Here is a 1,105,584-nt window from a genome sequence, read left to right as displayed (position 1 = left end):
CATATTTAGTGAGTTCCCACTAAAATTTACCTTTTAATTTTCTTTGGCAAATCCAAAGGGAACATACAACAATTGAGATGATAAAAATTTGTTTCCTGTATGCCGCCAATGCCAATAATTTTCTGAAAGTGCCTGGTTCTCTTTTCCTATACCCCCCTGGCCCCAACCCCCAAAAGATCTCTGTCCAGAACTACACAGGAAGACTTGGTGGTTTACACAAGACGTTTTATCTTAACATGTGCATATAATTCTATCCAGTTTACTGAATTCTACTCAGACTTCTTAAACTTCCGAATTTCGTGTCTACGTTTTGATAAGGGGATCAAGGAAATAACTCAAACATTAAAAAAAATAATACACGCACACTGGGCAAATTTCAAAGGATGCAAACGAACAAAAAACAAAAACATTCCTCATGCCCGTGTCCTTCAGCCACCCAGTCCTTTGTCCCCTGAGGTAATCAGTTAGCAGTTGCTGGTCCATTCTTTGAAATTATTCTGTGATTACGTAAACGTGTGTGTGTATTAAGTTTTCCTTTTTTCTTTCCTTTCTTCAAAGTAACTATTACTCAACTTTATAATTCAGCTTCCCATGGAAGACAAATAAGGGATATTTCTGAGGTGTCCATCACCTCCCGGGCGTTCCTAGATAAACAGAACTCCTGGGCGGGTCTGCTTCCAAACGAGATTAAAATTCCCCCAGGGCTAGATGCTTCTCGGACAGCCCCGGCAGGAGAGAGGGTGCAGTCCGAGCATCTCAAAAAACAATGCGTTAAGGGCGCCTGGGTGGCTCAGTTGGTTGAGCGACTGCCTTCGGCTGAGGTCATGATCCTGGAGTCCCTGGATCGAGTCCTGCATCGGGCTCCCTGCTTGGCGGGGAGTCTGCTTCTCCCTCTGACCCTCCCCCCTCTCATGTGCTCTCTCTCAAATAAATAAATAAAATCTTAAAACAAACAAACAAACAAAAAAAAACAACAAAAAAAAACCAAAAAAAAAAACAATGCATTAAAAAAAAGTCTGTGAATTCACCTTTCTTTCTAGGCCAGAACACCGCCTATCGGGTGACTGGCAAGTACCACACAGCTGATGCTACATCGTAACCCACCCCAGTCCCTAAGGAGCCAACAGTACCCTGACAGGGGGCGGGAGTGAAGCCGCGTGAGGAGAAACTGCGGCTGCGCAGGCGCTGATGCGCGTGCGGGGCGCCCTGCAGCTCAGGGAGCGTGCGCCATCACGGGCGCCGAAGCGCTGCTCAGGGCGCAGCCGCAGAACCTGAGCGGACGGCGAGGGTCGGTCTCTTTGGCAGGTGCTGGGTCTTTCTCAGTGGGGCGTTTCGGTTTTGTTTCCTCCTCCAGCTTCGATCTCGGACCCGCGTCCTGTGGAGAGATTCTCTTCCTCGTTTGCTCCCTGTCTGGGCTACATCTGGCAGGACGCTTCCCGGAAGTTGACACATGCCTAGGTAATGTAAACACCTGTTAAATAAGTGAACTGTGCATTTTCCTTTTCCGATGAGTTGTGACACAGAAGCAGAAATTTCCCCGTAGCTGTTGTTAGCTGACCATTGTGTGGTCCCTGGAACTTTTCTCCAAGGAATTGTGCCCTTCATGGTCCCGAGTACTCGGCGTTTATGTTCGAATCTCTCCTCAGGCAGAAAAAAGGAATCCACCGCTATGCTCCGCACACTCCGCACATTACTACCAGGAGGGGCTGTGTTTTAAGTACCCTAGAGGTTGAATTATTGAGTCCGTAGAAGAACTGAATTCCCGGTACATCTTATTCATACTCCTTTATTTTAAACAATTTGCCTGTATTTACAAACAAGTTTCGTAGGGTTTCCTAGAACCTGCAAATCCGGATGATTTCCATGGGTCACATTGTTACAGAGCACCTTCCAAAGAGGCAGTCACTTTCCGACATTACAATTGAGATATATTATGTAGTAGGTGATGCCATTTCTGCAAAGGAAACAATGAGATGAACCACCAAGTGTGTCTTAATTTTTGTCAGTGTTCCGAGCATGGAAAAGAATTCTTGCTCTTTGAGACATTTACTCATTTGGTAACTGAAATGCAAAGGACATCATGGAATTCAAAGTACATTATGCCCCATTTAAAAAATAAAGCCACAGGAGTTCTTTGGCAGCACGTATACTAAAATTTGAACAATACAGAGAAGATGGGCGTGGTGCTAGTACTTTAAAATTGAAGAGCACATCAAAAGGATTATACACCATGACCAAGTGGGCTTTATTCCAGGAATCCAAGAATGGTTCAACATAGGAAAACCAATCAATGTAATACACAACCACAACAAAATGAAGGGTGAAACAACACGATCATCTCTATCGATGCAGACAAAGCATTTGACAAGATTCTACACTCTCATGATAAAAACACTCAAGCTAGAATTAGAAGGAAATGACATCAACATAATAAAGACCATCCATGAAAATCTCATGGCTAACATCATACTAGTGAAAGGCTGAAAGCTTTTCCAAGGATGCCCACTCTCGCCAGTTCTACAGTTCTATTCAACCTTATGTTGGCAGTCCTAGCAGATAGGCAAGAAAAAGAAATAAAAGGCATCCAAATTAGAAAGGAAGCAGTAAAATTATCTCTATTATTAAATGACATCATCTTATAGGTAGAAAACCCTAATATTCCATAAGAAAACTACTAGAGAAAAAAACCTACTAGAACATAACTATACTTCAATAAAAACATAAAAATTAAAAAAGCAAAAATTAAGAAATACCTATTACTGGGGCGCCTGGGTGGCTCAGTTGGTTAAACGACTGCCTTCGGCTCAGGTCATGATCCTGGAGTCCCGGGATCGAGTCCCGCATCGGGCTCCCCGCTCAGTGGGGAGCCTGCTTCTCCCTCTGACCCTACCCCCTCTCATACTCTCTCTCTCTCATTCTCTCTCTCTCAAATAAATAAATAAAATCTTAAAAAAAAAAAAAAAGAAATACCTATTACAACTAACAATGGAATTCAGCAAAGTTGCAGGATACAAAATCAATGCACAAAAATCAGTTGTGTTTCTATACACTAACAACAATAGCATCAAAAAGAATAAAATACTTGGGAATAAACCTAACCAAGGAGATGAGAGGTGAAATGATGCTCAACATCACTAATCATCAGAGAAATGCAAAACAAAACCACAATGAGATATCACCTCATGTCCATTAGGATGATTACAAAGAAAAAAGGGAGGGAGGGAGGATGGAAAGGACGGGAGGAAGGGAGAAAGAAAGGAAAAGAAAAGAAAAAAGAAGTGCTGGAAAGGACGTGAAGAAATCGGAATCATTGTTCACTGTTGGTGAGAATGTAAAATGGTGCATCCACAATGGAAAACATGGCAGTTCCTCAAAAAATTAAAAATTGAACTACCATTTAATCCAACAATACTACTTGTGGGCATATATCCACAAGAATTGAAAGCAGGGGTCAAGGAGATATTTGTAAATCTATGTTCATAGCAGCATTATTCACAAGAGTCAAGGGGTAGAAGCAATCCAGATGTTCACTGAGGGATAATGGTTAAACAAAATAGAACAGAATGCTATTCAGGCTTAAAAAGGAAGGAAATGCTATAACATGGATAAACCTTGAGAATATGATGTTAAATGAAATAAGCCAGTCACAAAATGACAAATAATGTATGATTCCACTTCTATGAGGTATCTACAGTAGTCAAGTTCATAGAAACAGAAAGTATAATGGTGGTTATCAGGCATTGGGGGAGGGGGAAAAGGGGATTTCTTGTTTAGTGGGTATAGAGTTTCCTATTTGCAAGATGAAAAAGTTCTGAAGATTTGTTTTACAACAATGTGAATATACTGAAAATTACTGAACTGTACACTTACACTTAGAAATGGTTAAGATGTGGGCGCCTGGGTGGCTCAGTTAGTTAAGCGACTGCCTTCGGCTCAGGTCATGATCCTGGAGTCCCTGGATCGAGTCCCGCATCGGGCTCCCTGCTTGGCAGGGAGCCTGCTTCTCCCTCTGACCCTCCCCCCTCTCATGTGCTCTCTCTCTCTCATTCTCTCTGTCTCAAATAAATAAATAAAATCTTAAAAAAAAAAAAAAGAAATGGTTAAGATGTTAAATTTTATGCTATGTTTCCTTTCTATCGAATGAAAAAAAGCAGATCCTAAGAGTTCTCATCACAAGGAAAAAAAAACATTTTTTTTTCTCTTTTGGTGTATCTATATAAGATGATGGATGTTAACTAAACTTACTGTACAAATCACTTCACAATATATATGTCAAGTTGTTATGATGTATCCCTTAAATTATATAGTGCTGTATGTCAATAATATCTCAATAAACCTGGAAAAAATTGAAAGCCACAAAAATGTGAGCTTCACGAGGGCAAGGACTTTTTTATCTGTTTTATTTTCTTGTATATGCTCAGTGCCCAGAACAGCCTCTGGCACATAATAGGTTCTCAAACCATATTGGATGAATGAGTGAGTGAATGAGAAAATACAAAGACTAATGTATTGCCATTACTTTTTATCTTCTGGTTAAGTGAACTACAGCAAGGAGATATTAAGTTTAACTGAAGATATTACTAGTGTAGAAGGAAGACCCAGAGACGAAGATACTTAGAAAGTTTACTTTCAAAGAGGTGCAAGGAAATGGTCAATAAGCACTTGAAAAGTTGAGCAACATCATTAGCCATTAGGAAAATGCAAATCCAAATCACAATGGGATATTGCTTCACATTCACTATGATGGCTATTTACTTTTTTTTTTTAACATTTTTTTTTCCTTTTAAGTAATTTCTGTGCCCGGGGTAGGGCTTGAACTCATGATCATGAGATTAAGAGTTGCTTGCTCTACCAACTGAGCCAGCCAGGTGCCCGTGATGATGGCTATAATTAAGAAAATAGACAAGTGTTGTAAGGATGTGGAGAAATTGGAATATTTATCCACTGCTCGTAGGAATATAAAATGTTCAGCCACTTCGGAAAGCAGTTTGATAGTTTCTCAAAAGGTTAAACATGTAGTTACCATATGACCCATCACTTCTACTCCTAGAGCAAATAAAACAAGAGAAATGAAAACTATGTCCACATAAAACTTTTATAAGAATGTCCATAGCAGCATTACTCATAATAGCTAAAAGATAGCAACATCCCAAATACCCATCAGCTGATGAATGGCTAAAGTGTGATATATCCATACCATGGAATATTATTTGGCAGTAAAAAGGAAGTACTGATGCATGCTACAATGAGCTTTGAAAATACTGTGCTATGGCGCCTGGGTGGCTCAGTTGGTTGGGCGACTGTGTTCGGCTCAGGTCATGATCCTGGAGTCCCTGGGTCGAGTCCCACATCGGGCTCCCTGCTCGGCGGGGAGTCTGCTTCTCCCTCTCCCGCTCCCCCCTCTCATGTGCTCTCTCTCATTCTCTCTCAAATAAAGAAATAAAATCTTTAAGAAAAAAAAAAAAGAAAATACTGTGCTGAGTGAAAGAATCCAGTCAAAAAAACGATATATTTTGTGTGATTCCATATATGTCAAATATCCAGAATAGCCAAATTCATAGAGATAGAAAAATTAGTGATTGCCTGGAGTTGAGGGTGAGGGTATATTTGGGGGGTGGAAGGTGGGAGAGTGACTGATTACACGTACAAGATTTTTGCGGGGAGGTGAAGAAAATGTTCTCAAATTTATTCTTTTGATAGTTGCACAACTTTGAATATACTAAAAACCATTAAATTTTACACTTAAATGGGTGAATTTTATAGTATGTAAATTCTATTTTAGTACGCTGTTTTTCTTTTTTAAAGGTACAAAGGAGTCAGATTTCAGGAAGATCAAGTCAAATATTTGTTTGGCATTTAAAGGAATTTCAGGTTTTTAAAAGAAAGGTAAGCCCATAAAATTACCAGTTTCATTTATCTGTTCATGGTGGAAAATAGTAACTTTTTCTCTTATTAGCCATATTCACAAAGATTGTGATATTATTTTAGACATTAGTATTCTAAAAGGGATGACACCATTTTTTATTAAGGAGTCCACACTAGATATTACTTAGTTTTAAATTTTTTCTTGGGGGATGGAACTAGTGAGGTGACTTCATCATTGCTGATTCATCTTAGGGTACAAAGTGTTTTTCCTGATTCTGGCATTTGATAATAGAAGCAGAAAAGCATCAGTTGGGCCTCCACACTGGGAAGAATAAGAAATTTCTAGGGTAACTTACATGCTATACTAGTGCTCTTTAAGCACTTTTGTTCATGTGTTCTCTAAATAATTTTGAATTTTGACCTTGAAATTATATATAAAGTAGAAACAAGAGTATAATCAGCACCCATATACCCATCATCCATTATCAAGACTTTTCCTTATCTTTTTCTTCCCTGCTTGTTTTCTTTGGTAAAGGATTATAAAGTAAATCCTAGGCATGTGTCATTTTCCCTCATACACCCAGTATACATCTTTAAAAACCTGATTGCTTACTCACAGTGCCACATTGCACCAAATAATCAGATCTCTTCAGTTATCTTCAAAATGTCTTTTATAGTTGGTTCATTCAAATTAGGATCCAAACAAGGTTCAAATATTACTTTTAGCTTTATTTTTTATTTTTTAAAAATTTTTAAAAGATTTTATTTATTTGAGAGAGAGAGAGAAAGCAGGAGCAGGTGGGGTGGGTGCAGAGGGAGCAGCAGGCTTCCCGCTGAGGAGGGAGCCTAATGTGGGACTCCATCCCAAGACCCTGGGATCATGACCTGAGCCAAAGGCAGACCTTTAACCAACTGAGCCACCCAGGCGCCCCTTACTTCTGGTTTTAGGTCTCTTAAATCTCTCTTAATCTTTTCATGCCATTGACTTGTTGCAGAAATAGTTGTCCTGTGAAATGTCCCTAAGTGGGTTTGTTTGCTTCCTTGTGGTGTCATTTAAATGGTTCCTCTAAACCCCAAATGTCCATTAAATGGAATTTAGCTCTAGAACATGCATTTTTCAATAGGGATGATACTAGAAATTTTACATTATTCCTTTTCTTTCTCAATCTTGTATTTTGAGTCCATGTTTCCCTCCAATTTTATTTTAATATAATCCTTTATTATCCTTGAAAGTGTTGTGTTGATCATATTTCTCTTCAACAAAAATATAGACTGAAGTGGCAGACTGCTAGGTATTCTAACATCCATTCTCCACTTCTTTTCCAGTATTAAAATGCCTGGACAGGAACCCCTTTTCATATGAATTTCTCAACTTGGGGTCCCAGACTATTCAGATGGAATACATTTGAACACCATACCCCTGTGAAAGAATGTCCATGGTTACAGATTCTTAGGGGGAGAGGTTTTTTTTTTTTCTTCTTTCCAGAAGCCAGACCAAGAAAGATTTTTTTTTTTTAATCCATTTTTTCATTCAACCTTAACATTTGGAGAATCCTGACTTCGTGCAGAGTCTAAATTTTGTCTCCCTGCCTTACATGGGCCTAAGGCCTCCGCTCCTCGTGTTAAAATCCAAATCCTTGGATTGCTGAACTAGTACCAGGATAAGTGTACTCTTATTGTCCTAGTTTTCAGTCCCTCTTTACTTGTGTTCCTTGGGAGATTCCCTTATTGCCTTGCAAGTTTAGCTCTGAATCTGAAAATGTTTGTTAAATTTGATCCAGCATATCTAGGTGTTTTGAAGGCCAAATATTTTCACGTTATCTAGTTTCTGATATGGTGATAGAAATTCCCATGCTTGTAGTTCCCTCCAGTCTGATGCTTCCTCTTCCATTCTTTCCCGCAGGAATCCTTGTTCCAATGCAGATAAAATTCCCTGTCATTCCCAAATTCTTTAGAATGTTCCTTTACCTCTTTGCCTTAACTATAACTTGGCTGTTCCCCCAGAAACGCTGCCATGCCTAGAGCCAGTTTGAACTCTCTCTCTGAGAGAGTCTTGCGATAATTATCCTTCTTTAAAATATAGGCTACATTATTTTATACCCTTTCTGTGCACTCTCCTTTGTTTACTTAGGGCCTTGACATGTGGGACATTTCAACATTTCTGTGGATGACCTAACTAACCCACACCCTAACCTAAAGTCCTCCTGCCTGTCTTAAACCCGAGCTGCTATAAATCCTACCCACTTTTGGCCACCCAGTCCCATAGCTGCACCTTTGTTTTTTCATCATCATCCTGAACTAGACCATTTTAGGAATCTTAAACCTTGATGCATTGTATACTCCTCTCAACCTGCTTGCCCTCTCAACTCTCTCACAAGTTTACACCTTGACTTTGTTCAGCCCTCTAATCTCTCCATGTCTTTCTCCTGGTCCATTCACTCTCTTGCACTGTTACTCTTCTTTCTGCATATACCCCATGGTGCAACACTCACCCACATTCTTGCCCATTACTTCAGCTTCTTCGATTCCTTATCTTTCTATAGCATTTACCATGCAAAGTCTCTACCTGGGATTAATCTGTGAGCCTTCTCCATCTCTATACTTAAAATAAAAATAAGATAAATTGGTACCAATGGTGCATGGTCTTCGGCCTCACTGGGCCCTCTGCACTGCGTCAGCAACCTTTTTACAAATACTGGACCAGTGACTCCTTAGAAGCCTTGAGCTGAAGTTGGCAGAGCACATATAAAAGGACCTTAAGGGTCTGCATTGCTGCTTAAGAAAGCCATTTACTGAACATGTTGGGCTTTATTTGAACAAGAAAAAAACTTCATTTGTGTTTGAGCCATCAAATATTTGGGGATTCATTTGTTATAGCAGCTACCGTTACCTTAATTAATGCAATAAGATATCATTTTGAATTTTTTTATTAAAGATTTTATGATTTTACTTATTTATTTGAGAGAGAGTGAGCAAGCATGTGAGGGGGGGTGGGCAGAGGGAGAGAGAATCTCCAACTCCGCGCTCTGTGTGGAGCCTGACAGGGGGCATGATCTCACGACCCCAAGATCATGACCTGAGCTAAAATCGAGAGTCCAATGCTTAACTGACTGTGCCACCCAGGTGCCCCCATTTTGATATTTTAATCAGTAAGAAGAGAAAATTCTATTCAGAAACAGTAATATAAAATTTAATCCCTTTGTTTTAAAATACATCATTAATGATACAAGTAAAAATAATACATCGTCGGGGCACCTGACTAGCTTAGTCAGTAGAGCATGTGACTCTTGATCTCAGGGTTGTGAGTTCACGCCCCACGTTGGGTGTAGAGATTACTTAAAAATAAAATCTTGAAAAAAAAATACCCTTGAATAAACATGTCTCCAAAAAAAATATGCAGTGGCCAACAAGCTTATAAGAAGATGTTTGACATCATCATTGGTCATTAAGGAAATGCAAATCAAAACCACAGTGTAATATCACTTCTCACCCACTGAAATGACTAACAAAAACAAACAATAAGGTAACAGGTGTTGTCAAGGCCATGGAGAAATAGGAACTCTTGTATGTTGGTGGTAGGAATGTAAAATGGTATAGTTGCTGTGGAAAACAGTTTGTTGATTCCTTGAAAAGATAAACATACAACTACTAGTAATTCTACTTCTAGATTTATATATATCTGAAATAATTGCAAAAAGGAATGTAAATAGAACCTTGTTCATAAATATCCTTGGCAGCTCTATTTACAATATCCAAAAGGTGGGAAGCAACTCAAATGTCCATCAACAGATGAATACAGAAACAAATTATGGTATATACATATAATGGAATATCATTTAGCTATAAAAAGGAATGAAGTACTAATACAGATACAACTTGGATGAGCCTTGAAAATATGCTAAATAAAAGAAGCCAGACACAAAAGGTCACATATTGTATAATTCCTTCTGTATGGAATATCCAGAAAAGGCAAATCTATAGAGACAAAAAGCAGATTAGAGATTGTTACAGGAGATTGGGGGGGATAGGGAGTGATAACTTAATGGATATGGGGTATTCCTCTGGGGCAATGAAACAGTTTGAAATTAAGGAGAGGTGGTTGCACAACATTGTAAATACAAAAAATGCCACTGAATTGTACAGTTTTAAATGGTTAGTTGTATATTATGTGAATTTTCCCTCTAAAAAAAAGAGATAAAGAAAAGAAAAAGAAAACAACTATAAAACGATAAAGAAAAAAAGAAAAAGTTAAACCACCTATAATGCTCATGCCTAGAGAGGATCACTATTCCTATTTGGCTGTGCTGGATTTCCTTCTAGATTTTTTTAAAATTATGGGATTATACTAGATACATTGATTTGTAAAATATGTTATTTAATAAATCATGCATCTTAAGTATTTTTAAAATGGCACATAATAGTGATGGAAATTGTCTGTATCTTGACTGTATTAATGTTAATATCCTGGTTGTGATGTTGTATTACAGCTTTATAAGATGTTATCATTATAGGGGGAACCTAGGTGAAAAGTATATTGGATCCTTCTGTATTATTTCTCTCAACTGCCTGTGAATCTACAATTATCTTAAAAAATTAATTATAAAAATATCACACTAGCCAAAATCAGTTTCTTTTTTCTTTTTTTTTTTTAAGATTTTATTTATTCATTATTCATTTGAGAGAGAGACAGAGAGCACAAGTGGAGGGGAGAGGCAGAGGGAAAGGGAGAAGCAGACTCCCCACTGAGCAGGGAGCCTGATGCGGGACTCGATCCCAGGACCTGGAGATCATGACCTGAGCTGAAGGCAGACGCCTAACTGACTGAGCCACCCAGGCACCCCGAAAATCAGTTTCATTAAAAAACATAGAATATGGAACTCATGAAACTTATATTGGAAAATGGCATTTTTCCAGGCTTTTTAATTTAATTTTTTGAATAGGTGGTATAGTCATAAGGCTTAGAAAATTTTAAGTATAAAGAGTCAAGTCCTCCTTTCATCGTTATTCCTCATCTCCAGTCCAACCTGCCTTATTCCCTATGGGGTCATTGTTTTTAGTGTCTCATGTATCCTTCCACGGAATATAGGTGTATATAAACAAATTTGAATACAGGTTTATATATTCTCCCCTTAATATGAAAGATAGCATGAATCCAGGTCTTGTACTTTGTCTTTTTTCTTTAAATATACATATATGTGTATGTGTGTGTATGTATAATATATATAATGTATGTGTGTGTATGTATAATATATGTATGAATTGGGGAGCTTTCCATATATGCACACAGAGAAATTTCTCTCTCCCTCTCTTTCTCCTGCTATGTAGTATTCCATAGTATGGTTATATCATAATTGTTGCCCATCAATTTTGCCCATCGCTAAGGGATTAGTTAATAAATAAGTTAACTGCTTATTTGGAAGACACCAGGAGAGGAGCCCAGGGATAGAGCAACTTGCCCCATGAATCAATGGCAGCAGATGTGGAGGCTGCCAGCAGAGGCTTGTCTGGAGGGTGAATGGGAGAGCTCACCAGGTGGAAGAGAACATCAGCCATCCTCTAACATAGAATGCAGCACTTCTAGAAGTTGTGAGAATGACACTAAGGCTCTCCCCCAGCCCACCACTTCTCCCTCAGGCTCCACACTCAGCCCTCCCCCTTCCACAGCTCCCTTCCAATATTTCTGCCTCAGCTGCCATCTTGTTAAGAACCATCCAATCCCAGGGGTTCCCATCGACTAACTCCTCCCTTTCTGAGGCCATCTTATCCATATTTCAGTAACCATAATTTGATGGCTCCCAAATGTACATTTCTAGTCTAGACTTCTGAACTTCAGACTTGCACATCCAACTGCTTTCTCCCATCTAAAAAGTACCACCAATTCCTCATTTCCACTTGTGTCTTCCCAAATCTGGCCTTCTTCCGCTGTTCCCTCTCTCAGGAAATGGCATCTCCATCCCAACGGCACAAGCTAGAAACCTAAGAGTCATCTTCAACACCTCCTTCACTTGAATTTCCCCATATACTCTCAAATATCCCTTAGATCTGGCCACTTCCATCTCTATAGACTGCTCACTCTAATCCACATTACCACTGGCTACTACAATCTCTTAACTGGTCTAACAACATCTGTTCTACTCTGCCATCCTCTCAACATTGCAGCTGAAGTGTTGTTGCTTTTTAACTTGAAATCTGATTTTGTCACCTGCTTAAATAATAACTTTCCATTGCTTTTAAAATCAAACAGAATCCCCAGCATGGCCTTCAGGGTCCTCCATTGTCTGGTTCTGCCTGCTTTCCTCCATTTTCACCTTGCACCAGGCACCTGCTAGCTTTTGGGGCTTTCCTACTGCACAGTCCTTGCCATCAGCCTTTTGCTCACACTCTTCCCTCTGTCTGTATCATTAACTTTGATTCGTTTTTCAAAGCACAACTTGTAGATCTTCCGTAGACCCTCAGCTTAGGTCAGCTTTCTTTTCGTCATTGTTCTTTTTTTTTTTTTTTTAAGATTTTATTTATTTATTTGACAGAGAGAGCAAGACAGCGAGGAAGCGTACAGAAGCAGGGGGTGTGGGAGAGGGAGAAGCAGGCTTCCTGCTGAGCAGGGATCCCAGGACCCCAGGATCATGACCTGAGCCAAAGGCAGACGCTTAGCGACTGAGACATCCAGGCACCCCTTCTTCATTGTTCTTACCTTCTTTTGTTATTATAGATTTCCTTGAGTGGTTCCAACATTCAATTAACATTTGTTTCCTTCATTAGGCTGTAAGCATCCTGAGTCTAGGAACTGGCCTGTTCTTGCTTATCATTGTCACACAGCAATTAAATTCTGTATCAGTGAATTACTGCTGGTGCCATGGCAAGAGTGAGGGGCCTCTTTACCTCCTTTAGCTACTACCATACCCTGGGAGATAATGTAGATCACAGTCCTATCTCTCAATTCCTGGGGATGCTGCAGAGGAGGAAGCATCCACCAGCCAAGAGCTTATTCTCTGGAGGCAGGGAGATCTGGGCCTGTTTGGGTGCTGCCATTTGCCAGCTGTGGATTCTTGGGCAAATCCCTTTATTTCTCTGAAGCTTAGTTTCCCAGTCTCTAAAAGAGGGTTACCACCTACTTCAAAAGGTTATTATTTTTTTGTCACACTCATTATGTATAATATTTTTCAAAAATATTATCTAATACGTTGCCCATTTTGAAAGTTTTTGATTGTCTCCATAGTGTCTTTTTTCAGACTTTCTTTGTTGAATCTAGGATCCAATCAAAATTGGATCCAATCCCATTGCATTTTTTTATTCTTATGTTAATCCCCATACATTACATCATTAGTTTTAGATGTAGTGTTCCATGATTCATTGTTTGTGCATAACACCCAGTGCTCCATGCAGAATGTGCCCTCCTCAATACCCATCACCAGGCTAACCCATCCTCCCACCCCCCTCCCCTCTAGAACCCTCAGTTTGTTTTTCAGAGTCCATCGTCTCTCATGGTTCGTCTACCCCTCCGATTTCCCCCCCTTCATTCTTCCCCTCCTGCTACCTTCTTCTTCTTCTTTTTTTTCTTAACATATATTGCTTGTTATACATATTATTTGTTTCAGAGGTACAGATCTGAGATTCAACAGTCTTGCACAATTCACAGTGCTTACCAGAGCACATACCCTCCCCAGTGTCTTATCACCCAGTCACCCCATCCCTCCTACCCCACCTCCCACTCCAGCAACCCTCAGTTTGTTTCCTGCGATTAAGAATTCCTCGTATCAGTGAGGTCATATGATACATGTCTTTCTCTGTTTGACTTATTTCGCTCAACATAATACCCTCTAGTTCCATCCACATCGTTGCAAATGGCAAGATCTCATTCCTTTTGATGGCTGCATAATATTCCATTGTGTATATATATATATATATATATATATATATATATACCACCTCTTCTTTATCCATTCATCTGTCGATGAACATCTTGGCTCTTTCCACAGTTTGGCTATTGTGGACATGGCTGCTATAAACATCAGGGTGCATGTACCCTTTCAGATCCCTACTTTTGTATCTTTGGGGTAAATACCCAGTAGTGCAATTGCTGGATCATATGGTAGCTCTATTTTCAACTTTTTGAGGAACCTCCATACTGTTTTCCAGAGTGGCTGCACCAGCTTGCATTCCCACCAGCAGTGTAGGAGGGTTCCCCTTTCTCCGCATCCCCGCCAACATCTGTCGTTTACTGACTTGTTAATTTTAGCCATTCTGACTGGTGTGAGGTGGTATCTCATTGAGGTTTTGATTTGGATTTCCCTGATGCCGAGTGATATTGAGCACTTTTTCATGTGTCTGTTGGCCATCTGGATGTCTTCTTTGGTTCATGTCTTCTGCCCATTTCTTGATTGGATTCTTTGTTCTTTGGGTGTTGAGTTTGATGAGTTCTTTATAGATTTTGGATACTAGCCCTTTATCTGTTATGTCATTTGCAAATATCTTCTCCCATTCTGTCGGTTGTCTTTTGGTTTTGTTGACTGTTTCCTTTGCTTTGCAAAAGCTCTTTATCTTGATGAAGTCCCAATAGTTCATTTTTGCCCTTGCTTCCCTTGCCTTTGGCGATGTTTCTAGGAAGAAGTTGCTTCGGCTGAGGTCAAAGAGGTTGCTGCCTGTGTTCTCCTTTAGGATTTTGATGGACTCCTGTCTCACATTGAGGTCTTTCAACCATTTGGAGTCTATTTTTGTGTGTGGTGTAAGGAAATGGTCCAGTTTCATTCTTCTGCATGTGGCTATCCAATTTTCCCAACACCATTTGTTGAAGAGACTGTCTTTTTTCCATTGGACATTCTTTCCTGCTTTGTCAAAGATGAGTTGACCATAGAATTGAGGGTCCATTTCTGGGCTCTCTCTTCTGTTCCATTGATCTATGTGTCTGTTTTTGTGCCAGTACCATACTGTCTTGATGATGACAGCTTTGTAATAGAGCTGGAAGTCCAGAATTGTGATGCCGCCGGCTTTGCTTTTCTTTTTCAACATTCCTCTGGCTATGCGGGGTCTTTTCTGGTTCCATACAAATTTTAGGATTATTTGTTCCATTTCTTTGAAAAAAGTGGATGGTATTTTGATGGGGATTGCATTAAATGTGTAGATTGCTCTAGGTGGCATTGACATCTTCACAATATTTGTTCTTCCAATCCATGAGCATGGAACGTTTTTCCATTTCTTTGTGTCTTCCTCAATTTCTTTCATGAGTATTTTATAGTTTTCTGAGTACAAATCCTTTGTCTCTTTGGTTAGATTTATTCCTAGGTATCTTATGGTTTTGGGTGCAATTGTAAATGGGATCGACTCCTTAATTTCTCTTTCTTCTGTCTTGTTGTTGGTGTATAGGAATGCCACTGACTTCTGTGCATTGATTTTCTATCCTGCCACTTTACTGAATTCCTGTATGAGTTCTAGCAGTTTTGGGGTGGAGTCTTTGGGGTTTTCCACATAAAGTATCATATCATCTGCAAAGAGTGAGAGTTTGACTTCTTCTTTGCCGATTTGGATGCCTTTGATTTCTTTTTATTGTCTGATTGCTGTGGCTAGGACTTCCAATACTATGTTGAAGAGCAGTGGTGATAGTGGACATCCCTGCCGCATTCCTGACCTTAGGGGGAAAGCTCTCAGTTTTTCCCCATTGAGAATGATATTTGCTGTAGGTTTTCCATAGATGGCTTTTATGATATTGAGGTATGTACCCTCTATGCCTATACTCTGAAGAGTTTTGATCAAGAAAGGATGCTGTACTTTGTCAAAAGCTTTTTCTGCATCTATTGAGAGGATCATATGATTCTTGTTCTTTCTTTTGTTAATGTATTGTATCATATTGATTGATTTGCGGATGTTGAACCAACCTTGCAGCCCAGGGATAAATCCCACTTGGTCATGGTGAATAATCCTTTTAATGTACTGTTGGATCCTATTGGCTAGTGTTTTGGTGAGAATTTTTGCATCCATGTTCATCAGGGATATTGATCTGTAATTCTCCTTTTTGATGGGGTCTTTGTCTGGTTTTGGGATCAAGGTAATGCTGGCCTCATAAAATGAGTTTGGAAGTTTTCCTTCCATTTCTATTTTTTGGAACAGTTTCAGAAGAATAGGTATTAATTCTTCTTGAAATGTTTGGTAGAATTCCCCTGGGAAGCCATCTGGCCCTGGGCTTTTGTTTTTTGGGAGATTTTTGATGACTGCTTCAATTTCCTTAGTGGTTATAGGTCTGTTCAGATTTTCTATTTCTTCCTGGTTCAGTTTTGGTAGTTGATACATCTCTAGGAATGCACCCTTTTCTTCCAGGTTATCTAATTTGCTGGCATAGAGTTGCTCATAATATGTTCTTATAACTGTTTGTATTTCTTTGGTGTTGGTTGTGATCTCTCCTCTTTCATTCATGATTTTGTTGATTTGGGTCATTTCTCTTTTCTTTTCTTTTTTTTTAAAGATTTTATTTATTTGAGAGAGAATGAGATAGAGAGAGCATGAGAGGGGGGAGGGTCAGAGGGAGAAGCAGACTCCCTGCTGAGCAAGGAGCCCGATGTGGGACTCAATCCTGGGACTCCAGGATCATGACCTGAGCCGAAGGCCATCACTTAACCAACTGAGCCACCCAGGCGCCCATCTCTTTTCTTTTTGATAAGTCTGGCCAGGGGGTTATCAATCTTGTTCATTCTTTCAAAGAACCAGCTCCTAGTTTCATTGATCTGTTCTACTGTTCTTTTCGTTTCTATTTCATTGATTTCTGCTCTGATCTTTATTATTTCTCTTCTCCTGCTGGGTTTAGGCTTTATTTGCTGTTCTTTCTCCAGCTCCTTTAGGTGTAGGGTTAGGTTGTGTACTTGAGACCTTTCTTGTTTCTTGAGAAAGGCTTGTATTGCTATATACTTTCCTTTTAGGACTGCCTTTGCTGCATCCCAAAGATTTTGAAGAGTTGTGTTTTCATTTTCATTGGTTTCCATGTATTTTTTTAATTCTTCTTTAATTTCCTGGTTGACCCATTCATTCTTCAGTAGGATGCTCTTTAGCCTCCATGTATTTGAGTTCTTTCCGACTTTCCTCTTGTGATTGAGTTCTAGTTTCAAAGCATTGTGGTCTGAAAATAGGCAGGGAATGATCCCAGTCTTTTGGTACCGGTTGAGACCTGATTTATGACCTAGGATGTGATCTATTCTGGAGAATGTTCCATGGGCACTAGAGAAGAATGTGTATTCCGTTGCTTTGGGATGCAATGTTCTGAATATGTCTGTGAAGTCCATTTGGTCCAGTGTGTCATTTAAAGTCTTTACTTCCTTGTGGATCTTTTGCTTAGACGATCTGTCCATTTCAGTGAGGGGGGTGTTAAAGTCCTCCACTATTATTGTATTGTTGTCGATGTGTTTATTTGCTTTTGTTATTAATTGCCTTATATAATTGGCTGCTCCCATGTTAGGGGCATAGATATTTACAATTGTTAGATCTTCTTGTTAGATAGACCCTTTAAGTAGGATATAGTGTCCTTCCTCATCTCTTATTACAGTCTTTGGTTTAAAGTCTAATTTGTCTGCTATAAGGATTGCCACCCCAGCTTTCTTTTGGTGTCCATCAGCATGGTAAATGGTTTTCCATCCCCTTACTTTCAATCTGGGGGTGTCTTTGGTTCTAAAATGAGTCTCTTGCAGACAGCATATCTATGGGTCTTGTTTTTTAATCCAGTCTGATAGTCTGTGTCTTTTGATTGGGGCATTTAGCCCATTTACATTCAGGGTAACTATTGAAAGATAGGAATTTAGTGCCATTGTATTGCCTGTAAGGTGACTGTTACCGTATATTGTCTGTGTTCCTTTCTGGTCTATGTTGCTTTTAGGGTCTCTCTTTGCTTAGAGGACCCCTTTCAAGATTTCTTGTAGGCTGGTTTTGTGTTTGCAAATTCCTTTAGTTTTTGTTTGTCCTGGAAGCTTTTTATCTCTCCTTCAATTTTCAATGACAGCCTAGCTGGATATAGTATTCTTGGCTGCATATTTTTCTCATTTAGTGCTCTGAATATATCCTGCCAGTCCTTTCTGGCCTGCCAGGTCTCTGTGGGTAGGTTGCCAGTCTAATGTTTCTACCATTGTAGGTTACATATCTCTTCTCCCGAGCTGCTTTCAGGATTTTCTCTTTGTCTATGAGACTCGTAAGTTTTACTATTAGATGTCGGGGTGTTGACCTATTTTTATTGATTTTGAGAGGGGTTCTCTGTGCTTCCTGGATTTTGATGCCTGTTTCCTTCCCCAAATTAGGGAAGTTCTCTGCTATAATTTGCTCCATTATACCTTCTGCCCCTCTCTCTCTTTCTTCTTCTTCTGGGATCCCAATTATTCTAATGTTGTTTCGTCTTATGGTATCGCTTATCTCTCGAATTCTGCCCTCGTGATCCAGTAGTTGTTTATCTCTCTCCCATTGCATTTTGATGTCCTAGGTCTTTAGTCTTTAATTTAAACAATACATTTGTCTTTAAAAAATGTTTGTCTTTTTTTTTTTTTTAAGATTTATTTATTTATTTGAGAGAGCGAGAATGAGAGAGAGTACATGAGACGGGGGAGGGTCAGAGGGAGAAGCAGGCTCCTCGCTGAGCAGGGAGCCTGATGCGGGACTCGATCCCGGGACTCCAGGATCATGACCTGAGCCGAAGGCAGTTGCTTAACCAACTGAGCCACCCAGGTGCCCTAAAAAATGTTTGTCTTTTATGATATTGGCAGATTTGAAGTGTCCAGGCCCATTGTCTGTAGAATATCCATGTTCAGCACTTGACGGCTGCTTCATGATTATATTCAGGTTAAACAATTTTTGGCAGGAGGACCCCTTCAATGATGGTTTGTACTTCTCCATACACTCCACCAGGAGGCATGGAATACCAGTTTGTCCCATGATTAGTGATGCTAAATTTAATCACATAGTTAAGGTGGCATTAACCTAACAAAGTTGTGAAGGGTATTAAATGAAGGAATGTATCCAAAGGGTCTGGCCCATAAGCCTTTTTTCCTGCCCATTCCCCTTCAACATTCACTTTGGGGCTAATACACAACATTTCTGACTATACTTTCCCACCACAAGTGCCTCTTGGGGGGATTGTTAGTTATCACTAAGTTGAAACTATTTTTTAAAGAGTATTTTTTTAATGAGTTTTATTTTTTTATTAAAGATTTTATTTATTTATTTATTTGCCAGAGAGAGAGAGTGGGAGAGAGAGAGAGTGTGAGAGTACAAGGAGAGGGAGTGGCAGGCAGAGGGAGAAGCAGGCTTCCTGCTGAGCAAGGAACCAGATATGGGACTTCCAGGACGCTGGGATCATGACCTGAGCCAAAGGCAGACGCTTAATCGACTGAGCCACCCAGGCATCCCAAAAAGAATGTTTTATTATGAAACTTTCAAACAGAAAAGTGGAGAGGGTAATATAATGAATCTCAGTGTATTCACCATCCAGTTCCCTAAATTATCACCATTTTGCCAATTTGTTTCCCCCTTTTCTGGGGCATCTTAAAGCAAATCCAAGATATATAAATTCATCCGTAAGTACTTTAGTATGGTACATCATTAACAGAGACTATGTATGTATGCTTGTATTCATATTTATACATACATATATTTATACAGACATACAGCACAACCATGATAACGTTGTAACATCCAACAAAATTAAAAATAACCCCTTAATGTTATCTAAAAACTAACCATATTCAAAGCTTTGGAATAACTTCTGAGTTTTATTTTTTGAGCCTCTCTTTTTCTTTTTCTTTTTTTTTTTTTAAGATTTTTTTATTTATTTATCTGAGAGAGAGAATGGGAGACAGAGAGCATGAGAGGGGGAGGATCAGAGGGAGAAGCAGACTCCCTGTTGAGCAGGGAGCCCGATGCGGGACTCGATCCCGGGACTCCAGGATCATGACCTGAGCCGAAGGCAGTTGCTTAACCAACTGAGCCATCCAGGCGCCCCTGAGCCTCTCTTTTTCTTAAACAGAGGTCCTCAAGTGGAAGCACTGCACAGACTGTTACACAGACTTTGATCTTACCATTTTTTAAATACATTTGTTTCTCTAGGCAAGGCAGTTGTGTAGTTAAAAGCACAGATGAACCAGTCTGTGGAGGGGCAGCTCAAGAATTCATAACTTTGATAAGCACCCAGGCAATGGAGACTCAGCCTATAGCTGCCTTAGAAGTTAGTTATAGTCATGAGAAATGAGAGGTGTGGTTAGAAAGTCTCAAACAGTTTTCTCATGCTTTCCTCCTGGATTTATCATGTTGATGTGGAATTTGTTCAGTCAGCCATCAGATATTTATTGAGCATCTGCTATGTGGACAAACAAGGTGGAAACATCCTGTCAGAGGATGGACGATGGAAAAGAAACATGCAAATAACTAAGACGACTTTACGTACTGAGAAGCATTATAAAGAATTATGAAAGAAAACAGACTCTAGTTTTCCTTGTTTTTTAATCTTTACCTCCCTTCCTTTTTCTTTCTTTCTCTCTCCTCTCCTTCCCCCTATCTTCTCCTTTCTACCTCCCCTTCCCTTGGACCTTAACTAGCATGACTCACAGGCCTTACAAAGATAGCTCTCAAAAGAACTGTTTCAACAGCTACCAAAGTAAGAGTGCATCAACAGTCATGAGAAAGAAGCATGAAAACCCCAACAGAACCCATCCATTCCAGCTGCGAAGTTTTGCAGCAGTTACAGATAAAGAAAATTGCAACTGGGAAAATATCCTAACCATAGGCCCCTCTCTTCTGTGCTCTCTATATAAAGACTCCCAATTCTGCTTTAGCTCTGGCAGTTACATCATTTTGAGGGACTGCCTGATACACATGAGCTAAATATCTGAGTCACTTTAACCTCTGACTCACTTCAACTAATTTTTGTTCATGGACAGAATAAATAAGACATCATTTGCAGGGAGACTTGTGGGAAAATGTCTCTGAAGAGGATTCGTTTGAATTGAGACTAAATAATGAGAAGGAGATCAGCTTGAGATAATTTGGGGTAGAATGTTCTAAGTATAAACTACAGGTGCAAAGTCCAGAAAATTGGCAGAAAGAAGAGAACATGGATAGAAGTGAGTGAATGAAGAGAGAGGGACTGTGTGGGCTGGGAAGCCCCTGGAGATTTCTCTTCTCTTTGTTTTAATGGCTTTCTGAGATGTAATTCCTATACAGTTTATCCATTTAAAGTATATAAATAATCCATTTATAATGGATATTATATCCATTTAAAGTATATAATATATAAAGTATATAAATCCATATAAAGATGTAATTCCTATACAATTTATCCATATAAAGTATATAATTCAATATATAATTTAAAGTATATAATTATATATAAAGTATATAATAAAGTATATAATTCAGTATATATATAAAGTATATATATAATAAAGTATATAATTGAGCACCTGGGTGGCTCAGTTGGTTGGTTAAGCGTCTGCCTTAGGCTCAGGTCATGAACTCAGGATCCTGGGATGGGCCTGCATTGTTGGGCTCCCTGCTCAGCAGCGAGTATACTTCTCCCTCTCCCTGACTCCCCCCACCCCCACTCCTGTGCGCGCTCTCTCTCAAATAAATAAAGTCTTTTAAAAAATTAAGTATACAATTCAGTGGTTTTTAGTATATTCACAGCATTGTGTAACCATTACCACCATCAATTTTAGAACACTTTTTATCACCTCCAAAAGAAATCTCATATGTCATATGGTGACTGTATGTTTAACCTTTTGAGGAACTGCAAAACATTTATTATTTGCCTTTTTGATGTCAGCCATCATAGTAGGTATCTAATTGTGGCTTTGATTTGTTTTTCCCTAATGACTAATGATTTTGAGCATCTTCTTCATGTGTGCATTAGCCCATTTGTATATCTTCTTTGGAGAAATGTCTGTTTGCGTCCTTTGCCCATTTTTAAATTGGATTATTTTTCTTTTTATTGTTGGAAGTGTAACAGTTCTTTGTATATTCCAGATACAAGTTCCTTATCAGATGTAGGATTTGCAAATATTTTCTCCCATTCTCTGGGTTATCTTTTCTCTCTCTTGATGGTGTCCTTTGAAGCATAGAAGTTTTTAATTTTGATGAAGTCCAGCTTATCTCTTATTCCTTTTGTTGCTTGTGCTTTTGGTGTCATATTTAAGAAACCATTGCCTAATCAAAGATCATGAAGATTTATGTTTTCTTCTAAGGATTTTATAGTCTTAACTCTTATATATAGGCCTATGATTCATCTGAGTTAATTTTTGTATATGGTGTGAGATAGGGGTCCAACTTCATTCTTTTACATATGGATATCTAATTGTCCCAGTGCCATTTTTTGAAAAGACTACTCTTTCCCCATTGAGTGGTCTTGGCACCCTTGTCAAAGGTTATTTGACCATATATGCAAAGGTTCATTTTTGGACTCTCTGTTGTATTCCATAGATCTATTTGTCTATCTTTATACCAGTACTATATTGTCTTTTTTATTTTTATTTTTTAAGATTTTATTTATTTATTCATGAGAGATAGAGAGAGAGAGGCAGAGGCAGAGGGAGAAGCAGGCTCCCCGCAGAGCAGGGAGCCCGATGCGGGACTCGATCCCAGGACCCTGGGATCATGACCTGAGCCGAAGGCAGACGCTTAACCGACTGAGCCACCCAGGCGTCCCTATATTGTCTTTTTTAAAAAGATTTTATTATCTATTTATTTTTGAGAGGGAGAGAGAGTGCATATGTACGTGAGTGGGGCGGGGTGGGCGCAGGGAGAGAATCTTAAGCAGGCTCCATGCCCAGCGCAGAGCCCAACATGGGGCTTGGTCTCATGACCCTGAGATCATGACCTGAGCCAAAATTGAGAGTTGGATGCTTAACCAACTGAGCCACCCAGGCGTCCCTAAGATTTTATTTTTAAGTAACCTCTACACCCAATGTGGGGCACAGACTCACAACCCTGAGATCAAAAGTTGCATGTTCTACTGACTGAGCCATCCATATTGTCTTAATTACTGGAGCTTTGTAGTAAGTTTTGAAATTGGGACTTCTTCCCCACAATATTTTAGGATCAGCTTGTCAATTTCTGCAAAGAAGCCAGATGACATTTTGGATTGTTTGCTAGTATATAAAAATAGAATTGGTATTTGTTTATTGATCTTATATCCTGCAACCTTGCTAAACTCCTTTATTCTAATATTTTTTTAGTGGATTCCTTAGGATTTTCTATATATAAGATCATGCTATCTGCAAATAGAGATCATTTTACATCTTCCTTTCCAATCTGGATATGTTTTATTTCTTGCCCACTTGACCTTCATAGAACCTCCAATACATTATGAAATAAAATGGTGAGAATGGACATCCTTGTCTTATTCTTGATCTTGGGGGTGGAGGGAGCATTCATTCTTTTACCATGAGGTATGATGTTATCTGTGGGTTTTTAATAGATGTCCCTTTTCCAGTTTGAGGAAGTTCCCTACTATTTTTAGTTTATTGATTATTTTAATCATGAAAGGCTTTTAGATTTTGTCAAATACTTTTTTTTTTTTACATCTTTTGAGATTATCAAATGGTTTTTTGTTTGTTTCTGCTTTTTTTGGTTTTTTTAGAGAGAGAGAGTGCACCGGCGTGCACACAAGCTGGCAGGAAGGGGCCGAGGGAAAGAGAGAATCTTAAGTAGGCTCCATGCTCAGCATGGAGCCCAACTTGGGGCTCAATCTCACAACCCTGAGATCATGGCCTCAGCCGAAATCAAGAGTCAAGCACTTAATCAGCTGAACCACCTAGGTGCCCCAGGTTTTGTTTTTATATTCTATTAGTGTGATGTATTGCATTACTTGATTTTCTGATGTAAAAATCAACCTTACATTCCTGGGATAATTCCTACTTAGTCATGGTGTACAGTCCTTCTTACATGTTGTTGGATTCAGTTGACTAGTATTTGTTGAGGTTTTTGCACCTATATTTATAAGAGATACTGTTAAGTAGGGGTTTTTGTAACATGTTTTTCTGGTTTTTGTCTCAGAGTAACACTGGCCTTATATAACAGGTGGGAGATACTTCCTCCTCTTCTTTATTTTGGAAGAGTTCAAGAGGATTCATATTAATTCTTTAAATGTTTGGTGGAGTCTATCAGTAAAGCCATTTGGGCTTGGGATTTTCTTTGTGGGAAGTTTTAAATTACTAATTGAGTCTCTTTACTTGTTGTCAGTCTTTCCAGACTTTCTATTTCTTTTTGAGTTATTTTTGGTAGTTTGTGTCTTTCTAGGACTTTGTTCATTTTGTCTTTTATCTAATTTGTTAGCATATGGTTGTTCATAGCATTCCTTTACCATCTTTTTTATTTTTGTAAAGTCAGTAGTAATATCCCTGCTTTCATTCTTGATTTTAGTAATTTTATTTTATTTTACTTAATAATTTTTTAAAAAAAGACTAGTTTGGGTTCTATTCCAAAACAGACATTAATAGAAATACTGAAAATATTGAAGCATTGAAAACACAAATATTTGGCCTCTACTATAAAGATGAGAATTTACTCATGTACTGAGGGCCAAATATACATAAAGCACTGTACAAAAACAAAAAGTGTTTACATTGGACATCACTTCTTGGTGAAGGTATCTGAAAAGGGAGAAGCCTGCAGTGTTGATTTGTACTCCTTATGCCACCAACACTGCCAGGTCTCTTCAAAACTTCTGTTGGCTTCTTTTTGTCCCCTTTATTTCCACTATCATCTATCACGCTAGTCCTGGACTTTTTATCTTCTCATGCAGATCATGGCAGGACTGTCCTAACTGATCTCACCGACTCCTGTCTTTCTCTGCTGAAAGCTATCCTGCTCGCCATTACCAGATTAATCTCCCTAAAATGTTACTTTCTTGGTGTAATTACCTTCCTAGAGATCTTTAGACAGTCAGGCACTGGAAAAAAACCACCTGGCCCCTCCTTTCTTAGTCACTCTTTGATATCAATATTCTCCAACAAATTATCTTAGACAGATGATCTTTGACCTCAAACTGGCCATATTCATCCGCCTGTTTGTGTTTGCTAATGGTTTTCACCTGTCTGCCAAATCTTAGGTGACCTTCAATACCAATGTCAGTTCATCTACTTCCATAAAACTAGTTCTAATTATTGACATTTCTTTGATTTCCAATTAATACATTTGTAGAAGTTCATATTACTTGATTATATGTTCTTTAGTTTTGGGTACCAAACTATATTCCTGCCCAGTACAGTGTTCTGCAACTGCTGTCTTGAATAAGGTTTGAATAACGCAAGAATTGAATAATGACAATCTTTGTCTTAACTTTTAAATAAAACAAATTTCAGTAAATAGAATTCTCTCCACTTTAAATATGTCTCCTGCAATGTTCTCATAAACCATTTGCACCAATTGTTGCTTTTTTGCAGGGAGTATTAAAACAGAATAAAAGATAATAATTAATAACAAATAAATTTTAACTAAACAACTAAAAATAGTTCAGTGTAGTCTGGACACCTTTTTTTTCTCCTTTAATAAACACATTGGGTCATATAGAGTTGCCATTTTTTTGTATGTTCAAATGGTAAAATATCATTTCGTATACAATTTCATGTAGCTCAATTTAATACATAGTAAAATTATTAATAAATTTTCTAGTTATTTCTAATTCACATATGGAATTAAAGTGAACTATCTAGTTAAGTTTAAGAATCACTTTTTTATGTATATTAATTTGACTCTTCAGTTGAGATTTTGATAAATAAGCTTCATGAGAGCTTAGGTTTAAAAGGTTTGAGGCGTTTCCTTCTATATATCATTTTTTTTTTTGGGAAATACACAAATTTCCAGGTTTTCTTAAGCACATTTAAATGTAATAAGGTTTAGGGGCGCCTGGGTGGCTCAGTCGGTTAAGTATCTGCCTTCGGCTCAGGTCATGATCCTGGGGTCCTGGGATTGAGCCCCGCATCGGGCTCCCTGCTCAGCGGGGAGTCTGCTTCTCCCTCTCCCTCTGCTGCTCCCCCTACCTGTGCTCTTTCTCTCTCTCTCAGATAAATAAAATCTTTAAAAAAATAATAAATAAATAAATAAATAAATGTAATAAGGTTTAAGTCTTGATATCTTATTCATTTCCATTTTCTTCAGATATCTGTTCAGCTTGATTTTCTTAAATTTTTTATTTGCACATCCCTTTCAGGAAAATTTTTTAAAGAATTTTTTTTTCTTTTTCTAAGGAAATCCCCTAAATAAAGGATGTAAGACTTAAACACAAAGGGAACCATGACCACCTGTGGGACTCAATAGGGATTCAACTGCCATGCTTAGGGGTCAGCATGAGTCTTAGGATTCTTTGCTTCTTATTCAATTTAGATATCAGAATGTCAATTTATTCATTTCTGATGAAAAACTAAATTGTCACTGATTGGAAATAGTAATGCAAGTGTAATCCAGCAGTTATTCTTTTTCAGAAGTCAAGCCACATGAGAAATCAAACTACAATAGGTGGTAGATTTTAAGATACTGATTCAATTTCTTTCATAATTATAAGTTACAAGCCTACTTATATTTTCTGTTTCTTCCATAGTCAATTTAATAAATTACATCTTTCTTTAAAATATCCATTTTCCCAGGGTGATTGGGTGGCTCAGAAGGTTAAGTGTCCAACTCTTGCTTTTGTCTCAGGTCATGTCGAGCCTGCTTAAGATTCTTTCTTTCCTTTTCCCTCTGCCCCTCCCCACCTAAATAAACTAAAATGTCCATTTTCTCTAAATTTTCAAATACCATAAAGTTGTTCATGATAGATTTCTATTTTTCAAGTTTCTGATTTTCTGTAATTGTATCCCTTTTTTCATTCTGTCATAGTTTATTTTTTCAATTTTAGTAATTTTAGTCTTCTTTTTTTATTATTCCATCTAGCTTAAGATTGGTAAATTTTTCTGCTTAGAGATTTGGCTAAAAGCCATTTGGAAGGCAATCACTAAGCAAGTATTTACCATATGCTTCTGGGTGGCACTTGATTCGTTCACATGCTACACCCTGTGAACACATGCAACTCTTCAGAAACCAGCATAATTTGCAGCTCCTCTTGCCACAGTAATATCACTATTAGAAATACATGTCAACTTAATTTCTGAATCTCTGCTTTATCCCCTACCTCCCATCTGCCACCCCACTTGACCCAGCACTTCTGAGCTGTTGGCTTTGAGATTCAACTTCCCTTGTTTCTCTCAAACAGGAAACTTTTAAATGTTGGTTCTTTCTTATCTGAATCTTTATTTTTTTTTTGATTTTTTATTTATTTATTTTGAGAGAGAGAGAATGAGAGACAGAGAGCATGAGAGGGAGGAGGGTCAGAGGGAGAAGCAGACCCCCTGCCGAGCAGGGAGCCCGATGCGGGACTCGATCCCGGGACTCCAGGATCATGACCTGAGCCGAAGACAGTCGCTTAACCAACTGATCACCCAGGCGCCCTGAATCTTTATTTTTTTAAATATTTTATTTATTTGACAGAGAGAGAGAGCACAAGTAGGCAGAGTGACAGGCAGAGGGAGAAGGAGAAGCAGGCTCCCCGCAGCAGAGATCCCAGTGTGGGTCTCAATCCCAGGACCTGGGATCACGACCTGAGCCAAAGGCAGGTGCCCCTTATCTGAATCTTTAAACATGTCACTGTGTTTCTCAGAAGGTTCTGTGATTAGCCTTTTTTTCTAAGTATTACATGAAGAATGAGCTCTTTACATATAATACAGATAAGATCAAGATTTCATTTATTAAACATTTAATGAATGCCAGGAACTGTGCAGGGACTGTGCTAGGCATCAGTTATAGCACAGTGAACAAGATAGTTTCTGCTTTCAAAGAGCTCAAAGACACATACATTGGATGGTTTTATTATATTGTAATAAGTGCTGTGATAGTAGAAATCCAGTACAGGTGACACTGAATAGAGGCCTAAGGGTCAAGCTGGGAAAAACTCCCAAAGGAGGTGTTTTAGTTGAGAAGGGATTAAAAAATAACGAGCCAGAGAAGTTGGGGGTGGGACAGAATAGCATATTCTAGGTGGGAGAAATAGCATGATCTAAGATCTAGACATATATGTGGCACACTGGTAGAACTACAAATTTGAGATGGTAGGAAAGTACAGTCTAAGAGGGAGTGACAAGGGAAGGATATAAGAGCCAGATCACGAAAGGCTATCCAAACTGTATTAAGAAATTTGGACTTTCTGAACTTTCAATACAATATAGATTGTATTGAAGTGGGAAGCTTGGAGGCAGGAAGACCAGTCATTGCTTCAGGAGAGAGATGGTGATGGCATGAACAAAACTGGGTGAGGATTTGGAGGGACAAGGAAAAGGGGAGAAATTGAACTTAAGAAATGTTGATGGGGTAGAATCGACAGTTGTTGGTGATTGACTGGTGGAAGAAGTCAAGGGAAAAGTCCAGTTTTTTTATTTGGCAATAGGTTGAAAAGGTGTGGAAGAGACCCAGAAGGGATAAAGATGTTTGGCATGGTATAGGTTGGAGGAGGGGAAAATCATGAATGTGATGTTTGGACATACTGAGTCTGAGGTATCTTTTGAGATATTCAAGAGGTGTCGATCGGTGATTGGATTTACAGATCTGGAGCTCAGAGAAGATATACATCAAAGATATATTTATATATATAATCTGCATGTAGGTGGTTTTTATTTATTTATTTGAGAGAGAGAGTGAGAGAGAGAAAGAGCACAAGAGGGGGGAGCGGGAGAGGGAGAAGCAGACTCCCCGCCGAGCAGGGAGCCCGATGCGGGACTCGATCCCGGGACTCCAGGATCATGACCTGAGCCGAAGGCAGTCGCTTAACCAACTGAGCCACCCAGGCGCCCATGTAGGTGGTTTTTAAAAACTACGTGGGCATAAATGAGATAGTCTAGAGAGAAAGCATAGAGTGGGAAAAGAAGATCTATGTTGTGCCTTAAGTAACTCCAATATTTAATAGCTAGGTAGAAGAGAATAATTCTACAAAAAATTGAGAAGTGGCTAGAGAAATAGGAAGAAAACCAGGATATAGTGTCTCAAGAAGGAGAAGTTCTTGATCACGTTTGTTGCTGAGAGTTCAGGTGAAATGAGAATTGGAAAATGTCCATTGAGTGAGTGAATAACATGGAACTTTGTTATCGAGAGGAGTTTAGAGAAGGAGGCAAAATCCAGATTGAAGTGGGTGGAGGAGGAAATAGAAGGTGAGAAAATAAAAAGCTGATGACTATGGACAACCCTTAAGAGCAGTTTGGCTTTAGGTGAGGAGAGGCCAGTACAGATGGTCCCCAACTTCTGATGGTTCAGGCTAACAATTTTTTGACTTTATCATGGTGTGAAAACAATATGCATTCAGTAGGAACCATACATCAAGTGTGAATTTTTATCTTTTCTCAGGCTAGCGATACGTGGTTCAGTTCTGTCGTGAGCCTGGACGGGGGCGGCCAGCTGCAGCTCCCAGTCAGCCACACCATTGCAGGGGTAAAGAGCCAATACCCTGACAAGCATTCTGTACCCATACAACCATTCTGTTTTTCACTTTCAGTACTGTATTCAATGAATTAAAGGAGATATTCAGTTCTTTATTATAAAATAGGTTTTTGGGAGATGATTTTACCCAACTGTAGGCTAATGTAAATGTTCTGAGAATGCTTAAGGTAGGCCAGGCTAAGCTATGATGTTCACTTAAGGGTATTACATGCATTTTGACTTATGATATTTTTTTTTTAAGATTTTTTATTTATTTATTCATGAGAGATAGAGAGAGAGAGAGGCAGAGGCAGAGGGAGAAGCAGGCTCCCCGCGGAGCAGGGAGCCCGATGCGGGACTCGATCCCAGGACCCTGGGATCATGACCTGAGCTGAAGGCAGATGCTTAACCGACTGAGCCACCCAGGCATCCCGACTTACGATATTTTTTGACCTAGGATGGGTTTAACCCCATTGTAAGTGGAAGAAGATCTGTAGTTGGATAAGGATATGGGAACGAGAGAGAATTTTTTTCAAGATGGGAGTATACTGACCTAAAAATCCAGAGAGAAGGATTCAGTTGAAGAGAAGTTGAGTCGAGAGGGAGTGAATACTAAAAATACACAGTTCTTGAAAAGGTGAGGGGATAGAATCCAAAGCTCTGATAGTGGGGAGGCTGGCCTTCAACAGGAGACAGAACAGTCTCTATCTTGTAACACAATATAAGGAGGAAGACAGAATGCTCGGGGAGCTTCAGACGTTCGCAGTGAATGAGTGGAGAAGTCCACTATCAGATGGCTTTTTTCTCTGGGGAGGAGGAGAAGGTATGCGGCCAGAAGATTACCGGGGAAAGTTCTTATGCTGAGGGGGAAAGAGTTGTAGGTGAGTGGTGAAGTAATCACAGACTGATGTGGGCAATCATAAAGTCCCTGTGTATTAACTGCCTGCGTGCAATCTCCTCCATTCCGCATTTGCCGGCCTGAGTTCGGGAGGAGGCAAAAAGAAACCAGAGTGTTGGGGTCATCAGGGTTAGGATTGCTGAAGACACCTCAGCATTTCTCACACTGGTCTTTCTCGAAACATTCTCCTGACAGATGTTAATAGGTATACTGAGGGGAAAAAAAAAACCTCCTTGGTCAAAGAAGTTTGGGAGAGACGCTCTCTGCTCTTCTCCATTCTTAATATGCACATGAACGTATTTGAAGTTCTGAGGATCTTGAGTTTGAAAATCTGGTTAAATTTAGTTTTGTCAACTTTTTCAAGCTTATTTGCTTTCAGAATGCTGTGTGTGTGTGTGTGTTTGTGTGTGTGTTTGTGTGTGTATAAACTGCATCTGTTAAAGTCTCATCGTTTGGTTTATCTCATTGTTTGATCAGGTAATCAGGAGTTCACCACACCCCTATTTAAAAGGACAGGAGCCTTTATCCCTTTCATCCAGCATGTTTACATTATCTATCATTAGCCATTTAAATGCATATTGATTTAGGGTGGAACAATACCATACTTTTTATGAAACACACCTCATTCTTCATGAACAGCAGTGCTATGTGCCTGTTCCACTTGTTCTCAATTCTTCTCATAAACTTGAAAAACAGTGTGTTCTTCCAGGACCGTAAGAAGCAATCTTGAAATGTGGCAAGGCAAACAGGGCCAGCAGCCATCCCAAATAGCTAATAGTGCTGGCAGGGAGGGTGGCAATGAGAGTCACCTGTATTATTATTTATTACTATTATTTATTATAAGCAACATTTTCATAGGTGCTTACAGTGTGTTATTTTGCATAATCACATTTAATTATGGTTGAGCAAGGTACAAATCTTATTGGTGAGAGCAAGGAACATAGTTTGGGGGGGACGACAAAAGACATGTTAACGAAAATAGAGAGGAGCTGGGGAGGGAGCTAAGTGTCAGGGACAGTGGCCTAGATCATGCATTCTCAGTGGAACTGCTGTTGCCACCAGCGGGGTAAAAAGTGGTTTGTGGGGGGCAAAAAACGTAGGTATAACAATGATTTGTGGCCCTTTGGAGGGCCATTAAAAGCTGCGTAAAAATATGCAGTATATTTGTGGTATTAATAGTTCATGGTAGAGGATGATTAGAACAAAAATGTCTACCGTAGGCTTGCTGAGGGGGGGGAGGTAATAATGGAAAAAAGATTGGGGAGCCACGGTTTAAATCCTGTAGTGCCTGTGGAATGTGTTGACATTTGTGAGTGATTTTGTTCCCAGACATGTTAGACAGCTCATTTGTCTAACACAGTGTCTGCTTCTGGCTTCATTTGTCCTGCCCATCTTCCCCAAGGCCCTAAATGACTATGTTTTGCCCCCATTAAGCTCTTCTCTTCTGGCCACAGCTGACCGAATTAGGGTGGATATAAGCCAAGACCAGTTATGGCCAGTGCATGACTGGTCCCAGGAAGCCTGGCTTTGTTCACTTCCTCTCATCAGGCCCTGTGATGCTGCTCTGTATTTTTATAATGTCTGCCGCACAGCTTGCTCCGTTTGAGACGACTTGAGTGGGTTGCCAGAAGAGCCCTGGGGGGTTGTGACATCTTCCCAGTCAGGACACTTGGCCTGGGGGTGTACTGTTTGAGTAAGATTGAATGTGACTGAATGAGGAGAGAAGAGAAATCTGTTCGAATCATCAGCTCTTCATCTTGCATGCATTCAGCATCTGATGAATGCAGACTAGGGTTTCTTAACAGCTGTGATACTGACATTTTGGACCAGAGAATTTTTGTTGGGAGCGCGGGTGAGGGCTTTTCTGTACATTGTAGGAGGTTTAGCAGCATCCCAGGCCACTCCCCACTAGATGCCAGCAACACCCACTCCACCAGTGGTGACAACCAAAAATGTTTCTACACATTGACCAAAGTCCCCTGGGGAACAAAATCACCTTGGGTTGAGAACAGCTGATACAAACTAGAGCCATTAGAGATGGCTATAAATCTAATTGTACTAGTATGATCAGAAATGCCACAAAGGGGGGGCGCCTGGGTGGCTCAGTTGGTTAAGCGACTGCCTTCGGCTCAGGTCATGATCCTGGAGTCCCGGGATCGAGTCCCGCATCGGGCTCCCTGCTCGGCAGGGAGCCTGCTTCTCCCTCTGACCCTCCCCCCCCATGTGCTCTCTGTCTCTCTCATTCTCTCTGTCTCAAATAAATAAATAAATTCTTTAAAAAAAAAAAAAAAAGAAATGCCACAAAGGGCTTGTGATCTGCTGTTGAGCATCACCTTAATGAGGATGTTACCAGAAATGATGGAAGACAGTCCTTGAGAGAGCTAAAACCAGCGTTGTTACCAAGATAATCACAGCTACCACTTAGTGTTTGCTTATGTGCTGGATGCTTGCCACGCATGTTCCATTTATTAACTCATCAGCCCTCCCAGCAACTCCAGGAAGTCAGTGCCACCATTATTCTCCCCACCCTACAGTTGAGGGAACTGAGACATGGAGATGTTAAGGGACTTGCTGGAGGTCACCCAGGCAGCATGGTTCCAGAGCCCATGCGCTCATGAGCACAGAATGACTCCTTTGGAGAAGGAGAAGCAAGCCGCTCTGTACTCCAGCATCCCATAGAGATGGTTCCTAAGGAAGTTGCTAACATTAAGACAATTCAGGTGGAGGCTGGAATTTCAGAGGGGAAATCAGAAGCAGTTGAGTCTTATCACTGCCTGTCCCCCTCACTAGTCTTCTTAACTCTGCACCATCACCTACTGCCCTGGCCTTATGTTCAATGTTGGGGAAACTTTTTACAGTTTTGGAAGGTTCGTAGAGGCAAGAAGCATTTGCTTGGGAGATTCTTGCTAGGCTTTTGAGGTCTTTCTAGAGTGGCTTAGGTTTACATGTTAGAATAAGTTCATTCCTTTAGAGCCACATATAGATTAACTTTGCTAGACCCAGCTGGCAAAGGTAACCACTCACACATCTCAGGTGGTGCCAGAGCCCAAGAGCTCCTCGGCAGAATCAGGCGTGAGAATTCCCATCTGCCATCGATGGCACTTTATGAGGTGAGGACCACGTCCGAAGTGGGAGTGGGAACCAAAAGGAAGATGAAGTGTTGGCATCTTTCAGGTTTGGACAAAGCGAAATATTAAGCAAGTCAGGACTCAGAGGTCCCTGGAGTTCCAGACAAATATAGACCTTCTTCCTATTCCTTCCAACCCAAGGACAGCACCAGTGTCAGGAGTCAGCAGTGTGGATACTTGGCATGTTCTGCAAAGGCAATTGTCTTGAAGCAGGAAGGCAAACAGTGCTGCTCCCCAGTGGAGGGTGTGGTATTGCCAGGCTGGCCATGAAAGGATCACCAGGGTTGCTTGATCAACATACAGAATCCCAGCTCCCACCCTGGTGGATTCCAATTCCAGCAGATCTGAGGTGTGGCATGGCAAAATGAATTTCTAACGGTAGATTCGGATGTATCACAAGACCCGGGGAGTGCTGCAAAGACTGGGAGCAACAAGGAGGAGAGGTGACCCGGAAGAGCTGAACAGCGCCGGCCATACTAGACCTGAGGTTCTCTGGCCGACGATCATATTAAAAGAACCCTTTGCCCAGACCCTAGGGTGATATATACAATATTATCACAACTCACACCTCACACAAGAAAGAAAGGGCTTAGTTGCTAGTTGCCTACTTTCTACAGATTCTTAAGAGCACAGTATGATGGTCAGTATTGATCAGTTTAGACTCAGTTCATATTCTAACACCAAATATTGTCTTAGCAGTTTTTTTTTTATGGGTAACACATAATAGTAAAAGTATAAAAAAATCTATAAAGATGCTTATGCTATCATGTTAGGGTCCTCTAAGAATTAGTATTTACTACTAAGTAATTAGAAAGCATAACATGGGAAACTCCTAACAGAATCCTATTTGGAATTTTAGTGTTAATGGATGGCAGCTTCACAAGTCAAAGTCTTCTATGTGATAGGAAAACACTGGTGGGAAATGATGTCCACATCAGGCCCAGCCACCCCCATGAATTTAAGAGCTTGCTCTGTCGTGCAGAGATCTTATTTTGTATTTGTGATAACTGATAGCTGTGACGGCCAAGCTCACCATAAGCATCCAGTCCTGTTCTCTGTTCCCTTTTTGAATCCATCAGGAGTTCCATGGTCTCAGAGTTCATATCCCTGTGGAATGTGCTGGTGGGTTCTTTGGTGGAAGACCCATTTCCCCGGTTTTCCTGTCTCCTCCCTTTCCCACCGGGCAAGATGTGGACAGAGAAGTTTATGGATTTACTCCACTGATACTGCGTGGTGCTAAATAGGACCCCAGGCCACAAAGTCTTTGAGGTATACACGGATAGGAAAGCCAAGAAGAGAAGAAAGGCAATACTCCTTTTTCAGGGTGGAATATGCTGCTGAATCTCTTCTAGGCATGAGCAGAAACATGAAAGTTTCTCAGCTTGAGCATGTGTGGGCACAACTCATGCTCACATGTACACCAGTGTACATGTAATTAAGACTCAGAAGCTTTTGGGGGCGCCTGGGTGGCTCAGATGGTTAAGCGTCTGCCTTCGGCTCAGGTCATGGTCCCGGGGTCCTGGGATCGAGTCCCGCATCAGGCTCCCTGCTCCTTGGGAGCCTGCTTCTCCCTCTGCTTCTCTCTCTCTCTCTCTCTCTCTGTCTCTCATGGATTAAAAAAAAAAAAAAAAAAAGACTCAGAAGCTTTTGGTTAATGGGGCTGAGGCTGAGGCTGATGCCAGTTGGGGACAGAGCTTCTTCTACCCTCTTGGTGGACTTAGTTGGAGGGAGTCCATGTAGACAGAAGATCCAGTGACAGGTTTTTCTGCTCTTGCTCAGATCTGACAAGGTGGTAGCCCAGCAAAGTCATGGTATCATTGCAGACTTCTTGAAGTCGAGAAACCTTTCCATAAGGCAAGGTCCAGCGCCAGGCCTGGGAGACGTTGAGGGCATTCCTGGCATTAGTGCGGAAGGCATGATGACCCATGCCCTTGCCTCGAGTGCTGTTGTACACCCAGGTCTGGAGGTGGGGCAAGAATTTCAGTCCCACATATTTATACATTTGGGCAGTCTGGGCAATGGGGTCCCGGACCAGGTCCTCATAGCGAACAAGCATGTAGCGTTGCCTCAGGGCTTTGGGCAAGGACTGCACAGCCTTATAGATCTCCAGCTGGCTTTGGCAGATGACCTGCATCATGTAGTAAGGCTGATCCTTCTCCTTGATTTTCTCCCAATGCTGCCCCATCACAATGCGGCTGTCAATCATGAGTTCCCGTATGGTGTGTTCTCGAGAACGGAACACCGCCCGGGGATCCCGTACCAGGTGCACAATGTGCAGATTGAGGGAAGGGTCTCTCAGCAGTGGGTAGAGCACCTGCAGGTTGAAGAAGCGCACCTCCTTGAGCACCACGTGGCTATAGGAGCGACAGGCCTTCTCTACCACCTCAAAGGGCTGTTTACTGCACAGAAGCTTGCAGTGAGCCTGGGGTATGATCATATCCCGGGAGAAGATGTTGCAGGCAGGTGGGGAACACAGGGCCCGGCTGTTCTCCCACTGGAAGAGGCTGGACTGTCTTCGAGGACTGGGTTTCATGTAGGCATCAAAGACACTCATGTCACACAGAAAAATGGCACGGATCAGATCCCTCACTGCCATATGCAGCCTCCAGGCAGTGCTGTGTGTGAAGGTCATCCAGATGTGCCACGCGGGCTCCATCAGGTAGAAGACATCTGGGTGCTGCCCAAAAAGCTGTCCCACAAAAGAAGAACCAGAGCGCCAGGAAGACAGGACCAGCACATGCATGGGCTTGGGCTCCTCCTTCGTGGACAGGGAGTTGAAGTTGTGGCCATACAGATGGAAGAAGAGAGCAAAGATGGCCATCTGGGAAACCAGAAACAGCAGTGGCCGCATTTTTTTGGGCAGTATCATCATGCTGAAGTGGAAGACCTTTAAGGAACAAGCAGAAGGGTTGTTAGGCTTCTGTTTTGGTGTCAGCCTTCCATCCCCTTTCTTGCCAAAGTCATTTTTCCCCCTGACCCCCAGCAAGGAGCAACGTAGAGTGCTGGGAACTTCTGGTAACCAACTACACAAATCCTTCTCTGAATCAATTCCTGTCCCTTGCAGTTAGTATGTCAATAAGATCTATTTATTTTAGGCTCTTTACTTCCTTCCTCCTGGTCTTTCTTGTCCAGTGAGCTGCCAAAAATGCCTGAATGTAGCCATATTTCATCGTCTTAGAGGAATAGCTCCACCCTGCCACCTTGGTGACACATATGTGTCCACATGGGCCACTTAGGCAAAGCTTCACCACAGTCTGACCAAATTTTGGTGGAATGCTCTGTGATTCCTTCTGAAACTAAGGGAGATAAGCTGACTTGGGAGGAACTACCTCAAGGTCATTGTTCACCCACCTCCCCTATCTTCAGGGAAATTGCCGTAGGCCATTTCTCATTGCCTTCCTTCATCTCAAGCAAGCACAGGCCTTTCAGTCCCCTGAAGGATATGGTTGCAGGCTATAAACCTGTTTGGCTTGAGTTTGGAGTTGTCTCCTCAGGGGCAGAGCCAAGTGCCCATGGTACCTGTCATTTGGTCCCCTCTGGTTTGGCATCATCCTGTGGGACTAGGGACACGAGGAACTGACCCAGGCTGACCTTACATCTGTGTAGCTAAGAAACTATCTGAATCTATTTGGCTTGAATTGTTGTCTCTTTAACAGCTGGCTCTATGGAAGTGTGCAAACCAATCTGAGAGCTGCATTAGTGATACTTATGGCCTGTTAGCCACTGTGCTGCTGCCGGGGGAATACTTAACTGCGTGACACAACCCAATCAGAGCAGCTCAGTACAGATGGCCAGGTTGTGTACTGCACAACCCTAGGGAATGCCATCTCATCAAAACTTTAAGATATTTCTTATTAAAAAATGTTCTCATAGGTGAGGGTAAGGTATTTTGGTCCAACAGAATAAGAACATTAGGATGATTTTCCAGTTGTTAGATGTTAAATATCTGGAGAGGGGTGCCTGGATGGCTTAGTCAGTTAAGCGGCCAACTCTTGATTTTGGCTCAGGTCATGATATCAGGGTCCTGGGATTGAGCCCCGTGTTGGGCTCCATGCTCAGCAGGGAGTCTGCTTGGGATTCTCTCTCTCCCTCTCCCTCCGCCCCTCCCCCACTTGTACATGCTCTCTCTAAATAAATAAAATAAATAAATAAATAAATAAATAAATAAATAAATATAATCTTTAAAAAAAAATCTAGAGAAATGAATTCCACTTAGTAATTCACACTAAGGCTCATACAGACTGGTGGCAACCCTCAACTTCCTTCATAATCAAGGCTCACTTTGTATGAAAAGACCATGGTTCCCAGTGACATGCTAGAATATTATTCTGAGGGTTTTTTAAGAGTTTAAGGTTAAGGGTTCTTTAAGGGTTAAGATGAATCTGGATCATTTTGGGTGACTTCCTAGCATAAACAGCTATTGAGAGATAGAACAGATAGAATAGCTATTTCACATAGTGTAAAATATTAAGAGTAGCAAGGTGCTAATTTTTTTTAAACATTTTGTTTTTAAGTAATCTGTACACCCAACATGGGGCTTGAACTCATAATCCTGAGATCAAGGGTCCCATGCTCCACCAACTGAGGCAGCCAGGCACCTGCAAGGTGCTAATTTGCATATTGTTATATCCCCAAGATATTCTTCCTTCCAGCTTTTTTTTTTTTAAGATTTTATTTATTTATTTGAGAGAGAAAGAATGAGACAGAGAGAGCATGAGAGGGGGGAGGGTCAGAGGGAGAAGCATACTCCGCACCAAGCGGGGAGTCCGATGCGGGACTCGATCCTAGGACTCCAGGATCATGACCTGAGCTGAAGGCAGTCGCTTAACCAACTGAGCCACCCAGGCGCCCCCTCTTCCTTCTAGCTTTAACAAAGAAAATATATTTCTAGGGGTGCCTGGGGGGGCTCAGCCGGTTAAGCATCTGCCTTGGGCCCAGGTCATGATCCCAGGGTCCTGGGATGGAGCCCCATATCAGGCTTCCTGCTCAGCGGAGAGCCTGCTTCTCCCTTTCCCTCTGCTGCTCCCCATGCTTGTGCACTCCCTCTCTCTCAGAGAGAGAGAGAGCCAGAGTGTGGACAGCAAAAACAGGGGGAGGGGCAGAGGGAGAAGCAGATTCCCCGCTCAGCAAGGAGCCCAACATGGGGTGGGGCTCAATCCCAGAACCCTGGGATCATGACCTGAACCAAAGGCAGATGCTTAACTGACTGAGCCACCCAGGCACCCCAATAAATAAAATCTTTAAAAAAAATTTTTTTAAAGGAAAAAAAAGAAAATATATTTCTAGACAGTAATTGGAGCTGGATTTAAGGTTTGTTAATTTCCTGGTGACAGATCTTATCACTCATTTTTAAAAAGTTTTTAATGAGTAATAGTTTCATGGTTCAAATTGTTTTAAAAAGTATGATTATCATGGACATTAAACCCACAGACTTAGAATTTAGAAGGCTTCTTCAGGCGCCTGGGTGGCTCATTTGTTAACATCTGCCTTCGGCTTGGGTCATGATCCCAAGGTCCTGGGATCAAGTCCCACATAGGTGCATCGGGCTCCCTGCTCAGTGAGCCTGCTTCTCCCTCTCCCTCTGCCTGCCACTCTCCCTGCTTATGCTCTCTCTCTCTGTCAAATAAATAAATAAAATCTTTAAAAAAATAAATAAAAGAAGGCTTCCTACAATTCTGCATGCATGCAGGACATAAGGGGAGCGCTTACCAGCCTGAGTCTAGCCTGTCACACTGCAAGTCTTTAACAGGCGAGGGGGAAATACTATGACAAGCAGTTATGTCTGTGGATGAAGACTATAGTCATAAACTGGAAAACTTTTAGAGCTCTTTGTAAACAGGGTTAATGACATACCTTAATGACGGGTCACAGTATATTTCTGGGGGAAAGAACACCTAAGAATTTTACCAGCTGCTGAATCAGTAACCTCTTCTGTACTCACAGCTAGGATGAATCTGCTAGCTCGTGTTTGGTCATTACTGTACAGCGAAAGTCTACTTCAGTACATGTCCCCTATCTGCCCATTTCCCACTTTGCCCCCAGGTAGCAACTGGGTTCATTTTGTATGTGTCTTTTCAGTTGCTTTCTGCACACCCAAGAAAATTCAAATGTATATGTAGTCTTAATTTTTCCCCCTCTTTATAATAGAAAAAGTAGCAACTTATACACAGCATGCTTTTTTAACTTTACAGTATGTCTTGGTGAGCTTTACATGGTAGCACATAAAGCATTTCCTCACTCCATTTTACCACTACATAGAGTTCTATTATACAGATATACCACAGTTTATTTAACTAGTTTCCTCCTTGCTGGGCTTTTGGCTTATTTCCAGCTCTTTTGCCATTACAAAAACTTCAATGATGACCTGATGTTTAAACCTCGTTGCACGTGTATGTAAGCTAAATCCCCAGAAGGGGAATTGTGGAGTCAAAAAATACACGTGTGTGTAGCTTTGCTATCTGTCACCCACATGGCCTTCATACTGGTCATAAACCATTCACTATATCCAGAGCTGCAGAAATTCTAGGGAGTAGATTTTCAAGGAGGAATATATAAATATAAAATATATAAATATAAAAGCAGGTTTATAGCTTGCTTCCTGAAGAGGTACAGCATGCTTTGCCAGCTCATGGGCTTCCCTTGGAAGTCCCCTGAACCTTCTGGGAAGTGTGTACTGACCCAAGCCAAATCTTGTGCAGTGGCATAGAAACCCTCCTCTTCCATTCTTTACAACAGTGCATTTCCTCCTTATTGCCAAAAGGATCCAGTGAGGATCCTCTCTCCTTCATGGCCAGGATTACTTTGCTATATGCCAAGGAAATGTCAGTGAGGGGTAATTCCTTTCTTTGCCCTGAAGGTTAGAACAGGACCAGCTAAGATACGCTCTTAGGTCTTTCAAACTCAAGCCCAAGAGGAAATGATTAGAAACTAGGACATTATTAATAATAGCCCAAGATTGCCCTCCTCTACCCCCACCTCCCAAAGACTGAGGAAATGACTTTAGCAAGAGATTCTCTTCCAAAGGTAATGTGAGTATCTGGAAAAATTTGGAACAAAGATAGGAAACAACAGAGCAAAAGAGAGAGAAAAGTAAAGAAGGGAAGAACTTAACCTGTGCACATTTATAAGGAAACCGTGGTAGAATTTTATATGCAGGGCCTGTAATCAACTCAAAAAGAAGCTAACATTTCTTAAGGATTAGGAATGTAGACCTTTCAAAGTTATGCTTTCGCTCCCCAATCCTGGCTTTGGGCCAACTCAGTGTCCTGAGCAGGATCAATGGCTCTAAGTCCTCCTTGCCTACCAGTAGCTCCTAGCCTCATGCCCATTCTCTCTCAGAGCTGGAGCCAGGCCTTCTAACTCCGTCCCCAGTTGTCCTCAGGCTTCAGTTGTTCACGGCTCTCAGGAATTCCCATGGAAACCCTTCGATTTCTTTCTCTGCTTTTTCTTACCATGAGCACTCACCCTGGCCAGAAAGAAAATATGCTTTTGTAAAGTGAGTCCCATGTCTTGTCACTGGGATCTAGCTACTTCCTGGATCCAGGCAACCCATGATGGGGCTAGCCAGAACAGCCAGGGAGTACTGTAGGCAAAGCCCGTGTCTGCAGAGATTGTAATCAGTAGTAGAGATGATATTCTTGAGGGCCTGGGAGAAGTGAGCAGATGTGGCTCCATGAAGAAAGGGCAAGTTGGGTTTTTTATGGCCATCTCCTCTCATCTAACTACCACCTCTCCCCCTGTCCTGCACTAACCTTCTCTGTGGTCCTTGGAGTTGGTAAGTGTTTGTGAGAAGTGTGTGACACAACTCCATTTCAGAGTCCCTAGTCCACCTTCCCAAGTGTTCTTTTCCTGGCTATTCAGGTGCCAAGCTTGAATCCCCCCCTCCCTGTTGTCAGAATCCCCGGTCTGCTCATCTCTGGCCTGGCCTTTGATAGTAAGTAGCCTCTCTCTTCTGTCTCTCAAATTCCCCATCCCCCCCATCCACTGCTGCCAAAAACTGTCTTTTCTAAAGCACAAGTCTATCAGTCCCCTCCTTGAAATCCTTCAGTAACTTTCCAGCACATAGAGGATTAAATCAAAATCCCCAAGTCTTTTTTTTTTTTTTTTAAAGATTTTTATTTATTTACTTGACAGAGAGAGAGAGAGATCACAAGTAGGCAGACAGGCAGGCAGAGGGAAAGGGAGAAGCAGGCTCCCCACTGAGCAGGGAGCCCGATGCTGGGCTCGATCCCAGGACCTTGGGATCATGACCTGAGCCGAAGGCAGATGCTTAACCATCTGAGCCACCCAGACGTCCCTAAAATCCCCAAGTCTTGTACCCAGGGACCTTCATGGTCTGATCTTTGATCCCCTGTCAGTCCCCTGCTTTTCAGCACTGCAGGCTCCAGACTTTACTTTCAGTTCTTTCCTGTTATTTAGAAGCCCTTACTCCTGAGATTTAATTATTCTCTAAACTTTCCAGTAGCATCCATCTCTCACTCTATAGTAAATAGCTGTAGAAGAATGTTTCTACCACTGGGCTACTGTAACTTAAGGGTAAATGCTATGTCTTGCCTTATTTAAAGGTACATGAAACTTGTAAGTGATTAAGGCTCTTTAAACACTTGTTGAATAAATCAATAGTTGAATATGGGAAGAGGAGTAATCATAGCTGGAAAGCAGATAACTGAATGAGATCCACTGAGAAACAGAAACTTGTCCTTTGCACATGGGTGTCTCTGTAGTATCAGTTACTAAAATTTAGGTGATTCTGTTGAGTATTGAGCACAGAACCAAAACTATCTCAATTACATGGAGCAAAATATTAATAAAGTTAGAGGCATAGGTTTGATGATATAGCACAGGTAACCTTATTCCAAAAAAAAAAGAGTTTCTACACCGAGTATGTATTAATGAAAACTAGAAAAAAAAAACCCCATGAACAGTTTTTTTAAATTAATAAGAAATAAAAGCAGGGCATTTGGGTGGCTCAGTTGGTTGATCATCTGACTTTCGATATCGGCTCTGGTCATGATCTCAGGGTTGTGAAATCAGCCCCGCTCAGCCGGGCGTCTGCTTCTCTTCCTCTCTCTCTCCTTCTCCCTAAATAAATAAATAAATCTTAAAAAATAACTAAATCTTAAAAATAAAAAAAGAAATAAAAGCTGTATTGCAGAGCAGAAGACCACTCAGACTACTTCTCTTGTCTAACTAGCTTAGAAAAAGAAAAAACAGAGAAAACCCTCAGCACATCCTGTCATCACTGCCCCCCCAAATAATTTAAAAACAGGTTGCACCAACTAGGGGTGAGTGGTATTTTCTTAAAAAAACATCACCATCATCAACATGACCTCATCTGGCAGCCTGATGACCACGGGCTGAATTATGGATGACCCCCAAATGAGTACTGGGTAGCCTTTTAGAAACAAAATGAGCAGGGGCGCCTGGATGGCTTCATCAGTTAAGTGTTTGCCTTCAGCTCAGATCATGATCCCAGGATCCTGGGATCAAGTCCCGAGCAGGGCTCCCTTCTCTGCAGGGAGTCTGCCTCTCCCTCTGCCTGCCACTCCCGCTGCTTGTGCTCTCTCTGTCAAATAAATAAATTAAATCTTAAAAAAAAAAAGGGGGGGGTCACCTGGGTGGCTCAGTCAGTTAAGCGGCTGCCTTCGGCTCAGGTCATGATCCCAGGGTCCTGGCATCGAGCCCCACATCGGGCTCCCTGCTCCGCGGGAAGCCTGCTTCTCCCTCTCCCACTCCCCCTGCTTGTGTTCCCTCTCTCACTGTGTCTCTCTCTGTCAAATAAGTAAAATATTTTTAAAAAGAAAATGAATTCTGAGGGAAAAAATAACAGGCAGCAATTTAAGAGTCCCGGATTCCAGCCACTGGCACATTCCTAACTTAGATTCCCCAGTGAGATTATGCTCCCATAACCCGAAATTAGAGATGGCAGAAGATATTTTCACAAACCGAGAGATCAGAGCTGGATTGGGGAAACTGAAATCCACACATATACCTATAGACCCAGGAAAACCATGGGGATAAGCACCTGGGCAAAGGTGACCATATAGTAACAAACACTAACTAGACTGAAAGTACCAGGAGGGTTGGACCTGGGTCCTCACCACTGCTGCATGTCCAGTGTGCCAAAAACAGTGCCTGAAACATCTACCAAATGATGACTGAATACATCATTTGTAGAGCAGTTTTTAGTGCTTGAGGTGCCCTCAGTGATTCGGGTAAGGAAGCGGGGGTGGGGGGGACAAGATAGTTTTATTTTGCGCATATAAACGTATTTCAATTCCAACCAGAAGTTCTAGACTGGTCTGAGGCCATACAAGACAGAAGTCTCTTCTACTTGGGCTGATGTGCCGGCCTCACAACTTAATCTTCTTTTACATCTGAATAGCATTCCACAACTTTGAAACCCCATTCAGCCACAATCATGACAGCTATCCAGTTATATACACAGGACACTGAAAATCCACACACCCGGGTTTCAGAGTAAGTAAACTGAAACTGTAACTGATTGACTCAATGGTGGAAATAGCCCTACCTGAATCAGACCCCAGGTCTTTTGAGTCTCAGGGCCAAGAGCATTCAGTGATCACATCACACCTCGCCTGAGCTCGAGAAAACCTACAGCTCCCTCCACCTCCCGTCTGCCATTCTCCAGCACCTGAGCAGAGAAGACACAGCAAGTATAGAAACTTGAACTCAGAAGCCAGGATCGGAGTAAGTTAGATGAGTCAGGGGACCATCTACAAGACATCTATCAGGACAGCCCTACTGGCCTTCTAGGCTTTTTCAGATCCTTTCAGAGATGGAGCTGGGTGGGGATGAGGGAGCTATTGGCAAGAGGCTTGTGCTTTTTCAGGGAGATTCTCCGGGCGACTCTGATTTAGCCCCCCTCCACAACCCCCCTCCTCTGCCATTGCTGTTAAAATCCTTAGCTTAGCTGCAGGAGGTTTTCTGGGACAATGGCCACGCTGTGGAGGTGTATACAGAGAAAACTCTCTCCTTACCTTGATAGTAGCTTAGGCTTCTCCAGTGCTTTAGAAAGTCTCACTGCTAGCCAAGTTGTGCTTTTCTCTTCTGTCTCACCAACTGCCCTATCGGCTTCCTCTTCCTCCTTGCATTTTGCATAACCGTCCCTACTCAGAACAAATTCCACTGCCCTCTGCCTTCTGCCAGAATAGTGACCCACCTTCCCAGACGATGTTGAGAAAGCGCTCACTCCCTAGTAGCCTTGATATTAGCAGCTTTAACACAGAGAGACTTAGCCGCTGGGAGAGTCTGCTCGCGGTAGACTGGGAGAAGCAAAGGAGGAAGCGTTATCTCCCACAGCTGGGAGCCGGTGCTGGAAAGTAGGCTCCTTGAAGGCAGCTGAAAATGTTAACTCCCTTAGGACAGGGTAGAAAAAGAAAAAGGAGGCCTGGGAGATGAGGTTGATAGGGAAATCAGGGACAATCACAAACCGAATACCCATGAGATCTTAAGCCTTGCTCTTATATCTTAATCTTATCTCTGTTGCAAAAAAGAGGAGAAAACCTGAATGCTATTTCTGGATCGTACCTGCCTGCTCACTCCACTGGATTTAGGGAAGATAACATTTTTTTGGCCTCTGTGTCATGTTCAACATCTTCAACCCTTCTTACAGGAGATTCTAACTAGATAATTACCTAGATGTAATAACTAAATGTATGGGAGGACATAGATATATTGGCATTTAGTTGGGGTACAGGAAAAATATTACCCCCACAAGAAAAAAAGAAACAAGTTATTGAAAATTATAGCTTCTTACTAGCTGTGTGTCCTTGGGCAAATCACACAACTACTCTGAGCTACTTTACATGATTGTTGTGAGTGTAAACAATAGGTGAGAATACTCAAGTAAATGTAAATTGTGGCCAAGTGTAAAAGCCACTGACTTTGCAGTCAGGCAGCTGGGGTAAGTCCTTCCCACCTCTCTGAGCCCTGGAATATCCGTGTAAAATATATATCTACTTCAGAGAATTCTTGTGAATGTCAGGGCAGGATTAGTGCATATAACACCCCTAATACAATATTATGACAAGAATGAGTTAAAAAGTGGTAGTTAAGGGGCACCTAGGAGGTGCAGTCGGTTAGATGTCCGGCTCTTGGTTTCAGCTCAGGTCTGATCTCAGGGTCAGATCAAGTCCCAAGTCAGCTCCCCACTCAGCGGGGAGTCTGCCTGAGTTTCTCTCTCCTTCTTCCCCTGCTCCTCCCCCCTGCGCACGTGTGCCCTCTCTCTCTCTCTCTCTCACTGAAATAAAACAAATAAATATTTTTTAAAAAGTGGTGGTTAATCATAATACCTCTTTCTTCTTGCTCAGTTTCTGGCCCATTTTCTAGGCTTTGAAAGGGAGAGCAGGCAGAGTTGTAGGAGTTCTATAGGATAATCTAGTAAGTGTCTTTGCTGGTTTCCATCAGCTGGGCCTCCCAATGCCTTATCATTGGCACAAATGACCAGACCTGTGGTGGTGGGATTTCAGTTGTGTGGCCCTCCCTCTCTCCCAGTTTCTCCCCGGCAGGGAGAAGAGACATTTCTCTTCCTCAGAGTGACTCCATGCTGGGATATACATTGAAGAGCCAGAACTGAGCAGTTGGGTGGTTCTGCTTTTATTCTTTTTTTTTTTTTTTAAGATTTTATTTATTTATTTGACAGAGAGATACAGTGAGAGAGGGAACACAAGCAGGGGGAGTGGGAGAGGGAGAAGCAGGCTCCCCGCCAAGCAAGGAGCCCAATGCGGGGCTGGATCCCAGGACCCTGGGATCATGACCTGAGCCAAAGGCAGATGCCCAACGACTGAGCCACCCAGGCGCCCCTGCTTTTATTCTTATTATAAAAGTGAAGACTTGTTCATTATTTAAAAATTTGAAAACTACAAAATGTATAAGGAAGACAGTACAAATCCCTTTACATTTTGCTGCCCAGAGAAAACCACTCTTGATCTTTTTTCCCAGGCATGCAGCAATCTGTATAACTGAGATCACCATGGAAAATATAGATTTGTACTTGTTTTCCCTTTGTCTTTATTTTAAGACATTTTAAATTATGAAATTAGAATAAGGGCAGGAAGGTACAATTTAACAAGTAACATAAAGGAACTACCACTTAAAAAAGAAACCAGGACATTGGCAAAGCTGTTTCACAGTATCCCTTCTGTCCCACAACCTCCTCCCCCCTGTTGTTACTTAGAGGTGATCACTATCATGGTTAGTGGTTCCTTGCTTTTCCTTATACTTTGTCGTCTTTTTTTTTTTAAGACTTTATTTTTAAGTAATCTCTGCACCCACCATGGCGCTCAAACTCACCTGCCGAGATCAAGAGTTACACGCCCCACCGACTGAGCCAGCCAGGCGCCCCCTACAGTTTATCATCTTAAGCAAGACAAATTTTCCCCAATTTGACCTTTATGGAAATAGAATCATACCACATTCTTTTGAGCTTTTCTTTATTCGTTTCATATTATCCTTGTAAAACTCATCATGTTGTTGTGTAGAGCAATAGGGGTTTTTAAATTTGTTTTTATTATCCTTGTAACATTCCATGTGTGAATATACCATAATTTGTCCACGATCTTGTTAATTGACATCTGAAGTGTTTGTAGTTTGAAGCTGTGGTTGAATATTCTTGACATGTCCCCGGGCACACATTTATACACATTTATACAAGTGTCTGGGGGGTGTTTGACTCTGATTTTTTCACCTCATACTATGTAATAAGCATTTACCCATGTAAACAAATATTTATGGAAAACATTACTTCGAAAGGGTTTGTCATATGCCAACATTCTAGTGCTTGGTTGTCAGACATTTAGATTGTTCCCAGTTTCCCTATGACATATAACACTGCGATAGATATGGGGACCTTAATGATTAATGAAACACTTAGCATAATTCTCTGTACAAGTACCTGCCCACCTCTTTCCTCACAAGTAATACCACAGATCTTAGCCTCTTTAGTGTGTCACTCATATATCAGTTAGGAAGAACTTTCGGAAAGGTTGGGCTGGAAACAGTCATTAAGAAATAGGTATTCACAGCAATAAAAAACCCACGGTATCCCAAACAGAGGGCATTCCCAGGAAGGAATTAGGAGGCACGAAGACTATGAAAGAAGAGAATGATAGGGTAGCTCCTGCTTGTTCAGAGCTGGCGACAAGCCAAGCATAGCACTGCATGCTTATTGGGGTCATTGCATTGTCCTCTCTGCTTAGGAGGTAATTTCTGTATTTTCCAGATGATGGAATAGAGGCTTGGAGAAGCTAAACAATGTATCCACAATTACATGGCTTATAGTGGAAAAGTATGGACCCAACCTCCGGTTCGAGATGGAAATCTAGGCTTACTCCTCGACAGTGCTACCTCTCTCTGTGATCATGGACAGGACTAGTGAGTCTATTCTGTTTTGCTGTCCTCCTAAGGGTAGTTGATAGTTCATTCAGGGCAGAACTCTTTCTACAGTTACAGGAATAGAAATTTAACATTCAAAAAGAAGAAAAAACTGCCCCAATTCCCTGTATCACCATGTAATCCTCAGTCCTTGCAGACCTCATGGAGGATTCTACTGGCCTCATGTAAAAAGAGAAGAGAAACTAGGTCTTTGTCAGTCATTGATGAACACCAGTAATTGTAATCCAGCCCTTTCTTTCTACTGTTCTTTTCATGCTTTTCTGAAGCCTTCCCAAATATAATGATCCCTCAAATATACCAAAACCCCTAAATAATGCATATCACCTACCATCTTTTCCTTGAGAGGAATTTGTGCTGATAGAATGCCAAGCAGCTAAAGAAAAGCCTCCATTGGTCACTAGCCTCTGGTGGTAGTCATCACGTTCAGATATGCGGCGTCTAAGAGTCTACGGTATTCCACAGCACCAGGAAGAAATCTGAATGCTGGTGTTCGATATCCAAGCCTTCTTGTGGAACATTCACAGGGAAAACACCATTTCTTTAAGTGAGCTCCATCCATAGCACTTTTCTGTGATGAAGAACCGTTAGGTATCTGCATTGTCTAATATAGCAGCCACTGCTACGTGAGGTTATTGGACGCTTGAAACGTGGCTAATGTACCAGATTAGAAAGCTCAGTTAAGGCTGTACAGATCCCATCTCTTTTTAAGTCTCAGAAAAATCTGATGAAAGATAAAGACCATCTCTCTGTGAAAATGTACATTTGATCATCATACAAACACAAAATCAGATCCAATTGCAAGGGTCCCTACTTAAGAATCCTGACAAAGGGCTGTATGTACTTTAAGTACTTCTCAAAGCGTGATTTCAAGAGAGTTGACTCCCAGGGACCACTATTCAGAAGAGCTTTGTGCTCCATCCCTCCCCCTTGGACTTTTGTCATGTTTAGAATCTGGAGACCCACCCACATGGTAAAAGAGTCAGCCACTGAGCCAGAGTCTGATTTTCCCAGGGGCCAAGAAGAATCTTTCTGCTGGTTATACTACCCACTCCTACCTTTACCCAGACCATTGCTCCCTGTGTACTAGGACTGGAGTTTCTTCACTGCTACACTTGGCTACATGTCTTTCCTGTTCACTGACATTAAAAGGACAGTCAGGGGTGCCTGGGTGGCTCAGTCGGTTAAGTGTCCCACTCTTGATTTCGGCTCAGGTCATGATCTCAGGGTTGTGAGATCAAGCCCCATGTCAGGCTCTGTGCTGGGCATGGAGTCTGCTTAAGATTCTCTTTCTCCTTCTCCCTCTTCCCCTCCCCGCCCTCAAAAAAAAAAAAAAAAAAAGAAGAGTTAGGCTTTCCTTGAGTTCCTTTTTACATGGGGGCTCCAGAATTCTACACTTTACTCAATATGGAACCTGCAATGTGAATGTCAAGACTTGAAACCTGAGTGACATTACCCTCCCTACATTGGTCACCAGCTCTGTGTTACTTACCAAAGTCTGGTGTTAGGCTTGACAAGGGTACAGGCTGGATTTAGAGAATGGATTCTGGAGGACTAGAGCTTTCTACTTTGGTTGAGCATCTGCAGGCTGCACAGGTTGGACCTCAGCATCCTAGAGAGCCAGCACCTCCTGAAGAAGTGTGCCAGGAAGGGAATTTTGGTTGCTATAAATCCTGTTATCAAATGGACAATTGCCTTCAGTAGAACCTGCTTCCCTGAGCTGGGCCCTGGAGGCGAACACCTGACTGGGGATCCCCTGGCCTTTATCTCTGTGTTGAAAGTATTTGTTTCAATAGTGGGAGAACAAGTCGGATTAGGGTAGGTCAGGATGAAGGAAAAGGTAAACATGGTATTAAGTTTCTTGTTGGTTCTTACTTTCTTGAGGCCCCTTAATAGGACAGAGAGGGTGAGAAAATGGGGAATAAAGAGTCAGGAGTTCCTCCTAAACCTCAGTGTCAGTGGTGGTTCAGGAGCTGGACATTATTGGACAAGAGATGCCTTATCTGGAATTGGGCCAAGATATAATCTGAGATGAGAATTCTACCTCCAGGCTTTCAAAAGATCTCCAGAGCTTTATATAGGTGATCCATGATAGCCTAGACAAGGAGTTTCTGGGGATGAAATCTGAGGAGAGTAAAGAGATATCTTTTGGTGGTCTCTAACCCCGTATACCACATTGGTCACCCTTATATAACTCAAATTTGCTTCCTTTTCTTTTTGTTCACAGACACTATCTTTGCTCAGGCTCTCAATTTTTCCTGCTTGAATTTCTGCCAACAACCCCTCAACTCTTCCCTCAACCTCCAATCCTACTCTCTCCAGTCTTTGCTTCACCCTGCAGTTAGAGTGATCTTTCATTGTATAGATCCAATCCCAATCGCTTCTCTGATGAAATGCTGCAGTGGAGCTCATTAGAGACAAGGTGAAAATTTTTTTGGCCTGCCATTAAGTACCTTTAAGAGCAGGTGTCTCTCTTCCCTCCATCCTAATCTTCTTCATGCAATAAATTCCAGAAATATTTGTTGGTTGCCTATTACATACCAGGCTTTGCTCAAGGCCCTGAAAACTGCAGTGAATAAAAGACAAAATTTCCTGCCTTTGTGGAACTTTCATTCTACTGGATGGGGGACAAACACATAAATAAAATGTGTGGTATATCAGATTGTGGTAAGTGCTATGAGGAAAAATAAGGAAAGAAGAAGATAGAGATTGTGGTGGGGATTGTTCCGATTTTAAATTGAGGGGGCAGGGAAGGTACATTTTGGCAAGGACTTGAAGGATGTGAGGGGGGAAAAAGCAAGATAATATTTGAGGAAAGACCATTCCAAGCAAAGGGAACAGGCAAGTGCAGAGGTACTAAGCTAGGAATCTCAAGGAAAGCAGTGTGACTAGTCAGAATGAGTAATTGGGGAGTAAGTAAGGAAGTTGAGTGTTTGTCTTTATTAGTGGGAGTTTGATTCCTACTTTGGGTGAAATGGGAAGCTACTGGAGGGTATGAATTTGAATGACATATTCTGAAGGGATCATTTGGGATACAGTGAGGGGAATAAACCATAACAGAGTTAAGGGCAGAAGCTAGGAGATCAGCTAGGAGGCTAGGCAAGAGACTAATGGCTTGGATCAGGGTAGTAGCAGTGAAGGTAGTAGATTCCACAATATCTATTAAAACATATATTTTAAAGATAGAGTCAAGTAATTCACTGATGGATCAGATGTGGAGATAAGAGACGAGTCAGGGCTGACTCAAGGATATGGTTGCCATTTTTCAAAAATGGGAAGAATTAGGTTTGGGGTGGAAATCAGGTATTTGATTTGAGATGTGTTAATTTCAAGATGCCTATTGGACATCCAAGTGGGAATGTCCCAAGGGGACACTGGAACATGTCCCCTTGGGACATCCAAGTAGGCAGGTAAATATACAGTCTGGAGTTCAAAGGAGAGGTCCAGCCTAGAGACATACATTTGAGGGTTGTCAAGATAGAGATAGTATGGGGGCGCCTGGGTGGCTCAGTTGTTAAGCGTCTGCCTTCGGCTCAGGTCATGATCCCAGGGTCCTGGGATCGAGCCCCACATTGGGCTCCCTGCTCAGCGGGAAGCCTGCTTCTCCCTCTTCCACCCCCCCTGCTTGTATTCCCTCTCTCGCTGTGTCTCTCTCTGTCAAATAAATAAATAAAATCTTTAAAAAAAAAAAAAAGATAGAGATAGTATGTAGAACCATGAGGCTGGATGAGAACATTCTGGAAGAGTGAGAAGATAGAGAAGAGGACAAAGGAAACCAGGAGAAGGAATCACTAGCAAGTTAAGAGGAAAACGAGGGGGCGCCTGGGTGACTCAGTTGGTTAAGCAACTGCCTTTGGCTCAGGTCATGATCCCAGGGTCCTGGAATTGAGTCCCACATCGGGCTCCCCCTGCTCTGCAGGGATCCTGCTTCTCCCTCTCCCTCTGCTGCTCCTCCTGCTTGTGCTCTCTCTCTGTCAAATACATAAAATCTTAAAAAAAAAAAAAAAAAAAAAGAGGAAAACGAGGGGGTATAGTGTCCTGGAAGCCAAGAGAAAAAAGTGTATCAAGGAGAAAGGAGTATTTAGTTGTGTTAAAAGCTTCAGAAAGGTTAAGAAAGATATTGACCATTGGATGTAGCAAGATCGATGTTATTAATGATCTTGACTAAAGGACATTCTGTGGAGTCATAGGCATGAAAATCTGTTGGGAGGAAAGGAATTGGAAGTAGGGAAGATAGCCAACTGTCAGTGTCTAAAGGGGATGAGAAATGGGATAGTAGACGGAAGTGAGGTCAAGAGACAGTTTTTTGTTTTAAGATGGGAGAAATAACAGCTTGTTTACTTATTGGTGGAAATGGTCCAGGACAGAGATGAGAATGGTTAGAGTGGTGGAATAAAGTGTACACGAGTGGAGAGTTGGCCCAAGTTAGGAGCACATATAGTTCGTCCTTATTAATAGGAGGGAAGGTGGACTGAATGAGCCTAGATGCAGGTAGGTGGGGAGATGATGTTCTGGGAGTTTGTGAACATTCTCTTTTTACTGTTTTTATTTTCTTGCTGAACTAGTTGAGAAGGTTGTCACCTGAGTCTGAGGATAGGAAAGAAGTTGTGGAAAGTTTAAAGAGAGAGGAGAAGATATGGAATGGCCATTAATGAGGATGGGTTAGTAAGTATACTCGGGTAATGTAAATGGGATTGATGAGTGGCATTGAAGACCTCTGCAAGGTATGTGGTCATAAACTTGAAGTGAGAGCAGTTGGCACAGGTGTGTGAATTTTCCAGCCATGTTCAGCTGTTGCACTTGTGCAGACATAGGTGGAGAGTTAGATTTAATTAAGGCTTGTGTTCTGTCAGAGAGTAGAATGAAGTGAGAGAGGAGAAAGGGAACCAAGGATGTATTCAGAAGAGTGATTATAATAAAAAGCCACAGAATCTAAGTAGGATAAGAGGTGAAACAAGGACATGAGGGGAATAACTGAGCTACGGAGGAGGACAGACTTTTTGAGGGGAGGAGGTTAAGGGTTTTAGAAATAAACATTTTGGAAGGATCATCTCTAAGGATGTTGAGATCGTGTTGGAGCTGGGTTACAAAGGGAGAGTGGCCATATGGCTGGAATGAGAGTAGCATCGTCTGGTTAACATCAGAGTCAAAGTTGGTCAGTGTTTTTTTGTTTTTGTTTTTGTTTTAAAGATTTTATTTCTTTTTTAGAGAGCGAGCGAGAGAGAAACAGCATGAGAGGGGAGAGGGTCAGAGGGAGAGGCAGGCTCCCCGCTGAGCCGGGAGCCCGATGTGGGACTCGATCCCAGGACCCTGGGATCATGACCTGAGCCGAAGGCAGACGCTTAACCATCTGAGCCACCCAGGCGCCCCTTTTGTTTTGTGTTTTTAAAGATTTTATTTATTTATTTGAGAGAGAGAGAATGAGAGACAGAGAGCAGGAGAGGGAGGAGGGTCAGAGGGAGAAGCAGACTCCCCGCTGAGCAGGGAGCCCGATGTGGGACTCGATCCCAGGACTCCAGGACCATGACCTGAGCCGAAGGCAGTCACTTAACCAACTGAGCCACCCAGGTGCCCCAAAGTTGGTCATTGTTAAGAAGGAGGGAAGCAGAATGGTCTGGAAGCAGAATGGGGAATATTAGAGAGTAATAGAGGACAGTGATTATTCCACTGTGGGATGTGGGAGAAAAACAGCCACCACCTGAGAGGGCTGTAGAGGAAGCAGCATCCTGAAAGGAGACCCCAGTTTCCTTTAGAGCAAAAAGGTGAAGAAAAAATTCAGAGACTTTGAAAAAAGAAGGATTTTGCTGATCCTGACAGTGAATTGCTAAGGATTTCAGGAGGTGGGGGATCTGGGAAATGGGGTCAGAGAACGGGAGGTACAGGGCCATTTTTGATGAAATGCAACTGATAATGAACAACCTAGGATCCTCGGCTCCTTGTGTGACTGGCATGAAGCTGGATAAAAGGAATCATGATAACAGATAATGATGGTCTCAAGGAGGACCATCATTGGTCTATTGACCTGGTCTATGGTCTCAAGGTGGCCAAACTGGATACTGTTGGGAGTCCGAGGTGCACTTGTTGATGCTTGGCAGTGATGATGTAGAGGCAGGGCAGGGGTGTTGTCTTATCCAGAGTACCTGAAACTCCAGAAAATTAGAAACTTCATCCTTGAGAGAACTAGTATTAACACTTCTGCAAATGATGCACAACATCTGGAGTCAGCTCAACTGAAGGAACTGGAGTTTTAACTAAGGAAGAAAGGAGGGTAATGGTGGTGCTTGCAGAACTGACTGGCAGGGAGTTCCTGGGTGCTGACCCAGATGACAAGGCCATTGTCGTGGCTCAGTGGTGCCGTTAGGTGCTATCTTTCTGTAGACCTTCAATCTGATGATTATTGTGTCATGGTCATAAGAAGGCTGCTGCATATCTAGGACTCACATTCTAAATTCCAGACAGAAAATGGGGAAAAGATGTAAAGGGTACTTGCAATCTCTGAAGTTCTTCTTAGTTCATGTGGGTTGCTCTGCTAAACGTTCCTTCCCTTCTCTATGATCTAGCTAACTTCTGTTCTCTTTCAAGATTCAACTCAGGTCAACATCACCTTCTCAGGGACACCGTTCCTTATCTCCATAGGCTGAGTTAGGTGCCCCTGGTCTGCGGGTTCATAGCCTGTGATAGATTGCAGTGCTGACCCCAGTTCTCCTGTCTCTGTACCCGTGCCCTGTGTCATATAACTCTGAGTCTAGTCTCAGCCATGCAACTTGCTTTGACCAGTGGGAGGTTTTTAAGCAGAAGCTTAAAAGTCACTTGTGTAGTTGGGCTTGTACTTCCTCTTGTGCCTGAGCCACAGCCATGAGAACATCCTGTTGGAGGACGAGAGACACATGAAGCAGAGATGAGCCATTTTTTTTTTTAAAGATTTTATTTATTTACTTGACACAGAGAGAGAGACAGCTAGAGAGGGAACACAAGCGGGGGAGTGGGAGGGGGAGAAACAGGCTCCTGGCTGAGCAGGGAGCCCAAGGCGGGGCTCAGAGCCAGGACCCTGGGATCATGACCTAAGCCGAAGGCAGACGCTTAATGACTGAGCCACCCAGGCACCCCGAGATGAGTCATTTTTATGAGACAATTCTAGATCAGCCAACAGCAGCCAGGCCCTTCAGGGTGCCCAACCAAGATCAACTGAACTGCCTAGGCAGCTACACCAGATGTATAAGAAATTAACAGTTACGGTCATATATCACTGAAATTATGTGGTTGGTTGTTACTCAGCATGGCAGTGGCATTGGATCATTGCTACAGAATCCCTCGGGCATAGCTCTGCCCCAAGCCTTAGCCCTGTCCCCCCAACCAATGTTGGGGAGCTCCTTTAGAACACGGTCACCTTTTATTGTATAACTAGCACCTAGCACAGTGCCTGGCACGTAGAAAGTGCTCAGTGAAACTTGTGAAAGGAATGAATGAATGAACCTTTGTTCAAGCTTTAAAAAGGAACTTGCTGCACAACAGGTGCAAAATTACCCATAACTAAATGTGATCAAGTGAACTCACCCACAGAAAACTTGACTCAACAAGGTATGTGAAACTACAATAAAAAATAAGCTCTAATACCAGATTAAAGTGCTTTTCTACCTCAGGTACAGTGGTCACACCTTAAACACTGGGCACTCAGTTTTATAGTTTATTACATTGTGTAGGCAGTTTAAAGATAATCTAAATCCCATAAATATACTTTTAAGAGTAGGGTGTAAGTGGATATGACTCAGTCCTACATATCCTTACATATCCATACCAAACCACTGTAATTACTGACATTTCTTAATAATGTCAAGAAACTTGCACTGCTTTAAAAAAAAACACTATTTGAATATTAACATAAAAAAGAGAATTTCAACTAGTGGTCTGCAGAGGAAAAGATATCTAGTAACCTAGTCACGTATGGGGGTGTGAAGGTAAGAATATCATTCTTTTATTTTAATTACAGTATAATTAATATACAGTGTTATATCAGTTTCAAGTGTACAATATAGTGATTCAACAATTCTATAGGTTACTCAGTGCTCATCACGGATAAGTGTACTCTTAATCCCCTTCACCTATTTCACCCATCCCCCCCCACCTCCCCTCTGGTAACCATTGGTTTGTTCTCTATGGTTAACAGTCTGGGTTTTTTTGTTTGTTCCCTTTTTTTTGTTTATTTGTTTGTTTCTTAAATTCCACATATGAGTGAGATCACATAGTATTTGTCTTTCTCTGACTTACTTATTTCACTTCACACTATACCCTCTAGATCCATCCATGTTGTTGCAAGTGGCAAGATTTCATTCTTTTTTATGGCTGAGTAATATTTCAGTGTGTGTGTGTGTGTGCGTATCTCACCTCTTCTTTATCCATTCATCTATTGATGGACACTAGGGTTGCTTCCATAATTTGGCTATTATAGACAATGCTGCAATAAACAAATTAGTGTCTTCATATTCTTTGGGTAAATACCCAGTGGTAGAATTACTGGATCACACGGTAGTCCTGTTTTTAATTTTTTGAGGAACCTCCATACTCTTCCACGTGGCTGCACCAGTTTGAATTTCCACCAACAGTCCTCGAGCGTTCATTTTCCTCCACATCCTCACCAACACTTGTTTCTTATATTTTTTATTGTAGCCAGAGAGTATCGTTTTTGTGAAAGGTCAGCAATCACCTGGCATGGCATGTTTTGGGGGCTTAGAAAGTAATTTTACCAAAGAAGATTCTGCAGAGAAATAGTAAGACTGGGAGTAACTAATATAATGTTAGATGTCAATTATATATACATTAAAAAAAAGATTTTATTTATTTATTTGACAGAGAGAGACACAGCGAGACAGGGAACACAAGCAGGGGGAGCGGGAGAGGGAGAAGCAGGCTTCCCCCACAGCAGGGAGCACAATGCGGGGCCTGATCCCAGGACCCTGGAATCATGAGCTGAGCCGAAGGCAGACACTTAATGACTGAGCCACCCAGGCGCCCCAATATGTACATTTTTTATAAAAGGCTGGGAGTGGCGGGGCAGAATTGATTCCAATTATGGAAGTCCTTGAATATAAGGTTAGGGACATTTTAACATTATCTTTTACTCAGAAGAGGATAAACAGCTCTTGAGCAAAGGAGTGATATAATGAAGGGTTGGGTCAATCTTAACTGCTAGATTCTAGCAGTATTGTGTGGATGGCTTTCACAGGAACATATTTAATAGTCATATTAAATTTATGCTTTATGCTGGCTGCAAATGACCAAGCAATTATTTTGAAGTCATAAGATATGCTGTCCTCCTGCAGATAGTTAGCCTGTTGTGTGTCAGGAGTCCATGAATTACTATTTTTCCCCCTTTGGCTATTGGGCTGTCTCATTTTCTTTTATTCTGCTTTTAATACACTCCCCTGTCTCTGCTTGTCAAGTTCTATAAAAAACTGTTACAGCCAGGGTAGAAGTCAGAAGTAATACCGACTGGGACTCCATGTAGCCAATACCAGAATCAATATTGGGATAAACTTTTCTTAAGCACCTTTTCCAAGGACACATCTCACCTGAGTTTTGGTAGTATTTACCTTTTTTTTTTAAGAATTTAAAAATTTTTTTTAAATTTTTTATTTTTTTAAAAGATCTTTTTTTTTTTTTTTTTTTTTTTTTTTTTTTTTTAAAGATCTTATTTATTTATTTGAGACAGAGAGAATGAGAGAGACAGAGAGCACATGAGAGGGGGGAGGGTCAGAGGGAGAAGCAGGCTCCCCGCCGAGCGGGGAGCCCGATGCGGGACTCGATCCCGGGACTCCAGGATCATGACCTGAGCCGAAGGCAGTCGCTTAACCGACTGAGCCACCCAGGCGCCCCTAAAAGATCTTATTTATTTATTAGAGAGAGCGAGAGCAGGAACACAAGCAGGGGGCGTGGGAGAGGGAGAAGCAGGCTTCCCGCTGAGCAGGGAGCCCAACGTAGGGCTCGATGCCAGGACTCCGGGATTATGACCTGAGCCGAAGGCAGGTACTTAACGACTGAGCCACCCAGGCACCCCAGTATTTACCTTTTGGGTGTAAGGGGGTCATTGTGTTCTTGAAAAATGTTTCCTAATCCACTGAGTTTATTTGCTACATGGGTGTCACTGTTTCTTTTTATTCAAGTGGAACTTAGAGTGAAGAAGGTAAATATCTTACCCAAAATTTCCTGTCATGTTAGTGATAGAAGCATGTCTTTTCATACTCCACTCCTTTATACCTGTTCTGTTTTTTAAGAATGTTCTTGTCTCCACCTTACTCCCAATTTCACCTTGCAAACTCCCATTCAGCTTTCTAAACCCTGTTCAGAAATGCCTTGTCTGTGCAACCTTTCCTTATCCCCATGCCCAATTCTGTCTCCTCTTACCCCCCACATCCCCCGATAGAAATGATCATTCTCTGGGTTGTACGAATGTCTGTAATTATGCATATTCCTTTACGTGTCTGTCTCCCCTGTTGGACTGTAGGAGCCTTGAGGTTCCTCCCTTTTGTGTCCCCAGCACCAGGCTGGGGTACACAGTAGGAGCTCCGTTAATGTTGTGAATGCAAAGAGAACCAAAAAGCAAAAAGGAAAATTCTAAACTCTCCTAACAATTTAAGCAGAAGATTAAGGGACAACACCCCAAACCATCTCCACTTAGATTCATGTTTTTCTTCTTTAAAATGTTTGGGAATGGAGGTTTCCCATTCCCTTCCTATAGCCATCAAGGAAATGTCAGTGCTGCCCCTCAGGGGTTCCCCCATGGACTCCTGCAGTTGTGTGCTGAACCCTTCCCATGACACCTTGACCCCTCCCAGGGGCCCCACCAGGTGTGGTTACTTTTTCTGCCTAGCTGAGTCTTCAGTGTGGATGCTCACTGTACTCACTTTGTCCTGGTTTTCTCACATTTTCTCCATCCAAGAACTTTGTTTTCTTCCTCTTGAGGAGCTCCGTCTTCCCCACCACATCCTCCTCCAGCCACCGCTTCCCAGGAGAGCAGGCAGGAGGAGGCATTGTCTGGGCTCCCTTGTGTGTTTTCTTTTACTTAATGTACATTCCTTCCAGTTTTTTCACATCTGTAGTCAGATAAGCATGAAGTGTAATCAGTAGTCAGGGAGGACTGAATGAACATGAGCACAATTTATTTAGGGGGTGAGAAGGATGTCTACACTGACAGGCTGGCTCTTTCAGCTTCTTCTAGCTTCCTACATTGGCTTAGATTTGAATCTGGCACATGGGTCTTGGGGAAGCCAAGTCACAAAGCTTCACACACAGCCCAGTTCTCAGGGTGCCAAAAGAACCAGGGAAGGAGCAGGCAAGTTTCAAGGGCTGACTGGGGGACCAGTTGGGAGAAGTTGAGGGTGGACAGTGGGGCAAAAGTGTGATGTTAACCCCTTTGAACTCCTCAAATGTGTAGCAAAGCACAGCCCAGGTAACCCCACTGCTCTTAGCTTTAGGGTCTTTTTCCAAGTACTTTCCCCGGTGACACAGTCAGGTCATTGCTCAACCATGCCCTCCCCCACCCCTGCATTTCACTGAGGGAACAGTTCAGGTTAGAGTCACCCCAGGTTAGAAATTTTTGGAAATAGAGAGTTTGGCCTAGGAGAAGAGAACGAAGCAGGGTTGACCAGTCACCTGTGGAGAGGAAGTAGCAAAGAGATAGAAAGCACGAATGGTGATTTTTGCTTGTATTTTTCTCTAGCAAATCTCCACAAGTAGAATATTTTAAGCTAGTATAGCGGCAGTTTTCCTAAACACATACTATAATCACATAAAAACAATTATGATATCATCTTTATGGAGTCTTGAAATTAACACACATTTCTTTTTTTTAAAAATGCAAATATCTTAGACCTGAAATGTTGACAGTGGTTGTAACAGTCAAGGTTGCCATAAAAAGCAGAAGGCACCCTAAGTTGCAATTTAGTAGGGAATTTCTTCTAAAGGGTCCACTTGTAGAAATGTAAACAGCATTAAGGGAATCAACAAGAGAATGTGAGGTACCCGGAGTCTGGCAAAAGCAGGAAGCCCTTAGCACCCACAGACCTGTGAAAGCTGAAGGTGTGGGAGAGGGGCCTCTGGACAGGAGCTGTTTCTGTGGCAGAAGCAGCCACTGCCTGAATTTAGGTGATGAGAAAGGAGGGAGTGGGAAAGAAACACCCATCCTCTGGTTTCCTACAGGTGCTTCCCATTGGCTGAACCCAGCTGGAAGCCAGAAGGCAAAGAAGCTCATTGGTGCTACCCTCAGGGATCAGCCTCCCAGGGCCCAGAGGAGGGCAGAGAAGGGCGGAGAATGGATCTGGGGGAAAGGGGACATGCAGGGAATGACCAAGCCAAGTCAGCGCCAGAATGAGGGTAAGGAGAGGGAGACTGAGCGAGGCAAGTGCAGGGTGGGATCCTGCCTTTATTACAATTTAGGTATTGTGTCATCCTGGGTTTTTTGCAATAATTTTGTTTTTTAAAAACTATTACATTAAAATATTATTTATCTTGATTACTGAATTTTTTAGCATCCCACCCCCCGCCCCCACTCCCTTAAATTTTGTACCACTGGCCTCACTCTAATCCTGGCCCTAAAGGGATTCTCTCTGGATAAGGAGATTGTGGGTGGTTATTTTCTCATTTGTGCTCAACCTGTATGCTCTAATTTTTTCAAGTGAGCATGTATTTCTTATATAATAAAAACAAATGCAAAATTTTCTTCTTTGAAAATAGGGATCCTGAGGTGCCTGGGTGGCTCAGTCGGTTAAGCAGTTACGTTAAGCAGCTCAGGTCCTGATTCTGGGGTACTGGGATTGAGCCCTGTATGGGGCTCTGTGCTCAGCAGGGAGTCTGCTCCCCCCTTTCCTTCTGCTCCTCCCACGTAGCTCATGATCTCTCTCTCTCTCAAATAAATAAAATCTTTAAAAAAATGAACTTAAAAAAAAGTGGGGACCCTTTATTTGTGCAACATGGAGCAGACTCATCAAGAAAATCAAATGTTTATTGAATGAATTAAAAAACTTGTGTATCAACTCTATTTCCAAATCCTACCTCTTCTCAAGTTCTAACTCAAATGCCACTTTCTCATGAAACATTTCCTTTTATCCCCAATCACATTGGCCTACAAAGGCCTACACAATGTGTGCATGGGCCACCCCTGTCCCTTCATGGCTCCCCCTTCCCTCCTGCCACCCACCCTCTCCCTCACTTGGTTCCTCTATATCAGCCCCCTCCTGGATATCACTCCTGGCATGTGGGGAGCAATTGATTAATATTTGGTGAATGAATGCATGAATGAATGAATGTAGCCTCTTCCTTTTTTTGTATCATCCTTGACATAATCTGTTTTGTTCTATATAGGTGTGTATTTATCTTACCTCCCCTATTCTTAAGCAACTCAGGCCATCATCCTACTCACTTTGATGTGACCCTTGGTGCCTGGCACATTGCTTGGAATGTAGTCAATGATAACTACCAAAAATAATAGTAGGAAGAGCCGTTTTTTGAGTTACTATTATGAGCCAAGCCCTGTGTTAAACATTTACAGGTATCCATCACCTCATTTATTTATCTAAATGACTGTGAGGATGCAACATCCATAGGAAGGCATGTGGTCATAAAAGGGACCTTCCGTTTTCAGTTGTGCTTTACAGCTAAGGAAGGTGAGGCGTAGAAAGGTTAAGTCACACGCTAGAGGTCACTTTGCTAATAAGTGGCATGACAGGAAAGTGCAGTCCCAAATTATACCAGATCAGTAGTTCTCAAAGTGTAGTCCAGGAGCCACTGGGATTCCCAAGGCCCTTCAAGGGGTCTGTATGCTGAAAACCATTCTTGTGTGCCTACAGTGATCTGCTCAAGGCTACATGCCATGTGCTATCAAACACCTTAAAGGCAGGAGCAGGGATAAGAATTCCGCTGTCATCTGCAGGCCAGACACTAAAGAGATTTTCAAAAATGTAAAGGAATGCCAATCTTTTCACTTCATTTTTTTTTCTTTTAAGATTCTATTTTAGGGGCGCCTGGGTGGCTCAGTTGGTTAAGCGACTGCCTTCGGCTCAGGTCATGATCCTGGAGTCCCGGGATCGAGTCCCGCATAGGGCTCCCTGCTCGGCGGGGAGTCTGCTTCTCCCTCTCCCGCTCCCCCCCCTCTTGTGCTCTCTCTCTCTCACTCTCTCTCTCAAATAAATAAATAAAATCTTTAAAAAAAAAAAGATTTTATTTTATTTATTTGAGAGAGAGCGTGAGAGATCACAAGAGGGAGAAGCAGACTCCATGCTGAGCAGGGAGCCCGATGCGGGACTCCATCCCGGGTCCCAGAATCATGACCTGAGCCAAAGGCAGTCGCTTAACCAACTGAGCCACCCAGGTGCCCTCACTTCATATTTTTATGTTTTGTAAAATATGGTGGTTTTTCATAAAACATGTTATTTATGTTAACATGTAATGTGTTTATTATTGTTATTTTAAAATAAATTAAGAAATACTTAAAAATTTTATTAGTGTTAATTTCTAATATGGTCAATATCAACAGATATGGCTCATACTTAAACAAAATCTCTTTGGGGTCCTCAGTGTCTTTAAGAGTATTATGGGGCCCAGGGGCCAAATCGCTTGAGAATTAGATGTATTAGGTAATATTTAAGTTTCTTGTCAGCTCTGAAATTTCAAGGTTCTCCGTTCATGAAGCAATTTAGGTCATACATAACTTTTGGAAGGCAGGGGCAGGGGCTCCAGGTCATGAGGCAGTCTCCGGGGCAGCTCAGAGAAGTGGGGCCATCTTGGGACTGGATTCTGTGTCTAGGTTCCGCTTTGTTTCACTGGTCTTGGGTACCTGGATTTATTCTGCTCTTAACTGTTCTATGGACTTCTGGAAACTCCTGTTCCTGTTTTGGACTCACCCATAACTCCCAGTTATGATTCACTTCTCCCAGACTCATTAGTTTACTCTGTCCCTCATCCTGTTTTTTATTTATTTTTATTTATTTTTATTTTTTTAAAGATTTTATTATTTATTTGGGGGGGTTGCAGAGGGAGAAGGAGAAAGAATCCCAAGCAGACTCGGCTCTCGCTGAGCCAGATGAGGCGCTCCATCCCACCACCCCGAGATCATGACCTGAGCTGAAACCAAGAGTCCGGCGCTTAACTGACTGGGCCACCCAGGCGCCTCTAGGTTAATTATTAAACTAGATTAAGTATTCATCTAGGGTAGGCCTACGTTCACATCAGGGCCTCCAAAGCTCTTGATCTTCACCTGAATGCCACACTTAAACCTTGTGGGGGTTTTCTAGGATTTCACCGTTCTCCTCTGAAGTGCAGACTGATTTATTTATTCAACAAATACTTACAGAGCGCCCCTCATGCAGCAGCGAGCGCTGGCGCTGCAGCCGTGGGCACAGACCAAAATCCCTGCCCTATGTCCCTCATCCTGTTTTATGCTTATATGATGTGTGTCAGTGTTTACCTTGATCCCCTTGATTAGACCCTGCTGCCAACTTTTATTTTATCCTCCAACCAGATTTATTAAACATACCAAAATTCTGTGTACAAAGTGACATGGACCTGCTGCTTCCAAAACATGATCCTTTCTTACTAATATTTTGATAAATCAGTCCATTGAGTGTCCGAAAGCAGCTTACTCTAAACTTAATAGAAACGTGGCCAATGCACACTAAAGAAATGGCGTCGCTACTGGAACTTTAATAGTTCTACAAGATAATTAACACTGAGCCCTTATGACAGGCTTCTGGAGAACTGGTACGAGTTATCAAGAAGTCATTTTGTACACTGTCCTTGTGATAACATCATGTTTCTGGATCATCATGTTTCCGTTATCTTTTTTTTTTTTGTAGTTTTATGGTTTTATTAACACAAATATGACATGCACACAAGCTGTCTATTCATTTTCTTTGCTGCTCAACCTGACATTGGCATTGGTGACTCTCATTGCCAGTTGGGCTGCTCTTTCCACAATGGCTTTGTGGTTTTCGGAGGAGACATTGTGAGCAATCTCCGCACAGTAAGATTTATTGCACATCAGCAGCACTTCAAGCTCCTTGACGTTGTGGACTAGGAACTTCTGGAAGCCACTGGGCAACATGTACTTTGCTTTCTTGTTGCTCCCATAACCAGTGTTGGGCATCAAGATCTGGACCTTGAATCTTCTGCGCACCCTACTGTCAGTGCCTCTGGATTTCCATCAGTTGTGCTTAATTTTGACATATTGGTCTGACTGGTGCCGGATGAACTTCTTGGTCCTCTTTTTAATGATCTTGGGCTTCACCAGAGGTCTGAGGGCAGCCATGATGCCCAGTAACAGATGGCTGCTACCTCCGCAGGCAGTGCTGAGGAAGAGAGGGGAACCATGTTCCCATTATCTGATTCTAGACACACCACAGGAATATCAGGTCTGAGGTTGGTATAGCTGCTTGCTGGGCTAGAACAGATATCACCCCAGCATGCTCATCTGACAGCATCCCCTGGCATCCCAGATTAAGTCCTTGTGAATCAGGGCCCAGGACTCTCAACAATGGCTGGATTCTTCATTGTGTCCTCCAAGTGCTGCTCTAAGGTCATCTCCATCCTCCCTGCTATCCATCCAGCTCCTGCCCTGATGCCAACTTTCTATACTTAGTCTTCCATAAATGAAGGTCTTACAATATCCAAACACTTCCTGGACAACGGATTAGCCCCAAATATCTTATTTCATGTTGCCCAAGGCATGTACAGGGTTAGAACAGATTTCATGATTTAAATTCTTTCTTGTTGCTTACCTCTGGGGAGGTGAAGAGGTGGAAGGAAAACTTACTCTTGTTTTTAAATTTTTTTAAAAAATTTATTTATTTGACAGAGAGAGAGCACAAGCAGGGGGAGCAGCAGAGGGAGAGGGAGAAGCAGACTCCCTGCTGAGCAGGGAACCCAATGCAGGGCTCGATCCCAGGATCCTGGGATCATGACCTGAGCCAAAGGCAGACGCTTAACCGACTAAGCCACCCAGGTGCCCCAAAGCTTACTCTTTTGTAATACCTTTTGAATTACTAGCCAAAAAATAAACTAAAACTTTGTTTCAAATGAAGCAAAAAAATAATAATCTATCCTGAAATAACTTCCTTGTTTGGCTGACATCATTCTGCCCTGGGAAGGATCACCTTGCAGGGTGGTTACAGAAGTACAAAGTGCATCACACATCACTGGACAGTGAAGAATGAATATGCATCTTGGGGTGGAAACTGCTTTGGGGAGCTTTATGTTTTTGGGTTTTTTTTCTTGCTCTTCAGTTAACCGAGTCACAGTTTGATGGGGCAGACTAAGAATATTCATTGGCCTCTGTTACTTTATGAAAATGATATTTTAAAAAAATCCAGATGCACTATATAAACTTAGGTATACTATGTATTGTATATAGTATACACAGTGGACATGCTTCATACTTTCTGTTAATTTGATGGTATTTGATATAATTGGTGATTTCTTCATGCTCTGCATGTGGAGAAAGAAGGTGCTATTTCCAACCAAGTCATTTATTTGCTGTGAGATCTTTGGCCAAATCTTGCCCTGGATCTCCATGACTCACATCTTCCACACAAGGGGAAGACTTGCCTTTGAGGGACAGTTGGGAGGAAAACATAGATCCAGACAATAAAGTCTTCTGGAAAGTTAAAAGTACTATTTGAAACCTAAGTAGTAGTAGTAACTATTTCTCATGTTTAATTCTCAGAACACTATGGAAAGAAACTGGAAACTAGACATTGGTTCAACTTGCCAGATCAGAACAAGAAGGCTAAAGAATGTTCCCCGAATTCCAAAGCAAGTCAGTGGTGAAGCCTGCTGTATCTGCCTTTTCCCAGCCCAAGGAAATATCCTCAAAGCTGGAGGTCAGTGGTCAGTGGTCTTCAAAGTGGGAATAGCAGCATCTATTTCCAGATCCTCAACTTCGTGTGGAAGCAGGGCTGATTGCTCCCTTGGGTTCTCCTTCCCACAACCGCTTTCATAATCTGCCCTTCTGCTTGATATAAAGAATGCATACTCTTAACCTGCCCTGAACTGCCCTAGGGAGTCAAAAACCTCTGGGGCACCAAACAAAGAGACACTTTGAAATATAGATTTCTGAAAAGGCTCCTTTAATAATTAATCAAAAGAAAAAACCCCACCTACCTTTTGTCTTATATTGTCTTGTACATTTTTTGGGGGGGAGGAAGGAATTGGCCTGAATTATGACAGTCTGAATTCAGATATTGTGTACTGGCATAGTGGGTTGCAGATGACTTCACCTCTCCCATCTCTAGTTTATTGTTGAAAAAACTTTGCTCCTAGCAACAACCCTGGGAAATCAAAGCAAACATCAAATCCTCAAAATGCCTACCCCCCCGTATTTAAGATAAACTGTTCCATTCGGTACATTTCATTCCATACTCACCCCAGGATGTCTTTTATGGAAAGAAAAGGTACCTCTAAAAGGGTACAAGTTAATAATGCTGATTCCTTTCAAGGGAACTATCAAATTATTCAAGATATACTGGATAAATTTGCCAACAAAAGTTTCATGTGATTTCTTTCAGATTTTCTGTGCATTAATCAATACAGTAGTTAATAAGGTACTTTTATCAAAACATGTCCTGAAATATTTATTCCAGTAGCACTTAGTCCTCATCCTATTTCACTTATAAAATGTTTAAAGATGCAAGTGTTGGGCTAATTAGTGCAATATGCCTTTCTCTTTCATTGGAAAGTTCAATCATGATGTCAAGCAAAAGTAGTAAAGTTAATTCTGATTTTTATACATCATTTTCTTTTCTTTTTTTTAAAAAAGATTTTATTATTTATTTGACAGGAGAGAGAGTGTGTGAGCACACAAGCAGGGGGAGTCGGAGAGGGAGAGGCAGGCTCCAGTGCCGAGCAGGGAGCCTGATGCAGGCCTCGATCCCAGGATCCTGGGATCATGCCCAGAGCCAGAGGTAGACGCCTAACCAACTGAGCCACCCCGGCTCCTCCATCATTTTAGTTTCAAAAGCTAAATACCTGATATTTATATATGCACATGCAGACATCAAAGAAATATACCTTCCTCATATGTCTTGCTTTGTAAATAACTTACAATGTTAGTTGAATATTATATTGGAACATTATAATTAAGTGATGGCAAATAGCATAATTATTTTTATAAATTATTCTAAATGTGAATAAATTAATTATATAAGAGCTGCATTAGGGCGCCTGGGTGGCTCAGTTGGTTAAGCGACTGCCTTCAGCTCAGGTCATGATCCTGGAGTCCCTGGATCGAGTCCCACATCAGGCTCCCTGCTAGGCAGGGAGTCTGCTTCTCCCTCTGACCCTCCCCCCTCTCATGTGTTCTCTCTCATTCTCTCTCTCTCAAATAAAAAAAAAAAAAAAAGAGCTGCATTATTTGAATCTTACCTGCTTTTAGTCATGTGTTGTACAATATGTATTCCATAACTTATTCCTCAGTAATTGTTATAATATTCCTCAAAAATGCCTATTAACACATTTACTTGAATTTTAAAAGTCAGGCGGAAATTAATTCTGATTTAGTTTATTGGTTTGAAAATGAGGATCAGAGTTGACAATTAGGTAATATGGTGAGTGTTTTTCATAAGTGGAATGAGACATATCTCCAAGACTTTTTTAAAAAGTGTATTTTGGGGGCGCCTGGGTGGCTCAGTCGTTAAGCGTCTGCCTTTGGCTCGGATCATGATCCCAGGGTCCTGGGATCGAGCCCCGCGTCAGGCTCCCTGCTCCGCGGGAAGCCTGCTTCTCCCTCTCCCACTCCCACTGCTTGTGTTCCCTCTCTCGCTGTGTCTCTCTCTGTCAAATAAATAAATAAAATCTTTAAAAATAATAAAATTAAAAAGTGTATTTAAAATGTGGGATGAGGAAATTATTTTTTTTAAGATTTTATTTATTTATTTGACAGAGAGAGCGATAGAGCACAAGCAGGGGGAACAGCAGAGGGAGAGGGAGAAGTAGGCTCCCCGCCAAGCAGGGAGCCCGATGCAGGGCTCGATCCCAGGACCCTGGGATCATGACCTGAGCCAAAGGCAGATGCTTAACCATCTGAGCCACCCAGGCACCCCAAGGAAATTATTTTTATTGAAAAAATATTGAATTCAAGCTATGGTGCATTAGAATTAATATTTGGTTTTTCCAATATTTTCTGAGTATATCAGATTAAACGAGGTGTCTCTTACATGAAAGAGTAACAGGCAGGGGCACCTGGGTGGCTTAGTCAGTTGAGTATCTGACTCTTGGTTTCAGCTCTGGTCGTGATCTCATGGGTCATGGGATGGAGCCTACCTCAGGCTCCATGCTCATTGGGGAGTCTGCTTGAAGATTCTCTCCCTCTACCCCTCCCCCAACCTACATGCGCACCCCCCTTCGCTCTCTCTAATAAATAAATAAATCTTAAAAAAAAGAGTAACAGGGGCGCCTGGGTGGCTCAGTTGTTAAGCGTCTGCCTTTGGCTCGGATCATGATCCCAGGGTCCTGGGATCAAGCCCCGCATTGGGCTCCCTGCTCTGCGGGAAGCCTGCTTCTCCCTCTCCTACTCTCCCTGCTTGTGTTCCCTCTGTCACTGTGTCTCTCTCTGTCAAAAAATAAACAAAATCTTTAAAAAAAAAAAAAAAAGTAACAGGCGTAACTGATTATAATTATATAATTCTTAATATTAACAATTATGTAATCTGATAATTAATAATTCTTGAAGTTATTTGAGTATACTACTTTTCAGAAATTACGAAAGTGAATGACTCTAATTAGGGAAAAAATTATTTTCTGGTTTCCAATTATTTATTTTCATTAAAATTGAAGGAAGAACATGTAATGAAATGATGGATCTAGGCAGTGATCATTAATGGCTGCTAAACCATCAGATGAAAAACTGATGGGGACCTTTGAAATGGGTAGATACAGCTAATAACACTAAACCCACGGATACAGCCTATCACACACACAAAAAAGACACCCAGACTTTAGGTACCTCCAATGAAATAAAAAGTACAAACAAACCACCTATGAAGGACTCTTGCCAAAGTATCAAATCTGTATCTAATCAAGCCTCAAGATCTAAATATCAATTTTCAGGAAATACAGAGGCCAAGGAGATGTAATCAGCAAAATCCAGAACTTGGAAAACACATCTACAGGACAAATTACCCAATTTTTCAACAAATCAATTGCAAGGGGAAAGAAAAACAAGGAGAAAGAATCTGTTGATTAAAAAAAAAGACTTAAGGGCACCTTGGTGGCTCAGTCAGTTAAATGTCTGCCTTCAGCTGGGGTCATGGTCTCAGGGTCCTGGGATGAAGGCCTATGTCAGGCTCCCTGCTTGGCGAAGAATCTGCTTCTCCCTCTCCCTCTGCCTCCCCCTCCCCCCGCTTGTGCTCTGTCTCTCTCAAATAAATAAATAAAATCTTTGGGCGCCTGGGTGGCTCAGTTGGTTAAGCAACTGCCTTCGGCTCAGGTCATGATCCTGGAGTCCCTGGATCGAGTCCCGCATCGGGCTCCCTGCTCAGTGAGGAGCCTGCTTCTCCCTCTGACCCTCCCCGCTCTCATGTACTCTCTCTCATTCTTGCTCTCTCAAATAAACAAATAAAGCTTTAAAAAAAATAAATAAATAAAATATTTTTAAAAATTAAAATAAAAAAAAGACTTAAGAGGGGTGCCTGAGTGGCTCAGTCAGCTAAGCATCCATGGACTCTTGACTCTTGATCTTAGCTCAGGGCTTGATCTCAGGGTTGTGAGTTCAAGCCCCATGTTGGGCTCCATGCTGGACATGGAGCCTACTTAAAAAAAAAAAAAAGGCAAGAGAAAAATCAGCCAAATGTAATTTGTGGGCATTGTTAGAATCTTAAGTTGAAAAACCAACACTGAAATCTGAACCAAATCAAAACAAAAGTATGTATGATATAATCCAGGGAAATTTAGACAATGGCTGGATATTGGATGATTTATATTTCTTAGGTGTACTGGTTTGTTTTAAAAGTATTCTTATTTTTAAGAAATATTTATAGAGGTATTCTCTCTATTCTCATCCCAAGATGATTCTTGGGATTTGCCTCAAAATGATCCAATAGTGGTGAAGGGGTGGGAGTGGAGGACAGACAGCAGGAAAGGATTGAAATAAAAGAAGATTGGCTATGGGTTGGTGAAATTGTCAAAGCCGAATGGTGGTCACGTGGAGATTCATTTTATTATTTTTCTACCTTTATACAGGCTTGAACTTTTCAATAATAAAAATTAAAAGATAAAAACAAATGTAAAAAAATTCATTGAAGGAGTACCTACTTTAGCTGTCAGCTGATAGATCACTAAAACTAATTTTTTGATGATTTATCACTGTGTGATTTTTGGGCATATACCTTGAAAGGACTGAATGACTGACGTTGGTATAACAAGCCTGTTTATATGAACAGTGCTTAGATGTGTAGAAACAAAAACAAGCAATGAGAGTTTATACTGAACTCTTTCATATTAGCAGGAGGTAATATAATATTTATTCATGAATGCATGAGCAAACAGGAAAAAAGAGAAAAGCCCCATCCATTCTCTTAAGAGACCTGTGTTTTCAACAATTTTTTTCTTTTTATGTTTAATAGTTGTTTATATTATTATTTCTTTTTAGAGAGCGGGTAGGGAGAGGGAGAGAGAGAATCCCAAGCAGGCCAGAGTCCCAAGCGTAGAATCTGACCTGGGGCTTGATCTCACAACCCTGAGATCATGACCTGAGCCACAATCAAGAGTTGGTTGCTTAACCAACTGAACCACCCAGGTGCCCCAGTTGTTTATATTATTTATCAAAGTTTGTAATATTTATGTATTTTTGATCAATTGTATACTAATACCAACTGTACAAACCGAATCCAAAAGAAATTTTGAATATTTGGAGACTTCGGGATCAGGAAAAAAACTTTAAAAATTACACAAAGAGGGGCCTGGGTGGTGCAGTCAGTTAAGCGTCCAACTCTTGGTCTCAGCTCAGGTCATGATCTCTGGGTTGTGAGATGGAGCCCGGTGTCAGACTCCGCACTCAGTGGGGAGCCTGCTTGGGATTCTTTCTCTCCCTTGCCTTCTGCCCCTCCCCCCACCCTCCCCTTCCAAATAAATAAATCAATCTTAAAAAAATAATTAAAAAAATAAAAATTACACAAAGATAAAAATCTAAGAGGAAATGTAATGGAAATATAATTCCAAGAAGAGAAAGGAATGATATAAGATAACTTATAGTTACAGAAGAGGTTGTTCATGTACTTTTAAAAATAGGTGATAGGGTTGGGTGCCTGGCTGGCTCAGTCAGTAGAGCCTGCGACCCATGATCTCAGGTCGTGAGTTCAAGGTCCACGTTGGGGATAGAGGTTAACTTAAAAAAATAGGCGATGGGGTATCAAATTAGAGCATTAAGATTATGTAGATATATTTAAAAGAATGATGTAACAGTTTTATTTTGAAATGTTATTTATGATATACTGGAGAGCTGCCCTCTGCACACCCAGCAGTGCATCAATATCATATGATGTACCGGAAATTACTTCATTTGCAATTCTTTATACTTAGTTCAGAAATGTTAAATATTAACTAAAAATATGTAGGGAGACTATTTTGTTTTTTTTCTTTTATGGAATTTTTTTATTGAGTAAAATCCACATAACGTAAAATTACCATTAACCATATTAAAGCATACAATTCAGTGGTGTTTAGTATGTTTATAATATTGTGAAACCACCACCTCTATTTCAAGACATTTTCATCATCTCATTAAGCAATAACTTAATAACCCACCTGTTTCCTGGCAACCACTAATCTGTTTTCTATCTCTATGGATTTACCTATTGTGATGTTTCCTATAAATGGAATCATGCAATATTTGACCTTTTGTGTCTGGTTCCTTTTACTTAGCATAATGTTTTTGAGGTGTATCCAAGTTGTAGCATGTACAAGCACTTCATTCCCTTTTATGGTTGAAAAATATTCCATTGTCTGTATATACCCCATTGTGCTTATTCTTTCATCAGCTGTTGGACATCCATCTTGTTCACACATTTTGGCTAATATGAATCACATTGCCATGAACATGAGTGTACAAGTATTTGAATATTTGTTTCCAATTCTTTTGGGTCTCTACCTAGGAGCAAAATTGCTGATAATTCTTTCACTTTTTGAGGAACTGCCAGACTTTTCCATAGCCACTGCACCATTTTACATTTCCAGCAACCATGGGTTCCAATTTCTCTGCCTCTTTGAGAACTCTTGTCATTTTCCATTAAAAAAAATTGTGACTAACCTGGTAGTTATAGAGTGGTATCTCACTGTGGTTTTGATTTGCATTTCCCTAATGATATTGAGCATCTATTTACGTGCTTGTTGGCCATGACTACCTAGTTTTTACAAAATTATTTTAGGAGGTGTGCAAGCAAAAATGTTATGGTCCACAGCTGTAGGCGTAAACCACTGTGTTTCTGAAGATCTTGTCTAGTACCCTTCTGTTCTCTGGCAGCATCGTGCTCTTGCCTCAAGGCTTTGTGACACTTTGTCTGAGTGACCCTTCTTCCATCTAGAGGTGCAGAACTAAAAATAAAAAATACTTTCCTTCTCAGTGGGGTGGCTTGAGGGTCTGTGCAGACTAAAACTACAATTTTTTTTTATTATTTTATTTTTAAAAGATTTGTATTTATTTATTTCACAGAGAGACAGCGAGAGAGGGAACACAAGCAGGGGCAGAGGTAGAGGGAGAAGCAGGCTTCCCGCCGAGCAGGGAGCCTGATGCGGGGCTCGATGCGGGGCTCGATACCAGGACTCTGGGATCATGACCTGAGCCGAAGGCAGACGCTTAATGACTGAGCCACCCAGGTGCCCCTAAAATTACAATTTATGATACCAAATCTTTCTCTGCTATCTGCTAAATGAGCCCTCTTATGTTTTGAAGACATTTAATTTTGAATGCCAAAGTTAGCTAGCCCCTTGCACATAGTGAGCTTTTTACATGCTTATTTGTTTGTTTGACATGAAGTCAGAAGGGACCTTTGGCTGTGCAAACTGAGAAGGAGTGCTCTGGGAAAGACATTTCTGTGTCAGGCTGGAGGAGAGTGAGGAAATGAGGGCGCATCTGCACAAAGTTGTGCCTAGGCAGGGGGCTATGAAAGTAACAGAGAGTCTTGGAACCCTCATGTCTGCCCAGGACAGCAGGGAGCTTTATGACTGGCAGTCTCCCCTGGATAGGTTGCTAGTTCATTGAGAACAAGAACAGCATCTTAGTCCTATATGCATATATGTTCCCTAACCCAGAACCTGGAGTATAATAGGTACACACAGGATGTTTCCTGTATTGGATTGTGCAGTGGTGATACTCTGTCCCCTGATGACTGTCGAGCCCCCTTGCCTTCCTGATGGAAATTAGGAAGAAGACATCCTGGTTGCTGCTCCTGATTCTCACTCATTCTGGTCCATCTCAGATTGACATCCTCCAAAAGCTCCCCATTACCCCCATCACTGTGTTCCTAGGATTCCCAGTTTTAACATAAAATATGCCCTATATCCTTGATCATTATTTCTAGAGGATTCCCTCTACTTCCTTTTTATTTAAATTACATTCAAGCTACCCATAGACATGGCCGTGTTTGGGACCTTAGAATCACATCCAATCTTTTATGGTAAAGAAAAATTTGAGAAACTTCCAAATTTTTTGTTGATAGACTCTTACCCAAGATGTCTGTTAATGTGGGTTTATTCATTGCCCATTGCCTCTAAAGAAGGCTCTCCTAGGCTCCCATGCAAAGGATATAAGCCTGGTTTGACAGTGTTTGAGAGCCAGGTGGGAGAATGGGGCAGGGGGCAGTGTTGAGGCATTGCAATATTTCTCTGTTGAGTTTGCAGACTTTCATTCATTTCCTTGTTTTAAATCCACTACTTGAATCTGACCATTTGCTATTTTCTCCCCCCAGAGCATAAGCGTATTGTTGTAGGGTTTGGGAGAAGTCTCTGGGCTGTGTACATGGGGGTAGGACCTGCAGATCCAATTTCTGCTTGTACTTCTGTCCTATGATTCATCTCCATCTTGCAAAGTATCTGATACCTGATGCCTGATTCCTGAGCCTTTCCACGGGGTGAATCAGCTTGCCCATGGTATTACCCACGTGTCCTAGCCACCCTCCTCCCCACCCTGCTGCAGGCAGGCGTTCCAGTTTTCTCTGGTTACCACTTCTCTATCCCTTTCCATCTTCCCAGACTGTGTTGGCATCTCTCCTCTGTTTTCATCTCCTGTCTCATTCTCATGTCCTTGTAGATTCCCATCCTTTTTATACTTTCAGTATCATGTTATAGGGTTCAGGAAGTGCCTGTGTTCAGTCTGCCTGTATCCAATAAACAACTATTCTTTATGGTCATCAGTTCCACACTGTGTAATACTCTGCAGCTATTAAATGGAATAATGTATCTACATGTCTGGACCAGTGAAATGGACAATATAGAAAGTTAAATGAAGAAAGCGAGTTCACATTTGGTTCTGTATGATATGAAACTGGTTTCATTAAAAACATTTTTATATTATATATACACAGTTATAAATACACACATATTGTATGTATGTATATATATCATATATATATATTCTCAGCATTATCTGAGAAAACATAAATATCAGAATAAATACATGGAGCTGGTTGGATATTTTCATTTGGCAAAATATTTAAAAGGGTCTGATTTAAAGGTCTAGGCCGTCTGGTGAGTGTAAAAATTTCCTGTGGGGACATGGGAGCCAGGGAGCGCCTTTCACGTTGTGTTCTATGTGGACAGCGCCCCCTGGAGTTGCACAATGGTGGTGGCACTTCCTGGATGCTCCCCAGAGGCACCAGCTGTCATCCTCCAGCGCAGGAGCAGAGGTTCGCTTGCAAAGGAGTTGCCTCTCCCAGGTGTAACTCCTAGTGGCCTGTTTCCAGGATATGACTGTTTGGCTGTAGTTAATGATCCTCCTAAGCTGTACCAGAGAGGCCAACTCCCAAGTGAGGTGAATAATAAGCAGCAAAATTTGCGATGTCTGTTCCAGCATGTTGTGGGAAACCTGCAGTTCCTCACAGAAGCAACTAACCTTCCTCCTTCCAACCACCTTCAACCCCCAACTTACAATCAAATGGGAAGATGTGGACATTTTCCAGTTAATACTGGAATAAAAGGAATTTAGCCACATATTCAAATACTCTCTGGCAACAGGTCTCCAAACTTTTCCCCTCAAACTTTGCTGCATATTAGAATTACCCGGGAAGGTTTTAAAACTCCCATGCCCGGAAAGAACCTATTACCTAGACAGGTGAATCTTTAACAAGGTTTCTCAATGTTGGCCCTACGACACGTGGAGCCGGGTAATTTTTTTGTTTCGGGAGGCTTCCCTATGTATTGTGGGATGTTTAGCACCATCCCTGGGCTCTATGCACTAGAAGCCTATGGACCCTCCCCCAGTTGTAACAACAAAAAGACATTTGCAAATCGCTCAGTTGAGAATCACTGCTGTAGGGGGTGGGACCCAGGCATCCTATGTTTTTTTTAAAGATTTTATTTATTTATTTGAGAGAGAGAGAGCATGAGTGGGGGGAGAGGTAGAGAGAGAAGCAGACGCCCCGCTGAGCAGGGACCCCCCCGACATGGGGCTGGATCCCAGGACCCCAAGATCATGACCTGAGCCGAAGGCAGTTGCTTAACTGACTGAGCCACCCAGTCGCCCCAAGGCATCCTATTTTTAAAAATCTTCCCAGGTGATTCCAATGTGCAGCCAAGTTTGAGAACCAGTGCTCTGATGGAGTTTCCTTTGGGAAGTGTACCCTGGTAGAAAGTCCCGGGACTTTTGGAGTCAGTTTTTATAAATTGTTATTTAATACTGATGAAATAAGAATGGATATATTCTAAGCGAGGTGAGCAGTTCCACTCATCCTATCTAGTAAGCACCTGTTTCTATCAAGAGAACTTTGGAAAACAAAGAGTCTGTGAACATCTCAAGAGCCTCGCAAAGCCAGCTGAGCCTGTAACTTATGGAGAACCTTTACAGAGCGATAACGAAAGGAACCTGAACAAATGAAAGGTCTAAGCAACACTCCAGGACCCACAAGGTGTACCTTACTGGTGCCAAGATAATATCTACTGTTGATTGGAGGTCCCCTGTGGGCCATGGTCTTGTGCTAGGGGATCTATTTGTATGGCATCAAATAAAAAGACATCTAAGTTATTATAATAGTACTAATAATAAGTAGGGCTGGCTTAAGGAATAGGCATATCAAATACTTTTGAAACATGTTTTAAACCTAAGTGGTGTACATAATATTTACACATTGTATGCTCCTCAGTCCCATGTGGCAGGAACTGTAGATTGGCTCACACAACACTCTTTCCATCCTCTTTCTACCATGAAGAAATTCTTTAAAGAAGATAAGATAAGATGTTGCTCAGGGGTACAAACTTGCAACCAGTAGTAAATAAGTCCTAGAGATCTAATGTACAATATAGTGAATATAAACAACATGTTGTATTATATCACCAATTTCCCAAGAGACTAGAATTAATTATTCCAACCACTAAAAATAAATTATAATTATGTAACATGATAGAGATCCTGGTTGTCATTATAATTGCAATCATATTACAATATGTAAATGTATGAAATTAACATGTTGTACACCTTAAATTTACACAATGTTGTATGTTAAATATATTTCAATTTAAAAAACATCCAGAGGCGCCTGGGTGGCTCTGTCCATTAAGCATCCGACTCTTGATTTCAGCTCAGGTCATGATCTCAGGGTTGTGAGATCAAGCCCCACGTCAGGCTCCAGTGTGGAGCCTGCTTAAGATTCTCTCTCTCTGTGCCCTTCCCTGCTCCCATGTGCTCTCTCTCAAAAAAAAGCCATCCAGTTTGTTGTATAACTTTATTTCAGTAATATGAAAAATAAGAGCAATTGTTAAGAAAATTAAAAGGCAAGTTACAAACTGCAAAAAAAAACAAAAACAAAAACAAATTTCTTGGTCCTGCAGGAATCCTGAGAGAATGGGAGGCACCAAGAAACCTATTTCTCTAAATTTCAAGTAAATTGCAGAGCTAGCTGATATATATCCAACCAACACTAGATGTCACCATCGTGCTGTGCAAATGTAGCTGGCGCTCCGGAGTGCTATTTAATATTTAGGACGAGGTCAGGCTTTTCACGTGTTTGAAGGTTATTCATTTTTTCTCCCCCATTTGATGCCAGAGTATGATTACTATGGCTTTACCGAAAAACTCCCTGAGCCTTGATCTTCTCTTGTTTATGATCCATTCTACATCTCTTGTGCTTGGTACTGCTTGGGGCCAAGCTCTAAGGAACACACCAAAGGGGGGTACCAGCCTCAGTGGTTCCTGTGAAGGACGGCCACGTGCAGAGTTCCTGTGTGCCTCTGCCTTAGACCTGTGCTTGCTTCTCCCTGGAGACCTCACAGATGCAAGTTCCACTACTAGAGCTGGAAAGAGAGTGACCCAGGGATGGGGAGCACGAGAGAAGTGTGTGCGGGTGGCACTGCCCAGGCGTGAGAAAGGGGGAGACAAGGAGCCCACCTCCTAAGGGGCTAGACATTTAAAATGGGGAGGCTTCCGGGTCCTAGGAAACTGAACAGCCTCCTGGGTTCTGTCACCAAGGGCTGAAGCTTTAACCAAGGCTGTTGTAGTATCCAGTTGTTTGGGAGCATCCAAAACTACCAGTTTGGTACAAGAAATCACATATAACACACAGAAGTTATTGTTCCCAGTCTTTAATGATTACTGGACTTTGGTAAGAAATATCAAGAAAGAATGTATTGTAATGAACTACAAGAGGGTAATTAGTGAAAAGAGAGCTCACTTATATCTAATTTGTTGTATTAGTAGTTAGTAATTTCGGAATTTCTGTTTAGGATAGTGTACTTCATGGGTACATGGGGTCTTGTCCTTAGTGAAAAGAGGAACGGCTCTCCAGATATTAGAAACACAAGATTTCCCATTTGTGAGGCTATCTAGGTGAAGGCAATCACCCTATTCACAGGCTTATTTACCCTTACCCTTGTACTTATGGAAAGTAACCCAGTCATCTAGGCAGAGTATGTCTCATCCATTTGCTGTATTGATGCTTTTAAGAATATTTTAACCTATTTATATTTATTGTGATAAAATTTGGTCTGACATCTGTCATCTTAAGTGCTTTTAATTTTTTATGATTATTGCTGTCTTATTTAGTTCGTTTTGCTATGTGGACTTGGCGTTCTTTGCTCTTTTATCATCCCTTGCTATTCTGGAAGATATTTCTCCTGTTTTTGTTCTACTAGTGGTACTGTTGAGATTTTAAAACATTCTCAGAAATATTTTAGGTGTAGAAAAGTGGAGTATAATAAACCTCTATGTACCTCCCCTTAGTTTTATCATATGTGAACATTTTGTTATGGCTGTTTCCCATGTTTCTAAGAACTAAAGCAGTACAGATGTAATTGAAGTCCCCTGTATTAAATTGCCTTTCCCTCTCTGTGGCTCCAGAGGCAGTTTACCATCTGAATATGGTGTTAATTGTGCCCATAGATGCTTTTAAACTTGTTATATATGGTTATTTCCGTAAACAACATAACATTATTTTGCATAAATAATGGTATATCTTTATTATGGTATTTATGGTATATACCACATAAATGGTATATCTTTCTGCAGTTTACTTTTTAAATTGAATATTGTGTAGCTGAGATTTTTTTTAAAAGATTTTATTTATTTATTTGAGAGAGAGAGAGAGAGAGCGTGAGCAGGGGGAGTGACAGAGGGAGAGGGAAAGAGAGAATCTCAAGCAGGCTCCTGAGATCATATGATCCTGAGATCATAACCTAAGCCAAAGGTAGCCGCTTAACTGACTGAACCACCCAGGCACCCCTGTAATTGAGATTTAAACACATAGTTCAAGTTCATTCATTTCCACTTGTGTTTAGTATAATATTTCATTTTGTGGGATAAAGCTCAGTTGGTTTAGCCATTGTCTTAATAATGGACATTAAGGTTGTTTGGAGTTTTTTGTTTTGAAAAACTGATGCAGTGAACATTCTTAGACCTGTTTCTTTGTAGACATGTGAAATAATTTTTCTCTCACATACTTAGAATTGCTGGGTCAAAATGTAGGATGAGGGAAAGTACAATACTGGTGATGGATGAACATGTAACTGGCAACAAGGCCTGGTTTATTTTTCTACTTTGACCATTTTCCTTTGGGAGATACTGTATATTTCCTTTATAATAGCCTCAGCATGTCATTGGTTAGTTGAGGTGATTGGACAATGATATTTAATAGTCCTGTGATTTTGTGATCCTGTTGCTTTTTCAGGAGCAATTCTTTTTAAAAATTTTTTTTTCTATTTTAATTTTTTTAGAGTGGGGAGGGGCAGATGGAGAGTGAGAGAGGGAATCTCAAGCAGGCTCCATGGCCAGTGTAGAGCCTGATGAGGGGCCCAACGCAGGGCTGATCCCACAACCCTGAGAACATGACCCGAACGAAAATCAAGAGTCAGATGCTCATAAAACTGAGCCACCCAGGCGCCCCTTAGGAGCAATTCTTAAGTGTAATATTGTTTTCCACTTCTAAATATAGATGATGTAAACAACACTGCAAATGAATTCATAACAACAAAAGATATAGCAAAGGAAGAGATTATGCTCTCTAGTAAACTCCAGAGAAACATTTCCAAGGAACTACCTTTCTAGAAGACTATGAACTGAAGAGACAATAGGAAATATCCATGGTGGGGGAAGATGAGGGGAATAAAAGGTTTTTTTCCAGCAGGTGTGGAGGGGATTAGAGTCTCCACTGGAGAGGTTATTTTAATCAATGTACAGATATATTTATAAGTTTCAAAGCATTCCCACTAGGGAGAAGTCCTATGAATATAGGATATGTGGGAAAGGTTATCAGCTTTAATTTAAAACTGATTCAGCACTGAAGAATGTACATGGGGGTGATACCCTTCAAACATATAGAGTGTGCTAACTCCCAACTTGGCACTAGAAAAGTCCACAGAAGAGTTTTGAAGCTATCTCAATGTAAGGAATGAGGGAAAACCTTAGATATGAGTGCAAAACTAACTTGGCATTAAGCTACACAGTGGAGAAACCCTTCAAATATATAGAATGTGGAAAAGATTACAAATATAGTTCTTAACTATATTAGACATCATAGAATTGAACTGGAGAAAAGCCTTATGAATGTAATGAATGTGGGGAAAGCTTTCAATGTCAATGCAAATCCAATCAGGCATCAAAGAAACCATAATAGGGATAAACCTTATTTGTGTATGGAATATGGGATGGTTTCAGCTGTAATTCTATCTTCAACATCAAGAGAATCCATATTGGGGAGAGACTATGAGTGTAACGAGTGTGGGAGAGTCTTCAGATGTAGCTCCCAATGTAGAAAGCATCAGCTTATTCATACTGTAGAGAAGCTATTTCAATGTAAAGAGTGTGGAAAAGGCTTCAGCATCAGTGGAAAACTAATTCAGCATAAAAAAATCCACAACGGGGAGAAGCCATGAATATATTAGGTGTGAGAAAGCTCTTAAACGTATAACTTCAGACTTTGTTGCATCAGAAAATCCACACTGGGGAGACACCTTATGAGTGAAGTGATTGCAGGAAAGCCTTCAGGTGTATCTTCCAAGTGAGTTAATATCAGAATACCTACACTAAGGAAGAGCCCCCCACATTGTTAATGCAAAATTAATTGGGCATTCAGGCCTGCCATGGGAAGAAACTTAACAAATGTGTGTTGTATGAGAAGGGCTTTAACTGTAGTTCTTTTCTTTTTCTTTTTTTTTTTTTTTTAACTGTAGTTCTGAAAGGACCTCCCAATTTGAGTATCTATACTGGAGAAAAACTCTACCAGTATAAGTGCTTTGGGAAAGTATTCCATATCGTTATAGCAATATTGTTAAATTCCTTATTGTTAAAGCAAAATTAAGTGGGCATCATGATAGGAAGAAACTTTGTATGTATGAAGTGTGAGAAAGGTTTCAGCTATAGTTCTAATGGTATTATGCATTACAGAGGTGAGAAATCCAGTGACTGTAAAGCAAGAGTTACTCCCAATTTAGACAGCCTAGGGTCTACCCCGTGGAAGCAAGTTCTAAAAATACATCTGTAAGGCTTCAGCATTAAAACAGAACTAATACATCACCTGACAGTCCATTCCAGGATAAAAGTCTAATAATATAATGAATGTGATAAAGGCATTATTTCTACTTTTAAATCTTTATTTTTAATGTGAAATAACTGATATAGAAAAGTACTAAAAGTAATCAATTCTCATGTACCCCCCATCTAGGTTAAGCAAATACTGGGATTTTGCCAACATTTCAAAAATATTTCACAGCTAAAGTCCTGCTTCCCCTGACCCTCCTCCCCTTCCACTTCCTCCCAGTGTAAACACCTATGCTGAGGTTACTGTGTATCATTGAACTATACATGTTTTTCTTTTTGGGCTTTTACTATATATGTAAGTTCTAGAAATTATCCATAAATATTATATATATTTATAATTTTATGTATTTTAAAAAATGTATAAACATTTTGCACTGTGTCCTTTTGTCACATGCTTTTTTTAAAACTCAGCATGATTTTTATGAGATTTACATGTTGAAGCTGGTAATAGCTCTAGTTCATTTTAACAAATGAATGGAATTCTCTACAGCTAACTTAACCTATTCTTACTATTTCAAGGAGTGCCAGAGTGAATATCCTCGTATGTGTTAAAGAAATGAACTCAAAGAGGTCTGTAGGGAGGAAGCCAAAGCAAAGGGGTCTTCATGTTTAATAGTTGGTAAGTACATGCTACTTATATAATAGGGGTTACAGAATGAAGGTAATGACTTATAAATAGTAAGAAATCAGTAGAGGTAATATGCTCATTACATATTAAGTGAATAAACTCAATTTCCTACAACAAGCATATACTAACAAGTGTTTTGTTTTTTTTTTAGCAAGTAGAGCATGCCAAAACAATTTTCCACAATAAATTTGTAAAAAAGTTTGCAGTAATCATAATCTCACCATTTAGAGTAGGTTCCCTAGGAGGCAAATATAAAACTTTTGTAGTCAGTGATAGTGCTGTCTCTTTATTAATGGATGCATTAGAAACTCAAATTTATTATAATAAGGCAGTGTGTATTTGTAAGAGTTTAGTTTAAATAAACCAGATTTATTACAAGGTTTTAGAAATTTATAAAATCGGGGCACCTGGGTGGCTCAGTCGGTTAAGCGTCTGCCTTCTGTTCAGGTCATGATCTCAGAGTCCTGGGATCGAGCCCCATGTCAGGCTCCCTGCTCAGCAGGGAGTCTGCTTCTCCCTCTGCCTGCCCCCGGCCCCCACTCGTACTCGCTCTCTCTGTCTCTGTCTCTCTCAAATAAATAAAGGTTTAAGAAAAAAACCTATAAAATCACTGGGAAGGTTGAAGAAATAGATTCTGGCTTAATTTCTGGGAATGATTCCCACAGCAATACTGCAGGCCTATACGATCAAAGGGACTCTAATTCCTGCAATAGATTTGAAACTGCCTTCTAGATTACAGCTGGGGGGCTTCTGAACAATGCTGCCTCTGTGGTGAGCTGCACACTTGAATCACATAAGTTAGTCCCTGCATGAATACATCTATCAGTGGAGCCCACTCAGAAACCCACCCGCAGGGAGGGGCGCCTGGGTGGCTCAGTCGTTAAGCGGCTGCCTTCAGCTCAGGTCATGATCCCAGGGTCCTGGGATCGAGCCCCGCATCGGGCTCCCTGCTCGGCGGAGAGCCTGCTTCTCCCTCTCTCTCTGTCTGCTGCTCTGCCTACTGTGCTCTCTCTGTGTTAAAACAAATAAATAAAAATCTAAAAAAAAAAAAAAAAAGAAAGAAACCCACCCGCAGGGAATATGGGACATTTGGTGTTTAGCTTTCCATCTTGCAGTACAGAAAGGCATACCAGAAGGCTGGAAAAGATGTTGAGTGAACCACTCCACAGTATCTACCACATAGAGTATGCATTGATTGGACTCAGACTACACTGGTGTCCCATCTGGCTTATGCTCCTCTTTTTAATGCTTTTAGGTAACTGGTATGTAATATTTTAAAATACTTCTTTAGAGAAATGCAGGCATTGACTTCTCAAAAGCATGTATAAGAATATTCAAAGTCTCTCATTAAATACCATTGTTACTTGTGGCTTACGGTATTAAAATTTTAACCATAACTGAATCAAAGTTTTGGGGCTTATCATTTTTTTTATTCATACAAAATGACTCTCTGTGCATGTGTGCAAGAGTTTTTTAGGTTATAGGAATATAACCTACAGGGTCATAGTGCATATATGGTTTTTCAGTTTTATGATATTGCCCGGTTGCTCTCCAAAGCATCTGTATATTCACATTCTCAAGAATAAAATATGAGTACCCATTTCCCTATATCTTTCTCACTTGTTCTCATACTTAATATTCTCTTCCTTTGGATATTTATTAGCTGTATAATGGATATTCTCATTTTATTCTTCATATTTCTTAACCTCTTTTGTATTTTCCATCTCTGCCATACTGTGCTATGGTGTGTCTGTATTGTTTCACTAAGTTTCATCAACTCCATCTCCTGAGCCTCTAAGAACATGAGTAGTTATCCCCCAACATTAGAATCCCCAAATACTAGAACATGAGCAGCCAAAGTGCCAAACCCCTGTCCAGCCAGAAGCGCCCCGCCCCCCCCAAAGAGACTATCTGGTTGTATCAGAGCAATAGGCTTCTTGCCTAGAGTATTGTTCTTACCTAGTTGAATTTGAACTGAATTACAGAGCTTACAGTCCAACCTCATCAGGCCCTGCTATTTATCGGTCTATGGAGATGTGGGACTGGAAGCGTTTGCAGATCCCCAAGTGATGTTGAGGCCCTCAGTGACTGAGTTGAGGCAATGAGAAGAGAGATAAAAGTCGGGGTCATAATGCAAAAATGGCCAAGAAGCTTCCTACATCACTGTGAGATCTCTGATGTTTCATCTTCCTAGGATTCAGTTCCCTCAGTGGAATAATAGATCTTGAAGTCTTAGCTTTCCATCTTGCAGTACAGAAAGGCATACCAGAAGGCTGGAAAAGATGTTGAGTGAACCACTCCACAATATCTACCACATAGAGTATGCATTGATTGGACTCAGATTACAGTGGTGTCCCATATGGCTTATGCTCCTCTTTTTAATGCTGTTAGGTAACTGGTATGTAATATTTTAAAATACTTCTTTAGAGAAATGTATGAAGTCTTGAAGAAGGCACATCTCCAACATTTTGTTCTTTGTCAAGCCAAGGGCACTGAGACAGAATAAACATTGGCGATTTTGGAGCAGTTTGGATGCTGATTATGTGTAATGTGTAAGTAAGAATACTTAAAGATTAATTTCTAGAGAGGTACCATCCAGAAGGCTGAATACACGTGTACGTATAAATATGTTTGTGTGTATCTATAGTTACAGCTGTTTCCCGTTATAGAACAGCTTGCTGCCAACCAACCAGCTCTTCATTGTGACGGGGCCTTTTTAATAGCCTTCTAACTTCTCTCTTGCCTGACTTAAAATGCATTTTTCACACTGTAGTTACAACTCCTAGATCTACAACGAAACCAGACCTGGTCCAATGAGCAGAACCAGCTTGAGTACAGCCAAATAAGAGAATCCCCAGATACTAGCGCTCATCCAGGATGGCCTTTGGCTTCCTCCGCCCCTTGCGAAGGTTTAAAGTCTGTGCCACCGCAAGCCCTTCGGAGAGAAAGTCGCCTCCTCCCCGCAAGGGTCGGCGCGCGTCGGGCAGCCCGGCGAAATCCGAAGAAGCCCCAGCATCCTGAAGCCAAGGAAGCGCGAGTCCGGGAGGCGCGCTGGCGGTGACGCACTTCCGGCGCGCCTCCTGCCACGCCCTTGCGGTCCAGCGCCAGCCGCTCACTGCGGGAGGTGAGTGCGGACTGGGAGGTTTCCGTCCCGAGCCCCAAGGTGGCGGTTCCGTGATTCCCGAGGCCTCTGGGAGGCCGACCCGGGAGGGAGTCGGGCGACGGCGTGGCTGTCGAGGAGAGCGGGGCGGTTTGCGGGCTGTCCGCCCTTCCCCCGCATTCCTTCACCCGTCGCGGCGGCCACTTCAGGAAATGGGGGCTGAGGCTGTGGGCCGCCAGTAGAAGGTGTGGCCCCCTTGGGTGACCGACGCGCCGCAGTTCAGTCCGTTACCCCAGTGAGCGTATGTTACGTGCAGTGTAGTTCCGGTTCCGGGGATGCAGCAATGAGTAAGCCGCAGGAACTTTAAGGCTAACGGGGAAGTGAATATTAATCAATTCTGATTATACCTCTGCCCCTGCTCATAATAACTCCATTGATTTTGGGCAAAAGAACGTTCTGAACGTTCACGGGTCCCGCTTGGCCTGGCGTCTCGCAGCTTCTTCCTCTCGGTCTTGCAGCACAATCCCCTTGCCGCTGCTGCAGGCTTCTTGGCCTTGTTCTTGTAAAACATGCCCCCCCCCCTCCCCTTGGCCTAGTTAATTCCACTTCTCAAGTATTCCTCGACTAGGGCAATCCCCCTGCTTTCATTGACACTGTTGACCTCATCATGGGTTGTCCGACCACCGTACACCTAGCGCATAACAAAAGTAAGCTCACACTTAGATTTTAGTCCAAGATACAGGAGAACAAGAAGTTGTTTGAATCTCTAGTGCCAACCGAATTGCCGTGCACAGAGTATGCCTCAATAAATACTGACTGAAAGGGCAGATATATTTCTAATTGCAGTGTAAGGTACTTGATAAAAGAGTACATGCCCACCAGATCTGACTTAATTTGGATCTTCCAGGATATGACTTTCAAACTGAGGTCTGAAGGGGCGCCTGGGTTGCTCAGTCGTTAAGCGTCTGCCTTCCGCTGGGGTCATGATCCCAGAGTCCGGAGATCGAGCCCCGCGTCAGGCTCCCCGCTTAGCGGAAAGCCTGCTTCTCCCTCTCCCACTCCCCCTGCTTGTGTTCCCTCTCACTGTCTCTCTCTCTGTCGAAAAATAAATAAAATCTTAAAAAAAAAAAATTGAGGTCTGAAATTCTGAAAAGGAGTTAACAGGTTAAAAGGGGGGCAAGTTGGGAAAGGCTATTAGAGGCAGGGGAAGTAGGTGCTAGGACGGAGTTGGGACCCAATCAGCCATTTAATACTTGCGTAATGACAATTCTTTTAATTCGAAAAGTAGTAGTATATTTCTAGTAAGCAAATTGGGGAAATAATTAAAATGTCACAAAGAAAAAAAAAATCATCAATAAGACTACCTACCTTTCAGGGATACTGTTTTAAAATTTATATCCAGGGGTGCCTGGGTGGCTCAGTCGTTAAGCGCCTGCCTTCGGCTCAGGTCATGATCCCGGGGTCCTGGAATCGAGCCCCGCATCGGGCTCCTTGCTCGGCGGGAGGCCTGCTTCTCCCTCTCCCATTCCCCCTGCTTGTCGTTCCTGCTCTCGCTCTCTCATATAAATAAATAAAATCTTTAAAAAAAAAAAATTTATATCCGTTGAGTGGGGTTTTGTAGATATTTGTAAGTAACACATGATTTTTACACAATTGAAGAGTGAAATATGAAATTTTCTCACGGCATTTGAATGTTTTCCTGTGTTGTGAAATATCCTACAGCATGATTTTTAATGGCTACTCTTTTTTTTTCTGACATTTTTCTGACATTGTTGGATATTTAAGTTTGCATCTTTTTCATATTAGAAATAACTGTGATGAATGCTTATGAGCAGACACATCTTTGGACACATCTCAGATAAATTCCTCAAGTTGGAATTTTTAAAAATTGGTTTTAAAATTTAACTACCTAAGCAAATTTTAACAGTACTACAGGCATGTGGTAAGAAAAAGGATTACTTAAGGGCGCCTGGGTGGCTCGGTTGGGCGACTGCCTTCGGCTCAGGTCATGATCCTGGAGTCCTGGGATCGAGTCCGGTATCGGGCTCCCTGCTCGGCAGGGAGTCTGCTTCTCCCTCTGACCCTCCCCTCTCATGCTCTATCTCATTCTCTCTCTCAAATAAATAAATAAAATCTTTAAAAAAAAAAAAAAAGAAAAGAAAAAGGATTACTTAAGATGGTATAGTAAAAAAGAAATCTCCCTCTCTATTTGGACCCTAAGGTCCATTCTCCAGAGGTAACCACTACTAATAATTTTCTAAATGTGAGCAAATCACACACAACTGAATTTGGTATTTTATACTTATAGATAGGAATATTCTTAAGTAGGTATTTGTCTTGAGGAAATGATGGAACAATTTACATTCCTACCAGCAGATACTGGTCTCCTATATTTTCTCCAGTATAAAGCATTATCTTTTTTTTTTTAAGTTACCAATTGCATAGATAGGAAAATTACATTTTATTGTTTTAATTTGCCATCTTTATACAGTAAAGGGTAAACAGCTTTTTGTGTGTTTACTGGCCACTTAAAAGTGAATTGCCTATTAGTGATATTTTCTAGGATGTTCGACTTTTTCTTACTGGTTTTCTAAGGTCCTGGGCTATTAATGTTTTTTGCATATGTTGTAGAGTTAATTTCCTAGTTTGCTTTTGAGTTTTCCTTAGTCATTTAAGCCAGAAGTTTTAAAGTAGTTTAATTTGTCATTTTAAGAGTTTTCTCTTTGTTTCTTTGTCATTTGGCTTGTGACCCCACCACTGTGCTGGAACTGCTCATCCTAGACGTCTCTGCACCCTGGGATATAGACTTACTCACCTTTATTTTCTTTGGTTTTGTTTTTCACACTCAGAATTTTAGTGCATATGGAATTATTTCAGTGTATGGTAAGAGATAATTTAATTACACATTTTTTTCTTCAGTAGTTAACCAGTTTTCCCAGTGTTGTTCATTGAATAATCCATCCCTTTTCCTCACTGATTTGGAATGCCATCTTTCTGATTTACTTTTATGCTTTAGTCTTTTCTGGGTCTTAGATTCTGTTTTATTGTTCTAGCAGTATGTTCTTGTACCAGTCTACTTTATTCATTATACATTTAGCATCTGGTATTGCAAGTTTTTCTTTCCTATTTTCCCTTTTTATTTAAATTTTAGTGGCTATTTTGACTTTTCTTCTGTATCAACTTTGGAATCACTTTATCAGATTTCTAAATAAATTCTATTCATAATTTGCTTGAAAGTAATATTGGTTAGCTGCTTACAAGTATGGCTCTTGGAATCTGGCAAACTTGGCATGCAATCCAAGTTTGGCTTAAAATCCAGGTTTGACCGTCTGTTCTTTGTGTGAACTTGGTGAAGTCTCTTAATCTCTTAGCTTCTGTTTATTCATCTGTTTGCGGGGGGGAACCCAAAACCTAAATCTCTTTTAAAGGAATGTTGTGAGGGATAAATGAGAAGATGTGTATAAAGCATTTTAGCATGATGCTGAGCATGTACAAGCTCTTCATAAAAGGAAGTTATTACTAAATTTGTAGATTAGTTCGGAGGAAAGTCAGCATTTACAAAAAGTTTAATATTGATTGTGTCAATCCAGAACATGTTTTGCCTTTTCATTTATGTCAATAATATTTTATATAATTTTCTTTACATAAATTTGTTATGTTTCTTATTAAGTTTATTCATGGGTTCTTTTTTAAATTTTTAAACAAGCTGTTATATTTTAAAAGGTATTAAGGTACATGCTAAAAATTTGAACAGTTCAAAAGGCATAGAGTGAAAAGAAAGTCTTTCTTCTGTCCCAGATTCCAATTTCCCAGTCTTCCTGCACCAGAAGCAACTACTCTTGCCAGTTTCTCATGTAGGTTCCCTGGGTTCTTTTTTTAATGTTTGGTTTGTTTTGCTTTTGTTTATTTATATTTTTGTCCTGATGTATTGTTTTACCTAGGAAAGATAGCACTACCTAGTGGTTATGAATACAGCTCTTGTGGCCTAAAATAATTACTTAAACTTTCTAAGTCTCATTTCCTTGTTTTGGTAAAATGAGGACAATAATTTTACATATCTGCTAGTATTATAATGAATGTAAAGTCTGAGTTCTGAAGCTGGCACATTGCAAGCCTAGAGTGAATGTCAGTTAATATTAGCAGCTAATACAGGTTTGCATGTTTAAAGGAAAGTCACTGACTCTTGGTTCTCTTTGCTTCTTCCCTCAGCCCCTGCCCTTCATTATGAGGGAGCCCAGGTGATGGCAGCCATGGCCCTGAATGCCTGTTACCAGGTGAGCTGTGATTCCCTCAGATCCTTCAAGAAATCTTATTTGAAGGAATGGGAAATAAGAGGAGTGATTCGGGCAAAAGTGTTAGAACCAAAGCAGCAGGAAGGCCCTGCTTCATCCCCACAGTGGGACTGGATGATGGGAAAGAGCTGACGATGACAGATTGAGCAGCCAGAGACTCCAGAGCCCAGGAAGCAGTGGCTGGAGAGAGTGAGGAATCGAAGTAAAGCCTCCTGCACTCTGAGGATCTCTGCTGAGCTGGAGAGCCCCCAGGTTCAGTAGGGACCCCCACAGAGGGATCCATGAGATAAGGGACTCAGGCTGGTGGTGGACGTATCCAGTGTTCGGTAGGAGTGTTCCAGATCAACAAGGTGGCAAGATTCTTGGGAGGTGGGACCAGAGGGATGGTAGGAGGAAGAAAAGAAAAAGGGGGCATATACAATTTGTCCTCCAAAAAGAGAGCATAGTTGGGGGCTCTGGATCAGTGAGGAAAGAATTGGTTCAGGAAGGGCACATGAATGTCTGTCTCAAGACTCAGTACTTCTGGTTGAGGGAAGCAGCATGCGGCAATATGAAATGTGGTACTAGGTGACAGGAAATTTAATTTCACAGGAGATCCCTATCAGCCCTCAGGGGCATTGTGACTGAGCTAGTCACCTAAACTTTCTGTGCCTCAGCTGACCTCGTCTGTCAGATGGCAACAATGCTACTCATTCCACGTTAGGAGAAAGATGCTGCCAGATGCCTTTCAGCTCTGCAGTGTGCTGGGTTGTTGAGTGCTACTTGATGGACTGTCTTCAGGCTTCTCTATGTCACATCTTGTCATCCATGATCTTATCCCAAGTACCAGTCCCAGATCATCCATTGTCTGGGTTCCTTTCCATTAGTATGGCCTTGCCTGGAAGCCTAATCTCGACACATCAGAGAGACACAGTTCATTGTACCCCTCACACCTCCCACTCCTTCTGCACTTCCTGCCAATTGTTAGTATCCCCATGCCACCATCCCTGGTCACTGTTTTTAGATTTTTAGTCATTACTGATTCTTCACTCTCCTTTGTTACCTTGTTCATTCAATCCAAGCTCTGTTATTCCTGTCTCAGCACCCATTTGTCCCTTCTTTGTATGGCTTTCCTGATTTTCTTTTTAAGATTTTATTTATTTATTTGAGAGAGAGAGAGACAGAGAGAGAAAGCACGAGTCGGGGGAGGGGCAGAAGGAGAGGGAGAGAGACAAACAGATGGCCTGCTGAGCAGGGAGCCCGATGCAGGGCTCGAACCCAGGACCCTGAGACATGACCTGAGCTGAAGTCAGATGCTTAACTGACTAAGCCACCCAGACGCCCCTGGCTTTCCTGATTTTATCGTCCCTTTCCTGGATATTGTCAGCAAAGCCTCTCAGCAATTTCCTTTGTCTCCAGTCTTGGACCATCCTGTCATCTAACATTTTTGCTTTTAAGACTCAGGCTCAGGTTCTTGAATTTGGAGTTTGTTGTGGTATGGTGATCCATCTAAGTGCATTAGCTCACAGAGTTGAGGTCAGATTGGCATTTTTGAATTTTTTTTTTAAAGATTTTTTTTTATTTATTTATCTGAGAGAGAGAATGGGAGACAGAGAACACGAGAGGGGGAGGATCAGAGGGAGAAGCAGACTCCCCACTGAGCAGGGAGTCCGATGCGGGACTCGATCCTGGGACTCCAGGATCATGACCTGAGCCGAAGGCAGTCGCTCAACCAACTGAGCCACCCAGGCGCCCCCAGATTGGCATTTTATAAAGATCTTTCTATGTGCTGGACAGAGGTGGACTTGGAGGATAAACCTGGAATTAGGGACCATTGCCATGGTCCAAAGGACAGTTGCTGAGGACTTGAGTTATATGGTGACTAATGATGTTGCATAGGAGTCAGATCCAAGAAATATTTAGGAGATAGAACTGGCAGGATTTGATTACTGATTGCTTGCCAGAGCTAAGCAGTGACTAGGGGATAGTTGAGAATGATTCCTAGGTTCCCGTCCAAGGAGACCAGGCTAAAAGTGGTGCTACTGGCTGAGACAGGGAATCAAAATAATGACCAGCATCAGATGTGAGCACTTACCATTTGTTTCTTCTTATATTGAGCAGGATTAGAAGCAGCCATATAAGGGAGGGTGACAGGTTCAGAATTGGACATATCAGAAACATAACTGGCGTGTGGGTCACTGGGCATCTGAGGCAGGCATGTGACTGATTCCAGGACCACATGAGACCTTGGAGTGAGGATCATGTCCACACGCGGAGGACACCAAAAAGACAAGAAGGACCACATCATTGTGCTGTCTGGGAAGGAAGAGTTTGGGCTGGCAGGCGGTTTGGTTGGCAGAGGGTAGTTTATCTGAGAGGTATAAAGAGAGACAGCCAGAGAGCCACCGAGCAGCGTTAGAATCAAGAAACACTTTGTCGTAGGAAGACTGCCTGGAGTTAAGGAGGCTCTTCCATCTCCAGAGTTCTTTCTGCTGGCCGGGCTTAAGCAGAGGCAGCGTAACCCCCTTTTGTTGAGGGTGGAGGGGTGGGTGGCACAACAGGGTCTGTGTCAGGTGAGGGCTGCAGGGAATGGGGCCTGTTTGGACAAACCATGACTGTTCACAGTAGGTAGCTGTGAGGATTGGGGTAGGGCAGGCAGATGTGGACATAGAACAGGGCTCAGTGTAAGTGCAGGGAGCAGGATGGATAGGCTGGACTCTGATCAGTAAAGTGAGGACAGGCAGCAGGGACATCCCTGGCATGTCACCCATGAGAAGTACAGTCGGAGGCCAGTCATCTGTTCATAGAGTGTCTGAAAGACCAGAAGGGCATGTACAAAAATGAAGAGGGTTTACTTCAGGGAGGTGAATTTGTGAAAGATTTTCTTGGTTCCAGTTTTCTATAATGTGACATTGCCTCTTGTAATAGTAAGTCTCATGTGTAATTAGAAGCTGCTCTGACAGTGAAGGGGTCTCAGAGTTGCTTGTTGTAGGTGTGGTCATTCATTAGCACGCAGGGCCTTGTCCTTTTACTCTTCATTTCCCAGCCATCATGGGACTGTCCCTCAGAACCTCACACTGTCCCCTGTGCTCCACACTCTGGCTCTGAGCCAGAGGATTGGCTCTGGGGCGGCAGGAACCTGTTGTTTTAGGAGGTGGTGACCTTCGAGGACGTGGCTGTCTACTTCACCCGGACATAATGGTCTGGGCTTTCTCCTGCACAGAGAGCCCTGTACAGGGAGGTGATGCTGACAAATTATGGGAACTTGACTTCCCTGGGTAAGGCCATTTTGCCTTTGGGACTCAGATTCATAGGACAAGGGTAGGGTAGATTGTGGCGTGAATGTCCTAACCTTTTACATATTTACAGGGGCAAAAACTCCTAAACCCTCAGGCCCAGAAGATATCAGGCAGGGATGGAGGGAGAAGTCTGAGGTTAGTTTGGGTCTAATGTGGGTTTGGCCATTCTCTGGTGAGAACACTTCCCACCATAGGAGTTCTGTGCAAGGCACTATGGGAAAGAAGTATCTTCTGTTGAAGGTAGTACCTTCAACTGTCCCGGTGGTCTAAGAAAGACTTCCCTCATTGCTTTTCTGTGCTTGCACGTGTCTCACAGCATTTCACTGACAAACTGTGATTTTTTACGAAGAGGTCACAAATGCTCAGTTTCCTCTTGATCAAAAATCTCCTTGGGCTTTCCCACTTTCCAGCCCACTTCTATGGGCCTTATCCTTACTGAGCCGCTTTGGGGTTTCCTTCTCTGACTGCAGACACGGGGTTATGTGGTGCCTCAAAAACACTAACATGAGACTCCCGTCCATTGCCATTTTCTGCCTCCTTTTCAGGATACCCAGTTTGCAGACTTGCCCTGACCTCACTTCTGGAAGGAGGGGATTTGCCTTGGGGCCTGGAGCCACAGGACGATCTACCTGCAGGGAATACCAGGGATGTCTCTAAAGGTGGGTGAGGCAGGTTTAGAACCATCAACGATAGTCCTTTGTTAGATGCATGGTTTGCCAGTTTTTGAGCACTTGCTGTGTGCTAAAATGGCGTTTCTTTGTTTGAGAGGCTCTGGAGGATACTAATTATGGAGACAGGGTTAGAGAGCTAAAAAAGAGAGAATGTGTTAAGTGCTGTTGGTATACTGTTGGTATATACGCAGCAGGCTGTGGGACCCAGCAGGAGGAGTTAGAGGAATTTCCACTTAGAATAATATCAGGTGACACTCCTTCAGTGGCAGGCCACATGTTCTGCATTCAGCAGATAAGAACATTGCAGATGGGGTGGGGGGAAGATAATCTGGCTGGAGGAAAGGAATAATAAAAGATCCAGTATAATTCCTGGCATAATATAATATCTGGAAAAGGACTAGTATCTGGAATATACAAACAACTCAAAACTCAGCAACAAAAACAAAACAACCCAGTTAGGAAATGTGTGAAAGGTATGAACAGCCATTTCACCAAAGGGAACACACAAATGAAAAGATGCTTGACATCATTAGCCATTAGGGAAATGCAATTTAAAACTACAATGAGGTATCACTACACCTTGATCATGTATGTCACCATATAATTGTGAAGAGCTTCATGGTTTGATGTGCAGGAGAATTACCTGGGGAGTGTATTTTAAAATGGACATTTCTGGGGCCCACCTGTGAGCATGCACTGTTTTATCTTTTTAAGGAAGTGTTCAGGAACCTAGGCTTAGGACTGAAAGCCTAAGCAGGACTTCCTTTTGTCTACTTCTGTGCCGTTAACATGGTGGCCACTAGCTGTGTGTGCTTATTAAACTCTTGCAGTTGAAGGGGGGCTAATTCAAATTGAAATGTCCTATAAGTATAAAATACCAGATTTTGAAGACTTAGTAAAAAAAAATAGTGTAAATGATCTCATTTATGATTTTTATGTTGACTTCATGTTGAAATGATAATATTTTAGATTTACTGGGTTAAATAGAATATATTATTAAAACTAATTTTACCATTTTTCTTTTTACTTTTTTAATGTGGCTCCCATAAAAACAAAATTACATATGTAGCTTGTGTTTATGGCTCACATTGTATTTCTTTTGAACAGCCCTGCTCTACTACAGAGCATATCCTTAAGCCCTCTTACTTAGCCAACCATACATACGCATCATTGGTGTGTATAGAAAGCCTAGGACACAGAGGTTAAGGCAGACCCGAAGACTTCTGTCCTAGGGAACTTACTGCGTGGGAATAGGAGATGAGGGAGCTGGCAAAAGAACGTGGAGCAGGAGCGGGGACCCCTGCCACAGTGACCTTGCCACCAGTGCCGTATGGCGTGAGCCCGTGATTACTATGTTTCAGAACTGTCAACTGGACATGTATGTAATTTGATTGGACTGTGAGGGAAAGTAAGGCATAAAACCTTGTTACATTGTTGCTGTATTGCTGTTAATAACTTCGGAGGCCTGCACAAGGGTAGGGACAGGGTGATGCAGGGATAGACAGGATCGTAGAGGTGTCAGGTAGCAATGATAAAGCTTAGCGGTAAACATAAAAGAGTCTTGATATAAAAATAGCTTTTATGGTGACAAGGACAGTAGACTTAACCCATGAAGTTTGAGTTTCTCTGAAACATACAGCTCCCTGGGCATAGCAGTCTCTTGAGAATGCAACTCTGATGTTGGGACAAGGTCAAGGCTGGGATTATACAGGGTGCCAAAGTCTGGAAACCTAGGCAGGCCTACATAATGGTGTCAAAGACATCTTCAATCTATTAAAAAATACATCTACTTCCAGACTTTATGATCACCCTGTATATGTGGGAGTCCTCCATATCAGTGGTTCTTACCAGGGGCCAGCCACCTTTGTCCCCAGGGGACATTTGGTAATGTCTGGAGACATTTTTGTTTGTGCAGACTGGGGAAGGGGCTGATACTGTATCAAGAATGGTGCTAAATATCCTCCATTGCACAGGACAACCCCGCACAACAGAATTATCTGGCTGTGAATGTCAGTAGTGCTGAGATTGAGATACCTTGCTCTATATAAAGGACTCCATGTAGCTGAAATGTCCCTAAATAGAGAAGGAGATGGGGAAGAGGATCTTAAAGATTTTTTAGGGTTGAAGAGAGAGGGAGGAGGAAGTAGAGAAAAGAGTGAGATTGAAGCTAAGGGTGGGAAGATTTCCAAGAAAGCTGGTGGGCAATGGAGTAGAAGCCCGTGAGGTAAGTGGGATATGAACATGTTAGGGAAACACTTACCTTCTTTTGTGAGGTTTAGGAATGAAAGGAAGACTGTAAACAGTAGCTTTAAGGCAGTGTTCTGCAGACATTTTTTTACTGTAACCTACAGTAAGAAATACAACTTAAGTCACAACCTAGTATATATCCTTTTACAAATAACTGAAGCCAGAGTTTCAGATTTAGAGCTTACCTTTCCTGTTTGCTCTGACACCTGGTATTCTCTATTAATTCTCTATTCAAATCTAGTCTGATGTCTTTCACTTCTTAAAAAGTTTCTTCTTGCAACCTGCCACATTTATTTCATGATCTACTAGTGGTTCTCAAACAGTTGGAAAAAAAAAAAGCTAGTCTAGGAAAGGTAATTACCCTCAGGTGGACCTGAGTAGCTAAAGTGAGAAAAGGTGAAAGGGGGGCAGGGAGAGGATGTACCTGATGAGCTCCGTTAGAGGAGTGGGCAGAGCTGGGATCCAGGTGAGAGAGGGGGAGCCCTGAAGGGAATGTGGGAGATGGGTGCCACCCTGTGGGGGTGGATAGTGAGGAGGTTGAGGAGCACCTTTGAGGCAGTCTTGGTTTTCCCAGCGAGGAAGAGGTGATACTGACGGGAGGGTTAAGTGAGGGGCCAGTTGGAGGTTTAGGGAAAGTGGTGATTGCTTGAAAGTACTCTGGGGAAGCTGATAAGTTCAAATGATAGGGTTCTAGGGTATCAGGGAAGGAGGGGGTTTCTCTGTCATCTATTATTCTAATCTGGATTGTGTGACACTTGCTTTCTGCCAAACAGCAAGGGAAAAGATACATGAGAATTGACTTCCAGGTTCCACATTGTTCTGGTCACTGTTTTTCAGATTGTTATTTCCCTGTTTGTTCACAGTTTCAGCTATCTCCTTGCTCCTGTTTCCCTTCTGCAGAAGCCCGCTCCTCCAAATTCACATGCACATAGGCATGTGCAGAGAACTGGGTAGATCACCCCCACTCCCTATTAAAACAGAACTTATCAGCCATTATGTTATAACATGGATCCAGTTAACTTTCAGGTCATAATAATTTTATTATTGTAGTACATAAGTTGTATGCCTTTTTTTTTTTTTTTCTGAGAGGGGGTGAGTGGGGTGGGGGAGCGCAGAGGACCAAGAGGGAGAGGGAGAGAGAGAGGATCTTAAGCAGGCTCCACGCCCAGTGTGGAGCCTGACTCAGGGCTCCATCTCATGATCCTGAGATCATGATCTGAGCTGAAATCAAGAGTGGGATGCTTAACTGACTGAGCCACCCAGGCACCCCTGTATGCCTATTTATACAGACAACAAATAATTATTCAGTCATTTATTTTATCACATTTATTTAGTATCTACTGTGTGTCAGGAATTGTTCAAGACACCTAGGATACAGCAAGAAAGAAAACAAAGCCTTTGCTTTTGTGGAGCTTATGTTCTAGTGGTTTAAGATCAAGGGCAGCTAATTTGTAAAAAAAAAAAAAAAAAAAACCAAACCCAGAGGATAAACAGGCATTCTGCATATAATGTTATTTTGCACATGGCATAAAAATGCTAATATCTGCTTTTAACCACAAATGTTTAATTAAGAAGAGTACAAATTGATAAAGATCAACACTTGAATATGAAATTTAACTCGGTTTTAGAAAAAAATGGGTTGAATTTCAAAAAACTTAATGACAATGTCCTCCAATCTTTGGAAATACAAATGCCACTAGACAGCCTGTTCCTGTTATCTTTTTCTCACCTGAGGCTTTCCTGTTCCTCAGTATGCAAAGGAGAGCACTGTGCAGTCTCCTGGGCCTTAAAGAAAACTGTGTTCTCCTCTTCCTAAGAGGTTGAGCAGACACGTTTTGAGTCGCACAACAGCACATACTCAGCCATTTCTAACAGATGGCATGTGCTCAACTCTTGTAGCCCACCAGGTGTTGCCTCTTGCTCCAGATTCTGTGCTGTTTCCTCCAGAGCATTTTCAAGCATTTAAGTACTATGAAGTCACAAGTTATTGGGGACATACAGGTCTGGAGAAGCATAAGAAGCAGTCTTTTTTGTTGGGAAGTGTAATGACCTGGATTCAAAATCTCATTTCCTATTCCACAGCTACTATTTTCTGCCTCTGTTATATTTGGCTCTTCCGGTTTAATAGGTTTATATTTCTGGCAGGCTACATGGAGTTTGGAATAGTAATCTCTGGAGGCTCTATACTTTAGTGCTCTATTGTTTCCAGTATAATTCTCAGGTGGCATGTGTCTTCCATTTCTCATGTCAGATGCTGAGACCAACATTGACAGTGAGTCCACATCAACTCAGGGAATTTCTGAAGAAAGAGATGTGATGATATCACATGGGCTGCCGCAGAGTGTTTCTCAGGAAAGTGACTTTCCAGAAACATGTGAACTGGAGAAACACCAGGAAATCCCCACAGTGAAAAATATTAAAAGAAAGGATGAGAGAATCCTCTGTGCAAGGAAACCCTTCAGATGTGAGGAATGTGGGAGATGCTTCAGCTTTTTTTCTTACTATGTTAGACACTAGAGAATCCACACCGGGGAGAAACCCTACCCCATGTGAGGAGTGTGGGAAATCCTTTAATGGCAATTCTTCATTAATTCGGCACTAGAGAATCCACACTGGAGAGAAACCCTACCAGTGTGAGGAATGTGGGTGAGCCTTTAATAATAGTGCAAATCTGATCAGGCATCAGAGAATCCACAGTGGGGACAGGCCCTATCTCTGCACGGAGTATGGAAATGGCTTCCCCAGTAGTTCTGAGTTGGTTATACACCAGAGAATCCACACTGGGGAGAAACCATATGAGTGTAATGAGTGTGGAAAAGCTTTCGGTGTTAAGTCAACATTAAGTCGGCATCAGAGAATCCACAGCAGAAAGAAACCATATGAGTGTCTCAAGTGTGGGAAAACCTTTAGGACTTCCTCCCAGCTACATCATCATGCATGTGCTCACCCTAGAGAGAGGCCTGTCCTGGACCTCGGTTCCTTTGGCTTCCCAACATTTTTTACCCCCTTTTCATGGTAGTTCCTGCCCTGCTTTTTTGGAAGGCCACTTAGCCCTCACTCACCAGTTGATGTGGTAGATAGGTGCAAGGGTGGAACTTGTGGCCTAGTCTAGCCCGTCAATACTGTTCCTTCACCCGGCCACAGTGATGGGTGCAGGTGACCAGGTTCATCCAGTCAGGGGCAAAACCTACCCTGGTTTTGTTGGACTTATTCTGCTGGACTCGGATGTTAGCCTTGAGCCATCATGAAGGGTGAGAAGAGGCCAGCCCTGCAGGTAAGAGAGAAATGAAGAGAACCAAATCTACGTCTGGGTTTTTCAGTGACATGAATCAATAAATTTCAATTTTTTGCTTAAGTAGTTTTGAGTTGGGTTTTCTTTCCTTGGTGATACTGAGCCATTTCAGTGTCTCACATGTTTCAAAGCCTTCAGAGTTAACATAAACTTGATTTGGCATCACTGAGTCCATGGTATAAAGAAACTTTTCATATGTGTGATATGTTGGAAACACTGTAGCTGTGATTCTGATGGTTTGCACAGAGGCAAACACTCAAGTAGTTTGAATGTGGGAAAGCCATTAACCCTCAGTTAAGCCAGGTATCCCAAATGGATGGAAGTTAAAGCAATTTAAGCACTGTAATGAAAATTTCAAGTTACTATAGGTGCTTTTCTTTGTTTTGTTCTTAAGTAGGCTCCATGCCCAATGTAGGACTCAAACTCATGACCTGAGATCAGGAGTCACATGTTCTACCGACTGAGCCAGCCAGGTGTCCCTTCAAGTTAACTATAAAACTAAATTTCTATCAGTGAATATTCTGTAGGGAAGATGCATGTATTAAATGGAAAGCCTTGTTTACTTCCTACTCAGTTTCTGACAGGAGTGGATGCTGAATTTTTCATCTTATTTTAGATCTTACAGAATGCTTCCTTTTTGACCTATCTATAGTTAATTATACTATTCTTTTCATAATATTTAGTCATATTTATATTCTCATAATCTTAGTTGGATTTGGTAGTACACATTTCTTTATATCTTGCTGGATAGTATTTGTTAATATTTTAGGATATTGTCATCTACATTCATATGTGTGATTGTCCTATAATTTTTTTCCATCTTTGTCAAGATTTGGGAACTGAGTTATATGAGATTGCTAGAAATAGCTAGGAGGCTGTTCTTTTTCTGTACTTTAGAGAAGTTTCAAAAGCCTAGCAATTATCTGTTCCTCGGAAATTTGGAAAAAAGTCCACCTAATAATGCTGGCTGGGCCAGTCGCTTTTGTTGGGGGTAGTGTAGAGGACAAGAGATCTTTGATTACTTTATCAGTTCCTTCTATGATATTGATCCAATTACACTGTCTATTCTTGAACCAATGTTGGTAATTTATAATTTCTTACTGACATTTACAAATCATTAGCCCTGCCTTTTACCCAGACTATCTTATTTAAAAAATATGTATTTTCAATATATGTTCCTTGGCATTCCTAAATTTGTTGGTTGACAAAATCTATATGAAGATTTTTTATTACTCATATATTTGCATGCAAAGGCTTGACATTTGTCCTTATAATGCCTAGAATAGCATGGCTGCCATGACCTTTGATTTGGTTAGGGGACTCTAATAACTGAGGAAATGGCCTTTGTTATCCATCTAAAGCAGGGTTTCTCAAACTTGACACTATCAATATTTGGGACCTGATAATTTTTTGTTGGTGCTGTCCTGTGCATTGTAGGATGTTTAGCTTACCCACTGACATCTACCACTACATACTATTTGTAACACTCTGCCTGACCCCAGTCATGAAAATAAAAATTGTCTCCACTGATCTAGAGAGACCCTAAAGGTATATTTTTGTAAAAATAAAGAGCAAATCCTCTTCTTTGCATGCATGTTAGTTTGTGCCTTGTTATGTCCCATGCCTCCCTGTATTGTCATCTACTTGTCGTGACATTCTCAATTCCAGACTTAACCTGCTGCCTGAAATCTTGCCCTGAGAAGACAGCTTTATCATCTCCTTATTTGACAGCAATCCGCCCAGTGGGGAGGACACTGGGAGGTCATCTTTTAGTAATGGACTTAAAATTGTGCAGACGCACCAAAAGTGATTCAGGCAAAGAAATGGTTGAAGTCACTTGAGTCAAGGTTTGTTTGTTTCAGTTGTTGCCTCTCCAAAGAATATTAGCCTTTTATTTGTTATAGCTGTTCTTTAATAAACACTAATAGCCAGTAACATTGTGTGTGCTTTCCTATGTTAGGTAATCCCCGTTAACTGGATCCTCCCAGCAGCCTTTGAAGTAGATACTGTTACCTTGTTTCACCTAGGAAATTGAAAAACAGGTTAAATAGGTTGCCCAAAGATACAGCTAATAAGTGGAAGAGCAGAGACTCAGACCCGAGTGGTCTGACTTCGGAGCCCATGTGCAAACCATTACACAGTATTGCCCTCCTGTCTCCACTGCCCTTTTTTTTTTTTTTTTTTTTAAGCTTTATTGTATTGTTGACATACAGTTGAATCATCTTGTTGACTTCTACAAAAGGTCTTGCTGGGATTTTGATTGGATTGCTTTAAATGTATAGATCAATTGGGGAGATGTGACATCTTAACAAATTTGTTTTTCAGTCAATGAACACTGTATCTCTCTGTTTATTAGGTATTCTTTCATTTGTCATTATTTTGTAGTTTTCAGCATGCATTGGACATATTTTGTTAGATTTATACCTAAATATTTTGTGATTTAAGTTCTAATTCTCACCTGTAAGTCACCTGTGACAGTAATTGTTCACCTGCCATTCACCTGTGACAATAATCTTGCTATATTTACTAAATGATTTGAATTAAAAAAAGACTTGCATAAAAATCAATAAAATATCATGGAGAAACAGGGCACCTAAGTTCAAGCCTTGGTAGGAGGCATCTGCTAATGCTCATGGCCAGGGTTGAAAGATGGCGCAGTATGTAGTTTGTCTAAAGCACTTCAAAATACAACTCAAATCACACTGCTTCTCTGCGTGGAGTGCTCATTTACCAGAGATAATTGAGACATTTCTTCTCATTGGGGTAGTCTTTTTTTTGTTGTTGAGAGTTTGTGTAGATTAAAAGTATAGCAACCCCCTCCCCCAAGCAAAAAAATCAAGCTCTTCCCAAGTCTTGCCACTGAACAAACACATAGGTTTCCATTATTCTGAAGACTAATAAAATTACCAACAATAAAGACTTTGTTTCATGTCCAGATTTAATGGACATTATATGATGTAAATACCGAGAATAGGCAAGTCTGTAGAGTCAGAAAGTAAATCAGGAGTTGTCTGGGAATGGAGGAAAGCTTTACATTGGGTTGTATTAATTTTCTGTTCCTGCTGTAACAAATTACCAGTGAACAGTGACTTGAAACAACCCACATTTATTCTATTTATTTATTAATTTATCTTATAGTTCTAGAAGTCAGAAGTCCAAAATGGGTTTCACTGGGCTAAATTCAAAGTGTTGGCTAAGGAAAGACTTTATTTTCTTGCCTTTTCCAGTTTCTAGAGGCCACTTTTCTTGATTCGTGGCTCTTTCCCTCCAGCTTCAAAGCCAGTGATGTTGGGACAAGTTTCTCTCAAACTGTCACCTCTGTGGTTCTCTCTTCCAATGACCTCTTCCACTTTTAAGGAGTCTTATGATTACATTGGGCCCATCTAGATAATCCAAGATAATCTTATTTTCAAATCAACCGATAAGCAACTTAATTCCATCTGCAGACTTAATGTTTCTTTATTATGTAAGCCAACATACAAGTTCCAGACATCTTTGAGAGGAACATTATTCTGCCTATCACAGGGAAGATGGAAAGTGAGTGCTAGTGCTGATAGTTACGAGGTTTCTTTTTGGGGATGAAAATGTTCTAAAATTGTGGTGATGGTTGTGCAATTCTTTGAATGTACCAAAAACTACTAAGTTCTGTACTATAGATGGATGCATTGTATGGGATATGAATTACATTTTAATAAAGCAAGTGTGTGTGTGTGTATTCAGTATTTCTAAAACCAAATTCTGTAATCTTCCTGCCTGAAACCAACTTCTTTTCCTGAGTTCCTGAAGTAATTGAATCTTGGTTAATGACCCCTTCATCTATCAGGTCACCCAAACTTTATGGCTAGAATAGATTGCTCCGTCTCCTCATATCTGTTATTCAAACTTTTTAAAAATCTCCACTGTTTTCACTTCCTAAATAGTTCTAAAGTAATATCCCTTCGCAATCCTGGTCTTTCTTACTGTGACTGGATCTTTACCCCTAAGGAGGACTTTTTTTTTTTTTTTTTTTTTGCCTAACGACCTCTTTGGCATTGTGATGACATCTGTGGACCACTCTGAAACTATTTATATTAAAATACAGTTAAGTGGCTTAAAAAAATAAATCTGTGATACATTAATATACGTGTCTTTATCACTGTGGTGAAATGAAATGACATGATCTAAAGGTGAGCCCTCATAACAACGATGATAACTTCAAATTAGGGATGAGAATAGCTTGTATTTTGAGATACCTGCATCAGCTGTGATGTGGTATGAAAATATCTGTGATTTCAATTGGTGACAAAGTCACAGGTACTGCTGATAGTACTGCGGTTTGTTGCCAACACATAATTGAAGGAAATGCTAAATTTCGGTTAGAGATCAGCGAAAACAGTCAACTTTCCCTGCCATTCAAGGTCTGCGAGGACCGCAGGTTAAGAAGCCTCGCCCGCCCCCCTGGGGCTCAAAGCCAGGGGACCACCGAGCGGCGCGCTCTGGCGTCCTAGAGAGGAAGCACGTGCGGCTGGGGCTACGCGGCCTGCGCGGTGACGCGCTTCCGGTCACGCCGCACATTGCGCCTTTCTGAGGTGAGTGGTGGGCTTTGTGGCCAGGTCGTCTCTCTTAGGGGCGCACCCTTCGCCCCTCCTGCGGCCCTGAAGCAGCGGTGGAGGGAGGCGGAGGCTGCCTGCGGGCCGGTTCCGTCCTCCCTCGGGTGCCTTTGCTCGCCTCAGCCCGCGGCGGCCCACAGCGAGGAGCTGTGGACGGAAAGGAGACGCCCTGTGTGCCCGACACAGCTGCAGAGCCCTGCCCGTTGGGCCCGCCTCTACTTACCTAGCAGCTGCATGGCAGCCCCTGCTCCAGGTTCCCGGGACGCGGCTGTAAAGGAGCCGAGCGTGGGCCCCGCCCTCAGGGAGCTTTCAGTTTAATGGGAAAGTCACGTAGTAATCGAACCTGATGGGTTCACCCTACCTGCTTGTAACCCAGTAGCTGCGGCCTCTTGCTTTTGGGCGAAGACCAACTCTTTAACGTGTGCACAGGTCCCTGCATGGCTTCATCTTCTGCAACTTCCACAGCCTCGTTTTGCAGCACGCTCTCCTCGGCTGTGCTACAGCCTTCTTGGCTTTTCGCCTCCAGAACATGCATTTTTAACCTAGTTAGTTCCTATCCCTAAGTCTTCCCATCTAGGATAGATTCCCCCGGCACTAATCACAATTGTTATCTTGAAGTTACTTATGAGACTCTTTGATTAGTGTGTGTCTTTCCTTTAGACAGAGCTCCGTGACAGAAGGTCGCATCCGTTTTTCCTCTCTCCATTGCATCTCACACTTGGCCTGGAATGAATGAAGTATACATAAATGTTGAGTGTAGAAAGCACAAATTAATGCAAATGTGTGATCTCAAACTGGGAGACGTGGTATACAGTAAAGTGAACACAGTATGAGTGTAGTGTTTAACATGGGAAGCCGACTTGGTTTGTAGAGGATGATCTGAAGGATGATCTAGTACTACCTAGGTGAAGAAGGGTCAGGCTGCTGGAGAGTATTGTAAGACAGTAGCAGTTACAAAGGTCCTAAAGTTGGAGAAGAGTAGTTCATACAGAGGCAACAGCAGGTACAAAGGCCCTGAGTTAGTATAGTAGAGGGAACTGAAGGAAGGCCAGAGTGGCTAAACAAAGGAGGAGGGTGGCACAAGATGAGGCTAGCAGGAAATTACAGCATGCAGTGAGGTTAGGGAAGATGCTGGCTTTTTGGCAGAATATGACTGCTTAGCACAAAGTGTAGGGGATGATATAATTAAAGTAATAACCCAGCATTTGGGCAAGTTGAGGTGGCCTTTCAGGGTCCTTTGCTAATCAGTTTTGGTCATCACTGGGTTCTAGAATGGAGTGGTTAACAAAAAGATGCCGGCCCCAAGGTCTAAGAAAAGGAAGACTTACTCTGTGATTCTTTTTCTGAATTTCCTTGGTGACTATTCCATATTAACCTCAGAATGTTATAAAAGAGGTCCTTTTGGGATTATAATTGGAAGTGATCTAGTGTAGTTAACTGAAAACGTGTCTTTGGAATCAGGCACATCTGGTTGGAATCCAAGTTCATCCACCTCCTTGTGACCTTGGTAAAGAAAATTATTCTCATAGCCTTGTTTTCTCATTTGGGAAAAAGAAAATTAAGAGGATTAAAGTGGAGCCTGAATGAAGGGATATGTATTTTATCTATTTTACATCTGAGAACATTTTTTTTTTTAACTTTTTAGGTTTCTCAGTAAAAGTTATTTTATTTATTTATTTATTTATTTATTTACTTATTTGACAGTGTAAGAGCACGAGCAGGGGGAGGAGCAGAGGGAAGGGACAAGCAGACTCCGCACTGAGGGGGGAACCCAACGTGGGACTGGCTCCCATGACCCCTAGATCATGACCTGAGCTGAAATCAAGAGTCAGACGCTTAACCGACTGAGCCACCGAGGGGCCCCAAAGTTTATGTTTAAAAATAAAGGTCTGGGTTTCCTCTTGTTAGGTTTTGATTTTGTTTTTGCTTGTTTTGCTCTTTGTGTACTCCTATTCTCCCTGTACTTACATCTTACCCAGGACAGGAAGCATGGTTTGATGGTGGTACAGGCTCTGGTGCCCGAGGGCAAGTTACTTACCCTTTCAAAATCTGTTTCTTCTGAATTCAAACTTCATTGTATGGTGTGGGTTGAAAGAAATATATGCCACTTATCCAGTGGGCATTGGGTAAATGATGGCAGTATTGTTATTGGCCATAGGTTTGTTGGTTTAAAGGAGAGCCTTTGGGCCAGGCTCACTCATGGTTCTCTTTGCTTCTTCCCTCAGCCCCTGCCCTTCACTGAGAGGGAGCCCAGGTGATGGCAGCCATGTCCCTGAACGCCTGGCACCAGGTGAGCTGTGATTCCCTAAGGTTAGCCTTCAGAGATCTAATTTGAAGGAAATGGGGCATGAGAGGGATAATTCTGGAAAGACTCTTAGAACCAAAGCAGCAGGAAGGCATCTCTTGATTCTCTCCAGTAGGACTGGATGTTGGGGAGAAAGCTGATGGTGAGGGGCTAAGCAGCCAGAAGCCCTGCAGACATGGCTGGAGAGAGTGTCCGGGGAATCAGAAGTACAGTCTCCTGTTCTCCAAGGATCTCTGCTGAACTGAAGAGCCCCCAGGTTCAGTAGGGACTCCCATGGAGGGATCTCTGAGAATGAGGGACTCGGGTTGGTGGTAGAAATATCTGGTGTTTGGTGGGGGTGATCGAGATCAGTGAGGTTGCAAGGTTCTTGGGAGGTGGGGGCAGAGGGCCAGTAGAAGGAATACAAGAAAAGGGGGCCTCTAGCCTTTGTCCTCTCAAAGAAGTTTGGGTTTCATAATCAGGGAAAATACATCACCCTTAAGGTCAGTGCTGCTGGCTAAGGTGAGGCACCAGCAGACTATGACGGGGAAAATCTGCACTAGGACAGGACACCTGAATTTAGGGATCCCATCAGGCCTCTGTGGACTTGAGCTAATCACTTGAACTCTGTATTTTGATGGACTTCATCTGTTAAGTGAACATTAGGTACCTTACATTTGTGGGACTGGGAAATTGATTTCTTGAGTTGTAGCTCACTTTTTGACTGGGGAGTTGCTAGGTATTGATTACCATTTCCTCTTCCTGGGACTTATTTATCCAATAACTTAGCATCCATGAACTGTATCCCAAGTCCCAATCCTGGGTTTCTGACATCTGGAAGGTCCCTCTTCCTGACTTTAGTTGATGCAGTGTCTTCCCTATAGCTTCCACCCTCTTCTGATCTTCTGTAAGTATTGGTGAGTCACTGGTACCACCATATCACAGTCCTCACCACTCAGTTTCCAGACTGCTGAGCAGTTGTTGACTCATTCTCCCTTCATACCACTTCTAGAGAGGAACCAAGTCCAACTCCTGCCTGCTATCTCTTCCACTTGTCCAACAAGTCCACTCCTGCCTGCTGTCTCTTCCACTAAGCTCTCTGCTAGACGTTCTTGAATACAGGCAGTATAGCTTTTTTTTTTTTTTTTTTTTGCAGTATAGCTTTTCAAGCACAGATGGGGTTGGATGAGACAGGCTCATTAGAGCAAACCATGATGCTCTTCTTGTTAAGGTGGGCTTGAGGTTTGGGGCAGAATGAGCACTTGTGGGGTACAAATGGATTACCTGGGCACTGAGGCAGCGAAGAGGGATTAGGTAGGTCCTGACATGCTACCTGTGAGTGAGTGTGTAGACCGATTGAAGCTAATGTCCATTTGTAGATGTAACAACAAAAGATTAAAAGTATTTATAAGGGGCGCCTGGGTGGCTCAGTCATTAAGCGTCTGCCTTTGGCTCAGGTCCTGATCCCAGGGTCCTGGGATCAAGCCCCGCATCGGGCTCCCTGCTCTGCGGGAAGCCTGCTTCTCCCTCTCCCACTCCCCCTGCTTGTGTTCCTTCTCTGGCTGTGTCTCTCTCTGTCAAATAAATAAATAAAATCTTAAAAAAAAAAAAAAAAGTATTTATAAAACCAAGGAATTTGCTTTAGGAAGTTTAATTAATGGGAGATTTTCCAAGGTTTTTGAAATGTTACCATGTTTTAGAATAGTACATTTCATGTCTTAATGGAAGCTCTTCTGTTAGAGAAGTTTCAGATTTTTGGTTGTAAAAATAGTCATTTAATGTTCTAACATCCAGTTTCTTCATTTTTTCTCATTAGCCATCCCTATTAGGACCCCTCCCTCATACTGTTCCCTATGCCCTGCACTCTGTCCCTGAGTCAGAAAGTTGGCTCTGGGGCAGCAGGAACCTTTTGTTTTAGGAGTTGGTGACCTTTAAGGATGTGGCTGTCTACTTTACCAGGACAGAATGGGCTGGTCTTTCTCCTGCACAGAAGGCCCTGTACAGAAGTGTTATGCTGGAGAATTATGGGAACTTGACATCCCTTGGTAAGGCTGCTTTCCTCCTGGGACTCAGATCTGTGCTTTCCTGTTTCCTTCCTTGTTCTCTCCTAATAGGCTGGGTGTGCAGTGTAGAGAGGGAGGGATTGTCTCTAGTATCTTCCACTCTGTGGCTCCAGGGCTGAAACCAAATGACCCACTTCAAAGGTTGCTGGGTAGGGAGAGATACTGAGTCAGTTTGGTAGCAGTGTATGGAATTGTCCCCTGGTAAGAGTACATCCCATCCTCCAAGGGACTCTACACAGTAAAGAATACATACTTTCCATTGCCAGAGGTAAGTTCTTGTCTAGGGAAGGGTGTGACCCATTCCCTGTGTTTGCATATATCTTGTAGGATCTCACTAACTTACCTACTCTTAAGTAGGAAGGGATCACAGATGCTCAGTTTCTTGATCAAATCTTGGCTTTCCCCAATCCTGAGCCTTCTTCTGTGGATCTTACTCTTATGGAGGCTCTTGGGGTTTTCCTTCTTTTGACACAGCAGACCCACAGCTGAAAGGTGCCATTTTCTCCCCATTTTCAGGATACCCAGTTCCCAAACCTGCCCTGATCTCACTTCTGGAGGGAGGGAATTTGCCTTGGGGCTTGGAGGCACAGGATAACCCATCTGCAGAGAGGACCAAAGACATCTGTAAAGGTAAGGAGGAAGGTTTAGAACTGGCAACTATGGAGCTTTATAGAGCAGTGTATTTTAAAATGAACCATGGTGGGAAGGATTTAAATAAAATGGATGATTTCTCCTAGTAAGTAAAATATGAAACCTTTTCCATTAATTTTAACTCTTATTAAGATAACAAGTTCCCCTTAGTAAATTTCATGTAATTTTTGAATCCATTACTCCTTTCTGAGTTTTGGCCTTTCCTATCTCAGTGGTCCTCCTTAGGACAGGATGGATTTGTTCACAGGTGGTTTTCAGCACTTGCCGTGTGCCAAGCTTTGTTTAAGAAGCTCTGGAGGATACATGCTATGGAGACAGATGTAAAGAACTTTAAAAAAAAATGTGTTAAGTGCTGTTCTTGGCATATAGGTATTGGGCTATGGGAGCACAGCAGAAGGAGAAGTTGGAGAAATTCCCATTTAGGAGCTTAAGTAAGCTTCTTCAGTAGCAGGCTGTATGTTCCAAATTTGACTTATGACAATGGATCCCATGTGAAAAAAAAGGTAGTCTCTGGCCTAAGAAAAGGAGTAGAGGATCCAGTAAATTGTTGGGAAGAATTTAGCAGTTTAATGTTCAGGGACAGTCACTTGGGGAGCATATTTTAAAATGGATATTTCTGGAGCACCTACAAGTATTTGTCTTTTCTAGTAAGCAGTGGGGGAGCGTGAAGCTTAGGACTCGAAGGCTAAATAAGACTTCCTAGAATCTGGGGCTGGCAGAGTCTACAGTATATCCTGACCCCCTTTACTCAGCCAGTGGTGTAGATGAATGTAGTTGGTGTGTCTTACCCACCCAGCCTTGTATGGAAAATCTAGAATTCAGAGTTGGTGGTGGACCTGAGGGCTCTATCCTAATGAACTTGGGGCTTGGGAACCAGAAGTGAAAGAGCAGGTAAAAGCAAACAAGGAGCAGGAGCAGTGACCCCTGCCACTGTGACCTTGCCTCTAGTGACATAGGCCCATATTTGGTTGTATTTGTGAAATATTAACATAGTATTTGCTGTGGATTGGCCTGAAGGAAATTGAAGGTATAGAATCTTGTTAAAAACCCTTACTACATGTCAAGTGTTAACTTTTGAGTGAGTAAATTGGAAAGGGGATAGTGGCAGTGCAAACAATAAAGAGGAAAGAGCATGTGGAGCTAACATTGACCAGATCTTATCAAAACTTGGCCATCAAAGAGGAGAATTGAGTCAGATAACACTGGGAAGTCATGACATAAAAGAAACTTTTTAAATTCATGTGAATTCAGATCTGAGCACAGAGTCTGAGTTTCCTTTATATGTATAATTGGATGGCCAGAGCAGGCCACAGAGAAGGCAGGTGTAGAGTCTGAGATAAATGTCAGGTCTATAGGAGTAGATGCAAGTGTACTCTGCCAGAGTTTTAATTAAAATGACACCCAGAGAACAAAAAGAGCTGAATCTTAAATATTAAGGGATATTTAATTTTATTGAGATAGGGAGGAGAAAGTAGACAGAGGAGCGTCCCCAAGAGGGAACATGGACCTGAAGCCAAGGGTAGGAGTTTCAGGGTAGATACTTTGTAGAGAAGGAGTAAATGGGAGATGAGGAAATTGAGGCAGCACTTTATTTTTTATTTTTTTATTAACATATAATGTATTATTTGTTTCAGGGGTACAGGTCTGTGATTCAACAGTCTTACACAATTCACAGAGCTCACCGTAGCACATACCCTCCCCAGTGTCCATCACCAGCCACCCCATCCCTCCCACCCCCCACCACTCCAGCAACCCTCAGTTTGTTTCCTGAGATTATAGGCAGCACTTTAGATAAGTTAATTTTGGTAAGTTTAGAAATGAAATGCAACCGTACCAACTCTTTTATTATGAGCTTCACCCTGTATATGCATTATGTACTTTGAGACTGGAGTTTCAAGAGACAAAATTTACCTTGGCATTGCAATGTATGTGAATTCTGTTCTAGGTTAGGCTAGTGTGTTTCATTTTAAAAATTGTCTGATAGTTACATACTATGTCCATTTCACAACTAATGGGTAAGCAGTTTGAAAAACACTACTATAAGAAAAAGTTGGGGGGCGCCTGGGTGGCTCAGTCGTTGAGCACCTGCCTTCGGCTCAGGTCATGGTCCCAGGGTCCTGGGATCGAGTCTCACACCAGGCTCCCTGCTCTGCGGGAAGCCTGCTTCTCTCTCTCCCACTCCCCCTGCTTGTGTTCCCTCTCTCACTGTGTCTCTCTCTGTCAAATAAATAAAATCTTTGAAAAAAGAAAGAAAGAAAAAGTTGGATGTGAAGGGATGATGGTTAAGCCCAAGTGGATTTGAGAATCTGCAGAAGGAGGTTGGTGATGAAGAGGAGGGATGACACAGCTGGTAGAGCAGTGTAGCAGGGGGAGGGAGGAGATGGCATCAGGGGTGATTGGGAAGTGTGAGACTTGAGAGGGAGCAGATGGCTCGTAATGAGTGGGTGTAGAAATGGAAGGGAAAGACGTTGAGGGCACTGCATCTGGGCAGCTTTGTTCTTTCAGCAGGAAGGTGGGGGTAATGGCTAGAGACCTAGGAAGGTGATGGCTTGGAAGAACTGCTGTGGGGATCCTGATCTAGATGATGGCAGATTATGGGGCAGCAGGAAAATAGAGTATTTTGGTCATTGATTGCCCAGTCCTGGTTTTATAACTGAGCACCCTGTTTACTTCAGTCTCCAGTGTCTCCTCTTCCACTGCCTTTCTCCAAGGGCTCTTACTCATTTAACACACACTTGAAGGACGAACTTGATTAGATGAGTCCCAGATACCTGAGATTAATGTTAAAATTAGTCCAACATTTTATATAAAATAGATTGACTTTGGGACACCTGGGTGGCTGAGTCAGTTAAGTGTCTGCCTTCGGCTCAGGTCATGATCCCGGGGTCCTGGGACTGAGCCCCGCATTGGGCTACTTGCTCAGCAGGGAGTCTGCTTCTCCCTCTGCCTGCCACTCCCCCTACTTGAGCACGCTTTCTTTCTCTGATAAATATATAAATAAAATCTTTTTAAAAAGTAGAATGACTTTAACGAGGTAAAATGGCATACAGTCTTGGAATACAAATGCCATTTTACAGGTGGCTGAAATGAGAACTACTCTGCAGTCTTTGTGTATCTAGGTAAACTGTATTCTTCCCTTTCCAAATAAAGTCTCTGCGTGCTTGAGATCCAGACTTTTGTGAGAGTCTGATAACAAGACGGGAATTGCCAGCAATTTTAGGGAGTTCATTGTCCTCTGTGGACCTGCAGTTAACAACCTTTGGGGGATGTCCTGTATTTAAGACCCTCTGAGTGTGATTTTCTTCTCTCCCTTGTCTTGTCATAGCCTAGTGCCTTTAATGCTTAGTGTCTCCAGGCTTTGGCGCTATTTACAGGGTATGGATTTTTTATTTATTTTTGGGTATGAATTTTTTAAAAGAACCTTTTTCCTTCATCACATTTGTATTCTGACTCTGTTCTGTTGTGCTTTCTGACTCTTGAGTCTTGCTAGCCCCAGTGTCACCACTTGCTCTTAGGGCCTGTGCCTTTGGCATTTTGTAGGCCTATGAATATGATAAGGTCAAGAGATACTAGAATGTACCAGAGAGAAGTTATTCAAAAAATACGGAGTCTGGAAAAGCTTAGGAAGCAATCTGATGTGTGCTGTGTATACCAATACCCTGTTTCTCCTTGACTGTTCTCTGTGTGATATTTGGCACTTTAATTTTAGTAGCCTGGTCTTGCTAGCAGTTCGATGTGGAGGTTGGAATAGTAATCTCTAAAGACCCTATAATTTTTGATGCTTTTTGTTTGTTTCTAGCATAATTCTCAGGTGGCATTTGTGTTTTCTCTTTTATTAGATACTGAGACCAACGTTGGCAATGAGTCCACATCAACACAGGGAATTTCTGGAGAAAGAGATGTGATATTGTCACATGGTTTGCAGAAGAGTGTTGTTCAGGGAGCCAACTTTCTAGAAACCTGTGAACTGGAAAAGCACCAGGAAATCCCCACAGTGAAAAATATTAAAGGAAAGGTTCCAAGAATCCACTGTGCAAGAAAACCCTTCAGATGTGAGGAGTGTGGGAAATGCTTCAGTTATTTTTCTTACTATGTTAGACACCAGAGAATCCACACCGGGGAGAAACCCTTTGAGTGTAATGAGTGTGGAAAAGCCTTTAATGGCAATTCTTCATTAATTCGGCACCAGAGAATCCACACTGGAGAGAAGCCCTATCAATGTGAAGAGTGTGGGAGAGCCTTTAATGATAATGCAAATCTGATCAGGCATCAGAGAATCCACAGTGGGGACAGGCCCTTTCTCTGTGGAGAGTGTGGAAATAGTTTTACCAGTAGTTCCGAGTTTGTCATACATCAGAGAATCCACACTGGGGAGAAACCTTATGAGTGTAATGAGTGTGGAAAAGCTTTTGTTGGTAATTCACCACTACTTCGACATCAGAAAATCCACACTGGAGAGAAACCCTATGAATGTAATGAGTGTGGCAAAAGCTTTGGAAGGACTTCTCATCTTAGCCAACATCAGCGTATTCACACAGGGGAAAAGCCTTATTCTTGTAAAATATGTGGGCAGGCCTTCAATTTTCATACAAAACTAACTCGGCACCAGAGAGTCCACAGTGAGGAGAAACCCTTTGACTGTGTAGATTGTGGAAAAGCCTTTAGTGCTCAGGAACAATTAAAAAGGCATCTAAGGATCCATATTCAGGAATCTTCCTGTTTATGTGATGCCTGTGGTAAAGTCTTCGCTAGCAAAAGAAATTTTCTTCAGCATCAAAGAAACCATACTGCAGAGAAACCCTATGAGTGTGTCAAGTATGAAAAAACCTTTAGGACTTCTTCCAAGCTAGGTCATCATGAGCATGTTCACCCCGGAGAGAAACCTGTCATCCTGGACATTTGTCATTTTGGCCTCCCAGAATTTTTCACCCCCTTTTACTGGTAATAGTACACTAAATTTCCCTTTGGATTTCATCTTCCACTCAGGAGCAGGATGTGTGACACAGGCCTGGCTCAGCTGCATGTTCCTTCCCCTAAGCCATAGCTGTTGGTTCAGATGTCAGTAGTTTACCCAACATGGTCCAATTACAGTCCCAGGACTCGGCAAGAGTTAATAGGAAGAACTAACTCTACTTTTTCCCCTTAGTCTTAAAGCTGAGAGGAACTCTTAGATTCTTGTGGAGGCTGAGGAGAAAGCACAGCAAAAAAGAAATCAGAGTTGAAGAGCAATCACCCTCAAAGCTTCTGTTTGAACAACTACATTAAACCATATCTGAAGCCAGAAGTACAGCTGGGTTTTTGAGTTCCAGTAAGCAATATGTTTAATTTTGTTTTTGTTTTGTTGTCTTTGTTCAAGCAAGTTCGGGGGAAGTTTTCTTTCCTTGCAAGAGAGCTTTATCACTCTAACAAAAATCTTCAGGGCTAACAAACCTGATGAAGAAATGTTTTGTTTTGTTTTGTTTTGTTTTAAGATTTTATTTATTTATTCATGAGAGACAGAGAGAGAGAAGCAGAGGGAGAAGCAGGCTCCCAAGGAGCAGGGAGCTCGATGCAGGACTCGATCCCAGGACCCTGGGATCATGACCTGAGCCGAAGGCAGATGCTTAACTGTCTGAGCCACCCAGGTGCCCGAAATGTTTTTTTTTTTTAAAGATTTTATTTATTTGACAGAGAGAGACACAGCGAGAGAGGGAACACAAGCAGGGGGAGTGGGAGAGGGAGAAGCAGGCTTCCCGCTGAGCAGGGAGCCTGATGTGGGGCTTGATCCCAGGACCCTGGGACCATGACCTGAGCCGAAGGCAGACGCTTAACGACTGAGCCACCCTGGTGCCCCTGGAGAAATGTTTTTATGTGTATGATGTGTGGGAAAGTCTTTAGCTGTAGTTCCAGCAGTCCCTGTGATTGTAACAAGAATGGAAAACCCATTGTAATGTAATAGCCTGGGCTACATCAGGGTACCAGTATATAGAAGTTCTAGCTATTTAAGCTCTGTGATACGAGTTTGATGTTACTGCAAAACTGTGCCTGCATCAAGGAGTCCATTCTCAAGATAAGTCCTGTGAAACCAAAAGCTACCGCTCTTAAAGCTTTCATTTTGTTTACTCAATTTTTATTTGGAGTGGGTGCTATTCTAGGGATTAAACTGGTAAATCCCGGACTATTGTAGCGTTTACAGCATGCCACTTACCAGCGTGTCTAGAATAGCATGCCCACCTTGCCCTTTGAATTGGTCAGTGGGCCAAGGAAATGCTCTAGTTCTCTCATAAGAGGGAGTGCTGAGGTGTCTCAGTAGGAAGACAGAGCTGGCTCTTTAACTTAGGTGTGATGAATGTGGTCTGTGCCCTCCTTTGTCTCCTGTGCCTTTTTGCTGCCAGCCATTGTGGCAGTCACCCTGCCACATTCCAGACTTCACCTGCTCCCTGAAGTCTGCCACCTGGTGGCTTCACTACCTCTTCCTTATTCGGCAGCAGTTGAACTGACCAATGAGTGACAGGCTGGGGGAATCACTTAACTTAAAAATTGAAGTATAATATACACACAGGAAAGTGTACAACCTGAAATATTACCAAAAACATGGCCTTATCATCACCAAGATCAGGAAAAAGTACATCCCAGTACCCTATGTCTCCTTGTGCCTGGTTCTAGTCATTACTTCTCTCTCACAGTAACCTCTTTTCTGATTTCTACCATCACAAATGTTTACGTGAACGGAATCATCAATATAGATCCATTCTCATTGCCACGTGGCATTCTGTTATGTGAATATACCACAATTATTGCCTGCTGTTGGTACACACGTGCGTTATTTTCAGGGGGATCATTTTTTTTCTTTTTAAGATTTTATTTATTTGACAGCACAAGCGGAGGGGGGGAGGGTAGCAGGCAGAGGGAGAAGGGAGCCTGATGGGCTCGATCCCAGCACCGGGATCATGACATGAGCTGAAGGCAGATGCTCAACCCACTGAGCCACCCAAGTGCCCCATGGGGATCATTTTGAGGGCAGATGATCTAAAAGCACTCAGAATAAAACTGGTGAGAGTAACAGATTCCCTGACTTAGTTTCCCATGTTGCCACGTTAGCCACAGCTGCCCTTAATAAATGATGTCACAGCAGTAATACACTTTTGACGCTCACCCTGTGTCAGGCACGTCCCTAATCACTGCACACACTTAATTGTATGAAGTAGTTGCTGTAGTTAGCTCCATGTTACAATTGAGGCAAAGATTAATTAGGCCACCCAAGGACACAGAAGTAGCAGAGCCAGGGTTCAAACACAGGCAGCCTGGTTTCAGAGCCCACTGGTGTCCTGGCCATCCCAGTATTGCCCTGTCAAGATCAGAGGGAAGGTCAGTAACAGAAGAGGGGCTGTTGGAGGAGATTGATAAACTCCATAGAGGTGGAAAATATCAGGAACGAGTCAGGATGAGGCTGTACCTGACTTCAGAGAGAGGGAGGTAGATGGGGAATAGGCAACAGTGAGGGAAAGCATAGATTGAGCTAAAACAGACATGTCTACTACAGACAGTATCTTAATATGGCATACCCAGGAGGCAGAGGACCGGGCTCTTAGGTCCCTTCACCCTCGGAAACACCATTTGAAAAATGGGTATTTTCTTTTTTTTTTTATTTTTATTTTATTTATTTATTTATTTGACAGAGAAAGAGACAGCGAGAGCAGGAACACAAGCAGGGGGAGTGGGAGAGGGAGAAGCAGGCTTCCCGCTGAGCAGGGAGCCCGACGTGGGGCTCGATCCCAGGACCCTGGGACCATGACCTGAGCCGAAGGCAGACACTTAACGACTGAGCCACCCAGGCGCCCGAAAAATGGGTATTTTCTATTCTGTACCTGAACCAGGAGCTGGCTCCTTTGAGGTGTTTCAGCTTTGAGATGTGATAGCCCGAATGATGTTTAATCGTTTTCTTTTTTTTTTTTTTAAGAATGTATTTATTTATTTGAAAGAGACACAGAGAGAGAGGGAACACAAGCAGGGGGAGTGGGAGAGGGAGAAGCAGGCTTCCTGCTGAGCAAGGAGCCTGATGCGGGGCTCCATCCCAGGACCCTGGGATCATGACCTGAGCCGAAGGCGGACACTTAATGACAGCCACCCAGGTGCACCCTAACCATCTTCATCTTTGTGGACTTTTTTTTTTTTTTTTTACAAACATTACCTTTTTATTGTACAACTTTGATAACATGAATGTGGACTTCTTTATTGAGTAATTAGCACCCATGGTCCCTTACCCCAGTGCCACTGTCAGGAACCCCCTCCAACTGAGTAATCATCTTTGAATTAGTCATAGTTAGTATATTAGTTTCCTCTGGCTTTATGACAAGTTACCACACATTTAGAGGCATAAAACAAAAGAAATTTATTCTCTTAGTTCTGGAGGCCAGAAGTCTGAAATCCGTTTTCGTGGGCTGAAATCATGGTGTTGGAAGGGCTGCACTCCCTGGTGCGGCTCTAGGGTGGAATCTGTGCCTTTTCTTTTCCAGTGTTTGGTGACTGCCAGCATTCCTTAGCTTGTGGCCACATCACTCCTCAATCTCTCCTTTTGTCTTCACATCACCCCCTCTCTGTGTCTGATCTCCATTTGCTTCTCTCATAAGGAAACGTGGCATTTAGGACTCACCCCGGTGATCCACATTACACTGGCAAAAATTGCCATTTACAGCAACATTTACCAGGTTCCAGAAATCAGGACCTGGTATCTTTGGTTGGCTGCTACTCAGATGCACAAATAAGGTGGAAGAGGAAAGAAGTTAACATTAATTGAGCAATGCCTGAATCCCAGGCCATACTATATGCACTTTAAGTGAAACAACATACAGTATTTACAACTATGTGCTCTTACTCCATCTTTCAGATGAATAAATGGAGTTTCAGAAAAATGAAGTGATTGCCCAGTGACTCATAACTAGTCAGTGAAGGAGCCAGGACTCCTCAGTATGATTCCTACTAGGTCACACTGCCTCAAAAGCTGGCTAAGTGTTTTGAACTTACTGACCAGACAGTGTCAAGTTAGTGCACTTGATAACACATAACGAACTTACCTGTTTCTTTTTCATTTCATGCCCACCATCTATATTGCATTTTTGCATGACCTGAAGATACAAAGAACTTTGGGGTGTTAGCAGCTTGCTGTTATCTAATGTGGTTGTAACGTGGCCAAATTAGGTATTTCAAGGAAAACTACCTTCAAGAACCAGAAGTACTTGGTTTGGCTGTTGCTGTAGTCCTGCTTTTTTATCATCATCATCAATGTGATCTCTTGTTTTTTAATTGGAATATTTAATCACTTGTATTTGAGATACTTATTAACATTAGGTTTAAGTCTATCACCTTGCTCTTTGTTTTCTGTTTGTCCCATAGTTCTCCCACCCCCTGCACCCCATTTCCTGCCCTTTTTTGGATCAAATTTTTGTGATTCCATTTTATCTCCTTTTCTGGCTATTCAGCTATAACTGTTTTTGTTTTAGGGTTTCTTTAGGATTTAGACTATATATCTTAAACTATATATCTTAAACATTCTACCTTTAAGTAATATTATACCAGTTCATGTAAAGCATAAAAACCTTATAAAAATGTATTTCCATTTCTCCTCTCCTAACCTTTTAAGGCTGCTTGGAGTTGTCCCACAGCTCATGAATGATCTGTTCATTTATTATTTAATTAGACTTTTAATTCTGAGATGATTATAGATTGACATGCAGTTGTAAGAAATAATATGGAGAGTTTCCATGTATCCTTTACCCAGTTTCCTCCAAAGGTAACATCTTGCAAAACTAAAATACAATACAACAATCAGGATACTGACATGGATATAGTCAACATACCGCACACTTCCATATTCACAGGGATCCCTCATTTTGCCCTTTTAGAGCCACAGACAACCCTCTCCTTCACTCCTGGAAGCCACTAACCTGTTCTCTATTTCCTTTTAAAGAATCATTTTAAGAATGTTATATAAATGGTACCAGACAGTATATAACATTTTGGGATTGGCCTTTTCACTCAGTGTAATTCTCTGGAGATTGAATGAGATTGTATCAATAGTCTGTTCCTTTTGATTTCTGAATATATTCCATAGTATAGATAACCTGCAGTTGGTTTAACTGTTCACCTGTTGAAGGACATCTGCGTCATCATTTCTAGTTTTGGGCTGTTATGAATAGAGCTGCTATAGACATTTGTGTGCAAGTTTTTGTGTAAGAGTTTTCGTTTGTCTTGAATAAATGCCCAGAAGTGCTGGGTTGTGTGATAATTGCATGTTTGGTTTCCTAAGAAACTGACAAACTATTCCAGTGTGACTGCACCATTTTATTTTACATTTCCACCAGTAACATGAGTGACCCAGTTGCTCTGCATCCTTGACAGCATTTGGTGTTGTCACTATTGCTTTGTTTCAGTCATTCTGGTAGATATTTATGTTAATGGTATTGTGGTTTAGTTGCATTTCCATGGCTAATGATGTTGAAGATCTTTCATTTGTCATCTGTCTTTTTCAGTGAAGTGTTTCTTCACAGATGTTGCCCATTTTCTAATTGGATTGCCTGTTTTTTTACTGTTGAGTTTTGAGAGTTCTTTGTTTATTCCAGAAATATAGCAAGAAGTATGTGCTAGTACATGTTGGATATGTGGTTTGCACCTATTTTCTCCTACTCTGTAGCTGGTCTTTTCATCCTCTTAACAGGATCTTTTGTAGAGAACAATTTTTTAATTTTGATGAAGTCTCTTGTATCCATTTTTCCTCTTATGACTAATGCATTTTGTGTTAGGTCTAAGAAGTCTTTGCCTAGCCCTGAGTCCTAAAGATTTTCTCTTTTGTTTTGTTTCTAAGCATTTTACATTTACATTTTACATAATTTCATTTTACATTTATGTCTGTAATCCATTTTGGGTTTATAAGTTGTGATACCTAGGTTGAGATTCATTTTTTCCCTATGAATGTCCAATTGCCTCACCACCATTTTTTAAAGAGCCATCTTTCCTCTATTGAATTGCTTGTGCACTTTTGTAAAAGATATAAGTTGAGCATTTTTGTATGGGTCTGTTTCTGGGTTCTTCATTCTGTTCCATTGATCTGTGTGTATATTCCTCTGCCAATAATACACAATATTGATTGTTGTAACTACATAATAAGACTTGAAATTTGGTAGACCTATTCCTTTCATGTTATTCTCCTTTTTCAAACTGGTTTACTTATTCTAGATCCTTTGCCTTTTCACATAAATTTTAAAATAATCTTGTCTATATCTTCAAAAAATCTGCTGGATTTTAGTATGAATTGCATTAAACCTGTATATCAATTTGGGGAGACCTGACATCTTTCTTATGCTGAATCTTCCAATCCATGAACCTGGTATTTATTCCCATTAGCTTAGATCTGATTTAATTTCTTTCATCAGCATTTTATGGTTTTCAACATGCAAATCCTGTACATGTTTTGTTACTTTACTGTTCATTTATTTTTGATTTTCTTTTCTCTGTGTGTTTCTTTCTGGATAGTTTTTACTGCTATGACTTCAAGTTCACTACATCTTTTAAAAAAGTATTTTTTTTCAATATCTACTCTTAATTCTCTCCAGTGTATTTTTGATTGTACATTGCAGTTTTCATCTCTGGAAGTTTGATTTAGGTCATTTCTATATTTTCCATGTCTCTAATTTTTGAATCTGTGGGATGCAGTTATAATAAATTTTAAAAGTCATTGTCTCCAAATTCTGTAGTGACTATTTCATTAGTTTGCTAGGATTTGTTTTTAATTTAATTTCTTAGATTATGAGTTACTAGTTCAAGTAATTAGCATTAATTTTAAACTATATACTTAGTAATACAGACTACGATTATAATTTCTTAGGGGACATCCCCACTATCACTCCAAAACCTAGGAAAGGACTATAACGTTCTTTGTTATCTCTCTTTACTAGTGGGAAGATTTCTTTTTCTAATTTATCCTTTCATGGGTCCAGGCATTTGGGTGGGTGTATGTGTGTGTGAGAAGCCCCAGTTCCTACTCCTTGTTTCTTCTGGCCTCCTGAATACTATAATACAGCCTCTGCAGATATTAAGATCTTCAAATCTCAACTATTTCCAGTCATGTCGGCAAATCAGTCAGGGCAGCTAACCTATGGTTTAGTTTCTTGTTAAGTTTTGGTACCTGGGTATATTTTCCTGTGAGCTAAGTATAAAATGATGTTATAAATTAAATCTTATCCTAAATTTCTAGATACTAGTTTATATTATTCACTATATTACCTTAAATGGAACCCTGCCTGGTGATATTTTTTTTGTCTCAAAATCATTGCTATATTAATATAGTTAATGCCATTATTCCTTTAGCTTAACACTTGTCTGGTATATCCATTCTTTAACTTTCAATCATTTTGCATTTTTAAGTTTTAGTAGTACCTTATAAATATATAACATTTTTTCCCTAGATGAACCTTAGGATCATTTCACAAGTTCCAAAACAAATCCAATTGTGACTTTATTTGGGTAGGGCAATTCCTCCCATTTTATTCTTTTTTTTCCCCTCAAATTATTTGAAATTGGACTTACAGATTAAATCAAGGTGAATGCCCTTTCTTTGAGAAATTACCTGTGCCTTTCCATATACAAGTTTTTATTGGTGGTGGTGGTAGTGGTTTAGCCCCTGAGTATTTACATTTTTCTTCATCTATGTCTTAAACATTTATTATTAAATGTAGTCTTAATTTTTTTGGTTGCTTTGTTGCTTTTGTAAATAAGACTCCTCCCTGCTCTGTTTCTCCACATAATAGATTGAATGATTTGTTAATTTAATTCACAATATCAATAAGTAAAGGAAATTTTTATAGTACTGAAACAATCTTGAATTCTTGGAATGAACCCCAAACAGACTTTTGTTGTTTTCCCATAATTTTCAAGAGGAGACATAGGCAGAACAACCTTTACTATGTCTTCTTAAAACTGGAAACACCAAAAACAGATATTTTAACAGGGGGAAGATCTGTCAGTTTCTCCCGATTGGGCAGGGAGGAAGGGTTTTAGGGAGGCTCTGGGACTGTAGGGACAGAGGGCACTTAGAGCTGAACAGGAGGACACTTGGCTGCAGGCCCAGCATAGAGATGGACTTACAGAGCAGTGAAATATGAGAACCAGCCTAAATCTTTAAGTATGTTTTGATTTTAAGTGCATATTATTTTTCCATCATTCGTCATTCCTAGAAGTATTCTATAAGGCTATCTATGGTCTTGGGTATTGATTTGAAGAACCCAAATCAGTGTGGTTAAGCATGATGAAAGCTTATTTCTAGCTCATATATCATCTGAAGGTAAGCAGTCCAGGGCTGGTACAGCAGCTCTATGGTATCTCCTAGTAGCTCTGTCATCCCCAGGGGCCACCTCCTCATTCACATGGTCTACCCCCTTGTCAGATGCTTACGCCCTTGTCAGCATTCCACCTAACCGATGGGGATATTGAGCCAGGAAGGCATGTTCCTTTTCTTTAAGAGCATGGCATCACTTTTTCCTGTAGCCTGTTTGTCAGAAGTTAGTCACATGGTCACACTTTAAAGAGGGCCAGATGTGTTAGCAGACATAAAAACATTAGGGATGCCTGCGTGACTCAGTTGGTTAAGCATCTGCCTTCGGCTCGGGTCATGATTCCAGGGTCCTGTGATTGAGCTCTGAGTCTGGCTCCCTGCTCAGTGGGAGCCTGCTTCTCCCTCTCCTGCTTCTCTCTCTCAAATAAATAAAATCTAAAAAGAAAATTTAAAGAGGGCCAGAAAGTGTGTTATTTTTTCTGGACTGTCTTTGGCTTGCTAGAGATTGTTAATATATAAGGGAAGAACAGAGATTAACAGACAAGTGGTCTCTGCTTCTGCAGGCCTTTTGTAACTTGGCGTGTGCCTGTCCTAGTACTCTCAGGAGTAGGAGCTTCATGTTATTTAGGAGGCCTTATTCTCTTATCTGTAAAACTAGTGACAGGTTTATGATCCAACATTTGGGCCCAGCATTTCTGTGACACTGTGATCTCCTAATTCCTTCCTATCTCTTTAGACAAGCCCTCAGTCCTAGCTAAAGCTCTGCTAAAGGACAAAAACATTTATTGCCAAGAGCAGTGTAATCCCTAGCTATTACTCTGCCAAATCCTGGGACCATTTTCCTATCTGAACAAGAGAAGCTGTGTAAAGTGCTCATTTTAGGAAATAGTGGTGATCAGGGACAAGGCAAAACAGAAGCCTCCTGACAGTGATCAGTGTTAATGATTCCAGGCATAAGATATATCTTACTTCCAGGGGCACAGAAATAAAGAAGGGTTCTGCTCTGGAGTTGGGGTTGGAGCCTTTGGATTATGTCAACAGGAGATATTTGTTACATGCCTCCTTTGTGCCAGGGCTTATGCTTTAGCTGAGGATAATGATGTTGAACAAGATAGATACAGTCCCTGCTTCCCGGAGTGAGCAAAGACAGATACTTAAACTGAGAAATAGAGTGCTGTGATGGCATGTAACTGGGGGCCTGCCTTATTCTGGGTGGTCAGAAAAAGCTTGCTTTCCAAGGGAAATGGGATTTGAGCCTTGACTTCAAGTAACAGTCAAGATGGACGGTTGGAATGGGAAGGGAAGGGCATTCTAGGTTTAGAGAACAGTATGTTCAGCACGTGGGACTGAAGTTGAGAGAGGAGGAGGAATGAGAGTGCTAAGAGGCTGGAGAGACAGGTAGGGCTGGCCGCCAACCACATCCCAGTGCTGTAGCATCCTAGGGATCAGAGCTAGAAGAAATGCCTGCACTATCAAATTTGGGAGGGTACCTAAGGATGGTCTAATCGATGGCTTTTCGTGCTGTTCCCCTTTCCCCTGGGCTCATTTTGAAATTTTATGGGAGTATTTTTGTTGCAATGTTTAGTGGTGTTAGATGGGAGCCAGGAGTGCCACGAATCCTGAAAATCATAGAAGGCTCCCACCTATTTGGAAAAGTTTTTGCAGACTTTCAGGTCTTTCTGGACATTCATGTAGGTAAAAACCATTTATAAGTGAGCTGAATCCAGAACCTGTTTTCAGCTAAATGAATTTTTACACAGTTTTAACGTATGTTGATTCTCTAGGAATAAAACTGTGAAATCAAAAGAAGATTGTACTGTTTCACTTAAACCTTACCAAGAAGTGTCACCATTTTGGGTCACAGCTTGTGATTTTTGAAACCTCAATAAAAGACAGCATTGTGGCTGTGGCGTTCAGGCACATTCCATGTGAAAAGGCAAATATTTGACCTTTAGGTCTATAGCAGTCATGACCATTTATATACTGAAATGTGTATTTTTACAAATCATTTTCCTTTTATATCTCCTCTATTAAAGCATAATATTAGGGTTTTTTTTTTTGTAATTTCAAGTTTTTATTTAAATTCTAGTTAGTTAACATATAGTGTAGTATTAGTTTCAGGAGTAGAATTTAGTGATTCATCACTTACATACAACACCCAGTGCTCATCACAAGTGCCCTTCTTTATACCCATCACCCATCCCCGTCCAATAACCCTCAGTTTGTTCTCTATCCTTAAGAGTTTGTTTTATGGTTTGCCTCTCTCTATCTGCAGTGTTCATCTATTTTATTTCTTAAGTTCAACGAATGAGTGAGATCATATGGAATTTCACTTACCATAATACCCTCTAGCTCCATCCACAGTTTCAAATGGCCAAGATTTCATTCTTTCAGTGGCTGAGCAATATTACGATCATCTATCTACCTATCTCACAACTTCCTTATCCATTCATCAGTTTTTAAAATGTGGGTTGTTTATATTACCTATGCACTTCTAAGTCACGATCTGTGAATTTCAGGACAGGAGAATAAAGCGGTCACCAGGAAATAGTTGTTACAAAAAGGCGGCCTTCGGTGTGACAGCCTGTGATAGATGCACAGGCCCGGGCCGGAAACTCCCAAATCCGGTTGCACCTGCAGCTTTACTAAAATACAGATCCCCAGCGCCACCCCCGGGGGTGAATCCAGCTCCCCTCTGGTGCTTCCCCAGCCCACCTCGAGGAATAATGGCCCTGCGGCCGGACCCACAGGACAAGGGCGCGGGGCACAGGCGTCCCGGTTACTGAGACTCGGGCTGCAGGGGCGGGGCCGGAACACCAACAAGAGGGAGCAACGCGGCTCCTAGAGAGACTCGGCCGCGGCCTGGTGACGCACTTCCGGCTGCGCGGTGGTGCCGCCGGTGGCGGAGGTGAGTGTGGGGCTGCGGCCGGCGGGGGCGGCGCCCTGGCCGGTAACTGTGGGTGCGGTGGGGATGCGCCTCCAGTTCCTGGAGGAGGGGGTAGGGCGGTGGTCCGCGGTCCGACTGCGCCCGTCCTAGATTCCCGTTTTGGACTTGGTGACCGAATTGGAAGGCGAAGCGTGGATTCCTGTCACAGCCACGAAGCCCCGCACTGTCTCCGGGGAAGACGCCACTGACCTTTCGGGAAGATGTGTCGGCGCAGCCAGTGGGTGGAATCTTTGCAGGGGTGAGGTGGATTGTGATATCGCGAGTCTTCTGACCTGTTGCAGTCGTACAGGGGCGCTTACCCATATGCATTTCAGATATGGACCGTGTGCCCCTGACTTCTAACATAGGGTCGTGAATCAGGGCTCAGTGAGAGCACAGAAAAAGCAGAGCCCCTCCCAGTCACCCGGGAGTAGAAGCAGCCCGGCTTTTGGAGAGCACTGTCTTCTGGAGCTGGCAGTTCCACAAGGTATCTTGGCCCTCGTCTCGGGCTGTTGGGATGACAGTGACTTGGGGATGATGTCTACATTGTAATCACTTATTTGCTCAGTTCTAGAACACACATAAAATAGTTCCAGAATTGCTCATTCATACCGTCGTGAAAATTATACGAAAATTATACTATAATAAAATAGTAGCTAAAACATGAAATATTTTTTAAAAAACCACAAACCTCTCTGGAATGTGGCTGATCGTGTATTCAGAGGAAAATTTACGGCCTTACAGGTTTTAACTGCCAAATAGGAAAGAATGAAATAATAAATCCTGCATCCTCAAGAAGCATTTGGGCAGAGGTCTTTTTAACCTTATAGTACCTAGTTAAAATACTGCTTTCCAAAGTTATTTAGTTCTTTTCTTTCCCACCACTTCAGTGTGGTTATGTTATTCAATTATAGTATAGTTAAGCTCATTTGATGTTGTTTGTATTCCTTTTTGGGTTGTCACCCCCATCCCATCCTGGTTGGTTAATTTAATATATGTGTATTTATTTATTTGGATATGTGAAACATGGTTATGAAAGTCAGAACAAAAAGGCAAACTCAGAAGCGGCACTACCCTCCTCATCTCTTCTACTCTATTTCCTTTCATTCTCTTTTCCATCCCAGGCTCCTTTCATTTCCTACCCATATTTGAGGCAACCATTCTCCTTAGTTTCTGATTTATCCTTCTATTTCTTTTTTTTTTAAAGATTTTATTTATTTATTTGACAGAGAGAGCGTGAGAGGGAACACAAGCAGGGGGAGTGGGAGAGGGAGAAGCAGGCTTCCCACTGAGCAGGGAGCCAGACGCGGGGCTCAATCCCAGGACCGCGGGATCATGACCTGAGCCGAAGGCAGACGCTTAACGACTGAGCCACCCAGGTGCCCCCTTTCTATTTCTTTCTTGTACAAATGACCAGATACACACGTATTTTCTTATATTCCTATTCTTTTGTACACAAGAGGTAGCACACTGCCTTTTGCACTTTGCTTGTTTCATTTGACAGTATATTCTGGAAATCACTCCATATCATAGAGATAAGTATGTTTTTTAAATGTTATTCATGCATACTGAAGACTGCATCTAGCATGGCATTTAAGAAGCATAGTAGTAAGATGAGTACCCATGAACGCACCACCCCACTAAGGAGGAGAATATTTCCAGTACTGCTTCTCAACCCAGCTCCCAGCTTCCCACCCCTCTAGAAGTAACAACTGTCTTGAATTTTGCATTAATCATAGTCTTACCTATTTATAAAAATAATTTTATCTGATAAAATATGTCTGTAGACAATGTTTAATTTTATTTTTGAGCTTTATGCAAATGGCATTGTAGTGTCTGTAGTCATCTGGGACTTGTATGATTCAATATTATGTTCCTAAAGTCATCTGTGTAGTTGTGTGTAATTGTGAGCCATTCATTTTTGCTGCTGGATAATATTCCTTTTTAAAAATGATAGGACAATTTATTTATGTATTCTTAATGGATATGTGGGTTGTATCCAGTTTTCTAGTATTCAAACACTGATAATGAATTATTTTGTACATATTTTCTACATATGAGGGTTTCTCTAAGGCATAAATTTTGAAATGTAAGCATGAGTATTGAATTTTATCTCAAATGCCTTTGGTATCTGTTGGGGTGGAGAGTGTGTTTATCTTTCTTTGATCTATTCATGTGGAAAAGTATACAAATCTCTATTCTAATATTAAGCTTTACTTGCATTCGTGGGATGATCCCTTTTAGTCACGGTATGTCACTTTAATGAACTATTGGAGTCAATGCCTTTATATTGGGGATTTTTTTGTCAGTATTCCTAAAGGAGGCTGGCCTGTGGTTTTTGTATCAGTGTTGTGCTGGCATCATAAAAAGGACCAGGAAACTTATTTTGCTCTTCTCTCCTACAGTTTCAGTAGTGTTGGAATTACTCATTTCTCAAAGACTTGAAAAGATTTGTCTGTGATACATACAGGCTCAGTGTTTTGTGAGAGTTTGCTCTTTACTGGCTATCTTAGTTTAATTAGGTAAAAGTAATCATGGATTCCAGAGAAATAGCTACGTAATAAAATTAGTAGAGTTGATTTACTAGATTCAAATAGAATGATATGTTCTTCTATCATAGAATAAGTTTCTCTTTGTAAGTATTCACACTTCAGCCAACAAAAGAAGCCCTCAAAATCTGTAAAGCAGAAGTGAATAGACCAGGTTATTTAAACACCAGCCAGTAAAGCCAGAAATTATGAACAGAGAAGAAATTAGCAACAAACTATCCTAAAGAATTCTGTGGTCAGAGACGAAACACTTGCTGACAGGCTATAAAATGTAATTAATATAAATAAAACATGAAATATTAAAAAAAAAAAACCTCTGGCATGTGGCAAATAGTGTATTCAGAGGGAAAATTTATGGCCTCATAGATTTTAATTGCTAAATAGGAAAGAATGAAAATAAATGAATAAATCATGCAACCTCAACAAGGTAGAAAAAACCTGGGTGGCTCAGTCGGTTAAGCGTCTGCCTTCAGCTTAGGTCATGGTCCCGGAGTCCTGGGATCGAGTCCTGAGTCAGGCTGGGAGCCTGATGTCAGTGGGAGCCTGCTTATCCCTCTGCTTGCTGCTCTCCCTGCTTGTGCTCTTTCTCTCTTTCTCATTCTTGCTCTCTCTCAAATAAATGAAATCTTAAAAAAAAAAAAAAAAAAGTAGAAAAAAGCCTTTTGTAATCTAGCCTCCCCCAAAAGCAGAACACAGGACAGAGGTTTGTGTGCAGGCAGTTTACTTGGGAATGTATTCCAAAGGCAGAGTGAAAGACAAGGGGAGTGAGACAGGAGGGAGAGCCAGTACAAGGATGCATTGTCAGGCTGGCCTGTCCATAGGCAACTGGTGCTCAGTCTTGCAGGATCTTTGAGGAGCCTTGGAATCTCATGTAGGAGACTGAAGGGGAAAATATTTGTCCATTGACCTCTGTCCCCTGTTAGTCATAGGTGGTCTCACAGGCATTGACTCCTCTCTGCCTTTCAGGACCTAGCAGGTGTCCATAGGTATCTGCAGATGTCCCTCACAGGACACCAGAGAAGCCCCAGGGCAGGAATCAGCCATATGTGGTGTAGATCCTTGAGGATGCATTGGTAGGTTATACCTGCGCAAAGCTGGTCAAAGTCTCTGGCACTGGACTGAGACCAGAGGATTTGGAAGGGAACAGAAGGTGTACCTCTCACAGAGGTGGAGCTCTTCCAGAGCTAAAGAAACAAAGAAAGCAGAACTTAATGAACTAAAAGGAAATAGAAAAGAGTGGTGTTCTAAATAACTAGAAAAATTTGTTCTTTAAAAATAAAACAACATTCAAATAGACAAACCATTGTTCAACTTAACTTTATTAGTCTGCTCAGGCCACCGTAACAGAATACCATAGACTGCATGGCTCAAACAACAGAAATTTATTTCTCACAGTTCTGGAGGTGGAAGAAAGCCTAAGTTTAAGGTGCCAGACAATTTGGTTCTTGGCGAGGGCTGTCCTTGGGTTGCAGATGGCTGTCTTCTCACTGTGTCTGCATGTGGTGGAAAAAGAACTCTGGGGTCTCTTCCTCCTTTTTATAAAGGCACCAGCCTTATCAGAGTAGGGCTCCACATTTATGGCTTTGTTTAACCTTATTACCTCCTCACAGGTCTTATATCCAAATATAGTCATATTGGGTGATAGAACTTCAACCTATGAATCTTGGGGGGACATGTTCCATCCCTAACATTAACAAAGGGGAAAGGGTGTAGAAAGCACATATATTCAAAAGTGGGAAAGGCACAGTGGCTCCAGATATGGAGGAAATGGAAAGAATCGTGAACCTGTGTTTTCCACAACTCTGCACTCAAGTTGAAATCCTAGAAGACATGGATGATATTTTAGGGAAACACATATTTTCAAGACTGACTTTGGGAGCAGTAAAAAACCTGAAAATAAGCAGTCCAAATGTTTTGAAAACAGTGAACAAGGCGTGCTGGGTCATGGGACCCTAGATGATATAGTGATCCCCTCTCGCTGGGAGCTGAGGCTCTGGCTTCTTCACTATCAGAGGGCTGAAGAACATGAGGAGGCAGCCTGGGACCTCAAAGGTAAGCCTGGGCCATGCGGGAGGCTGGCTGCCCAAGATCTCCACAGAGATAGTGGGGCTCTTGAGGACACTCAGCTGTGTGAGGGAGCAGGCAGGATGTAGGGAAAAAGCTGTCTCCTCCAGCTCCCAGGGGCCTGACTCAGGTCTCTGTGCTGGGGCCACAGCCCTGCCAGCCTGGCTTCTCCTGCAGTGTAATCGAGGGTGATGCTTGTTTAGAGAAAAACAAGCAAGTCCAAGATCTTGGTAATGTTCTCTTTCTTAAGCTGAATTGTTGCTATGTGGGTCTTTGTTTTATTATGCTTTAGGCCCTGAGTACGTTTTATGTCTGCTCTTGTGTATGTGACATGTGTCAGAATTGTGAAATCCTAGGGTTCCTGGCAATGAGCATCAGTGCCATGGCTGGGAGGGGTCCTGGCCACTGAGCCAGTGAACGGATCGCCCCCTTCTTCCTGTGGCAACTCCCGCGGCACTCCTATCTGGACACCGGCTGCCTGCGCCTCACATCTGCGAGGGGCTGTGTTGTTCCTCCTGGCACGGGGCTCGCCTCACACTTGTCTCTCTCTGTTTTTCCTCAGCTCCAGCCCTTCTCTGAGAGGGGGAGCAGGTGATGGCAGCCATGCTCCTGACAGCCTGGCCCCAGGTGAGCTGTGGCTCCTTCAGCTCTTCCTCTGAACAGTTTCACATTGAAGAAAACTGAGAAGGGAAGCTGGTGAGCTTTGTGGTGGAAGCTGGAGGGGCCCTCCTTGCTTCTGCCTGGATCTTGTGGGAAGAGTGGTGATGTGAAGGGATGTAAGCAACCAGAGAGCGTCCCTGAAGGCAGGAGTGAAGTGGTCTGCACACCGAGGTTCTTTGCTCCTCGGGTGAATAGGGGACATGGAAGCTGCTCATGGAGGATGCTCCATGCATGGATGTGAATGGAGGGGGATAGCAGAGCATTAGGATGCCCAGGGACTGGGCTGTAGGTGAAGAGGAGTAGTAGGACCAGATCATCACAAAGGTTGGCTGTGCCTCTAATTTGGTGGGGACGGCGAGATGAGAGGAGTGGGATCTGGAGAAGGAAAAAGGAAGTCCTATGGGACAGGATGTCTCATTGTGTCCTGGAGAGGCTTTCAGGCCTTGGGTGCAGGGGCTCCAACTTTAGGTCTCTGATAAGAGCTCTAGACCCTCCCCCGCTCAGGAAAATAAGCATGCAAACCAAATTCTCCATACAATTTCAGGGACTTCACGGACCCCTGAAGTGCATCCATGGACCTCCATGGACTACAGGTTGGGAATAATCATAGTCACAGTAACTCCAGTAACATTGTTTGAGGCTTGCTGCGCTGCAGGCACCCTACTAAGCCTTTGCATGGATTGCCCAGTCCTGACACCTGCCCTCTGAGATAGGTGCTGTGTTGTGCTCATTCTGTCACAAAAGACATGAAGGCAAAGGGGAGTAGAGTGCCTTGCCCAAGGTCATATAGCTGGTGTTTGATTCTTTTTTTTTAAGATTTTATTTATTTATTTGACAGAGAGAGAGATAGCTAGAGCAGGAACACAAGCAGGGGGAGTGGGAGAGGGAGAGGCAGGCTTCCTGCTGAGCAGGGAGCCCGATGCGGGACTCGATCCCAGGACCCCAGGATCATGACCTGAGCCGAAGGCAGACGCTTAATGACTGAGCCACCCAGGCGCCCTGGTGTTTGATTCTTAACTGCTCATCCCTGTGACATGTGTGCAACCTGTGAAGTTAATGTGGTCAGAGTTGTGATGGCTTTCAAGGGAATAATTTTTAGGGGTGATTCAAAAAGAAGCTGACCACTTCAGAAAGAATTCCATTGGTCCAGGTGTGGTGTGGGCTTCATCAAGGAAAGTAGTTGTTAAAGAATCCAATTCAAGTAATGCTTAACATAAAGATCTTTAGGATGTTGAGAGTCAAAGGACTGGGGGTAGGGTAAGGGAGAGGGAAGAGTCAGGAACAATCCCCAGGTTTCTGGCTGAGATTTCCTGCACAGATGTTGGGGGATGTTTGAATTCAGGAGGTGGCGCGAACGTACTAGGGTAAAGGGTGGTGGTGGCGGCAGTGAAGGCATTTAATATTGTTCAGAGAAGTTCCAAGGTCACAGATGAGTGACTTGCAGACTCACCCAGAGGTTGGACTAGAATTGTTGATGGGTGGAGGTCAGTGGAAGGAAGCAAGACAGATCCTGACAGAGAGGAATTGAGGGCATACCCCTGCCAGTGCATCCCCAAGGTTGTTACAAAAGACTGAGGGGGGCAGAGAGAGAGAGAGCGACCAGAGGCTGCAGCTGCCCAAAGGGAGCCATCAGCCCTGATGCAGAGAAACAGTGAGTTCTTGGGTAAAGTTGGAAAGGACGAGAGGCATGAATGGGAGAGGGTAACAGAAAATGTTGGATTTTCAGTAAGACGCCTCTGGAAGCAGAATGGGCTGCTGTCCCCACCATAGCCAGTCAGGGCAGTGCTGAGCTGCTGGAGGTGCTTGTAGCAGGGGCAGTGACCGGAGTCAGGCGACAGACGGGGGCTGGACCAGATGGAGGCCATAGCTGTTATCCGGGGGTGGCTGGAGGTTTACAGGTGAGGGGAGCAGGATGGAGAAGCCAAGACCTCAAGTGGGAATGCTGGTGGGTTGGTCCTGAGCTGCATCTGCCACTGAGGACAGGGCCTAACTGAAAGAATGGAGTTGCTTTGGGAGAACTTGATATGGGAATTTTTTTTCTGTCATCCCAACTTAGGATATCTTTTATAAACGTAAAATATGGCATGAGGTTCCCTGCCATGAGAGATGTCAGATATTCTTCATTGTTTACTTTCCAGGTGCTATTTCTCAAACCTTTCCCCTTGTTATTAATTCTGTGCTCCTCAGAAGCTCCCTCCCCAAACCCTTATACTGCCCTCTGCCCCTCACTTAGGGCCTGAGCCATGGAATTGGCCCTAGGGCAGCAGGAACCTGTTGTTTCAGAAGTCGGTGACCTTCGAGGACGTGGCTGTGTACTTCACCCAGACGGAATGGGATGGCCTGTCCCCTGCACAGAGGGCCCTGTACAGGGATGTGATGCTGGAGAATTATGGGAATGTGGCCTCCTTGGGTAAGGCCTCTCTCCCCCTGGGACCCAGACTCTGCCAGTTGGGGTTTCCTGGCTTATTGCCCCCTAACAGGTTGCAGGTGGGGTCTCTGGTAATCCTTCACTGAGTGGGAACCCCAGGGGCTGAGATTCCTAATCCCCCTTGAGTCAGGGGTTGCTGGGAAGGGTGAACCTCAAGCCCTTTTTGGGCCAGTACAGGACTTGGCTGGGACTGGTGTGCACTCTTTATTCTCCCTCTAGAAGTTGTGGTTTAGACACTGTGGAAAAAAGAAACTTACTGTTTCACACAGCATTATTTTCAGGTTCACCCTCACCCGACCTGCATATCTTGAGGTCTTCTGGGCCCAAGTCTGAGCCATTCCCAACTCCTCCCACACCTTCTCAGGACCCCTCCCCCCCCCACACACATATACCTTCCAAGCTCCCCATCTTTCCAATTGCCCCCATCCCCGACTTTCCCATAGTCATTAGGCATAGGATCCCCTAGCGCTCTTATTTTGCCTTCCCATTGCCAAGACAATCTGAGGAGATGCTTAAGAACTCATCTGTGGGAGATTATTCACTTGTTTCTCCTATTTCTTTTCCCCTAAACAGGATTTTCTCTTCTCAAACCTGCTGTGATCTCACAACTAGAGGGAGCAGGTGAGCTGGGGGGCCCATCTCCACTGGTGGATGGAACAGAAACAGGCCCCCAGGGCCTCTGGACTGGTAAGGGACACACAGGTTGCCTATTATGGGGGAAAGTTTAACTCTTTAAGAAGAAGGTCAACGTAAGCAACATATAAGCATGCCACATTTATGAGCCAGCCGTAGAGAGTAAAATTTAAATAAATGCTGATGATTTATAGAGATAGGTACAGTTGAGACCTGACTATTTTTGCAGTTTGCTGTTTCTGATTCCAAGAACAGATCTTTTTTCATTCTAAATCTTTCCAGGCCTAATTTTGGAATTCTGCCTTTCTCAGATGAAATTAATGGATGTTGTTTTTGGGTCCTTGCTACTTCCTAAGCATTGTGCACTTAATGTGATGGATAGAGAATTAACAGTCTTTTTATACAGAAAGGCAGAATAGCCTGGCAGTTAAAAGTACAGTCTTTGAAGTAGACTTGACTGAGGTCCAATCCCAACTGCTATTCCTAGTTATATGACTTCCCAGTTGTGACTTTAAGCAGGTCAGTTATTTGAGTTCTCTAAGATTCAGTGTTTTTATCCCTGAAAATGGAATAATATACCTAACATATAGTGTGTGCTCAATGAAGTATTAGTTTTTATTTATTTATTTATTTATTTATTTATTTATTTATTTATTTATTTATTTATTTATTTATTGGAGGAGACAGCTCTATATAGTAAGCTGTGGGAAATAAGGTGGAAGGGAGAAAGTGCTCTTTATTCAGTGCTTCTCAAATGATGTGCAAGTGAATCACCTGGGTGTCTTGCAAATATGCATGTTGTCATTTAGTAAGTGTGGCATAGGGCCAAGATTCTGCATTTCTATTCTCAGGTCCTGCCAGTGTTTCTGGTTCCTAGACCATACTTGAAGTAGCAAGCTTCTCGTTGGCTTAAGCAGAGTAGTTGCCAGATGATTTCCCATTTCTTGTGATTTCCCATTTACTTACTGCATTTGTGGTGCATAGATTCTCTTGTATCCTTTCAATGAATCCTCCTTTTTAAAAAGATAGTTTCAGGGCACCTGGGTGGCTCAGTTGGTTAAGTGGCTGCCTTCGGCTCAAGTCATGATCTCAGCCGGGAGCCTGCTTCTTGCTCTCCCTCTGCCTGCCGCTCCCCCTGCTTGTGCTCTCTCGCTGTCTCTCTGTCAAATAAATAAATAAATAAATAAATAAATAAATAAAATTAAAAAAAATTTTTTTTAAAGAATAAAAAGATAGATTCAGTGGATTTTTGTTCATGTGGTCATTCAGCCAGATGAAGGGGGGAAAAATGATGTTGTGGAGCTCCTCAGAGGAGTCTGGATTTCATTCCATAGTCAGCAGACAGTACTGAAGTCTTTGAAGTTTTCGAATAACCATCATGATCTAAACTGAGAATGGAAACATTAATTAGTGTGTGTAGGTTAATTGGAGCAGGAAATCAAATGGCTTTTAAGCAGACAGAAGGGGAAGGTAGGTACAGGGCACAAGGCCCACGTCAGCAGAGTTGACTCTTTTAAAAAAACTTTCAGAAGGCCCATTCGGTGACTTCTGTTTAAATCTCATTTGCTGGAACTGTCTTATGACCCCCCCCTACTGCAAGAGAGTGTGGAAAATACAGTTTTTAGCTGTAGTTTCTATTGCTACCTCAAAAAAATTGGAGAACGTGTTAGTAAGGAAAAAGGGAGAATGGATATTGCTTAAGTAACCAGTAGCATCTGCCACACCATAGGATTTGGTAAATAGAAGGGCACTAGTATAGAAAAATTGGCAAAGATTATAAGTGTTTGATCCACATGAGAAGTACAGATTTTAATCAATGTGAAAAAGCTTCACCCTCAGTAGAAACCAATGAGATACAAATTAAAACAGAGATGCTCCACCTAACACACTTGACATAAGTAGGCTGGGTCCAAGGACCCAGAATGGGTCCTGCAGGACAAGCCAAGAGGGTCCTTGGCTTTGAGTAGGGTAGAAACCAAATGCGAGCCAGGAGGAAGTGAGAGCAGAGTTTATTGAATAGCATAAGTGATAGAGTATAGCAGATGGAGTGTTTGGGAGATTCAGAAAGGAAAAGAGAGTGAGTCTCTCCTTTGCTTGGGGTTTAGGGTTTTTATTGAGGATTGGGATCTGGTGTACATGTCCTCTTCAGACACCCAGGAACTGGTCAGAACAAAGACAAGTGTCCAGGTGTCCTCCATAAAGCACGTATTGCCTGGAGCCAGGGGGTTTTGGCATCAAGAGGTCTAGAGTCAGTGGTCTAGAAAACGTATATGATGGCCCTGCTTGGTCATTCCTTAGGTGTTATCACCCGTGCTGGAAGACCCCCAAAAGTCATTAACTCCTTGACCCTTATAAGAAGGACATACATCATTTGTACTGTAAGGTGTGTACAAGGTGGGGTGGGGTACAGGTCCTGGCAAGAATAGAAGCAGGAAAATAAGCAAAAAGCAGTTTTTCATGGAGTTCCTTCAGTTTCCCTGGCTCATACAGAGAACAATTATACTGATGGAGAGACTACACCAAACTGGAATAGACTTTTGGGGATGAATGTGAATCAGTAGTCTTTCCAGAAAGTACTTCAGCCATACATATCAAGAGCCTTTTAAAAGTTTGTCCTTGATAGTCTGGATATTTCCTCCTAGAGTATCCTAATAAACTAATCAGAGATACAGACAAAGATGTGCATGCACAAAAGTTCATCATAATTTTATATAATAAAATGTTGGAAATAACCCAGACATTCAGTATAGAGAGAATTGGTTAATTTAAGATACCTCTGCAGGATGGAATGCTATTTAGCAATTTAAAAAATATTTTTACAGAATAAAGATAATGGAAAATTGTCATTATTAGTGTTAAGGAAGAAAAATATTTTCAATTTTGAATAAAAACATTTTTAGAAAAATGATTGGAAGGAAAATCTTTGGGGGAGGAGATACATCAGAAGATTAGATGTAGTTGTTAGGTGGTTGTATTTCACGTAAATTGAATTTTCTTCTTTGTACTTTTCTGATATTAGGGATGACTACTATTTTTATAATTGGGAAAAGACCAACAGTTTTGAAAATGCTTGCTAGGGAAATCCAGGTCACTTGGGTCTCTTGAGGGTGATTAGAATGAAATACTGGGGCAGGGGGCTTATTACCTGTGGTTGAGGAGAGATGAGAGATGAAAAATAGAGGCAGCATTTTGAGATCAGTTTTGAGAAATTTGGGAACAAAAGATCCTTAGCTCTATTGGGACTGTAGGGATTTCAAAAAGAATGTTAGGGACAACGGCTCCTGGGTGGCTCAGTCGCCTGGCTCAGGTCATGATCTCGGGGTGGGGTTGAGCCCCACGTCAGGCTCCCTGCTCAGCAGAAAGCCTGCTCCTCCCTCTCCCTCTACCTCTCGCCCTGCTTTTTTTTTTTTTTTTTTAAAGATTTTATTTATTTATTTGACAGAGCGAGAGATAGTGAGAGCAGGAACACAAGCAGGGGGAGTGGGAGAGCGAGAAGCAGGCTTCCTGCCGAGCAGGGAGCCTGATGTGGGACTCGATCCCAGGACCCTGGGATCATGACCAGAGCCGAAGGCAGACGCTTAACAACTGAGCCACCCAGGCACCCTACCTCTCGCCCTGCTTATGTGCTTTCTCTCTCTGTCAAATGAATGGATAAAATCTAAAAAAAAAAAACAAAAACAACATTAGGGACTAACCAATTTCAGGATTGAGGGAAGAGGAAGAAGAAAAAGTAAGGAGAAGAAGATGGCTTCTCTAAAGGCGAAGGAGAAATTTTGGAAAGCCATGAGTTTAAGTTCAAAGAAAAGAAAAAAAAGTTCTTTGCCTTTCACCTCCTGGTGCTGTAAACTCTTGCCATCCTGTGTTGCTACATGTTGGATCCTGTGCCATCCTGTGTTGCTACATGTTGGATCCTGTGCCTTTTCCTTCTTAAGCAGTTTCCATTTTTATCAACAAGGGACTTAAGGACACAGGGATAGCTGAGAAAAAACTGCAGAGTAAAGTGTGGTGTGATGGAAAGAATGCTCATCCGGTGGATAAAACCTAGGATTTTGTTCCATTGCTGTCACATTTAACCTTTATGTTACTGGTTATTTGCATAGAGGTTGGTAATCTTTTTAAATCGTTCCTGCTCAAAACTGTACAGAAAGTGTATAAAGCATACTGGAGAACAAAATCTCCCAAAATTCCTGTACCAATTTGCTCAGTTTCTTGTGTATTCTTCCAGGAGTTTTCTAGGCACGCACATACAAATATATAGGTATATATTGGCCCATTTTATTTTTCCTTTATACAAATGGAATCTACCGTACATCCATTTCTCAGCTTTTTTTTTCCATTTAACAGTGTATCTTGGACATATTTTCACATCAACATATATGGATTTGTTTTTTGTTTGTTTGTTTGTTTGTTTGTTTTACCGGCTACATATTATTCCACCTTACGGATGAACCTTAGATTCTTTGACCTAGTTTGGCGATTTTCAAGAGACCCTTGATAACTAGGATTCTTTTTTTTTTTTTTAAGGTTTTATTTATTTATTTGACAGAGAGAGAGACAGTGAGAGAGGGAACACTAGCAGGGGAAGTGGGAGAGGGAGAAGCAGGCTTTCTGCGGAGCAGGGAGCCCAATGCGGGGCTCGACCCCAGGACCCTGGGATCATGACCTGAGCCAAAGGCAGACGCTTAATGACTGAGCCACCCAGGCGCCCCTTACCTATGATTCTTTATTCCTTTTACCACAGTTCTTTTCTTTTCTCTAACATGGATCTTACATGATACTTTATGTTTTCTGTTTTTTTAATAGTAGATATTGATGTCCAGACTGACAATAATTTGATAAAGGAAATGTATGAAGAAAAACATAATACATCATTTGAACTTCAGAGGGACTTTTCCCAGGACACAGACTTTTCAGAAGCCTGTATTCTAGAGAAACAGCAGGAAGTCCATTTAGTAGGAAGCATAAAGAAAGAAAACTGCAGCGTCATTGACGGAATAGTGATAGACGGCAGCAACCCTGGGGAGGAGTATTTCTTTAGTCAGAGTCCAAACTTGGATCAATGTCACACCGTCAGCACTGGAGAGCAGCCCCCTGAACGTATAGGATTGGAGAGAGCCTTCAGCTTTGACACAAAACTTATTCAGGATGAAATAATTAATTCGGGGGAAAGATCTTTTAAATGTGAAGAATTAGTGGAAACCTTCAGGTGTAACCCTCAGCATCAAGGTGGCTACACTGGGGAGAAGCCCTATCAGTGTAAGCAGTGTGGCAAAGCCTTTAGCATTAATGCAAAATTAATTTGGCATCAGAGACTTCACAGTGGGGAGAAACCCTTCAAATGTGTGGAGTGCGGGAAAAGCTTCAGTTCCAGTTCCCATTATATCACCCATCAGAGCATCCACAGCGGGGAGAAGCCCTATCAGTGTAAGGTGTGTGGCAAAGCCTTCAGCGTCAATGGGAGTCTCAGTCGGCATCAGAGAATCCATACGGGAGAGAAGCCCTATCAGTGCAAGGAGTGTGGAAGTGGCTTCAGCTGCAGTTCTGCATATATCACACACCAGAGAGTCCATACTGGAGAGAAGCCTTACGAGTGCAGTGACTGTGGGAAAGCTTTCAGTGTTAATGCAAAATTGATTCAGCATCAGAGAATCCACACTGGAGAGAAACCTTATGAGTGTAATGAGTGTGGGAAAGGCTTCAGGTGCAGCTCCCAGCTGCGGCAGCATCAGAGCATTCACACCGGGGAGAAGCCCTATCAGTGTAAGGAGTGCGGGAAAGCCTTCAGTAATAATGCAAAACTCATCCAGCATCAAAGGATCCACACAGGTGAGAAACCCTATGAGTGTACCGAATGTGGAAAAGCCTTTAGTGTCAAAGGGAAGTTAATCCAGCACCAGAGAATCCACACGGGGGAGAAACCCTATGGGTGTAATGAATGTGGGAAAGCCTTCAGGTGTAACTCCCAGCTGCGGCAGCATCTGAGAATCCACACCGGGGAGAAGCCCTATGAATGTCATGAGTGTGGAAAGGCCTTCAACGTTAATGCAAAACTAATGCAGCATCAGAGGATTCACACTGGAGAGAAACCCTTTGAATGTAATGAGTGTGGGAAATGCTTTACTTCTAAAAGAAACCTACTTGATCATCACCGAATCCATACTGGAGAAAAGCCTTATCAGTGTAAGGAATGTGGGAAAGCCTTCAGTATCAATGCCAAACTAACTAGGCATCAGAGAATCCACACTGGGGAGAAACCTTTCAAATGTATGGAATGTGAAAAAGCATTTAGCTGTAGTTCTGACTATATTGTACATCAGAGGATCCATACTGGAGAGAAACCCTTTCAATGTAAGGAGTGTGGAAAAGCCTTCCATGTTAATGCCCATTTAATTCGGCATCAGAGAAGCCACACTGGGGAGAAACCCTTTAGATGTGTGGAGTGTGGCAAAGGGTTCAGCTATAGTTCTGACTGTATTATACATCAGACTGTCCATACTTGGAAGAAACCCTATGTGTGTAATGTGTGTGGGAAAGCCTTCAGGTTTAGCTTCCAACTTAGTCAGCATCAAAGTGTCCATAGTGAAGGAAAATCGTAATGAGAAGGATGTAGAAAACTCTCAAAGTTAATGAAATGGATCAGGTATCATCAGATTCGCCGTGGTAGAAAACCTTGAGGGAAATCAATACGTCATCTTCCCATGGAAACACATCTTTTCCATCTTACTTTTAAAATCAGGAATGATGAGTGGTTAAAAAGTAACAACCAAAAATAAATAGCTTGTCTTATACCAACAACCAATTAGAAAATATGATGAAAGAAAAGATCCCATTCCCAACAGCATCAAGAAAAGTGGCTCTCCTAGGAATAAACTTAAGTATTACACAGGATCTATATGGAGAAAGAAATCTCCATTGAGGGCCAAAAAAGGTAAAATAAATGGGGAGAGAGAGAAACCTTGTTCTTGGATAGGAAGATTCATGTAGATACTCACTCTGCCTAAATTTACTTCCCTTTCATTTTTGACACCAAGCATGCATCACTTTTGTAAAGAGGATAAACAATAAAGATTTCCGTAGAAAGAAAAGATGAGTAAATTTTTAATTTCGTGGGAGAAAAAATATATATAATATATATAAAATATACATAAATACATTAAATATTTATGTTCTTAATAATCCCAAATAAAGTTAAAAGATAAAGCACAAAAAGGAATACCTTTGTAAAATTTATGATATAGATGTTTAATATGTAAAGATAAGTTTTATAATCAAGAGAAAAGTAATCTAATAAAACCCAGAAAAATGACATTAGCAGGCATTTAAAAAAAAATCTAATAAAGAGCTGTTCAGTCACAGTCCTCTAAGGATTGAAAATGAAATACGCACACACTCATACCCAAGGAGCCCTCAGACCGCTCTTCCACAGACCCTCCCATAGACACACATAGTCACACACAGTGCACCCTATGTACACAGAGACTTTACACCCCCATAGGCCAGTGACCTCAGCTCCTGCATGTTCTGTAGCTTGAGCAACCAGTGTTAGCTAGGGATGCTACCTTGAGTATTTCAAAGGAGCCATTCCTGTTAGAAAGCTAATGATGTGGTATAGGACCTCAGCAGAGTGTCTGGGGGATGCCACTGTGTGTAAGTCCCACTGCTCTGCCCCCAGACTCTGGGAGCTGAGGAAGGGTGGAGGTCAGACCCTGGAGCCCCAGAACATAGGAACGAGCATGGCCTTTCTTCCCCCTCATCTGACCCTGATTCTCTGCTGTGGCAAGACCAAGGCGGGGATTCTAGGAGGGTCAAGAACCACTAAGGACAGAACCTACTGTCTGGGATCTGCTACCAGTGTCCTCTGTGACCACGGTCTCTCTGGGTCTCAGGCTCTTGTCAGTGCAGGGTGAGGGCTGGTCCCAGAACTCAAGGCCCTTCCCACCCAGATGGTCCCTGAGGGTTTTCTCCCTCTCTCTAGGTTTGTTACTGTCCAGGACAGGTGCTCTGTTCAGATTCTAAGGACAAGAGGAGGAAGAAAGTTAGACACCTGTGGAGCCTCATGAAGTCACACGGCTCCATCAGCCAGTAGTCCTGCCATCTTGTATCCTCAGTGCTCCTTACTCCAGCCCAGGGCTGCCTGGGTCCAGTGGGAGCCTTACCAGGAAAAAAGGAGCCATGGCACTGGAGACCTCTGTCCCCTCACAAAAGCTCTTTTTCTGAACTGGAGCTGTGGGCCTGGAAGGGCCAGGATTAAATAAAGCCTTTCTCCCTTAGTCCCAGTGTGTTTTGTCCCTACAGCACGCCCTTCCAGCCTGGCCTGTCACACTGGAAGCGCCCTCAGAGGGCATCTGGTCCTGCCCTGTCCAGGTCAGAGGAAAATGTGGTTGTCCATGGGCACCCAGCAGGTCAGGGGACAGCCTGGGGTGAAAGGCCAAAGCTAGGCAAGGCTCCAGTGTCACCTGGGGGAAGAAGAGGCCCGTCACAGCTACTCCTGGGCTGGTACCCCTTTCCTCCTGGCACTGGGGTTGGGGGTTGTGTGCAGAGGCTTCTGGACCTCTGCCTCTGAGGTCCCCACTCTCGCCACACCACAAGCCCACGCTGTCTCCTAGCCTGTCTCTTGATAGGGAACTGAGGACACCCTTCCCCTTCCACAGGCCAGGGCTGACCAATGCTGGGGAACTGGAGATGAGGCGAACCTCGGCCTTCGCCCCAAGTCCCCAGTCCACGGGCTCCCTTCCCCCTGCTCTCAGGCCCCGGGCGCTGCACAGACCATGTGGTCCACAGCAAATCCAACTCGTCCCAGTGCTGCCGGGGCTCTAGCTCTGGGTCTGAGCCCGCTCTGTTGGGCCCTGGCTCCCCCGCCTGTCGTTCGGGCTGCCAGCGGCCCGAGCCTCCCTTCTGCTCCAGCTCACCCTGCCACTGCCTCCCAGGCCCGGGTGGCTCCGGTGATCCTGCAGTGTGGCCCCCACCTCCTGCTGGCCACGGAAATCCCACCCGCTCTCAGCCGAAGCCCAGCCTCCAGGAAACCTCCGCGCTGCTCGGCCCACTTCCTCCAGCCAGCCACGGTAAGGGGCAGTTAGGCCACTCGTTCCTCGTGTCAGCCACCCGCCTTTGGCCTGCGAGCCCTTGGCCCACGAGCTACCAGGATGGGGACCCGAGGCTCTGGATCCCAGCCGCCCTGGGCCACCGCGCGCGGCGTACGGAGCCAGGTGACGGCCTTCTGCTGCCGCCTCACTGCCCGGCCGGCCCGGGCGCGCGCCTTCCCGCCCTGGCACTGTTTTGGCCTCGGTGCGAGGAGAGGCAGGAGCGTCGGGCCTGCGCGCGTCCAGGGCCCTGCGACCTGCACTTGGGCGCGAGAAGCCATTAGCAGCCAGTGACCGCCAGCCGCGGCCCCCTGCGGCCCCGGGTGGCCGGTTCGCTCCCTGCAGGGCGCGGGAAGCCCGGAACCGCCCCTGTGAGGCCGCGGGACAGCTCCTCCCTGCCCTTATCCCGGGGGTATCCCTGGAGCAGAGTCCTGGGGCAGCCGAGTCTGAGCCCTTGGTGGAACACTCTCCTGGGGAATCCGCCGGGGGTGGGGGTGGGGGTGGGGTGCACCTTCGACGCCAGGCAGGGCGGGGTCCCAAGGACCCTTAGAACGCTTAGGCCAGCGCATTGCAAACTTTCCCCTCAACCCCCCCCCCACACCCCGGAAATCTTAGAGGCGCGTATTGTAAACTCCTAAGTAGAGCCGCTGTGGAAGACTGTGAGGGGGTGGGGGGCAGTTGCCACTGGGCCCGACAGTCAAGGGCAGCGGTTTTGCTTAATGATGCCTTGATCCAGGACGGAAATCGCAGTGCGTTCCACAGAATCCAAGCGTTCCACGCAGGGCCACCCACGGGTGTGAGGTGGGTAGGAAGAACAAGAGATGGGGGAGATGGGCTCCGTAGCCGGGCTCTCCTGGGAAAGGCATGTGGTAACGAACCGTGAGTTGGCCTCCGCATGACAGTGGGGGAGGAGAGAGTCAGTGCAGGGACCAGGTCAACAGGGAGCGGGGGCCTAGCCACGCTTTGCCGTGTCCCTCTGCCCAGAGGGCTCTCCCTGCCTTCACACTGAGCTCAGCCAAACACCACATGCTCCTCGCTGGCCTCCCGGGTCTCCTTAGCCCGCACTGGGTGCCCCGAAGTCACTGGGGGGTGGGAGCGGGGGCAGCTCGTTGGGCTAGGCAGGACCTTGCTAGTTGAGTAATTTCAGTTGAGCGGATAATGTTAGTGAGTCAGTAAGGGAAGAAGTGTTTGGTGCCTGTGTTTATATGGTTTATACATCTTCATCAGCAACGGATGTCCAGGTGAATTCCTCCGGTTGGGGAGCCATGGGATGAGCGCCCTGGCCTATGAGCGCAAACGTCTTAGAATTTGGTTGCTCTCCAGTTGCCCACCAGAGGGCGCTCCACCCCCTCAAATAAAGATGTGGAGGCTGAAGTTTGAGGTCCGGCTAGGATGATTCAAGCTCTCTGGCCTCAGTATTTGCCCACCCGGTGCCGCTGCGCAACCCCCACCCCCCGCCCCAAGCTTCCATTTGACTATAGCTGGCCAGGGTGTCTGGGGGCAGGGGCACCCGCAACTGGCTGGCTCTTCTCCTCGGGGAGCAGAGGTTAAGAAAACCACCAGCTAAACTGTCTGGTGTTTGCCGGATGAAGGAGGAGGGGAAAACTTGGGAGGCTAATAACTCATGACACAGCTTTTTTTTTTCTTTATTGTGGTAAAATACTCATAACATAAAATTTACCATTTTAACTATCTCAAAGTGTCTAATTCAGTAGCATTGGGTACGTTTACAGTGTTGTGTACCCATCACCGCTTTTCATCACCCCAAAAGGAACCTCCTATTAAGAAATCTCTCCCCCGGGGCGCCTGGGTGGCTCAGTTGGTTAAGCGACTGCCTTCGGCTCAGATCATGATCCTGGAGTCCCTGGATCGAGTCCCGCATCCCGAGTCCAAGGAGCCTGCTTCTCCCTCTGACCCTCCCCCCTCTCATGTGCTGTCTCTCTCATTCTCTCTGTCTCAGATACATAAATAAAATCTTAAAAAAAAAAAAAAAAAAGAAGAAATCTCTCCCCCAGCCCCAGCCCCTGGCGAGCACTAGTCTGCTTTCTGTCTCTATGGGTTTGCCTGTTCTGGATATTTCATGTAAACGGAATGCAACAATATGTGGCCTTTGTGTCTGGCTTCTTTCACTTAGTGTAATGTTTTCAAGGTTCATCCATGTTGTAGCATGAATCGGTACTTCCTTCCTTTTTATTGGCGACTAATAAGTCATTGTATGGATATACCACATTTCGCTTATCCATCCGTTGATGGGAACTTGGGTTGTTTGCACCTTTTGGCTGTTGTGAATCATGCTGCTATGAACATTGGTGTACAAAAATCTGAGCCTCTGTTTTCAATTCTCTCAGGTATATACCTAGGGGTGGAATTGCTAGGTTATGTGGTAATTCTGTGTTTAACTTTTTGAGGAACTGCCAAACTGTTTTCCACAGGGGCTGCACCATTTCACATTCCCACCAACAGGGCCTAGGCATTCCAGTTTCTCTACATCCTCACCAACATTTATTATTTGCTGTAATTTTTGTTGTTGTTATATGCACCCTAGTGGATGTGAAGTGGTATCTCATTATGGATTTGATTTATATTTCCCTGATGACTACTAATGTTGGGCATCTTTTAACTGGTGTCCAGACTCCGGTCTTGCCCCCTTCTATCCACTCAAGTCCTTTCAAAACCCAAGTCTGATCCTGTCTTCCCCAGCTCAGAACCCCTTGGGGCTCCCCACCCACTCTCCCTAGACTAGAAGATGCATCCCTACCCTCCCTGCCCCCACAACACACTCTCTGTGCTCTAGCCCCTAGAAAATTCTCCCAGTTGTTAAAATACACTTCTCCAAACCTTTGCATCTGCTGTTCTCTCTACCTAGAATATTCTCCTATGCTCTCCTCCACTCCACTTCCCCCCAAAATGCCTCTCATCCTTCATGTCGCAGACCTCAATGACCCCTCATGACCTTTCGCATGGTGTGTCCCCCTTCTCTGTGCTCACCTGTCACACCCTCCCTAACTCCACCATGTCGCTTTCCACTCTGATCTGTAATTCACAGTTCAACTGTTGGTTTCACCCCAAAGACTGAAATCCACAAGGGTCAAGGCCATGTTTGTAGGCTGGGCCCTGTCTCCTCAGAGCCCAGGGCAGCAGGGATGCAATCAAACTGTGCTCACTGGCCACTTGGAGGGAAAGTTGATGGGTGAATGGGTGGGTGCACAGATGCATTTGATTGAGGTCCTGGACCCAGTTTGTTTCCTCTGCCTGGAAGCTCCAGTGCCCTGGTTCACACATTTTTGGTCCCACCTGTTGGCCACCAACCGTGGTACAGCCTGGGCTCAAGATGGGTGCCTCCATCCACAGACAAGGCTGAGGGGACAATAGAGTGAAACTGGCTTTTCCCCATATAGGTTATAAATCCCTTTTGGGGTCATTTCCCCTTTCCACCTTAAGCTAAACTCCTTCTGTGCCCTTGACCTCAACCATTCCCAAGACCACAGGGGTCTTCCTTTGTCACTTTTGTCCCTCCCTCCCCAGCCTCTTGATTATCCCCCACCGGCTTCCCTCTACCCTCTCAGAACACTATGGTCCTGTTTCCCTTCTCTGCAAAACCCTCCACTTGAGTGGTTTCCAACCTTAGCTCACATTGGAATCCCAGGGGGAGCTCTGAAACATCTTGATGCTCAGGCCACAGCCCTGCTAATAGGAATGGGGAGGGCAGAGATGCCTGAGCACTGGTGTGCACCCAGGGTACTTAAACTTGCGCCTGAGCTTGAGGACTACTGTCCTTGATACAGCACCCCTCAGAGGCTGCCCCATTTCTTTTGTTCAGATGTCTCAGTTGAGTACTTTGTACCCCCACTTGTGTTCTTCTCAATGTCTGACAACTCAAATCTTAGCATTCCAGGGCCTGGCCGAAGAATGCACAGAACCACCCTCTCCAGGCTGCTGAAGTCAGCTGGCTCCCTGTTCCTGGCATTCTCCATCTCTCTGCAGCCTGCAAGAGCGCCGTGTGGGATTATGTGAACCTGGCCTCAAACCCCAACTCCAGCCCTTCGTTGCTGTGTGATCTTGAGCAAGTTACTTAAGCTCTCTGAACCTCGTTTTCCTTAAACGTAACTTCCCTCCTGGGGCAGCTGAAAATAGACAGTGATAACCCAGAAATGCACGTCCAGTGCCCTGCAATGCAGCCTATTATGATCCAGGCCCTGTGCCCCTTCTGGCAACTCCCTGCACAGGGGTCCTCCCACCAGCCTCTCTAACCTCTTTTTCTTTCCTTTTCCTCAGACCCCTAAGAATTGCTCACCCTTACTGGGCATTTACTTGAAACCTGGCCTCGTCAAGATTAACCTCTGGGTCTGACCCCAGCTTTAGGAAGGATGTCATCTTGTCCTCTCCCCTATTTTACAGAGGAGAAAACTGAGGCACCGGCTGGCAACTTGTCAAAGCTGCCTGGAAATGGCAGGCCTGGGATTCAAATCAGCACAGTTTGACGGAAGGGTTGGGCTCCTCACTGCTGGGCTGGCTGCCCGCCCCTTGCGAGGCCCAGGCTTGTGTCCTGGACCCTCTGTGTTCCTTGCAACCCTTTCTATATATTGCCAAGTTCCTAAACTTAAAAGATTTAGATGTGGAGGGTAAAATAGAGAACCTCCTAGAATAAAACAAGGGAGCATATCATCATGATATTGAGGGCAGGAAATATTTCCTAAATAAGACTCAAAAAAAAAAAAAAAAGGCTAACCTTAGAAGACTAGATGGACTGAATTGAAATTAAGAACTTCTGTTCATCTACAGACACCATTAGGAGAGCTAAAAGGCCACAGGGGGTGCACATGTTTGGCCAAAGGATTCGGAGGCAGAACAGAGAAAGAACCCCTATGACTCAATACAGCTCCCTCATAAACGATTTTTAAAAATCACATAGGCCTGGCTTTGGACTCTAGCTCTTCTCAACTATTCAGTGAGATCCTGGATAGGTCTCCATGAGGCTCTGATGCCCCGAATTAATTCTTGTATTTCCAAACTGGGGATAAAATCCCTGCCTCACTGTTAGGTTTCCTGTGAGAATCAGAAAAGGGATTAATGCACCAAAAATGGATCATGGGTCAGCTGGGGAATTCTGTCAATACCCCTCTGTCCCTCCCTCGCAAATTGGAGTTCCCCAAGGACTTGGCAACGTGTTCGGAGTACGGGGGTGGGAGGTATAAATGTGATATGTGAATGGACAGGGAACAGCATTCCTGGATGAGAGAACAGCATGAGAGAAGCGTGAGGGTGGAAAGGTACAGTCAAGGTCTTTGGGGGTTGGGTTAAGGTACAATCAGGGGAAAAGTGAGAACAGGCCGGGCCGGGCAGGGGATAGATCTTAAATACCGGGCCAAGGATAATGCCAGGCATTATCTGGAAGGACACAGGCAACCATAAAAGTTTTGAGGACGAGGGGTGCATAAATGATAGGGAAAGAGAGACAGGGAGAGACAGAGCTTTGGAGATTAGAGGTCGGGGCAGTAAAAGATTTCTCCGTATGCAGCGGCCATTTCAGGACTTCTGCTTCGAAGGAAGGAAGAACGGAACCTGAGTAAAAGAGAGATTGTGTTCAGTGGGAGGTGTGGGCCAGAGGCAGGGGGTCCGTGGGGCGGGGGGAGAGGAGCAGGAGAGGATCCCGCTTCACCTCCCGATCACTCCTAGAGAAGGGGACCACCAGACAGAGGGGCTGGCCATGGTTCTCAGATGTGGCGCCCAGAGCTTGTTAGAAACACAGTCTGGGTCCCCACCCCACGCCTACAGAATCAGGGTGTCTGCAGTGGGCCCTGCACTCCAGGGGATTCTGATGAGTGCTCAGATTTGAGAACCGCCACCGAGAAGAAAGGTCTCCCTGGTCTTCCCTTTCAGAGACACTGGTGAACGACAAAAGGTCACAGAGCCAGGGCGGAGGTGGGGTCCCCTCCCCTGCCATAGTAGCCCATAGTGGCCTCAGCCCAAGCCAGCCTTCACCCTAAGGGGATGCACCCGGAGATGAGAATCTGCACCTGTCTTGGGGACAGCTCAGCCAGCTTGAGTCTCTGCACAAACATTGGCTCTTGTGGGGCGGCCATAACCCCATCCAAAGACTTACCCCTTAAAACTTTCTCACTCCATCTTGCCTCCTGCCTATGACTTTCCTTGGCAGACCCCCATCCCAGCCCTCTCCCAAGGGCACGGGCGGAGGGGGGAGCTAATTGGAAAAGGCAGGTGGTGGCCACGCTGGGGGTTCTGACCCAGGGCTTGATTATCAGTTTATCAGTTAGGCTAAGGTTTAAAAATAGCAGTCCTGCAGGGAAGGGGGCAGTGCCTGGGTGTGGGAGGGAGGGAGGGAGGGAGGGTCCCGGCGCGGGTTAGATTTCAGTTCTGCTGCCTTCCCTTCTCCGGGTTTTGAGCTTCTGTCTTCAGGGGTGAATTTCCTGCCATGGGGGGATTGGTGAGGGCCCGCCTTGCTGGCAGAATGGCCCCCCTCCCCCCAGCACTAGCATTTTGTACTGAAGCTTGCACAAGAGTTGCCTGCTAAGGGGAGGGGTCTCTGCATTTCCAGCTCTCGGGAGAGAGCAGAGGGGGTTCAGTGATATTGAGTCTTCCTTCTGCTCTTTCTAGAAAGCCTTGTCTTACTCTTAGGGTGAAATCTTCATCTGTGAGATCCTGCCTCAATGGCCTCACGGCCTTTGAGCCTTACCCGAGGGCAGCTTGCCTGGCCCTCCCTGCCCATCCTCATCCCACTGGTTAGGGTGTGTGTGTGCTCTGGGTGCCCCCTCCACAGGGCTGGGCCAGCCCAGGTGGCCCACTTAAAGGAGCCTGATGCATGTCGGGGTGAATTTGTTCAATTATTTAAGCAACTAAGCGTCACGAGGACCCCAAATTATCATTTTGGGGAAGATGAAAAAGAAGGATTTGGTTAAGAAAAAGACTCAGGGTCTAGCAATTTTAAATTGGGGTTCAAAGAGCCACACCTGTGCAGAAACTATCCCAAATTAGGCAGAGGCAGATCTTTCTCCCTTAGTCTTGCTGGTATGTCAGTTTGCATTCCCAAAGGCAACTCCTCGTCCTACTTTATTATGTGCATACAAACATATGCAAAGATAGGTTCTAATTGCCACCCTCCTTTTACACCAAAGCAGCATATTATGTACTTGGTTCTGGACCTTGGATCCACCCCTCCCCTCATTCACACCTTGGAATTTTCCTGGTCCTCGAAGATGTGTCCTTGTTATTATTATTTTTTAAAATATTTTATTTATTTATTTTGACAGAGAAAGAGACACAGTGAGAGAGGGAACACAAGCAGGGGGAGTGGGAGAAGGAGAAGCAGGCTTCCCGCCGAGCAGGGACCCCGATGCGGGGCTCGTCCCCAGGACCCTGGGATCATGACCTGAGCCGAAGGCAGACGCTTAACGACTGAGCCACCCAGGCGCCCCGTGTTCTTGTTATTTTTAACAGCTGCGTCGTATTCCACCGTCACCTCCTATAACGTTTCCCCAGTCCCTTCCTGCGGCCACGGGATTTGTCCAATCATCTGCTGTCACAGACGGCGCTCGGGCTGGAACATCATGTTGCCTGGACTTAAGTGTTAGGTCGGAGGGCACACGCCTTTGTACCTACAGTGGGTGTTTGTCTTTCTCTTCATGGGGAGGTAGGAAAGGAGACTCTTCAGAGCTGGATCTGGGAAAGGGGGGGGGATTTGAACTTTTTCCCTGTGCTTTCTAGTTATTTGCTCACCTGAGCTTCGGTTGTTAAAATCTGTAAAATGGGGCTCACAGTCGGGAGGGTGCAGTGGGATCAGCTAAGTCAAGTGTTGGGTTCAAGGCCAGACACCGAGCGAGAGCTCAAGGTGCCCAGAGTAGTAGAATCTGACGATACAGCTGCCCCGCATCGTTTCTGGGGTGACAGCCGGGGCGTGTGGGGAGGGTGGGGGTCTCAGAGCCGAGGATTGGAGCTTGGTCATCAAGTCATGGGTTCCCCGCAGGAAGATCACCGCCCCAGCCCCACCCTCGTTTTGACCCTGACCTTCTGTGCTCTGTTGGGGAACGCTGGGTCTCCCCAGGCCCGTTCTGGGGCTACCTGTTGGGAGGCCTGGAGGAAGAAGGCACGTGGTCTGCCTTACATCCTCAAAGCTCTGGTCCCCGGCACAGTCCACAGATGGAGGGGCTGACCGCTAGCCTTACCTAATTCTGTGTCTTCTACACACGTGATTGCATCCAGTTCTCAGAATTGCCCCATAGGAGAGACGAATATCCCTACCAGCCACTGTCTCTTGTCATGGCGGGACCTTGCTCCATCCAAACGGAACCTCGTGTTCGCATGACGCCTCTGGGTTCTTCCACGCTGCGCCCCCAAGGCAGGGAAAGAGCCTGTGACGTGTGTGGGGTTTCCCATTGCCCCTTGTTCACACTGGGGATGAGTCCTCAGTGGAGAGGTATACTGCTGGACTAGAGGGGGACTTTGATTTTGTAGGACTGGAAATTCCCTCTGAATGTCTGGGAGGAAAAACATAACACCTGCTACTAACATCTCAAAACGTCTGTGCGACACTTTCACCCTTAACACCCTCACTGCCAACATTTAGGATAAACATTGGTCAGCAACCAATCTTTTGAATCCTCTCGCCAACAGAGGTGTTCTCAGACCCGTGCAAATAGATCCTAAACAGTGCACATCTGTGTATCTGCATCTGTTTTCTCCTGCTGCAGGGGCTTAGGATGAATTGGTTGACCAGGCGCAGTTTGATGGGCTCCGTTCTCCAGCCCTAGAACCGGGTGGCTCAGGGTCGTCACTGATGTGAGAACATGAGTAGAGAGAAGGAAGAGGCTTTGTTTAGTATACTCCGTATTTATGATGAACCAGAGGAGAGGAGGAACGTGCCAGAAAGCTCTGGCATTTCCTCCCAGCATGAGCATCAAGCATAGTCCCAACCGGAGGGGGTGTATGGGATGTCCCAGCAGCCCCCGGGTTCCCCGACATAGCATGGCCTAGTTTATCAGGAGATGAGCGCTGGGACCCTGCAGCAGTGGGTCCTCCAGACTCTAGGCAGATCTGAGCTCCAGGCCAGTTGTTTCCCCCAGGAGGAGCCACAAGCGACAGCAGAGCTGGGCCCCAGGTAGGTCTCCCTTGAACCAGACTGGTGGTGGGAGGGGGGAGCTCTCTCTGGGAGAGGGGATCCTAGCACAGAGCTCTCCAGATCACACTGAATCTCCCCACTCGCCCCGCTCCCACCCCTGCTCCTGTCCATGTGTCATAGCTTCCTGCCAGGACCCGAGTTTGGTAAGTCCCAGCTGGGACGCGTGGGCAGGGAAAGTGGCAACCCAAGGCTGGGCCTCGGATGGGGGACAAGGCGTGAGGCCTGGTGTCGGGGAAAGCAGCCTTCCCCTTGAATCCTGCGGTTCTGTTGCTGTTGGCCTCCCTCTCTGTGAGCGGGTGGGCATTGATCTTTCCTTGCAGGCCGGCCTTGCCCTTTGCCTGCGCCTAGGGAAGAGGTCTGGTCGTTCCTCGGGGCAATGGTAAGTGTCCTATTGTTTCTGCACTTGGGATCTTTGCCTTCCCCGCTACCCCTCAAAGTAAGGAAAGGGGAGGGCATGCAGTGTGTCCCTCTTTCTCCCATAGGGGGTGGCTGTCCTGCAGCTCCCTGCTTCCTTGGAACTCGGCTCCCGGCTCTCACCGCCACCGTGCAGGGCCTTCGGCTCACGGTGTCACCTCTTCTAGAGCTGTGTCCGGGGCGGGGGCGGCACTCTGAGCCGGGCGCTGCTCTTACTGCTGGCGAGCAGCGTTGTCTCAGGACGTTGGGTGAAGAGTTAGGAATTCAGTTAGAGGACCGGGCGGGCGGTCACCCGTGGACGATGGGCACCCGCTTTCTTCTCTCTGCAGCCGCTGGTTCCGGATGAAGCCGTGGTCAGGCAGAGGGTCCCCTGGAGGTGCTGGAAGGTTGGCAGGCTCCGCCATGGAAAGAAAGTCCATGCTGTTGCCATCAGCGGCTCGACTCACCACGTGTACACATGTGGCCATGGCTACATTAAGGTCTGGGATGAGAGCGCTCTGCATGCCTGCAACAAGGCCCCGCAGGCCCAGCTGGACTTGCAGGTGTGGGGGGGTGTTCGGGGAGGGCTGGGGGAACCCCAACGTGACCTCTATCGTGGGACTCGGAGCCCGGGCCTCGAGCAGGTGATGTGAGGGTGGGAACTGTTCCTGCAGGACCATCAGAACTGCGTCCTCGCCTGCAAGCTGTTCCCCGACGGGCAGCGCCTCATCACTGGGGCTCTGTCCCGGAACCTGACGCTGTGGGATCTGGCACCCACACCCCGTGTCGGGGCACAGCTGGCCTCCACGGGCCCCATGTGCTATTCCCTGGCGCTCTCCTCCAATGCCCAGATCTGCTTGGCTTGTTTCAAAGGATTTGTCGAGATTTGGGATTTGCAGAACCAAATCTTGATCAGGTACGACCCAGGGGAGGGCTGGACAGTGAGGCCTTTGGGAAGGCTTGTGTGCCTTTCTGGACCTCTCTTGCGCCTCTGTGCAGTAGGACTAGGTGAGTCCGTGTGGAGAAGAGATGTGGGGGACTCCTGGGGGCTTCCTGGGCCCGAAACGTCCCGGTGGTTAGCCAGCGCGTGAACCTCTGAGTTCTTTTCCCGCCAGGAAGCATGAGGTCCCCGAATATGGGTCCCGCTGTGTGGACATCGCAGGCAGTAAGTTCTGGACAGGAGGAGAAGACACCAGACTATATTCCTGGGACCTGAGGTGCTACCAGAGGCTGCAGCAGCACGAATTACGGCCAGAGGTGTCTGGGCAGCCACCAGGGGGCTGAGGGTGGTCCCCGTGGTGGGGGGCCGAGGGGGCTTGAATGACGGGGTGGGCAGCTTGGAGCGCTGACTCCGGTCCTTCCCAACAGATCCTCAGCATTACCCACGACCCCAGTGAGGAGTGGGTGCTAGTAGGCCTGAGGACAAGCAATATCATCATTCTCCACACGCACCGCAGGGAGAAGTTTAAGGCAGTCCTTCATAAATATGTCAACCACCACAACCTCCAGTTTGCCTCCTGTGGTGAGTGGAAGCCAGGCGACCCCTCTAGGCGTCCTGTCCCACCCCGGGATGTCTGCTCTGCAGAGTCGGGGCCCAGCCTTGTTCCAGGCTCTGTTCCTCCCTCTTGAGCCCCAAGCTCGGCCAAGTGGAGACGCAGGTGTCTGTGTCCCTCCCGCTCTCACCTCTGCACCCCCGCCCGCCTTGCCCCCCGCTGCCTCTCCCTCTGTGGCCTGGCACCCTGCCTGTCTTCTGTCCCCGTCCCTCTCCTCTCTGGCTCTCTGTAACGGTGCCTTCCTATACAGAAGAGCAGCCTGGAGACACAGGCAGGCAGAAGAGGCACGCAGCCCCATCTGATTGTCCTTTTGAGGCACGAAGCCCCATCTGATTGTCCTTTTGAAGCACGAAGCCCCATCTGATTGTCCTTTTGTGCAGTGATACTGAGCACCATCCTGAGTGTGGCAGGAGGATAGGGCCAGGGGAGGGAATGGTTGGGCTCTTGGCTCGGATTTTTATAGATGGGCACGCTGAGCCAGAGGAAGAGCTGCTCTTTTCCTAGTCACCTTGGGGATGGAGCTGGGACTGGAATGCAAGCTTGGTCTCTGGCCTCCCCACCTGCCTTTCCTTTGCCAGGGAGCTATTTTGTGACCGCACTGGACGAGGTGATCCACTGCATAGCTGCACCTTCTCTGCAAAGGTTGTTTCAGGTATTGGGAGGAGGGATGTGCAAACCCAGGCTCTCGGAGCTCAGACCCAGATCCCAGTGGGCCGGGTCCCGAGGACATTGCTGGAAAATACCTCTGGGGTGGTATCTGGGTCCATTTACTAGATCCAGGGGAATGAGGACTCCACCGTGAGCCCTGAGACCTGCCCCGTTGTCTCCAGACCGAGCCCTAGGTCTGTCCTTACCCTTAAAACAGCCCCAAGTGAGGCCTTCATCTGTGGCCCATGCCTGGCCCCTGCCTGTGGTCACTCTTCTAGCCTCCTTCCCTGTAGGTAGAGGAGCCTACGGATGTCCTGTGTTGTGATGTGTCTTCTGACAACCAGTATCTGGTCACGGGCTCCGAGAACAGTGCCACGGTTTACCAGCTCTTGTACTGAAGTTTGCGTGCCGTGTTCCTGCTGGTGAAGACCCAGAGGAGGCCGGCAGGCTGAGGGGAGGGCAGCCTCCGCGGCCCCGATAGCATTGCCTGACCTTTGGTGGCCGGGCCTCTGTCCATTCCCTCCCCCCAGGACATGCCTCGCCTGTGTGCGCAGGTTTTTATGATACGGTGTAGGGGTTTTTCCTCTGTTAGTATTCTTACCACTGATTTCTGGGTTTGGGTGGGGAAACTTGCCTTTATAATTAACAAAATAGAAGAGCAAAAACCAAAATGGCCTGATCATGTGGTCAGTTTTTTTAAAGAACAAACTCCTCGTGATGGATTGCTTAGATCCCCCTCAGGAAGGAATTTTACACCAGGCTTAGGTTTTGTTTGTAAGTGTAGACCATCAACACTCCATTCCTGACCCAGGTTAAGACTCCATGAGCTGGTCTAACTATATCCCGAGGAAGGGCTCGTGCACGCTCTCTCGTGTGCACTTTCTCTCTCTCTCTCTCAGCTGCTGCTTGAGGATATCTGGCTTTATTTGAGTCTTTGGAAGGCCTGATTTTCATTCTGGCATTCTGTGATATTCTGTCTGGCCCTCTCGAGGTAGAAAAAGCCCAGCTCCTGAAATCAAGCCATGGAGGCCTGCTTCCTTGTCCTTGCCCATTCTGCCTCCTCTTTGCTTGGTGTTGGCACAGCTGAGACAGCTAAAGTTGGTAGCTTAGGGTTGTCCCTGGGAGGAGGCGCAAAGCCAGGGACCAAGCGTGCCATCCTGTGCATTGAGATACGGTCAGGTACCTAGTTCCTGCCGATGGATCATGAGTGAGGAATGAGCCTCGTTCCTGGACCAAGGCTAAAGGAGTAGGGGACGTCCCCTCCAGGTTCTCGGTCTCCTACCAGCTCAAGGTGAGAAGGTGGAGGCCCTGGGGCATTGCAGGGCCATGAGGTGGAAGCATCCACTGGGCAAGACACAAACTTATAACAAGTGTCCACTTACAGATGAACGGACAAGCAAAATGTGATGTATCTGTAATATGCACACACACAAAGGAATGTATGATTCGGCCTTTAAAAGGAAGGAAATTCTGATACCTGCTGCAACAGGGATGAACCCTGAAGACCTTGTGGGAAGTGAAAGGAGCCAGTCACAGAAGGACAAATACTGTGATTCTACTCCTACGAGGTCCTTCGATCACTCAGAGAGACAGACAGAAGGGTGGTTACAGGGAGCTGAGGGAGAGAGAGAAATGGGAGGTTAGTGTTTGATGGGGACCGAGTCTCACTTTGGTAAGGTGATAAGGATTCTGGAGATGGTGGTCATGGGGCCACAGCAGCGTGGGCGTACTCAATGCCACTGAGCATTGAGGTACAGGTGTACCTCAAGGTGGTTAAGATGGTGTAAGTTCTGTTATGTGTATTTTACACAATTAAACCAACAGCTAGGGAATTACAAAGATCAAGTTCAGAATAGTGGTAATCTCTGGGAAGCGAGGGAGGGAGAGAAACTGGGTCGTAAAGTGACAAAAAGGGAGCTTTAACTCCATCTGCAGTGTTTATTTCTCCAAAAATAAAGTTTATCAGAATAAAAAATGAGCACCTCGGGGAGACCATCAAGAAAGGGGACAGACAACCCACAGAAGGGGAGAGGATATTTGCAAATCCTATTTCTGGTAAGGGACTTCTACCCAAAATATATAAAGAATCCTTATAACTCAACAGTAAAGAGAAAAGTAAACCAATTGTCCAAGGGGCAAAGGATTTGAATATACGTATCTCCAAAGAAGATACACAGATGGCCAGTAAGCACAGGAAAGGATGCTCACCATCACTGAGGAAAATGCAAATCAAATCCACAACGAAATACCACGTCACACCTGCTAGGATGGCTGGAATAAAATAGACAACAGCAAGTGTTGGTAAGGATGGGGAGAAATTGGAACCCCAAATGGTGCAGCTGCTTTGAAAAACAGTTTGGTAGCTCAAAATGTTCAACCTAGAGTCAGCATGGGACCCAGCAGTCCCACTCTTAGGCACATGTCCGAGACAACTGAAAGAAGAAAAAAGCATGTAAGTGGGGCGGCAGTAACTGGAGTGATAAAAGAATTCCAAAATTTTTTGCTGGAAAAAAGGTAAAAGTCCTCAGGTGCTGGGCTGGCTCAGTCCACAGAGCACACCACTCTTGATCTCTTAGGGTTGTGAGTTCAAGCCCCATGTTGGGCGTAGAGATTACTTAAAAAAAAAAAAGGGTGAAAGTCCCAGTTAATAGTAGTCTTCGTAAGTCAAGTAGTAGCATTGGAATTTCTAGATTAATTACTAAAAGAATATTAAGGGTACAGTTTCCAGATAGAGGGAAAATGCTGGCACAATGGAACATAATATTTTTTTTTAAAGATTTTATTTATTTGACAGAGAGAGAGACACAGTGAGAGAGGGAACCCAAGCAGGGGAAGTGGGAGAGGGAGAAGCAGCCTTCCCGCCTCGCAGGGAGCCCGATGTGGGGCTCGATCCCAGGACCCTGGGATCATGACCTCAGCTGTGGGATCATGACCTCAGCCAAAGGCAGAGGCTTAACTGACTGAGCCACCCAGGTGCCCCTTAATTAACTAGAATTTAAATAAAAAACAGGCAGAACAAAAAGGGAAACCTTACAGGTTTGGTAGGCAGTAGATTCAGGGGAGCCTGGGTAGCTAAGTCCTTAGGCGTCTGCCTTCGGCTCAGGCCCTGATCCCAGGGTCTTGGGATCGATCCCCGCATCGGGCTCCGTGCTCAGCAGGAAGCCTGCTTCTCCCTCTCCCGCTCCCCCTGCTTGTGTTCCTTCTCTCGCTGTCTCTGTCAAATAAATAAATAAAATCTTTAAAAATAAAATGGTAGATTTACATCTAAACATACCAATAAATTATATTAAATATAATTAGAGTAAATATTCCTATTAATCTATAGAGGTTATATGACTGGGTTAAAAATACCTCAAATATATGTGTTTAAAAGATATATATATATTTAAAGATTTTGTCAGAGAGCACAAGCAGGGGGATCAGCAGGCTTCTCGCTGAGGAAGGAGCCCGATGCAGGACTCGATCTGAAGGGAGATGCTTAACTGACTGAGCCACACAGGTGCCCCTAAAAGAGACATTAAAACAAGGATACAGAAAGTATGAAACTCATAGAAAAAAATGCTTCTACACACTAAATCAAAGCAAGCTGATACTATATTACTATTAGACCACATGTAGTGTAAAATTAAAAGCAGTATTTGCAAAAAAGGTGAACACTTCGTAAGTGTTCAATTCCCAAGGTACAAGAATTCTATGCTTTATGCATTTATTAATGTAGGCTCAAAATATATACAAATTGACAAATCTATTAATAACCAACAGTTGAAACAGACAAAAAAAATAACATTTAAAAAAAGAACACAGCAGATGAACATTAGTAGGAAACATATAGTTCAATGCATACAACCAGTACAGAATACGTATTTTTTCCCCACATACACAAAAAGCATTTACAAAACACGACCATACACTGAGCTATACACTTCAGAGGATTTAATTCTTATAGAATATATTCTATGACCAGGGTGCCTGGCTGGCTCGGTTGGTAGAGCATGTGATTCTTGATCTCAGGGTGTTGAGTTCAAGCCCCTCCGTGGTGTACAGCTTACTTTAAAAATTAAAAAGAAGTAAAAACATATAACGTATATAGAATAAAAAAAATACATTTTATTGATGTGAAGAACAAAGGCAAAAGAAATGTAGATAAAATTAAATTTCCTTATAACTTGTAGCCCATTGACAAATACTTGAGACAGGCAGAGTAAGACGTTCCTCCAGGAATTCCCAACTGTTTTACTGTCAATGCTTTGCCAGAGGGAAAAAACACCTTGGCTCGACACTCTCTGGGCCTCCAGGATCCTGTAAGTCTTCTTTAACATACGAAAAAGCCTTTTGGAAACTTCCTTTGTCTTTACCTCCGCCAACTCCAAAGTGGATCATCAACTGCTGCTCACAATCCCACTGCAGCTCTTTTCTGCCCATGAGTCCTGCTCCGGGGCTATAAAAAAAACCTCAGCTTTTTGCACCAAGAACCTCTCAAGAATTCTTCTTTGACCGTTGGTTCGGGAACCCCACTTCAAACCACATCGCTATGACTACAACGCAACCAATTAAGATAGAAATGAATAATAAAACCCAGAAATTTCCCTATTTCGGAAAATAAGAAATATACTTGTAAAGAATCGGAAACTGAATCACAACGTGATTGGAAGCTATTGTAAACCGAATAATCAAAACTCGCAGCGTTCAGCTACAGCTGTGGGTAGAGCGAGGCCTCGCCAGGGCAGCGCCCCACCTCGCCGTCCTGGGCCACGTGGGGGGCCCGCGCTGCCTGCCCAGGTTGCCCCCCACTCCTCGGCCGGCTCTGGGACGGAGCGAGGGTACAGCCTGTGGAGACAGCCAAAAGGAACGTGGAGACACGGTCTTGCTCCGAGTAGAGAAGTTGGGGTAAAGGGAAGTGGTCCAGGAGAAGCGCTTCCGCAGATGCCGCAAAAGCAAGCGCACCGCTCGGCGGCGCTCGGCCCATCTCCCCGCAGTCGCGCCAACACGGCGCGTTTTCTCACTTACGGCTTTTCGTTCTTGGCGGCGGCGCCGCGCGCCTTCCTCCGGCCTGCGTTCCTGCTGAGGGGGGCTCCCTGCTGCGGGGGACGTGCGTTCCTCCGTCGCGGGCGTCCCGCTACCGGGAGGGCTTCCGAGCCCCCTCGCTGCAAGTCTTTCTGCACGCACCGCCGTGGAGCGCGGCAAAACAGCCGTGCCCTCTCTGAGGCTCGAACTCAGGACCTTCAGATTATGAGACTGACGCGCTGCCCACTGCGCCAAGAGGGCCGCTGGGAGCGGGCTCTTCTTTACCAGTGAAGGGAAGGGCCTACGGCCCCTTCCGCCTGAGCCGCTTCCGCGCGCCTGTCGCTCCCTGCAGCGACCCGGGGGTCCCTGCCCCGCAGCGGGCCCCACGCCGTTGGATGTACAGACACGGGGGCAAGGAGGGTCGGTCTTGGGAGAAGAGCGGTCTCCGCGGAGAGAACGCGCGCCGAGCCCCGCAGCCCCGCAGCCCCGCGCCGACCCGGCCCGAGCAGGGGCGCGCCGGGCAGGTGCACAGGCTCCGAGGGTGACCCCACCCGCGCGCTCGGGCACTCGGAAGGCGCGCGCCTGACTCGGGCGCAGGGCAGGTGAGAGGGGCCCTCCGAGCCCACGTGTCAGTCCTGATGGCGGGGAGGTGGGAGGGAGGACAGGCTCGCGGTGCTGACCGGCTGGGACAGAGGCTGGAGGGGGCGGCAGCGGCTGCGGGTGGGCGGCAGGGGGCGCCCCTGAGTATGGGGGTGGGTAGGGCCCTGGTAGCAGGCGGGGCGGGGGACGGAGTGGGATGACGGAGAGAGAGGGGCTGAGAACTGTTTGGGGCGTGAGGTCCTGGTCCTGGATTAGGGGTGGGAGTGACGTAGGGGAAGGGAGAGAAAATTCCAGAAGACTCTTGGGAGGTGAATTCAGTAGGAAAGCGCAGGGAAGAAACTATGGTTACCTTGGACTTGTCAGTTTATTAGACTCTCTATTTTTGTATTTTTTTCCCCAAAATTTGCTCCCTTATTACCTATAGGGGCATCTCATCTCGAAGGGCAGAAGACTGGCGCCACTCCCCCAAGCAGGGTTTTAAATTTCATTGTAATAAGAATGTAGGGTAGATAGATGGGTGGATGGGCTGAACATACAACCCTCTCTAGGAAGGCATTCCTTCCTTATTACTTTTTTTTTTTTCCTCCCTCTTCCTTTATTCCTGCAGGGAAATTTCTGTTGCAGATGCCCAGAGGGATGGCTCCCAAGGAATCGTTTACCTGTCCCATTTACCTGGCGAGTATTACAGGTAAGAAGACTACGTTGGACTTCTCAGCTTCTTCACTCCCCAGCTCTTGTGGAATTCTTGCTTTCGCCACAGTAACAATATATTTTCATATCTGGTGGGACAAGCCCCTTCCCCCTCCTTGCGCCTTTAAGGGTTTTGGTGCTCCATTGGAAACAGGTTTCAGGTCATCTCTCGTACCACACAGTTCACACTGATTCCCTCTTACTTCCCTGGATTTCCAGATTGTTCTCAGTTCCCTATGTGTCAGTCTTGCCTCCTCTCTTGACGGGGTGTTCTGTGATCCAGGGACAGGATCTGGGCCACCCCTAAGTACAGCATATTCACAAGGATGGGTGGCGGGGGCTCTGGGCCCCACCCCAAGCCCTCTCTGATGCCATCTCCTGCCCAGACTCAGAGGTGACCGGAGAGTGTGCAGTGAGCAAGGAGCACTGCATGGAGAGTCACCGGCTTGGGTTTGGTTTCCTCTCAGCCACTACCCAGCCTTGACTTTGTGGCTTCCCCTCCCTTTCATCCTGGGGTGGCACAAATTCTGCCCCAAGAATAGGAGGCAGAGTCTGACAGCTGGAGGGGTTTTCAGGCGCTGTCAGAGCTGTGAAGCCAGAGTTCCCTCTACCTCTCCCACCTTGAGAAGCTGCAGAGGGAAGGACACGGTTTGTTCTAGGAATCTCTCTAGATACATTTGGCGAGGTGTCCCCGCGCCCAATGTTGAGTCGTTTCTCACTGTCCTTTAGGGGACATAGCCATCAGGGCCCTGCAATGATAAGGCCGACCCTCAGCCTCCCAGCCAGACGAGATGAACTGTCCTGCCAGACCATCTAGGGCCTTCCTGCCTTCCTCCTGTCTGCCCGCTCCTCCTAATCTGCTTCCTGGGCTCCTCCTGCACAGCGGCCTGAAACTAGCAGAGATGTTTCTCTCTCTCTGTCACTTCTTTGCAACCTTTGCTCTTCCCTGAGATGATTTCTTTCTTTGGGGCAGAGGTTGGTTTGGAATTTTCTGGACTCCCTCCAGCAGGTACATAAGAACTAGTTTTTGCTTATTGATAGGTCCGAGAGGGGAGGGCCTGAGAGGAGAGGCCGGTGCAGCTGAGGGTGGGGGCTTATGGTGATGAGTCAGTGTCAGAGACCTGCCAGGACTTGGGTGGGCAGGGAGTGAGGAGCTGAGGGGAAAAGCAGGCACCAGGGAATGGTAAGGGGAGGCTCTGCCTTCTCTCTCTCCCTGGGACTTTCTTACTGGCTTCTTCATTACTGAAATCATTCCCTCTTCACACTTAGCTCAGATATGATGCCTGCCGTGAGCCCCTCCCTTGATTCTTTGGTGGGTATTTGGTCCTCCCCTCTGTTCCACTTCAGCTCTCTGGGCACCACAGACTGTGTTTGAGACACCCAACACATTATCACCTCCAAGGAAACGGACAGGTTTATCTTCTCAGGTTCTGTCTCCACTGCATCCATCCCAATGCCTCTTCCGTGAATGAAAAGCCATTCAATTCTCTAGGTGTTCCTGGGGTCGGTGATTTCAGGGACGCGGTGAGAGGAAAAGCTGCTTTGTGTGTACTGGGCCCCTGATAGGACTTCGTTGACAGGGTCCTGGGGATTCGGCAGGAGGGCACTAGCAAAGAAAGTAGAACTCCGTTCCCCCTCAACCCCCACCCGGGGAGGGTCAGGGTCTTGAAATCCGCCAGCATGCAAAGTGAAGGAATTCCTGCAGTTTTCCGGCCTTTCCTCCAGGGGGCAGCCTTGCATTGCCTCTAACACCCAACTGCTTTGCAGTGGATGCCAAGGAGCCTTGCCTATGAGACCTGTCCTCTGGTCTCTGCTTTGACTGGCTGCGTGATCTGCAGAAAGTCTCTTCACTTCCTGGGTTTGTTTCTCCTCTATGAAGGAACAGGGTCAGTCCCTCCCAGCTTATTCTACAATACCAGCGTCCCATAAATTCCCTGGGCTGTGGCCATGCCCCCTGGGGAGAGGGGACTAAGTCCTCTGCCTTCTACCTTTCATAATGCCCTTAGAGGACCAGGTCTTGGAGACAACAGTGCGTAGCTGCTGGAGTGAGGTGCCTCTGTTCATCTCCAGGTCGGCCATGATTGGTTGTCTTAACCTCTCTATTCCCATCAAGTGGTGATCACACCTGAATCGGCCTCACTGGGCTTCGGCGTCCACCTAGCACGGAGAGGCAGCCGTGGTAACTGTTGCTCATCACTGATCGTTTGAGCACTGTGAGCCTGAGGACCTTTTCTGGCTTTGCTGAGCTCCCCGACTCACAGCCTGGCGTGGAGGGTCCAGCTGTTCTCAAGGGCGCTTGCTAGGGAGCAGGAGGAGCCCCCAGAGCTGCCCCATCCCAGTCCCCTAGATTCTGTTCCCCTGGTTTCCAAACCTGGCTGCCCATCAAAATAACTGGGGAATGCTTGCTATTCACCCACAAAAAAGTACTTATTTACAGCATTATATTCATCGTAAATTTCTTTTCTTTTTAAAGATTTTATTTATTTATTCATGAGAGACAGAGAGAGAGAGAGAGGCAGAGGGAGAAGCAGGCTCCCAAGGAGCAGGGAGCCTGATGCGGGACTCAATCCCAGGACCCTGGGATCATGACCTGAGCCGAAGACAGACGCTTAACCATCTGAGCCACCCAGGCGCCCCATCATAAATTTCTAACTTATAGAGCTGGTAGGAGCTAAACTAAGAAGGTCATTTGGTAGGAGGAAAGCATTTAGGCAGTGGTCTTTGTAGTGGTCAGTTTTTGAAAACCCCCAAACCTCAGATTGTTGTCTGCATATACCTTCTTGGGCAAAAGGAGGTTCTTAACTTGGGGAAAGTGCAGATTGCGTCTCTCCTCTTGGGGAACTAACTGTATGTGGGATCCTGGGCTGGGGGAGGAGGGCCCAGGTGGTCCTCCTGGATGGGGCTGTGCTGGAGCTCCCTGGTGGAGTGGGCATCTTTGTTTTGGGATGATCATAGAAATCATAGAGATGACAGGTGGCCTGTGACATCTGAGCCACCCAGGTGCCCCTAAGGGTTGTATTTTTAACAAACTCCCTGGGCGCTTCTAGTGTTCAGGTGCAGATCGCCCTGGACCAGGTGAGTTTTAACACCAGTTTTATTCATTGGCTCAAGAAATGTTTGAGTGACTCATCAACACTCAAATAGAATAAACAAATAGATCAATAAAACACCAACACTGCAGGTGGGATGGCTGCACGAGGAGGAGCATAGACCTGGGCAATTTCATGTTTCTCTGTCAGAAAATACATATAATTAACATTTTTTAAAAAAATCAAAGGCTCGGGAGCCTGGGTGGCTCAGTTGGTTAAGCGACTGCCTTTGGCTCAGGTCATGATCCTGGAGTCCCGGGATCGAGTCCCACATCAGGCTCCCTGCTCAGCAGGGAGTCTGCTTCTCCCTCTGACCCTCCTCCTTCTCATGCTCTCTGTCTCTCATTCTCTCTCTGGCAAATAAATAAAATCTTAAAAAAAAAAAATTAAAAAAAAAAATCAAAGGCTCCCGGGCGCCTGGGTGGCTCAGTCGTTAAGCGTCTGCCTTCGGCTCAGGTCATGGTCCCAGGGTCCTGGGATCGAGTCCCACATCAGGCTCCCTGCTCGGCGGGAAGCCTGCTTCTCCCCCTCCCACTCCCCTTGCTTGTGTTCCTGCTCTCGCTCTCTCTCTCTCTGTCAAATAAATAAATAAAATCTGTAAAAAAAAAAAAAATCAAAGGCTCTCTATGAATCAAACACTTTCTGCTTTAACTAAATCCCCAAATTCATTTACTCAAAATATATCAATGGTTTTGTGTGCCAGGCCGATCAGTTTCATGGGGATGAAAAATGGAAGAAGAGCCAGTTCCTGTCCTCAAGGAGTTTGTGGTTCACTGGCTGAGACGCACCCTGGGAACTAACTCTAACAGACGCCAGAGTGTGGTCAAGACTCAGGGGGGCTTGGATTTGAACTGAACCTGCCGGGGGCTGCAGGTGGGCGGTTGGCCAGTTGGAATGTGGGGAAAGGGGACGATCTGAGAGGCAGTTGGGGGGGGGTTGCAAGCAGAGAGGACAGTTGGGGGAATGAGAAGGCTGCTGGAGAGGGATGGGTCAAGGGGACAGCTTCGGGTCTCGGAGGACTGGATGAAAGGTAGTGCTGTGAGCCAAAATAGGGGAGCTGGGAGGGCTCACTGGTTGAGATAGGCGAGTCCTCCATTACTGTGCTTGGGTCTGTGAGTGGCTCCTGAGGACAGGTTGCTGCTCCCCAGGACCCCACATCAGAGGCAGGAGACCAGCACGGCCACCTGAACTAGCCTTCTGGAGAGAGTGAACCCCATGCTCTTGGGGAGGTGCCTGAGGCTGAGGCTGGAAGAGAGGCTCAGGCGCTTGGAGCTGGTCGGGCTTCAGGGGAAGACAGCCATCTGTATGCATATAATACACTGTCCTTTGGAACTGTGGGTCTGTTGATCAAAGGAAAAGACGGAGGCTCAAAACGAAGTGAGACTGGCCCCCACAGCTGCCAGGGGAGGGGTTATGGAGCGAGAAGGCATGGTTTGAGGGTCCTGGATGGGGAACCCTGTGCATGCGGGCCTAGGAGAGGGGTGTTTGATCCAGTAACACCCTCCTCCCGCTTTCAGACCCCTATTGTGTGCATGTGGGAGCTCTGTCCTTGAGTTTGCTCACCTTTAAATTGGGAAGGAACAGAACGTATCTTGAAAGCAGGGTGGTGGGATTAAATGGCTCATATATGTACAGTGATTTCAGGTATGTGCAGTACTCACAAATGCTACCATTTAATTAGGGGGCAAGAGAAGACTGAAGGAGCAAGTCAAGGGGCTGCAGAGGCTTCCCAAGCCCTGGGAAGAGCGGGTTCTAAGAAGTAGAATGGAGTCATCATGATTTCAAGCGGCCGCTAGATGCCAGGTAGGGAAGGTGTATTAGCACAGACAGTCCTCACTGTAACCTTATGAGGGATTTTCATCATCCCCACTCTATGCTGAACAGGCTTAAGGTACAAGAGTATGACTTAAATTTTCTGTTTTGATCTGGACCTTGAGTATTAAATGGCCCTTGAGTTGAATGCTGGCCTCCTATGGAGATGGTTGTTTGCAGGACACCTTCAAGGGCCGAGGCTCTGCTAACCTCAAGCTGTCCCCACCCTCCCTGGCTGGAGTGCAGGTTGGTCATAGCCGCTGGGAATCTTTATGTCCCTTTCCTGCTTCCAACCTTCCAGCTGCCTCTTGGGAAGTACTCATTGGGACCTCCCACCGACTCATCCTGAGCCTTCCTGCTCCAAGTCTTTGCTCCTAACTCTGCCTCTCCATGCAGATCCTGCCACCATTGCCCATAGAGACCACATCCCTTCCTCACCACATCCTCTGGCCTTAAAAGGGCCCAGGTGAACTTGATCCTTGCTCTGAACTTGTAGAGAAACTTGCCTCAGCATGACTCCTTTATACTTTTCCTGCTTCCCTGGGATGATTTCTCTTTCTTAGGGCCAAAGGATGGTTTAGACTTTGCTGAATCCCCTGTGTAGTATCTCCCAGGTATTGAATTCTCAAATGTCCAAATTGGACAGGCTTGTGCAGGATTCAGGAAACCCAAGTGTTCATCAGCAGGGCCGAGGTAAGAGGGCTGGGAGAGTCCTAGGGATCCCACCAGACATGGACCTGGCCAGAGAGGCCAGCCTGGAGAGATGGGTAGATTCTTGAGGTGGACAGCCACTGTGACCCATGGTGAGTTAGGAGGGACAGAAGGAGGGAGGAAGAAGAAGCAGTTGGGACAAGGGATGAGTGAGGAGGGGCGTTGGCTGTGTCTGTCCCTGCCCCCAGAGATGCCTTTCTATGTTCTGTCTCCCTCTGTTTTCCTCTTGAGAGCTCACATGTCTGCCACTAGAACCGCCCCCCCCACCACCACCATTTGCTTGGTACTTGGTCCCCCATCCCACTGCAGTCACCTCATCAAATCTTTGCTTCACTGTTTCCTTGGTTATCTTCCTCACTCTGGAAACTCCATGGGGCCTGGGACAGTGGCTCGTCATTTCTGGTTCTTAACGTACCAGACCCAGTGGCTGGGCTGCCGAAAGCCACCAATATGTGATGCTGACCGGACACATTCGGGGATGCAGCAAGGGAGAGAAAGGAAATGATGGTGGGCATGAGTTTCCCACTAACAGGGATCCTGGCGGTTCCTCCGGGGTTGTCTAGAGCTAAAGGAGAAACTCCCCAGGAGGGGTATGCGCGGAACCCGACCCTCAACTTTCCTGGGCAGGGACCCTAAGAAATTTGAGAGGCAGACCCGAGGTTTGGGTTGCTTAGCAGTTAGACAGCAGGGGGCGCTCTGGCCCCACCTAGATCCCTACCTCTGGTGTCCTAGTCCTCTCCCTCTTGACTGGAAATGCTGACCCCAGCAGCAGGATGCCCACAAGGGAAATTGCAGCAGCTCTGAGCCTAGGGCAGTTGGCTGGCTCCTCCTTGTGGGGCTGAGCATGGGGAAAGAGACCCTAGTCTTCACAGCCTGTTCTCTGGGATGAAAAGTAAGAAGGTTCTGGTGATGTCACCAGCTCAGAAATACGCTAGGGCCTGGGGCCCAGAGTGCAGGTCTAGTCCCTGCCCTCCCTACCCTGACACTGACTGTGTGCTCTTGACACATTCACTTCCCCTCTCTGGGCCTCTTCTCCATCAAATGGCAGTGTTCATACCTTCTAGCCTGTTTGAGGTTGCAGAGCACCCCCCAGATCATCCTGGGCTGTGGTGCTGCTGTGTGGACCATCTCCATGCTTTGTGGCCTCAGACATTGCCCTTAGGGGACCAGAGTCCAGAAAACCCACCTTCTCCTGCTGAGGAGACTGGTCCTGCACTGGGCGTTTCCCAGCTCCTTCCCAAAAGCCACTCAGGCACAACTAGGCAGATGAGCAAGCCAGTCAAGGAACGGAGCTGGGGGGTGGAGGAGCCCCAGGCAGGGCCAGATGTGGGCCGTATTGCCCATATGGCAGATGGGTAACGTCTGTCAAACGGGGGTGGCTCTTGTTTTCTGAAACAAAGATTTTCAATTTGAACACGCCTGTTTACAAACTATCAGAAAAATGTGCCTGTGAAGACAGTTTGCTCGAATGCAGTCTCCTGCTTGTCACAGGCCTCCGGGGATGCGAAGGCGCCATGCTGGTTGGCTTTCAACAGGAAGCCGGTGGTGAGACTGAAGAGTCGTTGGCCGGAAATGAGGACAGAGGACGAGTCCTGGGGCCCAGATGTCTGAGCCCGGGCATCGGTCTCAGCTGGAGGAGGAGAGTCCGCTCGGTCCCTCACCACAGCTGGCCTGCCGGCGCCCCCAGCCACCTCTTGCCATGGAACAAAAGCAGAGACAGACTCAGGGGACCAAGGAGAGGTTTAATGGAGGAAGAATGAGGACTCCTCGGGGACTCCCCGTTACTCATTATTTCCCAGATGCCGGCTGGCTGCGGGGGCCTGTGAGGGCTCAGAGAGGGACCTGGCGGAAGCCTGGGTGGGCAGCTTTGGTGACACAGGTGATGCATGGGTGATGTGCCTTGGCGCTGACTTGCTGGCTCCGTGAATCGGCCGCCGGGGTGTCTGGAGGCGGGTGGTGTTCACAGGTGGGCGTGCTCGGAGATGAGAAGCGCTGACGCAGACCGCAGCTCCCTGCCCAGTCCTGCCCCTCGGGGAGGCAGGGGAGGCGACGCAGGGGCCCTCTCCCCGCCCACGCAGCTGCCCTGGGAGGGCGCTGCCTCTGCTCCAGGCTGGGTGTCCCGCGGAGGGCGCTGTCACAGGGCTGGCCAGCGAGTGGAGGGCGGCTCGGGAGTGGGAACCCCATGGAAAACCAGCCTGGAGTCGGAGTGCCCTACATTTCCCGGGATCCTGAACCTGGAGTGCCCGGGCCTCACCTGCAGCTCTGCCACTCACTGGCTGTGTCCCCTTGGGGGAAGAGTTACCTAACCCTCTCTGTGCCCCAGGGTCGTCCTCTGTCACATGGTCACAGAACAGTCCAGACCCGGTTACCCGGCCGTGAGGTCTAAATGAGGTAATACGGGCCACAGGTTCTTTTGAGCAGGATTTCTTCTACTTAGAAAGATAAAAAAAAAAAAAAAAAGGGAATACTCCCTAAGAAGAGTTCTGACCTCAATATCTTTGGGTGCCTGATATTGGGGGGGGTTGTGGAAGGGCATCAGGGGTTGAATGGCGTCAGAGACTGGTAAACCACCCGCTCCAAGACCGCAAAGCCTTGTGTCTTTGTGTATGTGCATAAGTCACTTGTCCCCCCCAAGCACCGGGTCTGCATACTAAGATGCCGGCGGCGGCGGGGGTGGGGGGGGTGGGTCGTGACAAGATTGGATGCCTCGGGGGTTTCAAGTGTCTTTATTCCAGACCAGCGTTTCTCAGCCTCAGTGCTATTGACATTTGGGGCCGGATGACTCTTTGTCCTGGGGGGCCGTCCTGTGCATTGTAGGATGATTAGCAGCATTTGTAGCTCTTCGCCACGAGGTGCTAGTTGTGACAATGAAAAATGTCTCCAGGTATTGCTAAATGTCTTCAGGGAGGGGAGGGGGGGACAGGTTGCCTCTGGTGGAGAACTCCTGCTTTGTACAGTTCTCTACGCAGCAAGCCTTCCGTAAGGGGCCATTATTTGCTGTCCTGAAATTTATAGCAAAGTTACTTTTCTGAGCCTCCGTTTGTCTGCCTCCTTCTGTGCACAGTCTAGAGAGTCCAGTGAAATCCTGGCAAACGGTTTTTCAACGTTGGTGGACCATAGGCATTCCAAACCCCAGCCCTGTTTGACATAAATTACTGGTTCCTTAACCTGGCTGGGCAGCTGGGTCAATTGGAACTTCATTTTTATTGTACTTCTTTTTCACTCAAACCTAAAAGGCTTTTAGAGCATTAAACGCAACATAAATCACTCAGTCCTTTACTATTAAAACCTGCGCTGCAATGAAAATTAAATAGTTAATTCTGTGGAGAACAGATCTTGAGGTAATCTTCTTTTGTGGTGAATACATTTTTTTTAAACCACAGACCTCAAATTGGTAGTTCCTTATTCAGGGGAAAGGCCAGAGAAGGGTTTTAAGGAGATGACCCAGTAGGAAACAAATGTGAAAGAATAGTCGGAAGCATTGGGGGTCCCCACTATTTCGGAAGTGGTCTAAGAGTTCCTGACTCTGGGCGCCCTCGTGCTGGGGCACCCTGCATATGATGAGGGTCTTTGACTCCCTGCCTTTCAAATGATTAATCTTCCTCCATAGATGTAGAAGGTTCAGCTCTCCTCTTTCCTAACTCCTTGTGTGTCTGCTCTAACATCTCCCCAGGATTTCCCCTGTCGCTGCCCAGGAGTGAGAATGTTCTTACAGGCTTTGGCAGCTTTTTTCCTGAATGCTCGTGGAGCTTGCTGTGGGGCAGTCCTTCAGTCGTGGGTTTGCCAGCACGATGGTCCCTTGTCGTTGGGACCGGGATGCCTGGGAGCAGACAGCAGAAGCAAACTTTGGAAATGCTGGGGTGGCAGCCACGAGCACCTGTGGGTGATGGATTGTCTTAAACGAAGCGGCTGGTGTTTGCCCCGTGGGATTTGGGGGTCTTGTCAGTAACGCCCAGTGTCAGAGCAGTGTGGCGTCCAGCTTGCGGAGGTGCGTCTTGGTAGCATTGAGTGTGGTCATTTGAGTCCCCTTTGTATTCGATGGCCTGGACTGTCATCTGCACGGCTGGTCCCATGGGCGTGATGATGAGGATTCCAGCTAGCACCACACCATGGCTGTGCCATGACAGATGTTACCTACACCGAGACGTCTAGGGTCCGGTAAGGTGCGTGCACCCCGGCAAGGACGCTGGCTGCTTGAGAGGCGTCAAGCCGGCTCCCTGCAGAGCGAATGTGGCTATTATCCTGGGATTTCTCAAGAATGTGCTTGGATGCTGCACCATGTGGACCAAATTGATGTTGGGGGTCATCCTAGACGTGAGCTATTGGAGATTGTGTTTCCCACATGGGCGTGGCAGCCACGGGGCGGGGATATCAGGGATGAAGTTAGTTCCAAATGGGCCCCTCTGAGAAGAAGTCTCTTCCAGCCAGGCAAACTGCCCCAAGGATTGTGGTGCAAATCGCCCTAACAGCGTGGAGTCCCCTCGCTTGCTGTGTAGACAGAGCTGATGCTGGAGTGTGTCTGGTCTCCACGGGTGGGGCTGCAATCTCCGAGCTCTCGTTTAGAAGAGCCGGGGAGGATGGGTGGGGGAGGCGATGAGTGGGTTGGCCCTGGATTGGCCATCTTTGTGGGCACCGAGTTGGGTCCTCTTTCACACTGGCACAGTGGTTCTCCTGCACTTAACCTGCCGAAGTGAAGGGTTTCAGCAAAGCAGAGATACGACGTCAGGAGCTGAGACCTCAGACGAGCCTAGGACAAGCTGTGAGGGCTTCCTCAGTAGGCATGGACCCTAGTGGAAGCTAAGCTCCTCCAGTGAACGATGAGGAGCATCTTACAGTTTGGCTCATTGTTGGCACTGGGAGGAAACAGTTTGAGTGATGGTCTTTATAATGGTCAGACGGTTTTTTAAACCCCCAAACCTCAGATTGTTGTTTGCACGCACCCTCTTGGGCAAAAGGAAGTTCATATTTGGAAGGTGCAGATTGTGTTTTCTCAGTAGGTCTAAGGAGAACCATAGGTAGAAGGACAGGAAGTCCTTCTGGGTGGGGTGGTGATCTCCCCAGAGGACTGGGCATCTCTGTCTTGGAAGTGGTGGAAATGATGGGAACGACAGGCGGCCTGTGACATCCAGCTCTTTAAAGGAGAAGGATTTCTTGCCTCTATTGGTGGGACCCCAGCTGGGCCAGCGAGGAGGCCTGCCAGGCACTCGAGGCCTCAGATGACCCCTAGGAATTGGTGTTGGGGCTCCAGGTTGGACTCCTTGAGCAAGAAAACCCCACAGGTTGGCTGCTTATTGATGCTGGGAGCCAGATCCCACCTGTGATGGTGGCTGGGCCAGAGGGACTCTCTGGTCGTTGAGGGTGCCTTCCATGAAGTTTCTGGTGACTGCTTGCTTCTTGGAGCTGTTTTGAGGGACACCGTTTGTTGAAGCTCTCTTGCTATCTTGGTGTGTTTGTCTGAAAACATATTTCAGATTGGCAGCCCCCGCCCCCCATCTCTGTGGCAAGAGCTCTTCTAACGTCCTGTGCCGTGAACGAGAGTTCATGGCTTTCCTGTTTAAAATACAACTGTAAATTTTATAGGACCTTTCTTGTTGTTGGCTTTCTTTTTTCTTTAGTTTTTTCTCCAGGGCCTGGATTTCCTGCTGGTTCATTTTCCCTTCCTCAGGCAGCTTCTGCTCTTTTCCCTTCCTGCTTGGCTGGCTGTGCATGAACGTGACGTGTTGCCCATGGCCTTCATTAGGGCCTGCGTGGTGTTGCCTTCATGCCCCGAGTGGGCATCGACCCAGTACGGGGAGCCCCTGCCTCCTTCGTTGCTTCGTGCCCTCTTCCGGCTCTGGCGGCTGGCCGCGGCCTCCCGCGCAGGACTGGAAGGCTGCATCTTTTTCAAACCACTCTCTTTCTTCCCGACTCTGTGTTGCAGAGCCACGACCTGCTGCCGGCGGCCTCCTGAGGCTTGTGTGATGTTGTTCTCGATTTTTGGGTAGTGTTTGAGCCATACATACACTTTCCTTGTTCTTCCTGCTACGGCCCAGTGATGCCTCCCCTCTCCTGGTGGAAGACAAAGAGGCTGCCCCTTTCCAGCCAGGGTGGACGGGATTTTTTGTCTTGGGACGATCATGATCTGACAGGATCATCAGACTTTGTATTTTCTCATCCTGGGATTCAACTGTTTTCTGACTTGTGACACACTGGATGCCGGCGGAGTGGGGCGGGGGGGGGGGCGGGTGCTGTGAGCCTCTGTAAATGGCCTGAGGAAGTGGGGGTGTTTATAGCCGTGGACTCCTGTCCAGTCTCCTTGGCGGAGGGATGCGGTGCAGGGGTCAACTCTCCGGAACTTTTATAGCCTCCTCACATTTTGGAGTCAATTTCTTTTGCATGTGGCTCTTCCGCTTCTTACCAGTTAATCCAGCTGTGGCTTCAGCTGGGTCATCTTTGATGAAATATCCTGTCTTCTGAGGAGTATCTCCTGACTTCAGTGATTTTTCACGAAACCAGAGGCCGAAGAAAAAGTGACCCCGGAAAGGGAGTCACGAGCAGCAGCTCCCCTTCTCAGGACTTAGAGAGGCCACCTTTGGAGAGGGACAAAGACTCTGTCTTCTAGGCTGTGCACCCCTTCAGCTTCTCCTCTCTGGGTGCTGACAGTAACCCCTGGGGGGCGCGCTGCCCGGTCCCCACACTGCCCCGAAGCCAGGGTGAGGCTGCCTGGGCTTTTGTGATTTGGGGCATGGTTTTGTTGTTGGGAAGAAGAACTCTTCAAAACTTCACTTTGGTTTTTAAAATTACCGGTAGGAAACCTCGCTTTTCCTTTAACCCTTTAAGTTCTGTTTGCAATTTCTGCTCCAACAAATTTTAGTGATCCCTTTTAAGGGGGAAGTTGGTGAGATTCTGGGTCCTGTTTGGAGCAGTGAGTGGTGAGAGCCCATCCGCTGCTCATGGCAGGACGATGGGTCACTGACCCGCTGACCAAGACTGGGCGTTGCTGCTGGCCTGTCCTGTTGCGCCCTGGGCTGGTGGTTCGCAGCTCAGTGGTCCATCCACGTCCCAGAGGGGTGGGGGGGGCTCGCTTTAGGCACTTGCCACCTCTCCTTGATTTGATGCTCTGCTGTCATTGTCTTGAAATTCTTCGTAATTTTTGGAAGAAGGAGGCCATGTGTTTTCTTTTAGCACTGGGCGCTACAAATCACTGACCTGGTTAGTCCTGAAGAGGGGCAGTTCCAGACTGGAGTGTGTCCTTGGAATACTGATGAGGGCAGTGGGGAAGGGGACAGCTCACTGACGGAGTTGTGGAAAGAGGCGGGGGTAGAGGGTGGATGCAGACGGGAAGGGAAGGAGCCGGCTTAAAATCAATGGGATGAGGACGATGAGATTAGGCATTTTGTATGGGACTCAAGGCAAGAACATCCGTGGGATTGTTGGCCATCTCATCAGACGGGGAGCCCCGGGCAGGCGAGGATGGGTGTGCTTTGGTTCTTCGCTCCATGACCCCCAGCCTGAGTGCAACACAGCTCACGGCCCCGTAGTTAACGCTCCAAGGAATAGTTGTCAGACAATGACAGACCTCATAACCTAGCCGAGTGACAGTGGAATGTGCTTCTTTGGCAAGTGGCGAGTTTCCTCCTGGTCAGGGCACTGGTTAAGCAGAAACCAGTTCCTCATCTGATGTTGATCGTTGATGGTTTTCTTGGTTGTTTTCACATGTTGGAGCATGCAGCCTTTGGTACATACCTATCCGTGGCCCTGAACTCGTGGATTACTCTGTGCCTTTTGAAGAACTTTGTTCTTCCAACCTCTGGCCCTCCAGTCAGGATTCTTTGTGTCTCTGCTGGGTTCCTTTTTCCTAATACCCACCACCTCTCCAACTGGGCACCATGGCACTTGAACTCATGCACCTTAAAATTGTCAACTTAACTGATGACAGAGGCTTCCAGCACGTGCTTCCCTGCAACTGAGTGAACCTTTGGTCACCAGAGAGGTGGTCTGAACATAGTAAAGATGCTTGCATGGCCTCTGAGCTCTCTACCTACCTCGACCTGCCTTCCCTGTCCTGGGAGCTGCTCCCTCCCAGGCCATGGATATGGATGCTTCCCTGCTCCTTACCGTGCCTGGATTTGCTAGAAAAAATCCTCCTGGTGAGGCATCTCCAGGAAGGAGTTGGTGCTGGGAGCCTATGAGAGGGTCTGTGGGTGGTGCCTGCTCCATCCTGGGCAGCTGCAGCTGGGTGGGGGAGTCCACAGGTACTTTCTTTTGGGTTGGGGGGGGGCTTGGGATCCCCCCTCCCCTGTGCAGAGGGTGAGTTTAAGCACACTTCTCAGTTCCTGGCAGGTCATTATCAATGGTCTATGCAGGGTCCCTCTCTTGGTATTGCAATCCCTTTGGATGAGATGTCCCATGGCCATTCTTCTCCCTCGGAGACAGTCATTTGGGATGCTCAATGGGTGTCTTTTTTTTTTTTTTTTAATGCTGTAACAAAACATTATTGCTGTCTTGTGTATAAGCATTTTTAATTCACATAGATGGTATTGTTATGCCATTTCTTATTCTGTTTCCTTGCTCCTTCAGCACTATGTTTTAAGATGCAATCTTCCCCTCTACATTCTTAAAACCTATTGAGATTACCCAAAGAGCTTTTGTTTATGTGGGTTAAAACTATCGATACTTGCCACATTAGAAATCGAAACAGACGTTTACAAATATTTTTTGATTCATTTGCAAACAGAGATGGTGAACACATTGCCAGTTAAGATAAATAATATTTTAGCATTATTATGAAAATAGTTTTGACCCTGCAGACTCCCTGCCCTGTAGTAAGGTGTCAGTTTGTTCCAGAATGCGAAAGGATACATGAAGGATAAAGTTTGGAAAGTGAATTTTATTTGTATTGCTTTATAAAACCTGCATCTGAAGAGAAACGGAAATGTATTTTAGCAAAGTTTGCTCAGGTTTGATGGGCTTTGCCTCCTTGGCTTACTGATCATTGCCTGCAGTATGGAAGGTTATTCTAGATAGCAGAGACTCTGTATCTTACCAGAACACTTTTTGGTGCTTTATGTTGAATTTGTCCTATCCTAGAATAGGTGATTTTAAAACACAAAGAACAAAAACTCATCCCTTGTGAACAGGCCATGTGTATATATGCATATGTATATAAACAGGCACTTCCTGTTTATTTTACTTATTTTATAATCCATACCTGCATAGGCTTTTTTTTTTTTTTTTAGGAAAACGAAGAGGATATTAGGTTGTGCAACCATCCCACCACCTAATTCTGCCTGATTCCAGATAGAATTAATTCCTAATTAATGAATTCCTCATTGGTCAGGCCCTAATTAATCCCCAGTCCCTACTTTGGAACTAACGGTTGCTCCCCATCTCGGTACCCCTGCCGCCAGCCCCGGCAACCATCACTCTACCTCCGGTCTCAATGACTTGGTCATGCACATTCGGTGTACATGCAGTCACCCAGGATGTGGCCTTTTCTGCCTGGCCTCTTTTACGTAGCGTCATGTTTTTGGGGTTCATCCATGTTGTAGCACATGTCAGCACTTCATTGCATTTTATGGGTGACTAATCAGCAATCCCATTGTATGGATGTGCTGTACTTTGTTGATCCATCGGTTGATGGACATCAGACTTGCTTCCCCACTTTGGCTATTATGAATAATGCTGCTGTGAACACTGTGTGTAAGGTTTTATGGGGACGGATGTCTTCTAAATAGCCCCAGGTCCGTTTACTTTTAACAGTTGGCACTTCATGACCTGGGTAACCAACGGGTTGTTTCTCAGGCACCCATGATCATATGTTAATCAGGTGTCCCAATCTCTTCTGACAACTCTTTAGGTGTCTGCCTTCCCAAATAATGTAATAAATAGAGGGGAAAAAACATGAAAGGGAACTTTCTAGGATATCTTTTACACTTACAGTGATCTTTGAGGTGTCCCAGAGGGGCCCTGGAAAATCACAAAGATCTGGGTTTACTCCCTATTAAAAGAGGGATGCTAGAAATAATTAGGCTGGTTTGATGTGTTAACTGTTGTAAGATTTGCATGAGAGGAGTTGTCAGATCAGAAGACATGTTCCCCTACCTGAAGTTAAGCTTATATGGATGAAATGGGAATATATTTTAGAAGACTTTGTGTGTGTGTGTGTGTGAGAGAGAGTGGGAGGGGAAGTCCCTGGAGATTTGTCAGTGCACTCACTGCCCACATGTGTGTACCCTAGGGGAAACGCCCATCTAAAGTCTTAGGAAATAGTTCTGTACCATCCCCGCATAGAGACCTGTCCGTTCCTCCATTCTGGTGATACTGTTGAGAGTAACGGACCAACCACAGCTACGCAGGCTTCGTCATCGTGTAGGTATTCTGTGTCAAGCTTTCCCAGGAGGCTCTGCTCTAAGCCCCAGCCTGCAGAGTATGTGTGTGTGTGTGTGTGTGTGTGTGTCAGAGGATGGTTCTACAGTCTCATGAAGAATGACTGTACCAGGTACTTGGAACCATCACGCCTTTAAAGAATAGACTCTTGGGTGCGGGCTTCTGAGCAGACGTCACTTGAGCACCTCTCAGACTAGCCCTGTGGTCTGCGTCCGGATTTCCAGGACTCTCTCCGTTCTAGGAGCAAGACAGCGTCATGAAAGCTGACTGCTAATCCAAGATCCAGTGGAACAAGAATGATTACATAGGACTGCATGAAATGATGGGGGAATTTTATTGTGGTTCTGTGTTTAAACTAATAATGTTTTATTGCTCTATTTTCTGGTTCTATGGGGAAGCCTTTTCTCTTCTTTGGGCTCCCTTGTAATCCACACAATTTAGTAGACTCTGCTTTTGGAAACAGAAATAAGGCATATAAAAATGATACTTGGTTTCCACTGGTGTGTAATGGTATTTCATTTCACTAATGGCTAATGATGTCAGTCTTCTGTTTGCTTTCAAGTAGGCTCCATGCCCAGCGTGGAGCCCGGCACGGAGCTTGAACTCATGACCCTGAGATCAAGACCTGAGCTGAGATCAAGAGTCGGACACTTAACCGACTGAGCCACCCAGGCGCCCCAATGATGTCAATCTTTTATGTGTTTGTTGCTCATACACACTTTTCAGTGTCTTCCTGACTCTGCCAGGGGATCAGTGTGGGTGCTCAGCTCCTCAGCCATGGCAGACAGACTTGTCCCCTTGAGGTGTCTGCCAGGTTTGGGGGACTCCCACCCCCTCAGGAGGGGGCAGTGCACCTGAAAACTGAGTAGGACTGCCCAAATTTGGAACCCTCTGAGTCCCTGAGAGTCCTGGGGCAGCCACGGAACTGCCAGCCGGGGGTAGAGGAAGCCTCTGGTACTTTGGCCCTGGCACCTGCGGTAGCTATGACCCCACAGCCGTCATTTGGTAATACTGTGGTGCTGGGCAGTGTGCTGAGAGTGTGTGTGCAACTAGGATCACCCCACGCTGCCCAGAAACGCTGCGGAAGAGAGGATCTTAGCCACATTTCATTGTGTGATGCGAACATAGTTACTGAGTGCGTGGCCCGAGGCTCTGCCATGTGCTCATCTGCTGTCGCTGCTGCAGCCAGTTACCACGGACTTGCTGCCCTAAAACAACACACGCTTATTATCTTAACAGCTCTGGATGCCAGAAGTCCAAAATGGGTTAACATCGAAGTATCAGGGGCTTCTGGAGCCTCCAAGGGAGAATGTTTTCCCACTTTGCCGACTTTCTAGATGCCTCCTGCTTCCATCTTGAAAGGTAGCCGTGGCTGGCTGAGCCTTTCGCACAGTGCTTCACTTGATCTCTGCCTCCCTCTTTCCCATCTAAGGACCCTTGGGATTCCTTGAGGCATGGGGGTAATCTCCCTAAAGTCAGCTGATTAGCAATCTTAATTCCTTCTAGGACCTTAATTCCCCTTTGCCCGGTAAGAGAACGTATTGACTACATCCTGACGTCTTTGGGGGGCCCATAATCCTGGGGAGTGTTGGGATACTGGGTGGGGAAGCTGGGAGGAACGGGGTCCCGGGGTATGTGGGTGGAGCAGGCAGGGGCAGGACCTGTGCAGGGGGTGCATCTTGCCGCCCTCAGGGACTCCCCGCTCTGGCTGGAGGAGCGGCCGAACGCATACCAGGTCAGGTGCTCATGGTGCCATGGTGGGGAAATGCTGCCAGGGAGGAGCTATGGGGTGAGGGGGTGCAGTGGGCTACAGTTTAATCAGGGTGGGCCTCACTGAGGAGGTTCTTCATCTGAAAATAGGATCCATCCCATAGGATCGCTGCGGCATTAAATGAGGTAATGTCAAAAATGCATCCTGTAGACAGTGATCATATTTTTTAAAAAGTTATCTATTCAAGAATCTCAGCTCTGTGGATGCATGGGCCAGGCTGGCCCTCTGCCATGAGGCATTGGATGAGAGGTGGGGTTAATTACATTTTGAGGAGGAGAGGTTAAATTGGAGGTGGTCTAGAGCTCCTGGTTGGAGGTGCTCCCTGCTTGGAGGACATCACCTGGTCCCACTGTTGCCACACCCAGCTGCTCTCCCTACTAGAGGGAATGTGGATCCAGTCTGTGGGATCCATACGCTGGCTCCGCCCCACACTGGCCGTGAAATGTGGGGTTCTTCCTTAACCTCTTCAACCTTGAGTTTCCTTTTCTGTGCAGTGGAGGCGGTCACAGCACCGCTCCAAGGAGTGAGGGATACCTCAGGTCAACTGTTTAGCACAAGACCTGGCGCTTAGTCAGCTTTCAGTGAAGGGATCACTGCTGTCATTATCTCGGAGGTGGAGAAAGGAACATGGAGTTAAAGAAAGGACCGGCTGATGGAGACAGGCCGGGAATGGCGAGGGAAAGCCGAGAGTACTGGGGTCCTACGTCTCTGCTTTTCGTGGTTACTCCCCACTTGGGTGGTCCCATCGCCCACCCCCCACCCCCACGAAAGAACAGGCTCCTTGTCAAGAAGAGCTGCTAACTGCAGACAGAAGTCGACCACTTGACCAGAACTGGGTGAGCTTCCACGCAGAACGTTTCCACTTTATTGTCTGTAAACGCTTCTTTGGTAAACAAGGAGACAGGGAACCCACAGAGCAAAGGAGCACGCTGGGTCCAGAAGACAAAGGGCGGGCACCCTCCACGAACAGGGGCTCTGAGAAGACAGCTATGCCATTAGCGAGGTGGGGGTGGAACGGGGGAGAGGGGAGGGAAGTGGGAGGGAAGAGTCGGCTCGGTGGGACAGAGAAGCCTAGATCATACAGCGGAGGAGCTCATGCATCACAGCGAAGGGGGGCGGGGAAGCCCCGCCCGTGCCCCGCCCACCGCCCACACGGGTGGTACCCTGCTGCGGGCAGAGCAGCATGCCGGGTCGGGTCAGGTCCGGGGAGGTTGGAGGGGGCTCCCGGAGGCCCGTCAGCAACCCACCCTCCATCTCTCCTTTCCTGCTCTGCAGGCTGGTGTGTGCAGGTGGCGGGGGCGGAGGAGGAGCGCTCACGATCTCGGGGTCCGGGGAGAAGTGGCAGGGCAGCGGGGGCAGGGTTTGGGGGAGGCGGAGAAACAGCCCCTGGCCCCCCTTTACATGGGGGGCTCGCTGCAGAGGACAATCTCCAGGTCCTTGCGGTAGAGCTTCCCCGCTTCAGCCAAGGACATGACGCTCTTTCTGTAGGTGGTGAGCTGTTGGATATTCATTTCCTAGGAGACACAGGGAGAGAGTAAGAGCCCCTCACTGGATGGCTCCAGCGGAGGGTCCCATCTGCTCATTCACAAACACATCCGCCAGAACCTTTCTCTTCTCCCCACCCAGCAACCATGGGCTTTGGAGTCAGAAAGCCCTGCATTAAACCCTCTCTCTCTTACTGGCTGCATTGCTTTGGGGAAAGTATTCATCTTTTCTGACTTTCAGCTCAGCTGCCTCATCCGTAAAATGGGTTCATTAACAAGGTCTGCCTCACTGAGGTGTTAGGATGGTTAGCTGAGGGATGAACTCGAACAATGCCTAGCACAGCCCCTGACACAGCGTGCCCTCCAAAATCGGCTAGTCCCTATCTCTGCATGACTTGTATCAAGTCCCCGGCTCCCTGGGCCTCCCGTACTCCTCATGGGTCCTTGAAGGTGAGGAAGAGAACACAGGGGAAGCTCCCTGGTCTTGCCTGCCCACCCCAAGGACCATACTTTCCTCAACTTCACCCATTTAAAGAAGGAATCCTAACTCCTGCCTCCCCAGCAGCAAGGCTCACCTGCCTACTTACTGTTCAGTGGCTTCTGTGGCCCTTCAGAGGCCATGAGGACAGGTGACCCACAGACATATGGCCACTGTCTCATGTAAAATGGAGGCCAACATTAAACAGAACATCAGTACCTAATATGCCTTGTGTTGAATACATGCTTTACAATAATTGATTTGGATACAAATAACCAATAGGTCTGAAATACAGCAAAGCCATCCATCACTTATACTATCTTTTTGTCTCCCTTCCTCTCTCCCTTGCTCACACACTCCCTCCCTCCCCCGCTCCTTCCCTCCTCTCTTCTTGTCTTGAAATTGTTGGCAGATCTTCCTTCCTTCCTTCCTCCCTCCCTCCCTCCCTTCCTTCCTTCCACCACCCCTTTCAGGGTGATGGTCTTTATCTCCTTTCAGCTAATGAAAAAACTGAAGCATAAAAACTATGGTATTTGTTAGAGGACTGGACCAACTCTACAGCCACAAATACCCTTAGTTTCCTGAGTCCCGAAGTCTATCTAATTCTTTGCCTGGCTCACCTGCCCTCAGTCACCTCTCTTTTTGGTGCTCAGAGGTCGGTCCTTTACTGTGTCTCAGGACATCCCCCCATGTTACTGATTCCGGGTTTTGTGCCACCACACACCCTGGAAGCACTGTGTGAGCGTCGCTAGCTTTGCGGAGCATCTTCCCTGAAGCTGGGAAGTCCCTGGAAATATCACCTAGTTGTGATACTATCTACCATTCAAATTAGGAGCCAGGGAGGGGACCCCATATATCAACCCAGAGCTGGAGAACCGCCCGCCCTGACTCACTGTGGCATCAAGACTCTTAGCAGCAGGAAGGGAGAGCGCTGCTCACTTTCTACGTCTAGAAGTTCTGCTGGAAGCTGAAGAAGGCTTTACTGAGCTGCGGTGGCCTCAGGAGTGGTGAGAAATACTGAGGTTTGATCTCACCAGCCTGTCCCTCAGGAGCCTCAAACATGAATCAGCTCAGAATCCGTATCAGAGACCTCGCACCATCCAAACGGCAAGTGCATCTGCCATGGGTGTTCACAGCAAACGGCCGGCCGCTCCCTTCCCAGCATGGGTGCTGCTGTCCCAGTCCCCTGGCTCCCTCTCCTGGCTCAGGCTCTCCATACCCCGCGGCTACCTCCTGAGCTTGGTACAGGTGGAAGACTCCCAGGTAAACAACTCTATTAATATCCTTGTTCTCCACCCTTCCGAGTTGCTTCCTAACCCCAACACCTGACTGTTTTTGTTTCCACATCTCGAGTGAACCTGTGTGGCCACAGGAGTGGTATTTTGTGGTAATTAGGAAAGAACCTAGGGGCGCCTGCGTGGCTCAGTTGGGTTAAGCGTCTGCCTTCAGCTCAGGTCATGATCCCGGGGGTTCTGGGATCGAGCCCAATGTCAGGCTCCTAGCTCATCAGGGAGTCTGCTTCTCCCTCTGCCCGTCCCCCCCGCCACCGCCCCGCTTGTACTCTCTTTGTCTCTCTCTCACAAATAAATAAAATCTTAAAAAAAAAAAAGAAAGAAAGAGCGAGCCTAGTTAGGTGATGAGCAGAAAATTCAGGTCACTCCCAAGATCTAATGCTTGCCTTCAGGGTCGAACAACTTCAGGTGTTGAGCAGGGCCATAGGGAAAATAATGATGCCTCGTTAATACAATTATAGTTAAAGATATTTTCCACTAAGATGCCCAACACTCCTTGGACACATTAAGGGCGCATAAATAATTTTCTCCTAGAGTTTGGTGCCAGGAAAGAGTCTGCTGAATTCAGATACCTGGTGAAGACCTCCTTCTTCCTAAGAAGTATGTGCTTACTTGTAATTTATTTTCTGCCTCTTTCAAAAAGTACTTGTACATAACAAAAAATAAATAAATGTGGGATGAAAGAAATGAAGAATGATATTCAGGACGAAGATGAAGTGGTCAGAAAGCAAGCAGCTGGAAGGGGAGACAGACTCAGGGGCTGCAGTGAATTTTGTCCCCTGAAACTGAGCAGTAAATTTAGCTTGTGCCTGGCAGCCAAGGTGGTTAGACAACGCGAGGAAGTATGGAGTGTTCATCATCTCATTAAAGAAAACAGCAAAACCATTTGCTCAGAGAAAGGCATTTTCCAGGAGGTGAAGGAAGGCGGCTACAAAGACAGCAGTGGGCTCCTGGTCCCCCTGCCGCCCCCGACCCTGGCCTCCTGATGAGCCCGCCCATGCCTGCGGTCTATCCTGGAAGCAACGCCACCCAGGGAAAGTAATAGTTCGGTTCTCTGTCTTTTGCCTTTTCTTTGAGGGGAACAAATGCTTCCGTGGCTCATCTTAGCCTCTTGCCCACCTCCAGACCCTGCATTTATTTTTTATTTTTTATTTTCTTTTAAGATTTTATCCGTTCATTTGAGAGAGAGAGAGAGGGAGAGAGCATGCATGCACAGGCTGGGGGGAGAGGCAGAGAGAAAGATCTTCACCCCCCACCAGCCCCTTCTTTCCCAAATCTCTCCTTTTAAAAAAAAATTTAAATTCAGTTAATTAACATATAACATATTATTAGTTTCAGAGGTTCTCCCAAATCTCTCCTTGTGGGAAAAGTCTTTTCGGGTGGCGGTCAGGTTCTCAGTGCTTCACCGTCGTATCACTCCAGAGAGCCAACAGGGGGAACACCCCCGAGGAGCTGTTGAGGGGTGAACAGATAAAAGGTGGTGGACACGAACACTGGAATATTACTCGGCCTTAAAAAGGAAGGACGTCGGCATTGCTACAACATGGGTGAACCCAGAGGACATTATGCTCAGCGAGGTAGGCCCATCACAGAAAGACAAGCCCTGGATGCCACCGTTTTGGAGGTGCCTAGAGCGGCTGGGGGCCGGGGACCGGGGGAATGGAGAGTGGTTGTTTACTGGACGAAGAGTTTCGGTTTTGCAAGAGGAAGAGTGTTCTGGACGTCGTGGTGGTGATGGCTACACAACAACAGGGATGTATTGAATACTGCTGAAGTGCACGCTCAAAAAATGGTTAAGATGGTCAACTTTGTGCTAAGTGTATTTTACTGCAGTTAAAAGAAACATCAGCCAATCAACCAAGCATCCAACCAGAAACGAAACAACAGCCCCCAAACTGCGCTGCCTAGTTATGGGTGATCAGAGGAGAGCAAAATGCACCCCATGTTCCTTTCCCCCCTCCCTCAGGAGCCTCTCTCCTGCCCCAGGGCCACCTCCCTAGGCCTCAGGGCTCAGTTGCTTACCTTCTTGTTTTTCTCATACAGGTCCTTCAGGAGGGCATCCAGCTCATTCTCATCGATGTAGCCGCTGCCGTCCTGGTGGTGGGGAGCAGGGGCAGCACAGAGCTCTAGAATCAGGCCCCATCACCCCTGACCTGGCCTCCCGATTCCCCCAACTCATCCCAGGGAGCCTGCAGAGTGTGACCTTCCCTCTACTCTGCAGGTGTTCACACCGTGTGGTGTTAAAATAACACCTAACTGCTGACTTCCCCAGCTGAGGCAGGAACGGGACACTTGAGGGCAAATGTGCGTCCCGGTGTTTTTCATTTGCATTGAAAATATAAACGAGGTTCCAGAAGCATTTAGCTAACTCCCTAAGATGTCAGGATGAACATAGGGGCTATTTAAAGCTTACCCCCCATGCTTTGGTTATAAGGGAGACTATTGGAGTCACACAGGTGGGGGCAGCAAAGGAAGGGGTGACGGGCGGTAAGGGGGTCCTCTCCCTCCCAACTTCCTAGCAAAACACTTGGCTCCGATGTGAAATTACGAGCTGGCGGCAAGGGAGCAGTACTGAGCTCCTCCTTACTCCGAAGGACAAAGCGGAGCCATGTGGCTGGGGGCTCCCCTGCTTTTCCCTCCCACGCTGTCCTCCCTCTTACCTTGTCGTAAAATGTGAAGATTGCGTTGAACTCCTCTGAGGTCAGCTTCATGCCCTGTAAGGCCCGAGGTATTAAAGAGAGAAGCAAAAGCCTGGGTGTGTGTGTGTGCATGCGTGTGCATGTCTGTGCATGCACATGTATGTGTGCGTGTATGCACGTGTGTACAAGTGAGCGAGCACGTGTGCCTGCGTGTGTGTGAGCGAGCGTGTGCACGCATGTGTGCACACCTGTGTGCTGGAGGGCGGACAGGAGGGTGGCAGAGTGAAGTGCGTGGGGATGAGGGAAGGGAGGAAGTGAAGAAAAGCAGAGGCTCTTTTACCTGAAATTTAAGCAGGAAGTTTTCCTGTACAGGCAAGAGTCTGGAAAGGAAGTGTTAGAGCAGAGCTTAGGAGACAGGGCAGAGGCCAGAAAAACGGGGACGTGGGGGGATGTGGAGGCAGCACCCGCAATTCTGGAAACCGTCTCTGAGCACGGAGGAACTTGTGGCAAGTTCTACAAGGAGGGAGGTGGACACACTGAGGTGCTGACACTCTCTAGCTTGGTCTTGAGCTTCATGACACCTGACCCGTCACTTTCCCCCCACCGACTGGTCTTTGAGCCAGGGAGGGTGGCAGGAACGGTCTTCAGAAGTCCTGGGAAAAGTGACCCTGGGGTGGGCTCAGGCACTTACCGGGACATCTCCGAGAGGCCCAGCTTGCCATCCCCGTTCAAGTCGAACATCCGTAGCTGTTGGGGACAGACAGAGGTGCCTGGGTGATTTGCTTTCACCTCTCCTGGGGGACCTTGACCTGCCATCCCTTGTACTGAAGAGGAAGGGAGATGGGTGGGTGTGCTCTGCCCCCTCTGAGGTCACCTGGAGGCCAGAGACCAGCATGGTCTAAATGGGTCCCTGATCCTCTCTCCCTTTCTCGGGGCGAGGGCCCCAGAAGCATGGCCGGCCAGCAGCAAAGGCCCACCTTCTCCAAGCCCATCCTCTCCCAGAGCTGGGGAGGTTGTCATGGAAACAGATGCTCCCAGTCTCTCTTAGCTCAGTGAGGATCTCAGACAGAGGGGGTGTGGGGCCAGAGACCCAGCATCCCTTTTGTCAGCTGCCACTGGGAGTCACCTCACCGGGGCCTGAAGACTCAGCCAACAAAAGACCCTGGAGACCCAGAATCCCACTGGCTTGGGGCCCGAGTTCTGTGCCTCTGGAGGGGGGAGGGACACTTTTGCCCACTCACTATGGTTTGGGTGTATTCTTGCAGCTTGGGTTCATCATATGGCCGGTTCGCCTTCTTCAGCAGGTCAGACAGAAATCCCTAGAACACAAAAGGTCTCTTCAGAGCTCCTGACTCAGTCAGTCCCTCCCTTGTACTTGTTCCTTCATTCAGTCAACATTGCTTTCCGAGGTCTACCATTTGTATGACTTACATCCCTCCTAATTCCCTAATCCCTAATGCTTGGGGAATGACCATGAAGGCCTGGAGGTAGCTCCTGGATACAACTTCAGCCCCTAAGAGAGGTGGTGGAAACTGGCTCTGGCACCTCAGAGAGCCCAGGACACAGGGCTAAGCAGTGCCTGGGGATCCCTAGTTCCAGAGGAATGGTGGGGTAGATGTACAGGCCAGGAGGCCAATCTGCTGGAATCGCCTTGAAGGTGTCTGTCCTGGGCACTGATGTGCGAAGGAGTGTAGTCTGGTCCAACTCCCTGGCCCTGCGGCTCCGTGTTACTCATTCACATGGCCGTCCTGAACATGTCCACCGATTCAGAGCTGGGCTTAAGTGTTCCTGAGCAGACCATAAACCCATGTTCCTCACCCAACATCTCCTCCCTCCCCAGGTTCCACCGCTCTGGCCTCAGTCCCATTCTCTGTGCCTTCCATACCCTCCCCAAGGCCCATCCTACCTTGAGCTCGTTGGCTTCAATGTAGCCACTTCTGTCTGTGTCATACTTCCGCCAAGCCTGCAATGGGAACGCCAACCTATTTGCAAAGACCTGTCAACATCTATAGGCCTCCTTCCAATTCCCTTTAATGGACCAGGTTGGGTCTTGATGTTCAAGAATATTACCGGGGGATGGGGGCATGGAGATGGTCTAGCCCAGTCCCTTCCATGTCACAGATGAAGAAATGGGGGCAAGTGTCTTGGCCCAGGTCACACAGAGAAAGAAAAAAAAACTGCTGGGACGATGTCTCCCTACTCTAACTGGCCTGGGTCTCTTTTTGGATCATTTTGTAACTAGGGTTATGGTTTTCTTTTCTTTTTTTGGACAGGGTTATGGTTTTCTAAGGTGCTAGCCAAGCAACTTCTAGCACTAGGATCTGGTGGATCCGATTTTTGCTGTGGGTATACAGCAAGTTCTTTTACTGCTCTGGAGGTTTCTCATTCTCTGAGTAGGGCCAGGGCCAAGGGTAAGAACCTTCTGGAAGGGGCAGACATAGGCTTTGGTTCCTCGTCACTGTACTCCCTCGTCCATTCCTCCATCATGGTGCACACGGCATCCACGTCTGAAGGGGAGCAGAATTGGTAGTGTTGTCAGCTTGTTTAGGCTATCCCAGGGCGACTCCCCATCTTTGTGATAAAAAGCGTTCCTTTTTCTCTTTTTTTAAGGAAACCACTCCTCTCCCTGCTCAATCCAAAGGGCCCCATTTCCGCAGATCTTTGATCTATGTTGGTGCCTTTCAAGGCTTCTTCCCTTGACTTTTCCTCTCTTGTCCCTCAGCTCCGAAGTGCACACTGCACACGGGTGATGCCTGGTTTACTGAGAATCAGCAAGCACTAATTATTTTGCCAAACTTGGATTCCCTGCATCCCCTCCTTTCTCCATGTCATGTCTCCCTTTTATTGTCTGGAGGCTGAGTTTATAGATATACGAGGATCTTTTTTCCATACCAGCAAGCAAGGCCGTGTAATTCTCATGGGATTGTGGTGGCTCAGGAGATTTGGTAGTACTTTTTTTTTTGGATCCTGATTTTTTAAAAAGTTATGAGACATGAGCAAATCCCAGCAAAAGGGTAGATGTATACCACAGACAACTTGGATAGATGATATTTGATCAGGGGACTGTCTTTTCTCTGGGGGAAAAAATGCATTGGTTCCATCCAAATATTCCTTCCTGTGCCCAGAAAACCTGCCCTTGAGAAAGTACTAATATGTGCAGATTTACAAATATGACTTCACCAACGAACTGCATGTACTTAGTGCCTTAGAATTTAGTTCATCTGAGTCTTGACTGGGAAAAAAGGCAGATACCCCCTAAGTTGCCTAAAAGGAGGGTAACCTGGGTGTGCCTGGGTGGCTCAGTTGGTTGAGCATCTGCCTTTGGCTCAGGTCATGATCCCAGGGTCTTGGAATCGAGTTCTGCATTGGGCTCCATGCTCAGCGGGAAGTCTGCTTCTCCCTCTCCCTCTGCCACACCCCCTGCTTGTGTTCCCTCTCTCTCTCTCTGACAAATAAATAAATAAAATCTTTTTTTTTAAAAAAAGGAGGGTAACCTGAAGGGACCCCAGTCCACTCAGAGCAAAGCATTGCTTTGCTTTTTGCTTTTCTTTTGGGAGAGATCCTCCCAGCGGGTCTGACCTCCCTCCCTCCCTGGCCCCGCCCCCACCCCCCAGACACTCCCTGCTCACTTCTCTTCCCGCCAGCACTTTGTGCTTCTCCATCAGTGGGTCATTCTCTTCCCATTCAAGGAAAAGAGTTCAAGGGACCTGGGCTTTGTGAAATCTCAAAGAAATCCTGAGGCATCGCTAAAATTAGAAATTACAATGTTGTGCTTAGCAGTGGGACGGAGCTAGCCTTTCAGGGAGGCACAGGGACCAATTCATGTTTCCAGCTGATAAAAATGGAACAAATGGCCAACCCCAGGGGGGTGGTGCTGTGGGATGGTGGGGTCTCGGGAAACTCGGTTGGGGCTGTTGGCTCAGCAGTTATACTGTAGATGAAAGGATAAAGACAGATAAGAATATGGAATCATGTCAACGACACAGAGAGAAACCACTAATGACTTTGAGAGAGGGGGACAGAGACAGAGAAAGGTATTTTTTGCTTCTCTTTAAGCATTTCCAGCCCCCCCCCCCCACCGCAAACTATTGTCATCCCCATTTTCCAGATCAGAGGTGGGATAGAGGCCAATTTTTGGCTGCCTCCCTGCCCATCAGGGAGGGAGCCATCAGGCATAACGCTCCCTTTTCTACAGACAGAAAAATCGACTCTCACAAAAGCAGTACTCTGACAAGGAGATGCAGAGCTTCCCCACACCCCCTGCCCCCCTCCCCCCCCCGCAAGACAGGCAAGAGAAGGACTAAGAACAGAATCCAGAATGTCAATGACCAGCTTATGGAATCTTGCCATCTTGAAAAGCCTGGGGAAAATCCTTTAAAGCACCATAAAATTAAATCCATATCTGATGCTTAGGCAAGCTGCCGCTTAAAAAATGACTTTTCTGCCCTGAGAATCGGTTCTTTCTAACCAACTTTCTACCCACGTAGGGAACTCCATGCCATGTGGGTTTCTGGGCTAACTATTAGTTTTAGGCAGTAAATCACGGAGAGGGGATTACCGGTGTCTGGACATGGATTTAACATGAGGAATGGCAACTCAAGTCAAGTTGAAGGCCAGTCATTATCAGAGCAGACAGTGTGTGGGGGGTATCGGTTAAGTTTCCCTCCGAGGGACACATACATTGAACAGCGAGGGTGCAGAGTCCAGAAAAATATCAAGAAATAATTGGTACTTTGCTGGGTATCAGGATTAGTCATGTATTTGGTTGAGTCATATGGAATTTCCAATATTTATAAATAAAAAATGGTCAAATATTAGTGATTTCACATGGTTTCATCTATCGTTGACTATTACTAAAAAAAAATATGTGAGTTTGGATGGTCTGTTTCACTTGAGGATTTCAAAGAATGTCTGTTGCACAGATCTATTTTAAAGGCGGGCACTGACGTGTAGACCATAGTTAAGAATCAGAACTGGAAGATACTGCAAACTGGAATCCCCCCGCCCCCCACCCGAGCTTTTTCAGCTTTGGGATGGCACATAAATCCATGCTCCCCACACATGCTCCTTGGAGCCCTGACTTCAAGGGACACTAATGTTATTGAGAACACAGTACGTGAGATCTGGAAGCCAAATGACGTGAAACAGATCTCTTCACTGCAGGATTTCTCAGAGACTGTAAGATGCAAATGTCCATGACCAATTCCCGAAGGGGAGGTAAGTGTGTACATGGCATCTCCCAAATGTACTTGCCCACATTTACTTCTCACTGTATCCTGCATGCTTTGACGTGCACATATCATTTGGGGATTTTGCTGAAATGTAGATTTCTGCGTGGATCAGGGACTCTGCGTTTCTCACACGCACTCAGGTGATGGTGATGCTGATGGCATTGGTCCAGGGACCATGCGCTGAGTCATGGAGTTCTAAGGGGTTTAGCATCGCCCAGGGGACCACTCCCAGGCATTGGGGTGGGCCTGGCTCTGAACATGGGAGAAAGGCAGCGCCTTGGCCTCACCTCCATAAACTCGGTGCTGGAGCCCACGTGCTGCCTAAAGCACAGAAGGAAGTTCTCCTCCGTTGGCAGGATCTGCGCCAGCTGTGGGGGCCAGAGAGCGACAGAGATGTTAGAGGGCTCTGCCAGGGAGCAGAGCAGACTTTCCTGGAGGGAGGATGGTGAATGGCCAGCGGCAAGGTAGCGTGGGAGCTGCATTTTGCTTTTCTTCCTGAGAACAGCCCTTCAAAAGGGAAGAAGGATGTTCTGAGAAGTATATCTGGGTCGCCCCACATCTTAGGTGTGAGCAGCTTGAGGGACAGACAGTGGTGCCACTTTAAAAATGCAAGTATCCCGTCTTCAAAAGAATACTTAATAGATGATTCCATCTATATAAAATTCTAAAAAATGCAAACGAATCTGAGATGGGTGGTTGCTTGGGATTTTTAACGGTGATGGAAATGCTGTATCTTGATCGTGGTGGTAATTACATGGCTGTGCGGAACGCCAGAACTTGGCTCTTCCAATCAGTGCAGCTTATTGTACGTAAATTATCCCTCAACAAATCTGATTTTTTAGACAATGCAAAAATACCCTAGTTCAGCAAACACGGCTGGCTGTCCCGGACATACTTTGCTCCCAGCTTCCTTGGTCACAGGCAAATCCCGATAGGTCAGAGTCAGCTAAATGTGCCAATCCTGTTTCCCTTGCCAGGGATTGGCTTATGAACAGGCATGTGACCTAGTTCTGGCCAATGAGGTGTGAGGGGAGGTCTGCTAAAAGTACTCCTGGGAAAGGTTTCCTTGCTCCCAGGAGGGGCCAAATGAGATGGATCCTTCCTGCATCTGAACATGGGTGTATCCGGATGTGATGGCTGAAACAGTAGCCCAGCCTGAGGATGAAGCTATTTTGGGGGGCAGAGAGCTGCGGAGAAGCAGGGATGGGGGCCTGGCCTCCTTCATCTGGAGCCAACCCTTCCCATGGCTCGTCTCATTAGGAGCCTCTCATGGTTTAAGCCAGGAGTAGGTAAACAATGGGCCATGAGCCAAATCTGGCCCAATGCCTGTTTCTGTAAATGAACTTGTCTTGGAACGTGGCCATGCCCATTCATTTTTATACTGTCTATGGCTGCTTTTGTGTCGCAGTGGCAGAGTTGAAAGAATTGTGACAAAAACTATATGGCCTCCAGATCCTAAAACATTTACCATCATCTGGATCTTTCCAGAAAAGAGTCTGGTGACCCCTGGTTTAAGCCCATTTGAGTCAGGATTTTCTGAGACTTGCAGCTTAGACATCTATGCTCTTGGTGCCCTTCCCAGGTCCCCCCTTAGCTAGGCTGGTGGGCCATCCCTCACGCCATGAAGGACACCTGCTAATGGCTCAGAGCTGCCCTCCAACAAACCACCGCTGCCCCAGCCCCGCCACCTCCCTGACCTGGAGGGGGCAGCCTGTATCCTACGACTGACTGAAGTGGGGGTACAAAGGACCACCCCATCCCTTGCCCCAAGGTGAGACCAACTCTGGTTGGTCTCTGTCTCAGTCTGCTTCCGGGGCACTGCCCTGAGGCAGCATCCCACCCAATCCACCCTGGGAGGAGCTATGCCCTCATTCCTGTGCTGCCACCATTATGCCTGAGCCCTGGACCACACATCACAAACTGATGGCCACAGGCATTTGGTTAGGCTGGCACACACATGCCTATGTACTGTGTATGTGTGTGTGTACATAAGTTGTTTAATTAAACAAGGAAGCCATTAAACGGAGGTGGGCTTAACGCCTTAGTAGCCTCTGTGAGCAAACCCAAACTGAAACCGAACAGCCAACAAGCTGCTCCCAAATAATGCAGCCACTCAAGCTCCAGCCAATCAAGTAATTTCCTTGCTCTGCTCCCCCCCTTCTCTATGACAATCTTTGCCCAGCTACTGCTGGTGGAGTTTTCCTAGCCACCTCTGGTTTGGCACTGCCCCATTCCAACCAATTTTAGCTCAGATACACTCTTTAAATTTTTAATATGCCTCTATTTCTGTTTTAGCAATATGTATTTCTGCAAACATAAACGTGTGTGTATTTATATTAGATCTATAGGATATGTGCTATATATGTAAATTAGATGTTTAAAAATTAATTAAGTAATTAAAACTGTCGCCTTCGGATGCCTTTCGGTGGGGCACGAACTCTCTTGTTCTCCAGCTGTCATGCTCCTTCCTCTCTTAAGCTGGGATCCTCACCCATTTGCAGTAGCTGCTGGGACCGTGAGAGCACGTCTTAGACCTGTCTTAGGCCAATGTTTGTGGCTTCTTTCCTCGTGAGGCACAGAAAAAGTCCCGCCTGTTCTCGTTGGTCAGCCTAAGTGCTGGAGGTGGCATGGGGGCTTCCAGACCACCCCCCATTTAGAGGCCCAGAAGGACACCTGTGCTTGGCGGAGTAGCTCTTAGCCAGGATGGTAGGACTCACCTCAGCCATTTCAATTTTGCCGTCCGAGTTCTTGTCATACTTCTGCATGAACTCCTTCATCTTCTCCCCAAAGTTGTCACTCTTTGACATCTGAGGAAAGACAGAGGGGGGCTGACTGGGCTGCCGGGCCCCATGGGAACCACGGATCTCTCACCTGCTTGGTGTGGTAGTGGAGCGAATCATTCTGTACCCCAAATCTGCAGGCACGGAACCAGGCCGGGCCAATGCTCTGAGTGGTCAGGGCTGCACTCTTCTCCTTCCCAAGATCCCTCCAAGCCCAAGCGATCTCTCCTTTGAGGCTCGGTCACATGAGGACATATACCCCACCCCCACGCAATTCATGCAATCAAACATACCCTCTGCCTTTGAGAACAGGATTAAACCACAGCTGTATCAGAAGGACGAGGACTTATTCCCATCACTCAGATTTGAGAACTGAGGCCCCAACATTTTACCAAGGCAACTTCTCATACAAGCCAACTCATTCCACAAGGAATATACTAGCACTACCCTAGAGCAAGGTAAATCGCACATTTTCTTCTCTCAGGTCTAAAGGCAATTCATGACATTTTTCACCCTGATTTTATGCCAGGAGGAAGGTGAGGAGAAAGTCTTCATAAAGCTGAGGGGTAATTTCAATTATCCTTTAGATTATTGTGACTACTCCAAAGACAGACAACTTCAAAATCTCCTTTAGCCCATCACTGCCTACCTTAAATATAAGGCTCTCCCAAATTCTCCAATCTTAGCCTGTTTTGGGTGCTGCTGAATAATTCTATGCATTAACGGGCTCTTCCTCATCCCTCACCAATGCTCACTCTGCTTGAGCAGCTGAGGCCTCTTCTTGACTTCTCTGATGACTTCTGGGTGGGTTGGGGGCTTCCTCGGATTGGGCCCAGGAGAATTCTACCCATTCTTCAGGTTAGAGTCTTTTCTGTATACCCTTCTACTGCTTTCTACCTGGGAACCGGCTTTAATTTGCCACGATTTATTCATCAGTATTTATTGCCTTACATTTATAAGTGTGCACGGAATGTTCCTAGGCCCCTATCACAGATGGGGTCAGCCGGTTTAGCTTTCACAGCAGCCCCAGTGAGGTGAGTCGCCTGTCCCTTCTACACTTCAATGCAGGCTGAGGTGAAGGGTCTTCTCCCGAGGTGACCAGCCAGTGTAGCTAGAATTGGAACTCGTGGTACCTGCTTCCAAGGCCAATATTCCTTCTGCCCTATAACAGCTGCTCTGAACACCAGTCCCAGATGGTGTCAGTTGAGATGGTTGTTGACAGACTTGAGAGTCACCCCTGAAGCCATCTGAGGAAGGGAGTGACTAAGATTTCAGACTAGAAGCACTTCATCAAAACCCATTCCTCCGCCTACCCCAGGATCCCAGAATCAGTTTTGAAGCCTGGGTTTTCTGTGATGCAGGCTTCTTCTTCTTTTTTTTTTTTTTTTTAAGTTTTTACTTGACACAGAGAGAGAGGGAACACAAGCAGTGGGAGCAGGAGAGGGAGAAGCAGGCTGCCCGCGGAGCAGGGAGCCCGATGTGGGGCTCGATCCCAGGACCCTGGGATCACGACCTGAGCCAAAGGCAGACGCCCAACAACTGAGCCACCCAGGCGCCCCGATGCAGTCTTCTTTATCCTAGTAATGAGGGGTCATAGGGGGACAGTTGATAAACCCATGAATCATCACCATCGCCTAAGCCCATGGACGGACCTCCCCTCGCTGGGGCACTCTGCTGGGCTCTGGACCAGGAGCTTACCGGTGGATTTGTGACTCATCTCCCAAACTGCCCCATGAAGACTTGCTAAGAAGCAGCAGACTGGCCAGCAGACATGCAGCTGGGGAGAGTGGGGAGACCCCCAAAGGACCAGCGGGAGCTAGGGGTGGTAATGGGTCTGTGTATCTTTGAGAACTAGACGTGGGAATCCCAATAAACTAGCTCCAATTACCTCAGCTTTTCAGTATTTCAGACAGTCCTCCCAAGGCTTTAGTGAATTCATAGTGCCAGCTCATGACTACAGGCCCCACAATGACTCTGCCCTGAAGGGACTGGGACGTGATTTGGAGTCGCTTCAGGCAGGCTGAGAAAGGCAGTCTGACACCACCACAAATGAGGCCAGTCCGTACTGTGTGGTTCAGATGCTGGTTTGGAGCAATCCTGTGTTCATCTTGGTCCTTGCTGAGGATTCCAGATTCTGTTAGTCTAGAACAGTAGTTCTCCGGTGGGGATTATTCTGTGCCCCCCACAGGGGACATTTGGTGATTTCTCGAGACATTTTTGATTGTCACAACTTCGAGGGGATGCTCCTGGCATCTCATGGGGAGTCCCAGTGATGCTGTTATGTATCCTACAATGCACAGGACAGCCCCCCCACGACGAAGAATTATCCAGCCCTGTCAGTAGTGCTGAGGCTGAAAAACTTCAGTCTAGAATAAAGACACTTCAAACCCCTGAGGCATACAATTGAGTCAGGAACCCCCTGAGAATCTTAGATAGGCTCTGGACTATTCCTTAGCGCAAAAAAAAAAAAAAAAAAAAGCTTTTATACACATATACACAGACACAAAGCTTTGCAGTTTTGGGAGGGTTCAGTAACCCCTGGTATCCATTCATGAACACCCCTCAATCCCAGACACCCAAAGATATTGCAGGAAGGTTCTCTTTTTAAGGGATTATTCCAACTGAAAAAAATCCTTACACATAAAAACTTGGAAGGTCAAGACCAGAGATGTCAGGCTGGCTTAGGAGATGCATAACTTGGGGACAGACAATGCTGACCAAAGCCACGATCAGGATGATAGAAAAATCAAACAATGGGACAGAGTACTGGGCTTACCATGCCAGAGCCTTTTCTTGCCTTCTCCAGCTCTTGGAAAAAGTTTTCTAGCTCTTTACCTTCAATGTACCCATTTCCTGTGAAGAAAGCAAAGAAAAAAAAAAAGAAAGCAATTGACCTCAGAGCTGAATAGTAAGACTGATGGGGGGTTGGTGAGGGGATGGGGAAGTCAGGGGCTTCATGGAGAACTCCTCCCTGGTCAACAAGCAGGTGTCTGGGTTGGCCTCGGACTGTGCAGCGTTAGGGATGCAGATCCTGCTCTCAACCGTACAGCTGCAAGATTAGTAACCATGTGTCTTTGAGGTATACTTTCAGTAGTCAGAGAACGCTGGGAGGGACCGGCATCTGGGCCAAGCTGGTAGAAGTGGGCCGAGCCGGAACTGTCTGCAACTGGCTGGGCAAGCAGCAGGAGTGAGAATCCACCAGGCGACAACAGGTCATCAGCATCTGGGCTTGTCAGCAGGTGGCAGGCCCTGGTCACAGGAGTGAATGAGGCCGAGACAGAATTTGGGTCTCTGGAGTGGGAGGGTATACTGCGTTGAAGAGTAACCCCCTCACCCCCCCAAACCCATGACCACCTAGAATCTCAGAATGTGACCTCACTTGGAAATAGGGTAATTATAATTAGTTAAGATGAGGCCATGGTAGATTAGGGTAGACCCTAATCCAGTGACTTGTGTCCTTATAGGAAGGCCATGTGGAGACACATAGAGACACACAGGGAAGAAGACTATGTAAAGACAGGGACCAAGACTGGAGTGATGTATCTCCAAGCTAAGGAGTGCCATGCTTTGCTGGCAACCACTAGGAGCTCGGAGAGAGGCACAGAAGGACTGTCCCCGAGAGCCTCCAGAAGGAAGCATGCTGCCCACACCTCAGTTTTGGACTTCCAGCCTCCAGAACGGTAAGAGAAAAAACCCTCTGTTGTTTTAAGCCACCCGGTCGGTGGTACTTTGTTACAGCAGCTCTGGGGAGCTAGAAAAGAAAGAAAGGCGGAGTGTCTGTCCTTTGGGCTGGGGTCACCCGAGAGTGTAGGTCACCAGGATTATGCAGAGGGGAGGCGATCCGCTGCAGGGCCATGAAGAGAGGAGGCCATGAGGTTTGTGGACACAGAGTAAAACCCTGTTCTGCTCACTCACCGCCTGTAGGACTTTGGAAAAGTCATTTAACCCGTGTCAGCTGCAAAGTGAGTTTTGACACGTGTGTAGAGCCCACCAAGCCCCCCATTATGAGGGGACTGTCAATGTGGCTTTTATTCCAGTTCAGTGACCAGAATCTGAGGAAAAGATGGAACAAGTTGGGGTGAAAAGTGCAAAGATCAGGACCGGGCCCCAAGGTCAGCGCCTGACTTTGAAGAGCACATAAGTGGTGAGAGGCCCTTTAGGTTCTCGAGTCTTGAACCCAGAAGGCCTAGAGACTGGGTGAGCTGAGCCCATGGCCAAGGTCACTAGTCCCTGCTGTGATTGAGAGGAGGCATTTCTGGGTGGGAAATCAGACAGGCCGAAGACAGTGCTCCTCACACTCCCCCAAACTGGAATCTCCTGGGATCGTTAAAAAAAAAATGGATGTCTGGCTCCCACCCCCAGACATGCTGATGTAATTGGTTTGGGGTGTGAACTAAGCATCATGATTTTTTTTTTTTGGAAAGCTCCCCAGGTGATTTCCATGTGCAGCAAGTTAGGAAACCACTGGCCTAAAGTTTCAAATCTGATGTAAAACGATTGAGCAAGGTTCCTATAAAGAATGGTCAGTCACCTGGTAGCTTTCTTCAAGGGCAGATGGAATTGCAAATGAAACAAAGAAAATAAAAAAGGAGTATTTATCCTGGCCCTTGGGGGTGGGATGGGGTGGGGTGGGGGTGGGGGTTCTTCCCACCCTCTCCCCTGCTGGCATCCCCTGAGAATTTTCAATTCCCAATAAATAACCATGGAGGCGCCCCCTAGTGGAAAAGATGCTACACTAAACATGCATGGAGGATCCCGGCAGATAAATGATGTAGTTTTGTCTGCAGGGAAAAGATGTGATTGTATTTAGGGGGTGGGGGAAGGGGACTTGAGCTCCCTTTTTTCCCCTGGCATAGAGTGGTCATCGTTCTTGGGACAGTTGGAATTTCGCGAGCGTGTGTCTAATGGCCCGTGAGGCCAGCTGGAGAGGGGGCGTGAGAGGCAAGGCCAAGGGTTTTCTAGGCAAAAGGCAGTCTAGCTGCTGATGCCTCTGAGTTGAAGGAACAAGTACTTTTTCTCTTCCTCATCAGTCTCTGCAGTGATCTGGAAGGATGGGTTTCAGCTCTGACCGGCACGCCTCACCATCCTGAGAGCCGGCCCTGCTATGGAGGGGGGTGCGGGCGGGTTACCCATACTTCTTGCAGAAGTACCCACACCCACTTCTTGTTCTGCCTCTATTACTCACTGGTTTGCTCTGGGATGCCACCTCTCCAGACCTGTTTCCTCACCCATAAAACAGGGATAATGACGGTGCCTTCCTCCTACGTTTGGCAGTGAAGACCCCCATGGGGGTAAAAACACATGGAACGTGCTGGCCCACAGTAAGCCTCCAAAATGCCAGTGGTCATTACCACCACGACTGGTGTTTCTGCCGGCTGCCCAGGCTGGGGAACACCTTGATCTTGGGCCGCTTGCTTTAGGCCGAGAAGATTTGGGGTGCAGGAAGAGGCCAAAGCAGGTGCGGCCAGCGCTGAGCCATGTCCCATTGAGCAATATGAACGGGAAGAAGAAAAGTACAGGGGCGCCTGGGTGGCTCAGTCGTTAAGCGTCTGCCTTCGGCTCAGGTCATGGTCCCAGGGTCCTGGGATTGAGCCCCACGTTGGGCTCCCTGCTCAGCAGGAAGCCTGCTTTTCCCTGTCCCACTCTCCCTGCTTGTGTTCCCTCTCTCGCTGTCTCTCTCTCTGTCAAATAAATAAAATCTTAAAAAAAAAAGTAAGAGAAGTACAGACCTGTGGGACCCACTTTTTCCTTGGGGTTTCTCTGAAACTTACAAAGAATAAATGTACTTATGTTTATTCTTGTTCTGGAAAGGTTTTATGGTGGTTTAATAACCTCCAGAACCAGTCAGCCAGTGCCTTGCCCAGCAGGAGACATGGACACTTGTGAACATCAGGATACAACACTTTTAATTTTTCAAAGCATATTTGCTTCTTTCTTTGCTTCAGGAGATAATTTGAAACCTCACTATGTGTAAGGCCCTGTGTAGGTTGCCGTGGGAGGGGGGTATGACAATGTGCAAGATCGAGCTCCCGTCTTCCAAGTTGTCACACTCCTTCCAGACACACAGGATCATAACAGGGCAGAATAGAATCCTCTTCTTGTGACAAAGAAACTTGAGGCACAGAGAAGGTAAGCAGTCTGTTCAGGGACACACAGCAAGGCAGGACCAGAACTGGAGTATCCTAATTCCTGACCTAGGTTTTATTCATTCATTCACTCATTCATTCATTCAATATTTCTTGAGCATCCACTTTGTGCCTGCTGTGTGCTAGGCACCAGGTGTGTAAAAGTGAGCTAGACGGGGTCTGCCAGGATGGGGCTTTGTTCTAATGGGGTGGGGATGGGGCAGGGGCAGACAAACAGCAAGGAAAAGGAAAGATGATGTAATAGAACGGAGACAGGCTGCCAGGGCTACTTGACGGGGAGGGCAGGGAAGGCCTCTCTGAGAAGCCCCAGCTACTGGGCAGAGGAAGAGAAAGGGAAGAATAACAGCGGAGGCAGCGGGGAGGAGCCAGGAGAGTGCCACGGTAGAGGTCTCCTCCCTGAACCCACCTTGCACAGCCTGAGCAACCTTCTAGGAATCCCACCACCACTTCCTCTCCGTGCCCCCAACAAAGAGAGAAAAGGTGGCTCAATTCAACAAACCTATACCGTTGCAAGTAAACAACAGTTTGACTTTGTCCCCAGTGGTCAGGGAGCTATGGACAAGTCCTAGATATGGGCTTATTCCCCAGGAGCATTCATGGTCTAGTGGGGCAAAGCAGCCAAACAAGAACTACCAGGATCTACCAGCTGAAGGCGGAGGGAGAGGGGCAGAGATCGGATAGGGAGGCAGGGGCTGCAGGGCCCAGAAGGGGCAACCTCCTCACTGGGGAGAAAGGCCTTTGCCACTTGGTCTCCCTCAGGGCAACCCCCATCCACCCCCCAGCAGGCAGCTGCTATCCCCGGCTAGGGTGGAGGAGGATGGGTTGACCTACATCCTTCCAGGGCAGACTTCAGCACAAGACAAATGGATTGCTTTTTCTAGACCCTTGTATCAGGGTTTTGGGGCGACTGACCACCAAGCAAATCTCCTGTGGACGGGCATTGATAAGAATGTGGTTACCATAGCAACCGCCACTCCTTACCTTCCTATCAAACCACATCCTGAGAACATTAGGAAGAGGGGGCTGGGTGGGAGTCAGGGGCCCTGCATCTTCCCTTATTGTACTCTTGCTACTATTCTTTACCACCACTGTGCCTCAGTTTCCCCCAGTTGAAACTGAGACAACAGTACTTGGGGGCACCTGGGTGGCTCAGCTGAGTGTCTGATTTTGGCTCAGGTCAGGATATCAGGGTCCTCCGATTGAGCACCTTGTCTAGCTCCTTCTTCCTGCTCAGTGGGAAGTCTCCTTATCCCTCTCCCTCTGCTCCTCCCCGACCCCTCGTGCCTGCGCGCATGCGCTCTCTCTCTGTCTCGGATAACCAAAAAAAATCTTTAAAAAAAAGAAAGTGAGATACTTCTTTACAATTAAGCCTATCACAGACACCTGGAAAGCCTTGACCAAAGGATGCTCTGCCCCCCGTTGGAAAGAGGCCTACTTGTTTCTCACTGAGATTTCTGTGTACAGATTTTTCTAAGAGTTGAACAGGTAAGAGAAACCTGAGTAAGAGGTATAATTCTGCCACCAGCTCTGTGTCCATGTGACGTTGAGCAAGTCAATCTCTCTGAGCCTCCATTTCTTGATCTCTAAAATGGGTATAACTGTTTATGCCCTTTCTGCTTTATAGAGCTGTTGTGAGAGTCACACAAGGTATTATTGCGAGAGCATTCTGGAAAATGTAAAATCTCACATTTATGGAAAGCATCATTTTTTAACCTCTGTCCTCTGAACCAGTCCATGGCTTTAAACTCCTCAGCTTATTGTAGAGAGTACTGGTTTTCAGGCCAGGCTGTCTATTAGAGTCACCTGGGAAGCTTTTAAAACAATACTATTGTCTGGGCCTCGCCCCTAAAGCTTCTGATTTAATTGATGGGGTGGGGACTTCTTGTGGGCCTGTTTTCAAAGCTCTCTTGGTGATTCTAACGTGCAGTCGGGGTTAAGGACCTTTTTATGGTGAGTCTCAAGTGTTAAGGGATGCAAGAATTACCTGGGGATCTTATTAAAGTGGAGAGTCTAATTTAGCAGGTCTGGAGGATAAGGGCTTGCTGTTACAAGTGGGGTCTGTGGAACAACAGCATTGGAATTACCTGGGAGCTTGTTAGAAGTGCAGAATCCCAGACCTTACCCAAGAACTCCTGAGGCAGAAGCGCTGGGAGTGAGACCCCGAAATCTGTGTTTTCACAAGGCCTCCTACACATTCAAGTTTGAGAACTATGGGCCTAGCCTCAGCAGCACCCATCAGTCCGTGTTTCCCCGTGAGGCACAGGTTAGAGAAATCCAGGACAGGAGATGCCAAGTTTCAGACTTCCTCGTTAAGAAAGTGTTCCTGAGACCAAGCCACCTGGTTGTCTATCCAGAGTTCAGGTTTATGGAAAGGCAAATAGCCCTCTACCCTTGAAGCCTGAGCACCCTTCAGGACAGTCAAACCCCACCCGCTGGGGCCAGAAATTGGCTTCCTCCAATTCCGCCCTGATATTATTATTACTTTCTGGGGTGCGCACCATTTACAAGGAGCGCCCCCCTCCCTCCCTCATCTGCTCTCATCGCAGTACCCAGCTAGGTAAGTAGACAGGTGAGGATGCTGGAGAGGAGGAGTTTGAGGGGGAAAGAGATTAGTCACAGCCTACAGCGTGTGTACTGTTCATCCCGGGGACGACCTCCGCCCACACCTACATTTGTTGTGGCTTCTCTGTCGGTCAGATGGGCACGCGCACACGTACACACACACGTGCACTCCTGCACACTCTTCTCCGAGTGGCTTCCAGGGCTGAAAAAACCCAGAACGTTCAGATCTGACTTTTAGTCTGTGTTTCTGGGCCATGCTGCTTCTGGAACAGTGGTTCTGGAGCTGGGCTGGGTCCTCTGAGCCTGTGGACATCTGGCAGCCGAACGCTGGGCCGGTTCCCAGGCTTGGGGGAGGCCAGAAGGCTAGGGCAGATTGGACATCAGAGAGCCAAGGAGGAGTGGGGGGAGGGCCAGGCGAGGCCAGAGGGCCCAGATGGGCCCGGCTGGGCCCAGCTGGGCCAAGGAAGGCATGGCACGCCACGGGCCCGGAGAGCTGCCAGGAGAGGCACTATTTTCGAAGAGCTTCACACCTGCTCTAGTAATTCGGGCTCCCCAGGTGTTGGAAGAGATTTCCCTGAAGGGTCTTCTTAGCCCTGGAAACCTCCCTCAGGGCTTCAGCCAGGACAGCCACTTAAGTCTGGAGGGGAATAACCATGGTGAGCGGGCAGGGACGCAGGCTCCCTGGGCTGGTGGCTGCCCCTGGCGAGGCGGGCTCAAGCTGTCTTGTTTGTGAAAACTTGTCCCGGGCTGCCTCCCTGGGGAGCCCCAGCTCCTCACAGACACAGCGCCTCCTTGGCTGGTGCAATCATCCCCAGGGGCATGCTGCGGGGCCCAGGGCGCCCACAGAGGCCACCAGCTCAGGGCCACCCAGCACGCTGCAGACACACCAAAGGGCACTGTTAGCAAAGCATTTGGGGGTTTAGGGGTGAAAGCGGAGTGCGGGACTGATTCCTAGGGCTTACCCTGGGTGGGACAGGAGGCTCTCCCAAAGAACCCCACATCCTGCCATCACGACCCCCAAGCCCATCCTTTGCTGTCCCAGATGAGACACACAGACCCCACAGAGATTGGCGGACAGGGTTAAAAGACAGCTCTGACCTCGGCTCCCCACACCAGATCCCTCTGACTTTCTTGTGCCAAGAAGTGATGGTTTTTAGGAGTCCTATAATCATTTTAGGAATAGCACAGTAATACTACCTTGTACATGTTATAGTGTTTGTGTAAATAATTAATATATACCAGGTATTCTGGAACCGTGTTTGGGCAAGTCTTTTTTTTACTGTTCCAAGAGCCTCCACTTAGTATCCCAGTGCAAGCTGCCCAGACCTCTCTCCACCTCGGAGAAGCCCTATGGCTTCGCTCTCCTCCCCTCTCCCTGCAGGCATACTTGGCTGTGAAGCTCTGGGAGGCCTGCCTGGGTGCTCGGGTCTGACGGGTGTTAGTGGTGCATGGCTTGGGGGATGCTTCTGTTATTACCATTGGGGGTAGGAGGACAGCGGAGGGAAGACAGGGCAGGGCCTTCCTGTCAGTAATTTTCAAAGGCCTCAGGGCCCCCATGGATGGGGAACAAGGCTCACTCCCTGCAAGAGGCTTTGAGAACCCCCCGCGTCCCCAGGGCCATCTGGAGGCAGGCAAATGCCCAGAAGTCTGGGCAGATTCCCACACCTCCAGATATATATCTTTTTACATCGTTACTGTCTTGCAGATTCACCCAAGAAACATAAGCTCTTATAAAATTTTCAAACCCTCTGGAAATTAACTTAGTTAAAGCAAATGCCTTTTAATTTTTACCTCATCCCCTCTGTAGAGAGAACCACCATTTTCTATTCCCTATAACATGTGCTATCTTTCAAATATCTTCCAGCATTTGCGCTTCGTGAATAATGAAAATGGGTTCATACAGTAATAGTGTCCTGCTACCATTCAAAAAGTCTTAATAGTACATCTTGGACATTTTCCCACGTCAGTGGAAAAGCTCCACCTCACTCTGCTTGGTTGCATAATATTCCCCTGTAGAGATTGGTATAATTCATTTTTCTCCTCCCTGGTGAAGCACATTTCCCTTCAAATTTTCAGTATTCCCAAGAATTCGGTAATAGATGCCTTTGTTCATCTAACTTTTTGCACACGTAAGGGTATATCTATGTCAGAGAGATTCTGGGGGTGAGTGGCATTCCCTGTTTGGATCCAGGTGTCTGCTAGTCTCTGGGAGAGAACCCATCTTGTCCCTGTGATTTCAGTGGCTTCTCAAGGCTAAGGTGTTTTTCCCTTTTGAGCCACACCTTGGCTCTCCATGGAAATTCCTACTGGTCATCAGTGGAACAGGAACCCGATGGCCCGTCTGATCAGAACCACATGGACAGGCGAGTGTGGGCTCCGAGCTGGGCATCCCGTAGCTGCTTGGATCTTGCAGAGTGAGGACATTCCTGACAAAGAAGTGACCAGGCTACACTGGACAGGGACTCAGACATGGAGGGCCATGTAAGGGTCACTCTGAGCATGGAGGTGGTATGTGGGTCAGAGCGTGAGCTTGGCTACTGTCTTCTCTACCTCTGCCTTTGAGAGATGACATCTGAACCCTCCCAGATGCTTCACGCTGAGGGAGCATCCAGGGATGGAACAGGGCACTAGGAGATAGGATTCCTGGGTGCGGCCCCCCCCACTTTGCCGTGTGATCTTGTGAAAAGAACTTTGCCTCTTTGAGTCCCAGTTTCTCTCTCTCCAAACACCCACTCCTTCCTTTTTCCACAAGACTGATGAGGATTTTGAAAAGAATCTAACTCTTAGGGCAAAGTCACCGGAATGATGCTTCCTCCTGGTTAGGAAGGGGCTGAGTTAGGGTCAGAGCCCCCCGCCCCATCTCCACTCACTTTGGCATCCAGCTTCTCCTAGGGCTGCCTTGTCTTTGTTTCCTAGAGGGTCCAGGAGGAGTGGGGCAGTGGCTCCCTCCCCCAGGGGCTGTGCCTAACTGGGCTCCAGGGACCTGGAGGGCTGCAAAGGGGAGTCCTCCCAGAGCTCTTTAAGTTTGTAAGCGGCAGGGGGACTCGGTAGCAGGGAAAAAACCCCATGATGAACACAGAGCCAGAGTTAGTAAGGGGGAGGCCCAGATAGGGCAGGGATTGCCTCAGGGGAGCGGGGTGAGCTCCCCAGCAGCCTTTGGGTGTGCGGGAGGGCTTGGGTAGGGAAGTTACAGAGCAAAGCAGTCCACGGCCTAATTCTGGATCCTTCAGTAGAACTTCAGTTTGGCTGTATCCTCATTTTCCTAAATCACCTCTGTGCCATCTCTGGCACTGTAAGCCCCTTTGTCGTCTTTCTCTGTTAGGTCTGGGGCTCCTCCTTGGGGCCTCCCTGAGGCAGTAGCCGGAGAGGGCAATGCGGTGTCTGGTAGACAAGGAACCAAGAAGCAAGCACGGAGCTCCCCTTTCACATGGGAGCAGGAGGGAGCCAGAGGCTTTGCGGGTGTTTGTTGGACTCCCTCGTCTGGTGCTAACTTAGCTTTGCTCCAGCCAACAAAAGGACCCCTTTCTGAGATAAAGGAATGGCTCATCACCTCTGAGGATGGGGTTGGTAGAGGCTCTTCTGTGGACAAGTGGGAGGGAAACTGGTACCTATCGTCATGGAAAAACCCCTCTTCCAACCCAAACGCATGTCCCCAAACCAGGGAATAAACACTGGCCAGGAACCAGCCCCACTACTACCTTACTATATACAGCCTCAGAGAACTCGCCCCTTGTGCCTCTGTCCTCATCTGCACAAGGAGCACCTCGCCCAGCAGCCTCACAGGGACTCCAGAAGGTGCGACTGTGTTTGGAACGGTTTGAGGTCTCAGATAAATGTAAGGGTTTGCATGGTTATTGAGAGTGCTATTGGTTGTCCCCACGAGGATGGGGGCAAGTAGAAACTATGGAGTCCTCTGTTTATTATAGCTGACTCATCTGGCAGGAGGCTGGTTCTACCTCGGCCACTTGGTAACTCTCCTGCAATCATGCAAGTCTCTGGTGCAGATAAACTGGCAGAGGCATCCTTGGGGAAGGTGCACGTCATCTGGAATACTAAGAGGCTGCACCTTACAGCCCTTTCCACCAAGGCACTGTTATGGCACAAGCTGGGGATTGGAAGTACAACCCCTCTTTGTCCCCATTCTACGGATTTAGCAATCTACCCACCTCCTTCAGTACTTCGCGGGCAGATGACTGTCCCAACCTGGGTACCACCTGCCTGGCTCCCAACCAGCTTTCCCAGGTGGATCCAAGGGGACAAAACGCGACTCACTACCTTCCCTGGGCATTAACCCTTGCCTCTCCAAGCACTCTGGGCAGAGGGCCTCTGTTCAGCCACCGGCATGCCCTGTGGAAGCGAGGAAAGGAGGAGGCAAGAATTAAGTGAGCCACCCCTGATCCTCCCTCTGGTTCCCATCCCCCTCACTGTCACTCCCAGGACTAACACCCGACGCCACCACCCTGCCAGTGCTCTGAGATGCCTGAACCTTTGGGATGCCCATCCCAGCCAGGACCCCAGAGACGGGAATCGATCACTTCGTTTTTTTGGAGGGGTGCAGAAAACATCTCTAGCGATATCAGAAGCTCCTAACGGGGGGCCTCCCTTTATGCCTGAGTCAGACCATCATAGACTCTTGGAATGCCAGCCCTGGGAGGCACCTCCTAAGGTCATTCAGTCAGGCCCTCGATTTTTGGGTGAGTCAGTGTCTTGGTAGGCATTTAGGATTGTGCCTCCCTCCACCCAGAGATGTCACCCAAAGCACCCAGGACTATCAGCATGAGGGAATATGTCATGCTGGTCCCACAACCCGGCCCCCACCACACCCAATGCTGCTGTGTAGGGGACCCATTTGCCCAGGGAGGATGGGAAATGGGCAAAGGAAGCCCAAGGGATGTTCAGGGCCCCGAGGTCACTCTCCACTCTCGCTCCCAGCCAATTCGTCTGGGGAGGCCCAGGCTTTCCCTTCAGTATCCCCCAGCTCGCCCCAACCTCCAGGACAGTGGGGGGGGGCGGACTAAGCTGGTATTAAACAAAAGGAGAACCCCAAGAAAGAAGCGAGTGGGCTTTTGAGACCTGTGGCTGCAGCAGCTGAAGGCAGGCCATTACCTTGAAGAGAAAGGCAGGGAAGATAAGATGGCAGGGGGAGTCATGGGGAGCCTTGCCCGCCCAGGCCTCCTCTCTGGGAAAGCTCCCACTTGCCCAGAATGAGGCTGCAAAAGCTGGTGGGCTCTCTGCCGTCTACGTCAGAGAAGAAAAGTTGCTGACAGTTGTCACCTGAGCAGCGCGGGTGTCTCCCAGACTCCAGACCCCGACCTCAGCAGGCTTTGGGGCCCAAACACCCCCTGGGGCAAACGTACGCCTGCCCGCATCAGCGCTGTCCCCTTCCCCTCCACCGCAGGTTCCCTGGGGGCGAACGGGCGCAGAAGTTGAGAGATCTACTGACCGTCTGCGTCAAAGTGCTTCCAGATTTCCAGGAACTGGGACGCCGTCAGCTCGGCCAGGTGCAGGTAAGGGGGCTGCTGCTGCGGGCTAGCCATGGCGAGCGGCTCGGCTCGGAGACCTCAGGCGCACAGCGTTGTCCCCGCGCCCGGCTCCGCTCCCGCACTCGGCCAGGTCCTGCGCGCCACGCTGCCTTTATATACGGTCCGGAGGCTGCGTCCGCGCCCGGCCGCCGGCAGGGGGCGCGCGCGCTCAGAGAATCGGCCCGGGTGTCGGCGGGGCGGCGGCGGAGGCGCGGCGGTTCGGCCAGGGGCGCGGGGTGGGGCCGGGGCGGGGGGCATAGAGACCGCTTGGCGCGCGGGCAGGGAAGCAGAGGCCCCCCGCTGCGGAGGCGGGGGAGAGGTTGCTCTTGCCTCTCTCTGACCTTGAGTGCAGCCACCCCGTGTTGTTACTAGCGGGAGCAGTAGTAATAACAGTAGGAACAGCAACGCCACGAATAGTAATAATAATATAAGCCTGGCAAGTAATTAGCACCTGCACTTCGCGGTTCCCTAGGTCTCTCAGGCCTCCTCTCGTCCGACCCTTCCACAGCAGGAAGAACAGGGACCCCTTTTCTGAGGAGGGGACTTGAGACTAAAAAATGACGACATGACTTGCCCAGCAAAGAGGGGCCGAGCTAGAATTTGAACCCAGCGCTTTCCCATGCTCTCCTGGTCCCTCAGTGCAGCTCATACTTGGGGAGAAGCCAAGAGTTCTCAAGGCTTTGTTGGGGGGGGGTGCGGCTGGAATCAGAGACACCCAGGGAGGATCCAGATGGAGGGGAGGAGGGACTTCCACGGTCCCCTTGGGTCTTGGTTTTGCCCTCCCCTGACTGACTATGTCCCTCTGTGGTCTGGTTCCCTGCCTCACCCTGGACAGGCTCTGGGGGCTTTGAGACAGTTGTTCAAGGAGTGTCTGAACCACCTCCGATGCGGCGGCTTAACTGCACTCACCTAAGGACATCATGGGAATCTGCCTCCGCCAGTGGGCAGAGAACATTCACTGCTGACCTAGGAATGTTCCGTGCTGGTCTCAGAGAAAAGGGAAGTAGCTGCTGAGGGCACGGTCCTGAGGACAGCAGACAGGGACTCCCCAAGCTGGGCACTGGGCTCCCTCCCCATTCTCTCCAGGAGCCTGAGCCCTGGAGCCTCCAGGCCCCGTGCACCCATTACCCCTAGAGCAGCCCTCCTTTCTCCCCTCTCCTGCTGAGCGACTGAGAAATGAATTGATGCTCATTAACACGTGCTAATGAGTGTTAGCTGAACTGCCTTCCGAGGGTAGAGCGAAAGGAAAGGAGGTAAGTGAGAATCAAAAAGAAGGTCGCTGGGGCAGAGGAGTCGGCAGGAGACAGAGGGGGGAGGTTGGCCCTTGGAGGGGGGGACGAGCCTAGAGCCGGACTCAAAGGGGCAGTACAGAGCAAAGGCTCCAAAACCACTTGATTTTGCTCAGAGCAGATGTGTTTAGAGTTTCTTGCAGGAACACACTAGAGGAGAAAAGGAGTTCTTCCCCTCCGTCTTGTGCCAGAGGAGAGCCCCTGGCTGGGAAATTCACCAGAGCTGCTGGGGATTTCTCTTGCACTGCCTCTGGGGACGCAGAATGGCTCAGTGGTTAAGGGTAGACACCCTAGAATCAGGTTTGAATCCCAGAATAAGCTGTGTGACCTTGGGCAAATTACACAACCTATCTGTGTCTCAAATTTTCTCTTCTGCAAAATGGGAATGTGGGTATTTACCTCTTAGGATTGTTCTGAGGTTTAAATGAGTTGATGTTCCCACTGCCCTTCATGGAGCCAGAGATCAACAGTGATTAGCTTGGCAAGAGATTCCTTGGCCAGCATCCCTCTCCTGGGGTAGCGATGGCTCCCAAAGGGGCCAACCCCAGAGGGAGGCCAAGGGGACGTCTGAACACAAGCTCTTCACCACAGTGCTGCGGAGTCCTGCAGGGGATAGGCTCAGCCCCTTCCAGCTCTGACACTGTCCTTTGGGCTCCTCTTCCTCCCCTCCTGCCTCTCCCCTGGCCCAGATCTGTGGGGCCAGCGAGCCCCTCCCTGGTTATCTAAGGATCAAAGCCAGTACCTCCTTGCTGCTTTGGTTTTCCTGGTGAGGAAGAGAGTAGAGCTCTTGCTTCCTACTTTCCAGAGCTGCTGAGATGGGGGTCGGGTGTGTGTGTGGGGGGATGTTGGCTTGCCTGGGGAGGTCCTGGACATGATTGCAGTGTGGCCATAGTGACCTCCAACTCTGCCTTGGGACAGCCCTGCATCATTCGTTTTAGATGCATGATTGGAGTCTTTCTGGGAGGCCCATCCCTGGGCCCATCTCAGATACAGAGGGTTGCAAAGCCCAAGCAAGTCCCTTTGTCCTTCGTCCCCAAGCCAAGCACTGCAGAAGCAGTCATGTTGAGGAGTTACAAGCTCTGCTCAGGGGTCAGAAAGCTGCGGGTTCAAAACCCACTTAATAGTTGTGAGGCCATGAGCAAGCTCTTTGACCCTTAGGAAAAAATAGAGGTAATAAAAGTGATATTGGTCACACATAGTGTAAGGAACAAAAGTAATGTAGTCAAGGAGTTAGCTAGCAAGAATCCTGGCAGTGGTATGTGCTTAACTAAAACGAGGTTATTATATGAACACAGGATGTTAGGAGGAATTTTTCTTGTTGTTCTGAAAAGGGGCCAAGTATGCACTTGCCAGGCACCTCCTGTCTGAGGGACTCACGATGCCTGTCCTTCTCTTTAACCAAGGCCATGGGCTGTGCAAAGAGAAGGCGCTGGCTGGGGTGGGGGGTGGAGGTATATGGAGGGAGCCTTAGCCTTTGGGGAGTGCAGCCTTTGTGGCTCCTCTGAAGCCAGTATTTGTTGGGGGGTCTCCAGAAGACCTTGCCAGGTCATGGGGGGAATGCCTGCAGTGAGGGGCCTCTGACCAGCCCAGCCAGTCCTGCAGCAGAATTCTGGAGTCTTGGCCCCGTGTGAAGACAGAAATGGTGCTGTTTCGGACTTAGAGCTGTCTGAAGGCCCACATTGTCCTGTCCGGTGCCTAGAAGGATTGCACCCCATCCCTGTTGTGTGCAGCCTTTGGAGGTGGTTGTTCTTCCTGAGAAAGGTACATGGAGTTTAAGGGCAGCACGGAAGACAGACCTGCTGCTCAGCCTTTGGTGCTGAAGGAAGTCAGGGCTCTAGGAAAACCTTCATTCCACTCTGCTGGATCCCCTGACTCCCCGGAGACCAGCAGCTCCTCCATCCCGCTGGGACCAGACCCGTGAGAAGAGCTCCTCCCCGCTTCTCCTCCTGGGGAGGAGATGTCTCAGAGCCAGCCCGCCCCCCGCCCACCTCCCTGTCATGCTCAGCCCGGGAGGGAGCCAAGAACCTTGTCTGGCTGCAGTGCGGGGAATGGGGAACTTTTAATCCGAGAAAAGACTGGAGTTTTAGGTTAGACTGGATCAAGTTTAAACTAAACATGAAGAGAAAACCGTGGACTCAGAACAGGAAATCGCTAAGGGATGGGAAACAGATTCGAGGAGCTTATTTGAAAGCAGTGATTACGCTTGTATCTCCATGAATGGAGACTCTTGTAATTCACTTCGGCGCCTGAGGTTTTGCTACTCTCCCAGGACCTCCCTCTCACATTTTATAACACTAATAAGGACGATGACCACAAGGATACCTTTAAATGCTTTGATAGAGGGCTTGATATGTTTTGTTTGGTTTGGGCCTTAAAATTAGCCTATCGGATGGGCAGCGCCCGTTTTAAAGATAAGGATACCAAAGCTCAGAGAGATTAACACCCAACCAAGACCCAACAGGGGTGGGATACCGGAGAATACTCTGGCGGCTGCAGTTTCCAGTTTCCAGGGTATATGGAGTCCTTGGGGACCAGATGCCAGGTCCCCCCAAGTGTGTGCAATGTGCTTCCTAGATCCTGGCCACAGGGCGCCTTGCCCGACTTGCCCTCTGCCTCAGGGCCCACAGTCGCTTTCCGAAGGAAAGGGGGGCCTGCTGACGGTGAGGTGGTGAGAGGCTGGAGAACAGATGACAACTTTGCAGCCAGCACCCACTGGACCCAGATAAGTGGCAGGGCTCCTCAGAGCACCTGGTGTTAGTTCGGAGCACCTCAAAGAGAAAACCAGACGCCTGATCGGGTTCCTCCCTCGGCCTGGAACTATTTCTTCCAGATACTGCTTCTTGGTCTTTATAATGGTCAGGCCTGGCTACCCAGGTGCCAGAAAGCTGGCCTTACCTCCCAGGAAGGAGGATAAAAGGAATGCAGTAGCCCAGCAGTTTCCATGGAAACGGATCAGGTGGAGGAGAATAGAGTCCAGAGGAACCCAGAGGTGGGAGCAGGACTTTTGACTAAACTCGGTCTGAAACCTGAGAATCTATGGACAAAATAGTTGCCTCCGAGGAAGGGATTTGGGGCACCAGAATAGCAACAGGGTGTGGAGTAACAATAGTGGGGGCTGGTGAGTGACACCCTCCCCCAACAGGCAGAGCATGGGGGCTGAGAGCTCAGGCTCCAGAATCCCGTAGGTCCCTTTCAGCTTTTGCTTCTGCTGCTAATCAGCAGTTCTGCCAAGTGATGGCTGTGTGACCCTGGGCAAGGTTTCTACCCTCTCTGAGCTTTCATTTTCTCATGGGCGAAATGAGGATAATTCTAGTAGCTTCCTTGTATGGCTTTTGTGAGGGTTAAACATGGTAACACATGTAAAGGGTGATGTAGGGCCTGGAACATCATAAGCACTCAAATGTTATTATAGATGGGAAAACTGATGGCAGTTGATAAGTCTAATCCAGTCAATGTAGCCCATCCGCCTGGCCAACGTGATCGGTTCAGGGATAGGCAATGAGAGATTGTATCTCAGAATGTGGAGCAGCTACAGAAAGGGCTCCCTCTCCACTTGCAGATGTTCTGGTATGAAGCTGTGAGGTCTGGCGTTGCTGCAGCCATCTTGAGACCATGAGTGGCCTAAGATGGGGAGGGGCACAGAGAGGAAACTGAGGATGAAGCCCATATTGCAAAAGGTTCGGCAGAGAGACTGTAAGAAATTGGGTTGGTGTGATGTTGGGGTCCCAGAGCAATGGTCAAGAAAGAATTCTTGAGACATTTTTGGTGCAAAAAAGTGGTTTTATTATAGCACGGGGACAGGGCCCGTGGGCAGGAAGATCTGCACTGGGATTGTGAGGAGTGACTGATTATATACTTTTTAGTTAGTGGGGATTAGGGATAGAGTATAAGTCTCTAAGGAATTTGGAGCAAAGCTTCCAGGACCTTGAGGGGCTACTGCTGTATAGATAAGATTCATGAGACCATTCAGATGTATATCAGTGGGCCATGTGTTTGAAGGATGATTGTTAACATATATCTTGGGGTGGGGTAGAGATAAAGGAAGTTTCTAAAGGGATTTTTATTTATTTATTTTTAATTTTTAATTTTTTCTTAGAGAAGGAGAGAAAGAATCTCAAGCAGGCTCCCTGCTGAGTGTGGAGCCCAACACGGGGCTCCATCTCAGACCCTAAGATCATGACCTGAGCTGAAATCAAGAGTCGGATGCCTAACCGACTGGGCCACCCAGGTGCCCCTCCAAAGGGATTTTTAAAGAAGACTTACAGGATCCAGGAGGTCAGGCTAATGTCAAGGTAGGGTAGCTTTTTGTGGCTAGGAAAGTATTAACATTAAGGCAGCTGAATTCCTTGAGGGAGGTCACTCTGCCTGTCTCAGGTACTTGTCAATGGGCTGCAAGTTGTAAGGAAATTTTATTGTATTTTTTTTTTTACATTTCTTTGGCCTTTGACATTATTTGAACTGTTGGATCAAGCCGAGCCTGAAGTACCTTTGGACTCCTCTGTTATATGAATTGATATACACCCATTAGTGTTGGATTTTGTTTCATTTGCAACCAAAAAGTTCCAACTCCTAACCCAAGAAGAGGGCAGTTGTTCTAATGGAAGCTGGACTTGGGAAACCTTTTGGAACCAAGGCTTCTCTCTTTACTGTTTTTTTAGGGTAGCAGGGCCCCCCTTTCATAGATTCTCTCTCCATCTGGATCCTTCCTCCATTTTCCTTCTCTCACACAGCAAGCATCCTCAAACGTCGCCTTTTCCTCCTACCCATAGCCACCCAGCGTCAGTTTGTCCTCAAGAGTCACAGCTTCCATTTCTCCCCATAGCCTCGGCCTCTCTCTTTCCCTATTCCAAATTCCTAAGGGAAGAATGTGATTGGTCTAGGTCATCCTTTTGTGTTGGGCCATTCAGATCCTAGGTTGCTGTTGCACTGTGCATGGTACCCACCCCTTGATCCAGCCAGCCGTGGCTGGGGACGGGGAGCGAGGGCAGGGCAGGGAGATCACAGGGTCTCTGTCTCAACTACTCAACTCTTCCACTGTAGCATGGAAGCAGCCACAGACAATATGCAAACAAATGAACATCACTCTGTTTCAATAAAACTTTATTTACAAAAACATGGGGTGAGCTGGTTTGGCCTATAGGACATAGTTCACTGATGCCTGATCTAGTAGAAAGAGTTCTAGGCTCTCTCTAACCTCTCCAAATCTCAGTTTCTTCTATGAAATAGGGACCGTAATAGAACCCATGTGGAAGGACTGTTGTACACGTCAGTAAATGACTTATGGAAATTATTTAGCACAGTGTTTGGCACAGAGTGATAGATATTAGCTGCTTTTATTCTCTTTATCATTGGGTGGGATCGCAGAATAACTGGATTCTAGATCCACCTATTTACTTTGTGAATCTGGAAGAGTCCCTTCATATTCTCTGAGCCGAGCTGGGAGCCGGTCACCTCCTCTTTTCAGAAGGTGGGACAGGATTGCTAAAGAAAGGGTTGGAGGAACTGGAGAAAGGCGAGACTCAGGCAAGGAGGGCAAAGGGAAATAGAGCTGCCGTGAATCCACATCTGCATGGCCTCTGTGTGAGGCTGGCTTGACCTCTGCTCAGGGACCTGGCAGGGAACCTTGGGCTCCATTTGCAAACAAACCTGCTCTGTTTCCTGCCAGCCTGGGACTTCCTGGTGGCCAGGAATTTAGAACCTTTCACCAAGGCTGGGAATAGGGTCCCTGAAGAAGCAGTGTCCCATGTCCCTCTTTCAGGATTTCCCAGGATGCAGCAGGGATATTGGAATGAAGTGCTCGAAGATAAGGGCTGCATACCATTCATGAATGAATTTGTTTAAAATTTAATTCGTCCGTGTGGAGGTGTGGGATCTGTGGCCAAGGAAGGGGATGGAGGTTGCCCAATGGTAGTTGCTGCCTCCCAGATAGGACTGGACGCACCTGAGCGGTCCAGGCGGGGAGGGACAAGGCTGCCATTCTGGACCAGTGGCCACAGGGAGGACCCAGTGTTTCTCCAAGTGACCTCTTCCCTCCCACCACTAGTTATCTGGTAACCCCTGCCCTCCCTCACACTCAGACACTGTCCTGCAGACAGAGGCAAGAAAAAGATGGAAGAGACAGTATCTATCAAAAAGAAACTAACTCCTCCAAAAGTTCCCTTCTAAGCGAAAACAGCATGGTGGTGCCATAAATGGGCAGTTTTAAAGCATGCTCCCCCGTTCCTGTCCCTGCTTCCCAGCAGGCCGGGAACAATAGGTGGATGATTACATCAACTATGGGAAACAAAAAACCCCGTATATTCCTGTGCATCTGTCTGAGTGATCTGTGACCCTGCTACACTCAGTTCTTTGTCACCCCCCTGGAAAGGAAGTAGGGACCCGTCAGTTTTGTTCAAATTTCCCCAGCTCTCCTAGGCACTCAGCGTATAATTGTTGAATGAATGAATGAATGAATGAAGGGCAGCAGAGTGGAAGAGGCTGTTTCTGTGTTTAGAATCAGGACCCTCTGGAGGCTCTAGAAATGACCCCGGGCACTGAGCTGGCCAGCTCAACTCCTGGCAATCAAGGGCCAGGCAATGGGCCCATTTGGGTTGCCCTCAGGAGGGCAGCTCCTCTCTGTGCTGGGGGCTGCAGTACCAGCTGGTGGGGAGGAGCGAGCTGGCTCTCAGCCTTTCTCCTCATTCACTAATCCCCAGGCCTGGCTCAGGGCTGTGCCCTGCCCTGCCTTCCTCATCATGTCACTGGGAATTCCCTCAGAGGCAGGCCCCAGGGTGGGGCTTGCGGGGACAGGTCTAAGCTGGAAGAGACCACAGTGGGACACTTCCTGGAACCTTCAGCTCCAACTGGGATTGCCGATGGTCTGAGACAGGAGCCAGAAGCCCAGGCCAAGGCCAGCCCAGCCAGGGCTGGAGGGTGACAAAGGAGGAGGTCCAGAAGGATGAGAGGAAGAGGGGGAGAAGGGTAGGGAAGGGAATGTGGTTTTCCAGGAGTAGCAGAGCCAGTTAGTGAGGTCTGGGCCTCCAGGGTCACCTGTTTATAGTACATGCCAATGGCACCCTGCCAAGGTCCTTCTAACAACGGGACAGCATTCTCCAGCAGCTGTGAGTATTGACTGCTAGGGCATCGTCCTCTGGAGAATTGCCACCCTGTCCAGAGATGCTCCCCACAACCCCACATGGGACGGCCCACAGCCAATGACTGACGGGTACACAAAACCATGGGCTGGCCCCTCGCCTCAAGGTGAGAGAACCCTGCGGTACCATTCATGCTCCAGGACTCCCTGTGGGATCCCGCCCAGATCAGACCAGCTGAACCTGTACCTTTGCCTGGCTTCTCCCGTTGCCCCATCCCCCTTCCCTGCTCCTTCCAGGTTTCTCCTGGGCCCCCTCCCACTTCCCTCAATAACTCACCTGCCCCTGTCTCGGGCTCGGCTTTCAGACCTAAGACATAGTCTCAGACTAAAATCTCTTTTGCCACTTGCTGGGAAGCCCAGCTCCGCAGTCAGGACCCCAGTTTCTGATGGTGTCTAGAAACGGGCATTTTCACATGCGGGCAGGGTGGTTTCCAGAACCTTGGTGTGTCAGCAATTCTAACCCAGAGCTCTCGCACCACTGCTCATCAGCTGCTTGAACTTGGACCAAGACTTGAGCTTCTCGGAGTTTCTATTTCTGCATCTGAGGAATTGGGATCGTAATACAATCTTGCCGGGTGATTGCAAGATAGGGAGAGCCCAGGGGAGCACAAAGAATCTGGCTCGGAGTCAGCTGTGTGACCTTGGGTGTGCAGTTAACGTTTTTAGTCTGTTTTCTCATCCATAAGACAAGGATAATACTAGTACTGAAGTCACAGGTTCCTGAGAGCTCTAAGGACAAAGCCTGGCCCCTTAGTAAACACGAGCCAGAGGAGGTTTCTGTGGGGCCTGCCAGACTAAGTATACTCAATACAGAGAGTGTTGTTCTTAGTAATGCGTATATACCTAAAGTTAGTTGGCAATAAGAATAATAATAAATACCTTAGGTAATTTGGGAGAGGTGCCTAAAAGGTGGCCCAGGAGTGTGGCACATGGGACCCTTAGGGTCTGATGCATGGGGTGTGGCCTGGGGAGGGGTAGGCGGATGGAACTCCTCCTGGCTCGCTTCTCAGTCAGCCAGCATGAACCCCAAGGCCACGGTTCTGCAGCCTCCCGCCGTTTATCACCCTGTCATCTCCACACTTGAGAGCAAATCCCTGGGGATCATGGGCCAAACACGCAGAACAAGGAGTCGCTTTTTTTCTCTAGGTTTGGAGAAGGGGAAGCAAGGATGGCGAATAGCAAAGGGTGACCAAGGGCTTGTCCTTGCAGAGAGGATGGTTTGATGGGAAAGGTGCAAGTTGTGTCTCTCATGAGGAGCGGGGGTCACTGACGTGTGACTCTCAGGCGCGTCCAGCCGCCTCCTGTGTCTGCATGGCCTACAAGCTGGTAAGGGCTTGGAAACAGTGGAAAGAAAAATAATATATTTATGAAAATTATATGAAATTCCCATTTCATTGTCCATAAAAGTTTTACAGAGACCCAGCCATGCTGTCCATGGTGGCTTGCATAGAGCAATGGCAGAATGCAGGCCCCCAACAGAGACCCTACGGCCTGCAAAGCCGGAAATGTTTGCTCTCTGGCCCTTTGCAGAACAAGTTGGCTGGGCCCTGACTTAGAGCATCAGGCTGATCAAGAAAGGTCAGAAAGTAAGAAAAGCAGAAAGCACGTTGCTTCTCCCCTGCTCACATTTGTTTTTCCTCTGCTTCCTGCTCTCTTCAGTCATCTTTCCCTTCCAATGCGTGGTCCTTTCTTGGCGCCTGGCTGATGCAGAGGGAAGAATCTGATTAATAAACTCACACTAAGGTGTTGGTGACCTAATGCATTGCACCCTTCTTCTGCCCCAGGAGATTGGACTAAAGGAATAAATCTTTGCATGGTGGAATTTTGGGAACTGTGGACCGAGTCTTGTGTGTGTGTGTGTGTGTGCTCGCGCGTGTGTGCATGAGAGAGATGGGGGCAGAGAGAGGTTTCTAATCACAGAGGGTGGAAGCTGCTGAGTCCTGGCCCAAAGGAAATGGCCAAATAGATTCTTTGGGAACAAACCACCTGGGAATGAGCAGGAGGAGCTCACCTTAGCTCGCCTTAGTGGCTCCCGGAACCTGGCACCTTGGACAGGTTAGAGCAGGTGCCACCTCCTCCGATGTGAGCTCTAAACCTGCCTGGTGCAAGGCTCTTTTGATGGCCAGGAGGACATGGAATCTGAGAATAAGCTGGAACAATGGGGGCATCACCTCTCCCCTAAGGCTGTGCCCAGGAATTCGGCCCCCCTGTGGCTTGGCCAGAGGACAGGTGATAGCTGGCTTTGCACCTTTGTTGGGCTCGACAGACACTGGCTCTGCGGGCCTTTGGTGTGCCTTTGTGTGGTAGTGCACCTTTGTCCTTGTCTTCTCCCTGTGGCCTGGATTTGAAAGGCAGTCCCAGCTGGAGAGCAGGCCCGCCTCAGCGAGCTGCTGTTCGGCCCCCCCAGACTGCAGCCTGAGCCTCCTGACTTCAGGCTCTCACTGGCTGGACGGCTGCCGCGGGGTTCTGCCCAGCCTGCCTCCCCTGCTGTTAATTCTCCAAGTTGCCCTCCCTTACCAGAACCGGGGTGGGCTTTCTGAAATGTCGGTTGTGATGGGCTGGATCGTGTCCCCCGCCCAACTCATATGTTCAAGTGCTAACCCCCAGTACCTCAGGTATGACTGTGTTTGGAGATAGGCCCTTTTAAGGAGGTCATTAAGTGAAAGTGAGGCTGTTGGGGTGAGCCCTACTCCAGTCTGGTGGAGAAGAGGAAATTTGGACCCACAGAGAGATACCAGGGGTGCACGCAGGGAGTGAGAGGGTCACCGCCTGCAAGCCCGAGAGAGGTGTCAGAGGGAAACCGACCCTGCTGACGTCTTGATCTTGGACTTCCAGCCTCTGGATCATGTGAAAATAAATTTCATAAGCAATATAGTTTATGGCAGCCTTAGAAGACAGACACCAGCTTACCTCTCTGTCTGAAATCCTTGACTCTCTATCATATGCTGTACCTTGTGCTGGAGAGCTCTTTCCCCAACCTGGCAAACCCCTCCCTCCTTCCAGATTCCTTCCCGCTGCACCTCCTCCTCCGGCCTCCCTGAGGGGACTGCCAGGTGGGGCTCTGATGGATGTTCCACACTAGATTCCCCAACGGTCTGTCCAGGTGCTCCTGGAAGACAAAACCTGTGCCTCATGGGTCTCTGTGGCACCGGGACTCAGCTCACAGCCAGACCCGTGATATGTGTGGCTCCTCCTGGGGAGTGCGTTGTGGGAGGTCAGTGCTGGGCTGAGACTTCATCTGCACGATCTCATTTACCTTCCAGCCGTAAAGTGGGCATCCTGTACTTTCCAGCTCCTAATTCTGCAGCGAGTAGTAAATATTATAATGCACCTGAAGCGCTCGGCACAATGACATGGGCGTGTGACAGCTTCTATGGGCTTTGCTTCTACCAGCTCACACCTGCTCCCTTCTTCAGGGAACCCCTGAGCCACTTCACCTGCAAGGGAAGCGGAAGTGCTCATAAGGGCTCAGGCAGAGGCCAGGACTTTACTTGATGTCACACCCTGGCTTGGCCTCCTTCCCCTCTGCCCTGCTCCCTCCACCCCTTTACTGCTTCCTTGTGTGGCAGCATTTCGTTGGTAAATCACTTGCCCCCAAATCCTTCTCTCAAGTTCTGCTTCTGGGAGAGTCTCATGTAAAACGGGGTTGGCGAACTTTTCCTGCAAAGGGCCAGATAATAAACACTTCCTAAATATTTGAGGCTTTGTGGGCCAGAGAGTCTCTGTCGTACCTACTCAACTCTGCCATTATAGCAGGAGAGCGGCCATAGACAATATGTGAATGAATATGCATGGCTGTGTTCTAATAAAACTTTATTGACAGAAAGAGGAGGGGGCCTCTTTCTGTCAGGGAGTGTCGGGAGGACTAAGACCCGAACTTAGTCTGGGGGCCATAGTTTGCTGATCTTTGCCTGAAGACAACAGCCCTAGAAGCTTGGTGCTCTGTTCCATCCTTATAGATGAGAAAATTGAGGTACAGAGAAGCTAAGTAACCTGTCCAAGGTCAAATGCGGGTCACACAAGGTCTGTGCACTGGTTCTGAAGCCTCCGTGCAGAAATGGTCCCTGCAACAGAGGTCTAGTAAGCGAATGGCCCCAGGTGTCTAGCAGGGAGGTAAGAAAAAGGGGTGGCAGGGGAGAATGTTCTGGTTGGCTTAACTCCCTTCCACCTCCAGAAGGAACACCTGCAAATGTGTGCTTGGGGTGGGGTTGCAGGGATGCATCTCCCTTAAAGTTCTGCGTGACTGCCACTGAATTATCACTCAGTTCATTTGCCTTCTTAAAGCACTGGGTGGACTGAGAAGACTCCTGGAATCCTTTGCGAAACCTATGTGTTGGAAAGATTTTAAAAATAGCACCAGGCCCTTTGACAAGATGAGCGTTAATTACTCTGCTGCTCTGGCACCCAGCGGTGTGCCGCCACAGTGGAGGCTTGGAGTGAGGCTGTCAGTATGCCCCGAATTTTCCAGCTCAGGCCAGGGAGCTGCTTCATTATAAGGGTCTCCAACCTGAGCGTGATTCTGCCTGGGATGCGGCAGAACCTGCTTTCTACGTGTGTCAGGGAGTGGGGTGGGGCAAGAGGGGCCCAATCCGGCCCACGCAGGGGCTGACCAACCCAGGAAGCTTTCTGGCCAGCTGTGTGTTAGAGAGAGAGAGAGAGAGAGTGTGTGTGTGTGTGTGTGTGTAAACTTTTCCTTAGTAAAAATAATTTATGATTATTGTAGTAAGCGTTGCTAAACAAAAAGAAGAAAACCCACCCACAATCCCATGCCCCGAGTTAGCGATTTATTAACATTTGGCTTAATTTCTCCCAGTCTTTTGTCTATGCTTATATCTATATATTATTTATTTATTACCAAAATGGGATCCTTCTGTGCATTTGGCTTAGTGCCAATGGCATATTTTGACCACGGCATTATATAGACTTCTACATTGTCTTTTGAAATGGCCATGTATGATATATGTGCATGCGTGGACCCTAACTTCTTTACTTACCAGTTTCCTATTATTAGGGGAAAAGACATCAATTCCGGTCATTTTACTGTTATTTTTTTTAAGATTTTATTCATCCATTTGAGAGAGAGAGAGAGAGAGAGAGAGAGTGCACGAGCAGGGGGAGGGGGAGAGGGAGAGGGAGAGAGAAGTATACTCTTCACTGAGCAGGGAGCTCCATGCAGCACTTGATCCCAGGACCCTGGAATCATGACCTGAGCCAAAGGTAGAAGACAGACGCTTAGCTGACTGTGCCATCCAGGTGCCCTTAGTCATTTTATTGTTATAAACAAAGTAGCTAAGTCTTTGTTTGAGTCCTTGATGATCCCCTTACGTTTTTAGGTGTGGAATGGCTGACGCTTGGGGTAACCGTTGGGGAGGTTGAAATCTCATTGATCTGTTATAAATGATCTGCTTTTTTTTTTTTTAAGATTTTATTTATTTATTTATTTGACAGAGAGAGAGAGATCACAAGTAGGCAGACAGGCAGGCAGAGGGAAAGGGAGAAGCAGGCTCCCCGCTGAGCACAGAGCCCAATGTGGGGCTCGATCCCAGGACCGTGGGGTCATGACCTGAGCCGAAGGCAGATGCTTAACCATCTGAGCCACCCAGGCGTCCCAATGATCTGCTGCTTCTTGACAAGACATTCTAAAGGAGCAATTAAGGGCACATGTTCTAAAGCTTGAGCAGCTGGGTTTGAATCCCACCCAGCTCTGTCTAAAAAAGGTTTGGGACCCTGGGCATATTACTTAACGTCAGTTTCTTTACCTGTAATGTTAGAACTATCCAACTTTGTTCTACTGGGATAATGATTTGATTCTGCCACTGCTCTGGCAGGGTCCCCTCCTGCTTTTGCCTTTGGTTCTGCGTCCCGAGCCTCACTGAGGGAACACATGAGTGGCAAGTCCACCACAGGGCCTTTGCACTTGCTGTCCTTTCGGTATGATACATTCTTCCTCCAGATTTCCACATGGTTCACTTCCTCACTTCCCTCAGGTCTTGATTCAGATGACCCCCTTTCTGATTATCCTCTCTCCATCATTCTCTGTCATTTACTGGGCTCTATTTTTCTGAGACTACCATGACCTCCTGATGTATAACATGTCTATTTGCTTTTGTCTATTCCCCTCCCCACCGCCCCACCCTGAGAATATAAGTTCCTTGAGGGCAGGGAGTTTGTTATCTGAATTATATTGCCTGTTGCATGGATGGTGCTTGAATGTAATTTTGGGCATGGATGAATTTTGCCTGTGAAGCACTGAACATGGTGCGAAGCCCAGGCTGGTGCAGAATAAACTGTTATTCACCTACTAGAAGAGCTGAATGGAATGGTTGGGAGGTTGAGATGGTGTTTTCCGGGGATCTGAGCAGCGTGTCACTGAGGGAGCAAGAGGCGGGAGGTGGGAGGGATGTCCTATTGGACCACTTGTCCAGCTCTTGGTTGAGTGGGGTTTGGGGCTGGGCTGCCGGGCACTGGGGAGGTGTGGCCGCGGTGTCCCCCTCTCTCCCCTCTCTGCTCCCTTCTCAGGGATACTGCCCCTCCTTCCACAAACACAGCACCTCCTCTCAGTGAATCCTTCCTTGGGCTGTTTGATTTTGAAGGGGAGCCAGGCAGCTGGAAGCCCTGGAAGAGCCGAGGGCCCTTCCTCGTCCTGAGCTCGCTCTCTTCTGGGGCTGCATTTCCCTTCTCATTTACGGTCATTCTCTGCTGCAGTGGCCTGGAATTGCATGCTGCCCTGAACGCTCTCCCTCACTCCAGGGCTTTTAATGTGCTGTTCTCTCTGCAGGGAGGACCTTTCCATCCACCCCCTGCCCCACGGCATCCCACTACCTCTTACCCATCCTTTCAGGGCTCAGCTCAGGTCTCGCCCCTCATCCCAGTCCGGTCCTCTGCAGCCCCCACACTTCTGTCCACATTGATTTTCTCACACTGTGTTTTTTCACTGGCCTCCCCGACTCAACTGTCCAGGTGAACACAGGGACTCTGCAACACTCACTGTGTGTCCTCAGCACCTTGCCTGACACAGAGAAGGTGCTCGTATTATTGGGCGAGTGGATTAATAATGATGAAACAGGCACCGAAAGTGTCGGGGGTGGGGAGAGGCGGCTTCCAGGGTGGGACACCTGCTCATGGTCACGGGGTGAATTGGTGCCAGGGCCTGGAGTCTCGGGTCTGTCTCAGGCTAGGCCCTTCTGCAGTGTTTTGGATAAAGCATCCTTATGTGTCTGGAGGAGTGACATTCTCTGCTTGGTGTCCCAGCCCTGTCGGATTCAAATGCTTCAGCCAGTTTCTATAAATGTGAACATTTCAATCGGGCAGCAGCTGCTATGGTAACGGGCTGAATCTTAGAACTTGGGGACTGGGAATAGACCGGAGACCAGGTAACTTTCAAGAGGCCCTTTTTGAATTGTGCTGGTGTGTGGAAGCTCACCAGGGACATCTGACTTTGCCCAAGTGCTCCCTGATGCCGACACTCAGTGCTTCCCTCTCTCTGGGAAGGGATCTTCAGGGGTTTCACCGGCCATATTTGTGCTATCTTAGGCTTATCCTCTTGGATCCCAGGTTGTTTGGGACTTAGAGGAGGCAGGCTGAGATTTTTCTTGGTACACTGAGGTGATAGGACTGGGGAAGGGCATAGTAAAGCAGGGAGAGGAAGGTCACTCTCACCTTTTAATATTCTGCTCCAGTCAAACTTGCAAGTAACAATTTAGGCTCAGGGGCACTTTCTCCTTCTGGAGCTTTCTCAAGTGGTAGGACAATGTTTTTGAAACATTAACTGATAATATTTTCCCCATGGCATTTTTTTCTTCCCATTCAGACTGTACTGCTGTGTGGTCAATATTTTGCAACACATGCAGCTGGTGCATATGCATACAGCTGTTCAGGTTGTGCACTGTGTAAGTCCATTCAGGCTGTGTGCAAGATGCTTCTCAAATTGTGCAGTGTGCTAGCCCTGAGAAGGGAGGTAACAAAAGAGAAGGGAGATGCTTCAGGGATTTTGCATTCAAAAGCCTTGGCCTTGGGGGAATGAAATGAACTCTAAGTATAGATGAAAGGATGAGAGAATGGTGGATAACCAAGAATACGGATTCTTCAGCCCCAGTCTAAATAAAGATTCCTTGAGGTATCAGAGGGAGAAGAGAGGTAGTGGCTTATTGAGAAGAGGACCCTGAAGTCTGCAACATGGGCCAAGTCAGGGTCAGGACAAGGGGTGTATGGCAAAAATCATCAGTTTGCTGCATCCAGGAGTATCAGAGACTTGTGCCCCATTTTCCAGATGGTGCTTCAGAAAAGAAAGTGCTGGATGGTAAATCTAGGCCTAAAAGGGTGAGGGACAGCAGGATGATTTCAGTGCCGTGGACACAGCATCAGAGCCAACCAGAGAGCTGCTGAAAATGAATGATCCCGTGGCCAGGATGGGCCATGACTGAGCAGGCTTCTGTGTGGACCAGCAATCAGGGAGGATGTGGTGGCTGAATCAGGAGGCCCAAGTGGATGGGGATCGCAAGAATCAGATCTCCCTCCACCTCCACTCCTCAATGGTCCTGGAAACCTGTGTTGGGAAATGGGATTGGGGGTCCTCAATTTGGCTCATATTTGGTGTCTGTTCTCTGGTGGGATGAGGAGTGAGAGTAGAGATTAAGTTGCATTAAAGACAAATAAGGTAATGTTTCTTGTAGTCAGTCCTGAGTCTTGGATGCAAGATTTATTCCCTCAACACATTGCTCTCAGATTCTCAAAAAGGAGCCTTGACTGGCTGTGGTTATCCAGCAGGGCTGCTGGTTAGCTGTGGGGAGCTTGTGAAAACACCCGCATGTGCTCTTAGACTTGAGAACCAGACTGTCTCGGCGGGGCTGGCCTGTGTACTCTATTAGCTAGATCAGTGCATACACAGTAGCCGGTGAGACTCTTTCTTAGCTGAATTTGCTGTGTGCTTTGGAGAAGCTTCTTCCTTTTTTTTTTCCCCCTGTTTCTTTATTTATAAAAATGAGTAAATCCCCTTTCTGTGAGTGACTCTGAACAGTCTGAAATTCTCAGATGACAGATCTTTTTTTTTCTTTTTTTTTTTTTTTTAAGATTTTATTTATTTATTTGACAGAGAGACACAGCGAGAGAGGGAACACAAGCAGGGGGAGTGGGAGAGGGAGAAGCAGGCTTCCCGCCAAGCAGGGAGCCCGATGTGGGGCTCGATCCCAGGACCCCGGGATCATGACCTGAGCTGAAGGCAGACGCTTAATGACTGAGCCACCCAGGCGCCCCTCAGATGACAGATCTTAAAAGAAACATATAGCAATGCTGGTCATTAAAAAACATTCCGTGATTATTGTTTAAAAAGGGAGTCTTTGGGGCACCTGGGTAGCTCAGTCCAACTCTTGATCTCAGCTCATGTCTTGATCTCCGGGTTGTGAGTTCAAGCCCCTCTTTGGGCTCCATGGTAGGCGTGGAGCCTACTTAAAAAAATAACTAAATAGATAATAAAATAAAAAAGGAGTCTTTGTCACTTAGAAATTCGTTCTTTAATATTAACAGATGAAATAATAATAATTAAAAAGCCTAGTTACCTGTAGGAGGAGAGAGAACAGGTGGAGGGGACAAGGACCAAAGCTGAACTTAGCAGGATGTATAACCTTTTCTGTAGATTTGACTTTGAAACAGTGTAAATGTTTTCCATGATTCCAAAACAAAATTAACTCAAAGTGGAAATAACAATCTTGGAACAAGGAAAGAAACACTAGTCATGTGAACCTAATTGTGTGTTAGGTTGGTGGCACACAAAAAGGAAACATTTTATCTGACTTTTAAAACCCAGTATTTTAACTGTACACACTTAGTAGAATATAACCTAAGGGCAAAAGAACTGAAAAATAGATCTTAAAGTGTTTCCAGTAAAAATACCATGAGAAATAATATTGATATTATTATTCAAAACTATTTCATACACACACATAGTAAAGTAAAGCAAATAAGTAATGATGTCATTAGAAAGTACGATTTTTCAATATGAGCAAAGAGAAGCAAATATCAAATTAAGGGCTTTAGGAAAAATTCTGTAATTTAAAATTTGAATTGGTAATATCAGTTTGAATGTATGATGCACTTTCTTTTTTGAGATATACACATGCATGTTTATATTTCCTACATCTGTGAACCCCAGAAGCCAAGACCAATGACCACCCAACTCCATAGCAGTGAGAGGCCCAGGGCCCAGTTCATGGTCTCCCAAACCATTCCCCACTAGAAGGGGGCGGGGGTATTTCTTTTTCTTTTCTTTAAAGATTTTATTTATTTGACAGAGAGAGAGAGCACGAGCACAAGCAGGGGGAGTGGCAGGCAGAGGGAGAGGGAGAAGCAGGCTCCCCACTCAGCAGGGAGCCCAATGTGGGAGTTGATCCCAGGATCCTGGGATCATGACCTGAGCCGAAGGCAGACACCTAACCAACTGAGCCACCCAGGTGCCCCCCAGGGGAGGGGGTATTTCAACAAAAGGCAATGTATAGAACCTGTTTAGATCCTGATTTGAACAGAATAACTGTAAAGAAGCATTTATGAAATGATATCAGGAAGATGATTGGGAAATATTTAATGGAATGAAGGAATTATGGTAATTGTATTTTGGCTCTGTTTTAAAAAAGATATATACTGAAGTATTCACAGATGACAACTCTTGGTTTTGCTTCAAAATAATCCAGTAGGAATGGGGGGAAAAGTGGGTGGAGATTAGAAGAAAAAAAGATGGGGCAAATACTAGTCATCAGTGACATGGGGGTTGGTTGTATTTTTCTCTGTACTTCTGTGTGTGTTTGAAAATTTCCACAGATTTTTTTTTTCTTAAGTAGGAGGAAAAGAAGAAGCAGGGGGAGGAGGAGAAGGAAGAGTAGTGGGTATTCCATAGATGTCCCAAGTTAAAGCAATTTAGGTTGTCCTCAAGGAGAGAAGTCCAGGCCTCTAGGGAACACAGCCATTTCTCTCTGCCCCAAAGGTCAGTGCCTACTGGGCAGAGAGACACATGACTGGTGACCTAGACAGAGATTTGGGAATCACAGCAGTGAACTGGATAATCCATTTAGAGGCAGCTGGCTGAGCTGGCCTGGTGGAAGGGCAGCCAGGAGCCTGGCATAGGCAGAGAGACCCAGGGAACAAGGAGCTGTGTGCCCTGGGTTTGTAAAGGGAACAAATCCCACTTTTTTAAAATTTAATTTTATTATGTTATATTAGTCACCATACAGTACATCATTAGCTTTTGATGTGGTGATCTGTGATCCATTGTTTCCGTATAACACCCAGTGCTCCATGCAGTACATGCCCTCCTTAATACCCATCACCAGGCTAACCCATCCCCCCACCCCCCCTCCTCTAAAACCCTGTTTGTTTCTCAGAGTCCATAGTCTCTCATGGTTCATCTCTCCCTCCAGTTTCCCCCCCTTCATTTTTCCCTTCCTTCTCCTAATGTCCTCCATGCTATTCCTTATGTTCCACAAATAAGTGAAACCACATGATAATTGACTTTCTCTGCTTGACTTATTTCACTTAGCATAATCTCCTCCAGTCCCATCCATGTTGATGTAAAAGTTGGGTATTCATCCTTTCTGATGGCTGAGTAATATTGCATTGTCTATATGGACCACATCTTTATACATTCATCTGTTGAAGGGCATCTCGGCTCTTTCCACAGTTTGGCTATTGCAGACGTTGCTGCTATGAACATTGGGGTGCATATGGCCCTTCTTTTCACTACATCTGTGTCTTCGGGGTAAATACGCAGGAGTGCAATTGCTGGGTCATAGGGTAGCTCTATTTGTAATTTTTTGAGAAACCTCCAAACTATTTTCCAAAGTGGTTGCACCAACTTGCATTCCCACCAACAGTGTAAGAGGGTTCCCCTTTCTCCACAACCTCTCCAACATTTGTTATTTCTTGCCCTGTCAATTTTTGCCATTCTAACTGGTGTAAGATGGTATCTCTGTGTGGTTTTGAACAAATCCCACTTTTTAAGGTGGTGTAGTCCTCCTTAGAAGGGATCACTGGGAAGGTATCAACTTAGGCTCTGGAGGCACTTGTCTGATTCCAGGTTTCAAGTATTTTAATAATGCTGATGCTTTTTTTTTTCAGATTATGAAAGTAATGTAGTCTTAATAAGATGTTATTAAATAACATGACAAAAAATTGTAATGTGTGAAAGGAGCCAAATATAATGGAATATAGACTATAGTATTTCATTTATATCAAACTCAAAAAGAATGGAATTAAACTATGTTGTTTAGAGATACATGACTAGGTGGTGATTTTATTTATTTATTTATTTATTTATTTATTTTAAAAGATTTTATTTATTTATTTGACAGAGAGAGACACAGCGAGAGAGGGAACACAAGCAGGGGGAGCAGGAGAGGGGGAAGCAGGCCTCCCACGGAGCAGGGAGCCCCAGGATCATGACACGAGTCCAAGGCAGATGGTCAGGCTCCCCAGTTAGGTGGTGATTTTAGGAAAAAAGAAGTATGTGAGGAGAATGGTTATCTTTAGGGGGGAAGGAGGGAGCTAGGGTCAGAAAGGACAGAGCTGGGGCTTCTGGAGTCTGATAAGGGTGGTAGTTATGTGGGTGTTTATCCTCCAATTTACGAAGCTGCAAATTTATGTTGTATGTATGGCCCTCTAAATGTGTCATGTTTCACAGTATGAATCTTGAAACACTATACTTTGCCTGTAGAAAATTAGTAAAATAAGAAGAAGTACAAAAAAGAAAAAGAAGAGTCACCTATGATCACTCTACCTAGAAGCTGGCATTTTGGTGTGAATCCTTTTGGAAGGAATCAAGCTTGGTAGTTAAGGAGTACACTTTGGAGTTAAACTGACCCAGCAGGGTTCAGATCTTGGCCTTGCCACATACTAACTGTGAGACCTTGGACAAGAGACAGAAGTTCTCAACTGCAAAGACAATACCTGTCTAGGAGGGTTGTCATGGGGATCGAATTAAATAATGCACGAAGAACACCCAGAATGTAATAAATGTTCAATCAGTGTTAGCTATTTTTGGTTCATTCCAATCTTTTTCAAAGCATATGTATACATATGTCTAATTTGTATATTATATGCATATATATGTAATCTATATGTTTTTTGAAATTATGATCACAGTTCTTAGTAGTTCTGACTTGAGACAATTAAAAAAAAAAAGCAGTGATCCCTTATGGAAGTCCTTAGAGGGACAAATCGATAAAGCCTAAATAATCTGATATAACATCCAAAGCTGTCTATAACCTACACTACTCTGTCATTCTCCAAAGATTCAGTATCTGCCCATGCCTTTCCTTACACCATTCCCTTTGTCTGGCATCCCTTCTCCTTTTTTGCTGGTTGAAATTGGACACATTCTTTGGGATCCAGCACAAGTGCTTTGCACAAAATCCTCCTTGGTCCTGTGAACTGGGGCGGAAGAGAGTAGTCCTCCACCTGGACACTCCTGTGCTGTGGAGGGGGGCAGAGTGGACAAGCCCACACTTACCTCCTACCTCCCAGGGACATGTGGAGCCTAAGTCAGTGTTTACCTACAATGGTGATGAACAGGTCCCCAAATTGCTACCTGCTGATCAGAAAGTCACTGGAAAGAAGTCTCAGGTCAGGGTTCGGGGTGGAATAAACTACCCAGATGCTAGGGCCTTGAACAGAATTTTAAACAGTTCAAGCTACTATGACTCCTTCGCATCATCTAAAAGCTGAAAAAGATCGCAGACTCAAACATAGAAGAGACTTTTTCTTGTGTAGGAAAAACCCAGAGGTGGGTGCCTGGGCCTCATACTAGAGGCTCCACAGTGCTGTGAGGCCAGTTGTCCTCTCTCTGCTTTGCCATCTCCAGGGCACAGCCATCCTTACATCACCACAGGGCCTAAAATGACTGCCAGTGCACCAGCCATTAGATATTCAGGCCAGGATATAAAGGGCCATAAAAGAGCATATGTCTTCCTTTTAGAAGAGTCTTTCCAAAAGTCCCATCTGACAATTCCATTTACATCTCATTGGCCAGGACTTAGTCACCTGGCCATACCTAAACTCAAGGGAGTCTGAGAAGTCTCACTGCCCAAACACAACTGGCATGCTGTTATAAAGAAGGAAGGTGAGACTGGTTTGTTGGGAGAAGCACCCGGCAGCTTCTGCCTCTGCCGGAGGCTCTCCGCTCAGGCAGGCTTAGCTGCATGGCGCTCACCTGTGAGGGGAGCCAGCACTGAACAGGCATTTCTGGGGAGGACAGTAGGCTAAGGCGGGGCACATAAGTGTCCCAGTCACATAGAAGGGCCCTGGGGGCCTAGAAAGTTGCTGTCCTGCACGGCACTGGTTCCTTTGGGCCTCCTACAGCTTCTGTCCCTGCTGTGTCCTTCTTTTGACCCCTCCTTGAAGGACATCCTCCCAAACCCCAGCTCTGAGGTGCGCTGGTGTGATTTCCAGAAACTTTCGGAGTTGGCTGTTTGCTTTTTATTTTTTATTTTTTATTTATTTTTTATTTTTAAAGATTTTATTTATTTATTTGAGACAGAGAGAATGAGAGAGACAGAGAGCACATGAGAGGGGGGAGGGTCAGAGGGAGAAGCAGGCTCCCTGCCGAGCAGGGAGCCCGATGCGGGACCTGATCCAGGGACTCCAGGATCATGACCTGAGCCGAAGGCAGTCGCTTAACCAACTGAGCCACCCAGCCGCCCGGCTGTTTGCTTTTTAGTACTCTATACTTCTCAAAGTCTTTCACACACATGCGTCTGCTTTATTCTCACCAAAGCCTCATTTGGTAGTAATAGGTGCTGTTTATGGGTCTCGCCATAGGCCACGGAAATGCCGAGCACTTTTATATGCTCCATTCTCACAATGATGGAGGGGCCAGAGCTGCTGGAAGCCCATTTTTCAGATGAACATGTGGAGGCTCTGAGAGGTGAACTGGCTTGTCTGAGGTCACAGAGGATGTGGTTGGGGTTTGAACCTGGTTCTGTCTGATTCTGAAACCCCTGCTCTTTAACCATAAGGCTAGGTTAGTTCTTATTCTTATTTGATAGTTGAGAAAAATAAACCCAAAGGAGGTTAAAGTGGCTTGTAAAAGCTTATAAACCAAGCGGGTGGTGATGCCAACATCAGGACCCAGGCTCCTAGCCCTCTCACCATTGAGCTGCATGGTCCCATTAAGCAGGACCTCGGAACATCATCCAGGCCATGGACTGATACGGCCCAGAATTACCCCTAGGATCCCTGCCCCCTCCTCACCATTTCCAACCCAGGCAAGGATCAAGCCAAAGGGGGGTTTGTGAAGTGTCGGGAAGAGGCTGCAGACATAGCAGGAGGGAGCGATAAGCATCTTCTGAATTGTGAGCTGAATCTCTTTAATCTGAAAATCGATAGGAGTAAATTGGTTAGACCCACCAAAGCCTTTTCCTGCCGTGCCCTGCATGCAATAGCTCTTGAACTTGCTGTGGTCACCAGTCCTGCAGCATTGTGATGCCCTCAGAACGGCCCCTGCAGCTGCCCGTGCGGAAAAGCAGGCATCAGATGGACCTATCCTTCTGCCCGTACCAAAGAGGAGGGGTTTTTGTCTTTTGTTATTGTTTTTTTGCTGATTCCAGTGCATGCCATGACTTTGACATCTCTTCCCCACTGTTTGGCAGGCACTGTCCCAGAGTCTTAGCTGTAAGGAGGCCCAGATTTAAGAGACCTTTATAGAAAATGCCAACTGGACCCTAGCAAAGCGTCCTGGAGATCCCACAGGGAACACCTTGGGCTATTTCAAGACTTCCCAGCTTTGTTCAAGGGCTGAGCGCTGTGGCCAGCCAGGCATTTGGGATGCACGTGCTGCTGGTTTGTCCTGTTAATCAGTCTGAGGTTTTCTCTGGCCCCTTGAACAGTTTCAGGAGCACCCAGGATTGGCGCATACCCAAAGCTGGAAGGGAATGCTGCGGTCATCTTGTTTACTCCTGGATCTCCAGGCTGAACCAGACCTCCTGGGAATATTTGCCAGTTGAAAATAATTCAGCAGATGGTCTTGTACCCTGCTTCAATGCCTGACACATCCTAGGTACTCAGTGAATAGATACTGGATGAATGAATACAGGAATAAATTGCCTCTATAACTAATAACTTTTGAGCCAGGAAGGTCTGCAGGGAATGCTGAGAACTCATGTTTACTCATTAGCTGTATGGCAGTCAAGGCAAGGGGGAGCTCAAGAAACTAGCATCTTAGTAAAATGAGGGGACAATACTATAATAATATATTAAGATCCTACTATTTGCTAAATGCTTTACATGCATCATTCTTTTAAATACTCACAAAAACCCTGCAAGGTAAACATTATCCTCCTTTTAAATACTAGGAAATATCTAAGATTATTAGGAAACTGAGGGCCAGGGAGGTCAAGCAACTTAGCCAAGGTCAAACACCTCGTGAGTAGCCGATCCAAGATTCAAATCAGGTTCTTCTGATACTAAAGTCCATGGTCTTAACCAATGTACTTAAAAAAAACTTTGGGCTCTGAAACTAATAATAACCCTTTGGGGAATTCTCTCTTCGCTTTCCTTCATTTGCTTCTTTCCTCTTCAGCGAAAGTCTTTGAAGAAATAGGTAGAGTATGGGCTGATAACCCTTTCTGTGATTGGACAACAGAGCCACTATTCTTCTCCTGAACCACATTAACAAGGCAATAGTCTCTGATGACTTTGAGGTCCATATATTTCTCTTCTCAAATGGGGCCTAAGATCTTTCCTTCCTTCCTTCCTTCCTTCCTTCCTTCCTTCCTTCCTTCCTTCCTTCCTTCCTTCCTTCCTTCCTTCTTTCCATCCATCCATCCATCCCAGAAATATACTGATGCTTGAATATGTTCCATGCTAGGGATACAAATAAAATGGACACAGTGAATGCCTGCCATCATGAAACTTACCATCTCCTCTCTGAGTACCTTTGGACAGAGAAGACCAATTCTATGATGGGCAGTGAGAGTGACCTTATACTATGCTCTGGTCTCAGTAGGTAATAGAAGGAAGGCAAAGTAGTAGGGTATAGTACAATAGAGATCAGTGCAGGATTCTGGCTAACTAGAAAGTTCATGGCTCACCTAAAGAGGATAGCCAGTCCTGAATTCCAACTGAATGTGGTCCTGAGGCCCAGTGTGGTTAGATATTTGTATTTTGTCAAAAGAAGGTGGATATTTACATATTTACATATGTGAGAGCTCCCAATTTTAAGACTTGGGCAATTCATTCTAGTAAACCTTCCCCTCTCCTCCCCCCTACCCTCCTCCATGCACATTCTCTGCCCACCCCACCATGAGTCTGATCAATCTATGGCCTGTTGGTTTGCAAGTTTTGCTTTATAGCCACCAAGTAGATTACATAAGAGTGGCAGTGCGCATTAAATAGATACTGTTTCATCTTTGCTACTCTTTGATCTTTTAAAAAACTCAAGAATGGTACTTTAGCTCTACAACTATTATCCGTTAAGAATAAATTCTCTGAAATATGCCTTCTGGCTAGTAAGATTAGTGAGATATCCCTAGGGGAGGCAGGCGTAAACATGCATTTAGCTTTGTGGGTATTATTATGATTGTTAAAGCCACCTTATTTAAGGTGTTTTAAGGAAAACTCTTCAGTCTTTTAGAGCCCACTTTATTTATTTATTTATTTTTAAAGATTTTATTTATTTGAGAGAGAGAGAATGAGAGACAGAGAGCATGAGAGGGAGGAGGGTCAGAGGGAGAAGCAGACTCCCCGCCGAGCAGGGAGCCCAATGTGGGACTCGATCCCGGGACTCCAGGATCGTGACCCGAGCCGAAGGCAGTCGCTTAACCAACTGAGCCACCCAGGCGCCCTAGAGCCCACTTTAATACGAAGAGCAAGAGCAGAGGGACAGGACAATTCGGCTGAGAACCTAGAACTGGGACACAGACAGACTTTCTCGTCTAGGTCACTGAACTGCATCCAGCCCGAGGCAAAACTGTCTAAAACGTGTAAGCATCAGCAGCTGCCTAGTGGACCGTGTGTGAGGGACTTGGGATCTCAATTTGCTATGATATTTGGGTTTTCTATCCCACTTGCTATGCTTTGCTTCGGCCAGCACCATCATTCCCTGCTCAGTGGCTGTAGGGACCGAGGTAGAGGGCGGATGGACTGCTGTGTTTAGCGAGCCCAAAAAGCAGCTACGTTTCAAGGGGCGATCTTGAATTTAGGTTATTTGCCTGCAGTGTGTAATAGAGTGTTTCCTAAATGTCAGGCATTCTTATGTTGCCGTGATGATTCTTACCACATCTTTGTACCACCTCTGCTCTTGTTTATACATTTTAAAGCAGTTGACCCACATTTTTTGCTTAAATAATTTATTCTATAAGAAAAAAAAATCTCACCACCGTTAGGCCAAAGCCATTATTGCTTGCCATAAATAGAAGGTAATAATAAGGTCTGCTACATTACTATAGTTTTATAAAGGTTTATCTGCATGTGACACATCTTGCAAGCCCTTTGTGGGATGCATTAGGTCTAAATCCCTCTGTGTGGAAAGGAGTGTATGCTGAGCTGTGGGTTATATGTAGGTAACAGGCTAGGTACACCATTCTCCTACATCTCTTTCTGGGAAGCTGTTAGTTCATCAGTTCATTCACTGGCTTGACATTCATTAGATCCCTACTCTGTTCCCATCGCTGTGATCCATCTTCAGTAAGATTATTTCTGTGGGTCATGAATGCCAGGGTGTTTTGCCCTGGGTTTTTGGTGTGCTTCTTTGGTTGTAAACTGGGCTGATCTTTAGCCAGCACACACCAGAACAGTCATCCCCGTTGTTTATGGCTGATGCCTGCTCTGCTCAGTGCCTTGCCTTTGGTTCAGATGGGTTGGTTGTGAAATATTTTCAGTATCTCTCTTAGTGGCAAGCAACAGAAATTGATTCAAAATAACAAAGGGGGTAGATTCATTGGAAGGAACTGAGTTCTCATAGAACTTGCTTGGAGGCTGAAGAACCAGGCTGGGGATGGGGCAGAACCAAGGTCAGTTTGGAGTGGTGTGATGCAGGACACCCTGTATGGTCAGGACCCAATGCTGGTGAGGACGGACCCCACAGGGCTTAGTCTCTTTGGCTTTCTGATCATGACTAAAATCCAGAGAGGGAGAGTTTGACTGCTGTAGGCTTTGGTCAACCAGACACAACTTGAGTGGCAAAGGGCAAGGCCCGGATTATTGTATCCCAAAGAGGTGAATTTTCAAAAGGAAACAGAGGTGCTGGGTGGTCAAAAGGCAACATGTGTGGGGTGCCTGGGTGGCTCAGTGGGTTAAGCGTCCAACTCTTCGTATCAGCTCAGGTCCTGATCTCAGGGTCGTGAGTTCAGGCCCCATGTTGCTAAGCAGGGAGCCCACTTTAAAAATAAACAAACAAATAAATAAATAAATAGGCAACATGTATCCAATATATTGCCTGGTCAGATGTGGGGGAGAAAAACTTAGGTCCCTTGCTCATTAATAGAACAATTGTGGGAAGGGAAGAAGATGAGTTTTGCTATAAACTATAAGGTTGGAAAATAATGGCAATATTTACCCTCGAACCATTTATGGGAAAGAAGTGCTTTTTTCTTTCTCAGAGATTTTATATTTCCACACTATGTGATTGTACTAACCAAATTTGTGTATTTAATGAGAAAAGTCATTGTAGCTGGAGTGAAAGGTTCTTATTTTGCTTAATATAGGTAAAACTCTGAGCTTAATATGTGTAAAACTGTGACAACGAAACCCCACAGATGTGGGATTTAATGAGTATATGAGTAGAGTGTTTGTCTTTGAGCCCCAGTTCCTTTCACTGAGTAATTTGTGAGAAGAGATCTTTGGCAAAATGCTTTCTAGGAAACTTTTCTGTGGCCTGAGGCCAAGACAAACCTCCCAGTATCCCTCCTGGGTTGGTATTACCCAGATTGGTACTCTGAGGCAGATGAGTCTGTGGAGGCCTCCCTAATTCATAAGCACTTTTACTGGTGCCTCAAAATGAACCAACTTGTAGGTAGTACTCCCCAATTTATCAGCTTTGTGGGGGGGGAGGAGTAGTAGTTAATGATTTGGCATCAAGTAGATCAAACCCCAAATGTCTAACTGAATTTTTTTGAAGACTTTATTTTTTTTTTAATTTTTATTTATTTTTTTATTATGTTATGTTAGTCACCATACATTACATCATTAGTTTTTGATGTAGTGTTCCATGATTCATTGTTTGCATATAACACCCAATGCTCCATGCAATACGTGCCCTCCTCAATACCCATCACCAGGCTAACCCATCCCCCCACCCCCCTCCCCTCTAGAACCCTCAGTTTGTTTCTCAGAGTCCATAGTCTCTCATGGTTTGTCTCCCCCTCCGACTCCCCCCCTCCTTCATTTTTCCCTCCCTACTATCTTCTTCTTCTTCTTTTTTTTTTTCCATATAATGTACTATTTGTTTCAGAGGTACAGGTCTGTGATTCATCAGTCTTACACAATTCATAGCGCTCACCATAGTACCTACCCTCCCCAATGTCCATCACCCAGCCCCCTCATCCCTCCCACCCCCACCACTCCAGCAACCCTCAGTTTGTTTCCTGAGATTAAGAGTCCCTTATGGTTTGTCTCTCTCTCTGGTTTCATCTTGTTGCATTTTCCCCTCCCTTCCCCTATGATCCTCTGTCTTGTTTCTCAAATTCCTCATATCATTGAGATCATATGATACTTGTCTTTCTCTGATTGACTTATTTCGCTTAGCATAATACCCTCTACTTCCATCCACATCATTGCAAATGGCAAGATTTCATTTTTTTGATGGCTGCATAATATTCCATAGTATAATACACCACATCTTCTTTATCCGTTCATCTGTTGATGGACATCTTGGCTCTTTCCATAGTTTGGCTATTGTGGACATTGCTGCTATAAACATTGGGGTGCACGTACCCCTTTGGATCGCTACATTTGTACCTTTGGGGTAAATACCAGGTAGTGCAATTGCTGGGTTGTAGGGTAGCTCAATTTTCAACTTTCTGAGGAACCTCCATACTGTTTTCCAGAGTGCCTGCACCAGCTTGCATTCCCACGAACAGTGTAGGAGCGTTCCCCTTTCTCCGCGTCCTTGCCAACATCTGTCATTTCCTGACTTGTTACTTTTAGCCTTTCTGACTGGTGTGAGGTGATATCTCACTGAGGTTTTGATTTGGATTTCCCTGATGCCGAGTGATGTTGAGCACTTTTTCATGTGTCTGTTGGCCATTTGGATGTCTTCTTTGCAGAAATGTCTGTTCATGTTAAAGACTTTATTTATTTATTTGAGAGAGAGAGAGAGAGAGAGAGAAATAGCAAGGGAGAGCACGAGTGGGGGGCGGGGAGAGGGAGAAGCAGGCTCCTCATAGAGCAGGGAACCCAACGTGGGGCTTGATCCCAGGAGAGGCAGATTTTTTTTTTGGAGAAAAGGGCTCTAATGGATCAGTGGTTTTTCAGCTTCTGACATGTACATATACATTTTTAAAATTTCAGTATATACACACATGGAGAAGCCCAAAGTTTATGAAACAATACGTAGACTGACTATGTGCAAGTACACTGTGCGTTTTTTATTCCATTCTTTTCTTTTCAAAATGCTCGTCACAACCCTCTCGTATGGATTTTGCACAGTTCCATAGTTTTAAAAACACGGATATAGATGGTCCAAGTTCAAAGCCAACAACTTCTGGCCTATTTGTTGTTGGTGGAGCTGTCCACGTTGTTGATTTCTGCCTACTAGACTAGGAAAAAGCATCCTAAAGCATCCTAAAGCCTCTCAAGTTAGCCAACAGAAGAGGGACTTTTATGCTGAGTTTCTCCTCTTTCCCACCCTGAAAAGCTGTTCTCTGGCCACAGGGCTGGATGTGTCAATGCAGAACTGTGTGTAATGAAAACAGCCCTTGCTAGCAGTCAGCCACTGTTCCGAGCGCTTTGCACATACTCTCTCTCTTAATCCTTGTTATAACCCCATTCATAAGAAGTAGACCTAACTCTTATCTCTAATTTTAAATAAGTGGCTTCTCAAGGAGATTTTATAACTTGCTCAAGGTCACACAGTTACAGAGAGGTGGCGTTGAGATTTCAATCCAGACCTCTCTGACTTCAAAGATATTTAATAAAATTTCTCCTTAAGATGTGTAGGTGCAGGAGCTGAATAATTCAGATCAGTTCCACAGCACAATATTTACTCTTTCACAGAAGGTCCAAATGACAGTGCTCACCCGGGGCCCCGGGCTCTGGTGGATAGTTACAGCACACAACTGCGCGTGATGTTCAGTGCGGGTGACTGGCCAACTTGCTGATGGCCCAAACCGCATTCCTCTGAGCTCCAAGCAGTCTGCCATCTGGAAAAATGCTTCCTTTATGAGGAACTGCTAAACCCAGGAGGCCCTCCTGCAGCAAAACATACCTTCCACATGCCTGTCTGTTGGCTTCCCACAAGTCCAGCCAAGGGAACGCAGCCAACTCAAGAGAGCAGGGAGGGAGCGTACATATTCAAAGTATGTCTGTTTGCAATCCACATAAATACATTCCCTAGCTCAAACCAGAGAGTTGAATATATCTGTATAAATGGCCAATATTATACCAGTGCAAGCTTCCCCAAGGTCACCTGGGCATTGCAGTATTTTGCAGTCCAGACATCTGACATGAACCAGATGGCTCCCTTCTTTTTTCATAATAACGTGTTTACTTCTTCTCATCCTCTGTCTGACATTTATGGAGTACCTGGTCAGATGAGCAAAGAAAAATAAGACAAAGCTCATCTGCTATTGAAGTGATGCTGTCTCCTCCCTTCCACTGCCCGAGGTATCATCTGTCTCTCTCGGGTTCTTCTGTTCTGTTATTGCAAACTCCTCCTTCCTTTCCCCAGAGATGAACACAAATTAATGTGTGGACTGGAGACCAGCACATGGTGACATCAGGATTTTAAGAAAGCCAGTTTTCCCTGTTGCAAACAGGATAGGCTCTGTTCCCCATGGTTCCTCAACTTCTAATCAACTATGCTAATTTGAACCCCACAAACAAGCAAAGACTCAGAAGAGGGTGACTGCAAAGAGCCCAAGTGTGGAAAGCTGTTCTGAACTCTGCTGATGTTGTGGGTTAAAGTTTCCAATCCTTTGTTCTTTATCAATAAGTATTGTTCTGCTCTCCGCCTGCATTCTCTTACCTACTGTACAGGATTCCTGAGAATATTTTGCCATCATTTTTATCATAGTTAACAAGTAGTGCATACATAACTTTAGTGTTTGATCAATTGATACTCCCTAAGAGTAGGTATTGGCATCCTTTTTGGATCTCCTTTTGGCTGCATATGGTAGGTCTGAATACATGTTTATTGAATTAATTAATTAGAAAATGACATGAGCCAGTATCCATGTGATGATGGTCTTCATGCCAAGATGTTGAATAAAGCCCAGGTCCATCTAGAAATGGTTTTCATTGTTCCTGGTGGTATAATATGGAACATTCTCAAGAGAAAATACTTATAAAATGAGAGTCAACAAACATCTCTGGATTAGAGGCAAAGGCCATAGCAGCCAATGTCAACCACCATCTTTTCTCATGGTGCCCTTTTGATTGTCATGGGATGTGATTATGGGCATATCAAAGAGATAAGAAAGGAGTGGGCCATTAGGTATTGCCATGAGAGAAGTTTTGGGGACATTTGCACAAAATGGAAAGATGATTAAAGCCTATTCCCATAGTTGGGCAAACATCAGTTATCTATAACATCTCCTACAATTCCACAATCCAGACAGACCTCTCTCTCTTCTCTATATTGGCTCAAGACCCCAAGATGCCCCCAAGGTTCTTGGAATTTTAGAGATGGAAAGAACTTTTGATACCATTGAATCCAAATGACCTTGTATCATAACTGTCTTGGGCTAACTGAATTCCTTCATTTATTCATTGATTCAGCCTCTGTGTCTTAAAGGTCTACCAGATGCCAGGCACTGAGCTCATGTTACTACAGGGGCACAGTAGTAAACAAATCGGGACAGTCCTAACTACACTCTTCGCTCTTGTATTGTTTACGTTCTGATGACTCACAGAGAAAAACAGTTGAAGAAGTAAATGAGCAAGATGGTTTCAGATAGCAGTGAATCCTGGGAGGGAGATGAAGCAAGGTGACAAGACCGTGATTGGGAGAGGAGCTGGATGTGAGAATAAGGGAACACGCCTCTACGATGAATATTTGAATTGGGATCTAAATGATAAGAAGGAGTCAGCCTTGCAAAGTTCCATGTGAAGAACTTGCAGCTGCTTCTCTGGCAAATACCACAAGATGAGAATAAATCGTGGGATTCAAGAACAGAAAGAAGACCAGTGTGTCAGGATCACCGTGAGGGAGGGGGAGGCGAGAGTTGGGCAGCTGCCATCTCATGCACGGCTTTGCAAGTCATGGCAGGTGGTTTGGATTTCACTCTTGGTGCAGTGGGAAACCATGGGGGAGCTTCAAGCAGGGAAGCAAAGTGATTTGATATTGCTTTTTAAAGGGCTACTCTAGCTGCTTAAGGAAAATAGTCCATCGGAGCTGGCAACGGAGAAGCATGATCCAAATATGTGATACCTCCTTAATCACACAGTGATTAATGGCAAAGCCAGAGGTAAAAATACTAGGTTTCTTCCAACAACAAATGGATTCAGTTCAGTTGAAAAAAATGTAAAAATAAGAGTAGTTATCATTTATTAAATGCTTAGTGTTGCCAGGCTCTGTGCGACATGCTTTATATGCAGCATTGTATCTAATAGTTGGCATAATTATCTAAGGTGGGTCTCATTCTTCTTCTTTCTATTTTGTGAGTGAAGAAACTGAGGCTTCAGGATTTTAAGTATTGTGGCCAAGTTCGCACAGATCACAATGACAGCGAGGCGGAGTGAGGATTAAAACCAAGTGAACTCCCATAGAGCCCATATGCCACAGAGATCAGTCTCATTACTTGCAGTGAGGGGCAGTTTAGCCTAGTGGTTAGGCAGGGTGTTGGAGCCTGGCTGTCTGTGTTCAAATTCCAGCTCTCTTGCTTACTAACTCTGTGACCTTGGGCAAGTCACTCATTGTTTGTAACGTGGTTGAAATTTTTGCTCTGTTGCATCCCTCTTCCCACCACTTCCCATGGTGGTTAGTAATAAAATTCAGGAAAGAAATATGACCCTTGTGCTTTGTTTTTGCAAAGAATGGAGAAGCTGGGAAGACAGGGTCTCTGTTATAGCTATGGCTTATAGAGTAGATGGTAGTGCTGCCTTGGGGAAAGGAACTGATGCCCTTTCTCTGGATTCCCAAGAAAAAGGAAAAGTGGGGTCGGGTGGGAGGATTCTGAATTAGGCCTAATAAGCAGCCTTGGGGCTGGGAGGGCAGAAAGTCCTCATGGGTTCCTTGGTACCTGTGTCTCTGAAATCCAAGCTCACGGTTTTCACGAACTATTCGGTGTCTGTGCTCTTCCACGTGATGGTCAGCAGGGGGCAGTGTAGCCAATGTATTACTTGTGAGTGAGGGGTTGTCTGCTTTTAGCACAGGGGTCTGGGGAAGAGTTTATGCAGCCTGAAACTGCACCTGTCTGAGCAGGTTCTGGGTAGAGAACGCCACCTTCTTTCTCCTCCAGGATCCTATTCTTCCCTCTTTCCTCTTGTCTCCTGTTCTATTCTACATCCTCTGCTCTGCCTTACATCCTCATGTCTCACCTTTTGTCTTTGTAAAGCATGCTCATACCCGTTCCCTCCTGGCATCTTCCCAAATATTCCTTGAGGGAGGCAGGCCCAGGTTAGGTATTTATCATTTACAGATGAAGAAACAGAGGCCTAGGGAGGTGCCTGGTCCCTAGCCCCTGTTCTTCCCATATACTTAGAGGACCTGGAAGCCAATGGTCAAGGTCTTGTTTATCATTCTAGAGAAGGTGATTCTACCACGAGTGCACCACATTCACCTTGGAATTAGAGCAAAAGCTGCCAAAGCAATAAACTGAGAAGGGTCTCATTCAGAGGTGTGGGCTCTGGGGAACTGTCTTTTTCATGAGGGCCTCCACTTAAAGGATCACAAGCCAAAGGGTGAGAAACGTTTGAATACACACTCATGACCAGGTGGGTATAGAACACCTTTGTGCTTTTTAAAGAAAAGAAGCTGCCAGAGTCCCTGGCTCAAGGCCCAGTTGGTTGGATTGAGCCAGTGCAAGCTAAGACCACATCCTCTGTGCAGAAACATTGAACTGTAAGCACACGTCTTCATCTCTTTAAACCTTGTTTCTTCTCATATAACGGGCGATCGTAATGGGGCAGTCGTGACAGTCTACACACACTCTGTATTCAACCAATATTGCTCTTGGTGTCAAACAGGGGCTTTACTATTTTCATAGCCACTCATTATGGAAGATTGATTACATCGATGGCTCTAATTAATGACTCCCTATATCCATACCCTCTGCCATGATAATTTCTAGACCCTACTCTCTCTGGCTCGAAGCTGGCCTGTGTCTTGTTTTGGCCAGTAGGATGTGGCATCTATTAGTTTCAAGCCCGGGCTTCCAAGAGCTTTGCACTCTTCTGTAATCTCTTGCTTGCTGTTGAAACCATGCCACGACTGTATGAAAAAGCCCAGCTAGCCTGCTGGAGGGTGAGAACCACACACACGCAACTCAGTTGTCTTAGTGGGAGACATCAGACTGGGCTACAGCCCATAGACCCCCAATCCTGCGAGAGAGCCCAATTAAGTTCAGCGTGTCTGCCCGCTGCACCCACAGTTGACTTCAGGCACATGAATAAGTTCAGCTGGGACCAGAAGAACTGCTCAGGGGACCCATGTATGATGAGCAATAACAAGTACTTATCGTTTATTGTTGCTTAATTTGGGGAGAGTTTATTAGGTAGCCATAGCTAACTGATGCACTGAAAGTTTTACCTAGGCTAACTGTAGGAGGGTAATGCGGGGTGAGACTATTTGGAAGGTTACGAACTATGTTACTGAATACTTAAAGCAGTATGATATTCTTAAAGTCCTAAGTTCAGAGATAGTACATGGTGGTTCAGAGTAAACACTGGAATAAAACAGACCTGGTTCCAAATCCCTGCTCTACCTCTTTCTAAATGGGTACCTTTGGTCAAATTTCTCTATGACTCAGTTTCCTCTTCTGTAACATGGGGCTAATAATAGTTACTGGAAAGGTTGTGAGGATAAAATGGGATAATGTATGTATTTAGTATGGTGTGTGGCAGATAGCAAGTGCTGAATAAATGTTAAGCATCCTTACTGGTGGTATATTTAACCTCCAAATGACATTGCTACATATAATCACGCCGTTGCTGCGGGTCCAACTGGTAACCCAGGACAGGATTTTGCAGTCAAGTCTTCTACAGCTTTGATAAAAGAAGAATTGCAGTTGCATATATATTTTTATTTTTTCTTTAATTATAGAAGTCACCCATATTGTATACCTTAATCAAAATCTCTTCTAGGGCAAAATTCCTGATTCAAAGAAAATCTGTATTGTGAGCTATGACTTATAATTATGAATATTGAACCTTACTTCAGTGCATCATGGTAGACCTTATTTTCTTAGAAAGGAAATGTGCATACCATGCTCAATCGTGAGACAGGGGCATAAATCTCTTTTTGCTGCAAGTTGCAACAACTTACCTCCTATTTTGTTGAACAAGGAAACAGAGCAATTATCCACAGTATCGACGGTGGAAAAAAATCATCTGACTATATAGCTCCTATGTAAAGGCTTAACTTGACAGGAGATCTGAAAAGGAAATCAGATGTAGGTTTAATGTTCAGGGCAAAACTGCCTTTGGTGATCAATTCCTCACCGGCTTTCAGGTATACTAGTTGATGTCTATTCCTAGTGGAGAAGGACAGTTGTGAGGGAGATGGGGAGCTGGGGTGGAAATTCTTCCCAGACTAGAGAGGAATGCCGTGTGAACCTCTTGGTCCTGAGCAGAATTAGGCCTGGGCGAGCATTCACTGATTTTGTTGACTCTCAGTTGATTTAATTTAAAAATAATAAAAAACCAAACTTGGCCCTTTCCCTAAACACTGGCTCTTAGCCTTTTTTGTTTTGTTTGCCTTGGTCATGTCATTGGGGTGTCTGATGTTAGCTATATACCTATGAACACCCACAACACTGTGTATACAGTCAAGGGGTTCCCAGTCCCTCAAGTGCATCAGGGAGCTCCACTGTTTTGTTTTAAAGGGAATGGCAAATCCCCAAGTCCCATTACCCAGTGATGGATCCTTCCAGCCCCTTCTCGCACAGATCAGATGAGTGCATTTCATCCCTGTATGTTCTTCCAGGGATCGCAGTGAGTGCACTTGACATTATCACAAAAACTCATCTGTGAGTTGTCTGGCAGAGATCCTGCTTCCCCAGTGGGCTACAGAGGAAATCTGTGATCACACTGAGATGTCTGTATAGGCTGCCACCGGACTCCCACTCAAGTGATCCTGGGGTTCTTGGGTCAGACCTCCCCCCAGCTTAGCTCCCTGAGGGCGGCACGGTGGTCAAGGTGAGCGGGTGTGATGCTTTAGCATGGCGAACAGCTGGTGAGCTCCCACCGTCCAGAAATGGGGCTGCACCAGAGGTTTACAGTCAGTTCCCTCTGGAGTGTTTGATATCTGGGCCTTATTGGTTATTCAATATTATGACTATTACCCCTGGATGCAAGTGACAGAAACCTACAGTTTTTATCGTATCTCTCCAAATCCAGGGGAGGAAGCATAGTGCCTTTCTTTCTTTCTTTCTTTTTTTCTTTCTTTCTTTCTTTCTTCATATCTGGCTCTCTCTCCTTATCTTTGAATGGACCCATAGTTCCTAATTAGTATCATTTCATTTCATGACTCTAGCAGAAACTAATCAGAATCTCTGGGTTGCAGTTCAGAATTCTTGGGGGGAAGGTATCTAGCGGGTCAGGTTTGGGTCAGGTGTCCATCTCCAGTCAGCTGTGGCTAGGGGGTCACTGTCACATGATACCGTTTAGCCTGCCCATGTGAGTGGTGAGGAGGGGGGCAGTTACCTGAGAAGGGCACTGTGGTAGGCAGCTTCTGAAATGGCTCCCAGTGGTCACTGCTTCCTGGGATTCACACCTCTGTGCAATCCCCTCCCCTTGAACGTGGGCTAGACCTAGTGACTCTTGATTCAAATGAGTAGACTACACCAAAATTAGGTTACAGAAGACTGGGACTTGCGTCTTGCTCAAAGTCTTTCTCTCTGGTTCTTCTTGTGTCCTTATTCTGATAAAGCAAGCTGCCATATTGTGCCCTATGGAGAGGTCCATGGGGTAAGGAAGGGAGGGCGGCACCTGGCCCAGCACCAGAAAGAAACTAAATCCCGCTAACAATCATGGGAGTGAGTTTGGAAATGGATCCTCCCCCAGTCGAGCCCTGAGATGACTATGGCCCTGGCTGACATCCTGAATGTTGCCTTGGAGACACGCAGAGCCAGAGGCACCCAGCTAAGCTGTGTCAGGATTCCTGACCTGCAGAAACTCTGAGATAACACTTGTTGTTTACAGCCACTAAGGTTTGCTCTACCATTCCAGCAGTCCTGCCCCTAAGCTACTAAATTTTGAGATACTTCATTGTGTAGCAACAGATAACGAATCCAGGCACCTGGTGGGTGAAGACGCTCTGAGGTCACATGACTTGTGTCTTGTCCTCAGTGCACCGTGTACCAGCTGGGTGGTTTTGTGCAAGTTATCCTACCGATTCAAGTCATGTCCTCTTCTGTAAAATAGGGATAATAGTACTAATATGGGGGGCCCCTGGGTGGCTCAGTTGGTTAAGCGACTGCCTTCGGCTCAGGTCATGATCCTGGAGTCCCGGGATCGAGTCCCGCATCGGGCTCCCTGCTCGGCAGGGGGTCTGCTTCTCCCTCTGACCCTCCTCCCTCTCATGCTCTCTGTATCTCATTCTCTCTGTCTCAAATAAATAAATAAAATCTTAAAAAAAAAAACTAGTACTAATATGGTTGGTATGGGGACTAAATGAGTAAACCCAGTGCCTGCATGCAGATTAGTTATGCTAATATTAATAAGTAATAAATAAGTTAATATTAATGATATCAATGAAGTTTCGCTACTGTTACTGAGCTTTCCCAGCTCTGCTAACCCTAAACACTGGGGTTACTCGTGCCTCAGTTTTTTCTTCAAAGAAGCCTGAAGAACTCTGTGCCCCTTACAGAAATGCTATACAGAACATAAAATATCCAAAATCTCTTCGAAGCAAATGGCTATTTAACTACTAAATGTGAAGAATATTTCCATTCTGCTCATTTTGGTTCTTGTAGTGAAGAGCGATTTCAATATCACGGAGAAGTCAAATGACAGAATTCATGCTCTCAGGTTCAAAATACCAAAAAATATTTGAGCTGATGGAATGGAATTTATTTTCGCAGTTTTTCCTTTGCACAAAGGCCTCCGACAACTGTCTGCAGCCAATTATTTGGTGTGTGGAAATACCAGGGCACCACGCAGTGGCAGCTTATCACAGAGACGAGACCTGAAGATGAAGAGCATAGGGTAATCATTGGTGCTTCAGAGATTTCTGCCTTCTGAGGCCGAAGCCCAGGGTGTCAAAGGTTTGATGGGATTTGCTCATTAATGCCAAGCTTGAATGCTTAGTTAGCATGTTTTCCTTTCTCCTCAGGGATGCTGTTTTTCTCCCACTGGGAACTTGGGGGCTTGGGGAGGGGGGCGGTGGGACATGTTGGATTTGCAGAGTTCTCACCTGCCTCACCTCCCTCTTTACACCTCTGCATCCCAAGGCCACTGCCCAGGCCCAGATTTCCTGCCTGTCTCCTGCCACACTGTGTGTGTGTTACAGCCCCTGGGGCTCGGTCGCCTGCCCCCCTTCCCCACTCATTCGCAGGGCTGAGCCGCGTCCGGAGCCTGGCTGCTGAGCTGGGGGTAGCTTTCGGAGCCTCCCTCACATTAGCCATCCTAAAGTTAAGCACAACAAAAGCCCTCTGTGCTGAGGGTGACACCACTCCTTACTGAGAAACCAAGGGGCAGCAGAAAGAGTAGGAAGTGTGGTAGCCAGACAGACTTCACGAAAAATATCAAGCTCCCTGATTGGGCCTGCCGCCACCATGAGACTGGGGTGTGCTAGGGTCATCACATTTCATCTTTTTTCCCCCTCCAGCCCTGTCCCTGAGGATGGTAGGGTAAAATTGCCAGTCTCCTCACAGTGATAAAACAGCAACACTTTTTGGCTTCCAAAATCACCATCCCCCATCATTCAATGAAATAAACTAGTAAAAAATAATTACTACCAACAACCAAACAAGGAAAGAGGTTATCCTCATGCTGTAAACTGAGAAGTGCCCGACAAGAAGGAAAACAGATTTTGGTGTGACTCAGTGCAGCTCTTAAATCACCCTTTCCTCTAGAAGTGATACAAGAGAAGGAAATGACTTGCAAAACTTTGAGAATTCTGCCCAGTTCTCCCTGATTTGGATAGAAGATGATGAAGTTGTGGTAGGAAGCTTAGAGAAAAGTCAAAGAAATCTCTTCCAAGAGCAGAGGTTCACATCTATGATCTCAGTATCACAGCTGAGTCAGGAAAAGCCCCCGGGTGTCATCTGCCAGGATTCCATGCTGAATCAGGGGATTGAGTTGAAGCCTAAGGATACTACCCCCGGGGGAAGAAGGGGGATCTCAATCTGGACTTTAACAGAATCTTAGAAGAGAAGGTAAGTCCAGTCCTGTACCAAAAGCTGCAGGAAATTTACCAAGTTCTTCCCACGTTTCTGCCCCCAGGCTATAAGAATGTGGGTGGATTGCAATTCCCAGGGCTGAAAATGTTGCTGGAAGGGAAAAAGGTCCCAGATAAGGTGCAGAAGTTGTCAATGAGATAGTTGTCATCTATCCAAAAGGAAGCAAAAGGAAGAACTGGGGAGAGCTGTCTATTTGAAGCCTAAGCAGGATGAAAAGAAGCAACATGGTAACTAAGCAAGCATTCTGCAGGTGAATAAAATGAAGGGAAGACTTAAATGAGCATAGCAACCATAAAACAGATGAGAGACTGCAAGAAAAAAACAAACCAAACAAACAAAAAACACCAAGGAACGTAGAAGTCCCCTGAAATTGCTTTGAGCTACAGAGGAAATTAATAAGAACATGAATTCAATAAAACAAGAGTAAAAAAACAAAACAAAACAAAAACCTCATTTCAGGGATGAAATTTAACAAACCAAAAGATGAATGGAGAGGGCAAGAAAAGAAGGACTAATGCAATGCTCATCTGCAGTTGATCATGGAATAAATTCTACAGACTTATCAGGGAAAGAACGTATGAATGTCCTTTGAGGCCATTGCGAGACATTTTAAAACTTGCCCAAACTTGGCACTTATAAGCCCTCTTGAAAAGAAGTTCCTAAAACCATGGTAAAAAATGACATAAATGGAGAAACAATGGTAAAAGGACTCCAGATGAATCAACTTAGATATGATGACACCAAGGAATGAGTTGCCATTGCCATCTATTGACATGGGGGAAGCTGTGCACGGAAGAGGTCTTTGGGACTAAAACTTGGTTTCAGTTCAGTCTGAGAGGCCTGTGAGGCATCCCAGTGGAAATGTTGAGTAGGCAGTTGTATATAAGAGACTAGAGGTTGAAAGAGAGGTCTGGGATGAAGATATGCATTTGGGAATCACGGATGTAGAGATGACATTTGAGGCTTGAGATTGGGTGAGATCACCCAAGGAATGAATGTAGAGAAGAGGGCCAAGGAATGAGACTTGGCTCCACCTAATGTTAAGAATCAGGGAGAAAGGAGAAATGAGCAAAGATGGAGAGGGAAGGTCAGTGAGGTAGGAGGTAAACCAGAAGAGGGTGGTATCTGGAAAGCTAAGGGAAAGATGGGTATCAATGAGAAGTAGGTGACCCGCTGTGTCAAATGCTGCTTGTTGAAAGATCGAAGTAATATGGGATTTTTCATTTTCATTCATGGGTGACTTGATGAGAGCTGTTTTCAGTGGAGTTGTAGAGTTGAGAGCCTGATTAGAGGGGGTTTTAAAGACATTTCAGGAACTTTTGCTGCAAATGAGGCTAAGAAGAGGGGTGGTAGGTGGCTAGGATGATGGGGCAAGATATATATATATTTTTAAATGGGACTGGATGCTGTGAATAAAGAAGAGGGATGATTTCTAATTCTATTAGGCAATTGACTGGCTGGCTTTAGCCTCAGTAGTGAGCTCTGGGTTGGAGAAGTAAATTTGGGAATCATCAACATATTTAAGATTGTCTGGATATTAGCTGAGATAACCTAGGGAAGCATAGAGACTGAGAAGAGTAGAGGGCCAAGTAGAGAACTCTGAGGACACCAGTATTTAATAATTAGGCAGAGGTATGGGATTCTACAAAGAAGCCTAAGGAAGAGTGACCATAGGAGGAAAACCAGGAGATAATGTTGTCATCAAAGTCATGAGAAGAGACTGTTTCAAGAAGAGACTATTTAACCACAAGGTTAAATAGTGCCAGGAATTCAGTAAAGATAAGGGCAAAAAATTCTATGTTGGATGTAGCAACAAAGGAGGTTATTCAAAGATTTTTAATGAAAGACTTTCAGGGGTGTAATGAAGGAGTAACAAATTTTTCATGAACTGAAAACTTACTGGGAGATGATGAAGTGGGAACTATGAGGACGCAACTCTCTTAAGAACTCTGGCTGAAAAAGAGGTAGAAGAGAGATAGGGCAATAATTGGAGGAAGACACAGGTTTCAGAAACTTATTTTCAAGATGGTGGAGGCATGCATGTCTAAATGTTGGAAAGTTTCTCAGGGTGGGGAGAAGCTCCCCTGTGCCTTTGGGATGCAGTTGGGGGAGATACAGAAGGGAGAGTGATAAATACAGGAGAACGAGAGAGAGAGAATGAATTGGTGGAATCAGGTTCCACCTGGGACACAGAGAACAGAAAGGATTAGTCTTAGACACATGTTCCATTATGAGAGGAAGGATAAGAGAATGGATATAGATGTAGATAAATTAGTGGTGAGTGGCAGATTTCTGAAGGAGTTCTCTTTTGATGACTTCTATTTCCTTTGTGAAGGAGGAGGTGAGGTCATCTCCTGACAAGGAATGAGAGAACCATAGGGTAGGAAATATGAAGACAGTGGAAGCATTTTAAAATAGTCGCTGGGAAAGAAAAAGAGACTAGTCGCTTGGAAACACAGAAGAGGGAGTGGGGAGAATGTAAGCGAGTTGTTTGTTCCTCTTTCTTCTTTGTCCACTGCACCCAAGAAGTGGACCTCTTTTCTTGTTAAAATGTGGGGTGTTCAAAATGATGCTCAAGGAGGATGTGGATAAGTTGGGCTTGAATTCCTCTAGGTCTCTTTTTCACATTTTATTTTATTGCACAGCAAGGGGAGAGGCAGAGAGAGGGAGAGAGGGAAAGAGAGAATCTTAAGCAGGCTCCACGTTCAGCGCAGAGCCCGACACAGGGCTCCATCTCATGACCCTGAGATCATGACCTGAGCCAAAGTCAAGAGCGGACACTTAACCAACTGAGCCACCCAGGCGTCCCTCTTCTAGGTCTCTTAAAGGTCATTGTCACCAAACTCCTTTTGTCCCTTCTGGTCTCAGCTTTGCAGCCAGTTCTTTAGTGAGCCTACCTCAATTCTTTGGCTTGGAGATATGAGAGCATGTCGATCTAACTCCAACAGGCACTCTGGAACACTGGAATTGGGACCCTAGAATTTGGGTTGAGGCAGAGAGGATGTTCAATGAAGGAACTAGACATGTGGGAGTGTCTATTTACCATCTTCTTCGGCAGGGTCACAAGCTTTGGCCCATGGGCCATCTCTGGCCCACTGCCTTTTCCTGTAATAAAGTTTTATTGCAATGCAGCCATGTCTCTGTTTGTTTTTCAGCTACAACTTTAGAGTGGAGGGGCTGTGACAGAGCCCTTCTGGACCACAAACTGAAAATATTGACTCTCTGGTCCTTTTACAGAAAATGTTTGTCAATCTCTGTTCTAGAGGAGAAATGGGAAGGTTTCAGAGGAAGTATAACCTTGAGAAAAATCCCAACTCTGTGTCTGTTTCCTTTTCTGCAGAATAAGGACACCATTCATTAAATCATTCTTTCATTTAACAAACATTTATTGATTGCTTACTGTGTGCCAGAAGCTGGGAGTGCAGAGATCAATAAGACCCAGCCTTGTCCTTTCAAAGCCCACAGCAGAGATAGGTGAGTAAACAAATAGTTGGAATACCTAGAGATAAATGCTATGTGAGTGCCATGGGGATGAAGGGGAGGTGTCTCACCTGGCCCAGGTGGGACTGGGAAGGCTTCAGAGAAAAACAGAAGAGGAGCGGCTCATCAGCCTGTAGGGTTGATCAGGATGACAATAAAACCAGCCAGGGATTATTATAGTGTGAGTAAAGATATGGGGTTCGGGGTTCCTGACTGGCTCAGTGGGTTGAGTGCTGGCTCTTGATTTTTGGCTTAGGTCATGATCTCAGGGTCCTGGGATCGATCCCCACATGGGGCTCCATGATTAGCAGGGAGTCTCCTTGAGGATTTCTCTCCCTTTGCCCCTCCCGCTGCTCATGCTTTCTCACTCGCTCTCTCTCTCTCTCTCTCTAAAATAAGTAAATAAATCTTTAAAAAAAAGATAAAGGAGACTCAGGGAGGGGGATTCTAGAAGCACCAAGTTAGAAGGGGTAAGTGATGGGAGCTGGAGATGGAGCAGTGAGAGGTGGAAGGAGTCAGGAAAGTGTCAGGAATATTATTGGGACACATAGGGAACAGTCCCTTCACCCTGCTTTTGACACAGCTCCTTGATCATGGCCCTTCCTGTGGAGCCCACATGTGTTTTTTCAACTGTTTCAATGGAGCACTCTCGCCGGCCACCATCAGTCAGTTGGAGTTTGTCCCTGACATGAAATCAGTAGGGAATCTTAAGGTATACACAAGCAATTTGTTAATCATAAAACATCCCCAAAATGTAATGTGTGAAAGAAATTAAAATCTAGTAATATGATAATATGTGTGGTTCAACCCAGATACCAGAATTTAAAATATATCTTGGCAACGTAAACCTAACACAAAACAACCCATTTTTCATAGATTCATTATACTTTTCTCTAACTGAATCTGAGAAGCATACTCATTCCTGAAAATCATGGATACAATGTGATTTAGCTGAACAGATGGATTTCTAAAGTGCATGGGAGTTTGAATGGATTTAGAAATGAGGCCGATGGTCTTCTTTTTCTGTTTAAAATTTTTAGGAAATATTTCAAACATTCAGAAAAGAGAATAATATAACACCCATGTGCCCACTACCTAGATTTTAAAAGTGCCAATATTTTGCCATAGCTTCAGAGCTTGGTAAAAAGAAGAAAAACGTTACAGATATAGTTGATGCCCTTTGGTGTCTCTTTGCCATCCCCTCTGCCTTCCCAGAGGTTACCACTCTCTGGAAGTGAGTGTGTATCATCTGTGTTTTTATATTTGTACTACGTTTGAATCGATAAACATTAAACAAAACTGGGCGCCTGGGTGGCTCAGTTGGTTAAGCGACTGCCTTCGGCTCAGGTCATGATCCTGGAGTCCCGGGATCGAGTCCCACATTGGGCTCCCTGCTCAGCAGGGAGCCTGCTTCTCCCTCTGACCCTTCCCCCTCTCATGTGCTCTCTGTCTCTCTCATTCTCTCTGTCTCAAATAAATAAATAAAATCTTTAAAAAAAAAAAACATTAAACAAAATTGTCTCATGTGTTTTCAAACATTACATAAATGGCAGGCAACGCAAGACTGTTCTGAAACTTGCCTTTATCATTCCACATTATGTTTTTGAAATGCATCCATGTTGATTCATGTGTTCATTCATTTTATAGCCAGTCTTCTTTCTGCTCTTTGAAACCTGCCCAAATTGTTGAAAAGAGAAGCAGATACATCTGAAAGCTTCTCAGTGGCAGATATGACAGAATTTGGTCTCAGTTGTCTTCTCTTGCTTCCCTTTCTTCTCCTTAGTCTTCCTTACTCTTTTTCTCTCTTGCTCTATTAAGGATTTTGAATATAAGAAGAAACAGCAACAGTAGAACCTTATAAGGAGGGTCTGAATTTAGCACCCCATCTTCCAGAAAAGAACAGACATTTTTCAGGAGCAACTGACATCTCTCAGATGCTGGCTAAGTGCAAGAACCTGTGCTAAGCATTTTACATTTGTTTGATAATCCTCAGTGTGACCCTTAGAGGTCTTCCTTGCCTAGGGTCATGTAGCTAGTAGGTGGAGAGTTTAACCCAGGCGTTCAGAAGCCCCCGCTGTGGTGCTTGATGATTCAAAAAGAGAAGCCATATTGATCCCAAGGCAGGACAGTACTAGGTGAACTGTTAATAGAAAGGAGTCCCCCAAGGCTAGTGCTTTAACAACCTTTGGTACTGATTCCACTTCTAAATTAAGTATCATCATAATCATTGTTAATAATAAATAATAATAAAGCAGGTACTTAAAAATTCATAGGGTTGAATGTCACTTTAGTTTTCTTACCTGAACTTCAGCCACCCACTGATTTCCAACTCCCTCCTGGGTATTTCTTTTCTTTTCTTTTTAAAAAATATTTTATTTATTTATTTGACAGAGAGAGACACACAGCAAGAGAGGGAACACAAGCAGGGGGAGTGGGAGAGGTAGAAGCAGGCTTCCCGTTGAGCAGGGAGCCCGATGTGGGCTCGATCCCAGGACCCTGGGGCCATGACCTGAGCTGAAGGCAGACACTTAACTGACTGAGCCACCCAGGCACGCCCCTCCTGGGTATTTCTGCTTGACTATTCCACCATCCTCCCTAACTCTCTATGAACCAAACATAGTCATTTCTTTCCCACTTGACCATTTCCTATTGCAGCAGGTTCTGACAGCTCAGTCTGGCTTCTGTGGTCCTCTGTATTCTGGCTCTTCACTACCCGCTATGGACTGCATAGTGCCCCACAAAATTCATATGTTGAAGCGCCCAGTGTGATGGTATTTGGAGATTCAGCTGATTGGGAGGTAATTAGGTTTAGATGTACTCATGAGGGGGAGGTCCCCATGATAGGATGAGTGTCCTTATAAGAGACCAGAGAACTTGCTCTCTCTCTACCATGGGAGGACACAGCGAGAGAGTGGCCATGCGCATGCCAGGAAGAGAGCCCTCACCAGGAACCAAATCTGCCAGTACCTTAATCTTGGACTTCCCAGCCTCCAGAGCTGTCAGAAATATGTTTCTTTCTTTCTTTTTTTAAGATTTTATTTATTTGTCAGAGAGGGAGAATGCACAAGCAGGGGGAAGCAGCAGAGGGGGAGAGGGAGAAGCAGGCTCCCCGCTGAGCAGGGAGCCCGATGCGGGACTCGATCCCAGGACCCTGAGGTCATGACCTGAGCCGAAGGCAGACGCTTACTGACTGAGCCACCCAGGCATCTGGAGAAATACATTTCTATTCTTTTTTTTTTTTTTTTTAAGATTTTATTTATTTATTTGAGAGAGAGAGAATGAGAGAGAACAAGCACATGGGAGGGGGGAGGGTCAGAGGGAGAAGCAGACTCCCCGCAGAGCAGGGAGCCCGATGCGGGACTCGATCCAGGGACTCCAGGATCATGATCTGAGCCAGGGACTCCAGGATCATGACCTGAGCCGAAGGCAGTCGCTTAACCAACTGAGCCACCCAGGCGCCCAATACATTTCTATTCTTTAAGTCCCCCAGTCTATGGTGTTTTCTTATAGCAGCCTGAACTGACTGAGACACTGCCTCTATTGCCTTTCAGTCTTCTTAACCTTCCATCCCTTTTCTGCAATTAGCCTTCTTCCTGCCCGTTTTTTCACCCACATTATTTTCCTGAGCTAGGCTGGTACTCTGTAGATAACAGTAGCCTTTTAGGACAAAAATTGAAGTCTCTTTTCCCCATCTTTTCCCTACTAATTCCCCCTTCCTTAGACTCCTACAATACTCAATCTGTACTGTACAAGAGAGCACTTAGTGTGTAATGTTATTTATTTTTAAACATCTTGTGTCTACAGTAAGATGATTAATGCCTCAAGGGTGGGCCACATCTTCTGTTCTATCCCATATGCCAGTATTTCTCAACCTTTTTTTTTTTTTTTTTTAACTGTGCTCATCTCACAATAATGTATGTGGCTTCTTAAGCCCTTAAGAATTTTTGAAAAAGTCGTTTTGGTCATTTTTACATGGAAGAGAATAAAGATGTGATTTTAAGTAAATAAGTATTTTAGGTCAGTGTAGTATTAATGATTATATTATGAATCTTATTCTAAAGTTCATCTAAAATATCATCTTTAATGATATCCATAACGTAAAAACACATTTTTGGCTTTTCCCCATTTAGTGACTCAGTCTATTAACTTTAACTATGTAAGGAAAGAAATGAATTGCTAAAAAATAAGTTTTGAGAAAGACATTTCATACTGCATCTTAGTTCTGAATGTTAAGTGCAGAATGAGGTTTACCTGCGTGTTATAGCACCCAAACTAGACAACAACACCTTTCATAACCCGCTGTTTGCAATTTTTTTGTATTTATGCTTAGAAAGCAATTGATTTTGTTTTAATAATTTTTGTTTAGTTCCTAAACAGTAAGAAAGAAGAGATTTCAGGCTCCTGTTTCAAGTACTTTCCCACAAATACTACCATTCTGATGCTCTACCTAATAGTTGAATAGACAAATTGGTTATAATTTTTACATATTTTCTCTTTTTAACATTGTATTTTAACACATAGGGCGCTGCATAAGAATTTTGATCAGAATGCCATTTAAAGATCTAGTGAAAATCATCATGAGGGAAATGGGAACAATTATTAGCAAGTTTATAACCTTTGCTGACTTCTAGAATTTCAGTGTCCGTGTTCCCTTCCTTGGTTTAATGCCTTTAAACAATGATCCATCCCATGTGGCAAGAAGAGAGTGAGTGGACCATTGTGTGACAAAGAGTGGGAACAATTTAAGATTGTGTAATGGTCAAAACCAAGCCTGAATGGTGTTCACCAAATCAAATAAATGGATCGACTGACTGAGCCGTAAGAACACAGGCCATGGGGCGCCTGGGTGGCTCAGTTGGTTGGGCGACTGCCTTTGCTTGGGTCATGATCCCAGGGTCCTGGGATCGAGCCCCGCATCGGGCTCCCTGCTTGGCGGAGAGCCTGCTTCTCCCTCTACCTCTGTCTGCCACTCTGCCTACTTGTGCTCTCTATCTCTGTTAAATAAATAAATAAAAATCTTAAAAAAAAAAAAAAAAGAACACAGGCCAGGTTGCCACCAAATGCAATGCTGTTCCCTTAAAGCTCATTCAGCGGCTCTGTTTCCTGTGTGAATGGGAAATGCTTGATACTCATTGTATGTATGTATGTATTTTTTTTTTTTAAGATTTTATTTATTTGACAGAGAGAGACACAGCAAGAGAGGGAACCCAAGCAGGGGGAGTGGGAGAGGTAGAAGCAGGCTTCCCGTGGAGCAGGGAGCCCGATGCGGGGCTTGATCCCAGGACCCCGGGATCATGACCTGAGCCGAAGGCAGATGCTTAACGACTGAGCCACCCAGGCGCCCTGTATGTACTTTTTTTTTTTAATAGGAAGAGATTCCATTCCTGCCTTTTATGATGTGAATCTGTTTATTTCCCCCACTATTTTATTATGAAAACATTTCAATAGAGAAGAGCGGAAAGAAATAGTGCACAGCCATAGAGTCCACCGTCTAGGTTCTATAATTGTGAACATCACACTACACTCACTTCACCATTAATCCACTCCTCTATCCATATGTCAATCCATCTTATGTGTGGTGCATTTCAAAGTAAGATGCAGATATCAGTACGCTTCTCTCTAAAGTCTTCAGCATGCATATGGGTAACTAGAGTTCAATATTTGAATATTTGTTTATGGCTCTTTTTTTTTTCCCTCAAGGTAGTAACATGTATGTTGAGTGAAATGCTCAAATCTTAATTATACCATTTGATGAATTTCGAGAGATACACATACTAATTCTTAACTTAAATCCCCTATCAAGCTATAGAACATTTCCATCATCCCAGACAACTCCCTCTGGGATTTTGGAACCATAATTTATACATTGTCACCCCACAGAATCTGTCTGAAGATGTAATTAGAGACTCAGCAAGTTGATTGGTGATAAATGACCACAGAAGCAGTCTTGTTTCTGTTTGCTTTGACAGAGAAATATAATCAGAGTAGAGACTGGAGAGCTGGTTGTTTTAATTCTTGTCTGCTACTTATATTCTCATTATCATGCCAGTTGAGTATAAAGAACACTCAGGAATTGGAAAAGAGTAATTGTAGCTAGCTTCCACTCAGATACTTAGTATATTTCTTAAAGTACATATTTAAACTTGATACCAAATGCATTCACATTAACTGTGCATTTTTATCCAAATTTGCCAATACATCAGTTAAGGGCTTGGTTATTTTCCTTGAACTTTTTAAAGTTTCAGATACCAATTTCATTCATTGATGACATTTCATCTTCTCCAAAAATTTTGCAAACCCTCCTGCTCTTAGGACAAAATAAATGAAACTCATCATTTTTAATAAAACTACTTGCCTCATATAAGCATTTCTTGCCATGAATATGGACTATAAGTTGTTTTTAAATTACTAGAGGCAGTTTCTAGGAATTCTCTGCAGAACAGATTGGCCTTGGAGTGAGGCAGAACTAGGTCCAAACCCTGACTGCTACTTACTGACTCCATGACCTTTAGTAAATTGCTTAATCACTTGATCCTTGATTTCTCTGTTTGTAAAAGGGGGACAATGCATGTATCTACTTCATGGAGTTGTTGAGAGGATTAAATGAATTAAAAAAAAGGGCAGTTTTCAGTGCTCAGCACATATTATAAACTCAAAAAATGTTAATGTTGTGACTATTTTAGTAAAGACTGGCTCAGTATATGCTTTGTTGTTTGAAATACTCCTGATAATATTTATAAACCTCAGGGAACATAGTAATTGTATTTAAGAGATCATATAGCCCTCATCTAGCATCTAGTCCCATAAAAGAACAATATCCACAGCTTTTCTTTTTTAATATTTACTAAGAATCGGAGGTAAAAAGCAACCAACTCCCACTGATAGCTAAAATGAAAGATTCACGACACCAAAAGTTGGTGAGGATATGAAGCAACCAGAATTCTTCATTGTTGTTTAGTTTTTATTTCATAATCATAAACTTAACTCTGCAATCTAACTTGACTTGGAAGGGGATAGGAAAATATGGAACCTGTCGAACTGCCTCAGGGAACACAAAGATTATAGGATAGTTTCAGCAGATGGGAGTGATGGGGTCCTCCCCTAAGCTACAGAAGGAAGAGTCTGGTGCTTAAGATATGACACAAGTCAAATTTATTAGATTTGTCCACATCAGCGATGGTGATCTTCTTGGTGGTCTTGTCATTCCTGGATCCAAGATGCACCATGGCTGCCACAATATTCCTGCCCTCTCTCACCTTGACGGAGACCACATGGGTGCCATCCACTCAGTTTTGTCAGTGCAGATGAAAAACTGGGAGCCATTTGTGTGGGGTCCAGCATTTGCCAAGGACAAGATGCCAGGACCCATATGCTCCAGAATGAAATTCTCATCAAATTTCTCCCCCTAGGTGGACTTGCTGCCAGGGCCATTATGGTGCATGAAGTCACCACCCTGGCACATAAATCCTGGAATAATACCGTCAAAGCCAGAAACTTTATAACCAAATCCTTTCTCCCCAGGGCTCAGAGCAGGCAAGTTTTCTGCTGTCTGTGGAACTTTGTCTGCAGACAGCTCAAAGGAGATGTGGCCCAAGGGCTCACCGTCCCTGGCAATATTCAAGAACAAGGTGGGGTCGACCGCAGCTGGGCGGAGTCTACAAGAATTCTACAAGAATTCTTAGGTATTGTGGGTAGGGATGTAAAATTGTTCAAGCACTCTGGGAAAACTGTTTGGAGGTTTCTTCAAAGTGACACATAGATCTATTTACCCAAGAGTAAAGAAAACATATGCTTACAGCAATGTCTTGTACTAAAATGTTCGTAGCAGGTTTATTCACAATAGCCTCAAACTGGAAACAGAACTCAGATGTCCATCAACAAAAGGATAGATAACTAAATTATGGTCTCTCCATACAATAACATGCTAATTAGCAATAAAAAAGAATGAATGTCAAATACATAAAACAACATGGGTGAATATTGACCGGGTTTAGAACATGCTGCCCCAAAATATAGTGACTGGCATATTAAATATTTTAAGCTAAAGGAATTTGAGAAATGGCAGGTGCCGGAAGGACCCTCTGACCTTGCCCTGAAGCAGGTCACAAGATCCTCATGTGAGATATGTCCTCCCTATAACTGGAGGAAAGGAACATCCTTATTTCTGAAGATGGAAGTACCTCCAGAGCAATCTGGGTAAACGTGCCTTGCTAAATTTCTCCCAGTGTACTACTTGTAGCTCATACCCATTTGTCACATTTTCCCACAACTTTCTAATCATCATTTACCTTAGTACAAAAACACTCAGGTTTCACAGTTTCTTCAGAACTTCATTTACTTGTGGAGGGTCCCATGTCACATAAAACATGTTAGTAAATTTACATGCTTTTCTCTTGTTAATCTATCTTTTGTTACAGAGCCCCAGCTGAGAACTTAGAAGGGTAGAAGGAAAATATTTTTTTTCTCCCCTACAATATAAAAAAAAAAGATTACTGAGTGGAAATGGGCTGCAAACAGACAAACTGTAATGACCGAATTTATATAAAATTCTAAAATAGGCAAAACTAAGTAAGCTATGACAATATAAAAAACTTGGGAGTGAGATTGATTGGAAAGGGGCTTAAGGGAACTTTCTAGAGTATTTAATAAGTGTTTGGCAAAAGTGGTTGAATAGTACATGTAGGACTTCAGCATTTGACTGTATATAATTAAATTTTTTTTTTTAATGGCAACCAACCTGTGAATTTGGAAGATCTTGGGAGATCTTTTCCTTCCAAATAGCTTTCCATTGGTTGCTCCTCATGCTCTCCAACACTTACATTTTGTCTTTTTTGTTTTAGCCAGTGTAATGTATAATTCTAACTCATTGCGGGGTTAGTTTACATTTCCCCAAAGACTAATGAAGTTGAGCATCTTTTCATATGTTTATTGGACTTTTGGATACCATCTTTTGGAAGTGTTCTTTTTTTTAGCCCATTTTTTCCACTAGGGCATCTTTTCTTATTTATTTGTAGGAGGTACATATTTTGGATACAAGTCCTTTGTCATACATATTTATTGTAAATATTTTCTCCCATTCTATAGGTTGTCTTTTCACTCTCAGTGGTGTTTTATGGTGAATAGACATTCTTAATTTTAATATGGTTCAATTTATATATTTTCCCTTTATGATTAGTGCTTTTTCTGCTTTGTTGTAAACTTTTTGCCTACTTCAAGGTCACAAAGATGTTTTCTGCTAAAAGAGTTGTTTGACTTTTAATATATAGATTGGTGACCCAAATGAAATGTATTTTTTTTTTTAATTTATTTATTTGACAGAGAGAGGCACAGCGAGAGAGGGGACACAAGCAGGGGGAGTGGGAGAGGGAGAAGCAGGCTTCCCGCTGAGCAGGGAGCCCGACGCAGGGCTTGATCCCAGGACCCTGGGATCATGACCTGAGCCAAAGGCAGACGCTTAATGGCTGAGCCACTCAGGTGCCCCTGAAATGTATTTTTATGATGGAGGTAAGTCCGAATAAAATTTTCTCCATATGAATATCCAAATGGCCTAGCACCATTTTTTGAAAAGACAATTGTTTCCCCTCAATTGATGCACATCCTGGAGGACTTGTAAAATAATATATTTTATATACACATATATAATTTACATAAATGGTTCAAACTCTACACACAGCTCTATATTTTCCCATTTTTATGCAATACTGTTGACACATATAACCTATTATTGGCTGAACAGTATCCCATTATATGGATATATCATGAAGAATTTAATTAATTCCCTAAAGTAGACATTTAGAGTTTCCAGTTTTTGTTATTGTTGCTATTAAGGTGCTGAAACGAACATTTAGTCCAAAGTGAGTGCCTGTTTGTTCCCTAAGGATAAATTACTAGGCGCGGGAATCGCCCGGCTAAGGTGCAAGGCCATTTTAAAGTTTGCCTTCTGTAAGGATTATACCAATTTTTATGCCCACCCACGGTATATAAACCTGTTTCTCCATATTCTCACCAACAGTGACCATTATTGATCTTTTTAATCTTTGCTAAATTGGGTGAAAAGGAAACTTATTGTTTTCACTTCCAACTCTTTTTTTTTTTTAATAATAGGTTAAAATCTTTTGTATATCCTTATTGGCTGTTTTACTTGTTTTGGATGGCCTGTTCAAATTTCCGCCCAATTTTCGTTTGAGATTGTCTTTTTCTTACTGGTTTATAAACATATATGTTATAATAACAGTGTTATCTCGCAGTTTGCCTAGCTTGGCTTTTAACCTCATACTGTGTTTCGAGCACCAGTTCTAACTCAACTTGTGTTATACACCAACTTCTGCCTAGCAACCTTAGAAAGCCTTCCCCGCCCAAAGGCCGGGCGGGCGCAGCCAGCGTGTGCCGGAAAGGTTTGCCCCGCCCACCCCACCGCCCTCTCCGCCGAGGGGGGCGGGGCCAAAGGATGCTCCGCCTCCGCGAGCACCTTCCGTTGCCATAGAAGCCGTGGGCCCGGAGGCTGGCGCTTCCCAGCTTCAGTAGCCGGCGGGAACGAGGGCTTCGGCGCTGCGAGCCGCAGGCGTGCGTAACGTTGACGCGTGACGCCAGCCCGGCCTCGAGGCGCGTGCGCAATGTGTCTCTCATGGCCCTCGGGCCGCTCTCTGCCGACGTTCGGCGGCGGCGCGGCCTAGAGGTGGGTTACCCCTTCTGGTGGTGCGAGGGCGGGCCAGGGCCTCCTCCCCGGCCTTTCGGCGCGCCACCTACATGCGCTGCGGCGGGCGGCGCCGCAGACCTTTAGGAGCGACCGTTCCGGGAAGCAGCCCCGGGAGCGGAAGCGGAGGATGGTTCCTTCGAGGGAGGAGAGCGAGTGAAGCGCTGCCTTTCTAGACTCGGGGGGACGAGGTGGGCGTGAGCGAAGGTAATCAGACCCGGGTTCCGAGGCCGGGTCCTCCTTCGACTTCCCAGAGGGTGAGGCAGGGGCTGGGACTGAGGTGCCTCCAGGTCAGGAGGAATCGGGCCGCTCGAATAGAGCTTGGACTCACTTCCATCAGGTGAAACGAGATCTTGGGTGCCCCTGGCCCAAAGTACAGCGCTGGATACACTCTAGCTATTACTTTCACCGTTGCTGGGAGGAGTGGCCAGAAACATTTCTGAAACTCCTTTGTAAGCATTAGTTGGAGAGGTGAGATCTTGTGGGTTTTGTGTCAGGCTCACGAATTTTGCAGGTATTTCCTTTGTGGCTTCGAACAGGGGACTACATGACTTTTCTTCTCGAATCTGCAAAATGAGAATGGTAATACTGACCCTCCTAGCAGAATTATGATGCCACAAAGCTCTATGGAGTGCTTAATGAAAGGGACGGAGGAACATACTGGAAACTTTTCTTCTATCTTGTAAACCACGTGTTTTGTTTTTTAATTTTTGGTCATGCATTGAAGGGCTGGAGTGAAATTGAAGTGCATTATTATGACTCCTATTCAGAACCTACTCAGAGGAGTGCCTTTGTGTTAAGTATGATATGCATTCATTTATTCAACAAATACTTGAGTGTTCACTGTGTACTAAGCATTGTTGTAACCTCGGGGTGATAAATGAGTCAACAAAACAAAGATCCTTGCCTTGTGGAGCTTAGATTCTAATTTGGGGAGGACAATAATAAACATAATAAGCAAATTATATGTTAGAAGGAAAAGAGAATCATGGGCGCCTGGGTGGCTCAGATGGTTAAGCATCTGCCTTCGGCTCAGGTCATGATCCCAGGGTCCTGGGATCGAGTCCCGCATCGGGCTCCCTGCTAGGCGGGGAGCCTGCTTCTCCCTCTGCCTCTCTCTCTCTGTCTCTAATGAATAAATAAATAAAATCTTAAAAAAAAAAAAAAAGAAGGAAAAGAGAATCATGGAGAAATAGTACAGCTAGGTCCATACCTTTACCATTGGTGGTAGTGCAAGATGCAGTTAGGATGTCAGGTTAGATTTCATAGAGAAATTACACGTGAGTAATATTTGAAGGAGGTGAGGGAGTTAGTATGCAGGTAATCTGAAGGAAGAGGGTTCCATGCAGAGGGATTGATCAAGACTTGCAGGTTGCAGTGTACCTGGTGTTTAAGTGAACAGCAATAAAGCTTGTGTGGCTGGAGCAGAATGAATAAGGGGAATAATAGACAGGTTAGAGATGGGTTGGGGCTTGAGGGCAGAAATCTTCAAGGTCATTGTAGGCTCCTGTAACGACTGTGGCATTTACTTTGAGTGAAATGGGGATCCAAAGGACGCAAAGATAGAAGAGACCAGTTAGAAGACTATGGCAGTAATCCCGCAGAGAATTGACAGTGTCTACAATCAGGGAACTGGTAGCTGGGAGGTGGGTGGATTCTGGGAATTTGATAGGAGGAAACAAAGGTTGGATTATAGACCTGAGCGTTCTTCCATATATATATATACACACACACATATATATATAATTTTTATATAAATGTATCAGATATAATCTTGATTTGTGTACCGCAGGTGTAGTCAGGAAGAACAGTGGAGTTTGAATCACTTTAGTTTTTCTCATGTGAAGGTAATTATCTATTAGCTTAGGTAAGATTTCAGAGCTTACCTACAGCCATTAATTAGTATGTGAAATTAGACTAAAATCAGACTTTTTCCAAAATAGAATATAGTTGTGATCTAAACATGGTTGCAGTTTCCAGTAAGCACAGTGGGAATTAAGACAGAATAACTTGTAATACACTTTCATTTGCCTTTAGTATTTTAATGAATGTGACAATGCCTCATTTTTGCCTTCTTTCAGAAGTCTGTCTGAATATAGCTTCTAACAGTAAAAAAAAAAAAAGATCTAAGATAAGAAAAAGGTATTGATGGGCAAGTGTGACTATTAACTATACGTGTATTGTAAATATACTGTGGCAAACAAATGACTAAGAAGATACTTGTTACTTCAAAAAGCTTACAAACTAGTGGAGTATATAGGGTTGTAAATAATTTAAACAAAATATAAGAGAATGAAAAAAGTGTGCCAAAACAGTACAAAAGAAATGCTGATAGATTACAGTCTTTTGGATATTATTGTTTTTATTGTGGCACTAGCTCACCTTTGTTTCCCATTTTAATCATCAAACATTGGCTTTTTGTGGGATGGTGGTTTTGTTGTCAGTTTGTGTTTGACAGACTTAGATTCTTTTTGAAAAACTGGTGTAGAATGCATTGAATATGCTAAGCAAATGCAGAACTTACGAACTAAAGCACCTATTAATTAACATTGAGCCAACAAGTACTATTGTCATACTTAGAGCTCTGTCTGCTGGAATGTACAGCTTAGGCCAACACTGGGCCATTAAGCCATGCTTCTTTCCCTTTTATCGCTTTCCCTCTCCAGTAGACAGATGTTTTTGGTTTCTTAGGCGGTGTTAGAACACAGAATGTAGGGTGACTGTTTATAATTTGTATATTCAGTGAGGCTCTTTCTTCAATTTAAAGATCCTCTATCAGGGCACCTGGGTGGCTCAGATAGTTAAGCGTCTGCCTTCGGCTCAGGTCATGATCCCAGGGTCCTGGGATCGAGTCCCACATCGGGCTCCCCGCTCCTTGGGAGCCTGTTTCTCCCTCTGCTTCTCTCTCTCTCTCTCTGTCTCTCATGAATAAATAAATAAAATCTTTAAAAAAAAAAAGGTCCTCTATCAAAGTGTGTTACGTTTTAGTGGCAAGAAGATATAATATTTTGTAGTGGAGGCATGGAGCTGTCTGAGTAGATGAGACAGGAATCTAGTTTAGAGACATGCCAGGTTGAACTATAGTTTAGTTTCACCATTAAGCTGAGTAGAGGCTAACCAGTCAGGTACGCCACAGTTAACAAGCAGTATGGTGATGAGTGTTAGTTGGTGGCCTGTAAAGGTGATTTGGTACCGCCAAAGTGCATGTCTTAGCAAGAGTGTGAGATCTGGATGGAGGACGTATTTGGCAGTCCTGGTAGGTGGATAAGTGTGTGGTGGCAGAGAGGCCTGGTAGCAATACCAGTACTGGATTCAGGTGTAGAATCTTCTGGAAGGAGGTGAGATTTGGAGGGAACTAAAAAAAGCTAAAAGTCACTTGTTGAAGCTTAATCAAAGGTCAAGGGATGAATCTTAGTCTGAGAGTGTGTTTGGGGCCATGTGGGTGGTGTCTCAGCCATGGGTAGAGGAAAATTTTGGGGAGGAGCTGGATGGATTACCATGGTAATATGAACTGCCATCACTGATGAATATTCATTGGTATATGCTTTTTATATGCTAGCATGTTTTATCCTTGTCTAAAAAAATGATACCCTTACTTTTAAATAAGAAACAGGCTCAAAGATATAATTTGCCCAAGGCCATTTTTTAGCTGTGGATTTGAGCTCAGGTCTGTTGGATGTAAAAGCCTTTACTCTTTCTTTCTTCCATATTGCCTCATTATGTAACAGAATGTGCTGACATTAACCTTCCCATTTTATGTGGTTTGTCATGAGTATGATCTGATTTGCTGTGGATGAGATTTCACTAATAAATTTGATTCATTTAATTATGTGTTTTCTTTTTCTAGATTTTAATTTAATTTGAAAATGAGTAAGTGCAGGAAGCCACCACTGGGTTCAAGTCCTGAGACATTCAGCTCAGATGTTCTTGCTGACATTTTTGAACTCTTTGCCAAGAACTTTTCTTATGGCAAGCCACTTAATAATGAGTGGCAGTTACCAGATCCCAGTGAGATTTTCACTTGTGACCACACGGAATTTAATGCATTGCTTGATTTGAAGAACTCCCTAAATGAAGTAAAAAACCTACTGAGTGATAAGAAATTGGATGTGTGGCATGAACACACTGCTTTCACTAATAAAGCTGGAAAAATAATTTCTCATGTGAAAAAATCTGTGAACGCTGAACTTTGTACTCAAGCATGGTGTAAGTTTCATGAAATTTTGTGCAGCTTTCCACTTATTCCACAGGAGGCTTTTCAGAATGGAAAACTGAATTCTCTACACCTTTGTGAAGCTCCTGGAGCTTTTATAGCGAGTCTCAATCACTACTTAAAATCCCATAGATTCCCCTGTGATTGGAGTTGGGTAGCTAATACTTTGAATCCATACCACGAAGCAAATGACAATCTTATGATGATTATGGATGACCGACTTATTGCAAATACCTTGCGTTGGTGGTACTTTGGTCCAGATAATACTGGTGATATCATGACCTTGAAATACCTGACTGGACTTCAGAATTTCGTAAGTAACATGGCTACCATTCACTTGATCACTGCAGATGGGAGTTTTGATTGCCAAGGAAACCCAGGTGAACAAGAAGCTTTAGTGTCGTCTTTGCATTACTGTGAAGTTGTCACTGCTCTGATGACTCTTGGAAACGGTGGCTCTTTTGTTCTGAAGATGTTTACTTTGTTTGAACATTGTTCCCTAAACTTGATGTACCTGCTAAACTGTTCCTTTGACCAAGTCCATGTTTTTAAACCTGCTACTAGTAAGGCAGGGAACTCAGAAGTCTATGTGGTTTGTCTCCACTATAAGGGAAGAGAGGCAGTCCATCCTCTGTTATCTAAGATGGTGCTGAATTTTGGGACAGAAATGACCCAGAAAGCTCTCTTTCCCCATCATGTGATTCCCGAATCTTTTCTTAAAAGGCATGAAGAATGTTGTATGTTCTTTCATAAATATCAGCTAGAGACTATTTCTGAGAACATTCGTCTGTTTCAGTGCATGGGAAAAGAGGAACAAACAAAGCTGAATAATTTAAGGGACTGTGCTGTTCAATATTTCATGCAAAAGTTTCAGTTGAAGCCTCTTTCCAGAAATCATTGGCTAGTGAAAAAATCTAATATTGGTTGTAGTACAAATACAAAATGGTTTGGGCAGAGGAACAGATATTTTAAAACCTATAATGAGAGGAAAATGCTGGAAACCCTTTCATGGAAAGATAAGGTGGCCAAAGGATACTTTAATAGTTGGGTGGAAGAACATGTTGTGTATCATTCTGGGCAAAGTTCTCTCTTAGAAGGGACAGCTTCCAATCTTGAGTGTCACTTATGGCATATTTTAGAGGGAAGAAAACTGCCAAAGGTAAAGTGTTCTCCTTTCTGTGATGGTGAAATTTTAAAGACTCTTAATGAAGCAATTGAAAAGTCATTAGGAGGAGCCTTGAATTTGGATTCCAAGTTCTGGCCCAAACAGCAGTATTACTGTTCTTGTCACATTTTTACTGAAGAACTGATATTTTCTGAGTTGTTTAGCCTTACCAGGTGCCTTCAGGATGAACAGGTGGTAGAACCCAGCAACCAAATAAAGTGCCTGCTTGTGGGCTTTCCAACCCTCCGTGATATCAAAACGCATATACCACTGGAAGTCCTGGAATCAACTGAACTCATGACTTTCAGCTGTTCGTTGCTTCATGATGGAGACCCGATTTACCAGCAACTGTTTCTGGACTGCCTTCTACGTTCATTGCAGCAGCTTCATACAGGAGACGTTATGATTTTGCCTGTACTTTCTTGTTTTACAAGATTTATGGCTGGTTTGATCTTTGTACTCCACAGCTGTTTTAGATTCATCACATTTTCTTGTCCCACTTCTTCTGAGCCCCTGAAGACCTGTGCAGTCCTGCTGTGTGTTGGTTATCAGGACCTTCCAAATCCGATTTTCCAGTATCTGCAGAATGTGAATGAATTGTTGAGCTCTTTGCTTAAATCCAACGCACCCCAGCAGGTTTTACAGTTTGTGCCAATGGAGGTGCTCCTGAAGGGGGCACTACTTGATTTTTTGTGGGATTTGAATGCTGCCATTGCTAAAAGGCATTTGCATGTAATTATTCAAGGAGAGAGAGAAATCATCAGCAGCCTTCAGCTATGACGTTGAACTTGCCCTTTCTGAGATTTAACTTTATGGCTTCTTACAGTTTCCATTGTTATTTCAGTCCTTTGCTATTTAAAACCTTTCACTTGGGGGAAAGCCCAACTTTTGCATCATTGAAAGTCTCATTATTTAGGGAAAACCACCAGTTAGTTCTGATCTCATATATATGCCCGTAGGCATAGAGTTTTCCATGTGGTGCAATCTATGCAGTGATCATATTCAACCTCAAATATGAGATGTGCATATACGTTGGGATGGACACACACATTCTTATTTAAGCAGTTTCCTTGGTCTTATTTTTCTGTTTTAAGATTTGCATCCATGTGCCTTCCTTCAGATTAGATTTTTTTCCCAACTAATTTCCTCAGTGGCTAATGCTGTTAATAAATTGAGAGAGGTCTTTGATGAAAGGAGGTGAGCCACTCCTCAGCAACACTTGTTTTCTTTAATACTGACCACGTCAGTTATGGATTCGGGGAACTCTTCTTGCCAGATGCTCAGTATGTGCCATTCCTTGCCTTTAGGCCATTGACCCAATTTACTTGTGTGGTTCAAATGAAGCTATGTGCTGTTTTATGAATATTTTAATGACCACAGCCATCCAGCCAGAAAGGATATCAGGACAGCTTCAAACCAAAGATCCTGTTTAAAACCATGAAAAATCACTGTGTCTGGTACACACCTGTATCATGAAAAACTTCATTTAGCAATGGTATAGTAATCTTTAACTTCCAGGAAATAATCTGAGCTGACAGATTTTTTTAGATTGTAAGATAGTGTGTATGGACTCTTGGGGACATATGAATGTAATGAACATAGTGAATCTTGAAGAGAAATTTTAACACTTCCAGAATGATGGTTCAGCATTTAAAAGTTTTTAATCTTATTTCTTTGAAAGTAGCACTTTACCAGAAGATTAACCATGAGATGGTTATTTTATCAGTTGTGTGTGATTTCTTTTGAATTATATGTATTTGACAGTGTAAATGAGCCTTTCTGGCAAACTGTATTAAGCAGATCTTCATTACTTTGAAATTCCAGAAAGTGGAGAATGTTTATATTCTCACACATGCATTTTAGACATTTTTGTTAGTTAAATAAAAAATAGATGTATCCTCTGATGTATTTGGTTGATAAATATTAATCTGAAATTTTTTCATGTTCCTTGCTATTTTGAGTTCCGTTATAGATTCATGAATAAAGTCATTAGCAGAGAGATTTTGTGTTCGTCTTTTTTAAAGCGAATCGTGGGGGAAGTTAAAAATATAACTTGGAAACATTTTTTTTTTAAGGAAGGTTTGAATGGGAGTTAATGTTCCTTCATTTCCTCTGATTTATATTCATTAAAATTTAGTCCTTAATATTGTAATATTTATGGAATTTCTACTTCAGGAAAGAACTGAATACTTAAGGGGGGGAGGAGAAGGGGGTAGATTGAGTTCTTGCCAGGGAGGGTGTGGAGGCTTGGAGGTAGATTTCCAAAAGAATTGTGATTTTTTACTGGTGACTATGGAAGCAGTGCCAGTTGTATAATGGTAGAAGTCTGACAGAAAATTGGTTACCAGGAGAGAATTAAAAACCACTCTTGGAAAACCATTTTGCACTTAATAGTCTTTGTGCCTTGGTTGGTTTGGTCTAATACAATGACACAGTTTATTTTTGCTTATTTTAAATAGTTCATTTGAATGAAGTTGAAAGCCTAGGTCGGGGTACTAGTATTAAAACTCTGTTTTAAGCACCTCAAATAAGCATTGAATGCTTATTTTTTTTGTTTTTTGTTTTCTTAACACAAATCAATCTCTGTTGGAATATATAGATACTGGTGTACATTAGAATATATTTTGGTATTTAACTTGACTTTTGGAATCAGTTGCTGTTCATCTGGTTTTTTGGATTCAAATTTGCTCTGTAGGTGAGAATAGGACTTGAAGGTCCAGATTGAACTTGATGTGGATGACAGGTACCGATGACTTACAGCAGCTTCTTTTTGGGAAAAAGGGGAGGAAAAGTGCTGTCCAAAAAATTAACGACAAGAAGACTGTAAGGTGAGACGTGATTTGTATATCAAGGTAGTTACTGTTCTTTAAAAAAATTTTTTTCGTAGATCTTCAGATTTTGAACTTAATTGTGGTGTTTTTGAAAAGAATTTTTTAACAGCCAGAAAATATGAACTTCACAGATGTGTTTTTAAAAAAACTTAGATGAGTCTTATAAATTTAATTTCTTCAATGTTTATTTTTGTCCTCCCTAAGAAAGAGTTTTATATTTTAGTAGAGGCCTTTATATTATTATCCTGATGTTAATTAAATATTTAAATGCATTGAAAATATCTTTTCTGGAATAAATTAAAGATCTAATTTGTGGACTTTACTCCATCTTCAAAACAGTTATTTTGTTTAAGAAGATTTGTATTAAATATTTTTTTCTACTCCAGAGATCTTTGAGTGGAATGAAAAAGCATTTAAAATATTAGGGAGAGTTGGAAAAAAAAGTTGATTGATGCTTTTGTTATTTTACTTATTTTTGATGAGAATATACCTGGTCTTGAAAAATACGTAAACCTTATTTTTCATTTCCAGTTGAACTCATTGTAGTTATACTGCTATGGCATGGGTAAATGAAATCAGCTAATCCCTTACATTCTCACATTTTTAGAAATGAAAGTGCTGATTATCAACCCGACAAATCTTATTTTTCGTGTTTAAATACTTTTTCATATTTAAATTGATTTGAAAATAAAATACACTGATATTTCACTTAGTGTATTTTTGCTTTCCAAGATGAAAGTAAGAAATAGGACATTTTAAGTTTTAATTTTTTAATTGTTTTGAACAATGAATGATTATTTTTTATAAAAGCAGTACATGCTTACAGAGATTTTATTTTATTTTATTTTATTTAAATTTTATTTATTTATTTGACAGAGACACAGTGAGAGAGGGAACACAAGTAGGGGGAGTGGGAGAGGGAGAAACAGGCTTCCCGTGGAGCAGGGAGCCCGATGTGGGGCTCCATCCCAGGACCCTGGGATCATGACCTGAGCTGAAGGCAGACGCTTAACGACTGAGCCACCCAGGCGCCCCCATGCTTACAAAGATTTTAAAGCATGATGTTTTTTGCTAATTTTTATATTCTAAAAAATAAGAACATTAATTAAACTAGTACAGTTAGGCCTTATTTAAATGTCCTTTGTTACCTGTTGAATACATTTTGAACAAAACTTAGACTTAATGTAAATATTATCCTCTATTAAAATAATGAAAATTTATTATACATAGATGGTACAGATATGCAAGGCCTGACTGAAAATTTGTTTACTACATAGTTACTATTGAAAATAGAGACTCAATTATTTGATAATAGGCCTCCCCACCTTTTTTTTTACTGGATTAAAACTCATTTCAGGCTGATCTTAGGAGCAGAATTAATCATAAAACAAAAATTTTAGTATTCCCTAATGAATTTCTATTTGGATGATAAACATTTTTTAGAGCTGGCCTAATGACCATGTAACAAGTAAACTAAAAGCATACAACGTATAGTAACTCATAATATGTAGGTATGTTTTAAGGCATGTAATTAAAGCAGTAATCATCAAAATTTATAATGAGTTCTTGCTTATTATTTTGTACTTCTAATCAGTGTATTCTTTAGTCTATATAAAGTAACAATCTTTGAATAAGGTGTTCTGCTCCCACCCCACCCCCAGTCTGTTATTTATATTTTCTTAGTTTGGAACAATACAGAAGATCAAAGTAACTTATCTTTGGATAAGTACAAGTTTATACTGGAATGCTTTGGGAAGAGGTGAAAGCTGCTTTATAACCACAGGTATGGTGAAGGTGCCCACCGTTTTTTACTAGTGAAAATATTTAGAAATTACCTGTCATCGAGCATAGGTTAGCATTTAATTTTACTCAAGTGAAAATTTTATTTAAAAGTCTAATCTGCTTATAGTCACATATAGGTTGTATACTCATTTACAAATTGTACCCAGAGTAGTGTTTCCTCTAATTTTAAGATGTTACTCTTTCTGTCTTTCCAGAGTATCTTTATAGACCAACTAGGTGGAATTCTGTGTTTATTGTGTGCCAAGGGTAGCAGCATCACTGTAGCCTGTTACCAGACTTTTAATATTATTTATTATTTAAAATTGCAACCTCATTGTTGATTTGTGGGTTAAATTGGTCATGATATAGGGCGCCTGGGTGGCTCAGTTGGTTAAGCGACTGCCTTCGGCTCAGGTCGTGATCCTGGAGTCCCGGGATCGAGTCCCGCATCGGGCTCCCTGCCCGGTGAGGAGCCTGCTTCTCCCTCTGACCCTCCCCCCTCTCATGTGCTCTCTCTCTCTCTCTCAAATTAAAAAAAAAAAAAAATCTAGAAAAAAAAAATAAATTGGTCATGATATAATTAAGGAAGATATTTGTAGAGATTGTTCTTTTTCTCCAAACTATTTGTGTACATTCTGCCGAAAAGTTACTTTTACTAAAATGATCCTGTAGACCCATTTGTGGATAAACATTTTATTTACATGTGTATCTGCGTCTTTTTTCTATTTAAGCTTGTGCTTCAACAAATTATTTTACTGGGCGAGATAGATGTGCTTTTACTGTCTTGACTTTTGAGAATTTCTGTAGTTCCCAGTGAATTTCAGGATTGAAAAATTAGTCTGCATAGTAGACTGGTTGAGAAACTTCAAAAGAAGCACAAACGTATCCTAGTGATTTTTTTTATTAGAGTAAACATCATTCCTGTAACTATTTGATAACTCCAGTAATACTAATCTCTTCCTGGAGCTGTTCAGTCTTAGTATTACCTTAAATTAAGCAATATTACGTTGTTCTTTCTTTTTTTTTCTCCATTCTTTCGTTTTCTTCCCAAAATTATAAATTCAAGGGCAGGGTGCTATGGCATATACTTATTTTATATTTCATATTGTCAATATAGATGTTATTTTATATTTCATATCGTCAATATAGGTGTCTTCAGAATACTATTTGATTTTTTTATTATAGAAAACTTACAACCATACACAAAATTAAAATCATGTTAACAACCCCTCATGTACCCTCAGCCAGGTTCCATAACTACCAACCTTTTGCTTAACTTGCTTATTCCTCCTACCCCCTTTTTTTTTTTTTTGGAGTATTTTTTTTTATTATTATTATTTTTAAAGATTTTATTTATTTATTTGAGACAGAGAGAATGAGAGAGAGAGAGCACATGAGAGGGGGGAGGGTCAGAGGGAGAAGCAGACTCCCCGCAGAGCAGGGAGCCTGATGCGGGACTCGATCCAGGGACTCCAGGATCATGACCTGAGCTGAAGGCAGTCGCTTAACCAACTGAGCCACCCAGGCGCCCTTTTTTGGAGTATTTTAAAACAAATTCATGAAATCTCTCCTAACAGATAAGGACTTTATAACATGTGACAAAATTAGTATCACCCAATACTTAGTCCATATTCAAATTTTCCAGGTTGTCTCAAAAGTGCCTTTTTATAGTTGGTTCAAATAAGGCTCCAAGTAAGGTTGGCACATTGTATTTGCTTAATGTGCCTTTGAAGTCTATCATTTAAAAGTCCCTCACCCTGTTCTGCAGCCCCAACATTTTCTTTTCTATGCCATGTTAACTGTCCTGTACTTTTCCACATGCTGAATTTGGCTGATTAGTTTATCTTTTGATTTGTATCTCCATGTCACATATTTCCTATAAATTGCTAGTTAGATGTAGAGGATTGATTACCTTTGGCAAGAAAACTTCCTAAGTGGTATTGTGTACTTCCTTTTTTGTCAGATCATGAAGCACAAAATGGCTAGTTGCCCCCTCTCAGTGACATTAAGGTCAATCAGTTTCAAATGTCAACCTTATTTATACACTACATTTTTCTATCGATCTTTAATAGTTTTAGCCTTAATGGGTATTGATACTTCGCTCTATTAGAGTTTGCAAATTAGTGATTAACTGCGTTTCCTCAGTAGTAATTGGACTTTATAATATGTACTTGAAGTCATCCATTATTTATTTTTTTTGGAAATAGTTTGTTCAGGAAAAACATGGGAAAAGTGGTTCATTTTTTAAAACACCTTATCAGTTTTCAGAAAAATAAGGTGATGTTTTAGCAACCCTCAAAGGTGACTAATGAAATTCTTTTTTTTTTTTTAAGATTTTATTTATTTGACAGAGAAAGACACAGCGAGAGAGGGAACACAAGCAGGGGGAGTGGGAGAGGGAGAAGCAGACTCTCCGCCGAGCAGGGAGCCCGATGTGGGACCCGATCCCAGGACCCTTCATGAGCCGAAGGCAGACGCTTAACGACTGAGCCACCCAGTTTTTTATTATAAATAAAAAAACCATTTTTTTGTGGTTTTTTAACTACCTTTAGGAGCTCATGGATGGTTATGTATTTGATGTATTTTAATCAATTACAAATACTGTTCTCACTGATGCTCAAATTATCCTATTTTGACTTGGGTGGGTGGGGGAAGGGCTCCTTCAAGTTGATACCTATGTCATTTTTTATGTAATTCAAACAGTCTTTGATAGCTTCTATACTTTCTGGCACAACATGTGCCCATGTCATCTTGTATATTTCCGCCCGGACCTGACATCATCTTGACTTTAATGGGAATGTCTACAGTACAGTGGTTCTCAAGCTTTTTGGTCTCAAGACTCCTTTACTCTCTTAAAAATTACTGAAGAATCCAAAGAACTTTTGTTCATTGGAGTTATATCTGTTGAGATGGTCCATGTCAGAAGGTAAAACTCATAAAAACTTTAAGTTTCATTAATTAAATGAGAAATAACAATGATAAAACTACTGGCTTAGCATAAATACATTTTATAAAAAATAACTTTCAAAACAAAAGTTAGTGAGAAGCCTGGCAGTGTTTACATTTTTGCAGATCTTTTTTTTGTCTTTATAATAGAAGACAGAGTCTCATATCCGTTTTACATTCAGTCTGTTGCACTACATTGTTTTAGTTGAAGTACTTAAGAAAATCTGGACTCCAATAGGTAGTTGGAAAAGGAAGGAGTATTTTAATAACCTTTTTGGGTAATTATGGATATTCTTTGATGCTACTCCAAAACTTGACAGGTGATAGTTTCTTAAAAGATTGCAAAGAAGAATCTTAAGCTATATTAATGAACTTCTTGTACTCTGTTAAAATCCATTGGTCTGTCTTGCACTTTGAAGGGATCGCTTACTCACATGTGGTTTTGTAGCCCCATGAATTTGTCATTTGGAAAGGGAGTTCATTGAGTTATGCAGATCTTGCAAATGTTTGACGTGTTTGATTTATATGGTACCAAAAAAATTGCATTTTTAAACATCACTGCTGATCTCATCAGAAAAAAATCTAAGTATTGAGAAGTTGTCAGACTCGGTGGTGGACAAAAATTTTCTAAAATTTTAATTTTTGCTTGAATGCTTGAATTCTCTCTTAGCGACAAGTATTGTCAGTTGTTTTCCTTGAAATGAGAGCTCACCTTATTAATTATTGAGGAAACATCTGCTGAATACCCAAGTCTATAACTAAAAACTATAACTACCAACTATATAATAACTTTAGTTTGTCTCCCAGTTGTTCTTCCAAGTAAATACGATGTTCGTGAAAAATACACAACTTCAGTTTGCAGCTCAGTTGCACAAATGCTTTTCCTGGTGACAGTCATCCTACTTTGGTATGCAATGGAAGTGCTTTATACATACTTGCCATTTCTTCACCTAGAATATTAAAGGCATGGACTCAAGGGTCGAAACTTAATAAATTTGATTATTTTTACTGCTTCATCCAGGATATTCTTCAGTAAAAAATTGCTCTTTTTCCACCACCATGAACATGTGTGTTGAAGAATACACTGACTACATAGAGGAGTTTAGTGCCACTCCCTTGATTTGTGCTAAGGCACCAGCAATTCTGCTCACCACTGCTTTTGTATCATCATAGTGTAAAGGGGAAATAAATAATGTCTTGGTCTGGATCCACAGACTATATAGTTGGAGAACTGCTGTCCTAGTCTATTCCCTTTATATCAATTGCTGATTTTTTAAAGTTTATATTCTTATTTTTATTTATATCAATGAGGTATTCCTATTTTTGAGGCTTTTAAAAAATCTAAATAAGTGTTCTGTTTTTCCATTGCTAAAATCTGTGGAGATGAGTATGTTTTTTTCTTTGGTTCTATTAAAATGATTAATTAATGGATTCCAAATACTGAACCCCTCTTACATTTCTGGAATAAACACTACTTGATCATGATGGATTTTTGGATTCTGTTTGCTAACATTTTATTCACAATTTTTGCATTAATATTAATAAATGAGGTTGGTTTATAGTTGTATTTTATTATGCAGTGTTTGGTTTTGGAGTCGATGTTAAATTGGCATTATAAAAATAATTTGGGTATTTTTTCTTTCAGTGCTCTGAAATAGTTTAAGTAGCATATACATCATCTGATCTTTATAGGTTTGGTAGATTTCTTTGTGAAATCAGCTGGGCCTAGCTTTTTGGCAGGGGAGCTCTTTTACAACTTTCTACTTCTATATTTCTTTTTACATAATTCACTTGTTTAGGATGTTTATTTCATCTAGATTTTCTTTAAACAGTTTTTATTTCATATAGTTGTACAAAGTCGTCTCATGATTTAAAAAAAATCCTGTTCTTACTAGATTGTGTGCTTGTGCTTTCTCATTTTCTTTTCTTTTGTGTGCTTGTGCTTTCTCTTTTAAAAATCAAGTTAGCAGTTTGTTTTGTTGATTAGTTTTCAAAGAACCAGCTATTTTGGTTTACTTACTGTTTTTTTCTAACTCCTCGATTTCTGCTTTATTTTTAAAAATTGAGATATAATTGACATATAACATATTAGTTTCAGGTGTATAACATAATTATTCTGTATATATATATATTTATTGTGAAATGATCACCACAATAAGTTTAGTTAACATCACTGTACAGTTATAATATTTTTCTTATGATGAGAAAGATCTGCTTTCTTAGCAACTTTTGAATATAACACAGTGTTATTAACCATGTATATGTATATATAAAACCCCTGCCACTGGGGCGCCTGGGTGGCTCAGTTGGTTAAGCGTCTGCCTTCGGCTCCGGTCATGATCCCAGGGTCCTGGGATGGAGCCCCACGTCCAGCTCCCTCTCCTCCCTGCTCCAGCTCTTTCTCGCTATCTGTCTCTTTCTCTCAAATAAATAAATAAAAAAATCTTAAAACAAAACAAAAAAAAACCCCTGCCACTGGCAAACACCAATCTGTTCTCTATATTCATGAGCTCGTTTAAAAATTTTTTTTAATATTCATATAAATGAGATCATATGGTATTTATCTTTTTCCATCGGACTTACTTAGCATAAAGCCCTTAAGGTCCATCATCTTGTTGCAAATGGCAGGATGTCCCTTTTTTATTTTTATTTTTTTCAAAAAAAATTTTTTTTAAGATTTTATTTATTTTTTGACAGAGAGAGACAGAGAGGGAACACAAGCAGGGGGAGTGGGAGAAGGAGAAGCAGGCTGCCCGCCAAGCAGGGAGCCCCATGCGGGGCTCGATTCCAGGATCCTGGGATCATGACCTGAGCCGAAGGCAGACGCTTAATGACTGAGCCACCCAGGCGCCCCAGGATGTCCCTTTTTTTTTTTTTTAAATGGCTGAATATTTCATCTCCTTATCCATTCATCCATCAGTGGGCACTTAGGTTGTTTCCATGTTTTGGCTATTGTGAATGATGCTGCAGTGAACATGAGAGTGCAGATATCTTTTTGAGTTAGTGTTTTCTTTCAGATTAAAAATTCAAGTGAAATTGCTGGATCATATGGTAGTTCTATTTTTAATGTTTTGAGGAACTTCCATACTGTTTCAGTGGAGTAAAACATAGAGGCTGCACCAGTTTACATTCCCACCAACAGTGCAACATCCTTACCAACACTTATTTCTTCTTCTTCTTTTTTTTTTTTTTTTGATAATAGCCATTCTGACAGGTGTGAGGTAATATCTCATTGTGGTTTTGACTTGCATTTCCCCAATGAAAAATAATGTTGAACATCTTTCATGTACCTGTTTCCCATCTGTATGTCTTTGGAAAAACGTCTATTCAGATTCTCTGCCCATTTTTTAATTGGGTGGTGGTTGTTTTGCTATTGAGTTGTAGGAGTTCTTTATATATTTTGGATATATTTTTTAAAGGTTTTATTTATTTATTTGATGGAAAGAGCCAGAGAGCACAAGTGGAGGGAATGGCAGAGGGAGAGGGAGAAGCAGATTCCCCAATGAGCAGGGAGCCAGATGCGGAACTCAATCCCAGGCCCCTGGGATCATGACCTGAGCCAAAGGCAGCTGCTTAACCAACTGAGCCACCCAGGTGCCCCTATATTTTGGATATTAACCCTTTACCAGATATATCATTTGCAAATATTTTCTCCCAATCCATGAACATGGAATATCTTTCCATTTATTTGTGTCTTCTTTAATTCTTTCATCATTGTCTTATAGATTTTAGTGTATAGGTCTTTTACCTCTTTGGTTAAATTTATCCCCAGGTATTTTATTTTATTTTTTGATGCAGTTGAAAATGGGATTGTTTTCTTAATTTTTCTTGTGATAGTTTGTTATTAGTGTATAGAAACATAATAGTATTTTGTATATTGATTTGGTATCCTGCAACTTTCTTGAATTTTTTTATTAGCTCTAACAGTTTTTTGGTAGTGTCTTAATATTTTCTGTATATATTGTCATCTGTAAATAGTGACAGTTTTACTTCTTTCCAATTTGGATGACTTTTTTTTTAAACACTTATTTGAGAGAGAGAGAGAGAGAGAGAGCATGAGCAGGGGGAGGGGCAGAGGGAGTAGGAGAAGCAGACTCCCCACTGAGCAGGGAGCCCAACACTGCCAGATACCAGGACCCTGGGAACATGACTTGAGCTAAAGGCAGATGCTTAACTGACTGAGCCATCCAGGTGCCCCATGGATGACTTTTATTTCTTTTTCTTGCCAAGTGCTCTGGCTAGGACTTATAAAACTACGTTGAATAAAAGTGGTGGAGGTGAGCATCCTTGTCTTATTCCTCATCTTAGAGAAAAGATTTCAGTTTTTCACCACTGAGTATCATGTTAGCTGTGGGCTGTCATTTATGGCTCTTATGTTGAGGTATGTTCTGTCTATACCCAATTTGTTGAGAATTTTGATCATAAATCGGTGTTGAATTTTGTCAAATGTTTTTTCTACATCCGTTGAGATGATCATATGATTTTTTACCCTCATTTTGTTAATGTAGTGTAAAACATGAATTGATTTGCAGATGTAGAACCATCCTTGAAGCTCTGGAATAAATCCCATTTGATCATAGTGTGTGATTTTTTTCATATATTGTTGAATTTGGTATGCTAATATTTTATTGGGGATTTTTGCATGTATGTTCATAAGAGATATTGACCTATAGTTTTCTTGTGTCATTCTTGTCTGGTTTTGGTATCAGGATAATGCTGGCCTTGTAAAATGAGTCTGGAAGTGTTCCTTCCTCTTCTGTTTTTTGGAAGACTTTGACAAGATTTGGTATTAATTCTTCTTTAAATATTTTGTAGATTTACCAGTAAAACTGTCTGGTCCTGGACTTTTGTTTCTTTGGTGGTTTTTATTACTGATTCAGTCTTCTTACTAGTTATCTGTTCAGATGTTCTTTTTTCATGACTAGGTCTTGGTAGGTTTCTGGGATTTATCCATTCCTTCTAGGTTGTCCAATTTGTTGGTATGTAATTATCATAATAGTCTCTTATGATCCTTTTTATTTCTGTGGTATCAGTTGTGATGTCTCCTCTTTCATTTCTGATTTTATTTGAGCCCCCTCTCTTTTTTTTTTCTTGGTGAGTGTAGCTAAAGTTTTGTCAATTTAGTTTATTTTTTAAGAAAAACAACTTAGTTTCATTGATCTTTTCTGTCGTCCTCTTAGTCTACTTCATTTATTTCCACTCTGAGCTTTGTTTTTTCCTTTCTTCTACTAACTTTGGGCTTCATTTGTTCTTTTTCTAGTTCCTTAGGCTTAAGATTAGGTGGTTTATTTGAGACTTTTCTTGTTTCTCGAGGTAGGCATTTACTGCTGTGAACTTCCCTCTTAGAACTGCTTTTGCCGTATTCCACATGTTTTGATAGGTTGTATTTCCATTTTACTTTGTCTCAAGGTATATTCTGATTTCTCTTTTGATTTCTTCTTTGATCCATTGGTTGTCTAGTAGTATGTTGTTTAATCTCCACAATTTTGGAATTTTCCAGTGTTCTTTTTATAATTGATTTCCAGTTTCCTATCATTGTGGTTGGAAAAGATGCTTGATCTGATTTCAGTCTTCTTAAATTTATTAAGACTTATTTTGTGGCCTAACATGATCTGTCCTGGAGAATGTGCCATGTGTGCTTAAGAAGAATATATATTTTGTTGCTTGTGGATGGAATGATCTTTATATATCTATTAAGTCTGTGTGATTTAATATGTTATTTAAGGCCAATGTTTCCTTATTGATTTTCTGTGTGGATGATCTAGATATTGATGAAAATAGAGTATTAAAGTCCCCTGCTCCTATTGTATTGCTGTCTATTTCTCCCTTTATGTCTGTTAATATTTACTTTATCTATTTAGTTGCTCCGATGTTGGGCTCCCCTGTGGCATTGTAGACAGTGACTGGAGTCAGGGCCATCTCTGAGTCTACAAGCAATTCTGGGGGCCTTAACTGTCTACATGCACTTGTGTAGCTGCAGTATGTGCATAGGTATATGGGTGCCTGCATAGCCATGGGGAACAGCTGTGAGGGTCTAGGCTGCCATCTTGCATGCACATAGCTATTGAGGCTGAGGCTGGCAGTGTGGATCCTGGGTTTTGGTGGGGAGGGACTCAGGTAGCTGGTATCTGTGAGCATGAAAACCTGTAGGGTAAAAATCTCATTGGCAAAATCTGCAGGAGGTCTGCAGTGGCTGTGCTAGCCATTGGATTCCTCAGCAGCAAAAAGCTGCTGGGGTCCTCTGTGAAGCAGTCTGGTGCTCGGTCTGTAATGAGATTCTCAGTGATGAAAGCCAGGGATGGGGTCTTAGCATCTGCAAGGGCTGTTGAGGTCCTTAGCACTGAAGATTTTTGTGGTCCTCTCCAGAGCAGGCCACTAAGAACCACAGTTGCTCACAGTGTGTGGCTGATACTGGTAGCCCCTGCCCTTGTTCTCTGTTCTTAGCCATTTCTAGAGGTTTCAGCTTTGCTGGTTTCTGGGTAGGGTGAAACTGAAATGTGTTCTTTATGCAGTGCTCCGAAAGGCTGGGGAAGCTTGTCACTCACCCTGCTTTCCTTTTACCAGTATGGGGAACTCTTTTGGGCTGGGGAGTTCCCTCTTGGCACAGAACAGTGCCAGCCGGGGGGATGGGATGATGCAGGCAAAATGAAACTTCTTCCTACCCTTTTTGTATGGTTATTCTCAGGTTTTTTTTTTTCTCTATTGTGTTGCTGAATCTTTTTCTTTTTTTTTTTTTTTAAAGATTTGTTTATTTGAGCGGGGGAGGGGCAGAGGGAGAAGGAGCGAGAGAATCTCAAGGAGACTCCCTGCTGAGCAGGGAGCCTGATGCAGGGCTCAATCCCACAACCCTGTGATCATGACCTGAGCCAAAATCAAGAGCTGGATGCCTAACCAGCTGCACCACACAGACACCTCTGTTGCTGAAGCTTCTTAAGTGGACTTAAGTGAACTCTCCCAGAGCTATTTTTTATTCATGGATAAGTGTCTAATTGTTTTTTTTTGCAGGGGAATGGATTCTGGAAGCTCCTACTCCTCCATCTTGATGATGTTACTCTCTCATTCAGTCCTTAAAAAATGTCCCTCTACTGTCTTCTAGCTGGCATGTTTCTAACAAGATAGCTGTTACAATTCTTGTGTTTATTTCTCTTTAATAATTTCCCCCCTTTGGCTGCCTTCAAGATTTTCTCTTTGTTTTGTGTTTCAGAAGTTGGATATGGTATGTCTGTCTCTGGCTTGGATATTTATCTTGGTTGATGGTTTGATCTGAAGTTTGATAGGTGTCATTACTTTTGAAAATTCTTAGCCATTATCCCTTCAAATATTTATTCTACCCAGTTCCCTGTCTTTTTTTCTTTCTGGAATTCTAATTGCATATCTGTCAGATCATTTGCTATCGTCCTGTATTTCCTGGACGCTATATTCTCTTTTTATCTTTTACTCTTTTCTCTCTTTCAGTTTGGGTATTTTTGAGTTCACTCTTCTTCGCTTAGTTCTGTTAAGTCTACTGATGAACCTGCCAGTGACAGTCTGAATCTCTAACACTGTGTTTTTTATTTCCACCATCTTCATTTGATTTTTTCTTAGTTACCATTTCTGCTGAAATTACTCATCTGACAATGAATGTTGTTCACTTTTTCCATTGGAGCCTTTAGCATATTTTCGTAGTTATTTTTAAAAAAAATTTTTAAAAGATTTTATTTTTAAGTAATCTCTACACCCCATGTGGAGCTCGAACTCACAACCCTGAGATCAAGAGTCGCATGCAAGAGGCGCCCCCGTATTTATTTTAAATTAAATGTTGATAGCTCCAACATCTGTGTTATATATATAAGGTTTGGTTCTGTTGATTGTTTTGTCTCTTGGCATTATGAAGTTATTTCCCTTGATTTTTTTTTTATACCACATCACCAGTGATATTTTTGTTTGTTTTTGTTTTTATTTTTATAAGGGAGATGGCGAAGAATCTGGGCTGGACTCGTGGCCTTCCTACAGCAGCTGCTCTTCCTCACCCTTAAGCATGTACCATGCATGAGGGGTGCTTTCTCAGGACTCTTCCCATCATTTTTTTTTGTGAGTACCCATTGGTATCTATAGAGAGAGAAGCCTGCAAACGGTGTTAACTCCCCTTATATCTGTAGCCTTTAGGGCTCCCTAGTGTGCCACCAGCCAATACTTAGCCTCCACTATTTTGTTGATAATTCTAGGTGAATTCTTCTTCCCAGTGTTCACCTGCCCCAAGTAAATAAGTGCTTGCGCTCAGTGTCTCCCTGTAGGTGCTTGTCTCAGCCCGGATTTGGGACTAGTTGGCATTTCCTTAGCTTCACCTATGATGGATCCAGGAAAAGTTATTCACTTGCAGTTTGTTCAACTTTCTTTCTTTTTTTTAATTGTCAGGATGGGAGAGACATCCTTTCTAGCTCTTTTCCAGCTCTCTATACCCACAAAGAAACCAGAAACTGTATCTTCCCCTTTATTCCTGATATCGCTACTGGTAGGGTGACTATTTGTCCTGGTTTATACCAGTATAATTATTGATAGCATCACCCTTTCACTCAAGAGTTTCTTTGTTTGAATGATAAATGATCACCCCATCCTTGAAAATATTACATAAATGAGGTTTCACCAGGAGCATATGTTAAGTTTGAATGGACTTGTTTATCCTGGATAAAACTAAAATATTGATCATTTTGGTGATATTCAAAAGGACCTAGGGAGAAAAGGTGTTGATGAAAGACACATCAACCAAACCCAATATGTAGACTTGTTTCACTCCAAAAGGATTTTTGTTAGGCAATCAGAGACGTTTGAACATGGGCTAGATATTAGAAATGTTAAAGACATTGTGATTTTGTTAAGTATTATAATAATATAGATAGATTTTCAAAAAATCTTATTTGTCAGATAAATTCTGATGCATTTCGAGGTGAAATGGTATGACAATGAGAATTTATTTTAAAATACTCAAAAACAAAAAGAGGTGAAGAGGAGAGAAATGTGATAGATAAAAACAAGAATGACAAAATGATAATTACTGAAGTTAGGTGATGTGTACATGGGGGTTCATTATTTTATTATCTCATCTTTTTCTTATTTTTATCAATTTTCATAATAAAAACTTTAAAAAGAGACAAGGATATTATAAGGAACATAGTTCTTAAAAAAAAAAAAAAAGGATAATTATCCTATAGTTTACACTGGTAAAGGTGATTTTTTTCTTATGGCTGATCAGAGGCCAGCGAGGCATGCCTAAAACTTCTGAAAACTTTCTGTGCTTCTGTGATTATTTAGCAAACCAGGTAATTGGTGCTATGCTAGGTACAGGGAGAACAAAAAGAGGTGAAATACCACGGTTTCCATGCAGTTCAGTCCTGCTAGCCACACTGGGCCAGGAGGAGGGCATGATGTCTTAATGCTGATTCCATTTAATGTCTACTTTGTGCAAACTTACGTTAGAAGGGATGCACTCCTTTTTCTGGTGCAAACTTCTGTTAGAAGGGATTTGTGCAAACTTATATTGGGGGCGGGTAACAAGGCTATGAACTCCATGAGGGCAAGGACTGTTCACTGTTTTTAATAGAAAAATGGTATACCTAGTACCATTACTAGCACATAAAAGACATGAAATAAATATTGGATGAAGAAATGAATGAATAAAGTCACATCTGCTTCTTGCCACATAAAAGGAACCTAATAAATATTGTATTTGTTGAATTGAATTGTGAGTGACAGAATTGAAAAGAGAATTTTAGAGTTTATATATCCATCTAGTGCTAGACCTCTTCCATGTCTTTGAAAGATGCTCAGATGAACAGAATCAGCCAATGCGATGTCTGTGAACAGACAAGGGAAGCCAAAATGAAGTGCAATTTCATTTAAAAGTAAAAGAACAATATACAGTTACATACATGTCACCTTTCTTTCAAATATATTCATGGAAATGATTAGGAGAGGACAGTGATTCTCTTCTCCCCTCTAAAAGTCCTCATGCTATATATCGCTCTGCGAGGAAATCAGGAGACTTTGTAATATCCTGTCTGCAAAAAATTGAAACGACAGGTATCCTTAAACATATAGATGTAATTACTCATGGTCTGCTTGTTTTGATGAGCATGCAAGAGTGACAAGTTAATAATAAATCTCCAGCTCATCCAGGGAAGGTGGCTAAGGAGGTGCTATGGTTTAATATACATCTTTGGAAGCACTGAAGATTTAATAATCTCCCTGCCTCATACATCAAACTAACACCCCCGAGGCAGAAAAGCAAAACATTTTTAACTGTTAATCTGAGAAGCAATAAAATCCTGTCTCAGGTCACAAATAAATTGAGTTTCTGGTGGTTTCAATGGACGCCTAGTGTGTGTGATTTATTCAGATTCTGAAGCTATTCAGGACCCCTGGGAACCTTGGCTACAAACCCAACAAGCTGGGAACGCCATGGGGATTGCCAGTCTAATCAGAAGGTCTAGACCAAGGGCAGTGACTGATTTTATCTTAGGTCTACCCAATTTATTTTACCTTCTATGTCAACTACACGTAGATTATGGAACACAAGCATATGTGAATTTGAGATTCAGTTGTAAATGACTGCTTTTAGTTGGGATTGTAACCATCTTTTTGCTTATATAGTACTTGTTCTCAAAAGATCAAAAGCTGTTTTGAAGTTTTTACTTTCAAAGCATAGGATTTTAACTTGGCTAGAGAAACTGGGATGCAGGTGGGGGGAATAACCCTTCTTGGCACGGTAAGCCATTTGTGAAATCTAAGCAATGTTCAGATTTCCAGCTCTTCGTTTCTTAAGCAGCTAAGCTGTGAAGTATATTGAATTTATTAATTTGGAAAACTGTTTCCTTATTGATACCATCTTCCTTGTTTAAGAAAGGGCCATGAGGATCTCAGAGAAAGAGGAAGGTAGAGTTTGTTCATTTGCAGTATGCATGTGTATATTCATTGGTCCAGTTTGTCATGACATAATTTAAGGAATTAGATTATAAAATATGATCTCAGCTCATCTTTTTACTGATGCTGCTTATAATTTCACAATGGAATCATTTGTGATATTTAATGCATCATTATAGGACATGGAAAAAAGAGCCTAAATTGGTGGCCTAAAAATAGCTAAGTCCCCTCCTCCTCTATGTCCCTCCAGCTCTTCATGGCTCTAAATCACAGCTGTAAATTAGAGTTGCATTTTGTCACGTCTTCCAAGGGCACGCTTACTGACATAGAATGAGCTTCAGATTATTACTAGCACCATCCATTCAACTTAGGAATTAGGAAAACTTACCACCCTAGATACACCTGGGCTGCTTCTGCCTCCCTCTCTCTGAGGAAGGCTAGATTCTTCCTGTTAGGAGTTCAGGTAGCGCCAGGTGGGAGACACCCTGGAGGAGAATCTCTTCCTCCTTCAGTAATTAGCAAATATCTATTAACCATCTTAGGTCCTGGGGATGTAAAGGCCATGTGAAGACAGAGAGCACTGTGTCAGTTTCTTACTGCTATCATTAACAAATGACCACAAATTTCGTGGCTTAAAACAACACAGATTTCTTGTCTTCCTGTTCTGAAGTTCAGAAGTCTAAAATCAACATATTGGCAGGGCTGGGTTCCTTCTCAAGGCTCTAGGGGAGAATCTGTTTCCTAAACTTTTCCAGCTTCTCAAGGCTGCCTGCATTTCTTGGCTCATGGCCCCTTCCTTAAATCACATCAACGACCACTTCTGCTGTTACATCTGCTGCTCTTCAGTATGATCTCCTGCCTCCCTCTTATAAGGATTCTTGTGATTACATTGAGCCCATCTGGGTAATCCAAGATAATCACCCCACTTCAAACCCCTTAATTTAATCTCATCTGCAAAGTCCTGTTTTCCATATATGGTAACATTCACAAGTTCCAGGAATTAGGATGTGGACATTTTAGCAGGGGCCGTTTTTTAGCAGAGAATTTGGCATTGGCCAGTTCTGCCACTTGCATGACTTAACATGACCCTCAAGTATGTTTCTTTTTTTAATTTTTTTTAAGATTTTTTTTTTTCTTAAATTTATTTGACAGAGAGAGAGACAGCGAGAGAGGGAACACAAGCAGGGGGAGTGGGAGAGGGAGAAGCAGGCTTCCCGCCGAGCAGGGAGCCCGATGCGGGGCTCGATCCCAGGACCCTGAGATCATGACCTGAGCCGAAGGCAGACACTAAACGACTGAGCCACTCAGGCGCCCCATGTTTCTTTTTTTTAAAAAAAATATTTTATTTATTTATTTGTCAGAGAGAGAGCATGCCAGGCGGAAGAAGAAGCAGGCTCCCTGCTGAGCGAGGAGCCCAATGTGGGACTCGATCCCAGGACCCTGGGACCATGACCAGAGCCGAGGCAGACGCGTAACCGACTGAGCCACCCAGGCGTCACAGGTAAGTTTTTTAACCTTTCTGAATCTCAATCTTTTTATCTGGGAAGTGGCATAAATAATACCCATCTCATAGGGTTGTGTTAAGATTAAATGCCTAAAAACTACACTGTGTCTGAACCATATGATTAGTTGAGTGAGTGAAAAGTTAATGAATTACTGTTTTTACAATTCAATGATGCAAGGGCATAGTCTCACCTTTTTGAGGACTTCTGGGTCTCTTGGAAAAGATAAACAGGTAAACAAATAATTATGACAGTGTGAGGCAATGTGACATACGCTATATTTGTCTCAGGCTCCAAGAATCCTCCATGCATGATTTCAATCAGTCTTCTATAGATAGTCACCTAACCTTGAGTTTTGAGGTGAAGGAAGGCAAAATACAGAAAGTTGTCTGAAGCTGTGGCTGAAGTGAAATGTCAGGTCCTAGAAGGTTGTGTGGTTTCTTTCTTTTTTTTTTTTTGGTGAGGTCATGTTTTTTCTAAGAAAAAAGGTAGTTCCTGGTCTTGAGATATTATATTAACTCTCTTGGCCTTAGGATTTATGCTTTTTAACAAGTTGGGGCTTGGAGGGCTTAGGACTGTATTGTATGGTAAAAGGAAAGACAATCGTGCAGGTCTGTAAGAGAAAGTTGAAAGTCCTTCTGTTCTTTTCTGCTCTCTTCCTCTTGCTACTGACCTTCACTCCTTCCATCCCCCATGTGAAAAGAGTGCTATCTGATTGAAAACATTCTAGGGTTCTAGTTGGGCCAAGTTGGCTAGAGACTCTAGAATCCCTGTGTGTGAAAATATGGGCACTCTGGGTGGGTACCATTCACGTGTCTCCACCATCCAAGCTGCTTGAGTGGTGAGGACCAAGTCCACTGTTTTCTTTCTGTGTATATCCTTTCTCTGTGTATTAGCTGGGTATCCCCTTTCCTCATCTTACTTGACCTTTCAGCAGCATGGGACACAAACTCTTCATTTGGCTTCTAGAACATTGCTTCCTTCTCTTTCTATTCATGTCCATTCCTTCTCAGCCATCTCTGCTGGGTCTTCCTCATTTTCCTGACTTAATTTTCAAATTTGCCAAAGCTCAGTCTTGGCTTCTTCCCTTTTCTGCCACCAACATCCCACCCTTATGGATTTAAATACTATTGCTGTATTGACGATGTTTGCATTAGTTTTCCACTGCTACTCTAACAAATGACTACAAATTTAGTGACTTCAAACAACACTGATTTATTATCTTACAGTTCTTTAGGTTAGAAGTTTGACATGGTCTTGCTGGGCTAAAACAACCTCTCACCAGGGCCACATTCGTTTCTGGAGGCTCAAGTAGACAATCCATTTCTTTGCCTTTTGCATCTTTTAGGGGCTTTCTACATGCTTTAGCTTGTGGTTTCCTTCCTGTGTCTTCAAAGCCATCAATGTCTTATCTCTTGGACCCTCTTCTTTCATCAGCTCTCTCTCTTTCACCATAGCCAAGAAGAGTTCTTGATCGTCACAGGCATTTCCCATCATGGTTGTCCTGCCTACTCAACCAGTGACCCATGGGAGGCTCCAGAGCCAGGAAAAGAAGAGTGACAGCGTTAGGAGGAGCGGCACAGTCTGTGGATTATACACAACTTCCTCACCGCTGGCAGTGACACTTCCCTTTATCTCTCAAACATATCAAAATGAATGAGAGGGCTAACCTCGAGTCCTCTTTAACTATGAAATTAAGCCAGTTATTCAAAAACTTAAATCTTTGGAACACTGCTAGCAAATAGTGTCAGGATATCATGGTCTTGAGCTACTGCTCTAATGGAATAATTTTAGTAAAAAAAAAGAAATAGGGGCACCTGGGTGGCTCAGTCGGTTAAGCGTCTGCCTTCGGCTCAGGTCATGATCCCCCAGTCGTCTCCCTGCTCGGCGGGAAGTCTGCTTCTCCCTCCGCCCCTGCTCCTGTGCTCTCTCTCTCTTGCCCACTATCTCTCTCAAATAAATAAATAAATAATATTTAAAAAAATTATAAAAAGGAAATGTCAAACAATGTCTACACACTTAGGCAGAATTATCCAGAGGCCTGACTCTTGCCAAAGCTGAAAAATCCCGTGGAAATCTCCAGCTTCGCACTTAATTACCACCTCCTTTGGCTGTTTCTCTTTTACTGCTTTTCTCTCCTCTTCCTGTGATTTTCCTTCTTGCTGCCAAACACACTTTCTCTTCCAGACATCATCTGTTTTCAGAATACATTTGCATTTCCTTTTTCCTTCCCAGCGTGTCCCTACTTTGGGGCCTGTATTTCCCCCTCATGGACTGCTTCTGTGTTACCACATGGACTGGTGGGAAGGAAAGCCGTGGCTTGTAGAATTGAAATATAACCAGGAACCCAACAGAGACATTTTTTCTGGACTTGGATATATGCTCTATGTTCCTGGTGCACTGCTGTCTTAAAAACCTTGGGGCACAGGGATTAGTTTGGAGTATGTCTTTAAAATATCTTTTGTTTGTTATAAAACTTCAAAGATTTCAAAGTGTAAAAAGGAGAAAGTGGAAGCCATTCTCTCCAACATCAGTAGCATTCCTCAGAAGGACATGAACTCCTTAGCCACACCTAGTGACCGCTTTGAACAGTTCTAGTCTTTATGCCATGTGTGTATCAAAATGTGAAATATGAATATATGAAATTTAAAACAAATTGGATCATGTTTTCATATCGATACACATAAAATTTCTCATTATATTTAACAAGTGGCATTCCAAAGTATGAATATGCCATGATTTATTTACCTGATCTGTTACTGATACATATTTTTTCAAATTTCTCATTATTACCAGTGCCTAACACATTTATCTTTATGCCTATGCAGCTATATTTGTAGGGTAGTTGGAATTGCTTCATCAAAGGGTATGTACATTTTAAACATTGGTAGATACTGTCCTAAACTTTATATGTAATCACTAATAGAAGCACAGCATTTTCTCCCCTCAGTTATCAGAGATTATAATGAGATGGATGATAATGATTTGTAAAGGATAAAGTATTTTGTAAGTTATTTTTTTAAAAAGATTTTATTTATTTATTTAATTGACAGAGAGAGAGAGAAAGACAGCGTGAGAGGGAACACAAGCAGGAGGAGTGGGAGGGGGAGGAAGCCTGATGTGGGGCATGATCCCAGGACCCTGGGATCATGACCTGAGCTGAAGGCAGTCACTTAACCAACTGAGCCACCCAGGCGCCCCTTTAGAAGTTATTTTTATTCTATTTATTTAACACTCACAGATACCCTAGAGGGAGATGATGATCTCCAATTTACAGATGAAGAAATGGGGGTTCATTGAGATTAAGTGATTTGCCCAAGGTAATACACTTGGAAGTGGCCTGGCTGAGCCCAAGTCCCTCTTATCTCCAAGCCTGAAATTCCTACACTTTGTCCCACACCACTTTGGCTTCACGCGGTAGAGCACCGAAACTTCCACTGTGATGGATGGACTGAGCGTAGGTGAGGGAGAGGGAGTGTGTTGTACTTGCACTTGTCAACTGGGACCGGAAGTTGGCTGGTGTGGTACACCCGTGGACATACAAACATTTCTCTCCCTGCCATTACTCCCTTAGTAATCTCATCTGGTCATGGCTTTAAATACCATCTGTATGGACGTCAGTGACTCCCAAACTTATATTTCAGTGTAGAACTCTCTCCTTACCATACCCTGTACCCAGCTCTGGTTCTTTCTCCCTCAGCCTGCTCTACCTGCAGCCTGCACCACTCAGTTTTAACTGCTGCACCCTTTTAGTTTTTCAGGCCCAGATCCCTGATTCCTCTTTCACACCCTCATTCACAGGGACTGTGACCAGGTTTGGAATTAAAATCCAGGCATGTCGTGTTCTAAAACACAGCTAGATTACGCTGCTTTATTCTAATCCTATTAGCCTGAAAGGTAATTCTGATCTGACTCTTGGAATTTGCACTCTAATTTAGGAGACCGTGGACTGAGTGAATGTTTGGAGATGAGATCAGATTCTCAATAAATTTATTTCTACTGGTTTTTAAGACTACAAAAATAGAAAGTCTGAGTGACATTTATTGAAAACATGACTTAATCTTAGCTGAGGAGCTCAGCGGGCCCAGACTTTGCAAGCACACATGTCCTCCCTTGATCAGTTAGTTCTTCCACGTCGCGTGCACATTGGTGGGGAGGCAGAAAATGGGGGCGAGTGAAGTCCCAGAAGTGAGCCTCTTGCTCTGCCCCTTTTTCTCTCCCTCGCGAAAGTATAGGATCAGATTGAAAATCTTTGATGGAAAGGCAGCTGATTTCGAGGGCTTACACAGGAGCTGAGGCAAAGCTGTGTATCTTCCTCAATGCACAAAGGAAGGCAAGCTCTTAAGTAAACAAAGGTGAAAAACTTAAATTATTGATCAGGAGGGGGATTTAACTTGTCAGGAGACATTTTTATTAATTTTAGCATATCCTCTTGGTACTTGTGTGTCTGTGTCTATGTTTGTGTATTGGAAGTTGTCACACTCAGAAACCAAAGGTTGAATAGTTAGTATATGTGCTCTTTTAATTATAATTCACTTGTCAACTGGGACCTCCCTAGCCTTAGGAAATTTAGGGAAACTTGATTCAAATCCTCAGTTTTCCAGCCTGGCTAGAGTTGGCCTGGACCAGAGGGCATCCTTGGAATGCTAACATCGGAAAGGTTCTGCATAGACCACTGCGCATTGGTTGCCCCAAGTTTGACTGAGTCAGGAGCCCTCGCCACACGTCAGGCTATTTCCAGGCTGCTTGTTTCTTCTGGCCACCACACCCCCCACCTTCCGCCTTGTGGCTTCTGTGTTCATGCTTTTCCAATTCCACCCCTGGTTGACCTGCACAAGGAGCTCAGTTCCTTTGTGGGTTTCCACAAAAGATTCACCTTGCACTATGCATTTAATAAAGTAAGCAACTCTCCCAAAGACTTAAGGGGTTGCGTATGTCCTGTCAAACAGCCGCAAACCATGTCTTTGGCTGCTTAGTGTCCTTCTTTCTTTCTCTTCCCTGCAACCTCTATTGCGGTCAGCAACTTTGATTTCTTTGTCTAATCCAGAGTATTTCTGCCTCTCAAGGTCCTTGGTGGCAGGGGTCCCACCATGAAATTTCTTAACAAAGGTGGGTTTCATCTAAGAGAAAATCTTAATCCAGCTATGTAGAGAATAAAATCGTGTCTATTACATTACATAACGAATATTTTGTACAAACATGGATGAAAATTTTTGACTTGGTTTGGAAAATATTAAGCTGTCTTCTTTCTGTCTCTCTCCCAAGATCTTACAAGGTATAAGTCCACCCCCAATTACACATTTTTTGTTCTTTTCTCCTGGAGTTTATCAGGAAGGGCTAAACTAAGGACAGAGCTTAACTGTCTTCTTGTTTTAGGGACATCATGGAATTTTACTCGGAGTTACGTGGCTTGATGCATTAGCAAACCCCTCAGGATACTGGCTTTGCAAGGGGAATTGTGTCTGCATCTTAAAAATCAAGTGATGCATTTTTCCTAATGGGAAGCATTAAAGATTCAAGTCTGATTTAGACCAGACACCATAATAATGAGAAATTTGTCAAAGCCATTTATCAAGAAAGAACTAGAGGGAGGTCAGGTCAGATGGATGAGACTGGGTGACCTAGAGCCTCTGAATAAGGATCCTTTCTGTTCCTCTTGGACTGGGCACATCTGAACAAGGGTGGGAGCCTGTTTGGGGTGGAGGTCAGAAGTCTCACCTGGCTTTCATTTTTTCTTACTCAACATGTCTGGACTCAGGGAGAGTCAAGGAATATTATTTATAGGGAAGTTGGCCAAGAGAAGAGGGAGGCATGGGGAAAAGCATACATGAGAATAGAAGGTAGGTCAAGAGAGTATAAAATGTTTAGAAGCTTCCAGAAATCTCTCTGTGCCCCCATTGAAAAGTTGTGCCTTGGTCACCAGAGAAGAAGAAGAAGAATGGCTAACATTTATTGCATACTTACTCTATACCAGACACAGTGTTTAATGTATACATGAAAAGGTGTTCAGCTTTATTAAGTCACCAGAGGAATACAAATTGAAGCTACAAGGTGATAATGCTACAAACCCATTAGAATGGTGAAAATGAAAACATTAAAAAATGCCCAGTGTTGGTGAGGATATGGAGCAACTGAACTCTCATACACTGCTTGTAGGGATTTAAATCAGAACAGCCACTTTGGAAAACGTGTTGGTGGGGTCTCTTAAAGCTGATACCCTCTGACTGAGAAATTCTACTTGACCCAGAAATTGTCTACATAGTTTTACATATATTTATGCATACATATTTTACATATATTTCTGTATAAGAAATTTCAAAGCAGGACTACTTGTCAAAGCCCCAAACTGGAAACAACAGAAATCTCCATCGCGAGTAAAACGGATAAATAAAGCATAGAATATTCACAGAATGTACTACTGTATAGCAATCTGGGCGAAGAAACTCCCAACTATGTGCAACACTGGATGAATCTCATTTACTCAACAGTAACTTGATGAGGTAGCTTTTATTCTTACTCTCATTTTGCAGCTGAGGAAAGTGAGGGCAGAGAGGGCATGTTACTGCTGGAGCCCACAAAACTAGGTAGTGAAGGAGTTGGGATTCCAACCCCGGCATTTGAGTCCCATCCTTTGGCCACTGTGTCCCGCTACCCCAAGCCTCTGGCACACACAGCAGGCATTTCGTGTGCGTGCTGCTTTGGTGTAACACGCCCGGAGGCGCGCGTTGCAGCTGGTACCGGCTGGTCCCTGCTCAGTTTGATCACCACGTGCCAGGCTGTATACAAGTGCTTCACCTGGAATATAACGTTTAATCCTCACAACAGCCCTTTGTAGTGGGTCCTGTTGCGCCTGTTTTTACAAAAGGAGAAACGGATAGGGAGGTCTTATCACTAGCATGTGATGGAGCCAGGGTTCAAAGCCAAGTCTGTGTGCTGCAGAGTCTGGGCCCTTTACCATCCCACACATGCCTCTCTGTCCCAACCAGCGCAGCGAAGCCGCAGGGCCAGAGCGCAGCACGACCTGCTGCTCCTGGTCACAGAACTTGAGTTCTTTGAGCTGTATCAGTTGACGAAAGCGATGAGAACTTGAGACCAAACCTCTCAGGGTTCATGAGGTCAGCTGGTTTCCGAGCAAAGTATCTGCCATAGATCGTTTTCACCTACTTTCAAGGGAAGAAGAAGCCTGCATCTCCACAGCCTTGGCCACATCTTTCTGGAAACAAGTAAGATAATTGGTAATCTCTGCAGTGTTTGAAGCAATGCCCACGTGCCCCCAGGCAGGCTATGAGCATGGCCCCCGTCTAACAGCCGGAGCTGAGAGAACTTGTACGGGGCAGAAGGGAGAGTTTCTTAGCAGATGGTGCAGCTGCGCATGGAATTCCCCAGTGCACACTGAAATGGGCATGGGCCTGTACCCCAGGGTTCTCTAATGAGAGGAGGCCTGGACACTGACGCCCTCTAGCCTCTGGCTGCTCAAGAAACAGATGTGAGGCCTTACTGCATTGCCAAGAGCAGAAGACTCTGGGGACTCAAGGTTCTTTTGCTTGACTATATTGGAGGCATGAGAAGAGAGGAGAGATGAGGCATTTTAAAATATTTCCTCTCAATTATAGTGTGTTGGTATCTCCAACCTGAATCATTATAATGGCCTCGTACCTGGTGTCCCTAACTCTGGCCTTTCTACTTCCTGATTGACCTAAGTCCATTCTCAAAGCCCTGGCTTCCACTTCCCCAAGTACACCGTACTGTTGACTCTCACCATGTCTTTGCAAATGCTGAATACTCCCTCTTTGCACGACAGGAGACAACTTATCCTTGATGGCCCGCTTCAAAGCTGTCTCCTTGGCCTTGCCCTCCCTGACCATGTATCGAAGGGGAATTAATTGTCTCCTCCTCAGCATTCCCAAAACATTTTTTTCTCTTTTAAATATAATATCCTTGCTCTAATAGATACTGGAATTATTTGCAATCCTATCTCTAGAGTAGACTGTGAGCTTCCTATGGGCAGGAGCTGTGGTGTATTAATCACATCCCTAGCAGCTAACAGTACTCAGCTTGTGTAGGTGCTGAAGATACAGTTGTTGGATGAAATCCAAAAGCACAGAGGTTTAAGGTATAAGATCATAGTTTCTTTGCAACCCCAATGTAGCATTGACCAAAAAGATGCTTTTCTTAGGCCAGTTTTCCTCTCTGTTATTGCATTACTTTCTCATATGGGCCCCTTCTTGTCATTTCAACATGAGTACCAGAAACTCTAGCTTTTAAGGGCAGGTAATGAGTTGCTTTCCCGCACCCTAGCATTCTCATTTGAGTGGGTGGCGGGATGGTGATGGGCTTCTCAGTGATGTGATCTAACATGTAATGGAGTATTTGTGCTTGGGGCACAAGAACTTACTTATTTTCTGTGCTCTGCCCTTCCCAGCTCTCATGATGGGTTAGCAGGTATCAAAAGCTTTAATAAGCAGATTTCTAAAAGTTTGATTTTACTTTTTAGAACAGTTGACTAAAGTTTATCATGTATTCAGATTTCCTTAGCTTTTACCTAACGTCCTCTTCTGTTCCAGGATCCCATCCAGGATAAGACATTACATTTAGTTTTCATGTTGACTTAGGTTTCTCTCCGCTGTGACAGTTTCTCAGACTTTCCCTGTTTTGGATCACCTTGACAGTTTTGAGAAGTGCTGGTCATATAGACTGTAGGATGTCCCTCTATTAGAATCTGTCTGATGTTTTCCTCCTGATTAGAATGGGGTTACAGTTTTGGGGGAGGAAGATCACAGGTAAGGTGTCATTTTCATCATGTCATGTCAAGAGTATAAGCCAACTTTAAAAAACGTCAGCATGTAATAACTCTTCGCTCTCCTCAATTTTGTGTTCCCGTCTGTATTTCATATCCCAGTTGATATCATCACACACACAGTCATGAAGGCTACAGATTGCGTCTGCTCTTTCTTCTCCATCTTCCATCCAACTAGCCATACTTATCAGTTACTAAGATACCAGTGCCCTGTTGCTTTGTAATTTTTTCCCATCTCATTTATTCTGCTTCTGGTTAACTCTGTTATTTTTTCCATAAATTGTTACCCTAGCCCCCTACCTGGTCTCTCTGATTTAATTCCTCCTCATACTCTCGGTGAACTCTTGGTCTAACATCAGCTCTGCCTTCATTAATCCCAGAATGGCTCCCCATCACATATGGAAAAATATTTATATTTGTTAGTGTGGAATTCAAGGCTCACCTAGTGCTAACTCCAAATAACCTCATTTGCCATGGTAAATATTAGTTCCCTTACTCTTACAGTTAATGGCTTTTGGGAATTTATTTATCTCAAAAATAATTAAATGTTTTCTAAAATTAATTTTCCCCCCATTAGAGTAAATGAAATGAGATTGTGTGTGTGTGTGTGTGTGTGTGTCTGACGGGTATACCACACTGGTGATGTGTACCTCTCCAGGCCACAACTTCTTCTGGGAAAAAGAGCTACACATGGCTTAAAGTCTGATATGAACAGGATGGGATGCCTATCAAAAGTCATCGCCCTCAAATTTCAAAGTCATAACCATCTCTACAGGGTCACACGCGTGCTCAACAAAACCTCTACCTGTTTTCCTTCCTCAGGGGCTAGAACTACAACCTCCATTCTCCCACATTCTCTGTGGGTCTGGAGTCCTGGCCCAACTTAGCTGGCTCCGGGTTTCCCACAGGGCCACACTTTCTAGAATTCACTGGCTAAACCTCACCTGCTTCAAACTTCTATAACTCAGTGAGCTTTTGTCACACTCCAGGAGTGGTGTTTAAATGAACATTAAATTCCTTCATTGTGCTTGAGTGTCTGTCCAGAATTTTAATGAGCAAAAGAAATTGGCTTTCAAATTCCATCTACCAATTATTCATGTAAGTCCGTGATCTTCATTATTAAAGTTTAGAAGTGCACGAGGAATTTGTGAAAGTCTCTTAGGTGCCTGCTGAAGAATGCATAAGCAGTCTAGACCAGGGACCATTTTTTATGCCCAGCACTAGATGAAGAGAAAGGCTAACGGGTGGAAAACAAGAGTGGAGAGAGTGGGAACCATGGGTCCAGGAGTGCTCACAGGAAAGATTTTGGAGAAGTTATTGAATTAATTAATCAGGAAGATTAATGCTCTCTTTGAATGCTTATAAATATTGAGCTGTTAGCAGCTCAGCAAAGCTGTGTTATGGGAAAAGGCAGAGACTGCAGAAATAGTCACACCGATTCAGAAACTATTTTCATTTTCTGAGCTCCTAAACGATGAAATTATTTTCTGAGAGTGGAATAAGAGCCGTTACTCTGGGATGGAAGAAGTCCACAGATCATCTGATAAAAGCAGCATCTGTAACCAAACCACTGATATTTTCACACTCTTTGGGAATTCCATTTATCCAGTGTAGAACACTTCCATTTTACATGACTCGGGATAACTCTGTGTTGCCTGCAGCAGAAATAAAGACTGTTTATTAAGGGTTTAGGTGGCAAGATGCAGGCACTGACAGACCAAGACAGTTGGTCAGAAATAGGAAGAACACATGGACGGAACATGTCATGTAATTCCACTATATCCATGTGGACTTAGAAACATACACACTCACTATCCACCCATGTATATGTCAGCCATGTTCCTCCACTAGGCTCCCAATTTTCTCTCATTAATGCTAACAGTATTTTGAAATACTCACTTTTGGTCTATTATCCATGTTGTGTATACTTTTATTAGTGCAGGTAAGCAATACTTGATTTAATAAATGGTTGACGATATTGCTGCTACCCGATTTTAATTTTTATTTCTCCTTCTCCCCCCCTTCCTACAGGGGGGATTATTTTTCTTAAATCCTAACATAATTTTAGATTTTACCTTGTGCTTCATTGCCTATCAAAAGTCATCGCCCTCAAATTTCAAAGTCATAACCATCTCTACAGGGTCAGCAACTGGGACCTGATCATATCAGGGTCATCCCTGGCTGTCATGAACCCCTCTGATATGTCCATCTGCTTTTCTAATGAGGCCAGGGGCCTGAGGACTCTCCAAAGCCTCAGGCTTGGTCTAATGGGAAGATGAGGGCAATGGAAAGCTTTTAAATTTGCTTTCTTATTTACTTCTAATATTCAATCTGGTCAGCTTATGAAAGACCACTAGCTCAGTGTCTGCCTCCTTCTGGCCCCTTCCCATGGCATTATTGTAGAGGCTCTACCTTTTATGTTTAGTCTGACTGGAAAATAAACAACTGAAAATTTTCTTCTCTTTGTCCCTGGTATCTGACACAGCTGATACAGTCTTGAATATCTAGGTATCTGAGAAATACGTGTTTAAATGAATGAATGGGTGAGTTCTTATATATTCGTCTCCATTTCTGTTACAGGATATTATGGTCATCAGAGCAGAATTTTTATATGGACTCAAACATTTTCTTTTTTGGGGGGGAGGAGAGGACAGGCAGAGGGAGAATCTTAAACAGGCTCCACGCCCAACATGGAGCCCGACCCTGGGCTCAATCTTATGACCCTGAGATCATGATCTGAGCCAAAATCAAGAGGCGGACGCTTAACCGACTGAGCCACCCAGTCACCCCCAAACATTTCTTTCTTCTCTTCTAGGTCATCTAGTCATTTCACATGTCCTTCCTCATTTTGCCAGAAAGAGAATCTGAGACTTGTCTCATCTTCCCCATTTTCTCCTCTGTGCAGTTCCTGGCTTTGTCACTCTCCAGTCTTTCATTCCAAAGCACCTAAGATTACATTTTATCTCAGAATTTGCCGTCTTCACTATGGCTAAGCCCTGATGAGCTGTTTACAGGGATGTGGTATGCAGCCCCATATCTGGAAGCTTCATCCCTGCTTTCCCTCTGCTCTCTAGGGCTCTGTTGGTTCCCATTGGCATCCCCAGTGCCTGGCATGGAAGAAGCACTCATGAATAGCTGTTGGATACGTTAAAGTTTCAGTGCCCCCCCCTCACCCGCACCGTGACTGGCACGATCTGTTCTAAAGCAAGGACTCTGTACACTGTTTGAAGAATCCATCAAAGCACATTAATAAGTGAGTCAAAATTTTACTGGTCCTTCAATGGTCCCTTCAAGTTTAACCTCATCTGAAGCTTTCTTGACAACTCCAGCCAACCAGTATTTCCCTTCTTAACCATTCTTGTATTAGAGAATCTTTTTATAGATTAATACAGTGCTATTTATTTTGTGATGTCTTGCATATTTTTGTGTTTATGTGCCCCATCTCCCCTTGATTGCAAACTTCATCCGGGGCTAATTTTTGTGGGGTTTGAAGCTTGTACAGTTTTGGAAGCCCTTTAGTACAAATACAAACTCAATACAAAAGTGAATTTTTTGGGGGGATGAGTTGTAACAAACTATAAATTAAAAAAAAACTGATGAGTACCACACACATCACAAAATAAAAAAATAAGATTTTTATTCATTAGCTGCCTGCCACATTTTTATGATGATTTTCTTCTATACTCTTGTCTGCCTAATCTTTGATTGCCTCTCCATATAACAATGATTTTGTAGTATCATTTTCTAGAGAAAATAGATAGTTCAGTCTTTTCTCTAGGATGGTTGGTATAAATTGGTGTTTTTAATTATTGCTAGTTTCATGTATATCTTTGTGTGCTACCTCACACACAGACCTCTTCACTCTTTGTAATTCTCCTACACCTGTGGGCCATACAAATACAGGAACTCTATTTTGTGAGATTTTCATCAAAAAGGGGAAGAAAGCATAAGTGCATCTGTAATTGTATACACTGCTTTATCAAGTATTTGCCTAACAGGAGACAATTTTGATTTTGCCTGCATATTGACAAGAATGAAAGCCTCTGCTTAAAACCATACACACCTGATGATTGGCAGAGTTTTTCACAGATGAGCTCTCGGTCCATCCCTTTGAAACTATAGTTCTTCTCAACCACATGCTTTTGGTTCCATATGACACTTTCATATCATGAATCAGTCCCTGATCCTGGGTGTTCACATCCACTACCACTTAAATTATGACTCATAGCTGCCAGACACAGCCAAGTGTCTGGTGTCTCCTCATGACAAGTGTCTCTGGGTCTTCTCTTGACAGTTAATCCCAGGCAGTGCGGTCCTGTTGGCAGTTCTCGGTTTGCATTTTTAGGAAGTCCAAAACAGAATCAACTCTGCTTTTAAATTCTCTTCCAACCCAGACATAGTCTATATTGACTAATCCTCAGGACATGAGAAAAGATATATTTCCCCCCTACAAGCAAGACAGTGGGTAATTAAACATGGTGCTGGCAGTTTTTATTCCTAGGCCCTGTAAGAACATTATAATTAGTCTTCTAATTGTTGAGCTGAGTCTGATGTCCTAGCAGGAGAAGTCAAGCTCCTCAAATTGAATAAACAGAAATCGCTCACAGCAAAGGGGCAGGCACAGAAGATGGAGTGTACATAGAATTAGATGAGGAAACAGGGTGACATCATCTTGGGGAAGACCTTAGACTCAGGCCAGACAGACCTAAGCCCTGTCACATACTGCCCGGGTGATTTGGGGCAAGTCACTCGTGCTCTTGGAGCCTTAGCATCTCATCTGTGAAATGAAGAGAATAACCCCATGGGCTTCTGAGGATCCATATGTGCAAAGCACTCTGTAGAGAAGCAAAGGGTAAGCACTTCAGAAATGTTAGGTACCATTTCTTCGAACATTTCTTTCTCTTCTAGGTCTATCTAGATGTCTGGCTATCTAATATCTGGTTATTTTAGCCTTTTTCCAGAATCCAGCCTCTTCAGCTGTTTTTCAAAACCAACTATTTTTTTTTTTTTGACAACAGGGTTCAGAGCTAAGTCATTTTCTGCCTATAATGCCTAAAAGCAGTGTTTTGGAAATAATAACCCCTCCCATTCATTTAGCAATGTACTATTTATCAAGTGTTTTTCTTTGCTGTATACTCGGTCTTCAAAATGACCCTCTCTCTAACGGTGGCGTCACTGAGCTCGCCACGCCCCTCCCTTCTCGTGCCCCTCGCCACATCGGTGCCTAGCAAGGCCATCACACTAGCGGCTCCTCCCCTGTAGATGCTTGGCTGTCCCTGCGCTCATTCAGATCTCACCCCTGGGGTCACCTTTCACAGGGGCCTCTGGCTCAGCCCCTCAGCCGTTCTCCATCATAGCATCCTACTTTACTATTTCATAGCACTTTTCACATCTGGTATTTTATTTGTTTTTGATCCAAATTCGCATGGTACAACATGGGCCTTATGAAAGCAGAGATGTTTTCCTCTGTTTCCTTAGGGCATGTGTTCTCAGTTGGTGATATCATCCCCAAGGGGCAAAAACTGGTTCTTAAGGGGGCAAAAAACCCCTCAAGTCTCACTTTTTAATGTATAGAACACAAATTTATATATAGTATATAGACCGATATGCAGTGTATACATGATATTAAAATTTGGGAGGCATAATTAGAACTGAGTGTCTAAAAAGTCTCCTTAGGGGAGCAATAATGAAAAAAAAAAAGGTTGAGAACACTGCTTTACAGAATAGAACACTTCTGAGCACAGAATAGGCTTACAAATAATATTTTTTGAATGTCTGAATCGTGCTTTTTAGTAGCTGCAGACACTGAGGTTGGGAGAGGTGATGGATGGTAGAACTAAGCCTCCAACCTAGATTTACCAGCTCTTGTGCTTTTTATTCCAAACTAACCAGTCAGTACCCAATATATGCTTTTTGAGTTGACTTGAACATATTAGACATTTTCACAAGAGGAATCAAAATGAGCTTATGTTTTCTAAGTGACACAATCAGTGGTCTCACCCATTCTATTCAGGAATGTCCCACTAGTCTTCTTCTCTGGGGGCATTCGTGATGCGTTCTACATGGCTCATCTTTGAAATGGGACTCAGTGCCATCTCCTGCTCATGGAAAATAAGAATAAAAAGGTGGACAATATTTGTGGTGTCTTAGTAATTGCTTCACTGTATCTGTGGGCCAAAAGAAATAGCCAGCTCTTCCATTTATTAAGTAATCAGGTCCCAGATAGGTTAATGAGCACACATGTCCTAGCAAAGTCATGCCTGTTGATCACTGCACACCTTCGCAGACCTTGGAAGCATATCACACACCACAACTGTCCTCATTTCTGTACCACACTGATTTTCAAGTGGTGCTTGTTTTCATCCCAGCAGTTATTGGAAACCCTGCTTTGATGTGATGTGGTCATTGGAAACAGTATAGTAATCTAGTGTTGAAACTGTGGGCTTATCTCAAGCTACCAGTTTCCCCACAGATATTGCTGTGATTCCTGTGAAAATGTAAAATATCCAGAGACACCCCTCTGAATTCACTGTGGTACCCTGAGTGCCTCAGCACACACTTTGAGAACTGTGGTCTAGACCAAGGCAAGATATGAAGCCAGCTTGAGGCGGATTAGTGGCCAAAGAATTGGAAAGAAGGGGGAAAATTTGAATATGTGTAGAAGTGAAAAATTTGGACCAGGGAAAACTGGTCCAAAAATGGTGAAGGAACAGGGTGTGGGGATGGAGGAAAGAGGTCTGAAAAATGAAATTTGGGACCTGGATGATTGGAGAACTCCCATGTGGTAGATGGCTTTAAGGACTCACTTTTTTTTTTTTTTTAAGATTTTATTTATTTGAGAGAGAGCGAGAGCGAGAGCAGGGAAACAAGTAGGGGGAATGGGAGGAGAAGCAGGCCTCCCGCCGGGTAGGGAGCCCCATGTGGGGCTTAATCCCAGGACCTTGGGATCATGACCTGAGCCGAAGGCAGACGCTTAACAACTGAGCCACCCAGGCGCCCGCATTGATCACATATTATTCTAAAAGTTTTATACACATTGATCTCTACAGCTCTTTACAATGGTGAATCCATGATTTCTGGGTATTTGCCCCCTAAGTTCTCGACCATGGCCCTCCTCTGCATGGGTCCCATGGGCCAGGATTGCTGAGGTAGGCTGGGTGGCTTGAGGCCCCAGTGTAACAGGCCTACTTAACCACTCTGAAGTCAAAGGAAGGCTCAGTCTTCACTGCTCATTGACCCAATTACTTGCTCACACCTTAGAAAGAATAGTACAAGTGTGAGGTTCCGTAGGGGTGAGGCAGATCTAGAATAGAGACAGTCTTCATCCTTCCTGTTGAAGGCAAATAAACGTAAGTTAATAAAGATCCCCAAATGTGATCTACTTATGAATACCATAATTAGTTTTCAGTGGGATATCTATTTCTAGATGCATGGGTTTTTGTTTTTGTTTTGTTTTGCATTTGTTTTTCCCTGTGTTGCCTGCCCACCTGTCCATCTGGCACGAAGCACAAGCCAGGCTTTCATCACTATGCAGTAGTTGCAGATGGACCCTGAGGGAGCAGCAGTTCTCAGCAGCCCCAGAAAGGCCTCTGGGGGCTGGGGATTAAATGCTAGTCGTAGGTCTGGCTCTGAGGTGCTCTGTCTTTAGATAATCTGTTTTTCTCCCTGTGGTAATATGCACTCTAATCCTTAACTTTATACATCTTCTACTGCTCTGTACACTGCAGGAGTAACACATGTTCCTGCTTATATTTTTAGCCCATCTCATATTTCTTCTGTATCCCTTAAGTCAGACAAGCATGACTTGTGGGCTGCATCATAAAGCAACTTGACTTTTGTCTTCTAGTTTCTCTTTAAAATGTCTCCATGGGACAGATTGTTTCCCTGCCCGTGGCTGAACTCAGTCAGGTGCCAAGACTTTTATGGACCCTCTTAGGTGTCAAAATCCAGTCTCAGTACAGTTGTTAAAATGTTCTGTCCAAGATGATAATAAAAACTTTGAAAGTTGTGGCTTCCCTCCTTTTTAAGCTTGGGCTCCTGGAAGTAAGAACCCTCCGGCCAAGGAATGAAAGCAGGGTCACCTTCTTCTTTCCTGTTTCTTCTACTTGGGCTCGTCGCCAGCCTCCACACCTACGCCCCAAGTTGGGCAACTGTTTTCTGGCCCCACTGGGATTAGAGCATGAAGAGGGAGGAAAGAAGAAGGCAGTAAGAACATTGTTACTTGTCTGATACTGCTGTGATTAAGCGGAAACTTCCACCTGGGGGGCACTTTCCAGAGTCTTTCAGAAAGCTTATCCTCATCACCAGGCATCTGTACCCAACTGTTCTCTTGATGCGGCCAAATGCATCTCTCGTTTGCCTGGTGCTTTGCTTTTCCTTGGCCCCTAGGAACCTGACAGTATTCTCAGCTTCCCTGTGTTGAAGTCACTTTGTCCCACCAGATTTTCCTCTTAGAAAGGATCCAAAATGACCCTACACATCTTTCTTGAGCGGCCCATACCTGCTCTATAGAAAACCCTCAAGCATTGTTTACCTTGATACATCCTGGGGGAAGGGGGCAGGTTGTCCCCAACCAACCAATTCTTGCTTTGCTCTGCTGTCTGCTGACTAGTTCACCCATTTCTTGCCCTTTAGAACTTCAGGTGGGATTCAGACATAAGCCCCCTGATAGGTTAAACTCACTGGTGGTCCCTGCAAAGCCTCCCCCCCTTTTTTTTTTGACTGAAGGTTAGGAGATGGGGCTCACAGCTCAGTTCTCTTTGAAGAAATCCTCCCCAATCACCAACTCCTGACCCTTTTATTTCTCATGTGTGAAAGACTTAAGAGTTGTCTCACTTATTTTCTTTGTAAATTCTTTATCTAGTTCCTCTATTTGAAGTTTGCTATCTATCCTTCCTCAGTTGAGATGTCTATTTTATTTTTTTAAAGTTATTTATTTATTTATTTTAAGTGATCGCTACACCCAACGTGGGGCTCAAACTCATGATCAAGAGTCACATGCTCTTTCAGCTGAGTCACCTGGGCGCCCCCTGAAATGTCTTTAATATCTGTGATAAGATATCACTTGTAGGGCGCCCGGGTGGCTCAGACGGTTGAGCGTCTGCCTTCGGCTCAGGTCATGATCCCGGGGTCCTTGGATCAAGTCCTGCATCGGGCTCCCTGCTCCTTGGGAGCCTGCTTCTCCCTCTGCTTCTCTCTCTCTCTCTGTCTCTCATGAATAAATAAATAAAATCTTAAAAAAAAAAAAAATCTTAAAAAAAAAAAAAAGATATCACTTGTTTATTCAACTAGCATTCAGCTCCCACTAAACCAGTGCTGTAAACAGAAATATAATGCAGACCACATACATAATTTAACATTTTCTAGCAATTAGATTAAAAACAAGAAACAAATGAAAATAATTTTTAATAATAATCTTATTTAACCCAATATATCCAAAATATTATTATTTCCAGTATGAAATCATTATTAAAAATTATTAAGGAGTTATTTTACAGTCTTGTCTTGCACTGAGTGTTTGAAATCTGGAAATTATACTTGCTCCACATTCCAGTTTGGACCAGCCACAAACGAGTGCTCAATGGTCACAAGTGTCTGGTGGCTACTGTAATAGCATGGCGGTAGATTGTGAGCTCTACGGGTAAGACTGGTGTTCTTCTTGGTCATTACTATATACCATAGGCCAAACCCTAGATTTTTGTGAAATTGAACTGAAATATAATAGAATGAAGAAATTATCCAGGGAATTGTTCAACAGCTTTCCATAGCATAGTCTAAATCACTCAATTCTGCATACATTTAGTTAGCCCACATGAAATGTAATTCATTTATTCCACAAGCATTTATGCTTCATAAAGGCAGAGGTGTCTTTGTCTTGTCCCCATGATCCACTGTAGTTTCTAGTTTTGTGATATGGAGGTTCACGTAGTCAACGAATATTTATTTAGTGTCCATGCCGGGCCAGTTATTTTAGGTGCTGGGGATCCTGTGTTGAGTAATGTCTCGGTCCTCAGGGAGCTCACAGACAATACAAAGTCATAAGGGCTATGAAGGAAAGACAGGGTGATGTGATAGGGTGTGACTGGGGATGGGCGGGTAAGGGATGAGGGAGAAGTTGCCAGTCCTTTGAAGAGCCAGGGGAAGGGCAATCTGATTGTCTCTTCCCACGGTCCTACAAGCTGTCTCCTTTTCAGCTACATTGGCCTTTCATTTTCTCTAACATTCAAATTCATTTCTTTTAATTTTCTGTCTCTTTTGCCTCTGTTGCTGTCTTCCTTGCTTTTCTCTAGCCAGTGTCTTCTCACATCTTGGCTCAAATGCCATCCCCTCAGTGTGAACCTCTCTGACTACCCTGTCTATGGGGCATGTTACCTTAGACACTTCCTGTCCTATCACCACATTTTATTTATTATCATAAACTGAAACAATCTTGCTTATTCATCTGTTGTCTCCCACACCACAAGGAAAACTCTAAGAAATTAGGGACTTGTCTTCACAATTGCTATACTCCAGTGGCTAGAAAGGCGCTTCTATGACAAATGTATGACTCATAATTAGTGATCAATAGATATTTATTGAATGAATGAATGAATGAATGAATGTCAAGAGTTAGTTAAAGTCTTTTGGAGATATCTCAAGGCAGGATATGAATGAGGCCACAGTCTAAATGAAGTCCAGGAGGAACCACACTGTTTTTAATAATCTGTGGTCTCTAAGAAGGAAGATGGTGTCAATGCAAATAGAAATTCTTCTTTTGGACTGTCTTGGGTTCTGGTTCTGGCTCCTTTGAGAATCTATAGTTATGGACCATCCTACTGCGTAAGTGGACATAGATTTTTACATATAAACTTAAAGGAATTCATGGACATTTTACGTGAAGATAAAATTGGTGTCAAGTTAAAAATTTCTGTGGAAATGAGAGCCCTCACAGTGACAGGGCGAGAGAAATGTTTTATGAGATAACGCATGGAGCACATTTCAAGAGCTAGGACGGGTGCCTGCTGGAGGGTGCCCTTAGGGAGAGAGGGTGTCCGAAGAACTCCTGAAAACCGAGTTCATTTCCGCCAACAGCTCTGCGCGGCGGTTGCTAAGGACGCTTGCCTTCTCCAATCACGCTGCGGCTTGCTAGGCTGCCCGGGGCACCGTGGTTGCTGTGGCAACGGATGGCAACAGCTGCGTCCCGCACGCGGGAGGAGAGCCGGCGGCTTGGAGCGGGGTGCGGAGCTCCTTGGCTGCGGCGCCTGTGAGTTGGACGCAGGGCCTTGGTGGGGAACAGGCAGTCGCAGGTGTACCGGGGTCGGAGGTCCGTGCAGTGATCAAGGGATCACAGTGCGAGGGGCTTAGGGACTGGCCGGGGCATCCCCTCCTCATGTTCCCCCCCTTCATCTCAGGGGTTCCCCAAGCTTTCCAGACCCCGCTCCTCCTCAGCCTTCCCTGGCCCCCTCTTATTCCCATTAAAATAGCGGAACCTCCGACCTTGGTGTTCACTTTGCTCCTAACTTCTATTTAGCCACGAGGCCTTGGGCCAGTCATTTTCCGCATTTTCTCGGCCAGGTAGGGTGCCACGCCTCCACCCTTCCATTCCCTCCCCGTTTCCTTCCCAGGAAGACTGCGAGGATCAATGACTGACCAATGCACCCTCAGATGTACTTCTCCTCTAGGGTTACACTTCGTAGCCACGGTCCTGTGAAGTGGGTTTAATGATTAGCCGGCCTTTACTGTGGAGCATTCTGGGTTCAGAGAGTGCCGCATGATGACAGCTGCTGAGCGGTCGTTGCTAAGACTCTCAATCACCACCTGTGCTGGATGCCAGGTGTATTGTCCTCTGTGTGTGCTCACCTGTTTACCCTGGATTTGTTTCTTGCTCCTTTCCTCTCCTGGGTCTTGTCCTTTTCGTTTCATAATATTTCAAATATTATGTATTTTATCAAGATGATTCTTCCCCACTCTTCTTTACTCTGTAAAGTAATTGAGGTCCTACTTCATGTCCAGGACTAAGGCAGGTGTTTTGCTGGAAAGAAAAAAAATACTGTTACCCACAGGATCTATGTGCCCTTGATGAGGTTATATGGTGGAGTCATATTTTTCTGTATAAGGTTCAGAAGTCAGTGCTAATAAGATCAAAATTGGATGCAGTCAAAAATATCCCTGGACAGTCCCTTTAAATCACCTCCAGCAATCCAATTCAGAAATTGAGCCATTGAAAAGCTTTCATTCTGAGAATATTTAAAATTCTAGTTTATAAACTTTTCCTGTATGTCTTCATAAGTTAGTAGAAGGATAAATTTATTAGTCCCATTATGTCTTTACTCTAAATTTTGCTGTGGCCCACATTTCATACTTCAGTTTCTTTCTTGGCAATGTCGAGGAGGCCGGCACCGTTTGAAGGGCTTCCTGGGCATCACTCTTTGCTTATTGGGCTGGTGAATCCTTAGTATCCTTCATGGTACCTTCCTTGGTGTCCCCAGTGTGCACTGGACTGACAGACTGTTCCAGGAGACATGACACCAACACTAGCATTTTCAGGACTGTCTCACCTCGTCCTACAACCCGCTGACTGGAACAGCAAAGACAACCACCCAACTATTTATTTTATTTTTATTTGTTTGTTTGTTTTTAACCACCCAACTCTTTTAAGGGTTATTTTTCTGTCTTTTGATTTAGCTAAGTATGAATATAGTTGAAAGTCCATCATCCCCATTGATGTAACTCTCTTGGGATTTTATTTTAGAGATTGTATTTGCTCTGCATAGGCAACAACATTTGATATTTCCAGTGTTTGAAGAATTTGCCTTTCTGATGGAAAAATAATGGTTATCACTTTGTTATAATTCACATTTGCCAGATTACCAGTGAAATCGAGCGGTTTATGTCTGTTGACTCTTGATAATTGGTCTTCTGGGGATTGCTGTCTTTATCTTTCCCCAATTTAAATGATCTGTCCTTTTTGTATTGATTTGTAGGATTACTGTACACACCCTGGATATTGATACTTTGTAAGTTATGTTGAGATATAAATTAAATTAGTATTTTCTCCTAGTATGTTCTTAGTTATTTTTTAAGGTCAGGTTGATGATGTATAATTTATATACTATAAAATTCCCTCTTTTAGGTGTACAGTTCCATGTTTTTTGAAAAATATATAGTCATGTAACCACATTAATATATGGAATGATTCCATTAGCTCAAAAAGTTCCCTTGTACCCAGTTGTAGTCAATCCACTTTCCCTACCTCCAGCCCCTGGCAACCAATGATCTGATTTCTCTTTCTGTGTTTTCCAGAATATCATGTAAATGGAATCATAAAATATATAGCACTTTTTGTCTGGCTTGTTTTATTTAACACATTGATTTTGAGATTTATCCACGCTGTCGCGTGTAACAGTAGTTCATTCCTTATTGCTGAGTGCTATTCAGTTGAATGGGTGTACCACCAGTCGATGGACTTGGGGTTGCCTCCAGCATTTGGTGATTATGGAATAAATAAAGCTACTGTAAACATTCACGTACAGGTCTTTGTATGAACATACGTTATTCTATTTTGGATAAATACCCAGAGTGGGATTGCTAGGTTCTGTGGTAAGTTTGTGTTTAATTTTATAAGAAACTGCCAAACTGTTTTCCAAGTGACTGTCCCATTTTGCACTTCTGCCACCGTAGTATGAGAGTTTTGCTTGCTCTACAACCTTGCCAGCAGGTGACAGTTCTGTTAATTTAAGTTATTCTTGTAGATGTGTAGTGGTGTCTCATTCTGTTTTTGATTTGCATTTCCTTGATGGCTAATAATGTTAAACAACCTGTGCTTGTTACTCTCTTTTGTCTTTGGTGGAGTTTCTGTTCATACCATTTGCCCCTGTCCTATTCGGTTGTCTTCTTATTGAGTTGTTTTTTGAAGTCAATTTTTTTTTAATTTTGAAGAAGTCCAATTTATCACCGTTTTCTTCCATGGATTATGCTATCTAAAACTCTTTGCCTAATCCAAGGCAACACCGATTTTCTTCTCTGTTTTCTTCTCGAAGTTTGATAGATTTATGTTTTACATTTTATTTCATTTTCATTGTTTTAAAATTGTTTCATTTTAATCATTTTATGATTATTTTGTTTATTATTTTGTTTTGTTTTGTTATTTTGTTTTGTTTTTTCATTTTATTTTATTTGTATATTAGCAAACTTAGCTTTATTTTGGGGAAGATATAATACCTCTGACTTGTGTGTGAGAATGATCCTATAACCAACCACAAAGTAGAGGGGAAGTTATTATTTGTTATTAATTAGTGGAATAGTTTCACAAACTTCAAAATAGTTTTGAGAATGTTTTTCCACACTAGCAGCAAAAACATTTAGAACATGAAAACTCTCATCAAGTTTGAAAGAAACCCACATAGCTTATGAGTACTGCAGTCATGTTTTAACTGATAGACTTTGGGATCTGTGTAAAGTGGAGATTCTTGACCCTGGGAATGTGGACCTTTAGATTTTATGTTTATGTTCATCTTTTCTGGGGAAAGCGTTCGGAGCTTTTATCTGATTCCTAGTGGGACTGAGGCCTCAGGTCAAAGATTACTGGTTTAGAATGAACACATGTCAGAGCACAGGGGATAGTAATAGACTCGATCATGGTTGCTATCATTGAAAGTGAAGAAATAACCATTTCCTGCAGGCAGTCTCTTCTCAAATGATTCCTTCCAAGATCTGTTCCCTCATTAACACTGCAGAGGCACTTAGCATTTGGTTGATCTTATATAAAATGTCTTGCAAGGGGAATGAGGGCTTGAAATAAGGCAAAAATGATTGTCGAATCATGGTGGGGAGTGTTTCAGTTTGGGCAGAGAAGGATAAATGAGAAATTGACAAATCACCAGATGCCTCCACTGTGATTTCATTTGAAAAACTGTGCAGTCAGTCTTTTCATTTCTTTGAGGATTTAAAGTGCTTAAGTTCTGATTTTTTTTTTAAGAGTCATAGTTACCCCTTGTGATGGTAGGAAAGAAGAGTGGGCTTTTAAAAAATGTTCTTGACTTAAAGAAAATGTTCTTTGCTTGGTTGAAAAGCTTGTCAGAAAGTATATGATCTTGTCAAAGTAGTGATCTTCTTCTTACAATGAATACCATAGAGTCAGCTTGGTTGACTTTAAAGAAAAGTTAGTGTGAAATGACTAAGGAAGAAATCTCTTGTAATTTCTTGGCAGTTCATAAATCTCCTGCATTTTATTTGGCATCTTCTTGCTTTAGTAGGCTATCTAAAATGTCCTGAATGTAAGGTTGCTCTAATAACATTATGACCTGACTGTGTCTGTGTCTGTTTTTATTTCTTTAAACCACTATTGTAAGCCCAAGTTAAATAACTTTGCCTAATTCTATGTTCTGTATAACTATGTTGTTGATGCTTGTTTCTATTGTAAACAATCCACCCCAAGTTTGCAGCTGTGGCTTTGAAAAATCCCTAATTAAAATAAATTTCAAGGTTAAGGTATTTTTATTCATGCCTGAAAACAATTACCAATACTTGTGGCTCCTAAAATAATAACAGTGTTGTAAGCATATTTCAAAACCAGGAAGGCAGAGATTTGTGTTTATGAAAGCCAAAAAATTAGTCTTGCAATACTTTGGAATGTCCCTGGTAATTAATTATAGGTGATGTGTATTATATGGAACCTCAAAGATTTTAGCAGGGAAAAAAGGGGGCCCGATGTATTTCATTTCTGATATAATTCCTGCCACTCTCAGAGGGAATTAAAGTTTAATAAAAAGGAATAACAGAGGGATATAATCTAAGAATGGTAATTAATAACTTTAGCTTTACCAGAATGAGATTCCATAATAAATGGTAGGCTGTCATTTGCTAAATCATGAAATATTGTAGAGGGAAAAGGCAACATACTCTTCCACAATATGGCTCATCATGTTAGAACTGTTAGTGGTAGGGGAGTTTTGTACTTGTTAAGCATTTGTGTTTTTACATCGCTGCTTGTAATTACAATTAAACAGATGGTTCCTGAAAAGATAGTGTGTTCTTAGCAATTAAAACCATGGCAAGCAGCTTTTCCTCTTCCCCAACATACAATTAAACTGAATGGAATCACACACCCTGTGGGTTCTTCAGAGGAAAGGTTCTGTGCAGATTCAAGTAGATTAGTATTCTGTTCCCCAGCCCTGTCATCTTGCCCCTGCAAACTGAGAGCTTCGCAGCTGCAGAGGACTTCCAAACGTGGATTTTAGGAAGCAGTTACCCCTTCTCTGCTTTCTCCCTGAATCCTATTATTGCCATAGGGAGATTGATAGATTATGTTTTTATTTTTCATTTTTAAATGATTTTTTTAAAAGATTTATTTATTTGAGAGAGAGAGAGCATAAGTGGGAGGGCCAGAGGGAGAGAGAATCTCAAGCAGACTCCATGCTGAGTGCGGAGCCAGCCATGGGGCTCAATCCCAGGACCCTGAGACAGTGGCCTGAGCCGAAACCAAGAGTCAGATACTCAACCGACTGTACCACCCAGGTGCCCCTGATAGATTCTGTTCTGTTCTTAAATGGGATCTTTGGAACAGTCTCTAACAGCCATTGGATGTGTTATATCTTACATGGCTTTCTAAATTCTGGTCGCTTAGCTAGCCCATGAAATTCCTCAAAGGCACAGGATAATTATACTTTTTTTTTTTCCTAAGACAATGAATGTTGACATGTTTGCTTGTGAAAAAATTCATTTCAGAATTTTTATTGAAAGAATACAGAATTTACTTTGGATTCTAGGAAAACCAAATTCTGATTCATTTACGATTCCTATTACAACAAGAAAACTTTAGGAGATTTTTTCAACAAGGATTCAGCACCCTGTGAAATATTTCACTATTTTAAATATAGCTTTGTGGCCAATGGTCCCTCCCTTGAACCAGCCCCCAGCAGTGTTAATGGGTCTCCCCCAGAGTGGTGCAGTTTGAGCCTGTGGCGCTCCGTTCACAGATGAAACCTTGGAAGAAGTGTTTTGTTTGCACGAGCACAAATAGGCCCAAATATACTTTCAATGATTGTAGGTACAGGCTTTTGTGCCCACAAGTAAGCAGTTATTTGCTGGGGTAATTAACCATCTGCACCTTATTATGGGAGTGCAGCTGGCTAATTATGCCCAGTGCCATAGGGCAGGTTCAACTTCTCATCTGCATAAGAAGCAGATTTGCAGCAAAGGTCATTTGACCTTTACAAATGAGTCCCTAAATTTAACCAGTTCAGTTGGAGGTCAACACTCATGGATCTTTGTTTTGTTTTGTTCAGAAGTGAAATTTATATATGGGTAATGTTATATCTATTTGTAAAGCAATTAATACAGAACCGTAAGACAGCCATATTATTATGAGCCAGGGACAATGAGATCCCTGCTGAGTTCAGATTGTTTTGGTTCCTCATTTTGAAAAAGTAGAACATCAGTATGGATGTACGTGTATTCGTGAACTTGTACGGAGACTTCAAATGAGGTAAATTGGCGTATTAACCGTTTCAGAATCATTTCAGCAATGGTTGTATGTTATTCTTGTATCCATCCAATAGTTGGATGGATTGTTGGAGGAAACAGCAGAATGCTGGAGAGCAGAATCTTACATTTCAGGGCAGTTTAAGTTCACAGACAGTGCTAACTAAGTGTGAAGGAGGTCTGCTAGGGTGAACTTCCCATATTTGTCTGTCTAAAATTGTCCTTAATTCGCCCCTATTCCTGAAAGATATTTTTGCTGGTTATAGAATTAAAAAATGGCAGTTTTTTCTTCCAGCACATTTGAATTCATCATTCTATCATCTTTGGCTTCCACTGTATTGATAAATTAGCTCTCAATGTAACCATGGCTCTGTTGAAAATAATCTTTTTTATTGGCTTTTTTAATAATTTTTCTCTATTTTTGATTTTCTTCACCCTCTCAAAGATGAGTCCAGGTATGGATTTTTTTTTCTCCATCTATGTAGCTTGGGATTTGATGGGCTTTTTGAACCTATATATTGGTCTTTTCCAACATTGCAATAGATTTCCCAGCTATTAGTTTTCACTTACCACCTCTGACTCCTCTCCTGTCACTCGAGGCTCCCATGATGTCAGGTCTCTGTCCTTCATGTCTCTGACCTCCCTTGTGTGTTTTCTTTTCCTCTGTCACTCCAAGTACTGACCTGCCTAATTCTTCTGATCCATTTTCTAGTTCAGTCATGTTCTCTTCAGCTGTTTAAAATAAGCTTTTCACTTTTCTGAGAAATTTCTAAATTTAGTCTCTGTGTCTTTCATTGCTAGATATCCTATTTGAATCTTTTTCGAATCTGCTGTACAACTCTCCCCCAACAGCATTTTGTTTTAAAAAAAGTTTCAAACCTAAAGAAAACTTAAAGTAATTTTACCGAATACCCTTTACTTGGATCCATCAGTTCTCGTTACCATTCTCACATTTGCTTTTGCTCTCTCTTTCTTTCTCTTGAACCACTTGAAAGCAATATATGACTTAGAGGGAGATGCCATGACACTGCTCCTTTATATAGTTAGCAGGTATTTGCTAAGATTAAGAACATTCTTTTACATAACCACAATGCTGTTATCACAGTCTATAAGCTTAAAATTGATACAGTATTGCCTGATACACACTCTATGTTTGTATTTCCCCATGTTTTTAAATATTTTATTTATTAGAGAGAGCGCACGTGTGAACACAAGCAGGGGGACGGGTAGAGGGAGAGGGAGAAGCAGTCCTCAATGAAGGACTTGATCCCAGGACCCTGGGATCATGACCTGAGCCAAAGGCAGATGCTTAACCAACTGAGCCACCCAGGCATCCCTCCCCAGTTTTTCAATAATGTTTTTTATAATGGTTTTAAAAAATGAAATCCTGGATCCAGTCAAGGATTGTATGCTATATTGAGCTATGAAGCTTTTTAGTTCCCTTTAATGTAGAATAGTTCCCTTGACATTTGGTGGTGGTGGGATGTTTGTTGGGTTTTGTTTTTCAGGACATTGGCATTTTTGGAGTCCACTTGTTTTACAGAATTGCTGTAATTTTTAAAAAATGGATTCATGTGCCCTGAAGATATCTTCAGGTTTATCTTTTAGTTCTTCAAATGGTAAAAACACAGTTGTTTTATAGTCTGTATCTAATAAGTTCCCTGTATGAAACTTTGATGATCTTTCTGACATTTTTAGTTTCTGCTAATTTTGTTTATGGTGTCTAGTTTTCTTGTGTGTTTGCTTATTTCTGTTCCTCATTGTCCTTAAAATATTATTTGTAGGGATTTGTAGTTTTTGAGTTCTGGTATTGATGGTGCCTTCCTTGATAGTAGAATTATATTTGCTTCTGTCAGGCACCTCGGGATCTGTTAATCTGGGACTACCCAGACGTAGCTCGTGGCTTGAAGTTCTCTGGCCAGTTTAGTGGATGGACTTGGGCTGCAATTTTCAGTCAGAAGTGACCTCAACTTTTGGGATTTTTTTTACTTTTTCTTTTTCTTCTCTTTCTCTGCTTAGCACCATGACAAGTTCTACTGTGGCTTTCTGGGGATGGTGATGGAGTGGCCAGTTTTAATTTTGGGTCCCAGCCTAGAGTGAAAAGATTTCTCATTATACTTCCCATCTTGAGCAGACTCGACTCATTGACTTCTGTCTCATTGCCCAGCAAGGCCACCAAACAAAGCCCCAGTTTTTCAAGATTAGCAAATGCCCGGGGGCAGAAGCGGCTATGGAATTTTAGTGCTTCACTTCTCTGGTGTTTGATTGCATTTAGATTGTGGTCTGGTAATTGCTCACTATATTGATAACCTTTTAATACTTTTAGGGAAATTAACATTTTTTTCACCTAAAGTTTTTAGTAGTATTCACATGATTGGTTGGTTCAACCAACTGTTATCTGCCATTACTGGAAATGGAAGTCCTCTTTAATTTTAGGAGAAAAATTTATTTTTGTCCTTATTAGAAATGTAGGCTGGATATAGGTATTTTTCATACTACCGTAATGGAAATCGATCTGGCCAAGCTCTGTGACACCAGCACACTAAGAATTTCCCAGTCAGTATTTACCAATGTGATAATGAAAGAAGAAAAATGACCCTGTTATACGCCAGACAACTCAGGTACAGTTTTATAGTATGCAGCCAGTCTCTGTCATTGGTTTTCATTACTGAATTCTGTTATGACAGCCATCCAGTATGAATTAAAAGAATTACATTTGACATTTTAATAAAAGGTAGACATAAAGCATTTAACAAGTAGCTGCTGGTAAGGATGTATGAGCCAGTGGTTAGTGTTGAAAGCACTCAGTTTGAGCAGGGTCAAGCTAACCTGGTGTTCATTTGCTCCTGGGAATTACCACATCCCTAATGGCTGGCAGAGATTGATGAAAGCCCCGGTCCCTTTCTTCATTGATGTTAGTTGGAGCCCTGGAAGGGTCAATGAGTAAATCCAGGTTTGCGCTAATATGTATGGCTGGCTTTCTTAAAGGGACTGTAAATATTTTTGCGAAAGGAAATTTGATTCCCAGGCATTATTTTTGTCAGAGGGATTTGGTTAACAAATAAGATCACATTTTTAAATTTATTTTTTTAATCAACATATAATGTATTATTTGTTTCAGAGGTACAGGCCTGTGATTCAACAGTCTTACACAATACACAGCACTCACCATAGCACATACCCTCCCCAGTGTCCATCACCAGCCACCCCATCCCTCCTACCCTCCTCCACTCCAGCAACCCTGTTTGTTTCCTGAGGTTAAGAGTCTCTTAGGGTTTGTCTCCCTCTCTGGTTTTGTCTTGTTGCATTTTTTCCTCTCTTCCCCTATGATCCTCTGTCTTGTTTCTCAAATTCCACATATCAGTGAGATCATATGATAATTTTCTTTTTCTGATTGACTTATTTCACTTAGCGTAATACCCTCTAGTTCCATCCACGTTGTTGCAAATGACAAGATTTCATTTTTTGATGACTGCATAATATTCCATTGTGCATATACACACACACACACACACACCTACCACATCTTCTTTATCCATTCATCTGTTCATGGACATCTAGGCTCTTTCCGTAGTTTGGCTCAGTAAGATCACTTTTAAATAATGTTTGCAAAGAACTCTAATTTGTTAATACTTAGAGGAAATGCATGTAAAATGTACCAGTTTTCTGTAAAGAATTTTCCCTGTAACCCTCTATAGGGTTATATACTTCTTTAAAGTATGAAATGAAATATTTCTAGTTATCTCTTCTGGACCCAGATGACCCAGAATTTTTGGATCCATGTGAACTTCTGCAGAGACCTTGCTATGTGCTAGTTTTATTCACATGTGGACTTGGGAAGAGCAGAATTATTTGTGTATGGAATTACCTATCTTGTGTTACCTAATCTAAATATCTAATGATTTTTCATGATTTCCAAATTTTTAGGCATCCTGGATGGTATATCCTGGATGGTACCCTGATGGTTCAGATGAATTAGTCTATGCATTATACAGAAGTGCAAAATGTATAAACTTATTCTCTCCTATACTAATAGAAGTAAGGCATTTTCAACTGGCATTGGAAATAGCAACTCACACCATCACGTATTACTTATTTGCAAGTCTTCCTAATAAACTCCAGGAGTAAATTTTAAGTAAATGTATGATTCCTAAAAATATAACAATTATCATTAGAGAGTGCTAGGTTTCAAGTAATAGAAACTTAGTTCAAACTTCAATACAGCCTAATTAGAATAAGGAATTTATTAATCCATTTAGTTAGGACACTAGGATGGCTGATAAAATCAAGGTGAACCAACTGTATCAGGGCCTCAATGTTTAGAACTGCTTTCTTTTTCTTTTTTATTTTTTTAAAGATTTTATTTATTCATTTGTCAGAAAACACGAGCACAAGTAGAGGGGGTGGCAGTCAGGGGGAGAAGCAGGCTCCCCACTGAGCAAGGAGCCCAATGTGGGACTTGATCCCAGGATCCTGGGATCATGACCTGAGCTGAAGGCAGACACTTAACCAGTGGATCCACCCAGGCGTCCCTAGAACTTCTTTCAATGGCAGTATAATTCACTCATATTCATCATTCTTTCCTCCTGTCATCTATCCATCCTGCTCACATTTCTGCTTTTATCTCCTTGGCTTTTTTTTTTTTGCAAAAATTTTTTCCATGTAGTGGGGAAGATGGCTGTCAATAGCTTTAAATTCATTTTCACCCCAGCAAACCCGAGGAAAAGAATTCCCTTTCTCAACGTCCAGCTATAATTAAAGGGGAGGATTCTGATTGACATTATTAGAGTTCCATGCTCATACCCAAGACCAATGTAAGAGCATAGGAGAATTCAATACTATGATTGGCCAGGTCTCTCTACCTTTTCTGGACAGGACAGTGGCTTCTTATAGGAAGAAGGAGAGCTGGGGGGTGGGGAGAATTATACTAGACAGCCAAAAGAAATCCTTTATAAAAGTAGATTATTAAAAGGAGTTAAAAGCTGTTGAAGAGTATTCCTAATTGAGTATGCATTTCTTGAATCCAAGTAAGATAAATAGATTTGAGAAAATGATCTACTAAACCATTGTGGGCATATGAGAAATTATTTTAGAAATAATTCCCAATTAGAAAATTTCCCAATTAGAAAATTTCCCAATCAGAATAATTGATACAGCACACTAGAGGAAAAGACAGTTGAATTAGGGATTGTTGTGTTAGGAAAAGAAATTAACATATCCAATATTTTCCTTTGCTTATATTTCTTCCACAAAAGAGTCACAAAGAAATGGTAGACTGCAGCTTTTTAAAAAAATTATTTTTAAATTTTGCTAAACCAGGAGAAGGGGGCCATTACATCTGTTGTTGATACTAAAATATGAGTAAGCCCTCATTGATTTGATGGTTAAATCCAAAATAAGGAATTTTAGTTATCAATGAATGGTAATTTCAGTATCTCTTCTTCATTGCAACAATTCATAAACAAATACATATGCATTCATAAGAAGCTTATAAAATAATTCACCTTGAGTGATGTGTGTATGGTGTGAATTGAAACAAATTCTCCAAATGAACATTTATCATGTGTAACAGCTGTAGAAGTCAGAGGCATTCTGTTTGTATTTCTGCAAGCCAACTGGTCTTTAAGATCTGGTGGTAACAGAATCAATGGTATATAAAATAGAAGTTATTATATTTTAATAAAGCAAACATGGATTTAAAACAGTTTGTCTGTTATGTTTACATTAGCGTATTTGACAAAATCGAGTAAGACCATCAAAAACTGCTTTTGCAAGTTTTGATCTAAATGGTTCTCAAGTTATTCATGCTATGGTTACACAATACAAATAATAGATAGACTGCAATTATTTATAATGAATTCACTTTGTCAAGAGATTGTGGCCACAGAATACAGCTCAGATGACACTTGTGTCGAAGAACATTAATTGGCTCAGATAGCTCAAAAGTTCCTGGCTGGATCTAAGGATTTAAATGATGTCATCAGAACTCAGGCTCGTGGCACTGTTTTCATGTGTGGCTTCATTCTTTTTTTAATTTTTTTTTTATTTAAAGATTTTTATTTATTTATTTATTTGAGAGAGGGAGAGTGAGAAACAGCATGAGAGGGGAGAGGGTCAGAGGGAGAAGCAGGCTCCCCGCTGAGCTGGGAGCCCGACGTGGGACTGGATCCCAGGACTCTGGGATCATGACCTGAGCCACCCAGGCGCCCCTCATGTGTGGCTTCATTCTTAACAGCCTCTCTCCTCTCATAGGGGCAAGAGGGCTGCCAGGAGTTTCAAGCTCATATCCCACTTTTTGGCAACCTCAATGGGAAGGAAAGCATGCCTCTTCTTCGGCAGTTCCAATAAAGTCAGAATTAAGTCTCACTGGCTCTGATTGGTTTCACTTTAGTCATTTGCCATGTCCAGAACCAATCACTATGGCCAGAGAGATGTGATATTGGGAAGCCACTCCTGGATTGGGGTAAGGAGTGGGGTGCTTCCCTGAGGAAAAGTGATATTGATCCCTGAAGAAGGGTAAATAGATGCAGGGTAGTAAAAACTTATAAATATCTGACAAATGATTCATTTTTATAATGAAGGTACCTTTGAGGGGCACCTGGGTGGCTCAGTTGGTTAAGCATTCAACTCTTGATTTTGGTTCAGATTATAATCTCATGTGGTTAAGTATTCAACTCTTGATTTTGGTTCAGGTTATGATCTCAGGGTCATGCGATTGAACCCCACATCGGGCTCTGTGTGCTGAGTGTGGAGCCTGCTCTCTCTTTCCTCTCCCTGTCCTCTTCCCCACCTCCCTCGAATACACTCATTCTCTCTCAATATGTCTCAAAAAATTTTTTTTCTAAAAAAAAAATGAAGATATCTTTGAGAAAGAAAGAATAGGTGGTTTAGTGATTCAGCTACTCACCCAATCATTCAACAAATATTTATTGACTCCATGCTAGGCATTATGTTAGGCAGTGTTCAGGATGATGGTCAGTGTCTCTGACCCATGGAACTTGCTCTCTGATGAAGAAGGCAGACATAGAAATTGAGTTACAGGGCGCTTGGGTGGCTCAGTTGGTTAAGCGACTGCCTTTGGCTCAGGTCATGATCCTGGAGTCCCAGGATCGAGTCCCGCATCAGGCTCCCCTCTCAGCAGGGAGTCTGCTTCTCCCTCTAACCCTCCCCCTTCTTGTGCTCTCTCACTCTCTCTCTCTCAAATAAATAAATAAAATCTTAAAAAAAAAAAAGAAATCTAGTTATACAAATTATTTACTCATTATGTGAAAAGTTAAATTGCTATGAGACTTCAGGAAAGGCTTTTTAGAGGCAGTGATGTTTCAACTGACACCTGTAGGGTGAACCTAAGCATGGGGAAGGAGGACGGAAGGAGAGAGTTCCAGAGATTTTACCTCTAAATAACCTTGTAGTTTGATCAGGGTAAACAGGGCAGCCTGACAACCTAGACTGAAGGGGACCAGAGTATACTGGTAGGGTTAATGGACTTGGAAGGAGAGGCTGGGCATTCCAGAGACAAGAACTATGCATTTTGCCATGTCATCTGAGGGTGTCTGTAGTAGTGTCTCATAATTCAGATCCATACATGGATTAAAGACTCTTTCTGAAAGATCTAGCTAAAGCTCAGAGAGTCTCCATTTTAATAGACATTTTCAAAATAGTTTATTGCTTTTTCTTTTGTTATTGTTCTTCAAGTGAGAAGGGGCTGGAAAATATGTCCTTGGTTGCTCGGTGGAGAAACTTAAAATGTTTATTTTTGGCCATTAAAGTTCTGCAAGTAGGTATTCATTGTTAATATAATAAGTTGACACTAATTGTTTCTCAACTGGATACCTAAAATGAATCATGATGTCAAGACATCAGCTCTATAAATCTTGGATTGGGTGGCATGAGTGGATAATCCAGGTTAATTTCAGACATCTAAGCAGTGCTCTCACGTAACTTCTCCCAGTCCTGGGAACTATTTGTGTTGTGCTTCATTTTTGGGTTTTATCCTCAAACTAAAAAAAAAAAAGTTCTTTTTTTGCATTGGAAAATTATTTAGGCATGGATTACGTTTTCTCCCCTTATACCATCTACACTTGGCAAATGAGGATTTCTGCTTCTGAGAAGGGTAGACTAGGTAGTACAGGTCTGTCCTCCTGCCGAGGACAACTAGAAAACCTGGACAGATTATCAACAGAAGCCTGCTTCAAGGCACTAGAAGGCTAATAAGATGGTGAAGAATTATCAGACCAGCTCTAAGAGGAACAGGGACCCAGGGAAATGAGTGCCAAACTTAGAACCCTGAGAGCATACAGATTCCAAGGAAGAAACCAGGAGAGTAAGAGGTGGGGCAGTCTTTGTGGGCTAAGGCAGCAGGGATTGGTGACCAGGGCCTGCCAAGGATAGAGGGGGCCTGGTGAATTGCTCTTTGAGTTTGGACCTCAGAGGGCTCCTTCAAAGGAATAGGGATGAGCTGGAATTTGGCCCATGAAGCCACTTGAATCAAAAAAGCCATAGAGTGGGCAAAGATATCTGCAAAGACATGTAACTGACAAAGTGCATCCAGAATATTTGAAGGACTTCTACAAATCAATAAGAAAAAGACAACCCAACAGAAAGAGTCAAGAGACTTGAACACTTCACAAGACATTTCATAAAAGGGGACATCCAAATGGTCAATCAACATATGCAAAGATACTCAACCTCATTAGTAATCATGGAAATGCAAATTAATACTACAGTGAGCTATGATGATACACCCACCGGATAGCCAAAATTTAGGTTGCTACTAGCAAGTGTTAGGAAGTTTGGGTGGCCCCCAGATCTGTCATACACTGCTGGTAGGAGTATAAAATAATACAATGTCTTTGGAAAACTGTTTGGCATTATCTGCAATAGTTTAAGATATGCTTACCCTATGATCCAGCAGTTCCTAGATATATACTCTGTTTGGCCTTGTGCACAGACAGACATTTATAAGCCCATTCCTAGCTGTCTTATTCACAATAGCCTCAAACTGGAAACAACCCAGATGTTAACCAATAGTAGAATGGATTAATAAATAATAGTATATTTCAAACAGTGGACTATTAAACGAAGAGAAACAGATTACAGGTATATGCAATGAAATAGATAAAGTAGAACAAAAGAAGCCAGACACAGAAGATTGCATACTATGTGATTCCATTGCTTCAAATAAAAACTGGGCAAAACTACAGTGTTTGGGGATGCATACTTACGTAATAAAAGAAAGTCAAGGAAGTGATTTCTACAAAAGTGAAGATGGTGATTGCCTTTAGTGGGGAGAGACAGCTTACTGATTGAGAAGGGATGTGTGGGTCCTTTGGCGGGGGTGGGGGGTGGAGAAGGGGGTGGGTGCGCTGACAGCATTCTGTTTCTTTATCAGGATGATCATTACACAGATGTTCACTTTGTAAGAAATTCGTTGAGCTGTACATTTTGGAGATACCTTTCTGTATGGGTATAAAATTTCACAGTAAAATATTTTAAAAGGGAATGTCACTTTATCTTTTATCTACCTCGTTGTAACTAAAAGCAGAATTTGTCAAGTGCTCAACTGGCAACAATGCTTTTCACTTAGAGATGTGACCAAGCCTGAATGCGGGTGGATATGCAAAGTCAAAATCCAGTTGGATTTCTGGGTGCTTGTTACTGTATGCTAGAGGCCATATCACTAAGTTTCATCTTCACTCCTCAAAGCCAATATGATTTTATTTATAATTAATATAGTACTTTGCAGATAGTAGATACTCTATTAAATTGAAAGATAATTGAATTCCCATGTGAGGATAGTAATCTATTTTGGAACTGTAATACTTGTATATTCTTGGTTTAAATCATGAAAGTGATGTGAATTGGGGCTCACAAATAATAAATAAGAACTTTCTGCAGCTGTGGCTCTCTCTGTTCCTGTCATTGCTGTTAAAAAAAGAAACAACAGACCCCAAATGGTGTCATTTGGGCTCAGTCCATGTCAACAAACCCAGACTTAATACCTAATCTGATTGCAGTTTCAGCCTCTCCTAGGAATATTAACTTGAACCAGTCAATCTGGAATTACCTGGGCAGCACGAGTGAGGTAATCTACCTGATAGATCCCATCCATCCCCTACAGGAAGGTGAGGTTGCCAGAAATAACCCATTATTTTAACTTTTTTCCCTACCCCCGTCTGCCTGTAAAATCCTTGTAGGGCTTTTTGGTGCTCCTTTCTTTTTGCTCAATGGGATGCTGCCTAATTCACGAATAATTGAATAAAGTCCATTTGATCTTCAAATTTAGTCAGGTGAATTTTGTTTTTGTTTTTGTTGTTTTTTTAGAGAGAGAGAGAAAGCACATGCATGGGAGAGTGAGCAGGGGAGGGGTGGAGGGAGAGGGAGAGAGAATCCCAAGCAGGCTGCACACTCAGCGTGGAGCCCAACTTCCGGCTCCATCTCATGACTCTGAGACCACAACCTGAGCCGAATCCAAGAGTCAGAAGCTTAACCAACTGAGCCACCCAGGCACCCCTGAATTTTGTTTTTTAACATTGCCTTCTTCCTGTATGGCCCATACTTGGCTGTTTGACTTTTCACCTGCGTGTGTCTGGCCTGGTTCTACAGTTTGAACAAGTTTCTAGCACTTGACATTTTTCTGTGAGAAGCAGTTCTTTTTGTAATTTGAGGCCTAGGAAAATTAGTTTTCACCATGCCTCTTGTAGTATTTTGATTTATAATACGAAGTATGTATTTGGTCTTCACTCTTTCTGGTACAGAGGTCCTAAAACCTTTGGAATTTCCTAAGTGAGGAAAGCAATAAAGGTCTTTCGTTATGGTAATGAGCTGACTTTTGGACTCCACCTAAGAGTGAGGAGCTGGTTGCCAGGAGAACCAACCATGTGATTAGAGGGCTGCAACTTTCAGTTCCTGCCACCCGGCCCCTCCCCCCACCTCTGGGGAGGGAAGGCTGCAGGGGAGGCTGGAGGGGAGAGGGGCTGGAGGTTGAATCAGTTTTTAATGACCAGTGGTTTAATAAATCATGCCTATGTAGTAAATCCTCCATAAAAATCCAAAAGGACAGGGTTTGGAGACCTTCCAGATTGGCGAACATGTAGAGATTGGGGGATAGTGGTGCCCTTGGAGAGGGCATGGAAGTTCTGCACCCCTTCCCTCATATCTCGTCCTCTGCATGTCTTCTATCTGGCTGTTCCTGAGTTATATCCTTTTATAATAAACCAGTGATCTAGTAAGTAAAATGTTTCTCTGAGTTCTGTGAGTCACTCTAGCAAATTAATCTCACCCGAGAAGGGGATCTTGGGAACCTCTGATTTATCGCTAGTTGGTCAAAAGTATAGGTAACACTCTGGGCTTGTGACTAGCATCTGGTGGTAACGGGGGAGATAGTCTTGTAGGACTGAACCCTTCACCTGTGGAATCTGATGCTGTCTCTGGGTGGATAGTGTCAGAATTGAGTTGAATTGTAGTACAGCCACCTGGTATCCTGAGAGTTGCTTGTTCGTGTAGGGAATAGTGCCCCCCTACCCCCCACCCCCCTGGAATTGGTGACCGGAACAAAATACATCTTCCATTTTCCTTTTCTTCAACATGGGTCAAACAAGAGGATTCTTTTCTGAAATTTGTCTCTTTTATCTACATCAGATATAATAGGTCACACATTCTGCAGAGACAGATTATTTTAAGGAAGTATTTCAAGGAGAAGAGAGCAGAGGCCAGTGTGAAACCTATGAAATCTAAAGTAATCCAATTTAAAAGAGATCAAACAGATAGAAAACCAAGGAGCATAACAGCTTTAGAAACAGTAGAAAAACAGAAGATGAGGTAAGATTAAAAAAATTAGTCCTTTTATTCTGAGTTCCTGGAGAACCCCTTACTGACAACAAATGTCATGTTGCATTTGAGCATTTTTCCTAATTTTTTCTTTGACATTTTCATGCTAAAATGGTGTTTGGGGGTAAAGAAACATTTATTAATGTTCCAGAATATAATTGCCCTGCCCTCACTATAGTAGTAGCAGAACTTGAAGACATGAATGGATTCATTGCTTTTTTTATAAACCAAACATTCTGCTAATACTAAGAACAATTATATGCCAAATACTGTGCAAAGTGAAGTACTTTACACACATTATCTCATTTAATGCTCACACTGAACACCTGGGGTAGATGTGGTAGCTGGCTTCCAAGATGGCTCCCAGTGATCCTCCCTTCCTGGTATTCACATCCTTGTGTGGCTTCTCCCACACTGAATAAGGCTGATTAGTGGGACCAGTAGATGTTGCATAAATGATGGTGTGTGACTTCTGGGTCAGAGAGGACAATTGTTGCTTCGCCCATGGTCTTTTGACTGCTTGCTGTGAAGGTAGCCAATCATCATGCCACAAGGACACTCAAGCAGCCCTCTTGAGAGACCCATGAGGAGAGAACTGAGGTCTCCCACCTAGAGCAAGGACCACCTTCCTAGCCATGTGAGCCAGCCATCTTGGAAGTGGATTTTTCCAGCCTTAGTCAAACCTTCAGATAGCTGCAACCCTTGCTGCCATCTTTGACTACAACCTAAGAGACCCTAAGCCAGAATCACCTAGACCAGCATCTTTCAAATTCCTGAATCACAGAAACTGTGAGAAGTGAGAAATGTTTTGTGTTGTTTCTGAATACTAAGTTTTGGGGCAATTTATTACATTGTAATAAGTAACTACTGTTATTTCCATTATACAGATGAGAAAACTAAGGTTTGGGAAGATAATAAAACCCACGTCTGATGACTCCAAACCCTCTGGGCTTAACAAAAACAAAATACTTCCTTAGGGTTTATTACCACTGACAGTACCTTCTGAGAGGAAAAAAAAATTTTTTTTCAAAACTATGGGAAAGCATTTTTATTCTGTCAACCTATATATTTGGTTAAACGTGTTAGAGGCATGTGGGCAACTGCACTGCACAGGTAAGTATGAAATGTAGTGCTTCTGATGGAAGTTCTTTGAGATTTGTTTTCATCTTCCATGTTGCTCACTGGGTAGAAAAGATTTTAACTTGTTCTGAGATTTAACCTGGGAGCACATATGCCAGTTTTTTGTTTGACTTTGCAGCAAAGGAGGGGCTTGGGGATAGAAGAAGAAGGTAGGAATAAAAATGCGAGGAAAGGAGTCTTTGAGAATTTAGGATGAAAGGAAAGCAAGAAGAGATAGAGCTGAGGGATGGGGTGGAGTTCAGGTGATCATGATAGTTATTTATGTGACACATACATGTCCCCACAGTGTCTGGGGGCATTCCCTAATTTAATGATACATGTCATGAAATTCTGCCTTAGCAGGCCAGCAACCCATTCTGCATTTGATCACTTTTAGACTCAGCTCCCTTATGAGTTCCTAGAGGTGAACAAAACTCAACTTTGTGCAGAAAATTAATTTTGTGCTTAAGAATACCCTAAAACTTTTTTTTTTAAAGAATCCAATGCTGCAAATCAAGGCAGAGCTTTAATGCAAACCCCTTCCTGCCCAGTCTCCCTCCTAAGAGTTAGCTGAGAATACATTTTCTTGTCTTTTCTGTGAAAGAAGATATTGTGACTTAACCTAGACTCTGTTTCATAGAAACACAGAAGGAACCCAAGATTGACATTTATTTATTTATTTTTAAAAGATTTTATTTATTTATTTGAGACAGAGAGAATGAGAGACAGAGAGCATGAGAGGGAGGAGGGTCAGAGGGAGAAGCAGACTCCCTGCTGAGCAGGGAGCCCGATGCGGGACTCGATCCCGGGACTCCAGGATCATGACCTGAGCCGAAGGCAGTCGCTTAACCAACTGAGCCACCCAGGCGCCCCAAGGTTGACATTTAAATTAAGGAACACAAAAGAGAGAAATAGTTCTTCTGAGAAACATTTCAGTCTTATGAAAATTCTCTTTTAATGAATGCAATTTAATATTAAATTAAATTCAAATATTAACTGAGCCTTTTTTCTTTGTATTCACACATAATCCCTACAGTCAAGCTTACATTCTGGAGGTAGAGACAGGCTTATAAGCAAATAATTGCAATACAGTGTATTACCTTCAATAATAAAGGCATATGCAAAGGACAGAATGATTGACACTCTTTGTTTGCATTAAGGAAAGCCTTACTTCTGGGGACCCTTGAGATGGGTTTTGTGGGATGAATAGAAGTTTGGTAGGCGGATGGGGATAGGGAAGTGAGAAGAAAGGATGGGCTTATAGAAGTGTACAGAGGTGTGAAATAGCCAGGTATATTTGGGGACCAAAGTCATTTGTATGGATTAATTAATTTAATACATTTATTAAATAAACATATGTATGAGGTACTGTACTGGGCAGTGAGAATACAGTGATGGAAAAGACAAAGTTTCTGTCCTTAAGAAACTTAACAGTCTATTGGCAGAGGGAGATGAATAAATAACCATGATGGGGTGGGCATGAGATCATAAAGAAGGGGCAGCCTTGGAGGGTCAGAGAAGGCTTCCTGAAAGAGATGGTATCTGAGCCCAGAAAAACAAATGGAAGTTGTGGTGGGGGTGGGGGTGCAGAAGGAAAGGGGTTCCAGGTGGTATGTACAAGTCTGGAGGTGTGTGAGCATTTGAGAGATTGTGAACTGCAAGTTGAACATCAAGTACAAGAAGAGCAAGTTCCTGGTATGTATGTCATGCTCAGAAGCTTACAGAATATTCTAGACTAAAGGATTTTAGGCAGGGAAATGACATGACCATGTTTTCCCTTTAGAAAGGTCACTGTGGCTTCAGTGCAGAGAGTGGCTAGGGAATGGGGATGTTGTGAGGATGTGATGCTGGAGTCAAGGAGGTCAGTTAATAGGTTGTTCTAGTCAAGACATGAGGGTTACATTAACAAAGGAGGCCCACAGGGATGAAAAGGAAGAGTTGGATTTGTGAGATATTCAGGAGGTCGAGGCAGAATAATGTCATGATTAAGTGTGTGAACTCTGGAACCAGAGTGACTGGCTCTCTTCCCAGCTCTAGCCTTTACTAGTATGGGAACTGGGGCAGGTTACTTACCTTCTCTGTGCCTCTGGGTTTTTTAATCTGTGATTTGGGGAGAATAATTGTACCTACGTCTAGTGCATAATGCTTGGAACACTGTCTGGTTCATAGTAAGTGTCCAATAAACATTTAGTTACTATATGACTGATTGGAGGAGAGACTGGCCATAGATGACACCTGAATTGGGGGTGTGGGCAATTGTGTGAATGGTGATTCCATTCTCAGAGGAATGCAGGAGAGAGCAGGTCTGGGGGGCATGCTGGGCTTGAGGTGGCTGGGGACACCCAGGTGGAGACATCTTGTATGCAGTGGGGTCAATGGCATGGAGCTCAGAGGGATCTGGGGAGGCATAAATCCTCTAGAATTGCCAGAGGGCACGGAATAGAGGGGAACCCTGGAATAGGCTGCTGGGGAGAGAGCTGACAGTCAATAGGATGGCAGGTGTACAGGGGCCAGCGGAAGCCAGCGACTCTGAATTTGTGGTGACATGGTGTGCGCTGTTGTGTAGTTTTCTCCAGCAGTCCTCATGGCCTGGGGGTGGGAGAGAAGAGCAGAGGGACTGACCCAGGATTGGGGTTTCACTGGCTGAGACAGCAAGACCCGGAATCAGGGTGTTGACAGTAGTGCTCAGAGCCAGGCTGGGGTTAACTGAGAGATGTAGGCAGCAGAGGCAAGAGTGAAGCCTGAGAAGGGGCGGGGGAGCAGAAGGGGTTGAGTGTGATTCTGGGACTGCTGGCTTGAGAAAGTGATCATGGAAACCACGTGCATGTGCATGCAGGCTGTACAGGGGAACGGAGGGTGGAAAGAGATATAATGGCTATTGAAATAGAATTCAAGGAGTTTGTGAAGTTAATTTTTAAAAAATAAAAATTTCTTCTTGGTGGAAACTGAAGATGTGGCGATATGCCTAGCTGGTACAATAAATGCCCTAATAAAAGTGTTATAATCCAGACCTCTTCAGTTAAAAAGTTACCTGGTTCAAAAAAAAAAAAAAAAAAAAAAGTTATTTGGTTCATGGCTCCTTTTACCATATTTTTGACCTGAGGGTGGTCTTTAAAAGCAGGGTGTTATGGTGACTGATGGATTACATGAGTCAAGGCATTCCAGGGACATTAATGCATTTGGCCTATTTGCACGGATTCAGGTTTGTATTAGATATTGGAACAGCTGGGTAGGTGATTGTCATTTTTAATAACACTCCTGAATATTGTCTAATTTACTGGTTGAGGGTTCATTAGAAATTCACAGGCATCCTGGGGACGCCTGGGTGGCTCAGTCGTAAGCGTCTGCCTTCGGCTCAGGTCATGATCCCAGGGTCCTGGGATCGAGCCCCGCATCGGGCTCCCTGCTCAGCGGGGAGCCTGCTTCTCCCTCTCCCGCTCCCACTGCTTGTGTTCCCTCTCTCACTGTGTCTCTCTCTGTCAAATAAATAAATAAAATCTTAAAAAAAAAAAAAAGAAATTCACAGGCATCCATTAAATACAAGGCACTATGCATTACAGTCTCTACCTCAAGGAGTCTATGGTCTATTAAGATCAGAATAAGCACACACGTAACTGTAAAGGAGAAAGTTTTAGGTGTCATAAAAGAGAGAAAAAGTAAGATACTGGAAGGTCAGAGATGTTGAACAATCACTTCCAGCTGGTAAGATCAGAAAGAAATTGCTTTGATAAGGAACTGACATTTGAATCAGGAAGGGATCTGTGTAGAGGTAAAGAAAGGACATTGCAGTCAGAAGGAGCAGTGTGAGCAGATTTTTAGGGAAAAATACCTTACCCTTTGTAGTTAAGAAGCTGCAAAAGCATGATCCAAGTATGGCAGGCTGCAATTATAGTAAGGTATTAGTGATCAAAACGGGAAAAAAACAAACAGGAAAATGGTCAGGATTTTTAAAGTACTTAAGAAATTAGTTATAGAAAGAAATCAGTTTTAGTAAAAAATACCTGAGTCATCAGATTTTAACAAGATAACTGCTTTGTATTTTGCTTTGATAAAGAGAAAGTCATATTTCTCTTCTGTTGAAATAGAAATTTAAGTCACAGCATATCTTATGAATACACCTTTTCTTTTTTAAAAGATTTTATTTATTTGAGAGAGAGAGAGAGCACAAGTGGGGTAGGGGGAGCAGAGGGGGAGGGAGAAACAGACTCCCTGATGAGCAGGGAGCCCCATGGGGGGCTCCATCCCAGGACGCTGAGTTCATGACCTGAGCTGAAGGCAGGCACTTAACCAACTGAGCCACCCAGGTGCCCCATGAATACATCTTTTCATACTTAGAGTACATCCACCAGCAAAAGATATTTATTCATCAAAGGATATGCACAGTTTTTAAAGATTGCCAAAATGAAGTTACAGATTTATATGTTACTTGTAGCATGTGAAGGCCCACCTTTATAACATCCTCATTAACAATGAGTTTTACCTGTCTTTTTCGTTTTTTCTTGAAAAACTTTTAAAATAAATTTTATTTTGAAATAACTGTAGGTTCACAGGAAGTTGCAAAGAAAGTACAGACACAGAGAGGTCTCATGTACCCTTGACCTCCTATTTCCCCCATGGTTACATCTTACATAACTATAGCATAATATCAAAATAAGAAAATTGTCATTGGCACAATGTATATGTGTAGTTCTACGTGAATTTATCGCATGTGTAGATTTATATAACTTCCACCACAATCAAGATACAGAAAATTCCTTTATTAGGTTTAGTAATAGCTCTAGAAATTGAACTCATAACTTAAAAGAATTGAAAAACTTACCTTTAGCAAGTCTTCTCTTATTTACCCCACCTCTATAAGCCTTAAGATTTTGCCTGTCATCTTATTTCTTCTCTATGTGTCTATTTTATCACCACAGATATCCCCCCACCACCATCCCTAACCCCTGGCAACCACTACTTTGTTCTTCATCTCTGTAATTTTATTATTTGAGACTCTTATGTAAATGGAATCCCACAGTATGCAAACTTTTGGGATTATTGTCTTTTTTCACTTCTTTTTGTCCCTGAAATCCATCCACGTTCTGTTACCAGCAGTCTGTTCCTTTTTATTGCTGAGTAATGTTCTGCTCTACCATGTACCACTGTTTGGTTCACCATTCCCCTGCTGAGGGACATTTGGGTTGTGAAAGCTGCTATGAATAATCATGCACAGGATTTTGTATGTACTGATATTTTTAATTATGAAAAATTTAAAACATGCCCAAAGTGGAGAGAATAGTGTAGTCTTCAATGGTTGTCAATATTCTCCCATTCTTATTTCTTCTATCCTCTTCCCTCACACACCCACACTTGCATTCATATACCCCACACACATTTTTTCCTGGAGTATTATAATGTAAATCTCAGACATAATTTCCCTTTACCTGTAAATGCTACATATCTCTAACAGATAAGAACATTCTTTTAAAAATTCATACCCCTAGTACCATTATCCTACCAAAGAACCGATAATTATTTTATATTATCTATTATTCACTTATTTGAATCCTGATCCAAATGAAGTGCACCCTTGCATTTGGTTGGTTTAGAACTCTTTTAATTTATACTATAACTGTCCCCTGCCCACAACTCTCTGATGCTATTTATTAGTTGAATAAAGTAGGTCATTTTCCTATAACATTTCCTACATTCTTGATTTGGCTTAGTTGTATTCCTTCAGAATATGCTTGTTCCTCCATTCCCTGTGTCTCCTGCAACCTGGCTGGTAAGGTCTAGAGGTGTAATTAGATTTTTGTTAATAGTCCTACATAGCTGGTGCTGTTTAGTGCATCATGTGTGGAGGCACATAGTATGTCTGGTTTTCACGCATTTAACGTTAAGATTGGTTCAGAGGGCTCTGCTGTTGTTAGCCTGATTGAGCCATTATACAGTTCTTCAGTAACATCTTTCCTAATGGTTTTAGCATTGATGATCATTTGTTTCATTAGGGGCTACATAATGGTCATCATTTTTCTGTTGTTTCTTCTGAGTTTATTAGGTGGAATTCCTTTATGAAGAATCATTTTCCTTCCTTAACTATTTGGTTAACTTGCAATGCAATTTGTACCAAAAAAGTGCACGATAAATGGTTCTTTCCTTTTATTATTTCCAAAATAATTAGTTTAGTGCCATCGCAACTTCCAAAGGTGACCAATGATTTTTTAGTAACATTTGAACTTAAATTTTCAGAGACTTATCCATTGCAGACTTAAAAAAAAAAATATTCAAATTGTCCTATCTTTGGTGAATGGGAACTCCTCCTGGGTCCTTTAGACACAACCCCAGTGGCCTTTGATAATGTCCTTGTTTATAGTAAAATAGAATGTTCCAAGTTTATCTTATACATTTCATGCCTCAGACCTCAAATTACCCATTTTTCCAAGGAGCTGTGGTTCCTTTTAGTGGAAAGTGGTATTTAGAGGCCACAATATGTCCTTGACTATTATTGCTTACTGGGCCTTCATTGTTTCTGGGCTCTTTCAGTAGGTAGATTATTTAAAAGAAAATAATCATGAGCTCATACTTGGTTTCAATTTAAATGTAAGATTATAGGGTTTCTTAATATAAAAATTTCCTTGGTTTTATTTTTTCTTAAGCTGAATTGCTTGGTTCCTAACAATATTGCTTTAACTACTTGTTTTAAAAATATTATTATTGGGGCACCTCGCTGGCTCAGTCAGTAGAACATGCAAACTCTTGGTCTTGAGGTTGTGAGTTCAAGCCCCATGTTGGGCCTACAGCAAAAAAAATATATTATTACCAGTATTATGACTAACAATAAGACTAGTATTTAATGAAGACAGTCATAATACTGTGTTTTAAGGTCAGTTGGAGTAATTGTTTTCTCTTTGTGGTTATGACACCAGCTTCATATATAGCAAGGTTCATTTCTTTCAGTTGGCTTTCAGTTTTTATGAATTGATTTTTTTAGGGGCGTCTGGGTGGCTCAGTCGGTTGAGCGACTGACTCTTGCTTTCAGCTTGGGTCATGATCTCAGGGTCGTGAGATGGAGCCCCGTGTTGGGCTCTATGCTCAGCATGGAGTCTGCTTGGGATTCTCTCTCTTCCTCTGCCCCTTCTGCTTATGTGGGCTCTCTCTCAAATAAACAAATCGTAAAAAAAAAAAAAAAAAAAAAAAAAAAAAGTTGATTTTTAAGCATTTTAAAATGTATTTTTAATAACTTTGTTGAGATAAAACTCACATACCATACAATTCACCCTTAAGGTGTATATACAACTCAGCAGTTTTTAGTGTATTTACAAATATGTGTAATCATCACCACAGTCAATTTTAGAACATTGTCATCTTAGTAAGATATCCCATACCTTTTAGCCATCATCCCCTGCCCCATCCCTTCGTTTCTTCCAGCCCTAGGCAACCACTAATTTATTTTTTCTCTCTAGAGATTTCCCCATTCTGGACAGTTCATGTGCATAGACTCATATAATACGGGGTCTTTTTTAACTGGCTTATTTTCCTGAGCTTAATGTTTTTGAGGTTCTTCCATGTCTCTGTGATCCAAGGGGGGTTATTTCAGCCTCACCCCTGGGTTCTGGGGCTTTCACAAAGGCATCTTATCTATGGATAGTTTCTCATTGGTCTTTTTGTGAGAGACTGAAGTTGGCAATCACCTATTCCACCGTGTTGGTGACATCACTTCCCATATGACCTTGTATCATTTTTACACATTACAGCTGATTTATTATCTTTCTCTGTTTAGTATGTTTTCTTTGCTTTTTCTAATTTCTTTTGGTATTTAGGAAGGTTTACTTTTTTTTTTTTTTAGATTTTATTTATTTGACCGAGAGAGACACAGAGAGAGAAGGAACACAAGCAGGGGGAGTGGGAGTGGGAGAAGCAGGCTTCCCGCTGAGCAGGGAGCCCTACGCGGGGCTCGATCCCAGGACCCTGGGACCATGACCCGAGCTGAAGGCAGACGCTTAACGACTGAGCCACCCAGGCGCCCCTAGGAAGGTTTACTTTTATGTTTAGTAGTTTTTTGGTGTATAAACCCTTTGAAATGGCTACATTAGTAATTTATTGCTGTATAATAAATTACCCCAAAATTAGTAGCTTGAAACAGTGAATATTAGTTTTCTCAGAACCTAGGTGTGGCTGATTAGTTGGGTGCCTCTTCCTCAGTGTCTGTTATGCATCTATAGGCAAGCTGTTGGCTGGGCCTGTAGTCATCTAAAGGCTCAAATGGGGCTGGCAAATCTTCCTTCAAGCTCATTCACAGGGTTGTTGGAAGGCCTCAGAAGACCCACTTCCAAGATGACTCATGTCATTGCTAGCAGGCTTGGTCCCTCACCACATGGGCCTCTCTGTAAGCTTTCTGAGTGTCTGCCCAGTGTGGCAGCTAATGATCTGAGAGAGAACCAGACGATACCCAAGATGGAACCAAGTCTCTTTATAACTAATCTCAGAAGCGACATCCATCACTTGTGCTGTATTATATTTGTTAGACTACCTAAGGACAGCCCGCACTCAAGGGCAGGGGATTACACAAATACATGAGTGCTTGGAAACAGGCGTCACTGACTGCCATTGTATGGGCTTTCTGCTATAATTCCCATAAGCTCCTTTATTCTATCTGGTTAAATAGCTTGACTCCTACCTATTACTGATACAGGTATTAATGATCTTGTTCTACTTTTAACTTTATTTCTATTTTGTACTTTTCTTTTAAAATTGCATTCTTTCAACTTTGTCAGAAAATATGTTTAAATTCTATTTTCTCCTCATGTCTTCAATTTCATTATTAAAATTAGCTCTACAATTAAATACATGAAATGTTCATTGTCAGTCCTCTTGCTGAAGTTCCCCAGTCACCTATTGGTTGGCTGAAGCCCATCCTCTAGGAGATTCCTCAGGAAGGGAACTTGTTTACAATTTTCCCTGAGCTTGTACATGTTCAAAACTCCCTTTCTGTAGCTTCAGTAATTGAGGGAGAGCTTGGCTATATATAAAATCCTTGGCTCACACTTTTAAAAATTTTTGGAAAACATTGTCCTCCATTTTCCCATTTCATAGGTTGCTTTTTCAAGGTCCAATGACATCTAATTCTCTTGCCCCTGTAAGTTATTTTACCTTTTGGCCTGGAGGCTATGTGGAGTTAAAAAATTTCTCTAAATGTCTAATTGTTGTGCTAAGATAGGACTCAGAGTTGACCATCTGGGTCTGTTTTCATGGGCAGCTACCAGTTCCTTTTCATTATGTTTTCTTTTATATCTGGAAACCTTTTTATTGGATGATAGTTTTAAATATTAGTTCCACTCCAGAACTTTATTTTTCTTCTTCATGGGCTCCAGTTATAGCGTGCTGGGTCTTCTTTTGACTGTGCTATTTCAATCATTTGTTCTCTGATTTTTTTTTTCTTTTTTAAACATTTCATATTCATTTCCTTGGGTGTTTTACTGCTTTACTTCTGTGTACCTTACTACATTTTCATTCTGATCTGTTTTTCTTTTGGCACCTCTTTCCTCACTGTTTTGGTCTGGTAATGACTTATTGTCCTGTGAGCTTTTTAATGACTTTTATGGTTTTTTACTTGACATTGTATCCAAGCATTTTTAGTTTTTGTTTGTTTGTTTGTTTGTGTTTTTTGGGCACAGAGTTGGATAAACTAGCTGGTTATTACTGAAAACAGAAATCCCCACTTAGTCATAAATGGGCCTCCACAGTTGCAAGTGTCCTACTACAAGGCATAAGGAAGGATATGTAGAGGGGAGATGTCCTATCTCTTTGATTTGGAGATACGGAGTGGCTGTTAAACTTCAAAAATTCTGCAGAAACTTCCTCTTCCTTATTTTATCTCATGCTACTTTTTTAGTCTCTGCCCAGCTTGAAGGCCTGAAGCCTTGTGTTTTTTCTGTTTGGAGGGTGTCATGAGAGAGAATTGTCAAATAAGTATAAAGTAGCAAACTATGAAGTGTATTTATTGAGCAGTGTTTATTTGTTAATCTGGGAGGATAAAAGTACCAAATGTAGGAACTACTTGTATTTTCAGGTCTTCCCTGAGCTCAGTCCAGAATCACTTGGTTTGTCTAAAAGGAATCCTAGACTTTGGGATAAGGCTAAAGCTGGACTAATTACATGGAATAGACTCCTCTAATTAAGGCATTTGTTACAAGTATTTGATGTATTTTTGAAGATTAGTCTTTTCTAAACCTTTTGTATTCAAGAAAGCTTTAAAAAAATTGTGACCTGTATTCAGGAATTAACTGTATTTGTTCTAAAACCTTTTTTTTTTTTTTTCACTTCTAGGTGAATGAAGGAAATCACTAAAAATGACCAGTAGAAGACTCGAGGAGTCTATGGGGGCCGTTCAGATGGGGTTAGTCAGAATGCTGAAAGGATTCCAAAGCAAGGTTCTACCACCCTTGAGTCCAAGGGTCGTTACAAAAGAAGAAGCAAATCGAATGGTAATGTACCCGAGACTTTTAAGTGTAAAATACTTAATGCAGTCTCCTCAAGAGGATGACAGTGGCTACATGGCATTCTCAGAAATCAAACAGAGAATTACTGACTGATAATATCAATTTAGATAACATGGCAGCTTGCTGCAGAGCAGAGGTACCTCTTAAAAGCCCGAGAAGTTTTTGAAATTACATACCTCAGAGTAGAGACTTGAATTGCTTAAGTTAATCAGTTGAAGTAAGACTCTGCAAGGAAATTATTATGGTTTTCTAAATGTTAGGTTGAACCCTATGAGACTGTCATTTGTGTAGTACAAAAACAATGAGGTATCAGAATTTCATAGGGTTTGACCTCAACAGTATATTACCTGTTGCTTGGCAAGAGTTATTTCTGTTTGCACATTTGTAGAACAGAGAGTATCAAAATGATGACTATATGGTATCAAGTAAAAATGCATTTTTCTCTGTCCTTTAAAATAAAACATATTTCTATTTTTAAAGAGTTATAATAGCTTGGTGAGAATGGAATTATAAACTACATGCTATAGAAAATATCAGTAACAATTTACAGGGTTCAAGATAGTATTCACCAAATTTTAAAAACCAGTCTCAAGTTATGTTCTGAGAAGAAAAGTAAAACCTATCATCACTCTCTTTTGGGGTGGTTATCATTTCATATTTAAAGTAACTCCTGACTTTTTGCTTTTAAGACTTCATTATTTTTTTAAAAGATTTTATTTATTTATTTGAGATAGAGAGCACAAGGGAAGGCAGAGGGAGAAACAGACTCCCCGCTGAGCAGGGAGCCTGATGTGGGGCTCGATCCCAGGACCCTGAGATCACGACCTGAGCCGAAGGCAGATGCTTAACTGACTGAGCCACACAGGCACCCCAAGACTTAATTATTTTTATTTATACTGTGACACAGCTGATACCTCTTAACATTTTAGTACCGGGTTCCAATCAAAAAGAACCTAAAAAACCAGGTAAGAAGCAGCATTAGAAATATGCCTTCATTTATATGGATTCAATCACAGAAATTAATTCTGTAGGGATTTTGAAGAGCATTGATTTTAACACAAGGTGAAATGAATCAGCTAAATTATATACCTCTGGATGTTTTAAAAATCTTGGTACATACTTAAGCATTATGTTGCTGTGAATGATTATCATCCCCTTGCGTATAAAGTAAGCCCTGGAACATTCCAGAACAACAATAAGCAAATAATAATGTCTGGTCCTGGGTAAATAAGCCTTGTTGAGTTATTTATTTAAATGATAGGTTACATTTTTTTCTCATAACATTAGAAAGTGTTAAAGCATTTTGTGTTCATCTTTGGGTGTGTGAATATGAGTGGCTGCTGGATCTGCTGATGGGCTTAGGGCTCTTTTAAAACAAGGTCAAAATGTGCTCCTGTGATTTCTAAGAAGTTCAAACTCATTCCTAAGCTGTGCAGTCACACTCCCTAGATCCTTTCCATTTCACAAGATTCCTCTTTAACCTCCTATTATAGCAGGAGAGCTAAACACCCAAATGCTTTGCTTGTATGTTGTAACTTCAGTTGAGAAGTAGAAGCATTTCACGTTCCTCAGCTCTGAAAACTAGAAGTGATTATGGAAGCAGAGTTGTATGCTCAGATGCTTCTTCTGAGCGTAAATGTTAAGCTCTTTGGATATGTTCCTATGCAATTTCTTTCTTTTTTTTTCAATATTTTATTTATTTATTTGACAGAGAGAGACGGAACACAAGCAGGGGGAGTGGAAGAGGGAGAAATAGGCTCCCTGCTGAGCAGGGAGCCCGATGCAGGGCTCGATCCCAGAACCCTGGGATCATGACCCGAGCTGAAGGCAGATGTTTAACGACTGACCCACCCAGGCACCCCTCCTGTGCAATTTCTTGACTCCCCACCCCCTGTTTCTTTTTTGTGATTTCTTCAAAATCACAAGGAAACTGCAACCACATGTCATTTGAAATTAGTGTGCAAAGAGCTTAAAAGTGCACAGGTACTTCTCTTGTATTATTTAGTTAATTTAAATATTTCATAAGGGAACTTAGTGGCATTCCAGACTTATCCTGAAAGCTGAAAACACATGCCATTCATTACTGGCACTCATGAAAACACTGTTTCAGTATAACCATTTATGAGTCTTCAGCTGTTTTGTTTTAAATTCTAGTTGACACCCTCGGAGTTCCTGAAGGAAATGTCCCTCACCACAGAGCAGAGACTGGCTAATACACGGTTGATGTGCCGACCACAGATCATCGAACTTTTAGATATGGGGGAAACAACGCATCAAAAGGTAGCTGCCTTCTGTCATACTTGCTTATGAGGCAGGCCCTGTAACTATGTGAACATTCTAGAACAACAGGAACTAAGTAATGGTTATTGTTTCTGGGCTCATTCCTTATTGGGTTTGTGTCATATATTCTTGTTTTACTTCTGTTGATCTTGATATCTGTGATTTAATATGGAGAGAATTATAATTAATAAGTACAAATAACTTTTGACTAGTCACATTTCTTAGCTACTCCCGGACACTATTGTTTACAGATCAGGAGTAATTCAAAGGATTATAGTAGCCAAATCCAGTTAATTCATCTTCTTAACACAACAAGAAATCCCATTCTTCCCTGAGCTGTCATCACTAGAAACGGAGAAGGTGGAATTGTTTATTAAAGGAGGCATTTGTTGTCTGTTCTGGCTTACTTCCGATAACAAATGTATCCTTTTAGTCTCTAAAGAACGGTTATTTTAACCTGTTTCTATATTCTAATGTAAACCATGTATTCTGGGCTTTAGGAGCATATGATTATAAAATAAGGTCTTATTTCCTACTTTTAAATTAATTTCTTGAATTAGATGCTTTCCTTTTTATGTACAAATTATGGTGAACCTCCATCAGCCAAACTGATGGAGATCTGCCTCCTCTCAAAGGCTTCCCTGGGCTATTCCTGAGAGATTTTCAGAGATCTTTCCCATGTGATGAATGAATTCCTGAGGCTCTTTTGCTGTCACTATAGCCCCATTGCCTCCCCTGTGTAGAATCTCCACAAAATTTGCTCTTCCTCTGAATACTGCTAGCTTTCCGTATTGTTTCTTCTCTTCTTTCAGGGCAGCAACATGGCTTCTCCGGGTGCTAACTCATCCTGATCAAGAGCTATTTGCACCTTTCCCATAGCGTAACTGAGACCAGGCTATGCATATTTTCCTGCATGTACCGCTTGTGTGTGTTTTAATGTATTTTGACCCCTGCTATGAAGGATGACAAAATTAGTATATTTTACTATATCTCATCATTTCTCTTCTTTCTTTCTCAACTCATTTGGTTATTTTTACTTTATTTTTTGGAATTTCATTAGTTCTTAGTTGGGCGACAGTCCTCTTCCACCAATATCTTCAAGAAGAGCCTACAGATACTACACTTCCTTGGTTTTGTTTGACAATATTTGCCTATTGCCTTTATGCTGAACTTCAGATTTGTTAGGTATAAAATTCTTGGGTCACACATTTTCCCCATATAAACTGTACAGGCATTTTTCTCACTACCTTCTGGCTTTAATGGTAAGCAGAAATATGATTTATAATCATATGCAGAAGTATGATGAAGTCAACTTGATATACCCCACTATAGATACATGAATCTTTTAGCTCTTATGCCCAAAGACTATTTATTCTAATTTAATATCCAGTAATTTTATTAGGATGTGAATTAACTTTTCCTGAGTTACTGTGTATCTTTAGTTTACTTCTAGAAAGTTTTTCTTGAATTACCCAATATTCTTGCCATTTTTGGTTCTTTTCTTGAGGAATATCAGTTATGAACAATTTGGACCCTCTTTGTCTGCCCTTCTGCATCTTGTATTCGCTCACCATCCATTTTTAATTTTCTGTTCATTTCCATTTCATTGTAAGTATATCCACCAGGCTATCCTCTGTGTCCCTTACTTTGAGTTTTGTGTATATGTGTTTCTCTTATAATTCATCCTTGAGCTTGACCAGTTAGGCACTTCTGAATTGTCTCACAGCATTTGACTCAGTGTCTCTTTTTTTTTTTTTTTTTTTAAGATTTTATTTATTTGTTTGACAGAGAGAGAGACAGCGAGAGAGGGAACACAGGTAGGGGGAGAGAGAGAGGGAGAAGTAGGCTTCCCACTGAGCAGGGAGCCCGATGCGGGGCTTGATCCCAGGACCCTGGGATCATGACCTGAGCCGAAGGCAGTCAGTGTCTCTTTTTTGTAGGTACAAAATTTATTATTTATTTACTTGTAGCTCAGGTATCATATTCCTTTGATTTTCTTCCTACTTCACTGGTTGTTTTTTTCTTATTTTATTTTTTGGATCTCTCCCTGTTCCTGAACACTAAATTTTGGGGCTCCCCTGGACTTGGTCCTTGAAGTTGTTTCTCTTCTGAACTCATTCTTTAGGTGACCCCCTTCTAGGAGCAGGTTTTAAATTCTACTTTTTAAATGATTACTTTCACAACCATTTCTCTTGGTATGGCCTGTCCTCTGAACTCTGGATCACATATTCAGCCCAGTGAATGCTTGGTAGCTCAGAATTGTGTTACCTTCCTTCCCTAAAAACATGATCTTTTCTCCTTTGTCTCCTCCATCTAGTATATAGTAACCCCCATTTATCTGTTTCCTCAGGCCAGAAACCTACCTTGGGATTATCTCTGATGCCTCTTTTTTTTCTTGCATCTTATATGAAATCCAATGACAAGTGCTATAAACTTCTGCTTTCACAAATACAGCTTTACTCAAACTGCTTCTCACCACCTGCACCAATACCCTCCCAGTTCAAGCCACCATCCTCTAGACTACTGAAATAGTCTCCCTGTTTCCATCTCATTGCCCCATCATCAATTCTGCACAAAAAGGAAAGAATGATTTTTAAAATGTAAATTAGAACATGTTACTTCCATGTGTAAAGCCATCCAACAGCTCCTTATTGCCCTCAGAGTTATAGGGTCCTGTGTCATCTAATCCTATTTCCCTCATAGACCTCTTTTTCTTCCACTCTTCCCTAGCTCATTCTTTTCTAGCTGTACCCCCCTCTTGTTGCTCTCCAAACACTCAATTATGATCTGCACCTCAGGGCCTTTGCACTTGCTATTCCTTCTAACTGTAATGCCATTCTCTCAGATCTTTACAGGACTTGCTTAGAACTCTACTTGGATGTCTTTTCCTCAGAGAGGCCATCCCTTGACACCTATTGAAAAGAGCATACAACCTGCATTCACTCTGTCTCCTTGTTCTTTAGTTTTCTCCATAGCGAAATCACTGCCTGATCTCATTATTATACACTTCTTTATTTTTTTATCCATTTCCCCAAGAATGTCAGCTTCATGAGGGCAAGGGCTTTGTTGGCTTTGTTCACTACTGTGTGCTTAACATTTGGAAAATACTGGAAACTCAGTTAATTGGTATTTATTGAGTGAACACATGGATTTTTCATCACTTTGATTGCTTAGGTCCTCCCTGCCTCTTAATTATTTGCTTTGTGCTTTCAGATTTTTTCCATTATGTCTTTTGCATTTATAGTGAAACAGTGTAGCCAATATTTTCATTGCTTCATGGCAACTTTCCTGTTAACTGTTCTTCAGTTGCCATTTTCTTAATTCCTTTGTTTTCCTTGAATTTTTTTTATAGATCTTGATTTATCATTACTATTATTGTTACCACTCATTTTTGGAGGAAAGAAGGACATTTTTCCTGGATTTGCGATCTGCAGGCAATTCCTGTTGAGGCAGGTCCTGGCAGTGTCCCAGACCAGCAGGCATCTTTCATGATTCTCAGCACAGCATTTTATGAAAGAGGATTGTGTTCGTGTGTTTATTTGGAAGGGGGCTGAGAGGAAGGAAGGAGGAATGAGCTGTGTTAGCCTTTCCCCAGAGTTGTGACTTGTGGGGACCTTTAGGATTCAGAGTCCTTTTCTTCTAGCCTGCCTCAGTGCCACACTGCTTCCTATAAACATGCAAATTTATGTGTTGCCCATTCAGCTCTGCCTTCCCTACTATTTCCTGTTGCCAGATGGCATACAGGGAATTTCATGTTGCCGTTCCTAGTATTCCAAACAAGGAGTTGGTGGCTTTGCCTATCAGAATATGCCACCTGCTTTGGAGATCTGTATAGTGCAAGCCTTACCTGAGATCTGAAGTCGTGGACATTCTTGCCGGGCATCTTCTCTTAACCATGGTTATTTGTGGCAGGACGGTTGGGGAAGGGAGCTCAAGCTGCCAGTTACAACCTACACAGAGTCCATCTTGGAGTCTGTCATTTATGCTGAAATCCATTGTTTCCTTTGCACTATAAGGCCTCTGTCATATATCCAGTGATCCATATACAAGGATCTGTTTCTGGACTTTTCCACACCAATGGTCAGTTTATTCAAATCCAAAACACAGTATTTTAATTGCTATATATATATATTCATCTCTCTATATATATTCATATCTGTAAAGATGAATTATATATCTATAATAAAAACAGTGGCAGAGGAAGGGTAGAGGGAGAGAGAGAATCTTAAGCAGGCCCCACGTCCAGTGCAGAGTCCATTGAGGGGCTTGATCTCACAACCCTGAGATCATGACCTGAACTGAAACCAAGAGTTAGACACTTAACCGACTGAACCACCCAGGTGCCCCACAAAACGACATTTAAAAAAATTTTTTTTATTGTTGTTAATCATCATACATTACATCATTAGTTTTAGATGTAGTGTTCCATAAAACTACATTTTTAAGTAAAATTTTTATTGAATGTGTGTGTGTGTATCATGAGCATATAGCTTGATGAATTTTAACAAAGTAAAGATACTCATATAACCACCACTCAGATGAAGGAATGTAAGCTTCAGCATTACCGGCATCCTAGAAGCTTTCTTCTAGGATGAAGAAGCTTTCTTATGCCCTTCCCAGTCATTACCTGTCCCTCTTCTCCAGAAGAACTGCTAATCATAGGTTTATTTTTCTTTTATTCAACCTTTATATAAGTGGAATACCACAGTATATACTCTTTAATTTCTGGCTAATTTAATTTAATATATTGTTTTGAAGATTTATGTTGTTGTGTATAGTGGTAGTTCACTCATTTTTATTGCTGTATAGTATTCCATTTTATGATTATACCACCAATTGTTATCCATTTTACTGTTGATGAGCATTGTTTTTTTCCACATTTTGGCTCTTACAAATGATGGTGTTATAAACACTCTTGTATATTTCTTTTAGTGCACATATATGCAGTATGGGCATATACATAAAAGTGGAATTCCTAAGTTATAGACCATGCATACGTGTCTCTTTAGTAGTAATTGCTAGTTTTCTAAAGTGTTTATACTATTATACTGCCAGTAGCTGTGCAGCTGGAGTTGCTAATACTTAAGTATTAAGTACTTGCTACTAATACTTAATATTGTCAGTCTCTTTAATTGAAATTGTTCTATTGGGTGTATAGTGTTGTCACACTGTGGTTTAATTGCAGTTTCTTGATTTCTGATGAGGTTAAGCAACTTTTCATGTTTATTAGCCATTTGGATATCATCTTTTATAAGTCACATGTTTATGTGTTTTGTCCATTTCTTACTGATTTGTAAAAGTTCTTCATATATTCTAGAGACTAGTCCTTTATCAATTATGTGTATTACAAATAATCTCTCATTCTTTGGATTTCTTTTTCATTTCTTTTCTTTTTTAAAAAGATTTTATTTACTTATTTGACAGAGAGAGAGAGAGAGAGCGAGAGTAGGAACACAAGCAGGGGGAGTGGGAGAGGGAGAAGCAGGCTTCCCGCTGAGCAGGGAGCCCGATGTGGGGCTCGATCCCAGGACCCTGGGACCATGACCCGAGCCGAAGGCAGACGCTTAACGACTGAGCCACCCAGGCGCCCCTTCTTTTTCATTTCTTTTTTTTTTTTTTAAAGATTTTATTTATTTATTTATTTGAGAGAGAGAATGAGAGAGAGAGAGCATGAGAAGGGGGAGGGTCAGAGGGAGAAGCAGACTCCCCGCTGAGCAGGGAGCCCGATGTGGGACTTGATCCAGGGATTCCAGGAACATGACCTGAGCCGAAGGCAGTCGCTTAACCAACTGAGCCACCCAGGCGCCCCCTTCTTTTTCATTTCTTAAAGGGCATCTTTTGATGAACATGTTTTAAATTTCAATTTGACAAAATTTACCAATCTTTTCATTTATGTTTTTTATTTTCTGTGCCCCATTAAAGAAAATTTTGCATTCTTCAACATTATGAAGATATTCCTCTTGATTTTCTTCTGAAAATTTTCTTGTTTTACCTTTCATATTGAGAGCTTTGATTCACTTGGAATGGTGTGTGATAGGGGTTAAATTGATATTTTTCCTATGGAATATCCAGTTAACCCAACACTATTCATTAAAGAGAATGTATCTCTTCCCCAATGCTTGTTAGTGTTACCTTTGTCCATATATTTAAGAATATATATATTTAAGAATATATCAAGTGTCCATATATTTAAGAATTTGTTTCTGGGCTTTTAAATCTGGTACATTTGTTTTTAGGATAAATCTTACGCTAATACTTCACTATTTTAATTACTCTGATAAGTAACAGTATGTGATATGTAATAATATAAGTCTTGCTACCTGATAAAGCAAGTCCTCCTATCTTGTTCTTTAAATGTATCTTGTTTATTCTTGGTCCTTTGCTTTTACATATACATTTTATAATCAGCTTTTTAATTTCCAAAAAAAATTTCTACATGATTTTTTTAATTGGATTACATTGAATTTTTAGATCAGTTAAGGGAATATTTGACATCCTTAAAATATTGTCTTTCAATTCATGAACATGGTATATTCCTGTATTTATGTAGGTCACTTTTAATTCCTCTCAAGAATATCTTGTAGTTTTCCTGGATAAAGGTCTTACACATCTTTCATTAGATTTATTCCTATGTATTTTATGTTTGGGATGCTATTTTAAATGGTATTGTTTATAAATTTCATTTCCTAAATGTTCTTTGCTAGTACATAGAAATGGAATTGATTTTTGCTTGTTGCCCTTGTACTCAGTGACCTTGATAAGTAACTTTTTTTTTATTAAAGATTTTTATTTATTTATATGAGAGAGAGAGAGCATGAGAGGGGGGAGGGTCAGAGGGAGAAGCAGGACTCGATCCTGGGACTCCAGGGTCAGGACCTGAGCCAAAGGCAGTCGCTTAACCAACTGAACCACCCAGGTGCCCCGATAAGCAACTTATTAATTCTAATAGCTTATCTATAGTTTATTTTGAATTTTCTAAATAAGCAGTTTTTTTTCTTCTGGGGAAAATGACAATTTTGTTTCTTTTTAATCAATTTCTAATGTTAAAACAACTTTGAATTTCTGAGATAAACCCAGTTTGGTCATGATGTGTTATCCTTTTTATATATTGTGGGTTTCAGTTGGCTAATGTTTTGTTCCTTTTTAAAAACATTCTATTGTATATAACTAGGATTAGCCTATAGTTTTCCTTTCTCCCACTGTCTTTCTTAGTTATATGGAAGTTGTGCTAACATCATCGAGTTGGGAGACATTAATATTTTTTTCTTTCCTCTAGCAGAGTTTCTATAATATTTGTGCTGCATCTTTAAATGTTTGCTAGAATTTGCTTGTAAAGTATTTGGGCTGGGGTTTTCCCTATCAAAAGTTTTTACTTACAGATTCAATTTACTAGTTATATAGAACTACTCATATTTTCTATTTCTTCTTGTGCTAGTTTTGATAAATTGTACTTTCTTAGGATTTGTACTTTTTAATCTAAATTTTCACATTTCTTGACATAATATCCATTTATTATCTTTTCAGTTAGTTTGGTTTCTATTGTAATGTCCTTATTTTCATTCTTTTTATTGGCTCTTTGTGCCTTTTGCCTTGTTTTCTTGATCATACTCTCTAGGTATTTTATCAATTTTGTTAGTCTTTAAAGACTTGACTTTGGCTTTGTTGATTCTGTAGTTACTTTCTATTTTATGAATTTTTATTGTTTTTGTTATGTCATTTTTTCCATTTGTTTGGATTTTATTTGTTTTTTATGTTTTCTATTGCTTCTCTAAATTATTGAGATGGATGCTTACATCTTCATTTTGCAAACCATACTAAGGTGCCCCAGGGTGCAACTGTGTACTCACAGAGCATCATGGAATATTCTAAAATTTTAAGGAAACATGGCAGTACTCAAAACCTGTTGGATTCTACCCAAGCTAATAGCTTGAGATAATTCATAGTTTTGACATTAGCTCATACTGTCTTATTAAGCTCTTCAGTGCCTCCACGCAGATATTTGTTGATAGAGTTTTTCTCGTTATTTTCATAGGGAAATCATGACCTTATTCACCGTTGCTGTAAATGGAAGTTTTGGGTTGATGTTCTAATTAGCCTATATTTTTTAAACTGAGGACCAAATCTTCTACTTTCTTTTGTATTAAACAAGTTGTTCACAATAACTTTAGTACTTATAACAATTATTGCTTATAGTAGTTACACCTTTCTGAGTGTTTTGTATGTTTTTAGTATTAATATCCATATGTCTATGTAGTATTTTCATATATTCCCCTGTCATTTCTGCCACTGCATAGCTATATAATGAATTTACTCTTTCAATGTAGTTTTCAGGAATTGACCTGGATCAGGCATTATTCCAGCCTTTTCCATCAGAAATTGTGTTTCAGAACTATACTCCCTGTGAAGTCTATGAAGTTCCACTCATTTTGAGGAATAATGACAAAGTGAGTATGTTTGTTGGATGTAACTTTCATGGATATATAAGAAGGAATTAAATAAAATGGGATCCCATAGGATCTTAGATAAATTCTTTAACTTGAGAGACCTAGAAAAATAGATAAAAACTTGCCCTTTGACTTTAAGCTCAATGAAGACAAGACTATGTTGATTTATTCAAATGTGTTCAGACCCAGGTCAGTGCCCACCAAATGGTCAACTCCCAACATGTGCAGTTACATTTTGTTGAGTAAAATATTAGCTAGGTAAATGTCACAATTTTTTTTTAAGATTTATTTATTTATTTTAGGGAGAGAGTGAGTGGGGAGCAGGGCGGGCAGAGAGAGAGAGCTTTAAGCAGACTCTGCTCTAAGCATGGAGCCCAACTCGGGGCTCGATCTCATGACCCAAGATCCTGACAGAAGCTGAAACCAAGAATTGGCTGCTTAACTGACTAAGCCACCCAGGTGCCCCAAATGTCATGAAATTCTTATGTGTGACCAGTTTAGCTAGGTTTTTATTCAAGACGGGGTGAAACATATATTCGTGTTTTCTGCATTAGAGCCACCGTTTCCCCAAATGAAGGTATAAACTCTATCATATCAATTGCTGTTGTTGAGCCAAATTATTGATACTTTACAAATTGTTTTTTTTTTTTTCTTAAAGATTTTATTTATTTGACAGAGAGAGACACAGCGAGAGAGAGAATACAAGCAGGGGTAGTGGGAGAGGGAGAAGCAGGCTTCCCGTGGAGCAGGGAGCCCGATGTGGGGCTCGATCCCAAGACTCCGAGATCATGACCTGAGCCGAAGGCAGACGCTTAACGACTGAGCCACCCAGGCGCCCCACAAATTGTATTTTTAAAAAAACTTCAAAAAAAACGGAGCTCCCTTTCCCCTTTTTCTTTCTCCTCCCTTCTACCATAGATAGCCTTCAGATTTTTGTCTACCCATCATTTTGGACAGCTTTTCCCACTGTCTGTACCTCGTCCTTTTGTGGTTGCAACCGAGAGTTTCTTCTCCATCCGTATGCCTTTCTTTCCCTAGAGATAAATTATGGTTTACTTCAAGAAAAGGTATTAAGTGCCTGAAGATTTCCTTGATATCTAACAATAATGGAAGAAAGAATAATGTGGGAAGTCAGCATGAAGCACAGTTAAGTGTGAAAAGTAATCAGATGGGGAGGAAGGCATCTGAGAGATGCTGAACTTCAGATGTGAAGGCAAGTAGGAATACCTAAGGAGTTCAAGAATGTGGAGACAAAAATTCTAGCTATAAGAAAAAAGGGAAAATAAATGAAGACTATGCAAGAATACTTTTAGTTATATTTGGTACAGTCACTCATTAAAGGAATCAGTGATGCCTTTCAGAGATCAATGGGGTGATTTAGTGACAACAAAGTCAGACTCTGGAGAAAATGGTATATTTAGTTCTTGGCTACAGGAGTGTTAGCAAGAGAAGCTCAAGGGACAGAAGTTAAAAGGGTAGGCAGAGAGAAGAAAAAGAATCTGAGATGCTCAGAATTATGCCCCTAGACCTCAAGAAGAGATGTTACATAGACATTAGGACTCTCTCTTTTCATATAGTCTGCCAACCAATTTCCTTTGTCACTTCCAGTTCTCTTTTTCCCTTTCTCCATGACTTTTTCACTCTTGCTCAGGTATTTTAAGGCTGTTAAATACAGAGAGGAGCTAGCCCAAGGGATACTTTGACCACTCCTCCTTGGCCCTAAATAAGAAATGATTGCCAGTAGGTATATATGGGCAAGTAAAGGGTATAGGGCATGTGTAAGTTTTGTCTGCCAAGGGGCACTAAGTTCTCATGGAAAACCCAACACCTCTTGTTTCGATGCTGCTACAGCTACATTGTTGGACCTCATGAAAGGAGGGTCCCCATCCAGGGAAAGTCCAGCTACCAAAAAGCAGATTGATTTCTCTAGCCTAGGCAGCCTTATTCTTGGGTGAGTTTCTCTAAGGACCCTTGTACTGGATGGCTGATATAATCCTGCTTTTCTGCTTCCTTACGTCATGGACTCATAAATAACTGCTGGGATAGATATAGGGCACAGAGAAATGCTTTCTATGCTATTTACCATTTGCTTGCTTCCTCATTGGCACTGAATGCAAAAGACAGAGCCTGTTTGGTCATTTCTCTGTCTCTTACACAACACAAGGTGAGAGTAAGCTGTGAACTCTCTACAAGCCACAATTCGATTCTACTTAGGATCTCATTATTAGCACCCAGACTCCAGAGTCAGACTAATCTGGTAGATTCCAGCTGAGCTGTCTCCCAGCTACAGACCTTGGGTAAGTCACTTCACTTCTCTGGGCCATGGTGATACTGTTAGTACCCATTTCAATCGACTGTTTGGAATATTAAATGAAATAATGAATGTAAAGTATTCAGCTCAGTGCCTGTCACATAGGAAGCACTAAACCATTATTACTGTTATTATTATGACTATTACTAGTGTTGCTGGTATTTTCCTTTTTAGTTTTTAATCCATAATTCTGCTCTTACCAGAAGTGTTCCCAGCAAGCTTCTACAGTGTTGTTCTGTCCATCATAAATGACACTGCGCCTTCCCCTTACCAGCAAAGCCAGTTGGACTCCTATCAGATTCGCACACGTCTTTTCCTTATCTCCCTGCTCTCTAGTCTTAAGATCTGTCTGAATTCTCTCTCTGCATTTCTTCTTCCTTTGCCCATCTGGGTTTCAGATTTGAGAGGTTATGTGGGTTCTTTTGTCTTCATTTTGCACCCGAGGCTTCTCGGTCACCCTTAACTATAGTTTACTTTCTTTAGCCCCCTTTCAGTCTTCAAAAAAAAAAAAATCTTTTCCCTTTCCTTGTGTCCCTGTAACCTCCACCCCCATTCTCCTCACAATTGTATGTCTTTTATTGCTTAGACTGTCTTAGATAAGCAGAGATACGTACCCTGGGCAAGGCAAGCAGGGCAGAGGAGGACTTGAAGAGAAGGAAACGGTTTGAAGCTGCTCTGACACTGGCCTGCGGACCCTGGACTGCTTGCTCTTTGTTCTTGCTCACAAGGGTGTCTCCTGAGAACAGTGCTCCAGACGGAAGGTGGAGTTAGGCTGGGACTTGGTGAAGCTGTGGCACTGAGGACAAGTGTCCTGTTCCCCATCTGTAGAAGGGGGGTTATAATGAAGCTCTGAGGTTATTGAGAGGATTAAGCGGCACATCATGTACAGTGGATGGTCCATAGCAGGCGTGCAGGAATTGTGGTTTCTTGTCCCAGAGCACTTCTCAGATGTTGGGAAATCCAGCTTACCTCCGCTGTGTGCGTGGGGTTTTAGCTCATCAAGCAGTTCCTCTTTGAACATAATCACATTTATTTATTAGGATTTTATTTACTTGACACAGAGAGAGAGAGAGAGAGCACAAGCAGGGGGAGCGGCAGGCAGAGGCAGAGGGAGAAGCAGACTCCCCGCTGTGCAGAGAGCCGGATGCAGGACTTGATCCCAGAACCCTGGGATCATGACCTGAGCCGAAGGCAGATGCTTAACCTACCGAGCCACCCAGGCGCCCCGAAGATAGTCACATTTAAGTGATAAAATGAACAAAGGCTTGCAATAACAATAAAATGAATAATAATTTTAATAAAAATTAAAGCTCAAATGCACCGAGTGAGTCATCTCCTCTCCCAGTTGAGGAAACGGAAGTTAAGCCTTGACCAAGGTCATGCATGGCGCATGAGAAGTAGACAGAGATTTCCTGGTGGACGACCAAGCCCATGCTTTTGCTTCTGCTTTTTCACAGGCAGAATGTCCACCATGGTGTGTTTTCCTTGCAGATTCCAAGGATGGTCAAAGTTGTTGAGGAAAGTTCACCTTACTTTAAAGTCATCAGCCCCAAAGATTCTGGCCACAAAGTCGCTCCAGGAATGCCATCCATATTCCGAATCCTCTTCACTCCAGAGGAGAACAAGGTAAGAAATGGGTTGAATACTTGTCACTAGCAGGTTGTAACTCTGAACTTTTATGGAGGTGGTGCTGGGGTTGGTAGTGTTGTTGTCAGTGGTGGTGTTCGGGGGGTTGGTATTGGTGTCGATGGTGTTAGTGGTGGTGGTGGTTAGATGAGCAGTAAGGGTGGCTCGGAGGAGGGGCTTGTGCACCCCTGGGAATGAGGGAGGAATGGTCAAACAGAGCTGAGGGCTTCCATGAGCTGCAAGTAGCCAGGGTATAAAGAAGGCTTATCCTTCTGGATGCTTCCCAAACCCCCTCGCCTACCTCAGCATATTTATATTCGACTATGAGCCAGAGGGTCACCGAAAAAGGAAAAGGTGTGCTCCAGATGCAGTGAGTCGAGGCAGAGGATAAAGCTTATGGCTTCTTGGGAAGTTTGGGATCTTAGTTGCATCCCTCCTCCCTGAATTCTAACAAGTTTAAAAATGAGACCCAAGATCCAAGTATTGATCACGGTGTCAGTCTCATTAATGGCAAAGAATGTGGCCAGTACCTAAGGCCCGGAGAGGGCCACCTCCCGCTCCCCAGCTGGCCCTGAAGGGCTGACATCCGATCGCTCCGCCGAAGCACAGGCGGACCAGCTAGAGCCCAGAGCAGAGACCTGCCCAGTCCGCTCAGCTCTGTCTGCACCTCGGCAGGCCAGAAAGAGCCCAAGTTCAAAAATGGGCCATTTCCCCTCTGCACCGGTCCATTCTCAAACCCTTCTCAGTTGTAGAAATTCCAGTTCCTCCTGGAAGGAAGGACCAGCTAAGGGGGACTGCGGATGGAGGCTTCCCCCCAGCCCTTTTCCAGGGGTGCAAAATTGTGGGTTGAGTTTTCTTCTCTGTGGGCCAAAGTGGGGACTTGTGGGGAGGAGGAAAGGGGTTTTACCAGCACAATTGAAGGAGTGAGGACAAAAACAAGGCTCAAATAAGCAGAACAAAATGTCAGGTTATATATAATGTTAACAGTGTGTGCTTATCTGTATTGTGCCATTAGGGTTGGAATCACAAAAGCATGTTAGAGACAGAAAGAACTAGCTTTGAATCTCTGCTTCTTCATCACTAATACGCGTCAGCCACTGTTAATTCCGTTACTAGTATTCCTGCTACTGTTCCTTCTTTCCTGGAGAGCAGCGATAGAGAATACACGGTGGTCTGCCAAGCATGTATCACTCTAGGAAGTGGGTAGAAATTCTGTAATGATGCTGCTGTTACAGTTTTACTGTCTATTTCTTGGGTTGTGTTTACGGACCTGTAATTTTGCCTGCGGTCCTATTGAAATAAATGAAACGGTAAATAGCTCCAGAACCAGTGAGGGGCTTTTTTTTTTTTTACATTTTTTGTTGTTATGTTAATCACCATACATTACATCATTAGTTTTTGACGTAGTGTTCCGTGATTCATTGTTTGCGTATAACACCCAGTGCTCCATGCAGAACGTGCCCTCTTTAATACCCATCACCAGGCTAACCCATCCTCCCACCCCCTCCCCTCTAGAACCCGCAGTTTGTTTTTCAGAGTCCATCGTCTCTCATGGTTCGTCTACCCCTCCGATTTCCCCCTCTTCATTCTTCCCCTCCTGCTATCTTCTTCTTCTTTTTTTTTTTAACATAAAATGTATTATTTGTTTCAGAGGTACAGGTCTGTGATTCAACAGTCTTGCACAATTCACAGCACTTACCAGAGCACATACCCTCCCCAGTGTCCATCACCCAGCCACCCCATCCCTCCCACCCCACCCCCCACTCCAGCAACCCTCAGTTTGTTTCCTGAGATTAAGAATTCAGTGAGGGGCTTTTGATGTTGCTGTTGTTGTTCTCTTACCAAAGTCCTTGTTTTTTTCTTGAAGCTCTGTATCTGAATACTATCTGTGAAGAGATTGGCATCTGGATTTAGTTTGGGTGTCAAATTCCTACACTGTCATTTTGATAAGAAGCCTTTGTGCAGCTTGAAATATAAAGCTTGCTGGATTTGAGGAGTTGGAGTTCCTTACTTTTTTTTCTGTGCTGGAGAAAATATGTCTTCTGTTGGATACGTATTGTTCTGCCTGTAGGTAGTCTGGCTGAGAAATGAACACACCGAAGTTTCTGAGGAAGTGGAATGTTCTATATTTGTGACAAGCGTGTGGGTTATATGGATGAATTCATTTGTCAAAATTGTACATTTAATATTTATGCTTTCTAATATATCTAAATTCTACCTTAAAAACTATAAAATATAATAATAACAATGGAAGGAGGGACTGGATGGAGATACTGATGAAGCCAGGAGGGCAGAGTGTGAATACTTGAAGCTGGGTGGCATGTGCATGGGGTTTGTTATACTCTTTTGTTTTCTTTGTGTATGTTTTTAACTTTCCCTAATCAAAAGCTAAAAGAGAAAGATTTTATTGCTGCTTGTCTATACAGCAAATAAATAATCAAAATATATGTTAGGTATGTTTGTATTTACTGTATAAATATGAAATGCTAACATTCCTATTGAGGTTATTACTTGGCTATATTTTGTGGCTGCTTTTCTTACTCCTCGCTTTTGTATCCCTCTTACCTTTCCATTTCACTAACACTGCCTGTCTATTGGCAAGCCCCTAATTAAAAAAAAAAATTAGGTTGAAGTTTGCTTTACTGTTTCTTCTAAGTATTTGAAAGTTATCAAAGGCTACCTGCATGTAGGAGGAGACGAGTGAGAACAATCGCTACCTATGAGAAATTTAAGTAGCCAATTTTGGATACAGTAAGATTTTTCTGTTGGATTTGGGCTCCAGGCTATAATATAATTTACAGAATGTTTTTCTAAAATGCAGTGATTTCTCCTCTTGCTGGCTTGTCTAAGACTGATGGTGGGAATTTGGGGAAGCTCCTGCTGCTAGTTCTGGTCCCCCTTTTCGGCCAAGATGCTGTTGCACGTCCACCATCAGCAGGGTCCCTTCTCAGGAGCTTGTGCTGGTCATCTGGGCATCTGCAGTCACTCAGTGCTGGAAAGCCACGCGCAGAGTGACCAGCTCGGATTAGTCATGCCGTCTGTAGTGCTGCTCCAGCTTGTGCCAGAGGAGCCAGGTTTATTTTAGGGGAAATAGAAGTCAGTCTTTTCACCGCGTCACTTTCTCTTCGGTTGGCCAAATTGATAGCCAACATACGTACATATTTTTCTTCCTTATCCCCTGCTGATCTGAGCACACTCCATTCTCATTTACCCTCCTCACATCTGGAGGGCGAGATATGTAAATTGCAGCATGCCACAGCTTAATAAGCAAGTTCCCTTTCAATTGGATTTTCAGCACCCATGTATATTAGCATGTCGACGATGATAATGTAATTTACATTTTTCCCTGTTATCTTTTAATCTGGCTTCCTGGGGTTTTAACTTGTTAAGAATGCCAAGTGCCCAGATAACAGGTGCAGCAAATACACTCTGGCTTTACTTATCTCTTCTTGTCACACAGACTTTTAAAAAAACGATTGGATATCTTATTAATCTAATAATCCTGGTGTATGTCAATGTGGTAGAAATACAATAGTGTTCTCATAACACTGTAAAATTCTGGAGCCTCGCACTTTCCCTGACCTCTTGAATTTGTATCTTTACTATTAAAAGGAGGATGAAAAATATTAGGCTTTTGTAGGAAAGCAAAACTGGGTGCTTCCTTAGACTTAAGAAGGCATCTGTTTACTGTAGAATTGTCATATGGATATGACTGTGGTGGTTTAAAGAGCAATTTTATTGCTCAGTTATGTTTTAAGAAAATCTATAACTTGTTGTCAAAATAGTTTTCCTGGTTTGCTACTATGAAATTTAAAAATTGTAGTCCAACAAGACTAGAAAAACGTTAACGTATTTTATGCTATTTAGATGTACGGTGATAATGAATTATATTGCCAGCATTTTTAATTAAAGTGTAGATTCCATAAAATTTTCCACAATCAACCATTTTTGTTGGCAAAAACTGTGATAGGGATTTTGTCTTCTTCCTGCCTGCAATTAGCCCTCCCTAAGTCTGTCTGGGTCACCCCTGTCACCCCAGTGCCTAGCACAGTGCCTGACAAATAAGAAGCATGTGGTAAATATTTGTTGAGTAATGTAAATAAGTAAAAGTTAACCTCAAGAAAATCTAAGGAGGTTTCTTCAACTCGAGGATGGCCTACAGATGATAAAAGCAAAAGCATATAAAAAGGGCTCAAATATCTTTTTGTGCCATGAATGTATTAGACGTTCACCTTTTCTTATTTCTCTCCATTTTATGTCATATCTTCAGTGAGTCTCTGTCACTACTGTTTAGCATTCCAGACTTGGTAAATATCATTTTATAATAAAGCTAACAAGGATGTTGGGATTTCTCTTTGTGAAGAGCTCTTGATAGTTTAGTACCCAGATAAAGATATTAAAAATGAGTAATATTCTTTCATTTGCTCTGGGCCAGGACCAGTTCTATGAGTCAGGACCCACTGGAGAACAAGCTTTGGCCTTCACGGAGATTATGTTCCTCAGTGAACAACAAGCAAATATATAATTTAATGTCAGCTACTGACATGGTAGAGAATAGAGAGTGATGGGCTCCTGTTTCTTTTCAGTACGGAGATCGGGGAGACTTCTGTGATGAGGTAACATTGAGTGGAGAACCAAATTAAGTTTGACAGCAGGCTGAGGGAAGTGCAGGGAAGTATGTGGTGGAAGTGGAGGTACCTGCTGGAAAATGGTAGGAAAGGAGATTGCAGAGGGCGAGCTCATGAAGGGTCTTAGAAGTCCTGCAAAGTAGGGTAGGAAGCCACCGGAAAGTATAAAAAAATTCTTTGATTATGGAAGCTTGCACCCTAGGTAGAACCAGAGTGAACCGTCATCACCCAGATTTCCAAGTTGGCAGCACATGACCAGTCTTGCTTCATCTATCCTGCTCCTGCTCAGAGGGTTTTGTACTAAGTCCCATACATCGTATTATTTCATCTGTAAATACTTTGTTATTTGTCTCTGAAAGATAAGGACCTCTTAAAGTTAACATAACCACAATACTGTTATACCTAAAAAATTACGGTAACTCCCCAGTATCATCAAATGTCCAGTCGGTATTCACATCTTCCCAGTTGAGAGACATATATATAAAAGATAAATATAAGTATTTTTCAGGGTCCAAACAAAGTGCTAAGTGCATCCCCATCAGGTTCTGTAGAATGGTCCTCTGTCCCCTCCGTTTCCTATAAACTGGTAGTTCGATCTAGAGGCTTGATTAGATTCATATTTGATTTTGGGGGTGGCATGAATTCTTAGGTGGTTGGTACTTCTATTGTATTACATCAAGAGGCACAAAAATGTCTGTCATTCTGTTTTGTTTTTGTAATGATTCAATGAGGATCCTGAGGTGCAGCTCATACAGGAAAGATAGGATACATACTGCATCATTTTCCTTTACCTACCATGGTGGGTTTTGATTAGGAATGACATCTCTGCCTTGCATTTTTTTTTTCTTCTTTCTTTTTTTTTTTTAGATTTTATTTATTCATTTGAGAGAGAGACAGAGCGTAAGCAGAGGGAGAGGCAGAGGGAGAAAGAGAAGCAGACTCCCCACTGAGCTGGGAGCCCTGACACGGGGCTCGATCCCAGGGCCTGGAGATCATGATCTGAGCCACCCACGCACCCCTCTGCCTTGCATTTTGAAATCAGCCTTGTTGCTGCACAGCGGATAGACTGAAGGGAGCGTGAGGTGTAACAGATAGCTGCCCACCCTTAACATCCGTTTTCTCTTTCTTCATTGGTAAGATCATCCCAAATTGGGATTGGATTCACTGCTGCCTGAAAGAAAAGATTGCACTTACCCAGCCTCCTTTGCAGCTAAGTGTGTCTGTGTGTTTGCCAGAGATGTGAGCAGGACTTCTAAGTGTGTACCTGACGAAAGCTGATTCAGCATGCAGGTGCTTTGTTTTGCCCTTCTGCCTTTTCCTTTTGGCCTGTAGCCTGGCTGTAGGAAATAGCTGGCAACCCAAGAATTACTCTGCTGCATGGGGTGACACTGAGGATAGGTGCTGTCTGCTAGAATGGCAGAGCAAGAATTTAGGAATTTGAGTCTCTGGGGACACTGTGGAGCCACCACACCAATCCAGCCTGCCTACTTCTGGACTGGTTTATGGGAGAGAAATAAACTTCTGTCTGTCTAAGTTGCTCTGATTTTGTTCTTTTCCGTGTCATATGTAGCAGAACCGAATCCCAAATAATACAGAGGTAAGAGGCTATTATAATAGTTGGGGTAAAAGATGAGGATGATTTGGACTAGGATAGTGACAGTGATGGTGTGAGAAATAGGGGGATGAAGGATACACGTTTTTATGGTAGAGCTGTCAGGATTTGCTAATGGATTGGATAAAGGGTGTGAGAAAGGAGTCTAGTTTAACTCATAGTATTTTGGCCAGCAAATGACTGAATGGTGGCACCGCTTACTGAGATAGGGAGAAGTGGCGGGAAAGCAGGTTTGTGAGGCTGGGTGGGAGTAAAGCAGGGAATCAGGAGGATTCAGGGAATCTGGTGTTCATACGTTAAGTTGGACCTTCCCTTTAGACATCCAAGTGAAAATACCAAATAGGCAGTTGGACACAATTATCTGTGGCAAAAGGGAGATGTTGGCTAGAGACAAATATTTGAAAATCATGTAAAAAGATGATCCTTTCCACCAAGGGGTTGATGAACTGATGTTAAGAGTGAGTGTGCATAGAGAAGAGGTTGGGGAAAGGAGGAGGTTCCTGCAGAAAATAATACTAAGAAGGGGTGGTCATGAAGTAGGAGGAAAACCAGAAGATTTATAGTGCTCTGGAATCCCAAATGGATACAGTATTTCAAAAGGAGGGAGAGATCAACTTTGGGTGATGTCCAAAGCTATGAAGAGTAGAATAAAATAGGATGTGGAATTAGCCACTGGATTTGTCAAAGCCATTAGTGACCTTGGCAGGAAGAGTTTCTGTGGAATGTTGTGGAAGCCTAATGGGATGGGTTGAGGAGAGAATGGACAGCAAGGAGGTAGTGATATTGAGTGTAAGTAACACCTGTGAGCAGTTTTGCTGTCAAGGGTAATTGAAAAAATGGGGCAGTAGCTAGAGGTGGATGTTGGGCTCAAAGGTAGATTATTTAATATTTAAGAGGAAACTATACTGTTGTGTGAATATTCAGTAAAGAGGGAAAACTGATGCTTCAGGAAAATCCTGGAGTGAGCTGAAAGGATTGAGATCTACTGTACAAGGACAGGGGTTGAAGGCAGAGTAGATGGGTATAGGTATAGGTGGATTAGTAGATCCAGGGGTAACTTGGAAAACAAAAAGTTACAGAGGAAATTAATTACCTTAAGTGTATAATTTCTACATGAATCATGAAGTAACCACATTATCACTGTACACTACAGATAAAAATGGTCAAAATAAATTTGGAAGTCTCGGGTCTCTTTTCATGCCGAAGGTCAGAGGTCATTCTCTTTGAATAGACAGGGAAATGTAGCTGCCCCCAGGAAACTGAGAACCCAGCTGAGTCATATGAAGAATCAGAGCGGTAGAGGATAAGACCCACCATGCCTGACCAGTCTCGTTTTCAAACTGACTAGGACTTCAGAACTGATTCTTCCTTTTCGAGGGATGAATTTCAGATTGAGACGATCATATTTAATAAATACTTCAAGTGGTTAGGGAATCTATAACATTTTCCAGGGACACCAACTATTAAATTCACTGAGTCCTGATCAAACCTAGTTCTAGTTGTACTCTGTGTTAGCCATTCTTCCACCAGGTTTAGGAGTGGAGGAAAGGCAGAGGGAGGATTGTGAGGGTCTAACCACACTGGTTTAACCACGCTTCCCATTGATGATGCCTGGAGAGTCATTGGCTGCAGGAAAGAACACCATCTTCCTTTGCCTGAGACTGTGAAGGACAGAATTATTGCCATGTTTGCTCTCTATCATGGAGCTAATATAAAATCAAGATTCATTCTTTTCACTCCTCAGAAAGTCAAATCTGCCATTTTCATATTCTGCTGCTCTGTTTTTCAAAGTTTGGGGGCTAGGTGTGTTGGAAGGAAAGCTAACGGACAAAAAAGTAGACTGGATGTTTTGTCTGGAGAGCATTATTATAAAGGATAACATTTTAGGATAGATAGTAATTCACGGCTAAGTCTCTCATAGTAGAGGGGAAAGAGCTTGGAGTAAATATTCTGTCTTTGAACGGTGACCTGATTGTTCTTAATCTAAATACAGTGGAAAGGGAGTATATAAACTAAAGTAATTGCTTAGCTTGAAGGCTAACAGAGCCTCCCGAGGCATTACATCTGAATTAATTGTAAACCAGTAGGGCAATATATAATTGTATATTACATAATCTAATATAGTCATATTAAATATAGAACTTCAGAGACTAGAATACATTTTTGTGGAATTTATTTAAAGAATTTCTTCATATTCTTTTATGAGTATGTGAATTGATTATGAAAAAATATGCATTTCAGATCGAACTTTGAATCTTCCTCATATGGAAATTTGAAAAGGTTTGACAACATCTCAGAGTATTTCAATTAGTCTCCTAAACTATTTTAAGCTGCCTTCAATATCTTAAAAAAGAGAGAGAATATGTAAATATAGAATAAAATAAGACAAATTACTTTGGGATCACCTCTCATTCTGGATTCAGCAGCATCTTTTGTTCTTTCTCTCAAAGCCTCTGTTAATATTAAGTTTCCGTATGTGCCAGAAGCTTTCCGGTTCCTAATTCCCAACAAAACCTTTGCTTGCTGGGTTTGATCCACTAAGAAAAAATGAAAACAGTACTTATCTCTTTAGGATTCTGATGAATTCAGACTTGGTGAATTCTGTGGGATTTTCTAGGATCAAGTATACTTAATACAATTTGTACTCCCTCATGTGTGATTAGCGTAATTTTTGAGCCTGGCATTACCATCTAGAAACCAGAATCAGTTGAAGAGCTAAGAGTCCAACAACTCAATTTTAATAAATTTCATGAATACTGTTCATTAGTTTTTATTACTTATTCCTACCGTAAGACCTTTACCTTTGCATTACATACATTCTCCTTGCCAGGAACACTCCAGATTCCTAGGTCTTGCCTGACTGGCTCCTTTTGCTGTTCAGGTTTCCTTCCAAAGGTCATCTCCTCAGGAAGGCCTCCTTGGTTGTACTAACCAAAAGCAGTCCCTTCCAACATTATCACTTTACCATGTTTTATTTCCTTCAAAGCCCTTGTTGCTTTCTGAAATTATCTTGTTGTATTATTATCATCAGGATTATCATTATTGTTATCCTAACAATAAAAGTAAACACAAGTTGAGTTTTTCCCATATACCTTACACAAGTCATTGTACTTAATTTTTTAAATTTTATTTTATTATGTTATGTTAATCACCATACATTACATCATTAGCTTTTGATGTAGTGTTCCATGATTCATTATTTGCGTTTAACACCCCATACTCCGTTCAGTACGTGCCCTCCTTAATACCCACCACCAGGCCAGCCCAACCCCCTACCCCCCTCCCCTCTAGAACCCTCAGTTTGTTTCTCAGAGTCCATAGTCTCCCATGGTTCGTCTCCCCCTCCGATTCCCCCCCCTTTATTTTTCCCTTCCTACTATCTTTTTTTTTTTTTAACGTATAATATATTATTTGTTTCAGAGGTACAGGTCTGTGATTCATCAGTCTTACACAATTCACAGCGCTCACCATAGCACATTCCCTCCCCAATGTCTATCACCCAGTCACCCCATCCCTTCCACCCCGTACCACTCCAGCAACCCTTAGTTTGTTTCCTGAGCTTAAGAATTCCTCATATCAGTGAGAGCATATGATACATGTCTTTCTCTGCTTGACTTATTTCGCTTAGCATAATATCCTCTAGTTCCATCCATGTTGTTGCAAATGGCAAGATTTCGGGTTTTTCTGATGGCTGCATAATGTTCCATTGTGTGTGTATATAATACCACATCTTCTTTATCCATTCATTTGTCTATGGACATCTTGGCCCTTTCCATAGTTTGGCTATTGTGGACATTGCTGCTGTAAACACTGGGGTGCATGTACCCCTTCGGATCACTACATTTGTATCTTTGGGGTAAATACCCAGTAGTGCAATTACTGGGTCATACGGTATAGCTCAATTTTCAACTTTTTGAGGAAGCTCCATACTGTTTTCCAGAGTGGCTGCATCAGCTTGCATTTCCACCAACAGTGTAGGAGGGCTCCCCTTTCTCTGCATCTGTCATTTCCTGCAAGTCACTGTATTTAATACAGCATTTTAATAATGACAGCTAGCGTTTATGGCGTACTCACGACTCACCAAGTGCTAGATGAAGCATTTACCACACTAGGCCAGGTCACTGGCCTCTCTGCGTGGACTGCTACAGGGGCTTCCTGATTTGCCTCACTTTTCCCATTTTAGCTTCTTACAGTTTGCTGCCCACAGAGCAGCTAGTGATCTTCCTAAAATGTAAATCAGCTCCGTCATGATCAGCTTTCAGCATCACCAGGCTTTGGGCCATCTTCAGGTCCTAACTGGCTTACCAGGCCTGGTGGGATCTGGCCCCTATTACCTCCCTGCCCTTTCTCTAACCTCTCCTGACCTCTGACCACTGGCCTCAAATCACACTTAGCTCAGAGTGCCGTCCAGCCACACACAGTTCAGGTCTCATTTTGTTCAGATCTCTGCTGAAATGTTACTGCTCATGGAGGCCTTTCCCAAGTATGCCATGTAAACAAGCAAGCGATCACTCTCCATGCCCTTCTCATGCTTCATTTCTCACCGCTCACCACTGTCCAACATTGCATTACTCATTTTTCTGCCCTCAGCAAATCTTTTTTGAATGTTTACTATGTCCTGGGCTCTCTTCTAGGCACTGGATATATGAAGTCAGTACAATGGGCAAAGTCCCTGTTGATGTTGGAGATACTAGGGGCAGGCATATAGTGGACTCAATAAATAGGTAAAATACAGACTATGTTGGATGCTTCAGGGAAACTAAGGCAGGAGGAAAGGCTGGGGAGTGATGGGGGAGGGGTAAGTTTAAACCAGGGCTGTCAGGAGAGGCTTCAGTGAGCAGCGAGCTTCACCAAGTCCTGAAGGAGGTGGGGGAGTGAGCTCTGTGAGTGACTAGAGGAAAATGTGTTCTGCGCAGAAACAACATCATGTTTGAAGGCTCTGGAGGAGGAGCGGTTCTAGCCTGTTTGAGGAGCAGCAGGGACACCTGCAGTGGAGCGGAGTGAGCAGTGGGGAGAGGAGCTGTGGCCAGAGAGGTGACAGGGGCACCAGGCTGTAGCATTCACAGGCCCTCCCCCTGGGAGACTGAACAGAGGAGCAACCTAAGCTGACTTATATTTTAACTGGACTCCTCGAGCCCTTGTGTGGAACATAGACTTTAAGGGAGCAGGGGTGGAAATAGAGTTGACTTAGCCCAGGAAAGATTGGAGTGGCTCAGGTCAGTGTAGCAGGGCAGAGATGGGGAGAAATGATCGTGCTCTGAATACATTTTGAAGGTCAGTCCTACAGAATAGCCTAAGAAATTGAGAAATAGAGTGATCAAGAATGCCTCATTCCAGGGTTTTAAATCCAGGCCACTGGAACAGTGGTGATGCTGGTACCAAGATGGGGAGGCAGTGGGGGAACAGATGGAGGGTGGCGGGAGGGCCATGAGCAGGACCCCCAATGGCATTGTGGAGCCTTTGTGGGCATGGGAAAAAGGCTCCCCCTCTGGGCTGATGCAGCTGGAGCCAGCAGAGTGGGCTGGATTTCGGCCCCTATTCCTTGTCCATCTCTGCCCAACTGTAGGGCAGTGGCATCGATCGGCTTGTCTCCAGTGAGGTGCTGACTGGGCAACTGGTATGAGTCTGGAGTTTAGGGAGACAGACAGACTCCAGGTGCACAAGGCGCTGTCATGTGAGCATTCCTGTCGAGTTTATCTTTATATATGTGTTACCTTGTATATTAGATGTGTTTTATTTACTTTTTCATTATCTCTGCCATTATGTAAGCTTGAAGTGATCCATGTCTCATTTTCTGCTTCAGTGTATTCGCACACCCAGCTCAGTACCTGGTACCTGCACACTTAATAAATATGATTGAGTAAATAACCTAATCGGGGAGACCATTGCTTTATCCTGGTCCTGTGGGTTCCATGAGATTGAGTGCATAGCCAGGTTTATATGTCAATCTATGTGTCAGACATTCCCATTCCCACTCTATACCTAAAGCCCAAAGAGAGTTGTTCTAAAACCTCCACCTTTTAATACCATTTACTACATGATTGCTGAAAGGAAATTTAAGTTCCAAGAGGACTTTACATTTACCAATGTTGCCTTGCAGCTAAATGCTGGGAAAATTTAAAACAAAACAAAATTTCATAGCAACTTCTGAGCTTCTGGTCTGTTCTTGAGGGGACTATTAATACTTTCTTTTTATATCTAGTTTTGTTTGTTGGTGAGAATTCCATTTTTACTTTTTCTTTGGTATATTGAGGATGAGAGTTCTACTTTTCTATCTCATGAAGTGATACGAAGGGTGACTTAATTCAGCATTTTGTTGCATTTAAACCTAAGACTGGGGAAGATACATGTCTTGGACCTCAGCATTTTTATGTAGAATGGTCAGTGATGGCTTTGCACAAGAGATGAGGTTTAAACTGGGCTATGTATCAGTTTGTTATTTTATATAGTAACAGACTACCCCCAAACCCATTGACTTCAAATAGTTAACATTATTGCTCACAAGACTGGTTCAGCTGGTCTTGACTGGGCCCGCTCATGTGTTGGGCCAGCAATTCTGCTCATCTTGTTTGGGCTCTCTCACATATCTGGGGATGTAGGCTGGCCTGGCATAGTCCTGGCTGGGACATTTGGACTCTCATCCTGCAGTACGCTGGACAGCGTTTATTCATATGGCGGTGGCAGGGTTCCAAGAGCAAGACTGAAAATGCCCAAGGCTTCCTGAGGCCTCAGCTTGAAACTGGCATAGCATAATGTCTACCACATTCCATTGGTCAAAGCATGAGATGGAGAAATAGACTCTACTCATAATGGAGAAGGTGCAAGTCATAATGCTAAGAGAATGGGCTTAGAGAGACCATAAATTGGAGCTAATGATCTCATGGCTTGAAGGATGAATAGGGTTCAGAAGGAGGATGTGAAGGAGCTAGTGTGAACGTCGTCTGATCTAAAGAAAAATGTGCCTTGACTGGCCCCCATCCCACCTCCCTAATATCTGGAAAACACATGAAGCATAAACTTCTCCACTGACTTGTGGGTTTTAACACTTGAACTGTTCTTTTTCTCTCAGAAAAGAGTGTCTCACTGAAAGCACATCTATAATGGTCTTGAAGAGCTTTCACAGAATACATTAGGTTGTTTTGCAAGACACCTGGCCAATGGCCATTTTTCTTGCACAGTTGCCTTGATCATGTTGGCATCTCCACAAATAATGATTGTACCCTTCTCTTGTAGGATTATGCCCATATGTTGACCTGTATAACTGAAAGAGAAAAGTTCATTGTACCCATCAAAGCTAGAGGTGCACGAGCCATCCTAGATTTTCCTGACATGCTGGATTTTTCCACTTGCCCTGTCAAATACAGCACTCAGAAGATTCTGCTGGTACGAAACATTGGCAACAAAGATGCTGTGTTTCACATGAAAACTCATAGGTATGCATTCCTTCAGTTCTTGTTTTTGATTGATTATAGCTAAATCTAGTCAGCACAAGTCATTTGCTAGAATAGCAGGCAGGGTAGAATTCCTTGTTACGGTCTTCAGCTGCAAGGCTGAGAGACCTCACCGATGTAGGGCAGACTTCCTCTTCAGTCCAAGAGGAAACTAAAATTCAAGGTGACCTTAGAGTCACCTTGGGTGACCTTGGGTTTGGGTGTGGGTGGTTTTCTGAAACGTTGATACAAATCTTTTTATTTAGCATTGAGAATTGCCCATGGAAATCTATTAATAAATATGTTTTGACTGAGAATTTTATAACTGGCTGTATCAGTTTTCTATTGCTAATGTAACAAATTCGCATAAACTTACTGGATTAGAGCAACAGAATTTCTTATCTGATATTTCAGTAGACCAGAAACCTCACCGGGCCAAAATTAAAGTGTTGGTGGGGCTGTGTTCTTTTCTGGGGGCTTCAGGGAGAATCCATTTCTTTGCCCTTTCCAGCTTCCAGGGGCCACCCACATTCTTTGGCTCATGTGTCACATTCCTTGGCTGAAAAAATGGGGAAAAGTGTAGTAATCACTTCAGAGGGTTGTTGTAAGGAATGAATGAATGAATAAATGTAACCTGGCTGGCTCGTTGGTAGAGCATGTAACACTCGATCTCAGGGTCCTGAGTGCAAGCCCCACATTGGGTGTAGATTTTACTTTATTATTTTTTTTAATTTTATTTTTATTTATTTATTTGAGAGAGACAGAGAGAGGGAGAGCAGAGGGAGAGTGAGAAAGGGAGAAGCAGGGAGGGACTCGGTCCCAGGACCTCAAGGTCATGACCCGAGCCAAAGGCAGACGCTTAACCGACTGAGCCACCCAGGCACCCCAGATTTTGCTTTAAAAATAAGTAAATAAATAAACTGCTGGTACTATATAAAGTGCTATATAACAAGTGGGGTTTTTTGTTGTTGTTTGTTTCTTCACATGAATTGCCAGTGTGGTAGGCAGAATGATGGCTCCCCAAGTATGTCTGTGTCCTAATCCCCAGAACCTGTGAATATGTAAAATTACGTGGCAAAGGGGTACTCGGGCTGTAGATGTAATTAAGGTTGCTAATCAGCTAACCTTAAAATGGGGAGATTATCCTGGATTATGTGGGTGGGCCCAGTATAATCACAAGGGTCCTTTAAAATAGAAGAGGGAGTTGGGGCGCCTGGGTGACTCAGTCAATTAAGCATCTGCCTTCAGCTCGGGTCATGATCTCAGGGTCCTTGGAGCGAGTCCCGCATCAGGCTCCTGCTCAGTGGGGAGCCTGCTTCTCCCTTTGCCTGCTGCGCTCCCTGCTTGTGCTCTCTCTCTCTGTCAAGTTAATAAAATCTTTGAAAAGAAATAGAAGAGGGAGGCAGAAGAGTTCAGAGTGATGAGATGTGAGTAGAGCTCAACCTGCATTGGCTGTGAAGATGAGAAGACTGAGTCATAGAGAGTTTGTATAAGTTGCTAAAGAGCACAGAGTAGTAAGTGAAGGAGCAGGAATTTATTCTGATTATTTATGGAATAGCTACAGCATGGCAGACACCAAAGATGATCAGACAGTCCTTGCTCTCAAGGAACTCCCTTACTAGACAGGCAAGAATGATTGTCACGGGGCATGTGAATGGCGGTTGATCAGTAGTGCCATAACAAGAATGACCAGCTTGGGAAGACAGGAAGCAAGGTCAAGTTCTTTTCTATGACTTTTTAAGAAGTAGTGTGTGTATTGGTCTGGATTGTGAACTCATTTTGAAAAGGGCATTATCTGTGGAATTCTTTGGAGGTTTAAGGGCACATCTCTCCAGAAAGGATTAGCATTTGCTTCTGCTTGGCTTCTAAAGGTTAGACTCTGTAGACTTCTCTTCTGGTAATTTCTTGGCTTAGAGGTTCCGGGACTGATAATGTATATTCAGACAAACCTGCATGAGACACATGTCCAAAGTTATGAATTCTCTAGAGAAACTTTGTTTCCCTCACTTAAAACCAAGACAGACATTTTCCCTTGTGCTAATGGGAGAATGTTTCTGTAGTCCTTTAAGTTTCCTGGTGTATATGGGGATTTGCTTACCAGTCCCCTGACGTGACAATCCCAAGGTGTTTTCTCCTGCTCCAGCAGGGCTGTGAAAACCCAAGCTTCAGGGTTATTGAGAATCCAGGGCAGGCCTAGCATTAGCTCAATGGCTCACTGCTCTGGCTCTTAGCTTTGTCTTTCCTTTTAAATCCTGTAGATTTGCCTTTTTTTTTTTTTAATGCATGCTCAGCTGCACATTTATGTAAGTTATATTTTAGCCAGACTTTCTAGGTATTTTCAGGTTACCTGTTCTGCCATATTGTAGGTGGTAGGGCTGCCAGTGATATGAGTGGAGGGCACATCCCTTAGGGGGGAATTTGTATTTAGTCTTTACAGGAATGTCCCAGGAGTATCACTATCTCTGAACAGTTTCATGTAGATCTAAGTTTATGTCTGGATTCCTATTTCTCCTGACTGAAAAACTGCTTTTAATATTTCTTGTAGCACAGGTCTATTGGAAATTCTCTCCATTTTGTCCATTTGAAACAAAGCATTTTGCCTTCATTTTTGAAAAATATTTTTTCTACAGCTTAGAATTCTGGGTTGACAGTTCTGTGTACACGTAATTTTTTTCAGGAGAATAAAGATGGCATTTCATTGTCTTTTCTTGTGAGATCTCTGCCAAAACTCTTTGTTCCTCTAGATCTAATTATGGCTTTTTCTTGGGCTGCCTTTAAGATTTGTCTTTATATTTGGTTTTTAGTAATTCGAATAAGCTATGTCTAGGCATGGGTTTTGTTTTTGTCTTGTTTGTTTTTTGTTTTAAGGATTTTGTTTGGCTTTTGTTTAGTTTTGGTTTCCGTCCTGCACAAGGTTCCATGCTTCCTAGATCTTTAGTTATTTTTAGAAAATCTTAGCCATTGTCTCTTCAAACACTTCTCTCACTGTTCCTTCTGCCTATAGGGAAGTTCTGTCTGCCACAAGTAAAGCAGTCTGCACCTTTCCCTCTCCCCTGGGGGCGGGGGGATTGTCCATCTTTAGATTTCAGGCTACTTGTTTGCTCTGCAATGTCTGCTTTCTAATTGGTTCAAGAAAAGTTGTGATTTTATGTTTACCGGGCTTTTTTTTCATTGTTAGGGTGGGCAACCTCTTTCTAGCTTTCTGCATCCCAGGCAGAAGCAAGACCCCTTGAACTCATTTAGCTAAATCAACCAGCAAAGGCAAAGTTCTTTTGAAGATAAGTGTTTTTTGACCGCCTTCGTCGTCTCCTGGTGAGATTCACATAGTTTGATTGAAGGAGGAAGAAGCAGGTTAAGTGGCTCACTGTGCCTTAAGAAAGAACAAATCTTTTTCGATTAAAAAAAGACCTCCCACAACCATAATACACATTAAAAACGTCTTTCCATAATACACATTAAAAACTTCCTGTTATACTTGTATTTTTCCTCTGAAAAAGAAAATCCACTTAAGGTGGAAAAACAAGGGCAGGCAGCATATCTTCCTGGACTGTGGCTGAATCTTAAAAGCTACATAGAAATGGCAATTTATTATATACTACATTCATACAAAAGTGAAGTAAAATCACTTCATAGATTTCATAGTGTGAAGTTGCAGGAAAAGATCTAAAACTTTGCAATCTGTGTAACTATGAATGTGAATCATTTTCTCCTAATTAGAAATACCTCCGGGCGCCTGGTGGCTCAGTTGGTTGAGTGACTTTGGCTCGGGTAGTGATCCTGGAGTCCCGGGATCGAGTCCCACATCGGGCTCCCTGCTCGGCGGGGAGTCTGTTTCTCCCTCTGACCCTCCCCTGTCTCATGCTCTCTCTGTCTCATTCTCTCTCTCAAATAAATAAATAAAATCTTTAAAAAAAAAAAAAAAAGAAATACTTCCAAGGTAAAACGGTGAGCCAACTCAAGGACTAGCCAGGAATCATAAAGACATTAGAAACTCTAGTCCCAACATTCCCATTTTACAGATGAAGGAAATAAGACCTGAGAAGGGAAATGACTTATCCAAGTTCCCTTAGTGAGTTAACAGCAAAACCTGGATTAGAACAAACATGGGCCAGTTCTGGGCTTACTTACCCTCCGATCCACTCCTTGCCTTTCCCAGGCTCCATTCAGTATCTCTGGGCGGTTAGCTTTCCTAGCTGCCTCAGCCGAATTCCAGCTGAGTGACCACTAGGGGACCAGTTAACCTGCTTCCTTCTTCAATCAAACTATGTGCATCTTACCAGGAGATTGCAGAGTAGCAAGGAGCCAGGGCATTTCCCCTCCTCTCTGACTTCAGCAGAGGCCCTGGCAGAGGCTCTATCTCCTCTCTGGTTCTGATTGATTACTGTCGGCCTAGCCTAGCCTGCCATGGTTCCAACTTCTGCCAGGTTCCCAGAATCTGGTAACACTTCCACCTCGTCTTCTCTCCAGCCCAGGGGTGAGAATCGCTAACTGCTTTTACTAATCCCTGAGCGATTTCATCATCTTAAATTGGGCTTCTCATCTCTCTTGTCTTCTGTATAATCAATCTCTCAATTCAATTCCCTGTTTGCAAATATTTTTGCTTTCCTCTTTAGGTATAGTATCTATTCATGATATAGTAGTTTTTTGTTCTTTCCACAAAATGCATGTTTTCTAACAATGCCATCAATTCTTTGAGCGACCCCAAATCCTTCCAGTAAATCCCTTTTCTGTTTAAGTTCACCAAAGTTGGTTTCTTTTGTTTGCAACTGAGAACCCTGCTGGCTACAATGAGAAAGGATGTCATTGAACTTGTGGTCACATTGTATTGAATCAGAATCTTGGGGGAGATGCCCTGGCAAGCGTCCATTCTAAAAAAATGCACAGGTGATTGTGTTGCCCCCACAGGGGTGAGGACCAGTCTTTCAGTTAATATGATTGCCAACATGGTAGAGCAATGGATATTCTGTGAGATTTTGAAGTAAAAAACCCAGGGTCTGCTCTTATTCTGATCACTTTAAGAGTCAATACACAGAAACAATATCTCAGAGAAAATTATTTAAAAAACACATATTGTTTTCATTGAAATAACGATTGAATTAATGGTTAGGTTTTTAAGTGGTTAGGTTCATATAAATTATAAAAAATAAAATGTTCTTTATATGTCTACTGTCCCCATTAGAATTTGAGTTTCTCAAATGCAGGGGTTGTATCTATTTTCATTTCTATTTTCCCAGCATCAAATATAGTGCCTAGAAGAAATAAGTGCTCAATAAATGTTTATAGGATGCCTAACCAACAGTATATCACAAGGCAAAGCTACAACTATAAACATGTACAATAATTTAAAATAAAAAAATTCTCCTAGTACTATAAAATAGGCATAATGTTTTTAGGCTAATAAAAGGAGTTGCAGTGTGCTATAAAATATACAGAGAACATAAACCATTACTCTTCAAGTTTATTGCAAATTTGACCTGAAACTCTAGTAGGTACCAGAATAATTCTGACTATTAAATTAGGATTAATTTTGGAAGGTGAAATAGAAAAGGTTAAGAAGCAATCTCAAAGTCTAAAACCTCATGTCAGGAATCAGTTAATAAGAAAGATTGTCTGAAGAAAACATACTAATATTAAATTCCATATTTAATATAACAGAGCCAGTATTTAACCTTCTGCTAAAATATCGATTCGTAAGGATGGAAGAGTTTTAGTTATCAAGAGCAGTTTATAGTGGATTGAACAAAAACTCAAAATCTTTCTTGTGGCTCATGATTTTTCATGAACCCAAGTTCCCTCCCTAATCAAGCATTTGGTATTAATGAGGATATTATATCAAAACCAAACATTTTGGTAGACAGAGCCAACCTTATACCCTTGAGAAACAATGCCTTTTAACTCTTTGTTAAGAATGTTTTCTGATACTTGATATTTTCTGGCCAGTTGAGCCTGTCTGCCTGTAGTAAAATGAAGTACAAAATCAAATTATAGACAATGTTTAAGTGCCAGAACTTAACACACTCTACCCAATTAACATCTGATTTATTGAAAAAGCTTAGGCAGTTCTAAGTAGCAATGATTGTCCTAGGTGGTTTTTTTGACTACTGAAGAAATTTAGTGTAATATAAACCCAACAGTGAGCACGACAGTAAAGTATCTGTTACATCTGTATAGAATTTGGATTTCTGGAGGTCCTAGAGAAGGGTCTCTTTGTCCATAGAAAATTAGCTTAGGTTCTACCATGCAATACTATCCAATTCATTTCAAAACTCTTCTTTTTGCTACCAAGAAATGTTTGAAAAGAAAATGAAAGCACCATGTAGGAAGAAAAAGAAAAAATATTAGGACCTAGGGAGGCAAAGATAGAAGAAAATATTAGAACATTGTTCCCAAAGTCAGGAAACTGGGCCCAGTTCTCAGTTCTTAAGATTCTTACTGATGCCATCAGGGAGGAAGGAACTTTTAAGACTATGAGACTTAGGGCGCCTGGGTGGCTCAGTTGGTTAAGCAACTGCCTTCGGCTCAGGTCATGATCCTGGAGTCCCGGGATCGAGTCCCACATCGGGCTCCCCACTCAGCGGGGAGTCTGCTTCTCCCCCTGACCCTCCCCTCTCTCATGCTCTCTGTCTCTATCTCATTCTCTCTCTCAAATAAATAAATAAAATCTTTAAAAAAAAAAAAGATTATGAGACTTATTTTGGATCACTTACCTTCATCCCAGGAAGCAGAGATTCTTCAGATACTAAAAGTCTGCTCCTTTTCTGTTCTACCATGATGTTATAAAGATTACTTAATGATTACAGATATTTTTATTTCCCTCTGAAAGTTGGTTGTAATTCAATCCACAACCTCTTCTGAGAGGCTTCTGTGAGTAAAGAACTGTGCATGGAGTGAGAGATACAAAGATGCATCTAATCAGGTGGCTTCCGTGTTCAGGGGTGGTTTGGGTAGGCAGAAAGAACTTGAACTTGTAGGCCGGCTTCCAACCCCACTCCACCGCTATCTAGCTGGGTAACTTTGGGCCAGTCGCTTGCCCTTTTAGGGCATCTGTTTTCTCATATCTAAAGTGCAAATAACAATACCTCCTTTTTTCAGGTTCTTCCCAGGATTAAGAAGATTGGTGTACATAAGGTCTCAGTGTAGTTAGTGCCTGGTGTGGAGCCCATGCTCATGGCAGATTATTTGCTTTCCCTTTCCTGTCGTCTCCTGAGTCTATAGCTATCAACAGGAGCAGGCATGAAAACTAACTATAGCACAAGGTGAACTGAAGTGAGAAGTAAAAACAAAGTTATAGTTATATATAATAAATATATAATAGTTATATATAATCCAGGAAGATTCTAGTTAAGAGGTATCTTTGAGTCTAGGCAGTGATAAGTGACTTTGGAGGAAATATGACCTATGGAAAATGGTAAGTATTCTTGTGTGACCCTAGCAGTTGGGGAATGTCTGTGTAGGGGGCACAGTCTGGTTGGAAGGGAGAGGGAGTGCAGTGCTAGGCGAGGTTATGGTGAAGGGAGCAGAGCCCTCCCACCCTGTCCCTCCCCAGCCTGATTTGGAATGTGACAGATAACATGGGACATTTGGACAGATGTATGTGTTTAATGAAAATGCAAAATCTAAAAAAAAAAAAAAAATGCAAAATCTAGTTGGGAGCAGATTGTGTGGAACCTCAAATGCCTAGGACTTTGAACTTTTTTACGTAGATTATGAGGACCACTGAAGGTGTTGAAGTAGAGATGGATGTGTTATGACCTGTAGATGTTCTTTTTACAGTATCCCTAGAGCAGTGTGAAAGCTTGAGAGGAGAATAATAAAAACTTGAACTCATCTAAACACACAAGATCATCCTCAGGCTCATCATCCATCTAGAGGATGCCAGTGACGGAGATAGCAGAAATAATAATAAACACTAGTTTAGCACTTCCTACGTGCCAGGCTTTATTCTAAGCAATTTACCTGTATCGGCTCCTTTAGTCCTCCCTGGTGTCCTTACCCTCATCTTACAGACCAGGAGATTGAAGGTTCAATGACTTGCCCCAGGGTCATGGCAGAGCTGAGTTTTGAACTTTTTCAGTTGGCTTCAGGCTAGTGCCCACTACTCCATAGAACCTCTACAGCAATGCCTGGGGTTCACTGGAGGATTGGTGCTATAGGTATGGGAAAAGCACAAAGGAATGGGAAAATAAAGAAGTGAAAGTAGAGGGAGATCCAAATAGAGAGCCCCAGAGAAAGTTTCCCGTGGTGGGAAGCATTGCAGTGAAGATCTCAGGGACCACCCCATGCTACCCTTGCCATAGCTCTGTACCCTCACAGAAGGAAGCTTAGGCTTTCGGACATTAAGTTCATTATCTAAGGGAAGATTTCAGGGATGAAACTAAAAAACAGTTGTGATAGAAGTAAATAACCAGAAACAACTTAGCCTGCCAGATACATTGTACAACGCATTACTTTGGAAAAATAGCAATTTAGAGAAGTGAAATGGACCATGAAAATAATTAAAGGGGCTGGGTTTTCTATTTAGAAGGAAGAACTCTAAGTTATTTAAGGTACCTCAGGATCAGATCCAGCTTCTCTCTTGCCACTTCCTTCCAGGGAAATTAAATGAAACGATTTCCTGTTCCCAAATCCACCCTATCACCCCATCATGTCTATGTGCCCAAGTTCTATTTTCAAGGCACAGAACTTGTCCCCAGTTTGCCTTTCTAAATGCTCTCCACTGATTTCCAGCTTGCTGTCACCGGGGAGGCTGACATGTATGACAAAGGCTTCTGGTTGGGTTCAGCCAATGGGAGTCCCCAGCAGGTGATCAGACAGGAGGATGTGAAGTTAGGGCACTCTCCCCCATAGTGTCTTCCCGGTGAGGCCATCTGGGCTGTCTCTCTTGACTAAAGCTCCTTGCTCCTCATATAGCAGCATTCTTGTAGGACTCCCGCAAGTTTCAAAAGCACTCCTTCTTCTCCTTGGCCTTTTGAGCCTAGAGGTCATAATGGCTTTACTGTTTACAACCCTGGGGGATTGTATCATTTGTAGTCCCCCTTACCCCCCTGTTAAGTAGACCCTTTGTTAAACTGCCCTCAAGTTACCGTCATGTGATTGTGTGATCTTTTGGGACTCTGATATAGTTTTCCATTACAAAACCTTCTCTTCATTGAACTGTCACAAAACTTGATTTTTATCCCTCAGAAGGCATTTATCTTTTGCAAATTACAGTATTTGCATACATGTTTTAAGGCCGACCACTGGAATCCCTCCATGAATGTTAAAAGGAGGCTGAATGGCAAGGGCACACACAAGAACGTTACCTTATCATTTTAAGTTTCTCTTACACTTGCAGATCTCGTACTGCTATTTTAACCTTAAAACCAAAGTTCTTTCACATCAGGGGGGAAAGTGTACTTTACTTCTGAATCACCAAATTGTGGTGTTGGTTCTGAGCTTTGCTGCAGCCCAAGAACCCCCATGTCTCCTCACACGAGTCAGGAACATGCTCTGATAGTGTGTCTCACCATGTGCTGCAGGCCTTTCTCTGTGGAGTCACCTGCCGGAACCCTTAACATGGGGGAGTCCATGCAACTGGAGGTGGAGTTTGAGCCACAGACTGTGGGCAGCCACAGCGAAAGACTTACCGTGCATTACAACACAGGTATGCGTGATTCTTTGTTGAAAGTTCTACGTGTTAATAAAGGTCAGATGGAAAATGTGGGGAAGCAAAATGGGAAATGGTTACTTTGGCTGCATTAAAGTAAGCTAAGATCCACAAGGTAAAGAACCAAAGAATGAATGTCTCCCACAGAAATAATGTTGAGCCAGATGTAAATCCCACCAGACTGGTTTCTCCAGAAATACAACCCTCAGGAAGGAAACTACACCCTGAAGTCACACCAGTAGCTTAATGTTATTTATATGTAATGAAACTTGAAGGTAACTGAATACCCCATGGGTTTTCCACTTGATTTATTACTGCATTTGTCTCACGTTGAAAAAAATGTAAACCCCAGTTTGGAATGTTCTCCTGTGTGCTGACCAGTCTATGTAAGATCAAGTTGCCTTAATCCTTAGATTGTGTAACATCTTACTTAAATGTAGTTCTGTGTCTATTGCCTCCAGCATTTTCTTGAAGACCACAGTCTGTATAATCATGAAAACTATACATTGTTTTTGCCAATATTTAATTTATGGTCATGTATGCTGCACGTAGATTATGCAAGTCTCCGAAGTTGGTTGTTAAGTTAATATTTTATTTTGGCAATGGTAATGCCAAAATTAATATTTTAACATTGCCATTTATTATTTCATGATTTATTATTTCATGATTTTTCTCATTTCCTGCTCCATTCTTTTTTACTCATTCATGTTTATTGACACAGATTATCTGCATCAGAAGGGCATTGCAGGCAGAAAACGCAAGTGCACAGCCAGGGGAAGAGAAGCAAACGAGATTAGGTCACAGTTCAGAGTTTTTGGCTTTGTGGATACATATCTGAGCAGGACAGTTCAAGTCCTTGCCTAAGGACCCGTGGTGAAGTGGTCCAAGTTCCACGTTGCCCAGCGTAACAACAGTGCATATCCAGTGGTCCGACCTATGTATCTTATCTTTTAGTTTAGGTCAGAATTCACTGGCTGCTAGCAAGGCAAACCTAACCTGAACTAGCTTAAGCAAAAAGGGGAAAGTTTTGACCCATATAATTCAACTGAGGAAGGTAAAAAGCATAGCTTATAACACATCAAGAATGTGCATTTTTCCAGAGTAGTTGTGCCATTTTACACTCCCACCAATAAAGCCTGAGACTTCCAATTGCTTCACATCCTTGCTGATAAACGCAGTGTTGTCTTTTTTTTAAATTTTATTTTACTATATTATGTTAATCACCATACACTACATTGTTAGTTTTTGATGTAGTGCAGTGTTGTCTTTTTTTTCTGCTACTGATGTGGGAAACAAAGGCAGAAAAAAAATTATTAAATTTCCTTACTACCTACAGCCCATTGACAAGTTCTTGAAACAGGCAGAGTGACCTTCCTCTAGGGACTCAGCTGCCTGGATGTTAATACTTTGCTAAAGGTAAAAGGCAATCCTAACCTAACACCACCACCCCCCCCAACCCAAGTAAGTCTAATTTAACATATAAAAATTCCTTTGAAAACTTCCTTTATCTGTAAAACCTCCAAGATATGTTTTGGCAATCATCCCCCAAGCATATGGCCCACTGATATACATCTGAAGGGTCTCATGACTAAGGTTTTATTAGACAGTAATAAATGAGCTTTTCCCAACAATAGCTAGCCCTCTCAGGATCCTGGAAGCCTTGCTTCCAAAATTCCTTAGAGACTTAACGCTATCCCTAACCCCCTCCCATCTTGAACGTATATAATGGGCCCCTCCTCATGACCCCATTGCTGCTCTTTCTGCCCACGGGTCCTTTAATAAAATCACCTTTTTGCACCAAAGACGTCTCAAGAATTCTTTCTTGGCCAACGGTTTCGAACCCTAACTTCGTCTTTCCTACATCACTACTACATAGTCTTGTCTTGTTCATTTTAGACATACTAGTAGCGTAAAGCTATGTCTTCTAGTGGTTTTAGTTTTCATCTAATGATTAATTATGTTGAGCACCTTTTCCTGTGCTTACTGGCCATTCATATATCTTTCTTAATGAAGTGTCTGTTCAAGTCTTTTGCTCATTTTTTATTGAGTTGTTTTTTTCTTTTATTAATTGGTAAGAGTATTTTATAACTTGGTATTCTGAATACTAATCATTTGTCAGATATATGTATTGTTAATATGTTCTTCCAGTCTGTAACTTGCCTTTTCATTTCCTTCATATTTCTTGATCAGCAGAAATTTTTAATTTTTGTAAATGTTGACATTATCAGTGTTTTTCCTTTAACGCTTTTTGCCTTCTTGCTAGGAAATCATTACCTTCTCAAGGATCACAAACATAGTCTATGTTGACTTTTAAAAGGGTAATAGTTGTAGCTTCTTTGTTTAGATTGATGATTTATCTTTGATTTCATATTTGTATATGTGTGAGGTAGGGACTGTGTTTAATTTTTTTTTTAAAGATTTTATTTATTTATTTGACAGAGAGAGCAAGACTGCGAGAGAGGGAACACAAGCAGGGGGAGTGGGAGAGGGAGAAGCAGGCTTCCTGCTGAGCAGAGAGCCCAATGTGAGGCTTGATCCCAGGATTCTGGGATCATGAACTGAGCTGAAGGCAGATGCTTAATGACTCAGGCGCCCCGGGACTGTGTTTAATTTTTTCCCCTGTATGGATTCTTGGCTGTTCTCCCTTCTTGTTCTGGAATTCCAACCAGTTACTCTGTTATTCTGTTTCTTAGTCTATTATTACTCTTATTTATTCCTTTTTTAAAATAATAGATTAACATTTTTAAAAAAGATTTATTTGTTTGAAAGAGAGAGAGAGCATGAAAGTGGGGGGAGGGGCAAAGGGAGAAAGAGAGAATCTCAAGCAGACTCCATGTTAAGTGTGGAGCCCAATGCAGGCCTTGATCCTAGAACCCTGAGATCATAACCTGAGCTGAAACCAAGAGTCAGACGCTTAACCGACTACACCACCCAGGAGCTCCGATTATTTATTCCTTTTAACCTCTATTTTTTTTTTTTTCCATTTCTTTGTCTTTGTAAAACTTGTCTGAATACTTTTTTCTCCTTTATTCTCCCTCTTCCGTGATGTCTCATCTGCTGAGTTTTAATTTTTCAATTGTATTTTCATTTCTGAAATTTTATTTGGTTCTTGATTCAATCTGTTCTTAAATCTGACTACTCTCTTTTATTTTTCAAGTTTCCCTTTTATTTCTTAAATATGTTAAGTATTGTTATTTTCATTTTTTCTGAGCATTTAAATATATTAAATCTGCTTATTTAGTTAGTTTGCTGTTTATTATTTCTGATGGTTTTCAAGCATGATTTCTGTAGGGGAGGAAGAATATCTTTTTCCTCCACTCTTCTAGGCTTTTGGCTGGGGCCCCTGTACAAAAGACAGATTAAGAAGAGAAAAACATACAAATTTATTTAATGTAAGTTTTCCTTTGATGCATGCAGGCCAAGTCCAGGGACTCAGAAGGGTTCCGCAGGATTGGCCAAGAGGGCCCTTGGCTTCACCAAGGATGGAAATCAAATGTGAGCCCACAGGAAGTGAGAGCAGAGTTTATTGAAGATATGGAGAGATCAGATACAGATGGAGCTTCCGGGATCAGAAAGGAAAAGAGGGAGTCTTGTCTTTGTTGGGGTCTGGTATACATGTCCCCTCAGGCATCCAGGAACTGGTTAGAACAAAGATCAAGGCCCAGGTATTATTCCTTGGAGCCAGGGGGCCTTGGCATCAAGATATCTAGAGCCCTGTTCTGGAATGTGCATATGATGGCTTCCTCAGGTCATTCTGTAGGGGAGGTTCTTCCTTAGATGTTATCTATTCTAGAGAAATCATTAACGCCTTGTCCCTTACAAGGAGGACATTCTGAGGCATGTGTAAAGTGGGGTGGGGGGGGTGCAGATCTTGGCAAGAACAGAAGCAGGAGAAGGAGCAAAAGCAGACTTTTATGGAGTCCTTCCGTTTCCCTGTCTCCCCTAGGCATGGGAGCTTTTGTAAGGAAATGAAGACCTGAAGGAGTGGTTAAATTTGAGTTGTTTTTTGGCTAGGTTTTGATGAAGAGTAGAGAGTTGTGGAAAAACATGTTAGGACCAAAAAGGGTATGAGCTAAGTGTGGTAAAGTTGGGAAAACAGCAAGGCCTATTCCTTCAGATTCCTCTCAGTGTCCCTCTGTCTTTGCAGACAAGGGTGCTTCTTTCATCTAAGTATAGGAAGGCACTTTTCACATGAAGGTTATACAGCCTGCTTTGGCGGAAGGTCAGAAAATCCTTCCTGACCATTCCTCAGGTTCCTTCAGCTTGAAATATTCAATATGACAAGGTGTGCCATATTTTGCGATAGTGTGTCCTGAACCTCATCATATCTTACGCTCTTTCATGTTTTGTAAATTTTGGAGTTAGCATCCCCACTTTGGGCAGGCCCTAGACTTTATCTCCTGTCATATGCATACAGCTCCGTAGTTAAAGCAGGAGTTTAAGGGTTAACAAAAGCCATTAGGACAAAAGACAGCCTTTGCACTACACTATTTCCTGCAATTCTTCACTTTGATGTTCTTATTTTCTGATAGGGTTAGTGATGAATTTTAAAGCAGTTTAAAAAATATTTTACCAGCTATTTTAGTTATTTCAATCTCCAGTTTAATTTGCTGCTTAAAACTGACTCTATGTCTTTTTTCACATCATTCAGCATTATTTATAGAGTAGTTCATCCTTCCCTACTGTTTTATAATCCTCTCTATGTAGCATAGTATAAATATGGTTTATCTCTCCATATATTTAGGTTTTCTGTAGTTTCTCTCAGCAGTAGTTTTCTGGATAGAAGTCTTGAACATTGTGGTTAGATTTATTCCTATATATTCATTATTTTTTATGTTTATTATTTACATATTTATTATGTAATTTTATTACATTTTTTATTGAGGTATAATCTAGATACAATAAGATGCACAGTTGTTCAGTGTACAGTTTGATGAGTTTTGACAAGACCTGTGTGATGACCTCTCCATTAAGGATAGAGAACATCCCTGGCTTCAGAGAGTCCCCTCATGCTCTTTCCAGTCAGTCCCTCCATCCCCATCCTAGACATTCTGAGTCCTATCACCCTAGTGTCGTGTTGCTTATTCTTGAACTTCAAACAAATGTGCTCAGTAGAGTATATACTCTTTTGTGTGTGGTTTCTTTCACTCAACATAATGTTTTTGAGATGTATTCATGTTGTTGTGTGTATCAAATTCCCTTTTTTACTCTTGAGCAGTGTTTCACTTTATGCTTATCCATGGTCCATTCATTCTCCTGTTAATGTAACTTTAGTTTGTTTGAAGTTTGGGGTTATTATGAATAAAGCTTGAATAACCATTCTTGTACAAGTTGTGTGTGTGTATGTGTGTGTGTGCATATGTTTTTTATTTCTCTCAGGTAAATGTTTAGGAGTAGGGTTGCTGGGTCATAGAGTAGGTATATGCTTAACTTTCTGAGAAACTTCCAGTTTTCTAAAGTGGTTGAAGCATTTTACATACCCCCCCTCCCCCGGGTGATGGATAGGTCTTCTAGTTACTCCACATTCTCATCAACTCTGGGTCATTGTCAGCCTTTTAATTTTAGTCATCCTGGCTGCAAAGTTATTATTAGCCAAATATCAACAAAAGTTTTATTTTTTTATATTTTGTTTTTAATTGGCATTTCTCTAATGACTAATAATGTCGAGTATCTTTTCATGTGTATTCTATTCTAAAGTGTGTATTCAGATTTTTTGCCTATTCTTTAGGAGGTTGTCCTTTTGTTATTGACTCATAGTATGTTTTTTTTTATATATATTCTCAATACAAGCCTTTCAGAAGTAATTATTGTAAGTATCTCCTAACAGTGGATTATCTTTCTAATTTTCTTACTAGTGTCTTTTCATTAGCAAAAGAATTTAATTTTGATGAAGTACAGTTTATCACTTCCTTTATAGCTAGAATGGTATTTTTCTTCTAATTTTATTTTCTAAATTTTGGGAGGATATATCAGAAAGGAGTTGAACTTTGTATATTGATCTTTTATATCTTCAAACCTTGATAAATTAACTTACTGACTCCTAGTTTATCTGTAGATGATTTTGGATTTTGTATATACACAATCAGATCATCTGCAAATAATGATAGTTTTATTCTTTTTCAATCCTTAAGCCTTTTATTTCTTATTCTTTCTTGCATAGCTAGGCCTTTATCAGGGTTTAATGGAAATGATGATGGCAAACATCCTTCTGTTGTTCTCAGTCTCAGAGCAGAAGTTCTCACTATTTCATCATTTAGTATGATGTTTGTTTGTTTTTTTTTTTTAAAGATTTTATTTATTTGACAGAGAGAGAGACACAGCGAGAGACGGAACACAAGCAGGGGGAGTGAGAGAGGGAGAAGCAGGCTTCCCGCTGAGCAGGGAGCCCGATGCGGGGCTCGATCCCAGGACCCTGAGATCACGACCTGAGCTGAAGGCAGACGCTTAACGGCTGAGCCACCCAGGCGCCCCTAGTATGATGTTTTTAATGGACACTCTCTATCCGATTAAGAACATTTCCTTCCATTTCTAGGTTTCTAAGACCTTTAATTTTGAATGGGTGTTGACTTTCATATATTACTTCTTCTGCATTTTTGAGATGATCATATATTATTTTACCTTTTCATGTAATGGCTTTGTCTTTGGTTGAAAAAACAAATTGGTCTCATAAAACAAGTTGGGAATTCTACTTTTTTATTCTCTGGAAGTGTTGTCATTTCTAATATTCATCTTATTTCTTCTTTAAGTGTGAAAAAGTCACTTTTCAAGCTATCTGGGCCTAGAGCCTTTTTTGGAGGTTTTTAGTTATTCACTTTATATAGTACATTTAGATCTACTAAGGTGTTTCTATTTTTTTCTTGTGTAATTTTTGGTAAATTTTTTCAAGCAATTTTTCAGTTAAATCTAAAATTTTAAATTTGTTGGCATAAAATGTTCATAATAACCTTAAACTTTGTGATGTCTATAGGCTCTATAGTGAATCTCCTCTTTCACTATTGATATTGGTAATTTGTGTCTTTTCTCCTCTTTCCTTCCTTCCTTCCTTCCTTCCTACATTCCACCTTCCTACCTTCCTACCTTTCTTACTTTCTTTTTTCATTCTTGAATTTCAACAAAAGCCTTTGTGTTGCTAGTGTTGATAGTGGATGAAAGTGAAAAATATGAATGTTAATAAATTCAATCAGTGATATATTTTTTCCATCTGGATCTCTGTATCTTTGTGAGGTATCATTTTCATTTATGTCAGCCCCTAAAATTAAGTATTGGAAAAATTGTGGCCTTAGAATTATGTTTGAATTACTTTATCACAAGGTATTTTAAGTCAGGAGTTTAAAAAAGAATGAAGCATTATCAATTTTTGTTGGTAAACATACCAAATTATCTTTAAAATACCATTCATTTTATGAAAACAATGAATCGTGGATCACTACCTCAAAAACTAATGATGTATTGTATGGTGACGTTAACATAATAAAAAAAAAAAGAGCCAGTAAAAAAAAAAAAAAATCATTCATCTTTAGCTCAGTGTTTTACTTTGAATCATATTTTTAATACATTTGACATGTGAGTACTCTAGTGTATAGTATAATTGTAAGCGAACAAATACATAGGGTGGTGGTATAATGTCAAAAATTTTGTTTGGTTGGGTTTTGAGACCAACAGTTTAGAGTGCTCATAGATCAATAGAATCAAAGCTTGAGAGAAGACTTAACTAATAATCAAATCCAGTCCTTAGGTTTTACAAATGAAAAACCGAAGCTTTAAGAAATTAAGTAGCTTGCCCAAGGTCGCATGAGTAGCAGAAATGCCCTTAGAACCCAGGCTCAGACTCTAACCTCCTGTGCAGTGCTTTTTCCACCAGAGTGAATCATCTCCCCAATCTCTCATACCACTACCTATGTACTTTTACTCCCTTAATCTCTTGACTATGAAATACAGCTTTCAGTGGTCTTCAATCTGTATTTTAGCTTTTGGGTCAGTATTTGGATTGACACCCATACTTACACTTTTAGTCATGTGCTGAAGGAAACAAATATTTGTGTATTAAAATTTAATCACCATGGCAAAGTTGATTTCCACTCTGTGAGGTTCTGGTGTCAACTTTGGTTCACAAAGTAATTTCCTAAAGATGCAGATAGAGGTAAACTATCTTGTAGCATTTTTCTTTACATGAAATGAACTGCTGATAAGAATATGCTTTCATCTTTATTGTGGGTTATCAATGACCGGAACCTATAACCTTTCATTAGTGAAAAACAGTAATGACTGTCTAAACACAATTAATCATGGAGCTTTTCCAAGCCATGATCATTGCCTTCTCATTTTACTAAATAAGCATCTGATTGAAATTTCTGCAGCTGTTTGCAGTATGAATTGATTTGAGGAGGGAAATTTAGCATGGATTTTTTTCATACTTCCTCAAACAATGTTCCAGAAGGAGGAACACTGATAATCCTCAGTGGGAAGTACTCAATCACATTTCTAACAGTTGCATTTATGCCCTTCAGTTGCTGGTCCTCCATTGTATAGAAATTCTTGATTAAATGCAGCTAGGAGATTCTTCTTTTAATCAACCAGAGTTTGAACTAGTGCTCTAGAATTAAGGAGGTTGAGTGTAAATTTCACCAATATTTAATATTTTACTCATCAATATTTACCTGAACCATAACTCTTCCGTGCTTTCTTCTGTATATGGCTTTTTGTGGTGAAACCAGGTTTGTTTAGGGAATTGATGTTACCCCAGAAATTATTTCGTTACCTTTTTATTATATCCTAAAAGAGCAGAACTGAAATAACTTGATACCTTTTACAAACTCATTCTTCCAGAAGAGATTAAGAACACAATTACTCAAGATTACATTCTTTTTTTTTTTTTTAAGATTTTATTTATTTATTTGACAGAGACACAGTGAGAGAGGGAACAGAAGCAGGGGGAGTGAGAGAGGGAGAAGCAGGCTTCCTGCCAAGCAGGGAGCCCGAAGTGGGGCTCCATCCCAGGACCCTGGGACTGTGACCTGAGCCAAAGGCAGACGCTTAACGACTGAGCCACCCAGGCGCCCCAAGATTATATTCTTAAAAACAAAATAAAACAAAACTAGAAACAAACAGATGAGTAAACTAATTCTATCATTTTCAATAAAACTGAGATGTGAAAATATTATTTGACTATTGAAAGACAGATAAATGGTTAATTGCTTAAGTTTTACACTTTTTAACTGGGTATTGAGAAACTTTATGTAATCTAGGGGTTCAAGGAGATATTAGTATTTAGAACAGGCTTTAAGAAAAAAGATACTAAACCTTTGGTTACTTCGATGAACCCTAGAAGTAGGAGCATAGAAGTGTTTTTTTTTTTCATGCCTGGTGAGGTTGCTGTCACCTTAGAGGTGACATTAACCACTGGCATAATCAGGAAATGGAGCTGTTGCTCTTACTCAGCATTTTTAAAGTATTATGTCTCTTACTGAAGAGGAGATATTTCAATTCAGGAGTCAGAGGTTGGCAAATAGGCTCTTTTTCCCCAAAGGCATCATGAGGTATTATTATTAAAGATACAAGTAATCATAATATTAGTACTCCACAGGACAGCTTTATAGTCAGTTAGAATAAATCATAAAGAAGTTCTTTTTTTTCTCCTAAAGGCCAATAAAGGAATACCAAAATAGAACATAGTAAGTAATTGAGTGGTTTTGGCTAAGATCAAGTGCAATATGTTATCTTACAGTTGAAACTACTAAATAATATGTATCTGAATATACCTGTGCGGACTTACCTGCATAAGCTTTGTTTCAATGGTGCGATTATTATGATTAATTATAAGTGTGTGCTGTTATAATTAGAAAACCTAGCAAAACATAGTTATGGTAAAAGAGTAAATGTTTTAACATGGCTTCAGAGGCAATGGAAACATTCCTTGACCAAGTTTCCTTTTCTTCATTTCTTCTTCCATAGCTTAAGATAGGGAATAGCAGAAGTTTGGATACACGGATGGTCAAGGATTGTTTAGGAGGTTGGAATGAGGTTTCTGTAAATTACATAGCAGGTGAAGATTCAAGTCATTAGATTTTCGTATTTAAAAGGCCATTAGAGGACATCTCTTAACTCCATTATTTTATTTTCTTTTAGAAAAACTTCTGATGTATAGTTGACATACAGTGTTATATTAGTTTCAGGTATACAACATAATGATTTGGCATTTATATACATTACAAAATGCTCAAGTGTAGTTGCCATCTGTCACCATAGAAAATTATTGTGGTATCATTGACTATATTCCCTCTGCTGTACTTTTCCTTCCTGTGACTGATTTTATAACTGGAAGTTTGTACCTCTTAATACCCTTCACCTCACTCCCCCCTTACCTCTTGGAACCAGCAGATTGTTCTCTGCATTTATGTAAAACCTTTTATTTTAGAGATGAGTAAACTGAGGCCCAGAGACATTAAATGACTATACACCTATGTAAAGCTGGAACTTGAACCCGGGTTTTTGGCATCTCCGAGGCCAGCATACTTTCTGTAATCCTACACCGCCTTCCGTGTAGATGGAGAATACTGACTTTGACATTGCCACTGATGTGCTGGTTAAGCTCAGCCAAGCAAGTCTCGGAAGTTGTTTCCTGAACCCTTCAAAGAAAGAGCACTTCTGAAGAAGTTTGATTCAGCAATTCACTTGCATGGTGAATTTGACCCTGCTGGTGACCAAGAGATGAGAACACTCTTCCCACCGACTTGCTAGTTCCTAGAGAATCTATGGCTCCACTCATACATTTTATTTATTGCCCTCTGTTGTCTGAAAGTACCAAAACCACAGTATAAAATGTATTGTGTATATAGCTAGCTTCACTTTTTTTTTGTAAACTTAGTTTTGTTCATATTTTTTTTTGCTTGATTCATAGTAGCAAAACTAACAAAAGCTAATGAGACTTCCACAAAACATCTTTTTACCAGGACATTATAAATGACAGTGGCTAACTTCATCTACAGGGATCGTAACATTGAACCCCAGAAACCAAATCAGAAGGCGAGTGGGAACAGGCCTTCCAAGCAGACCCAAAATGCCAGTGCTGGGGAACAGCAAACTTGTCTGTTCTGGCAGGCATAACATCCCTTCATCCTACCAGTTTTCTAAGTAGCTAGGGGTTGGGAGCCCTTTCTAAGGTTGTCTTCATGAGAGTGGGTGTACAAAGTCCCTAAAGCTGTGGAGACAAGAGCTATTGCTTCCTTTACTTAGTGGATCTGATGATTTTTGGAAGATGGATTGAAAAAAAAATCAGTATCAGATGGTTTTCAAAAAGAGTGTAGTGGCTTTTGCTGTATTTCTGGAAGGAACAGTTTTGCAGTGAGCAACTCAAATTGATGACTTTAGTCCCTCTGACCCTGAGATTTGTGTGAACTAAGCCCTTGGATCTTTTTCCTTCATTAGACTTTCAGACAATGAAATACTTCAAATAGCCACAGAAGCACAGAAATAATATAATCAACCATGATTATATTTAATACATCTCAACAATTTGCTATACACGTTTCTTTCAGATGTTTTATTTTACGGATAACTAAACTGATTACAGATTTGAAGTCATCTCATTACTTATCCTGATCTAATTCCCACAGCTTTGTCCTCAGAGGAGCTGTATTGGGTTCATTTTTTTACATATTTATCTACCCATAAATCATGTTATTGTCTCAAGTAGTTTTTTTTTTTAAAGATTTTATTTGAGAAAGAGAGCATGAGCGAGGGCCTGGGGAGAAGAGTAGAGAGAGAGGGAGAGGGATAAGCAGACTCCACGCTGAGCGTGGGGCCGTACTCGAGGCTCGATCTCATGACCGTGAAATCATGACCTAAGCTGAAACCAAGAGTCGGCCACTTAACCGACTGAGCACCCTGCTTGAGTAGTTTTAAACTTGACATAAATGGTATCATACTGTATATACCATTTCCCAACTTGACTTTTTCATTCAACATTTCATTTTAAATATCTAAACACATAGAACCATATAGCTCTGATTCATTTTAACTAATGCAACACACTCCGGCATGTGAACATGCTATAATCTATTCTCCTATTGAATATTAGGAGGTTCTTCCTAGTATTCTGCTATTAGAAACAATACCACAATGAGTATCTCTGTATATGTCTTGTGCAGCTGTATGAGATTTTAAGAAGTGCAATTGCAGAGTTATAGGGCAAGTGTATATTGAGCTTTACTGGAAACTAAATTGGTTAGTCAAGTGGTTGTACCAATTTGTATTTTCATCAGCACTATATGGAAATTCTTGTTTTTCCACATCCTTACCATATAGTTCCAAAACAGCATTGCCAAACTGTTTGATTTTTGTTAATCTGATGGTTATGAGATGGTATTTCATTTTATATTTCTCTCATTACTAGTGCTATCTGGCAGCTTTACAATGTTGCCTGAAGACCCTATAATCCTTTCTTATGTTAAAGTTTTGGATGAGTAATGTGTTCATGTGTTCAAAAATTAAAGCAGTATCTTAAAAGTATACATTGAAAGGTGTCATTTCTACTTTGCCTCATTCACCCCACCCAGCTCTTATTTTATTCTGGTGTTTTTATGCACATAGATGCAAACGTGAATGCGTATTCTTATTTTCCCTCCTTACATAAAAATAGCATACTATGTGAATTGTTCTAAACCTTACTTTTTCCACTTAATCATATATCCTGGAGATCTTTCCATATAACCCTGTACTTTTATACCTGCATGGCATTCCACTTTAAGTGTAACACAGATTATTTAGCCAGTCTTCTCTTAATGGGTACTTTGGCTTTTTCTACTCTGTTGATCTTGTTCTAACTCATCTACAGGATAAATTCCTAGAAGTGGGCCAGAGGGTAAGTTGTTTTGTAAGCTTGATAGATATTTTAATCTGTATCACCAAACTCACTCCATGAGTGAGGAAAAATGGTACCATTTTGCATTCCCATGGCAATGTAGAAGAGGGCCTTCTCCCCCACAGTCTTGACAAGAGATTATGTTCTCAAACTTTTGTTCTACGCAATGTATTTGGGGGAATGGTATATAAATACATCTTCAGTTGTGTCACTTTTATTATGAGAGAAGTTGAGCATCTTTTAACATAGATAGGGGGCCTATATATTTCTTTTCTTACAACTCTATCATGTTCTTGTACTGGATTGTCTTATTAATTTCTAAGACTTATTTACATATTTAGGGATTTAATTCCCTTGTCTCAGATATGAGTTGCAAATATTTTGGCCACTTTTTCTTTTGTTTTTACTTATATTTTTGCAGCATGCAAAATTTCTTTTTTCTTTTCTTTTTTTTTTAAGTAGTTTCCATGCCCAGCATGGAGCCCAATGCGGGGCCTGAACTCACAACCCTGAGACCAAGACCTGAGCTGAGATCAAGAGTCGGACACTTAACTGACTGAACCACCCAGCCACCCCAAAATTTCTTTTTTCATTTTTATGTAATCACATTTCTTAATATTTTTTTAGAGGAATCTGGATTTTGAGACATGGTTAGAAAACTTTCCCCTCAAAAGTTACAAAGAAGTTTTCCTATGTATTTTTCTACTTTCATGGTTTCATATTGAACACTTAAATATTTTATTCATTTGGCATTTATTCTATTGTTAGATGGGAGTTATGTTTCTCCATATAACTACCAAGTTGTCCCAGTAGTGCTTTTTATTTTATTTTTTTTACAAAGCTTATTGTTATACCAATGATTTGAGATGCTGCCTTTATAATATAATAAATTCTAGCATGTATTTGGGCCTCTTTTGACTTTTTATTCTATTCCATCAATCTTTTAATGCTGGCTTAATTACTGAGACTTTATACTATGTTTTAATTCTATCAGTTCCCAAAGGATAATGACAATAATTCACGGTTCACAAAGCTCAGCAAACCCTTGTTAGTTCAAATACTGCTGGAAACTAAAGCAAAAAGAATGTCATAAAAGGAGTCAGAAGAAAAAAAAAGACACTTTACTTAAGTGGCAGACAATAATGCTGATGGCAAAGTTTTCAGCTGAAATTATGGAAACCGTAAGACAGTAATGTGATATTATTCAAGTGCTGCAAGAAAAATAATGCTAATTTACAATCCTTTACCTATTGAAAATATCCTTAAAAATGAAGACAAAACAAAGATGTTTTAGACAAACAAAAAAAGTCTAAAAAACTATAAACTCATGGTTGACATTGTTTCCCCCTTCATCACAGTGAAGAAACCATTCCTTTTTTTTTTTTTTTTTTTTAGTTTCCATTGCTTTGGTTGAAAAGTTAGCTGTAATTCTAACCATGGGTCCTTTGAAGATAATATGTCTTTTCCTCTGCTTTTAGAACTTTCTCTTTGTCTTTGATTTTCTTTAGTTTCACTACAATATATTCATGTATTAGTTTCTCCACTTGACATTCATTTGGGCTTTTTGAATTGTAAACTGATGATTTCAATCAATCCTAGAAAACTCTTAACCATCAGCTCTTGAAATATTGTCTTTGCTTCATTATATCTTTCCTTTCCTTCTAAGTTTCCAGTTAAACACTTAATACCTTCTCACTCCATCTGCCTAGGATTTTAGTCATTCATTGTTCATTTTTCATATATTTTTATTTCTTCATATTGCCTTTTGTGTTTTCTGAACCATGTTCCATTTCACTAATCTTTTCATAAAATTATTAAAATTCTTTTATTAATCTTACTTGTAGGATTTAAAAATTTAGGTGATTTTATTTTATTTCTGTAAGAGCCTAGTATGGCTCTTTTCCAAATTTTCTAGATCTTTGTTTAATTTCCAACTCCTTGGATATAGTTTCAAGGTCATCCTTTGTTTCTTTAGACATAGTTGGTTTACAATCTATATGTGATGATTCTATTATATAATTCTTTGTTAATCTGTTTCTGTTTTTCTTATATCTGCTGGTTCAAACAAATGGAGTTTTGTTTCTTGGCATGCCTGGTTATGTTTGGATGTGTATTTTTAAAAATATTGAAGAATTTGAAACTTTGAATATAAGTACTTTCCTCCAAAAAGAAGTGAGTTGCTCCTGCTAGGTTTCTGAGAGTGAAAGCAGTCCATGATCACCAAATCCAAGGACTGACGTTCTCTCCAATCATAGGCCATTCCAGCATAATATTTAACTCTGAATTAGGGCTAGTCTTCTTCTAATTCAAACTCATCTTGAGGGTGCAGTCCTTTGAGGATAAGCTTGTTGTGGAGAAAGTCTTTTTGTTTGTTTGTTTTAAGTCCCCCTTTCTGTAGACTTAGGGTTTTGATTGCCGTCCCTCCTGCCTGCACAGGAATGATAGCTCAGCATTGCCAAGAGTACCATATCCTTAGGTCAAAACTTTCTTCCATGCTCACTGATCTCTTTGGTCCTATTTTCCTTTAATTTTGGTCTGATAGTTCCTTACCATCACGATGGCTCTGAAGTGACTTTAAGAAGATGCTTGTTCATATTATGTCCAGATTTTAAAGTTATTTTAACAGGAAAGTCTGTTAACCTACCTTATCATTGCTAAAAAAAGAAAATTACCTATGTCTCATTTTAAATAGTATATTGAGCCAGACCTATTTATGGTCGCCTTAGTTTCTTTAAGAAAGGAGCTACTTTTAAAGGGAAGATGGAAGTTGAGGTTAAAAATGTAATTTAAAAAAATATAAACTGATTTTTATTTTTTTTATTTTTTAAAGATTTTATTTATTTATTAGAGAGAGAGAGAGAAAGCACAAGCAGCAGGAGTGGCAGGCAGATGGAGAAGCAGGCTCCCCACTGAGCAAGGAGCCCGAAGAGGGACTCGATCCCATGACCCTGGGATCATGACCTGAGCCGAAGGCAGACGCTTAACTGGCTGAGCCACCCAGATGTCCCTATAAACTTATTTTTTAAAGCCATAAAGAAAAGAATTAGACTACATAAGGACTAAGAGAAAAGAAACTTATTCAGAAAAAAAAAAAGTCATAGAGAAGTTCAAATATCTAATGGAGGAAAAAATTGCAACATAAATGACAAAGAGCTAATTTTTTAATATCAAAAAAGTCTCACAAATCAATAAGCAAAAGGTAAATTTCTCAAAAGGAAAATGAACAAGGCTATAATAGGCATCTCACAGAAAAAAGTCTTTAAAGTTCTTTAGTCTATGAAAAGATGTTCAACATCATCCATAACTAAGACTATGCAAATCAGAACAACAATGATTTCTCACTTATCATATTATTAAATTTAGCTCATCAGAAAGTTTAAAAGTTGAAAGAGTACATACCTTTATTTAGGAAGGGAGTACATGAAAATATTAACAGCTCTTACCTTTGAAAGGCTGGCCTAGGATTGAGTGAAGGGGAGAAGACATTTTATTTTCACAGTGTATGCTTTTGTAGTATTTGGGAAAAATTTACTTTATACATTTTTACATAAAAGTTTAAAATTTTAGAGTCAAATGCCTAGATACTTTTTCTTTAAATTTTGGGGAAAGTTTTTCTGTGTTTAAAGTGATGGAGCATAAAGGATGTTTGAGCTGTAGAAAGCATTATTAGTTTACTAAGTGCCTGCTTGGTTAATACAATGGTGAGAGGAGCAGAAATGTTTGCTAAAAAATAAGGCACAAGTGCTTATGCTTTCTGGGTTCTGATTAAAATTACAGCAGCACAGATCCACAGGATGTTCCTTGTAGTTAAGTATTTCCTTTTTCTACTTTGATGTCAGAGTGAGGCACCAGCTGTGACATTGCAGAAATCAGGTAGAACATAGTTTATATGTTTGTGTCTCCTTGGAAGCCCAAGGGGCCTCATGTTTTACGTAGAATCAAGGGAATTGGTGCATTTGAATGAAATCAGGAACTTAAATTACTATGCTGAATAAAGGTGTTCTAAACATTAAAATTTTAAAAATTTACACATAGCTTTTGTCTTTCTATTTTGTTTTCTTCCTATGTAACTACTACGTAGATGTGTGTGTGTGTGTGATTTTTGTTTTAATTGCTGTTGAAGGAAGTGATTCCTTTTAAATAGTTGTGTGTTTTGTGGTTGTTTTTTTTTAACTAATGAAGTTATTAATTCTTTCTTTTTGATCCCCTTTGATTGGACTTAGATCCTTGCATGCTGAGCAGCTCGTCTTAGATATACTTGGTACAGTTACTTTAAGAATCAGAATGCCAGCTCATGCCTGGAATAAAGAGGAGGCATACAGTTATAATTCTAGAACTCTTGGGCCCTCATGGCCAGGCTCTAGGACTTAAAAATATTACAAAGAAGGGGCACCTGGGTGGCTCAGTCGGTTAAGTGTCTGACTCTTCGTTTTGGCTCAGGTCATGATCTCAGGGTACTGAGATGGAGCCCCACACTGGGCTCCGCACTCAGTGCAGAATGTGCTTGTCCCTCTCCCTCTGCTTCTCCCTGTGCTCTCTATCTCTGTGTGTGTCTCTCTCTCGAATAAATAAATAAAATCTTTTTAAAAATTACAAAGAAGAAAAGGCAACACAATTCATATTTTATGTGATTTTTACAGTGACCAAAGTAAGATAGTTTGATTCTCCATAACTATATCAAACATAATATTTAAGTTTTCTGATCATGTCTGATCTCTGGATTGATGGGGGGGAGGAGAATGAAAAGTCTAATGCTTGTGCTATAACTTCACCTTGGGGAAAAGATAGCCTAGTAGTCATTCTAGAATAAATCTCAAAGTGTGTTTGTACTTTGTTAATTTCTAGGTGAAAAAGTCTTTTTATCTCTGTATGGAGCTGCCATAGACATGAATATAAGGCTGGACAGGAATTCCTTGATCATTGAGAAAACCTACATATCTCTGTCCAATCAACGAACTGTAACTATTCACAACCGCAGTAACATCATTGCCCATTTCCAGTGGAAGATATTTGCTACCCAGGAAGAGGAAGACAGAGAAAAGTATAGGTTTGTAAGAAAAATCACCAATATGCTGTAATTTGGGGGAACTCAAAGCTCAGTTATTATGAAACAATCTGTGACTTCTGTGGTAAGTTTTTAACCAACTCAAACAAGGTCAGATTTTTATAACTTGGTTCTGGTGTACGATGCTCCTTTTTTTCATTTAAAGAACTTGAATTGAGCTATGTGGAACACAATGTTGTCCATCCCCAGTTAATTTTAACCTGGTTATAATTTATTAATAGCTAAACTCCTGGATTTTAAAGACCAAATATATCGTTTTTCACTAGTCTCTCAAAACTAACGTACAGGACTGTATTTTGTTTCATAACCCTAATCAGATTGGTCAGATTTCATAGTTTCTAAAAATAATCTCTTTTGGATTGGGATCAGTGTGGATTTTTTTTTCAGTGAGAAAATATTTCCAGAAAATATGAAGAATGAGGGAAAAGAAGGGCTTAGATATAATGGCTTTTATATTCTCAGCTTTAGTAGCCTTGTTCAATCCCTGCTAACCATATAATTTAATAATGATTTCTTGTTGGTATCTTTAATCTTCTGCTTTTTAGAATACTTCAGGCAGTGGAGAAAATAAAGTGGCAAACCAAACTCTTTTAACTAACCTCATCACTGTTAAATTTTAAATATTTCTTTTTACTGAATCTATCCCTGCCTCTTTTAAAGTCCATTTCCATTTTTATCTCCTTCCACCCTCCCTGAATTAGCACTTCCGCAGCTTTCATTAGAATTTATTTCAGCATTTTTTATTTGCCTCTCCATTTTCATTAAAGATTAGCCCTGGGAAGCTTCAAAGCTTTGTTTAAAACCAAGTTAGTATGTGATAAAAATAAAAGTCTTAGGTCCACAGAAACCAGGCAGAAATCTCCCAGTGTTCTGTCCCTAATTGAATCAGAGGGAGCCGTGACAATGGCAGGACACAGTGGACCAGAGACTTTATCACTCAGACAATGAGATTTAATCACTGGATTGCCACTGTGCCATCTTTAAAAAGTGAGAAAAGAAAAGCCTTTCCTGCCTAAAAACTTCAGTTTGCCTCATAGCATAGAAATACCAGTAGTTCAAAAAGGCAAGAGGAAACTGCTCATCCACTGCTTCATCTGTCCTGATTCCCCCATTCATGAGTGTCCCAACAATCAGAATGGCCCAAGCATGCTTAAAGATAAAATGGGAGAGCAGGTACAAACAAGGGAAACTCCAGTAAACACAGTGTTTCAATATCCTGCTTGTCCTGTGGGCATCATCTTTTGGAGAGAATGGTTACACACCATCAGAAGGAAAACTAGCTTTACCTTCAACTATGTGCATTTGACCATATGTACAACACATGACTGATGCCACACCAATGTCCAAAAAGTGTTTAAGGAAGCTAATTTCAACAGTGAAACTCAAGAAAAACTTAAACCAATTATTATCAGAGGTTCCAGGGATAGTGAATACAATTTCAACGATGCCTGGATAGACATTTCTTTCTTTTATTCCTCTACTTTACCTCCCCCGATACTCATACCCTTTTATCTCTTTCATATTATCCTGGGCCTTATTCTTCCTTTTCTTTTATGTTGTCTTTCTTGCTCTATTAGTTCCTATAGCAATTTTTTTTTTGTAGCAAGGGAATAATATGGAATGGCATTTTCATAATCGTGATTGAAAGCCTACTTTGATCATCTAGGATCTTGCCCCTCCATTAAACAATGAACTTGAAAAGTGGGTTTAGATGACTAAATAAGAATACTTCCATTTTCACTTTGAGTGACACATGACAACACAATTCATGTTTCTCCAAACTGGATTGGTTGATCTAAGTGAAGAGGTTATTGAATATGCTGCTCTTTACCTTTTCCAAACTCCACCTTTCCTAGGGCCAGATGGCCAGGGTAAGAGGGGAAATAGAGTTAGAGGGGAAATAGGCCATTTATGCCCAATTTCTTATTTGGCCAGGTTGTCTTTTCTGTTTTATGCCTCTCTTGTTCCTTGTTATATCCCCAACCATGCCATAACTTTCATTTTTCAATGTATTTTTTAAATTGAAGTTTGTGTTATTCATCATGAATTCTTGTACTGGACATAACTAGCCATGGAATGCCCATCCTCTCAAAAAGCAAGACAAATATAGAGAGGTTTGCCTTTTACTGAACATTTAGTTTGGTCCTCAACTTGGAACAGAGAGGATCTGTTCTAAATGGGCTCATGCATACTTTGAGAGAATAAAGTTTCCCTTTGTAGCTCCCCAAGGACCCAAGATTTAAAACTTCAGTGTAGATTTTTAGGTGAGACTCAAGAGTCTGCCCACTGCTGTCCAGTTATAATATGGCTTAAAGCTTGTCCTAAGGCATTCATCTTACAGAAGCTGAAAGTTGCTCAATGGTCGCATTGAAAATGCTATTCACTTTAATGGGTACCCTCAAGACCCTGCTCTAGTCATTGAGGTTTCTGTCCTCCAGCATCTTTTTTTAAAAGATTTATTTATTTATTTAAGAAATCAAGTGCAGGGGGAGGGGCACAGGGAGAGGGAGAGAGAGTCTCAAGCCAACTCCTCACTGAACTCAGAGCCCCTGATGTGGGACTCAGTCTCAGGACCCTGAGATCATGATCTGAGCTGAAACCAAGAGTCAGACACTTAACTGACTGAGCCACCCAGGCACCCCTGTCCTCCCGCATCTTGATGATGTGACCTGAGTCAAGACTTGGATATCTCTTCTCTCTGTGGAGGAATTCCAGCCTTAATCAGGAACAGGAAACCCTATTCCTTTCTGGCAGTTTATTATTTCCATTCCAAGAAGGATGACTTACTCTTTACCTATCAAACCAAAACATGTTGGTACAAACCTTAGGACATATGTCCATATTTGAGGTCCTTGGGCTAATCCCAGGCTCTAGACTCTAACAATGAAGATGTCACTCCCCCTAGGAAGAAGTTCTGGGCCTTAAGTTTTGTTTTTGTTTTTTCATTTTTTAAAACCTTCAGAATGAGATATAGGGACCTCTAAAAAATTATCTTTTGGGTCTTTCTCTTTGTTGATTTTTTTGGGGGACTTGCAGAGAAATTGATCTCTTCAGAAAAAGAAGGTGCATTCATCTCTCCCTATTTCTTCCCCCTTGTCCTGAGGGATTATAAAACATCCTACAAGATTCTTTCATACTCATTCTTACCACAGTTTATTATATTCAGAGACATGGCATGAGCTTTTGAGGATTTTTGCTCCCATTTCTCCATGAAGGTCATGGCCATTGTTTTAATAGCATTTGGCTCCAATTCTAGATTTGTTCTATACAAGAATTCCTAGAGTCCTCAGTGGAACCCCCACAAAGTTGTCAGCGTGGATTTATTCCACAACATTCAGGTGCAGGAAGTGACATTTTCTCTAGATAGATCAGTTTTAATTGGGCTTTGAGCCTGACACCTGGCTAATAATAAATTTAATCTTAGTTGTGTTTGGGAGTCCCTTCTCTTCCCCAGGGTGATACAAGAATCTGAAGACTTGGATGGTACTTGGAAACAGGAAGGCAGACCTAGTCTTCACTTTATAATAGTCATCACAGAGTTGCTCAGTGTCCAGGGTCACATGGTCCATTTGAAGATGGATGACTTCATCTTTTTCATGCCAAGTGTGGTCCTGAGAGTATTTCTTGAAGGCCCAAACTCTGAGTTTTTAATCTGCTCAGCATCCAGTTACACTTCTTGGGGGTGCTGCAAAGGAGCAGGGTCTCTAGCACCTCAATATAAGGGAGCATTACTGGTCTAATGCTACTGTACCTGAGACACAAGGCTTTCCCATTCATTATAATCCACAGGCTGGACTTGATGCCTGAAAGTGGCTACCAGACCATTTGTAAAGTGGGTTACTGAGAGAGAGGGCTAGTGTGTTGTTCTGCTCTCTGTTGAAAGGTTTCCTTATCTGTAAAACAGAAGCACCTCTGAATGCAGGAGACCATGAATAGCAGCAGGACAAGATTGCCCAGCAATAGACCGAGGTTTATAGGAATCCTTGTTGGAGTCCGCTCGGGTCAAGGTGTTTCATGTTCCCTTCTTAGACTCTCAGCCATGGCTCCAGTTGTCTAATCAGAGGGCAAAGAGGAAGACATACAGTGCATCATGACCCCCTTTGCATTATGTGGCTGTGAGCGATTATTGAGTCCCAGCAGTGTGGGAGAAGAGCATTTGGGAATTTTTGTTTCATTCTCTTTTGTTTCCTTTTGTAAGGTTTGAATCAATCATACTCATCAGTTCATGCAGTGTATCATCCTTGGTCCATAAAAGACTTTTTATTTCCACACCGCATTCCCATTAACCTCCTAAAGAAATGGAATGCTTATGATTCCCATTATTTGTTTAAATAATCCTTTAATCTCTCCCATCAAATTTACCCACATTTGTTAGTATTATTGCAAGCACTCTGATGAACATCTTTCTGGCTGTGTCATTGTTTATATCCGTGATTGTTTCTTCAGGATATATTCCCAAAGGTAGGTATCATAAATTCCACTCACAGGAGTTAAATGGTTTCCTTTCTTTCTGTGGACTGACTTCTCTTTATTTGTCTCGCTCTGCGCAGCAGTGTAGAAGGACGGCTGCTCTGTTACCTTGGACACTGCTTTCCAGCTAGCGGTAAAAAGGAAGCACAGGGTGCTTTCTTCCTGGGACACAGAACACATTGAACCCATTTCTTTGACTTCTTTATCCTCTGTGACCAAAGGGTCCTGAATGCCCTGAAAAGCTCTTTGGGGGCGCCTGGGTGGCTCAGTCGTTAAGGGTCTGCCTTCCGCTTGGGTCTTGATCCCAGGGTCCTTGGATCGAGCCCCACATCGGGCTCCCTGCTCAGCAGGGAGTCTGCTTCTCCCTCTCCCACTCCCCCTGCTTGTGTTCCCTCTTTCACTGTGTCTCTCTCTGTCAAATAAATGAATAAAATCTTCAGGGAAAAAAAAAAAGAGCTGTTTGGCATTGCTGAACATAGAGTCTGCATGAAGTCATTTAGAAAATAGTTGGGGCTGGGACAGGAATTCAGTGACCTAGAGTTCTTACTGAGCACTCAGTTAGCTGAATAAATTGTCTGTCACCATTGGCAATATCAGCAAAATGCTGGGAAAATGGTCTTATGTCCTGGGAGGAGATAAAATCCAGTCTTCAAAGTGCAGATGAAGTAACAGGTACTAGGAGTAATGTGAACACAGCTTTGGTGAGGACAATGAGGAAAGGGTTGGGGAAGGCTGCTTTTCTGACTTATAACGATGGATATTAAGAGCTAGAAGGAGAGAAAAAAGGAGGTGTCTTTAGGTGTGGTTTGAGCATTTTATAAGCTTGAGAGCTTGGTAGTTGCCCATGATTGACCCGGAGAGAAAACAGTATTCAATGAGTACCTGCTCTGTCCCAGGAACTGTCAGGTCCTTGATCACATTTTATCCTCAACACATCTTTATGATGGGGGAGCTCCTATTATCTCTGTTGTATAGGTGAAGACGCTGAGGCTGTTAAGAATTCAGGAACCTCCAAAGTCATAGAGCTAGTAAATGATAGCAGAATCAGTATCCCAGCCTAGTCCTTGCTGGTTCCAGATTCTGTTCTCTAGGTAACTAACAGCTAAGAAAGAATTAAAGCTAAGTAAGTTTGAAAAGAAACAAAATTGTTTTTCTAGTGTGAGAGGCATGGTAGATATTACATATTTAAAAAGCAGCCTGGGGAACATAATTATCTGAAAGAAAGTATTTGTCTAAATATACATAAAGCCTCAGTAGTAAGCAAATGAGCATTGAGTAGAATAGGAAGCCCAGGAGGGCTTATTGGAAGAAGTGACTAAAGTTGAGCAAACTGATGCTCTTGAGAGGTTAAAGTCCAAGTTCACTCAGCTCGTATGTTACAGACTTACAGCACAAAGGGACCACCTAAGGGTGATGGGCGAGACCACTTTCAGGAGGATGGACTGGAGGGGAGCCCTTTACAGTGTTCTTCATGGGAACACCAAAAGAAATCTCATTTCCTGTCTTTTCTTTAGGGTCTGTGATGATCTGAGCAAAAAGGAAAAGAATGAGACCGATGAGCTTCTTGAAGAGTGCATTATTGATCCTTCCCTCCGAGAACAACTTTCCATTCTCTCCCGCACCTTTGAGAATCAGAGGAGGCTGGTTCAGGCAAACAGCATGCTCTTCTTGAGTAACATTTTCACTATTGAGCCCCTGGTGAGCACATAAATAAAATCTGACTATACAGTAAACATAAGTGGGTGCGCAGGGCTTATTTTGATAAAAGTACTCACTCTGGGATTGATAATGAGTTCTGAGAGAATAAAGATTTCAGCTGAAAGCCTCATATCAGTATGAGATAGTGACTGAAGGCTAATGGTAAGAATGCTCACAGGTCACATTCATAGGTCATGCATTCTACCCACCAATTGCTGTGTTAAACACATCTCATATGTGTTACTCAGTTTATCTCATTTGTATATATGTTATCTTACAACAACCTTATATCACCAGTTCTGCATTCTACAGATGAGGAAATTAAGACAGAAAAATTCGGTAACTTGGTCCAAGCCAAACAGTGTCCGCATTTAGAAATGTATCCCTGACCAGCCTGACTCTAGGGCAAGTTTTCTCAACCTCTGCACTGATGACCTCTAGAGCTAGATAATTCTTTGTCCTGTACATTGTAGGATGTTTAATAGCACCCCTGACCTTTAGCCACCGGTTGCTAATTGTGACAACCCACAGTGTCTCCAGCCATTGTTACATGTTCCCCTCGTGGGCAGAATCACTTGGGTTGAGAACTGCTTTGTCCTTAATTCACTCAATAAAAAGTTACTGACTGTATGTTCTATATTAGGACTCCGTGTGTACAAGGCACGAGTGAACAAAACAGACATAGTCCTCGACCTCACTGGTGAGGGCTGGGCCAGACCTAAAACAGGGTTGGTCTGATTCCACAGACCCAACTCTTGACCACATTCCCTACTGCTTCAAAATGAAAGTAGCTAAGCCCTTCTGTATTTACTATGTGCTAGGCACTGTGCATGACCTTATCACCTAGCAAGCATAGAATGATGGGAGGGTAAAGATAGCAATAGAAGTTGAGAAAGCCTTGGGGTGCTTGGGTGGCTCAGTTGGTGAAGTGTCCAACTCTTGATTTTGGCTCAGTCATGATCTCAGGATTGTGAGATCGAGCCCCACATCTGGCTCTGCATTGGGCTCCGTGCTGGGCATAGATCCTGCTTAAGATTCTCTCTCTCTCCCTCTGCCCCTCCCCCTCTGCTCTTGTGCATGCTAGCTCTCTCTCGCTCTCTCTCAAAAAAGAAGAAGTAGTAGTAGTAGTAGTCGTAATCATAGTCGTAGTAGTAGTAGTAGTAGAGAAAGCCCAAAGCTAATTGGAGCTGCTGGATTGTTACTATTCAAACCATTTGGAGAGAAGATATGGGCACATGGACATTAGAATGCAAGATCACCGGTGGGAAATGCCACTGACTTGTGGAGACCTGTTTTCCTTATGTCTGCACTTCCAAACTTTTTAAAGCATAGAAGATAGAAAGGGACTCCATAGAAAAATAAGTTTCACAAACAGGGGGTTCAATATTGTTTGAAAGGTTTCTTTGCTTTAAGATGTCTAAGTTTTTAATATGATAATGTGCATTATAATTTCCAAGAGAGAGCCTTCTCCTTGGAGACATGTTTTGGGACTATTGTTTTGCAGGACCTGCTGTGTGAATCTCTGGTGAAGACAGTCAGTATACTAGTTCAGATGTTGAGGTGATTATCATAGGCCAAATCAGAGAAGATTTCTTGGGATCAGAGCCTTGAATTAGGTCTTGCAGGACAGGGCTTTTGAAACACAAAATGGGGGATGTGTATGGCATGGATAATTCAAGGTTCTGGGAATGGATCAGTTAGCTTGAAGTAAAGGATTAATGTGGGATAATAAGGTTGGAGATAGGACTTGAGGCTAAATTTTCTCTCACCTCAGAAGACTGTCCAGGGCTCATTTGAGCAAAGGGATCTTCAGATATGATGGTTAAAGGTTAAAACAACATGAACATATAGTCTTGAGAGGATAGGACAGGTGCCTGTGATAATAGGTCAAGCCAGAAGATGTTAAAAAGTTTAAGAAGGCATGATAAGTCCAAGTGAGCAAGGGCTGAGTTGGACAGAGGCAGGGAGGAGCAATCAGTCATGGTAATCTTAGACACGCTGGTAAGGTCCAGAGTATAGACAGTCCAAAATTCTTCCCAGCTGGTATGGGAGATCCAGGCTGATGACTACTGTCCTATTTGTCATAGCTTTCTGGGAATGAATGGCTCTGGGGTGGAAAACATTGGTGGTCAGGAGGAGGTGGGAGGCTCACAGATGAGTTTTGTACATTTTCAATTCAGGAAGTTGAAAGACTAGGGTTACCTCAGATTTCCTTCTCTTCATGAGCTCTTCCATAACTTGAAGCTTCCTACGGAGATGGGGGAGATACATGTGTGTTAAAATGTGGCATTTAATATGATTGCTTTTGAACTTTAGATAGGAACTGAATTGGGTGTTATTATCACAAGGCATCTTTTCACCATTAGGAAGAAAAATCTTTTAAAAATAAGGATATACAGAAGTGGTATCTTTTAAATAAATGAGACTAATTTTGTATATATTGTGTGAAAAAAATCACTGGAAACAGGAAGGGGATAATATTCACTTAGAGTATAAGTGGTGTTTATGGCATCTGTAATGATTTTGTTTTTTTCTGTACACTATTCTCTTTTCTTCTCATGGTATTCATTAGCCGGTTCTTGACAGTTTTTGCAAAATGAAAATGAAGGCATGAAACTTTCCTAGTGTCTCCTTAAAGTTATTCTAGTCAAAACAGCTGAACTCAGTGTCAGTAACTGAATTATTTATTAATGTAAAATCTCCCTTTTTCCCCTCCTTCAAGATCCTAATGGTTTTGTAGAAATGCAGTTCTTGAGAATGTAATATAATCTTACCTTGTAAATTAATTTGAAGCTATTTGATAGGGAAATTTTTGCCATTTTATTAGCTTCTTGATGGAAATGTGAGCTATATGCATTTTCTGCTGTTGAGATTTTGGTTTTCTGATACAAGTATTTAATTGCTACAGTAGTTTTGGATGAGAGAGCTGGGAGAAGTCTTATAGAAGAGATGAGACCTGAACTGAATTTTGGAGGAAGGAAGATTTAAGTAAGTGGAAAGGAAGGAGAATATTTCTAGTTGGAGAAATTGTGAAAATAAAGTATTAAATAACAATGAATGGACTAGTTTTGCTGGGTCAGGCAGTCATGGAAGGATGGGAAGGCGAGTAGAGGAAGTCTGGGCTGCCTGGCCAACCTGTTGAATTATAGACTGCAGGCTCCCACTTCCCACAGTGCACTTCTGCACATACTAGATCTGAGGGGGGTTAATGTGTATTCTTCGAAAAAAGGAAGTTCTGTGGTCAAATAAGTTTGAGAAATACTAGTTCAAGAGAAAATGATTCTCCAGGGGGTAGAGTGCAAGCAGTATTTCCCCATGACCACAGACCTTTTCTCCCACAGAGCATCCCAAGCATATTGGAGACTCACCGTGGGGCTTGGAGCAGGTGCATGATGTGCACAGATGTTTTAGAAATATTAGCTTGGTAGACATGAGTGGATCAAATTGGAGGAGGGTGGATTGGGGCTGGGAGGGTGGTGCAGGTCAGGCAGGGGAACTGTGCTAATGCAGGAAGTACCAGGGAGACTGAACATCTCTGCTGGCAAGTTGAGGGTGATGTGTGAAGGTCACGCTGACCTGGATGGTCAGCCTGCTGATGGTTGGAAACCAAAGGAAGTGGCATATGTGAGAGATATTCAAAAGAAAGGTATTAAAGTGCTTTGTGATTGGTTGTTGAGAGTGTGACATGGTGACACATGTCTCCTCAGATCTGAACTAGAGTGGCTGGGAGAATTATGATGTCTTTGATGGAAATTACCGTATCAGGAGTCTTGGGTTTAATTCCCGGCTTTGCCAATAGCATGTGTGACCTTAAACAAGCCATTTGATCTCTCTTGGCTTTGGTTGCCTTGTATACAAAATAAGGATGTTGAGGTAGGACACGTAGATGCTTTCTGACTCATTAATTTTGATTCTCCAATTTGGGAACAAACTCTGAGCTCCTTAAAGTCAATGAGTGCCTTATCCTTATCTGTGCCTCAGGCCTACCATAGTGCCAATAAATGGAGGATGGAAGGAAGGAAAGAAGGAAGGAATGGAAATCAGTTGCTGATCTTGAGTCTGGTTCTGAATACATTGAATTTGAGATGACAGTGGATGTCCAGAAAGTTTTGGAAATGCAGTATTACATATGGAGGAGAGGAATCAGAAGTGGAAGCAAGATTTGTGAGTAGTATATAGACATCTTCATTGAAGGCATGCAAAGAAGATGGAAATTCTAAGAGCAGAGCAAACTAGGACAATTGCAGAGGGCCCAAGACAGCCCCTAGATGCTCACCTCTGGGGACCCTGCAAAGAGAGGAGAGGCCGTAAATTCACAGAGAAGAATGGCTAAGGGGAGAAGCAGCCAGCTGGGGGCACAGCAGCATATCTTACACGTCTTTCTTCCCTGTTCTGGCAGGTTCATCACCATTTTCTCCTGAAGTTCTCTTCTGAATCTTGCTCATGTATTAGATCAGCTATGCCAAATGGCCACTACTTAATTTCTGACAGATGAGCTGTGCATCAGCAATTAGTTTTTTATTAGGGTGTGATTCCTTTTAATTAGCTTCTTGATATGAGTTGAGTTCACAGGAGAAGCAGGGAAGATGAAAACCAAGCAGTGTTACCTACTGATCTAAAAATCAATCTCTAATGGATACCCTGTCCAAAAAAATAAAAGGCAGATGCAGGGGTTTAGAGACCACCTAGCTTTCTGGACTCTTCAGCCTCTGTGTCCACTGAGGAAGGACGTTGTCTCCAAATGAGGTAAACTTAAAAAGGAAAAAAAAAAAACCTATTACCTTAGGGTCTGGAAATCAATAAGAAATGATATGCTTATTTTCTCAGACCCACATCTAAATATCTTGATTCTTCAACGCATCACCTAAAACCAAGTTTACGTTAACCCTTATTGTGTTCTGTGCATACTGAATGTTTTATGGGAACACTTCCTATTCTAGAGGCTCTTGTAATTTAAAGCAAGTAGATTTAGGATCCAGATCAGTCACTGTCCCTAAAATGCCCAGAAGTAGTGATGAGTTTGAATTTAATAAAATTTTATTAATTTGATAATGTGAGAAGTAGCTTAACTCAATGCTGACCCAAACTCTAGGTCTGCAAGTTCTTATTCTCTTCTACCACCTGTTCACCACTTGGCCACTAGGTAGTTCCATTGTCTTGGCTGACTTTCTTCTCAGTATGCTCATGGTATAACATTGCCATAGAGTCTGTTGTTCTAACCTTGAGTTATGCTGGAGCGTCGTGTGTACATACTGATATGGTCTCAGAATGCAGAGGTGGGAGTTCGTCTTTTGAGAGACCCCAGAAGTGTTCACTGGTAGAGAAGGTAGACAGGGGTAGCCTGGGATCCAGAGTGACCATCGGGGCAGATACCGGACAGAGGTATGGAAGGATTTTTTTTTTCTTTTCTTGGTAATTTATTGATATTCTACTGGTAGGCCATGATTGTTGCTGTGGTCATCAATACATGCAGTATATTATTACTATTTATATCAAGTTCCTCATGTCAGTTCTTTTGATAATGTCTTGGAATATTAGCCTAAAATTTTCCATTTATGCCTTGCCTAGGGAAGGTACTGGGGTTCTGTAGAATACTGATTATTTCTCAGGCTATCTGCTTCTGTGTAATTCTTTCCGCCACTTTGGAAAAAAAATGCAAAATTGAGTCTATTATGAATGTTTTGTGCCTTCCAGAAAATCAAGTGGAATTGACTACTTTCAGAAATATAATATTCTATTTTACTAGATGGACTCTGGCTATACAGAATTTTGACAGTCTCATTATGTTATATCCTCTGCTTAGGTCTCTTGGGTACCCTGAGTGAGAGAGATTCAGAGACAAAAACCACAAATCTGAGAACTGCGAGGCAGAAGAATATCTCAGGGCAAAAAGAGAATTAAGCTTTCAATTTCCATGGGTGTCTGGGAGTCCTCTGAGAAATCACAGCACAGATGTGCTGGCCTTGTTTCTGGACTCTGGTACTTCTGGCTCAGGTCACACTTCTAAGATGCAGCAATTTTCTGAATGTTGAATGCTTGATATTTTCTCAAAAACAACGGCCTGGGAATGTAAAGATGCCCAAACTGATCCTAACTGATTGCCTGACATCGGTAAACAGGGGAATACATTTCTACTTCTGTTAACAAATGTCTTTTCCATCAAAGAAAACTTCATCCAGTACCCCTAGTTTTAGCTTAATTTAAGCCTCAAAAAGGGAGGGAAACTTGATCATTTCTTTATTACCATGTAAGTAATAGTAAACCATGCTTTGTTGTCACCTAAGCCTACAGAAAACATGTGGTTCAGCAATTCAGACTGAAAGCACAGCTCAAATTTAGTTTGCCTTATTTTTCACAAATCGGCATAGCATGTAGGCTCAGCAGAACCAGGTTGGGTGGAAGCCTAGACAGCTACCAGAGAGGAAAGATCTAGCTCTTTACTGCAAACCCCTTCTACTTCTTGTACCATTAGTCATGAGTCACATTGCAAACATGTGGGAGCTGACTCCTCGGAAATGAACACCAGAAAGGAGAAAGGAGGACAGGAATCTGCTGAGAGCAACCTGTCCTTGACAAGTCATAGCTCTTCTGTCAGTATGGTTTTCCATCCTTCAGCCTCCCTTTATTATTGTTCATCCTCTGCGATCCTTGAGCTCAGGCAAACCTTTTCCACTTGTGCTGGTACATCCACTGTTGTACTGGAGAGCCTTTGTAGGTGGAAGGAGGCCTGGGGGAAGTCTTAGAAATAGCAGAGCTCCTCGTCGCTCATTAAATAAGTTAACAGCCTTCAGTGTTGAAAGAGACACGAATCTGTTCTCTCTAGAGAAGGGCATGAACATCACACACAACTGCCTCAGCTCCTAGAAAACCCCAGTGGAATTTTCATTGCATATGGGTTGGGGTATCTCGCTGAAGTCAGAACACACCTTTAGTGAAACTTGCTCTGACAGATGGCCAGATCTTAGACCCCTCTCTTAGAAACCTTACTGGTCATTATTTTGAGAATCAAAACTTTACTAAAATCACAGTGTCTTGCCCCAGGAATTACAGTGGAGTAGAAAAGTCCCTTGCATGTCATGTGTCAACTCAGTCTTTTCTCTCAATGATAATTGGGGTAGTTTACCTTCAGTATGTTAGCTTCCATTTTTTTGCCTTATGTCTCTTTGAGACAACTTCTACTTGCTGTAAGTGATGATAAAAGGAGCCATGATGTCTCCCATTGATTTGGAAGATTCTAGAAGAGCAATTGTAGGTGGTGAAGCAGATTATAGTTTCTCATCAGGGATTCTCTTTTTAATTGATTGATGGAAATTTGATTAAGAAGATATTTTTATTTCCCAAGAGAAATTTTAAATATTTTCCTTAAATATGATAACACAGCTGAAAATATTTGTTTATGTAGTCAGGAATTTTTCCATTTTGGTGGAACACGATGGAAGTCATCACACATTATACAGCTGCTCTTGAAATCATTTTTCACTGACCTTGTTCTTAACTGACTGCACCCTGACCCAACCAGGATAGCTTTATAAAGATCTTCCAATACATTTCTGAAGAGCTGCAACACAATAATGTTGGCTGTGTCATCCAAACGAGCCTCCTGTGAGTCACCTTCCAAGGTACCTGAACATATGAGCATATAGTGCCTCCTACTTCGTTCACCAGATGGGAACACCAGGTCATGCTGGCCTCATCTAAGCCTGATTATCCGCTGTAGTGTTTTTAGGTTTCTTCTGGCATTTTTCTTTTTATGATGTGAGAAAAGTGAGGACTGACCTTTTGTTATAATTGCAGGGGGGTTCAGGAAATTAAAGAAAAATATAGTATAAAACCCCAGTTCTCCCACTTATGGTTGGTGTGGTCTTAGGTGAGATATTTAACTTCTGTTTGCTTGGTTGTCTCATCTTTAAAATGGGGATAATACTTCACAAGATTATAAAGTTTGAGGTGGACATTGTACATTAGTACTTACCACAGTGCTGGGAACATGAGCTCTCGGTTAATGGTTGCCAATATTATGATTTAGAGTTAGATGTGATTCAGTTTCATAAGATCAGAGTGTATGATTAGAAAGTATAACATTTGAGTGGCAAATGTTTAGATTACTCTTCTAAATTTAAGTTGGGGATTAAAATGCAACAATGAATCGTGGATCGCCACATCAAAAACCAATGATGTATTGTATGGTGACTAACATAACATAATAAAATAAAATTTAAAACAAAATAAAATGCAACCATTTTGTTTGACAGATATAAGCATTATTTTCCAGATAAACCAAGTGAATTAAATTTATATGTAACTCTGTTCTTGCAGTTGGGTTCTGATTTTGCAAAATTTGCAAAAATAATCCTTCATTGGAAGGGAGGGAGTGAGGGATGAAGGAAGGAGGAGGGAGGGAGATGGGTGATAGGTGGGAAGGAAGGTGATTTTTAAAATATCTTCTTTTTTATTTAAGGATTTTCAAGGGAGATTTTTAAAAGAGCCCCTTTAGTCATTGTCAATGTAAGTTTTTAAGAAGATAATTTTTTAAAAAAGGACACTTTTCTCATGACGGTATCAATCACCTGTTATGAACTAGTGGCAGTGTGTTCATAGACATCTTACAAAAAGTCTTGGAACTGAATCCGTCAAGTTACTTGGTTGGTTGTTCTTATTCCAGAAGGAAACATGAAATTCCATTTCCAGAGATATTTAATATTTGAGTAAAAGCTGCAATATGAGAGTTCACTTTAGACCTGAAAAGTTGATTCAAATTCAAAGTTCAATTTGAATTCAAAGTTGATCCCTCTGGAAGATTCACTTGATCAATAAGTGAAATGCAGCTATGGATCTGAGGAAAAAAACAAAGCATTAAGACCAAGAAGGAAAATAATTACAACATAACTGAAGGCCATTTTCACAATTATTTTCAACAAACAACCTAATAGTCACTTACAGTTCATATCCTAGATACGCAGTCTCATTTGGAGCAGGAGAATAGACAGTGATGGGAGAGGGGTCATACATGGAAGGAATGCAGAACAGCAGGGGTTCTGTGCCATGGGGCTGCTTTCTGAGGACCAGGAAGAAAGGATATTGACGGCAGAGCAGCCAAGGAAAATTCTGAATGTTTTGGTTTTCAGAAAGAGACTTTAGAACTGCACATTAACAAAGGGAACATTCTTTTCAGAGACTTAAATGACATGGAAGTTAATTTCAGGAGGGTTGGAGAAGTGATGTGAAATGTTTCAGAGCTATGTAAGTAAAAAGTGGGGTCGGTTTAGGCTGATAGCCTGTTTCTGAGGTTTATTTTCTCTGACTTGCTAGAAAGGGCTATGTTGAGTTTTTGCTATAAAGAAATAGAAGTTATTTCACTTTTATTTTAATCACAACTGAAAAATAACTGTCCTTCTACATGTTCTTAACTCCTTCAAATGAAGGAGATTGAAAACATCCCTCTGTGAGAGGAAACTGAATGACCGCACTTCCGTCTTTATAGATACACATAGTCCTCTTAATGTACATTACACCTGCGACAAGCCCAGGAGAGGGTTTTAGAATAGGATTTATCCTTGAATTTCCTCCCAGGGCTCAGTAAAAGTTGCAAGTTACTAACAGCTGTCTCAGACCCAGTAAAACCAATGCAGCCCAGGATAAGAAAGCACTGAGCCCACGGTCCCATTCACTCAGACTGAAAACCCTATGGACTCAGATTCCCTCACCAAGCAGAAGGGCTTCTCAGCCCCAGGAGCCTCCATATCAGACAATCCTCTTAGGGATGACATCAAAACACCAACACTCCCTCCTCTGGGGAGCTTCTGGTCACCTCTGGAGTGTGTCTTCCCACCATTTTCCAACCTACCAGTCCTGATAATCAGACTTCTGTGATGATGGGGTGTCCAGGAATGCTTCTGCGATAGAACTTAAGTGTGCTGTCTTCTTGTATGCATATGGACCTTGGATTTTCTTGCTGGGATAATGCTTTTGAAAGTGGTCTGGATGTCCTTCAACAGATGAATGGATAAAGAAGATGTGGTATATATATATACAATGGATTATTACTCAGCCATCAGAAAGGATGAATACCTACCATTTACATCAACATGGATGGAACTGGAGGGTATTATGCTAGGTGAAATAAATCAAGCAGAGAAAGACAATTATCATACGGTTTCACTAATAATGTGGAATATAAGGAATAGCGCAGAGGACCATAGGGGAAGGGAGGGAAAACTGAATGGGAAGAAATCAGAGAGGGAGACAAGCCATGAGAGACTCTGGACTCCGGGAAACAAATTGAGGGTTGCAGAAGGGGGGGGTTGGGGGCTATGGGGTAACTGGATGATGGGCATTAGGGAGGGCATGTGTTGTGATGAACACTGGGTGTTATATGCAACTAATGAATTGTTGAATACTACATTAAAAGCTAATGATGTACTATATGTTGGCTAGTTGAACTTAAAAAAAAAGAATAGATTAAAAAAAGAAAGAAAAAAGTGGTCTGGCTCACCCCAAGCCATAAGATGCTTGAATTTTCCCACATGTACTGAGCTTATCTCATTTCCATTGTAGCCTTCTTAAGGACCACTTCCTCCTGTCCTGGTGAGACATTTCTTTTCTTTTTTTTTTTTTTTTAAGATTTTATTCATTTATTTGACAGAGACAGAGATAGCGAGAGCAGGAACACAAGCAGAGGGAGTGTGAGAGGGAGAAACAGGCTTCCGGCCGAGCCCGCTGAAGGCAGATGTTTAGCGACTGAGCCGCTCAGGCGCCCCCTGGTGAGACTTTTCTCGCATAGGTTTTCTCAGGATTCAAGGTAGCTCCTTTGGTCAGTCAGTTTGGATAGAAACAGGTTAGCTGTGTCCATTCTATACCCCCAAACAAAGCAGTGTCTAAACCCACCAGGGGAATACATTTGTCTGTTGGTTAGGAGGAAGCCCAGGTCTTCAACTGTTCTGAGATAGAATACCCATTGATGGACCCGTGAATGGATGAGTCACCTTTTACACCTGACCTCTTTGCCCATTCTAGGCATGGGTGTTCCTAACATTCCTTGTCATTGGAGCCCCCACAAATCCTAAAGGGGCCAGTATTTTCCATTTATCAGAAGGGAACAGGTACTGGTTTCAAGGTTTGGAAAAGTGCCACAGTGAAACACCTCAATACGTGAAAATGCTTAGGGCTTCCCTCTTCCCCACATGCTCTCAGAGGCCCCTTTCAGCTCTAAATTTGTATGACTTTTGTGGTTCCAGTTGAGGAGAAAATGGCAGAAATAGGCTGCAAAGATGAATAGGCATCTGCTAAGAAGTACACAGTGTGCAAACTGAGTAGATACGACTGATTGGATAAATATGTTGAGAAATAGGAGCCACTCGTGGTTTAGGGCTGGGAATGAAGCAGTCCCTGAGCTCACAGGGCCCTCATCCTCGTGGGCTGACGGGGGCTATAAGAGCTCCCAGGACCTACAGGAGGCTCATGGTCCTCACTGCTGCTTCTGTGCTCTTTGTCATTGTGAAGTCAGGGGACGCTGCACGGGGAAGTGCGCTGATCAGTCTGTTACCTTCATAAACAAACCCAAGTGGGCTCTAGTTTGCTATTTCCACCCTCTTGTTTGATGTCTGCATTTTAAACCATTTTGTTCTCTGAGTCTTTCCTCCAGCACTGTGTTCATTTCAGCCAGACTGGAGTGAATAGAATATGCATTGGAGATTGTCTGAAACCAGAGCCTAATTATTTACCAAGTTGTCTTAGTTTTCTGTTTAGCTAGTGGGAGCATTTAAAGATCTTTGGATGTGATTAACACTTATGCCATACTTGATCTATTAACAAAAACCTCTGAAAAATACACGCTTTTTCTCCCCCAATTTTTTCAGTACTTCATCTTATTCTTTCCAGGTAGCATAAAAATAACATCAATTATAGTAAACATTTATTGAGCTCTTACTAAGTACCAAGTGTGGGGCAAAGTATGTGACCTGCATGACCTTGTCAGACTTTGGGTGGGAAACCCTTTGAGGCAGGTACGACTAGCATCTCCTATTATAGCCCTTACAAGTTAATGAAGAGGTCTCAGGTTACTGGTTAATAGGAAAATATTTTTCAAGAAATATCTCAAGGGGATTTCCATATGTGGCATGTTGTATTATAATTTCAAAACTAATAAAGATTATGACTTTTGAGTGGCTTGCATTAAAACAGAAAATATCACACTGGATTAGAATCAGTGTTTGACCTGGTCATTGTTTTGCCTTGGGCCATTGTTATGTTTTCACAGAATTATAGTATTTCATTATGCTGTCACCTCAAGAGTAAGTTAGTCAGTCCATCTGGACGCACCATATATATATGGTGCAACACCTCTCACAAATATTTTTAAATATTTGTGTGCACGTGTATCATCCCTCTAAGATGTGAGTTCCATGCGGTCTCAGACCACACCTTTCTTCATCTCTGTAGCCCAATGCTGGCCATCTGGTGGCATAAAATGAATGTCCAATGAATGCACAAATATTGAAACTGTTCTAAACATCCTAGTTTCCTTTAGTAACTATATATTCATGAACTCACTGAAATTTGAAGCTCATTTCCAAATTGTACCACCTCTTAACAAGTAGCATAAATTTACTATCTGTTGGGTAAAATAGTGCTTTCTTTTATTTGTTGTAAAAATATTTCCTTCAAGTTTCCTGAGGTTATAACATAATAGTAACATTTAAAAGCAGTGCCTTCTCTTCATCACACTGGTTTTCTTTTGTTTTTGTTTTTAAAGATTTTATTTATTTATTTAGAGATTGTGCAAGCGGTGGGGAGGGGCAGAGGGAGGAGGAGGGAGAGAATCTCAAGCAGACTCTGTGCTGAGCCATGACCCTGAGATCATGACCTGAGCCGAAATCAAGAGTCAGATGCTTAACCCACTGAGCCACCTGAGTGCCTCTTCATCACATTGTTTTTTAATGATTCTTTCATGGTTTTCAGGAAGGTGATGTCTGGCCTAATTCATCAGCTGAAATCACGGTGTACTTTAATCCTCTGGAAGCCCGGCTCTACCAGCAGACAGTTTACTGTGACATTTCAGGTAAAGACTTTCTCTATGTGGTAAACTCAGGTTACCAAGTGCCCAGAGCATCAAGTGGGGTATCTGTGTGTGTGTGTGTGTGTGTGTGTTCAGACTATAAGAAGTGCATGATATCAATAGAGGAATAATAGAGTCAAGTTATACACTTGTCATTTTTTTTTCTAGAACAGGTCAAACTTTGAAGTACATTACACTTGTGGTGCGGTCGGGGCAGGGTGGGGATGGGAAACCATGGATCTGGGTTTACTCTTGATTTTTAGAGCAGTAGGAATATTACTTGACACAAATTCTCAAAATTTTATTTTTTGTTCTTTTTATAGTATTTGGCTATTTAATTTTTTCATTTCTGAGTTTTTAATTAAAATAATGTATGCCAGGGAGGATGGGAAGCCAGCCTGGCAGTGGCCAGAATCAGCATGTGGGATGTACAAATAGAGTGGCAACCTGGTAGCTTCAGAAGATTGGATACAGATAGAAGCATTAAACAAAAAAGTAATCAGGATAACAAGAGCCAATATTATTTTTCAGTCTTGGAGGAGGCAGATCGATCTATCTATCTATCTATCTATCTATCTATCTATCTATCTATCTGTCTATCTCCATATATATACCTTAGAGAAAGGCTAAGATGAGTCTTTGGTATTGAAATGGAATTGGGGTTATCACTGTGAACCCATCGTTGTTGATATGCACAGATATAGAATGTATATGTAAATGTGTGTATATGTTTATGTATATTTCCTACCTATGACCATTGAGAGGTCCTGGCAGCTTTGAGATCCTAGTATCAATGAGAACACCTCATAACCAAAGCTTGGTTTCTGAACCCAATCTCTTCTAAGAGGGACTTTTTCCAGGACTGAGGTGGGGAAAGAACAAGATGAGCCTGGAACATCCTTTCATGTCAGAAACTAAGGAAATGCTCAAAGAATGACAGGGATATGTCAAAATGATACAGAAGCCAGCAAAGGGACTCCCACTGACCAAATTTGGAACAAGTGAAGAATCAAGAAAATAATGGTACTAATAGATTATAATCTGTTGAATAAATAGGAATCTATGAATCCACTAAGTAAAAATTTACTATTTGGCAATCATGGTAATAATCAGTGCAGGTGAAAAGCATTCTTTTTTTAAAATTTTTTTTTAAAGATTTTTTAAAATTTATTTATTAGAGAGAGAGAGAGAGCATGAGAGGGGGGAAGGTCAGAGGGAGAAGCAGACTCCCCGCCGAGCAGGGAGCCCAATGTGGGACTCGATCCTGGGACTCCAAGATCATGACCTGAGATGAAGGCAGTCGCTTAACCAACTGAGTCACCCAGGCGCCCCGGTAAAAAGCATTCTTAAGCTTTAATGGGTCTCAAAATATCCTACCTCAAAATGCTTATTAATTATAAAGGGGCAAAATCTAATTTTACAGTGGAGAAATCTGGGAAATGTTATTTTAGTTAAGGCCAACAGTAATATGGCAAATCAGCCTCATGGACTACTAACTAGGATATCATCAGAACACAGCATCTCTTCATTGATATCAGGGCCAAAATATCTAACGTGGGTCTAACTGTGGGGAAACATTAGACTAACCCAAATTGAAGAACAAAACAAAATTACCAGCCTGTAATCCTCAAAGACATCAAGCTCATGAAAGTCAATAAAAGACTGAAGAACTGTCCTAGATTGAGTGAGACTCAAGAGACATGACGTCTAGGTGTAACACATGAGCCTGAACTGGATCCTTTGCTATAAAGCAGATTATTGGGTAAAGGGTGTATGGAATTCTTTGTACTACTCTGGAAGCTTTTCTGTGTTTAAAAAATGTCTCATATTTTGGTTACATATTGTGACATAATAATATATATTTAATCTTCATGCCAGTTCCTGGCATAGAGCTCCTAAGACTCCTATAGTGTCCTAAGTGATTACAGTGACAGGGGCATCTTTTGTTATAACATTTGGTCTCTGTCCCCAGTTCCTGAAATAGTTATATAGCATAAAGGTGAATGCAGCATTTCAATCCCTTGAGTTTTTGTCAATGAGGTGACTTTTGGGAAGGCCCTAAGAATGGGGACTGGTTGCCAGGGCAACTGACCATGTGATTAAAGGGTTGGAACTTTCAGCCCCACTCCTGACTTCCAGAGAAGGGAGAGGGACCTGGAGGTCTAGTTCATCACTAATGGCCAATGATTTAACCAATCATGCTTAAGTAATGAAGCCTCCATTAAAAAAAATTAAACCAAGAGGATTTGGAGGGCTTCCAGGTTGCTAAATATATAGAAGTGCTGGGAGGGTGTTGTGCCTGGAGAAGGCACAGAAGCTCTGTGCCCCTTACCACCTTGCCTATGCAACTGAGCCACCCAGGTGCCCCGCAACCCAATTATTTTTATTATATTTTATTTTATGAGTTTTATTTATAGATTTAAATAATATACTTAAAACTATATTTTTTGTTCGATCAACTCTACAGTATCTCTTGACATGTAAGGATATTACCACCATTCCACCCTGTTTCTCTCTTACCTTCTGTGATTTGTTCTTTCGTATTGGAATGGCTGATAACCCTATTTAAGTTCTCTGATGTTGTTTTTTTTTTAAGATTTTATTCATTTATTTGACAGAGACAGAGACAGCGAGAGAGGGAACACAAGCAGGGGGAGTGGGAGAGGGAGAAGCAGGCCTCCCGCTGAGCAGGGAGCCCGATGCCGGGCTCTATCTCAGGACCCTGGGATCATGACCTGAGCCGAAGGCAGACGCTTAACGACTGAGCCACCCAGGCGCCTCTGAATTGACTTTTTTGTACAGGTTTTGGGTTCCTCCTCCCACCCCGACCAATGTTTCTAATTATTTCTTCACTCTTGTCTAATTGTAGAATGTATGCTCTTCTTTTCCTTGAAGACATTTTTCTCAGACCCTACCAGCTTCTCATTCTAAGTCAGATCCACCACCTCCTACACAGTTGTTACTCAGGAATTTTTAAAGTTTCCATGTGTGTTCCATTACATCTTTTTACTCTCACTTTGCTCAAGTAGCTTCCTCAGAAAGGGTCTATAGGAGGGAAACTTTGATCCTTGAATGCCTGATAATGTCTCATTCTGCCTCCATACTCACCTGATAGTTTAGCTGAAATTTCTAGGTTCACAGTAATTTCTCCTCAGAAGGTTAAAGACATTGTGCCAACTTGATGGTAAAAGTCCAGAAGTCTGAAGTCACCTAATTCACATTCCTTGATGGGTGGTCTGTTATTTCTCTCTCAATACTTTCTAGAGTTTTCTTTTTGTACTTGAGGTCTGAAATGTCATGAAGCCATGTCCAAGAGTGAGTTTCTAATTCATCCTCCGCAGCTTTCTGCGGAGTCTGCTTACTCAGGTGTTACTTCAGCTCTGGGAAATTGTATTTTTTTTTATGTACTTTCCTCCATTATTTTTCATTTTATTCTTCTGGAAATCTTAACAGTCTGATGTTAGACCTACAGGATTGATCATCTGTTCTCAAAGAACCAGATTTTAATCAAACATGAGTAATAAATGACATTAAATGCCATTTAATGCTATTAAATAAAGAGAAATATTTATTTGTTAGAAAATTCCAAGGTAGCAAGTATCATGCAGTCATAGGGATCCTTCCAATGCCTTCTGGTCCATGGTTGTCCTTTGTTTATAAGAATGAGAAAATGGGTTGAATTTTCAGAGTAGTTAGTGCTACTCACCTCTGCTGGGTAATGTGTGGGTCTCCCAGGCTTTACAGCTGTGGTGGCTATTTTAATAATAAAATATTAAATGGTGAGAGAGAGTAGTAAGAGTGCATGATCACTAGTAGCTTCAAGTGCAAAAATCCCACTATTCTGCCCTACCTAGCATAGTCACTTTTCTCTGTGTATCAAGGGATCAAGCAGTCTAAGAACAGTGCAGAAAGATGGGCTGCGTAAGTCAAGACTATGCTGCCCTCCTCCTCCTCCAAGTATGTGTGTCCCTTTCTGACGATGTTTCCCTCATCTTCCCTGAAAGTAACTGCCACTTTGATTTTTATGATAGTTATTTTTTTGATTTGTTTTCAGGTATAAGTTAACTGCCTATGTGTTCATGTCTAAGCAAAATAGTATAGTTTTGCTGGTTTAAAAATTTATATATTGAAATTATACTCTATGCCTTATGCTGTTAGCACTGGGAAGATAAAGCCACTCAGTAAACATTGATTAAATGGATGCAAATAAGTGAACAGATGAATGAATGAGTGAATGAATCCTAGTTTGATCTGGTCTCTTCCTGGCCCATGAATGCAGGATTCTCAAGATGGCCCCAGAATGAATGCAGGATGGACTAGGAGTTTCAGGATTGACAAAAATCTGTTTTCACACTTCACGCCAGCATCATCTGCCCCAGGCTTCTTAATGGGTCTGGAAGAAATGTTGGTACAGCAGTGTTCAGACACAGGCTGGAAATGCTCCGGTGGCCCCACGCCACAGGTGGTGGGACCTCCCTCCCATCTATGACTCCCCGGGGTGTCGTGCTTGGTCATGTTCCAGGGGGTTGGCTGCTCTCCAGGAGGTTCCCAAACATTAGACATAACTAGTTGTATTCAGCTATTGTTTTGTTTGCAGTTCTGAATCCTGCCACAGAATTCACATCCTGGATAAACTGAATAGTATAATTTTCCATCTGCATGACATTCTTCTTTATTTTGTTAGTGGTTTATTAAAAGACATGATTGCCAGAGAAGGGTTTTGTTTACATTGTAATTCCATATTATCTTCCTTGTAAATTCCATGTAATTCCGTGTCTTTTCAAGGGCTGGTGATGATTCCTTAGTATTATCTTCAAAGAGTTGGTAAAACCTCCTGGTTTTAGGTCACTAAGAAGTGCTTCTTAGGCAGATAGAAAAAGCCCTTTCCCTTGTTTTGTTTTGTTTTGCTTTTGTTTTTTAATATACTTTGAGCATATAGAAGCAAATACATATAGCTATGCTTCCCCCTCATGCCTTTTTTACATAAATGATAGCATACTTTACACAGTGATTCTGACACTACTTTTTAAATATTTCTTGCAGATTATTCCATTAACACTAAATAAAAAGAGTCATTCTTTTTCATTGTCATATAGGAATCCTTTGTATTTATATGCTGTAGTTTAATTTTTAACCATTTGTCACTAAGAAATAGGACATAGATCCACAAATGTGCATAAAATATACTGTGGTGGGTAGAATAACAGCTTCCCAAGGATGTCCATGCCCTAAACCCCAGAACCTATGAATATATTACCGTGCATGTGTTACATTACCTGACAAAAGGAAATTAGGGCAGAAAATGGAATTTAGGTTATTAAAGAACTGACCTTAACATAGGGAGATTAACCTGGATTATGTGAGTGGCTCAGTAGATAATCACAAGGGTCCTTAAATGTCAAAGAGGGAGGCACTAGAATCAGTCTCAGTGTCACAATGATATGATACGAGAAAGACTGACCCAGCCATTTCTGGCTTTGAAGAGAAAGGGCTGAGGGATGTGGTCAGCCTCTAGAAGCTGGAAAAAACAAGAAAATGGGTTTTCCCCCAGAGCCTCCAGAAGGAAATGCAGCTCTGACAGCACCTTGATTTTAGTCCAGTGAGACCCATCTTAGATTTCTGACCTCTATAATTTTTAAGATAATAAATGTATAGGTTAGGCATTTAGTTCATGGTGACCTGGCTCAGCAGCAACAGGGAACTAATACACATACATATATATTGTAATTATAAGACAAATATTATGTAACTGCTACCAAGATCCATAATAGAACATTTCCAGCCCTGAGAAGGCCCCTGTGTGTCCTTCCCAGTCACATTCCCCTCATCCGAACCTCCCCCTGAAATAATCACCATTCTGTCCTTGATGGTCATTACTTCATTGCTTCCATTTATAGTTTTTACCCCAGCGTATGTGCACATAATGCAATTTGGTACTGCCTGTTTTTGAAACATACATAATTGGAATCGATCTGCATGTCTCATCCATGTTGTTGCTTATAGCCCTGGTTGTATTTCACTTGCATTGTTGTATAGTGTTCCATCCTGGGAATATAGGTTCAGAGACAGGAAGTAGCAGGAAAGGCCAGTGTCACTGGTCTTGAAGGAGGCCTCCTGACACACATGAAATTTAACCCACATCTTCAGCTGGAACTTTTTTTTCTTTTGAAAGCTTTTATATCTAGGCACCGTGAGTACAAAGATGTACAAAACCAGAATTCCTGTCCTCAGAAAGCATAGCAGTGAGTGGAGGAAACTGCCAAATAAACCAACAATTATATTGCAGTGCTATCCAGTGAATGAGTGTGTAATAGAAGAGGGTACGGGACACATAGCTCAGTCTGGGGTTTTCAGGGAAGGTTCCCCAGTGAAAGTGACCCTTTTGAAGTGTTCATTAGTCAAGTAAAAAAGGCTGTGGAGCTGGGAACGCTTTGTGCAAGTAGATGGCAAGAGCATAAAATGGCAAAGAATTTCAACTTCTTAGCCTGTGGCTGCCGGAGAGACAGAGACAGACTGGGAGGGGAGAGGTGGGGGCAGGAGATGGAGCTGGAGGCTGGAGGAGTAGGTAGCTCAGGGAAGGGCTGCCTTAACTGCTGGACTAAGAACCTTGGAATTCCTCCTGACTGCCCTGGGGAATCAGGGAAGGAAGGGCTCTAAGCAAGGGAGGGACCTGCTTGGATCTGAACACAGGAAATACAACATCACTAAAAATCTTTTTGGTTCATCTGAAACTGAAATTTTTTCTTCATTGCAATTTTCAGATTTTCTTAGAAGTAGTGAAACTGTATGTTAGATATTTATAAAGACTTGCTGATGGTCTGCTCTGTGGCTTGAAACTGACTTTTTATCTATCTTGACTTTCCAATGTAATGTGGAAATTCCTAATCTAATCATGAAGATTACCTTAAAAAAAAAAAACAAAAAACTCAACGGGAAACCGCACATATTTGGTTTGGATCACCATATGGGAACTTCAAAGGAAGCAACACTTTCTGATTTAAACTGTGAAATATATTGCTAGATAACATCGTTAGTGGGTGCTTCAGAGTCAAATGTGAAAAAGCAGCATGGTAGAAAGGATACCAGATGTACCTGCTTCCTTTCAGGACCCAATTAAAATGAAACTAGAGTGTCCATTTTCATTCTGTCCATCAGAAGTAGCATCTGAATTGTTAGCACAATTTAGAGCTTTTGATCTTTATCCCAATTGCACTAAAGAAGGGACACTCAGGAGAGAGAAATGTTGAAAACATTTTTGAGTTTTCAGAGTAATAAGTGAGTAATGCTCTACATATTTGTAGGGTTTCTTCCTCAAAACTCATCAGACTGCCACCTAATAATAATATAAGGTTTCTTAGTCCTATGAATAAGAAATTATTTTCTTGATCAACTACACTATTTAAGTTATATGTTCAATTATCAAATATTTCAAACATAAAGAACACAGGGAATAATATCTAAGTATCTATGTATGCATACCCAGGTTTAGGAAAACTTGAACAAATGGAAAGGTCTATTGATGTTTTTGGTCAGGAAGATCAACATCATAAATAGGTCAGTTCTCCTTGTAAATATAATGTGATCCCAATGGTAATATCAAGGTTTTTTCTTTTTTTTTAATTAGGTTGATTCCAAAGTTCTTATGGAGGAAATAAATGAACTAGAATTGCTTAGAAAATTCAGAAAAACAAGAATAATGTGGGAGGACTGGCCCCACCATATGTTAAAACTTATTTAAAAGCTATAATAAGTACAATTGGATGGTTCTGGAACATGAAAAGAAAGTAGCTATTGAATCAATATTCATTCTTTTCATCCTTAACTGATCAGCAGCAGCAGCAGAAGCAGCATGCCCTAATCCCCTAAGCCCTCCCCAAACCCCATTTCCCAATGTCCTTGGCATGTGAGCTTCTGCCTAAACCCTAATTTATTTAAGCTACTTTGTTCATCTTTTGCTGTATAACAGACCACCCTAAATTTAGTGGCTTAACACAACCAGCAGCCATTTATTTTGCTCACAGATCTGTAGTTTGGTCAAGATTCCTCAAGGACAGCTCCTCTTTGCTCTACCTGGGGACAGTTGGACAGGCCAGAAGGTGAAGGCTGGTATCATTTTAGAGCTCACCCACCTACATGTCTAGCAGTTAATCGTGGCTGTTGGCAGGGACCTCACCAGGTTCTGCTTGCTGGAACCCCTATCCATGGCCTCTCCATGAGGCTGCTTGCTTCCGCATTGCATGGACAAGGGACCAGATTGTTGATGTGGAAATCTAGTGCAGTCCGATTGCTATTTCTTGAAGTTACCTGTCTTCTGTATCAGACTGATATCCAGAATTACTTTATGCTTTGATGTTCTACAGTTTCATTGTGATGGATTTGCCATGTTTATTCTCCTTAGGTACTTGATCTGCTTCTTCAGTCTAAGCATCTTCCTCACTCCTGGGATTTCTCAGCATTTATCTCTTCAATATTTTTTTCTCTCATAATCTCAGGTTTCTCCTGGAAATTCTTTCAGATATATGTCTTTCCCATGGAATCACCATGTCTTCTAACCTCTTCTTTACATTTTTTATTTCTTTCTTTCTTTTTGATACATCCTGGGTATTTTTCTAAGATCTTTCTCTCAGTTGGCTAATTCTTTAGCTTTTTCTACTCTTTGGTATTCATCTATTCAGTTTTTAATTCTATCAACTTGGTTTTTCAGTTTTAGAAGTTCTGTATGATTTTAATACTTTCCTTTTTTTCTCCTTCACTATGGTTTCTATTTCTTTATTTGCCTCTTGGAAAATTTTAAGAATACAATGTCAGAGTTTCTTTAAGAGTTTTCTATTATCTCAAACCCTTTCCTCATACTGGATTGTTTCTTCAGATGGCTTGAAATGTTTGTATTGTAAGCCCATCTTTAGCACATTTGTGGACTGAATATTTGTGTTCTCCCAAAATTCATATGTTGAAACTTAATCCTCCATGTGATGTTTTTGGGAGGTGGGGGATCTTTGGAGGGTGATTAGGTAGTGAGGGCAGAGCCCTCATGGATGGGATTAGTGTCCTTATAAAGGAGACCCCAGAGCACTCCCTCACTCCTTCCTCCATGGGAGGACAGAGAGAGAAGATGGCTCTCACCAGACACTGAATCTGCTGCACCTTGATCTTGGACTCTCCAGCTTCCAGAACTGTGAAAAATAAACATTTGTTGTTTAAGCCACCCAGTGTCTGGTATTTCTGTTAGAGAAGCCCAAACAGAGACAGCATGGGAGTATTCCTTCAGAGCAGTTTTTCAGGATCCTACAACTATTATTTTCTCAGCTTCTGACTCTTTCACCTATTATATAGGGTAAATTTGGATCCCATATCTGTACCTGGGACTTCGATTCCTCATAGGAACCTCTTTCCCCTATTGAGAGATCTAGGTAGAGGACAATTTTCATAACTACTTCCCTAGACCAATAGATAGAATTTTTCTTCTTGTTTCCTTTCCAGAAAAGGTATCCTTTCCAAGGTCCTGGATTCATTCAAGGATCTAAGTTCAGTTCCTTATTCCCGGAGGGGAGCAAAGCCAAATGTCCACTTTTTGTGTTAAAACTGAAGCCACTAGGGGCGCCTGGGTGGTTCAGATGGTTAAGTGTCAGCTCAGGTCATGATCCCAGGGTCCTGGGATTGAACCCCGCATGGGGCTCCCTGCTTGGTGGGGAGTCTGCTTCTGCCTCTCCCTCTACTCTTCCCCCTGATTGTGCTCTCTTGCTCTCTCTGTCAAATAAATAAATAAAATCTTTAAAAAAAAAAAAAAGAACACTGAAGCCAGTAGACCATAGGACCTGTATGATGAACTTTACAAATCTCCAAATTCCCTTGTCATTTCTGTCACCTGGTATTTTCCTTTCTTCCTTTTGAGCTTGGGTAAGTATTAAAAATACATATTTGTCATATTTTTAATAAGCTTTTTTTTATTTGAAATGGAGGAATGGACTGAGTCTGCTCACTCTGCCATGTTTCAGAAGTTAACATAGTTAACAGTGTTCATGTTTCTTGAGATAACATCCCTAGAGAATCTGCATAGACTTACTCTGCTGATCATTAACAATGGAGATTCTTGGGTTTCATCTATGTTTTATTGCATCAAAATCTGTGGAGGTTGTGCTAGAGAATATCTGTTTTAAATGAAGGCTAAAAAGTGTGTGGCAAGGTTACAGGATACAAGATCCATATAGAGAGAATCAATTGTGTTTCTATACATTGAATAATGGGAAATTGACATTAAAAAAAACACTGGGGAGGGTGTCTACTATGGTGAGCGCTGTGAATTCTGTAAGACTGATGAATCACAGACCTGTACCCCTGAAACAAATAATACATTATATGTTAATTAAAAAATTATAAATAAAACAATAGGGGCACCTGGGTGGCTCAGTCATTGGGTGTCTGCCTTCGGCTCAGGTCATGATCCTGGGGTCCTGGGATGGAGCCTCGCCTTGGGCTCCCTGCTCTACGGGAAGCCTGCTTCTCCCTCTCCCACTCCCTCTGCTTGTGTTCCCTCTCTCGCTGTGTCTCTCTCTGTCAAATAAATAAAATCTTTAAAAAGAAAAAAAAATACAGAAGTTAAATAGCAACAAAAGACTGGAACATAAAGTGCCACAAGGCATTATAATGATAATAATATAAGTTAGAAATATGATTTGGTTGTTCAAAGTACATTTGCTGTTATACTAAATTATACATCCGGGATCCCTGGGTGGCTCAGTCAGTTAAGCGTCTGCCTGCGGCTCAGATCAGGATCCCAGGGTCCTGGGATCGAGCCCCACATCAGGCTCCTTGCCCGGCAGGGAGCCTGCTTCTCCCTTTCACTCTGCCTGTCACTCCCCCTGCTTGTGCTCTCTCTCTCTCCCTCTCTAACAAATAAATAAATAAAATCTTTAAAAAATAAAGATTACATCCAACAGAACATCAAAGTTTTTTTTAATGTTCAAATGTTACACACAGAGCAAATATATTATTTTTGCTGAAAGAACTTTAAGTGGTGTAAATTTAAGGATAACCTATCAAATTATCAAAGATTTTCAAAAATGACAATATCCCCACTGTCAGGGAGGGTGTGGAGAAATAGAAATCTTTAAATACTGTTGGTGTTTGTGTGCAAATTCCTACAGCCATTCTGGAGGGCAATATGGCTATAGCTATCAAAATGTCTAATGTGCATCTCTTGGTTCTAGCAATTCTATTTCCATTAATGGTGGGCTAGAAAATTTGGATTCTCTCCACCCCACCCCCCCTTCTCCTCTAAAAGCAACTAGAGGAGCAAGGCAAAATTTTTTCAAAGCCTTTTTGAGAACTACAGAACAGTGAAGAATTATAGAGCCAAGATCCAAGAGAAGAAGGAAACCAAGACAATCAGACTGTGGGGGCCACTTTATCCTTAGCAGTACCACCTTTTTGGTAGATTCTACAGAGAAAATGAAAAGTTAAGTAGAGTTAGGGAAGAAACATAGAAGTTCATGGGATGCCCAAGGAGAAAGGGCTCTAGTAACCTTCTAAACTTTAGGATGAGACCTAGTGAAGTAAGGACTGGAAATGCACCGATCCTCACAATGACTGAAGCTCAGCTTTGGCTTCTTTTTCAGTTATCAATTTGATTACAACAGTTCCTCTTCACTGGGGTTCCAGGAGATAATATCGAATGTTCTAAGGCATCATTTATGTATGAGGAATTAACGTCTCCTTTATATCTAGGATAGTACTAGCTATATACCCTTCTTGGGAAAATTGAGAAGATAGTCACTCAAATGACTTGGTACAGGGCTTAATTCTCTCCCAGAATCTTAGCTGAGAGTGGTAAGATTAGGGAATCCTAATGCCCTCTAGTCATCAGCCAGAAGCTAGAGGAAGATGATGTCTTCTCAGGGCTTCAAATGACCACTCCACATTTTATATACACTGACCAGCACTCAGTCAAAAATGACCATGCACATGAGGAGACAACACAGTCTGATAGAACACCACAATAAACGACAGAAACTCCATAGAGAGCCAGAAAATAGAATTATTTGACAGATTTTTTTAAATGTTAAAAAGATTTTCTGTGTTCTTTGTTTTTTTAATTTTATTATGTTATGTTAATCACCATACAGAACATCATTAGTTTCTGATGGAGTGTTCCTTGATTCAGTGTTCTTTAAAAAAAAGATTGAGAAGAGGCCTGGGAACTCTAAAAAATCTAATGGGAAGTCTGGAACTGAAAAGTTATAATGACAAATTAAGAACTTAGTAGAACTGAATAGCCTCTTGTATGGCCAGAGGTAAATCTTATAAACTGGAAATTAAACAGATCTAAAGAAAATACCCATACTGAAGCATACAGAGATAAAATACAGAAAAGAGCATCAGAGCCGAACAGGATGTAGCAAAAGTTTATCTACCCGGATAGAAAGAAGTGAGAAAATGGAGCAAGGCAATATTTGCAAACACAATGAACATTTTCCAAAAACTGATGAGTGGCATTCATCTACGTATTCAAGAACTGCTACAAAGCCCAGGAACAATACATGCAAACCACACCTGGGAACATCATAGTAAAACTGCTGAAAACCAAAACCAAAAAGAAAATCTTAATGCAGTCAGAGAAAAAGACATATTACCTCAACTGAGCAATAAGACAATAAGCTGACTTCTCAATAGAAACACTGGAAGACAAGAAACAATAGAATATCTTCAAGGTGCTTGAAGAAAATGTAGGAAAATTGTTCATAAATGCATTCAAGGATATTAATTACATTGTAATTTGTTGAATGAAAAGTTGGAAGCCTTTCTCCCTCTGCCCCTCCTCCCTGCTTGCTCGCTCTCAGATAAATAAATAAAATCTTAAAAAAAAAAAATTTGGAAGCCACTTAAATATCCAACAAGAGGGACTGGTTAAAAATACTTACCCCATCTTCAGGTGATGGTATGTAAAAATGTTGCAGGTATATTGTTAAGTGAAAAAAAAAAAAGCAGGTTACAAAATAATATATAGCATATGCTCTCATTTGTATTAAACTTAATATAGTATTTACTATTTAAATATGATTTTATGTAGTATTTTAGTATTTAAATATGATAAAGTATGGAAGGATAGGCACCAAAATACTAATAGTGATCTTTGGGTAATAGAATTATGTGAGAATTTTCCACTTTTTTAATAATATTTTTATAATGACCATGTATTATCAAATGAAGATATCCCATTTTTAAAAAGAAAATGAAACCAATCGATACTTGAAAAGTTGTGTTCTCTGTTCACCCTGGGTCCACTGTGGATGTGCAATCGTGGATATTATTTAGTGGATCCCATTACCTCTACTGAAAGAAAGTCTGCAAAGTAAGGGTCAGGTAAGACTCCTAGACTCAGATCCCTTAATATGCTGATCTTCCTAAATCTAGGGAAAATCAGTGAGAACAATGTCCTTTGGAGTCCTATGGTGACTCTCATTTTATAAGAAGCATCAATCAGTGGTCACCCTTCTCTAATTTAGAGAAATTACTTTTTTTTTTAAATAAGAAACTTAAGAATACCATTAAGACTGGGTTAAATTTAAAAAATTTTTTTTCTGCTAAGATATCAGCCCAAATTAGAATATAAGCTGCTCCCTAAAGTTAAACTACCAGTGTTCCTGTTTCCTAAAAATAAGCTAAATCCTCAGCATTGGTTAAACTGCAGTTCCCTGGGTCCAGTGCAGTACTGTTGATTGCTTACATTGGCAACACGCTGTGCTTAATTTGGGGGTAATGAAGCATCCTTCAGGGTAATAAAATCTGAATTGTTTTTATAGGCCGAGAGATCCGTCTGCCCCTCCGAATCAAAGGGGAAGGAATGGGACCAAAGATTCACTTCAACTTTGAAATGCTGGACATTGGAAAAGTTTTCGTTGGATCCGTACATTGTTATGAGGTAAGCACTAGAATTGTTCATTGAGACTCAAATAGTACGTAGCTTTTTAGGTTTATTTTATTTTGTGTATGTGTATATTGATAGAAAATGTATACAATCACATCCATTTGCCATTACTCACACTCAGACTCTGGAATGATGTGGCTCTTCCTTGCTTCCTAGCCTTGTTGAACGTTTCCCCTCTAAGTTGCCTCAAGGCAACAAAGACATACTTTAATTGGTTTTATCCTCATCATCTTATGGATTGCAAAGGGGAAAATCATAATCTTCTCCCTACCCATTTAATGGTTGCTCTCTGACACCATAAATCCTACAGACCAGAAGACAGAGAAACTTTCACATTTTCCAGAATGCCCTAATGAGGACAGCTGTTTTCACACTTTAGTTTTCTCTGAATGCACTAGTGTCCAATCCATGATTAAAGACCAGTCATAGTTTCTGGAACTTTCTTTTTGAAACTTCCCTGCTTTGTCTTTCCAATTAGGTAGAAAATGATCCTTTTACAAGATGTAATCATGGGTTCTTCAGGATCAAATTTACTTCAGTGTCACCTCACCACTAACTTTGTATCTAGGGTACTTTTTTTTTTTTACATTATATCAAATTATAACCATCGAAGCTTTATTTTACAAATATTGGTAAACTTTAAACGTTTGTATTTCTCTAATTGGAGTAATAAAAGCAGTTATTTAATGAGTGACAAATAGGTGTCAGGTTCCATGCTTCCTTGTGTCGTGCACGTTTATCCACGTGTGACAAAAGTGGGAAAGGCAGGTTTTATTGTACCTGCTCTACAAATGAACAAGAAGAGGCAGAGTGGTTAATACCCTCAACAACATCATCCTTCATGTATGTTGAGCACAATACCAGTACTTTTACATTCATTAGTTTGGGCCTCACTAACCCCTAGGGAGTAGGTGCAATGACTATTCCCATTTTATAGCCAAGGAAGCTGGCACTTAGAGAAGTTTTACTAGTTAAGGTAATGCTAGGTACTGTAACAAATACAAAGATCTATACTCTCTCAGACATGACAAGTCTATTTCGTTGCTCACATAAAGCCTCAAGCAAGGTTACCTCTCAGCCAACGGCTCTCTGCAGAGCATCGGGCCCCTGGCTCCTTCCAGCTCATGGCTCTGCCCCCCCACCGTGTGGCCTGCAGGATTGCAGCCTCACAGTGTCACGCAGCTGGAAGGGGAAAGAGCAGGGAGAGATGCACTCAGAAGACCTTTTTTTAGGAGCTGGCCCTATAGGCGTCAGCTGTGCATCACTGCAAGAGTAAGTAGCTGGGAAATGCAGTCTAGTTGGGAGCACAGGAGAAAGAGCAAGTGGGTTCAGTGAACAGCAAACCTGGCTCTGCCACGTTGGTTAAGTAACTTGGCAAGGTCGTTCAGCTAGTAAATGTGAGCGAGCACTGGGTTACTGGGGCCCTGTATCCTGGGAAGAAAAGGCTTTTTGCTGCCCTTTCAATCCCGGGGTTCTCACCATGAGCAACTCCAGCCTATAGCCAGCTCAGCTCTCAGCCTAACCTCGGCATGGGAGGCAGATGCCTGGTTGCTGCTGAGAGCTTCCTACCGTGCGGTTTATCCCCACATTCTCGAAAGTAACTGTGGCCTAAATGGGACGGTGTGAAAGGTAAATAGAGATGTTAATGTCATAATGAGATGGAATATACATAAGAGCACGATTTAAATGAAGAGTCACATGTCTGTCATGAACTGAAATATGGCACAGTTACTATGTTGCATTGTCTTTTGCATTTTGAAAAAAGTCACTTTGGGAGGAAGAAAATGTGCAATGCTTCTTACGAAGTTCACATTCTGTCCGTAATTTATCCAGGGTGAATTTTCCTCTTATCTCACAGACTGTCGTGTGGATGCCACATCAGAAAAGGACCTTTAGTTCTGATGCGAAATGGATAAGTTTTCCTGAGTGTAATAATAATTTCTTATCAATTTAACCAAAGTGTATTTGAGGTCACCACTTCCCACCCTCCTAGATTTGACCATTAAGTAAACCACAGCCAGCTAAGTAAGTGTTAGATGAGGTGCTGCATCAGAATGGACAGTTTTGAGCGCTGTGCATTGGCAGAGAAGGACATGGTAAGGTGCTTCTTACAGGAATATTTTGCACTCTCTGTGTATTTAGTGCTGATGCCTCATTGCATCTCTCTTTCAATTTATTATGTTACCTCCTTGAGACGAATTTGAATAACCAGCTGTTGCCCTTAGTCATTGCTGAGCTTAGCAAACATGTAAAAAGTAAACCACAGCTCCAAGAGTGTACACTATTCCCCAGTGTAATTAGAAGGAAAACAAGGTGAAGCTCTAGTATAAACTTCTTCTCCCCAAGGAATTGGACTGCAAGGGTAAGGTAATCAAAAGGTCTCAGAATTTCGTCCCAAATGACTTGCTGGATTCTGCATACACATGAACGTGCTTCTTTCCCAGGGGGAGAGGAATGACATGCATGTTCTCGAACATGGAAGACCTGGTGCCTTGTACAAAATCTGGGTAAAATATTGCTGTTAACCAAAACATAAAAAGGCAATCCTGCATCTCTCTAGAGAGAAAAACAATTCCCTTTGAATGGAATTCCCTTTGAATTACCACTAACACCTTTGAGTTGCCTTTAAGTTACCACTAACGTGTGTCAATCACTTCTTCAGCACAGGCCCATTTCAAACCCATTCTGTGTGGCACTGAGAAAATAGCCAGCAATCGCTGTTGTCTACGGCCCTCTTTGTGAGGCACTCTGTTCTAAGAGTTACATAAACTAATTTCATCTTCACAGCAATCTGAGAAGTTAGTGGTACTTACACTTTATAGACGGAGAAACTGGGGCACAGAGAAACAAAGCAGGTTTCCCAAGGTCACACAGCTCGGAAGTCACCGGTAAAACTGGGAATTGAGCCCAGGCAATTTGGCTTCTGGGTCCCTGGCCATCATCATTTCCTACATGGTCTGTTTAAAAGGAATGAAGGGTGGAGCATGAATTCTGTGACCAGGAAACTTAAAACTGAGTGGGGGCGGGGGGCGCCTGGGTGGCTCAGTTGGTTAAGTGACTGCCTTCGGCTCAGGTCATGATCCTGGAGTCCCGGGATCGAGTCCCGCATCAGGCTGCGTCTCCCTCTGACCCTCCTCCCTCTCATGCTCTCTGTCTCTCATTCTCTCTGTCTCAAATAAATAAATAAAATCTTAAAAAAAAAAAAAAACTGAGTGAGGGGGATGGAAAATGAATGTAAAAAGATGAATAAAATATCAAGCAGCAATTAGTTAGGTATCTCTCTTGGAAAAAGTGGTGGTTTTCCTCTGCAAAGGCCCCTGACTCTATTCTACACATGCTCTTGATTCCTTCTTTGCTTCTCGGGAGGCAACTTGAGCTGGTGGACACCGCACATCCACCCAGACCCCATTCCCTTGGTTACCTAGCCCTCTTCTCTTACTACAACAAACATGTGGGCCAGGTACTGAGTATGCATTATCGCATTTAATACAAATATACTGGGTCTCCTCTGCCATACTTCCCACAGCTTTGCCGCCCCCACTCTCGTTCCTCACCTCTTATCCTCTCAAAACAGGAATCTCAAATAATCAACCACTATTTTCTCCGTACCCACTCACTCCCTAAACATTTGGACTCTGGATTCTGCAGTCACACTCTATTGGAGTCCTTTCTTCTTCAAGGGTAGGGATGGCTTTTAATTAAAAATAAAAAATCTGGGGGTTCCTGGGTGGCTCAGTTGTTAAGTGTCTGCCTTTGGCTCAGGTCATGATCTCGGGGTCCTGGGATCGAGCCCCACATCGGGCTCCCTGCTCGGCGGGAGGCCTGCTTCTCCCTCTCCCACTCCCCCTGCTTGTGTTCCTTCTCTCACTGTGTCTCTCTCTGTCAAATAAATGAATAAAATCTTTAAAAAAAAATCTGTAACATTTTCTTAGAGTTTATTCCCCGTCAGCTCTGTCCACATTCAATCCCTTCTGGAAATTCTCTTCCCTTGGCTTCTTCCAGGTTCCTGACATTAGCCCCATACCTTTCTGTACATTTCTTCCTGATCTCCTGTGCTCTTTCTCTTCGGTGCTTTGAGTGCAGGTCAAAGGCAGTATGTAAATAGAAGAACGTGCTGTCCACCTGTTCAGGTGTAAGCATTGGCAAGGAATAGAGACTGTCTTAGAAGCCCAGGAACAGAGCTGCTTGGTTAAAGCACAGGCTCATCCGACAGGCACCACGGGAGGTGGGAGCAGGAGCGATGGATTGAGCCAGGTGTGGACAACTCTGAATGCCAGGCATGAGCTTTTTACATACACATACCTACTGTGCAAGCAAATATGGGCCTATGGTGTATAGGAATAAAACTTTGCTATAGTAAAACAGTTGCTTACACAAGCATCCCCAAGCAATAGAATTGTATCCATGCAATAGTTTGAGGTGACAGTATCCCGATAGAATGAAATCTAATAGCACAACAAAGAGAATCCTTGTCATCTGGCATCCACAGTGATGTCTCGTTCACATTCTCCAGGCTACACTATAAACATAGGCTTAGGTAGTTGTTGCTCCTCTATTCTGACTTCTTATTTTTCAGTATGTCACTTGTTCTCAACCTTCTCATGCATATAAGATAAATACCTACTTTCCCTCAGTTACCCTACAGAGTATCAGGTAAAGGCATTTTAAGGCTCCTTTTCAGTAGATGTAATTACAATCAGTATTTATAACATGACTATAGTACATGTGACAACTCTGTTCCAAAGAGGATACTAAAAACACAAAATTACTTCTGCATTGGGTTTCTTATGTCCAAACCTTCAAGGCAGAAGACTGTTCATTTCTCCCCTGGAGTTTTTCTCTGGCTTTAATTCCTGCAGCTCTCTATGTGTTGGTATTAAACAGTACAGCCACGTGCTTATGCGAAAATAAATCAAATGTTCATGCTCTGTCTTTGCACTCTTGGCTTTTTATTGATATAGGCAATACTATCCAACAAAGGCAGCATTGATGCCCTCTTCAACGTGATCCCTCCAACTTCGGCTTTGGGGGCCTGCTTTGTTTTCAGCCCCAGGGAAGGCATCATCGAACCAAATGGAGTCCAGGCGGTCCAGATCTCTTTCAGTTCTGCCATTTTGGGGCACTTTGAAGAAGTGTTCCTGGTCAATGTCAATGGGTCCCCTGAGCCTGTGAAATTGACCATTAGGTAAGATATTATCTATAACTAATGTGGAAGCTAACTGAAGCTTTTATCTACTGCTTTCTTAAACTTCAAAACCAGATCGTGTCTCGGATAACTGTCTTTGTTAGTAGGAATACATCAAAATAATGGAGTGTTTTAAATTTCCACCAGCATTTACCTAATGAGCACATGTAACTTACTCTTATAATGTGGACACAGATGCTTTTTGGGGATCTAGTTTTTCTACAAGCTATAGCTTTATAAAATAGGGACTTAAAACATTAAACTAGTTCCTAGTTATACTCTCTGTTTTAGGATATTTAGGGAAAATAAATCATTACAGTAACACCTAGATAAAATCATCTTCTGGACTTGGCTTTAACTCTTATCCCAGTTTCTCTAAACTTTCATCTTTCATTTTTGTTTTAAGTAAAATTTTTAAATGCTCATACCTATAATACCTCCAGGTATCATAAAAGAGTCTACTTAGAGCGTCAGTCATCCTAGGCTAGACATTTGCAGCTTTTGTGCTAGAAGTCCTTTGATGGCTTCTCCAGCTGTTTGTGATAATTGAAAGTCATTAATAGCAGAGTTTGTCCTCAGGTTTTAAAAAGAAGTTTTCTATGACCAACCCATTGGGCAGATCTACAACTTTGGTTCCTGGTGCTTAGCGAGATCATGTCTTCAGAACACATCGCAGATCCTCTTTGGATTTTCACAGCACCAGGTTGTTAATTACCATGGCAGTCTCTCTTATTATGGTTACTGCTAGCAGGACCTCCTTCCATCTACAGCTAAGGTCTCCCTCGGGGTCTGGAGATAACATAGACACTGTGGCCTGAAGAATCCTTGGAAAATTTTTGGTCTCATGATAGGAGTGAATTGTGTCCTCCCAAATTCATACATTGAAATTCTAATACCCAGTTAAGAATGGGACTGCAGTTAGAGATGGGATGTTTAAAGAAGTAATGAGGTCATATGGGTGGACCTTAATACAATGTGACTGGTGTCCTTATAAGAACAAGCACGCAGATAGGAAAACACCCTGTAAAGACATAAAGAGAAGATAGCCATCTACAACCTAGGAGGGAGTCCCTCAGAAGAAACCAACCCTGCTGACACATTGATTTTGGACTTCCAGCCCATAGAGCTGTGAGGAAATAAATTTCTGTTATTTAAGCCACTCAGTCTGTGGTGCTCAGTTATGACAGCCCTAGCAAATGAACACAGCCTCTAACAAATAAGGAGAGTGAATGAATGTGTCTTAGGGCTTCTGTGGCATGGCTGAGACAGACTGCCATAATCCTATACTTCTTTTTAAGTCTTAAGACTTATCTGAAACATTCAGAGGCATTTATATTTTCTTCCACAATACATCTGTGGTTGTGATAATAGAAAAAATCAGTGTTGCTTTCTAAATATTTGAGTAACACTGACTCTTCAAGAAGATGCACCATGCTCATCCTGGCCCACGGTTGACATCTGTCAGTGATAAACAGAACATGAGGAAGACAGGAGTACTTTTTCACATTATGTGAGCTCTAGTTCACCTCCCACCTCAATAACAATTCACATCTCGTGACAAACAATGGAGGTGGTTCTCTGGAGAAGCAGGAAGAGCAAACCTGCAAATGCAACCTCCATCTCCCTTTCAGAGATTGTCTGATCCTTGAGGGTTCTTGGTAAACTCCAGGAGATCAGCTCTTCAAAGCCCCATCTGAATAAGGTTTTCCGGCTTCCTGACTTCAAGAGGTATCGCTCAGAATCATGAGTATCCTCCACAACATCCAGCTTCATTGATGGGCCTCCATCCAAAATGGGGAAGACAAAACTTTAAAGCTCTGCTCTTATAAATATTTAAGATAAAAATAATAATCACCCTATCTAAGGGTAAGAATGTACAGGGTATTAAAAGACCATAAGTTTACTTTTCATGTAGGAAAAAGGAAAATACTGGCCAAGACAGGCTAATTGTCCTTCAGGTTGAATAAGAAAGCCCATCCTAATTTCATGTGGCCACTCCCTAATTAAGTGCAGCCTAATAATTAATACTGCATTTATTGACACACATACATACACATTGCTACTCTATTAGGAATAAATGTGTATTTTGGATATTCACTTAAACTTTTCTTGAGCACCTCCTACATGCAAGGTTGTATATCAGGTACAGTGACTGGCGAATTTGAGTTTGTTGGACATTCCTGTTGCGTGACTCCTACCGTCTTAACCTTTGACTCTGTGAATTATTTTTCCAAATTCAGGATGTGATTGCCCATTCTCTCAAATATTCCCCAAACTAACTAAAAAATATGATAAAAGAAATAAGGGAATTAATAGGCTACACTAAGAAAATATCCATTTAACATAAAGGAAGGCAATAATGGAGAAAAAGAGGAATGAAAAGGCATTAAGACATAAAAAACAAGGAGTAAAGTGTAAAACATGAATCCTACTTTATCAGTAATTACATTAAATGTAAATATATTTAACACTTAAATTAAAGGCAGAGATCGGCAGAATGGATTTTTTTAAAAACCCACAAAACACAATATGACTATATGCTCTTTTAGATCCAAAAATATGAATAAGTTGAAACTAAAAGGGATGGGAAAGGATACAGTAGGCAAACAGTAACCAAAAGAAAGCTGTACTAATATCAGACAAAACAGACTTAAAATAAAACGTGTTACTTGAGACAAAGAGGGACATTTTGCAATGACAAGAGTTAAGCCATTAAGGAAATATAACAATTATAAACATATATGCACCTAACATTAGAGCCCCCAGATATGTGAATGACAAACTGACAGAACCAAAAGGAGAAATGGGAATAGATTAGTGGCTGCTTAGGGCAGGGAGTGAGGGATAGAGCATGATAAAGCTATGATAGGTATTTATCCACATTAATATTCTGTGCTGTTGGTTTGGTGATTTGTCTGCTCTGCTTCATTCATTGGTAGGAATTTGGTGATAAGTTAACTACAGCATCATTTGCTAAAATCCAGTGGTTCAAGTCTTGAAAAAGAACTCTAAGAACCACTGTGATAGACCATCACCTTGTAGTTTCTTTAAGTGCTAGGTTCTATACTTGACTTAATGCCACTTTCAAGTCCATTGCCTTAACCACTCGGCCACGACTGCCTACTGACTTAATGCCAGTTGATGGTTTTTAGGACTTATTGTCTCCCTAGTTCCTGATTGTTACTCTGAATTCACTGGATTCTTTATCCACTCCCCCAATTTGTATTCCTATTTCCAGAGGCTGTGTCATTGGACCTACCTTCCATTTTAATGTTCCTGCTCTGCACTTTGGTGATGTTTCCTTTGGTGAGTATTTTTCCATTTGAAGTTAGAAATTTAATGGAATTACTTTTCTCTCAACATGGAAGGAGGAAGGTTTACAAAGAACCTCTCTTGCCATTTTTTTATGGGTAATAGCTAAAAGGTTCTAGAAATGTTCTCTCTTTCCTCTGCAGCAGTGCATTTTGGTGTCATTTCCTCGTTTATATGTGGAAGTTATAACCCTGTCCTGGGCACTAAGAGCTGTAAGCCTGTGGTCGTCCCAGCTTTTCCAGCAGTAGAAAAATGGAAAGCCTTAGGGTTCACACTCCTATCTGAATGTTCTGAAAGCCCTGTCTGTCTGTCTGTCTATCTAACTATCTATCTATCTATCTATCTATCTATCTATCTATCTAATCAGATTTAATTTTTTATTCTAGAGAGAGAGCACAAGTGGGGGAGGGCAGAGGGAGAGGGAGAGAATCTCAAACAGACTCCACACTGAGCAGGGAGCCCAGTGCCAGGCTCGATCTCACAACCCTGAGATCATGACCTGAGCCGAAAGCAAGAGTCAGATGCTCAACTGACTGCATCACTCAGGCGCCCACCTGAACACTCTATTTATATGCAGATTCTGATTCACCAGTCTGGCTACACAGCATCCTGTTCACAGAGATGCTCTCAAGTTTCAAGTGAATTCAGTGGTGGTTTGACTCAGGTGTTCTATCACTCCAAATGGAAGACATCTATATTTTGGTGTTGTCTTCTTGCTCAGTTACTTCCCTGAGTCGTTTCCTCCTGTCTCAGCATTTCTAATAATAAAAATGACAGCATTAGCAGTAAAAGTTTCCATTTATTGGTTCGTTCTTATATTCCAATCACTGCTAAGTGAATTACATGCAGTACTACATTTAAACCTTTTAGCAATCCTTTGAGTAGATGCTATTTAGGATTCCCATTTTGGAGCTGGAAGAACTGAGCATTCGAACAGTTAAATAACTTCCCACGGTCACACAGCAGTAGTAGAATGAGTATTTCAAATGAGATCTGTCTAAGTCATGTACTGTGAACAGGGGTAATGTTGCCCCAAAGGGGCAAAAATTGTTTGTTTGGGGTTAAAAAAAAAAAAGCATAGATCTAATCAATGTTTGTGGTCCTCCAAAATTCAGCCCTACCCAACAGAATCTTATTCCTTAGTATTTAATTTTTCTCATTAGGGAGAAATTAATCTAATTTAAATCACATTTAATTAATTGATTTCATTGAAAATTAATTCATCATCACAGTGGTTCTTTGAGGAGGTGATAATTTAATTTAGAAATTTCAAAATAATTTAGATAATAATTTGAGAAACCCTACTCTGAATCCATAGTGCACAATCCTTTCCATTTTTCTTTGTTTCCTCCATTTTGACTTTCAGTTCTTTTGCTTCAAGTAGGCCCATCTACTTGGGGAAAAGTTTTCTTTACAAAAATATCTCGTCTTTACAAAAAGCTGATTCATAGTGCCTTTATCAGTTGCTTTAACATTTAACATTTCCTAACATATAGGAAAATTTATATAAATGAATGTCTCTTTATTACCATAGAATATGAAAATGGCTGGAGGAATTTGTATAAATTTGTAGGGCAAGTTTAAGTGATAGAGTTTTTGAAGGAAAGTAAAAGTGACCTACAACTTGAAAATTGTCTGATGGCCAACTAAGACAGACATACTCTCCAGGGTTACTGTGACTGATCCACATAAGAGGTGAATTACTTACCCAAAGATCTATGCAGTTATCCTCCAAACGGCTCAACTGAGTCCACAGAGAGGTCTGGGTGACTGATGCATCCTTCCACAGGCATTTAAGTATGAACTCCAACACAGAATATTTGGAAAATGTGCCCTATATCATATTGCCCTGGAGGGAGAAAGCAGAATCTAAATAAGCACCTCAATCACTCCAAGAAATCTCATACCGATTCATTGTCTAGAATCTGTCCTATTGTTCACTGCTGAAAGGTTAATGTCAGTACTATACCAATGATAAGCCAATTTGTGAGCCCCAAGAATATCTGAATCCAAACATTAAAAAGCATCAAAGCCCCTATTAGTACATTTCAACAAAATATGGCAAATAGGAAGTATATATATATGCCCAGGATGCCATTGATTTATTAGAAATGCTGTATTTGATATTGGCAAACTCTGGGTAACACAGTGGGTAAAACCATTTATGCATGTTCCAAAACTAGGTAGGTTTTTTCCCATTAATGTTTTCCATTTGGTCTGTTCTTATCTCTAAGTATACAGGAAAGGTCATTATTGGGTAATTAATTCATTGTTTCCTAGAGCTATAAAAATAATAATCAACAGCTATTTCTCATGGTTGGTCCAGCTAGAAGTTTTAGTAACTAGCTTAGGTGAAAATTAGAAATAGCTTATTTTTCTTTTGTTGTATAACATCTTATTGAGAGATTGGGGATAAGGCAGTTAGACAAGAGGTGGGAAGACACTGCAGACCCATGACCCAAGATTCCCCAGGTCTGAGATATGAAACTTATCTCTCCTAAGTCCAACTTCAAAATTCAAGTTGCATTTCTTTTAGTTTGGATATGGATTCTTTAATCTTCTCTGTAGTGTGGCAGGAAATGTTAACAAAAACATACCTTTTTGCTTGCCAACAGGAAATCTAGGGCTATTTCATTTTCAAAACCAGTTGGGTCAGTTAATTCAAGTTACTTGCTGTTCTTCTGGATTCTGCACTGTAAAAATCCAAAGTCAGAGACAATTTTTTGATACAATTTCAAAATTATTTTATGATAATCCTTTTAAGTCCCAAAGTTGGAACTAGAGTTCTCTCATGACTCTTATCCAAAGTGTCATTATTTATTTCTCCAGGAGGATTGGCCTCCTGTCACAAAGAAACATCATCCATGGAAGAGTTTTTTATTGGAAACTTCCTAATTACTATCTCACATGTGCAATTAGGGCTTTGATGGGTCAGACAAAAGTAAACATGTTATTGGCTCAGGGATGAAAGACCAATAAGGGTGCATATAGTTCCAGATGCAAGAAAAATTAACTGTTACAGGAATAAGCCAGGGATTGGAGGAATTTTCTGGAATTTATTTTCAGGAATTTATTTTGGGATGACTGGCATATTGTATGGAGTTAAACAAGGTTTGCAGAGACTCGTAGTGTTGGGGAGTACATTGAGCTAACTGAAGTTGGTAATATTGTCCCCATATTGGCAGTAAGGCGAATTCTTGAAGAGGTGTCTGTTATAGGTTAGTGTTAGAGGGCCTTATTTGCTTAGAGATGAAGATTCTAGATTTGGCATCAGGGCCTGTTGGGATTGGTGGTGTTAGATAATTATAAATCACTAAAGTAGATGAGAGGTAATAGTATTGTACTATTGGTTAATATCTGAAATGTTTAAAGTATGGTTATAAATATTTTGATGGTAAGATTGGATGTTGGATGACATATATAATATTTAATTAGATTGACTGGAGCTACAGTAGCATGAGAGAGTCAGATTATAGAATTTGGGTGGTGATTGTCCCTGAAGAAACAGTGAAGCTTTGATAAATCCTCAGATTCATCAAAGAGTACAATGGACCAAGTAACGACTGATACGCCAGGTGATAGAGCCAAAGGGGCAGGGTCAGTATCTGCACACTCACTATTTTTCAGGAGCTACAAGAATATGTTGAATGAGAATAAGGAATTTAGAAGGCTGCAGGTATTCAGTGGACCTGACCATTGGATAATTTGGTCAGAGAAATTAGAGTTTGAGGGCAAAGCTGCTGGGATAAATATAGGGATTAAAAAAAAAAAAAAAGGCAGCATGGTAGTTGTCTTCCATGGCCCAGGTATGAGCTGGTCATATATCACTCAAGAAGAAATATTTAAATTGACTTTAGGAGGATGTTAAGTGGGGTGTAAATTAATTGTACTGTCCCTTAAAATCGTAATTGTAATGATTATAGAAAGATCTTACAAAGGTTAGCGGAAAAAAAATCATAGAAAGCATGAGGAAAGCCTAAACCCAATAGTGTTAGGATTTGATGCAAGCAGAAGCTTAGAAGTAACACTTTTATTAGTAGTGACCATGCAGTCTTTAATCATAATATTCCCTTCTTTAGGCTTCTTAACAGGCAATATGGGGTTTACAGGTAGTTGTGAAAGGAATTGTTCTAGCTAGGAGCTTACAACTGGCTTTATTCTTGGAAAAACTTCTAGCTTCAGGGAAATAGTCTGAGCAATGGTTTGGAAGGACCCGTGTGAATCCTTATACGAACCACTTCCAGAGTACACCTTACATTCTAAGAGTGCTTATTCCATAATGGTCAGGTGAAATAAGGGTGAGTGATCTATAGTTTCAGGAGTCCTTGCTGGGAAAGTTCAGAAAAGTTGGATGCAGCAATACATGATTGTGAAACTGACTTTTGAGCAGTTCCTCTGGGATTTCCAAGAAAATCCTTCAGGTACACTTAATCAGGCAATTCTTTTTCCGTAATAGATCTCTTCCAAGTAGATTGACAGGTGGTGTCACAAAGGAGATATAAACGTGTTTCCTCCAGCAGCCCTAATGTGTAGACAAAGGCTCAGTCATGGGGATCTTGAGAAATAGATCAAGTCAAAATACCCCCTGCAGTGATGTAGTAACTACTCCTGAGATCAATTGTGTTTTATTGCAGTAGGGTTCAAGGTAGAAAGAGTAATGTTTGCCTCTAGTAGAAATATGCATATTTGTTCTCCTCTTGTTCTGAAAGTGGTAGGAGATACAGTGGGCACCTCGGGAATCCAAAATCAGAGTTCAGTTTATTGCTTGCCAGGCAAGGAGGATCTGTATCTCTTAGAAAAGGACTAGGAGTCTCCCCGAACTGAACGTAGGAAGGCTAGATTTAACATGACAAAATAGGTTTGCCTAAGGGAGATAAAAGCCAGTGTAGGGGTCTCTGGCTGTCTCCAAAGGAGATTGTAAAGTCTCTCTCAGGAGAGGCTATTATTCGATTTTGTGTCATCGACCCTGAGTGTGTGAGCCTCAGACAGGTCCAGGATGAGTTATATAATGTCTTGGCAGGCTCTAAGTCACACAGCAGGGAAAACCACACAGGCTTCTCCTTTCACACATTGGCAAATAAAAAGAGCAAAGAGGATTCAATTTCTTAAAAAAATCTGTACTCTATGCAAACAATTAAATGCAAAATATACTGTTGGAGGACTATTCACCAAGCAGATACTAGAGGCTGCTTCTTGAGAGGATCCTGGATGGACATCAAGGGATGGTTTTATGTCTATTGTTGCTACATAGTAAGTGTATAAAAGTATTCATTGAAGGGAAGGAAGGAAGAAAGAAAGAGAAAGAAAGAAAGAGAGAGAGAGAAAGAAAGAAAGAAAGAAAGAAAGAAAGGAAGGAAGGAAGGAAGGAAGAAAAGAAAGAAAGAAAGAAAGAAAGAAAGAAAGAAAGAAAGAAAGAAAGAAAGAAAGAAAGAAAGAAAGAAAGAAAAAGAAAAAGAAAGGAATGGAGACCAAGAACCTACATTTCTGAGTGTATATTGTTATTAGATGCTCTGCAGCCTTGTTATTCAAGCTGTGGTCCATGAGTCTCTGACACCTGTCTCATCTGAGCTTTTTAGAAATCCAGAATCACAACCCTCCTCCTTTGTACAAGGTTCCAGGTGATTCTTAAGAAAGAAAGGAAGAAAAGAAATGCATTCCTTGATTGTACAATTGAAGACTATATCAGGGAGAAGTAGAGTTAAGCAAGTAACAATGAGTTGCATAGACATTTCATCTGAGAGGTTTGCCAATGCTAGCCGAGGTTGAAGTTCAAAGGAGGCTAGAGTGGGGCTCTTACTTCTTACCTCACATTTTGTTTTCCAGGCTTCCCTCATACCTTGATGTGTTCCCTCAATAATACCTCCTTGGTCCCCATGACCTTCCAACTGCGTGTCCCTGGGGATGGTGATGGCCATAAAAGCATCTCAAGTTGCAATCAGTATTCAGACTACAAAAGATCATCTTGGAGCAAGGATGAAATACCCATAACGAAACCAAAAGAATTCACCATCACTCCCAGCAGTGGCACCATCCGCCCCCAGGGATTTGCCGCTATCAGGGTAAAGTGCACAGCCTTCCAGCACATATGGCCAAGGAGCCAAACTCTCAAATAGTTATTAGGACCACAGCTAAGGTATGCTTTCCATGCCCACCGTCAGTGGGAGAGAGTGCCTCTAATTCATGTGGAAAAGTGGGCCTGTAAAGCAAGAAACTACCGGGGCCAAAGTAACCAGCTACAAATATATTGGGCAAAAAGAACAGACACCACTCTAGGGCATTTCCATCAATCTAGATGCATTGCCTTCACCAGAACAGTGGATCCTAGTGATTCATGGTGGAACCGCTGCTCTATAAAGATAGTGTCCACGGTAGTATGAATATTAAAAGATTTAAGAATTCATTGATAACTAAGGCCTACTTTCCTTCAGAATCAAATCGTTTATACCAATAAAAGTCCAGATTTGTGCCATAGATGATACCCAGTTTTTAATACACATCTGGACTTCATGGTGAATGTAGATGTATTCCTAACAGTGGTTTATATTTAGACCCACAGTGTGATGCTCTGGTTATGGCCACCAGCAGAATTATTTCACAGCTAACTGAGAAATGTTTTACTGTCCTCCCTCACTTACTTTTGCTTCTCCAAAGAGTTAGGTCTAGCATTATTGAAGGCTACTAAATTGAAATTATTTTATCTTTTTCTGGGAAAGAAAAAATAAGACTTCCATAGCTAAGGTTGGTAATTTTCTCTTTAGTTGTTATCTTTGAATATTTAATTCAGCTATGGTCTTATCCCCCACATTTGTTTTAGATGTTTTATAATATCTCACCATGAATCCACTCATCCTCAGTCTCTCTCTTCTGGGACTTGGCTCTTCCAAGGGCTTCTCCGTGGACCTAATGAGGTTTATATCATATATTGGTATAACTTCTCAGGGTTGTGGTCTTAGTCTGTTTGGGCTGCTCTTTTTACAAATACTCAAGACTGGGTGGCTCATAAACAACAGAAATTTATTTCTCACAGTTTGGAGACTGAAGTCTGAGATCAGGGTGACAGAATGGTAGGGTTCTGGTGAGGGGCCTCTTCCAGGTGGCAGACTGCTGACTTCCTGAGTCCTCACATGGTGGGAGGAGCTGGGGAGCTCTGTGGGATCTTTTTTATAAGGGCACTAATCCTGTTCATGAGGGCTCCACCCTCATGACCTAATCACCCCCAAGTGGCCCCACCTCCTAATTACCATCACACTGGGGTTAGGACTTCAACATATGAATTTTGTTGGCAGGGGGAGTGGGGAGGGCACAACCATTCAGATCATAGCAGTTCCTACCTGTGACTTTCCCAGGAAGAAGCACTGTTGCAAAGAATTTATTTTGTATTTAGTGCTCAGCCTACACATTACCTATCTTTCCTCTTCGCCTCTCGCACATCACACGGGAAGATTTTAAAAGCCATAGCATCTATCTAGCAGCCTTCTGCCAGAGCTCCTTGTTCTTCTGCCTTCTGACCTTGGCTCAGAGATATAAACAGGGCTTCCTCACTCCAGGCATCTCTGCATGCTGGGGCAGCTACTTCTCTCTGAATCTGACAAGTTTGCTTTCCAAATCAACAGCTCCATCTTCTTTTCCCCTTTATATTTAGAAAAGCTTTCTTCAAGCTTCAGTTTTCGCTCCTGAACTATACTTCAACCATGTCTGTGTAGACTAGAATTTGCATCCAGTGATTCCCTTTGCAACCAAGAAAAAATTCCTAATTAGTCCTTCATACATAATTTATAGATAGAAAAGCTTTCACCTATGCCAGAAGCTGTTCTCCACATTTAGAAGTATCTCTTCCACTACAAATCATCTTTGAGCAATTAAAAATTGTGACAAGACTTCAACAGCCTGAATGTAAAATTTCACAATAATAAATAAAAAACGTAGGGTAAAATATACTGGGCACATATTGTCCTTGAATAGACCTTTATTTGCAGCTTCCTGTTTTCTGCTCTAATAATGAATATGGAGGGTAAGGGGAGAGAGAAGATTTTGATTTTTTTTTTTTTAAAGATTTTACTTATTTGTCAGAGAGAAAGAGAGCAAGCACAAGCAGGGGGAGCGGCAGGCAGAGGGAGAAGCAGACTCCCCACTGAGCAGGGAGCCCAATGTGGGACTTGATCCCAGGACCCTGGGATCATGACCTGAGCTGAAGGCAGATGCTTAACTGACTGAGCCACCCAGGCGTCCCAAGATATTGATTTTTCTTGAAAAGAAGACTATCTAGTTGACTCCTTATGCTGGTTTCTGGAACTGTCATGGTTATGTTCATTTATTTTGCTCTAAGAGGGACTTAGCTATAGTGTTTTACTGGTGTATTGAATTTTCATAATGGATATAGCCCAGAGGCATAGAGAACAATTTAAATTGAGTAATTAAAATTTGTTTGATATGGCTCATCCTTCAGGGTCATTCTTCCCCCGATGCAGTTATATGACTTCTCTGATACCGTCTTCTCAGAAATGAGCAAACCTATTGTGCTAAAAGCCATTTGGTTTCTAACCTGGCCTTTGAAAAAACTCAGCAGGCCCTGACCCCGAAATGTAACTTGTTCCACTAAAAATGTAAAACGCCATACATCCCATAATGAAGTACTTAGAAGCCCTACTCATCCGTGTGGCCCTCCCCTGCTCTTTTCCCCCCTGAGCAGAGGGAGGGCTGGCCTTGCAGAAGAGCCGCTTTTCACCTTTTTCTTTCCAGGTGACCTTGTGCTCCAACACTGTGCAGAAATATGAGCTGGCGCTGGTGGTGGACGTGGAGGGCATCGGGGAAGAAGTGCTGGCGCTCCTAATTACCGCGAGGTATCACACTCACCTGCTTTCTCTCTTCCCCAGCGTCCCCTGGGCCACCAGTAACGGGCTGCGTCTCCTAGAGGCAGCACGCCTGCAGTCAGTTCCCACTGCATTTGTTCTGCTTTCCTGGGAAGGGAAGCTGAATCTGATATTCAAACGACAAAGCTTTGGAACAGCCAACGGCACCTTTGGTGGAGATTAGAGAAGGGATGTGTGTGTGTGTTTTGCAGGTGTTAAGAATAATAGTGCTTTCTAATGGTCTGCCTTTCCCAGTATATAACTAAAAAGGTTTTACCAGGAAAAGGTGACCAGTTGCTGGTTTTTATTTTTATCTTTAAAAAAAGGACTTCAGGGTTATGCCCAGAAAGAACAGTGTTCACAGTCCTGCAGTGGGAGATCCATTTAGCGAGACATCCTGCCTCAGGACACTGTTGCCACGACTTAAATGCCGCCCAAATGAGGCCCTCTAACCACATCAACTCCTCAGAACCATCCCCACCTTCTCTGTGTTTTAATAGAGGTAGCAGTGAGCTCTGGGGCCAGCTGAAGATCCTGGCTCTGCCGTCTGTCAGTTGTGTCTCCTTGACCACGTTCCCGTCTTTGCCAGGGTGGAACATGACACTGATGATGACGGTGATCCTAAGTAAATAAATAAAATCATGGGCCACAATTTTGCCAAAGCAAACAGGTGTTCAGGTCTGGGACTTTAGGTGGTATGTATGAAAATGCCATCATCTACATGAAATTACTTAGTAAAAACCTGATAACATGTCCATCCCATCCCTAAGAGATTGTGGAAGATGTACCGTAAAGGACTTGAAGGTCGAGGCCTTGCAATGATCTACTTAGTGTTCCTTCCAAAGACCTAACTAATCATTTTGTTTGTTTAAATACAGCAAAAGCTCTCATCTGGTCCTTTCTATACCCAGGTTTACCTTTTTGCCTAGTCTTGCATTTCTTTTCCTTTCTGGGTGTGTCTATTCTGATACTCCCCCCACCTCAGCCCCCTTTCCCAGCAGGTATCAATAGGAACTTCTGAATTAAAAAAAAAGAGGGGGGTGTCTTAAGCGGCTCTGCGTTTCCTGCCATTTTTCTCTGTGACCCAAGTCAAATACTGTAAGTCCTATCAGCCACAGTATTCAGGTAGTAAAGGATTAGCTTTATGAAAGTCATCAGGTCAACTGGCACCTCCATTCTAGCTAAAAATGAACACCCATCCCATGCTAAACCTCAAACTTTGGGTTAACAAGACTCTCTTTCATGTCATTATTTTTGGTGCAGTCTGTAGGAACTGCTTGAAGACGCTCAACAAAAGGATCGCTTTTAGAACTTGCAGAGAGCAGGCAGCGACAGCTCGCTGTGCCCTCTAGCACAGGTTAATCAGCTCTCGCTGAGGGGGCTCTTGCTCAGTGCTGTGGGCACTGTGCCATGCTGTTCGTTCGCATTACCTCCTGTATTTCCCACAACGCTCTGAGAAGAGTTCATTTTGCTTTCGTCAGTGCCTAGAATTACCTTCATTTTACCACTGAGCAAAATGGGACTCTAGGAGGGACAGCAACTTGCTCAAGCTTGTACCTGTTAAGGTCAGTATTTGAGCCTGGCTCTTGATTCAGATGCCAGTACTCCTCACCGTGGCACTGTATTGTCACCACTGTCCGTGCCAGTTCCGGGTCGAGCCGCTGTCTGAGCCTACTGATCCAAGACAGCTGTTCTCATAGGAATTAGAATTATTACCATAATTTAGGATGGTACAGACTGTAGCTAGTCCTTGAGGGACTCTGACTGGTCCAAAGCATCACAGCTAGTTAGGACCCCATGCTGGCGGCATTGGCCCTATTTGACTTGGAAACCTAAGGATCTTGCGCTGTGGGGGCGCCTTGGCAAAACAAGGCCAAATATGAAAAACAATGGACATGTTAGTCATTACCCAGGGAAGAGTGCTGTTTAAGGAGTCCTGCTTCCAGCCCTTTTTTTGATTAAAAAGTGGTGACTGGGGGCTAAGGGATAGGAATGACAGGAGAGGAGATTTGAAAATGATTAATACAGTCATTAGAGAAAAACTTTGTGACAGTGACAAATGGTGTTTAACTTGGGACTCTGCCTTCTCCATATGTAAACAAGCTCTCTATCCTTTTGAATTCTTTAATGGGCTCCTTCCTTTGAGCAGGTGTATTGTACCTACCCTCCACATGGTTAACCCAGAGGTGGACTTCGGGCACTGCTTCCTGAAGTACCCCTATGAGAAAACAGTCCAGCTTGTCAATCATGATGACCTCCCAGGATGCTATACGGTCCTGCCTCAGGTGAGTTATGTTATCCTTTTCCAGTGTTGATTTTTCTTCAGTTGGATTTTCTTGATGAGAAAGAGAAACCCTTCTAAAGAGCCATATTCCTCAACACATGACCTTCTGTTATTCTGATTTTTAACCCTGGGATAATCTGGGCATGGGGTCATAAAGCCGCAGCTGGATTGCCACCTGCATGATTGAGCGGCTACAGGTGTAAACAGTTATTAATTTCCCAGGGAAATTGCCTTTGATAAAGAAAGGAGAGGGTCAATTAAGCCAACATGCAGAAGTTGCACCTGCAATTAATTGCCTATGAATAAATCATTCATGGGAAATGAGGCAGAGCTAGGAGTTTTCATTTATGGCCATGGCTGTGACTTGACCAGCATCACTAAGATACGGTAATGCAGTATTTATAAATGGACTCGTTGAACTAGAAGGCTAGAGATACTACACAAAGAAGAAAAAAAGAAATTGTCTCCTAATGTTTTATGAAATGGATCTGTCCTCATGCCCCTACACCTAGCCAAGTGGGACACTAAGCAATTAAATACATGTGGATTAAAGATTCAAAAATATCTGTACAGATCAAAGTAATGGAAGGTTACTAATGGGATGCAATTTACCAAGAATGCATTTGGATTTAAAACTCTATTGCTCTGTAAGGACAGTACTCTAGTAAAAATTCATGCAAAAACCCAAATCAAATGGGGTTTTTATTTGACTATAGGTTTCAAAGTGAGTTCAAAGACCAGTATGGAGGCCATGGAACCAAGGCAGGTTAGGCTGTATCAGAGGAACAAAGGGGTCAGCTAAAGGAAGGAGATGGCCACTGGTCAAGGCAGTGCCAGATTTTATCTTCAGGTCTTGACATCATAATTTTTTAGTGGAAACAAAAAAAAAATCATGTGTGGAGTAACCAGAATGGCAATCAACATCATCTGGAAATCCAAGTTCTATGAGAAGCACAGTGTTTAATCAGGAACAGAAAAGACTTAGCTAGGATGAAATAGCCATCCTTTACTAGTTGAAGGGCCATTATGTAAAAGGGGAAATTAGAATTATTCTATGGACTTCTCTGAGACAAAACCAGAAGCCAAGGGTTGGGTTGATGGGAGACAACTTTTCTAACTTTTAGGTGATCGACAGTGGAACAGGCTAGCGTGGAATGGCACCTAATCATCTTGAGAACTCCTAGCAGAGCCTGCCCCTGGGGTGATGAGGGAGCTTTTTCTGCACAGCTAGGCTGGGAGAAGGGTGAGGTGCTTGCTTTGAGCACAGAATTTAAGGGGGGAGCCAAAAAACTCAGTCATCAAGATAAGCCATATTTTCATGTCACATTTTAAGAAATCCAAATCAATGCAAAATTAAAACAAAATATCAAAATATTAGATAAAGACAGAATCAGCATTGCTGATCTTCCCTTTGGCTTCGGGCACGAGTAAGGCTGGCAGAGAACTGCTGCATCGGCATGCTGAGTTAGATTAGGCCTTGTTAGGCCAGCCCAAGTGTAAAGACCGTGGGGGTCTCTGGACAGCTGAAATCTATCTGTATGCTCTGTCTTTCTCTCCAGGAGCTGAGGTTTCCCAGAAGTACCCAAACTTGTTTGTCCATGGGATTTTTAAAGTTGTATTTGTTGCTGTTTTTCATAAAAGCTAGTGGGGTGCCTGGGTGGCTCAGTTGGTTAAGTGGCTGACTTTTGATTTCAGCTCAGGTCGTGATCTCAGGGTCCTGGGATCGAGCCCATTGTCGGGCTCCACACTCAGCAGGGAGTCTGCTTGAGATTCTGTCCCTCTCCCTCTGCCCCTCCCCCTGCTTGCCTTCTCTCTCTCCCAAATAAAATAAATAAATCTTAAAAAAAAAAAACTTGTAATATGTTACAGAGCAGGGTTTTGAAGAACATACAGTGATAAACGCTGGTTAACATTCATTCATTCATTCATTCACCTACCTATTTTGCCGTTTAAAAAAAACACGTACGGAGCATATGTTTTGGGCCAGGAAATGGGCATGTATTGAGGAGAGGCCCAGGTCGTGCCCTAGGAAGTTGACAGTCCATGGAACAGATGGACACATACATAGTACACAGTGTGGACTAGGACTACAGGATGCCCCCTGGGGACAGAGGAAAAGCCCTGGGTCTAGAGCATGGGGGATACCTGCAGGTGTTCAGGATAGATTCAGCTCAGTCGAAGGGAGGGGGCATTCCAGGAAGGGTAACACAAGTACAGAGGGCTGGAGGTAGGAAGCAGTATCATGTGCTCAGGAAATACCAGGAGCCTCTGTTGACAAAGCACAAAGGGACGAGGTGGGGGGAGGGGGTGAAGCATGAAGACCTGGAGGGCCAGGCCAAGGAATTCGGCCCATGGACTAATTCACATTGCGGATAATTTCAGCATCTTGCTGGGTTGTGCACTTTGGATTGGGGCCTCATGCACACCCTTCTTCCCTTTAGCAGAATTGAGGTGCTCATCCCCATTTACTTGCCTGAATGGTGACACACTCTTAAAGAACCTCCATGGACTCAGAATGACACTTGTTTCAAAATAACTTAATATGCTATTTCATTCATACCCTGCCAGGGGCTTGCTTATCCATCTGGCTTTTCTCTCCCACCAGGTATATGGAGACACACCTGCCGTGTTACTCTCCAGTCCCATGCCCTGTGGAGTCATCCCTCCCCACAGCACCGTTCACATACCTCTGGCCCTGGAGACCCAGGTCACTGGGGAATATAGGTCCACAGTTTACATCTCGACCTTTGGGAGCCCGGACCCCCCTATGGTGAGAGCCAATTTTCACAATTACAGTTAAATTTTTTTTTAATTATTTTATGTTAGCATACAGTACCTCATTAGTTTTTGATGTAGTGTTCCATGATTCATTGTTTGCATATAACACCCAGTGCTCCATGCAATACTTGCCCTCCTTGATACCCACCACCCATCTCCCCCCCCCCTTCTGTAACTCTCAGTTTGATTCCCGAAGTCCAGAGTCTCTCATGGTTTGTCTCCCTCTCTGATTTCCGCCCCCTTCATTTTTCCCTTCCTTTTCCTAATGTCCTCCATGCTATTCCTTATGTTCCACAAATAAGTGAAACCATATGATAATTGTTTTTCTCTGCTTGACTTATTTCACTTAGTATAATCCCCTCCAGTTGCAAATGGTGGGTATTCATCCTTTCTGATGGCTAATAATCCATTGTATATATGGACCGCATCTTCTTTATCCATTCGTCTGTTGAAGGGCATCTCGGCTCCTTCCACACTTTGGCTGTTGTGGTGCATGTGGCCCTTCTTTTCATTACATCTGTATCTTTGGGGTAAATACCCAGTAGTTCAAATCAAAACCACATTGAGATACCACCTTACACCAGTTAGAATGGCAAAACTTGACAAGGCAAGAATTACAGTTAAAATTGCTGTACTTCTTGCGTACTCCGTATTTGCTATCTTCTGGTTTACATTTTCATTCTGCAATAGTAAAATACTGGTGCTGTTTGTTTGAAGTGATTCTGAATGTTTGCAGAGTAAACTAGGGTTTTGCTTTTATCTCTTCATGTATGGTGCCATAGATAAGGCACCTGACTTAAAAAGCAGCATCACAAAGGCAGGCCAACTCGAAAGGTGGCACTGGTGTGGGCACCTGCCATGAGAAGGTCACTTGCTGAGCAGACAGCACTTCATGAAAGAAGAAGGCCCCTCTTCCTCAGGCAGACACAATGCCTTGGTGAAGGCACAGGGCTGGGGAGAGCAGAACAAGGTGGATTTCAGTCCCTAACCTACACAGCTCTGTGCCGTGGACCGCCCTGTTGTTTCCTGTCAGTATGCGACTTGGGCTGACCAGGCAAGCCAATCATCCTTTTTGGGGAGGAATTCCAGGCTGGATTCATGGGTCTGACCAGCATGGCCATCTCTGTATCCCTCTGACCACAGAGTACAGAGAGAAGGAATGACAGTTCTCATAAGCACCCTTTAATGCCCCTGCTCTTTATAAAAGTGGTGGCCAGAAGCTTCTGTTTCAAACAGTCTCCAAGGCCAGCCATTTTTAGCTATTCTCCTGTTCTTTCTCTTGCGTCGAACGCAGGTATGTCGCATAAAAAGCATCGGAGAAGGCCCAGTTATCTATGTACATCCCACTCAAGTTGATTTTGGCAATATCTACGTCTTAAAGGACTCCCCGAGGATTCTCAACCTATCTAACCAGTCCTTCATCCCCGCATTATTTCAAGCACGCATGGTGAGTAGATGGCGGGACCATCATGGGATGAAAATACAGCTTTGCCTATACTTACAGGCAGTGGTCCTGTTTTTACAAAATGCCTTTGAAAATGATCACCAGAAGTAGAGATTTATATGGTTCGACTGTCATTCTCATCCCCAGTTCCTCTTTATTATAACTCTTTTGTTGGCTAAGAAACACAATATACATATAGTTTGGTAAACAAGCAAATATATTTAGTATAATTTCGGGAGATGCTTCAAAGATCTTATTACTGAACTATACCTAAGCCCGCCCACCTCCAGAAAACACCTTTTTTTTTTTAAGTTAGCAGAATGTTTTACTTATAAACATAGTGCAAAAGTTAAAGATTTTTTAAAATGACATTTTATAATAGTCTTTGATTCTAGAAAGCCAAACATTCCATAATTAGTAAATCACATATGAAAAATGAACAGCCTTCAATGACCGAAGAAAGAATATAAATTGCTCATCGCATCTCAAACTTCAGAGAGAAACTGCCTGACAAGGTTACCTTCTGAATGGCTATGAGCCCTGTGTTCTCTCCCTCAGAATGGACCCTGGTGACTGGCACCTGGGTGGCCTATCCTCAGGGTGCACAGTGATCTCTCAGGGACCAGGAGAGCAAAGTTCATGCCCAGCATGTTCCCAGCTCACATACAACGTGAAAATAACTGGCACCTTTTAAATGTCTCTGTAACTGAAAATGCCTTTTTATATTTAATTTGAACCCTTTTGGCCACAAATTTGTTAGTATACTTATTCTAGTTTTATCCTCTCTTCCTTTTAGCAATATTTTAACATAGTTTATAAGGATGTGTGAAATACAGCAAGATAGTATTTGCCAAAAGTCGAAATTAAAGAAAACAGCAAAACAAGGATTGATACAAAAATAGATATGTAATAGTTCTAGAATGAGTCTGTCTTATGTCTATGTATTTTATAATGATATTTATATCTGCTGGTCTTCTATAAGCTAATTTTTGACAGATAATACCAATTTTTACAGAATTTAGAAATTTCTTATCCAGCAATTGAAAATATTTTTGATTTTAGAAAAAGGTTTATGAATTTAAATATAAAATTTTACCAGCATAGCCCTTCTCCTATCCCCAAGTTATTGATATTGGAATGAACGCTAACATTTGGTTTTAGTATTTGTCAGATATTTCTGAAAAATCAATTATTAATTTTTTAAAAGTCACCCATTAGAAGGAACAGGATCATAGTTTTCTGCTGACTTGTGGCGGCTCCTCAGAGTCATTGGTCCCGATAAGCATTCATTTACTGTTGTTCCTTTTTATTATCATTTGTCATTAGTTCTTATAAAGGCAGCCATTTCCTGCACAGTCACTGCTCTTTGTAGCATGAGGTTTGGACACAACCGCACCCTTGTCGCAGCGCCTTGTGGATCTTGTGTGGAGAATAATGTCTAATAATATTTAAAGAAAAATCCTACAGAAAAGACGCCTCGGCTAGTCTTTATCCAATGAGTCCATTGATGGTTTGGTGGAAAGCAAGGGGTACTGCCTAGGAAGGGTTGCTTGTGGTCCAGCTTTGTGTGTGCTGAGCTCCCAGTGGAGGAGGCAGAGAGGCATCCGAGTGGTTGAGGTGGCCCAGGAGGGTCCGAGTGGATTACAGAGGAGGAGATGGGCGGAAACCACCAGAACGCTTGGGTACCGGGGTAGCACCCGCCACCTGGTTCATTCTCAGGTAGCTCCAGATTTCACTTCTTGATGCATGTAAAAAAACAAAAAATCACACCAAGAATCTATTGATTTTTACTAATACAGTTTACATATTGAATGACCCAGCTGGTTGTTAAAATGGGATTTTTTCTTTTCCACAAAGGTTGCATGATTCCATCTTTTGATTCTTTAGAATCCTCTTAAATGAGCAAGCTCAGTTTCAAGCAGCCAAGCATGTGATACAAGCGATCTGTTGTAGACTGTTTTTCCCACATACCCTCTCTTGGAAAACTGGTGTTGGTTGAGCCGATTGTCCTTCCAGCATAAAAGTAGTTTCAACTGTAATTCTCATGGCTGAAAAGTTAACTCCTTTCATATTTCAGCTGGATTTTTTATGGATATCCTAATAAATAAACACTAACATGTTAATATTATAGGAATTGAATGACACTAACTGGGAAATTAACTACAGTGGGAAGAAATAGAAATACCATTTACTAAATTTCGAAACTGATGTACAGTGCTGAACCTGCAAATTCATTCTCACAGAAATTACCAGGCATTAGGGAAAAGTTTCAGTTACTAGTTTTTTTCCCTAAGTAAGCTGAGAGCTCAGTACCCAGGTTAGCGGTGGTCAAATATTTATTGCATTTCATTTCTCACTCAGAGATAAGCAGGGCAAGGGCACACTCTTCACTCCTTCTATGATTACTAAGGATTCAGGTCTTCTGGAACTTCTCTCTTCCTGCTGGATGCCCTGATAGGCAGGCTCATCCTCTCTCCTCTTTTGGCTGTTGGAAAATGTCAGCCCTCCCCCCGACGCGGCTCCCACTGTCAGCCGCTTGCCACGTTCAGCCTTGTGCATGGCCTGCACATCACAGCAACCATTGTGATTAGATTCTCCCTTGCTTGGCAATAGACATGTGTTTGCCATCAGCTGCAGGGGCAGGAGATAGGAAGCTGGAAGCCCACCTTCACCATGCTGTTGGGAAAATAAATTACACTTGGAGTGTTTTTTAATTTCTCAGAAATAAATCTGTATTTAAAAAAATGATTAAAAACCCTGAAACTTCTTAGTATAATATGGAGTGAAGAAACAGTGAAGATTATATTTTTTTTCTGTTTCAGTAAAGCTTAACTTGTTCTGAGTGTTAAGAAAAAAAAAATTGATTAGTAAAAGCAGAGGGTTGTGTGACCTGGAACAGTAAGTTCTCCTTTGCTTTGGAATGCCTGAAATACCAGCCTCCCCTAAAGGTTCTCTGTGGCTGATTTATTTGGATTTAAGATGAAGGACTCAAAACAGTAGAGTAAGTCACCTCTGCTTTGGAGGGTTAAAAATATCAAAATGTGAGAGCAGAGCAGAGAAAGGCCGTTTTGGCAAGAGTGTGTAGGCTCTGCTTTACCCACAGAGCTCCTGCCTTCTCTCTGGGTGATGGCAGAAATGAGGCAAGAGTATGGTAGTCCTCTGGACCCTAGGACCATCTTAAGATATCACACCCCATGATGTGTGTGTGAAGAGAAGATAGAATGAGCTGTTTCTCAGTTTTCAGTGGGTACATTAGCTCTGCTATAGGAATGAGCCACTGCCATCTATGGAAGGAAACAAGTAAGAAAAAAGGTATATGGAAAAAGGAAAAGAAATGGGCATGAATCCGAGACCAAATGCAGTTGTTATACCTCTTTATATATATATTTTTTTGTTTCTTAGAGATTTTGCAAAATAGTAGCTTTGTTTACTAAGGCATACATTTACAATATAGTACTTAGGTTTTAGCTCCTAGCTCAACTCTTCTGTTGAATATGATTTATGCCATAGCTTTCTGTGTCCTCAAACATACCCACTCCCTTAAGGTTTGCAGTGACCCCATTGAGCAGATCAGATAACTGAAGTTCTCTTGGTTGAGAGAATTGCCCAGTTATACGTGGAAGAGTGGCATCCCCTCTGCTATAACTCAGATTTTCTGAATTTTAGTCCAGTCCTTTTTTGTCTTACCACAGAAATGTTTGATTCTAGAGGTCAAGAACTGTGTGTATCTAACATATTTTTTAATACAGGAAAATTTAAGAGATATGCTTAACACTGGAAGCTAACACATGTTAACCTTTCCCCACACTTACCTCAGATCCTTTACTTTGAAGAAATCATGTAGTAATGTTAAAGTTGGAACCCCATCTATTCTCGTCAGTCTCATTTTATTCTTTTTTCAGAGGCAACCTTATCATGAATTTGATGTGTATACAAGCCATGCTTTTTATATTACAAGTATATATGTGTTTATAAATACTCTACAGTGACATATTGTTGCTTTTTAAATGTATATAAATTATATCACTACATGTAACATCTTGTGACTCATTTTTTTAGACTCAAGATTATATTTTCAATATCTATTCATGTTAATACTATAAATCTATTTAATTCATTTTAACTGCTGTGAATATTCCATTTACGAATGGTTTGTTGATCTCTTTGCCCACTAGTTGACAGTTGGGTTATTATAACAATACTTTAGTTAACAGATACAGGTCTCCTTGTGTGCATATGAAAGATACATATACTTTTGGGTATGTATAGAAAGGGTATATGTCTAGCAGTGGAATTGTTGGGTCTTAGGACAAGTGCATTGTCAACTTCATTAGATATTGCCAAATTACTCTGTAAGGTGATTATATCAATGTGCCCTTCCAAGATGGTTTGAGACATCTATTTCTTCAGCAGGCTAAAATTTATTATTGTCAAGTTCTTGCTAGTCTGAAAATAGAATACAATTTAATTTGTATTTCCCTTATTACTGTTGAGAATTTTTTCATTTGGGTCTCCTCTTCTGTCAATTATCCATTATCAATGACCTATATGTAGATGTTCTTTATACATCATGGGCACTGACCCTTCGTTTATAATGGGGTTTTGGATTTTCTAAAGACATTTTAAATTTAATGTCAACTTTATGAATCTTTCCTTCCTTGTGTCTGTTTTTTATTTATGGTTTAAGAAATATATCCCTGCTCTCCTGTTTAAATAGCTTTAGACTCATTTTTCATGTCTTTAATCCAACTAAATTTATTTCTGTATAAATGTGGATAAAGTCTATTTTCTTTTTCATAAAGAAAGCCATGGGGTGCCTGGGTGGCTCAGTCAGTTAAGCATCTGACTTTGGCTGGCTCAGGTCATGATCCCAGAGTCTTGGGATCGAGTTCCTCTTCGGGCTTCCTGCTCAGTGGGGAGTCTGTTTCTTCCTCTCCCTCTACCCCTCCCCCCTGCTTGTGCTCTCTCTCTCTCTAGTTCTCTCTCTCTCAAATAAATTTTTAAAAAATTAAAAAAAAAATTCAGTTGTCCTATCACCAGTTACTTAATAGCCCTTCCATTTTCCATTGATTTATAAAGCCTTCACTGTTATATTCCAGATCTAATATGTACCTGGGTATGTTTCTGAGCTTTTTGTTGTATTCCATTTATGGTAACCCAGTGTCAGTATCCCCACTGTCTTAAATGGTGCAAGAGTACGGTAGTCCTCTGAACCCTAGGTCTTAATGATAACAATAATAGCTAACACTCATTATGTACCAGGCTCTTTGTGTGTATTTATGTAATGCTCTACAACTTGAATAAATGGGTATGAGGCACAGGGATGATGAATAAGTAGTCCAAATTTACATGACTAGAAAATGAACACTAATAGCTGTACTGCTATCATTAGTCTGAACATCTATTAGGGTTTCTTTCATGTCCTTTTAATAAAGGCTTACACATCTTTTGTCATCTCTTCTAAGTTTCTTCTTGTGAATGGTACCTTATTTTTATTGCATTTTCTAATTAAATATTAACCGTGTCAAAACAGGGTGGTTTGACCACCTGAGAGATTACATTGTCTCCCCCCCCACCCTTTCTTTTTTTACTCTTTAAATATTTTAAATTTTATTTATTTTATTTTTTATTTTTTGCTTTTCCTTTTCTTTTTTGGTTTCTGACCTCTTCAGATTTATCTGGTGTGTATTTGGCTTGGGTCATGGTTGATATTTTTGAGTCTGCTCACTTGCTCATCCATTCTTCTCTGGGCAAAATGACTAGAAGGAGAAATTCACAACAAAAGAAGGAACCAGAGGTAATGTTCTCTGCCACAGATCTAATTGATATGGATATAGGTAAGATGTCAGAGATGGAATTAAGGATAACAATTATAAAGTTAATAGCTGGGCTTGAAAAAGGCATAAAAGACACTAGAAAATCTCTTAGTGCAGAAATGAGATATCAGACCGAACTTAAAAAATGCTATAATGAGATGCAGTCTAAATTGAATGCTCTAACAGCTAGGGTGAATGAGGCAGAAGAGAGAGTAAGTGATCTAGAAGACAGGCTAATGGAAAGGAAGTTGAGGAAAAGAGAGAAAAACGACTAATAGTCCATGAAGAAAGGCTTCAAGAAATTAATGATGCCATGAAACATACCTATGTCAGAATTTTGGGGATGCCTGAGGGTGAAGAGAGAGAGAGAGGGCCAGAACGTATATTTGATAAAATTATAGCTGAGAACTTCCCTAATCTGGGGAAGGAAACAAGCATTCATGTCCAAGACGTAGAGAGGACCCCTCTCAAAATCAATAAAAATAGATCAACACCCTGACATATAATAGTGAAGCTTGCAAATTTTAGAGAAAAAGAGAAAATCCTGAAAGCAGCTCCAGACAAGAGGCTCCTTACCTATAGAGGGAGGAACATCAGACTAACATCAGACCAATCCACAGAAACCTGGCAGGCCAGAAAGGGCTGGCATGATATATTTAGGGTACTCAATGAGAAGAACACGCAGCCAAGAATATTTTATCCAGCAAGGTTGTCATTCAGAATGGAAGGAGAGATAAAGAGCTTCCAGGAAAGACAGAAACTGAAAGAATATGTGACCACCAAGCCAGCTCTGCAAGAAATATTAAGGGGGATCCTATAAGTGAAGAGAGAGGCCCATTGTAACATAGACCCGACAGAAACAGCGACAATCTACAGAAATAGGGACTTTACAGGCAATACAATGGCGCTAAATTCATATCTTTCAATAGTTACTCTGAATGTAAATGGGCTAAATGCTCCAATCAAAAGACACACGGTATCAGATTGGATAAAAAAGCAAGACCCATCCATATGTTTTCTACAAGAGACTCATTTTAGACCAAAAGACACCTCCAGACTCAAAGTGAGGGGGTGGAGAACCATTTACCACGCTAATGGACCTCAAAAGAAAGCTGGGGTAACAATCCTCATATCAGACAAATTAGATTTTAAGCCAAAGACTGTAGTAAGAGATGAAGAGGGACACTATATCATACTTAAAGGGTCTATCCAACAAGAAGATCTAACAATTGTAAATATTTATGCCCCCAACATGGGAACAGCCATTATATCAACCAATTAATAACCAAAGTAAAGAAACACATTGACAATAATACATTAATAGGAGGGGACTTCAAACCCCCACTCACAGCAATGGACAGATCATCTAAGCAGAAAATCAACAAAGAAACAAGAGCTTTGAATGACATACTGGACCAGATGGACTTCATAGATATATACAGAACATTCCATCCTAAAACAACAGAATACTCATTCTTCTCGAATGCACATGGAACATTCTCCAGAATAGATCACATACTGGGTCACAAATCAGGTCTCAACCGATACAAAAAGATTGGGATTATTCCCTGCATATATTCAGACCACAATGTGTTGAAAATTGAACTCAATCACAAGAGGAAATTTGGAAGGAGCTCAAACACTTGGAGGTTAAAGAGCATCCTAGTAAAGAATAAATGGGTCAGCCAGGAAATTAAAGAAGAGTTTAAAAATTCCTCAAAAAAATCATGGAAACTAATGAGAATGAAAACACATCTGTTCAAAACCTTTGAGACACAGCAAAGGTGGTCCTAAGTGGGAAGTACATTGTAATACAAGCCTCTCTCAAAAAATTAGAAAAATCTCAAATACACAAGCTAACCTTATACCTAAAGAAGTTGGAGAAAGAAGAGCAAATAAAGCCTAAACCAAGCAGGAGAAGAGAAATAATAAGATTAGAACAGAAATCATGAAATAGAAACCAGAAGAACAGTAGATAAATGAAGCTAGAAGCTTGTTCTTTGAAAGAATTAATAATATCCATAAACCTCTAACCAGACTTATCCAAAAGAAAAGAGAAAGGACCCAAATTAATAAAATCATGAATGAAAGGGGAGAGATCATGAGCAACACCAGGGAAATATAGACAATTTTAAGAATTATGAGCAACTATATGCCAACAAATTAGGCAATCTGGAAGAAATGGATGCATTCCTGGATACTTATAAACTACCAAAACTGAAACAGGAAGAAATAGAAAATCTGAACAGACCAATAACCAGCAAGGAAATTGAAGCAGTAATCAAAAACCTCCCAAAAAACAAGAGTCTGGGGCCAGATGGCTTCCCAGGGGAATTCTACCAAACTTTTTTTTTTTTTTTAAGATTTTATTTACTTATTTGACAGAGAGAGAGAGAGAGACAGCGAGGGGGAACACAAGTGGGGGTTGGGGTGAGAGAGGGAGAAGCAGGCTTCCCGCTGAGCAGGGAGCCCAATGCGGGGCTCGATCCCAGGACCCTGGGATCATGACCTGAGCTGAAGGCAGACACTTAATGACTGAGCCACCCAGGTGCCCCTCTACCAAACGTTTAAAGAAGAAATAATACCTATTCTACTGGAGCTGTTTCAGAAAATAGAAATGGAAGGAAAACTTCCAAACTCGTCCTATGAGGCCAGCATTATCTTGATCCCAAAACCAGACAAAGACCCCCATCAAAAAGGAGAATTACAGACCAATATCCCTGATGAACATAGATGCCAAAATACTCACCAAGATCCTAGCCAATAGGATCCAACAGTACATTAAAAGGATTAGTCACCACGACCAAGTGGATTTATTCTTGGGCTGTAAGTGTGGCTCAACATTTGCAAATCAATCAATGTGATAGATCACATTAATAAAAGACAAGAATGATATGATCCTCTCAGTTGATGCAGAAAAAGCATTTGACAAAATACAACATCCTTTCTTGATTAAAACTCTTCAAAGTGTAGGGTTAGAGGGAACATATTTCAATATCATAAAAGCCATCTACAGAAAGCCCACAGCAAATATCATTCTCAATGGGAAAAAACTGAGAGCTTTTCCCCTAAGGTCAGGAAAATGACAGGGATGCCCACTCTCACCACTATTGTTCAACATAGTACTAGAAGTCCTAGCCTCAGCAATCAGAGAACAAAAAGAAATAAAAGGCATTCGAATTGGCAACGAAGTCAAACTCACTCTTTGCAGATGACGATACTTTATGTGGAAAACCCAAAAGACTCTACCCCAAAACTGCTAGAACTCATACAGCAATTCAGCAATGTGGCAGGATACAAAATCTATGCACAGAAATCAGTTGCATTTCTATACACTAACAATGTGACTGAAGAAAGAGAAATTAAGGAATCAATCCCATTTACATTTGCACCAAAAACCATAAGATACCTAGGAATAAACCTAACCAAAGAGGCAAAGGATCTGTACTCAGAAAACTATAGAACACTCATGAAAGAAATTGAGGAAGACGCAAAGAGATGGAAAAACATTCCATGCTCATGGATTGGAAGAATAAATATTGTTGAAATGTCTATACACATTCAATGCAATCCCTATCAAAATGCCATCAACATTTTTCACAGAGCTGGAACAAACAATCCTGAAATTTGTATGGAACCAGAAAAGACTCTGAATAGCCAGGGGAATGTTGAAAAAGAAAAGCAAAGCCGGCGGCATCACAATGCCTGACTTCAAGCTATATTACAAAGCTGTGATCATCAAGACAGCATGGTACTGGCACAAAAACAGACACATAGATCAATGGAACAGAATAGAGAGCCCAGAAATGGACCCTCAACTCTATGGTCAACTAATCTTCGACAAATCAGGAAAGAATATCCAATGGAAAAAAGACAGTCTCTTCAATAAATGGTGCTGGGAAAATTGGACAGCCACATGCAGAAGAATGAAACTGGACCATTCTCTTACACCATACACAAAGATAAACTCAAAATGGATGCAAGACCTAAATGTGAGACAGGAATTCATCAAAATCCTAGAGGAGAACACAGGCAGCAACCTCTTTGACCTTGGCTGCAGCGACTTCTTCCTAGAAACATCGCCAAAGGCAAGGGAAGCAAGGGCAAAAATGAACTATTGGGACTTCATCAAGATAAAAAGCTTTTGCACAGCAAAGGAAACAGTCAACAAAACCAAAAGACAACCGACAGAATGGAAGAAGATATTTGCAAATGACATACCAGATAAAGGGCTGGTATCCAAGATCGATAAAGAATTTATCAAACTCAACACCCAAAAAACCCCCAAATAATCCAGTCAAGAAATGGGTAGAAGGCATGAACAGACATTTCTCCAAAGAAGAGATCCAAATGGCCAACAGACACATCAAAAAATGCTCCACATTACTTGTCATCAGGGAAATACAAATCAAAACCACAATGAGATACCACCTAAACCAGTAAGAGTGGTTAAAATTAACAAGACAGGAAATGACAGATGTTGGCAAGGATGTGGATAAAGGGGAACCCTCCTATACTGTTGGTGGGAATGCAAGCTGGTACAGCCACTCTGGAAAACAATATGGAGGTTCCTCAAGACATTAAAAATAGAGCTACCCGATGACCCAGCAATTGCACTACTGGGTATTTACCCCAAAGAGACAGACATAATGAAACAAAGGGGCACCTACACCCCAGTCTTCATAGCAGCAATGTCCACAATAGCCAAACTGTGGAGATGTCCTTCAACAGATGGTTGGATAAAGATGTGGTTTATATATACAATGGAATATTACTCAGCCATTAGAAAGGATGAATACCTACCATTTACACTGATATGGATGGAACTGGAGGGTATTATGCTAAGTGAAATAAGTCAATCAGAGCAAGACACTTATATGGTTTCACTCATATGTGGAATATAAGAAATAGCACAGAGGATCATAGGGGAAGGGAGGGAAAACTGAATGGGAGGAAATAGAGAGGGAGACAAACCATGAAAGACTCTTGACTCTGGGAAACAAATTGAGGGTTGTGGAAGGGTAGATGGGGGTGGATAGGGTAACTGGGTGATGGGCATTAAGGATGGCACATGATGTGATGAGCACTGGGTGTTATATGCAACTGATGAATCACTGAATGCTACATCTAGTTATATTATTTGAGTTACACTACCGATATGATTGCTATCATATTATTTAGATTTTTGCATCTGTTTTTAATTTTTTACATTGCATTTTTCTGGTTTTGGTATCAAGAATATCATATTCTTATAATATGACTTAGCTTTTCCTCTTTTGAATTTTTGAAAAGATCTTTATATAATCTACATAAAGTAGGATCCATTCCTCGGTGAAAAAGGCATTTAGTCATAGGAATTTCATGTGTTTATTGAGGGCGGAAGATGTACAAGAAGTGATGAAATTTTAACTAATGATTCATTTTGTATAATGATTTAAATTTTTCTAGAAATTTTTCATTTTATCTAAATGCAAATGTATTGGCATAAAACTATTCCAAATAGTTTTGTATGATTTTAAAATGTTCATACACTAATTTCTGCTCTTAGTTTTACCATTTTTTCCAAGTTTTACCATTTTTTCCAAGTTCTTTATAATCATTTCATTCTTTTTCAAGAAACCTTAATTGGAATGTTTAACAATATTTTAAATCTTAGTTTAATCATGCCTTTAAAGCTTATAAATATTCTCTTTTTGCAACATTTTAGCTCCATAACAATCATTTTGTTTGTAATACTTTTTTATTATAAATATTTGGTAAACTTTACTGTGATTTTCTTTTTAATATATGAGTTATATATGGGTATATATTCTTAATTCTTTACATTTCCCCTTTTTATAGAATTTTAATAGATAACTTTTAACTACAATGAATTTGGAACACATAGTTTCCATGACACATAGTCTTTGAATTTGTGTTTTGGGAGACATAGTTATGGTTGGTTTTTATAAATATTTCACATGACCTTAAAAAAGAATATAGACTCTAGTGATTGAGTGTAAAAGACTAACTGGCTGTGTGTTTGTATTAGATCAAGCTTATTGATGATATTGTTTAAATCTTTTATGGCCTTACTAATTATTTGTATAATAGTTTCATTTTTCCTTGTAATTATGTCAATTTTTTCCTCCATATATTTCAAAGCTATGTTAATAGGTGCATATAAATTCATGACTTTTATTTCTCCTTGGTATATTATTCCTTTTCTCATAAGATACTGTGCATTTTAATCCCTAAATACGTTTTCTGACTTAAATTCTGTTTTGCCTGATAGTAATATTGTTACATCAGCTTTCTTTTAGTTAGCATTTGTCTGGTATATCTTTTCATTCCTTTATTTTCAGATTTGTGTGTGTCTTAGTTTTGTGTGTCAACTTAAAAATCTCTCTTTTTTTTACTTTTTTATTGTTATGTTAATCACCATACATTACATAATTAGTTTTTGATGTAGTGTTCCATGATTCATTGTTTGTGCATAACACCCAGTGCTCCATGCAGAACGTGCCCTCTTTAATACCCATCACCAGGCTAACCCATCCTCCCACCCCCCTCCCCTCTAGAACCCTCAGTTTGTTTTACAGAGTCCATCGTCTTCATGGTTCGTCTCCCCCTCCGATTTGCCCCTCTTCATTCTTCCCCTCCTGTCTTCTTCTTAAAATCTCTTTTAAATAGCGTATGACTAGATTTTTTAAAATCCAGTTATAGACTCTGTCTTTTATATTTTTAAGATTTTTATTTATTTATTTGTCAGAGAGAATGCACAAGCAGGGGGAGTGGCAGGCAGAGCAGGAAGAGGGAGAAGCAGGCTCCCTGCTGAGCAAGGAGCTTGATGTGGGACTTGATCACAGGACCCTGGGATCATGCCCTGAGCTGAAGGCAGATGCTTAACCGACTGAGCCACCCAGGAGTCCCGATAGACTCTTTCAATTGAGAAGTGTATTAGTTTTCTGTTGCTGCTGTAACAAATTTATAATCTTATAGTTCTGGAGAACATTAGTCTAAAATATATCTATAAAGCTGTGTACTTTTTTGAGACTCTGGAGAAGAATCTAATTCCTTGCCGTTTACAGCTTCTGGAGGCCACCTACATTCCTTGGCTTGTGACCACTTCCTCCATCTTCATAGCCAGCAGCATACCATCTTCTCTACTTCGTGACTTCTGCTTCCATCCTTATATCTCTGACTTTGACCTTCTTGCCTCTTTCATATAAGGACCTTTGTTACCACATTAGGACTATCCCAATAACCCAGGATTATCTGTTCATTTCAAAATCCTTAATCACATCTGAAAGTCCCTTTTGACATGTAAGGCAACATATTTATAGATACCAGGGATTAGAACATGGACATCTTTGAGGGCCCATTATTCAACCTTCCATACCAAGACCTTTTAAAATCTATTATAAGTGATGTATATGAACTCAATTTTACCCTGTCATTTCCCATATACTATGCTGGGTTTTTTTCTTTATTTCTTTTTCTGCTTTGTATTGTATTGATGAATTTTCTCCAAGCCCTCCTCCAACCACTACTACCTCTCATACATTTTTTCTATAGTCATTTAAAATCTATAGATCTTATTTTAAGTGGCTCTGTTTACATTGCTAAGAAATAAATCATATCTTTTTCTAACAATAATGAAAGAATCTTCATCCTCCTTAAGAATAAGACAAGGACTCCATCACCCATTTATTATATCTTGATCTTTCCCTACTTCCATAATTTTTCTATTATTGTATAGAATTTTGGATCTTCTCTTCTTTACCACAGAGTTATTGATTTTGTCAGTAATTAACTACTCACTAGTTAACAAAATCATTTGCTGATTTTTATTTATTCTTTTGTTTTTTGTATCTCTCTGCTTCCTTCTTGGTTTGTATTGCTTCTTGCTAAATTATATACCTCTAAGTTCTGTGCTCTATAGAGGTCTCATAATTTATGTATATTTGACTATATCTTGATTTCACCTTCACTCTTGCATGATAGTTTAGCTAAGTATGAAATTCTATATGACGGGATTTTTTCCTTTGAAGATTGATCTCTGGCATCAATTATTGCTGATAAAATTCCATAGTTAGTCAGGTTATTACTCTTCTATAGATCATTTCTTTTTCTCACAAGGTGCTTTTAAGACTATGTTTTTATTCTTGATTTTCGTAGATTTCTCTTTAAATGCATCGGAAGATTTGACCCTTTTAAATACTGGAAATTTTTTGCCATTATCTCCTCAAATGTTTCTTCTTTGCCAGTCCTTTATTTCCTACTTTGAGCAAAATACACAGACACACACACACACACACACACACATTCCACTACAATTCTACATGTCTATTTTTATTTCTCATTCATATCTTTCATCTCTTTATCTCTTTCTGATGCCTCCTCAGTGGCATGCTCTAGTTTACAGATTCTGCCTTTGATTTTGGCAAATTTAAAGTTTATATCATCTATTTAATTTTTTAGTTCTATATTTTTCTTTTTTTTTTTAAGATTTTTATTTATTTTTTTGACAGAGAGAGAGACAGCAAGAGAGGGAACACAAGCAGGAGGAGCGGGAGAGGGAGAAGCAGGCTTCCCGTGGAGCAGGGAGCCCAACGCGGGGCTCAATCCCAGCACCCTGGGATCATGACCTGAGCCGAAGGCAGATGCTTAACGACTGAGCCACCCAGGCGCCCCTCAGTGGCTATATTTTTCAATTCCAAGATTTATAATTGATTACTCATAGCCACTATTCTTGATTCATATCTGGTTTTGTTTCATAATTTTTGTTTTATATATATTATACCACCCTGCATCTCTTTGAGGATCTCAGAAACATTTTCTAATCAATTTCACTTAGTTCTATAGATTGCTTGAGAATGAATTCATTAGCTGATAGCTTGCAACTGTCCTTCTTAGGATTTGGAATTTTAAATAATAGATTAATCTGGCATGAGGTGTATTTTTTTCTCATTCTCAGTAGTCTTGCCTCCCTGTCTAACATTTTCTTCATTTGCCTTCACCCTGAACAACTATCTCAAGCCCAGAATCAAGTGTTGATCCTTTTCCCCACAATGGGGATATTGGAAAAATCACAGATTCAGTCATTACACTTGACAGTGGCTTGACATAGGGCCTATCTACATGACCGTCTGTACTTCACCACCACCACTGGCACAAGTGTGTGTACACTATTACCTTGGGAACATCACAGCTTTGTTCGGCCTTCTTTCAAATTCAGGGAAGCTCTCTTGGCTGGGAACACTGGCCCTTATCCCTTACTTCCTGAAAAACCTTTTTCGTTTTCATTTTGTCCCTCAAGCTTCTTTTACTGACTCTAGGACCTAGAGCCAAGGAGGTCTGTGGCTTCAGGACCCTCTTATTGCTTCTGTTCTATTTCTGGTCGATACAGTGTTGATCTTGTTTTTGAGTATAACCATGCCTGGTTCTTCCTAGTTTCAAAATTGTATCTCTTTTTTCTGTATGTGAGAGTGAAGGGTGTGTTTTAAAGCTTGATTTATAGTCAGTCCTCTTAACTAATTTTTACAGTGCTTTATATACTATCAGTGAGTACTTACAAAAGGGTAGTGAATTACGTCTTTATTTGGCATAAGGGAGCAGAATTCTTATATCTTTGCCTTAGTTATGAGGAAATCTATAAAATATGAGAAATCTACAAATATGAGAAATCTATAAAATAAATTCACAAGAATAGGAAAATAAGAGAATAACATTCTAGGGTGCCTGGGTGGCTCAGTTGGTTAAGGGACTGCCTTCGGCTCAGGTCATGATCCTGGAGTCCTGGGATCGAGTCCCACATCGGGCTCCCCGCTCAGTAGGGAGTCTGCTTCTCCCTCTGACCCTCTCCCCTCTCATGCTGTCTCTCACTCTCTCTCTCAAATAAATAAATAAAATCTTTAAAAAAAAAAAGAATAACATTCTAGTTTATCATGGTGGGCGTCTTTTCTTTAATACATAATGTCATAGCCATTCCCAAAATGGATTGTGCTTTTCCTGAGAGCCATTCCAAGGGACTTATTCATTGACTAGAGGATACCAATGGCAATAATATCAAGAGACTTACCGAAGCAAAGGATTTTGCTTGACAGGGAGCTGTGAGCCTCTTACCCTGACTCTCACTTGAGACTTCTTTTACTTTGGCAAAGCTAAAGTGAAACCCAGAAGACAGATTCCAGCAGGTCATATTGATTATAAAACACACTGAAAAAAGGAAAGCTATCGATTGAATGTTAGGTAACATGATGGGTCAGCACCTTCCCTGAATTTAGAACAACAGCTCTACTGATTGAATATGATTAGCTTAAATGTAAGCTAAAGCCAAAATGAAAGGAGGAGGTTTTGTTCCTTTGTTATTAAAGGGCTATCTAAAAAATAAAAGAAAAATATGTGAGTTTCTTTCATGCTTTGCAAGACTTTCCATCTTCATTCTGCCTCTCCCAGCTCTTAATTAGCTTTAGCAAATTGTTTTTTCTATTTAATTATTATTCAGGCTTACAGTTAATACTTGTCACCACAGAGGGCGATTAAGGTAAACTTCCTTTATATTGATCAGATATGTTTTTTTCCCAAATTCCACCTTCCCTCCTCCATAAAAATTTATAATTTCTTCTCCATTACCAGCATCATCATCTAATCAATTGTTATGGACTAAACGTTTGTGTCCCTGCAGAATTCATATATTGAAATCATAACCCCCAAAATGATGATATAAGTGGTGAGGGGTTTGGGAGGTAATTAGATCATGAAGGTAGAGTCCTCATGAATAGGACTGGCACCCTCATAAAAGAGACCCCAGAGAGCTCTCACCTTTTCTATCATGTGTTGATACAATGAGAATAATGGCTGTCTGCAACCTGGAGGAGGGCTCTCACCAGAACCTGACCATGTTGACTCTCTGATCTCAGACTCCCACCCTTCAGAACTAGGAGAAATAAATTTCTATTGTTTATAAACCACCCAGTCTATGTTAGAGCAGCCTTAACTGACTAAGTTACCAGCTCATGTCACTTTTAAAGGATGGCTGTCACTGTCATTATCAACTAAAGAATTTATTCCGACTGTGCACTGAGAGCAGACAGTCATATTCAACAATAAGCTAGTATAAAATGAAATAAACACTTTCATATAACAAAAAAAGACAAGAAGGTTGTAATAAGTATTATGGTGTAAAGGTTTATTAATGGTATGAAATCCCCAACCCACATATGTCAAGATTATATGATGTTTTTCAGGGAGAAAATCATATTGTTTCTTAGTTCCATTTCCTCTTCCCTGTCACAAGCAAAAAGACAGAGACTGGAGGGGCATATATGACATGGTAGAGCTCTTCATAGGATGGCACTGGTGTCTTTTTGAGTGTCATTTGTGATGAAATTGTTGTATGCAGCATTAAGTTTCATACTTTGGAAGAAAAAAATCCCCCTCTGGGATGTTAGGACATTAAATTGGGATGTGTCTGAGAGGGAAGGGCAACATTATCTGAGGGCGGGCATGGTCATTTGTCACACACAGTTGTCTAACATATGGTAGTCACTCAACAAAGAGTTGTTTAGTATATGAGTGTTTAAGTAGTATTTTGTACTATCAAGAGTAAGGATGTTGTAGTCGGGCAGATCTGGAATGGAGTCCTGACTCTATATGCTCTAACTCTGGGAAAGTTATTTAACCTTTCTAAGACTGGCTCCTTCCCTTTAATTGGAACTAATAATGGCATCTAGAAGATTAACCATGATAATATATCTAGATAGTGCCTGGTGAAAAATAAGCATTTGGCATTAAATAAATGCTAGCTTTGATTATTAACATTGACAGACAAAAAGATCTAGGTGAAATGACTTGTGGAAAGACTTAAATCTTTATGACAGTATATCTTAAGGTCTTTTATATTATTTTCTTAGATAAGAAAGAGAAATAAATAAGGCACACTCAGAGAGGTCCTAAGGTTCCAAACTAACTGATCCATACAGTACAGAGCTCTATGAAATAGGAGCTCTAATGCTACCTTTTTCCTCACTTTTCACTTGTTTCTCTAAATATTTGACAGTGAAGTCTTCTTGTGAAATAGAAAATATTTGCATTAATGAATGCATATATGTTCTTCCACATCAAAGAAAAGAGGTTTATTAGAAAATAGGTTAGTATTTAGAATTTTCAAGTTCAATAGGTTTCTGATTCTCTATCTCCTTGGAGTTTATTTATTCATTTATTTGTACAGATGGTCCCTGGAATCTGTGTAAGTCATGTCTGCATGCTTAGGAGCTGTCCTCTTTCCTTTTAGTTAACTATCTTCATGCTTTGTGTTTGATCTGACACCTTTTGCTGAGTTTTGAGAAGGCAGTGACTTTCAGAAAGAACATTACAATCCTTGTTTAAAGATACATCCTAGTAGCCTGAAAAGATTGTTGGTACATATTACTTAAGAGCGATGTAAATTACATATATCTGGCTCCCTCATGCAACCAAATTCAGCTGGCCTTAAAATTCTTACAGACATCTTCCCCCACAAATAGGGAAATCAAGAGGTAGGACAATTACTTGACCACTAAGAACCTTCAGCAGATCAGTGACCAATCCCTTCCTATTCAATCTATTATGCCAAACTACCTCTCTCTAAGAACAAGAAGAAAATCTGGGAAAAATATGAAAAACTGTGTTTAAGAGCACCAAAGCCAGTGACAAACAAAAAGAAAAAGGAAACAAATATATGTTCAGCATTTGTAACTGTTTTCCCTATGGAATTGCTGCAGAGGTTGAAAATCTGAAAAGAGCATTCAGAAAACTCACAGGTCTAGGAAGATAAAAACTGAAATCTAGACTGGCTAAAGATATAAAAATTGGAGAAGATTGGACTTGGTAAAACTCTCAGACTTTTGGTTAGGACTTTGATAAAGCTACACCCTGGGAAAAAAGTAAACTAGCACAGACCCTCATTTCAAATTATTTTAATCTCTGCCTGGATAAAGAACATCTAGAATTGCTAGTTCTCCCCACATCTTTCCTAGAAGCAAATATATAATACTCTCACCAAAGGAAGAAAACATTATTCTAAGCTTTAAAGTATTTTATGTATCTACAGTTTTTATATACAAAGTCTAACAGTTAATTTAAAAATAACCAGCCATACAAGGAGATAAGACTACTGAACAGAAAACTATGATATGCTTAATATGCTCAAGGTACTAAAAGGCAAGGTTTAAAATTTTGGTAGAACTATGGAAAGTATAGAAGAGAACCAATGGAACTAAAGACCTGAAAAATACAATTGAAATTAGGGACTCACTAGATAGGTTTAACTGCTTATTAGATACAGATGAAGAGAAAATTGTGGAAATGGAAGATAGGTCAGAAGAAACCACCCAAAATGAAAAGCAAGAGAGATAAAAGGATGAAAAATGTAGACGAGTTGGTCAAACAAACAAATATACACAAAGGGTATGGTTATTGGAGTACCAGAAGGAGAGAAGAGAATGGAGCAGAAGAGACCATGGGTGAGACATCAAGCCAGATTCAAAAAGCATTATAAAGCAAGATAAATATAAAGAAAACCACATCTAGGCACATTATAGTTGAACTGCTTAAGACCAGAGAGTAGATATTAAAGGCAGCCAGAGACACAAAGACAGTTTACCTTAAAAGGAATAATCGTCAACTGGCTGCTGATTTCTTTTTTTTTTTTTAAGATTTATTTATTTATTTATTTGAGAGAGAGAGACAGCAAGAGAGGGAACACAAGCAGGGGGAGTGGGAGAGGGAGAAGCAGGCTTCCCGCTGAGCAGGGAGCCCGATGCAGGGCTCGATCCAAGAACCCTGGGATCATGACTTGAGCCGAAGGCAGACACTTAATGACTGAGCCACTGGCTGCTGATTTCTAAGGCACTGCTGAGAGCAGGGTACCATTATGAAAATAAGAGGACTACCAGAAAGTCTTCATCCTGAAAGGCCCCCTTCCTCCTCAATCCTCAGCACATGGGCAGCAGATTGGAATATTCTCTGGGCAGTTTCACCAGCCACAAGGAAAGGCAGAAATAAACTGATAGTTGGGCATCTAAAATATCTGGTGGCCCTTGCCCAAGCACATATGGTTTTAGTGCTTTACAAGTACTTAACTAAGCTGCATCAAGAAAGCCTATGAATTGTGTAAGACTAATGAATCACAGACCTGTACCTCTGAAACAAATAATACATTATATGTTAAAAAAAAAAAAAAGAAGATAGTAGGAATGGAAAAATGAAGGGGGGGAAATCAGAGGGGGAGACAAACCATGAGAGACTATGGACTCTGAGAAACAAACTGAGGGTTTTAGAGGGGAGGAGAGTGGGGGGATGGGTTAGCCTGGTGGTGGGTATTAAGGAGGGCATGTATTGAATGGAACACTGGGTGTTATATGCAAACAATGAATCATGGAATACTACATCAAAAATAATTAATTAATTAATTAATTAAAAAAAAAAAAGAAAGCCTGTAATACAGAAGCAAGAAACCAGAAAACATAAAGTTGAGAACATGGAGGAAACAAAGGCAATACAGTGAGAAGAAAGCTTAAAGCAAAATGATCATTAGTAATTTCAGGAAAATAAAAGATGACTTTGCATCCGTGAACAAGAACAGGGTGATATTTTTTTTAAAGGAGCAATAAAAATGTGGTTATAGAAGTTAAAAATAAAATCATGAAAGGTAAAATTTTGATAACAGAATTGGAAAATAAAATTGAGAAGCTATCAGAGAGTAGAACAATAGGAGAAAAAGCTAGAAACAAGGAGAGAAAGATTAGAAAATTAGATGATTTTTTTCAACATCTCAAAAATCCAAATAAGTACATCCAGAAAGAACAAATTTAAAAATGGAGGTGAGGAGATTATGCAAGAAATAATCCAAGAAACGTATCCAGAACTAACAGAGAGGAATTTATGGAAAATATTCATCAAATATGCTGCATAATTGATGAAAATAGGCCCATGTGAAAACACATCTTTAAATTCCAGATGGAAAAGTATTAGTGCTCAAAAAGAAAAAACAAATCAGGAACCCAGAGTGACCTCAGACTTCTAGACAGCAACACTGGAGTGGAAAAAAAGACTTTTTGAAGGAGAATACATCTTAGTCTTGAATTCATCAACCAGCCACAAGATTAATCAAATGTGGGGTTAGAATAAAAACATTTCAGGCATGCAAGATCTCAAAACGTTTACCCTCCATGAATCCTTTCTTGGGAAGGTAGTGAAGAACCTTCTCCAGCAAAGTGAGGAAAACATGAGATATGAGGTACAAAGGCTCAGACCCAGGAAAGAAGCTCAAGGAATACCCAGGATGTGCTGTGTGGCATTTTTAGGATGCCAGATGTGTTGCAGGCCCACAGAGCAGTCAGGTCAGACAGGAGTTGCAGAACAGATGGCTCCAGGAGAGATTTGTCTCTAAGAAAATGGAGCTGATAGAAAATCGGATGTTTTAGAGAGGACATTTACTGCTTTGAGAGTTTGGGGATGTGTCCATGATAGATACATTAAACAACAAAGACAAGACAATAATTCCTGGGAAAATAAAAGTTGTACACAAATGGAAATGTAATCACAGTATGCTTTTCATAGCTCAGCTGTGAATAGTATTTGCATGCTCATGGTGTAGATTCTCACCAGAAAATAAGTTTTAACTATATTGGGAGGATGAGGGGAAGAAAGTGATGGAGAGAGGGAGAGAAGAGAGCTGTCATTGTCTTCTGTAGAGAGAAATAAGTTGATAATGCTCAAACTGAAAAGAAGTAGCAGTAGGTTCCTTGGAGGAAGGCAAACGCCATAAGAAAATGCAAAAAGAATTGACAGCAGTTGCCTCCGTTAATGGACAAGGATAGGAAAAATGGGGAAGGGTGGGAGAGTGGGTTCGAAGGACTACTGTTTTTCATGTCTTTTTCCTAGAACCATTTGACTTTGCAGATTATTTGTATGTGTACATTTCATAAAAATTTGAAAATTTCAATCTTGCTGCAGGAAAGTATTATAGTATGCTATTACCATTTATGTAAGAAAAAGTAGTATATATGCAAATGGACTTTTTTTTAAATTGTATTATGTTATGTTAGTCACCATACAATAATACATCATTAGTTTTTGATGTGGTGATCCACGATCCATTGTTTTCGTATAACACCCAATGCTCCATGCAGTACGTGCCCTCCTTAATACCCATCACCGGGCTAACCAATCCCCCATCTTCTCTCCCTCTAAAACCCTGTTTGTTTCTCGGAGTCCATAGTCTCTCATGGTTCATCTCTCCCTCCAATTCCTCCCCCCATTTTTCCCTTCCTTCTCCTAATGTCCTCCATGATATTCCTTATGTTCCACAAATAAGTGAAACCTTATAATTGACTTTCTCTGCTTGACTTATTTCACTTAGCATAATCTCCAGTCCCATCCATGTTGACGTAAAAGTTGGGTATTCATCCTTTCTGATGGCTGAGTAATACTCCACTGTATATATGGACCACATCTTCTTTATCCATTCATCTGTTGAAGGGCATCTCGGCTCTTTCCACAGTTTGGCTATTGCGGACATTGCTGCTATGAACATTGGGGTGCATATGGCCCTTCTTTTCACTACATCTGTGTCTTTGGGGTAAATACCCAGTAGTGCAATTGCTGGGTCATAGGGTAGCTCTATTTTTAAATTTTTGAGGAACCTCCAAACTGTTTTCCAAAGTGGCTGTACCAACTTGCATTCCCATGGATCAGAAGAATAAACATTATTAAAATGTCTATGCTACCCAGAGCAATCTATACCTTCAATGCCATCCCAATCAAAATTCCAATGACATTTTTCAAAGTACTGGAACAAACAATCCTAAAATTTGTATGGAATCAGAAAAGACCCCGAATTGCCAAGGAAATGTTGAAAAAGAAAAACAAAGCTGGGGGTATCACGTTGCCTGATTTCAAGCTATATTACAAAGCTGTGATCACCAAGACAGCATGGTACTGGCACAAAAACAGACATATAGACCGATGGAACAGAAAAGAGAACCCAGATATGGACCCTCAACTCTATGGTCAAATAATCTTTGACAAAGCAGGAAAAAACATGCAATGGAAAAAAGACAGTCTCTTCAATAAATGGTGCGGGAAAATTGGACAGCCACATGCAGAAGAATGAAACTCGACCATTCTCTAACACCATACACAAAGATAAACTCAAAGTGGATGAAAGACCTCAATGTGAGACAGGAATCCATCAAAATCCTAGAGGAGAACATAGGCAGTAACCTCTTTGACATCGCCCACAGCAACTTCTTTCAAGATACATCTCCAAAAGCTGGTGAAACAAAAGCAAAAAACTTTTGGGACTTCATCAAGATGAAAATCTTCTGCACAGCAAAGGAAACAGTCAACAAAACAAAGAGGCAACCCACAGAATGGGAGAAGATATTTGCAAATGACACTACAGATAAAGGGCTCATATCCAAGATCTATAAAGAATTTCTCAAACTCGGGGCTCCTGGGTGGCTCAGTCGTTAAGCGTCTGCCTTTGGCTCAGGTCATGATCCCAGGGTCCTGGGATCGAGCCCCACATCAGGCTCCCTGCTCTGCGGGAAGCCTGCTTCTCCCTCTCCCACTCCCCCTGCTTGTGTTCCCCCTCTCGCTGTGTCTCTCTCTGTCAAGTAAATAAATAAAATCTTAAAAAAAAAAAAAGAACTTCTCAAACTCAACACCCAAAAAACAAATAAGTCAAAAAGTGGGCAGAAGATATGAAAAGACACTTCTCTGAAGAAGACATACAAATGGCTAACAGACACATGAAAAAATGTTTATCATCATTAGCCATCAGGGAAATTCAAATCAAAACCACATTGAGATACCACCTTAACACCAGTTAGAATGGCCAAAATGGACAGGGAAAGAAACAACAAATGTTGGAGAGGTTGTGGAAAAAGGGGCTTTTTTTTTAAGTCATAAAGAATCTCTGGAAAGATACGCAGCAAACTGCCAAGAGTGGCGGCCTCCCGGGATGGCAGCTAGTGGCTATCAACAGACAGGAGAGAGAGAGAGAGACTCTTTACCCTTATACTCATTTGAGTTTTACATTGTGTACCTGTATTATTTATTTACAAAGAAAGACTTCTAAGAAAGAAAGAAGCCAGGAATGAAATAGAAGCAAGAGAGCAAACAAAGTTAAAATTACATGGGCTCTAAAGAGAATGCCCATATCCTTTTAGGACAAGTTCTTTCTTCAATAAATGTAAGTGCACGTCTTCTTATAATGCAATTGACATTATCCTTGTAGAACAAATGGAGGAAGAAAAAAACCACTCACAATGCCACCAAACATATAACCACTGTTAAATTTTCAGTGTATATCTTCTGAACCGTCACTGTGTGTGTGTGTGTATTTCTACCCCCTCTCATGGGATAATCCAACTTCATTTCCAGCTGTTTTCACTCAACAATGAAGTGTAGTCACTTTCAATATGAATCATTAAGGAACATTCCTGTTCAGATCATTTCAGTGACTGATTTTATTGCATCACTTGGCTCCACCACAGTTGATTTAATTAATCCCCTACTAGTAGATTGCTTCTAATTTTTCACCACCATAAACCGTGCTCATGTCCTAATTGCTGATCGCATTCCTCACCGTTTCCTAGACTAGACTTCTAGAAATGCATTTGCCGGGTCATATGACATGAACATAACTAAAAGGCTTAATATATCTTAGGAAATTTTCTCCCAGAAAATTTATACCAATTTACATCCTACCCCCAGCAATGTTGAAGAATGTCACCCTCTCCCAGACCCTTGCCAGCATTTGGTTTGTTTTTGCCAAATCTGGCAGATGAAAAAAAAAATGTTGTATTGCTAGTGTTTCTTTGGCTTACTGGTAAGGCTGAACATTTTCATATATTTATTGACAAAAAAAATATTTTTTGAACACCTTCCCCATTCCTGGTACTGTGCTAACTGAAGTGAGAGGCATAAAAGCACACAGAATGGTCTCTTTCTTTGAAGGGTTTACAATCTCAGAAAAAGAAATGAATACACAACTGATACAGTATTACAGCGCACTGTATTATGATATGTCACCACAGAGGAGGAAGTGATTAACTCTTCTATAAAACTTAAAATGTTCGGGGCGCCTGGGTGGCTCAGTCAGTTAAACGTCTGCCTTCGGCTCGGGTCATGATCCCAGAGTCCTGGGATCAAGTCCCGCATCGGGCTCCCTGCTCTGCGGGAGGCCTGCTTCTCCCTCTCCCACTCCCCCTGCTTGTGTTCCCTCTCTCGCTGTGTCTCTCTCTGTCAAATAAATAAAATCTTTAAAAAAAAAAAAAAAACTTAAAATGTTCATACATAAAACATTTGAATGGAGACTTGCAGGATAAGGAGGAGGAAGACGGGGAAACGGGGTGTACGATCCCACAGAGTAGCATAGTTAAGTGCAGTGATGATGTACAGTATACTTGGGAGGGGTGAGTGAGCTGGTAGGGCCAACGCCAAGGGTGCATTTTGGAAATTGACAGTGCCTAGAAAGGAAGCCTAGAAAAGTGCGTTGGGGTCCTCTTCTGAAGAATTTGGAATGGATTCTCCAGACTAAAGGTATACCAGTCTTGATTACAGGCTGCCATGTTGCAAACAGAAAAAGTGGCAAATACCCACCATGAACCCTGGAAATCACATGTCAAGTTGGGGTGTGTGTGTGTGTGTGTACATTTTCTGTGGTGGGGTTCCATAGCATTCTCAAAGGGGATAAAGGATTCAACACCATTGGTCCAGACCATGGAGAGCCTTCCAGTATCTTCAGCAGGAGAGGAGCAGGATCAGCCCTGTGAAAAAGAACCGTGTCACTAATGTAGACTGGGGAGGGCACAAGCAGGAAGAGGAACTGGATGTAAAGTTTTGAATGATAACGTTAATAATACCCACCATTTACTGAGCACTTACTCTGTGGTAGACAAAGTGCTAGAGGCTTGGCTCCTGTTTTATTTCATCTTCAAGCAGCACATTTAACAAATGAGGAAACTGAAATCGATTTTAAAATTAATCCTGGATCACCTGACTACAAAGGGTAGAGTCCACAGTTGACCACCAAGTCATGTGACTTCAAAGCCCACTCTTTTAAACATTCCCCTCCACTGCCTCCCTTGTAAAGCTCCGGCACCATTTCTTTCGTACTTCATCTCCTAATTCTCAGTTAATTATTTTAAGTAATAAAGTGACTCACTTCAGGGAAGATAATCAATTGAGTTGAGATACCATATTTAGCAGACAAAAAGGAGAAAGGCCTTGGTGACTGTTCATTGTTCTTGTTCCACAAAGAATTGATCGTCTGCTGAGATAATAGTATTAATCCAAAGAAATCCCTAGCTCTGCACATTGGTTCCTGTTGTTATTTGTGTCTTCTCGTTCCATGGAAGGAAATTCTTGCAGATTTCAACTGGCAAACAAGTCATTTTGAAGAAAGTACACAGCATTTTCTTCAAGCTCCATGGTCATTAGCACTATGGAAGAGGAGGTCTGCCTGAGTATATTCACTCTCATTTATTGTTGAAATGACATGTGCAAACAATAGCATTCACTTCTGTCTTTTGTGGCAAATATTAAATACACCATGATGAAACTTATAAAAGCTCTGACTGTATTACCTTGGGAGGTGAGTGCTGCCTAAGTGCACTGATGCACTATTATAAAATAAAAAGCAGATGTTATCTTCAGACACGTGACACCTCAGGGTGTCACACTCATCACCAGCAGGCATGGAATTCTGAATTGCAGATGATTACCATCTTTCCATCTTTCACAGTCCTGTGCACATGCATGTACTAACCTTTCATATGTGTTGTTCATGGGCTGCTCTAAGGACTCAGCCTTTTCACTCCCAATTCACAGAAAAAAACAGAGGCACCTGTTTTGCTGAAGTTTGGATGGAAGGCTTAGGAAAGCCCATTTTTATCATTTTGGGAACAAATATGTGAAACCGTAAGGACTCATCTGATCCACTAAGGATAATCTCCCCACCTTTGTTCGGTTTTTGTTTTGTTTTGTTTTGTTTCAGAGGTAATTTAGTGATTCATCAGTTGCATATAACACCCAGTGTTCATTACATCAAGGGCCCTCCTTAATGCCCATCACCCAGTTACCCCATCCCCCTACCCACTTCCCCTCCAGCAACCTTCAGTTTGTTTCCTATAGTTAGGAGTCTCTTATGGTTTGTCTCCCTCTCTGTTTTCATCTTATTTTTCCTTCCCTTCCCCTATTTTCATCTGTTTTGTTTCTTAAATTCCACATATGAATGAAATCATATGATATTTGTCTTTCTCTGACTTATTTCACTTAGCCCTCTAGTTCCCTCCACATCATTGCAAATGGCAAGATTTCATTCTTTTTGATGGCTGAGTAGTATTCCGTGTGTGTGTGTGTGTGTGTGTGTGTGTGTGTGTGTACCACATCTTTATTCATTTATCAGTGCTCGCTTCGGCAGCACATATACTAAAATATTCATTCATCTGTCGGTGGACATCTGGACTCTTTCCATAATTTGGCTATTGTGGACATTGTTGCTATAAACATTGGGGTGCATGTGCCCCTTCAAATCACTATGTTTGTACCCTTTGGATAAATACCTAATAGTACAGTTGCTGGGTTGTAGGGTAGTTCTATTTCTAACTTTTTGAGGAACCTCCATACTGTCTTCCAGAGTGAGCCCAATCCCTTCTAAGGGCTCATCTGATCCGCTAAGGATAATCTCCCCACCTTAAAATCAATGGACGTAGGACCTTAATTCCATCTGCAAAATCCCTTCACAGTAGCACCTAGATTCATGTTTGATTAAATAACTGGGAGAAGATACCTATACACTAGGAGATGGACATCTTGGGAGCCACCTTATAATTCTGTCTATCACAAATCCTTACAAGCTGCTTCTCTTCTGTAAAGGGTAGTGTCTGTTATAGGCTTTCTTAGCATCCCTCTTTGTTTTCTCAGTTTTGTAATCTATTATTTTTAGCAAATATTGTTGAGCCTAGGGACAGCTGGGTGGCTCATTCTGTTAAGCGTCTGCCTTCAGCTCAGGTCATGATCCCACAGTCCTGGGATTGAGTCCTACGTTGGGTTCCTTGCTCAGCAGGGAGCCTGCTTCTCCCTCTGCCTGCCGCTCCCCCCTGCTTGTGTGCTCTCTCTCTCTCTCTGACAAATAAATTTTTTTAAATCTTAAAAAAATACTGTTGAGCCCATAATTATGTGTCATGTGGGACATTTCATATTTTGATGAAATGATGACAGTGGCTGTCATTTGTGAGGACTTACTATTTGTCAGATGCTGCTCTGAGTTTCACAGCATTACCTCACGAGAAGCATCACCACAATCTGCGCAGAAGGTGCAGCTGGTGTCACAAGCTCCAAATGGGAACGCTGAGCCTGGGCATGGTTAAGTAACACGCCCAAGATCCAACAGTTCGAAAGCTTTGCAGCTGGGACTCAAACCCACATCCCTTTTCCTTCAGAGCCCTCCTTCCTAACCTATTTCCATCAGTTGTTGTTTTACTCTTTTGGAGTTTTGAAAGGTTGTGGAATGTCCTCCATAGCTATGATGATTATCATTCATCCATTCCTTCATCAGATCTGCAATCTAATAACAGAAAATATCATATATGCCAAGTCCTTCCTAGCAGCAAAGGACATCCCTAAAAGTCAAATAGCAAAGAGACACAAGGGTGTTGGGGCAGTTTAAAGCTTGACTTTGGGGGAGGATAGTCCAGTACCTTAGCAGCTGGCATTTTAATGTGCCTTGTTCGTGGATTCTAGGATGTACTTGGCTGCCTGGTTTTATGCCAAACATTGATTAATAAGCTTCATCAAAAAGAAAACTCACCAATTCAGCCCTGGAGAGCAACTTCATATCTTCTTTCCAGGGCAGCCAACCTGTGTCAGCAGGAATCAGAATAGAAATGGTACCCATCCATTGAAAACTAATGTCCCCTGACTTGAAATAGCACTTATGCTGGTGACACCATATCTTCGTTGTGAACAGAGGATTGACCTGTGCTACTGGCTAGAGGAGGAAAATAAATGGTTATAACAGGAGAGATGACATTGACAGAAACTTCTTCCAAAAGGCATTTGCTTTTTGATAAAAAAAGGGACAAAAATGACATTGATTTATGTTTTAATTGTAAGCTGAGTCTCATAAATGAGTAAAACTATGTAGAGTGCTCCAGGGCCACTAATTTGGGAAGAAGGGCCAACAGCTGAGATGACCTGGCCTAGAACTTTCTTATTTTCTCTTGTAGCTGCCCCTCCACTTGTCCTAACAGCAGGTAGGTAATAACCCCAGGCCTGCAATTCCCATAGGAGTTGAAATGCCAAGTTATGCATCCACTTCTGTGTTCTGATGGAGTAAATTCTTCACCTTCCAAAATCTGAGATCCAGGTCAGTTGGGAGAAGACCTTAAGGATCTGGGAGTAGACTTAACCATCAGGATGACTTTAGCAGCAAGCAGCTAGTGATTCACAACACCCATTCCCTTTTACTCTTGGACTTGGAGCCAGATGACATTTCTCAGCCTTTTTTGCCGTTGAGCATGGCTATGTGACTGAGTTTTAGACAGCGGAAGTGGCAGAAGTGATGTGTAACATTTCCAGGGTCGGTACATAAAGTTTCAGTATGTGACCCTCCATCCTCTTTCTTCTCTTCTTAGCCAGCTGGATGTCAGTGTGTAGAGTGCTGAGATCCTGCAAGTTAATCATGTCACAATCAAAGAATTTCAATATCCTCTGTTCTGGAGAAGCATCTTGTTCTTTAGGTTTCCCTGAAGCACTTCACCCCAGCCTCCTCTGACCTACATTTTTGTCGTTCACTTGTAAAAGCAAGAACATAATAGGTGTGTTTAAAAGTCACTTGCACACAGCTGGAGAAAGAATTAGTGAACTGGAAGATAGCTCAGAACAAATCCAAAATGAAGCACCAAGAGCAAAAGAATGGAAAGTGCAGATGGGAGTCTAAGAGACAGAGGACACAATAGAAAAGCCATACACACACAAGGATAGGGAAAGGGAATGAGGCAGAAAAAATATTTAAACAGATAATAGCTGAAAATTTTTCAGAAATAAGAGATATCATGGGGCGCCTGGGTGGCTCAGTCATTAAGCATCTGTCTTCAGCTCAGGTCATGATCCCAGGGTCCTGGGATCGAGCCCCACATCAGGCTCCCTGCTCCGCGGGAAGCCTGCTTCTCCCTCTCCCACTCCCCCTGCTTGTGTTCCCTCTCTCGCTGTCTCTCTCTCTGTCAAATAAATAAAATCTTAAAAAAAAAAAAAAAAAAAGAAGAGCTATCAAAGCACAGATTCTAGAAAAGTAGCAAATTCCAAGCAGGATATGCAAATAAACTCCTAATTAGACACCTTATAGTGAACCTGCCCTACAATTAAATATAAAACAGATGAACATAGGGGAAGGGAAGGAAAAATAAGATAAAAACAGAGAGGGAGGCAAACCATAAGAGACTGTTAACTCTAGGAAACAAACTGAGGGTTGCTGGAGGGGAAGTGGGGGGGGGTGGGGTAACTGGGTGATGGACATTAAGGCAGGCTCTTGATGTAATGAGCACTGGGTGTTATATGCAACTGATGAATCACTAAATTCTACCCCTGAAACTAATAGTACACTATATGTTAACTAAATTAAATAAATAAGTAAATAAGTAAATACAAGGGGAAAATCTTAAAAGGAGCCTGAAAAAAAAGATTACCATCAAGTAAGCAGAATTTATATTTTTATAGTAAATAAGATCCTTACAACATTTTTATGACTTGACACCTTAACCAAATTTTTAACTTACTTTGGAGCCTGATTATGCTATTTGAGATTTTCTTCTAAAGCTAGGATGCTGGATTCAAAGGGCTGTTAAGCAAAAGAGGGTGCTTCAGTTTATCCTATTTAGCTCCAAGGGATTGGCCAATACCAGTGTTATGGAGGATACAAAAAAAGCCTCTCTACTTAATATAAGGAAGGGATAGCAAACAATTTGTGTTGTTAAAATCTGGAATAAGTTACTTTAGTTGAGAATTGAGTTTTCCTACATCAAAGGTAGATACATTAATTCATTTATCAAATATTTATTAAGCACTTATAACTATGTACCAGTTATAAGTGCTGGGGACATATATCAGTGAACACCAACAAGAACAAAAAACATAAGCATCCCTTCTGTGGAGAGCTTATATGCTAGTGCAAGGAAACAAACAAACATGATAAAGAAATCAGTTATACACAATGTTAGTAGATGGTAAGTGCTAAGGGAAAAAAAATAGAACAGGGCAAAGAGGATCAGGATTACTGGGGGAAGGTTTGTAATTTAAAATATGATGGGCAGAGTTGGCTTCGTTGAGAGGTATCATTTGGCCAAAGACCTTAGGGAGGAAAGAGTGAGCTATAAGAGTCTAAGTGGTTAAAGGAAACAGATTGGTGGGCATCAATTCCAACTCTATAATTCAGTCCTGTCATATATTTCAAAATAAGTTTGAAATTTTAGCAAACAAAATTCCATTGATTATTATGAAATAATATATATAAAAACTTCCTGTATTGTGTTCATTAATGAAAGCTGTTCATCCTCACTATAACATCATAGAAACTTTGCCCTTGAAATACATTTGTTTTGAAAAATTACAGATTCCAGGAAGGATGTTGTACCTTCTGTCAGCATCTCAGAATTTGGAGATTAGAGCAGATAATTAGTATAAGCTTCTTAGAGAACTGGACTGTCATCTTGAGAAAGAGATATAAAGAATCTTCACAGAGCATTCAAAAGTGGAATTGTAGGTTTGCTCTTCAGAATCAGACTGCTTTTTGAAAAAAAGAAAAGCCAACAAACACCCAGTTGCTTTGATTAAGAAAAAAAAAAAGTTTGTCTCTGATGTGGAGTTCTGCAGTGCCAGCCATTTGAAGTCTAGAGGGCTTTGACATGAGCAGAATGAAAAGCCAAGAATATCTTCACTGTTAACTTGTAGTCTTGTGTTGCAGGCACACACAAAGTCCCTGTGGACGATTGAACCCAGTAAAGGCATGGTTCCCCCGGAAACCGATGTTCAGCTGACACTGACTGCCAACCTGAACGACATCCTGACCTTCAAAGACACGGTCATTTTGGACATAGAAAATAGCAACACTTACCGGATTCCTGTCCAGGCTTCCGGAGTTGGCTCCACCATCGTCTCAGATAAGCCCTTTGCTCCAGAGCTCAATTTGGGAGCACATTTTAGGTAGGGAGACATCCTGGACCAATTCTTACAGATACTACAGATGTTGCATTAGCTGACCATCACCTCTACTTGGAAAAATTATTTTAAGTAAATAGAATTAGTGTCTTCAGCCCGCCCCCCTTCCTGTCTTCATTCTCCCTTCAAATGGATACATCAGCCACAAGAAGACATTTCCTAGGCACAGCATAGTGGAGTTCTCCAAGCTGTGTCCCTCCACACTAGAGAAGAGACTTCTAGAAGTGCATTTTTCTCTCAAACATACAATGGCTTCTTTGTGACAAATTTAGAATCTCAACCATGACGTCTCCTCTTTAATTCCAAAGCACTGCTAATTCCTCTCCATGAATGTAGAAAATACAGATGCAACTTGGTGGTGACCTAAATAGAGTATAACTTGGAAGGTTAAAAAATTTATTGTATATTATCAGTTATTGCAAGGCCAGTAATTTTTCTTGTATTATGTCCTCTGCTTGTCTCCCCACCCATGCACCAACAATTGAGAAGTTTGCAATTGTCTCCACCTGAAAAGCTAGAGAATCTCCATATTTATATAAAAGGTGGTATAGGATAGACATCTTTGAGCAGAACAGTCTAAATGCAGCTCTGAAAATGTATGAGGTTTGAATGCTAACAGTGGAGGATATATATGGCAGTTTATTCACGGTTCCTCAGAGGAGTCACATGGCTGCCACTAGTCGACTCTTGGGGGCCAGTTGAATTTGGCCTGTTGAAATACTGTGAACAGATCTCAGAGGGGTACTCCTGCCTTCTGGTGTAACAGGCCTTGAAACCAAGATGGACACACTATACTTAGAGAATATGTGCCTGACAAAAGTCAGTTAGGAGCCCTCCCCAAAACCCCATCCACACCTCCTTTCCTCTGCTCCATCTACAACACATGACACTTGATTGAAGATACATTAACCAATAGGCATGAAGTAACAGGCGAGTCAGATAGTTGACTTTCATTTGTTTTCAGAGAAGCATCCAATTACAGTTTTTGTGTCAGCTAGGTATAAAAATGCTCCTCTCCACCCGTCTATTGGCCATAAGCTAGGGCATGTTGTCATTGCGTACCATGCTTCTATTTCCAAATTTCTTGTTAAGTGAACTCAAATATAATTATAGAAAACAATATACTGCACGCCAGTCTTAATTACATGTTCTCCTTAGTCTACAAATAGTGTCACAAAGCCCCAAAGGATTTTCTGACACTTGCCTAGAAATGGAGGGTTAGCTAATAGTTGTCTATGAATGTAGAAGCAAACTGCAACTTTTAGCTGCCAATTTCTCCTCTGGACAAACCCTGCAGTTATTCTTTTCACCATAAAATCATAATGCCAGCAATCCCCAGGAGAAGTGTCAAAAGCAGGGGTGGGCAAAGTGCAGCCCACTGCCTGCTTCTATAAATGAAGTCTTATTGGCACATGGCCATGCCCGTTCCTATACAGACAGTTTCTGTGGCTCCCTTCACACAATGGAGAGTTGAGTAGTCATGACAGACCACATGGCCCAACAAGTCTGAAGTATTTATTGTTCATCCCTTTACAGAAACAGTTGGCCAACCTTTTGAATGTAAGGGTCTGAAAAAATACCCATATGGCGCCTCTTCTGGTTGCATATTTTGGGGCAACTCCCTAAATTTTCAGAGCTTCTATTTCTTTATAAAATGGTAGAAAATATACTTATTATTACTGGGTTGCTGGGAGGATTGACAGATATACCTACTCTGTATAAGTGACAGAGATGCTGCCTACTTTATAAACAGTTTATATTATTTATTATTTCCCTAAAACCTGGACTTAGCCATAAAGTCAAGCTACTCCAGTAAACTTGCTCTGTGGATGCATATTTAGATAGAAATGGTTACACCTGACAGTTGGCAAATACTCATTATTTATCTGATGCTTCAACTTACTTATAAGATATGATGCTATTTCTTTTTTTTTTTTTTAAGATTTTATTTATTCATTTGAGAGAGAATGAGATAGAGAGAGCATGAGAGGGGGGAGGGTCAGAGGGAGAAGCAGACTCCCTGCTGAGCAGGGAGCCCGATGCGGGACTCGATCCCGGGACTCCAGGATCATGACCTGAGCCGAAGGCAGTCACTTAACCAACTGAGCCACCCAGGCGCCAGATATGATGCTATTTCTAATGAGGAACAGAGGGGATGAAATCTCAAAGCCTGATAAAATTTTAAAAATAAAAAACAGTCCTCAGTCCTGAGATGAGTTTTCTCCCTGGGGGAAAAAAAAATTTAAATAAGCTTATAAATTAGTTATTTTATTTTATTTTATTTTATTTTAAGATTTTATATATTTATTTGAGAGAGAGAGACAGAGATAGCAACAGAGAGCACAAGCAGGGAGGAGAGGGAGAAGCAGGGAGTCCAATGTAGGGCTTGATCCCAGGACCCTGAGATCATGACCTGAGCTGAAGGCAGATGCTTAACCACCTGAGCCACCCAGATGCCCCTAAATCAGTTTTTTTTTTTAAATACCAAACAAAATCATGTTTGAGCCACCTCCAAGTTCTTAGAAATCCCAGTGTCTCGCAAAGAGCCAGACAATCAAGAGGTTCTTAATAAATATTCATGGGATAGATGAATGAACAAACAAATGAATTAATGAATGAAATAGCAGAATTTTGAAAGCACTAGTCTGAGAAAAATGACCACAGCTGATGTTCTGGTCCATCGTACAGTCCCTTTGAGCTTTGGCTGGGCTTGGTGGGTATGTGTGGTTTCTTTTCCAAGTACCCTTCAAGTTGAGCCCATCACAAGATATTTTGCTCAGTCAGTGGAAATTTACTCAACACAAGTTGAAATGTATCTCTTCTCCAGTAGGTATTTTGCTTTCCATTCACTCCTCAGAATCATTTCTCGTAAATTAGAGTGGTTTTTGCACATACTGTGTCTGTGTTCTGTGCCCCTTCCCTGGTGATGGCAACTCAGGGACCAAACCCAGGTGCCAGACTCCAGTCTGTGGATTCCATGAGTAGACACTACCTTGTCCCATTACTGTGGTGGCTCCTTGTAGCCTCGTGATTTAGCCTTCCTAAATTTTTAAAAATATATTTCATTACTCACTTTTTAAATACTTTCAGAGGAGTAAATCCCAAGGGTGTAGAGCTGAAGAGAACACCTCAAAGCTGAGTCCTCTCAATCCCTGCCTCCTCTTTTCCAGCCTGGACACCTGTTTTTACCACTTCAAGTTGACCAACAAAGGACGTCGGGTCCAACAGTTGTTCTGGATGAACGAAGATTTCTGTCCACAGGACAAGCTGAGCAAGAAGGGCCTGGCTAAGAAGGGTCTTGCTAAGAGCCAGCCCCAACCCCAGTGCTCCCAGGAGTCCAGGGCTCCTCCAGGCCCCGTGTTTCAGCTCCATCCCGTTAGAATGGAGCTGTACCCAGACCAGACGATTGATGTGATGCTCGAAGGCTATTCTGCTACTCCCAGGGTAAGAGGACAGCACATTTAGAAGCTATTTTTCTCCTAAATAAATCTTTGCTGTATTTCTTAGGAGAGTCCCTTGACATTTATCTGAAGAAAGGATGTGGTTTCTCATGGTTTTTCACACAGCACGAAGTTACCATGGCAGCACCCATTGCCTTCAGGGTTCAGCTCTGCTCAGTTTTCTGTTTGTTTCTACAGCTACCATGAACCCAACCTTACAATACCATTTCAAGTAGGTTCTCATCCCCAGGGTCAGCAGGGACCAGCCAGCAAGTCTCTGACAGAGGAACAGCCAGCATTCAGCCAAAGCTAAGCCTCTTCTTAACACTTAGCAATATTAATTTCATATTTATTCAAAAAGGATGTTTTTAGAGACACTCTCAGCCGCCTCTCCTATCCAGGGATTAGGACATCCTTGGTCCCTTCCCTCTCAACCTGACACAACAGCTTCCTCTTTATAACCATCATCTTTTTTTCCTCCAAGATTTTTTTTTTATTTATTTGCGAGAGAGAGAATGAGAGACAGAGAGCATGAGAGGGGGGAGGGTCAGAGGGAGAAGCAGACTCCCCGCTGAGCAGGGAGCCTGATGCGGGACTCGATCCCGGGACTCCAGGATCATGATCTGAGCCAAAGGCAGTCACTTAACCATCTGAGCCACCCAGGCGCCCATAACCATCATCTTTTTATGTGTCAATTAAAAAGCTGAGTCATTGTCAGCAACTCTGATGTCTTGCTCATATTTATATCATCACTATTCTGCTTTAACATTTAAGCAGTTCCAAATCATTGTCTCTTTATTCCTATTCCCTAATGGAAATTGGAAACTGTCAAAAAAATAAAAGAAACTTCCTACATTACTCCTGAGCCTCTTCTACCTCACAAATGCAGACTCTCTGGATGAGAAATGATCATGCTTGAGCTCCTGCTGGTGTCACTGAAGTAGGAGGTGATACTGAACTTCTTTCTCACAAAATAGGAAACGATAGAAATTTTTCTCCCTGAAGACAAGATGGGAAAGCCTGTCCCTTGCCTTAGCTCCTCTAGGGTCACAGATTTTATTTCCTTTACATTGTTTCTTTGCAGAGCATTTTCAGGCAAAATACATCCTCAGTGCAAAAACAAAAAGAAAAAGGTTATTTCCCATTCTGGTAATTAATGTGCTCTTTCTTTCTGTTATTCAGTGAGTCAGCCAACTTTTACTAAGTATGTACCCCATGATAAGCACTGTGCTAGGCACTGAGGCTGCAGAGATGAATAGAACGCAGCCCCTCATCTCAAGACACTGGCCACCTGTTGCAGGAGCACATTTACAATGTTGTTATCAAGAGCTGATCATATTTTTAAAGGCATTAAATCTGAGCAGCTGGGATTCTAAATTCAGTTTAGGATTTACTAAAAGCTTCCTGGAATGTTCTTCCCTGTTGTAGTATATAATTGAGAAGAGACTTGAACATCCAAAACCTGAGTACTCTTCAATATAAGCTTCACTCGAGGTCCTTTGTTCTTTATAAAAATCTGGGCCTTTTGGGTCCAAAGAAATATTGGTTTCTATAGCATGTTTTTTTTTAAATATTCAAGAATGAAAGACAAAATTTTTCTAGCCATAGCTCCTGACTAGCTTATAAGAAATCATGTATCTACCATTGAACTATAAGCCCAGGAAGGATTTTACCTGCCTTGTCTCACTGTTTTGTATGTCCAGTCCCTAACAGTCCTGATACATAATACATGTTGAACTGAATATAAATTGTGCCCTCAGGAGCAGTCAGAAACCAACACAGGATCCATCCAGGACATATTCGACCAGTCAGACTTTAATAATAGTGTGACAGAGGGCAATCCCTGGAATGCACCGCTCAGAAAAATGTGCTTTTTCCCTGGTGTCTCCAGACAGGTAGTTGAGAATTAGCTTGCTGATTGTTGAGAAATAAGTTTTCTGAGCTATCGATGTTCCAAAAGTGCTGATGTGTCTTCTCTACAGAGAGTCAAAGAAAAGCTGGTGTGCCATGCCATGATCGGGGCGCAAAAGGGGAAGAGCTTGGTGATGACTGTGAATATCCTCTGTGAGTTCATAGCACCTCTCATCCAGCTGTCCACCAAACAGCTCATATACCGACTGGAGAAGGTCAGTGTGGCGTGCTGCCAGGGGCGGGTGCAGTAGGGGTCAGCTTGTTCACATTTCCATCTTGAAAGCTAAATTAATGGGAAGCCTGTTAACACCCACACCCAGCCAATGTTTTTTAAGCTTCAGAGGCCAATACACATTCAACTAAAACTTCTGAATCTAAACCTACATTCTTCTGAAATGTAAATTGCTATGGAAATTCTACTTCCATCATTCCTGGTTTAGAAGACCAAAGTAAGTGAACGGGTATTCCAGCGCACTGCAAACGCATTTCAGTTGATCCTTTTACTCTAACTAGATTAAATAAACATCACAGTATAGAAAGGGTTGGAGTAGAATTATTGATAATTATAATAATCAGTAAGAATAGCTGCCATTAGTAACCTCTTTAACCTCGGCTGTAGCGATTTCTTACTAGACACATCACCAGAGGCAAGGGAAACAAAAGCAAAAATGAACTACTGGACTTCAGATACAAATACAGATACAAAGCTTCTGCACAGCAAAGGAAACAATCACAAAACTAAAAGGCAGGCTACAGAGTGGGAGAAGATATTTGCAAATGACATATCTGATAAAGGGTTAGTATCCAATTATCAAACTCAACACCCCAAAAAAAACAAATAATCCAGTTAAGAAATGGGCAGAACAGGTGAATAGACACTTTTCCAGAAAAGACATCCAGATAGCTAACAGACACATGAAAAGATATTCAACATCACTTGGCATCAGGGAAATACAAATCAAAACCACAAAGAGATACCACCTCACACCAGTCAGAATGGCTAAAATTAACAAGTCAGGAAATGACAGATGTTGGCAAGGATGCGGAGAAAGGGGAGCCCTCTTACACTGTTGGTGGGAATGCAAACTGGTGCAGCCACTCTGGAGAACAGTATGGCAGTTCCACAAAAAGTTAACAATAGAACTACCCTATGATCCAGCAATTGCACTACTAGGTATTTACCCAAAGGATAAAAAATACAGATTTGAAGGGGTACATGCATCCCGATGTTTATAGCAGCATCATCAACAATAGCCAAACTATGGAGAAGAGCCCAAATATCCACCGACTGATGAATGGATAAGGAAGATGTGATATATATATAATGGAATATTACTCAGCCATCAAAGAGAATGAAATCTTGCCATTTGCAATGACATGGATGGATCTAGAGTGTATTATGCTAAGCGAAATAAGTCAATCAGAGAAAGACAAATACCATACGATTTCACTCATGTGGAAGTTAAGAAACAAAACAGATGAATATATGGGAGGGAGAAAAAAAGGAGAGGGGGGAAAGAAGGAGAGAGGGAAACAAACCATAAGAGACTCTTAATGACGGAGAACAAACTAAGGGTTGATGGTGGGAGATGGGTGGGCAATTGGCTAGATGAATGATGGGCATTAAGGAGGGCACTTGTGATGAGCACTGGGTGTTGTACATAAGTGATGAACCACTGAATTCTTCTCCAGAAATCAATATTGCACTGTATGTTAACTAACTAGAGTTTAAATGAAAATTTGAAAAAAGAAAAAAAAGAATAGCCACCACTTAACTGCTTGATAAGCACTGGCGTCAAGCTGTTCTCCTCACATACACTTTCCCAGTTGTTTCCTCACCACAATCTATGCTGCAGCTTCTGTTGTCGTTCCCATCACACTTGTGTGGGGAAATGGAGATGCAAGTTAAGCTTTTATGCAGATAACCTAACACTGCCTGAGAATAATCAACTTAAACTGTTTGATTCACACTCTTTAATTTATGTGGCTATAAATGTCCATGACTTTAGATGGCCATTAGGGACAAGCAATGAATGGAGGAGGCAGAGGATGGGGAAAGCTAGGAATGGCAGCCGCTCGGGGCAGGGGGTCAGGATGGTGAGGAGGTGGGGGACACGTCACAACAGGATGTGACCTACTCCGAGACAGACTTCCATCCTAGAATTGTGTAAGATCCAAGACAGATATGTAGAGAACATCTCCCGAGCTGAGGACTGTATTGGTGCTGGAAATCTGGTGAACCAGCCTGACATAGTCAAAGCTAAGAGACTGGTCAACGTTACAGACTATAAACAACTTATTAAAATTTAGTTGTTTAAGATTCAATTTTAAACAGTGCTATGAAGAAGAGATAAAAGGCGCTATGAGAACATGTCTTGGAGACATGGCCATATTTCTACATGTGGTCATAGATGGCTTCCTTCAGCAAGGACCTCGAGTTGAGACTTGAAGGAGAAATAGAAGTTAGTCTGGTGACGAGGGAGGGGCAAAGAATCATAGGCGGAGGGAACAGCACGTGTGAAGGGCCTGAATTAGGAAAGAGCTTGGTGAATATACAAAACTGAAAGATCACCTTAGAGAATGTGTCCGGAATGACATGAGGTCCATCTAGAGAAAATGGGCAGAGGCCAGATGAGTTTGGCATGACTGGGAGGCATGTTCTCGACTTTGGGTTTTGTTCTGGGTGGCCATTGGAGGGCTTTTGGGAGGGAGGGAGATTTATTCACAGTATGAATAGTCATACTGGCTGCTGAGTGGAATATTTATCAAGATCTACCATGTACCGGGCACTGTGTTGAGAGCTAGGGATATAACAATGAGAATAGTCCCTCCCAGATGTACCTCACAGCCAACTGGGAAACTTAAGTATGAAGTAAGCTGTTGTTCCATAGTGTGGGACATACATAACCAAAGCTAAGTCCTGACGTGGTGTCACGCAGATGGATTAAGTTTGGCAGTGCCTAACTGATTATGGGGCAGTCAACCAGGAATCCTTTTGTTACCTGGAGGCTTGAAAGAGAATGTTCAAGACCATTGTTTCTGGTAGTGGATGCCATTATATTTTGTTCATATTAAATATCTTGAGCATCCACCACAGATAAAGTGCTCTGCTAGGAGATGAATAAGGGAGCTTATAATCAAGTAGGGGAGGTGAGATGTACAAGTTCACTTCAAACCAACAGATAGTTTTTGAGCACTTAACGTTGTATGGCAGCAAAGACACAGCAAAACCCTGGCTTAATGGGCTAGTGCAGAAAGTAGACATTGAAGTAGAATATAGGTTTCAGCTACAGGATGGTCAACTAACTGTGACAAGCTCCATGAGACATATAAAAATTAATACAACATGAGTTCCTGCTACAGTTATTACGTTTTCATTGCTCTATCTTAAGATTTTCCTTTTAAAGTAATCAGGAAAAATATTTATTGGCAAGAGTGTACCAAATTCAGTGGCATCGTATTCCTCTAAATTTGGTTATTCAGACAAAATTCAGTGAATATTTATTGAATATTTTATGTAAGACATTACAGTGTATATTAAATATGCAGCCTGGTTTCTTATTAGATCTTTTTTCATAAGCCCATAAACACTCATAAAAATGTGTGCGTAGTGTTCCTTTTCTTCTTTTTATATCCTTAAGCCTTGGGGTTTTTTTTAATTCTTGTTTAAATCTCTGTTTGAGTTTATCACTAGAATAAAAGAACAAATATTTTGAATATGGCAGTGACTTATTGAATTAAAAAACAAATTATTACAACTCTGTGTTGTTTTTTTTTTTTTTCACTTCTCTTCTTCCCCCCAAATACCATAATTGTGAACTCTGTCCCACTACTGTTTTGTTTTTTTTTTCATTATTTCCCACTCACATGTAAGCCATTTAAGGGACAATGAAGAAATGCGACTTTATTACCCAGCATGCACAAGAGGCCTGTTGGTGTTGGTGTTCTGATTTAATTACATAACACCCAGTTATCTGTCCTCTCTCATTTGGGGCTCGAGGTAGCAGATCTGATTTAGGACGTTAGACTACAATGACACCAGCCCTGCCGATGGGAAGAATTTTTCTATAACCGTTTCCTCAGATCTGATCTACTTTATAATTATGATACCACTCATAAGCCACACAGATGAAGCCACATCTCTGGGGAATTGAAAAGGTCAACTGAAAGTAGCAGCCAGTTTGCTTCATGAAGTCCAGCAGCAAATCATGTCTCCTGATATTTGGGGAGACAAACAACCCAGAGAGAAGGGGTCATTTTAAAATAGAATGGCTCTGTGTGCATTGTCTCCTCATCGCTAACCTCTAAATGGCCTCTTGCCAAAACCAACCAAGTATGGCTTCTTCGCGTCAAAGCTTCCTGCGGTGACACAGCGGCCTGAAGGAAGGTCACTGGGAGGACAGCCTTTGTGTGGCCCAAAAGTGCTCCTTCATCCCTCCCCCCGACTGTAGTATATCATCTGCTAATACAAGGTGAATTCAGTAGCTGTATTACCGTGTTAGAGGGAGGGAAACAATGCCTGGCATTTCATGGCAAGTGCCAGACTGAACCCCTGAAAGAACTCTGCGAGTTCACTGGGGACCCGTGGAGTACAACTAAGGCAGGGCTGTTTAGGACTGAATGTTTGTGTCCCTCCCCAACCCCAGATTCACATACTGAACTCCAATATCCCCAATGTGATGATGATCCCCAATGTGATGATCCCCAATCACCTCCCAAGCTGGGGCCTTTGGGAGGTGATTAAGTCATGAAGACAGAGCCCTCAGGAATGGGATGAGTGCCCTGAAATTAGAGATAAGAGAGATGATCTCCCTCTCAGCCATGTGAAGACACAGTGAGAAGCCAGCCATCTAAAGCCGGACACCAGATCTGCTGGCACCTTGATCTTGGACTTTCCAGCCTCCAGAACTATGAGACATAAATGTCTGTTGTTTAAACCACCCAGTCTATGACATTTGTTATAGCAGCCCAAACTGACAGAGGCACCACGGGCGCTGGTTCCCCAAGCTCCTCAGAGCCAGAGCCAGGGGGGCCAGGAACCTCAGCAGAAAGAAGACTGGGTTGAACAAAGAAGTAGAGACAGAGTCTGACCAAAATATAGAGTCAGATGGATTTAACTGAAATTGGAACAAGGAGAAAAAGCAAAGCAAAACAATGAGGCCTGGTGAAAACAGGCTAGAGCTACGGGAACGATGGGAGGGAGGCTGTCTTTGGAAACCGGAGATTGAGGCTTGTGGTTGCCTCCTGATGATATTAAAGGACCCCCTTTCCAAAGCACACAAGAAATAATGGTGACTCCGACATCAGAATGAGAAAAATGTTCAGCTAAAGATCCATTTCTGATGCTTTCTCCAGTTGAAAAATTAAATTTGATGTGTCTAAGAAAATGAAAAGATGCTTCTAAATCAACTATCCCAGTGTTATCAGGAATAATGTACAAGAAATAGTTATAAGCAATTGTCAATATAACAATATATAGCAAATGTATAAATTTTTACAAACTGGATATTTTAAGCATAGAATAAGGAAAATGTTTTGTTCAATATAATGAGGCATGGGTTCTTCTACAAGATATCACTAATTTATTAGATTTTGTTTTATGATACTGGAAACTTCTATAGTAATAATACTATAGAGGCATGGCTTTTATAGGTATTTTTACCCTAGCAGCAAGAGAGTAAGAAATCTAATCTGTGTTTTCTGGCTTATGTAGGATCACTTTTCAGTAGTCCACTACTATAAATTCCAAATGATTTATCTAAATCTGTTCAAGGGTAGGGGGAAGACAGAGAAAGAGATAGAGAGCAAGGAAGGGCAGGGGAAAGCTAATTCTGCTGTTAACAATGAATATGAGACTTTGGTTGTTAAAGGCTTACTATGTTTATCATAACTCGCGTTCCTCTTTTTGCTCTTGCAGAAACCTAACACTATCCTGGAACCTGATTACCAGCCCTTGGTCATGAAGAACATTTCCACCCTGCCTGTGAATGTGTTACTCTCGACAAGCGGACCTTTCTTTATCTGCGAGACTGATAAATCTCCTCTGCCATTAACTCCAGAGGTAAGTTGACAGAAGGCTGTCCTAACAAGCTCCTAGGAGAGTTGTGTGTGTGACAAAGGAAGAGAATAATGTCAGTATACTACCTAATTTAGGTCCAGACAAATAGAAAGAATTCAAGAAATGAAGAGGAAAGAATACAGAAACTTTTAAATGTCATAAACTCCAATGTCAATCAACTGTTATTTAATGGTGTAAGAACTTTGGCTCATTATGATGACTCTTCATTCCTGCCCATTGGAATCTTTAGAAAACAGTGACTTCCCACTAACGATAATAGAGATCTTTTAATTCTACTTTCTCAAATCCGACCAAAGCTCCATATTCTAGGCAAGAGGGAAATGGCTAAAACCCAGTCCCTAGACCAGAGAGCCCATCTCCAGATACTAAGAAATCTGAACTGTGCTGAGGGAAGAGGCTGTGAGCTTACGGAGTCACCAGCTTGACACAGGATGCAGTATTCTCTAAACATCCCTACAAGATCACCCCTGTGATCCTTTGCTGGGCATGAGGACACCAATGGAAATGGCAGGCCATGGGACAGGTGGCACTGCAGAGCTGTAGGGAAGGAGTGAAAGAGAAACCAAATCCACACACCACTGTGGTTAGCCTCCCAGTCTAGGGAGACAGCTTATGAAGAAGCGGTATAAAGAAGGAAGAGAGGGCAGGCAGTGATAGTGAGATCTTAGAAGAGGGAGCCTGTGACTGAAGATTTGCTGTGAGCCTAACTCAGGGAGATGGATCTTGGGGGCAGAGAGGGGACAGAGCTGCTTAGTGAGAGGGTTGCAGACAGTTCCCAAATGGTGGCTGTAAACTGCACTACCACACTCCCCTCCCACACAGTTCTTTAGTGGGTTTCTTTCAAGCCTGAGCTGGGAAAAAAAACAGCGAAGATCTTTGAATAGAGAAATAAAAGGCAGAAGAGGCAGAAGAAAAATGCCAGAAGAAAAACCTACTGCCAGGGAACCTACACAAGGAAGAAGACTGAAAGTATAAATTTTGTTCTCTATAGTCTCAAATAAATGATAGATGATATGGCCTGTCTTTAAAAAACTTAAAGATGAGATACAAGTGTTCTAAGTGGAGACAAAGACTAAACTCAGAGAGCAGAGGAGAACAAATAGATGACAAAATGAAAATTCAGACATGAACAGCTTTCTCAGCCTGGGTGGTAGATCAGACCCACTCTCTTGTCCCTCCTGAAACCTTAAGAAAGAAGTAGAAATGTTCTGAAGGAAAGAACCCCAGAACAATAAAATAAAGGGGGAAGAGGATGGGTATAACTAAATAATGAGAGATTTAAACAAATTCTAGAAGATAGAATGAGGATGGAATGGGTTGACAAAAAGACACAAAAACCTGCATTCTAGAAGATTCTCCAGTGAAATTGCAAAGATGGGGGAGTCATTCAGCCTAAGTAGCCCAGGCTCAAAGGCAGCAAGTGTGAGGAGAGGACTGGAAGTAGAGGGATTCCATGTGCACTAGACAGCTGTCCCACCTGACTCCACACAAAAAATATGGGCAGCAGGCTTTTATCCCAAGACCTAAAGATAAGTGCTCTTCTCCCAGAGAAATTGATCAAATTGATCAGGGGAAATTTAATGTTTCTAGTGTGAGTTTCGGCCCTTTAGGATAATTCCTGGTGTTTAGGGTATGTCCATCAACTGATCATCCCCTCTCTGCCCAAGGAAGCTGTTCTGTGGACCAGCCCTATGTTACAAATTGAGACATGGCAGCCTCTAGATTGTTAGGATGCCAGGTTGTGTCAGGAACTACTGTTTCTTGTAGTAACTCTTGCAGCATGGTCTGACCTTTCATATGATTTGCATGTGTAACTTTAATAAAAGCATACATATAGTTTAAAAAAATAAAGAGCCCCTACAAATCAACAGGAAAAATACCAACAGCCCAATAGAAAAATAGGCAAAGGAAATGAACAGAGTTCACAGAAAGAAAAACAAAGCAGTTCTTAAACATATGAAAATGTGCTCAACTTTAATCACATTAGAAGAAATGCAAATTAAAATTACTATGAAACACATTTTTTTCCTATCAGATTGGCAAAGGGCAAAAATCAGATAGTGCTTGGGCGTCTGGGTGGCTCAGTTGGTTAAGCGGCTGCCTTCAGCTCAGGTCATGATCCTGGAGTCCCTGGATTGAGTCCCACATCAGGCTCCCTGCTTGGCAGGGAGTCTGCTTCATCCTCTGACCCTATCCCCTCTCATGTGTTCTCTCTCTCTCATTCTCTCTCTCTCAAATAAATAAAATCTTTAAAAAAAAAAAAATCAGATAGTGCTCTGCCTTGGGAGGGCATGTGGAAACTCCCACAGTGTTGTGGAAGGTATACATCAGAAGGCAATATGGCTACAGCCATCAAAATTTTAAATGCCCATACCCTTTGACTTACTTATTCTACTGCTAGGAATTTACCCTTAAGCTATACAAGATAACATATAGACAAGAATTTTCATTGCAATATTGATTACAAGAGCAAAAGATTGGGAGTCAATTTCCATCAATAGGAGATTGGTTAAATCATTGTTGATAGAATTTTATGATGGAATAAAATGCAGCTACAAGGCAACTCCATATGCACTGATGGGTGATCTCCCAGTGAAAAAAGCAAATTGCAGAACAAGAATGCACAGTATGCTATAATATATATAAAAAATATAAAAATACATATATGAACGTGATTTTATATTCATACAATATCTCCACAAGAATAAGCAAGACACTTGTAACCTTGGTTACTTCAGGGGAGGGGAACTGGTTGGCTTGAATAAGAGGTTTAGATTTTTTAAAGTAAGGCCATACCTTGTCCTGGGACAGAACGTTATGGAATATTCAACAGGGAGACCTATCTTAGTGAAGTTCCTGGTCTTACTGATAACCAAAGAGTTCTATGGCCTCTAAGCAGAAAAGAAGGGACCCATCAAGGGAGGAGTTTAGACTAACCACAGACTTCTCCATGATAATACTTAATGCCAGATGACAACAGAGCAATGACTTCAGAATTTTGAGAGAAAGAGCAACCCAGGTACTGTCCTTTGAGTGTAAAGACAACAGACAGACACTCTCAGAACGCGAGGAATCAATGAACACAGCATGCAGACAACTTGCTGAAAAACCCGTTTGCCAAGAAATACAGCCATTCAGGAGAAGAACCGAATAAGGCACTCAGCAATGAAAAACCCTATCAGGGAAAGACTGGTAGGAAGCACTGAGCCCATTCAGCTGTAGAACTGAGACTACACGACTTTGGTGGTTATGACTTGGGAACAAAATGTTTGAAAGCTCTACTTATAAAAAGTAACACTACAGGGGCGCCTGGATGGCTCAGTTGGTTAAGCAACTGCCTTCAGCTCAGGTCATGATCCTGGAGTCCCTGGATCGAGTCCCGCATCGAGTCCCGCATTGGGCTCCCTGCTCAGCAAGGAGCCTGCTTCTCCCTCTAACCCTACCCCCTCTCATGTACTCTCTCTCTCTCATTCTCACTCTCTCAAATAAATAAATAAATCTTTAAAAAAAAAAAAAGTAACACTACAGCCAATAAAAACTGGGAGATGCAGGGAGCAAAAGAGGGTTGATATTTCCTCCCTTTTTACAGGTAAGCTATTGTCTAAATTGGAACTGCTTAATACTTAACCATCTTTTTTCTTGATCATAAAGGGATAATAATAGTAATTGGCATTTATATGCCATACATACACCATGTGCCAGGCACTGCTCTGAACACATCACATAAATATTAACTCATTTCGTCCTCTTAAAAAGAGGTAGGGACTGTTATTACCCCTATTTCACAGATGGAGATACTGACGTCTAGGAAGGCTAAGCAGCTTTGCTCAAATCCACAGACCTGGTAACTGGCAGAAGCCAGATTTGGACCAAGCAGTCTAGCTCCTGAGTCTATGATTTTAGGATTAATATCTCTTGTGTAAGAATATTTTTTTCAGGTGTTTTTTTTTTTTTTTTTTTTTAGGAAAAACTCAAACATTTTAAAAAATAAATTAGTCTAATTTCATTTTTGTAAAAATTGTATTTATCCATCCATTCTGTCTGGACTAATGTTTAAAAAATATTAACTCTGAGAAATAATATGTGGTGACATTGTAGATGAGTTTCTCCTTTCTCCTCTTTGTGCTTTTACATATAATGCAGACTTCTGCAGATGTGTATCATTTCTACAAAACAACAAAGAGGGGGAAAGCATTTAAGTCAATCTTCGAAGATACTGGAACGGTAGGCATCGCAATCGCAAGTGCTAGACATGGTGCCATTTGCAAGAATGCGTTCTAAATTGTGCCCCAGCCACCTGCCCAAGTGGCCAGCCGTGCTCTCAGATGGGATTAGCTGGCTGAAGAGTCACTGCCCTCCCTCTGAATCTTGAGTCAGGTGATTGGCTTTGGACACCAAAGCCATCTAATCATGTCACACTGAGGGGCACGCACAGTGAAATACCTGAACCCAAAAACTCCATGGAGAGGCAGGAGCTCCATAAAACACTCATTCCTGCCTCCGACTGCCTCAGGGCACTGTCTGCAAAACCAGGAGGTGCCTTTCCTGCGGATTAACTGTGGGAATTGAGCAATTCCTGAAAAAGCCAACTGGTAGCCAGGCTTCGTATGGTAAAGTATTCTAGTGGCCTTGGCAACAAGGAACATGGGGATTTGAATCAAAGAGAGAAAAGGATAAACACAATCTACTGAACAAACTCTGTCAAGCTTCTGGGTGTCATTTTAAGTTGAATAGAAAATAGCAGAAAGTAGATAACACTGCGCTTAAGAGTTAGAATTGTAGACATGAGTAAAGAAATTAAATTGCTCATCCCTTTCTGGGTCACCCGCTCCAGAGCCCCTCCCCCAGGCTCTAAAAGCCTTTTAAAAAATTCTTAAGCAATGGATTTTTCCCACTTGCCTAGGAAGAGCATTTTACAATCTAATTTATTTTCAGTTAAGAGTATTTTAAATAGGGGCGCCTGGGTGGCTCAGTTGGTTAAGCGACTGCCTTCGGCTCAGGTCATGATCCTGGAGTCCCGGGATCGAGTCCCGCATCGGGCTCCCTGCTCAGCAGGGAGTCTGCTTCTCCCTCTGCCCCTCCCCCCTCTCATATGCTCTCTCTCTCTCTCTGTCAAATAATAAATAAAATCTTTATAAAAAAAAAAAGAGTATTTTAAATAGTTATTCATTGCAGACTTTCCCTTTTGCAGCTCCTCAATCCTTATAACTTCACAACTATTACCAAAATCCCTTCCTTCAAATGATTCCTGTCCAGATTTTCCTTGCTTTCATTTTCAACTAATAAAATGTGTGTATGCATATATGTATATAAAATATCTATAGGGCGCCTGGGTGGCTCAGTTGGTTAAGCAACTGCCTTCGGCTCAGGTCATGATCCTGGAGTCCCAGGATCGAGGCCCGCATCGGGCTCCCTGCTCGGCAGGGAGTCTGCTTCTCCCTCTGACCGTCCTCCCTCTCATGCTCTCTGTCTCTCATTCTCTCTCTCTCAAATAAATAAATAAAATCTTTAAAAAAATAAAAATAAAATGAAAAAATAAAAAAATAAAATAAAAAATAAAATATCTATAGTTATCGATACAGTATAGAATCTATATAGATTTAGATATACTAGCTATTTGATTATGTATAAGTGTGAATATATAATTATGGACCAAAGAAGTGTGGATATATATGTATTTTATACTAACCTGTGAGTATATATATGTGTGTGCATCTGCATGTGTGTAGGTACATAAATACATATAAATCACTTTGGTTGTCCTGTTTCAGGGATCAGGTTAGAAATGCACAGTACAAAGGTTAGTAATTCCCCCATTATCTTGTTTGTAGCCTATTAAACTGGAGATTGATGGAGAAAAAAACTTGCTGGTCAAATTTGACCCTTCCTACAGAAATGATTTGAACAACTGGGTGGCAGAAGAAATTCTAGCAATCAAGTACATGGAGCACCCTCAAGTAGATAGCCTGAACCTGCGTGGAGAAGTGAACTACCCCAACCTCAGCTTTGAGACCATGGAGCTGGATTTTGGCTGTATCCTGAATGATACCGAGGTGATCCGATACATAACAATTACCAACTGCAGCCCCTTGGTGGTGAAGTTCCGCTGGTTCTTCCTGGTGGACAACGAGGAAAATCAGATAAGGTACCACCTGCCCAGCAGTCCCTCAGAGCTCTTCTCTACTGGTCATTTTCCTCTCCTTTTGGCTTTGCACTAGGTTTCCTGAATTCTGTGTGCTGATCTTTCGCATTTCAGTTCCAACAACTGATTATTGACAGAAAGAACAAAGGGCCTCAAATCATGGTTCATCCTAGATTTTCAAATGGGAAAACCAGATGAAACATCTTTGAGAGCCCCTATTACCCCCAGATTAGCCGCTCAATATCCATAAGCCTGCTTTAATTTTGAATTGAGTGGCTGGATCATTAGAAATTTGTCACTAAAAAATGAAGTCTTTATAGCGTTTTCTTAAGCATTTCAAAATCAAAGCACGAATCGAGGATTACAATACATTGAGTATGTGCTGCACTGAGCTCCATGCTCTGCATATTTCAGTGAGTTCGAGTCTACCCCATATATATACACACACATGTCCATGCAGACGTATATATCTGCACAAAGCAGTGGGAGGTGGTGAGTGCTGAAAGAGGAAAGCCGTTTTCACAATATTTGGATTTAGAAGTGTCTCTCTGTTCAATTAAAAGCTAAATCCAAATTTAATTTGGAAAACACTCCTTAAAAAAATATAAACAGCCTGTTTCAGGCCTTAGGAACATTTTCTTGGGGAGTCCAAAGCCTCACTGGTGACCAGGACAAACGGGCTTCTGTATATCTCCCTCTTGGATGTTTGGCCAGCTCTGTGTTCAGCCCCTGAATGTCCAGTAGCCACTCTGAATAGGGAAGGCTCATGTTGTTTCCTCAGCTCAACGGTACTTCCCGTATGCAACCCTCATCTTGTAGATGACAGCCAGCTTTTCCCTTCCCTTGCTTGTTACCATGGTAACCACGGCTTGCTCTGGATGTCTTTCAGAGACATCTAATCATGACCCAGAGTAGCCCTGAAGCCCGGCCGGGGCCCGAACGACAGAGCCTGCTCATTAGATGCCAAGGACTGTTTCGGTTTGGGATGAAATCAGCCAGCCTGACCTAATGAGCTTTGAATACCAGATTCTGTGAAGTTATTTTGATGTAACATAGCTACACGAGTTTATTCTGTCTGGGAGCCAGGGACATGCTTTGTTTATTTTTCATTTTTGAGAGGCCATTTCCGTAATTAAAATAATGGCTTTTGAAAATATACTTGGCCAATACTGGAGATGATGCACTTAATTTTTCATTGGTTTAAGCATCTTTTTAACCATTTTCCCCATCTTCAGGATCTTCCTATATCTCGATATCGAACCTCTGCTTATAATTCATTCATTCACTCATTCACTCAGAGAGTCATTCAGAAAACATTTGATAAGTGACTCTTATGCATCAGACAATGTGTGAGGCGTCAGGGATATAAAAGTGAGTAAGACTTTATTCCTGGCCTGAGGCTTTTGGGGAAGCAGAGGGAACATGTGATAACACCAGGCTCTGAGGAAGGACAGAGCGGGGATGACAGCTCAGAAGAATCCAGGAAGACTGCCCTGATAAGCACAGTTCAGTGTCTCTGGTGGAGCAACGAGGAAACACTCTACCTAACAGGAATAGCATGTTTATGTTAGTGAGGATTCTTGGATTCCATTCTGTCACAAGTGACAGGAAACCTGACCCCAAACAAAAACAAAAAGGAAAGGACATTGACTGGCTCCTACAACTCGAAAGTCCAGATTCACTCTGGCTTCCGGCCCAGCTTAAAGCGAGCCTCAAACAGTGTCACCAGAGCCAGGGGCCCCGTCTTTCAGCTCTGCTCTCTCTTGTGTGTTAGCCAAGTTTTCAGGTCCGCTTTTCTCCCATGGTCCCCACATGGCTGCCAGCACTCCTGGGGCTGCATCCTTGCAGATCTGAGCTCCCAGAAGGGAACATTAGGCCTTGTACCAGAACTCTCTGGAGATTCACTCTGATCAGACCAGTTCAGTCCCATTGCCTCTCCCCTCCCCAAGTCAGTGGCTCAGTGGAGAGCAAAGTGCTGATCAGCGTTGTCTCGGCCACCTGTCCCACACCAAGGGCTGCCGTGGTGACCTCAGAACCCCGTGGACTGAATGGGGTGGGAGTAGGGCAGATCTCCCGACAAAAGCTGACATGAGGGAGAATGAAGCCTGGAAGGGCGAGGATGCATCTACCAGTGTCCACAGAGAGCCCATCAGCGTGCCCGTAGCATAGACTTCACTGGCTGGGGAGAAGCCAGGGAGAAGTCTAGGGTATAGCTTGGCAGTCGTATGTGAGAGGCCTGGTGCCTGAGATAAGGAGTTTAGACTCTTGGAAGCTGTGGGGAGATTTGTAAACCAGAGGCGACAAAGTCTGCTTTTTCTTTTTTTTTTTTTCTTCAGAAAGATAACTCAGCCTCATTCAACATGGCTACCCAACCCCTCCTTCCAAACACCTGCCTTTCTTGCTTTGAATAACACTGCACTCTCCTGCTTTCCTGCTTATCCCCTCAACCTTCCACCCCTTCTCAGCCCTGGGCCAGGAACAGGTGCACTGTGTGTGGGATGCAGGGCTCCTCCTAGGCCCCTGCTCTTCTTGTAGTGGCAGCTAATGCCTGTCACTGGGGCTTCTGACTGTCTCCACCTAGACCCTCTGCTGAGTCCCAAGGGCTTCTCCTTCTTGACATCTCCTCTTGGATGTTTCCCAGGTGATTCATGTCCAACATGGCCCGTGCCAAACTCGGGCTCTTCCCCGACCCCCTCCCTGCCTCTCCTCCAGGGCCCCCTGTCCCCAAGAATGACAGCGTTGTCCTGAGAGGCATCTAGATTCCTTCCCATCCCTGACCTCACTCAGCAAACCCATCACCAAGTGCTACCTATTCTGCCTTCTAAAACCTCCTCATTCCCATTTCCATGGTGATTACCCTAATTCAAGTCACCATCCTCTCTTGCCTGGACCATTTTGGTGCCCCCAGCCGGGCTCCATCATCCACCCAGGTAACCAAGTGATGAACAGGTCACTGCCCTGGTTTTCAGCCTTCAGTGAGCACCATGCTTCTCAGGATGAAGTACAAAATACCTACTGTGCTCAGTAAGGTTCAGCGTGGGCTGTCCCTGTGTTTCTCCCCAGTTTCTTCTCACTTCACTCTGCCCTTACCATGCTGGCCCCTTTCCCGTCCAGTGCCGTTCCTGTCTAAGCCCGCACTCTCTGCTGGAAGCTCTTCCCACGCCCCACCTCACCAGCCTCTGCTCTCTTGTCAAGTCTCAGCCCCAGTGTGCTTCCCCGGGAAGCTGTCTGGAGACCCTTCCCTACCTGGCCTCCCCTGCCATGGGCCCTGGTGGCCCATCTCCTTCGGGACACATCACACTTGTAATTATGGCTCAGTGTCCAACGTCCCGGCTGGCTCTTCATCCCCTTGAGGCCAGGGAGCTCATCTGTCCTGTCACCTCTGGATCCCAGAGCCCAGCACAGAGTAGGTCCTCAAAAGGCATTTTCTAATTTGTAACTGCTCCTCCTGCCCTGGCCTGGGTATTTGTGGCGAGGGAGAATCATTTCATCACTGATTAAAGATTCCCCTTTTCTGTGGGCTTCTTGGCACCTGTCAAATGGAAAGATTCAAGGTATAAATGTCACCTTGATTAGAAAAAAAAAATGCCACTTGCCTTTCAGACAGGCTTTCTCTGCAGACAGTCAGAAAAACATAAACCACTCATTGGCTAAAGGTCACTTTTATCAGGTATACCAACCCTAACCTTTCTTTTCCAATTAGAATTCTCCTAAGCCTTACCGTTAGTAAGAGAAACCGAAGCATGAAAGAGGCTTTTCTTTTTCTTTTATTAGGGCTGGATATGAGGATGTGCAGCCACTCTCACCATCTTTCCCTGTCACAGCACACACGCATCTGCTGTGTGTGCACACGTGTGTATACACACGCATGTGTGCATGGGTGTGACTTTGTAGGCATTTCTGACTGGGCCATTTAAAGCATCTCTCTTGTTCGAGCATTTTTTTTTTTTTTTCTGAGTTGGCCCTCATGTCACATAAAAGAACAAAGACAGAAGCAAAATGGACAAGCATGCTAAGAAAGCACTCCTTAAGAGGAAAGCCGGTCATTGTCTTAGACACTTATGCACGTGAGTTCACGTGCATGACTGGGTTCGGGACTGACTTTGGGAGCTGATGGGCCAGGCTGTGCGTACATACGCATGTCATGAGGAAACCAGGGTGAAAGATACAGTGCGGGTATGTCTACTGGCAAAAGCCAGCACTGTAGGAACGTGTCCTTTCTTGGGTCTGTCTCTTTGGCGTGACTGCTCAGCTGGTCGAGAACATGATGCTTCACGGCATCTGCGTGGAAGAGACACACAGGCAGCCCACACGTGAAGCAGCCTTTACCCCTAGGAGGCCAGAGAGATGCTAGCTTGGCTAGCACCTCTGCCCCAGCTCAGGGCCACAAAGCTGAGGTGATGCTAGAACTTAGAGCATGTGGCCAAGTGGTCTCCAAGGATAGTGTGGCCTTTTAAAAAAAATTTATTATTTTTTTATTTAAATTCAATTCATTAACATATAGCGTATTATTAGTTTCAGAGGTGGAGTTCAGTGATTCATCAGTCTTATACCCAGTGCTCATTACATCACATGCCCTCCTTAATGTCCATCACCCAGCCACCCCATCCTTCCACTCCCCTCCCCTCCAGCAACCCTCAGTTGGTTTCCTAGAGTTAAGGGTCTCTTATGGTTTGTCTCCCTCTCTGGTTTCATCTTGTTTCATTTTTCCCCCCCTTCAGCTATGGCCCTCTGTTTTGTTTCTTAAATCCCACATATCAGTGAAATCATATGTTCCTTGTCTTTCTCTGGTTGACTTATTTCACTTAGCGTAATACCCTCTAGGTCTATCCTCGTCATTACAAATGGCAACATTTCATTTTTTGATGGCTGAGTAGTATTCCATTGTGTATATATACCACCTCTTCTTTATCCATTCATCTGTCGATGGACATCTCAGCTCTTTCCACAGTTTGGCTATTGTGGACATTGCTGCTATAAACATTGGGGCGCATCTGCCCCTTTGAATTACTACCTTTGTATCTTTGTGGTAAATGCCTAGTAGTGCGATTGCTGGGTCATTGGGTAGCTCTATTTTCAACTTTTTTAGGAACTTCCATTCTGTTTTCCAGAGTGGCTGCACCAGCTTGCATTCCCACCAACAGTGTAAGAGGGTTCCCCTTTCTCCAGTGTGGCCTTTTTGTTTCCAAATCAGATTATAGATAAATCAAGCACAGGGGCCTGAGGGCATCCAGCCCTGCAGCAAAGGAACGCGTGTTGCTCTCACGTTGATTTTTCTGTGATGAGCATCAGTTGTCTGACATTGTGATTGGACGAGGAGGGTGGAAGGACTGAGGAGGGAAGGTAGGGGAAGCCTCGTTTCTGGATGCTTCCATCTGTCTCTGCATCATTCCTCAATTTCTGTTGCCCCCAAAGTGGAACTTTTCTAAGACATGATATATTGGTGGTCGTTGAGGTCCTGGGCTGTGGAGTTGGACATAACTGGTTAGAATCCGGGCTCTGTCCTCCTGGCCATATGACCCCGTGCTCTGGTTTACGTCCCCATAAAGTATGGATAATGCAGACAGTGAAGGAGCTGTCATGAGGATTGAATGAGATGTGTCTAGAAGCACATGTGTCACTGAGATAAAAAAGAAAATCTGAAACTGGTGGCTGTCTTTTGGTGCCCAAAGGGTCCATTCCTCTCCTTCATTCCTTCACACCAAGTGCCGCTAAGTGAAGCACTTCCCGGGACCCTAAAGTTTTGGAGCTACAGGGTCCTTAGACACCAAGATGACGGACCTAGACCCCTCTCTTTCAGACAAAGGTAGAAAATCCTTTTCCTGTGCCAGGCTGCATTCACCAAGGCTGGAGCCAGGCCGCCCGGTGCACCTCCCTGTCCTCCCCACCACGCCTCCCCACAGCCAGGTTCTTTAGTTTTCTTTCGAAACAAAAACAGCTTTATTGATTGCATGGGGGCAGGCCCGGGGTATCCTCGCGTCCAGCTGTCCCAAGCTGCTCAGTGTGCTGGCCAAGAGCCTGGACTCTGAGGATCCTCCTGCTCAGCTGCCTGCCCCATGTGACCTTGGACTCCCCTACCTGCAGAGTTCTTGGAGCTGTGCCTGTCATGTAATACATGCTGGGTAAATGCCAGCCCTGACAGATACTCCTTTATTGAGGAAACTGAGGAGGCTAATGTTAATTAATGTTCACTAATCAAATGTTAAGACCAGACCATGTTTGAGAAGCAGCATCCCAGGGGCGGCTTTGAGACATGTTCTCCTGAAATCAGTCTGAAGCCTGAGGGCTGCAGGTGCCTCTCGCTGCCTAAGCTTCAGTCCCTTCCATAAATATCCCTATCTGTTCCCTGCATGCCTCAGAATGCCTGAAGCTCCTGCACTCACATTTTTTTCTTTTCCACCTCCCAGAGAAGTTTGGATAGCGATAAAAGCAAGCAGGGAGCCCTGGCACAGGAGGAAATGCAGCTCTGATGAGGGAGCTGAAGGGGCCAGAGTGGGGACAGAAGCAGTGGCCACAGCTGGCCTTGGGCACAACGCCGAGTCAAGCTTGAAGCCCCTCCAGGCCCCTTTCTTCCTTAACTCTCTTCAACCTGTGTCTGAGCCAGGATGATTTCACAGCCCAAGGAATGAAGCCAGTGGGAATGGGGGCTATCCTCCTCCTGCCCCCTCCCCCGTATTAGTTTCTTGTTACTCCTCAAATCATCATAAACTGAGTGGCTTAAAACAAAGTAAAGTTATTCTCTTCCCATTCTGGAGGTCAAGAGTCTGAATCCACTTCCCTAAGCCAAGTGTGGACACGACCATCCTCCCTCTGCTCCCTCCAGAGGTTCTAGGGAAAACCTAGGAAAATCCCCTTCTTGCCTCTTCTAGCTTCTAGAGCCACATTCCTGGCATTCCTTGGTTCCTGGCCCCTTCCTCCATCCTCAAAGCCCACAGCATAGTGTCTTCCCATCATTCTGCCTCTGCTGAGATTACCACATCCCCCTCTCTTTTCTCTGCAGTAGCATCACGCTCCGCCACCCTCTTGTAAGGACACCTGTGATTATATCATTGGCCTCACCCAAATCCATCTCCCCCATCTCAAGACTTTAACTTAATCACATCTTCACAGTCCCTCTTTTGCCATGTAAGGAAACATTCACAGGTTATGGGGGTTCCAACAGGGACATGTGGAGGATGCCCATTATTCAACCTACCAGACACCCCAACCTTGCCAGCACCAAGTGCTTATGCTCCCTCCACTCTCTGCTAGTCCAAATTGGCTTCTAAAAATGGATTTTCAATACTGATGACTTTGTAATGCCATAAGGAACTTTTGGGTCCTTAGCAAACGGGACTCTAACTTAAAAAAAAAAAAAAAGCATTGGCTCATGTAACAGAAAGTGTCTAGGTGTAGGCTTCAGGCACAGCTTGAGCCAAGGTCAGGCAATGTCACCTGTACCTCCTATTTCCCCCACCATCTCTTTGCTCTGCCCTCTGCTGTGTCAGCTCCATTCTCGGGCAGGTCCTGCACACACAGTTGCAAGATGACTCAGAAGCTCCAGCAGCTCCAGCTCTCATATGCCAGGTTCAAGTCCAGGGAAAAGAGGTAGAGGCTCTTTCTCTGAAATAAGCGCCGGCAAATGTTTTGCTGCAACTCACTGGCTCTGGTTAGTTCCTGTGTCCATTCCTCAGCTAAGGCCTGAGGAACCCAGTGCTGCCCCAGAGCTAGGCTGCAAGTGAGAGACAGGCTAATTGCCAGAGGGGAACGTAAGGCACCTAAGCCGAGAAAGGGAGGCTGGATCCCATGTCGCAAAGAGCGAAGACACCCACCACAATGACCGATCAGACCCCTTGTGTTGCCCTGGTGAGTCCCAAGCCAAAGAAATGGGCGTCTGATTATGAAATTTGGCACCAGCTTCTCCGAAGGCCATCTGAGGGACCTTACCAGTGCCCCAGGGACATGGTCAGCTGCCAAGCCCCTCAGACACGGGAAAGCAACTCACGATGAGGCCTCTGTGCCTATTCCCAGCCCCACTGCCCTGTCACCATGGAGCACAGAGCTCCAGCTTCGTAGGCACCTTCACCTTTTCTCCTTCTGCAGCTTTGACCTTTCATATGAACAATAACATCCCCATCTTTGAAACCTTAGGATCAGACCACCAATACAATGAACAAATCTGTATCTTTACTGTGAGAAGAACCTCTTTTAGCAGCCTTCCAGAGCGAAATATGTCTCCTGTAGCAATTATTTCCTGTAGACAATTGTGTAGGGCCAAATCTTAAGAGCATGAGAGGAAGATTCTGTAATTTTGACCATAAAAGTAACTACAATTGTGTGCTTATCATGTGCCAGCCACAATTCTAACCCCATTACGTATCTTAGCTCATGTCACACAGCAGCAGTCCTGGGAAGTATTAATATTCTCCCTTTGAAACTGAGCCCACACAATGGACCCAGATTCCAGGTGTGCACTGAGTGCAAAGCCCTTGCCTTAACCGCTGTCTTTACTGACATATCAAAGAATATTTTTCTATATATTCTATTACTATATATCTGTTTTTCAATTAAATGAACCTTTTGTGAATACTCTATCCAAACATTGTGCTAGGTGCTGTGGAGATTGCAAAGATAAATGAGACCCATCCCTGTCCATATTAATTTATAAACCACTGGTTGTGGTGGTGGTGTTTTTAGTATTTGTCCGATTCATTCTTGCATGTTCTCATCCCCGCTCCCCATCAAAACACATGAAAACACGTGTGCTGAGAAGTGGAGAGGCAGCTTGTGGGGCCCAGCCACCTCCTTGCACCTCAAAAGCCAGGAACCCAAACTGGCTCTTCCTTCTTGTGCTTCACAGTGTGTAACCAAAGAACCACTGCGGAACCTCACTTTAAAACCTTTTGTTTTGATTTTTCACAATGTTTGAAGGATGCCATATTGGCCTCTAAGAATCAGGTTAGCCTGAGCAAGAAGTAACAGCAGAGCTTGACAGCAGTCAAGTTGGAGTAACTGTTGGGTTGGTGTCAGGAGAAAGAATGGGAAGGAGAAATTGACAAGTGAGATCCCCAATATGACCTAAATGTATAAGTTGTGGTACCAAGGACCTCAGTAATGTGAGAACTGTCGTGGTCTGTAGGCAGGTGAGAGGTATTTTAGAGGAGGACCGAATAGGACTTGCTGAGGGGCTGGATATGAGGGGGAAGAAAAGGGTCTATCAAGGTTGGTGCCTGGATTTTCAGTTCAAGGAACTAGGTAGGTTGGTGATAGTGCTGTTGGGTGAGGAGAGGAACAGTCCAGATTTGGTGGTAGAAGAGAAAGAGGGTCTGGGACTGGACAAGATGACGATAAAGCTCCGTGAATATGTACCCACCCCCACCACAGAGCAAGAATCAGTGTAGGAGTTGAGCTCCTTCAGCACAACCTGGTGAGTAGCCGGGTGCTATATGACACCAAGTGAACAATAGAAATAGTTTCCAGTGAACAGGACTTCACGGATGGGTTTAAAAAAAAATAACAGATTTGTAAATCTCTGTCATAGACACTTAGCTCCTCACAACACATTTACAGATGGCCCTTAGCCCCATCTGTTCATTTAAGAACTTCTGGCAGAAACAGGGGATGGCAAAGATGAGGATGGAAACCTGAGTTCTTCTCAGTCCAGTGACAACATGAAAGGAGTTTGCGGGATGTGCAGTTTTGTCTTCTTTGGTCTATCTTCTTTCCACCCTGCAGGTTGGGGGATATCAGGATAATGTGCTTTCTCAGGTTAGCATTCTGTGATTCGAGGAGGCCCAAGAAGGGGACTCTGATTGGAAGAGTAGGCAAAATTAGAGGACTCGGCAAAGAAGGCTGAGAAAGAAGGAAGTGGCCACATAAACCAAGAAAAGGGAATTTGTTTTTAAATGGCAGGGAAACAGTTCCATTCCCAGTAACACAGTGGGCTAAAATGCCAATTTCAATATATATATATTTTTTAATTTCAAGGTATGGATAAGCTAACAGGAATTCCCACAGAGAAAGTTCGAAGGAACATTGAGTGTTTATATTAGTGTGCTATTTTATGTTAGTTTGCTAATTTACCTCAGACTGGAAGGCTAAAACAACAGAAATGCATTTTCTCACAGTTCTGGAAGCTAGAAACCTGAGATCAAAGTGTTGGCAGGGTTGGTTCCTTCTGTGGGCCATGAGGGAACGATCCGTTCTAGGCCCTCTTCTTGGCCTGGAGGTGACGGTCTTCCCCTTGTGCCTTCCCTCCATACGTGTCTGCGGCCAAATTTCCAAATTTTATAATAATAAAGCAAATGTGCATCACCCCCATTATAAATGTGTGACATTCTTAGTAAATTTGAAGTCCCTAGTGAAAGAGAACAGCATGAGGTCAGCCTCCAGCTGACCTGCTTATACTCCATGGTGATGCCCCTAGAAGCTTCCCACGCCTCCCTCATCAGGCCGCCCATGGCCCATCCACCTAGAATCTCCTCTCCTGCTATGATGGGCCAGAGAATTTATCTGTCCAGGGGGTCAGATTAACCTCTGGGACTGATGGGAAGACTGTAGCCATCTCTCAAGTCTGAGCTTCCAGAAACAAGTTCCTTTGTAGTGGGCCCACAAGAGATCAAGGCCAAACCTTTGAAGGAGATCTTTGAAGAGGGTGGGCCTTTTGCTCATTTCATATTTAACTTGAAGGTGATCACCGGAAGGGATCGTATCATCTACTTCTGTTTGCAGTCGGTTCATCCAGTTTCCTGAGATACCACGTCTGTTACCCCATGAAGAAATGAACTGAGCTGTTTTTCATTTCAGTTTTGAGTGTAATGAAACTTTTCATCCTGCTTTAATGTTGTTACAGAAGAATTCTAGGCACCTTATTATAGATTCATTCTTTTTAAGGCATTTTCCTGGTGCCTCCAGCACCAGCGGAGGGTACTGGCCTCATAGATATTCAGTGTGAGCGAAGCTGGCTTCTAAAGAAATCAGTGGAAAGCATCAGTGCATATTTGAACCTGAGTTAGGGTTATGTCTGCTTGGTTCATTTAGTGATCTGATTCTTAAAAAGAGTCTATTTGATTTATCTGTGTGTTCATATTAATTAAAATCCCCCAAAGCTAGCTGCATCTACTGAAGACCAGACATTAAAAGAAATGAACTTGAAAAAACCATCCTGTTTTGAAAGTATTTCTAAAGGGCTTTGAAACTGATTACAAGGGAGATTTCACAGCCTACCTGTTTGGCCGTGTTTCGAAGAGTATGTAGCAGTGGGGACACCTTCTGGAGCTTTTATAGAAGTGGCCATTTCTCACAGAAATCCCTCTGGAGAGCTTCATGGAGATTCTGGGTACATTCCTCCACTACTCGCCTTGCAACAAACTCTTTGTGGGAAGTCACTTCAAGGCAAGGTCAGCTGTGGCTTGCTTTTCCTTACCTAGATTACAATCAGGATGGAGCCCTCATAGTCAAAAAAAAAAAAAGGTTCTAGACAATACACTGTATGTTCTTTATGTTGTGGCTTCCAGTTACCCCTAAAGTGAAAAATCCTGCAAGTCACTGCCATGGGCCTGGCGTGGCAGAAGTAACCAAGGAGAAGCCCTTACCCATTAAAGAGGTAGACCACCCAGCAAAGTTGGTTAAGAGTGCGAGCTTTGGCGCCAGGCTAACTTACCTCAGCCACTTACTACCTCTCTGAGCTTCAGTTTTGGGTAACTTGAATTTCAGCTAATCAGTGATGTGTGCCACCAACTTCCCCCTTAGCATAGGTGACCATTTGGAAGCATTCTGGGACATAATCAAGTCAAAGGGCTAAGGCAGGCTGCTTTCATAATGGGTATGTGTCTGCAGTTTGCTTACCTTTCTCATGTGGCAGAGCTGGGACGAGCTGGAAGGGAAGGCACTGAGCCAGCCCCATCTGTCATTTGCTTCCCAACGTGGGAGGTTCAGCAACTGTAAGACCACAAAGCCAGGCAATAAATAAGGAAACGTGGCTGGGACTTTGTACCTAGAGGGGCTCAGGAATTTGCCTACTTTTAACATGACTTAAAGCAATGATTATAGTCTCCACTTAGAGATAGAAAACGGGGGCCGATCTAATCTGGAGCAGGTTTGTGATGAGTGGAGGTAGAGGAAGGGAGGGAATTCATCTGAATCCCAGCAATGAAGGTGTTCCCCACTTAGCCCCAGCGCAGGAGCAGCTCAGGGCATTGGACTTTTACCCCGACTCAGGCACCCTGCTGAGTGTTCTGCATATTAAGCCTCAAGCAATCAGGTGAGGAGGACTCCATCACCAACACAGTACCCAGGTCACATAGTGTGTGAATGGGGAAGCCAGAGTTCAAACCCAGGCTGTCTAACCGCCCCCGCCCCAGCCTTGAACTGAACCACTGTGCACTCTGCACGTCTGGCTATCAGAGCACTTGTATCCTGAATGATACCCATTCATATGTCTCTGACTCTGACCCACTGGCCTCCTGAGTCCCTTGAAGCAAGAGTTGGCCTTCTTATCTTTGGAATCATATAATGCTGCAGTCGTCTCCCTAGAAACAGAGCCTGAGATGGTGATTCTTGGGCAGGTGCTTTATCAAGGGAGGCTCTCCGGAGAAACTGTAAGAGAGTAAGAAAAATGAGGCAGGGTGACGGGAGAACTAGGGGATCTGCCTGGCCCCATGGGGAGCTCTGGGGCGTAAATTGCCTCTGAGTTTGTTGCACGTAGAGCCCTCACTCTCATCTAGCCATCCTGGCCTGCAGTTTGCACCCTAAGGGGAAGGAGGGCATAACCTTCCAGGCAACTCCCACTGAGCCCGAGAAAGGGGAGCCAGCACCCAGAGCACCTAGTGAATGGGTGCATCGTCCTGGTGAAAGAGACCTAAGCAGTATGCCAACTGCAACCGCTATAGCAGTTATTTTAAATTTATATATACAGCATATGAGCCAAACAAACACCTTTTTTCCAGCCAGTGGTGTTTTTCACCCTTCCTAGGGACACTCCCAGAATCCAGGTGCAATGAATCATTGGATTAGAAGTCACTGTGTCTACTGCAAGGCTGCTCCCCACCCCACACACGCCCCCCCACTCCACCCCGAGACCCAGGCTGCCTGTTCCAACACCAGCACATAACCAACACACACCCTTCGGTCTCCACATATCATCTGAACCACGGCACAACGTCTTAACGGCAACACAAGCGTGTTCGGGGGCGTTATTAGGATGCGGCCCTACTTCCAGTGAAGGGAGAACAGCAAACAAGACTGGTGAACTTTTTAAATCTGCAGCACAAAAGAGGGTATTGATCCTAACTTACCCAAGAGTCGGAAATAAAATAGGAGGAGGGAACTGCTGGGCCCAAACCAGTGTGATCGACGGACAGGGTGTCCGACGTTCACGTGATCTGTCACAGCTAAAGGGAGGGTTTCTTCCCTGGATGCTCTGGGGACGCTAATATGGGGAGCTCTGGAATCGGAGCGATACTGATTTTCCTTGTTTGCTACATACTCTCTCTTAAAAATAACTGAACTTAATCCTGTTGGGGTCAGCATAACAGGAAAATAATCATCGGGTCCTGAGGGTACAGTGAAATCTGATCCCCCCAAACCACCAACATACTATTTCAATTTTTTGGAGCAGGTTTTTTATTTGAATGGTAAATTAAAGCCTTCATTATGACAGAGGTTTCACATTCTCCTGTGGCTCCATCTGTTAGCAGTAGGGCTGCTCTCCCAGTCTCCTTTGTTTCCTCTCACTTCCAGTTGTTCAGGTATCATGATCAACGGAGGTGTTGTTTTTCCTCAGGTCTGCAGACATGCCACAGCTTTGAAGTTTTCCTTTACAGATATTCCCATATGCTTTTTTTTTTTTTTTTCCATTCATCACAACATCCCAGGAGTGTGCACATGTTGGATGAGTGCTGTTATGTGGGGCAGCTCGGCAGAGTCTCCCCAGGCGTCTCCGCTGACCTGGGGTGATTTAGTGAGTGCTCCGAATCATCCTCTGCTGATTTGCACTGTCCCTAGCTGGGAAGGCTGAGTGATAGCCTCCTATTAATTATCAGCTCCAGTCCTTGGCCATCTTGTTGCCATTCCTACCCACCATGGGTCCTAAATCTGGCTGTATATTAGAATCACCTGGGAATGCTATTAAAAATCTAATTCCTGGGCCCTGTCTGAGACCTCCCGAATCAGAATTTACCCAAGAATAGGGTTCAGGAATCTTTATTTTAATGAGCTTCCCAGCCCCCAGCCCAACATGGGCCTTCAGCCGAAAATGGTGTGGTTTCAGCCTAAGGTAATGTCAACTCAAGACAGCGGCCCTGGAAAAAACCAAAATGGAAGCTCATGGAAGAAGATGAAATGAGCTTTTGTGCTCTTCTCCAAGGTCTTAGGGAGTGGGGTGGGTGGGGATGCGGTGGAGGTGCAGTGCAGCCCTGACTGCTGCTGGTGGCTGCTGCTCTTTTTGTAACGCAAGTGCCTGACTTAAGCTTTGATTGCCGGTGCATCTGCTTCAAAGAGCACGGCTTCAGAGGCAGTGACCTCCGATAACCAACAAGGTCAGCCATCCAGCGGGGTGGGGAGCCAGGCTGCCTCCCCGCACCGACATTCCTTCGATTTCGAAAGCTTGGTAGATTTGGATAACTGACCATTTGGGCTCCTTGTCTCTGCTCTCCCCCGCACTTTCCCACCAAGCACTGGTTGGCAAAAGCTGATGCGCGCCTCTGTCCACCCCCCACCCCGCCTTTGTAGGTTCGTGTCATGGCCGAGGAAGGCCTACAGTGCCCCCCTGTCCCAGGTGGAGTCCATCCCAGTAATCTCCGCTTCTGCCAGCTCACCAGCGGTGCCAGCGATAGAGTCCCCCGAGATGGATCTAAATGATTTCGTTAAGTAAGTGCAAAGGCAAAGCCAGAATGGAGTTTTTTAAAATAGCAATTTTTTTCCTCCACACTGACTTCCATTCTCTAACTCACACCTTATTTGTTCATCCGGCCACTCACTAGTCAACAGTTTAGGGAGTGCTTTCTGTGCGTGACGCCCTGGACCGTGCATCTGAGATAGAGTGAAAAATCATTTCTGCTCTCAGGAAGTCACAGCCTCCTGAGTTCTGGAGGACTAAGCCCTTCCCATCCCATTGCCCTCTCTCCATCTGTCCAGGGTCTGCAGCCAGGGTCAGGTGAAGGGTAGCAAGCAGAAAAGGATATGGCAATTGGCCAAACAGTATATGCTCACAATAAAATGCTCCAGTAAATAATGAAACTTAACCTTGAGCGCTGGGGACACAGCAAATTGTCTGAAGAATTGCTAGAGCTTCCCAGAATTTCTCATTATTTGGACATGGGCTCAGTAGGCCAGGAAAGAAGGGTTGGAGCCTATGGAAAATTGGCCAGCCCGCTGCCCCAGAGTCCGTGTTTGGGGGCAGGGAGTAACAGAGCACTGCCCAGCTGAAGAACATGCTGTGAGGGTTGCCAAATGAGTGATTCAGCACATTTCAATCAACTCTCCAGGACTGTCCTCACGGATGAAGACGTTGGGTGCGAAGAAAGAGAATACAAGAAAGTGCAAGTGCCCACTGTGGTCATCTCAGATGTACGGTTTCCTCTCCACAGCGCAGCTTGGCAAGTCGAGGGCCCTTCCTCTAAAACAAAAACAGAGGCAGGAACAATGGCAAGTGTCACCCTGGAGTTTGGGTGGGATGAGGCTGGGGAATGTCATCCAGGTCACTTCCCAACCAAACACCCCCGGAGCCAGCATCCCAGTGAGAGCCACCCACCACAGCACATAAATTTTTCTCTTTAATGAAAAAGCTGGTTACCTCAAAACCACGGCATTCTTCTCAGCCCCCAGATAGAGCCTACAAAAGGAGAAAGATTTTCCTCAATCATTCCGCAGTAAAAGGGGAGATCAAGGGACTTTAAAAATTCATACCCTTAAATTCTCCTTCTAGATGGATGGCCTGAGGAAATCATTGGAGATAAAAAGATTTAGGTACAAAGGTGTTTGTCACAACACTTTAGAAATGGCAAAAAATTAGAAAAATAAAACACCATGTATCTATGGACAATATACTATCTTTTAAAATAGGATTTGTCTCGGTAGTGGTAGGTGGGAGTAAACAAGCATTTTCATACTTTGTAGGTAAATTAGGAACTGGCATAGCCTCCATGACATACACTTTGGAGAGTGTATCAAACTTTAAAATGCACAATTCCTCTGCTAGGATACTCTTCTCCAGATACGCCTTTACATTCTCATAGACATGTAACTCTCATTGTATACTGCAGCTTTGGTGGTAAAAGCAAGAAAAATTGGAAACAATTTTACCCCACCAATAGGAGACTGGCTGAATAAACCAAATTGTATCTGCACAAGGCAATACTATAAAATCTTTAAAAAAAAAAAATGAAGTTCTCTAACGCTGATTTATAATAGTCTCTGATATATTAAGTAAAAAATACATGTTCTATATTTATTTTTTATTTTATTTTAATTCCAGCAGAGTTAACATAGCGTTATATTAGTTTCAGATGTACAATATAGTGATTCAACAAGTTTATATATTACACAGTGCTCATCATATGAAGTGTGCTCTTAGTCCCCAACCCCTATTTCACCTGTCCTCCCACCCATCTCCCCTCTGGTAACCACCTGTTTGTTCTCTGTGGTTAAGAGTCTTTTTCTTGGTTTGTCTCCTCTTTTTCTTTGTTCGTTTGCTTTGTTTCTTAAATTCCACGTATGAGTGAAATCATAATGGTATTTGCCTTTCTCTGACTGACTTATCTCACTTAGCATTGTACTCTCTAGGTCATTCCATGTTGTTGCATATGGCAAAAAGTGATTCCTTTTTATGGCTGAGTTATATTCCATTGGTAGTATATATACCACCTCTTCTTTATCCATTCATCTATCAGTGGATTCTTGGGCTGCTTCCATAATTTGGCTATTGTAAATAATGCTGCAATAAACATAGGGGTGCATATATCCTTTTGAATTAGTTTTTTCATATTCTTTGGGTAAATACCCAGTAGTGGCATTACTGGATTTTATGGTGATTCTATTTTTAATTTTTTGAGAGACCTCCACACTTTTTTTTCCCCAGTGGCTGCACCAGTTTGCATTCCCCAACACTGCATGAAGATTCCTTTTTCTCCACATCCTCGCCAACACTTGCTGCTTGTGTTTTTTATTTTAGCCATTGTGACAGGTGTGAGGTAATAGCTTATTGTGGTTTTGTTTGTTTTGTTTTTTGTTTTTTTTGCTTATTGTGGTTTTGATTTGCATTTCCCTGACAATGAGTGATGTTGATCATCTTCTCATTTACCTGTTGGCCACATGTTCTGTTTTTTAAAAGTATTTTAGATGATGCTTGTGAAGAATATTTAGTCACATGGAAAGGCAGCACTCATATCAACTGACAAGTCAGAATACAAATATATATCCTTATATAAACACATTATATACACACACATATATACATATATCTACAGTATAACTTAGTAATTGATTTATATGTCTCTTTTTGAAGCTTTCTGTATTTTCTGAATTTTTTAGAATACATGTATGGATGTAAAGCACTTGTCTTTTAAATGTTTTCTTTTTTTCTATGTTCAAAGAGGTTTGTCCTAGAAAACTGAAGAATACAGAAAAATGAAAGCAATGATCCTCAAAATGCCACCATTTAGAGAAAAGTGCTACTGAAATTTTAGCAGACAACCTCCCAGCTAACTCTGTTTGCATATACAAATCTCTGAATGAATTTGCACATGCTTATACATTGAGGTGTGATACACGGGCATATGTAATTGTACATAAATGGAACTGCTTTTTCACTCAATGATATGTTGTGCATATGATTCCCAGTCCATAAATACACACCAAATCATCCTCCATGGATGGAGGCAGCACACACTCTCTATTTAAAGTGGTTCCCTGTTGATGGGCATTTAGTTTGCTTCCAAAGTTTTGCTATTATAAGTAGTGCTGCAGTAAACATCTTTGTACATATATTTTGGGCACTTGTCCAGTGATCTCCATAGGAAAAAAAAATGTACTATTTTTAAGGTATAAACAGTATACTTCAGTTTTCTGTCACTGAGTGGGGAGGAGCATATTGATGACCCGTTGTGAATGCTTGCTAGCTTTTCCGCACACCTCTAATTTCTAGGGATTAAAATTTAACTCTGCTGAAACAGAAAAAACAGACCCAAACCTGAGCCAGGTGGAGTTTCAGGAACCCCCATGGATCTTTGAGCGAGAAGAAATGCTTTCCATTGGGATAGAAGAAGTAAGTAACACGTCATGGGCCCTGAAGTCATGTGATACTGACTCTTCTTACTGAGCACCTGCCCCAAGTTGGAAATTTAAATCTTGCCAGGCCACTACGCTCCCTATTATCATCATTTATGTGCAGCGTTCTGGGCTAGTCACCTTTCATGGAGTCAAACAAATTAAAGTCAGGAATTAACCTGTAAATTGACTAAAGCTTAGCCTACTCTTTGCAGACCGTCCATCCCAGTTTTGATGCTCTCCTACAGAATGACTTACAGGTGTTTGGTATTACAGGTGTTTGATATTCTGCCCCTCTACGGAGTGCTGCGGCCGCATAGTAGCCACCAGATATCCTTCACCTTCTATGGACACTGTGATATCGTTGCACAGGCTAAAGCCCTGTGCGAAGTGGAAGGAGGGCCCACCTATGAGATAATGCTGAGGGGAGAGGCATCCCTGGTCAACTATTCCTTTGACACCAAGGATATTAACTATGGATTGCAGGTATTGCCAGCTACAGGGAGGAGATTTCCCGGTTTCACCTTAAACATCGCACACAGTTCTGTGCTCTAAACTCTCCTGGAACCCCCAGTCATCACCGTCTCACCACCACCCCTAACGTTGATCTCTGATCCACCTCCCTAACCCTGATCATCCCACCGCCAACTGCTGGCCAGGCATTTTCGCTTGCTTCTCTGTCTCCTGGAATTCAGCATGTTAGACTCCTTCCCTCTCAATCCAGAAGCCCATACCGACCTCTCCTTTTCTTTCAACAGCACTACCACCTTCTCGGCCCCTTAAGTTTACAGTCTCCAGGGCATTTGCCACTGCACTCTCTCCGTCGCCTCCCTGTCCTTAGCAGCATCCATGCTTGCTCATTCATCCTGCAGGACCCCTCGGCATCGGCTTGCCCTTCCCATGGCCACTGAGGTTCTCACAGCACCAGGGCTTCTCAAGCCATGCCTGAGATAGGACAGCAGATCTTCTCAAACCGTACCGTGCATACGAGTCACCTGGGAATCTGGTTTCGGTGCAGATTCTGATTCAGTAGGTCTGGGGTGGAGCCTCAGACTCTATCGAGCATTTCTATCAAGCTGCCAGGTGGTGCCGAGGATCCCGTGGAAGAAGGGATTACACCGAATTCATAGCTTCTGCCGCTAACCTGTCTAGACAGCACTGCCACATAGAATTTCCCCAAACTGCATTTTCATCCTCCCAGTCCCAGAACAGTCAACCCCAGCAGCATTTGGGAAAGCAGCATAGTATTGAGAAAAGAGCATGGTTTTGTAGTCAGAAGAACTGGGATGTCACCCCAGTTTGACTTCCTACGGACTCTGGAACCTTGAGCATATCACCTGACCTCTCCAAGCCGCAGGACCCTTCATCTATAAAATAGGGTAGCAGTACCTGTCTCCCCAGGTGGTTGTGGTCATTTAAGTAAAGTGTCAGTACTATGCATGGGTCAGGGAAGCCTCCAATCCTGAGTCCCTTTCTCTGTCACCCATTGGATCAGAGCCAAGCTCCTCCACCTGGGTGAGGGTCCTAAGCCCCTCTATTAACTGATGCTCCTTACACATTAAATTTCATTTCTTCCCATTAGAGCCCATTCATCCATTTGTGGACAAACTGGTTTACCCACCGACCCTACTCCTTCCAAGCCCTTCCTGCCTCAGTACTTCCTCTTATATTATCCCTCTTCTCTACTCTGCCAACCCCAAATCTACACATACTGTAAGACTCAACTCAGCTCCCTCCTCCAGTTTTTTTCTCTTACTTTGCATTCTCTCTCTCTTAAGAATATACTTAAGTATATTCTTTGCCGTAAAATAATGTACATTCTAATTTTTGTTTTGGAATAATTGTTAATTCTATGCCTGTACATCTTCTTTTCCCAATTAGATTTGTGTAATGTACTCAGAAACCATATCTCCTACCAAATTATAATGGGAATTAGACACCCCCCCCCCCATTATATAGCTACTGCATGTATAATTACTGAATTCTGGGTGTGCATGTGTGTTTGTAGGTTAAAGATTGTGCCTAAAAGCAAATTCACCCGACACCTATTGAGACTTTGTCCGTTGAGTTGACCAAATAGAATTCTCTTTTATTCCTTATCTCAAGGCTCTTCTGGGCAAGTAATTCTGGCTCAGCTTAGAGTGTATTCTGTGAAGCAGCCAGGCCTTGCCCTAGCTTATCCTGAGAACCCCCAAAGTGGCCTCAGTTTGTGGTTATTGGACCTGCTGATTAGCTGCTGAACTGTGTTAGTAAAGTCTCAGGAAAAAAGAATACGTCTCGCCTGTTACTCCCATGTCTCTCCATATAAGTAGAAAAATCCTAATTCTGAACGCAAATCTTATCCAAAAAAATCAACAAATATTAGTATAGGAAAGCTTACTTTTACGATCCTCCATTGTGAGTTCTTTGTGGTGAAGCAGCTGAGGTGCAGAGGGGTAGACACCCCCACACACAGCCCTGCTAACCTGAACTAGTCATCAGAAGAGCTAACGTGGAGCCAGATTTCCAGGGCCTGGTGCTCCTCCAGCTCCAGCAGCTACCTTATGTGATGGCGAAATGCAGATTGGCCAGCGTCTAGATCACGAAAACTGAACCGTGTCTGTGAGGCTCATTTGTCCACCCGCCTTTGCCAGGATGATAGCAGCATCCCAAAGGGTGGCTGACAGCAATCCCCCTTCTTCTCCTCTCAAGCTGTTCGACCACGTCACAGAGAAGGAGATCACACTGAGGAACACTGGGAAAGTTGGCTTTGAGTTCAAGGTTCTGACTGACCACCTGTCTTCACCAGACAACCTTCTGCCCGGAGTGCCCCTAATCCTGCCCCTCTCGGTAAGTAGCCTCCTCGCCCACGGTGGCCGTGGGGCAATGGTAAGAAGGACCCAAGTTCAAACCTGCAAGACATACCCCCGTGGCATGCGAGATTATGCTAGACATTCACCGCCAGGATGATGGCTGTGATTTTTTTTTTTAACTAAAAATAAAGGGTTCTCAGAAGCAATAAATAAATAAATAAATACATAAACCCAAGCACTTTACTCATTTATTAAACAAGGATTTATTGAGTCTTGCATGAGCTAGGCACCGAACAGTAACCAGGGGTTCCACTGTGAGCAAGACAGTATAACCCTGTGGGGTTTTTTTCATGATTATAAGAATGGTTTGTTTCCACTTACGTCCTCACACTTCCCTTGTAATTCCTTGAAGCCAAGTGCCTCCTCCCCACTTGGATTAATCCTTTCCTTTTTAAAATACAGTTTTGGCCGCCTGGGTGGCTCAGTTGGTTAAGCGACTGCCTTCGGCTCGGGTCATGATCCTGGAGTCCCGGGATCGAGTCCCACATTGGGCTCCCTGCTCGGCAGGGAGTCTTCTTCTCCCTCTGACTCTCCCCCCTCTCATGCTCTCTCTATCTCATTGTCTCTCTCAAATAAATAAATTTAAAAAAATAAAAATAAAAAAATAAAATAAAATACAGTTTTATCATGCATGGATGCATCCTTAAACTGCTTTTGGTTGATGAATTTTTCCAAACTTATAAGCACCCACTATGTCCAGGCATCTTCCTGGCACTGGGGAGGGCATAGCATAGTAAACAAAACAGATACATATACTTGATCCCAAAACTTGGAAATTTTGTTTTATCAGATTTGGCTTTACCTTGAATTTTATGGAAATGGCACCGGTAATGTAATCTTGTGCCTTTTGCTTTTTTTCATCCAATATTACGTTTCTAAGACTAGTGCGCATTGTTGCACGTAGCTGTAGTTCATTTATTTTCATCATTAAATGATATCCCTTTATAACTATTGAAAGCAGTTTTCCTTTTTCCTGCCAAAGCACATTTGATATTTTTCCCTCCTAAAATGTTGCTGTTGGAAACAATCCTCTACAAATATCCTCATACCTGTCTCCTGGTCTGCAGATGGAAGCATTGTCTTGGGGAATTTTCCTAGGAGTGAAATTTCTGGGTCGTGGGCTTTGCATATGTTCAATTTTGATAAGATGGTGCTAAAACATTTTTCACTGTGTTTTTTTTTCCCCATTGGCATTCCCACCAGACGTATATAAGTTTCTTTTGATACATATTCTCACCAAAATGTGGTCCTTCTTGGCAATATGTGGTTTAAAAAAAATTCATCACAATCCTAGTTTCATTTCCCTGGTTGTTTATGAGGATGAGCATCTTTTACTGCATTTATTTGCCATTCATCTTTCCTCTTTTATGAAATAACCGTTCACATATACTACCTACTATTCTATTGCTTAGTTGTCATTTTAGCATAGCTTCATATGAATAAACAGAGAATAACCAGCACAATAGGCCTGTGGGGCTGTCCTATCCATTAAGTCTCCAGAAGCAGGGTCCATTGTAAATATTAACGTTCTCTTCGGTCTTTCTGCTACATAGGGTTTTATCAGTTCACATCAAGAGCAGGTGTTGAAGGTGTACTACTTACCTGGAGTACCTGAGGTCTTTCAGAGGAGTTTCCAGATACAGATTGCCCACCTGGACCCAGAAAATATCGCTCTGCGTGGAGAGGGTATCTTTCCCCGAATCTGCCTCGATCTCCCCAGGAAACTCCACGGTATTACTACCCACTATAGTATTTCCCCACTGGGGGATGAAAAATGCATTCTGCTTTGTTTATTTGAAGGTTGCTTGGCAGTCCTCACTGGTTTCCTTCTGTGTGATTCCTCAATTGCAAAAAAAAAAAAAAAAAAAAAAATTGAATTGAAGTTGACCTGGTGACCTGAGTTTAATGAGACAGGATATGGTCCATGGCAGTCCCAAAATTAAGACCCCTGACCAATTTTGCCATCAGTGAATTGCATATAGAGGGATCAGGAAGTTGCACTTTGAAAGGCCTTTTCCTCCAGCACACGTTCCTTCCAGCTACAGTCTCTCCCTGAATTGTCCTTTATTGTGGCACATTTACAGATGGCCATTGAGAGGTGAAGGCTGATTTTACTCCAACGAGTAGAAATCCTAAAATAAAAACTGTACAGAGAGGCAACCAAGGTTCGGACCCCTTCCTTGTGTTGGCATTACACAGTTCAGAGGCTAATTTAGACTTTGATTAGTTGTCAGCCCACATGCTTAGCTGAGGTTTCTCTGGTAACATCTAGCCCCTGGAGCCATCCCTCTGGGCCCAAAGACTTCCATCTTGGCAAATCCCAAAGCTCAGCTGAGCAGCTGTCTTAGCCGTGCACCGTCTGGCTCCTTCTTCCTGACATGGGGTGCCAGATGAAGGGTTAAGACAAAGTTCTCATTCTTCTTTGTGACTCATTCAGGCTCTTTGAAATCTTCATTCCACAGACAGCTTCAGACTAAGCCCTCCTACTCAGCCTCCCTCCCCCCCCACCATGCCCCCAAATCACTGGCTTGCCTGTTGATGATCATCCATGACATCCTGACTGTCTGCTCCCTGAAAATACAAACACAAATATTAGTACATTTAAGGCCATGTTACACTCTAGCATCTAGAGTTCCAGCCAGCCAGAGGTTAATCCAGCTCCATACAAAAGTGTCAGGAGGGAAAGGAAAGCCTTTGCCACTTGGTTGAAAACCCAGTGCCCAGCGGGCCTCTTTAAGGTAGTAGCCACATTTGGCCAGCAGAGGGCTTTCAGAGAATGTACATCTGAATACTATCAGTTCTGAATACTTCTAGTTGGGTCTCCAGTGCTCCAGTTCATTTCGAGTCCAGTGCTTCCTATTATTCCAGAGTAGGCACTTTAATTTCTCTGCCTACCTCGTCCCTCAAGCATCTGAATTTGCACTGGCTTACTGGTGAACTTGGTCTCTGAAATCTCTCCACTGATTGCCTACATCCCTGGTTCGGGGGATTGAAGCCTGTTTACTTACAGTTATAGCTGCACATATAGGCCTTTTGTTTACTGTGATTTAATAAACATACAAAGTGAATTAAAGGATGACCGGCCATCAGAGTGCATCCAGCGTGGAGGGGGCTCCCAGTTCATGCGGCGTTCAGTGCTAGACCCAGGAAAGCACCAAGGAAGCTGGGATCTGCTTGATCACCTTATGAGTAATGTAGGATGTTACTACCATCAAGTTCTTGAGAACCAGCTGGGAGCTTACTACAGCATAATCTCATTAAACTCCATGGGGTCTCTGATACAAACTGAACTCACTCAAAAACTCCGTCACCCTCTGAGGCGGAGAAAACATGGCAGGTAAAGCACCAAAAAGTTCACTTCCTTTCTCACTCTATGGACCCTGAGCTGACAGTCTGTGTTTTAGGCATAATTCATATATTTCTAATCATCCTGATTTCTTTCTCCTTCCAATCCCACAGGAAATGAAAAGTATGAAACCTTTTTGAATCAAGCCAGAAAAAACCTAGAAAGAGAACACAACAAATACGAAACACTCATTGACTTAGAGACAACTGAGGAAATGCCTGAGGATGAATCTTCTGAGGTAAGATTAGCTTCACCCCGCACAGAATGAATGTGGCAGAAGAACAGTAGGTGCAAAGGCCCAGGGGCAAGAAGGACATGGTATCTCAAGGAACAGAAAGGAGAAAAAGATGTAGCTAGAGCAAAGAAGGGGGAGAGGTAAGGGGCCCCCTAGGGAACCTATTAAGGGTTTCAAGCTTTATTCTGAAGGCAACAGCAAGTCACTGAAGTGTTTCAAGTGGAGCCTTGGGTAATCAGATTTACACTTGTAAAAAAATCTCTCTGGCTGCCTTGTGGAGCTCTGAGAAGCTCTCAGGGGCTTGTGGGGAATGAGAGTAGATGTGCTGAGATGTGCTCAGTTTTTTAAAAGCTGGTGGGGTAACTAACTCTAGAAGAGAGGTGATGGTCGTGTAAACAAGGGTGATGACACAGGAGGTGGGGAGAATCAGGTAGGTTCAAGAAATACTTTGGAGGTGGATTGGTCAGTGATGAGGGAATGGTTGGATGTGGGGGTGAGGCAGAGGTGACCACCCTATTGTCTTGCTTGGGTGACAAAATAAGGAGGGGGCACTGAGATGGGAAACTCAGGAGGAGAAGCGTGTTTAGGGGGAGGGGAGAAAGGGAAATGAGTTCTGATGGTTCGTTATTGTACATGAGATTTCTGAGCATCATCCAAGTGAGGCTCCGACAGGGAGCTGGACCCAATGCTATGGACCTGAGGAGAGAGATAGGCCGGAGAAAGTGCTCTGAGTCACCAGATGGTCATTGTGATCACAGGAAATGGTGAGATTCCCTGGGATGTATACTGAGTAAGCAGGGGAAAGGGTCAATTCAGAGTAGAGCCCTCTGGTCTCCACCAGCTAAGTCGGGGCGGGGCAGCAGACGAGGTTCAGTGTGGTGCCTCCGAGGTGGGAACCAAGCTAAGAGTTGGTCTTTCGAGGGACAGAGTGACCCAGCTTGTAAATAAAGGCTGCCCTTGTGGTGGGAAGTAAAACCAAAATCCCCAAATGTTCTCCCCCACCACTCCCTGAAATTTTTCTCTTAACAGTCCATTCATGACCATGAAGCCTGCTTTCTCCCTGTGCTCATCTTTTAAAATGCAAATGTGCATGAGAATATGGTCCCAAGGAAGAATTACTTATGTAGCTAGAGACCCCTTAGGCTGATGAAGAGCAATGTCACTTGGGAGACTGGGAGCCCCAAAGGCCACCAGCAATGACTTGTTTTGCAGAAGCTGAAAGTGCACCTTAGCTCCAAGGATGATCATAATTAATAACATGAGCTACCATTTACTGAACTATTGCCCAGGCCTGTGTCATGCTACAGACCTGCATTATTATTTCATAACCCCTCCCACAACGGGGGGAGCCATACGGTGCCACTCTTGTTTTAATTTCGCAGTGTGACAGGATTTGTGGAAGTGAAGTGCAGGTCCCCAGGAGGCAGCAGAGTTAGGATCTGAATCCAGGCCTGTCCAACTCCTAAGACCATGTTCTTAGCCTCTGTCCTCTCCCCTTGGGCCCGCAGCTGTCCATACGGGGCAGCAGTGTGTCTCCACTCTGCTCACCATGTTCCCAGGTGGCTCCTCAGGGGAGCCTTAGCACAGCTGTCTCTGGTGGCCACTCCAGACTGGGGTGAGGCTTCTGAGAACGTGCTGAAGGCATAAGCAGAGCGAGCTCGTCCTCGGGCACAAGGAGGCAGGCAACCTCTCCTGGCTCGGGAGCAAGCGTAGGGTGGGCTTTGCTTACGCCGGGATGACTGGATACACCTGTTGGTGAGGCATGCTGCTCCCCCACTAACCCATCACTTCCCGTGGTCTCCTTACAGGCCACCCCACACATCAACCTTCCCCACTTGGCCCCGGACTTAAGGTTTGAGTCTTCAGGAACAATATTTCTCAGCCTTTTTTCACTGTCACCTCCCAAGACATTTTTTTCCTAACACCCCATGAAATATTCTTATCATATATAAAAAAATAATCTTTTTGAATAGTTTGATGTTAAAATTTTTTAATTTTTTATTTTGAAATAATTATAGATTCACAGGATGTGGCCAAAAAAAAAAATTGTTTTCCCCAATGGTAACATCTTACATAACTTGTAAGACATGGTACAACAATATCAAAACCAGGAAATTGCCGTTGGTATAAGCCACAGAACTTACTCAGATTTCAATTTTATATGCGCTCATTTGTGTGTGTGGTTCCATGTAATTTTTTTGTACGTGTAGGTTTGTATAACCCCCACCACAATTAAGGTACAGAACTGTTCCACCACCACAAAGATCCCTTGTGCTTGAGGAAATAGAATTAAAAGCAAAATTTCCTTCCAACCCAGAAAATCTCTCCACAGAGGGAGAAGAGAAAGAAAACAATTTTATTGTTGAAAAAGCATTAAACCAGAATGTGATCCACATTACAGGCAGTTCACTAAGAGATTGCAAAGACAGAAAGAAATCTCATCCTTTTATATAACCAAACATACGACCCATTACATACATGTTCTCGAGATAAACACTAACTAGTCCTTAAGTAAGAACTATAACTAAATGTAACTAGTCCTCACCATCTGTCACACATAATTCATCCTGAATTCCATGTGGTAATCGAGGTGACCAGCTGTGTTGGATAATTGGCTTTATCCAGAGGGGAACCTCTCGTGTAGGCTAGAGCCCTCTGAAGTCAAGCTCCTAGCCTGTCACAGAAACTGGGAGATGGAGCCTCTATCTTAATTGATGATCACATTTCGAAGAGAAGGTTTCTGGGGTCTTGAGGAAGATACTCCTGGGTCATAAATCTGACCAGAGGCTTATGTAGGCTTTAAAAAGATTTATATGCATTTATATGCACAGAGAAAGGACTCATAAGTTTTCTAAAGTAATTGTTCTAAGAAAAGGGAGCGGGGAGAAGTCTCTAAGTCTCTCCCCTTATTTTCAACAAGGAGAATTCACCCTCTTATTTTTCATTTGTATTTGGCCTTATAAGCTACTTCTTCATAGCCACGCCAATCTTCCATCCCTTACCCTTGGCAACCACTATAGTTCTCCGTCTCTATACTTCCATTATTTCAAGAATATTATGTAAACAGAATCATACAGTATGTAACCTTTTTCATTGAGCGTAATGCCCTTGAGATCCAACAATATCAATAGTTCTTTCTTTTTCATTGTTGAGTAGTATTCCATGATGTGGATATGCCAGTTTCTTTACCCAACCCACCACCCCCATGAAAGTTTTAATACCACAAATATACTGTATATCTGTTTATGTACTGTGCCCTTTGGAAGGCCACGAATCAATGTACTACCTACAATTTTTTTTCATTACCCCTTCCATGAAGCAATTCTGTCCTGCTTAGAGGTGATTTACCCCCACTGAGAATGCATGTTCTACAAGAAATTGCTCACTTGCTGTTCTCCCTTACTCCCTTACTCCAGTTAAGTCCTCAGCTCCAGATGGAAGTAGAGCGACTTATAGTCCAAGGCTATGCCATAGAACATCAGAAAACAATTATCCCCGATTCCACAGATGACTTTAGCTATCGGAGTCGTCGAAAACTAGCCAAGTGAGTGTCCTTCTGTTTCGGGCTTGGTTCAGAGGGCAGCAGAGAAAACGTTGTTGCCCACCAGAGCACGGCCTGAATTAATTAGTGGTTGATCCTCTAGACATGAAATCTACTCGCCTCCTGCACCTGCCATCCTCTAGCATCCAGCCAACCAGAAGGTCTCTGCCTCTGAAAGTCAGAAACTTCTGGCTTTGCCTAATGGAGAGCTTGGGTTTCAGGTTCATTAGGGCCCACGCTGCATGTGTCTTTAGATAGTGACTGAAACAGCAGTGTGGACTCCTGGGCGTGGGGGAGTTTCTTGTTCCTAGTCTCCTCTCCAGAGGGTGGTTCTTCTCCTCTCTCAAGGACAGAATTATGACAGGGGACAGAAGAGAACAGAACAATCACTCTTTTGGAGAAGGGACTGGTAAGGAGAGCTTGTTAACTGTTTCAGAGTCCAGCTGCCAGAGTATATCCTGGACTTTGGCTACATCATCCTTGGTGACGTCCGAACACACATCATCAAGATCACCAACACCAGTCACTTCCCAGTGTCCTTCCACGCAGAAAAGCGCATCCTCCATGACACAGGTAACCAGGCTAGGGAGACCCTTTCCTCTTGCCCTTGTCGTTTCTAACAAGGTGCCCAGCTGTACTATTTTTCTGGAGTTGTATTCATTCTTCCTCTGGGATCAGCTGAAAGAATTCTTGGGCCATTAATTGAGACTTGGAATGGTCATCCTGCCCCAGAAGGGCTCTACCTACAGCAGCTCTTGTTTGCCATTTCTCTTTCCCACAAAGAAATTTTGTTTATGTTGGTCCAGGCTTCAGTACGGAGTTAGATCGTGTAAAGAATCTGCCTTACTGTGAAACGGAAACATTTGAAGTGAAATTTGACCCACAAGGGGCCAGTCTTCCTGTTGGAAACAAAGAGGTCATTTTGCCCATCAAGGTAAGATGCTATGCTGGGCCCAGCTGATCATCCCCAACTACCAGCTCTGTTCGCCAGTTACCCCTGAAATGATCCAGTTACCATTTCAGAGCCATGAGTCTTCCCCTAACCCCATGCCACGTGGTAACAGCAACTTTATGCCTGTTCTAGGTGGTTGGAGGGCCAACAATACACATCTGTCTCCAAGCCAAGGTGACCATTCCCACTATGACACTGTCTTGTGGAAAAGTGGAGTTTGCCACAATTCAGTGTGGACAGTGCCTCATGGAAACTGTTCAGTTTTCTAATCCTCTCCAAGTCCCTTGTGAATGGTTCGTCCACAGCCATAAGCCAGTTAACAAGGTAAACGAGTTGTGGCCCATTGGTCCCCTTCTTCCAACTCCATTTCAGCCAGATTTGTCATTCTAAGCCTTTGCTTTTTCATTATTTCAGTCTTCTGCTCAAGACCTGCAGTAACAACCATTGCTTCTGAAATACAATCTAGGCCCTTAGCCCCGCATTCATGGACGTACCAGGCCACACTGTCTGGTGAATGTCTTACTCATCTCTATAGCCCTGGTATCTACACATTCCCTGGCACCTGGGAGGGACTCAGTAAACGTAGGCCGAGTGAGTGGAGGATGGAATAAATCCGTTTTCCATAGTAGATTATCTCATTGTCTAATATCTATTAAACAGCTGGAGAAACACATGCCGAAATACTTAAGACGGAAACTACATGCTGAATTAAAGCCAAAGACACGCATCTTTGAGATCCAGCCCATGTCTGGGGTCCTGGGTCCTGGGGAGAGGTCCAATGTGCAAGTGAAATTCATGCCTAAAGAAGAGGTAAGCTTTAAAGAAATGTGGCTCCATTCAGACTCTCTGGGTCTCTTTGAGCTTTCCTCAAAGGCCATACTTGATGAGGCAGGTGTCCAGGGAATTTCTGAGTGACCTTGGCCTCGCTATTGTGATAAGGACATCAAGTGCTTGTTTCATGTAGGAGCTGTGTGACCTGGTAGTTAAGAGCACCAGCTCCAGAATCAGATCTATCTAGCACATTGACTTTTATCGGCAGACCTGGGTGAGAGGCCTTCTGCTTCTGTACTTGGAGGCTGCATGGCTTTGAGTAAATTACTTAGCCTCTAAACCTCAGTCTGCTCATAGATAAAATGAAAAATAATATCACATGTCAAAAATCCCCTAATGCAACTCTAAAATCCAATAAGCTCCACAGAAACTGGGGGGTGGGGGAAATTTTCATAAGTTTCAGACCCAAATTCATTTGGTGGAAAAACCTCACCTGAACTGACAGGAGACTACTTAACCTTTATTTATTCCACTTAGTTTGCAGAGTCAAACATTGCAACTGCAGAAATATTAGTGTTTGGTTTTAGGGGACCTGCCCCAGCCCCCGCTGAGGATATTGTGTAACAGAGGGTCTGTGCACTACCTTTTTAAAAATCTGAATTTGAAAGCATCTGGCTCTTAGGGTTTCAGCTAAGACAGTATCAAACGGCCATACCTATTTCCTAGGGTTATTTTGAAGATTAAATGAATTAATGTGAATAAAATGCACAGCAAACTGCTCTCTATGTAGTAAGTATCTCAATAACTATTTACTGTTGTCATCAGTAGTTGGGATAATAATTAGTACTTCCTGGTAGATGTACTCCCTGGGCCTCACAGACGTTTCTTTTTGAATGCCATTAGCACAAAGCTACTCCTAGCAAAGAACACAGTAAAAATAAAATCCTACAGCCAGAGAGGATCTCAAGAGGTTACACTGTAAGACTTGTGCTCAAAGCCTAAGGCATTAGGGAGATGGCTTTCTCTCCTTTATTCTTTTAAAAGAAAAAAAATCAATGTGGGTTTTATAGAATACTTACAGTTAATGCCCATTTTCCTGGTAATGGAAATGCTTTGAAGAATGCTGAAGAGTCTACAGTGAGAAAGAAGAAAAGCCAATGACTTTATATCTGATTCTAAAATAAAACCCCTGTTTCTTTCATTATCAAAATCTCCCCAACCCTTTCTTTGAAAAGAAAAGAGAATTAATATGTTTGTCATTCTTAGAGTCTTAAGACTGTTAGGGGGTTTATCGTCAGGGTTGCCAAGATTTTTGATACTTGACTAAATGAGGGACATATCAGTAAATAAGTAAAAAAAAAAAAAAAAAAAAAGATTTGTTCAGGTGGTTCCATAAATGTTGAGTTGGAACTGGTCAGAGTTAATAAAATGTTTCCAACAACTGGGAGAGCAATTTATTGGTGATATATAAGGAATTGGTTAGCCTTGCAACCCACACAGTCCACATCTCTATCTCCTTCAGCATCAGCAGCATAGGAGAAATCACTGAGGTTATAATAGATATTCAGAATACTCTGTTAGAAAACAAGGAAATGAATAAAATATCTTAGAAATATTTCCATAAAAAGCAATTAAAAGATAGAAGTTTGGATCAAAAGGTGCTAAGTCCATAGCCATATAGAAAACCCTTTTAGGGGCACCTGGGTGGCTCAGTCGTTAAGTGTCTGCCTTTGGCTCAGGTCATGATCCCAGGGTCCTGGGATCAAGCCCTGTGTCCAGCTCCCTGCTCAGCGGGGAGCCTGCTTCTCCCTCTCCCACTCCCCCTGCTTGTGTTCCCTTTCTTGCTGTCTCTCCGTCAAAATAAATAAATAAATAAAATCTTTAAAAAAAGAAAGAAAGAAAGAAAAACCCTTTTAGCCAATAATTCATTCTCTTACTGTCTCCAACAATATTTTCTGGGTGTGTATGTATGTCCATCCACATTCTATCCATCTGATTTTCCTTCTTGAGCTAAAATACTTCGGAGCTCTTCAAATCATGAAACCAATCATGGCCTCCAAACCCAAGCCATGAGCCTAACTATATCAGAATGACCTGAGCATGTGGTTAAAAATGCAGACTTCCCAGCCTTACCCTGTCCCTATCAAGTCAGAATCTCTAGGGATGGGGCCTGTGAATCCACATTTTTAATAAGTTCCCCAGTAAAACCAGATTAGGATAGTTGGTATCCCTATCAATTGGTATTCAGACTGTAATTATATCTGATAAACTAAATGCCCCAGCTGACCATCCCTAACCCACTGCTTGACTGTATCTTCAAATAATAGAAATATGTTAATTCAGATTCTACAAGAAACAGACTTGGAGACAAGAATTCAAGTGCAAGCAGATTAATTGGGAAGTGTAGGGAACACTGATAGAGAAGTAGAAGGTGGTCGGGGAAAGGAAGGCTGCTAATAGGGTGTGCGAGTGAGCCAGCTGCCTTGGAGACTGGAACATAATCCTACTGGGAAACTGAGGAAATAGACAAAATGCACATTTCAGAATTACCCCTTCCCAGGAGCAAGGGACCTGAGGTATTTATGTGGTAGTTCCTGAGTCATTGGTTGAGGATTGCTCCCATAAGATGTTAATCCCAGCACTTCTGCCCTGCCTTGCCCATAGGCAGCAGGGCCCATGAAATGAGAACCCAGAGGTGCAGATAGTGGCCCATCTGGAGCGCACTGGAGGTCTGAAGGATATGAGTGTGGCATCCAAAGGGCCTTCTCCAAGTGATGAAGCCCTTGGTACAGTGCCTGGCATGCTGGATACCCAGTGTTAATACAATAAGAGAAATTGTTCTCATACAATTTTACATAAAAAGTTTTCTCTCTTAATCTCCGTAGCATCAGTTTTGTCCCCACAATGGTTTTCAGGTTTACATCGAACATGACAAAAAACAAAGTTAAGATGCTTGTTGTGTTCTCATGTCTTGCAGAAATTCTACAGCCAAACCCTGGTGTTCCAGATTGCCCAGAGTGCTCAAAAGCTTACGCTGCTGGCGCAGGGGCAAGGTTTAGAGCCACGCTTGGCATTTAGTCCTTCGGTTCTGGAGCTGGGGCCGCTGCTGCCATATGCACCCGGAGACGAGGCTGAGGTGGTGGTGAAGAATCCCTGCAGCTTTCCCATTGAGTTTTACTCCTTAGAATTTGACCAGCAGTATCTCTTAGAAGAGAAGGTGAGCAGAGGCCAAAACCACATTCCATTTTCCTTCCCCTGCTGGGCCCTGCCATGTGCAGGTGCTCTTCCCTCAGTGTGGACAACTTCCTCCCGACCTTTGTCCCTTCTTCCCCTTAAATCCTTCCTTGTCAATTTGAAGATCACTTTGTAGCCTTTCCTGACCTCCTTCCCTTGCTCTGAGCAGAATTTTTGCTTCTTTGTGATCTCATTACACATTTTAAACAACTAATTGAAAAACTGATAGATGCTCATGGTTAAAATTCAAACAGTAAAGAACAACTAATTGAAAAACTGATAGATGCTCATGGTTAAAATTGAAACAGTAAAGAACAGTAAAAAAATCAAACAGTAAAGAACAGTAAAGAAAAGCTGTCATTATATTTGAAGTGAGTTTCTTATCAACGGTATGTAATTGGATCTTTTAAAAAAAAAATACACTCTGGTAGTCTCTGTCTTTAATTGGTGTATTTAGACCATTTACATTTAATAAAATTATGTTAGGGCTTAAATCTGCCACTTTTTTTTTTCTGTTTGTCTTGGGCTACGTATTTTCCAATTGTTCCTCCATGTACTTTTTTTTTTTTTTTTTACTTTCTTTTTTTAGAGCAGTTTTATGTTCACAGCAAAATTGAGGGGAAGGTACAGAGATTTCCCATATAACCTGTCCCCCACCCATGCATACCTTCCTCTATTATCAACATCCCCTGCTAGCGTGGTACATTTGTTACAATTGATGAACCTACACTGATACATCATAATCATCCAAAATCCACAGTTTACATTAGAGTTCACTCTTGGTGTTGTACCTTCCATGGGTTTGGACAAATGTATAATGACATGCATCCACCCATTACAGTATCATACAGAGCATTTTCACTGCCCTAAAAATCCTCTGTGTTCTCCTATTCATCCCTGCCTCTTCCCAACCCCTGGCAACCATTGATCTTTTTACTATATGCATAATGTGGCCTTTTCTAGAATGTCATATAATTGCAATCATACAGTATACCTTTTCAGATTGGCTTCTTTCATTTGGTAATATACACTTAAGTTTCCTCCATGGCTTGATAGCTCATTTCTTTTTAATACTAAATAATATTCCATTGTCTGGAGATAGCAGTTTATTTATCCACTCACCTACTACAGGACAACTTGGTTGTTTCTAAGTTATGGCAATTATAAATAAAGCTGCCATAAATATCCATGTGCAGACTTTTGTGGGACATAAATTTTTATTTCCTTTGGACAAGTACCAAGTAGCACAATTGCTGGATCATGTGGTAAGAGTATGTTTAGTTTTATAAGAAACTCCCAGACTATCTTCCAAAGTGGTTGACCATTTTGCATTCCCACCAGCAATGAGTGAAAGTTCCTGTTGCTCCTCATTCTCATCAGCATTTGATGTTGTCAGTGTTTTGGATTTGGGCCATTCTAATAGGTATGTAGTCATATTTTGTTTTGACTTGGATTTCCCTGATGACCTATGATGTGGAGCATCTGTTCCGATGCTTATTTGCCATCTGTACATCTTCTTTGGTGAGGTGTCTGTTAAGGTCTTTGACCCATTTTTTAATCAGGTATTTTGTTTTCTCATTGTTGTGTTTCAAAAGTTCTTTACACATTTTGAATAACAGAAGTTTATCAGATGCACCTTTTGCAAATATTTTCTCCCATTCTGTAACTTGTCTTTTCATTCTCTTGACATTGCTTTTTGCAGAGCCGCGGTTTTTAATTTTAATGAAGTCCAGCTTATCAATTATTATTTTCATGGACTGTGCCTCTGGTGTGTATCTAAAAAGTCATCATCAGGGTGCCTGGGTGGCTCAGTCGTTAAGCGTCTGCCTTCAGCTCAGGTCATGATTCCAGGGTCCTGGGATTGAGCCCCGCATCGGGCTCCCTGCTCCATGGGAAGCCTGCTTCTCCCTCTCCCACTCCCCCTGCTTGTGTTCCCTCTCTTCTTGTGTCTCTCTCTGTCAAATAAATAAAATCTTTAAAAATAAATAAATAAAATAAAAAGTCATCATCACACCAAAGGTCATCTGGATTTTCTCTTATGGCACCTTCTAGGAGTTTTATAGCTGTATGTTTTTCATTTAGCCCTATAATCCATTTTAAGCTTTTTGAAAGGTGTCAGATCCATCTAGATTTGGGTGTCTTGCATCTGGATGTCCAGCTCTGGCATTGTTTGTTGGAAAAACTATCTTTGCTCATTGTGTTGCATTTGCTCCTTTGTCAAAGGTCAGTTGACTATATTCATTTGGGTCTATTTGTGGGATCTCTGTTCTGTTCCACTGATCTATCCAGTCCGTTTTTACTATCTCTACCCTGCTCTGCTACCTTGAGGATGAGCTGTATAAACTACCCCTTTATCTAATACCCTTAGTACTCTACTTTTTAGAGACTGCCTCTTAGTTCCCTACTGTGAGCAATTATGAAATTAGCTACTAATCTCTTTTTCTCTCTTCTCACCACCCTCTAATGTAAAATAATATTCTCTTCAATTAATGCTTACTAGGTAAACATCTCCGGTGCACTCCCTCCATGTTTTGCTTCTTGTTTAGTATCTGTCATGTCAGAACTTACAATGTTAGGATGTCAGAACCCAATTTCTATCACTTAATTTTAGTTCTATACTTACATGTATTCGATGTTCAACACCAGTCCTTGTGATGAATCTTCTCCAGTCACCACTATGTGGTCTGTAGTTCATTCCTTAGGAAGGGCTCAGGGGAACACTATTCCCTGAGTACACGCATGTTGGTAACTATTTATCTGTGGCTTTTATGCTTGAAGATAGGTTTGGTTGGATTACAGTACCTTTCGCTCACGTTTGCGCTTGGCTATCTTAAATGCATTGCTCCATCGTTTTCTCCTATGCTGTTCATGACGTCTGATGCTTAGTTTTCTATTACATATTAAGTAGTTATCTGTGGCTGCAAAACAAATGCCCCCAAGCTTAGCAACTGAAAACAATAAACATTTGTTATCTCATGTGGTCTGTGGGCCAGGAATTTAGGAATGGCTTAGCTTCTGCTTCCTCCGAACCTTCCCCCAACTCAGCCTTTGAGTCTTCTGTCTTCTTTACATCTAGTGTTTGTTCTCTGCCCAATTTAGATTCTGCATCTAGAAGTTTTTCCCAGAATGGGAATTTGTCCCTCTGGAAGGGAGTCTTTTCATTAGGTATTCATGAAATGTTCAATGGCTTATGTTGGCACCGCATCCTCTGCTGTGGGCCAGGTTCAATGGAAAGCAGAATCTAAGACTCTGAGTTGTGCATGCAGGTTTCATAGGGAACACTCTCAGGAGAAACACCAGGAAACAATAAGGCAAGTAGACCTGGGCAAAGAGATGAACTGTGATGGGATTATAGCAGAGACCTCAGCGGACCCCACAGGAAGCTCTGGAGCTGGGCTGGCTCTTCAGAATTGCCCCAGTTGAAGCAAGTTGGCCAGGCCTTTGTGTGTGTGCATCACCCAGTCTTTGGAATTTTCCTTCCTTTCCCCACTGACCTGCCATGCCAGCTCTGTTTTGTATCAGAGCTCCCTATATGAATGGGTCTATTCTAAATTCTCTTTTCTGTATCATCTCACTGGTCAGTTAGTCTATCCCAATACCAATCCCATGCTGTCTGTTACTCCAGCTTCAAAAGTCCTAATATCTAGCTGGACAATCCTCTCTCTTTATTCTTCTTCATTAATGTTTTAACACTTTTTTTATAAGATTTTATTTATTTATTTCAGAGAGAGAGCCCGAGCAAAGGGAGGGGCAGAGAGAGAGAGAGAGAGAGAGAGAGAGGGAGAAGCAGACTCCCTGCTGAGCAGGGAGCCCAACGGAGGGCTTGATCCTAAGACCCTGAGATCATGACCTGAGTCGAAGGCAAATACTTAACCCACTGAGCCAGCCAGGCGTCCCAACTCTTTTTTTTTTTTTTTTTTACCACTTTCTACATTCAAGTAAAATTAACATACATGATTATATTAATTTCAGGTGTTTCAACTATTCTTAGCTCTTCGTTCTTACATATAAATTTTAGAAGGAACTTCTTAACAGTGCTTTTCATACAACTAAAAATAGTGATCCTGGAGAAAGAAAGGTTACTCAACAAAACAGATTTTTCACATAAATTAGACAGTATAGGAAGCGATTGCTTTCTAGAACTTTATTATACTGTGTCTTATAAATATACATACACACTAGGGTTACCAGATTTAGTAGAAAGAAAAACAAGTTACACAGTTAAATTTGAATTTCAGATAAAAAACATAGGACATATTTTATATGGACATTTTTATACTAAAAAAATTATTCATTGTTTATCTGAAATTCAGATTAAACTGCACATCCCGTATTTCATCTGACAACCCTAAAACATTCCCTCCCTACCCCCCAAAGCTCCCCCACACATTCATGCACATGCATACTTAATACCATTTTACCAGTTTTTCCCTAGATCCTCTATGAGATAACTACCTTCCTTGTATAACATTGCTCACCACAGGATTTTTCAAGACCGTGTCACTCAAAGTGGATAATGGAGCTCTGTACTTGGTCAATGGAAAAACAAAAAACAAACAAAAAAACAAAACAAAAGAAAAACAGTATATGTTATTTGTAAAACAAGAGGAAAATTCTCTTCCACATGTGAAATGCCCAGGCTCAAATGGGGCAAAAATCAAGATCCTATATGCCCAGATTCATGGCCCAGCCTGACTTTTTAGACCTCTCCAAAGGCCCATTGTCGACACCCCAGCCTCAGGCAGGAGTCAAGTTCTTACGAGGTGGTCAGCAGACCCTCTGAGAGCTGTCAGGAGGAAGCTTCCAGGCAGCCAACAGCAGTGGCCGTCCTCCTCTTGCAGATCTTGCGAACGCTGAAGGGCTACGATCCCTACAACACCTTGCTGCTGCCTCCCCGCCTTCCCGGGGAAAAGCTGCCCCCAGAGCTGTACGAGTACTTTAAGGAGATGAAGCGGTCAAAAGAGGAGCAGATGAAGGCCAAGTATCTGGAAAGTCTGGTCCAGGAAAACGGTGAGAGCTCAGTGCCAAGAGCCCGGCTTCAGCCCCTGCCCTGGTCCCCCGGAGGTACCCCTCCTGGGAGGCCAGCCAGTCCCTGAGCGCATGCCAGATGCCAGACCATGCTAGGTGCCTCATACATTTTGTTTCTAATCCCCACAAAATGGGCCTGTTATCCCTGCTGTATGGATGCGGAGACAGGGATACATTCTTCTCTCGCTAGAGTCTAACGGAGAGTTAAGACTTAAACACAATGGGTGACAGGCATTAAGGAGGGCACTTGAAGTAATGAGCACTCGGTGTTGTATGCAACCGATGAATCACTGAATTCTACCTCTGAAAGGACTAATACGGGATATATTAATTAGATTGAATTTAAATAATTTTTTTTTTAAAAACCCAACTGATACAGGTATAGAAGAACACTTGCTAGGTGCCAAGCCCTGTGCTGAGGGCTTTACACATATAGATGAGAAACTAAAGCACAGAAGCACTGAGCGGCCAGGTCCGCAGTTCGAAGGGGTAGAATGAGGATTTAAGCCCAGATGTCTCCGACTCCAGAGTCCGTGGTGGTGACCGCTATGTTCCACGGTGGCTGCATGTGCCCCGGTGATGCAGTAACACATCACACAGGGTATCACTTGGTACCCTGAAAGAGAGAGGGGGCGGGGGTTCACACAGGAAGAGGTTGGCCCTCCGGGGTCCTCAAGGCCAAACCCCAATCATAAAGCTGGACTGTGCTCTTGTAACTTGCCCCTTTCTGGCCCAGTGCCCCTGACTTACCCCATCATCCTCCACCCATGGGCTCCCTCGAGTGCACACTTGAACATCAAGTCTTCTGGATGACCTGTAGCATGATGCACGCTTCTCCTTCCTGCTTACCGTGCCCTCAACCTGGAAATGAGCCCTCCCTGTTGTTACTTGCTCTCTTTTTCTGTGTAACAGTCATCACGTGTGTAATTGTTTTCTTCATACCTGTCTGCCCCCCAAATGAGAAGTCCCCATAAAGGCAGCGATCACATGTTCCCCATTATAGTACCCAGTAAATATGTGCTGTGAGACTGAATGAATGAGCTGCATGGAGTTCATTTACTCCCACCCTTGGGCTTGTCTTGCCTCTCAGGGAAGCTAGTCAGAGAATACTAGTTTGTCCTAAAAGGAGAAGATGAGAGAAAAAGACCACCTCTCCCCGCATTCTCCCAGTCAGCGTCATTGAGCGCTATTAGTGCTCAGATGCTAGAACTACCATCACAAAGACCACAGACTGGGTGACTTAACCAACAGAAGTTTCTTTTCTCGCAGTTCAGGAGGCCCGATGTCTAAGATCAAGGTTTCAGCAGGGTTGTTTTCTTCTGAATGTCCTTCCTTGGCTTGTAGATGGCCGTCTTCCCCTAGTATTGACATGGTCTTCCCTCCTGGGTGTCTGTCCAAATCTCTTCTTAAAGAACACCAGTCATACTGGAGTGTGGATGGAATAGGACACCCATATGACCTCATTTTAACTCTTTAAAGGCTTTATGTTCAAATATAGTCACATTCTGAGGTACTGGGGAGTTAGGATTTCAACCTACGAATTTTAGGGGAACCAATTAAGCCTATAACAAGCACCCACTATGTATGTTCCAAGAACAGAGCTGAAGTGTGGTAAACAGATCAATGAAACAAGGTTTCGTCTTAGCCCCGGGGTCAGGAAGGAGGTGGGAGGGCAGACACTGAAACTCAAACCTGCTCCCTGGTGGCCTGGGGCAGACAGCTGCAGGGGCTGCCAGGTACAAAGGGCATCATGACCTCAGAGAAGGGCCCTGTCACTTTAATCCCCATTCTTACAACGGTACAGTTGTAGGTCCATTGTTTCATTTGGCCCATTGAAAGGTGGCGGAGAATGGGGACCCAGGGGTCCAGAGGGGGCCAGGGAGGTGCATACTCTACTTTTCCCCAGGGGTTCTCCCAGCCTCTGCTCCCTCTGCTCTCATGTGCAGACTGTCCCCCTGTTTCCCACGCCATGGCCAGTGAGGCCAGTCACAGGAGAGCTCCAACCTCTCCGCCTCAAATGTCAATGACCCACGCCTCCCAGGATCAGTGTCTTGGCCCCCCAGGGTAAAGGGGGTCGTTTCATGCAATCACAGCCCAATGCCCCCTTTGGAATTCTATGATAGTAGCAGTGGGGAGGGTGCTGGGCAGACAAAACGGTAGATGTGCTTAGCAAGGCCATGGACAAATGTTCATGACAAGTTCAGGGGCGAAACAGGCTACGAATTGGAATGTACACTACGATCCCAAGTTCAGCTTTGAAAAATGAGAAAGGAACAATCTGAGAAGTTGGAGCTCTCCTTACTGGAATCATGAAATGCAGCTGCAATTTCCCTGTCACCATCTCTTTGTCTTTCTCTTTTGCAGATAAATTTTATAATTCTTGCTCTTCTGAATTTTCTAAATTTCCTGGACCAACTATATAATTTTAGTGTTGTTGTTTTTTTTAATGTTAAAATGTAGAAACATTCTGGGCGGAGAAACTTCTTAATAGCTAACTGCTGTTCTTATTTCTTGGGGTTGGCTAGTCCAGGGTGATGGTGAGCAGGTCAGTGATTCTCTACTTTGTCTCTCTTTCGTTTTCTGTCCCCATCTTCCCTTGTCCCCCTCCCAACTCTTCCCCATGTGTGTTTTGGTCCTTGGCTCTCTGGCAGAAGAGGAAGATGGGCCCTCATCAGATCTGGGAACCTCGGCCAGTACGAAGAGGACCTCACTGAGCCGAGGGATCTCGGTCACATCCAACCTGGAAGAGCGGCACCTCCCTATGATGGAGTCCAAGACCTACCCAGATGAAGAGGAAGACGAGGAGAGCCTGGAAAAAATAACGTTTCAAAGTAAACAAGCACTTTCATGTTTTGGTACCGGTTCTCTCCACGCAGAGATGGGAAGACTGTTCAGCGCCTTTTCACTTTTCTCCCTGAAATGCACCCTCAAGCCTTCTAGCCCTACTGGGTATTAATTCTGCAGTATGAATATGCCATCAATTATTCAGCCATCTCCTGTCATGTTGCAAATTCAGTTAGTGTCTAGTATTATTTTTTCAGCAGGGCCGATTCCCCTAAAATAGAGTTAACAGTCAGAGAGTAACTGAGTATTTTCAATTCTAGTAGCTGTGGACAAATTATTAGCTAAATAAGGCCCTCCTATATGCCGAATGGGGGAGGGAGCACGTTTGCCGCAGATGATTTGTCATTGTAAAACAACAGTGTCAAGAAAAGGAAGAGTTGTTCCCTTTTCTCTCAGACCATGTGAATTCTGGGCATGTCCACATGCACTCACTTGCACACGTATATTTTTAATTTGCAGCTGACAAGTTACAGAGCATTGACAGCCATTCCACAGAAGAAGTTGGAGAAGTAGAGAACAACCCTGTAAGCAAGGTGATCGCTCGCCACCTGGGCATTGATATTTCTGCAGAAGGCCGCATGGCCAAGAACAGGAAGGGCATCGCCATCATAGTCCATGGGACGCCCTTGGCCGGTATGCACAACCCTGAAGGGTCGCCCCTTTGGGCTTTATGGTGAAGTTTGCACATGTAATTTTTGAGACAATAAAAGACTCTTCTGTTAGAAATTTGTATACCACAGGACTATCCCCAAACTATTCAATTGCCAAGGTCAGAGGCACAGGGTTAGAAAAAGAGCAGGGACCCCTTATTTTTAATTAATACATCTCTGAATTGTTTGAGCTTATATTCTTTCAATAATTTAAAAAAAAACATTAAAATATTAAAGAAAAATCCAAGACATTAAATAATTTAAAAAGGGGGAAATATGTGCAAACCCTTTGAACTGGTCGTATTACTTCTATAGATTTATCTTAGGAAAATATTTAACAATGTAGACAGAGATTAACTGCATGAATGTCCACTGCAGCATTGCTTACCATAATAAAAAATTGGGAGCAATTGAAGCATTCAGTATGGAAGACTGGTAAATTAAGCCTTAGTACATTCATAGAGTGAGTAAGTTATTTTGCCACTAAAAACAGTGTTTCAGGCACACATGTTCATAGCAGCATTACTCACAATAGCCAAAAGCTAGAAACAGCCCAACCGTCCATTGACAGATGAATGGAAAAACAAAATGTGGTCCGATGGGCTATTATTCAGCCTCAAAAAGGAGGGAAATCCTGACACCTGCTACAACATGGATGAACACTAAGACAAGATGCTAAGTGAAGTTATCACCAAAGGACAATTGCTGTATGACTCCACTTATATGAAGTACTTAGAGGAGTCAGACTCATAGAAACAGAAAGTAGAGTGGTGGTCTCCAGGGACTGGGGAAAGGGAAGGGTGGGGGCTTATTGTGTAATGGGTACAGAGTTGCCATGTGGGAAGATGAGAAAGTGCTGGAGCTCAATGGTGGTGATGGTCACACCACAATGTGCATATAATGCAACTTAACTGTACACTTAAATATGGTTAAAACAGCAAATTTTGTATATCACCAGTTTTTTCAAAGTGCCGTAGAAGTATATCGAATGAATAGAAAGATGTTCATGATACATCATTTTAAGTGAGAAAAAATGTCATACTTAGGATTTGCAATCTGAATTAATTTCCTATTGTTACTGTAACAAATAGCCACATACTTTGTAGGTTGAAACAATGCAAATTGACTTTCTTTCTGAAGATCAGAAATCTAAAATATGTCAGTAGGGCTGCATTCCTTCCAGAGGCACATAGGAAAAGATCCATTTCCTTGTGTTTTGTAGCTTCTAGAAATGTCACCTTCATTCTTTGGCTCGGGGCCCCTTCCTCTGTCTTCAAAAACAGCATCACAGGAGCGCGTGGGTGGCTCAGTTGGTTAAGCATCTGACTCTCAATTTTGGCTCAGGTCAGGATCTCAGGGTCATGAGATCAGTCCTCACGTTGGGCTCCACACTCAGCAAGGTGTCTGCTTGAGATTCTCTCCCTTTCCCTCCACCCCTCCCCCGCTCATGTGTTCTCTCTCTCTCTCTCTCTCTCAAATAAATAAATCTTAAAAAAAAAACAAAACAGCATCATAGCATCCTCCACTCTCTCTTCCTTTGCTTCATCATCACATCACCTGTTCTGACTGACCCTCCTGCTTGCCTCCGCAAGGGCCCTTGGGATTACATTGGCCCACCCAGATAATGGAGGATAATTTCCCTAATCAGGATCCTTAACTTAATTGCAACTGCAAAGCCACTTTACCACATAAGGTAACATATTCACATGTTGCAGGCATTTGGATGTGGATGTCTTTGGCAGGGGTGGTCCTTGTTCAGCCTACCACAGAACCTGTTTCTTTTTCCTAAGAAATGTAAATAAATTAGTTGTATATGCATACTTAGCAGCCATATGCTAACTGTAATATCTCTGGGTGAGCAAATTATGGATCTTTTTTTTCCCTTTCTCCTGTTATTTGTATTTTCTGCTTTCTTTTTAATGAGCAGATATTTTGAAATGAGAAAAAAAAAAAATCAACACAAGTTATTCTTTAAACCAAAAAAGTCTTCCCATTAGAATCAGAGATAGTAGAACTACAAAAAAATTTTTTTAAGATTTTATTTATTTATTTGAGAGAGAGAGAGAGAGAGCACCCAAGAGCAGGGGGAGGGGCAGAGGGAGAGGGAGAAGCAGACTCCCCACTGAGCCTGGAGCCCGGCGACAAGGGGCTCAATCCCAGGACCCCGGGATCATGACCTGAGCTGAAGGCAGACACTTGACCCACTGAGCCACCCAGACGCCCCTAGAGCTATAAAATTTTTAAAGATCATCTGACAGAATCACCTTTTAACTGAGGAGAAAATTCAGAGAGGATGTGTTTTGCCCTCACACTGCACACAGCGTGCTGGTGGTGGAATGAGAACCAGAATCCATGTGGTTCAGGTCTTCCCTCTGTTTTCTGCTCCCACCTCTGGCCACATTAGAGACTTAAAGGCAGAGCACTTGGAGAGATCACTTTATAGGGGTCTCCATTCTAGAAGTTTCTTCTGTCTAGAACACTCAGCCACTGAGAGCCGGGAAATTCAACCTCCTGGCCCTTTTTTGCAGGAAAGACGGCCACTGCAATCAGCATGGCCAAATACTACAATGCAGCCTGCTTGAACATTGACTCCATCGTGCTGGAAGCCATCTCCGACGGCAACAACATCCCGGGGATCCGGGCCCGGGAGCTCTGCATCAGGGCTGCCATAGAGCAGTCCCTAAAGGAAGGAGAAGAGTCTGGTAAGAGCTATTTCCCCTGACTTTCTGTGGTCAAGTGCCCGGCACCCCTGCTGCTAATACCCATCTTCCTTGTGTCCCCCACTGAGCTTTTTGCCCCACGCCCAGTTGAAGGCTGACTTACAACATGCTGGCAACTTATAGCCCGAGGAAGAATTCTCTCCACCAAGCATCTACAGCTCCCCCTGCTGCCCAGTACAGGCATGCACTTGGCACTACAGGGAAGAGGACAATGAATAAGATGCAGCCTACACCTTTGAGGGTGACCCGTGAAAGGGGAGCAGACAGGGGTTTGTTCGGAGCAGAGGGAAATAATATAACAGGAGGGCAACTTTGGCATGGCTGGGTTCCAATAGGCGGGATCTCGGGAAGTTTTCGTGGAAATGAGCTTTGAAGGAGCAGGAGAATGTTGACAGGCAAAGATGAAGACAAGGACAGTCCAGCCCAAGAAATCAAGGAAGTCAACAGTAAATTAGAAGTGGAAAGGCAGGCTGAGGCCCATCATAGTTGACCTTGGTGCCTGGATTAGGAATTTGGATTTTATTTTGAAGGAACAGAGGAGTAGGGTGGTTTTCACCCTCAGGGAGAAATGGTCAGAGAGTCACAGTGGAAAAGCAGCAGGTCTTATAACGTCTTGTAAAGGGAGCAGTGGAGATGCTGAGGAGGAGCAGGCTTGGGCCAGCTGCCCCGAGGAGGGGGAAGCATTCCAGACGGTCACATCAAGATTCCTAGTCGTGGAACCAGGAGGAGAGTGATGTTGTTTACCAAGATAGGAAATGTGGGAGGAGGAGAAAGTTTGCTGGAGAGGAAAATTAATTGAGTTTTGGAACCTCAGTGTAGTAAGGCCTGGTGTGGTGTACCTACCAGAGATTGGGAATCCTGTCTCCTAGAAGGACCTAGAAGGCAGGGCAATGGCTGCTCAATGGGAAAATATACTGAAGTAGAGTGACTGCTCTGAGTGGAACAATTTTTATATAAATATTCGTAACAGCATACTATCATTTCTTTCTTTCTTTCTTTCTTTCTTTCTTTCTTTCTTTCTTTCTTTCTTTCTCTTCTTTTTTTTTTCTTTGAGAGAAAGAGAGCAGGGGGAAGGGCAGAGGGGGCAGAAGAGAGAGAATCGCAAGCAGGCTCCACACCCAGCAAGGAGCCTGATGCAGGGCTTGATCCCACGACCCCGATATCATGACCTGAGGTGAAATAGAAAGTCAGAGGCTTAACCTACTGAGCCACCCAGGCGCCCACATAACATCATCTCTGATAGTGCACCATGTCTGCTAGTTGATTGATAAAAGTGGCTGGGGCTTTGAGGCATGTCCTCTTCCCTTAGTACCTCTGCATGGGATGCTTAGAGAAATAGAGGATTCTTTGCTGGGAAGATAAGAGAAATAGCTTTTTAGTAGTATAAGGGAGGAAAAATAATTTTCTCTCTGTCCTTCTGAGTTCTTGGCTAAGACTCTATAATAAAAGATTCACAAGAAAAAAGCAAATTTATTAACATGTATCTTTCATGTGTACACAGGAGATACTCAGGAGGAAATGAGGTGGCTTACAATTTTGAATTAAATTCCATCTTCACAGGGGAAGAAGAGGAGGGAGGTAGTCCTCTTAGGGGAGAGCAAATGAGTTTTAGGGAAGATGAATGAACCCACAGAAGAATAGATGAGGGTAGATAGTTTGTAACAAGTGTGTCTTGGTGGAGGGTGTTGCCCTCTAGTCTCCTCTCCTGTGAGGAGTCGATCCTCCCTGGTTGATGTAACTCCCAGGGTGAGGATTTGTGACAATTGAGTTCCCTTTGGATGCCTCTCTTTAGGCAGACAAGGGAAGTTCAGAGAAGGCTTCTTCTGGCATTTGCCCACAGCTCAAGTGACCACAGCTCAAAAGAGAGCAGCGTATTTTCAGGTGGCATATCCAGAATTCCTATAGTCATATGTTGGGGGTGGCCTAGTCTACCTTTAGCGGGAACTCCAAACTACATCATAATTTTGGTTCTCTTAGATATTTGTTTCCTTTTCTCTCAATTAATCTACATTTCACAGAGGTCTTTGGAGCTCTGTTGGTGTCCCATAACAAATTGCGGATTTGGGTTTCCTATCTGAGAAGGTAATGTCAAGCTAAAGACATAACTGAGGGAATCTTCCTCCACATAGCAAGAGGTGCAACTGCTGGGAGAGAGGAAATCGTTCCAGAAAGAGGAGCAGGATGGAAAGGGCAGGATGGGACATTGGGGAACACTTACATTTTGGGAGGGGGAGTGGAGGAGAAGCCAGGAAGTCCAAGAAGGCAGAGCGAGGAGGGTCAGAGGGCTGGGCAGTCAGGAGAGCAGGCCGCAGGGAAGCAAGGAGACTGAGGTGTGGGAGGCAGTGGGGCAAGAAGGGCTTTCACACCTCTCCAGAGCCCTGGTGGGGCCTGGGGGACCCTTCCTGCCTTGTTTATCTCATAAGCCTTATCACTGGTTCATATACCATTTACTTGGCTTCCTTATTCTGTCTGCCGACCCCACTAGCGTGTCAGCTGGAAGCAGGAATGTGTGTTAGTGCTCGTCACTGAGGTGTTCCCAGCGCCTAGAATGATGCCTGGCACAGAGTGGACACAGAGTAAAGACTTCCCAAAATGTATCAAATCAGTAAGTGAATGTAGTCAGAGATTGCTCAAAATACAGACAGAATGAGCCCTGAGAGAGGGCCACTGTGGCTCCCAGTTCAGAGGTCACTGGGCACTTTGGAGAAAGCCCTTTCAATGGAGGGGTTAACCCCAAACCTGTACTTGCTGCTCGCTGTGGACGATCCTGCTCGTCCCAACTGCACCCACTGGCCACTTGAAATGTGGTGGCTGGTCCAAATTGAAATGTACTGCTAGAGGTGGGTTTTTTTTTTTTCTTTTTAGGATGTTGTATGAGTTAAAGGCTATAAAATAACAGTAACAATTTTTATGTGTCGTTTACATGTTGAAACAATCACATTTTGGTTATATAGGGTTAAAGAAAATATACCATTAAAATCCATGTGTACTCTTTTGATGTGGCTACTAAGAAATCTTAAATTCCGTACATGTCACGTGTCTGTTGGACAGATGTGGTCCACACTACTGTTTTAGAAGTCGGGCAGTGAGGGAAAGAGAAGAGGTGAAGTGATGATGTCTTGAAAGAAATGAAAGGCGAAATGAAAACTCATATATTATGTATTATGATGTATTATATCGGGAAGAGCCAGCTTTTTAAGAGAGGGCGGAGTGATGGCGTGGACAGGGAAAGCTGAGAGGCATTAGGATAGCACAGAGGAGACTGCACGGCCATCAGTGAAGACGGCGTGGCTGGGGGGCGGGGCGCAGGAGGCTGGAGTGGTCCTTGCTTTCACGAGGGCAGAGCCTAGAGGGGCTGAGGGTGACCGGGCCCGGATGAACACAGGACCCGCCAGCCGAACGCTGTACCACGGCTCCACTGGTAGCTTCAGGCTCTTTGCCCCCCACGCTCCACCCACCCCGCACTGCCACCTCCAGGTGCAGCATGGAGTCCTTGTACCTATAATCAGCTCCTGGGGAAGGGACGGAGGGAAGACGCATGAAAAGATAAAGCAGAGTAAGCCTAGTGACAACTCTCCAGGGAGTTCTGAGGGCCTATTTGCCGAAATGGTTAACAAGGAATAATGAGACTTACCGAGTCCGCCCCATGTGCTGGAGAAACGTGGAAGCTGCCTAGCACATAGCCGCATCACCCCGTCTTAGTGTTGGGGTCCCAGGGCAGGGCCCTAGTATACCAGCACTTTCAGAAGTGCTTGCTCTCGGGGCTAGAAGAGAACGTGGGGCCGACTAAAATGGGATCCACTGGGAAGATGGGCAGCGGAGAAACCTGGACTCCAGCCTCGGGGCCTGGAGCCTCTTCTCCCAGCCGTTCCCAGCCAGCTGCAGATGGAGATGGTTTTGTGTTCCTCAAGAGAATCACACCTGTCATACTAGGTGTCTGGCCATCCCCACTGTCATTTCCTCGGTATCCTCCAATGCCTTTTAATATAAGTCCACTCTCTCTGTGTAGCCCAGGAGGCTGCTTCGGGCCAAACTGCTGTGGGACAAATACGTCTGAGCAGTGAGACCCTGGGCAAGCTGACCTCAGAATCCACCCTGGTAACCCCTGAATTTAAACCTACAAAGACTGTGCGTGGGAGCATGATGATCGCCAAAAGCAAGACGGAGAGCCACGGCTCCGGGTCTCAGAAGCAGCATCACCAGCATGCGTCTGAAACGCCGCAGGTACAAATCAGGGTCCCCCCAGATGGAGGGTTGGGGTCCTTCCCCCTGCCTTTTCTCCTCAGCGTCCTGCAGCCGTGGCAGCATGACTTCATCACTGAGGGTGCCCCCTCCAGGCTCATGGTGCCGGTCCTGGAAGGAGTGTGTTCATCCGGCAGGTGTTCAGCAATAACTTTAATGTGAGGCACTGGCTTGAGTGCTAATAGAGTGGAGATAAATGAAGCAAAAATCCCCGTGCTCAAGCTGCACCAAGAGTCTGCTGAAGGAGATAACCACACATTCAAATATTTGCAATACAGTGAGATTGGTGGCAAAAGATGTTTGTAAAAAGAATTTGGTTGAACCATATGAAATGGCCAACAACAGCCATTTCATAGGGCTCAGCCTATTACTAAAGGAATGCTGAGGATGAATCGTATAAATTGCGCTGGGTGAGGGGTGCTTCACCGGAGTCTTGGAAAGTCATAAAGAAGTCAGAGAGTTTGAGCCTTTGCCAAGGGACTTTGAGAAACCATCTTGGCAGAATAGCAGGTGCTGTAGCGAGAGACAGTGGGTGGCCCTGTGAGAGACAGCGGGTGATGAGTTGTCGGTGGGCAAGTGGAGTCAAGTGAGTATAGGCTTCCAAGATGTTTAAAAGAAAAGGAAAAATGACAGAAGTTGTTAGAGGAGCAGACCTAGGGTCAGGAGAGTTCTTTTTCTGAAAGGAGATGGAGGCAAAGCAGTCTCTAAGGAAAGGTGCTCCTGGAGGAGGGTAAGGTGACAATCCTCCCAAGAGGGAATGAGATTCCTGGAGAAGACAAGGAGTGCAGGACAGAGCGCAGTCAAAGGAGACAGGGACCAGCTTCTTCCAGAGTCAGTAAAGGTGAAAACCAATCCAGCTGCCCGTGGGGGAGGCAAGGTGGAGATTGGAGCTTGGAGAAGGTCTTGTTGAGTGGCTCTAGGACGTGTGCAGGACACCAAGTCTTTGTAAGAGGCACTGAGGAGGTTGGCATTGCACAGCATACTTGAGGAGAGTGGCAGAGCACTGATGTGTCCACTGGGAGGAATAAAACCGGAACTGGGTGGTGGACAAAAGAAAAGATAGTTGGGAATGCGGATGTCCCAGCTGAGATGGGAAGCCATAACTTCACTAAGATTTCCCTAAGCATCAAATGGCAGCCTTCATTTGGAGGGAGAGACAAGTCTTCATTGCAGGGGCAGGAGTGTGCTCAGAACAAGGGACAAGGGAGGTGGGAGTGGCATCAGTATACGGGAAGTCCAGCCTACAAAGAGAAGGAACAAAGAGGAGGGCAGCAGAGTGGGAGAAGCAGGAAGAGAGGAAGAATCTGTGGGTCTTGTTACTGTCCGAGAGCGCAGTGGGGGGAGTGGGAGAGGTGGGCATCTCGGAGGAGGTTGCTGAGGCAGATGGAGAGGAGGTGAAGGCCCTTGCAGGAGAGGAGGTCCGCATGTTGGAAGGGCTAAGTAGGCAGAGTGGAAGCCCAGGTCTTCTTGAGAGAGAAGGTATGCAGATAGGATGGGACCTCCCATGGGGCTGAATTTGTGCCAGATGTTGTCTCTGATGTTCACTTCAGTCGTGCCTTCTTCTCATACCATGAGAATTGAAACCATTGACTCACTTCCTTTTGCAGCATCCTTTAACCTTCTCTTTCTCAAGATCTAATATGGTATTCTTTACATAGATGTTTATGAATGATCTAGAACTCATATTTGTATTAAACAGGGTGTCATGGGGAATCATTTTCTTTGATTGGGTTCCATCCATCTGGACAGTGAAGTAAGGCTTTTGAGAGTATATCAAAGGCAGCAGAAAATCCCAATTCTGACCCCAATCCCCTTTCAATAAATAGGGAACTTAAAACCTATTCAAGATCACCCCATCCTCCCCATGCAGCTGCCACAGTGTGACAGGACTCATGCTTTGGACAACAGTCACCCTGTCAGCATGCTTCAGCCAGAATTGGCTGTTTGGTTTTCTAAAGCTCTCCTAAAGCATGAATTCTCCAATGACTAAAAGTTTAGTCATGTTGCAAGTGGGAAGAAATATGTAATATGTCATATAATGAAGATATGACCTGTAATACAAGGTCATTTATTTATAAATCACCATGTTCTAGGAGAACACCCGCTAGAAATCCTGGTCTTTTGAATGACATTTAATCCAACACCCACACTTCTCAATTCCATGGCCTCCTCACGAACCCACTGCCATGGTCATGTTCTAGAACTTGTTCATCATTACCCATAAACTCCAAGACCTCTGCATTACACATCCTCCTTCCTGACCACCATCTTCTAACTTTCCAGATGACTTACTCCGGGAAATAATCGGTCCCATGCAAACCTCCAGTCCACATCTTCACTGCCTACCACCCCTTCACTTCTTTTCTTACCCTGTTTGGAATCCATGTCTATCAATGTAGATGCTCCCTTGCCCCTTCCCCTTCTTCATACTCTCCAAGCAAAACTTCAGCCCTGGTAAAACTGATTCTCCGCCTCCTCCATGCAGGGTGGCTGAGCACAGCTAGAGACAATCCTCCTCTCTTCTGAATGGTCTTCATCTAAATTTAAGACCACAAATCTCAAATAGACCCTTTGGTCTGCCCTAGTAAATTCACCCTCCTTCTCTTCAAGAAAACTATTTTATGGAGGTCATCACTCTCCAAACCTCTAAGGCCCTTTCCTGTTCCCCATTCCTAGCTAATGATCTCTCTCCTGACTGCACGGAGGGAGCAGCAACACTGGAAGATGACCACCTGATTCTCCCACCACCAGATCTAGGAGCCAGGCTGCACCCTAGCCCAGCGCTGCACCTTCCCTGCCAGAGTCACCGTCCCGGCTCTCAGCTAAGGCCCTGCCCCTGTGCACTGGACCCTTCCCCCCAACTTCTCACTCAAGAGCTGAATTCCTGCAGTCCTCCCCTCTTTCCTGTTTGCTTTTTGCCCCATCTATTGGCTCCTTCCCATCAGTATCTGTGCATCCTATATTGCTTCCCATCTTTAAAAATACTGCCCCGAGACCCAGATCCCCCTCCAACTATTGCCTCCTCCAGTCAACCCCTCTTCACAGCTGTTCCTCCAAAGAATTGCCTCCCTCCTCATCCTCACCACCCTTCTCTTTTTGACCTATTCTAGGGAGATCGTTGTCCTTACCACTCCCAGGGATCACTCCTCTCAAGGTCACTGGCATTCATCTTGCCAGATCCCAGGGCTGGTGTTCTGTCCTCATTTCCTGTGACCTCATAGCAGCTGATAACTCCTCCTTCTAGAAGGGCTTCCTGGCCATCAGAACACCTCACTGTTCTACTTTCCCTCTGCCCCATGAAGGACTCCCTCCTCTCCTCCAGCTTCTTCACCTCCTCCAGATCCTTAGGATTTTAGACTAGACTAGAACTGAGTCATCTACCCTTTTCCTTTTGTTATCTATCTTTTCTCCATAGGTGATCTCATCCAGCTCATGGCTTAAGTACTTAAATATGTTCAGTACGCATATGACCCTCCAATTTCTATCTCCAACCCTAATTTCTTCCCCAGCTCAGGTGAATACATCCAAACTCACATTCAGTGTCTCTGTTGAATGGCTTAGAGACCTCTCAAAATTTATGTGTCTGAAAACTGATTCTGGCCCACTCCCAGAACAGAACAAGACAAAAAAAATTGCTCTTCCCTCAGTTTTCCCTTTCTTAACAAATGACTTCATTTTCCAACTTGATCAAGCCAAAACAAAACTCAAGGAGTCATTCTTGGTGCCCCTCTTTCTTTCACATCCCCTCCCAAGTCTTCGTGGGATGGGATGTGAAGGAACATATCAGCCACTTCTCCCCACCTCCACCATGACCATCCGCAAACTACTGCCATCATTTCACTAACTAACTAACTAATTAACTAGTCTTCCTGCTTCCACTCTTGTCACCCCAAGCAGCAGGCACCGTGGTCTTTCAAAAATAAAACTCAGGGGCGCCTGCGTGGCTCAGTTGGTTAAGCAACTGCCTTCAGCTCAGGTCGTGATCCTGGAGTCCCAGGATCAAGTCCCACATCAGGCTCCCCGCTCAGTGGGGAGTCTGCTTCTCCCTCTACCCTCTCCCCTCTCATGCTCTCTCACACTCTCTCTCTCTCAAATAAATAAATAAAATCTTTAAAAAAAATAAAAATAAAAAAATGAATAAAACTCAGATCACGTGTCTGCCTGAAACATGCCAACAACTTCCCATAACACTTGGGATAAAATCCAAGTTCCTCCCTGTGCTCTGCAAGCCCTGCATATTCACACCCGATTATGCCTTAGACTTTGATGAAGCCCGGCCATCTCCCTCATCGCTCACTCGGTCCATTACGCCGGGCTCCCATGTACTCCCCAGATCCCGGCAAGCGCACTCATGTTATTGTCCAGTTCTGTCACCGCTGTCTGTTCTCCCTGGCACTTGTCACTGCCTGAGACTGTTGATTTGTATATTCATATGGCCCTTTTCTGTCTGCCCCATTTGCAATAAGGACCACATGGGCAGCAACATTGCCAGCCTGTTTATTGTTGTATCCCTAGTGCTAGAGGGATCCCTTGTGCACAATAGATGCTCAATATTTCTTGAATGAACAAATTCATGCTGTTCAGTCCATATACAAAGCACCTTCCACAGTGTCCCAGCTTGAAGCTCACAGCCATTCTTTAAGGAAGATAGGAATTTTCCATTTTACAATGCAGTCCGCATCTTACGGATAAGAAATGAAGCCCAGAGAGATCTCAGGATTTCCGAGGGGTCAAATGGCTTGTAAGTATGAGAGCTGCTGAGACACCACGCTGGATTCTAACTGCTGATCCTTTTCTGGCTCGACAGGTTTCCTCCAGCCCCCTCCCTACAGGGCCCACGCAATGCCGGCTCAGTGTCAGCCCCAGTGTCGGAGGTGAGACCGGGCTCATGAGCTGTGTGCTCCCTGAGGACCTACTCACCCAGATCCTGGCTGAGCGCATCCAGGTGCGTCTATGCCCACCCGCGCAGAGCTGCAGGGCTCACACTCCATCCCTGGGCTGGGAGCTGAGATTCCGATCCATAGCTCACCCACGGCAGCTCAGAACCCAGGGGCCCTAGAGAGGAAAGATGAGTTTCTTCATCTCCAACAGTCATTTGCTTGTCCTTTTGACAACCCTGGTCAGTCCCTGGCCCTCGCGTGGTCTCCAGCCTGAAGCCATGCACCTTAAAAGACCAGTGAGCAGGTTACATATTTAAAAAAAAAAAAAAATCAGTCATGATACAGACCTATAGTAGTGTATTAAAAATCATAACGTGGAGCCATGGAAAGTTAGAATTTAGAACTATATTAATTGATGTAAAAATCTGTCTTCAATATATTATTATTTTTTATTAGTATTAACATATAATGTATTATTTGTTTCAGGGGTGTCTTCAATATATTATTAAATGAGAAATGCAGATTATGAAATAATATGTAAAGCACAAGTACATTTCTATAAAAGTATTTCTAAATGTATATCATACAAACATAGTAAAAACCCCTAAGGCACATGTACCTGGTTATCTTTGGTTAGCAGAATAATGGATTCTTAGTTCTCGCCATACATTTCTGAATTATTTCACAATGGCAGATTGCTTTTAAAGTCAAGAAACACAGTAACTGTTTCCCTTTTTTTTTATTTTTCATAAGTGTTATACAGTTAAAGAAAAGAAAAGAAGATCATCAGGAATGGGGAGGGTACCACTTAAGCCTCTTTGCTGCTTATGGTTTACAGAGAGCTAAATTGCTCACCAGGTCCTGGAGTTGTCCATTTGCCTTAGTTTTTTTTTGAACTAGGCCACAATATTGCACGTTTAAATATAACAAAACGGGGCCTGGAGCTTCCCAAGAGAAGAGGAATGTCATCACAGGAAATGGCTCGTGTTCAGGTTTAACTGCTTACTGTGTTCAGGGTGCTGGGCCCCTCAGCGGGTTTGAGCAAGGTGGGCCAGTCAAGTGTTCAGGTATGCCACGGACCCGGCTTAAACCACCAGCCAGCCTAAAGCGGGCCCGTAGAGCTGAACCACTCAAAGCACTGAACCTGGATGAAACATGGAGCTCGCACTGCTTCCCTCATCCACAGTCTCGCTACAAAGAAAACAAACAAAAAAACAGCAGCTGAAGTAAATGGTGTCTTTAGTGATGTTGTTGATTGACGTTGTGACACAAGATTCTTGTCTCATCAAAAACTGGTACTGACGGGGTGGTTAAGCGTCTGCCTTCAGCTCAGGTCATGATCTCAGGGTCCTGGGATTGAGCCCCACGTCGGGCTCCTTGCTCAGCAGGGGGCCTGCTTCTCCCTCTCCCTCTGCATGCCACTCCCGTGCTTGCTCGCTCGCTCTCGCTCTTGCTCTCTCAAATAAAATCTTAAAAAAAAAAAACATAGTGGTCAGCCCCTGGCCAGGGGAGGAGGCCCGTGTGTGTACTACCCTTTGAGTAACACTGCGGTACAGCAGAGGGTGCCCTTCAACGATTAATGTGATGGAGATCATTACCCACCAAGGCATTAATAACACTAAGAAAGATACAAATGGCCCACCTGCTCCTGCTGCCCTTGCTGTCTGTTATTCGGTGCAGGGGAATATCTCGCCTTTCCATCTTCCATCCCTGCACCTCAGACCCTCCCAGACCCTCACTTTCACATTATGTTTGCCTCCCTTATTTCCATAACAACAGAATCAGTCTATCACTCTACAAATACATATGATAAAGATCTGTCACGACTGATAAATTATTTGGGTGTTTCTCTTGTATTTTCTAACAGCACGTTGACCGTAGCAGGTGGAAGGGTGGTTTCACGGTATTTTCAGTGGGGCCCAGTAGGTCTGCAGAACCAGTTGCAGCCCCAGGGAAAGCGCCGACAGAAGAAGGAGCAGCATTCTCCGTAGAGAACTGGGTAACGGAGGCCCTGGTAACCGTCTTTGCTCACTGCGGTTTCAGCTGAGTGACTGCTTCCGGGGAGTGGTGTTTGACAGCCTCGAGACGCTCTTCGCTCAGAACATAGCCATGGCTCTCCTCTGCCTGCTGAAGGCCATCGGCAACCGGGACCACATCTATGTCGTCAACATGGCCCAGGAGTACACAGCCATGAAGGCCCAGGAGAAAGCCAAGAAGGAGCAAGAAGGTAAGGCCCCATGCCCTCCTGGGCCATCCCTTTGGCAGAGCTGTGGGCTGTGTGAAATGGTTCCCCGCCAGAATGACCTGTTGGGCAGAGGACACTATTCCATCTGACATGTCGTCAGGGCTCACCTCCACCCTATAAGGGGGCTGGCAGACGCAGGTGACCTGTTCAGAGACGACAGGATGAGGGATGAACCCAGCTGGCTCTTCTCGTAACAGCCACATTCCCCTTTCCCCCCAATATCACCCTGCATCCTTTCGTCTTCTCTGTAATCACAGCCAACCCAAGGGGAACGCATCACCGGTCCCATCCTGACTCAGGTGACCCATTAGCTGCTTGCTTTTGTTTAAGGCGACTGGGCATTTCCTGCCAAATTGGAGGTGCTGATAAACTTTACAAACCAGTTTCTACATTTTAGCCTGCTGCGTCCAGCCACCACAGCAAACATTCTGTACATTTGAAATGTCTCTAAATGGTGCTTGGGGTTATTTAATCCTCCCAATAACTCTGAAGATCATTGTCCCCCTTTTACAGACAAGGAAAATGAGGCTCAGAGATATCAAAAGTCTTGTATAAGATCACACAGCACAGGGGTGCCTGGGTGGCTCAGTCTTTTAAGCATCCGACTCTTGGTTTTGGCTCAGGTCATGATCTCAGGGTCATGGGATCAAGCCCCGCATCAGGCTCAGCGCTCAGTGTGAGTCTGCTTAAGATTCTCTCTCTTCCTCTCCCTCTGCTCTCCCCCCCACTCATGCCCTCTCTCTCAAATAAATAAATAAATCTTTTTTTTAAAGATCACACAGCAAATTAGTAAAATCTGTGCAACCCTGAAACCTTTGCATTTTCTATCACTACAACAGTGGCCTGAAAAAAATTTCAGAGACTGAAAAATAAATACACACATATAGAGTAATGTTAGCTTGAGTTCCCACTTTGGTCAGAAGCAGATGTAGCAAATCTTGGTCCCCAAGGGAGGCTGTGCTATCCCTGGGAGGCAGAGTCCTGCTCTGGCCTCAGCTCTGGTCACATCACTGCCCTTCCTCACTTGGCCTTACCTCTCTCTTCTGGAAAAATCTACACAAATCATAATGCTTTTCCATTTAAGGAAATAATTACAAACATGAGCTCTTAGTTCTTAAACAGAGCTCAAAGACTCCTTCCTTACATTCTCATCCAGAGAAAAATTAGGAAGAATTACCAGGCATCCCCAGCAGTGTTCTGACCTCCAGCTTCCTGGTTTTCCAGAAAGCTCATTTCTCCGTAATCATCAACTTAAAAGAAAATATCTCTTTCCATTTTCTCAATTACCTGCGGATTGAAGTTTTTCACAGTCTCATTATGGGCTCCTCTCCCCAAAATTATCTGCATTTGAAAAAGTCCTGAGGCAGCATCCAGTAACGATATTATTATATTAAAATCTAATTTTTACTGAACATTTATGAATTTGCTGGGCACTAGCCTAGATGCTTTACAGGATTACTTATTTGATCCCCACCACAGCCTGGGAATGAGGAATCATTATTCTTACCTGTTTCTCTTCCTTGGTAAGTGTCAGAGAAAGATCTCCAGATACATCTCCCTGAGTCCAAAGCTCAAAGCCCAAGAATGGAAGGTGGGAAGTTATGCTGGTGAAGCGTGAAAAAGAGGCCGAGAGCCTTTGTGCTGGGTGCGAACCTCACTTCTGGACCTGGAGTCTGAAGGGTGTGGGAGATGGCGCCCTTTCATCTGCAAATGGCTCTGTCACCCTAAGGACTCTGGTGGCAGATGTTCCTCATAGATAAAGTCAGTGGGTGGCCTATTACTTCCCTATCGCTGCAGTAGCAAATTACCACAAACTTGATGACTTCAGACAACACAGATTTACTGTCTTACAGTTCTGGAAGTCAGAAGTCCTAAAAGCAGGGTGTCCACAGGGCTCCGTTCTTTTGAAGGCTCCAGGGAGAGAATCCTTTCCCTTGCCTTCTCGAGCTTCTAGAGGCCACCTGCCTTCCTCAGCTCGTGGTCCCTATTTCACAGCCTTCTGACCTCTGCTTCCATCGTCTCCTTCTCAGACTCTGACCCTCCTGCCTCCCTCTTACAAGGACCTTTATGATTATACTGGGCCCACTCAGACAACCCAGGACCGTCTCCCCAGTTCAAGGTCCTTAGCATAACCACATCTGTAAAATCCTCTCCATCATGCCAGGTCACATATTCATCCTTCTGGGAATTAGGACATCTTTGGAACTGCTATTCCAGATGGAGACCAGGTTTGGAACTGTGTGAGTGAAGGTCGGCCCACCAGAGATCAGGAATGCCACTGTGGCTGGAGCACCCTCCCCCTGGCGCGGACCCTCTGCAGCCTGTGTGGGCTGGGAGCTAAGCCACTGGGGGACCCTGCAGCCAAGGGTGAGGAGTTACCTTCCCTCACCTTCCTGTCTCTGTTCCCTCCAGAGCACAAACGCAGGGAGGCACTTGAGAAAGAGAAGGAGCGTCTCCAAAATATGGATGAAGAAGAATACGATGCCATGACAGAGGAGGAGAAGATCATGTTCAATCGAGAGGTTCAGCAGGCCCTCCGTGAGAGGAAAAAGAGGTCAGATTCAAGGGCTCGCTGGAGCGGAAGTGTTTCCTTTGGGAGTAACACACAGCCCATCCTGGAGACTAGGGTCACCTTCCAGGGGAGCAGCAATGGCCAAGGGAGACTCAGGAGGATGACCTGCTAAGAGAGAGAGAGAATGAAGAGGAGTGTGGCTTTCAGTTCCAGCGCCATGGCCCTAAGCTAGCCATTAGGGACTGCTATTTATAACGCGATTTCTTGTTGTCTGAACATCAGATGTGACAGTGTAGGAAGCTGGGCCTCATCTGAACTGATATTTATTCCTTTGAGAGAGAGAGAGAGAGAGAGTGTGTGTGTGTGTGTGTGTGCGCGCGCGCGTGAGCAGGGGAAAGGGCAGAAGAGAGGGAGAGAGAAAGAATCTCCAGCAGACTCCCCGCTGAGTGCAGAGCACGACATGGGGCTCCACATGGGGCTCGACCCAGGGCTCGATTCCATGACCCTGAGATCCTGACCTGAGCTGAAATCAAGAGTCAGACACTTAACTGATTGTGCCACCCAGGCGCCCCTGAAAGTTACTTTTCAAAAACTGTTATCAAGCTTATTTTCAGCCCTTGCCTTGCTCTCCTATGCAAGTAGATTGGAATAGAAATACAGACGGAGAATTCCTCTTATTTATTCCTCAAACTCATTTGAGTTCATCAGTTTTGCTGAATGACCATTCAGAGACCCTCCTTTCTTTCCTTCTTTCCTTCCCTCCCACCCACCCTCCCTTCTTCCTTCCTAACTCCCTTCCTTCCTTCCTTCCTTCCTTCCTTCCTTCCTTCCTTCCTTCCTTCCTTCCTTCTTTCCTTCCTGCCTTCCTTCCTGCCTGCATATTTACCCAGATTTCTTTTGTTCACTCTTTCTTTTTATGCCCAAGGAAAACTGTTCCCATGTCCTCCCTCCCTCCTTCCTAACTCCCTCCCTTCCTTCCTTCCTTCCTAACTCCCTCCCTTCCTTCCTGCCTTCCTATTTACCCAGATTTCTTTTGTTCACTCTTTCTTTTTATGCCCAAGGAAAACTGTTCCCATGTCCTCCCTCCCTCCTTCCTAATTCCCTCCCTTCCTTCCTTCCTAACTCCCTCCCTTCCTTCCTTCCTCCCTTCCTTCCTGCCTTCCTATTTACCCAGATTTCTTTTGTTCACTCTTTCTTTTTATGCCCAAGGAAAACTGTTCCCATGTCCTTCCACCAGACACCCCAAAACAGAGGAGGGGCTCAGGGCAGGGGCTCTGAACTCTGTCTCCTCTGCCTGGTTTGATGAAGGGAGCTGGAGAGGCTGACAAGGGAGATGCGTGAAAAGAAGCTACAGCAGGAGCTCGAGCGGCAAAAGGAAGAAGATGAGCTAAAACGGAAGGTTAAAAGGCCAAAGCAAGGACCAGTGAAGGAGGAACCTCCCCCAAAGAAATCTCAAACAAACCGGCAGGTAGCGACCCTCCCTTGCTCCTTACCCAGAGGCAGAACAGTGAGCAGCACTGTAACCAGCCCATCAAGCCAGTACATTTCCCTTCCAGAAAACCGGCCTGATACTGTTTGCATCTTGTGGTAGAGCAGGAGGTAGGAGGGAAGGGGCCACCATTGGTTGAAAGCTGATTGTGTGCCAAGAGCTCTCCTGCACTTTATTTTGGCCCCCCTCCCGCCCTGCGGGGTTCAGAGACATGAGCCCCGTCTGGGGCCGAGGGAGACAGTTCCAGGACCCCACGCAGTTATGTCTGACCACAGTCCTTGCTCTTTGCACTGTGCCGCCAAGTCCCCTGGATGCTGCTGAATAGGCTGGTATTAACAGCTGGCCTCCAGTGAGCCACAAAGTCAGTGGAACCCCTGTGTTCAACCAAGAGCTTATCTTGACAACCGTCAAGGAAGACACTCTAACATCAGCTTGTCCTTGCGGACATGTGGTGGTAGTTTATCTGCCGGCCAAGCTTAGCAGTCACGTCTCTGCTGCCCTGACCCGGGAGACGTAGAGCGGCCAGGGTGGCGCTCACAGCCCAGCAGGGTAGCTAGCTGGCTGGTGTGCACAGCGAAAGCCAGGCTCCCAGACTAGGTGCAGATTGGTCCCAGTAGGTGAGACAGTGACCACATCTGGGTAGACGTGAGAGCAGAGGAATTCGTGCCCAGGGGTCACAGTCCAGTAGAGCTCAGGAAGGAGCGGGGTCTGAGCGTGCAGAAATGGCCCAGGCTTGGGAGCAAGAACAGCACGAGAAGCATGCAGGCCTGGAGTCTAGCCTGTCACTGGTCTGTGCCAGGCTCCCAAAATCTTCCAAGTGTAAGCCCTCCCTACCCCTCTGCAGCCCCTCCTTCCACACAAAGTCCTCTGCCTGAAAACTCATGTCCAAACAGAACTCTCTGGGTCTTGGCCGTGACTCTTACTGACAATGGAGAAAGAGACAGTAGTGGCCAAGCCCCCTGCCTCCTCAGTGAGCGACCCCTCCAGGAGACAGCTGTGCCACCACAGACCTGTCCACACTCCCCAGGCTGAGTTAGAGATGCAGACAGATGTGGAGGAGGAGTGAGGCCAGGGGATAGCCAACCCTGGCCAGGCCTGCCTCCGAGCCCGACCTTAGGGAGGAGGAGCGCTGTCATCCAGAACAGGGACTCTGGGCTGTCCTGCCAGCAATCATCATTAGACTCGACTGGATTTTATGTCACCAAAGAATGACCAGAAACCTCTGGAGCCTCCCCAAGGATTTCATCCAGGGGAGAAGAAGATCAGAGCCCACAAAGCAAGTTTAGAAAGAGAAAAAGAATCAAGTTAGTTTCTCTATGCCAGGTTACGTAAATAAATACATATTTTTTTAAGATTATATTTATTTATTTGACAGAGAGACAGCAAGAGAGGGAACACAAGCAGGGGGAGTGGGAGAGGGAGAAGCAGGCTTCCTGCTGAGCAGGGAGCCTGATGTGGGACTCGATCCCAGGACCCTGGGATCATGACCTGAGCCGAAGGCAGACACTTAACGACTGAGCCACCCAGGTGCCCCAATATATACATTTTTTTAAAAAGCCTGGGGCACAGCCACATTCTAAACTCCTGTTTGTTGCCAACAAAGGGCTATGGAGAGGATCTTTTAACAAAGACCCCCAAGGTGATTCTCAGACAGAGCCCTGGTGTAAGCAAGAGGCACCTGGAATCCTGTGAGGCCCCTTTCAGAACAGTGTCATCTTGCGCTTCCTTATGCAGTTTGTTCTCCCTTGAAGAACTGTTTTAAGCATGTTTTATGTGTTTTGCTTTTTAGGTTCTTACTTTTTCCAAACTAGAGGTCAAGATGGATGCACTAGAAAGGAAAGTATCTGTTAGGGAACATTTAAATGAGAAGGACGATCTAAGCAAGAGGAGAAAGAACCAGCTAGGAGATATCCACATGCTTGGGTTTCCCCTTGCCCAGGAACAAGAGGACAGCGAAGGGGACCTCCTGAAGGATGCTGACAAGCACTTGGCCCAGAAGTTTAAGACCTATGAGTTGACTCTGAAGGATATTCAGAACATCCTCATGAACTGGGACCGGAAGCAAGGCATTCTGGTGCATCACACTGGCGCCGAGGACATGCCCCACGAGCCTGACGACCAGCGCCAGGTTCCGTCAGGTGGGCGCCGAGGCCGCAAGGACAGAGAGAGGGAGCGTGCAGAGAAGGAGAGAGCCGAGAAGGAACGCCAGGAGCGGGAGAAGGCCGAGAGAGAGCGTCTAGAGAAGCTCAGGGCACTGGAGGAGCGGAGTGACGGCGGAGAGGGGGAAGGAGGGGAGGAGGACCACCACGAGGGGAAGAAGGATCTGGGTGTGCCATTCATAACCGTCCAGACGCCCGACTTCGAGGGCTTGAGCTGGAAGCTGGCCCTTGAGAATGACAGGCTTCCCAAAGGGGATCAGGTACAGAATCTTCTCCAGGATGGAGACATAATCAGGTAGCGGGTACTGTGCTAAGCGCCATTAAAGTGTTCCTTTCTGTACCCATTTCATTCCATTAATCTCTGAGGCCCCCTTGGATATGAGACAACAGTGGCTAAAAGGACCTTTTGCTAGTTGGTGAAAATCCAGAGAAAGTTCCGCAGATCTAAATTATTCCATCTAACCTCATAAAAAACTGCCTGTAGAGTTTTTGTTTGTTTTAGTTTTTATTTAAATTCTAGTTAGTTAACATGTAATATAATACTGGTTTCTGGAGTAGAATTTAGTGATTCATCACTTACGTATGACACTCAGTGCTCATCCCAACAAGTGCCCTCCTTAATACCCATCACCCATCCCACCCATCCCCCACCCACCTCCCCTCCAGCAAACCTCAGTTTGTTCTCTATCATTAAGAGTCTCTTATGGTTTGTTTCCCTCTCTTTTTTTTTTTTTCTTCCCCTATGTTCATCTGTTTTGTTTCTTAAATTCCACATGAGTGAAATCATATGGTATTTGCCTTTCTCTGACTGACTTATTTTTTTTTAGTAGGCTCCATGCCCAACATGGGGCTCAAACTCATGACCCTGAGATCAAGAGTCGCACGCTCTACCAACTGAGCCAGCCGGGCACTTCTCTCTGATCAACTTATTTCACTTAGCATACTACTCTCTAGCTCTATCCACATTGTTGCAAATGGCAAGATTTCATTCTTTTTGATGGCTGAGTAATATTCCATTGTATATATGCCACCTCTTTTTTATCCATTCATCAGTTGATGGACATTTGGGCTCTTCTCCATAATTTGGCTATTGTTGATGATGCTGCATGTGCCTCTTCAAATCTTTATTTTTGTATCCGTTGGGTAAATACCTAGTAGGGCAATTGCTGGGTTGTAGGGTAGTTCTATTATTAACTTTTTGAGGAACCTCCAAACTGTTCTCCAGAATGGTTGCACGAGTTTGCATTCCTACCAACGGTGTAAGAGGGTTCCCCTTTGTCCGCATCCTCGCCAACACCTGTTGTTTCTTGTGTTGTTAAGTTTAGCCATTCTCACAGGTGTGATTTGCATTTCCCTGATAATGACTGATGAGCATCTTCTCATGTGTCTGTTAGCCATCTGGATGTCTTCTTTGGAGAAATGTCTATTCATGTCTTCTGCCTATTTCTTAACTGGATTATTTGCTTTTTTGGGTGTTGAATTTAATAAGATCTTTACAGATTTTTAGGGTTGATTTTAAATACTGTTATAGGCTGGCAAGATAGGTATACTGTGGAGTGAAGCAAGAGTCTCAAATACTTGAAAATCTTGTTCCCACAAGCTTCCTATAGTGACAGAAATCATACTATTAGATAGCTTTTTGTTTCTAGCAAATATTGCATAGCCAGAAGCTGCTGGGTGATGATTTGAAGGAGATGGTTATTTTAGCATTTTGTCCAGAGATGAGCTTTTTCTGCAAAACACCAGAAAGCAAATATTTTAGGCTGCATGTCCACAACCTCTGTCACAACCACCAACAGCATGTAAATCAATGGACATGACTCTGTCCCAGTACAGCTTTATTTACAAAAGCAGGTAGTGGCCAGATTTGACTAGGGGGCCACAGTTTGCTGATTTCTAGTTTAGTTGATAAGAAATTAGACGCAACCTTAACAGGGAGAGAACAGAGCCTGGGAGGAACATTTGGCAGGTGAGAGTTGATGGGAAAACACGGGTAATTCCTCAAGGGGGCGGATTGGGGTGTGATGTGGCCTCACAACCAGAGTCTTGCTGCAGTGGTCCAGGTGGGCCGAAGGGCGGAAGACAGTCGGGGGACACATGACACCAAACCACTCGTTTCACACAGCCTCCGCTCAGCCCAAGGGGAGGACTCATGGCCACTTTTCTCCCCAGAAATATGTTTTTTGAAAAAGAACCTCTTCTCATCTTGTTTTATGTTCCAGTACTATAGCCAAGGTTATCTTCTGGCCTTTTCTCATTCTCTCCACACTCCAAGCCACAGCTTAGACTGTTGGTTACAGTTCTTTGCCCCTGGCTCCATTTAATAATTGGTACAAACTATCCGTTCCTTTCCCTCACAGACAGTCAAATCCTGGGAGTTAACACTGGCTACCCATTAGTGAGGAAATGCCTTTGGCGGCCTGACCCGCAGGTCAGAAACCCAGGATTCCAGGAACACAGTTGCCTGCTCGGCCTAACTGCCCATGTGGTCCACAGAACAATGCTCCAGAGGGCTGTCACATTTACCGTTGTGACAATGACTTATGTAGTGAGGGCATGCTTATTCTGAGGGGATTCTGTACTGAGAAGGGAGTTGCTGCAAAATTTTCAAGCTGTCTGCTCTGGAGGATGCTCACTCAGTTGATATCAGAGCAGAAGGGGAGAATGATGTAGGAATGAATTTTCTCTCCAGTTTCTTTTTGACTTGTCTCTTCATTCCCATCCTTTACCCAACTCCCAGAACCTTGGCTTATTTTCTTTGCCATATTTGACCTGCTCCAACCCTCACTTACTTTCAGCATCAGAAAGAAAGAACATTTAAAGATAACTGAAAGATTAACATGGGATCTGAAAACAGATGAAACAGCTCTTTACTATAGACATCAGAATCTTTTTTTTAAATTAACATATAATGTATTATTTGTTTCAGGGGTACAGGTCTGTGATTCATCAGTCTTACACAATTCACAGCGCTCACCGTAGCACGTACCCTCCCCAATGTCCATCACGCAGCCACCCCATCCCTCCCACCCCCTCCACTCCAGCAACCCTGTTTGTTTCCTGAAATTAAGAGTCTCTTATGGTTTGTCTCCCTCTCTGATTTCATCTTGTTTCATTCTTCCCTCTCTTCCCCTATGATCCTCTGTCTTGTTTCTCAAATTCCTCATATCAGTGAGATCATATGATAATTGGTCTTTCTCTGATCGACTTATTTTGCTTAGCACAATACCCTCTAGCTCCATCCATGTCATTGCAAATGGCAAGATTTCATTTTTTTGATGGCTGCATAATATTCCATTGTATAAATATACCACATCTTCTTTATCCATTCATCTGTTGATGGACATCTAGGCTCTTTCCATAGTTTAGCTATTGTGGACATTGCTACTATAAACATTGGGGTGCACGTGCCCCTTCGGATCACTACGTTTGTATCTTTGGGGTAAATGCCCAGTAGTGCAATAGCTGGATCATATGGTAGCTCTATTTTCAACTTTTTGAGGAACCTTCATACTGTTTTCCAGAGTGGTTGCACCAGCTTGCAATCCCACCAACAGTGTAGGAGGGTTCCCCTTTCTCCGCATCCCCGCCAACATCTGTCGTTTCCTGACTTGTTAATTTTAGCCATTCTGACTGGTGTGAGGTGGTATCTCATTGAGGTTTTGATCTGGATTTCCCTGATAGACATAAGAATCTTAAGAGCTGGTACCTAAAATATATTGAGTGCCTGCTATGTGCTAGACCCTGTGCTGTATCACCCCAATTCCTGTCCCAGTGGAGTTTATCACCCAATTGCAGAGACAGACTGCTAAGGTGACTAGGGCCTTGATAAGAGAAGGATAGGGAGCGCACAGCCCACAGCAAGAGCCCCAGCCTGGTCTGGGGGCATGGGGGTCTAAAAAGACCTGCAGAGCTGTGTCACAGACCCTTCACACCCCTTCCCCAACACATGCCCATGGCAGTGGCATCTCCCAAGAATGTTAGGACGAGGCAGGAGGGTCCAAACCACCCTGTGCTCACTCAGGGAGGCAGCTGGGGGCACCCTGCCCTCTGCATCGGGAATTAACCATGGGCTTTTCCTTTAGATCCTGGACATCTTGGGTCTGGGTTCCTCTGGACCACCCATCCCACCTCCTGCCTTATTCTCCATCATCTCCTACCCCCTGAAGCGGCTGCCTTTGACCACAACAGAAATCCTGAAGCATTTCGTGTTTGTGATCCCCCCATCCGAAGAGCTCTCCCTACTGGAGGAGAAAAGAGAAGGAGAAGCAGAAACAGAGCTTTCAGGCACTGTGGGCTCCGGGAAGGTAAGGAGCAAGCCAGCCACTTGTGCTCCTGACCTTGGCAGGACATCAGATGGGCAGACAGGGAAGGTCACCCTCTGCGTGGTCGAAAACAGAGTATGGTGTTTGGTGTCACGCTCACTGACATGTTTGCCCTTGACTCGTTGCAGATCCCGCCTGGGGATCCTACATGAGCCTCTCTCAGAATGACTGATTCTCATCTTCTACCCTTTCCAGTCCCCGTGGGATGGTCTGGGGAACTTGTTGAATTGCTCAGAAGCTCATCTGGGAGAAATAATAAGCAAAAGCAGCTCTCTTAAAAAAGGACATTAGGATGTATTGGGAAGCTAAGGTAGTTTACACAGTGCATGAGAATACAAGAATCAACAGACATAAGTTAAGGGAACACACAACACTAGGAAAAGGACAGATTATCAAAGAATTTATGAGTGGGAGATTGGATATTTTGGTAAACTCACTTTTTAGCTCTTTGCCTGATATAATGCAGTAAAATTAATTCCAGTTAGATTAAAAATATGAGTAATCCAAATGAAATCACATATAAGTGGAAGAAAATAGATATGCAATTAATAGAATAAATCACAAAGGAAAATAGATTTGACCAATAATATGCAGTAAGTATGTATATTAAAACCTAGAGAGGGGTTATTTATTCCCAGAGAAGTATGATAGCCCCAAATTTGAATCTCTCCACACAGCTTCCTACAAAAAGCACATCAGCAAAGACTAATAAAATCAGCAGGAAATAAAATCATCTCTAGGCCGTGCCTCAGGCTCAATTAGGTGAAGAGGCTACCTCAAACTTCTCTTTACAAATAAGTGGGGAATTATCATCTGAGATCAACAGCATGAGTGGACAGACCTTACTAGAACAGAGTCCAAATAAAAAAAAAAAATTGCCAACCTCAGAGGTGACTATGACACCACCTTTTTCCTTAAAATTAGCCATTAACAGAGAAGGGTTAAGCATTCTTTAACTTACCATTTTAGGAGGAACTCTAATTCATCCCCACTTGACAAAGGAAAGCTCTTCATTCTAGAAGAATGGCAGCTAAAACTATAGAAAGAAGAGTAGGATTAGAAAACCTCTATTCTGTTATCCCCAGTGAAGTAATTAAGGAGCACCAACTGATACAAAAAGCAGTGCTTTGTTAGGGAACAAGACCCTCACTGCAAGCCAGAGCATTGTCACACAGGTGACTAGCCAGCTGCAAAAGGAAACTCCCATGTTCTGGAGGCCAGGTCTGGCGGGAGCAATCCCAGCCACGTGAACACAATGCATCTGTAATCATGGGTTGAGGTGGCATTTTTTTGGTCCCTCATTGTGATGGAGTGTGATGTATGCAGCATCTTCTATGAATCTAATCAAGCTTTACGCCTAATTTCCAGTTTACAGAAAATACAGGGAATGAAGGAATAAGTGAAATGGTGCTCGAAGAATGGTCAGAAAATTTCAGAGTATGGCATATTCTCTAAGAACCTGGTCTGCCCAAAAGTCAGTGTGATTGGGAGGTGGCGAGGGGTCTAGAGTAAAAGGTACTAAAAACACACCACAACAAAACACAGTATAGGAACACTCCCCTGCAGCTTGAAGCTTTCCCTGGGCTTCGGCCTCCTCCTCAGGGAATGGGGTGCCCAAGAAAGCATAGACTTCTCTCTCCTCCTCTTCTCCACTAGTGCAGTAGGCTGGGCCCTCCTCTGCCCTTGGCAGCCGCCAGCATCCGGCTCGTGCAGCGCGCACGTGTTCTAGGCATCTCTGTTTTCCGTTCGTGTGTATGTCAATGAATATTTAAGACTCGTGCTTGTGTTTAATTAAGACCCAGGAGGAGCAGACCACCTCCTCTAAGGGGAGCAGACAGAAACCGAAGGAAAAAGCGGATCAGGCCCGAGACACTCAGAAGGACAAACGTCGCATGGCCTTCAACAGGAAGGGCCTTTCTGGGGGAATAGCCGGAGCCATTGCCCCCCTGTCGGACATGGACCAGAACAACTTCGCTGGGCAGTTTTCCCAGGAGAAATTCATCAGGTGGGCCTCCGAGCCACCCAGGGAAGGGAACATGGAGCCCTGAATGGAGGGCGTGGCCGTCACAGTGCCCGATGGAGCGGGGCTGTCCTGCCAGCAGACCCTCTGGGCGGCCAGGACTTCTCCCAGGCAGCAGTCCTGTCTGCTCTTGGCCCAAAGGAAGCCTTCTCTCCTTACAAGTCCTGTGGTCGTTTGCAGGCTGAATCATTTCCGGTGGATCGTGCCAGCCAACAGTGAGGTGACACTGCGAATACACTTCTCTTCCAATGAGCTCGGGAACTTTGACCAGACGTTTAACTTCGAGATCCTTGGAACTCACCGCCAGTACCAGCTCTATTGCCGAGGTGTCTGCAGTTACCCTTACATTTGCCAAGACCCAAAGTAAGTGTATTTTTACCTTAAAAGAGAAAGTTGATCAAATTGGAATGATACAGAGAAGCAGAGCCCTTGCATAAGGATGACACGCAGATTCCTGAAGCATCCCATATTTTTGCACACCAAGCCCCACAGGCTGCCGAGGCCGTACCGTGGGTATATCCAAGAAGAAATAAATCTGTAGGCCTTGTCTGTTAATAAATAGTATATACACCTAAAAGAGAGAGATACTGAATAAATAAATGAGTTGACAGAAACATTTTCGTTTGGCCCCATGGCACTTTGAGCAAGGTAGCTCTTACTGCTAACGTGGAACTGGGGGCAGCACCCCAGGCGCTCTGGTCATATTGGGCTTCAGTGTCTTGGACATTGACGAAGCCACAGGAGTGGCATGGACCATCAAAGTGAGCTACAGAGAATGTTAATAGGTGTGAAGGCAGGGGAAGCATCATCCTCTGGCAAGTTAGTTTGCTTATTTAACTATGAAGCAAATTTAAGCAGGTTTTATACGTACTGTCGGACTTTTTGTCCCGGAATATCACTAAATGTGTGACTCTCCACAGGCGGACATTTTTCTGAGCTACCAAACACCACCACACCCCTTATCCACAACATAAAGTCACCGGCTGAGCAAGCTAGTGGGACAAGCCCTCCAGGGGAGGAAGCCTTTTATAGCTTATCCACTTAGAGGAGCTTTTTTGCAGTTCACACCAGGGGAGCCACATTGGACAAGGAACACCGAAGCTGGTTAATATCCACCAGAACTTGTTTTCTGTAGAGATTGTCAGTTTTTCTAGCTGGGCACACTAGCATGTGAAATCTAACTCCGCTCTACCATCAGCCCCTCATTATGAAAGACAACCTGGGAAACTTTTTCTCAGGTGCAAGCTCTCATCCCTGGGGGTGGTGGAAGGGAGGGAGCAGGAATAAGGGCTCAACTGAGGTCTTCAGATTAAGAATCATTCTTAATGATACCTGGACCCTTTGCTAAACAGGGAGTGTTGGGCTCAGGTCAACATCAAATGGAGGCATTGACCTTGCATTCAGAGAGCCTCTCCTCTTCTCTTCCTCCCCTGTGTTCAGAGTGGTATTTACTCAGCGGAAGATGGACATAAAGCAAAATGAGGTCATCTTTAAGAAGTATATTATGAGCATGGAGAAGTTTTACTTCGGGCCACTGCTTTGTGGAAAATCAAGAGATAAGTAAGTGTTCCGTTATTTCAAGGCAGATTTCAGACTCCCAGTTGGACTCATGAGTAGTACAGGCAGGGTTGCTTTATGGACGTAGCTTTTACTACTGCTGCCTCAGTTAGCCCTGAACCACAGGAGAACTGGGTTCTTGTGCCCCGAGTTTCTGCTAAGCACCCAGATGAACGCAGATGCCATCTTCCCAGATGGAAAAGCCTGGAGGAGGACCAGGTTTTGGTGGGGGAAGAGTAGGATCAGGCATTCACTTTGGGATATGTTGTTTGAGATGCTTAGGAGGTATAGCTAGTAACCACGCAAAGCAAGGAATAAGCTTTGTGGTTTGGGTTCGCAGAGGACATCCATGGGGTTCAACAACATGGAGGTCCTAGGAGCCTTAACAAAGGTCCTTTTGGGGATTTCTGAGGACGAAGCCCCAGCAAAGTGAGTTTGAGGAGTCAGTGAGAGGTGAGAGAATGGAGAAGGGGTGTAAAGGTAGTTCTTTGGAAAACTTGGCAGTGAAGAGAAATGGAGGCAGTCAAGGATGGGAGGAGACATGGAGTCCAGGGAACACTGTTCACACACTGTTGTTCTTATGCTGTTTGGATGCCAAGGGGACACAGGGAGGAAGAGGTTGGAGTTTCCAGAGGAAGTGAGGACCATCGGTGATACAGCTCCCTGAGACAACACAAATGGGATACAGAGATGCTGTTCTTGCCAGGAAGAGGGGCCATCACTGCCCACTAGGAGGAAGTAAGGCAGATGGCTTCAGGTGCAGATGTGGTTGGGCCTGTGAGAAGGTCCCCGTGATGCATGCAGGGAGGGAAGCGAAGGGAAGATAAAGATGTTGAGAAAATAGAGAGCAGATGAAACAGTTTTTGTGGAAAGTTGGAGAGGGAGAATATTAGAGAAACAGGTGAAGGTTGTCAGGCAGAATTCAGGATCCTGGGTGAGGTTGACAGTCATGTTTTTAGTGATACCAGTTTTTTTGGTTATATACAGACTTCTCACTGTGTAGGCAAGGAGGCGAGACCAAAACTAGATCTAGCTCTAAGCATGTCTTAATTTAGTCTAGCATTTATTGTGATAAGTGTTTGTGTTCATGCTGACTTGGTAGACCTAGCAAACCTTCTTTGTTCTCCAGTCTCTTAATAACTGGAGTTTATTTCCTGAGAGGCTGGACCAGAAAACCAAGATGCAGAGGGTTGGCTGATGCTGGAGGGGATCTTCGACTAGAAGGGTCCCAGTAAACGGGCTTCGGAGAGAGAAGGAGGGGGGTCAGGTTCGTGGACACGATGGAGGGGAATCATGGCCATTAAGAGAGGCATGTGTCCTGGCAGCACTGGAACCAACCAGAACTTGGGGTCAGACAGCACTGGTCCAGGAGGAGAAGGATTACGGTGGCCCAAAAACAAGGCCCAGTACAACTGGGTATTATTTATTTATTTTCTCAAACCTTGCTGAGCCTCAATGTTCTCATCTGCAAAGTGGGAAAATAATAGCACCCACCCACGGATTTGTGAAACTGAACTGGATAATGAGTTCTTAGCCCATGAGACTTAGCGCAGTGCTGCCTAATGGTGATGACCAGTTCGATATGGAGGCCACTACCCCTTTGGTCATGACACAGAGAGCCCTCTGCCATTTGCTCTCCTTCCTTCCTCCATCACCACCTATCCAAAAAGCTTTTCAGACTGTTCCTGGGCTCCAGTGGGTACTATGGTGCCTTTGCTCTGATCTCTGATGATGTGCATCTCCATTGGCATTCCTTGTACCTTCTATGGCTCCTTTTCTGTTCTTTACCCTTAACTGAGCAGCTTCTGATGCCCACAGTGCTCACTTCTGTGACTCTTTCCCTAAGGCACAGAGGAACAGAAACAGGCTTATAACAGTGAACCACGCCAAATGAATCCATGTCAGAATAGTAGCATCTTGTAGAGGTCTAAGAGAAGGAGGTAAATGTGATCATCTCTAAGGCATATGTGAAATAACAAGTTGCTCTCAAAGGATTATATCTCCTGGGAATATAAGACCTGGGAAGGATAGAGCCTCATGTTTCTCAGAATCCTTTGCAATAATGGGGCACCTGTCTGGCTCAGTTGGTAGAGCATGCAACTCTTGATCTTGGGGTCATGAGTTCGAGCCCCACATTGGGCATAGAGATTATGTAAATAAATAAATAAATAAATAAACAAACTTAAAAAAAAGAATTCTTTGCAATAATAGCTAGCATTTATTGGGCATTCGATACCTATAGCTGTCCTAAAGAGCATTAGGTGCACCATTGCATTAAATACTCACAGAAATCCCAAGAAGTATTTTCATCCATCTTAGAGCTGAGGAGACCAAGGCTTGTGGTGAAGGGGGGCTCAAGTCCAGCTGCAAGTCTTCATAACTGCAAAGCTTGTGTTCCCAGCTGCCAGGCCACTGCCTCCGTGTACCACGCTACCCCCTGGCATTGCTGTATGCCCCACAGTCTCCTTTGCCACCTGAACTCCCAGTCAATCCTTACATCCACACTCCTAATCTTTGTTCACTTCCAGGTACAAGTCCTCCTTGTTCCCAGGCAACATGGAGACACTGACCATCCTGAACAATTCCCCAATGGTTGTGGAGGCGTTCTTCTGTTTTCAGAATGATGTCAAAGCAAGCACCTATTTCCTGGAGCCCGTCAACATGACTCTAAAACCCAATGAGAAGCAGGTACAGTTGCAAGGAAACAAGTCCTCCAGGGCAAGTCTTTCTCGGGAATCTGGAGGTCTCGGCATTCTCAGCATCAGTATACTGTTTTGACGCTTCCTTTAGGTGCTGCATGTGTGGGCCTACCCTACCGCAGTTGGTGTCTTTGATGACTGCATTGTCTGCTGCATCAAGGAGAACCCAGAGCCATCTGTCTTCAGGTTAACCTGCCAAGGTGTCCGCCCAGAACTAGAGCTGGACTCCAGACAGTTGCATTTCGACCGGCTCCTGTTGCACAGGTCAGAGTTCTGGAGGGTACCAGGACCCTAATGGGGTTTAAAGAATATCAAGTTCTAGGGTGGCCAACTCATCCTCATTTTCTCAGGCCTCTCCTCATTTTAGCACCGAAAGTCCTGCATCCAGGGAAGCTTCTGGCCCTGTGCAAACCCAGATGATTAGTAACCCTATGAGGTTCACACATGGGGTCCAGGACCGACCCCCTCCAAAAAAAATCAACTGCCGAAGTGTGTGCATATTTGCATTTTTCTCAGGACGACTCACTTTTTCCAAATTCTCTAAGCAGTCCATTATCCTCAGAGGTTAAGAATCTTTGGTTTAGAAATTAAAGCACAGAGAACACTAGACCAAAACTGGAACTTAACATTTCACTCGCTGGCATTTTATTATTCTAAATAGAGAGTGTTTATTTTGGGGGCTACTGAGAGAGAATATTATGATACGTACCCTGCATTCCTTGATCATTACTGCCAGGCCCCATTCCCTGATAAACTCTGCTTAGTGAGCTAAACAATGATTGAAATAACCAGAAATGCTTTTTCGGACCTGCCATAATAGATCAGAATCATTTGAAACTGACAAAATTTCTTTTGGTCTCCACAGAAAAGACTCCAAGGTAGTTCTTCTCCGCAACGTCACGCCCCTGCCCGTGGCCTGGCGGATCACCAGCCTGGAGCACCTGGGCGATGACTTCACTGTGTCCACCATGCAGGGGACCATCCCCCCCAAGGCTGAATACAGCCTGCAAGTTCACTTCCAGCCCTCCAAACCTGTCAACATCAAGAAGGTGATTCGGTTGGAGGTGAGGCTTCACACATCTCCAGACTTGGTCATCAAGATGTGTACATGTTGGGTTCTCTCTCTCTCTCTCACACACACACACACACACACACACAGAGCCATGTCTCCATGTTACACACTCCTAACTGATCCCTGTTTGACAACTGCTGACCACAGCATCTTGCTCGGCACACAACTGTAAGCTCCATCAAGGCAGTCTTGTTCATGGCTGATTGCCCAGTGCCACAAACAGAGCCCTCACTCAGAGTGAGGGAGGGAGGGAGTGAATGCTGCTACCATCCCGATGGAAGCCTGAGACTCCCAATTCCACACTCCCAAACCCTGTCACGGCTCAGATGCCTATCTCAGTAACATCACCTTCTGCCCAGGTGCTTCCAGCAGACACCTAAGAACCGTCTTGGATTCCCTCCTTCCCCTGACAGCGTGCCCTCTAGCCCAGGGCTCCCACTGTCTCCCAGTGTATCTCCCGCCCACCCACTCCTCTGCCCACACTGCTGCCACAACCCTTTCCCAGGCCGCCTGTGGCATCTCTTGCCTGGACTTCAGCAGAGGCCCTGTTCCTGCTCCAGGTCAGTCAGGTCAGGCCCCTCTCCTCCCTGCAGCAATCTGCTGGTTCCAGCTGCAGTGAGGATCAAGCCCAGCATCCCCGCCGGCTTCTCAGGCCCGTCCTGCCTCGGTATCTACCCTAGCTCTCACACATCGACTCTTGGCTTTTTCCTGCCTCAGGCCCTTGGCCTTGCAGCAACCCTGCCAAGAATGTTGCCCCCAGGCTCTGTGGGGTCCACTAAACAGCACTGCTCCAACTGGGTTCCCCTAATCACCGGGTAGAAGTAATCCCGTTATGTGCACTCACCCACCCTGCCTTCTGTATCTCTCAGAGCGCCTCCCCCTGGCGGATATCCTGTTTGTTTCTTTACTTTATCCTGTGAACTCCATCAAGGCAAGGTCTTGCCTGACTTGCTCATCATCTGTGTTCATTCCCGAGAGCTGATGTAATAAATGCCCACAAACTAAGTGGCTTAAAACAACACACATTTATTCTCTTACAATTCTGGAAGCCAGAAGTCTGAAATTAAGGTGTCTGCAGGGTCACAGTCCCTCTGAAGCCTCTAGGGAAAAATCCTTCCTTGCTTCTTCCAGCTTCTGGAAGTTCCTGGGCTCATGGCTGCGTCACTCCGATCTCTGCCTCTGTCTTCACATGGCCTTCTTTGCCTGTGTCTTCTCTTCTGTCTCTTGTAAGGACATTTGTCATTGGGTTTAGGGCCAACCCAGATAAACTAGGATGATCTCATCTCGAGATCTTTAACTTAATTACCTCTGCAAAAACTGTTTCCAAGTAAAGTCACATTCACAGGTTCCAGGGGTTAAGACATGGCCACCAGCCAGTCCACTACCCCATCATATCCCCAATGTCTAGCACAGGCCCGAACGTAGAAGGTACTCAGTAGAATCTGTAAAATGAACAAATGAATGAATGAATGTCATTGATTTTTGATGCTTGCATTGATTCTGCAACAATCAAGGGATTATCCAAGCTTCTCTTTGAATAGTTGCAGGGATAGAAAACTTACCCATACTCAAAGTAGTCTGATCTACCTTTGAGCAGGTCTGACTATTAATTCTTCCTTGGGTTGGGTTCAGATTTCCAACTGTAACTTATAGGAATTAATCCTGTTTCTACTTTTGGGTCCACTCAATGGATCCAATCTCTCTTATCATTATGACGTCCTTAAGGTAGCTGAACACAGATACTGACAGGTTCATTTAATCAGCAATTGTTTTTGAATATCAGAGGGTGATAGTCAACGTTTTAAACATCAGTCTCCACACAGACACGGGTCTCTACACAATGAACCCAGGCCACATGGCTGGTGTGGGGTCCCAGCTGTGTCAGCTTCATCCTTCTTTTGCTGGATCATGGGGCCTTCACGGGTTCCCATGGTAGGAGTGGTGGGGGAGGCAGGCAAGAGGGGATTCTTGGAGAGGTCATGTGACAGCTGTTTACCAATTGGTATGGAAACATTTCTTTATTTTAGGGATGATATGGCATCCCTGTGTGTTCCAGTCAAAGCAAACACAGTGGGTTTCCCCTCAGGCTCCTCAAAGTGGTCTAAGGCTTCTCTTCCCCAGATTATATTCCTTCAACATCTACATGAGGAAGTGCCTTGCTTTCTGGTCCCTTTGGAAAATGCTCTGGTGCACTCATTTTATTTTATTTGTGTACCTCTTAAATTGTTCGTTCTATTTTCCCCAGTTACAAAATTTAATCTCTACCCCCACTCCAATAAGAAAACAAAGGATAGAGAGAGTTCTGGGTACACGCTGTCTATCAGGAGAAAAACACTGTGTAAATTCTGGAGCTGATAATCCAAATTCTTTGTCATGTTTTTCCCTCCTGCTGTCAGTCCTTCTTGTCATCTCTGTCAGAGGCTGAGCAGCAAAAGAAGGTAAAACTGAAGTGGGTCCAGTTTGCTCTGTGAAACATTGGCAAAATGGGTGATGAAAGAAAAGATGGAAATTCTGAATTAAAACTTGAGTTTGGTGACAGCTACAAATTTCCCACTGGACACCAAAGCACAAATCATGGGAAGCTGGTGATTTTATTTCTCAACTTGAGACATCAACAGAGAGGCAGGGGTGTCCAGGAGAGCCACCCCACTGCCAACAGCTCTTCCCCTTGATGAATGGACCCTTTATCACCCCCTTGTTTGTCTCAAGAGTTAAAAGTTGGGTCCAGCGGACAGCTGACACCAGTTCAGGTGCTCCTCAGGGCAGGAAGGAAGGGAGGGGCCATTGAGCAACTGGGGGACAGGTGCAGGCTTGCTTTTTTTTTTTTTTTTTTTTTACATTTCCAACTTGAATAGCGAAGGTGTCCACTTAAATAAAACATGTGAAATTTCCTGGAGAGAAACATTGAACACTTACATTCTATGAAAATCTAGCACTTTTTCTACAGGTTGAACCAGAAACAACAGAAGAATTCAGATTTATAAAATTAGTAAAGCAAGGATGATTTACAGTGTGCAGGTTTTCCATTTCAACTCTCAGAAAAATGCTCTTCAGGTTTATTTTATTTAGAAGTCCCAAAGAACACTTTTCTGCAATGTATACTCATAGCCCCAACTTCAATAATGCGGTGAAAATCACGCAAATAATTTAAACCTCATAAGTGGACAAGATAAAAAATGCAGTCCCTTTTCCCCATTCTTATATTGATTGTCTACACTGGCATTTCCCAAAGAGTGTTATGAGAACACTAATCATACCAAATGCTCAGTGAAGACAAAAGCTAAATACACTTTTAAGACATTCTCTACCATATCTCCTCCTTCATCATTCCAGCTGCATGGTACATAGTTCAAGCTCCAAGCCCCCTGTGGATCTTTCTTTTACTGAAGAGTCCCTTTTACCCTAACAGGTTCTGGATGCAGACAATCTCATTGGTGTTGTTCAGATTGAAAACATCTTGGTCTTTGCAGAGTCTTACGACGTCGCCTTGGACATCACCTTCCCCAAAGGTCTGTTGACCCCTTCAAGGAATGGGTGTTTAGAAGTCACATCTTTTAGTGCAATGTATTTCTTATGTTGAGGAAGACTAGTGGTTGTTGGGGAGGGTGTGGAATTTCATCAAATAGTAATGCAAGTCCCAGAGTAATGTCGGCAACATGACTACGAATCTTAATTTTCTCCAACGGGAGATGACAGGGGGCGGCCCTAATTATAAAGTTGGCAGAGCTCTTTTCTGAACAGCCATCCAAGAATAAGTACCTATCTCCCTACCTGCATTAGTCTTCCATCACTGCTGTAACAAATTACCACAAACTGTGTGGCTTAAAACAATACAAATTTATCCTCTTACAGTTCTGTAGGTCAGAAGTCCAAAACTGATCTAACTGGGCTAACATCAAGGTGTCCACAGAGCCACATTCCTTCCTGGAGGCTCTGGGGGAGAATCCATTTCCTCGCCTTTTCTAGCTTCTAGAAGCTACCTGCATCCTTGGCTCATGATCCTTTTTCCTCCATCTTCAAAGCCAGCGACACTGGGTCAGATCCTTCTCACGCCACCATCTCTCTGGTTCTCCCACTTCTGTCTCCCTCTTCTACTTGTGTTGTGATTACATTGGGCCCACCCAGAGAATCCAGGATAATCTTTCTATTTTAAAGTCAAATGACAGATAGATAGATAGATAGATAGATAGATAGATAGATAGATAGGGTCAGCTGATTAGCAACCTTAGCTCCATCCATCATCCCCCTTTACCATGTGACCTACCATATTCACAGGTTCCAGGGATTAGGACACAGACAACTTCTGGGGGCACAGGGCATTATTCTTTCTGCCCACCACACTGCCCTCACAGCCAGGTTAGATCCCTCCCTTTTAGCATGCAGTTCTTTGTTACTCTTCCTTCTTCTGATTGCTCTCCTTCTCAGCAAGATTCAGAGAAGATGAGAGCTGCCTGTTTGCTTATATGTCATGAGTCTTATGTACAAAGATATTTATTGCAGCATTATTTGTAATAATGGAAGATTGAAAATAACCCAAATATCTATCAAGAATGGAACACTATTACCATAGAAATAATATTATAAATTATAGAACAGCATATCATGGTATATTATATAACCATTAAGATCACATTTATAAGGAGTTTTTTTTAAATTTTTTATTGTTATGTTAATCACCACACATTACATCATTAGTTTTTGATGTAGTGTTCCATGATTCATTGTTTGTGCATAACACCCAGTGCTCCATGCAGAACGTGCCCTCTTTAATATCCATCACCAGGCTAGCCCATCCTCCCACCCCCCTCCCCTCTAGAACCCTCAGTTTGTTTTTCAGCGTCCATCATCTCTCATGGTTCACCTCCCCCTCCGATTTCCACCCCCTTCATTCTTCCCCTCCTGCTATCTTCTTCTTCTTTTTTTTTCTTAACATATATTGTATTATTTGTTTCAGAGGTACAGATCTGTGATTCAACAGTCTTGCACAATTCACAGCACTCACCATCGCACAAGCCCTCCCCAATGTCTATCACCCAAGGAGTTTTTAATTATGTGGGGAAATGCTTATGATGCAGTGCTAAGTAAAACAATACAAATTTATATGTAATATTCTAACTATGTTTATTATACACCTGATGCAAAAAAATTTTTTTAAATACCAGAAATTTTAGCTAAGGGAAAGCATGAAAGGAAGGATGGTAGTCCTAAAATGGAAGCCAGAGGGAGTTACCCAAGTTGAAGTAGGTGCAGGAGCAGTCTATTGTTTGTTTGCTGAGAATCAATTACAGGAGGTTTTTTCAGCTGCAGTGTTTTCAGAAAACAAATTCTTTAAACTTGTCACCATGGATTTTCCATGTGAACTTCAACTCCCTACTTCTCACTCCCACACCATCCACTTCCCCTCCCCACGCTGGCCCCTGGCCTCTGCAGGAGCTGAAGGAGGCCTCGATTTTGGGATTGTGAAGGTCATGGAAGAGGCAAAGCAGCCCCTGCAACTGAAGAACCGTGGGAAGTATGAGATCATGTTCAGGTAACCTGGAAACCATCACGCATATGGTCGTCTACTTCCGCTCATGGGAAGAAAAGTGTTGTCTGGGTGATAAAAACAGAAACTTGACTGAGGAAATCATAAGAACCATCTCTGCTTGTAGCCTCTCTCAGGCTTCAAATGAATGGAATTCCAACTGCTAAGAGCAGGGATTTTCACACTGCTTTCAATTCTATGGCTTTACAGGAACCCTTAAAGTCCCTCTCAAAGCACCCGGAGCCACAGGGATCTGAGGGTGGGAGAGAGACTCAGAGGGAGAGGTCGGGAGGAAGAAGTCCTAGGTGAGGGGAGGTCCTGTGGGTGGAAGGAGAGACTAGAGATGGAGACCTGGCCTTCAGCTGTCCTGCCCTCCTTTTGGCTCCTATCTGTTTCATAAGTTGGCATTCCACATAAGATTTCATGTGAAAAAGAAGAATTTTTCCAATTTTCTTTTTTTAATATTAAGAACCACTGTGTTATAGAACCCAAATGGTGGCCTGATGGAATGGAGCTCCAGCTTGTGCTCATCTCTTGAGATGAAAAATGAAGCACTAAATAAGAGATTTCTCAGAGAGGAAAGGGTGGTGCTGGGTGGGGAGAGGGAGGAGGTCACCCAGGCAGGGCCACACGACCCTTAGAGGCAGTGCCAGCAGCCATGGCCAATCTATTCTATGGAAGATGATCCTTCTCCTGGAAGAATTTGCAGTTGATAAAGGGACTCCCCCCTCACAGACTTAGAAGAAATTCCGTGCATTCATGATAGCTTCATTTCAGCTAAAAGAAGGCTGAAGTGAGAGAGGTCCTACCTCAGGGCTACCATTACTAGACCCATAAATTAAAATATATAAATATAAATAGAAGCTTAACAAGCTTAGAAGAAAGTCACTGTCTTGGAATTAGCACTGAGTAGAATCTTGCCATTTTAGGAGTTTTGTTGTAGGTTATCACGGAGTGTTAGTTCTGCTCTTGTAGATTACATGGACCAGTTACCCTCAGGATGGAGCAGGTGATCAAAATTTATTGAAAGGACTTGCGGAGAAGTGAGGAAGCTCAGGCACCAAGCATGTAGCAATGGAGCGGCCAAGTCTTCTGGAGCATGGGGATGACATTTAGGTCCCCACAGTAACTCCAGGTGTCCCACCTCCGCTTAAGTTTCTTGCTCCTGCTCCAGTCCCTCTGCCATTCTCATGAGTCATCTGCTCTCTATGGCTTCCCATCTCATTCCCATTGGGCCGTGGCCTCCCTTTCCAAGTACCTCTGTTAAATGGCTTCTGCCCCCCACTTTCTCTCTTTCTTTAGATCCCCTGGCTTCTGCATCACTGTTCCCTGTGTGTGTGTGCTGTATTCAGGCTCAGAGAGGGGAGGAAGGGAGACAGAGTGATAGAGAAACAGGAAGAGAGAGAGAGAGAGATGAATTCATTTAGTTGGTCCGTATCCAGCATCAAGTGTCCCTGTTGGACAGAGATCTCCTGCAAAGGCACCTCGTGACCTCAGGCTAGAAATGGCTATCGTTGCCTCAAGCATCACTCCCTGGCCTAATCAATCCTGGCTGCGGAGGGGTGCTCACAGAGTACAAAGCACAGTGGGCACTTCTAGACACAGTGCTTAAGCAGGACCAGAGACATGGCAGACACTCAACAGTCTGGAGTCTCCTCTCTAGTATCTTGGGTTCCCCATAATGGCTTCCACTGACCTTTCATTCCTATTATTCAGCTTTTCTGTGGACTCCTTAGGGATTTTGGCAACCAATGTAAATTCTATGATCTCAGTCCAACCCAAGAAGGGCTCATTAACCTCAACAGAAAAGCCCACAACTGTCCAGGTGTTATTTTGTGCTAAAAAGGAAGTGAAGATTGAGCACCAGCCAGTTCTTCGCTGTCAGGTAAAACAGCTCAAAGGGAGGATTCACTCGGTGGCAGGATTGTGGGACTCATGTCAAAAAGAAGACTACATGGTCTTCTTTTTGAAGAAGGGTTTGGTCCCCAACTAGCAGGCAGGAGTAGGTCAGGTGGGGGGTGTGCAAAGTCATCAGGAATCGAGAGTGCCAGACAGGCAATAGAGCCCCTGATTTGGGGGAGCACCAAAGGTGCTGAGCTCAGTCATCAAGTGCAAGAGAAGAGTGGGGAAGTGAAAGAGGAGGTCAAGTTGGTCCACGTTGATCCATGGCTGATACATAGTAAGTTTGATATCAGTATTTGCTAATACTGTTGATGCGATAATATAAAAAAATGAAAGAATGCAATTGGTTTCATGTCAGTGATGAAAACAAAGAATGAAGTAGACCATCCTGGAAATTCTTCAGCAGAGTGACTGACATCTTCCCAATCATTTCTCCCTTTCTAGATTATTGAGCCCAGTATCACAGAAGGAGGTGAAATCATTGCCAGCATCCCAATTAAGTTTTCTGTGAATGCAGTGTACTCCAAATACAACATCAGCCCCTCCGCCATCATCAACTTTGGGGCTTTGATCTGTGGCACTCGGAAAAGCACCACCTTCACCATAGAAAATCAAGGTGTTACTGACTTCAAGTATGCCCTCTATAGGCTGACCGGGGAGAGCCCCATTCATCAAAAGAAAGCGTAAGACAAGTCTTTACTTAACTCATGCCATTCCCTGGTTAATTAGTGCATTGTGTTTTACAAAGAGCTTTCATATATTTTATCTAAATTCACCCAGTCCCCTTTTGTGGGGTGAGGTCACTAAGGTTTAGAAATGGCTCGGCTAAGATCAGGCAAGAAATCATCAGTAGATCTCAGTTCTGAACCCACATCTCTGCCCTCAGATTTCATATGCTTTCTTACTGCTGTCACACACGTGATAGATTTAATTGAACAAATGTAAAGTCTTCCGTGTGGGGTTGTGTCTATTGTCCTGGTGCTTCCAGCATGCTACAGGACTCACAGTAAGTCATTGTCCTATTTATTGTCCTGTAGGATACTGGGGGACTAGTATAACCATGAGCTAAGTCAAAAGAAATCAGAGCTGTGCTTCATGTGGGGGGTGGCAGAAGGTACCCCAGAAGTGTAGATGAGAGAAGCACACTGCTGCCTTCCATCTACTGGGCCTGCTTTCACCTCCACATGAAGACACTGTCACAACAGCTCACTTAGTTGTTCCAATGGCAAAACTCTGTATTCTTCACAAGGCAGCTCTTAATCAATTCACTAAAATAATTTACCTTTTTGAGTGCTTTTGGCGGTCATATTCTTTTTTGGCAAATTAGGGATAGTTTTACCAGTTCCCAAGTCTCCTTGTCCTGACTAAACTGACTCCCTAATTAATCAATTAATTTAAAATTGACTTCCAGTTAATTGTTTCAAATCAGAAATACCTTGTTTGTAATTGTTTTGCATTTTTGTAGATATTCTCTTCCATTGTGGCTAAGTTTGAATCTATTAAGAAATTTTGGGTTAAGCTATCTAAAATCTCTTTTGGAAAAGAGGGAAAAAAAAGGCCTAGCCTTTTTTCTCAGTGGCTTTTATAATAAAGGTTGGTGAATGATTCTTGGTTATTAATACTAATATTTGCTTCACACACACACAAAAAAAATAAAGTCTTCCAAATTTAATTTCAACTTAATTTATTCACTTTTTTAGCATTTATTTTATAATAATTTAATACTGTTTATAGACATTATGATGTATTTGTATTTGCTTTAAATTGTTTTTAATTATAATTTGTTTTTTATCTTAGTGTGTACAAATTAATGCAAAATATTAAAAGGGGGTTGAACTTTTTAGTTGTTCTGGTCATTAAGCAAGTAAATGCTGAACTATATAAAACTCTCAAAAGTTTAAGATTGCACCTCAAATGCATTTGACGTGGTAGGTTAACTGGCCTCTAGACAAACTAATTATTGGGTAAACGAGCTTCAAGTGAAGTAAACAGCTACCAGAACCTATGTTTGAGCTATTGCTTAAACTCAGTTTGAAAACACCATGACTATAAATGTGAAGAAAAGGGACAGAATTTAAATTTATTTGACATTTCATTTTTTAAAGTAAGATCAGGTTAAAGATTTTTCTACAGATGATTTTCTATAAATAATTTTCACACACTTCTTTCCAGAGAACTCAAGTAAACATACATTATTGTTTTCTTGCAGTAATTTTCAGTGTCCTTATGAATCATATTTAATAAGTCCAATGACTACATAGTTTTTGTACAATTGTTAAATGAGGTTGGCTAATGATAAATAAGCTGACTTTCCCAGATGCCCCCTTGGCTATCTCCCCCATTCCTAAGAGAAAAGACCATACAATTAGCTGACAGATGGTATTTAATGTCACCACCCCAACCTGAGGGTGTACTCTTGCTTCTTTAATCAGAGTCAGCCATGTTAGACATGCAAGATCCCGGGAAAGCGAGAACTTCTACAAAGCTAGCCCTTCCAAAGCAACTAAGTTCTCTGATGCTGTTCAGAAAGAAGTAAACATCACAAGCCAGGTGAGCACCCTTTTCCTTCTCAAAGGAACCCTGTAAGGCCACCTTCCAACTAGTTCCCTCCTGCCTAGTTCTTGCAACAGATACCTCCCTAGGCTAACAGGATCTGAACCTACTGTGACAGGAATACTAGTTCTGTTGAAATATCACTTTCATTTTCAGGCAAGGCGTTGACTTTTAATTTGGAGATCCTCTTCTGTTTTAAAACCTTCATTTGCTCTCATTGCCTTAAAATTAAGTTTCAGCTCTTCATATATATTTTAATCAATAATCATTTGTTTATAAGAAACAAAGCCCATTTGGACTGGCTTAAATAAGAGCAGATTTTAAGATTTCTGCTCTAGTAAGATGAAGTAGATATACCTTTCTTTATTCTGCCCAACTAAGGACAAATAAAAACCCTGCACATCACGTGCAAAACAAATGTTAGAAGCCTAAAAGGTAGGGAGAAAAAAAATCAGACCAGCTAGGGTCCTTGGGACCAATGAACATCACAATGGTGAGTTCCCTGAGTTTCCTTTTTGCTTCATAGATCTAAAACTGGGTGCTAAAGGAGCCAGCAACCGAGAAACATCAATAGACGGAGACCAAAAAAAAAAGCCCCCAAAAAGCCTGCTCCTACTAGCCAAAGGACCAGGAAAAGAGGAGCCTAGCAAGATAGAAAACTTTCAGATAAGAACTATTCTATTACAGTCAAATGCAACAGGAAAATCTTTGTGGCCCTACCCAATTCCTGCTAGCAAAGACCATTGGGGAGTCTAGATTTTTACTCTATCCAAGCTGTCATGAGGTGCCCCAACCCCCTGTTGTGTTCAAGAATGCCCAGTAGGGAGCTAGAGCTTTCATTATCCCCTCCCACCTCCATCATTGTCAATGAAGCCACCACGTGGGAAGCCTTGACTTCCACCCCAACCCAATGGTAATGAGATGTCCCTCCCTCCCCCACAATGGGCCTCCCTACCCTAAGGCACCAGCAGAACAGCAGCAAGGCACTCTACCCCTCCCCACCAGGGAGGTATCTGTCTAGGACTAGTGGGCAACAGGAACTGCCACCCCTGTCAGGCAGTTGTGAGAAGTCCAAGTGGGAAATCAGGACCACCACCCCCACCTGGCAGCAATGAGGCAGTGCTCCCATATCCCTTGCCAGAGCAGTGTCAGAGCAGGCCCGCTCAAACAGAAGATTTAAATAAGATCCAGAGTCTCATAATAGCTAAAATTCTCAGGTTTCAAATCAAAATCATGCATCATACCAAAAACTGGGAAGATCTCAAACTGGAAAAAGACAGACAATAGGTGTCAGCATTGATATAACTGTTAGAATTACTGACAAAGATCAGACAGCAGCCAACATAAAAATGCTTCAAAGAGCAATCACAAACATGCTTGGAACTAGTGAAAACGTAGTTAGTTCTCAGCAAAGCAAGAGAAGATATAAAGAACCAAATGGAAATTTTGGAAGTGAAAAAATAACCAAAAGTTAACTCAGTTGGTGGGTTCAACAAGAGAATGAAGGGGACAGAGGAAAGAACTCATGAACTTGAAGACAGAACAATAGAAATTGCTATCTCTCTTTCCTATTGCTCTCATAACAAATTACCTCAAATGTAGTGGCTTAGGACAACACAAAGTTTTTAGCTTATACTTCTGTAGGTCAGAAGCTTGACCTAGGTCTCACTGGGCTAACACCAAGGTATTGGCAAAGCTGTATTCTTTTCTGGAGACTTTGGAGAGAATCCACTTCATTACCTTTTCTAGCTTCTAGAGGACACCTGTCTTACTCGGTTCATGATTTCCTTCCTCCATCCTCAAAACCAGCCATGGTGGATCAAGTTCTTCTCACATCACATGACTCAAGCCTTTTCCATAGTCACGTCCCCCTCTAACTTTCTTAGGCCTGCTTCTTCCATATATAAGGACCCTTGTGATCACACTGGTTTCAGGGTAATACAGGATAATCTCCCCATCTCAAGGTTCTTAATTTAGTCATATCAAAAAAGTTTGTTTCCATGTAAGGTAACATATTCACAGGTTCCAGGGATTAGGATGTGGACATCTTTGGGAAGCCCTTATTCTCCCCAATCTAAACAAGAGAGAAAATAAACTCTGAGTTCTATTGGAAAAATCTATTTGAGTCTAATGAATAAAAAAATGAACAGACCCTGAGGGACCTATGGAAAAAATTTAATATCCTTGTCATCAGAGTTCCAGAAAGAGGTAAGAAATAGGGTTGGGCTGGGCCACCTGGCTGGCTAAGTTGGTAGAGAACGTTCTCATGTGACTCTTGATCTCTGGGTCGTGAGTTTGAGCCCCACGTTGAGGGTAGAGATTATAAATAAATAAACTTTAAAAAAATAAAAGAAGGGCACCTGGGTGGCTCAGTCATTAAGCATCTGCCTTCGGCTCAGGTCATGATCCCAGGGTCCTGGGATCGAGTCCCACATCTGGCTCCCTGCTCTGCGGGAAGCCTGCTTCTCCCTTTCCCACTCCCCCTGCTTGTGTTCCTGCTCTCGCTATGTCTCTCTCTGTCAAAAAAATAAATAAAATCTTTAAAAAAAAAAAAAAAGAAAAGAAGAAATAGGGTTGGGCTGAAAAGGTACTCAAAGATATGATGACTGAAAGCTTCCCAAATTTAGCAGAAGATGTAAACCTATAGATTCAAGAATCAGGGCAATCCCAAATAGGACAAATCTAAATAAATCCAAACCCACACACATCATAGTCAGACTTCTAAACACTAAAGACAAAAAATCTTAAAACCAGTAAAAGAGGAAAGACACCCTACATATAGGAAGGAAACTATTTGAATGACAGCAGATTTCTTATCAAAAACCATAGGGCCAGAAGAAAGTGTCTCAACATTTTGCAAGTGCAGGAAGCAGATAACTGTGAATCCCAAATCTTACATACACCAAAAATATGCCTGAGAAATAAATGGACAAATAAAACATTCTCGAATGAAGGAAAAGTAATTTGTTACCAGCAGGTCTCTCCTAAAAGACTGACTAAAGGAAGTTTCTCTGAACAAAAAGTAAATAATAAAAGAAGGAATTATGGGGGCAGCTGGCTGGCTCAATCAGTAGAGCATGTGTGACTCTTGATCTCAGGGTCATGAGTTCAAGCCCCACGTTGGGGTTAGAGATTTCTTGAAAAAAAATCTTGGGTGGCTCAGTCATTTAAGCATCCAACTCTTGATTTTGTTTCAGGTCATGATCCCAGGGTTGTGAGATGGAGCCCCACTTTGAGCTCCACACTCAGCGGGAAGTCTGCTTGAGATTCTGTCTCTCCTCTTTCTGCCCTTCTCCCTCACCCCCTCAAATAAATAAATCTTTTTTTAAATCTTTAAAAAAAAAAGAAGGAATTATGAAACATCAAGAAGGAAGTAAAAACATGGCAGGCAATTATGTGTGTAAATTCAATAGACTTCCCTTCTCTTCGAGTTTTCTAAATAAGGTTTATCAATTAAAGCAAACATTATAACACTAATATGATTCTAAATGGATGTAGAAGAAATATTTTCGGCAGAGGGTAAATAAGCAATTGATCAACAACATGGTAAATACTATAATTGAGGTGTGTGTGGATGGAGAAGCTCCAGAAAGGTGAAGGAATGAGGTCCTACTGTTCCTGGTAACTGTTAAAAGTCATTGAAGGCTTCATAGAGGAGGAAGACTTGCTTGTGTATTAGGATTGTGTTTAGCTACAAGTAACAGAAAATCCAATATTAGTGGTCTAAACAGATAGGATATGGGGTTTTTTACTTTCTTTTTTTATTAGTTTAAGGGTAGAATTTAGTAATTCATCAGTTGCATATAACACCCAGTGCTCATTACATCAAGTGCCCTCCTTAATGCCCATCACCCAGTTACCGCATCCCCCTACCCACCTCCCCTCCAGCAACCTTCAGTTTGTTTTCTAGAGTTAAGAGTCTCTTATAGTTCGCCTAAGATATAAGGTAGGCCGTTGCTTGTGTTGGCTTAGAGGCTTATTGAAGTCTGTGTGAGTCTCTTGACTTTTCCTCATGGTTCCAAGATGGCAGCTGCAGCTCCAGCTACCACATGAGCATTGAAGGCAAAAAGAAGAGAAAGTAGATACTCTGCACTCTCTGGACATCAATAATTATTGACTGCATTTGGACTGAATTTTCTACATGTTGGTTTTTATGTCTTCTCAAGTATTTTCTTCTTCAACAGAAGCCTTCTATTTAATTAACATACATCATTTTCTACATATGTTTCTATAACTCTCATCCCTTCTAATATATGTATGTTTGGGTTTGGGGGGGGTTTGTTCATTTTTGCTTGTTTTGCCTTCTTCAGTGAAGCAGCCTCTCTTTAACACCCTACCTTTCAGTTCCAATGACCTTGTCTGCTCTCCCACCTTGGCACTTCACTCTCAAGGTCACAGCCTGGATCTTGCATCAAAGGGAACTGAGGTGTTTCTGAACTCTTGATTTCTAAGATTCCTTTCACTGACCACCATTCCTTTCTCCCTACTTGTTGTTTTGAGTCCACCCTTTCCAGCTGTTCTTTGACTTCAGTGTGACTTAGCTCCTTTAGACAACATTCAACCATATTCTTATTATCCAAACCTTCTCCTTGTCACCAATTTATATTCCCACCAGCAGTGCACAATAATAATTTTGACACCAGCCATTCAAATAGGTATGAGGTGGTATCTCATTGTGATGTTGATTTGCACCTCCCTGATTGATTAAGGTGATCAACTTTGTTGATATGATTTTATTAAGAACCTTGAGATGGGGGGAGATTGTCCTGGATTATCCTCAGCCCAATGTGATCACAAGGATCTGGGAGTGGTTGGGGGAATGGGGAGATGTTGGTCAAAGGGTATAAACTTCCAGTTACAAGATGAGTAAGTTCTCGGGATCTAATATTTGCATGGTGACTCTAGTTAACAGTACTATATTATATCCTTGAAAGTTGCTGAGAGAGTAGATCATAAACATTCTCATCACCCAAAAAAACGGTAATTATGTGAGCTGATTGATAGATGTTAACTAACCTTATTGTGGTATATTCCAGCATCAAATCAGCATATTGTAGCCTTAAACTTATACAATGTCTTATGTCAATTACATGTCAATGAAGCTGGGTGTGGGGGGAAGAAGAGGAAGGAAGCTCCTAGGAACCAGAGGAGTGCATGATAATATCCCATTTTTTGAGCACTAATTCTGTGCCAGAGGCTATGTGAAGTGTCTCACACACATTTTTTCCTTTGAAGCCTCCAGTGATTCAAGGTAGGGGGTTTAGCCCCATTTCATGGATAAACTGAGACTCAGAGAAGTCACTTGTCCAAGGTCAAACAGTTAAAATATAGCAGGGGTGGGATTCAAACTCATGAGTATCTGACTCCGAAATCTACAACCTCTACCAGAGCTCTGTCTGCACCCCTCTGCCAGGAGATTCCCATCTGGGTAAGAGTTGTGTGATGTGGAATATGTCTGTTTCCTTCAGCTCCCATTCAGTCACAGTCGGTCAGAAGAAATGTGCAGAGAAGGAAGAACTGAGGGAGCCCATCCCTGAAGATTCCCCAGGCCCTCCCTGCCTCCAGGAGAAAGCTGGGGCTCAGAGAGCGCCTGTGGAGAGAGGCCCCACGGGCCCCTCTCAACTCCCATCTCACAACTCCAGTGGAAGGGCTCAGGCTCTGTCACTCACTCTGCCTCCTCCCCTTTCTGCAGGCGCGCTTCACCCACGGCATGTTCACCGTGTACCCTGGGTTTGGCTCCATCCCCTCCGGAGGAACGCAGGTCATCACTGTCGACTGCGTGGCTGACCCCGTGGGAAGGTGTGAGGAATTCATAGCGATCGATATATCTGACCGAGACCCAAGAGACCAGCCTGCGGGCATTCCTTACAGCTTGCTGGCCGAAGCCTGTCTACCAGGTACCGGGCACTCAGATTGGACAGCACCCTCCCCTTAAAAGACCCTCCCCCTCCCACCACGCACATGTTGAGCAGATATGGCCGCACTACTTCCTTTGGGTCCTTAGAACTTCCTCTAGCGTCTTCAGCCATATTTTTCCTTAAAGACTTACCAGGCATCTATACCTAAAAGATGTGCAGCTTTAAGCTCCTAGTCTTCCTGAGTTTGGTCCAGGATTCTCAGACAAATAGTATTATCTGGGAATCATGGTGTAATGGGATATGGCATAGGACCCAGGAACACTGAATCCGGCCATTCCCTGTGGGCAACATATGCACAGAGAACAATGGTCAGTGACTGTGCATACTCTAACTTTAATTAAGCAAGATTCAGGTAAAGCGCAGAGAGAACTCCTCTTGCTTTGACTATAGGCAGCACACAGCCTCGCACCAACATGGGCCAAATGCCCCCTTCCTTCCTAAGCCCACCCCAGATCCCGGATCTAACCTCTCCTTACTACTGGGAGGAACATATGGTTGGGGTCTGACAACCAACAAGAGCAGTACAGAAAAGGAAGAGAAGATAGAATTTGTACCATCACTCCCACCCGCTTGTGTGAATTCCCCTACACGTCCTCTACGACCATCCTCCGTCAGAATCCAATTCTTCACATTAGCAATTACAGAAAGCAGGAACTGGGCTATCAGGCCTCGTCTCTCATTCTCCCCAGCCTTTGTGACTGACAACAATGCCTTGATATTTGAAGAGCACCAGATTTGTAGCAGCACCACTCTGCTCAACATCCTACAGACCATAGAGAATGGGGGGCTCTTTGTGGAGGATGAGAACAAGTTCATCTTCTGCAACGTCCTGGTGGGTCATCAGGCCAAGGCTCGGTTCAAGATCAGCAACGTGGGAAAGATTGCCTGTGATGTGAACATCGTAGTTAAGCCCATCTCCAACAAGGTAAGCAGCCCCAAATGGCCCTAGCCCACTGTGGTTGGCATGAATCCTTGGAAAGAGCTCTTAGAAAACCTGCTCTAGCACTGCTAGACCTGAGTGGGGATTATCTGGCTCTCAGGCCCTGCTGGAAGTCACATGAGGTCACTGGGTGGTTTCCCCTAGGCCAAGAGCCAGACATTTGTCCCAGTGGGTGCCTCCTCTTGGTTTTAAAGTGATACACAGCAATGAGCAACTCGCTCATCCATCAAACACTCAGGTAGGCATGGAATAGATGAAGCATGGTGGGGTGAGCCAAAGGCAAGTGCCATCTCAGGCAGGCTCTCTCGTGTTGCCCATCTTTCTGGTAAGGAGGATTTGGGGGATGTCAGATTACAAGGGCAAGGAGAAACGATGAACATTTACTGACCCCAGCTGCATGCTAGGCACTGTGTTAAATTATTTACATATATTACCTCAGTTCATCCTCACAGAAAGTTTGTATGATCAGACTTTGTAGTACTCTCCTCATCTTACAGTTAGGGAAATGAAGCCTAGGGATACAGGGCTACATTTAAAGCCAAGCTTCATCCACGTACAAGGTAAATAATAAGTGCCCATCTCAAGGCCTATAGGTTCAGAGCTCCCTTCCTCTCCAAGTCAGGCCACACTGAAATCCTTTTTCCTCACAATGGAACAGAAAATTCAGGCTACCAAGAGAGAGGGCTCAGTCAATAGCCTATCAGATGCGCTGCAAATACGGCCTAGTCTCACTGCGGCTGCTTTCGTCCTCTGCCCAAAGGGGGAATCTTAGCTCCCACTCCCACTTAGCTGACATTGTTCACGTGGCCGATGGTGGCAGGGAGACCACTGCAGGGGTGGCCTAGTCTAGAGCTTCGGGGCGGGGGGGGAGAGAGAGAGAGAGAGAGAGAGAGAGAGTGTGTGTGTGTGTGTGTGTGTGTGTGTGTGTGTGTGTGTGTTCCCAGGGGACTGTCACCACAGAGGGGTAGGGTTGGAAGACTATCTCATCCCTTTTATGACTTCTCTCAGGCCCTGGTGACATCCAGGCATTACTCTCTGACCTTTTTCTGGACCTCACGGGGCAGCTTTCTTCCTGTTCTGCACTAAAAACATAAAAAGGGAGCAAGCCTGATTTCTCAAAGATAGGTTTTTACCAGGGGATTTGTAGATATATATTTTTTCTTCCTCCCTAATTTGCAGACTGTCCTTTGAAAAGAGCAAAGAAACCTTAGTGCCTTCTGCTTAAAAACAAGAGGGGATAGCCAGTCTTGAATCCCACTTGCCACCCTTAAGAATGAAAAAACCCTTTTGAGGCCTTGCTGGGGTCCCTACAGTCCCTACAGTCTTCCCAAAACACTGCCACAAAATGGGGACAGATAAAGTGCTAACACACCCTAATCCCTGCTCTCCCTCCCCAGCTTATTGCCCGAATCACTGATATTTTTGACGTGGAACCTAATAAGATGTGTGTTGCCAGCCGCTCACATGCCTTTGCCACGGTGACCTTCACCCCGCAGACCATGCAGACCTACCAGTGTATCTTCGAGGCTACGTTGGATGGCTTGCCTAGGTACCAGCCCCCTCTCCTGCAGGCTGAGGATGGAATGTCATTCCTGGCACACCAGGCTGACAGGCCTCCATCGTCCTGTTCCCTGCAGCAACCTGACCAGGAACCGAAGCCTTGTGTTTGATATCGTTGGGGAAGGGAACCTCCCTCGGGTGACCATAGTGCGGCCAGTTCTCTGCAACCAATATGGAAACCCCTTGCTCCTCTTCAGGAGGCTTCTGCTTGGTCAGTCAGAGAAGCTGCCTCTCATCCTCAAGAACAATGGCACCATCCCCGCCCAGGTACTGCGAGAGGTGAAGTATGGGATGGAAAGGGAGAAGAATGACTCAGAAGTAAGACTTTTAACATTGAGGTCTCTGCCATCCCTGATCTACTAGGACTTCTCTGATGTTCCTCATACATTAACCTGTGTAAGACGTGGGACATGCAGAGCTGAGTCAGCCATAGTGTCTGCCCTTCAAGGAGTATAAGAAAGCAGATTACACAGCTCACTGATAGTTACTATGTGAAGCAGTGTGCAGGGATGTACCCTGAGCTGAGTGGGGAGGACTATGGGTATTCTTGGTGTCTTCTTTATCCTTCCCTTTTTTCTGTAATGAACACTGCATTTTTAATAAGGAAGAAACCAAAGAAACCTCAGTAGGAGTGAGAGATGCCACATCTCAAGGGACTCTTGGTTCAGCAATTAAATAGTGTTTTTATTTTTTTTTTCTGTTAACATCCTTATTTTACCAAAAAAAAAAAAAGAAAGTAATAAATTGTGTAAGGGTTCTACAAAGAACTGTAGGACTTTTGAAAATGATCTACTCCCATCTAGGGGAATCAAGGAAAATTTCACTATAAAATGACATGGAAGCTGGGCATTGCAGGACAATTGGGTTTCAGGAAGGGGGCATGGCACTGAGTGCATCCCAGCTGGAGAAAGAAAACTATTCAGACAAAGGCACAGAAGCAAAAAATGTGTCCAGTACAAAACAGGAACTAGTAAGCACCCAGCTCCGTGAGAGCACAGGGGATAGAAGAGCAGCGGGAGATAAAAATAGAAGGGTAGAGTAAGGACAACTCGCGGGAGGCTTTGGATTCTCTCTACATTTTAAACCCTACAACATGTTCTTACTGTCTTGTTGGGTTTTTTTTTTTAAAGATTATTTATTTATTTGAGAGAGAGAGAGAGAAAGCGAGAGAGCCCGAGCAGGGACAGAGGGGCAGAGGCAGAGGGAGAAGGAGACTCCCTGCTGACCAGGGAGCCCGATTTGGGGCTCGAACCTAAGACCCCAGGATCATGACCTGAACCGAGAGGAGACGCTCAACCGACTGAGCCACCCAGGCGCCCCTCACTGTTGGGTTTTGTTGTTCATAGTTAAGGCTCATTTAGATTGACCCACAGACTTATCATTTTTATTGCACTTCACTCCTCCATATCCATCTGTCCATCTGAGATCCTTTGCCTACCCCCTGAAGAATAGCATGTATTGTTTCCTCAGTGCAGGTCTGCTGGTGGCGAATTCTCTCAGCTTGTATTTGAAAAATCTCCATTTCGGGCGCCTGGGTGGCTCAGTCGTTAAGCGTTTGCCTTTGGCTCAGGTCATGATTCCAGCGTCCTAGGATCGAGTCTGCGATTTCAATGTCATTTTTATTGGCTATAGACCTCTCAGCTGGCAGTTGTTCTCTCTCGGTGAATGAGAGCTTTCATCCCAGTGTGTTCTGGTGTCCGCTGTCGCTGCTGAGACGTCAGCTATGTCTACCATGTTCTCTTAAGGTGATCTTTGTCCTCTGACTTTCTTTGTTTAACACTTTCACTTTGTGTTCGTCTTCTGCGGTTTCGTTATGATGTGCCTAGGTATGGATTTCTTTGCATTTATCCCTCTTGGAATTCACCAGGCTTCTTGATTCTGCAATTGATGTCTTCAGTCACTTTTGGAAAATTCCAAACACGTCTTGAAATAGTGCTCCTATTCCATTCTGTCTCATCTCTCCTTCTGGGAGGCCAATTCAGTGTGTGGAAGACCTTCCCCCGTTCCCTCTCTGTTCTCACCACTCACTGCATTTTCCATCCATTTTTCTCTGGGCTCCATTCTGCATAATTTCTTGGGACCTATCTTCAGCTCATTAACTTTCCCTTTAGTTGTATCTAATCTGTTATTAAACCTTCCATTGAGTTAAGTTATTACATTTTTCAGTTCTAGAAGTTCTATTAGGCACCTTTTCAAATACACATCATCAGTTTTTAAGATTTCTGGTTTTGTGATAAAATTGTCAGACTTGGCTTTATTTCTTGAACATAGTAATCACAACCATTTTGACATCTATACCTGGTCATTCCAAAATCTGGATTTCCTGTGGGTCTTTTTCTGATATCTGCTATTTCTGCTCATTTTTGCCATGTTGTCCTTTCTCCTCGTGTGCCTGGTTATCTTCAATCCTGTGTTGAGTATTATACTTGAAGAATTATTTAGAAATAACACTAAGGATGATGTTCTTTTTCTTTAGAGACAGTTTTCATTTGTTTCTGCCAAGTACTTTGGGACATTTAGAAACTAAGGATCATCTAAAATTAGTTTTAGGGCTTGATATTTCCTGGATATGACTCGGAGCAGGATTTCTACCCTTGGGGGAGCTGGGTTTGGTCCTCTCAGCAGGTCTTTTGGGGTCCCAATCTACAGGAAAGAAAACACCCACCTTTCACAAGACTTTTGCCCTCTTAACACCAAGAGGCCCTCAAAAACACAACACAAAGTGAAAGTGTTAAACAAAGAAAGTCAGAGGACAAAGAGCCTCCCACATACCTCTTCTAGACTAGCAAACACTCGAAGTCAAAAACAGCCCAGAAATGTAGGCTAGACTCTCTGGTTTCCCATGCTCTCCCAGATCTTGGTCTGGCTACTCTTCATTATCTTCTTAGCTCTGTGATGCTTTAAAAAGTCTGTTGGTCTTGTTGTTGTTGTCCTATTTTTTTGTTTGTTTTGAGTCCCCATTACCTACTTTGTTTTCATTGTTACCTGCATTTTTTCCATTACTGTAGCTTTATAAAATGTTCTAGCATCTAGTTTAATAAATTCCTGCTTACCCATTCCCCATTTTTCTAATTTTTCTTAACAATTTTTACATATCTATTCTCTCAGATGAATTTCAGACGTCATTTTATAATGTTCCTCAAAAAATCCAATTGGGAATCCTGTGAATTATTTGGGAAGAATTTCTTTTTCTTTTTTTTTTTTTTTTTTTAGATTTTATTTATTTGACAGAGAGAGACAGCGAGAGCAGGAACACAAGCAGGGGGAGTGGGAGAGGGAGAAGTAGGCTTCCCGCCGAGCAGGGAGCCCGATGCGGGGCTCGATCCCAGGATCCTGGGACCATGACCTGAGCCAAAGGCAGACGCTGAACGACTGAGCCACCTAGGCGCCCCAAGAATTTCTACTTTTAGAGTATGGGCTCTCAGGAGCAACATTTAGAATTCCCATCCATTTACCTAGATTTTTTTATTATGTCAATTTTTTTCATATGACTCTTCCGTATAGTTTCTTACTAAGATTGTTTCTAAACATATAATTATTTTTTATGTCAGAAGCTTCCTATGTAGTATCACTATTTCTTTCTTCTTTTGGCCTCATTTCTTATATTGTTCAATTGTATTTATGATGGTACTAGCATGACTATCTTCTAAAACTGTCTGCTGATTTCTCATACCTAAAATCAGATATATGGCTTTAGTTTTTGCATCAGCTATGGTGGTCCAGAAAACATCCCTTTTCTCCACCCAAGCCAGAATCCCACTTTGGTTTTCTTTTTAACTCAGCAAGCTGCTCAATATGACGTTATCAGGCAACTGATGCATTACCACCTAGGAGATACTGGTTTTTAGGAACTCATATTTATGTAAGCCTTTATAGCATGATGAGTATTCATTCCCATTTTATTAGTCTAGAGTATATTTTACAGCTGCCTCTGTCAATAGCAGAGGCCTTGGCAAGCCCATTTTGACACTACGTTGCTAGGTGATCTGGAAAGTCACCTCTACTCTCTGGACCTCCAGTTCCTTACTTGGATAATAAGGGCTGAACTAAACCTTCACTTTCCTCCCCAGGTCTAATGTTTATTTTATTCAATTCAAAAAAGTGAGCGCTGGGCACAATGACTTTTTGGGTACTTCCCAAACAGCACCGTATCTCAATCTTGACTCAATCTAGACTCAAAACCCATGAGCAGCCTGTAAGCTTAACACTTGACCTTGCTTTCCTTCTGCCAGCTGCATGTTGATCTGAGGGACCAACTAGGCGTCTTCTCCCTGAAAGGGACCCTCACCACATCCTACATCTATATCACAGAGGAGAACAAACCACATGCAAAAGGTAGGTAGGGAGAGTATAGCTTCTAGAGGGTGATGGGTCCCAGGAGCTGTTGTATTAGGGAACTAATAAAGACCCAGCCAGATTAGGATGTCCGATCTCATCACCAATGGCTTCTCTAGGTAAGGCTCATTCCCACACTAAGGCTGCCCTCCCTTCAGTCAGGATCTTTTTGGTTACATCTTCCTGGTTCTAAATCTCATGTCTCTCTCTTCTCTTTGCAGCAAAGAAAGCTCACACGGCCTCCCTGGTTGTTCCTCCTGGAAACACAGCTGGATTCGATGTCGTCTTCCAATCCCAGAAGGTTGGGAGAATGGCAGGCACCATACACTTGTCAGTGATCAACAACCAGTATGAGGAGACAATCATCCACATGGTGGGAGAGGGTTACGAGGATGACATCACCTTGGGCAACATCCATGGGCTGGTGGTTTCCAGCAGCCCTGAGGCCCCAGAGATCTCTGAGATCATTGAGGAAAATACTATGGAAGACTTGGTAGCAGGTGAGAGAAACATGAGTGAGGTATTGACAACTATTGGCTCAGGTCGTTTTAAATAAGAGTGAAATTTAAATAACAGCTCAGCCAGCTTCCTAGGAATTTAGGAAAGCATCTCCTCTTCCAAACTGTATGCCCTGTCATTCATGGCTCAGACAATGCCTTCAATCATGTGTTCCCTCAAGGAACATTTATTGAGCATCAGTATGCATGTACCAAGCACTATGCTGAACCCTGGAGTTGCAAAGAGTAAGAAGAGAGTCTCTGCCTTGGGGAGCTTATAGTTTTAGCTAATTCCAGTTTAGCTAACAAGTGAAATTCAAAATTTAAATTCCAGATTAGCTAAGTGAGCATGTATCTCTCTAGTTTTCCCCATGTCTTTCAGCTGGCTTGTATTGGCATTGTCTCTTTCATGGGAACCATGTATCCTAGACATTCCAAGAGAAACCGTGGGCTTCTTTAATTAAAGAAGGCATAGGTTTGTGCCACCTCTAGAACCTCATCCTCTATAGCCTCCCTACTCAGTGCAGTGTCTGAGGACCCACAGCCTTAGCAGCACCCGGGAGCTTGTTAGAAATGGGAATGGCAAAGCCCACCCCAGCACCTCAGGCCTACTGAACCCGAGTCTGAATTTTAGCAAGATCCCTCGGTGACTTGTATGTATATTAAAGCTTAAGATGTGCTCCTCTGCGGTCCCCCAAGCATGCAGCTTCATTCGGTTGAATATATTCTTCAGGGTAGGAGAAAATTTATTTTATCATTATTATCAAAAAGCACTTGTTGGGCGCCTGGGTGGTCAGTCATTAAGCGTCTGCCTTCGGCTCAGGTCATGATCCAAGGGTCCTGGGATCGAGTCCCGCATCGGGCTCCCTGCTCCGTGGGAAGCCTGCTTCTCCCTCTCCCACTCCCCCTGCTTGTGTTCCCTCTCTCGCTGTGTCTCTCTCTGTCAAATAAATAAATAAATCTTTAAAAAAAAAAAAAAAGCACTTGTTAAGCACCCTAATATGTAGCTAATTGGTATGAAGTGAGTTATAAACACATTATCATTTTTCTAGGAGCCTTATTATAATGCTAGAATGTAGCATTGGACAGTCTATGTGACATGGCTTAAAATCAACACTCCTCGTATATATAGTGTTTCATCCCTGTTTGTGGCTACCAGGTGACATCTCTCTTGTCAGGGGTCAAGCAGAAGCCAGCATTGAATCCTAGTTTAGAAATCAGATTCCAGGGGCACCTGGGTGGCTCAGTCATTAACCGTCTGCCTTCGACTCAGGTCATGATCCCAGGGTCCTGGGATCGAGCCCCACATCAGCCTCCCTGCTCCTCAGGAAGCCTGCTTCTCCCTCTCCCACTCCCCCTGCTTGTGTTCCCTCTCTCACTGTGTCTTTCTCTGTCAAATAAATAAATAAAATCGTAAAAACAAAAAAAAAAGAAAGAAATCAGATTTCATACTTATAATAGAGTTACCAGGTTTAGAAAATCAGGATGCAGGAGTCCCTGTTAAATTTGAATTTCAGATTTAAAAAAAAAAGAGTCTTTTTATTATTTGTGTGTCCCAAAATATTGTATGGGACATACTGATACTAAAAATTACTCATCAATTATCTATGATTCGAGTTTAACAAGGACTTTTGTATTTCATCTTATTTTAATACTTAATAGTATTTTTTCAGCAAACAAATGGAGTTGGAGACCTATATTTTCTCTTGGACATGAGGGCCAAGGTGGATGGATAGATGGTTGGACGGATGAACAGGTAGACAAATAGATTTCCTAAGGAGGGAAAGCTTAAGCTAAGGACTCCAAATTTTTCCAAAATAATCATCAAAGGAGGGAGGGATGCATGAGGGTGAGGCCCCATGTCTTTCAGGTGCTGCCTCCTCAGGGAAGTGAGCCTTAGGAGGGGGCCAGGGAGGACTCACGGATCTTCTGCTTCTGTCCACAGCTGCACTGGTGGACCACATCCAGTTTGGGGACTGCCACATTGGAAACAGCTATAACGTGAGCTTCACAATCACAAACCACAGCCAAGTGAACGTGATACGGTTTGAATGGCCCCCTGTAGCTACAGTTTCCTTTTCCCCACAGGTAAGTGAAAGCCATTCACCCTTTTCAGGACTTCCTTAGGCATAAGCCAACCCTAATTTGATTGTCTGTCTGTTCCCATGAATACATGGAATGGGATGGATGGCTCTCAAGCTGAGACAGCCCAAGAACCATCCCTTACTCAGACCAGGTGCCAGAGGATACTGTTCATATCTCCTCTGGTCTAAGAACAGAGAATAAGTTCTGCCGAGATGGTTGCTAGGCTGATGTTGAGGAATTCCATGGAAGCCTGCATGGATGAAGACAGGTCGCAGTCTTCCCATCCCAGAGTGCAGACCTGTGTCCCCCAAGGTGTGTGTTCGTTAGAGCATTAGTCCTGCAAATGTGGTTCACTAAAAGCTAAAATGGGTGTAGTGGGTTCTGTGGACAACTGAGGTTTAGCAAATTTGCATATTACATCTTTCTCTTAGAGGTGCCCAGTGCCATGCAACATACTAAAACCTAGTTACCTTTGTTTTACCTGGAATTTTCTGACCCCTTCTTTTAGCATCTCACAGCACACGTTTTATGAATTGCTGACCAAAGCTCAATGTCACACAAGGCCTAAAACAATGTGGTAGCAGATCTAGTCTCTGGCTAGTTGTTGTTTTTCATAGTTCACTTTTGAGTTCCCAGGACAATGGATATACCCAGATGTATCCACTGTCTCCTGCACTGTTTTGGTCACCAAGTCTGTCAAGCATAGTTAGGGGAAGAGAGCAAGGAGAGTAGGGGACCCCACTTTGTCACCCTTTTTTTTTTTTTTTTAAGTAGACTCCATGCCCAGTGTGGAGCCCAACACAGGGCTTGAACTCACAACCCTGAGATCAAGACTTGAGCTGAGATAAGAGTTGGACACTCAACTGACTGAGCCACCCAGGCACTCCCTTTGTCACTTTTGAATATTTGAGTGCTCTCAGGAAGTTTTGCTTCCTGGAGGGATGTAAAGTGTCAGTCAAATCAGGCAGATAAGCTTCAGATAGTCCATTTAGTGCACCCACGTGCACACACACTAGTGCATATTACCCCCCACCCCGCCACACACAAACATTTGTGGCCTTGGGAAATACTAAGCTTTCTTCTCCCTTCACTTTCCAGTGGATGGAGAGTTTTTAGATCTGTCAGAAACATGACAGGACTACTATATATATATATATGTATGTGTTTATATATGCTAAACCATCAATGATTTTATGCTATAGACCAAATTAGATTTCCCATTTATCTGGTATACTTCAGTGAATCTCAGCCTTTCTGGACTCAGGACTCCTTTACCCAATTAAACATTATTGAGGAACCCAAAAAAGCTTTTGCTTATGTGGGTTATGTCTATTGATATTTACCATATTAGCAATTAAAACTGAGAATATCTGAAAACATGTATTTATCCATTTATTTTATTTTTTTATTAGTTAATCACCATACATTACATCATTAGTTTTTGAGGTAGTGTTCCATGATTCGTTATTTGCATATAACACCAAGTGCTCCATTCAATATGTGCCCTCTTTAATACCCATCACCAGGCTAACCCATCCCCCAACCCCCTCCCCTCTAGAACTCTCAGTTTGTTTCTCAGAGTCCATAGTTATCCATTTTTAAATAATAAATTCATTAATGTTAATATAAATACCATATTTTTATGAAAATGGCTGTTTTCCAAAATAAAAAAATTAGTGAGAGAAGAGTGGCATTATTTCAGTTTTACAAATCTCTTTAATATCTGGCTTAATAGAAGTAGCTAGATTCTCCTATTTGCTTTTCCATTTGATCTGCTACAATATTGTATGTCATGTAACCTCTAGAAAGTTCCATTGTATACTCATGAGAAAATGAGAGTGAAAAAGTCAACTAACATCTTAATATTATGATGAAAGTAGTTTTGACCTTGTGAACTCCTGAAAAGGTCTTAGGGGTCCCAAGGGTCATCTGATCACACTCTGAGAACTGCTAATGTACTGTGTGCATCTGTCCCTGATTCATAAAGGTCATATTGATGAAGAAGCACAGGTAGTTAAGAGCATGGTACCTGGCTCCATACTGTCGGGGGCTCAATCCAGCTCTTCCAATATTCATGGGAGGACCATGAAAAAGTTTTAAGTTTCCTTGCCTATAAAATAGGGGAAATGGCTGTATATCTCATAGGGTTGTTGTGGGGATTAGCAGAATTGTGTAAAGGTTTAGAATAGTGCCTGAGGCAAGTAACAGTTTGATGAATATTAGCTGCTTTTGTTTTTAGGCTTGTATTTCTATCTAAGAACCTCTTGTGTGTATTTAAGACCATCTACATAGGCAGGTTTAAATGTTGTATTTTTTGCCAAGACTTTTGGCTCTACCCCTTCTCTAGAATATCACCATCAGGTAGCAAAAGTCCTCAAGCTTGGATTCCCAAAACTACTAATACCAGGCTCTTTTCCAGATTGGCCACCTCCACCCTGGGTGTGCCAAGGACATAGTGGTGACCATGAAGTCAGATGTGCCCATCAATCTGAAGAAGATGGGGGCCAAGTGCAAGCTGTCCAGGATCACGTTTCAGCTCCCTGCAGACCAGATCCCCGACTGGGATGACCGCATGCGCACGGTCAAGTGGGTGGATGTGCTCAGAAACCCACCCGGGACTTTGACTACAAAACGAAAGGTGAGGGAGGACATCAGGCACAGATTTGCCATGGCTGGGGGCCTGCTGCTTTCCACTTCAATGTCTCATCATTGCCTTCCTTCACAAAAAAAAAGTTTCCCATTCTACTTGACCTTGATTTTAGAAGTGACAAACTGAACTTACAAGCATGCCGCCTGCCAGCCCCACGACCCACACGTCCAGCTTTAGTTTCAGTCTGGATGCCTCATGCAGCAAGTCCTCCCACCTTTTTCAACAGCACCGTGCCTAGCCTTTCAGTCAGTTCCTCTTTCCCTCGGGTGTCCAGAATTAGATTAGTTAGAATCTCTGGTTCATGACAGAATCTCATCTGTGATCCAAGCCTGCCCTTCTTTTAATTAGTCCTTGATTGGTTTCTTTTGAATGGTAGAATAAACAGAGATGAACTCACACCCAACATAGGAAGTAGAACATGGATTACCTGTATGCTTCTCAGCCATTCCATCCCCCTGCCTCCTATCTTAAACACAATCACCATCCTGAATCTCATTTACTTATTCCCTTGGTTTTTGGTTTTTTCTTTTTTTTTTAACCTATGCATTCAAAAGCATACTGTTTAGTTGTAGTTTTTAACTTTAGTTTTTGAAAAGGTTAGATTGCTTGTGATCCATATTGTTGCATGTGGCTATAGTATACCCACTTTCACTGCTATATAAAATTCCATTATTATTATTTATCATTCATTCTTCTTTTGAAAATTATTTGCAATTTTGCTATCATGCACGGTGTTTCTGTGAACATTATTGTTCATGTCAAATGGTGTTCATTTGCAAAAGTTTATATTCTTAGAAGTGAAATTGCCAAGTCATAGGATATGTGAATTTCAGCTTTCCAAGGTAATGCCCAAATGTTTTCCAAATGGCTGTACCAATGTACGCTCCTGGCAAAGGCATCTTACTGATCCACACTCTCTCCACAACTTGGCATTGCCAGACCCCTTGATTTTTATCATTTAAGTGAATGGGAAATGGTCTCATTTGGGGGCTACTTTGCATTTCCCTAACCACTGATAAAGTTGAATATGTCTTCGTATGATTATTGGCCATGCTAGTTATCTCTTATATAAATGCCTTTTGCCTATTTTTCAGTTCTGATGCTTGTCCTTTGTATGAGTTATTTTATTTTTGATAAACTCTGCTATTCCTTCCTATTATTTGTCTGCAAACATCTTCACCAAATTTAAAGCTTATCTTTTCACTTTCTTTGATGTATCTTTTGATGAACAAAAAAATTCTTAATTTTGATATAGTCACATTTATTAATCTCATCTTCTATATTTATTATTTTTTGTGTCTTATTTTTAAACCCTTCCCTACCAGGGAAGAAAAAATGTGCATTTTTTTTTTAGGTTTAAGAACTTTGCTGTTTATATTTAAGCCCTTGGCCCACTTGGATTTTATGTATGGTGTGAGGCAAGGATCCAATTTCATAGTTTTCCATCTAGATAACTAACCTGGCCAAATCCCTTTTTTTGTTTAGCCCTTATGTTTCCTAATGATCTGCCGTGGCTCCCTTGTCATCTAAACTTCATACATACCTAGGATGTTTCTTGTCTCAGCATTCTACTTCATTGTCAATTTGTCTACCTCTGTGCCAGTTTTACCCTGCCTCAGTTTCTGTAGCTTCGCAATCAGCCTTGATATCTGGAAGGGAAGTCCCTTTTCCATACTGTTTTGTTCTGAAGTGTTTTAGTTATTCTTGGTCCTTTATTTTTCTATCTAATTTTGGAATCCACAAACCAAGTACTGTGGAAACCCTAATGGAAACTTGATTGGAATTGGATTGCATCCGTAAGTCAGTTTAGGAAAAATTAACAATTTTATATTAGTTTGTCCTTTCTATTAACAAATTTTATCTCTTTATTTAGGTCTTCTTTAAGATTTTTTTCCTAGTATCAGATTCTTTAATAGTATTAGGACTCTTCGGGCTTTTGATTTGTTCTTGAGTCAATTTTATTAAATTATTTTTCTAGGAATTTGCCCTTCCACTAGGTTTTCATATGTATTTTCATAAAATTATTTATAATATTTTCTTATCATCTGTTTAAATTTGTAGGGTTGGTGGTGATGTCCTTCTTTTCATTTTTGATATTGGTTATTTGTTTTCAATTAGCAATAATTGTGCCTCGGATAAACCTCATTGGCTATGATACTGCCACTGTGCAAAGCTTGATATTGGTTATTTGTATTTATTCATTTTTTTCTTGATCAATCTTACCAAAGACTTTTTAAGTCATTCCAAATAAGCAATTTTTGGCTTCATTGGTCCTCTCTGTTTCTGATTTATTTTCGATTTCATTAATATCTGTCCCTATCTTTATGATTTCCTTTCTTCTGCCTTCTTCTGAGTCCATCTAACCAAAAAACTCATGTCTCTGCAATCCTACTACTCTCAGTAATTTGTTTCCTTCCCCATTTAAGGGTCATTTAGGTTTGCTTGAATCATTTATTCTGGAACTTGAGTTAATTTGCATGGGTAAAATATAGTACTGTGCTCCCCCACAGCCCTTTATTCCTGTGAGTCAACTGGCTCCACCTTTGTTACAGGTGATAGAGACAGACCCTGAGCCCACCCATTCTGTAGTAGAAGAGAACTATCGAGAACTGCATCTTCAGATCAGTGCCAATGTGAATTACGCTTCGTATGGATGCCAAACAAGCAACGTGCACTTTAAAGAAACGCTGGTTTACCAGACCCGAGTGTTTGAGTGAGTCCTCGAGAGCCCCCCACCCTCACAGAGAAGCTCTTTGATTTTATCATTTGCCCCCACTCCACCACACATTTATTCAGTGTCTACAACAGCACATACCAGGCATCAGAGCCGCGTGGCACACATCAGAGTAACTCTGCGGCTGCAGTGAATCCTTCAGGCCCACAAAGCTGTGGAAGTTCACACTTGAAATCAAGATACAGGCCAGGAAAAACAGTCCGCCGGGGAGGAGGGGCAGCATCTGGCCATCAGCTTCAGTGGGGACCGTCCTTGCAGTAACAGTCCACACCACCACCCAGTAACAGTTCTTTTCTCCCCAACCCCAGGTCACAGTTGGGCAATGTCCATACTGATGGCAATGGGTCCGTCTCAGCTTCGAAGCCCCACAGCCTACAGAAGGCAATACTCCTCATAACCCTTCCATAGGTACAGCTTCTAGGATCCCTGTAGGGGACATGCCCAGTTACAAGAGTCACTACACTCAGAGAACCCCAAAGCTATGGCTTCCCTCCAGGGAATTATAATTCCCCCCAGACCAGATGCAATTTACCAATCAGGGGTCATTTTTACTATAAACAATGTTGCCTAATGATACAACTTTATATTTCTCCTTTATCAGGTTTCCAGGGAAACAGAGCTAAAAAGTTCATTCAAAGTTAAAATTGTCCTTAGAAAGAAAGAGTTATGTGAACTCACACATGGGAATGCAGGATTTTGTGGGTCCCCCTCTTAAGGAGCTCATGGTGGGCGGTGGGGGGATGGGTGAAAATAGGTGAATTGATGGTTGCAGGGTGGTGTCCTGTGTGTGCTGTGAAAATACCTAAAGCAGACCAAGATGTGGGGAGAATGAGGAAGCAGACAGCATATAAGGGAAGACGTCCCAGACGAAGCAGTGCCCCTGTTGAATTGTGGAGGATGAACAGGAGGTAGCCAGGTGAAGAAGTGAGTGAGAAAAAGGGGCCTTCTAGGCAGAGAGGGCATCATATACAAAGACAAAGACTATTCTTTGAGAATTACAAGCACAAAAATTAAACCACTGACCTTTCAACTTTGTAAGAATTAGTAATTAACTTGTTCAATTCATCTTGCATTTGTTACACTTTACATGTTCTCTCAAATTATTATAGAACCAAACGAGATAAGGTAGGAAGGGGGACCTTCTGCTGATACCTATTTTACCTAAAGCAGGGGTTGGCAAACTGTGGCCCATGGACCAAAGCCAGCCAGCTGCCTATTGTTGTAAATAAAGTTTCTTTTGGCCACAGCCATGCCCAACTGTTTATGTGTGGCCTGTGGCTGCAACAGTGAAGTGAGTAGTTGCTGCAAAGACCTATGGTACACAAAGCCAAAAAAACGTGCTATCTTGCCCTTTGTAAAAAAAGTTTTCCAATCCCAATCTAAACCAAGAATTTTTTTTTATCAAAAGTATTCTGTACCACCAAGATTTCTCTACTTTATAAAAATTTTCTTTAAGATAATGACCAGTGCTCATACTTGTACACAATAAACACAAGCTCCTGGAGTCAAAGCACTTGACTTTGGATGTACCTGCCTGGTCTACCTGGATTGGATAATGGAAACCTAATCCTTACACCCTACCACACCCCACTCCCAAACTTTCAATTCCTACCACTTCCCTAAAACTAGGAATAGCCACTTGTGTTTCTTTCTCTAACACAATCAGTTTCTTGTGTCAAGGCCTCATCCTTCTGCTGTGATTGTGATCAAGTTTAAAAGTGGTTCCAGAAAAAGCTTCTATCTCCTGTTCTTGTCTTAGATGCAGGGAAACTTGAGGCAAGAAAAGGCTCCACTAATTCAGAATTTGAGACAAGTCTCAGCCAGTGAAGGAATCTCAGGCCGGGGTCAAACAGCCTCTGACCACAGGGACATTGTTTCCGGTGGGAGATGATTCAGGAAGGGAGGGACTGTGGAATTTGCACCTAAAGAAGATACTGTCATGGGAAACACATTTTGATTCCTCTCTCGTGGAAATGTTTCAGGGTTACAGCAATGCAGGCTGAGAGCTCATTGCATAGGGTACTGGTGTGTCAGATGATTTTCAGTGCTAAACCTTTGGATATTTTTACTTTTATATAGCTATGTATATATTCTACGTGTTTTAGAAGAAAATATAACTAACATAGCAAATGCATGATGTCAGATAAAATGTTTAAAACTTGCCTTTTGAAAAAATGTTTAAGAAACACGGTGATGACTTAAAAAGTTAAGTAACAGTATAGATGATGTGCAGACAGGGAAAACATCATTGACAGCACATTTCTCAAATCCATTCTCTGATCTATCTGCAGGTTTGAACTGATTAATTCAGGAAATGTGCAGCTGGAATTCAACTGGGTCTCAGAAGAGACTGCAAAGGCTGTCAGTTTTGCAATGCCAGATAACCAAGGTAAACATGATGATAGGCAAAACCCAGGGCTTGAACTGAGTCCCCAGTTAGTAGGAGAGCCTTGTTCATGGAGCAGTGAGCACTGCTCCAACGGCCCTCTCAGTAGCCAAGGAGAAGCAGAGCAAATGTCTCATGGTGTCTGCAGAGCCAAACGGGCCTGAGAAACTCAAGAGCTGACCTCTGTCCTCCTGGAGCCTGGACCCTGGCCACAGAGCCCTAGGAATCCTGTTTTTCAGGCCTTAGCCTCTTGGGACATTACAGACCCTTGCAGAAGCTATGAATTCTCTCCCCAGGAAAATACATACCCATACCCAATTTGACACACATAAAGCACTTGGGAAAGGGCTCAACACTTGATGGACAAATACTCATTACTGTTGTTGCAGTTTTGGAGATTCACAGACCTTTTGAATGGGCCCTTATCCATGGGACCCCAGATTGTGAACCCCTAGTTTAAAACAATGATTCTCCAAAAATTATGTTCACAGCCCATTATTCTTGAGGCAGAAGACCCAGAGACATCTCCTTGACCCACCCCCTTGAGCCAAAAGGAAAAACTTTAGAAACTTGATAGAATTCATAGAAGTATTTTCATGAGTCTCTTACAAGAGATATGAGCCAATTCCTTACCCCTAGTGCCCAAAATTAAGTGTACCTGCTAGAAGAGGTGAGCCCACAGACCCCACAGAGGGTCCCTCAGGACCTGTGAGTGGCCTGCCTTCCACCTGCCCTCCCACTGCAAATGCAGAATATCACTGGCTGTCTCTGTTGGCCCCCAGGTTCCTCTCAAAAAGACCAACTTAGCCAGGGCACACTGCACACGGTCAGCACCCTGGACAGTGCCGTCGACAACTGGAACGAAGTTTCCCTGCCACCCTTCTCTGTGGAGCCCTCCTCAGGCACTGTGCCTGCAGGGAAGACTCAGAAGCTCAAAGTGAAATTCTCCCCGCTGGAGGTTGGAGACTTCGAGGGCAATCTTTTCTGCCAGTAAGGAGACGTGCTCCCCAGAACAAAGCTCTGCAACTCCTATCCTCTCTTCTGTCCCACCACTACCATCATTCTGTCCAGCCTTTCGCCCCCTCCACAGCCCCCAAACTGTCACATTTTTCTTTGGGAAGATTCAAAGGGGCCAGGATTTGGAAGATAAGGAGAATTGGGTCTTTTGTATTACTCACCAACACTCTCTAGACTCTTCCTCCTGCCCCCTTCCCCCTTCCCAGCTGCATTCAGAATTCCACTGAGCAACGAAATGGTTGACAGATAGATGGGTTCCAGTCCTTGGGCACATATGAACTTAAAAAAAACTTTCTGGTACCTCTTCTGAGACTTGGTTTCCTCATGTAGAAAGCAAACAAGAATACCCACCTTGTACAGTCACCATGAACATTAAATGAGTCAATTCAAGTGAAGACTTAGCACGGAACCTGGCACACAATAATCACAGTACACCCACATGGTGGTAGTGGAGGCGGTGGACCTGATACATCAGTGAGGAATAGAGGGGGCCCACACCCAATTCGAGAAAAGCCAATCCAGTAACTTCTAGCAATGAAAATCTCTGATGTGCTTTCCCAGGAAAGCTCCATGCAGGACACCCACCTTACAGAGGAACTGTATGAACCCTGGCATGGGGTAGCAAGACCTATGTGAGCCATAAGAGCCTTGTGGAGCCCCTGCAATCCACCGCAGGGACCCATCCTATGTCTGGGCCACCTAAACTTGGTGCTGGGGCTAAGTCTGCTCACATCCAGTTCACCTTCTCCGAGGAGCTCAGGCTACTCTTTTAGGATTTCTCTGTCAATGTTCATACCCCAGGAGATGCCTATGAGAGGACCCAGAGGGTAAGACTCTCTGCTCAATTTACAGCAGGGAGATTTTGTCACCACTACTGGAGGGATAACTTGGGGCCACACTTTGATACAGACAAGGAGCCAGAATTCAGCCTCCTTCTCAACCCATTCATGCATTCATCCACTCAACAGTTAATGAATGAACACCTACCATGTATCATGCACTATTCAGGGACTAAGATTATGTTGTTGACCAGGACAGACCCAATGTCTGCTTTCATGGAGCTCACATTCTGTTGGACATAATAATTCATTTCCACCCAACTCAGAAAGCAACGATTGATTTAAAAATAACTAAGAATAAATAACCTTATCCTCTCAGGATTCCCAACCTGCCACCTGGAGAGCAAGGCCCAGTCCTATCAACCAAAGGGCGTAGCTTCTTGCCCTTCTGCCATTTTGACCTGAAACACTCCGACTACATCAGCGGTCATCGGCGCAACCCAGATCTCCGAGGGCCTAGTGGTGGGGCTCTGGACTCAAACACCCGGGTGATTGAGTTCACCAGTGTGGGCATAGGAGGGAAGAGTCTTCGGTGAGTTGCCTAGGTTTGCATCAGTTGAGTTCCTATCAGTCATTCCTTCTACAGAACATAGAGGAAGAATTCAGGGAAGTCAATGAGGCTAATTCCTAGAAGCAGGCTTGAACTACTGGGGTTGGACTTCGGGGAACTGCTCCAGTAAGAAAGCTAGATTTTGTCTCCTTAGCATCAACACTGGGGAAACTCTGGAAGACATAAACATGGAATCCCTGACCACCACCTTAACCACAGAGGATCACCGGGACAGAAGCACCCTGGGCATCATTATTACTCCAAAGTCCAAAACTCTATCCATAGTCTGGAGTCCCAGTTGAGATGCAGTTTTCATTTCTATGGTAATGAAGTGCCCAGACAAGTTCTACTTCCCAGATAGGGGGACTGTGCTAGGGAAGGTGGTTAAGAAAGTTTCTCTTATTCCTCAACCCCCTGTTTCACTCTCTGCTATCAATTCTTCCCCCTCGACCAGGACTTTTACAATCCTGAACCCCACTAATAGCACTTACACCTTCTGCTGGATCTCCGAAGAAACTGAAAGTCTCCAGAACCCTCCAGCCTTCACATGCCTTACAGAGAAGGGCCTTGTCCACCCGGAAAAGAAAGCTGAGGTGTGTGTGTGAATGAAGACCACCCAACCAAGGACTTTAATCATTCTCTCTCTCTCTCTCTCTCTGCATAACATGTGTGCTGTAGACCATAGGTAGAATGAGGGAGAACAGCCCAAGTATGCATCAGTCAATAAGTATTTCTTGAGTGGCATAGACATTAGGCAGTCCTCATGAACAGGACAGACCTGAGCTCTCTTGGTTGGCCATGGAGAGATGGAGAGCTCTAGCATTTGCAGTTTTAAAAACTGAAACTATTGAAGTGGGGAAGGAGAGCTGGGCACTAATGGGCACTAGGACCCATAGAGTAACAGGAAGACTTATTTTTTCCCCAAGGGACTGACAGTGGTAAAAGGATACAGATGTGTTTTTACTTGGTCGGGCCAAAGGGCAAAACAGAAAAGTGAGTCCTGTCCCACAGCTCAGTCCTCATGTTTACTCAGTGGTAATGGGTATGGGGTCAGATTTAATGAAGCATGAATTCATTGGCCAAAACAGATCTATGGGCCCCATATCCTGTAAGTTCCACAGAGAATCTCGGAGGCAGAAATAAATCCATGAAATAGAAATTATGAATTCAAATGCCTTCAGGAAGGTCCCACAAATAAATGGAGCAAGCCAAGGGAACAATGACAGGGAATGCTGAGCCCAGGACTGGCTGGCTGCCGTGTTTCTCTGTCAGATGACCACACACAGACAAGTAGACCCAGGGTTGCCAATTTTCCCAAACTTTTTAGGAAAAGCCAAAATTCCATATTTCTCTCAGATTCTATTTTTACATACCAAACAAAGACATGGTGTGAAATATGGCAGCCCAGCCATCAGAGGCTGTGGGTGGGGTAGACCCCCTCAGGAGGGCCTGTGGGCAGGGCAAACAGACATTGATATTGCTGGAACAGCCACACTTACATGCCTTCACGGAGACAGTAGAAAGGTAGGGGTGACCTGGTAACGTCAGCCATCATAACCCCAGCACCAGTAAGCCTCCAAGGGCATGTGGAACAAGCAAACAGAAATGCTTTTTACCCCTCTGTTCCAAACTGTCTTCTTAGATTATCTTCCAGTTCACACCTTTCCATCTGGACATCACAGAAGCATTCTGGACTTTCTTAATCCCCGAACACAACATCACCGTCCCTTTCCTACTGGTAGGCAAAGCCACCGATCCTCTCATCAATCTGGACAAGTCACACCTCAACTTCAGTTGTCTCCTCATTGGTAAGGCTGCCCTGTTTGTTTACATTTGAGTTGGTGTGACCTGTGAGGGAGGGGAGTAGGGCTGACCCAGCAATGAGCTCCAGGAGCAGACTTGGGTGGAACTATTCCTGGTGCCAGAGGTACTCTATCACTGTTCACAAAGCCATGAAATATTTATCTCTTGATCTAATTTCCATCAGGTATCTTCTAAACCCACACACTAATAACCTAAGAAAATTTAGGAGCCTTGCTACAGATCCTACTTGTTAGATTCCTTGAAGGCCTGGACTATGTCCATTATCCCCATCTTACTTGCCTGTGCCTCTGGAGGATGGGCTGTATTTGTTTGCCTCTCAGTCTGTGCCACAGTAGTCAGATTTCTCTGCCATCCTTTCATGCATTTATTCAGCTCAACAAATATTACTGAGCCCCTTGTATGACCCAGGCACTCTTCTGTGAGCTGAGAATGCCGTGGGTAAAGCCAAAATCCCCATCCTCACGGTGGTTACAGTCTAGTAATAGAAAGCAGACCACCAAGGGATGCCTGGGTTAAGCGTCTGCCTTCAGCTCAGGTCATGATCCCAGGGTCCTGGGATTGAGTCCGCATCAGGCTCCTTGCTCGGTGAGGAGCCTGCTTCTCCCTCTGCCTGCCACTCCCCCTGCTTCTGCACTCGCTCTCACTCGCTCTCTCTCTCTCTTTCTCTCTGACAAATAAATAAAATCTTAAAATAAAAAAGAAAGCAGACTACCAAAAAAGAAAAAATATATATATAGCATGTCAGATGTTAATAAGTATTCTAGAGAAGGATAAAGCAGGGTAGGGAGAATAAAGGATGCCAGGAGGCAATGGGGGAGTGACATTTGATCAGAGACCTGAAGGAAATAAAGGAAGTGATCACCAGGTCCCTTATCACATGGATGTGGGGTGTGTGTGGGTGTGTGTGTGTGTGTGTGTGTGTGTAAAATACAACTGAAGTCAGAGGATGTTTTAGTAACTCATTAGATTTTTATATTTAGAAAAGTGATATTCTTTATAATAAGACAATCAATCTGTTATATAAGGAAAATTTTAATCTCTCTCCACCCATCCTTTGCATCAAAGGAAACCCATGTTAACAGTTTGTTAGTAATATTTCCATACATTTCTTATACTGATACATATAAGTAGGTGGGAGGAGATTATAATGTTTCAGAAGGTTTTGAACAAATAAATGGGCAATATAGCATAAGAATAATAACAGTACTCTTAACTATAGAGAACAAACACATGGTTACCAGGGGGAGGGTAGAAGGATGGTGATGAAACAGGTGATGGGGACTAAGGAATGCACTTGTCATGATAAGCACCACGTGATGTATGAAAGTGTTGAATCACTATATTGCACACCTGAAACTAATATAACACTGTATGTTAACTAACTGGAATTAAAATTAAATTAAATAAATAAAAACAGCAACAGCAAGACAAACAGAATTCAATCTGGGAATGCAAGGGTGGTACATTTCAACATAATGATGACATATCAACAGATTAAAGAACAACTGTATGATCATATGAATATACTAAAAAGCCATGGCAGAAATTCTCACCAAAAATTCTAATAGTAAGATAGGAATAGAGGGGGAAACTTAAATAGAGAAGACTAATCAGGGGCTCCTGGGTGGGTCAGTCAGTTAAGCATCCAACTCTTGATTTCAGCTTAGGTCATGATCTCAGGGTCATGAGATGGAGCCCCAAATTGGGCTTTGTGCTGAGTGTGGAGGCTGCTTGGGATTCTCTCTCTCTCCCTCTGCCCCTCCCTCCCACCCCCCTCACACATACACTCACTCTCCCCCTTTCTCCCTCTTCCTCAAAAAAAAGAAGACTAACCAAAATTAAGAGGCAAATATTATCCTGTAATAAACCACTGAAACCACTTCAGTTAAAAATCGGTAATCAGGCAAGGATGCTCATTATCATCATTATTATTGAATACCTTCCTAGTGATTTTAATTAGCAAATACAATAAAACAAGAAAATTCAATAATTGGCATAAACATTAGGGGGAAAGAGACGAAACTATCTTATTTGCTGTTGCTGGTGACTTCATACATAGAAAACCTCACGAGGCTCTAGAGAAAAGCAAAACAAACCACTAGAATCAATAAGATAATTTAGTAAGTGGTTGGATACAAGACAGTTATGTAAAAATCAATAGTTTCTCTTTCTTTTAGCAATAAGCACCTAGAAACAGAAACAAAAAATCCGGGGCACCTGGGTGGCTCAGTTGGTTAAACGACTGCCTTCAGTTCAGGTCATGATCCTGGAGACCCGGGATCGAGTCCCACATCGGGCTCCCTGCTCAGCGGGGAGCCTGCTTCTCCCTCTGACCCTCCCCTCTCTCATGCTCTCTGTCTCTCATTCTCTCTCTCTCAAATAAATAAATAAAATCTTTAAAAAAAAAAAAAAAGAAACAAAAAATCCATTCAATATTGACAAAACCTATATAATATCTAAGGATAAATGTAACAAGAAAAGCACAGGACATATATGAAGAAAACTATAAAATCTTATTAAAGTGGCCCCAAACAAGATGTGAACATTTACCAGTTCTCTCAAAATTAAATGCAAGTTTAATCAAGTTCCAATTAGAATCCCAACTGGTGTTGCCAGGTAAAATACAGGATGCATAGTCTAATTTGAATTTCAGATAACAATGAGTAATTTTTTAGTGTAAGTATGTCAACATAAGTATGTCTCATGCAATATTTGGGACATACTTCTACTCAAAAAATATTGCCTGGGTGGCTCAGTTGGTTAAGCGACTGCCTTCGGCTCAGGTCATGATCCTGGAGTCCCGGGATCGAGTCCCGCATCGGGCTCCCTGCTCAGCGAGGAGCCTGCTTCTCCCTCTGACCCTCCCCCCTCTCATGTACTCTCTCTCTCTCTCTCTCTCTCACATTCTCGCTCTCTCAAATAAATAAGTAAATCTTTAAAAAAAAATATTTCCTAAATCTGGCAACCTTAATCCCAAAAGGACTGGAGATAAGGGGAGAACTGAATAAAATGATTCTAAAGTATATGTTAAAAAACAAATGCTCTACAATTGTCAAGGAAAGTAAGAAAAAGTAAAATAGTGACAGAAGATGTATTCAGGCCCTGTCAGGACTCTCATGACATACCTGAGCTCTGATGCAAGAGTTTAATGCAGAGACTATTGACAAAGATATGGGCAGAGTTAAGGGGCCTACCAGGGAGGGTGAAGCCTTCATTAACAAAAGCAGGAAGGCATTAGTTCCAAAGGAACAAGGAGAGAAAATAATGTCATCAGAATCACCTAAGATAGCTGTGACCAAGGCAGAAGCGCCACCTAGCAGGAGCGGGCAATTGATAGAATAAAGTTCTAGAAGGAAGAGATGGAATCTCGCCAGGGGAAGAAGGTCACTTGTAGAGCAGAAGGAAGAGAGGTAGTCAAAGACTGAAGAGCTTCAGTCAAAGACTGAAGAACAGAGAAAAGAAGTTGAAGAGTTTTTTTCTAAGAAGGCTTCCTCTTGCCTGAGGAGCAGTATCTGCTAAGATGCTTCAGGAGCAGGCATGAGGCTTTCACTGAGGACTGGTGTTTCCACCTTAGGCAGAGAAGCCAGGGAGACCGTGCATATCATCAACAAGGAGGAGCAGGGGTTCCATTTTGCCTTCCAGGACAACTCCCGATATTCTGAAGGTTTCAGCAACAGCCTGGTGATATGTCCCATGGAAGGCTGGATCCCACCACTGTCCAGGTAAAGAAAAAGTCCCCCACAACTACACCCTCCCAAAATAGGGGTTCTAGACCTGCTAGCCAGGAGAATCCATTCCCCTCAGAGTGCCCTGTATCAAGTCTCTTCCAGCTCTAAAATTTATATGAACAATCCCATCCCTGTCCTATTTATTTCCCATTGTTCATTTTCCTGATAAATTGTAAAGCACTGAGAACTTTAAGACCTTCTTCTCAATATTTTCTGTCCTGTTTATATTCTTTTCCTTGCTATCTATGAATTCATAAAGCAATGACACACCGTGTCTGGCTAATCTTCCAAACTCATCATAATTTGGAATAGTGATGCTTTTTCCTCATAGTGCATATGCTAATCCATCAGGCTCATATTCTTTAGCAGGTTATAGCAGGTTGGCCTTGTCAGCTAATCTACTGTCTTCTTCCCCATCCAGGTTCCCAGTGGATATTTTCTTCACACCAAAACAGGAAGGAGATGTGAACTTTAATTTGATCTGCAATGTGAAAAAGAAAGCCCACCCTCTGACCTTAAATGTCAAGGCTGAGGGATACACTATGAATGCAGAGGTCAAATGCAAGGACAGGACTGGCTTGATCACTCTCCTGACTCCTAAAGAGACTAACATTATCAACTTCTATGAGGTAAGAGTGTGAGAGAGCCTTGATTCATTCTCTCTCTCTCTCTCTCTCTGTTTCCACACTGGCTGGGAAAGGCAGTACAAGTGAATGTTAGCTGAATCTCTCTGTTTCAAATGCCAGGGAGACCAGGAGAACAGAAACAGAAGCATCTCCATCCTCAGAATGCATATAGTTTTGATGTGAAAACTTATTTTATATTTCAGGGGGTGGAGAGATGATAGGGAAGGGAAGAATCCTTGTATTAAACATACAGGAAGGATGTTTGTCTACCAAGGGAGGTCTAAAAATTAAATTGCTATCTTACTCTTCAGGTATGAGGATCTCCAACACTTAGTAGCAGTTGCTGGAATATCTGACTACATTAATCCCATGATACTCAACTCACTAACATCATCTGTCATCCCTATTTCCCAAAGGATAGTTTTCCCCAAAATCTTACATATCCTAACCCCAGAGAAGGGAACCATGATTTGCATTCCAACATACTACTCTGTTCTCTGTCTCTCAGGTAGAGCTGAACGAATGTGTTCAGTGTGAACTCAGCTTTATCAACACTGGAAAGTTCAACTTCAGCTTCCAGGCGGAGCTCTCTGGCCCCAAAGCCCTGCTGCAGTACTTGGAATTTTCCCCCATTGATGGCAGTGTGGATGTGGGACAAAGTGCACATGCCTCCTTGTCTTTCCAGCCATTTAAGAAGTGTGTCTTGAAGGGCCTGGAACTCAGAATCAAGGTGAGACCATTTAACATTGTCTGACCCTGAGAGCACTCACAGCACTCTGTCTTTAGAGATTAATTCTCCTTATGTTCCTTGTCTTGTCCACCCTGCCAGAAGCTCCTGGAGAGTGATCATGTTGCAGATAGTCTCACAATCTCTAGTATAAAGGCCTTATCCACAGTTGAGGCACCTGGTGAATAAGTGTCCATTGAAAAGCAGTTGACCATCCATGCACTGGAATCCTATGCAGCTATTAAAATAAATAAGAGAGACAGATGGGAGGTGGAGAGGAAGCAAGAGAGACAAAATATGTGTAACATTTTCCAAGATAAGTTATTGAATGAAAAAACCAAGGAATTATGATGTCCACAGGAATGGCAGAGAAGGACCTTTGAAGAACTGCTCTTCATAGTGATGAGAACACTGGCAAAAACTAGCAAAACAACCTTTTTTAGAACTCTTGAAATTAACCAAAGGCTAGCAAGAATCCTAAGATCTTTTATTCGAGAAAAATGGCTGAATTGTGTGTATATGCCTCATTTTCTTTATTCATCTGTCGAACATTTAGGTTGTTTTCACATCTTGACTACTGTGAATAGTGCTATACTGAATATGAAAGTGTTAATATCTCTTCAAGGTCCTGATTTCACTTCTTTTGGATACCAAAGCCAAACAAAGACACCACAAGAAAAGAAAACCATAGGCCAAGATCCCTGATTAATATAGGTACAAAAATCCTCAACAAAATACCTGTAAACCAAATCCAAGAATACACTGAAAGGATCATACACTACAACCAAGTAGGACTTCTCTCTCAGATGCCAGGATGGTTCAACATACAAAAATCAATTAATGTGATATCTTACATTAACAGAATAAAGGATAAAAATCACATGATCATTTCAATAGAAGTGGCAAAAAGCATTTGACAAAATTCATAACAAAAACTCTGAACAAACTAGGATTAGAAGGAAGTACCCCCACATAATAAAGGTCATATATGAAAAGCTCACAGCTAACATCACACTCATTCATGAAAAGCTAAAAGCTTTTCCTTTAAGATCAGGAACAAGACAAGGATGCCCATTCTCACCACTTCTGGAAGTCCTAGGCAGAGCATTTAGACAAGAAAAAGAGAAAAGGTATCCAAATCGGAAAGAAAGAAGTAAAATTATCCCTGTGTGCAGACAACATGATCTTATATATAGAAAACCCAAAAGATTCCATTAAAAGAATCTGTTATAATTGGGGCACCTGGGTGGCTCAGTCAGTTAAGCATCTGCCTTCAGCTCAGGTCATGACCTCAAGGTCCTGAAATTGAGGCCTGCATCAGACTCCCCAGTCAGTGGGAAGTCTGCTTGTCCCTCTTCCTCTGCCCCTCCCCCTGCTTGTGCTCTCTCTATCAAATAAATAAATAAAACCTTTAAATTAAAAAAAAAATCTGTTAGAATTAATAAAATAACTTAGTAAAGTTGCAGGACACAAAGTCAACAAACAAAAATCAGTTGCTTTTCTATATGCTAATAAGAAGCTATCTGAAAAGAAAATTAGGAAAATAATCTTATTTACAATATCACGGAAAAGGATTCAATTCTCAGGAATAAACTTAACTAAGGTGGTGAAAGACTCGTATGTTGAAAACTACAAAATGCTGGTGAAAGAAATTAAAGACACAAATAAATGGAAAAAATCCTCTGTTTGTGGATGCAAAGCCTTAATATTGTTAAAATGTCTGTACCACCCAAAGCCATCTATAGATTCAGTGCAATCCCTATCAAAATCCCAATGGAATTTTTTTTTACAAATACAGAAAAACAGTTCTACAATTCATATGAAACCACAAAAGACCACAAATAGCCAAATCAATCCTGAGAAAGAACAAGGCTAGAAGCATCACACATCCTGATTTCAAAATATATTATAAAGCTAATATCAAAATAGTCTAGTACCAGCATCAAGACAGACCCTAGACCAGTGGAACAGAATAGGGAGCCCAGAAACAAATGCTCATATGGCCAACTGATCTTTGACAAGGTGCCAAGGATACACAATGGGAAAGGAGAGTCTCTTCAACAAATGGTGCTGAGAAAACTGGATATCCATATGCAAAAGAATGAAACTGAGCCTTTTACACCATCCCCAGAAGTCAGCTGCAAATGGATTAAAGACTTAAACGTAAGACCTGAAACCATAAAGCTCCTAGAAGACAATATCGGGCGAGTTTCATGACCTTGGTTTGGCAGTGACTTCACAGATATGACACTAAATTCACAGGACACAAAAACAAAAATAAAGAAGCGGGACTAGGGGCGCCTGGGTGGCTCAGTCGTTAAGCATCTGCCTTCCGCTCAGGTCATGATCCCAGGGTCCTGGGATCAAGCCCCACATCGGGCTCCGTGCTCTGCAGGAGGCCTGCTTCTCCCTCTATCACTCCCACTGCTTGTGTTCCCTCTCTCACTGTGTCTCTCTCTGTCAAATAAATAAAATAAAATCTTTAAAAAAAAAAAAAAGCGGGACTACCTCAAACTCAAAAGTTTCTGCACAACAAAAGTGACAGTTGACAGAGTGAAGAGACATGGTCTTTATTCGTATACTTAAGGAGAAGGTGACTGACAGGGAACCGGGGGGTACAACAATTGGAACCCACAGTCAGTTGCTGGACAGTCCATAATTTAGATGGACATGAAGTCATAGCACAGTCTAAAAAAAAATTTTTTTTTTCAATTAGAAAAAACAAAACTGTAAAACTCCTAGCCTGGAACTCAAGGGCAATGTTGCAGCCATCTTCCCTGGGAAGAGCCAGGCACACCACCTCAGAAGGAGCCCATCCCTTGGGAGAACTGTCTTCAGAACTTTCATGTCTTACCACATCATAGTACCTTCCTGCTCTAATTAGCAGAAGAGTTGAAGGTGGTCAATCAGAATCCTTTACAAGAAATCAGTCACAAAATACAAAGACTTTAAAAGCCTTAAGTAAGAAACTGTTTTTCAGTTTATAAAGTCACTTACAAAAACTTGTACCAGTGACTGTTATATTATTATAATGATGTTTAGAATAAATACAGGATATTTTGTTTTAAATAAATTTTCAACTTAGGAAATTTCATATTATAAAGTTGCTGAAGAGCAAATTAAGGTCATGTCCCAACAGGCACGTGTGTCATCTTGTTGAGAATCCAGGTATGACCCATACTTTTTATATTTCTCCACTCTTTCACCCTTGACATAGGGGCCTTTGACTTCCTTCTTGTCCTTTCCTGGTCACAAGGGGCCCATCCACTCTGCAGCCCCGGGTCTGCATTCAAAGTGGAAATAAGAGAGAAGAGCCTGAAGGCAAAACATACAAAAAACCACCAACCAACCAAACTTTCCCAGCAAGACCGCCTCTGTATTCAAAATAGGACACCTTCTTGTCCTCTTCTGTTTACATCTTGATGACCAGAACTATGTCTGATAACCACCCTTAGTGTCCAGGAAGGATAGGAACTCTAGTATTTCCACCCAGGCATCTTGGCAACTAAGCAGAGTCCTGCTGATAGGGAACCCTTGGGAAGCAGATGGGGGACAGTAACTAGCAGTCTGCCACACCTCTGCCTTCCGGCTGAATCATGGCTGCAGGAGCCAATGCAGGGGTCTGATTGCAGAGTATCCCACTGTGCTTTCCTCAAGTAAACAAACTTCTAACCTGTGAATCAGAATCTCTGCCCATGGAGTCCTGGCACCTGTATTTTTTTTTTTTTTTTTTTTTTGGAAAAGCACCAACTGCTTTCCTCCTTCACCTGAGGACTTGAGGAGCCCTTTGCTCACACTTCTAATCACCCTCTGCCTGCCATTCCCTCCCCACAGATCAGTCATGGCCCGACATTTCTGTGCAGTATCTCAGGCTGCGCTGTGAGCCCAGCTGTTCATTTCTCCTTCACCAGCTACAACTTTGGGACCTGCTTCATCTACCAGGCTGGGATGCCCCCATACAAACAAATCCTGGTTGTCACCAACAAGGAAGAAACGTCTATGAGGTACGCAGACTTCCCAGAGCTTCCAGAGGAGTCTGTAGCTCCTTGTGGGTCCTACAGGTGAAGTCCTGCCAAAACAGAAAAAGGAAGATTATGGGAAAGAGTCAAATACAGCTGGGCATGAATCCCGAGTCTCCTTTCCCCACCACTAACACTTGGGTAGCCATGAGCTACTCTGCTGAAAAATCTTAAAATGAGGAGGGCAATGCCAGATGACCTGATGAGAGGTTCATTGGCTTCCATTTACTTTCCCCACATAATAGATGTGGAAACCAAGGTTTGAAGAGTTAAAAAGTGAATTTGTCAGGCCATCACTTTGTAGTAAATAACAGATCTATGCCAAGATTAAGTCTTCTGATTAAAATCCAGCCTCTCTGCACCATCCCTGTGTAGAATGTTCCAGTATGGGTTTCTGGGCCTTATTTCAGACCTATTGAAACAGGATTTCCAGAGACTAGCCCAGAGACCTGTGTTTCCTCAAAGCTCTCTAGGTTGGTACTATACAACAGAACTTTCCTGGACAGTGGAACTGTTACATATCTGCGCTGTCCAATATGGCAGCCTATAACTACATGTGGCTGCAGAGCATGTAAATTGTGCCTGGTGCAACTGAGGGACCAAATTCTTAATTTGTTAAATTTTAATTCATTTGAATTTGAATTTGAATTTGAATAGCCACTGGGTCTAGTGGCTACCGTATTGGATAGCACAGGCCTATGTTCAAAGCCCACCTCTTCCCTAGCTGTGCGACCTTGGGCACATGTTCTCAACTCTCCTCGCCTGAGATGGTGGATAATAATAGCATCTCCCATATGGGGCTGTTAGGAGGATTAAATTAGTTCCCCCAGAGAGAGTCCTGAGAACAGTGCTTGGAACATAGGAAATGCTCAGTTATGGTTATCTGCTGCTGCTGCTGGGATGATGATGGTTATCAACCTGAAGCGTTCGTTACAAGAGTGTCATGTGATTTGAAATGCTAATTAAAAATCTTATCTACCTGTACTCTTTCCTGCATGATTTAATTCAATCGGAGTCCTACGCAAAGGCGTTAAGTTCTATTTATTGGCCTAGCTGGACTCCTTCTCTAAATGCCTGGAAGACAGACAAGGAAGCATTGTAGTGGAGAGGTCTCATGCCTTCCTACCCACCAGTGGAATAGAGTGGACATGGTCTTCGAAGATGCCCGGTAGTTGGGCGATTAGTGATAACGAGAACAGCTCACCTTTGTGGAATGTTTCCTCTTTGCCCTGCTTAGTGACTGCCTCAGTCGCTCTATTCCATTTCATGCTCACAACAACCTTATGAGGTAACTGTCACTAACCCAGCTTTCCAGATAAGGCAACAGAGGCCCAAAGGGGCCAGGTAACTTTTCTCAGCTCTCATGGCTTGCTAGTGATTAGAGCCCGGATCCAAACTCCTTTCTATCTGACTCAGAACACATACTCCTATCAGCTGTGCTTTGCCACCCAGTTACTTAGGAAGCATTTCCTCCTCCTCCTCCTCCTTCTTTTTTTTTCTTAGAGAGAAAGAGAGAGCCCTTTTGCAGGGTGGGGGTGGGAGGAGAGGGGCAGAGGGAAAGGGTTAGAGAATCTTAAGCAGGCTCCACGCCCAGCACAGAGCCCAGTGCACTCCATCTCACGACCCTGAGATCATGACCTGAGCTGAAATCAAGAGGCAGACCCTTGACCTACTTAGCCACCCAGGCACCCCAGGAAGTATTTCCTTCCTTTGCATCGAGCAAAGGGCCACGGCACTTTTGAGTTTGAGGCCCAGTTCTGCCGGGATCTCAGGGTGTGATTTGGGGTAAGTAACTTGATTATGTCAGGGGGCTTTGGGCTGAACCACTGCTGAGGTCGCTTCCAACCCTTACATCCTGTGACTGCAGGACAGCAGGGCAGGAAATCCATCAGAACCCAGCTCAGAGAGACAAGGGGACAGAATTGGTCTTTCTGGATGACTTAAACATGTGCTCTGACCTCCAGGAGTACAGGGTCGTGCTGGAGACCCTCCTCCTTTGTAGACAAAATGGAAATATGTGGGCCCTCTAACTTCCACACTTTCCTCCTGATTTTCTCTAGCTTAGACTGTCTGTACACCAACACCCCGTACCTCGAGGTGAACTTCCGTGTCGATGTGATAAAGCCGGGAAAGACACTGGAGATTCCAATCACCTTTTATCCTCGAGAAAGTATCCAATACCGAGAACTCATCCCCTTTGAAATCAATGGGCTCTCACAACAAATAATTGAAATCGAAGGGAAAGGCACTGAAATGAAGGTAAGAGACGGTTGGTGAGATCCTCAGGCTTGGCACCCTCCTTTTGCCCTCCCAGTCACCTGTGCCCCTGGAGCCCACTCTTCCTCCCTTCTCCACCCGTCTGGCCCCCCAGCTATTCTGTCAGAGGCCAGCCAGTCCTACTGAAGGATGAACTGTCAAATCTGACTCCTACTCAACACCAAACTTCAGTGCATCATAGGCTACAAGGAATCACAAGCACCAGAGAAACCCGCTTTTCTTGGAAAAGTTGGAGACTGTCAGATTCGTAATCCCGAGCATGTCCTTCTCCTCTTACAGGGCGTGTCCTGTTTTCGGGTTTAATAGGCTAGATTTGTTTTGGACAACAACTTGTTTTGGCTATGTATGCAGACATACGTTTCAGTTGTGGAACATCCTCCCTTAATGCCACATTGATTAGTACTCTCTGCCAGGCACAGATCCCAGGGTTATGCTTGATTGAGGGCATCTCTTCTAAGTAGGTGCTCCTAATGAAAGTCCTGCTGCTAATCTCTTTCTACCCAGTGTCTGGTAAACATTTAAGGTGTCTGTTTCGTTGGCACATTTGCGTTTGCATAGGAGGTTTTAGAAGACAGAAGACTTTCCCAGATGCTCAGGAATGCATGGGACATTTCAGCCACAGGGAGAGAGAAGATGTGGGAGGAATAGGAGGGAGGTCTCCCTGGCAGCCTTCCCATCAAGCTAGAGGAACCCCAGGACATGGCCACCTGGTGTGTCTGCTCCCAAGCCAGAGAGGGGGGCCTCTTCCGATCTCACTGTTCATTCTGTCACTCACTCACTCTGCACTCACTGTGTGCTAGGTCCTTTGGGGGAAGTCCGGAGGGGACCTCCGGGAGCACAGGCTGCTGCTAGGGACTCTCAGCTTTTGAGACAGAATGGAAGCGTGTGGGCTGGATATCAAGAAAGCTGAGGAGCAGGGGGTGTGCAGTTTAGGGACTGATCGAATGATAGTGACCCATGGGTGCTGCACAGTCCTGCAGGCCAGGCCCAGCCTGACCTCGATCCATCCCGGCCGACCCCGGGATCAGTGCCTGATGAGGACTTGGAAGCGTGTCCACTGTCACAGCTCTGCTGCTGCCGTTCCAGTCTGAACGCTCGGCACCGGCCACTCCTCCAGGCTTTCTCTCCCGCCCCCTTCCAGCCCTTCTTCCACAGAGACGTGAGCCACAGCGCACCCAAAACCCGCGTTTGATGGGGTCAGTCCATGCTGCCCGGGCTTCCCACTTCTCCCGGCATGAACCCTGACTGCCTCCAAGCCTGTCTTCTCAGGATGCCCGTTGTTCCCCACCCCAGGCCTTGGCTGAGCCGCTCCTCCAACTCAGGGCCTCACCACAGAGTGTCCCCTGCCCCCGGGGTGCCCTCCAACCTCACACCCACCCCGACTCAACCTGACTAGATCCTACCCTTCCTTTAGCTCCCAGTGCAGTGTAGACATGCCTTCTCAGGGAGGCCTCCCCAGAACCGCCAGCCAGGTCAGCCTCTGTAATGTGCTCTCAAGGTACCCTGAGCTTTTCCTTCACAACCCTTGGCCCTGTTATAATTATGTAGTTGTGTAAGGAGCTGCCTAGGGGGTAGTTTATGCCCACGAATGTTTGCTGGGTGAGTGAATACCCATCCCATATGAAGAAGGCAGGACACTGAGAGAGAGGAACCACCCTTACCTCACCAGACTGGATGTACCATGGTGGTTATTTTCCTCAGTAACTGATGAAACCCTCCCTCCCTGCTCTCTTTCCTGTTCTGCAGATTTCAGTCCTGGATCCATCCAACAGGATTGTGAAGTTAGGAGCTGTCCTGCCGGGACAGGTTGTGAAAAAAACGGTTTCCATCATGAACACCAGCCACACCCACCTCACATTCAGCCAGTCAGTCCTGTTCTCAATTCCAGAACTCCAGGAACCCAAGGTTGGTGCTCGGGGCTCCCGGGGGGGTCTTCATGCGTCCCGATGGTACAGAGGACTGTACCAGCAACACTGACCGCTCACGCTTCTGGTGCACCTACAGCGTGCAGACCATTCTGAGAGCTTCCCGGGTGCTACCTCTGAGTGTCTTCACAAAAGCAGTGTAGGGCTGGTGCTTTCAGTATTGTCATTTTACATAGAAGGACACCAGGGCTTAGAGGGACTGCATACTTCGAAAGGGCAGCCCAGTGAAAGAGAAAGGGATGCGATTCAGTAGATCTGGATGCTCATGAATGTATATATCCTGTAGAAAGTTTGAAAAATATGCTAAGTCATAAAGAAAAGCATTTTCCCCATAATCTCACAATGACCACCTTCTTGCCATATGCCCACCCAGCAGAGAGACAGTGAGATCAAGCTCTCTGGCGTCTCTTCTTATAAGGGCTCTAGTCCCGTCACAAGGATCCCACCCTCATGACCTCATCTAAACCTAATTACCCCCTAAAGGCTGGACACCACTCACATGTGAATCTGGGGGACACAATTCAGTCCATAGCAAGGTGAATATGATATAGACTTGTCTGGTGGAGTTTCCAGTCCTCAGGGGTCACTGACACAGAAATAACACCCAGACAGCCTAGAAACTGCAGAGGCAGGGTGTGAATTGGGAAGGGGCAGCTCCGAGGACAGCTGGCGGCTGTTGGGAGGCCTCACAGTGGAGGGAAGCCTGCACTGAGGTCAGGGTGAAGAGGTGTCTTGCAGGCAGACAGGTTGGGGAGCAGTGTGCTCGAGGCAAAGGTACATGGGCCCCGAAGGGCCTGGGCTGGTGGACATCCAGGCGCGAGGCGGTGCAGCAGGAGCCCTGAGAACCATCTGGGGCTTATCAGAGACAGGAAAAGGGGCTGCGAGAGCTAGCCAGAGCGAGAGGGCTGGTGCGTATCTCGTCCCAGGGCCCATGCCGCCATCCAGAGACAGGGCCAACTTGTTGCTTTTGTTTCCTCACTCATCCAAGGCGACATCCTCAGTGCCCCTGGGCCGGGGCCCCTGACCATCGGGCCAAGCCACTTATACTGGCCCAGTGGCCCCAGGCAGTCCCGTGCAGTTTTTGGCTCATCTCACCCCTGCTGCCACAGTCCCCCGCTCTGCACCCCAGGAACACAAGCGCAGAAGGAGCCTCGGCTTCCTTCGAGCTGATTTTGATTGATTTCTACCAGGACAAAGCAGGAAAGGGAGAGCATATGAATTTAAACAGCAGTTCTCAGACTCTAGAACATGTGGGTCAGGGCACTTTTGAAGATGCGAGTTCCAGGCTCTCCCAAAATTCAGTCGGCCTGGGGAAGGACCTGGGAATCTGCATCTAAAGCAGCACATTAGGAAACAGGGTACAGAGAGCCCAGGGAGCCCTCCTTGGAAAGACACCAGAGCACTGAGTGTTTCCGGTTTCCTCTTATCGTACTATTTCCTCCACCAGAGAGTAGGGGTCATTTGCTGCAAGGGGTTGAAGAGAGAATTAACATTTATGGAATGCCTATTTCGTGCCACACATTTATACAGATGATCTGAATCTTCACCGTAGAGTAAGTCACAGAGAGTTTAAGTAACTTGCCAAAGATGACCTGGCCAGTAGGAGGGAGCAGAATGGGATCTGACCCCTGGGCTGTTGCAGCCCTAAGAGCAAGACCCAGGAATGGATGCCTCTGACGCCCCCTGCCCTCAGTGGCTGAGTATCCTTGTGGTTTTGTCCAGGTCATCACCCTGATACCATTCCACAACATCACTCTGAAGCCCAAAGAGGTCTGTAAGCTGGAAGTCATCTTTGCCCCGAAGAAGCGCATCCCTCCCTTCTCCGAGGAGGTGTTCATGGAATGTATGGGGCTCCTGCGTCCCCTCTTCCTCCTCAGCGGCTGCTGCCAGGCCCTGGAGATCTCCCTGGACCAGGAGCATCTCCCCTTTGGGCCAGTCGTGTATCAGACACAAGCCACGCGTCGCATCCTTATGTTGAACACGGGTGACGTGGGTGCAAGGTAGGAGAGCGGTGTGCCCACCCCGAGGCTGGCACAGCCCTGTGACACTGGCTTTGCCCTGGATCTGGACACAACATCTGTTTCACAAGTCAGGCCACTCGTTATTTCTTTCCCCTCCATTTTACATCCCCTCCCTTCACTCAGATGTGACAACAGTGGTCCCGCTCAGCTGACTGCTTGCTGCCAGGATGGCGAAAATTAATGTCATTGAGGACATTTGTTTGGTGCCCGTTCTATGCCCTTTACATGGCTCCTCTTGGCTGATCCCAAACAGTTCCATGGCTGGTCCATTTTACAGATGAGACAACTGAGATTACTTTACCAAAATCATGCATTTAGCAAGGACTCACACTGTGCAGGTGCAGTGCTGAGCATTCTTGCATATAAGCTCCCACTTAATTATCCCAGGCCCCCATAAGGTCCTCTGTTGTCCCCATTTCACAGCTGAAGGTGAGGCTCAAGGAGGTCAGATGATTGACCCGAGGTCACACAGCCAAGAAGTGGGGGAAAAAGACAGGATTGGAACCCAAGTATATCTGTGATCGCTCTCCTCTCCAGGCTCTTCCCTCTAGCTAGCAGGTGCCCACCCCCGTCACTACTCAGGCAGGCCCCCATAGCTATGCAGGCGGGCACCAAATACCTGCAGGGGGCACTCTCGCCCAGACCTCAGTGAGAACAGTGCCCTGAGGGTGTGGTATGGCGGCCCCTGAGTGCTGGAAGCACGGGGTCTGCACCACCCACCCTCTGTCTCCCATCGGCCCACAGAGGGATGACTACACAGGGCCCTCGGGTCCCAGCGCCACCAAGAGCAGGTGCAATGCTCACCTGCATCACCTCTGCCCTCCTGGATGGGGGGGTGGGGGGAGGGGTTGCTGATAGCCACGGTCTCGGGACGGTTCCAGTCCTAGCCCAATCACTTCCTAGCTGTCTGATCTTGGATACACATGTGTTAGTACATTCATGCACATGTTCCCCCATGAGCCACTGGTGGACCATAAGATAAGATGCAGCCCCTTCCCACCCTGCTCCGGTCTGAGAGGCAGCTGAGCCATCCTACCCAGGAGAGATCTGGCTCTTGTCCCCACTGCCTCTGCTGCACCCAGTGATGGTCTTCCTCCCAGGTCCCAGGGAGTGCTCATTAGCAGGTAAACCTCCCAGCTAAAAGCCCAGGCAAAGTCTCTTGATCTCAGCAGCATTGAGGACACCCCCAGGATACTAATAAATTGTCTTTCTTGTCTCCTTTTATCTTGGAAAAGGTTTAAATGGGATGTCAAAAAATTTGAGCCTCATTTCTCCATCAGCCCAGAAGAAGGCTATATCACTGCGGGCATGGAGGTTTCGTTTGAAGTGACCTACCATCCCACTGAAGTGGGCAAGGAGAGTCTCTATAAAAACTTGCTCTGCTTCATCCAGGGAGGCAATCCCTTGAGCCTAACCCTATCTGGAGTCTGCGTGGGACCACCTGCAGTAAAAGAGGTCAGTAGATGCTGCCCACAGATGGGCCAGTAGCCAGAGTGGGCCCAGCAAGCTCCACAAGTGAATTCAGCCAGGCCTTCTAGAAACAAGTGACTCTGAAAAAAAAAAAGAAAGAAAGAAACAAGTGACTCTGTTCAAACAGTCCTCGGTGCCAACATCAAACATCCAGACCTGCTTCCCAACCCCTGCCACAGGGCTTTTGCATAATCTGTTCCCACTGCTGCAATATTCATTTTCCCTCTTCATTTAGTTAAATCCTATTCATTCTTCAGCCCTCAACTCAAGCATCACATTCTCAAGGAAGCTTGCACTGATATCTCTGGCTAGATCAAATTCTGTTACACGCTCTGTAAGTAAAGGGTAAAACACCTTTCTCTCCTTCTCTCTCATCAATAAAGGGGGGAGGGGGCCTTGAGTTAATCCTCTGCTAGCCATGTCCATTGAAACCTGAGAATGGACTGTGTTCCACTTATGGTAAAAACGCTTATGGCAAAAATGACACCCAGTCTTCATCTCTATAATCCCATTATTTCAAGCGTGTTACGTAAATGGGCTCATACGGTATGCTCTGAACATGTATGTACAAGTCTTGGCAGGAACATATGCTTTCATTTTCTTGGGTAAATATCTAGGAGTGGAATGGCTAGGTCATAGAGCAAGCATATATTTACTTTTTTAAAAACCTACTAAACTGTTTTCCAAAGTGGTTGTGTCATTTTACATTTCTACCAGCAATGTCTGACATTTCCACTATGTCACATCTTGCCAACACTTGATACGGTCAGGTGTTTTAATTTTAGTCATCCTAATAGATATGTAGTGGTGTCTCCTTGTGTTTTTTAATTTGTAGTTCCCTAATGACTAACGATGTTGAGCACCTTTTCGGGTATTTATTTGCCACCCATATATCATCTTTGTTGGAGTATCTGTTCAAATTTTCTGTCTATCTTTAGCTGGGTTGTTTGTTTTCTTCTTATTGAGTTTTGAGAGTTCTTCATATATTCAGGACTTAAATTTTACATTTAGATCTTCAATCTGTTTAGAGTTAATTTGTGTATGTAGTGCAAGATATGGACCAAAATTCATTTCATTGTATTTTTTTGTATACTGATATCCAATTGTTCCAGCACCATTTGTTGAAAAGATTATCATTTCTCCACTGAAATAACCTTTGCACCTTGGTCAGAAACCATTTGACCATATAGGTGCAGCTCTGTTGCTGAATTCTGTTCTTGTCCGCTAGTCTATTTAACTGTCCTTACCAACACTGCCACACTGTCCCCATTGCTACATTTGGTGGTCAGTTCTCAACTGTTGACCTGTTGATAGCATTTGATACCTTGAACAAGTCCCTTAAAGGAGAATCCTTCCAACACTTTCCTCACATGGTTCCTAGGATACCACCCTTTCCTGGGTTTCCTCCTACCTTATTAGATGCTTCCTCTCATCTCCTCTTCTGATTTTTCTTAACATTGGTGTGTACCAGTCAGGAATTAGTTCTTAAATTTCTTCTTTTTCTAAAAACAATTAACTTCCTGACAATCTCATCTAGTTTCTTGGCCTTAAAAAAAAATGCCATACCCTCAACTCCCAAATATGTATCTCCATCCTGAACCTTTCCTCGAACTCCTCATGTGTAAAGTCCACCACCTGCCTGAGATGCCTGCTTTCTTCCAGGTGGTAAACTTCACCTGCCAGGTGCGCTCCAAGCACACGCAGACCATCTTGCTTTCAAACCGCACCAACCAGACCTGGAACCTGCACCCCATCTTTGAGGGTGAGCACTGGGAGGGGCCTGAGTTCATCACCCTGGAGCCCCATCAGCAAAACAAGCCCTATGAGATCACCTACAGACCCCGCACCATGAACTTGGAGAACCGCAAACATCAGGTAGACTGAGGCTTCCCCCACCCGCTTTGGTTTCCGTGTGTGGTTGGAGGGGGAAGAGTGGTGCAAAAGAGGTGAGGAGACAGAGTTTAGGGGCTCAGAGAATGTTCAAATGAGAGGGGACCCCACGAACCATGTTGGAACAATAGGGAATCATGCAGATTATCGAGTCCAAAGCCTCTCTCGGTGCCCACATGTTTTCATGTATAGGAGATTCTCTTGGAATGAGGGGCACAGTTCTGAAAGAGTCCTGGACTAAGCATCAAGCAATTAATATTTAGCTTAATTGCACAAATAACATCATCGTGGCTGTAATAAAAATAAAAAAGGAAAGAAGCCGCAATCTTCAACCCTAAAAAAGGAGAACTCTCTTCTTCTATCTTCACTACCAGCCCTCATTCAGATGCAGTCACAGCTGCCATCATCACATACCCAAAATTGCCTTCTGTTTATTTTCACTTTACATTATATCAGGAACATTTTTCTGTTTCACTAATCTTTGTGATCATGATATTTAATGATTGTCTAATATTTCTTTGAATGAGAGTTCCCTAATTTATTTAACATTCCCCAGTTGTTGAATATGGAAGTTATTACAAAATTTTCATCAATATTATAAATGGTTTTAATATATGTGTATGTATGCAGCTTTTTCCTCTGGAGGGATTTTTAAATTCCCTCGGGTGAAGCCGCCGGCTAGCTCAATCGGTAGAGCGTCGACTCTCAAGTTCCTTGGGGTGGGGTTCCTGGTTCAAATACATATGAACATTTTTATGACTCTTAAAACATACTGCCAAGTTGCTTTCTAAGAGTTATGCTTATGTCAGGGCCTACGTTAACCCTGTGTTACTACCATGCCTGAGAGGTAGCTAATAAGGGACCTCCTGTGCCATTCTGACCATGCTTCTTCTCCTTAGGGCACCCTCTTCTTCCCCCTCCCCGATGGGACTGGCTGGCTGTATATGCTGCATGGGGTTGCTGAGCTCCCCAAAGCCGTGGCCAACATCTTCCGTGAAGTACCATGTAAGACGCCATACGTTGAACTCCTGCCAATCAGCAACTGGCTTAACAAGCCCCAGAGGTGAGGGAGTGGGGGGCAAGGAGTCAGGGTGGAGGAGATGGAGGAGGGAGGACATCCACTGTCTAGCCTGGCCTTTCACCTGGTCAGCACCTCTAGAGGACATTGAGGGACTGAAAGAATCAGAGACAAATTTCCCTGGTGTGGACAGGCACTGCCTGACCTCTAAGCTTCCAGACCCCCAGTGCTATCTGTGAATAGCGGAGTACCTCAGTCTCCTAGACCAGGGCCTGGCACAAAATAAGTGCTCAGTAAATGTTAGCTGTTATTATTGTCAAAATGAGAATCATGGTGGTTATTATCGAGTGCTCCACCATATCACCTCAGCCACTGGCCAGAGAAGGACGTCCCTTGGATCTTTAGTTGCAGTGGGAGTAGAGTAGAATACGAGGGCTAGAGAAACTTGAAGACCAGCAGCCTTGTCCCCTTCTTTTACAGAGAAGGAGCCAAAGGCTGGGAGAAGAGGTTTACTTACTGAAGGCTGCCAGGTAGCATAGTGGGTGAAGGCCCAGACCTAAGTTTGAATCCTGGTTCTACCAATAACTAGTCATGTTATCTGAGCATGCTTCCTCTTGGCCTCTATTTCCTCATTAGTAAGACGGAGGTGAGAATCATATGTACCTCCATGTGTTACTAGGAACACATGTGGAGCACTGACTCAGCACCTGGCACATAATAGGTGTCAGTAAATCGTAGTTATTGGTATTGTTAGAGACAAAGTAAAGACCAGAGCCCTGGACCCACGTGCTTGTCATAAAGTCAGGAGTAGAAATAGCACCTTTACTTCTTTCCTTTGGGCAGACAGTCACATTTTCTCTATCCTCTCTTCATGTGCTGCTGTGTCCCCCCAGGTTCCGGGTCATTGTGGAAATGATAAAACCAGAGAAGCCAGACCTAAGCGTCACCTTAAAAGGCCTTGACTACATTGATGTACTGTCGGGTTCCAAGAAAGACTATAAGCTGAACTTCTTTTCCCACAAGGAGGGACTATACAGTGCAAAGGTATCTACATGTTAAAAACATTTCCCTGGAACCCTGGAGGTTTGCCCTTGAGGTGATGATCCTGGTGTTAGGGAGTGAAGATGTCCTCCCACCGCCAGCCTATCCTTATCCTGTTGGGCTAACCATTTAGTGACCTGGCAAAGGCTTTCAGGATTCCAAGCCTCTTTAAGATGGAGCCAGACTCCAGGGCCATCCATCTGTCATGTAGACCCACACCAAACATTCAAAGCAGCAGAATCATGAAAATCCTTAAGTAGTGAAGGCCAGCAAACACCAGACCATAATAATAAGAAAAGATCCCTTTTTCTGAGTGCTGAGAGTGGCTAGCATCATACTGAACACTCAGTACACACAACTAGTAATGTAGAGCCAGGATTCAACTCAGAGCCACCTGCTCCAAGATACCACGGGGCCTTTCATGCATGAACTGTTTCTCCTAATCCGTTCATTAGTTCAACAAGTACCTATGAGCATACCTGCCACATACTATACTAAGTGCTGGCAGCACAGCAATGATCAAAACTAGGCACAGTCTCTGTCTTAATGGAATGCCCAGTCCAGTGAAAGAAGAAGGATATTAACCAAATAATGGTACTATGAATGTATAATTACAAAATGAGATATGCACTTTGAAGAAAAGGAGCACATATGGATCAAGTAGCTCAAGGGTGAGGTTAGGGCTGAAGATAATATTTGGAAATTACTCATTTGTAGATAATATGTAGAAATTACTTATTTAGAGATAGTATTAGAAGCTATGATGAAAGATGGAATAAGCTAGGGAAAGATTTTAAAGTGATAAAAGAAAAAACCTAGGAACGCATCTCCTCCCTCCAGAAGAGATAGTAGCAAACCCATGCAGTAGATGTCATCCTTTCCTACAACCACTGAGGTGGCCTGCTCCACTCAGATCACATTCACAAGCTGACAGAGAACCTTAAAATCAAGGTTTCATGAAACATCTGTAGGGGAAAAAAAGCCACTATAAATAGAAATACCAGCTCAACAAAGAGGAACCCCTAAGATAAAAGATGTATTAAAGCAAACAGAATATTTTTAGTGAATATTATTAATATCCTCAAAGGAATAAAGGAAGATAATCCTACCCATAATAGAAGAACAGGCTATTATGGAAGATAATCATTTAGAGACCTGGAAAATAAAAAATGAAATGTTTGTAATAGAATACCATAGAGAAAGGCTGAATAGTGTAATGAGGAAGAGATTACTAGTAAGTTAGAAGATAGAGCTGAGTAATAGCACAGATTTAAGCACATGAGCACAAAGAAATGGCAAGAATGGAAGGAAGTAATAAGTGCTGGAGAGGGTATGGAGAGATTGGATCCCTCATGCATTGCTGACGGGAGTGTAAATGGTGCAGCTGCTGCCAAAAACAGTCTGGCATTCCTTAAATGGTAAACATAGAGTTACCATGTGACTCAGCAATTTCACTCCTAGGTGTATACCCAGGATAAATGAAAACATACGTCCACACAAGAACCTGTACATAAATGTTCATAGAGGCATTATTCGTAAGAACCAAAAAATGGTTACAAACCAAATGTCCATCTATCCACCTAATAAGAAATCCAACACCCAAAAAACAAATAATCCAGTTAAGAAATAGGCAGAAGACAAGAAGAAAAGACTTCTTTTCCAAAGAAGACATCCAAATGGCTTACAGACACATGAAAAGATGCTCAACATCACTTATCGTCAGGGAAATACAAATCAGAACCATGATGAGATACCACCTCACACCTGTCAGAATAGCTAAAATTAGCAACACAGGAAACAACAGGTGTTTGCGAGGATGTGGAGAAAGGAGAACCCTCTTGCACTATTGGTGGGAATGCAAACTGGTGCAGCCACTCTGGAGAACAGTATGGAGATTCCTCAAAAAGTTAACAATAGAACTACCCTATGATCCAGCAATTGCACTACTAGGTATTTACCCAAAGGATGCAAAAATACAGATCCAAAGGGGTACATCCACCCCGATATTTATAGCAGCATCATCAAGAGTAGCCAAACTATGGAGAGAGCGCAAATATCCATTGACTGATGAATGGATAAAGAAGATGTGGTATATATGCAATGGAATATTATTCAGCCATCAAAAAGAATGAAATCTTGGGGCACCTGGGTGACTCAGATGTTGAGCATCTGCCTTCGGCTCAGGTCATGATCCCAGGGTCCTGGGATCGAGCCCCACATCGGGCTCCCTGCTCGGCGGGAAGCCTGCTTCTCCCTCTCCCCCTCCCCCTGCTTGTGTTCCCTCTCTCGCTGTGTCTCTCTCTGTCAAATAAATAAAATCTTTAAAAAAAAAAAAAGAATGAAATCTTGTCATTTGCAATGATGTGGATGAAGCTAGAGAGTATTATGCTAAGTGAAATAAGTCAGTCAGAGAAATACAAATACCATATGATTTCACTCATATGTGGAATTTAAGAAAGAAAACAGATGAACATATGGGAAGGGGGAAAAGAAAAAAAGGAGAGAGGGAAATAAGCCATAAGAGACTCTTAATGATAGAGAAAAAACTAAGGATCGATGGACAGAGGGAGGTGGGGGATGGGCTAGATGGGTGATGGGATTTAAGAGGGCACTTGTTGTGATGAGCACTGGGTGTTATATGTAAATGAATCACTGAATTCTACTCCAGAAACCAATATTGCACTGTATGTTAACTAAAATTTAATTTTTAAAAAAAGAGCTTCTAAAACAGAAAAACAAGATAATAGAAGGAAGAAAATACTTTTCAAAATAATTGAAGAAAATTTTCCAGGGCTATTTGAAAAAGACTGAGTCTTGTAATTGAAGGGACCCAACAACTTGCCAAATAGGGTGAATGAAAAAAAAAAAACACCTCACATCTAAATACATGAGAACAAATTTGTAGAAAACTGGGATAAAAAAGAAATTCCTAAATGATTCTAGAGAAAGTAAAAGGAAATAATCACAATAACATCAGATTTCTCATGATAACACTGAATACAAGAAACAGTGGAGGGGCACCTTGTTGGCTCAGTAGGTTAAGTGTCTGACTCTTAATTTTAGCTCAAATCATGATCTCTGGGTCATGAGCTTGATCCCCCGTGTTGGGGTCCACACTGGGCATGGAGCCTGTGAGCCTGCTTAAGATTTTCTCTCTTCCTCTCCCTCTGCCCCACCCCACCCCTATCACATGTGCATACATGCATGCTCACTCTCTTTCTCTCAAAAAAAAGGGGGGTAGGCAGTGGAGTAAGCTATTCATATAACTTAGAGTGATGTTCAATGTAGAATTTTTTCCAAACAAAACTATTACGAGGGCAAAATAAAGACATTTTTAAACATGCAAGGACTCAAAGTAACCTACCCATATATATAATCCATGTTTGAAAGAAGTACTATAAAATTAAAAGTTTTTTAATTAGCAAATTTTAAAAACAAGTAAGTGAATTCAAGAGGAAAACATAAGGATACAATGAACAAAGAATCAAAATTCAATTGATAGGTAATTTCAAATAATTGTTGAAAAGCAATCTGAAATGAATATTTCTTATGACCTCAATATAGGAAAAAGGAAGGGGAGGAATAAAATAAGGCAATGAAAAATTTTTTTCTCATTCAGTGGGAAGCAAATGGGGAAATAAAAGATGTTCTTTCATTCACCAGAAGGGTAGGGAAAGAATAAAGATAGTCATAAACTATAGATGTGAACAGAAAAATATAAGTAAATATATGTTTTAAAGTGTTAAGTAAAAATGATGGTGAACGCAGATCACAGAGTCTCTTTACAATAATATGTATTAAAATTAACAATACAAAAGTTTTTTAAAAATCAAAAGTACTTCTGATTATAATGGAATAACTACTCTTTCCACCATAAATGATCATAAAACTGGACAAAATTTCTGAGGCAAGTCTTCTCAGGCATTGGCAACAGGAGCACAATACTGCAATCCATCAAAGAGAAGAAAAGCTAATGAGATGAATCTCTATAATTGTCCTGGCTCTCTGCCAAGGGACAGTTTCCTGATTGCAGTGCAGTGAGCTGGAGTCTAAGCAAAGCACAGCTGCCCCATTGAACTGACAATGCAGAAATCAGAGTTTGGTGCAGTTGAAATAGCTAGTCTCCACAGGGTGGGAGAGGAGTGGAGGGAGCAATGCAGGAAGTGGCAGGGTGTTGGGAGGGAAGGGAGACAGAAGTCTGTGTGGGAGTTCCCCTCAAAGTCTTTGGCTGAGAGTTGTCCTGCACATGCACAAAATGAGACTACATGAGATTTGTCAGAGAACAGCTTCCAAAAGAGGTTGATAAACAAAGATACATTAATCAGTGCTGGGGAACATTGGAGGTTTGATTCGGCCAGATGAGGAGATTGCATTAACATCTCACCAACATCCTAAGAATCCAGTGAAATACCAGAAAGGCCAGAAGAAAGGACCATGCCCTTAGGATAAGTCCTTTTAGGCCCTTAAAAAGCCTAAAACTAAGCAACTACAAGATCTGCAGGAAGGGCAAAATTTGGAGATTGAATCCCACCAAGTTGGAAGGTCTTGAGAAACACCTTGAGCTTTCCACAGATCTGCTCTAACAAAGCATAAAACCAAACCTACACAACTTTAAGGTGATAAGTCAATAAGTCAGTGATTGAACTGCCTCCTAGAATAAAATCAACACTCTTACTAGGAAGATAACAGAATCCAGAATCTCTACAATGATCATCAGCAATGTGCAGTGCAGCAGCAGAAATTACTAGATTTGTGACAAAGCAGGGAAATGTGACCCATAGTCAAGAAAAATGTAGTCAATGAAAATGGACTCCAGGATGGGCCAGATATTGGATTTAGCAGACAAAGACCTCAAACCAGCTATTATAAACATGTTTAGAACTAAAGAAATCATTTCAAATAATTAAATAAGGACAGATAAGGAATCTCAGCAGAGAAATGGAAAGTATAAAAAAAGAACCAAATGGATATTCTAGAATTAAAATTAAAAATTTCAATAAACTGAAATGAAAGTTTCACTGGATGTTCTTAACAGCAGATTGAATTAAAAGAAAAAAGATTGAATAAAAAGAACCAGAGCCTCATGAACCTGTGAGAAAATACGAAATTTTCTAATACATGGGTAATAGGAGTCCCAGAAGAGAAGAAAGTGAGAATGGGGCAGAAAAGTATTTGAAAAAAAATTATGAAACTTCCCTGATTTGATTTTAAAAATACATATATTTAGGGGCGCCTGGGTGGCTCAGTCGGTTAAGCGTCTGCCTTCGGCTCAGGTCATGATCCCAGGGTCCTGGGATCGAGCCCCGCATCGGGCTCCCAGCTCCACAGGAAGCCTGCTTCTCCCTCTCCCACTACCCCTGCTTGTGTTCCCTCTCTCACTGTCTCTCTCTCTCTGTGTCAAATAAATAAAATCTTAAAAAAAAAAATACATATATTTATAGATCCAAGAAACTTGGCAAACCTCAAGCAGGAAAAATACAAAGATAACCATGATATACAAGAAAACCATGTCTGTGCACATCATAGTAAAACTGCTAAGAATCAAAGATAAAGAGAAAAGCTTGAAACAACCAGATATTTAAAAATATGCTACATACAGGGGACAATAATAAAAATGACCACTGACTTCCCTTCAGATATAATGGAAGCCATCTGCAAAGTGCTGAATTCTATCAACCGAGAATTCTTCATTCACTGAAAATATCCTTTAAAATGGAGATATTTTCAGATAAAAGAACATGAGAGAATTCAATGCCAGCAGACTTGTATCACTGAACAACATGCTAATAAGTATTCTTCAGTCTGAGGGAAAATGATACCCGACAGAAATCTGGGTGTACTGGCAGCAGAAGCTTATCATGCCAGTCGCAGGGGTGAGGGGACAATGTAGTGCAGTCGCAAGGGTGGGCTCTGGAGTCAGTTCAACCTTGTTCAAGTCCTGGCTCTGACACTTCTCCCTGCATGTGACCTTGGCAAGATATTTACCTTTGCTGAACTTCAGTTTCCTTGGGGAAAAAAAAAAAGAAAGAAAGAACCAAAACAAAACCAAACGAAAGAAAGAAAGGAAACAGTGAGGGGAATAATAATACTGCCTACAAGTTGTATACATTAAACAAGTACTTCTCGTGCCTGGCACACAGTAATCATTGATTAAATGTTAGATGCTGTCATTACCATTATTAGTATTATTGTCAATTTCAGCAGCAACTGGCATAGGAGTGAAGCCCACTACAGCATGAAGCTCTTAAGGTCTTGCTTGTTCTCTCTGGGGCCAGCTAGCAGTCCCCTGGGACACCTTCACCTTCAGCACTAGACAGTGCTGCTCTGGCCTCTTCTGAGCAAACCGGGCTGTTCCATCAGCTCTCACCTGGGAGGAGCCAGAGCGGAACTCCGCAGGAGAAAGGCTGGCTGGTGGGGGTGCAGACGGGGTGGGAGTGCCGATGTCAGCCTGGCACCTGTGCTTCATGTCTGCAGGCAATCCTAGCAGAGAGAAGGAGCTCCTTGAGACAGCAGGAGCCCCTCTGCTAACCCCCCTCCTCTGCCCTACTTCCTCCCCCTCTCCCTGCCAACCCAGGTGATCTTCCGAAATGAAGTGACCAATGAGTTCTTACACTACATGGTGAGTTTCAGGGTCATCCCTTCAGGCATCATCAAAACCATCGAGATGACGAGCCCCGTCCGGCAGAGCACATCAGCCTCCATCAAGGTGGAGAACCCCCTGCCCTATTTGGTGACCTTCTCCACGGAATGCAGGGTGCCTGACATCAGCCTGCCCTCCCAGTTTGTGGTGCCTGCCAACTCCGAGGTACGGCCCCGGCTACCAGTGGCCCCCTGATATCTGTGACAGAGGCTCTGCCTGTGAAGGGGGGTTGCCTCCTTGAGTTTGGGCCAGCCCTGACAGTGGTTGGGAAGGCAGGGGACGGTCCCTCAATCACACCCCTGATCTCCCCTTTCCCCTTCTGCCCCAGTCCTCACATGAACACGGGCATATGAGCGCTTGGGTTCAGACATATAAAAGGGACTTACTTATTAATTATGAAGCCTTGCCTCTGTCATATGCTTGTTTGCTTTGTTCAAATTGAAACTATTTTTGTTTTTTGCTAATTGTAAAGGTAACGTAGAATATATGTGGTGAAAAGGAAAGCAAGGGACATAGCGTATCGAGTGAATAGCACGTGCACCGTCATGCACATAACACTTGCTTATGCACAGACCCCTTCAGGAAGGATGCACAAGATACCTGTGCCCCGCTGGGAAGATATAGCCTGAAATTCTGAGCTGATGTGGCGATGAACTTTCTTTTGACTCTCTTCACTTTATGGCTCCAAACTCTCACTGTCCAGATTCCATCAAAAGCCCTTCTGTTCCTCTAACTTGAGCCCACCCACTTATTCCCTGTGCCCACTTGAGCTCTTCCTTCCCCTTCAGAACCCCAAATCCTTTTTGTTCCTCAGAGAGTCTCCATGCCCTTCATTTTGTCCTTATATTTTTCATCATGAATTATAAAAATCCATGCAGAAATGTGTAACATATATATATACATATAATGTATTAAAACACGTGTACTTAAACAACTATGAAGGAAATATCTGTACAACTAATACCCAGGCCAGGACATAAAAAATTGCCACCACCCCAGAAACCTGTCTCCACTCGCAGTACTGTCCATCACCCCTAAAAGTTACCACTGTCCTCATTTTGTAATAATTTCTTGCTTTTAAGCCATACGGTTTAGATTGGCCTGGCTTTGAACTTTATCCAAAAGAAATCATATAAACATTCTTCAGCGTTTTGTGTCTTTTGCTCAACATCGTGTGTCCTGATGGTCATCACATTGATGCACGCAGCTGAGGTTCATTCATCCCCATCGCTGTAGAATATCCATTCCATCATACAGCTATACCACAATTTAGATATCCATTCTACTGCGGCCAGACGTCTGTGTTGGTTTCAGCGTTTGGCTATCATGCTGTGGACCTCACCACAGAAGTGCCTTCCTGATGCACACGGCATGTGTTTTCCACAGCGTATGCCGAGGAGGAGAATCACCGGGTCACAGGGTGTGCATGCCTGAACTGCCAACCAAGAGATAACCTCCAGTCAGTAATGAGAGTTCACCAACTTTTGGCATTGTCACATTTTTAAAGGTTTACCAATCTGATAAAACTTGGGATCAACTAATAGCTCCTTGTGATCTTAATTTACCTTTTTACAAATAGATTGACTTCAGTTGGTTAATAGTCTGTGCAGGAGATCTGCCTCCATGCTCCTGAGTGAGAATGAACCAGTTTTCCTTTCTTGTACTCTTTGTCCAATTTGAGCATCAGCTCTGCCTGCAATAGAAAAAGAATTGGGGATTTACCTGCTTTCTCGATTCCGTGAAAGAGTTTATAAAAGATTGAAGTTATGTCTTCCTTGAACTCACAGATGAAGTCACTGAGCCCTGGTGTTTTCTTCTGGGGAAGATTCTCTGCTACTGACTTTATATCTTTCATAAGTTATTAAACTATTTAGATTTTCTGTTTCTTCCTGAATCAGTAACAAGAGCGTGGATGTTTCATCTGTATATTCAAAATATTGGCACAACATTGTTAATATCCTCTTACTACCTCTTCTCTGTGATGTTCTTTTCTCATTTCTAATATTGGTTATTGTGCCTTCTCTTTCTTGATCTGTCTTGTTAGAGGTTTCTCAGTATTATATCTTATATTCAAAGAGCCATCTTTTGGTTTTGTTGGTTCTCTTTATTGTATGTTTGTTTTCTAGTTGCTTGATTTCTACTTTTAATTATTTCCTTCTTTCTGCTTCCTGTGGGTTACTGGTGCTTTATCTAATTTCTAAGATGAGTGCTTAGTGCATTTACTTCTAGTCTTCTCTATTTTCCCTTACACACATTTAAGACTGTAAGTCCCCCTCTTAAGTGCTGCTTTAGCGGCAGTGTACAAACTTTTATATGCAGCATTTTTTATCATTAAGTTCAAAAATGTTCTAACGTTCATTATTATGAATATTTCTTTTTTGACTCACGGGTTATTACAAGTGTTTCCTAATTTCCAAACGTATGGATTTTTCTACATGTTGTTTTTTAAATTATTTTGTGGTCCTTATATTCCACATTATTTCAGTCCTCTAGAATTTGTTTAGACTTGCTTATGGCCCAATATATGATCTTTTTTTTTTAATCCTCCATTTATTTTTAAAAAGCATGTGTTTGCCATTTGGTGTTAATTCTCTGATATTTTGGTCTACTTGTTTGGTCAGATTTAAGAGAGCATGTTAAAGTCACTGTGATAGGGGATTTGTCTGTTTGTCCTTGTAGTTCTGTCATGTTTTTGCTCTATATACTTTGAAGCTCTATTACTAGTTAAATTAAAATCATAATATCCTTCTGATGATGTTATATTAAGACTTGATCATCTCACATTCCTGTTCTTCAAGAGTATCTTGGCCATTCTTGGCCCTTTGCATTTCCATATAAATCAGCTTGTCGTGTTCCTCCAAAAAAATTAAATAACCTATTAGGATTTTGATTGGATTATTTTAAGAATGTATTAGCTGCCAAATTACCCTAAAAATTAGCAACTTAAAACTGTAAGCATTTATTATCTACAGAGTTTCTGAGGCTCAGAAATCCAAGAGTAGCAGCTTCGCTGGGTGGTTTGGGCTGAGGATCTTTCCTGAGGGTGTAGTCACTTGTCAGCCAGGACTCCGGGCACTTCAAAGGCTTGACTGGGGCTGGATAACCTGCTTCCAAACTCACTCGTGGTTTTTGGAAAGACCTTCGTTCCTTGCTGGCTGTTGGCTGCAGGCTTCAGTTCCTCACCACGTACACTTCTCCCTAGAGCTGCTTTCACCATGACAGCTTGCTTCCCCTAGAGCGAGTGACCTAAGAGAAGCAGAGAACAAAGGAGAGAGAGCATGCGCGAGACAGAAACCACAGTCTTTTCCTCTTAATCTCAGGAGTGATATGCCGTCTCTCTGCCATATACTAGGGGTCACACAGACCAGCCCTGGTCCAACATGGGAGAGGATGACCCACTGGGGGCCATCTAGGAACTGCAGAACGATGTTGACTAGAAAGGCGATAGACAGCATCCTTGCCTTTTTCCTAATCTTGAAGGGAAAGCTTTCAAAGTTTCACCATTTATTATGTTTATTTTGGGTTTCTTATAGATACCCTTTATCAAATTAAGGATGTCCCCTTCTATTCCTAGTTTGCTAAGAGCTTTTTTTAAAACTCCATGAATGGATGTAATTTTATCAAATGCCTTTAACTGCATCTATTGAGATGGTCGAATCATTGTTCTCCATTTAATCTCTCAATGTGGCAACTGATTGGCAGTTAAATGTTAAACCAGCCTTTCATTCATGGAATAAACCCATCTTTGCCATAAAACACTTTCTTCTTTATATATTGCTGGATTAGCTGGATAACATTTTTATTGGGCACTTTGTATGTATGTTTGGGGCAGGGAGGACTGGCATCCAGTTTTCTTTTCTCCTATTAGCCTTGTTTGATTTTGATATCAAAATCATGCTACCTGAAGTAGGTTCCCTCCTTTTCTCTTCTTTGGGAGAATTTGTGGAATACTTAGATTATCTAATAGAACTTACAAGTAAATCTTTATGATCCTGGAATTTTGTTAAGAGAAAACTTTTCTACTATTGCTTAAATCTCTTTAATGGTTAGAGAACTACCTAGGTTTTCTTTATCTACTTGAGTCTGGTTTTGTAAGTTATATCTTTCATACATTTTCCCATTCTCATCTAATTTTTTTTTAATTGTGGTAAAATCATCTAAATACGTATACTCTATTCTTTTCTATTAAACATCTACAACAACTTTAACAATATCCTCTTTTTATTCTATTTTTCAATGAGAAGAACTAGTTCTTTTTTAAAAAGATACTATACCTACTCATAATAAAAACAAGATTTTAGGGCACCTGGGTGGCTCAGTTGGTTAAGCGACTGCCTTCGGCTCAGGTCATGATCCTGGAGTCCCTGGATCGAGTCCCGCATCGGGCTCCCTGCTCGGCGGGGAGTCTGCTTCTCCCTCTGACCCTCCCCCATCTCATGTGCTTGCTCTCTCTCATTCTCACTCTCTCAAATAAATAAATAAAATCTTCAAAAAAAAAAAAAAGATTTTAACTATACAAAAGTCTATGGAAGAGAAAATGAAAGTCCCCAAATCCCATTTCCTTCAGCCTAAGATAACTGCTGGTAACAATTTGAAATACATCCTTGCTGTCTCTGTTCTATACCTGCAAAGACATAATCTTCTCCATAAAAATGGGCACATGCTTTATATACATTTATGAAACGTCCTTCCTTTGACTTACAATATCATCAACACCTTTCATGGCAATGCTTATCGCTCTGCCTCTTCCTTTCTAATGGCTACATACTATTTCACCAAAGTGGGTAAACTATGATTTATTTAGCCGAGTTCTTACTGCTCAACTCATTTGAATTGTTTCCCTTATTTTGTTATTATAAGTCATACTCTTGATTCTTATTTTGTTTTGCCATGGGCGATAATAGAAGGAGGAGAAAATCTTTCCCAGTTGAAGGTAGAACCCAGGATGCTGTTCTGAGATTGGCTATGAGCAAAGAAAGAGCTGCTTGACCTTCAGCCCTCCTGCTGGCAGTACTCACCCCCATCGCCATAAGTGTGTGTTTCTCAAGAGAAGATCTAATACCTTTTAGATTCAAAAAGATTCCAGATATATAAATACCTCTAGGGTATTTCTAGGGAAAGCCGGAAGGGATACAGAGGAGAAAAAGGGCTATTTGGACAGAGATTCCCTGGGCTCAAGATCAGTGTGAGCATTTGCTGTGAAGCAGCATTTCTGCCACCAACCTACTCTGAGGTCACTGGGTAGCAAGGGATGGGTTGGACTCTTGGCATCATGGGAGCCTCTGTCTTCTCTTGCAGGGCACATTCTCATTTGAATTCCAGCCCCTGAGAGCTGGAGAAACCTTTGGGAGACTAATGCTGCACAACAGTGATTTGGGTTACTACCTGTATGAGCTCAGTTTGAAGGCCACGCCAGCACTGCCTGAAAAGCCCATCCACTTCCAGGCCATTCTTGGCAGCGGTCAGAGCATCTTTGCCAAGTTCACCAATTACACCCGGCAGAAGACAGAATACTACTGCAGGGTGAGTAGCCACTGTCCCACCCTCTGCCCTTCCCTTGCCAGAAGTCTGAGCTTAAAAAGAATAGAAGGAGGATACAGGGGGTGCAGAAATATGAAACTCAGAGGGAGTCAAGGGCTTCATCTAGCCTGGAAACTCCCAGCTAGAAACAGCATCAGGCTGGCTTCTTCCTTACAGACTCTATCTTAACAAGCTGGGGTAGGGGTGGGGAGAGTTTTGCTTCCCACAGCATGTACAGCGGTCACTAGAAGAGACAGTAGGCCCGAGACCAGGGGCATCCTGATGCTGTCATCGATTACAGGCGGGGAGTGTATCATCCCCCTCTTCGGAGTGACTCTGCCCCCGAAGCCCCAAGGTCCCTTCCTGATCCGGGCAGGGTACAACATAGTCATCCCCTTCAAGAACATTTTCTATCATCCAGTCACCTTCTCCTTCATTGTGGAGAACCCAGTCAATGAGTATAGGCTGTGAAATCCAACAGCCTTGGATTTGAACCCTGGCTTACTCTTGAATACTTACTCTTTGAATACTTTACTAAAGCTCTCTAACCTTTTCTAGAAATGGTAATAATACCCCAACCTCACAGGATTGCTCGAAGGCCTTTAAAAGATGCATACAAAACTGTTTTCATAGAGCCTAGCTCATAGTACATGCTTCATATATGTTACCTATTATATAATTTGGAATCCAGGTTTAACCACTGAAACAGAAACCCAAAATAACAACAAAAATAAAAGTTACTCTTCTGTCAGATAACAGTGTGAACGTAAGCAGTTTGGGCTGGAATGGTAGCTCCATGACATCAGGTATCCAGACTCCTTCTATCCTGAGGCTCTTCCCTCTGTAGGGAGTTGCTTTGGTCCACAGGGACCAAGACGGCTTACCATGATGTCTGCATTCCAGCCAGCTCCAGGGGAGATGGCGAGGAGCTCTATTTATCCCTTCCACTCACATTCCCTTGAACAAAATTGTGTAAGACCACATCTAGCAACAAGGGGAGCTAGGAGGTGCAGCCTCCACACTGGGTTCCATGGCTACAGTCAAGAGGCCCGGGCTCTTGATCAATCATATCAGTCAGGAGAAGCTAGGTTATGCTATAGTAACAAACAGCCCCGATATCTCGGTGGCTTAAAACAACCAAGGTTTGTCCCTCATTTGTGCTACCTATCCAGTGAGGGTCAGCAGGGGACTCTGTTCATCACAGCCATTCAGGGATCCAGGCTGAAGGGCCACCACCAGCTCAGACGTCTCAGGTCATAGTGCCAGAGGGGTGAAAAGATCCCAAAGGGCCTTGCACTGACAAGCGAGTGCCCTAGTGTGGAAGTGACCCCTTTCACTTCTGCTCAAAACTAACTGTTGAGAACTAGACCCCCCCCCCATCCATGAGGAGCCAGAGTGTTCAGCCTTTCATGGGTGTGGGAGAAGAGAAGAGCCAGATAGGGGGGCCACTAGTGAAGGCCACACTTCTGTAACCCTGCTTGGTATATCTGGCAAGTCATTTAACATTGCTTGGCCTCAATTTCTTTGTAGCAAAATGGGTATAATAATTAGTATTACCTACTCTTCAAGGGACTTATAAGGGCACAACTTTTAATGACCTGCCCAGCCTCATACAAACGTAGGTTAGTTGATGTCCGAGAGCGGGTGGGCAGGCGGGGGATGGGCCCGAGCTGCCCGTGTGCTCTGTGGGATCCCTTGTGAACCAAGTGCATTTCTTCCTCTTTCAGACTGACTGTCAAGACTTCCACACGGAAAAGATCATTAACGCAGCCCCAGGGGCTCAAGGAGGCACGGAAGTCAGTGTGGAGGTCTATTTTGAGCCCAGCCACCTGGGCGAGACCAAGGGCATCCTGATGCTGTCATCGATTACAGGCGGGGAGTATATCATCCCCCTCTTCGGAGTGGCTCTGCCCCCGAAGCCCCAAGGTCCCTTCCTGATCCGGGCAGGGTACAACATAGTCATCCCCTTCAAGAACATTTTCTATCATCCAGTCACCTTCTCCTTCATTGTGGAGAACCCAGCCTTCTCTGTTCGTGCTGTAGACTCCGTGCGGCCCAAGAAGATCAACAATATCACTGTCTCCTTTGAAGGAAACCCGTCAGGCAGCAAAACGCCCATCACCAGCAAGCTGATTGTGTCTTGTCCTCCCAGTGAAGGCAATGAAGCAGGTGTTAAATGGGTTTATTACCTGAAGGGAATCACCCCTTAGTGGTAACTAAGGTCAGCTACATCAATGGAAAGCCATCTCCTCAACCTTAGAATCTATGTATTATTCTACCTTGGCGAAGAACAGAGAAAATAGTCAGAATTCTACAGCTACTGTTTTATCTCCTCCTTCAATTATCGGGGCACTTATTTCCATATTATATGCATTCCAAATATATATATATGAAATATATATATATTCCATATTACACATGCCAACAACAACAACAACAAAAAAAAGCTATGTTGCACTTCACAAGGGCAAGTCCCTGAATTTAGTTTCTAATCATATCCCCAAAGCTCAAGGAATGATCCCCATTTTTAATAAGATGACATAGATATCACACTCATGACCTCCTATCAGATAGCACTTAGTGCATGACACTGGGCCCCCACAGTGCCTTTTAAAAATCCATAATGGTTCAAAGAGCTCTTAGACATGACTCTCTTTTGAAATGATATTTTATTCTGCTTTCATGTAAAAGCCAAACAAGACACTATTTTCAAAATGATAATGGATGACACCTGCACCATTATTGCAGGGCCAGGGGCCGGGGATGATCCCTCCATCTCTGAATCCTGTATCTGTTCCCCACAGAAAGTTCTCCCTGAAGGCCGGGTCCCGGAGAAATGCAGAGCCCCCAGTCCCCCACTCCCAAGCCCAGCCCTGTGCAGAGCAGTCAGCCCGTAGCACAGCGATTCCCTACCTGTCTGCACGTCCCAATCGGCCAGTTCTGCTCCAGACCCTTCCACCTCACATTCTGATTTAATTAGTCTGGGGAGGGATGTGGGCGTCCTTTTCTCTTCCAAATTTGTACAGCAGTGTTGAGAACCAATGCTACAAGTCCTACACCCACCTGGCCATTAATGCTGCAACGGAGTCAGGGATCTACTTCCAAGGGAGGACCACACCGCAATCTGATGTGGTTAAACTGCAGCCATTCTGTATGTACAGGAAGGGTGAGGTCTAAGTCAGTGCCTTTCTTAAGAGGGAAAGCACCAGGGAAGCACCACCTCCAAGGAGGAGTGGGACATCTGCCTTAGCCCAGACTCTAGCCCTGGGTCCTGCAATGTGTATTAATAGGACCACTTAAAAAAATAATTATAATAATAGGACCACTTACCTGTTGGCGCCACCTGATGAAATAAAGATGATTGCGACTGGCCCTGGAGTGGATTTGCTTCTGCACGCTCATGCCTGAGGGTCCCCTGTCGCCACCTCCTCCCCCCTCGGCATCCCCAACAGCCTACCTGCCAGAGAGGGAGAAAGCATGAAAGGAGATGACGAGTGCTCCCAACAGGGGGTTCTGAAGAATGGTCCCTGGCCCAGCAGCTGCAGCATTCCCCAAGGAATGCATTAAAAATGCACATCCTCAAGGCACACCCAGACCTGCAGAGTCAGAAGCTCCAGGGGTGTGGCCCAGCAACCCTTATTGTGTTTTAGAGGTCTTACGTCTTAAAACACATAAACCTTATGTGTTTTAAGAAGCCCTTATTGCTTTTTAGAGGTGTGGTTTCCTGTTTGTTTGTTTGTTTAATGGAGGGAGAGTCTTCTCATCCTTTTGTACCTCCCCCCCAACTCTCAGCCCAGTAGACCCTGCGCTCAGCTAAAGTATTTGCAGACCTACAGGTAACTGTCGATCTGCGGAACCACTAAAGATGCTGTTAAGGGACATAAGGCAAAAACTAGATGCAGATTTTCCAGATGGTTAAATGAGCAAAGAGCACACCGCGCAGCCATCTGAGAGGATGCGGAGATCAATGAGCACACGCTATGACTAGCAAACACCCAGAGTCTGATGAAAGCAGGGCTTTTCAACTTTTGTTATCTACTGAAATCACCCAGAGGGCTTGCTACCCCACAGGCCATCAGGCCCCATCCTCAGAGGGTCTGATTTAGTAGCTTTAGTTCCCCGTGAGGCCGTTGCTACGGGTCCGAGGAGCACGCTGCCCAGCACAGCTGTGAAGCCGCAACTGCCTTGCCCCAGCACCAGCTGGGACGGACGTGCTAGGGGTGCAGGATCTGGGGCTGTCCCAGACCTCCTGGATCAGCGTGTGCATTTTAAGGCATCTCTAGGGGACGATGCGCACTCTGCAGCTAAGAGCGGTTGCCTTAAAGGCGACTATGGAAGCTGAGCCTTTGTGGGACCCACAGCCCTGCTGCTCTCCAGGAGGACCCTAGACCCTGGCCACTTCCCAAGTGTCACCACCAGCCAAGTGGCGCCGGGTGGCCAGGGCCAATTCCCCTACCTCAGCCCTACTCCAGCTCTCCCTAAGCCACTGAGTCTAGAGCCCAAAGCCGCCTGGTCTGGAGTGAGGAAGCAGGCCTTCTCCCTGGGACCGAAGCTCAGCTCAGACCCTGCCCCAGCAGGAACACCTCTCCAGGAGGACTTAAGATATGATATATCTCTTCTCTTGAGGTCTTTCTCATACTTCCTCCACCTCAAAAAGACAATAACAAAATTGTTTCATTTTGGCAAACCTGGGATTGCCAAGTACTTCACCAGAGGCCTGGGGGAGAAGCTTGGTGAAAATGAACACTCTGACACAAGCTAGTGGAAATTTCCCTCTAAGGATACATTCTCAGCAAAGCAGACCACCTAGCCTAGAAGTGTCTGAGTGTGGCCGGCCTGGCCAGGACTGGTCACCGGGGTCAGAGGAGTGAGCACGTGGAGAAGGCAACGGTGGCCTTGGGCTTTCTTAACCCCACAGCCAGTCCAGGAATGCATAAATAACCTTAATTAGTTGGCATTTTCCAAGAGATCAGAGAAAAGAAACCACCTTTTCTTCCCCCCTGAGGAATTTCTGAACTAAAGGTAGGACAAAGCATTGGTTTGGGCCTTGAGTAAAAAACTGGTTTCTTAGCAACCTAGTCCAGAATGTGATTTCAAGAGAAAAGAGTTCCTTCTGGTCAAAACATTACTGTTTCAATTATTAAAAACTATCTCACTATGACCCTTGGGAAATTCGGTTCACCTTTAAGAAAAAGCCAAACCAAACAGCAAAAGAAACAGATGAAACATTATATTAGATATGGTCCAGTGGAAGTGAATACACACCAGAGAAATAGGTCCAAATCATTCCCATTGACTTAATTTTTTTCATTGTTTTGCATCAACCATCATCAAAAATCCTAAAGACATAAACTTGGCAAAGACATTTGGAAACGTCCTTATTGGTGCCACCTGGAATCAAGGTAAGAGGAGGAAACTACTAAGCAAAACATTTTTTCTGGCGACAGATCTAACTTTGGAGCAGTTTCAGATTGGTGGTCCACCCACCTTCAGTCATTGGACTGTGCTGGGAAAAGTTTTAAAAGCTGTGAAAACCCTGCTGGTAAAGGAAAGCACTTTTTTCACAGATTTTTCTAGACACAATGCCTCCATGACTTACTGACTTTTGGGTTAGCTTTTGTACTTGTTCGTATGGCTGCATAACAAATTCCCATAAATCCAGCAGCTTAAAACAACACGAGTTTCTCATCTCACAGTGTCCATGGGTCAGAAGTCCAGAATGGACTGAACTGGGTTCTTGGCTCAGGGTCTCACAGGCTGAAATCAAGATGCCAGCCAGCTGCATCTTCATCTGAAAGCTCAATTAGGAAAAGATCCACTTCCAAGTTCCCCTGGTGTATTGACAAAATTCATTTCCTTACAGCCATATGATTGAAGTCCCCATTTTCTTGGCAACTGACAACCCTCAGGAGATCAGTGTTGGCAACTAGAGGGCATTCTCAGGTCTTTATCATGTGGCCAATCAGAGATAGTTCACTTTTGTTACTGTTTACTCTTCAAGGACAGCAGGAGAATCTCTCTCCTGCTTCAGATGCCTTCTGACTATTATTAAGGCCTCATCTGATTAGGTTGGACCCACCCGGGATAATCTCCCTTTTTATTTACTAAAGTCAACTGATTAGGGACTTTAACTACATCTACAAATTCCCTTCTGCTATATAACATAACTGTTGGAGTGACAGTCCACTGTATTTACAAGTCTTGTTCACACTCAAGGGGAGGGGACTATACAGGGTATGTACCCAAAGGGAACATACCTTTGGGTCTGCCTACCACACCCCCTCACTTGTGTCCCATAGATTCTGATCTATGAATTGAGGATAAGACTCTATTTTCAACTTTGTTGTCAGATTCACATGCATACTTTTCACTCATTAGAAAAAGTACCGTCATGTATTATGCTCATATTTAATACTCTTTGGGCTCCACTGTGGTCCAGTCTTTGTCCTAAGATCTCTGTCCACTATGGAAGCTTACAATAAGGAACTCTGTCTGATGCATCTGCCTGTTAGCCACAATACATCCATAAAGTGCTTTTAAAATGTTGCCACATTTAAAAAAAACACAAACGCAAAAAAACAAAAAACAAAAAACCCAGCCCTCTAAGGTATTCAAGCACGATAAACACACTCTCCGGAGTCCCAAATGGTGGGGAGACAGCCACTGTTGGTACCTGAGATTTTTAGGTAGTAGACAGGTAGTATTGTTTTTAATTAAGAATTTATTTTAGGGGCGCCTGGGTGGCTCAGTTGGTTAAGCAACTGCCTTCGGCTCAGGTCATGATCCCGGAGTCCTGGGATCGAGTCCCGCATCGGGTTCCCAGCTCGGCGGGGAGCCTGCTTCTCCCTCTGACCCTATCCCCTCTCATGCTGTTTCTCTCTCTCTCTCTCTCAAATAAATAAATAAATAAAATCTTAAAAAAAAAAAAGAATTTATTTTAGGGGCGCCTGGGTGGCTCAGTCATTAGGCGTCTGCCTTCGGCTCAGGTCATGATCCCAGGGTCCCCGGATCGAGCCCCGCATCGGGCACCCTGCTCGGCGGGAAGCCTGCTTCTCCCTCCCCCACTCCCCCTGCTTGTGTTCCCTCTCTCGCTGTGTCTCTCTCTGCTAAATAAATAAAATCTTAAAAAAAAAAAAAAGATTAAAAAAAAAAGAATTTATTTTAGGGGTGCCTGGGTGGCTCAGTTGTTAAGTGTCTGCCTTTGGCTCAGGTCATGATCCCAGGGTCCTGGGATTGAGCCCCGCATTGGGGTCCCTGCTCTGCAGGAAGCCTGCTTCTTCCTCTCCCACTCCCCCTGCTTGTGTTCCTGCTCTTGCTCACTCGCTCTCTGTCAAATAAATAAAATCTTTTAAAAAAAATTTTTTAAAGAATTTATTTTAATGTTTTAAAAACATGTAACTATTCACAGCCATGATTTTAGCACATAAGACTAAAGTAAGATTTTTGAAGTAAGTTGGTTTGAGAAACAATTTTTTTAACAGTACAGGTGGTTAGAATATGGCGAAACTAACGACGGTATTACTCCAATTTGGGGAACATTGCCACATGCAAAACTGGTGACTAAATAGTAAATGAACTAATGGATTCAATAAGTATTTAGTAAGTTATGCTAAGTAAGTCAGGCTCCATGAGACCCTTCGTGCTCCCAAACGTACACAGAAGCCCACCACGCGCCTTGCCAACCACGTGCGGGCACTTGAGTGCACGGGACACGCGCCCCACACAGCCCCATCTCGAACCACACGGGGGCGTGAGGAGAGGAGGTGGAGCCTTGTGGGGGCGTGGACAACGCACCTGCAGCCTGCGTGCGGGGGCGTGGCTGGCGAGGGGCGGGTCCTCGCGGCGGAAGGCGGAAGCGGCTGCAGAGTCACGTGATCCGAGTAATATGGCCGCTGCCCCTTGAGCACTGCCGGTGCCGGGCGGGAGCGGGTCGCGTAAGCCGTTGGGAGGTCGGGAACAGGTGTGCGGGGGCTGGGTCCAGGCCCGGGTTCCGAGACGGCGCCAGGCGGCGGAGCGAGGCAGGCAGGCCCAAGGCGGCGTGGTCCATGAGCCGGCGCCGCAGGCAGCGCGGAGCCGCAGACTCCCCCGGCCCCGGCGCCGCCCGGGCAGCCGCGGGCTGAGGAGTCGCGGGGCTCCGGGGAGCGCCCGAGCTGCCACCATGAACCCCGAGAAAGACTTCGCACCGCTCACGCCCAACATCGTGCGCGCCCTCAATGACAAGCTTTACGAAAAGCGGAAGGTGGCAGCGCTGGAGATCGAGAAGTAAGACGCCGGCACCTGGGTTTGGGCGTGGGGACCAGAGCCAGGACCCCGCCCTGGCTGCGCAGGGCTCCTGCTCTTTGGGGGGACTCTTCACGCCTTTCCAGCCAGTTTTAGGCCCTTAGCGCAGCGCAGGAGAATAGGAGTCCTAGCTTTGCTTTTGACGGGCTGTATGACTTGAGCCAAGTTCTCTAACCGCCGTGGTGCCCCAGAGGACTGCCGTGCGAATAAAGCGACAAAGCGTTATGTGTAGTGCTATAGCACAGTGCCTGGCACACGGCTTGTCTTCCGTGTGGACTCCATCAAAACCTGCAAATCAGAGAGGGGCCTCTGTGATGGGAGGGAAGTGGGAAGCATAAGCATATGCTAATGATGTTGACCTGCCTCATTTCTTACCCAGCTTCTGAAAAGTGAAAGGGACTGTTGAGTGACCAAGTGGAGAAATCAGGTCCGAAACCTCAAGACTCAGAGGGCTGTTTATTTTATCTCTGCCATATCACCCTTCCCTGCAGGTGGAAGGAATAATCTGACCTTTCTTACTTCTACACTCTTACTATATGTATGTGTAAGGATGATCTGACTTTTTGCTTTATTTCCCAGTGTACAAAACAAGGTGTTCAACTAGGAATGTTTCATTCATTAAGATTTTCTGCTGTTATTTTACATTTGTTTTTTGGTTTTTTTCAGTCAAATCTTTGTGATAAAGTCAGGTGGGTGGGTGATTTCAAAAAAAGCGGAAAGAATCAGGCTGTGAAATTTGGAAGAATGCCAGACTGGGAGTCAGGACACATGGATTGTAGTCCTCCCCTCTCCAGTAGGATACCCACTGGCCCTGCGTGGCTATTTATGCATAAATTATTAAAGATAAAATAAAAATTTTAAATCAAGTTCCTCAGTCACACTACCCATACTTTAGATGTTCGGTAGCCACATGTGGCTGTTGGCGACCGTCATGGAAAGTACAGGTCTTAGAACCTTTGCATCACTGCAGAATGTTGGACAGCTCCAGTCTAGTCCATGGTGTGATACTCATTCTTTGACCTTGGGTAGATTGCTTCACTCAGGGTTTCTTAACCTCAGCATGATGGACATTTTGGGACAGATAAGTCTTGGTTGTGGTGGACTGTCCTGTGCATTGTAGGATTTTTAGCAGCATCATTCATCTCTACCCAGTAGATACCAGTAGTTCTCCATCATTTGTAACAACCAAAAATGTCTCCAGACAATGTCTCCAAATATCTCCTGGGAGTGCAAAAAATCACCCCAGGTGAGACTCACTGCCTTAACGGCTTTTGGTTTTCCTTTCCTCCTCGCCTAAAGGGTTTGGACTGTGTTAAGAGGACCCTCTCATTCAGCACTAACATTCAGTATGTCCCAAACCACCTAGCTGCTTTCATCAAGCACCACTTTCTTGTCTGCTCTATTTCCATACTTCTGCTTGTTTATGCCCTGGCTATTACTAATGCTAGCAAGTCTTTTTTTTTTTTTTTAATTTTATTTTATTATGTTAATCACCATACATTACATCCTTAGTTTTTGATGTAGTGTTCCATGATTCATTGGTTGTGTATAACACCCAGTGCTCCATTCAATACGTGCTAACAAGTCTTAAAGATGAGTATCACTGTACTGAGTAGGAGACTTAGAGCTGATGTATCGACATGGCTCCATGTCCATGGGTTTTATTGGCTTTGAAGCTACATTGACACCTGATTTTGGCCGTCACCCAGTCTGTTCTCAGGAATGTCTGATTTTCCTCATAGCTTGAATCATCTGTTGAGTCCTTGAGTAGAGGTGTTCATCTCAGCATTACTGTTGCCTTGAGCATAGCACATGTAAGTGCTCTCACTCTGCAGGCTGTGCTGTTAGGGTTTTGTCTTTAAGGGGGTTCTTTTTTTGTATTCGACACTGCCCTTGATTTGTGGAATTCAGAGAAACCTAGGGACTTAACTAGACTATGGACTCCTTAAGAGCAGAGACCCTGTTTTATCCTCAGCACTTGACACAGCATTTGACAGTTGGTGTCTTAATGAGTGAATGACCATACGTTTTTGGTGGGGAAGTAACATTGCAGTCTAAGGACTTTGCTGCCAAAAGTGTAGCCCAGACAAGCAGCATCAGGATCACTGGGGAGCTTGTTAGAAAGAGATTCTCCAGCCTCACCCCCGACCTCTGGATCAGAATCTGCATTTTGATACTATCCGTGGGTGATTTGTGTATACATTAAAGTCTGAGAAGCACTGGTATAGAGGGCCCTAATCTGTTTCTAGCCTTCTTCAGCCATATTTGGAATGGGGAGTGCCCAGTTTGATATTTTCCTCAATATATGTATCACAGATTGCTTAGGGATAGTGACTTATTTGTGCTTCACCAAAGAGCTTTCTGGTGTCTCTGCTTATGAAGACACTAATCCTGTTTTATCAGGACTACAGGCTTATGACCTCATTTAACCTTAATTACTTTCCTGTAGACCCTGTCTCCAAACACAGTCACAGTGGGGTTTAGAGCTTCAACATGCAAATTTTGTGGGGACACAATTCAATCCATAACAGTAATCATTTTTTAAAAAATGATCATGTGTAAAGCACTATCTGCCTGATTTGGGGAAAGGAGGGTAAGGAAGCCTCCCTTCATTTGGTCATTGCACACCCCTTATCTCTTTATTTTGCATGGCTTCAGAATACAAGCTAGGTGGTGGCATTTCACAGACGAGGAAACAGAAGCTCCTTGAGGTTGAGTACTCTTCCCAAGGTCTCATAGCTAGAACCTGGATAAAAAACCCAGGTTCTTTTTTTTTTTTTTTAAGATTTTATTTATTTATTTGAGAGAGAGAGAATGAAAGACAGAGAGCATGAGAGGGAGGAGGGTCAGAGGGAGAAGCAGACTCCCCGCTGAGCAGGGAGCCCGATGCGGGACTCGATCCCAGGACTCCAGGATCGTGACGTGAGCCGAAGGCAGTCGCTTAACCAACTGAGCCACCCAGGCGCCCCTAAACCCAGGTTCTTCTGTCTCAAAAAGCTTCCCCACTACAGTGAATGGTTTTCCCTACCAAGAAGAGCACATATATTTAATAAAGGAAGTTTCATACTCAAGCATTTCCATGGTTCTTTTAACTGCCACTTTTGGTTTTCCAGAATCATCTGCTCAGTTGGACAGAGCCAGTGATGCATATGGTTTTCCAGTGAAGGATTAAAATTCATAATAAGAGAAGGGCGTTTTTTCTTGATGACAGGACTCTGAGACACTAAAAATGCAGAGATGTGAATGCTGGCTCAAATGAACCTTGAACTCTAGAATCTCAAGAGCAGGCTGGGTTAAGTGACCTAAGATCTGATCGCTAAATACGTGAGCCTGCTGTGCACAGTCCTGGAGAGCTTTTCCCTCCACAGCCTCCCGCCAACATGCCCACACAGTTTGCTAAAGGATAAGGCACTTAGGCTAAGATTTTAGAATGGCTGTGTCAGGTTTGGTGGGCCCTCGATTTCAGGGGATATTGTCATTGATCAGTCCTGATGAAAAGGTTGGTAAGATCCCGGGCTCTGCTCTCCAGAAGAGTGTAGTGTGGAAGAGAAATGCTAGGAGGCACTCGGGTAACTGCAGGGGTTGCTCGCTCTGCTGGGGGTGCCATGCCCCACACTCTGGTGGCAGGGCCCCCCCACTGCAGGCTCAGAGAGACAGCGCCCTTCATGGTAACCAGGGATGGACTCAGTGCCTAGTGTTCCTGAACTTTGAGTTCCAGAAGCCAGTAAATGTAGGGTGCCCAGGCCATGCCCCTGAGAACATCAGAGCCCAAGTTGGGGAGGGTGGTTGTGGGATAATGTGCCCTTTGCCTGCCGGGGAGGGGGCAGGGATCCTTGGCACTCTGTGATCAGATAGAGGTTAACTGTTGAGTTTGACCTGGCTCTGGAGCCTACCCTCTGGCTGCTGCAGGGAGACACTGTTTATCACCAGTGCCTGAAGGCAAGCGTGGGTCGGAATTCCGCCCAGCCCTGCTGGATGCAAGTAGCGGTGGGGCCCTCCACAGACTGCTCAGTCTAGGGGTTACAGACCCGTAGCTAGGGGCTGTGTCCTGCTGGTAGACCTGTTTGGGTTGATCTGAATTGCAAGGTATTTTAAATTGAGAAATTTCATAGTGAAGCTCAGGTTTTGGCTTCTCTTAAGGAATGGGAAGTGTGTCTCTGTGGGGCCCACCGTCCCACATAACAGATAAGGGGGACCTAGGGGCCTCCCTTCCGGCCAGGACATGGGCTCCCCAGTTTGCTTCCTGTATTGGCACTTTCACCACAGCCTTCCTCCCTTGTCCTGCCTTGTATCTCCTGCTTGGCTTGGCCCCTGTCAGCATGTGAGTCTGTGACCTCAGGTTTCATTCCTCTGTGCCTCAGTTTCCTCATCTTAAACACAAATGCACCTTGAAAACATTAGGCTAAGTCACGAAGGGCCATGTGTTTGATTTATATGAAAATTTCACTTCTATGAATTATCTAGAATAGGCCAATTCAGAGAGAGAAAGTAGATTAGTGGTTGCCTAGGGCTTAGGGATGGGATTTGGGGAACATGGGGAGTGACTGCTAATGGGTACACAAAAAACTACTGAACCACACGCACTGAAAGAGTGAGTTTATGGTATGTGAATTACAGCAATTAAAAAAAATAAGAGTAGTGTTTTATTGCAATGTGAGGGAAGCACTCATGAAGTGGTCACAGTTATTGTCACCTGAGATTCAAACAGCTGCTGTCTCGGACTCGTTTCTCCTTTATGGTCTTTCCGCTGATTGCAGCCAGTGGAAGCTCAGTGTATTTTGTTGGGTAACTCTGAGGCCTTTTCAGAAGGTCTTCGGTCCTTGCTTAGAGGCAAACATTCCACTTTTCCTGTTTACTTAGTGGAGACTAGCAAGCAAGTGGAAACAATTACTTAAATACTCAGCAGAGCAGATGGAGATGTTTACCCAGATTATCTCTGGGAAGTTGCTGCCCGGATGTGCCGTCTGAACACAGCCCGTGCTGTAGAGAAGTACGAGGGATACGTGGACTTGCCAGGACAAGAGACAACAGCCCCAAGGCCACTGAGAGCTTTACACCACGAGCATAAACACAACTCTGGATTCTTCTTTGGCTCCTTTTTTGGGGCCAGAAGCATGGCAGGTTCTCAGTCAACAATTAGTGGATGAACGTGATCTTGTATGGTGTGTGTGAGATCACAGTTTGTCTCTCTGATTCTGACATTGCACTAATACTGCTCTGTGAGCATGTGCAACAAAGAGCACATTACATGCCTTCTCTTACTCTCTAGAAACCGTGTGACCCCACCTTACAGCCAAGGACATCTCTGGAGACATAGGAACATGAGTGCAGTGACTAAAACCTGCTGGCTGGGACATTTGGACATCACCAGATGAAAAGGGGTTGGGATTCAGTGAAATGAGAAACGTAAAGTGCTTGGCAGCCAGTAGGCATCTGACAAGTGGCAGCTGGGATATTTGAGGAGGGAGATAGTGCAACATAGTGGGAATTACTTTAAGACCTTAGAGTCAGAAAAACCTTGGTTTGGTTTCTGCACTTGTCATCTATAAGTTGTGTGACCTTGTAAGTTTCTTAACATCTCTGAGCCTCAGTTTCTGCCATCTGTAGAATGGGTGTTATAGTACTTAACCCAGGGATTTGTTTTAAAGTTTAAATTAGATAATGTATGTAAAGCATCCAGCATTTATCACCTAGCAGCTAGTAAGTGCTCAGCAAATGGTTATTTCTTGCCTTCATAGTAGAAGTCCGGCTGTAGAGCGTTCCAGAACATCTCCAGTACGCGCGTCATCTGTAGTCCCTGTGTGTCGTGGAGGAATGCTTCAGGGATGTCTGAACACTGAACAGGATGGGAAACTGTGTGGAGAAAGCTGCATTTCGCTTGGGGCCTCCACAAGGGGAGTTCTCCACAAGGGGAGTTCACTCTGTCCCTGGGTGCATTCTCTGTGCAGCTGATGCCGAAGACGGGAGAGAGGAACTGGTGTACAGTTGAAAGGGCTCAGGCTTTGAGGTGTGTCACGGGTTCAGATCCTCTGCGAGCCGGGGCAGGGGATTTGGTTTCCCTGAGGCTGTTTCACTTCTGGAGGATGAGGTGGTAATCCATGCAGAAGGAGGTGGTTCCAGGGAGGAACAGAAATCCTCAGTGTAGAGTGTGCCTCAGTGTGCCCGGGAAGGCATCCACCACCAGTCCTCGTGTGGCCCGTGATTGTCGCCGCTATGTTGCGGAGGCCAAGGGGGTCCAGCGACAGACTGTGGTTACGTTGCTGAGACGGTGGCCCCGGGCCTCTCCTGATGAGAGCTTCCGAATATGTCCTCCCCCGTCTGGGGTTCCTTCTGTCGAGGAGGGGGGTGTCAGTGTGGCACTTGGCGCTGTTGGGGGCCACATCACGAGCTTGGAGTTGCCACATTGGGTTTGTGCCTTGTGGGGAATGAGCATTTCTGCCATCTGGCGACACCTCTGACCACAAGAATGGAGGCTCTGAGCAGCCTCTAAGGACACCTCATCAGCCTGGGTTTTCAGCCCTTTTGAGAGAGAAGCAGGCAGAAGCAGCCCCTCTTCTCTGGCACACAGAACATAATGCCTGTGACCTTTACGGCAGTGAGGGTCCCAGGGATTTGTGATCGTGAGAGTTTCTGGACCAGATATTCACTTCAAAACTAGTGCAGCTTCAGATCCCTGCGTGTGGCTGGCCACCTGGGGATGAAAGAGGAATCAGTGTGGTCCTTTGAAGGGAAACTCGGCCTGCATCCGGGAGCGCCCAGAGTTTCAGCTTCGCTTACTCTGCCTCCCTTTGTAGTGCGTTTTTCTCTGTGCACACTCCTGCGAAGTGCAGAGGCCAGTCTCGTCGATGGGCCTATTTTGGAGCACCTAGAGAGGGGTTACAGCACCCCTTTGCCCCTTGGCAGGTGGCCTTCAGAGCACACTGTGGCATCTGCATCTTTCCCCAGCCACAGCGCTGGTGACCTGGGCCCTTCACCGTGTACCTGTGGGGATCTCGGTAGTGGTATCCTTTGCCCCCCTAAGCTGAATCCTAATGCTCGGGGCTGAGGGCCCCCGGATACAATAGTGGTTAAGCCAGCTGGTTAGGTTTAGAAGAGTAGGCCGCCCCAGGTCACCCGTATGGCAGCATGGGGCTCCGGCCGAGTTTGCCCACAGCTCGTGCTGTCCTTCAGCGCTGCTCGTGCGGTCCTTCGGTCCAGTCCCCAGGCCGCGCTGCCTGATCCGCATGAGCCGGGCGCACAGCACTGGACCCCGAGAGGGCTGGCACGAGAGACGCAGGCAGTCGGGGCTTCAGTCGGGACTGTGGAGACAGAAACGTGCACCTGAGAGTGACAGTGACATTCGCCAGTGCATTGCTGGGAGGCGAGTGAGAGGGCCACTGAGTCCTTCAGAATTCAGAGGAGGAGTGACCCCTTCCTGAGATGGCCGGGAGAGGCAGGGCTGGATTTGAGCCAGGCTTTGAAGGCTGGGTAGGTTGTGGAGCAGGAGTTTTCCCAGAGAGTGGGGCACTAGGGGCAGAGTGAGCAGGGCGCAGGCTTACAGGATGAAGGCAGGTCTGGCTGGAGTGGACGGTCACACAGGGCAGGGGCAGTAAGACTAGAGAGGTCAGCCCAGGGCTGTTGCGGTCGCCCGGAGTGCCAGGTAAAGAGTAGTGGCCTTGATTTGTGAGACAGCTTTTCCCACTGGCGCCCCAGGACTTGACCTACAGAGCCAGCCCCAGTGCTTTCCAAGCTGATGGCATTGGTGAGAGCATGTTCTCATGGCTTCCCTGTCCAGGGAACCATTTTCTTTTTTTTTTCTTTTTCTTTTTTTTTTTTTAAGATTTTATTTATTTATTTGAGAGAGAGCACATGAGAGGGGGGAGGGCCAGAGGGAGAAGCAGACTCCCTGCCGAGCAGGGAGCCCGATGCGGTACTCGATCCCGGCACTCCAGGATCATGACCTGAGCCGAAGGCAGTCGCTTAACCAACTGAGCCACCCAGGCGCCCCAGGGGAACCATTTTCGTATTTTCCTGGACCTACCTGCAAGTGTGCGGGGTTCTGGGGCCTCCAGACTTAAGTGAGTCACTATTTTTGCGGTGGCTTGAGGTGCCGTGTTGAGCCCTGGAAGGATTCAGGGTGGGGAGGCTGGTGGTGTTGGTGTCAAACAAATGAGAAAGGTACTCAGAGTCGGGGGGGCGGGGAGTGCTAAATACAAACAAACATCCTGCTTGCCCATCTCCTGCCTTCGGGAGACCCTGGTGCTCATGCAGGCTGTCACCCCAGCATTAATGAGCCCTGTCCCTCACACTCTCTCACCATGCAGTCTCTATAAGCCTTCGGATTTTTCAGAGCTCCCTAATGCCATTCAGACCCTTACCGCCCACCACTGCAGATCACTCTTACTGTCCGTGGCTCCTTACTGCCACCAGAAGTAAATGCCAGTTCCTCGGCAACGCACAAGCCTGGGAGCAGTTTCACCAGCCCTCTCACCCAGCTGTCCTCTACTCGTGTCCTTCACTCTGCCAAACCAGATGCCTCTCTCCTTCCTCTGAGCCAGCGTTCACGCGGTTCCTCTCTCTGGGCTTCCTGGTTCCGAACAGTTCCAGCACGAACACTACTCATCCTTCAGCACCCCCCTCAAATGCTGACCCTTGCGAAGCCATGCCTCATCCCTCCCCGCCAGGTGGCAGACCTGCTCCCTCTTGTCTGCCCCTCTCGCCTCACAAGCTTCTCACCAGATCGTTTTGTCTCTGCTTTGCATGCGAGTCCTGTGTGCCGTCTAGTTTCCTCCCCGGCCTTACCCGAGCAGAGAGCCACTCGTCCGGATGCTGCCTCCGTAAGAGGGAAGAGTGGCCTTTCCAGGTGCTCAGGGACCGTTGTGACCTGAAACAAGCAGACGGGCGAGGCCATGGTTCCGGGTGGCCTGGGCCACTGGCACGGCTGGGTCTCCCGCAGCTGCCCTGCTGAAGCCTCGTGGGTGTGCGCAGTCCCGCTCCGCGTGCTGCTCGAACTCGTCCTGGGCAGAAGCACGGCCTGGCTTCCTCGGGAGTGCTCTCGGCGGCCAGAGTTGGAGGCACGGCTGCTGTCAGGGGCTTTGGTGATCCCCATATCCTGGGCTCCTCGAGAACGGGGAGACACAGGTTCTAGATGTTTGTGGAATTCAAGACACTGTGTATTTTTCGTCCAAGATATTTAAAGCTCAAGCTAGAAACAAGTCATTCTCAGTTCTCAGATTGTATTCACATATTCTTTAGGCAGTGTGAAATCTCAAAGCCAGTCTTCTGGGATTAAAAATAAGTTTGCTCTCTGCATTGGCTGGGCCTCGAACCCCGGCCTCCCGCGTGGCGGGCGAGAATTCTCCCACTGAACCACGCATGCTGCATCTGTGAGCAGCTGTGTGAGCACCTCCCTTTAAGCCCTGTCCTGGGCCTCCTTGTAGCTGTGCTGATTCACAGACTGTAAGGCCAGGCTTTGATGCCGCCACATCAGCACTGCTGCAGGAACAGAAAGCTTAGGCTCCGGGGCAGGGGGGGCGGGGGGGGCGGGAGGGGGTGAGCGAGAGAGAGAAGTTGCTTTGCCTTCAGACGTCAGGCCAGAAACTGGAGCTCAGGTCCCTCCTCAGTAGCAAAAAGCACACGGAGACTTTGGATGACTTTCTGCCCCTCGGATGTGTGGATTCCCCCGTTGCATGCTCCCTGCGTGCTGAGCTGGTTTACAGTTCTCAGGTTTCACCCCAGCTTCCCGCTGGAGACTGGCCCAGGCTGAGGCCCTCACTGTGGAGGGCGTGAAGGCCTTGGTCCCCACAGCCAGTGGTGCCTCTCCGGAGAGCCCAGCTGCTGTTCTTCGGCTCACTGAGCAGGGAAGTGAGGTCAAATCCAGAGTGCCCTGGGCTGCCGTAGGCCGGCATGCTTGAGGAGATTGGCTCCTCCAGCAGGATCTCTGTATGAGGGGAAGCCTGCCAGGAAAAGGCAAAAAAAAAGGAGCAGCCCTGCATTGGCCGGGAATCGAACCCGGGCCTCCCGCGTGGCAGGCGAGAATTCTACCACTGAACCACCAATGCTGACATATCTGCAGGGCTTTTCTCTAGGGGCTGTGTCTGTGGCTACTCAGAGAGGAGCTCTGGCAGATCACTGTGCCTTGCCTGGCTAGTTTGTCCAGTTTGGGAAGCCAGAGCCGTTTACAGGGAACCATCCTTGCTGGGCCTTATTGGGCTGCTTTGGGAGGAGCGGGGAGGAGAGGGTTGGCCTATGGAACTGGCATTGAGCTTGCACCTGGAGGCCCTTGGTCCATCCATAGCCCTCAGCACCTCAGCTTGGTGGAATATCACCCTGTAAAGATTAAAGAAAGAGGCACCTCGCAGGCCATTTGTACCACCTTCCTGAAATACCCATCCCTGCTCCCACATCCACCAGCTTGGGAGCCGGGCCTGTTTTGTTCACAGCTGTGCTCACAGTGCTTGGCACAGAATAGGTGCCCTGTACGACTTGCAGTATTAAATCTTCATCAAACCGTGTCGACCCCTCCTTGAACAACCTTTTTGTAGGAGTGGTCATTGCCTCATAGGGCAGCACGTTTGTTTTTGAACAGCTCTAATTCCTGGCAGGTTCCTGACACAGAGCTGGAACCACATAGACTAATTGATACCTTTTGGACTTAACTGTCCTTAAAACTCCTTGAGCCAACTTGAGACCCCCATTTATGCGGCAGGCGTGCAGTTGTCCCGCCACGATGGACACAGAGCAGTTAGACAGTGAGTCCGGGCAGCTGCTTTGCCAAGTGCCTATTCTGTGGACGGCCCCTTGGCTGCGACACTGGTAGCAGTGTGCATCACGCCTGGACGACGGGATGGGCTCCGTCCGTCTCACAGCTCCTTAAGGACATTCCTTCCTTGTGCTCTTCCAAAACCGTAAGAAGCTTCCCTGTTACCCATGCTGCGAAATCCATTCTACCTAAACTGAGATGGCCAGAGTGGCCATAGCCAGCCCATCCTGGTAGGTCTCTCGCTGCTCTTCCGTCCCCTGGGGCCCCAGACAACCTTGATTAGATCCCACTCCTCGCCTTGGCTCTTACATTTCCTCCTGCCCGGAACACCCCTGTTTCCTTCTCTCTCCTTGCCTCTTTCAAGATCCAGCTGAAACTGGACCTCTTCTGGGAAGATGTCCCCGACACCCAGCCCACAGCTCCCCATCAGTTACCTGGGGAGCTGGTTATCAGTTCTCTGAGACCGGTTCCTGATGAAACCCGGCCTCCCTCTGCTCTCTTCCTCACCGGGCAGGGCCTGCCGTGGGATCATCCCCCAGGGTGACCACAGGTGCTCCCTTCCACGCCAGGGGCCTCCCTCCAACCTCCCTTCTCCCTCTTAGCGTCACTCCCCAGGTGGACACCTTGGAGGCAGACCTGCCCTCTCTGGCTCCCATGTTCCATGGGTTCCTGATGCTCTTCTGTTTGAAGTAAAGCAGCCCCTCCCTGCTCTTTCCCACTGCCTCAGGTGTGTTTCAGGTCCTCCTTCCTGATGCTAAGATTTTTCCGTCTCCTGTCAAACCTGCCCCGGCATCCCAGTCTCTCCAGGCTGCCACCACAGCTACCTAATTAAAACAGATCTGAGCATGTCATCCCGTTGCTGGGGAACTGTCACTGGATTGTCTTCCTTGAACTGTCTGGCCACTCCTTCCACAGGCCAAACTCCTGTCCTTCTCTCAATACACCATGCCTTTTCAGGGCTCTTTGCCTTTGGCCAGTCTCTCCCCTGTACCTTGCCCTTGACCTGAAAAGCGCCTGCAGGTGTTTTTCCGATCTGATCCAGGCACCTCCCATTCAGCCCAAGGAGATCAGCAAGTGGCATTTTTCTGGCTTTCGTAGTATCCCTTGCACCACGTTGCGACAGTTACTTGTTTGTATGTGGATCTTGCCCACCGGACTGGGACCTGATTCAGCACCATCCATGGACATGACGACACAGACACAGAGAAGCTCTCGGGCACAGGATTGGAGGGTCTAGCCAGTGTCGAATAAAGATGGTTGATGTTGCAGTTTTTGGTCCCCAACAAGACATTCCCTTGCATTCTCTCAGATTCCCAGAAGTGAGGTAGCTCTGCTGTTGCTCATGCTGTTGTACGCAAAGGGAAACTGCGACCCAGAATAGGGAAACGAACCGTGACCCAGCCAGTGCCTTCCAGTCGGCAGCAGAACTGGGAAAGGCCCACCCTAAGGTGCAGGACTTCTGATTCCTCTTTCTAAACAGGTCATCTCCCTGCCACATCCCTGGCCCTGGAGCCAGCAGCCGAGGGGGAGCCTGACTCCACTGCCCTGCAGCCCCTCTCTCCTCTCTCTCCAGGCTGGTCCGGGAGTTTGTGGCCCAGAACAACACCGTGCAAATCAAGCATGTGATCCAGACCCTGTCTCAGGAGTTTGCCCTGTCGCAGCACCCCCACAGCCGGAAAGGGGGCCTCATCGGCCTGGCCGCCTGCTCTATCGCACTGGGCAAGGTGGGCCTTTCTCCTGAAGGGACAGATGCAGCCGAGGTGGCCTTCACTTTGACCGCCCAGACCCAGCAGGCTGCTGCAGACTTCTGCTTTACCGCCATTCACGCCACACCTGAGACCAGCCAGGCTGGCTTTGCGGCCCTCGGTCCGCGGCCTGGCCCCCGGCCCGGGAGGCCGACTTGCTTAAGGCCGGCCCTCATGCGAAGGCCTGAGCCTCTTCCGGGGAGCCAGGATGTCCGCTGGGGCGGGGGTGGGGGGGCTGCGGGCCTCCGGCGCGGCCCACCTTGAGCTGTCTCTCCTCCCGCTCCCCTGCAGGACTCAGGGCTGTACCTGAAGGAGCTCATCGAGCCGGTGCTAACCTGCTTCAACGACGCCGACAGCCGGCTGCGCTACTACGCGTGCGAGGCGCTGTACAACATCGTCAAGGTGGCCCGCGGCGCCGTGCTGCCCCACTTCAACGTGCTCTTCGACGGGCTCAGCAAGGTGACTGCCCCTGCTGCGGCCGGCCCCGTGCACGGCACCCCTGGGGCCCCTTCTCCCAGATGCGGCCAGAGCAGAGAGACACAGGCCTGCCGGCGCCGCTCGTCCGTTCAGTCTCATCATCATTGTCTCTTGTGGCCTTGTACGGATGTTTGATTTTTTTTTCCATTTCTCTCTTAATTGATTTTTATCGCAGTTTATGAAAGTGTCAGTCCACCACAGAGTGCAGGGGAAATACAGATAGTTCGAAAAGCCCTGACTTCCCTTATAGAAGGCGAAGATGGTGAATCCACAGTACAGACTGTATTTCCCCTGTGAGGGGAGCACTAGCCCGTAAGCTCTAGAAAAAGCTCTACTTACAAGGGCCGAGGAGCCCCTAACACGCCATCCTCAGCAGCGCGCTCAGCCTCACGGGGTGCACCTCTGGGCACAGGGTGGCCCCGAAGCCCTGCAGCCTGCTGACCGCCACAGTCGTTCCCAGGGCGCCAGCCTCACAGCTGCCTCAGTCCCCACCTCCCGGAGCAGAGAGAGGACCCAGCATGGTAGGATGGGGAACCCTTGAGGAAGGCTGATGGGAACCCACCACCTGGCCTGGTGGCAGGAGGTGCCAGAGGTCCCTGCACAGAACGGGAAGCCCGCGCATTTCCGTTCCTCGGCCACGTGCCATTTTGCCCGTCCCTTCCTCCCTGCCTGCCTTCAGTGTAGTCCCTAAAGGAGGTGCCTGTTCAGTAGTCCAGGCTGTGCCGGGGACTTGGCTGTATGGGTTTTCGGTAGGTTCCTGGTCCTGTATAGACTGTAACCGTCTCTCTGTTTCTGGATCTCTCATAGTTGGCTGCAGACCCAGACCCCAATGTGAAAAGTGGATCTGAGCTCCTAGACCGCCTTTTAAAGGTAGTAGTTGGTCCCTGCTTTTATTTTGGAATCTGTCTCTTCCACCTGTCTATACAGCTTATAAATTCTCTCTTTGGAGGCGCTCTTCCTAATTTTTAAAATTTTTTTCATTTACATACAGTAAAAGTGACTCTGGTGTACAGTTCTTTTTTATTTATTTATTTATTTATTTTGAGAGAGAGAGCACAAGCAGGGAGGGGGCAGAGGGAGAGGGAGAAACAGGCTCCCGGCTGAGCAGGAAGCCCGACGTGGGGCTCGATCCCAGGACCCTGAGGTCATGACCCGAGTTGAAGGCAGATGCTCAACTGACTGAGCCACCCAGGCACCCCTGGTGTACAGTTCTATGACAAGTGTACAGACTTACGTCACCAGTCAGAATACAGAAACATTCTATCATCCCAAACATCCCCTTGTGCTAGCCGCCTCCCTAGGACAAAGGAGAGTCCCCATCACCTCCCATTCTCACCCAGTGACAGGGGCCTCTGATGCTCAGCTCACCAGGGCATTTGATCCAGATGTAGGGTTTTGTCGTATGATTAGTCCTCTTGACTCTGATTCCTGCTTTTACTCCAGCACTTTTGTTTGTCCTTTGGCCTATGAGCGGGCGGTTGCCCCGGGACCTCTCCTATGTAGCGTGAGCTCTGTCATTTTCCTCTGTGGCCACCTGACCCCTGGGCCAATAATTGGGTCGGGTCAGGCTGCCCTTGGTCTCTGGCTTTCGGCCGCTCACGTGCCTTTGATCCACAGGACATTGTGACGGAGAGCAACAAGTTCGACCTGGTGGGCTTCATCCCTTTGTTGCGAGAGAGGATTTACTCCAACAACCAGTATGCCCGGCAGTTCATCATCTCCTGGGTAAGGGCCAGCCCCACGACAGTTTCTCCAGCCATAAGGAGCCTCTAGTAGTAAAAGCTGCCCTCTGGCACACACCCTGGGCATCCTATGGCTGAGACAAGCCTCACTGTTAAGGCTCTAATAGCCAGGGACACCCGGTAATCTGACACGTTTATTCCATTCTGCCCCAAAGCCCGTCCTGTTTGCCCCCGGTGTCCCGGCAAACACCCCCATGTCTCTTGGAAGCTGGGGGTGCTGCTGTCGGCAGCCATACCTCTTCAAGCCTTGTCTGTCCTTTCCCGTGCCTTCCCTTCTTCCCTGCCCCTTTAACCAAAGCCTTGTCTGCCGGGGGTGGGAATCGCGGCGCCTTCTCCCTGCCCAGTCACAGAGCGCTGGGGAGGAGGAGACAGAGGCTCCCGGGCTGGTGTAACTTTCCCTTCCGGTTCCTTTCCCTGGGTCAGATCCTGGTTCTGGAGTCTGTGCCAGACATCAACCTGCTGGATTACTTGCCGGAGATCCTGGACGGGCTCTTCCAGATCCTGGGTGACAATGGCAAAGAGATTCGGAAAATGTGAGCATGGGAGGGGCAGGGGGAGGGGCGTGCGGCTGCTCGGCACACACCCCACACCCAGCAGACGGGCGGCCGTGGGAGAGTCCGCTCACTCGCTTCATCCTGGCTCCCGTGCTTCTTGCCTTGAGGAGCAGAGAGCAGCCCCCGGCCTCTGGAAAAGAGCCATCGGGCTGCTGTGCAGTGTAGTCCCCCTCCCAGTGGCCCACCCAGAGCAGAAGCGGACACCAGGAGAGGCTCCTCCAGGCCTGGCTAGTATATGCTCTTTTCCTTCTCTCATTGGTAGGTGTGAGGTGGTCCTTGGAGAATTCTTGAAAGAGATTAAGAAGAACCCCTCCAGTGTTAAGTTTGCGGAGATGGCCAACATCCTGGTGATCCACTGCCAGACCACAGGTGAGGATGAAGGCCCCATGGCCACCGCCACCTCCTCAGAAGCAGCAAGAACCCCGGTAGAAATATAAACCCGCACCCCACTGGACCTGGGGCAGCGCAGCGGTGCATCTTTGTGGGAGAGATATTCAGGTCCTCCATCACTGTGGAGGCCCTTGCGCTTGGTCTGACCTTGGAGTAAGATCTGGAGACCCTCTTGCTGGGAAGCTTGACATTTCACTATGAACTGAAATACTTACAGGTTGGGACTATATATCCACAAGCTTCTGTTGAGTATCAAACCACCACAAAACTGACTGCCTCGCATAGCAGCTACTTACTGTTGGTCAGGAGTCTATAGGTCAGCTAGATGGCTCTGTTCACCTGGACCAGGCTTGGCTGCACTTGATTATGCACATACAGTCCACTGAAGGGTCATCAGAGGCTGGGTGGTCCGGGATGGCCTCACTCATGTCTGCCAGTTAGCTGGCAGCACCTGGGAAGCAGGGACCACTGGTCCATGTGTCTCATCATCCAGCATACTAACCCAGATGCATTCAAATGGCATCAGTGAGGTCCCAAGACCTGTGGTAGAGGGGAGCAAGGCCTGTGGAGGCCTGGGCTTGAACTGCCAGACCTTCACTTCTGACACCTTCTCACTTCTGACACTGTGAGCCTGGCCACAGTAGGGAGGTCAGCCCAGATTCAAGAGGTGGGGAAGTGAATTCACCCCTTGATGAAACGAGCTGTGGAGCCCCTTTCTGGGTGCAGAGGGTAGAGAATCATGGCTACTCTTACATCTGCTACAAGATTGTCGTTCGTGTGTGTATCTTTGGAAGGCGAGAGAGTATCAGGCTAGAAGCAACTCAGGCCCTCGGGTCCCCTCCAGTCCCTTCCTGCGGGCATGGTCAGTGGGAGGGAGCACTCCGGCTGCTCGTGCCAACCCTCCTGGAACCCACCAATTTCTCTTCCAGATGACCTGATCCAGCTGACGGCCATGTGCTGGATGCGGGAGTTCATCCAGCTGGCTGGCCGGGTGATGCTGCCCTACTCTTCTGGGATCCTGACCGCCGTCTTGCCCTGCCTGGCCTATGATGACCGCAAGAAAAGTATCCTTCGCTCCGGAGAGAAGAAACCAGAGCAGCCCCAAAAGAGGCTGTGAAGTTGCAGGACCCCGGCATGGGAGGATGGGGGTTCCCTCCAGATAGCCCCTGGCACCTAGGGAGCAAGCGGCGGAGCAGGACAGGGATTGGGAGCACCAGGGCGGCACCAGGGACATGGCCTAACACCACTGTCCCCAGACCTCACCTGGTTTCTTACGGATCTGGAGCAGCTCTCCCAGTTCCCACAGTTCCAAGCCCCTGAGCTCACACTGCCCTGTCATGGGTGGGGGAGTCCTGTTGGTAGAAAGCCCACCAGGAAGGGTCCTACAAGAAGACAGGAGCGTTTCACAGGGACTCAGTGCAGACAGCCCACTAATCCACCTCTGGGGGTGGGGGCAGTGGTGTCCAAGTCCCTAACCAATACCAGTGACATCAGGTTTAGGAAACACCCCCTGGGTGGGGCTACTCCTTACATCAGTGGACTCAGGCATCAAGGAGGTGGCCAACGTGTGTAACCAAAGCCTGATGAAGCTGGTCACCCCTGAGGATGACGAGCCTGACGAGCTGAAGCCAACGGCGCAGAGGCCGGCAGAGCCCAACCCCGATGACACCCTGGCCAAGCAGGAAGGGACAGCTGGTGGTGAGTAGGCTCTGCCTCCCGCCCCTTACCTCCCAGCGTGACTTGACATGGGGCCTCACTGAACCAGCCCAGGTGACTTCCCAGATGTCACTTCATGTAATTCTGGTAACTACCCGATGAGGTAGGAGTTGCCGTTCTCCCCATTCTACGGATGGGCACAGGGAAGACAGGTCGCATGGCCAGGATCTGGGAGAACTAGGAAGTGAACCCTGGCAGTCTGCCTCCAGAACCCCTGCTCTGAACTCTCCCTGCCTCAGCATTAAGCCTTTTTGAAATCTTTTTCTGTGTCTGGCTACAGGAAATAGTTGTTTTCACTGTGGGAAGCTTTGGAGCCTGGCAGAGGAGTCCAGGTTGCAGGGTTCACGTGACTCTTGGCCGTAGACATCCAGCCGCCCGGAAGCCAGCTGCCTTGACCATGCAGGCGCTCGGGGGAGAAGGCTAAGAGCTGCGGATGCAGCTTCAGTCCTGGGGACTTCTCCCGCCCAAGTCCGTGTCTTCATGAAATGAAATGGCTCTGCCATCCTTTCAGCCTCTTTCAGCATTATCGTCTTATTTCTCCATAACATAAAACCACTCTTAAGTCAGTCTGGAGTTTGACTCTCTAGATGTTTTCTACAACTCTGACTTTATTTTGTTAAGGGGCCTCTATCCTTAGTAAGAGAGCACTGATCAGCTTCAGGGTGATGTTCTCCTTTGCTGAGTTAGCCAGAGAGTAAACTGATGCAGACCTTACTCACATTTTTAAGGCTAACAGACTCAGGTCTGGAACCTGAGTTCCAGGAGCCAAAAGAATTTCTAAAGCATTTTCTCTAATGGCCGTTCTCCGACTTCTCTTGAGCGTCTGAGCAGTACGTCAGGCACATGAGCCCCATGGGCCTCCTGTCCTGGCTTTGCTGGCCAAACCAGTAGCATTCCATGCTGGACCAGTCAGGAGTCAGGTTACAGCTGTGCATCGCTTTGGCGAGCCCGAGCAGCAAAACAGTGGGAGGCACAGCAGCCCTCAAGTGGAGCACGGGTGGTTCAGTGGTAGACTTCTCGCCTGCCACACGGGAGGCCTGGGTTCGAGGCCCGGGTTCGATTCCCAGGCAATGCAGCAACTGAAACCTTTTTGCCAGCTCCTTGAAAAAGAAAACTTGCGGAGATAAAGTTAGTGTGAGCCTCTCAAAGCAGGAGCTTTCTTATTAGGAGAAACTAGAAGAATCTCAGGGATAGACTTGCTTAGTGAACTTTCACTGATGTATGAGTATTTTATTACCTTTTCATTTTTTGATTCTCATTTTAGAAAATTTGGAAAGTAGAGAAAAATATAGAGAAGGAAGACTGCCCCCACCAAGAGGCAATTAGTATAATCTCGGCATATTTTTTGTTATGTACATATAACATATAATAACATGTATGTTATATATATATTTCCATATATATATGAGATCATATGGTTTACATAATTCCACATCTTGCTTTTTATGTTTGTGGGATGGCTTCTTTTCATTTTTGTTTTGTTTTGTTTTTGGCTTGACAAGTTGCAACATGGAGAAGTTGTGAATATTTTATACTGACTTTAAAAGTTAGTGCCTCTTAATCCGTTGAATCAGAAAGTAGAATAATGGTTGCTGAGCTGGAGGGAAAGAGGGAATTGGATGCCTGCTTTCTTTGGGGGGGTGACAGAAACGTTCTAGAATTAAATAGTGGTGATGCTTAACATAACTGTGGATTTACAAACAATCACCCAGTTGTATGCTTTAAAATGGTGAGTTTTATGTTACATGAACTATGTCTCAGTTTTTTAAATAAAATCATTGCCTCTTCCCCCAGAGTGGAACCCAGCAGCCCCTACCCCACCCTTTCTGCTCATGTGGCAACAAGTCAGGCCCCGTGGGAAGGAACCACTCTCTTCTGCAGGTCGTGGCAGCTGTTGATAACCCCAGCTGGAGCACAGGGGGTTCAGCAGTAGTACCCTCACCTGCCAGAAACCAGGGTGCCATTGCCAACCATCGCAGCTTCTTTCACTTTTTTAGATCGTTTTCCTAAGCACTCTTGCAACAGCTCCCTGCTTAGGAGACTCTCATGCGAGACCGGGATACATTCAGGCAGCTTGGCTCTGGCTTTTACTGCCTCATAAACAGCATTTCAGCAGATGCAAAGCTCAGTGTATAGTAGTTCCTAGAGATGATCACAGCTAATCTGGGGGCTCCACATCCACTACAGACGCGCTTGGCTTGTAACCACCACTTTACCAAAGGGCCAGGAGAAGGCCCCAGCAAGCCAGGAGACAGTGATGGTTCAGCTAGTCAAGTCGACAGGTTCATCCCAGCCTCTGGTCCTTTTTCTTATTACTGTTTTGCTCCACTGTTCCAGCCCTGGTCACCTGGCCGAAGGCAGGAGCCTCCTGCCTTGTCTACCTCGTGCGGGGGGGGAGGGGGGGCGAGGGGGAGTGGTGGTGCAAGATCCACCACGACACTGGTCAGCCAAGCCTTCTGTGCCTTAGCGTACACGTGCACGCGTGCGCTTCGCCCTCACCTCCAACCACGGGGCCTCCTCTGTGCCGCACTGTCCCCAGCCCCTCTCCACTTGCTCTGGCTTCCCCTTGGCCCTGCCACTTGAGGGGTCCATAATGCAGTGCCCTTGCTCCGAGTTCCTGGGCTCTTGCTGTGTGCTCCCTCTTCCTCTCCATGATGCTGCCTGACTGTCTCAAGTGTCCTGGCCTGCTGGTGAGTCCTGGCTTTGTTAACTTCCTTTCTGTTGCCCTTGGACAAGCCACTGAGCCTTTTTAAGCCTCTGATTCCGTATTCGTTAAATAGGATAACAATAAGAATACCAAACCTGTAGTGTGATGGTGAGTTTTAAGCGAGATTTTTGCTTATAAAGCTTTTAGCACATGGCAAAGGCCAGACACTCTCAGCAACAGGTGCTTTCGTGTCAAACTGTTTTAATACATGCGTATCACATATCCATCTACTTACTTAGCAAGACTCTCAGGGCAGGGCTTTTGCGTCCTTGTTTTTTATCACCAGCCTTTCTCAGATGGTAATGGGCCCCTGGTAGGTCCTAAATGAGGGACCATAGAGGGTCAGGGATGGAAATTCATGTGGCAGGTGAGGGGCAGAGCTGTGAATAGTGTTTCCAGGAGAGGGCTGGCAACCACCGTTGGTAGATGTGTAATGGAATCCATCCATTTGCAAGGCTTTGATGGGCCTGGGTGTGTCAGCAGCTTCTGTGGACCCTCCAGATGCAGGTGAATCAGACCCAGGTCCTGCCTGCAGGGAGCTCAGGGGCAGACCCACAGTTGCTTAATCACTTAATCACATGTGGCCCTCCATGTGGTCCCAGAGGACTGGGGACTCCAAGCCAGGTCCATGGCGGTCATTTGAGCTGAATCTTTTCCTTCTCCTTAGCTTCCACTCGGCCCCCGCCCCACCCCCATCTTTTACTCTGATCATGAAGGAAATACATATCCCCTGTGGAGACCTGGGGGCAAGGAGCATTCTTAGTGGGAGAGGCACAGAGTAAACAAGTGCAATACATCGTCTGGTAGGTACATTCAGCAGCATGTGTCAGAAGCCATAAACGTTAAAAAATTTGTCCTTAGGAAATAAATAGAGACGTAGGTAAGGTTTTTCATTTTGAACACCTAACAAATGGTAGCTGACGTACTGTCCTAACAAGCCTGGTGCACTGGTTACCCCATCATACAGGTGAGGGACTGGAGGCAAAGTCCAGTAAGCTGCCCAAGGTCACACAGCTAGTAAGTAAGGGAGTCCCGCCTCACACTTCGCCCCAAGGGCTCTGAGTCTATGCTTCTAGTGCTGTTTACACCCTGGTTCTCTGAGGAGGGAATAATACAAAAAGGGAAGCCACAGATGTACAGCTTGACTGAAAAGGGGAGCATTGCAGAGTAAAACAATGTACCATTTTTACTCATCAACTTGGCAAAAATGTAAAAGATTACTAATATCCCTGTGTGAGGCTTGCTGGGGATCGACTGCTCCTCTGTTCCTGAAGCACATTTGTTATTGGTAGAACCTTCCTAAAGAGCAACTGATCAATATGGATTAAAATATAAAATGCCTGGCCCTTCCCCCAGCAGCACCCCCCACGTGGGACCCTGGAGAAATGTGCTCCCACAGGAGGATGCATGGGGGAGGCGGAAGAGTGAAAGTTAGGAAACAATTGAAATTAATTTGAAGCCTATTTCTGACATCGGGTCATTTCATCTACAAACGTGTGTGTTTCTAGAAGTCGAGACGGAGGAGGCCACTGGGAGCACGGAGTCCTGGCTGCCGGTCCAGGCTTCCCTGCAAGTCCTCCCCTTTGGGCCCAGGTCTGTCCCGTCATGCCCAGCCCATACCTGTCCCTACCGAGCTGTGCCCCATCCCCTAAAGGGCCTCTGGGACTAAAGGAGACAGGCAGCAGCTCGGAGCCTTTCTGTTCAACGTGGAAATCAAGACCCTCTTTACCTTGGGGTTGGGGGGTGGTCCGTGGTCCACAGGAATAGCAGTGACTGCTTTAAGACATAATACAAAGTTAAAAAAGGGGAAAAAAAGCAAATTGCAGAAAATATCCTGTGATTCCATTTATGTTACAGAACAAAAAGAAGGAAAGCAAAAGATGGAGAGGGATACTTGCCTAACCAGTAAAGTGATTACCTGCACATAGAGTGAAGTAAGATTGAAGGCTAGGGAGAGATGGAGCATGCTTTGCTTTGCTTGAAATTTTTAGAATGAGAATGTTTTACTTGTATGATTTAAAACTTCTAACAGGTCAAGGCTGGTACCATTTGAACAACAATATATAAATAATGATAGTTTTATTTACTAATCCACAGAATAAAATATATATACATAATGATATGGATGGATGGATGAGAAGGGACAGCTTTTCCATATAGAGGAATTCCAGTTAATAAATGTAGAAAGACAGAGGAAAACAGAAAATAACCATTAGGGAAACTCAACAGTAATAATTATTACAGATCCACCAATGGATGCCAAAATCAGCAAGGGAATGTTTGAGGAAAAAACTGGGTATTTGTCTAGTCTCAAGTCTTCCCCAAGATATTTACTGATGACAAAAAGGAGACTAGTAACTCACAGGAGAGAAACCCAGCAGACACTACCACAGTCCAATGATTGGTTTAGCATCACCGGTAACAAGACAGACATCATGTACCTCCGACATGATGCACTGAGAAGGCGTATCACTTTGGTGGCGTTCTTCCAGAAATGTGTAACCTCAGCCTAATCATGAGAAAACACGCAACCAACCCAAGTGGCAACACATTCTGCACTGTAACTGACCAGGGCTTCAATGATAGTCCCAGATCGGAGGGGACTAAGCCTGGACAACTAAATGTAACGTGTGCTCCCCGATTCTGTCCTGGAACAAAGGGCATGAGTGGAAAACCCGGTGACGTTCTAATTAGCTCTGTAGTTTTGTTAATAGTCTTGTGTCAGTGCTGCTTTCCTGGTTTGATAACGTATGATGTTAACACTAGGAGCATCGGGGTGAAGGGTAAACAAAATTCTGTGCTATTTCAGATAAATCTAAATCTAAAATTATTTCAAAATAAAAAGGTTGTGGTTTTTGTTTTGCTTTTTTTAATTTAAGAAACTGGGTATCATGGCCTCTTACCCCTAGCTCTCGGCAACCTTTATTCTATGTTCTGTCTTTATAGATCTGTCCATTCTGGACATTTCACCCAAATGGAGTCCTACAGTATGTGGGCTTTTGCAACTAGGTTCTTTCCCTTGGCATATCTTCAGTCTTCATCCATGTTGGAGCACATACCAGTACTTCACGCCTTGTTATTGTTAAATAATAGTCCATTGTACGGCGCTAACGCATTCTATTGATGCATCACCAGCTGGTAGACATTGGAATTGCTCTGAACGTGGCGTGCGGTTCCGGTGTGGACAGAAGTGTCCTTTCCTCTGGGGTATCTATCTAGGAGTGGAACTGCCAGGTCATAGGGTAACTGCGTTGAACCCTGAAGGAATTGCCAGGCAGTTAGAGCATCCGCACCGTTTTACATTCCCACCCACAGGCTCCGAGCGTTTTCCTTTCTCCACAGCCTCACACACTTACTCTGTCTTTGTTTCAGCCCCCCGGTGGGTGTGAAATGGTACCTCCTGGCAGCTTTGATTTTCATTTCCCGGGTGGCTAACGATGTGGACCTTCCCAGGAGTGGTTTGTGACATGCCCTCGGGCCAGCAGTCCCTTCTGAGATTTCCCAGATGTGTGAGCACAGGTGTCCTTCTCCTTTTGAGATCGCTGTGCCTGAAACCTTCCAAGCATGGGTGCTCTCCAGCAAGCTTTGGGGAATGAGTGGCACTGTGTCCTCGGGGCTCCCGAGCTACAGTCCTCTTCAAGAGCCAGAATCAAGGTGTGGGGAGCTAGAGGGTCCGTGTCCTCATAGCGGGGATCTCGTGCACTCCGAGACCCCAGCAGCCCTTGGGCGTGACATCTTGTTCCTCTCACTGTCCCCAGGAGGCCCCGATGGTTCCTGTGACTCCAGCTTCAGCAGCGGCAGCGGCGTCTTCACACCAGCCAGGTAAGTGGTTTGTGCCAGCCGGAGGTGTTGATAGAAAGCAAGTGGCCTAGATCTTTCCTGGGTGCAGGAAACTTCAGGGAAGACCCCGGGCAAACTCTCCAGGTGGGACACAGGAGATGCCTGGTGAGGGAATCTGAAAGATGCTGAGCAAACCCAGTCCACCCAGTTCTGACGGACCAGCAGCCGTGGGGAGGGATTAGAAGCTGCTGGAGGTCAGTAAGTACGAGCTGTAAAAGTATCACCAGTGCATGGTGGCTACAGGGAGGCACGTACAGATGCCTTTGCCCGGAACTTTTGCTTGTCAGGAGAACGTGGGGCTGACAAGACTGGCAAGGAGACGGCCGTTCCAGAGTCTGGGAGTGCAGAGACTGGGCAGCAGGAGCGGTCCTCCCCGGGGAGCCAGGTCAGCTGTCATGGCGCAGCCTTCCACGCGGGGGCGGTGCAGGCCTAGCAGCAGGATCATTCCCTTCCTTGCAGTTCCCTCCATCCTGTATGCAGGGTGATGGCGTTCCCCTGGAGAGGGAGTTCTCGCCATTCTGTCCCTGTCCCGAGTCCCCTGGACTTGCCCCATGTCAGTTTTTCTGTGGGGTTGCGATGGATGGCACTCTCCTGCAGCGGTGTCTTCCCTCTGAACTCAGCCCTGAACCTGGGCCCTGGGGAACAGGTCACTCATGAAGAGAAGATCTGCACTCAACCCGCGAGAGGCTCTCTTCTTCCCAGACCTTTCAGCTCTTTCCTCCTCTGGTATCATTTGTTCATTTATTCTTACCTCTAAGGACCCCGTGGGAGTGTTCGAAGTGTGTGAGTATGGACTATAAATGTGGATTGCTCCTGGGACCTCTCCTAATCGTCTGAGCAAGGCAGTAGACATTATTCGTTTATTCATCCTATTAGTTGTCACATACTCCAGAGTACCTGCCTGTGTTCAGCCCCACAGGTTCCAAGGTAAAGATGGGACCCCTGACTGTGATCCCCAACCTTGAGGTTCTCCAGTGGGGAGACAGAAACAGGACAGTGGTTTCTGGGGGGGAGGAGGTACTCAGGATGTTGGGGGCCAGCCATGGCGCCTGAGCCGAAGCTCACCGGCATCGTGGCTGATGAGGATGATCACTCGTGAGTGCTTCCTGGGCCCGCTGTGCCAAATACTTCCTGTCACGTCATTGGATTTTGCTGTTGTTTAAATCCCATGGCGTCATTAGTAGTAGTATTACCATTGTTGGGCTGAGGAGGGACAGGCGATGTGGGGCCTGCTGTGTAGAGAAGGGATTTAGGGGGGTCGGGTGAGTGCAGACCAGCTGGGGGGTTCACTGTTGACCAGCCTGTGTTAAGGGAAAGAGGCTCAGCCCGAAGAGGGGGCAGAACATGGAGAAAGTTGGGGAGGTTTTTTTCTCTTTTGTGAAGGGTGAATTGACAGGATTTGCGGATGCATGTGGTGGAGCGAGAGGAAAGACATGAGGGAAAAAATAACTTCTAGATTTGGGGCTTGAGCCAACTCAGGATATCCTGGCATTTCTCGAGCTGGGGTGGAAGGAGGAACAGGTGTGTGAGTGGGCCAGTCAAGGGCTCTGTGCCATGTGGCTCTCAGCACCCTCGGGTGCGGTTAAGGTGGCAGGTTTGGATCCTGGACTCGGAGGGGGGAGTGGTTAAGGAGGCAGGTTTGGATCCTGGATTCGGGGCAGGGGGGCGGTTAAGGAGGCAGGTTTGGATTCTGGATTCGGGGAGGGGGGCAGTTAAAGAGGCAGGTTTGGATCCTGGATTCGGGGAGGGGTGGTTAAGGAGGCAGGTTTGGATCCTGGATTCGGCGGGGTGGGGATCTGGATGGAGGTGCAGGAAGAGGGCACCCTGCTTTTGTTCTCAAGGCCGTGGGAGCCTGCCTGCTAAGTGGTGGTGCCAGATACCAACCTGTGACATGGGAGGTCCTGTGGCAGCCCCCGGGAGGGCACGTGAGGGAGGGGCAACAGTGGGAGCACAGAAACCTGTTGCAGACCTGTCACTGTTGTCCAGGCCACGGGGAATTATCCTGCTCCACGGAGTTGGCAGTGCGAGGTGGAGGGAGGTCTAGGAGGAGGCAGAGATCGGACATCACCAACTGACCGTGCAGGCGGGCACGACTCTCCGCCACCTCGCTTGGGAGGCAGGGGCGCCATTTGCCGGGCCGGGTCTAGAGGCCGAGGCGAGGAACTACCTCGTTGGAACCAGGCTTTGCTTTATACCTGTCATTCAGGAGCCCATGTCGGATCCTACCCTCTTAAAATTAAAAACCAAGAGCAAATCATCTCAAGCTTTCTGTCTCCCACGAATGGCCCCTTCCTCGTGGCAGCTGCGGTCTGAGTCAGTAGCTGTGCCAGAGAGGGGGGCAGCCTTCGGAGTCGTGAACCCCAAGCCAGGGTGCCTGGGCCCCCCACTCCTTGGAGATGGCAGCAGAGGACAGTAGGGTGGGTGCATGCTTCCTCCAGTAGGTGCTGCCAGAGGGGGACTGCACTTGGGCAAGAGGGCACCTTCCAGGGTCACCAAGAAACAGAACCTGCCCTGCGACTGTCCAGCCCCACTGCCTGCCCTCGGCTCCCATGAATCCTCTGCACAGTGCAGTCCAACTGCCTGGACACACGTCCTGACTCTGTGGCCCTGCTCCCTTCCCCAGTGTCCTCATCTGTAAACCGGGTGCAGTGATAATACCTACCTCCTAGGGGTGTGGAGCTCCTATGAGTTGAATATGTAAAGAGAATAGAATGGTGCCCAGCCCACAGAAAGCTCTTTACACATTTTAGTGCAGTTACTATTACGAGAACCTCATTATTATCCCCATTTTACAAATGAGGAAACAGGCCTAGAGAGGTTAACTTCTTGCCCAAAATCTCTAGGCTCCTTAGTGGCCAAGTTGGAATTCAAGCCAGGCCGGTCTTCCTGCCAAGCAGCCCCCTGGTGTGACCTTTAGTGGGTACACTGGGAGAGTTACAGAAACCGCACGTCAGCCTCCCTCACTCAGCTGATGTGGGAGCCCGGGACAGGTGTTACCGTGGACACAGGCGTCCACTCTGATGCCCTGCGCCTCGCCGAGGGCCGCGGTGTCATCAGCAACATTCAGTATAGGTCTCCTGGTATAGCTGGCTGTAGAAAGGCAGGCAGAAAGATCTGGAATTCAGTGCTTCCCAACTTTGAGCATCTGCTGACTGAAAAGAAGTTGTAAAGATACTTTATAAAAAAAACAACGTTGAGTTCAGAAACAATTCTTTTTTTTATTTCTTCTCTTCTAATTTGATTAGAGATATAACATACTAGTACCATACAAAGTTAGACATTACAGAAATGAAGTGCCACCTCCCAGAGAGAACCACTGGAATTTATCATTATTTATTAGTAGTATCAGAAGTATTATTTAATAAGTCGGTATTTTAATGGCCACAGTAGTGCCGTGCCTTTGGAAAATGTAGTACATATATGTGTAAGACATTAGTTACGAGATGCCTTATGAGAAAATGTGCAGTGGAAATGGAGTTTCGCAGACACCTTGAAATAACTCAGAAGCCCCCAGGAGTGACTAGTCTAGACTGTTTGGAACCGATGCAGAAATAAATTTTAAACTGAGTGAGCTGCCTTCTGCTCTCTGGGGAAGGGAAGCCAGGGCGGAGGCTACCCCATCTCAGACTCCAGGCTAGCAGCAGCGCAGCAGCTGAGCATGCCCTGCAGCCTGCCCTCTGGAAGAAGGGCCTGGCTTCTCACGGAGTTCTGGCTTCCCTCGGAGCACGTTAGGAGCCCAGCACACAGGGGCCAACCACACCCAGCGGAGCCGCTGAGAGCCACCTCCTTGACAGCTGGCGGGATCTTTCCTGGGCACGAAGATCAGTCTCCCTGGTGCCCTGGGGTGCGCCTGCTTCCCGTGAGCCTCCCCTCCAGCCAGCCAGGGGAAGTGAGACCCGTGGAGAATGTCTCCAGCTACAGGAATAAGTTGTCAGCGCATGGCCGCATGGCCTTGGACAGGTCTCATACTATCTCATCCGTGCACTGAAGGATCAAGTTACTTGAACCATGAGGTCCCTTTCGGCTATGATGTTCTTGGTTGGTTGAAGTTGACACCTGCCTCGGCAGTGATTTGAAGGTGCCCGTGTCTGGGGAGTTCTGTTGTGGGGAAGTCATGTTAGCGCACAAAATACTGCCAGTTCTCACACACCGCTCCATGAAATCCTTCGTTGTTTGGCCTTGACACAGTGCCACCTGAGGGAGATGCCACCACGGGCTGGCCTTTGCTTTGTCCCTCAGAGGAGACACTGAGCTGGCCAAAAGTGAAGCAGGAGACCACACTGAAGCAAGGAGCCCAGCTGCCCCAGGGACCGTCTAGCATCTTGGAGGCCTATTTGGGCCGCTCAGATTTGGAGTGCCCCCCACATGGGTCAGCACCAGGCTTTCCCGGTATCCTTTCTCACCCCACGTAGAGACTTTGCCTACCATACCGATAAGAAAATACGGTGAAAGGTATACGTGGTGACCTCTTTCTGCCTCCAGTACATGGGGCTGCCAGGTCTGACCTGGCCAGGGAGTGGCCAGTCCCCAGAGGGGCTGCCATCTTGCTGCCTCTGCCAGGGGCCAGTGGGAAGTGGACTCTCCTGAGCCTGGCCCACTGGGAGGCAGTGGCATGTGGTGGACGAGGCCACTCTAGACTCCGACTGCTCACATTCAGATTGCTGGTGCTACCACTTGCTGACTGGGTAACCTCGGGGCCTGATTTGCAGGGTGGAGTTGGGGAAGCTGGGCTTGGTGCTGCCTTCCTCCTTGCCAGTAGCTTAGGACACAGCCGTTGCTGGCCAGTACAGTTCTGACTCCCCTGGGGGAGTGAAATCAAGGCCTGGCTCCCAAGGGGGCCATTTCGGCTAAGAAAGTGGTGGTGGCCTGCCAGGCACGGGGTCCTCCTGGCACCACGGGCCCCATGTGGCAGCTGGAATGCCCTGCCGCTCCTGCTGAGGAAAGGGACTCAATGTGGACTGGGGGCTCACCAGGTTAGGAAAGAAGAGGCAGGGCCAGGACGGCTTCTGCTCCTTCCTCACAGCATCCTGAGCTCCTCCTTTGTTAAGGCCTTGGGCTGCGGGTAGGTTTCTGGAACTTTTCCAGCTTCTCAAGGAGAAGAACTATAACAGCATGCTGGACGGAGCCAGGTAGGAGGCCAGCAGGATGGGAAAAAGAAGGACTTAGAGATGAGACAGTAAGTCCTGGTCATCGGCAGGAGCAGAGGGAGCATCTAGGAAGTTGTCAGAGAGGGAAGGGAATGCTCTGGAAGCTGTAGGGTAGCTCGTTAGCCGGACACTGTCGCGCCGTGTTGTCTGTGGCGGTAGCCGCTGTTGTGGGGCTACTGGGCACGTGCCGTGTGGCTGGTCTGAACGGACATGTGCTGTCGGGGTGAGGCGCGCGCGGGGTTTCGAAGACTTAGGACACAGAAGAGAATATGAAGTGCCCTGAGTGACGTGTGTGTTGATTATTGTATTGATCGTATGTTGAAATGCTGTTGTTTGGGTGTGTTAGAGTCATTAAAGATATATCATTAAAATTTTACCTGTTTCTTGTTACTTGTTAGTACAAAACTTGAAAATGTGAAATTCCACAGGTGGCTCATGTTGTATTTCTACTAAATAGTGAGTGTGGGAGAGGAATTGCTGAAGAGATTGGCTGGGAGCTTGCATTTGCCACCCTGGACTTGTCTGTGCCTTAGTTTCCCCATCTGTCTTAGGCTCCCAAAGAATCTAGACGTTTGGATATTCTCAGAAGACCCCAGAACTTCTGGCCACATGACTCCTGGGGAAATCTCAGGGGCCGCCCCGGCCAGAGGCTCAGCACACCCAGCCTCTCCGGGTACCAGAGGACGGGAGTGCCCACTCTCACCCCTGAAATGAGCGCTATGGGGAATCATCAAACCGTAGTGAATAGCAGTTCCGCTGAGCAGTTACAGAGCTGAGAGCGGGGCCCTTTAGGAATTCACATCAAATGAGCTTCAGAGAGGCTGCGGGCGAGTTAGGGAAGCACAGGCATCGAGTTCCTGCTGCAAATGAATAATTGAGCAGCCTAGAAATACCACGCGAGACCATTGTGTCCCGGCAGGCAGCTGAACTGCCTGGCCGGGGTCCTCAGGAACTGCAGCCCCCGGGGGGCACCTGTCATGAGACCTTTGGGCGGCATGACTTGTCACAGGAAGGGAGCCCCTCGCTAACATCCTTAGGTTCTCGGCCCGTGCTGCCCCCACCCCTGGAAACTCCAGCCTCTGCCTGGGAGCCGTGCTTCGGGCAGAGGGCTGTGGCAGCCAGTCTCCTCCGGGCTGCTGGGCAGGGGCCTCTCTCTGCCCGGACGCCGGCGAGGCTTTGGGCCCGGGAGCCTGTGCCCCGCTGGAGTGAAGCGCAGTCCGAACAGGCTCTGTCTCTCAGAGGCAGAGGCTGTATTGCTCCTTCCCCAACTCAGACGAAAGCATTACAGCTTCACAGGCAACTCTCAAGGCTTCTCAACCAAGCCAAACCCTGTGCCAAATGGCCTGGAGTATGGCAAGATCTAAAGCCACGAGCCCTATCCTTACTCGAGAAGAGTTCTTCGTTTGCCCGGTGGAAAAACCTGTTGGCTCTTCAGGGCTCTTTTCAGGGCTTTGCCCTGGCCTCGTCGGAGGTGGTGGTTTTGTTTTATCAACAAAGCGTCTGGAGATGCTGAACAGCCTTGCAGCCCCGAGGTCTGCTGGGCCCCAGCTCGGTGACAGCAGAGAGGTTTTCTGCCCAGGCCAGGCTAGTGCTGGGGAGGCGGGCAGGCACGCAGCAGACTGGCCCTCTTCCCCCACCTGTGGCTGTCACAGCTCTGGCCTTGAAAAGAAAGGAGGAAGGCCAAGGCGGTGAAGCCAGCCCTCCGGGAGCCACGCCAGGGTGGGCACCGCCTGCCCCCCCCGCCCGCTGCGCCCAGGAGAGGGAGGCAGAGTGCGGTTCCGAGTGCGGAGCCGGGGTGGCGCTGCGGCCAGGGCGGAGGGGCGCCAGTGGCTTCAACACCTGTCTCCTCCCTGATCTTGCCCCCAGCACCGAGAGGGCCCCGGTCACACTCCACCTCGACGGCATTGTGCAGGTCCTAAACTGCCACCTCAGTGACGTGGCCATTGGGATGATGACCAGGATCGCCGTCCTGAAGTGGCTGTACCACCTCTATATCAAGACTCCCCGGAAGGTGAGTCCCTGGACCCGGAGGCCCCGGAGGCCCTTCCAAGCTGGGGGCTGCTTTGGGGTACACCTTGGTTTTCGGGGGCCGCCTCATGCTTGGCAGGATTCTGGGCAGTGCAGTTCTAGAAAGCCCCTGTCAGGCAGAGGAGTGACAGATGCTGGAGGGGCCCTGGGAGGGCGTGGGGGTGGTCCGCGCAGTGCAGTAAGACCCCATCCATGCCGAATCCACTGGTGGGGGGTGGAGGGCAATGCTCACGGGTGCCCCGGCTTCTCTGCTCTCCAGATGTTCCGGCATACCGACAGCCTCTTCCCCATCCTGCTGCAGACGCTATCGGATGAATCCGACGAGGTAGGTCACGTGTGCCCCTTTCCTTCTGTGCAGGGCTACCCAGCCTCCCCTTTTGAGTGGCTAATGGGACCTGGTAGATGAGAAGTGCTCGTTTTGTTGTTGTTCTCTTAAATCAGCATCCAAAAAATTGCTCTCTTCCTACCTGGTAAATGTGCATCGCTTCCGGGGAAAGCTGGGTTTAATGCTCTTGGTTTTGGGAACAAGGACTTCCTCCGCCGGCCCTTCTGAAGAGCACTGGGTCAATGCATCAGCAAGAACACCAGCCGTGGGGGGGTGGGGGGGACCTGGCTCGACCGTAGAAGGCAGGGGGTGTGGTGGTGGGCAGCTCGGCTGTGGGTTGGGCACCCGAAGGCAAGGTCTGGCCCCACTTAGCTTCCTGGCCGTGAGTAAGTCACTTCACAACTCTGCACGTCCGGTTCCTTCTCTTCTCAGTGGGGCAGTGGCAGCACATGGCTGTGAGGGTGAACTGACCCTCGGAAAATGCTGAGTGCCCGGCCGCACGGCACTGGCCCCTCTGGAGCTTTCGTTCTGTTCATTTCACCCAGACTCCATTCTGCCCTCTGGTTTGAAATTGTCCCTTTAAGCTTTGCTGTGTTGGGGTCAAGAGCAGAAGAGAGAGGCTAGCCCAGAGAAGGGGAAGGAGAGCTGGGCCCTGCATCCTTCAGCCCCCTTGGGGAGGCCCCACCTGTCCCCACCCAGCCTCCGCAGTGGTCCATTCTGTGCAGTTAGGCTAAGGTGGTTCTTTTTCAGGACTCCCCAGCCTCCCAGCCAAGGGACAGGATTTGCAGCTGGGTGTTGCCATCAGCCAGGGTAGCATCCCTTCTCTGAACCCATCCTAGCTCCAGGCTGCCTATCGGACGCTGGCGGGCTGTGCCTCAGCTGGTCCCTCTCCTTCGTCTTCTGGGCAGCTGTGGGCTCCAGGCAGAGCTCTGTGTGCCCCCTGAGGCAGTGGGCACGTGAATCCACAGATCCCCCACACTGCCCATTGGGAACATGAGAGTGGACAAGAGCTGGGGGTGTTGGGGAGAGGGGAGAGGGACACTGCTCACAACCTTCTGTGCGTGAGGTGCCTGAGGCTGGTACCAGGCTGTGTGGAGCCCAGGGTAGTTTTCCGGCAGCCTGACTTTGCTTTCTTAAACCTGAGCTGAAAAGAGATGCAGACGGGCAGGTGTCTGCCTCTCCGTCCTCTGAGGTACTCTGCATTTCCAGAAAAATCCAAAACAGATGGTCTGGGCATCTGCCCTTGACCCCTCCTGCCTGCCCCACTCATGTACACACACACTCACACGCACACACACGGCCTCTCTCTCCCTTCCCCTCAGCACCCCACTGCAGTGTGGGGCCCAGGAGGACACAGCCCGGTTCTGCCTGAGTTAGGGGTGACTCACTACACTCACAGCCCTCATTTCAGGACAGAAAGGGAAAGCAGAACTTTGCTAGGACTTCACTGGAAGCAGCTGAGTTTTCAGTCCTTTAAATTGACTTGCTTAATCCCATGCAGCTCTCTCTGCTCGTGATGGGTTTCTGTGTGCGTGTGCATTTACAGGGAACAGGAGGAGACGCAGTCCATTAAACAGCTCTGTTCGGGTTGCGGCTGTGGAAACGCGATTTGCTGAAGTGCCAAATGTTCTCAGAGCTTTGGGCATATCTTGCGGGCCCCTGCCGGGAAAGGATTGCACCTGCTCTTGGGGCTCAAGGGGGGCTGTTGCCGTAACAGGAGCAGAGAGTCCCTGCTTTCCCATCTCTCCAGGGAGGGAGTTGGGGACCATGATAATCAGTAATGAGTCCTGATTCTGCCCTATCCTGGTTCTTCACCATGTCACATTCCTAAGTGTCCCCTGCCCAGTCTCTTTGGCAACCTTGAGGGCATACTGTGTACTTGGCAATGGAAATACAGCCATGAACAACACAAAGTCCCCCTTCTCCTGGAGCTTCCTTTCTGGGATATCTAGAAATCGCTCTCTCGTGGGTTTTCCCAGTTTTTCCAAACACAGCCCTGATCTCAGTCAGAGCTCTCTGAGGTTTAAGACCCTGAAAGCCCATTCAGTCAGATCAGGTCACAGCCAGACTGGTGGGGAGAATTTAGCCACAATGTTACATCCAGCCAAGGGGCCTCAAGGTGCAGGTTATCCCACTGTTTTGGGTGATTCTTTTTTTTTTTTTTTTAAAGATTTTATTTATTGATTTAATTGACAGGGAGAGAGAGAGAGACAGACAGCGTGAGAGGGAACACAAGCAGGGGGAGTGGGAGAGGAAGAAGCAGGCTTCCGGCTGAGCAGGGAGCCCGATGCGGGGCTCAATCCCAGAGCCCCGGGATCGGGTGATTCTTAACAATAGCTTGTATGAAGTCATTCCTGTGCCAGGAACTATGCTGGACCCTTGATTCGTGGTATCTGGGGAACCCTGGACAATTCTGTGGGGAAGTACTGTCACTCTTTCTGTTTTACAGTTCAGAAGACTCAGACTGAGGGAGGTAAAGTACCCCCCAACAGCTAGGAAGTGTGAGGCCAAACTCAAAACCAGATCTGTTTGACTCCAAAGCTCATCCTCTACTCACTTAACCATCATGCCTGTGTTCCATCAAGTGTTTGTCCCAGCTACCCACATCAGAACCACATGGGAGCGGGGGAGCTGGTGTTTATAGTTGTATCATCATCCCCATTTCTGGCCGCCTTCGCCTGTTCCACAGGTTCTTAAGAACAGTTCTCCATGTGGTGAGCTGTGGAGAGCTGTGTATATCCTGCAAAAGCTTCAGCCCCCAGACCCTTTGTCCATTTTCTTATTGATTTGTAGAAGCTCTTTGTATATTGGGGACATTATGTTTGTCATTGGTGTTGCAAATATTTCTTTCTCCCAGTATGATAAACTCACATGCTTCTCACACTTGGTGAGAGCCACTGGCCTCAGGGAACAGAGTGTGCCCAGGTGTTAATGATGCAAGAGCTGGGCGCAGGGAGGGGCAGAGCCTCAGAGACACCACCATGTTTCATAGTCCCATTGGCACTTGGCCTTGCTGGGGTGTCTTGCCTGCTATTGTCGCTCAGTTCTACTCCAGCGATACTTGGTAGTCCTGCCCTTCTGGCACCCTCGGTTGGTTCTGTTTTTCCATCATTCAGGATAAGTAGCTGTTGCCTCAGTGTCTCCTGCTCCTTGCACACTTTATATGAAAATCCCTTTTGTCAGAAAGAATTTGCAGGTGTCAAATTAAAATTCTTGGCACCAGAGAAAAAACCCTCCCATTAGCTAGAGATCCAGTTACATGTTTTTAAGTGAAAATGCAACCCTGATTTCAGTAGCATGGAATGTAGGGTGCATGCTCAGAGCTTCCTGCTGGATCCTGGTAGGGAGGTGGGCCTGCTTCTTCCCCTGCCCAGAAGATGCCAGTTGTCGGCTACCTCTTAAGCCTGCAGCTGCCTGAGTGAGCTCCGCCCATGAGCACCAGAGGACGGCTCCTCTCAATGTCCTTGAAGGTGTGACTGGTCCAGGAGGGGCCTTGGGACCACACTGACACCTCACCCCCAAGCACCACTGCCTCCCAGCCTGCATTCAGAATCCCCGGGGTAAAGGTGGGTGTGCGTTGTTATACATCTGTCCAAACCCATAGAACATACAGCACCGGGAGTGAGCCCTAAAGTAAACTGTGGACCTTGGGTGACAATGATGTGTCAGTGCAGGTTCACTGATTGTAACAAACGTACCACTGTGGTGGGGAACGTCGTTATGGGGGAAGCTCTGCGGGGGTGAGGGCGGGGTATGTGGGAAATCTCTGTACCTTCTGCTCAATATTATTGTGGACCTAAAACTTCTCTAAAAAATAAAGTCCACTTAAAACAGTGCAGAAGTTTAAAAAAGAAATCTCAGTCTCAGAAGAGAGCTAGAAGGATGCCTGGTGCACTGAGAGGTGAGAGGATGTAGCGCGCGCCCCTCCCCCACCAGACAACTGGCCACCAGACCTGAGCTTGCCTTGCAGCTCTCACCCTCTCCGCCAGGGACAAGGAGGCAAGGGCAAGGAGGCTGACCTCTCTGGCCTATGAAATGGGGCTCGTGATCTCCACACTTGCCTCACAGGCCGTTGTTAAAGGAGATAGCATAGAGCTCCTGGGCCAGATCCTGGCCTGTCATAACTACCTGTCTGTCATGACAAGCGCTTCAGTGGGAAATCGGCATGTCGCTGCCTTGAATTCTCCCACCCAGACGCAGAGCTTGTCCCTGTTTCTGTAAATCATTTTGTAAAGCTTTCAGGCCTGTTTTGTAGGTCTTACTCGTTATGAAGTTTATTTTCAGTATTTTAAATTTTGTTGTGATGTTGAGTGGCATCCCTTTTCGGTAATATTTTCTCCCAGGTGACAGTGCAGCTTGATGGCTCAAGAAGATAGGCTTTGGGGTCAGGCAGTCCAAGAGTCTGGTCCTGGCGCATCACTCGGTAGTTGGTTAACCTTGATCTTGAGCAAATGAGCTGGTCTCTCTGACACCCGGTTTACTTACCTGAAAACTGAGACTAATGGGAGAAGCACCCTCCCAGGTCTGGATTCCCCAGTGAGAATTAAAGGAGGTCACGGGTGTAGAATACACGACATGTGTGAACACATGGTAAATTCTGGCCCCTCTGATGCTGGTACTCATTTCCATCGAAATGCAAAGGTACACATGGGAATCAGGAAAATAGGCTCTGTTTTTTCCCCACATCCTTCCTGCCCCAGCTTCAGCAGCAAAAGCTGGAACAGAAGCTGGTCTCTGTCCTGTTCCCCTGTCTTAGGACCATACAGGCCCCGTGCCGATGGCCAGGTGGGCGGGCTTCTTTGGGCGCTCATTGTCCTTATCGGCTCAGCCATAGAAAAACCAAGGGGAAGGCAATGAGCAGCAGGACCAGCACCCCATTCTATACCTTCTCCCTTCCCCACCCCCCTCTCTCAGGACCCCCAGCTCAAGTCAGTGGGCTGTGTTTGCAGCATTGCAGGTGGAAGGGAGGAGCTGGGTGCCCTGACTCCAGGGGAGAGAAGAGAAAGGGCCTCATCGGCAGAGGGCCTGCCTCGGGGCCGCTGGCTGCCACAGCCGCTTGCTCAAAAGCAAGCCTCAGAGTCTGGAGATTGAGAAGGGCACACCCCGCTGGGGCCTCCAGAGGCACCTTGCCCAGGGTCTTCTCACCTCTTGGAGCCAAGGTGACCTTAACACTTCAGAGCAGAGGTTCTCAACTGGGGAGAAATGCCTTCTTCCCCTCCCCTAGGCTCAGAGGAACCATGAAGAGAGATTGCTGAGGGGAGTTTATGGCTCACGTGGCTGACGTACAAGCAGAAAAAAAGAATGAGCACCCCCTTTGCCAGTGAGGAAGCGTGGAGGGTAGGACTGTGAGGGCGGCAGGGGCAGGTTCCGGGTCAGGAGCCCGTGTGGTCGGCTCAGGCGCTGTGGCGGGCTGCTGTCGCCAGTGATGGGGGCTTCTCGTAAAGGTCCTTCGAGCACCCCGCGAGAGCTGCGACATACCCCTGGTCCAGGGTAACCGGGGTCTTCCCCGTCCTCAGGCCCGTAGCACGCCTCAAGAGCGTCCAGCCCCGCGGGGCAGGGAGCCGGGGGGCTGCTCTCGCCTTTGCTGCACCCTGAGGGAAAGGGGGGCCGTCAGCTCTGTGTGGGTCAGTCTGCCAGCCCTCTGGGCCCTCAGACACGGCTGGCTTTGGTGGGGGGGCAGGAGAGGATTTCATTTGTTTCATGGTCCGGGTCCCAGGAGCAATGGAGAGGTTCTCCAGTCTCTCAAAGGAGACAGCTCACCGGGCTTGCCTTTCCCAAGCACTCTTGTCACTTTGGTGTGGTGGGTCGGCCGCTTTAAAGGGATTTAGTTAGTGACAACAGGGCCTTCGGCGTGGGGGTCTCACCCGGGGGGGGGCCCAGACTGAGATCATCCCCGTGGGTTCCTCTTCTTACTCAAGGTCCAGGCTGCCTGGGGCTGTGCTCCCCTGCCCCCAGGGGAGTGAAATCGGCCATCTCTCAGTGTCTGCCCCAGAAATGGGGGCTTCCACTTCATTAGAGCCCCTTCGTCTGAGGGCAGCTCAGAGAGCTGATGGTCCATCCAGCACCCCGCCACTGGCTGCCTTTGGAAACCACAGCGGGTGCTGGGCTCAGACCCCCGCATCTGTGGAAGGAGGCTGGGAGCAGGAGAGGGCAGAAGGCGAAGTTCATGGGGCGGATGCCTTATTCGGAGCACATTGTTTCTATTGTGACCACTCGGCCTGGCGCTCTTGGACTGGTTTTCATTATCCCCAGTTTGATTTAAAAGGACATCCAAGTGTGAGGAAGGTAGTTTGCCCAAGCTCATACCACCAGGAGCCAGAAGTTGGGTCTGTCTGGTTCCAGAACATCTAAAAGCACGCAAGAGCTGATCTCAGTGCAGAGCAGGGTTCCAGGCGGGGTGGAAGCACAACTTCCTTCAGGCTGGCCCCCTCTCCCCTCTTCAGTTCTGAGTATTGGATCCTGACCTGCCCTGTTGGGCTCCCCGCCCTCCCAGGGCCCATGCTGAAGGAGGGGTGCTGGCCGCTGGGTCGGTGAGGGGGAGTGTGGGAAGTGGCCTGGAGAGGAACAGAAGGACAGGCCTCTGCCCTGCGCTGCCCACTCTCCGTGGGACCCAGCAAGTCCCCGCACCTCCTTGCCTCCATCAAGTGCAGTTGGCCTGGTCTGTGCTCGTCCCATCCAGCTCTGACTTTGTGTGGTCCTGACCCCACTCCGTGGAATACTAATGGGGCCTGCTCTCAGTGGACCGTCTCCCAGAAGAATGGAGTTTGCTCCTCCTCCTGAGATCCCTGCCTCAGTTTTTCTTTCACTCCACTTTTCATTGCGTCTACTCTCCAAAACAAACAAAAACAACTCCTCCACCCCCCTCCTCAGTCCCCAAGATTTCTTAACAGTCAGGTCACGCCATCAGGTCAGATACCAGCCAGAAAACCAAGGGACAAGATGTTGGGGGCCAAGAACTTGGCTCCTCTTGCCGAGAGTCCCCCCAACCTGGGGAGGTGATCTGGGTCCTGGCAGGGACAGCCCAAACAGGAAAAGGCCCTTGCCTGCCATAGCCTCCCCATGCCACCACCGCCCCCCTCCCCCCACGCCCCTGGGGCCATGCTGAGGACACAGGGCACTCGTCCACACGGCTCTCTGTGGCTGACGCTGCAGCTTCCTTTGGGGGCTTCTGAAAGAGAGAGAGAGGAGGGAGGAACGGGCAGGGAGAAGGGCAGCAGGGACAATGCGGGGTTGCACTCAGTCCCCAGCACTCGGACCCACAGCCCAGCAGAGGCACCAGCAGTCACGGCTAGGGGTCCTGGAAGAATTTGATCTTCTTTTTTTTTTTTAAAGATTTTATTTATTTATTTGAGAGAGAGAGAACACATGAGAGGGGGGGAGGGTCAGAGGGAGAAGCAGACTTCCTGCCGAGCAGGGAGCCCGATGCGGGACTCGATCCTGGGACTCCAGGATCATGACCCAAGCCGAAGGCAGTCGCTTAACCAACTGAGCCACCCAGGCGCCCCAGGATTTGATCTTCTGAAAGGAGTCCTGGTAGCAGGTCATTGCTGGGGAGGGGAGAGGACCGCCACAGTGATGGTTCCAGAATTGCACCAGTGAGAAAGGCCGCCAAGTGAAGGGGGACCCAAGTAACCACAGCCGGCCTGGCAACATTCTGCTCTGGGGAAGGCAGGTCTGTGTGCCCAGAGCATCTTTAACATTTCTCTCTGTGCACTCCTTCCCCTGATGTGCAGGTGAGAACCCAAAGCTGGCACAGTAACTGGTGGACATGCAGGGCAGGGAGCCTGCTGCCTAGTGCCCCTGGGCTCACGAGGAAGGCAGAGGTTGGCCTGGGAAGGGTGGAATAAGGGAGAAAGCTGGCTTCCCCGGTGAAGGGCCCAGCAGTGAGGGAGGGATTCCACAAAGGGAAGCCAGTTGGGGACTGCCTGGCCCTGGGCCTGACTGCCTGCCCCCCGCCCATCTCCACGTGAACTCAGGAAGTGATCCGTAATCTTACGTAGAAAGGCCCAGGTCCAGTAACCCAGACATCAGCCCCACGGTGGAGCCATCCACACAAGGGCTGCTGTCAGAATCCTCTGGAGCTTTTTAAAACCCAACTGCTTCGGCCTCAACCCAGACCTCCCGAATTGTTCTCTGAGGTCGGGCCTCGTTGCCTGGGTTTCTGGTATTTTCCATTCACTTGCTGCCTGCCAGACCCCGTGCTGGACATCACCGAGCGTGTATGACCTTAGCCCATCCTACAGCAACCCTTCCTGGGTCCTTCTGTTGTGTCCCCCACTTCACTGAAGCAGAAACCAAGGCTCAGAGAAGTGAAGTAACTTAGCCAAGTTACTCAGCTTAGATGCCCCGTGAAGCCTTGTCTGTCTCACACCACCCCTCCTCCTGCACATCAGACAGATCCCTGTCTGTGTATCACAGCATCCTGTGCCCTCAGACCCTCCCAGAGCCCTTGTCACACTTTGGGGGGACAGAGGTGGATGGGGAGCCGAACACCACCGCCGCCACCCCCCGCCCCGGCCGGCCCCACCCCGCTGGGCCCCCCCGCCCTGCCACAACAGACCTGCCTCCTCAGGGCAGGGTACGCGTTAAGCAGAGGCCTGGAGGAGGGGAGACAGGGAGCCCGGCGCTGCTGTCCCAGTTGCCATGCGCCGATGCCCGGAGACAGCCGGCCCCTCGGCTCATCACCTGGTAACCGAGTGCTCACGGTGTGTGTGTGCTGTTCCCATGCTGCCTGGAGCACGGCAGGCCCTTCCCCAGCCTCTGGCTCGCTCTCAGGGACAATGTATAACGCTGAGAGATGCACCCCCCAACCCCCGGACAGGGGCCTGGCGGGAGGCCGGCATCACCAGGAGGGAGACCCGAGGGTGAGGGGGCGCCCTGGGGGGCCTTGGGAACTGGCCTCCAAGCTGTCTCACCCGGGCTGGCCTTTCTCTTCTCCTCCACCCTTCGAGGCTAGAATGGTTTAAGCAGCCAGGACCCACACTGTGCTGTCACTGTTAGACTTAGTACGCACCAAGTGCTGGCCTTTTGCATAGATGGCACAGAACTAGGCACTTAACGAAGGATTTCAAAGTTTATTAAAAATGAAAGGGAGGGGAAGGAAGGAAAAAGAGAGGGAGAGAAAAAGAAAAGAAGAGAAGAAAAGAAAGTAGTCTTGATCCCTATGAGCATGTGTTCAAAGTCAGGCCAAAAAACGAGATATAATCCTGCTTTTTGAAGTTGTTTTTGCTTTACTAAGACCTAAAAGGTTTTTAATCAGAGTGGCTTTCTCAATGGGAAATAAAAGAGATCCAAGCCTAAGCAGTCCTTCTCTCCCGCCCCCAAATCTAAATTTTTGGCAGTGCTTTCCTTGCTTTTGCTGAAGGCACGGCCAAGGGACCTGCCCCCCAGGAGATGCTGGGCTTGGCCCGCTCTGACCCCGTTGTAGCCATGAGCTTTTCTGGGAATACCACCCCTTTCCCAGGCCTGGCCAGGGCCCGATGGCTGCCTTCTGCGGCTCAGGTTTACTCTGCGTCCGGGACAGGAGCCTCAGCCCTGGTGCTGGCTGCCGCTGGGTGCCTTCCCCCAGAGCTCCATTGGTTGACTGCTCTGGGGTCTGTGGCAGATCCCGTGGCCTTCCTCGGTACCCGCAAGGGGATGCTTCCTAAGGTCAGTTCCCTGGCTGACTCCACAAGCCGCAGGAGCCATTCTGTATGTGGTCAGGGACTCAAGAGGCCTGACCCGCTGGGCCTGTACCCCTTGTAAAGGAAATGGACAGGCTTCTGTGTGGCAGGAAGCAGAGGGCCCAGGGCTCCGTGGATGCCCAGCCTCGGTGCCTCCCCACTTAATTTCAGCTCCACTTCCCAAGAACAAGGAGCAGCCTGACCTGACCCAGATCTCAGGCACAGCCCTGTGGCCCCAATGCTCCAGGCAGAGGCATCAGATAGCCTTGGCCATGGCCCACACCGGCCAGACCCTAGCCCCCAGGGCCTTCAGCTTGAATTCACCTTTCCTGCCAGCACCTAGCTGTGTCCCTTGGAAACACTCTTGCGGCTTCCTCCTGACTAGGACTGGAGAGGGCCCAGCTCGAGAATTTCCTTCTCTCCTCACGGGGCTGGAAGGCAGAGCCATTTGACATCTGGAGCCTAATCAGCTGACCAGGGGCCGAGCCAAACTTGTGACAAAAGTTTCTCAGAGATAAGTGGGTAGGGTGAAGTGGGAGGCCTCTCCATCCATCCCCTTGGCAGGAGCTATTCAGATCCATCCACATCTTCCATTTCCTGCGTGGCGCTGCCGGTCAGCAAGTATTCATTCAACATCTGCTCAGTGCTTTGCCCTGGGACTTCAGAGTCAGGAGCCTCAGTAGGAGGCCAGGACGGGCCCCCAGCCTAGGGAGTTGGCCTCGTTCAGCCCTGGGTCTCCAGCCATTCCCGGGGGTCAGGGGGGCACAGCCAGGGAGAGTGAAAGAATGGGGCCTTCCACAAGGGGTTTTTCAGGGCCACTCTGTGGACAAGGTGTTGGGACAGGGAGGGCCTGGCCGACTCAAAAAAAAAAGGACACCAGCGCCATCCTAGAGACCCGGTCCTCGGCCTGCTTTGAGTACAGTGGGGTGACAGCCTGCAGGTGCCCCGTCCAGATGGCGACTTCCCTCCCATGCTGAAATATGGCCTTTGCCGGTGTCAAGTCACCTAGAAGCAAGGGCTTGCTCAGGAACCCTTTGGCCTCCTTGACCTTGCTCCCCGAGCCACAGAGGGTAGGCCGGCCCCTCCCCCTGCCCCCCCCCCCCCCGGCCTTTCTCTCAGAGTTGCTTTGTCAGATGTTTCCCGCTCCCAGTTGTCACCGACCCTTTCACTCCACTGATGGCCAGCTCAGAGCTCACCCCACTCCAGGACCGGGGACTAGCTGATGTGCCTTCCCCACCACCACTCTCCTCCATCCCTAGCCTGTTGCCATGGCAACTGCAGGCACTCCTGCCCCTGCAGAATATTGCTTTCTTGTAACCTTCTTCCTCCTCCCTCTCCCCCCACCCTCTTTCTCTCACACAAAAAGAAAGCACAAGTGTTTTATATTCATTTTGCAAAAAGCTGTGTAGCGCATACTAATTGGCGTGGCTTCCTCCTGCTTTCTTTGAGCCTTGCCTCATTCTCCGAGCCAGGACTACAGGCCAGTGTAGGCTTGGGCCCCGCCAGCCTGCTCCTGGGAAGGGGTCTAACTCTGGTTTCCAGGGGCCGAGCAGCAGGCCTTTCATCCAGGCCTTGAGCCAGTGCCCCACAAGCAGGGCTGTTGAGGTCGCTGTGTCCTTGTCCCAGACCTTCTTATCCACAGACCAAGGGGTCTCCAGGAGAGGTGGAGCACCCAAACCCTGGCCTGGCACAGAGATTCAAAGCCAGCTTCAGCCGGAGGGCAGAGCACGGCTCCCCCTTGGTCCATGTTGCTTTGTCCCAGCACCCACTCCCACCTTAACATCGCCTCCCTGGGCTGAGGCAGAGTCCTGGCTCAGGCCTTTGTCAGGATTGTTGCTCCGTGGCATCTGGGATTTGCTGTCAGCTAGGAGAGAGCCAGCATCTGGACTGGACGGGCACAGGAGCCCTGGAGTGGCTCCCCACAAATCCCCCACACTCTTTTCAAGCCATTCCTTGCCCTCCATTTTGGCAGCCCCTTCATCTCCCTGTATCTCTGCTATTCTCAGACTCCCATTTGAAAGAAGCAGGAGGGTGCTGTGTGTGTGTGTGTGTGTGCGCGCCTGCGCGCACACGCGAGAAGGCCTACAAGTACACGTGGTGTTCCCCAGGGAGGGCTGTCTGTCAGATTTTTGCCAGTCCCCAGGGACCAGAGACAAATCTTTTTTTTTTTTTATTTTTTTTTTTTTTTTAAAGATTTTATTTATTTATTTGAGACAGAGAGAATGAGAGAGACAGAGAGCACATGAGAGGGGGGAGGGTCAGAGGGAGAAGCAGGCTCCCTGCCGAGCAGGGAGCCCGATGCGGGACTCGATCCAGGGACTCCAGGATCATGACCTGAGCCGAAGGCAGTCGCTTAACCAACTGAGCCACCCAGGCGCCCCATCAGAGACAAATCTTTTGATATATAAGCACTAGAGGAGTGGCTGGGATCACTGAAGGAACCTGTAGACAACATTTCCGGCTTTAATTGTACAATTGAAGTATAATTTGCATTCATTTACCATTTGGTGTTAAACTTTCCAAAACAAGAGAATTCAAAATGTGAAATATGCAGTTTTGCTGGCTACTGCTCTCCGGTGCGGGAGGAGGAGGTGGTACGAAGATGTCCACGCAGATTCTCTGTGGTAGAGAAGTGAAATCTGGAGCCCTGCACGTATGCGTTGTTGTTCCTGCCCAGTCCCTGAGCCAGGACCACTGGTCAAGCTCAGCTGTGGTACCAAATATCTCCTAACAGAAATGTCTCCTATAATGATGCCAACCTCGCCAGGGCGAAGCTCTCTTGGCACATAGGAGGAAACAGACTCCGCGTCACCTGCAAAACCAAGTTCAAACCTCATAGATCTTGGTGACCTGGCCCCTCCTTCTGACTTCTGCTTGATTTCTGGCCCTGCCCCCGTTAGATAACAAAACTTCAGTGGAGTAAATTTTAAAGATCACAGTGGCTTTATTCGACAATTCAGGAAACAGGCAGCAGCATCCCCATCCAGCAGTAGAAAGAAGCTGTAGGAAAGGAAAGGTTTTTAAAGGCAGAAGGGGGGCGGAGAAAGAAAATTATTTGCAAAGAATGCGTTGTTTCAGGCAAGGTTGCCTTTCTAAGAGGACCGGAAGGGGTCTTCCAGGAGGATTATCTCACTAGTGCTGACCAGGTAATCCCATGTTGACTGGCTACAGGTTGAAACTGCAGTTAGGTTAGGTATTAAGTCTTGGTTTGTTGTCCTGGGAGTTAGCCCAAGTGACTCCATTTTGGGCCTGCTGTCTCCTATGTAACACCCATCCCCATCCCATGCCCCACTCCAGAGCTAGATCAAAGCTTCCGTTCCTGGAATGTGCCCGTGACTCTGGTTCTGTGCCCATGAAAGGCTTATGCTAGTTAAGAGAATACTTCGCGTGCCTTCCTCTAGCCCTGATTCCCTGGCAGACTGCTGCTCAGGTACTTCTGAAGCCTCTTGCTCCCCACAGGCCAAGTTGCACATACACTGCATTGTAAGTGTTTGTTGACCGCCTCCCTCCCTCCCCAAGGTCACTGTCAGGAGAGGCAGGGCCATCCTGGTTAGCTTCACATCTCCAGTCCACACAGGCCCTGGCCCACAGTGGGTGCTCAGTGGCTGCTGGGGGAGAGGTTAGAGGGGTGCAGCTAACTGACTGCAAGTCAGGGTTGTCTGACCACTAAGCCCAGTGTAGCTTATCGGGCTCTGGCTTGGGGGCCAGAGCTGTGTCTGAAGTGGACTCCCTGGTCCCTTGAGCAGGTCACTTGCTGCAACGGGAGACTGACAGCAAATGAGGACATTAATTCTAGCTGGAAGTGAGGAGGGCTTCCTCCTCCGGTCTCCCGGTCCCCTGCAGCCTGGCCCCGGGGGCCACTCCGAGGGTGGAGGCATCTCACGGGTCCGGCCTCTCAGGTGCTGGTGGTTCTTCGCGAGCATCTTTTCTATTAGGGGAATAAATACCCGCCAGAAGCCTGGTGTGGGCCAGTGTGGCCCTCGTGGGCGGGCAGGGGGGGAAGTAGCTGAGTGCTAGCCTGGCCCCAGCTGTCCTGCACTTTCCTCACCTGCCACATTGGACCACCAGGATTTGCTGCAGAGAGGACAAGAGGACGTGGGCCTCGGCCCACCTGCACAGCCAGCCCTGAGAGGAGTAGCCTGCGGCTCAGGGCTGCAGCAGGGTTGGCACATGCCGGAGACGTAGGGACACAGGTAGCCTCCCTGAGTGCTCGCGGCCCTCCGGGGAATCAGAAGCAGGCGTGAGATCGTGGGGGGTCAGCGAGGCCCTGCCACCTTGGGCCATGGGCACAGCAAGAGCCAACTGCTCTACACGTACCACTGGACTGGGATTTAGGGCGCCGACTTGGGGTTTTGACTTCTCTTTTTAGATACAATTCACCAACCATAAAATTCACCCTTTTAAATATACAATTTAGGGGCGCCTGGCTGGCTCAGTTGGTGAGCATACAACTCTTGATCTTGGGGTCATGAATTTGAGCCCTATGTTGGGTGTAGAGATTACTTAAAAAAATAAAACCTTTAAAAAAAGTAAAGTGTACCACTTAGTGGGTTTTAGTATTTTGACAAGGTTGTGCAAACATCACTATCTAATCCCGGAACATTTTTACCACCCCAAAGAGAAACCCTGTACCAATTAGCAGTCACTCCCCATGTCTCCCTCCCCCAGCCCCTGCCAGCCACAGGCTCTGCTCTGTCTCTGTAGATTTGCCTGGTCTGAACATTTCACATAAATGGAATTATCATACAGTATGCAGCCTTTTGCATCTGGCTCCTCTTACTTAGCAAATGTTTTCAAGGTTCATCTATTTTATAGCATGTATCAGAACTTCATTCCTTTTATTGCCAAATAATAGTCGCTGGCACAGATATGCCATATTCTGTTTATCCATTTATCAGTTGATAAACATTTGGGTTTGTGATACTGTGATATAGAGTAAACAATACGTATTTGGTCTTCATCCCTCGTTCTGGCACAGAGCTCCTAAAACCCTTGGAATTTCCTGAGTGTTAATAAAGGTGACTTTTGTTAGGTTATTGAGGTGACTTGGATGCCCAGAAGGATGGGCTGGTTGCCAGGAGAACCAACCGTGTGATGAGAGCATTGAACTTTCAACCCAACCTTCGAGGAGGAGAGAGGGGCTGGAGGTTGAATCAACGGACAACAGCCAGTGATTTCATCAGCTAAACCTACATAATGAAGCCTCCGCAAAAATCCAAAAGGATGGGGTTTGGAGAGCTTCTGGGTTGGTGACCGTATGGAGATTTGGGGAAAGTGAGCCCCAGAGAGCACAGAAGCTCTGTGCCCCTTCGCATGTACTGTGCCCTCCGCATCTCTTTTATCTGGCCGTTCCGGAGTTACATCTTTTTATAATAAACCGGTGACCTGGTCAGTAAAATGTTTCTCTGAGTATAAGCAGCTCTTGCAGAGGAATCAAACCCAAGGAGGGGATCGTGGGAACCTCTGCTCTGTAGCCGGTCGTCAGAAGCACAGGTGACAGCCTTTACCTGTGATTGGCATCTGAAGCCGGGGGTTCGGCGGGGGGGGGGGCAGTCTTGTAGGACTGAGCCCTCAACCTGTGGGATCCGCCGCTACCCCCAGGTAGGTGGTCAGAATTGAGTTGAATTGTAGGACACCCCAGCTGCTATCAGGAAAAAAACACATTAGAATTGGCATCAGGACCTGAAGCTTGTTTCCCTTTTCTAGGCGTGATGGACACTGATGCTGTGAACATTTCTAAGTCCTGTGTGCGCACGTTTTCGGTCCTCTTGAGTGAACACTAGGGGTGGAAGTGTACCTATGGTGACTTTGTTTAACTTTTTGAGGCACAATCGGCTTGCTTCTTGCCTCACTGTTTGAGTGAGTCATTCCCCCACCCGATTCCCAGGTCTCCCTTCACTCCCTGCCCTTTAGACAGTGACTTTCTTGGACAGTTGAGCCTCTTGAGTGCATGGCCCGTGCTCGGGCCACTCTCGCGCGCGGAGCGCTGCGCTGTCACCCGCCTAGCTCTCTGTTCCCCCATCCCACCCCCTCCCTCTGTGTCCACTTCTGCCACCGCTGAAGTAGAGAGCTTCCTGGGGAGCAGATGGCCTGGGCCTCTCTGCTTCTGGGCTGGACCTGCCAGGCCCCCAGCTCTTGGCCTGGGCACAGGGGCAGCACTCGTTCCTGCCATCTGTCTAGGCTGCTTAGCAGCCACGATCTTCAGCCAACATGGATCCATCCCCTATAGGCCCAGCAATCAGAATGTTCCAAATATACCCATACCTATGCCTGGAAGGGCAGGCGAGTGTGGGTCTCCGCGCCAGGCTGTGGGCAGAGGCGTGTCGGACTCACTTGCAGCCCCAGCACCCAGCCCAGGGGCTGGCACTGTGGGGGCTCAGGTGGTGCTGAGAGCCGGGGCGCAGCAAAGGAAAGGGCAGTTAGACAGGTGGGAGGTGACGTGTGTGTGTGTGTGTGTGTGTGTGCATGCGCTGCTTCCAGCCTGAAGGAGGCCGGAGCATGGCAGGATAGGGAGCAAAACCACTGGCTTGTGGGACACTTGAGTGCTGAGCATGCTGTGCTGCTGGGAGAAGGCCCAGGGGCCAGGGCTGGCAGAGAGCATACCGGAAGTGACGACTGGGGCCAGGCGGGAGGACGCACGGGCGTGTCACTTGCATTGAGACAGGAACCACTCTGAAGCTTTGAGGAGAGGGTAGTAGCTTTGTCTTTTGTTGTTGTTGTTGTTGTTTTAGATAAAATTTGCCCTTTTAATCAGTTCAGGGCGCCTGGGTGGCTCAGTTTATTAAACATCTGCCTTTAGCTCAGATCACGATCCCAGGGTACTGGGATCGAGTTCCGTGTCGGGCTCTCTGCTCAGCGGGGAGCCTGCTTCTCCCTCTGCCTGCCCCCCGCTCCTGCTCTCCCTCACTATTTTTCTCTCTCACTCTCTCTCAAATAAATAAAATCTTTAAAATATATATATATATACAGTTCAGTGGTTTTTAGTATATTTACAAGATCGTGTGAGTATCACTACTATCCCACTCTGGAACATTTTCACCATCCCACAGAGAGCCCTGCAGTAGCCTCATCTTGACCGTTGTCACCATATTCCAGCCAGCTGGTCTGTCCTGGTGCACGCAGCCCATCCCCCCTCCATGGCCCCAGCCACGGGTGCTGTGTGTCACTGCCGTAGGTCCAGGACCAAATCCCACGGTTTCCATGGCAATTCACCTGTTCCCCAGTCAGCCATCCATGCCCAGCAGGCATCCACTGAGTGCCGCGGACAGTCCTGGGGGCCCACCTATGCTAGGACAGGCACGTTCGTCTTCAGAGCAGAGATGAGTGGGGAGTGGGAAGGGGCAGGCAGCCCTCCCTGCAGTGTGGTCAGAGCCCTGCTGGCTGTTGGTGGCAGATGAAGAGCAAGAGGAGATGGGTAGTGTGCGGGGCAGCTAGCTTCTAAGGGTATGGGGGCTCTGGGTTGTGAGGCAGCCCTGGGGAACCTTGTGACATACAGCGCTGATTGGAGCTCACACTTAGCTCTTCTCCATGCTCAGCTGTGTGTCTTCCCTGGAAGAACTCAGCAGGCAGGGGGTCAGGCCTAGGAATGACCATCAAGGAGGTAGCTGAGAATTGAACAGCACATCTAGAAGTTAAGAAGTCCCCCATCTTAGAGCCCAGAGTCCTGTTCCAAATGTAGAGGGTAGCCTGGAGTCACCTCTGGAGAAGGATCTGCTCTGTGGCCTGGTGGTGGGCTGAGCTGTGGCCAGCACACCAGCAGTGTGGCCTAGTGGGCACTGTTGGTCCCTCACACAGGTTAACCTTGGAGCATGGCCAGCCCAGGAGCCCTGGGATGCACACCACACAGACTGAACCCAGATGCCTGAGTCCCACGTCTTCTGGGGACCTGTCAGGTCCCTGCTTAGGGAACTAGAGAGAAGGTGTCATGGGAAAGCTTACTCCCATGCTTTGGACTCCAGCTTCTTGCCTCCACTTGCCCCCATCTTCCGCCTGTCTGTGTTCTCTTCCCAATCCATATCTTCTGCAGAACTTTCTGAGCACTGTTACAGCCATAGTCTTGGTGGCTCTCACAGCCTGTCACCCTCTGCAGACCCCTCCCCACCCTCTGGAGGCAGCTCTCTGTCTCTGACCACAGCTCTCCAGAGGCCCTTGTCCTTCATCCTTCGCTTTTCTTCCCCAGGTTATCCTGAAGGATCTGGAGGTGTTGGCAGAAATTGCTTCCTCCCCTGCAGGCCAGACGGATGACCCAGGCCCCCTTGATGGCCCTGACCTCCGGGTCAGCCACTCAGAACTTCAGGTGCCCACCCCTGGCAGAGCCAACCTGCTGAACACTCCTGGTAAGTCATCCCCTTCTGGTTACAGCTTCAGGGGGCCTGGGAATGCTAGTGCCCAGTCTCGTCCTAGACCAGGCGCTCTTTGGGCTGCCGCTCTTGAGCCCCGGAGCTCTGCTAAGGTGTGAGCAGTCAGAAGTTTCCTCTGCTCTCTGAGAGGCAGGCAGACCTCACCCTCCTGCTGCCTCCCCACCCCCATAAGAGGCCCTCACATCCCCTTTTCCTCATCTTCCTGCACCGTTCATACTTTTGAGCCATCAGCCAAATATAAAACCATCTGAGTCAGCTGATTGTCTCTTTTGCTGGGGCAGCGTCTCCCCAGTCAGGAATCGGGGGCTTTGGAGCCTTGGGTCTCACAGGTGGAAGACTAGGCAGCCATTTCCTTCCTCATCGGGGAGCTAAAAATAGCAAACAACATGGCAGGCAGCCCAGGCAAGAGAGGGGATAATTCAAACAGGATGTTTCCAGGCAGTCCTTGGACATGAAGGTGGCCATGGTGTTCCTGGGGCTCGCCCCTCAGGGTCCTTCCAAACAGCAGGTGGCTCTCCTCCCTGGACCAGTGCAACTCCCAACTCCTCCCTCCCAGGCAGACGCCAGTTCCCTCCAGTGGCGTGATCCTGGGAAATGCCAAGGATGCAGGTTGATAGGAAAGTCCCCAGCAAATCTTGGGTATTTGCCTGGGGTGTCTCTTTGTCTCCTGAGTGGTTCTTGACATCCAGTTACAAGGTCCTAGATGGCTCCTCCTTTGATGCAGAAGCAAATGTCAAAAAGATGGAGGACCTTGCAGCGGCAGCTTTCCTCCTGCCACTCCAGCAGGCGGCGCCCCTGGAGGTGCTCTGGTACCCTGCCCTGAGAACACCTGCTGGGTGGAGCCGCTGGGGGGGGGCGGGGAGGCCTGCCAGGCCGAATCACAGAAGGCCCGTGCATTGAAGATGTCTCCCTGGTGACGTGAAGTCAAGGGCTCCCCCAGCTGCTGCAGTGGGGTGTCACATAGGACCCAGGCTTCAGGCCACTGCTGCTGCCCGTGCTCTGCCTGCAACTGGTCCCAAGTGTCCACCTGTTTCTGCCTGAAGCAAGGAAAGAGTAAGGGGCTCTGGTAGCAGCCGAGTTTCCTTCTCTTGTTTCCCCAGGATACAGTGGCTTCCTTGCCCAGGAGCCCAGTTTCCTCTAGGCAGTCAGAGGCCACGGTTGGGAGGCTCCCACATCCTGACCCTGGGACCCTCAGGGAGGTCCCCACCCTCTGTCCCGCAGCCCGGGAGTCCGTTCTCCATCCTGTGTCCCACGTCAGTGCTCGGGGTCAACCCAAAGTCCCTGGGACAGATGGCAAGAATGCCAGAGGTTGAGTGTGGGCGCCGAGCCATGGTGTGGGGGTGGGGTCCCACTGAGAGGGGGGAGGAGCAGCGGCGAGGGGGTGAGGGAGAAGTGACTGCAGGAGGGGCAGAGCCAGGAGAAGGCATCCTGTGGGTCAGAGCCAGCCCTCAGATCTCCCTCCCCAGGAAGCAGTTGTCCAGAATCTTCTCCTCAGAGTGAGAGAAGCCAAACCTGAGGCAGCGCAGCCTCAGGCAAGGGAAGGATACCTCAGTTTCCAGGACTCCCCAGGATCTGTCCCTCTACCTCTGAAGTGTTTTTTCTCTTTCTCTGGGCGCCAAAAAGTTGATGACTGAAGTGCTTACTCATTATCAGAGGGATGGGCTGGGAAATGGCCTGGGGCCCAGGTCTGCTGGAGAGGGCGGGGCATGTGCCCTGGGGAGGCCCAGACCGGGAGCCCCAGGAGGGGCCCTCTCAGCCCCCGGGGGGCAGGAGCTGAGGGGAGTCTCAGATGGCTAGGTGCTCTGAACCCTGGCTCCTGGCCCTGCCGAGGTGGGTGGGCTGCTAACGAGGCTGAGGTGGGGAAGATTTGCCCCAGCTCACCAGGGCTGTAGGACTGGCTCACATCAGCCAGGGACTCGCCCTGAGTTCATAGAAAAACAACCAAGTGTGCCAGATGGGAAGAAATTCCATCCTGGAAAGAACACTAAGGAAGTGCCTACAGTCAGTATCACCTCTTGCCTCAAGGACCCACAGCACCATGGGCCGCGTGCGCCTAGCCTGAGACTCACATGTTCGCTGCAGAGAGTGGGAACCACACATGCGTGCGTGTCCACAGCTGACACCAGATTTTTCAAATGGGTGCGTGATTTTTAAAAGGTCAAGTTCAAACTAGTAAGAGAAGAGCACAGGAAACCAGGGCTGGGCCCCATCCCCTCTCCTGCTTCAGCTGCCTTGGGGAGGGCACTGGCCAGGCCCCAAGGATGTGGGGGGTGGCTGTTTTGGTCAGAAAGCATGCAGGAAGTGTACACTCATTCATCTGTGGGCTGCTCTTTATCCCAGTGCTTCTCAGGCATGCAAGAGGGTCATTCTTTCTGTTTCTATCCGGCCGTGCACGTGGACAGAGGCTACAAGGCCAGACCCTCTTCCTGTTTGGATTTTGCTTTCCTCTGGCTCTCTAGGGCACAGCTCTGAGAACTTGCAGAGTGCTGTGCTATGTCCCTTTAGGGTAGAGTGCCGCCACCCCCGCAGTGAAGGGTCTTTCTGGAAAGCCAAGGAGGCAGAGAGCCGAGCAAAGATGAAATCAGCACATTTGTAGAGAACCAAACGGCCCTGCCTGCTCGCTGGGTCTGTAAAACTCAAAAGATGTAGCGTGAGGGTTGGGGCAGCATCACCCACCTGGGAAGCTGCCACGGGCGCCTAAATGCACCGTCGCTGCAGCCCCCGGGGTCTGCAGGCGGAGTTGGCCGCACGGGCCGTCCCTCCCACCGGGCCCAGTGCACACGTCGCTCCCTCCAGTGCAGAGTGTGTGGGCAGCGGCGATGGTCTGCTTCCCCCACCGCCGCTTCGTTGCTGACCTCCACAGAGCCCCAGGCCGGGAAGAGACTCACCTCGGGGGCATTTGGGAGGGGGCTGCCTGGGTGGGTGGCCGTGAGGGAAGCCCCTGGAGAGGTCCCGCATGCTGCTGTCTCCTGATTGTGATTTGGTGAAATGAAACGGAAACAACCACTTGGGTCTCCTCTGAGTGGGCAGCTTTTGTGCATTCTCTGCCCATCTCCACTCAGGGGGGACGCCGGCTGAGGCCGCCTAGTAGGCTCTGGGGAGAGGGGGTGAGGAGCCCCCTTCGAGCAGACCTGAGCCTGAGCCAAAGGCTCAGCAGAAGCGGGAGGCCTCCAGGATCAGTCCCTCATTTGAGACGTGCCCGGCGCTCCTGGGACCTGGATGTTGTTGCTGCAGGAGAGGGAGCAGCCTGGGCCAGGCGAGGCAGCATTGTGGCCGTCTCGGGTCAGAGGTCACCCCAGGACTGATGTTTGCTCCCAAAACCCAGTCTTCCCTTTCCTTCCTTGGTGGGATAACTGCTCACGCCAGTGTGCCCTGCAGGGTTCTCTGGTCCAAGGTGGAGTTTGACCCCAGCTCTAAAAACAGGCAGAAATGAAATGTTCTGATTCCATTTCATTCCTTATCGCCCAGGCTGGTGTGGCCAAATTCACAAACAAGTTCCAGGAGAAACCCAGGAAGCCATCCCTGGGCATTTTTCCCAGTAGTAATGGTGACTGTAATACATTGAGCTTGTTAGGACCGGACGCTGTTCTGAGCACTTCCTGTGGGTCACCTCACCGAACCTCACTGTGGCCTAGCCCCTCAACTCCTCACGACAACTGTGAGGGAAAGCACTGTTGTCATTCTTACCTGGGAGTTGGGGGGGTTGTAGTAGGCGTCGGTGCTGACCCAGGAGCCCAGCCGGAGAGGCTGCTCTCTACCCCCATGCTTAGAGGACAGAAGCACTTGCCCAGCACCGGAAGCTTTTATCGCCCAAGCAGGGGAGCAGAGCAGTGGTGGCCAGGCCAGCAGTCCAGGCTTCTCCGGTGGGGCGGTGGGCCACGGCCCCAACCTGGCATAGTTCTTGAGGATAGCCCTTCTCTGCACAGTGACTTCAGGGACCCCATTCTGGCCTCAACCACCTCAGCAACTCATGCCCTCTGCTGCCTCCACTTCCTCCAGCCACACCAGACCGTTTCCCAGCCCCCAAAGCCTTTCTGTGCTCTTGGAGCCTTAAAGGCCTTCTTCCTACATACTGTTTCAGACAGCATGGGTGCCAGGGTCAGAAGGATCTAGGTTGTACTCATCTCTGAATGCCCAGAGTCAGGCGCCCAGGAAGGGTCAGGACCTGTCTTTCAGAGTCATTATCATGATGGAAGGAGGGGACACCAGAGCTGGCCGCCCCGTCACCAGTGCCATATCGAACGTCCCCCCAGCACCACTGCGCAGGTCTTCGCTTGTTGCCAGGTGGAGAGCCTAGCCCTCTGCGTCCCAGGCTCGGTTTCCGCGATGGTCGCAAGGCCCCTTCCTCCTGTGTATCTCTGGCGCCGCCCTTGGCCCGGCCCCCCCTCAGCAGCCGTCTTTCCTGGCGCAGCCCCTCTCTACTGCCCTGTCAGCTGGAAGTTTCTCCTGGGCCCTGTTGTGGCCCATTAGCTTATCTCCTTCTCTGAAACAGGCAGCTGGAAAGCCTCCTGGATTTGGGTCACTGCCCAGGGCGGAGGGCTCCCCAGCCTCAGCTGAACCGGCTCGCAGCAAAGAAAGTGACTGCCTCTTGGATCGAGCCCCAAGGGTGCCATTGCTACAACATCTTTGCCACCCTTTTATCCATGTGGCCGTGGGGTCTGGGCCCTCCGAATAAGCAGACTGCACACCTCCTGAGACCCTGCTGCACCAGAGTCCTGGGCCTCCTTTTCTTACAGCCCCTTGATCCCGTAGGGGTAGCTGCCCCTTCCCCACCTGCGTCCCCAGGTTCCATGCCAGCTTCCCGGTCATGCAGCCCCCTCCTCAGAGCAATCCCTGTGCCAGGTACTGTGCTAGGCTTATCCCTGTGAGGTCCACAGACAGGAACCGGCCCCAGAGGAGGTGTCACTTCCTCAAGCCTGCCCCGCCAGTCAGCCACAGGGCCTGGATCTACCCCGGTCCCCCGGCCTTTCCTCCACACTCTCTGGGCGGCGGGGTGCAGATGCCCTACGCGAGGGTCCGGCCGGGCCCATGGGCCCCACGGGCCCCACACCAGGGGGGAGGGAGACAGGGGTGAGAGAGCAGGGAGCCAAGCAGGGACCCCGTCGGGTCTGGGCTGGGCCATGAAGGCTTTCGCATCTGGTTTTGTTGAACTGTAAGTCGTTTTGCCTATTGAGGCCAGAGCTATTTTTATCCTGACACGTGAGGCTCCTTCACGTCATAGCCACAAAACTCAATCTAAAACATCCCAGGGAAGGTTGTTTGTGAGACGTTGTGCAGATTCTCATGTCGCCACATCAGGTTTCACTTAGCAACATCTGCACGGCTGGCTCCCCGGCCGCCCACCCCACCAGCCTGGTTTTGTATACAGAGCGCTCCCGACAGCATCTGTCTGCCCTTCGGCTAGCCAGCAGTCACGTGAACTTCCTGCCAGAGCCCTCTGCTCCAAACTTCTCCAAACCAGAAATGCGAGGCAGGCAGCATTCAGCTCAGGGGCTGGTCCTTGGCAGGATCGGGGAATGGAAACCCCACTTTCCCTGGCCCCTTGGAGAGTGTGACTCTCCCGAGACCCAAGGCCAGGTTGTCCCCAGCCACCCCGCTTCCTGGGCCCCAGCCAGAACGGCTGACACCCCGTCTCTGGTGGGCCCACAGACTGCTGTCAGCAGTGCCACCCGAGTGAGAGCCTCTGGCTCTGGCGTCCCAGCACCTCCTCAGAGCACAGTGCTGGAGGGCCTGCCCGGAATTGGGTGCTGGGCTCCTGCCCAGGCTCTGCCCCTTCCTAAAGGACCAGCAGCACCTGGCCCAGGGCCCCACTCGATAGCAGAGCCTGGCGGAGGTGACTTTTACCAGACCTATTGGGAAAAGAGGCAGATTCCCTGCCTGGCTGTCGAGGGCAAGATGAGCAAGAGCCGAGGCGGGCGGAAGTGGCCAGTGAGGCCCTGTGCACACTCCGCGGGGAGGAGCAGGCTGTGTTTGGGCAGAAGTTAGTTCAGTTGAGAGAGGCCCTTCATTCCGTGTAGTAACACTTCCTGGCGTGAGTCTGCTGTCTCTCCACCCCACCTCCTCCTTCCGTGCCTGCAGCCCTGCCCGAGAACATCTCGCAGGTTCTGTCTCAAGCCAGCTGGGCCTGAGGGGCTGGTTCGTCAGAAAAGTGGCTGACGGGCCAGTGGGAAACAGAGTCTGGGGGAGACCAAGTAGGCCCTCACCCTGTCTGTGGTGAGCCCCCAGCGGGCCCTGTCTTCGACCAGCCCACTCAGGAAGGGTTGCCTCTCCTGCCCAGACCTGCCATCTCTACACAGTCAGGCTGGGATTGCAGTGAGCTTTCCAAGCTCCCCGCCCAGTCCTGCGGAGACTCCTCCTCAGAGAGCCCATTCTGGTGGGCGGGAGCCTGAGGGACAAAGGTCCCTGCCCAACAGCTGCAGGCCCCAGCAGCTCCCTGACACTCCCATCAGCTGGGTTTGACTCTCAGGCTGGCGCCCAGCCCCCACTCAGTTTGCACCCAGCCTCCTGCTCTTTGTAGTCTTGAAACGGGAGCGCCGGGAGGGCTGAGCTGCGAAAGCTTTCCCAGCAAGCACTGTACTGTGAGAACGTGAGCTATTTGCCATGGCTTCTCCCAGATGTCTCTCTGCCCTTCTCCCTCCCACTAGGAGCCTCGGCTCCAGGGGCTGCCATGCCAGCCTGGACATTGAGCCTTAATTGTGTGGCCCAGAGGGGGCAATGGCTACGAAGACCAGGATGTGTTCAGAGCAGCCCCAGGCCTTCTCTTCTGCTGTCTCAGGCCAGCTGTCAGCTGAGAGGCGGGCAGATCTCCCTCCCCAAATGTGGGGCATCACAGGTGATCCTGTCTTCTCACAGCCTCTCTTCCTCCCAGCAGAGCACTGGGAAATTGTCCCAGATCTGAAGTCTCCACTCAGAGACTTTCCAGACTGTGCTGCAGCCCCCAGTCATCTAGTCCAGGAGGGAGAGACAGGAACAGTCCTCCCCGTGCAGTGCTCCGCATTCTGGCCTGTCTGCTAACAGCAGGGGCCCCCGTTCACTGAGCACGCACTGTGTGGCAGGCCCCAGGCCCAGTGCATTAAATGTTTTGTCTCATTTAAAGAGACTCTTATTGGGGGGGCGCCTGGCTGGCTCAGTCTCTTGATCTCGTGAGTTCAAGCCCCACCTTGGGCATAAAGATTACTTAAAAAAAAAAAATTCTTTAAACTGAAGGACTAGGGACTCTTATTGGCCCCACCTTACAGATGAAGAAACTGAGGCTTAGGGTGAGAGACTTGCCCAAAGTTGCACAGCTAGTAAGAGGTAAACATCTGATCTGAACCAAGTCTCATGGACTCCCAGCGATGTTTCTGCCTGCCTGCGATACCCGGCCCCCTGGGAATGGAGGCTGTGGCCCCACATCGTGGAAGATTTCTTTATGGTCACTCCCTGTTTGGGTCCCTTTGTCCTTTGGAATACTTTGGAAGCTAAATGGTCCTAAGCCTGGAAATGATATAGGGTGGAGGTGCACATACAGAAGCAAGAAGGGGGCAGGTCACAGGAGCCATCACAGATGAGCACCCGGGAGAAGGTTCCAGTCCACACACACCGCCCGTGTTGGGGGTGTGTAGCCAGGCCACCTCGGGGGCAGTGTGGGGCGGGGAGGAGGGGCTCTAGCAGCTGTATCTGCAGCCGCCTCTTCAGAGATCAGCCCCAGCTGGGCCCGGGGTAACTCGAGCTGTAAGAATGTGACGCTTGATTCTGCAAACAGCCCCTCTGGGCCAGGGAGCAGAGACTGTTTGCCATTCCAGAGTCACTCAGGACCTCCCAGGCCAGGCTGTTCTGGGCAGGGACCCAGAACAATGCACTGCAAACATCAGGAAGTTCAGTGAGGCCTGCCCTTGAACTGGGCTTCTTACTCAAGGCTTGCCCCTTGCACAGAGTTCCCAGGGGCTGTCTAGGAGGTTGTCAGGAGAAAGGACAGTAGTTTGAAGGTATGACTCCGAGTAAGGAATCCTCACAGAGTAATTCACAGCTGGGAAAACCAAAACAGAAAGGCCCCTCTTGCCGTTCCCAGCCACACCGCCTTAAGGACCATGCAAGGACATGAGGGAAGTCTGAGTTGAGCAAAAAGATCCTGAAAGGAGGGTTTTACTGCTTCCTCTGGCCACTGGCGGCTCATGCAGTCAGCGGATGGGGTGCCTCCATAGGCCTTGCTTCTAGTACTATGGATGGCCCCATACATTCGTGTTGTGTGCCTGGGGCCAATGCTTCTGGGAGCTGATAGCCCCTCACACAGCCAAGCTTGGTTCCCTATTTTACACAGGTGTGTGGCCACCCTCTCCCCGGTCTGGGGAGGAAGTCAGGACTTCAGGGTCACGTAGAGACCAACCTGGCAAGTGATGGCACCACATGTCTCAGCTGGCCACTTTTATCTTTCCCCAGTGTCCTCCCTGAGTTCCCAGGGGGCTGCAGCCAGGTTCTTTCTCCACAGCTTCTGCCAGTGCCATGTCTCTATGTCCTCAATCTTGGCAAGGCCTTCATTTCAGTCTTCTGCCTCTTGTTTGGGAGCATACCGCCTACTAACCTGCAAACCCCAAACCGCCCCAAGCACCAGCACCCGAGTGATGGGCAGCGTGGCGGAGCTGCCGAGACTAGCTGCAGGGACTCAGACACCAACCACTCCTCAGCTCTGTGACTTTGGATAGTCCCCAGCCTAATTCACAGCTTCTCCACCTATATAATGAGAAGAGTTAGAGCACATATTTTCAAGGATTATTTTGAAGATTAGTTAGATGCTATGTGTGAAGGCTTTAGAAACACGCATAGCACATAGGAAGTCTCTGGTAAATGGTAACTCTTGGTTGCCTATTCAGATACCATGTTGGGGAAATATCGGTCAAAGGGTACAAAATTCCAGTTAGAGTTTAATTAAAGTTCTGGGCATCTAATGTACAGAACGGTGATTATAGTTAATACTACTATAGTATATACTTGAAAGTTGCTAAGAGAGTAGATCGTAAATGTTCTCACCGCAAAAAAACAAGTGGTCATTATATGAGGTGAGGAAGGTATTGGCTGACTCCACAGCACTGTGGTAATCATTTTGCAATGTGTCCATGTATGAAATCAACACATTGTACACCTTAAGCTTATATAATGTATGTCAATCTTATCTCAATAAAGCTGGAAAAAATACAATGTAAAAAATAAAGCATCAGGGCTCCTGGCTGGTTCAGTTGGAAGAGCATGTGACTCTTGATCTCAGGGTCGTAAGTTTGAGCCCCACATTGTGGATAGAGATTACTTAAATAAATAAATAAACTTTAAAAAAACAGCTTGTAAAAAAAATAAAGCAAGCAGATATCATGTTACACTAGGACAATTAGATATCCATCCACATGCAAAAGAATTTAGACTTCTTCCTCACACCATATACAAAAATTAAAATAGATCAGATACCTAAATATAAGAGCTATATTTAAAAAAAATACATACACAACTCTTAGAAGGAAGCCCATCAGTAAATCTTTATGACCTTGGAATAGGTAATACTTTCTTAGATATGGCACCAAAAGCACAAGCAACCCAAAAAAAAAAAAAAAAAAAAAAGATAAATTGAACTCGATCAGAATTTAAAATTCTTTGCTTCAAAGGAGGACACCATGGAGAAAGTTAAGAAACAACCCAAAGAATGGGGGAAAATATCTGCAATGATTATATTTGATAAGAGACTTGTATCTAGAATTCTTGTAACTCTGCAATAAAAAAGCAAATAACCCAATTTTAAAATGGGCAAAGGACTTGTATAGACATTTCTCCAAAGATCTACAAGTAGCCAGTAAGCCCATAAAAAGATGCTCAGTGTCATGAGTCATCAGGAAAATGGAAGTCAAACCCATAATGAGATACTACTTCCATCCACAAGGATGGCTGTAATCAAAAGACAGGTAATAACAAGTGTTGGCAAGAATGTGAGAAAACTGGAGTCTCACACACTGATGGTGAGAATGTAAAATGCACAGCCATGGTGGAAAAAAGCCTGGCAGTTTCTCAAAAGTTACACATAGAGTAACCATATCAGAAATTCCACTCCTGGGTATATAACCAAAAGAAATGAAAACGTGTTCACACAAAAACATATGTGAATGTTCACAGCAGCATTATTCCTTTTTTTTTTTTTAATTTTTTAATTAAGTAAGCTCTGTGCCCAACTTGGGGCTCGAACTCATGACCCCAAGATCAAGAGTCATATGCTCTACCGACTGAGCCAACCAGGCGCCCCCTGGCATTATTCTTAATAGCTAAAAAGTGAAAACAACCAAATGTCCAGCAATGGATGAGTGGTTAAAACATGGTATATCCATCCAGTGGAGTATTATTCAACCAAAAAAAAAAGGAATACAAAATGGATACATACTACAATATGGATGAACCTTGAAAATATGCTAAGTGAAAGAAGCCATATACTGTATGATTCATTAATACAAAATTTCCAGAATAGGCAAATCCACAGAGACAGAAAGTAGATTAATGATTGTCAGGAGCTGGTGGAGGGGATAATGGGGAATGGCAGCTAATGGGTACGAGGTTTCTTTTTGGGTGATGTTTTGGAATTAGTGGTGATCGGTGCACAATTTTATGAATGTACTGGAAACCACTGAATTGTACACTTTAAAAGGATGAACTTAATGATATGTGAATTGTATCTCAAGTTGTTGTGTGTGCATTTTGTGCCCTGTTAGTGCCTTGGGCAGAGGGAGTGAGGATTCCTACCATCCCTAACACCTCTTTCCAACAATCTGTTGAGGTCAGCATGTGTGACGAAGAAAAAACAAAGAGATTGCATGGGGTGTATGAATATACCACATGGCGATCAACCAGGTGTTCTTTCAGCCCTGCTGTCGTCCCCTCCATGCCCAATACCTTGCGGAGGAGAGCACGTGCTGGGGTGAGGCTGGGAGGGGGACTGTATCTGGCCCTCAGTGTATTTTCAGCTGGGGTGCATATCAGAGGGGTACTCCGAATGTGCTTCTGGTTCTAAAGCCAACTCTGGGCTTTGAAAATCTTTAGAGTACTAGTCTAAAAGAGCATTTCCACCTGAAGAAGAATGTCTGATTTAAAAACATTGGGGGGCGCCTGGGTGGCTCAGTTGGTTAAGTGTCTGCATTCGGCTCAGGTCATGATCCCAGGGAGCTGGGATCGAGCCCTGCATTGAGAGCCTGCTGCTCCCTCTCCCTCTGCTGCTTCCTCTGCTTGTGCTCTCTTGCTCTCGCTCTTTCTCTCAAATAAATAAATACAATCTTTTAAAAAAAAATAAAAACGTCAAGTAAAGATTAAAGCCCTTGGTAACATTTTGTCAGGGTGTGCTGTCTTTAATCCAACAGAGGTGTGCATAGTTTCCCTTGTCTTGAGCACCATTGGGAAAGGAGTGTGGATTTTGTTGGCTGTCGAGGTTGTATGCCTATTTTACCCCTTTCTTCTCTTTGACATGTCATCTGTCCTTAACCAGCCAAAATGAAGCCCAAGTGTATTTTACTTATTGGGATGATAGGTACAGGTTTGTTTTATAAAAAATTCCTAGCACATAGCAGCGGTCTCAGAAATAGGAGGTGTTCACTAAGTAATTGGGGGCTGGCTGGAGAGGTGGACAGGTAAGTGGGGATTTGTGCAGTAAGCAGTTGTATTTGCTTGTAGGTACTTGAATAGTCCTTGCTTTTTTGCCCTTGACCTGAGGCCCTGGATTGAAGATTTTCCCTCACCTTGTTCCACACAGACCCCCCACCACCACCACCTTTCTGGAGTTTACGATTGTGTATGTTCTGTGGGGGTCCCACCACCCTGTGGACCATAGAGTAAATCTCAGCTCTATCCCTTTCTCTGCAGGTACCAAAGGCTTAGAATGTTCTCCTTCCACCCCCACCATGAACTCCTACTTTTATAAGTTCATGATCAACCTTCTCAAGAGGTTCAGCAGTGAACGCAAGCTCCTGGAGGCCAGAGGCGCTTTCATCATCAGGTCAGGCTCGGCGCACCTTCTCCTCCCCACACAGCCACACTCTTCCACTTCACACCGTGCCAGGGCTCCAAGCAACCATCTTCTCCTCCCCTTCTCTCCCCTCCTTTTCCTTTGCATTTATTCTTAAAGAAACAAAGGAGCCCCCCCACACACACTTCACACCAGGCTGCTGCTACTGCCAACCCGAGACAGGTCAATGTCGCCCTTTCTCGAACGGACAAATGACTTTTTCACTTGTTGAGACACAAGTTTTTGTGTCTCAAGGTTTTCCCTTGAGGTTAAGTGTCCTGTCAGTATGCCCTTGTTGGCGTCTTTGGGGAAGGAAGTAGGTGAGCCAGATGGAACACGAAGCGGGGCTGTGCTCGGGTGCCCAGCCGCCAGCACGGGGTTTGGCCAGGGCTGGTGGCAGCAGTCGCTCTGGCAGAGCTGGGATCTTGAGTCGTGTGAGCCTGGCCTTGGACAGTCCCAGGACCCCAGCCCCTCTCAGCCTCTAGAACTCCTGTCACCAACAGCATGGCCAGGTCTGGCCCTTTGCCTCCTCAGCTCCAAGGAGCCAGGGTCACCACAAGAATGACCTTCAAGTCACCGAAATCTAGACGGGGCATAGATTTCTCCAGGCTCCCCCACAAAGCCAGGCCGAGGAGTTTTCTGGAATGGTCTGAGTGGCCTCCAATGCTCTGAGGCGATGGTTCTTAGCCCTGGCTTTCTTTTAGTCACCGAGGGCTTTCACCCTGTCCCATGAAATAAGCACCTCTGGGGTGACAGGGTACAAAAGCTGTCCAGGGTGCTCGGGGAGCTAACTAGACCAGTGTGGTCCGTGGGGTCGGGAAGGCTCCTGAGGCTGTCTGCGGGGTCTGGGGGTTGAAGGAGGATTGCTGGCAGAGGGTCTGGCCTGTACAGAGTCTTCAAGTCAGCAAAGAGCATGGAGTGTTCATTTTGCTGTGATCCAGAGGGCAAGGGGGAGAGGGGCCCAGCCTTGCTGGCCACACCAAGGTTGGAGGCCTCTCCCTGAGGCCAGGAGGAGCCACTCAAGGCTTGGGTGAGGGGACAGTGTGACCAGATTTGTGTTTTTAAAGATTCCTATGCTGCTGAGGAGAAGGGGTGGGTGGAGAGAGCAAGGTGGATGTGTGGGAGACCATCTGGGAGGCTGTTGTCCAAGTGGAAGATGGTGGCTGCTTGGGAGGGGGATGGGAAGAAGCAGCAGCGTTCTGTACTTTGTAACACGTATCATTAATTAGTGACCAATTACATGAGGGCCTGAGGGACAGCCTGTCGGGAGTGACACCCAGGACTCTGGATGGTGGTGGCAGTCCCTGTGATGGGAGCTCTAGAGGAGGAGCAGGGAGGGAGGAGGGTCCCATGTTTGAGTTTAAATTGCTTTGGTAACATCAAAGGAGAGATGATGAAGCAGGTTGCTACCCCTGACTCTCAAAAGAGGGACTTATGCCCAAGATAGAAATGTGGAAATGGACACCATAGTCCTTCATTTATTCACTCACTCACTCACTCATTCATTCATCCAGCAGATGGTTTTACTGAGTACTGACTCTGCCAAGTACTGCTCTGGATGGTTCTGTCCTTATGGAGCTTTCATTTCTAGGGAATAAGAATGGTTAGTGATAAGAGGGGCAGAGGGGGTAGGGAAGGGGCCTGAGGCCGCTCAGGGAGCTCCAGGGTGTAATGGCCGGGGAAGGAAGGAGAAGCCAGGAAAGGAGGCTGAGAAGAAGGACCTGGAGGTGGGAAGAAGCAAAAGTGGGTGGCAGGAGGCAGTGAGGGGAGATGAGTTCCACACGGGTCTGCCGGGAGCCATGCCAGGAGCCTGCCCGGCCACGAGGCGAGCCGAGGGAGGGAAATAGAGGGAGCAGGCCCCGGCCACTTCATCCAGAGCTGCCTGCCAGGGGCCCTCGCTCCAGGGCTGAGGGTGGAGTTGAGGGCATGGGTCAAAGGACTGAGTTGTAGGCCTGGCCGGAAGGACAAATAGGAGGCCCACAAAGTTTCTGCCCTTCGGGAGGAACAGGCTTCTGATGGGCCAGACCACCAAAAGGAGTCCCGTGGTGGTGGGAGGCTGTCGCAGCCCTCCTGCTCTTCCAAGGTCATGGAGAGCAGGGTTTCTCGAGCTCGGCACCGTTGGCGTTGGGGCTGGATAGTCTTTGGTGGTCGGGCCCGTCCTGTGTGCTGTGGGATGTGGAGCAGCACCCCCGCCCTCCCAGCGGGTGCTGTCAGAAATGTTTCTAGACAGGGCCACATACCCCTGGGAGCAAAATCCTCCCAGGTGGGAGCGCCACAGTTACACAGGGACAGAAATGGATTCTTAGCCTGCTCGGCCAGAAGGGGAAGCATCACATCCCGTTTTGCTTCACATCAAGATGGACAGTCAGTGGGATTGAAGTGGAGATTAGAGGTGGTACAGGAGACTCCCCACCAGGAGGGCAACAGTCTTTCCCCACATGAGTGACAGTTTACTTTACATGGTTTTCCACATTGCAGACATGTCAGTTCTCTTGACGAGCCCCCCTTGCCTGGAAGCTTTTCAGGAACCAGTGGAGAGAGAGGCCTTTGAAAAAGGCATTTGTAACTAGTTTCCCTCCGGAGAACCGGACTGTAACGGGTTTTTCCATCCTCCAGCAGCCTCACATGCCCCATCAGGGGCTCGGGTAGAGGGCGCTCAGAGCCGTCAGCAGCATCCCCAGACTGCACCAAGCAGAAGTGTGGGCAGCAAGGACATGCATGGGTGCCCCCCCCTCCCACCGGCTCAGGGGCCCTGGGCTCCGTGAAGCTGGGGGCCTGGCGACCACTGCCATGTTCCCATTTACAGCCTCCAGGGTGGTGAGGCTTTCCTTGCTTTGCCTAGTGTCTTCCTAGCGGCCTGGGCTGACGGGCATCCTCATTTTGTGGAAGGGAAATGAGAGGAAGCCCCATGCCTGCCAGGCTTGGTGGGAGCTGAGCTGCAGACCCTTGCACTCTGCTAATTCCGCGCCCGCCACTTCATCCCTTCTGTGGGGGAGTGCAGAGGCCAGGTGCCTTGAGGGGCCCTGCACAGCCTGTGAGCCGGGCACTAGCACAGGAACCCAGTGGGCTGGGATGGAAGGAATCTTGGGGCTGAGCCCCTCACACTTGTCCCCCCCGGTCCTTGGCGTCATTTGTCCAGCCTGCCCCCGCCCCCACCGAAGCAGCACGGGCTCTGAGCCAGCGTGTCCGGCCGCCGCTGACCAGCCCGGGTCACAGTCCCAGCCCGCCAGCTGGCTTAGGCTCTCTGGGTGCACAAAGCGCAGCATCAGACGTGGAGGAGGCCTTGAAGACGTGTGCTCTCCTCCTTCCTGGGATCAGACAGGGGAGTGAGCCCTTCAGCAAAGTTTGCTGGGGACAAGCCGTCGGGAACGTCAGCCTGCCTGTCTGCTTCTCATTTCATTTCCTTATTTTTTGCTGACGGCTTTAAAGAAAAGCATAGTAATGGTCCATGCGGACTGCTGAGATGAGAAACACAGTGATTTAAGCCTCTCCTTCAGGTGTTAAACGAACAAGTGAACAGCCATTGTTTCTACAGTAGTGCGTTTAGCTCGGGGAGCAGGAGGGGTTGCCTTCCAGAGGACAAAAGCATCCCAAGTTGTTGAAGACAAACATCTGGTGGGCGTCTTGGTGTTGAGTAAGATGCATGATTTCCCTCAGGACCCTGGAGTGTTTCCTCTCCCACACGCAGCTTTCCCAGGCTGCCACCTCCATGGGGGGGGGTGTGAGTGGGGCCCCCGAGCCCCCCCTTCAGGCCCCTGGGTGGGTCAGACCTCCTCTGTGCCATGTGGCCTTGTTATCTGGTGGACGTAACAGTTTAGCCGTGTGGTGAACTTGGGGGAGCCGGAGGCTCCGAAGCCTCATCTCAGCTGCAGGACCAGAAGCTGAGCCCACATGTAGAGGGAGGGGACGTGAGGTGGGGGTGCCAGAGGGGGCCGGACATCCCTCAGCGCTGCCCACACCTCTCCCCCTTCTCTGGACTCCACGGGAACAGGGCACACGGGCCTCCCACACATCCTTGGGATCCAGATTAAGATTGGAACTTCTGGAGTCAAAGAGACTTGGGTTCGAATCCCAGATCCTCCAGTTTTGGTCCGCGTGACCTGTTTCTATAGTACTGCCTGCCGCGTCGTTTTGCGGAGAGGGTTACGTAAGACCATGCGCACCGTCGCTCTCCACACAGCTTGATAACAGGAGCTCTTGTTCGGCCTCATGACGCGGCCTCAGCCTCCCATGGCGGTCTGTGAAGACAGGAAACCAGATCCAGAGAGGCCGAAATAATTCAGCCTTCTGTGCTGAGAGCTGGCCCTGGTGCGCCAGGCCTGCAGCCCCAGCACCTCGGGCACCCACCAGCGGCCCAGCCCCGGCCCCGTTAAAACAACTCTGCCCCAAGTAGGTGTTGGTGTACGTTTCCCTCCTCCGGCCTCTTCCCGCCCTCCATGCCAATGCAGCAGAACAAGCGCAGGGCTGTTTTCCCATGAACCGGGCCGCTTATACTCAGTAGAAAGGAAGAGGAGGGAGAAAACGCAGCTTCTTTGATAAACTGATATGAACTGCAGCGTGATCCAACAGCTGGGATCCTTACAAGGCCTGCTTCTGTGCTGGGAAGTGAGCGCGTCTCGGGACGCCCCACTCCGCCCGCCAAGATGGCCCTCGGGCCAGCCGTTCTTTGGCTTAACCAACTGTGCTTCTCCCCGCCCCCCCCTTCCTCCCTGCTGCCTTGCAGAGAGGACTTGCCAGAGAATGCTTTCTTTTTAAAGAGTGCCTGCTGTGAACTCAAAGGCTCCAACCCCAGCCAGCCCAGCTGATGGTGGATGAGGTCCTGAGCAACCTTCCTGGGGACACGGGTGCCTCTACGATGAGAGCGTTTGAAGAGGCCGGGCCAGGGGCCCAAGTGGGAGAACAGGAGACAGTCCTGCGTCTTATTCTGTGAGCCCTGAACCCAGAGAAGCCCCGAGATAAAACTTCCGGTTCATTTTGGTCCGCCCCTCACCTCTGATACATGCAGGCATGGCAACCTCTCCAATTCAGCAAATGCGAACAGTCCCTACGACGTACCCCTGATCCTGCCCTTGCCTTACCCCACCCCACCCCCCCGCACCCCACCTCACCCCCGGGTTTGCAAAAGAGCCCTGTACTTGGGAGGGGAGAAGGGGAGGAGGTTGATTGGCTGCCGAGGTGGGTGGTGGGGCAGGAGAGCCAGGGCCTGGGAAGCCACTGGAAACTGGACTTGTTCTTAATTGCATCACGGGGAGGGCCTCAAGGGAAACAGTGGTCTTTCACGCGGTAACTGGGAAATTCCACTTTGCTGTCTTCGTATGGTCCACCTGGGAGACAGGCCGTCGTCCGGGGCCACACCGGCTGACCCTCCCCACCCCACTCCCTTTCTCACTCTCTCTGTCCTCCCAGACCTTCCTAGCCTCCGGAGCTCATCAGCATCAGGTACCCCCCTTACAGTCTTCATAGGCGCCACTTGATGTACCAGGGGGCATTGACCTGGCCCCCCAAAGCCCATTGTGCTGATGCTAATGCAAGATGAATCCGAGTAAAGGGGCAAGACCCGGATCCCTGGTTCGAATGGCATTTTAGAATAGCACACTTTGCCTCTGGCCCCCAGCCTGCGGGAAAGAGCTTCTAAGAGGTCCTCCTCGCTTTCTTTCACTCTCCCCTTTAATGGGATGCGTTCATTTGCTCCGAGTAAAAATAAACTGCCTTGACAAACATGCGCCAGCCAAAGTCTGTCGGCTAGAAGGGATCCAGAATGCCGGTGGGGTTTGACCTTTTATTCATTTGAAGTCATATTGATTGGGTCCCCAGCTGAGGGGAGGGAGACAGGACATTGAACAGGGTTGGAGGAATTCTTCCAAGGAATTTCTTATGTCCCTCTCAGAAGCTTCTCTTCTTGCTGACTTGAAGTACGTCTGCCCGACTCCTGTGTGCGTCTTCTGGAGGTTTCCACAGTCATTCTTCCCCCAGAGACCAGGGGGCTGGGGTGCTTTTGTTGAGATGCAGGACAGCGAAGAGAGTATGGCAGAAGCTCTTTTGCACAACCAGCTCTTGGCTTTGATCTAACTGGAAACAACACTGAGAACGTGACCGGCAGGGAGGCACGATCTGACATGCCAGAGAAGATTGAAAGGAGAAGTCTGCCCCCAAAGGTAAAATACAAAGGTGTCCTTGGGAAGGGCAAAATTCAGGCGGCCCAGAGAGCCCAACCTGGTCTGTTTCCACTGTCTCCTAACCCATGGAAAGGTGCCACATCCCAGCACCTCGCAGAAACATCTGTGACCTGGGAGTGCCCGGGAGGGCTGGGGACCTGGAGGCAGAGGCTTTGCTCTGCCTCCTCCAGGCAGTCTCCACGCTGTCCCTGTAGGGCCCACTGTCACACACACTGGCGCTCCCTGTGAGAAGGGCGTGTTTTCTTCTGGAAGATGGGAACCACATGTGGTGGGCCTTGTTAGGCAAGGCTGGGATTAATTAGGTCCTACTGGGGGAGGTGGGGGTGGAAAGAGGAAGTGCTGGCCAGAGGGAGCCCTGCTCGGTGTGTGCTGAGGTCTGAGGAGCCTCAGAGGAAACCATCTCCATGTTTCAGGGGTCCTCGTGGATCCCTGTGACGGGGAACTGAAAGAAGGCCAAGGGTCCGCTCGCTTTAGAGGTCCCAGATGAACTTGGCAGGGGGAGGCCATGTGACCCAAGCAGGCCTCCCCCCACGAACCAGCCGTTCACCTTGCACCTAGAAGCCCCTATGGACGGGCTGAGGACTCAGGAATGGACTGGCGGGAAAGCTCATTCTGTGCCCACCACACCGCGTGCCTTGGACTCCGCCTCGCACGGGTGCTGGCGCCTGCTGCGTTCTTCTCAGCCTCAGATTAAAAGCACTTTCTTGTAGTCTCCACACCTAAGAAGCATCAGCTCCCCAGCCCATGGCTCAGGCAGCCTGCACGGCTGGGGGTGACTGTCAAGAACCGTTGCCAGCGGCTAAGAACTTGATCGTGAATTTCCTTCTGAAGCTTGAGAGGTTTTCTGGATGGAATCGGCAGTCCTGTCTGGAGCTGTTTATACTTGACCTAAGGATGTCAGGAAACTAACGAAGTTTTGACCTTGTAAGTCAGACAGCTTAGTTAGCAAGTAGCTGACGGCTATCGTAATATAACATCTTAACAAAAGAGTGGCAGGAATTGTCCCCTAGAAGTCATTCCCATCCTCCTGCCTCCTTGGGGTAGGGGTGCATCTGAGCCAGGACACACAAAAGGGTGTCCTTGGTTTCAAAGGTGCTTCTGAACTCCTTCTGGAACAGCAGTTCTAGAGTGTGTCCTGTTCACCCATCGTAGAATGTTTCTTTGGAAGCTCTTTCCTTTATCCTGGTATCGTTTCAGCTCAGGTTTTCTCAGGGGCCTCTGGGGGTGTTCTCCTCTCTCTCCCACAAGTGGTTTCCTTTAGCAGGTAGCCATGAAGAACACACGCACAAGCACACACACATCCTGCCCCTGTCTTCCAAAAAATGTAGAGAAGGTCTCTATCGTGTGCAGTTTGTGAAAGGCCATCCAGACCAGCTGCTTCTTCCACATAAAAGGAGGGTTCCTGTCCCAGCCTGTACGATGGTTCCGCCTCGGAGGACCCTCACCGGGAGAAACTTGGCGCTGAATTGAGCCTCAGAAGGCGAGCACAAGCCCACGTGAAGTACATACGGTCCACGGGGAAGGGTGCTTTGTAACCGAATTAGCACTCGGGATCCGAAGTGGAGAATGGAACTTCCTTCAAAAGTTTGCAGCTTCAGCTCCCAGGAGCGCCCTCACCCCAAGTCCTGGGTCATGCTTCATGCTCCGTGGGGCTGCTGTGTTGCAATCCAGAGACCCCAGAGTGGAGTGTCTTGGTTGTCTTCCAGATTGGGTGGTGGAGGCCTTTGGGGAAAACTGCCCCGTTTCCAGTCTGGACTCTGCTTTTCCTCAGCCCTCATGCGAGTGAAGCTGTGCTCTCTTGTGGTGTCTCCCTTCTACCCAGGGGTGTTAACCCACAGAAGATCCCCGCCAAGGCCCATCCTGATGTGGCCGCCGCCACCTCCTCTGCTAAGGCCGCCACCGTCTCCCAGCAGAAGTGAAACACTGAGTAAATCTGCACATCCTTCCTTCTGGACCCGGCCTCCAGCCTCCTGCCCGTCCATGATCCTGGCCTACTTCCGGTCTATATTTAGATGACATAATCTCATTGGAACTGCCTGGCACTTGGACTGTGAGTGTCTTTCTGGGTCTAAATCTCCATTTCGACTTGCTCCTGAGGACGTGTCTCACCCGCCTCCGTCTCCCAGATGATTTGTTCTACCTTCCAGTTCATCGCAGTTGCTGGCATCATCCACGTGGGCCTCTCTCTCTGAAGCCGAACTGGGATGGATTTCAGATGTGCTCCAGAGTCTTGGCTCTTTTCTCTTCGGTCCCCTGCCGAGCGTCCCATGCGGTCTGTCTGGAGCCTTGCCTCTCTTCGCTCTCGGAGGCTGCTTTCCCGTGAGCTCGGTGTTTCGTCCTTCCCCGTTTCCTGGGCCACGCACCCAGCTCCAGCTCTCACAGGGGGCGGATTTCCTGAACGTGGAGCCGTCTGAGCCTCCTTGCTGTGCTCCCCCAGAGAGCTGCTGCCTTAGTCAGTAATGGTGCTCCTGTTTCCAGTCCACCCTCAGCCTTGTCGCCAGTAAACTCATGCCGCAGAGGGGACCCTGTGCCCCAGACTGCCGCCTGCATAGCCACTCCCTCCCATGAAGGAAGAACAGCCCTTCGTGTGGCTTCAGAGGAGAATGTGTCTTAGGAACTGCTCCGTCCCCAGGAGTTCTGACTTGTTTGCTGCTCTTTTTTGCTTTTTCTGCCATCTCTCTGGCAAAACCCTCTCTTTCTTAACCACATGCCATTTCACTTCATTGCTGCCCCAGATCTGTCTTCTTTCCTTCTCCTGATCAGGGCAATGTGGCAGTCTTACTTCCCTCCAAGCCGTGATGCCTGTGTTGCCTTTTTCAATGTAAATTTTTCATTGAAGAACAACATACTGTCTAAACGTGCATAAACCATAGGTGTACTACCACTCAGTTAATCTTCACGAATTATCTACACCCAGCACTCAGATCAAGAAGTACAGCATTTCCAGCACCCAGAGGTCCCTTTCATGTCTCCTCCCAGTTAAGACCTCTCCTCCTCCCCAGAGTAGCTACTGTCCTGACTTCTAACACTATAGGTTTGTTTTACCTGGTTTTGAACTTGATATAAATTGAAACCCACAATTCATACTCTTACAAAGGCTGGCTTCTTTTGATCCGCTTTAGGTTTGTGAGGTTCATCCATTTTAGATGTGCAGTAGTTCACATTTCTGGAGAGTATTCCACTGTATGAAGATACCATGATTCATTTATCCATTCTGCTCCTGATGGGCACTTAGGTTATTTTCAGTCTGGCGCTCTTACGTGAACATACGTGTACATTTCTCTTGGATACATACCTAAGAATTGCTGGATCAGAGTCCATACATAGTTTAGCTTTAGTAGATATTTCTGACACTGCTTCAGTGTCCACTCTCTCAGCCGTGTCTGAGAGATGCGGTGGCTCACGTCCTCACCAGCGCCTGGTATCACCAGTCTTTGCTTTTAGAAGCCATTCTGGCAGGTGTGTCGTGGTATCACCTTGTGGTTTTAATTTGTGTTTCCCTGAAGACTAATGGAGAACTTCTCGTCACTTAGTGGTCTCTTGGATATCCTCTTTTGTGATGAGCCTGTTCACATTATTTCCCCGTTGCGTTTTTGGTGCTTATTGATTTATAAAAGTTCTTTATATATTCTGGATTCAAGTCTTTCTCAGATGTATACCCTACAGTTATCTTCCCCTACTTCGTCGCATGCGTTATCATTCTCCTAATAATGTCTTTTGATAAGTAGAAGTTACTAATTTTTAATATAGTTCAGGTGATCAGTTTTTCTTCACAGTTAGCATTTTTTATGTTTTGTGGTGCTTTTTCGGGGGATTAGGAGCTCATGAAAACTAACCATAAAGCTGCCTGTTTCTGGTTGATGTTAAGCATTCTCAGGGAGCTGGAATATTAATCCACCTCATACCCAAGGTATTATTTCTTAGCTTTAGCCAGGATCTTGGAGGCCACCTAGTCCAGCCTGCTTGTGCTTTGTCAAAGCAAAGACTCCTTGTCACCCTCCACCCTCCCCCCTCCCAGCTGAATCCTAGGGGCTTCTGGTACAGCCAGGCCGGCGGTGGTCTGCAGCCTGGAGTCGGGAACTGCGAATCTAGCCGTATGGGTCAGCACTCTGAGTGGCAGGAGGCAGGAACCCTGGTCACAGGTACCAAAATGAGTGAGGGGGCTTGACTAGCCTGTGTGACCAGACAGAGGGGGAGAGCAGCAAGATCCAGGAACTCGGCATTTCCCTGCAGTGGAGACATGGCTGCCACGTCCCCGCAGGTTGTGCTTAGGGGAAGGAGCTCTCACTGGCTCACACAGGGTCAGGCGCCCACCGTGTGGGGCAGCGGCTGCCCGACCAGAATCCGCAGGGAGTGGGGAGCAACAGCTGTCCAGAGGATAGGGGCCACTCTGCCCACAACAAAGGGAAGGACTTGCCGACCAGCAGCAGCCCAGGGGCCCGCCGCGCGCCTGCTTTCCTGAGTAGTTTTCTTACGTGGAAAGTGACGATGCAGATCATCATTATCTCCTGTGAATCCACGGGAGGATTTAATGACATAACAAGAAAGTGTTCAGAAGAGTGTCTGGCACCTGGTGACTGTGACAGTGATCATGATGAGTGGCACCTGCCCTTTCTCTGTGCCGTCCAGATCTCGGAAACCCAGGGCGTGGGTGGGTCGCTGGCCGCCGAGCCCGGCCTGGCACCCGTTCGCCCCCTTTCCAGCCCCTCGCTCGCTCTCATGCTGCGCACTGCCGCTCCCTCCGTGGTCTGCGGCCGATCATCACTGTCTCTTGTTTTCAAAGGAAGCGTAAGTGAGGAAGCCATTGAACAAACTAACACATGACCCCGGGCGTCCTCTCGTCCTCTGCCCCTGACCTAGGCCCTGCCCTGTTCAGTGCCACCCAGTCAGGACTCTTGACTGCATGTGACAGAAAACCGGCTCCTGCTCTGTGTTGAAAACAGAAAGGGAATGTGCGGTCGGGGGCGAGGATTGGCTCATGTGTGTGGAGAGCCCTCCTCATGTCCTCAGGACTTGGTCTTACCTTGTCACCTCCATAGCTGGCTCTTCTTCCTCCTCTGTCAGCCCACCCTGGGCAGGCCATCCACCCTGTGGCAGGATGACCGCCCCCCAGCTCTCGGCTTACTCCTGTCCCTCAGCGCCCCAGCCTTCAGCCCAGGCTGTAGGTGAGGGAGGCAGACCCAAGCGGCATCCACTCTGTGGTCGAGGTCCATATGTGGACTAAAGGGGGACGTGAAGCGGGGCCCCCTGTGGGGCAGCGGAAGGAGTAACATGTCCCTTCTACTCTCCCAGCAGCCAAATCCTCCATCTGCCCCGGAAAGGGGGGGGGTGGTTGCCGAGTAGTGACCAGGGACCCGTGACCTTCCCAGAGACCACCCCCAGGGCAGGCGGGGAATGGAATCCAGCCTCCAGCTCATCCCTTCTCTGTGGCTTCCTACGTTATGAACACTGCACCCCACCAGAGACAAGGTCGTGGGCTGTATGGCTGGCTGTGGACTTGGTTAGACACAGGCCCTCTTGGGGCGTGCTCCCAGAATGATGGCTCCAGGCCGGCATCGAAGAGAGACCAGGAGAGTCTCTCTGTGGATTTGAGGCTCAGTTCAGAGTGGCCAGAAGAGACCTTAAGGATCAACCGAATTCTTTCACACACAAGGAGACAGAGGCTCTGATTTTTCCAGTAACTGTTTGCACGTGCTGCCTTTGTACCACAGCCTGGGCCAGGCAGACCCAAGCCCCGCCAGCACACTGTGCGGACAGGGACCCGGGGGGATCTGGGCCACTGTTAGAGGGAAGAGCTCAGGTTAGCCCCGCCGGCGGCAAGGGTCAAAGATGTCCACAAGGTCCTTTCCGCGGCTGTTCCTGGAGCGCGTGCGGTCTGCCACACCAGCCCTGCGCACACGCGAGCCTGAGAGCCCACCGCTCCCTTCGCCGAGGGGGCAGTTTAGTGACACTGGCGGACAGGTGCCAAGTGACCAAGAATGTGTGCCCTGGTGTTGTGATTTGAGCTCTGGAGGAAACAGTGGTGGGGGGCGGTCCTCAGGTTTGGGCTTGTGTTAAAGGGGGTACACCACAGCTTCAGCGGAGCCAGGAAGCTGTGACCTGGATCCGATATTTTCTCGGAGCATAAAAGTGCCCTAGTTTTCCCTCTCCTCAGGCTCAGCTGAAGCTACGCCAAGAATTGGCTTTTAAAGGCTGCCTGTAATGTGGTCTGCAGCCAAAAATCTATAGAGCCAGTGCGTTTGCGACCTTGTTGAAAATGCTTACTGAGGAAAATCAAGGGGGTAGGATTTGGGAATTTTTTTTCCTTTTTAAAATTAAAAAAAAAATCAGTTTGGCCCTCCTCACCCCATCCCTTTCCCTCTTGGCACATTCCCTCCCCAGAATGCCTGAGTCCTCCAGCCCCACTGAGCTCATCTCTTCCATTTGTCCACACCTCCCCCATTCCCCAATCCTGCTCCATCCCCCCCCATGCTTCAGGAATGAAAAATACCAAGTGGGTTAAAATAAGGAGCCTGGGTATAGCCCTGGAAATTAGGCCACAGCTGTCAGGCCAGGCAAGAGTCCTCTCTCTGAGAATGGAAATGCCTGGAGCAAGCGCTCGGCCCCTCCCATGTGAGGACAGATAAGTCTCTTCCCCAGCACTGCCCCCACCTCCCCCGGGGGTGGCCAGGAAATGCCATTTGTCATTGAGCAGACCTGTCTTAGTGCCCACTGGCGGGGACAGCGCAGTGGACAGAGCTGGTCCCTGCCTTCCCGGGGTCAGTCCACAAACCCCAGCAGCGATGGGGGTCTGTGGGAGCAGATGGGGTGGGGGTAGTGCCCAGCCCCCATGGAAGGGTCCAGGAAAGCTTCAGGAAAGAGATGTTGTCTAACTTAGCCGTGAAAGTTAAGTAGGGACTGGGTAGGGTTGGGGAGGAGAAGGTGTTTCTGGTGGAGCCAGCAGTCTGCTCAGAAGCCTACTGTGGGTCTGGGGGCTGGTGCCCTGGCACCCCAGGGAGCTGGGGGTGCAGCTGTGACCAGGCCCCTGGCTGTCTCATGAGCAGCCCTGAGGTACCCAGTGAACCACTTAATGGCCTGAGCAGGTTCAGAAAACTCTCTCCACCTGCTGTGAGTATGCACAAGACCCTGAGAGGAGAAACCACTGATAGGTGGCCACCCCTAGAGTCTTCAGGATGGCACTGAGCGAGCCTCTATCTCCCCCAGCCAAGGAACGACTGCAAGTCTGCATGAGGCCACACTGAGGTGGCTGGCCCCGCACAGCCCAATGCCCCGCCATGCTTCCATAACATTCAGTGAATGGAAGGGAAGTGGGCCCACAGGGTGCAGGGGGATACGCAAGTATGTGTTACCTTGTGACCTTACGGTCTCCCCCTGCCATTGGTCTCCCTCTGCCATTAGCCTCCCAAAACACCAAAGACTAGTTAAGGAGTGGCTCAAGAAACTTGCTTGACAAGGGATTGGGCTGCTTCATCATTCTAGAAGATTCACTGCTGCTGGGAGCAGCAGTTTGATCAGATAATCTGGACTAAATTTAAAAAACTTTCTCGGCACCCCAGATGTCCCTGCCCCAACTTGTTTGACTCTTCAGGGGACACTGCCTTCAGCCAGTTAATTCCAGGTGCCTGTGAATTCAGCCAGCTTGCCTTGTCCGGTCATTTCTCCTGAGAAGAGTCAGCTTTTTTCTTCCTCCCACGTGAGCTGAGCCCCTTTTTTGAGCCCCTTTCCTGAAGGAGCCCCCCCACCCACCTATGTCAGTAGCCCCTGGCCCAGACAGTTGGCCAGTTCCTAGAGTGACCTCACTTCCTTCCTGCCCTTGAAGTCTGAGCAGCTGCGCCCCCCCCCATCCCTTCGGCTTCTCCCAGCCCCCCAGTAGCGTGGTAATTGGTTTCTTAGATCTTCAGCTGCACACCCTGTCTGGGAGTATTTCCCGGTCCCCTGACCCTCCGCAGGAAGACCTGTGATCTTAACTGCCGTGGGGACCCTGAGGGCAGGGGGCAGTGCAGAACCAGCTGCTCCGTCCGCTCCCCGCCCCTGCAGTCCCTCTGCTCTCTCTCGGGCCACTAGTGCCCGAAATAGCAGCAGCGCCACCACTCTCTGCCCCTGGTCCCCTGCTGCAGCCCAAGGTCACACTCTCGCCAGGATGGGGCTCTGGGACTAGTGTGACCAAGCGGCTTCCCCGGCGATATCTGCCCCCAGCTTGGCTCCCAGGATGAGAATCTGTCATTATGGTTCTCGGAAGGTCACAGCTTTCATTGCATTTCTGTGGGGTCAGGAGAAAATGTCAAGCCTTTTTCCACATGTTCAGTCTTCGCAAGCCAGCACAATGGCAGGGCAGGAGGGTGGGGAGGGGGAAGTCCGGAGAAAGGAAGGCGGGATGGACAGACCCCAACTGGCTTGAGTGCCCAAGCGGCATGGGGGGGGTGCCGGGGGCCACAGTGCAGCCTCACCCACAGCTGTGCCACTTCTGAAGGGCCGGGAGCCCTGGCACAGCCTCCAGGGAGGACATCTCCCTGAGGTTTCGTCGCTGAGTCCTCCTGCTCCGACTGCCCCCCCACACACACAATCTCCCAGTCCACCCTCTCCATCACCCTTGACTTGCCTCTGCCCTCCCACTCAGAAGGGGCATCTGGAAAGGCAGCCCTCAGCCCCTCTGTACTTCTACTGGAAGAAGGTGATTGCATGGGGCCCTCGTGACGCTATCAACAGCAGCCCAGGGGGTGGCCTTGCCAGACGGAGCCGTGGACACGCGTGGACACGCATCTCCCACTGTGCGCCGCTCACACCCATGATCCTTGGCCTCCCTGGGCCGGCAATGCAGGGCAGCTCTGCTCTGATCGAAGGCAGGGGCTTCGTCTCCATTGAGACTTTCTCCTCGTGATTCTATCTCCAGAGAAAGCCTCTCCTGTAGTAGGCACTCCTGCCTGCGAGTGGAGCCAGGCCTTTTCTCCTGCTCGTATTATGCTAATCATTTCTTGCAAACAGGCAGACTTTGTAGGAGGTTTGCCTGGTTTTAGATGAAACCTACGCCTTTGAAGCAAAGAGCAGTAGCTAAAAATACCATCTCCCGGCTGTTGATCCTCTCATTTGTAAAATGCATGTTTCCATTGTTAAATCAGCAAATCTGCAGCAGCCCCCACCAGGGAGAGAGAAGCTCTGCCATCTGGGCTGGAGCGGGGACACTCAGAGGAGACGCCCCCTTCCCAGCACCCTGCTCCCCGCGCCTCCTCTGAGAATCTCCACAACAGAGTCCAGAAGATCCCAAAAGAACTTCCTTCTTAGCTATTGTTCAAAAAAATATAAACCACGTAAGATAAAAATCAAAACAGTGCAGAAGATCTAGCTTAAAATGTAAAAGGCCCATCACCACCACCTCCTCCCCCAGGAGTAGCCTCTGTTTTGGTACCATGTATTTCCTTCCAAAACTCAGTCTTGCGCCTGTGAATACACAGCGTGGCCGAGTTTGGTTTTGGTTGTGGTTGTGCATTTCCAGCAGTGGATCCGGGACTCAGATGGCTCCTCAGGCTGTGTTATTTGCACCGCCAAGCGCACCTCCCTCAGGATCCCCAGCGCACTTGGTCACTGCGCTCTCAGGTCCAAGCACAGTGGCTCCAGGTCACCCTCCCTTATCAAGGGCACCACCTCACCGTGTTCAATTCCGTCGCTTGTCTCTCTGGGCATGGTGGCAGGTGCGGGAGGAGGCCTGGGTGGCCGCTCGCCTGGCCCAGCTCTGCCGCAGAGAGCCTGGTCTGTAATTGAGACCTAGGACTCCAGATGCCTGCAGACACTTTCCCCAGAGGGACTTCCACGAACACGTCCCACCTGGGGCCCTTCCCCTCCATTCATTTAATCCAGTGCAGATTTCCTGGGCTGGAAAGGAACGTTCGGATGAAAAGCCCATTTCATGCATCTTGAAACTCCCTGAAAATGACTGATCACAAGAGGAATTTTCACAGCTTTCTGGCACGGGGTTGAGGAGGGTACAAATAAGAGAAACCCCCTTCGTTCTGCCACAAAGGACCGAGGGAGTCCCTTCCTTGCTCTCTTTGTCCCTTTGCTTCTGCGTGGCTCTTCCTTCCTCCCAGCCCTTTCTCTCTGATCTTCTTACCATTTTCCAAGAGACTCAGCGGTGAGGCTGCTGGATATTTGCTCTGTGACCAGCAGTGGGGTATTGCTGTTTCACTTCGCATTGTTTCCGATGCTTAGCTTCGTGCCCTGTAAGCGGGTACTCGTAAACGGCTATAGACAGCAATCTCAGTGTATAAAATTCCATAAAACCCCCCAGGCTAAAGATCTGAAGGCCAGAAAGGCAGGAGCGGCATGTGCCCAATGCAGCAGCATCCGAGACAGCCAGAGGAAGCACAGCCTGAGGCCAGCGTGGCGGGCACGGGTCTGGCCTGAGTGTTGCCCTCCTTTTCCTTCCGTTTGAACAGAGCGAGTCGGGGCTGCGCACAGCGGACTTGGGAGCCCTATGGTGGAGACCGGTGGGGAAATAGCCAAAGGCCAGGCGGAAACTTAAGAAGACCAGGCCCGGGCTCTGGGGAGGTGGGGTACATCTCGAGGACAGCGGTCAGGGCTCCTTTGGGACTGCTAGTAAGATCTCCCCATTTCTACCAGAGAGTGGCATCACTGAGCTTGTGGCAGGAGCTCTGGGGAGGCAGTTTGGGGGCAGTGGTTCTCCATCCCGACTGTGAAGGCCATTAAGAATACAGATCACCACCTCCTGGAGTGGGCCTGAGCGTGGTCTTGGTGTCCCGTATGGTTTCAGGAGACAGCAGCATATAGCCAGGTTCAGGGGTCTCTTGGTAAGGCACTGTTCCTGGCTTGGAGGGCCTTCCTGGTTCTGAACAGTAATTGCAGGACCTCGTGGGTGGGCTAGGACACTGATGGGCCAAGGGGTGGTGGCACCCCACTGGGAGGTGTTAGGGGGGCAGGGCAGAGAACTGAGACTTCCACCAGCAAGCAAAATGGCAGCCCCTGGTTGGAGCCATCAGGGCACATTCAGTCCCTTAGAGGAAAGTCACCACGGGAACGTGAAGTAGAGGCGCATTGCTGTGCTTACCCAGGCCCGCAACCACAAGGACAACCAGCCCGTTTGATGAAGAGTTTGGGAGGGGGGAGGCCTTCTGACCTCAGTGTGGTGACTACATGACCAGCAGGCTGCTGGGCTCAGGTTGGGGACATGGCTTTGAGGTGAGAGGGGCAGAGTTGCAGGGAGGCCTTGGTGTCTGGGCTCAGTGCCCAGCATGGTGGAAGGGAGATGCTCACCATCTGGAAAAGTTTGTGGTCGTAAAAGCAGCAGTGGGGAGTAATCCCTTGGCCTGGAACAAAGCACTCGTTTGGGAATAATGGGATGAAGCAGTAGAAAATCTGACCAGAGCAACTTGTTAACAGGAAGACATTCGGGACAAGGGGTGTCCCCAGGTCATTCCCAGGTATGAGGGAGCAACCCTGGGCGGGCTCCTCTGGCTCCTGGCACTTGTCTTACAGGCATGCCTTAGTTCTCAGAAGGTCACCCCCTAGTTTGAAGTGGAAATGGCAGAGGTGTGGGGGGGCACTTTCCCTTTCCTGTTCTAAGACAGATTTTGTGTCTCTACCTGACTACTTCTGCCTGTGGATGTGTCACAAGCCATGGGGTGAAGGGTGTCCCTGCGCTGGACATTTGCATCGAGAGGAATTGGAGCTCTCAGATGGAAAGAAGAGCTGCCCTGGGGAGGAGGGGTCTGTCCTGCAGGTGACACGCTGCATGGGACGGTGTGGCAGAATGGGACAGGAACTCCAGGTCAGGGGCTCTGCTCTGCCGTGGGCCTGGCAGGGTGGCCTTGGACTGGTGCTTGGCTTCACTTTGGTCCTCTGTCCCATGAGCACAGGATCCCTGAGGACCTCTGTGCGCCTGACTGGAAGTTGGCAGGGGCGTGGATGGGCAGGCACATCCGGGGCCTGACAGCAGTTTCCAGGCTCTGTGGGTGTTGACATTAGGGCAGTTTGCGGACACTTCATGGGCAGGGAGGCCAAGCATGTCCTTGGGAAGAAATCCTGCTTGGAAGGGTGGGAGCTCAGAAGTCTTCAAAGGGAGAGAAAGTCTCCATCCGTGATTCTCTAGTGGTTAACCCAGGGACCCTGAGACCTGTGAGGCTCAGAGCTGCTGTTTCCCTGGCCGTGTGGGCCTGCATTCAGAGCCCCAGCAATCACGGGATGGAAATCCCTCCTCCCCGCTCAGACCACAGCCACCAGCTGGCCTGGGCCCCGCACTCAGGAGCCAGGGCTCCTAGCGGAGGTTTCTGGGAAGCTGCTGATGGAGTCACCTGCGCAGAGTCACCCCGCACCCACGACCACCCCAACCAGATCTGGGTTTGGGTTGTGGCTGTAGCGGAGCTGTGGTTGCAGTGCCCGGACTCGGGCTCCCACTCGACCGCTAGGAGGAAAAGCCGTGAGAACTAAGCAGCGGTACAATGAGCACTGTCCCGGCCGGGTGTGGCCCGTGGGGTCATCGCCTCCCAGCCGCCAAGGGAGCCCCGGCGTGAGGGTCGGGTGGGAGGAGCTGGTTTGCAGATAAACTTCCCGAGTCACAGGAAGGTTCTGGAGAAACTTGGGCTTCAGTCCATCAGAGGGCCCAGTGACATCTGCAGCCAAGCTACCCCCAAACCATCGGTCTTCCAGAAAGACCGTGTCTGAGCCCCGGAGCCAGCTGGGCCGTGAAACCCACGGGCTGGGTGTGGGGCCCGGCAGCAGCTCGGAGCGTGGGGGCTCGGGTGGGCCACCAGACAGGGCTTGGCAAGGCTCTCGTTTGTGCTTCGCTTTCATTCTCTGCTCAGAGGGGTGGCGGAAATAACACCTGTCCCGTGGTAAAGGGATTCAAGGTATGTGACGTGCCTGAGGAAGAGAAAGCGCTCACAAACGTGCCGTGTGTGGACGTTACGGGGCAGGAACCTCCGTGACGGGGACCCCGCTGTTCTCGGGTGCCGTGTGTCAGTGGTTCTTGGAACCGATTGTCCTGGAGACAACAGGATTTCCTTTGGTGAGCCTTCTCTTTGTTTTCGTTTGTTCTAAGTGTTCAGAAGATGAAATGCTGAGGGACCGTGGGCTTCCCTACCAAGGGTTCCAGGCCTGGAGCGGTGGCCTCCAGCTCTTACCACCTCCCCCAACTCCCAATAGCGCCTTTTCATCCAGCACCAACACAACTCAGCCCAGCCCCCAGGGTCTTCCCTGCGTGACTTGTGGTCACCCCCAGCACGGGAATCCCGCCCCTGTCCTCTGACATGCATCCAGCCATATTTTGGGGTATCTTCACCACGTGGGATAGAAGGTGGAGCCTCTTTTCTGGGACACAAACTTGGACCTTCTCTGTAAGTCAGACACCTGCTGAGTCCCCTCAGAGGCCTTTCCTGGCAAAGTCTGAAAGCGCTTCAGCCAGAAGTAGACTCTTCACAAAAACCCCCCATGCAGTGTTCAAACCCACTTGAGTCCCTTGCAGTTCCTCACGCAAGCCAAGTTCCATAGCGGAAGTAATGCAAGCCGCCTTGCTCCTCCTGGCAGTTCATCCTCTCTTCCATAAGTATCCATCCTTGGGCCAGGCCTAATGGGGTTTCAGACACATTCTGCCTTGGGAAGCATAGGTTAAGAAAGGAGACACACCCCAAGTGGATGTCGGGAGGTGAAGTTCAGGAGGGTGGGAGACCACGCAGAGCTGGAGGAAGGAGAATGTGGGGAACTAGCGCGGGTGAGGCAGGAGAGGGGTCATAGGCCCTCCCGGGGTCCTGGTTGGGGACAACTGAACAAAGGCCTGAAGGAGGCTGGAGCGGTCCCTACAGATGCACCGTGGGCAACAGGCTTGGCCAGATTGATAAGAGCACAAGGAAAATGGGGCCGAGTCTGTCAGCTGGGCCAGGTGCAGGAGACAGCTTCTGTCCTGAGGAGCAGGCAGAACCCCTTACATGGCAGAGAGGGCCACCTGACCACCCTGGCAGTGTATGAGGCGGGGAGTCACCTCTCCTGGCTCTGCGCCGCTCTCATCTTGGTCCCTAGAGACAGCCCCAAACCTGGAGAGGGGTTGGCTCGCTCCAAGGCAGCTGAGACCATTTGGTTTTCTTAGCCACTCCCATCCAGATGAGGCCTTCGCTGGAGGTCTCCAGATGAGCCCAGCCCAGGTAGGTGTCTGTGGCCCCCGGGAGCCTGGCCATGCTACTCTTTAATAGAGGAACAGAGAGCGAAGTAGATAAAAGACCCTTTTCTTCCTCTTCCCCATCATGCTGTGTCCCTCCCTCCATCCCTTTCCCCCAGCTCCCAGCAAGACCCAGAAAAACAAGTCCTTGTGCCTCCTCCCACCCCCTCCACCCCCCCCAAAGAAACTTTTAAAACGTATCAGACACATCGACTGCATTAAACACGATGAATTTTTAAGGCATGAGTTGGCAGGGTTACCATGGCTGCCTCTGCCCTGAGGAGCACACTGCTGAGGAGTGATTGAAATAAATAAAACAGATTTACAGTTTTCATACTTGGGAAGCAGGGAGCTGGAAGGGAAGAGGAGTGTGGGGCGGGGTGGGACGGGGAGAAGTGGGGGCAGTGAAGCTCTGGAGCTTTCTGAACTTCAGATGGGAGGCCACTCCTACCTTCCCGTTCTAATGTTACTCTGACCTGAAGGCTGCTTTCTCTTTAAACTCCTAAAGGATCCCAGCTGTCGGGCAGGGGCAGAGCCAAGGCCAAGGCTGGAGGGCAAGCGGGGGTAGTGGGGGCATCAGCATGCCCTTACTTGGGGATGGGAGCCGGAGGAGAGCCCCAGGAGGGAACCAGCATGAGCGTCTTGCAAATGGCCCAGGGACCTGGGAAGGATCAGCTGACGATGAAGGGGGCAGTTTCTGCCCTTGGCAGCTTTGCTGGTCTTGTTTGCAGAAGGCATAGGGAAGTGGGTCCATGGGAAGAAGTGTTACATCTTCCCCAAAGCCAGTGGGGGCTCAGTGGGAATAGTGGCCGTGGCTCTGGGCCCTTGCGTTTTCTATACTTGACATCAGGCTGCACTTGGGGAGTTTAGGTTGTGAGACTCCAGGCATCTGCCAGGACAGCCCATGTCCCCTTGGCCTTAGATCACTGAGGGGATGTGGACCCCAGCCAGTGGCCAAAGTAGAGAAGTGAGGGCCTGGTCAGTATGCAGGCGTTGTTGATGGAGATGAAGGAAGGAGGCCCAGCTACAGGGAGAGGGAAGGGCTCTAAGCAGAAATGACTTGGCCCTGCCTCCAAGGACACCTGCACTAGCGGTGCCTGGAACTTGTTCCTTGCCCCAGTGGGCCTGGCCCTGAGGCCACCTTGCAGAGGGCTGTGGGGGCCACCCCTCCCGGAGCTTTCCTCAAAGGCAGCATCCAGTTCTAGCCTCAGCAAGGGAGCTAAAACCAGGCCTGCCTGCCCAGTCGCCCTCCACACCCCAGCCGAACAGTGTTGTCCACCCCTGAGCTGACCATCCCCTCCCCAGGCCACCCACCGGAGAGCCAAGCCGCAAGCCAGGCCCAGTGCGGCTGGAGGCCTGGACCTGCCTGGGCAGGACCCGGGGTGCCAGGGGTCCCTGATGCCAGAGCACGGAAGTGGAGGTGGGGCAGGGCAGCCTGTGCGGGCGGTTTAGGAGTTGCAAGCAGACCTTCCTGTATGTCTCTGGGAAGCTGTTTACTGGGCCCAGCCCAGCAGGAGGTGCTCGATGGAATCAACCATGTGGCCCACCTCCCGTGTGACACTGGCAGGCCCTGGAGGCCTCGTCCCCTTGATGGCGCAGGAGATGGGGGGGGGGGGGGGCGTTAAAGAGCCGGGGCGCACTCCCTGAAGGCTCATTCTGACTTCTCTTCATCGAGGGGCAGTTGGCCCCGAGGGGCAAGAGCGTTGCAGCAGGAAGGGAGCGTGAATAGCAACTGGGGGAGGCTGGGGGTGGGAGGTGGGTTCTCCAGCTTCTCTCTCAACACTCGCGTCTCCTTCCACCTGAGTGCGCTGTTGTCCAGAGTCTCTCCCCACTGGGCCAGCTATTCCGTGTCCTGTGCTGGTGGCTTTCTCGTCAACGGGGGAAGCCTTAAACTTCTCCTGAATCCGTCTGGGGCCCTTACCACATTCCTGGCCAGTAGCCTTGGGCCGAGTCACCAGCAGGGTGGGCTGTGCCCCCCAGCACCTGAAAGCCAACAGTGTTGGGCCAGCAGGTGAGGGAGGCGCTCCTGGGCCCTCCAGGCTGAGCGCTCACCCCAGGCACCCGCTTCAAGGGTCAGACACACCATCAGCTTCTGCCTTTCGTCTCTCTTTAAAAAGCCAGGCTTGTGGAAGGAGAGAGGGGAGGGGAGTGGAGGGCGGCAGCCCCCAGCGAGTGTAGATTAGCTCACTGCACTTCCCCGGCCAGCCCTCAGCTCTGGGCTCAGTGTCAGAACAGTCGGGGCGGGGGTAGGGGGGGCATCAGCATGCCCTTACTTGGGGATGGGAGCCGGAGGAGAGCCCCAGGAGGGAACCAGCATGAGCGTCTTGCAAATGGCCCAGGGACCTGGGAAGGATCGGCTGACAATGAAGGGGGGGCAATTTCTGCCCTTCGCAGCTTTGCTGGTCTTGTTTGCAGAAGGCACAGGGAAGTGGGTCCATGGGAAGAAGTGTTACATCTTCCCCAAAGCCACATGGCAGGGTTCAGATTCCCCCGAGCGCAGCATGGCAGGGAGCCAGAGCTCTTCCTCCCCAAGAAAGGTATGTGTCCATGCTGGGTACTCTGCCCTCCGGGGCCCATACCCTGGTATGGGGCCCCTGCTCCTGCAGACGGGCCTGGCCCTGGGAAGGAGCCCACTCTCCAGCTGCCCCCCTCCCCTGGGCCAGCCTTGCCCTTCCCCAGGCCCTGGAGTTCTTCTGTCCTGAAAGGAACTGCTCATCCTCCTCTTTTTACCACTCCACCACCAAAACAGGCTTCCTCAATGCTGACCCCTATCCTTCATGCCCTGCCCAGGCCCGGGATGGGGGGGGTGGGGTCGGTGCAGGGCTGGCCAGTTGGAGAGAGGCTTCTGGAGGCAGAAGCAGCTTTCACCTTGCACCCTCAGCGGTGATGGCCTCTTCTTTCCTGCTCTGCACGTGGCCCTGATGGGGGAAGGGGGCGCAGAGCCGCTGGGCAGGTCTTATCATCCAAACCAAGCCTTGGCCTGGCCTGGTTGGGGACCTATCCAGGTCCCTAGAGTAAGAGCAGCCTGTGGTCCCTTTCCCACTGCCAGGACAGGGTGCAGGACAGTGCCAGGCTCTCTGTCGACCTAGTAGGGGCCAGCCTGTACCCGTGCCTGTCTCCCCGCCAAGCCTGGGCCACATGCCCTCAGGGCGTGCCTGGCCCGTCTCGAGCCACCTGCAAGGCTAGTTGATACCCTCCTCCTCCTCCCTGCTTTGGCCCACAGATCACCTGAAGCAGGGACTGTGGGTGGGTGCCAGACCGGGGCTCCGGAGAGCATCTTCTACCGTGGGCCACCACTGAGGCCAGTGGCCATTCAGGGCCGGAGTCTGGTGCATGAGGATGTTTAGCCAGTGTTAGTGGTTGAAGGGATTGTGACACAAAACTCACAGCAGCCTGGCAAGGGTGGTGTGGCCATTTCCAGGTGGGCCCTGCTCTAGGGTGTCTTCCCCTGGCCCTGCTGTAGACCTTGGTCTTTTGAAGTTACCCCCAAGGAAGGCACCTCTATGGGGAGGCAGTGTCCTCTCAATCCACTAGGGAAAGTGGGGGTCCCTCTCTTGGGTCAGGCCAGAGGCAGGTTGCTCCCGAGAGGGACCAAAGAGGACTATTCCCTCCCTGGCATGAACCCAGACCCAGAAGCAGGGGACCAGCTGTGCAGCCAAGTAGCAGGCGGCTGGAGGAGGGAGAGGCGGAGCCCACCCACGGGGCGCTCCGGCCTCAGGTGAGAGGCCACCGCAGGGCACATGCATGTGGACCCCTGCCCTCCAGCCCTGAGGTGGGCCTGCGGGCTGTGACCTCCCAGACTCCCTGTAGGTTTCCCTCTGCTTCACCTCTCTGCCTTGTCCCTATTCTCCAAGCCATTGTCTCGTGATGAATAGTACTTTAAAAATACGGGCAAATGTTTAATGCTTGCAAGCTGTGTTCATTATTGATGTTGTGCTTGAGGGCCAGGCAGGCAGCCCAAGCAGGGCCGGGGCTCAGCAGAAGTGATGAGGCCGCAGCCCTGCGAGGCAGCCGTCTGCCAGGCCCCCACTGGGCGCGGACGGGCACCGGGGAGGCAGAGGAGGAGCAGGGACTCAGGTTCTGGAAGTGGACTCTTCTGGGTCTGGATCCTCCCTCCGCCCCTGATCAGCTGTGTGCCTGGCAACGTGGTCCTCTCCGTGTGGAGTGATAGCCCCTGCCCCGCATGGCGTGAGGACCCAGCAAAATGCCCCGGGAGGACCCTGGGGCTGGGCCTCTGGAGACTCAAGGCCACCCGTGCAGGCCATTTCACAGGCTCGGGGTTGAAGTGAAAAGTGGATGCCTCCGCCCCCACCCTTACTACTCAGAAAGAGGAATCATCGTCCTGCTCAGGTACTCAGAGCCTTCCAGGCTGCGGCCCAGCTGACCTACCCAGATTCACCTTGCCCTGCCCCCTAAAATGCCCAGGACCCAGTGAGCCCACAGACGTGAGCTGCTGTCCTTTCCATCACCCCTTGCCCATCCCACGAGGGCCCGTGTAACCCCCTCAGCACGGTGCCTGGCGTGTGGTAAGAGCTCCCAGTGAGCTAGCTAATACTTCATTGTTCTTGCCTTCTGGAGGCTTCATGACCCAGCACTCTGGGAATTGTTTTCCTTCTCGCCAAAGTTCGGGTGACCTTGGGACAGGATGGCAGAGGCTGGATAAGAGGAGACGAGGTGCAGCCCCTGCCTCCGAGGGTGGCCTGGCCGCAGGGGTGGGAGGCAGAACAGCCCCTCCAGCCTCTGCCCAGCAGCCTCCTGGGGTGGGGGAGACCGCCCTGCTGAAGCAAACGTCCAGGGCACAGTGGGGCTTGAGGCCAGCTGGAGGGTGTGCGCCCCCCACCGCCGCTCCTCTCTGAGGGGCCCTTTCCTGGCTTCTCTCCCTTCCGCTCTTCCAGTGGTTTAATTAGTGGAGCTTGGGGGCGGCTCCTCGGTGCAACGTGTCATGCCCATGTCCTGACAGCACGCGTTCAGGGGTCTCCTGAGCTAAGCCGGCCTCCCACGGCCCCTGGGCAGGGCAGCCGGGCCCTGGATGATGAGGGCGGAAGCGTAACATCTGGGAAGCCGCTCTCTGCGGACAGGCGTGCACAACAGGCCGGGGCTGCCCGGGATGAGCAAAGGGGGTGTGCCGGAGCGGGGCGCAGGCATAGATCTGCGCCTTTGCCCAGTGTCTCCACGCGGTGACGTTCAGCAGTAGTTAGTGAGCAGCTACCCAGTGCCAGGCCCTCCTCATGAGGGTCACAGGCAGGGCCCTGCCCCTTGCAGCCCCCGTTCTGGAGGGAGAGACAGTGGGGACCCAGTAGACGAGTCTGTCACCCAGATGATCCAGGTAGTGAGAAACGCTCAGAAGGACACAGGACTTTCCTTAGCAAAGGCTGGTGGCAGGAGATGTGCACTGGACAGAGGCGTCCCCAGGGCCCAGGGTTGGAGCTCACACCTCCATGGCCAGAGGGGGCCAGCCGTGTGCGGGTCCCTCAGTAGAGCTTTCCAGGCCAGGGCAGAGGTCAGGAACAGAAGGAAAGCCCAAGGGGCCAGCATGTGGTGAGTGAAGGAGAAATCCTAAGAGCTGAGGTTAGAGGAAGTGACCAGAAAATGCGAGATCCTAGAGACATGGTGAGGAGTTGCGGTTTGTTTAGATCCCGTGGGAAAGCTTCGGGGGCGGGGGGGTGGCGTGTTCTGATGAGCACTTTTCAGGGCTTGTGCCAGTGGGCAGTGCACTGGGAGGGTGGATTGTAGGGGTGAGAGAAGCAGCAGGGAGACCAGTGAGGAGACGGCTTGGCATTGACCAGAAGAGATGGCCACCACTTGCCGGGCTGGCGGGTACACTGGAGGGAGAAGCCAGGGGTTCGAGGACGACTCCTTCCTTGGTTTGGGCGGAGCAGCTGGGTGGCTGGGACAGTGACACTGCTTCCTGAGATGGGAAGGCAGGGAGCCGGAGCGCTGTACCATGGCCCTGCCGAATTTGCAGTGCCTGTCGGGCAGCCGCCAATCTAGAGATGGCCTTGAAAACGTGGCACCAGGCACGACCGCCGAGAGAGAGAGTACGCGTGTGCAGGGCCACCGCAACACCAGAGGAGGAGCGGTCTCTGAGGGAGGGGAAAGCCAGGACGGTGTGCTGTCACTGGTGGCGAGAGAAGAGCATTTCTAGAAAACTCCACCATCCCTGACCTTCTGTAGTGCCATCAGTGTTACTGGGTTCTGAGGGACACCAGGAAGCCTTGGCACCCGCCTGTCCTCACCGGCACCACCCCCTGTGCTTACCCCTCCACACTTCCCCAGCTGTCCTCACGTGAGAGCACTACCCCCGCCCGCTGGCTGCCACAGGGCCGTGTGCCCCGTGGTCCCTGGAGAGAGCTGCCTGGCAGAGCCTCAGCTGTTGGCCTCTGTCATGGAGATGGCAGCAGCTGCAGGCGACGGGCGTTTGTGACCATTTGTCAGAATGCTCCCCTTCCTCCCTGGCCTGCCCTTCTGGAACATTTCTATCCCACAGCCCTGGAGACAGGGCTTATCCAGGGGTGGGAGGCCCAGGAGGGGACAGAAAGTACTGTCTGTGCGCTGCAGAAAGCCAAGCTCCCTCCTATGAGCTGGCTGTCACCCCCACCCACGGCACCACCAGGGTACCCAGGGAGGGTCCCGTTAGCCATAGACTGTGCACCCCCCCATGAGTTGTCCCCAGTCGTGGCAGCTCTCCTCTGAGTAGCCCCCATTATGCAGGGGATTATAATCCCCAATTAGGAGGTGAAGAAATTGTGGCCCAGAGACACTGGGGTCACACAGCTCATCGGAAGATCCAGGCTCTGGGTGCACACAGGTGAGCCCGGGCACACACAGGTGAGCCCGGGTGCCACCCAGGCGATGGCAGAGCCCATCCCACACCACCGTCCAGCCCCACCCCCCACCCCAACAGCCTTGTTTCCACTTCTCTGGTGCATTCTTGCCCGAGGCTGCTGGTTTCAGCTGGGCCTAGGCTGGGGATGGCCTGCCCACTGTTTGCACTTCGTGGTTTGGCCTCTCTATTACCAAATGCTCTGGGATTTTTCTGGAGCCGGGGGTAGGGAAGAATCTTCTGCTGTCTGGCCCCAAGGCATGGCTTGGGGAAGCAGGAAACCAGACCCTGATAAATGCAGAGTTTAGTACGAGTTCAGTGACCCGGGATAGCTACGCGTCCAGTATCTTGGCTCCACATGTGGTTCATGTTGTCCGGCACACTAGACCTTTGTCCCCACAAGCCCATGTCCAAGTCTGTATACTTCCCAGGAGCAGAGATGCAGAGTCAGGCAGACAGACGTGCACCCGGATGGGAGACGGGGCAGGTTGGGGAGCTGGATGCGGAGCACCGTCAGTAGCTCAGTGGCCACACCCCGACAGGAGGGCCCCACCTGCCCACTCCTTGGCTTGGCCCTTCTCAGTTTGCAGGAGCCTTGGGATCCCTGGACTCCCGACAGGAAGGCCCACTCGTCCCCTCAAGGTTGGGCCTCCGTGGGCGCCATGGCAGAGGAGGGAGGTCAACGGGCTTCCTCCGAGCCTGTCCTTGAGACCTGCCTCTCACTGTTGACGTCATCTTGGCCCAGGGACCCTGGAAAATCTGCTTTTCTCCATTCTCTGGATTTCCTGTTTTCCTTTTTATAGAATGGAGACTCCTTTCCACAAAGCCTAAGCCTTATCCCTGCAGGACTTCCTAGAGGAGAGATGGTGGCAAGAAGTGGCCCTAACTCATCCCGTGACCTCGGTCAAGTCACCTTGCCTCACTGCACCAGAGCTTCCCTACGTGAACAGCAGAGATAAAACTCAGGGTTGTCAGAGGGGTGGTCCATCCCACAAGCACCTCCTGAGCCCCTGTGGCCAGCAGGCACCACGCGCTCCAGTGGGTGGGGGGGTGGGCCAGGCACGGACGGCACAGCTGTGAACAACACACACAGGTTCCTGAGCCCAGGGGGGCGGGCAGGGGACAGTACGTCAGTGACCAGTGCGTTTGTTATTTGTCACATGAAGACCATCTCTATCCAAAAAAGTAAAGGCGGGAAGGGGTAGGGAGTACCTCGGCACTTGGGGGACGTTGCTGTGGCACGCGGGAGATCGGGGCTTCTGTGGCGACAGTGGTAGGCAGAGGCCCACTGTTTCTTTAGAATTCCACTGTGGGGGGGCGCCTGGGTGGCTCAGATGGTTAAGCGTCTGCCTTCGGCTCAGGTCATGATCCCGGGGTCCTGGGATCGAGTCCCGCATCGGGCTCCCGGCTCGGCGGGGAGCCTGCTTCTCCCTCTGCCTCTGCCTCTCTCTCTCTGACTCTCATGAATAAATAAATAAAACATTAAAAAAAAAAAAAAAGAATTCCACTGCGGGGCCTGGGGCAGGGGAGGGAGTCAGTCCAGCCTGAGGTGCTCCAGAGTTGCTGGGCCAGAGTGAGCAGCGCTGGGAGGCTTGGGGCCAGGCCCGCTGTGAGCAGCACCCCACCGTCCCCCGCAGGCCTGAGAGCTGGGGTCCCAGGCCAAACCCAGGAAGGAGCGGATTTCGTCAGGACGCTGCAAGACCAGGGAGAGGCTTCCTAGGTTAAGCCCAGAGGTTTCTGTAACCTCCTCTCCGCCTGCTTTCCAGGCAACTCTGCCTCCTGCTAAACGCGGAGAACATCTTCCACTCGATGGCAGACATCCTGCTCCAAGAGGAGGACCTCAAGTTCGCCTCCACCATGGTTCACACCCTCAACACCATCCTGCTCACCTCCACAGAGCTCTTCCAACTGAGGAACCAGCTCAAGGACCTGAAGACTCTGGTACTCCGCGTCCACGGGCTCGGGCCCCGGGTTTGGTCCTGTGCACGCACGCGCGGGCGCACAGCCGCGCTAGGCCACCCCTCGCCCCAGGAGGCTCCCGGGGGGAGACAGGATGGAATCTGAGATCTCCGGGTCCAGTGTAAACTGCGGACTCCCCAGGCTTGCTGCTCGGTGCCAACCAAGGCAGTAAGTCGGAGCCGCTTTGCTGGGAGCCACCCGCTGCAGAGATCTCTGCCCGCGGAAGGCTCTGGACTCTACTCCAGGGTCCACGTGCCCTCCCTGGGCCACCGAAGTCCATGCATTTTACACTTGTTGACACCCCACCCCCCACCCGCACACCGAGCGGATTGGCTTCTGGGACCGAGTGGCTCACGCCTGCTGGGCCATGCCGCCCTGTGTGAGTCAGGCTTCTGGGGTGTAATGTTGCCAGACGTCAGGGATTATTGCTGTCCGTACCCTTCTCCTCGGCCCTGGCCCTTCCCTCGGTCAGTTGAACACATTTGTTTCACAAGGCCAGGGTGTCCTAAGCCAGGGTGTCACAGTGCTGCCTGGCCCAGGCTCTGGATAAGGACCCAGTGGGGCTGGTCAGAGAGAGCAGGGGGCTGCTCACTGTTCTGCCATCCTGCTGTGGGGGGACACCAGTCAAGGGCCGAGCTTCCGAGGGCCTCTGGAAGTGGTGGTGGTTTCATTCCCCAATGTGGGCTGTGATCTCCCCCGCCCAACCCCTCCCCCGCTCAGACCCTGCCTCTGCTCTCTCTCAGGGAGTCTCAAGGACATCCAAGCCTGCTTCAGGGCATCTGGGGCCAGGCAGCTCAGACTGATCCAGGCCACACCTCCGCCTTCTTCTTGTGGTTCTTCCCAGACAGTCGCAGAGGACTTAAGAATTTTCCTCAGGGCATGGGCTCCCTGGGTGTGGGCTCAGCTCCTGGGCGGGTTCCTGAGCACCAGGTGGGCTGCCGAGGAGGGAGGAGCTGTGGCGTCTCAGAATGAGACAGGATGCTGGCCGGGGACAGCCCAAGCCCTGAGGAAGCCTCCTCCCTGCCCAGAGCCCCGCCCTCCCAGCCCCACGGGCTCCGGGACCACGGCGTTCTGGAGGGGACGATTACTACGGTTGCCGAGGATAGGCTCACGCCTGACCAGGCCCTCACAGCCAACTTCACGTGGCTCTGTGGGACTGGGGGTGATGACAGGGTCTGAGGAGCTGTCAGCGTTTCCTTTTTGACGGCTTGTGCCCAGCGGGGCTGCCAAACACAGCCCCGGGTGCTGAGCTGACCCCCCGGCACCCCGCAAGGGCCCCTGGAGCTCAGGCCCCTTGTGGATCCCGCGTGGCCAGGAGTGGGGCCTGTGTCAACTGCTCCTACCTCTTCCCCCTCAGGAGAGCCAGAACCTCTTCTGCTGCCTGTACCGCTCCTGGTGCCACAACCCCGTCACAACCGTGTCCCTGTGCTTCCTCACCCAGAACTACCGGCACGCCTACGACCTCATCCAGAAGTTGTATCCTTCCCGTCCAGCCGCTGAGGGACAGTGGGGCGGGGGGGGGCGAGTGCTCCCTTTCCGCCCAGGTGGTGGGCCCAAGTGCCACACTCCCGGCCCATCCCCCTGCTCAGCCTCCAGGCCTCGTGACCTCAGGACCTTGGAGGGCGCCGAGAGGTGTGTATTGGAGAGGTGCTGTTGGCAGCAGACAGGGTCATCTGGATCTCGGGGCGGGGAGCTGCCCTGGCGGAACCTTGTAAGCCAGGGATCGAGGCTGAGGGGTGCTGATGGGGCCGTGTAGGTGAGGGCGCCCCAGAGCGGGGCAGGGAGAGGCCCCGGGAATCGGGAAGGCACATGGACTGCAGTGGGTGGACCTAGGTGTGAGGCCTGCGGGCTTGAGCTCTGGTGTTCGCAGCATTGCTGGTGAGGAGCTCAGGGACCTTGTGGGGCCACAGAGCCAGAGGGAGCCCAGGTTGGCAGTGACAGAGGGGAGAAGCCAGCGGGGTGAGAGGCCTGAGCCAGAGACAAGACCCACAGCACGCCTCAGGGCCTGTGAAAGGCATCCAGGGGCTGATTGGTCACAGTCCTTAGAACACTGAAGCAAACCAGCTTCCTCTGTGAATGCCTGGCATGTGACCCTGGATCAAAGAGCTACTTAGGATGCAAAATGGGCCTCCTTTCCTGATGGGACCAGGAGTTGGGGGTAAGGAGAGAGGGGCCCTGAAGTTCCTCTGTGGAGGCTCAGTGTAGCCTTGCCTCGCTCCCTGAGAGGTGCCTGGTCTTCTTCTACAACCTAGATTTGCTTTCCTCGGCACACACTTGCCGAAGCCCTGACCTTGGCCCTCCTGACAGGTGTCCACCCAGGCAGGAACCGGGACCTTTCCGGCTCAGCCTCCCCCTGCTCCCTTCCCCCTCCCCCCGCCCCCAGGCTGCAGGGCTGAGATAAGAGCCTTTCAGAGCCAGGAGGGCGCAGAGGAGAGAGCCCCGGAGCAGAAGCAGAGTGCCCCGCACGGGGACACCTGTGCCATTTTTCTTTAGAGGGACAGAGAGGCGAAGAGGCAGATAGGCTGATGTCCTCTGTGTACCTTCGTGCCTAGCCAGAGCAGGTTCTGCTTCTGAAGCCAGGGCCCCGGGGGGAAGAACACGTGTTCCCAGCCCCTGGGTCCCAGCTCCCCGGTTGCCCCCACCCCAACAGAGGCCCCCCACAGAGATGGGCTGTCGTGGCCCAGTGGTCAGACTTTCCTTGACCACCCACCCAGCGGGGACCTGGAGGTCACGGTGGATTTCCTCACGGAGGTGGATAAACTTGTGCAGCTGATCGAGTGCCCCATCTTCACATGTAAGAGCCCAGCTTCCGGCCACTCTACCCTGCCTCTGGGAGGGGGCGGGGAGCACACACACACACACACACACCCCAGGGGTGTTTCCTAGAACGTCAAGAACGGAAGGCTGGGAATGACAGGGCTGAGGGGTCCAGTCCAGTGGGACTGGGATGGGTGGCATCAGGACGGACGCCCAAAGGTGGGTCTCGTGGACACAGGCCGGTGGGTGGCAACCCCCCCCCCCCAAAGGTGAATAACATCCCTGCCAGGGGGACCAGAGCAACCGGCCCAGAGCTGTTTCCAGCCCCCCTGCAAGTCCGGGCTCTCAGAAGCTGTGGGGCCCCGTGGGCCCACCTGCAGGGGCTTCTCTGTGCCCGGGAGCCACGGTCTCCTGTCTCTGCAAGGCAGAGTTGGCGTTTGCTGGGAGCGGCTGGGCAGGAGTTGCTGGATCGTAACATCCAGGCTGAATGTGCAGAAGTGGCCGCGGGCTGGGGCGAGCACAGGTCTTGGCGCCTCCGCACCTACAGTGCTTGCTCTCCAGAGCAGGCAGCCCGCTGAATAAAACTCCGGCACTTACAGTAAGGTCGGGAAGCAGGGAGGCAGCCCTGCCAGTGGCCTCCTTCCTGCCCAGCTGGTCGGCCTGGCCCCCTGCTCTCCGGCAGCACCTCTGACCCGCCCGAGCCTCTGCACGCAGCCAGGCTCCACGGTGTTAGAGGCCCAGGAGGGAGACCCTGTTCCCAGCACAGTGCATCGAAGCCTGTCCCACGTGGTCCCCTGGCCTAACATCTCACTTCCCCAAGGGCCTCCTGGGGCAGCCAGGCACACCCTCTCCTGAGGTCAGATCCAGCCTGACCCTGGAGAAGCCACAGGCGCCCACTGACTAGGCCCAGGGCTTTGTGGGGGTGACCGCAGCAGATTCACCCCGGTCCTGCTCAGCACCCATCCCACTCCCGGCTTGCCTGGCCCCCCCTTGGGGCCCAGAGTGGGGACTGGACTGGAACAGGCCCACGCTCCTGCTGGAGTGGCCAGGCCCACGGAGGACTGCGCAGGTCTCCGCTGGTGGCTCCTCCCCCCTGGGGCAAGAAGAGGGTTTGGGGGGCAGGGGGGTGCCCGGCTGCTGTGGTTCCAGCTTCAGCCCAGAGCCCCGCACGGCTGCTGCTGCTGGGGTCACGTGGCCTCTCCGGACGTTTGTGGCACGTTCTCCGCAAGCAGGCCGGAGCCAGTGACACCCAGAGGGGCTCGGAGGAGGGAAGCGGGGGCCTGTTGAATTGGGACAGGTGCTGGGCAGGCCCAGGGGCGCCTCTCCCATCCAGGAGGCTGCTGACACGGCTGGGTATCTGAGGTGGCTTTCCGAAAGCCCCTACCAACGCTCCTGAGCTTGGCGTGTGTGCCCCGCACACAAGGGCTCTTCCATCCCGCGCTCCCTGAAAGCTGTCCTGAGCCGGTCTTTCCCGCCCGCTCACGCTGTTTCCAGCCCTCTCGTGCTGGCACGTGCCGAGCAGCCTCGGGGGGGTCTGTTACGCTCCAGGCCCCGGGGCCCCCTCCTTAGCAGGCTGCGGTGAGCCTAGGAGCTCGGGGCCCGGCAGCAGCCTGGCGCGCGTCAGGCCGAGGGCCCTCTCGGGACAGACAGGCAGCAGGAAAGAGGCCTGATGTCGCGGGGACAGCTGAGGCGCCGCTGGCGGGGTGGGGGGTGCTGACCCCTGCCCTCTGGCCTCCGCCCTCCCGCAGATCTGCGCCTGCAGCTCCTGGACGTGAGGAACAACCCGTACCTGATCAAGGCCCTCTACGGCCTGCTCATGCTGCTGCCGCAGTGCAGCGCCTTCCAGCTGCTCTCGCACCGGCTGCAGTGCGTGCCCAAGCCCGAGCTGCTCCAGGCCGGGTGAGTGCCTCGGGGGGGCGGGGGTGCCCGGAGGGGTCTCCCTCGCCTCGGAATCCCGTCCCTCTGGCACTGCGGCACGGGCCGCCCCACCACCACTGGCCCTCGGGCGTCGCGGCGCACCGGGTCGGGGGCTTCTGGGAGGGTTTACGAGGTGGCGGGGCCTAGCGACGGCTTCCGCAAGCAGTCGGGGTTGAGTTAATCAAAAATAAGAGGGCATTGCCACAGTCACCCAGACGGATGCCCCTGGAGAGAAACCGCGGGCAGAAGTGGAGGAGGAGTCACGTCCTAGGTCAGAGATGGCGCCCAGTACCGCGCAGATAGGCGTGAGAGCCAGGCCTCAGGTGGCCCTCCCCTCCGTCTATGGCAGAGGTTCCAACCTGGGCCTCAGAGAGACCCCAGGCTCACTGGGACCTTCCCAAGCCCGTCCCGGGTCGGGTGAGAGGCAGGGTGCATCCATGGCTACCCTGCTTGAGTCCTGCCCGTGGGAAGAGCAGGTCCCGGGCACGCCTCCACCACGAGTCCCAGCATGGCAGCCTCCGGGCAGGAGGGCTGCGGCCCCGGGGCGGGGTGGGGGGCGAGGGGGGGTCCAGCCAGGCTCCCACCCCAAACCCACTGCTGGCCCGGCCCCCAGAGCCTGTTGGGCTGTGTCTATATTTGGTAACCCTTGGAGGCTTTGCCTCATCCACAGGCATTTGGCATCCGAGATGGAAAATTTCACTTGTCAGGTCGCCATGGAAACAAGCAGAGCCACTGAGAAGATTTACGCTGAATGGAGCGCACCCAGCTTGCATCAGATGCCCTGTGTGTCTAGAATTCCCTCCCAGGCTGTGGGAGCCGCTTGGCAGGCCTGGCACTTCACTGCCGCGAAGGGCCTTGGGCTTGGGCCCTTGGGACTGATGCAGGCAGGACTTGAAATGGGCCTGCCTGACACTCAAGGCCCCGGACCCAAGCCCCTGTGCCCTCCATAGCACTGGGTTTAGGCTCCCACCACCCCGCCCATCCGGCTTGGCCTCTCCAGAGGCTGGGTGGGGGCCACCTGACAGGTTGTCTACCCTAGGCCGGCTGGAGGGACAGGAGCCCCCAGCAGGTGTGGCCCCCGGGCCAAGGCCCGGCTCCTGCCTACTCCACCCCTTTTCCCAGAAAGCAGTGCTCTCAGCGGCAGGGCTAGGCACTGTCCCAGCTGCTCACAGTGATGCCCAGGTAGTCCCCAGGGGAGCAGGGAGTTGGGCTCGCCCTTGGATTCCCTTAGCCAGAATACCTCCAGCTTCTGGGACTCAGAGGCCCTGAAACCACACCGTAGCCTCCCTGGCCTGGCCTCTGCGCCAGCCTTGCCAATGTCCAGTGGGTGTTAGGGTCACCCTGGCAGGCAATTAGGAGGAAAGGTGCAGCTGGAGAAGTGAGGAGGAGGAGGCAGGAAGGGTGCTTCCCTGTGACCTTTGGTTCTGGTCCCCACCCCCACCCCCAACCAGCCTGCCTTCTTGAAGGAGGCCTCTGGGCCAGGCCACAGACCCTGCGCTGCTAAGGGCCATCCCCCTGCCAGAGCTCTGCCCAAGACGTCTCCTTGGCGGGTGGGGGGCGTGGATGTAAAGCTCCTGCAGGCTCCAGGCCCAGGTACAAGTTTGTAGAGGGAAGTTGAGGAAAAAGGGTTCTCCCTGAGCTTCCTATGGTCAGAGTCAAGGGAGTCTTGGGCAAAAGGGTTGAGACCTCTGGGTTCTCAGGTCAGTGAGCAGGTCACAGGTCTGGACTAGGATCTGGTCCAAGCTCAGCTAAGGAGTTGCTCTGTGACCTCAGATCCCTCTCTTGGCTCTCGATTTCTTCATTAGTAAATGAGCCTTTGGGCTAAATGGATGCTTGAGACTCTCCCCAGCCTTCAAGGCCCCGGGTGCCCAGCTTTGCAGGGACTCAGGAAGAGCCGACACAGATAGGGGCAGGGAGACATTGGGTGGGGATGGGGCCCCAGGAACAGCTGGGGGAGGGGTCAGATTGCAAGCTTGGGCACAGAGGGACAGCTCACGCCCTGGAGAGGGAGATGGGGACAGTCTCAGCCCTGGGAGGGGCAGGCAGCTGGAAGACAGCTTTGGGTTGCCTGCCTAACAGGCCTGCAAGCTGGGAACAGCTGGGGGGGGGGTCTGCACCCCTCACCCATCCCTCATTCCATGTGCTTCAGGCGCCAGCAGGCCTAGGAGACCCTGGCCCCGCTCAGGCTTCCACGCCACTCCCCAGACACCATCTCTGTGAGGCAGGAGGGATCCTCTGAAGCAAACGCTGGTGACAGGTGCATGGGTGGGGCAGCAGCAGAGAGGGCCGGCTTCGGGTTCTGGAATCCCATCTCTGCTGCTGGTCGGGTGTCCCCCAGCCACGGACTGCCTGGGGGGTGTCGTAAACAGAACATGAAGGGCTGGAGCAGCAAGAGGAGCCCCGGCCTGCATGCTCGGGGGGGGGGCACGCTCCTCCCCACTCGAAAGACTTCAGGCCAGGAGGGGTCCAGGGGAGGCCGAGCCACGGAAGGCCCCAGAGAGTGCAAGGTGTGGCCACTCCTCCCCGCCCCCACACACTCCCTGGGCCACATCCGTGCAGATCGCCCGGGCTTGCTGCCTCTGCTGGTGTCTCCACAGACACCCCTCATCTCGGGGCTACTCGGGACCTAACGCCTGGCCTGCCATTTGTGTCGAGGGCCACAGCGTACAGACCCACGCACGCCCAGCGACGTACTGCAGTGTCCTGTCTGGGCGCACGTTTCCGGGCCCACAGGTCTCTCCCGCATCTCGGCTCGCTGCCCCGGGGCAGCACCTGGCCGCTCCCTGGCTAGAGCTCTAAGCTGTAGGGTGTCCCTCGGCGTCCCCAGAAGCCCAGGTTACTCTCTCGGGGCGGTGGCACCTGGACCACAGAGCTACTGTGACAGGGAGGCCCCTTCCCCGTTCCCAGGGGAGCTGAATACCGCGGCCGGAGTTCAGAATGCTGCCCCCAGTCTGGCCCTCCTAGAGCCGGCCCCACTTGGCTCCTGGCCCAGGAAAGCCAACGGCCAAGCCACCGTGCAAGGTGCCTTCCGGTGGTGCATCTTCAGCAGGAAGGGAACACACTGAGTAGGGGTGCAGGGGGCCGCCTCCGAGCTCCAGCTCCATCCTGACCACCGGAAGGGTTCCCACCGCCCCTGGTCCTGCCCCAGCAGCCAGGTGGATGGTCAGAGATGCCTCTCAGGGGCCAAGCTCATTGGTGAGGGTTTCCATCGCTTCCCGCAAAGTGGACTGAGCCACGGATGTAGGGGCAGGCCTCGAGCTGCTGGGCCCTGGCTGGTCTCGCCTCAGAGGAACAGAGTTGTAGCCACCGTGGCTGCCCCTCAGGCTGGGGCTGGGCACAGGCTAAGCTCTGGCGTGTTGAATCTGAAGGAATCCTCACAACCACCCCATGGGGCGGCTCCTGTGGCCGTCCCTCTTTACAGATAAGGAAACAGCCACGGGTCCAAGCTCAAATGGTTAGGAAGTGGTCGTACTACAGTTGGATCCACGCTTGTCTAGCTCCGTGCTCAGCTGTTGTGCCCCAATATTGGGGTCTCTCCATGAACTCAGGGGGTCCAAGGATTCTCACGAACAGCCCACAGCCTTCATGGGACCCCCTTACCAGGGCCACGAGGCCTCAGGGGCTAGAAGCAAATACTTCTCCAGCCCACGCAGATCTGTTTCCTAAGCCAGTGAGGTTCAACTGAGAGAGGAGCAGACTTTCATGAGATTCCCTGGAGGGGTGGTTAGAAACAGGGCAGGGTCCCAGGGGATCTAGTCCCTGGGGCAAGCTGAGCAGGGCTACTACCCTGCACAACTCGGGAGCATCGGGCACAACCTGTGCAGCTGTACAGAGCCGCTGGGGAGTGGTAACAACAGGAATTAAAGGAACCGTCAGCATGCCCCGGGGTGAAACCAGCTCTCCTTCCCCAGGGGCAGGGAATGACCCCACCTGGACCCCAGCACTCAAAATTCAATGTCCTGACAAGCTGAAGGCCCAGGAGAGACTCTTCAGCAGTAGACAATCCCTGTTGTCTGCAGTCCTGCCCCAGAGAAAGGGCCAGGCTGCCTCCTCCCCCTTCTCCCTGGACCCTGTTCCAGGCCCCAGCTGGCTTCCTGGCTGGCTGCTAGCCCTGGCTTTCACCCCAAAGGGAGCCAGTCGTAAACAGGAAATGCTTGATGCGATGCCTGCCGTGGGCCCCATCGCCAGCCCACAGACTGAAGACCATGTCCAAGCAGCAGTGTTGACTGGTCCCAGCCACTGAGGGGGAGGGGATGTTCTCGGGGCTCCCCTACTTTGGGGCTGACTGTTGGGCCAGGGGTGCCGGGCCTGAGGCAGACAGACTCCCCAAGGTTGAGCTCCGTGAGCCTGTGGGCCTGCCCTGACCCCCTGCCCTCCTATGCCTGGTGCCGCCTGCCCCCCAGCTCCCTCCCGTGTGTGCCGAGACTGATGCTGAGCCCTTCCTTCCCCAGAGACAGTCCGCCGGCAGCCCCCAAGTCACAGAAAGCAGATTCCCCCAGCATCGACTACGCTGAGCTGCTGCAGCACTTCGAGCAGGTCCAGAAGAAGCACCTGGAAGTGAGGCACCAGCGGAGCGGGCGCGGGGATCACCTGGACCGGAGGGTTGTCCTCTGACAGGCCTGGCATGGAGAAGGGCCCAAGGAGTGGCCCCATGGAGCGTTCAGGGTCTTCAGGCCCCCTCCCTGGGGAGCTCAAAGACCTGCCTCGAGGGCAGGGGCTGGGCCTGGCCACCAGCGCGGGGTGGGGGCACAGAGGCCGTCCACCCAAGCTCTTTTCATAGCCCAGCCCCCCCCCGGGCCCCCAGTGCTGTCAGCTGCACCCTGGCCTTCAGACAGAGCTGGCTTCCCACCAGGGTGGGGCCAAAGCCCCAGACACCACCCACTCTCTGGAACCGGTCTCTTTCTGATGCCCTCTTGTCGAAGAGCTTGTGCTCTCGGGCCCACCAGAGCTCCGCTCTGTGCTGACGCGCGTACATAGGAGTACGTGTACCTGTCTGCGGACAGGGGCCAGCACGGAAGTCCGTGTGAATGACACGCCCCCTGCCCCAATAAAGAAATGATGGAAAACCCTCCGCCGCACCTGCTTGCTCCTTCCCACTGGCACCTGCTCTCTGCCTGCCTGATGCCCACAGCTGCTCCGGGACCCTGTGGCCCGTCCTGGAGCGCTGCTCGTGGCGGCCCCAGGGAGGGCTGGCTGCCCCTGGAGAGGCTGGTCCCTGCACAGTCCCCTGAAGGGTGTGTTCTGGGTCCCAGCTCTCACCGCTAGGACCCACCCCTTCCTGGAGACCGCCAAGCACTGGCCTGGCCTGAAACCGGGAACCCTACCTTCCCAGGCACCTAATTTGACTTTTCCACCCAGATATCCCCAGGGTAATGGGCCATATCCCCATTGAACAGATGAACCAAACCTTGAGTTTCTGAATGAAAGGGCACTCGCTGCAGGCTGCACATAGCTGGAAATGGAAGGGAAGGCCCAGACCAGCGCAGGGAAAGAGGAGGTGTCCTAGGTGCCCGCCTTGATTTGGCTAAATAAGCCTCATTAACACACCGGTAGGCCAGAGTCCACCTGACTCCAGGCTTTGGGAAGCCTCTGACTGGCCTAATGAGCTCCCAGGTGGTTCTCATGATGGCCCGGGAGTGGGGGAGAATTGAGTTCGTGTGAGCGTTTCCCCAGGGCCCCGCATCGCTCGGGGAGGGTGGGTTTCCCTCCTTGGAGTCTCCAGGACGACAGGCTGTGCACGCCGGTCGTCCACGTGAACACGCGTGCGTCCCCACACACGTGTACCCAGGCGTCGGGGACTGCGGACGGCAGCCCACCTCTGCCCAGCTGGTCTGACGCCGGCCCCCACTGCCGAGTAAGCAGGTTGCCCGACCGGGTCACGACACCCCAAAAGAGCCCGGCCCCCCACCCCCAATGCGAGGGACTTCGGCACCGCTTGGAAAAGCAACCAAAGAGCTTCTGGAGGGCCGTCGAGACTTGTCCTTGCCTGGGATGGAAGGTCCCAAGGTGGGCGACACCCCGCGCGCCCGCTGTATGTCGTGTATCGCGCCCGCGGGACGCCCCCGGAGGAGCCCAGCCCGTCGCCCGTCCGCTAGAAGCGCGGGAAGACCCCGGCCCGAGACCACAGGCTGGAAGGGGTGCCGAGCCCCTTCCCTGGGGGGGGGGCTGACACGCAACCACCGGTCCCCGCCCGCCAGGCAGCCCGGCCGGCCCCGCCCCAGCACCGCCCCCGGCCCAAGGCGGCGGCGCCCGCGCCCGCGCCCGCCGGCCCCGCTCGCCCCGCCAGTCTGGCTGCGCCCGGGCTCGGATTTCAAAGCCGGGCTCCGGCGCTGAGTGGGCCTGCGCCCGGCCGGCCTTCCCTACAAGCCCCCGCCCCCCACCCCCGCCGTGGTCCTGCCTCCGCCGCACCCACGTGACGCCCGAGCCGCGGCGGCTCGGATTACCGCCGCCGCTCCAGTCCCCGCGCCGAGGCCGCGCCGCCAGCTGCCCGCGCCGCGCCCCCCGCGCCGCCCGCCCGCCCCGCCGCGCCATGGCCCGCGCCGCCCCGCCGCGGCCCGCCACCCCCGAGCGCCGCGAGGCCGGCCGCTGAGCGCCGCCCGGAGGCGGAGGCCCGGCCCGGCCTCGGAGCGAGCGCCCGCCGCGCCCGGCTCCCTCGGCTGCCGGCGTCCCGCGCCCCTGCCCGCGCCCGCCGCCGCCGCCGCCGCGCGGCCCGGCCCGAGCATGGAGACGGCGGAGAAGGAGTGCGGCGCCTTGGGCGGGCTCTTCCAGGCCATCGTCAACGACATGAAGGTAACGGGGTGCGGCGGGGCCGGCTGCCCGGAGGGCGCGCGGGTGCGGGTGCGGGTCCCCTCTGGGGACGAGTGGCGGCGGGCATTGGGGCCCCGCTGTGTGCGCGCGCCGCGCTGTGTGTGTGTGTCCTTGTCTGAACGCGTCCGGCCTGCGTCTGCTGTGTTGCCTGGGTCTCGGGGTGCCCGTCTGAGGGGGTGTGCGTATTCGTGTGTCGGGGTGTCCGTGCGGCGCCCGGGGTCTTTAAAGGCCCGGGGTCGGCAGGTCGTAGCGCCCCCCGTGGGGTCCCGACCTGCTCACACGCGGGCTCCCTGCGCCCCCGACCCCCAAACCATGAATGGGGTTTGGCTCCGGTGTCGGCTCCACGGCCCTAAATTTGATGGGTCCCGGGTCTCGCCGGCCTCCGCCCCCTACCACCACCTTGCACCCTGCGCCCCCCACCTACCACCCCCCCACCCCCACCCCCGCCCCCAACGGCCCTGGAGCCCAGACAATGCTGTCACCGCCAAAGCAGGGAAAAATAATAAAGCGGAGAAGCATTAACTCCTTTCCCGCCGGCCTTGGCCTCTGTGCTCGACCCTGCGAGGCCTCGACCCTGCGACTGCTGCACCCCCCCACCCCCACCCCTGCCCAGGTCCCCTGAAACAGGCCCTAGGAAGCTGCAGGACTCCAAGGACTTTAGGTTGACTGTCCCTCTGTCCTCACCTTGGAGGGAGGAAGGGAGAGGGTTGGGGTTTCTGGAGCAGCCCCAAGGGGGAACGTACTAGCCCCGCAGGCTTTCAGCACCAACCCCCAGCCCCTCCCCCCCCCTTGATTGGCCAAGGCGGTGGGGAGCAAGCCACCAGCTCTTGGCTCACCACTGACTCACTAGTTGGGGAAACTGAGGCCTGGGAATGGTCAAGGTCATTAAGGAGACTGTCCAACTCTGTCCCTGACCTCGTCCCTCTCTGTTCATCTGGGGAGCAAGGGAGAGCCTCTCCCCAGAGAGGCCAGGGCTTGGCAGGGCCGGCGCAGGCTGACTAGGCAGGGAGGAGTTCCAGCTCCAGTGACAGGACGGGGCCGGGCACCCCGCTCCTACCTTTCTCCTCTGAGGCAGGACTGCAGGGCAGGGGAAAGAACTGGGCTCTCCACATGACCTCCAGAGAGCCCCCACCCTATCGCACACCCCCAAGTATACAACACACAATTCCACGGTGACCTCACAGGCCCAGGAGGAAACACCACACACCAGGGCTGCTGGCCCCACAGTGCCCAGGCAGGCCCTTCTGGAGGCTCCCGGTGCTGCCAGGGGAACAGCCCTAGGGGCAGCGGCCAGATCCCTGTCCCTGCAAAAGGCCTGAGGCAGTCCCCACCTAGGACTACAGGGTGAGCAGCATATAGATGCCCCCCCCATAGGGTGCTCCCCTGAGACCTCCATCCCTTGCAACTCTCCCTCTGGACCCCTCTGGCAGCCCTCAGAAGTCCTGGCCTCTCTCTGCCCTCAGCAGGCCCTCCTGTCCTGTGGACATCACAGCCCTGGCACTGGGATCCCTTCCTGGGACCAGGCAGCCCAGACCACCCGCCCCCAGCTACTTGCAGTGCTGGCAGAGAATGGGACCTTCCGCCACCCTCCTCCCGCTGGCAGCCTCTCTGCTCAGAGAGGGACAGGACTGTCCCTCCCTCCTCAGGCAATTTGCAAGGCTCTGAGATCAGACAGAAGGAAAAGGGAGATATTCAGGCCGGATTTTCTGACATGTGGAGGTTTCACCTGGGGCGATGCTAAGTACCTAGGACATATGCATGTGTTCAGGCCAAGGACAGAGCAGGGGACTGGGCCACCTGGAGGTTGATCACCTGGATTTGGGGAGCAGTTTCTGGCTGTTTCCCTCAGTGATCTGAACCACAGAAGCAGAGGGGCTTCCATAGAGGAAGGGGGCTGAACTGAGGAGACTGAGCCTGCCCCATGAAGCCTGTCCACAGCACGTCCACAAGCCCCACAACACCCCCCAGGACCGAGCTGCACCTGGAGGCTGGAGGCCCCGAGCTGCACCTGGAGGCTGGAGGCTCCGAGCTGCACCTGGAGGCCGGAGGCCCCGAGCTGCACCTGGAGGCTGGAGGGTCGGGAGGAGGGCGCCGGGTCAGGGTTGGGGCCGGGCACTCAGGAGCTTTCCCTGCCTCTGTGCCTCACTTAGCTCAGATGCCCACTGGGTGGGTGCCAGGCCGCCCACTGAAGCTCAGAGGGGCAGAGGCTTGCCCAAGATGGCAGGACAGGGTGAAGCACCTTCAATGGAGTGAAGGGGGCCTCTCCTCAGCACTGGCCCATCCAGGAAATGGGCCCATAAATTTTGCCTGTCCTCCCAAGAGTGGGGAGTGTGGCCCAGGCTTGGGCCCTGCTGGGTGGGAGGGGCTTCCAGCAGAGAGGCAGGGATCCCGAGTCCCTTTTTTTTTAGCCAGCATTAACTGAGCACTTACTGTGTACTGGGCACGGTGCTAAGTTCTTCCCCTGCAGGGCCTCCTCAAGTCTCCCCACGGACCCAGTGACGTAAGTGCGGTTCCCAGCCCGATTTGACAGATGAGGAAGCTGAGGCCCAGAGTGGAGCCCTGGCCCAGGGTCACCCAGAAAGCCCCCTCTCTAGGATCACAGCCAGGACTACAACCCCCGCCAGATCAGAGACCGTCTCCGAGGGCCAGGAGTCCCGAGCACCTCTAGTGACAAGCCCTGGGGACAGAGTGGGTGTTTCTCCCATCCCTGCAGTTCCTACCCCCTCCTCCCCTTGCTGCCCGATGACCCCCTCTCTCTACCCTGGAGGCAGGTGTAGTGACCAGTCGTGGGATCAGATCTTGCCCCTGCCGTGTGGAGGCCTTGAGCAAGTCAGTTAATCTCTCTAAGTCTCGGTTTCCTGACCTGTAGAATGGGGGTGATAGTCGTATTTATTTCACGGGGCTGTGCTAAGGACCCGACGACGCGCTCACACAGCGCAACAAGCGCTTGGCCAGCAGCGGTCACTGCCACCCAGAGTCCTAGAGCCTGACAGCCAGGGCATAGCCAGGGTGAGGGCATGGGCCCAGGTGAACCCTGAAGACCCTCCCCTGGGACACTGGCCGCTCCGCCCCCCCCCCACCTCTTTATCTCCGGGTTCTATGAATTACCTACCGGTGAGGGTGGAGTCCCGGCCCTTAGAGACCAAGGTGCTCAGGTCCCCCTGTTGAGGAGGAACTGGGCCAGGCCTCCCCCCATGCTGTGTCTTGTCCCCTCCCCACTGGGAAAGCTGAGGGGGTGAAGGTCTGGAATGGAGTGAGCCTGGCTGGCTGGAGGCCAGGGGGATGGGCCTCAGCCTAAGGCCTTTCGTGGGGTAGGAACTGATCTGTCCCCAGCTTCTCCTAATTCCTTGTGTTCTGAGACTGCCCAGAGGCACCTGCCCCTGGTCCCCTGCCTCCTCAGCAGTGGCTCTTCTCCCTGGAGGTCTTAGCAAGGCTTCAGGGCTGGGATGTGGAGGTGATGTAAGCGTGCCATCTTTCAGAAGACTCTTGGGGGTGCCAGGGTGAGGGTCAGCTCCTTGGGATTGCCAGGGACAACGTACCAGGCTCCTTTACCCTGAACTGTGCGCACATGGAGACAGCCCACCCACAGCCTCCCCCATCCCGCTCCAGCCTGTGTGGACTTCTCAAATATTTGCTTTCCCTGGGCACTGGCTGGGCTGGGAGGAGAGGGAGTTTCTCAGGCCGTCAGAAGCTGTCCTGTCTCCTTTCCACCCCTGCAGGCTGTCCTCAGCCAGAGAGGCCATCTCGAACCTGCCCCTGGGTTCCAGTCTGGCAGAGCTTCCTTCTGAAGCCATGAGGGCTGGGGTCTCTGCCTTCCCTGTTTGCCGAGCACCCCAGCCTACATGGAAGGGAGGCTTAGAAGCCCCTTCGGGCTGGGGCTTTGCTGGCCTTGGGCTCCCCTTCAAGCATCCAGGCCTCCACGGGGCTCTCAGGCCAGGGCTGAGGTTTCTCCAGGACCCATCCGCCATGGGAGGGCGCATTAGCCAGAAAAGCCCCTTGATCAGACTGGACAGCTTGGTCGCCAGGAGCTAAGCCTCCCCACCGGGAAACCCCCTCCCAACTCAGAGCTTTGGGCCAGGCTGGGATAAAGGCCACACTGTGTCCCCAGGAGGGGAGGGGAACTGGGGGTGGAGAAAGGTGGCTCTGTTGGCTGCACAAGGCCCCATTCAGCCTGAGGCCTGGCTGTCCCGGACAGGCTGGCTGGGCCCTGCAGCAGTCACAGCCTCCCTAGGCCTGGGAGCCACTGCTGCTGGCCTGGGATGGGTGGGTGTCCGGGCCGGTCACAGCTTCCGGGGCCCAGGGTGGGGTCCCCCAGAGGCCTCAGTTTGAGACCTGGCCTGCCTGAGCCCTGCCATTTAATGTTTCCATCCCCTCTGAGGGAGGATGTGGGCCAAAACGGTGGCCACCGTAGACAGTTGTCCAGACTTCCTGTCAGGGAGGGAGGGATGAGCAAAGGCACCTGTTCCCAGGGCCAGGCCTTGCTCGATCCCCATGGCTCTGTCCTTGGTCCTCGGTCGTCCCAGAAGGCCCAGGAGCCTCCCTCTCCATAGGGGCAGGGCCAGTCCCTGAGAAACTGCCCAGAATCTGGTCGGAGGCATGTGGGGAGCCCAGCCCAGGTGGAGCCTTCCAGCCTCCAGAATCTCATTACCTCTCCGTCTCCTCGGCAGAGCTCCTACCCCATCTGGGAGGACTTCAACTCCAAGGCCACGAAGCTGCATTCCCAGCTGAGGTGAGGCTGCTGAGGGTGCCCCAGCAGGGGAGGGGACGGGCAGAGGAGAGGACACCTCACCCACAGACCGTCCCACTGTCCATCTCCCCAGGACCACTGTGCTGGCTGCTGTGGCCTTCTTGGATGCCTTCCAGAAAGTGGCAGACATGGCCACCAACACCCGAGGTGGGGAGGGGGCGTGGCTGGAGGTTGGGTATGCCCCAGGTGGGGCTTGGAGGCTGGAAAGGCTGAGCGGAGTGTGAGCCAGGGAGAGGACACTGGGCGCAGAGTTGGGACACTGAATTTTGTTCCCTAATGGAATCGGCTGGTCGTCAAATGAGCCTCTTTTTTTTTTTTTTTTTTTTTTAAGATTTTATTTATTTATTTGAGAGAGAGAGAATGAGAGACAGAGAGCATGAGAGGGAGGAGGGCCAGAGGGAGAAGCAGACTCCCTGCCGAGCAGGGAGCCCGATGCGGGACTCGATCCCGGGACTCCAGGATCATGACCCGAGCCGAAGGCAGTCGCTTAACCAACTGAGCCACCCGGGCGCCCTCGAGTGAGCCTCTTATCACTAGTGGCATGCAAGCAGGAGCGGGTGAACGGTGACAGGGATGTTACGGCGGGCTTTCCGTTCTTGCTGTGGGCGGCCAGCTCCATCCCTCAGCCACAGCTGTTCAGCCTTCCGTGCAGCGCGTCCGACCGACCCCGGCTGCCTCTTACCCCCTCTCCTCGGCCAGTCTGAGAGCACGCTGGCCTTGGCGTCTCTGCCTTCTAGTTCAAGTAGCAAGGACTGGGGCCCCTGAGAACAAGTAGCGGGCGCTTGCTCGCACTCACGCCTGCCTCGGGGCACCTGGAGGGGCTTCCCGCCAGGGCTGGAGGGGATTTGGGCCGGCCCTTTGGACGGTCTCTCGCGCTGGCCTGACCACCAGAACACCCGCAGCTGCAGCGGGCGGGCACGGCCGGGATGCGCAGGGCCTTGGTCCAGCACAGAGGAGAGTCACCGCAAATACTGAGAACAGATCAAATCCACCACCACCGCGCCCCCGCCCAGCACGGATCGCGGGATCGCGCAATGCTGGGGGCGGGGCGCGGGCTGCGAGCGGCGGCCTTCGCGGCCCGGCGCGCCCCCTCGTGGCCGAGGCTGGGACTGCCCGTCGGGGCCCCTTCCCACGCTGCGCGCTTGCCTCGCCAGGGGCCACGCGGGACATTGGCTCGGCGCTCACGCGCATGTGCATGCGCCACCGCAGCATCGAGACCAAGCTGCGGCAGTTCACCAAGTGAGTGGGGGCCGCGGGCAGGCGGGCGGCGGGTGCGGGTGACGCAGGGAGACCCCGCTGGTGGCCCTGACCCTCCCGCCCCGCCCGCAGCGCCCTGCTGGAGAGCCTCATCAACCCGCTGCAGGAGCGCATCGAGGACTGGAAGAAGGCGGCCAACCAGCTGGACAAGGACCACGCAAAAGGTAGGCCCTGAGCTCGGGCCGGGGCTTCCTGTCCTCATTGTGCAGAGCTCCCCCATCATAGCACTCCTCTCTCACCCCGTGCACAGAGTACAAACGAGCCCGGCATGAGATCAAGAAAAAGTCTTCAGACACGCTGAAGCTGCAGAAGAAAGCACGCAAAGGTAGAGCCCACAGTGGCCCAGGGAAGCGTAGCCCCACGGGGCCCCACTCCGGGTGCCCCACACTCTAGGGGGTGCCCCAGGGCGTCATCCGGGCTGGAGGGGCCTTATCCTGGATACAGGACCCTCCAACCTGCTGGGTGGGACAGAAGGAGCCTCCCTGCACCCCAGACCTGGCCCAGGCCCTCCCCTCTCAGGGAGGCAGCAGGAGGCCAACAGGCCCAGGCACCCACACCCCTGCCCCAGGAGTGGCTCTTTCCATCCGGCTGTCTTTCACACATTCTTTCTTTCTCTGTCTCTCCTCCTCTCCTCCTCCCACATCCTTCCTGTAGAGCTACTTGGTAAGTCAAATGTCCGTCCCTCCAGCTGCTCCTCCCGTCCTTGTCCCATTTGTCTGTCTCCCCCAGCTCAGGGCCATTGGAAGGAGCCTCTCCAGGCCAAGGAGGAGCAAGGAAGGCGGTCGGTCCAGCGAGGGAGGGGCCCGGGGCACAGTCCCCTGGGGCCCTGGGGGCCCCTGGCCAGGGATGAGTCCCAGGCTGCTGCTGGGTCAGTCTGCCAGGCCGAGAGGGGTTGGAGCGGGCGGGGTGGGGGGGCACAGGCCCTGGCTGTCCCGCTCCCACCAGGCCCGCCCGGTGACCTGTCGCCTTCTCACATCCTGTCTCACCATCTCTACCTCATCCTCTTGCCTCTCTCTGTCTCTCTCGCTGCTTCTTTGTGTCGCTGTTGCTGTCCTTGTGTATCACTCCCTGAGCTGAGTGGGAGCCCACACTGAGACCACCCCCTTCCCTTCCCCCGGGGCCCAGCCCCTAGCTCTCCTGACCCCCACACCCCTCCGCTGAGCCCCCAGGCTCTACTTTGTCGGGCTCCCACCCTCTCCCTGTGCCCTGCGAGGTGAGTGGGTGCTGGCCCACGGGCAGTGAGGGTACCCCGGGGGGTGGAAGTCTCAGCCATGGCGGCCTCTGCTGGACTCACCTGAGCACACCTGCTCCCAAGGTGGCTCCCGGTGGGCTCTGCCCGCTCCACGTCCGGGATGGCTTTGCAGCTTGGTGTCTTTCCTGTGTGTGTGTGTCTGTCTGTCCTCTCTGCCTGCTCTGGGACCAGCCCTGGCACAAGCCCCAGAGTCCTGGCTGCCCTCCCCGGTCCCCGGGCCCCCATGGCAGTGCCCAGCCCCACGGCAGGGACAGCACCACAGGGCCTGAGCCATGCACACGGCGAGCCGGGCCGGCGTCCCCAGCGCGGCCTCTCCTCCCAACCCCTCCAGGGAAAGGAGACCTGCAGCCTCAGCTGGACAGCGCCCTGCAGGACGTCAATGACATGTACCTGCTGCTGGAGGAGACAGAGAAGCAGGCAGTGCGCCGGGCCCTGATCGAGGAGCGCGGGCGCTTCTGCACCTTCATCACGTTCCTGCAGCCCGTGGTGGTGGGTCCCTCGGAGTCAGAGGGGTGTTCTCAGCATCCCCCGCCATTGGGCTAGTTGGAGGGTCTCCATGAATTTGAGGAAATCCCAAGAATCAGGATTTGGGAGCCACCAGTGGGAGCTTTTCGGGGTGGCTCAGAGGCCCCAGCAGGTTGGACAGGGCCCAGGGTCAACCCCTCAACCCCCGAGAAAGGCCGCTTCTCAGTGATACCTGGCTGGGTGCCTTCAGAGCTGCGTGCTCACAGCACAAAGACAGGTCTCATAGCTCATGGTGCACTAATTTGGTCTGGACAGATGGTCACACTGGCCTCAGGGTGTCCAGTTCCAGCCTCGATCAGACCCGAGCAGTGTTGGGGGAGAGGGGAGAAGCAGGGGAGGCCTGTTCCTCCAGGGTGGGGGGGCAGGGGCAGGACCGGTGGGTCTGACCCGCTGCTTCCCCAGAACGGCGAGCTGACCATGCTGGGAGAAATCACCCACCTGCAGGGCATCATCGACGACCTGGTGGTGCTGACGGCGGAACCCCACAAGCTGCCCCCCGCCAGTGAGCAGGTGCGGCCGTCCTGGGGCTAGGGGACAGGGGAGGGGATAGCCTGCCATTGGTTGGGGGACAGTAGAGGAAAAAACAGGACAGAGGACCAGACATGGCCCAACACGTGCCACGGGACATCCAGGAGCACCTGCCCGGGGGAGGGGTGGTGTGCACAGGACCCAGTGGAGGCCTCAGTCTGAGAGCAGATTGGGGGGGAGGTCCCATGGGGTTGGGCCCTGTGTCTGCCCTCAGGCTCCCCCTGAACAAGCCAGGCCTGGTGACGCCTGCCTGTCATCCATGCCCAGAACCTGTCCCCTCCCCTAGACCCAGGCACACAGACACCTGCCCACACTTGCCACCCGCTCGGCGCACCACTGTGCTCCCACTGCACGAGGGTCAGTCCTACGTGACAGGCCCGTGGCATTGCTCTGGCCCGGTGCCCGCTGTGTGCCCGGCACTCTGCCCAGCACTTTCCACGGCCACCCTGTTGAATCCCCCCACGCCATGGCCCTTGCAAGACAGGAGCCATAGGCTGCTCTTCACGGGAGAAACCAGGTGAGGTTCCAGGAACTTGCCCAAAGGGCACAGCAGAGCCAGGACTTGAACCCCATGGTGTCCCTCATGGTCACTCTCGCCTTCTCTGCTAGTGACAGTCCCCAGGGACCCCTAGTTCTCCCATGCCCCCCTCCCCTGGCAGCCCTGCTTTCAGACTCCCCTGGAGGGTCTCCTGCCGGGGCTTGGCTCTCAATAGGGAAGAGAGTGGGGGGGCCTCTGTCCCTACTAGCCCTCTCTGGGGACCCCCAGACAACACTAAGGCTCTCTGCAGAGGAAGACTGCCTCCGGTGATTCCCATCTCTGTCCCTGTCCAGGTGATCAAAGACCTGAAGGGCTCGGACTATAGCTGGTCCTACCAGACCCCCCCGTCTTCACCCAGTGGCTCCGGCTCACGGAAGTCCAGCATGTGCAGGTCAGTGCGGGGTTGACGGGGGGGCAGGGAGGGGCAGGGGCCCCCAGGAGGGGATGGGTGAGCTCCCAGCAAAGCTGCATCGAGATCTGCTTCCGGGCCCCAGAAGTCACCCAAGTGCGTCACAGAGGAATTGGCATGCAAGCATAGAGGACGAATGTAGCCCCATCTCAAGGCCGCTGCCTGCGCGGGGCGGGGGGTGGGGGGGTGGGCAGGGCAGTTTCATTGACGGAGGAATCACTGTGTGCCAGGGGCCGTGCTACATGCTTTACGCATTTTCTTCACTGAATCCTAACACCACCATATCAGGTGTGGCGTTGTCTCCATTTCACAGAAGGGGAAACTGAGGCACAGGGTCCCAGCATTTCACAACTGGGCTCTGCCCAGCCCAGCAGAGTCGACGTGGGTGGAGGGATAGTAAGAATCTAAGATCAAAGGTGGGCACAGACGCCTCTGGGAAGGTGCGCTGAGGCCCCAAGGTAAGGGACGCTCCAGCCTGGCTGGTTCCTGAGTGCTGGTTCCCGGCTAGTGCCTCAGCCTGAACCCGGGCCCATGCTGGCCCCGCAAGTCTCCTTCATTCACGGTGCAGGCTCAGGATCAGGGACGCGTCCAGGGCTGGCACTAAGACAACGTTTGGAGGAGACATTTAAGATTCAAGGTTCCTCAGCGGGGTGGGCAGTGAGCACAGATGAGTTACTGGTGGGGGAGGCCCCTCTGGGTTCCAGGCTCCCCTTCCCCAGAGCCACGTCTGGCTGGGCACCTGGGCATGGGAGGTAAGCCGCGCAGGGCCATCAGCAGCTCCTGTCGAGGGAGGAGGGCCTGGGTCTGTTAGACCCCAGGTAGGGGTCCGTCACAGCAGGGAGGGTTGATGGCAGAGGACACCCATGACCCCGGGTGGGGGCTGAGTAGCTTCAGGATCACATTCAGAAACAAAGCAGCCTTCATTGCCCAAGAGTGAAATGGTTACAGGATGTGAGCTACGGAGGGCTGGACACACTCAAGGGGATGGAGGCGATGAGGACAATGGTGGGTCCAGGATGCACACAGACCATCACCGCACCCTAGATATCCAGTTAGGATTTGATGGCAAAGATCTGACTTTGAGGAGGCAGTCCAGAGCTGGGTTCTAGCCCGAATGGGACAAGGTTTGATGCTTAGTGACTCAGTTTCCCCATCACCAACCTAAGGTCTACTGTTCTTAATGGCACAGTAGGAAGCAAAGTGACTGCTTGGCCCTGGGTGTGCCCTGGAACACGGCTCTTGGGTGCTGTCCCCTGCCTGGGCCCGCCTCCTTCCGACCCCCCATCCCAGAACCCACCTTTTCTGTGGCACCCGAGTCTCAGGACTTGTAGTCTGACTTTGTCTTTTCCTTCCTCTGCCCCTCACCTCTCCCCTCCGCCCTTGTCTGTCACCCCTCCACGCGCACCCTGTGTCTCCCTGTCCGGCTGCGGCCCCCCCCCACCCCCCCAGCGCCCCCAGCAGCAGTAGCAGCTCCAAGGGCGGCGGAGCCCCGTGGCCCGGGGGTGCCCACACATACTCACCCGGTTCCACCTGTCGCTACCGCAGCCTGGCCCAGCCAGCCGCCGCCCGCCTCTCCAGTGTCTCCTCCCACGACTCTGGCTTCGTCTCCCAGGACGCCACCTACTCCAAGCCCCCCTCACCCATGCCTTCCGACATCACCAGCCAGGTGAGGAGGCGTCTGCAGGGCCTGCAGCTGTGGCGCCTGGCCTGGAGGCCCCCAGGACCGCCTCACCGGGGACCAACCTGGCTAAGGACCAGGGTTAGAGCAGGTGGACCAGGGTTAGAGCAGCGGGCATCCGCCACAGTGGTGTCAGTGGGGGGCTCTTGTGCCCCACTTGCTCACCGTTTCCTGACTCCTTACCGCCTGCCTTCTTCCAGTTACGGGAGCCCCGAGGGGGCTGCTGCGCAGCTCTGATCCCTTGGGACCCTCCCCCTGCATAGGCTTACCGTGATGGGGTGGTGACCCTAGAAGGCATCCCCAGGAGCCCCAGGACATCCTCCTGCTTCTACCCAGTTGGGCCAGCTCACTCGGAACCCAGAGACTGGCCCACGAATCTCCTCAGATGCAGGCTCAGATCCTGCAGCCTCGGTGAGATGGGCAAACAGAGGGACCACAGTAGAAGACAAAAGGAGGTCAGGCCACCTGCCCAGGGGGCTATCCTCAGGGTGTCAGGAGTGACTGCATTTGGATCCAGTCTGCTCTTCCTCCCCACCTAGGCTAATGCCTCCATTTGGGCTCAGTATTTTATGTTCTGGATTTTTGCTCAAGGATGTCCCCATTACACTTGCAGTCTCTCTCCCCGTGCCGGCTCATTCCCGTCAGGACACAAACAAGCTCCAGCATCGTGCATTTTAAAAGCCCTCCCTTCCCCCACCATGTTATCCTCCAGCCACCTAGTATCCTTCACAACAGAACTTCTCAAAAGAGTTGTCTGCACTGATCATCTCTACCTCATTTCCATTCATTTCTGTCTGCTTCACCTATGTAAAACTGAAAAATTTTAGATTTGTTATTTTCTCCCATATGGTTTTATGCATGTTTGCTGTATATATTTTGAGACTCTTCTGTTAAGTGCATACAAGTTTAAAATGTCAACTCTTCGTAGTGAATTGAATCTTCTAACATGATATAGTTGATCCTCTGCTCCTTATAATGCTTTCTTAAAGTCTCTTTTGTTTGATATTATTACAGCTATCTTAGCTGTATTCTGTTCAAGATTTATATTATCCTTTCCCATCTCTTGGCTTTTAAACTCACTATATCTTTGTGTTTTAGATGAGTCTCTTATAAATAGCAGATGCCTAGATTTTCTTTTATATAATAGTTTGACAGTCTTTATCTTTTAATCAGTATTTTTTTTTTTAAGATTTTATTTATTTGACAGAGAGACAGTGAGAGAGGGAACACAAGCAGGGGGAGTAAGAGAGGGAGAAGCAGACTCCGTGCTGATGACCTAAGCCAAAGGTAGACGCTTAATGACTGAGCCACCCAGGCACCCCTTATTCAGTATTTTTAGTCCACTTATATTTATTGTGATTACTGACGTATTTGGACTCCTGGTTTGTTTGGTTTTTTTTCTGTTTATTCCTTCTGCTTTTTCTGTGCTGCTTTTGTCTCTTCCCTTGCCATTTGTTTGTTTTTCTTTTTCCCATTTGCCCCCCCCCACACTAGATTCTAAGTTATACTCTATTTCTTTTCTTTTACAGGGTACCATGAAATTTTACCATACATCCTTACCATTCACCTCCTGAATAATTCAAGGATCTTAATAAATATTTTAACTTAGTCACCCACTTCCTCCCAACTTATAAGCTATTATATGTTATTCTCTATTTTTTAATAACACAAATGGTATTTTTCTACTTACTTTCGTTATCCTTTTGTACATAAAGTATTTGTCTAGATTTCTCCATATGCTTACACATTTCTTTGTTGATCATTTTTTCTCATACCTCAAGTCTTCCTTTCTGAAGTATAGCATATCCTTTAGAAGTTCTTTTAGAATAGGTCTGTAGTAGTAAATTCTTGTTTTTTGCTTATCTGTAAACATGCTTCATTTGGTCGTCTTTCTTGAAAGTTTTGCCAGGGACACAATTCTGAGGTGACAGTTGTTCTCTTCGCACACTTTGAAGGTATTTTTCCACTGTGTTTTGGCTTCCATCGTCGGTTAAGAGGTCCTCCGTCAGATCATGAGCTTACTTTGCTCCCTGGTCACTTTTAAGATCTTTGCTCTTCAGTTTGTGTCTAGTTGCAGATTTGTTTTTATTTAGCCTCACTTGACATGTTTGTATTCCTGTATCTTTGTATTCATGTCTTTCATATGTTTTGGAAATTTTCAGCCATTATTTCTGTATTCCTACTTTCGTTCTTGCTATCGCTCCTTCTGAGATTGCGATTCATTGTCTTGCCAGACCTTCTCATTTATCTGTGTATCCTTCTCTTAATTCTCAGATTTTCCTTCTCCTCACTTCTCTGTATGATGTTCTGGATCATTTACTCAGGTCTGTCTTCCAGTTTCCTTTTTCTCTACGTCACAGCAATTTAACCTTTCCTTTGAGGCTTTTTTCTAACTTGGTATTTTGAAATAATTTCAGACTTGTAGAAAAGTTGCAAAAAGAGTACAGAGTTCTCACCTATTCCTCCCAAGTCTCCCCTAATGTTAATAGTATCGTAGCTACGTAAGGGGTTAACTAACCTACGGTCTTTCCTCAAATGCTGCCAGTTTTCTCTGGTCTAGGAGTGCAGGACCCTGTTCTATCTCTTGCGGCTTCTCTAATATGTAGTCGTCCTTCAGTCCTTCTTCTTTCATGACTTTGATACTTTTGATACCGGTCAGGTATTTTGTAAAACATTTCTCAGTTTGGATGTGTCTGGGGTCTTCCCGTAGTTAGACCGAGGTCACACGTTTCTGGCAAGAATACCGTACCAGTGGTGGATTGCTGTTTCTCATCCTCACCAACCTTTGGTATTTTACATCTTTTTCATTGTAGCCATTCCGGGGCGGGGACCACAGTAGAAGGCATCTGGTAGTGCCCTGTATTTTTAATTTGTACTTCCCCGACGAGGAATGAGGTTGAATACCATTTCATGCTTCTGAAGGCCACTTGGCTGTCCTCTTTTATGAAGGACCTGTTCACATTTTTGCCCATTTTTCTATGAGGTGTTTTTTTTTTTTTTTTGATTCCTAGAATTTCTTATATATTATGGATACAACTCCTTCATCTGAGATCTTCTCTGATTCTGTGGATTCCTTTTTTACTCTCTTCATGGAGTCTTTTAATGACCTAAAATTCTTAATTTTAACGGATATCCAGTTTGTCCAATTTATTCGTTTTTTTAAATTGTGCTTTTTGTGTCCTGAGATAAGCCTTTTTCTACCTTTTTCATTTAGATCTGCAGCTCATCAGGAATTGATTGATTGTGTGTGCACGCGTGTGTCTGCATGTGTGTGTGTGCGCGCACATATGATAAGAGGTAGGGGTCATTTTTCCATACAGATATCTAATTGGCAGTATATTGAAAAGGCCATTTTCCCCCCCACTGCACTATAGTGTTGCCTTTGTCATAAATCAGGTATTATCTGTATACCTGTAGCTGTTTTTGGAGTCTGTATTCTGTCTGCTGGTTCATTTGTGTTCTCATACCAAGACCACGCCACCTTAATTATTGTGACTTTATACAAAACTTTGATAATGTGGTAACAGAAGTCTTCCAGCTTTGTTATTCAATATCCTCTTGTCTATTTCTGGCCCTTTGCAATTCCTTGTATTCCTTAACGTTAGCTTGTCAGTTTCCATCAAAAAAACAGTAACAGCAACTCCTGGGGTTTTGACTGGGGATTGCTCATGTCTCCATTCATTTTGGCTTTTCCTTCTCTCGGTGATGTTTTATAGTTTGCATGTAAAGATCTTGCACATCTATCACTGGATTTTTTTTTCCCTGGGTATTTAATGTTTATTGATGCAATTTTATTTATTTTAAAGATTTTATTTATTTGAGAGAGAGAGAGAGAGAGCACGCAAAAAGAGCAAGCGGGGAGAGGAGCAGAGGTAGAGGGACAAGCAGACTCCATGCTGAGCGTGGAGCCTGATGTGGGGCTGGACCCATGACCCTGAGAGCATGACCTGAGCCAAAATCAAGAGTCAGATATTCAACCAACTGAGCCAACCAGGCGCCCCTATTGATGCTATTTTAAATTATATTGGCTTTTTAGGGGGTTTTTTGTTTGTTGGCTGCTGATATTTAAAAATTTGATTTTTTTCTTTGGTATATTGATCTTACATGCAATAATTTTATTAAAATCACTTATCAGTTCTGATAACTGTAGACTCTTCAGAGTATTCTGCATATGCAACAGTCATGTCTTTTATGAGTAAGGACTGCTTTTTTCTACCTTTCCTATCTTGTGGCTTTCTGCTACTTTTTTTTTGCCTTACTGCCCTCCTAGGACTCCCAGTACTGAGCAGAAATGGTGATCGTGGGCATCCTTATCTTTTTCCCCACCCTCTGAGGGAAATATATTGATATTTATGTAGATACTCTTTATTATCAGATTAAGGAAGTTTTTCTGTCCCCAGTTTAAGTGTTTGTTCATGAATAGACATTGAATTTTTCCACTCAGTGTTCCAAATGCTTTTTCCATTGGGTTTTTTTGCTTTAACAATTATATTGGTAAAAATCTAAATTTGTTTCTTGTATCATCTGAATCCTCACTTGTGGTGCTTTGTTTCCTTTTTTATTTTGGTGATCTTGGTTCATCATAAACTGTAAAAAAAATCTGGGGGTCTAAATTAAGGAGAATATGGAGAGTTTGACAGGGCAGGCGTGGTACTAAAAACGGACCCTTTGCAGGTACCCTGGCTTAATTCGGGCCATCACAGGGCGAGCCCCCCACCTTGGCCCTTGCCCAGTCTCCCAACCACTGTACTGCACTCAGCGTGTGCCTCAGGGAGCGCCCACGGTCCTGTGTCTGCCCTGACTGCCTTTGTCTTCATTCTTGTGTCTTCTTGTGAGTTGGGGGCTTCCCAGGCCACCTACTCCCCACGACTGCCCAGAGCAGGTGTCTCCCCTGCACGCTTGGTCCACTCAAAAGTGGACCTCTGCCCCCACCATTCTGTGACCTAGTTCTCAAGGTCTCCAGGGATGCCTCCGTGTCCTCATCTGATGGACCCCTGGCAGCCCGGCTCCTCCACAGGGCAGGTCCTTCTGAGTTCTGTGACATCGTCTGCTATGGTTTTCTTCCCACTTCTCTGGCAGCTCCTTGTTCCTCTCCTTTGCTGGACCCTCTTCTTGCCAGCCACGGAGCGTGGGCGTGCCTGGGGTCCTTGAACCTTCTAACTGCCCTCACTGCCGAGGTGACCTTACTCTGTCTCATGGCCATGGATCGGTGGCTCCACCCTTGTCTTCTCTCTCATCTCCAGACCTGTAAATGCGGTTGCCTGCATCACAGCTGTGCGTAGATACCTGACAGGCAGCTCAGCGCTGTGCGTGCAGGATGGAACTCTGGACTCCTGCAGGCCAACCCTTCTCAGATGACAAGGACACCGTCAACCCCGCTGCCCTCCCTCGTGTCTCTCTTTCCCTGGCCCACCACATCCGGGCCATCGGCAGCGAGTCCGGTTGTTAATTCTCACAACCTCCGGCTCTTGGGCCGGGCCGCGGGGTCGGTCGGTGCCCGCAGTGTGCGCTCAGGGTGCTGAGATCTGCCGCAGTCGCTCGCAGGGGTGGCGGGGTGGGGTGCCGAGCCGGAACGCCCCGCTGCATGCTGGCGCTGTGACCTGGTCTGTTCTCTCCTCTCCTCCTGGCCTCCCCGCCCCGTCCGCCCGCCTGCTCACCTCTGCATGGCAGAAGTCCTCCAGCTCTGCGTCCTCAGAGGCCTCGGAAACCTGCCAGTCCGTTAGCGAGTGCAGCTCCCCCACCTCGGTCAGTGCTCCCCACTTGCAGTGGGACGCAGGGAGGGTGCAGGGTCACCCAGAGGGGGGTGCACACAGTGCCCACTCCCCACAGGAAGAGCCGCCTGGGCACGCCTGCAGCCACTCCCAACACACATCTTTCCCTCCTGGGATATGGCCATCCTACCCCTGGGCCTGGAGGGACTGAGGGGTCGTGGCACCCTCCACGCTCTGCCCTTGGTCATGATCATGAGCCTGAGGCCCCCTTCTGGGCCTGAAAACCCTGAACCTCAACTATAGTGAGGGGATCCTTCACTGAGGACGGCAGGGCCAAGGGCCCCCTGACCCATCTGCCACACCCTGCAGGACTGGGCCAAGGCGGGTCCCCACGAACAGCCCTCGGGCACCAGCCTACAGCGGAGGAAGGACCGAGCGGAGCACCCACGAGACCCGGAGCCAGGCCTGGCCAGCGGGGGCACCCTGGGCCCCAGCGGAGAGGAGGCGCCGCGACCCCGCATGTCCCCTGCCACCATCGCAGCGAAGGTAGGCGCCGGCTCCCCTGGCAGCCCAGCCAGGACTCCATCTTCACTGCCATGCCAGGTTCCCCTGGCGGGAGCCACCTGCAATTCAGGGGCGGGGAGTGGGGGGCGGTGGGGCGGGGAGCCAGGCTTCAGCCTGCAGTCTTACCACCCCCAGCACGGCGAGGAGGTGTCCCCCGCGGCCAGTGACCTGGCCATGGTGCTGACCCGCGGCCTGAGCCTGGAGCACCAGAAGAGCAGCCGGGACTCGCTGCAGTACTCCAGCGGCTACAGCACGCAGACCACCACGCCCTCGTGCTCCGAGGACACCATCCCCTCCCAAGGTAGGCCCTGGGGCCGGGGCTGGGTCGCCGGGCCTTCACAGCCCCGGCCCCGGCCCACTGCATCCCGTGCCCCCAGGCTCCGACTACGACTGCTACTCGGTGAACGGGGACGCGGACGGCGAGGGCCCGGCCGAGTTCGACAAGTCCTCCACCATCCCCCGCAACAGCAACATCGCCCAGAACTACCGCCGCCTGCTCCAGACCAAGCGCCCGGCCTCCACCGCGGGGCTGCCCAGCGCCTCGGGCGCGCCCCCCGGCGTGGCCACCATCCGCCGCACGCCGTCCACCAAGCCCGCCGTGCGCCGCGCGCTCTCCAGCGCCGGCCCCATCCCCATCCGGCCGCCCATCGTGCCGGTGAAGACGCCCACGGTGCCCGACTCCCCCGGCTGCGCGGGGCCCACGCGGGCGGGCAGCGAGGAGTGCGTCTTCTACAGCGACGAGGCCGCCTCGCCCCTGGCACAGGACCTGGCCAAGGCCTCCCCGAAGAGGCTGAGCCTACCCAACACGGCCTGGGCCGGCCCGGCCCCCGAGGCGGCCGGCTACGCAGGGCTGGCGGCGGACGACGAAGACCAGCAGCAGCTGGCCGCCAACCGGCACAGCCTGGTGGAGAAGCTCGGGGAGCTGGTGGCGGGCGCCCACGCCCTGGGCGAGGGCCAGTTCCCTTTCCCCACCGGCCTGGCCGCCGCTGCCGCCCCCACCGAGACGCCCAGCCCGCCCCCTGCCGCCTCGGGCGAGCCCCCGGCCGAAGACATGCTGGTGGCCATCCGCCGCGGGGTGCGCCTCCGGAGGACCGTCACCAACGACAGGTCGGCGCCCCGCATCTTGTGATGGCGCCCCCCTCCCCTGTGGCCCCCGCGAGAGGCAGGTGGCCTGGCAGGTGACCCGCAGCCACTCAGAGCCAAGGCACAGCGAGGAGACAGCAGACAGGCAAGCTTTCAGATTTTTTGTTTAAGTCACGTGGGATGGAAAGACACTCATCTTGGATTGCAGCATTGAAATGGGAAGTGACTTGTTTAACAAAGCTCACCAGCTCTGAGCCTGCAGGTCTTGAACTGGGTTTGGAGCCTGTTTTTTATGTTTCTTGCCTGTTCTGCTCCTCTTCCACAGGTCCTGCCCTCCCCCCCCAACCCCCTGTCTTCTCCCCCCCACCCCCACCCCCCGTCTCTGGGAGCCTACCTGGGCCCGCCCGCCCTAGCTCAGGCCATCTGGCCCAGCTTCTCCCTGGTCAGTGGTGCCTGGGTCTTCTGAATACTGTTCCCCTCCGCCCCTACCCGGTCTCCTCTCCTCTCCTCTTTCCTCTCCCCTCTCCCAGGTTCCTCTCGATTAGGGAGGCAGGCTGGCTGTGGAGGGGCCAGGTGCCCAGTCGGCTAAGGTGTCAGATTTGACTGAAAAAGCTACACAGAACGGCACTGGAGGTGGGGAGGTTGAGGTTGGGAGGCCTAGGCTGCTGTGGACGAGAGAGGCCCACAGGCCCAGGGCCCCAAGTTGAGTCTTGGGGATCTGTTTGGAGGTGGCTGTGGAGCCCGAGGGGCCTCAGGTCCTAGCTTCCCCTCGCCGGGGAGGTGTGCCTGGGGCTGAGAGGCAGGGCAGCAGGGAAGGAATCCAGAGGCCCGAGGGGCATCTGGCCAGCCCTCCAGGAGCTGCTTTCAGATGTGTGGTCCTCACCTGGGCACGTTGAGCATTTAACTCTGGTGGCACTTTGGTCCAAAGGTGGTTTCGGGCACCTTTGAGGATAGGGGCTGGAGCTGTAGAGGGTGTGGGGGTTATTTTATGAATATAATAATAGAGCTGACTGGACAAGGACTGTGTGTGGGGACAGGGTGGACAGTACAGGGTGTCCGAGAGTGCCTGAGCGACAAGGGTCCTCACAGTGGCCTGGTGGGCCCATGGCAGGAGGAGGAGGGCCACATTGGCTTCCCCAAAGCCAAAATAAGGTTGGAGAGGGCCAGGGTGGGGGGGCAGGCAGCAGGTCTCCTTGGATGGGGCTGGGGTGCGGTCCAGGGAGCTTGGCTTTGACTCTCTGTTGCCAGAGGAGATGCCATCCTGGTGCAGTCCCCTCGGAGTCCAGTCCTGTGCTGGCAGTGGGTGCGGGGTGGGGGTGCCCGCCAACTCGAAGCAGGTAGAAGCAGGTGCGTCTAGGGCGAGTGGAGGGCTTCCTGTTGTCCTGCAGGCCAGCAGAGAGGGTGGCCGGGCTCAGAGGGCAGAGGGACCACAGGGTGGGCTGGGGGGGTGGGGCTCCCGAGGTCAGGAGAGCAGGCTTTTCCTGGTCGGGATGGGATGGGGTTGGGTCTGAGTCTCAGCGCCAGGCTGGAGCTCCTGGTAGTTCTGCAGGGAACCGGGATCCAAGCAGGGTGGTCAGGCAGGTCTGGGGAACCAAGGCAGCCCCTGGGTGGATGGAGCCCCCCCAGGCTCCCAAGGGCAGACGGAGAATGGTATCTGTAAGTTGCTAGGTCTGAGAACAGCCTTGCTGAACGCTCCAGCCAACCGGAGAGCCCAGGTTAGGGTGCCTGGAGAGAGGGCCCAGGCGAGGGAGGGCCTGAAGAGGCCGGGAGGGCAGGTGGCCCATTGGGGAAGGCCCGGGATGGGGTTTACACTGCCCCTTCCCCGCAGGGCTGTGCTGGCGTTTACCTGGTGGGTGGAGGGAGTAAGATGCAGGATGTGTGATGTTAGCAGGGTAAGGGGTGGAGGGGTGGCTTGGGAGGCCCAAGGAGGGGGTGGGCATGGCAGAGCCACCCCGCCTCCAGGCTCAGGCCTCCTCCCAGCCACCCCAGGGTTGTACATAACTCCCCCATTCCCTTGACCACCTATCTATCTGTCTCCCATTTAGTGACCACCTCTTAGGCCCACCCCCTTGGGATCCGAGCCAACCATCCCGCATCACAAACTTTGGTTTGGGGGACTTCGTGTTTTTTTTTTTTTTTTTTTTCATTTGTACAGAGAAATATTCTTTTCAAAAGCGTCTTTTGACTGAAGTAACTTTTCTGGTGCTGTTGTTAACTTGTTCCTTTTTTTAATTTATTTCCCCACCCGGGTCTCCCCTCCTGGTTCCTACTCACCCTTTCTTCCCTCCCCCCCCCCCCCCCATCCCATCTGACCCATTTTGTTTTTCTTTTCTTTCTGTCCGTTTTTGGATAAATTCTCCTCGCCTCCCTGCCCCTTCCACCTCCCCCCCCCTGATTGAAATAGTCACTGCTACGAGTAACAAATGCACTGTGAAGACTCCAGTATTAATAAAGTTGTACTGTAATTAACAGCCCTGCCTCCGCCTGGCTCCCTGCACCGCTGCTCCCGGCCCTGTCCTGCCCCCGAGCCGGCCTGGGGAGCACGGGGTCCGTGTTGCAGGGGCAGGAGGGGCCGGGTCTTGTGCCAGGACCCATGCTTTTGAACACCTCCACTCTGTCCTGGCCCCGTGGAGCCAGGGAGGGCGACCAGGGGACACAGAGGAAGACCTCCCTGACCCCCTGAACCCCTCGGTCTGGCTCTGAGGCCCCAGCCACTAGGGCAGGCCTGGAAGAAACTCAGGCCCTCGAATACTGTTTCCAGGCCGCCAGGTAAGGCTTCATCCATTCCAAATCCCAGTGTTGAGACCCAAGCCCCAGGGCCCGACCAGCCCACCCCTGCTCCTGCATCCTACCCTTGACCGGCTGGAACTGGAACTTGGAGGCTCGCTGCCCTCTGGGGTTCACCTTTGCAGACGCAAACCAAACCAAAACAAGCAAGTGTTTAATAGAAAATATAAGAGGAACTGGAAGAGCATCCACTGTGGCAAGACGTGGTGTGGGGCTTCCTGCCCTCTCCCCATGCTCACCCCCCACCCCCCCACCCGGCACAGTTTTCACCTCTGCAGGCCACGGGAGACGCTCAGCGCCACCTCCAGGCAAGGGAGGCAGCCCAGGTGGTGCAGGAAGGGGAGGAGAACTCTGTCCATGTTCAGGTGCCCCCAGGCCCCCGCTGCTCCAGGTGAGACCAGGTGAGGTACAGAATGCGGGAAGCCGAACCCTTCTCAGGCACAGAATCCCCTCAAAGGAAAAACACTCTCCTGGGGGGGAGGGGGGGGCTCCTCACCACTGCCCAGACAAGTCTCAGGCTCAACCAAACTGCGGGAGAACCTCCCGCTGCCCCACACAGGCTGCTTGGGCCAAGAGGCCTCGGCCTGTGCCCTCAGCAGCTTCACTGAGCCGGGGGTCCGGGCGTGGATCCCGGGGAGTGGGGCAGGGAGATAGGGGGCCTCTGGGACAGAGGGTATAGCCGGGTAGCCACGCACTGTGAGGAGGGCTCTGGGCTATGGGGCTGAGAGCTCGGCACCTCACAGTCCTGCCAATTTAGGACGGAACTTTGTTTACCTGCAGGAAAGAAAAAAAAAAAAAAAACTGCAGGAGTGGTCAACAGCCCCCCTCATTCCCAGACCAAGCCCCATTGTTCTTGTCCCTGTACCTGGGGCCCATCTTGGCTTTCCGAAATGCCCTATAGCCCTGGGGAGTGGAGGACATGCCCCGGAGGGTCCTCGTCTGCTCAGTGACCCTGCGTCTGAAGCCTGGTGTCCTGCCCCCAGCCCCCCCTACTTGTTCCTTACAGCAAGAACAGTACAGCAGTTCCATGACCCGGAAGCAGTTGTCCAGGAGGGCTTTGGGTCGCACCAGCTTCAGGCTTAGCCTCGGGCCACTCAGGAGTGACACTACCGCGTCCACCTTGGGGCCGACCTCCACATCCTGGAAGGGAGGAGACCGTCAGGACCATGGGTGCCACCCGCCCCCAACCCCAGTGAAAAGGCAGGGCCATATCCCAGGAGAAGCCTGGAAACTGCCCTGCGTGGAGCTGCACAAACCATGGAGGCAGGGGACTGTGACCGGGGGCCTATGGGTAATTTCTCTCCTTCCTTACCTGGGAGGGTCCCCCTCAACAACCCTCACCCAGGCCCATCATCACAGAGGCTCCTCTTTTTCCATCTTTGGAAAAATGATTGTAGGGGGCATCCTTGCTGTTCTAGCCCAGGCCCGGCCACCCGCACACAAGGAGTCCTGGGCCCGGGAGACTGTCCTTCAGGATTCAAAGATCTCCACTGCCTGCAGGGAACAAGACAAAGGACCTGTGAGGGCCGTATCATGAGGACACCTGGGTGCCAGGCACCCCGGGCCGGGCCAGTCTCCAGCTCCAAACTCAGGGTGCTTCTCTCCATAGTACTTAACAACGGGGCACGGTGCGGGGAGCAGGCAGGCACACTTGGGGGACGGAGCAGGGGGCCAGAGCTGGTGCAGGAGACATGGCCTAGAAAGGAAATGTGGGGCCTGAGCCAAGCAAAGACCTTCCTAAAGGGAGCGTACTGGGTTAAAATGTCTGTCCCCTTAATCCCCCCTCCAAAAAAACTACATCCAGCCCTGGGACCTGTGAACATGACCCTATTTGGAAATAGGACATTGGCAGATGTAATTAAGGATCTCCAGATGAGATCAATTTGAATGTAGGGTGTGCCCTAAATCCAATGACTGGCATCCTTATAAGAGGCGATGCTAGAGGGAAAGGCCATGTGAGGGTGGAGGCAGAGGTTGGAGTGACATGGCCACAAGCCAACAAGAGTAGCAGCCAGCAGAAGCGGGGAAGAAACAGGAAGGGTCCCTGCTCCCTAGAACCTTCGGAAACAGCATGGCCTTGCTGATATACCCTGGGTGCAGGGTTTCTGGCTCCAGGTCTGCGGCAAGAGAATTTCCATATTCCGCCACCAGTAAGTGGTCATTTCTCACAACAACCCAAAAAAGCCAGTCTACAAAGGCTTGGAAAGAGAAGCGAGTGTGGCAGGAGGGAGGAGGGGCCTGTCCCATGGCCCACTCCCTGGCAGGGAGAACCCACTGCGCACCAGATGCTGGGCATATTTGGAGCGGGGCACAGACCATTAACTCTGAGAAAGAAGACAAGACTTAAAGCTGGTTAAATCTGAACTCTCCCAAGAGCTCAGAGTCGGGCTCTCACCAGGAAAACCAAGGATGCAAAACTGTCTCTTCAGGTCAGCTCCAACTCACATTGCCCATGGGCACGGAAGCGCCACCAAGGAGACCACTGGGCCTCCGCCCAAGCCAGAGCCTCCCCAGAACTCCCAGCAGCCGTGGGCTCCTAAACCCTAGTGTCCCCCGCAGCTCCCAGCTCTGACTGGGCAGCGGGGGGGGGGGGGGGGGCTCCCCGGGGAAGGCTCCTACTGTGGGAGTAGGGCAAAATGGGAGTGGGGGGAGGGGTCCTGCAGTACACCCATGGCCTGCATGGGCTCACACTAATCTGTGAGTTTACTCTGCAGGCTTTTTAGAGGACACATCCCTGAGGCCTCAGATCAATCCTATGGGGCAGGCAATGATCAGGAACCTCTATTATTATTACCTGAAGTCCATAGTTCACTTTGTGCTGTACATGCGATGGACTTTGACACAAACAGGATATTACAGTGTCCTGGAGAAGCACTTCATTATACTCTAAAAACCTCCTTTGTTCATCCTTCCACCTATTCATACTTCCTCCCCTCTCCCCCAAAAAAGAAACCTCCAGAAACAAAGCCACAGGGTTCCATGACTTACCTGGGATCCAGAGCAAGAGAGACAGAGCCCAGAGTATCCCCTGCCCCCAGCCCAGGCCACCCACTGGGCACTGGCCATCTCTTCCTCTCAATCGTTTTTCCTACACCCTTCAGGACCTGCTGAAACTTTCCATGTGTTCAAATCCTCCCTCAACCATCCTTGGCCACCGTGCACCCATGCGCACACCCCACCTCACACACACACACACACACACACACCCGCAGCTGAGCATAGCTCACCATGAGGCTTTGCTGCACGTCCAGCAGCAGCGTATGGACCTCCTCCAGGTACTTCCAGGATGGGTGGCCCTCGAGCAGCACTTCCTGCACCGACTCAGTAGCGCTGAGGCTCACCCAGACCCACAGGTACCGCAGTTCCTGCTGGCTGACCCGGGCCTTCTGCTGTGGGGACAGGAGACATCACTGAAGCCCACAGACACGGGTCTCTGGGCCCTCCCTGCCACTGCTCTGACCACCCCCCACCCAACGTGGCCCCACAGAGAGAGCAGAGCATGGGCATCCACGGTGGCCAGGGAGCAACCTTGGGCCTCAGCCGAGGGCAGGCTTGCTCGTGGAGCTGGGAAATGCCCCCTGGCAGCAGGACCTGCCAAGACCAATGTGCCTCTCAGGCTGGGTCCATGGGGTGTCCCAGGAGGCAGGGGTCTCCCAGCCCAGGAGGGGATTCTCACCAGCCTGGTGATGTTGGCCCTTCTGAGCACCCCCTCATAAGGCACGCTGACCCTGTAGTTGATGGGGAAGTAGTGTTTCTGGGGAAGTACAAGAAGAAACCATGAGGTCAGAGTCAGAAATGGCTCAGGCTCCCCCAGCTCCCAGACAGTCTGATGTAGGAGAGGGCCAAGGACCAGCCCTTTGATACCAGAGGTGGCCTTCTAGAGAGAATATGCACCCAGCTCCCCACGAGAATAACGACAGCTCTCTTTCCTCTGGGGCACAGAGAAGGCTGAAACCAAACGTGGAGTTCCTATGATGGCAGAAATTTCATGCCAAGAAGTGGTTGAGGGACCTGCTACCCCCAGAGTAGTATATTCTTTGGAGGTGAGGAAGACTACCTTAAGTAAGATTACTCTAAACTTATTATGGGGCTGGTTGCAGAACTCTGCCAATAGGGGCACCTGGGTGGCTCAGTCGCTGAGCATCTGCCTTCGGCTCAGGTCATGGTCCCAGGGTCCTGGGATCGAGCCCCGCATTAGGCTCCCTGCTCAGCGGGAAGCCTGCTTCTCCCTCTCCCACTCCCCCCTCCTTGTGTTCCTACTCTCCCTGTGTCTCTGTCACATAAATAAAATCTTAAAAAAAAAAAAAAAAAAAAACCTCTGCCAATAGACTGAAAACCACGGAGTTGTACACTTAAACAGGTGAATAGTACGGTATGTGAAGGACATCTCAGTAAAGCTGTCAAGAAAAGAAAAAAGTCTTCCAGAGCCACAGTGGCCCATGGGCTTCTCTACCCTACACAAAGGGGTGCACATTCCAACTTCTAGGTCCTTATCTGCCCAGCTGGTAATAAGTGCCTGGGGTTCCCCCCAAGGCTTTCTGGAATCCACTCCTGAGTCACAGGGTGAGCGCCATGGAGAGGCAGGATCAAAGGTCAGATCAAGTAGCAGGGGTAGGGGGCCCTGGGGATGGCCAGCAGGGAGGGCACGGTTGGTGCGGGCCAGGCGGAGAAAGGGGCCCTGGGCTCAGGGCTGACACGGAGCCAGGGCGGGGCCTGGGGGCCTACACCCTGTGAGCCCGGGAGCTTGGGCAGGGGACACAGCGGGTACCCACGGTTACCATGTACTGCAGACGGTTCCTATACTGCAACTTGTCCCGCAGAAAGCCAGTGACGGCGCACTCCTCGGTCTGGGTCAAGGGCCACATCTCCAAACCCCTGTTCCCTAAGGCCATGCCAAGGAGGATCCCGAGATCTGTGGGCCAAACCCAACAGCAACACATGAGCACCCCACGCCGCCTGGGTGTGTAAAGCTGTGCGCGTGTGCCCTCCCTTTTCCCAGCCATGGGAGGGGCGGAGGCGCAGAGCGCTGGGGAGGCCTTCCCTCCACCAGGGTCCAGGCTCACACAGCAAGGCCAGGCGAGCACGAGCAGTCCGGCCAGTACAGCCCTGCCCCCAGCCAGCAGAGCCCGCCCCGCAGTCCCATCCTGAGGTTGGTGTCCAGTCTCCTCCCCACTCCTGCACCATGGGGCAGGCACAACCTCCTTTCCAGGGCAACCTCGGCCCCCACCCCCTTTAGGGCTGGAGTGTCCTCAAAGCCTGGGTCTGCATTTCCATCTGGGGATTCAGGAGTCCTGGATGCTCGTTCCCACTCTACAAATGACTCTTGAGTGACCGGAGCCAATTGCCTCCCTGCTGTAACTGATCTTGGCTTCCCCCTCAGATGTACAAATCATTGCAGCCCTTCCAATGCGCTCACTCTGGGGAAGCCAACCAAGCTCAGGCTGCCGCCTTCCGAACATTACCAGCTTTCACCACTGGGGGTCACTGTGACTTCAAAAACAGCTTTTGTGATTTCCCGAAACTGAACACACTTACAAAAAATACCTGAGGAGGGGCACCTGCGTGGCTCAGTCGTTAACCGTCTGCCTTCAGCTCAGGCCATGATCCCAGCGTCCTGGGATCAAGCCTCATATCGGGCTCCCTGCTAAGTGGGAAGCCTGCTTCTCCTTCTCCCACTCCCCCTGCTTGTGTATCTCTCTCTGTCAAATAAATAAATAATCTTTAAAAAAAAAAAAACCTGAGGAGTTGCAAAAAATATGAACAAGCATCAAGCTCATCAGAGCAGAAAGAAAACATAGATGGGCAGGAGGTGTATCCAACAAAAATCAAACTCACCAATAAAGGTAAATATATATATATTAAAACAATCAGATGCCATGTTTCACTTATCAAAAATGGAAATTGGGTGTTGTTTTTTTAATTTCATTTTATGACACTTGGTGCCGGCGAAGTAGTGAGGCTCTTATCCTGGAAAGCAATTTGGCAATTTTTATTATTAGTGGACTTAATAATGTCCACACCCTTTGACCCAATAAGCCTTGAAAATTTTCACATCCTTTGACCTACTGTGGAGCACCTGGGTGGCGCAGTCTGACTCTTGGTTTCAGCTCAGTTCCTGATCTCAGGGCTGTGAGATCAAGCCCAGCATCAGGCTCCATACTCATCAGGGAGTCGGCTTGGGACTCTCTCTCCCTCTCCCTCTGCGCCTCCCCACCCCTCACTCTCTCTCTCAAATAAATAATCTTTAAAAAATATTAATAAACAGGGGCGCCTGAGTGGCTCAGTTGGTTAAGCATCTGCCTTTGGCTCAGGTCATGATCCCAGGGTCCTGGGATCGAGCCCCGCATCGGGCTCCCTGCTCAGCGGGGAGCCTGCGTCTCCCTCTCCCTCTGCCTGCCGCTCCCCTGCTTGTGCTGTCAAATAAAATCTTTAAAAAAAAATAGTTTAAAAATAGTAATTTTTCATTCTTTGATCCACTGAACTCATTTTTAGGCATAAGCCTGAAGGAAAACAAGAGCCATCACCAAAAGATTCGTGGACAAAGAGTCCTGTTGCAGAATTATCTTATACGAATAACAATCTGTAAACGGCCCACATGTTCATTAATGAATGTAGCCAATAAAAACCACATTGTCAAAGAATGCTTACGGTATGCTTATGTGATAAGAAAAGTACTCATGATATGCTTAGTAAAGTCTTAAAAAGCATGACTAAACACCTCTCCTCTGGGCGCTGTCCCGTGCGAGTGGTGGAAGGAAAGGCACCAAATCTCTGTGGGAGATTTTTACGTTCTTTGTATTTTGTAGGACATACTTTATACTCTACAATCAATACAATCAATATCCAAATTACTGTCACAGTCAAAAGCAATAATTTGTTTTTGCTTTTCTTTCCTTTTTTTTCCCCCTCCCAAAAATACCCAGGCAAGCCATTATCTCCTTGCCCCACCCCCGGTTCCCAGTAGGCGTCACTGACCGGACTTTCTCCCTCACCTCCCTGGAACTTAGGGAGACTTCTGTTCTTACTCCCTCACTGGCCTGGGCCTGCTCCTGAGCACCTCTCCTCCTCCTCCGCCCTGCTGCCGGGCCTTTGCTCTGGCTGGACTCTCACCCGGAGCGTGCTAGGCAGCCTCAAGCCCTGTTCCGAGGGGGACAAGGAGGACGCGCTGCAGCCCACAAGCCCTTCCTCCCAGAGAAGGGCTATTTTTCAAGTTTGCAAATTTGCAACCCGTCTTGCATTTCCTCTCTCTTGTCTCTTCCCAAGCGCTTGCCCCCGGTATTTGGACAAAAGAACAGATAAACAGATACTGAGCCAGTGTTTCTGCCTGCTTCCTATCTTGTCTCTAAGTCATTAAGCTCCTCAGCTTGGCACCCCTGCAGACCGAGATCATTCCTGGTTTACAGTTTTTGCTCACACTTTGCCTTGGCCCTCGGTATCCTCCGGCATGGCAGACCTCTTTCAAGGCCGCACCAAGACGCCTTCCCCCACCCCCCGCCAGGCTCTCCCCTGCCTGAACCAGTCCCCACAGTCTCGTCTCTAGCACCATCTGTCCACCTCACTCATTATCTAGACCGGACAACTTGGCCCCTAGTGAGTGAGTCCCTAATGCAGCGAACCACAGCATGGTCTTGTTTACTGAGCACTTTGGGGGTTCATCTTGAACAAGGAATCAGGAGCATGCATCTGAATCTTCTGGAAAGCTGGTTAAGGCCCAGAGTGTCTGATTCAGGAAGTCTGGGGTGGGCCCAGAGAGTCTATTTCTAGCAAGTTCCCAGGTGCTGCTGCTGCCGCTGGTCTGGGGACTACACTTTGAGAACCACTGACCTCCAGAGACAGTTGCAAACTGGTGTCCCAAGGGCCACAGCTGGTTCACAGAGATTTCACATAAAAATCTGAATTTGCAACTTGTCTTCAAAAATCAGTATCTCTGTCCACACTTGGCCTTCCTTCCCATGGGGCAGTCACCCCTGCCTGCCCATGTGACCCCTGAAGTCCTACCCTCGCTGCCCTCACCCCTGTCCTGACAACTTTGGCTCCTAGCAGGGAACGAGTCATAGAAAGCCACCGCGTGCCAGCCTGGCATGCATGGGCTCTGCCAGAAACCTTGTCCGTGGGTCATCTGCCTTCCCCCACACCCAGACTTCCTTTAGATCTGCAGACTGACCGCCAACTCCAAATTTAAGCCCCTTTTCAGCTGCCTCCACCCCAAGAAACAGGCCAGCAAGCCGGTGACCATGGGGCCTCACAGTGGCTCTGCTCCTCAGAGAGCCCCATGGCCGTGCACCCCCGACCCCGGAAGGGCGCCACTCTTGCCCCCTCGCCCTCCAGAAAGAAGACACCTCCAAGACAGAAGAGGAGGCTGAAGAAAGAGCAAGTGAGGAAGGAGCTCCCTTCCCGGGTCTCTGGCTGGGAGGGGGAGGGGCTGCACCTGTCCTGGGGACAGCCCCCTTGTGCAGGGACAAATGGGGCTTGTTCACCACCCCACCCGCAGTGACTGAATCTAAACCTGTGCAGAGGGTTGAATAGCATCCCCCTGAAAATCCTTGTTCGCCCAGAGCTTCAGATGTGACCTTATTTGGAAATGGGGTCTTTGCAGACAACATCAAGGCCCACCCTAAATCCAGTGACCAGGTGTCCTCATAAGAGAAGGAGAGGACACAGAGACATGCAGAGTGTCAGGAGGAGACAGACACAGACCGGGGCGATGACACCACAAACCATGGACTGCCAGGTGCCAATAGAAGCAGGAAGAGGCAGAAAGGAGCCTCCCCTAGAGCTTCGAAGGAGGTGTGGCCCTGCCCACACCTTAATTTTAGACTTCTGGCCTCCAGACCTGGGACAGAATAATCTTCTGCTGTTTTAAGTCACTGAGTTTATGGCAGCCCATCCTTCCCCAGCATCCAGCCCCTTTACGAGTCCCTGACCTGCAGCTCTCCCTGCCTCCCTCCCCACAGCCCATCCTTGCCAGCGCCTGCAGTCAGCCTCCACCATGCCTTCCGTTCCGGCCCCACGTCCATCTCTGGAACAGACCCTCATCACTCCCTGCCCAAAAGGTTGCGACAGCACGGCCAGCAAGTAGCACAGACTGATCTTTCGAAAGTAGAGTAACTCCCAGTCACAACCCCATCCCCAGATCTTGAACCTTCCAGAGCTCCCTGCTGTCTCATGAACTGGCCTTTACGGCCTCCACCATCTGAGCCCAAACTGGCTTTCCAGCTTGGCCTCTCACGGCCCCACTGCTGAACCTTTGCTCATGCTGTTCCCTCTACCTGGGACACTGTCCTCACCTTCCCACCTTCCAAACCTTCAAAACCATTTCAAGTGGCTCCTCACCCATATTGCCCCTCTTGCTCCTCGTGACCTGGAAGCTTCCAGAACACTGGGTCTGGTCCTTCTGCCTGTTCTGAAGGCCCTGATCCTTTGCAGTCTCCCTTCACAAGGGCCAGCCTGGATCCCTTGCAGGATCAAACCCCAGACCTCATCCATGAGGCACACAGTTCCTAACGCCTAACTCGGCGCCAGGCATCGGAGAGAGGGGCGCGAGCTAGCCCAGTCCTTGTTGCCATGGCAGTAACTCTCCAGTGGGCATGTGGGAGGCACCAGAAAAATGTGCTGAATTTGAGTCAATTCAATAGAATCTTGGAGTCTGAAGGGATCTTGGTCTGGCCTCCCACCAGCAGACTTGAGAGGCTTCTAGACGCTTTCTGTCCTCATTTCAACTTATTTTTCTTTTTACCAACAACACTGTTCGCTTTCTGCCTCTTAATTTTGTTCTATCATGGAGGGAGGGGCAGAGGAACAGGCTGCCTTCTCAGGCACCTGGTGGCACTTCTGCCATGTGTCTTGGGGCCCACTTCCACGAGCTCCCACCCCCGGCTGGCCACACCCAGGGAGGCCAGAAATCCTCTCTGCCACCTCTGCCCCACCCCTGCCCGTGCACCCCAGAACTGGTGAGCCTGCGAAGGTGGTGCTGCCCCTTGCCCCCAGTGCCTGCCCCATCCCCTTGACCGCCCACTGACCATGCCAACCCAGCCTAGGACTCGTACCCCGCATGCGGGTCTGAGCTGGGGTCGGCTAGGGCCCGGGCAGAGGGTGGCAGTCCTCAGGCTGCCTCAGGAGTCCTCAGGCTGTTAAGCTGGGAAGCATCTCAACTTCTCACTGGCAGGAATGGCCCTGCTGCCGTGGTTACAGCAGAGCCTGGCTCTGGGCCAAGGCCTCCAAGGGCCGTCTCCACAGACCCCCCTCCCCGGTACTCACAGTGCAGCCAGGCGATTCCCCGGGGCATGGTGGTACGCTGCGTCCCCCAGAGAGCAGAGGCAGTGTCCCCGGCCGTGTGTCTATCCACAAAGGCCCAGGTGGGGCCTACATGGCCTCGGGTCAGCGAAGGTGGTCCAAGGCTGGGGGAGGGCTGGCCACAGAGCAGCAGCCCGGCGGGGGGGCGGCAGGTGCTCCTGGGGCAGTGCCCGCCCTTATCTGCCTGGCCGTGTGGAGGGCAGCCGGGGGGCGGCAGCTGCGAGTCCCATGGCAGCCGGGACCTGGCCTGAGACTCCGGCCTCGGGGTCTTCCCTCTCGAGCAGGAGGACAGAGGCCCCAGCAGGCCCCTCGGAATCTGGGGCCGGGTTGTGCTTTCTCTGATTTCTCCGTCTGCAGCTGCTCAGTGTGAGATCTGGCTCTGGAGGGAGAAAGGAGGAGAGAAACGGGTTATGTAAGAACAGTGCTGCCACTCAGCCATCAGCCACCAGCCACCAGCACGGAGAGTCTGTGCATGCTGCACCCACTGCCGGCAGGGGCCCCGGGGAGAGACCGGGGGCCGGCTACTCGAGCGCACACGAGGAAGGACTTCAGAACATCCCAAGGGCAGCGCTGGTCCGGGGTGAGTTACGATGACACCAGCTGACAGCCACGGGCCTCGACAAAAGCAGGACCAAGGGATGAATGGCTGAACGCGTCCAAACAAGGAAGCTTCCTGAATGAGGTGAGGCTGCCTGCAGGTCAAGTACCTGGATGACTCAGGCTGCCGGGACATTAAAACAGCAGCTCTCTTGGTGGCTTCCTCTTGCACAAATTTCCCGGAAAGTGCTGAGTACTTCGAGTACTGAGTACTTTGAGTACTGAGCCCACCACACATCCTGGACCCCCAGACCCTGACGGAGAAGCCAAGAAAGTAAGAAATGGGGTCAGGGTCACCTTCATGGTGGTTCTAGCCCTCGAGCCCCTCCAAAATGGAGGAAATGTGTGAAAGCTGAGGAAGACACCCAGCGGGAGTGACCTGGTGACACAGGAGCTAGAGCCTTTGGGGTGGCACGGAGAAAACCAGGTTGCTCCCAGAGGCCTGGAAACAGGGCCCCTCCCCGGCAAATGAGGCCGGGCCAGTGGCCTAACAGCCGTCTGCCTCAGAGAGTGGCCTTCCCCACAACTGAGAGGGCACCCTCTCTTCCTCTCTCTCTCTCTCCCCACTCTCTCATGGGGGAGGGTGAGGAGATTGAGAACGTGCCTCTCCCATGCCACCCCTAGTCTACCCCATGGCTGAGAGCAGGCATGAGGAAGCTCACACAGTGAACAGGTGTGCAAGAAAGTAGATGCTAGAATGTTCTGCATAGTTCAGTTGTGAATACTGTGTTTTAAAAATATATAATCATGGGACACCTGGGTGGCTCAGTCAGTTAAGCGTCTGCCTTCGGCCCGGGTCATGATCCCAGGGTCCTGGGATCGAGTCCCACATCAGGCTCCTTGCTCAGCAGGGAGCCTGCTTCTCTCTGTCAAATAAATAAAATCTTTAAAAAAAAAAAAAAAATATATATATATATATATAATCACATTACTATTATTGCACATTCCCAAATCAAGAATTCCTTGTATCACCTAATACAGAATCCATGTTCAATTTTCCCCAGTTGTTTTTAAAATGTCTTTTTTTTCTTAAGTTGCTTTGTTTGAATCGAGAGCCTAACAAAGTCCACTGGTTGATGTGTCTCTACATCTTTTTTCTTTTTTTTAATATTAAGATATAATTCACATGCCATAAAATTTGCCATTTTAAAGTGTATAATTCAGTGGGATTTTTTTTTTTTAGTAGATTCACAAAGTTGTGCAACAATCACCCACAATCTAATTCCAGAACATCTTCATCACCCCCCAAATAAACTGTATTCATTTGCAGTCTCTGTTTATTTCCTCCCCCCACCCAACCCCTGGGGCAAGCAACCACTCATTTGCTTTCTGTCTCTATGGATTTGCTTCGCCTGGACGTTTCCTATCAATGGAGTCATACAGTATGTGGTCCTTCAGGACTGACTTCTTTCACTTAGCGTAATGTTTTCAGGGTTCATTCATCTTGTACCGTGCAATAAACTTAATGTGTCCCCCGAAGTTCCTATGTTGAAGCCCTAGCCCCCAGTGTGATGGGAGATGAGACTTTTGGGAGGTAATTAGGGTTAGATGAGATCAGAAGGGTGGGGCCCTTGTGATGGGATTTGTGACTTTATAAGAAGAGCCACCAGAGAGCGCTTGCTCGCTCTCTGCGTGCCCCCACAGACAAGAGGTCATATGAGCACACAACGAGAAGGCGACCATCTGCAATTCAAGGAGAGAGTCCACACCAGAAACCAACCATGCTGGTACCCTGATCTCAGACCTCCCGCCTCTGGAACTGTGAGCAAGTAAATTTCTGTTCTTTAAGGTACCCATCTATGGCATTTTATTATGGCAGCCCAATCAGGCGAAGACATAGTATCTGTCAGTACTTCACTCCCTTTTTTTTTTTCTAATTTTTAAAATTTTTTTAAGATTTCATTTTTATCTCTATACCCAACATGAGGCTCGAACTCATGACCCTGAGGTTGAGTCACATGCTCCACCGACTGAGCCAGCCAGCCGCCCCTGACTTTTATTTTTTTTTAAGGGTCAAACATTTTACTCTTAATTTTTTGCCCTTTTACAAGAGGATTTTACTGGGGTGCCTGGGTGGCTCAGTTGGTTAGGCATCCAACTCTTGATTTTGGCTCAGGTCATGATCTCAGGGTCATGGGATCAAGCCCCTCCTCAGGCTCCACGCTTAGTATGCAGTCTGCTTGTCCCTCTTCTTCTGCTCCTCCCCCTACTCTCTCTCTCTCAAAAATAAACCAATCTTGGGGCGCCTGGGTGGCTCAGTCGTTAAGTGTCTGCCTTCGGCTCAGGTCATGATCCCAGGGTCCTGGGATCAAGCCCCGCATCGGGCTCCCTGCTCTGCGGAAGGCCTGCTTCTCCCTCTCCCACTCCCCCTGTTTATGTTCCCTCTCTCGCTGTGTCTCTCTCTGTCAAATAAATAAATTTTTTTTTTAAATAAAAAAAAATAAAAAAATAAACCAATCTTTAAAAAAAAAAAAGGATTTTATTATTTTTTAAGTAGGCTCCACACCCAATGTGGGGCTTGAACTCATGACTGAGATCAAGAGTCACACACTCTACTGACTGAGCCAGCCAGATGGGCCCCCCCCAACTTTTTTTTTTTTTTGGCTTTTTAAAATAAAGTTAAACAGTAAAACAAAAATTCACAAGTTGCTTCCCTGTCCATCCCCTCCCTCCCTCCCACACCCGCAGTCTTGGCACCAGCCCCCTTTCCTTCACCCACTCACACAGACCCAAGGGATCCAACGGAGAAAGCCAAAGCGCTGCAAGTACACGGAGATGCGGAGAAGAGAGGAGGTAAGCTGTGTCCACATTCAAGGTCACACTGAGCAAGTCCGCACTCTCTAGGTTCTGGATGGTTTCCTCTCATGACACAAACTGAAAAAGGAAATTCCCCAGACCAGATGCTTCAAAGCTGAAGCCCCAGCAATGCTGAAGAATGCCAAAGAAAATGTGGTTGACATCAAAGTCACCCACACCCGGGCCCTCCTCATCCAGGTCCTGTCCAGTGTCAGAGTGAGTCTTCTTCTCAGGATCAGTGAGGAGAGCAAAAGCTTGCAAAGGCTTCTCTGACTTCCTTGAACTTTTCCTCCTCCTCCTTCTGGACTTCAGCACTGGCTCTCCCGTGCCCGTCTGCGTGGCACTTCAAGGCTCGTTGCGGATAGTTTTCTTGGTCTCCTCCTCAGAGGCATTCATGTCCACTCCCAGAAACTTGTAGTAAACTTTCCTTGCTTTTCTTCAGCACCAGCTGTGTGGTGTTTTAGGAGCTGTGCATGTTCTTATGTTTTCTCCGTCTGATACACTTTTCCACAGTCCCGTACTGCTTTTTCAAATTGTTCCGTATCCACGTAACACTGAGCTTTTCCCAAGGAGGCTTTTAATTAAGTGGAATCAAGCTTCACTGCATTTGTGCAATCTTCTATTGCACCATCTAGTCTCCTAAGCTTGGAATGATCTATACCCCAGTTACAGTAGAATTCAGCATTTGTTTTTATATTGTTGGGGGTCTGTCCCCAGGGCTTCTGTGTATAGTTCATACGCCAGCTTGTAATTTCCTTCTTCTTGCTCTGCTTTAAGTGCTTTGGCATTTCTGCAAGCAAGGGAGGCATTTTTGGGGTCAGGGGCCATCTCGAGAGCCTGTACAAAAAAAAAAACTGTACTACCTTCTCAATACGGTCTTCCTAATAACGGCAGAGACCTCATACATACAGAGCATGGCCATTGGTGGAATGTCACTGGCTGCAGACCGTGCTTCTGGATAATGACCCAGCATCACTAAATATTCTGCTTTGGTGATTTTGAAGCAATGGCAGGCAGGGCAATGCGGATACACCACATTTTTTTCCCTAACCATTCATCAGTTGATGGACATTAGGGTTGTTTTCACCGGGGCGGAGGCGGCGGGGGGGGGGGGCGCTAATACAAATTATATTGCTATGAACACTCCTGTACAAGTCTTTGTGTGGACATAGGTTTTTTTCCTTGGGTATGTTCCCAGGAATGGGGTTGCCGGGTCATGTGCTTAATCTATGTTTAACTTTCTGAGGAACCAAGCTGTTTTCCAAAGCAGCTACACCATTTTATATTTATATACCCCATCCACAGTGAATGAGTGTTCTGATTTCTCCACATTCTTGTCAATGTTTGTTATTATCTTTTTATTATTATTATTATACCCATCAGTGGGTGTGAAATGGTATCTCATGTGGTTTTTACTTGCATTTTCCTGATGACTAGAGATACTGAGCATCTTTTCATGTGCTTACTGGCCATTTGTATATCCTCTTTGGAGAAATGTCTACTCAAGTCCTTTACCCATCTTCTAATTAGTTCTTTTTTTAAGATTTTATTTTATTTATTTTTTTTTTTAAAGATTTTATTTATTTGAGAGAGAGAGAATGAGAGAGAGCACATGAGAGGGGGGAGGGTCGGAAGGAGAAGCAGACTCCCTGCAGAGCAGGGAGCCCGATGCGGGACTCGATCCAGGGACTCCAGGATCATGACCTGAGTCGAAGGCAGTCGCTTAACCAACTGAGCCACCCAGGCGCCCTAAGATTTTATTTTTTTTAAGATTTTATTTATTTGACAGAGAGAGACACAGCGAGAGAGGGAACACAAGCAGGGGGAGTGGGAGAGGGAGAAGCAGGATTCCTGCGGAGCAGGGAGCCCAATGCGGGGCTCGATCCCAGGACCCTGAGATCATGACCTGAGCCGAAGGCAGACGCTTAACGACTGAGCCACCCAGGCACCCCAGGATTTTATTTCTTTTTAAAGATCTTATTTATTTGACAGAGAAAGAGAGAGCAAAAGAGGGAACATAAGCAGGGGGAATGGGGGAGGGAGAAGCAGGCTTCCCGTTGAGCAGGGAGCCCGATGGAGGGCTCAATCCCAGGACCCTGGGATCATGACCTGAGCCAAAGGCAGATGCTTAATGACTGAGCCACCCAGGCGCCCTAAGATTTTATTTTTAAGTAATCTCAACACCCAATGTGGGGCTTCAACTCACAACCCTGAGACCAAGAGTCCCATGCTCCACTAACTGAGCCAGCCGGGCACCCCCATCTTTTTTTTTTTTTTTTTTTTTAGTTTTAACAGTTCTATTTTTCTTTAAAGTATTTTATTTATTTACTTGAGAGAGAGAGAGAGCACAGAGGGAGAGGGAGAAGTAGACCGCCACTGAGCAAGAAGCCTGATGCAAAGCTCAATTCCAGGACCCTGGGATCACAACCCAAGCCAAAGGCAGACACTTAACCAACTTAGCCACCCAGGCACCCCGAGTTGTAACAGTTCTTAATACATTCTGGGTACTAGACTCTTATTAGATATATGATTTGTAGAAAAAACACAGTCTCTTCAACAAATGGTGTTGGGAAAATTGGACAGCCTCATGCAGAAAAATGAAACTGGACCGTTTCCTTACACCATACACAAAAATGGACTCAATGGATCAAAGACCTAAATGTGACACAGGAATCCATCAAAATCCTTAAGGATAACATAGGCAGCAACCTCTTCAACCTCGGCTGCAGCAACTTCTGGCTAGACACGTCTCCAAAGGCAAGGGAAACAAAAGCAAAAATGAACTATTGGGACTTCATCAAGATAAAAAGCTTTTTGCACAGCAAAGGAAATAGTCAACAAAACCAAAAGACAATTGACACAATAGGAGAAGATATTTGCAAATGACATATATCAGATAAAGGGCTAGTATCCAAAATCTATGAAGAACTTATGAAACACAACACCCAAAGAATAAATAATCAAGAAATGGGCAGAAGACATGAACAGACATTTATGCAAAGAAGACATCCAAATGGCCAACAGACACATGAAAAAGTGCTCAACATCACTTGGCATCGGGGAAATACAAATTAAAACCACAAAGAGATACCACCTCACACCAGTCAGAATGGCTAAAATTTTAACAAGTCAAGAAACAGCAGATGTTGGCGAGGATGCAGAGAAAGGGGAACCCTCCTACACTGTTGGTGGGAATGCAAGCTGGTGCAGCCACTCTGGAAAACAGTATGGAGGCTCCTCAAAAAGTTGAAAATAGAGCTACCCTATGACCCAGCCATTGCACTACTGGGTATTTACCCCCAAAGATACAAAGGTAGTGACCCGAAGGGGCACGTGCACCCCAATGTTTATAGCAGCAATGTCCACAATAGCCAAACTATGGAAAGAGCCCAGATGTCCATCGACAGATGAATATATGTGTGTATACACACACACACACACACACACACAGGAATATTATGCAGCCATCAAAAAACGAAATCTTGCCATTTGCAATGCATGGATGGAACTAGAGAGTATTATGCTAAGCGAAATAAGTCAATCAGAGAAAGACAATTATCCTATGATCTCATTGATATGCAGAATTTAAGGAACAAGGCAGAGGATCATAAGGGAAGAGAGGAAAAAATGAAACAAATCCGAGAGGGAGACAAATCCATAAAAGACTCAATCTTAAGAAACAAACTGAGGGTTGCTGGAGTGGTGGGGGATGGGAGGGATGGGGTAGCTGGGTGATGGACACTGGGGAGGATAGGTGTTGTGGTGAGCACTGGGTATTGTCTAAGACTGATGAATCACAGATCTGTGCTCCTGAAACAAATAGTACATTATATGTTAATAATAAATAGATTTTAAAAAAGATATGATTTGTAAGTATTTTCTCCCATTTTGTGGGGTTTTTCACCTTTTTTGATAGGATCCCAGGATGCACAAAAGTTTTTAAATCTGATGAAGTCCAATTTATTTTGTTTCTTTTTTGGTGGTTTGTGCTTTTGGTGTCCTAAGAAACTGCTGCCTAATCCGAGATCACAAAGATTTACATGTGTTGTATTCTAAGAGTTTTATGGTTTTAGCTCTTCTATTTAAATCTGTGATGCATATGGAGTTAATTTTTGTATATGGTGTGAGATAAGAGCCCAACTTCATTCTTTCGTGTGGGGCTATCCAATTGTCCCAGCACCATTTTTTGAAAAGACTGTTTTTCCTTCATTGGATGGCATCGGCACCCTCACCAAAACTCAGTTGACCACAGACGCATAGACAGATGTGGATTTACTTCTGGAATCTCAATCCTATTCCATTGATCTGTATGTTTACCTCTATGCCAGTAACCCACTACCTTAATTTCCGTAGATCTGTGGTAAGTTTTGAACTCTTAAGACTTTTTAATCTATGAAAGTTTACTTTCCCTTTTTGTTATTGTTGAAGAAACTGGGTCACTTGTCCTATAGACCTACCACATTGTGCATTTGGTTGATTGCACCCTTGGAATGCCATTCAACATATTTATCACTGCGTTTCTTAATATTCAGATCAAAAAGCTTCACTGGGTTTCGGTAGGGTTTCCACAGGAGGTACCGCCTTACAGCAGGAGACACAAAATGTCTTCTCATTCCCCTTTAGTAGGCTAATGTCATGTTCTTTATTCATGATTCATCTATTATACAGTTCTCCGTCAGCCTTTTATCTTTCATCAAACATTGATGATTCTAGCCCTCATCCAGTATTCCATTAGTCAATCCAGGTGGTGACTTTCTGCTTCTACCTTTCCTTCTACGTTTATTACTGTGATCCTCCTAGAAAGGAGAACATTCCCTCCTCATCTGTTTTCTTACCTCAAAGTTTGTTCTGTAGAGAAAAAGCAAGATAATAGTTTGCTTCTTTCCCTTGACTTATGTGCCACTTTTCAGAATGAGTTCTTCCCTAGAATCCTCCAAAGGTAATGAATGATTCTTCAGTATCATTTTGAATTCATTCATCTTTTAACTTACATATTTCAATCCATTAAAGTAACTTTTAAGGCAGGTTTATTGAAGTAAAATTGACATACACTGAAGTTCACCCTCTTTAAGTGTACAGTGTGATGAGTTTTAACGAATATACACAATCATGTTATTCTAAGATCTGGAACATTTCTATCACCCAAAAACTTCTCCTGTATCCCTTTGCTGCCAATCCCTTTCCCCATCCTATACCTCTGACGAACATTTATCTAATTGCTGTTCCTAATAGAGTTTTCCCCCCAAAACATTATATAAACAGAATCATAAAGTATGTTGCCATTTCTGTCCTGTCTTCTTTCATTTAGCAAACGTGTTGGGGATTCACCATGTTGCTGAGTGTATCAGTGGTCTTTTCCTTTTATTACTGAGTAGCATTCCATTATACCACAATTTGTTTATCCAGACATTTGCGTTGCTTCCAAGGTTTTGCAAGTATGACTAAAGCCACATACATTTGCATAGAAATGGTCTTTCTGTGGAAATATATTATTTTTCTTAGGGAAATACCTAGGAGTGAGTCACTGGGCCGTATGATAGCTAGAGATTTAACAATAAGATATTGGAAAACAGTTTGTTATTCTTCTTGGTGCCCAAGTTATTTCATCATTAGGATAGTGGGAGCTCCTTCCAGTAGGGTCCTGTCCTACTAACATGACTCCAGTAGTCTTCAATAGCTTCCTTGCTTTCAAGCATGAGTGGAGGTTCCAGGCTCATCTTGGACATTTTCTGCCTCAGACTAGAAATCAGCTACTTTTCCACAGAGCTCTTTTAGTGGGGAATGATACCAAAAAACCAGAGCCTGAGCACTACAGGGTGCTTATTACTACCTGCTTGTCAGTGTCCATAGGCTCTTCAGGTGGACAGACCTAGGAAATTAATCTTTTTTTGAGAGAGAGAGAGACCCAGCGAGCATACATGCAAGTGAGGGGGAGGGGCAGAGGGAGAGAGAGAATCTTCAACAGGCTCCACGCTCAGCACAGAGCCCAGTGTGGGACTTGCTCTCATGACCCTGAGATCATGACCTGAGCTGAAATCAAGAGTTGGACCCTTAACCGAGACACCCAGGTGCCCCAGAAAGTAGTATTTTTAAATAGAAAAATAAATCCTTAATTTGTAGATAAATCATTAGAATTATAAGTTTTTTTAACTTCTTTGGATTATTTGCATCTCTTTTGTCTTGTACTGAAAGTCTTTTTCTTAATGACACTTAAGATGATTATTTGTTTTGTCCTTCTATACAGATAGTAGTTTCAAAATGGTAACAGTGCTATAACTTAACAAGTCCATGCAGTTTAAGATTTCTTTGTGGTTCTTTCTATCTTTAGTTATCTCCTCATTGGAAGTAGACAGTAAAACAAAAAACAAAAACATACATTTCCATCTGTTTGTTATTTTTAGGGATTTTTAAAAATTTTAATTATATAAAACATGTAATTCCAAAGTAAAAACCATAAAAATATGTTCAGAAAGTTCTAGCTTCCACTCCCTAGCTTCCCCCCCGCCATCATTTCCCTCTCCCTGAAGATAAACATTTTATATTTTTTAGCTTATCCTTGAATTGTTTATATTTCAAAGTAGAAGAAGGGGTGCCTGGGCAGCTCATTTGGTTAAGTGTCTGACTCTTGATTTCAACTCAGGTAATGATCTCATGGTCCTGGGATCTAGCCCCGGTCAGGCTCCACACTCAGCGAGAGTTTGCTTGGGATTCTCTCTTTCCCTCTCCCTTTGCCCCTCCCCCCAGTTGTGCCCTCTCTAAAATAAGTAAATAAAATCTTTTTAACAAAATAGAAAAGCAGGTTTCTCATAGTTCATATCTTTTTCCTACAAAAGGTAGCATATTATTTTTAAAGCATATTGTTTTTTATTTTTAAAATTTTTTTTTTTACAGATTTTATTTGAGAGAGAGAGGGCACGAGCTGGGGGAGGGACAGAGGGAGGGGTACAGGGAGAAGCAGACTCCCCACTGAGCAGGGAGCCCAATGCGGTGCTTAATCTCAGGACCCCGAGATTATGACCTGAGCCAAAGGCAGACGCTTAACCGACTCAGCCAATCCAGGCACCCCTAAAAACTTTTTATTTTAAAATAACACACAGATAGGGGCACCTGGCTGGCTCAGTCAGTAGAGCATATGACTCTTGATCTCGGGGTTGTGAGTTTGAGCCCCATGTTGGGTGTAGAGAATACTTAAAAATAATAAAACAAAATATTTAAAATAAAACACAGATAGGAATAACATAAAACAAATGTACTGTTTAATGAATTATCGTAAGACAATCGTGCCTTGGAACTCTCACCAAATCAAGAAATAGAAAAGTTGGCCAGGCCCTCTAGAAGTCCCTCCACGAGACCCAATCACAGCTCCCCGCTCTAAGAGTAACCATAATCCTATGACAGCATTCACCTTGCTGGTTTCTTTATGGCTTTATCCAGCACACTATCAAGTGTGAATCCCTAAACACTATAGTTTTTAAGCTTTGTCCTTTTTTAAATTTCATATATCTTTTGGGGTGCCTGGGTGGCTCAGTCGGTTAAGCGTCTGCCTTCGGCTCAGGCTGTGATCCCAGGGTCCTAGGATCTAGCCCCACATTGGGCTCTCTGCTCAGCAAGGAGCCTGCTTCTCCCTCTCCCTCTGCCTGCCGCTCTGCCTACTTGTGCTCTCTGTCAAATAAATAAAATCTTTTTAAAATTTTTTCGTGTATCTTTTAAGTCTGTTTTCATCTATGGGATTTCCCTTCCATCCCATTCTTTCCCTTACAATTCAGCTGTTGAAGAACCCAGGATATTTGCTCTGTAGAGTGTCTCCAGTCCAGACTTCATCGACTGCACATTCATGGTACAATTCAATATGTTCCTTTGTCCTCTGTTTCTGCACACTGGCAGTTGGGTCAGACTCAAGCTCAAACCCTTTGTTACCAGTATAAGTGGAATTGGGTTATTTCAACAGGGGGTTTGTAAGGTCTGATAATCATTCTTTTCTAATGTTGATGGCCCCTGACACTTCATGCCTAGACCCATTAGTTCATTGAGGGTTGCTAAGTGTGATATTCTCACTTACTTCGGTATCTGATCAAGGCTTTTCCCACGAGGCAGGAGAAGACTGGCAATTCTGCCAAGATGTCTGATATGAATGAAACATTGTGCTATTTTCCCACATCTGACCTCTCTATGAAATCAGGAAGGCTCCAGACCTGTGTGATCTGTTTTCAAGTGCCTGTTTCCCAGACAAAACTGGGCGGGATCCAGACATGCACTGCCTTGATGCTTGTGATCCAAGGTCACCTGGCAGATTTTATCAAGTAAGACCCACTCCTGGGTCCACAGACCAAAAGCTTGGAGCAAGCAGTACACTCCTGGCAGGTGCTGCATGGACGTAACGATTAGTAGCAGCATCTGGGAGGCCTGGCACCCATGCCAGATCCCTCGGGCACCTTCCAAGCTGGCATACTGTCTTAGGTGAAACGGAACATGAACACTTGCCCAGATCTACAGCTGACCGAAGTGCTGAGACAGGAAGATGTGTTCCTTAGCCTCTCCTTGGAGTCGGGTGCCTAGCACAACACTATTGGGGCAATATTTACATAGATTGAGATCTATTTCTCTATAGTCACTCACCTTTTTACTCAAATTAACTTGTAAGGAAAATGTGATAACTTACATTAGAGAAAAACAGTTGTCACTTGCCAAAATGAAAAGGTGACATCAAGGGAAGCAAAACAAATGAAGTTAAATTCTAGTGAGAAAGCTTTGCCTTTTGAAGGCTCTGAGCTACGGATCTGCTCGCTTTTGTTGGAAAAGGGAGACTAGCAAGGGTTAGAGAACTGTAAGGAACAAACTAAGGGATGTTGGAGGGGAGGGGATTGGGGAGGATGGGGCAACTGGGGGATGGGCATTAAGGAGGGCATGTGATGTAATGAGGATTGGGTGTTACATGCCACTGATGAATCATGAAATTCTACCCCTGAAACTAATAATACACCATATGGTAACTAACTTGAATTTAAATAAAATCTTTAAAAAAAAAAGAAAAAATATTTTAGCATAGACTGAGTCTTTTCCCCGGAGCAATAGTTCTCAACCAGGAGATGGATTCTGTCCCCCAGGTGACATTTGGCAATGCTGAGAGGTATTTTTGGTTGTCACACGTGGGGGTGGGGGTGCTAGTGCAACTATCTAGTGCATGCAGGCCAGAGACGCTGTCAACACCCCCAGTGCACAGGGCAGCCCCTCCCAACAAAGAATTTTCCGGCCCCCCAGGTCAATAGTGCTGAGGCTGAGAAACCCTTCCTAGGTAAGTCAGAAGGGTTGAAAAAGAACAGAAAAGTAACTTCCTCCTCCTGGGACCCAACGTTATTTAACGGGAGAGCCAAGTACCCTGCAACACCAGCTAACGTTAACCAGGGCTGCAACCCCTCACTTAGAGGAAGCTGGGAATGGTGAGACAGATGGACGCAGGGGAAGCACCAGACACCGGTGCGAGAAGAATGCGGTCATCAGAAGGCTCACTTCAGAGGTCCACGCACCCAGCGGCAGTACTGGGTGCCGTTCTTAGAGTCACTGCTGTACAAAGCATCCACTCTGTGCATCCACCATGCTGGGAACTAGTAAGCGGTAATCCCGGGAAGAGGCACACAGGGCGGTGGGGGAGGCGAGAGGGAAATAAAGGAGTACAAAACAGCATCATAGGAAAGTGTGTGCAGCCAAAGGGAAGATGAGGAACCACCAACCAGGGGACCACAATGAGTGGGGGTCAAGGAGGCAGGAAAGGTTTCCCACGGAAGGTGATGATTCCAATTCTTAACCCTCCCAAGAAGCTCCCTCTGGTTGGAAGCAGAGCTAATTCAAAAGCAATGCATGGCTTCCAGCAGAGCACAAGGATCCACTTTTAACATTCATTTGTAGTAGGGACAAAGATCCATAAATACACCCTAAAATAATTTTAAAGAAAAAGGCAAGCTGTATGCCTGGAATATCCACTGCACTGCTATTTACATTTGAAGAAGGAAAACTGGAAACAACCTAATGCCAAACTACAGGAAAGCAGTTAGCGTAATCCGAGAACTAATTGCTATTTATTGAGCACAGACCATGTGCCAACAGGTGTAGCAAAATGATTATACCTTTCTCTCCTGTGGCAACTCTGCAAATTAACCCTCCCATTTACTGAGAAAGCCAGACTCAGAGAAAACAGAAGCGAGTCTTTTCAACCAATACTGCAGAAATTATTGGACATCCTTAGACCAAAAAAAAAAAAAAAAAAAAAATTAAGCATAACCCTTACCGCACACGATGCATAAAAATAACCTGAAATGGATCATAGGCTTAATTCTAAGAGAAAAACCTAGGAAAAAAATCTTTGTGGCTTTGAGGTGGTCAAAATTTTCTTAAATATGAAACTGGAAGCACAAACCATGAAGAAGAATGGGGGTGAGGGAGGAGCAACAGGATCAAGTTAGAATTATGTTATCAGAGCATTCATTTTTGTGCTTATCTAGTTATAGCAGGTGATGCGGATCTCCCATTTAAATAAGTGTGGCTAGGTTTCTCAAATGTGAAGGACTCTAAGGAAAAAATGTCCAAGTAAGATAAAGACTCTGAAGCTAGAAACACCAGAGTTCAAATTCTGGCTCCACCTTGCAGTGGGAGAGGTGAGGATTCTCTTCTTGCCTCAGGCTCCTCATCTGTAAAATAGGCTTGATATGAACTTCCAACCTCCAAGGGTTATGTGAGGATTTACCAAGTTTCTATATATGGAAAGCTCAGAACATGAGCTGGTGTAGCGTTCCGAGTAGCTCAGTATTTATCATTATTATTATCATTCACTATTATAAATAGCAGTAAAAATGAGTTTTGGAAAACTTATGCCTCCTCTTTTATTTTTGAATGATTTCCTTTATTGCAGTTGCTTTTGCACCATCAATAGAGATCTGTGAGGAAAACACTTGCTTGATTGTGCAAGAAGAAAGAAACCCAGTGTGGAACTCGTCACATGGGACCCCTGAACGCTATAAACAGCCCCTCCTTTAAGAAAGCTGCTGCTGTCCCTCTGAAGGACTCTGACCTCCAACCTCTGACCTCCGACAAGCAAGGAGACTCAAGAGTGGAAGAACAGAGTGTGGAGGCTCCACACGAGTGCTGTTCTTTGGAAGACAGGGAGAGTGGACAGAGGGACCCCAGCAGACCTGTGTCTGAAAACGTCCTTGGAGCAACAGGATAAAAAGGAAAACCAATCAAAGCAAAAAGGAGTGAGGTAGAAGTCAGTGGCTGCAGGGTCTTGGCCTGACAGCACTGTGGATGGAGCCCTCTGCAGAGGGTTATCCTCTCTATGCAAAGAAAACAACTAGCCGAGTTCATGAGGACACAGAGTAGCTGGAACTCTCACACGTCGCCCTTGGGAGCGTACCCCAGTACAATCATTCTGGAAGCCTGGCAATTCTAATGAAGTTAAATATATACCTGCCCTGTGACGTAGCAATCCCACTCCTCGTATTCAACCTAGAGAAATCAAAACATACGTCCACAAGAAAACGAACAAGAATATGCATTGCCGCTACATTCCTAGTCTGAGTCACACAGAGTTCCAAAAACTGCAGACCATCCAAACGTCCATCCATGGAAGAATGCACGTAAAAACTGTGGTCTAATCACACAATGGAACACTACTCAGCAAGACAAAAGGAACCATCTACCAGTCCGTGCAAAAACATGGCCGAATCATAAAAACATTGTAAATCAGAGAGGCCAGACACAAAAGAGCACAGGCTATAGAATTCCATTTATGTGAACACAAGAACAGGCAAGAAAATTGATCTATGGTGACAGAAATCAGAACAGTGGTTGTCTGGGGTGGGTGGTGGTGCTAGGAATTCACTGGAAAGGGGCATGATGGAAATGTTCCAGTTCCTGATTGGGGCGGTGGTCGCAGGGGTATATACACGACTGTCAAAAAACATCTATGTTGGGGGCGCCTGGGTGGCTCAGTCATTAAGCGTCTGCCTTCGGCTCAGGTCATGATCCCGGGGTCCTGGGATCAAGCCCCACATCAGGCTCCCTGCTCCGTGGGAAGCCTGCTTCTCCCTCTCCCCCTGCTTGTGTTCCCTCTCTCACTGTGTCTCTGTCAAATAAATAAATAAAATAATCCATGTTGAATAGTGTCCCCTCCAAAATTCATATCCACCTGGAAACTCAGAATGTGACCTTACTTGGAAAGAGGTCCAAGTAACTTTGCAGATGTAATTAGTTAAGTTAGAGTAAGGTCACACCAGATTAGGATAGATCCTAATCCAAACACTTGTGTTCTTATAAGTGGCAGGATACCAGGTGATGATAAAGACAGAGATTGAAAGGATACGTCCACAAGCCAAGGAATGCCAGGAACTGCATGCAACCCCCAGAAGCCAGGAAGAAGCAATGGAAGGTCCTCTCCTAGGGCCTTCAAAGAGATTGTGGCCCTGCTGACACCTTGATTTTGGATTTCTAGGCTCCAGACCTCTGACAGAACACATTTCTGTTCCTCTAAGCCACCAGGTTTGTGGTATTTTGCTTGGAGCCCTAGGAAACTAAAATACCATCAGGTGGAACATTTAAGGCCTGAGCATTTTAAGTAAATTATACTCCAGTTTAAAACATCTTATTAAATAGCTAATTAGAAACAGCAAGCTATGTTTTGAAGGCTCCAACCTGGTTCCTGCTTCACTAAATGAGACAGAACACCTAAAGGAGAGCCAGCCCAATGCTGTTTGATGGGAGAATCCGAATACTCCCTTTACACTCATCCACCGTGCGAAGTTGCCCCTCTGCCCACAGCAAAAATGTCCCCTACACCCTCTCAAAAACCGATACTATACATGTGAATGGGCAGCACTACCCAAGAGAGCCACCGTACAGACACTGCGTTCAAAAGCAAACCAGCCCAGTCTCAAGGGAGCTCTAAGCCTTGGAATTAAAGATTGCAGAAAAACCTGGTCAGGGGCCAAGAGCGTTGGGCCAGCTCTTCTCCCTTAGCTCACAAAGTATCTGAAATGTCAACCTTAAGGAATCTTTCATTCCTCTGTCTTCTGTAGTCCAGACACTGACAAAAGATTTTTTTTTTCCTATTTCGCTTCATCTTAGAAGCCCCTGACCTTGAGAACCTGCTGTTCACTTGTCTAAGCACACCTTGCAGATATCTGCATGAGGACTGAGGTCAGTGAAGGTCAGGAAGGTCATTGAATGCAGGGACCACCTGGTCCCATCCCCACTGGATGCTTTAATACCCACTCAGGCTCCCTCACATTTCCTGCAAGGAGTTCGCCATGTATTAAACTCGCTGACTCCTCATAACGAGGCTAGAAGTAGGAACTGTTTTCATCCTCACTTTCCGATAAGGAAACTGAGGACTAGAAGGGTGAAGTAACTTGTCTGAGATAACACAAGTAGTAAACCCAAGAGCAAGGACTTAAGCCCAGATAAACTGACCCAAAAGCTACTGTCTTAACCACTGGGCCGCATTGCCAAGTGAATGCCTCTTCTATGGATTGGGCACTGCATCCCTCCAGTGACTAAGAACCCAAAGGTTTTTCTTTGTTACAGACCCAGACTCTTTTAATGTTTTCCCCCTTCCTGAGAAAAATTAGGGCACCAAGTCCCAAGTTCATATTTATAATAGCCCAGCGGCTCTAAAAGCCTATTACAACATACTCTTAAAGTGTTACATAAACAAAACAGTGTAATAAAAATTGCTTAGCTACATTGAGGGGGGGCGGGTTTGATATGTTTTGTTTTGAAATTAATCAAAACAACGAAGCTAACCTGAAAAAGGCTAAGATCAGAATCATGCAGTTTTTCCTAAATTGGTGGAAAACCCCAGTTTTTCTTTCTTTCCTTCTCTTTCTTTCGTAAGCTCTATGCCCGGTGTGGGGCTTGAACTCATGACCCCAAGATCAACAGCAGCATGCCTTACCAACTGAGCCAGCAGGTACCCTGACCCTAGTTTCTATGGCCCATTACACCAGGGAAGAGTCTGGAGCTGGGTTTCCTGGAAGAGAATCAAACTAATGGTTCCTTACTTCAGGAAAGGCCAATTCAGCCCACACGTACTGACTCATGTCCACAGACCCTCTCCAGCGGAGTTTACAATGGCAAGTGGCTCTGTCAACAAAGCTTCTAAAGTAGGGCCGCACAGAGTATTAAAAGATCACAGGGAATTTATTCCAGGAATGTAAGGATGGTTTAATACTAGGAAACTTCTGAATACAACATAGTAATAGATCCTACGAGATCCATAAATGTAATAAACACTTGACAAAATTCAACCCCCTTTTCTGGTAAAAAAAAAAAAAAAATCCTCATGAAAGTAGGATGTGATGGATAATTCCTTAACATGATAAAACATATAAAGCTCAGATAAAAGCCAGCATTTCACTTAACTGGAAGACCCCAGAAGCATTCCCACTAAAGTCAGGGCACATGAACAGGTACCAACTATTGTTATACAGAAGGTACTAGTCAATGCAATTAAATAACCTAAAGAAATTAGAGATGTAAGAATTGGATAGGAGGTAAAATCATTTCCATTTATATATGGTATAAATTCCATCCAAGAGAACTAAGAAAATACTACAAACAATAGACAGAAAAGACTCCACAAAAACGATAAAATGTCTAGGAATAAACTTATCAAAAACATGCAAGCTATTTACTAAAAAATGAAAAAATACTGAAGGACACAGAAAAAAAATTTTATGGAAAGACATAACATGTTCTTGGATAGAAAGATTCAACATATTATATATATCCGTTCTATAAGGTAATGTGCAAATTTAAAGCAATCTCAATACATTTCACAAAAGATATTTAAATGGCCAACACATATTTTTTCAAAAGTGCTCAAACTCATTGGTCATTAGAGAAGTGAAAATTAAAAGCACAATTACCACAACACACATTGGAAAGAATAAAATTTAAAAGACCAATAAAACTAGGTTTTACAAAGATGTAGAGTAACTGGAATTCTCAGACACCACAGGAAGGAGGGTAAATTGTTACACATCTATTTGAAAAACAGTTTGGCAATATTTTCTGAAGTTGAACACATGCATATCCCATGGCCCAGACATTCCTCTTGTAAGTAAATATCCAACAGAAATGTGTATATATGGACACCAAAAGCCCTGTGTTACACCAAAAGCTGTTCATGGCAGCCTTATTCATGATAGTCAAAAGCTGGAAATAGGGGCACCTGGGTGGCTCAGTTGGTTAAGTGGCTGACTCTTGATTGCAGCTCAGGTCATGATCTCAGGGACCTGGGATGGGTCCTGGGATGGAGCCCTGCGTTGGGCTCTGTGTTCAGCAGGGAGTCGGCTTGGGATTCTCTCTCTCCCTCTGCCCCTTCCCCTACTCACACACATGCATGCTCTCTCTAATAAATTCTAAACAAACAAACAAACCTGGAAACAATTTAAATGTCCATCAAGTGGAGAACAGATAAATCTCAGATAAAATGTTATAATGTTGAGCAGAGAAGCCATATACAAAAGACTACATGTATACAAAGTTTTTTTTAAGCAACAAAACCAATTTATGACATAAGAAATGAGGATGATGATTACTTTTCAGAAGAGGTTGGAATCTAGGGGGGGCTTCTGCACACTGGTTATGCTCTAGTTATAGATCTGGGTAAGAGTTTACTATGTGTTTACTTTGTGATAATTCATCATGCTGTGTACTTACAGTTTATTCACTTTCCTGTATGCCTGTTATACTTCAGTTTTTACTAAAGCAATTCCAATAAAAACACCAACACATGTGTGTAATTAGATGTTAGATTTTAAACTTCAAATAGAAAAACAAATATGCAAGAACAGCCCGAAAGAGAACTAAAAATAAGGGGAGCAGCCCTTCCATATACTAAAATATATTTTTAAATATTATAAACCTTAGCAAGCAAAACACTGAGAACATGAATGAACATGAATCAACAGAAACCAATGGAGAAGACCAGCAAATTCTGAAAGAGACTCACATACGATGAGAAAACAGTTTATGATAAAGTAGCTTCTCATTTTAGCAGGGAAAAGATAGGCAATGGGGAGGGGGGTGATTTGGATTTATACCTCACAGCATGCATCAGGATAAATTCCAAATGGATTAACATTTGAATGTTAAAATAATAGAAAATAAAGGACATGTCCTGTTATTTTGCAGTGGGGAAGACTTTTCCACCCGTAAGTCAACATTCAGAAGCCATAAAAGACTGATAAATTTGCATGAAAATAAAAATTCATGGGGCGCCTGGGTGGCTTAATCGTTAAGCATCTGCTCAAGTCATGATCCCAGGATCCTGGGATGGAGCCCCACCCACATCGGGCTCCCTGCTCCACGGGAAGCCTGTTTCTCCCTCTCCCACTCCCCCTGCTTGTGTTCCCTCTCTCGCTGTGTTTCTGTCAAATAAATAAATAAAATCTTTAAAAAAAAAAAAAAAAATTCATGCATACAAAACAAATAGACAAACCAACCACAAAATAAAAGAAATGCTAAGCTGGACACAACTTAATAGCAAAGGCAAAAGGCTAATCTCCCTAATAGATAATCACCTCCTAGAAATATAAAAAAGCAACAAACCAATTTTAAAAATAAGCAAAGACTGAACAAAGAAAAAAAAGAGACAAACCAGACTCAACTATAGAGAACTGGTGGTTACCAGAGGGGAGGAGGTGGGGGGCAGGGCAGAGAAACAGGTAAAGAGGATTAATACACTTAACTGATGAGCAATGAGTAATGTATAGAACTGCTGAATCACTATATTGTACACCTGAGACTAATATAAGACTACAATGGTAACTATACTGGAATTAAATTTTTTAAAACAAATGAAAAAGTTATTGTAATCATTTCACAATATATGTAAGTCAAACCATTATGCTATACACCTTAAATTTATACAATGTGTGTCAATTATGTCTCAAAACAAAAAATAATTTAATTTTAAAAACAAAAGAATATGAGGAAGTCAACTATAGAAAAAGAAATAAAAACTGTCCTTATATCATGAGTTTAAAACTTTCCTTAACAGGTGCCTAGGTGGCTCAGTCGGTTGAGCGTCTGACTTCGGCTCAGGTCATGATCTCAGGGTCCTGGGACTGAGACCCCAGTCAGGCTCTGCACTCAGCAGGGAGTCTGCTTCTCTCTGCCCCTATCCCTGCTCATTCTCTCTCTCTCTCTCTCTCTCTCAAATAAATAAAAAAAATAACCTTTTTTTAAAAAAACCTTTTTCGGGACGCCTGGGTGGCTCAGTCGGTTAAGTGTCTGCCTTCAGCTCAGGTCATGATCCCAGGGCCCTGGGATCGAGTCCCGCATCGGGCTCCCTGCTCCGCGGGAATCTGCTTCTCCCTCTGCCTCTACCTCTCTCTCTCGCTCTCTATCTCTCATGAATAAATAAATAAAATCTTTAAAAAAACTTTTCATAATAAATTTAAATTAAGACTCCATTGAGTCACTTTCTCACCTATCAGATTGGTAAAAATCCATGATGTGACAATTTAATGTGTTGGCGAAGATGTGGGAAAACAGTAACTTCTCATCCGAAGCTGGTGGAGGTGCACATGGGTACTAACCTTATGAAGGGCAAGTTGGCAATAGCTCCTGAAATTACAAATGCAGATGCCTAGAATCCCATTTCTGGGAATCTATCCTGCATATATAATATGCCCCGGCAAAATACCACATGTACAAGCAGCGTCTATGATAGCAGAATGGATACAATCTTAAGAGTTCACCACACAATAGAAGAGCAGGATATATTCAGTGAAACAAGGCACAGAAGTGTGTATTTTATTTCGTAAATTGTGCTCAGCAGAGGTAGCAAAGCATTTTATATATATAAAAGTTTCTTCATGCAAATACAAGCATATACAAGTATATATATAAACTGTTCAGATATAAATATATGCACTTGTATATGCTTGTATTTGCATGAAGAAACTCTGTATTAGAGTAATTCACACAGGGGCGCCTGGGTGGTCCAGTCGTTAAGCGTCTGCCTTCGGCTCAGGTCATGTTCCCAGGGTCCTGGGATAGAGCCCCGCATCAGGCAAGCCCCTGCTCAGCGGGAAGCCTGCTTCTCCCTCTCCCACTCCCCCTGCTGGGGTTCCCTCTCTTGCTAGGTCTGTCAAATAAATAAATCTTAAAAAAAAAAAAAAAGTAACCTCCCAGAAATAGTGCATCCTTTAAAGAAGATGCTTGTTAATAAATAGATACATCTGTAATTTGATGGACTTTTTGTCGGGGTGATAAAGTTAATTGGAAAAATGTGCACACAGCAAGTCCAGAGATTTTGGGAGTCATGAGGCGCAGCCATATATCAGATTCCTTAGCTCTCCCAAGGATCAGCCTTAATTAGATTAGACCCAACAAAATAAAAACAGTTGCCCGGAAGAGGAGGGTACTGGGTACTTACGGAAAAGAAAAACTTTCACTATAGTCCTTTTTAACAAGATGTTTAAACTATATGAATGTATTATCTAATCAAAACAGTGAACAGTACAAGAGAAGAGGGTCTTGATCAGGACCCCCAAGATCTACCCCAGCACCTGTTCCAAGAGCCTCTGTCATTTATTATCAAGTAATGTTAAATATTTACGAGTTTTATTACCCTGTAACAGCTCACCAACTTTCCCAGAAACGTGAATATTGCAAGACACAGTGTGAAAGGAAGTTTTTGAGCAACTCATTTCACCTACCTTAAACTTTCCTTCAAGTCTTCTCTTTAAGACAGCAAAGATAAGGCGGAAACAACATCACAAAATCGCTGTGAAGTGCAGGCGTGTGAGCATTTCGGGAAAGCGGCGCTGAACAAGGTCTGCATAGAAGAGCTACTCCGCAGCCAAGCCTCAGCCCTTCTCAAAGGTCAGTCTGCTTCAGCAGCACCAGGAGACGTGGTGAAAACACATGCTGCCAGGCCCCACCCTCAGAGATGCGATTCACTAGGTCCAGGGCCCACGAACTTGTATCTCTAACGAGCTTCTACTCCAAGGTGATAGTTTAAGGACACATTCGAGTAATCTGGTCCAGAGCAAGGCACCTCGACCTGTGATGTGTGTATAAATCAGCTGGGAATCTTGTTAAAATACAGATTTGGATTCGGAGAGGTCTGCAGTGGGGCCCAGGACTCTCCATTTCTAAACAAGCTCCCAGCTGTTGCAGGTGATACTCGTCTGCAGACCACACACTGAGTACCAAGGTTCATGGAATAGCCAACTCCATTCACTTTATGGAGAGAGAACTGTGTCTGGGAAAAGGTAAAGGATTTGCCCCAGGTTCCCTGAAGGTTCAGGGCAGAGACCAGATGAAGCCCAGTCCATGGTGGCCACCCCTCTTCAGGAGTGCCTCCCTGAGCCATCCCCAGACCTACCCTACAAAGCTGCATGAACCAACAGTGATGCCGACCCTTTAGGAGATGGCGTAGAAATTTCCTAAAACAGGGGGCACCTGGGTGGCTCAGTCGGTGAGGCATCTGACTCTTGATTTCGGCGTGGGTCCTGATCTCAGGGTCATGGGATCGAGCCCCGCATCAAGCCCCATTTCAGGCTCCATGCTCAGCAGGGAGTCTGCTTGAGAGTCTCTCCCAAGAGAGTTCTCTTGCAGGGGAGAGACCCTCCCCCCTCTAAAAGAAAGAAATCTTAAAAAAAAAAATTATTAAAGCATAGAAAATCCTCCACTCTTCTGAGAAATAAGCCATATACCCGAGAGCTTACTTTAGCTCAATCATCAGTCTGTTCTTTTTTTTAAATGCACTTTTAGCAAAATTATTTCTTTAGCTTTAGCACCTTTCCCTCCAGTGACTCACACCTTTGACAGGCCCTGCTCTGGGAACCTGAGGAAGACACTGAGCATTTCTCAGCATGTGTGGTCTGATTCTGGGGAGACAGGGGCGGGGAGAAGCAAATCCCTGGGAAAGCTAAGGAATCTCCTGATATAGGACTCCCGAATGACCTCAAAACCTATAGACTTGTGCTGTTTGCATTTTTCCAACTCACTTTATCACCCTGAAAAAAAGTCCATCAAATTACAGATTTACTTGGATTAACAAGCATCTTCTTTTCAGGACCATTGTCTCTGAGCTGCCAATCTCTCTCGCTTTAGAGTGAATCATGCTGAAACCGAGGGAAAGGGCTAGAATTCAGGCCACCAAGGTCTCTGGACTAATGAAGGCAGAGGGAGCCTTACCTGAGATGGAGCTTGATCTGGGAGCACAGCTGCTGCCCTGGCCTCTGTACCACATTCACCCGTAGGCCCCACCCTACCCTGGTGCCTCACAGCTCTGAATGGTTTGTGGGAGGGCTCTGCCATGAACTTGTGTGACTGAGTAAATCACGCATTTCTAGAGACTTTCAGAGCTGCAAGGAACAATCCTGAGGGGTCCCCTGGTCCTCTGATCCCAGAACCCCAATTTCTAAACCAAAAAATACATGACCCCTAATGGCCTGAGGTTGGCTTCCCCAGAAGCAGAGCCTGTGACAGGGTTTCAGTGTCACATGAGTTGTTGAGGGCGTGCTCTCAGGAGGAACCCGTGAGGAAGTAACTGGAGCAGGATAGGGAAGGGCAGTCTCGGAGGCTCTGAAGCGTTCTTAAAGGGCACCACAGAGTTCTCCCAACTGAAGCAAGGAGGCTGGGCCCTAGTTTAGTCAGTGGTCCCCCTGCCTGGGGGAGGGGTGTAACCTCCCAAACATCTCTGGCAAGGCGGCTTGCAGGAGGACACTGGTCTGCTGTTGTTGCAGCCTTCCCACCCCATGGCTGCCGGGAAATTTGTACAACAGTGGGGGAAGGGGATCTGGTGGATGCCAACCCTTGCCTCCTGTTCTGAGAGCGCCTCAGATGTGTTTCTAAACAAGAGGCCCCCAAAATCACGAGAGAGAGAAGATAAGGGAAGAATACAAGCATTTTTTTTTTTTCATTTCCAGAAGAATCTTGGAATCTGTGCTTAGCATAAATCCTAACTGCTCCCCTGACTTCCGGGCAGGCTACAAGGTGACCCCTCCCCCAGCTCCCCCCACTGTCCTCGGCACTGACTGCCCAGCCACATGTCAGCCTGACTCCTCCCTAAGGACTTTGCCTGTTACCTCTGCCTAAATGTTCCACCCCAGATTTTTGCCCAGCTGGCTCCTTCTTGTCAACTCAAATATCACCTGCATAGAAAGGCCTTCTCTGACCATCCCAGGTCATTCCCTGTCCCATACCTTCGTGGCATTTCTGCATAGCACTGGCCACTCTGACATTATCTTAACTGTGTTCACTTGTGCGTTATCTGTCTTTTCTTGAAGAGGAGCCTTGTTCTGGTCTCACCACTATGTCCCCAGAGCACATAGCTTTGCACATAGGAGACCATAACATCTGAATGAATGAATTGGACATTTGGGCAGGATGCTGAAATGCCAACAGAAAAGTAGGTCAGCTGAACACTCCGCACCCCAAAAGTAGAAGGAAAACCAGGCAGGATGGGGAAGGAGAGAATCCACCAAGAGTTTTCTTGGCTACCCGATTCCTTTCTCCTTCCCCAGCTCCCTCTCTCAGCTCCTTCCTCTCAATTTGGAGCCAGAGTTAACATCAACCCTGTGGAGATCCTTCCCCTTTCAGACCTCTCAAAATGACCAGGGGCATCTGGGTTCCAATTCTAGTTCTAGCTCCGAGCCCCCCTTTCCCCACGGGTACCCAAGTGGGCACAAGGATCGCACCAGTCAGCAATGGAGGCACACAGCTCAAAAACACACCACTGCAAATGTAAGCCAGCGCAGGGTATATTCCCGTCCCCTTGCAAGGCCCCATTCCCTCCCCTGGCCCCCTCTGTGGCTCCTCAAGCTCCAGGACAGTCTCCGCGGCAGCTGCAATGGCTCTGGTCACCTAGGAGATTATGCAGCATTTTCCATGTGCCAGACACTGCACCAGCTGCTTGATGCACATGTGCTCACTCATCTGCAGGACACTGAGTTATCGTGGGTGCCCCACATCTCGCAGTATCATTATCTCGGTTTTACAAATGAGGAGACAAGAGAGATTCAGCCACTGGCCGAAGGACACACAGCTAGTGAGTAGGGGCATCTGGATTTAAATCCGGGGCTTGGATGCATTAGTCTCATTTAAGTGGTTTGTCGCCATGAGCTCACTGAATATGGCAGCCCAGAAAAGAAAGATCATGACCTTCATTTCACAGAGAAGAGAACTGCCCACTACACCAGGGGACCCCCTCATGAGGTGCGCAGACTGGCCAAAACCCATAGCCGGCTACCACCATCTTGGTTTGGCAGCAGATATAGAGCCTGGGGCTCCCGGAAGCTCAAGGGTAGCACGCCATGCCTAGGGCAAGTCTCTGGTGTCTTCCCAGGCAAGACCGAGGAAGAACAGAGGCCGCTTCACCCACACATACTGTGGGGTGAGGCAGCCTCTTTCACCCCCAGTTAGCTGGAGGCTCCCCTGGGGTGGCTCCCCTGGGCAAGCCAAGACTGCTGTGTCTGGCAGCGCTCTCTCCCCAACCTTGCCCATTGCCCCCTCCCTCCCACTATGGGGATGACTGCCCAAAGCTGGGTCTCACTGGGGGACAAGAGCTAGGATCCTCACTTCTAATCTCTTAGTCTCATGCAATACCAGGAATGAAGAGTTGATTTAATATTTGAAAACCAATCACTGTAAATTCCCCCTGTTAGCAAGCTAAAAAAGAAAGACCAGATGATCATCTTCAGTAAATGGCAGATTTTGGGCCCCTTTGACACAATCCAACATCCACTCCCAGTAGAAATTCTCAGCAAATTATGAATGAATAGAAGGCAATTTCCTCGACCTGAAAAAGGGCATTTATGAGAAACTTCCAGCTAAATGGCGAAAACTCAATGTTTTCCCTCTAAAATTGGGAACAAGATGATCAAGAAACAAATTCAGCGAGGTCTCAGGAGAAAAGATCAACATACAAAAACCAACCATTTCTATTTACTAACACCAAAAGCTAGAAACAACCTAAATATACACCAGCAGGTGAATGGATAAAAAAAGATAGACCAATACAACGGAAAGAATGAACTATTGATACACACAATATGGGTGAAGTTCAAAATAGTTACCCTGAGTGAAAGGAACCAGACATCCCCCAAAGAAAGATTACTACTGTGTAATTCCATTTATTCAAAATTCTAGAAAATCCAAACTAATCTATAGGGACAGAAAGCAAACTAGTGGCTGTGTAGGGAAGGTGGGTAGGAAGAGAGGAATTTCAGAGGGTGAAAAGAAACTCCTGGCAGTGATTGATATAGTCATTGTCTGGGTTCTGGTATAAATATTCAAAATTAGCAAATCATGCACTTTTGTGTAGTTTACTGCACATTAATTTTACCTCAATATGTTGTTTTTTTTTTTTAAGATTTTATTTACTTATTTGACAGAGAGAGACATAGAGAGGGAACACAAGCAGGGGGAGTGGGAGAGGGAGAAGCAGGCTTCCCGCCAAGCAGGGAGCCCGATGCAGGCAGGGAGCCCTATCCCAGGACGCTGGGATCACGACCTAAGCCGAAAGCAGACACTTAGCTTAACGACTGAGCCACCCAGGCGCCCCCTCAATATGCTTTCTTTACATTGCATATAAATTGAGGTTCTACAACAGGCAAACTCATGGAGACAGAAAGTAGAACGGTGATTGCCAGGGGCTGGGGAAAGCGGGGAAGGGAGAGTTAACTGTTTAATGGGTGTAGAGATTCTGTTTGGGATAATGAAAAAGTTCTAGAAATAGATAGTGGTGATGGTTATACAACATTGTGAATGCACTCAATGTTACGGAGTCATATCCTTTTTAAAAATGCTTACACTGGTCATTTTTATGTTGTGTATATTTTCCCACAATTTAAAAAAAAAACACCTCAAAAATATTTGCATGTAAGTAGACATGTATTTGAGGGGAAAGACGAGGGCTCTCTGCTATTCTCAACCTATTAAGGGGTGTCTGTCCTCAAAGAGTTTTCGAACAGCCCTCCTCCCATAGGACAGACAGCCTTCCCCTCTTACAGAACAAGACCTTCATGATGCTTTGCTCCATGGACCCAGGATCGCCAGGGGATGGTCAGGCCACCAACTCTGCAGCAAGCCTCCCTCCATGATGTCTGACTGGCCTCAATCCCTTTGGACTTGCTGTTCCTTGAGCAGAATGCCCTTCCCTCTTCACATGCCAGGCCTCCCACCTTCTCCCTCCTCCACGCCTACATCTCCACCCAGATTCTCACATGCCACCCTTGACCCACAAAAGGCTGCCAGCCTTCTGCTTGTTCCAGATGTCCCCCCTCTCCAAGGGGGCTGTCCCTGTGCCCCCAGACCCCTGGTGCCCCTTGTCTTTTGGCCTGATCACAGTGTCCTGTGCATCTGGTCTGTCTCATCTCTGAGCTGGGAGCTCCTTCAAGTCTGGAACTCTGTCTAACTTCTTCTGTCTCCAACATTCAGATTCCAGTTTAGACCCTGCACAGCCCATCAACTGCCAGGATGTGGGCTGAACCAGTCCCTTTTTTACCAATTCAGGAATGTCCCTAGTGGAGAACAATGTGGGAAAATGGAATTCTTGGTGAACAGAGCAGCTTTGTGTCTAAGTTTTTGGCTCATGGAGGACGAACTCTGGGGACTTGGGCAGACCCATGCAGAGTGCCAGGAAACTTAGCCTTGGCTTCTCCTTACTGACTCCCTTCCTGAGTTGGGAAACAGAGCGCAAATCATTTCCTTTCTCTAGACCTCACTTTCCTCATCTGAATATGGAGCTTGGGGAACTGGTTCTCAAGCTGGGTGTGGAAGGAGGAGTGGAAGAGGGGACATGGGAGTGTTTGCAGAGGTCCCCACATGGGGAGCATCTTGGTCACTCAAGGCCCATTCTCCTGCAGAGCTTTGCCCTCAGACTTGAGTTTGGGTTCGAGACTCGCTCTTTCAAGGGTGCCGGTGAGGGTGTCCCTGCCCCTCACAGGCCCGGGCACACAGGTGACCCATTCCGGCTCACGGTCAGATTTGTTTTGTTACACCTTCCACAAGCAATATGGATCTGTGCTTGTAACAAGCAGTGCACCTGTGATTAAACAATCATTCACTGTAGCTTCACATCTCTCCCCACTGCTGGAACACAAGCCCCTCTGAATTCCTAGCCATGCGTATCATGAGGAGACACAGGGAGGTGTGCAGCCAAGGGCTGGGGTATCTTTTCTGCTATCCTGCATCACTGTCACAGCTAAGGAAGAATGAGACATGCAGCCCCTGTCCCTGAGTCACTTGGAAAGGGAAGGTGTGGGGTCAGGGGAGAGTTGCCAGCCCCCTCACCAGACCACATCCCTTCCTCCCTACTCACATGTGCCCAGTCTGACTCAGGACTGGCCCCACTCATGTCCATACTTCCTTGTCTAAGAACAGGAAACTTTTTAAGTAGGTCATGAAGTCTCCACAGCAGGGTTAAATTTTGTTCTACATGCAGCATTTGTAATGGAGCCTCTCCCGTGTGCCCAGGGCTTCACACACAAAGAGGAAAAGCTTCGAGCCCCAGCCTGGAGCAGCTGACACTGAGGGGGACGCCTGGTCACATAGCAGGCTGGGGGCGGGGGGAGGAGGTGCCTCAGCAAGCAGGACAGAAAGGACAGGAGACAGGCTTCTTGGAGCAGGAACCTGAAGGGGCCTTCACCACCCTTCTAACAAATGAGGACAAACAGCTCCATGTACTTCATGAGAGGACCAAGCCTAGACAAGGAGGATTGTTCCAGAACTTTCAGAAATATTCATTATCAGAGTCAGGGGCCCAGAGGCTGGCAGTCAGGCCTGTCTATCCTCAACAGAGAGGTACAGGGTGTGAGCAACCTTGGATTCTATCAGCCCCCGCAGCTTCCTTCCTCCTCACCCAATCCCCCAGACTCTCCCAGTGGGTCTCAAAGCCAAACACAAACGGAAGGAACTCCAACTGAAATCCTCTTCCCTCCCTTCCCTGTCACAGTTCTCCTTCTGGACCTCACGTGCTTTCTTCCAGAGACCTCTCCTAGGTACACTCTCCACAACCTCTGCTTTCTCCTCCCATTCCAGAGTGTTGACATAAACAAGCATCTCTCTCTCCCTCTTCCTTTTTAATCCAACCGTAGTACACCTCAGCGCTTAAAGTGTGGAAAAATGGCCCCCAAAGTCCCCGGCTACCCAGAACTTCAGAATGTAACCTTATTTGGAAATGGGGTCTTTACAGATGTAATCAGTTAAGATGAGGTCATGCTGGATGAAGGGGGGCCCTAAATCCAACAGTGGAAGTCCTTCTAAGAGAAGAGAGACGCACACAGGAAGGCCAGATGAAGACTGAGACAGAACCATAGTGATGCAGCTACAAGCCAAAAAATGCCAAGGATTTCGGGAACCACCAGAATCTAGGAAGAAGCCAGGAAGGACCCCCGTTCCCAAGCGTTCAGAGGGAGCATGGCCCTTGATCTCATACTTCCAGCCTCCCACCTGTGAGATAAAACATGTCTGTTGTTTTAAGCCACCCACTGCAGCCCTAGGAAATGCAAAGAAACCTGTTCTGCTCTTCTCGCTCAACCTATCTAAAAGACAGTGACAGTCTCACTTTTTTCCTATTAGCTGTTAAGTATTCCCCTGTGTATAGACCATGACTGACTTCATCCGTCTCCTGTTGATGAACATCTAGGCTGTTTCCAATCTTTCACTTCCACAGATAATGCTGCAATGACTCTCGGGACTGACAGCAGTGTGCCCCTGGGGAAACGCATGGGTAGAAGCAGAATTGCTGGGTTAACGAATAGGCACATCTGGTACATTTACATTCTTGAAAGCTATTGCAAAAGGGCCCTCCAAGGAGAGAAGACACTTGACATTTTTTTTTTTTTTTAAGATTTTATTTATTCATTTGAGACACAGAGATATATATAGAGAGAGAGCATGAGCAGTGGGAGAAGCAGAGGAAGAGGGAGAAGCAGACTCCCCGCTGAGCCAGGAGCCTGATGTGGGGCTCGATCCCAGTACCCTGGGATCATGACCTGAGCCGGAGGCAGACGCTTAACCATCTGAGCCACCCAGGTGCCCCAGACACTTAACATTCTTAAAACCAATGTATGGGGGCGCCTGGGTGGCCCAGTCGGTTAAGTGGCTGCCTTCGGTTCAGGTCATGATCCCAGGGTCCTGGGATGGAGCCCCGCATCGGGCTCCCTGCTCAGCAGGGAGCCTGCTTCTCCCCTGCCTGCCGCTCCCGCTGCTTGTGCTTGCTGTCTCTCTCGCTCTCGCTCTCTGTGCCAAAAAAATGAATAAAAAAATCTTAAAAAAAAAAAAAATTTATGAAAGTGTTTCATTGGCTCACTCATTTGTTTTTAATTGTCCTTCTTGGGCATTTTTCCTGTTCCAAATCAATGGAAGTTTGTTATCACAAATAAAACAATACAAAGATGTCTGTATTTGTGTCTCTTACAAGGACACCAGATCTGACCCTCTTCCTCTTAACACTTCCTTCCGCTCCCTCTCTCCTTTGCGGTATTACCCGTGCGAACACCTGTCCTTCCACATCTTTCTCCTTGCTCACACTAATCCACATGGACATACAAACACATATAGGGAAAGTTTGCTCGCTTGCATTAATAAAATAAAATAACCAGATCCACAGAACTTGTCCCCCCACTTCACAGTAGGCAAATCTCCAAGTCAGTATCATAATTTTGTTATCCTATAGACACAAACACATTCAGAGACCACCCTCCATAAATGGGATTATAGCAGGCATGCTGAGGGCCAAGTGTTGTAGATATTTTCAGTGCAGTCTTGGGACCTCTTTTTTCTCCTCCTTTTCCTTTTCCCTTCCCCCTTCCTTCTCCTGCAGCCCTACCCAAGCAACCCTGCTGGGCAGCCTTCCCTCCCTTTTTCATGCTCATAGATTTAGAAATACACACATATCTACAAGTGTGGGGTGTGGGGTCAAGTATTGCTTTCTGTGGGGCTGCTTTGCAAAAATGGGATCCTATTAGCACCCATCTCCATTCCTTACTTTTCTCACTCCATAATAAAATCCCTCAGGGAAAGCCTTCTGAATCTTTTAATGGCTATGGAATATTTCCTGGCTGTGGGACTTTTGCTTTATTTCCAGCTGTTTTTTGTGCTGGTGGGTTTTGTTTTGGTTTTAGTTTTTGACATTATGAGTAATTCCACAGTAAACATCTGGGGACATTTATCCTCTAGCTTTCTTTTTCATTCTTGCCGCTGACTCCCTCCTAGTCACTAGTTTCCTAGTGTGTTTTGTAATTTGGGCTTTTTGCTCAAATTCAACAAGCATCCTACAGGCAGCCTGAGCAGGCTGCGTTGAAGGTGTATCCCTCCGAAGAGGTTCTGCTTTTGCTTCTGCCAGGTGTCCCAAAAAGACACCAGTCAGAAATAGCTTGCTTTCTTTTTTATTGTAGCAAAACACACACAACATGAAACTTACCATCTTCACCATTTTTAAGCATACAGTTCTGTAGTGTTAAGTACTTTCATACTGTTGTGCAACCAATCTCCAGGACTCTTCATCTTGTAAAACAGAAACTCTATGTCCTTTAAACAGCTCCCTATTTCCCCCCTGTCATCCCCTGGCAACCACCACTCTACTTTCTGTCTCTATGTATAATTTTCCAGCCAGGAATAGCTTTTATGTTCATTTCCTGGCCTAGACACTCTAGGATCACATGAGTTGTGTAAACTGGATCCCAAATTCAAAAGAGGGCAGGAGTGTACTTACAAATTTCTCAGAAGAGGCCTTCCCCAACCAGGCCAGTTTAGAAGAGGCTTCCTTCTCCTCTGCCTTTGAAGGTTAGTGTATTTTTTCTGGCCTAATTTTCACTGGAAGTTTAAACCCTGGAGGGTCCCAGCTGTATGTGGGAGTCACAGTTCTACCTCTCTACTTCAGGTAGGATCAAAACATTGTCCCTGTGTCTGTGGCTATTCAAACCCAAGTCCCTGCATTGTCCAGACCAGCAAAGGGCCGTCAGGGCGGGCAAAACAGCCTCACTCCCTCCCCAAAAAGGCTCTCAACTGCTTTTATGTCTCTTGCCCAAGGGCTATCCTATTTCTATGCAGCTCAGCTATGCATAAAAAGTGGGGTTTTTTTTAATTTTATTTATTTGACAGAGAGAGACACAGTGAGAGAGGGAACACAAGCAGGGGGAGTGGGAGAGGGAGAAGCAGGCTTCCCGCCAAGCAGGGAGCCCGATGCGGGGCTCGATCCCAGGACCCTGGGATCATGACCTGAGCCGAAGGCAGATGCCCAATGACTGAGCCACCCAGGCGTCCCAAAAAGTGTGCTGTTTTCTATCCTAAGTTTCTGGATTTTATAGTTTGCCCCACAAACTATCAAATTTTCCATCTTGCTGGAAAGGAAACTCCCTTTTCTTTCTTTTTCTTTGTTTAGGTTATTTTAGCCTTAACTTTGCATGGCTCCCACCTTATTTCTCCAATGGAACTAGAGGTCTGGCATTCACCAGGCAGAGTCCCCAGTGGACATATAGGAAATGCCCAGTGAAAACCAGTAGAATGATGGGGCGCCTGGGTGGCTCAGTTGGTTAAGCGACTGCCTTCGGCTCGGGTCATGATCCTGGAGTCCCTGGATCGAGTCCCGCATCGGGCTCCCTGCTCGGCAGGGAGTCTGCTTCTCCCTCTGACCCTCCTCCCTCTCATGCTCTCTGTCTCTCATTCTCTCTGTCTCAAATAAATAAATAAATAATCTTTAAAAAAAAAAAATGAAAGAAAGAAAACCAGTAGAATGAGGTGAAAAGAGCCCAAACTCTCTGTCAGGGATGAGGGATGGACACACAGAGGGTGCTGCCTCTGCTTCAGGGATGTTTGGAGCCCATAAAACTTGTGTTTATAACATTGGTAGGGGTCAACAGGATGAAGCTGGGACTACCTTCGATGGAATAAAGGGCTAACGGGACGATGATAATAAGTGGCTAATGTTAGTCACTTTGTCACTTAATCCCTACATACACACACACACACACACACACCAACACCAGAGTATTAAAGATGAGGAAACCAAACTGATGGTTGGGAGAGGAGGTGGCTGGGGGAAACAGGTGAAGGGGATTAAGAGTACACTTTCACAATGAGCACTGAGTAATGTATGAAATTGTTGAATCACTATACTGTATACCTGAAAATGATAGAACACTGTATGTTAACCATACGGATTTAAAAACAAAAAAGAATTCACATGTGGAGAAAAAAGGACAAGCTTTCATATGTAAATTCCCTTTGCTATTATTAAAATCACCACCTACTAACCAAAAAAAAAAAAAAATCAGATGAGGAAAACAAAACTCAGAAAGTTTGACAACTTGCCCAAGGTCACATTGTAGCCAAGTGGGAGAGCAAGTATTAAATCTAAGTATGGGGACGCCTGGGTGGCTCAGTCAGTTAAGCGTCTGCCTTCGGCTCAGGTCATGATCCCAGGATCCTGGGATCGAGTCCCACATCGGGCTTCTTGCTCAGCAAGGAGCCTGTGCTTCTCCCTGTGCCTGCCTCTGTCTGATAAACAAATAAAATCTTAAAAAATATAAATATTTTAAATCTAAGTATGTTTGGCCCCAAAGCCCTTGCTGATAACTGTGTTAGAGGACAGCCTGCAGGAGAAAGGAAAAGACCACATTCCCCCACTCAGCAGCTTTCTTAAGTCAGAGGAACCTGCCTGTGCAGCCAAGAGAGGCCTGGCTCAGGGGATGGAGCCCAGGAGGATCTGGAGCTGGAGGGGTAACCTGAGCACCCTACAACTTCAGAGTCACCACCCAGAGACTGCATGCATGACCTCAGCTGGTCAGGGCAGGACACTCTGGCCAGAGCTTGGGGCCGCTGGGCCTAGAAAGGAGCCATTCCTCCTCACCACGGATGGGTTGGTTTTCTGTGCTTCCTCAGAGGTTAGACAGTCTGTGGCCCTTGTCCTTCGGTCTCCCCTCGTACCTCCCCATCTGGGCTTATGCTTGGCTGGGAGCTCAGTTTTTTTTTTTGTCTTCCCAGCTGGGCAGCCAGCTGGTCAGAGGCATCCATGAATCCAAGGCCATGAGAAGGCTCCTCACAGGTGAGGGAAGACAGCCTCTTGGCCCACTGTTGCCACCCCACAGGCACAGATATTCCAATTAACAAGGGATCAGCCTCTGAAGCAGCATATACACGGGAGGGGGATAGGAGAATGGAAGAGTAAGAGCTGAATCAATTCAGAGTGATTCAGGAAGTTTCTGAGCCCAGTAGGGCACCCTCCCCTTCCTTCTCAGCACACCCCACTTCTCCCAGCATCCCTCATCTCTCCTAGAATCCCCCACTCCTTCAAGCATCCCTCATCCCTCCTAGCATCCCCCACTTCTCCCAAATCTTTCCCACATCACCTCACTTCTCCCAAATGCATTCTCCCAGGCCCAATCCAGAAACCGCTCTCAACAGATTCTCATGTCAACCAGTAACAGCATTTCCATCAAGTAATGTTCCTTTCACCAAGTCTAATGCAGTGTAAAATGCACCAATATTTTATATTCCATTAAGAAACAGAGAGGGGGAGCTGTCAATTAAATTATGATATGCCATTGATCCTGATTTCAGAGACATTAAAATGTGGGGAGTGGGGGAAAGGTATATTTTACAATCTATGGACTGTGGTAACACTGAGAGCCTGTTGTCCATTTGTTGTCTTGCCTGAGGGTTACAGACGACGTGCATCGCCTCACAGTTAATGGCTCGTATGCAGGCACCATATGCCCAGAACCATCCTAGACTCTGGTAGTCTCCCCTTAGGGAAATCACAGTCTAGTTAGTGACTTTGGAGGCAGGCCCAAAGCCCATCTCAGGACAGTTAAAGGCCAGTTTCTATAGTGGGAACAATAAATACCATAAGTGTTCGGAGAAGGGATGGACTGGAGTTAGCCAGCTGCTCAAAGAAGACTTCACGCAACGCAACGAGGTAGACAATTAGGTTATAAGATGAAGGACAGAGAATGGGGATGAGAAAAGCCTGAGAAGGGAGAAGTGGGGAATAAAGTGAACAAGGCATGGAGAGGAGGCCCCTGTGGCAGACACTCTGGACGTCAAAGAGAAGGTTGTTTATCTGGAGCAAAGAAGCTGTGTCAGGGTATCATGGGAATCTATATTGAACAGGCAAGACAAGGCCAGACTACCGATGGCCTTAAAAGCCAGGCAGTTCTTGATGTGACATGCAGTAGGGAGCCAGTGCAGATTGAGCTGGGGAGTGACCTGATGAGCACATTAATTTAGGGAACACTGATGTACAAGACGTGTTGGAGGCAAAAGCTGGAGGTGATAAAGGAAGACAGCCTCTAAGGCGTGTCTAACAGAGACTCATGTGCCTGGAGGGGCTGAGAGGACCCTCAGCCCCTTGAGCTATGCCTACATGGAAAGGAGTCCCAGGTCCTTTTAAGAACTGTCCCTTCAGGATGTTGGCCACCCAGGCATTGGCCTGGTCTATTCCAGGGGGTGCAGCTATATAAAGAACCATCTTCAGGGTGCCTGGGTGGCTCAGTCATTGAACGTCTGCCTTCGGCTCAGGTCACGGTCCCAGGGTCCTGGGATCGAGCCCCGCGTCAGGCTCCCTGCTCGGCAGGAAGCCTGCTTCTCCCTCTCCCACTCCCCCCTGCTTGTGTTCCCGCTCTCGCTAGGTCTCTGTCAAATAAATAAAAATTAAAAAAAAAAAAAAAATCTTCTACTCAAATTGGTACCATTCAGAAGCAGAGGCTGCAGGACACAGTGCTCACATTTGTACAGAACATAATCATCATGTTAAGGGAGTCCTTTCTGCCTCTAGGAATTAAAGACATGTATTTGCTAAGAGGTACATATGTCTGATACATGTTCATTGATAAAATACTGCAATCTTTCTGAACGGGCCGTACGTGACAATTGGTAACAAGAACCATAAAATCGGTTGAACCCTGTGAAGGAATAACCCTGTCTCTACAGGGTGAGCCCTGAGAATATAATCAAGTCAGAAATGGCCCAAAGCAGTGCCACTGGGAGAGGTGAGAGTCAGGGAACTACCCCAGGGCCAAACAGAGGGGAAGGGTCTCAGCGCAGCCAGAGCATCGGAGCTGCTTAAGTGAGGTACTTACAAACCTATCAAGTTGGGGACAAGGACTGCTATTGTGTGCGCCCCTATCCTGGGTGCTAGGACCCTACAGAGGCAATGTAGTGTTACAGCACAAGCAAAGATTTTGCTTCAGAGGCCCATTTCCTCATCTATAAAATGGGCATGGAATCATCAGTCACTGGCCCTCATCCTGGCCAGTGAGGAGCTACTGTTACTACATATATGAGAAACAGACAATAACTGGATGCAAATATTCTTAGCAGGGCTGGGGGATGGGTGGAGGGCAGCATACAGGTGGCTGTAGGGCATCCACTGGCCCCGGTGTCTAAGGCGGAGGTGGGAAACAGGATGCCAGAGAGCCTAGTGCCATGTCTAGGAAAGTTACCTCCAACCTGGCAGGGAAACCCAGGTGGGGAAGCCAACTTGGCCCAGACTTGTCACTCAGATACTCAGTCCTCGGCAGCCCACTGCTTCTCTTTGGCTCTTCACCACAGCCGGTCCTGAGCATGACCCCTTCTATGCCCCTGGGGACATCCTGGCCACTCCCGTGGAATGTCGATCTCAGTATGGATAAATCCATTTTCTCCTAGGGTCAGCCAAACTCGGGTAGGCTGGTCCCCAGAAGAATGTGTCTAAGAAGCTAGAGAGGAAACAAAATTAAGGAATTAAAATGCAGCCACCTAGTAACAGGATTTCTAAGTCTTATTCTGATATGAATCTGGCCCCAGACTGGGCTAGCAGCCTCCTTAAGCTGTCTCCTCCTCATTGGTACCTATTTGCCTTGGCAAGAAGCTCTCCCTTCCAGAACTTGCTTCCTCTGGCCTTAAACAGCATCAGCCCTGCCCCTAGCTCTTGGCAGGACCAGCCTCTCTGCTTAAGCTCTTGGTCAATTCAGTTGGCCCCCGAGAGTCCTCTTTTGGCCCTCAGCTCTCCCACAGGGATAATAATACCTGCTAGGCAGAGACCTCGTGGGAACTGGAGATATAGTTGGTGGCGCCAACTACAATAAATGTCAACTCCGTGAGAGCAGGACTCCCTCTTGTTCTCTGCCCCATCTCCTGTGCCTGGCCCATATCGAATGCACATGGATGTTTGTTGAATTAATAATAATTATTAATAGAAGCTCAAGTATATACATACAAGCTCTAGAAGGACCCACAAGAACCTAGCATCAGTGAATGTCTTTGGATAGTTGAAAATAGAGGCTCAAGGAATAGGATATAAAAAGGAAGCTACTTTTCACTGTAAACCAGTCTGTATCTCTTGGGTTTGTTGTTGTTGTTGTTATTGTTGTTTGCTGTGCACTATGTATTACCTTTTTGAAATTAAAACCATAATATCATTTACATTAGGACCAAAACAATGAAACACCTTGGTATAAATCTATCAAAATATGTAGAAAATCTATATAAGGAAAACTATAAAACTCTGAGGAAAACCAAGGAACACCTAAATAAATGATGAGAAATTCCATGTCAGGGACATTTTTAAGATGTTTGTTCTCCCCAGCTGGAGCTATAGATTCAATGCCATCTCAATCAAAATCCCACAAGGTTGGGGCGCCAGGGTGGCTCAGTTTTTTGGCAGATGTCTTCGGATCGGGTCATGATCCCAGAGTCCTGGGATCGAGCCCTGCGTCAGGCTCCCTGCTCAGAGGGAAGCCTGCTTCCCCCTCTCCCTCTGCCCCTGCTTGTGTTCCCTCGCTCTCTGTCTCTCTCTCATGTCATGTCTCTGTCAGATAAAGAGAATCTTAAAAAAAAAAAAAAAATCCCACAAGGTTATTTTTGTGGATGTCTACACACAGATTCTAAAGTTCACATGGAGAGGCAGAAGACCCAATACTGAAGAACAAGCCCGTAGGGCTGATGCTACCTGATTTCAAGACTTAGTACAAAGGTGTGCTCATCAAGATAGTGAAGTACTGGCAAAAGAAGAGACAAACAGATCAATGGAACAGAATACTGAGCCCAGAAATAGACCTACATGCATATAAGCAACTGATGTTTGACAAAGAAGCAAAGGCAATTCAATGAAGAAAGGACAGTCTTTTCAATCAATGGTGCTGGAACAACTGGACCAAAAAAATAAATAAACACAGACCTTACACCGTTCAGAAAAATGAATTCAAAACAGATCTTAGACCTAAAAGTGAAATGCAAAACAATAAAACTTCTAGAATATAAAATAGGAGAAAATCTTGGTGACCCTGGGTTTGATGATGAGTTTTTGGATACAACCAAAGCACAGTATATGAAAGCAAACATTCCAACTTAAGCTAAGAAAGCTTAAAAGGTATAAAATAAAAAGTATTCAGCCCATGTTATGCACTTTGCACGCCCAGAGTTTAAGTTCCAGATCCTGAACCAACCTCAGTTTCCTCCTCTGGGGTTAAGGGTCATGCCTTATAGGGTTGGGTTAAGGATTAAGTTGTCACTGCAGTATGACAATCAAAAAGTACGTTGTCGGGGTGCCTCAGTCAGTTAGGCGTCTGCCTTTGGCTCAGGTCCTGACGCCAGCGTCCTGGGATTGAGCCCCACGTTGGCTCCCTGCTCAGTGGGGAGCCTGCTTCTCCCTCTCCCTCTGCCTGCTGCTCTGCCTACTTGTGCTCCCTGTCAAATAAATAAATAAAATCTTTAAAAAAAAAAAAGTGCTTTGCCTATGTGATTTCCAGGGAAAAGGAGAGAAGTGGCCTCACGGCCAGGAGGGAAACCAGGGCAGAGAGGACCAAGAGGCAGCCTCAGCAGAGGTGTCACTCAAGGAAGGTTTCCCAATTGTGGATAGACACTGGAAAGTACCTGGCTCCAGCCCAGCCTCCACCAGGCCAGCTAGTCGGCCGGCCTCTGTGAATCACAGTTTCACTGGGGCCTGGGACAGCTCCTCCAAGGAGGCAAGCAGGAGGGCTACACAGACCACAGGCCAGGGCGGTGGAGGTGGGAAGGTACCTGGAGAGCAAGGGGGGCCAAAAGGACCACCACCCTGTCCTGGTGTGTCCCTTCTCCAGTAGGATGCTGGGAAGCCCCTAATCACCTTCTTCATCCGGAAAACAGCACATGCAAGGCCCACTCCCAGGGTGGCAGTGGGGAGAAAGCTTAAAGGTAGTTACTCTACCAAGCAGTAGGTGGAATGAATATTGCTGTCAGACTAGCAACTGACACAGAGCCTCAAGGGCGGCAGCAGCAGAGACAGGGGAATATCTGGGCTTCTGAACACATGGTTTATCTTCTCCAATCCTGTCTCCTTGTCTCTTCTATGGGAATAACACAGTCCTTTATCTCCCACCTTCTGTATGAATTAGCAACCTGCCTGGCACAGAGGTGTCCCTAAGTGAGAGCTCCCTGTGCCTTTATAACGTATGAATGCCACCCCAGCCAACTGGGTCATTCTAGATAAATCACCATCCCTGCCAGGGATTCCTCCATAATCCTGCTCAGCTCTGAGGACAAAGGAAGCCACAGCATTGCCACCATTAGGGGTAGAATTTATTGCCTTGCAGGTACTAGACTGGGAACTTGGACAAACTGAATCGTGTGGACAAGGTCTTGGCACCCAGAGAGCTAGGCTGGAAAAAAAACACTGTTGCAAAAAGGCAAAATGTACTCAGCTATGGGAAAAACTTTAAGCCCTGGACAAGAGTTTTTAAGGAGGGTCCCGTTTAATGGAAGAAGGGGGGCATTGAGCAACAGAGAGCCTGGCTCCCAATCAAAGCCAATGTTGTCTGCAGTTTTATCTTTGGACCCTGGGGACGCAAGCAGACTGGGCCTGCTTGCACAAAGAAGCCAGCCAGAGGGAGGGGGATAGCACTGATTCACCGGGCAAGGGGAGGTGACAGCAGCTGAATCCATACCTGTGAGAGTGTCAGACACCAGGAACTGTTGTCCAGGCACAGTGGGGTAGGAAGCAACCAACTTAGGGCAGGGGGATTTTGGAGATTTCCACCCAGTATGGAGGGCTGGAGCCAGACTGTCTAGGTTCAAGTTGCAGCTCTACCATCTACTGGCAACCTTGAGTGGGTGACTTAAACCCTTGACCTCAGTTCCCAACTGTAAAATGGGGATATAGGAGCACCAGCTGCACAGCTTTGTAGTAAGGATTTGAGGTCAAGCCTGTTCTGCATTTAACAAAGTGCTTGCCCAGAGTAAATGGCAACAGCTGTTATTACTGACATTCAGGAGAGGGCTGGAAGCAAGCCTTCCCACCTGCCTGCCACCTCCCCCTCTGACTTGGGTCCCACCTTCACATGGGCCTGTTAACGTGTAGCTGTCTGGACTAGATCACATCAGAGAGGCGCAGAGCCTAAGAGAGCCCCTGCCAACCCCACTGGCTCGTGCAGGAGTCTCCTCCGCAGCTGGCCAAGTCTCTCCTTCCACGCCTCCATGAACAGGGAGTGCTCCCCATGTGGATGACTCTGATCATAAGTCCTCTAGGTGGAGCTGCAAACTGCCCTTTAGTGGAAGTGATTTTTCTGCCAGGGACTTTCCAGTGTCTGGAATCCACCCATCCCACAAACACTAGGATCGCCCTGAGCAGGACCCCAGGCAGTCCTCCAGGAAGTCTCCAAACCCCACACTGAGCACCTCATGCAGAATGGCACTCCCCACAAGGACACACACACACACACCCCAACACCTGGGTCCACGAGGCAGAAAGTCTGGGATGTCCCCAGACCCGACACTAGTAATAGTTCACATGCACTACCTCACGAAACCCCTGTGAGGTAGGTACTGTTTTTACCCCCAATTTAAGAAATTGTGGTAAAATACACACAACATAAAACCTTAACCACTCCTAAGGGTACAGTGCATTGGTTTTAAGCACATTCACATTATTGTGCAGCCATCACTAACCTCCATCTCCAGAACTCTTTACATCTTGCAAAACTGGAACTTTATACCCATGAAGTAATAACCCCTCCAGTTCCTAGCAACCACTACTCTATTGTTTCCATAATCTTGACAACACTAAGTAGCTCAAACAAGTGGAATCACACAGTATTTGTCTTATTTGGCTTATTTTACCGAGCATAACATCCTCCAAGTTCATCCATGTTGGAGCCTGTCAGAATGTCCTTCCATTTTAAGGTTGAGTAATATTCCATTGCATGTGTAGACTACATTTAGTTTATCTGTTCATCTGTTGATGGACAATTGAGTTGCTTCTACTTTTTGGCTATTGTAAACAAGGCTGCTTTATTGAAAACATGGGTGTAACTATCTTTTCAAGACCCTGCTTTCAATTATTTTGGGTATATACCCAGGAGTGGGATTGCTGGATCATATGATAGTTTTATTTTTAATTTTTTGAGAAACTGCCCAACTGTTTTCCATAGCATTTGTACCATCTAACAATCCCAACAGGGTACAAGGGTTCCAATTTTTCTGCATCCCTGCCCACACTTGTTATTTTGTTTTTTAATAGTAGCCATCCTAAAGCAAATGCAACCTATAGGGAGAGCCTATTTTTTATCCCTACTTCACAGCAGAGGGAAGTGGGACTGGAGAGGTCCCAAGGTCCCACAGGCAGCACATTACACAGCTGGGATTCAAGCTCAGGGCTGTCTGCAACTGTCTGGTGCTCTCAACAGCCCCCATCCTGGCACATGCTTGCTGTCCAACTGGTCAGTGACCACCCTGGGGTCTCCAATGTCCTCAGAGCTCCGTTCAGGGCCTGGCTAGGGAGGAGGCAGTGATCTGGAAGACCTCCCCATCCCCACAACCCCAGCCCCCTGGATCTCCCAGACCCAGGCAATCCTGAAATTAGCATCCAACAAAGGCCTGACCCTGCACAGCCCACAGAGCCTTTGGCCTGGAGACCTCTTCAGGGGGCCTCCCTCTCCAGCTGGTATGGCTACAACAGAGAGTGGGGTTCAGGGCTGGCTCCGCAGCATCTAGAGCGGAGTGTAGGAGAGGAGGGGATGAGGGGCTGGAGAGGCACCCATGCAGCTCACGGATTCTGGTTTCTCCTGTGCAGGGGGGCCCAGACCAGAATGGCTGGAGGAAGGGGTAGGGCCAGGACAGGCCTGCAAGGTTACTCAAGCAAACGGCATGCAGATGCAGAGTCGGCGCATCCCACCTGCATGACCCTGGGCAAACTAGTATTCCCTACCTCTCAGTTTCTTCATCTGTAAAATCAGGAAGACAGTCAAATCTTGCAGAGAGCTACGGGTACTAAATGATCACTAGATCCACAATGCCAGGCTGAAAACTGGGGGCCGACTGTGCTGGCACCCCTGCCTCATCCCACACCCAGGCCTATCCCACCTTTATCCCACAGTGCTCTGCTCTCCACCAATGGGCGATGGCAGAGCCTTGAGATTAAGGGTCCAGCCTCCCAGGTGACTTCTTTTAGGAGTAACACATTTGAATGTATTAGTTCTGGTCGGCTTTTTGAAAAACAAATAAATAGGGGGCACCTGGCTGCCTCAGTCCAAAGAGCATGCGACTCTTGATCTCACTGGGTTGTGAGTTTAAGCTCCAAGTTGGGCGTAGAGATTAATTAAATAAACTTAAAAAAATACAAAGTAACAATAATACCTCCAGGCAAACAAAGACATGGTCACAAAGATATTTGCTACTGCGTTACTTATAACAATGATAACTTGGTAGCGCCCTGAATTTCATCCATGGGCACTAGTTGAACTAGCATCCTACCATGAAATTAGATAGTATATGATCACTATAAAGGAAATTGGAGCTCTGTATTTATTGGCATTTCCATGGCACTAAATGTTGAGTGGGGAGAAAACACAGGTTAGTAAGTAGGTCATGTATAGATGATCCCATAGAACATACAGAACTGCATGTGTGTTTATATACACTACAGATGCTCAAAGTATGGTTTCCTGATCAGTTGCAATAGCATCACCTAAGAGCTTGTTAGAAATAGAATCTTGGGCTCCATGCTGGGCGTGGAGCGTACCTAAAAAAAAAAAAAAAAGAACTATAGAATCTTGGGCCTACTTCAGGCCTTTGGAATCAGAATTTAACAAAATCCTCAGGTGATTCATGTGTAGGTTACAGTTTGAGAAGTGATAAAGTAAGGCATTGTCTGGAGAGTTTCCCAGTAAAATATTCTTAGGGGATGGTTACCTCTGGGGGAGTGGGGGAGTGGGATTAGGATTTTCTTTTCTTCCTCTGCTTTTCTGAATTGTTAGTTTTGTTTGTTTTTTTTTTTAGATTTTATTTATTTATCTGAGAGAGAATGAGCAGTGAGGAGGGGCAGAGGAAGAGAGAGAGAAGCAGACTCCCTGCTTAGCAGGGAGCCCGATGCGGGGCTCCACGCAGGGCTCGATCCCAGGACCTGGAGATCATGACCTGAGCCGAAGGCAGGCGCTTAACCCACTGAGCCACCCAGGCGCCCCATGAATTGTTAGTATTTTTTCTAATAAACATATGTCATAAGAACAATAAAGCCATTAAAATGCCTGCAAAGACGTAAGATCCGGGTGCCTGGGTGGCTCCACTGGTTAAGCGTCTGACTCTTGATTTTGGCTCAGGTCATGATCTCACCGTGGTGGGATCAAACACAGCATCGGACTCTATACTCAGCACAGAGTCTGCTTCAGATTCTCTCTCCCTCTGCCTCCTGCTCACTCTCTCTAATAAATAAATAAAATCTTAAAAATAAAAAGAAACATAAGATCCCAAACTACAAAACTCATAATAGTAGAAAACACAGGTAAAAAAACTTTGTAACAGTAGGCTTAGCAATTATTTCTTAGATAGGACACCAAAAGCACAAGCAACAAACGCAAAAATAGATAAATGGGACTACATTAAAACTGAAAACTTGTGCATCAAAGGACACAACAGAGTGAAAAGCCAACCTATGGAATAGAAGAAAATATCCACAAATATAATGGGTTAATATCCAGGATATATAAAAAGTCCTACAATTCAACAACAAAAAATTCAATAAACTGGAAAAAAAATGCACAAAGGACATAAACAGATATTTCTCCAAAGAAGATATACAAATGGCCAACAGGGGTATACAAAAAGATGCTCAGCATCATGTGTCACTAGGGAAATGTAAATCAAAAGCACAATGCACTATCACCCCACACCCATAAAGATGGTTACTATCAAAAAAGCAAACAATAACAAGTATTGGTAAGGATGTTGAAAAATTGCAAGTTCTCCAGGCGTGGTCACTGGCCCTTCCTGGCTGAGATGCACAGACAGAACTCTCCTGGCAGCCCCTGGGAAGCTCAGGAGGTAGGTTCCCAGGCTAAATGCAGCTCAGATCCCAGGGAACACCACCCCCTACTTGGGACATGGCCCTCACATGTAAGTGTGTAAAACTTACAGAAATCCCCTGTGGTTGCTGCAGGCCTGGAGGCCACCGTTGTCAAACCTCCATGGAGTCTCCTGGCGTTTAAAGGGCCACATTGCCCATTTCAGACAAAATGCCTCTACCAAGACTGAGTCAGGGACTGTCACCAGACAGTATTGCCTCGGGGATGGGGGTGAGGGGAGCCTCAGCTTCCGAAGACTTTTTGCAGACTCCCAGAAGGGAAGAATTATAGGAAGCCTACCAGCCCTGAACCCTCAACTGAGGCAGAAGAGGAGACCCACCCACTCTGGTGGTGGAGCTGGGATCAGAACCCCAGAACCCAGCACCCCAACTTCCAGGCCAGGCTCCCCCAACCTGAGCCTATCCTGTGCATTTATTTATTTGGGGTACCATTAAAGCCCCTGAGATGGGGTGGAAGGCTGGATGCATTTCAGGCCTCCAAAACCATCCCCAAAAGCTGCCAGAACAGGCATCCCCAATCCCACTTAAATCTCCACATCCTTAAGATGAAGTCCAAATTCTCACATGATTCTCAAGGTCCTTCAAAATTTGGTCCCCACTGACTCCTCTCACCTCATACCCCACTCTTCCAGCCCTGCAGCCTCCTGAACTTCCCACCCTTCCCCAAACTCTGCTTTCTCCCACTTCTGCTTATAGCCTGTTCTTCCTTGGTAAGCAGGGAGCTGTCCTGGAGCCCCCGGGCTGCTCAGTCACTGTCTCCTCTGTCCTGGGCTGTATGCCTGTATCAAAAGCATGGTATCTGTCTTATGCGTCTCGCCCGTTTCTAGCACCATGGCCACCCAGCCCAGTAAATGATTGTTGACCAAGAAAACAAAGCATGTGAGTTTTCTGCCTGCCCTTTATGGCTAATTCTTTATCTTCCCAAAGGCTCTGGAACATGGTCTTGACCTTCCACAGTAATGGGCCTCTATGTGCCAAATGCTTTACCCATGTTATTGCACGTGATTCTACGACACAGGCATTAACTTTCATTTTAGAGACGAAGAAATCGATGTTCAGTCTAATGACTGCCCACAGCCAGGATTGGAACCCAGCCTGACCAGCCTGTGCTCACTCCACTGCGCCTCATAGATGGCCTCCCAATAACCTAGTGGGTTAACAGGTGTGCCCCTAGATGTCTGGGGAATTCTCCACTCTCTCCAGGGATCACTTAAGCCTGCACTTTGACACAGGAGGCTGAGAGATGGAAGGGTGACATCTAGATCAGATGGCAGAAGGCCAAGAGTCTGGGGAACCTTCAGAAAGAAAGAGGTTGACATGACCTGCTGTCCTCCCAACACCCAGCTCTCCAGCCATAGTACAGATAGGTAAGTAAAAAAAAAAAACCCGCTAACAGGGGAGAAGCCTCTCACTCCAGTTATAATGGGGCTGCGAAAGAAGAGTCAAGAAGATGCCCTTGAGATGACCTTCTGCCCAACTGTTAAAATGGCCCAGGGAAAGCCTACCAGGAGTGCTTTAAGTGCCAGACATTGTGCCAAGTGCTTTACAAATCCTCTATCGCTAATCATTTTTATAATCTCTATTCTGCATGTCAACTAACTGAGGCACAATTATTAAGTGAGAGTTCAAGGTCAGGCAGTTATGCATACAAACCAAGGCTCGCCTGCCTTCAAAGGTCAAGTCTTAAACACTATGCAAATTGCCTCCTTCCTGAAAAATCCTCAGAGAAAACAAGTTCCTTACCCACCCCCTCATACCATCATGGTCCTGGAAATTAGAAATTAGTCACATAATTGAGCGAGCTCACCCCATGTATAATGTCAACTGAGCTACAAAAATGTTCTTGCCCTTTGCCCCAAGTGTTCATTCATTCTGGATGGAGAATAAACTCCAAGGAGAGCGGAAAAAAATCTAAAAAACTTTGAAAAAGTTATTTTCAGTGTTGTCCATAAAAGCCAAATTACTAACTGCAAAACACCTGGAAGCAACCCAGCTTCCCAACTGTGCTGGGACGGACTTGTTAATGTGGTGGACAGCATGTAAACCTTGAGTATGGCCTATAGTAGTTGGGTTTTGTGCATTTAAAATAAATGCAAAGTGTAAAAGTAGAACTCATTTTAATTTCAGAATCTGAACGAGGAAGGCTCACCTATGCCATTTTCTTTTTCCCTTTTAAAGAACTTAAAAATCAATTAATTTTTGATAAGGCAATTCATGCATGTGCTAATTCACACAGAGGACTTAAAGATCTAAAGACCTAAAGCAACATGCAGTGGGGCAGCCACCAGTAACCCGCAACAATCACTTAAAAATGTGGGTTTGTTGATTTACAAAACTCAAGAGAACACGGGAAAGTAACTTGCTTTATGGTTATTTGGATCTGCTTTTTCCCTGCGGAGCTGAAGAACCACGCAGAGAATTCACACCATTTCTGAGACATAGTTCAGAGCTGCTTGGCGGGGGGGCGGGGCGGGGTGCTGTCTTTTTCAAGTCTTGCTCAAACCTCTTGCTATGATCTGCGAAAGCAGCAGCTAAGTTGAGGTGAAGGCAAGAAAAGGAAACCATGTGAGAAAAAAAATGCCTTCTTACCTGTTCACCCAAGAGGACGTGGTCTTCCAGGGCTTTGCTGAGGATTTTAACAGGCTTTAGGACTGGAGCAGGTGCCCAGGAGCTGGGGGCAGTGGGTACCAGGTGGGAGAGGCTGCGGCTTCCCTTAGCCCGCAATCCGGGCTTCCCGACTGATGAGAAGGGCGGGGAAAGCAGGCCACTGCAGCTCCTGATTCAGAAACTGAAGCCAGCAAGGGCGGGGCAGGGCCACGTGTCCCCAGCCTGCCTTAGGAGTGCTGGTAGGAGGGGGCCACAAACCCAGACGATCAGCCAGGAACCGTTTCCTGACTCAGAGGGCCTGGCAAGTTAATGGCAAGAGTCCCCAGAATCAGATTTTGGCTCCCAAGCAGGTTGGGGCATTTTAAGCGGCTACCCTAGCTCCTCTCCATAACACATTTACTCTGGCAAAAAAACTCTCCTTACAAAACTTAATAAAACTGAATGATGTGGAAATGACTACAGTGCATGTGTACACAGAGGGACAGATTGAGAAAAGGCCTTTGATAAATATCACCACTGCCGAGGACCAATCAATTACCCAGTGTACAGATAGAGACATGAGCCCAGAGAGATGAAGTATCTAACCTAAGATCACACAGCCAGGGCTTCCTGACATGACTTCTAATGTAACTCATGGTAGGACACACAGCACAGGGAGTTCCTGAGGACACAGAAGTGAGGCCCTTTACTCAGCCTCATCTCTGAGAATAGGGACACTTTCACTTTGCTGGGGTCAATGGAATGCTGAGAATGGCTCTGCCCAGCAGAGTTCTGTGGGCACCACGGGGCAGCTCCATCTCCACCTAGTTTTCACAGTGAGCTCCCTATTATTTGGAGTTGTTAGGGGTGGGCCAACCCTCCAAAGGATCCTTTAGCTCTTCCACCAGTGGATATAACCAACAGGGATCAGGGGACAGGGGAAGAGCTGTGTTCAAAGCATCAAACTATTCAAGACAGTAATTTGTAGTGTTTCTCTGAATGGGAGCACAGAATTTTTATTAAGGGGCCCCTTATTAACATCTAGGATTCCACAGCATCTAGTTTGAAAAATGACAGCCTAGAAGATGTTAACATGTCTTACTCTGAATGTCAACGCCTGGCACAAGTGGTTGTTCAAGAAATGATTTCTCAGTTGGGGTGACAAAACTGGATTCCTGGTTTGGCCCTGAACTTCCAGCAGGACAAGGCCCACACTGGAATGCACTTGGCTAATTCTCCACCCTCATCCCCAAGGCTGTGACTACCCCAGCCTCACCCTCCCCTCTACAAGGCCTTGACAGAGTCACGGGGCCTGCTGGGAAGGCAGGACAGAGTGGAGATGACGGTGGCACAGCCACAGGATCTCATGAGAGCCTCACAGAAGTCCGAATAAACTCCACTGTGCCCTCTGGGTCCCCTCGCTTGGAATGTCACTTCCTTTCAAAGCCTTGCACATAGGACTGCGTTCAAGATGGAGATGGCTCTAGACATCCCAGGGTTTCAGACCCAAGTTCAGCAGCCGTGCCTCCTCATCCCCTGGAGGCTCAGCAAAAGCACTTTGCTGTTACCATGACCCCTGAAGGTTGATTTTATTCTACTTTACAGACAGGAAACTGAGACCATGCTTAGAGACTGGTGAACCCAGGTCATCGGACTCTGTGTTCAAGGCTCTGTCTATGGCCTTCACTCCTACTTGGCATTTGGCAGATAGGATTTTGATTGACTGTTTTCCGTGGTAAAGTGGCCTTTCTCCAGCTGCAGCATCAGCTCAGTAAAGGCAAAGGGTTCCCCAGCCTGCCTTAACACTAGGCCCTAATAACCCACAGTAAATGTTGATGCTTCTCATGACCATCATATCACTAGCCTATACACATCTATTCATGGCCCCAAATTATTAAACGTGTGAAAACCCTCCCCAAATGAACTAATTCAAAGTAACTCTCATTCCCTGAGATTTTGTTTGCTGTCAGAGAAGGCAAGTATCTAAGTTCTGCTGGTAGGGCTATGAATGAAAATGTGAAGGCTCTAGAAGGCAGAGGTGGGGAACTGAGATGGGTTTGCCTCTGGGATTACAACAAAACCCACTGGGTACTGGCTTCTAGATTTGGGAGGTGAAGGTAGGGTCGGGTGGTGACAGGCCTTGAGCTACTTCCAGTTGAATCTCTCAGCTTTTTGCCCCCAAACTGCAATTTACAACCTTGGTCTATTTATTTATTTGGCTTCATTTTGAGTAAGAAACACTGTTCCCTCATTCCCCACCTGACCTAATGATTTCTAAGTCTGATGACCACCAGATTGTGAAATATACATATGCCCAGACACCAGCAGAGTTTAAGAGTAATCTGGGGACAAAATCCAGCAATCTATTCTGACAAACAGATGATCCTAATGTCCAGCTGGAGTTAAAAAACCACTACACATTGCAACAGGTTTCTTTCTGTTTCTGGACTGAAAATGTATGGTTGCCCACCCTCCACCTCCTCATTTTTCAGATTTGGGATCTTCTGACTTTTTCCAGAAATCACAAGGCTGTGCCTGTTTTATCTGAGGAGATCAGAGACATGAGACTTAGACTCTTCAGAAACTTGTTGCCAGGATCTCTGGCAGACTCACCAAAACTGCTAGGTTATAAAACTTCTAGGTGCAAAGCAGACCTGCAAGGAGGTGGCACATAGTAGGTGCTTGGTAAGTATTGGTGGAATAAATATCTTCTAGCGGGTTGGTTATGTCTTCTGATGTTGGCCTTCAAGCTTCTACAGAAAGTTGGCTATGCCGGTGCAGACTGGTGAAGGGGACTCTTCTGAATGCTGTGTAGTGTGTATCTCCCGATTTCAGTTTGCTCAACTTCACACAAGCCCCATACATTGGGCTAACAGATCCTCAAATATAGTACATCAGCCACTGACCACAGGTGGTCACTGACTCCCTACCACGTACCCATGAGTAAGCCATCTGGCCCCCACACTGTTATTTTTTTGGACAAGGTTTGATTTCAGCAGCAGAGATGGTTCTTCTGAGGTCTTGATATAGCCCTTGAATGTGTTTTAAAGGTACAACAAATAAAATATTCACATATAATACTCCATATGCAAGTGAGCAAGTAGATGACTCAGGCAAACACGTGTCATTTCTTTTTTGAACAGAAACAAAATTTAGGAATTTTTTTTAAAAAATCGGAAGGCAGCTTGATCTCATCTGAAGAATGTTCCCAACATTTCTGGCTTCCCACTAATGAGAAACTCAAGAGAGGCTGCATCACAGGAGCAGCATACATTCTGAAGACCAGTGCTCCTCCCATGAGAGGTGTGAACTCCAAGACCCTTTCCCAGCCACAGCAGTCTTGCTAGCAATACATTCAAAAAAGCCAAGAAAATCAACATTCCATCCACAGCCCAACTTGGGCGCCCCCCACCCCAGGAATGCTATTCTTGGCAAGAGATCTTCCAAAGGAAACGACATCTGCAGAACCTCTAACTGTGAGGTCAGGGAAAGATGAGGCAGCTGAAAACTTTTCAGTCCTTTCTTAGATCCAAGTTACAGGGACCTAACAGAGCAGCAGGGTGGGAGCAATCCTAGCAACTAAGGGCAAATGTCTCAGGGTCTTAACATTATCCCTTCTGAGTTCCATGGCAGACTCCGATGCGTCGTCAGGCTACAAAGAGTTTCCCATTTACCTGGCTGCTCAGTTAAACCAAAGGAGTTGATTAGTCCCCCTTAAAACCTACAGAGATGGGATTTGTAACTCAGCCTCATCCTATCATCAAATTTTATTAAACACATTTTGTAGCTTCTGGAGCAACAGCTATGAACTAGACAAAATTCCTGAGCTCAACAGATTCAAGCCTAATTCCCTGTGCCAATGCTCCAGAAATTGTACTTGCAGACCACAGGCAAATTTATGGACAGACAGGTGAAGGAAGCTCAACAGCGATAATTCCTGGATATGACACCTAAAGCAGAGGCAACAAAATGAAAAACAAAAAAAAAAAGTGGGACTACATCAAACTAAAAAGCTTCTGCACAAAAAGAAAAATCAACAAAGTGAGAAGACAACCAACAGAATGGGAAAAATTATTTGCAAACCAAGTATCTAGATAGAGGGGTTAACATCCAAAATATACAAAGAACTCAGACAACACAATAGCAAACAATTAATCCCATAAAAAAACGGGCAAAGGGGAACATTAATTCAAAAGGATACACGCACTCCTATGTTTCCTGCAGCATTATTTACAGTAACCAAGATACAGAAGCCGCCCAAATGTCCATCAATAGATGAAGATGTGGTGTATATATACTATGGAGTATTACTCAGCCATAAACAGGAATGAAATCTTGCCATATGCAATGACATGGATAGAGCTAGAGAGTATAATGCTAAGTGAAATAAGTCAGAGAAAGACAAATACCATATGATTTCATTCATATGTAGAATTTAAGAAACAAATGAACAAAGAAAAAAAAAAACCCAGACTCTTAAATACAAACAACAAACTGATGGTTGCCAGAGGGGAGGGATTGTGAGGAGGGGTGAAACAGAGAATCAAGAGTGCACTTATCTTTTTTTTCTTTTAAGATTTTATTTATTTATTTGAGAAAAAGAGAGAGAGTGCGTGCACTTGGGCAGAGGGGGAGGGAGAGGGAGATAATCTTAAGCATGTGGGGCTTGATCTCACGACCGAGATCATGACCTGAGCCAAAAGCAAGAGTTGGACTGAGCCACCCAGGCGCCCCTAGAGTACACTTATCTTAATGAGCACTGAGCAATGTGTAGAATTTCTGAATCATTATTTTGCACACCTGACACTATTTTTTTTTTTAAGATTTTATTTATTTATTTGACAGAGAGAGAGACACAGCGAGAGAGGGAACACAAGCAGGGGGACTGGGAGAGGGAGAAGCAGGTTTCCCGCTGAGCAGGGAGCCCGATGCGGGGCTCGATCCCAGGAACCTGGGATCATGACCTGAGCCAAAGGCAGACATTTAACGACTGAGCCACCCAGGCGCCCCACACCTGACACTATTAACACTGTTAATTATGCTTCAATTAAAAAAATAGGCAAAGGAACTTAATAGACATTTTTCCAATGCAGATACATTATAGATAGATGGCCAAAAGACACATGAAAAGATGCTCAACGTCACCAGTCATTAGGAAATGCACATCAAAACCACAATGAGATACCACCTCAAGCCTGTCAGAATGGCTATCATCAAAAAGACAAGATAAGAAATGCTGGAGGACGCCTGGGTGGCTCAGTTGGTTAAGCGACTGCCTTCAACTCAGGTCATGATCCCGGAGCCTGAAATCATGTCCCACATTGAGCTCCCGGCTCAACGGGGAGCCTGCTTCTCCCTCTGACCCTCTCCCCTCTCATACTGTTTCTCTCTCTCAAATAAAGAAATAAATAAAATCTTTAAAAAAAAAAAAAAGAAGAAAGAAAGAAATGCTGGAGAGGATGTGGGGGAAAGGGAACCCTTGTGCACTGTCGGTGGGACTATAAGCTGGTGCAGCCACTATGGAATATAGTATGCAGAATCCTCAAAAAATTAAAAATAGATCTGCCCTATGATCTAGCTATTCCACTTCTGGGAATATATCTAAAGGAAATGAAAACACTTAAGTCAAAAAGGTATCTGTACCCACAAGTTCACAGCAGCGTTATTTACAATAGCCAAGACACAGAAACAACAATCACAGATTAATGAATAAAGAAACTGTGGTATCTCAACAAATGGTGCTGGGAAAACTGGACAGCTACATGCAAAAGAATAAAACTAGACCACTTCTTTGCATCATAAACAAAAATAAACTCAAAATGGATGAAAGACCTAAATGTGAGACCTGAAACCATAAAAATCCTGAGAGAGCACAGGCAGTAATGTCTCTGACATCGGCCATGCCAACATTTTTCTAGATAGGTCTCCTGAAACAAAGGGAGATAAAAGCAAAAATAAACTACTGGGATTACATCAAAATAAAAAGCTTTTGAACAAAAAAGGAAACAATCAACGTAACTAAAAGGGAACCTACTGAATGGGAGAAGACACCTGGCAAATGACATATTTGATAAAAGATCAGTATCCAAAATATAAAGAACTGATACAACTCAATACCCCCCCCCAAATAAATAATCCAATTAAAGAGTGGGCAGAACACATGAACAGACATTTCTCCAAAGACAGCCAACAGACACACAAAAAGGTGCTCAACATCATTCATCATCAGGGAAATGCAAATTAGAATCACAATGAGGTATCACCTCACACCTGTCAGAATGGCTAAAATCAAAAAACAAGACACAAGTGTTAACAAGTGTTGGTGAGGATGTGGGGAAAAAAGAATCCTCATGCACTGTTGGTGGGGATGCAAACTGGTGCAGCCACTGTGCAAACAGTATGAAGGTCCCTCATAAAGTTAAAAATAGAATTACCCTACTACTCAGTAATCGAACTACCAGGTTCTCACCCAAAAAATACAAAAACACTAACCAAAGGGATACATGCACCCCTATGTTTATAGCAGCATTACTTACAACAGCCAAATTACAGAAGCAAACCAAGTGTCCATCAATAGATGAGTAGATAAAGATACACACATACACATACCAACCACATCTTTATTACCAGAGGGTAGGTGGGTGGGGGGATGGGGGAAATAGGTATGGGGATTAAAAGTACACTTATCATGATGAGCACTAACACAGAATTATGGCATTACTGTATTACTGTACACCTGAAACACCAAACACACTGTATACTGAAACACAATAGAATACTCTATGTTAACTATACTGGGAAATAAAAAACTTAATAAAAGAAGCTGCGGTATATATATATGCAATGGAGTATTACTCATTTAAAAAAAAAAAACCACAAGGAAATCTTGCCATTAGCGACACCAGCAGACCTTAATTTAAGGGCATTATGCTAAGTGAAGTCAGACAGAAGAATACTGTATGATATCACTTATCCGTGGAATCTAAAAAAACATCAAACTCCTAAAAAGGAGATGAGATCTGCAGTCGGGAATGGAGGGGTGGCAGTGGTGCTGGAGCAAGGTGGTCAAAAGGTATCAACTTCCAGCCATAGGAAGTATTAGAGATGTAATGTAAAACATGACTATAGTTAACACTGCTATGTGATGTATATGAAAGCTGTTCAGAGAGTAGACCGTAAGTGCTCATCACAAAGAGAAAAAAAGTATTTTTGCTGCTTTTTATTCTATCTCTGAGAGGGTGAATGTAATCATTTCACAATATATATACATAAGCCAAACCATTGTGCTGTACACTTTAAACTTATACAGTGATTTATGTCAATTATACCTCAAAGCTGGGGGGATAAAAAGAAGAAGATAGCAGGAGGGGAAGGATGAAGGGGGGAAATCGGAGGGGGAGATGAACCATGAGAGACTATGGACTCTGAGAAACAAACTGAGGGTTCTAGAGGGGAGGGGGTGGGAGGATGGGTTAGCCTCATGATGGGTATTAAAGAGGGCACGTTCTGCATGGAGCACTGGGTGTTATGCACAATGAATCATGGAACACTACATCAAAAACTAATGATGTAATGTATGGTAATTAACATAATAAAAAAATGCATAGAAAAAAAAAATCTTTCCAGCTGTTAAAATTCTGGTAGAGAAATCAAGTCCAGAGAAGTCTCCTCAGTTAACAGAGCTGAAATGTTATCTGTATATCCCTCACCACTCTATCTTATCTAGCAACCTTTTGGGTACATCAACAGAGAATGTGATCAAGTCAACAGACACACCAAAGGTAAAGCAGTGTAAGGGGAAAAGAAAACATCATAACCTGCGTACTGGGTGGGGAGGGAAGGAGACTCCAGAAGGAAAATGGAAGACTTCACTGTCTCTTCCTGACCTAAGTCCCAAATACATTAAGAACTCGGTTTGGCTCAATAAGCTCCCACCATGTGCTGAGCTGGATACTGGGTATTTTAGGTATATGCCCTCATTTTATTCTCACACCAACCCTGTTTATCTCCATATTAGGGTGACGCCAACCTGCCTTACCAATGTCACAGAGGCAAAGACTTGACTGAATTCAGGCCTGTGAGTTCATGTCTAGACTTGTTTGCAAGTTCCCATTCCAGACTTAGCATTTCAGAATCTTTAGGGGCAAAGTGCCCAGGAATCTCTATTGAGTGGCTTAAGGGATGATTTTCATGATTAGGGAAATTTGAGAGAAAAAAAAAACATACAAACAAATTTGTACTCCCTGAAGACATAGGGTCACTTTTTTGGTAAATGTAGGGACCCTTAGGAACCAAGATGCTGTCTCAAGTAAGGCTGAGCAACACATTAAGGGACTTACATGTAGCTTATATGACAGCTCTCCCTTTACCTTCTACAGATGGGGGAACCAAGGCTCATAAGTTTTAAATGGCTTTCCATGGGGTGCCTGGGTGGCTCAGTCATTAAGCGTCTGCCTTCGGCTCAGGTCATGATCTCAGGGTCCTGGGATCGAGCCCCACATCAGGCTCCCTGCTCAGCGGGAAGCCTGCTTCTCCCTCTCCCGCTCCCCCTGCTTGTGTTCCTTCTCTCGCTGTACCTCTCTGTCAAATAAATAAATAAAATCTTTAAAAAAAAAAAAAAAAAATGGCTTTCCCAAATTCACTCAGCTGTTACCTGGCCAAACCAGATTGCCTGACTATAGCTCTTTCTACTATAAACACATTTTGATTGTTTCACACGTCAAAGCTTTTTCTCCCTACTAGGCTATTAAGTTCAACTGAGCAGGCCCGGTGAATTTCTTACTGTGCTTATTATTAGTACAATGCTCAGAATATTATTAGCTCATGATTTGCTGTCATCTACCAGTTAACCTTTTGCAATATGCACCCACATTTCTGTGACAATCCACGGAGTTTGTTATCATTTTTCCTGGGCTTTGGGTTAGAGGAATGGGAAAGGAATATCATAATATGAAACCTTTGCCTGGCCTACCTGTAGCTCTCCAGTGGGGCAATACTCAGATGACCACACATTCCCAGCTGTGGTAAAAGATCTAAAATTAAGATTCAATATTATATGCTATAAAATCAAAAAGGCTTCAAATGGCCTAATTACAAGTTTCCCTCCCAACTCTGCCCTTATGGATAAGGTTCCCTACCCTAAACCTAAACCCTCCTTATCAAAGGACTATACCATTCCTGCTCATTTCTAGGCAGCAGGTTTCAGTTCATGTCAGCCTATGGATTTATTCGAACAAGCCAATCACAATCACACCTTCCCACAGGAAGCAGGAGGCAGCCCACCTTCTTGATATTCTAAAGGCTGCCTCCCTCCCAAAGCCCCCAGTTTACTTGGTTAAGTGCAACCCCCATGTGGCCTTGCATGGCATGCAGTGTTCTTTTCCCCTTGGCTATGATTTTGTAACTAATAAACTGCTGTCTGTGCCACCCCCCAAAAAAATCCTAATTCTACAGAGAGATCAAGTTTTCCTTTCTTACACAAACCCCCTATGACTACAGGAAGATGTACTTCAGGAGAAAACTGGGCACAAGGGGCCACTACTCAAGCATCTATGCAAAGTTTCCCAGACTACTACATGTCAACATCAGACAACCTGACAGACTAAATGGAATGGGTTTAGGTAGGGGCCACAGAAAAAATGAGCCCTACAATTAGGCCATGAAAATATAATTCAAAAGTGTCATCTGCTATGTGATCAGTGAGATAACTGAGAAAGTGTTATCTAGAGATTCAATTCCTAGCAAAACCTGGATCTCTGCTGGCTGCTCTAAAACCTAGTCATGATTAGAGATAACGCAGCGTGAGGAACCCTCTCTACATTGGACTGTGGGCTGCTCAGGGCAAAGGTTGTGTCTAATCACCTCCATTCCTGATTCTAACCCAGTGCTGGCCACAGAGAATCTGCTCATGGAAGTGGCTGAGCCTATGCACATGAAAGAATGTTTTACTCTGTGAAAGACTGAGAACAGCAGTGAGCTCAGGTCTCTCCAAATTCAGTGAAACTGGGGAACTGCCTGGAAGATTAAGGCTGCCTTTTCAGGTGTGGACACTTGCAGCTGAGAGGCTACCTGTGCTGCCTCCTCATACTCCAAAGGCCCTCCAGAGCTTGCCTAAGATGTCCACTGCAGACAGGACTCCCCCTCTCCCCCGCCCCCCAACGGTTACCCATGAGCCTTTAAATAAGGACCACATATACTCTGTTCCCAAGGGCAGGTTAGTATCTGGGTTCTTCTGTACTTACTGATCCTTCCTACGAGTCATATGGCAAACGATCATTTCAGGAGCTGTAGAAGTAAAGGGAGCATCTGTTAAGAGACCACCCAACTGGAATGCATGCCAAATCCTTCACTCTAAGACCTCAAAGTAGAAAGAAGCTAAAACAGGGGAGAAGAAATCAGCCACCATTCCTCGATATCCAATGGGAAAAAGCGTGACTGACCACATGGTTATTATTGAGCCCAAGCTTCATCTGCATAGCAAAAAGAACTAGAGGAAGCCAAAAAACCACCCCAGAGCTGGGAGTGTGAGGCCACAAGGTGCCAGAAATACAAACAGGTAGCTGGAAGGAAGGAAGGATACTCCATTCTTCCTGCTCTAACTCAGGCTCAAATTTCCCACCTAAATTCCCACCCCCAGAAAAGACACATGGACACAAGCCACCGTTAAAACTAGATTTGTATTTCTGGTTAGATTCCAGAGTGGCAGAACTCAGGAGTTATACTATATTCAACCTGGTCCCCACCTCAGCTTGCCTCCCTCCCTCCCACACAGGTAACATTGTACAAAACTATATTTACAGGAAAACCAGTTAAAAACTAAGGGTGTATACAAAAGTAGACAAGAGAGCCAGAAATATCAATGCAGGGAAAGCTTTGGGGAAGAGGGAACATCTTATTACACACCAGAACCTGGGATCAATGTATTATGTACTAGTCAGAAAGAAGCATAGCAAATTTCAGTGCCAATTTTAGGGGGAACCAGTCAGTCCAGGGAAAGAGTGGATAGGAAAGACCTACTAGCTTTAATATTACAAAGTCTTAATTATCCAGCCACCCTTCTGCCATATGGGTTCAGAGTCATGTGGTGGGGGAAACATAACAGAGTCTCTGACACAGGTCCCACAGGAAAAGAAAGGGCTCAGAAGGCATAGCGGGTCCGGATGTCCTCAAGCTTCTTGGACACCTCAGGTGGGGTTCGGTCCAGTTCTTCAGAGACGTTCTTCTGTTTGTTGGGCTCCATGGAGTTGAACTGCTCACAGAGATCTCCATCTATCACATTCTAAGACACAGAAAAGTGAGGAAGAAATAGGTCAAATGCTTAAAGAAAGTGCCACATGGTAAAGCAGCTGCAAGAAAGGCTTTTATTCTCTCAGATATCTGAACCATTTACAGAGCCAGGAACACTACTCTAAGTTCATCCTTAGTGTCCCGTTTTCAGAGTAGCAAAACTGGGTGAAGCCTCTTCTCTGGCTGTGGTCTGCTCCGGGGGAAGAGGTCCCTGAATATCACCAGCCATTCCTCTCCCCCCCCCCCCCCCCCGCCCCATTACTGCCTCCATCAATCCACTCCTTTGATTCTCCTTCATTCAGGACTGTTCTGATTTTTAAGGGAGGGAGGGCCACAGAAAAGACAAGTTACATGGGGCGAGGATCCCCCCTTTCAACCCAGATTTCCAACAAAGACAAACCTTAACAGGGAAGTAATAGGAACGAAAGCTGAGGTGGTCTCGCCCACAGAGAGGGGGATGCTCAGACCGTAGGTGCATTTCTACATGTTGGAAGAAGTCATGGTCCTGGTAGAAGAACAAAAAAATCTGTCACTAAAAGAAAAAAGGGATTTCAACTACTAGTCTACGGTTTCCAGAAGCACAATGAACAGACAAACCATTGATTTTTTTTTACCATCCAAAAAGATGTTAACTATCCAACTGCTCCTCTGACAACCACAGGTTTTCCTGCTACAAGATACCTAAAACCTGAAAGAAACCCCACCTGTATTTGCAAAACACAAGAGAACACCACATGTAAAGACTGATTTGTGAAGTCAGATTCCTGATCCCAGCTTCCTTTGCTGGAATAACATAACCCAATTCAGCCAATCCTAGAGTTGACTTGAGGAGGCAGGAAGTACACAGTCTACATCACTGTAATGATCATCATTCCTAGTCCGTGGGGTGTGATTCTGGGGCTTTGGCCTCTAACTAATCCTATACCCACACCAGAACTGAACCAGACCCAGGGTGCCTGGGCGGCTAGGTTGCTTAAGTGTCAGACTCTTGACTTCGGCTCAGGTAATGACCTCAGGGTCCTCGGATCAAGCCCCATGTTGGGCCCCGTGCTCAGTAGAGTGTCTGCTTGAGGATTCTCTTTCCCTCTCCCTCTGCCCCTTCCCCTGCTCTCTCTCTAAAATAAATAAATAAATCTTTAAAAAAGAACTAAACCAAACCCTGGTACAGTATAAAAACAAATGGCTTGGGTGGGGGGAACAGGATTCCTATCTTCCCAGGTACTTCTGTCACCTTATAAAATTTCCAGAACATCCCTAGCTACATGTGGGGACAAAAGATTTGCCCTCTTAGGCTGATTTAGCACCAAGAAACAACCCTGTGAAGGCAAAGGCCAGAAGAGTATGGGAGATTTCACCTCATGGGATGTGAATGGGACAAGGATTCCAATTCCTCCTGACAAGGTGGTATAGACCAGTGATTCTGAGCCTCCAGGGATCAGTGTGGTCTTCTGTAATGACAGCACTGTCTCGCCCACATGGTAGTTCATGATCACCTCTGCCTGTAAGTTGAAAACAGACTAGTAACTATGTGTGCCCTCCGGACCTGTTCTAGATTCCCAAGAGCAAGCAGTACCTCCAAAGGGCAGATTTCACCTTCTTTTAAATACAAACAATACTAACATTTAAAAATACTTCAGAATGTTCTTAACATTTACTTGAGATTAATGTCCTCACAATGCTGAAGTTAGATCATTTCTGGTAAGTCCCACACTGGGCTCCTTGCTCCGCAGGGAGCCTGCTTCTCCCTCTGCCTGCCGCTCCCCCTGCTTGTGAGCTCTCTCTGACAAATGAATAAATAAAATCTTAAAAAAAAAAAAAAAAAAGAAAGAAAGAAAAAAGGCAGCAATCATAGACTTGCTCTCTAAAACATATCTATTTTAAAAGTCCAGAGTTTCTCTACTACAGAAGCATATGCCTACAGGAGAAAAGTAAAGAGCCCAGAACAACCCCTCAGAAAAGAGCTGGTTAGTACCAGGAATGACCCTGTGCAACAATTTTTTCCAAGGAACACACTATGCTCTAGTCACTGCTAAAATGTCTTGGAAAAATTCCATTTTGTAGTGATAAAAATGGAATGGTGACTTGGTCATTGTACATCAAGCCCAGCATCTACCCATCAGAGGCTATGAAAGGATTTCCATGTGCAGGAGAGTACTCAGCATAATCATGTGCACTGCAGGTAGCTGACTAAAAAAATGTTCCCTTGGGGTGCCTGGGTGGCTCAGTCGTTGAGCGCCTGCCTTCGGCTCAGGTCATGATCCTGGGGTCCTGGGATCGAGCCCCACATCAGGCTCCCTGCTCAGCGGGAACCCTTCTTCTCCCTCTCCCACTCCCCCTGCTTGTGTTCCCTCTCTGTCTCTCTCTCTGTCAAATAAATAAATAAAATCTTTACAAAAAAAAAAAAGTTCCCTCAATGTGGGTCATGGGGAATGTACCCTGAAGGCTGGCACCTCTCCTTCGGGGTCCCTTCTGCAATCTTACCTTCTGAGAGGCCCCGTTGAGCAAGCCCCGGTCCCACAGGGCTTTGTTTCCTGTGGGATCCTCATCCACTTCATCATTGGTATTAGGTGGGAGCCTCACCTACAAGGAAGTGACATAAGTCACAGGGCTGGGTCATGCACCAACTCACCTGCATCACCAAGCAACATGTTTGCCCCTGATCCTTGACAAAAGCAAGCCTGGACACGACCTTCGGCAGAGGCGTGAGCCTGTCTCCTACAACCTGGTGTCTAAGTGACAACCTCAAGAGATTCAACCCATGAGCAAGGACAAAACAAAGGCTATAGAACATAAACAAAAGAAGTCAAACTGGGCTTAGAAAGAGAAGCCAAAATTCTTGCAAAAGTAAAAATAAATATTACTCATTAGCTCAAGTGAAACCTATCATCACTATTAAATCATATTCCATAAGGAGGGAGATGGACCAGACTAAAAGACTGATAAGAATGGGGTGCCTGGCTGGCTCAGTAGAGTACGCAACTCTTGATCTCAGGGTTGTGAGTTTGAGCCCCATGTTGGGTGTAGAGAATATTAAAAAATAGTAATAATAAAATCTTTAAAAAATAAAAATAAAGACTGATAAGAGGGCACCTGGGTGGCTCAGTTGGTTAAACGTCTGACTTCAGCTCAGGTCATAATCTTAGGGTCCTGGATCAAGTCCCACATCGGGCTCCCAGCTCATGGGGGAGTATGCTTCTCCCTCTCCTTCTGCCCCTCCCCCCACCCCCGGCCTGCTCATGCTCTCTCTCTCAAAAATAAGTAAAATCTTTAAAAAAAAAAAAAAAAAAGAGGGCTTAAAGAACACAAAGTTTCCTTTTTAGAACTGGCCTTACTAGGATTGAATTTTATACCTATTTTCAATTTCCATATTAGAGATCATAGTCCTGGGTCCTTGACTTTACCACCGAAAATAGCCAGCTTTCCTACATACACATCAGTGTAACCCATGTAAACATCAACTCACCACACAAATGTTGCCAAACTTGTCTGCCCCAGCCACAGTATCATAGTCCAGGAGGCTAGCTGTAGTGACCCATCGTGGGTAAGTATCATCGGCGAAAATGATAAGCTGGTTCTCATTACGCTTGTATCGAACCCAGATGAAACTTTCTTGGACATCAGACACAATTACCCTGTGTCCAATAGTCTGGATCCCAGAGATGTAATTGGCAATATGCTGGGGAAAAACAAGGACATCAATGGGTATAGCCTTGAAATTCAGAACCCAGAGAAAGTCCAGCTTCCCCTGACTGTAATGTATATATAGGAACTACAGAATGGCAGTCAATAAATTCCTAAAAGATGGAAAAAGAGCTAACTGGTTTTAATACAGTGGATATGTATGCTCAATTCTCACAGTTAAATACTCTGTAGTAGCAAACAGGACAGAATCTGGTTCTTAGTTTGAAGAAGTCAAGAAACCCACCTAACTTCTGTCCTTCTCAAGTCTCAAAGGCCTAATTAATTCTAAGCCTGGAACTGAGGAACTACAAGGTCCTAAAAAGTCATAGAATTTTAAGTTACTGTCTATCATACCGCCAATGTTTCCTCCTTCCTCACTAGCTAGTTCTGAGGCCCTGTACCAGCATATTTACCTTGTTCTCACACTTTCGGAGTAACTTCTTCTTCCCCAGATCATAAACTCGCAGAAGCTTCCCCACACCAATCAACACCCTCCCCTGGAATGGGGCAATGGCAGCAGGGACCTCTTCCACTGGAGTCTGTGAGAAGAAAAACAGCCAATGCAGCTATGAGAACACCAGCCAAATGCTAGCCCCACCCTCCTGACCCAAAATGTTTTTACAAGACAGACAATGAGTAATCACCTTTGGCTCATCAGAGAAATAAACCACACATACAACAGTCTCTATGAACAGGTCGCACACACTGCACGTCACTTAGCAAACAGATCAGTGCCACATGTGAAAGGAAGCCCTGACGCCCAATGAATGTGGTTTCAGAGCCTGTGATAATTCAACTGTTGCCATGAACAGTGAAGCCTCAATGTTGGAGAAGTGACTGCTGCTTGTGGAGGGATGGGAAAGGAGTGCTAGTGACAAGTGACATCTTAGTTGTAAGGGAGATACAAGGAGTTTAGCACAAAGAAATGAGTAATTCCTTCCTAGAGGACACTCCCCTGTGGAAGGCTGAAGGAGCTACATGCGTGTGCTGTCCGTGTGGAACAAGAACAGGACTTTTATCCCCCTTAATTTAAAAATTGTGATAAAATACATATAAAGCTTACCATTTTAAGCATTTTTTTTTTCATTTTAAGCATTTTTAAGTATACAATTCAGTGGCATCAAACATTTTCAGTGTTGTGCAACCATCACCACCACCCATCCCGAGAACTTTTCCATTTTTCCAAAGGGAAAGTGTATCCATTAAATGCTAATTCTCCAGAGAATATTAATTCTTTAGAACTATTGGATTTTTAAAAAATAAAAAAATAAAAAAGAACTGTTGGATTTTGGTTACAAATTGGCTACCAGGGGCCAATTCTGCATACACCTACGTCACCACTGTGGCTGGTTAGCACGCAGGCCTCCTGTGGGACTCCCAGGCAGTAGAGCTTCACTGCAGCATGAAAGCCCCAGGATTTTCTGTGTGCCACCAACAGATGGAACATAATCAATCTGGCTCCCAAAATGGTCACTAGAAGACCTGACCCACAACTTAAGCAGAAGTGAGAGAGTCCAGTAGGACCTAAGATCCAGGAGAACCAATGGCTGGTTCCTACCTTGTGCAAAAACTCCAGTTTTTCCCCATTGTTCACGAGCTTGTAGGTATAGACAAAGCCCCCTGCTACAGACCTGGGGTTGAGGATCAGGTCTTTGGCCACGCCCACCAACACATACCAATCATCACCAGTGTTGGAGAACCTGCACACGGCCACACTGCAAACAGGGAAAGAAAGAGGAATCAGGCAGTAGTTACAGCACAGAGAATTCCCATTCCAGCCCTCAAAACCCTGGATGTCCTGAGCTCCTTACCTAAATGCGGCCTCATTCTGTTCTAGCTGGACAAGATCCAGCGTGTTCCCTTGAATAGGATTCATCACGCGGATCACAGAGGCCCATTGCCCATTGCCAGCCTTAGGAGCTCCGAAAATGGACTCAGGGAGGTTTTCATTGAGGAATGCTGCTGCCATCTCTGCAGCGAGCTCCCGCTCATCCTCCCCTGCTGCTTCTACCATTTCCTAAATAAAAAAACAAAATCACACAAAAAAACGGAAGAGATGATATATTCAGAGGTGGGTGGTGGGTGAGAAGCGACAAGTAGCGCAACACCTCCAGGGGGACTTCATTATCATATAAGTAGCAAAGTCTGCGGGCCAAAACCAGAGTTCCCGAAATGAAGATTAAAGGGAGTAGTGTACAGACAAGGGGAAGAGGGAAACCACTAAAGGGGAAACCAGGTACTCCGTTCTTTAATGCCAAAAAATCTAACATCGGACTGTGGCAAATACATGGCACATAGCCTGAGATACATAAAACGAAAACACCACTTTCCTACCTACCCCCTCTGATTTCCCTTACTACGACTCCTTGTCTCATCTCTTCCAGGCCAGATACAGTTTTACATGGTGGGAGCTATTTGTTTTTTTGCTGGGAAATGATTTCTGGAAAGAGTTGAAAGCTGTCTCCTTTGGGCCTGAACCCAGGAAACACATACACAGACTGTTTAGGAAGCTCAAGGATTGAAGAACTCTGTTCCAGAAGGAAAGCTGAGTACTGAATAAACCCAGGTCAGTGTATTAGTCCCGCGTCACAAAAAAACCTCTAAAACCAAGGATTCAGGCAAAGGGCTCTGCTTAAAGGACCTGACAAGAACCTGGGTCTTTTTTAAAGCAACAAAGAATATAATCAGCAATTACACGAGTTTAAACTTTTCAAGAAAATTTCACATGAATGCCTTTTAACTAAACCCTGAAGGTCAGTCTCATTACCTCTGCCATTTGCTGCTTCCTCTGAGCTTTTGTTGCCTCAGTGTAGGCATTGTGGTCAGTCTCAATGATGATAAGGTTGTTACTCTCAGGGTGAATGACAAATTTCCTGGGTGTGTACTGCAGTGGAAATGCTACTTGATTGAAGACAGCACCTAGCTTCTCCAACGCTAAAATCCTATGGGGGGAAAGGCAGGGAATTAATACATCACTCACTCAGGATCTAGAAACTCTTATCAAAATGGTCCATAGTTCTGACAGTAAGGACTCTAAATGCTGTTGTTTCCAAGAGTTCTGCTGTTAACTACTTCACACAGTGGCTTTCCCTGAAAGATTGTGTTCTGGGGAGGAAATGCTCTACTGCTACAAAAGTGAAAAAATCTGTGGGTGTGTCCACATTTATATGAATTCGGAAGAGAGGGAGCACCCATAAATAATGAGAATGTCCATGAATGAGGCAAGGTCTGGCAGAGATGTGTGTGGGAAGCATGCCAGGGTACAGAGAAAAAAAAAAACATGAGGCGAGAGCAATTCTGCTGGAACAGAAGGTACATGAAGGTGTGAAGGTTAGAGAGAGAGAGAACAATGACTTAAAAGATCCTGAAAGATGCTGCACAGAAATCTGGGAGTTCACTTGGTAAGTCATCCATTTAACAAGAGACTATATAGTTCCTTTTTTTTTTTTTTTTAAAGATTTTATCTATTTATTTGACAGAGAGACACAGCGAGAGAGGGAACACAAGCAGGGGGAGTGGGAGAGGGAGAAGCAGGCTTCCCGCAGAGCAGAGAGCCCGATGTGGGGCTCGACCCCAGGACGCTGGGATCATGACCTGAGCCGAAGGCAGACGCTTAACGACTGAGCCACCCAGGCGCCCCTATATAGTTCCTCTTGATAAGGTTCCTCTTATGAATAGCCAAGAGTTACGACCAGGACATGTACACAGGTGGCATTAAAAGATGAAAAAAGAAAAAATGAAACCCCAAACTTGAGAAAGTTAAACTGAATAGCTTATTTTTCAAACTGACTAGCCATCTTGCAATATAACAGTGCTCACTCCAACATAATCAGCATAAATAACAGTCTGTCAATTTGCAAAAGGCCTAAATAATTTATACTGAGGTTAAAATTGGAAGACCTAACACTGTAAATGACAGGACCAGATGAGAAAAAGTTACCAGTGATCCAATGCCTGCCTGCTCTAAAACTAATCTAACAGTACTGCCTTGGAAAACAAGACGCTTTAATCTCAAGGAAACTAAACTGTACTGCTGAGTATATTAAAACTTGGCCCTGAAAATCTAAACAGAAGCTAAAACTCCAAACACCGAAACTTGGCTACCAGGTACTTAAAATCCTGAGCCAAATGAATGTTTCAGTTGCAACACTCTAGTGCCGTGGTGAAGAGTCGGCTCTCTGCCATCACTTCGTTAACTTCTTCCAACACTCTGGCAAAACCACAATCCCAGTCGTTGGCAGAAAGGATTCCCACTGAGCTTGAACCGTGGGACTCTCACCTCAGGGTATTGGTGGAGATGGCCACAATGCCCTCAGGACACTGTTCAGAGGCGAAGCCAGATGCGAACTCCAGGGTCTCATAAGACAAGGGAGTGAGATGGAAACGAGACTGGTAGGAATAGCTCAACCAGGATCGGCTTGACATGGCCAACACCTGAGGAAAGAAAAACATTCCAATAGGTTTAGGAAAAAGACAAACATAGAATGTTAACCACAGACCTTATCTGCAAATTTCCGTGTGCACAATATCCCAAGGAATTTTAGAAACCTAAAAGACTACCTTAAGAAAAGAGAACCAGGAACGCCTGGGTGGCTCAGTTTATGACCTAATCACTCAATCTCTCTAAGCCTCAATTTCCATATGTGTAAAATGGGAATACTATAACAAGCCCGGACGGTTTCAAGAATTAAATGCAGTAACAAGTAAAGAACTAGCACAGCACCCAGCAACAGTAACATTCTTAGCTACAAAGGACACAATGTTTCCCAACCTCTTTCACATTACCCAGTAAACCCTGGTATTGATATAAGGTTGCTCATGGTAGTGGTACCCTAGATAGAAGGTTTCTAGCTACCTCTCAGTCTGCTCCATTTGCCCAGCCTAGAGCTGAACAGATTGATATCCTATTCCACCCATAACCAAAACATAGCTCAGTGCCATGGAAAGCTCTGGATTAAGGGACCCCAGACTTCCCATAGGAAAGAAGCTAATTAAGAGAGAGCTAATATCAAACTAACTATATAGGGGTGAATTAATGAAAGCAAAGCTTATGCCAAAGGAACTTTTCTCAGCTGATGCCACTAATGTCCAAACATGCTGCCTGCCCCCCTTTCATTACTTACTGCCTCCTGGCCTTGCATCCGGACACGAAAGAGTTTCACAGGACGGGACCCCAGGTACCTAGTGCGGGTGTCAGACAGATCCCCAGTGACAGGGTCCAGGACAGTTCTTAGCAGCACACCATTCTAATAAAAAGGAAAAGAGTGGGTGAAGCCTACTCCTAATGGTAGCTCCCTTGGCTACTTCACAGAATATGTAAGTTCAGAACAGGTGGAAGGAAATGACTTGGGGGTTTAAAGAATATCCTAATAATCAGCCAGCCACTCATTCACTCTCACTAAATCACTCACTCAACTCAAATAGTTACTGAGCATTTACTAAGTGAAAAGCTCTTATTTTTCACTACATATACGTTAAAATTCTTTCTACCATGCATGTTAAACTCTTCTTTATAATTTTAAATTTTAAGATACATGCATAGTGGGGCACCTGGGTGGCTCAGTTGTTAAGCGTCTGCCTTCGGCTCAGGTCACGATCCCAGGGTTCTGGGATCGATCCCCACATTGGGCTTCCTGCTCAGCGGGAAGCCTACTTCTCCCTCTCCCACTCCTCTGCTTGTGTTCCCTCTCTCCCTTTATCTCTGTCAAATAAATAAATAAAATCTTTAAAAAAAAAAAAGATGCATGCATAGTTAAGGGGTGCCTGGGTGGCTCAGTCAGCTGAACGTCCGTCCTACTTAGTTTTGGCTCAGGTCATGATCTCATGGGTCGTGGGATGAAGTCCCGCATCAAGCTCCATGCTCAGTGGGGAGCCTGCTACAAGATTCTTTCCCTCTGCCTCTCTCCCAACTCATGCATGCACTCTTTCTAAAATAAATAAATAAATATTTAAAAAAAAAAGATACATGCATAGTTAAAATAAACAAGGCCTGTTGTGGTCTCTAAATGCCATTTCTCCTAAAGAGATTAAGACTCTTAAGAGAAACAGCTACTTCAGGTCTAGGGCAAGAATATTCCAGGCATATACAGGGGCACTCTGTTGTATCAGAAGGAAGCACCCAAAGATAACAGGGTCATGTTAAAAGGACAAAGGAACTAACTTCAAAAGGGAACTCCTACTCATCTAAAATGAGGCAATTTAGCATCCAAAAATGAAAAGACCATAAGAGTTTGAAGCACAAATATATAAAAATTTTCACGTTCATAATGTTATAAAAAAATTACTTCATCAGTCTCCACTTGAGATTGCTGTGGCACCAACTCCTTACTGTGAAAATAGATGAACAAAGGGGAAAAAACAAAGTATTTATCCTTTCCCTGTATGAACTGTATTTTGGGGTAAGCAAATTTTGTCTTTAGAGAAAAGTTCCAGCTTATGAAATGAAGAGTGAAATAGAAAATCATCATTTCTCAATCCCTAATGACATAATCAATCTAGGCAATGGGCATTGATTGCTGCTACTAGGTAAAAGGTTGACAGGGAGCAGATAATTTAAAACAGATACAAACATTCTAACACCACTAAAAGTAGGATAACCAGACATTACATGTGCCTCCTGATGTGATGTAACAGAAAGTAAAGAGCCCACTTATAAAACATTGTCCCCCACAAAAACATTAAATCTGAATCTAATCAACCTCTTCATCTGTGCTATCCAATTCTATAATCATCAAACCACATGTGGCTAGCCAGAATCCTGATGTGCCACTAAGTATAAAATATAAAATATCAGATTTCAAAGACTTTTCAAAAAGAGAGAACATAAAGTATCTTAATTTTTATACGGATTACAAATTGAAATGACATTTAAAATATTCCGGGTTAAAGAAAACATTAAAATTAACTTCATCTGTTCCTTTTTTGGGCTACTGGTATATTTAAGTTACACATGTGGCTCGCAATAATTTTTAATGGACAACATGGTCTAGATCCACCCACTAGTTTACAGGAAATAAGAGAAGATAGACAAACATTAAACACACAAGGAAAAACTGCCAAATTCAGAAGGTGGAAATTCTTCAAGATAAATGATCTGGATTCTTTAAAAAAAAAGGTGGGGGATAGGAATTATTAAAAGAAACATAAAGGGATAGGTCATGCAGATGATGCAAACTGCAGATAGCTTTATGCAGATCCTAAGTAGAACCAAAGGTAAAAACATTTTTAGAAAAACAAAAACAAAACAAACCAAGAAAAGCCAGAACATGAACAAGATATCAGATAGTTGAAGAACTGTTGTGTTGGGCATGGTAATAAAATTGAGGCCTAAAAAGAAAACAACCCATCCATCTGTTAGAGCTACATTCTCAAGTATTTATAGATGAAATGATAAATCATGTTGGATTTGCCTTATCATACTTCAGAAGAAAAAAAAAAGGGGAATAGATACAACAAGAACAGTAGAATGTTGGTAACTATTAAAACTGGTGATGGGTACATGGAGGTTTGTTACATTAGTCTAACTCCTGTGCAGTTGGAGAAATTTGTAAATTAGGAAGTAAAACTAAAAAGCAAAAAATACCACAGGGCTAGATTACTTACCCAGGGGGTTGAACAAATAATCATTAAGGAAATGAAAAGTATATGGTCAAAAACTGCTGACACTGTGCTATCCTTAGGCTCCCGCTTTTCATGCGATGAAAAGCCCCCGCTGCTTTGACAATAGGGCACACCCAGGGTCCTTTATGACTAAAGGACCCCATTATAAACCAAGGGGTATTAGTTTCCAAAAGCTGCATACTGTGAGAACTGCAAAGGACTCTTGAGGAACCCCTCTAGTTTTGACCCAGAGCAGTGATCACAACACACCTCTATCAAAGACTCTTCAAAAACTTTGTCCTAGGCCTGACTTGTTCTAATAAGAGCTGAGAGAAATGGAACACACAGTAGCACCCTTCACTTTTCATAAAGTGGTAAACTGAAAAGGCACAGCAAATGCCCGTATTGAACAGGGACTGCACAAAAGCTAAAGGGTTGATACAATGTTAGCCTTGGATCTCTTACCTGTAACCCAATATTCAGGTACAAGAAGCCAATAGAGCCCCTCTCACCCAACTCATCTTGCTTCTCAGTCCCACCCATTTCCACAATACACAAGGACTCAGGCTGGGCTGGGAGAGCCTGCATGCTGAGAGGCTGCAAACAGTCCTAAGGAGGAAAGAGAAAAGAAAAAAACATAAGAAATGACCAATTTTGGAAAAATCTACCCAGGGAAATCTAATTCGAGGAGTGGAGAAATAACTTTCTTGTGGACAGGGGAATCCTATAGAGTAAGTTCTATATGGATTACTACTAGTTAGTTAAACCGAATCTTAGAATAAGCTCTGGAGAGAACTATGCTTTCCTTTCCACAGAAGTGGATAATGGTAGAAGTAAAAATAAGCAAAGGGCACCTAATCTTAAAAGCCATCCCAGAGCCAGTCCAAGTCCTTTTCTGCAAACAGTCTTGGGTTGCTTTTTAACTATAAAAGTGAGTCAAGGCTTAAGGCAAGAAAGCATTTAGTAGTCTGGGATCAGGCTCTTTAAAGTACTGCAGAAAATTCCTGAGGTGTGCTGCTATGATAATCAGAAGCAGCAGGTGCTGACTGCAGGGGCTAGCCCAGCTGATCCCAGAGACGCCCATCAGGAGTGCCCAGCAGCTCAGGTTCCAGTGGGAAGATCCTTGAAGTCGAGGGTAACACTCACTGAGGGATCCAGAGAGATGATTCTGACAGTATTGTCCACCAGCCCCACAGCCAGGAAGCGAGACCGCTGCTCTCCAGGAGGCACGTTGGCCAGACTCATGCATACTACATCTGCCGACATCTCCTTCCGCTCTGTGTATTCATTCAGCTGTCCTGACTACAGAAGTGACACAGAGAAAGGTGACAAACCACTCCAACTTGCCCCTAAACCCTGGGCCTGGGAAAGGAAGAGGGACTGTTAAATTCCTTTTTGCTTCCTCTCACTCCTCTTACTATCATCAATGACCAAGAATTTCTCTACTTGAGGTCCCAAGACTGAACTCTACAGGCTAACAGCAAGGAAAATTACTGACAAGACAATCAAGAGACAACACAATATCTTTGTCTTAGACAAATACAACATGCCATAAATTTTCTAAAGCAAACCTAGCTCTCAGGAAATAGAAACATATAAAACTGTTTATCTGTTCATGAAAATACTCTGGGTAAAAGAGAGTTCAAATACGGAACTTAAAGACAAAGAAATCTCAACCAGAGGTACAGTTAGACTATCAGGTTGGCCACATCCAGAAACTAAGAGCATGATAATTAAGTATACCCAACATACTTCCATACAGAAAAGCAAAAGAAAATTTCTGAAATGGCTTCAGATTATAAAAATTAACCCTTATGGCCCATATTTGGTGGAAAAGTAGAGTGTGAAGGGCAAGAGAAGCAAGTATTTCACTGCTAAGATAGGATTTCATAACTCCAGTTAGAATTAAGACATGAACTTACCCTTCCCACCCCACCCCCACCAGGCCAGACTGGCTTACGTACACTTTCCCTCTTGAATTCTCCTTGTGAGTATCATCTAGATACTGGACTACAACTGTCATCTTTACCTCTGGACCCTTACACTAAGTCCCACAATGAATGATAAAATAACATACAGGATCCATCTCAAAATAGACCAGCTCTCCTCCTGTCAGGGCGATCACCACCTGTCGCTGGTTCACTGCACATTTCACAATTGTTTTCTTTCCAGGGGTCTTCCACTCATTGACTCTCTTGTCTGCTCGTATGTGTCGAATGCCATCAGGATACACCTAGAGTCAGTGACAAGAAGGAAACTGGACTTTAGCAATGTGACTCATTGCTTAGCATGACCCACACACCTAACAGATCGGTTACTCTTGTCAGAACTGGAGCCACTGCATTTCAGTCATCCATTGGGTCAATGACAAAAAGGGAGTTACTAGGCCCCGGACAAGTCAACTTAAAACAAGTTCATGTTTGCAACGTCCACTTCAAAAGAATTCAAAGCTCATTAACGTGAGCACAGCAGCCTACACCACAATGAAAGGACAAAGTAAGGTCAGAAATTAACTCTCTGGGAACCTCACCTGCACCAAGGCATCATCTCCTAACAACGAGCAGGACAAGGTTGGGGTGGTGCCCAGGAACCCAGAGTCAGTCACTTCTTCCACAGTCTCTCCGATGGACAACACAAGTGTGGCATTCACGAAAGACACAATGATGTAGGCATCAAACTCATCTGCAAAAGGGAAGATAAGAGGAGGTGGTTAGCTAAGAACTCATTAGTTACAAAGCTAACTGAGACATACTATGTTTTCTCTTCAGAAACCTTCCAAGGCACTTCTTCTATGTGTAGCCATCACACACACACACTCATGTGGCAAACGGACAGGATGATCCAAAAGATAATTGAAGGTCATAACAGCCTACAGATATACTTTGCTTCTTTAAATGCCTAAATACATTGAGAGTAGATATACCCACCCCAATACCTCCGAAGGCTAATTTTTCTAGAGACATCTGCCGGAAAAATGCAAGAAGACAAAGCAGGGTAACCAGGCAGGACGAAGTTCTGAATACTACAATATTTATATATACTGAAGCTAGAGCTTGTTTATTTGTGCCAGATGCAAATCACAATTCATTCTTAAAAATAATCCTTATAACCAGGAAAGGTCCCCAGCCTCTTCCAAAAGAAGCTTATGTGGAACACAAGACCTAATGAATAAAACAAATTATTTAAGCTTCAATGAGACTATCATTCTCAGGTTCATAACTGAGAATCCTAGGATGTCCCAATAAGAATGAGGTAAGAGCATTAACCAGGAAGTGGGGGGGGATGGGGGGACCGTTTATATTGTCAGTCCTTGACCTCTCTACTCTCATTATTTAAAAATGCAACTATTTAGGGGTCATAAGCAACCCTATTAGGATTTGCTTTTCATTTAACAAAACATAGTTATGGATAAACAAACACTAATGAGTTTCTCAAAGTCAGAGGATCTGAATACAGGAAATCCCAGAAGTTTCTCATACAGATCCCATTGTTAAAGGCCACCTATTTCCCATATATGCCATCCTACACATAAAACAGCTTCTGTGTGTCTCCCACATCCAGCACAACGTTGGGCATACAGCTTGATAAATGCTAAATAAAGAAAGATACATTTATTTTTCAGAAAGGATTGAGATTTCCCTATTTTACATTTGAATTTTCTGTATCAATTCCCCTTTCTGTCCCCCTTCCCCCATAAGAAATCAGGTGAACGAGGGACAGAACGACAAGTAGACAAGGTACTAAATTAAGGTGTTTTTTGCGGGGGGGGGGGGGGGGGGAGAAGGTACTAAATTAAAGTGGCTACCTCACTCGTAGCCGAAGTAGCTACAGGACCCTTCGTGCCTAAGCCCTTGTCAAAGTTTAGTACCATAGGGCTGATCCACCCCAATCACATCAAGAACACAGTTCAGATTCTGATTGCTCCAAAGATGATTCAGCTGAACCAAGATTACTCAATTAGTTCAGAAGAATCAGTGTTCTTCACAGAAAAAGAGGCCAACTAAAGATGTATCATTGGTGTAGCCTAGAGTAGTATTCTGCCCTATGAGCAGGACATGTTCAACTTGATGAACTGTAATAGAAATAAATATAATTTATGAAATTGCTTTACACATGAAATTACTCACCCAGTAAGGGTGAGTACTGTTTTCCAAACCTGTGCTTAATACATGCATATACTGAATGGGTGGCTGAAAGGCAAAGATCAAAGATCTTTCCCAACGGGTATAGTCCAATGGCTCTACCAGGAATCCAAAATAAGTGTTCAAGTTCCAAATCATAAGGAGTAACACTGGAGAAGCGGATAGCTAGTTTTAGATTATTTTTGTTACAACTGTTAAGATGTATCAAATGCTTTGGAGACACCTTATAAAATGGCTTCGTAAGACAGCACTGTTCACCATCATGTAAGGACATGGTTGTCCCTGAAATGGATGTCTTAATAGTTTACAACAAAACCAAAATGAATCTCCACACAACACCAAACTTGGAAGCTTTACTCCAGCTGTTTTTGAACTGGAAATTTATAGTGTCTAAAAATAACAGAAATTGCTTAATTTTAACTATATGAATATTGTCCTTTCCCACATTCTCATTACTGAAACCTAATATCCTAAAAACTGTGCCAGAGCAAATTAAAGCCAAACAACAAATGGCTGTTAAATGGTCAGGATTTCTGGTCTCTTCCTTCAGTCAAGGGGAAAGGGAGAAACTTCCAGCAAAGAGACCATGCAAATTTTAACTAACGTGCAAAAGAATGGGGAGACGAAGGAAGGTGGGCTGCCTGGGTCTTTATCTTCCCTTTGACCCAAGGCCCCGGACTGCTCAGATATAAAAATAAAAGAGATGCTCAGTGGACTTAATAGGGTCTTACATTCCCTGAGCAAGTCAACAAGCAGTAGAGCTGCTTTGTATCACAGATTTCCTCATAACATCTATTACTCTGTGAATACTAAGCACACTGTAACTTCTCCCGTCTCCGTTCTCCAGCCAGGAGGACCTATAGCAGGCTAGTTGCTCATGTCCTAGGGAAGCTATAGGTTAAAAGTTGGAATTCAGAACAAAATCAAGGTAAATGACCATAAATATCCACTTTGCCTTTTTCCAGAAGTTACAAGTTTCATATAAAAGAAGAGTAGTTCAGGGGCGCCCGGGAGGCTAAGTCAGTTAAGCCTCTGCTTCGGCTCAGGTCATGAACCCAGGGTCCTGGGATCGAGCCGGGAGCCTCCTTCTCCCTCTCCTTCCACTTGTGCTCTATCTCTGTCTCTCTTGCTCTCAAATAAATACAGTCTTAAAAAAAAAAAAAAAATCTTATATATATATATATAAAAAAAGAACATTAGTTCATACCTCAGTGAAGAATGTATTAGGGTATGAGAATGCATCTTTCTCACTTAAATAGGACTTCTATCTGAGCACTGCTGAAGCAGCCCACAGAGGAGGGAATACTTTATTCTTCTTTCCTCTGCCTTAGTATCTGAAGCTCAACAGCTCACTCTAACAGGTAAAGTGACTTAAGCTTCCAGTATCTCATTCTTACTTTATACTCGGACTACTTCGTGCCTGTCTTGCCTCAGCAGTCCTGATTATACTCCCAAAAAAGGCAGCTTTCTCCAGGACTTGAGTCAGTACAACTGGAACATACAAAACTCCAAAGGAAGAGTATGGAGTTAAGGGTTTTCCTAGCTGTAGGTTCTTTCAGCTTAGTGAAAGACAAATTAGTCATATTTTCCACTAAGGGAAAAAGTAAGGACGCTGATTCCTGCCTCAGACCACGTAATGTACAGGCAGATGGGCATGCATCTCTATAATGCACGACAGCCAACTGCAAAGTTACCCTCTGAGAGATGCCATCAGGGCAGTCTTATTACTTTGCGCAGATCCCTCTCCCTGGGTAAACTATAAGACCCCATGGTAGACCCTAGCAGTACGTACACACCTGTGGTGATCAGCACCTTCACCAGCCACCTGTGGAAGAGAAAAAAAGGCTTGGTATTGGTAGTGTGCATCACCACGTACCAGCCAAGGTTAGTAGTTGCCTGGAAGACTACAGCATGTGTGGACATGTGGGCTATTCACTCAACAGTAACTTGGAGTATCTGGAAAGAGAACGAACAGAGAGAACCTGACCTGTTTTTGCGGGTGATCACCCAAATTATAGTTTCTAAAGAGTAAAATTTATCAGGATTTAAGTCTTTTCCTAGATTTTGGTATTTAGAGAAGAAAAAATTTCAGCTACAAGTTCCATCATACAACATACTACTTATCACTGACTTATCAAGCACTGTCCACAGGATTCTGATTCTCCAACATAAGCCCATTCCCTGTCCTCTAACCTGCCCTGGCAACATGCTGTGCCTTTCATTACATCAGCACACACGCAGTGTTGTATACTTGTCTTCTTTTTTAGACTCCAAGTGCCCTGAGAGGAAGGGTCCTACCTTAATTACTCTGAGTACAAGGTAGACACTTGAGAGACTGAAGGATGAAGAATACAGCACTTATCCTAAAAAACCAGCAAGACCCACAGACTCCCACTACAGGGTTAGTCAAATGAACACTGGATTGGAAGTTCAGAGTCCGTGCTTTCAGTCTCTATTACCTCAACACACTATCTTGGAACAGTCAACCTGTGTGATTTTTCTGCCTTCATCATAAAAATGAGGGGTAACCTTCCTGTAAATCTAAACCTATGTTCAATTTAAGAAATAGAAAATGAAACAAAAACACAAGAAGGGGGAATATTAGGTTTTATCTCAAAGGCTCAAAAAATTCAAAGTGTAGGCAATGTTTACATCAAGAGCTGTAATATCAACCAGCCACGAAGCTAAAGATGAACATCAATACTGACCAGTTTCTTTATGAAGACATTACACAAAATGAGGAAATCCTTCAAAATCAATCATCTGAGAATTATCTTCTCAGCAAAAATGAACCTACTAATTTCCTGTTTGCTTTTTCTTTTTTCTTTCTACTCATCTCAGACTTGGCTCAAATGTCCACATGAAAACAAAATCCACCACAATGCATTCTACTAATAGAAAGAGGTTTCCCTCCTACACATTTCCCAGCTCCCATAAAATCAAACATTAGAACATCAAAATGTCAGGATATCAAAATATCAGGAAGATTTCCAGCTGTTTTCTTGAAAAAGCTTTGTATGCTGGCCAGGGTGATCTTACTCACCAGGCCGACATTCCTAAGGGAACAAGAGGAAGACGAAGTCTAGGAATAGAAATGACCTACACCCCCGAAGAATCCAAGGGAAAATGAGAAATAAGTTTCATTTCTCAAATTCAATTGACTCAAGACTTTCCTGCTGTTGTACTATTATGCATTTTCACTTAAATTTCATAATTTTAGGATGAAGTGACTACTTTTATCCAGGAGCATGGACTGTTTCCTCCATCCCTTCTTTTCCACCCACTCTAAAATTCTGATTCCATTCAATCTCAATCTAAACTTTCCTGAAACACAACTACACCCACTGAGCAGGACTAATTAAAAAGCTTAATCAAACCTCTTAATACCTAGAACAACACCTTCAACTTCACCGTAGTTTCAGCACAATAGAAGAAAACACTGAAGAAAAATGAGGAAGCGAAAACTTTCCCTCACACCACATCTCTTACACAGATGGAACCAGTATCCTAAAGATGAATATAGTCCCCTTACTCATGTGCACAAAAAAGTGAAGGCATCCTGATTCAGAGAGTCTGAGAAACATGGTGTCAGGCCAGAAAATGTTTCTAGTATATTGCTAAATAAAGCAATATAGAAATTTTATGAATGCAGACTCTTAAGCCTTCTATTGTCAATGTCACCCAGACCCGCATTTTGACTACTGGGAAAGGGCTGCTTACCTTCAATGTGCCGACGCACTGTCCAGACAGCATTAGGGTTACCGGGTAACTCAGAGACAGCCATTTCTGATACCTGATAGGAGAGGAGACAAACCACAGATCCAGTGAGCACAGAACTTAAATCCTTGCTTACAACTACACTAGATAAAAGGATTCCAAAAAGGCAGTGCTCACACTGCACGTTGGATTAAAAGAATGGAACCAGGGCACCTGGGTGGCTCCGTTGGTAGAGCATGTGACTCTTGATCTTGGGGTTGTAAGTTCAAGCCCCATGTTGGATTGTAGAGATTACTTAAAAGTAAAACAAAAAAAAATTTTTTATCTTTAAAAGAATGGAATCATTTTATTAAAAAAAAAGAACACTAAGAACCAAAAAGGCTTGGAAATATTGGCAATCCCCGTAACAAAGTTTAGCAAAAAGTGATGGAATATTTAGGATAGTTGTTGCAGCAAAAACCATACGATTTCTTTCAGTATGACATGCCTGCATCCTCCTCAAAAAGAAAGCACATAGAATGAAACAGGCCATCATCTAAGTTAGCATCCCATTTCTTCCCTAGCTCCCTTAAGGCCAAATCCCATCTCTCAAGGGCCAATTCAAATGCCACATCCTTTAGGAAAAATCTTCCCTTATCCTCTTGCAAAGCAGTCCACTCTCCCTCCTATAAGCTCTCACAGAAATCATCACCTCCTAGCACACTTACCTAAAAAGTGATTTCAGGAATTATTCTGTCCTTCCTACTAGATATTATGGTACCTAAGGTTAGAGTCAAGAATCCTCTGAGTATCCTATAGTTCTCAAATATGAGAGGAAATGAAATATTTGAGATGAACTAAATAATCTAGAAGGGAAAACTATGTGTACGTTACATATGAACTCACTATAAAATTCCTGTAATTTTTCTGTAAATATAAAACCATTCCAAAACAAAAATGTTACTTTCAAATGACCCAGAAATGATGTGCTTAAAATATTGTACCATGTAACCCCATTTTACAGAGAGTACTCACATATACCCATTAAAGGCATTACCTTTTTTTTTTTTTAACTTAACTAATAAAATAATAGTAATACCTGATCATGGAACAGGAAAATTGTGGAAAACTTCATCACCAATAAAATATCAGTTTTGGAGTGCCATACTCTATACCAAATATAACATGTGACAGTGACCCTGCTCAAATGAGACCATAATTTAGCTTAACAACAGGTTCAACAAAGAGATATAGAGGAACAAAGTAACGTTTAACAATTTCAAAATATTTTTCTGTATAACAGAGATCTTTTGTAGAACTGGAAAAAAGTGGGAAGAGGTGGAAGACTCAAAAACAATTCTTAATTGGATTTTTACACTGTACACAAAATCTTCTGTTAATGCATGTATGCACTTTTGGTGGAGAATGTTAGCTTCTGTCAAATGCTGAATGGTATTTGATGAGCAATCAAAAACTGCTAGTCTAAATTGGGTTCAAGTCATTAAAAATTTACTAGCCTGGGTGCCTGAGTGGCTCAGTCGGTTAAGCGACTGCCTTCAGCTCAGGTCATGATCCCAGAGTACCAGGATCGAGTCCCACATCGGGCTCCCTGCTCAGCGGGGAGTCTGCTTCTCCCTCTGACCCTCCCCCCTTCTTGTGCGCTCTCTCTCTCTCTCTCAAATAAATAAAATTAAAAAAAAAAAATTTACTAGCCTGATGAGTGTTTTGACAGAGCCAAAAAATTTTCAAATTTCCTGAAACAGCAGTATTAATAGCTAGCATAAATTGAACAGCTATTGTATGCCAGACCTTGAGCTAAGTGCTTCTTCATATGCATTATCTCATTTAATTCACACAATCTTTAAAGCACGTACCATTACTGAGCTCATTTTATAGAAAAGAAGAAACTAAAGCTTAGTAACAGCTATTAAATGGTAGAGCCAGAATTCAAAACCAAGGTCAGTCATCTTGGCTATGTTCCAATAAAAATTTACAAAAACACGCAGTGGGTCACTCAGAGCTTATAGTCTGCCAACCCCCAACTCTAAAGCAAACTGCCATAGGAAGCTTTATTTTCTCTTAACAAAATCAACTCCAGGGAACTTGCTAAGAAAAGCATCAACCTTAGAACATATTAAGAGGATATGGGATTGGGCGCCTGGGTGGCTCAGTTGGTTGGGCGACTGCCTTCGGCTCGGGTCATGATCCTGGAGTCCCGGGATCGAGTCCCGCATCAGGCTCCCTGCTCGGCGGGGGGTCTGCTTCGTCCTCTGACCCTATCCCCTCTCATGTGTTCTCTCTCTCTCATTCTCTCTCTCTCAAATAAATAAATAAAATCTTTAAAAAAAAAAAAAGAGGATATGGGATTTGAGTGTCCATGTCACCTAAAAGATCCAGCAATAAAGGATTTATTAAATAAATTCTGATCCATCCACTATAGTGGAATATTGCAAAAACATTAAAAAGAATACAACTTAGGAACATAAACTTACATATATATATATATATAAAATATTTAAAAATATAGTATTAATATAGTTAAAAATACATAAATACCTAAACACTTTGATTACAGACCAAGACTAGAAGAAAATGGAATAAAATGCTCCGCGAAGACTTCCTCCATGTTTTAGCTGGTGAACCTGGAGCCAGTAGGGGTTATTTTCCCCTTCTCAACTCCATTTGCCAATTTTTAAAAATGTGTCTACTGTGCTAACATGTTAAAGATCAGGAAATTTAAACTTTGTTATGGAAAAAGAAGAGGAAGAAAACATTTTTTCTTTCATATAAACATTAAATATATCATTGATCTCATCAGAATAAAGCCATAAGCTGCTTTTTCAGTGATTCTCCCCAAACCCTGCAAATGATCTAAAAATGCCCAGCTTACCTCAAGTCCATGCCTTAGGACTCTCAGAGATGATCGGGGTCCCCTACCACAGGCCACATAGAGCTGTGGTGTGTCTTCATTGGCCAGATCAGCTATCTGAACAGAGAAAAAGGAAAAAAATGTCTACTTGTACCAAGTTTTCACAACTAAACCTGATTTTCTTGGGGGACGAAGTACTTTTTAGTTTAGTAAGCTTATATACTGGCTATAAGCCCTGGCTTCATTAAGGGGAAAAGCCCTCATGTTCCAAAAAGCAAACCAGTTTGAAGCAACAAGTTTTACTAACAAAAAAGATTTGCATCAGTTCTTCAGTTAGCAAAGTATTTTTTTACAGCTAGTAAAAAGAGTGTTATATAACCTTGAACTGAAATTTAGTATTTCCTTTCAACTAAAAGTATAAACTATAATATTACCAGTATCTGTGACTGTCACCAATAAAAATGACATTTATTCATATAACATTAAAACTTATATACTTCCACATTATTCCTCTCATCACTACTTCAAAGTTACATTCAATAGATCTGCTAGACTACACATTATCAAAGTTGCCTTATCTACAGATACTCCTATGACGTAACTAACCATTGGGTAACTATACCAGATTGTTCAGCCACCAGATGGGGAAGCCATGTGTTATGGTGTATCCCAGACATCTAGCTGCTTTCCAGTACATCTGTTGGTCAACATATAATGAGGCCAATCATTTGTACTGTAGTTTTGTCAAAGAGGTCAGTTCAAGGAAAATTCTTGACTGTCTATAAGGCAATACAGTTTACTGTAACATGGATAAATATTGTGTTGAATGCATACAGCCTTCACACTGATCTCTTTAAAAAAATTAACTCACCTATTTCAAATGCACCATCTTGTTATTTAAAGCCTTGATAAAGAAGCACATATATTACTTTTTCGTAACTTAAAAATATCTTGCTATCTTGGCTATTTTATGTTTATGACTACATGCATTTAAAAATATTCAGGGGCGCCTGGGTGGCTCAGTCATTGGGTGTCTGCCTTCGGTTCAGGTCATGATCCCAGGGTCCTGGGATCGAGCCCCACATCGGGCTCCCTGCTCCGCGGGAAGCCTGCTTCTCCCTCTCCCACTCCCCCTGCTTGTGTTCCCTCTCTCTGTCAAATAAATAAATAAAATCTTAAAAAAATAAAATGAAATGAAAATATTCAAAGACAAATCTTAAAAAAAAAAAAAAAAAAAGGCAGGGGGAGCGCCTGGGTGACTCAGTTAAGTGTCCAACTCCTGATTTAAGCACAGGTCATGATCTCAGGGTTACGAGACCAAGCCCCACATCAGGCTCCAAATTGCACGGAGTTTGCTTGAGAGTCTCTCTCTCCCCCTGCTCACATGTGCGTGTACACACGCAGACATGCGTTACTTTCTCTCTAAATAAATAAAATCTTTAAATATATACATATATATAAAAACATTATTCAGAGAAGAAATCCAGTTGCCTCACCAGACTAGTAAAGACATCTGGCACAAAAAAATGCTTAGCCCCACTACAGATACCAGAACTTTCTGTTAATTTTATCTTTTACCTACAAACTATTTACACAATTATTTCCTCAAATTCCAATGAAAGGGGGGGAATCACTAATAATCTATTGAGGAATTACTTAGTATTTTCTACTGCCTCAGGGCTAATCTTCTCAAAAAGAAAGAACAAAAGCAGTTCATTTCAAGAATGGTTAATTTTACCAGGAATAGTGCCTTAATCCTGACTTGTTTCCCCAGCACAAGGTAAACAAACCTCTCTCTATTAAAAGTGTGATCAACTAGACAGGGTAGGCTGGTGCCTAATGGTCACTCAAACCCCAGCAATCCAGGATACAAAGGCATGGCAAAATTCCTCCTACAATTGAGTGCCAGCAGCAGGGACACAGTCCCCATCCTGGGCCACCTTGGGTTCCTCCCTGAGGATATATTTTTAAAAAGTTGTTACTGATTGATCCCAAATGTCTCTGGAGTATTTTAAGAAATGAAGTGTTAAAATAAGATAGATATAAGTGTTCATCGACTACAAATATTCATAGACTCTTAACTGCTAAAAGGTCAATTTCACAACACTATGAAGTACATGAGCCTATTTACATAAAAAGAAAGGGGTGGGGCACCCGGCTGGCTCAGTGGTTTAAGCGTCAGACTCTTGATTTCAGCTCAGGTCGTGACCTCGGGATCGTGAGATCAAGCCCTGCATCAGGGCTCTGTGCTGGGCCTGGAGCCTGCTTGAAATTCTCTCTCTCCCTCTCCCCCCCACCCCCTCCACGCTCTCTCTTAAACACAGACACACACACACACACACACACACACGTGTACTGACAGATGCAAGGAAAATGCCTGGAAGCAAACACAGGAAGTTGTTAAATAGCAGCATCCTCAGTGGATAGAAAGTTGAAAATAAGACTGGGGGTAGGAATTTTACCATTCACCTTGTGTACAGTTTAGAATTTTTATACTGAACATGAGTTATAGAATTAAAAAAAAAGTCTAAGGATTTATGTAATGGTTTTTAGTTCCCCACTTTCCACCTTTACACTCTGGTGATTTCCACAGATATGCTGATGAATCTCATTCTTAGATTATATCTTAATTTAACTGCACTTAAAACTTTAAACTCGTTCAGATTCAAAAACATTTGGCTGGCACTGCTCATTGTGGAAGTGACTGGAAAGACCCACACCTGGCAAAACAAAATGGGAGACAGACTGTCCAATTCATCAACCAGCACAAGGTTTTTGAGTGGTCTTGGTTGGAAGAAGAACGTGTCTCCTTCTTCCAGAGGCATGGCAGATGAAAATTCAGGTTCTTCATCATCATCTCCAAGATGTGCAATTTGATATAAGTAACTAGGAGGAAGCACAGAAGAATTTAATTAAACACCTTCTGTCTAAAGATGATGTTTACCATAAACATAACACTCATAAAGCACTTTACAAAAATCTAATCAAAATTCTAACGTGCATTATTGAGTCAGCTTCTATACTTCAAAATCTGTTTATCTAAGTGGCGTTTTCTTTCTTAGAATAGAATGGGATGAAGAAATTAAGACTACTGAATTCAGGGGGCATCTGACTGGCTCAGTCAATACAGGATACAACTCCTGATCTTGGGGTTTTGAGTTTAAGCCCCACGTTGGGCACAGACTTTTTTTAAAAAAAAAAAAAAAGGACTACTAAATTCAGACTAGGTACAATGAAAGACCTTAGTACCACAGTGGTTAAAAGCACCTGGCTTGCACTAGAGTGCCCAGGTTTGAATCCCAGCTCTGCCCCTTAACTACCTCATATTATTAATCTCTCTGTGCCTCACTTGTATCAATTTATAAAAACGAGTAGTACCTTCCCATAGAATTCAATGAGTATGTAGAACAGGGCATGGAACAAGTAAGAGCAGTGCTTGTCAAATAAAATGAAATAAACGAAATCCCAAAAAAAATCCCATTTACACTTTAGGGAACTGGGTCACAGAGAATGTGTGAAATCTGTAAACTTGTGAAAGAAATTTGATCAGACACCTAAGTCCCTAAAATAAATGACATAAATGAAACGAAATCAGACACCTAAATCCCCTAAAATAAAATGACATGAACGAAATCCAAAGAAAATCTACAACCCCATTTCCTATTTTAACCAAAACCAAGTCTAACAGAAAACAGGAACTGTTGGTCACTTTGCAACAGCATGCAGATATTACAGTATCATTCCCCAAAACACTCCCCATGCAGATATTACAGTATCATTCCCGAAACCAAACCATAAACATATCAGAGGTAATAAGCAACAAAATCATCTTGTCCTTTTCCTGTCTGTCCTCTGGCTAATAATACTTAATGAAATGATTCAAAGGCAAGTCACCAAAAAAATAAGAGGTAAAGTAACTTTAAGAGTAGATAATCTAGAACAATCTACCATCATAAGCTGAGTATGCACTGAACTTTTGGGAAGAAGCTCAATTTAAAAAAGAAACACCAAATCACTGGTCATGTTTACCCTTTAAGTAATAGACCAGGACCTTTAATACAGAGCACTTTAAACATCATTAAGTGTAGCTTTTTAGAAGCAGGATAAAATGACTAAATCCATATCTGGAATACATAAGCTATTCAAGAAATATTTGCCAAATAAGCCTCAGCATTTAACACTTTTGGTAAACACATCAGATTCTATGCTAAATTATAAAAAAAGCAAACAGGATTATTATCCTTGAACAATGTACAAAAGCACTGAGAATATGATACACATACAAAAAATTAATTAGTATAAATTCCTTACTCTGGCAAGAGGTGTATACACAGATGAAGACCATCTGTCAAAAATACCTTCAGTGTCTACTAACTGCCTAATAACCAGAAGGATGCTAGGCTCACTACCTCCATCAGAGGGAAGGTCAGCTAAATCTTGGTAAAACAGTTTCTGTGACTATGGTGTTGTGCTTCAGAGCAGAATTTTGGAACCAGATGGTCTGGGACTTAGGTGTTTGATCAAATTTCTTTCACAAATTCTGCGACCCAGTTCCCTGAAGTGTACATGGGGTAAGGGCAGTCTCACTGGGAACGTTATGCATTGATATTATATTATTTGCAGTGCTTAGAACAGTGCTTGGAACAAAGGAAATACTAAATGCTAACTGGTTGTAAATACTAAATGCTATTTAGTAAATACTAAATGCAAATAGGTTGCTTTATGATTGAGTTAAAACCAACAGCACATGTTTCTGAGGGCCCAAATCAGCACTTTTTAAGTATTCCAGACTTTAGCTTCAGCAGCAATGGATAATTTCTCACAAGCTCAAACCCATCTCAGTCTGACAACTATCCACCTGTATACTGCAGTCTTTCTACTCTCTGCCCCTAGAGGTGATTTTCAAAATGGAAAGTTTTGGAAAATGAGTAAAAGAGCAAATAATAAAAATCACCCATAATCCCAGGGGTATCCCAGAATAGTCACATTAGCATTTCGTTCTATCTACTTCCAGTATTTTTACTTTCTAGTTTTTGTATGTAATTTTATTTTAGAGAACTGCATCATTCTATAAAAAAATTTTTCAAATAAGCTGTGTACCCTAAAATTTTTTTCATATCAGTATTTTTCACTCAAAATTTTTATTTATTATGGAAATTTTTAAACAGGTACATAAGAGAGAATAGAATAGTATAATTAATGAACCTATATGTGCCCATCACTCAGTTTCAACAAAGGTCAACCCATGGCCAGTCTTATTTATATCCCACTTCTCCAAAATAATATTAGTTTCTTGATATATTCAAATAGCTAGTTAGTATTCAAATTTCTCCATTGTCTCAATATTTTTATTACTTTTTAAAGATTTGAGAGAGTGTGCACGCACATAGGCGAGGGGGGCAGAGGGAGTGGGAGAGACCGTCTTTTCTTTTTTTTTTTTAAAGGTTTTATTTGAAACAGAGAGAGAGAGCTAGAGAGAGCTAGAGAGCAAGAGAGAGTACAAGCAGGGGAGAGGGAGCCCAATGAGGAACTCGATCCCAGGACCCTGGGATCATGAGCTCAGCCAAAGGCAGACATTCAACCGACTGAGCCACCCAGGCACCCGGGAGAGAGAGTCTTAAAGCAGACTCCGCACTGTGTGTGCATCCCGGTGCAGGGCTTGATCTCACCACCTTGAGATCATGACCTGAGCCGAAACCAACAGTCAGATGCTTAACCAACTGTGTCATGTCCATCTCAATATTTTTAAAGTAGATTTGTTTAGATCAGGATCTAACAAGACCCATACATTGCATTTAGTATATGGAAAACATTTTTAGTGACTGCATATTTTATGGCCATACCCCATATTGATGGATATTAAGGTTGTACTTTTGCTATCACAAATTGTACTGTAGTGAATATTGTTGTTGTGAATATCTTTGTGTGTTGGCCAAATGCAGCCATAGTTTAAATTCATAAGTGCAGGATGAAATTTTGATAGTCAGTGAGGATGAGTAAAAGGCATGTCTAAGAAAGGAAAAAGAGTTGGAGAAAGGCTGAAATGGGATAGAATTCTAGAATCCTAGACACACCTTCATTTTAGTAAGGAAACAGCATTAGTTAAGTGGCTGCACAGACTTTAGCAGATACTGGCAAGACCTGAACTAAAAATAAAAGGCAGGACCAAGTCTCTAATTTGGAGACTTAGATATTGGTCTTAAATTCAAGGCTAGACTTCAGACTTTATCCACTTGGTAATAAAAAGTCATCAAAGATTGTAAGGGAAAAGACTTCATCAAGGTTGTGTCTTGGTTGCTTAATGAGATGACTCTAGAAAGGCCAAGTTTTACAGGAAAAACAATGAAATGTAGTAAGAAAACTAGTGAACTAGTTTAGACTATCACCACAAAAAAAGGGATACACAAGTAAAAAAAGAACTTATTAGCACTCAAATGAAAGTGGTTTTTTGTCCACAAAAATTGAGATGTTACACTCAAGTTGCTAGAACCAGCCCATTAGGGCGCCTGGGTGGCTCAGTTGGTTAAGCGACTGCCTTTGGCTCGGGTCATGATCCTGGAGTCCCGGGATCGAGTCCCGCATCGGGCTCTCTGCTCGGCAGGAAGTCTGCTTCTCCCTCTGACCCTCCCCCCCTCATGTGCTCTCTCTCATTCTCTCTCTCTCAAATAAATAAAATCTTTAAAAAAAAGAAAGAAAGAAAGAAGTGAGTCCCAAGGGCGCCTGGGCGGCTCAGTCGGTTGAGCGACTGCCTTCGGCTCAGGTCATGATCCTGGAGTCCCGGGATCGAGTCCCGCATCGGGCTCCCTGCTCGGCAGGGAGCCTGCTTCTCCCTCTGACCCTCCCCCCTCTCGTGTGCTCTCTGTCTCTCTCATTCTCTCTGTCTCAAATAAATAAATAAATAAATAAAATCTTTAAAAAAAAAAAAAAAAAAGAACCAGCCCATTAGCCGTAATAGAAATACTGAGGTTGGGAAGGTTAGTGATGTGGCTGTGGGTATTGACGAGCTTCAACTTTAGATTTGTACAAGTGAAGTATTGGTAGAACGTTTAAGTAGTTCCATAAATATTCAATAAAATGTCTAGCAAAAAGCTCAGAAAAGATCACTTCTGGGTAAAAGAAGAGAAAAAAAAAAAGATCACTTCTGAAGCTACTTTTGCAGCTACCTGAAGATACTGATTAAAGCCACTGAAGGAGGGTAAATAACCAAGAAAAACAATGTAAGGGCAAGGAGGGCAAAACTTTTGAAGAAACTAGAACATTCTCTTGGAAAGCTCTGTGGCCCTGGAGCCACATCTCCCTCCTGCCAACTTTTATAGTAACGAGGGTGAACTGGGGTAATAAAAGGATTACTCACTGGTTTCCAAATTCTGATGCTACAAAAAGGAAGCCTGTTTTAAGCACACACATGGCAGCAGCAACAGGCACAGTATCAAAATACTTGAGCCGGATCTCAGTAACCTGGAAGGGGGGGAAAAAAAAGATTCTACCATGTAGGCAAGTGAAGCTAGGCCACAGAAGGTAGCCCAGTATTTTAAGATAGCAGAAACAGAATAGCAAATAAAATATCGTCCTTATTATCTAAACCCGGGGTGAGCAAACTAAGGCCCAAGACCAGCCTATCTGTTTACATACTTCCTACAGCTGCTTCTGTGACACAACGACAGAGTTGTATAGTTGACACAGAGATTATATGGCCCATAAAAGCTGAAAATGTTTACTACCGGGCCTTTCCAAAAAAATTTGCCAACTCCTGAGCTAAACAGGTATCTAAAAAATTGCTCAGTTGTTCAGAGCTCCTCCATAGGATGAAAACAGTAACAGATCATGGGTATTACCAGTTTTCAGCAGAATCAAGAGTTTTTTATTATTACTCACTAGAAGTGGAATTACTCAGTCTCATACATGAGACTCACACCAGAAATCTCTCAACCAAAGAAAACCTACATTCATATATCAGTTGCAAATTTTAAAAGCTGTAACACCTTAGAGAACCACTTTTTAAGATATTATTTCCATTTTATTAACTCGTAAAGTATTAATTGTCCTATCTCAGAGTAGTTTTAATGAGAAGATGGTTTATAAAACCAGTTTGTAAACCTTAAATGTACACATAAATATCAGTCTTTGAAATAAGATTATTTAAATATATCCAAACTAGAATACCACAGGACATTTTATCAAACCAGACTGAACCTAACAAAAGTGTTTTTTCATTTTTTCCCTCTCCATCCATGGTCTGCTTACCATATCTTCATCTGTCTCCAAAGTGATCTTGAAGATATCGCCCTGCTCAGTTTGGGCCAAAAAGAAGAACATCGATTTGGTCTTATGGGTGGCAGAGCAAACAAAAATCATTCCTCTTTCAGGGTCATCCAGGTCATTCTAGCAAAGTCAAATACAGAACCGACAACTCAGAAATGAGTACTTATTTAGGGAATGTAGCACCTTACCAACAGGGATCATACAGGTCACCCACCCAAGGCCTAGAGGTACCTTCAGTCTCTATATATAAGGTTTGACCCAGAGCAGCCTGTCAACCAAAAAATAAAATGCAATAGCCAAAAATTCTTGTCTACTATAAATGTGACAAAGCCTGTGTATAAAAAACAGCCACAGGGTGCCTGTGTGGTTCAGTTGGTTAAGTGTCTGCCTTCGGCTCAGGTCATGATCTCAGGGTCCTGGGATCAAGCCCCATGTCAGGCTCTCTGCTCAGCGGGAAGCCAGCTTCTCCCTCTCCCTCTGCCTGCCACTCTGCCTGTGTGCGCGCTCTCTCAAATAAATAGACTCTAAAAAAAAAAAAAGGAGCGCCTGGGTGGCTCAGTCGGTTAAGCGTCTGCGTTAGGCTCAGGTCATGATCCCAGGGTCCTGGGATTGAGCCCCCCATCGGGCTCCCTGCTCAGCAGGGAGCCTGCTTCTCCCTCTCCTCCCAGCTCGTTTCTCTCTAGGTATCTCTGTCTCACTGTCTCTCAAGTAAATAAATAAATAAACAAAAAGCCACAATTTCACTCTACATTCTGATCCAATGAGTAAGAAAAACACTTTCTCCAGAGAAAAATGTCAAAGAAAAGATATGAAATTTAAAAGAGTCATCATTTCAGACTATAAATAAAAGTCTTACATATCCATGACACTATCATCCAAACTATCCTTCATTAGCCTTGTTCCACATCACCTTCCTTAACTCCTACAAGGCAGCTCCTGAACTATGATTTTCGGTTTGTTTTTTTTTTACATTTCCAACGTTTTGTATTTCTCCCACTGACTTAGCTCTTTGAGGGCAAAACATGTTTTATACTTTTTTGTAGTCCCAAAGCCAAGTACAAGCTACAGCTCCTGTAGCTCCTGCAGCTCCCTCCTGCTTGTGTGTGCACGCTCTCTCTCTCCCCCCACCCCTGACAAAGTCTTTAAGAAAAAAAAAAGAAAGAAAGAAAACCCAAATGCAGTAAAACATTAAATTGGCGAATCTTCTTTCTGTAGGTAAAAGGCAAACAGGAATTCGTCAATCAATGTCTGACGAACCAAAGTGAATTACTTCCCACCCCTTACCAAGAATTTCACTTGATAGATTTCTTCTGATTTTCTAAAATTTATGGAATCTTACCCAGATATCATATTATTAGCTCAACTAAGTAAGACCTAAAAGGTTCAACCCCAGGACCTATAAATTAATATTAAAAATATATAAAACGAGGGGTGAAAGAAGAGACTGAGAAAGCAGGGATGAAACAAGATTAGCTGAAACTGGATATACAGTTCATTATATTCTACTTTGCATGTGCTTAATAATTTCCACAGTAAACTGTTAAGATTAAAGTCAATAAAACACCATTTTCGGGGCGCCTGGGTGGCTCAGTCGTTAAGCGTCTGCCTTCGGCTCAGGTCATGATCCCAGGGTCCTGGGATCGAGCTCCGCATCGGGCTCCCTGCTCCGTGGGAGGCCTGCTTCTCCCTCTGCCCACTCCCCCTGCTTGCGTTCCCTCTCTGGCTGTGTCTCTCTCTCTGTCAAATAAATAAATAAATAAAATCTTAAAAAAAAACCCACCATTTTCAACCACCAATGTAGTAACTGAACTGAGGGGAAAAGCACTATGTGAAAAGATGTTAGGGAAAAGAATATTTACCAACTCAAAATTCACCCCATCTGCTTCCACACCAATTACAAAAAGGAAAAGGTACCTTCACAATTAAGAAGCACAGGCAGTAAACAATTTAACATCACCAAAGAGACAAACCAACATTCTGTGCCCCTAATGTGATAGAGTGGGAAATGTCACCCCTTATGTAACGATTCTAACAAAAATATTAACATGGATATAATCATATGGAAAAATATGATGGGACAAACTCCAAGAAAATTAGCCTAGACTTTGAAAAAAAAGTCAATAAAAGACCAAAAGTAAACAAAGGTGAGACAAAATATTCTAAAGGGCAGTAAAAGATAAAAGGGAACTTTTGGGGACAATGAGAGAACTGGTATATGAACTGTACATAAGATAACTATTACACAAAACAGTACATTTCTTGGGCATGATATTGGTAGTGTGGTTATATAGGAGGAAAATTTCTTTTCAGCAGCTACATCTTATGAGATTCTTAGAGTGTCACGATAACTGCAACATATTTTCAAAAGGTTTGTCTAATAGATATATCATAAGAAAAAACACCCAAGGGACACCTGGGTGGCTTAGTCAGTTAAGCGTCTGCCTTCGGCTCAGGTCAGGATCCCAGGGTCCTGGGATCGAGTCCCGCATCGGGCTCCTTGCTCAGCGGGGAGCCTGCTTCTCCCTCTGTCTGCAGCTCCCCTCTGCTTGTGTGCGCTCTCGCTCTCTCTCTCTCCCCACCCCTGACAAAGTCTTTAAAAAAGAAAACCCAAATGCAGTAAAACATTAAATTGGTGAATCTTCTTTCTGTATGTAAAAGGCAAAGAGGAATTCATTGTTCTATTCTTTAAAATTTCCTGTATGTTGGAATGGGGGAAGAAAAGACAAACAATGGAAAACAATATATCTCCAATAAATATGTCTGGCTTCTTCAAACTAGAAACTTGCAGGAATTTCAAACTGATCGTCCACAGATTCTTCTGAAATGTAAACTGTTTTTTAATTCCCTTTCTCAAAGAATTTGTTTCGCTTTCACTAAAATACCAGCTTTATTAAACCCAACATTTACAAAGAAACTAAAACCTCACAGCAAATAAACTAAGAGACTACACTGTAATTACAAAAAATAAATTAACTTCACAAACACCAGTATCTTTTCTTATGGCAAAGATTTTTACCCGTCTCCTGGGAATTGGACAGCGGATATCCGGTTGGTCACCAAAGTTCTTGTAGGTGATATAGTTTTCAGAGCAGATTAATACTCCACTTGGACCATCTGACCCTCCGGGAACTATCAGAAAAAAACAGAACTTAGCAATGATTTAACATAACCATGAATTACAATTTAGCTTTTAATTCCTTCTCTCCTTCAGCATAATTTGGATGAAGGTGTAAGTGCCTGAGACTGAAAAACATTCAAAGTGTTTCTTTTCCCTGATACTACCATAAGACAAGGATGGAATGCAGTTTGGGTAGCCTTAGCCTGTCCAGATATCTGGTAATGCATCTAAAATTTTTAGCTCCGAGCCCAAAACTCAGTTCTCATCTTTAGCCCTATAACCCAACTGCATACTAGACGCTCTTACATGGATATTCCACAAGCAGCTTAAAAGTACGTTGTATTCATAAACAAACTCAAGTTCCTCCCCAAATCTGTTCCACCTCCTGAGTCCTCCATCTCAGAGAATACCACGGCCAACCAATAGACCAAATCAGAAATTGGGTGTCACTCTTTAATTCTCTCTCTCTCCCCTCATAGCTCCATTGATTCTACCTTCTTAGCAGTGCTCGTGCTGCTTATCTCTTGGGTTTGTGAAACAGCTTCCTAATCTGGCTTATAGTCTTATCCTCCATTCAATTAGCCAAAATGTAAGCATGTTTCTAAAATGTTCATCTTTAACAGGTTATTATTCCCCTGCTTAAAATCCTTCAATCACAACAAAAAATAAATAAAATAAAATCCTTCAGAAGCTACCTCCCCACCACAGCCCTTTAGTTGTACCCCAGCCCTTTTAGTTCTATCGATCCAATCACAATGAGCTTCTAGTTCTTTGAATAAACCACGTTTTCTTTGCATGTGGGCCTTTGTGCATCTCGTTCTCCTTATCCACAAAAGAAACCCCTTCCTCCACCCCCCTCATACATAACTAACTAGTCCTTAGGTCTCAGCATAGAGCTCTTCTCCAGAAAGATTTCTCTAACATATTCCTTTTCTTTCTCTGGGTTAGAGACCTCGCCTCATGACGATTTTCTAATTGTAAACATCTCTGAACGCCTACAAAAATCTTACTTAGCTATGATGCATTTAAAGCAGACTCCAATTTCTTAAAATTTTAGGTTTTGGTATTTATAACCATAACCAACATATAGATTTTTGTTACTAACCTTCCCCAGTTTCGATACTTAGGTTACACCAGGCTCATCAAGTGGTACAATTGCTTTTATATTTTTCCTATCTCTGCAGAAATTTAAGATCCCTGAAAATCCTGGACCTTAAATCTTTGGGGGGGGATTTTTGACTACGGTTCCGATTTCTTTAATGGATGCTGGTCTATTCAGGTTCTTAATTTCTTAAAGCGTCAATTTGGGGAACTGTTTTCAAAAATATTTATATTTTGCCCAAGTTTTCAAATTCATTTCATCTTTTCAAAGAATTGGGTTTTAATTTTTTTAATGCCAGTGAAAGCCTATCTACAGTAAAAAATATCAGAGCACCTAACAGTAGTCAATATTCCAAGCTGAGTGCTCTCCCATCCTTTCTTCTCTGCCCCCATTAGAAGAGTCAACCACTGCATGAACTTTTTTAACTTCGCCAAACCATAGACAAGGTACTTAGATTTACTACAAATGAATTAGAGTTTCCAAACTCTATTTTTTTTTTTTAAAGATTTTATTTATTTATTTGAGACAGAGAGAATTAGAGACAGAGAGCACATGAGAGGGGGGAGGGTCAGAGGCAGAAGCAGGCTCCCTGCCGAGCAGGGAGCCCGATGCGGGACTCGATCCAGGTACTCCAGGATCATGACCTGAGCCGAAGGCAGTCGCTTAACCAACTGAGCCACCCAGGCGCCCGTTTCCAAACTCTATTAAGTAAACTCTCCTAGGTTTGCGTATAAAATGGGCCAAGCAAAAAGGTACAGAATAGCTCTGAGAAAAAAGTACCTGTAGGGGCACCTGGGTGGATCAGTCAGTTAAGCCTCTGCCTTTAGCTCAGGTCATGATCCTGGGGTCCTGGGATCAAGCCCCACGTTGGGCTCCGTGCTCAGTGGGGAGTCTGCTTCTCCCACTCTCTCTCCCCACTCACCACCCCTGCTCTTGCTCTCCCCCCCTCCCTCAAATGAATAAAATCTTAAAAGAAAAAAAGTACCTGTAATAAGAAAGTTGCCATGTTCCTCCAAAGGTTCACTGTATTTTCGGACCACATGATTTAAACCAAGGTCTAACTCATAGAAGGTAAGAGTCTGCTGGGTATTAGCTGCTGCTTCCCCTGTTGGATCATTGTCTGCTTCCTACAGAGAAGGACATTGGCACAAACACGGTATCAGGACCCCTCCATCTTACAAATGGGGAAGCAAAGGTCCCCAACAGTTTACCAAAGCTCACACTACTAGGTAATGGCAGAGCTGGAACAAGAACCTTGGTCTCCTATTTCTGGGACCAGGGTTCCCTCTACTGAAAACTAATGCCTTCCATTCAAGGCAAAGAATGGTATGCCCCATCCTTCACCACCTCCCTGCAAAAAAAGTCCCACATACAGTTTTACCTCCTTTTTCAGACAGCTCTTCCCCCAAAATGCCCTGTCTTTATAGGGAGATTGCTCAAATCAGGGTAAGGTGCTATTATATAGTTAGTTAAGCTGTGAAACATTCCAAAGAATCTTAGTAAGACATTTGGAAAACAGAAAAGATTTGTGAGCAGGAGAGCTGTAAGACATACACAAAGAAGGAAATAATGAGGAAAGCACTGAGGTGAATGAAAGAAACCATCGTGGGGGGGGGGGAGAAGAAGGGAGAGAGAGGAAGAGAGGAAAAAGTCAGTAAGCCCCCATTACCTCATAATCCATTTCCAGACAAGCAAACATTGGATTTTCAAATCCCACATCTACTCCGACCACATGATATACTAAAGTGTTCGCTTTGTGGGCCTCTAGGGGAGATGAAATGGTAAGCCGGGCTGCAGCATCTCTGTTCAAGATATATACCAACTTCTGTTTTTCAATGGCACCTATAGATAAAGGAGACAAAACAAATAAAATTTCCAGAAAATGAAAAGAAGGGCTTATAGAACAGCCAGACTCACATCACAATTGTTTCTTTAATATCATTAATAGCCAGCATTAACTCTACAAGTGATTAACTTAGGATTTTGCTCTTAGTAAAATAGTCAACAGAATTTTACTCCCCTCCTTTCTAATAGGGATCTTAATATCCCACTAACTCTTCAAAACTTCTTAGCGTGTCCTAGATTTAATGATACTGGGAAACAAAACGATAATTCATAAAATTGCCAGCTTTATTCTCTGAATTAAATCTAATGATTTTGTGACTTGTCAGAAAGAGTTGCCTTCTGGAGGCCTGATCAGATACACAGAATTTTCTTCAAGAAATTTATCAGAGAAGAGACATGAATGTGAATCATCACTTCAGGCTGATGAAAGCAATCATATTCACTGCCTAATTATGTACAATCATCTCATTGTGGGCTTTTTGCTACACAAGTAGAAATGGGAAAAACACCTAATCCAACCTGACAGGAAACAGAAAAGGTGTGTTAAGACTATTCCCATTGTTTTAAAAGGAAAAGCAACTTTAAACCATGGCATTAATCCAAATATGATCCAAACTTTACCCAGGTAAGGAACTTACTGGCACACTGCCAAGAGCACAGCACTGTTACCCTAAATTGAGAATCTTTAGTCTCGGAGGTACACTTAATAGAGCAAGTCACTTACTAATCATAACAGCTCGCCCTTTGGGATCCACAGCTAAGAACTGGCCTGGAACAATGCGGCGGCATCCACTCTTGCCAAAGGTTTCTTGGTGAATTTTCTCAAACATATTTTTAGAGGGCTGGTATTCCAAGATAACAATCCGACCCGAGTCACTGCCAACCACAATGTAGTCTTTGGTACCACCCGTCAGCCTAAAGGCCATGAGTGACCGGATAACACCAAATACTTCCACAGTGAGAAGAGTGTGTACTTTGCCAGTGTTGGGGTCAGGGCGAAGCAGCTCCAGTATCTTCCCACGGGAAACAACAATTTCCTGCTGTTTAGTTCCTAGATCACCAGAACAATAAAGATCACGAACAATCAGAACTAGTCCAAAAAGTAACCTGGATGGATCAAAATACCACTCAAGATAAATACAATTAGGTTGGGTGTTCAATACTTTAAGTTTTTTTATTCTATTTCATTCCTAGAATTGATATTTAACAGAAGTGGTAGCAATGAAAAACTTTTTTAAAATGGTCACATGGGGCACCTGGGTGGCTCAGTAGTTTAGCATCTGCCTTTGGCTCAGGTCATGATCCCACGGTCAGGATCCCTGCTCAGCCGGAGTCTGCTTCTCCCTCTCTAGGCCCCTCCTCCTGCTTGTGTGCACGCACGTGCACTCTCTCTCTAACAAAATCTTAAAAAAAAAGCTCAACATAGCTACTTTTTAAAAACCTTTTTATTTTTCTAAAATTTGCCATCAATCTGCATAATTGGGAGTTGTCTACAAATGGTTATTAACATATGATGTTTAGCTTCATAAAGTTAAGTACTTCCAAAGGCTCTTTCTAGCTCATCTTGAATGCTATTATACTAGAAAATCATTATTAACTTTTCGTGCAGTTTGATGGATTATCTCAAACAACTTCTAAAGCTGCTATCTAACAGATACCATTTATTTCTAAACTGAGTCCTGGGAGAGTTCACTTGCTTTCATAACCATTAAGGATTAAGCCTCTGCCTTATCAAATCAAAACGCATTTTAACAGACAATTTGCTCCCATCTCTCCCTGCCTGCTATATAATTCCACTTGGATGTGTTGTCATCAATTTTTAAATGAATGTTTAAAATAACTAAACTCCTTCCCAAATTCCCTCTCTAGTCCCAACTAACCTGCTATCAATGTTACTGCCATTTTCTCCACTGCCCAGGCTCATATTCTTCTCTATCTGTCCCCACTTTCCTACTACAGGTCTTCACTATCTAATGCCTAAACGCCTTCCTCGCCTATCGGATATCCCACTCCTATCCACCCCAATCCATTCTCATTTGCTGATGGCCACCATTTATCGGGCCACCTTACTTCCCAAAGGTCCTCTCGGGGTCAGATAAGACCAAGTACTTCAAATGGCTTTGGAGAATGTAAAGCGTTATATAAGTGATGTTGTCTAATGATTTAGAAAATTTTTTTCTATTATTTCAGGGAAAAAGTTTGAATCTGATAAAGGAATTTGAGGCATTAAATTAGTTAATCTAGAAAATGTTAAACTCGGAAAGATAGTAACTGGAAATCTTACCAGAAAAGTTGCCATGAATGGCAAAGCTGATGCCTGTGGCTCGCTGCAATGTCAGGTTGTATAGGAACATGATGGCAGCAACACTGAGATACTCACAACTCCACAGTCAGGCCTCAGTTATCACGAGACAAAACAAGCTCTAAGAGCACATAAAAGCAGAAAAATATCAGCTGGAAAACTTACTTTACAGACATTTCTGTATAGGAACTTCTGGCTGAAGGCAGAACCCATACAGTAAGGCTTATTGATGAACAACGTATTTATAACTAGAGAGCATTCTATATGCCATGAACTATGCTGTATACTTTGCCTCTAATCCCTCAAGAAACCTATAAATAACTCATTATACTAATTATATAGATGAAGAAATCGAGGTTGAGAAATTAAATCACCTGCCTGAGATCAATAACAAGTGGTAAAAACACTGGGATCTGTCTGTACCATTAACACAGTTTGCCTTTACTGTCACAGAAACTAAGCAGCTCTACACGTACTTGTATTTGCACAGGCTATACACATACACAGTTCAGAATTCTTTAAAAGCACAGCAAAAAGCTCCTTCCATCCATTCCCTAGCCATCCAGTTCTCTTCCCTGGGGGAATCAGTTTTACTAAGTTATATTATGTCCTTCCAGATAGTTGCTGCACATACAAGCAAAGATACGTTAATACTAGATATTCTCCCCTTTTTAACTAATGGGTACTATATATTATACACTCACTCACATTATCCTGCAACTTACTTTTCATTACTTTACCTTGAAGATAGCAATAAACAAAGGGCTTTCTCATTTATTTTCATTTTCCAGCCACGGAGTATTCCACTGAATTGGGTATATAAGGATTCATTTAGCCAGTACCCTATTGATTAACATTTAAGTTTCCAATCTCTTGCTCTTATGAGTACTGCTGCAAAGAAAACCCCTCCTACTGGGGCACCTGGATGGCTCAGTTGGAGGAGTGTGGAACTCTTGATCTTGGGGTCCTGAGTTCAAGTCCCACATGGGATGTAGAGATTATTTAAGTAAAAAAAAACTTTAATTTTTAACATGGGGCTTGAACTCATGACCCTGAGATTAAGATCTGAGCTGACATCAAGAATCAAACACTTAACCACCTGAGCCACCCAGGTGCCCCAACAAAAACTTAAATAAAAAGAGAGAAAAGAAAACCCCTCCTACATAGGCCATTTATACATGTAAGACTATATCTTTAAAAGCAATCCCTAGAAGGATGCCTGGGTGGCTCAGTCAGTTAAGCATCTGCCTTCCACTCAGGTCATGATCCCAGGGTCCTGGGATTGAGTCCTGCATCGGGCTCCCTGCTCACCAGGGAGCCTTCTTCTCCCTCTTCCTGTGCTTGCTTGCTTGCTCTTGCTCTCTCTCTCTGACAAATAAATAAAATCTTTAAAAAAATTAATCCTTAGAAATGAAATTGTTGGATTGAGGGATTCATACATTAGTAATTTTGACACATATTGCCAGAGTACATTTCAAAGAAACTCTACCATCTATATCCCCAGAAATGCATGAGTCCCTATTTCCCCACAACCAGAACTTTGCTAATCTAACAGATAAAACTTGGTAACTTAAGCGTAGTTTCCATTTGTTTCTCTTATCTAGCTCAATATTTAACAATTAGAATTTAAAATTTAAATCTACTCACCATAAAAAATGAAAACTCAATTCCTACCATTTCAGGAGGACTCTCTAAAGAAGTATAGTCACATAAAGGATTCTTTTCATTAAATAAGACTGAAAACTGCAAACTGATGTTCCTTTACCATAAAATTACCCAGAACTACAACTTTACAATTACTGCCAGAAAAGTTTTTTCAATTATTTAGAAATCTTGAAAAATCCAAAGTAACCACTGTGTAATTAACACAAAAATGTGATTTTGTTAAATGAGAAAAGAGAATTATGAGTAAATGACCTCATAAATAATAGTTACCCAGCTTTTGCCCAGGCCAGAAATGGTTAAAAGAGGAAAAGATCGAACCCTCCACTCTGGAAACGGGTCCCAAGAGATATAAATTTTCCTTCTTGAAACTAAGGAACAGGGCGCCTGGGTGGCTCAGTCGTTGAGCGTCTGCCTTCGGCTCAGGTCATGTTCCCAGGGTCCTGGGATCGAGTCCCACATCGGGCTCCCTCCTCGGGGGGAGGCCTGCTTCTCCCTCTCCCCCTCCCGCTGCTTGTGTTCCTGCTCTCGCTATCTCTGTCTCTGTCAAATAAATAAATAAAATCTTTAAAAAAAAAAAAAAAAGAAACTAAGGAACATCTTTATCCTAAGATGGGAGGGAAGAAGGAAAATCTCTGAGGTGAAAAAAGAAGGGAGTGGGGAAATGACCTACAAAAAGAAAAATAGAGAAAATGCACTGACAGAGACACAGACATACACTCACATCCCCAGAAGGGCTTATACATTGTGCAAGTTCCAGGGAAAGCTGTTCTCAGCTTAAAGTCTGAGGAAAAAGAAGCAAAGAATATGTTCTAATTGCTTTCAATTGAAAAGTAGTAATGTGGGGGGCGCCTGGGTGGCTCAGTTGGTTAAGCGAGTGCCTTCGGCTCAGGTCATGATCCTGGAGTCACAAGATGGAGTCCCACATCAGGCTCCCTGCTCAGCGGGGAGTCTGCTTCTCCCTCTGACCCTCCCCCCTCTCATGTGCTCTCTCTCTCATTCTCTCTCTCTCAAATAAATAAATAAAATCTTTAAAAAAAAATTAAAAAAAGAAAAGTAGTAATGTGGGGCGCCTGAGTGGCTCAGTCGGTTAAGCGTTTGCCTTCAGCTCAGGTCATGATCCCAGGACCCTGGGACGGAGCTCCACCCACATCCGGCTCTCTGCTCAGTGGAGAGCCTGCTTCTCCCTCTGCCTGCCACTCTGCCTATCTGTGCGCTCTCTCTCTCTGTCAAATAAATAAATAAAATCTTAAAAAAAAAAAAAAGGTAGTGACGTGATCAACTACAATTAAAACAAAAAAGAAAGAAAAAATAAGAGTGAATGTGATTCTCCAACAAAAGTAAATTTATTCTATTGCATCTTGCTGTGGCTATAAAATGTCCAACAATTTCAAAACTGCAGTTATCAACAACAAATCTTATAATGAAACCCTATCACGTCAATATGATCAATGTTACAGGACTGACTACGCTATTAAAAAAAAAAAAGGAGGGCGCCTGAGTGGCTCAGTTGGTTGAGCGACTGCCTTCGGCTCAGGTCATGGTCCCGGGGTCCTGGGATCGAGTCCCGCCTCGGGCTCCCTGCTCGGCAGGGAGTCTGCTTCTCCCTCTCCCACTCCCCCTGCTTGTGTTCCCTCTCTCGCTGTGTCTCTCTCTGTCAAATAAATAAATAAAATCTTAAAAAAAAAAAAAGGAAACCACAGGCCACGTCAGAAGCCCTGAAAAGTCCCCCAGCCTACTCTTCATTCTTTGTAACTCCTGAAGAAGTCCGTCTACTTTCCAGTACCTTTATAACTGACGGCATCCATTACAGATCAGTCCAAAACTATAAGACTTACATACCAGGAACCACCAACGGCCAAAACTTGGTAAATTGTGTGATTCCCCTACTCCTACCTGTCTGTGATCACTACAAATTGCTGCCTCAATCCCTTCTCCTCGTGCCAAAGGAACATCATCGCATTCAAACTTCGCAAAGTCTTCAAAACAGATACTACTGTCCCCCACTTTACAAACGATAAACTGAAAATCAGTGAAGGAAACAGTTGCCCAAGTACCAAAACACGAATTCAAAAGAGAGGGTCTTGGCACCAAAAACTGTTTCCGTTATTTACGCTTTCAACACGCTGGGTCTTCCCACCTTACAGTTGGTGTGTCCTTTACGTCCATCCCGCCCCTTGTCTCACCCACCCCTGGACCTAAAAGCTGGGCAATTTCTGTAAGTCTGATTCTGATCCAGGCTTCGTTCCCACCTTGGAGACGGAAGTGGGAGCCGACTCCTGGCAGCCGTTCTCGTACCCAAGCATTCCCCTCCACCGCCTCCCTTGCCCCGACCTTACGGGCCTAGGCTGCCTCAAAGACCCCGGCCAAAGGCTCGGCCAACCCTCCTACATGACCGCTCTCTGCCTCCCCGGGCCCTGGAAAATTGGGAGGCTGCTTCTTTACCCTGCAGCAGGAAGGATGGCGTAGATATCCGACAGATGCGGAGTTCCTTCAAGGCCTAAGCCGCCGCCCGCTTCAACCCGCCGGCGTCCGCCATTAGCTCTTAAGGCAGGGACCTTCCGGCGGGCGCGCGACGTATAAAAAGTCCCCAACCGGCGCCTGAAGAATATGTATCTAATTTTTTTAATGCTTCTGTCTTTCTTCGACACCACACAGAACATTAGTTAAACATACCTTATGGCCGTCACTTTTCCCAAGAGAACAGAAAACAAATAGACCTTTTAAAGGGCACTTAACAGCAACAGAAAAACTACCCATAAATCCATCGGGCATTGTCTTGGGCAGTCGCAAAGACCTGGCGCGCAAACGAGGCCGGGGCCTCGCGGGGCCGGAAGCACGAAATGGGGACCAAGATGGCGGATTTCGGTTCCCCTCAGAAGCTGTCAGGGGTTCCTCCGCCCGAGGGGATGGGAGGAGGCCGCTGCTCGGAAGTCTCTACCGAGCTCATTCGCTCTCTGACGGAGCTGCAGGAGCTAGAGGCTGTATACGAACGGCTGTGCGGCGAGGAGGTGGGAGGGGGCTGAATCAGGGGCAGTGGGCTTGGAGCCGTCAGTCTTGGGAATTCCGGGCTGTGGGAAGTTCTCTCTCTGCCTCTGCCGAGGGAAACAAAGCACTTATTCAGGGAGTGTAGTTGAGTGTATTTGGGTGGACGTGACATCTCTGTTCGCTTGATCCGGTGTCCCTAAACTTGTTTTCCCTGTTATCTCGGCGATCCGCTTCGCTCCCCTTGATTCCCCTGGCCCTTAATCGAGATTAAGTTTCTTGGCTAGAGCAGGTAGACTGACAGCGTCAGTCTCGCTTGCTTATCAAAATAAGCAAGGCGCTCGCTTGCTTATCAAATAAGCTTGCTTATTTGCTTATCAAAATAAGCCAGGCGCTCTAGCATTGAATTAGCAATTTAAAAATTACGAAACGCGTTCACCGTGTTCTCATTTAAGCAGGAAGTCATTGCAAATAAACTTGAAGCGTTTTAATACTTTTGTGGGGGATGATTTGGGGGTGTAATTTTAGCGTTTTGGTAAGTCCGCAGCTTTGTAGAAGCTTGAGGTTTTAAGACAGGCACAACTGTCTAATCGGACTAGTAACTTTCATCTCTTGGACCCGTGCATTGTGTCAGATAGGGGCATGGACTATATTTGTTCTCTTGAGGATTCTTTGCAGCCTCCTTCATTTTCCGTGGCAACCTGATGCTGTCAATATATTTTTAAATATCATTTGGGTTCCTTGCCCCTCAGAAGAAAGAGATCCAAGCTCTGATCTAAAAGTTAAGTAGCTGTTCCCTAAACTAAACTTTTAATTAAGGTTGAGTACAAAAGGCAGTTTCAGCAGGAGAGGGGGGATTATTGATATCTAAGAATATTTTCAAATATTAATTTGCACCAAGTCAAGCAGTTTATGGTAACATTTTTCAGCAAGATGTGCTTTATAAAATTTAGTACTCTTAACAGTCCTAAGCGTGCATTCATTGAGTCAGTCAATTTTTAAGGTGAAATTAAGTCCATCTTACAGACAGAATAATATTAGTTCTGTATTTGTATTTGATGACTGTCAAGGGGAAGTTCCCCTCTGGATCCTACTGAACTATTTTAATAGAAATGTGTAGTTGATATTGATGGCTATTAATGAACAATATTTCACATACTATGCTAAGCACTTTATGTTTGTTACCTTGTTTGGCTCTCGCAACAGTCCTATGGGATATGTATTACATTTTACAGATGAAGAAACTCAAGCATTTAAGAAGGTTAATGTCAGTTGCAGTAATGCCGTAAATAACTTCACTGAGAGAATTATGTATTTATCCCTTCAGGGTACTGACTGTACACTATGAAGAGACTTTTTGTAACTGTCACTTTGGAAGTTTCATTTGTTTAGCCATTATATATATTTTTTAAAGATTTTATTTATTTATTCATGAGAGAGAGAGAGAGAGAGGCAGAGGGAGAAGCAGGCTTCCCACGGAGCAGGGAGCCCGATGCAGGACTCGATCCCAGGACCCTGGAATCATGACCTGAGCCGAAGGCAGACGCTTAACCATCTGAGCCACCCAGGCGCCCTAGCCATTATATTTTAAATGCCTTCCTGCATTAGGTACTGTGCTAATTATACTGAATAAAAGTTTAGTTCTGTCTTTGTGTTATTCATCTGCTAGATGGAATAAAATACACAGAAGCTAACAGTCATCATGCAGTGTGATAAATGCAAAAATAAAGTATTGTTGGTTAAAGTCCTAGGAGAGCTCAGTGAAAGGAAAGACATTTGAAATGGGATTCACCCTTCAGCTAAGTGGTTGGGTTAGATAACTCTTAAGGTTCCTTCTGACCATTCTGATGACAAAATGTTTGTCTGTGTTTCAGAAAGTGGTAGAGAGAGAATTGGATGCTCTTTTGGAACAGCAAAACACCATTGAAAGTAAAATGGTCACTCTCCACCGAATGGGGTGAGTCTCCCAGCTCAGCAAGAGCTGTTGTAATTCCGACAAGGACCACTGGATAAATTACTGTTTTTCCTAACTTTCTGTTATAAAATGCCACTTGACTTTGAAATGTACAGGAAGATTATTTCAAGGTTAAGTGAACACTTAAGGGTATAGTCAAGTGGTTCACAAAGTGTCCTTGGAAGTATCAAACTTATTGGGAAACTTGTTGGAAATGCAAACTATGAGGCCCCACTCAAAACCCACTGAACCAGAAATTCTGGGGGGGGAGCCCAGAAATCTGACAAGCTTTTAACAGACACACCAAGAGATCCTGATTATGGTTCAAGTTTGAGGACCACTGTTTTTACAAACCCTGTGTATTTGCTAGTCATAAAAATTGCTCTTTGAGCCCGTCACCCTCTTTGATTGTTGGTTAGTGCATTTTATACTTAGCAGTGGGGAGCATCTGTTCTCTGGTTCTTTAGCAGTACCTATATAGGGGTCTCTATAGTAGTTATAAAAAGTAATTTTTTATTTAGTATAGACCTCAGTTTTCAGTAAAATCCTCTTTAGGAAAAGTTGTGAGTAGAGTGAACTAAGCTAAAAGTTGTGGGGAAGTACAAAGACGGTAGAAGACATAGTCTCCATTTACAAAAAAAAATTTTCCATCTCATATTCCTACCTTCTGCCCCTATGGATGTGTGTGTGCTGACATGTGTCTCCAGTCCCAACCTGCAGTTGATTGAAGGAGATGCAAAGCAGCTAGCTGGAATGATCACCTTTACCTGCAACCTAGCTGAGAATGTATCCAGCAAAGTCCGTCAGCTTGACTTGGCCAAGGTAATCCCATTGAACTTCTGATGTTTTAGTAGAGGGCAATAGAGAAGCCACCACATTAGAAATTAGAGCAGCACCATTAAACCTGACAGAGATGGCAGAAGAAGAGAAAACTTCAGACCAATACCTCTTATGAATAAAGACATAAAAATCCTCAACAACACACAAACCAAATCTAGCAACACATAAAAAGGATTATACTATGGGGCGCCTGGATGGCTCAGTCGGTTAAGCGTCTGCCTTTGGCTCAGGTCATGATCCCAGGGTCCTGGGATCAAGCCCCGCATCGGGCTCTCTACTCAGCAAGAAGTCTGCTTCTCCTTCTCCCACTCCCCCGCTTCTGTTCCCTCTCTCACTGTCTCTTTCTGTCAAAAAATTTTTTAAAAAAAGGATTATACTATGACCAAGTGGAATTTATCCCAGGAATGCAGGGTTGCTTTAACATCTGAAAATCAATTAATATATCCACCATATCAGTAGAATAAAGGACAAAAACCGCATGATCATCTCATAAACTCAGAAAAAGCATAAACTCAAAAAACTTGTAATAAAAGGGAACTTCCTCAACCTGATAAAGGTCATCTACAAAAAACCCACAGCTAACTTCATACTTACCAGTAAAAGACTGGGTGCATTCCCTCTAAGATCAGGAATAAAACAAGGATGTCAGCTCTTGCTTCTTTTCTTCAACATTGTACTGGAGTTTCTAGCCAGACATTTAGGCAAGAAAATAAAATAAAAATCATCCAAATTGAAAAAGCATATAAACCATACATTTAACTTTAGATTTTTCTAGTAGCCATTTTTCTCAATTTTATTTTCTCTTTCTTTCTTTCTCTTTCTTTTTTAAAGTAGGCTCTGCACCCAACATGGGTTTTGAACTCATGACCCTGAGATCAGGAGTTGCATGCTCTACCAACTGAGCCAGCACGTGCCTCACTAGTAGCCATTATTTTAAAAAGTAAAACAGAGAGGCACCTGGGTAGCTCAATTGGTTAGGCATCTGCCTTAGGTTCAGGTCATGATCCTCGGGTCCTGGGCTTGAGCCCCACATCAGGCTCCTTGCTTAGCAGGGATACTGCTTCTCCCTCTCCCTCTGCTGCTTCCCCTGCTTGTGCTCTCTTGCTCTGTCAAATAAATAAATAAACAAAATCTTTAAAAAATAAAAAGGGGTGCCTGGGTGGCTCAGTTGGTTAAGCGACTGCCTTCAGCTCAGGTCATGATCCTGGAGTCCCGGGATCGAGTCCCACATCGGGCTCCCTGCTCAGCAGGGAGTCTGCTTCTCCCTCTGACCCTCATGATCTCTCTCTCTATCTCATTCTCTTTCTCAAATAAATAAATAAAATCTTTAAAAAATAAAATAAAAAGTAAAACAGAAATAGGTGAAAATCATCTTAGTAATGTTTTATTTAACCCTTAATATCCAAAATATCATTTAAATATGTGATTACTTTAAAATGGTATTAATGAGATATTTTGCCTTCTTTATTTCTGTACTAAGTCTTTGAAATCCAGTGTGTGTTTTACACATCTTAATTTGGACTAGCCACATTTCAAGTGCTCAATGGTCACAGATTGTTAATGACTACTGTAGTGAATAGCACAAGATCTGGGCTCTTGAATAAGTCAGTCCCAGCCTCAGTTTTCCCCTGTGAAATAGCATAACTCTTCCTAATCTATTTGTTGAGATTCTGCAAAAATAACTTACCACAAAACACTATGGCCATACAGCCACCAAGTCACATTATTAAGATTTCTTTAGAACATTCTTGCTTATTCTAGGGCCTCCTGACTGGCTTAGTGGGAAGAGCGTGTGACTCTTGATCTCAAGGTTGTGAGTTCTAGCTCCACGTTGGATGTAGAGATTACTTAAATAAGTAAAACTTTAAAAAAAAATCTTGCTTATTCTAAAAGAAAAATATTTTCCATATGTTTCACTTATTTTATTACTTGGTTTATAATGTCCTCTTTCCAAATGTTAGATACACTCCGATTCCATTATTAATTTAACAGCATCAGCCAAATACAAATATGGCTTGTCCTTGTTCCTGCTTCCATTAAAATGAATGATCTGGTCACATAAATAAAATTGTATGATACCTGTCAGTGCTATTAATCATCATCAGTAACAGTTTTGTGAGTGGTAGTGGTTTTGGTTCAGAGCCTCTGGTTAACCAGATTCTGCCGCTAAATCTCCCTACCTTCTGAAGAGATATTCTGAAAGAATAGGACATTGTTTCTAAGCACCAAGTCTTTTTGCAGAACCGCCTCTATCAAGCCATTCAGAGAGCTGATGATATCTTGGACCTGAAGTTCTGCATGGATGGAGTTCAGACTGCTTTGAGGAATGAAGATTATGAGCAGGCTGCGGCCCACATTCATCGCTACTTGTGCCTGGACAAGTCAGTCATTGAGCTCAGTCGACAGGGCAAAGAAGGTGACATCCATCCCAAACTGTTGATTTCTATGGTTTTTACAAGCGTCTGTAATCTGATTTAAGTACCTATCATTTCTGGTTTAGTTACAAGCATCTGTTATCCGAGCAAGGCAAACTCAACCAAGAAAAGGGCATCTGTTAGGCAATTTCCTTGTCTGGTACTCAACCCTATATAGGTCATAGGCCACCCTAGGACAGGTGTTGTTATTCCCATTTTATGGAAAAGGAAACTGAATCCACATCTACTGTCCTCTGGCCAGTGGGTTCTTTTCACTTGACCATATCACCTACTTACAAAATTAAATTCTTAACCTGGCTTTCTAGGCCTTCTGTGATTTCAACCCACCCTGTCTTTCTCACCTTGTTTCATGCTATTCACTCATGCATCCATTCAGTGTGCACATATATAGAGTCCTCTATATGCCAGAGTATATATTACTTGCAATATTCTACAAATATTTTTTTTCATCTTTTTATTTCTGTTCCTTTGCTCATTTCATTCCCTTTGCTTGGAATGTAAGTTCCTCCTATTCAGGTATCAAAACCCTGCCCATCTTTAAAAGATGGGATACCATTTCTGGGAAGACTTTTCTAATTAGTTCAACTAGAAATGTGACTTGTGAACACTTTTCTTATTACACTTATCATACACTTAGTTTGTTATAGTTATTTGTGCCACAGATCTTATTTCTTTTGCTGACTATAACTTCTGTATATATTTCGAATGAATAATGGTGCACAAAGTGGCATAGACCTGACAGAGTACCATTCTTTACATTAATTCCCATTTTCCTCCCAATGTGCAGGCAGCATGATTGATGCCAACCTGAAATTGCTGCAGGAAGCTGAGCAGCGTCTCAAAGCCATTGTAACAGAAAAGTTTGCCATCGCTACTAAGGAAGGGGATCTGCCCCAGGTGGAGCGCTTCTTCAAGATCTTCCCACTGCTGGGTCTGCATGAGGAGGGATTAAGCAAGTTCTCAGAATACCTTTGCAAGCAGGTATGGCCCCTGATTGCTTGGTAGGATAGTGGTATGATTCTCTGCCTGCAGATTGGGGCACTATATGGATCCAGTTTCTGTGGATACTTTGTCACATCTGGATTTAACTCCCCTTTCCTGCTCTCATTGTAGCCTAGCAGGACTGGATGTACACATTCATTCAACACTTATCTAGGCATGGTCTAGACATCTACTGATGTACATTAATTTCTGTACATTAATCACAGACCAAGTGAAAACATAGGAAAATTAAAATGCAAATTCTCGGAGTGCCTGGGTGGCTCAGTCGGTTAAGTGACAGCCTTGGGCTCGGGTCATGATCTCAGGGTCCTGGGATCGAGCCCGCATCGGGCTCCCTGCTCAGCAGGAGGCCTGCTTCTCCCTCTCCTATGCCCCCTGCTTGTGTTCCCTCTCTTACTGTCTCTCTCTCTCTCTGTCAAATAAATAAAATCTTTAAAAAAATAAAATGAAATGAAATGCAAATTCTCTGACAAGTTGAATCACCCTTTTTAAGCTGTCAGCCAGGAACTGGCTTCTTTTAAGAGCATTCAAAGTTGTTGGTTACTCTTTTTAAGACTTCATAACCAGGCTTGAGTCTCAACATAAGCCACATTGAGATGAAGGAGGTGAGATCACTTAGGGTTAAATCCTGAAAAAGAAACAGGTTTCAGTTAAAGTCTCAGCCCCTTCCCCTTGACCTTAGATGGAAAGAAGCAAATCTCAGCAGGCATGTATGCAGAGGGTTATTGTTTGTAACTCTATGTCAGAGTGTATCGTGCCACTTCCCCTCCAAATTCTCTGTAATAGACCACACTGTTCTGCATTAAGAAAAATGAGATAGTTCCGTATGTGCTGACATGTTTCACTCTCTGATGTATGGTTAAGTTAAACAACTATATGCAACATTTCTGCTTCAAATGACAGAGGTGGCAATAAAAATATATGTTTGTGGGGCGCCTGGGTGGCTCAGTTGGTTAAGCGACTGCCTTCGGCTCAGGTCATGATCCTGGAGTCCCAGGATCAAGTCCCACATCGGGCTCCCTGCTCGGCAGGGAGTCTGCTTCTCTCTCTGACCCTCCCCTGTCTCATGCTCTCTCTCTCTATCTCAAATAAATAAATAAAATCTTAAAAAAAATATATATATATATATATATGCTTGTATAAGCATAGGGTATTTTTCAAAGGGTTAACAACGGTTATCTCTGGAGAAGAGACTTAGGAGACTGAGAGACATAGGTAAGAGGAAGAATTGCTTTTCACTGAACACTTTTATTCCTTTTGAATATTTAAGTGTGTATGTCTTAACCACTCTAAAAAATTTATTAAAAATAAAATAAAAGGGGGAGATGGGGTGGCTGGCAGTTTTTTTTATCAGTACTTTGCCACCTGGGATCTAGAAATGGCTTCTACTTTAAATCCCTTAAAAATCCCTTCTGCAGTACCCAGATTCCTTGTCCTGCCCAATGAAGCACCATTAATGATAACTTTGAGTTATCCTTTGAGATGATTATTGGAAGTGGGGACTCTCTCCTTTGGCTAATGACAATACATATCTTCAAAGAAAAGGAAAGCATTATTTATGTCTTTGCGTTGAAGAAGAGTTATCACTACGCTCAAGTTCTTTGTCTTGCCTGAGGCCCAGACAACTCAGAGCCCCCAAGGGAGGTTCCTCTGTGCTGTCTAAGCTTTCAAGCATCAAAGCAAACATGGGAAAAAGAAAGTCAGTGGGAGGTCTTTTTGGAAAACTGAGACTAGCCTTTGATCTGAGAACTGCTGTGGATTTTCTGCTTTTTTCAGGTGGCCAGTAAAGCAGAGGAGAATCTGCTGTTGGTGCTGGGGACAGACATGAGTGATCGGAGAGCAGCAGTCATCTTTGCAGATACACTCACTCTCCTTTTTGAAGGTAAGTCTCTTTTTCCACTCCAGAGAGACTGAAGACATTTCTACCTAACACCCATATCCTAGCTTTTCTTCTCTCCCTATTAGCCTGATGCTTTCAGTTCAATCCTGTAGCTTGCTGTGTATTGATTGATACATTGGAGAATTAACTTTCTAATTCAGTATCTAATTAGCAAAAATTAGAGTCTCTCAAGTGTTTTGCTCCTCCCTAGCCTTCAAGACCCAAATGCTAAGAGTAAATTTAACCCTAAAGTAAATTATTGGGAAGAGAGTGATGCTGATTTCCAAAGATGCTGCTATTAAACTATCAGCATAAAGTAAATGCCTTCTGATTTACCAAGCACTGTACATATTAAACAGACAGATTTTGCTTAGCGACTCTCAGCATTGGCAAGAACCATTTGTATTCATTTTGGGAGGTGAAATAGCCTTAAAGGGTTGAGTTAGACCCAGGTCAGTCCTGGATAGAAGAAAGTTTGTTTTGTGAGAAGAGTATTTGGAATCCAACCCTCTCATTTTCTCCATTCTAGGTATTGCCCGCATTGTGGAGACCCACCAACCAATAGTGGAGACCTATTATGGGCCAGGGAGACTTTATACCCTGATAAAATACCTGCAGGTAGAATGTGACAGACAAGTGGAGAAGGTGGTGGACAAGTTCATCAAGCAGAGGGACTACCATCAGCAGGTGAGTAGGAGAAGCTGCAGGTGGGTTTGGAAACAGTGTGAGCCAGGGATACTAAATAAAATAAATTGGGAGTGGGGTAGGGAAGGGATGAAAAAAGAGGTAGATAGAAAAATAAATACCAAATGCAAACTGCCTGCATCTTGCCCGTCGCCAGCTAACTTTGGATTTGAGGTGTCCTGATGATATAGTACAAGATTGAGAAAGAAGTAGAAAGGGCTTCCTGAAAGAAACACAAAACAGAAACAGTAGAGCACCTCTCTATCACAGAATATGCAATAGTGCCTTCTCGTGATATAAGGAGAATTTTACTTCTTGTCTCTGATTTCTCCTTAGTTCCTTAAGTGCTCACAGTAACACTTGCTTTTTTGTGAACTTTATTTCTCCTTTCCTTTGAGCAGAGGAAGTAAGAGTATGATTTAGAAATAGGAGTAGCCCATACAACTTTATTTCTAGAACTCTAGGAGACTAGATAGTAGTTCATTGGAACACCATTAACATCACTTTAAAGTGCAATAATAAAGGAGAGCATTAGCATCTAAATCAAAAGTAAATCTTTGGTTCATCATCCTGATAGCCTACTTTTGGCTTGCCTGTTAAGCAAACTAAACTTAAACATTCTTTTATGCCAGAAGTTTGGAGGGACCAGCAAGAGGAAGATAGAAGGAGGGTGGGGAAGAGGGTGGGGATGAGCATCTCTTATTTCTTTGGTATATTGCAGTTCCGGCATGTCCAGAACAGCTTGATGAGAAATTCTACAACAGAAAAAAGAGAACCAAGGTAATAATCCTGTTTTCTTTAGCCCATAGGAGTTTGAATTGGTAATCATGTAACATTCAGAGACTGCTCTATTATAAGGTGGTCTGTGTTTTAGAAATATTTTATCTATGACTCAAGCTTTTACTTTTTTCTAATAAAAATATGCTTGTTAGGGGCGCCTGGGTGGCTCAGTCATTAAGCGTCTGCCTTTGGCTCAGGTCATGATCCCAGGGTCCTGGGATGGAGCCCCGCATCAGGCTCCCTGCTTGGCGGGAAGCCTACTTCTCCCTCTCCCGCTCGCCCTGCTTGTATTCCCTCGCTCACTGTCTCTCTCCCTCTGTCAAGTAAATAAATAAAAATCTTAAAAATAAATAAATAGGGGCGCCTGGGTGGCTCAGTCGTTAAGCGTCTGCCTTCGGCTCAGGTCATGATCCCAGGGTCCTGGGATCGAGCCCCACATTGGGATCCCTGCTCGGCGGGAAGCCTGCTTCTCCCTCTCCCACTCCCCCTGCTTGTGTTCCCTCTCTCGCTGTGTCTCTCTCTGTCAAATACATAAATAAAATATTTAAAATAAATAAATAATAAAAATTTTTAAATATGCTTGTTAAAAGAAAATTCAAACATTATAAAAATGTATTCATTCAATCAGTAAATTTTTCTTAGTACACATTATGGGTCAAACACTGGTCTTTGGTACTGGGGATGTGGCAGCAAGCAAAGTAAGCAAACCAGACATAATTCTTTCCTTGTGGCATCTGTAGTCTGTAAAGTAGATAGTAATAATAGCTGACAAATATATAGTGCTTACTATATGGCACACATTGTTTTAAACACTTAACAAATATTCAGTCATTTATTCAGGGGTTTCTCATCCTCTGTCCTATTGTCGTTTTGGCTAGATAATTCTTTGTCAGGGAGGACTGTGCTGTGGATTGTAAGATGTTTAGTAGTAGCATTCTTGGCCTCCACCCACTAGATGCTGGTAGCATGTTGTCACCAGACACTGCCAAATGTCTAGGGAGTGGAGGGTGGGGTGTAAAATCACCTTCAGTTGAGGGTCACTGATTTAATCCATAAACATTTTTTACAGAAGAGGAGACTGAAGCCTGAAGAGGTTAAGTTACTGGCCCAAGGTTGTACAGCTAGAAGATCGCAGAGCCAGGAATAGAATCCAAGTATTCAGACTCTAGAGTTCATATTATGAATCATTGTGATATACTAAGTATAGTGTGCAGGAGAGCATGTAATAAAGGGACGTAACCTAAGCTGATAAGTTCAAGGAAAAATCTCTGAGGAAATGACCTTAGATCTGAGACCTTAAGAGTAACTAGAAATGGGGCGCCTGGGTGGCTCAGTCGGTTAAGCACCTGGCTTCAGCTCAGGTCATGATTTCAGGGTCCTGGGATCGAGCCCCACATCAGGCTCTCCACTCAGCGGGGAGTCTGCTTCTCCCTCTGCCTCTGCCTCTCCCTGCTTGTGCTCACTTGCTCGCTCTCTCTCTGTCAAATAAATTAACAAAATCTTAAAAAAAAAAAAAAAAAAAAAAGAGGGCACCTGGCTGGCTCAGTCATTAAGCGTCTGCCTTCAGCTTAGGTCATGATCTCAGGGTCCTAGGATCAAGCCCCGCATCGGGCTCACTGCTCGGCGGGAGGCCTGCTTCTCCCTCTCCCACTCCCCCTGCTTGTGTTCCCTCTCTCACTGTGTCTCTGTCAAATACATAAATAAAATCTTAAAAAAAAGAGTGACTAGAAATAAGAGGTGAAGAGTTTTCCAGGTGGAGCAGGGAAAACATGTGCAAAGTCACTGTGTATTTGAAAAACTGAAAGAAGAGCAGTGTAGTTGAAGTACAGAATTGGGGAGAGCCTGAGTTGAATCCAGAGAGGTCGTTAGAGTCAGGCCACTCAGGTCCTATATCCTAAGCGCTATGGAAATCGTATGATTACAGTATGACCAAATCTATGTTTTGAAAAGATCTCCTGGAGTTCAGTGTGGAAAATGAGCTAATTTGTGTGTATACTGTGAGGGAGGGGTTCAACTTCATTCTTTTTAATGTGGATATCAGTCATCATCCCAGCACAATTTGTTGAAAAGACTATTCTTATTGAATTGTCTGAGCACTCTAGTTGGAGATCAGTTGACCATAATGTGAAGATTTCTGGACTCTAATCTATATGCCTGTCCTCATGCCAGTACCATACTGTCTTCATTGCTGTAGCCTTATAGTAAGTTTTCAAATTGGGAAATATGAGTCCTTCAACTTTGTTATTTTTTTTAAGATTGTTTTGGGTCTTCATCTGGATAGATGAATGGGTGTGGGACTCAGTTTAATGGTGTATCCTAAAATCCCACCACAGCTAAATAAGAGGTTGGAGAGGTGTGGTTCCTTTCATGTGAAGCATAGACAATTTTTACTCAAACCACTAACAAAAATACAACTCCCAGTCTCTTATTTAGCCCTGACAGTATTTTAGCGGGTGAATGGTTCAGGTGAAACAGGTAAGTGGAATATATGGTTGACAGCTGTCTCTGAGTATCCAGCAGAGCCAGGATAACCATCTGGCAGAGCTGACCCTTCTGGGCCCCGTGGGAGAGGGAGTTTGAGACTCTATTTGCCCTGTAGCTCTTATATCTGGCAATCCAGTGGCCTCCTGCTTATTCCTTCTGCTCCATGTATCTCAGGGAACTGGACCCTATCCTGACTGAGGTCACCCTCATGAATGCCCGCAGTGAGCTGTACTTACGCTTCCTCAGGAAGAGGATCAGCTCTGATTTCGAGGTGGGGGACTCCATGGCCTCAGAAGAAGTAAAGCAAGGTAAAAGGCATGTCCCATATTTTCTGGGAGGGCTAGGACAGAGTTGGCACTGTTTTCTAATGGTTAAGCCATAGATCTCGTAACAAGGAAATAACTAGGGCTTCTTAGCCTCAGTGGTCTGTGGGCAAACTGACTCCCAAAAGGAAAGATAGACTTACTGAATATTAGAATTGGACTGGGTCTTTGAGGCCATTTAGTCATTTTACAAGTGAGGAAAGCTAATGCCCAGAATGGTTAAATTATTTTCCTCTGATCTTTTCTGCACACCATGTTTTCTCACCAGCTCTGATTTAGGGATTAGCATTTAATTTAAATAGGTGATATAGAGCACCTGGCTGGCTTAGTCGGCGGAGCATATGACTCTTGATGTTGGGATTGTGAGTTTGAGCCCTACATTGGGTGTAGAGATTACTTAAAAATAAAATCTTTAAAAATAATAATAATAAATAAAATAGGTGATTTGCACACATGATATATAGGTAGATAGAGCAAAAAGATATACTTAATTCCATAAGGGAACTTTTGGGAGTAATAGGAATTTCTAAAACTGGATTGTGGCTATTGTTACAAAACTCTATAAAGTTACTTTAAAAAAAAAACATTGAAATGTACACATACAAGGTGTGAATTTTATCGTATATAACACTTAAGGGGCGCCTGGGTGGCTCAGTTGGTTAAGCGTCTGCCTTCGGTTCAAGTCATGATCCCAGAGTCCTGGGATCAAGCTGTGCACACTTGCTCTCGTTCTCTCTCTCAAATAAATAAAATCTTTTAAAAAAAATAACACTTCAATACAGTATTGAGCCATAATATTGAGAAAAGAGTATATAGTTTAAAGAGTATATGAAAAGAGTACATAGTATAAAGAAAGCCTTTCACTCCCTCCCTCAGTCTCCCAATTCCCCCAGTCACAAGTTTTGAAGGGATAAGTACATTGGAAAAAAATGTGTACCACAGTCCAGTTTCATTTACAAATTGATTCTCTGGATTTTTTAAGAAGACCATTTAATTCCTGCTGGTTAAGTATATGCAGGATTCTCTGAACTAGAGACTTGAAATTAACACAGCATCTGTGGCATTCTACGTGACTTATGTCAATAATACATGGCAAGGCAATTATTTATATGACCTAGTATGGTATTGCTTTGATTTGGTGCTTAAGGGAGGATGTATGCTTTTTTGGAGTTTGATGCGCATTACTATTCATAATGACTGTCACTGTTCAGAGCTGTGTGTCCAGTACAGTAGCTACCAGCCCCATGGGACCGTCTAAATTTACATTTAACTAAAATTAAGAATTCCGTTTCTCAGTTAACAGCCACATTTCAAGGGCTCAATAGTGGCTACCATATTAGACAACAAAGATACAGAACATTTTAATCATCACAGAAAATTCTGTTGGACAACACTGGTTTAGAGAATGAAATACAGTGTACCCGATATATTTCAGTCTTTGCCCTGAAAACTTAAGTATTTTAAGGCTTACTAATTAATTCTAATGGGAAAGAAGCAAAAAGTTCTTTGTACAGAAACATTTACTATGGGGCGCCTGGCTGGCTCAGTCAGTGAGTGTGCAACTCTTGATCTCAGGATTGTGAGTTCGAGCCCCATGTTGAGTACATAGATTACTTAAAGATAAAAATCTTTTAAAAAAATTACCATAATCTCCAAATACTGTGGTTTCCAGTTATCTCTAATAAGGACAAAACATTTAGAAATAACCCAGGTGTCTAAAGATAGAGTTTAAAAAAATGTTGACTATCTACCTAATAAAATATCACACAGCCATTAAAAATAAGTAAGCTTAGGGAACCTGGGTGGCTCAGTTGCTTAAGCAACTGCCTTCGGCTCAGGTCATGATCCTGGAGTCCCGGGATCAAGTCCCGCGTCAGGCTCCCTGCTCGGCAGGGAGTCTGCTTCTCCCTCTGACCCTCCCCCCTCTCATGCTCACTCTCTCTCTCATTCTCTCTCTCTCAAATAAATAAAATGTTTAAAAAAAAAAGAATAAAAAAATAAGTAAGCTTAAAAAAAAGATAAAAGAAGCTGTGTGTACAAACGTTGAAAATATTTATGATATCTTTTTCTGTTTTTTAATTTTGTATTTGAGTATAGTTGACATACAATGTTACATTAGTTTCAGGCATATATGATACAAACTTTTTTTAAAGATTTATTTATTTGCTTTAAAGAGAGAGGGAGGGAGGGAGAGCGTGTGCACGCAAGCGCACGAGCAGGAGGGGCAGAGGGAGAGGGAGAGAGAATCCTCAAGCCGACTCTCCGCTAAGCACAGAGCCCTATGTAGGGCTCAATCTCATGACCCTGAGATCATGACCTGAGCCAAAATCAAGAGTCAGATGTTCAACCTACTGAGCTACCCAGGTACCCCAAGGCATATATGACATAATTTTTTAAAGCAGAATACAAAATTTTGTACTGTGATTATAATCATGTAAATTATGTACAGAAAGGAACCTGCGTAAATGAAAACAGTTAAACTTTTTCCCTTGGGGAAGAAAAGTGAGTATCCCTTTGCTGGCTGTCCCTTAGAGCACCAGAAGTGCCTGGACAAGCTCCTCAATAACTGCCTGTTAAGCTGCACCATGCAGGAGCTAATTGGCTTCTATATCACCATGGAGGAGTACTTCATGAGGGAGACTGTCAACAAGGTAGGACAGAGGACACACCCCTTGGAAATGGGGCTTCCTGTGCAAGAAGCCAGGCTGAAGGAAATGGCCGAGGCATGTCACATTTCTTGGCCTGCTTTGAGAATACCCTTGCATGCAACTGAGCAGTACCCCTTTGTATGATTAGAGGACATTTTTAGAGTTGTCATGCTCTTCAGACACCCAGCTAGGATGTCTTTCCCAAAAATCACAAAAGAACACCTCAGCTCCTTGGGGAACCTACTTGTGCCCTGCCTCCCTGGAAGTGTGTGGGTGAGGAACCTCGGGGAAGAAGGGCCTTTCCTGATGTCTTACATCACAGATAACAGATGACCCCAGGGCAAAGGCCCTAAATACTTAATGTCCTAACATAGTCATCAGTAGGGGAATGAGCTGTTTTGGCAAGGAGGATCCACACCAAGCTGTGACCAGAGTAAGCTGTGTTGGGAGAAACAAGGACAAGCTCAAAAGGGAGCAGAACCAGAGCCTATTCTAGAACCATCTAGAACAATGGCATGCAGAACTGGAGCCCTCACTGGCTGCTTTGCCTTTTGGTTAGGCTGTGGCTCTGGACACCTATGAGAAAGGCCAGTTGACGTCCAGCATGGTGGATGATGTCTTCTACATTGTTAAGAAGTGCATTGGGCGGGCTCTGTCTAGCTCCAGCATCGACTGTCTCTGTGCCATGATCAACCTTGCTACCACAGAGCTGGAGTCTGACTTCAGGTAGGATTGACTCCCTTTCTACTTCCTAGGAAGCAAAAAGGTCCTAGTTGTGATTGATTCCTGAGGCCCATGTTGCTTCCTTTTTTTCCATATGATTCTAGTTCAGTGCTATATAGGATATAAGCTCCTAGCCATGGAACAACATCCTTGGGTCCAGGCAGCTGTACAGCAGCCAGGTATCTTATGCTCCCTGGACTGGATTGGAGGGGTTACTGGCCCTCAGGCCTACGAAAGAGAACAGGCAGCTCAGTTGAAGGCAGTAGTTGTAATATAGCGATCATACTTACCATTGCTGCAGACCAGGCACTATACTAATTTCCTGCTCTCATTCAGTCCTGATAACAACCCTATGATGTAGGAACCCTTAGCTCTCTTACAGGTGAGGAAACTAGGGCTCAGGGAGATCATACACCTCATAAGTGGTGGAATGTGGAATAGAGCCCAGAACTCACTCCCAAAACCTGTTCTCTCACCACTTACATGGTACTGCCTTTCATTAAGCTGTATGCCTCCTCTTGAGTTTGTTGGAGTTCAGTGGCGATAACTGAAATCCTCATAGGGAATAAAGAACTGACCAATCTCCTCTATATGTTCTTGTCATATCAAGTGCCCTTGAAAGGGTGTTGGTCTCTCTCATACCCTGGATACTCAAGTTCTCCTACAGTGGTCTCAAGGATTGGTTATTCCCCCAAAAGAGCAGCTCATGCTGCTTTGTTAGGGTTGTGGGTCCTCTGGTCCTGCTGTCCTGGAAGCCAGATTGAGTGCTGTCAATCTCCATATACCATTCTGCTCCCCCCTCCCAGGGATGTTCTGTGTAACAAGCTGCGGATGGGATTCCCGGCCACCACCTTACAGGACATCCAGCGCGGGGTGACGAGTGCCGTGAACATCATGCACAGCAGCCTCCAGCAAGGCAAATTTGACACAAAAGGCATTGAGAGCACTGACGAGGCTAAGCTGTCCTTCCTGGTAGGTAGCCACATAGGTTGGGAGCTGGTCCGTTTATTTCAAGAGGTTAAATTATGACCTCTAAGCCACAGTATAATTAGCTTTCAACTAGAGACTTATCATCCAGTGTCTCTATAGAAGGAAAACTTCTTTAAGGAAAGCTCCTTCTAGAAGGTTCTGAAACCACTTCTTATCGAGGGACCTATTTCTGAGCAACCCAATCCAGGACATCACTGTTCCCTGCCTAGAAGGCTGGGCACCTCAACTCTCCCAAGTGCTCATTCCCAAGAGCACTATGAAGCCGTTCAGGGGGCTCCACTGAGTATCAAGCTTGGCTTGCATCTGCCACAGAACCGACTGTAATATCTGTGGCAAGGCTCCAGACCACTTCTCTGAGGGCAGTCCCACAACATGGGGGATACCGATCATTTAGGCCTAGCGGGGCTGTTTTCCTAGCACACTTCTTAGGCTTTCAACTTCCTCAGAAAAATGATCTTTTTAAAGCGCTTAGCCAGAAGACGGACAAGATGAAGCAGTGCCTTACCTGTATGACAGGTGGGAAGGAAGAAGCATGGAAGGATAAAAAGGTTTATATAAGGTTAACAGCCAGTTTGTGATGAGCCAAAAGAATACAGATGAGTCCCAAGCCTGTGATCCGCCCTTTCTGGCATGTGCTGTGTTGGCATGAGTGGTAACAGTGCTGTCAGAGGTCATTCTGCTCCACCCCCACAGTGGCCAGGCTCTGAGTCTTCTTGGCTCCTGTGGTTCAGAGCCTGAAGGAAACATCCAATAGCAGAACTCTCCATCTGTAGCCTACAAATGAGAGTCTCTGAACACCCTGGGGTTAGATGCCAAATCTGTACTCTGGAAGCAGGGTCCTTGGCTTTTATCAGCTTCTTAGAGGTATCTGTGACCCCCAAAAGAGTTAAGAACTGTTGTTTTCAGAGACAGAAGCATAAGTATACTAATACCTACCCACCTGTGCAAGTTAACCCACAGTTAATATTTTGCTAAATATTATCAGGCAGATTCACTATGGAGGCTCTTTAGGCAGCCCCACTCTCTTCCTGTCACTGAAAATATTTTCCCTGAGCATGGGTCCCCTGAGTTTGGGACGTCCTGGTTGTTTCCAAGAAAGAGGATCATCTCCAAGAAGCTTCTGAAACCCAACACCTTTGGAGAACTTTGCCAAAATGTCTGGCAGCCAGTTTCATATGATCATGAACTGACTTAAATTTGTCATTTTGTTTGCATTCTATTGTTTCATTTTGTAGAGCACTTACTTTTATTCTTTCATTTCTCTGCTCAGAAACGACCTCCTAGCTACTGACCACCTCAAAGCTCTGCCTCTTTGCTTGGTGGTTTATTGACAGCCTCCGGAGTCTCACCATCCTGCCACTCTAGTGCTATTCTCCTCCCCTTGGCCCCACAAGTCCCCATTACAGTGGCTGCCACACAGACAGCTTCATTGTTTGAGGGTCCAGAAGATAAGGCCAACAAGAGAGGTGATGCTAAATGCTTGGTGACAAGTTTCTAGTTTTCCTGACGCCAAGTACTTAAAATGTTGTCACTCCCACCACGGCACTTATTTCTTATGTCACCTTGATTCATTTGGCTGTCAAGATGAATTCCCCAATGGTGCTGACGTATCAGTCACCATGAGCCGGGGATAAGCCCAGTGAATCCATGCTTACAAGGACTGTCAGTAAAAGGAAACTTTGAAATCAATACCTTTTGAACTCAAATCCATTTTCCCCTTTTGATAGATTTTTCTTATGGCCTTAAATGCCTTGGAGACATTTAAGTTGTGGCCTTCATCCTTGAGCTGTCATGACAGTGCACTTATTTCTCTGCAAGCTTGTGATGTTAGCAGCCTTGTGTGTGGCATGCTAACGAAAGGCTTTAAGTCTTACCCATCCCCCATGAAAGTGGCCTCAGCAGCATGATCTTTCAGTTTTGGCTGCAGGACAATGATGAGGTGATGAGGGAAGCACTCTTGGGGACACAAGGGGGTCATCCTAATCTCAATCCCTGGGGTTTTAGGATTCTTCTTTTACCCCAAAATCCTGAAGCTTCTAACACCTCTCTTGAAAATTGGCTCCTCCCTGCCTCACCCCTGCCTTCATGGTCATGCCACCAGCACACCAGTCCAGAGACAGTATGACCCTCTCAAACTCTCTAATTCCACTTCCTCCCAGCCTCTAGATTAGTATTCCCAAACCACAGCTGTGCTAATGCAGCATTCACCGGGTAGGTAGTAATCCTCCGTGCCACCCTGTTGTCCACAGGAGAGCATGGCTCCCAAGTTCTAGTCTGACTTCACTCACCTCTGCAGTTTTACCTCTTGCCATTTCCTGCACATATCCGTGCACTGACTCTGCTGATCCCCAAATACCTTTTGGGGTTTCCTGCCACTCTGCAACTGTTTATGCTATCCCTTCTGCAGAACACATTCATTTACTTATTCATTCTCGACGCTTTTATGTATCAGGCACTGTTCGAGGCTCTGGAACTGCACTGCCCGATGTAGCCAGTAGGCAGAGGTGGCTATTTAAATTTAAACCAAAAATCCAGTTCCTGAGTTGTACTTGCCACATTTCAAATGTTCATTAGCCTCATGTACAGATAGCTAGGGCTACTGTACTAGACAAGATGTAGAATATTTCTATCGTCAAGAAAGTTCTATTGGGCAGTGTTCTACTAGAGATATAGCTCTAAAGAAAACAGAATAGATCCCTGCCTTCATGGCACTCTCATTCTAGCGGGAAAGGCAAACAAGCAGCAAACAAAATAATACTGGGTAATCCTAAATACCATTAAGAAAATATCAAAGGGCGGGGCGCCTGGGTGGCTCAGTCGTTAAGCGTCTGCCTTCGGCTCAGGTCATGATCCCAGGATCCTGGGATCGAGCCCTGCATCGGGCTCCCTGCTCCGCAGGAAGCCTGCTTCTCCCTCTCCCTCTCCCTCTCCCCCTGCTTGTGTTCCCTCTCTCGCTGTGTCTCTGTCAAATAAATAAATAAAATCTTTAAAAAAAAGAAAATATCAAAGGGACTGACAGTGCACTAGAGAAAGGCTGATACGGGTAGAGCAGTGTACTCACCCTCAACTGTCAGAATTACACCAGCCTTTTTGAGCTGAATTAAATTCATCTCAGTTACCACCTCTGCTATGGAGCTTTCCTTAAATGCCTTAGACCGAAATGTTTCTTCTAAAGGGCCATAGCAGTTTGTGCCTTAATCATCATTTTTGTTACATGCTGCTTTTTATGATTGGTATTTCTGCACCGAGCTTCTAAGGCAATAGAGTTATGAAAGAAGGAGCTCATGGCTGAGACGAGAGTAGGGAGACATGATTTCTCTTCCTGGCTCTAGCTGTGTGGCCTGTCACTAACTTACCATCCTCTCACCCTGCTTTATTCTGCATTGTGTTTATCATGACCTGGTATTTCTTATCTGACTTGCCTTCTGGAATGTGAACTCTATGAGAGGGTAGATTTTTTTTTTAAGATTTTATTTATTTATTTGAGAGAGCATTTATTTATTTGAGGGAGAGAGCATGAGCAGGGGGAGGGGCTTAGGAGGAAGCAGATTCCCCACTGAGCAAGGAGCCAGACATGGGGCTCGATCCCAGGACCCTGGGATCATGACCTGAGCCAAAGGCAGACACTTAAATGACTGAGCCACCCAGGCACCCCAGGAAGCATTTCTTAAATGTCAGCCTTCGCCTCACTGATCTGGGCTTAGAGCCCAGGACTTCTCCCAGACCTGTGTGCCTAAACATGGAACAAAAAGACCTGAAACCTTGGGTCACTACCCCTGAGGTCAGATGGCTTTGCTGCCTTAGTGTCAGGCACAGGAGAAAGGGCAAGTCTGGTTCACTATTCTGCCCAGTCTGAGACCTGAGAGCCCTTCTAGATGACATTGCTGTGCATGTTCCTTAGCCCCGCTCTGAGCCTCAGGAGTACAGCTGTCAGCCAGTCAGCCAGCCTGCACTGAAGTGGATACAGACACCGGTGAGCAGGAAGTCACATTCTTCTGTCCTCATCTCCCAGGTGACCCTGAACAACGTGGAAGTGTGCAGTGAGAACATCTCCACACTGAAGAAGACGCTGGAGGTATGGAGAAAATTGCCTCTCAGTTTTCAGCAGCTGCAGCCTTTCTGGGCCTGCCCGTGGAGGACTCCTGTGCACTGGTTCTGATGGGGACTGTGCATTCCCTGGCATTGAGCTAGTCTTCCTTCAGAGCACTTGAGGGGATTCACTTGGCGGTCAACCCACAAGTTGGAAGATGAGAATTCAAATTAGTGCTTCCAGCACAAAAAGCACATATTTGGCCTGTGACCTCTGGCAAGTCCCTTAACTCCTTGAGCCTCAGCACTCTCATCTATAAAACAGATCTCCTTCCTGCCCTCATTTGGGTTTATTGGGGGGCCTAATTAAAAAGGGGTTGAAAGCGCTTTAAAAAATGATAAAGTCCCCTAAAAATGTTAGGAAATTAAGATCAGGGGCGCCTGGGTGGCTTAGTCATTAAGCGTCTGCCTTCGGCTCAGATCATGGTCCCGGGGTCCTGGGATCGAGCCCCGTATCGGGCTCCCTGCTCAGTGGGAAGCCTGCTTCTCCCTCTCCCGCTCCCCCTGCTTGTGTTCCCTCTCTCACTGTGTCTCTGTCAAATAAGTAAATAAAATCTTAAAAAAAAAAAAAAAAAGGAAATTAAGATGAAATAGGGTTTACCAAACCCTGTACAAATCTGTTGCTGTTACCATTATTTTAAAGGAAGGCTGCATAGTGTGGTAGAAATTGCTTGGCCTTGGAAGTCAGATGCCCCTGAGTTCATATCTCCGCTTGACCACTGACCAGTTGTGTGGCATAAGCAAGTTCTCTAACCTCCCAGAGCCTCAGTGTCCTCATGTATAAATAGGGAGAGTGATCTCTGCCTCGCAGTCATGAAAATTGAATGTGATAATATAAAATACCTGGTATGTGAGAGGCAAACAGGGGTAGTTAATAATTGTACTAATAGTTACACGTAACAGCACGAAGCAGTCATTTTGCTAAATATTAAAAAATGAAGGACCCAACTCTCCCCCACTCCGAAAGTCTGCCTCTGGGAGAGGAGGGAAGCCAGGGCCCTGCTACCCCAGCGGACACTTCTTCCAAGGAGGATATGTTACTGCAGAGGCACAGGGCTCAGCGCACAGGCTGATGGTTAGTGCCGGTTTTAGGGCTGGGCAGACTGAGGGGGCCAGGAGCCAGCACAGAGGGGCCAAGTCCTTGTAACTGATGCAATTCCTGAAGGAGGCTCAGAGAGCAGCCAGATGAGAGATTCAGATTAGGAATTTATCCCAAAAAGGCCTTAAAATGGAATAAAATAAGAGTGATATTTACAAAGTACCAAAAGCATAGTATCTGTCACACTGTATGTGTTCAACAAGGTGGCTGTCATCATAGTTGAGTCACGGCACCTTAGATTGTATTCCTGACTTTGTCCTTAACATTAGAATATTCAAATTGAAAGGAGTATTTTGGGACATGTTAGAAATTCAGAACTGAGCCAGCAGAATTAGCCAAGTGAAAGAAAAAGAGAGCAAAGAGCTGAAAAAACCATTCCCATAAATCCCACCCACCTTAGATTTGCATTTCACGTGTATTCTTTCTGAACCCCACCAGCAAACCTGTGAGATAGGTCAGGTGGTGCGATGAGGTTAAAAGGCTAGGTAAAGGGGCGCCTGGGTGGCTCAGTCGGTTAAGCGACTGCCTTCGGCTCAGGTCGTGATCCTGGAGTCCCGGGATCGAGTCCCGCATCGGGCTCCCTGCTCGGTGGGGAGTCTGCTTCTCCCTCTGACCCTCCCCCCCTCATGTGTTCTCTCTCTCTCATTCTGTCTCAAATAAATAAATAAAATCTTTAAAAAAAAAATTTAAAAAAAAAAAGGCTAGGTAAAGATAGTGCATATTGGAGCTGCCGTGGAACTGAGGGCTTCTGCCTGTCTCTTGCATACTGCTGCTTCTGCGGTAGCCAAGACAGCAGACTTCTAAGGAGCTCCTGGCAAAGCAAAACATGGTGAGTTCCAAGCAGCTGCATTTGTGATGTTCTCTATACCTAGGCTGTAGTGTGGGGGTTAGGGATAGGCACTCTGGAGCCAGAATCCCAGCTTGAATCCCAGCTCTACAGCTTAACTGCTGGGTGGCGCTAGGCAAATTATTAACTCCTCTGTGCCTCAGTTTCCCCATCTATACAAAGGGATAGTAACAGTACCTACTTCATAAGATAGGTACTTTATTATTTTTTTTTTTTAAAGATTTATTTGACAGAGAGAGACACAGCGAGAGAGGGAACACAAGCAGGGGGAATGGGAGAGGGAGAAGCAGGCTTCTTGCCGAGCAGGGAGCCCGATGCGGGGCTCGATCCCAGGACCCTGGGATCACGACCTGAGCCGAAGGCAGACGCTTAACGACTGAGCCACCCAGGCACCCCAGGATTTTATTTCTTTTTAAAGATCTTATTTATTTGACAGAGAAAGAGAGAGCAAAAGAGGGAACACAAGCAGGGGGAGTGAGAGAGGGAGAAGCAGGCTTCCCGCCGAGCAGGGAGCCCGATGCTGGGCTCAATCCCAGGACCCTGGGATCATGACCTGAGCCAAAGGCAGACGCTTAACGACTGAGCCACCCAGACGCCCCAAGATAGGTACTGTAAGTAATAAATGCTTTAAACAGGCTGACATATAGTAAGCACTTAAAACTTAGCTGTGATCATGATGATCTCCCTTGGGCAGCCAAATCAAATTATTTTATTCTTTTAATAAAGATTTATTCATCAGGGTGCCTTGGTGTCAAGAGTCAGACGCTCAGCTGACTGAGCCCCCCGGGGGCCCCAGGACCAGATTATTTAAAAAGCAGAAACTGTAACAATAAAAGCTAGTGTCTCCTTAGTGGCTGCTAGTAGCCAGGAAGTGCACTGGGCACTTTGTGCATCATCTCCTCCGACTCTCCCAGCCACCGTGGGGACAGGAATTTGTGTGCCCGTTTTATACACAGGGAAATTGAAGCTCAGAAACTTTAAATCACTTGACCAAGGTCACTCAACCAATATGTAGCTAAGCCAGGATTTGAAGCTAGGAATGTCTGACTCTAAAGGTATGAAAAAACTTCCGGTTTTTATGTTTCTTATTCACACCCCCCTGATACCAATACTGTCACCTTACAAAGGGGGACGAGGGAGCCAAGTGGCTAGCCAGTGGGATAGTATCCAAGTTTTCTGAAACCTATCAAGGACTCTTGCCTAGGATGGACTATAGCTGTTCCCGGAGAAAGCTGGAGTTGGTAGAAATGGCTGGTTGCACGTGGGTATCCTCCCCACTCTCCCTGTACCCACACAGCCCAGCCATGCTTGGAAGCCTGATAACTGGGTACTCTCCCCTAGAGTGACTGCACCAAGTTGTTCAGCCAGGGCATTGGAGGGGAGCAGGCCCAGGCCAAGTTTGACAGCTGCCTTTCTGACTTGGCTGCCGTGTCCAGCAAATTCCGAGACCTCTTACAGGTAAGCCCCACAATCAGTTGCTGACTGAATTCTGTGCCTGTGTGTTGCTCTGAGAATATTGTTACTGGTTTATTACGGGATCAGTGTATAGAAGGAAACAAGGAGAAATGAGGGGGTAGCATGCAAGACACTGAACTCGAGTCCCTTTAAGATTAAAGGTTTTTCGGGCGCCTGGGTGGCTCAGTTGGTTAAGCGACTGCCTTCGGCTCAGGTCATGATCCTGGAGTCCCGGGATCGAGTCCCACATCGGGCTCCCTGCTCAGCAGGGGGTCTGCTTCTCCCTCTGCCCTTTTCCCTCTCGTGCTGTCTCTCATTCTCTCTCTCTCAAATAAATAAATAAATAAAATCTTAAAAAAAAAAAAAGATTAAAGGTTTTTCAGCAGTTGTCATGCTGACAAGCCAGCATTTTGGTCCTCTTAAGTCTCCACTTGGCCCCCAGTGCCGAGAGCCCAGAAAGGTGCTCAGATGGAATGGAACCACATGGTTACTCGGACCTGCTGCTTGGCCTTAGCCAAAGGTGCTGCCTACTATCGGGCACTCAGAAATCTCTTTTTTTGAGTTTGCCAAACCAACCCCATAGCCTGGACCTGAATTGGTACAGATCTGGAAAGGAACAGGTTGTTTCTGACCCCTTCGATTAGCATTTTCTGGTAGACTTTGGATAGGCCCACAGGAAAGCCTGAGAACTGGAAGAATGCCCTGGCAGTCACGGGATGGATGGAGCAGAAGAAAGGAAGGGCAAGGTACACGCGTCTTCTTTGTCTCATGTGTCTCTGCCTCGTCCCGCAGGAAGGGCTGACAGAGCTAAACAGCACAGCCATCAAGCCGCAGGTGCAGCCTTGGATCAACACCTTCTTATCTGTCTCCCACAACATCGAGGAGGTCAGCCTGACCATAGGCAGCCATCAGGCCCAGGATTACTCCTCATTCTCCCAACCCCCCGGCTGGAGGGCAGTGGAGCTGTCTGCACAGACCAGCCCTTCCCTGCTTCTCTGGAGGGAAGTTCCATGGAAGTATAATATACTTCTATGGATGTGACCTTCAGCCTCTCCCCCTGGAAGACTAGGTTCTTCCCAGGAAACAGTTGTTCCTGCAGACAGAAGGGCTCTGAAAGACACCTGTAGGGGGTTTGCCATGACCTGACACATCCTCTTTTGTTGAGGCTTTTTGCCCCACCTATCAGACTTAGGAGCTTTTTTTCTAGCCTAATGATATCATTCTTGCAGAACATGAGATGCAAAAGGAAATAAAAGGCCAGGAGCTTTACCGTATTGTGGGGGCCGCTGCTGCAGCCCAGGGCCTTTCCTGATCGAAGTGTGACATAAAAGCAGTGGCATACGCCAGCTTGGACATCCAAGCTGCTTTTAAGCTGGATGAGTCAGAAGCTGGAGAGGAAAGGCCTCTTCCTCTGTTTTAGAGGGGTGAAAGTGGGGTAGGGTGAATGGTACTTTCTGGAGAGACCCCCAGTGACCCAGCTTGTTTCCTGACAATAGGAAGAGTTCAATGACTATGAGGCCAATGACCCTTGGGTACAACAGTTCATCCTTAACCTGGAGCAACAAATGGCGGAGTTCAAGGTGAGCAGGAGCTCAGAGACCAGGTTATGGAATTACCCACCTCTGCCCAAATCAGCAGCCTTTGGCTTCTCATCCCACCCTATTGGGAACCCCCAAAACTCTTCCAGGCCCCAGCCTGTAGACATACTCCCCCAACAGCCTCCTGTAACTGTGCCTACCCCCCGAAGACTCCTGTTGGAGACAGAGGGGCTTAGGTAGGACTCTAACTAATGTCTAGCCTGTGTGCAGGCCAGCCTGTCCCCAGTCATCTATGACAGCCTGACCGGCCTCATGACCAGCCTTATTGCAGTCGAGTTGGAGAGAGTGGTGCTGAAATCCACCTTTAACCGGGTAAGTAAGGTCCAGGGAGTACAGGTCCCCAGCTCTGTTGTTTTTCCTCCGAGGAAGACAAGTCCTGCCATCCTAGGACTTGCATCCCCTCCGTCTGCTACCCGCAGGCCCTGCATATCTAGCCCCAGTCCTGCCCTGGCATCTGAGGCCTTGGAGCTGACTGAGGCACCACATGAGGGCCAGGCCTTGAACACTGACTGAGCCTGTGCCCCCTTGCAGCTGGGCGGTCTGCAGTTTGATAAGGAGCTGAGGTCACTCATCGCCTACCTTACCACAGTGACCACCTGGACCATCCGAGACAAGTTTGCCCGGCTCTCCCAGATGGCCACGATCCTCAATCTGGAGCGGGTATGTGTGGCTCCCTTGACCTGGCGAGGGAAAGGTAACTGGGAAGAGAGGCAGAAACATTTGGATCCCTGCCTCTCCCTCAAAACCAAGCGTCCACCAGCAGCCCAGCCCTACAGAGCACCTTCTTCCTGGGCACCACCCCTGCTCTGCCTCTGGTGGAGCACAGGGCCTTCTCTCAGGGTAGCCTCTCGTTGCTGACTTGTCATATGTTCTTCCCCACAGGTCACGGAGATCCTAGATTACTGGGGCGCCAACTCTGGCCCACTGACGTGGCGCCTCACCCCTGCCGAAGTACGCCAGGTGCTGGCTCTGCGCATGGACTTCCGCAGCGAAGACATCAAGAGGCTGCGCCTGTAGCTGCCAGGGGGCGCCCACCTGGCCCGTCATTCTTCAGGCCCCTTCCCTAAGTGGCCACCGCCAAGTAGCTGAGCAAGGCTGTCTGGCTTGGGGAGCTCTGACGGAGCAGACTTCCACTGCAGACAGCAGGAAATAAGGCTCAACTCACTCTGCTGTCTGCACTCAGGCCTGTCTGGGTGGTGCTTTGCAGGTAGCCTCTCCCTACCAAGAGAGGTCAGTCCCCCTGGGCGCCTAATTATGTGGGAAAGCCAAGGCAGGCCAGCTTTCTGCACAGGTGGCCATTCTGTTCTCAGACACTACAGCAAACAACCTGCCTCCCTGCCAGCCCTAAAGGAATTGGGTATATCTGGGGCCCTGGGGAATTAGGTTTACTCTGAGGAGAGGCTATGATGTTTATGATCACCCTGAATAAAGACACTCCTTGGAGAGATGCCAGTATGCTGTTTCCAGGGAGGGCTGGATGCTATAGGGCAAGACAGGTCCACCAGTTGCACTGAAGTGTGAAGGCAAAAGCCTAAAGCCTCAGCCTCCTCCCACACCCAGAGGGGCGCACACCACTGTCAGGACCCACATGAAAGCATGCACCTCAACCTCATCTAACCCTGGATCCTCATCCCCCTCTTGGGCCCTTAGCACCAGAAGCTGGATCATCCCAGGGGGAGTTTCCCACAGTGCCAAGGCAAGTGGGAATTACTCCTGGCAAGAACAAAAAAGAACTTTATGAAAACAACCTGGAAGGGCAGAGCACATTTATTCCAAGAAGGATGCAATCCTGAGAATCGAGTGCCCATTGGCATTGGGTCATGTGGCATAGTCTGTAGTGTTAACGGTTAAGGCCTCTATTAGCAGTGACTTGCTGTAAGACCACATTGGCTCATGGCCACAAACAAGAGTAGGGACCCACACCCCTGTTCCCCCTCCCCCATCAAGTCAGCCTAGGAATGAGTGTTGAACAGGAACTCTCTTCTCAGGCAAAAGCCTGACCTCTAAGGAAGGCCACAGGAAATGCCTCGAAGAGCCTCTTCAGGGTTGGCCTTACCAAGGACCCCAGCCATCTGCTAAAGCTGGTCATCCTTTTTCCAGGCCCTCATGGAGAGTAAGGAGGCCAAGGCCCAAGGCGGGCCAGAGATCTGTAAAGGCCAAATGGGACACTCAGCTTAGGACTCGCCTGTGTCCAGATAGAGCAGAGGCTAGGCCTAGACCACAGTCAACCAGGAGGTCACAGTCCTATTCCCAGGCACCATCTGTTTCACCAAGCTTCAGAAAGGGCTGGGCCCAAGCTCACATTGGCTGGCTTCCTTTGGGAGCAGGTTCATAAAGGGGTGGGTAGAGAGTAGAAGGCTGACACTTTCATGGGGGAAGGAAAGGTGGGGCTGCTGTAGCTCCAAGTTTTCTCCTCTTACAGAGGGACAAGCTTCTGGGAAGGAGCATCAGGTTGAGGTCTCATCCCCTAGCAGCTGCAGGCTCAGGCCCTGAGTGTCCACTTCTACCAAGTGGACACTGTAGTTCCCGAGGCCCTAGGAGCAAAGAACAGGAAGTGTTTAGAGGACAGGAGGCTCTGGGCAAGTCTCAGGCCACAAACCTCATGCTGCAAGGTGGTCAGGGGGACTTGCAGCTGTAGCCCCTGGTTAGTGGTGGGCCACAGTGAGGGCTCCTGTCCCCCACCAATTACCACACCCCCAACACCATCAGGTACCTCAGTCTTGGCCAGGACAGCCTCCAGAGCCTCTTTTTGCCGCGGCTCCTTGGTCAACAGATAGAGAAAACCCCCTCCACCTGCCCCTGCCAGGCTCTGGCCATGCACGTGGGGGGCCAGGACATCCATCATACGCCGCACAGCCAGGGGCTCACAGCCTGGAGCCATGAGCTTCTTTTGCTCCCAGTAGGAGGTCAGGCACTGGCCCAGCAGAGGCAGGCTTCCTGGAGAGGGGGCAGAAGGGAGTGGCCTGCCTGAACCAGGATATTCCTTCAACACCCATTTGTAGACCAAATGAGGTGCCAAGAGACACTACTTAACCAGTGTCATGGTTAAAAACCTAGGTCCAGTGCTGGCTGGAAACAGGAGTGCTGAAGCCCAACACACAGGGTTGTTTGAAGACTGAAGTGCAAAGAGCAGCTGCATGGGGCCCAATACAGTGTTCAGTCAACTGTGGCCACACACGGAACCCTAATCCACTGACTCTGGAGCTCAACAATGGGGCTGAGCCTCCTCCCCAGTCTGCTGCCTGCTCGGTGGGGCTGGAGGCCTTCCTCAGGGTGCAAGTGTTACCCTAAGATATAGCTCCCACCTAAGTGTAAGACCCTGCAGAGGACGGACAGTAGGTTTCTGTCTCCAGGGGCCTCATACATGGGGCCTGAGGCAAGCCTGCAAAGGGTCCTGGCCCAGACCCACAGGCAACAAGGTACTCGCTCCTGATGCCCTGAGACCCAGCAAGAAGCACCTCACCTTGGCGGAAGGCTTCAGCACATTCCTCGGTGTGCTGCACCAGGCTGTGGGCGTTCCGCACGACGGCAGGCAGCCGGGCATACCAGCTCCTCAGCACGTCCTGCAGATGGGGCGGGAGGGAGGCAGCAAGGATCTGGGCCCGGCTGAGCCATCCACCTCCCTCCCTCGTCCCGGGACCAGGGCTCACCTGCAGCAGATTCCGTGCCAGCCGGGTCTTGCCAGTGTACACGAGGAGCAGGTGGTCGCTGAGCTTCTGGACAAAGCCCTCAGGCACAGTGATCTCCTCCACCTCCACCTTCAGTGGCAGCTGAGCCCGGGAGCGCCCCACCTTGATGCCAGGCATAAGGCCACCCACTTGGTCCTGCCAGCCACCTCCTGCAAGCCCAGGGTCCCATCACTTTTGGAGCCTATCTGGCTCAACTTCTGGCTCCCAGCCCCGGCTCCCAGCCCTGCACCCCTGGCAGGAACCAGTGTGGGAAGACAGCTTCCCCCAACTCAGGCTGGGCCAGGTGAGCTGTGCAACTTCTGCCCCCAGACCTGGGAACAGGACAAGCCCAGCAAGGGGAAAGGGTTTCACTCTGGAGCCAAGCTTGGAACTCACAAGGCCCGAGTTGCAGACCTAACTGTAAATGGAATTGAGGTAAAACACATCAAAGGGTAAGCCCTAACGGTAAACTTCTCCCCTCCAGGAGAGATGACATAGGACTTTCCCTGCAGCCTAACAGGCCCCTGCACCCTGTCTTTTCTAATAAAGGGTGTTGATGTTAGAAATCAGCTTTTCAGCATCTCTCATTGAACTTGAAAGAGCTTGTTCACATCTTACTTTAGCAATGAACGGTATGGATCTCTTCCTCTTGCAGCTATATAAAAGTGACACTATTTAGGGGCACCTTGGTGGCTCAGTCGTTGGGCATCTGCCTTCGGCTCGGGTCATGATCTTGGGGTCCTGGGATCGAGCCCCACATCAGGCTCCTCGCTCAGCGGGGAGCATGCTTCTCCCTCTCCCACTCCCCCTGCTTGTGTTCCCTCTCTCGCTGTGTCTCTTTGTCAAATAAATAAATAAAATCTTAAAAAAAAAAAAAGTGACACTATTTGAGATAATTCTGAGATAGGCCTTCCATATCTGGGGAAGGGCCTGCAAGGACTGAAGTACAAAATGCCAATGACAGGAAGCATCTGGAACTTTACAGCCAAGACAAGGCGGTTGGCTTCGGGCCCCGAATGTCAAGAACTCTTTTTAACAGCAACCCCCTCCTTCAGAGCACTCAGCACAGCTTGTAATTATACGTTCATTTCAGTGGTTATTGATTAAAGTCTGTCTCCAATAGACCATAGGACTTCTGAGGGAAAGGACCCTGTTTTTGCTCATTTGCTCATTTTATCCCCAAGGCCCGACACAGAGTGGATACTTAATAAATCATTGTCAATTGACCAAATGAAGGATTTGAATGGTACACCTCAGAAGGAAAGTGAAAAGCCCCCTCCCCCTCCTTGCTAGTGACTACCCATTCTGGGGTGTGAATCACGGCAATGGAAGGAGGAGGTGGGGCTACAAAGTGGCCAGAGGAGATGCCATAGTCAGGCATCTCTCTCTCTTTGCAGCAGCTTCCTTCCCTGCGTCATGCACGTGAGGCCCTGCACGTGGACCTATGGGATCTCCATAGGATCTGGGGTCAGACAAACCTCCAGCTGCGCTCCCTTGTGGATTCCAAGGGGCCACAGTGGTGTGGAGGAGAAGCTAGTAACATTCCATTATGATCAGAGCCATGTACTGGGCCCTCTGCGCACCCCCCATATAGTAGTGGGGGGCACAAATGACCACAGCCCAAGGGAGGGGCAAGTGGCCAGAAGGCAAGCTAAAAGCTCTATTCTCTATTCCAAACCCACCTCTGCCCAGCCCCACCCTGAGGGACAGCCCTATGTGGGGAGAGAATCATGGGGAATAGCACCTGGTATAACGGGTACCTAATAGGACACATGAAAACTGCAGCACAGAATCTGGCACTTAGTAGGTGCTCCTAAAGCATTAGGCCGTTGGAGGTTGAAACATTTCAAGTTGAAAACCAAGCAGAAAGGGTCAGAGTGGTAAGGACACTGTAACCACTTTAAGGAGTAGTACAGTTATGTGGCCGTCTGCAAGTCCAGGGAGCCCCTGCAGAGCCTTGGGGAAATGCCCACGACCTCCTGCCTGCCTCAGGGCAGTCCCATACCTGTGGTGAGCACCTGTTCCAGGTGCAGCACCGCATGGATCAGGGCCTCGGTGCCCACCGCCCGGCCCGCGGCCCTCTGCACGGCAGCCAGGGCTGCGCCTGCCAGGATACTGCTCGTGCCTGCAGGTGCAGAGAAAGGCGCCAGCCATGAAACAGCTCTGCCCAGCCCAGTCCTGCCCCACCCACTCCCTCTGCTGGGCAGAGGCTCGGGGGGGATCAGAGGTGAGGCCAGAGGTTGGGGATGCAGTTGGTGGGCAGCAGGGAGCAGGACCGGCTCACCAAGACCAGAACCGTGGGGCAGCTCCGACCAGGTGTGCAGCTCGAAGCCTCCCCCGAAGGCGTGCAGCAGCTGCTCTCGCAGCGAAAGCTTGGAGCCGACATGCACGATCCCCGCACAGATGAAGGCTGCCTTCAGCAGAGCCCCTGTGGAGGGACCAGCAAGGAATCTGGTCTCCAAGGGCAGAAGCAGATACCCCAAGCCACCTCCATTACTGCCCAGCCCAGCATGAGGCTCCCCGGGGGACAAAAGCCCAACAGTATTGTAGGCCCCATCTCTAAACCATGAAAGGGCCTCTGGTCTCCCAGCAGAGGCAAATGTGCCAGCCCTACCTCCTAGGCCTATATGCACCTAGGCAGGATACAGACCGGCTCACCCTCAGGCCAGGCCTCTGTGGCCTGCAGGGTCTCCAAGGTTCTGCCCCCACCCCTCAGCTGGACACGAGTGCCATCCCCGCCTGGAGATGTCAAAGTGCCCTGACCTGGGGCATGGGGCTGGCAGTAATCCCGCAGGTCATCCAGGCTCCAGCACACTATCTTCAGGGCCATCTTGTCCTGCCGAGGCCCCACTGCCAGCCACAGCTCGGGCTCTGGGATGCGGCGTGCCCTGGCCCCGATGGGTCGGCGGCCATCCACTCGCACGGCCAGACCCAGCACTGCCCCACCGAGCTCATAGGCAAGGGGTGGCGTGTCGCTCCAGCCACCTTCAGCAATTGGATAAGACCAAGTGGGTCACAAGGGCTGCCAGCCCCGCTCTGGGGTGGCCACCCTCACCCCCACCCCCAAAGGCTCACCTGAGAAATCCACCCGAGCCGGGCACTCAGCCACCACCCACTGTCCAGGAGCTGGCTGCTCTGCTGGCTCCGTGGACACAAACTGCCGGGCTGACATCACAGCCTGGCGGATGAGAATCTGCCCGGCTCCCTCGTAGTGGCGGGCAGCTCGCACTAGCAAGGCTGGCCTGCCAAGAGGGAAGGGACAGATGGTGGCATGCAGCCCCAAGCTGGGGGTGAACTGCCTGCGCTTGGGGACCTGACTGCCCTGGGTAACCCTACCCTGGGGAGGAGGACGCCCCTAACTCTCCGTGGGTTTCTACCTCCAAGGATGGCCAGGGACCTCGCAAAGGCTCTGACATCATTAGCACCCACCTGCTCAGCCACTTGTCCCGCTCCTGGGCAAGCGCATGCACACCCCCCGCCAGGTCTCCACACTCCAGGTACGAGAAGGGCTGCATCCACCCAGGGTTGGCAGCTGGCCCACTCCGTAAGCCTCCTCGGCCCTCTGCCATGCAGCACAGGACATCGGCCACACAGGCCAGAGCCCGGGCTGCCACACCAGGGTCTCCCGCACCAGCTGCAACTGAGAGACCAGGAGTCAGGGTGGTGGGGGAAGGGGCCTGCCCCCATTGCCCTCTGCCCCAGAATACTACTCGGCAATCCCCAAACAAAAGGTCCCTCACACCTCTTCACTTTTGCCCAGGATGTGTCCTTGCCCATGAATGTTCCCCGCTTCTCTGCCCGGAAGAGTTCTTCTCATCAGCCCCATCCCAGATGTGCCTCTTCACCCCTCACCCGGGATATCCACAGTGGTTACGAGCTCAGGCTCCAGGGTCCAACCACCTGGGTTTTAGTCTCAGCCCCACCACCAACCAGCTTAAATGGGGATAATGAGGTGCTGCCCACGAGGCTAAGGCTGAGCCCCTAGCTAGTGCGCCTGGGCCTCAAGATGGAGCCAACGACATCCCAGCCCACTGCAAAACATGCAGGGTTTGCCGATGCTCACAGGACCCCGAGGCTCAGCCCCAGGCCCCAGCCTCTCACCAAACTCCCCACTGACAGGGATGAAACTTCCCACAAAGTTACAAGTACACTTCACTGCATCCCTCCCCTGCTTTAAAGTCTCCTGGCTCCCTAGTGCCCTCAGACTGATGACTCAGAGGGCAGGGAGGGCAGGTGACGGTGGGACTGGCTTTCCAGCACACTCACCGTGGTCCAGAGTGGCCAGCAGGGGCCCAGGACAGCCCTCTCGGACAGCAGCACGGATCAGTGGGCGCAGGCTGAGGTCCTGCCGGGCCTCCAGCACATGCCTCACCTTCCCCAGGGCCTGGTGGAAGAACAGGTCCCGGCGGGAGGCCAGTGTGGCAGCCCGGTCCAGGCACGGCTGCAGCTGCTCCCAGGACAGACGCCAACAGGTCCGCCAGGCCCTTAGGGCCTTGCCTCCATCCTCCTGGGGGTCCAGCATCCACAGCAAGTCCTGGGGCCCCAAGGCCCTCAAGGGGTGGAGCACGGGAAAGAGGCGGGCACTAAGAAGGCAACGCTCTGCAGAGGTGGTGTCTGGATCCCACAGATCCCAGTCTCTGATGTGGGGAAAAGGCACATTAGGGGGAGGGAGGGGAAGGCGGGGCAACAAGGGCTCCTGCCTGATCACCAAGCCCTGACTGCCTGTCAGCTGGGAGCTGGCTCATTCATGGGGACAGGACAAACTCCTCCAGAGGCAGCCCAAGCGGACAACTCAGGGAGGGAGGCCCAGCTGCCTTGCCTCCTTTCCCAGACCACTGAACCAAATCCCAAAGCCTGAGCAGAGCTAGGAATTTGGAGTTGCCTGGGAAGATGCTGGGGCAAATCAGGCTGCCCAAAACTATCCCAGGCCCCCGGGATGGTTGGGGGGGCCGGGTGCTGCCCTCGGGGGCAGGAGCAACGGCAGGGGTGAGCCGCAGAGAAGCAGCCCCCCTGGCCGCCTAGGCCTATGGAGGCCCATCGGGGTCATCCACCTTACCGAACGCCTGTCTTCTGAAAGAATTCACTCCAGGACATGTTGAGGTATGTTCCTGTCCCCTGCCTCTGGGGGAAGAGGAGGAGGCAGTCAGGGCCTCCGGGGCCACAGGAAGGGGTGAGGGACCCTAAGGCCAGAGAGGACAGGAAGAGACACGGGCACATACACAAGCAAGTTCTGTAACACCGCACCAAGCCCCGGAGCCTCAGTGCTCCTGCCCAGGTGCCGGGAACTCGCAGCGGAACCCTGCTTCTAGGCCCATCCCACCGTAACTGGCTCTGCAGTCCAAGGCAGGTCACCACCCTCTCTGAACCTCAGTGTCTGGCCTACAACATGGGCATAAAAATCCCCAGCCAGCCCGCCACACAGAGCGGACAAGGAGGGAGGGAAAGGCCTGCTGAGACTACTAGCCACACCCTCCTCACCCCACCTCCGCCCATCCCTCAGAGAGACTTGCAGTGGTGTAGGCGCTAGGCTGGGACCCTCGGGGCTCCCCAAAGCCTTAAGATGGGCGGTGAGGGAGGAGGGATGGACACCTGCCTCCCAGCTGTCCAGACGGCCAACAAGGGTGAAGACACGGCCGGGAGCACCGTGTAGCTGCACGTGGTGTCCCTGCAGGACGAGGTCATGCAGGTCCAAGCCACGCAGGGCCTCGCACTGCGCCGTGTCCAGGCCACTCACGAGGCAGCCAGGGCCGATGCGAATGGGGCCCTGGAAGAAGAAAAGGCAGGCATCCTAGCACAGCCCTTAGTGCCCCCCCAGCGCACCCAGGACCCTGGCCCCTGGAGGCCTGCCCTCCCTCCGCCCTGCCCTCTGACCTCACCTGCAGGTGGCAGTGCTGCAAGACACTCCCAGCACCCAGCTGGACAGGGCCCTCGAGCAGGCAGCTGACCACAGAGCTCCCGGCGCCCAGGAGCTGCAGCTCCTGCGAAGCAGGGAGGAGGTCGTGAGCGCCCCGCACCCGGGGCTGCCCAATCCCCCTCCGCGTCCAAGGCCCCCGCCAGAATTCCTGCTGCTCCCCGAGTCTGACGGCCAGCCAGCCCCCTCTGCCCCGGCCCCAGCCGCAGACCAGCTCCCCTCCCACCTTGCTCATGCTGCTCCCCCCGTGGCACGCTCTGCCTGCGTTCTCCCCAGAGCAAATCTGCACTCAGTGGCGGAGGTCCCCCGCCCCAGATGACAGCTCTCCCGGGAATCCCCACCCCTGCCACCCTGAGAGCCACCTATGAACTCTCCCTGCCCGCTTCCTCAGCCTATGGCACTGACCCTGGCCCATCGCCTCAAATGTGCCTGTCTCCCCAAGCAGAGCCCGCAGAGAGTGGCTTCTCTAGTCTCTCAGTCAGGCAGACCCGGATGGAGAATCCCGACTTGGCCACCTATTGGCTCTGTGGCTTGAAGCAAGCTACTTAACCTCTCTGAGCCTCCAGGGCCTCATGTAAACAATGAGAACAATCACGCCTACACGCGTAGTGATCTGTCCCAAGCGCGGGCTATCCCTTCCCTTTCCGGGAGCCCCCGCCCCATCTGTCCGCAGGCACCCCCAGGCACTTCCGCCGGCCCTCCCTCCAGGCAGGCCTTACCTCCACCTGGGAGTGCACTACCCGGGCCCTGGGAGCCCCAGGGAACGTGAGGCTGCACAGGAACTCACTGGCCGAGCTGGTCATGTAGCTGTAGCTGCCGTCGGGGACATAAGCTGTAAAGATACAAGGACTGACCCCAACTCCGTGCCTGCTACAGCTCTGATGTCTCCCACCGGAAGACATATCTTAATGAGGCCCTGGGAAGGCAGGCACGCCAATGAGCCCACTGTGCCCATGGGGAAGTTGAGATCCAGAGAGGCTCAGCCACCTGTCCAAGTCACACAGCTAGAAAGTAGAAAGACTAGGACTGGAGCCCAGGAATGAGACAAAGGAAGAAGGGAAGAGAGTTATGCGTTCTGGACTGGGAGAGGGGTCATTGTCTGGCATGCACTAGGCCTGCCTGGTCCAGGAGCCAGGGGGCCAGGCAGGCAGCAGCCTCATCCTAGGGGTCCTCACTCCTGTGGTCTCCCCACCTCAGAGAGCCAAGTGACAGTACCCACCCATGGTGAGGGGCTGATCGCGAAGCTCCCTCCACAGCTCAGCCCGGGCAGCCTGCAGATAACCCGCGACGTCCGAGTCACCTTGCCCCATCTCCGGGGGCTGCCCCACCAGGAAGTTCTCCCTGTTCACATTCCGGGCCATGCAGAGCAGGATGTCGAAAAAGAGAGACAGCTGGGGCAGGGGTAGGAAGCACAGCTATTGGGAAGGTTCCTAGGTTGAGCTGGGGCAGTCGCATTCCCAGACACTGGCCCAAGGCCACCCAACCAGGCTGCCAGTGTCAGGGCCTCTATCCAAGGCCTGGGGACCCCAGCCCACGCCCCCGGTCACCTGGACTGGCCGGGCTCCAGAGTCCAAGCCCATGTAGGTGCAGGCATCCAAGGGCGGGCTCACATGGGTGGCCAGGAGGTGCTCGGCAGTCTCCACAGAGAAGAAGGTGACCCCGGAGACCTGGACAGGTCAGGGTCAGGTCGGGGGGTGGGGATGCTGGGGTCAGGCTTGGGCCTGAGTTGGGAAGGGCATGGGAAGGCCCATGCAGATGGGCCAGGCAAGGTTGGCTGCCATACCAGGCAGGGTACTTTGTCTCTGGACCACTCCAGCACCCAGGCTCCAGGCTTATTGGGAGTGGCTCCCACTCAGGGACACTCAACGGGGACGTTCTGACACCCCCCTCAATTTTCAGGCCTTCCTGAACTAGAGATAGAGAACAAAAAATAGTTCCCTGTCTTCCTCAAGGTCCAGTCCCAAACCCTTACCCAACAGTCCTATCCTTGTCTTTCGTTCTAGAAGGATCCCCCAAGTTGGATTCTAGGCTTCCTTCCAGTTCTAGAAGGATCACCCAAGTTGGATTCTAGACTTCCTCCCAACTGCATTCCCCAAATTCCCCACATTCTGGTTCTAGCCTTTCTGGTTTGGGACAAGACCCTGAATCCCAAGGCCACACCTTCTTCAGCTTCTAGCTCCACCGACTCCCCTGAATGCCAGTTCTAGACCTTACTCGGCTTCTGGTTCTAGGCCACCCCAGAATCATCTGGAAGGAGTGGAGCTCTGCCCTGAGCAGGAAGGCAAACCCTCCCCTCCTCATCCCAGAAGGCCTCCAAAGCCCCCAGCGTGGGTCTGGCAGCTGTACCAGTGGTACCCGCCCATCCGGCCTGGCACACCGTTGTATCTCTGCCTCCGTGCCCTGGTAGTAAATGTCCAAAACGAAGCCCTATGTGGAGGGGGGAGAAAACCGAGTTAGGGAAAGGAGCAAGAGAGGATCAGTCAGGAGGGAAGGGCAAGGTGTTCTCCAAATGAACAGCTGGGACGAAGTCTGGCAGGTCCCAGCGTGCTCGCAGGGACGCGAGCGCCGGAGACTCCCACCCCCCGACAGCAGAGGGCAGGCTTTGAATGTCTTCACAGCCCCGAGCACAGGCACAGAACCTAGCACGCGGCCAGTGGCCAGTGCGTGATTCGCGTTTGGCAAAAGACTAAGTGAGCAAAAGGGCTGTTTGCAGGGGAAATGCTCCAAATCCAGACCATGCCAGGAAGTCCAGGATGAGAGGCTTCCCCAAGCAGAGGACCAGAAGGCCAACCCAGATGGTTCGGCGGCCCACACCGCTGTCCCAGGGGCAGTACCTGGGAGTCAGTAAGGTAAACACCATGGTTCCGGGCATAGGCCGTGCTCCCTGGAAGGGCAATCACTCTGGCTCCCCGGAAGTTGTCCCAGCTGATCCCTGTGAGTCAGGCAGTTAGGAGGTTCCCTGAGGGCCCCAACCCAAGGCAGGGGGTCCCAGCCAGGAGGAGGCAAGAGCTCAGGGCAGGGACATCCAGACACCTCTAAAGGGAATATGGTTTCCAAAGCCAAATGGACATTCCTCTGGGAGAATGACACCACCTGCCCTCCCAAAATTCTTCCACAGAGCCCTGCAGGGCCGAAGGGGCAGGGCGGGGTGTCTCCATTCTCTAGCCAGGCAGACAGAAGCCCGATGGGGGAAGGGAAGCCCGGCCTCTGGGTCTGGGCTTCAGGCTCCACATCCTACAGTTTCCCTTCTGAACAGGGCAGCAAGCCAGTCCCAGAGACCAAGTGAAGACCGGTTTCTGGCTGTGGCTAGGGTAGGCAGTCCCAAGCCTTCTCAGGCTCACCTGGGTTCGGAGGAACAGAGAGCAGCATGTCAGTGCTGCAAACCCACACACCTGGTGGGGAGCCTGGGCCCAGCTGTGGAGGAGAGAGAGCCTGTAGCCGCTGGCCTGGCCCAGCCCTCCCTCTGCTCCCACACAACGCAGTCGTGGCCTGTCCAGGAGGACTCTGGCTGCTGAGGTAACGGGGCCTCCCCTGACCTTTGGTGTTGAGGCTGGTCCTTCCCTCTACATGCCCACCTCTCCACCGGCATGGCCCAGACTAACTTCCTGAAGCCCTAACTCTGGGCACCCCGAAGCCGTTCTTCCTGGCATCCCCTGTCTGCCCCAGCACAGACTGCAGAGCCTGTGGTGCAGAGGGAGAGCTCTGTCTCTCTCTGGGAGGAGGCCCCATGGTCACCACCAGCCTTACCCGATGGCTCATGATGTCCAGCAAGCAGTCCAGGTTGCAGACCACGGCCTCCACCGGAGCCTGGGGGTTCTCCACGGGGAGGCAGGTGAAGGCCCGGCCACAGTCATCAAAAGGGAAATCTCGGCCCTAGGGAGGGAGCGGGGACAGGAGAAAGAACCCTCAGGGCAGAGAGCCTCGGGACACCCTATCAGCGGCACAAGGCAGGAAGCCATCAAGCTAGAAGACTCTTAAAACGTGTTTTCTCAGGGGCGCCTGGGTGGCTCAATTGGTTGGGCGACTGCCTTCGGCTCGGGTCGTGGTCCTGGAGTCCTGGAGTCCCAGGATCGAGTCCCAGGATCGAGTCCCAGGATCGAGTCCCAGGATCGAGTCCCAGGATCGAGTCCCGCATCGGGCTCCCTGCTCAGTGGGGAGTCTGCTTCTCCCTCTGACCCTCCCCCGTCTCATGCTCTCTCTCTATCTCATTCTCTCTCTCAAATAAATAGATAAAAAAATCTTTAAAAAAAAAAAAAAGAAGAAAATACGATTTAAAAAAAAAAAAAACGTGTTTTCTCAGGCTCCTGGCTGGCTGGCTCAGTCAGTGGAGCGTTTGACTCTTGATCAGGATTGTGAGTTCAAGCCACACACTGGGTGTAGAGATTACTTAAAATCTTTTTTTTTTTTTTTTAAGATTTTATTTATTTGACAGAGAGAGACACAGTGAGAGAGGGAACACAAGCAGAGGGAGCAGGAGAGGGAGAAGCACGCTTCCCACTGAGCAGGGAGCCTGAGGCAGGGCTCAATTCCAGGACCCTGGGATCATGACCTGAGCTAAAGGCTGATGCCTAACGACTGAGCCACCCAGGCGCCCCCTTTTTTTTTTCTTAAGATTTTATTTATTTATTTGAGAGAGAGAGAGCACAAGTAGGCAGAGGGGCAGGCAGAGGGAGAGGGAGAAGCAGGCTCTCCGCAGAGCAGGGAGCCCGATGTGGGGCTCGATCCCAGGGCCCTGGGACGATGACCTGAACCGAAGGCAGCTGCCCAACCAACTGAGCCACCCAGGCGCCCCGAGATTACTTAAAATCTTGAAGTAAGTGTGTTTTCTTGTGTTTTTTTTTAATTAATTAATTAATTTTTTTATTTGAGAGAGAGAGCACAAGCAGGGGGAGCAGCAGAGGGAGAGGGAGAAGCAGGCTCCCCACTGAGCAGGGATCATGACCTGAGGGGAAGGCAGATGCTTAACTGACTGAGCCACCCAGGCGCCCCATCGGAGTTTTTTCTTACAGTGTTTTCAATTAGGGCGCCTGGGTGGCTCAGTTGGTTAAGCGACTGCCTTCGGCTCAGGTCATGATCCTGGAGTCCCGGGATCGAGTCCCGCATCAGGCTCCCTGCTCAACAGGGAGTCTGCTTCTCCCTCTGACCCTCCCCCCTCTCATGCTCTCTCTATCTCATTCTCTCAAATAAATAAATAAAATCTTTAAAAAAAAAATGTTTTCAATTACATGATTATAGTGAAAAATTAGAAAATGCAGATCTGCAAAAAGAAAACAATTCCTCAGGGATAATAGCCATTGCCCTCATTTTGAGCTGTATCCTTTCAGATTTTTAATTTTTTAATGAGATTATGAGAGGGTGGAGACGACAGAACTTAACACACACACACACACACACAACTACAATAAAACTAGGGGAAAAGATTGGGAATTATATCAATGTCAATATCCTAGCTGTGGTTATACTACAGTTCTCGAAAATATTACCACTGGGGGAATCTGGGCAAAGTTCACAATGGCTTCTCTCTGTATTATTTCTTGCATGTGGATCTATACCCATCTTAATCAAAATTTCAATTACAAAGGGCACCTGGCTGGCTCAGTTGGTAGAGCGTGTGACTCTTGATCTCGGGATTGTAAATTAGAGCCCCAGGTTGGGTGAAGAGATTACTTTTTTAAAAATCTAAACAAGGAGTGCGCCTGGGTGGCTCAGTTGGTTGAACGTCTGCCTTCGGCTCAGGTCATGATCCCAGGGTCCTGGGATCGAGCCCCGCATCGGGCTCCCTGCTCAGCGGGGAGCCTGCTTCTCCCTCTCCCTCTGTCTGCCACTGCCCCTTCTCGTGTTCTCTCTCTGTCTCTGTCAAATAAATAAATAAAATCTTTTTTTAAAATACAATCTTTTTTTTAAAAAAAGCTGAGATCATTTTATATAAACTTGTGTGGCTGGCTCTTCCCAGTAAACAATGAAAACACATTCCCTGAATGCTCAGAGTGAGCCAGGCCAGGCCCCGGTTTGGTATTTACGTGGATCATCTCAACACTACCACATGAAGTAGAAACTGTTGCCATCCTCATTTTACAGATGAGGAAACTAAGGCCTAGAAAGAAAGGGTCAAGTGACTTGCCCAAGGTCACAGAGTTGTTAAGTCTCTTTCCAGGCCAATGCATAGAGTTAGCTGGACTTTTAAATCACTGTCTAACGTTTTGCTGCTTATATTCAGCCTGTTTCCTACTTCTGGACACTTGGATCGATTCTGATTCTGATTCTTCTGGATGTGCACAATAAGCACCTTGCACAAACACAAAGATAGAACACCTATCTAACCCCAAGGATTGATGGTTCCAGCCTTCAGCATGGCCCTCTACTAACCATGTGCAGGATGAGGATCTGGGCCGAGTGCAGGACATCAGATGTCACCACCTGTCAAATGTGGAAGAGCCCTGTGGACAGAAGCCTGGGCAGATGGCACCCAAGGATGTTCTCCTCTTGTCCAGGGAGAGACCCCAACACAAATCCACTCAGGTACCAAAGGAAGAAAAGACACAGTCAGGACCAATGGCCGCAGGCAGGCAAGGGGCGGCCCTGGCCCCTCCTGGATAAGGGAGCCTAGTGGCCCTCCACCTTGACCACCCCTCCGCCCCTATTTTTTAGGGGAAGCTATAGGCAAGAATGTGGGGCTAGCTGGGTGACTTCACGGTAAGTCAGCCCCACAGAAACTACACAGTGGTGGCCTCCCCTTCCAGTGCCACCTCCGTCCCTGCGACCACTCTCACTCCCTATGCCAGGGAGCCATGAGGTCAAGGTGACCGAGTGAAGAGGCTAGGGGGGGGGGGTTGGCCCCAGTGGGAACACTGACCCCTGTGCGATGCACCAAGCAGGCAGCTCTATCCCAGTTCCAACAAACAGTTGCCATGGGGGAAGGAGAGGCCAGGAGAGCAAGATGGAAGTTTTCAAGAGAAGCCAGAAAGCCTAATTTGGAGATCCTGGCTCCAATGTTCTAAAACCACTAGAGAGTCTGGCCCTGACTTCTGCCCCGCCTACCCCACCCCCACCTCGCCGCCCTGATGAGTCTGCCCAATCTACAGGTACAGAAATTAATACCAGATGCTGCACTGGCCAGGCGATGGAACCCCAAAAGAGCTGGTGACTTGGAGACAATCTGCTGGAAGCCCCCATCGCTGTTCTGACCAGGACGTGTGCTGGAGGAGGGCGCTCCGGGAGCACTCACCGTGAAGCCTGCCCGGGCACTCAGGTGTTCGGCAGCCACCAGCAGGGCATTGAGGGTGGCTCCCCCGCTGCCCACACGCGTCTCAGGGTCCTCCACAGCCAGTAACAGCGTCCCGGGCGGGATCTGCTCCCGCTTCTGGCGCACCTCCAGCTCTGGGGTCAGAACACAAGCTGGGACCGGCGCCCAGCCTCCCCACCCTGGTCCAAAGCATCTAGAGCAAATCTACTGAGAGTCCCTATTTTCCCTTCTTTGACTCAGGAGCTTCTTTTTCATTGAGGTATAATTACCTATAACATTCTATTTGTTTCAGCTGTACAATGTCATGATTCAATATTTGTAAAAAAAACCCAAAAAAACAAAAAACGGAATGCTTCACAAATTTGCATGCCATCCCCGCAGAGAAGCCATGCTAACCTTCTCTGTGTGGTTCCAGTTTCAGCATTTGAGCTGCCAAAGCAAACACTTAGTAGCTTTTCATGGAATCGCTCGTTAGATCTTCACCCAACTCTATGAGGTAAGTACAACCAGTCTCATTTAACAGATGAAAAAAACTGAGTCTCAATTAAATGACATGAGGTGTCTTGGGGTCACAAGGCCAGAAAGAAGCAGAATCTGGGCTTGAACCCAGGTCTTCCTGGCTCGTGGGGCTGTAAGGTTATGATGGGGAAACTACATCAGAGGCAAAGTGGGAAGGGAGGGTCCCCTACCTCTCTGGAAGACGGGGACACTATCCTTGTACTGGCATGTCAGGATGATGACTGTCCAGTCGACCCCCTTGGGCTGCTCCATTCTGGCCAAAGTTGAGGGGCTCCCTGAGGCAGAGATAAAGGTGTGCGTGAACTTTTGAAAAAAATTATCTTACCCTAAAATTGATTCCTTCTGGTACACAGTTCTATTAATTTTAACACATGTATAGGGGCACCTGGGTGGCTTGGTCAGTTAAGTGTCCAACTCTTGATTTCGTCTCAGGTCATGATCTCAGGGTCGTGAGATGGAGCCCCTGCTTAAGATTCTCTCTCTCCTTCTCCCTCTGCCCCTCCTCCTCCCTCTCTAAAAAAACACAAAAGACAAAAACAAAAAAACAAAAACAACCAAAAAACCAAAAACAAAAAACCCAAAACCCACATGTAGAGATTCTTGTGTCTACCACCACTTTCCGTGCCCAAAACAACTCCAGCATGCTATCCCTTTGGGCACACCATCCCTCACCATCCATCCCTCACCCCTGACAACCACACTGTTCTCCGTAGCTATAGGTGGGCTGCAATCTTTTGAGACTGGCTTCTTTCACTCAACATAATGCCTTTGAGACTCATCCAAGTTGTGCATATCAGTAGTTCTCTCTATTCGCCAAGCAGTATCCCATTGCATGGACTGGCATCCATGGTCTGTTTCTCCATCCACCCATCGAAAGACATCTGGGCAGTTTCCAGGTTTGGGGAATCATAACTAGAGCTGCTACAAACATTTGCGTGCAGGCTTAGTGTGAACATAAGACTTCATCTCCGCCAGTGTATACCCAGGTATGGGATCATTAGGTTATATATAAGTGTATCTTTGACTTTCTCAATCTGGATGCATGTGATTTCCTCAGGAGAGGAAGTGAGGGGAGCAAGGTGGGGTTGACAGCGGGTCCCACCTTAAAGCAAAGGGCTGCCCCTCCTCATTCAGTTACTGGCTGTGAGCTAGGGGGATGGGAGGGAGGTTCTAATCCTGAAGCCAAGGGCAATTCCCTGGAGAAGGGAGCAGCTGTGGGAGGGGTGCACCACCTGTTCAAAAGGATAAGGCAGGGTGCCAACAGTGCCCACTACAGGGACCTCAGAGGGGATCTCCCCTCCCAGAAGCTCCAAGCCAGAAGGGGGCTGCAACCCACCTGACAGTCATCTTCCTCTAGGGCACTCTGAGCAAGTGAGGGGAAAGTGGGCCAAAGCTATGGCTTTGCCCTCTCCTATCCCCCTCAACATTCACCTCCTACCACATGGGAAATCAATCTGACTCCAGAGCCCCCAAGACCATCTGTAGACAAGTCCTCAAAAGTACCCTGGCATCCACCTCTGGCCGGGGTCCGGCTGCTGTCCTACAAAGCAGCCCACCCTCACCTCTTCTTCCCTCTGACTTCCAAAGCTCAGCATGGGGAGGGATGATGGGGTGTCCAGAGTGTGTATCCAGTAGTTAGCCCACACTCCAACTAAGAGCCAACAGCAACAGCATCTCTCACACCAGACTCTGATGCCATCAAGCCTATGGTTAGGGCTGACAGTCACCACCACCTAGCAACACCCACACTCCCACCAGCTTTCAGGGAGAGCCTCCACCACTAACAGAAATTGCTCTGTTCCCTGCTAAGCCCAGGAGGGAAATCCAGAGGGGAAATCTGAGCTAGAGATCTTGGCCAGCCACCTGAGGAAAAAGGTATTCCCCAGGATGTCCATCTGGACTTTCCAGTAAAGAAGCCTCGTGGGATTCCAGCTTGGCCACAAACTCACTGTGATCTCCAGCACCCTAACACTCTCAGGCCTCCTGTGGCAGAGACTATAACTGACAAATGCCCCCAGCTTATTCACATGGAGGCCACGCTTCCCACCAACTGTTCCCAACCAATCAATGACTCCATGTGCAGCAGGGACATGAACACAGACCCATTCCTGCAAGATGGGGATCCTCTGACAGGCAACCTTGGCTCCTGGAATTCCCATCAACCCAAGAGAAATTTGTCTCAGAACTGCAAGGCAGTCAAACATCCTTCCTACCCTCCCTCCCTCCCTCCCTCCCTCCCTCCCTCCCTCCCTTTCCTTCTGGTGCTCCTTCATAGGCAGCAGCCTGATAGCTCTCCCTGTCTCTGCTAGATCCTTCCCCTTTTTCCCCCTTCCCCAATAAATCTCTTGCAAGTTTAGTCCCATCTTGGTCTCTGCTTCTCCAAGGACCTGAACCAAAATGGGGAGTATAATATCACCCCTCTCTTGGCACCTTCAAAGGAAAAAAAAAAAAAAATCACTGTAAGAACCTTTAACTTCATGTCAGGGAAGTACTATCTTTATCCTCAAAGATTAAGAAACTGAGGCACAGAGAGATTAAGTAACTTGCCCAAGGTCACACAGTGAGCAAGAAGCACCACCAAATTTGAACCAGACACTTTTCTCCAGAGTCCATTCTCTTAACCACTACACTGAGCCTACTTTGTGGGAACAAGGAAAGAACAAAAGGAGTAAATATATGGAAAGTGCTCAGTGTATATTAGCCATTATGATAAAGCCTAAACAAATACAAGGTGATAATGAAATGAGGATATTGTTAATGATAACAGCCGCTGGGACTGAGCTCACCACTTTGGCCCACCATTAAGACATTATGATTTTTCGTCCTCACAACATCCCTGCAGGGTTACGTATTACTATTTCCACTTTAAAGAAGCTAATGGATGCGGCAGCCATGACTGGGAGCTGGGTCACTCCAATTCTTATTCAGGTGATGGTGGTAATGATATTTGATCCCAAGCAAAGGTGCTGAAAGGGAGCAAGGAAGAAATGTCCCAAGGAGGGTCCAATGACCCAAGAAATCTGAGCCCAGTCTTGGTCTCAGCATAGTGACTGGGAGACATGGACAGGTGACCGATCATGACCAGAGGGAGGAGGGCAGGCCTATCTGGACTGCACCCTACTAGAGACTTAGGGCAGAAGAGCAGTCCCAGGCTGAGAATCAGCCCTCAGGGCTCTGTTCCCATCTCTGCCTCCTTATGTGTGATTTTGAACAGGCTACCTAACCTCTGCAAGCCAAAGATACCAACCTCTCAGGACTGTTGCCAGTATGAAATAAAATGGAAACGATGTGGCATACAGCGGGGGCTCAATGAGTGGTAGTTCTCTCCAACAGGGAAAGGGAACAGGAGAGTTTAACTTGACCCTGAAGCCAGTGGGAGTAAAGGCTCTGAAATATTCTCCAGGTCAAAGATGCCCCCAAAGATGAAAAAATCAGGGAAGGTCTAGGGAAATCAAGCCAGGCGAAGGAGTATGACTTGCCAGATCAGCCAAAAGGGTATTTTATGATAACACAAAAGGTGGAATGATACTGGTGGTTAAAGCTCAGGGAGTGCTTTCTTCAGGCCCAACACCAATGGCAGTGCAGAATCAGCTCACATGACTCACTCAATAGTCCTATGAATTGGATCTTATCACACACAGGATATAGATAAGGAAATTAGCTGAAGGAGATGAAAGAGTTTGCGCAAAGTCGTACACAGATGGTACAGGCAGGCCAGGTGTGTCCAACACCAAAGTTCATGTTCTTCATCACCCTGTCGGAACAAGACATCTCTCCTGCAGTCTATGCCCTGTCATACCTAACATTTACAGAAAACTTAGAAAAGAATACAGAGCTCTATTCCAATATTCTGTCCACTTTCAATAACACTTCATCTACTGAGGCCACGTTTAATGTCCTCGGCCAATTTTCCCCATCCCAAAATTGGATAGGGAAGGGGAGCCAGGGACAGAATAAAATAATAAAACCTCTTCATATATGCTTTTTGAAGAGCCATGGGGGCAGGGATTTTGCATTTTAGAACTTTAAAGGTACAAAAAAAAAAAACAAAACAAAACCAGGCTCACGAAGGGATCTGATTTGCCTTCTGGATAAAAAAAAGGCAGACAGAAGTTGACTGGCAGTAAAATCACTTTGTAAATTATACAAACGCCCTGTAATCGAGATTTGTGCATAATGATGAGCCCAGATGGGGTAAACTAAGGCAGGAGACAGGGCCTCAAAGCAAAGTCAGCAGTGCTGGCATCCAGAGCCCCACCTGCCTCAGGGCTGAGGGGCCTCTGGGGCCCATATCCGCCCCCAAACCCCCCCCCCCCCCGCCCCGCGGGTCCCAGGCATCCCCAAGTGCCCGGCACTGGCCAGGTCCCGGAGCTCCCACTGAAAAGACCCAGACCAAAGGGTAGCAGGACCTGCAAACGCCCCCCTACAACCAGTGGACGCCCAGGGGGCGCCGGCAGAGTTCTCGAACACTCTTCTCTATCGGGAACCGGGAGGAGGCCACTGGCCCAGCTCGGTCCTGCGGGTCCGAGAACGTGGGCCGAAAAACAGTGGGAGGGACTAAGGTGCGCGAAGCAGGGACCCGCACGGACCGACGTACCTGCCTCAGCTGGGCTTTCGGCGCCGCCGGCTTTTTAACGCGGGACTGCTTGCCCCTTCGCGGCGCACCCTGGGAAATGTAGTTTCACCCCTCCGTCCGTCCTGGCTTGTCCTCCCCAAAAAACTAACTCCGAGCTCTTTATTGCACGGGTACGCAGATCTGGTGAGGGCAGCGCTTTCCTAAAGGGCATGTGAGTTCAGATGGAGAAAGGAAGTGAGAATAGAAGGGGGCTCCGTTGCCCAGCAAAACTACAACTCCCAGAGGAACGAATGCGTCTTAGAGACGCAAGCTCGTTTTCTGGGACTCGAGGTTTCTCGTTTGGGGTTTTGTTTAGCTCCCTAGCCTGGACCTGGGGCAGCTGCTTTTCTCGGAAGAAAATAAAATCCATTGGGGGGTCGGGGGGGTTAGATAACAACAGCTGTTGCCCGAGCCTAAGCGGCTACTGTTGGATTGACAGTTGGCTAGTGCTTTCGCGGGTTTCATTACATGGGTCCTTCCGGAAGAAACTTTCCAACTTTGCAGTAGGAAGTGGATCTGCGGAGCTTTTGGAAAAGTTGTGAATGGCAGCATTGTTTGTAATAGCGAAAAATTGGACACACCTTTTCTCTAGAGTACATCCATGCCATGGAATACTATGCAGCAGTTAGAAACAAGGAAGTAAAACTGTGTGTACAATAGGGAACAGTGCTCAAGATATTTTGTTAAGGGGAAAAAAGTTGTAGAACCGTATATACAGGAAGCCACTCATGTCAAAAATAATGTATATGGACACGTAGTATTGTAAAAGTATGGAGACTGCTAGGGATGGGGATGGGCAAGGAGAACTTGAGTTTCATCGCTATTGTTTGAATTTTTCTTACAAATATGTATTTTCTGAATCGACTGTGGTCAGCAGGGAGCCTGAGAGGCCTTGGCATCAATCTCAAAGAAGATGAGGGACCCTGCTCAAACTCCGTGTAACATTAGCCAGTCACTTGGTTACTCTCTATCTCCTTGTCACTGCCTGTAAAACAGGTTAATAATGGTATCATAGCTTGAGATTGTTGTGAGGATAAGATAACTTCTTGACTCCATGGTAAATGCTCAAAAAGTATTAACCATTAATAGGATTATTTTTATTGTTGTCCTCCTCCTGTTGCCTCATTAAAGCAGGGTCTTTGGTTTGTCCATGATTCCTCAGTCCCCAAAACAGTGCCTAGGACATTGTAGGTGCTTAAAACAAGTTGTCGAATGAATGAATAACCAACAATTCCCTAGTCAGCCCCCAACTACCCCACCTCCTCCCCCCAATCTCTCTCCTTCCCTTGGTCTTCTCCCCCTGGAGTCATTACCCCTCTTCACTTGGCCCAGGTCTGACCCTCCCACTTCAGTGCCTGCTCTTTCCTCTGTGAACCCAAGAAGCCCCCAGGGAAGTGATGAGCTGTCTCCCCCTGCTGCTGTTCTTAGCAGTGCAGCTCCCCGCTCTGCAGTAGAGTGGAAGGCAGGGATGCCTATAAATGCAGCTCTGGCAGAGGCTCAAGGAAAACCGTGGAGCTCAGAGGCAAAGGGGTTCACCCCACTTCCTAGGATAGGCATACTGAGGTGGGGAGCTCCATAGTCACTCTAGAATTCCTTGGTCTGAGTAGCAAAGATACCTGCAAATGCCCCCTCCAGCCAGTGGACGCCCAGGAGCGCTGGCAGAGTTCTCCCGACACTCTTCCCTATTGGGAATCTGGAGACCACTGGCCCAGCTCAGTCCTGCCGAGATCCTGTTAAAAAGAACATTTTTAATAAAGCGAAGCCCTCAGCACAATCTGTCAGCAATACACATAACAACATGTAGCTCTCTGCTCTGTATATAGTCCCACTGTCTGGGGTAGATAGACCCATAAAAATAAAAGTTCTGATGCTACAATCTAGGATAGAGTATGGTGGTTAAATACAAGGGTGTGAAATCAGACAAATGCTCCTTAATTTCCATTACTTCCTTACTGTGTGAGCAAGACACTCAATCTCTCTGAGCCTCATTTTCTTCATCTGTAAGAATACAAGAGTATTTGCCTAATCAGTTTGTTGGGAGGATTATGTGCTAATGCACACAAAAGGGTTAGAACAGTGCCTGGCCAGATTAGGCACCGAATTTCCTTGAATGCTGCCAGAGTGTGAGGGCCCAGGTCCGGCTTCTTGGAGGAGGTGCAATCTGGAAGGCCCAAGATGAAATTTATGCCTGCTGCTGGTAGCAGGCAATAGCTCTGGGAGCCAGGACTACCCACAGGGATAGCTTAGGTTGGGGTCCCTAGATGCAGAGCCTGAGACAGGGATTCTTTTTTTTTTTTTAAGATTTTTTTATATTTTTTTTTTTTTAAGATTTTTTTTTTTTATTTGAGACAGAGAGAATGAGAGAGAGAGCACATGAGAGGGGGGAGGGTCAGAGGCAGAAGCAGGCTTCCTGCCGAGCAGGGAGCCCGATGCGGGACTCGATCCAGGGACTCCAGGATCATGACCTGAGCTGAAGGCAGTCGCTTAACTAACTGAGCCTCCCAGGTGCCCCTTTTTAAGATTTTTTAAATTTATTTATTTGACAGAGAGAGAGATAGCGAGAGAGGGAACACAAGCCGGGGGAGTGGGAGAGGGAGAAGCAGGCTTCCCGCGGAGCAGGGAGCCCAATGCGGCCTCGATCCCAGGACCCCGGGATCATGACCTGAGCCTAAGGCAGACGCTTAACGACTGAGTCACCCAGGCGCCCTTGAGACAGGGATTCTTGTGCAAATGATTTATTAGGGCAGTGAGGGAAGCAGGATAGGGCAGGGGAAGAAACCAAGCAAAGATGTCCAGACTCGGTCTGATCCTACAGTGAGCTCCGAGGCATAAAATGCAACACAAGGTTTAGCTCTCTCAGAAGCAAGGGAGCTGGGCTTTGTACCCCACATCACTCATTCACAGGCTGTGGGCCACTGGGAGGTGGGGAAAGGAGGAGCATAATTTCCCAGGTATGTCTGGATGAAACAGCTCATGTGGACTGAGGACAATTCTCTGGAGAAGGATGAAACTGTGAGTCATTAGCTGCCAACACAACAACTGAGAAAAGTGGAGAATGGGTGCACCATTGCTGTAAAAGCATATAACCCGGGGCACCTGGGTGGCTCAGTTGGTTAAGCGACTGCCTTCGGCTCAGGTCATGATCCTGGAGTCCCGGGATCGAGTCCTGCATCGAGTCCCGTATCGAGTCCCGCATCGGGCTCCCTGCTCGGCAGGGAGTCTGCTTCTCCCTCTGCCCCTCCCCCCTCTCATGTGCTCTCTTTCTGAAATAAATAAATAAAATCTTTAAAAAAAAAAAGCATATAACCCACAGCATTTACTACAGAAACAGTAGAGGAGACATGGGAACTAACTGGTTGAGGAAAATGGAGAAAAGATATTACACTCTTCTGCTGGGTCTTCCAAGGAGAAAACAAAAAAGCTGTTATGGTTGTTAAAAATTATTTTGTGGGGGGCGCCTGGGTGGGTCAGTTGGTTAAATGTCTGCCTTCAGCTCAGGTCATGATCTCTGGGTCCTGGGATTGAGCCCCACGTTGGCCTTCCTGCTCAGTGGGGAGTCTGCTTCTCCCTCTCCCTCTGCCCCTCCTCCCTGATCGTGCACTCTCTCTCTCTTTCTCAAATATATAAATAAAAGTTATTTTTTAAAGATTTATTTATTTATTTGAGAGAGTACGCACACAAGCAGGGGGAGGGGCAGAGGGAGAGAGAGAATCTCAAGCAGACTCCCCACTCAGCGTGAGCCCAGCAGAGGGGCTCAGTCTCACAACCCTGAGATCATGACCTGAGCCAAAATCAAGAGTCCAACGCTTAACCAACTGAGCCACCCAGGCACCCCGAGTGTTTTAATTTTTAAAACGTCCAACTCTTGATCTCAGCTCAGGTCTCCATCTCATGGTCTTGAGTTCAAGCCCTGCATCAGGCTCCATGCAGGGTGTGGAACCTACTTAAAAATAATAATAATAAAAGGAAAAAATAAATAAAAATTAAAACACAGACTTGATAGAATAAACAACGAACCCTTTCTGGAGAGATTTTAAGCATACTTCATCATTAAGTGGACCCTGTTCCCCAAAGCCTGACCATTGCCATTCACAAATATCTTGTGCAGTATTTTCCAAAGAGCGCTTCTGTAAGATGTTAACAAGTGTTGCTGCAGACGGGCTATAGAACCATTAAACAAAGGTAGACAGGCTTATTTTCTTCTCACAAATTTAAGAAATCAATATACTGAATAAACAAAGTATAGTATTTCTATGCAATGGAGTGGTATTCAGTCATAAAAGAATGAAATACGGACACATGCAATAACATGGGTGAGCCTTGAAAACATTATGCTAAGTGAAAGAAGTCAGACATGAATGACCATATTTTCTATGATTCCATTTATATGAAATATTTAGAATAGTGAATCCATAGAGACAGAACACAGTGGTTTCCAGGGGCTAGGGGGAGGGAGCGTGAGGCATCGTTGCTTGATGGATACAGGATTTTCTTTTGGGATAAAGAAAATGTTTTGGAACCAGATAGAAGTATTGGTTACAAAGTATTGTGAATGTACTAAATACACTGAATTGTATGCTATAAAGTGGTTAATTTCTGGGTGCCCCCTCCAAAAAATATTAAAATCAAAATACCAGAATGGTTAATTTTATGTTCTGTGATTTGCACCTCAATTTAAAAAATAACAACAAGCTCAGTTGCTAATGGGGTGTCACCATTCTCAGGCCTTCTTGGTGGACAAAGGTAGGGAAAAAATACCTATATGCATGGAGAACTTTACACTAACGTATAAAGCATTTCACACACAGGTTAGGGAATCTTTTTGTAGAGGAGCATCTCACAGGACCTGCACACCTTTGAGAAGGCTGATCCAGTGCATCAACATTGGTAGGAAATGGTTCCCTTGAAATGAGTCCCCCAGGGCACTAAGGATGGGGCACAAATGGAAGGATGACTTCTATTTTAGTCAGCATCTTTCTTCTGCTGTTTTGTATGGCTTTTGAGAAACTGCTTCTCTGATCTGTGCCTCAATTTACCCACTAGAACAATGGTCTCCATTGATATAACTGAAAGGACCATAAAAAAACCCAAAAAACAACAACCTTGATATTTTGGTAGTGCCTGGCTGGTTCACTTAGTAGATTGTGTGACTCTCGGTCTTGGGGTTGTGAGTTTGAGCCCCACGTCGGTTGTGGAGATTAAAATAAAGTCTTAAAAAAAAAAAAACCTTGATATTTTTCATGATGTGTGCCAGAGTGCTTTGCTAGATCTCAATCTCTTAGAAGGTAGGGTCCAATTTTTCAATTTCAGAGTGCCCTCCACTGTGTTTTACACATAAACAATAGGTAGTACATATTATATATGAATGACCTTGGATGAGCCACATAACCTCCTTGAGCTGCCTGCCACTTCAGTTCTGCCAGAGACTAAGAAATAATTTCATTAATTTAATCAATATTTCTTGAAGGTCTTTTTGGACCTACAAAAGCCAGTCCCCTGCTCTCTAATAGTTTCTTATCCACTGAGGTAATGATAATAAAAGACACCATCAGTTGAAATGTCTTCAATCTATTCATTTAATATTTAATTTAGATCATCAACATTTATTTACATCAACATTTATTTGTTTGTTTGTGAGAAAGTGTGGGGGGCGGGCAGAGGGAGAGGGAGAGAGACTCTCAAACTTCCCACTGAGGATGGAGCCAGACTTGGGGCTCCATCTCACAGCCCCGAGATCATGACCTGAGCTGAAACCAAGAGTCGGTTGCTTAAGGGACTGAGCCACCCAGGTGCCACAACATACAGATCACTTTTTTTTTTTTTAAGATTTTATTTATTTGACAGAGAGAAAGACAGCCAGAGAGGGAACACAAGCAGGGGGAGTGGGAGAGGGAGAAGCAGGCTTCCTGCAGAGCAGGGAGCCCGATGCGGGGCTCGATCCCAGGACCCTGGGATCATGACCTGAGCGGAAGGCAGACGCTTAACGACTGAGCCACCCAGGCGCCCCCATACAGATCACTTTTAATCTTTGCTCTTACAATGTTGTAACAAATAGCCATATCTGTATGTAACTAAGAAAATGTGTAAATAGGATACTTTCTTACAAATTGCTAGGTCAAATGGTGTGTGCATGTGTAATTTGAAGGTATTACCAAGTTACTCTTCTTTCAGGCTGTACCAATTTCCAGCCACACTGACAGCGTATATGAATCCTGTTCCCCACACTCTTGCCAATATAGTTATCAAGCTTTTTGGTTTTTGCCAATCTAATAGGTGAAAAATGATATTTCAGTGTGGTTTTAATTTGCATTTATTTTATTAAGAGTGATGCTCAGAGGGGCTTTGTTTGCAATAGCCAAAAGATGGAAGCAACCCAAGTGTCAATTGACAAATAAATGGATAAAATGTGGAATATACATACAATAGAATATTATTCTGCCTGAAAAAGGAAGGAAGTCCTGACATATGCTACAATGTGAATGAACATTGAGGACAGTATGCTAAGTGAAACAAGCCAGACACAAAAGGACAAATAGTGTCCTCATGTTGATATGACTTCATAGTCGAATTTATAGAGATAGAAAGTAGAATGGTGGTTGTCAGGAACTGGGGGGGAGGGGAAAATGTGAGGAGTCATTGTTTAATGGGTACAGATCTTCTCAGTTTTGCAAGATGAAAAGAGCTCTGTGGATGGATGGTGGTGATGGTTGCACAACACTGTAAATGTTATTTAAAGCCACTGAACTGTACATTTAAAAATGGTTAAAGTGGTAAAGTTCATGTTATGTGTATTTTACAATTTTTTAAAAACGGAAGCTCTGCATCTTTTCATATCAGAGCCATTGTGTTTCCTTTTTTTGTGAACTGTTTGTATAATTTTCACATTTCTTATTGGTTTCTTGGTCTTCTTACTGATTTACAAAAGCACTTTATATTAGCTCTTCACCTTTTAATATAAATTGCAAAAATGTCTCCCATTTTTTTATTAACTTGGTTTTTGATGGTGGTGGTGGTGGTTTTTAGCTAGCTATGAGGTAGAGATCTGACTGAAACATGTTTAAACCATTTTATTATGGAAAACTCCAAACACTGCAAAAGTGGAAAACAATGTTATAATGAACCCCAAGTAACCATCATCCCCCCCACTCCAACAATGATCAATCCAGTCAACCTTATTGTATCTATACCTCCACCCAACCCTGGATTATTTTGAAACAAACCCCAGACATCTTATCATTCCATAAATACGATTTCAGGATATATTATTAAATGAGGTCTCTTAAACAAAAAACTAACCATGACACCATCAGAACACTTAAAATTAATAACAATTACTTAATACCCAATGGTCAGTGTTCAAATTTCCCCTATTCTTTTTTTTTTTTTAAAGATTTTATTTATTTATTTAATTGACAGAGAGAGAGAGAGACAGAGAGAGAGGGAACACAAGCAGGGGGTATGGAAGAAGGAGAAGCAGGCTTCCTGCCGAGCAGGGAGCCCGATGCGGGGCTCGATCCCAGGACCCTGGAATCATGACCTGAGCCGAAGGCAATTGCTTAAGCAACTGAGCCACCCAGGCACCCCCAAATTTCCCCTATTCTAAAACAACTTTTTTTTTTTTTTTCAGTTTTATGAATAAAGTCCATACATTGTAATGGGCTGACAGGGCTTTTAAAATTTACAGATTCTCTTCTTTTTTTTTTTTTTTTTAATTTTCAAGGTATTCATTGAAGAAACTGGGCCATTTGTTGATTGTATCTTCCGTGGTTTCAAATAACCTGGTCCTCTGATACCAGCATATTCTGTACATTGGTGTTGTCAGCTTTGGGGTGATTTCTCTCTTCAACACTACTTTCAGAGTATCATACTTCCATTGTCCTCAAATGAAGATGGTTGTCTTTGTTTTTCATGACACTGAGAGCCATTGGTGATTTTTAGCTCGATCCATTAATTTATTCAGTGTTGGCTAAATTTTTTAGCAATTGGTTCTCCAATTGTCCCTGCATCATTATAAAGTAATTCGCCTTTTCTCCCACTTATTTGAGAATGTATCTTTGCCAATTTTCCTTTAGTATCTAAGCTTATTTCTATGAATATTTGAGTTTACTTCTAGACTGGCAGGTCTGTGTCATTGATCTATCATACCCTTCTAAGAGCAGACTTTATAATATGTTTAATATCTGAGAGGGCCAACACCATTCACTACTGTTAGTTTTTTTAAAAAATTTCCTGACTTGTCTTGCTTGTTATTTTTCCAAATAATTTTTAAAAATCAATTTATCTACTTCTCTCTCCCATCTCCAAAAAATGAACAAAAAAATGAACAACAACAAAAAACCATGCTGGTATTTGTACTGGAATCACATTAAATTTATAGATTAACTTGATTTATTTTTGATAGTCTTCCTATCTCATAGTATTTTTTCAATCTTTACAACAACTCTAAAAAATGAGCTCTTTTATTATTATTATTCCCATTTTACAGATGAAAGATCTGTGTAACTTGCTCTGGATCACACACAGGACTAGCGGTGGGAGCTGCCATTTAAGCTTCTGTCCCCCAGACAGAAACCCAAGGTGCGAGGGAGCCCATCCCTCTCCTCTTTGCCCCTTGCTGCTTAGTAGCTGTCTGCCTCCAAAGCCCTGTGCTCTCATCTGCCATCTTCCAACTCCCAAATTCCTGTTCCACTTCCTCTCTTGCACTGGACAGTTCACCAGCAAAGCTAGGCTTTTCAATGAATGATTCAAATCCAAATGCTAGGGGCGCCTGGGTGGCTCAGTTGGTTAAGCGACTGCCTTCGGCTCAGGTCATGATCCTGGAGTCCCGGGATCGAGTCCCGCATCGGGCTCCCTGCTCGGCAGGGAGTCTGCTCCCTCTGACCCTCCCCACTCTCATGTGCTCTCTCTCATTCTCTCTCTCTCAAATAAATAAATAAAAAATCTTAAAAAAAAAAAATCCAAATGCTACACTGAGGCAGTTGGGGAGAACCTTCTGGAGGAAGGAAAACTGAAGGTAGACTTCGGACAGTCAGGCAGAATTTGGATTGATAGAGGGGATGGGAGGGCAGAACCGGCAAGGGGAAATGGGTGAACCAATCTGACATCTAATTGGAAGGTGGTAAGGGTGATGATGAGGGTTTCTGTTGGAGCTGAGGTAGAGAGAGGGTCTCTGTCCTGCCCATGAAAGGACATCTCAGTTCTCCCTGCATCATCTGCCAACAGAGATTTGGGAGATCGATGTAAACTCAAAGAATTCCATGTACCTTCTGCATGTGAGGGAATGTTGTCATTGCACATGACTCAGGTGCAGAGGCTAAGCCCTTGTAGGAAGGGCCTGGCAGCTGGTTTTATGGGCAGAGCATGGGGTTGCATGTGGATTACTTAGCCTCCACTGGCCTGTGATGGGGACAAAAGAAACAGAAAAGCATTCCAGAGGTAACCTTAGTCAAGGTCCAATGCCTCTGGTGGCCACTTGGCTACTTGCCCAAGGACCTAGGAATAACACCCTTTTAGTCCTCAGTGGATGGGTGGAAGACTAGAATATGGGCCCTGAGGACTCAGTGTACCCACCACCTTTGTCAAAGATAAACAAAGCTAGACACTAAAGTGGTAATGCCAGATTTTAACCAGGAATATACTACTGCAATAAGGAAGAGGGTCCAATGTGAACTGAATTCAATTTCAATTTGTAGAGGTGACTGGGCATTTTAAAGAGAGAATGAGGGAGTATGAAGGCAGGTGAGAGGGACGCGGTAGTCAGGGAAGTGAAAAATGACAAAGGATTGGTCGGTGTAAATGCTTAGGCCAGCTGTGTCTGTTAGCTGGCAATTATCGAAGTTCGGATTCTATCCTCCCAGAGAAACTGGGAGACAGAGGCCTTATCCTTTCTGATGATTACATTTCAAAGGAATGGCTTTCAGGTCCTTGGGAAAGGCACACCTGAGCTGCAGGAGATACATATACATCTCAAAGGGACAGAGGAAGGAGTCGCAGTTGCAAGCCCTTTGTAGTAAGTGGGTAAGTTGGAGTAATCACCTATCTTCAGGTGTTGGCTAAAACAAACAATAAATCCTTTTGGCAGCCTTGAACTTTATCGAGCCGACACTTCAAAAGAGCTAGGGTCATCCTAGGGATGTGGCCTTTGAGCTGTTAGAAACTATGTTATTGTGTTTAAGTCTTTACTGTGCAGGAAGGAGGATGAATGAAATCATTTGTGTTGAGGAGTGTAGTTTTTATAGGCCAAGGTTGAGGCCTATTGTAGAAGAGAGCTTAGAGGAGCCTGGCTTAAGTTTGGTCAAGCAGTGAATCTTTGTCACCTTACAGCTGGAAGAGTCTAGGATTGTGCCTGAGGGTGACGGTCACCAAGTCTTGTCTTCAGGGGCTTGTAGCTCCTAGAACAGCAGGACAGCAGGTGGTAAAGAGAGTCCACCTGAGAGGGCAGGAAGCCACCTTCCCACCTCTCACTACCCCAGCCTGTTTTATTTTTATTTAATTTCTTTTTTAAAAGAGTTTATTTATTTGAGAGACAGAAAATGACCAGGGGGGAGAAGAACAAGCTGACTCCCCATCGAGGAGGGAGTCCAACGTCGGGCTCAATCCCAGGACCCTGAGATCATAACCTAAGCCGAAGTCAGGTGCTTAACCAACTGAGCCACCCAGGTGCCTCCCCAGCCTGTTTTAGGACATAGCCCACCCAGAGGCAGTCGGTTCTACTGAGCCCACTGGACTCCCGGTTTGAGAATACACCCCTTGGCTTACATCCATGGCGGGGGGAGGCCTGGGGGGCGGGCAGTTAGCACCAGAAAACCTTCCCAGCTTTAGAGAAAACACCAAGGGCTAAGATCTGGAACACCTTTCAGTCAGATGGCCCACACCGTAGTTTTCTTTACAGGATGAACTGATTTGTTTATTCATTACAATTAAAAAGAGCACTCCTGTGCTAAACTACGCTAGGACCCTGCCTTACAAGGCCAGGCTTTTCAGAAGCTAATACTCCACAGCAGGCCTATCCTTGAAGGACAAAGCCAGAACTCTAGCAAACAAACAGCAACAGTAGCAGGTCTCAAAGTGGTTCCCCAGACCAGCACCCAGCAGCCTCACCTGGGATGCTGTTAGAAATGCAAATTCCCAGGCACACTCTAGAGTTAGTGAAACAGAAACTGCGAGTGGGGAGCCAGCTTTATTTGAGCAAGCTCTCCAGAATCTGATACACGCCAAAGTTTGAGAACAACTGACCTACAGGCTTCCGCGCTGCCAGGGGAGATGAAGCTTGGAGGGCGAAAGTGCGGTCGACCTGGAGCTTCTCGAAGGGTTTGAGTTAGGTTTGGAAGTTGGGGAAGGTCCCTGATAAGAGAAGACATGGAAAAAAATTATTTTAAACGTGTGCGCCTTACCCTAAACTGTAGGGAGGGAGCTAAGAGCATCTGACAAAAGAGAGTGCGACTGGAACGAGGTGCTGCGGGAAACCCACAGTCACTCGCTTTCCTTTTCCCGGGTGGGGAAAACCCCACGCCCACGCAGCTCCTGGAGCCCCTTCTCTCGCCTGAGCGCAAAGGCCCCACCACAGCTCCTCCCGCTTGCAGAGCCCGGGCACAAGGCCAAGCTGGTCTCAGGTCATGGCTCTTTGGGAGCGCGAGTGGGAACCGTACTCGAGGCGCTGTTTAGGGGCCCGGAGGCTTCCCCTTCAGCCGGGATCGGCCGCAGCTGGCCACAGCCGCGTCTGAGAGGCATCCTGGGCTACAGTTTGCACCTCCTTGGGGATCCAGGTATTCAATCCGAGCCCGGGGCACCGCAGACCCCCACATCCTCTGTTTCAAACGCCGGGACCCCAGCCTTCTGGAAATGGAGATTTCCCATCCGCCCCCCCTCCCCGACCCCACCCCCTGCGCGGTAGACCCCCTGGCCCCGGACGAACTACAAAGCCCATAATCCCTAGGGCGCGCGCGCTGTCTTTCGGGAGTTGTAGTCCTGGGTGTGGGGCACCTCTAGCGGCCCAGCGCCGGCTGCACTCCATATCCCAGCATGCCCGCGCGGTTGCGGGTGGAGGAGGGTGGGGAGAGACGGAGAGGATGTGAATGGGGAGGGGGCAGCCGCCCCCTTCCCCCACCCTTTCCTTCTAGCCGGGCTGGGGTGGGGGGAGGGGCCGGGCTGAGGCGGCGGCGGCGGTAGCTCGCTCCCGGAGGGCAGAGCCGGCAAGGGCGGGACTGGCCTGCTGCGGGCGGACGAGGGAGCCGCGGAGCTAACGGGTCCGGACGCCGCCAGCGGCGGCAGCTTTCTGCACGGGCGGAGGCGGCGGCAGGAGCGGCGAGCATGGCCCGCGCGGCGCCCGGCGCTGACTGAGGTGCGCGGGCGGGATGAGGGCGGGCGGGATGCGGGGCGCTCCGGGCCCCTTGCTGCCTGAACCCCTTCCGCGCCGGCGGCTGGCTCGGCCCAGCGGCCCAGACCGGCCCGGTCCACCCCGGCAACTTCCCCAGGGTCGGGGCTCTGGGTTCCCTCATGGGGGCGGGGGTCCGCCTGTCTTGGCCTCAATCTCCATCCCCGCCTTCTGCTTCTGCACCTCAAGTCGCTCCCAGCCCTTGAGGCGCGACTGTTCCACTCCTTGGTGGCAACCCCCAGCCTCAGCTTTCGGAAGCGCTCCCTGCCCCAGTCTGGACTTACTGCCCACTGGCTAGTTCGTACCCCCAACCCCTGCGTGCTCTTGGCCTCTGAGCTATCTGGAGACCCCTGCCCCGCTCCCCTTGCCCACAGGCTGTCTTTGCACCATCAGCACCTCTCTCCTCTTTCCCCTACTTGGCACTGCCCCGTGGCCACCCCCGATGGCCCAGTTCTCTCTGATAAGACCTAACAGCTTGACCTCCTTCCCACTTTGGAGAAACTGAGGCATGACATAAACCAGGAACTTGGCCAAGGCCATGCCCCAGTCCTTTGAGGGCTGGTCTGAGCCCATGCCTTGGAATGGAAGTCATTTTTTTCCTTCAGCCATTCCACTGTAACTGGACCAAACTTCCCAAGCCCCCTGCTGCAGCTCTGGGCAGAGCTCACTTTAGTTTCCCCTTTAGCTTTCTATCACTTCTTTTAACTGCCTCCTCCTTCCCATAGCCCACTTCTGTTAACTGCCTCCTCCTTCCCATAGCCCACTTCTGGCCCTCTCTGCCTGTAAAGAGTCACCCACCCATTGCTTCTTTGCTCAAGTTAGCCTTTCAATTTCTATTTCTTGCTAACTGCATCCATCTCCCATCTTGTCTCTTGCTTTACAGCTGCGTAAAGCACTGAAGAACAGAGTCTAAGGTACTGGGGGGAAAGGAGGAAGAGAAGTGCTAGTGGCAGAAAAGGAGTGGCAGCTTCTTCCAGCCAAAGCCTCCGAGGGGACTTCAAGGCACTCTGGGGCCTCTGGGAAACAGTCATTCCTAGCCTGTAACTCACACTCCCATCTTGCTTTGGGACAATTGTCTAGACGCCGGTTGGTCATTCCTTTCTCTTATTATGCCTCGTGAGGTCTGAAGTCCCTCTGAGAATGGAGGGAACGTCCTTCCTTGGTAGAGATGGTGGCATAAGAGGAGTCTGGGAGACCACACCCCTAAAACTTATCTTGATTCTGCTGCTAACTTTGGAAGGGGTTGCTGGTTCGAGGAAGGATGCCTGCTAGGTGCCCTGAGCACTTTGTGGAGGAAGGCACAGTGTCTGTAGGCGGTAATCTCGAGTTTAGTCGTGTTGTTCAGGATCTGAAGGGAAGAGGGAACCAGGGCTCAGAGAGGTGGCACAGACTTGCCTAATTCAGGTTTTTGTCTTCTAGTCTTCCTTTGGCAAATTTGCCTTTGGGTCATCCCTTTCCAGCCCAGTCCTCAGTTTCCCTGTGGGAATTTGGGGGAGGGAGGGAAGTCTGTGAGCCATCAGGAAGGCCCAAGAGGCTCTGGGAGTTTGCTGGGGTCCTGAATGAGCAATCTTGATCTGAACCAGATGGCTCAGTGCTTCAGCACCCCCTCTTTGATCCCTCCCCCTTGGCTGTGAATAGGAAGCCTTTAACCTTGTAACTTGAGATTAGAGGAAGGGAGGCCAGGGGGCCAACTGTCTGTGGGTTTATATCTGTATCTGCACACTCGTGTGCAAGCTTGCCAGGGGCCTGTGGGAGTGACCCTGCCCAGGAATGCATTGTTGTGATGTGCTGTGGCATGTTCATGGCCCTCTAGGAACTTTCTGAGCCTAAACTCCCGATAGGGCCGATTTCCTAAGAACCACTGGGTGTGGCCTTGTGGGAGCATATCCCCACATGTCAGGCCTCTGGACCTGAGACATGCCTCTGGGTGAGGATCACTCCTCTTGAGAAAGCAACCTGCAGTTGAGGAGTCCAAAATAGCAGCATTGGGGGTGGGTTTCCAGAACTGATGTTCTCTTTTCCCCAGTCATGGCAAGAGAAGGTCTGAGGGTTAGAGTCTGGGGAGAGGGGTGGAAAGTGATTCCTTTATAAAACTTCTTTTATGCCACACTCTGCCTAGTGTATTTGTGTACTTGATTTGGGCCCCCATTAGACTGCAGAAGTTCTTCAAATGTGTCCTCATTTCTGGAAAGCATCACCTGGCTCGGTCCTTGGTGCACAGTGTTCAGCAAATGTTTGAGTTAAGGCAGAGGGTCATGCTATTAAAGGCTAAAGACAAAGTTCTTCATACTTGAGCAGGCATCAGAATCCCCTCGAGAGCTGTTTAAGGCACAGATTGCTGGGCCCCACTCCCAGACTTTTCTGATTCAGTCAGTCTGGGTGGGGCCTGGAATTTGCATTTCTGCTCAGCTCCTCAGAGAGAACCTTTTGAAAACCACTGGTTTGGGTTCTAACAGTGGATTGGGAGATTAATCTAGGCAGATAAAAGTCTTAAGAAGGGGCGCCTGGGTGGCTCAGTTGGTTAAGCGACTGCCTTCAGCTCAGGTCATGATCCTGGAGTCCCGGGATCAAGTCCCGCATCAGGCTCCCTGCTCGGCGGGGAGTCTGCTTCTCCCTCTGGCCCTCCTCCCTCTCATGCTCTCTGTCTCTCATTCTCTCTCTCTCAAATAAATAAAATCTTAAAAAAAAAAAAAAAGTCTTAAGAGGGACTTCTACCTTGCTCCACAACCCAGGCTTGTTTTGGCAGCTGCACTGGATCGGCCTTTGCCTTTCATTCTCATGCTGCTCAGTGTTGATGAGGTTAATGGTAGGGGTGACTTGCGGTGCCCGAGCTCCCAGTCCCCCTGTAACCACATAGCAGACAGTACCCCATGGTTATTTGAAGGAAGGCCCCATGAAAGCAGGACGTTTAGGAACTAAGGCTTTGGAAAGGGATGGCTGTATGGACAGGGGGAAGCAGATGCGGAACCACACCATCATTTGCCCTGACTCTGTCTTTCAGACTGAGCAGGCTGGAGTATTTGCAAGGTGAAGTCCTGCCATGGCCGTGCTCTGGCCAGGATGCCTGGGAATCTCTGAAATTTAGAAAAGTGGGAGAAATCACTTCCATTGTGCTTTTACTTTGTGAAGCGTTTTCTACCTGTTGTTTTTCAGTAGGTTTATACAACAGACCCAGATCCAGGTGGGGTTACACAGCAAGCCCTAGGACTCCTGATTCCAGCCCTCTGATAGAGCATCTGTTAAGCCAGCTACTAATAGCTGGACTCATGGCTGGTGTTACCCGTGTGCTCACTGCTAGCCAGGCACCATGCTAGATGCCCTCACACTGCGAGATTGGCATTATTGTCGCTACCTCATCGATGAAGTACTGAGACTTACAAAACTTACGAGACTTGCCCAAACTCAGCAGCTAGTAAGTGGAGTATCTGGAATTCAGACTCCAGTCTTTCTGATGGCACACTCCACATTCTTTGTCACTCGCCAACTGTTTTGCCCAGTAAACCTGTAATTGTCCCTTGGGTTGTCTGCCCCCAGAGCCTGGTGAATTTTACTGAACCTGAAACTATGCTGGGTTGCTGGGTGTTGTGGAGGAGATAATGACCAAGTCACTGTCCTCTAGGAGGGGGCGAAGGCAGGTACCCCAGTGTCTAAAGTGGAAGAGGGTAGAAGGGGCAGCTAGGGGCTTGTTGGTTTAAAGGAAGCAGAAGCCATCCTCATAGAGGTTTCAGAAGAGGGGCATGCAGAGCTTCAGCAGTGCCTGTGGACTGGAGAGGTGCCAACGGGTGCTGAGGGAGGCCATCATGGCACTTTTAGGGAGTTTTCCCTTTTGGCTGGAACATAGGAAATGTATGTCAAAAAGTACTAAGAAAATCCTCTTTGGTTACAAGCAAGAGCTTGGCTGAGTTTGGCAGGAAAGGACTGCCTTAGAAGATTGTGGGAACTCCCAGAATCGGAGAGATGACTCAACGCCCATGTCCCCTCCAGGGTCTCAGAGTGGGTACAGAAGGAACCAGAGGCCAGCCGACTTCAAGGTACCACTGTCGCCAGGATAAATCTGTTGCAGCCATGCTCAGTAATTTTGTCACCACAGCTTGGGGTGCACATCCCAAGGAGGAGATGTCTGGTTGACCCAGCCTAGCAGGGAGGGCTGGTGGCATGGTAGGCAAACCCCCCAGACTGTATTGAAAAATTACAATCCCCAGAAGAAGAGGAAATGGACACTGCAAGAGATCAGTCCAGAAAGCCACTTGACGACTTGAATTGGCAGGTGGCAGATGGAGCACTTCGTTCTGACAAGTTCCTGAGCAGGCAAGGGGCAGACTGGCGGCAGGATATATATAGCTGGTTGTAAGGGGACAAGAAAAGAAGGGAGGAAGGAAACGGAAAACTAGGTAGATAGGGTCCAGGTGAGACGTACTGAAAGCTGGAATTTGGCAGTAGAAATGGAAAAGAAGAGACTGATTCTAGAGAGATTGCGAAAGTAGCTATCATCTTGCAGAACAGACACTTTTTGGCTGGGTTTTGACATTTCAGTGATGAGGTGATGGGTGACGAGGTTGGTCCCTTTAGCTGACATAGGGAAGTCAGGAAGAGGAAGAGTTAGCCGGAGAAGGTGATGCGCCCTTGCTTTGGAGGAGCTGTACACAGGATGCTGACGGCACATCCGGAGCCTTGGTGAGATCATTACTCCTGACTCCACTCTTCCTGAGGTTTGGGGCCTCAGCCCTGAGGAGGTGGGGCCCCAAAGCCACAGGAGCCCTGCACATCCTGAAAGTAGCTGGGGCTTTGTGGCTGAGGCTGAGCATGCCTGCATCTCTTCTCTCTCCACCCATGAGCCTGGGGTGGACTTCTTCCTTTCCCTTCCCTACTCTCCGTTCGCATGCCCCAGCTTCCCTACCCTGTGTTCTGCAAAGCTGAGCCCTTATCAACTAGGAGGCCTGGCTCACCTCTTGGGGACCTGGGTTTTCGGGTTTTCCTCCCTTTCTGCTTAGAACGCTTTTTATTTTATTTTATTTTATTTTTTATTCTTATGTTAATCCCCATACATTACATCATTAGTTTTAGATGAAGTGTTCCATGATTCATTGTTTGTGCATAACACCCAGTGCTCCATGCAGAACGTGCCCTCCTCAATACCCATCACTAGGCTAACCCATCCTCCCACCCCCCTCCCCTCTAGAACCCTCAGTTTGTTTTTCAGAGTCCATCGTCTCTCATGGTTCGTCTACCCCTCCGATTTCCCCCGCTTCATTCTTCCCCTCCTGCTACCTTCTTCTTCTCTTTTTTTTTAGAACGCTTTTTAACAATAAGTCCTTGCTAACTATTAGGGCAGACATCTCCAAGTGACATTTCAGAAGGAGAGGGTCTGAACTTGCTATCTGGAGAGAGCAGGCTTTTCCTCCAGTTTTGCTGTGCTCACCAGGCACGCCTGCGTGTGTCCCTAACCAGCCATTCTAGAGTACTTCTTGGTGCTGATTTATAAATCATTATTGTAATTACAACATATTGTCAGTGGAGACTTCATGTTGCCATTACAGATCTCCTTCTAAGGCTCCAGAGTATAGGCTGGGCTTCGGGCCACCCCAACTTGCTAGCTGAGAACTGGGGAAATTTTTTCTTACAGGAATGGGAGGGAGGGATCAGGGTCCTCTCTGGGGCCAGGGTGGGAGGAGCTGTGCCCGAGGGTACTTGGTCCCCACAGATTCTCAGAAAGACAGTCATCTTCCTGGAGTGAAGAGGACTGTTTCCCTCAGTCCCAGCTATTGGCATTCAAATATATGTGGTCATTTGCCATCTATAAATGCAGTGCATAGTACCATGTCTAATAAGGTGAACCAAGGAAAAGAGACATTTTGAGAGAAATGTAATTTTAATTTTGATATCAGTGCTAAATTTCTATTTGTGTATAGTAATATTAAAACAAAAAAATGGTTTTGATATTGAATGTTAAAAACATCCTCAACCCAGCTTCTTCCTTCAGGGGCATGTGACTCTGCGAGTGAGGAAGCCCAGGGAGGGTAAGCAATTTACTGGCTGCTGAGGTGGGAAGGGAGCCAGAGCCTGTGAGTCCACGGCCCTGAGGGGCTTTGTTCTCTGTCCCATAGTCCTCTGTTTTTCATCTCTTCCTGGGTTATCATCTTTGCCCATTAGGGTCTCTTTTCTCTCCTTCTCTTCCTCCATAGGATCAGGGTAGGAAACATACCAGAGGGACACTGAAAGTAGCTCCACTTCTGTGTGGTTGGGGGGCGAGGCCCTTCCTGCTCCCAAAAGAGCAGCATTGCAGGGCTTGAGAGAGAGCAGGGGACCCTGAGCTGTTGTGGCATGACCTGAGGACCCCAGAGAGCAGTCCTGCTCCTGCTCTGCCCTTTCTGGAATCCTTCAGCTGTCAAGCACCACGAGTAGGCAAGAACCTCCCAGCCTCGGCAGATCAGTAGCCTTCTGAAGAAGAAAATCAGCAACAAATGCAAATAGCTAATTGGTCTAAGGGGAGCTGCTTTGGTGAGGAAAAATCAACAAGTTATTTATTTGTATGGCTAAAGGGAATTTGGAGGGGTAGTGAAGAGGGGAAGATCACAGGTGGCTGTAGGAAGAGGCGCAGGTGAGGGGACAGGGGGATGGGGTGGAGATGTCCCCTTCTCACTCCTATCACCCCCACAACCTCACCCCCACTCCCTCCTTCCTTCTTTTCAGGCTTTCCTTGGGTTGAAAGGGACATTAGTAGAACTTTGAATCTCCCCTGACTTGTAAGTGGAGTTCCCTCCAACCCTCATTCCCACCCAAGTTCAGTTAAAGACAAAATACCAATCCTTTGATGCTGATGGTGAACTAGAACCAGAGGCAGGAGGAAATGAAAGTCTCTGTAGGCCTGTGCTGAGTCCTTCGGCTGTGCCAGTAAAACAGCCTAAGGGAATGAGGCTGTATGGGCAAAGCAGGGGAAAGGAGAGAGCCCCTGAGCACCCCCTCCTGGTTCCTCTCTTTCTTGGGTTCTCTAGGGAGCCATACAAGTCTGGGGTTACCAGGCTGTGAGGGAGTTTCCAGGGGTTGGCCTTCTTTCTGTTCCGTCCTGTCCCAGACCCATAACTGCCTTTTCAGCCTCTGGCTTCCTGAGGCCTCTGGCATCACTTAGCGAGAGACCCTAGGTACCATAGGAGAGAATGAAGGGGGTGAGGAGAGGGATGGGGACCCTGTTCAGGCTCTTCCATTGGAGCGGAGTCCACGTCTTCCTTAGACAGGAAGATGCTGTGAAATGGGGAGCAGGGTAAACAGTTTACATCAAGAAGGTTCAGCCAAAGGCCAAAGTGGCAGCTGTTCGATGGAAGAATTTTCTCAGTGCCTGAGGAGTAATTCACGCTTGACCTTAAAGCAGCAGTGGGCAAACTTGTAGGATGAATGAGTGTTTTAATCTCTCAAGTGGCATTTTCTATGCATAACAAGAAGATACCTACCTCACGTCCCTTCAGACCTGGGTGAGGTATTTTGAAGGGTGTCGTCTTCCACCCAAGCCACCTGTCCTAGTAATTCCTACCCATCTCGGGTCTGTGGGCCTACCCTGCTCTTTCCGCTGTGCAAAACAGGTTGCAGCACAGGCCAAGGTGGAGGCCTGGGGGCTGAGCACCCCAGGGCCTCAGGGCAAGGCTATTTGGCTTTTCTTTTCTTTTTTTTTTTTTAAAGATTTTATTTATTTATTTGACAGAGAGAGAGATAGCGAGAGCAGGAACACAAGCAGGGGGAGTGGGAGAGGGAGAAACAGGCTTCCCGCCGAGCAGGGAGCCCGATGTGGGACTCGATCCCAGGACCCTGGGATCATGACCTGAGCCGAAGGCAGACGCTTAACGACTAAGCCACCCAGGCACCCCTATTTGGCTTTTCTAAATGGGAAAGCAGATTATTTGGTGAGGGGGCCCCCTCGATGACTTCACAGCCCAGGGCCCAGTCTGGCTATATGCATACGGGGTCCTTGCTGCCTTCGCTACCCACAGGGGTTTGATGCTCTGTGACTCAGGGCGAATCCCTGCCTCTTTCTAGGCCTCAGAGTCCTCCTCCAGGAATATGGAGTTGGAAGGCCTTCTCAGGGACTTGCTCCTAAGCCATCTGGTAGACCCAACAGAGGAACACCATGTCCTGAATGAGGCAGTGGTGCTGGGGGCCCAGGATGCCACTATGTGGTCTTGACATTTATGGGAATCTGTCTGACCTTTCTTCTAACCTGCTTAGATGCATTAAATAGCAGCCAGCTTGCTCAGGTGTCTCTGGAGAATTTGGTCTCTTGTAGCCGGGAGATCTGTGTTGTCCCCCCCCCCCCCCCCCCCAGCCTCTCATTGTCCTCATGCTTACCTCCTCCTAATCTTTGCTCTGATTCTGTCCAGAATTCAGGCAGAAAAACCCATCCGGTCTCATCACATTCCTCCCTTCCTACACTGGCCACCGGTTAGGCCCCAGGGTGACTGTTTATAGGGTTCCTGTTTCTTTCTGTTCCCAATTCCCTCCACCTGCTTATGCCCCGGGCTCTGCTCTAGCCAGGTTTTGTTTTGTTTTGTTTTTTTCTCCCCTCCCTAAAGCCGGGGTGGGAGAGGAGATCACAGGCTGATCACAGGAGGGGGCGTATCAGTGGCACGTATCCAGGGCAGGTCTGCCAGGAGTTGAGAACACACCTAGAAGGGGGTAGGGAAGACTTCATAGTAGAGTGAGGAGGGTGGTGAGGAAAAGGCCACACTCAGCAGGATCAAAGGCCTCATCTGAAAGGGCAGGGTATGACTAGGGACCTTGGGGAGACCGGTTTGGACAGAGCATAACGTGTGTTGGATAATTGCCAAAGAAGGAGGGGCAGGATGGAGGGGTCTGGCTGAGAAATGGGCCCCAAGATCCACTCTGGTGCAGGAAGGCACAGGCTTTCCTGCAGGACTGTGCTGGTCACAGAAGGATTGTACATGCTGGAAGTGTGGGAGGGGTTGTTAATGACTGTTTGTTCTCCCCTGGCTGTGAGGCCGCCAAGGGTCAGTCTGATAAGAGGGAAGAGATAGACTCCTTGAGTTTTATACTCTCAACAGCTGCCTTCTCTCAGCCGGCTCCCCAGATACTGACAGTCTATTGTGGCACTGCTCTTGGTCTATCTCCTCTCCTTCCTGAAATACACAGTCCCTGGCTTTAGCCCAGCTGGGTTTCCCCTGCCTGGCCGCCAGTTCCTGTTCCCATCTGTGGTCAGATGAGACCTGCACTGGGGAAGGGGTCAGTCCTGGCAAGACCATGCCAATTCTGAGCCTGACCGCAAGGTGGGAAGCGACCCCAGGTTGGGGTCAGTCCTCTGGGCTAAACAGTGACTCCCAGACCTGCCTGGTCCATTTTGGTCTCAGGATTACCTTGCCACCCACCCACCCACCCACCCAGGTCTGGGACCAGGCGGCATTTGGGGAGTCCTTCCTTTGCCCCAGAGCATTGGGAGGTTTGGCCATTTTACTGGGAGGATTCAGAGATGGGGGTCTGATGGGATCTGATGGGATTTGCATTTGCAAAGATCACTTTGGCCTCCCTGTGGAGAAGGCATTGGAAAGGTCTCTGGTAGGTCTGGGGCTTTAGCAGTCCGGGGGCTACTGTAGGTGAAAGATGACAGATCTTGGATAGTGTGATGGTGATAGACACAGAGAAAAGTAGAAAGACAAGAGATCTAGGTGATAAAAATTAGGTGGACTTGGTACTAGGTTGGAGGAAGGAGGGGGTCATAGATGGCCTTCAGGTGTCAGGGTTGGATGGATCATGTCCCTTTTTCAGGAAATAGGAATACAGAAAGAGGAGAGGTTTGGGAGCTTAGAGCATGCATGAGTTTGGTTTGGGGCAGGTTGAGTTTTGAGGTTTTTTGGGGTCCTCTAAAGTATGTCATCAAGGGGTAGCATCCAGAAATGAATGGAATAGATGGGTTTGGGATTCAGGGTGATGTCTGGCATCATTTGAAACACCAGATGTGACTCTTAACAGATTGAGAAACAGGTTTGGAAGGGGATCCCTCAAAATCTATTGCCAGACAAGGAATGGAATCTAGGGTCCTGAATTCCCATTGTATCCCATGGTCAGGGTCATATTCTCTTTCCCTGGCTGATTCAGTTGGTTCAGGATCCTGGCCAGGCAGCAAAAAGCACAATACCCTCCCCTGCTGAGTCTTCCCTGTGGTTGAGGGACTCTGGCAGTGGACAGTGCTGACCCCAGACCACCCAGGAAGACTATGCATATCAGAGCCTCCCTCGCCATCTGCAAATCTGGGCAGAGTCCCTGGCTGGAGAAGGACTTGGGTCCTGGCCAGAACTGGACCACTCCTGGGAATCCCAGGACCACTTCTGTTTTTGTGGCCTCTGAGCTCGGTTGACCTATCAAGGATGGGGATTTTAGGGACAGGATCAGGGCAGTCATTCTATGTCAGATGGCAAGTTATATAGTAAGTGGCTTAAAAAAAATTTTTTTTAATTTAAATTCAATTTAGTTAACATATTGTATTATTAGTTTCAGGGGTATAATTTCATGATTCATCAGTTGCGAAGAACACCCAGTGCTCATTGCATCAAGTGCCATCCTTAATGCCCGTCCCCCAGTTACCCCATTCCCCTCCACCCTGGCAACCTTCACTTTGTTGTGGCTTATAAAAAATTCCTTTAAATGAAATGGAAGCTGGCTATACATGTGTACAAGATTGTATCAGTTGGACTTATTCGATTATGAAGGCTAAAAATCCAACCTGAAGAGCCCATTGGTAAAAGGGAATCCGTTGACTCATACCTAAGTGTATGGCTGGCTGCATGCCGGGAAGATCGGGGACTCAAACCACATCCCTCTCACTCTGCCCGTCTCTGTGGTGATGCCACTCTTACTTCCCACATGGTAGTCCCCAGTGGCCTACCGGCAGGACCCAACCCTAGACCCAGTACTGTGACTGAGTACATTTGCTGCTCTGGTTAGCCAGGCCTGGGTGACATGGCACAGAAATGGAAATTTGAAGAGAGGTGGCTCCCCAAAGGAAAACAGGCAGCAGGCTGTGCACGGTGTGTACTTGGACTCCGGGAGATCTTGCAGTAATTCTGTGGCCTGACTTACATATCAGAAATGCCACTGTAGACAAACTGCCATTTATTTTTATTTATTATTATTTTTTTAAAGATTTTATTTATTTATTTGACAGAGAGATAGAGAGAACAAGTAGGCAGAGAGGCAGGCAGAGGGAGAGGGAGAAGCAGGCTCCCCACTGAGCAGAAAGCCCGATGCGGGGCTCGATCCCAGGACCCTGGGATCATGACCTGAGCCGAAGGCAGCCGCTTAACCGACTGAGCCACCCAGGCGCCCCCAAACTGCCATTTATTAATTTACCTTGTTATAAGCTAACTGCTGAAATGTAGGATGGAACTTAGAATCATTGAGTCATTCTATTTACAGATCAGGAAGTAGAAGTTGAGAAATTTGCCCACCGTCCTCAAATCAGAAGGTAGAAGCACTGAGAAGAGAACCCAGGTCATCTGATGTGGGCGGGGTTCACACTTCCAGTGTGAAGTGGGGTTTGTTTGTTTTTTAGGTGCTTTCTAGCCCCTTGAGCTGCCCATCCGCAAGGAGTGATTCATCCCTTGGGCTGCAGGTCATAGAGATGACACAGGCAGGTTATGGCAAAGGGTCCCTTCTTCGTGGTGGCCCAGGGCGATCTGCATGGTGGATAGTGTTATGCAGGAGTCTGTCTGAGATGGGGGAGACACCCACTGTGGCTTCATACTGGTCCCAGTAAACAACTGGGCTCAACTCTGGCAGGCTTCTGCCCTGGTGCTGCCTTTGTCCTCTTGGCTTCCCCAGTGCTCACCCTCCTCTGTATTGTTTCCTGGTGGAGCCTGGATAAGGATGTAGCTCTGAGGCTGTTGTACTTTCTGGATTGGGTTGGGTTATTTCCTTTTGGGGAGAGTTGTGCCCCTCTGTCCTCTCCCTTGGAAGAGGATACCCAGGACAACGGTGCCAGTTTCAGGTACAGGTAGAGAAATAGCACAATTTTGACTTCCTTTCCCATTGCCTCCAATTTGGTTTTTTGTTGTTGTTGTTGTTGTTGTTGTTTTTAAAGATTTTATTTATTTGAGAGAGAGAGAATGAGAGAGAGCAAGCACATGAGAGGGGGGAGGGTCAGAGGGAGAAGCAGACTCCCCGCCGAGCAGGGAGGCCGATGCGGGACTCGATCCAGGGACTCCAGGATCATGACCTGAGCCGAAGGCAGTCGCTTAACCAACTGAGCCACCCAGGCGCCCATTGCCTCCAATTTGTGAGGGAACAGAGATTAGACCCAGCTTGGCAGAGCCAGGAATGAGGTGTTGTAGAAAGAGCTCTGGGCTTCGATGGCGTGCCTGGGTGGCTCAGTCGATTAAGCGTCTGCCTTCGGCTCAGGTCATGATCCCAGGGTCCTGGAATCCAGTCCCACATTGGGCTCCTTGCTCAGCGGGGAGCCTGCTGCTCCCTCTGCCTGCCGCTCCGCCTGCTTTTGCTCTCTCTCTCTCTCTTTGGCAAATAAATAAATACAATCTTGGGGGAAAAAATGGAAAAGAAAAGAAAGAGCTCTGGGCTTCAAGCCTCCGACTCAGAAAGAGGAGGCTTCGAGTTCAATCTGACACAGACTTCTTGCCTTGCATGGCCTCTGATCAAGAAAGGGAAGGCTGTCCCCATGAGGGGCTTTGGGTATTTGAAAGCATGAACGATAGATTAACAAAATGCCGGAGGTCCTAGGAACTTGAGGGCAATTCTCACCAAGTCCTCAGTGCTAAGAGAGTGAGGTGGCGCTCTTCGGAGTTTGGGACAGAATTCCTCTTTCATTCTGACCATCTTCTCATACATCTTTCCTCTTGCCCTTCAGATACTTGCTGACAGCCAGTTAGTTCTTCTCTCCTAAACTGTCTACTAGCCCAAACTGGCCGGTGTGCTCTGTCTGCCCCTCATGCTCATCTCCCGGAGGCCCCCTGGTCTGTCTGTTTCTGTCTGGGGCCGTGTTCTAAGTGTTCACCCAGCCTGGCTCAGACCTCCGTGTTCCCTTGGCTTAGCCACAGTGTCTACTCTCTGCTCTCCGTGAGGCTGAACTGCCATGCTGCTGCAGGTCCATAGTGCAGCTTACAGTCATCGCTTATTTCATCCTGGCAGGGACTGTGTGAGGCAAGTGGGGCAGGCACGATCATGTTCATTTTACAGATAGAGGACCTGGGGCCCAGAGAGGTATGATCTACCCAAAGACACAACTGTCCAACAACACAGCCAGTTCTGGAATTGAGGTACTCTGGGTTTAGTCCAGAGTTCACTGTAAAATGTTAACTCATAGGCACATGTTAGGGTGGGGATGCCCCAGTCTCACCAGGGAAGGCAAAAGGCTTGTGAAAGCAGGCCCTGGGCCCCTCTTTTCATAGCCCCCAGCTCACCCCTGCATAGCCCCAGTCCCAAACAAGCGCATTCCTATGCGACCACAAAAGACATAGTAAGCCAGACAACAGAGACTGCACCCTGGGGACCATTGTAATGGACCTTGGTCTGTGTATTCCTCCCTTCCACATCCCCCCAAAGCTGACAATAGTAATGCGTGTCATGATGGATATCATCTTAGCCAGATCCAGAGGGATGAGTCACTTCTTTTTTTTTTTTTTTTTTTTTTAAAGATTTTTTTTTATTTATTTATTTGAGACAGAGAGAATGAGAGACAGAGAGCATGAGAGGGAGGAGGGTCAGAGGGAGAAGCAGACTCCCTGCCGAGCAGGGAGCCCGATGCGGGACTCGATCCCGGGACTCCAGGATCATGACCTGAGCCGAAGGCAGTCGCTTAACCAACTGAGCCACCCAGGCGCCCGGGATGAGTCACTTCTTGAGAATAGGACTGCAGAGGGCTCCTTGCTCCCACACCCGTGACACCCCTCACCTGGGAGGGAGGGGTCAGAGGCAGTGCAAGGGGAAGGCCCCCTTGGCCCCTTCTCATAGCGGCTGATATTGCCACTTTGCAGAGGTGCTGAAGTGCATTACCTAGCAACCTGGAGGATGGTCTTTATCTCAGGGGCCCTGCCTGAGTCAGTCACAGCATATTGTCAACTCCTCAATAAAGAGGAAGACTGCTCAGCCAGAGCAAGGGAGAAACGAAAGCAAGGGTTGGACATGGCCCAGCCTAGAGCTGGGCTCTCCAGTTTACTGGCCACTTGCTCTCTGCCGCCTGGAGTAACATGGGGAAAAACGGGGGGACAGGGTGGGGGTGCTTCCCAAAGCCACCTGCGGGGTTGATGCTGGAAGTTACTGAAGGCACCAGGCTGAGCATGGACTCAGAACCTCTAACTGGAGCGTCCAAGGTCTCTGTTGGAAGCGCAACATCCAGAGGACACAGTGACCAAGCAAGGGGCCTGACTCTGGGCTCCTCCATCCTTTTACTCCACTTTTCTCTACTTCCACTCCCAGGGGAGAGTGAGGACATCATTTCCCTTTGATCTCTTGTCCAAGCATGGCTGCAAACAACTTCTTTGGGTTTCCATTAGCATAGCTGCCATAGGCTGACCTTTCCAAATAATATTACTAAATACAAAGGAAGAACAAAACAAAGCTAAAGATAGAGAATAAAAGCAGCCTGGCTCATAAAGTGCAGTCAACAGGTTTGTTTTCAGGGTACTCCACTGCTGGAGATACCTACCTCCATGCCGGCATACCTCTGCATGCCCTTCTACCAGAGTCTCTAGCCTCCTGGCGCTGACTTGTCTCCCTGTGTAAGGCAACCCCTAGAACCCAACTACCATGAATCCTCTCCAAGAAAGCTGGACTACCTCCTGATCAAGTGCCTGGCCTACCCTCCTGTCTACCCAGGGCTCACTGGCTCTGTCCCTGGGCCCCAGGGGACCAGAGGATTGGCACCTACATAACTATATCTTACTCTAAATAAGCCTTGTAATAGGACACATCTCTTGACACGGTGCTCATGCACCAGCTTAGCCCACAGCTGCCATTGAAGGGCTGCTGGTTCTCCAACATCTCATCTTGTCAGGAACTGTACAAGTCTCCCCACCTGGTTCCTTCCTCCCACTGGGCTACAAGAATAGAAGCTGATAAGAAGTGGGCCCGGTCGATGGGAGTTTTTGGGGTGGATGGGGGGAAAGACTGTCTTGTGTTCAAAAAAAAAAAAACCAAACCAAAAAAACCCCCCCTTGAAGTCATCTAGTCTTGACGGAGGAAGTAGATAAGAGCCTGGCCACAAAGCTGCGTCTCCAGCCTGCAGCACGGCCTCCGTGTCCTGCCTGGCGCATGAGCGGGCCGCAGGAGCCGGGTCTCCACGCTCCGCGCTGCTGCCTGCCGGTGTGCACGCTCCCATTTCATACCAAATGTTCAGATGAAGACACAAAAAAATCAAAAGAACCACCACCTCACAAGGAAATGTGGGGGCAGGATGGATAGAAAAAGGGAGGTTGCCATCAGTTACAGCCTGCTGTCCACACCCTGCTACGGGTGGAGCCCTTTAGAGAAATTTGCTCTGTGCAGAGTGGGCCTCCAAGACTGCAGCCCGGACTGTTATATTCATGGTATTGCCTGGTCCCAGAGGCCCTGGCAGACATTCCACCCGGGTGGCTCGGCTAGGCCACGAGGACCAAAAAGCTAAGCCACCGGTTTGTACCAGCCCAGTGGAAGAGGTGTGGCACATTACTGGGGCTGATGACAGAGCCTCTCCTGTACCTTCACGCATAGTACCAGCCCTCGCCAAGTGAGGGTGCTGCTCCTGACTTCCGGCCCTGGGGCTGGGAGAGAGAATTCTGGAACCAGAGCTGGTGCACTCCGAGAGAGCATCACTTCTGGACTCGCGCGGCCCAGAAGCTCTATCAGCATTCTTAAGGTCAGAGCTTGTCCTCTGTGTTCGAGCTTTAGGCTAAGCCCGTCTCATTATGCCACGCAGGAAGAACTGGTGTCTTCGTCTGGTTTGCTGAGGGCCTGGAATCCTGTTGGGTCATGCGTATGCAATGACTGCACAGACCCGTCCCACAGCCTCTCTTGCCAGTGAAGCAGTCGGTCGCCCTGATTCCTGGACCTCTTTCTTGCAGGTTCACGGTGCTGGCAGTTGGGTTAGGACCTCTTCCATGGCATTCTCTCCCCTATCCTCTCACAGAGGATGTGGGGATAGATGCTAGAGTTTTAAGAAAAGTCCTTTAACTCGGCCTGGGCCAAGGCCTAGCTGGAGTTTTGAGCCACAGCGACTGTGGCCTGGAAGCTTCTAGAAGAATAGCTTCTCCCTTCCCTAGGTGTGCATTGCCAAGACTTGTATGTGCCCTAGCTCATCCCTTCTTCATCATCCCCTCCTGGGGTCTAGTTAGGCCTCAGCCTTCTTGCAGGTGGCCACCTTTCATGTGCGTGCAGGTAGAGGGGTGGGTGAACCCCGTCCAGAGCGCCTAGCCATGGTCCAGGCTTGGAAAGGGGCAAGAAAGAGCAATGGCAGAAAGCAGAAACACCAGTCCTGTTCCGTTCCCCAAAGAGAGGGCAGAAGTGGCCAGAAAGCTGTCGGGAATTCTGGTTTTGCTCTCCAAGGGCTGGGAGAAAGAGTGCTGGTTGGAATTTAGGGAGGGAATGCCCTGCTCCTCTCCACCATTTTGTGTGAATCACACTCCTTTGGGAGCACATTTGCCCTTTGCCCCCAGCCCCTGGAGCTTCCTTCTCAGTCTGCTGGTTCCTGCCTAGAATTGTTCCAGGAACCTGTTCGGGTGTGGTGGGTCATGTTTTCACTGGCTGATTCCCTGCCACGTGGGTGCAGGGTTGGAGAGAAGAGGGTTGAAAGTTACCTGGAGAAACCATTTACTTCTCTTCCCTTTTACTCCCTCTGGTGAGGGGGATGGAGTGCAAGAAGACTCTCTTCTAAACCTTCTCTTAGACCCACTCCCCCTACCTCAGGGTAGAGGGAGTGTGTGTATTTGCAGGGAGCCAGTGTTGAGGAGGATTGGATTAACCCATGTTTCCGAAAAGAGCAAGGAAGGATCCCTTTGGTAAGAATGAGTTTGATGCAGGGGCACCTGGGTGGCTCAGTCATTAAGCGTCTGCCTTCAGCTTGGGTCATGATCCCAGAGTCCCAGGATCGAGCCCCACATCGGGCTCCCTGCTTGGCGGGAGCCTGCTTCTCCCTCTCCCACTCCCCCTGCTTGTGTTCCCTCTCTCTTTAATATCTCTTTCTGTCAAATAAATAAATAAAATATCAAAAAAAAAAAAAAAGGGGGCGCCTGGGTGGCTCAGTTGTTAAACATCTGCCTTCAGCTCAGGTCATGATCCCAGGGTCCTGGGATCTAGCCCCGCATCGGGCACCCTGCTCCGCGGGAAGCCTCCTCCCTCTCCCACTCCCTCTGCTTGTGTTCCTGCTCTCGCTCTCTCTCTGTCAAATAAGTAAATAAAATCTTTTAAAAAATGAGTTTGATGCAGAGCATGATCTTTTTCCCTAAGGCGGGCTGTAAGGTAAGGCTTGACTCATCTCTTCCTTCTTGGTACCCTCAGCTCTGTTCTCCACCAGTGCTCTGGCTGGTGGGTATTGCTCTGATATGCTCCTCCAAAGGCCTCTGGGATAGGCTGTGGAAACACATCACTAGATCCCACCTTTTTAGAGGGCGAGGCCCACAGTTGGGACTTGGAATGCCGGTCTCTGAGGTCATCTGCCCCATGGCATACCCTTGGTAGGGCAGCCCTCCTAGGGGAAGCCTGGATGGCAGAATGAAGAAGCCCTGGGTGGCAGGCAGTCTGGAGGGGCTGGGAGAGGCCTCAAAACAGATGAACTCCATTCTCTGCTCTTTGACGGAGCAAGATCCACAAGGCGTAGAAAGGAGGGTTTTGCTAAGTGGCAGTGATGCAGCTATCCAAGGATGGAGAGGACTGGGGTCCTTTCCATGGGGTCTGCCACTTCTTGGTGGTGGTAAGTATTTGTTGAACGAATGCATCCTGTGCTTTTCTCTTGAGATTCAAAACACAGACATCGAGACAAGTGCAGAAAGAAGGAGAAGGAAGCCCCAGCAGCTTTTCTGCAGCTCTTCAGTTATACATCTGTGGTATGACTGAGATCTGAACCATAAACAGTGATGAATAGCCAAGCCACATGGCACTTTGAACGTTATCTCTAAAGAAAATCAGAGCAGACTATAGGCACCATAGTCCCCTGTCCCTGGGAGGTGGTACGGTAAAGTTTAATTGTCCCAGGGCGGCAGAGTTGGGCAGTAAGATCTAAGCTCCCAGCTTTCCAGACTCCTCTCTGTCTTGCCCTGGGCCACCATTCCTTCATCCCACTCCTGCTTCCTCTAAAAGTCCCCAAAGAAACTTAGATTTATTGTCTAATCTCCTGCCTTCAGGGTCTTCCACCTGTCTCCTGCCTCTCTTAATGTCTGAGGTTTTCAGCCCTATGGAGAAACTCCTTATTAACTTTGTCTTTTCTAGAATCTTGCTGCCATCTGCGGCTAGAGAGCCCATAGACAACTATGGTTGGGCCTCGGGGAGCTGTTTAAAACCAGCTCAGGGCAGGCCTGTGTTCTATATGCTCTAGTGAAGTGGCAGTCAGGAAAGATGTGACAGGCCCTGTGACACATAAGCTCTGCCACAGGATAGACCTAGCACTCCTCTCTGCGCAGCCTGGGGTAAGGGTCAGCCAGAGCAGAGCTGACTATGAGACCTCAGGTCTACATGTCCACCCCACCTCCCTGGGAGCTGCTGCTTGCCAGGGTGGGGGGAAGGGGCAGTACCTGTGATTAGCCAGGAAAGGAAGCTCTCGAGCAAGACCCTGGTGGTGCTGGCTCGGGAGAGGCTGGAGTGAGGATGGGAGTGCTGAGGAGTCGGAGCTGGGGCTGTGCAGTGGAGGCTATCCTCATGATGCCTGTCCAAGGTCATGGGGCTCCAGCCTGGAAGAGTTGCCCAAACTGGAGGCTGGCCGAACTGTGACCCTAAACCTACCCAACCCAGTCACACAAGCATTGATCTAGAAGCTTTATGCCTTTCATCCTTATAGAAACCCTTACAGAGATGGATGGTATTCCCATTTTACAGATAAGGACGCAGATCGGAGAGGTTAAATGGTTAATCACTGACAAGTGGTGATGCCAGGATGTGAGTCCAATTTTTTCTGGGTGCTTTCTTCTTCTGGGAGGCTTGACTGGAAAGGGGCTTTGAGCTGGGGTGAACAGATGGGAGATCTCCCAAGACCTAGCTGGAAAGAATTACAGTCTGCAGTGCCTAGGGGAATGACTGAAGAGAGAGTTCCATTTTAGCAGCCCTGGTGTGTCTCTGCTGACAGAAATTTAAGAGTGCGGCACTTTGACTGTTTACACACACACCTTTCCCACTGCCTCTGACTTGTTAAATCTGGTTTGTACCTGAGGCCACATGTTTCTTGGTAGTCCACAAGAAATTGGAGAAAGCTTTCACTTGTAGAAAGTCAGAAGTGGAAGAGTGGAGGCAGAATATAATTATCACTTCATCTGCATCCTTATATAATGATTTATAAAATGATTTCAAAGCATTTCTTCATTACCATGACTTCCTCTCATTCTTCTAATCCTGGGGTTATATATGGAGATGATACTCAGCTGGACAAGTATTTTTTGATGCCTGTTATATGTAGGCCAGTGCTAGGTCCCACAGTGATACAGAAATGATGAATTAAATAACATGGTCTGTGCCCAACCAGAGTTTATATTTTGAGTGAAGGAGATGAACATGTACGTGTCTTTTTTAGGCTCTGTATAAGATCTTAATAAATATGGCCCAGATTTGGCCTGTGATCCAAACTAGTTCATAACCCCTAGAGGATAGGGTATAGTGAGAAATGAAGCTTAGGAGGTGGCCTAGTTTGGGGGTCTCTGAATGCTGTGCTAAAGAGTCTGACCTTGGTCCTTATGGGCACCCCATTTCATATGCTTTCAGATGCAGGAAGATGATGAATTTGTTAAGTCTGAAGTGCCATATGGGCATGCTAAAGAGGCTGTTGAGAATGTGGGTCTAAAACTCAGGGTATGGGACGCTTGGGTGGCTCAGTCAGTTAAGCGTCTGCCTTCGGCTCAGGTTGTGATCCCAGGGTCCTGGGATCCAGTCCCGCATTGGGCTCCTTGCTCAGCAGGGAGCCTGCTTCTCCCTCTGCCTGCCGTTCCCCCTGCTTATGTGCACTCTCTCTCTCTGACAAACAAACAAACAAATAAATAAATAAAATCTTTAAAAAAATAAAAATAAAACCCAGAGTAGAAGGGTAGCAATGAATTTGGAAGTGGATGGCAAAGAAGCAAAGGGGCTGAGGGCAGAACCTTCGGGATGCATTACAAGCTGAAAGAAACAAGGAAGTGTCCAAGTCAAGAAAGTAGATTGCAGTGACTTAGAAGTCAAAGTGGTGTCAGCAGGACCAAACAGGAGATAGTCAGTGAAGAAGAGGGTGAAGGTAGGATTGCTTTCTTTTGGTTGTTCAGGAAAACAAATGAAAAGAGAAAGTGGCTTGCTGCCTGGTGACAGCCTAGACTAGAATTTGGCTCCTGAATCCACTACTCTCCTCCAACTCCTCCTCCATTTGTTTATTTGTTTGTTTGTTTAAGTAATCCCTACACCAAACATGGGGCTCAAACTCATGACCCCGAGATCAAGAGTTGCCTGCTCTTCCAACTGAGCCAGCCAGGTGCCCCAATCCACTGCTCTTATGATGTAACTGAAACTGAAGGCTGAGACCTCAGAGTAAGATGGGCCTTTCATCAGGGGTGTCCTTACAGCCAATATGCATTTTTCCCTGCCCAGAAAAAAGACTGCAGAGTGGTCAAGTGGTATGAAAGAGAAGCTGACAGCTTGGGTGGCCTTCCCCTATGAAGGCCTGGTCAGACCACATCTGAAAGATCCTATTTGCATGTCTACCCACCCCATCCCTACACCCACGGTAGACTGGAATGAAAGTGGGGTGGGGATGGGAGAGAATAGTTTTAGAGAATAGGAGAGATCCTATTTGCATGTCTACCCACCCCATCCCTACACCCACGGTAGACTGGAATGAAAGTGGGGTGGGGATGGGAGAGAATAGTTTTAATTGATTAGCTTACCCCCGGCTATCTCAGTCTGCTTCCTTCAGAGTGCTGGCTGGAGTTCTGTGAATCTTGTTAGAGATGGTTTGATATGCCTTCCCAGGAGACTGATATTGGCAGGGATCCCCAGTTCCTTGGTACAGATGGTTTAATCCAACTCATCCAGTCAAGATGGCACTGTAAATTTATATCTAAACACATAGCAGTAATACACAAAAAGATAAAATTCTAAAAACATAGTCATACACTCCCCCTCCTTCCCCACACATGAAACGACAAACATCCCTGTAATGAGAAATGGAGCAGGAACACAAAGAGGAGAGCAAGGCTGAAGCTGCTGGTCTCTGAGTCTGGAAGCAGGAAGAAGCAGCTGGAAATCTGGAGCGACAGAGCTATAAAGTTCTCCACATGAAGCATGGGATTAGAGTTTGTACACTGCTTGAACCCAGTGGCTGGAAAAGTAGGCTGAAAAAAGTTGCTTCCAACCCTGTCCTGGGGCTACAACTTATTATAAAGATGCTTATCTAGAGAGAAAGAACCTCACATCCTGGACCTAAGCTGAGTCACTGCTCTTAGATTTGATTCTAGCCTGGGAGAGCCAGAGGACCTGCAGGAGTGGGAGACAAAGGTGAAAACCCCTAGACGGGGAGGCAAAAGTAAAATATAGGAGAGAAGATGAAAAAAAAAAAGAGAGAGAAGATGAATTTATACACTAAAGTTTAGAAACATGCGAGGAAAACTAACGAGAAAAAAGAACCAATAAAAATCAAAGGAAAAAAAAATCAAAGAAAAATTTACCCCAGAAGAAATGAAAATAACAGAGTAATTAGAAAGTGTCTTTAAAATAAATAGGTTAAGGACCTTCAGAGAGATAAAGAAATATGAAGTCCATTAAAGAAAAGAAAATGAAGTTATGAGAGGTGCCTGGCTGGCTTAGTCAGCAGAACATGTGACTCTTGATCTCAGGGTCATGAGGTCAAGCCCCATGCTGGGTGTGGAGCCTACTTTAAAAAAAAAAAGAAAGTGAAGTTATGAAAGGAAAAAGAAACAGGAAAATGTCAGTATGAAAAGTACTAAAAATTCTGGCGGTGAAAAATAGTGTCATTCAAATTTGAAACAATAGATAGAACTCTATCCTGGACACAGAGAATCCATGAATTGGAAGCTGACATTGAGGACTCCATCCAGAAGGCAGCATGGACGTGGAGGACAGATTGAGAGGCTTTAGCATGCATCTAAGAGGATTTCCAGATACGACTCAAGAAAACAGCAAAGAATTAATATTTGAAGAGAGAATGGCTGAGAATTCCAGAACTGAAGAAATAGCATGAATACCAAACAATAAAGAGATATCTAGGCATCATATAGTGAAATAGCAGGCAAGAATAAAGAGAAAATATTAAAAACTACCAGAGAAAACAAGAATTCAGAGGAATGACGATTAGACTGATGTACATCTCACCAACGATAGACGCCGGAAGATGATAGACGGGTATCTTAGGGAAGCTAGAACTCTCCACCCACTATCAAGAATGAGGTGAAATAAAGGTATTTCTGGACATACTAAAGCAGTTTTATCCCCTACACACCTTTGCTAAAAGATCTACTAAAGGTATGCTTCATTAAGAAGAAAAGCCCAGGGAAAGAAGTGGGTTGCTAGCACCATCATAAGCACAGAAACTGACACATAATGTTGATAAGTTCAATTAACTATAGGACAGTATGTCAGGATGCTTTCTGCTATAAGTAACAGAATAATCCACAGTGACTTAAACTCTTTAAAAAAAATAGTTAATTCATTTATATTGAGAAATATGGAGGTAGGGAATTCCAGGGTTGGGGCAGTGGTCCCTGGATCATTCCATCTTCCTGCTCTGCCATCCTCAGGGTGTAAGATCTCTCTCCTCATGTTTTTTGTTTTTTTTTTTTTTTTAAAGATTTTATTTATTTATTTGAGAGAGAGAATGAGAGACAGAGAGCACGAGAGGGAAGCGGGTCAGAGGGAGAAGCAGACCCCCCGCTGAGCAGGGAGCCCGTCTCTTCATGGTTTTGAGATGACTGTTGCAGCTCCAGGCATCTATCATTTCCCCATAACATCCCGAGCAGGAAGGCAAGGAGATGCTAGCCAAAAGGAAGCTTTTGAACGTGCCTCTTTTTCAGGAAGGAGACTCTTCCCAAGAAAGCCCCTGTAGACGTCTCCTTCTGTCTCATTGGCCCTAGCTCGTCCATGCTTAGACCAATTCCAGATGAAAGGGAGCAGGCTTACTGTGGTTGGCTTGCACCAGCAGGCTCACCTCCTCTCCTGGAACTGGCTCCTTTGTTGCCTGAGCAAAATCAGGATTCTGTTGGCAAGAAAAAAAGGGAAGTAGCTGCTGATAGGCAATCAGCAGGGCCTGCTACAGATGGCAAAAGACACAAAAATCCAGTGTCTGATTTGTTTTTTAATTAAAGAAAAAAAAAGGAAAACAAATTGTTGACCACAGTGTCAGGGAAGAATAAGGTTAGAATGAAGTAGGGAATTTCATCGTTAAATGTACACTTGCACACTTCATTAAAAAAACGTATATATGCTAACAATGTAAGATAACCACTAAAAAAAAAAAAAGAGAAGTATAATTTCCAAGCCAGGAGGAAAAAGAATGGTGGGATCAGGGATTGCATAGCATGTCAATCCAACAGAAGTCAGGGAAAGCAAAAAGAACTAAAGAAATAGTGAAGAGAAAACACAAAGTAAGGTAATAACAGAAGTCCAAATGCATAAATATGGTGGATTACATTCATGTTTAAAAAAAAAAAACAAACTAGGGGCACCTGGGTGGCTCAGTCGGTTAAGCATCTGCCTTTGGCCCAGGTCGTGTTCCCAAGATCCCTGGATCAAGCCCCACATCGGGCTCCCTGCTCAGCGGGGAGCCTGCTTCTCCCTCTCCCTCTGTCTGCCACTCCCATTGCTTGTGCTCTCTTTCTCTCTCTCTCTCTGTCAATAAATAAAATCTTAAAAAAAAAAAAAACCTATCATATCGGATAAAAAGCAAATAAATGTTCTGGAGCATGGGAAGACCTGCCAGTGAGAGTCAGGGACTTACTAGGAATGCCTCTGGCCATTGTCACCAGCAGGTTCTGTTCTTTAAATGACTTTCTGTTCCTTGCCTCATCTTTCCTCCTCTCTCCCCAACTGTTTCTGTCTGGCCTCATCGGCCTCACTCTTCAGATAATGGTGTTTTTCTAGACTTTGCTTCCTGCCCTAGCATGCATGTGTATGGTGAACTCCTGGACTTTTCCTCTACAAGAACAAAGAAGTGGGACCCCTTGAGTGTGGAGCGGGGCTCGGCCAGAGTGGAGCAGGGAGTTGATCGGAAGGAGCCCCACATCCCAGTGCTCCCCCTGTCCCACCCTCTCCCATCCCGCACAGCCTGGCATTCCTATCCTTAGAGCCTACCTCTTAAGGTGCAACATGGATCCTCTCATAGTGAAGACTGATGGGTTATTTTTCTAGGACCTAATTGGAAGTTAGCCAGAGTGATGACCATGGGCTTGAGGAAATTTGTTCACTCTTGCTCTCTGGTTTCCTGACTGCTAACCCTGAGCAGCAGCTGCAGAAGTACCAGAGCTGAGGGCTCAGAGTGGATGTGAAGTCAAGGAAGGGAGGCACTGGAGAGACAGGCTGCCTGGGGGGTCTATCATTGGGGCGCCAGGAGGGCCTGAGTCACTAGGAGAACTATGATAGGGCTGTGCCAGGGGTTGGTGCCAAGATGTTGGAATGAGATGACTTGACTTAGCCAAACATGCAGAGGTGAAGCAACTAGTTCTCAGGCACGTCAGGGGCATGCCTCACTGGGTTTGAGATGTGTGTGAGGGTGGGACTGTCAGGCCTCTTCCTCAAGATAATGACTGCCCCCCCCCCCCCCGCAGGGCACCTTCTGCCGGGGTAGGCTGTTGCCACACCCAGGAGGCAGGGAGTTTGCTGGGTTGCTGGGTTGGCAGGGATCTGGGGGCATAGAGAACCCTTCAGCTGTCATACCCCAGTTAGTGGGAAGAACCTCTGCAGTAGCCAGTGGGTGCTTGTGACAGGAGCACTGGCCTTGGGGCCATCAGACCTGGAGTGGCATTAAAGCTCTGTCATTTACTGCTTGGCTGACCTCGTTCAGTTAGTCTTGGGGTTTCTGTGAATACTAAGTGAGAGGCTATGCCCCAGAATGCTCAGAAACTCATATAACATCATGCAGTATGAGTAATCTGTGGTTTGATGCCTTTACATTGAGGCTCTGGGACACAACCTCAGGCTGTGTGTCAGTGGGTGGAAAGAGGGTACTTTGTCAGCATCTTGCTGGGTTTTTGTTTTTTTTTCCTTCTCCCCACCCCTTCCAGATTCAAGCCTCCCCTTCCCCCCATCCTCCGAGCCTTATTTTGACATTTCTTTTCTCTGCCTGCCAAGAAGATTGTGTTCGGCTGCATTGGTCTGAGGCTGTGCTATCCTGTGTTTCATTAGGTTAATTCGATGGCTTGTCTCCTGGGAACTGACCAGAGAAAGGCTCTAAAACTGCCCTACCCTCCAAAAGCCAGTCTCCCCCACCCTGTTCTCTTTGCTGCTTGATCCCATATACCTGCTTTTCCTCTCCTCTATCTGCAAGCTATAGGCCCCCTTTAGCTTCCATTAGTTGCTTAAGCATGCATCCCTTGATTGGTAGAAGGCTCTAGGGGAGGGAGACCATCCATTATTCAAAGCTCTTGCTGCCCCTGACCTTCTGGATTATGGTCACCAGTTCCTCTGTTCCGCCTCAGCATCTCAAGCTCGGCCAGCCATTCAGGGGATATGTATTGTTGAGTGGTCTCACCAAATTTGCTAAATTTGTGACCACAAACCAGTTAGAAGACCCAGCATTGCTCTGCCACCTACTTAATTTTCCATGTGACTTCTCTTGTCTTTTAGAGGACTGTTTCACACTGTTCTCTGTCAGTGTCCAACCCCAACAATAAATCACTCCCTGTGTCTGTGCCCCACGCTCTGCTTTGCCTCCTTTTTCTCAGGTAGACCCTCCCCATGTAGGCACGGGTCCCATCCCTTCTTACTACTCAAGGATTTTGCTTCTTGACTGTCCTCTCTTTTTCCTGCAGCATTAACTTTTCACTCTACCAGCATACAGACATTCTGCAGTATCTCCCAACTTAACTCCCCATTCTACTTTGTCCCATTCCTTTTATTTTGGGTAACACCTTTATTGAGTTATAATTCACATAACATACAGTTCACCCATTTCAAGTGTACAGTTCAGTGGGTTTTAGTCTATTCACATGGTCACGCAACCATCACCACAAACAATTTTAGAACATTTCATCACCTAGAAGGCAATGCCAAGCCCATTAGCATTCACTCCCTATCTCCCCCCAACTCCCCACCCTAGGCAATCACTATCTGCTTTATGAATTTGCCTAATCTGGAAATTTTATATCATATATATATTCTTTAAAGAATGAAAATTTAAAATACTGTTTCCACCAACTAGATTAAGGAGTAATGAAATGCATTACCCAGTACTTCTGAAGCCTCTGTAGGCCCCTCCTTGATCTTATCTACCTTCCTATCCCTCCAGAGGAATTTTCTGAATTTACAACATTTCTTTGATTTTCTGTATTGTTTTATCTTCTATATATAGAGGCATACACTTAGCTTTGTATACTTTCTAACTTTTAGTGAACTCCTACTATTGACATTCATCCAGGACTTACTCTTCTTGCTCAACGTAATAGTTTTTTGGACACATTCATCCCTACTGGTGTCTGAAACTAGAGTTCATTCATTTTTTTCTGTTTGCAGTTTTCAGCTCTTACCCAGTGGTGTCTTGAACATCCTTGTTATGTCTCTTAGTGCATATGTCCATATGTACCTGGTAGTAGAAATACTAGAGTTGATTACACACCTGTCAGAAAGGCCTAAAATTTTAAAAATAGAAAATTTCAAGGACATGGAACAAATGGAACTCTTGTAAATTACTGGTGGAAATGTAAAATGCTACAACCACTTTGGAAAACTATTTCATAATTTCTAGTAAAGTTTAGCATACACCTACCCAATAATTCCACTCCCAGGTATTTACCCAAGAGAAGTAAGAGTAAGTGTCCATAAAAAGACTTATACAAGTACAAGAAGTTCAGGGCAGTTTTATTCATAACAACTCCAAATTGGAAGCAACTCAAATGTCCAAATGTGGAAAAGAACACACCACAGACACGTACAGTATAGACGCGTCTCCAAAACATTGCACTGAGCAAAAGAAGCCAGATACACAAGAGTACATAATATGTGTTTATATGAATTTGAAGAGCAAGTAAATGTGATGTATGGTGAAAGAACTCAGAAGAGTGGCGGACTGCTGCGTATTGACTAGAAAGGAACACAAGGGAATTAACTCTGCGGTGATCGAAATGCTGTGTTTTCAAATGGGTGGTTACATAGGTCAAAATTGATCAAGCTTTACATTGAAAGACCTCTGCATTTTATTACATGTGAATTAAACCCCAGTGAAAAAAGCAGATTGCCCCAAGTGGGGGTGAGATTTGGGGGGTAAATGAAGCACTATACTTAACCTGTTGTCAGGATTCACCTTAAGCTTTAAATCTGCTTAAAATTACAAGCAGGCTGAACTCGCTGGATTTGTTAGTGATTCTAAATATTCAGCCTTTGAGAGAGAAACCATTCATTCCCACCCAAACCTGAGGAGGATTAATATCTTCAGAGATTAATCTCTGAAGATGTCCACACAAAGGAAGTCATAAGGTAAATTAGCCCAGGACAGCTGGGGGAACTTTCTAGTCTCACATTCCGTTCCCACACCATGTTTTCTGTGAGAAAGATGGTTTTTAATTTTTCTTTTAAAAAACCATAAAACGGGGCGCCTGGATGGCTCAGTTGGTTAAGCGACTGCCTTCGGCTCAGGTCATGATCCTGGAGTCCCGGGATCAAGTCCCGCATGGGGCTCCCTGCTCGGCAGGGAGCCTGCTTCTCCCTCTGACCCTCCCCCCTCTCATGTGCTCTCTGTCTCTCTCATTCTCTCTGTCTCAAATAAATAAATAAAATCTTTAAAAAAAAAAATAAAAAATAAAAAAACATAAAACACCACTGGGATATACTTATGTCTGTCTTTATTTATTTTTTTAAGATTTTATTTATTTATTTGAGAGAGAGAGCACATGAGGGGGGGAGGGTCAGAGGGAGAAGCAGACTCCCCGCTGAGCAGGGAGCCCGATGCGGGACTTGATCCAGGGACTCCAGGATCATGACCTGAGCCGAAGGCAGTCGCTTAACCAACTGAGCCACCCAGGCGCCCTATGTCTGTCTTTATTAAGTAATGCCAAATTATCTTCCAAAGCATTGTACCAATTTATTGTCCCAACAGTGGTGTGTTAGTGTTCTTTTTTTTTCAAAAGATTTTATTTATTTATTAGCACAGTGGAGGGGAGGGGCAGAGGGACAAGCAGACTCCCTGTTGAACGAGGAGCCCAATGTAGGGCTCAGTCCCAGGGCCCTGGGATTATGACCTGAGCCAAAGGCAGATGCTTAACCAACTGAGCCACCCAGGTGCCCTGTGCAAGTGTTCTTAATACTCCATATCCTTTCCCAGCTCTTGGTACTGTTTGTTTTGTTTTTGTTTTTAATTTTCCCATAAAAATCCTAGAAGAGAGATCGGGCACTAATATCTATGACATTGGCCATAGCAACATTTTTCTAGATATGTCTCCTGAGGCAAGGGAAATAAAAGCAAAAATAAACTACTGGGAGGGACTACATCAAAATAAAAAGCTTTGGCACAACAAAGTTAACAATCAACAAAACTAAGAGGCAACCTGAAGAATAGGAGAAGATATTTGCAAATAACATATCCAATAAAGGGTTAGTATCCAAAATATATAATGAACTTACACAATTCGAAACCCAAAAAATAAATAATGGGCAGAAGACATGAACAGACATTTCTCCAAAGAAGACATCCAGATGGCCAACAGACACATGAAAAGATTATCAACATCACTCATCATCAGGGAAATGTAAATCAGAACCACAATTAAATACCACTTCACACTTGTCAGAATGGCTACAACCCAAAACACAAGAAACAACAAGTGTTAGCGAGGATGTGGGGAAAAAGGACCCCTTGTGCACTGTTGATGGGAATGCAAACTGGTGCAGCCACTGTGGGAAACAGTATGAAGATTCCTCAAAAAATTAAAAATAGAACTACCCTATGATCCAGCAATCACATTACTACGTGTTTACCCGAAGAATATAAAAACACTAATTCAAAGGGATACATGCATCCCTATGTTTATTGCAGTATTATTTACAATAGTCAAATTATGGAAGCAGCCCAAGTGTCCACTGATCGATGAATGGATAAAAAAGATGTGGTGTGTATATACAGTGGAATATTATTCACCCATAGAAAAGAATGCAGTCTTACCATTTGCAACGACATGGATGCAGCTGGAAAGTATAATACTAAGTGAAATAAGTCAGTCAGAGAAGACAAATACCATATGCTCTCACTCATATGTGGAATTTAAAAAACAAACGAGCAAAGGAAAAAAGGAGAGACAAACCAAAGACAGACTCTTAGCTATAGAGAACAAACAGATGGTTACCAGAGGGGAGGTGGGTGAAACAGGTCATGGGGATTAAGGAGTGCACTTGTCCTGATGAACACGGGGTGATGTAGAGAATTGTTGAATCACTATTTTGTACACCTGAAACTAATACAATACTATGTTGACTATACTGGAATTAAAATTTTTAAAAAAATTCCTCCAAGAGCCTACTTTAAAATGTAAATCAGATCATGACACAGCCCTCTTCAAAACTCTGCTGTCAGATTCATAATGAATCCTAATCCCTTCAAAGACCCCTGTGGCTGGCCCTCAGCCCTCTGCGCCTTCCCCTCTGCCACGCTTGCCACCCTCTCCTGCTTCATGGGCCTCTTCTCTGTTTTAACAGGTCAGACTTGTTTCCTTCTCATTCTCTTTGCCCTCTTTGTTTTTTTTCGTGCCTCCCTGTAATTTCCCTTTGTATTTGTACCTAGACCAGAAGCTCAGTGAGGACAGGATGGGTGTGTTCTGTCCCACACTGTCCCTGTGGCCCAGCACTGGCCCATTAAAGTATCAGTGGAATGCACAAACAAGTCCCCAGCAGCCAGATGGGCCCAGAAGACTGGCCTGCTTCCCTTTGTGGGTACCAGAGTGTGTGTCCTCCCTCCAGCTTTTTTATATTGGTGTGTGTATGCATGGGCTTAACATGAATGATCAGAGCAGCTGCAAGGGAGAAATCAGAATCATGCCATGGGCAATTGGACGGCATGGGATTCCACTGGAGGAAGCAAGGTGCATGAAAGCACTTCACAAGGGTCAGCCCTGGGTGACTTCTGGGATTTGGGGGTTCATGTCTAGGGGCCTCTGATGTTTCTTAGTCTCAGCAACATTTCCTCCCCATGTCTCTACCCTCAACACATGTTGAGCCATTCACATTCCAGGGAACAGCTTGGCCATGGGGTTCGCAAAGCAAGGGCTTTTGCTGGTTACTCCACTTCCTTGCTTTTCCCAAACACATTGACAAAACGAGGGCTTTTCCTCTCCCCCACGAAGCAGCTGGTTATCTCAGGTGCCCCCTTCACTGAGTTAGAATCCCAGGAGTTACTGACTTCCCCAGTGGGGGAGACATTCCTTTGGAGGTTCCTGCGCCAGCTTCTGCCCAGCCCCCACCTTCAGAGGCCACCGTAGGCTGCCCACCAGAAACCAGGTCTCCGTGGAGAGGCCCCTCGGAAAGTCACTGCTTTCTTGGGCCATTTGCCTTGTGGTTGGCTCTCCCCAGGTCATAGGACCTGTAAACCAAGTTCTTTTCCTTAGATGCTGGGTGTGGAAAGGGGCAAAGGGAGAATGGGAAGAGACAGTGACCTGGCTTCCTCTTTACAGACGATCAGACAAAGGCCATGCATGGAGTCTGGCCTTCCAAATGGGTGCAGTAAAACATCCGAAGTAAAGCACCTTGGAGCAGGTGCTGCTGGAGCCCCTGGGAATTAGAGCCAGGTACCCGGGTGAGACATGTGAGGGAAGCTTCACTCTTGGCCCTGGGAACCAGCTTCCGTGTCTCCTTGTCACTCGTCCCAGAGCCCTTTGGTCATTGAAAGAACTCACGGGCCCTTTTCTGTGCCCTGGCCAGTGACAGCTTTGGAACCAGATAGACATGGACACAGATCTCACCTCTACTCACAAGACTGTGACCTTAGGCAAGTTCCTCTACTTCTGTGAGCGTTGGTTCCCCACTAAGAAACATCAGAGGCCCCTAGACATGAACCCCCAAATCCCAGAAGTCACCCAGTGCTGACCCTTGTGAAGTGCTTTCATGCACCTTGCTTCCTCCAGTGGAATCCCATGCCATCCAATTGCCCATGGCATGATTCTGATTTCTCCCTTGCAGCTGCTCTGATCATTCATGTTAAGCCCATGCATACACACACCAATATTCTCGTTATTGGAATGTGCTAGTTCCATTCCCTGGTGGCTTTATGGTTTGGCTTGGCTCCAGAAATTTGAGCTGCCACGAGTGGAGGGGGCAGCTGAGGTTCTTGAACACAGAGTCTGAGAGGCCTTCTCTGAAGCTGCCGGCAGCAGCCAGAGGACCCTGGCAGGGCTGGCTGGAGCTGGGGCTTTCTGCAAGGAGCTGTGAGGCCTTGGGGCCAGGTCAGAACTGGGGCTAGCCAGGTTTGGAGAAGAGCTAGTGGGGACAGGCAGGCAGCCCAGATTTAAGTGATCCCTGTGGCATGGAGCCAGGGCCCAGGGCCTCCACTCTCAGCCTTGTCCCTGACTCTTGCCCAGACTCCCTTGTACATGGAATGGATTCAGACTCCTTTTCTCAGGGCCCATCCCCAAACTACCAGCCTTTTCTCCCTGCTCTTGCTCGCTAGGACAGCACAAGGCCTCAGATTGTCTGTGCCCCCAGAGACCCTGGCATTCATCTCATCCATAACATACAGATGAAGGCAACTGCCCAGACGGCTGTATGATAGGGGCGCTGAGCCCAGCACCTCTGCATCCTGACGCAGTCAGGTTCTCTCCCTGATACCAGAGTTGGAAGGATTGTTAATGGTTCACTGAGCTAATGCCTCATCTAGAGCCCACACCCAGGAGAGGAGGGGGCAAATCCCAGGGCAGAGGTCCGGCCCTGCCCCACCGACCTGTCTCTTGCTCAGAGGAGCTTGTCACAGGTACTCAGAGGGTAGAGAGCACCAAGGTGGGGAGTCATATATGCAATCTCCTGTAATCTTTCCTCTGGGCCATTTTCTCTTCAGTTTCACCTGAAATTAACCTCACAAAGATGGACAAGGAACTTTCTAAACCTGGTTCTTCCAGTGAGTCGCCATGGACTCCAGGGAAATCACTTTATGTCCTTGTTTACCTTCTGGCTAATAAGTGAGAGAGCGAGCTAATCTCTTCCTCTGCAGTCCCTGAGAGCCATCTGTGAGTGGGTAGAGGGGAAAGCCCTTTCTTTCGTCCACCCTTTGGTTAAGTGGGCGTCTCCTCTACTCCTAGCTTTGTCCCCTCTGGGACTTGGGGGCGGGACTTGGGGGGAGAATGTGTGTGTGTGTGTGTGTGCACTTTATCTGCACATTACTTTTCCTCTCTGCAATTCCAGGGTCATGCTGTGGCAGCCTGGCGCCTGACGAGTGAGGGGGAACCTGCCAGGGGATTACTGCGAGCACGAGCTACCAGCAGGAGGACAGCAGGCCTCAGGGGAGTGGGGATGGGCAGAGCAGCCTGCCTGCGAGGCTGGGCCAGTGGCACCAAGGACGGCTGGGCCCTGACAGGGAGCTCGGCACATGCTCAGCTGACCCAGATGGCATTCGAAGCAGGTCCCTGCTGAGCAGCCGCTGTGCCCAGGCCCCAGAGGACCTCACAGCAGGAGCCAGAGCTCTGCGAACCCCCCTGCAACCACATTTGGGGCTGTGACCATCGGGAGAAGGGACCAGCACCTCGAATGGGAAGCGGAAGGGCAGAACCTAGTGCAGGGAGGATCTTGGTCTCTGCAGCAGAGTTTTCGGACACCCACAGAGCTTCTTGGGTCTCTTCTCTCAGGACTGGGGCCTTGTTCCCTCCTCTGGTGGAGGGGTTGGACCAGGAGGGCCAACCGAGGTGGGGACGACTCTCGGATGGAATCCAGGCCACTTGAAGCCCATGTGCTCTCTGCTGTGATTGGGGTTCGAGGGCTTCCCCACTGCAGGGGACGAGGGGCCGCCTCCGTGTCTGCTCATGAACCACAAGGACCCCGAATGCTCCAGACTGGACCATTTCGAGCCGCCAAAGAGGGGGGCCCCCAGAGCTGGCAGCCAGCAACCCCAAGGGACTAGAGGGCTGGGATGGACTGACCTCCCCCTCGCCAGGGCAGTGGGAGAGTCAGAGCCTCTGTGGCCCAGCTAGTGACAGAGAGACCCGATGAAGCCATAAGCCGGCACCCGAGTGGCTCAGGGACAGGGGAGCCACTGCAGCCTACTGTGCTTCCTCCTTACGTTGAGGGAGGGTGTGGTAAGGGACCCCTGCCTCTGTCCCCTCCTCAGCACGTGTCCCTATGCCCTTTGCACGTGGTGCCAGAAGAAGCAGGCTGCGCTGTGGCTGGCCCGTCCGTGGGCTGGGAAAGGAGTGGCCACGGTGACACCCACCCGCCCGCCAGGCTGGTGGTCTAGCCCCCTCGGGGCGCCAAACCATGAAGTGCTCCCTGCGGGTGTGGTTCCTCTCCGTGGCCTTCCTGCTGGTGTTCATCATGTCACTGCTCTTCACCTACTCCCACCACAGCATGGCCACCTTGCCCTACCTGGACTCCGGGGCCCTGGGCGGGACCCACCGGGTGAAGCTGGTGCCTGGCTATGCTGGCCTGCAGCGCCTCAGCAAGGAGGGGCTCACCGGCAAGAGCTGTGCCTGTCGCCGCTGCATGGGTGACGCTGGCGCCTCCGACTGGTTTGATAGCCACTTCAACAGCAACATTTCCCCCGTGTGGACCCGAGAGAACATGGATCTGCCTCCAGATGTCCAGAGGTGGTGGATGGTGAGAGAGAGCTCCAGCCCCTCCTGCCTCCCCTTTGCTGCCCCCTCTCCAGGGGTCTGTCCCCCTGTCTGGGAGTCACTCTTCAAGCCCCCCACCCCCACCCCACCCCGCCCCAGGATTTGGACTGCCTGTCTTCAGGCCCCCAGAGCCTTGACAAAGTATTAGGTCCATTTGACCAGAGCCATCTACTAGGGACACAGATTCTGAAAGGCAGAGCAAGCTTTGGCCTGGAAGGAGGGAGAACTATTTTCTAGTGCCTGTAAGGGGCCAAGCAGAGGCCAGAAATGCCTAGTTGGCCAGGGAGGTCACATAGGAGAAACAGGCCCCAAGGAGGAAGATGGTGAGAGGTCAGGACCGTTGCAGGGAGAGGGTCTGCCCTTTATAAAGGAGGCAGCCCCTCTTAGTTCTGGCAGCTGCTGCCCTTGCAGGGATGTGACCCATCACTGCTGCATCTTCTGACCCTTTAAGAGAACCCGGAAGTCTACGTTGTTGTGGGTTTTTTTTGCTAATCTAATTTGTAAATGTTGGCTCACAATAATTTTAAACACCATGAGGACCACTCACTTGGTTTTTTACAATTGCTGGCAAAGACTTTCTTCTGGGCTGGAGATAAGAAAACATGGTCAGTTCCTCTGGGTGATAAGGGAGATGAAGGGGAGGGGATGACGAGACAGGTTTGTCCAAGCCTCCCCCCTCTTCTGGATCCTGTCACCTTTCTGCTGCTTTTAATTCCCTTTCATCCCTGTCATCTCTGGAGTGTCACTCCCCAAGCTCTACCAGGGCCATCCGGTTGCCACACAGTGTCAGTACTTAGCCCAGGGGCCCATAGGCTGCCTGCATTCCCCACTGGGGGACTTGGGAGGCAACTCATGGCTCCTGGTTTCCCCAGCTGGCAAGTGGGGAGGATGACGAGTCCCCCTTTTTCTCACATTCAGGGAAGCAGTAAGGATGAGCTCACGCGATCAGGCTTACCAGACAACTTAGAGATCCCGCTTCCTGAACCACACTGTCCTAGTCCCTAAGAATGGGGAGGTCTACAGAGCAAGGGTCACCAGGAGCCCCACAGGCCAATCCTGTGACAGCCTGGAGCCCTTGAAGGGTTCTGCCTGTTAATCATAGTCACAGCCTTCATTTTGTGGGGAAAATCAAGGTTCAGATAGTGCACAGGGCTTGCCGAAGGTCATAGGTCTCTGTGGTGGCCATCTAGAGCCAGAACAGGACTCTAGGCAGAGACCGACCCATGGATAGGCCAAGCCTCCTTCTTCCCTTAGGAATAGAACTCAGGGCAGTTTAAGCACCAAGCATGTCCCTTGGCCAAGACACAGCAGAAGCCACTTCTCTCCTGCTCCCCACAGTCACCCCCTTTTGCCATGAACTTAGAAATTCTTTTTTTTTTTTTAAAGATTTTATTTATTTATTTGACAGAGAGATAGAGAGCACAAGTAGGCAGAGGGGCAGGCAGAGGGAGAGGGAGAAGCAGGCTCTCCACTGAGCAGGGAGCCCCATGCGGGGCTCGATCCCAGGACCCTGGGATCATGACCTGAGCCGAAAGCAGACGCTTAACTGACTGAGCCACCCAGGCGCCCCGAACTTAGAAATTCTTGTCTCAGAGCCAAGCTTTCCTTCCACACTCAGTTTGTGTTCCTGTTCTTAGGAGCTTTTCCTTTGCTCAGAGAAGAGGCAGAGAAGCATGCCTACCCCGTCTCTTTCATTTATTCTGTCCCCTGAGCCGCTGCTGCTCAGTCATAACCCCCATGTTAGGGCTCAGACCACAGAACATTTTCTTTTAAGAGAGTGTGGGGGAGGGGCAGAGGGAGACTGAATCTTAAGCAGGCTCCATGCCCAGCGCAGAGCCCCAGTGGGGCTCAATCTCACAACCCTGAGATCATGACCTGAGTGGAAACCAAGAGCCAGATTCTTAACTGAGCCACTCAGGCACCCCCCACAGAGCATATTAAAGCCCTAGTTTCTACCTTACTGATTTGTGGCCTCTGGGCCAAGTCCAGTCTGTTCAATTTAAAATTTTTTTTTTTTTTTTAAGATTTTATTTATTTGCGAGAGAGACAATGAGAGACAGAGAGCATGAGAGGGAGGAGGGTCAGAGGGAGAAGCAGACTCCCTGCTGAGCAGGGAGCCTGATGTGGGACTCGATCCCGGGACTCCAGGATCATGACCTGAGCTGAAGGCAGTCGCTTAACCAACTGAGCCACCCAGGCGCCCTTTAAAAATTTTTTTAAAAAGATTCCATTTATTTAGAGAGAGAGTGCACATGAGCAGGGGGAAGGGAAGAGGGAGAAGAAGAGAGAGAATCTGGGGTAGACTCTAAGTCTAGCACAGAACCCAACATGGGGCTCGATCCCAGGGCCCTGAAATCATGACCTGAGCTGAAATCAGGTCGGCCGTTCAACCTACTCAGCCACCCAGGCACCCCTGTTCTGCTCAATATTTTTAAAATATTTGCATTCGGGCGCCTGGGTGGCTCAGTTGGTTAAGCGACTGCCTTCGGCTCAGGTCATGATCCTAGAGTCCCTGGATCGAGTCCCGCATGGGGCTCCCTGCTCGGCAGGGAGTCTGCTTCTCCCTCTGACCCTCCCCCCTCTCATGTGCTCTCTCTCATTCTCTCTCTCTCAAATAAATAAATAAAATCTTTAAAATACTTGCATTCATTACCAACATTTAAGAATCGGGATATTTCACGTGAAATCTATATTTTCAGCTTCTCAAAAAAACCTGGAAAATTTGGTCCTTTTGGGCTCACAATACCACGTGGCAACAGTTGGCTGATGGCTCTCATTTTTGCTGGGACCTCCTGTTTACCATGGGCCCCATCTGCCGCCTCACTCTGATCTTTGCTTGCCTCATGCGTAGGCTGCCCCAGCCTCATGTCATAGTCTTTCGAGGTCACTGGTGGTGGGAAGCACAGGGAACGAGTTTCATTCCAGCCATTCTGACTTTGAAAGAATTCCTATACATCGTTGCTGCCTTCCCTCCTTCTCCCCAGGGCTCAGGGGGTGGCTCCGGTTATCCTGTGGATATTGCCTCAGCTGTCCCTTTTGAAACCCTGAGGCCTCCGGCTAAGTCCCAGGGGCGCCCTCTGTAGGCTGGTTAGGAATGAGCCCCTGAACTTCTCAGGGTTTTCCACATTAACCGCACCTCAGAATGACTCTTCATGGGACTCATAGCTTCGCTGAGAGAACTGAAAAGCAGGGGGGCATGACAAGCCCAAGAATTTTCTCTGCTTTGCAGTACCCCTTGGCCCCGGAGCCCCCTCCAGTGCATTAGAGCGCCCCTGATGAGCAGGGCACCAGTCTCAGAAAGCGATACTGCTGTTGCTGGAGAAGGGGAACATCCTTGCTGCTGAGAGAGAATTTCTCTCCCTGACTGAGACTGGAGGGTGAGGGCAGGCAGGCAGGCCAGAATCCCTCCTGGCTCGCATAATCCCTGCTCCTTCCTTCTCCCCTCGTTTCCACAGATGCTGCAGCCCCAGTTCAAGTCACACAACACCAATGAGGTGCTGGAGAAGCTGTTCCAGATAGTACCAGGCGAGAACCCATACCGTTTCCGGGACCCCCACCAGTGCCGGCGCTGTGCAGTGGTGGGGAACTCAGGCAACCTGCGGGGCTCTGGCTACGGTCCAGATGTGGATGGGCACAACTTCATCATGAGGTGAGCCCCGGGGAGCCCAAGGATGGGCCCAGCACAGGCCTCCAGAAGGAAGGACTGGCCTCCTTAGCCTTGTCGGCCAGTGGAGGAGTTGTCCGCTGCTGTGAGTCTCTGATGCCAGAACCTTCTGTAAAGGCTCAGGTCTCTCTCTTGTTTGTTGGGTAGATGGGGAGGCAGAATTCCCATTCTATGCCCTGCTTGAGACCAGCACTCAGTTTCTAGCTCTGAACTCCTCCTAAAAGAGCTGAGAGTAGAGTCCTGGCTCTTTTCTGGTGAAAACTCCCCCCAGAGGTCCTTCCACCTGCCTGATCCCCTCAGTGCTGGGCCAAGAGTGAGGGCCCTACACTAGTGTCTTGATAAATAGCCACAGATGATTCCTTCTGGCAGACTCACAGAAGACAGAGGTCCTGGGCAGGAAAAGGAATTGCTCAGTGCTTGCTCTGGGCTGCTGTCCCTTACCTTTATTTCATAAGGTTTAGATTATGTGGGGACAAATTCATTTAACAGACATCTGAGTACAGCCTTGAGGAAAGGAGAGGGGTTAGGGGGGCATTCATTTCAAAGACACAGAACTATGAGCCTGGAGGTGAACAGGGACTAGATGGTAGACTTGTTTTTTGTTTTGTTTTTTTAAGTAGGTTCCATGGCTAGCATGGAGCCCAACACAGGGCTTGAACTCATGACCCTGAGATCAAGACCTGAGCTGAGATCAAGAGTCGGACACTTAACTGACTGAACCATCCAGGTGCCCCTAGATGGTAGACTTGTAACTTGAACATGGGCTGCTCATTCTGCTCCTGAACCAGTGTTTTCTGACCTCCTCCCTGACTTGGGACAGGAAATGCCACAGTGAGGATCCTTCCATCCCACTCCTTGGTGGTAGAAGGGCCTTAAGAGTGAAGATGCTGAAAACGCCCAGTTTTCACTAAGCATCTCTTAGGATCAGCATTGCAGAAAGACCAGGTTCCCCAGGAGGCAGAAGGAAGGGCTTTGTCTTAGAAACTGTTGCTGTTTCCATGGCAACACCAAGGCAGCAGTATGTCTCTGAGGCTTTCACTGTTCCTTGCAAAACCTTTCTCATGTTGAGAATGGTGGGGGGTAGGGAGAGAGGAGGGAGGCTAGGCCTCATCCAGGAACCCAGAGCCACCTGAGTTTCTTCCCATCCTCCCATTGCTGGCACTCCAAATGTAAGGGAGGCAAGCTGGTTGCTGGAGAGGGAGCTCTCTCTACCCAGACACAGCGGCCGAGAGTGGGGAATGAGAAGTCCATCAATTCCGTGCAGCCCTGGGACACTTGGGAAGCCCAGGGAAATGCTGTGGAGTGCCTGAAGCTCCTGCCGGCCCTGCCACCTGTACCAAGTGGGTGCTTTCATTGTGCATGTCGGTCGGTGCTGGTTGGGAAGCTCCAGGGTGGAAGCAGACAAAAAGGCTGGGCTCCTATGACACCCAGGTGGTACCTGGTCAGGCCAGGCTGCAGAGAGGAATTTACAGAGGTTCCCTCACCTGGACCAGGTTCGGAGATGTGCGTTTTGGAGTGGACCTCAGAATTGCTTTGTGGAAGGGCTGACCCAGATTGAATTGGCTTTTTGCTGATCTGTACAAAGAGCTAGATGGCAGTGGAGGTGACTCTTTGCTGATAGGCATGTCTTGGTTTTGGAACCAGTGGGGAGGCCTAAGCTGGGTTATAGTGAAATGATGGCTCTAGCCGTATTTCCCTACGCCACTCCCCAGCTGCCTCCTCCTCCTATGTGTCTTCTGAGCCCTGCTGGCAACTCCAAATGGAGTTGGGCTGGTCCTGCCTCGGCCAGCCAGCAGATAGATCCACAACTCCTAAAACAAGCACCTGGCAGATTGTTGGCTCACTGTAAATACGTGAATGAATGGAAGAGACTAGGTGGCCAGATACCAAACCCAAAGCATGCATCCACATCCACCCATCCCATGCCTCTGCCCTCAGGTGCTTCTTTGGCGGGTGGAGGCAACCAGGAACACATAGAATCCTAGAATGCTTTTCCCCTGAGTCATGGAGATGTAGTTCATCCTCCATCCTGCTCTGGCCTCCTTCCAGGGCTTGGCTTCTCCAAAATGAATCAGAGCCTCAACACAAAGTCCTGTCCTCAAAAGCATGCCCTGTGCCTACCCTCTACCTTGGAGGTTCTGAAACATCTTTTTGAACCTCTTTCTCCATTCATTCCCAGACTTTTGAAAGCTGGTGCCTGCCCAGCAAGGGGTAGGGACCCGAGGGAGGTGGAGGCAGCAACAGTGCCTGACAGGTTTAAGAAGGGACTGGGTCAGAACTGTGGCTGCAGATGCAGGGGAAAAGGCAGATGGGGACAGGTGGGTGTCTTCAGAGGCCAGCCTGGGGCACTTGCAGCCCTTTGATCTGTGGGACCAGTTTGGCCTCTCCATGTCAGGTGACATGAGGTTTGTTTCTTAGGTACTCACCAAAGTGAACCTTGACCCCAAGTCCTGCCCAGTCCAGGCCCCAGCCAACTTGAGTGTCACCCACCCAAGTCTTCCGCCTCCTGCTAGCCCCTTACGTACCCCAGGCAGCTGAGAAACACTGTCCCTGTTAAGGCTTTCTCTCCAAACTGCTCTGTTCCTCAAACACCCCAGGGCTGATGTGGCAGAAGACAGATCCAGACTGAAGCTATGGTGACCTCAGGACACACTAGTGCTGTGTGCACAGCTATAAGAGCCCCAGCCAACGGTTATTAATACATGGGAAAAGATACTTCTAGGCTCTTCTAAGAGACAATATCTCTGAACTCTAAAGACCAGGAGAACAGAGGGGCACCCAGACAGGAGGTAAAGGGGCAGGTAACCTAAAGAAATGGAGGCCAGAGGACAGTTGGTCCTATAGGGAAGATTCTAGGCTTCTGCTTGAACCAGACTAGAACGGAAGTGGCCAAGAACAAAGATTCACCCTCTAGTTCAATTCAGGCCACTTTCAGGCTTTATGGCTTCCCAGCCCCAAACAGCCTCCAGTCCCTGAAGGGAAGGGAAGCAGAGAGATAGGAGGTCAGCAATATGACCAGCAGTGATGGGGCATCCTGGACATGCTCTCACTGTGTCGTGCCATCAATGGGAGCCCCAGGAGGTCTTCACCAAGCCCAGCTAGTGGTGCCAGCCACTGTAAGGACACGTAATGTTCATACTGGTTTCACAGAATAGGCATAAAAAGCAGAGAAAACACATGGAGACTTTGCTCCCTCTCTCCCAGGTCCCTTTGTCCCCATTGGAAGGCAAGGTTATGGTCACCTCCCTGGGTAGTCATGATTCTGCAAGGTGGTCCACGCAAGACAGGAATGTTCTCATAAACAGTCACAGCAGAAGAGACCGACACGTTTGTGTTCAAAGCTGGATCACCTGCTTTGAAGATGTTCACCAAAAGAGGGAGCCTTGATTTTATTGATCCTACGTTTTGCACCGGTTGAAAGGAAGTAGAAGCCTTCTCGGCTTGTTATGCCCAGGAGGGTAGCAAGCCCGCTCTGGGTTTCTGAGTTCTTCCATGGCAGCACGGGAGAAACAGAGCCACACTGCACATCACCAGGGGACAGCCGAGGTGGGTGCTGTCAGAACTTGGAGCATCCCTCTTGGCCTTGGAATGGAAAGGTAGATAAGAAGCTGAAGTACAGGGACAGAGGGGCTGGGGCTGGTGGCGTAGAGGCTGCCGTCTGGCCCAGGAGCTTAGGGAATGCTTCAGCTTTTTACCATGCTTCCAGTGTCTTTTAGGAAAGAGGACAGAACAGCCAGGTAAGGTTGATAGCTGTAGAAGTCTGTTCTTTTCTTTAAAAAAAAAAAAAAAAAAAGCCTAGGAGTAATATGTGCTGGTTATTGGGGGGGAAAAACCCCAGAAATGTATACACTGAAAGATGAAGTGTCCTTCCCCATCTCATTTCCCAAGAGTAAACTTTGTTACCAATTTTAATACTATATACAAAAGTATGTTTTCCTTTCTTCCTTCTTCCTTTCTCTCTCTGCCTCCTTTTTCTGTCTGTTTTTACAAAAAATGGATTCACGCTATCTAGTTTTAAGTTTTCCTTTTGGGTCTTGTTAATTCCCTCCTGCAGCACATAGCAGTATTCAAAAGATGTACATTAAAAGGAAAGCAGTGGGACAGATACCTCACACCACCTGGATTTTTTCCCTGGGCTTATTTCTTACCGGCCCATGTAAATCTGCTTCCTTCATTCTCGTGGCTCTGTGGTATTCCATATGTGAGTGTGCCAAAATGTACTGACCACTTCTTTGTTGTTAAATTGATTCTCCTTTTCACGACCGTAAAAAAACAATGCAGTGAATATCTTTGTAGACACGTCTTTGCAGACTCAGGCAACCATTTCTGTAGGATATCTAGAAATGGGATTGCTAGGTCAAAGTGTATGCCCGTTTACATTTTTGATGGCTGGGACCAAACTGTCCTCTAAAAATCTTGCACCGGTTTCCATGGTGGCTTCTTCTCATGTCCCCCTCTTGTCCCTGCAGGATGAATCAGGCGCCAACCGTGGGCTTTGAGCAGGATGTTGGCAGCCGAACCACCCACCATTTCATGTACCCAGAGAGTGCCAAGAACCTGCCCGCCAACGTCAGCTTCGTGTTGGTGCCCTTCAAAGCCCTGGACCTACTATGGATTGCCAGCGCTTTGTCCACAGGGCAGATCCGATTGTAAGTCACTCTGCTGACTGCGAGGGGAATATGGGCGACAGGAGCATTTCGAGAGGACTCTTCGCAGGGATTGGCTCTTAGAATTCTTTTAACTGAATATTTTGACTAAGAGGGGCTGCTGAAGAGGGAGGCCATCGTAGGGAGGGCCCAAAATGGTGGATTAGCTAAGGCCACAGCCTGTTCAGTGTCACTTCCTGCATCGTGACAGCCAGCATACTGGTGGTAGAGAGGGGAGGAAAGGTTTTGGTCTCCTTTCCAGGAGGTGGCTCCTGACTGTGGGACCTCTGCCTTCTGAGAGTTTTCTTTAGAGGCAGTTGCTAGGAACCTCGGGAAATTCAATTGCCAAGTATTTTTCTTTCTTTCTTTTTTTTTTAATTGAAGTATAGTTGGCTCACATATTAGTTTCATCACCAAGTGTTTTTTTTTTTTAATGTTTTATTTATTTATTCATGAGAGTCAGAGAGAGAGAGAGGCAGAGGCAGAGAGAGAAGCAGGCTCCCTGCCTAGCAGGGAGCCCGATGCGGACCTCGATCCCAGGACCCTGGGATCATGACCTGAGCCGAAGGCAGACGCTTAACCATCTGAGCCACCCAGGTACCCCTCATCACCAAGTATTTTTTTTAACAGCTTTATTGAGATATAATTCACATGCTATACAATTCACACATTTAAAGTATACAAGTCAGGGTGCCTGGGTGGCTCAGTCGTTAAGCGTCTCTCTTCGGCTCGGGTCATGGTCCCGGGGTCCTGGGATCGAGTCCCACATCGGGCTCCCTGCCTGGCAGGAAGCCTGTTTCTCCCTCTTCCACTCCCCCTGCTTGTGTTCCTGCTCTTGCTATCTCTGTCTCTGTCAAATAAATAAATAAAATCTTTAAAAAAAATAAATAAATGAAGTATACAAGGCAGTGGCTTTTATTGAATACAGTGCTGTGTCACCATCAGAATTTATTTTAGAACTCTTTCATCTTCTTAAAGATGAAGATTAAAGATCTAAAGATACCTCTGGGGGCGCCTGGGTGGCTCAGATGGTTAAGCATCTGCTTCGGCTCAAATCATGATCCCAGGGTCCTGGGATTGAGCCCTGCATCGGGCTCCTGGCTCAGCAGGGAGCCTGCTTCTCCTTCTCCCTCTTCCTCTCCCCCTTCCTCTCCCCCTGCTCATGCTCTCTCTATCTCTGTGTCTCAAATGAATAAAAAAAAAAAGATACCTCTGTATCCCTTAGCCATCAGCCTCACTCCCTCCATCCCCACCCTCCAGCCCTAGGCAACAACCACTAGCCCACTGTCTCACTGTGTGTGTGTGTGTGTGTGTGTGTGTGTGTGTGTGTGTGTGAAAATGTATATAACATATGGGGCACTTGGCTGGCTCAGTCAGTGGAGCATGTGACTCTTGATCTCGGGGTCATGAGTTCAAGCTCCATGTTGGATGTAGAGGTTACTTAAAAAAGCAAAAATAAGTAAAAATTAACTTTCTCAGGCCACTGCCCACATCCTCCACCAAAATATAAATAAGCCAAAAAACTGTATATAACATAAAATGTATTTAACCACACAGTTTTGTAGCATTAAGTACATTTACTTTGTTGTGCAAACATCACCCTATCCATCTTCAGAACTTCTTCACAATTTCAGATGGAAATTGTACCCATTAAATAATAATTCCCTATCTCCCCCACTCCCTAGGCCGCTGATAACCACTAGTCTTTCTGTCTCTATGGTCTGACTGTTGTAAGTACTTCATGTAAGTGGAATCATAGTGTTTGTCCTTTTGTGTCTGGCTTATTTCACTTAGCATAATGTTTTCAGGGTTTATCCATGTTGTAGCATGTACAGGATTTCATTCCTTTTAAAAGCTGGATAATATTCCATTATATGGATATATCATATTTTATTTATCCATTCACCCATCAGTGGACAGTTAGGCTGTTTCACCTTTTGCCTGCTGTCACCACATTTTTTTAATCTTTTTAAGAAAGATTTATTTATTAGCAAGAGAGAGCACAAGTGGGAGGGGCAGAGGGAGAGGAAGAGAGAAACTCAAGCAGACTCTGAGCTGAATGAGAACCTGACACAGGGCTCAGTCTCACGATCCTGAGATCACAACCTGAGCTGAAACTGAGAGTCAGACACTTAACCAACTGCACCACCCAGACGCCCCCACCATCACATTTTTTTTCACATTTTTTTTTAAAGATTTTATTTGTGGGGCACCTGGGTGGCTCAGTCGTTGTGTGTGTGCCTTCAGCTTGGGTCGTGATCCCAGGGTCCTGGGATCAAGTCCCGCATCAGGCTCCCTGCTCGGTGGGAAGCCTGCTTCTCCCTCTCCCACTCTCCCTGCTTGTGTTCCCTCTCTCTCTGTCTCTCTCGCTGTTAAAAAATAAATAAAATCTTAAAAAAAAAAAGATTTGTTTGAGAGAGACAGAGCATGAGCAGTGGCGGAATGGGGGGGGAGGGGCGGGCACAAGCAGACTCCCTGCTGAACACAGAGCCTGATATGGGGCTGGATCCCAGGACTCTGAGATCATGACCGGAGTCAGGGTCAGACGCTCAACCAACTGAGCCACCCAGGTGCCACACCACATCTTTTTATTTATTTATTTATTTATTTATTTATTTTTAAAGATTTTATTTACTTATTTGACACAGAGAGAGAAAGCACAAGTAAGCAGAGAGGCAGGCAGAGAGAGAGAGAGAAGCAGGCTCTCCACTGAGCAGGGAACCGGACGTGGGGCTCGATCCCAGGACCCTGGGATCATGACCTGAGCCGAAGGCAGCCGCTTAACCGACTGAGCCACCCAGGCGCCCCACCACATCTTTTTTTAAACACAGAAATATAGGTTACAGTTTCTTAAGGCATTATCTTATGTTTGGGAGCCATAAGGGCTAAAATAAGTGCTGTTGAATTTAAGTCCCATAATACTTAGAAAAAGAGTGTAGATTATAGGTGCCATGGCTGGCTAATAGGGAAGGAGGGATTTGTGCCAAATGTGAGGATAGTATCGAGAGGGTCATCGTGGGCAGAAGACACAGACATAGTGGGTGTGAAATGATTGGCTAAATCAAGTGGGGAGTTCACAGCTGAGTGTTGTGGAAAGAAAAGTTGGGGTTAGATAATGGAAGGCCCCAGTGTTTGTCTAAAACACATCCTCATTTTCTCCTGAAGGACATAGGTAGCCTCTGAAGGTTTCTGAGCAAGGTACTGCAGTGATGTGCTACGGAAGCAGTTCGGAGGCAGGGGATCTGTTGTAAGGTTGTCATCACTTAGGCCTGTGAGGGAAGAAAGGCATCTCTGGGCCTTTCTAGATCCCAGGGGCCATCTAAATGTTTGGTTTTTTTTCCTTCTACTTGAAGCACCTATGCGCCAGTGAAGTCCTTCCTTCGAGTGGACAAAGAAAAGGTAAGCTCCCTCCTCCTCCCCCTTCTTCATCCCCATGTCATTGGAAACAGTGCAGACTTGACTCATGGTGTGCCTGGTCCAGTGGATCAGGTGTCCCCCGTCCAGTGGCTCAGGTGTCCCCCAGTGACCTTCCAGAACCTTCAGAGTATCCCCTCCCCCATCTGCTGGTATGCCTGATCCCCTCAGAGGTCATACGAACCAGGGAACATGGATGAACAGGTCTGCTGGCAAGCATGGAGGAACTGGCAGAAGCTTCTCAGAGACTGACCTGAGTCTCCAGGCCCCCAAAGCCCCTCATGTGTCTGTTCCCTTTTCTCCTCCCAGGTTCAGATCTATAACCCAGCCTTCTTCAAGTACATCCACGACCGGTGGACAGAGCATCACGGGCGGTACCCTTCCACAGGGATGTTGGTGCTCTTCTTTGCCCTGCATGTGTGTGATGAGGTGGGTAGCCCAGTGTTAGGGGTAAAATAGGGATACCCATGGAGCAGAGGGAGTCAGCCCTTCTTAGGGCTTAGCAGAGCAAGAGGAATGCGTTTTTGTAGGCAGAAGCCAAGTGGCTCTGATTTCCCCCATTTCTAGGCTGTAAAGTATACATCTTCATTTCCCAAAGTCACTTAACGTTCATGATTTTACCAAATCTGAAATCACTTCAGTGAAAAGTTAAATTTATTTAAAAAGGAAATAGACTCCTAACACCACAGTTGGTTATTACTCGCCATAAAGGGAAAAAAAAGTAATCAAAAATATAAACAGAAAGGAAACAATGTAGTTAAGTTCCAGCGGATGGTCTTCTCCCACAAGCCTGCCGTGTGTGTGTGTGTGTGCGTGTGTGTGTGTGTGTGTGTGTTTCTCTCGGGGCCGCTTCTCAGTAGCGAGCGGGGCGGCTGTGCGGTGCGGGGCAGGGCTCACGCCCAGCACACCTCCTTCTGCCAGTAAGTTCAGTGTGTGGACCTGGAATACTGCAAGTATTCCATTACAAAACGACAACAGCAGCCACAAAGCCAAAACCAAAAGGGACGTTAGCAAGGGTGGAGAGCTGTCCTGGCCCTAGACTGAGGCGTCCTGCTGCAGGGGAGACGGGCGGAAGAACCGGGAGTGGCGGTCTTCCCCGGGGAGTGTCCTCAGCTCCGGGCCTGGGTGTCCCGTCTTCCCGGTGCCTCCCGAGCTCTGCGATCCGGCTGCCGTCGGGTCGCCGCGGCCCCGTTGTCCTAGCCCACCGCCCACCCGAGGCTCTCCCGGTCCCCGACGCGGGGTGACGTGCGCCGCCCTCCCCTGCAGGTGAACGTGTACGGGTTCGGGGCCGACAGCCGGGGCAACTGGCACCACTACTGGGAGAATAACCGGTACGCGGGCGAGTTCCGGAAGACGGGAGTGCACGACGCCGACTTCGAGGCCCACATCATCGACATGCTGGCCAAGGCCAGCAAGATCGAGGTCTACCGAGGCAACTGAGCCCAGCCTCGCCGCGACCCTTCCGGCCCAGCCGCGAGGCGGCGGCGCGCGCTCCCAGCCGGGACTCCGGGCCAGCCCGAGGGCGGCGGCCTCGGCGAGGGCGCGGCGCCCCGTTGGGCGTCTCCAGGCCTTGGGAGCGACGCCAGGCCGCGGTCTGGACCAATCATGCTGCAACTCCAGCGAGCGCCGGCTGTCCCCCGCCAATCAAGAGACTCTGGGGGCTGGCCCGGGCCTGGTACCCAATCAGCGCTGCAGTCGGAGCGGAGACTCTTTCTCCCAACCAATCATGCGACTCAAGGAGAACTTCCGGCGCCGGGCCCCATCTCCTCCAATCAATGGCCTTCGGAGGCGGGCCGGCGGCCGCTGAATCCCCACTCCCCTCTGCTTTGGGTAGGATTTTATTTCATGCTTTTTAAGGAGTAGTGTTGTTGGTTCCGGCCTCAGTGAAGTACTTTCCTCAGGCTCTGCAGGAGGAGTGTCAGTCGCCTGTCGGCCTTACTCGGCCGGGGGCACCGAGGAGGAAACGGTGGGGAAGGTGCGGGGCAGCGCGGCTGGGCTTTCCTTTGCCGGGGCGGGGGGGGGGGGGGGTCCCTCGTGACCTCGGGGTGGGCGGAGGGGCGTTGGCCTTCGTTTGTGGTGGTCTAGGGGAGATCAGGTGGTTTCCAGGGAGCGCGCTTTCATCCCAGGGTAAAAGCTAGAGCCCTCTCAGACCTCTTCAGGCCTCAAGAGAATTTTGGACCCCGTATTTCCTTTACGTGTCAGGCCCAGATGGGTGAGTGTAAACCCACCAAAGAAATGCAGTGACGTGTGGGTCCCCTTATCCTCTCTTCTCCCCATCCCCACCTTTGGCCACCCTATGGAATGGCCTTTCTGACCAGGGCATTGAGCATCTCACCAGAAAACTAGAACTGTATCCAGCCCCTTGCTAGGGGGCGGAATTCGCCCGGGGCCTAACTCTGGAACAGGTGTAAGGAACAAGGCAGGGGACAAGGAAGCTCCGTCACTTGAGATGTAAGGTGCTTCTCACTCTCGTGTACTCTCGGCCCCTTACTGTTCACGCACAACTTTTTTTAGTGTTTCCCCCTTGGCCCTGGGCCTCCTCACCAGCCTATGTGTCCTGGGAGAAAAAAAAAAATCAAAACTTGCCCTGGGATGGGGCGGGGGGTGGGGGGCAGTGCTGCTTCTCCACCCCTACCCCCACTCACGCGTCTTTGGCCGGCTCTAGGGAGAGAAAGCAACACGTGGGAAAGAAGCCTGGAGATGGGGAGCCTAGCTGCCTGGTGCATGCACCTTTTTCCTTCACCCATCACCCCAAAGAGGAGTAGGAAACCTCTTGCTTGGGGGTGAAATTTGCTTTGGTCTCCTAATTTAATTAACTTGAGGTTACCAGGGATGGCTGACCAACAAAGATTCTTTTAAAATTCTAAGCTGGCCATGCAAATAGCTGGGATCCTAGCTGGGGAGGAGTAGACTTGCCCACCTGCATGCCTCCTCTCCTGCCCATGCATCCCCTCCCCCATGCTCACTTCCTACCTCCTCGCTCTAACCCATTTTCCATTTCCAGCTCTAGAAGGGCAGGGATGCTAACAAACAGGGGTTACAACTGGAAGTTACTTGCATGACTGAACCCAGCTTACGTCTCTAGAGGAAGCTGCTGATGGTATTCTCACCCTTTGAGGTTGAGGAAGTTTCGGAGGGGGGGAAGGGCTTCTGTGAAGCTTCCAAACCACTAATAGGATCCCCCTTCCCAACAGTGAGGTACACAAATACCACCCTTTATCTTAGTGAGTTGATACCACCAAGCAGCCTCCTGGCCATTGGTGTAGTTCCTGCAGCTGGCTGGGGGAACAGTAACGCAGGGGAGTATATTAGAGGAGGATTGGGGCAGGGCATGGGCACGCCAAAAGTTAATATATTGAGAACTTAGCTTGAGTCTGTTCCTTCCCAATTCCAAAAGTAGGAGTAAAGAGTGGGGGTGGATTTGGGGGGGCATATAGTGGAATGCCTCTCTCAGGTCTCCCCCACCATTTTAGAAAGTCAAGGCACCAGCCATTCTTGCCAGTCTCATCTCAGTGCTTCCTGAAGAGGCTGTTCGGAGTGTTTAGAAGATGAAAAAACAATGCAATTATGCCAAACAGTATTGAGCAGAATAATTTATTTTCTTTTGTTCCTTTTTCTTCTTTTTGTTTTGTTTTGTTTAAAACATTAATAAATCCCCTTTCTGGAAGAGGTAGGTCCCAGCATCCAGCCCAGATCTCCTTTTCTGCAATAGTTATTTAAACAAATGTTTTTTATTTTCTTCCCTTTCTCTCTCTTTCTGAATTAAAAAGAACAAAAAAACTATACAGTCACTTGTCTATTCTGAAATGGGTCTGATCGTGGAAAGAAGGCATATCTGTCACTGGGGGGCTGTCACTGAGTAATGACTAAGAACATCAGGTGGAATGTATGAAGGAGGAAGAGAATGACTCCCAGACACCCACCCCTTCTACATGAGGCCTCCCAACCCAGAACTACCAGAGGTGCCCTCTGAAATGGTGGTTATTCACCGCTGTCTTTTGGGGCATCTGAGTGGATCAGCAGGGCAGGGGCCCCATAGCATGTACACCCAGCAGGCACCAGGATGGGGCTTTTCCTCTACATTTCCAGGTTCTGCGGATGCTGTAGGTGTGGGTTGGCAGGAAATCGACAGAATGGTAGGAGCCAGTGCCACAGGCATCTGAGGCACCTCCTCATACCCTTTCCTTGGACCATCTGGACCCCTTCAGCCTACTTCCATCATGCTAGGTAATGCCACTGAACATCCAGTTTTATAGTTCAATTCAGTGGATCAAATAATACAGATCTCACAACGGATAGCTTAGAGTCGAAAGTCACTTGGTGTCCTGGAATTCAGTTTGTGCCAATGCCCAAGAGCAAGCCAGGGGTTGCTTTTCAGGTGGAGAATACTTTTTGGTGGAGGTGGGTATTGGTCTAAAACCCTAGAACTTGGGGCTATAATTCTCTTATTTGGAGTTTTCAGAGACTCCATACATCTTTGCCTACCACAGACGCTCTAATAGCTTTTGGTTGGCTGAGTCCTAAGGCCTGGTGGCAGGACAGTGCGCACATAGCCTGGGCTGCTGAGAACCATTTCCTGTCTGGATCCCACTCAGCTGCCTTACAGGTCACTGTAATTGGTTGAAGCAGAACTCCTAAAAACTGTACCTGTTGGCTCCGGAATCAAGAGTCCCACCAACTGGTGTATCCTTTTTTTTTTTTTCCATGTTGGCCAAGAACTGTGTTGCTTTGATCCCACAAAGATACCACATCTGGAACCACAGTTTAGCAGTACCATTTGATTGCATTTGTAATAAACTACTATGAATTTCTTATTTTTTTTTAAAGATTTTATTTATTTGAGAGAGAGAGAGCCCAAGAGGGGGTAGGGTCAGAGGGAGAAGCAGACTCCCTGTTGAGCAGGGAGCCCGACGTGGGACTCGATCCCAGGACTCTGGGATCATGACCCGAGCCGAAGGCAGTCGCTTAACCAACTGAGCCACCCAGGCGCCCAAACTACTATCAATTTCTAAGACTCAAGATGGTGAGTAAATGGATGAGGAAGAAATCATCCACCCCTGTATAACTCAAGTTTGATGGCAGCACCAATCTACAGATCCTGCCAGAGTGTGGGTTTTTTGTTTGATGTTTGACTTTCGACTTACTATCTTGGAGGTAGTTCCAGGGACTTCTGTTTGGCCCATACTTCATAATCACCCTCATTCCATGGGTTAGGTTACCACTCTGGGGATTTTGCTTGGTAGTAAATGTCTCTCTTTCCTTTTGGGACTGAGGAAATTACAGGCATGACTAATATTTTTGCACTTTGCAGATAGGGGTTTTTTGGTGGTGGTGTTTTTTACAAATTGAAGATTTGTGGCAACCCTGTGGCAAGCAAGTCTGTCCATGCCATTTTTCCAACAGTGTTTGCTCACTTTGTGTCTCTGTGTCACATTTTGGCAATTCTCACGGTATTTCAAACTTTTTCATTTATTTGGTATAGTAATCAGTGATCAATTATTATAGCTTGCTGAAACCTGGGAAGATGGTTAGCATTTTTTAGCAATAAAGTATTTGTAGTTAAGGTATATAACATTTTTATACATAATACTATTGCACACTTAATCAACTATAGTATAGTGTAAGCATAACATATTCACTAAGAAACCAAAAAATTCTTCAGGCTTGCTTTATTGTGCTACTCACTTTATTGCTGTGGTCTGGAACCCAACCTGCAATATTTCAGAAGTATGTCTGTGCCCATTTTTTTTTTTTAAGGTAGCTCCACACCCGGCATGGAGCCCAGTGTGGGGCTTGAACTCATGACCAGGAGATCGAGATCTGAGCTGAGATCAAGGGTCAGATGCTTAACCTACTGAGCCACCCAGGCACCCTAAGTATGCTTGTACCTAAAATGGGTCTGTGATCTCCTTGAATCCACCATTAAATGGACTTGGATCAGAGCCCCATCTGTCATTTGCCATAATAAGCCTCTAATTGGTGGACAACTTTGGTATTCAGATGTCAGAGCTTAGTATCGGATAACTCCCGAAGCTCTGGGTATTTCCCTTTCCCTAGTGCGCTGTCACTCGGAAAATGGGTCCCTCTGGAAAGGCTTGGGAAAGATTTATTCTACACACCTGAGCTATGTCAGTCACTCCTCAAAGGACCCTGGGATCCCCTTGAAAAAGAGGTTCCATGTGTGACCTGAATTAGGTCTGGGAACTGGGTGAGAAGCTGTGAATCCCCATCACTGTGACTCAGTTTTCTCAGTGCTCCTCGAATTTGTCCTCCCATGCACATTAAGCAGAACCTTAGTAGGCTGCCCAGCATCTATATCATTTCTAAAGACCCTAATGGTCCATTAACTTGTCCCAAATCCTTGTAGGTCAAAACTCCAGTTACCATCCTGTGGTTTGTTGTGGTAAATGTGCCTACCATCTCAAGCAGTTAGGCACTGGTTAGGCATGTCTTTTTGGCCTTTATCATGTTGGGGTCACATTATTCTATGACTTACACATGACAGCCACCACAGAGTTCCTCAAAGATGTTGGTGTACCAATCACTAAATGCATTTTTTAAATTAAATTTTTAAACTATTTTTGTCGTGGAATATAATACATATGCAGAAAAGATCATGAATTATTATTATTATTTTTTTTTTTTTTAAGATTTTATTTATTTGACAGAGACACAGCGAGAGAGGGAACACAAGCAGGGGGAGTGGGAGAGGGAGAAGTGGGCTTCCCGCTAGCAGGGAGCCCGATGCGGGGCTCGATCCCAGGACCCTGGGATCATGACCTGAGCGGAAGGCAGACGCTTAACGAGTGAGCCACCCAGGTGCTCCGAATTATTATTTTTTAAAAGCTCCATAATGGGGCGCCTGGGTGGCTCAGTTGGTTAATCGACTGCCTTCGGCTCAGGTCATGATCCTGGAGTCCCAGGATCGAGTCCCGCATCGGGCTCCCTGCTCTGCAGGGAGTCTGCTCCTCCCTCTGACCCTCCCCCCTCTCATGTGCTCTCTCTCTCATTCTCTCTCAAATAAATAAATAAAATCTTTTAAAAAAATAAAAAAAATAAAAAAATAAAAGCTCCATAATGGAAATTTATTTGGCAAAGCAAAGATAGGATAATATTATTTATAATAAATATATTTATAGATATATAGATAGATTTCTGTGGTAAAGGAAAAGCAATTCCCACTGCCATTTGGTTATTGAAATAGACTAAAGAAAAGGAGAAAAGAGGTGGTTGAGCATGTTATATGGAAGAATTAGAAAAAGTAGGATGTTGTTTATTTTTCCAGGTTCATGGAGATAAAACCAACATATAACATTGTGTAAGTATATAAGGTATACAACATAGTGCTTTTATATGTGTATATATTACAAAATGATTACCACAATAAGGTTAGTTAACCATTTTATATAGCTAAAATTTTTCATGTGTGTGGTGAGAACTTTTAAAATCTACTCTTAGCAATTTTCAGACATACAATATTGTCAACTATAGTCACCATACCGTACATTACATCCCCACAACTTACTTATCTTATAACTAGAAGTTTGTAGCTTTTGACCACCTTCACCCCCTACCCCCACCTCCATACCTAGCAACCATCAATCTGCTGTTTCTGAGTTTGTTTTCTTAAGATTTCACCTATTTAAAAAAAAAAAAAAAACCCACCCAAAGTGAGATCATACACTATTTCTCTGTCTTATTTCACTTAGCATAATGGCCTCAGGATCCATCATTACAAATGGCACAATTTCCTTTTTTTGACTAAATGATACTCTACTGTATATACCCATACCCACACACCACAACACATTTTCTTTATCCATTGATGGATATTTCGGTTGTTTCCATGTCTTGGCTATTGTAAATAGTGCTGCATTGAACATGAAGGTGGAGATATCTCTTTGAGACCATGACTTCATTTCCTTCAGATAAATACCCAGAAATAGAATTATTGAGTTATAGAATAGGTTTTTTTTTTAAGATTTTATTTATTTATTTGAGAGAATGAGAGCATGAAATAGGGGAGGGTCAGAGGGAGAAGCAGACTCCCTCCTGAGCAGGGGATCCCCCCCCCCCCCCCGCCCCCATGCCTACATTCCTGGATCATGATCTGAGCCTCCTGGATCATGATCTGAGCCGAAGGCAGTCACTTAACCAACTGAGCCACCCAGGCGCCCTATAGAATAGTTATTATTCACATGCAAAAGAATGAAACTCGATCCCTGTCTTCTATCACTCATGAAAATTAACTCCAAATAGATTAAGGACTTAAATGTAAGACCTGAAACCATAAAACTCCTAGAAGAAAACATAGGGAAAAAGCTCCTTGACATTGATCTTGGCAATGATTTTATGGATATGATACTGAAAGCACAAGCAACAAAAGCACATCAAACTACAAAGCTTCTGCACAGCAACCCCCCCACCCAAAACAAAACAACAACAAGAAATCTGCAAGATGAAAAGGCAACCTCCAGAAAGTAAGAAAATATTTGCAAACCACATATCTGATAAGGGGCTAATAACCAAAATATATAAGGAATGCCTACAACTCGATAGTAAATAGAGATAGATGATTGATAGATAGATAGATAGATAGATAGATAGATAGATAGATAGATAGATAGATAGACAGACAATTTAAAAAGTGGGCAGAGGATCTGAATAGACATTTTTCCAAAGAAGATGTTCACATGGCTAACAGGTATATAAAAAGGTGCTCAACATGGGGCACCTGGGTGGCTCAGTCGGTTGAGCGGCCGATTCTTGGTTTCAGCTCAGGTCATGATCTCAGGGTTGTGAGATAGAGTCCCGCATTGGGCTCCATGCTCAGTCAGCTTGAGATTCTCTCCTTCTCCCTCTGGCCCTCCTCTCTCTCTGTGTTTCTCTCCCTCTCTCAAATACATAAATAGATGAATAAATCTTTAAAAAAAAGTGCTCAACACCACTAATCCTCAGGGAAATGCAAATCAAAACCACAATGAGTTATCACTTCACACCTGTTAGGGTGGCTGTTATCGAAAAGATGAGAAAGGGACGCCTGGGTGGCTTGGTCGGTTAAGTGTGCAACTCTTGGTTTCAGCTCAGGTCATGATCTCATGGGTCGTGAGATTGAGCCCGGCATCTCAGTGTCAGTCAGTCTCCCCACTCAGCGGGGAGTCAGCTTGGAGATTCTCTCCCTCTGCCCCGCCCCCAAAATAAATAAATAAATCTGAAAACAAACAAACAAACGAGAGAGAAGTGCTGGTAAGGATGAGGAGGAAAGGGAGCCCTCTTGGTGGGAATGTCAGTGGGTGCAGCCAGTATGGAAAACTGTGGAGCTCCTTAACCGAGTTATGTTCCAATGAATGCTCCTAGCTGCCACCCAAGCTGTGGGAGTAGTCCAGACTCCATCTTCCCTGCCAAGCACAAACCCCTTCCTTCCTCTGAGGGTGACCACTACCCTGATGTTCCCATGGTCACCTGAGTATTTCTGGATACTCTGTTTCATAAGCCTGGTTGCCTAGACCTGAGTCCATATGGAAATGTGGTTAACAATAAAGATGGTGTCTCGAATCACTTAGGAAAAGAGGGAGGTTTAAATAAATTTTATTGGGACAACTAGATAACCATTTGGAAAAAGATAAAATTGCATCCATACCTTAAACCATTCACCAAAATGCCAGGTGAATCAGAACTAAATGTAAAAAATAAAACCCAGAAGTGGTAGCTCTTTGATATATTCCAACAGATTATATATATAAATATATATATATCTCAGCTTTGTAGCTGGTTTTTGGATTGGGATTTTTTTTCATGCTCTATATAGTACCCTGTATTGCTAAAAATGGGAGCTTTTTCATCCTGTTTGTATGATCCAAATATTTTGTTAAATTCCTTTTCTACTGATTAATTGCCCCCATTTGTCCATGGGAGTTGATCCCTTTTTCACTTCTTCCTTGTAGGTTACAGGGGTTGTGGGAAGGAAAGTTCGGTATGTGTGATGTTTACTCATGTACTTAGTAGACACCTTTTCCTTCCTTGGTCTCCCTCTGTCTCCACAGAGTAGGTTTATTGTGGTTGCTTATTGAACAACTCTCTGGCTTTTTAAGTAATTGGGAATTGAAGATTGTTTTCTCTTCTGAAATAGTGGATCAAGAAACTGCTTGGGAACTTTGTGTACATGGATGGGGTTTACCTGCTATTCAGGTTGGCATTCGGGTGGCTGGACAGGGAACCAGCCATTCCATGGCATGGAGGGGTAAGGATGAGCTAGGTTATGTTACAGTAACAAACACCCTGAAACTCCTAGTGGCTCAAAACAGCAATGTTTATTTCTCAATCAAGCCACATTTCCACCCCAGGGCTCTCTGCTTATCATGGTCACTCAAGGACCCAGACTGGTAGTGGTACCATCTGTGATGGATCTGGGGTCTCATGGGCAGGGAAAACAGAATCTGGTGAACCACATACTGGCTCTTAAGGCTTCTCTTTCAAGAAGTTCACATGTCCTTAATGCCAAAGAAGTCCCATGGCCATGCCTGAGTTTAGCAGAGATGTGTAACCCTCTTCTGGGTGAAGCATCATATTTGGATGAGCAGTAGTACAGTCTATGACATAGAGGGCTCATTGGAGAGAAGTGCTTGGATTTACCGCCTGCGCAGGGGTGGATGGATGCTGGGGAAGGGAAGGAAGGGGTTAAAGGTTTTTCCCATCTCAGGAACAGCTGCAGGCTGCCATTCAGCAGGGGAGGAGCTGCTTCCTGTGACATGTTTGGCCAGGTTAGGAAACATCTTTCCTTGCCAGGTGAGGGAAAAGATCAGATCCTAAGCCTGTATTTTTAAAAATTAAAATATTCTTTTCTTAGTGTGATTTTAGAATCAGTGCCCCTTCTCACTACCCTTCCAGAAAAATCACAGCTTCTGCAGCAAGTCTATGCCTGGATGACAACTAACCCACAAAATTGCAAGATGTCCCCTCCCCTCACTCTTGGCTGAACCATGGCTATCAGGACCAGCCTGTTCCTCTAAGAATATAGAATTAACACCTTTCATCTAACAACTGTTTCTGTTCTGGAGAATAATACAGGCTCTTTCTGGCAGTTTGGCTTCTCTCCAGGGAGAAGGCTTGGTGAGGTAGAGCGAACATATGGTGTCGACATTCAGAGGGATCTGGGTTTAATCCTCTCTTTGCTATACTCTGCTAACTTTGTCTCTTTTTTTTTACATTAAAAATATAATATTCATTACAAAAATAATTTAAACAATTCATAAGTATATAAAGTACAACATGGAAGGTCTTCCTGCAATATCTCATTTGTATTTATAACTTGTCATAAAATGGGTAAAGGGAATCATAGAAGGAAACCTGCCCCCTTTGGACCACTTTTCTTGTCTCCCAGGCTTTGTCTCCACAGCTCTTCCTGTGAAACCTGTTTCCATGAACCACCACACTGAAGACCATTCAAGGGAAGTTCTCAGCTTTCTTTGCTATGAAGGATGACTAAACTTTAAGACTTGAGCATACTTAAAAAACTTTTTTAAATATCAAAGTCACCTTAACCAAGTGATCAAAATTAACATCACCAGTGTATACTTATGTAAATACATGATTGAATAAACTAATAAATGGGAAAGAGACAAATCTCCCACATAGAAAAATTCCAAATAATTTATGTAACTACCCTGCCCTCAAGGAGTGGGGAGCATGGCTCCCCACACCCTAGATGTGTGTAGTGACTTCCTTTCAAAGAGGAAGGTATGGAAAGGGAGAAAGTAATATTACAGTGGAAAAACCTGACAAACACTACCTCTTGCCAGATCGTGACTGATGTCATGTTGATTATATGTGCCTTTGGTATGATGTGATGAAAATGAAAATTTACCTCTGTGGTCTTTATTTTTATTTATTTATTTGAAAGAGAAGGGAGGCAGAGAGAGAGAGGAAGAGATATCCTCAGACTCCCCGCAGAGCCTGGAGCCCGACGGAATACGGTGCTAGACGAAGGGCTCCATCCCAGGACACTGAGATAATGACCCGAGTCAAAACCAAGAGCTGGATGCCCAAATGACGGAGTCACCCAGGTGCCCCAATTTATTTTTTAAGGATTTTAGTTTTAAGTAATCCCTACATCCAACATGGGGCTCGAACTCAGGCACCCCTGTGGTCTTCCTTTAGACTTCCATGTTAGACTTTAAAGCAAGAAATAGGTTGTTGTTGTTGTTGTTGTTTTTAAGTAAGCTCCACTAAGAGCGTGGAGCCCAACTCAGGGCTCGAACTCACAACTGTGAGATCAAGATCTGAGCTGAGATCAAAAGTTGGATGCTCAACTGACTGAACCACCCAGGTGCCCTAAGAAATATTCATTATATGAATCTACTGAAATTTGGATTGTTTTTATTCTTGTCTTTAAAATGAGAATATAATTAGGATTTATTTAAGGTTTTATATTTAAGTAATCTCTACACCCAACATGGGGCTTGAACTCATGATCCTGAGACCAAGAGTCATGTAGTCCACTAACTGAGCCAGCCAGGCACCCTTAAGAGTGTAATTAGGATTTTATTTTATTTTTTAAAAGATTTTATTTATTTCAGAGAGAGAGAGCAAACAAGAGAGCACGAAGTGGGGAGCAGCAGAGAGAGAAGCAGACTCCCCACTGAGCACAGAGCCCGACGCAGGGCTTGATCCCAGGACCCCAGGATCATGACCTGAGCCAAAGGCAGACACTTAACCAACTGAACCACCCAGGTGCCCCTAATTAGGATTTTAATCTAGGATTCCCATTTGACTTTATCTCAATGACTGCCTTCCTCTTTTCTAAAATTTCTAATGTTTATTGTTTTGTTTTATGCTGGTGAATTGTCTAAAAACAGAACCCTGATTGGTAGTTTGCTGACTTCGGTGGTAAACACTCCCAGCACCCGTGACTTAACAGCCAGCTTGTGTTGAGTTTCAGCACGCCACTGCTTTTGTCTAAATCTACTCAATAGTTTTGTGCTCTTTTCTAGTGAAATGCATTTTTTTTCTTTAAACATTCAAACATACTTAAAGCCTTTTATCAGGCCATTCCATAAAAGTAGTTTTATCTGGGGTGAATTTGATCTTGTTTGCACTCTTTCTTAGCATAGATTTCTTTCCCCTGACAATCCACAGGTGGGTTTAGCAGTTGGCTCCACCCAGCTCCTGCCCTTTTGACTTTTATTCTAGAACCAGGTCTGCTGACATTCGGTAATCTGGGGATATCACAGAACAAGCAGAGTCAACAGGATTGTGTCAACTGCTTGTTCTAAGAGGGGGTGGGTGGTCCAAGTCCTTCCACCGCCGTCATGGGTCTGGGTCTTAATAAAAGTCTCCCAGCGAGCCAGCGTGCAGGTCAAGTTCCAGTCCAGCTCCCTCCCAGCAGCACACCTGGCTTTGGTTCCGGTCTTGTATGCGGTGCTTCCAGTGTCCTCTACTCCACAGGACCCAACAGCCGGTAGCTACTCTGTTTCTGGACCGGAGCCCAGCAAGCTTTTGGCTTCAGCCCTGCCTCAGCACTTGGCATTTTTACCCCGTAGCTGGTCCACAGAAACATTCACCTTGTTTTTGGGTCAGGCGGGGTGGTGTTTCTGGTTTTTACCTTTCCTGTATCACTGTTGTTTTGGGGACAAAGTGGGTATCACTGAACTGGAATGCTGGTGCCCCACCTGGCCTCCTCCATCTCCTCCCCTTGCCCTGTCTCCCTTCAGTACTTCTCCCCCCTTCTTGTCCCCCATCTCTCTGCAGTCTGGCTCCCCTTCTTGCCCACCTTTCTTCTCCGAACCCCTCTCCCACCTTGAGCTTGCATCCACCCCTCACACGCTTGCAGGCACTCTCTTGCACCAGGCCACACCTGCGGGGACACCCAGCCTTTCATTCACTCACTTCCATTCCCAATGGACCCCTTGTATTCTCACTCCCTGGGGGGCATGGCCTCCAGCCCACACCCACAGCTCTGCCACCCACTCACTCTTGACACAACCATAATAATCACTTGCAGCAAGCAAGCAGGGAAAAACATTTAAAGATCTACAAGAATTTAGATAATTTACTCCCCAAGAATTGCCACTACAGGAAACATGAATAACTACTTTATAATACTGGAATGAGTACAGGATAAATTGGGGTTTATGACACTGGGATGAGGAATACTTTTCTAGCCATGACATAAATCCAGATTTCTTAAAAATGAAATCCGAGTAACATTAAAATTAAACTTTCGTGTAATGTTATGAAAAATGAATTTGTAAAGACAAACTAGGAAAACATCCACCACTTAAGATAAAGTCTAATTTCCTTAAAATAGTGGTGGCTTAAAATCATTAAGGACTGATAATCCAATAGTAAAATGATGAGGCAAGAATGGGCAGCACCCCGAAAGACAAAATACAAATATCCAATAAACTGAAAATTTGCCAATGCTCACTAAATACAAAATGCAATGATGCCATTTATTTTTTGCTACTCAAACTGGCAAATTTGTAAAAATTGATAATACAGAGGATTGGCAAGCAGGAAAGAAAATAGGTATTTTTGTGTCACTGTAATAATGTAAATTGGTAAAAACTTTTTGGCAGGGTAAACTGGGAATGGATTAAAATCATAAAGATCTCCACTGTCTGACCCAGCACCTGTACCTCCAGGAATAGATCCTACAGTGACTTTCACAGGGCAGAGGTGAGTGAGGCTGCGCGCTGTGGCACCGTGCCCACCTCCCACGCCTGTCGCTAGAGGGGCCATGAACTAAATGCTGGGGCAGCTAATGCTAGAGCAATGCCATTGCCAAGAGTGAGGTGCGCCTGTGTGCAGGACATGTCACATGTCCAAGATAATGCTGCTAAGTAAAGAGGCAGGGTGCACAAAAGCCTGAATAGAATATTACCGTTTTTGTAAAAAAGTGGGTATGTAAACAGAAGGAAATATATCAAGTGTTCACCAAAATGCTAATGGTGATTCCAGAGAGGTGGGGATAGAGAGCACTTGCACCTTATATATGTATATATACATACACACACACCTTTTTAATGAGCATATATTAGTCTAATTAGCAGAAAAATACAAATAAAAATGAATCATGATTAGTAAAGCCTTTCATAATTACTTTAAAATTTCTGAACATAATGAATGATGGGTATAGCTCAAATTTATCTGTCCTTATTCATATAGATGACCTCTGAATTAAAGTAACCAACAGGTCCACTATTACAGATAAAGAGCACTATCGGAGTTTTCACTTGGTCATAACTTCCTTTCCAAACTCTGCTGACTGCCTCCAGGCATAGTGTGACACCCCATGGATAAGAACCAACTCACGTGGCCAGGTGTGTGTCAGAAACTCACCCAGTGTCTCCTGGCCACCATGACTGACTCCCAGTGCCTGAGCAAACACAGAACTGCAGGAACAGGAAGGCCCAGATTCTCAAAGGATTCATCTACCCTTGCCAGACCAATCCCTCTGGAAGATGCACGGACTTCCATGTTTCTCTCTAAATCTGAGGTTTACAAAAGTACCCAAGATGCTCACCCAGAGAGAAACAGGGACATCCTCTGGCAGAGAGAACAGAGGTAAAAGGGATCAGCTGGAACATCTCTGGATTTAGGAGAAGGAAGATGGCCCCAAGGGCAAGAGACATTGGTGGCAGGTCTCCAGTCAGGGCCCGAGAAGGGAGAGAGCCCAAGGGTCTCTACCGCTGCTCCCCACATTCCATCTGTGCAGTGGGGCTCACACGCTGGTGCTGTGAAGCCTCTCCCACACTCTACATGGACCGTTTCTGCAGGGGCTGGAGGTCGGTCCTATCATCCCAGCAACAAAACAAGCAGGGGATCCTAGGCTCAGCGATTATCCATAGCGACCAGATTATTATAAAGATGGGGAAAACCCATGGCTTAAGGGTGGGAGCAGGGGAGGACTACATTTTCCGAAATGCAAAATTTTCCTTCTACCTTCCCCCATCAGTTGCACAATTTTTGTCTAGTCCAAACGTAATTTAAAATGAGGTAGGTAGTTTCTCTCTCCTCTGCCTTTGTCTTTGTGGTGACTGTCGAGGCCTGTGCCGTGAAAGCACCGGTCTCCCGTGCAGGCGGAATGCCGGGGGTGGGCACTGGCGACTGGTGGAGCGTCTCAGTTGGCTATCTTCTCAATCTCGTCCAAATCATCCGTGTCCAATCTTTCTATTTTCTTATCTGGGGAGAAAAATGAGAATTCAGAGAGCAATCAACGCAGGGCTCCCATGGAGACACACACCTAGGGAAGGGACAGCACGGCAGGGAGAGAGGAAACACACAGGGTTCTGCCCGGCCTAGGAACAGGGCCATGCCTCTGGCCACAGCCATCTTTCCCTTGACCCCAAAGACTCCCGGTGCCTGAGCGAGGGACAGCCCTAGGCCCTTCGGCCTGGCCAGGGGGGCACTGTCATTTGAGTCCCTGGCCCTGAAAACTCGCCAGGTGTGCTCTTTGAGACTTCCATACTGTAGGAAAGGAGGGGACTGTTCCAGGGACACAGGCTTCTCTCGGGGCCACGGGAGAACCCCCCCCTTCCCCCTCCTTTGGACTCCCCCTGTAAGGAAGGGCCCTGGCGGGGACCACTCCCAGCCACTCACTAAAATGCTCCTGGATTCTGTTGAGGATGTTCATGCTGTGCTTGCTGTCAACCATGTTCACTGCCAGGCCCCTCTTGCCAAAGCGGCCCGTGCGCCCGATCCGGTGCAGGTAGGTCTCGTTGTCCGGGTTCCCATCCTTGTCCACGGGGAGGTCAAAGTTGATGACAACAGAAACCTGTTCGACATCAATACCTGCACGAAAGACAGGTGGAGAGGAGTCAGGACAGGAGACGAAAACCACCGCCAACCAAGCGAGGCTGAAATGCCCCAGCTTCAGGTGGAAGGAAGAGTCTGGGGCAGGCCGGCTCTGGGATTCGGGGACGGGGGCACGCAGCAGAACTTGGGCAGGTGCTAACAAAATTACACGGCCAGTGAGCGAGCCTCTGCTAGACACCAGTACCTGGAGATGCAGCCAGAACCTCAGTGGGGGCCCCAGAGAGAGCAGGCACTGTCCTGAACCAGTGAGATGCTGGCCCGTGTCCTTCCAGCATCGGGGCCCCTGGCTTCTGTGACAGTTCTTATCTGCCGGGGGAATCCAGTCTCTCCAGCACCAACCCCACGTGGACTCCCTCAAACCAGCGGAGTGCCCTGTATAGGAGGACTTCCCTGCCGACCCGGGGCCTGGCGGACAGACGCATTCCCTGCTCACCGCGGGCACACACGTTGGTGGTCACCAGCACCTTCTCTTTGCCCTCTCGGAAGCGCTCGATCACCGCAGCCCTCTGCTCCACCATCATTTCGCCACTCAGCAGGGCCACCTGGTGGCCTTCTTTTGAGAGCTCTGCTGCCAGCCAGCTCGCTGTTTTGCGGGTCTGGAGAGAAGGAAACATTTGAGAAATGAAGGTATCTGAAGAGTGTATTTTTTTTTTTTTTTTTAACGTTTATTTATTTGACAGAGAGAGAGCATGAGCAGGGGGAGCAGCAGGCAGAGGGAGAGGGAGAGGCAGGCTCCTCGAGGAGCAAGGAGGCTGATGTGGGGCTCAATCCCAGGACCCCGGGATCATAACCTGAGCTGAAGGCAGTTGCCCAACCGAGTCACCCAGGCGCCCCTAAAGGGAGTATTTTTGATCTGGAAGACTCTACCTGAAACTTAGTAGCTGAGGATTAAAATTCCTAAAATTGTTAATGTGATAGGGGCACCTGGGTGGCTCAGTTGGTTAAGCGACTGCCTTCGGCTCAGGTCATAATCTCAGGGTCCTGGGATCGAGCCCCGCATCAGGCTCCCTGCTCGGCAAGAAGCCTGCTTCTCCCTTTCCCATTCCCCCTGCTTGTGTTCCCTCTGTCGCTGTCTCTCTCTGTGTCAAATAAATAAATAAAATCTTAAAAAAAAAAAAAATTGTTAACGTGATATGTTGTAACAGGAAATAACCTGTCACCTGGATATTAATCTCACAGAAATATTTAACCTGAATATAATCATGAGGGGGAGAAATGAGAGAAATTCTCAAGACTGCGTACTAGCTTGGACTCTTCAAGATGTTTGTGTCATGAAAGGTGGGGAAACTGGTTCAGGTTAAAGGAGTCTCGAGAGACATAACAACTAAGTGCAACAATCTCTGACTGGCTCTTAGGCTTAACAACACCAGGCAGAAGCAATAAAGAACATTTTTGGTACAAGTGGGGAAAATGGAATATGGATGGACTAGACGGGATAATATTATTATGTCACTGTTAAAGGAATGACAGTGGCGTTGGGCTTCTGTAGGAGCACGTCTCATTCTTGGGAAGTACTTAGGTGTGAACTGTCCTGATGTCTACAACTAACTAAAATACTTCATCAAGGGCGCCTGGGTGGCTCAGATGGTTAAGCATCTGCCTTTGGCTCGGGTCATGATCTTAGGGTCCTGGGATCAAGCCCCGCATCGGGCTCCCTGCTTGGCAGGGAGCCTGCTTCTCCCTCTCCCTCTACTGTTCCCCCTGCTTGTGCTCTCTCGCTCTGTCAAATAAATAAATAAAATCTTTAAAAAAAAATACTTCACCAAAACCAAAAAGTATGGATATGTCACACACACAAGCACATGGATAAAAGCAAACTGGCAAAATGTTAACAATAGGTGAAAGGCATAAAAGTGTTCATTTTCTTTTTTTCATCTTTTCTGGAGGTTTGTAATTTTGAGTCTGAGGATGACACTCTAAAAAAGTTTTGAATTACAAGTCTTCCAATAATAGAGTAAGAATTGTCTCATTCTAGTATCCCTTAACATTTCTGAAGTGTTCAAGTATCTTAAATATTTATCCCTAACTTTTTTTTGCTATTATCAATGGAAACCTAGCCTTCCTTTTTGTTTTTTGTTTTTTTTGGCACAAACACAGTAAGTTTTTTACTGTTAATTTACTATGTTATTGTATGCAGAATAAAAAGTACAGGGACTGATCTGTTTGTGCATTCTCACTTCACATTCTTGAATTATAAGTAAGTGAACAAGGGGCGCCTGGGTGGCTCAGATGGTTAAGCGTCTGCCTTCGGCTCAGGTCATGATCCCAGGGTCCTGGGATCGAGTCCCGCATCGGGCTTCCCGCTCCTTGGGAGCCTGCTTCTCCCTCTGTTTCTGTCTCTCATGAATAAATAAATAAAATCTTAAAAAAAAAAAATAAATAAGTGAACAAATGATCAGTTACTAACCTTCTATTTTTTAAGTATTTGCTGTTTGAGACTGGAAAACAACTTATATTAATTTTGTAACCAGCTGTCTTGTTTAGTTTCTTATTTTTCCTACAAACGTCAGTTGATTATCTCGGGTTTTCTAATAACGTATCACCTACAAATAATAGGGGCTCTGTTTTTTTTTTTTTTTGTAATATATCAGTTTTTCTTTTTCTTTTTTTTTTCCAAGATTTTATTTATTTATTTGACAGAGAGTGATAGAGCACAGGCAGGGGGAACAGTACAGGGAGAGGGAGAAACAGGCTCCCAAGGAGCAGGAAGCCCGATGTGGGGCTCGATCCCAGGAGCCTGGGATCATGACCTGAGCCGAAGGCAGTCGCTTAACCGACTGAACCACCCAGGCGCCCCTATTTTTTTTTTTAAGCCCTAGATGAAATGTGGGGCTTAAACTTACGACCCCAAGATCACGACGTGCATGCTCTACTAAGCCGGCCAGGCACCCCTAGGGACTCAATCTTGAAGCCACTTACACCTCAGGATACTAAGATGAAACTTTGTTGCATCTTCACAAACCATTCCTTTCTGGCCACACACGGCACCTGGTCCTCCTCACCACTGACGAGCAGGCTGAGAGGAGGGGCAGGCACCCCCTCCAGTGCAGCTCCTCCCCAGGCAGGCCTACCGCCTCCACTGCTACTCACATGGCAGAAGATCATGGCCTGAGCAATGGTGATGGCCCCGTAGAGGTTACACAAGGCCTGGAACTTCTCATCTCTGTTATTGCACAGGACGTAATACTGCTTGATGGTGTCCAATGTCTCCTCCTCGCGCTTCAGTTTGATAATGTTTGGGTCTGGGACCACTTTCTGGGCAAACTTCCATACGGAGTCTTCGAAGGTGGCAGAGAAAAGCAGCATCTGGCAGTTCCGGGGCAGCATCCTGCAAGGGAAGACCCAGGTAGTATGTGGCATGATCCCGAGTCTTTCCCTGGAAGGAACAGAAGAAAGCCGCCCCGGCTTGCATGGTCTACATGCCGAGGAAAGTGGCAAAAGGGGGAGGAGAACAGCAGGGAGGAGGTGAGAGCAGCCATGGGGCAGGAATGGGGCTGGTGTTAGATTCCCTAAGTCTCCTTCCTCAACCCACGGTCAGTGCTGATGAGGAAATGGCCCATCGAACAAATGCTTCTGGAAGTACTAAAGTAAAGAACCTGACGGGAGCAAGAAGAAGTGTTTGAAGTAAAAGGAGAAGATGCTGCAGATCAGGAGGCTGAGAAGTTCCTCTTGGCTCAAGAGTTCCTACCTCTGGATGCGGATGCTCTGATCTTGGTGCCCCTGAGTAGCTATCATCACGTCGGCCTCATCCAGAACAAACACCTTGATCTTCTTGGGGTCAATGAACTTGAGCTTGGCGCACCAGTCCAGAACAGTCCCAGGGGTGCCAATGACAATGTGCTCACTGATCTTCTGACCTCTTTCCACTGTGGAGACAAGATGTTTTCTGTGGGTATTTCCATGGCAAAACCAGCTTTGGAAATCAAAGCCTTGCCCATCCTTCCAGGGTTTGTAAAACATGTTAATTCCAGATGTCAAAACATACACACAGGAGTGTTATCCAAAAGTCTTGGGTTCTTCTACTGTAAAGTAGGCACAATGGCACCCATCTCACTGCATCGTGGTCAGGATTCAATCCTCTGAAGTGAACCCTCAATAAGCACCAAGTCCCCTTCCCGCTTCCTCCTGTGATTCAACAGCATCTCACTCATTCTCCTCAGTGCCATTCTTACTCACTTCACATCATACATTCACTCACGGTTCACAGATTTTTCTTCAATTGTAGTTTTGAGTCCCAGGATCCTGGCCCAATGAGTTTTTGCTTTGTTAGACATTCTAATGTGTAGAGTTTTTCTAAGTACAAATTCTCTGGTTTAAAAAACATGTTACTCTCGAATTATAGCTGGTGGGAGCTGAAACTGGCACAACCGTCTATCAAAATTACTAATGCACACAGCCTGTGACCAATACTCCATGATTAAGAATTAACCCTGTGTGTATATTAACACACGTGAAGTAACACATATGCAAGGATATGCAAGCATCAAAAGGTAATAATGAAGCAAAATATGATACACCAAATGGATGATGCCAGTAAAAGTAAAAAACTGCTTAGGAACTGATATGGAACAATCTCCAAAATACATTATTAAATGTGAAAAAAAGTTGCAAAGCAGTTTGCATACCAAAAGAGGCAAAAAAGAATACATGTAACACATGTCCATGTGTGAGTGTACACATGTTAACATATTTATACATACTGTGTGCCTGGAGCCACACAGAATATCTCTGGTGTGCCACATGAGAAACTGGTTAGTACTGAGGGCCTGTAGGAAGGAGAACTAGTTGGTTGGGGGTATGGGAGAAAGAAGTTTCTACCACATGGCCTTTCAATTTAAACATGCGAATGTGTTAACTATTTTAAAAACAAAATTTAAAATTTGAGAAGAAGGGTCTTTCGTTAGAAATTCATCAACTACCCACTGGAAAAATTGTGAATTAACTCAAACACACTGTAGTTCTCAACTTCCACTGCCCGTAAGTCCAAACTGAACTTTTAAGAAATAAGTGTAAAAAGTAAGTACAGTTAATCTATTAACCCTTGGGCGCCTGGGTGGCTCAGTTGGCTTCAGCCAGTGAGACTTCAGCTCAGGTCATGATCCCAGGGTCCTGGGATGGAGCCCCACATCAGGCTCCCTGCTCGGCGGGAAGCCTGCTTCTCCCTCTCCCACTCCCCGTTTGTGTTCCCTCTCTCACTGTGTCTTTCTCTGTCAAATAAATAAATAAAATCTTAAAAAAAAAAAAAAAAAAAATATATATATATATATATTAACCCTTCACACACAGTGAAGTCCCATTTATTACAAAACAATCTAGAGAAGATATATGTTGTTACAAGATTCTGGTAACTTCACTTAGATGTACCCACCAGTGTGAGGCATCAAATAAACACACAAATTACATAATCAACCTAATAACTTTTGGGTAAGGTAGTTTTGCTGCATGCCAAAGCATGATGGTTTTCTCCAGGAAAAGCTCTGTGATCATGTGGTGAGCTGAACTAGCCATTTCTCTCTGTGGACTGACAAACTATAGAAAACGAAGCGAGGAATTTGATATCCACTTTCTTGAAAATGAACAGGCTGTCTCTTCAGTGAAAACAATCCACTGTATTTGCTGCCACAATACCATTTAAGCTTTCAAGAGAAAATTAGCATTTTGGAAGACTTGTATGTGCCACTAAGTTTGAGTTTCTTGAGGTACATAAAGTACCTCTGTACTTGAGGTACATAAAGTACCATAAACTGATGAGTTTGGTGGTAATATTAGGGCAAGCAATTTAAAAAGTTTGTATGATAAGATGTCTCAACATTTAGAACTGTGTAACTCAGTAAGACAGTACTTTCCAAGAGACCAAGGTATTTTAATGTAACAGTACGAAAAATTCAGTAACAGGATTTCAGTTTCCAGGCTGGAACTAACTCTTAAGTAATTACCACTTGGTAAGTTTCGGTGTAGCCTCCAAAAAGGGTATCTAAAATTATTTGAGGGGTGCCTGGGTGGCTCAGTTGGTTAAGCGACTGCCTTCGGCTCAGGTCATGATCCTGGAATCCTGGGATCAAGTCCCACATCGGGCTCCCGGCTCAGCAGGGAGTCTGCTTCTCCCTCTGACCCTCTCCCCTCTCATGCTGTTTCTCTCTCTCTCTCTCAAATAAATAAATAAAATCTTTAAAAAAAAATTATTTGAAAGGCCAGATTGTCTTCATATTCTTCAAAAGTAAGCTCTTTAAAAATTTCTTAATTTTAGCTTCTAATATGGCAAATATCAACAGATAAAACCTGTATAAACAAAAATGCTTTGGAGTCCTCAGTAATGTTTAAGAGTATAAGAAACCAAAAAGTTTGAGAATCACTGCCCCAGGCAATTATAAACTGCTGGGTCAAAGGAAGGTCTGTCTGTACTTTTTCTAAGGAATGCCAAACTGCTTCCAGAAAGTAACTGTACCAGTGTATACCCCCCACCAGGAGTGTATGGGCATTCATCCTTGGACGTCTCCATCAATACTTAATATTATCAGACTTCATCATTTCTGTCCACCTGAGAGGCATATAGTGGTTTTAACTTAGATTTCTCTGATGACAAATGAGGCTTATTTATCATCTCTTCATATTTACTGGACATCTGAATCCCTTCTTTTGTGAAGTGTCTGTTCAACTGGGCCTCTTTTCCTATTTAGACTGCTTACTTTTTCCTTACTGACTTGTAGTTTTATACACTGTGATAACTTTTCTAATGAACTGTTTTCTAGCTGCCCCCCCTCTCCACTTTAGTCCATGTTCTCTACATTACATTCTGTAGAACACAAGGGAGAAAAAACTGGTGGAAGGATTTCTGGTTTTGATAACACCAAGTTATGTGTATGTGCTCCTAGTTTACTCTTACTAAAGCTGTGCTTGTTTTTAAACAAAGGGATATGACTCCAACCTACCATCCTCACACCTACTAATCCCTTGTTAGGAATAAGCAGCTTCCAGAACTCTGCACGCTGAATTCAAAATCCTGTTTTCTCAGTGAAGAATGCCAGACTTTAAGAAATCCATGACCCATACAAAGATTTTTACAACTCAAAATCTCTTTTAAGAGTACAAACGACTGTTAAATAGCAAGTTTAAAACAGATTTGCTGAAAGTAATGCAGTAGGCCCTAAGGTCAACTGAACCAGAAAGTTTAATATCATCACACCTTCAAAATTCAAACACCCAACCACCCTATCCTGCTCACTGCTTAGGTCTCACCCCTTTATACTTACATTTATTGCCTCGAACAGCATAAGCAAGCTTTAGTTCTGGATGAAATTTGCCCATCTGCTCAATCACTTTTCCCGTTTGAAGAGCCAGCTCATATGTTGGGGAGAGGCACAAACACTGACAGGGAGATCATAAAGGTTGAGTTTAGGAGAGCCTCTGTCTATTACTAGACAACAGGCCCTAAAGCAACAATATGCTGATCTAATCACCACTCAAAAGTGCAGGGAGCCACATCCTCTCCAACCAGGTTGCCTTTAGCAGCGAGCCCTGGCTGGGTGGATGCCTTTGGAAGCCACTGTTTAAGACCTCTGCTTCCGAATGAATTCTACCCAGATTGTGGCCTAGTGCTCAGTGCTCTGCCTGAGCCACAGGAAACATTCAGACCCCTTCAGGGGCACCCTCATTAACCGCCCACCAGATGGCACTGCCTTTACCAGGGCAGGCAAGCCAGGGCCCTCAGGATCCCCTAGCCCTCACCTGGGGGTATCTCTCTGCTGGTTCCACTCGGCTGAGCATGGCCAGGACGAAGGCAGCTGTTTTACCAGTACCTGACTGAGACTGGGCAATCAGGTTCTGTGGGCTAGATCAAGGAAGAATAGAAATGAAAATAATATTGGTTAATAAACAATACAGTGTCAAAAAGTTCTTTCTGGGTGGTAGGCATACGGAGCTTTCTCCCTTTAATCCAGGTTTTCTGCACTGAGCACAATGATAAATTTTTTTATGTTGTCAAAAAACTGCTTAAATATTAAGGGACATAGTGATTTAGATGGGTTCACACCAAGAAATCTTCACTCTAGACTCCAGCACAGGTAGAGTGTCCTAATTTTGTACCCTAGGGGCCCCATGGAAATTAACACTGCAGAGTTAAATCTGTGCCAAAGCAAATCCCCGAAGACATTTTCTGCAAAGCTATAATGTGTCTCCAAGACTTGGCTCCCTCTGTGTGTTCCCTTTCCCTTCTTTATGAAAATGCAAGACACCAAGTCAAACAGATGCTTTAGAGGGAACTTTCACATTTTACTTCACATAACCTAGTCAGGGAAATAGGTACAATTTTTGTCATTTTTTTTTTAAGGTTTTATTTTTTTGAGCGAGAGAGGAGAGACAGTGAGAGAGTACAAGTGGGGAGGAGAGGGAGAAGCGGGCTCCCCGCAGAGCAAGGAGCCCGATGCGGGGCTCGATCCTAGGACCCCGGGATTATGACCTGAGCTGAATGCAGATGCTTAACCGACTGAGCCACCCAGGCACCTCAATTTTTGTCATTAAATAAGAAAAAGAGTTGAATGGAAAAGGTTACTACATAAAGTAGGATGCCAATTATCTACAGTTTAGGAGTCGGCTAGAGTTTCTCTCCTCCTCTGGTGTAAAACTCATATGCACTCTCAAATAAAGTTTTTAAAAAAAACCCGATTTTCAAAATTGCACAGAATAACAACATTAGCTTTCTCTATCAGTTTCGTTTTAAAGATTTTTTAAAAAGATTTTATTTATTTGAGAGAGAGAGGGAGAGAGAGTGCACACACATGATCTGGGGCAGAGGGAGAAGCAGGCGGGAGCCCGATGCAGGGCTCCATCCCAGGACCCTGGGATCATGACCTGAGCCGAAGGCAGACGCTTAACTGACTGAGACTGGGCAATCAGGTTCTGTGGGCTAGATCAAGGAAGAATAGAAATGAACTCTGTTTTAAAGATTTTTATTTATTTTTTAAAGCAATTTCTACACCCAATATGGAGCTTGAACCCACAACCCCAACATCAACAGTCACATGCTCTACCAACTGAGCTAGCCAGGTGCCCTCTTCTCTATCAGGTTTCTAAATTTTTTTTTAATTTTTAAAAAGATTTTATTTATTTATTTGGGACAGAGAGAAAGAGAGCATGTGCATGCAAGTGGGCGTGTGAGTGGGGAGTGGAGCAGAGGGGGAAGGAGAGGGAAAGGGAGAGAATCTCAAGCAGACTCCGTGCTAAGTGTGGAGCCCTATGTGGAGCTCGATCTCACAACTCTGAGATCATGAGCTGAGATCATAATCTGAGCTGAAACCAAGAGTTGGACGCTCAACTGACTGAGCCACCCAGGTGCCCCATCAGTTTTTATGGTTAAGTGGGAAAGGGAGATGCTGTACCAAATTCCAACTGACTCTCTCTGCACTTGCTCAAGTGGTTTTCCTGAAGAAACATGCTGTCCCAAACATCCCATCTTGTTCTCAAGAACAGTAACAGTTATTGGTGTAAAACATTAAACCAAATCCTGAAGAACTACACTTGAGGTCTGCATACTCACGGCTCAGCAAGCATCATGGGTAATGCGTTCTCTTGTATCTTGGATGGTCGATTGAAGCCCATGGCATAGACTCCCTGGAGAAGCTGTGGTTTCCTAGAAGTCCAGGGAGAGAGAGGATGGATTCCTAGTTGTTCAAGTTGTTTTAAAAGCCTAGAATTTTATCCTTCCCTAAATCTAGCGCAGTATAAAGCTTCCTATCTTTGTCAGACATATTTTTCTAATGCCTTAAAAAATATCTAAAATGAAACCAAGCCACCATCTTTCCCTACTGAATCTTAATCTGCAACTCTTTTTTTTTTTTTTAAAGATTTTATTTATATTTGACAGCATAAACAGGGGGAGCAGCAGAAGGAGAGGGAGAAGCAGACTCCCTGCTGAGCAGAGAGCCTGATGCAGGGCTCGATCCCAGAACCCTGGTATCATGACCTGAGCCGATGGCAGACGCTTAACTGACTGAGCCACCCAGGTGCCCCTTAATCTGCAACTGTTGTGCAATTCCGAAAATACAGACTAGTTTCCATTCCTGGAAAAATTCATGCTTTCAGCAGACCCACAAATATGACTGGCCTTGAAGGACAATGTTCCCTGGATATCGCAAGAATGGTATGTATTAATTCATATAAATTTTATAATTTGCATAAAATGAATTATAAAAGGCATATCTAAAAATATACTGCTTACTACACCACTGAGATACTGAAGTCCCTTTAAGGAACGAGATTCAGTTTTAATTTCTTGGGGTAGATGTTAAATTGAACCACAGTCATTTTGTATTCCATGGTCCTTCCAAAGCCAGCTGTGCAAATACTCAGGACAGTCAAGAAATAAGAAAATTGATTCAACCAGTTTCTAGTACCTGATTTACAGTAAATAGGTAGGAGTGTTCAAATACCATGCTGAACTTTCCAAATGCTCATATTATTTATTATGTCTAGTCAAAAATCAAGAACAGGAAAGCACCAGCTTATGTAAGTAGCTGCACAACAAATATCAACTAAAGTTGTTCTTCCATCGCATTTACAATAAGCTCCCTGCTACCTCCACATTGACAGGGTGTTCAACAAAAATCCCACCAGATTGTAAAGAAGAGTCAAACCAAGTCAAGACTTCTGTTCTCTGAACCTTCCTTGGAGTAAACAGGCTCTCTAAGTGGCAAATTCTTCTGGCATATGTTGGTTCTCAGATACAAAGACCTCTGAAAGCATAACCTTTGGTGTCTTCTGTTTGGAAGAAAAGGCTATGAAGCTCAGCAGATTTTGATTTGATTGCTAAGGAAACAAAGTCACAACTGAATGAAGATCCAAATGATCCAAGAGCTTCCAGTGGTTCACTATTTTTCTCTTATTTTGCAGATAAACTCAAAAATTTTAAGTACAAAACAAACCAAGGCAACTTAGATTTCATTCTTTGTTTCCTCTAGCCAACGACTACTATATCAGAGAGAACTTGACTTTTCAGAGAGGACAGTTCCTCACTGGTTGGACTGAGAGCTCAAGGCCTTTAAATGAAAAGGGGTTTAAAAACCATCAATACTTGGAAAAGCAAACTGTCACTTCAGGAAACAAAAGAGCACATCTCACTGCCCTGATATAGTTTATAAACAGAAGCAGAGATGACAGATTCACTGAATGAAGCCCCTGATAGAGGAAATACACATAGAAAAATATAATTTCCTGAGAACATTAAAAAAAAAGCCGTGCTTTAAAAAACTTGTTCTTAGCTATCACTTCATTAATGACTTGATTTGGTTTTAGTTAGCTCTCATATTTTAAATGTCTCTTACTCTAAAGCAGTGGTAATAAGTTGGCAAGAATGTAGCGCCTGTTTGCCCACAGTGGGCATACTAAAGATTTTACTGATAAGGCAAAGAATCTATTAATTCCACCACTTTCTTATTCACCAGCTAATTTCTATGATTCCGGTCCTGGCAGGCAGCAAGAACGGTAGTTATGTCTTATGTTACTCATGACACCCAGCACAGTAGCATTTACATAAACCAGGGATTCATAAACACTTCTTTACTAAATATGCTGAGGGAAACAAAAAACTTGGTATGACCTTCCGTAATTCTGCCTTTAAAATAAAGAGATGTTAGAAGTCATTCTTAGCACAGTGCCGTAAATGTGCTCCCTTGTGGCTTAATTCCAGGTTCTGAATTTTTTTTTTTTTTTAATTCCAGAATATTGAAGGCTGCTTTCTGCTGTAGGTACTGGGAATCCTGCACAGACTCTTTTGATCGATTATGTAAAAGCAGATAAAGTGTTCTCAAGACCGTAAACCCTGTAGTCTAACAAAAGGGCTTACCTAATAAGAAATGTTCCTGACATCCAGAAATCACCTGTCAGCCAATATTTTATTGAAAGTTCTAAGAGCATAAAAGAAAAAAGACTTTCAGCTATGATGAATAAATTTGTGGCATTTAAAAATCCCTCCCAAGAGGAGGAGAACTGGGTAGCCAAAAGACAAGGGTGGGAGGGAAACCATCACCGTAAACTTTTCCATACTTTCTCACTTTCGAATCATGTGAATTATTAACTAGTCAAAGAAGCAAATACATTAAAATTCTTAAAAATACAGATAGAAAGTAAAACTCCCAAAAGAGCTCTGAGATGCTAAGTTTTAGAAAGGCGGGACCAACAAGGAACAGCTGTTCAGGGAACAGACACTCACAGCCGAAGCTCCTCAAAGGACTTCACTGAGTAGAGCGGGGAGTTTGGGTCCCGCTGCAGGACTTCCACTTGGTTTGTGTTATCCACAAGGTTGCTTCTGATCAGCTTGTTGAGTAAGGACTGGGCAGCTCTGTCCTCTGTCAGGAAGAAACCAGCAGGTTGTCTTCATACTCATTTGGCAAACCCACCCTCGTGAAATCTCTTTCTCCCTGGCTCTGTACCAGCACCAGGGCAGCCGAGCATGGCTGGAGAAAAACAATCACACCGACAGGTCTCACTTCAGATTCTTGACCACTAGACTCAAATGGGCTGCCCTGCCCTGTAAGTCTTCATGTTTCTATTCTCCACTCATTCACTCTTCTCAGATCTCCACCTCCACCTCCACCTCTCTTCTCAGCCCTCCACATTCTCACTGATCTGATGAACATGCGTCTTCCTTCACAGAGAAGTACAAGTGATCAGAGGCACCTCCACACACTGCGGTGACACACCTACACACCCACCTGCATTTGTGCGCAGACTCTCTACGTTCCCTCCGGTAACCTGGGATGAACAGCCTGTGCTCAAGGCTAATCCCTGCATTGGTACAACAGGTCCCCGCCCCTCTTGCCTATAAGGATATTTCTCCCCACACTAACTCCTTGCATTATCAGTTTCCCCCTACACTGGAACACTCCCCCGTCGCATGTGCACACATTTTAACATCTCATTATAAACCCGCTTCCTCCTTTATCCCCCATCCAGTTGCTGCCCCATTTCTCTATTCCCCTTTATAGGACAGTCCCTGAAAAGGCTGTCTACACTCATTGTCCCCACTTCCTGTCCTCCCCTTCTGCTGAATATACACTGAATAGGTTCTTGTATTTAGCCTCTGCACTTGACCTCAAAGGCCCTTGTTGAGCACACCAATGGCTTCTACACTGCTAAATCAAGTGAACAGTCCATTTTTATATCTTCTTAATCAATTTATTACCTATATTTGACTACCTACTTTTGAAACACTTCCTTCTTCTGGTTTCTGGATACCCCTCTCCTTTAGTTCTCTATTTCTCAATCTCCTTTGTGATTCCTCCTCATCTCTTCAATCTAGTGCCTCGGGCTCCAGAAAGGCAAATCCTGGGTCATACGCTGTTTCTTGCTACAGAGTTTTAAAAAGTAATTACCTTTCTCTTCGTCTTCTGTTTTCTCTGCAGTGGCATTGGTTTTAATAACACCTACACAAGAAAACAGGTGTCATCATACGAAAGGCAAATTTCAAACCCACCCAAAAGGTGTGACAACAGAAATACTAAATCTCAGGTAAGTGATGAAAATATAAGTATTTGGCATTTCTTTATATTTAATGGGTTTTTATTCCTAGAAAGCACATAAGAAAATTTCAACTTTCTAGATATGTTGGCTAACTTCACAGGGCTCAGAAAAAGTCACCTCTAACTTGCTTATCCTACTTGAAAATATACTATTATTTTATTATTATTTTTTTATTTTTATTTTTTAAAGATTTTATTTATTTATTTGACAGAGAGAGAGATAGCGAGAGCAGGAACACAAGGAGGGGGAGTGGGAGAGGGAGAAGCAGGCTTCCCACCGAGCAGGGAGCCTGATGTGGGACTCGATCCCAGGACCCTGGGACCATGACCTGAGCCGAAGGCAGACGCTTAACGACTGAGCCACCCAGGCGCCCGAAAATATACTATTATTTTAGCAAACACAATCAGACATGAGAAGAAAATAAAAATATTAAAAATTAAAAGGAAGAGGTAAAATGATCACTTTTTGTGGATTACAGGATTATAAGCCTACAGAACTAAGTATTAACTTAAAAATGACTAGAAAATAACGTATCTCAGCAAAAGATAAAAATGCTAGGTACAAAATAAGTAAGTAGAAATCAGTAGCTTTCACAAATACAGAAATATAACTGAAAAGATACTACTTAAAATAGCAACCTAAAAGATGAAATCCTGTACCCAGATTAATGAAGTTAACAAAAAATATGCAAGACTTATATAGAGAAATCTTTTTTTTTTTTAAGATTTTATTTATTTATTTGACAGAGAGTGAGCGCACAAGCAGGGGGAGCAGCAGGCAGAGGGAGAGGGAGAAGCAGGCTCTCTGAGGAGCAGGGAGCCCGATGTGGGGCTCGATCCCAGGACCCTGGGATCATGACCTGAGCCGAAGGCAGACACTTAACCAACTGAGCCACCCAGGCACCCCTATATGGAGAAATCTTTAAAACATTCATAAAATAATGCAAAAAGTATAGCTAAAATGCCAACAGATAAATTAAAGTGGAATTCTAATATATTCAATTAACCCAAAAGGCAGGAAAAGAGGTAGAGAAACTATGAGAGACAAACAAATCAAATAGTAAAAGTGCTTAACTAAACCCACCATATCAATTTTAACCCACCATTTATATTAAATGTAAATGGATACAAAAGGCATCCAAACTGGAAAGGAAGAAGTAAAACTGTCAATATTTCCAGATGACATGGTATTATATATAAAAAGCCTAGGGGCGCCTGGGTGGCTCAGTCGTTAAGCGTCTGCCTTCGGCTCAGGTCATGGTCCCAGGGTCCTGGGATTGAGCCCCACATCAAGCCCCGCATCGAGCCCCGCATCGGGCTCCCTGCTCGGCGGGAAGCCTGCTTCCCCTTCTCTCACTCCCCCTGCTTGTGTTCCTTCTCTCACTCTGTCTCTGTCAAATAAATAAATAAAATCTTTAAAAATAAATAAATAAATAAAATAAAAAGCCTAAAGATGCCATCAAAATAGTGTTAGAACCAATCAAATGAATTTAGTAAAGTTTCAGGATACAAAAATCAAAAACACAAAAATCTGGTGTGTTTCTATACACTAATAATGAACTATTGGAAAGAGAAATTAAGAAAACAATTCCATTTACAATTGGGTTAAAAATAATTAAATACCTAGGAATTAATTTTTTTTTTAAGATTTTATTTATTTATTTGAGAGAGAGAGAGAGAGAAACAGCATGAGAGGGGAGAGGGTCAGAGAGAGAAGCAGGCTCCCCGCTGAGCCGGGAGCCCGATGTGGGACTCGATCCCAGGACTCCGGGACCATGACCCGAGCCGAAGGCAGTCGCTCAACCAACTGAGCCACCCAGGTGCCCCCTAGGAATTGATTTAACCAAGGAGGTGAAAGACCTTTATACTAAACACTGTAAGACACTAATGAAAGAAACTGAAGAAACAAATAAATAGGAATATTTTCCTTACTCCTGGATTGGAAGAATACTGTTAAAATGTCTATATATCAAAAGCAATACACAGACTCAATGCAAGCCCTATCAAAATTCCAATGGCATTCTTCACAGAAATAGAACAACTTAAAAATTTGTATGGAACCACAAAAATCCTGAAAAACCAAAGCAATCCCCACCCACCAAAGCAATCTTGAGAAAGTAAAACAAAGCTGGAGGCATCATGCTCCCTGATTTCAAACTATATTACAAAGCTATATAATTAAAACAGTATGGTACTTGCATAACAACAGACACATTGACCAATGGAACAGAGCAGAGAACCCAGAAATAAACCCATGCATATATGGTCAACTAATTTATGACAAAGGAGCCAAGAATACACAACAGAGAAAGGGCAGTCTCTTCAGTAAATGGTGTTGGGAAAAATGGACAGCTGTATGTAAAAGAACAGAACTGAACCACTATCTTAACCTCACACAAAAATTAACTCAAAATGGATTAAAGACTTGAACGTAAGTTCTGAAACCTTCAGAAGGAACCAACCCTACTGACACCTTGATCTCAGACTTCTGGCCTCAAGAACTACAAGACAATAAACTTTGACTGCTTAAACCACTCAGTTTGTGACCTGGCATGGCAGCCCTAGCAAACTAATAAAGAGTTAAGAACTGGCTAAATGACAATCCGGGACAAAAAGGAAGCCTTTCACCTGTTTATACTTTGAGTTTTGAACCCAGAGTAACTTCTCAAAAAATTAAATAAAAAATTTAAAGAAACACTATCAAATGAACAGTGGCAGGAGTCAGAGACTAGATAAAATCTGGAAAACTAATGTGTCCTTTTCAGTAATGCAACCAAATTTACTGGCTCTCAAATACAGTGCTGTATTTGAGACAAACATTATGCTAAATCAAAGTGCCTTTTCACACGGGAGCTCCTAAGGCAAAGCAGAAGAGCACATGCATAGCTTGTATCCAGCTAGTAGTTACAAGTGACTCACCATTGGTATCTGGTTTGACTTTTTCCTCCTTGATTTGCAAATTACTCATCTGAATGGGAATAAAAGGAAACACAGTTAAGCAGATGACCCAATCAAAGGAAGTCCCTTGAGCAAAGAGAAGTTCCCTAGTGAAAGTCTAGCAGCACCTATATTCAGGGAGCTGTCCTGCACAAGCAGAATTCCTACAGGCTTGGGTGAAGACATCATTTCATATCTTCAAGAACCTTAAAGGGGGGGGGGCAGGGGTGGACTAAACAGAGCAGATGGGAAAAAAGTTTGACAGCAATCTCAAACCTCTACTTTTCTTCCAACTTAAGCTCTTTCTAGAACATCTACCTTCATTAAATACCTATGATAGCCTTTCAATGGCACACACACTCACTGTTCCCTTCTTTTTAGTCCTGAAACCCACACTGTATTAATGCAACACTTAGCAAATAAATTATAGCCTTCTTTCCTGCCTTATCAACCACCTCCACTATGAATTAGGTAAAAAAGTTATTATGATGAAAAAATCGACAAATTCATACTCCTGATTTAGAATATTTTGGAAACGTGAACGGAAGGTTTTTATTTATTTATTTTGGCCACTAGTCCTGGTCAATGCAAACTTGCTTACTAAGCTGCAAATGAAAGTGCAAGCAGAGCAATAATTTTATACATTTGTAATGAGGTCTCCAATCTCATGAGAATTATTTTTCCATATTCAAGGTATTGTGAAGAGTAAGGGTGTGAGGGAGAGCCTGGGTGGCTCAGTCGTTAAGCGTCTGCCTTCGGCTCAGGTCATGATCCCAGGGTCCTGGGATCGAGCCCCGCATCGGGATCCCTGCTCATCGGGGAGCCTGCTTCTCCCTCTCCCACTCCCCCTGCTTGTGTTCCCTCTCTCGCTATGTCTCTCTCTGTCAAATAAACAAAAATCTTTAAAATAAAAAAAATAATAAATAAATAAATCTTAGGGGAAAAAAAAGAGTAAGGGTGTGATACAGAAAGGGTATTATAAAGCTATGTTGTCAGGTTCTGAGAAGCACCCCAAATCAAGCACTAGACCCCAAGCCCTGCCCCCAAAATGATCCTTCAATTGATGCAATCATTCATTATCCTTATAATAACCACCATTGTTTCCTGAGGGTATTTAGAAATATTTCCTCCTCCCTTCCCCCACCCCTCAATTGACCCTGCTCCTGGTCTTTGGGAGAAGTCCACCCTCACACAGTGGGGATATTCATCGCATCTCTTTTGAAAACCAGGTCTTCCAGAGAAAAATCAAATCAACACACTACTGGAGATGGACACCCTTTCCCAGGCCAGTGGGAAGGTTGGCACATAACAGAGAAGGTATTTTATACCAGAACTTATCCACTGATGAACCCTCATTTTTAGGCTAATACACAGGGATCCACAGAAGCCAACTAATCTTGGGATGGGCTGAAAATGCACATGAGACAGTCTGGAGTCCCCAAACAAACCAAGATGATTAGTTTCAAAGCCTGCCTGATGAAAATATGGTTATGAAACCATAACCAAATCTATTGTATTATAATTTGACAAATACATGTGCTAACAAAAGATGACGTGTTTAGAAGCTAGAAAGATCTAAGAACTTGTCAGCATTTATTTGGCTGCATTCAAGGGGAAAATTACCGGCAGATGAGTATTCCTGTCTTGAGAGACTTAACTCCACCATGGGAAAGAGGCAGGCCAATCAACTCTCATTCTCCTTCATTCTGTATTCATCTTCAGTGAGGAACCTTCTGATTATTAATCATGCCTCTCACAGAAGGCAGTGTCCTTGACACTGGACACAGGTTTTCAGTTATGATAAAAGCATCCTTCCTCTATCCAAATTAACAGAGTAGCTCTGAAGGGTGGCTAAATTTCCGTCAGTCCCAGAGTCCCTGATCCATGAAGGGGTGAACTCAGGCACTCAAAGACACTTCAACAAGGCTTCAAGATCTACCTCTATGACAACTCTAATTGCAAAAGGGTCAGATTATGTCTCTAAAAAATTCTTAGGGTTGCCTTTGGGTTTTTGTTTTTGGCTGATCAGGGAAAGGGAAGGAATTAAACTGGTGATATGGCCAGAAAGAGGTAGCAAAGGAAGCCATTTGTGTTGGAAGAGATGAGAAGTGACAAGTGAACTGGCATCAGGTCCTTTCTAGTAATTCAAACTCTCAGAATCTTTTATCAGGGTTCCTAAAAATGCATCCAAACTAAACTGCTGGACATACCGCTCCTTTCCCTCCAAACCCGTTTTTATATGCAGGGAAGACTCAAGGTACATCCTTGACTACATAAGCTTAAACCAAACAAAAATCCTCACTGTGTGTAAGTTAAGATCTTTTTTAAGATTTTATTTATTTGTCAGAGAGAGAGACGGAGAGTGCACACAAGCAGGGGGAGCGGCAAGCAGAGGGAGAAGCAGGCTCCCTGCAGGACTCCACCCCAGGACGCTGGGATTATGACCCGAGCCGAAGGCAGACACTAGCCAGCTGAGCCACCCAGGCGTCCCATAAGATCTTTATCATTGTGCGTACTCTGTCATCTTCTCTGTCATTTTCATTCACTACCTGTACACTTGAGAGCATGGTCACATGATAACCTAACATCATAAATTATTTTTAAGCTAAGTTACACAAGTCTACATGGTAAAATAAAAAAAAGGGGGGGTGGTCTTCCCCAACTATTAGGAAGCAATGTTTTGTTTTTAAAAATTTTATTACTTGAGAGAGAGAGAGCTTGCGCGAGCAGGGGGGAGGGAAAGAGAGGGAATCCTAAGCTGACTCTGCTCTGAGCAGGGAGCCCGATTCAGGGCTAGATCAAATGACCCCAAGATTATGACCTGAGCCAAAACTAAGAGTCGCATGCTCAACCGACTGAGCCACCTGGATGCTCCTAGGAAGCAGTGTCTTAACACATTTATTTATACCAGCCTCCAGAGAAGCAGAGTGATTAAAAGCAGATACCAAGTATGGATATTTACAATATCCATAATATCATAGCTAGATTAGAGTCATAGGCTTAAAAAGATTTGAAACCAAGTCTCAGTAACTTTTAGGAAAGATCTGGTGCGAAACAGTGGATCTTAAATCCTACTGTGCCAGAACCTTATCCTTTGTAATACTCTTTGATTTCTTTGTGGGTAACAGCCAGTTTTATTACCTGCCCGGATTCTTCTCCTGAACTCCAATGCCACATTTCCAAATGCAAGATAGGTGCTGTGCAGGAAACAGTTAACACAGCTAACAGTTTCCTATCCTTAGAAAAGCCAGCTTGCAAGGCTGGCCGCTGTCCTGCATCTGGGGACTTGGACTTCATAAGGGTTCCCACCATTCCTAGAACTGCTGAGGGGGTTTGCTATGCCTAAACCGTTTGAAAAACATGTGACTTATGTTAAACACCTGTTTTCCTTCTGCAAGCCTGGAATTTTGGTACACGCTAGGCAGAGGGTGACTTTGTCTCCCCCCCCCCCCCCATAAGAACCCTGAGAACTGAGTCTCTAAAGAGCTTCCCTGACAACACTTCACATGTGCTGTTACAATTAGCTGCTGCAGGACTTAATCAAGCTGAGTACGTAAGTCCACTAGGAGAGGATTCTCGAAAGCTGGTTTCCTCTGGACTCTGCTAGATGTGCCTTTTCCTTTTGCAAATGTTGCTTTGTATCTTTTCATTGTAATAAATATAGCTGCGAGTACAATTTTATGCTAGGTCCTGTGAGTTTTCCCAGGAAATCACTGAACTTGGACTATTCTTGGGGATTCTCATCACAGGTACTTACCAAGATGTCCTCCTTACCTCAAAATCAGAAGAGCCAATCCTCCATATCAAATCTGCCCTTCCTCCCACTTCCCTAGTCCTGTTATTAGCATTTTACTAATACCACCTGTGGGCTCCCGACTGCAAACAGCAACCTTTGCCTTTTTCTTAAATCCTACTCTTTATACTGCCATAATTCTCCTAAATCCGTCTCTTCATTGTCACTTCCACCACCCAACAACATACGCCCTCTCTGGGCTAGACAAACTGCCACACTGATTGCCTTTCCTTCGGACATCACTCCTTCTAATATTCTCTGTAGTTTGATAAATCTTGCCAGCTCTCAGATCTAATCTTGTCCCATATCCTCCTGAAAAATCCCCAGATCGACCAAGTTAAGTCTCTCCTAAGTTTTCAATTAACGTTGCAAAGTACCTCTATACGATATTTTCTGTACAGCTACTATTACAACCTATAAACGTAGGCTGCAGCAAAAATGAGTTGATTCTTGCTCTCTAGACAAGTCCAGCCCCTTTGTTCATTTTCTCCTAAAATGCCATTCACCTTTATCTTAAATGATTCATCCTCTAACATCCATTTGTAAATGTAAACTTCACAAAGAATTTCCCTATTTCCTACTCATAAACGTCCTCTCCAGAGATCACTTACCACATTATTCTTACCATTTTCACAGCACTTCCCACATTCTCACCTTCCCGTCTAGACTGTAAAGATTCTTCCTATACTCCACTAGATTTAGCCCATAACATTTGCTGACAAACTGACAATCCTCCCAAAGTAATCAAGGATGACTGGAAAAGAAATGTAACTTAGCCATTAAAAAGTTGTAAGACTTCAGACTATCAAACTAACACAAACTATTAAAATCAATAGTGCATTATCACTAAACAAACCTAAACTAAGATATAAGAACAGAAAACCAGTTTACACTCTAATTACCTTCCAGTTGAATGGATCTTCATTAATCAAAGAACCAGTATATGAGATTAAACATCACTTCAAACATAACGAAACAATTTGTAGGGCCTCCCGCCGACATTTGCAGTAGATTGAAACACTAAATCTAAACCTGAATCTCTTATTCTTGAAAGATCTACAAACTGCCAACCATGTTAAGCACAAACCTAAAAATGTTTAGCACAAATCACTCAGAAAACAGACTAGAGAATCACCATCTAAATTTCCCCACAACCCTCCCCCTTCGAGAAGGGGGTGCAACAGAAAAAAACATACAAAGTGGGAACAAATTTGGTCCAGGGCAAAAAGAAGTCTTTAACTAGCCCAGATGAAAAGAACAAGGCCGAGGTTAGTCTCTTTCGCCCCCGACACAAATCGGGGCTACGTGATTCCCCGCGGCAAACTCTACGGAGATGTGGGCCACAAGCCTGCCCACCCCGGGCAGCTCCCTAGGCTCCTATTAGGATCCGCTCGGGCCCCTGCTACGTTCGCCCCGCGTGAGCTGAAGCCACTGACCGACTTGACAGCCGCTTCCTGCTCGTCCACTGCCAGGGCCCACGAGTCGGTGGCCATGATCCAGCGGGAAGGGAGGCCGACTCACGAAAAAATTCACCGCACGCGTGCCAACACCTGCCCTGAGTCCCCGGCCTGCGCGAGAACCTCCCCCACACAGACCGGAAGCGACGGTGCCGAAAGTGACGTCAGTTCCCGCCCGGCGCAGGCGTCACTATTCCGCGCCGCGCCGGGCATGCGCTGCAGCGTCGCCTCTTTTGGTCGTACGCCGCCGACGCGAGTCTATCTCCGACTTCCCCGGGAGCAGTCTCTTCGCGCCTTGAAGTCCCCAAGCTCTGCGAAGTCAAACTCTTAGTCTTCACTTTATTGCCTAACTTCGCACGAAGTAACCCATGTTTTATTTTAAGCCTGTCACGTGTCTCTGTGAATTCTAAAGACTTAAGGTAAGTCCCGTGAGAATGCTGTAGATGGCCGGTTTCTGCTGTTAAGAACGCGGTAGCCTGTAAGACAACAAAAATCAAAACGAAACCAAGAGCCCTTAGACCCCCGTAATTCCACCACTTCGAATTCACACAGTAGCGTTATATTTTTCTTCTGGGTCCTTCCAGTCTTCATCCATATGCATCAAAGCACGGGTGTTTTACATAGACCTAAACGTACACATATAATTTTAAATTTGACCTTTTTATTATATGGCTAAGTATTTTTTCGTGTTATAATTATCGATTTCATGACATTGTAATAGTGCATCAAACCCATATCGCATAAATTACCTAACTCCCCTACCTCTGTCACCTTGGGGTTATAGGTTGTTTTCAACGTTTTATCATTAATATGCAGTGAGCATCTCCATACCATCAAAAATCATCTTGTTTGCTTTCGGTTTGCTTTCTATCTCTCGTATCCCACCCCAGAATATGAACTCTTCAAGCAAGAGCAAAATTTTATCTCTTAGTCACAACGAATTTGTGAACCTAGAAAAATTCATGACACATAGTAGCCTCTCGATATTTTTTAATGTGTGGATGAATAGATTTAATAGAGATTTTAGTTCAGAATGTATTACTTCAGGACATTTTTAATTGCAACATTTATGTCAAAACGTATGAATGACTTGAACACTTTGCAAAAGAGGATAACGTGGTTAGTAAGCACATGAAAAAGAGCTGGAAATCACTGGTTATTAAGGAAATGCAAATCAAAGCCACAATAAGATACCACTGCACACTGCTAGAATGGCTAAAATTAAAAATTAATCTACCATGTGTTGGTAAGAATGTGGAATGTTAAAAAATTATTCAACGACATGGTAGAGATGGTAAGGCACATGAGATAGATATAGGGACCACTACAATGGGATTTTTCAGTGAGGGTCAGACACAGCATGAATGAAAGGGAACTTATAGCCCAGGCGCAGGGTGGTGGTGGTGGGGAGTGGTCAGTGGATGGAAAATTACTAAGAGGAAACATAAAGGTGTAGGGGAATTCTGGTTAAGCTAACCTAATAGGATTCTTGCTGATGAAGGGTAAGACATCAGACATCACCTGGGGGATGGTGCAAAGATGAAGAACCTATCAGATATTGAGGGTGACCAAATACCAAGTGTGTGTGTGGGCGTGGTTCTTGCTAAAATTGGATTTTAGGAACTGCACAGATAGGCTTAGTAGAAGGTTCAAGAACCTGACTAAAGTTTGGTCAGGCAAGGAAACTTTGTCAGGAACAACTGGAACTCCCATAGCTTCTGCAGAGAATGTACAATGGCACAGTGGTTTTGTATGTTTGGCAGTTTCTCACGAAGTTAAACCTACACCTACTCTGTGACCCAGCAAATCTACTCCTAGTTACTATCCAAGAGAAATGAAACATACGTCCATAGAAAGACTTGTACACAAATGTTTATAGCAAACTTCATCAAAATAGCCCCAGACTAGAAACCCAAATGTCCATCAACAGGAGAACGGATAAACACATTATGGTAGGGGCGCCTGGTGGCTCAGTCATTAAGCGTCTGCCTTCGGCTCAGGTCATGACCCCAGGGTCCTGGGATCGAGTCCCGCATTGGGCTCCCCGCTCGGCGGGAAGCCTGCTTCTCCCTCTCCCACTCCCCCTGCTTGTGTTCCCTCTCTCGCTGTGTCTCTCTCTGTCAAATAAATAAATAAAATTAAAGAAAAAAAACAAACACATTATGGTATGTTTATTCATTGAATTACTACTCAGCAATAAAAAGGAATAAACTATTCATGATGAAGTAGGTGAATCTTAGAGATTGTATTGAAGGAAAGATGTCAGACATAAGAGATGCAATACTGTAGGATCCATGTATATGCAAGTCAAAAATAGGAAAAGGGAAATCTCTAGTGAGAACAATCATCTGGGGGCAATGCACCTGGACGAAGGAAGATTGAGCAGGACACAAGGGAACTTCCTGGGTGACAGAAATATCTTTTTTTTTTTTTTTTTTAAGATTTTATTTATTCTGGGGCACCTGGGTGGCTCAGTTGGTTAAGCGTCTGCTTTCAGCTCGGGTCATGATCGCAGAGTCCTGGGATCGAGCCCCTCATCGGGCTCCCTGCTCAGTGGGGAGCCTGCTTCTCCCTCTCCCTCTGCCTGCTGCTCTGCCTACTTGTGCTTTCTATCTCTCTGTCAAATAAATGAATAAAATTTATTTATTTGACAGAGCACAAGCAGGGGGAGCGATAGAGGGAGAGGGAGAAGTAGGCTCCCCACCGAGCAGGGAGCCTGATGTGGGACTCGATCCCAGGACCCCAGGATCATGACCTGAGCCGAAGTCAGACACTTAACCGACTGAGCCACCCAGGTGCCCCTAAATTTTATTTTTAAGTAATCTCTACACCCAGCGTGGGGCTGGAACTCACAACCCTGATATCAAGAGTCATCTGCTCCACCGACTGAGCCAGCCAGGCATTCCAAAATGTTCTATATCTTGATTGGGGTCTTGGTTACGTAGATGTATAAATTTGTCAAAACTCGTGAAACTGGGGGCACTTGGGTGACTCAGTTGATTCCAGCCTGTCGTTGGGCTCCCCACTGAGTGGGGAGTCTGCTTCTCCCTCTTCCTCTGCCCCTTCCCCCCCCCACTTGTGCTCTCTCGGTCTCTCAAATAAATAAGTGAAATCTTTAAAAACAAAACAAACTAGTGGAACTGTATATTTAAAAAGCCATTTTAATGTATATAAATTATACTTCCCAATAACATTGATTTAAAAAGCAAAAAAAGGAATGAAGTACTGATGAATACAGCAACAGAAATGAGAGCTTTGCCGTCTTATAGACATTATGTTGAGCAAAAGAATCAGAAACAGAGTGCATAACACGTTTCCGTTTATGTAAGTTCAAAATAGGTATGTAGGGGCGCCTGGGTGGCTCAGTCATTAAGCGTCTGCCTTCGGCTCAGGTCATGATCCCAGGGTCCTGGGTTCGAGCCCCGCATCGGGCTCCCTGCTCTGCGGGAAGCCTGCTTCTCCCTCTCCCACTCCCCCTGCTTGTGTTCCCTCTCTCACTGTGTCTCTCTCTGTCAAATAAAAATCTTTAAAAAAGAAAAATAAGTATGTATTTCCAATCTCTAGTGATAGAAATCAGAACAGTGGTTGCTGGGGAATGGGCTGGGGTGAGTAGGACTGGTTGAAAGGACAAAAGAGAACTTTCAGGGGTGATGAAAATATTCTGTATCTTTTTTATTTTTTAAATGTTCTGTATCTTAATTGGAGTATTGGTTACAAGGCAATGCAATGAAAAAAATTTTTAAAAATATAGGTAGTAACAATTTGTACTGTAAAAAGTGTTTGTGAGGGGTTTAGAATGTTTTCTCAACTCTTAACCACTCATTGAAACAGAAGGCATGCACAGAAGTATGCCCTATGCTACAGAAGTAAGAATGCCAAATGCCATATTGTCTTCCTAAGTAACTAGTTTAATTTCCAGCATCCTTAGCACCAATGAGTTGGGAAACTACATTGTTTATGAGGAGCCAGCACCATGGTCTAACTCTGTGTGGGGCAGCAGCCCTGGGGGAGACTGCTAATTGGTTTTCTGAGGAATGTTTCTTGTGTCTTACTATTGTAACAATTGCTTAAAAAAACAACTAGAGTTTGAAGCAGCTCTCCCTCCCAGTCTTTTTTAAGATTTTATTTATTTATTTGACAGAGAGAGAGAGCAGGAACACAAGCAGGGGGAGTGGGAGAGGGAGAAGCAGGCTTCCCGCCGAGCAGGGAGCCCAATGCGGGGCTCGATCCCAGGACCCCAGGATCATGACCTGAGCCGAAGGCAGACGTGTAATGACTGAGCCACCCAGGCGCCCCACTCCCAGTCTTTCTTACCTCAAATATCTATGCAGCAAACTCTCATGAAAAGCAAAAAAAGAAAGAAAGAAAAAGAAAAGCAAAAGCAACACCAACAGACTCAGTTTTAAGTTCTCTGGGGGCAGAGGATCTTGCTTAGAGCACAATTGAAGTCTGGGTGTCCACTGTCCTCTTTTGATTGCTGTTTTTTCTTAAGATTTTATTTATTTGATACAGAGAGCACAAGCAGGTAGAGCAGCAGGCAGAGGGAGAGGGAGAAGCAGGCTCCCTGCTGAACAGAGAGCCCACACGGGGCTCCATCCTAGGACCCTAGGATCCTGAGCGAGCTGAAGGCAGACGCTTAACGAACTGAGCCACCCAGGTGCCCCTGATGGCTGTTTTATTACAAAGTCAACTGCTCTGTCACTGAGAGGGTGATACCTGCATTGTTTCCACTGAGACACAACTCCTCAAGTTAAATGTGGTCTCTAGGGGAATTGAGGGTAGGACTTTTGCTTGCATTAGATTTGTAGGGTGTTTACTGAAATTTCTTTTTAGTTCACCACCTATACCTGTTGGAAGGCTAGTGGGCATTTCCTTAGCCCAGGTGGGTGCTCTCAGGGAAGTCTAGGCTGAAGCTCCAGCTGGGACAATGAAACCAGCCAACCTGTTTTAGAGCAACTCTGGGCAATAGGGAACTCTTTGCCAAGGCTATCACTTCCCTGTCAGTTAGCATTTATATTCCAAAAGGAGGGCATCCAGCCAGAAGCCACTGAGGATCCCACTCTTCTGCAGACTGGAGACTGACAGGAAGGGCAAATTCTCCTGAAGCTGCAGACTAGAGTCTCCTGCCCTAAGTCTGATTCAGCTAGACTGGGCAATGAGAACATAATGTGTTAACATTTTTTAAGGCATCCGACACGATTTACTTGAATTACCTAATTTAATTCTCATAACATTACTACTGTTATCTCCATTTTACAAATAAGGAAAATGAGGTTCAGAGAAGTTAAGTTTTCCAAGGTATCATATGGCCTGATAAGTGGCAAATTTAGGATTTGAATTCAGGGCAACCCAATTTCAGAAAGCAGTGGGCAAGAAAACCAGAAACTAAGGGCAGAGTGAGGGGCCAGCATTCCTGGGACCCCTTCCTGGGGTACTTTTTAACTGACACTTTGGGCCTGGGTGAGCTTGAACTGCATCTTCCATGGAATTGCCCGATCACGTGATTCTTTAAACTTCATCACTCAGCTGGGAATCCTGTGGGCAGGGACCTTACCTGTTTTACTCACATTTGGTTCCCCAGCATCTTGCCCAGAGCAGGGACACAGTAAACAGTTGTGGAATTAGGTAGTGAATGAATCAGTGAATGAACTGGTGATCAACAAATAACCATCTCTCATGGACACACCTATCTCTGTGGTGTCATTTCTTCTGAGCAAATGGGTACAGGGACTTGAAATGCTTGTGCCTCTGGTGGGGGTGGGCCTGATAGGATGGTGGCTCTGCTGTGGGAACCACTTTTCCCTAATGATGCCTCTATGTACAGGAAGCAATTGGAGGGGAATGGGAAGGGGGATGCTGTAAGGATTTGGAAAATAACAGGAATAATGGCAGGAGCCAGACTAAGTTTGTATTTGGCCCACAAAGGTCTAATGACTAATTTATAATGATAATAACAAAAAAATTGTATGAAAAAGTGATTGGGGATACTTTTAAAAGAAAATATGTAAAATGTATTCCATGTTTTCATTCATTAACACATTAGCAAAGCAGATTTCTCTGTAAAACCCATCCTGCTGACAGGAATTCAGTGATGATTGAGTAAAACTACTTCCTGCCGTTACTGTACTTAAGTACGAGGGACACAGACACCAAACAAACAGTCTTAAACCTAGGCATATTTGTGTATGAAGCAGATATAGCCTAGTGGTTAAGAACGTGACCCTGGAGCCAGACTGCCCAGGCACGAGGCCTGGCTTGCTCCTTCCTGGCTATATGTTGTAGGGCAAATTTCTTAACCTCTCTGTGCCTGTTGCTCATTTGTAAAATAGGAATCATAACATTTGTTATGAAGAGTTAATAAGTTAATCCATATAGACCTTTAGAAGGTTACCTGACAATGTTAATAAAGCAAGTACAAGGCATGATGGGAGATTATGATGGGAGTAAGGCATGCCTTCATGAAGAAATGATTTTTACCACTGAAATGGGAAGGACCAGGAAGAGACAGAAGAAAGGGAAGGATTGGGAGAGCAGTTCCAAGGAGAAGTGTAATCAGTGGATGCAACTGGTCACAGGTTGTTAGGGGGCATCTTGGGGAGGGGTGAGTTCTCCCTCCAGGCTTCTCTCCCCATGCGGGGTATCCCAGTCTCCTGTGCTCTGTTGGGGATAGAGGGACTTCCAAGAGATGAGGACTGAGCTCCCCAGGGTGGAGCAGAGGGAGTATCCTCTGAGCTCCTTCCACACTGCTCCCTGGCTGCCTGTAGCACTGGAGGGCTCCCATTTTTAGTTAACTTCTTTCCCCCCACACTCGTCTTAGCCACAGTCCTGGAGGTGAAAACCCCTTCACCTCACCCTTAAGTCCTTGCATTATCTTTGAATTTTTGTTTTGGCTTCAAAGTGGGCTGGGGGAGGAAATATGCTTTCAAGAAATTGGGGAGGCATGGGCGCCTGGGTGGCTCAGTTGGTTGGGCGACTGCCTTCGGCTCGGGTCATGATCCCGGGGTCCTGGGATCGAGTCCCACATCGGCCTCCCGGCTCGGCGGGGAGCCTGCTTCTCCCTCTGACCCTCTCCTCTCTCATGCTGTTTCTCTCTCGCTCGCTCTCTAATAAATAAATAAATAAATAAAATCTTAAAAAAAAAAAAAAGAAATTGGGGAGGGAAATGCACAGGACCACCAACTTCTGAGACCTAGCCCAGCACAAGGGCAAATTTCAGTGATAGTGGAGCAGAGAGTACGAGGGAGAAAGTAAAGCAAGTGAGGCACCTGATCTAGAGAGCCTAGTTAGTACATACAATGTTATGCAGTTGGGGCTTATCATTTTTTTAAGATTTTATTTATTTGTCAGAGTGAGAGTGAGAGTGCACAAGCAGGAGGGGTGGCAGGCAGAGGGAGGAGCAGGCTCCCCGATGAGCAAGGAGCCTGATGCGGGACTCAATCCCAGGACCCTGGGATCACGACCTGAGCTAAAGGCAGATGCCCAACCGACTGAGCCACCCAGGCATCCCCCCCCCCTTTTTTTTTAAAGATTTAATTTATTAGCAAGCACGAGTGGGGGGAGGAGCAAGGGGAGAGGAAGAAGCAGACTTCCCACCAAGCAGGTAGCCTGACAGAGGGCTCTCTCCTGGGACCCTGGGATCATGATTTCAGCCAAAAGCAGATGCTTAATGGACTGAGCCACCCAGGTGCCTCTGGGCTTACTTAAGAAAAATGGAAAGTGTGTTTGGGGGCAGGGGATGGTTTTTGTTTCGTTTTTGTTTTAAAGATTTATTTATTTACTTGACAGAGATAGAGCAGGAACACAAGCAGGGGGAGTGGGAGAAGGAGAAGCAGGCTTCCCACTGAGCAGGGAGCCCGATGCGGGGCTCGATCCCAGGACCCTGGGATCATGACCTGAGCTGAAGGCAGACGCTTAACAACTGAGCCACCCAGGCGCCCCGATAGTTTTAACCTGGAGGGTGGGATCATCAGACTCAAATGTTAGAAAGACCACACTGGCTCCAAATGAACTGGAGGAAAATCTGACTGGAGGCAGGAGCGACTGCTAGGAAGCTAATGTAGTAGACAGATGACAGTGGTGATCTAGACCAGGGTGAACTCAAGAAACGTCAGATTGAACCATATAAAAGTGCCACTTTTGTAGGTCAACAACTGTCAAACAGTCCCATTTGGTTCAACCCGATAGAAGGTGGTGGATTAAAAATAGCCACAGGGCGCCTGGGTGGCTCAGTTGGTTGGGCGACTGCCTTCGGCTCAGGTCATGATCCTGGAGTCCCTGGATCGAGTCCCGCATCGGGCTCCCTGCTCGGGCAGGGAGTCTGCTTCTCCCTCTGACCCTCCGCCCTCTCATGTGCTCTCTCTGTCTCATTCTCTCTCTCTCAAATAAATAAATAAAATCTTAAAAAAAAAAAAAAAGCCACAGATACTTCAAGTTCCTCCCATGAGAAGATATTTATTTCCCTACCATCTCTGCACTGGCCTTGTCATTTTCTTCGACTAAAAGAATGTGACAGGAGTGTACTGGGGAGGGGCTCTCCGGTGGCTCAGTCAGTTAAGTGTCTGCCATCAGCTCAGGTCATCCCAGGGTCCTGGGATCGAGCCCCACATCGGGCTCTCTGCTCAGCAGAGAGCCTTGCTTCTCCTTCTCCCTCTACCCTGCTTGTGCTCTCTCTCTGTCAAAATCTTAAAAAAAAAGTGCACTGGGGAGTTCTGAGCCAAGGCTTTAAGAGAACTTAGAACTTCTGCTCTCCCCTCCTGAAACCCAGAGACCATCTACCATGTTATGAAGATGAAAGACCACATGGAGGGGCGCAGCTGTCTCAACTGAGCCCAGACACCGGCCAGGGGAATACAGCTGTGTGAGTGAGCCTGGGAGAGACCAGCAGAGCCACCCAGACTGAGTTCTTTTGAGCCATTGTTTTGGGGGTTATGTGTTACACAGCAATGGATAATAGATACAAAAGGACTTGGAGATTATTGGTTGGGGGGGGCAGGAAATTCCTGATGAATCCAGATTTCTGGCTTAAGCAACAGACAATTGTAGTGCCATTTTGTGAGATAAAATTAGAGGAAGAGTCAAGAGCAGAACATGAATTTTTTGGAGTGATGGTATTTGGTGGTAGTACAAGATGATGGGTTCAATTTTGGGTATGTTGAGTACAGGATTCCTTGAAGACATCCCAAGTGCAAGTGTCATGTGGGCAGTTTTTGTTTGTTTGTTTTTTAATTTCTTTATTTGACAGAACAAGTAGGCAGAGAGGCAGGGGTAAGAGGTAAATTAAGACGTAAATAAAAAAGTTAAGAGGTAAATTAAAAAGCCTACCAAGGAGACAAGAGAAGTGGTCAGAGTAGAGCAAGACCAGTGAGTGTGGTGTCACTTTAGTCACCAGAATAGTGGTTAGAGGAAGGGACTGTTATAGTGCTAAATGCTGTTGAGGAGTCAAATATAATTCAAAAGTGTTTTTTAGGAGCTCTTGGGTGGCGCAGTCGGTTGAGCGTCTAATTCTTGGTTTCAGCTCAGGTTGTGATCTCAGGGTCGTGAGATCAAGCCCTGTGTTGGGCTTTGCACTCAATGGAGAGTCTGCTTCTCTCGCCCTCTCGCTCTTCCCCTCCCCCTACTCCTTGGGTATAGTTTCAGTTTTGCAAGATCCAAAAGAATTACGGAGATGGATGGTGGTGGTGGTGGCTTTACAACATTATGAATGTATTCAATACACTGTACACCTAGAAATGGTTAAGATGGTAAATTTTGTTGTGTGTATTTTACTACTACTATTACTACTACTACTACAAACACACACACACACACACACACGGAAAAATTGAGGGGAGGGGGAACCAGCTAGTGGGGTGGGAGAGGTTGAAAATATGAGAGGGAGTAGATGGAGCAAGTTCTTAAACAGCCACAGGAAAGGGAATTTGGTGCACTGGTAGAGAAATTTAGATAATAGGGACTTCTCCCATTGTAATAGGAGGGAGAGGGAAGGATAGCTGTGCTTGGGGAAAGGTCTGGTGGCAGAAAGCTGAGGGAGTTTCCTTGTGTTGATTGTCTACTCCGAGTATGGAGATAATGGAGTTGGAAGGTGGAGGTGAGTGAAAGTCTTAAAATGGTAACTGGACAGAGTGGAAGAGTTAACCTGAAAGGACTAATGAGGGGCCCCTGGGTGGCTTCATTGGTTAAGCATATGACTCTTGGTCAGATCAGGTTTTAATCTCAAGGTTGCGAGTTCAAGCCCTGCGTCAGCCTACTGAAAAAAAGAAAGGACTAATGAACCAGGAGGCTAGAGGTACTGCAACTGTTTCTGAGGTTGTCCCCTCCATGGGCATTAAAGACAAAATCAGATGAATAGAACAATATTGGTCCCTCTAGCATAACCTTACTTGTTTTAGAAGCTAAAACAGTGCCAGAACACTGGGACCTATTCTGTTGTTAAACCTGGATTCAATTGGCATTGGTTTATCAGGACATTTCTTGTGTAAATTTAGAAGCTGTTGGTGTCTGAGAGGAACGCAGACCAGAGGACAACACACCTACCACACTTGACCACACACCTGACCAGAGGTGACTCTTGTTCTTTCAAGTCTAAGCATGGGGATGTGTGCTCTCAGGGATAAGCTAACCTGAGACTACTTGGCTTTTCTCCAATTGGAGAATTCCAAGGATGGTGGAAGCATATGAATAAAGATAGAACAGTACAGTTCTATCTTTATGTGTACTGGTACTTCCAGGAGAGTTCCATTTAAATACCGCCCCCCACCCCACCTTCTTAAGGGAGATGACAGTAGCCCTGGGCTATAGATCTGCATGAACAAAAGATCTGCCATCCTGCCTGAGAGAGATGGCTAAAGTGGAAAAGAGAATGATCTCACCTGAGCAGCTGACACCCAAACAGTCACCAATCTCAGACCACATCTAATATTTTCCTCCACTACTCCTATCACCCGTCTTACAACTAGAACTACTATGGAGAAACCCCTTGCTCCGATGAATAATCACACCAGAATGGTTTCTAAGCCAAGGCAGAAGCATCTAGCAACAGGGGCTGGAGGACAAGAGGGCATAAGTATTGAGTGTGACAAATACCCTCCAAGCAGATCTCCACTTGGTCTGACTTCCAACAAAGTGTTTGAAGCTACTCTGGGAAAGCCCTGTCCCAGATTCAGGATTGGAAATGCAAGGTACTGGAGTCTTCTAGCATCAGCCCCTCTGGTTCCCTTACCTCCATTGTGTCATTTTTGGAAGATGCTGCACTCTGATTCAATCAACAGAATAAAGAACAATTATTCTCAAGCAGAAAAAGCCAAGTCAGGTAAAACTGCAAAGTTCCTAAGAACATGACATCTGTGTCTAGGACCAAGAGAAACCTGAAGACCCCAGAAATCTGTAAGATGTTAAAGAGGGGCCAAGTCCCTGCTTGCAGAGGTGACAGGCCTGAAATCATACATGCTATATATGAGACTCATTCCTGATGCATCTGTTCTTTCCAAACCTTCCCTTTGGGTTTCTCCCCAGAATTTTATACAATGGATCTTTTAGAGCCACAAATCCTTTTTGGAATAACAAGTAGGTATAAAAGCCCATCATTTTTGCTGTGATATCCCTCCAGTCTACTTCTTTTGTACTTTCAGTACAATCAGTGGCATCTTGGCACTTGCTTTGTGATGGGACTGATGCGATCATCTTCAAACTGTTTTCTCAGATGCCTGCCTTTTCCAGCTCCAATATATCCTACATACCTCTGCTAGACTACCCCCCCCCGCAGAAACCCCCACCAATTTCACCACTTCCTTTCTGTGATTTAACAATCTGTGACTGTTCACTAATAAATCCAAACACTGTTCAGTCAGGTTTTCGTTTTGTACCTCATGAGACTTTTCTCTGTCCACAGGGCAAAGCTGCTCTCCTCACTGCCCTTCCAGGATTTATCCTGGAGAAGCTATTTTAGTTTTAATATTACTTTCCACTGCCTGTGGCACTCTTGTCACTTGTCTCTCAGAAGCAAACTCCGCTCCTTCATGAAATCTCTAGCCTAAGAAATCCTTACCTTCTGAATACCAGTGACACTGAATGAAACTGCCTTCATGTTAGATAAACAGGGTGAAACAAAGGGAGAAGACCTGCTTTCAAGGCCTATTTGTATTTCTTTCCTAGGACTAGAAAAATAGAATGTAAGGACTTTGTTTTTACTGGCATCTACCTTCTTTCTAATTAGGTAACCAGTATTCTCTGGTTTACCAACAGGAAGAAAGGAACGTGAGAAGCCCTGTGGCAACTGAGTAGGGCCCTTGGCCTATAGAGACATCACAACTGTTCATGCTGGAGCAGTGTCAACTCTGAAATGGAATAGTAGTATCAGGTGATGACTAACCTGTGGAATCATAAATGTCTCCACTTCGGCATGATCACTAATACCGGCAACCCAAAACATACTGGTTTTTTATACTCATTAATGGTGTCCTGGTAACACGCACACTTCATAATTAAATTCAGTTAACATCAATAACAAATACATCACCAGTTGACTACTTATGCACACAGCCATTCAATGACACTCCAAAAAAACCCAATAAAATCCACTGTTTATGGATAATGAACATATCTAGAATCTTCCACTGGGCCAAAAATCTCCTTTTCCAAGTGAGTTTCTCTGTTCTAGGACAGTTTATCATTCCATACATGGGAACTTACTAAAAAGAGTAAAAAAAACTTGGGACTGAAGCTTATGAAGGGCTCAGTACATTCCAGTACATCACTGATGTCTGAAGACAACACGGTCACAGAGGCTGTGGACCACTGAGCCCTGGGAGCCAAGCTCTGACAGGGATGAATATGGATTGTGAAGAAATATGGACTGCAGGGATACTGGGGTGACACTGCAGAGCCATCCATAACAATGAGTCTATCCTTATTAAAAGACATTCCTTTGGGAGTCTGTCCCCAGGAAAATGCATTTAAACTCAAAATATGGCATACATTTCGTAGACTCCATGAAACCCATCTAGTGAATTCTTAGGAGTCCAAGCCCCCAGATTCAGAACTGTTGATCTAGATTTCTGCCAGATACCTATTTACTCCTACTATTGAAAAGTCTGAAGCCTATTCCTTCCCATTTTCCTGCTTAGATTTAGGGCTACGCAGTAGACAGATTATAAATGTTGTGAGAAGTGAGGAATGTAGGTCAGCCTGCAGCCTTGTGAGGAGTCAGTACTACTCCTTTTTAATTATTGCCTTTGTTTTAGTTATTTCAAGGTTGGTCCACAGCACTGCAGAAGATGGGAAACAAAAATTTCTTCTCTTCTTAAAAGACTCCTAAGGTGGGTCAGAGTTGGCCAGAAGCAGAGAAGACTCTACAGTCAAATGCCTGCTGGGGAAATGTGGCAGGACTGGCAGTCTGTTGGTCTCTCTGCAGTGTCTGTAATGTCAAATTAAGGAAACCACCTGAAGGCTGGCATTGGCCCCTTTCCTTCCCAGGAAACAGATCTGGTCCTAAAACATGGAAACACTTATAAGGATAGTCTGGGATTGGAATAGTTTTCATCACAGAAAATCCCTCTTCCAGGGCTGGGCCTAGACAAAGTAGCCATTCAGTAGAGCTGGAGAGGACTCCTTGTGGCTGGGGTTTCAGTTTCATCTCCTCCTTGCTCTGTAATTCCGTGGGTACCATCGGCCTTGGCCAGGTATGAGGAATCATCCGTTACTAATATTCACTCTGACTGTTCTGCACAAAGATGCCCAGTAAGGAGGGAGCCAAGTCCTTGGCAGTTACTCCTGCAGTGCACAGGTGAATGGCCATAGTCCTTCTAGTCCCTTATTGTACTCTGTATTCCAAGAACTGTGAACACAGTCGTTTCGAATCACTTTACAACCAAGACACCAGATACCTGAAATCATACCCCAGCTCTGACAAATCTTGCCTTCTGGGATCTGGAGACAAAGCAAGTATTTGTGACTACTGTTGATCACTTCTGGAGCTGCTTTGAGGCTGGCCATGAGTGACCTGAAGCCAAAATTTTTACTGAAGATCCAAACCTTAGATCACCTTTTATTTGCCTGGGGCTCTAAGGGGTCAAGGTGACATTAGGGATTATAAAAAAGATGCTGCAAGTGCCTGTGAGCCCAGGTTGTGCAGCAAGCTAGGGGGCCACCACAAACTCCACAATGATTTGTCCACAGGCCTTGCTCAAGCACAGTCAAGGGACCACCAATAATCAGATGTGCACCATACACAAATTGCACCTGCTGATGAGAACCAGGATGTCGTGCTCCTGCAACACAAGCCTGCATACAGCAAAAGTCCCAGGGTGGCATTTCGGTCCATGCTTAGCAAATCCCTTCTTGCTGTGGGCATCAGGACAGAGGGAGCTGACAACACTCAGATGAGCTGTCCCACCCGAAATCCAAAGCACCAGCTCAGAGGCCTCATGCCATACTCCAAACATGATGGCCGGCTTATACACCTATCCTACTTGGGGCCTCTCTCTGCGTCCCTCTTCACCTCTATTCTGTCTGGTGGCTGTCCTGAACACTCCTGGCCAGAAAATAGGCAGGGGCTGCCACAGGGATCTTGAGCAAGTGATTAGCGACAACATCAGGATGGGGAAGAAGCTGGCCAAAAAAAAGACGGAATTTCCAAAAGGTAAATTTCTGTGTATTCACGCCTAATCCTTAGAAGTTGTGTAAACAATTTTTTTCTACCTTCCCCCATCAGTTGCACAATTTTTGTCTAGTCCAAACGTAATTTAAAATGAGGTAGGTAGTTTCTCTCTCCTCTGCCTTTGTCTTTGTGGTGACTGTCGAGGCCTGTGCCGTGAAAGCACCGGTCTCCCGTGCAGGCGGAATGCCGGGGGTGGGCACTGGCGACTGGTGGAGCGTCTCAGTTGGCTATCTTCTCAATCTCGTCCAAATCATCCGTGTCCAATCTTTCTATTTTCTTATCTGGGGAGAAAAATGAGAATTCAGAGAGCAATCAACGCAGGGCTCCCATGGAGACACACACCTAGGGAAGGGACAGCACGGCAGGGAGAGAGGAAACACACAGGGTTCTGCCCGGCCTAGGAACAGGGCCATGCCTCTGGCCACAGCCATCTTTCCCTTGACCCCAAAGACTCCCGGTGCCTGAGCAAGGGACAGCCCTAGGCCCTTCGGCCTGGCCAGGGGGGCACTGTCATTTGAGTCCCTGGCCCGGAAACCTCACCAGGTGTGCTCTTTGAGACTTCCATACTGTAGGAAAGGAGGGGACTGTTCCAGGGACACAGGCTTCTCTCGGGGCCACGGGAGAACCCACCCTTCCCCCTCCTTTGGACTCCCCCTGTAAGGAAGGGCCCTGGCGGGGACCACTCCCAGCCACTCACTAAAATGCTCCTGGATTCTGTTGAGGATGTTCATGCTGTGCTTGCTGTCAACCATGTTCACTGCCAGGCCCCTCTTGCCAAAGCGGCCCGTGCGCCCGATCCGGTGCAGGTAGGTCTCGTTGTCCGGGTTCCCATCCTTGTCCACGGGGAGGTCAAAGTTGATGACAACAGAAACCTGTTCGACATCAATACCTGCACGAAAGACAGGTGGAGAGGAGTCAGGACGGGAGACGAAAACCACCGCCAACCAAGCGAGGCTGAAATGCCCCAGCTTCAGGTGGAAGGAAGAGTCTGGGGCAGGCCGGCTCTGGGATTCGGGGACGGGGGCACGCAGCAGAACCCAGAGGGAAAAACAGAACTTGGGCAGGTGCTAACAAAATTACACTGCCAGTGAGCGAGCCTCTGCTAGACACCAGTACCTGGAGATGCAGCCAGAACCTCAGTGGGGGCCCCAGAGAGAGCAGGCACTGTCCTGAACCAGTGAGATGCTGGTCTGTGTCCTTCCAGCATCGGGGCCCCTGGCTTCTGTGACAGTTCTTATCTGCCGGGGGAATCCAGTCTCTCCAGCACCAACCCCACGTGGACTCCCTCAAACCAGTGGAGTGCCCTGTATAGGAGGACTTCCCTGCCGACCCGGGGCCTGGCGGACAGACGCATTCCCTGCTCACCGCGGGCACACACGTTGGTGGTCACCAGCACCTTCTCTTTGCCCTCTCGGAAGCGCTCGATCACCGCAGCCCTCTGCTCCACCATCATTTCGCCACTCAGCAGGGCCACCTGGTGGCCTTCTTTTGAGAGCTCTGCTGCCAGCCAGCTCGCTGTTTTGCGGGTCTGGAGTGAACAGAATTGTTTTAAATGAATATTTTTAATGTTAAAAAAAAAAAGATACCTGCAAAAAAGTGGTTTATTGCTGTTAAAGTACATGAAGACCTGCTGAGTTGAGTCAGCAGGAAAGGCTTAGAAATTTCACAAATAATTTTAGCCATGTCATTTTTTTTTTTTTTTGATGAATTACTTAAAATCATCTTAGTGTTCAGCTAGGAAGAGTGAGGTGTGAGCCAAAGGTCTTCATTCTCAAATAGTCTATATTCTTTTTTTTTTTTTTAAGATTTTTTTTTTATTTATTTGACAGAGAGAGACACAGTGAGAGCAGGAACACAAGCAGGGGGAGTGGGAGAGGGAGAAGCAGGCCTCCCGCTGAGCAGGGAGCCCGATGCGGGGCTCGATCCCAGGAGTCTGGGATCATGACCTGAGCCGAAGACAGATACTTAACGACTGAGCCACCCAGCCACCCCAATGAAATAATTATAAAACATTAAGAATATAGACTATTTGAGGGGTGCCCTGGGTGGCTCAGTCGTTAAGCGGCTGCCTTCGGCTCAGGTCATGATCCCAGACTCCTGGGATCGAGCCCCGCATCGGGCTCCCTGCTCAGCGGGAGGCCTGCTTCTCCCTCTCCCACTCCCCCTGCTTGTGTTCCTGCTCTCACTGTGTCTCTCTCTGTCAAATAAATAAAAAAAAAATCTTAAAAAAAAAAGAATTATTTCATTGGATGTTATCTGGAGTATTTTCCAAGTTATCTCTAAGAAGTAGAACCTAAGAAGGTTCAAATCTTCACAGTCTTTCCCTCATAACTTATTACAATCTGAGAATACTCCCTGAGGCAGGTGGAGGCGATTCATCATTTCCTTTCTGGTCACACAGGGCACCTGGTCCTCCTCACCACTGACGAGCGGGCTGAGAGGAGGGGCAGGCACCCCCTCCAGTGCAGCTCCTCCCCAGGCAGGCCTACCGCCTCCACTGCTACTCACATGGCAGAAGATCATGGCCTGAGCAATGGTGATGGCCCCGTAGAGGTTACACAAGGCCTGGAACTTCTCATCTCTGTTATTGCACAGGACGTAATACTGCTTGATGGTGTCCAATGTCTCCTCCTCGCGCTTCAGTTTGATAATGTTTGGGTCTGGGACCACTTTCTGGGCAAACTTCCATACGGAGTCTTCGAAGGTGGCAGAGAAAAGCAGCATCTGGCAGTTCCGGGGCAGCATCCTGCAAGGGAAGACCCAGGTAGTATGTGGCATGATCCCGAGTCTTTCCCTGGAAGGAACAGAAGAAAGCCGCCCCGGCTTGCATGGTCTACATGCCGAGGAAAGTGGCAAAAGGGGGAGGAGAACAGCAGGGAGGAGGTGAGAGCAGCCATGGGGCAGGAATGGGGCTGGTGTTAGATTCCCTAAGTCTCCTTCCTCAACCCACGGTCAGTGCTGATGAGGAAATGGCCCATCGAACAAATGCTTCTGGAAGTACTAAAGTAAAGAACCTGACGGGAGCAAGAAGAAGTGTTTGAAGTAAAAGGAGAAGATGCTGCAGATCAGGAGGCTGAGAAGTTCCTCTTGGCTCAAGAGTTCCTACCTCTGGATGCGGATGCTCTGATCTTGGTGCCCCTGAGTAGCTATCATCACGTCGGCCTCATCCAGAACAAACACCTTGATCTTCTTGGGGTCAATGAACTTGAGCTTGGCGCACCAGTCCAGAACAGTCCCAGGGGTGCCAATGACAATGTGCTCACTGATCTTCTGACCTCTTTCCACTGTGGAGACAAGATGTTTTCTGTGGGTATTTCCATGGTAAAGCCAGCTTTCCTCTTTGAGAAAATCTAAAGCTATGATGTATTTTAATGCAACTATTTTGATGTTTGCATTAATATCTTAAGGAAAGGTTATAATATCATTATAGTATTTAATAATGCTGAAAAGACATCGTAAGGATAGAAACAGTGACAAGATGAAAGCCTCTTCAGTAGTGTTCTTGTCCATTCTCTGTAGTCATCCAGTTCTCTTTCAAGGAGGATCTGTTATCTTTCTTTCTTCTCTGTCAGCATCATTCCCCCAGCCCGAGGTTGCACTTCCTCACAAGCTCTCTCCAGTGCACTCTGCCCCTCAACTATCCTGGCATCTACATCAAACAAGCCGGTTGCCTTTACACACCCCTTGCCCAGGTCAGAAAATAGGATTCATCATGAATGGCTTTGCTTTCTCAAACACAAACTGCTTCTCTTAGGTAAAGTGCTTCCCCAGACAAGACCTGGTGGACCATGGTACATTCTTGACCGTGTGCGGTTTGAAACTGAGATGTGGCTCTTCATTTTGAATTAGATGGCATTTATAGATTGAATTTAAGTCCTTTAATTACAACCTTGAGCTGACATACACAAACTCCTTCTAACCACTGCCAAAATTTTGCCCAAATGTGAATGTTGAGTCAATTCAAAGCCAATAAATGCTGCCTCTTACTTCTGTTAAACAAACCAATTACTGCCTCCCACAACAGTTACTCAGACTCTGGCATTCTAACTTCGACCCAAACTGCAAAATTTTAAATGTATTATGATCATCTTCCACTAAGTTTTATAATCGTACTACTTTTTAGAAGCAACTTCAAGTTAGTATTAGGATATTGTACGCTGAGTGGATTTCTATGAGTCATAGTTACACGTGTTAAAGATTCATGGCCAAACTTTCAACACTTTTTAAATTACTTAAATATTGTTAATTTGTTGCAAAACAAAAGTAGGAAAAATGAATAAAGAAAAAATAATAAAAATAAGCTCCAAACAAAAAACAAGACTCTTAAATACAGAGAATAAACTTGTTTGCCAGAGGGGAGGTAGGTGGCAGTTGGGTGAAATAGATACAGGGGATCCTTTACATTTATTACACTTATTTTGATGAGAACTGAGAAAAATACAGAATTGCTGTATCATTATATAGCTGAAACTAATAAAACACTGTTAATTATAACTCAATTAAAAAAATTAAATGCCAGGGCGCCTGGGTGGCTCAGTCGGTTGAGCGACTGCCTTCAGCTCGGGTCATGATCCTGGAGTCCCGGGATCGAGTCCCACATCGGGCTCCCTGCTCAGCGGGGAGTCTGCTTCTCCCTCTGACGCTCCCCCCTCTCATGGGTCTCTCTCTCTCTCTCTCATTCTCTCTCTCAAATAAATAAAATCTTAAAAAAAAAAAATTAAATGCCAGAGTTAATTGTCATGAATATTCTAGAACATTTTTGTTCTTCTAATATCATTAAAAAGAAATTAGGCAATTAAACAAATCCAGAATGTGCAGCATTTTATGAGCAACTGGTCTGGCCTGTTCAAAAAGTCAGATGTACTGGGAGGAGGCGGAGGTGGAGGGACTATTCTAGATTTAAAGAAATGTAAGATACACAACACCAAATGCAGTGCATCCACACCAATTTGATCTTGGTTCAAAAACAAAATCGCCATAAAGACTATGGGACTTTTAGGACTATCGGGGAAAAATAAAAATGGACCAGATACTAGTTATTAGAGAATCTGCTAATTGTCTTGGTTGTGATAAGGGTTTTGTGGGTATGCTGAAGAACGTCCTATTATGAGATGCATGCTAAAGTATTTATTTAAAAAAAATTTTTTTTTAAAGATTTCTTTAAGGGACACTTTGGTGGCTCAGTGGGTTAAGCATCTGCCCTCAGCTCAGGTCATGATCCCAGGGTTCTGGAATAGAGTCCCACATTGGGCTCCTTGCTCAGCAGGGAGCCTGTTTCTCCCTCTGCCTGCCGCTCCCCCTGCTTGTGCTCTCTTTCTGACAAATGAATGAATGAATGGAATCTTAAAAAAAAAAAAAAAAAGAATTTTAAGTAGGCTCCACTCCCATTGTGGAGCACCATGTGGGGCTTGAACTCACGACCCTGAAATCAAGACCTGAGCTGAAATCAAGAGTCAGCTGCTTAACTGACTGGTAGCCATCCAGGTGCCCCAAGATTTTATTTCCAAGTAATCTCTACACCCAATGTGGGGCTTAAACTCACAACTCTGAAATCAAGAGTCACATGCTCTCCTGACTGAGCCAGCCAGGTGCCCCCATGCTAAAGTATTTAGGAGTAAAGATCCACAGTGTCTGCAATTTACTTTCAAATGTTTCCCCAAAAACATACACACACATATAGAGCAAATTTGGTAAAATGTTAAATTTTCAAATCTAGGTGAAATGTTCATTTTTATTTCAACTACTGTATATGTTTTGAAATTTTTAAAATAGAAGTTGTTAGGTTAATGAACTAGGATCATATATTCATACTCACATTTATTGCCTCGGACAGCATAAGCTAGCTTCAGTTCAGGGTAAAATTTGCCCATCTGCTCAATCACTTTTCCTGTTTGAAGGGCGAGCTCATAAGTTGGGGAGAGGCACAGACACTGGCAGGGAGAGAGTGCAGAGTGAGATGTCAAGGGCAGTGGGGAATCACCATCAGGACTTATTCCTCCAGCTAAGGCTGAAGAAGAGCATGTAAATTAAAGTGCACGCCATTTGATTCTTTAAGCTGCAAAGTCATAAGTTAGAATTCGTAAGGTTAGAACTCTGGCTGGGTAAATACACTTGAAAATAGCTATTGGCCACAGGAATATAAAAACCCACATGAGAGCAAGGATCTGAAATTCCAGGTGGAGATTAGCTTCCTTTTCACTTACTCAGAAAGTTCTCAGAACTTTCCAAAGGATGATAGTTGTAGATGGAAGAGGTTTTTTCTTTCTTTCTCTTTTTTTTTTTTTTAAGATTTTATTTATTTATTTGACAGAGAGAGAGGGAACACAAGCAGGGGGAGTGGGAGAGGGAGAAGCAGGCTCTCCACTGAGCAGGGAGCCCGACGCAGGGCTCGATCGCAGGACCCTGGGATCATGACCCAAGCTGAAGGCAGATGCTTAACGACTGAGCCACCCAGGCGCCCTAGAAGAGTTTTTCTGAAAGTAAAGGTGCCAAGCCTGTCAGCAGTATCTCAGAACTGGCAAACCATGGAAAGGGAATAGGATGCATGTTGCTACTGGAAGATCAACCATATTGTTTGTGCTAGACAAGGTGTTCTGGTTTATGTAAAAAGTAATATGCATCTTGGCTTTCAGTCCATCAAATGTAATTTCTAGCTACACATTAGCAGAAAATCCAAATTTACCAAGCCCTTACCTGGGGGTATCTGTTTGCAGGTTCTACTTGGCTGAGCATGGCCAACACAAAGGCAGCTGTTTTACCAGTGCCAGACTGAGACTGGGCAATTAAATTCTGTGGGCTGCACAAGAAAACAAACTGTTTAAGGGCTTAAATCTCAAGTATCCTTTTAGTTAATAACAATGAAGAATAAATTAGTTTACGGAAGGAGGCTTTGATTTCTGCAGTAGTTACACATGCTTGCCCCACAAACAAAGCACCACAGAGAGAAGACTGGTGGGATTTAAAGCACTCCATATCTTTTATTCTCGACACGGCAGCCAGTGATTCTTTTAAAATGTGAGTCAGCACATGTCACTGCTCTGCTCAAAAGCCTTCCAGTCATTCCCCATTTCATTCAGAGTAAAAGTAAAAATCCTGTGTTACAGGGTCCCACCTGATCTGGCTCCCTAGTAGTTCTCTGTTCTCAGCTCCTACCACCTGCTCCCTTACCCACCCCCACAAAGGCCTTGGTGCTGCCCCAAAAGCATGCCAGCCATTCCCCATCCCAGGGTTTCTGTAGTCTGCTGGGACAGCTGTCCCCAAATGACATGTCAACTCTCTCTCCTTCAAGGTTTTGCTCACACACCACCTACTTGATGAGATCCTACCCTAAGCACTTGATTAAAATTGCAACCTACTTTGAAATGCCTTAAAAAATGAGGTATTGGTGGATAGATATGTGATAAAGTACAGTAAAATGTTAGTGACAGCGTCTAGGTGATGGACATACGGATGTTCACTATAAAATCCTTTCAACTTTAGGGCACCTGGATGGCTCAGTTAAGCATCCAACTCTTGATTTTGGCTCAGGTCATGAGATCTAGCCCTGTGTGGGGCTCTGTGCTGGGCATGGAGCCTGCTAAGATTCTCTTCCTCTCCCTCTGCCCCTCCCCACCCCACTTTAGTGCTCTCTCTCTACTCTCAAAAAAAAAATCCTCTCAATTTTGTTTTTTGACAATTTTCATAATATAATGTTGGGGGAAAATTGCAGTCAGTTCCCTTGGTATTCCTGATCTCCCTTATTATGCTCTTTTTCTCATTAGTATTTATCACTTTTTTTTTTTAAGATTTACTCATTTGACCCACAGAGAGAGAGCACAAGCAGGGGGAGTGGCAGGGAGGCAGAGAGAGAGGGAGAAACAGGCTCCCCACTGAGCAGGGAACCTGATGCGGGGCTTGATCCCAGGACCCTGGGATCATGACCCGAGCCAAAGGCAGATGCTTAACCCACTGAGCCACCCAGGCGCCCCAGTATTTATCACCTTCTTTAAAAATAGCTTTTAAGTGTACAATTCAGTGGCATTAATTACATTTACAACTTTCTAACACACTATATACTATATATATTTATTTTTAATAAAAATACATTTAATAAATTTAATAAAAATAATCTATACTCCAGATTAAGCTCCTTATAGGCAGGAATTTTGGTCTGCTTTGTTTACTAATGTAACCAAATGCCTAGGATAGTATGTTACATACCTGCATTCAATACATATTTGTTAATGAAGAAAGGTACTAGATAATTCTCTCAGGTCTCTTCTAACATTGATGATTTAAAAATTGAACATACTTAGAGGTGCATAAATGGAATATTTATTTGTTTCACATTGGTCATTCGTATTTATAGATCTTAATGCTTTTCATAGATGCTCAAAGTGTCAAGCTAAAAAGAGACATTATTCATCATGAAAAAAGTCACTATTAAGACACAGAACAAAGAAAAAGAAAATACAGACCTAAAATGTCTATTTTTAGACTATATGAGAGGAGTTTCAGGATTTAGGATTATATGCAGTACAACTTTACATAATCATATATAATGTAGGGATCAGTTTTTATAACAAGTTCCGCATGCTCTTGAATGTTCTTGCTCAAAATGTGGTCTGAAACTAGCAACATCAACATCACTTTAGAAGCTTCTTAGAAATAGTGAACCTCAGATGGACTGAAATGAGAATCTGCATTTTAATAAATTCCTAGGAGATTCATGTGCCTATGAAAGTATGAAAAGCACTGCACTACAAAACCACCTTAATAATTACCCTATTCTGGTTTCCCAGAATCCTACTTGGTTTTTGCTTACTGTATTTGACATAATACATTTTATATATCCATCTAATGAAAGCATGGTGTATATGAATGATGAATGTTTATTTACCAACATAGAAAGATAACCATCTAAGTTTTTAAAAAGCATTTAAGATTTCATATGGTTCCATTTTTTAAAAAAGGTATAAATATGTGAGTTTATGTAAAAAAAAGTCTAGAAGTCTCTAAATATTAGTATAGTGGGTGGGGGAAGATTACAATTTTTCTTATTTGTTATTTTCTAACTTTGCTAAAATAAGCATGTATTACCAGTATAGTTTTTTTTAAATAAATAAATTTTTAAAAATGGAAAACTAAAAATGGGATAGAGTTGTATCAGGATACATACGGCTCAGCAAGCATCAAAGGCAGTGCATTCTCTTGTATCTTGGATGGACGATTGAAGCCCATGGCATAGACTCCCTGGAGAAGCTGTGGTTTCCTGGGAAAACAGAGATGAAAGTCACTGTCTCTTTGGTTGAGGAACGAAGTCAAATGTCTGAGGGACTTTTTCCTCTCTTTCTTACTGTTGTTACACACAGTTTACTTACAACGAATAATACTTGAATTGTGCACTTGGCACAATTCACATTACCTGGAAATTTTACTTAACAGCCCAAAGCAGCTAAATTCTTTCATTAAACTTGTATTAGCTAGCAGCAGCTCTTTCTGCCCATGGTCCTGTGCTCCTGCTTTAAAAAAAAACCCCATTTTTGCATTTAAAAAAAAAAATTAAAAAAATAAACTTGTATTAGCTAAAAATGTTCTGTGATAAAATATACACACACATACACACAAACATAATAGGCCTAGGGTCTCTAACACAAAGGAGAGAGTCAGAAAGTAAACACTCACAGCCGAAGCTCCTCAAAGGACTTCACTGAGTAGAGTGGGGAATTTGGGTCCCGCTGCAAGACTTCCACCTGGTTTGTGTTATCCACAAGGTTGCTTCTGATCAGCTTGTTGAGTAAGGACTGGGCAGCTCTGTCCTCTGTCAGGAAAAAGACAACAAAGAATTTCATCTTTGTAATTTTTTTTGAGAGCAAAGAATTTTAAAAGGCCATGAAATCCACCATGAGCTCATCTGAATTCACTTGTCATTGGCATTTAAAGCACTAACATGTATTCATGCTAGGACTTCTAATTCAAGACATATCATAATTTTGACTTATAAATAGAATTAAAATTGCTTTTTTAAAGATTAAGATTTTGATACTGATATCATGCAGTTGGGCCTCATATTCCTCTCCAGGACTCTATTCCAAACCCTCCTTTCTGGAGGTTATCTACTCTTCCTATGTCAACCCAAGTACTTACTCCCCAGTTTGTGCTCAATAGAAAATTGAAAATTATTAGCTTGGCCCAATGAAAAAAAACCCAGAAATTAAAAAGTTTGTATCTTGATATCATATAAACTGTATGTTGTTATCCACCTTTAATGTGTCCAAATAGCATTAACTTTAGTAGACAATGGGGATGCGACTTAAAATTTCTTTTATAATGCCCTGTAAAAGATCATCATTCAGGGCATATTTCCTGCGACTGTTGAAGTCCATCAGTTGCTCAAAGTAAAATTTCTCTAAAATGTAAACATTGAGAATTCCTTCAGCAACAACTATGTTGAGTGTTTATTAGCACTATGACTCCCATTAAAGTCAAGCCAAGTTGGGTATAAAAATGAAGCTTTGTAACAATCTATTCTCTTAGGACTGTAGAACCTCATGGGCATAGCTCTAGGCTGTGTTACCTTTCTCTTCTTCATCTGCCTTCTCTGCATTAGCATTGGTCTTGACAACAGCACCTTTATCAGACACAAAGTGGCCGTCATTCAATATTACATCCCATACCCAACAGCTGAGACAATTCAAATTCTATGAGACACTAGAAATGTAAAGGCCTGGGGAGCAGAAAAATAAATGAGGAAACCAAGCCACAGATAAAAGCATTTTATTGTTCTTAAATAAACAAAGGTATGAAACAGTGTTGCTTATATTTCAGTTCTTCCCTATTCCGAGTCCTCTCATGGTACATCAAACACTAATGGGACTTTCCCTCATAGCATGGGTATTTCTGAATGTTACAGAAGATGATCACAGCAGGCAATGATCACAAACCACCTTGATGCTCAACGGAGGAGTATCTATGCAAACCATATTTCATCAGTATATGAACACTGTAATGCCATTAAGATTCTATGTATATAAACTGTTGTTTAATAGAAATGTATATTCAAACAACATTGTAGGTATGAAAAAATTACAGAAAAAGATTGTAAATGAATTTGGAATGAGGTAAATGTTACTATCCACCCCCCATAATATTATGTACATCAACAAAAATTTAATGGAAATCTTGGATTTGGGGTAGACATTTCAGAATGGCAATAGGTTAACTCTCAGATTGCTCATACTTTGTTGTATGTTCTCATGGTCAGTATATAAGTCAATTAGGCAATCTCATGCTTATTTTAAGCACAATACAAAGCAAAACAATCCAGCTTAGTTCCCAGATCAAATGATTGCCACTTTCTGCCAGCCCCCTGCTTTGGTACATATATAATTTTTTTTTCCAGATAGTTATTATGTCAAAGCAGAAATACTAAAGGAAATCACATTTGTTTTCAAACTAGCTTTTACTCACCATTGGCATCTGGTTTGATTTTCTCTTCCTTAAGATGCAAGTTGCTCAACTAAATGGAGAATATGGGGGGAGGGGGGAAAGTGTCAGGAAAATCACTTAAAAGATTTTGAATCAACAGAGCCTCCCCAGTGAAGCTGGGGAGAAATGAGCTACTCTCAAGATCTATTCATTAAGTTGTTCTGCTGGGCTCCTTTTGTCAACTAAATGAGTGAGAATAAACAAAATTTCCCATAAACATAGAAGTAGAAAAAGAACTGGTTACATAAATGACTCAAAATCCACACTCCCTAATTACAGTTCCTAGAGAAAATTATAATTTATGAGTTTGCTTAATGCCCTGATTACAAAGACTCTCTCAGTAGAATACCATTTGTCATTCTCTCATATTCCAAACAACAGGAAATTTTAAAAGATCTTGGAAAATGCAGTCACACTTCAGACAAGAACATCAAGGTGGGAGGGCTGCAACAAAAAGCATCTGTGAACGGGAATCAGTTACGTTGCATGATAGGTTTGAGCTTCAGGACCGCAATATGCTGATATGCACCCTCATATTCAGGTTGCCTTGTTCTTTGCCTTGTGGTGGAAGTCTAATATTTGAAACTGAACAGTCTGGGGCATTGTGGCACACTGTGTAATCAAAATACCTAACAATCTGAAGTAGGAATACAAAGGAAGGGTCAGAGCAGAGAGACATTTCAGAGAAAGAATTATTAGGACTTTGATCAAACACCGTAAATTAAGCATATCCTGGCAGGACTTCTCTCCTCTAGCAGAATGAAAATACCCTTTTATTTGTCAGTTTCACCTCATAAAAGCTGGGGGGAGGTGTAGAAAATACCTTAAGGACAGGAGTATTTTTATTTAATTGATCTTTGGATCTAGCACAAAGCAGGTGCTCTAATCATAAAATATTAAGTGGGGCTTAGGACATCATCTAGTGAAGGGTAAGAATGAAAATGGCTATTTCTTAAAGCACCACCTACAGTGGTTCTTTATGTTTTGAGGTTCATTCTGCCTTTCCTCTAAGTCCAGGAAAGGGGAAAGGCAAGAGAGGTATGAAACAAACGTCTCTTTTAATGGATGGTTAGTTGGGATGGAGGAACCACACTTCTATTGTTGGAAACTGAAAAGGGAGTTTCTGGTGTCTCTGCTTTGGTGTTAGGGGAAGGAGTAGGGGGGAACACACTGGAGAGACTGGCAAGAAAGGAAATGGCAAAAAAGGAAATCATCATAAAGCAGTAAAAATCCTTCATTAATTCCACATGATAGCAAACACACTAACAGACAATGAATATGAAGTGACCAGCGCAGTGCATGATACACAGCAGGTAGGTGTTCAGTATATTTGGTCTTCTCTAAAACACTTCTCCACATCCTACCAACAAACCCTGTTTAAAAACGTGTAGTATCCAGGTCTATTAAGAGGGAGAGAGAGAGAGATTGCGCAGCCAGGGGTAGAGAGAGAGACAGACAAACATACAGACAGACTGCCTGACTTACTGGCAATATTTACAACAGTTAGGTTAATAGTACTCACTCCTAGGGTGATAATTGCTAGCTAAAACAAATGATAGGGCTGAGGTATAAGTGAGTTAATGAAGTATAAATGAGTTACAAACATCTATTACTGTAAAACATTTTAATACCCAATGATAAAAAAGACAAACCATTCTTTTGTTGATATACTGTTCAAACTGAAGTTAACAGAGTAAAGTAACAGTGAAAGTAACTAAAATGCAATATGTAGTAAAGGTGGTAGTAACAATGTAAGTGAAACCAATAGATGTTTTGATTACAACGTATCAGGATTCTGGATAGGTTCCAGCGGAATCTAAAAACAGGAATCTAAAAACAAACTCGCCCCTCACTTGGCTCTGGGGACCTCCAAGCCCGTAAAGCAGAGACAGTGAAGTCTGTATTACCCAGTGCAATGTCCGTGAACTGAACACTGAAACTTATATTGAAAGTACAGTTTAGATACCTTCCTTTGCTCTATTTACTTGGACCAAAGAGGAGAAACCAACTCCTCTTGTAACTTCGTCAGAAACCATTCTGAAATTAACCAAAAGGCAACAAAGCAAAAAATCCACTTTTTAATAGCCATATTTTCAATGCCTTTAATATTTTAGTTTTTAAGATATGTTAAAATAATTGAAAACTCTACAGTTACACACTGCATTTTATTCAAAAGCTACGTAAGAAAGGATTCTTGAGACATAAAAGATTTAAAGGTAAGTTAACTATACAGAATAGGGATTATCTTTGGCAAAATGGTGAAGTAGAGGACATAGAGTAGGGTCATACTCATCAGTTTTCTTATCTGTTTGCCCTCCTCTAAAAAGAAATCTCCCAAAGGAACAGAGGGGAACAAAGAGAGGAGCCACGGGGGGAGGAGGAAATAAATATAAATAGAATCTAGTATTTTCTTATCTAAAATAAATAAGGCATGAAGCTTAATGAATATTTAAAATACAGTAACCTTGCACTATACACATCACTGTCACCTATGTCGTGCAGTGTCCTCAGTGAGAGTTCCGTAAGGCAGAGGGTAACAGAGGCGTCTTTACTCATTTGCTCAGTTTTGGAATATTGTGATCTAATTTACTTGTGCATGGTTAAGTAGATTCACAAATCTTACCCAGGTTCAACTATCTAATCCATAGAATATGGACAAGTAATTTAAAAGATTCCTGCAGGGACACCAGGGTGGCTCGGTTAAGCGTCTGCCTTCAGCTCAGGTCATGATCCCAGAGTCCTGGGATCAAGCCCCACGTTGGGCTCCCTGCTTCTCCCTCTCTCCCCCTCTCTCTCAAATAAAATATTATTTAAAACATTAAAAAAAAAAAAGATTCCTGCAAAGGAACTGTGATTTATGCATAATAACAATTGCGGGCGCCTGGGCGGCTCAGATGGTTAAGCGTCTGCCTTCGGCTCAGGTCATGATCTCAGGGTTCTGGGATCGAGCCCCACATCTGGCTCCTGGCTCGGTGGGGAGCCTGCTTCTCCCTCTCCCTCTGCCTCTCCCCTGCTCATGCTCTCTCTCTCTATCTCTGTCTCAAATGAATAAAATCTTTAAAAACAAAAAAACAACAATTGCTATTACTTACGTAGCACTTATAACAGGCATGTCCATAACTCAGTGAGGTAGGTATTATGATTATCTCCATTTGGAAACCGAGGCACAGAAAGATTAAGCGATTTGCCCGAAGTCATATAACTAGTAAACGATGGACCTAGAATACAAATTCTAGACTGTCTGGCTATAAAGGCTAAGGTTTTAACCTCTACAGAATGGTGCCTGTCATAGTTAATACTAATCTCATAGAAAATAATCATTTTAAGGATGATACAACGGTACAGCCACTCTGGAAAAGTCTGACAGTTCCTCAAAAGTTAAACATAGAGTTATTATATAATCCAGAAATGCCACTTCTAGGTGTATACCCAAGAGATTTGAAATGTCCACACAAAAACTTGTACATGAATAATCACAGTAACATTATTCATAATAACCAAAAAGTAGAAACAATCCAAATGCTCATCAATGGACACTGATGAATGGATAAATATGATATATCTAGACACTGGACTATTATTTGGCAATAAAAAGTAATGACACCTACTGCAACAGGGACAAACTTTGAAAATATTATGCTAAGTGAAAGCAGCCAGACACAACAGACCACATATTGTATGATTCAACTTATATAAAATATCCAGAATAGGCAAATCTAAAGAGACAGAAAACAAATCAGCAGCTGCCGGAGAAGGGTGGGGAGAAGGGAGTGACTGCGAAAGTTTGAGGGAACTTTTGGAGGTGGTGGAAATGTTCCGTATCTTGATTGTGGTGGTGGTTACACAACTGAATGCCTTTGTCAAAATTCACTGAACAAGGGTGAGTTTTACTATATGTAACTTATACCTCAATAAACTTGACTTAAAAATTGGGCCAGCCCAAGAGATCCAACAGTCAACTAGTAAGAATTCTTGAAAGAGGGCAAAGAAAAAACAAAGGTGGAGAAATGAACAACAAAATATTTCAAGAAAATTTCTCATAACTTAAGGACAAGAATTTTCCAGATTGAAAGGACCCACCCAGGGGCGCCTGGCTGGTTCAGTCAAAAAAGCATGAACTCTTGACTTTGGGGTTGTGTGTTCGAGCCCCACATCGGGTATAGAGATTACTTAAAAATAAATAAATAAAGGATGATACAACCCACCCAGGGCCAGCAAAATGGATGAAAAAAGACCCATACCAAGATTCATTATCATGAATTTTCTGTATACTGGAAACAAATAGAAGATTCTTCAGGATTACAAAGAGAAAAACAGGTCACATCAGAAATCAGAATGATCTCAGACATCTCAATAACCAATAAAGAAGTCTAAAAGACAATGAAACAATGCCTTTAAAATTTGGTAGGAAATTAATTTCCAACCTACAGCTCTATACCCAGCTATCCAAATGATAGGGCAAAATAAGGTATTTCCAGAAATGCAACAGTATCATAGAAAACAAACAAAAAAAAACTTGTGAGACACCTCTAGAAAACTGATGGGTGGTTTCACCAAATCAATAAAGATGGAGAGAGGGGATAGAGAAAGGAGGGGATCCAACACAAGAGAAGAGTGAATCCCCAGAATGAAGGTGAAAGGAAATCTGCCTGTTCCCCTCCAGTCACCAAAATGAGTTCTGCTCTAAGCATAGGGAGAACTAGTCCAATATGAAGTAGGCTAAAAGACCTAGGGGAAATAGAATTAACAGAATACTTTTTTTTTAACTGAAGATTTTATTATTTATTTTAGAGAGAAAGCAAGCGGGGGGAGGGGAGAGAAAGAGAATCTTAAGCAGACTACATGCTGAGTGTGGATCCCCATACGGGGATCGATCTCACCACCCCAAGATCATGACCTAAGCTGAAATCAAGAGTCAGACGTTTAAATGACTGAGCCACCCAGGCGCTCCAAATTAATACTTAATGTGTCTGAACATCCTGAGATAAACTAAACAATTAGCAAAGAGCTTGGGGTCGAGTTGGGATAAGTACCAAAAACATGAAGCAAAAATGCAAGGCAATTATAAATTCCAAGGAAAAACAAAGTTTTATAGGAAAGTAAAAGTATTCATAAGCTACTAATAATGTAAACATGAAATACTGATCTAACTAAAATTATAATGAAAAGGTAGGGAGTGGGAAGGTGTGCATCTGTGGTGGAAAAAGAAAGGAGAAAAGAATCAAAATCAGAAAAAAAAAATCAAAATCAGTAAATACCTAAAACTGAAAATTCAAAAACTAGCAAAACAAACATGCTATTTAGAGAACAAGGAGGTCAATGATGTAAATTAGCTTCAAAAGATCTATTAGTTGTCTCTGAGGAGGAAAAAATTGGTGATGGTGGAACCAGTTTTAATTTTTTTTTTTAATTTTTTATTTATTTGCGAGAGAGAGAATGAGAGACAGAGAGCATGAGAGGGAGGAGGGTCAGAGGGAGAAGCAGACTCCCCGCTGAGCAGGGAGCCCGATGTGGGACTCGATCCAGGGACTCCAGGATCATGACCTGAGCCGAAGGCAGACGCTTAACCAACTGAGCCACCCAGACGCCCAGTGGAACCAGTTTTTAAAACTATTTGACTCCGGGCGCCTGGGTGGCTCAGTCGTTAAACATCTGCCTTCAGCTCAGGTCATGATCCCAGGGTCCTGGGATGGAGTCCCGCATCGGGCTCCCTGCTCAGTGGGGAGCCTATTTCTTCCTCTCCCACTCCCCCGCTTGTATTCGCTCTCTCGCTGTCTGTGTCAAATAAATAAAATATTTTTAAAAACTTTTTGATTCTTTTAATTATGTGCATATATTATCAGTTATATAAAAAATAAGACAAAGTCCTTGTTCTCAAGAAATTCACAGAAATAAGTACTAACAGAAGTAGGTTCAAAGTACTATCAGAACTTAAGAGTGTTTAGGTGGAGGAATTAATTCTACATAGTCACGTTTAAGTCATCTCTTGGTTAATGTGTGTGAGGCCCAGAATAAAGCTAAGGTGATCAGAAGAGGATTTACTTACTGACTACCAGGCCTACAGAGTCGATCATTCATCATCATTAAGCGAGCAAGGAAGTACACAAAGACGAGTAAGCCACGGTCCCACAGCCCAGGAAGCTCAGAATCCAGAGGTGGAGAATGACACAAAGGTGATTATAATCCAAGTGGGGAGAGTGCAACAATCTACAATCAGTCTCGATTCCCGGAAGACAGGCGGCTGGGCTCTTCATCCATGGGAGCACTCACCTGCTCTCATGTAACCCAGGAGGCGGATGGATAAATAAAGCCAGTTCAGGGTCCAGGCTCCATCCTCACACGCACTCCATACCCGTCCTGACCAAAGTAGTGAGTGTCCTATCCAGGAGTGATCCCCGGCCAAAACTGACCCCCTGACCCTTTTACGGCTGAAGCCAACTCACCGACTCGGCCGCCGCCTCCTGTTCGTCCACCGCCAGAGCCCACGAGTCGGTGGCCATGGTCCCAGGCGCCGGTGAGACGCTGGTGCTGGCAGACTCCCTGGCTGGGGCGGCGCGATCGTGGGCTCCCTGGGGTCGCAGCAAACCCAGCTCCAGCCCCACCGAGGGAGAAGTCATTCGCTCAGGAGCTGGGGACCGGAAGCGGCGCGCCGTAGTGACGTCAGATCTGCGCCCGCCCAGTCGCCCCTCGCCCGCTTCGAGCTGTAGTTTCCATCGCTTTTAGACCCACAACCCTGACCCCTGCTTAGCTCAGCCTTTCTTCTCTAACGTCCAGAAACTCTGACTGCCAACTGGCTCTCCAACCCACGAGCAAAACCACTTTCCCACCCAGCACGCCGGCATAGAAGCTCATATAGATTGAATATATCAAAACACAACCATTACAGATACGGTAGTCACCAAAATGCGTATTGAAACAACATCTTAAGGTTGGTCATTTTCAGTGTTCAGGGGTTGGCAGTCAGCCATGTCAAACACCATTTGGTTAAAAATTTATCCCGCAAACTATGTGGCAACACCACTTACAGGAATGTCACCTTCAAAAATACTCAAGGAAGGTGCTAGGGAAATGTGTTCCAGCTAGAGGATCGGACACAAGAAAAAGCAAGGAGGTTTGTGTCTGAAGGACATTCTGGTGGGGATTGACAAGAGCCAGGGATGAAGAGATTGGTAGGAGATAGAGGCAAAGGGCCATGCAAAGCGGCTTAATGAGCAAATGAGTTCATCCCAGGGAACTCTTCCCCATCTGGCATGACTTTTGGAGTTAGCTGTGCCTGGGTTGGAATCCCAGCGCTCCCATGTAAAAGTTGCGTGATTGGGAGAATTTTTTAAAAGGCAAAAAAAATCTTGGGCTTTAAAAGAGGTAAAATAAGGATTACGTGTGACACTCCCTTTCCCTTAACGGGAAACAAGGTTCTCTCCCCCTTGTTACTTCACTATAAAGAAGCTGGGCATTTTCCTGCAAGCTGAGAAAATGAATCCCCACTTACCTCTCTTTGCCATTATTCTACTTCAGTAAATTAATTTCAAGCAGTAGTGGGCTCTATGTGGGATTTTACCTGTAGAGTATGAGTAAGAATGTTCAGGAAAGGGTAAAACACTTCCAGGCAATACTCTATTTGCCATGATTCTTTTTCTCCTGTACCCTTGAGGGGGTTCATTTGGTGAAGATTTTTTGGAACCTACAGGGGAGGATGTTCAAAAAGAAAAAGGCAAACACACAGCCAGAGAAGCCATGACCTACATCTCATCATATCAGAAGCAATCCTAGGAATATTTTGCCAGCAAAATTATATTGATCACAGGGCTAATGGAGGTTATGGATTTTTCTTTTTAAGTTTAATGAGTTTAAAAAAGAAATCATCCAAGGTTCAGGACTGTATATAATAGGATCCACTTGTGAAAAAGAAAACCCTCATGTGCTTGTAGATACTATAGAAAATGTATGAGATACACACAAATCTGCTAACAGTAACTGCTTTTAGTGAGGCGCTCTAGAAATCTGGGGAAGGAGAAGACTTTCTTTTCGTTGTGTACACTTCATCCTCTGAAATTTATTTTCCACGGGCATATTTTCCTTTTAAAATTGTATTTCAGACAAACAAGAAAGGGGATAACATAATAAACATCTAGGTTCCCATGTTAGGGCTTAAGAAAGAAAACAATTAAGATTTGATTGAAGCCCCCAAGAGACAGCAGCTCTCCTGAATTATGGTGCTTATCCTTCCCATAAATGCTTTTTACCATGTGTTGCTTTCTCTATTTAAAAAAGAAAACAGGGGTGCCTGGGTGGCTCAGTTGCTAAGCGTCTGCCTTTGGCTCAGGTCATGATCCCAGGGTCCTGGGATCAAGCCCCGCATCGGGCTCCCTGCTCTCTGGGAGGCCTGCTTCTCCCTCTCCCACTCCCCCTCTTTGTGTTCCCTCTCTCACTGTGTCTTTCTCTGTCAAATAAATAAATAAAATCTTGGGCGCCTGGGTGGCTCAGTCGTTAAGCGTCTGCCTTCAGCTCAGGTCATGATCCCAGAGTCCTGGGATCGAGTCCCACATCGGGCTCCCTGCTCAGCAGGAAGCCAGCTTCTCCCTCTCCCACTCCCCCTGCTTGTGTTCCTGCTCTCGCTATCTCTCTCTCTGTCAAATAAATAAATAAAATCTTTAAAAATAAATAAATAAATAAATAAATAAATAAATAAATAAATAAAATCAATCTTAAAAAAAATAAAAAAGAAAACAACCCAAAACTTAATAAGCATCAGGATGCTAGGGTCTCCTGTCTCCACCCCCAGATACCAGCACAAGGCGAGACACCTGCTAAGAAGAAATCCGACTTCCAAAGCAGAGCGTGGAGAGAGGAATCAAAGTTATAAGAGCAGCTGGATTAGAATGCAGCCTCCTGCATTTACTCCCACATGACCTTGGCAGCCTCCGTATTCTCTGAAGTCATGGTTAAGTACCCACTGCATCATTCAATGATTCAACAGTCAAAAGGTTATGTGATATAGCGACTGGCCTATGGCGAAGGCTTGATAAATATTAGCTATTATTACTATTCCTGGCTCTCCCTTCCAGGGGTAGGGGTGAGGAAGACGCCTAAATATGGAAAAAGAGGTCTTGTTTCTAACCTCAGAGATACTCACATCGCCCACAGGCAAGGCAAGTGGAAAGCGCCCCAGGGCGCGGCCTCGGATGCGGCCAGGAGCCCCAGCCATCGCCCCTCAGCGTGGCGGTTACCTCCACCAACTGCCCACTGCCCCAACCTCATTGGCTGAGGCCTGGAAGCTGGTCCGGCGAGCCAATCAGCGGAGGGGACGGCACAGCCTCCGGCAAGCGTACCCAGGTACCTGGGGGCGAAAGGCTGAGTCTAGGCTCCAGCAAGGTGTCCCTTGTGCATTGAACTTTGTCATTTTTTGCTGGATATCCAGCTCCTTTGCTAGACTGGAAACTTTATGAGGGTAGGGCAGTGTCTGCATTCCTTAATGGTGACCTTCAGGGACTAATGCATAATTGACACCCATTTGGTGAATGACTAGATGAGGAATACACATCCCCTAAGTAGGTCAAACTTTTAAGTCTTTATCTCTGAACAAATAGGTGAAGAAGCTCATTCCTAGTTTATGCCCTTGCTACTCCAAGTGTGATCCTCCTCCTCCAGCAGCAGCTGCAGCACAGATATCAGTACCTATGGGAGCCCATTAGAATGCAGAATCTCAGGCCTCACTCCTAGACCTACTAAATCAGGATCTGCATTTTAAGATATCAGGTGATTTCTTAACAACTTATGGTCTGAAGAGTATTCAGTCACTCCCATTTGACCTGATAGCAAATAAATGAACGATCTAAGTCCATTTTATAGATGATAAAAATATTTTAGGTGCCATGGGAGAATTAGAATCTAGGACTACATATTTCCAAAACTAAGTATTTAAGTTGTACTATCTTGAGCTCTATTAGCTTCCCAATCTCCCAAGAGGTTCAGCGAATGTTTTACTTCAGAGTGAGCCATGTATAGAGCATGGGACTCTTAATCTCAGGGTAGCTGAGTTCAAGCCCTACATTGGGTGTAGAACTTATTAAAAAAAAAAAAACAACAACAACATGGGGCGCCTGGGTGGCTCAGTTGGTTAAGCGACTGCCTTCGGCTCAGGTCATGATCCTGGAGTCCCGGGATGGAGTCCCGGGATGGAATCCCGCATGGGGCTCCTTGCTCAGCAGCAAGTCTGCTTCTCCCTCTGACCTTCCCCCGTCTCACGCTCTCTCTCTCTCAAATAAATAAATAAATAAAATCGAAAAAAACCCAACAACTATGGGCTTTGTAGTTAAACAGGAGTGGGTTTGGATCATAGCTCTGCAACTTTTCCGTGTGAACTTGGGTGAGGCAGTTACCTCATCTGTAAGAAGAGATGCCATTGACCTGCCTCATATGCAGTTTAAAAATTAAATGAAATAATCTATGAGAAATGCAATGCCTCGCATATAAATACTTATTATTTTTCAAAGGCAAATCGAGGACCAGATGCCAACTCAATTGTCCCTCGTCGAGTAAGTAATTTCTTCCACACCAAATCCAAAATCTGACAAAGACAAGCGTAACCATGGGCACGAGAAATCAGAATCCCTTAAGTCTGCACACCATCTTGCAACTAAAATGAACAGAACTGTATACCAAGAGTGTGACCTCTACCAAACACACGTCGCCGGTTACCTTTATTAACCAGGTCAACTATTAGGACTTTGCAAACCAAAATGCCGACCTCCAGAAGCCTACATCCTACCCGGTCACGTAACGTATCCCAGCCCTTCTTTTCCCGTCCATTGCATCAGCCGACTTAGAGCCGCCTTCCCGGAAAACAACTAGTAAGCTGATTCGTGCTCGAGTTGATTGGCATGTTGGATGACCAATAAGTATCTCGTAACGGTAAATCTAGGCGGGGCACTTTCCATCGGGGCGCCCTGATTGGGGAGCGCTGTGCGGGTTGCGGTCTGTTGAGACTCCTGGCGGGTGCCGCTGCGCGTCTGCGGGAACAGGTAACCTCTGGCTCAGGGTGGTGGGCTATGAGGGAGGAGTTAGGGACGGCGACCCTCGGGAGAAGCAGATGGGCCTCGGAGAGTTTTGCGGCGCCGCTAGAGCTGCTGGGTCGGGGGCCTGAAAGCGCAGCCGCCCCAGCGGGTCCCTGGGGCCAGGCTCCACGAGGCCTCTGGAACCGGGGCCTGGACTGGAACCGGGGCCTGGACTGGACTCGGGGCCGGGACAGCCGCCTGGCTACAGCGCAGCGGGAGAGAGGCATATTGTAGCCCCCTAAGGCGCCGGTGGCGGAGTGGCCGCGGGTGGCCTTGCCGAGGACCAAGACCTTGGGAGGATCACGGTTGCCATTGACTACCCGCCCAAAGCTGAGGTTTTAATCCCCCAGGGGCGGGCGAGGAGGTTGTGGGGGTTGGGGCGCGAGGGTGGTCTAGATGGGTGTAATTCCCCTATGAGCCGTTTCCTGAAGTCTTAAAACTAGCTGGTACTGGTTCAGGTTCATCTGGAAGCACTTCCTATGCCCCATCATGTTCTGCTATTACTTTTAAAGAGAGCCTGCATTTCCCGGTGTGCTTTAAGTTCGCTAACAGTTTGCTATTAAAGGACCATACTAATCCTGAAATACTTATTTAGCAATCGTTGTACTAGAGGTTGAAGCTGTTCCCCTATGGTGAGCAAAAGCCAGTCATGATTCTCACGGGGGTGGAACTTACAGCCTGATGGGGGAGATGGACATGGAGCAAGCAGTCCAATGGGTGTGGAAGTTATAAAGGAAGACACTTGGAGCTATGAGGGAAAAAAAAAGATAGGGAGAATCTGGGATCAAGAAGGAGAAGGCTTCCTTAAATCAGTGTCTTCGGAATTGATATATCAAAATTGAGGAATTAACGAGGAAATGGGCAAGAGTGGGGTAGGGCAGACAGCTTACTTGGCAAATGAAGAGCACATTGAAAGGTTCTACCACTGGAGCCTTAAACCCAAAGGCTGGTGTGATTCAGCCTCTGCTGGGAAGTAGAATCTCCATCCTGTCTGCCACCTTCCAGTGGATATACAATATATACAGCGTTCCAGTATATATTGAATAAATGAATTTGTGATGGTGACATGGCTTTTAAGAGTCCCTGCCTCTGTAGGGCTTATAGTGAATATATTGGATCCTTACATCATTTTGCAGTTCTTTCTATATGACTGTCTCCCCGTTGAGGGCATAGACTCATTCATCTTGGTTCCTGGCACAGTATGCATTTATATATGTTGAATGAGTAAGCAAAATGGGAGATTTACGAGTCTTTTGGAATACAGCTTATTTACCTCAGCCTGTTTAGAGGAGGAGCAGGGAACATTTTGAAACTGCTCAGATGTTGCTCAGTCAGAACTGGCACTGTACATTCATTTTTGCCACCATTAAGATTCATTGAGAGTCATGATAAGGAGGGATGTGGTGTGGCAAAGTTTCTAAAAACCCTAGCCTTGACTCCTTTGCAAGGACATAAAAGTCCTTATCTGTGGGAGTTTTGGTCTGCTCTTGGGCTCTTTCACCCAGTGTTTCACCATCTTTTTGGCCAAAGGGCTTTGGTTTGAGTAATGAGTTGATTGAATTGTGAATTAATCATTTGAAATTGTGATTAACCATAAATCACTGTGTACATCTTCATCTTCCTTAGAAGGGAAAAAACAACTTTGCACTAAGTGACTTGAAGTAATAGCATCCATGTTCCTTTAGTGCTTTCCAGTTTACAAGTTGCTTGCAAATAACTGATGGGTTTTGAGTCTCAAGACAGCCGGGTGGAGTAGGCAGAGTTAGATACTACTTTTTTACAAAAGAAACAGGGCTCAGTGGGTTAAGTGTCTGCCTTCCGCTCAGATCATGATCTCAGAGTTCTGCGATCGAAGCCCCACATCAGGCTCCCTGCTCAGCAGGGAGTTTGCTTCTCCCACTGCCCCTCCCCCACACTTGTGCCCCTGTGTTCGTTCTCTCTCTCTCTCAAAAAATAAATCTTTAGGGCGCCTGGGTGGCTCAGTTGGTTGAGCGACTGCCTTCGGCTCAGGTCATGATCCTGGAGTCCCGGGATCGAGTCCTGCATCGGGCTCCCTGCTCGGCAGGGAGCCTGCTTCTCCCTCTGACCCTCCCCCCTCTCATGTACTCGCTCTCTCTCATTCTCTCTCTCTCAAATAAATAAATAAAATCTTTAATAAATAAATAAATAAATAAATCTTTAAAAAAAAAACCCGAAAAACAAAAAAAGGAAACAAATTTGGGACAAAGTGACTTTTTTATGGTTAGAGTTGGGTCTTGAACTCTAGAGACTAATGTCAGCCAGAGGGTTCCCATTTTCCCAGTGCTGATGGCTCTACGGCACCATGCCAGTGGCACCTGCCGGCCAAGGGCTGTCACTTTTCTCCAACCGGCCTCTCAGGGAAATCGTAATGGATGTGAAAGGGCTTTGAAATTGTCAAGTTGTTTCACTTCCTAAATTTCTCTCTCTTCTGAACCCCTTTCTCTCTGGCTCTGAGCTGACCTCCTCACGGTGGCTGCAACATCCTCACCTCGTAGTAACCTAATAGCTGGGAAGGTAGCAGTCAGCCTGCCAGTTGTTCTGGGGGTGCTCAGGCTGGGTGGAGGCAGGTATAGTCCTGCTTGCAGGCAGTCCCTTGTGTAACTAGGCCCGTCCCCAGGTCCACTGCTGTTGACAGCAGCCTCCCCAAGATGGTCAGGCCAAACCTAGAGACCCTGGCTTTCGGGATAATGGGACTTTGCAAGAGTCTAGGCATGTAGATGAACACAGAGCTGGAGGGGGCCTTAGAGTTCATCTCGTATGGACCCCTGCATTTGTTGGTGAGGTGAAGTGACTCCATAAGGGTTTACAGCTAGGACTGGAACCCAGGTCTCCTGAGCATCCCCCCAGCCCTAGTAGGCTTCTCTGCTGGATTGTAAACCATGAGGTTTTTATTCCCTTTTCCTAATTCCTGGCCTGGGCCTTGGCACAGAGGATGCGGTGTACATCTTCATATTTCGGAATAAATGAAGACATGAAGAAAACACTCCTGCTCTACTTGATGTGTTGGTGTATTGAGCCTGTTGAGGTTGGCATGGGAAGGAAGAGCACGTGGAGCTCTTGTATGCTGGTGCAGCAAGTTTTGCTTCGATAATGATTTTAGCCTTGGATGTTACAACATAGAGGTTTGAGGATCAAACAGCTTACCAGTGTCCTGCTTTGACTTGGCCTGAGAAGCCAGGAGTCTTGTGTAATGCCTACCTATCTCTTAGTTTCAATTCCCCCTCATTTTCCTTCATTTTTTCTGTGGTTAGTTCAATAGGGTTATTTTCAAGATGGACTCGACCCTAACAGCAAGTGAAATCCGGCAGCGATTTATAGATTTCTTCAAGAGAAATGAGCACACCTATGTTCACTCATCTGCCACCATCCCATTGGATGATCCCACTTTGCTCTTTGCCAATGCGGGCATGAACCAGGTAAGGGTTTTTTCCTTTTTCTTTCCTTTTTTTTTAAGATTTTATTTATTTATTTCACAGAGAGAGACACAGGGAGAGAGGGAACACAAGCAAGGGGGAGTGGGAGAGAGAGAAGCAGGCTTCCCGCAGAGCAGGGAGCCCGATGCGGGGTTTGATCCCAGGACCCTGGGATCATGACCTGAGCCGAAGGCAGACGCTCAACGACTGAACCACCCAGGCGCCCCTTCTTTTTTTTAACTTTTTTTTTTTTTTAAGTAAGTTCTATGCCCAGCGTGGGGCTTGAACTTATGACCCTGAGGTTCGAGAGTTACATGTCCTACTGACTCAGCCAGCCAGGTGCCCCTAGTCTGTATGAAGTTTTTTGCCTTTATTATTCTAAGGAAAAAGCTGTGTTTTTTTAGAGTCATTGGCTAGGTTAATCTTGCTGAGCCTTGAAGAGACCTATTGACCCAGCTACCGTGATTCTCCTTCAAGTCTTCATTTTCTTTGTTTTTTTCTAGATCTTTTTCTTTTCTTTTCTTTTTTTAAGATTTTATTTATTTATTTGAGAGAGAGAGAGCACAAGCAGGGGGAGCAGGAGAGGGAGAAGCAGGCTCTTCACTGAGCAGGGAGCCCAATGGGGAGCTCCATCCCAGGATTCTGATAATCATGTTCTTAGCCATAGGCAGATGCTTAATGGACTGAACCACCCAGGCACCCCCCCCCCTTGTTTTTTTCTTTATAAAATAAGTGAGTACTTCAAGATTCTTTTCAAAGCTTTGCTTTCATTCCCATTCTGAGCCATGCACCTTTTTTGATTTTTTTTAACTTTTCTATTATTTTTATTTTTTTAATTGTAAAGATTTATTTATTTAGAGAGAGAATGTGTGCGTGTGTGGGGGTGGGTGGGAGGGGTAGTGGGAGAGGAAGGGAGAATCTCAAGCAGACTCTCCGCTGAGCTTGGAACCCCACATGGGGCTTGATCCCAGGACCCTGAGATCATGACTTCAGCCAAAATCTAAGAGTCAGATGCCTAACAGACTGAGCCCCCCAGGTGCCCATATTGATTTTTTTTTAAAATTCTTTCTTGAAGCTTCTGCCACCAATGCCAATTTGGATCCACTACTGATGAAACTTTATTAGTAGGATTTATGTTTGGGGCAGTTGAGCTATAAAAAATAATTTGAAAGTTTGGTTGTGATATTGAACACTGTTTATCAGGCTGATTGTGGACTGGAAGTGGATTCAGGTTACATAGTGTCTTCAGGGCTTTCCTTTCGTGGTTTTCTTGGAACGCTCTTTAGCCCAGTGGACCAACTGGCCCTTAGAATGTGTCTCACTCTGCACTAAGTGCTAAGTTGACATTTTCTTTTCTTTCCTGGCATAGAAAATTAGAAGCAGTGGGAACATTTTCTTTCTTTCTTTCTTTCTTTTTTTTTTTAAGACTTTTAATTTATTCGGGGCGCCTGGGTGGCTCAGTTGGTTAAGTGACTGCCTTCGGCTCGGGTCATGATCCTGGAGTCCCGGGATCGAGTCCCACATTGGGCTCCCTGCTCGGCGGGGAGTCTGCTTCTCCCTCTGACCCTCCTCCCTCTCATGCTCTCTGTCTCTCATTCTCTCTCTTGCAAATAAATAAAATCTTAAAAAAAAAAAAAAAGACTTTTAATTTATTCATTAGAGAGAGAGAGAGCCAGCGAGAACTTGAGTACAGGGGAGGGTCAGAAGCAGACTCTGCTGAGCAGGGATCCCAGGACCCTGGGATCATGACCCGAGCCAAAGGCAGACACTTAACCAACTAAGCCACCCAGGCGCCCCAGTGGGAACATTTTCTGTCTTGTATAACATTAACTTACAATTATACACACATTTTCAATTATGTGTGTGAGTCGAGTCCTTTGTCTACACCTGGAATAGGGGACACTAATTTTATGTGGACTTGCAAGGGGGTGGGTTTTTGGAACACTGGGAAGGTTCTGTTCTACTCTGGCATTCCTAGGCATGAGTTTTGTCTTCTCCCACATGTGCCGACTGTACTTGTTAGGGGAACCATGGGAGTCCGGTGTTCTAACATTCTCCGAGTAACAGGAATTATTAGACTGTTGTGTGTCACACGTACTATGTGCCAGGCACTGTTCTCCGTCTTTTACGTAAACTGACTCATTTAATCCTCACTCTGTATTGATGCACTGACAGCTCAAGTAAATTGCCCAAGCTGACATAGCTGGTGAATGCTGGAGTGTAGATTGGAACCCAGTAGTTGTTTGCTTAACTTTTGTGCTATACTACCTCTTAATCAGAAATACCTTGATGGGTTTTTGCTCCTTTAAAAAAAAAAAATAAGTTTAAAAATAGTATTTATTAGGCATCTGCCCTTTTTCAGGTACTATGCTAGGTACTGGATATACAAAGATAAGTAGTAAAGTTTTTGCTTTTTTTTTTTTTTTTTTCAAGATTTTATTTATTTATTTGACAGAGAGAGAGATAGCGAGAGCAGGAACACAAGCAGGGGGAGTGGGAGAGGGAGAAGCAGGCTTCCTGCCGAGCAGGGAGCCTGATGTGGGACTCGATCCCAGGACCCCGGGATCATGACCTGAGCCGAAGGCAGACGCTTAACAACTGAGCCACCCAGGCGCCCCAAGTTTTTGCTTTTAAGGAGTTCATGGTCTAGTTTAGAACTGTCAAATGGAACTTCCACATTAATGGTAATGTTCTATAGCCGGGTGCCCAATATGGCAGCCACCAGCCATGCGTGATGTTTTTTTTTTTTAGGTTTTTAAATTATTTATTTATTTATTTAAGTAATCTCTACATCCGGCATGGGACTCGAACTTACAACCCTGAGATCAGAAGTTGCATGCTCCACTGACTGAGCCAGCCAGGCACCCCATGCATGGTCATTGAGCTAATGTGACTGAGGAACAATTTTTTGTTTTTAAAAAATTTTAATTAATTACTAATAATTTCATTTTAATTAATTGTACAAGTCATAGGTGACTAGTGGTTACCAAATTGGTCAGGTCTAGTGGGAAAATAAAGCAAAGTTACATAACAATGATACATCAAAGTATAACTTGATAAATCCTCAGAGCAAAATAATACCTTCTCTCTACACATCAGCCGTTCATCAAGTTGTGCTGATTTTTTTTTTTTTTTTAAGATTTTATTTATTTATTTGACAGAGAGAGACATAGCGAGAGAGGGAACACGGGCAGGGGGAGTGGGAGAGGGAGAAGCAGGCTTCCTGCTGAGCAGGGAGCCCAAGGCGGGACTTGATCCCAGGACCCTGGGATCATGACCTGAGCTGAAGGCAGATGCTTAACGACTCAGCCACCCAGGCACCCCAAGTTGTGCTGATTTTACTCCCTTAATAGATCTCAATTTTTTTTCTTCCTTATCACCATTAAGCCCGCACGTCACTTTTTAAAATTTATTTATTTTCTTCTTAAGTAAGTCCTGTGCCCATCGTGGGGCTTGAACTCATGACCCTGAGATCAAGAGTTGCTTGCCCTACCGACTGAGCCATCCAGGCACCCCCAACACATCACTTTTAGAAAAAGTTCTTCGAGAAAGATGTTATAAGCCCTGACCACCAGAGACTCCTGAGGAAGCTTGGATTTCACCACATCAACCTCTGACTGTTACCACAGATCTAGCAGGTGTTTCCCTGGTACAGGTGGTGTTGCTGGCAATGGTGGGGACCGTTTGAGAACTAGGACCAGGGAGAAGCTGTTCCAAGATAGGCTGCTTCTGCTGTGGCCCCAGCAGGCCACGTGCCTCGTGAGTTTCTGTATTCCAGGCTAATTAAATCACAAACTGAACAGTTTCTGTGTGGTCTCTTCCTGCCACCATGTCTCCCCCTGATAGATCTGCAACTCTGTCAAAGCTGAAACGTTCCCTTTCTTTTTTAGTTCAAACCCATCTTTCTGAACACTATTGACCCATCTCACCCTATGGCCAAGCTGAGCAGAGCTGCCAATACCCAGAAATGCATCCGGGCTGGGGGCAAACACAATGATCTAGATGATGTGGGCAAGGATGTCTATCATCACACCTTCTTTGAGATGTTGGGATCCTGGTCTTTTGGAGATTACTTCAAGGTAAGCTCAAAGAGGAGATCTACTAAGACTTCCTGGAAGCAGTGCCTAGCATTTGATGATTTCAGATTATGTTTTGGATGTCTTGTATAAATTGATCCTGAATTTGTCTGGGTTGATAGTGAAGATGTTATAGTTTTATATTTGTGTTCCTAGGATCTGGACTGTTTCTACTCAGACTAAATAGATTTTGGTTTGGCCACATTCCACATCTTTCTTTTTGTTCTTTTGGTAGGAATTGGCATGTAAGATGGCTCTGGAGCTTCTCACCCAAGAGTTTGGCATTCCAGTTGAGAGACTTTACGTTACTTACTTTGGTGGGGATGAAGCAGCTGGCTTAGAACCAGACCTGGAGTGCAAACAGATTTGGCAAAACTTGGGGTAAGAATGCATCTCCAATGTTGAGTGTGGAGGAATGAAGTGATTTCTGACTTGGTGCCATAGTGGGGTATTAGGACTTGGAGTGCATTGCCATTTCCTGTTTTGGGCTATGCATTTTGAGGTGGAGGGGGGAGTGACTGGGAGCAATTATCCTTTGGTGCATTTGTTGCCTTTTTCTTTCTTTCTTTTTCTTTCTTTCTTTCTTTCTCTTTCTTTCTTTCTTTCTTTCTTTCTTTTTTTTTTAAGAATTGTTTGAGAGTGACAGAGGTGAGTAGGGGGAGGGGCAGAGGGAGAGGGAGAGAGAATCTCAAGCAGGCTCCATGATGAGCAGGGAGCCAAACACAGGGCTCGATGATGACCTGAGCCAAAACCAAGAGTCAGACACTTAACTGACTGAGGCACCCAGGCGCCCTGTTCATTTTCTTATGCTTTTTACTTTAATTCTTAAAAAAGGCATAGCTTTTTATTACACTTAGCACAGTTTCTTTGTTTCATTCATTTATTAATTAATTACTTTTACTCTAGTAATATTATTCCAATCCAGCTTCCCCTGGTACTTGGTCTGAAACCCCTCCTTGGTTAGATTTTGTGGTCTCCATGTACTTGGACATTTAGAGCAGTAACACACTTGGACCTTAAATACTACTCTTGATTGGGAATCCTGTTTTGTTTTTGTTTTTGTTTTTTAAGATTTTATTTGTTTATTTGCCAGAGAGAGACACAGCGAGAGAGGGAACACAAGCAGGGGGAGTGGGAGAGGGAGAAGCAGGCTTCCCGCCGAGCAGGGAGCCCGATACGGGGCTCGATCCCAGGACCGTGGGATCATGACCTGAGCCGAAGGCAGACGCTTAACGACTGAGCCACTCAGGCATCCCGGGAATCCTGTTTTGCTTGGCTTCTGTATATCTGGACTCTGTTTATCCATTGTGCACAATCTTTTCTTAGTGCTAGTTACCTAGCAGCTCTCAGCAGAGTTCAATATTTTAGAAATAATTTTAATCTTACTAAATTCCTTTTGTTATCATTTTAAGGTGAAAAACTTGACTAAATTGGGGCATAGAAAAGTGACTTGAAATACTCAGCAGGCGTTTTAATGCCTCTAGTGTTTCCATTTTTTAAAATGAAGGAACAGGGGCCCTGGGTGGCTCAGATGGTTAAGCGTCTGCCTTCGGCTCAGGTCATGATCCCAGGGTCCTGGGATCAAGCCCCACGTCGGGCTCCTGGCTCAGCGAGAAGCCTGTTTCTCCCTCTCCCTCTGCCTCTCTCCCTCTCATGCTCTCTCTATCTCTATGTCTCAGATGAATAAATAAAATCTTTAAAAAAATAAATAAGTAAAATAAATAAATAAAATGAAGGAACATTTACAAAGAAAATATTTGCTTAAATTCTGGTCATATTGAGCATAGATGTTTTCATTTTCATGTGTTCCTTTCTAGGCTCTATCCTTATCTTTTCCCATTTTTATTTAGTTATGATATTTTGTATACTTATGTATATTTTATATTCTCTTGTAGTCACTCCTGAGAATCCTGTCCTGCTTCTTTAGTCCCTGCTGTGCAGGCTCAGCATTAGTCATTGCCAAGGAGGGCGCCTTTTTCTTTTTTTTAAATAGAAATGAATAAGGATCTCCTTTTGTAGTGGATGCACATCTGGGCAGAATCCTTGTCAATGGTTGTAACTGGGCTTATCTTCCCTACTCTCCGCAGGCTGGATGACACCAAAATCCTCCCTGGCAACATGAAGGATAACTTCTGGGAGATGGGTGACACAGGCCCATGTGGTCCCTGCAGTGAGATCCACTACGACCGGATTGGTGGCCGGGATGCTGCACACCTCGTCAACCAGGATGACCCCAATGTGCTGGAGATTTGGAACCTTGTGTTCATCCAGTATAACAGGTGGCCTTGGGGCCCTGAACTGTTGTTGCTAATAGCAGCACCTTTCCCTAAGCCAAGTAGCGAAAGAGGAACTCAGAGCACAAGGCTATCTTCTCATCCTCGTCTTTGGGGACAGTGGAGCAGAGCTAAAGCAGGCACTAAAGGCATCAGGGGATCTGTGGACATTATTTAGATTTTATCTCTCAGGTTTTCTTTCCCTCTGATCTCTGAGACAAGGCTGGACCTCATCTTTTGTAAATTAGTTTTATTCCACATAGTACCTGCTTCAGGACTATTCCTATAATGTCATTTTTGCGGTAATTTGGACTGCGATTTTATTTTATTTGAATTTTTTAAGATTTTATTTATTTTATTTATTTGACACAGAGACAGAGTCGGGGAGAGAGGGAGAGAGAATCTGAAGCAGACTCCGCACTGAGTGCAGATCCTGATGCGGGACTCAATCCCACAACTATGAGATCATGACTTAAGCCAAAACCAGGAGTCGGATGCTTAACCAACTGAGCCACCCAGGCACCCCTATGGACTGCGATTTTAAAGCTCATTTCCGGGACACCTGGGTGGCTCAGTTGGGCTGGGAGCCTGCTTCCCCTTCTGCCTGCCATTCCCCCTGCTCGTTCTTTCTCCCTCTCTCTCTGTCAAATAAATAAATAAAATCTTTTAAAAAATTAGTTAAAAAAAAAGCTCATTTGCTTGAGACTTGCCTCACTTTTTTTTTTTTTTTTTAAGATTTTATTTATTTGAGTGAGAGAAAGTGAGAGAGCACAAGTGGGAGGGAACAGCAGAGGCAGAGGGAGAAGCAGACTCCCCACTAAGCAGGAAGCCCAATGTGGGGCTCCATCCCAGGACTCTGGGGTCATGACCTGAGCCGAAGGCAAATGCTTAACCAACTGAGCCACCAAGTGCCTGCCTCACTCTTTAATAGGCCCCAGAGTACTTCGTCCCTTTTCCCCTCCACTCTCCTCCCACCAAATCAGGCAGAGGCAGATGACAAATAGTCAGAGCCTGTAATCTGTGCTACATAGCCGAGTTTTAGCCAGTGGAAAAAGGTGGCACTTAGAGTCCTTGTTTCAACTTCCTCTTTCTCTGGATCCTGCAGGGAAGGCGATGGCATTTTGAAACCTCTTCCTAAGAAAAGCATCGACACAGGGATGGGTCTGGAGCGACTGGTGTCAGTACTGCAGAATAAGATGTCCAACTATGACACTGACCTTTTTGTTCCTTACTTCGAAGCCATTCAGAAGGTACTGGTCCTATTGCAAACATTGCAGACGTCTGGAGGTTTCTAGGTTGGACTCTTAGCAATACTGTCAAAGATAAAATAATCCTATCTTTGCCAGCTAAGGGTACCTGTGACTATCTGTCAGTTTAATTGTTTTTTTTTTTTTTTTTTTAAGATTTTATTTATTTATTTGACAGAGAGAGACAGCGAGAGAGGGAACACAAGCAGGGGGAGTGGGAGAGGGAGAAGCAGGCTTCCCACCAAGCAGGGAGCCCAACGCAGGGCTCGATCCCAGGACCCTGAGATCATGACCTGAGCCGGAGGCAGATGCTTAACGACTGAGCCACCCAGGTGCCCCTGTCAGTTTAATTGTTAATAACCTAAGAGGCTCTTGAGCACAAGGCACTGTGGTTTGTTGAGTGCAGGGACCTGACTGGAGGCTCTTTACTCTTGCTGTCCTCTTTCTTGGTGTTAAAAGATCTGGCAAGAGGGTCATCCTGCCCCCCCATGCCTGCTCAGTCCTCTTGGAATCTTATAGGCCAAGGCAGTGTCAGAAGGGTGCTTCCTAATGAGCCGTCTCCTGGTTTTTATCTGTAGGGCACAGGTGCCCGGCCATACGCTGGGAAAGTTGGTGCTGATGATGCCGATGGGATCGATATGGCCTATCGGGTACTGGCTGACCATGCCCGGACCATCACCGTGGCATTGGCCGATGGTGGCCGACCTGACAACACAGGGCGGGGGTAAGTCTGTTACACACGGGACAGGGTTAGGACTGCCACTGTGAGTTTGATGACTCTCTGTGGAACTTAAAGCCATTCTTTATTCTTGTTTTCTTTGTCTTTTAGGTGGTTGGAGGGATCCCTATATTTTTTTAGGGATTAAGAGAGTTTTAGCTTGGGTTACAGAGTTCCACTATAGTAAATCTTTGCTGCTAAGTACAAGATAAGATAGAGATTGTATTTTAGGTTGTCTGGTAGGATATTGGCAGGGTGGGATGGGGTAGATACTGATTAGCCCTGGGTAATTTTATTACTGATAGGCAGGACCTGGGATTTGGGTCATCAGCCATCTGGGCTGAACTTGCCTCCATCTCTGGGTCAGCAGGATGTGGTAGAAAAACAAACCAGGGTTCCCCTTGATGCATATTTGTGGGTATATTCCTGAGTTTTCTGCTGGGATTAATGTTAATGACCTCTGGGGCTCACAGAAAGGTCTTAGGATAAAAGAAAATCTCTGAAAGAGAAAGACAAAAAGCTGGTCATGTTGCTTTGGGGAGAATTCCAAAAGCCCTATTACAAAATGCCTAGCTGGGAAGGTTGTCTAGAGGAGGTGGTCTTCTGCCTGTTTCAGGTATGTGTTGAGACGGATTCTCCGCCGGGCTGTTCGATATTCCCATGAGAAACTCAATGCCAGCAGGGGGTTCTTTGCCACGTTAGTAGATGTTGTCGTCCAGTCCTTGGTAGGTGTATCTCCCTGCTTAACTTCTGTTCTCCTAATGCACATAGCTTAGAGGGATGGGGTGGGAGTTAGCATACTGTTAATGAGAGTTTTTAGGGGGGTCATGGAATGGTCCCTGTCTTCATTGAGCCCCCGTCTCTGTTTCCCCTTTGGCAGGGAGATGCATTTCCTGAGCTGAAGAAGGACCCAGATATGGTGAAGGACATCATTAATGAAGAAGAAGTGCAGTTTCTCAAGACTCTCAGCAGAGGGCGCCGCATCTTGGACCGGAAAATACAGAGCCTGGGAGATTGTAAAACCATTCCTGGTAAGGACCGGTTTGTTCCTTTCTTCATCCAGGCTGGTTCATCTTTCCAGAAGAGGCAAGCCCTTTTTCAAAATTGACAGTGGAGTCCCGTGTCTCCCAAGGGCTAAGGATAGCTTGGTTATACTGCTTTTGGTATAAAATGGGGTTTATAGTAAAATTGTAAAAGTAATATGTTATTGTGGTAAAGCATTTAAATAACACAGAAGTTAAAAATGAAGATTCTCTTTCCTAAACTCATTTCTCAGAGGTAACAGTTCTTAAGAGTTTGTTGTATAACTACTCAGGGCTTTTTTCTATTTGCATACACATGTATGTAGGGGCCTGTGTATGTGTTTTCCAGCAAAAATGGGAATATATGGTATATAGTGTTGTGCAACTTGGCTTTTTTTCTTTTTTGTTTTTTCTAGACTGGAAAATTCCAGAAAAAAAATTTTTTTAGTTTGTATTGCAGTATAATGAACAAGGGGAAAACCTGATGAATTTCCACAAACTGAACACACTTGTGTTCCGATTAAGAAACAGAACTTTAGGGCGCCTGGGTGGCTCAGTTGGTTAAGCGACTGCCTTCGGCTCAGGTCATGATCCCGGAGTCCTGGGATCGAGTCCCACATCGGGCTCCCGGCTCAGCGGGGAGTCTGCTTCTCCCTCTGACCCTATCCCCTCTCATGCTTTCTCTCTCTCTCTCTCTCTCTCAAATAAATAAATTAAAAATTAAAAAAAAAAAAAAAGAAGAAACAGAACTTTAGGGGGCGCCTGGGTGGCTCAGTTGGTTGGGCGACTGCCTTCGGCTCAGGTCATGATCCTGGAGTCCCAGGATCAAGTCCCGCATCGGGCTCCCTGCTCGGCGGGGAGTCTGCTTCTCCCTCTGACCCTCCTCCCTCTCATGCTCTCTGTCTCTCATTCTCTCTCTCTCAAATAAATAAATAAAATCTTTAAAAAAAAAAAAAAAGAAAAGAAACAGAACTTTACCAGGAGACCTCTTGTACTTCCTCCAGGTTAATTCTGAAAGAGTTGATGGATTTTCTGGACAAGTGAACAGAATCAATATTAACTTGCCTTGTCTCCAGTTCCTTCTGTCACTGCCAGCTTCCTTTGGGAAGGGCTTGGGGTGGCAAAGGAGGGGACTTCCTGTGTCATTCTTACACAGTTCCTTTGTGCTGTGTAGGGGACACTGCTTGGCTCCTCTATGACACCTATGGGTTTCCAGTGGATCTCACTGGACTGATTGCTGAAGAGAAGGGCCTAGTGGTGGATATGGATGGATTTGAAGAGGAGAGGAAACTGGCCCAGGTAAAGAATTTGGGGAGTGAGCAGGAAACCCAACACCAAACAAGGCAGGACTTGGCAGCAAAGAACAAGAGTTTCCTTCCATTAAAGTCTTTGGAATTCTATTTTTCCCAAGACCAGTGAGTGTCAAGCAGGGGCAGTTTGGCCCCAGGGGATATTTGGCAGTAATGTATGAAGTTATTTTTTGGTTTTCACAGCTGAGGGTGGGATGCCACCAGCATTAAGTGGGTAGAGGTCAAGGATGCTGCTTAACATCCTACAGTGGACAGCCTCCTAGAACAAAGAATTAACCTGGCTCCAAATGTTGGTAGTGCTGAGACTGAAAAACTGTTTTAGAGCTTTTTATTGGGCTTAGTTTAGCAATTTGGAGTCCTTCGGAATTCTTTTTCCCACATTAGGATAACTTTTGGTTATTTCTCTTACTGGCAGCTGAAATCACAGGGCAAGGGAGCTGGTGGGGAAGACCTCATTATGCTGGACATCTATGCTATTGAAGAGCTCCGGGAGAAGGGTCTGGAAGCAACAAACGATTCCCCAAAATATAATTACCATTCAGACTCCAGTGGGAGCTACGGTACGTTCGTGTGTTACTGTGGGTACCTCGGCTGAGTCTCCAGATTAGGAACCTGGGGTGTTTGACAGAGCCTCTCCTGGAGTGCTGTGGAGTCATGTTCTATAATTTTATACTTCTAGAGACCCAGGGCAACTAATTTTCTACCTCTTCATTTTGGAATAATTATAGATTCATAGGACGTTGTGAAAAAACTTAGGGACAGTCTTCGTACTCTTTACCCAGTTACCCTAATTGTAACACCTTTCAGGAAACCAGGAAATTGGCATTGATACAATGTTCAGTGGCTGTTGAATTTTGCATCAGGATAGCGGCAGTCTAGGGGTGCCTGGCTGGTGCCTGGCTGGCTCGGTAGATCATGTAACTGTTGATCTTGGGGTCATGAGTTCAAGCCCCACACTGGGTACAGAGATTACTTAATTTAAGTAAGTAAATTAAAGTTAAGAATCAAAAGAAAGAAACAGGCAATACGTGTTTTCGCTTCTTCGCTTCAGCAGAGATCCCTGAATCTATCCAAGCAAGCCCACAAAATGAGTACATTCTTCGTGAATTGACCTTGGAAGTAGGGAATGTATTACTACTCCTAAATACTTCTCAGATTTGCTAGGTTACTGTTCAATAGCTCAGAGACAGAGTGGCCAGAACTGTCCCAGTGATGTGAAAGTCTCCCCTGGAAAGCCTCTCGGTCCCAAGGTCACTCTGCTGACTGTTAACATTCCCTGCTGTTAAGCCTTTTTGTGGAGTCTAATGGTCTTGCTTGTAAAATAAAATTAGACAATTAAGACCTAAGGAGAGTTTGAGAAATAGCATCCAGCAGATGAAGACCACGAATGTGTGAAAGAAGTCATTGACCCTACTTTCCCCTTCTGTGCAGCCTTCGAGAGCGCGGTGGCTACAGTGCTGGCCCTGCGCAGGGATAAGATGTTTGTGGAAGAAGTGTCCACGGGCCAGGAGTGTGGCGTGGTGCTGGACAAGACCTGTTTCTATGCTGAGCAAGGCGGGCAGACCTATGATGAAGGCTACCTGGTGAAGGTTGAGGACAACAGTGAAGATGTGAGCCGGCAGTTCATCCTTGTTAGCCAGGGATGGGCGCGTCCAACAGAGGGCCGGGCCTGGCCTGGGGTAGCTTTTCTGGCTCCTCACACTCTTGGCCTTGGGGAGCAGACATAACCGATCTTTGGGTGTGGTCCATCATCAGTGTTTCTGAGGCCAAGGGAGCTGCGTCTTGTACCACTGATCCCACTGCCATTAGGTCCCACTTAGCAGGATCCCTGTGGTCGGGCTGCACTGGTTGATCCTGGATTCCTCCAGGCTTTCCTCATTAATAAGAAGAGGTAGCTCTCTGGAGGGCAGACTTCCTTGCAGAAGCCTCAGCCTCTAGTTTTGCCATTGCTGACTCTGTGATCTTGGATGAGTTACCTTGTCTCATGGGCTTCAGGTTCCTTACGATGGTTTTAAATTCTCTAAGATGCTCCTTAAGGGAACGTCTGTGTTTCTGTGTATATTATATATGCATATATTTGTACACATATAAAGTGGTCTGTATATTTAATGGTAAATAGCTATGGTTAAACTGTAAAAATGAAACCGTTATTTTACCAGGAAAAGTGAGTTTATTGGGAAATTGCAGAGAATTGCCAATTTGGGACACGCAAGCTATGGCAAAACCACAGGCAAGTCCAGCAAAGGAAGGAGAGGGACTGACATTTCATGGAGAAGGAGGAGGAGGAATGTTGGGAGGGGTTGTTTTAAAGGCAAGTCCCTCGGAGAAAATCACAATTCTGGGGTGATGATGGTTTCTCATTGGCTGAGTTGCAGGGGTAGTTGATTTCTCCTAGGAAAGATACAGTGTGCATCTTTCCTTGTTAGGGCCTGTACTTGATGGTTCTTTCCTGTTGAGATTCTGCTTGGTTCTGTAATTGACAGTTCTTTCTGAAATTGACTACTGCTCCTACTGGAGCTTCCCCTTCTAGCCACCGGGCTCCGCGTCAGTGTGGTTCCTTTTTATTAATTTTGAGTGGATAATGGTGCATGTATACATATACAATAACTATAATGGTATTAATGGTATAATGTATGTATAAGGGTATACACACACACTAGTAAGGAGGGGCTTAGAGAATGTAATATGTATATATAAAGAGAGGATATCATATATATACACACATATATGTATATATATATCTGGGTTTATTTACATATTGTTCTCCTCCTGGACTCCTCTTAGAAAACAGAGTTCACAGTGAAGAACGCTCAGGTGCGAGGAGGGTATGTGCTGCACATAGGGACCATCTACGGCAGCCTGAGAGTTGGGGACCAGGTCTGGCTGTTTATTGACGAGGTGAGTTATGTTATGCTGCTTGGCACTGGACCTGGTTAGTAATCCTCTCCTTTTTTAATTTAAATATCAGCTTTATCAAGGTATAGTTGACATATAAAATTCCAAGATATTTCAAGTGTAGGTCATGGTGACTTGATACACGTTATGAAAAGAATTCATCTCCTTTGGCTTTAAATTGGTCCAGTCATGATTGTAACTCCTAAGTGAAATTGTGAATAGATAGAATATTCTAAGTCTGATGCAGGAGAACATTTTATGAGGGGTGCAACTGTGAGTTACTAAATGGATATGTTCTCAAGTCAGATGCCGTGATTTTATTTTATTCTATTTATTTATTTTAAGTAACCTACACCCAGCGTGGGGCTCAAACTCATAACCCTGAGATCAGGATTCACCCGCTCTTCCATCTGAGCCAGCCAGGTGCCCCAGATGACAGTGACTTTAGTTGAGATTTATAGACTCGTCTCATGGGTCACCTTTCTCCAGATGAACCGTGAATACTTCTTCAGGAGTCCGGGGTCCTGTATTAATTAAGAAATAGGTTCTGTTCATGTGAATGAGCTCCAAATAACAATAGCTTAAAACAAGGTAGAAATGTGTTTCTCAAAGTCCAAGCTGATACAGAGGCTCTGCCCCACCAAGTCGTAGGCCCCAGCTTTTCCTTGCTTGTTTTTCTATCCTCATTCCTGGGGTGTTGCCCTTGATTTCATAGTCCAAGAAGGTAGCCACTGGATCCATTTCTAGTCCAGGAGTTGACAAACTTTATTGTTTGTTTTTGGAAAGTTCCAGATAGTAAATACTTTTGGTTTTGTGAGCCATACCATCTCAATCACAATCTCTCATGTTGTAGATAATATATATACAACACATGGGTATGGCTGTGTTCCAATAAACCCGTTTATAAAAACGGACAAAAGGCTGGATTTTGGCCCACAGGCCATAATTTGCCAACTCTTAGTTCTTATTCTAGGCAGTGGGAAAGAGGAAGGGGAAGGCATGATCCTTCCCTTTTAAGGGTGTGTATCACATGTGCTCACAACCCACTGACCAGAATGTAGTCAGATGGCCACAGTTAGCTACAAGGGAAGCAGGGAAATGTAGCCCTTATTCCAGGCAGCCACATGTCCAGCTTAAAATTCCAGCAGTCGGGAAGGAGAGATCAGGTGTTGGGGGATGACTGGCAGGCCTCTCCACCAGCCGTCCTGCCTTTCACAGGCCCGACGGAGGCCCATCATGAGCAACCACACAGCCACACACATCCTGAACTTCGCTCTGCGCTCCGTGCTTGGGGAAGCTGACCAGAGAGGCTCCCTGGTTGCTCCTGACCGCCTTCGGTTTGACTTCACTGCCAAGGGAGCCATGTCCACCCAGCAGATCAAGAAGGCTGAAGAGATTGCCAGTGGGATGATCGAGGCAGCCAAGGTAGGTCGGATTGCGCGTCAGCCCTTGGGTCGTGAGCCCCGCTCCTTCCTGCACCGGAACTTCTCTCCGTGGAGCCTTCTCCTCAGTCCTGATGCTCTTCCTCATTGGACCACATCCTGCCGAGCACACAGATTTGTTTGAAGCAGTGATTCTCAACTGCACGGGGAGTAGGGAGTGGTGGCATCCCGTGGAGGGGCCTTAGGGCCTCTGGGGAGGGAGCGGAGGGAGGTCTTCGCTCCACTCCCTCCAGAGCTCTTCTGGTTCTGTCTTCTTCACATGTAGCGCATCCATATAAGATTTGGTTCGCAGTTTAGCAAAATAATTGGAAATTCCTATTTTGATCTCCTTGACTTCACATGTGGTGCCTTATTTCAGGAGGCTCAGGGCACGTGATGAGAGCTAGGACTAGAAACCAGAGTCCTGCCTGTAAGATTGGGCTGCCTCTGCCACTTCCTCCTGCACCTCCAGAGAAGATCTTTTCCCAGCTGTTTTCTGTCTTTTTTCCCTGACAGCCTGTCTACACCCAGGATTGTCCCCTGGCAGCAGCTAAAGCCATCCAGGGCCTACGGGCTGTGTTTGATGAAACCTATCCTGACCCTGTGCGAGTCGTCTCCATTGGGGTCCCAGTGTCCGAGCTGTTGGATGACCCCTCTGGCCCTGCTGGCTCGCTCACTTCTGTTGAGTTCTGTGGGGGAACGTGAGTACATCGGGGAGCAGTGGATGGACTCGCTTCTTGTTAATTTGGTGCTCTCCTGGGAGGGTGTGAGTAATAGGCTAGACCCACTCTTATTTTTCTAAGGTCGAAATGAAGTTCTCAGAAATATACTTCCCAGACAACATTCCCAAGGACTTTAGGGTCCTGTGCTCCTGTCAGACCCCTTGGTGTCCGACATTGACATTTCCTAGGTTTGTGATGAAATATTCTTCCTAGGACGGGGAAAAGCATGATCTTAACTTTTAGTTCATGGTTGCTTGCTCTTGTGTCCTGGGCTGATCTGACAAGAAGGCCTGTGAATTCAGGATTCAGGAAGGCCGTGGAGCACTCACCAAGCTCCTGAGCTGGTCCTAGCCTTTCTCCATTCCTGGGGATTCATGAACCCCATTGTCTCAGGGCCTCTGTGTCAGGCCCCACAGCACACCCAGCTCAGGTTGGCTTGCAAGAGCCACTTGTTTCTTCCAACTTGGAGTCGTCTGTAGCCCTTGGGGTCATTTTGGGATGGTGTGGTGGCCTGGGACGTTCCTGCTTGCAGGGGAATCTTGTTGAGAAGAACATTCTTAAGGCCATGGTAGAGCCCATCTGGGGCCTCCTGCAAGCAGCAGGCAGGGAACAGGTGCATGTGTGGAGGATGGGGTAGGGATCTGGGGCACCACATTCCTGGCCTCCCTCTGCCCAGCTGAATTGGGCTTTCACCTGAGTCCCACTCTGCCTTATTAATGCCTCTTTCTACCTTCTTGAGAGCACAGGAAGCTGCTTGCACAGCCTTTACACCACTCTCACAGTGACTGAAAGTTAGTGAGCTTTTGAGGTTCTCCGAGCGCCTGGGGAATAAAACCTTTTTACAGGATTGTGGTGAGATTTTAAAGGTAATCCTTGGATATTCTCAGCTAGTGGCAGGGACAGAAGAATATAGTTCTTCCAAAGAGGACCAGAAATAGGAATGAACGTAGAGCCTGCCGGCAGGAACGTTCTGTTGGGCATTAAGGATAACAAAGCACTTTTGTTTGATCTCATTTGAGTTTCACAGTAGTCCCGTGAGGGAGACTTCTCCGCATTTTATACATGAGAACACTGAAGCTCAGAAAGGTGGTGTTTTGCTCAGTGTCAGTGTGTTCTCAGCCCCAGCTAGGCTTTCTCTCACTTTCCTGGGCTTCCTGGCCTGAGTCCTCCCCTGAAATCCACGTGAAGGGCCTCTTCCCACCGTCCCCTTGAGGGAGCTTCCCGGAACTTCAGAGACCTCAGGCCCTCACCACGGGCTCCCGGGCGTGGTATGGACCAGGGTGTGTGGGCCCTCTTGTCACCGTGGACTTTGTGCTCTGCCATTTAGGCACCTGCGGAATTCAAGTCACGCGGGAGCTTTTGTGATTGTGAGTGAAGAAGCTATTGCCAAGGGCATCCGGAGGATTGTTGCCGTCACAGGGGCCGAAGCCCAGAAGGTGAGTGTGGCGGTTTGTGGCTTGTGGCTTATTTGAACAAGGCAGGAGGAGCGCAGTCTGTGAACCTGGAGTGTAGACGGTTCCGTAGCTGCTGTGCTCAGAATTGGAAGTACAGGGCTCCCCCCGAACTGTCCTCCAGGGACCCCCACCTGTCAGAAGAGAGCCACCACTGCCCAGGACTGCTTAGCTGTACTGTGTTTAATCTTTAAAAATATGTGTAAATTCTGCCATTGACCCCATCATCTATCTGTCTCTAGGAGGGTAAGGCATAATTTGGCTGTAGCTTCCAGTGCCCCCAGCATTCATGTCTCCCTGGGGGTGCATGCCTAGTTCAAGACACACAGCGTATGGGGATAGTTGCCCCGGGGTGGGGACTGTGGCTGGGGCCTGAGGGCTCTGAGGCTTGCGGATCGATCATTTCGTTGGGGTGAGAAGGGCTGCTGACTTGGGGGTTCTTGGTTATCCCCTGAGCCTGAGGTAGTGCAGCCTTTCCGCTGGTCAGATGTGTGAGGAGGGTGCTCCTTTCTGGGGCATGAGGCGGCCAACACTTGCTCCCTGAAGGCAGAGAAACTTCTGGTGACTTGGGGGTGTGTTGTTCCATAACCTGCCTTCAGCGCTTGCCACAGTTTACAGATGGCACTGAAGCTGAAAGTTACCTGACCAGGTTTACAACTCTGTCCCTCTCCAGGCCCTCAGGAAAGCAGAGAGCTTGAAGAACACTCTCTCTGTCATGGAGGCCAAAGTGAAGGCCCAGACTGCGCCAAATAAGGATGTGCAGAGGGAGATCGCTGACCTTGGTGAGGTAGGGGTGGCCTCCCTTCTCAGGCCCTGCTCGGGGCTGATACATCAGACACGGCCTGAAGACGTCTCAGGTCCTGGTTCTCAGTGCAGTGGCTCTTTGAACTGACTTCTGTTGTCTGGCAGCCTTGCAAAGGGGGCTCTGTGGATCCTGGTCTGCGGACCCCTGGAATCTGCTTGCTGCCCCCACTGCCGATGGCAGGGCCTGTTGTAAGCAGGAGTGGGCACCAGTGTTGAGGGGGTTGAGGGAAGGGGTGCCCACTGTGTCCAGGCCTTCTCATCTCTCATCTCTGTTAATATGTGGAGGCTTCCCGTGAGCCCATCATAGGCTGTGTTCACTGCCTGGTAGGGACCAGCTCTTACAGGGGGTCCCAGCTCTCTCTGTCTGCCCCTTTCTTTCTCGCCCTAATTGGTACAGCTGCCGTAGTTGCTCATAGAGTGGTCTCCAGGCTACTGGATACCTTCTTGTTTTTTGTTTTCTCTTTCCTTCTGGATACTAGTCAGGGAACACTTTGGTGTTCAAAGCCAGAAGGGTGGGATAGGCTTGGGCCTCATATCCTAGCTCCTTGTGGTCTGGATTCCAGTGGTATTCTGGTTCTGGTTCCAGGCCCTGGCCACTGCGGTCATCCCCCAGTGGCAGAAGGATGAATTCCGGGAGGATCTCAAATCCCTGAAGAAGATCATGGATGACCTAGACCGGGCTAGTAAAGCCGATGTCCAGAAGCGAGTGAGTGCTGCCGTGCTGGTGGCTGGAAGGGAGTCCGAGGACTCACCCAGCGGAGACTGTGTGGTGAGCTGTCTGGGCCTTTGACCTGAGCCTCTCTTCTGGATTTCCTCGCAGGTGTTGGAGAAGACAAAGCAGCTCATTGACAGCAACCCCAACCAGCCCCTTGTCATCTTGGAGATGGAGAGCGGTGCCTCAGCCAAGGCAACCGGGGCGGGGGCTGGGGGGGCCTGGGACTCCACGTGCCGCTCTGTGCCTGTCCACTGCTTGTCTCCTCTTGGGACCTCAGCCCTCTGGTGGCTGAAGTGTGAGCTTTGTGGCTCTGAGTGGAGTGGTGGAGTGGTAGTCTGAGGGCCCACTCTTTGTGGCTCTGAGTGGAGTGGTGGAGTGGTAGTCTGAGGGCCCACTCTCTGGGATTGAGGTTAGGCTGAGCCACGGAGGGATCTGGTGGCTGGAGAACTACAGCTCCTGGGGATTGAAGACAAACCTCAGAGCTGGAGTGTGGGCAGGGCCTTGTGCTTGGGTCCTCTTCCCCGTACAGTCTCCTGGGACCAGCACCTGCTCTTAGAAGGGGAAGGGTGGCAGGGGGTGCTCAGAGAACTGGGCTCTGCAGACTCGCTGCATGGTGGAGAGCATGGCTCCCCTTCCCCAGGCCTGGCCTGACAGCAGCTTTCCCACAGGCCCTGAATGAAGCCTTGAAGCTCTTCAAGACGCATTCCCCTCAGACCTCTGCCATGCTCTTCACAGTGGACAATGAAGCTGGCAAGATAACGTGCCTGTGTCAAGTCCCCCAGGTCAGAATACCCTGCAGCCCTGTGCCCGTGGGGAGTGGTGTTGGAAGCTTGGTGGTTCTTACAGTTGTTTGCCAAGGCCCTTTTGAGTGTGCAGCCAGTTAGAAACAGCCATCTCCTGGCCCTGTTTGTCACCTCCTCCGGCACCCCCACTCTCAGGCCCTCTCCTTGGACACGTTTCACTGTGGTGATACCTGGCTTGGCGACTCCGTGTGCCTCAGCCCTGGTGGCAGCACCCAGGAGGGCAGGAGTGGGGCTCTGCGGCTCCCCCATCCTTTTTCATTTCGTCCCCTCTCCATGTCTTCCTCAGTCTCGTCTTCTGTCCTGACTCCCACTTCTCCTGTCTTCCAGAATGCAGCCAACAGGGGCCTGAAAGCCAGTGAGTGGGTGCAGCAGGTGTCAGGCCTGATGGACGGCAAAGGTGGTGGCAAAGATGTGTCTGCTCAGGCCACAGGCAAGAATGTGGGCTGCCTGCAGGAGGCCCTGCAGCTGGCCACTTCCTTTGCCCAGCTCCGCCTGGGAGATGTGAAGAACTGAGGGGTGGGGGCAGCTTCCGCTGGGAAGCAGCCTTCCTTCACCCGATGCATCCGTCCAGCCAGCTCTCCATCTGCCACGAGGACTTTGGGATCTTGGGACCCTTAAAAACCCCCGCCTGTCCTCCTAACCCAGCAGTAACTGGAACTCACTCACCTGGGAGCTGGCCTATGACTCATGGCACACATTACATTTCTGCCCTAAGCCCTACACACCAGCGCCATCGTCTAAAACCACTACCCCAGGATTGCTGTTTATCATCGTCCTGCTCGTGTCTGTAGATAGAGTTCTTTGCGGGCCTGAGGGTCTGGGTCTGTAGGGAGGGATCCTTTTTGCTGCAGAGAATAAAAGGACTCTGTGCAATACCCGATGACGCCATGTGTTCTCTTAACCACCCGCCTCCCGTATGAGCCCCCACTTGACAGCCTGTGGCTCCCACTGGCTTCGGCTTGCGGTCCACACCAAGTCCAGCTCCAGACTCCTGAACTTTGGGAATAGCCACTGGGATTACCTGAAGACATCGGTGGAGGTGGCCCATAGAATGGGGAATTGGGGGGGTGAGATGGAGAGGCATTCAGCATTGAACAGAAGATGGGTCGTGGGGTTACTGGAAGCAGTTCCTAGGGGAAGCTCTGCATTTCTTAGGCCTGTGTCCCTCCTCCCCTGTCTCGTGATGTTGAGTGGTCTGGGGGAGGTCAGAGGTTTTCTCTGCTGCAGGGGGTACTTCGGGTGCAGTAGTTGCCTATGCCCACCCCTTTGACCCATCATTCCTGGCTTCCTGACCCGAAGATGAAGGGTGAGATTTGGGACCCGCCTGGTCCTGAGTCCTTCATTCAGATCTGAAGACAGCTGGGTTTGGAAACCGTGTGTGGGGGAGGTTTAAAGGTACCGCTTGCTTGTGCTGGCTCTGGCTGATTTCACGTTTGCTGGGTACAAGAGGTGGCTGTGGGGCCCAGGTTCACTCGGTGCCACTGACTCAGAAGGAGGGGGAAAGTGGGTCTGTGCTAGGAGAAGCCGCAGGGGCTAACTGTCACCAGCCTGGGGGTGAGGGACTGTCCCGGCTTGCAGTGAGAGAAGCATGCAGGGGGAGGGTCCTGAGGGACCTGGCTTCAACAAACACATCCAGGTGAGGACCCCCAGGGGTACAAAGAATACACAATCCAGTGCAGCAGAGAGGCCGTTTCATCCATCAACAAGCATTACGCCAGCCAGGGCACTGATGATGGCAGGAAGACAAAAGGCCATTGCCTTCTTGGGGGAAGGCAGAGGGGAACATGTATGAGAAAGTTACGCATATAAGTGCAAAATTAAAATAATTACAACCTACACAAGTGAAAGGACAAAGACATACGGCCTGGGATTGCTCTGGCCCGAGAGGCTAGAGGTTAGCCAGGCCGGCCCAGCTCCCACTTCTGCAGGCCCCCCAGGCCGTCCATCCTTCATCCATCGAGATCCCAAGAGTCCTCGCTGCGGCCCCGGGGCTCGGCTGCGCTCGCTATTCTCCCTCCAGGACGGCAGGGGGCGGTGCGGCACCGCCTGCCGCTATCCCGACAGCCCTCGCGCGGGCGCGCGGCTTTAAGCGAGCGGAAGAACAGGCGCGCGAGGCCGGGTCGGCGGGCGGAAGCGGCTCGCACGCCAGGCGCCGCCATGCCCGGGGACCATCGCCGCATCCGCGGGCCCGAGGAGTCGCAGCCGCCGCAGCTGTACGCGGCCGACAAGGATGAGGCGCCCGCCGCCCGCGACCCGACGCGGCTGCGGCCCGTGTACGCGCGCGCAGGGCTGCTGAGCCAGGCCAAGGGCTCGGCCTACCTGGAGGCGGGAGGCACCAAGGTGCTGTGCGCCGTGTCCGGCCCGCGGCAGGCCGAGGGCAGCGAGCGCGGTGGCGGCCCGGCCGGAGCGGGCGGCGAGGCCCCGGCCGCGCTGCGCGGCCGCCTGCTCTGCGACTTCCGCCGCGCGCCCTTCTCCGGCCGCCGGCGCCGCGCGCCCCCGGGCGGCGGGGAGGAGCGCGAGCTGGCGCTGGCCCTGCAGGAGGCGCTCGAGCCGGCGGTGCGCCTGGGCCGCTACCCGCGCGCGCAGCTCGAGGTGTCGGCGCTGCTGCTCGAGGACGGCGGCTCGGCGCTGGCCGCCGCGCTCACGGCCGCCGCGCTCGCCCTGGCCGACGCGGGCGTCGAGATGTACGACCTGGTGGTGGGCTGCGGCCTGAGCCGCACCCCGGAGCCGGCGCCCACCTGGCTGCTGGACCCCACGCGACTCGAGGAGGAGCACGCCGCCGCCGGCCTCACCGTGGCGCTCATGCCTGTGCTCAACCAGGTGGCCGGGCTGCTGGGCAGCGGGGAGGGCGGCCCGCCCGAGAGCTGGGCCGAGGCGGTGCGCCTGGGCCTGGAGGGCTGCCAGCGCCTCTACCCCGTCCTGCAGCAGTGCTTGGTGCGGGCTGCCCGCCGGAGGGGCGCCGCCGCGCCGTCCTGAACCAGAAGCCTGGGCAACGACGGACGCGGAGGGCCGAGCTGCCGCCGTCCCCTAAAAGACCCGTGCCGTCAGCTTCCAGACTGCACGGAGCTGAGAACTCGGAGGGCTGGACAGGATCCGAGGAGGCGTGCACAGAGCTAATGCACTGGACAGCTGTGTTCGAACAGTTTTTGAGAGACTTCCGTTAAAGAAACTTTGCTACTTGAGCTGGTGCTTCCCAGCTACGACCCGAAGAAACTTGCGAATGCGGCCTGACTCCCAAGTTGGAAAGGACTTTTCAGCTGGACTCGCCTGGAAAACGGGACTTGGAGCTTTTGTCTTGTAAGGGATGGACCCTATGCAGGCCAGCTAGTGACTCCCTTCTATGTAATTGGTCTGCTCTTGAGAGAACGGACAAGGGGCTGTGCCTACTCATTTATATCTGAGCTAAAACAAACTCCTTTGTATCTGGAAAAGTGTTCTATTGTCGTTCTTCTCGGCAGTGAATTTAAAGGAGCAAGACTTTTGCACCGAGTAGTGGACCCCTGGGGTCGAGGGCTTGGGACGGCATTGCCTTGAATGTGTCCTGTTCCTTAGACCGACATAAGCAGAAGAAACCGGCTGAAACGGAAGGAGGTGCAGGGTGTGGGGGAATGAGCCTTGAAGGAGGAGAAGCTGCCCCTTGAGTACCAGAGTTGGCCACTGGTGAGGTGTGACAAGAGTATGGAGGGCTGTATGGGCCGAGGAGCACTCTAGCCTCTGGTTTGGTGCACAGCTCAGGGTTGGGTAGCTGGAAGGGGTTTGGCTCTGGGTGGAAGCCAGAGGCCTCCTCCACTGCTGGTAAGAAGTGGGGGTCCAGGCTGGCTTTTTTTTTTTTTTTTTAAGATTTATTTGTTTAGAGAGAGTGTATGTGTGGGGGACAGGGGTGGGGAGGAAGAGAGAGAGAATCCCACACAGACTCCATGCTGAGCACAGAGCCTGATGCGGGGCTTGATCTCATGACCCTGAGATCAGGACCTGAGCCAAAAATCAAGTCGGATGGATGCCTGACTGACTGAGCCACCCAAGCGCCCCATCAGGCTGGCTTTATTATTTGGCTCCCCTGTCCAGTCTTGGCTTCTGGAAGGGTGCAGATGAACTTCCAGGAGCAAGAGCTTCTGGATGTTGGGAAACGAGATGCAGCCTGGCCATTACACCATACAGCAGAGCTGGCCTGAGTGGCCACAAGAGTGGAACCTTTCCTGTGTGGCTCCTGAGCCCTGTGAGTTTGTGCTCAGGTCTGAATTGGAAGAAGGCAGGCAGCCTGGTCCCCTCTGTGTGCCCTGGCTTAGTTAGGAACTTCTGAATGTGTGTGACTCAGCTTCTCCAGGAAGGCCTGGTCTGAGGCAGCCCTAGGACCAGAATGAGGCTTGGAGACTACACCAAGAACCCCTGACCGAGGAAAAGAAACACAAATTTTATTTTTCTCCCTTTGGCATAATTTCCAGAGCAGATCTGAAATACATAGTATCACACCAGCCAGAGACAAGATAGAAACGGACATAAAATTATTCTGAAGGATAGCTTTTTAGGGTGGATGGGGAGTCTGGAACCAAAGGGGTTATGTAGGGCACACACTGAGGAGCTTAAAGCTCAGTTTCAGACTGGAAGGGGCACTGTAGGCACATGAGTGTTTCCTGGGCACCACTGTGGCTGGAGAAAGCTGGGCTGGCCACTGCAGGATGCTCCACACTCGGAACTGGCAGGGCCTGGGGTGGGGGTGGGGGGGCGGGGAAGAGCAGCCAGAGCGGTACCTGCAGTCCCCAGGGGCTGACGTGCACCCAAGGGAGGCCTGGGCACTGCCTCTTGCAAGACGGCCTTGGCTTCATGAGGATGGTGAGCTTGTGCTAGGCAGCTGCCGGCCTCCCTCCCAGCCCCTATCTGGAAATACGACCTCCAAAGCAAAAGCCACCGTTTCGGGGAGGCTTCCTGGCTGGTCTCACTGAGCCTTGCCTCTGCTTTCACTGCACTCATTGCAAAATGGGTGCCTCTGGTTGCACAGTCACCTCTGGGAGGCCTTCAGAAACCCACACAAGGCAAGGAAGGGAGCCACCTGGAAAGGAGCCTGGAGGGCTTCCACCCTTCTACCGGCTGCCCTCCGGATCCAATGCCGGATTCTTCCCCTGTAGGAAAAACGGAAGCAGGACTCTGGCCAGGAGAGCTGAGAGGCATGGGATGGCTAGGAAACGGAGGCCTGCCTGCTAACCTCTTCCCTCAACCCCACGTCCCTTTCTCAGCAGCTTTGCCAGCTTGGTGCTACTCTAGATTCTTCCTGAGCCCTGGGAATCCAGAACCACCAAAGTATTCCCTTCATGTAGCGTGGTCTTTTCCCAGATGTGACTCAGGCCCGGGCAGCAGTAAGGGCCCTCCAGAGCCCAGCAGTCCAGGGGGTAGAGCCGGACAAGTGGAGGAAGGAAGACTCATTACTGCCAGCCCCTCAGCATCCCGGACCTCGCAGAGATGGCCCAAACAAACGTGGGGCTTGGCCTGCCGCAGGGAGCACCAATAAGGGAGGAGGATATGGTAGGGCAGGTAGGGTTCCTCCCCAGGGAGCATGGTACCTGACAAGATGGGGCAGGGCAGGAAAAAGGCAGAAATGGGTTTTAACCGGTTCTGGGGCCTCAGGCAAGGGGTCTGGGGCCATTCTGCACTGCTCGAAATCCACCTCCCAGCTTCCAGGAGATGATATTTTAAGCCAGAACAAGCCCCTAGTCCCCTGAGCTCATCCAGCCAGTGGCGAGAGGATAAAAAGTAGTGCAGGGCCCATCTTCTGGGGATTGTATGGGGTACATGTCACATGTCTCCCCTCAACCACCACTGTGGGCTCCTGCACGGACCTGAGGCTCTCCCTTGCTCACAGGGAGGCCGCAAGGAGCCAAACGCAAGGAGGGTGAGGATGAGGGGAGGCGCCACGCCACTCACTGCCTCCTCTGGGTCGTGCTGTCCTCAGAGCTGTCTGCTTCGGGATGGGCCCTCTGGCCCCTGGGCTCCTGCTGGAGTTCGGTGATTCTGCATGAGGAACCCTTACTCCCTGGGGCCCTGGTTTCTTCACTGTCCTCTGATCCTGTGCAGGGGGAGTCACCAGTTAATGGCCAGGTTTTGAGGTCCTAGCTGATCTCAGAGAAGCCACTTGGTGCCCAGCACTGATCAAGGGTACCCAGGGCTTCAGAGGACAAGATGAGGAGGGGCTGGGACACTGTTCTGCCTCCGGATAGCTGCTGGGGGGGGGGGGGGGGCTCACAGAACAACCTAGAAGCCACAGGGTCTCCAAGCCAGTGTTACAACTAGAGGGAGAGGGGGAAGGGAGGGCAGGAAGGAGGCCTGCAGACGGAAAGCCCCCAGGTGCCCTGGCACCCTCAGCCGTGGGGAAAGCTGGAGCTCACTGGGAATGTGGGCCCACAATTGGAGGTGTTCAACCTGGAAGCTGGTCCCTCTGCTGGTCCATGCGCTCCAGATTCTCCAATAGACGGTCCACCTGGGCTTTGATCTGGCTTAGCTCGCCCCTGATGGAGTGCAGCTCCTCAGTCTGGACTGTTTGGAGAGGGGCCAGAGCTGATGTCCCACCAGGCCCGGGGGGCAGAGGGCTCCCTGGCCTGCCCTCACTGCTAAGGTTTGCCCAGCTCTTCCCTAGCCCTGTAGGTAAGGGCTGCGCCCCCTCACTCACGCTTTATTTGCTCTCGGGGCAGGTGGCTCTTCCTGGCACCCTTGTGGGCACTGAAGCTGCTCTTGACCCCCAAGCCCACCTGGGTCCTCCGGATCTTAACAGGCACGCGATTGATGAGTGGAGGGATCCTTGGGTATTCATACACCCTACTGGGACAGGACAGAGAGGGAGTCAGGCCAAGCAGCTCCACCTGTTTACCCAGAGGACGGGGGAGTAAGATCCACCTACCCGTAGGGGACATCTTCCCTGTACAGCTTGTAGTCCAGGTCATAGTTACTCCTGCTGCAACAGAGACAAATGGAGAAGGGGTCACTCTCCATGGCCAGAGTCCTTGCCTAGACCGCAGTTTAACGTGAAGAAACTCAGGCATGCAACTTTTCCTTAGAACCCCAGGATTCTCCATTAGAAGAGCCTTGAAGGACTTAACCAAGGCCACTTTGGGAGACCACAGCTTCCCCATGTCTGGCCTCTGAGAAGGGGCACTTTCCAGGTGGCTCCAGGTGACAGGAGGGGACAATTGCCTACAGCCTTCTGGCCAGCCAGATAGGGGCCCTCCAAAGTTTCCTCTGCCTGACCCAGGAACAGCTGACGTTCTGGATCTTAGTCTGGCAAAGCATGAAAGGGAAGAGTTAAGTCGGGGCCTAAAGCCACGGTGGGGGTGTGAGAGCCTTTAATCCTTGCGTGGGGATCGCCAGGATGCCGCCCAGCACTGGCAGGGCCAGCCAGGCAGGGTGAGGGCTGTGGCCAGGCCACCTTCCTCTTTGCTCCAGGCCTGCGGAGACAGAAGGAGTTTGGGAGGTCCCAGACTCTCCCTGCCCGGCCTCTGCCCCTTCTCTCCTCTGCCCTGCATCTCCAGGGAGGGAACTGGTGGGTCCCGGCCTGGGCAGCGAGGCTCTGTAGGGACACAGCTGCAGAAGCTTCAGGCGCCCCCTACGCCTGGGGCTGGAGGGGTGATGAGGGGGACGGGAGGGGATGCGTGCGGGGGGCAGCACAGTTTCTAAAACAACTTTCGGGTGCTGTGCGCCCACGCCCGCATCTCAGGCCCAGCCCACGAGGGGCGAGGTCTGTAGGGGCACTGGGTCTGAATGGAGGACGTTTGGAGGACGTCCTGGTTCCCCCGCGCCCAGGCCCGCGGGTGCGAGTTCCGGCCGCCCCCGCCCCCGCTTTCCGGCTTCAGGAGGCCTGGAGGGGCGGCCTGGAAGCCGCAGGGATGCTGATTCTGCGGGTGGGAGGCGCGTCCTTGGAGAGAGGAAAGCGCGACGGCAGAGCGCGGGGACGTTGCGTACCCAGCCCCCGGGGGGTCGCGGTGAGGGCGGGGGGGGGGGGGCCCTGGCGCGGTGCCGAAACGGGCAGCCTCCTGGGGGCCGGGAACTAGCGGGCGGGGGCTTGGGGGCTGGGACGGGCCTGAAGCTGACGCGCCCCAGCTGGGTGCGACTGCTCAGAGAAAATTCTCACTGGTCTGGGTCCCCTTAGACTGTCCGGCGCGTTCCCCCACCTGTCCCCCACCGACGGGCCCGAAACCTCGACGGAGAGCAGACGCGGAGCCGGCGGCTGCTAGACCACCTAGGTCTCTGTGGCAAACCTTTCTAATGGCGTAGCATTGGTGGTTCAGTGGGAGCGTTCTCGCCTGCCACGTGGGAGGCCCAGGGTCGATACCCGGTTAATGCAGACCCTTAGCTTCCCCCCCCCCCACCTCCCCTTGCATTTTTTCCTAAAATGACTTTTTGAAGGAGCCAGGAGTGAATGGTACAGGAACGTTACTTCACTGACCGTTTAACACAGACTTGAGAATTGCCCGAGTTGAGATGGGGTGGGATGGGTCTGGGAGTTGGGTCTCAGGCCCCATGCACCCTACAGCGGTGCTTGCTGCAGGCAGAGTCCCTCTGGGCCTGAGGAAGGGGGGCCCCTCACCCCACCCCACCCCTCTGTCATCAGCCAGGGCTGAAGCCCGTGCGCTGATCCTGTGGCCTTGCCTCTCTCCCCCCAGGGGGCAGCCGCCTGCGCCCATGGCTGCCCAGCTGCATCTGGTCCCTGGTCTGGGCTAATTGTTACTCTCGGTAAGTCGGGGCTCCCCACGAAAAGAGAAACAGGACGCAGCTTTAGAATGGTGTTGTGGGCAGAGCTCAAGCCGCCTCAAGTGTCCTGAGGGCCAGGGGCAGGGGGAGGAGACTTGGGGCAAGTCTTTCACCACAAACCTTTCCCTTCAGGTTGAAAACTTCCATTTTGAGGCCTGGACTGGACTCGTTCTTACGGAGACGTCATTCAGCAGTTCAGCGGCCACCAGAACCCCATCGCCACCCTGCCCTTCCTCTGGGCACCATCCTGAGGGCTCGAGCTATGGCCACCGCCACCCACCCACTGCTGCCCCAGACCCAGGCGGCTCCGGCGCCCCCCGCCCCCCCCCACGAAGGGCTTCATCCTCCCTCCTGGAATCCCCTGGGCCAGATCATTACAAAACCCCTAGAGTCTCCCATGAGACACGTGGCAAACCAACAGACCGCATAGGCAGCTCTGCGTCACTGAAGAAACACCAGGTTAAAGAACCGAGCGTTACCCAGGAGCAGACAGCTGCTCATCAGCCCAGAACAAAAGCAGTGGCAAAGCCACCCACCCTGGCACACTCACAGGGTGACACACACCCTCAGGCAGGTGCTGGCAGGGAGAGATTGGGCCTCATCTGTGTCAAGGTCAAGCTGAAGGTGCAGAGACTTTTCGGAGCAGCCCCCAGCTCAGCCCTGCCATCTCCCTTCCGGGAAGCCAAGGCAAACCGAAAAGCAACCAGAACCTTCAGCACAGGGCATTTACACAGTGTGGTTCCTCACAGCAAACACTTGCCCTACCGCCGCCTCCACCGCAAGGTGGAGACCACCCGAGTGCCCGCAGGGGAGCCAGGAGCTGAGTGAGGCCACCACAGATGCCCGGCTCAGGGGACGCGCTGTCCTTACGCCTGTGAAGATGGCATATTGGCTGGCAGAATTTGGTGAGCTCTTTTCTGAAATCGTTTCAAGAGTTCCTAACATTTTCTTTAAGCTTCCCAAGTTAGGGGCAAGATTTCATCCAGGCAAGTTCCCATTTGCTACTTCCCAAACATCTCTAGCTGGAAGAAGCCCCCAGGCACCACGCAGGTGGGGCTTCCCGGGGAGGACCTGGCCCCAGGTGGGAGGTAGGGCACCGGTCTCTGTCAGCAGGGTGGTGCTGGGTGCAGGGTGACCAGGGCCCTGGGAATGAACTGGGTCATCTCCCTCAGTTTACAGACAAAACTTGAGGCCAAGGGAGAAGAGACTTCCAGATGCCACAGTGAGTAGTCTGAGCTGGCCTCCTGGGGATCTTGTTCCATCTCAGGGGAACCCAGAGCGTCGGACAAGCCAGCCACCAGCCTCCCTCCCCGGCAGGCTGCGGGCAGCCCTGGAGAGACTCACCAGGAGATGGCTGTGCCCTGATGTCTCTTCTGGCCCGGCTGGGCTGGGCCTGGCCTGGGCTCTCCGGCCATGTCGAAGTCTGAAGAGAGAACAGGAGAGCAGGGCAGAGCCTGAGAGGACGGAGGGAGGGGTGCAGAGGAAGGGCCCAGGTGCCCATGGGCCCCACTGGCTTCCAGGCTGGCCCTTCCCTGCTCCGCCGCTCCGAGGCCGTGGATACTGCTCTGTAAGAGGCAGCGCGGCAGAGCATGGCCCCCGTCAGTGGGCAGCCCCGCCTGGCCTCCCTCACACCCCGAACCCACAATGGGAACCAGCCCCATCGCCCGTGGCCTGGAATTGGGGGTGGTACCCAGGAGGGAAGGAGGGAAGAAGGCAGGAGGGAAGATATTCGTGATCTCCGTGTCCTCTGAGGAGACCCCTAGCCCTGGCCAGAGTCAATGCTCGAATGTCCTCTTGCTGCCCGTCTGCCTGCCCACTTGCCCGCCTGCTGCTGGCCCACGCGCCCCAGCTGCCTGTGGGCCGAGCCCCGGGGGCCGGCCGCGGCGGAGCTGGCCAGGGCGGCTCTGAGTGAGGAGCAAAGCCCGCAGCTGGCCGGGGCTGGGGATGGACACCCCCCTGCCCTCTCTCAGTGGCGGAGGCAAGAGTCCGCTGAACCCATGCAGGGGAGGGCTGAGACGTCCAGCGAGGCGGCCTCTGTGCACCTGTCACGGCAGATCTTCTCGTTTCTGGGCTCCTCTCCTCTCGTGTTCAGCACTGGAGAGAGCAGCACTGCGCTCATGGCAGAGGGAGGGGCTTCTCTTCACCCCGGACCCCCCCTCGGTGCTCAGGGCCTGGCACTCAGCAGGCACCCATTGATGTCTGTGGGATACGTGGATGGAAGCCCATTAAATCATTCCATTTTTTGTTTGGAGTTTGGATCAGACCCCAGAGTTTCGCTTGTGACTTCAGGGCCCCTCCCTGACCCCACCCCCTTTCTTCCTCAATCTATGATCGTCATCTGTGGTCTACCGTGGCTGCCAAGACGGTAACGAATGTGAGCCTTCTCCTTTTCCCATCCTCAAGACTTCATGCCATACAAGCGCCGAGCGCACTCACTCAGCACCTGCTTGCTTGCTTTCTGGGAGGAGTAGGAGACTGGCAACAGTGTCCCCGAGGCATTGACGATCCAGACTGAGTGTTTAATTGGGAGGAAGTTGGCAGTTTGTCACCGTGGACTTTCTCTTTCATTGGTGGTCCTGATTCATCCCCTCAAGGACACATCACACAAATGACCGTGCGCCAAGGTAAATGCCCGCACTTCCTTCTTGCCTGGCTTTCTGTGTCTTTTCCTTTGGCATATCTTTATACCTGTGGTCACCTTCACATTTGCAATATCCAAAGGGGACAGAAAATCACACCCATGTATACCACACAGGGCATGGACACATAGAAATGCCTACTGTGCCCAAGATGGAAGGGTCAAGTGGGAAAAACCATTTATGGCCCCCAGATTGCCAGTCATGGGCTAATTATTGCAAGGGGGCTAGTGGAGTATCTGGGAAGTTCGTCATCAATGGCAAACCTTGTCTGATATGTAATGGGCATCTTCCTGGGCACCTGCCACTTTCAGCCCAGAGCAGACAAGCCTGGGTGCATGGCTGGGCCCCACCCCCACTCAGGGGCTGTATTAATCAAGATTCTCCAGAGAAACAGAACCAGTAGGAGGCATATACCGAAAGAGATTTATTATAAGGAATTGGCTCACATGATTATGGAGGCTGACAAATCTCAAGAGCTGCAGTCAGCAAACCAGAGACCCATGAGAGCCAATGGCATAGTTCCAGTCCAAAGACCAGCAGGTCTGAGACCTAGGAAGAGCCAAAGTTTCAGTTCAAGTCTGAAGGCAGGAAAAACAAAACAAAACAAAAACGGATGTCCCACTCCAATGGCAGTCAGGCAGGAAGAGTTCCCTCTTGCTCTTGGGAAGGTAAACCTTTCTATTCTATTCAAGCCTTCAACTGATTGGATGAGGCCCACCCACATTGGGGAGGGCAATCTGCTTTACTTAGCCCCTTCAAATGTTTCATCCGAAAACACTTTCACAGACTCACCCAAAATAATATTTGGCCAAATCTCTGGCCACCTTGTGGCCCAAATTGAAACATAAAATTAACTATTACAGGGACCAAGCGCTGGAAACAGGTGGAGGTCTGTGCTCCATATTCATCTCTCACAAAGGGACATGCCCTCTTGCATTCCCCCAGGCTGTGAGTGCCTGATTCATGAAACACAGACAGTCATAATGAATGACAGCAGATGACACAAGGACAGGGGACATCAGCAGTCAGGTGGGAAGAAAGCAGAAGACAGAAACAGACCAAGTGGATGGAAGGACTAGAATAAGGACAGAGGAGAGAAGCAGAAGGGGGTGGATATATTGGACAGCTGATCTTCAGAGTTCCCCCGAGCTGACTCCCACATGTGTCCATCCTGAATTAATCAAACAGATGCAAAGTAGTTCACTGATTTTCATGGAGCTCCCAGGAAGAAAGGAAAGGGTCATTGTATCATCTCCAGTACTAAAATATATTGCAAGCAGCAGCCAGCAATGATTGAATTCCAACAATCTCCTGGACGTTGTGCTGCAGACTTCACACCCATCATCTCAACCGTCATGGCAGCTTTGCAGGGCAGATGCTGTTGGTACCCCCATTGGACTGTATCCAGCGTCAGGTGGAGAGCAAGCTGAGAGGAGCAGTGGGATCTCCGGCCCCTGCAACCACTACCGTGTTACAAAAAATCAGAGGACTTACTTGAAGGTGCCCAGGGGATCAGCTGGAAGCAGAGTCTGGTTCAGGGAGCACCTCCGGGCTGCGATATCTTGGCGCCGGATGGCTCCATGACCCACTCCAAAAGGGGGCGAGAACCTGGTGAGGGCTTGGGCTGACGAGGGTAGCACTGCAGGCTGGGGTCCTGGATATACCAGGTGGCTTCTTGCAGTGGACACGAGTCATTCTTTGAGCCACTTCACATCTGAGCCCCCTTCCTGTGTTACAGGTATCCCCTAGCTTGGAGATAGAAACTGCCTCCCAGGAAAAGAGCTGAAAATGCCCCTTTCTGCCTCCCTTTCTTCGCCTTCCTTGCCCCTAGGGCCTGGGCACACTACGTGGCTCCTGCCATCAGACCCATGGGCCTCACTTTGAATTTGAGTGGTCAGTGTGACGCAGCTTGTCCCAGCACGTGATGGTGACAACGGCAGCAGCTACCTCCAGCCCCGTCCCACGTTGGTGACGCTGACTGTGGCGTCTGCGGCAGGGGCAGTGAGGTGCCTTCCAGGCCTGATCCTCTGGCCTTTCCCAGAGCTCCTGGGAACTCACCAGTCTCTTTGGCAAATTCCTTTTCTGTGTAGAGTCGCCAGGATCAGTTTCTGTTGCTTAAAACAAGAACCTTGATTGATACAAAATAGGACTCCTGCGTGGAAGGAGCGAGAAGCCCAGGGGGAAACGGGGGCGATCTAAGGCTGGGTAGTGGCCAGAGGACGGTGAAAATCCTGCTAGCATTAAGGGACAGGATACCGGCAGCCCATGGCATGCCATGGTGAGACACTTAATCCTGCGGTCCCCCAGAACAAAGCGTCCCTCAAAGGCAGGGCTTTGGGGATCTGGTGGCTCCTGACATAGAAGAGTATACAGATTACCCCAAAGTCAGGGGCTGTTGGTCAGAGGGTTTTGCTAATGGCACCACACAGCTTGAAGGAAAGAAAGACAAGCTCAGGGGCGCCTGGGTGGCTCAGTCATTAAGCGTCTGCCTTCAGCTCAGGTCATGATCCCAGGGTCCAGGAATCGAGCCCCGCATCGGGCTCCCTGCTCCGAGGGGAGCCTGCTTCTCCCTCTCCCTCTGCCTGCCGCGCTGCCTACTTGTGCTCTCTCTCTCTCTGTCAAATAATAAAAAAAAAAATCTTAAGGAAAAAAAAAAGACAAGCTCAGAGCCCAAATTCTCTGCTCAAGGCATGGTTAGAAAACCAGGGAATTTTTATATCTTGCAGCTACAAGGATGAGAGAGTGAGAAAACCAATCTTAACAGCTTGATCAATGGCTAGGAACTGACACCATCAGGTGGCCTCATACCCTTGCCTGGTCTCTAACTGGGAAAGAATGGAGAGTAGAGGGCAGAGGCCATCAGAACGGGGCTCTTTGGGAAGGTGGAAGACTTAGGTGCTCCCCCGCCCCCAGCTTCCCTTGCCAGCAGCAGCTACCTCTTGATCTCTTGATCGTTCTGAACACCCTGGAGGCAGGAACCTGCTGGCTACTTGCCAAACCCATACCCCTTCCCTGGGTGCATATCTAGGTGGAGCTTCTTGCCCTCCCTCACGGTTAGTGGGCTACGGGGCTGAGGGGCAGCCACCAGCTAGCATTTCCTTAAACAATACACCCCCTAATGACTTGCAGTGAAGGAGTCCCCTTGTGAGCTCTCTCCCACCACCCCTTGTTTTCTCTGGACGGAAATAACAAGTCAGACCCTTGCAGGCCCCAGGGAGCTGATGACTTCAAATCCAGAAGGAGGATATTGAATCACCAAAAGAACTGAGGGATTTTGCTAATTTATATTGGCAAAAACCTGGCAAAGTGATCAGGGGACGGATTCTGAGGTTGGAGGATGGGGGTAGGAAGAATGTGAAATGGGGTTGAATGTATAGATACTTCGGATTCCGTGGGGCCAGTCTGAGTAGCTGGGATGGTTCTGATTGTTTGCTCAGATGGTTGCTTGAAACTTGGACTTAATTGTGGCCGCATAACCTAAGCTAATAGTGAAGAAGAAGAAAAATGAGCCTAAAACTTAGCATTTACTACCCACCAGGCACAGTTTTAAGCACTTAATACTTATTTCACAAATTTACTTAGCAAGTAAGGTTTAGATGGTGTTCTGTGGATGAAGGAATCGAAAAAATTAGGGCATGAGCTCAACTGAGCTGATGTTCATCCATGTTTACTGGTTTCGGGCTCTGGTCCAGACACTTTAGTGTACCAACTCAATTCCTGATTCTCATTTTTAAAAAATGTTTTAAAGAAATTTGTGTATTTATTTGAGAGAGAGCGAGAGCAGAAGCGGGGGGAGGGGCAGAGGGACAGGGAGAAGCAGGCTCCCCGCTGAGCAGGGAGCCCCGACGTGGGGCTCAATGTGGGGCTCGATCCCAGGACCCTGAGGTCTTGACCTGAGTCAAGGGCAGGTGCTTTAACCCAGTGAACCACCCAGGGACCCCAATTATCCTCATTTTACAGGAGAACGTGAGGCAGAGAGATGTCTTAGGGCGACCTGGGACTGAGGGGTTTCCCAGCATGTAGAACATGGAATGCTAAGACCCAGACAGTTCCGGGCAGACTGGGGTGACTGGTCTCCTTGTTAAGTAACTTGCCCAAAGGAACACGGTAAGTGGCAGAACCTGTCCTGAAATTCAGGTGTTCTGACTTTAGGCTCAAACTCTCCACCTCTGCTGGTGGTTCTTGCGTCTGAAGATCCTGCGTCTCAAGTAGCTGGAGATCTTGTTTGAAAAAACCAAAACCCAAGCCCTGGCCTCACCCTCTCCATTCAATCCTTTGGGGGCGGCCGAGAATTTGCTTTTCTACCAAGTTCCCAGGTGATGCCGGTGCTGCCCGACTGCAAACGGACTTGGAGAATCACCGCATTCGGCCACCTCGCCTCCAGACGAGAAGGCTGGGGTGGACTTCTCAGGTAGGACATGGTCACTGCCACCTCACTCACAAAGCCCGAGATGGCATTGAGAAACAGGTGGGTGAGGGAAAGGCCTCCGTGCCAGGACGACTGACGGGGGAGGCTGCGTGCAGCAGGATGCGAAGCTGGTGTCTGGGCTCAGAGGGGCACGGGATTGCCAGCAGTAGTTCTCAAGGCCAAGGTAGGGTTGCCCCGGAGGGGACTCCAGTACCCGGCAGCTGTAGCGCAAGTGTCTACCTGGCCTGACTTTGCAGCAGAATTTGGGGCCTGGCTCTCTGACTCTCCCCAGGATCCTGTGACCAGCCCCCCCCCCTTTTTTTAATTGAGGTGAAATTCGCATAACATGGCGGTAACCCATTTGGTGGCATTGAGTACATTCACCGTGTTGTGAGACCACCACCGCTAAG

General features: G+C 45.6%; 18 protein-coding genes, 1 long non-coding RNA gene, 5 other non-coding genes and 7 pseudogenes across 83 annotated transcripts; 14 read left to right on the top strand and 17 right to left on the bottom strand.

Moving 5' to 3' along the window:
* Nucleotides 1-35,056: 35,056 nt before the first annotated feature.
* On the bottom strand, nt 35,057-36,211 carry CHST4 (carbohydrate sulfotransferase 4). Its single transcript, XM_045892110.1, has one exon. The coding sequence runs from the start codon at nt 36,209-36,211 to the stop codon at nt 35,057-35,059; it is 1,155 nt and encodes a 384-aa protein (XP_045748066.1).
* Nucleotides 36,212-63,508: 27,297 nt separating this feature from the next.
* On the bottom strand, nt 63,509-64,323 carry LOC123854944 (ragulator complex protein LAMTOR5-like; annotated as a pseudogene).
* LOC123854943 (large ribosomal subunit protein eL32-like) lies at nt 63,638-64,062 on the bottom strand (annotated as a pseudogene).
* Nucleotides 64,324-74,560: 10,237 nt separating the features above from the next.
* Nucleotides 74,561-99,612, top strand: LOC123855992 (zinc finger protein 19-like; annotated as a pseudogene).
* LOC123855291 (zinc finger protein 19) lies at nt 88,943-113,601 on the top strand. 2 transcript variants are annotated; one of them, XM_064581066.1, is made up of 6 exons: nt 88,943-88,964; nt 92,806-92,919; nt 105,285-105,349; nt 107,262-107,388; nt 107,923-108,036; nt 111,897-113,601. In XM_064581066.1, exons 3-6 carry the CDS (start codon nt 105,317-105,319, stop codon nt 113,000-113,002), a joined length of 1,380 nt encoding a protein of 459 aa, XP_064437136.1. In that variant the 5' UTR covers nt 88,943-88,964; nt 92,806-92,919; nt 105,285-105,316; the 3' UTR covers nt 113,003-113,601. The 2 variants fall into 2 exon arrangements, with proteins under 2 accessions (XP_064437136.1, XP_045746754.1); XM_045890798.3 differs by lacking the exon at nt 88,943-88,964 and adding an exon at nt 102,868-103,038 and having other exon boundaries at nt 92,803-92,919.
* Nucleotides 113,602-124,245: 10,644 nt separating this feature from the next.
* Nucleotides 124,246-140,893, top strand: ZNF23 (zinc finger protein 23). Of its 20 annotated transcripts, none has more exons than XM_064581057.1 (6): nt 124,279-124,548; nt 129,465-129,598; nt 130,107-130,155; nt 131,846-131,972; nt 132,564-132,677; nt 137,427-140,893. In XM_064581057.1, exons 3-6 carry the CDS (start codon nt 130,135-130,137, stop codon nt 139,217-139,219), a joined length of 2,055 nt encoding a protein of 684 aa, XP_064437127.1. In that variant the 5' UTR covers nt 124,279-124,548; nt 129,465-129,598; nt 130,107-130,134; the 3' UTR covers nt 139,220-140,893. The 20 variants fall into 20 exon arrangements, with proteins under 20 accessions (XP_064437123.1, XP_064437133.1, XP_064437127.1 ...); XM_045890788.3 differs by lacking the exon at nt 124,279-124,548 and adding an exon at nt 124,638-124,776 and having other exon boundaries at nt 129,465-129,529; XM_064581055.1 differs by lacking the exon at nt 124,279-124,548 and adding an exon at nt 124,638-124,776.
* Nucleotides 140,894-148,055: 7,162 nt separating this feature from the next.
* Nucleotides 148,056-154,038, top strand: TLE7 (TLE family member 7). The gene is given in 9 exon segments (XM_045890305.2): nt 148,056-150,815; nt 150,957-150,979; nt 151,157-151,215; nt 151,580-151,792; nt 151,904-152,145; nt 152,345-152,486; nt 152,598-152,751; nt 153,361-153,434; nt 153,724-154,038. Coding segments are annotated over 9 exon segments (1,323 nt in total). The 5' UTR covers nt 148,056-150,504; the 3' UTR covers nt 153,829-154,038.
* Nucleotides 154,039-158,622: 4,584 nt separating this feature from the next.
* On the bottom strand, nt 158,623-158,695 carry TRNAM-CAU (transfer RNA methionine (anticodon CAU)). The gene has a single exon. It is a non-coding gene; the product is annotated as a tRNA-Met (tRNA).
* A 20,177-nt stretch (nt 158,696-178,872) lies between these two features.
* Nucleotides 178,873-205,646, bottom strand: CALB2 (calbindin 2). Its single transcript, XM_045890304.2, has 11 exons — nt 205,531-205,646; nt 194,156-194,232; nt 191,317-191,406; nt 188,887-188,967; nt 185,275-185,331; nt 184,610-184,687; nt 184,060-184,115; nt 183,709-183,748; nt 183,390-183,443; nt 182,752-182,823; nt 178,873-178,989 (listed from the first exon to the last, which is right to left on the bottom strand). Exons 1-11 carry the CDS (start codon nt 205,622-205,624, stop codon nt 178,873-178,875), a joined length of 816 nt encoding a protein of 271 aa, XP_045746260.1. The 5' UTR covers nt 205,625-205,646.
* Nucleotides 205,647-256,313: 50,667 nt separating this feature from the next.
* Nucleotides 256,314-259,833, bottom strand: LOC123855991 (peptidyl-prolyl cis-trans isomerase A-like; annotated as a pseudogene).
* On the top strand, nt 259,728-267,279 carry CMTR2 (cap methyltransferase 2). 2 transcript variants are annotated; one of them, XM_045890778.3, is made up of 2 exons: nt 259,728-259,882; nt 263,748-267,279. In XM_045890778.3, exon 2 carries the CDS (start codon nt 263,767-263,769, stop codon nt 266,056-266,058), a length of 2,292 nt encoding a protein of 763 aa, XP_045746734.1. In that variant the 5' UTR covers nt 259,728-259,882; nt 263,748-263,766; the 3' UTR covers nt 266,059-267,279. The 2 variants fall into 2 exon arrangements, with proteins under 2 accessions (XP_045746734.1, XP_045746735.1); XM_045890779.3 differs by having other exon boundaries at nt 259,728-260,107.
* A 17,821-nt stretch (nt 267,280-285,100) lies between these two features.
* HYDIN (HYDIN axonemal central pair apparatus protein) lies at nt 285,101-643,951 on the top strand. Its single transcript, XM_045890776.3, has 86 exons — nt 285,101-285,234; nt 334,746-334,903; nt 337,073-337,198; nt 345,523-345,642; nt 349,445-349,579; nt 363,053-363,252; nt 372,768-372,892; nt 390,600-390,801; nt 396,804-396,987; nt 409,945-410,044; nt 423,841-423,959; nt 428,927-429,150; nt 432,389-432,456; nt 438,286-438,521; nt 441,202-441,302; nt 443,461-443,596; nt 446,201-446,365; nt 447,668-447,820; nt 479,630-479,868; nt 483,054-483,327; nt 485,306-485,449; nt 491,152-491,295; nt 497,145-497,458; nt 512,165-512,302; nt 512,920-513,001; nt 515,577-515,696; nt 515,975-516,184; nt 518,390-518,527; nt 520,104-520,281; nt 522,010-522,134; nt 525,548-525,675; nt 526,109-526,245; nt 526,479-526,606; nt 526,757-526,948; nt 527,285-527,434; nt 530,373-530,612; nt 535,471-535,639; nt 538,309-538,488; nt 538,961-539,134; nt 541,680-541,853; nt 545,881-546,095; nt 550,921-551,058; nt 553,037-553,220; nt 555,651-555,792; nt 557,059-557,218; nt 559,029-559,658; nt 563,484-563,705; nt 565,520-565,728; nt 565,924-566,106; nt 567,184-567,303; nt 569,829-569,988; nt 570,091-570,263; nt 570,865-571,063; nt 574,481-574,580; nt 576,502-576,601; nt 578,312-578,480; nt 578,942-579,180; nt 580,930-581,047; nt 586,743-586,947; nt 587,658-587,893; nt 589,306-589,457; nt 589,546-589,735; nt 593,701-593,803; nt 594,025-594,303; nt 596,246-596,388; nt 598,805-599,023; nt 601,588-601,748; nt 604,061-604,158; nt 604,938-605,145; nt 606,331-606,543; nt 607,016-607,154; nt 608,204-608,369; nt 611,960-612,107; nt 612,535-612,742; nt 613,248-613,469; nt 617,301-617,470; nt 619,546-619,744; nt 621,509-621,667; nt 623,410-623,687; nt 624,944-625,163; nt 626,841-627,053; nt 627,968-628,131; nt 628,980-629,130; nt 635,702-635,932; nt 641,066-641,290; nt 643,015-643,951. Exons 2-86 carry the CDS (start codon nt 334,769-334,771, stop codon nt 643,495-643,497), a joined length of 15,351 nt encoding a protein of 5,116 aa, XP_045746732.1. The 5' UTR covers nt 285,101-285,234; nt 334,746-334,768; the 3' UTR covers nt 643,498-643,951.
* Nucleotides 566,118-566,217, top strand: LOC123856297 (U6 spliceosomal RNA; annotated as a pseudogene).
* Nucleotides 601,127-601,210, bottom strand: LOC123856275 (U4 spliceosomal RNA; annotated as a pseudogene).
* Nucleotides 643,952-649,152: 5,201 nt separating the features above from the next.
* On the top strand, nt 649,153-749,860 carry VAC14 (VAC14 component of PIKFYVE complex). 3 transcript variants are annotated; one of them, XM_054511265.2, is made up of 19 exons: nt 649,153-649,549; nt 661,860-662,032; nt 662,345-662,512; nt 663,338-663,400; nt 664,148-664,255; nt 664,696-664,805; nt 665,089-665,195; nt 666,146-666,280; nt 666,762-666,914; nt 673,398-673,461; nt 680,493-680,637; nt 680,914-680,979; nt 698,821-698,977; nt 710,861-710,993; nt 739,926-740,100; nt 741,476-741,594; nt 742,833-742,912; nt 744,624-744,774; nt 749,244-749,860. In XM_054511265.2, exons 1-19 carry the CDS (start codon nt 649,501-649,503, stop codon nt 749,404-749,406), a joined length of 2,319 nt encoding a protein of 772 aa, XP_054367240.1. In that variant the 5' UTR covers nt 649,153-649,500; the 3' UTR covers nt 749,407-749,860. The 3 variants fall into 3 exon arrangements, with proteins under 3 accessions (XP_054367240.1, XP_045746731.1, XP_064437317.1); XM_045890775.2 differs by having other exon boundaries at nt 649,154-649,549; nt 661,882-662,032; XM_064581247.1 differs by lacking the exon at nt 744,624-744,774 and having other exon boundaries at nt 649,154-649,549; nt 661,882-662,032; nt 749,244-749,445.
* Nucleotides 659,537-659,607, bottom strand: TRNAG-GCC (transfer RNA glycine (anticodon GCC)). The gene has a single exon. It is a non-coding gene; the product is annotated as a tRNA-Gly (tRNA).
* Nucleotides 749,861-751,352: 1,492 nt separating the features above from the next.
* MTSS2 (MTSS I-BAR domain containing 2) lies at nt 751,353-772,362 on the top strand. Of its 6 annotated transcripts, none has more exons than XM_045890770.3 (14): nt 751,353-751,581; nt 756,267-756,328; nt 756,420-756,493; nt 757,501-757,585; nt 757,676-757,767; nt 757,854-757,928; nt 759,187-759,344; nt 759,783-759,890; nt 760,740-760,837; nt 762,401-762,521; nt 768,204-768,278; nt 768,614-768,790; nt 768,944-769,109; nt 769,186-772,362. In XM_045890770.3, exons 1-14 carry the CDS (start codon nt 751,513-751,515, stop codon nt 769,935-769,937), a joined length of 2,112 nt encoding a protein of 703 aa, XP_045746726.1. In that variant the 5' UTR covers nt 751,353-751,512; the 3' UTR covers nt 769,938-772,362. The 6 variants fall into 6 exon arrangements, with proteins under 6 accessions (XP_045746726.1, XP_064437343.1, XP_045746727.1 ...); XM_045890767.3 differs by having other exon boundaries at nt 751,354-751,581; nt 762,305-762,521; XM_064581273.1 differs by lacking the exon at nt 768,204-768,278.
* IL34 (interleukin 34) lies at nt 770,043-783,070 on the bottom strand. Of its 3 annotated transcripts, XR_008507295.2 has the most exons (7): nt 782,936-783,070; nt 777,457-777,590; nt 776,355-776,432; nt 775,906-776,067; nt 773,683-773,818; nt 772,949-773,452; nt 770,043-772,795 (listed from the first exon to the last, which is right to left on the bottom strand). XR_008507295.2 is itself a non-coding variant. In XM_045890773.3 (6 exons), exons 1-6 carry the CDS (start codon nt 782,961-782,963, stop codon nt 773,280-773,282), a joined length of 711 nt encoding a protein of 236 aa, XP_045746729.1. In that variant the 5' UTR covers nt 782,964-783,070; the 3' UTR covers nt 770,043-773,279. The 3 variants fall into 3 exon arrangements, 2 of the variants coding, with proteins under 2 accessions (XP_045746729.1, XP_045746730.1); XM_045890773.3 differs by having other exon boundaries at nt 770,043-773,452; XM_045890774.3 differs by having other exon boundaries at nt 770,043-773,452; nt 775,906-776,064.
* Nucleotides 783,071-786,430: 3,360 nt separating this feature from the next.
* Nucleotides 786,431-840,571, bottom strand: LOC123855284 (dnaJ homolog subfamily C member 7-like; annotated as a pseudogene).
* A 362-nt stretch (nt 840,572-840,933) lies between these two features.
* Nucleotides 840,934-884,663, bottom strand: SF3B3 (splicing factor 3b subunit 3). 2 transcript variants are annotated; one of them, XM_045890761.3, is made up of 26 exons: nt 884,517-884,663; nt 880,161-880,299; nt 878,601-878,927; nt 877,701-877,873; nt 877,017-877,158; nt 874,828-874,940; nt 871,794-871,931; nt 870,904-871,007; nt 866,270-866,435; nt 863,571-863,666; nt 860,705-860,777; nt 855,373-855,524; nt 854,920-855,075; nt 853,989-854,144; nt 853,308-853,451; nt 850,367-850,489; nt 849,523-849,677; nt 848,011-848,185; nt 847,055-847,260; nt 846,802-846,958; nt 845,657-845,782; nt 845,026-845,238; nt 844,044-844,142; nt 842,918-843,061; nt 841,963-842,067; nt 840,934-841,554 (listed from the first exon to the last, which is right to left on the bottom strand). In XM_045890761.3, exons 2-26 carry the CDS (start codon nt 880,228-880,230, stop codon nt 841,414-841,416), a joined length of 3,654 nt encoding a protein of 1,217 aa, XP_045746717.1. In that variant the 5' UTR covers nt 880,231-880,299; nt 884,517-884,663; the 3' UTR covers nt 840,934-841,413. The 2 variants fall into 2 exon arrangements, with proteins under 2 accessions (XP_045746717.1, XP_045746716.1); XM_045890760.3 differs by lacking the exon at nt 884,517-884,663 and adding an exon at nt 884,286-884,442.
* LOC123856262 (small nucleolar RNA SNORD111) lies at nt 872,560-872,651 on the bottom strand. Its single transcript, XR_006793678.1, has one exon. It is a non-coding gene; the product is annotated as a small nucleolar RNA SNORD111 (small nucleolar RNA).
* LOC123856261 (small nucleolar RNA SNORD111) lies at nt 878,220-878,299 on the bottom strand. Its single transcript, XR_006793677.1, has one exon. It is a non-coding gene; the product is annotated as a small nucleolar RNA SNORD111 (small nucleolar RNA).
* Nucleotides 884,625-912,102, top strand: COG4 (component of oligomeric golgi complex 4). Of its 6 annotated transcripts, none has more exons than XM_045890763.2 (19): nt 884,625-884,851; nt 886,700-886,782; nt 887,487-887,601; nt 889,861-890,035; nt 890,842-891,035; nt 892,833-892,938; nt 893,465-893,622; nt 894,341-894,399; nt 897,058-897,191; nt 899,739-899,857; nt 900,414-900,580; nt 901,384-901,549; nt 905,580-905,642; nt 908,944-909,060; nt 909,850-909,942; nt 910,554-910,637; nt 910,866-910,967; nt 911,187-911,315; nt 911,538-912,102. In XM_045890763.2, exons 1-19 carry the CDS (start codon nt 884,684-884,686, stop codon nt 911,670-911,672), a joined length of 2,367 nt encoding a protein of 788 aa, XP_045746719.1. In that variant the 5' UTR covers nt 884,625-884,683; the 3' UTR covers nt 911,673-912,102. The 6 variants fall into 6 exon arrangements, with proteins under 6 accessions (XP_045746719.1, XP_064437339.1, XP_064437341.1 ...); XM_064581269.1 differs by having other exon boundaries at nt 905,469-905,642; XM_064581271.1 differs by lacking the exon at nt 905,580-905,642.
* A 302-nt stretch (nt 912,103-912,404) lies between these two features.
* On the bottom strand, nt 912,405-944,456 carry FCSK (fucose kinase). Of its 11 annotated transcripts, XM_045890762.3 has the most exons (27): nt 944,260-944,443; nt 943,847-943,954; nt 934,228-934,341; nt 932,594-932,772; nt 928,167-928,271; nt 927,460-927,611; nt 926,601-926,651; nt 923,982-924,107; nt 923,576-923,648; nt 923,069-923,166; nt 922,581-922,661; nt 921,782-921,901; nt 921,454-921,625; nt 920,954-921,066; nt 920,200-920,301; nt 919,917-920,087; nt 919,380-919,444; nt 918,590-918,960; nt 917,753-917,963; nt 917,399-917,565; nt 917,087-917,308; nt 916,608-916,751; nt 916,329-916,448; nt 914,306-914,493; nt 914,119-914,218; nt 913,369-913,592; nt 912,405-913,189 (listed from the first exon to the last, which is right to left on the bottom strand). In XM_045890762.3, the coding sequence occupies exons 5-27, from the start codon at nt 928,246-928,248 to the stop codon at nt 913,103-913,105; spliced, it is 3,240 nt and encodes a 1,079-aa protein (XP_045746718.1). In that variant the 5' UTR covers nt 928,249-928,271; nt 932,594-932,772; nt 934,228-934,341; nt 943,847-943,954; nt 944,260-944,443; the 3' UTR covers nt 912,405-913,102. The 11 variants fall into 11 exon arrangements, with proteins under 11 accessions (XP_045746718.1, XP_064437331.1, XP_064437334.1 ...); XM_064581261.1 differs by adding an exon at nt 928,382-928,509 and having other exon boundaries at nt 912,405-913,592; nt 914,119-914,493; nt 944,260-944,446; XM_064581264.1 differs by having other exon boundaries at nt 914,119-914,493; nt 944,260-944,444.
* LOC123856300 (U6 spliceosomal RNA) lies at nt 927,816-927,922 on the bottom strand. The gene has a single exon (XR_006793702.1). It is a non-coding gene; the product is annotated as a U6 spliceosomal RNA (small nuclear RNA).
* Nucleotides 944,457-944,714: 258 nt separating the features above from the next.
* Nucleotides 944,715-994,600, top strand: ST3GAL2 (ST3 beta-galactoside alpha-2,3-sialyltransferase 2). Its single transcript, XM_045890759.3, has 7 exons — nt 944,715-944,951; nt 977,673-979,076; nt 982,549-982,742; nt 987,227-987,406; nt 990,757-990,802; nt 991,127-991,246; nt 992,084-994,600. The coding sequence occupies exons 2-7, from the start codon at nt 978,738-978,740 to the stop codon at nt 992,255-992,257; spliced, it is 1,053 nt and encodes a 350-aa protein (XP_045746715.1). The 5' UTR covers nt 944,715-944,951; nt 977,673-978,737; the 3' UTR covers nt 992,258-994,600.
* An 11,083-nt stretch (nt 994,601-1,005,683) lies between these two features.
* On the bottom strand, nt 1,005,684-1,029,485 carry LOC123855990 (ATP-dependent RNA helicase DDX19A). Of its 2 annotated transcripts, XM_064581446.1 has the most exons (12): nt 1,029,310-1,029,485; nt 1,024,063-1,024,111; nt 1,020,997-1,021,047; nt 1,019,835-1,019,970; nt 1,017,165-1,017,257; nt 1,015,358-1,015,460; nt 1,014,883-1,014,997; nt 1,011,321-1,011,498; nt 1,010,723-1,010,960; nt 1,008,066-1,008,228; nt 1,007,417-1,007,608; nt 1,005,684-1,006,999 (listed from the first exon to the last, which is right to left on the bottom strand). In XM_064581446.1, the coding sequence occupies exons 1-12, from the start codon at nt 1,029,364-1,029,366 to the stop codon at nt 1,006,938-1,006,940; spliced, it is 1,437 nt and encodes a 478-aa protein (XP_064437516.1). In that variant the 5' UTR covers nt 1,029,367-1,029,485; the 3' UTR covers nt 1,005,684-1,006,937. The 2 variants fall into 2 exon arrangements, with proteins under 2 accessions (XP_064437516.1, XP_064437517.1); XM_064581447.1 differs by lacking the exons at nt 1,020,997-1,021,047; nt 1,024,063-1,024,111; nt 1,029,310-1,029,485 and adding an exon at nt 1,019,469-1,019,529.
* Nucleotides 1,029,486-1,029,580: 95 nt separating this feature from the next.
* LOC135362863 (uncharacterized) lies at nt 1,029,581-1,041,919 on the top strand. 2 transcript variants are annotated; one of them, XR_010408246.1, is made up of 3 exons: nt 1,029,581-1,029,749; nt 1,039,815-1,039,890; nt 1,041,571-1,041,919. It is a non-coding gene; the product is annotated as an uncharacterized LOC135362863 (long non-coding RNA). The 2 variants fall into 2 exon arrangements; XR_010408245.1 differs by having other exon boundaries at nt 1,039,815-1,041,919.
* Nucleotides 1,041,920-1,043,955: 2,036 nt separating this feature from the next.
* DDX19B (DEAD-box helicase 19B) lies at nt 1,043,956-1,062,077 on the bottom strand. Of its 4 annotated transcripts, XM_064581442.1 has the most exons (12): nt 1,061,893-1,062,077; nt 1,055,432-1,055,480; nt 1,054,539-1,054,592; nt 1,053,647-1,053,782; nt 1,053,141-1,053,233; nt 1,050,677-1,050,779; nt 1,049,799-1,049,913; nt 1,047,090-1,047,267; nt 1,046,492-1,046,729; nt 1,045,349-1,045,511; nt 1,044,681-1,044,872; nt 1,043,956-1,044,264 (listed from the first exon to the last, which is right to left on the bottom strand). In XM_064581442.1, the coding sequence occupies exons 1-12, from the start codon at nt 1,062,064-1,062,066 to the stop codon at nt 1,044,203-1,044,205; spliced, it is 1,557 nt and encodes a 518-aa protein (XP_064437512.1). In that variant the 5' UTR covers nt 1,062,067-1,062,077; the 3' UTR covers nt 1,043,956-1,044,202. The 4 variants fall into 4 exon arrangements, with proteins under 4 accessions (XP_064437512.1, XP_064437515.1, XP_064437514.1 ...); XM_064581445.1 differs by lacking the exon at nt 1,050,677-1,050,779; XM_064581444.1 differs by lacking the exon at nt 1,055,432-1,055,480 and having other exon boundaries at nt 1,061,893-1,062,068.
* Nucleotides 1,062,078-1,066,328: 4,251 nt separating this feature from the next.
* AARS1 (alanyl-tRNA synthetase 1) lies at nt 1,066,329-1,090,269 on the top strand. 3 transcript variants are annotated; one of them, XM_045890753.3, is made up of 21 exons: nt 1,066,329-1,066,470; nt 1,069,776-1,069,940; nt 1,073,828-1,074,016; nt 1,074,249-1,074,394; nt 1,076,101-1,076,292; nt 1,077,392-1,077,536; nt 1,078,112-1,078,257; nt 1,078,868-1,078,976; nt 1,079,132-1,079,282; nt 1,080,448-1,080,572; nt 1,080,999-1,081,143; nt 1,082,015-1,082,193; nt 1,083,368-1,083,481; nt 1,084,697-1,084,903; nt 1,085,416-1,085,600; nt 1,086,949-1,087,057; nt 1,087,746-1,087,859; nt 1,088,463-1,088,582; nt 1,088,697-1,088,783; nt 1,089,260-1,089,373; nt 1,089,722-1,090,269. In XM_045890753.3, exons 2-21 carry the CDS (start codon nt 1,069,797-1,069,799, stop codon nt 1,089,905-1,089,907), a joined length of 2,907 nt encoding a protein of 968 aa, XP_045746709.1. In that variant the 5' UTR covers nt 1,066,329-1,066,470; nt 1,069,776-1,069,796; the 3' UTR covers nt 1,089,908-1,090,269. The 3 variants fall into 3 exon arrangements, with proteins under 3 accessions (XP_045746709.1, XP_045746713.1, XP_045746712.1); XM_045890756.2 differs by lacking the exon at nt 1,066,329-1,066,470 and adding an exon at nt 1,066,586-1,066,838; XM_045890757.3 differs by lacking the exon at nt 1,088,697-1,088,783 and having other exon boundaries at nt 1,088,463-1,088,645.
* A 1,165-nt stretch (nt 1,090,270-1,091,434) lies between these two features.
* EXOSC6 (exosome component 6) lies at nt 1,091,435-1,104,985 on the top strand. Of its 7 annotated transcripts, none has more exons than XM_064581453.1 (4): nt 1,091,435-1,093,054; nt 1,098,040-1,098,109; nt 1,098,260-1,099,032; nt 1,100,531-1,104,985. In XM_064581453.1, the coding sequence occupies exon 1, from the start codon at nt 1,091,552-1,091,554 to the stop codon at nt 1,092,368-1,092,370; it is 819 nt and encodes a 272-aa protein (XP_064437523.1). In that variant the 5' UTR covers nt 1,091,435-1,091,551; the 3' UTR covers nt 1,092,371-1,093,054; nt 1,098,040-1,098,109; nt 1,098,260-1,099,032; nt 1,100,531-1,104,985. The 7 variants fall into 7 exon arrangements, with proteins under 7 accessions (XP_064437523.1, XP_054367237.1, XP_064437524.1 ...); XM_054511262.2 differs by having other exon boundaries at nt 1,099,300-1,104,985; XM_064581454.1 differs by having other exon boundaries at nt 1,098,260-1,100,751; nt 1,104,919-1,104,985.
* Nucleotides 1,104,986-1,105,584: the final 599 nt, after the last annotated feature.

Source organism: Mirounga angustirostris, unplaced genomic scaffold, assembly GCF_029215605.1.
Source record: "Mirounga angustirostris isolate CCGP_5_RB_7025 unplaced genomic scaffold, mMirAng1.0.hap1 SCAF_16, whole genome shotgun sequence".
NCBI lineage: Eukaryota > Metazoa > Chordata > Mammalia > Carnivora > Phocidae > Mirounga > Mirounga angustirostris.
Note: the sequence above shows the minus strand (reverse complement) of the source record. Positions and strands in the feature narration are given on the sequence as shown.

Excerpts from the sequence above, each read along its gene's own strand:
- CALB2 (XM_045890304.2), bottom strand. The coding sequence starts at position 205,624 with ATGGCTAGCCCGCAGCAGCAGCCCCCTTACCTGCACCTGGCCGAGCTG. Across the intron at positions 194,233-205,530 it reads GAAGCACTTTGACGCAGACG|GAAATGGGTACATTGAAGGT; the intron begins GTCAGTAGATCT and ends CTTTCTTCACAG. Across the intron at positions 183,444-183,708 it reads ACTTCCTGCTTAAATTTCAG|GGCATGAAGCTGACCTCAGA; the intron begins GTAAAAGAGCCT and ends CGGGCCTTACAG.
- AARS1 (XM_045890753.3), top strand. The coding sequence starts at position 1,069,797 with ATGGACTCGACCCTAACAGCAAGTGAAATCCGGCAGCGATTTATAGAT. Across the intron at positions 1,074,017-1,074,248 it reads CTTTTGGAGATTACTTCAAG|GAATTGGCATGTAAGATGGC; the intron begins GTAAGCTCAAAG and ends TTCTTTTGGTAG. Across the intron at positions 1,082,194-1,083,367 it reads TTGAGGACAACAGTGAAGAT|AAAACAGAGTTCACAGTGAA; the intron begins GTGAGCCGGCAG and ends GACTCCTCTTAG.
- SF3B3 (XM_045890761.3), bottom strand. The coding sequence starts at position 880,230 with ATGTTCCTATACAACCTGACATTGCAGCGAGCCACAGGCATCAGCTTT. Across the intron at positions 854,145-854,919 it reads TCTATTTTGAGATGGATCCT|TCAGGACAGCTGAATGAATA; the intron begins GTATGTTATTTT and ends TCACTTCTGTAG. Across the intron at positions 850,490-853,307 it reads ACCTGAATATTGGGTTACAG|AATGGTGTGCTGCTAAGAAC; the intron begins GTAAGAGATCCA and ends CCTTTTTATTAG.
- MTSS2 (XM_045890767.3), top strand. The coding sequence starts at position 751,513 with ATGGAGACGGCGGAGAAGGAGTGCGGCGCCTTGGGCGGGCTCTTCCAG. Across the intron at positions 757,929-759,186 it reads GCAGAAGAAAGCACGCAAAG|GGAAAGGAGACCTGCAGCCT; the intron begins GTAGAGCCCACA and ends CAACCCCTCCAG. Across the intron at positions 759,891-760,739 it reads TGCCCCCCGCCAGTGAGCAG|GTGATCAAAGACCTGAAGGG; the intron begins GTGCGGCCGTCC and ends GTCCCTGTCCAG.
- LOC123855291 (XM_064581066.1), top strand. The coding sequence starts at position 105,317 with ATGGCAGCCATGTCCCTGAACGCCTGGCACCAG. Across the intron at positions 107,389-107,922 it reads TGGGAACTTGACATCCCTTG|GATACCCAGTTCCCAAACCT; the intron begins GTAAGGCTGCTT and ends CCCCATTTTCAG. Across the intron at positions 108,037-111,896 it reads GACCAAAGACATCTGTAAAG|ATACTGAGACCAACGTTGGC; the intron begins GTAAGGAGGAAG and ends CTCTTTTATTAG.
- VAC14 (XM_045890775.2), top strand. The coding sequence starts at position 649,446 with ATGAACCCCGAGAAAGACTTCGCACCGCTCACGCCCAACATCGTGCGC. Across the intron at positions 680,980-698,820 it reads TATCGGATGAATCCGACGAG|GTTATCCTGAAGGATCTGGA; the intron begins GTAGGTCACGTG and ends TTTCTTCCCCAG. Across the intron at positions 741,595-742,832 it reads TACGACCTCATCCAGAAGTT|CGGGGACCTGGAGGTCACGG; the intron begins GTATCCTTCCCG and ends CCACCCACCCAG.
- LOC123855990 (XM_064581446.1), bottom strand. The coding sequence starts at position 1,029,366 with ATGGCCACCGACTCGTGGGCCCTGGCAGTGGACGAGCAGGAAGCGGCT. Across the intron at positions 1,011,499-1,014,882 it reads TGCTGTTCGAGGCAATAAAT|TGGAAAGAGGTCAGAAGATC; the intron begins GTAAGTATAAAG and ends TTGTCTCCACAG. Across the intron at positions 1,010,961-1,011,320 it reads CAGAGCATCCGCATCCAGAG|GATGCTGCCCCGGAACTGCC; the intron begins GTAGGAACTCTT and ends CTTCCCTTGCAG.
- ST3GAL2 (XM_045890759.3), top strand. The coding sequence starts at position 978,738 with ATGAAGTGCTCCCTGCGGGTGTGGTTCCTCTCCGTGGCCTTCCTGCTG. Across the intron at positions 979,077-982,548 it reads ATGTCCAGAGGTGGTGGATG|ATGCTGCAGCCCCAGTTCAA; the intron begins GTGAGAGAGAGC and ends TCGTTTCCACAG. Across the intron at positions 987,407-990,756 it reads TCCACAGGGCAGATCCGATT|CACCTATGCGCCAGTGAAGT; the intron begins GTAAGTCACTCT and ends TTCTACTTGAAG.
- IL34 (XM_045890773.3), bottom strand. The coding sequence starts at position 782,963 with ATGCCCCGGGGAATCGCCTGGCTGCACT. Across the intron at positions 776,433-777,456 it reads GGAACCGTCTGCAGTACATG|AAACACTACTTCCCCATCAA; the intron begins GTAACCGTGGGT and ends GTACTTCCCCAG. Across the intron at positions 776,068-776,354 it reads GGGCCAACATCACCAGGCTG|CAGAAGGCCCGGGTCAGCCA; the intron begins GTGAGAATCCCC and ends CTGTCCCCACAG.
- CMTR2 (XM_045890778.3), top strand. The coding sequence starts at position 263,767 with ATGAGTAAGTGCAGGAAGCCACCACTGGGTTCAAGTCCTGAGACATTC.
- ZNF23 (XM_064581053.1), top strand. The coding sequence starts at position 129,497 with ATGGCAGCCATGCTCCTGACAGCCTGGCCCCAG. Across the intron at positions 131,973-132,563 it reads TGGGAATGTGGCCTCCTTGG|GATTTTCTCTTCTCAAACCT; the intron begins GTAAGGCCTCTC and ends TCCCCTAAACAG. Across the intron at positions 132,678-137,426 it reads CCCCCAGGGCCTCTGGACTG|TAGATATTGATGTCCAGACT; the intron begins GTAAGGGACACA and ends TTTTTTTAATAG.
- CHST4 (XM_045892110.1), bottom strand. The coding sequence starts at position 36,211 with ATGATGATACTGCCCAAAAAAATGCGGCCACTGCTGTTTCTGGTTTCC.
- EXOSC6 (XM_064581450.1), top strand. The coding sequence starts at position 1,091,552 with ATGCCCGGGGACCATCGCCGCATCCGCGGGCCCGAGGAGTCGCAGCCG.
- DDX19B (XM_064581442.1), bottom strand. The coding sequence starts at position 1,062,066 with ATGACTTCTCCCTCGGTGGGGCTGGAGCTGGGTTTGCTGCGACCCCAG. Across the intron at positions 1,046,730-1,047,089 it reads CAGAGCATCCGCATCCAGAG|GATGCTGCCCCGGAACTGCC; the intron begins GTAGGAACTCTT and ends CTTCCCTTGCAG. Across the intron at positions 1,044,873-1,045,348 it reads CACCAACGTGTGTGCCCGCG|GTATTGATGTCGAACAGGTT; the intron begins GTGAGCAGGGAA and ends TCTTTCGTGCAG.
- COG4 (XM_064581269.1), top strand. The coding sequence starts at position 884,684 with ATGGGGACCAAGATGGCGGATTTCGGTTCCCCTCAGAAGCTGTCAGGG. Across the intron at positions 892,939-893,464 it reads ACTCACTCTCCTTTTTGAAG|GTATTGCCCGCATTGTGGAG; the intron begins GTAAGTCTCTTT and ends TCTCCATTCTAG. Across the intron at positions 911,316-911,537 it reads CGATCCTCAATCTGGAGCGG|GTCACGGAGATCCTAGATTA; the intron begins GTATGTGTGGCT and ends TCTTCCCCACAG.
- FCSK (XM_064581260.1), bottom strand. The coding sequence starts at position 928,248 with ATGGAGCAGCCCAAGGGGGTCGACTGGACAGTCATCATCCTGACATGC. Across the intron at positions 923,167-923,575 it reads CTCTGTTCCTCCGAACCCAG|GGATCAGCTGGGACAACTTC; the intron begins GTGAGCCTGAGA and ends CCTGACTCACAG. Across the intron at positions 917,309-917,398 it reads GGCTCGGGTGGATTTCTCAG|GTGGCTGGAGCGACACGCCA; the intron begins GTGAGCCTTTGG and ends CAATTGCTGAAG.
- HYDIN (XM_045890776.3), top strand. The coding sequence starts at position 334,769 with ATGACCAGTAGAAGACTCGAGGAGTCTATGGGGGCCGTTCAGATGGGG. Across the intron at positions 559,659-563,483 it reads GGCTTCCCAAAGGGGATCAG|ATCCTGGACATCTTGGGTCT; the intron begins GTACAGAATCTT and ends CTTTTCCTTTAG. Across the intron at positions 617,471-619,545 it reads AAGGAAGAAACGTCTATGAG|CTTAGACTGTCTGTACACCA; the intron begins GTACGCAGACTT and ends GATTTTCTCTAG.